Source organism: Lissotriton helveticus, chromosome 5_1 (assembly GCF_964261635.1).
Source record: "Lissotriton helveticus chromosome 5_1, aLisHel1.1, whole genome shotgun sequence".
NCBI classification, from domain to species: domain Eukaryota; kingdom Metazoa; phylum Chordata; class Amphibia; order Caudata; family Salamandridae; genus Lissotriton; species Lissotriton helveticus.
In genome coordinates this window covers 161,779,425-162,696,052 of record NC_136065.1, presented here as the reverse complement: position 1 = coordinate 162,696,052, position 916,628 = coordinate 161,779,425, and the positions used below count along the sequence as shown (strand labels likewise).

At 45.4% G+C, this 916,628-nt stretch overlaps 1 protein-coding gene across 1 annotated transcript; it reads right to left on the bottom strand.

Annotated features, from left to right (window-relative positions):
- Positions 1-170,916: 170,916 nt before the first annotated feature.
- Positions 170,917-912,633, bottom strand: SARDH (sarcosine dehydrogenase). Its single transcript, XM_078641957.1, has 21 exons — positions 912,517-912,633; positions 870,013-870,334; positions 852,445-852,623; positions 849,716-849,895; positions 829,156-829,279; positions 821,493-821,593; positions 769,142-769,246; positions 731,830-731,959; positions 607,160-607,246; positions 580,805-580,895; positions 447,454-447,595; positions 436,880-436,963; positions 420,546-420,659; positions 398,880-399,018; positions 387,064-387,177; positions 367,588-367,735; positions 350,778-350,871; positions 279,015-279,177; positions 274,982-275,150; positions 267,215-267,350; positions 170,917-171,377 (listed from the first exon to the last, which is right to left on the bottom strand). Exons 1-21 carry the CDS (start codon positions 912,532-912,534, stop codon positions 171,252-171,254), a joined length of 2,766 nt encoding a protein of 921 aa, XP_078498083.1. The 5' UTR covers positions 912,535-912,633; the 3' UTR covers positions 170,917-171,251.
- Between the last annotated feature and the right edge of the window lie 3,995 nt (positions 912,634-916,628).

The window sequence follows — 916,628 nt, the reverse complement described above, 5'->3', positions numbered from 1 at the left end:
CTAGCGGGCTCTTTTCCCTCTGACCTGGAAGTTAAGATTAAGCAGATTCTCACTTGAATTCAATATGGTGGGTCTTCCACACTTTGGTGCAGCTTTACTCATTGAGCTTGACTGTTTTTGTACATCTTAATGGAGCCTCACAAATTCAGATGCCAATGGTCTTTATGTACCTTAATGGGAAATTGGAATATTCAGAGTGCATTGAAGACAATGGAGTGGCTCTTGGATTATAATGGCTGGTATAAGCCTGGAGCTCCAACATTCCAATGTTTGTCTTTCCGTTTCTCCCTTTTTAATTTAGAACATTCTACCCTTAGTGGGTGGAATGTTTTCATATCCTTATAGCCCTTCTGCCTCAGGCTACACCGGTTGTTAAAGGCCTCCCCCTTGTTATAGGCCCTCACCTGCGGCTCAGGCCTGTAACTCGGGTTCGGTGCCTTTAACAGCCGGTATAGCCTTCGGCAGTGGGCTATAAGGCTATATTAGAACATTGGAATGTTGGGAGCTCCATTGAAAAAATTGGTGTGCTCCGGGCTTCTAAAGGCCGGTAGAAGCCCGGGGCTCCAACATTCCAATGTTGTCCTTCACATGTAAAGTTTTTTTGTTTTCTTTGTTAGAACATTCAGCCCTTAACTGGCGGAATGTTCTAATAGCCTTATAACTGTCCATAGCAGGGCTATACCAGCATTAAAATCCCACTCCCTTGTTAAAGGTCCTCACTTTTGGCTTGGGCCTTTAACACAGGAGCGGGCCTTTAATGGCCAGGCTATAATGGACACCCAATCATTCAGACTTCACTGGTGTCCAGTACAGTACAGTAGCCTCTCTCATTCTGGTATGATTCATCTCATAAACTTCACTAACATCTAAAAAATTAATAGTATCAGGGACTTCATAGCAGACTAATACAGACAGTTATCACTGGTCTCTTGTTGTTCATTACAAACTCAAACAGATAACAATCTGGTATTTCTTCACTGGAGCCTCTCCCAAACATTATAGAAACATCACTGGTCCCATACTGGTCTCATACACTTCAGAGACTCACTCATTCAAATGTACCTGTCACATACACTGACATGGAGCCACACTTACACAGACATCACTGGTCTCATGCACTTAATGGAGCCTCTCACAGTCAGACACCACTTGTCTCATACAATTTAATGATGCATCAGCCATTTAAATATTATTGTCTCATACATATTAATGGAGCTTGACTGATTTAGACATCATTGATCTCATGTTCTTAAATGCAGACTCACTGATTCCTACGTCACAGGAGTAATATATTTTAATGGAACTTAACGTATTCAGACATCACTGGTCTCAGACATTTTAATGGAGGCTCATTCATTTAGACATCACTCTTCTCATATTGTTTAATGGAGTCTCACTCATTCATACATAAATCGTCTCATACAATTTAATGGGACCTCGCTCATTGAGACTTCAGTCATTTCATACACTTTAAGGAAGTCTCACTCATTCATACACTACTCGTCTCATACACTTTAATGGAGCCTCACTCATTGGAATACCACTCGTCTCATACACTTTAATGGAGCCTCACCCATTCATACATCACTCGTCTCATACACTTTAATAAAGCCTGACTCATTCATACATTACTCGTCTCATACTACATCAACTAGATATAGCTTCTCCCATTGAGACATGACTCATTCCTACACTTTAATGGAGTCTGACTCATTCATACATCACTCGTCTCATACAACTAGATGGAGCTTCTCTCACTGAGACATGACTCATCTCATACACTTTAATGGAGCCTCACGCATTCACACATCACTCATCTCATACAACTAGATGGTGCTTTTCTCATTGAGACATGACTCATTCATACACTTTAAAGGAACCTCGCTCTTTCATACATCACTAGTCTCTTACACTTTAATAGAGCTCCGCTCATTCAGATATCACTCATCTCATACACTTTAATGGAGACTTGCTCTTTCAAACATCACTTGCCCAATACACTTTAATGGAGCCTCACTCATTCAGACATGACTTGTTTCATGTAATTGAATAAAGTCACACTTAATGACGTCACTAGCCTCATATATTTAATGAAGCATCACTAATTCATACATCACTATTGTAGGTGATCCCCGTCTGAGATATCACTGACCGTGTTGGAATTCCGTTCTAGTGGTGCCAGATGGGCCAGTTTGAAAGAGCCATGTGTGGCTAAGTTTTTTTGGTCCGGCCACTGTCCATGGAACAAAATTAAAAGGGCCCACAGACTGACCGTGTCAAACAGTGGCGGCTCGCAGAGTGATTCGGGGACGGGGCGGATGAGGGGCAGGGTGGGAGAGTAGTGGACTCGGACATACGACAGACCGGAGTAAAGTGAGTAATTAAATAAATAAAACTATTTACCTTGCGCTCGCTGCATCGCTAACTCGGCGATGCAGCGAGCGCAAGGTAAATAGTGAGCATCAACGATGGCCTAGGAAGGTGAAATCATAACAGAAAATGGGGATATTTACATACAATACATGTGTGCAAAATATAACTGTGTGCAACTCTTTTGAAGTGTTGAACCTGAACATTTGTCATGGGCCCAGCCTTCTTGGGCTGACACTGTACACGCTTGGTCTAATTCTTCAATTTGATGAGGCTTGAAAAACATAGCAGCAACTTCACTTATTTTAAATTCATTTACTGTTGTCATTGCTCTGGAAACCGTAAGGTCTGAATCACAACGGCAAATTAATTACTAATAAAAGTAGCCTCTTATTTCCACATTTCCATCTGTTTAGTATGCATATAGGAAGCATTCATGGTTTGTAAAAAAAAAATGACTGTCTTTTCAATAAAAAAAAAAAGATTTTCTGATGTCAGTGGAAGTAGAAACATGTCTTCTCCCATGCCCACCCCAAGTTCGGTCAAATTATTCAGCAATATTCTCCATGGGGGAGGGCATAATACATTATAGTGAATTGATAGTTTTAAAGGTAACAAAAAAGAGAACACGGAGAAGGCAATAACTGGTGATAGTCACAATATAAACCATTGGTACATGATGGCACAACTGTTTCCACAGACTATCCATCCTCTCAGTCGCTCAATACTCCCTTAATTTTCAAGTTGTAACATTTAGGTATGCATAGATTGTTTAATCGTTCATTTAATTCACAGGAGAAGTTTCTTTAGAGAAGCAGGAAGCTATTTGCATCTGGATCTCATATTTAAAATGATTGGATTTATGCAGCAGTATTTCTCCCAGTGCAGCCACATTCTGTGAGCCAGTGGTATACTTCAGCTCTTTATTAGAGTCTGTGCTCTTTGCAGTCAGCTGTTTGGGGAGGAAGGGGTTGTGATATTTGGGTCGAGCTACTCTAATGAGATTTGTCTTCGGTAGCTATGAATCTTCTGAGCAGATATTAACCAGTGAACAGCCTATCAGAATGCAGCATTTTGATTGTGTTCAGCTGTCTGAGTTACAATATTGTTTATCGGTGCTGCATGCTCAGCATAATTCCCAGTGGCCATTTTTAAAGGGCTCGTGTATTCTCCTCTGTGAAGAATTGACAACTCCCTTTTAATTTGCTAAAATGCTTGTGGAAGAGAGCTTTTTGGACAAATACACTAAAGAAATAGGACTATCACAGCCACCCCTAAATTCTTTACACTGCCAACTTGCTGAATATGGGTTCAAAATCCCAAGCCTAAACACTTAAAACAAGAACAATGCCTTTTACACCCAAGGCCCAAAGTACAAAAAGAAACTGTCGTAATTATTATACAATGAAGAGAATCCCAAGTACAGGCCTTCCATTAAGAATGAACAAAGAAAATAAAAATCAAGAATGTCAGGACTGAGATATTTCAGCAATGAAGCTGAGGAACATGGATGAAAACAACTTGCAAGCTTGCACATAATTGCATCGAAATGGAAAGGCCGGGAAGAGCCATATTCGATGTAATTCAAATAGTGTCACAAATTAAGTACGGTATTGGCCATGCATCTGAAACACCTTGTTGTAATTTGTATAAATTGTCATTATGCAATCTGGACTTGGCATTAATCGGCATATTGGTGCAGTGTAAAACAAATTGAATATTTAAATAAATAAATATTGTTCTAAAAACTGCGGTCTCCTGCGCTTGATTACCTCCCTGTTGTAGCTTGATTTCAAAGCATGTAACTCAACCTTTGTTCCCTTACATTTCTCAGTTGGGATATTCTAATTATAAGCCATTGTCATGCCTTTTTCTGTTAAGTTAGTAGTAATATTCCCTCTTTCCATCACTGTGAAGGCTGCTGTGTTAATAGCAGTCTTCTTCCATGTCTACCTCAACTTTAGAAGATCAGTGAAAGTTGTGCTGTGAGAGGGTGTGTTGGCCTCACACGGGCGACCAAGTGATTGTGATTAAATATCAGTCTGCCAAGCACTAAGCAATGTAACACACTCTCCAGTATCCGGAGAAAGATCAGTGGCGGCTTCTCTACAATGGCGGAGGAGCACCACCTCACCCCCTGCCAGCACCCTCCAAAACCTGAAAAATAAAACAGGTTTTAAACCCATTTTATTATTGGTTTTTAAATTTTTTTTTAAGTGTGCCGAGTCTTGGAGGCGGGCTGGGGGATGACAGGCACCGAGGGGTAGTTGTGCACTGCCTTCATTGTGCATGTGGGATTGGCCAGCCGTCTCAGGATGGCCTAACCAACATGCACACTGAAGGTGTCTCCAACCTGAGCTGTGTTCCCCAGTCTCCCTGGGAGCGTAAATCGAGGGCACGCAGGCCAATCTTGACAATGCTCTCATCATGCTGAGAGCAGCGTCGGGATTGGCAGCAGGGGATTCTGGGAGCCTGTATGCAGAGGAGCAGAAAAGCGCAATGTGGCTGGCTGAAGGTAAGTTGTTATTTTTTATTTTTTTGGGGTGTTCTCCCCACTCTGCCCTGCCACCAGCCGCCACCGAGAAAGATGTTGTTTATGGTTGTCTCCTGTTACAGATTTCTGTGGATATTTAAGCTAGATTGCTTGCCTTGGTTCACAAGCTAAAACTGGACAGATTCTGAGTGGTTGAAGACAAATATAGATACTGATGCCTTTCTTATTGACAGAGGATCTTCTGAGGGCTCGATAATTATGCACCATACTCCACAAGCAGCAATACTCTAGGGACTGCTACTTATCGTACAAATGCATTACAAAAATACAACTATAAGTTTTGCACTGTAAATGAGATATCCAACAACAAGTTGATGGATGGAATGCGTGCAAGGGAGTAGCAAGAAAATGAAAACACCCGCCCACTTTGAACCAAAATTCTTATCACACTAAGCAAGCAAAAAAAGTCATCAAGACTCTCACCAGAAGACCTTGCTTGTCTCTTCCATCCAAGCATCTATCCATTCATATTTTATCCTTCCATCCACCGGCTGATAAACACTATTTCACTTTTACATTCTGTCATATATTCACTCTTTCATCCAACATTCAGTCTGCCACTATTCTGACCATCCATCAGCCAATTCATATCCAAACCTATCCATCTATCATCAAACCTACCCATCAAAGATATCCATCCTTTTACTCAGTCACCAACACTTTCACTTGTCCATCCCCCGTTGAACCATCCACCTATCCATCCTTTCAGTCATCCATCCATCCTTTTGTTCATCCATCCACCCTTTAACTCATCCTTCCTTTCATTCCATATATCCATCCTCTCTTTCACTCATCCATCGATCCACTCTTTCACTCAGCCAGCCATCCAGCCTTCCATTCATCATCCACCCTTTGACTTGTCTATCCACTCATCCATCCATCCATTTATTCTTTTATTCATCCAGGCATCCTTTTACTCACTCATCCGTCCATCTGCCCTTTCACTCAGCCTTCCATTCCCTTTCACTTATCTATCTACCCACCCTTTCACTCAGCCATCAATCTCTCCCTTTCATTCATCCATCATTATTTTCTCTCATCCATCCTTACATTCATCCATACACCCATTCATCTCATGAGCCACCCTTTCACTTAGTCCATCCATCCACCGACCCATCCATTTATCCTCACTCATCGATTCATCATTTCACTCGCATCTAGCTATCCTTTCTCACATCTATCCATCCTTCCATCCACCCTTTCACTTATTCATCCTTATGTCCATCATTTTACTCATTTATCCATGCATCTATCCATGCATCTATCCATCCACCTTTTCAATCACACATCCGTTCACTCATCCATCCTTTCATTCACTCATTCATCCATTCACCCTTTCACTCATCCACACATCCACCCTTTCATTCTGCCATCCAGCTATTCTCCCTTTCACTCATTCATCTATCATTTCACTTTATGTTCTTAGATCCATCTTTTCACTCATCCATCCATCCATTTACCCCTGAACTCCTCAGCCATCCTTTCACTCACTCATCCATCCTTCTCTCATCATCCATTCTCATTCACCCTTTCACACATCTCTTCATCCATTCATCGATTCATCCAGCCTTCCTCCCTTTCACTCATCCCTCCTTCCAATCATTCATCCATGCATCTATCCATCCACCCCTTCACTCACCCACCCATTCACCATTTCACTCACACATCCTACCTTTCATTTACTTACCTTTCCACCTTTCCATGTTAATTATAATCCCTTGCCTGCTGAGTTGCAGGCAGAAGACGCCCATCAAAAAATCCCACCGAACTGCAGCTGCTAAAGTGGGGGTTTGACAACACTCCTGAATGCTTGAAATTATCTCAGCCACTGGCAATTGATTAGGCTGCATCCTTATCAATCATTTTAATGGGCTGTTGAGCCCTAATCAGGGAGAAAACTGTGCTAGGTTGCTTGTGTTCTGGTTCAGGGAGTTCCTAGCCTAGCAGTTTGACCTGGACTGTTCCCATTGAAGCAGGGTCAAGACTGATTTGCATATGGCTGGGCGCAAACTAAAGTGACATGGCGTGCAAAATAGCGATGGATGCGGCCCCGAGTAATTACCAGTGGCGGAGATTAATTCAAGCATTCCATTCTTGAATCCGTCATTTTTTCTATACTCTTGTAAATGCGACATAGCATACAGATCACTGCACCAAAATGTGCATGTTCCGTTATTTACCAAGTTCTTTCAATATGTACATTTAGGCAGGTTTGACCTACTGAAATTTATCGGGTGAAAAACACAACTGTCAGAATTTACTGACAAACTTATAATTATGACACCTGTGTGGGCATGGGTATTGGAATTTTAGGCACATAATTTATGCCTAAAAAGATAGAAGCTGCAGTGCTTTGCACAGCCTTGTTGGATTTGCTCTTGGGAAGTCTGTCCCACTATATGGTTTTCTGTCACAAACGTTTAATGTGCATGTTAGATCTGGGGGTCTCTAGTCGGCAATGGTATTCACCTTTGTCCAAATAGGGACCCTTACTTCTAAAGGGCTTGATTCAGATGAGGGTTGGAAAGCTTCCCGACCGAATCGGTTTGGAAATGATTTCCGACTCACTCAGATCGGGAGAGTCCGACCGACGGAGTACTATGCATCCGGATGCTTCCAATTCAATTTGGTTGGTCTTCCATTGATTTCAATGGGAGCATATGTTCCTAACCGCATCATAATTGGGCCCTGGGTCGGGAAGATATGTTCCCGATCCGATTTGATAGGAGCAAATGCCATTAGGAGGCCTTCCTAACCGCATCAGAATCAGGCCCTAGGTGGGAATGCTTTCCTAACTGAATCAGAATCAGGCCCTAAATCAGGATAAGGGGATTACACTCCTTAATAACCCCTGCTCACCCCCTTGGTAGCTTGGCATGAACAGACAGGCTTATCTCAAAGGCAGTGTGCTAAGCATTTGTGAAAATACACAGTAATACAGTGATAACACTACAGATGGACACAACACAGGTTTTATAAAAATAAGTATCCTTTATATAGATTTAAACATAAGACCACAAACGACAAAAATCCACAATACTACACTTAAGATTACTTAAAAGAAGATTAAAGTTGCTTAGTTCAAGTTGTTGGTAAATGTGACAAAGTTCTCAACAAAGTACCTGGATGCGATACGCTAAGTAAACAAAAGGGAGATGCGTTGGTTCCGTAATCCAGGGGAACGGTTGAATCCTTCCTCAATGCTTGCGCAGAGTAGGGGACTCGTTGTGAGCGAAAGTTATGCCTAGGTTCTTGGCCTGCGGGCCCGTTGCAGGGCGCAAGATGGCGCCTTGATGCGATGAGATGATCCGGTTGCAATGCAAGAAGATGGCGCCCTTGATGCGGCGATGCAATGATGATGCGATGACGCCCTGTCAGCCTTATGACGACTCTATACTTTGGAGCCACGACAGGCCCTGTGACACGCTTCTCCGGTGATGCGACAGCAGGCAGCTTCGATGAACACACACTTCCAGGGATATGCGATGAAGGCTTGCTTCTCCGGCGTTGCGATGATTTCAGCTGTGGCGGCGACCCGCTTCTTCTCGATGCGTCGTGCTTCCAGCTCCCAGCGGCACGCAAGTGACTGGAGTCAGAATTCCCAGAAAGGAAATTCAGGAGGGAGCTGGACGTGAAGTCTTTTGTCCCTGAGACTTCAGCAGGAGGCAAGCACAGTTCAAGCCCTTGGAGAATATTCTGTAGATGAAAATCCTTACAAAGTTCCTTCTCCTTTCCCTTGGCAATGAAGCAACCACTGCAGGCCAACCCAGCAAACAGGACACTGACAGGGGGGCAGTCCAAACTCCTGCAGCTTCCTTGGTTCTTCTCCTTGGCAGAAAGGTTTCTTGTTCCAGAAGTGACCTGATTTCTTGGGATCAGGGTCCCAATATTTATACCCCAAAATCCTTTGTTCTCTGAAGGCAGAGAGGCCTCTGCCTAGTCCAAACCAGTTCCTGAGCACTTTGTTTACATGACTCTCTTCTTCCTTTCACTGTGCAGGGCAGAGACATCAGCCGTCCCACAGGAGGTGGAGCCAGCACAGGGGCGGGAAGATACAGCTCTGGAGCACTCTGTTGACAGGATTCCTCCTCTCCTTTCACAGTGCAGGGCAGAGACATCAGACAAGCCACAGGAGGTGGAGCCAGCATTGTAGAGGGAAGGCCCAGCCCCATTCAGGTCCCAGGTGCAACTCCTCCCTCCCATCTAGATGCAGGTCTCTCTATTCACCGCCGGGCTGCCCCAGCCTGTCTCCTGGAATCCCCGAGCCCTGTCACTCACAAACCCAGACAAGGAATACACAACCCAGTAGAGGCAGGCTCAAATGGTTAGGCAAGCAAATACCTACTTTCTAAAAGTGGTATTTGCAAACACAGAATATTAAAATAGATTTTACTGAAAGATGTATTTTATTATTCTGAGTTCAGGCATACTAAATTCGAATTTCTACTGTGTTCCCTGAGTCAGTTAGGATTATAAGAATGTAATAATCTAACTGCCCATTCTGGCCTATGAGAACAGGGAGCCTTCAATAGTGAAAAACGAAAATGGCTGTAATTCACTATTAGAACATGCTACACACATCAGAGCATGTCCTACCTTATACTTACAATGCACCCTGCCCTTGGGCCTACCATAGGGGTGTCTAATATGAAGCAAAGGGAAAGTTTAGGGACTGGCAAGTGGGTGCACTTGTCCAAGTCGACATGGCAGTGCTAGACTGCACATAGGCCTTGCAATGGCAGGCCAGAGGCACACTTTACAAGCTGCTTCTGTGGGTGGCACAACCAGTGCTGCAAGCCCACCACCAGCATTTGATGTACAAGCCCTGGGCACACATGGTGCACTGTACTAGGGGCTGACAGGTAAATCAAATAACCCAATAATGGAATAACTAATTAGTGCATAGATTTAACATAGGGGGCACTTGCACTGTGGCATTGATTAGCAGTGGCATAGTGCCCAAAGCATAAATCCAGCAAAAACATATCAAAACAGAGGAGGCAATCCGTCAAAAATGAAAGGGAGACTCATGCCAATGGTGCCAGGTCTAACAGTGCACTACATCACCACAACTGCAGTTATCATCAATACAACAGTAATATCCCTGTGCACCTATGTGTACTCATGCATCAGGTGCATTAGCTTAGAAAACTGACCCATGACTGAAAGAATGCTAATCGATAAATCGAAACCTCTAATTTCGTGGCATTTGCATCTGAGTTACTCTAATCCATGGACTCTTACTCCTAATAAAAGGATCCTGCAGACTCCTATACCCTAGCCAAAGAACTTCTTGGTTCATTAAAAAATCACCACTAATCATAGCAAAAGAAAGAATGAAAATATATCATAAAATAAAATTATTAAAACAAAGACTATCAGACGGAACAGGGACACAATTTCTCAATACAAATAATGACTTGTTGCACTAGCCCAGCGTGTATCATTCTTTTTAGGCATACATTATGTGCCTAAACTTCCAATACCCATGCCCACACCCCTTCTTCCTCCTAAATCTGCAACAAAAAGAGTGAATCTCTTTCTCAGTTTGTACATCTCACTTCATATTCATCATCCATATACGTGCGATTCCATGCTTGGCTGCAAAAGCTGTACCACTTTGCCTTGTTCCTCCTTTTCTGGCTAGTTCTCTGTTTTTCTCTAACAGACTCAATAATCTGTGTACTGACAACATGGTTCCATTGTGTTCACCAGTAAATGCAAGGCACTGCCAGTTCAAGGGGGCACCAGAGGTAAACACTGACTCCTTTACAAGGCTTTGTGGTGACTGAGAGTTGATGGCAACTAGTGATATTAGATCAGAGTCAAAGATCTTGTACCTGTACCCTGATGGGAAAGGGCCTACTTGTAGAATCATAGAATCAACAACTTGTCCACTGGCTCAGAAAAACACTATGATCATCCATGGCAAAAGCAGCCTTGCTTTCCTAATCTGCCAGTGCAGAATGCATCCTACGAGTGAGATAATTCTGCTTCTGCCTTTGAAGGCGATAGGCCTAAGCAATAAATGTGAAAATAGGATCCTAAAATTACCTGCGAAAAATCTCCATGGTTCTAGTGGTAGATTCTGGCTCCTCTGATCATTGGTCATTCAGAGCTAACAGTTGAACACAAGCATTCCCTTGGTAGTTTGCTCCTAGATTATGTTGATGTCTCTACAAGCAGTTGGCTCTCGAGAGGGATAAGGCGCTTCAAATGAAAATGAACTGGAGGGATCTGATATCTCAGCAGAACTTAAAGGCTGTGTTCTTCAGATTGTTAGTGGTCTATTGTAACTTTGTGAACAAGCTGCAGGAGCCTCCCTGGACATGTCTAGCTCATCATGGAAATGCCCCTACATCCATTCATTTTAAGATCTGTCCTTGGCAAAGACCTTTGATTATACAAAAATGTATAGTCTACTTACATAGAGGGGCTTTCAGCAACCTCTATTCATCCATTGGTCTGTTCTTGTGTCATTTACATGATGCCTCCGCCCACTACAGTACACAGCATAGGGCAATGGGTCAGCTTACTTTAGGCACTGTATTGATCTCTTTAAAAAGGAGCACATCCTCGCGCAAGGTAGTCCCACTCAGTGCAAGTTTTTGTTTTTACATTATTATTAATTTAGTGTTACCTTTGTTTGCAGAGTCTGATGTGATAGCAGGGCACTTTTTTACCAGGTTAGAGTATAGGGCACCTTCCAGCTTTATCAGTTTCTTGTCTTCTGCAAGTGCTGTTGTGAATTCCTTTTGAACTGACTTTTGTTTATCTGACTACTGCTTTTTTACACAATACCAGCAGTTTACTTGAACTCTGAATATATGGTCAAGAGGGTGCTCTAGGTTTACTACTCTGTCTGTCATTCTTTCTTCCCTTCCTTCCTTCCTCCCTTCATTGTCTCCTTTTTCTTTCTTGCCTTCCTCTTTCTTTGTTGCTGACCTTTCTTGCTTTCTTTAATTCTTTCTTTCTTTCATTCATTTCATCTTTCTTTCATTTGTATTTCTACCCTTTCTTTAGTTTTCTTTCTTTCTTCCCTTCTTTTCCTTTCTTTTGTTCGTTCTTCCTATAATTTCTTTCCTTCTTTTTTCTTTTTCTTCTTTTCTTTCAGTATGTCCTTTTTTCATTCTCACCTTCTGTCCATCTTCATTTTCTTTTTTCTTTCTTTCCCTTTTCTTTGTTCTTTCTGCCTTCTTTTCTTGCTTTCTTGGTTTCTTTGTTTCCTTCCTTCTTTGTTCCTGTCTTACTTTCTTTCATTCATCCTTCCTATTCTTTCATTCTTTTTTCTTTCCTTTTTTTCAGTTTTTTGTTCTTTTGTTCTTTTCTTCCTTCCTTACCTTTTCTTTCCTTTTTGTTTCATTATTTCCTTTCATTGCTTCTTTCTTTCTTATTTTCTTTCCTTTCTTCCTTCCTTTCTGTCTTTCTTTCCATTTTCTTTCTATATTTCTTTCTTTCTTTTCTTCTTTCTTTCCTTCCTTATTTCTATCTTTCTTTCCTTCCTTCTTTGTTTTTTAGTTCTTGCCTTCCTCTTCCTGTCTTGCTTTCCTTTTTCTTCCTTGCCATCTTCTTTCTTGCTTTCTTTGATTATTTCTTTCTTTCAGTTCTTCTTTCATTCCTTCCTTTTCTTTCTTTTGGTTTATCTTTCAATCTTTCTTTTTTCTGCCTTCTTCATTTCTTTCAGTTTTTTTGTTTCTTTCTTTTTTCCTTCCTTCTTTCTTTACATCTTTCTTTGTTTATAAATGTATTTATTTTCAAAGTTTTATATTTCTGTCTTTCATTTTTTCTGCTTTCTTTCCTGTTTTTTTAACTTCTATTTTCTTTCTTTACTTCTTTGTTTCTCTTTTTTCTACTTTGTTTCTATCTTGCTTTCTTTACTTTGTCTTTCTTTTTTCTGTCTTGCTTTCTTTCCTTCTTCTTTGATTGTTTCCTTCTTTTTTCTTTCCTATTCTTTCTTTCTTTATTCTTTTTTTCCTTTTTACCTCTTTTGTTCTTTTATTCCTTCTTTCTTTCCCTTTTCTTTCCTTCTTTCTTACCTTCTTCTTTCTTTCTTGTTTTCTTTCTTTTGTTCCTCCTTTCTTTCTTTCTTTCGGGTTTTGATTCCTTCTTCCATTCTTTTTGCTTTCCTTCCTTCCTTCCTCTTTCTTTCTTTTTTCATTATTTTCTTGCCTTCCTTCCCCAAAAGCAAGAGCTGACAACCAATGCCAGATCAAATGACTTTTTTAAGTCTATATTAGCCAAGACCTTTTGATTTTACTAAAATTATGTCTATAACATTGTTACCTTTAGGGATTTTCGGTCAGACTTTGTTCTTATCTGTGGTTTCGTAATTCACATTTTACTTCCAACCACTTCAGGATGCATCAGCGGGCAATGTTGCAGATCACTTTATTCATTGGCTGACTTCACTATGAGATCACTTTATTCATTGGCTGACTTCACTATGAGTTACAGTTTACTGCCCCTTTCGCAAGGAGCACATAATCATACAAAGTATTTCCCATCAGTGCCAGGGAGTACTATAACAATGCTTGCTTTCTTTGGACCAAAACTAAAATATTGCCGTCAGCCAATGTTTTTGTTTAGATTGATGAGGGTCCAGCAGCTTTCCCAAACAAATACTGTTTAGCAAAAACCATGACAAAACAAAACCAGAATTGGCAAAAGACTGTCAGCCAATGCCAGAATATTTGCCTTTGCCAATGCTTGTTCTCTTCTGAAATGTGAAACTCCAAATTAGGACTGACCTGAGCCAGTCCTATAACCTTTTTTTAGCATCTGGCAATAAAGCTGTTTTGCTGTCTGTTGTGACACTGCATATTATCACTGCTAGGCCATGGCATTTCGTAGATGTTTTTACTATGCCACTGAATTTTATATTATGGCTTTGATGATGTGTAAAGTAGTTCCTTAAAAAACACAGCCAAACAGATCTGTTGCCAGCAGAAGATGCTTTTGCATTCATTGGAGGGGCTTCACAAAAGAGCATTGCAGTCCTGCTTGCCTCACTCACCAAGTACCCGCCAGATGAAGGTGGCTCTCACCAGGTACCTCTCAGCAGAGCCCTTCACAGTGCAGGCAAATGAAAGCTCATTTCCTCTGAGATGAGTGGTGGAGCCATCAGCAGAAGGGCCTGTGTAAGTCAAAATATGAATTTCTGTGCGTGTTCGGTTGTAGAAATACCATGCAGAAATTGGCTTCTGTTATTGCATAAAATGGTGCCTCAGAGAAGTCCATGGGGACACATCTCATTTAGGGACAGAGCAAGAAAGCTTTTTCTATGAGTATGTTTTATTCCTGAGAATCCAGGAGTATGCCAGACCCAGAAGGCTTCATTGTGATGTGTGCGGTAAGCCTTACTCAAGAGCACTGTATCAGGTGGATGAGGGCAGTGATGCTACACTTACCCTGCATATAAATTTTACAAAGTAAACGTCAGCATTGTGGTTGGGGAGGTGGAAGTACACTTTATGACTTTCAGGGGCATATTATTGACAAATGCGATAAATATTGCAAAGCACGCTTAACGCGTTTTTTCTATCGCTGGATTTCATCGCCGAGATAGCGCGTTATTATCGACGCTTATCTTAGAGGCGATGCAAAATCCAGCGATAGCGGCGAGAACCAGCAATAGTGCAAGAAAACAAGCGCTATTTCCACTGCGCTATGGCAAAGCTTGCCTATAGCCAAGTGCGGACTCAGCCTGAGAATCCACCTCCCATTGACAGGATGTGTAAGTCAGGTTTTAAACAGGCGTTAATAACCAGCAATAATCGCGGTTAGCGTGACTTTTGTTATCGCTACACGGGTCCGGGCCGGATTGATAATAGAGGGAAGTGTTAGCAACAGTATTCATGTCATTTTAGTGAGGTAAGCCCACTTTGCATGTCATTAGCGATAAATATCGCTGACATTCAAAGTGGAGAAAAGACGGCTGCTACCTCAAGGAAACATGCTTTAGCGTGTCCTTGATAATAGAGCTATATTTAAATCGCTGCTTTTCGGCCGAAAACGGCATAACCATGGTATACCCAGCCTTAGGCCGGGAACTCGGAATGGAGAGCTAATAGCACATCTTGAAAATTCCACACCAGGCAGCATTAGTATTTACTAAAGAACTTGATATGAGACCTTATATCAGCAGTGTGGTCCAACTGCTCACATAAAGCCCTTATCACCACAAGAATGCGACTTTTTCCGACGTTCCTGTGGCAATAGGGGAATTGCCTTATTTACAAGGCAGCGTTAAGCCACTTAGCGTGGCTTAACGCTGTCTTGTAAATAAGGCCCCCTTTCACGCTATGCTTAGCGTGAAAGGGGTGGGCAGTGGGTATTGAGGTGAGCGTTCCACCGTAACACCCATTTATTTTGATGCTACCCCAATGTACAAGGGTGGCGTAAATAGGAGGCAGCGCCAAAATTAAGACCAGGGAAAACCTGGTCTAAACTTGGCGAAACAAGGTGAAATGCTTTATTTGTCCTCGTTTTTGCATTTTCCATGCATGCTGCCTTTTGCAGCACATATGGAAAAGGCTAAATGCCTTGGGTTGTTTATGTGTAGGAAGGTGACCCTTTCTGCACATAAACAATCTTTTAAAAAAAGGACATTTTGTAACTTCCATGTGTGTCGGCTTTAAAGATTGTTTATTTTCAGGAAGGGACACCTTCCTACACAGAAACAATCTTCCCCTGCACGCACACACCCTTGCGTTGGCACTAGGCAGCTAAGTGTTGCACCAGCACTGAAGGAACCGCAAAGCTGTACTATATTCTTGTAAATATGGTGCAGCCTTGCGTTTCTGAAATGGCGGAGAGAGGTGTTAAGCCAAGGAGGCTAACGCCGCACTCCGCCACTTCCTTGTACATATCCCTCAAAGAGTTTTAGGAGTCAGGGTCTTAGTTAAAGAAGCACTGCTCCAAAGATATAGAGTGAAAGCATCACCTTATACAACTGCTCAGTATCCGAATAACAAGCCCCACACAAGGTAGGGTGGTGTGCCTCATTAAAGGCTTACCACAATCTGTGCACACTGAGGCAAATTTAGCAAGAGTTTGCACCAGTGCAAAGTCATACAAAGCAGCGCAAAGTCTTGGAAGTGTAATTACTTTCAAGCAAAAATGTTTTTTCGGCAGGAAAGGTGTCTTTTTTCAAGACAAACTGTGCTTTGCACTTTTTTGTACCATTTTAAGAAAGAGGGTGTTACATGGATGTGATTTGGGCATATCGGTGCAAGCACCCATAGTTTTGACCCCCCAAAATATAATCTACTAAAATAGACAGAGTTGGTTTCCATGAAAAAATACACCTCTTTCAATCAGGCGCTAACTTGGAGAATTGTTTCTTTTCGCCAAACTTTCCAGAAATTGCTTGCCTGCTGCACCATATAAGACACATCCAAAGTGTGGGATGTTTTATAAGTGGTCTAGGCATGCGATTTTGTATTGAAAGGGTAGGTTTCCAGGATAAATAGGATGCTACATATCAAGCACACACCTGTGCATCGCCGTGCAAGGGTTTACGACACTTAGCTTGTTTCTCTGCCAATGCAGCAAATGAGAGCAGCAAAGGGCCATTTTATTTAATAACTATAAATTAGTCACGTCATTTTTGGAGGCAGTGGCGCCCAACAGTGCAGCAACGTGCATAGCCTCGGGTCTTCTTGATCTGATACAGCCAAACCCCGCTTGCATTTGAATATCTGTGCTATTGGCCTGTTGTATAATAATAGACGCCGTTGCAGGAGCTCCCTTCCCTCTCCCCGCCCGCTCTACATAACAAAAGGAGCATCAGGTGCCGAGCTGAGTTTTCCATTTGTACTGCGCGCGCCTTGGATTGTGGCGCGAGCTAATTGCTTCTGACAGCGGCGCGCTCCGAGCGGAGAGGCACTTAACCTCGGCGCGGAACGTTTCCTCGCGAAGGAATGAAAAGCGAGCGAAGGGCCAATCTCCCAACAATGCACATCCGGCGCGCGCCATTGATTCCGGGGCACAATGAGCCGCGCAGCACCTGGGCCATCGGAGGGGTGGGCGGCCCGCGAGGTGGGGGCGGGATTGCAAATACCACAGGTTCTGCAGCCTAAGGCCTACATGCCTCAGCAGCCTCTGGGGCATGTGCCAAAATTGTCGTCGAGTCAAAGGTGTGTCCGCAGGTCATTATAATCTGGGGATAATCAGTTTACTATGTGACATGAAATTGGGTGTCTCCACGGGGATCGGTGGGGGAGGTTAGCAGCAGCAGTGCTTAATATACAAAAAAAATAAGTATAAGAGCCCATTTTTTTTTTATTATCTTAGAAACCAACAGTCGAATGCCAAAGTTGCAGAATGGAAGGCTGTCTCGACTTGACTCTACTTTACGCCACTTTCTGCCACTTTCTTCCGATACTTCCTCTCTCTTCATCTCACTCATGTAGGTTCTTGTCATTCCTATTTCTCCATTTGTCACTCTTTGTATGTCTTTCTCTTCCTTTTCTCCTCGCATTCTCTACTTCTCTAGGTCAAAATTCAGTGACCAAAAATAAGTCCTGGCTTGCAAAAATGAAGCTGGGGCCGCAACCACCAGCTTAAGTTAGGCACTGGCTGTCCATCATCACACAAAAAATGAACATCATAATTCATCTGCATGTGGCCTTTTGTTATTGGTCCCGAATAGGTGCCCAGTGACTGTGGCGCGTATCATGCAGGAGAGTCTGGGTGGCACAGCGGCATAGCCAGGGTGCCATGGGCCCTAAAAAAGGAAAGCAATAGAGACCCTGCACTCCACCCCCACATGGTGAAAGACATCCATAACTGCACCGGCTGCTGCTGCTGCAACGAAACCTATGCCTTTAACGGTGCTGTCACCAATATGTACAATGACCTTGGGGCAATGGCTGACAGCAGTCCACACATGGAATATCATTTAACAACCAGGAGATATTCACTTGGTTTGCTTCCATTGAACCAATCGGACTGGCACACCAGATACCAGAGACTAGTGGAGAAGCTCAGGACTTGAACATGGTGCCCATGCGACATGGAGCGAGGTGGCGATGCTGCTGGGAGGCTATAAGCAAGTATGTACAATTGAACCTGCACTATATGTATGCTATGCAGGGTTTCTCACAGGGTGTATTTCTTCCCCAACCCCCAGAAATGAGTGGCAAGGCAGCCAGTCAACAATGAAATGATAGCCCGAGGGTAATCCATTTCCCCAGATTCAGTTGAACAAGCTCCATCTCCCCACTGATGCTGTGATTAATAGTGTGTAAGCTATATGGTCCAAAACATTGGTTCAGCCTCTGAGGGCCTGATTGAAAGCAGCCCTTTTTAATGTTATCCCTGCACAAATGCAGAAGTGGGCGAGCCAACACATTAACAGGACAGCCTAGCCAGAATCGAGCTGAGGGCCCGGCTGGGCTCTAAAACCCCAAAGCACGAATCGATCCCTGAGAATGTTTGGCACTAATCTATGGAACAAAACGGTATTTTAAAAATATGATAAAAACTCTTCAAAAATATAAAAATGTGCATTTCTTCAACATGCTGAAGTGTTTCACTTAGTACATCAGATTATATCACTACATTGAGATGCATTTGTTAAAGTGACAGTTTTTGAACACAAACCTAACAATATACCTGTTCCTCAAGCCACCACCATGCCATTCATCATGTGCACCCTGTATGTGGCCTGGACTATTACTTGGAGCAACATTATACTATATTTAAATCAGACAAGAGAGGTGCAAGTGTAGCACACATCTTTAACTTAGTTAGTTCAGGGTGCTGCCAAATGCAATACGAAAAAAGAGAAGCACAGTGAGTTCACATGTGCCTAGGATCACCCAGTTTGGTCAAGCGGGGAAGTTGGGAAAATTCCTAGGACTTCCTATTTCATATTAAATCATTAAGCTACTAGACTGGTTTCTAGTTCCCTCTCCTATTCTACATCAAAGGTTAATTTTTTTCTTACATTTTTGGTGCATTAGGTCAGAGTGTGAGTGCAGGCAGAAGCCACATTAAAGCTCAGCTCGTGTTGGGCTCGAGGGTCCAAGAGAATCTCAAGCTGAGCCACAGCTAGGGATCAAGCTCGAGTCTAGCGCGAGCTTTCCATGGCTCGCCCATCTCTACACAAAAACTTGTTTGCAAAGAGATCCCACTTATACCACTTATAAGCAGTGCAATATATATTGATCCTGATAATTTCACTATGCAATTAAGTTAAATATCAGCAGGTCAAACCTATGAGATTTTAACATGGGAAAGGCCTGGTATGTACCTGGACATGCAAAATAGCGTGCATTAAACGCCAACATCCACATTATCCCCCAAAACGCCTTGATGGGCATTCATTTTTGCCTGAATACCAAAAGAGTAAAGGGTGCTTTTTGGATAGGTCCTGCATACATGCCCCTATAAATGGATGGCAAGAGAAAGGAGTATGTGGGTCCTAAGTAAGGCGTTTCCTTCGGTTAGGTTCCAGAATGGGCAGCTGCTGGCGATGATTTGCCTATGTAGTAGGAATTGCCCTGGGGGAAGGTCATACTCCTCCATTAATTGGTTGTACAGGCGTAATTATCCGTCCTCAGAAAATAAATGTGTGCTCATGCAGCTATTGTATAAGAAACACAAGTGCAAAGCAAAATGAATGATCCACAATAAAAATATATTTTTTCCCTGAGAATGAGTCTTCTGCCCAGTGCTTAATTTAGTCCAAGCGATCTCATCATTTTGTCAGGACCAAGGGATCCTTGTCTACTCTGACAGGAACGTATGGTATATGTGGTGTGTGAAAGAAGTGCAGTACCCTGAAATCGCCGTGTCTACCGGGCCTGAGTAGGGTGTACCTTGGAGGAGCGCTAATTAAAGCTTCATCCCTCGCCACTGCGTGAATGCCCAGATTGACACGAGGAGACAGTAGTTCCCCCTTTAGTTGTATCTTGAAGGTATCTTGTTTGTAATTTGCACTGGGCTACATCACAAGTCCAGATTTCAGGGTACCGCACTTCACTCACACAACCACATATACCATACGTCCCTGTCAGAGTAGACGAGGATCCCTTGGTCCTGACGAAATGCTGAGATCCCTTAGACTTTAAACAGACATGAAACATGTTGACCCCATTCACTGGGCACATTCCAATTTGAGCTCGAGAGGTTATATAATTGTTCCCACTCCAGCCACGAGTTTCTAGTCCTTGTTTTTAATATAGCATAGAAACCCAGTGAATAAGTGATTCCTTGTGGGTTTTCTGTGCTATTTTTAATTCAGTGTTGCACTTACCGGGCTTTACTCAACCCCGTTTTGTTCCCCCTACACTCAACAGACTTCACATTAGCAAAAAGAGAAGACCGCCGGCAAAGAGCCCCCCTGTGGGGGCCATTTTGCATTGCAGTGCCAGCCCAACGAGGAGCTGCCCGATGATGGAGTATGACATCATTGGGGGGGGGGGCGTGCTAATAAAAGGAGTCAATCCCCCAGCTATTCTGTCTACCGCCTGGCTCCTGGGAGATAACCCCTCCCTCTCAACGCCTTCCTTAGAAACCACATTAATTTTTGCCATCAATAAAGTACATACATCTTGGCGCTAGGTTTTTTTGAGTTCAGTTATTCTCGCTTCCGCCACTCCTAATCAAGAAGAATTATATACCCTGGTGTTAGCCATAATGCTGCAACAGCAATGCAAGAAATGTCCTGCAAGAGAAGCAACACTGGGAGACAGGGTGATTTCCGCAGCCTCATTGTCTGGCTCGAATTCAAAACTGCTGTAGGTCCATTACCAATTCCTGTTATTCCCTTCTCAGCCCTTAAGCAATGAGACAGCAGAGATGTTTTAAGGCATGGGCAAAGTGGGCTCTGGCCCAGGGCTCCTGCCTTTCAGTGGGACCCCTGATAGAGCCAGCGCTGTTCTGCACAGAGTCTTACCCAGGTGACCTTAAATAATTCTTAAACAGACTGTTTAAAATACAATTTTCCTTTAATTTATTTTTAATGTGGGGGATGTGTCTCCCAGAGACCAACTTCAGAGAAATGTTGTTTTTATGTTTCATGCAACACCCAGAATTTTTTTTATTTAAAAAACCTCACATATTAGGATTTGAAGGGTGTAACCGAGATTTTTTCTAGCAATATTAGTGAGCTACTGCTATTACAATATTGAAAACACATGTCAATATCTCTTTGAATATTCAACGTAAACACTTTTAGAATGGATGAGGGTGTCTGTGTACTGTCAGTTACCTGGCCAAAAAGGGAATGAGAGATGAAATTGGATCATAAATTCAAAGCTGTTCTGAACAGGGCCCCCCCCCCCAAAATACCTTTGGCGCAGGCCCTCAAACATCCATAAGATGTCCTGAGACATGTCACTTCCTAGCAGATACTTTGCTAGTAGCTCCACCCCTTCTCCCAGAAGTCCCTGCTTTTTAGGTCTCAGCCTGATCCAGCGCATGCTCTGATCTCGGCCGAAATATTTAGAAGCCGCTTTTGGAAGTGCTTCCAAAAGCGGCGATGAGCTCACTCTCACGCGCACCAGCACGTGCGCGACGTGCACAGCACTTATTTTCATCACGCGCACGTGCCCACAACTTGCGTTTAAAGAAAAAAAAATTGATTTCATTTTGCGGCCCGGCCGCGCGGCCAATGTTTGTTTTCAAAGCTATCCCTTTGTTGCTCCTTCCTGTCGGGTGGACATATGCCTCAGTTTCCACGCCACGTTATTCAGTAAGCTGTCACCTGTGCGCATTCCTCTCTGGTGATCAGTTGCACATCACTGCAGGCATTTATTCCCCTTTTCCTTTACTACACTCATGGGGCATGCACGTTCCTGGCTAATTATTAGCCTTTTTCCCGTTCACGCTTATGGGCCCCTTCTCAGCATCCTCCCCCGCCCCTTGAGCTTACACAGCGCTATTCTGCCAGCCACACTGCCCGGCCAGATCTCTGCCTACCAGGTTCCCTCTCCGAAGCCATTCCCCGGCCCTGCTCCAATTGCTAGTCACCCGGTACTCTTTATTGTCAACTACATGTCATTCCTGGCTTTTGGGCAGGCATCAAGATGGCCCCCAAGAGGTTTTTTCATGTTCAGCCACTCTTTGGTCAATTCCCTTCCCAGGACCGTTGTTCCCTGGGTCTCTCTGGGCACAGTTTCATACTGGTCTCTCTGTTCCTGCCAGCTCCACCACTTACTGTGCAGGCTTAAGAGACTGCGTTATGTTTAACTTTCACCTTTATGGCAATTATTACATCCATAATTTCAGCCCCCCGGGAGCGCTTATTTGGGCCCCTTGCGATTGTATTTGGCCTCATCCCTTCTCAATCCGACATACACAACCTGTCTTTTCTCTACATAACAGAACGTGTCAGGATCACTTACCATCCATTACAACCGTGCATTCCCTGAAAGCATTGCGCGTTAGTCCTCTGATTTACTAGCCCTTACGAGTGCTTGTTTGTTTTGATGTATTTGTAAAAACAGCTGTGCTGGGCCGCAGAAAATGGTCCTTTTCTGGTCTCAGATGGCGGCCCATCAACACTATGCTTCCCCGTTTTAACTCTTTCTAGCTTTTCACTTTTGTTTGTAACACCCTTGCTCAGGTTTGCAGTCGGAGTTCATTGGTAAATGTAGAAACTGAACCCGCAACCTGCTGTATGATGTGCTTTGTTTGGAACTCCAAAACAGGTCACGCCCCAGCTGCAGTGCTGAATGTAGTGTGTTCACCATCTCAGTCCACTAGGATCCATTCGGGTGGATTTGATCACCAGAAGTAGCCTGTAGTGTGGCATGCTGAGCAGTATGGAGAGATGGCCGACTTTGTGGCAAGTTCTGTTCACAAAACAACACCTCATTGGTTATCTTCCATATAAGCTAGCATAGAAAGTGAGGGCAGTTTGCTACCCGGAACTGCATTATGGAACATCATGGGGAAGTAAGTACATCTGTGATGCCACAGTAACACTACAGAGAGGGTCAGTCTCTGCTGAAGAAACACTTATTTAGATCAGAGATCCCACCAGAGTGACTCTTTAAATACTAATAATAATGGTGAATCTTATAATGAACAATCCCTTCCAAGATGTCTGATTTATATACAAAGTTTATAACCGAATTATTATTCACTACCAGTTCTCATTTTATCAACCTCAGAAGGATGAAATGTTGAGTCAGGCCTAATGAGATTCTGACCATTGGTCAACAGGTCACACACAGGGGGGTATATTATCAAGGGGTTTTATCTCCGCTTTTTTGGCTTTAAAAGCCAAGAAAGCGGAGATAAAATTATCTCCCTATTACCAAGCTGTCGCTAACACCAGTTAGGGCCCCACTTTGCATGTCAGTGATATTTATCACTAATGATATGCAAAGTGGGCGTGCCAAGATGTTAGCGACTGGAAACAGTCGCTAACATCGCTATCTCCTATTACCAACTTTTGGAGATATTTGCGCTAAGGGCGAATATCTCCAAAAGCTAACACCTGCCCTGAGCAGTTCTTAGCCATGTTATCCAATGGGAGGTGGATAACATGGCTAAGAGCATTTGCTCGATAATGCATGAATATCGCTGACTTTTCAGCGATATTCATGCATTGCGGGCGTTTTTTATCGCATTTGCGATAAACCTTGCTAATAGCGAGGTTTATCTGCGATAAAAATCGCCGATGTGCGGCGATAATTTTTGTCTCTAAACAAGTTAGAGACAAAAATTATCGCTAGTTGTTGATAATATACCCCAGAGTTTCCAACAGGTCCATTAGCAAATTAAGCTATCCAACAGGTAGGACCATACGTCCTGTCCAACCCAGAACTCAAAATGGGATATTCCGTCTGGCCATTCTACAGTCAGACAAACAAGGTATGGGTCTTTGCTTATGCCCAGTTTCTTTCAGGCATATGGATAGCCACCACCTGTCCTGTTGAAAGACTCGCAGAATGAGGTGGCTAGTTCATGCTGCCCATTTTATGCTCTAAACTGGTGTCTTGACAACATTTGAGAGTGTCTTCTAGCATAGCCAGATCACTTGCTTTATATAAATCTTCAGTTATTTAGTGGTGGGAGGTTTAGCTTGGTGTATTGTATGAGCAGTAAATATCCATCCATACACAGTTAAAGGGTGGAAACATCTGGCTGCAGATAGGGAGGCTTCCAGGGAAGCAGCAGTACTCACTGGAAGGGCACAGTGATTCCCAGTATGAGCTGTCCATCCAGATGTTATTTTGTATTTTTATAGTTAGAATATTTCTTACCCACACTATAAATGCTGAATACGATTACCAGAATCCAGGACTGTTCATACCAGATGTAGCACCTCATGATACCTCTGACCGACTTTCCCTATTTTTAGTGTCTGGTATCCCCCTGGCTTTCTTGGCTTCAGGGCCTGAATCAGTTGTTCCTTTTTAGGTTGAGCCTGGGCAGCTCATGGGCTGCTCTGTGAGGCATTCTGTATTGAGGTAGTTACTTGAAGCTTCGCCCACATTTTTCATTGGCTTGTGCCATTGCCCACTTTAAACTGTGGCTATTCATTGGTCAAAAGGCTTAGTAGTCCCTCCTTATTACCTCCTTGTCTCATTTTGCAACCTCTCGTAGTGACACCCCATGTTGCGTGTGTTGTTGCTCATTAGGCTTTAATTACAGCCCCTGAGCACTATGTCCTGCCTGTTGTTGTAGGGAGGACACGCTCTCTCCTAACACTTTTTTTTATAGCACGCATTTGCAATGCAATAGGTCTCGCATTTGCGAGAGTTTAAGCTATTGGGATTGTAAATGACTATGCCTTTTATTTATCTGTTTTAAACACAGCACATTAATAAAAGACATTGTCATTTACAATGCCAATAGCTCAAACTCTCATAAATGCGAGACCTTTTGCATTGAAAATGCTTGTTTGTTGTTTGTACTTCCCTCGTGATGTTGGGAGCCGTGTTTGACTCTTTAGATCAGCAGTCTCTTTTGAACATGCTGATCAATTGTCACTTAGGCACGTGACCCAGGGGTCCGGCTAATTGGCAGGCACACTGAAGTGATGGATGGATGTAGCAAAGAAGGATTCGGGCATGTCAGGAGCTTCATGCTGCACCAGGTCATTCAAGAGAAGTGCCGGTTTCCTGGCCAAGTGTTGTAGCCTCACGCAAAACAGTGACTTGAGCAAGCCTACTAAGGTTTGTGTACCTCTGTCATTTGAGGTGGGGTCAGAGGTAGTGCTTAATTTGAGCTGGTGGGGCCCACCAACTCTCATTTTTTGGGACCGTAATATATTTTTCCTCATGGGACATTTTCCAAGAGCAACAGAGGGAAAAACAAAAAAAAAAAGGAGAAAGAAAGGGAAAGACAGAAAACTGCCTCAAAAGTGAAAAGCTGGAACCTGCAAGAATGAGATAAAGAGACAGACAATATCTGGTATGTGATTAAAGTGGCATGAGGCAAATTACAAACTACACAGGGCACATTGACATGTAATAATGCCTGCTGCAGGCATATGAGCAGAGTTTGGGAAATAGGTACTCAATCTTTAACAAATTGAGCACTGGGCAGAGGACTCATTCTCAGGGAAAGAATATCTTTTTGTTGTGCATCATTCATTTTACTTTGAATTTGTGTTTCTCATACAGTAGCTGCATAAATACACATTTATTTTCGGAGGACGGACAATTACGCCCGTACAACCAATTAATGGAGGAGTGTGACCTTCCCCCAGGGCAATTCCTACTACATAGGCAAATCATCACCAGCAGCCGCCCATTCTGGAACATAGCCAAAGGAAAACCAGCGACACATCCAATAATACATACACTTCTTCACATGTGCGCGGGCAGATACTTAATCATTTGGCTCTGCAAAGCCATCCGATAACTCATAGTCAAACCACTGGACCCACTGCGACAGACATGGGAAGAGGAAATAGGACGACCATGGCACGATAAAGAGTGGAAACTAGCAATAGAATACCCCAAAAAGTGTCCAGAAATGCACGCATTAAAAACATACAATTGTACATCCTACATAGGGCTTATTTAACACCAGAGCGTCTCCAAAGATACTACCCAGACACGCAGTGTCTATGTCCCAGTTGCCAGGCCCGAGGCAGGTTTTCAGCATATGTTTTGGAGTGGCCCCACATTACAACCATACTGGAGCTCGGTACAGGAGGCATTGCGGGAAACCAGGGGCATTCCAGACAAGAGGCGTGCTCCTTAGGAGTGTTTGTGCAGCGGAAGACAAACAAGGTACAGACATGCTTCATGTCCCTGTCAATACTAATGGCTAAGAGAGGAATAGCCATGTACTGGTGAGGCCCAGCGGGACCCCATACAGTATTCCTGGGTGGGAGCAGTGAATAAATGGGGCTCAGTGGAGGAGGAAGCGATTAGAAGTTAGGAAGTGAGTGGGACACCACATGACATATCCATGAAATGGGCACAACTCCTATATCAATTCAAACAAAAGACTACATACGACAAATAACCTGCTGCATCCCAGGCCCAAATAGCTCAAACGAGCCAGAATAGGTCCGGAGAAATGCACAGAAGGACCAATCAGTCTCGCACCAGGAACATCACACTACAACCCACACAAGCACCAGGGACTCAGGGCAGACGAGTAGAAGCTACCACAACCCCCCACACACCTAAAAGCACACTCCAATATTATATCAACCACCTAGTCGAATGCTCCCGCCTGCACATAACTCACAGCCCCCCAGGACCACCCCAGTTAGACTCAAAAGTTAGCAGTTAAGCAATCACACCAGTAGTTCTGAAACCGGAACATATAGGAAGGGTGCGCAACTGAAGCCACAATAACCTATACTAAAACGGATGTACGACATTACAACTCATGCTTTTACCACGCATGCTTTTACATCTCAAGTTTTACAACGCATACCATTACAACGCATAGTGCTTTGGGGCGCTGGATAGTGAATTATTTAATTTACTATTCCAACTCCAGTCCCCGTGGATAGTAGGGAAGGTGTTGGATAGTAAATTAAATATATTCCCTATCCTAGAGCGCCCCCCAGCGCAATGCGTTGTAAGGGTTTGCGTTGTAAAAGCTGCGATGTAAAAGCATTGCGTGGTAAAAGTTGCGTTGTAAGTGATGTTTCCCATTAACACTTTAGCAGAAGCACATACAGGCACAGCTCCCACATCAGGCGCAAGGTATCCTAACTATATTACTGCACACGTAAATAGTCGGCGCAGAAATGTATTACAAGTATGTAACAAACGTGAAGCAAGAAATATGAATGTTCGATGTGTATAAAGGAACAAAATGTCAATAAAAACATGTTAAAAAAATCACACATTTATTTTCAACTTCACTAAAAGACTTCTGTTACTGCTTGGTACTTCATCATTGTTCAGCACTTGGTAGAATAAGGAGGTGGTAATGCCTGGATCACCTACCATATTTGGGAACCATTTATTTTGCGATCCGGTACATGGTTTATATATACGTGCACTTGCGTTGAAATAGAAATTAATCCAATTCTGTCCCTCATAGGGTGCTTGTTGAACCTGGCCCTTTTTCAGGGTTACCCCCAGCTTTTTGCCTTCTGTTGCTGAACCGGTCTTTGTTGGCATTATGACTCTGTGCACCTTTTCCCTGCTCACAAGTGGTAAAGGTCTTTTTGGGAGACATTTTAATGAGAGATGTACTGTCCAGGTACATTTTGAATGAGTGCAACATTTCAGGTAGATTATTCTTACCCAAGTGGATCATTCGTGTAATTTTTAAATGCAAAAATGCAAATATGAATGTGAACGGCAGTGCGTTGAACATGAATGGTAGTTCCTCTAATGTGAGTAGTAAACAATAATTTCAGGTAGATTCCTTCACCCAAGTTGACCATTCAGGTAATTTTTAAACACAAAATTGAAAATCCAAATGCTAGATGCAGTGTTTTGAACACAAGCAACCAAAAATCAACTCAACATTACATTACCGAGTTTATTTTTTATCTGAGCGGACCGTTCGGATAACACATTATGTGAGTAATGCCCACCCCAAATTTTAAGTCACAATTCTGAAAGTGCCACTTTTATAAAGTCAAAAGAACTATTGATAGACAGAATGCAGAACAATGTCATACATTCACCCCAGTACAGAGATCTGGGCCTAAGTCCATCGTTATTTTGCACACTTTGCCATTCCAGTTTGAACCTAGCCACATGCAAATCAGTCTTGACCCTGTGCCCAATGGGAACAGTCCAGCCTGAACTGCCAGGCCAAGTCCTCCTTGGACTGGAAACAGGCATCCTAGGACCGTTTTCGGGGTTTCACCCCTCATCAGCCAAGATAGCTTGACTCCAGTGGTATGGAGAGCATGGGACCCAGGTCAGGGCATACCCGTTCCACTTGGGGTGACAAATTCAAAAAGAACAATTAAGGAACAGAATTCAGAACAATGTCATACATTCACCCCAGTACAGAGATCTGGGTGGGAACAGTCCAACCTGAACTGCCAGGCTAGATCCTCCCTGGACTGGAAACAAGCATCCTAGGACCAGTTTCAGGGTTTCACCCCTCATCAGCCAGGATAGCTTGATTTCAGTAGCATGGAGAGCACGGGACCCACGTCAGGGCATACCTGCCCCACTCTGGGAGACAAATGCAAAAAGACAATTGATAGGCAGAGTACATAACAATGTCATACATTCACCCCAGTACAAAGATCTGGGCCTAAATCAATTGTTTGTTTGCTCCCCTTGCCATTCCAGTTTGAACCAAGCCATCTTGACCCTGTGCCCAATGGGAACAGTCCAGCCCGAAGTGCCAGGCCAGATTCTCCCTGGACTGGAAACAAGCATCCTAGGACCGGTTTCGGGGTTTCACCCCTCATCAGCCAGGATAGCTTGACTCCCGTGGCATGGAGAGCATGGGACCCATCACCTTGTGTTTGCTTTGTTGGCCCTAAGTTGGCAGGGTGGGTTCCTTGCTCACTTTGCCACTGAATTCAAGCTAGCCTGGCTGATGAGGGGTGTTACCCCGAACCCGGTCCCAGGATGCTGGTTTCTGGTTCATAGAAGACCTGGCTTGGCAGTTCGGGCTGGACTGTTCCCATGAGGCACAGGGTCAAGACTGATTTGCATATGGCTGGGTTTGACCTGAGGTGGCAAAGTGAGTTAAAGAATGATGATGGATTCAACCCAGATCTGTGACTGGGGGTGAGTGTCTGAAAAGTTTCAGCGCTCCATCCATCATTTCCTTGTATTTGTTTTGTTCGCCCTAAGTTGGCAGGGTATGCCCAGATGTGGGTACCTTGTTCACTTTGCCACTGGATTAAAGCTAGCCTGGCTGATGTGGGGTGTTACCCTGAAACCGGTCCCAGGATGCTTGTTTCCGGTTCAGAGAAGACCTGGCGTGGCAGTTTGGGCTGGACTGTTCCCAAGAGGCACAGGATCAAGACTGATTTGAATATGGCTGGGTCTGAACTGAGGTGGCGAAGTGAGCTAAAGAATGATGATGGATTCAACCCAGATAGATGACTGGGGTGAGTGTCTGAAAAATGTCAGCGCTCCGTCCATCCTCTCCTTGTGTTTACTTTTAGAAAGTCTATATTTTCTTGTCCCAAGTATTTTTGCTCTCTGCCAGCATCTTTTGTAACATGTATTTGAAGGCTCTGTAGTTGGGGTTTGTATATTGCTTCCAGACTATAACACAAAGAGGGTTTAGGTGTGGACAGGATGGGCCATCCTGGCAGGATGACTGGGGAATGGCTACACCCAACCCAACTTACACTTCAAAAGGATTTGCCTCCTGCACACACAAAACAGCTTGGAGTGTTGACAAAGGAAAGAATGTTCGACAATCAGATGCTGTGGTAGGACAGGTAGTCCCCCTACATAAATATTGGCACCAAATATAATTATTTGACCTCCAGATACATTATTCAGAACACTCCTGGACTGCTTGAAGGACTGTCTTGTTCTCTGAGATGGAAGCCTAGGCCTGCTTGCCTTCATCTCAGTCTAACTACAATGATTCCAATGGTCAGTTGACCGACCTCCAGAGTAAATTGCAGGGACTTCATGAAGTTCCGGTGAGACCTGCTCTTTGCACTCCATCGATAACCTGCGATGACCGTCAAACGCAAGAGCTGCACTTCGCACCACATCAATGACAGTGTGAGGTGACCACTAACGTGAAGCTACAGCAACAGCCAACCTCGACACCTGATTAGCTCTTTGCATTCCAGCGGCGACCATTCAGGACACTCTACCTGCTCGACCGGCCTCCTCCACTGCAAATAGAACTCTTTGAACTCAGAAGGTAACTCTTCAGTTGGACTAATTTGGTCCTTGTGTCCAACCCGTGTTTCATCATGGTCTGCCTGAACTTGTGACTTTTCCACAGTCCAGCACCCCTGATGACAGCTCTGTGATTTTAGGTGCTATTTTCACTAAAAACTTTACGGTTCTACTGATTGGATTTTTGATATTCTGGTATCTTTTTATTTATTAGAATTTACTCTATATTTCTGCTTTAGCTTGAGAATCTTTGTGTTGTATTTTCACTTTATTACTATGTATGTGCTGCATAAATAATTTACACATTGCCTCTAAGTAAAGCCTAATGGGTTTTGTGCTAGGCTATGAGAGGGTTAAGCACAGTTTAATTTAGTGATATTTTGTAGTTCACCATGACAAAGATTGTGGCTGTTACTAGGACATCAACCCCTCTTAACCAATACCCCAATTTCTGACAGAGCTGCATGAATCTTTTCTACTTTCGGTTAACAGAAGAACATACAAAATGGATTAACTCCTGGGAACTCAGTAGGAACATAGATATGGACCAATAGTAATAATTATAATAATTCTAGCAATAATAATAAAAATACTACCAAGGAGGAGAAGGATTATTTTATTCTCTTGACTGTTAGAGGAGTGCATATTACAAACTGTTGAACTAGAACATGTAAGTGGTAAGTTGGCTCTGTGAATTGGGTGTTTAATCCCGGAATCTGGTGTGATCCACAGATCACATACCAAGAAATGCCAACTCAGTCTTTCTTCTATCTATGTTTGATATATTGAATACCATGGATTTTGCAGGAAAAGTGTTTGAAAATTGAAAAAAATGAAGTATTATGCCTAAATAAAAGGTACATTTTTCTTGCATAAGTGCTCAATCCCTGGTTTAACTTATCGGTTTTGTAGAACACATATCGACATTCAGAAATTGTCAATAGCATGACTCTCAAAGTATTTGAATATTTAGTTACTCCATGAAGATCTCATCATAATTATATTCGGCACTAGAAATGTCTATAGACATCTTCCACAAACTGTACCAGTTTGTGGAAGAATCAGTAAGTCTCCCAAAGCCAGGAATCTTAAAATGTTCATCAAACAATGAATACGCTAGGAAAACCCTTCAGTAGCCTGATTAATTCAAGGATTGAATCACAAATACAAAGAGAAATAAATATATTTATCCTTGTTACGCCAGCCTTGGGTAGGTGCACCTTTTTGGCGCAAACTGATATTCACTGACTTCAATAAATATGGTTTTCCATCAAAGTGCCTGGATAGATGCACGGGAATGCCTGTGCTCCAACTATGGACTGCCTCATCAATGCAAGGTAATGCAAAGCAGTGATATGCGTTGCCTTGAACAATTTTTTTTTTTTACAAAGCCATGCAAACCTGTGGGAGCAAAATTGTACTCCAAAATGTAAACACCCACAAACGATCTCAATCAGAGTTCCCATATTTCACTGGATCAGACTAACAATCAGCACCCCCATGTTAGAAAGGCAGCCCCGGGGCGGCAGAAGATGTCTGACTGACCACCCCTAGGCCCACCTCTCCTTCGAGGAGTAGCCGAGCAATGCAGAGAGGCCTCCGGAATGAGGGCCCTCTCTGAGGATCGTACAGCAGAGTAATCACAACACTACAAACGGACACCACGCAAGAGGTCAAGTTCTTAAGCTTTTATAGGTAATAACGGTTGCTGGTTCTTGGCAGTATATACAGATGGATCGAGGGATCCATAAAGTCTCGACAAAGGGGGGTAGGTAGCGGGACAGTCTAGTTTCTGGGCGGAGGTAGGGATACCCTACGCACAGCTCTCAATCCTCGAGCTGGGGGGTTCTGCGAGGTTCGAGCCGCGGCGGCGCCAGCAGGCTCTCGGATGGTTCAGCAAGGGAGGCCGCAGCAGCGCCCGCAGGCTCTCGGATGGTTCAGCAAGGTAGGCCGCGGCAGCGCCAGCAGGCTCGCGGAAGGTTCAGCAAGGTAGGCCGCGGCAGCGCCAGCAGGCTCTCGGAAGGTTCAGCAAGGTAGGCCGCGGCAACGCCAGCAGGCTCTCAGATGGTTCAGCAAGGTAGGCCGCGGCAGCGCCAGCAGGCTCTCAGATGGTTTCAGCAAGGTAGGCCGCGGCAGCGCCAGCAGGCTCTCAGATGGTTCAGCAAGGTAGGCCGCGGCAGCGCCAGCAGGCTCTCAGATGGTTTCAGGTTACCGGAAGGATGAGTTCGTCTGGTGTCGGCCGTGACAGCGTCAGCGGGGCTTCCAGTCCAGGATACAACTGGCGTCCTACTCCGGGGCTGGCCCAGATATAGGACGGAGGTCCTTTGATGTCCGGACCCTCGCGCCTGGGGGCCAGAGGGGCCGGGTTGACGTTGTCCAGACACCCAGCAGGGGGGTGGAGCCAGCGCCCAGGGAGGCCGGAGGGCGATCGATACCAGGGGCCTCAGGAACGGCTGGAGGGCCATCGAAACTCCTCTTCCACCGGGGTCTGTCGAGTGGCCACTCGACCACCTGGGTGGATCTTGGTGCCTCGATGTCGGGGCTTCGCTGGGGCTTCGCTGGGGCCGAGGCCACGTGGTTGTGACGTGGTGGGCCCAAGATGGAGTCGGGCACGGCCTCGTGCCTGGGTCGTGAGGGGCCTATGCTGGAGCCAGGCCGGTGATGGGGGACCGGGATGGTAGCCGGACCGGTGGTGTTGGGGCGTGCAGGATCGGGCCGAGGGGGCCGTTCGAGGTCCGGTGGCGGGCCGATGTCGACCTGGGCCCGCCATGCGGGAGCGGTAGGACCACGCCAGGAGGCCAGGTCCAACACGCGTCCCCCCCAGCTGAAGGCAGGGGAGAGTCACCCATCTTCTTGGGGATTCTCCTCGCCGAGGCGGAAGAATCGGGACAGGCCGTCAGCATTGGCATGGTCGTTGCCAGGGCGATGTTCTACCGTGAAATCCATCCCCTGCAGGGAAATGGACCAGCGCACCAGTTTCGGGTTTTCTCCCCGCATTTGCATTAACCACCGCAGGGGCTGGTGGTCGGTCTGGACTCGGAAGTGGGTGCCGAAGAGGTAGGGTCGGAGCTTCTTGAGGGCCCACACCACGGCGAAGGCTTCCCTCTCGATGGTGCTCCATCGCTGTTCTCTTGCCAGTAGGCGTCGGCTGATGAAGGCCACAGGCCGGTCGATTCCTTCGGAGTTAACTTGGGACAGGACCGCCCCGATGCCGTGCTCTGAGGCGTCGGTTTGGACCACAAACTCTCTGCTGTAGTCGGGGGCCTGGAGCACAGGGGCGGTGCACATGGCAGTCTTCAGAGTCTCAAAAGCTGTCTGACACTCGGGGGTCCAGTGCACTTTTGGTGGTAGTTTCTTTGAGGTCAGTTCTGTGAGGGGCCCCACAATGCTCCCGTAGTTCTTTATAAATCGCCGATAATATCCCGTGAGCCCCAGGAAGGCTCGGACGGCGGTCTGGGTGACCGGGGGCTCCCAGGCCCGGATGGCGTCTATCTTTGGTTGGAGAGGAACCACTTGGCCGCTCCCCACTTGGTGTCCCAGATAGGTCACGGACCCTTGGCCTATCTGGCACTTACTGGCTTTGATGGTGAGTCCGGCCCGCCGAAGGGCCGTCAGGACTGTCCAGAGGTGGGTCAGGTGCTCATCCCAGTGGAGGCTGTACACGGCAATGTCATCGAGGTAGGCGGCGCTGTACTCCTCTAGACCGGCCAGCACCTGGTTCACTAGTCTCTGGAAGGTTGCTGGTGCGTTCTTCATGCCGAAGGGCATCACTTTGAAGTGATAGTGGCCATCTGGTGTCGAGAAGGCCGATCGCTCTTGTGCACCAAGGGTAAGGCCGATCTGCCAATACCCCGCCGTGAGATCGAAGGTGCTGAGGTATTTGGCGGCCCCTAGGCGATCGATCAATTCATCCGCCCTGGGGATGGGATGGGCGTCGGTCCTGGTGACGGCATTCAGTCCCCTGTAGTCAACACAGAACCGGAGCTCCGGAGCTGCTCTGGGGGTGGCGGCTTTGGGGACCAGGACAACGGGACTGGCCCAGGGACTGTTGGAGGGTTCGACTACCCCCAGAGCTAACATCTTGGCCACTTCTGATTGGATGCAGGCCCGAACCCGGTCGGGCACTCGAAAAGCTCGGTGTTTTACAGGCGGGCTGTCTCCTGTGTCCACATCGTGGACACACCACCGGGTGACCCCCGGAGTGAGGGAAAGCAGATCCGCAAACTGCCCCAGCAGCCTTCGGCAGTCCTGTTGCTGCTCTGGGGTCAGGGTAGAGGAGATCCGGACCCCTTCTAAGGAGCCGTCTTTCTCGGTGGTGCTGAGGAGATCTGGTAGTGGTTCGGAGTCGTCTTCAGCTCCGTCATCGGTCGCTAGCAGCAGACTCAGTTCAGTGCGTGCAAAGTGTGGCTTGAGTCGGTTAGCGTGCAGAACCCGGAGGGGGTTCCTGGGGGACTCCATGTCCACCAGATAGGTGACGGGGCTCTTGCGCTCCACCACCTTGAAGGGCCCCGTCCATTTGTCCTGGAGGGCGCAGGGTTCGACCGGGGACATGACCCAGACCTGCTGGCCCGGCTCGAATTCGATGGACGAGGCATTCTGGTCATACCAGCGTTTCATTTCCTCCTGACTGGCCTCAAGGTTGGCCTCGGCAAGTTCCCTGAACTTTCGAGTCTGATTGCGGAGTGTCAGGAGGTACCGGTAGACATCAGGTGGGGCATCTCGAACTGCTGTCTCCCAGCCTTCCTTGACCAGGCTGAGGGGGCCTCGGACAGGGTGTCCGTACAAGAGTTCGAAAGGACTGAACCCCAGGGACTTCTGGGGTACTTCTCGGTAGGCGAACAGGAGGCAGGGTAGCAGGACATCCCATTTGCGCCGGAGTGGTTCCTCTAGGCCCTTGATCATCCCCTTCAGGGTTCTGTTAAATCGTTCCACTAGTCCATTTCCTTGGGGATGATACGGGGTGGTGAATTTATAGGCGACCCCGCACTGTTGCCATAGGGACCGCATATGCTTCGAGATAAAGTTGGAGCCCCGATCACTCACGACTTCTTGGGGGAAGCCGACTCGGGAGAAGATGCTCATGAGGGCTCGGCCCACCACGGGGGCCGTGATGGTTCGGAGGGGGATGGCTTCGGGATAGCGGGTAGCATGGTCCACCAGGACGAGGATGAAGCGGTGCCCCTGCAAGGTTCGAGGGTCCAGGGGCCCCACGATGTCTATTCTCACTCGCTCGAAGGGGGTAGTCACCACGGGAAACGGCTGGAGCGGGGCTTTGACTTTCCCCCCGCTCTTCCCGCTGGCTTGACAGGTCGGGCAGGTCCTGCAGTGGTTATGCACATCGGTGCGCATTTTTGGCCAGAAGAAATGGGTCACCAGGCGGCTGTAAGTTTTGTCCTGCCCCAGGTGCCCGGTGAGGGGCACATCATGTGCTAAGTTCAGGAGGAAGTCTCTGAATCGGAGGGGTACGACCAAGACCCGGCCGGACCCTAGTTCAGCAATTTTCTGCTCACTGTAGAGAAGGTCGTTGTCCCAATAAATCCAGTGGGACCCCGCGGGGTCTCCAGCTGCTTGAGTAGCAGCTTGCTGTCGAATCCCCTCGAGGGAGGGGCAGGTTTTCTGTTCCTGCCGGAACTGTTCGCGGGTGGGGCCACCTTCTTGGCGCCATTGAGCAAGTTCTGGGAGGTGGCCGAGCTCGGTGAGATCTTCTTGGTCGGGCCCTTGGGGGCCGTGTTCGGGGTCGGCGTTCTCGTGGACGACGGGCGGCGGAGGCGTGGGCCACTCTGGCTCCTCGGTCGGAGCTTCCCCCGCTGGGGTGGAGGCCCGGGCGGTCATGGAGCGGGTGGTCGCACAGACCCACTCGGGAAGGCCTAGCATCCCCAGGTGCTCCCTTCGTTCAACGCTAGCCCAGGGGGAATTTTCTAGGTCGTTCCCAAGGAGGCAGTCCACGGGGGCATCGTCGCGGACAGTCACTTTCAGCACGCCCGACACTCCCCCCCACTCGAAGGGGATGCGGGCCATCTGGCACAAAGTCTCTGAGTTATCCGCGGACCGGACTGGGCAGAGGACGTTAGGAAGGATCTGTTCCGGGGTCACCAGATGGCAGCGGACCGCTGTCACGCTGGCCCCAGTGTCACGGAGGGCTTCGGTCCGGCGACCATTGATGGTGACCCACTGGCGGTATTTCTGGGTATTGCCGGGGATCGGGCCTCGGGGGATCAGGTCGTGAGTACCCAGGCATGCTAAGGTCATGGCGGCGGGCTCCCACTCGGCCTGCTCGGGGTTGTCGTCCTCCTCTTCACTCCTTTCTTCACCCAGGGCAGCGGCCGCGATCTGGCGGGTTGGGGGACCGGTGGTGCCGGGTCGCTGATTCATCGGGCAGAGGGGGTCATTCGCATAATGACCCTGTCGCTGGCATCTGTGGCACGTAACGTTCGGGCGGGGCCCTGGTCTGGCTGGGGGGCCCCCTCTCCGGCCCAGGGTTGGTGACGTGGGGGTAGGGGAGGACCCCTGAGGGGCGTCTCGACCCCGACTCTGGCCTACTCCGCCGCCTTGTGGTCGGTGGTTCCCCGGGGATCCCCGGCCGTAGTCTCCCATCGGATTCCGGGGGACTCGGGTGCTCACCCATCTATCCGCCTCGACAGCGAGTTTTCGTGGCTCAGTCAGTTTGCGGTCGAGGAGGTGTTGCCGGAGTTCGATGAAGCAGTTATTGGAAAGATGTTCCCATAGAATGAGGTCGATCAACTGCTGGTAGGTGGTGACCTGAATGAACAAAAGGATTGCCAGTACTGTGCAATTATTTATGTTTGTTTAACCAGGTGTTGAGCGAAAAAGTTTACTCAACCCAAAGACCACCAATTCAGTCTTGAATCTTTATGAAAATAGATTTATTTATTTATTTTTTTAGATTTGACTTGTTTCTTTTTTTCTCATAAACGAAAGATATAAACCAATCAATTTGAACAAAAAAATTAATTTCAGAAGAGTGTTTGCAGGAAACTCAACATGTAAACAACACTCTTTTATAGGTACATTTCTAAATGATAACAAGAACCAAAGACAACAGGGTGAGAACCCAAAACACAGTTCACCAATACAACATCAAAAATGACACATTTAGACAACAATTAGACAATAGACAACATTTAAAGGTAATGGGGCTAACTAAAGCCACTCTTTAGATTCAAATTATTCAAGGTAAGGCCTATTGCAGAATTTCTGCTCAAATTTTAAGACAAGGCCTATACATCTAAATGAAAACGTGCCAAATTAGACATATCTTTTTGTATATACGACCACACACTGTGTTTGTATTTTCGAAATTTTCAAATAAAGGTTGGTCGCAAAAACAGAATGTATCAGAATTAATGAGGAGAGGGGGTCGACGCGTTTCGAATCTCTACTTAAGTTGAGAGATTCTCTTCAGGACCGACAGACATGATCTGAAAAACATAAATAAACAGACACTCAGTCGAAACCACACATGAGAGACCTTCAACTCACATACCGATCAGCGCAATTTGTGTCATACCTGTGTGTGCTTGAAGCAAATGTTCAAATCCTAAAATCTGAAAGAAAAGAGCCATTCTTGGTAATTGCAATACTTATTAAAGGAGGGGTTCAGACAATGAGGGCACAACGTTTTCGAAGTCCAAGCAACTTACATTGTTGATGTTTTGCGATGGTCCAAAAATACGTTTGAAGGACCAATGGGGAGTTTCACCCGACTTAGCAGCTTGCTCAAATGGTAACTCCTAAAAGTAACAAACGAGTTCATGAATGTCAAGGCGTGTGGGACGCCAGAACTATAAATAACGTTTCAACACTGAGAAAAGTCCAATGTGTTTATTATAATTTGGAAGTAGTTTAAAAAACGGATGGTTTGTCAAAAGGTGTGCCAGGGAATTCCCACCAGCGGCACTCATGCGGGGTGAACTAGATGTCTGAACTGTACCATCTGTAAGGAGGGGCACATGCCGTTTCCCTTTGAAAAGAAGAGAGAACCCGTAATTTTTTCAAAAAATCTTCCGTCTAGTTCGTTCCAGAACTACAACTCCCATGATACGTCATTGAGTTTATAACGACAAAGATAGCCAATGGTGATTAGAATATTCACAGCCAACTTTCAGGCGCCTGCAGCGCACATCAATCTGTGGTCAACTTCAATTCTTAAATATACAGCTGCGATACTCTTTCGCATCAAATGGATTAAGTTTTGAAAAAAACGTAGCAGGGACTACATTTCCCATGAAGATCCTGCAGGCTTCAAAACAACTTCCGGTCCAACACGGAACTGAACAAGCCAAACCAGATGGCGCCTTCCGTGTGAGTGAGGAGTGACTAAAACAGGACAGCGCAACAATCAAAAGGTAAATGCAGTCGCGTCCCATTCAATGCGTCGTTACATGGTTTCCCTCGCACGGACTGAGCCCTTTGCCAATTTAGTTGAAACCTTGACCATCCGCCGACATGATTTCCCGCACGGGATTCACTCGATGTCAAACCTGTTTTACATACATGAAAAACCCCCCCCCACCCCGCATGAGTGCCGCTGGTGGGAATTCCCTGACACACTTTTTGACAAACCATCCGTTTTTTAAACTACTCCCAAATTATAATAAACACATTGGACTTTTCTCAGTGTTGAAACGTTATTTATAGTTCTGGCGTCCCACACGCCTTGACATTCATGAACTCGTTTGTTACTTTTAGGAGTTACCATTTGAGCAAGCTGCTAAGTCGGGTGAAACTCCCCATTGGTCCTTCAAACGTATTTTTGGACCATCGCAAAACATCAACAATGTAAGTTGCTTGGGCTTCGAAAACGTTGTGCCCTCATTGCCTGAACCCCTCCTTTAATAAGTATTGCAATTACCAAGAATGGCTCTTTTCTTTCAGATTTTAGGATTTGAACATTTGCTTCAAGCACACACAGGTATGACACAAATTGCGCTGATCGGTATGTGAGTTGAAGGTCTCTCATGTGTGGTTTCGACTGAGTGTCTGTTTATTTATGTTTTTCAGATCATGTCTGTCGGTCCTGAAGAGAATCTCTCAACTTAAGTAGAGATTCGAAACGCGTCGACCCCCTCTCCTCATTAATTCTGATACATTCTGTTTTTGCGACCAACCTTTATTTGAAAATTTCGAAAATACAAACACAGTGTGTGGTCGTATATACAAAAAGATATGTCTAATTTGGCACGTTTTCATTTAGATGTATAGGCCTTGTCTTAAAATTTGAGCAGAAATTCTGCAATAGGCCTTACCTTGAATAATTTGAATCTAAAGAGTGGCTTTAGTTAGCCCCATTACCTTTAAATGTTGTCTATTGTCTAATTGTTGTCTAAATGTGTCATTTTTGATGTTGTATTGGTGAACTGTGTTTTGGGTTCTCACCCTGTTGTCTTTGGTTCTTGTTATCATTTAGAAATGTACCTATAAAAGAGTGTTGTTTACATGTTGAGTTTCCTGCAAACACTCTTCTGAAATTAATTTTTTTGTTCAAATTGATTGGTTTATATCTTTCGTTTATGAGAAAAAAAGAAACAAGTCAAATCTAAAAAAATAAATAAATAAATCTATTTTCATAAAGATTCAAGACTGAATTGGTGGTCTTTGGGTTGAGTAAACTTTTTCGCTCAACACCTGGTTAAACAAACATAAATAATTGCACAGTACTGGCAATCCTTTTGTTCATTCAGTATCTGGCACAGCCTTACTGTGCTTTTGCCAAAACCCTCTTTGTTACACGGTAGGTGGTGACCTGGCAGCCCCGAATCCACCCCTCGAAGGCTCTACTGTAATAGTTCACGTACTCCACCCACGTGGTACCGGGGATTTTTTTGCAGTCTCGGAATCGCTGCCGGTACATCTCGGGGGTGAGTCCGTAGCGAGTGAGGAGGGCGGTCTTCATGTGCTCGTACGAGGTCATCTCGGTATCAGGGAGCTCCAGCAGGGCGTCTCTCCCTTCGTTGATAAACTTCCCCCACAGGCCGGCGCCCCAGTCCTTGAGGGGTACTCGATGGGCGGTCATGGCGACCTCGTAGGCTTTGAACCACTGTTGGATGTCGTCGTTCTTATAGTACTCCTTGACGACATCCTTGGGTATGTGCACTTTTGTGTCCATCGGGGGGTGTGAGGTCTTACCCCCGGAGATGGCAGTCTCGTTTGCCTTGGCTTTAAGTTCCATTTCTTTGAGGACGCGCTCGTGCTCGAGCATGAGTTTTTTCTCTTCGAGGGCTAACTTCCTTTCTGCCAGTTGGATTTCTCCTTCTTGTCTGAGTCGAGCCAGATCCAACTCGTGGAGCCGGTTCCTCTCTCGTTCTCGGGCGTCATCGTGGGAGAGGCCCGTGTCTGGGTTTGCGGGTCTCCCTCCCGCTGGGTTCGTCTCGGCCTCCGGGCCTCCGTTCGGGCCCGGGTTATCTTCACTCGGAGGTGGCGCCTCGCCGCCGTCCACCCAGGCCTGCAGGGCCGATTTAAAGTCTTCTTTGGTGCTTAAGCCAGTGGTAGCAATGCCTAGGTCTTTGCAGAATTGCTTTAGCTCCTTGTGACTGTAGTCTTCCATTTTCTCTTTCTGGAATTCTGTGCTCATGGTCGCAGTGGATTTCTCTGGGTAGCGAGTGAATCACTCGCTGTACGATCTGCGTGGGCTCGGATCCCGGCGCTTGCCACCAATGTTAGAAAGGCAGCCCCGGGGCGGCAGAAGATGTCTGACTGACCACCCCTAGGTCCACCTCTCCTTCGAGGAGTAGCCGAGCAATGCAGAGAGGCCTCCGGAATGAGGGCCCTCTCTGAGGATCGTACAGCAGAGTAATCACAACACTACAAACGGACACCACGCAAGAGGTCAAGTTCTTAAGCTTTTATAGGTAATAACGGTTGCTGGTTCTTGGCAGTATATACAGATGGATCGAGGGATCCGTAAAGTCTCGACAAAGGGGGGTAGGTAGCGGGACAGTCTAGTTTCTGGGCGGAGGTAGGGATACCCTACGCACAGCTCTCAATCCTCGAGCTGGGGGGTTCTGCGAGGTTCGAGCGGCGGCGGCGCCAGCAGGCTCTCGGATGGTTCAGCAAGGGAGGCCGCGGCAGCGCCCGCAGGCTCTCGGATGGTTCAGCAAGGTAGGCCGCGGCAGCGCCAGCAGGCTCGCAGAAGGTTCAGCAAGGTAGGCCGCGGCAGCGCCAGCAGGCTCTCGGAAGGTTCAGCAAGGTAGGCCGCGGCAGCGCCAGCAGGCTCTCAGATGGTTCAGCAAGGTAGGCCGCGGCAGCGCCAGCAGGCTCTCAGATGGTTTCAGCAAGGTAGGCCGCGGCAGCGCCAGCAGGCTCTCAGATGGTTCAGCAAGGTAGGCCGCGGCAGCGCCAGCAGGCTCTCAGATGGTTTCAGGTTACCGGAAGGTTGAGTTCGTCTGGTGTCGGCCGTGACAGCGTCAGCGGGGCTTCCAGTCCAGGATACAACTGGCGTCCTACTCCGGGGCTGGCCCAGATATAGGACGGAGGTCCTTTGATGTCCGGACCCTCGCGCCTGGGGGCCAGAGGGGCCGGGTTGACGTTGTCCAGACACCCAGCAGGGGGGTGGAGCCAGCGCCCAGGGAGGCCGGAGGGCGATCGATACCAGGCGTCCAGGGACGGCTGGAGGGCCATCGAAACTCCTCTTCCTCCGGGGTCTGTCGAGTGGCCACTCGACCACCTGGGTGGATCTTGGTGCCTCGATGTCGGGGCTTCGCTGGGCCCGAGGCTGGGGCCGAGGCCACGTGGTTGTGACGTGGTGGGCCCAAGATGGAGTCGGGCACGGCCTCGTGCTTGGGTCGTGAGGGGCCTAGGCTGGAGCCAGGCCGGTGATGGGGGACCGGGATGGTAGCCGGACCGGTGGTGTTGGGGTGTGCAGGATCGGGCCGAGGGGGCCGTCCGAGGTCCGGTGGCAGGCCGATGTCGACCTGGGCCCGCCATGCGGGAGCGGTAGGACCACGCCAGGAGGCCGGGTCCAACACCCCACACTTCCCCCCTCCCTCTGCTCCCCCGCAGCCTGGAAAGTCAATCCCCCTTAAGGAACTCCCACCACACTCTGCCGCCTGCTCCCCCATCCACTGTAGCACACCCTCTGACCATCGGAAACCCCCTTCCCTCCAATGTCGCTGCCCCCCCTGCTCCACCCCTTCCCCCTGAGCAACCTCCGGCACGGAACCCCCAAATCATATGCTGGGCCCCCACCTCCCCCTCCGCAAGCTTCCCCACCTCCGTCTTCCTCCCCCTAACAAGAAATATAGCCCACTCTCCGCGATCCCTTACTCCCCATTTTTTTTTTTTTAAATAAGTTTTTATTGCGGAGTCAGTGAAGAAATCTCAAATCTGGACAGGCAGTTCACTCAGAGCATCAATGAATATTCAGTCCGATTTGGACAATATACACAGCCATTCAGCCCACAACCCGGAGGTCAGGCGGCGTGGAATGTCTCACATATAGGAAAACCTCCAATGTGCCCGCCCAGCAGTGATAGACAGTCATCTACGATACACAGTTTCCGCTTTTAACCCCCCTAACAACAACTCCCCTTACAACCCATACACAACGAGATAGTCCTGGGGCTAGTCCTGGCGTTGGGCCTAATGTGACGGTAACCTATCATATGTGTTAATGGTGACCATCTATAAGATACAGCACGTGCGCCTCCCTGTCCTCTAGGGATAGTCGTCTAGGTCCCTTAAGCTGCAATCTGCCACTAGATCCCAGTATCTGAATACCCCACGGCCCGCATGGTGAGCCTGACTACCCCGAGGTGATTGTCCCTTGCCCCCCCCCCCCTCACCCAACTGCTGCTAGTGCGAGTGTGTATAAATTACAGTAAAACCAGATCACGACATCGCTCAGTGAAATCTACTGTATGGTAATGCTCCATGGAGTCCATGCCAGTTATCACTCGCCATCATCAGCCTCATCTCCTATCATGTAGTCGTGCAGCGCCTGTACTATCAGTTCCCACGCTCTCGCCATATCCATGCATTTATCATTGGCACTCCTGGTAGCCTGCCGCATTCTGATGACACTCTCACAACCCGCCCATTTCAACAGCTCATTCCTCCACCTTCCCACCGATGGCCCTTCCTTAGATTTCCAGTGCCAGGTAATCTCCCTCTGAGCCAACATAAGGCCCAGATCGATAAATTTGCTAGTGATTTTCGTCCGCTTTGTGTGAGGGAACCATAGTAGCAAGCATGCAGCCATGTCGAAATCCACTTCCCTGTCAGTAACTGTATTCAGGAGGTCTCCCACATCATGCCAGTATGACCCTAGTCGCGGGCACCCCCACAGCAAATGATCCAAGTCCGCCTCATGCGCCAAACACCTCGGGCATGCGGCGTCCCGTACCCGAAAATATCTCGCTATCCTCTCCGGGGTCAGGTAAGCCCTATGAATAATGAAAAAATGTATCTGTTGGAATCGGGCATTCCTCGTTCCCTTCCAGGTTCGCTCCAAGACATGGCCCCAGACTACATCCGGGATGGGCCTACCTACACTAGTCTCCCATCTTGCTTTCAGTGCCCCCAGCTGTGCCAGTCCCTCGCGCTGTAGTCTATTATGGAGGCAGGTAACCGCCTTGGTAGTGCCCGCAGCCATGACCACGTACTGACACGCCAGAGTCGTCTCCGGTTCCACCAGCCCCCCTTTCCAGTGTTTTTGCATCGCTGCGAGCACTGCCGCATGCAGCAGGAAATCCCCATCTGGCAGACCAAATCGGTCCTGCACCTCTCGGAACGGGGCCAGTGTCCCCTCAACGTACAAGTCACCAACCACCTGCAGCCCCAGTTCCTCCCAGTCCGATAGCGGGGACCAATCGCCCCCATGTGGTAGCGCGGTCAGCATCCCTAGCGGGATCTCAGGGGCGTACGCTCGGGAGTTGGCCGCTCTCTTCAGGCTCCTGTTCCAGCAGAGCCTGAGCGTCCTTTCTTCCAGCGTTAGGTCCCTCACCTCCAGTTTCTGTTGCATGACAATGTACGACAAAACATGCCGTTGGATACCCTGCCCCCTATTAATATCCGGACCTCTAAATTCCCTGGCCACATGTTGCGTCAGTACCTGTAGTTGAGCTGCCAGATAGTACAGTTCAAAATAAGGGACCGCCAACCCCCCCTCCAACTTGGGCCTAGTCAGGGTCGTCAACGCCACTCTACGCAGTTTCTGTCCCCACAGGAATCCGGTCACCAACATCTGCAGGTCCGTAAACACGCGCCGCGGTATCCTCACCGGTAATGTCCGAAAGTAGTAAAGTAGCCTCGGAAGTGCTACCATTTTCAAAAGCGCCACACGGCCCGGCACAGACAAGGGGAGAGAGGCCCAGAAGTTTACACAACCCCTCAACGCGCGCACGCATCGCCCCACGTTTCCTTCTAATAGTTGCGAGGCCTCGTGATAAATACGGACACCCAGATATGTGAAGCAGGAAGGTTCCCAGATCACCTCCAGCTCAAGGGGGGGCTGCGCGTGCCCTCCCGTAGTGGGAATACACAGGTCTTGGACCAGTTTACTTTAAGGCCCGACACTTCACCAAACCTGGACAGCATGGCTACAGCTCCCTCTAGCGCTTGTCCGGGGTCGGCCAAGTACAGTAGTAGATCGTCCGCGTACAGCGATATATAGTGCGACTTCGCCCTTTGCGTCACCCCCTGAAACTGTTCGCCCGTTCATGCCAGTGCTGCTAAAGGTTCCATTGACAATGCAAACAGCAAAGGAGAGAGCGAGCATCCCTGCCTCGTCCCCCTACGCACCGGGTAAGCCGAAGAAATCGAGGACCCCAGGCGCACCCTTGCCGTGGCTGATGAGTACAGTACCCTCGTCCATCGCCGGAATCCCTCACCTAGGCCAAATTTCGCCAGCACCTCATCTAGGTACAGCCACTCAAGGCTATCGAAAGCCTTTTCAATGTCAACAGACAACACCACCGGATCATGTGGTGAGCCCCTAGCATCATCCAATATCTGTAGTAGGCGGCGCACATTCATAGATGTGTTCCTGGTAGGGATAAACCCTGCCTGGTCGACATGCACCAATCTGGTCATGAGCGGCAGGAGTCTGGCGGCCAAGATACGACTTAGGATCTTATAGTCCACCGTCAGTATGGATAGGGGTCGATAGGACGTTACATACAGCGCCTCCCTACCAGGCTTCAGTAACGGAACCACCAGAGCCTCCCTCATCGTTTCGGGCAGACGACCCTGCTGTCCCGCCTCCGAGTACACTGCTAATAGCCTAGGTGCCAATATGTCAACAAATTTCACATAGAATTCTATGGGCAACCCATCGACGCCTGGTGTTTTGTTTCCGGCCATCTGTTTAATAGCCAGTTTAATCTCCGCCAGCGTTATGGGTCCCCCTATACCCTCTGCATCCTCAGCCTCCAGCACCGGCAAAGCAATAGAGTCCAGATACGCATGTATCTCAGACGTGTCCACCGTTAGTTGGCACTCGTAAAGATCAGTGTAATATGACGCGAAGCGCGATAGGACCACTGACTGCGAATAAGCCACATCCCCCGTTTCCGTTCTTATGCTCATTACCGGGCACCCCCGAGGTTCTGGATCAGCGAGCCTGGCAAGGAGCGTACCCACTTTGTCCCTCTCCGCATGCACCTTGACAATATATAGCTTATAATCGTAGCACCGCAGCCGCTCAGTTTCCTTCGCAACCAATTCCTTGGCCTCAAGCAATTGCGCCTGCAATTCCGGTCGTTCCGGTCTACGCTGCTCTAAGCCCCGTAGCACACTCTCAGCCTTCACCAGGTCAGTCAAAAGCGAATTCCGTACATTAGCAAACCTGCCCATGCACACTCCTCTCACCACCACTTTCATCGCATCCCATTCCACCAGCCTTGTCGCCGCCGTGCCCTCATTCTCCATGAAATAGTGTTCTATGCCCTGGTGGACAGCGTCGCTGAACACCGGATCCTCCAGTGTGTGGGGCTGTAACCTCCACGTTGGAATCGCCGATCTCACCTGTTGCCACTGCACTGACATCAGTAAGGGATTATGATCTGAAATAGTTCTAGTCAAGTATTCCGTGTGTCTAACCATGGCGGCCAGGCGATCACTACAGAGTATCGAGTCTATCCTCACATGTAACGCATGTAATGCAGAGAAAAAGGAATAGTCTCTCATTGCAGGGTGTTGTTCTCTCCACACATCTAGCAACCCCCAACTGTCCTGCCACTCCTTCCTCTGAGTAGCTAACCTGCGCACCGTCGAGTCGGTCAATGGTGGATGGGATCTATCCAGGTCCACATCAGTGATTGAATTAAAGTCCCCACCCAAAATGATGGGGCCCGCCAGGTAATGCGCCAGTGAGCTCGACAATCTATCAAAAAATAAGGCCTGTTCCGTATTCGGGGCGTACACACTACACAGTGTCACTTCTCTACCATATAGCCTCCCCTCCACTACCACATATCTGCCCTCTGGGTCCACCCGCTTAGACATGACCTGGAACGGCACCCCAGCTCTAATCCAAATCAACACACCTCTGGCAAACGCTGAATACGTGGTCCCAACCACTTGCCCCCGCCACCTCCTCTGTAGTGCAGCGCATTCTGTTTCAGTCAAGTGGGTTTCCTGCAGCATCGCAATCTGTATTCCACGCCGCACTAAGTGGGCATGCACCTTGTGGCGTCTCACCATCGTCCTGAGACCACGGACATTCCATGAAATGCATTTTAAATCAGGTAACGTCCCCATAGTAGTCACGTCTGTACAGAATCAGCACCAGCCCAACACCCGCCACACAGCAGCAGTCGGATCCCCTAACCCCAACACCCAACAAAATCCCCCAAACCCCTCTCCCCAGGACAGGACTTAATAACCCAGCTTCAGCCCCGTTCCAAACTCGCAACATGACACACATCACACTACTCTGTGGACTCTACCACAGAAGGCCTTAAGGGCCTCTAGAGGGTGGTTCAGCGCCCGACCCAGAAACAGCGGAGCCCCTACCCCACACCCCAGGTCCCATAGTGCGGCCTCAGTCCCACTCCTGAGTGTTCACTTAGCGACCAGAGAGGCCATGTCCACACAAGAGTCACAGTCGGGCTACGCCCCTGTACCTCACTCGTTAAATAGTCCATCCGATGTCTGTGGAGTAACCTCCGGACCCCTCGTGCTCCCCACTTCCGATTCATCACCTCCCGTTTTCGCTCCATCGTCGTCGGAACCAGTACCCTCCGATGTTCTCTCCTGTTGCGATCCCGTGATGATCGCGGTCGCCGCCAGCGCACCCTTCCTGTCCGCTTCCATTTGGGCTTTCTGCATCGCCATCTTAAGTCTATTCCGTTTTCGTATGCGCTGAGACTTCCTGATCCGGAGGGGTTGCTGCGCGGTCCTATCACTTTTGCCAGCGCGGTCAGTCCCAGCACGGTAGTGCTCAAGCCACGTCCAAGCCTCGTCCGGAGTTAGAAAGAAGTGAGTCGTGCCTTCCAGGATCACTCTCAGCTTGGCCGGGAAAAGCAACGAATACTGGATCCCTTCGTCCCTCAATTCCTTCTTCACCGGCAGGAAGGACGCCCGACTCCTCTGGACTTCCTGAGTGTAGTCCGGGAAGATCGTGACCTTGCTGTTTTCCACCTGAAATGGGCCCTGCGAGCGTGCCCTTTGTATCAGGAGGTCCCGATCCTTATAGTGTAGCAACTTTATCACCATTGGTCTGGGAGGTCTACCCAGCTGAGGCGGTCGAGCCGGGACCCTGTGCGCACGCTCAAGGGAGAAGAAGGGAGAGAGGCCCTCCGGCGCCACCACCGTGGTAAACCAGTTCTCCATATAGGCCACCGCATCCTCCCCCTCAATTTTCTCCGGAAGGCCTACAACCCTCACATTGTTTCTCCTATTGCGACTTTCGGCGTCTTCCGCGCGTCTTTCCAGGGTCTCCAAGCGGCGTAGGACATCAACCAGTTTGTGTTCAGCAGTGACCACCGCCGGTTTCAAATCCTGCAGTAATTGTTCATTGTCCTTTACCTTGTCAGCGAGCTTCGCATGGTCTGCCTTAAGGAGTCCCAGCCCCGTGGCAACCTGCGCAATGTCCTGATGTAGGGAGTCTTTCGTTGCAGTGATCGCGTCCAATATACTGTCCAGCCGTTTATGCAGCCGCTGTTCCTGAGTTGTTGCGTCAGATGAAGCAGGCGCCCCGCCATCTTGGGACCGTGCAAGCACTTCGGGCGTTCCACCAGTGGCGGCCATCTTGGTTCCCACAGCACTGCTCCGAAATCGCCACCAAATCGATCGCTCACCCCCGGTGTGCGGCCAGCCAGTCACCAGTGTCGCCCAGCTCCTGAGGCCAAAGTTCCTCGGGGGTCTACCAAGCCAACGCACCACTAAAACACTCGGCAGGGCGCTGCCCACAGTTCAAGGCCACATCAGAAGTGCTCCAACTACCAAGGAGACGCGCAGGGTAAACGCGGGCCAGTAGTGGAGGTGCCCAATTCACAGGTGATGATTCGCCCCAGGCTGGACCTCCTTCCTCACACAACCCGCAGGTGCGCCCGGCGTAGCCCCACAGCGGGCAGCACCGCAATGCAGCAAGGGATATCTCCCGAGTTCAGTACTCCCTGGTCAGCATTAGTGTTTCACAGCGGGCCCCTGCTGTCCTTCCGCCTCGCCAATAACCAGCAGCGTCCCAAGGGGAGCGGGAGACCGGCCCCCCCACAAAATCGCACCGTGCTCTCTGTCGGGCCGTTGGTCCGCCCCCTCCGCTCACCCGATCAAAGGGGCTGTTGTGGGGCCCCGGGTGCGGGTCTCCGCTGCGGCCGCTACCACCTTCGGCAAGCCCTCCGGGCTCCAGGGATGCCGCACGCCACCCGTTCAGTGGTGCAGGGAGGTGGGGGGATGGGCTCCGCGCCCGCCCGGCTCCCGGACGGCAGTAATTATTCAGCCGCCCTAACCAGTGCCGGAGCAGTCTGCCGGCGCACCCCCGCTCTATCTCCCGCTCCGCGCTCCGTTCTCCAGCCCGCCTCCGTCTGGAGCCTCCGTACACCCGGTCTGGGCCTCTTCAGAATCCCGGCGCCGCCATCTTTCTCTGCTGGAGCGCAGCTCCGTCGGGGCACAGGACCTGCCAGGGATGCAGCGTCCGGGCGCCCACAGGGTCGGGATCAGACTCCCTCGGTCTCGCCTCGCTCAGTGCAGCGAAAATTACCACTCAGGGGGTGATAATCCTGACGATTTCAGGAGTAATTGCGGGACTTGGAGCGGAGCCGATCGCTCACGCCGCCATCACGGTCGGCGTCCAAGCCACGCCCCCATCCCTTACTCCCCATAACCCAAACCTTCACATCCACTAACAATTTAAGTCTTCCTAACTCCACCAGCGCTCCCCCTCGCCAAAGAGATCACCCCCAGCTGCAACCTACACCCTGTCAAGAAGAGACGGATCGCCGCCTCGCCAGTATTGAATGCCTACTCTCCACCTTACTCTACTCTCCACCTTACTACAGGGCATGAATCTCATCCTAACCAACATCTCGTCACTCCCCCACCACTCCTCCTCCAGGCTATCCTCCCCCCCCACACCCCATTTTGGCCTCCAAATCCCCTGCCCCCGAAGCAGTCAGTCCCCCCCCTATATCACCAGGCCCCAAGACCAAGGAGGGCTTTGGAAGCCATGTCCCCGGAGGAAGCGATCGAGCTGGCCTCCTCCTATTCCTCCCCTCCTAAGCTCGACTTGCACTCCGCAATCCAGGTAATCACTGGAACCAGAACAGAGCTTCCCGTCCAGAAACCCCTCAGACCCCCTTCCTCCCTCATCACCATCCCCACGGAACCTAAGAAAGAGACCCTCCGCACTAACTGCATGCTCATAAATTGCAGGTCTGCCACGAAAAACGCTACAGAACTAGCTGAAACCATTCTCACCCATGAGATTGACATTGCCTTCATCACCGAGACCTGGCTCAATGACTCCTCCCCTCCGATCCTGGATATGCTCGTTCCCCCGGGATTCTCTATCATCAAGAAAGACAGAATATACCAAAAAGGCGGAGGCGTGGCAATCATCCACAACAATAACCTATTGGTGTCTGAAACCGATAACTTCACATACAACTACTTCGAATGCCTAACCGCCAACATCAAAACCACCAACAATAACCTAGTGCTCTGCCACATCCTATACCATCCCCCAAGCAACTTTGTCACGTTCTCAGAACACCTGTCAGACCTAATCGCACATTGCTCTCTCCGAGATACCAACAACGTCATTCTAGGTGACCTTAACCTCCACTGGAATGATGAAAACAGCGCTCTTGCAGAAAGCCTAAATGACCTTCTCCTTTCCAACAACCTCACCCTGCACTGTTCTCAAGAAACCCACAACAAAGAGCTATCCTGGATGCCATCATCGCCAATCATGACACGCTCACCATAGATCACATCTTGCCGGTTGACTGGTCAGACCACCACCGTATCCTATTCCACCTCCCTCATCAAACCTTGCCTCTGCCCTCCATCTCCATCCCCCCCATCATGGTCGAGAAACCTATCGCAGATCAACACAGAGGAGTTAGAAGAGAAAATATCCTCCCACCTGCCCAACTCCCCGGAAGGCCTCTCCACCGAAGAACTCACAACCCACTACAACGTTACCATGTCCTCCATCCTTGACGAACTAGCCCCCTTGAAATTGAAAAAAATCCAGGAACATTCCCTCTAGATCCTGGTTCAACAAGGACAATAATGAGGAAAGAAGGCAACTTAGAGCCTCTGAACGTCTCTGGAGAAAGGACCCATTCTCCAACTGGCTAGAGGAACTCAGAGCAGTAAGAAGAAAGTACAAACAACATATCAATAACAAAAAATCCAACTTTTTCCGCTCCGCGCTGGACAAGGCCAAAAACAGACCAAGAGAACTCTTTGACGTCATTAAAAAACAAACGTCCAAGCCAACGACAAGCCTCGTCAAGCCCTCAAAAACCTTATGCGACAACTTTGCCAACTTCTTTAATGAAAAAATCAACTTGATCGAACTCTCTCTGGACCTTAAAGACTGCTCTCCAACAAGCGAACTCACCACGAAAAGGCGACCAGCAACAACCTGGTCTTCCTTCAATCCCATCTCAGAAGCGGAGATCCTCAAATTTATCTCCTCCTCCAAGCCATCGTCTCACAACCTCGACCCCATTCCCTCTCAAATAGTCAAAGAACAGAAACTCACCCTGGCTCCACTTTGGTGCGAAATCATAAACAGCTCCCTAAAAACTGGCACCATTCCTGACTGCCCTAAAGTCGGTCAAATCACCCCACTTCTGAAACCAGGCTTAGACGCAACCGACCTGAACAATTTCAGACCTACCTCCAATCTCCCTTTCCTTGCCAAAGCCCTCAAAAAATGTGTCCTCCGTCAACTGAACAAACATATTGACAACATAAATCTGCTTGACCACCACCAATCAGGCTTCAGAAAAGGCTACATCACCGAAACTTCAATCCTCAACATCATGGACGACATCTTCAACTCCCTCGACGCAGGCCACTGCTGTCTCCTCATCCTCCTAGACCTGTCAGCTGCTTTTGACACTGTCTCATCAAAGCTCTGAAAGAACGGGTAGGTGCAGATGAAGTGACCTCCAGTGGTTCTCCTCCTTCTTCCATAACCGCTCCCAAAGAGTGAAAATCAAATCCTTTGCCTCCGAACTCGTCCCTGTAAACAGAGGCGTCCCTCAAGGCTTCATTCTCTCCCCTCAACTGTTCAACATATACATGGAACCTCTCACCTCCATTCTGAAAAAAGCGAATATCCCCTTTCATCTATATGCAGACGATACACAGATCTACCTAGAAACCTCCTCCCTTAACGACATTCATAGACTCAACAATACCCTCAAAGAAGTCCAAGAATGGCTATCAATGAACCACCTCAAACTCAATCAGGAAAAAACCAAGATCCTCCTCGTCTCCAACAAAGAAGAAAACCCGCAAATTGTTGAATGGTTGAAAGCCATTGATTCCCTCAACGGAAATCTCACCCTGGCAACCTCGGTCAAATCACTGGGAATCACCCTTGACCACAAACTATCCATGTCAAATCATATCAAGAACTCCGCCAAGAGCACCTTCCTAAATCTGAAGCTCCTCAACAAAATCAAACCCCACATCCCGCCATCCGACCTCAAGCAAGCCACCCAATCCCTGGTGTTGTCCAGTCTGGACTATGGGAACGCAGTTCTCTCTGGTACAGCTTGCTCTCACCTAGCCCCGCTCACAACCACCCTCAATGCTGCAGCCAGAATGGTCACCGTAATCAAGAAATTTGACCACATTTCTCCTGCACTCTGAGATCTAAAATGGCTTCCAGTTGAGAGGCGGAACAGCTTCAGAACTGCCTGCCTCACACACAAAGCCCTGCACATAGGGAACCCGGAATACTTAGCCTCCAAACTCAAGAAAGCCGGACAAGCAAGAAGCCTCAGGAGTTCCTACTCCCTCCTACTCATTCCCCTAACAACTCGTAAATAAAAGACTGCTGCCTGCTCTTTTGCAGGAAATGCTCCAAAAATCTGGAACGCCATCCCAGTCAACATCAGAACCACCCCTTCCTTTCCAAAATTCAAAAGCCTCCTAAAAGCCCTCTACCTCAACCATGCCTTCCCGGACGCAATTACGTGACGCTCTCACCTCCACAGGCTGTCACCTGTCAGCGCGCCCCCAACGGGCAGCGTTCAGTCATCGAACAACCACTACCCACCTCCTACCCTCTCTCCGAACTCTCATCCCCTGGGTCGGCACCGCAAAGAGATCATTTCCAGCATCAGTCTTTCCTTTCCCTAGGATTTGAGACCACCTCTTGACCCCTCGTCCTGATTACCACACCTCGACCTCCTCAACCTCTCTACCTCAACGGCGCACCTTTGGCACTCAGCAGAACTGTAAAGCTTCTTTTTGAACTTTTTCTTCCTCAACGGCACTCCCCTCACACCCAGCAGAACTGTAAAGCATCCTTTTTTAACTTTTTCCATATTCTTTTTCCTTCTATGCCTTTGTCTGTTTTTTGCCTCCTCTTCATCATGTTGTAAAGCGCTCCGATACCCTCGGGTCTGGCTAGTGCTATAGAAAACCTCTAAATAAACAAATAAATAAATTAATAAATAAACAATGAAATGTTAAAGGTTTTTATTACAGATTTCTACTATAGGTCTAAAATGGGTCGCAAAAACTAGGGAGCCACGGACAGCATCCCTGTCAGCATCTAAGTTTTCAGGAAAATCTTCTCTGACTCATCCCCACAATTGAAGGATTTTATAAATAATTTTTGCATATGAAATGACAGTAAATTACAGTCTGAGCAAATGTATAATTTAATCAGCAAATGGAAAATGAACCTCATAATGTCCTAAGACCTAAGCACTAACCCACTACATTAATAATTATTCAGGACTGTCTATGCTCATGTCATCCGTAGATGCTAGAATATTACTAAATACATGAGCAATAATGCGTTGTGTGAATGAATAGGCACTGTGAACCAGCAGCAGGACCTTAGTAATTAGCAAGTTGTGACTAAAAGTTCATCCACGAGCAGAACAACAATAACAGAAAAAAACCAGTACATTTCAGCTTGGCTGTGTGCTGCAGAGTTTAGTTTATGAAGAGAGAAAGTGGGCAGGGTGATAGGATAGAAGCATTATTTACAGGGGTGGTTTCCATTTTTGTCAAGATGGCACGTAGGTCTAATCTGAGGCCTAGTTAACACATATTATGGTAAACACATTTCTACACATTTAGGAATTTGTTTCCAAAAGCAACAGCACTATATTTGTGTGTGCATGTGAAATTGAGGGCTTCATTTACCAGGCCCCTAGCAGCACTTTTTGGCCGCCAGATAGGCTCTTTTTTGATGCTCCGGTGGGGCAATGTGCCACAGCATATATACACAAGGCATTGTAAATATGTGCCCCTTTCACGCAGAACACTGCATGAAAGGGACCTTCAACGGGTGTTGTTTTGGGTGTTACCACGCAATACCCATGGAATCTGAAGCATTTCCAGATTTACAAGGAATCGTAAACCTAGGAATTCATCAGATTCTAACGCTACCCCAGGGTAGCGTTAGGGAGGCGCAACGAGGAGAAATATCCTTATTTCTCCTCATTTTTTCCTCCTTCTACAGCACACATAGAAAGAGGAATACACCTCTTGTGATTGTATTTGTGTAGGAAGGTGCCCCTTTCTGCACAAAGACTATCACCCCTACAATGCAGACATCCGTGCACCATAGCGCAAAGGGTTCCTGCTTTGGCGCATGGCAGCCCATTGTGTGCCAGCGCAGGGGTAAAGGACAGGTACAACTAATTCCTGCCCTTTTCTTTTGGCGCAGGGCAGCGCAGCAAGATTCCTTGTGGTGCTGCCCTGCGCCTAAACCTCATAAATGAGGCCCTGAGTGTGAAAATGCATGTTGTTCATGGTTAATGATGCACAAATATATAAATTCATCTTCCACAAAGCCACACAAATCATGCTTTGCATGGCTCAGTAAATACTAAAAAAGGTTTTGCATTATTGCATTGTAGCTGTATCCAAAAAAGTGACACAGCCCAAAGCAAGATCTTAGTAAATCTGGGCCTGAGTGTTTTTCAGCCCATTCCTACTTCTACCACCTGCACCATCTCACAGACCATGTTTTGATATAGTGAGGAGCAAAAGAAGGTGTATTCAAAAACCTCTGCTTACTGACATCGCAGTTGAAATCCATGGACGTGGATTGTACCCCTGACCTTACGTCCTGCATTGCTTAACTTCTGGGCAGAATAAATTAACGGTGCCATGGCTCTACTTCTCAAAGACAGCCAGATGAGCATGACCCATGCGTCTTCTGTCGACTTGCATCCCTTGCATGTGACAGTGAGAAGGGGCCCAAGGCACTCTAAAACCTTCTGGCTGTTGTGAGTTCTACTGCTTCCACAGTACATCTGTTGTCTGCCTCCTAGCGGCAGGTGCACTCCATTGCTCCTTGTTTTCAAGGATGCAAAAGTACTGCAAGAAGCAGCTACAGCTGCGCCAACTTTGCCCTGCCACGGGTCCTTACATTGAACGCGGCAGCCATGTTTGGTGAGGGAAACCCCCTTATGAGTCAACAGGAATGCAATAAGTATGATCAGCACCAGGCGGGCAACTAGAGTCAAAATTCGGGGGGTGGGGGGGGCTGGAAAATATTTCGGGGGGGGGGGCTAATTCTTCCAACCACGGACAAAGTGGCTGTAGGAAGGGGTGAACATACTACAAAAGCCTCATTTACAAGTAAATGGTCTTTTAAAGACCTGTTAAGTACTCGGGTGCGGCTGCAATTAGGTGCTCGCCAGCCCGCGAAGCTGTCTCTGCTTGGGCTGACAGACACGAGGGGGGGCAGGGGGGGGGTGAAGCCCCGTGAGCCCAATGGGTGTTGCTCGCCTGATCAGCACAAGCTACCAACAGCTGCCCAATGAAATCCGTTAAGGAGGAAAATTAGCATTGAGACACCGCCCAAGGTCTCTCCTGATATTGCATCCTGAAGCTCTTTTTCTGGTAATCACGTGAGGTCTGACGACAGCTTCACTGACCAAAATATTTATATCCAAGTGGTCAGAGCAAAGCTCAAGAAAAGTTCCGAAGGTTGCATCCAAATGTTGCATTCATTGAGTCATCACAACAGCCTGTAAGTTTGACAGGCTTTTCCTCCAGCGTCATGAAGTTCTAGGGCCACCATGTGCTCCTAAAGTGAGAATGCTGTAAGCATGTGGTCCAGCCTCACTAAGCCTATATGTCTCTTCTAGTAAGACTAGCAGTGAAGGTCTGGCTCAATGAAGGCAGTCTCGCTACAGCACAAAACAGTCATCACATTTCCAATAAAGAGGTCAATCTCTAGTCAGGCCTGTGGCTGCACAGCACTTTAACAGTACTCCAAGGATCTAAAAATACATATATATTTAAAGTTGGAGGTCAAATCAACGAAAACACAATACAAAACCCAACACACAATGCACAATGAAACAATCAGATAAAACATTACAGCAATGAAACCAGAGTCCCTGGCATGCCTGCATAGCTTGGTCTTTTGTAATCCTGATAAAAGCGGCACAGCAGGTCAAAGGATGCAGATCTGAGTTTGTTTCCAAGGGGTGCATAATGCTCTCAGTGATGTGTGCCAGATCTGCCCTTTTTAAAAGAATCATAAATGGGTCTTGTTCTGATAAAGATGCAACAAAGCACAAAGGGGCATGCTTACAAGATAATGACGCAGTGGGGCGCTCCAAGGCGTCTTGCTCGCTGTGCTGTGTCGTTAGGAAAGTGCAGGGATGTGTTGCATTTACAACAATACGACGCATCCCTGTGCTTTCCTCTGTGTTGGTGCACAATAGGCTACCTAGCACGAACACAAACAGACTTGGTGCAAGGGTGCCTGCGTTGCAGGAATGATTGTTTTTGTGCAGTAAGGTACACCTTCCTGCACAAAACTCTCATTTATGGTGTTTTCCTCCTTCTATGTGCGCTGCAGAACGCACCTTTGCGTCACTCTTGCAGCTCCCTCGTTTCTCCCTTTGTTATTATTTTTCATCTTGCTCTTTGTCCTTCCTTCTCACAGTACTTCCATGGGCCATTATTTCTCCCCACACAGCAGCATTCCTTGACTTGAACCAATTATCCGGACAGTGTTCCAGTTGTGCTTTCCATCGCCTGGCATGAAGTATATACATTGATAAAACTAACTTCTGGGGTCACATGGATCAAATTTCGAATGCTTCCCCTGAACTGCTATGGCTTGGATGAGGTTAGGCTTATGTTTCTTGTTTTTGAATCTAACGCACCTGTAAGCATGGGAGCATCCATGCACTGTTTTTTAAACAAAATCCTGTTTTATCAGCAAGAAGCACGTCTTTTGAAGGGTGGAGCCGGAACAGCCAAATAAATGCCCCAGGGCTCCAGACCCTCAATAGATTACACCTAAGTGTCCACCAAAACGCATGTGCAGAGCAGAGATAAACATACACTGCCCAAACCTTGGGGAGTCAGCAGAAATGGCTAACTCTAATGACTGGTCAAGAAACACTTGCTTGAGCTTGCGGACCTCATCGATCTGACATGCGGGGACTATGATGAGAAAGAGACAAAGCGCCGCGTGACACACTCCTAAGGGTACAGTGGGAACTCGGCAGCGTCAGTGAGCCAGGGTATGGTTCACACACAAGTGACAGTGCGGAAACCAGGCTCTGCGGGGCTCTGACGCTGTACCTGCGGGGCTCTGACGCGGCCCTGCCTCAGCGCCAAGACACCTGGCGATAGAACACAGACCGGAAGCTGAGTCATGGCCCAGGGCCGAGAAGAACAGAACCACGCTGCGCGCCGACCTCACCGGAGGTGCGTCATTTTAACACAGCCACTGTCAACACGGCTGCACACAGGGGCAAGTTACAAGACAACGCAAGGTTAGCAGAGAAAAGGGGACTTAACGGATCAGAGGAAACGGACTACCAGTTTTAATGACCGGAAACAGGAGACAATGGGTTTAATTCTCTCTTTCACAGTAGACTTAATAAATTGAGTGATGCTTACAAATCCCTTTATCTTCTCGTGCCAAAGTTCAATTTTCTGTATGTTTGCGTGTCCATCATTCCCACTTCCACTCTAGAACCCCAGGAAAGTGTGTCTATGACCCCTGTGGCCCAACACATTCCAGCTAAACCTTCATAAGCACCCATGCAGCTTATTAGCCTCGTCCACAGCTGCCCAATAACCTTGAGTCTGAACCACCACGTCACTGGCTCGACCGTCACTCGTGCAGCTTCACTTGGTGGCCTCGGATGGCACCTCCAATCCCTGGCCTCTATTTGTATCAGCTGTCACTCCCTGTACCCGCCTGGCCACTGCCCCATACATTCAATGCTGCTCTTGTATCCTGCAAAACCAAAGGGGAGGATGGACAAAGTGTTGAACATTGCAAGCACTCACCCCCAGTCAACTGATCTGGGTTTAATCCATCATCATTCTTTAGCTCACTCCGCCACCCCAGTTGAGACATGGCCATATGCAAATCAGTCTGACCCTGTGCCTCATGGGAACCGTCCAGCTCGAACTGCCAAGCACTCTTGCACCCTGGCCCGCCCTACTAAGTCCCCTATTCCAGCTATTCTTTTATTATGATTTGGATCTTCAAGAAATTCCACATAAACAAATACACAGACATATCCAATATACCAAATCTGCCAACACTTAAAAAACAAGCTAAAATGAGATAAAAGACTTTGCAAATTACAATTTTCATAAAACGATGCAGAATTCATAGTTGCAAACAAGAGGAACAAAGCAGAATTACAAACAAAAAAATCAATTTCATTAATCCTTTTAGATCAAAAGCTAACCTGGCCAGTACAAAACGAGCTGTGCCATTAAATAATTTCACGAATTCAACTTTAGAATACAAAAAAACTAAAATATATTTATGAAGAAAGAATGTTGCACAATAGTTGAATTACAAAAAAGTGACAATTCTAATTACAGTACACAGTAAATAGCACCAAAAGATGAAGAAAGTGTAAGTGCTCGAGCACCACAACAGATTCAAAAATCCTTAAGGAATTTAATTATAGCGAGGAGTAGATTTGGCCCAAAGTAATCATTCTTCAAATTGCATACCAACGGCCTAACAGGTACATTATTCCTGCCGAAAAGTATTTCATCATGCATGTTGAAATACATACGAGCAGCTAAGGCCCCTGTCTACTGAGACACCCTGATGCGGAACAATAGTCTGTCACCTGAAACCCTGGCTCCATCTGGACTATATTGCCTTCATCACCTTTATCATCATATGCATTGTTTGTTGTTCAAAGTAGGCACCTGCTCTATGTGCAACCATGGAGCAGCTGGACCCAACCCTCCAGGAAGTGTTGTTGTTGGAGGCAGTGCATATTCCTTGCACGCCATCCTGGCCCTGGGTCTGGTTGAGTCACTCCCACTCTTGCATCCTAGCCCAGCCTTCATCTTCTGGCACAGTGGTGCTCCACGCTTCCCACATATCCCAGCCCAGCCTTCATCTTCTGGCACGTTGGTGCTCCACACTTTCCACATATCCCAGCCCAGCCTTCATCTTCTGGCACATTGGCGCTACACTCTTCTCTCATATCCCAGGCTAGCCTTCAAAGGCTGGCACACTGGTGCTCCACCCTCCCACGTATCCCAGGCTAGCCTTCATCTTCTGGCACATTGGTGCTACACTCTTCTCTCATATCCCAGCCAAGCCTTCAAAGGCTGGCACACTGGTGCTCCACCCTCCCACATATCCCAGCCCAGCCTTCATCTTCTGGCACGTTGGTGCTCCACACTTTCCACATATCCCAGCCCAGCCTTCATCTTCTGGCACATTGGCGCTACACTCTTCTCTCATATCCCAGGTTAGCCTTCAAAGGCTGGCACACTGGTGCTCCACCCTCCCACGTATCCCAGGCTAGCCTTCATCTTCTGGCACATTGGTGCTACACTCTTCTCTCATATCCCAGCCAAGCCTTCAAAGGCTGGCACACTGGTGCTCCACCCTCCCACATATCCCAGCCCAGCCTTCATCTTCTGGCACATTGGTGCTACACTCTTCTCTCATATCCCAGCCAAGCCTTCAAAGGCTGGCACACTGGTGCTCCACCCCTCCCACATATCCCAGCCCAGCCTTCATCTTCTGGCACATTGGTGCTCAACACTTCTCTCATATCCTAGCCCATCCTTCATCTTCTAGCACATTGGTTCTACACTCTTCCCTCATGTCCCTGCTCAGCCTTCATCTTCTGGCACATTGGTGCTCCACTCTTCTCTCATATCCCAGACTGGTCAATTTCCAATTATTTTCCTTTTGGCAACCTGGTCGAACCCAGCAACTCTGGAAGTTAAGTTTGTGCCTTCTCGGGTTGTCCGCCTAAACTGTCAGTCATATTAAAGGCAATTATCTTGTGCTCTTTCTCCAGAATGTATGTTTGTAGTTACTATGAACGATTTGCATGCCCTTCATTGTGGGTATAAAACTCCAATAACAACCATTGAATGACGTACATGAAGATATTTCCGTAGCAATTTGCTCATTTGTGATTATATTTAAGTTTAAATACATTTGCTCCTTTTCTTATGTTAGGTATCTGTTCAGAAATTGCAAACAGCAATTCTTTTTATTTGTTAGTATTCTTGTAAATTCTTTCGGCCTGACGTTGGTGTTACCTCGTGTGCAGTTCTTTTAAAGGGTAAAGTAGTGCTTAGAAATGTGCTCGGTTTCTGGAGTGGGTCTGGATTAAGATACTGGTAGTTGCTATCAGGGGAGGTGGAAGTTACACCAGCTCTAATTTTCAGCTCACCTTCCCTTCTGTTGTCTGTAGTCTTGCATGCATCTGTATTTATAAAGTGCAAGTACGAGTAGCAAAGGTGATATATGCTAAAAGTCATAACTTGATCAAAACCCTAAAGGGAACGACCCGAGTGCGTGTTACCTCGGAGTATTCACTGTGCAGCTTCAAAAACAGACAGATGCCCGTGTCACCGGGTCATTCTCTCCAGTTGCCCTCCAGCCACCAACTCCTCAAAGTATTTAGCTTATTTGCCGGTTTCAGGTCGATGGTCACCTACTATTAACAATACGGACCTTTATCAATACGACTGTCTGTGCAAAATCAAAAAGAAATCGGTGGGTAACCCAATAAACCCTTACGGCCATATTTAAGAATTCAAGTTGCAAACTAGTGCTCCCAGGTTGTGCACCCTAACCCGACTAGAATTGCCTTAGTGAAGCTCCGCCCCTCCTGAAATCCACTAAGACTCATCAGACTTCATGCAACTCCTCTGGAAACATCCCCTATACAATGACAGTCTCAATGCACACAAGGGCCACTGTAAGCCTCATGTGCTGTTTACACAGCACAAACCTATCCAAAAGGAAAGGCAAGGATACTGTCCGCAAGTGACAGGCGAGTTAGCTGCTTTCTAGGAGGCTGAAGTGTACTCTTGCAGCACTGTGGCGAGGAGGTGTTCTTTGAAAAGATGATTCTTCAGCTCTTTCCTACATTGGAAGGGGGTTGGGTCGATCCTATGGATACAGGGATGTTGTTCCGGATCCTGGGTGCATAGATGGAAAAGACCTGTTACCTTGTGTCTCCTTTTTACACTTCTTTGTCTCCAGCTGATGGAGCCCTGGCTGCGGGTGTGTCAAGAGCCACCAGAGAAGGGTTAGCTTGTTAGCCAGATAAATGGGGGTGCTGATCTTGATGGATGAATGAATGAATGAATGGTAGATTTATTAAGCGTACAGCTACTCCCAGGAGTCTCCCGGCGCTAGCAGGAGAGCCCGGGTGCACTGTCCTATACTGGAAGAACTACTTCTCCCCAGAGAAAAACAAAGTCTTGCGTTTTTTATGGAAGACGGGCTCAGAAACAGCCCATCACAGCTCACAGGGGAGCTTATTCCAGGCCTTGGCAGCCAAAAAAGAGAAGGCCTTACCTCCCCTTCAAACCCACTTGAAGCGTAGATTAACTAAAAGAGAAGCGGAAAGGGAGGCACAGTTCTGGATAGAATATACTGAGTGAATCTAACAGCCAAATATCTAGGGCTAGAAGAGATCATTGCTCTATGGACCATCACTAATGCTTTGAAGAGGATGTGTTTCTTGAAAGGCAGCCAATGAAAACTTTTGAGAGCAGCTGTTGTTGAGGAACACCTAGGCAGACGGAGAAGTAAACTGGATGCCGCGTTTTGAACCACCTGCAGGTGCATCATCCGGGCTTCGGCAGCTTCCAAGAACAGAACATTTGCATGTTCAAGACGTGAAGTGATCATGGCATGGATCACTACCCTTTTTGCCTCCAAAGGCAGGAGAGGAAGAAATGTTGTAATGGTATGGAGCAGCACAACGCATTGGCCTACTACTGCAGAAATATAAGCCTTCAGAGGGAAGCTATTGTCCAGTTTTACTCCCAATTTTTTTACCACTGGAGAAGGATGTGGCAAATGTGACCCAAACGAGATAATTTCAGTCTTCACTGCAATGCATTTCAATTGACGTCTTTCCATCCAATCAAAGACAGCACACATGCAGTCAGAGAAAGGGGCTGCGATGTAGGCAGGCATAACCTCAAAGGCAATGAGCAGATGAGTGAAATGATTTTTCAGCCAAACAGCTTGACAACAGATGTCAGGGGGGCCATGAAGATGTTAAAAAGGGTAGGGCTAAGAGAAGAGCCCTGCGAAATCCCTTGGTTAGCTGCCTAGACTTCAGAGGAAAAAGGAGCAAGTCAAAATGATTGGCTTATATTTGTCAAAAATTACTTGCACCAGTCCCACACAGAACCCTCCATACCCGAGATGGAAAAACGGTGCAGGAGGATAGAATGTGGGATGGTGTCGAAGGCAGCAGACAAGTCAAGAAGAATCAGGGGCGGCATATTTCCATGAATCCAACGCTCATTTTATATGGTCAGAGATTTTCAGTACTGCAGATTCCGTGCTATGACAGGGATGAAAACCAGATTGGCTGGGGTGTAGAAAATTCCCTTCCTCAAGATATTCTGAGAGCTGTGTGTTAACAAGCTTAACTGGTATTTTTGTCAAGGCCAGCAACAAAGAGATGGGCTTATAGTTGGAGCAAATGCTGGGGTCCAATGCAGGCTTCTTAAACAGAGGGGCCACTTTGGCAAAAAGCTTTGATGGCTTTCTATATGATGCCGCTGGTTTTGAAGATGGTGCGGGCAAGGCTAGCCAGTGGAATTCCATCAGAATGGGGCGCCAGATTAAAGTTTTGGAGGCTTTGTACCAGGGCATTTCAATTGTCCAAACGGAAGACTATAAGAGCTTGAACAGCAGTTCTAAAGTAGGAATAGTTTCACTTTATTAGAGGGAGCAGGTACCAGGCCTTCTTTGTTTTCTTGGCAGTGTATTCTTCCAGAGGGAGGGTGTGTCCAAAATGATTCAAAGTGACTTGACATTGGGTGAAGGTTGGGAGTTTAAGCTATTAAAATTCATGTAATTGAGCAAGGTTTAGATTAGTCCTTTCTTGTTGTTCTTGGCAAATAAAAGGAATTCTATCTTAGTCATGTTGAGATTTAGGTAAGGGCTAGACAGCCAGGCCTGGATGAGGTGTGGGCAAAGGATGTCTGGAGCAGAACAGACTTTCAATATAAGTTGTGTGTCATTGGAATATTATTGAATTTTGAGGCTGTTATCAGTGAGTAGACCTTCAAGGAGCTCCAGTTATAAGCTGAACGTAATAGGGGACAGGATAGAACTCTAGGGTAACTGTGGAGATTATAGGGATTCTCTGGGACCTGGAGATGTCCATGTAAACAGCTAGTATTGGTTGAGAACATTGGAGGAGAACCAGTGACAAGAGTTGCCAGAGAACCCTGATCAAGAGGTCAGGATGGAATGGAGGTGGGTGAGCGGTCCAACAGAGTCTAGAGGCAGCAGTCATGCGTGTTGAAGCATGACCTGGAACCAGATAGGAAGTCCTGCAGGAGATGGGTGGTGCTGATGTGATCTTGGAGTTAATCAAAAACAGCTTTTTTGATGATCTTGCCAATAAAGGACAGGTGGGTGACGGACCGGTAGCTTGCGATATACTGCTAAGACAAGAAAGCAGCACACTTTCTTCAAGAGATATACATAGTAAGAAGAAATTCTCCAGTTTGGGATTTGTCCTAGAGCATGTTTAGAAACCACCTGCTGGCCAAAGGATTTCTGTTTGAAAATCTTTCCCAACAGCCATGCCTACCCAGTGACCACTTATGAGAGCTAAAATGCAATTGAAAATTTACAAAATGCATTTTAACCCGGGCCTATGTATGATAAATAAATATATTTCCTTATAAGCTTGTGCCGAGAACAGGATGAACTTGCAGGAGCGGAGCCACTTACAAATCAGGCAACACTGCATGGGTAACTGTCCCTCCCCAGCCCTAGTAGGGCAGCCAGTGAGTCACGAGCCTTAATGCAAGCGAAGGATTGCCACCCTCGGTTTCTGTTTGAATTGTAAAATACAGCAATAACCCAAGTTTAGTGGGCCCTTCTGGCCACTGAACCCCGGTGCCACTGCACCAGCTGAACAAATAGAAGCTACGCCTCTGCCCAGCCCTCCTGGCCTTTTAAACGCAAGGTCCTGTGAACGCCTATCCTCAGGAAGGGTTCTGGGTGTTCTTTCTATGGCATTCTGATGCTACATATACAGAGATTACATTCTTCAAATAGCCCGGGGACCATTCTTGAGTGCAAACAGTTAAACACAAGAAGAAAGCTCAGATGCCAGCAGAGATATCTGCTTATGGCCTCCTGCACATTAGCTTAATAAATACTTGCTAGTGATATTTTTGCTTCTGAATCAGGTTCTTCTATTGAGGTTTGCCACCGCCATGGGGAGGAGGTGGGTGCAAGATTTAATGACTTGTGAGCTGTTGCTAGGAAATGCCAGGCACCAACACAAAGCAACAGCTTGAGGCTGGCAGGGCCCATGGTAAATATAGGAACAAACACCTGCATAATTGCTTGTCCCTTGGCCTCCGTCTGAGAATACTTTCATCTCACTCGATTTAGCAAGCGCTGACAAACCCAATAGGTCTGGCTCTGTGTTTATAGTGAAAAATCTTTCCTCAGCAGAGCATAAATACCTTAATAATTCGTGTAAAAGGTTCACATAATACCATATTTAGACCGAAACGGTTCTTATACTTTGCACATGTAACAAGGAAGTATCAGAGTATGTGCTTTGAGAAAGAGCCCTTTTATTTATTTTTAATTAGTGGGATTTAACAGTATTTATATTTTCACTGTATCAAAAATTTCAAAGCCCAATTTAACTTTGTTCTAGAAATGTTCTTTTATTGTGTTAGTCCATGTTTAATTCATCTGTCTTCCATTTTTAAAAACGTCTTTCTTTCGCAGTTCAGTTCAGTTCAGTTCATGAAGCTTTATTCGGTTCATGGTAAAAATGACCATAAAAGCATAGCAAAACATGCAGCAGAAAGAGAGTACACACATGATTAAAAACTCATACTTTTTCTAAAAGCCATAGATTTACATATAAAACTGGCAGTATAAAAACATATATCGGGGTAGTCCAAATTATACAACAAACACATAGCATCCTCCATATTTAACACTCCATATTTAAGAAATAATGGTTTTAAAAAAGAGACCCTAGCATTCTGAAATAAGGGACAAATAAGCATAAAGTGCATTGTGCTTTGCTTAGAATGTCCGTCACAAGGACACGGACCCACAGGAGGCTTTTTGGGATGTGGGAAGGCCACTAGTATGTGAGCAATGCCAACTCTTAATCTGGTCAGTACAAATCTATGCGTTGGCCTAGTTACTACGCTCAGATAACGTTGAAATCCCTCAGCAGCAATATATTTATTGTAAATTTTAACAGTAGCGAGGGAGTTGGTTGTTACTGAACGTTTAAGAGCTTTGTGACACATAAAAGTCTTTTTAAGATCCAGCTTCGCGAGACCTCTAGGGGGACAGATATCTAACAACAAATCGATATCAAGGATACTTTTATAACAATCTACAACATATTTAAGCCACGGTATCTGCATACAGTTGTCTAGTTCAAGGCAGTCCCTTATTATTAGCTGATTAAATTCGGTTTCATCCTTAAGCCAAATTGCTCGGTAAAGCAATAAAGGCCTAAGTGAGGCGAGCTCTGTTAGGAGAGAAACCCCTGCCTCTCTATGAATCAACTCTGTTGAGGCAGATTTAGGGAGGCACAGTAATTTCTTAAGAAAGATGTTTTCTTCTATCTGTAGACAATCAGTTTTGCAGTGGCCCCAAAGCCCCGCCCCGTAAAGGGCGATGGATACACTACGTGCCTTGTAGATTTCCAACATGACATTGATTCGTCTATCCCCCAATTTAGACGCAAATTTAAAAATGCCATAAGAGCTTTTGCTCATTTTGGTTCGTACATTCGTTAATTCCTCCCTCCATCTACCATCGCTAGTAAAAGTAACCCCCAAATAACAAAAGCTATTCACATTCTGCACTTTGACCCCTTCAATAAAAAAGGAGTGATTTCTGCCCACTTTAGTCCCGCAGATCATGGTGTGGGTTTTATTCTTATTGATCAACAGTTTCCTGCTCCCAATAAATTCGGTGAACTTGTCCATCAGACGCTGTAAACCAATGGGTGTCCGGGATAGGAGCACCGCATCGTCTGCATATAGCAGGACTGGGACACTATCACCTGCAACTTGTGGTGCATCCGCCTTGATAGATTTCAAGGCGGCTTCGACCCCATTAATAAAAAGGGTAAATAAAAGGGGAGCAAGGACACAACCATGCCTGATTCCCCGTTGAACATTAAAATCTCTGGTACATTCCCCGCTGACACCATACCGAACACATGTTTTCAGTTTACCATATAATCTGGCGAGGAAAAAGACAATTTCTTTCGGGGCACCCATATCAAGCAGAACTGTCCAAAGAAGTGAGTGATTAACCAAATCAAAAGCACTGCTAAGGTCAGCAAAGCAAAGATAGATGTTACCGGGTTTGGCTCTGGTATACTTGCCTATCAGCAGCTCCAAATTTAAGCACTGATCCAGGGTCCCTCTACCTTTCCTGAATCCGTATTGCGAATTTGCAAGTATTCCGTTCTCATCAGCCCATTCCTCCAATCTGACAAGCAGAACTCTGCTCATGATTTTTACAGACGAGTCGAGCAGGCTGATGGGCCGGTAATTACTTGCCAGTGCTTTATCCCCCTTTTTATAGATTGGGACTATAATGGAGTCACCCCATGTTGGTGGAATCATAGTGGTTACGGCAGCATTTAGTGCCAATGTAAGTATTGGTCCCCATAGCTGCGGTTGGGCCCTGTAAACATCAATCGGGACTCCATCTGGTCCCTGGGCCTTACCCCCCTTGCTATTTTTGATACCATTTTCCACCTCTCCCAGCGTAATATCTAAAGGTACTACAGGCCAGATCCTGTTATCATTGGGCATCAAGGAATTATCTTGAAAAATCGCAGAAAAGTGGTTCACCCAATCCTCGCTGCCTACATTAGATGAAAGATGCGGGATTTTGTCATCTTGGAGGAAAGGGGAATTAACAGTGGACCAAAACAGGCGACTATCAGCAGTTTCGGCTGCCTGTGTAAGATGCTCCCAGGCTTCCTGCTGTAGTTCCTTCTTTCTTTTACATAGCGCCTGTTTATAATCAGATCTTAAGAGTTTGACTCTTTCCTTATCTCTGGGGGTATAGGCCAAAGCTTGTTTGAGTAATGAGAGCAGGGACGTACAGGCATGGTCAAACCATCCAATCCCTTTCCCTCCTCTGCCTACTTTTTTCCCCGTAAAGATGTTATTAATGACAGTGTTGATATTAAAAAAATGAGTCATAACCTGAGTAGACGGGCATCCTAAAGATAGGATAATATCAATGTCCATCATTCATTTATTTATGATTAAAGGTTCCACTTTGGCCGAATTTTCACCTTTCCATCTCAGCCTAACCCCGTTAGGCCTATGCGGCTCTATATTTAACAGTATTCTGGTCGGTGGTTCAGTTCTAATCATCCATGTAGTAATTTGCAGGCTGACACAATTATGGTCACTCAGGGAGGATGTATCCTTGAACCTGATTGTACAATGGGGTACCAAATCTGATGAGACCATAATATGATCAATAATGGAGCTCACATTCCTTCCAGTGAAGGTAGGAATTGAGCACTCGCTTCCCTCCTGTGCAGTATTTAATAGCTCTAGGTCAAACGAGACCATAAGGTTATTAATTGTCTCTCCATACGCATTATGTGGGAAGTGGGCCATATTCTCCCCAATATTAGTTAGGATCCCACAGACCCTAAAGGAGGATAAACTACATACTTGTAAATTAAAATCCCCGACCCAAACAAAATTAAAAATGCATGTTGCTTCGCTTACCAGCTTCATTAAAGCACAGGATAGCTCATCTATCACTTTGTGCCTAGAATTAGTGAAATTGTTATTATAAAAATTAATTAAAAGCACATTAGTGCTATCCGGTAGACGTACCCACAAGATTTGTGAGTGCGGTTCGACTAATAGGTGTTTGGTAATAGTCAACTTAACATCTACAGAAATAAGGATAAGGAGACCTCCCTTGGCCCTACCATGATTTGATTCAGAGGCATCCAGGCTGTAGCATGTATACCCTTCAAAACTAGGTTTATTAACACACCACGTCTCTTGCAGGCATAAAATATCATAGGATCTTACAATTTCCTCCCATTCTGCTTTGGAGGCCTTAGATGCCCACCCGGCAATATTCCAACTTGCCATAGAAACCCCCTCAGGATGGCAATTATTGGCGATATCAACAGTGCCATCAGAGCGATTACCTCTATTACTCAGATCTAACCTTGCGGCATCTATACAGCTGCCTGGGGCAACCCCTGTAGCAATCACTGTATCCTCCACAATCTCATTTACACAGGGGACTGCTATCCCACTTACAGGGTTGTCCAAAATGGCAGAACAAAGGTCCATTTCTGCCTCGCTAGCATTGTCATTGATGGTGCTCAAAGTAATGTTCCTCCCAGTCCCAGGCCCCATCTGATGTCAATCATTTTGATCAAAAAAACTCAAGGACTGGTACCTGTTCTGGACTGGGACTTGATAGACCATCCCATTAACTGGCGTAAAATTATTATCACAGTTAGATGCAAAGTTGGTATTTTGTATTGCAACTCTATTGCCACTATAGACAGGATTCAACAGGGGGGTGGTAGGCAAGATAGAACTGCCATCAATAAAACCAGAATTGAAGTTAGGTAACATAGGTCTATTGCCATAGAATATGGCATTAGAGTTGGGAGCCCCATCTCTACAATTAGCGGGAGACAACCTGTTAAGATGATTGTAGAAGTAGCCCAAAGGTCTTGCGGCTACGTCAGTCTCGGACTGTGTTAGGGCAACTGCTCTGAGCAAGACCGTTGCAACATGTTGGGGGTGTTTGAAGTTGATAATCACACAGTCACCCCCACAGGTCTTTCTAGTGTTACCGATCCAGTCAACCCTTCTGATGGAAATGATTTGGTCAGAATATTTGACTGGATAGCCACAGTGACGGTTTAACCAGGAGACCGCTTTATTTTTTAATGAGTCTCCGGACTCCTGTCCCTGGTTAAGAGGCGGGACATTGGTTAAAACCACAACATAGGGTACACACTCTGGTGGAAGGTCTACTGGGCGGCCACTTGTACCCACATACATCCCATCGGGCCTTGCTACAGCAGTTGGCACAACTGGCGATAGCGTGGTCCTAGCTCTACTAGGTGCTGGTAATGAACTTGTACTTGTACTGGACTTTACACCTGCAGGCCCCGGGGCCGCTGGTATAACCACCGATACCTGCCCAGGTCGTCCCGTATTGCGTGCTGGGTGGGGTTTCGGGTTGGTCAAGGTAGGTGTCGCCTGTGGTGGTTGTCTTCCTACATTGGGGTCAGAGGGGGCAGTATTGGTATAGCGAGGCCTTCCCTTGTCTAGCTTAGGTGCAGGTTGAGAACCTGTATCAATTTTAACAAAGTCATCCAACTTGGCTACTTGTTGATCCACCATAGCCCCTAGTCTAAGAACTTCAGCCGACAATGCATCAATTTTAACTAATAAAGGCTCCACAACCAACTTTAGTTTGTCATCAATACAGCTTAGTAACAGATCAAATTGGCTAGTATTAATAGTAACAGAGTTGTCCTTGGTAGATGTCCCTTGATCATCAATGTTCTCCTTTGGGGCAATGTCCTTTCTTTTCCTGGCTGAGTGACTTCCCCGTTTTGGAGCTTGTTTCCTACATGCTCTCATGAAACGTGTAGACCTAGTAGATTGTAATGGGGTGCCATCGACTGTCTCAGAGGGATCTGGTGGTTCCTCCTCTGTAGTGAGATCTACTAAGGCCTCTGCATGGGCGGAATCGGCATTAGTACTGGTGTTATCAGTCTCAGCGGCCAAATTTATATCGTTAGTACCCTCATTAGTGGGATCCACCGATAGGTCCGATGGGAGGTCAGGTAGAGTGCCCTTCCCTAGTGATTTCCTTCTATCACAGTTAATTCTACTAACAACTTTCACCAAATAGTTGTCCGTTAGGGTAGTTTGGATTGACATAATTACTAACGGGATAAGGCCGCAGACAGTTACCAAACCGCACACAGAGGATCGGGGTCGCTAGGAACAAATAAAGCATATACGATGGGCGGCTTTCAGCCCTAAGAATAGGGACTAGTACTCACAGTTACAACCAAAGGGGGTGGCCCGTCCCATCCCTGGTCGGCCCCGAACGGCCACAGACGGTCCCGCCCTTGTCCCGGGCTTCTCCCGGGCGCGCCCGCGCGCGTCCCGCGGGACGAGGGACCAAGGGAGCCTTTATGCGCCTCCTGGCGCCCTCGAAGTCATGTCAGCGGCGTCCTTGCCGCGCTAGAGCTGCTGGGAGTTGTAGGAAGCAGGGTCCCGGCGGAGCCAAGCCCAGCCGGACCCTGAGCGGAGCAAAGCCCGGCTGCAGAACACAAAGGAAGGGCACAGGGCAAGAAACAGACAGCGGAGCCAAGCCCGGCCGCCCTCCACGCCGCAGGTCAGCTTTAACGGGTCCCCAGGAGCTCCGCACCAAGGGAGCCTTTATGCGCCTCCTGGCGCCCTCGAAGTCACATCAGCGGCGTCCTTGCCGCGCTAGGGCTGCTGGGAGTTGTAGGAAGCAGGGTCCCGGCGGAGCCAAGCCCGGCCGGACCCTGAGCGGAGCAAAGCCCGGCTGCAGAACACCAAGGAAGGGCACAGGGCAAGAAACAGACAGCGGAGCCAAGCCCGGCCGCCCTCCACGCCGCAGGTCAGCTTTAACGGGTCCCCAGGAGCTCCGCACCAAGGGAGCCTTTATGCGCCTCCTGGCGCCCTCGAAGTCACGTCAGCGGCGTCCTTGCCGCGCTAGGGCTGCTGGGAGTTGTAGGAAGCAGGGTCCCGGCGGAGCCAAGCCCGGCCGGACCCTGAGCGGAGCAAAGCCCGGCTGCAGAACACCAATGAAGGGCACAGGGCAAGAAACAGACAGCGGAGCCAAGCCCGGCCGCCCTCCACGCCGCAGGTCAGCTTTAACGGGTCCCCAGGAGCTCCGCACCAAGGGAGCCTTTATGCGCCTCCTGGCGCCCTCGAAGTCACGTCAGCGGCGTCCTTGCCGCGCTAGGGCTGCTGGGAGTTGTAGGAAGCAGGGTCCCGGCGGAGCCAAGCCCGGCCGGACCCTGAGCGGAGCAAAGCCTGGCTGCAGAACACCAAGGAAGGGCACAGGGCAAGAAACAGACAGCGGAGCCAAGCCCGGCCGCCCTCCACGCCGCAGGTCAGCTTTAACGGGTCTTTCTTTCGCATTTAAACATTTGTCTTTTAACTTCATGAACATTTGAACTTCCTCCATTGTGTTTAATATCGAGATCTATACAGATAACAGTATTCTAAATGAATTTCAAACCCCACATGGTTCTTCCTCAGTAGCTAGAATGAACACTTCCATTAATTATTTTCATAATTCCATTTGGGTAACTGCTAAAAAAGGAAAAAAACTTTGCAAACTCTTAAATTCATGGGGGCATATTAACAACAGATTGCGATAATTATCGCAATGCGCGCTTAGCGCATTTTCTCTTATCGCCGTCTATCGCTGGTTTACATCACAGTGTTAGCGGCGTATTAGCAAACCAATAGATGGCGATACGCTGCATTAACGTTGGAATTCCAGCAATAATCATGCGGCGATAATGAACAGCTTGATGATAGTCATGTGTGGACTTAACCATCCAAGCTACCTCCCATTCACAGGATGGTTATGTCAGGTTTGAAATAAGTGTTAGATTCCAGCGATAACCGCGCCTAGTGCAGCTTTTTTGATCGCTTCGCGGGTCCTGGGCCGTGTTGCTAATACAGCGAAGTTGTGATAGTGACTTTCTGCATGCAGTTTATGTAGGGTGCGCCTACTATGCATATAATTAGCAATATTTATCGCTGCGTTTCAAGATAGGCTGCTATCGCAGGTTAACATGCGCTAATGCATGTTAGCCTGGCCTTGTTGATAGTCCGTAAAAAATGTGCCGCTTTAACGCCGGAAAGGGGCGCTAAAGTCACAATAACATGCTTGATAATATGCCCCCAAGTCAATTATATTAAAATGTATAACATTCAACATCATTAAATACCTTACTGGACACAGTGTTTGGACTGTGCTCCATGTGACCCAACTAACCTAACAGACCTACAGAGGGAATACAAATAGGTTTGTATTAAGAAGAAGCAGTAATGTTTTTATGTTGAGCATTTATAAGTAAGGAATATAGCTGCAGACTGAAGTCATTGTTTGGAGTTGTGGGCTAATGACCGACTCATTTGCCCGTCGGACACCCTGTTAATGGTTTTTCATTCCAGAGTTAAGGGTTTGATGGAGTAACGTGTACCAAACAAGCGGTTTCAGTGCATGCAATAAAACCAATTGATAAACACAAAATTGGCTCCAGCACACTTCACAAAAATGTCAATATCACTGTTGATTTCACTAGTAAGAGAGTTTTCAGCACATAGAGACTACGGAATGATGTTCAGATCCAAGATGTGGTTTTCTTTATCCAAAAAATTCTTTATTCATTTCAAACAGATTCTTCTTTTAAGAGTTCATTAGACATAGCCAACGCGTTTCGTCTCTTTGGGAGACTTCTTCAGGGCTTCTTATTTGTTGGTATGGTGGGTATTCTCCACAAAAAGCACAGTGTTTCTATACGAGCGTTTTAATAGTATGTCCAAATAATCAAGAAACGGCATAGTAACCACCAGCAATCAAGTAAACGAATCCGTGTCGCCAAGGTAGGTTTGGCGACATGGATTCGTGTACTTGCTTCTCCCTGTCCCCAGCAGACTGAACCCGGCTGCCACAGCGATCACCCATACAACTATGGACGCATTTTTCCTCTAAATCCCCGTGCAACCTTCTCTGAGGTTGAGATCACTGACTGGATTCACACCGATCTCACCATCCCACCAAATTGGCCAGGAAACCGGCCACAAGCCTGAATTGTGCTCCTGCCTTCCTCAAAAATAAATATGCGAACGGAGCCTGGCAGCCTTTACCCGATATCCACCGTGACTTGCCAGTAGATTCAACCCGATATCCACTGTGTCTTGCCAGTAGATTCACTCTACATCCCCGCATCCAGCGGCCTCATCCACTGAAGCTCTCCTTTTCCATGCCTCAAGTGCCCTCTCACTATTCGCCATCAATTGTCCTAGCTTCTCAGTACTGTATCCCAATTTGTAACCTGGTCCTTATGATGGTCTAACATTGTATAAAGGCTGAAACTCCGTTGACCCCATAGTGCAATTTACGGTGCCTCCCTTGTGATTGCCCAGAAGAATTAATTTGTCCATAATGTACCGAATGTACGGGCATCACGAATGACCACACTGTATATATAACCTTGTTTGCACCTCTTTCCCGCTGTATATATTCCTTCATGTGTCACCAGTGTTATGCACCTTTCACGAGCACTTGTGCACAGTATCAAAGGTTGCATGACATTTAATGTAACACAGTGCATTTATGAGTGTTTGTTTATTTATTTCCTATGTTTTGACTGTATAATCAAACATATGTGGAAAGCACTTCCTTAATCTTTTCGCTTCACAGTCTTTTGTTTCCCTGTTCCCCTTCCCCCGTTCTTGGTAATTCATTGTGCTCCTTGATAATTCTTCCTACCAAACAACAACCCTTGAGACACTGTGTTATGCTATATTAATGCCATTGAGCACTTCCTACTAGGAGATGTCTAGCACATCATGGTGGATGAGAGTACTGGAGATATCGAGGACAATGACAACCAACTACTACCAAAAACCTTACAACTGACACCATAGATACCATTTAGGATGACACACAGTCATTGCTAAGACAGGCCACTACAACAACATCACACACTTGGAAAGCTGTATTGCCAATTTTCACAGCACTGGCTGTGAAGCAGAGCCACACCAATTCCCTGGAAGTCTGCCTGGGGCAGCCAGAGAGTATGTGTAGGGCACAGGTCTGGTCGTAGGGCCCTGGAGCAAATAAAACAGACAGTAAACGAGATTTGGTGGAATCTGTAGCTCACAATAGACATGAGTGGCTTGGGCCAGTTCTTGAATTGCGTGATGGCATGGAATCTCCCAAGGAGTTAGCAGATTGCTTAATGCAGTCAAATAATTATCTTATTCTCTCAGAAACCCAACGTTGCTTGTATTCAATCAAACCCACAAAAATACCCATGCAGCTTTATGGGCTAACCTGCACAAGCACAAGGACTAATGTCAGGTTTGCACAAAGTAACCTTATTCAGTAATTTGCTACGATAATCCTTATCTGATATTTTGGTAATTTTTGCTCCTGAATCAAATAGCACATTTGTGGATTCTCCTTCCACCAACACTTCATCCACAGGACTGGGTCTGACTTTGCCCTCACTGCTCACCTGAAGCATAATCTGCCCACACTCAAAATATGTGTCATCCTCCTCTTGATCATCCTCCACACACACCTCCTTGATCTTAGGGTATACATACCTCATTTTACATGCCGTTGCAAAATGCCCCTTCTTCTTACACACAAACTTCCTCCGACTCGGGGAAGTTTTATTGTTGGCCAGTTGAGCAATTTTATCACACTTATAGCTTCTGTGTACAGTGAGTTTACTTTTGCCCCCTTTCGTACCGCTTTGTTCGCCATAAATTGGCAGGGTATGCTCAGACGTGAGTCCCTTGCTCACTTTGCCATTGGATTCAAGCAAGCCTGGCTGGAGACGGCTGAAAAGCCAGAAACTGGTCCTAGGAAGCTTGTTTCCGGTCCAGGGAAGGCATGGCTTGGCAGTTCGGGCGGACTGTTCCCATGAGGCACAGGGTCAGAATGATTTGCATATGGCCATGTCTGAACTGGGGTGGCATAGTGGGCTAAAGAACGGTGATGGATTAAACCCAGATCTGTTGACTGGGTGTGAGTGTTTGATTGGTTTAGATGCCCCGTCCATCACCACCCCCTTTTGTACTGCTTGGTTCGCCATAAGTTGGCAGTGTATGCTCAGACGTGAGTTCCTTGCTCACTTTGCCACTGGATTCAAGCAAGCCTGGCTGAAGACGGCTGAAATTCCAGAAACCGGTCCTAGGAAGCTTGTTTCCGGTCCAGGGAAGGCATGGCTTGGCAGTTTGGGCCGGACTGTTCCCATGAGGCACAGGGTCAGACTGATTTGCATATGGCCATGTCTGAACTGGGGTGGCAGAGTGGGCTAACGAACGGTGATGGATTAAACCCAGATCTGTTGACTGGGTGTGAGTGTTTGATTGGTTCAGATGCCCAGTCCATCACCACCCCCTTTTGTACCGCTTTGTTCGCCATAAGTTGGCAGGGTACACTCAGACGCGAGTCCCTTGCTCACTTTTCCACTGGATTCAAGCAAGCCTGGCTGAAGACGGCTGAAATGCCAGAAACCGTTCCTAGGAAGCTTGTTTCCAGTCCAGGGAAGGCATGGCTTGGCAGTTCGGGCTGGACTGTTCCCATGAGGCACAGGGTCAGACTGATTTGCATATGGCCATGTCTGAACTGGGGTGGCAGAGTGGGCTGAAGAACAGTGATGGATTAAACCCAGATCTGTTGACTGGGTGTGAGTGTTTGATTGGTTCAGATGCCCCGTCCATCACCACCCCCTTTTGTACCGCTTTGTTCACCATAAGTTGGCAGGGTATGCTCAGACTTGAGTCCCTTGCTCACTTTGCCACTGGATTCAAGCAAGCCTGGCTGAAGATGGCTGAAATTCCAGAAACCGGTCCTAGGAAGCTTGTTTCGGGTCCAGGGAAGGCATGGCTTGGCAGTTCGGGCTGGACTGTTCCCATGAGGCACAGGGTCAGACTGATTTGCATATGGCCATGTCTGAACTGGGGTGGCAGAGTGGGCTAAAGAACAGTGATGGATTAAACCCAGATCTGTTGACTGGGTGTGAGTGTTTGATTGGTTCAGATGCCCAGTCCATCACCACCCCCTTTTGTACCGCTTTGTTCGCCATAAGTTGGCAGGGTATGCTCAGACGCGAGTCCCTTGCTCACTTTGCCACTGGATTCAAGCAAGCCTGGCTGAAGACGGCTGAAATGCAAGAAACCGTTCCTAGGAAGCTTGTTTCCGGTCCAGGGAAGGCATGGCTTGGCAGTTCGGGCTGGACTGTTCCCATGAGGCACAGGGTCAGACTGATTTGCATATGGCCATGTCTGAACTGGGGTGGCAGAGTGGGCTAAAGAACAGTGATGGATTAAACCCAGATCTGTTGACTGGGTGTGAGTGTTTGATTGGTTCAGATGCCCCGTCCATCACCACCCCCTTTTGTACCGCTTTGTTCACCATAAGTTGGCAGGGTATGCTCAGACGTGAGTCCCTTGCTCACTTTGCCACTGGATTCAAGCAAGCCTGGCTGAAGACGGCTGAAATGCCAGAAACCGGTCCTAGGAAGCTTGTTTCCGGTCCAGGGAAGGCATGGCTTGGCAGTTCGGGCTGGACTGTTCCCATGAGGCACATGGTGAGACTGATTTGCGTATGGCCATGTCTGAACTGGGTTGGAAGAGTGGGCTAAAGAACGGTGATGGATTAAACCCAGATCTGTTGACTGGGTGTGAGTGTTTGATTGGTTCAGATGCCCCGTCCATCACCACCCCCTTTTGTACCTCTTTACTTTGCCACCACCATATTCAGGTTTAACATTTACATTTTCTCTCAGCGCTCAAAGATGCACCTAACACCTCTGCATAGCTTTCAAACACCTTCCACTTTTGCCATTTCATGGGTGGAGTATATTTTGCATTTCAGTAACACAGGCTGACATGTTTTAACAAACAAATGTAGAATCTAACTACACTGGTATACAGCACCACAGTATAGCAAAAAAAAAAACCACTGTTTAATACCCCAAAATAACAATACAGATACCACAGTGTATCGGAAAATACCAATGATAATACGAGAGTTGTCAAGGCCAGCTTGGCCTATTAACGAGAGATGTGCCAAAGGATGCTTGGATTTAAAAGCCTGGGAAAGGAAGAAGATGTTATTCTATTGTGGACAAAAGATACAAGAAATGAACGACAAGTACAAATGTGAATAATAAGCATGAGAAAAATCCTTGGGAATGACAGGGCAACATTTTAACTGTTTTGGACAAGGAGGACATGAGGTGGTCATCACCACTCCTCTAATGGCCCAATGAGAATGAGTGCGGACCCTAAAAGTTTGGATTTTATTTCGCACCACGACATGCTGTCGGTTTGAACAATTTTATGGTGCAAAGACTTTGAAATATTTTTGGACTTTAAATTTTGCCGGGGTAAAGAGATCGATTGCGGAGATTCATGTCGGGAGGGAGACATCGAGGAGGTTAGAAAGACAGTCTGCTTGGGAACCTCTTCTATGCAGTTCTGTCATCTTCCTATGGTAGATTGGTAATATGCTTTCTAAATTTCATTTCTTGAATGTAATTAACAAATGCTAACATTTTTGCTTGTCTAAAGAAAATGCTATTTTCCTTTCCTAATGAATTTAGATAAATTCTGTAAAATATAAACTCCAGTCTGTTTTTATTTAGAATAAAAGTCATGACAAATTAAATATTGAAGTTATGGGAATATTTTGATTGAGCTGGTCTTAAACGCCATCAACTGACTTCTACTAGTTGGTCAAACGACCAAATAGCGGAGTACCTTGATGTTTATTTCCTTATGTCTGTTAAGGAAAATTGACATGTATGTATATGTATATAGTGTATAAAATATAGAATTTAGGTTAATGAGGTACCCCGCTATCCAGCACTTTACCTTCTTTTTCACTGATTCAGGAGCAGTGTGGTGTGTGGATGTGTGACTCGTGGTGCAATGGGCCCCACCGATGAGTTAAATAAATTAGCTCCTGGGTTAAGTGGGATGAGTTTTGAGGGTTGTTTGGGAGCCACGCTGCATCAATATCAAAGATAGAGAGAAAAGACTGAGGGTGGGGGACCAATCAGCTATATAGGAGATGTGATGATGTAGGTCTACAATGGCATACCGCTTGTATGGACTTTATAGGACCATTGGAGGATGTAGTCACAGAGAAGAGGTTTGGCGTAGTCATGGTTGATGTTCATTTTAAATGGCTAATAGTGAAGTTCATGCATGAAATAATGACAAGGAGCACCATCAGGGTGTTAGAAGAGGTTTTTGAGAGAGGAAGCGTTTCCAGTAAAATGAATCACTGATAATGGTGCACAGTTATCCTCAGGTAAAATGACAAACTATTTGTTTTTCTGTGGTATTATGCACTCACATACGTCATTTAATAACTCACAAGCGGACAGCATTGTTGAGAGGGCCAACCGCATGGTGAAGGGGGGGATTCAGATTTCAGTGAAGAGTAGAAGTTATATTAAGTATATGGTGAGTGATATGGTATGGGCACATCGCACCACTGAAAATGGAGTGACAAAAAAAGTCCCTTTAATGTGACGAGAGGGTGTAGAGCAAATACAACATTTTTGCCTGTGTGGATGAAAGTAATTTCTGGTCAGTCAGAGGATGAGGAGGATAAAAAGAGTGGGTAGGAGAGAAACTGGAGAAGGATAGTGGGAGGTGATTTGGTGAAGGTCAAACCAGGATGAACTGGAGGTGGAGTTATGAAGTTTTGGGGTCCATTTGAAGTGAGGAGTGTGCATGGGCTGTTCGTGGTTTTGGAAAATGTAGAGCGGTGGAATTTGAGAAGTGTGGCTCTGTATGAAAGAGGTGGTAGGGTAGGTGCAGAAAGAAGGGAAAGGAATTACAATGACAGAGAAATTGAGTGCAGTAGTTTCATGTTGATGGAGGATGGTGAGGTGTTAGGAGGGAAGGCGTAGTATGTGGTGTTGAGAGGAAATGTTAATGATGCTGCGGTGGATGAACGTGGTGTGAATAGTAGTAGGTTGCTGAGTCACAGAGTCCCACCAAAGTATCTTGGGACTATGGGGCATATTATCAAGAACGGGCATTACATTATCGCCGCTTTTATCGGCAGGAAACTGCCGATAAAGCGGCGATAATGTGCTTGATAATATGCTCTATGAATTCCAATCGAAGCCCATGTTAGATGTGAAGACATCTAACGTGGGCTTCGATTGGAATTCATAGAGCATATTATCAAGCACATTATCGCCGCTTTATCGGCAGTTTCCTGCCGATAAAAGCGGCGATAATGTAACGCCCGTTCTTGATAATATGCCCCTATGTGTGTGATGTGAAGCATGGGTGGTGAAGGTGGTGTGTTTTTTGGTTTTACACCATGCTTGTTCTTTGTAAATATGTTGCCGTGCTCCTTGTACATAGATTGGGTCAATCTACACAATGTGTGTTTATAGTGTATGTACATATGTCTTTGTTCGGATTTTGTGGTTGGGTAAAAGGGGGAAGATGTGTTGAATTTGGGTCGCAGTATAACTTGGAGGATGTGTTTTTTTTAATATAGAATGTTGCATCACTCATGTTCCAGGGTGATGCTGTAATGTGACAGAGGGGGATTCTGTCTCGAGTCAGTTGTCTGCTGGCTGGAGAGGGACCACCAAACTGCAGTATAAATTCATATGTTTGACCTAAACTGTTTATTGCAGTGCCGGCTCCTCGGGGGAGTGCTGCGGGGCAGTGGGCCGGGAGGGGCAGGGTTGGGGTAGTAAACTCTACGGTCGAACAGAGTTAAGTAAATAAATGAATAAAATGGATTAAATTGCGCACGCTGCAACGCCAAATCGGCGATGCAGCGCGTGCAATATAATTAATTTTATTTAAGTATTTATTTACTAAACTCCATTCGGCCATATGCCGGAGTTTACTCCCCCCCCCCACCCTGCCCCTCCCCTCACCCGCCCCACCTCACCGCCCCGCAGCACTCCCTCGCGAAGCTGCCACTGGTCTATTGTGCCTCAAATTACAAGAGTACCCTCTTTCTCGGACTTTGTCCATCCTAAACTAAAAGACTAATGGGTTTCTATCAACTTATTTTTGGAAGGAACAGCCACAAGGCGGTTGTTTTCTTGTGCTTCCTTTTTACTTCAAATATTGTTTCTGCTGCACGTAGCCTGGTATGTTTATTATCACAAAAATGTTTAGAGGCACTTGGATTTTAATTCATGTGAAAGGAATCCATGAAAGCCAACTTGTAAAGCACTGTCTCGGATTTCAGGTAGAGGGGAGCTCACCAGGGTGTAGATGGCTGATACACCAGAGCTCCTATACAAAAGATGGATAGTCAAGCCAATGGTGTATGGGCATTGTGAAAAAAGGACCTGCAGCAGAGTTTAACACGGGAATATCATTTTTGGCCCCCCTCATCTTTGACTCCCAGTTCTTTGCTCAGAGACTAATAAATGCTAGAATATATGATGGCGGAGCTGTGGAGTGGGGAAAGAATGGCTGCCAGGAAAGTTAGACACAATGGAGAGAGAATGAGAAATTTAAAATCTGGAGAATAAAAAAGTGAGGTAGGCAAATGAAGTGAGCCCGCAAAAAGAAGATGGAAGGAAGAAGAGGTAAAAAACCGAAGGAGGGAAGTGTGAATGAAATAATGGAAGGATATCAGGATGGAATAAAGAAGATGAAAGGAAGCACAGAAGGATAGAAACAAAAAGATGAATATGGCTGATGATAAAAAGTTAAAATATGAAATGAATGTACTTACTATGGTGCTTACAAATGAACTAGAAAACAAAGTTGTAAAATCACGTTCAATGGGCGAAGCAATGACAAAAATGTTTTTTTATTGTGGACCGCTGCTAGTTGAGCAATTTAGTTATGTGATGCTGAGCAGTAATCAAGGGTTTGCCTCCCGAGTATCAATCAATCCATCAGGGATTTATACAGCACGGCAAATCACCCGTGAGAATCTCGAGACACTGGAGTTGCTAACTGCTTCATAGTGATCTGTTAATTCAAACAGCCAGGTCTTGAGTCCTTTCCTGAATTTCAAGAGCGATGAGGCGGTCCTGAGGTGCAGGGGAAGGTTGTTCCAAGCTTTGACAGCCAGGTGTGAGAAGGACCGTCCTCCGCTGTTGCCTCAGCAGATCCAAGGGGGTGGCTGCGAGGAAAATGGACGTGGTTCATAGGTGTCTGGTTGGTTGGTGGAAGGTCATGCATTTGTTGATGTATGCTCATCCTTTGGTGTGCAGTGCTTTGCATCCGTGGGTCAACATCTTGAACTGGCATCACTTCTGGATTGGGAGCCAGTGTAGCTTTTTGAGGTGTGGAGTGATGTGGGTTTGTTTGGGGAAGCCGAGGATGAGTCTTGCTGCCGAGTTTTGTAGTGTCTGTAGTCTCTTCAGGATCTGTGCGGAGATCCATATGTAGAGTGTGTTCCCGTAGTACAGCCTGCTGGTTATGAGGTCTGCATGGCAGTCATTCTGATGTTGACTGGGAGCTACCTGAAGATCTTGCTGAGCATGTGTGTGGAAGCAGGCGGATGAAACTGCTTTTACCTGTTTCTTCATAGATAGCTTGCTGTCCAAGATGATACAGAGGTTGTGGGTGTGGTCTCTCAGGACAGGGGATAAGCCAAGTTCAGCAGGCCAACATCTGTTGTTCCATGGCGAGGTGCTGTTCCTAAAGATGATGACTTCCAGCTTGTCTGTGTTGAGCTGGACACAGTTATCCTTCATCCAGACGGCGACGTTCATCATGCATCTGTGGAAGTTGGCTCTGGTAGTGAAGGGGTCTTCTGACAGCGAGAGGATGAGATAGTCGACGTAGGAGAGTCCGTACGATCTGACGTCTTGGCCAGGGGTGGTCATGTATAGGTGAAGAGGATGGGGCTGAGGGATGATTTCTGGGGGGCTTCGCAGATGATCTTCTTGAGTTCTGAGGTGAATGGAGGGAGACGGATTCTCTGAGTGCTTTCGGTGAGGTATGAGCTGATCCATTTGAGGATGTTTCCATGGATTTCGATGTGGTGGAGTCTGTTGATCAAGATATGATGGGAGACAGTGTTGAAGGTGGGGGACAGGTCAGGAGGATGATGGCTGCGGTTTCTCTGCAGTCCAGGACGGCCCTAAGGTCATTGGTGGCTGTGATCAAGGTTGTCTCCGTGCTGTGGTATAGCACTGAAATTGGGGAATGGATGCAGAAAGGCATTCTTCACATTTAAAGGGACCCAGTCAGTTTAACTGAGAATGGGAAGGAAATCAGTGGAATATAAACATGCTAAAAGTAATTTGATTAAACTATCAAACTATAGTAAAGATGTATATAGCTGACCGCTGTAGGAGTCGCACTGGAATGAGAAAGGAGATGATAGGAAAATAAAATTGTGGAGAGTGAGAGTGTGAGAAATAGATGAATAATGAGTTGAGGAAATTGATTTCAAACCTCTTAGAATGAACCCAGGAACATTTTTACTGCAACATAATCAAACTTAAAGGGCAGTTGACCACACAAAAACTTCTACAAAGATAAAAAGAGGGTGAGGTGGCAGGCCATTAGAGATGAAAATAAAAGTGAAAAATTCCACCATTATTATAAATCGAGAGGTAGATTGTTTGGTAAACAGGGAGTCAAATCAACAATATAGGACCCTATAGAGAGTTTGGTGGATGCGATACTCGGTCAAAATGTGGAGGATATTACATTAGCCTTATTAGATGTGCTACAGGCTATAATGCACTTGTAGTAGGGTAGACTGGATATCGACCACATATTTGACAGAGCAGCCCATCCACCGAACACTTAATAAAGCCCATGGTGTTTCTTCTTTATGAAAAGCAGGAAGGTGAAGAAACAATTGGATGACATATTATTAGAAGATGCAGTGGCTATCCTTTTGAAGTATAGCTCACTGAAGTATTCAATGTGTACATCATTATCTCCTGGAAGTGGAGACCGCAATGCACACAAAGACCTGTTGAAACCAGCAGCCCTGCCTCCATGAATGCAGAAGACATTTTATGCAGCTACTGTTCTTTAACAATGGGAACAGAATTGCTAGCAATTTGTCTAATTTTAAGTAAATGACAAACAATAGAATGGAAGTGACAAATACAGCTGTATTTTTTGTTTGACGTCATAATCTTGAAATTTGATAATGAAAATGGGCAGAGCACAAACGATGAAACTATAAATGGGAAAACATAATTAATTGCAACTAAAAATGTGCACCAGGCTATCGACTGTATATATGGAAATGTTGCTATTTTAGCAGTTTACCAAAATAGAACAGCAAATTAACTGATCCATTGAGGCATTGCTTCTATTGTTCGGCTCTGAGTTGATTTTCCATTGATAATGAAGCACAGGCAACACTGGGTAATTTAATGTCGGGACAAAAGAGGTGGTATAAAAGGATAAAATGAGTACTTAAGCACACCAGTACATAGAAAACGAGGCCCTAACCTGGTGGGCTGGAGTTCTTTCATCCCTGGCCCTTCTGGCAGGCAAACAAGGATTACATTACAAAAGCACTCTCCTCCCATTCAGGCAGTAAAACATGTCTTCCCCAGGTTTTGTGTAATTGTTGCTACCTTGTTGGCTAATCGCTAGCATAAATAGCAATATTTGGGACCATATTATGTAACTTGGGATGGTATCCCCGTCTGCTCTGGGCGCACCCTAATACTTTATACCTAAAGAGTGGGAGAGTATAGCATGCTTAGCAGGCACTATTTTGTGGGTGCAGGATGGTGTGCCTCAAAACATACAGAAAGATCGTGGCACCAGAATACCCGCACAACATGGCTCCATTATCCATTTGGAAGAAATAATGTTGCTTTTCAGCTTCCCCACACTACACTTGTGTATCACTTTAACATGGACACGTTAAGCAGATGGCAACATGCACAGCACATAGATAGGCCTGGCTGGAGTCAAGGCTTCACTCGATTCCAGTGTGGCTGCACAGGAGACTTGCTCGTGGGAGATGACACAGGAGCACTCAGTAGACATTTACCTTATTCTGCCATCACCCCTGGCCCCAGAGAGTGATGCTGGCAAAATATAAATCTAACAGGTACCGAAAAGGGTCAATGGACCTCTTCCAACTTATCTTGCATGATGGAAGATATCAAGAATTTTATCCTGTTAAACCAAGACTAGGTGCAGGGCTGTTTCTTCTTCTTATCGCCTACATTGCCTCAGCCTTCACAATTCAAACCTCACAGGGGAGTCCAGGAAAACTCAGTATCTTTCTCCTTCTATCACTCTCTTCATCGTCTTTCTCTCCACAGATGGGGATATTGCACAATCTTAGGGCCTCATTTATGAAAACTGTTGCTTCTCTGCAATAAAACAGGGATTCAACAGTTTCCACTGCGCCCTCCTTGCGACACAATGGATGCGCCATATTTAAAGAACGGCGCTCCATATCGCAAGGAAAGACGGATACATCAGGAATCCTGACGTATATGTTGGTGCAAAAGTCACGCTTTGCTGGAGTTGTGTTGAAAGCATGACGCATCTCCAGCAATGCATGGGGTAGGCCTGTGCCAATGGCACTGCGACACCCTTACACCTGCCATGAGGCAGGCGTAAGGTCTTGACGCATTGGCGTCCTAGAAATGTCTCTGTGAAATCTGATAGATTTCAATGCGCCACCTCAACAAGGCTTTCTTGCGGGGGAACGCCCACTCTGCATACATTATACCCGACGTGGGCATAATGTGGCACAGGGCCATCTGCCTAGTTGCTTCACTTTATAAATATGGCGCAACGTGGTGCATTGTTTATGCCGCCGCTGCGTTACTAAAAGCTACGAAACAGCAGCGCAAAAGTGTTGCAATGCCTTCATAAATAAGGCACTGAATTTTTTTTTGTTTACATTTATTTTATTGTTTTCTGCTGCATTGTACACAAAACATTCCGGCAATTTCGAAATCCTTATATCACCCCCCTCTCCCGCACAATACACCCTCCCATCTTGTGTAAAACAGGCTCGTCTCTGGGGTGGTATGATGTGTCCATGAGAGTAGGTAAGGGCGCGTTGCCTTCTGACAATGCATTCAACAGCCCCAAAAATCAACATTCCCCCCCCCACCCTGCTCCAAACCCACCCGGGTCCCCACCCTCTGGTGTGTGCATTGTATCCTCTAGGTATTGTTGTGTGAACGCATTTCTGTAGGCTCTAACCTGTTCAATCTGCTTTCCCGGTGAATTCGTCAGCGAGGCGCAGTACCCTGAGCTATTTCGGACATGTGAGCTCGTTGAACTCTTCGGCTAAGAGAGAAGCTAGTGATTGCCATGTGTCGAGGAAAGAGTCCACCGTTTGAGTAAGGGAGGCCTGTATCCGTTCCATGCCCATGATGTACCAAAGTCTATGGAGCCATCCCGTGTGTGTGGGTTTCCTCGTGGTGCCCCATAGTGATAGGATATGATGTGTCGCTGCCCCTACTGCCAGCCGCATCTGCCTCCCCCTGAGCGACTTGAGTGGGAACGTGAGTTTGTTGGGGAGGCCCAATATTGTGTAGGCAGGGAAGCGGGGAATCTCTGTTTCAAAGTGCACGTCTATGTCCTGACGCACTCTCTCCCAGTACTCTTGTACCTCGTTACATTCCCACAACAGATGGGTCATGGTCCCTATCTGACCGCACCCCCTCTAGCATGTGGGATCGCGGCGCGGATTGCTCTGGTGGAGCCTTGCTGGAGTCAAATGCCAATAGTATGCTACCTTAACGGCTGATTCCCTGCTCGCCATGTTTTGGGCAGTGTGGTGGGCTCTATAGTAAATTTCCTGCCATTCCTTATCCGTAAAGAGACATCCTATTTCCCGCTCCCAACGTCTCTGACCCGCAGAGCGCGAGATAGGTGGGGGGGGGCTGAGCATTTTGTATAGGTCCGTCATCACATGTTTGTCTGTCTGTTTCGTGATGAGCCATTTTTCATACGCCGTGAGGGGCCGACTCACCTGCGGCAAAACGCCCTCCAAATCAAAGAGGTGACCAGCCGACCTGCGCTCCGAAGGCTGCCATTGAGGGAAAGACCCGGGAACCTTCCCCGGTGGAAAGGCTGGATTATCAAACAGAGGTGTCAACAGCGATGGGAATGTAGTGAGGCCTCTGGAGACCGCTACTGCAACCCACACCTGGAGCAACGTGCGGGTGATAGGCGATCTCTTGATGTAGGTTGGTCTATCAGGGCGTTGCAAGAAGGGGACCCTCCACAGTGACATTTGGGCCATTGTGCGGTCTTGAAATAACCAACGTTTTTCTGATTCATGGCGGTTCCATTCCAGGAGATATCGGAGTTGCTATGCTTGGAAGTATCTAAGAAGGTCAGGAAGGCCCAAGCCGCTCTCCGAGAGGGGTCCGTTTAGCCAAGTCTCTGCGAAGTCTTGGGCGTTTCCCAGCCCAGACAAACTGTCGTATTGTGTCCTGTAGTTTCTTAAGCATCCCTAATGGCGGTGTAACTGGTGTGGTCTGGAATAGGTACAAAACCTTTGGTAACAGGGACATTTGTATCGCTGCTACGTGCCCCAGCCAGGAGAGTGGTTGTTGACGCCACCTCTTCAGGTCCCCCTGGAGTTGAATGAAGAGCGCTGTGTAGGTCTGCTCGACCGTTTGGGTAGTATTGGGTGTCAGAGTAATACCTAAGTATGGCAGAGACATGTTAATGTTAATGTTAAAAATGATTTATAAAGCGCACTTACACCGATTGGTTTCATGGCGCTGTAGAAAAAGGCAGAGTGCGTAGCACGACAAAAACTTTAATTGTAAGCTTGCATGTAGAGCCAGGTTTTAAGTGCTCTTCTGAACTGCATGAGGTCAAGGCAGGCTCGGATTTCGAGGGGGAAGGAGTTCCAAAAACGAGGAGCGAGAGTAGCAAATCTGCAGCCTCCTGTGCGCTTCTGTCTAAAGGAAGGAATATGGAGAAGAGAAAGGTTGGCTGAACGTAAGTTTCGGGTAGGGGTGTGCCATACTATCAAGTTGTTTATGAATTTGGGACTTTTGCAATGCAAAGATTTGAAGATCATGCAGCCAGCTTTGAAGGTGCAACGTTGGAGCATGGGGAGCCAGTGTAGTTTCCTAAGTAGTGGGGTGGCAGGTTGCCATCTGGGTTGGCCCAGAATCAATCTAGCTGCGAGGTTCTGGACCATCTGCAGTCGCTTCAGCAGGTAGAGAGGCATGCCGAGGTACAGAGAGTTAGCGTAGTCCAGGTGAGAAAGAAAAGTGGCTATCACCACCTGGGTAAGGGCCTCTGGTGTAAGGAGGCGACATATCTTTCTTATTTTCCTAAGTTGGAAAAAACACTTGGAAACCACAAGACCCACTTGTGATTTCAATGAGAGGTCGCTATTTAGTGTGACTCCAAGCGTCCTTGCCGATGGAGAGGGAGAAGGTGGTGCGCCCATCTCTGAGGGCCAATAATGTGGGCCCCAGTGCTTAGGACTGTCCCCTGTAAGTATCAGCTCAGTCTTACCAGGGTTTAGTTTAAGATGGTTTTGGTCCATCCAAGATTGGATGAACCTCATGGTAGACTGAAAGCTGGTAATTGAACTCTCGGTGTTATTTATCGTGAAGAGCAGTTGTAAATCGTCTGCATAGTTGAAGACCGTCACGTTCCTGTCTCTGAGGGACTGAATTAGGGGAAAGATGTAGATGTTAAACAAGTGGGGGGACAGGGAAGAGCCCTGTGGGACACCGCAGGTAATTCTCTGTTTAGGGGCTACCAGGTTGCCAAGGCGGACGGACTGGGATCTGTTCTCCAGAAAGGATCTTAGCCAGCTGGCCGCTGGGGGTGAATGTTTTGCCATTATGCAACATTCCGTCCATCATCTTGTGTGTTTTGCTGTTCACCTTATGTGGGGAGGGTATGCCCAGATGAGTGGGTCCCTTGCTCACTAAGCCACTGGTGTCAAGCTATCCTGGCTGAAGAAGGCTGATAGCCAGAAACCGGTCCTAGGATGCTTTATTCCGGTCCAGGAAAGAAATGGCTTGGCAGTTCAGGCTGGACTGTTCCCATGAGGCACAGGGTCAAGACTAATTTGCATATGGCCATGTCTGAATTAGGGTGGCTTGGTGAGCAAAATAACGATGGATTAAACCTAGATCTGTGACTGGGGGTGAATGTTTTGCCATTGTGCAACATTCCGTCCATCATCTTGTGTGTTTTGCTGTTCACCCTATGTGGGAAGGGTATGCCCAGACATGGGTCCCTTGCTCACTAAGCCACTGGAGTCAAGCTATCCTGGCTGAAGACAGCTGATAGCCAGAAACCGGTCCTAGGATGCTTTATTCCGGTCCAGGAAAGACATGGCTTGGCAGTTCGGGCTGGACTGTTCCCATGAGGCACAGGGTCAAGACTGATTTGCATATGGCCATGTCTGAACTGAGGTGGCATGGTGAGCAAAATAACGATGGATTAAACCCAGATCTGTGACTGGGGGGTGAATGTTTTGCCATTGTGCAACATTCCGTCCATCATCTTGTGTGTTTTGCTGTTCACCCTATGTGGGAAGGGTATGCCCAGACGTGGGTCCCTTGCTCACTAAGCCACTGGAGTCAAGCTATCCTGGCTGAAGACGGCTGATAGCCAGAAACCGGTCCTAGGATGCTTTATTCCGGTCCAGGAAATACATGGCTTGGCAGTTCGGGCTGGACAGTTCCCATGAGGCACAGGGTCAAGACTGATTTGCATATGTCCATGTCTGAACTGGGGTGGCTTGGTGAGCAAAATAACGATGGATTATACCCAGATCTGTGACTGGGGGTGAATGTTTTGCCATTGTGCAACATTCCGTCCATCATCTTGTGCGTTTTGCTGTTCACCCTATGTGGGAAGGGTATGCCCAGACGTAGGTCCCTTGCTCACTAAGCCACTGGAGTCAAGCTATCCTGGCTGAAGACGGCTGATAGCCAGAAACCGGTCCTAGGATGCTTTATTCCGGTCCAGGAAAGACATGGCTTGGCAGTTCGGGCTGGACTGTTCCCATGAGGCACAGGGTCAAGACTTATTTGCATATGGCCATGTCTGAACTGGGGTGGTTTGGTGGGCAAAATAACGATGGATTAAACCCAGATCTGTGACTGGGGGTGAATGTTTTGCCATTGTGCAACATTCCGTCCATCATCTTGTGTGTTTTGCTGTTCGCCCCGGATGCCGGCCTGGCCGACACGGTCGATCAAGATAGTATGATCCACCGTGTCGAACGCGGCCGAAAGATCCAGGAGCACCAGGGCCTGGGGGGAGTTATCTGCGCAGTTGCGGAGTGTGTCCAGTACAGTAAGTACGACTGATTCCGTCGAGTGTGCAGGCCGGAAACCTGCCCGATGGGGCTCGAGATAGTTGGATACCTCCAGAACATTAGATAAGCATCTGGCTACATGTGCCTCCATCACCTTTGCTAGATAGGGAAGTAGGGATATGGGGCGGTAGTTTGACATACATGTGGGGTCGGCCCCAGTTTTTTTCAGAAGCGGTACAACTGTCGCTTCCTTGAATGCTGAGGGGACTTGGCCAGATGATAAGGAGTAATTCAGGAAAGTATAAGCAGGGTCTGGGAGAGCAGAAAAACAATATTTTAGTATGTAGGGGGGACAACAGTCCGAGGGGGCACCAGATTTGACTTTAGCGAGGAGCTCTTGAAATGTCTCACAGGTGATAGGGGGGAAGCGGTTGATAGTGCAGTTGTTGTTGAGCGTAGCGAGAGCGACCGTATTGGGGAGTTTCGGAATACTGGCTTTAATAGACGAGATTTTCTCAATGAAGTAGTCATTGAGTGAGTCACAGAGGATCTGAGTGGGGATGGTCCTAGGACATACACTGTCTAAGTTAGTCAGCTCATTCAATATGGAGAATATGTCTTTCGATCTGTTGTTTGAATTAAGAATGCGTGAGGAGAAATGGGCAGCTTTGGCAGAGAGGATAGCCTTCATATATTCGTTCCGGGCAGTGGTAAACCTGAGCTTTATATCTGGAGCGTAGTTCCGGCGCCATTGTTGCTCAATTTGGCATAGGGCCAATTTCTTAGATTTCAGCTCAGTCGAGAACTATCTCTGGGCGTCTGCACGGCGCGCCAATTTGACTTTCCTAAGGGGAGCGTGTATGTCGCTTGCTGCGCGCATCCAGCCAGAGAGGTTAGCTTTGTGTGTGTTGATATCAGGGTGGGGGCAAGGAATAGTATTAGTCATTGTCTGGAGAAATTCCATACATGTGGGAGGATAGTCCCCCGAATTGTCATGGGCTTCTGTTGGTTTTGCGAGCGTTACACCCTAGAGGCAAAATCAAGGACTTCCCAACATTCATCTTAAATCTAGACACTTTCCCAAATGTCTCCATTTCCGCTAGGAACGCCGGTATCGACCTCATGGGGTCGTCTACGGCCGCAAGAATGTCATCTGCATAACGGTTTATGATTTGTTGCTCTCCTCCGAAGCTGATTCCGGTATTAGCCAGGTTGTCCCGGATTCGATGGGCAAAAGGCTCTATGTAGAGAGCGAACAATAGGGGCGAGAGTGGACACCCCTGTCTGCTGCCCCACTGGATGTCAAAGGGCCGTGAGCCCACTCCATTAACTCAAATTATCGCCCGAGGGGCAGCATAACAACTAGCGACCCATGTGCGGAATCGCTCCCCTATGCCGAACCGCGTCAGGGTTTTATCTAAATACCTCCAGTCAACCCTGTCGAACGCTTTTTCGGCATCGACCGATAGGAGGGCCGCGTCTGAGTCATTAAAATAGACCTTGTCGATGACATGTAGCAGGCGTTTGGTATTATCGGCACATTGCCTATTTGGGATAAAGCCCGCTTGGTCAGGCTCTATAATGCCCGGTAGGCAGGGTCCCAGTCTCGCCGCCAAAATCCCAGTAAATAATTTGAGGTCCAAGTTGAGCAAGGAAATGGGGCGGTAGGCCGCACACTGTGACACGTCTTTGCCTGGCTTGGGCAAGACAATGATATCCGTCGCTAGCATGTCCTGGGGGATAGAGCCTAGTCCTTGGAAGGAGTTGAATAGTCTGGCAAGTATCGGTGCCAGCAGGGGGCAGAACGCTTTATAAAAACTCGCCGAGAAGCCGTCGGGCCCCGGTGCTTTCAGAGGCTTGAGGCGTGCTATCGCGAGACCACCTCCTCTGTCCGTATTGGGGCTTCTAGAGAGCGCGTGTTAAGGGCCGTGATCGACGCCTCCTCGAGGTAGGCTTCCCCGGCCCCCGGGTCTAGGGCGGGGTCCGCCGCGTAGAGTGAGGCGTAAAATGCTTGAAATGCTTCTGCGATCTGCTCATCCTCCTGGAGCAACTGTCCCCCCTGACCCTGTATAGCAGAGATTTTGGAGCGAAGGACTTTAGCCTTAAGTCTGCTAGCCAGTAAGCGCCCCTTTCTGTCGCCGCCCACATAATAGGTATGGCAAAGGCGTAGTGCCCCGTATTCCGCACAATCTAAGTCCAGGCTCACCAGTTGGACCCTAACCGCTCTGAGCTTGCGCCATATTCTGGGGGCCCCCGTCCTGCTATGGACCCGTTCGAGTTCTAGCACCTGATCTGAGAGCGCCTGACGGCTATCCTTCAGTTCTCGGGCTTCCGCCGCAGCAACCGCGATTAACTCTCCGTGTACCACCGCTTTAAGCGCCCCCCAAACTGCTGTCATCAGAACACCTATGGTGTCATTTATGCGCATGTATTCTGTGATGCGTGTGGTGAGTTGTGGTGTAACCACTTTGCGTTGTAAGAGGGTTTCTCGTAGATGCCACCTGCCTCTGTGTGCTGTTGTGCGTGGGACCTCCAGGTGAATTGTGACTGTGTCGTGGTTGGAAAGTGCTGCTGGGATAACCTCAATGACGTTGACCATGGGAGCCAGATCAGTTGAGCCAAAAAATGATCTATCCGGGCGTATGTGCGGTGTACATGGGAGTAAAACGTATACCCACGGGTGTTGGGATGAGCCCCCCTCCATAGATCTAGAAACTCCCTGCTTGCCAGCCACTGCTCGCCTTCCTTGGAATTCGCCCACGTAAAGCCAAACCGCTGACCTGATCTGTCCTTATCGGGGTCCATCACAAAGGTAATGTCGCCCCCACCAGTTTGTGCTTCGTGTGGGACGCTAGAACATCTGCCAGAGCTCCTGTGAGAAAGGATTCTTGTTTAGAGTTGGGAGCGTATCTCGACCCTATAACCATCGACATCCCTCCAATCTGGACATTGTAAGCGAGGAGCCTACCCTTGGTTTCTGCAACCTTATCCTCCACCTGGCCCTTAAAGTGCCTAGCAAAAAGAAGAGTGACCCCGGCCTTTTTCTCTACTGTGGAAAAGAAGTATTGTAGTTGGAAAGCCCTGGAGTGCATGAGGTGCCAGTCCTTGGAGAGTAAATATGTTTCTTGTAACAGGCATATAGCGGCCGCGGAATGTTCTAGGTAGGACAGGATGGCCCTCTGTTTGATGGAGTTGTTAAGCCCCTTTACGTTTAAGGTGAGAACCTGTAGCGTAGCTTCAGCCATGGGTGGGGTCAGATTGAGTCTCGCCTTGCCTTGAGTAGCCACAGATCCCCAGTGTCTTGCCCTCGTCGCCTTTTGGTATACCACACCGGAGCCCACCCCCCGTGCCCTGTGCCCTCCCCCGTAACCCGCCCCACCAGCCAACTCCCCCCCAGAACCCCAACCTCAGCCAGCCCTCCACCCCCTCCCTAACCCCAACTCCCAGTCCCAAACCAACAAGCATTGTCCCAGTCCTGCAAACCCTTCCGCAGGTCTGTGATAGTGGTACCTGATGGAGCGATCTTCCATGGTGACCTCCGTGGCCCCCCACCCTCACCCCCGGGCTTGGAATGCGTAAGTGCTATGTTGTTGTCCCCGCATTCATGACTCATTTGGAAGGTGTAGTGTCCCTGGCGACCTCCTGTATGGCGTTGGCCCTTTCTTGCGCGACGGTGTGGGCATCCGGTTTCGACCGCACAGTGGGGGAGCGCCACCGGTTGACCCGCTGCCAGCCTCCCCTGGACGAACCTTGAGACGGTCTTGTTGGTGTGGACTCCTCCATCTTTTCTATGCCGAGCAGTGCACAAGTGTCTTGGAGCGACCGCAGTTGGTACAAGGCCCCATTCCACTTAAAGATCAGGTGGAATGGGTGGCCCCAGGAGTAGGGGATCTCTTTCTCGCGTAGGAAGTCCGTAGCCACCTTAAATGCCTTCCTTTTTTGGAGTGTAATAGCTGAGAGGTCTTGGTATAAGGCTATGGGTTGGCCTCGGAATTGAAGGGGCTGCTTCCGTTGAGCTTCTCTGAGGATCCCTTCTTTTAGCGGAAAGTCAGGCAGAAAGGCTAGGATGTCTGAGGGGGGGGGCAGGTGAGCACCTCAGGAGCCCCACCCTGTGGGCCCGGTCAATTCTGATCTCAAAGTCCACCGCTTCCCCCAGGACTTACTTGTGATCTAATTCCAACATATAGATCTAGGTGAGCATCTGTAGACTTAGAGCTATTTATGGGCACTTGTCCGGTTAGGGGTATATGGTCTCACTTTGCCTCTTGATATGTATACTAGAATGCCACCTCTATATAAGTATAATAGACGTTTAAGGTCTCACGTTCTCTTTGAAGATATCAAGATGTCACCTTTATACCAGTATGACATGTGTTAATGTGATTTTCTTGCATCTCTGTTCTTCCTGCATATTTCTTTCTTTCTCCCCTTCTTCATTCTCAGTGTGTTTTTTGGGTACATTGCCTGAGCTGATTACAAGTCTCAATGTCACTTTATAATAATGTATATACAAGGATCAACTTTTTTTTAACTATGTTTTATCTGTATTGTAAAAAATGATTGAGAATCACACATAAATTAACATGTGTTCTGAATAGTTTTAAGGCCCACTAGAAGATCTGTGGAGATCTCTTGGGTTATGTGTGATCATGTTAATCTTTATTTTTAATACACAGTTTTGTCGTGTCTTCCATCTTGAATTTGGTGTTTTAAGGTTATGATGTAAAAATGGTCTGTACATTAAGTTTTATTTATGATAAATGTAAGTAATTTGTATTATGTCATGTTTGTTTTCAGCCCTGACGAAGTTACAACAAGTAACGAAACGCGTTGGCTGTGTATGTCCTTTTTGGTATAATTACCCAAATAAAGAAAAGAAAATCCAAGACTACAAGTACCTGCGTAATTCCTTTGAGTGCGCCTTCCTTTCTGTTTCCGTATAAGGCTATGGGTTGGCCTCGGAATTGAAGGGGCTGCTTCCGTAGAGCTTCTCTGAGGATCCCTTCTTTTAGCGGAAAGTCAGGCAGAAAGGCTAGGATGTCTGGGGGGGGGGGGCAGGTGAGCGCCTCGGGTGCCCTACCCTGTGGGCCCGGTCAATTCTGATCTCAAAGTCCACCGGAACAGGGCCTGCAAGTATCCTGTGATGTCCGCCCCTTCTTCCTTAAGAGGGACCCCCCGGACCCTAACATTGTTCCGTCGGGACCTGTTTTCCAAGTCCTCTGCATGTGCCTCCAGGTCCAGTTGTTGATCCTTTAGGTGTATGACCTCCTGTTGGAGCTGTTCGATCTCGTCGCTCCTAGCCTGATCTGCTTCTTTAATAGCGACAACCCGCTCTCCCAGGCCATCCACTTCCCTTCTAATCTCTCTGACCTCCCCGGCTACTTCCTGTTTCAGCATCTGGAAATCTTCCCGGAGGGAGTTAAACAGGGTCTCCAGGAAGGATTTGGTAATGGGCATCTCGTCTCCGGTGGAGTCTGTGTGTGGTTTCGACGCCCCGAGGGAGGTCAGCCCATTGTCGCTTTTCGGAAGGTTTTTATTGAGCATCTCGGGGAGTGTGGGATCCCCTTTCTTCCTCAGGCCGGCCATTCTACACCCAGGCACATCCCGTGCTTCAGTCACCACCCAGTCTGGGGGCGCCCCAGTTATCTTCCACTGCGGTCGATCCGAGTCCCCTTTTGCAGTCAGGGAAGGGCCCAGGGGCCACCACGGCTCCGATCCCTCGATCTCCTCCACTGTTTGTGATCCAATGGCTCTTCCACCGGCCGCTGCGAGTGTGGGTCCGTGGGCGCCGTGGGCAGCCTGACCCTCACCCCCTAGTGAGGCCTTGTCGATAGACTACACGTGTGATGGGCTCCTCCGATTCTGCTGTACACCTGCTTCTACTGGGCTCCCGCGCCCCTGCCACCACTGCTCCTGCCTCCTCCCGGGGCGTTGTGACTGTGGCCTCCCCCCCGTGTCCCTGCACTGCTCGGGCCTGCTAGGTGCCTGCGGGGCCCATCAGATGTATCTTGCAGCCACTGGAGTGTGCCTCGATCTCAAGGCCCTAGAGGACTCCCCCCGAGGTCTGCTCCGCTTCCTCTGCACAAAATGGTGCCGTTCGCCATGTCCGGTCCTCCTCCCCTCCACGGACACCCCCTCAGCTCCTCACCTCGTCGTCGGTTTCTGCTTGCTGCGGGAGGGGGGTGCATCTCTTCTCAGGTTTGCTGGTGGGGGAGAGCGCCCTGGGTGTAGGCCTCTCGACCCCGCGTTAAACTTTGGCACCGCGGCCCGCCCTCTGCCTATGGGCCGCGGGATTGACGGGTGGCTCCCGGTGGGTGTCGCGGAGCCTTCCCGATCTCCGCAGGGGGACACCGGAGCCGGCGGCATCCCTCTGCCACCAGCATAGTGCCTGGCCAGCCCTCGGGCACCTCAGACTGGTCCTTTTCGCCGCTTCCTCAGGGTCCGTACCTCGGGCGCCCGCAGCGTGCCTGGGAATGGCGGGCCGCTCCTCTTGTTGAAGGCGTTGAGCACCTCTCTCGCGGTCACCATCGCGTCCCCGTTGGCCCCGCTGCTCTCCCCCGTCCCGGTGTGACTACCTGGGGGGAACACAGCGCTTGTAACCGGCCTCGGGAGATTCGGGTCGGGGAGCTCACGGGACTCGCGACCTTCTTAGCCGCCATCTTGGCACTGAATATTTTTAACTCACTCCGTGTGCTTTCTTTGACATTTTCCAATCTTTTCCCTTGCTATCCTGACTCTGATTCTTTGTAACTCTCCCCTCTCTCTCACTCTGTCTCCCTTATCTCTGCCCCTGGCTTTCAATCTCTCTCATTCTCCATCTTTATTCGTCTCTCTGTCCCTCGCTGTCTCTCACTGTGTTTCTCTCATTTCAGCTCGCGCATTGACACTGCTGCCTCTCTGATTATGCGCCGCTGTGACTAAGGCTGGACTGTAAATCGTGAGAATCAATGACCTGCTCTGCCGCCTTGATGAAGGCGGTGACTCATTGTGGGTTTTTCACCAGTAAACTTGTATATCATCTGTGGCACTTCCCACGCAGCTCTCTCTGGGGAGTAAGTGCTGCAGGTGATCAAGAAAGTAACTGTCAGATTGGGAAATGCTCCACTTAGTCCTCAGGGCAAACCTTCAAAGTCATTAGATCACAGATGACAACCATCAAAGAGGGGAGGAGCAGACACCCACTGCATGTCAACAAGCCTGCCGCAAGAATGCAGACACAGCAAAAACATTTGGTCCCAACATCTCTGGGGACACTGCTTCCCCTTCACCTACAAACACAGTGAAAAGTTTAAAGAAAAGACGCGCTTCATATAGAAAACTAAGGGGCATAGTTACATGGAAGCAACGAAGCGCGGCGTTAGCCTTCTTGGCTTAACTTTGCGCTCTGCCACTTCTGAAACGCAGGTCTGCACCATATTTACGATATGATTTAACTGCCTAGCGCCAAAGCAGACACCCTTGCACCATAGTGCAAGGGTGTGTCCATTGAGGGAAATATTGTTTTTGTGCAATCTTTAAATGGCGTTTTGCAACCTCTATGTGTGCTGCTCAGACACCAACTCTTCAGTACACATCTAGACCTGTGGATGCAATGCCAGGGATAAGGATTTCTTTGCTGCTGAGGACTCTCACTCTGCTGGACTGCTGCTCGGAAGGACTGCTGCCCTGCTGACCTCTTGCCTGAATGACAAGTACTGGACCTGCATCTGTTGACCACAGGACCCCAGAGTGAATCCAAAGGCTGGTTGCTGGAGCTTCACATTCAGGGTCATCACAGTTTGTTATTGCTGTAGCACGAAGGGCAGATCTCACTTTGCTAGTCATCACTGTAGCGTGAGGAGTCGGGTTCACAGGTGACAGAGTCTCGGTGCAAACAGGGCCGTTTGCAGTCGCAAACAGGGCAAAATATCAGGATTTCACCTTTCTTCACATAAGGAGCTCAACTGATGCCAGCCAAGGGTCTAGGACAATGATATGCACATCTTGGGGATCAGAAACTCACAGTAGCAGAGGCCAACAGGGAAGGGTATGCCCAGACATGGGTCCCATGCTCACTACACCACTGGATTCCAGCTAGCCTGGCTGAAATGGAATGATACGCCGAAACCGGTATCAGAATACTTGTTTCCAGTCCAATGAGGACCTGGCTTGGCAGTTCGGGCTGGACTGCTCCCATGAGGAACAGGGTCAAGACTGATTTGCATATGGCTGGGTCCAAACTGGGTTGGTATGGTGAGCAAAAGAATGATAGACTAAACCCAGATCCTTGTGACTGGGTGTGAATGTTTGCATTGTTCAACATTTCGTCCATCTTTTGTTCCTTTTGCTTTTGTAGCCCTACGTGGGAAGGCAGTGGGTAGGGTATACTCAGACATGCGTCCCATGCTCACTGCACCACTGGATTCAAGCTAGCCTGGTTGATGAGGGGTGATGCCCAGAAACCAGTTCCAGGATGCTTGTTTTCAGTCCAGGGAAGATCTGGCTTGGCAGTTCGGGCTAGACTGTTCACATAAGCAACAGTTTCAAGACTGATTCGCATGTGGCTGGGTCCAAACTGGGGTGGCATGGTGAGCAAAAGAAGGATGGATTAAACCAAGATCCTTGTAACTGAGGGTGAATGTTTGCATTGTTTACCGTTCTGTCCATCTTTTGTTCCTTTTCCTTTTGTCACCATGAGTGGGAAGGGTATGCGCAGACGTGGATCCCATGCTCACTGCGCCACTGGATTCAAGCTAAGCTGGCTGATGAGGGATGATGCCCCGAAACCGGTCCCAAGATGCTGGTTTCCGGTCCAGGGAAGACCTGGCTTGGAAGTTTGTGCTGGACTGTTCCCATGGGGTGGCGTAGTGAGCAAAAGAACAATGGATTAAACCCAGATCTTTCTGACTGGGGGTGAATGTTTGCATGTTTCAGCATTCCGTCCACCATTCCTTCCTTTTGCTTTTGTCTTCCTAAGAGGGAAGGGTATGCCCAGAAGTTGGTCCTGTGCTAACTGCACTGCTGAATTCAAGGTAGCCTGGCTGATGAGGGGATGATGCCCCAAAACTGATCCCAGAAAGCTTGTTTCTGGTCCAGAGAGGACATGGCTTGGCAGTTTGGGCTGGACTGTTGCCATGAGGACCAGGGTCAAGACTGATTTGCATATCGCTGGGTCCTAACTGGAGTGGTGTGGTGAGCAAAAGATCAATGGATTAAACCCATGTCCTTGTGAATGGGGGTGAATGTTTGCAAAATTCAGCAGTCCATCTAGCTTTTGTTTCTTTTGCTAACTTTCTAAAAGCACCCCGTCTATCATCCTCTTTGGTTTTGCTTTGTTCGCCATAAGTTGGCAGGGTATGCCAGACATGGGTCCCTTGCTCATTTTGCCAAAGGATTCAAGCTAGCCTGGCCGATGACTGCTGATTAGCCAGAAACCGGTCCCAGGATGCTTGTTTCCGGTCCAGGGAAGACGTGGCTTGGCAGTTCGGGCTGCACTGTTCCCATGAGGCACAGGGTCAGACTGATTTGCATGTGTCCATGTCTGAACTGGGGTGGTGGAGTGAGCTAAAGAATGATGATGGATGAAACCCAGATCAGTTGACTGGGGGTGAGTGTTTGATTTGCTCAAATGCTCCGTCCATCATCCCCTTTGGTACAACTTTCCAAAAGTGGCACTTTCACATTGTGACTGAAAATGCAATGTTATCATCGAAGAAGATTTTCTTTTACAATAAATTTGAGTGTAAACACCATATTTCTATTTGCTTCCAGTCAAAAGTATAGCTTATTAAATGTCATAAGTTAACCCCATGTTAGTCAATGGGAGAGATAGGTCTTACAGTAGAGAAAAACGACGTTAGGAGTATTTCACTACCAAGACATGTAAAACCTACTTTTTCTTTTGCACTCTGCTCCTCACTCACCCGTCTTTCAACGCTCATCTTCTGAGAAAACACATCTGCTCTTCCCTTCGGGGAGTCGCAGCCCACACCATGGTGTGAGGAGGGAACCCATATGATGAAACATATCACCTAACGGTGAGTGAGGGTTCTCGTCCTGAGGGATCTCTCCCCCCTCCCATGAGTTTCTAGACAGTACCCGTCCTTCTTGAGCATATAGATTTTTCCTTTTATTCTTTACCCTACTATCTACACTTGGCCAAAGTACATCTGTGTGACTTGCATTTATCTTAGGGATCAGTACTTCCTGGCCTCCACAGATCTCATTAGCTCCTAAGTGCATTTATGACTTTTGAAAAGTGACATTTTTGAAATTGTCATTTAAAATCCTACTTCACTATAAGTTAGGATTTTTCAATACAATTTCGAAGACACCAAAACATCAACTTGTTACCTGTTCCCACTTGAATGTAATAAGGTAATTCCAACCTTATCGTATGGAAGAGGTGGACCTTGCAGAAGTGAAAAGTGAGTTTTTCACTACCAAGAGATGTAAAACTTAAAGGTACATGTTAAACTTTTTATATACATTGCACCCTGCCTGTAATGGTCAAAATGGCAGTTTAAAACTGCACACACAATCTGCAATGGCAGGTTGGAAAAATATTTAAAGGGCTTCTTAAGTATGTGGCACAATCAGTGCTGCAGGCCCAATAGTACCATTCAATTTACAGGCCCTAGGCATAGGTAGTGCCACTTTATCAGGGGCTTACAAGTAAAATTAAATATGCCAATTGGGTATAAGCCAATCTTACCATGTTTTAAGGAGAGAGTACAAGCATGTTTTTTTGAGTGAGTAAAAGTATGTTAGCACTGGTTAGCAGTGGTAAAGAGTCCTAAAACCAGCAAAATAAATTCAGCGAAATTCAGCGAAACGCAAAGGCAAAATGTTAAGGGGAAAATCACACCAAGAATGCCAGGTCTAATGGGCCACCTGATGACAGCTAGTGGTGCTTATGCTTTTAGGTGCTAAATCTGCTTAAAATTTTAAAACTGAATATCTTTGGCTGTACTGATTGGTTTTATTACGTTTTTATATTCTTTTTATTAAAATGTACTCTATTTTCCTAAATTGGTTTGGGATTTTACTTTTGTTGTGTTTTCACTTTATTATTGTTTATAAATGCTTTCCACTTTGCCTCTAAATTAAGCCTGACTGCTTAGTGCCATGCTACCAGTGGGTTAAGCACAGGTTAATTTAGTGACTTTTGTGGTTCACCCTGACAAGGGTTTTTGGTTGTTGCCTGAGTGGTGTTTCCAACCCCCTCAACCAATAACCCATTTGATTACAGTGATGAACGTACCACTGCAGACAGATCCTCTTTACGAGGTTCTGGAGAGGTGCATCCCTACCTCAAGTTTATACAGCAAGCTGGGTAGGCTTTGACCCACTGACTCAGCACACACAAAAATCAAGCATGTGCACTGAAGGTTTTTCTGTTTCACAGAATACGAGCAGGGTGCTGTGGTCTCAAGAAGCACATCACGTGCACTCTCCTATGACTACACTTCAGCTTATAAATGACAATGGTGTCAGTGATAACGATTGGCATACTTTTTAGCCCGCCTCTGCCAGGAACTGGCATCTCTGGGTCCTTAACTCCATTCATGTAGATCTATGACTGTGTATACTGAGATTGTGCTGAAGTTTGGCACATGTGGCTGTGATAATACAGGAGTCCACCTTGTTTTCATGAAAGCAAGTGTCACCAAAGATGGGGTACTTAAGGGAGCCTCAGACAGCAATGTGAGTTGTAGGGCTTCCGCAGGATTCCAGAGATCCTTTGTAGTGAAAATGACTTGTGGGAGTTGAGGAGAGGTGACAGAGGGACCCTATAGAAAGAGGGAAACACCACATAGTATTGTTTTTGTGCAGGAAGGTGCCCCTTCGTGCACACAAACAATCCTGCATGCAATGGAGGCAGCCTAGCCCCATGGTGCAAGGGTGCCTACATTGGCACTAGGCTGCCGAAACGGCGCCAGCACAGGGAGAAAGGACAGGAATGCACCATATTACTTAAATACGCTGCAATCCTGCCCTTTCACTTTGGTGTAGGGCAACTCAGCAAGGTGTCTTGCTGCGCTCCCCTAAGCTAAAATCACATAAGCCCCCACTTGCTTTATGACCATGATGCAGAGTACTGGAACAAGTGCACTCGGGTGCAGTCTCAGGGGCCATGACCAGGTCAGCAGAGCCAGGGCAAGGACACGGACATCCTAGCTCAGTGGGCTGTGCTGGGTGCACACCACTTACAGCAGTGCTGCCTGCCCAACCATTGGATACAGCAGGCTCTGCCTGCACCGCCACAGATGAAACAGGCAACAAGGTACTGTGCAGCCAGGGAAAATATCACTCATTCAAGTTCTGAACAAAAATGCTTCATTTTGAAACCGATTAGGAGCCTACTACAAACCGAGTGCCTTGGACCACTTGGAGAAATGTAAAACTTCCAAAGGTGAGTCAGCTGTATACTGAGTTGTGGATATCTAGCTTTGAAACAACCTTTCCAGGTACCATCTCCTGGCTCAATCATCATGAGTTACTGGAATATCAGAAATATTCAATAATTCATCATGAACCTTCACACAGGTGGGAAACCTGCATTTTCTAGCCATCACTGGTGGTCAGCCTCACTTGGGTCCTGGTACCCATGGGGAGATTTGGACCAGATACACTTGTTTATTCGAGGGCTCTTGTAAAACTGAAAACCCTGGGATCCTCTATGAAAAAAGGCTCCAGGTTAGTCCCACTAGGCTCTTTTACCTCCATAACTTTGTAAGTGTGAAGTAAGAATATTTCACCAAAGAAATCTTCCTCTTGTAATTGATCATGGGTACTAATGAGTTGGCATTGGGGGTGGGGCGGAGGGGGAGGAGGTTGGAGTTGGGAGGTGCCGGTAAACTTTCTCTTGATCACTGCAAAATGTTTTCATTAACTTTAGTTGTTATCAGAATTCCATTGATTGTTACTGCAACATCTTTTATCAACGAATCTGGTTGATGACATTGTTCCTTTGTCCGTAACTTTTGATCTCCTTATCCTATTTATTCATGTTTGCATTAGTTTGGCTATCTCATCGAGACTTAAATAAGAGGCATTCAAAAATGCTCCCAAGCAGGTGGATTGCCTACAGTGCTTGTGTGCAGGCGCGTGCACATCGAACACCATTTGGCAGCCTGTGAGCCTCTCTCCGCACTCACACTTCAAAGGAATCTGCTCCCCCGCCTTGTTTACACACAACACCCCAGCTGCTTTTGACCCACCACGTCCATCTCCCTGCTCTGTTGTTTTCACTCAGCCCCCTGCTTCAGCCATGGCCTCCGCTGTCCTGTCCTCCATTTTAAAAATTAGTTGGCTATACTTTGGGAAGTATTCTTACATTTATCGAGAGCTTTACCCCATCACAGGCTCTAAAACAGTCAAACTATTCTGAAACTCAGCTGGTCCTTCTGGTGCCCTCCATTGTTTCCACATGTCCAAGTTTGAACTCGGCATCTGGTAAATTATTTTGAATGTGCATTCAGCATTCAGTATGGGGACATACTGTGCATCAAGCTGGTTTTCCCGGCCCACACTTTCACTTAATGACCAGGAGCACTGTTTGCAGAGTTTGTTAACAACCATTGACAAAGCCAATAGACCAGACTTATTGTCAGTATGCTGCTACTCGTTCTACTCGTATCATATATCTGGATGCAATGACAGAAACAGCCAAAATACAAGTGGGGCAGCACACTAAGCTAAGCACGATTTTCTTTTTTTTTGCACGTTATTTAAGCCACTCCCTTTATTACATTACTCACGCTGCTGGCATTATCCTTTCAATCCACTTTTTGCTTCTGTACTGTCCCTCACATTTTAGCAAATTAAGGCGTTTTGTGGGGCTGTTAGGGCAGGACTTTGGTAAGTGGTATTGTAAGTTATTTCACCCTTCACCCCCTCTCAATCCATTGTAACCTTCAGCGCTGTGCACCCCTTCACACACTCGCACATAGCTGACCATCGCTGCGTGCTCTCTTCGGAGAGGCCAGGTATTGGATGGGCGTACATCAGCGTGTGATGTGAATACAGGCCAGGCAATGTCCCCCAAGTGACTTGTGTTCCCACTATCTTTCCGCAGCTTGCGCCTGTTTAGTCCTCCCATGCACCCAAATGTGCTGCATTACACCGCATAATTTGGCCTTTTTTTTTTTTATACCCACTCTGCCGCATACTATAGCCCGAGCCATTGTTGCTGCTTATTTATCTTATGCAACTGATAACCATTGACAAAGCCAATGGACCCAACTTATTGTCAGTATGCTGCTACTCGTTGTATCATATATCTGGATGCAATGACAGAAACAGCCAAAATACAAGTCGGGCAGCACACTAAGCTAAGCACAAAGTTTTTTTATTTTGCTCGTTATTTAAGCCACTCCCTTTATTACACTACCCGCGCTGCTGGCATTATCCTCTCAATCCACTTTTTGCTGCTGTACTGTCCCTCACATTTTAGCAAATAAGGCGTTATGTGGGGCTGTTAGGGCAGGATGATGGTAGGTGGTATTGCAAGTTATTTCACCCTTCACCCCCTCTCAACCCATTGTAACCTCCTTCAGCGCTGTGCACCCCTTCACACACTCGCACATAGCTGACCATCAATGCGTGCTCTCTTCAGAAAGGCCAGGTATTGGATGGGCGTACATCAGCCGTGTGATGTGACTACAGGCCAGGTAATGTCCGCCAAGTGACTTGTGTTCCCACTATCTTTCCGCAGCTTGCGCCTGTTTAGTCCCCCCATACACCCAAATGTGCTGCATTATACCGCATAATTTGACCTCTTTTTTTTATTTTATTTTTTTATACCCAACCCTGCCGCATACTATAGCCCAAGCCATCGTTGCTGCTTATTTATCTTATGCAACTAACAACCATTGACAAAGCCAATAGACCCGACTTATTATCAGTATGCTGCTACTCGTTGTATCATATATCTGGATGCAATAACAGAAACAGCCAAAATACAAGTGGGGCAGCACACTAAGCTAAGGACGAATTTTTTTTTTGCACGTTATTTAAGCCACTCCCTTGATTACATTACCCACGCTGCTGGCGTTATCCTTTCAATCCACTTTTTGCTGCTGAACTATCCCTCACATTTGAGCAAATTAAGGCTTTATATGGGGCTGTTACGGCAGGACGATGGTAGGTGGTATTGCAAGTTATTTCACCCTTCACCCCCTCTCAACCCATTGTAACCTCCTTCAGCTCTGTGCACCCCTTCACACACTCACACATAGCTGACCATCGCTGCGTGCTCTCTTCAGAGAGGGCAGGTATTGGATGGGCGTGTCTCCTGTTAAGGGGCGTCATTTACTCCAGTTACCTTACACAAGGTCACATTCATTTTTATTGGTCCGGGAATATTAACTTTTTCGTCCAGAACTATAGGATGCCGAGCGACTCCGTGACTAGACCCGATTCCCAGTTCTAAAGTCAGCAGGTCTGGCCATTACACTGCATCCTGGGGTAAGGGGAGAGGGGTAGGCAATGCCACATGGAGGCTCAGCTCGTCATGGGCTTGGGGTGCCAAAAGGACCTCTGGCTGAGCCAGAGCCAGGCATCTCCCCCCTCCAATATTTAGGGAGCTGAGCGGAGCCTGCCAGGACCTATCTACAGGCCTCTGCTCTGCTGATGTGGACGGCATTAAACGAAGAGTGTAATGTAAGGTGATGCCATGAGTCCTCGCTTCCTTCCTGATGGCTCTGCGCACAAGGCGTCTCTTCTCCTTCTCTGTACATCTATGTCCCGTAGCGCCTCGCTCTGCACACAGCTGCTTTCTCCCAGTGCTGCATGCTTCTAGCTCACTAAAGCCTCACTAAAGCTTGACGATGAGTTCAAGTGCAGTGGAAGACCTTTTACAATAGTTGACTAGTTATCTTTCATTTGTTTATTGGTGCATTTGGATGTTAAACAGGTACTGCTAATAAGGTGAAATCTTTGCCCAGATGGTGTTACTGTGAGTAAAAAAGACAAAATAGTTAAGTGATATAACAAAATGTGTTGCATTATGCCGCATAATTTGCCTTTTCTTGCCATATAATTTAGCGGCATAATTTGGTCCATCACTGCCACATAGTCCCAGTGGTCCTAGATATAATGTTCTAGTTAGACCACTATTTCTATGTCAGGAGAGTTTAAAAGCTCAGAAATAGACATGTGCATACTTTTGTAATCGTCTAGCGTAGGGGCAGCATGTCGGGGTTCCGCACATGACCTATTTTGCATCTATTTTGTAACATTTCGGTAGTTTTTGTAAATACAGTTGGGTAATTTAGGTGGCTCCTGGACATGTCACAGCAGCTTCTTTTGGCGTCTCAGGTATAATCACCCTTGGATCTCAAGATGCTAACTCTCAGGTCTCACCGGAGGGTCGCTGTATTATCTCACGTGAAGGTCATTTGAGGATATAATGTGAGGGTCACTTTAAGAGCTAACATGAGGGTTATTTTATTAAATGCTTTAGATTGCACAGGAGGGTCTCCATCAGCCAGCCAATCATTCATTGTACTGATACACTGCTTTTTCCCGGTGGCGATAAATGCAAAGCAGAAGTGTGCCTGGGATTTACTGAGGCTTAACAGCAGTGCAAGGTATAACTCGGACCGACCGTCAAGGAGGAGCAGGGAGTCTGGAAGCACATGCTTCAGAATATGAGCATAAACTCTGTGCTCCTCAGAGCTGACAACATTACGCTTATCTGCCCCCTCACCTGCCCCACACACACACAGCCACACACAACCACACATACAACCACGCATAAACCCACGCATACAACCACACACAACCAGACACACACAGAACCAACCGTCAGTGCACACTTTCACCAGGCACAGACACCATCAGTCATCAGTGCATGCTTTCACCGGGCACAAACGCCATCAGCCATCAGTGCACGTTCACCGGACACAAACACCACCAGCCATTAGTGCACGCTCCCAACAGGCACACACACACACAACCAGCCTTCAGTGCACGCTTTCACCAGGCACACACACCACCGGCCGTCAGTGCACGCTTTCACCAGGCACACACACACCACCAGCCATCAGACCACACTTTCACCAGGCACACACACACCACCAGCCGTCTGTGCACGCTTTCACCAGGCACACACACACCACCAGCCGCCAGCGCACGCTTTCATTAGGCACACACCACCAGGCATCAGTGCACGCTCTTACCAGGCACACACACCATCAGCCGTCAGTGCACGCTTCCACCAGGCACACACACCACCAGCCGGCAGTGCACACTTTCACCAGGCACACACACACCACCAGCCGCCAGCGCACGCTTTCACCAAGCACACACACACACCACCAGCCGTCAGGGTATGCATTCATTAGGCACACACCACCAGGCATCAGTGCACCCTCTTACCAGGCACACACACCATCAGCCGTCAGTGCACGCTTCCACCAGGCACACACACCACCAGCCGTCTGTGCACGCTTTCACCAGGCACACACACACCACCAGCCGCCAGCGCACGCTTTCACCAAGCACACACACACACCACCAGCCGTCAGTGCATGCATTCATTAGGCACACACCACCAGGCATCAGTGCACGCTCTTACCAGGCACACACACCATCAGCCGTCAGTGCACGCTTCCACCAGGCACACACACCACCAGCCGGCAGTGCACGCTTCCACCAGGCACACACACTACCAGCTATCAGTGCAAAATTTCTACAGACACACACACCACCAGCCATCAGTGCAACCATCAATTGTTAACGCATCCACAATTAACTATTGTAACAATAGCAGTATGCATTAAAGCGCAGCATGCCACCATTGCTACAAAAATAAATACACATTTTTTTGGCCTACAATTTATAGACTTTTGTTGCAATTGGTGTTGCAATATTTAGCAATGCCATAAGCTCAAACTTAATTAATGCGAGACGTATTGCATTGTAAATGCTTGTTATATTATGTACCTAAATTGTGGGGTAAACATGGTCAATTCTGTATTTCATTTGATATTATTGTACCGATTTGATTGTTAAGTACAACACCTGCATACAGTAACTCTGAGGGTTGCCATTGTTGTGCAGCCCCACTCTCCCACTGCCAGGGCCGGACTGGGAACCAAAACCGGCCCTGGCAAAGTGCTCGGCCGCTCTTCCGCCCCCCTCCCCCCCATGGGGGGGTTGGGGGTGCCGCCGAGCTCTTTGCCAAGGCTGGTTTTCTGCCGATTTTGTTACAGGGACGATTTTGCAGCTATGCTGCAAAAACGGCCCTGTAACTAAAACGGCCCCCCAGGGGGTCAAAACCGGCCCCCACCCGTGCGGCGCACCGGGGTATTGCCTGGTGCCCGCTACAGCCAGTCCGGCCCTGCCCACTGCCCCAGACACATGAAGCATACGTACATAGTGCGGGTGTCGGAGTAACCTTGCATGGTCACCCCCTTTTATTTGTTTCCCTCTGGCCACGCCTAGCCAGAGGATGTGGTGCAATTACATCCGGGCGGTGTGTTAATAGCAGGACCTCTAACCTGCTACATCCCTCCCCAACTCAGTTCTTGATTAACTAGAGTTTAGTTCACATAACAAGCATAGTCCTTGAGCCGCTGGCTGGGCTGTGGATTGGGTCAGAGGTTATATCGATGGGGTTGAATCCGGGTTGGCAGGTCACTTACGGGATAGGTGGTTTGTGAGTCTTTATGCCGGCTTCCCTCAGAGTTTCGTGGGCTTCGATTCTCGGGCCCACTTGACCCGGGATCATTCCCATCGCCCTCCAGCCAACTGGTGTCCTCTTCATGTGAGTCTTGAGGAGGAGCGAGTGGCGATTTCTCAATTTGTTTGAACCACAAGATGTTCTTAGATATGACTTCATGTCCCTTTGTAGCTGTCACCATAGTTCCCTCACTTCTGACAGTGGTCCACGTTCCAAGGCTTGAACAGTGTCCTGAATTTCCACTGAGGCTTTCGGTATTTAATGATCACCTTGTCACCGGGTAGAAGGTAAAACTCCTTCGCTCGTCTGCTCTGGCTCGCGAGAGCGCTGTACCGCTTGAGATGTGCCTGGGTCCATTTACTGGCATATGGTGGTGGCATTCAAACTGGGCACGTAGGGATGGTGTCTCGACGGGGTCCATTAAACATCAGGGTCCATGGTGCCTGAAGAGTCGTACAATGAGCGGTACACCGATACTCTCTCAGAAATTATTGTAAGTGACGTTCGGGATTGGCCTGCTCGGCAGTAGCGATGTGCAGAGACTTGTTCATGGTGTGCATGAATCTTTCGACTTCCCCATTGGCTGCGGCCACAGGAGTGTGATACGATGGTGGTGTATTCCCAGTTGATCAAAGAAATCTCGCAAACCGGCACCATGGAATGGCGGTCTGTTATCGCTCTTGATTTCACCGGACAGGCCGAAGATGGCAAATGTTTTCTCGAGAACTGGGTTTACGTGCACTAATTCCAGTGATTCAATTACCTCCACCACAGGGTACTTTAAGTATGTGTCCATTAGAACGAGGGCAGTCTGTCCATCTGAGAAGCTCCCAAAGTCCAGACTTAGTTTGCTCCAGGGAGTGGTGCATGGGTCTATCGTAATCACTAGCACTAGCTTTTCTGGTGCACCCATTATCTGGCTTGCCGGGCACGTCCTCACAAGAACCTGCGCCAGCTCCTCAAGCGCGAGGAACCATATGTTCTCTCGCATCCTCCCTTCTTCTTTGTGGTGCCTTGGTGTCCTCCCTGTGCTAACTCCGTCACATGATATCGGTGCCGTCTGAATCACAATGCGGGATCCACGCAGAAGTATCCCCTCTGAGGTGGTACGGAACTCATCTCGCACTCTCCACATTTTTGCCAGGGTCTCTTTATCTTCTCCCGGCCATTCATTGGCGTCCCCGAAGGAAGTCTCTCTATGTGCCGCTTAGGGCCCTGCTCCTACCCGCACAATGACAGGATCTGCTTCCACCGCCTCCTTGAGATCTTCCAACCATAAAGCTTGGGGCAGGAAGCTGCAGAGATTATTCTGACATAATCCTCCATGTCTTCACAGCTTTTTTGAGTCTCTGGAGTTTTGGGATGGCGTGATAGAAGTCAGTGGGGTTCTTTGAGCCGGGAAGGCAGACCACCACCATCCGGTAGTGTTGTAACTGAATGGCCCACCTCTCAATCCACGGACATGGGTGAGGGAGTGACCCTCAGAAGAGTGGGACCAGTGGCTGGTGGTCTGTGATGACTTTGAATGTCTGGCCACTTAGATATAGGTGGAAGTGTCCACAGTCCCACTTGTTCGCAAGGGCTTGCCGCTCAATTTGGGCGTCAATGTTTTACTGGCAAATGACAGTGCGGCCGAGCGACCTGGTTCCTGTTCTTGGGCAAGAACAGCTCCCAGCCTGATGGGGCTGGTGTCGACCAATAGTTCCATCTGTTTCTCTGTGTCAAAATAGACAAGTGTGGTGTTATCAAGAAGGGTCTCTTTGGCCTTCTGGAATACGGCCTCCTCAAAACAACCGCATATCCATTTTGCATCTGCCTTTGTGAGGGATCACAGGGGTTCAGCAATAGTTGCTAGATCTGGGCTGAACCTCCTGCTGTAAGTGGAGATTCCTAGGAAGCTCCCTACTTCCTGGAAAGTGGTGGATGCTGGCGCACCCTTGATTGTTGTAGATTTACGGGGGTCGACTTGTATTCCCTCTTGATTGAAGATGTACCCAAAAAATTCAATGGATGGCTGAAAGAAGGAGCATTTGTACTTGTGGAGCGCCACCCACCCGTGCTCGAGGAGGTGTTTCAGTGTGGCCTTTAGGAGCTTATGGTGTTCGGTAGCTGTGGACAAATGTGGCTCAAGATGCCATTGCTGACATTCAGGACACTTGGCAGTTCGGACAGGGTCTTGCGTATTGCGTTTTCTAATACTTCTGCAGCTGATGAGATGCCAAAGTTTAGGTGCTTGTACCGGCGTAGTCCCAGGTGTGTGCTGAAGGTGGTTATATACTTGCTCTCTTCTGCAAATAGTAACTGATGATACTCGGCATTGAGGTCCAGCTTCGAGAACCAACGAGAATCAGGCGGTAGTGCCCTGACCTGGGTTTAGCTAGACTCCATGACTAGCCACCAAACACAGTAAGTAACCAGAGGACTCGCAAAATATCTATTCAGTTAGAAAAGGATGGTGTATGTAGTTAAGGGCCCAACCAAGGTACGGTTTTCCATGTTGGCTAATGTGGCGTTCTGGTGTTCTGTGTTTTTTGAGTTATAAACTTGGCCTACAAGATTAAATAAATATGCCGAGCCCGATAAGTAATTACCAATTAAGATAAAGCTGGGCATGTTCATTAAAGCAACTAACATGAACAAGCAAACACACTTTCTGGTCTTCCTACAACAAGCATTAGCTAAAAGGAATGGCCTTTGCTTGAGGGTCAATTGTAAAGTTTTTATTCCTTTTAATTATTTTATTGCAAGATTAGGCCATAAAAAGTAACAACACTGATCACCAATTAAATGTGGCCACCATATAGTTGGAATACATGTTACATTTTTTTAAAAAGCATGCGTTGATGTGATTATTTTACTAGTACTGTTTTTTTTTTAAAAGACTAACTTTTTCTGAAGGTGACAAGAAGAAATCATTACCCAAAGAAGCACTCAGTTACAGTGTCACACAATCGCCTTATAACAACAACTTTGAAAAGGAGACGCAAAAAAAATCACCATCCAAATGGGTCCCTGATGTACAAGCAAAATAAATAGCTGTGTTTTTTTTAAAGATAATATACAAAATAAAACTAAAAAGCACACTTTCAAAAAATATTTTGTGACCAGACACAGGGGGAAAGTAAATGCCACAAGAGGTACCTTCTAATGAAACAGGGGAACTCTGTGGCAGGTACTTACTGTGTGCAATTATTTAAAAACAGCCTGCCCAAGACGAAGGCCAGTTCGGGTGGCTCCTGTAATAAAACTCCCATTGTAGCCTTCTACTCGCAACCTATTTTTTTAAGGCAGTTCCCCTGCTCAATGCCAGGTAGGCAAAATACACTTCAAATGTGTTACGTGCAAAAGCAGGATTTGATAGCAGCCTCTAGACTTTCTGTTGAAGCTTACTGAATTTCATACTTTGAGACATAAAGGGCAAAAGCATATTAGGACATTATGTTAAAAACTTTTAATGAAAACAAGCATTGGAAAAGTTAAGAGGTTTGGCTTGAATGTGCCAACATATGTATACACAGCCATTCACAAATGTTACGTGTTGCATTCAGAAGTTCTTACCTTCCAGTGTAGCCTCCTCACCGGTCTCATGCTTACCTGCCTTTCTCCTTATTGTAATTCTGCAACTGTCTGACACCTCATTTCAAACATCATAATCTTTCCTTTCTAAAACCCTATCCCTCTAGTCTAACGTTTCCAAATTTCCGCCAATCTCTCTATCCCATCAACTATTCACATGAAACAGCAATCCGCCACCAATGATCACAGCTACTACGTATAAATAATATCCCAAAGTAACTGCAGGAAATGCATGCAACCTTTTCTTGAGAACACATGACATATCACAGTAACCACTAGATTAACCACTAACCTAGTGTTCCCGGAATAGTGTTCTACTCATAGTAAAACGCTTTCAATGCCTCGACAGGGGTATTAAGCGTTATATAAATCCAATTACAATTAGAATTTAATTTGTGCAGGTGTGTGTTGGTGACAACATTCACTTGATGGGTCTTGGACTCTTTATGTTGCCCCCACAGGCACACTTTCTGCAAGAGCTGCCTCTCCTTACTGTCTATTGTGTGCCCAAGCTTAGATATTTATTTTCTGTTCAGTACAGGTGTTAAACACTTCTGAGGTGACACCGCCTATTGACAGGAGGGTCATGCTCACTGCGCACTGGCTGCTCCACTCTGGCACAGCACTGTCTACCTGGACACATATCAGCCGTGGTACTGACCATGCAGCAGTCCCCTCTGCCTTAACAGACACAGGCTGTATCTAGACTCTGAACATAGTCCCTGGCCCTTCTGTGTTATGACCGGAACCTCAGAACTGAGCAGTGCTCTTCGATGCTCCCTGATGACGCATCCCTTTAACTCGTTAACCGCTGCCATTTTTTTCGCGGCAGTGCGGCCGTTTTAAAGAGCGGGCGGGGCTGCGTCGGCCGTTGAACGTGCGCAGCACCAGCCAGGTAGTGCTCCGAACGTTCAACGGCAGCACTTAACGGGTAAAAAAAAAGAAGGAAAACCTAGTATTACAAATAGGAACTAGATGATTAACAGAACAAATAAGGCAGGGTTCCCAAAGGAGTTTTTTTCGTATATTTTAATGCAGTAAGAATACACTTCTGACCCTGTGCGGGGCTTGTTCTATAGAAATACCTTTCATAACGTAATTAGGGGCGTAATTATTAAAGAGTTGAGTCTCCCTTGGGTGCCAGAGTGACACAACACTGAATTAGATTCATCAAGAAGCGCAACGAAGTGCAAGTTGCTGCATTGCATTACTCTGCCCTAGGGAGGCTTTCAATGGGTGGAGCATGGGGGTTCCCACTCCCACCCTTGGATTTTGGCGCTTTCCCAGATTTACCATTACTGGAAAACCTAGGAATGTGTCAAAATGCTACGCCTTCTCAGGTGAGACTTAACGAGGAGAAATATCTTTACTTCTCCTTATTTTTTCCCTCTTTCTATGCGTGCTGCATTCTGCAGCATGCATAGAAAATGTGTTGTTGCTTGCACTCCTCGTTGTGCTGAAGAGGTAGCGAGCACCTGATCTTCCTCCTGTGTGGAAGCAGATCAGTGCCGTAGGGTTACAATCTCTGGCATAGAGCTACCACTCAGGAAAACATCCCATTGTCCTGTACCATACATTATATAAGCAGTCTAGCATCCGATGGGAGTCACCAAGAGGAACAATAGCCACTCTGATCAGGAGAATGTATGCACTGGGCCCAAGAGCTTTTTAAAAGTCCGCCATTTCTTGCCTAGCCAACATCTGTCCCACTATACAAACATTAGCCTCCTGTGTTTGCCCTGCCTCGCTCCTTCTTCCCCATTGTTGGGAGGTTGGTACTGGTAGTAAGGAAGCAGCACTCAGGAGTGCATAGGGTCCAAAGTCAGATTGGCCTATAGGGCAAATACTATAGGTAGTGTCCGATGGGCTGGTCTGATTGATCACTGTGTGGGACGTTTTTAGGTCGAGCCTGGCGTACGCAGCGTGAAGCGCTGTCACCAGCGAGGCTTATTGTTGTGAACTTGCCTCGGAAGGGGGCAGGAGATGGGCACGCGCAGGGCGATTGGTAATTGGAGCAGGTTCACACGCATGTACAGCCAAACGCTGTGCACATCTCCTGTCCCGCTTCTGAGGCAAGTCAGCCTCCTGCAATAGCATTTTTATAATGCTCTCGCGCGCCGCTTCCGAGGCAAGTCAACCTCCTGCAATAGCATTTTTTTAATGCTCACACGCACTCCGTACGCCCCACTTACTGGTTCTTGTAGGGGACTCTGCGGTGCTCCCCGGCTGGTCTCCTCGTGGCAGGGGGCCTCTTTTCCGGTCACTGGCGCAGAAACACACGGGGCTCCATCATGCTCACAGGAGCCCCGCAGCAGCATTCACAAAGGCGGGGTGGGCTCCCGTGGCAAGGTTGCCCGCACGCATGCTCAGTACGTAAGAAATACGTGTGTGTTCCTCAGAATATGCGCGCCGCGCGCTTTCAGTTTCCTTACCTCCGTCGGCTTGTTTACAATAGCGATCACGAACGCTTGTTTTTAGAAGTTCTTGGTTTAAATGCAACTTATAACAAGTGTTTTTTAATAGACCTTTTATTTTCCTTGTGAGTGCTAGCATAAATGTAGCTTCTAGCTGGTTTCTCTGCGAAGCCGCCTTTTCTATGTATTTCTGTTATTATCTTGTAGCAATAAAACCTTTTCTATGTTAGCTTGGCTCTTGATGCTAGGGGTACATTTATGGTGATTAAGTCGGGGGGCTCAGTTTTTTTCGAGTATGGGGGTTTGAGCAGGCAAAAACAAGGCGAGAAGGATCTGTTGCTTTCTTGTAGAGACCGTGTAAACTGTTAAGGTCTCTTACGGTCAAGCAGTGATCTTTTCTTGATGCTTGTGGTGTCATTCATGATACCTTACTTGTGATTTATGAAGCTTTCGCCAGTTTAGGTTATCGTTGTGAATAGCTAGGTTTCCCACTGTGTTGCAATTTGAGTGCAACAGCTGCTGTTATATAGTAATACTTTGTGATTTAATAGTGTTACAACAGGAATGTGTCCTCTTTGTTTTATGATTATAGGATTGTTCTTGCGATTATATGCTCAGTATTTCTTTGATGTTTTTATTGTCCTTGCCTTTTTGTGTATGGTTTTTAGTTAAAGACAAAAATCGTTGATGTATTGGAAAAAAAAAGATTTTTTTTTTTTTTTAGAATTTTTATAATCACTTCCCCACAGAGATCGGCTTGGCCGTGGGAACAGTGCTTCCCAATATTTGGAAATTCCATTAAACTTCCCGGATTAGTGTGGTTAACTAATGGATATATGCACCGCTTAATGAATAAGTGTATAGGATAGACCAGCCCAAAATAGTTGGGAAAGGATATATGCACATGTTATATGGAGGATAGGTGGAGGTGCACACTTATCCATACATGGTATACATTAAACCTAGAAATGGCATGGGACAAATGACTGACCCCTAGGATCCCTCTGTGACTGTGTGCAAAATCAAGACAGTGGTAACACTGCCAGGCTTTAACAAGCATTTGCAATGCAATAGGTTTCACATTTATACATGTTTGAGCTATTGGCATTGTAAATGACAATGCCTTTTATTTAAGTTTTGTTTTTTAAAACCGAAATAAAAGCCACTGTCATTTACAATGCTAGCAGCTCAAACTCTCGCAAATGTAAGACTTACTGCATTGCAAATGCTTGTTTATTTCGCAGTTTGTGGGCTGTTTTTAGGTCAGTTGGGTCCGTTTTTACCTCATCAAGCTCAAATGCATGCAGTCTCCAATACCTTGCAAAATAACCATACTGCCTGTCTTTACAAGTTCCAAATTGGACTGATTTTCAAATGTTGGCTACTTTTCAGCTATCTAGTTGGCTTATGAGTTCCACTTTTATTTTGGTGACTAGGCTTATTTTTTGTCCCAATCCCATCCTGAGAGGGTCTCAGACTTATAATGTCAGGGGTGTTCCTTGGGAATAGCTCTTGACACACTCTGATTGGGGACTTTGGTAAGACAGTTAGAGCCTATAAATCTTCAAGGATTGATAGATGTGCATATAGGTGAAGGACTCTCGGCCTCATGGAGCACAGCCTCATACCACAGATGTCCACAGTGGATCCTAGAGGGTCAGTTCCATCCAGATCTCCAGGACAACTACAGAAAATGTTTTCTCATGCAATCAATCTAATATACCTCGTGAATTGCAATTCTGAAAATCTGGCAGGATTCAGCCTTCCGGAACCTACGCTGGAGGGTGTTGCTTTAGATGAAGGTACAAAACGGCATATTAACAAGGGCTTTATCTCCGCTTTTTTGTCTTTAAAAACCAAAGAAGCGCAGATAAAAAATATTGCCCTATCAACAACAGGGTGCTAACATGCAAAATCGCAAGTTAGCACCCTTTTTCACTACGATTCCCTTTGCATCTCTAATGAGATGCAAAGTGGGCGTTCCAGAGCAAAATATTAGGAGAAATGCAGCTAAGCGACATTTCTCCTATTATCAAGCTTCACGCTAACCCTGTTAGAGACAAAAAATGCAGCGCTAACCACGGTTAACACTGCTTTTTTACGGCTGCTAATTTTCAGACTTCCTCAGGACACCATGTGGACATTTGCCAGCTTTCCGGCGAGCCGCCATAACGTGACAAAACGCTCATATACAGGCCCCACCACGGTATCCATGGGGTCCAGCTGAAAGTATCTCAAAATTGGTCTTACTAAGAAGGATGTAAGCACACCAAACCGTAAGTACACGGTTTGACACTTAGCTGAGTCGGGATGGGTGTACCTAAGCGTGTGCAGACCTCCCTACTCAATTCACTTGGTCCTGGCCAAAATCTAACAAAGAGCAAAAAGGTTGAAACATGTTGTCCATATTCGCACTTTAACTGTGGTACTTTCCGGTCAATTCCATACTAGTAGAAGTACCCCATATGCTTTTAATGGTGACACATGGCCCTAGCATAAAATAATTTAGAGAGTACATGAATTACACCTTTTAATCCACTATCACTTTCACAACTCACAAAAATTACCAGCTCCGCTGCAGTCGCAGGCTTTGAAGCACACCTGAGTGGCACTCAGTCCCTCGGGTGGACCCCGATGAGGAAGCATGTCACCAACCAGGTTGGTGAGTGAGGGGTTTATAAAGAAAATAATGTTTTCTTTACTTCCATCTCTTTCTCTCCACTTTTGATCACTAGGACACTGAGTCCTGGAGATACTCCTTCATTTGTTTTTGTGTAATTTTCAGACTTAGCCATGTAATCCAATTGGAGGTGGATTACATGGCTAAATCCACCATGGGCTATCAACAAGGATATCCCTATCCGTGTAGTTTTTATCGCTGCATTACCAGCGATAACCTCCCAAAATGCCGCTATCGCTGGATTTCTTATCGCGTAGGCGGTTAGCGTGGTTAATAACGCAATAACCAGGCAATATTATCCAACGATAGCGGGTGTTAAAAAAATTAACGCTAAGCGCCCTTAGCGCTATTTTTCCCTGTTTGTTGTTAATATGCCCCAAAGAAATGTGGTTGAGCACCATGACCTCAACATGATTTTCCCAAATTGCCCGGGTACCTTTTTGTTCTCTGTGGGTTCACTTTATTTTATCACTTTGACTCCTACTCCTACACTTTAGTGGAAAGTCTGGTTACTTTAATGTGTCTGCAGAAAGAGCAATTCTTGGTCAACCTTAATTTCTGCGCCTTTCCTCTTAGTGTAGAACCTGTTACCCTCTATGTATATGCTGCATGGCCCAGGCCTCACCCTCATCCCAAAGTAGACCATAAAAATACTGTAACATTTTATGAGTACGCTTACAGAGTTCCCATTCAGAGTTTATGGCTATTAGCAAATTTAAGTGAAAGAATAAAGTTGTAAAGTGCATTATTGGACCTAAAGTTGACACGATTTTCAAGGGAAGAGAAACCCCTTCCACCTAACCCCCCCCCCCCCCCGTCTGGTAGGAAAGTTCTTTTCACTTGCCTGGTTCAGTCAGCTGTGGGCATTATACAAATAGGCAACAGGTGGCACCAGTGGGTGGAGCCAGCACGCAGAGTGGGCAGTTGCACCACAAGATACATTTTGATCTCCTGTGTATTCTTTAAAACACATTGAGCACAGCATAGCTCTGTGTGTTTGACCAGTCAGCTAGAGAACTTTCAGAATTTAGTGAGAAGGCGATGCTATGCGTGTGCTCTTCAACATACTGCAATAAAAAATATTCAAGATTCTGCTCCCGGGTTCTTGCAAAGCGTCTTTGCCGTGTGTGCCCAGCTCCAGTATGTTGACGCACCTTATTGCTGCCCTATAGCCCCCCCCTCCATCTCTATTATGTGGACCATACAGTCCTGCACTATTCCTAAGTCGGTGCAGATCACAGATCACACTGACTCGCACAATTCTCCCAAATTATTTTATTACTAGCGAAGCAGTAAGCTGATCCTTACATTGCACAGATTTATACATGGCTCTTGGTATGTTGCTGATTAATTGTACATCACTGTATCACAAAAAGAAGGAAATATCCAGGTAAATGTTCAGGAGAATAGATTGCCTCCAGGAATCGATATGGTGTACATAGTATTGGTTTATCAATACCTTCCATTTCATGCTGAATCAGTAAAGAGCCTGGTTATTGTCTGCCCAGATGCTGCTGCCCATACAGAAAAGGACAATGAAAATAGTACTGCCGCCTCTACGCTGTCTGTACGACTCTCCGATCACCCCTGCCCAAGTTCCTAGTATTGATGTCTGTCTCTCCTCTGCATCTCTACTGCCAGAATTCTCCAAATAAGCAGTATGTTGACCCTACACTCATGAGTAGTGTACGCATGAAAATGCGGATACATCCCAATGAGAGGCACTCCTGGTGGGTTCTTGAAAAGACTCCAAATTTAGTCGAAGAGATGGTTTGCGTGTACATTTATTTGCACAAAATAATTTTCTTCATGATATTAATAACATATCAGGAAAGTACATGGCAGTATCATAATGTAGTCATTTAACGAAGGCTCCGATGCATTTCGGGCGAGATGCCCTTTGTCAAGGAGTTCTGAAAGAAGAAGAAAAAACAGGATGTAGAGCATCTGGATAATCGAACAGGTGGTGAAGGTTAGACAGTGGGGAGTGTTGCGTTAAATAAGAAATGATGTTGGCGGTGCTCAGAGGGCTGAAGGAAATAACAGTGAAGTATATTGTGTGCATTCAACAATCAGTTAAAGACGTGCGTATTAGTGGCATTTCAAAGCGAACCGTGCTTAAAAAGAAATTGTGATCCGCTAATGGGGAAGGTGAGGTGAGGGGTTTCTTGTTCGAGGCGGGCAGTGAATAAAGAAGGTAAAAACGGCTGTTGTACGAAAGACCTGCATGCTCGAGAGTTTGAGGCAGAAAAACTTACTTTGTGGCGGAGAACGCCAGGATACTACGGGTGAGTCAGCGTGTGGTCTTGTTCCAATGGGGGATGACGGGTGAACGCTTGGAGATAACGTTCATGAAGCATGGAACTAGAAAGTGGACTAGCGTGATAAGGGAACAGGGTTAGTAAGTGAAAATGGCAGGGTGAAATGGATGGAATGACGGGGGCCATCTTGAAAGAGAGGTGAAAATAAGTGGAAAAGGTGGTAAGTTTAAAAAGGACGCACAAGAGACAATGCATAACTATGATATATCATAACGGTGGTATCAAGGTTATAGGTAACAACTAAATTCAGTACGGTCATTAAGTCCATGTGGCTTCAATGTTTGCAAACGGTAAATCCATTCTAATTCCCTTTTGAGTAGGAATTTCCGGTTGTCGGTTCCTTCTGTTTTCGGCACAGTTTCCAAAACGATAAATTGTAATTGGGCAATGGTGTGATGAAATTCATGGAAGTGGTTTGCAACGTTGTATTTGTCATTATGAGTCCGGATGTTGGATTTATGCTCATTAATTCGCAGTTTGATCTTTCTCTCAGTTTTGCCTATGTACAACTTGCCGCAGGGACATTTTATAGCGTAGATTAAATTCATGGAGTCGCAGGTGGCATTGACATTCAGTTTGATTGTGTGGCCTTTCATAGGGTGTCTAATGTTATTTCCTTTGATTATACAGTTGCAGTTGTTGCAGTTCATACATGGCTGAGTTCCTTTGTTATCTTTGCATGTTGTGGGTTGTTTACTAAGTATTTCCTTGATGTTGTTGCTGCGAGTATAAGCGAACAAAGGATGTGACTTGAAAATGTCCCTAATGGGACATTTTCATTAGGGACACGTCTTTCACTGATTGTTGAATGCACACAATATACTTCACTGTTATTTCCTTCAGCCCTCTGAGCACCGCCAACATCATTTCTTTTTTAACGCAACACTCCCCACTGTCTAACCTTCACCACCTGTTCGATTATCCAGATGCTGTACATCCTGTTTTTTCTACTTCTTTCAGAACTCCTTGACAAAGGGCATCTCGCCCGAAATGCATCGGAGTCAATATCATGAAGAAAACAATTTTGTGCAAATAAATTTACACGCAAACCATCTCCTCGACTAAATTTGGAGTCTTTTCAAGAACCCACCAGGGATGTATGACGTTATAACGCATACTATTACTCCGCATACCATTACAACGCGACTTTTACTCCGCATACCGTTACAACGCATAGCGCCTTGGGGCGCTGGATAGTGGTAAGTATAATTTTCTATTCCAACACCAGTCCCCGTGGACACTAGGGAAGGTGTTTCATAGAAAATTAAACTTATTCCCTATCCTACAGCGCCCCCCAGCGCAATGCGTTGTAATGGTATGCGGAGTAAAAGTCGCGTTGTAATGGTAGTGCGGAGTAAAAAATGCGTTGTAACAGGTGTATACCACCCACCAGGAGTGCCTCTCATTGGGATGTATCCGCATTTTCATGCGTACACTACTCATGAGTGTAGGGTCAACATACTGCTTATTTGGAGTATTCTGGCAGTAGAGATGCAGAGGAGAGACCGACATCAATACTAGGAACTTGGGCAGGGGTGATCGGAGAGTCGTACAGACAGCGTAGAGGCGGCAGTACTATTTTCATTGTCCTTTTCTGTATGGGCAGCAGCATCTGGGCAGACAATAACCAGCCTCTTTACTGATTCAGCATGAAATGGAAGGTATTGATAAACCAATACTATGTACACCATATCGATTCCTGGAGGCAATCTATTCTCCTGAACATTTACCTGGATATTTCCTTCTTTTTGTGATACAGTGATGTACAATTAATCAGCAATATACCAAGGGACATGTATAAATCTGTGCAATGTAAGGATCAGCTTACTGCTTCGCTAGTAATAAAATAATTTGGGAGAATTGTGCGAGTCAGTGTGATCTGTGATCTGCACAGACTTAGGAATAGTGCAGGACTGTATGGTCCACATAATAGAGATGGAGGGGGGGCTATAGGGCAGCAATAAGGTGCGTCAACATACTGGAGCTGGGCACACATGGCAAAGACGCTTTGCAAGAACCCGGGAGCGGAATCTTGAATATTTTTTATTGCAGTATGTTGAAGAGCGCACGCGTAGCATCGCCTTCTCACTAAATTCTGAAAGTTCTCTAGCTGACTGGTCAAACACACAGAGCTATGCTGTGCTCAATGTGTTTTAAAGAATACACAGGAGATCAAAATGTATCTTGTGGTGCAACTGCCCACTCTGCGTGCTGGCTCCACCCACTGGTGCCACCTGTTGCCTATTTGTATAATGCCCACAGCTGGCTGAACCAGGCAAGTGAAAAGAACTTTCCTACCAGACGGGGGGGGGGTTAGGTAGAAGGGGTTTCTCTTCCCTTGAAAATCGTGTCAACTTTAGGTCCAATAATGCACTTTACAACTTTATTCTTTCACTTAAATTTGCTAATAGCCATAAACTCTGAATGAAAACTCTGTAAGCATACTCATAAAATTTTACAGTACTTTTATGGTCTAGTTTGGGATGAGGTTGAGGCCTGGGCCATGCAGCATATTCATAGAGGGTAACAGGTTCTACACTAATGGGACATTTTCAAGTCACATCCTTTGTTCGCTTATACTCGCAGCAACTACATCAAGGAAATACTTAGTAAACAACCCACAACATGCAAAGATAACAAAGGAACTCGGCCATGTATGAACTGCAACAACTGCAACTGTATAATCAAAGGAAATAACATTAGACACCCTATGAAAGGCCACACAATCAAACTGAATGTCAATGCCACCTGCGACTCCATTAATTTAATCTACGCTATAAAATGTCCCTGCGGCAAGTTGTACGTAGGCAAAACTGAGAGAAAGATCAAAGTGCGTATTAATGAGCATAAATCCAACATCCGGACTCACAATGACAAATCCAACGTTGCAAACCACTTCCATGAATTTCATCACACCATTGCCCAATTACAATTTATCGTTTTGGAAACTGTGCCGAAAACAGAAGGAACCGACAACCGGAAATTCCTACTCAAAAGGGAATTAGAATGGATTTACCGTTTGCAAACATTGAAGCCACATGGACTTAATGACTGTACTGAATTTAGTTGTTACCTATAACCTTGATACCACTGTTATGATATATCATAGTTATGCATTGTCACTTGTGCGTCCTTTTTAAACTTCCCACCTTTTTCACTTATTTTCACCTCTCTTTCAAGATGGCCCCCGTCATTCCATCCATTTCACCTGCCATTTTCACTTACTAACCCTGTTCCCTTATCACGCTAGTCCACTTTCTAGTTCCATGCTCACGAACGTTATCTCCAAGCGTTCACTCGTCATCCCCCATTGGAACAAGACCACACGCTGACTCACCCGTAGTATCCTGGCGTTCTTCGCCACGAAGTAAGTTTTTCTGCCTCAAACTCTCGAGCATGCAGGTCTTTCGTACAACAGCCGTTTTTACCTTCTTCATTCACTGCCCGCCTCGAACAAGAAACCCCTCACCCCACCTTCCCCATTAGCAGATCACAATTTCTTTTTAAGCACGGTTCGCTTTGAAATGCCACTAATACGCACGTCTTTCACTGATTGTTGAATGCACACAATATACTTCACTGTTATTTCCTTCAGCCCTCTGAGCACCGCCAACATCATTTCTTTTTTAACGCAACACTCCCCACTGTCTAATCTTCACCATCTGTTCGATTATCCAGATGCTCTACATCCTGTTTTTTCTTCTTCTTTCAGAACTCCTTGACAAAGGGCATCTCGCCCGAAATGCATCGGAGTCTTCGTTAAATGACTACATTATGATACTGCCATGTACTTTCCTGATATGTTATTAATATCATGAAGAAAAGAATTTTGTGCAAATAAATTTACACGCAAACCATCTCCTCGACTAAATTTGGAGTCTTTTCAAGAACCCACCAGGAGTGCCTCTCATTGGGATGTATCCGCATTTTCATGCGTACACTACTCATTAGCATATCGTCGGCGCCAGACGGAGACGCCACCTGAGCGTGCACCCAACCAGTTCACCCTCAACTTAAGAACTTAAGGAAATTCCTTTAACCTGACGCAGTGCACCCCTATCACCATTTTTGACCCTACACTCATCTCATCTTCACTGCCCATCAAGACCCCAATGGCCACCTATTAGAGCAAGATGGATGCTCACCGATCAGCAGTAGCCGCAGAATGTATGAAATGCTAGGTCATAAATGGGTGGTCCCTCTACAGTTCAATTCTAAAGGTGGGTCTAGCAGCCTCACAAAGACCCACAGTCAAAGGTAGAACTGCTCTGTTGACAAAAACTGAATAATGTTTCCAGCCTTCTCAACCCAACAAATATTATGTGCAATTGAGTGCATACATTTCTTGAGAATAATCATGCGCTGCTCCTCAAATACAATAGTTTGAAAGGAAGGAGGAATTAAATTACCTAGAGGCGCTGAGTGACGCTTTCCGATTTTGTGCAATTGTTTCAAAGTACAGCAAAGCATGAATTGCTGTTACCCGAACCTGCTACAGTAAGCAAACATTGGCAAAGCCAATAATTCGTTTTGCGTTGAGTGCCAACCTTTGGCTTCGGCATTTGTGTTTTGCAATTTTTTTTATTATAAAGTTTTGTTGTGGGAGATGCTGGGCCCACTTCAATATGTTTTAGTCTTAAAGAGCGCACATTGCCATAGCAGTCCCTGTCAATGATGGGTTTTACTGTGCGGACTTGTCCCTTGTGGAAGGACAGAATCCAGCTGAAGTAGGCGGACTCATATCATCATGAGTGTAAAAAATTTGAATGACTCAACAACAGACAACTGGATGAAGAAGGCTGCCTGAAAGCTCCATAAATATATTAGCTATAGCAATTTTGCTTAAAATCAAAATGTCTTGGCTTATGCAAGACCGAAGAAGAAAGAAACCAAGCGCATCATCATAAACCCTTCCTGTGGATCGAATCAATTGTTACTAACGAAATGTACTATTTATTCCAGTGTGTTCCCGTGATTACTATGGAAACGTTTCAAAGGGCTGCTGTGTTCTTAGTACTTTAGAAGGGGAAAACAATGAACTAGTCACCCTGCCTAGAAACGAATCAATGCGCTTTTACCAGCAATACCAGAGTAACCCAGGAGGTCGAGTCTACCTGGGATTGCCCTGTTAAGTGCATTATATTCTAAAATAGCTCCACACAATGGTTCACAATCTAGGACAGCCCTGGTTCTGTGGCATCAAACTTACAGCCCCTCTGTGCAACGTGTCCCCTTCAGTCATGCTTCTGTGGAGTGCTTCTAGCTCTACATTACCGTGGTGCAGTGTCAGATTCTACAGAACCCCAGTGCAATGGATACCTTTCACTTATACTTCTGTGCAGTGCTTCAAGTTCTACAATACTTTGGTACAGAGCTTCTCATTCTACAGTACCTCTGTGCAACGTTTCACCTTCATTGATACTTCTGTGCAGTGCTTCAAGTTCTACAATACTTTGGTACAGAGCTTCTCATTCTACAGTACCACTGTGCAGCGTTTCAACTTCACTGATCCTTCTGTGCAGTGCTTCAAGTTCTACAATACTTTGGTACAGAGCTTCTCATTCTAAAGTACCTCTGTGCAGCGTTTCACCAGCACTGATACTTCTGTGCAGTGCTTCAAGTTCGACAATACTTTGGTACAGAGCTTCTCATTCTACAGTACCTCTGTGCAGCGTTTCAACTTCACTGATCCTTCTGTGCAGTGCTTCAAGTTCTACAATACTTTGGTACAGAGCTTCTCATTCTACAGTACCTCTGTGCAGCGTTTCACCAGCACTGATACTTCTGTGCAGTGCTTCAAGTTCCACAATACTTTGGTACAGAGCTTCTCATTCTACAGTACCTCTGTGCAGCGTTTCACCAGCACTGATACTTCTGTGCAGTGCTTCAAGTTCTACAATACTTTGGTACAGAGCTTCTCATTCTACAGTACCTCTGTGCAACGTTTCACCTTCACTGATACTTCTGTGCAGTGCTTCAAGTTCTACAATACTTTGGTACAGAGCTTCTCATTCTACAGTACCACTGTGCAGCGTTTCACCTTCACTGATACTTCTGTGCAGTGCTTCAAGTTCTACAATACTTTGGTACAGAGCTTCTCATTCTACAGTACCTCTGTGCAGCGTTTCACCTTCACTGATACTTCTGTGCAGTGCTTCAAGTTCTACAATACTTTGGTACAGAGCTTCTCATTCTACAGTACCTCTGTGCAGCGTTTCACCTTCACTGATACTTCTGTGCAGTGCTTCAAGTTCCACAATACTTTGGTACACAGCTTCTCATTCTACAGTACCACTGTGCAGCGTTTCACCTTCACTGATACTTCTGTGCAGTGCTTCAAGTTCTACAATACTTTGGTACAGAGCTTCTCATTCTACAGTACCTCTGTGCAGCGTTTCACCAGCACTGATACTTCTGTGCACTGCTTCAAGTTCTACAATACTTTGGTACAGAGCTTCTCATTCTACAGTACCACTGTGCAGCGTTTCACCTTCACTGATACTTCTGTGCAGTGCTTCAAGTTCTAGAATACTTTGGTACAGAGCTTCTCATTCTACAGTACCTCTGTGCAGCGTTTCACCAGCACTGATACTTCTGTGCAGTGCTTCAAGTTCTACAATACTTTGGTACAGAGCTTCTCATTCTAAAGTACCTCTGTGCAGCGTTTCACCAGCACTGATACTTCTGTGCAGTGCTTCAAGTTCTACAATACTTTGGTACAGAGCTTCTCATTCTACAGTACCTCTGTGCAGCGTTTCACCAGCACTGATACTTCTGTGCAGTGCTTCAAGTTCCACAATACTTTGGTACAGAGCTTCTCATTCTACAGTACCACTGTGCAGCGTTTCACCTTCACTGATACTTCTGTGCAGTGCTTCAAGTTCTACAATACTTTGGTACAGAGCTTCTCATTCTACAGTACCTCTGTGCAGCGTTTCACCTTCACTGATACTTCTGTGCAGTGCTTCAAGTTCTACAATACTTTGGTACAGAGCTTCTCATTCTACAGTACCTCTGTGCAGCGTTTCACCAGCACTGATACTTCTGTGCACTGCTTCAAGTTCTACAATACTTTGGTACAGAGCTTCTCATTCTACAGTACCTCTGTGCAGCGTTTCACCAGCACTGATACTTCTGTGCACTGCTTCAAGTTCTACAATACTTTGGTACAGAGCTTCTCATTCTACAGTACCTCTGTACAGCGTTTCACCAGCACTGATACTTCTGTGCACTGCTTCAAGTTCTACAATACTTTGGTACAGAGCTTCTCATTCTACAGTACCACTGTGCAGCGTTTCACCTTCACTGATACTTCTGTGCAGTGCTTCAAGTTCTACAATACTTTGGTACAGAGCTTCTCATTCTACAGTACCTCTGTGCAGCGTTTCACCTTCACTGATACTTCTGTGCAGTGCTTCAAGTTCTACAATACTTTGGTACAGAGCTTCTCATTCTACAGTACCTCTGTGCAGCGTTTCACCAGCACTGATACTTCTGTGCACTGCTTCAAGTTCTACAATACTTTGGTACAGAGCTTCTCATTCTACAGTACCTCTGTGCAGCGTTTCACCAGCACTGATACTTCTGTGCACTGCTTCAAGTTCTACAATACTTTGGTACAGAGCTTCTCATTCTACAGTACCTCTGTACAGCGTTTCACCAGCACTGATACTTCTGTGCACTGCTTCAAGTTCTACAATACTTTGGTACAGAGCTTCTCATTCTACAGTACCTCTGTGCAGCGTTTCACCTTCATTGATTGCTGCTAAGTCATTCTGGGCCCTGGACAAGAGCAATTCTGAAAACTTAGTAAACAGTGAAAACACCTACTTACACTAGGGTACACTATTGGTTATGGTACCCCTGTGATTGGCATGACCTACACTATAAGGCTCTAGTACATTATAGGGCAGGGGGATTGAAACTACCTTTAAGTCCCTAGCATATAATAGGGCATGGCAGTTTAAAGGCCAGCAGCCGTTCAGCACTTGCACATGCACATGTGCACTGCTGGAGCCTGAGGTAAGTTTAAAAGCAGCCATGTGTTGCAGGGTTTCTTTTAAAATACAAATTGTGCCTAAACTCAACTTTTGTGTTTGAGGCACTTAAAAAATGATAAACTACAATGTTTTGGCATAATAGTTACCCCCAGGGTCTCCCCTAGGTGCCCCAGGGGCAGGGGTCAGGCACCTATAAGGAGAGTCCTTAGAAAAAGGTTTTTATATGCCCTGGGGTTAGTGAAACTGCATATTTCACTCCCGAAATTGTAGTAAAGTGTTTACCACAATCGACTTTTTTTGCTAGGAGCACTGTGGAGGGAGGATCTGCAATAGTTTTATATATTCAGAACCCCTCACGTCTTAACTAGGTGTTCCAGGTGTGGGGGTCCTGTAGGTAAAAGCAGAGTCCTTATAAAACATGTTTCGTAGGCCCTGGTATGGGGGAAATTGCCAAGTTAATTTTTCCATTGCAGATCCCCAGCACATAGGTAAACATTGGAAGAGGTTATTAATCATTGCGGTGGTTGGCCTGCACTTGTGACTTGGTTCCTGTCCAACGCAACCAGAATTCCACAGTTGATGCTTTGTGCTTTTTGGCACTAGTTACACTAAAATCTTTAAAATTGCACATCTCCAGTTCTTCTGACCGGATGTTTGTCATTCTGTTCTTGTTTTGTTTGTAAAATAAATTTCTACTTTTCTGATCTGGTGTAGGATTCTTTTCATAGGGTATTTTTACTTCATTACTGTTTGAAGTGTTCCACAAATACTTTACACGTTGCTTCTAAGTTAAGCCTGACTGCTCTGTGCCAAGCTACCAGAGGGTTGAGAGTAGGTTAACTTGGGGTTGACTTGTGCCTCAACCTGACAAGGATTGTGGTTGCTGCTTGACCAGGACTTACACTCCAGTCAACCAATATTACAATTCCTCACAGTATGTATGTATGTGACATTTCTATAGTGCAAACAAAGCCAAATGCAGCAGAGCACTGTAGAGGTTAAAAGACTAGTATAAAGTAAATGAGTGAAAGGAAATGTACCTGATTTGTGAATTGTTAATGCATTGTGATGTAGTGTTCTTTAAAGAAGTGCATCTTCAATTCTTTCCTCTATTGGACCAACGCTGGGGTAGTCCTGAAGCACATAGAGATGTCACAGATTCTGGGTTTATGGAGGAAAAAGGCCTGCTGCTTTGTTTCTTGTTTCTTTACACTTCTTTCTGCAGTGTCTGATGGTGTCCTGGCTGTGGGTGCGCACAGGACCTCCTTTGACAGCGAGCTTGTATGCAAGATGAGTGGGGGTGTTAAGCGTTGTGGCTTTGTAAATGATACAACCAGTATTGAACATGGTGCAGGCCAGCAAGGGGAGTCAATGGAGTTCCATCACGCTGGGGATGATGTGATCATTTTTCTTCGGGCCCTGGATGAGACAGGCTGCAGCATAGTGGATGCCCTTAAGCAGTGCCAGTGTGGAGTCTGGGAGGCCATGGAGTAGGGCGGTACCACCATCTCGATGCAAGAGTGCATGGGCTTGTACAGTAGTTCTGAAGTCGCTTTCTGAAATAAATTGTTTCACTTTCTTTGAAAAGAGAGTTGGTACCAGGCTGTCTTTGTTTTTTTGGCAATGTATTTTTTGAGGTTGAGGTAGGTGTCCAGGGTGAGTACAGGTGACTTGGCATTCGGTGAAAGATAGGGTTCCCAGCTTTCAAGTTTCATGTCATTGAGACAGGTTTGTACTGCTTCATGTTTGTTGTTCTTGGCAAATAACAGGAATTCTTTCTTGGTTGGCTTGTGTTTCAGGTAGGTGCTTGACATCTAGGTGTGGATGATGTGCAAGCAGTGTTTGAGAAGTTGGATGTCTGAAACAGAGGAGAATTTCAAGTCTTCCATCATTGGCATATTGGTCAATCTTGATGCTGTTAGCTTTGAAAAGTGCAAAAAGAACAATTGAAGGACAGAATGCAGAACTATGTCATACATTCACCCCAGTTCAGAGATCTGGTCCTAAATCCATTGTTTTTTTGCTCCCCATGCCATTCCATTTTGGACACAGCCATATGCAAATCAGTCTTAACCCTGCGCCCAATCGGAACAATCCAACCCGAACTGCCAGGCCAGGTCCTCCCTGGACTGGAAACAAGCATCCTAGGACTGGTTTCGGGGTTTCACCCCTCATCAGCCAGGATAGCTTGACTCCAGTGGCATGGAGAGCACGGACCCATGTCTGGGCTTACCCGTGCTCTCCATATGGAAATGGAATTTCAAATATTCCATCATTGGTATATTGGTCAATCTTGATGCTGTTATCTTTGAAAAGACCACCAAGTGTAAAAATTGACGGCGACAGAGGGCAGTATGGAATGTACGGGTGATAGGAACCGGGATCTTTTGGGATCTGCAGGTGTCAAATGAACACATTAGAGTTGGGTTTTTATTGTAGAAGATGCTTCTCAAACATGAAAACTTGTACATAAAGGAGTTTCTAATGCATGGATTTTGGGCTGTATTCCCAGGTTTTAAAGTTGACTAAAACATCCTGTGAATCTCAGCAAATCACTTTTTCTCCACGTGCCTCAAGTTGAAATTGGGTGTAATATAAATGTATAGAAAAGAGTAAATGTAGTATACTTGTAAAGCGCACAGCTGCCCCAGCAACGGGGCATCCCGGCGCTGTATAACTCTGGGGAACCCGTCCTGGCTTTCCCTGTGGGATGGTTCCTTGCTGGGAGTCCCCAAGGTGGAGCCAGGCATCCCCGGAATTGGTGGGGCCGTTGTGGAGATTAGGCAAGCTAATGCCCAGAGTTGCCGAGTGGAACCCCTGATTAGAGTAAGCACCGAAGCGAGAATTATCGAGTCCGCTGACCAAGGTCCACGACCCTGCCGCGTCGGGAATTGAACCCTGGTCCCAGGCTGACTTCTGCTCTCGGGCCTGCCGCCTCTAACCAGTGAGCCACACTACTCCACAGTAGAGGCAACCACATACTGTGTCACTCAGTCGGACCCTGAGCCAAAAGAGACAAACCATCAGACAGACAAAATGAGCCACAACGTTTGTAAAACAACTCAGAGACATTAGTTATGACTCAGCAATGCATTGAGAAAGATCAGAACCATAGGCACCCTGAATGAAACGAGTATCAGCTGATAATATTTGCACTCAGATGTTCGGAGTCAGTATTTGTTCAATTAACTTTATCAGAAAAAATAAAAAGAAAAACATCACAAAAAAATAAGACTATCGCTGGAGATTAGCATGCAAAGCACTCACTAGCTAAGTCATTAGGTCTGGGATTGGGTGTCAACCTTTAGGTTTTCCCATTTGTTTTTGTTTTGTAAAGGTTTTTGTAATAATGTATTGCAAAAAAAGAATGTTTGCTTCATCAAACTGTCTTGTCATTTTTTGTTCCATCGAAAAACAAGTACTCGACCAGCAGCCCTGTTCTAAAGGGTACTACTTTTTCTAAATAAGTGCAAATTGTGCAAGAGGACAATGTCATCACTCATATTGAAGTCAGCCAATGACTGAAGTGGGCTCACCCCCTGCCCTATGCTGTGGGCGGCAGAAGATAAATGCATCTGACGCAACAATATACCAATAGATGAAGAGGGCTAGTTGAAAGCCCCTCTGTTTTAAATCAAAAGGTCTTGGCTGACATCAGAAGTTACAATTACTGCCGTAAGCGCAATGTGTTGTCCTGCACAACTGCCAATCAACATGTTCCAACCACCAGTTTATCACATCCAGGTGACTGTGTAATCAGGTCCCAACCAGACTTCAAGGGTCTAGAGAGATGAGAATTGAAGGATCGTTCTTGTGGGTTTGCCTTTAATCTAGATTTTGTTTTGCCTTGTATTTAACTCGTGTTTGAGGGACAAGCCAAGAAACATACCTAGAATGGAAAGCATGATTCTGGGACATTGATGCAAAGGGCTCCTGAAAATTATTTGTACTTAAATGCTGTACAAAACAAGCATTGGAAAAGCCAATAGGTTTGGCGATGAATGCCAGCTTTCTGACTTTGTCAGTGCATGTTTTGCTTTGTAAAAGCTTTCACCGCAAAAAGATGAGGCAATGCTGAGAAAGCTTCAGGAGTTCCTGGGCACGGTACTCTTTGTAGAACACATTATCCTGGCTTCCAGGGGTTATGTCAGACGTCTGCCACTTGTGCCTGGGAGAGTCACAGTAGACATCACTGTCTCCGCTGCAAAGATGACATTGAAGTAGTTTTACAAGTTTCTAAAGCAGATTAAGGATGCATTGCAGTGACAGACCACAGGGATGACGAGCCATGAGCTACAGCTTGAACCCAATGCTTGTGCAATGGATGGCAGTGCAGCAATCCTGGGACTAGAGGGGTGCAAGAGTGGACCAGCACCTGAAGCGGTACAGGGGAATTTAGGATTATCACCGTGCTCGAGCTGTTCATCATATTAATTGCATCATGGTTTCAGCACAAAGTGATGCTTTAGTCAGACAACTATATGGTATGAATGTGCTATCCCTTCAGGAAGCTGCAGTATGACAATCAAGAATGGTGAGGTGCAGTTACAATTATGGGGTAATCCGGTGAATGATGTCACAATACGCCTCCGAACCTAAACTGACATCTTCAAACAAAGGAACATTCTAGGATGCCTAGTTTAGGTGAGTGCTAGAACTGAGTAAACAGAACTGACTGTCTACTAGTTTAAATTAAAAAGGTGATGGTTGCTGACTTGGCAAGAGCAGGTCACAAGGGGTAGGTTTGAGAGCTACTCCTTCAGGGGAGGTGGAGGAACAACACCTTATAACAACTATATCGGAGGAATGTGTGATAGGGTACAATGGTCGAGTCGGTCAACGTGTACACCAGCCGAGATGGCTAAAGTCGCGAGATGATATGGTAAAGGATGGAATCAAAAAAGACCCAGGTTAACATTGTGATTTATTTGTCTTTTAGGAGCCATGGTTAGAACAAGACTATGGTGAGTTAATAGCCACTCGCGCTTGGACCATTGGGTCGTCAAGTTGGAAGGTGGGTGGTGCGAGATACATTCTTCCAGTCTGGGATCACCATGCGAGCCGTTGTGCCGGAAGTCAACAAAAATGGTTAGCCTAGGAGAAAACTCCCTCAACATGAGGCCAATGATTCTTTTCTATTTGAGAAACAGCTTGCCACTTTGTGGATGAAATTGAGAAAAATTCAGAGTGGCCGCTATGATCTGACAACTTGCTGCAAATTCAATTTTGGAAAAGGTGCTTCTGCTGGCTCAGCAAGAGCACTTTCACCAAAACAATCCCTGCCAAGCTGGTGGGAATGTGTCAGGTGGTTGCCTTCCGGGTTGGTGCACGCATTGTGGTTGCCACACCGGCGGCTTACCAGACCCCTTACATAGGTGTGAATGGCCTCCCATGTGTTTGACAGGTAACCAGTGATGGAATATTATGGAGGGTGTAATATGGAGCCCTTCATCAAATCCTAAAAGCTGGTGTATTGCCACATTTTATACCCCCCTGTGAATCTAGGAGGCGGGCAATCTGAAATTCAGCACATAACAATAGTCCAGATGTGAGTTGCCTTCAATTATGTTCTTTTAGAAGGGTGCAGTAAATTGCTTGACTTTGTCTCAGGAAAAAAACTAAAGACTACATGGCTCATCTGTTAAGTACGGCAGATATCTGGATCAGAAGGGACACTCGAGAGCCTGCTGTTCAGAGAACTCCAGTAAAGGAAGTAAGTATTTTCTGTTAGTGCCCAAGTGAATAAGCTCCACTTTGGAGTTGATTCACTGTATGAAACTGGCTGAAATCCAGGATTCAATACTTAATGTACTTCTGGTACGACATGGCCTTCTTCCTGACCATATGTACTGTAAATCCCTGCTCCATTGTACTGATGCAGGTCAAATGGTAAGCCAGATAAGTATTAAATTGTGCAAGTGATGATTGAGAGACGTGTGGGACTACGTAATTGGAGTCACCTTCTTCGGACAAGCAAGTGGTAAGTCTTACCTTACTCTTTGGGATCAATACACCAGGAGTGATCTGAACAATTTGATTGTGGCAGAATAGGCATGAACAGCGTTGTCCACCACTGCCAAAAGAAAGTGACTGTGCGTTGTGTTGATGTCCTCCAAAGGACTAACCACTGGTAAGCAGCCAGCACCTCGTCCACCTTTTCAGGAATATCGTTCCAGAAGCTAGCCAAGTTTGAGCTCTGTCTCATACCCCAGTCTGTAGCCAGAATGCACGGGGTGAAGTAAAGGGGATTTTGTAGGTGGCCAAAAGTTATTGTAGTAGGGTAACCATGATCTTCTCTAAACACTAGGCAGAGCATGTCAAGTAGCAATAGGCAATAATTCGCCAGAATGAGGCCTCTAGATCTGGCTTCTTTAAACCTGCTTCCGCCTGACCACTATTCATAGCTCCCAGTACAAATCTCCCAACTGGAAAAGTTTAGCAATAGCTGCATCGTAGGGGTGAAAAGGGAGTTCTTTATGAGCCCAGCAGAAGGCGAGTCCACTGGCGGGTCAGTAGTTGTAGTTGGATCTCTGTGCCTCATCAGCAGTAGTGTTAGGTTAAAAACTTCCCCGAACCAGGTCGGGGTAAATGTAGCTTAAGTGGTACAATGGAAGGCAATGGAAACTGAAGGACCCCATCAGAAACTAGATTACTACTGCAGGCTTGATGAACTACAACCAGGGCAGCACGGGCACTGCCGGGTGGAGGAGGGTGGGGGTTAAAAAGGAAAGACTGGGCCTGCCACTGTCAACCCTTTGGATCCTGCTATTGCCACTCCTGTAGACCTATATTTAGAGCCCGGGCAAAAAAATACATGGCTCATACCGCCTGTACCCTTCAATTTCCTGTTGTCACCATGTCATCACAAGGTTCTCGCGGAGCTAAACTGCAACACGTTAGCTGCGTGCAAAACACTGACAATATATAAAGGAAACAACCCTTATCGGATACGCAGGTGGATATGCGAGCTGAAAGCTGCCAGTGTGGCTGCTGACTTGAGCTCTAGCACAGAAACTCCCAGCATGCTCCAGAGCTGGTAAGAAGCAGCCGACGTGTAATCAATAGGCGCTGCCGCACTTCACCTGTAGCGGCAGCTGACACCGCGGTCTGTCACGGCCCCGGCTCATAAATCATGGCGGCTGCAGGATCCCAGGCACTGTCATCTGCTTAATTGGCTGCTCCATATCTCAATGGAAGAAGCCTCCCTCTCCGCGCGGCTGCGGGCGCAGCCAGCCTCTCCTCTGGCGGGGTGACAGGCATTGCTGCGCGCGGATGGGGCCGATCCAGGGGACATATGATATTTATAACAATGGCTCAGTCGGAAGCCGACGGCGCATAGTGTGGCGCGTAATGTGAGACTGGCCGCTTCCTGGGCTGGCATATGAGACAGCGCAGAGGTGTCAGAATCTGAGCTGCGGATGGGAGATGGGGAGTCTGGCTTCAGAACAAATAATTCTAATTCATAAATCTACGCAGGATGTTCGGCGACCACCTGGGAGCTCACCCGCCGTGGAGGTGTAACCACATACTCTTACCTCCTTTTACCTGCTCGAGGCACGTCCTTACCCTGTCATACCTTTTAGCAGGGCACAAGTCCTAAAAAACACTAAGATGTGGCGGGATTAACCAGGTTAGGCAGAATGCACGCAACATCATGGCTAGTCATGACATCACAGCGCGCAACATTGCATGTGGCATCACAGGAAGTGATATCACATATTATGTTCTCGCACATTTATTTAGCAGATCTGTCATGATGCAGGGTTGGATTGGGATTAAAAACCGGCCTGGGCACTTAAAAAACAAAAAGTGGCCCACATTTGCATATTGCCTTTCCGCAAAACACTGGTTCAGAGGAATTTTATAAAAAAAAAGGGGAGGGCGCTTTGGGGGCAGGGGGAGGGGAAAAAATTCCATAGATTAGTTTACACTGGTGAAACACACCTGAAAACAAGTGAGGTCACTTTTGCTCAGGCCCCCTGCCCCCGCTCAATATGCATACATTAATGGGCCGGCCCAGCGGGAGAAAGGGAGTGACACCTCTGCCCGTTGACAAAAGGGAGGTAATAGAGGCCCATCTGCTTCCAGAAAGGCCACTCAGGCACCCGCTGGCGGCATCCGAGCGATGCAGAAACCGCCCAAATCGGCCCTCCAGGCTGCTCAAAAAAGCAGCCCACAGCGGGAACTTGGATACCAGCCCCTCTGGCACTGCCCCGCGTTTCCAATCCGACCCTGATTCATGAGTACATTTAGGCACATTACGAGATTTAACAAATAAGATGCTATGTTGATGTTGTGCCAAAAATGTAGCACAACCACCACGCAAAATCTGGGCCTCAACTAATACATACGTATTTTTTCAGCTCTGCAACAAAGCCTTTATCTTTGTCCCAGCTGGAGGTGAAAATAACAGACCCCCCTCGTCTGCATGTTGCTGCTCAGGGAGAACAACATGCATGCACATCTAAACCTGTGCCGGGGTCTGAAAATTCCAAAGGGACAAGTTCAGCATATTTCTGTGGGGCCCAACTTCTTGGCAGGGTGGGGGCTTCTACTCTGTGAAAATTGTGGGTGGACGTCGTCTACCCAAGTATACCCAAGTATGCCCTGACTTATGCCCTGCCTTTTAGACTTGAATAGCTACACATGTAAGTATGCATTTCAGTACCCCACATAAAGACTTGAATAGCTACACATGTAGGTAAGCACTTCAGTACCTCACATAATGGTAGTAAGCGCTATAAAAATACCGCAGTACAATAGGTTATTACGTTTTTGTTTTAACTGTGTAAGGATAAAAGTCCCTCAGACGCTGTGCACTTATGCTACCCCAAACACCTAGATTCCTTAGGACTCTAAATTATTCTCTCTATTCTGTAGTTTCAGAGGGTAGCCATCTTAAGCCCTTTTGCGTAAGGCCTGGCTGGTGGGAGCTTTTCTCTCAAGTAGCATCTAAGGAAGTTGCTTACTGGCTTATGAAATCTAGAGAGCAGACATAGGTCCCTTAAAGTTTATTTATTTAGCTATTTAGATAAATAAATATAACATAACATGTTATGTTAGAGTTCTGCCCACTCCTATTAGTAAGTCAACTTTTCGGCACAAATCTAGTATTTACAGTGCCGGTTATTAGGGACCTCTTCGGTAGGTCACGATATACTGTATATTAGATATACAACTCAGTTCTATAGATTTTCATTATTTTGTTTTGTATTCAAAGATTCTGCTTCTATACTTTAAATAATGTATGTATACGTGTATAGAATTGTTGCCATTATGTAAAATTCAGTAGAGTTATGTTGGCAGAAGGAGTCTGCTAGGTTTACTAATCAGGAATTTCTACAAAATAGTTTTTGACTTGATCGTCTGGTAGCTAGAATGTTAGAGCCATGTCATAGTGCCCACACCATCAGGCTTACTTCGCCCTGCATGCATAACTTACATACCAAGAAAACCATGAGACATATTTGTGGGAAAGCAGTGGTGCAGGTTTATTTCGTACAACACAGGTACTGGTAGGTGGGTCATCTTACAGGCGATCCAAAGCGGCAGCCTCTCGCTGACCCGCATGCCCAAGGAGCCATCTTGCACGGCGAGTCGATGCTCAGACGGTGCAGTACATTCACTTTATTTTGTTAGACTCCCGCCCCCCCTGTCAGGGCGGAAGATGAGGCACACCCCCGGTCGGTTCAGGCCCCCCGACCGCCCGAAGGACTAACGGGGCGCCGACGCTGCTGGAACCCCCTCGGCTCCAGGTTCTTGGCTCGGGCACCCTACTGTGCCGGGCAGAGGTATTTAGACTGTATCCTTCTGCCGCAGAGGTACCCCTACTGTCCATCTGCTTCCAGATCGCCCTGTGACTCCGCCTGCAACATAAAACATGATCATTAAAATATCCAACAGTGCCAACCGCTCTGCAGCTGGGTCAGGGTTCAGGGTGGGTTACAGCGCAGAGCAGCCACGGCGCGGGAGAGAAGGCCGAGCCACGCTGCTGGCCAGGATATACTTGCGAAACGCCCTCCCCCGTCCACAATGAGCCCTCCCTATTGGCTGTTGTCCGGGGGGGGCGGCAACGAGGGCGCGCTGCTGGCTGCGCTCGCCAGCTGTGTGGTACTAGGGCGCTGTCCCCCCATACTCCCCTTCGTGTCGTGGTGCCAGCGGCATAGTGCCCACACCATCAGGCTTACTTCGCCCTGCATGCATAACTTACATACCAAGAAAACCATGAGACATATTTGTGGGAAAGCAGTGGTGCAGGTTTATTTCGTACAACACAGGTACTGGTAGGTGGGTCATCTTACAGGCGATCCAAAGCGGCAGCCTCTCGCTGACCCGCATGCCCAAGGAGCCATCTTGCACGGCGAGTCGATGCTCAGACGGTGCAGTACATTCACTTTATTTTGTTAGACTCCCGCCCCCCCTGTCAGGGCGGAAGATGAGGCACACCCCCGGTCGGTTCAGGCCCCCCGACCGCCCGAAGGACTAACGGGGCGCCGACGCTGCTGGAACCCCCTCGGCTCCAGGTTCTTGGCTCGGGCACCCTACTGTGCCGGGCAGAGGTATTTAGACTGTATCCTTCTGCCGCAGAGGTACCCCTACTGTCCATCTGCTTCCAGATCGCCCTGTAATCCGCCACAGCTCTGAAGGAGGCCCCCGTCGATGACAGAGCCCCCCCCCACCTACCAGTTACCGCCACCCTGCCGCCAACAGGGCTTCATGTAAGTCTAGGAGAGAGACATCCATTCCCAGCCCAGACGTGGACTCCGTCCCTTTCATAATATCCTTCAGTCTTTTCCTGTATCATCGCATGCCTAATGAATTTCTGCATGGACCTGATGACCCTCTTCCGGCCTTGCTCTATAGCAACTGCCGACCTTGCTCCCCTCCAGGCCTTAGGGGCACAATCTCAGACCATATTACCTCTGTGGCTCCCAATTTGGTTATTTATAGCTGTCACGCTTTCTGCATGGCCTCCATAGAGGCTCTCCTCCCCACCTTGACCGGTCATTCCCCCCTAGATGGATAATCAGGATGCTGGGAGGACCGCCCCGTTCTGCTAGACATTGCTGCAGTCTGCACTTTAGCTGATCCCGTCTCGTTCCCGGGAAACCCAGAATTTGAGTCATCGCTAAGGTCAGCTCCTCAATTACATAGGCCACACCACTTATGTATATTTCTTAGCACGGGTCATAGGACATGCACTTATTACATAAGCCGCACCTCTTATGGGTATTGCTTAGATACCGTTCTTTGGCCACGCCCTTAGTCACATAGGCCACCACTCCTACCGAGATACCTTGGGTACTGTTAATTGTTTTTGTCCAGACATATTATTCGGGGGATCGCACATGACTATTTGCATTGAAGTAGGTCCTCACATTGACATACATTTGTTTTGAACCCCTCGAATTCGCCTGTAGGTGCATAGATACGTCATCAAATAAACTAGATGTAAGAAAGACATTAATGCAAAAATTTTATTATGAAATGCTTCTTAACTTCCAGGGGATTTCATGTCTACAGTAAGTTTTCCTGTATTCAGTTTATGTTTCAGGAATGTGAGCCATTAATATTCGAAATATCAAGTTAAGTCAGTTTGTTGGCATTCACCAATTCAGTCAATTACAATTATATTAACAGCCTTGCCTACGTAACGTTTGTTGCAATATTCATTGTACCTACGTTTCGTACTCCTTTGTAACATGCCACGCCACTTTTCTCCTTTTCTAGCACACTGTTTGCTACCTCTCACATGTTGTTTGCTTTCGATACTTGCCCAAGTGCCACCATTGCCTACGTATCGTTTGTATTTTGTTACTCTTGTGACCTTCACACTGGTCAACCTTTTCCCCCTGTAAGCACCGTTTGCTACCTCATGAATTTGTTGCTCACAATTGTCACTTTTACCTTATGTACTAACGACTTCTTTGTAAGTTTTTTACCTATCATTACTGTTCCATTGTGCCGTGCTCTCAGTCGTCCAAGCAGCTTACGGCTTCGGGTGGCCTCAGTCAGTCTGAATGTACACCTGTAAGGACGTGTGACGCAATAAAGACCTCTTGAGATAGGTAGAACAAAAGTTCAATTTACATCAGTAAATGTTGACAACTTTTTATATCACGGTAAGTCCACAGGGGCCAATGGCGGGGACCAGCTCGAGCATCGGGTATCACGCGCTTTACCTGGGCACCCGTTTTGTGACATGAAGGCGCATTACGCATGGCTGACGCTTCGTTTGCGGTCCTCCGAATTTTGTGTTTAGAGGACTGATCCAATTTATATACCCGCAGGGAGATCGACTCATCTGACCTTTTAGCTAATCCCCCGCATACCTATTTGGCACCACGTTGACTACTTGCTGAGGCCTTGGAAATGTACATGATTAATTTTCTAGGCCACCACCCTACCTTGCTCCTCGAAGTAATCAGGTTTATTCCTCACTTTGAATAATAGTCAAACACCTACAAGGGACATGGTGCGAGCTAATCTTCATTGTATTACCACCCTTGGTAGGCTGGAATCTGCCGGCCTAGCTAGTACTCGAACCTGTGCAGACTCCTCCTTAGCCTTTCACTTGCTCTGCGATCCATGTGCCTGCACTAAGCTGGGTAACACTGTTTCCCTGGGGACAGGGGGCCAGTGAATGTAAATCCCCTTATCCGCGGGGGATGGCACGATGTCGCTGCGGCAGGTATTACAGAAGAGGGACTTCTGCCGAGAACCAATTTTTCCTGTTGGCATTGGAGAAATGTAATCCTTTATCAAAGACTACCAACTCGACATGAAATTATTGCAGTAATCGATGATGCATTAACTTCATGCCAAATCCTTGTACCACAGATCACTCTTGCAGTCACCGCTGTCTTATGCTAGCTGCAAATTCATGAGACCAATATGCCCTGTTAGCATAGTATGATCCTGTTAGCATATGTTAGCAGGATCGTACTGTTCATGGTCATACACGGAATCGTGCCCACACGACCCGTCATGATGCACTACCTGCACATACCAATAGCGTTTCGCTCTTGGCCACAAACAGAAACAGTGGCTTCAATAAAAGACGCCTTTAGCAGCAATGCGGGTGATCTTAGCCTCGCTGTTGAAAACACTTACAGGGGTCAGGCCCTGTTGACCACAGAAGGAGTCTACAGCTCTCCTTTCCACTCATGAGGCAATATATCCATTTCACGGCATACAGAACGGTTTTTTGTACCCCTCTTCCAGACCTTGTTATAGCCTGTGATTGCCTTGCCACCCAGCAACCGCCCAATAACAAGCGACTTCTGATTGTTGTCATTCTGCAGGGGAAGTGGATGAAGGCAGATGACCGTGATAACTTGCTTGCCGTGTTTATTTCAGAGAGGTTAGAACAGGGCAATTGTCTGCCTAGGGCTGTGTGGAGCAGGTGCACACCCACCTTTGCACGGCAGATGGAGAATTATTGCATTGCTACTCACATCACAGCAAATATGCATTAATATTTATTATATGCCCTGAGAAGCTTGCAGCTGATGGACCTGTACGCGCGACATAAAAATCAATGATAATTTCATGAGGCCTCTTTCACAGAGTGCAGACTACATAGGACCCTCAAAAACACCTCAGGGCGAGATTGCTACCCATGGTATTAGTTTGGATTTCGCACCCGATTATTATTTGCCATCTGAATGACAAGCATTAATGGTCTTTAAGGCTACTATCAAAGTGCCTGGCAATATAGGGTTTTATTTCCCCCATACTAACTATTTAGGCCGTATTCTATTTTAGCTGGTGGGAATTGCAGTAGTAAAAACACAGAACCAAGCACAATTTGCACACGTTCCAAGCTTTGCAATGAGGTGCAACATCATTTGAGCAAATTGTTAAAGTCCTGTTGTCTTCAGAATGAGAAAGGCAATTGGGCTCTATTTGTGGTGGGATGTAGGTAAAATAGTTTTAAAGGGTCTTAATCATATTTCATCCATTTCACGCCACCAGAGTTCAACTCTTGTAGTTTTTAAAAACGCGGCATTATTCCTATGTGCGCATGTAAGTGCATCACGGTTGATGTTACCGGCGCCTAATATGCTTGAGCCGTCCATGTCAAGTCTCTGCGCGCAATTCCCCTTTTAATTATTTCGCAGCTTGTCCCCAAACGCATTTTAGTCTTATGTGCTCGTGTAAATGCATCATAGTTTTTTTTTTTTTTTTTTTTTTCCCATCACCTCAACCAAGGTGCAGCAAGATGTTACCAATGCTCACAATCTTGCTGTGGACATGTGCTATGGTAGAGGCTCCTCCGGCCATGGAACCGATGGTTCCTGTGATGGTTGCCAACGTTGTCCGGGACCCGTCCGTGGCCGTAAATAACATACGATGTTATCTATTGCTACGCCCCTTGACAATTAGTTTATACTCAGATCAGGCTAAACCCACCCAATCCTTTCCACCGTATTTCTTAACAGCGCCACGCGCAGGGAATGTGGGTCAGTAACACGAAGCAGGTACGCAACCGGATCGCCACACTCGACGGTGAAGGAAACGCGGCTGGGCCGCCCCTCTCGATGGCCCTGTGAGTCCCACGTTGCTACCCTCGCCACTGGGGGGGGGTCAAAGTGAGTCCATGACAAACATAATACTATTGAGTGGCAATGGCGGCCGAATCCGGCAAGCCACTGAAGACGAGAGCGCCGCTAAAGAAAGTGACATCTGCCTCGGACTCCAACCTCGGTCACTCCCCTTGCATGCACTTTGCCGCTCCTCCTGGCACTCACGCGTCCCTTGCTCCATACATTCATTAATGTGTTATTGTAGCCTCTCGCTCCACACAGAAATTCAGCAATCAAGGAAGATTCACTGAATTTTAATGCTGGACCTATTGGCTTTGAAGGCGCTTAAATGGTGTCCTATAATAAAACCCTCAAGTTTGAGGAAAGACTTGCACGAAAGAGGACTTGTAGCCTGCAAGTGAGCATTGACTGTCTGTTTGCCTAAAGCACTGCCCCCACCGCCATATTGCATAATGGACTCATCCTCCGTCCTACCAAAAGGCGGTGGATTCTCGTTCCTGAACCGCAGGCTCTGCCCACCCTTTCCCTTCCCCAGCACCGAAATACATTAATTTTGGGCTGAGATTAGGACAGACTTGCATCAAAACATTGCGACACGACGGCTCGGCCTCCCCCGGCCTTGGCGGATGGCTCAATCAGTAGCTACTCTTCCGGCGCGTCACTTCCCTACTCTGCCCGCTGCGTGAAACAGAACCTGTGGTCCTGGCATCTTCGGGCAGTGGCGTTCAGCCCAGGACAAGGAGCGAAGCCCTGGCACTCCGTACTTGAGCCAGGCACAGCTGTCTCTCCAAAGCTGGCATCAAACCCACCTCCAGAGCCCCAGGTCAGGCCAACCATCAGACACCGTGAGGCGAGGAAGGCGGCAAACCGTGCACATCACCAGGAACGCAAATTAGTTTAAGACAGTGAGTGGTTCCCGGGTGGTGTCTCTAGGGGGTAGAGTTATTTCCTACTCATTTTCCACTACATCGAGATGCCGCACTACAGCTGGGTAATGGCACTATTCCAGTCTCGCACTTAAAGTGTAGGGAGGGTGAGTAGAGCTGTTTGAAGCGGATGAGCGCCACTGGTGTTGGTGTAACACCCAAAGTAGGGTCCTGCGGGCTGTCACGCTACATGGCCGCAACTTGGGGACTGCGAGTTAGGGGTGTGCCCGGCCACGATCCCTCAGTCGAGACGGAGGAGCTTCGACCTGCACGGCAAGCAGGCTGGCATGACCCCCCCCAACCGAACTCCGCCGCTCCAGACGGGGAGCTGCCGGGTACCCCAGAGGCCCTGTGAATGGAGTGACCGGAGCCAGTAGCGAGGCACGGCGATTCGAAACCGTGCATGGGCCACAGCTGCTCACCTTTGCCAGAGTCCTCGAGGCGCTACGCCTCATGATCCGCCGGCTCCAGCCTGTGCACCCACAACCGCCGTTCACGACGGGGTTTGGGTTAATGGATTATGCGCAGGCCTTGCCCTCCGGCCTTCTTCCTGAATTTTCTCTAAACCCTTAACGGTGGAAGTTAAGACAGAAGCTGTGAAGCAAAGCAACCGCAAACTAAGGCAAGCCCCGGCACATAAATTAACAAATCTGCTATTGTGAGTCACGACCCTCGACTACAGCATGAGCTGAGACGATGGGGACAGTATGAGAGATAGGGCCCATGCGTGTGTGAGAGGCCTGGGGGCATGAATGTACTGTCCGAGAGCTGTGGGGCCCATCAACGATCGGGGACAGCGTTAGTAGTAAAGGGGGGAGCGGGGGCATTCCCCACTGGAATCTCCCGCGAGAGGATTCGGTCAGCACTGGGCCCCGGTGATGAATAATGAAGACACAAAAAAGAAATAAAGAGAGAGTGATTTGCATCCAAGACGCTCTCCTCTAATAGCCCATACCGTAAGAGTTTATATTAAAATTCATACAATCCCCTTCCTCTCCCCATCCTGTTTAAAGGGTGTTTTTCTTTTTAAATGTGCTCAATCACTGCGCCCATACATTAGTGAGGACGCACTCCGCCTGTGATGAGCGAAACCTAATTGTCGGTTTGGGTCACTGTGAGTGTGGCTGTCCCACGCTGTGGAAAATAGTGACCAACTGCGGGCTGGTGCTGGTGAAGCAGTCTCTCCGACCCCATTGGTGCAACTCAGGCATTCTATGCCACTCATTAGCCGTGCCCAACAGAAATCTGATCCACAGACCTTTACTTATCCATGACTGCCACAAGAATGAGCAATGTAAAATAATTATATCTATATATGCAGTTCTCAGTATTTCAAAAGACAGAAAAAACGATTACACCCAAATACTGTTTGCTTTAATGCATTTATGCTATAGTCCCCTTGAATAACAGTGTTGGCCCAAATACCAGAAGCTCCCTACGGTGCTAAGATGCCTCCATTTTGGACTATCGTACCCTCTTCCATTTCGACGCCATTTTGCACATCCTGCCGTTCACCGCTATCTCGGGGGGTGACTAATGAGCAGACTACCTGGGAACTATAAAACCGCATTGATGGGAGCATACTTGTGTACAGAGGACTTTCAGGGGTCCTCCTAGAATACAAATGGCGGCAGCGGCCTTTAAGTAACTTTAAATTATTCGGAACGGCTGTAAGCATGTCCGCAAAACAATATCGCTCTCCACATGGAGTAATCAATGAGCGGGTGCTGTGCGCCACCGTACTTCCTGACTCAGATTGCAAAGGGGCTACTTTGATATGCACAACAGCTAGTTCGTGTGTAATTCTCATCTGTTGGAATGTGCCAGCCTCTGGAGGAAAGCGTGAGACTGTGGGCAGAAAGAATACTGGCTTCTTAGATAATCGTGTTGGATATCATAATAATAACAGATCTTCCTGGAAACACTAACATCCGACTTGATGTTAACCTACTTTTGTACCGAGGACTTTCAGGGGTCCTCCTAGATCACCCACTCATGGCGGCAGCGGCATTTAAGTAACCTTTAGATATTAGGCACGGCTGTAAGCGGCGCAAGTGACAGAGATGGAAGCCCGGATCATACCACTCCCAGTTACTTCACCCCATATTGGGCCCACTGCTTCCTTCTCAGCAGGCCGCGTCCAATTCCCTGTTTAACAAAGACACAACTTAAGAGCGCGAGCCTGCTCGAGGTAATCGCTGCAAGCCAAGTTTAAAGAGCTCTTGAGGGGTAAATTGACTGAAGCCGTGGGAACGCCGGCTTCTGGAGATTAACAGGAGGCTCGCAGAGCTCTGCCGACTCATCAGAATAAAACCTGGAGCAGTCGATCACGGCTTGCCAAGGCACGAGTCCCTCTGAATGCGAAGAACGAGCAGGCAGCACATGTGTTCCAGTTGATAAGTTTTATTGCAGCAGCAGGACACAATTTTGATGCGGCTCTGAATGCATACATTAGCATAGGGAGGAGAGCAGCACTTAAACAGGCAGTGCGGGGGTAGGCGAGGAGTCTGCCCTCCCTAACAGAGCCCGGTGACGCAGGCCCCCCGGGAGACCGTCCATCCCAAGGCCCAAAACCCGACCTCTTCTAGACCGGCCTACACTGCCCCGGCTGCGCACGCACCCACGACTAGCGAGGCCACCTCTCACTCCCCCGGTGGCGTTCCGCCACTGGGGCCCCGTGCAACCTGGTCATGCCCAGGGACAGGGCCGGGGGGAGGGAAGAGAGCAGCACTTACCAAGTTGTAATCACCCGACGATAGCGCCCGACGCACGATCGATACAGCGTACAGCGCAGAGCAGCCACGGCGCGGGAGAGAAGGCCGAGCCACGCTGCTGGCCAGGATATACTTGCGAAACGCCCTCCCCCGTCCACAATGAGCCCTCCCTATTGGCTGTTGTCCGGGGGGGGCGGCAACGAGGGCGCGCTGCTGGCTGCGCTCGCCAGCTGTGTGGTACTAGGGCGCTGTCCCCCCATACTCCCCTTCGTGTCGTGGTGCCAGCGGCATTCTTGATGACGTTCTCTGTATGGAGCACATGATCCCCATCTAAGTCAGCTATCTAATAATAACTCAGACTGTGTGACGACGTCATCTGCTCCAGAGTCAGAGGGCTATGCAGACTGGTTGGAGGTCTGTGCACGCAGATTTGCTCAATAAATGGCTATAATTAATGCAGTAGGCTGAAGTAACTGGAAGTGTGAGTGACTGATGTGTCTGTTATTTGTTGGTGTCCCTGATTTGTTCATGTCAAAAGAGGGCAAGAGTACACACTTTAAGCTTAGCTATCTAGTTCTTGTGTGAGCACATGGGTGTATGCATGTGTGCACAAGCTAAAAGGGTGTGTTTTATTTTGTTTTAGAAACTGTTATGCTGCGGTTTGGAGGCAGACTGATTCCATTCCTAAGATATAGTTAAAGCTGATATTTTAATTGGTATTAATGCTGGGGTCACAAGACCTATTGTTGGTGTTATTTCCTTCGTGCAAGAGGGTACCTGCAGGTGCGGATTTTATTACAGATACAGAATTTTTATGTTATTACTATGGGGAACCCTACATGATGCCGTGAGGTGGTCACTTATGTTACTCCTGCATGGAATGATCACTATTGTAGTTAAGTCTGATGTAGTCACTAATGCAGTTTTTTTCTGCTGCATTTCCTAGTGCCCCGTTCCCAAACTTTGTCTCCCACTACCCACACACTCTGCATTGGCTGCCCCATCTTGTGGACAGTGACCACTATATTGCATCATGAGTTGCAGGCTACTGGTTTTAGGTCTTGCCTAGATAGCGCATGCATGCTGTTTCTTCGAGAAATGCTGTATATACACTATGAGCTTTAAGCATCCCCATCTTTGTTGGTTCCTTTTATTGTCCCTTGTAAATGCTGGCTTTTGTTTGGTGAATACTCTTAGTACTCCCTCCTTTTGGACTTTTGTATCTTCCCATGAGGACTGCCCCTGTTACATGTGCTCTTACTCTTCATGTTGTCGCAGGGATTCTGCTCCTACACAGAACTGTGCATAGAGACTTGGAACCTTGGTGAATTAGGGTGTACCAATACTCACCTTAGTAGCCAAAATCCCCTACCAGACTAGCAATCAGTGTCTCATTGGTTCTTCAATACCCCCAATGATTAGACAACCCAGAACATGGACTTAGAACACCTCAGGTAACGTGGAACACATGAACACTCTTTCGTTATACTATCATACCAGTCCAAAACGAGGAGTAAATGAAGACACGTGCAAGTTTGAAATATTTATTTCTAATGCAGTGTTCTCAAGCGCAGTATCTTAGCTAATACAAGCAAACATATTATAAGCAACAAGGTTATCAGCATATTTAACAGTCCATAAAATACAAAGGGGGTAAGCATGTTAAAATGCTAAAGGGAAGGAGGCTAAAAGGTACCTCAGTCTTACCCTCCCTTTCTAGTATATTAAATCATATCTACAGAAGGTCTCTTTGGGTTTTAGAAGGGCGGCCCCATACCTCTGGTCTTAGTAGAAAGGGATCACATCATCTCCTACACCAGCTCGCGGCAAGCGAATATTCATCAAGTGTGTGCATGCTCTGCGCAGTGCATTATTGTGAGAAGTGTGGCTCACTGGTTAGAGGAGGCAGACCTGGAAGCAGAGGTCAGCCCGGGACCAGGGTTCAATTCCCGGCTCGGCGGGGTCTTGAGTCCTAAAATGTCCATGGACTCGACAATTCTCGCTCCAGTGCCTACTCGATTCACGGGTTCACACTCTGCGACTCTGGGCAATAGCTTGCTTAATCTCCACAACGGCCCCTCGCGGCGGGATGCCCTGCTTTCACCTTGCGGATACCCTGCCGGGGTTATCTCACAGGGGAATACCAGGACGGGTTCCCTAAGCAAGCGCTTAGAAACCGCTTGGTGATTTGCGCTATATAAATTCCTGTACATTATTAAATGCTCCAAAACCAGAGTTGGCCACAGCTGCATATGTGTTAAGTCTAGAACGTGCTCTGATCAGACCGAACAACCACTGTGTTGAATTAACCTTGAAGGCCCCGGCACTCACTGTTCAGACATAGCTTACCAAGCAACGCTGATACAATAGGAAAACATATTATTCTTGTGTGAAGCAAAATAGTCTACTAGGCTCAAAGCATTAATAACAATATGTGTCGTGTGCAGAAGCAGCAGAAAGGAAAAATGGTGTTTAAACTTCTAATAAGCTCATGCTAACTTAACACAGTGTGAAGGCAAAGCCTATCTACATGACACCCTCCCTTGATCCGAGCACGGATAAGGTAAGATAAGATAAGGGGAAAATTTAGGAATGCAGAGTTCAACAACAATAGTCAGAACAAGTCTCCAATTTGCACTCGGAGGATAGAAAACATTTTGAAGAAAAAACCTCATAGTTCGTTAATAGTTCAATGTTATAAAAAAAATGTAGCCTGTGGACATAATAAAGTCAATAGGTTTGGGCCCCCAAAAAAATGATGAAAAAGTTAAAAAATAACATCCGATGTCTAATAAGTGGCGTCAGTCACAGAAGAGAGGCAGAAGATACATCTCATTCTAACAATGAATATGCAAAATATGCAGCAACGGCCTCCAACAGGAAGTCACTGTTTTCATCCGAAAATAATTCGGCCATCCAGTTTAACAAAGGGAAAAAACATGCATGTTCCTCAATTACCGGAGCCTCTAGCACCATCAGAAGACAACTCGCTGGGTTTTCAATGAAGCTGTGTGCCAAGAAATCTTGCGCCACTGCGAACACATTCCAACGACCCAGAACTCCATGCATCGCTGCAAAGGCCATAATCCCTCCGTCAGAACAAAGGGGCTCATAAACTGATTATAATCCACATCGGGAGACACCGTATTGCAGAGACACAAATCCAGGGCCCAGTCGAAATCGCAACTCAGGCAATGAAAGACAGGCTGGACTCATGTAAAGAAGGAAAATCGAAATGATAATCCATAAACCGCACTCAAAGTAGCAAGAGGCAGCACTCCATAGTATTCAAGCATTCTGTTGCAAAACAGCACCAGACGTGACAGCTCTTCTTGAAACACAGGACGTGCATCCATTTTGAATTAAACAAAACAGTAAAAGAACGCCTGCAGCCACAGCCAGCAGTAAGGGAAATCCACCAAATAGGCGAAAAAATTGAGTGAAAGAAAGCTGGGAAGACACCGAATATAGTTTGCAAAGAAGTTACAAGGCCACTGCTTACAACCTTAAAAAAGGGAACCAGCCCCGAGGTGGAGGATGCATTAAAGATAGTGTGAATTAACTCACCGAAATGCAAGGGCAAATCAGTATTTAATAAAGCATGCACCTCTGTGCGGGTGTTTGCCACGTGAAGGACGAATGTCTCACGAGCAGATGTGAGGGCTACTTCTTTCTGGGACAAAGGAGCTCTTATGCGACTCATCCCATTGAACTCTGCTTTCAAGGTCGGAATCGTGGGCCAGATGGAAACATCAAGCTTCCCATGCGGGGGAGGATACATTACATTCTTACAGCAAACTACACGCTCACTGACGGTAACTACATAAGCAATACCTCCCACTAACCCACAGCAATCTTCATTGTTTAAAAGTAAATAACTCCCCTTTGCCAGTAATGTGAACGTGGGCACAATATAAGGCACAGGTGTACCTTTCAAAATACAGGCTAAATTGGGCTCATTCTGGTTACAAGAGCCATGTAATTGGATATGTCTACACATCAACGAGTAATCAGGTGTTTCAGTGAAATCTTCACCATTCAAATAAACTTCTTTACCCTCCCTAAGGCATCTATAGGTAAATGGAAGCGACCACTTCCACTACGTACTTCCAAGAGGTTCATATCTACCTATCGCAAAGTACTTCATACATCCCTCGAACTTGAATAGAGGGAACGGGAGAGTTATTAACCCGAGGATAAGCCACGTTGCCGAATTTGCCTATGCCACAGAAAACGGTAATGGTTCCAACCTCTCAATGTGCAACATAGAAAAGGAAGCATCTTTCATTGACAGCAAGCGCTGCTTATCAGTCAAATTAAACGGGGCAAACAATGAAGATGTGTTCATGCAATGTTATTGCACTTTGCCAGCTTTTAAGGTTTGCAAAGTCCATGCAAACTGCATGATGAAACGCAATTGATTTTGACCATGGTACAATACAGACACTTCATCCTGCACAATATCAACAACAGATGATACAATATTGTCTAAAGTGTAAATGCGGTAAGAAAGCGTATTAACAACTGCTAGCACTTTCTTTAAATTAGCCTGATCTATAGCTCTAATGCGGGTAGCCGCCTCAATCTGGGAAGTTTTCCAGACTTCGTTGTAAATAGCATATATCCATCTTTTAGATCTTCCGTTAGCCGGGCCTCTTATAAAATCATTCAGATCAACATCGTCAGTCAGTTTAGAAAATGTAGCTTAGCTGACGTCAAAGTGGAATGTTTGAGCCAATTCTGACATAATTTGCCTACAGAATAGGTAGTCACGGAATGGCCACTTTCAAAACGGGGATCCACCCTGACCTGTGTAAAGCCTTGAGCCAAACCCAGAAAACAATGCTGGCAAGAATCAGCACTTCTGTGCCAGAGCAACCAAGCCTCGGGATCCAAACTGGATATGTATAAGGAAGAATTTAGCAACAGAGTTTTCAACTCTCTGATCGAAAATTTAGTAGTAGTATTAGTAGTATTCCCAACCGGAATATTCTTCTAGGTCAGGAAAAGAAGGAGCATTCAATTTTTTAGTAGTAGCCAATCCAAAGCATGTCGTCTGTGAAATTGTAGAATTCAAGAACAACATATGGTTCGGGATGAGGCATGCACGGTGCAAAGCCTCAGTGCCTTGCACTTGCCAGCTTTTAGAACCCCAAACTGATTTAAGGTCAATGGTATCCTTCCACAACTCGTAGCCACCTATAGCTAACTGGTCTAGAAAGGACTTTGAATACAATAATTTAGTATCGGTAAGTCTAACTTTGGATGTGGCCTTTTCAGTCATCTTAAAATAAAATGCATTGGGATTTGACTGATTGAAATCGGTAAAATAAGTGAACCTTTTCAAAAAGGTAGCTGAACTACCTTGTATAGGCGCTGGACAATGTTCCCATTGTGTATAATTTACAGTGTTTCTCCTTGTATTAGCTTTATGCAGGTAGTGATTGCCAAAATGTTGGTAACAATACAAATCACCGTAATTAGCAGATTCTAGGTACAAATCTTCAGCATCAAAGGCAGCATAATACTTCAAATCAGAAAACAAGGCTTCTACGGCCTGAACATCCCAATCATCAGAACGTATATTTTGTTTAATTACATCCCCCATAGAAACTCTAAGCACATTAGGGACATTTATAACCTCAGTGGGCCCATGAATTTAAAAACGAACAGCATCCCATACAATCCCGTCTAAGACAGGCCAAGCAGTGATGTTAACAAAAGCCAAGTCTCTCTTCAATCTGTGTGATGATGAGTGGGGAGCCAATGTTCTATTAATATGTCGAATGCATGTTCTCTCCTCGACATAGTGTCCATTGACAAGCCGAAAAAAATATACCACAAAGCAATCGACATGAAATGGTAAACTGAAAAAAGCACCATCCAATTGTAGGTCCAAGGGGGAATCAAAAAATGTTTCTTAAACAATTTCGCCCAAACAGAGACCGTTGAAGGTTTCTTCGATGTTTGTGAATCAGTTTCAAATGAAAATCTGGATTCTGTAGCCAGGCAAGTTTGCAAATCAGGCATTGATAAGTCAGTTGGGTAAGTGTAGTCAGTTTCATCAAGTTGGGTACCAGGTAGTGTACTTAATAACGGACTAGAAACTGTAGGCATCTCAAGGGTAACATCAGTCACTGGATTAGAAGCCGGGGCCAAAACAGAATTTCTCAAAATCGAAGGACATGGGACTGCCGGTGTCATACTAAGAAGAATCGGCCACTCTGTGTATCTTGACATTGTCAATGGAGATATACCTGTTTTCTTACGATATGGAAGTGGTGGTAAAATGACTGTTCTTGTGCCCTTCACTCCAAGCACTGGAACCGGAGCTCGATAAGAGGGACCAATTTCTTTCCTGTTTTCGATCTTTTCACGAACCAGTTCTCCAACCTGGGGTAACCAGCCAACTACCGGAATCTGCAACGCAGCTTCAGTTGTGCAGGGCAAATGTTCCTTTGCAAGACTGTCTCTAGTCTTTTGTAGATCCTGTAAAACATTGCAATGTTCATCAACGTCAAAAGGAGGCAGCAACAGCCGCCTGGTCTAGACCGCCAAGGTCCGGGACAAACATCTTGATACCAAAGAGCATTTCGTATGGGGTCCGCCCACCCAGAGACCTTCTAGGGAGATTATTTAGGGCACGTTGCACGCTATTGAGGTGGGCCAGCCAGTTCCTGCCAGTGCCTATAACCCTAGCTGTCAAAGACTGCTTTAAATCACGGTTCATTCGTTCCACAACACTATTACCCTCAGGTCTGTATGGAGACGAAAACTTGACTTGGACCCCCAACGAAGCCATGGCATCCTTATACGCCTTAGAGGCGAATGCAGGACCCTGATCCGAATGGAAGGTACCACAGGCAAAAATCCCTACAAAGACACGCAAGTCTCTTATGACAGATCGCGAATCAGCTTTGTGGTGTGGCCAGACCCACACAAAGCTTGTGCATGAATCCACTGCTACTAAGATGTACTTATACACAGTATCAGATGAAAAAGGACCGCAGTGATCTAAGTAAACACAACCAAGTGGTTTATTAGAAATGTACAACTGTGTCTGGGGCGGACGCGCAGCAGTTGAAGGTTTAATCTGCTGGCAAATGTCACATCGAAAGACATAATCACGCGTCTGTTTGTACAGTCCCCGCCACCAGAAACGTTGTTGTACCGGAGATACAGTAGCCGAAACACCTGCATACGCAGACGCAACACCTTCATGGGCAGCTGTAATCAGTGTAGACCTGCGGTCCGCGTTGGGAATTAACCTTTCACCAACGTCCGGTATTTTCACATTAGGAACTTTATCAGGACTTAAGTGGTATGAATACTTTGAAGGGAATCCCTTAGGACATTTACTTCGCTTCTCAGTCGCAGCAACGGCTGCCAAGATATCATCATCAATCTTACTTTTGGAACGTGCAACTGCCGCAATCAAATATGTCGATACTGCTGATTTTGCGGCCTCACCGGCCAAAGAATTGCCAACAGCGTGAACACCTACACGCTGATGACCGAGAGTATGAATTACAAACACGAGTGGCAATTGCTCTTTAAGCTCAGCCACTCGGACCCAGATAATTTTATGTTTTATTGTGCTACCCTTGGAATCACAAAAATCATTCTGAATCCAAAAGAACAGGTTCTCGTTGTAAGACTGGACACAGTAGTAAGAATCACTCACAAAAAGAGTCGTCACACTAGGATCAGCGTACTCCAATGCAAGCATCAGAGCACGAAGCTCTGACAATTGTGTGATGCAGTCCCCTAAAGTCTGCGTGTGCACAACCCTGGACTTGAACTCATCATTCACGATGGCACCTACCACAATGGCGCAAGCTTAAACGTATGCATGCTTAGACCCATGCGCAACTTGCGCTGAACCATCAGTGTATATGATGCAATGGAAATCCTCCAAAGGCCGCATAGTGAAAGGCACAGGATGAACAAATTCATACTGCAAAAACTCTTGCGACTGTAATGAGGCATCAAAAATAAATGTGGCATCCGAAGACGTCAATGATGCTGCCCATTGTATCCTCTGTGGGTGCAAAGCTTTAGAATTTGGTATACTGGCCTTCGTCACTGCCTCTAGTGAAGGATACGGGGTAACAACCAACATGCGTTTTCCCTATGACAGTGCACGTTCTTTAAGAATCGCCATCTGCACTAATGTCAAAACTTTTTCCACAGTGGAAAACCGCATTTCTGCCGAAGAGTACAAGTGTGACTTGTAAGCAATAGGTACTGTGTCTCCTTCGTTAAAAGTAAGGTAAGTGAAACCCACCGCCCCAGGGATGATTCTTATCACCAGGTTGGTGTGGTTATCACGAGTCAGTAAGAATTTAGATTCTATAAGATCAGCCTGCAAAGATTGCAAAATAGCTGTATGTTCCGGCAGCCAGCAAGATTTGGTAAAAGTAAGTTGTATCAAAGCATACAAAGGCTTGATACGCTGAGCATATTCAGGAATGTATGTACGCCCAAAATTCAAAAATCCCAGCAAGGACTAACTATTTCAGAGTTGTAGGAGTGCGCAGTTGTGCGCATTTCTCCAAGAAGTGAGGAGCCAATCCTCGACCTTCATTGTTGAGCTTGTAGCCCAGAAACAACACTGTGTACTCTGCAATGTGAGACTTTGCAAAGTTGAATTTGTAACCAAAGTCCGCAAAGTTACAAATTATGCTGTTAGCGCGACACAGATGCGCCCAAAGCTCGTCGTCTGTGAGATATATGTCATCCACATATGAACACGCATCCGTGTCTACCCTCTCCAAGAGAGAGACTATACGGGCGGCAAACACGCCTGGACTATTCTTATAGCCAATCATTAGGCATTTAAATTGGCGCTGTTTGCCGCCACAGGTAAAACTGGTCCATTGGAAACTAAGACCATCCAAATTGTGGGCAAAAAAGCTGTTGGAAATGTCAAGTGTGGTTTTAAACCGTTTTCGCAGAAGACCATCCACTAAAGCAGAGCCGTGGGTATTCTGTACTGCACAGGTACGCCAATGCGAGTTCAAATGCCGGTAATCCAATACCAAACGGTACGAACCGTCAGGCTTGGCCACAGTAAAAAGTGGGTTAGTCATCGGTGACACACAAGTTTCAATTACACCTTGATATTCCAATTGTTCCGCTACGGAAAACTTAGCTTCACGTCGGATGGTATATTGAGGTTGAGGCTGAGGCATAGACCGTAAAGGAATCTCGTGGTGTGGGGAAAATTTATCCCAACCACAGTGTGTATGGTACAGAGCCGGTGCAAGGGCTTTAGCCCACTCTTCTGCAAAATTCAACGCATGCTCCTTTGAGACAGTGTGCGCGAAACTAGGGAGGATCACCTGCTCCCCTCTCGGAGCTGCGAGAAAAAAAGTGGGGGCCAGTCAGCCTCCGCTAACAAAATGTCATAGGCAGTCATAAGATTTTCCCAAAATACCCCTTTTATGGTACGTTGTATGTCACCTTCAAGTAAAAGGACAATGTTATAAAGTCTATCAGAGGGAGCTACTCTGGTATCAGCTGTCTCCACAACAACATACTGCTCAGTCACTGTCACCTTCAGTAGTGGAGGCAGGGCCTCTCACACTATGGTAATCTCCGCCGCGCTGTCCAGCAAGGTCAAAGCCCATGTCTGATTCCGAAGCTGTGTTCTCACTATCTGTGGCATATCTCGCTGTTAAAGCAGCAACTTTCTTTTTCTGAAACTGGGGTCTTTTCGGTGTTGAATCGTCCTGCTTGCCTTTACTTTCTTTTGGGCGGGGCTGGTTGCGTCCCGGCTGGCCACCCCGACCTCTGCCGCCTCCTCCACCACCGGTCGATGAGGCCGATGAGTCCTGAAAAGAATGAGGAGAGCATTGTTCAGAAACCTGAAAACGATCAGGAGATGTTATCGTCGCGCAAGTCATAACCCCGTTCTGTAGTTGCAGACACTGGTGATGCAGGACGTGACCCCTGTTTTTGTTGCTGTTTACCCTGTTTTTGTTTTTTCGGCCAATTGTGATTCTTAGCCTTGGGCTGGTCGTCTGTTTCCAACTTCTGCCCTTGGGGTTGTTTTTTCTCTTTTGGAGAGAAAGGCTTGACACCCAAACTATTACGGCCCACTGTTTTATAAGCCGCCGTAATAATTATCGGTAACTGACGGGGTTTATCGGCATCGGGAACCGCCTGCAAAGCATTAGACACCTGAAAGCTTACTGCATCTCCCTTGACATTCGCAAGTACGAGATCGGAAACTACGTCAAAACTGCCGCATAGCCGCATACCCAATTCAACCGCTGCCTCAGGTCCATGCTCATCTTGAACGCGTTTAATGACCGAGGGTAGGACGGTCATTGACGGAGTGCCAAAGCACCTCGTATACACCGCCGCAAAAATCTTACCCCAAGACTCACAGTCACCTGCCTCTGGTATCAAGTCTTTCAGCAAACTAATCATCAGAATCCTGTGTTTTTCAACAGGAGTCGTGTTAGGAAATACTGCTTCCAGCTGGTCAAATTTCTCGGCAAGCCAGAAAGGCATATCATCCTTATCCTGGGGGCGCTTACCCATCACTGCATTAACCATAACAGGACTAAGCTTCATACCGCCGGTCCGGCTGGAAGCGCCGCAACACCTGGGGCCCCGCCTGGGAGATTGTGGGTAATGAATTGCACTAACGACCTAATGACACTAATCGCGACTGCATTAAGCGGCCGCAACTCTGCAACAGGAACCGCTCCATGTCAAGGATGCGGTGTAAATCCAGCCAAAACAGGCCAGGTAGCGCCTGGAATGGACAAAGGACCTACTCGTGAGATTATCAAAGAGTGGGGTAGGGCGCCATTAAACCAAACTCGGTGCTGCCAAGCATTTTTCGGAACTTCCTGTGTCCTATATGGCACATATTCTGCGGGCACAGCAGTAGCAGTATAAGTGTCGAACACACCAGTATTTGCATTCACAGCAGGGAAGGTCACCCACTGTCTTCCGGAAACAATAGTGAAGGAGGTTAAGAACTGATGTAAGCACTACTCAAGCGTCATGTAATAAGACCACCAACGATTGGGCGCCATGTCGCAGGGATTCTGCTCCTACACAGAACTGTGCATAGAGACTTGGAACCTTGGTGAATTAGGGTGTACCAAAACTCACCTTAGTAGCCAAAATCCCCTACCAGACTAGCAATCAGTGTCTCATTGGTTCTTTGATACCCCAATGATTAGACAACCCAGAACATGGACTTAGAACATCTCAGGTAACGTGGAACACATGAACACTCTTTCGTTATACTATCATACCAGTCCAAAACGAGGAGTAAATGAAGACACGTGCCAGTTTAAAATATTTATTTCTAGTGCAGTGTTCTCAAGCGCAGTATCTTAGCTAATACAAGCAAACATATTATAAGCAACAAGGTTATCAGCATAGTTACTAGTCCAGAAAATACAAAGGGAGAAAGCATGTTAAAATGCTAAAGGGAAGGAGGCTAAAAGGTACCTCAGTCTTACCATCCCTTTCTAGTATATTATATTACATCAACAGAAGATCTCTTTGGGTTTTTGAAGGGCGGCCCCATACCTCTGGTCTTAGTAGAAAGGGATCACATCATCTCCTACACCAGCTCTCGGCATGCGAATATTCATCAAGTGTGTATGCATGCTCTGCGCAGTGCATTATTAAACGCGCCAAAACCAGAGTTGGCCACAGCTGCATATGGGTTATGTCTAGAACGTGCTCTGATCAGACCGAACAACAACCACTGTGTTGAAATAACCTTGAAGGCCTCGGCACTCACTGTTCAGACATAGCTTACCAAGCAACGCTGATACAATAGGAAAACATATTATTCTCGAGTGAAGCAAAATAGTCTACTAGGCTCAAAGCATTAATAACAATATGTGTAGTGTGCAGAAGCAGCAGAAAGGAAAAATGGCGTTTAAACTTCTAATAAGCTCCTGCTAACTTAACACAGTCTGAAGGCAAAGCCTATCTACATGACAAAGTCATTTAGGATACTTTGAGAGCACTCTGGTTTGCTGGCCTGCCTGTGCTCGTGTTGTGTTTTGTTTACTTTGTGTGCCGGTTTGATGAAAGATTTGCTGCCTCTTCACTTGCTGTGCTTGTTTACAATTGTTCTCTGTTACTGCCTTCCCTTCCCTTCCCACCCACCATTTCTCCATGTGCTGACCCCTTCGACCCACCCGGGGCGCTGCGCTTCAGGTTTCAGTAAGGTGCCTGCTTTCATGCAATGCAAGCGCTTCGGGAGGCCGGGCGCTTTTAGTGCACAACGTAAAACCTTTATCTACACGGGCGCCGCACTACATTTAAGTCTCAACTAGGTCTTCCTCAGTGGTTGTTGCTTACTCCGCCCCTGTCGTTGCTTGAATGTCCCACCAGCCCCTCCCCATATTTGTGCTTGTTTAACTTCCTTCCAATAGAGCCACTCTTCAAATAACTAATTTTGAAGAAAATACACAGGAGTTCAGCAACGATTTCCCAATCTGCAAGTCTCTGCATTTGGAAATCGGCGAAAAGGGAGTGGACATTGTAGGCACAGTGGCATCCAGAGCACGTTGGTTGTGTTTGGAGGTCAGCAATGTGAAAGAGGGTTGCCACTGCTCTGCTGTGGGCTGGAGCCATGCATCTAGATTGACCATGGGTTAATGTTACCATTAGGGCAGAAGCTTGCAGGCATAGGGCAGGATCAGGTTACGCTATGATGTTTTGATGTCTACATGCTGGTAGGAGGTTTCTGGCAGAATATCTGTTACTGCTCTCTTTTAGGAAGCAGAGCAGATTTAGCGATGCAGAAAAAAGGCACACCCCATACCACCATGAAGCATTCGTCGGGACCATGCACTCGAACATACCAGCACTCCACCCACTTACCCACGGTCCCAATACACAGGTCTGTAGCTACCCGCCACAGCAATTACCATAACATTTGAAGAGTGGGTCACATTCATTGCAATGCGGGGAGGGGGACTATCGGGTTACCAGCTGGAGGATATCTCAGCTTGTAATGCTCCAGCACGTACACGAGACATGCATTTATTTTGCTTGTATGCCATGCACCAGCACTAATCAAGATCGTCTGTGTCGTTTATTTGTTATTAGTTTATATTTTCAGTTAAGGAAGTCTTTCAGGGACGAATTTAGCATAAAAAGGCAACAATATATTAAGCCTTCATGCTTTAGCCTGTTCAATCATGTCCTTGAAAGGCTTATAGGGACATTTATCTACTGCTATGCACAAGGCAGCTTGAAAGGCACTAAATTCGGAATTCAAAGGTTGACAGCACCTCCCCATACAGGTGAAGTATTGCTTATGTTTTGGCAGCTCAAGTATTAGGAATGTGAAGATAAACTTCGGCCAGTGCCAAGCGGACTGTCCCACTCAGTAACCCGTACCACCACTGCAGTCTGGATCTGACCAAAAGGCAACCTCTGTAGCAGGGCCGGACTGGGAACTGAAAGCAGCCCTGGCAAATTTTGGTAGACCAGCCCCCACCTGGTGCGTTGCGAGCGAGCCCAGCGAGCGAGCCTGACCACTACTCGGGGGGTTTGGGGGATTCCCCCCCAAGAAAATTTTGTAAAAAGACAGACCTACACTGGTTTTGAGTAGCGCTATAAAACAAATGAAATGCATGTGAGGGTGGCTATGCAGAGAAGACGGGCATTGAACTTGACACCTCTCTGTGCCTCTGTAGTCGGTGCTCAAAGCCAGAGGCTACCTGCTGAGAGTGGCGCCTTTACACAAAGACGGTGTCTCAACTGCAGCCTGGCAAAGACATTTGGACGGGGAACCAACCAGAACCAGTTCTGCAGCACATACCATTTAGAAATATTTATCGCTGAGAATAAAAGATAATAAATGCCTTTAAGTTCAATGTGTGAAGGGGCATTCATGTCACGTTATATTTTGAGCGTATCTGATGCACATTAACGCAACCTCACACCAAGGACAGTCACTATTATTCAATGGCAAACATATCTGCAGTTCCACGTCTCCCCAAAATTACTAAGTAAATGTAGTTCTAGAAACTTTTTTTATTGTTAGACTGCAGACATACTTAAAAACACAGTCTAGCTAAAACTTAGTTAACAGCAAATGTATTTGAAAGGGAGGCAGCTTTCTCCTTGCCACAAAGACCATCCACAAAGCTGTGAAAATGTACTGATCGCAGCCCACAAGTCGAAGCTGCTTGTAAAGCTTAGGCAGATGCCACTGTATTCTTTTTTTATACCCGTCATGTCTATCAGTTAACCCATTCCTTAAGACATGGATTTCCGATCATCTGTATTGCAAGCAGGTCATCGAACTATGTCACAGACGGAATTTCATTTAGTTTGCCCCCAGGGATGCACTCAGTGGACCAGCAGAGCTGACCAGCAGTACCCACCCACCTCGAGTCATAGCCCGGCCTAGACTAGAGCCAGGCTGAGCCTGAGGCCAGACACCAACTCGCTCCGCCCCTGCTCACAACAAATGCCACTGCGCTGCGGAACCAGGCAGTGGCCGATTATGTCATCAGTGATGTCATCTATTATGTAATTAGGGTCAATTTATGACTTGAAAACAATTACATTATTGATGGGTTCATTTGTGCCAAGATGCCTCAGTGAGTCAAACGGCACCTACCTAGTTCGATGTCTAGCTGTCAGTCAAGGAGGCAAATGCCAGCTGGGCTACCTTCATCGTACACTATTCTCAGGTTGATAGGATGGGTAACATTTTATAATGTAACATTATCTCCTGGTAGCCAGCACCTATAAACAGGAGGACGTCATCCTCGAGTGTAATATAAAACCAATATTATTATGATTTTCTCATTTAAGCAAGGCCATTTTACAAGGACATGTTAGCATAATTATCTGAAATGTGGCATTTATTGACTTGTGATCTTCTACATTGACACATTTATGCCCCCTTCACTCTGCCTTATTACGCAGTTGTCTTTAGAAAAGAGCTGCTAATCTGTCCGTTTTCATTTCTATTTAGCACAAACGAAAACCAATTTGAATCTCATGTTTGAAAAACATATTGTAAAATACCGCCCAAAGTCTTGAAAATTCGTACGCATCCTTGTGAAAATCCAATTTCTAATAATAAACTGGTGCTGGAAACATTATGGTTACAGCTGTTGTATGGATACAAACACTCATAAAACTGGCAATGCCTAAACATCTGCTGAGAGGTTCTATGTCTGACAGTTGTACTAGAAAGCAGCGCTTTCCTGGGTCAGAAGAAATACAAACTTACAAATTTAAGAAGGCTCAGTTTTACAAAGTAATGCACAAACAATCTAGTTATGCTATTGACATTCTTTGGATCCAAATGCCTTTTCATCGGAGATCACAGACAAACCTCACGGTTTTAGAAAGCAGCTAAGGGAGACCCTTGAGCGCGCGATTCAAAATGGCCGCTGCAATGTGAGCTCCTTCGTTTTTCGCCCGTTTTTTCGATAAAAACAAAAAAAAATTGTCAGGAAATCGCTGCAAATGTGGTCGCTGGCCTTATAAAGCTGCCACTTACCTGCTGAGGAGGTTTGGTGTTATTCCTGTCGACGGTGGTGGTGCTGCCAGCTTCTTGGTTCCTGCTCCCTGCTTTCCAAAAAGGTACTGCCTGGACTGTCTGTCAGGGGGGCGGAGACTGCTTCAGGAAAGGGCCTGGCTTGGGCCTAGCCACACCCACAGCCCTGTTTGAATGAACAGGCTTTTATACCGCGCAGCTATGCCCAATAGCTGCTGCACCAGTGTTTTCATTGGGGAATACTTCATTTTCTCTCTATTTTCCTTCTGACTTTCACATATTAATTCTTTTTATTTCAAAATACGCCAATTTTACTCCTTATAACATGGAAAATAAAAATACTGCCAATAATAAAAGGAGACAGCAGGTTTCACCTCCATTGAAATCAAAAGTAGTGGAGTCTTCTGAGCCTTCATTGTCTTTAATTCTAGAAGAAATCCAAGCACTTCATGCTAATACAGAGACAATTGCGGCAGAAGTAAAGAATGTACGAAAGGAAATGGCTAGCTTATCTATGAAAATCTCTGATAACTATCAAGATACAGGATAATAAAGCCAAAATAGATGCTTTTACACCATTAATATAGAAAATAGCTCCCATGAATACCCATCTTTTGGATAAGGAAAATCGTCACAGGCAATGTAATCTTCGCATTTTTAATTTACCGGAAGAAGTTGAGGGGTCTAATTGCCGGTTATATTTGGAAACTTTGATTCCTGGTCTTTTAAATATTAAATTTCCAGAGAAATTTGAGGTTGAAAAAGCTCACCGAATTCCCTCTCGTCGCAATCCTCAACATTCAAAGCCAAGACAAATGATATTTAAAGTATTTTGTCACCATCATTTGGTATTGATTAGGAAAGCTGCAAGAGAAATTCCCTCATTGATGGTCAATGGGTCAAAAATCTTTATTCACCAAGACTTTGCCAAAGAAACTGTGACAATACGCAAGGAGTTTTCTGACCTCCGCCCGCAGCTGCGAAGTTTGGGTTTCAAATATGGCCTTTTTGATCCATCCATGATGCACATATGGAAAGACAATTTTTCAAAATCCTTTCATCGTCCAGAGGAGCTAAGACATTTTCTTGATCTTCAACTGCAGCAGTCAATGGATACCCATGACCCTACTACTTGAAGTGGATTTTTTCTGACAATTTTTACGCTATTTCCTCAATTTTTAAGGGCTCCAGCGGTTATTGGCCATGCTTGTAACGCGTGTGTGCGTTTCACTTTTCATTTTTATGTTTGTTGTTGTTTTGTTTGCTGTTTGTCAGTTCTTCTGTCTTCTTCCCTCTCATTTATCTTTTCTATTTTCTAGAGCTACTCACACTTTCTTCTGTTTTCTTTCTCTCATTATCCTCTTCTTCTCTTTTTCTTCCTTTTTATTCCATTATGGCTGACATTAAAGTTATTTCGTTGAATGTTAAAGGTTTGCGACATCCAGTCAAGCGTACTAAGATTTTGGATTATTTAGGCAGTTCTAAAGCAGATTTTTGTTTTTTACAAGAAACTCATGTTGAGGATATAGTACTAGGTTATATGAAAAAAAAGTGGGTTGATAGTATTGTTTCCTCTCCTGCTATTGGTGAAAAAAATGGTGTAGCGATACTAATTGCAAAGAAGTCGCATTATCAAATTCTGAATAAATTTACTGATGCAGATGGGAGATATTTAATTGTCAAAGTTAAAGTTTATGATTCTATTGTTCATTTATTAAATGTTTATGGGGCCACTGCAGATGACCCTGCTTTTTGGAACAATCTTGCAACAGAGGTTCTAAAACTTGGAAATGTTCCTTTGATTATGGCTGGTGACTTTAACGTGATTTCTGACCCTTTATTGGTTAGGTTATCTCAAACAAAATTTCATCCCACTAAGGTTTATTTTGCTTTTAAAACGTTTCTTCAAACCACTAAGTGAGTCGATATTTGGCGTCTTCATTTCCCTACAGAAAGGAATTTTAATTTCTTTTCTAACCCTCACAATTCTCATTCTAGACTTGATTATTTTTTAGTTTCAAGACAACTCATTCCCTCTATTAAAACTCCTATGATTGGAAATATTGATGTCTCCGATCATGCTATGATTTCTTGCATATTAAATCTTAATATACCTTTTCCTAAACAATCTAGATGGAGAATGAATTCTGGTTTAGCATTAAATGAACATAACAAACCAAAACTTATCTGCCATTTCTGAATATTTTAAATTAAATCCTGCAGGTTCTACTTCTTTAGTTAATCATTGGGATGCTTTTAAAGCGTATATTAGGGGTGTTACTATTTCTATTATGGCCCATGAAAATAAAACTTTTAATGCCAATATTAAACATTTAGAAAAACAAATAGCGAAATATGAATGACTTTTTATTACGTCCAACGATTCGAAATATAGAGACAAATTGCAAAAGTTACGGTACGAGTTTAATACTATTCTCAGTACAAGAGCGGGTGTCCAACTTACTAAAGCAAAGGCTAAATTCAGTTTTAATGCAAATAAATCTGGACGACTTTTAGCAAACTACCTCCGTATTAAAAAAGATAAATCCCAAATCACTTCTATTCACAATCCTACTGGTAAAATTGCCTTATCCCATAATGATATTGTTGCTGAATTTTTTAGTTTTTACTCTAAATTATATGATAAACCTGATTTTAATGATGATTCTTTGGTAGATTCTTTCCTATCTTCGTGTGATCTACCTAAGATTTCTCAAACAGATAAACTTGGATTAGATTTACCCATTACTAAGGACGAAATTCTCTCTGCTATTAAAGCCCTTAAACTAAACAAATCTCCAGGTCCTGATGGTTTACCAGCAGAGTTTTATAAAGAATTTCAATCCCAACTCTCGTCTTTTTTGCTTCAACTTTTTACGTTATTTGCTTCATCAGGAAGTATGTCTGGTTCTTTTACAGAAGCCTTAATTATTGTTCTTCCTAAACCAGACAAGGACCCTACTCGTGTTTCTAATTATCGTCCCATTTCTTTAATAAATCAAGATTGTAAATTGTATGCGAAAATTTTGGTCACACGTCTATCCCCTATATTAGATTCAATTATTCATCCTGATCAGTCAGGGTTTATGAAAAATAGATATTCAGCTAACAATACAAGAACTCTACTTCATGTTATTGAACAAAGTCGGACTCTAGATCAGCCCTCCGGTGTCATGGCCCTGGATGCTGAAAAAGCGTTTGACAAACTTCATTGGCAATTTTTATTTCATACTTTAACATCTTTTAATTTTGGTGATTCTTTTATTCGCATGATTTCAGCTTTATATTTTGCTCCTACGGCCCGCCTATTTATTAATGGTCAAGTTTCCAACCAATTCTCCCTTTATAGAGGTACACGTCAAGGATGTCCCCTTTCTCCATTGCTCTTTTTATTAGGTATTGAACCTTTTCTTCCCTCTATTAGAAAATGTGCAACTATCACAGGAATTAAGGTTAGAGATATTACTATAAAAACATTGGCTTATGCGGATGATGTGCTTTTGTTAATCAATGATCCAATTTCCTCTTTTCCTTCCTTGATGGACATAATTGATAAATACTCAATGGTGTCTGGATATAAATTGAATACTAATAAAACAGAATTTTTCCCTTTAAATACCAGGTTAGCCGTCTTTCTTCTCTTCCTGCGTATTATGTTTTAGTACCTGTTCAAGGGCCAGGACGCCCCTTTGCTGGGGCAGCTGTGCGCTGTATAAATATTAGTAACATAACATAACATAACAAATGTTTATTGTACTCATGATATGATTCCCATGCGAGACATCATTTGGCAGACAAATAAATGAAAATATCTTGGTATTTTATTCTCTTCATCTTTCAAATCAACCTTAACTTTTAATAGTGATTTTGTTCTAAATTATATTAAAGATAAAACATCTAAATGGTCTTCACTACATCTTTCATGGTGGGGAAGATTGGAATCCATTCAAATGAATGTTGCTCCTAAAATATTTTACACTCTTGCCATGATCCCCATTCAATTTCCGTTAAAGTTTTATAAGAATATTGATAAACTTCTTTCTAAAATTCTTTGGAATGGTAAGGCACCGCGTATTAGTTACAAAAAATTGAAAATGTCTAAATGTAATGCTGGTTTTGGTGTTCCAGATTTTCTTTTTTATCATAAAGCGTTTATTTTGAAACAAAGTGCTATTTGGTTTAATCATTCCTGTCTATATAATCCTCCTACCTGGTTTCATATTGAAAAATCCATCATCAATCCTTTTCCATTTCCCACATTAGTAACAATGGCTAACAAATCTACATTTTTTCATAAATCCCTTATCCTAAAGTCTACCAAAATGATTTTCAATGATATCGATTCAATTTTTGAACATTCCATGTCTAATACTGTTGAATTATCTCTATGGTATAGCAGTGTTATTAAACTGAATAAAAATGTTAGTTTTTGGTCTTCTTGGATCAAGGCTGGTATTTTTTATCTTAAAGATGTTTATTCTAACAATAATTTTCTTCCATTTCAATCGTTGCAAACAAAGTTTGGTTTACCAGATTCTGATCTTCCAAAGTATGTATATTTATGTAATTCAATTTTGGATTCTTTTTCCCAAGCTATACCATCTGCTATTCAAACTGATTTATCTGTTTATATTAACTCTGTATCTTCAAATGTTCATGGTGTTTCTATTTTCTATAAAAAAATGTCCAATAATCTAGGCACTAATATAAATTTGATTGCATCGTTTTGGAATAATGAATTATCACTCATTATCTATTGATGTGTGGGAAACTATATTGATTTCTAGTATTTCTGGATGGTTACCGGTTTCGCTTTTTCAGACTAATTCATATATTTTATTTAATTGCTTATGGTCTCCATCACGATTATTTCATGCTAAGCTTCTTCAATCTGATATATGTTGGCATTAAAATTTACACCCTGGATCTCTACAACATATGTTTTTTTCTTGTTCTTTATTATCCAAATTTTGGACAGAAGTATGGGACATTATTAAGAAAATGTTTCATCTTCAAGAAGATATATCGTATAAAAGAATAATTTGCAAGTCTGTAATGTTGTCCCAAGATTTAAGTACTCTTGAATGTAAACTGTTTAATTTCTTGATTTCTGCTGCTCTAAAATCAATTACTTATTGTTGGAAAGATGTCTCAAAGTTATCAGCTCATGCATGGTGGTCCTGGGTTATTTTTACAAGAAGAGGTGCACAGTTATCCTTGTCTGGGGTTTGTCAAAATTCTATATCTTATCATCTATTTTGGTCTCCTATTGATATATATTTATCGAGTTAATATTATCCTTATTGTTCCCCCTTTTTATTATTTATTATTCTATTATTATATATTTTGACATTGTATAGTAGCTCTATTATTGACTTTCATGCTTTTGCTATTATAGTTTCCCTCTCCTTCCCTTTTTAAATTTTGTTTCGTTATGATTTATCAATTATTGTATCTTATATATTGATATTTTACAAGATTTTTGCAATGTTAAATTTTTCTGTATGTCTTGCTTATTGTTTATTATGTTTCTGCTGATAAAATTTAAATAAAATATTTTGAACACAAAAAAAAAGAAAGCAGCTAAAAACCTGGCTGTTTTTATCGACACTGTAATCTACACTTGTATTGTCCAGTGATCGTTTCTCCAGTAGGCAAGAAGTGCAGAGCTACCACCAAGACACTTTATGGTATAATCCACACTTTAAAAATATAAATTAAATCTAATCTATACCAAAACTGCATTCAGGGGCATCACGAACAAAGGCAACACAGACACCCAAAGGTGGCTTTTCAGTGCATGAATCGCTGCCACCCAGAGGCGCAGCTATCAGTGGTGTAGAGGATGGAGAGGTGCGGACCTACTTAACCTGGATTATTGTTGGAATTTACTACCCAACAAGTGGTCAGAGGCCCATTTTGCTTGTTTGCTCTAGGGCCCCCTTGTTTGTCACTATGGCTTGTCGCCAAGCACCTTGCCGTTTGTAAGGCCTGTGCTGGGGTAAGTTGAAAGGTATCCTTTTTTTTATTTTTATTTTATTTTATTGAGCAAATTTATAGAGTGATCAACAGTACACTGATTGACTAATCATGGTGTCATATACAAAGTACATCATTAATTAAGGCATTCAGACATTTCAACAAAGTGCGGACGTACCAAAAAATACACCTATTCATATAATCCTAGCAACCATGTTATTCAATTTTTTTTAGGATAGTGCAATACATTGATATGTTTTTGGATATGAAAGGTCGCCTACTTGATAGTCCGTTCACGAGATGCCTGCCTCAGGGGACCTTCCCTTGTGGTGTACGTATTTTGGGTAGATTTGTCTCAGCCAGGATTAAAGCAAAAATAATTTTATCTCGCCTCGAAAGACTGAAAACAGGATTATGAAACGAACTGGCAAAACAACAGTCATGTTTACTTTAAAATGTTGTATTATAAAATCATGTCTTTCAGGCCTTCGGGTTATTTTTTAATGTGGGCTGTATTGTCTATTAAAAAATGTGCTACATTCATATGTTTGCTGGTCAAACTCTCGGAATGTTGTGTTAAACCCACGTCTGTTGAACAACAAGGCTTGTTTGTAGGGAAATAAAAGAGCCCTGGGAACACACACCGTGGCCTCAGCTGACACCGATGAGCATAGGTGTGGCTTAGTGAGCGCCCACGGTCACAGGGGTCACCTCCACCTGTTTGCCACTGTGCACTGACACTGCGATCGCCTGACCTCTGTGCCACTTCTAACATCTGAAAGGCACTTAGCAAGGATGACTAGGGAACACGAGAGTGGCGAGGCGCTATCAGATGAGTTAATCGCCTCCCATCACACCTGTTCTGGCAACTGTAATAACGGATTGTCTTGTCTCTGTAGCTTGACTTTCTGCCGCGCGGAGGTCCGCTTGGTGACAGAGCGGTCTGCTTGTGTGGCATTCCTATTTGTTGCAAAGGCGATTTTTACCATGACGATGATCTGATTCATGGGTGGCACTGTCTGGGGGCATTGTGACCGGGCCAGAATTAAAAGCAGAAGGGGCCTAAGGCCCCTTTGGCTTTTAATTCTAGCCCGGTCGCAATGCCCCCAGACTGTGCCACCCATGAATCAGATCATCGGATCAGGATTGCATGCAATTTAAATAACTGTAAATAGACTCACCTGCGGGCGGCAGACAGGAGGAATTAAACCATGAGGTGCCTCTCTTTCCTACTCGTCTCTCTGGCGCATGAGCATCACCAGGCAGCAGACCCCGCCCCACCCCCTAAGGCTGAACTAACAGTAAAACCTCCGCGTGCAGACGCGGAGACATTTGCGTGCTGCATGTGTCTACGTCATGCTCAGGGGTTTAAAAAAAAAAATTACAATGATCATAGTCCGGCCTGATCATAGTAGCCTGCCTAAATGAAATTGAAATTGGCGGCAGCCACAGGGTCACTGCTCACGTCATGGACACGGACGGAGCACCTGCATTAATATATGCAGAGAGAATCATTGTGCTCAGGGCTAGTTGTGCTCACGGTCGGTCCGACACTGCCAAATCGGCCCCAGCAACAAAACCGGCCCCTGTCATGAAAACCGGCCCCCACCCCATCCAGCCTACCGGGGGATTGCCCGGTGCCCGAAATTGCCAGTCCGGCCCTGCTCTGTAGTACAAGTCTAACTCCCTCAAATAACTTTACAAACAGATGCACTGCATCTTTGAGTGTCATCGGCCAGTTTCACCTCCCCCTATATTTCAAGAAATTATAATACAAGAGGGAGGGACACTCCTGCCTTGCGCCAGTTCTTGACATCCATAACATTTTTTAAAACCTCTCTGAGTAAGTGCATGCACAGAGCCTGCCTGAAAGAAGTGTGAGGGTTACCATGCTAAAATAAAACTCACAAAAATATCTTGGCTTTCCAGTAAGCAGTAGAACTCAACCTAATACTTTTCGGTAAATATTTTCTTTATTGTTAAATACAACAACACCAGGGCCGCAGAAGCAGTCATTTTGGGTGATACAAAATGTTTTTTGCTCCATATAAGCCTGGGAGTATTTTATTTTCATTTCCTTCCCACTGTCCATTTAAATGGATTAAGCTAAGGGGGGACCCAGCTGTGCTCTCTAAAGGAGTGTGTGTTGTTTTAAGGAAGGCCACTTCAACACTCATTTGGAACAGGAAATGCTTAGGGGGATGGGTGGCAATTGTATGTCAGGTGACAATGTGATGGTTTTTAGGTCACGGCTACACAGTGCACGTCCCTGCAACCAGAAGGCTATGACTGATGTAACAGTATATTTCTTTTGTAAATTGGTCATTGGGGCAAAGCCAATAGGTCTTGGCAATCCGAGAGCTATAGGCATTGCTAATGTTAAAGCATTTGTGTACAGCTCTGAGGCTTTTTTTATTGATATACACAAATGCATTAACATTGCCAACACCTAGAGCTCTTGGATAGCTAAAACCTATTGGTTTTGCCAATGCTTGTTACCCAGGTTCTCTCTGGAATAAAGGGGCCTGTGTCTGTGGCCTGCAGTGGCATTTGGTAATCACTGCGAGTAAGGCCTTAGAGAATCCCCGTCAATAATTTAACTAATAGTTGTCTCTTTTAGGTGCATTTAACGATCTGTCCCTGCACGAGCACAATGAAAATAAAGAAGCTTAACACGGCACTTGCTTATCTTTCGTTTTTCCTTTTTCTTCTACAGCTAGAGTGATTTTGTAATGGTTCTTAATTTGTAATAAAAAAATTATAATAAAGTGTGCTGTATGGCAAAATACTTATAAGGTACCAAACGAGAGACCTATTGGCATACGCCAATGCTTGTTTAATATGCGACAGTTCTCCATCCTCTCTTATCTGTCCCCTGGCACCCTGAACCCTAACCATAGGCCGTACCATTGCCTTTCTGCTTACCACGGGTGTGTGGTGTCTTGATGGAATTTTATTTAGGGAAAGACCATGGAAGGAAAACTTTAAGTGATTTTTTTGCCATATATGATGGTTAATTTAGCCTTCAAATTACATTTTATAAAAACATAACTGAGCTGAGCTTGGTTGGTACATTCAACGTGCATCGTCAAAGATGATGGGTCTGGCTTACATTTGCAACTCTACCCAAGATCTATTTTCTTTGCCATAGCTATTGGGCATGCTGAATTTATATCTTATCATTGATCCAGCAGCAAATCAGGGAAGCTTCCAGGTGAGATGAATCTGATCAGTGGCTCGGTAACTGAATGTGGTTGCTGTGGGTACCAAAGGGCCAACACGCTATTGGAAATCTCCAGAGGACCACCTCTTGGTGTCCCTGCAAATAATCTGTTATGCCATACAGTTAATCAATGCATCTTGCAGTGAAACAAAATAACAAAGAGTATTGTGTTTTTTATACAATGCAAAACATAAAGACTTGAATGTGACAAAGTATGATGCACTTTTCAGAAGGAAGTAGTGCCCCATTCATTCTAAGCACTTACAAGCAGGTAGAAGAATATACCCAAACACCCAAACAACCAACATCAATCAGAGATATGATTGGCAATCTCTCTAGCCGACAGTCGACGTGAGCTCATCCAAAGTCAACTTTCTGTGTATTGGGCACAAGGCGTTTGCTTTGCCAGACATAAAAAGGGCTCTATTTGATTACTAAAACAAATATTCCAAGTTTAAAGTAAAAGATAATCAACTATGTGAATGATATGTCATCAGTGAGCTATGGGTTGCAGTTTTATTTAAATCACCATTTAACACATTCATCCAGAAATGAGCTCTCTAATAATAGAGATGAAAGGGTTTTCTCATGCCATTTTCAGCTTTCCCATCCACTCTTTCATTGCTTGCAGTAAGAGGGTGGAAAGCCACCTTGACCTGCAAACCTCTGTTATTCATCAGAGCCTGCCCTCCACCCACCCCCCCAGTAATCATATTTCCTCTCAATTCTCTTTATTCCCACTCAGTGATAGCCTCATCTCTTTGCATGAAGGAATAGGTATTTACTTTAGCATGCTGTCCTTGCGGCAAAGTCAATTAGATTTTCCCATGGGGTACCGCTGAATGACCACATTTGTATCACTGATAATAATGCCCAAGTGTTCTCATCGTGCTTTGGAGCATCTCCAACACAAAGGGTAGTTCATGCCTAAGATCACATAAGTTCGCTGGAAAAAAAGAACCATATTTTTTTCAGTGTTCCTATGGCTTTACATTACTCTAGAAACAGGATGGTTTACAAAAAAAGCAAGACAAGATTTAATAGCAAAATATTTCCTATTTTATTAGCCTAAACATCAGGTATAGACCAGGAGGGATGATCACATTCTGTCATGTTCCCAAATCCTCTTCACCACCAGACCAGTCTCGGGAAGTGTCCTGCCAGTTCTGCCTTTCCATAAATGGGACACATTAACAAGATTATTGAAGGACACATGTAAGTTTCAATCACACATTCTGGATGAATTATATAAAGCACCTCGATGTAGCATGGGCACCACCATGCCCACGGCATCTAGAATGCAGTTGTGCATGAGTCTTTGTCTGGTTCTTGGTTTGTACTCTCCTATGGTTCCGCGAGGGGTCTGCAGTATCAGTATATCCCTTTAACTCGCTTGTTCTCTGGGTCGAATACTGCCTTCAAATGGGCCTTGGCTGGGTAGGTCACCCCCATCCGTTCCAGCATGTACTCGCCATCACGAACGAAATCCAAAGACACCTGAAGGAAAGGAAACAAACCAGGATAGGTATTAACAAAAACCTGAAAAAGATCATGATCAAACTACTATATAAACGTTCTCTTTTTGTCACATTGTATTCCAGTAATGTCATCATGAAATAGGTAGCGGTGTCAATTTTTTTCCTATGTTCCATCTTGTAGCGTCTGTGAAGTGTTCTGCACCGCCTGTGAATTAATCAGTCTATCCCCTAAGTAGCCCACAGAAACACAATCACACACCTACTGAGTGAAAGAGAAAACAAACTGCTACACAGTCAATGTTATCATGTATTCTATTATGAAAGAAAGGTCTGTTTGTGACATGATGGTGTAGACATATCTGCCTCAACGGGGCGAGTGCCACAGGCAATCAGAGTGGTGGGTAAAGCGCCAGCTCTGTGGTTGTATGGGGCTACACTGATCCTTAAGGCTGGTTTTGAATGCCACAAAGGAGGATGAATATACAGACTGCATCTATCTATTTAAGGGTGATCAGCCCCTACCCCTTATTTGTGTCAGGCTGCACAGGAGAGTACCTGATCCCACTTCCCTGGCCAAACAGAGCGATATATGCAGGTGCATCCATACCCTTCCTCTGGAAGGGGGCTAGGCCCCCAACGAAAGGGCGCTATCTTGTGACTGCATCCCTCTTGTGGCAGAGAGGGGCTTTACTGGAGTGTAGCTGGGACCCTCTGTGCCCCAGGTTGAAGAACATCCTAGGCAGGTGTGATAAACCTCTTACTCTTCTCACAAGGCAGATAAGTGCAGGCAGGTGTTATAACTGGTGGTCAGTTTGGAGGTTTGGGTCATCCTGACGGAGGTGTTCCATGAGGGAGTTCGATCTTGCAACCCGCCAAACTAACCAGTACAAATGTGGCGAGTGGAGAGGGATGCACGCATGGTGTGTCACAGCAGGGCTCTAAGATCGTGAGGCCCTCCACAAAACCGGTGTCAGCCCTCATCCGTGAGGCCGTGAAGGATATCTTACAAGCTGCAGTGGTGGAATTGTGAGGGCCCTGGATTTTGGTGTTGTAACACCACCCCAACGGCATATCTTGAATCTTGAAAGATTTTGCATCTGCAGGAGGTTATCCTGCCATGATTAATTCCTAAGCCTTTGTCCCCCGGCTCCGGTGTTTCTTTGTCCCTGAAATGCCTCTTTTCCCCACTAAAGTATGCAAATATCTTTGGTCTGGAACACTGGTTTCTGCTTCTATGCAATCCTGCAATATTTTTATTGGGAGCAAAGAGTTGAAGGATATATGGGTCTTGAGCAGATCAAATAAAAATCTAAATTCAGTTATTGAGAAGTCTTTCTAGTGTGGGACATAAGGGATTTCACTATTTCTCCTGTTGCAACACTAATTTAGATGCAATGACAAAACTGATATAGTCACGGGTTCTCCACGCTCACATTAAATGCTTCTCCTCAACAGTATGTGTCCAATATAGAGTCATTCTGGTTTACCGGATGCAGAGTTGGAGCACTTCAAAGTAACAAAATATAACCACAGAGGCTCAACTGAAATCTCAATGCCTAACTGGGATGACTAATTGCAGCTGGGTTGCAGAGTGAGGCACACAAACATACCTCTGATGGTTGCTACACATTGTGAGGCAGTGTGCACTCTGACAAGTAAATAAAAAACGGATCATGGACATGGATCCATCTCTGCAAACATAACATTCGCTATAGATCAGTACATAGTGGTGCTGTACAGACCGCTGCCCCTCCACCATCCTCAAACAATCATGCAACTCTAGAACAAGCTCTAGAATAGCAAGGCCAGGAAAACAGGACTGCAAGGATAATCTTGATGGCCAATTTGCAGTAGTAACCCATCCTAATATTAGAGTGCAAACGTATGGTAACATTTGTTTGTTGACTTTTGTTCTTAGAGATTTTTTAATATGTCTGAGGGTATTAAAGGAAAAAGTGTAACATGACCTACATCACTGTAGAGGTGAGATAAGTAGGACCATCAATTTCTTAAAGTGTGGCTAAGATCAGATGAGGCTCTATGGTGCATGTCAGGGTGAATCTGGAATTTAAAAAAGAAATAGTCAGTGGGTCTCCAATTTTCTGAGCCCATGAGCATTAGATCTAAAAAGGGGACAACAAATGGCATTCAGACTTTCAACAGACCTTTGCCATGAGAACTAGCACAGGAACAAAACGTTGCTTAATAAAGTGAGGCAGAACTGAAACACTGGAAGAGCTGATGAAAGCCCTGAATAAAAGTCCCCAGACATGGAGAATTTTTTTTTTTTTAAATGACATACTAATCTGGCCACACTGGAAGATAAAATTGGTGTTCCGCTGGAGTAACATTGCACTGGGGTACAGAGAAGAAATGCTTCAAAACCAGATTTTGGTGAAATAGACTATGTTTTTGCTCTTCTCTTCACCCAAGTGGTGAAATCAGGCCACGCACTCCTTTTCTGGGAACAGGAATAGAGGACATTGAAATGAGACAGGAGTTCCAAAAGCATTGAGTACAAAGAGAAGAGCCACAAGCAATGTGGGACGATGGAAGGATCTAAAACACTGATTTCAGACAGGATGGCCTGAAGCAGCACTGAAATAATTCATCCCAGCCAGGACCCAGTGGGCCAACCTCTGTAAGGCGGCAGGAGCATTATTTAACCCAAAAGGCATCACACTTAACTGGAATTGGCCCTCTGTGGTGGAGAATACAGACCCTCTTCTTAGCTCCCTTGGTTAAGGCGATCTACCAGTACCGGACATAAAGTTAAACGTGCTCAGGAATTTGGCAGCTTCTAACCATTCAATGGGTTTGTCAGTTCAGGGAATGGGTTGAGCATCAGTGTTGGTGACTGAATTGAGCCCTCTATAGTCCACACATAAATGTAGCATTAAGGCCACTCAGGAGGGCCTGAGGTTTGAGAGGCTAGTGGTTGCCACAAGCACAGAGGTCAGACAGGAGGGCCGCAAGAATTTACATCACGTAGGGGCACATGCATCAAATAATTTTACGATCGCAAACAGTGCGATTCACAAAAATCGTCCATTTGCGATCGGAAAATGGCATTTTACTATGCATTAAAAATTTTGGATTCTCAATTTAGGTAATCACAATATCTTGCATTTACCTAAATTGCGAATGCAAATAGGGAATATCAATGCCGATTCCCTAATGCCCCTGCAAGAAGCCTTTCTAAAATGCAAACAGTGCATTTAGGACATGCTTATTAACATCAATTTGCAGTTGATGTTAACCATGTGCATACTATGAAAAATGCACAAAACTGCATTTTTCAAAGTGCCATGTGGCACACACATGTCCTAGGGCATGTGTGTGCCTTACATGTGCACATTGTTTTATTAGGGGTGCCTCAGGGGAGCCTTAGGCCCCCGGGCACCCTTGCCTCTGCATTACAGAATTTGTGCTTATAAATTAGGTAATCACAATTTAGGCAATAATTGACCATTCCCACCTAAGGGGTTGAGGTCCATAGGAAAGAATGGAGTCGCAATAGGAAATAGGGATTCCCTAATTGCGAGTGCGATTCTTAAGGAATCACAATTAGAGAAGGGAGAAGGTACAGACAACGGGAGGAAGGGGCAGTAAAGAAGGCACCAAAGCATGTCATGCCTGCAGTAGGAGAACCTCATTAAAGAAAATAGTGCTCACAGTCTAAATAACACGTACTGTTTGTGAGAAGTTGGCCTGGTATATGATGTTCACTATTCTAGTGAGCACCTTGCACCAGTCCAAACAACCCTTATGGTGATGGTTGTAAAGTCAACCTTATAGACCAGCTATCCTAGTAGTAGCATGGACAAAGCAGTCTTAGGCTAACACTTCAGAGAGCATGTGAAGCCAATTGTTTTACCAATAATAACCCCTTAAATATCAAATGAAAGGACACCACACAAGGTATATATAAAATATATATGTATTTATTTCTAACACAACCCCTCTGCACTCTTTATGAGGTTAGAGTTCGAGATACAGCACAAGTAACTTAAATAGCATACGTTAAGTTGCACAATTACACTTCTGCCCTAGGGGCCTCGTAAACCATATACTAAAGAAGTGGTATAAGTACCACTACAGGAATGGTGAATAGGCCTAGGGCCTAGGAAATCGTTGGGGCTACACTGAATAACCACAGGTTAGGAAGCAGGAGTCCCACAGGATGTGTGTGCAGTGTCTAAACACACACGCGGGTTCCCATAGACTTAGAATGGGAACGCACAGTTTAGAAACTAGTTGATTTCGGACAGTCTGGGTGGACTTCGAGGAAACCCAGTTAAATTAGGACACTTGGATAGTTATTACCCACAGGAGCACTGGAGTACTCGAGATACCTCACCCAGGGAAGCCGGGTGCATAGGTGCGAAGTTGTGTCGGGTTTCGTCTTCGATTCCTATGGAGAGCTGCAAAAGGATGCTGCAGGCGACCAGGAGGAAGATGTCCGGATGGATCCAAGGGTGGATCGGAAGAGTGAAGAACCTGAAAGCAGAGGGGAAAGAGTCTGGGTCACTAGCCAGTGACCAGGATGGAACCAGGACGGAACCAGAAGATGTCGAGCTGCGATCATGTGAAGAAGTGAAGCTTGTCTCTGCAGCCACGTGGACCAGGAGGTGTCGACGACAACCAGGTGCTGGATAAGGACTGTCCCACGAAGGCTCTCACTGTTGGCGGTGTCGGCTTCCGGATCGGAGTCAACAAGCCTTGGCAAAGGCAACCCACACAGGATACAAAGATCGGCTTCTGGTACAGACCAGCAAGGTCTGTGGAACTTCCCTTTTGCAGGCGATCAGGCGCAAGCCCAGAGCAACCAGGCATGCAGCATTGTTTCAAAAAGGAGTCTTCAAGATGGCCACTAGCCAACGGGCTAGCAACTGCGAAGACGCGTCGAAAGGAGCAGGCCCCACGCGGCACTCGTGGAGTGTGGAGGGCTGAGCTTCGGTGCACTTGCGACTCGGTGTTGGGGCTTCTCAAGTCCCAATGCACAACTTCAAGGACGCCTCAGAAGCTACACAATTTAGCAAAGAGCAAAATGGCCAGGTGTACGGTCCCACATCTCTCGTTTCCGTCACGGGTCTCAGCTTTGCTGGAGGTGAGGGTCGCGGTCAGAAAAGTCTGCAAGTCCAGTCCTGTGAAGCAGGGTCGTCCGGATCCTTCGGGAGCGACGGCAGAGCAAACCGGCAATTCGCTAGGTGGTGCCTGTTTGCACATGGTGGTCACTCCTTGACCACTAGTCTTCTAGTTGCAGTAGAATGTCAAAGGTCCAGAGTTTCATGTCAGAGTTTCAGTTCAGGATAATCTAAAGTCTCTAGACTCCGCTCCTAGCCTTATGCGAATTAAAGGAGCTGGATTACCTGCTCGGTCCCTCCTATGGGTGGGACCAGGTAAGGGGGTGGTTACACCCCTTTCCCTTTGTTCAGTTTCGCGCCACAGCTGGGGCTGGAGTGCCCCAGCAACTGGTTTCAACCGGACTATGCATGGAGCACCTTTTGTGTCCCTGGCAGTGTCTCATTCCTTTCAACCCACCCTGCCCCAATACACTATAGCCTGTCTGGGGAGGTGTTAGCACCTCCCAAGGCAGGAAACCTATTGTCCAGGCCTCCCTCGCTGGAAGGGCTCCCAGCTGCAGGAGGTCAGACTTGTGTCTGTGGCAGCAGCATCCATTTAGTGATGCTGAGGCTCTGTTTAACTTAACCGGGTAACGCCACAACTACATGTCTTCTCCCTCTAGAAGGGTGGAATGCTACCCCCACCGCCAGGACTGGCGGGGGGGGGGGGGGGTAGTATTCCAAAGCGTATGACACCTTACACGACATGTTTTGATAAAGCCAAAGTTAGCAATAACCGCAAGGATTATAATGCACTTAAGAGGATATGGTATGGCTATATCATAGAACAGCTATAAGGACAAGGTTCTGAAAGCGGCAGACAGGCTCAGCTCATGATAGAGCACCATCTCACATAAAACCAAGCACTCTGCCTCCAGGATTGTTAAGGTCTGCCATAGGAGTGACGTATAGGTATATATGTGTCTATATATAAGGGTAGGTATAGGAATACTATACCTATGCAAGGGGTGATTACACGACCTTGCCCCAGCTGAGTGATCAGCCAGTTGCCAGTTGCGTCAATTTGGATGGCCAGCCAGGGGTGGCATAATTCATGCTGCAGCCTCTGGTAGGCCTTGGATGCACCTATACCCTGGGTACCTATGGTACACTATACAGGGGCTCACAAGGTGACCCAATATCCAATTAGGTATGTACCTAAAGTACATGGAGTCCATTTTATAGAGAGCAGATAGCCTGGGTGTAGGAGAGTAGGGTCTGCTTTCCTATGGTCACCCCAATGTTTGCTTTTTGCTTCACTGGTTTTCGACTTGATGTGGCTGTGGGTCTGCTAATCAGACCCACAGCTTGCTGTTCTCTCTCTAAATTCACATACATGTACTATAGGCACATCACCAATTTGGTATTGGACACCTCATCAGCCCCTGTACAGTGTACTATAGGTACCCAGGGCATAGGTGCATCCAAGGCCTACCAGGGGCTGCAGCATATCTTTTGCCACCCCTGGCTGGCCATACCAACAGACACAACTGGCTGATCACTCAGCTGGGGCAAGGTTGTGTAATCACCCCTTGCTTAGATATAGTATACCTATATCTAAACCTATATCTGGACACATATATACCTCTAAGTCACTCCTATGGCAGGCCTTAACAATCCTGGAGGCAGAGTGCTTGGTTTTATGTGAGATGGTGCTCTAGCATGAGCTGAGCCTGTCTGCAGCTTTCGGAATCATTTCCTTATAGCTGTTCCAGGGTTTTGCCATACCATATACTCTTAAGTGCATTATAATTCTCGCGGTTATTGCTAACTTTGGTTTGGCTTTATCAAAACATGTCGTGTAAGGTGTCATACACTTTGGAATACTACCCCCTCACCAGTTCTGGCGACGGGAGTAGCATTCCACCCTTCTAGAGGGAGAAGACATGTACCTTTACTTAAATGCGGTTAACTCTAACCAGAGCCCCAGCATCACAAAATGGAAACTGCTGCCACCGACACAAGTCTGGCCTCCTGCTGCTGACCGAAACTTGGCAGGGGAGGCTTGGACAAAAGGTTTTCTGTCACAGGGAGGTGTTACACGACCCCAGACAGGAGATAGTGGATTGAGGCAGGCGGGGCGAGTGAAACTAGACACACAAGGTGTCCCATGCATAGCCCAGTTCAAACCGGTGCTGGGGCACTCCAGCCCCAGCTCTGGTGCGAAATTGGACAAAGGGAAAGGGGTGTCACCACCCCCTTCCTGGGTCCCACCTATAGGAGGGAACTAGCAGGATATTCAGCCCCTTGATTTGGAATAAAGGTAGGAGATGTGCCCATAGACTTTAGATAATCCTGACTGAAACTTTGATACAGAACTCTGAACCCTTCAACATCCCACTCGACATGGAAGACTGAAGAATCTCCCTTGTGGTCAAGGAGTGACCACCCTGTGCAAACAGGAAAAACAGAACAAGGTGGCTGGACAGGATTATTCGCAAAACAATTCCCCACCCTGTGCAAACAGGCACCATCCAGCGCCCAACGGTTTGCTTTGTTGCAGCTCCCGCCGGAGCTCGCGCGACAGAGATCGACAAGAACCAGATTCCCAGACATTCAACAGCCGGATCCACAGCCACAGCAAAGCTGAGACCCGTGGAGGCGACGTGAGACGTGGGACCGGCCATCTTGAAAAGACTGCGAAGTGCTGCCCGTGCAGCTCCCGAGGCACCCTCGAAGCTGTGCATTGTGGTTTGAAAAGCCCCAGCCCCGAGCAGCTTGTGCACTGAAGATCCCCCCTCCACACTCATCGAGTGCTGCGTGGGGCCCTTTTGCATTTTCCTGCTCGACGCGTCTGTCCGGTCACTTGCCCGTTGGCTAGTGGCCACTACGACGACAAATCTTTGAAACTACTCTGCTAGTCTGGTTGCTCCAGACTGGCCCTCGCTCCCCTGAAAAGGAGCAACCTCTCTGACCTTGCTGGTCCGAGTAAGAAGCGATCTTCAAATCCTGCATGGGTTGCATTTGCCAAGGCTTGTTAACTCCGATCCGGAAGCTGACACCGCCGACAGCGAGAGCCTTTGTGGGACAGCTCGTGATCTACTCCTGGTCATCCTCGATGCCCCAGAGTCCACGTGGCAGCGGAGACAAGCTTCTCAACAACCACCTGATTGCGCCCGACATCGCCTGGTTCCTTCCTGGTTCCTTCCTGGTCACTGGCTAGTGACCCAGACCCTGTCCCCTCTGCTTTCAGGTACTCTACATCTTCGATCCACCCTTGGATCCAACCGGACTCTTCTCTCCTGGCCGCCTGCAGCATCTTCATCTCCAGGCTCCAAAGAACTCCACGACGAAACCCGACACACTTTGGCCCCTATGCACCCGCTTCCTGTGGATGAGGTAACGATTGAACGCCGGTGCTCCTGTAGTGGTTTACACCTCTAGTGTCCTAGTTTTAAGTGGCTAAGTTCTAGTCCAGTCGGAAGACTTCTAAAACAGTAACTTTGTAACTTTTACGCACCATTGTCTTTGCATTGGTGCATGCGTGTGCTTTTAGCGCTGCACCCGAATCCCGCGGGCTACTCCCATCCTAACTACTGTTAGTCCCAAAGGATGCCATTAAGAGCCTGGGCATTTGGTTGGACAGGTCCCTAACGCTAGACCACCAGGCTGTCAAGCTGTCTGCCACCTGCTTCGGCCTTATCAGAATGTTGAGGAAGATTCTCCCCCTGTTACCATTCAAAGCTAAACAAATTACTGTACAGGGATTGATCCACTCCAGGCTGGACTTTGGAAATGCACTTTATCTGGGAGCCCCTGATTTCACATTGCGGAAATTGCAGGTGATCCAAAATTGTGCAGTCCGGACCCTACTTCAAATTCCCCGTAGGTCCTCGGCTAAATCTGGATTAACAAGACTGCTCTGGCTTCCTGTTAGGGACAGGATTACTTTCAAATCCCTTTGCATCGCCCATCAGTCATTCTGGGCAACTGGCCCATTGATTCATCGCTCCTTAATCACCCCCTACCTTCCCAGTAGACAGTTGCGCTCTGCTAGCGCGTTTCTTGCTACGGTGCCCAAAGTTAACCGGGCTAGATCAGGAGGTCGTTCTTTTACCCTTAATGCTGCTAAGTTGTGGGACAGCCTTCCCCTTCAATTGAGGTCTAACCCAGATCTGACCTCCTTTAGGAAGCATCTGAAAACTTTTTTGTTCAATAAATAAATAAAATTTTCTTTTCCTCTGTGTCAATAGCCTTGCCGCTTAGAACATCTCGCAATCTCAGCGCTTGGACGCCTCCGGGCAACTATTTCGCGCTATACAAAACTCATTTTCATTTCATTTCATTTTCATTTCATTTCATTTAGTGTAGTCCCAGCGATTCCCAAGGCCCTAGGCCTTACCACTGTTCGAAAAGCCGTTCTTATACCACTCATTCAAAATATGGTTTGAGTGGCCACCGGGCCATCCATAATTGTGCAACTTTTGTATGTTTAACTGTGCTTTTGTTTAAACGCTTGTGCCTCTGCACTCACAAAGAGTACAGAGGATTATTCTAGTAATAAATACATATATTTTTATAATATATAACTTGTGTGGTGTCCTTTCATTTGATATTACAGGATTGCATATGGTAAAACAGCTGGCTTCACATGCCCTCTTGAGTTAAGCCTAAGACTGCTTAGGTCTATGCTACCCCTAGGATAGCTTGTCTATAAGGTTGACTTACAACCACCATCATAAGGGATTGTTTGGACTGACACAAGGTGCTCACTAGAATAGTGAACATCATACATCAGGCCAACTTCTCACACTGGGGCCCTGAATAGCAGGATCCCAGGCCAACTAAGTCGAAAACCAGCTAAACACTAGGCAAAAAGTTGGGGGTAACCATAGTCAGATATCCATCCTCCTACACCGCTTAACGCCTTAACCGCAGCGGTTTTTCCGCCGCGGTGCAGGCGTTCTAAAGGGTGGGCGGGGCTGCGCCGGCTGTTGGCCGTTGGCAGCACTGGGGAGGGAGCACGGAAGGGGTTAACAACCGAAGTAAAGGGTCCAGTCGCTATGGGAGGTGACAAATGAAGGGGAGGCAGTATTAAGGAGGGACTAACCAACCTATTGACAAATCAGAAGCCAGCATTGACGGCAGACAATGACACAAGCCAATGGCAAATATGGACAGAGAGTGGGCGGGCTTCTATTCCGTACTCTTCTACAATCAGTCTCGCGGAGCAGCGCATGCGTGCTGGCACTAGGCTCAACCTAAAAAGGGCCCTTGACGCTGTCACTTTCAGTCTATGCTGCGCACACCAGACATTTATTTCACAAAATAAAGGAACATGCATATAGTGGGACACGTAGGGTGTGATCCATTGTATAAATTGTTAACTTTAGCTTCATGAGGTTTGTATTTAAAATATTTGTATCCTTTGTTGGGGGTGTCTAGATGCAATTCAGTTAGCAGTATATTATTCATAGAAATATATGAGAGGGACAGACTTTTAGTGACTCAGCAGTCGCAAGAGCGTATATAAGAAGGAAACCAAACAGACATATCATTGACGTATCGTCGTCAGGAGCTGAGGAGCCAGTGTGTCTCTTGCACCATCAGTGTCTTCCAAGAATGCTGGATCAAACTCTACTGGCCAGGAACTGCTGCAGGGTCCTCATGCCCTCCATGGATGGAACAGGCTCCCTAAGAACCCTTATTGCTTCATAAGCACATGAACGACAATTCACCAAAATGCCAGGGGCACCTAAAGCGACCTCCATACCCATTTGACCTTTAATTTCACTCACACACACATGCTTACACATCCACACACAGTCACTGATGCACAACATAGAATGTTGTTAATAATATATTTGTTATTAGTGTAATACAACACTGACAGAAAACAAGTAAAGTGGAGCCACAACCAACATCAATAAGAGCTGTACCTGCGCTTCTGGAACCGATGTTGCCACCTCTAAGGCCAGTGGTCGCAAAGACGGTGCCAGTGGTCGCAAAAGGCAAAGCAGGGGTTGCAGCTGCAACCCATGGCAACCCCAAAATGACATCCATGCAGGTAGTCACCTCTATAATACTACCTGCCTCATTATCACAAGTACGGCTTTAGCCTGGCAGAAATCTTGCCCATGTTCCAAACGTCCTAGAAAGAAATGCAAGCTTTTCCCCTCATATCGAGCAACTCAAACATGTCAAGACATGTCTGATGTCACATTGTTAAGCTACTCAGTTGCAGACTTCTCCTCTAATACACAGCCTTTCCTTCACTCCCTCTGTGGTGGAACGGTACCTCTGGTTATTACAGACACCTCCCAGAAAGCACTCAGCACCTCCGCAGTAGACACTGGTTACTCAGGGGTCCTCAAGGCATGCCTGCTTTTGTTTTCTTAGGCCTCCACTTGCACAACCCTGGTTATCTTTGTTTAATTATTTTTTACCAAAAAATATACCCAATATAGTGGAGAATCATCATGCTTTATAGCAATGGGTAAGGCTAAAATAGACAGAATTAAGCGCTAAAAACAGTAGGTCTTGCAGCAGGACTTGAAAAGCGACAGACTTATTGTATTTAGGTATAGTGGGCTTTATTTATAACAATTAGACTCAGGATGGAGGCAAAGAAACATAAATGCAATGAACGTGTTTTCTTATTGGTTACCACCGAAATTAGAGCTTATCTTGTTTGGTTATCTCCAGTTAAAACCAAAATCCCAAATCCCAACTATAAGTACTTCTTTTGGGCATGGTTATCATTTAACCACAGCGCAACACCATGTCACATCATCACAAACATTTGTCATGAATTTGGGTTTGATAGAGGCACCACCGTTCACAACAAAGAAGAGTCAGTAACCAGCTATGGGCTTTAATACTGATATTTTTCACACAGCAAGAGGAGGAAGGGACAATCAAACCAGCTATGTGGTTCTTTGCACAATATGTGGTGTAACCAATCTTGGTTAACACCCCGCTACTATTCTCTTTAATGGGACACTGAGCAGAAATCACATAGCTTCAGATAAGAACTTCTTAATAGTCAGGATGCAGGGGTATTGTATTCTGTTTGTGGGGGCACAACAAAATACTGATTATTTGCTTACCATACTGATATATTACTTCAGTACCAGACTGTATGAATGCCATCAGTGAAGTGATACATACACAATTCTGCCCCCTCAGGCTTGTTTTCTGTTACTTCATGTCCTTTTACCATACTTGTATATTATTTTTGTATCTGACTGTGATGGAATACTTGGACAAGCTTGCCCACTTGGGATTCGTTTTGGCTACTTTATTCTTTGCACAGTCATGCAACTCTGTCTGTATCCCTACATGGAGCTTAGGTTAGGTTTTGCATTTGACTGGATTGTGAAAGAAGTAAGATTATTGTTTGTGTGTTTGCCCACATGAGCCAGACTGGAATATTGAGACATACAGTCTTGGGTTGAATTGTACCAAGGTGCAAATTACCATATGGCATAGTCACAAATTGATTTTTCATACTATGTCATATACAAATATATATTGACATATGCTTTTTTGGTCAGATGAATTGATTAATTTACAATGGTAACATACACACTCTAAGTATGGAAAAATAACTGACTACTACCGATTGTTTTGTATTACGATATGGTTCCCCCTACAGTGCTTAATTTGTGCAAGTAATGTGCTGTTGCCTGAAGCTCTACTCAGAAGCAAATTAAACATTGGTGCGCTGAATACCAAGGCCAGTAGCCTCTAATCCACTACCAGACACACCCTGCCTCTTTTTCTCACTCCTGTAGTTTCCTGCCTTCTCTCTTAATGAAAGTTTTCCCGTCATTCTCATCCTCTATCTTTCCGATCCGCACTCAAAAATGTCTGATGCGGTGAAATAAGAGCTAGTACCCGAAAACAAGTGCTGGTGCCCCTCACCAGCAATCACCAGCTCAAATTAAGCACTGCTCTCACCCACTTTCCTGCATGGCAATAGCCACATTATACGTGTTCCATGTCATTTGGTCTTCAACGTGGAGACAAAAGCTGGACCAGAAAGATGCTCGTTTTTACCCTCAGAATGCCTCTTGTCACCAACAGTACTAATCAGAGTAAAAACTTGCACTTCTTCCCTAACTTGTATATTTGTCACTGAGATTGTCACTTGGTATTTAATTGATCGTTTTGTGTCTGCTATTTAAATGCCTTGTCTTTATAAAGTGCTCTTGTGCCGCTGTGCTATATTTTCTCCATACAAAACTGTACAAATAAATATAAAGTTGTTGCATGGCTTTACTGAAGATCTGTCTATGTGGTAACCCTGCTGTTTCCTTAAAGTAGTGTCAAAGGGCTGTAACTTACAAATCTTCAGCACAGAAGCCCTAAAGAGGCGACAGGGCAGCAAAGAAGCCAGGTCTTCCTTCAATTGGCTCTACTGTTGCCCAGGGCTGCATTAGTTGGGGGATGTTCATGAAGAGGAAGAAAGCCGGAGTTAGAGGTACCTATTGGCCTATCAACTCTCTGAAAGAAGCAGACCATTAGTTTGGAAGAGAGAAGTTGGTCATTTAGGGTCTTATTAATAAGCCCGCAATGGGCTGACCGTGAAAAGGTGCCTGGCAGGGACTGCACTTCTGCCCGCCACCTGCGACTGCCACAGAGAGTGGGCTGCCATGACAGTTGCCTTTTTAACCCAGATATGGCTCCAACATCCAATGCAGGCGCTGTTTCAGCTAACGCAGCAGTGACGGCACGTCCACCATGACATCCCGCTGTGCGGACAAGCCACCATTCTTATCCCCTTCCCCACAAGAAAGACAATGCCACAACATGGGGTCAGGTTTCAGAAATGAAAGATAACATATCCCGCAGATGCAGAGTTTTCTCCCAACCCACTGTGGTTTTTTTTTCAGTATGGGACCCTAATGGTTTTCCACCTCAGACCTGGTAAGGAAGAGAACGCACCATCTAAGCAGGCGCTGTAAAATAGTGTTGGAAAATAGTGTAAACTTGAGACAACAATGGCCAAGATTACTATGGCTTGGCCTTCCGAGGCAAATGAAAGGACCACCTCATGCCCAGGACTTGACAATGGACAAAGCAAGGTGTAATACAGAAATCATAGACATATGAAGGCCCTCTCTAAAACTGTGAACCTACAAGACACAGAAAAGTTCTGAGAATCTGACCCATGCTGGACTGAGAATCTGTCAAAGCCTGGAACAGCTATGAGACTGTTCCTCTTCAAGAACAAGAAAACATTTTCTTTCTTGCTCACTGGGGCCACAGCAGACCAGGCACTGCAAGGGCTGTCTGACGGGGTAATAAAGTTTCTACCCATGAGAGTAAAGTTGAAAAACAATAATTTCACGCCAAGAAGCCGGCCTTTCTTTCAGCGCATCTCTCCAGCATCTGTTAATTCTGCACCAGTTCCCCCGGCCCACAAAGACCGACTCGACCTTCGAGCCGTTTCTACAAGAGTGAAACCGATCGAAAGAAACAAATCCTTACAGATTAAGAAGACAAGAGGCGCTGAACGGTGAGAGCAGAGGTCAGGATGAGCCCAAGAGTGCTGCTCTCCGCAAGCTTTGCCTCAATGACCCCAAAGAATCCGTCCCATTAAAACAGTGCCTCCTGCCCCCATCGCGCGCCCTTCTCCCGCTCCACGCACTTGCTCCACGGATATCGACCCCAGGAGTGGCGCACGCCATGCCATGTTTGACGCAGGCACCGGCGCAGCAGGCGCTTCCGGGGTCGCGTCAGGCTCGCCGCACCCTGATGTGATTTGACACTCGCGCGTTACGAGGCCTGGATCAAAAACATTTTCCGGTGCATTGAAATACAAACAGTTCTGTACTGAAATAACCGCAAGGTATGAAGCCACAGGTGAATGTTGTATTAATCGCGCGCTCTTTTTGCTTCTCCAAGAACCACACCGAGGGCGCTCGATCGACTACAACTAATGCAAACCACAAACCCCCTGCGCGCTCCCAGGCTCTAGATATGCAACCACACAAATACGGACACAGACAATTGAACACACACTATACAAAAGAAAAGTGTACACAGTCACACAGATCTCCCTCCTTTTCACCAATACAAAAAATAATTTAAAAAAAGCATCAATATTCGAAGCAACACAGCAAACTCTGAAGGAAAATGCAGAAATATACGAATGCAGTGTAAGAATGTGATATAGTAAATAGGTAAACACAGATATTCAGTTCTCCAAATGTGTCCTTGATACACACAAGCAGAATAACAAGTAGGCACAGAACTATGCTGTGGTACAGATACACACGAAAAGTTTATTAACTTAACCTAAAAAATGTCCGTACAGAAACCTACATACGATGCACACAGACACATTCGGCTCAACACGCACACAGTCATGTGGAAATGTCACTGTAAGCTGGCATTTTATCTAATACGTCCGTACAGCGCTTTGTGTTTTAGGTCTGTGGAATATCGGTGAACTTGTTCCAAAGAACAGTGGAGAGATTTTAAAATTGATTTTTATTATAGCAGGCGCTCTAGGAACACGACATCCTTCACATATAAGAGTTTATATATAATGTGTGCATTTTTTTGTTCTAATATTGGCTTCGGATGTTGACCAGAAGATCCTATGATTCTCTGCAAATTATTTTAACTCCACATCCCTCAACTAGTAAACATCTGTAGTGTAAATGTTAAATTAAACAAGTATTTGCAATGCAATCGGTCTCGCCTTTGGGACCTTATATGTATTTAGCTATGCAGAACATTAGCCTGGATGCTGAAATATCTTCTGTTCTTTAACATGGAGGGAAAGTAAGCACCATACTGCGGGACACGCCAGGTATGGGAACAAATGGAGAGAAATATTGCCTTCAGCGGAAATGGTATAGTCCAAAGCTCTGTTTTTAATATAAAATCAGGGCCTTCGGTGGTCATATCACAGAAAATACAAGATTTGATAAAAAAAACTATTGCCTACGGTTGCATGTGGAAGACAATTTGTATGGACTGGAATCTAGAGAATGCTAAAGTGATTCAGGTATTTTACTGACCTCTGCTGGTCGTTTTCTATCAAGAAAGTTAAATAGAGGCAGTTGCCAGAAAAATTAACAAAATAAAGTCCCTCAGCAGAAAGCAACTCAGGTATTTTACTGACCTCTACTGGTCGTTTTCTATCACGACAGTTAAACAGAGGCAGTTGAACATAAAAAAGTCCCTAAATGGAAGCAGACAAGTCCTCGAGCTGATCTCCAGAGCCCACAAAGTACATACACATATAAGTATATAGTAAAGTATATACAAGAGGTCTCGAATGCTCGACCTAAAAAGAGAGCAGAGGAGCCCACATATTGCATCACTCAGTTTGACTGTGCATCAAAAAGAACAAACCATTAGTCTGGCAAAATGATACAAAGCAAACGTAACAGAACTAAAAGACAGTAGTTATTACTATGTATAAAAACATATGTTTTCTTTCTTCAAAATCACAGTGCTGTAAGCAGGAATACATCAAGAGAGGTGAACTGATTACTCCTTTTCTCTCATTTCCATGTATCTAACACTTGTAAATATCTCCTTTGTTGTATACAGCCCCTAAACTGTTCTCACTGTAACCTGTTCTCTTTTATTCTGTACACCGCTCTGATTCCCTAGGGTCACGCGCCTTCTTAAAAAAACTCTCAATGAATAAATAAGATCCCTCTGCTTTGCAGTATTACATGAAATATGTGCCTTGCTTGCTATGGTTTACAATCCATATATTTTATGTAGAGGAATTCAAGATTTATCATGCAGCTAGGGTCACTAGCGTCTTCATTCCGTAGAATGACAAGAAGCATTGGCAAACACAATAGGCCTAGCCTATGCAAGAGCTATGGGCTGTACCAACATGGCTTAGCCATGCTGTAAAACAGCATGGCTAAAAATTAGTGGTGTAAAGGAGAGCGGAGTGTTGTAAAGTCCAGTAGAGTGGAGTGTTATGGAGTAGAGTTGAGGAGTGGCATAGAGTGGTGTAGAGTAGAGCTGTGTGGAGTGGAATGGAGTGAACAGGCATAGAGTGGGGAGATGTGGAGTTTTGAGAAGTGTTGAGGAGGGAATAGAGTGTGATAGAGTGGAAGGTCCTAGAGTGGAGTAGAGTTGGGCATGGAGTGCAATAGTGTGTCAGAGTGGAGTAGAGTGTTGTAGAGTGTTGTAGAGTGGAGTGGCGTAGAGTGGAGTGGCATAGAGTGTGGTGGAGTAGCGTAGAGTGGAGTGGCGTACATGGTGTTGAGTAGAATGTTGTAGAGTAGAGTGACGTAAATGGAGTAGATTGTTGTAGAATGGAGTGGCATAGAGTGGAGTAGTGCAGGAGAGTGGAATGGCAGTGTGGAGTAGAGTGGTGTAGAGTCAAGTGGCATACAGTGGAATGGAGTAGTGTGTTGGAGAATAGAGTGGAGTATAGTGGCATGGAGTAGCATAGAAGGAGATGCATAGAGCGTTGTAGAGTGGAGTAAAACTTTAAATAAATTGTGTTCTAGAGTGGCATTGAGTAGAGTGTTGTAGAGTTGAGTGACAGAGTGGAGTACAGTTTAATGGAATAGAGCATCAAATAGTGGAGTATCGTGGGGTAGACTGTCGTAGACTGGACAAAAGTGAAGTGGTGTAAAGTACTGGGGTGCAGAGTAGACTGGTGTAGAGTGCACTGTTTTTGGGTAAAGTGGTGTAGAGTCCATTGGCATAGAGTGCAGTGACGTAGAGTTGAGAGGTGCAAAGTAGGTTACAGTGGCGTATAATGCAATGGCGTTGAATGGAGTGGCATAGAGTGAAGTGACATAGAGTGCAGCGGCATAGAGTGCAGTGGTATAGAGTAGATGTTTCAGAGTAGAGTGTAGTGGCATAGAGTAGTGTGGTGCAGGGTAGAGTGAGTGGAGTGGTACGGGGTTGATTGTAGAGGTGTAAAGTGGTGTAGGGTGCAGTGGCGTAGTGTAGAGTGGTGTAGCGAGCAGTGGCGTGGAGTGCAGTGGAACAGAATACACTAGAGAGGCGTAGAGTGGAATTATGCAGAGAAGAGTGGCATTACATGCATTGGCGCAGAGTGGCACAGAGTTCAGTGGTGCAGAATAGAGTACAGTGGTTTGTGAGTATTGGACCCACGAGTGCATGATCCTGCCTCTTGTCCTCTTGTAACTGCGCTCATCGCGCTGATTCAGCTTTTAAAACATTACCTTGCCGCTTTTATTAATTTGCTCAGTTTAACTTTTTAAAATTATAGCGCTGTCTTTGTGGGAGTATTGACGCTACTTACAGGGTTAGGATTGCAGGGATGTGCCCTTAGCGTTGTGTTAGCGTTCGGCCCCAGCGGTCACCGGATGTGAGGCGGGGCCGCATTGCACCGGGGTTGACGCTCTAGCCTTTTGCTCGCCCGCCCTTATTAATTTGGAGCTGGGAGGCGAGCGCAGCTGTTTGTGAGTATTGGACCCACGAGTGCATGATCCTGCCTCTTGTCCTCTTGTAACTGCGCTCATCGCGCTGATTCAGCTTTTAAAACATTACCTTGCCGCTTTTATTAATTTGCTCAGTTTAACTTTTTAAAATTATAGCGCTGACTTTGTGGGAGTATTGACGCTACTTACAGGGTTAGGATTGCAGGGATGTGCCCTTAGCGTTGTGTTAGCGTTCGGCCCCAGCGGTCACCGGATGTGAGGCGGGGCCGCATTGCACCGGGGTTGACGCTCTAGCCTTTTGCTCGCCCGCCCTTATTAAACGTCATAATGTGTCGTGCGCGCAGCGGACGCGCGCAGCGGGCGCGCCGTCTACGCGCCGAAGGAGCGCCAAAGGAGGGCCCGTCTGTGCCCGTCCGGGCTCTGGCCGGGCACAGGGCCACGATTCCTGGCCGTTTTTCTGCCACTTTGGTCTCCTCTGCAGCACTTCGGTATACTTCGGCTGACCTTAGGGCCCTAAAGGTCCCCTCTTGTGAGGCGGCGCATTCCTGGGCGATCACTGATAGTCGGTTCCGATCATGCCCCTCCTGTAACTATCAACTCAATAGCCCTACTCCTCCGCCTACCCAATCCGGTAACGTTATCAAGAATATTCAGGCGGGCTTGATAAATGCCAGATCCCTGGTGTGCCACACGGCTGAGGTCTTTGACCTATTAGCCGATAATAACTTTGATCTACTCTTTGTCACTTAGACCTGGATGACTGACTCCTGCTCTCCGGTAGTTGAGTTAGCTATCCCTCGTGGTTTCAGAATTTGTAGAGCAGATCGTGGTGCAGATGTGGGAAGAGGGGGTGGGCTTGCCGTGATCTATCGGGATCACTGGACCCTCACCTGCGAACACCTGGATAAAATCAAAGAGGCAGAACTTCTCCATTTTTGTTTGGAGCTCAGTCCGCATTTCACCTTAGGTGGTACGCTTGTGTACCGACCGCCAGGCTATGTTGGAAACTTTATTGGATCTCTAGAGGAGGTCATCGTGCCAAGAGCTTTACGATTTCCTCATTTTCTATTGCTGGGTGATTTTAACATTCATGTGGATTCTGAGAATTCTACTGAGGCTACCCGTCTCAGTGAGACTTTTAGCATGGCTCATCTTTCTCAATGGGTTGATGCCCCCACCCATGTGGGAGGTCATGTTCTTGATTTAATATGTTCCAATTTTGACATCAGCTTGTCCCCCCCGATGCCTATGTCGTGGTCCGACCACTACTTGATTAAGTTTGCTTGGCAGATTAGTGAGGATTCGAGGAGAATTCCCTCTTTGGTACATCGCCCACGGATTAATTTGATGTCCCTATCTGAGTCCCTTACCGACACCCGTCCGACTCCAAAGATGGAGTTGGAAGCGACGGTTGACGCATTTAATTCTTGGATAGCGAACGGTGTCGCTACCTCCACTAATGCAGGGGGTGTTCGTCGGATGAGATCGAGACCCTCTCAACCATGGTTCACGCATGCTTTACGTGAACAGAAGCTGGTTTGCAAGAAACTAGAGCGAGCCTGGAGACATGCTTATCTACAAGCCGAAAAGAAATCATTACGTGCAGCCCAAAAGGATTATTACGCTGCGATTAAGGTAGCCAAAAGCAGCTACTATTCGGACAGAATCGAGAAGGCGGAAAACAACAGCAAAGAGATCTTCTCAATCGTCCAAAATTTTCTATCTCCATGTGCTGCCCAACCCAGGCTCCCTTCTTCCGCTCAATGGTGTGAAGAACTGTCTTGTTACTTCACTGATAAGATTACAAAAATTCAATTGGACTTAGAAGTGGCTCAAAAGTCCTTTACGACCCCACCTGCCCTTTTAGTATCGGATAGACAATGCTCAAAGGATCAGTTTGTTGCCTTCCTCCCGGCCGCGGAATCGGATATACGGCAAATCCTGGCAGCGTTAAAGTCCGGATCGCCCGCAGACCCCTGCCCAGCCAGGGTCTTGGGAGGGATAGTGGATACTATTAGTCAAGAGGTGACACATATTGTTAACCTCTCCCTTTCCAAGGCCTCGATTCCGAGAAGTTGGAAGGAGGCAAAGCTGCTCCCTTTGTTAAGAAAGGCAGGTTTAGATCCAGCAATGCCATCGAGCTATCAGCCCATATCACTGTTGCCAGCTTTGGCGAAGGTGTGTGAGAAGGTGGCTTTTAAACAGTTGGATGGCTTCATTGAGTCCTCCCACGCATTACATCCTGCCCAGTCAGGGTTCAGAGCGACCTACAGTACCGAGACAGCATTAGTTGAGGTCTCGGAGGCAGTTCGAGAGTGCTTGGACGGGGGTGGCAGAGCGGTCCTGATTTTATTGGACCTCTCTGCCGCCTTCGACACGGTGCCTCATGCCCTACTTATCGCTAGATTGCGAGCCGTTGGCATCTCTGGGCTGGCCCTTGACTGGCTGTCATCGTTTTTGAGCGATAGAACTCAGCAGGTCTGGATGCCCCCTTACTCTTCGGCTCCGAAGAGACTGTCAACTGGAGTTCCGCAGGGTTCTACGTTAAGCCCTTTATTGTTTAACGTTTATATGACCCCCCTACTATATCTGGCGGAACAGCTGGGAGCCAAGATAACAGCTTACGCTGACGATACACAGCTGTTATTCACCTGGCCTAAGGGTGCGTCTGACCCATCAGCAGTCCAACATTGTCTGTCGGAAGTATTCAGGTGGCTTGCACAAGTTCAACTTAAGTGCAACGAAGATAAGTCAGAGATTTTATTCTTCGGCGCCTTCCCTGACAACTTCAAGGATCAGATTTGGCCCCCGGACCTGCCCTGTCCCAGTGCGACGGGAGGCCCAGCTAAGAACTTGGGGGTCTGGTTCAGTCAAGATTTGAAGTTTGCTGATCACATAAAAAAACTGACCGGTACCTGCTTTGGCACTCTGCGAGCCCTGAGGAAATTCTTCCCTCTTTTGCCCAGGGTAGCCAAGGAGGCTGTTCTTCGAGCCCTGATTTTATCTCGGCTCGATTATGCTAATGCCTTATTCTGTGGTCTACCCGCGTATTTGGTTCATCGGTTACAGGTGATTCAAAACGCAGCAGTACGCTTGCTCTTCTCTCTCCCTAGGAGGTCGAGTGTGCGGAGTCATCTACGAAGCTTGCACTGGCTACCTGTACCGCATCGAATCTTGTTTAAAATTCTTGTGTTGGCATTTAGAGCAGTCCATGGTCAGGGACCGTCGTATCTGCAGAAACGGTTCTCATTTTATACTCCCAACCGTGTCCTTCGATCGGCCAATCAATGCCTACTGGTCACTCCCAAATTCAAACATGCTCGGTTGGGAGGACAATCTATTTCAGTTAGGGCAGCCTCTGCTTGGAATGCTCTCCCCCTGTTCCTTAGAGCTGCGCCGACCATCACTGTTTTTAAGAAGGAACTCAAGACTCATCTGTTCAATGCCCCCCTCTAACAGCTTGTTCAGGCCCGGATCCCTCACTCTTGCTGTCCAATCACTCACCGCGCCAGGATACCCCGTGGTAATTGAGCGCGCTATAAAAGTTTTAATAAACATAAACAAACATAAACAGTGGCATAGAGTTCAGTAGCTAGAGTGCAGTGGTATAGAGTAGAGTGGCCTAGAATAGAGTGGCATAGAGTAGAGTGGCAGCGAATGCAGTTTTGCAGAGAAGAGGGCCAGAGTGAAGTGTCAGAGTGCAGTGGCATAGAGATTTTTAAATAAAACTTGAATCTTGGTTTAATTGCAAATAAGCATTGGTAACCATAAAGTATTTTAACTTTTGGAATGTTTGTGAGAGTTGAGTTTGACTACGCCAGTCCAGCTTGGGTGACCAAATCCGACAGGGAGAAGGTATGTGGGAGCAAAAAGGAATATTTCAACAGCTATCTAGCCAATAAAGCATTTTCCAGTCCAGTTCCAAATATTACAGCACAACCTCAACAGACTTCTATCGAGTGGTCCTGATTCTCTGGATGCAGGAGATGAGAGGTTCAAGGATGTTCTGGGTGCTATCGGGTCAACAGGGTTGCGTTTTGCAGTTATTCCTCGGGCTATGTGCCAATTGGGGTGAGTTTGGCCACAGAGGTCAGAGTCCTTCGAAGTCCTCTTTAAGATAGGAGAAGGCCAGCTGTGGCTGGGCTACTGGTCTCCGTCTATAGCGGTCCCAACAGTATCCTTTGGTGGAGGTTGGAGTCCCTCTTGTGTGACCAATCTGGACTCAGACAACACTTCCGGTCTTGCTCACTCTGGTGCAACTTTTGGCCATCAACGATTGGTCTCTTACGTTGCCCAGTGGCAGTCAGTGGTGGTTCTCCCGGAGTGGCTACCGAATTTCCAAGTTGGGCTACTTCAGCTTTGATGGCCCAGGTGCTGGTTCAAGGTGGGGGTCAGTCGACTGTCCCTTGGAGTCACTTCTCAGGTCTGGGGCTTGGATACAACTCTCCCCAAGCCATGAGCCACAGTCCTCTTAGCTAGCCCAAGGAGTGGCAGGAGCAGTTCAGCAGATGGGGCAGTCTCTCTTTGCCAAGACAAGGGGTCAGAAGGGCAGTAATTCTTCGGTCCTTGTTTCAGCTCTGGCATGATCTGAGGTTCAGGTTGCCAGGGGTGCCATATCTATCTTAGGAAAGTCACCTGGAGGGATAATGCGGTCACTGGCTTTTGGGCTACTAGGTCCCCTCAATCTTGGTGATGACTCTCTGGCTATGTGTGGTATCTAGCAATCCCAGAGTGCACTATTCTGCCCACTGTAAAGCTGTTCCAACCCTTCCTCGGATGTTAGGAGTTTGGCAGCCCACCCTAGAGGAGTGTCTACCGGTGGGCGACACACCCATGAGTAAACTGTTTTGGACACTGATCTCCACTCTCTGTTCCCACTACCAGCCTTTCTATCTAAAAAAGGGCAGCCCTTTAAGAGTGTGATCACCATTTGCCCTCCAAAGTGGCATCCCTTTGAAGCTCGCCTTTTAGGCTAACACCCCAAGTGGCTTCCTGCGAAGGGGACGCAACACCTCACCCTGTAGCAGACTTCTATTGTTCCTAACACACTACTAACTGTACTCCCTCATAGTCTATATATACTTTACAATCAGACTTGAATCTTATTAATCATTAGTATATGAAATCACACAACAGTAAAAGTTTTTTTTACTCATTTTTTATTATTTTCTTACTTTATCACTTCGTTATTATATTCCTACGGCACTTCTTTAATCCAATAAGTGAAAATCGGGTGTCCTATGATCTGGTTGAACACTCGTATGTCCGGATCTGAATCGTATCACTTCCACAAAAGTTAATTTAGTTTAGTTGGCACTAATGTCACCCTCCTATAGTTTAGTCAGCACTGATGTTTCCTTTTTATGTAAAACAACACACGGTTGCCTGTATAACATCTGATCACAGGATGCAGATTGCAATACAGATTTCTGCTTCTCTTTTCCAGAATATTATGCTAATGTTCCTGTTGTTTCTTCACTTTCATGCTGCGCTGTCTCGTTGCTATGATCTCCAATTTATCTCGTCGTCGGTGCTTCTATCATATAGCAATTCCCCGCTTTTTGTTCAGCGAATTGCGATATGATGGAAGCACCGACGACGAGATTTGTGAGAGTGTGAATGTTTATGATTGTGTAGGGGATATATGTATTTATTGTACACAGTCCAGAGATAACAATAGAATTGATTGTGGTTTTTTGTATAGGTCTGTTTAAATGATATGAGATGGAAATAATGATATTTATCTTTTGTACTTTTTAAAACTTTTTTGTTTTGAGAAAATAAGGAAAAAAAGATAAAAACATAAAATAAAGAAATGAAATGAAATGAAAAGAAATATATTAACGAAGTGATAAAATAAGAAAATAATAAAAAATGAGTAAAAAAACGTTTACTGTTGTGTGATTCCGTATACTAATGATTAATAAGATTCAAATCTGATTGTAAAGTATATAAAGACTATGAGGGATTACAGTTAGTAGTGTGTTGGTTCCTTTTCCCTCTTCTCTTTAGTCTCTAAAGAATTTCCCATAGAGGATGTCCCTTATTTCGTGCAGCTCTATTGTTCCTAAGCCTGGGAGCCGTTCACACTATTCCCTAGAAGGTCAGAAAGTAACCATGGGCGGCCACTGGAGGAAATGGTCACAGAGTGTCAAATTTGCATTTCTTTAATAGTGACATTAAATTCGACTTGGGCATCAAGTCAGGTTTAATTCATTTGATAACTTACAGTACCCATCTCAATAGTCGAATTCAGAAGTTAGCCAGGCCGAGTGGTTAGCCGGTAACTCTGTGTTAGCCAGTGGGGTTACTAATTATCCCACAGCAAAATTACAATTTGGAAGAATTGCTGCCAGCACCTTCATCTAAAATATATGTCCCACTTGATAATATGCGACTCCCTGCCTTAGGAAGAGATATGTATTGCCAAGGAAAATGGGAGCTTTGCCATTGGTTTAAATGGCAGAGTGGAACTAGCAGTGTTACACCACTGCTCTTCCAGTCTGCAGGATGGCACAATCAGTGCTTCAGTCCAGGATGGACACTTTGCCTTACATGCTCTATTTACTATATACTAGGGACTTATAAGTAAGTAATTCTCTGCCAAGTGGGGGTAGCCAATTCAATATATATTTTGCTAGGGGAATAGAACACTGGAACTGAGGCCTGGTAAGCAGTCCTCAGTGCACTCTCAAAGTAAAAAAACTAGCAGCATCAGTTAGAAAATGTGGGGGTGAACTTGCAATAGGAGACATTTCCTTACACTTTCCATATTCTGAAATATAGGATAGCTTGACTCCAGTGGCATGGAGAGCACTGGACCCATATCTGGGCATACCCGTCCCACTCGGGGTGACAAATGCAAAAACAACAATTGATGGACAGACTGCAGAACAATGGCATACATTCACCCCAGTACAGAGATCTGGGCCTAAATCCATCGTTTTTTGCGCACCATGCCATTCCAGTTTGAACCCAGCCATATGCAAATCAGTCTTGACTCTGTGCCCAATGGGAACAGTCCAATCCGAACTGCCATGCCAGGTCCTCAATGGACTAAAAACAAGCATCCTAGCCAGGATAGCTTGACTCCAGTGGCATGGAGAGCAAGGGACCCACGTCTGGCATACCCGTCTACCAAAATCAGAGGTGGGAAGTGGTAGATGAGATTGGTTATAATAATTAGATTTGACTAAATTATCTCCAATCGATGTTATTCAAAGAAGCCTTCTCCAGCGGTACATGTGTCAAACTTAACAGAATAAAAACAGATCACAGGAAAGCAGAAAATAACTAGAGAATCTGCATTACGTGTCAACATATTGTAGGAAGTGAAAGACAGAAAGATCGAGGGCTTGAATGCCAGCGACGTGAGCAAATAAAGAAGCAGTAATTCCAGAAAATCTACCCTGGCGATAGCCCAATAATTAATAAAAACAACACCCATTGATAGTTTGCAACCACTTGGAACCAACCCATTCTCAAACCCAGTCCAGTGGTAGACATCAGCCAAACACATGGTCCTGGTATGGTCTGAAATGTTGTTTAAGTATTAATTATGTACGTGGTATTTCTTCAGGAGTAGTTGCGGCTGCTACCTGACTGGGGTGGTGAGGCATGGGAATAAATAAAATGAAAAAAAGTACACAAATTCCTTAGAACGGCCAACCGGACGCTGCCTCCCCTGCGTCCTCTTCCTTTCCGCAGTCCCGCGGTAGCAGGAAGCACCCGGCACACAGGCTGTAGGAGCCAATCACAACGCTGCAATGCAGTGTTGTGATTGGTGTGAGCGCTGTGGTTTGGCGCTCAGACGCGAACAGGGACACTGTGCATATTCCTCACCAAGCTGCGTATTGCAGCCTGGTAGGAACATGCAAAGTGCTTATGAACGGTTTGGTCGGCCCAGCCAAACAGATCATGCACACTTTGGAAGTGCAAACCACTCCTCCCCTGTTCTGGCCAGCCCCGCCTGCCTCACACAGGCCACTGATTGAATGCAATCGGAAAAATAAAATGACAATAACAATACGTTTTTCTCATTTTATTTTTCCTTTTTGCACAGTGGGGCAACGCTCCCCACCTTAGCAAAGGAGCCCCCAGTGTCCAGGAGCACTTCCTCACGCACTGCCAGGAACAGGATGAGGAAAAGGCAAAGAAACACTGCTCAGGGGGCAGAGAGTATCACATTGCCCACTGAATTTTTCTAGAAGCAGCTGGAGAAGGCAAAAACTGATAAGTATGTTTCTGCATGAAGCGAGCTCATTACGGATGCTCCACCATTCCCCAATCATAGGGGTCGATTAGGATCGCGGACGGACTTGAGTCCGTCCGCAACCCCTGAGGAGGAGGGAACGTCCGCATGGGCTGCGGCGTTCCCTCCGATCAAATTAGGATGTGACCGCCAGGGTGGCGGTCACATCCTCTATCTCTAACATTGCGGCGGGTGCAGCTTCAAGCTGCACCCGCCGCAATGTAAAAAATCCATGCACAGCATTTGCGTGCACAAAGCGGCAGGCACCGCGCGGTGCCTGCTGCATTGTGCACGCAAATGCAGGGGGGTACCATAGGTACCCCCCATGTGCACCCCCCACCCCACCTTCACCCAGGGGGCCCGCAACGGGCCCCCGAAGTGAAGGTCCGTATGCTTTTCCACGGCGGTAAAGCCGCCGCGGAAAAGCATATATTTTCAGACATCCTAATATGCCTGGCGGTGTCTGATAGACACCACCAGACATGTTAGTGCTTTTCCGCCGCGGTCGCCTTCCGACCGCGGCGGAAAAGCGGCGGACAGATTATCAGACCCACCAGCCATCCTAATTTGGCGGTGGGTCTTTGGAGTCTCCGCCGCGGTTTTTCCGCATCCTCCAGGCCGGCGGACACTTCCGCCGGCCCGGAGGATGCGGAAAAACCGCCATCCTAATCGGCCCCATAATGTGGAGGAATTATTCTTATATATCGTTTTTTTCTTCCATTTTTTGTTTTAATTTTTTTTTTACAGGTGGCTTTATCGGTCCCTTACAAAAATATTCCAGTACTTTACAGCCTGCTCAGGGAGCACCCTTCTTCTCCCCTCCCAATCACGGCCGGCATTAATCACGGGTGGAGGGCATGAGGGGAGGGTCAAGTGGGGGGGATTTAATAATAAGAAAAAAAACATACCAGCCCGCTGTCCGGGTCCCATGTTTTCTTAGGCCCTTCCTCTCCTGCCTCCTGAACAGGAAGCAGGCGGCCTCCCTCACCTTTCCTAAGCCAATCACAACGCTGATGGCAGTGTTGTGATTGGTGGGGATGCCACCCACCCAGGGGCTTACAGGGAGGCCATTTTCTCCATGTAGCCTGCATTACCGCCTCCATGAGAAAGGGCAGAGTGCGCATTACTACTTTGGTCAGCCCCAGAGGACCGACCAAACAGTCATTGCGCCCTCAGGAGTAGGCACACCACTCCTCCCCTGCTCACAGGTCAGCCCCGCCCACCTACCCGCCCGCAACAAAACCTTTCTGCTTTCTCACAGTGTGAGAGGCAGAAATATATAATGTTATTAATGACCATTTTATGTAATGGCTCCTTGGCCCTAGTGAAGGAGCCATCCCTGCCCCCTCCCCACCACACACATACACAGGAACGTTTGTAGATAGTTACAATTCCAATAATTTTTTTTTAAAAAGCATGCATTTTATTTTGCAATTAAATTTCAAATAGTCAGCACAATTTTTCAATTTTGTCAGCAAATTTAAAATTGCCCGTCATAAGATTGAATAGCTACTAGAAAACTGAATGTGCATGAGATATATGTATGCATCACAAAAGTATTGGTGACTAGCCGATACATATATCGCACTGTAATACAGGAAAGATGAAAGACAAAATATTAAACCAACAAAAGTAAAATAATCTTTAAATATATTTTTAGTAGCTAACACCTGTATTGTTCTTGTTATAGTAAATACCCCATTGACATTGTGTTACTGAAATTCAAACACAGTACGATGGACTGTTGTGACATGCAAAAGCATTTACATGCCAGGGTACCCCTTGTTTACGGCTATAAATATAGGTGTTGCTTTAGCATTCCAGACTGCTGCCGATAACAGCAGTGTGCTGCTCAAACGATCCCTAAAGTTGTTTATAAGATACCTAGTGGGCTCTGCCATGGGTGCTGCTCACACAGGCTAGTTTGCTGTTAGATTACACCTGTGTGCTTCTCAAACATGACAGAGTGCTGCTCACATATACACTGGGGCCTATATTTATGGTGCATTGTCCTTGCATTACACAAGGTGATGCAAAGGCAACGTAAAGGCTTCAATGATGATTACACAGCCACGTAAGGCCTGATTTGCATGGCCTTCCATGGCTTTGTAAACAAATGTAACTCAAGGCAGCTGCTAAAGCAGCATTACATTTAAACTTGGAAGGCATTAAATTGACGTAGCATCGTCGTTCGCAGGCTCCACCCAAGGATTTTGACGCATTCCCAAATCTACATAGACTTGTAAACCTGGAAATGCATCAGAATGCTACACCTTCCCAAGTGAGGCATAACAAGGAGAAATATCTTTATTTTTCTTTGCTACCTCCTAGTTCTATGCGTGCTGCACTATGCAGCCCAGATAGAAAGAGGAAAATGCCTCTAGGGATTGTTACTGTGCTGGACGGTGTCCTTTCCTGCACAAAAACAATCCTGTCTGCACAGAGTGCAGAAATGTTCAATAACTTTGATTGCTGCCCTGGTCTACATGAAAGTTTAGTAAATGTGCCCCCAGGCTTTCTTCTGCACTGTGCCTCCCTTTATTTATTTTATTTATTTACAACTAAGTAGGCCACAACAAGTTACAAACCCAGAGGGAGTAAGGAAAGACACGAAAGACACGAATGGAGAACAAAACCCATGAAGCTCACCATTATTCAACAGATCAACAGAATTGCCATAAGTACGGCAGTGATTATCTCGGTCTCATTTTCAGTGGCACCTGATTCCACAACCAGAGAGCCAGTACTGCAGTCCTATTTTGTCCACTGCACAAATAAGTGGAGTTGGTTGAAGGACCAAAGTGTCCTATCCAGATGATACCAGCTGCATTTATTGTCAAGTTAGACTGGACCCACCTCATGTGAGCGTTTAAATACCACAATGTGATTTTTAAAAATGTGTTATTGCCACTGCCATCCCGGTTGCCAGAGGTCCATGGTCAGAAAATGGCCTCAGGAAAAAAAATGTATATGCCTGAAATATTTGTGAATTTGATGTTAATGGAAATTTGCAAACTGTAGTGAAATTTCACATTATGCAGATTTGCATAAATGTTTATACAGCAAGGTCGAAATTCCGGCAAAAAAGTTCAGTGGCATACCAGTGGGAGTCTTGCCTGCACACAGAATATCAAAAATGTGTCATTTTCTGCACGAGCCAGTCTCCTGCCAGTAAGAGAGTAGCCACACAATTAAAATAAAATTAGAAACCTTTGGTGGGGGTGTTATTGGTACTGACAGGGAGTGTTCCTATTAAGAAAAAAAAGGTCGGGTGTTAATCAGTGCTTTTTGCAGCCCTATTTTGGAAATAATTCGAGCAAAAGGCTAAATGGCTTGTAGGTGGTTCTGAAGAAGCATTCAAGAAATATTGAAAAAACTACTGCTACTACTAATGTTCTGTGGCTATCCTACACGAACGGTTTTGGGGGAGTTACTTCTTTCCTTCTCCCGTTTACTAGGTTTGCTTTCTTCTACACTTGTTGGTTTCCACGGTTATGACATTCTGCTTAAATTTAATTCATGAGCTTCCTCATTAATAATAGACATAGGGGACCCTATAAACAATTAATTACACTGTCACTGTGACCCAGCCTGCCAGGCCATCGGGCTAATCAGTGGCATGCACCGCACTGCAGTTTTAAGGGAGGTGCACACTCACTTAAAAAAGTCACATAATATAATTGCAAACCACATTTCACTATGAAAGTCTAATTTTCCTGAATGTTCATGAAATTTCCTAAAACTTGATGAGGAAAAAAAAGACAAGATTGTGCACAAACCTAGATAGATACTTATATTTCCTCAAACCATCTATCAGCCAAAAAGCAGTATTCTGACCTGGTGTATCTGAACCTGTTGCATTTCTGTAGTCCAACTTTGAATACTTCAAAAACAACCTTACATGTTGTTCAGCATGATAGTAAGTATCCCGTAAAAGTCTCAGTGCCTGAACTACCTATCACTGAGTCACTATGTCAGTGCCCTCCTCAGTTAGGCTAGAAATGCTCACTGTGCCAGTGGCTCTGCTCAACATGTCTAACCTGCCGACACAAGCCCTTGATTCTGCTCAGATAGATCAGGAGTGCGTATGTTGTCAGGAGTGGCATAACAAAACTTGCGGGGGCCCCCTGCAATGTGCATGTCCTTCCATGGCAAGTCCAGACCTAGTCAGGAGCTTGCCCGTACACAGTGCAGATGGGGTCCTCTGGAGTTCTGGGTCATCCGCATAGCGGGGGCTATTGTTAGCCACTGGTCTGATGGCGAGCAGGGAGTCACAAGTAGCCCGGTGCCCTCAGATTTCAGGTATGGGGGGACAGCAGCAAATCAGGTTTAACAGGGCCGTACAGATAGTAGGGAGGCAGGGCCGCTTATCTCAGGGACAGTGGGATAGAGGGGGATTGTTAGTAAGCCTCCAACATGCAACCCAGGGTTTCCCAACTTCTCACCGCTCAGGTCAACGGATCAGTCCAAGACTCAATGCTGGTGAGCCACTCTCACGGCCAACATGCCAGACAGGGGTGATGCTGCAGATGAGAAGACCTGCTGAAGTAGCAAAGCCCTCCCAATGTCAGGATCTCTGCGGCTGGCAGTGCACCATGCTGGAACGATCCTCCCAGCCGTGGCTCAGCTCCACACAGCTTCAGTCTTCAATGGTGGTTCTCTTTCTCTCAGATGCACCAGTCACAACATGGGAGAGTGACGCCAGAGACCCCATGCAGCAGCAGCCACGATATCAAGGCTTCCACCAGTTTTCAGCCCCCGGGACCTCTGGGCTAGCAGGCGAAGGCGCTACCCTTAGTAGCTGCTAGTAGTATAATAGGCGGAAGAAGCAGCAGGCTGGCCACAGATAATTTCACGGGTCACTCAGTGGGCTCCTCCCAGGGCCAGGATGGCAGATCTCGTTTTTCTGATCAGGATGAATGGCAAATTGTGTTTACGGCCAGCAGAGCCCTTCAGAGCTGCAGCTATTTTGCAGCCGGACTCTCTGCTGGCTCAAATATCTACTACTTTAATCATACTGGTTTTAGCACTGTTTTAGGTCTTGTTTATTGTAATAATGTTTAATACATTTTATTAGCCTTTATTAAACGCTCTGTCATTTTTCCTATTTATTTTTTAGCTTAATAATTTCGATTTATTTATCCTTAATTTGTTATTTTAATGTTTTTAGATGGTTTCTTTTTTGGGGGATATGAGTGGGAAGCTTTTTACATTAATGTTTAAATGCATCTGTATTTATTAAAAAATGTTTTGTTATATTTCGATTAAAGGGTAAAGAAAATATTTTTAAAGTTTAATGTCATTTACTTTTGAGATCCTGAGTTTTATAGTTGTCTGAGTGAGGGGTAGTTGAAACTTTTTTAATTTTTTTTAAATGTAATTACATTTTTACAATATATTTACATTTGCCTACTAATGATTTTTTTGTTTATGTTGTTTAGGTGAGTTTGTAGGAATATTTGGTCAGCGATTTTTTTAATGTATTTATTTTAACTTTTTGTTTCAGCTATTTCTGTATGTTTTCTAATGCTCTTTTTATCAATTTGTAATGAAATCTTTTTGTTTAAGAAATGTATTTGTTTTTATTTTTTATTGCAATTCTTTTTTTTTTTTCCTCATTCTGCAATAGAGTGTATCTGAAATTATCGGGGACCCGCTTCTCAGCTGTCCGAACCTTCACCACCCCTGGTGCTGGGGAGTCTCACTATGTGTACTTACAAAGTCGGGTCCCCTTACATTCATGACACTTTCAATACTTTAATTTCGAAGTGGGGGAGCTGACCACCTTGGCCACTCTCACAAGCATCATGCTTGTGTACATATTGCCATTGCATAATCATTGGAAATGAGTAGGGCTTAGCATGTTAGTATGTTCAATCTCCCAATTAGTTTGCAAACTGTGAGTCCTCCCAAATCTCCCAATAGTTGTATTTCCTACTGGGTTTCCCTTTCCTATCCCACTTATTTACTCTGTTTATGGAAGCCAGCCATTCTAAGTGCGTAGGGGAAACCGGTCTTATCCACTTAATGCAGAGTTCCCTTCGCGCAAGCAGAATCAACATAAACAACAAGTTCTCTTCTTTCCTTGTTAAGGGTTTTACTCCCTCTTGCCGGCAGACCCCAAAAATAACAAGATCCATACTTACTATGAGTGGTCTTCTCAGTACAGCTTCTAGGATTTTACTCACTTCCTGCCACAAACCACCGAGCTGGGGGCACTGCCAGAACATGTGCACATCATCCGCCCTTGGTAGGCCACATTTGGGGCAGGATTTCGTGTTACTGCCACTGAATTTGGATAGCCGCTTTGGCGTCCAGTAGGCTCTGTGGGAAGTAAATAGGTGATTTCTCCTTAGAGTAGCAGATTTCACAATGGACCAACATTTGCTCATAGATTCTTGCCACAAATGTTGAAGGTCCAACGATGGCAGATCTTTTCCCCAGGTATTCTCCGGAATCGACAGGTCCTCCTCCTTGGCTCCAATCAGTGCCCAATACCATAATGCAATTTCTTTTTTCTTTGGGGAATTCTGCAACATTGAAGCTTCTAGGATTTTATTTCCACTGCACTTCTCCTTCAGAGTTTTTGCCCAACCAGAAAGTTGATAAAACTTGAATTTTGAAAGGGATGCATTTGTGCTTGTACATAGAGACTCCCAATCTATTACATTGTTCTTAACCAATACTTGGCCCCATACTTCATAACCTGATGATTTTAGTGGTTTTGCCAAACTGTCTTTAAGACACTCCGGAGTTCCTGGAGAATCCCATATAGGTGCAAACTCACTATAATAAGGAATATCCAGAGTACTCCTGATCCGATACCATAGTTTCGCAGCTGATTGCAAAGTCTTCAATTTTATTTTTTTGAAGTACTTCGGGTGACTGAATTTGTACAAATAGTGGCCAATATTATTGGTCGTTGCTTTAAGATGACCCGGGTACAAATCTTGTTTACCTAAGAGGACCCTAATATGCTTAAATTGAAAGGCTCTATGGTATTCAACTAGGTCGGGACTAGCAATTCCTCCTTCCAGTTTTTTTCTCCGCAATTTACCCCATGCAATGCGAGGGCTTTTAAATGCCCAAATGACACTTGACAGTTCACCCTGTATTTTCTTTAGAGTATCTCTATTAAATTCTAGAGGGATAGCACTAAATATGAATGTGAATTTCGGGAGGATGGCCATTTTAATTAGGTTAGATCTACCTAAAAATGTTAGAGGAAGACCTCCCCATGCCTTCAGTAGTTTTCTTACTTCCGCTCCAGCACTTTAGACCAAGTTCTTCCCAAACGCCCCTGTAATCTCATCAGAAGACCTAAAGTTGCACCCTGGTACACTCCTGCTCTGAGGTTATTAAAGCTTGACTGCCGCAAACTAGAGAGAGCGTGGAGGAAGGACCATTCTCAGTCTAGGAAAGACGAATACAGGTCCGCAATGAGGCTCTATAAATCAGAGATTAAAATGGCGCAAACCTCCTTCTATGAAGGTAAAATTAGTGCTGCAGCAAACGCGCCTAGAGAAATCTTTAGGATAGCTAAGTCCCTCATTTCAGCTCCGGCTGAGCGTCCTTCTGTTGAAGGGGCACAAGACCGCTGTAATGAGCTAGCTGCCTTTTTTTCCAAGAAAATCTCGACCATATATTCTTCTTTTAGTAATCCTACGGTCAACACCCCCTCCGTCCCTCCTAGGCCAGCTGACTCCTCGGCTCCCTGCAAACTGGACACAATTCCGCTTCTTGATGCCGCCAGCCTGGATAGATTAATCTCCAAAGTTTCTTCTGGCTCTCCCAATGACCCGGCACCCCCCCGGATCCTTGTCAAGGCACTGGACGTTATTCGTCCTGTGATCCTGGAAGCTTTAAACACCTCCATTGTGTCCAGGTCGGTCCCACTCGCTTGGAAGTGTGCCATGGTGAGGGCGCTTCTCAAGAAACCCTCCCTGGACCAGAACAACCTGTCCAACTACCGCCCCATTTCGTTGCTTCCCTGGTTGAGTAAACTGCTGGAGAGGCACACCAACAATATCTTAACAGACTATCTGGAGTCCAACAGTCTGTTGCGTGCCTCCCAGACAGGTTTTCGCCCTCAACATGGCACAGAAACTGCCATGTTGGCAAACTGCCATGTTGGCGGTCACAGAGGAAGCAAGAACAACTTTGGATCGGGGAGGAAAGGTGGCCATTATCCTGTTAGACCTTAGTGCCGCGTTCGACACGGTGAACCATGCCACGCTAGTATACCGACTGGCGAGCAGGGGCGTGTCGGGCGCGGCTCTGGACTGGCTCACCTCCTTTTTGAGTGAGCGCTTTTTCCGGGTCTTTGAGGGTGAGACAGTCTCTCCTAAACATCCTCTCAGGTGTGGGGTCCCTCAGGGCTCCTCCCTGAGCCCGACCCTCTTTAACGCCTACATGGAACCTCTGGACAGGATAGTCCATCCCTTTGGTGTGCGTATAGTCACCTACGCGGATGATACGCAGCTGGTGGTCTCGTTAGACCACGCAGATGGATCATCCAACACCTTAGGCCCCTGTCTAGAGGCTGTTGCCAGTTGGATGCAAGCCTCCTGTCTCAAGCTTAACGGGGAGAAGACAGACATCATTCTCCTTGGAAATCCCTCCCCGTCTGCTCTTGCACCCGTCTGGCCACCATGTCTTGGCGCTCCTCCTGCGCCCAAGTCCCAGATAAAGAGCCTCGGGATCTGGCTTGACCCTGCCCTTGATTTCTCTGTCCAGGCTACTAAGACTGCTGCCACTTGCCTCGGACTAATGAGGATGCTCCGGCGGGTGCTCCCTTTGCTCCCTTTCCAGGCGAGGAGGATCATGGTCCAGGCCCTCATTCTCTCCCGCCTGGATTACGGGAACGCTCTCTACCTGGGAGCACCGGCTTCGGATCTTCAGAGGCTTCAGGTCACACAAAGCAGTGCGGCCCGCCTATTGTTCAATCTGTCCCGGCGGCAGTCGGCGAGGAAGGCTCTGAAAGACCTCCATTGGCTCCCAATGGCTGCCAGAGTGCAGTTCAAAGCTCTGTGCATCATGCACAAATCCTTCCACCGTGTAGGCCCAGCGATTCTGCACCCTCTGGTTACGCCTTATGTCCCAACACGCCCCCTTCGGTCTGGTACCCTGCAGCTGGCCACCTCCTCTAAAATTAACAAAGCCCGTTGGGGTGGCCGCTCTTTTTCCCATTCGGCAACCAGACTCTGGAACGCCCTCCCCTTTGCCATCCGGGGTAACAGCAACCTCCTCTCGTTCAGAAAGGCCCTAAAAGCGCATTTGTTTGCTAAATCTCGCTGATCTGCCCCGAGCCTGCGCTAAAACCATTTTATCTTCAAGCGCTGCGAGGCCCCAGGGCAGTTATGCGCTATACAAATGCAATTTTTCATTTCATTTCATCCTGTCTAGGTTTATCTTTGCTATTTTATCTAAGTTTTTGGTCAACTCTATCCCCAAATATCTGATTTTCTCCCTGGTGTAGTTGCTAATAACTTGGGAATTCCAGCTCATAATCTCTGTTTTTAATTGATTAGTTTGATAGCCGGATATCCTACCAAAGTCGTTTAGAGTGTCCTCAATAGCTTTAATGGATCTTACGTAATTATCCGTGAAAATCATCAGGTCGTCTGCATACAAAGCTATTTTCTTTTCCCACCCATTATATTTGAACGGGGTTATTTCCGAATTAGATCTAAGCCTGTGTGCCAGCGGCTCGATGTATAAATTAAACAATAGGGGCGAGAGGGGACACCCGTCTAGTCCCCCTCTTTATATCTATATTCTTTGTTAAGCTCCCATTTATTAGAACCCTGGCTTTTGGTGATCGGTACAATTCTTTAACAGCTTTCTGGAAGTTTTCACCCAACTTATATTTCTCTAGCGTTGCATTTAGAAAACCTCAGTTCACTCTGTCAAACACTTTAGCCGCGTCCAGCGTTATTATTGTTAAGGGGATTTTCTCGCTTATCGCTATATCTATAGACCCAATAAGCTCGTGAGTCAGGTCCTGCAAGTGCCTGCCTCCTACAAACACTTTCTGATCTTCTTTTATCAACTTACCTGCTATTTTATCGAGCCTTTTTGATAAAATTTGTGTAAAGATCTTATAATCACTATTTAGAAGGCTTATAGGGCGATAGGATTCACATCTTGCTGGATTTTTACCCGGCTTTAGCAAGATACTTATCGTGGCGTCATTCCACGAATCCGGAAGTTTCCCTTTCTCTAGATAGATTTTGTTTAGCAAATTTGTGATAGGGGGGGATAGGACCTCACTAAGTTTAATGTAGAGTTCATTTGGTAGGGCATCTGGGCCTGCTGCTTTACCCCTCTTCAAGCCTCTCAACACCTCTTCTACCTCCTCCTTTGCAATTGGGGCATTTAATTCATCTTGTTCCTGGTTCGATAACACTGGTAAATCCAGGGTTTCTAAGTACTTATCTAAATCTTCACTTAATGGGTCTGTGTCCTCGGTATATAATAGGGAGAAGAAGTCTACAAATTCTTTTCTTATTACTTCTTCTTCAGAACAACTATCTGAACCGTCTTGCGGTAAGATATTGAGTATCTTGTTTCTGCTGGCATCTGTTTTTATTTTCCACGCCAGCAGCTTGCTGCACCCCTCCCCGTATTCATAATGCGCCAACTTGTTTGCCTCCCATTTCTCTCTTACCCTACTCTCTAACTCCCCTATTAACAGTTCTTCTTGACTCCCCCTGTCCTCTTCCAACTTCTTTACTGTTTCAGGATCAGCCTCAGCCACTATTAGTAAGTCTAGGTTTTTGATGTTAGTTTCCAGCATTCCTATCTCTTGTTTTGATCTTTTGTTTTTGTATGCAGACAAACTGAGTATCTTCCCTCTTATAACCGTCTTATATGCATCCCACATGACCTGTGGGGATACGCCCTCCTTATTATTCTCAAAATACTCTAACGACTCTATTTTGAGACTCTCAATGTGCTGTGGGTCATTAAAAATGGTACGATCCACTGTCCATCTAACTGCCGGCTGTTGGATGTTCAACCGAGATTTTAATAGCACGGCAGAATGGTCCTATAATGTGGCTGGCAAATGCTCGATTTTATAAATTTGATCCACTAATATTTTGTCTGTCAACAGGAAGTCAACTCTGGATTTTATTCCCAGTCTTTTATTTTTGAAGGTAAAAGGATGGTTTTTATCCCCTTTCTCCCTCCAAATGTCCACCAAACCTAGATCTCTTTTATAGATTCCCAACCACTCCCACATTTTAGGGAGATTAACCTGTTTCATGGGCGGAAAACGGTCTACCTTAGGGTCTGGAATCAGATCAAAATCCCCCCCTACGATCACCGGGGATGTATATGATAAAAGATGGGTATACAAGTTCTGTAAGGGGGAGGGATCATCGGAATTGGGACCATAATAACCCGCTATTGTATACGGGGTATCGTAGATTCTTACCCTGGTGATTGCCCACCTACCCTTTTTGTCAAGTTCAGTCTTTTTAATTTTTACTTTTAGGGTTTTTTTGAAGAGTATCGCTATCCCCTTAACCACACATTCCTGATCTGTACATACATAGCAATCCACCCAATTTAGTTTTTTTATGATATCCTCCCACTCCATCTTCAACAAGTGTGTTTCTGTTTTATCCTGTTTTCATTTATCATTCTGTTATATTTTGTTTAATGTACCTTTAACAAATGTTATGTTAGTACTGCATCTTTCAATCTAGATGTTGCTTAGCAGTTTAGAATGTTGGGCTCTGGCTGGTCAGTCTAAGCTGGAGCTGATAGAAGAAACACTCTGTTTGGATCCGAGTGCTGGATTTGTATAAGAATAAATCTTATTCTTATCTACAACATGTCTCATCTCTTCATTGGATGTAACATAAATTTGGCAACGAGGTCATCAGTTCAGCACTCCCTGAACCTTTCGCTTCTGGCCACTAAAGAAGATCCATCAGAATTTCGTTGTTCCTACAAAGACTGATTTATGAACATTTACAGTGATTGATTCAAGAATTACAGTTACTTCAAGAAGATATTCATCTACTTCTAAGATAAGTCTTCATTTATTTCAGCTTGACTTTAAATATATTTGCGCTTTTAACTTAACTCTACTGGGAGCACTCTTACTAATTTTATCGATACAGCCTCGTAATTTTGAATTACCAACTTTATTTAATTACAGCTCTTCATTTTGACCTTCATCACACATTTCTAGCTCTATGCTTTGTCCTATTTATCTGCTTATTAAGAGCTTCGCTGTATTCGTGCTCGTAGAGACTTTTTAAGTTATCTGATTCACAGCGCACTACTTTTGCTTAGTTATCTGATTCACAGCGCACTACTCTTGCTGATTTATTCCAACCTAGACTTCGTTTTCCGATTTCATGAAAACCATTATTTAGCTTGTGGATAACTTTGAACTGTTTGCATCGTTTAAAATATTACCGGTGTCTCCTGGAACCTTCAGTTCTTCAAGTTCGTCATCTTCGTTTGGAGGTTCTCGAGCCATTTCCGAATTCACCGTGAGCCTCAGCTTCTATGAGACACTCTTCCTTCATCTCGATCGTCAGTTTCATCGTCACGTCTTAAGTTGTGCCGTCTTCACGTCACTATGCAGCGGCCATTTTATTTTCATTTACGAATCATTTCTACAAATAACTTTCACCGGCTGCAATTTCCTCGGACAAATATCGACGGATGCAATTTAACTTTCACCGGCTGCAATTTCTTCACACAAGTATTGACGGAGGCTGTTTAACGACCTCTTTCGTCTTTCTACACACAAATGCCTAAAAAAAAGTAACTTATTATTCTTTCTTTCAGGGTTTAACGTTATGGAATGAATTTACATTTTTGAACTTTATCATAGTGCATTTCTACGCTGATGTGCACAGCTTACTTAGAATAATATCATTAGTTACTTTTATGCAGATGTATATTACATGTCTATGTTGACTCACACTATGTTTATGCACTGTTTTTTGAATTGATTATTATTAGATGCATATCTCTATATTCAGTTATACAATTTTAACTACTATAGATATTAATGATTATTATCAAATAAGTTTTAATACTTTTGGATTTGTGTGCTTCATATTTAAAAATGGCCTTGCAAACAGCAGTTCTCCCCTCACCTTTTCTCCCTGAGCCTGGCACACCTAAAATTAAATGGGTCCAATGGTACAAATCTTTTAATAGCTATATAATAGCGATTGATGGCGTAACATTTTCTCCCATTAGGAAAAATGCCATGTTATATAATGCTTTGGGTGCTGAGGGTCAAAGAATCTTTGATCATCAACCTCCAATCATTCGTCCTCCTTCTGATGATTGGAATGAGTACACAGAAGCAGTAGTAAGATTGGAGAGACCTTTCAAAGATGAACCCAGTATCATTGTTGAAAGACATAAGTTTTATGTTATGTTATGTTATGTTATTTTTATTTATACCACGCACAGCTGCCCCAGCGAAGGGGCGTCCTGGCGCTTTGACGAGGTAAACACAACACAACACTAAAAACTCCTAAGGGCAAAAAGAACATCAGATAAACTAAACAAATAAAAGAGTCTTAACGGCCCGTCTAAACTGGAAAAGGTCGTCAATTGACCGGATATGTGGAGGGAGAGCATTCCACCACTTAGCCGCTAGCACACGGAAAGAGCGACCACCCGCTCTGGCCAGTCTGAAACGCGGAACCACTACCAGATTCTGACCCAGAGATCTGAGGGTGCGCGGGGGGACATACGGTGTCAGCAAGTTCTCCAAGATTTGGGGAGACATCCCTTTGAGGATTTTAAACGCAAGGCAAAGAACCTTGAATTTAATCCTTTGGGGTATGGGGAGCCAATGAAGCGAGTGCAGAGATTTGGAAACCGAACACCTCCTTGGCAGACCGATCACCACTCTGGCTGCAGCATTTTGAACTCGCTGCAGCCGGGTGAGTTCTGCCTGATTAATCCCGGCTAGCAGCGAATTGGCATAGTCTTGCCGGGACAACACTGATGCTTGAACCACCAGTTGCCTGGTTGATGCATCAAAAAATTTAAGAATAGGTCTGAGCCCTCTGATGATGCCATAGCAAGAAGCTGCCACCTTCTTGGTATGACAGATGAAACCGAGGGTCGGGTCCAGCCACACCCCCAGATTTTTTATCACCGATGCTGGGAGGGGGGTCACACCTAGTTCAGAGGGCCACCACTTGTCACCCCACGACACCACCTGCTTACCGACCACCATAACCTCAGTCTTCTTGGTATTTAACTGGAGAAAGTTGGAATTCATCCAGTTAGCCACTGCCCGTAGCCCGTCACAAAACCTGGGAGCCTCCATGTCTGAGTCCCCACTCAGCGTGACCGCCAGCTGCGTGTCATCAGCATATGAGACCATCGTCAAGCCCCATTGCTTGACGACCGCAGCCAGCGGCCTCACGTAGAGATTGAAAAGAGTGGGACTCAGCGATGAACCCTGTGGGACCCCCAGGGTTAACGGGTAAGATTTAGACTTGCCGGGCAAAATCGCAACCTGGAATGACCTTTCCGTCAAGAAGGATCGAAACCAGCATAGGGCGGAGCCCATGACACCCACTTCCTCAAGTCGCTGGAGCAGGATCCTGTGCGAGACCGTGTCGAACGCGGCACTGAGGTTTAATAGCAGTAGTGCCGCCGTCCGACCCGCATCAAGCACAGACCGCAGGTGTTCGACCATAGAAAGTAGGGCCGTCTCCGTACTATGGCCCGCACGGAATCCATTCTGAGTAGGGTCAAGAATGTTAGCCCTAGTGAGATGGTCTGTCAGGATGCCGTTCACATGGGCCTCCGCGACTTTCGTAGCCCAAGGAAGCAAGGAGATGGGGCGGTAGTTCTCAGGTTTAAGGGGGTCAAGGGTAGCCTTCTTCAAAATAGGTGTGACTACAGCCTGCTTCCACCTAATGAGAACAATCCCAGATGAAAGTGACAGATTGATCAATGAGAGCACTGGAGTTCGGCATAACAGCGCCATATTCTTAAGCTGGGCCGGTTTCAACGGATCTACCGGGGATCCTGACTTGATTTTAAGGCTCAACGAATCAAAAGCCTCCAAGGATAGGGAGGGCAAGATAGTAAGGCACTCGCTGTCACCCAACACACAAGTGACCCGATCAGGGGTTAAGGAGCCCATCGAGAAGGTTCGGTAAATAGCATGAACTTTCTCAAGAAAAAAGGAGGCCAAAGCCTCACAGTGGGAATCTGAGCATATTTCCGCCGTCGTTGTCCTCTTGGCCATCAGATCCTTTAATACCTTAAAGATGAGTTTCGTAGGATTTACACTGTTCTGAAACTCTTGAGCATAGAAGGCTGCTCGTGTTCTACACACCGCCCTGTGGTAGATTTTCGTTTTAGCAAGGAAACTTGCTTTTAATACAGGATCAAACGATTTTCTCCATTGTCTCTCAGCCTGTCTGCAGGTTCTTTTGAGAGACGCCAAAGCACCATCATACCATGGGCTCCGCTCTTTTGGACGGCACTTGGACCATGACACAGGGATCAACGAGTCCAGAGCACGGGAGATCCACTCACAAAAAGAATTGTATCCGTGGTCAACATCAGTGAGGGGGCCTAACGGTGTCCCCTCTAACAGATGGTAAAAGTCCTCCAGATTTAGTTTGTTCCAATGACGTTTAGGAACTAATCTATCATGAGGTGTAAAAGGAGGTTCCAACATAGGGCATATCCCTTTCACCAGCATATGATCTGTCCAGACCATCTGAGTGGGGCAGGTAACCCTAACTCCCTCCATATTAGAAAAGAAAGGGTCAAGAATGTGCCCATTTCTATGCGTGGAGGAAGTAACCAGCTGGGAAAGCTGTAAGGCCTCTAGATCGGTCAGAAAGCTCTTAATGGAGGGCAAGAAGATTGAGATCTCCAATAACGTTAAAATTGGCACACCCTAGTGCCTCCGTGCTAATTAGATCTGGGAGAGCGGCCCTGAAGGCAGAATCGCAACCCGGAGGGCGATAGATTAACAGACCAGAAAATGTGAAATGGTGACTAAACGAGATTTTAAAAAGAGCACTTTCACATCCTGGGAGTTTAGCGATCTTCCACTCGCATGGATAACACAACTTAACGGCCAGGGCAATGCCTCCCCCCCTGGTGCCACGATTAAGAGTAAAGATGGCATAATCTGGGGGGAAAGCCAGATTTAGTATGGAAGAATCCGAATCCTGCAACCAGGTTTCGGTCAGGAAAAGCGCATCTGGAGATTCATCTTTAAGGAGATCGTATATCTCCCATTGGTGCTTTACCAATGATCTGACATTTAAACTCCAAATGTTCAGATCAAGTGATCTTGCCTTTATTTTACATACAGGTGGCCGCTCCAACGATCGAATCAGAGAGGGAGTGTCTAATGCCCAACCACCGCAGCTACAACGATGTGGACCACATAACGGGTCCACAGGCGAAAGATCACAGTATGATATACGATCCCGAATGGAAAGCAGATCGTCCCTAGGATACCTGATAGTAGGTCGAGTCATGGTGGAAAGTCTCCTATCCAGAGTCCTGCCGCGACCCGCGCTACCTTAGCGCTGACGGGCGCAGACGGGCAGGACTCTGGCGCGACTCTGGCGCGACTCAGGCGCAGCGAAGGCGCAGCGAAGGCGCGCCTGCTGCGCGATCCCGCTGCGCTTAGTGGGGAGCTTTAATTAAGCGTCCCTCTGGTTATCCGGAGCGCTAGACCGCTCGCAGGTGACGGCCACTAACAGTCCACACCACTCTAAGATGGCGCCTAAAAAATTTCCCCACCCCAGGAACCGGACCCGCTAAACAGCGGTGAATGCCGATTACAGTGCGAGTGAGGGGGAAATGAAACGTGTTTAAAAGCAGGGGAAAAGCAACTCAAAAGAACACAGATAACAAAAAGGTAGGTTAAAAGTAGCAACGCGGCAAATAAAGCGCAGAGCGCAGTGCGGCGTGCAGGTACCTCGTCAGGGCTATCCCCAGGGCTGGTCGCCTTAAGTAAGCGTCCCTCTGGTCATCCGGAGTGCCAGACCGCTCGCAGGTGACGCCCACTAACAGTCCACACCACTCTAAGATGGCGCCTAAAAAATATCCCCACCCCAGGAACCGGACCCGCTAAACAGCGGTGAATGCCGATTACAGTGCGAGTGAGGGGGAAATGAAACGTGGTTAAAAGCAGGGGAAAAGCAACTCAAAAGAACACAGATAACAAAAAGGTAGGTTAAAAGTAGCAACGCGGCAAATAAAGCGCAGAGAGCAGTGCGGCGTGCAGGTACCTCGCCAGGAAACAAAGAGAATATGAAAGCATTGATACCTTTTTGGCTGAATTAAGAATTCTTGCTGCTTCTTGTGAGTTTGAAGGCCCCATTGAACAATATTTAAGGGACCAACTAGTTGTTAATTCTTTTAATAATGAAGTTCAGAAGAAGATCTTATGTTGTAGGAATCCCACACTGGCTGAAACTTTAGAACTAGCAAGAGGTATTGAGAGGTCTGTTTCAGCTTCCAAAGAACTTGGTAATAATTCCATCAAGCCTATTACTACTGAATCAGTACATAAAGTTTCACAACAATTTTCTCAAATCTCGCATAGAGATAAATCTACTAATAAAAATGAATCAAAAAAGGGAGATAAATCTCTCCAGTGTTTCAGATGTGGGTCTAAGTCAGCTCTTGCTAACTCTCCTACCTGCCCAGCTTTAAACAAACAATGTGCCAATTGTATGAAAATTGGACATCTTACTTCCGTTTGTAAATTTAAACCTAAAACAATGTTTGTCGAAATGGAAAATTCAAATGAAGTAGGGATTGTTAAACAAAATGAGTCCATAAAAAAAATTATTTTATCACACTTAGATCCTTATAGTGGAGATCCAATTTGTGGTGAAGTCCCAGTGAAAGTGACAGTAGACTCTGGTTCCCCTGTTACTATTCTTTCTGATATATTTTTCTTCAAAGAATGGAAAGGAGTTAACTTAACACCTCCTGATATTCGTACTGTGGCTTTTAACGGACAGCAGATTGATATGATGGGTTACTTCAATGATAGTCTCACCTTTGAAGATAGGGTCATTGAGTCTAAGATCTATATTGCGAATAAAGGATATAATATTCTGGGTTGGAAGGATCAAGGGAAATTTGGCATGGTACTGAGACCGGGTACTGACAATCCAATTTCTCTGGACCGTTCAAAAAATGTGAATTCTGTGACCACTGATTGTTTGTCATTAGATGCTATAATTAATAAACATCAAGATGTCTTCTCTGACAAATTAGGTTCAGTTAAGGGTTTTGAACATAAAATAATTTTAAAACCGGATGCCTTTCCAACTATTCATAAGGTGAGGCATGTTCCCCTCAGTATTAGAGATAAGCTTAAAAGTCATCTTGATCAATTATGCTGTGATGGGGTGATAGAACAAATTGACTCATCAATGTGGATTTCTCCCATAGTAGTCGCTCTTAAAAAGAATTGTGACGAGCTCAGGCTGTGTATTGATCTAAGGTCGCTGAATAAAAATTTTCAAATTGATTGTTTTCCCATACCCCGCATCCAGGACATGTTGGCGCAATTGAAAGGCACAAAGGTCTTCTCCACCATAGACTTAAGAGCTGCTTACCATCAAATCGAATTGAATCATGAGTCTAAAGATCTTACTGCTTTTAATACGCCATTTGGTCCTTTCAGATTTTTTGAGGTTGCCATTTGGGTTGTCTTCTGCGGCCTCGGTCTTCCAAAAATTAATGTACCAACTTTTTGGAGATATCAAGGACGTACTGGCCTATCAGGATGATATATTGATTTCTACTAATACTGTACAAGAACATCTTTTAAAGTTAGACCAAGTTTTAGGCATATTAAATAAGTATGGTATGACGGTCAAGAAACAAAAATGTTAATTTTTGCTTGATCAAGTTGAATATCTGGGTCATGTCATCTCCCAAAGTGGCATTAGTCCTAAACAGGACTTGTTGAAAGCTATCCGTGAATGCGCTCGACCTGTTAACAAGGATCAGTTGAGGTCGTTCTTGGGCTTGAGTGAGTTCTATTCCAGATTTGTTCAGAATTTTGCCCTGATTAGTGAACCTCTAAGAGTTTTAACTAGGAACAAGGTCAAGTTCGTGTGGGGTAGTGAATAGACTTTAGCATTTGAGAATCTCAAAAATGTGATAATTACTGCTCCTGCTCTTAAACCTTTTAATGAGGAAAAGACTTCATACATTACGGTGGATGCCAGTAATATTGGGTTAGGTGCTGTACTTAGCCAAATGATTGATGGAAATGAGAATATCATTGCATTTGCATCACGTCAACTTTCCTCTTCTGAAAAAAACTACAGCACGATAGAGAAGGAGGCCTTAGCTTGTGTGTGGGGTGTCAAACATTTTTCCACTTATGTTTGGGGCAGGGAATTTATCCTAATTTCTGATCACAAACTACTAATTTTTATCTGGAATGATAAGGGATTAAGAAATGCCAGCCCTAGATTGGTTCGTTTGTTTTCCAAACTTTACGATTTAAATTTCGTTATGAGACACATCCCGGGTGGGAAAAATTTTAAAGCAGATTTCTTATCCAGGTGTGATTCTGAGTATGATTTGGTAATTGATGATAAAGAAGTAGTAGTAAATCTAGTTGAAGGTTTGAGTTTAATGGAGAGCGTGGTGTCTCAATCTGATTGGGTAAAAGCTTCGGCTGAAGATTTTTCTCAAGAAATTCTTAGACATTACATATCTGTGGGTTGGCCAAGAGAAAATCAGCTAGACAAAGATTTGCTCCCATTTTCTAAGGTTAAGGAGGAATTAAGTCTTTAAAACAATTTTGTTTTGAGAGGTTCCCTGCTTATCCCTCCAATTTCGATTCGAGATAAAATTGTTGCCCTGGCTCACAAAGGTCATGGAGGTATCACCAGCACTAAAAAGAGATTGAGGTTGCATTACTGGTGGCCTGGTATGGATATTTGTGTGGAGACCTTGTTGAACAATTGTACTGAGTGTACTCATGCTGAAAAGTCTTTACGTACATCTAATTCTACTTTATCTCCGGTTACTTTTCCAAAAAACCCTTGGGAAAAGCTAGGGATTGATTTTTTAGGTCCTGTGGGTGGTTTAAATCATGGTTTCAGATTTATCGTGACAATTGTAGATTATCATTCTAAATGGGTGTCTTTCAAATTCATGAAGGATCCCAATACTGAAAATGTCATTACATTTTTTTTTAAAACTGTTCAGATCTGAAGGGTTTCCTGCATATCTGGTTTCAGATAACGGTGTGCAATTTTTTTCACACGACATGAGAGACTTTTTAAGTACCCTTGGAATAAAACATTTAACTACAGCACTTTATAGCCCACAGGGAAATGGTTTAGTAGAAAGAGTGAACCGTGTTGTCAAAGATTCTGTTCAATTAGCTATTTCTTCAGGTTTGGTAGTACAAGAGGTCGTAGGTGACAGAATTTGGTCGTATAATAACACTCCCCATTCCACGACTGGAGTCACTCCGTTTGCCATGTTGCGAGGGAGAGAGTCATTCAACGAACTTTCTCCAGAATGGGTTGTGAACAAAACTCATTTTGGAAATATTGCACCCGATTTGGATATAGTTAAAATGAAAGTGATAAATTCTCAAATAAAGTCAAAATCTAGATATAATGAGAATAAACATATAAAAAGTGAGGAATTTAAAGTGGGAGACAGAGTCAGAATTAAAAGACCTTTTAAAGCTAAAGGGTCTAGATTTTATCCGGAAACAAAGATTGTTAAAGTAGGTAAACATTCTGTTATGGTTGCTGGTGGGAAATGGTGGAGCAATAGAAATGTTGCCAGAGTGAGAAATTCAGTAGAATCAGATATGGTGGTACAATCTGATGTTTCCTCTGATGTTTTTTTCAGTCACACAGGTTGTTCGCCATCTAAAGCCTGTGACTTATCTATTCATAGTGATGTTTCACATGATGCTCAAGTTGAGAATAATTCTTCTGTTTCTTTAACTGTTTCTGAGGCACATTTGGGGAATGAGTCTTCTGTTTCTCCGGATACATCTGGTTCTTTAATTAGAACTAGTTCTAGGTTAAAATCTACACCTAGGTATTTGGAAGATTATGTTACCTGAATTTACGTTAGACATTGTAAGGAGAGGAGGTGTATATCCTGTTTTCATTTATCATTCTGTTATATTTTGTTTAATGTACCTTTAACAAATGCTATGTTAGTACTGTATCTTTCAATCTAGATGTTGCTTAGCAGTTTAGAATGTTGGGCTCTGGCTGGTCAGTCCAAGCTGGAGCTGATAGAAGAAACACTCTGTTTGGATCTGAGTGCTGGATTTGTATAAGAATAAATCTTATTCTTATCTACTACATGTCTCATCTCTTCATTGGATGTAACAGTTTCCTGTAAGATAATGATCTCGCAATCTGCCACCCTTAGGTTTTCAAAAATTCTACGCCTTCTACTTGGGAGTCTTAGCCCGCTTACATTCCAAGATAGTATGTTAACATTTGTCCCCATCATTTCCTCTTTCTTTCACATACAAATTTGCAGGCCCTGATAACTCATTTTCTGCTTTTTGAGGATTTTTTTTCCATTTTTTTCCCTAGTTTGCTCCGCACCCAAGTGCTTTTTATCTTTTTATTTTTTTTGTGACATAAAAACAACCTCCCTGGGGAAACCTCCCTTCTTTTTCTTTTGGGCTGCATGATTAGCCCATTTTGAGCCCCATGACTGCCCACTTTTTACTAGTAGTACTCCCTCTTTGTTTCTGTTAAAAATATTTTCTTGCCCTGCTTGTTTTCATACAGTATTATTAGGTCCCCTCTCCTCTATCAAGATTAAGTTTGAAATTTGGGGAGATTAGGGACCATAATCCCATCTACGGAGACCAAGACTAAGATTATAGACTGAAGACTAAAGACTAGATACTAGAGATTAGGGGTCAGCACCCAGACCTAGCGCCGGACCCAAGCTCTGGCTCAGATTGCATTCTTCCTTGATCCTTCATCTGCTCCAGAAAATGAGCTACTTCAGCAGGCTCCCTTATATTGTACATTGTATTCCTCCACATGATTCGGAGTGCAGCGGGGAACTTCATTTGTACAGTTGCCCCTAAACTTTTCAGCTCCTGCATATATTGCCCCAATTCCCATTGCCTATCATGAGTGGCTTTAGAAATATCGGACCTGATCCTAAATGTCCAATCACCTTTGCTATGTGAGCCACATTTCAGCGCCTCACTTAGGATTCTCTCCTTGATAGTGTAGGTTTTAAAATTTATCAGGATCTTCCTGGGGTTCTTTCTTTCTTTGTTTCTGCCGAAAGGGTCTCGGTGCACTCTTTGAATATCTTCATCTAGTCCTTTCTCCTTTGTCCATGGAAATTGCTCCTCGAGTAGCTGTATTATAAATTTCCTTACGTCAGTCCCCTCTTTCCCTTCTGGAACATTCAAAATTCTCAAATTATTTTTTCTGGCCTGGTTTTCCAAAGATTCCAGTTTTTCGCTGGTGCTCCTATCACTTTCTTTGAGGACCCTTATCTCTTTCTCATTTCTCTCCACTTTTTTTGAGAGACCCTCCAGAACTGACTCAACCACGGTGACCCGATCGTTCAACGCACTCATCTTAGTGTCTAATGCTTCACATACCTCTCAGATTTTACTCTGATTTGTCTCGGATACGGCAAATTTTGCCCTCCTTTCCTCCATCATTTTCTCCATCATCAACTCTGTTGAGGTTAGCTCCCGGACTTGAACTTGGGCTTGGGCTTGAGTTTGAGTTTGCCCTCCCCCTAACTGGTCCCCTATTTGATGGCTACTCAGTTGATTTACTAATGGTTGAGGATGTACGCTTTCTAGCTTTTCCAACCCCTCCGATCCGTCAGTTATAGGGCTTGCTTGCAATTGTCCTTGTTTTTTGGTAGCTGTCGGCTTTCCTTGCATGAGACCTCTCCCTTCCGTTATAGAAGGGATGGGTGTACATTCTTGTGAGGCTAATGTACCTGATACTTGAGCCATATTTGTAGACCCAGCCATAGGTATGCAAAATTCAGGTATGCAAGATTTAGGTGTGCAAGATTGAAATAGCGAAGTAGGAGCGTTGCTTTCTACTACTTTAACTACTTTGACCTCTTGACCCCCCCTTGCCGGTAAGTACTTGGCTCTGGTCCTGGACTCTAAAGAAGGATCTAAGAGAAGGAGTGACGCGGAGAGGCGCGTCTGGTGCGCTTCCGATCTTCCCTGTTTCCTTGGCTGTTTTCCTCTTCGTGTAAAAGTTGCTGGGGTTCGACTTAATTTGCTTCTTAGACTTCCTTTTAGTGCTACGAGGGGCAATTACTTGTTTTGTTACTGCTTGATTGGTGTACTTAAGAAATTGTCTATTTCTTAGGCAATAACTTGATACCCCCTTTTCCTTATCCTTTTCTTTTTCTTGAACCGTGGTTACTCTTGTTTCACCAATGTGTGCTTTCTCCACAGGCACTAGTGGCACTAGTGCCGCTGCCCCTTTACACTCCCTTAGCTTGGCACTTAGTATAGGACTACACAACTCAGTACTGACCACCTCAGTTTTCACCTCCCCACTTAGTTCATGCACTTGTACTTGGGCTGATTTTGTGTTTTCTGCGTTTTTCGTCCCCTCTTTCAAGGCCTGACCCCCATTGTTACTCCTTTCCTCCACAGTGCTTTCGAATTTTTTCATCCGTTGCTGCTGCTGGTTCACTCCTGGGTGCCCCTTTCTGCTTAGCCCTTTGTGCAATTAAGCCTTTTTCTTTTTCTCCCTTTCCTCCAGGCACCCGGTTTATTATTTTTACTCTCTTACTCCCTTTGGCCTCCCTGGTTCTGAAGATATTGGGAGCCTTTTTTGTGTCTACACCCTCCAAGGAGCATGCCACCTCGACACCCTCACTCACCCGTGGTCTGAGCCCCCCGTTCGATGAACGCTTCTCCTGGTCTCTGGTCCCACCGTCGATGTCAGTGTCAGTTCTGGCGCTTCCCCTGCCGACCCCACTGCCCCGGAAGAGGAAGGAGACTCTGCCTGCAGCTCTCCGACAAGCACTGTGTGCCTCCCGGGCAGCACTCCACAGCCCTTGCCGAGCCGAGCGTGTAGCAGGCTGCACCAAACACGCTTCTGAAACTGACCGGCGGGGCTCCACTGACCAACTCGTCTGAGCGGGCGGCGTCATACACCCCACCCCACCCTTCCTCTCACCTCCGGAGGCCGCCGGCCAAACAGCACAGCACAGCCCTGAGACGAGACGAGAGCGGCCACGAGCACCACGGAGGTTAGTCTCCTAATTTCCTATGCTGCTCAGGGACCGAGGCAGGTCCGGGTTTTCACCGGGTCACTTGCATTAGGCTCAAAGGAGGGAATTGGTTTGGGAGCACGAACTTCGTGATTTCTCACATTTGCTGGGCAGTCTCACCGGAGCTCTCGACCTGGCGTCCTAGCCGGCCGCCATCTTCCCCCCATGCAATTCTTTAAAAAAAAATTGAGACTGAAATTGGGTTAATCTAAATTTATGTCAGATGTTATTACATATACTAAATAATTTGTAATATGTTTTATTTTTTACACATTTTATTTTTCTAGTTGTGTACTCTTCTAAAGAATACATGTTTTATAGGTTTATTTTATATTTGCTTAAACATATTTTCCCCTTTTTCCCTTCCATGTTCCTTAATTTGGAGTGGGAATGGGGGCAGTATATCTGACATCCCCTACCCAACCTCCAACACTAATGGTTTCCCCAGTGTTGCTTTGTTTGAAGTGGAAATAGTAAATTGGGCCCTTCCACTCCAAGTCCAACATTTTTAATCGGTGTTATAAATATATGTTAATCTATTCAAAATTAAAAACTATCAAAGAAATTAAATTTTCATTGATTATAAGAAATCTTTTTATATTTTTATACTTTATTATTGAAGATATCATGTTTTCAGCTATAGACAAAAGTATTTTAATTGAACTATCTTTTGTCATTTCAATATTATTTTTGATTATTTGTAAATCCAAATACTTCATTTTTAAGAATAAATGATGCATTATTTTAATTACATAAAATATACTTTAAAAAAGTTTTGAAACTTTTTTAAACTTTTAAATAATTTTAATTAAATGCGTTTAATATTCCTTTGATATATTATCAATCTTTTTTAACCTACATTTTGCTTTTAATATTTTTGTTAATTTTGATGTTTATTTTAAAACTTAATAGTATTGTAATCTATTTTTATATTAGATACATTGGAAATGTAGATATTTTTGAACAACAATATTTTGGAAACAACATTTTTGTTTGCATAGTGTTTATGCTATTTTGGTAGTCAATAATTTACCATTGCTGTTTTGTTAGGTGTATATTACTTATGATTGATTTTTATGGCTACAATTATTCAACAAATGTATATTGGAAATGGAAAAATTCAGAGGAGTTCACATAACACAAGAATGCTACTGGCTAATTACATAAATTGCCAGCTAGTCATATTCTGCTTGGTTTTAATATGGTGCAATGGTAATTTGTTTTGTCTTTTGAATCTTTAGATTCATGGTCAGACTGAGGTATGCAACATGGAGTTTACCTGATAAAGGGACTTGGTAAAAATGGAGAGAGGAGTGAGGTTCTGTGAATTCTGAACCGAGGGTTCCATTTTGTGTATGGCAGCCATTTTGTGGTTGCCCTCACATAGGCCATGATTGTGGCTGAAACCAGTCTTTTAAGGACATGTAGACCTTAGCTCGAGTTCATGCTGACTCCTGTTTGACCTGAGTGAACTGACCCTGTTGCCTGAAGATGACCTTGTTAAACCAGTTCCTGCCCTTTAGCTGATCAAGATTGAGGATCAAAGCACAGGACATTGTAGAGTTTGGTATGCACACACACACCCCTTATACTGCTTCTTATCTGTTTTCTGTTCCTTCTTTTATGGTCTGTTTATGATGTGGGTTGTGGTCCTTTTATTATGGGTTTTTCCGGCTTGTGTAAGAAGGAATGTTAGGCATTTTGCATGCTTGCAAAAGCTAGGACTGCCCCTTACTTGTATGCTGAAGTTTGTAACCCTAGCATATAAAAGGCCTCTGTTCTCTGTATTCCTCAGACTACCTCATTCAGTTGCTACGGCTTCTGTGTGACGTGGCCTCACTTATTAAATTTAGTAAAGATGTCTTTTCATATTTTCAGCTTCTGTGCCAAGTTCTTTTTTTATTAGTAAGTATTCCCTGAGAATGAAGATTTCAGTTCTTCAAATAGCGCGGCCAACGTGGGCTTCATCAGAGAAGTGACTTTCTGTGGGAGTGATCTTGTCAGGAAACTGAAATCTACTGAGGAGGACAGAACAGGATTCTACTAAGGAGGTACTCTGTGCACAGGGATTCTGGAGATTCTTTGATTCTGCAGCCCAGTATATTTCTGATCTTCCTGATTTTGATCCTCCACATGATGTCACTCCTGACTGAGAACCTTTTTGGCGTGAGTATTCTAAAAAAAGACCGTTAGGTCATGTAGAACTTGACAGTTAGAATTTGGATAACCTTTTGATTAGTAAAAGTAAGAGTTAAGTATAAGTGGGTCGCTCCCAGTCGTTTGTTCTTTGGTTCTTTGAGTCCTTTGTTTTTGGTTCTTTGAGTCCTTAGTTTTTGGTTCTTTGGGTCTTCGATTTGGTTATTGCAAATTACCAAAGCCGAGGGGCTCGTATATTTGCGAGTGTATTGGTAGAGATAACCCCTTGAAGTTTGAAGCTAGATTAGTGAGCTATAAGATGCCTGGTCTTAGCAAATTTGGGAATGTAGCCTTGGAACTTTGGAATTTGTGTTGGCCAATTTAGGATTTGTATAGGTTTGTATATGCGAATTGCAATTTGTGTAGGCAGGCAATGAGGAGATATTTCTCCATTTGGTTCAGTTGAACGGTGCACGTACGAGAAGTACCTTAAGCACCACTTTGATTATAATACTTGCGTATTCCGCAGTATTTTTTGGCATGCCTGTTTGTAAGCTCACATGGAAAATGTGTTGCTTTTTTGGAAGGTACCATAGTGTGATGTGAGGTAAATTAGCCGGCCCCACTAAAGGGAATATCTAAATAGGTTTAGATTTACAAACATATTTCTTCCTGGGTGATTTTGTATCCCCAGGGAATTAAAATATGACATAATACAAAACAAGGATCCTTTGTTCTGAGCAGTTTTATGAATGAAGATATGCAGAACGATTTTGTTTGGTATTCTGCTAGCCAAAGCTAGTGAATTGAGTGTATTTTTGCTTCTTGGACATACATCAGTCTGTTGGGCTGTTTTTGCAGTCTTTTGAAACACAATTGAGAAGCGTTTCTTGTAAATATGACTTACAACTAGTATTTACAAATGGTTTGGTTTAAGTACAATCTGTGGGCTGTCCTTGGCTTTTGTCCTGAGTATTGGTCTGTGGGTTAAATGTGTGTTTAAATGTCTATGTGGTTTTCACATTAGTGCAATTTCTGTAAGTGAATAGCGTTGGCGCTATTCATGAAATGCATGACGCCTAAAAGCGCGCCGTATTGTGTGTCCTGAGTGTTTCACCCCTTTCTGTTTATGTCTGAAATGAGCTCAATGTCTGTTCGTGTTTTTTCTTGATGTTTTCAGTCTATTAAGCAACATTTTGTAAGCATATTCTTGGGTCTGTTGCTAAATAAAATTGTCCTGTTTAGAAAGAAAAAAGATGGCGCAAACATTTTCTCATGTTTCAAGTTAGGCGTCTGTGCTTGGGCTTATAAATGAATGCGTCTAAAAATGATAGGCAAGGGATGCAGCTTGCTCTTATATGTGGAATTATCAAAAATAATTGGGTTTATTAAAAAGATTATTAATTATGAAAAATAATTATTAAAAATAAGTGCTACAAAATTCGTTTTTTACTATTCATGAAGCTTAATGCTCATACTATGACATCCTAGCATTAAAATTTAATTTAAGTTGTGCTCTACTGCATAATGAAGAACATTAGCATATGGAATTTCACTTAGCGCAGGCATACACAACTCATTTTTCTAAAGATTTACATGGGATATGTCTGATTAAAAATCTCTGTAATTTGTAAAGAACATTCTGAGGATGATTAATATGTATCACAAGTATAGGATATTTATTTTTAAGTGCCCCAAACATCAAAGTCGAATTTGGGTAAAATAGACCATTTAAAACAGCATTCTTGCCATTTATGATAGCTTTAAAGTGCTTTAGGCTTCGGTAAATGCATACATTTAGGTGTAATACAAATTTGCAGACTGTCCCCATTTGGGGTTTGCTTTTAAATGGCCCAGTGAGATTCATTTAATGTTGCTGAAATGAGTACCATTGCATAGGGTAATAGCAAACATCTGTTCTAAAGATGGTATGTTATGTTATTATGTTTTGCGTAATAGTCACAGTAACTGTTTTAATAATCTAAGTATAGAAATAAATTGCAGCCCCTAACAGGAGTAATATATATATATCATGTGTTTTAAATAGGGTTGGTTATTGCAGGTTAGAAAGAGTTGGGAAGGTTTTTTGTCTTTTTTTCAGCCTTAAGAGTGGGGAAGAGATAGAGGGCTGAGGAGCCCGCAAGGCAGATTTTGACCTTAAGGTCAGTAAGGTGGGAGTTAGGAGTAAGTGTAAACAGATGGAGAAATGATTGCTTGGAAAAGCAGGGCCTCAAAGGGTGTTGGCGCACGGGACACGCAGAGTGTCAGTGAAAGAATTTTACTTTTGGAAAATTAAAAGGGCTTCATGTTGCAAGCTGACTGATGGTATCAGTTAAGTAATGGAATTTTTTTGCGTCTGTTAATGTGTATCATGTTTTGTCTTCTGATTAAAAGTTATAATTCATGTCTGTTTGTCATGAGAAATGTCTCTCTTTTGTGTGTTGTGTATTTTTTCTTTCTGCTTCTGCTCACAGATCATTCATGGATTGTTCTGGGTGATTTTAAGGCTGACAAGACACGTGAGTTTGGTTGGTTGAAAAGAGATGTGTTTTTGCGTAATTTCTTTGAAAAGAAATGTTTGTGCATTTTACATATTCTTGCATTTTATCCTTTTATGAATTGTTTCTGCTGGTCCTGTGTGTCAGAAGTGACACACAGTAAGTTGCATTTGACAGCCAAATCTCCACTACCTGGTGATTTGCTGTCAAAAGGAGGGTGAGGATTTTAAACCGGACAAATTAAGCAGGCCCGAATATTGTTAGTACATGACCTGGTGTTGTGCGCCACCGCTCATTTATATATGCAATTGTTTTGTCTATGCTTTTTGTGCTTGATATACAGTGAGTATATCTGATGGCTTGACATGTCCGTTTTGTGCGTTTTTTTTGCATGTTTTTGTTTTATGTTGATGCTTATGATACTATTACAAGTTTACCTGCGTTGTGAAGGGATATACATGATGATGTGTATCCTGCAAACAGTTGGGTAGATTTGCTTTGACACTAAATGTCATCAGTGTATGTCAAATTTGGCTTTAATGGTATTTGAAGGAAAATAAAAAAGAGATATACAGAATCAAAGTGTGTCACATGCTGTTAGTCACGTACTGCCCCTCCCCTTAAGGAACAGGCAGCCCTAAAATTATGTATCCTGAATTGGACGTAAGGATAAATTATAGATCTGTGACTTTTGTGCATGGTGACCTAATTTTTTTATATTACATTAGTCAGTTTTGTTCTGCTTCCTGAATAGTGTATGGCCTTGTACCATAAAGGAAACAAGGTTTAATTTTTTTCCCTGAAAAAGGAACTGGAACATTAGCTAAGATTACCGTATATGGTGTAGAGGCCAGCGGTAGAGCTGACTATCATGAACTATTTTGATTTTTTATGTATCACCCCCAGTCCTGGTGTTGTGTCACATGCCTGACTATCACCCAAGTAATTTCTTGTTCTTCCTATAGATTTTTCTTTCGTCACTTCTCCCCTGATTTATGTTGCATCGTCCCTAGTAATTGGGGATTTTAGCTGTGTCCTAGTTCCATTTCCCTTTTCCATATTCCTTTCACCAGTCAGCCCTTTTATTATTGTAGGTGTATTGTTTAGGTTCACACTTCCAGATTGCAGTAATGTACTAGGAACCCCTATATTATGTATAGTTCCCTTTTGTATGACTAGACTTTTTTAAAGAATTTTCTTTAGGCCTAACTCGATGTTTTCCAGTCTAACCGTCATGGTAGTGATGAACTGGTTAACTGACTCAATGCTATTATAAGACAAGTTTCCACATTTTGATTATTAGCCTGTGTATTGCGTAGTGCACTTGGTGCACAGTTATTAAAAGGGAGGTATCTACATGTCCCTGATAATCTATATTATGCAATTTTTCTTTTGAGATGTTCTAGATAAGGAATTTAGGAATACCTAGACTTAATCATGTCGCTATCTACCCTTAGATGGTGGAGGATATGCTCTCACACGGAAACCCAATTGAAGAGCCTAGAGGCACTGTTTTGCCTACTGCCTTTGTCTTTGCATTGCCTTTGAGAAATGACAGTATATTCTAGACCAGATTTGTCCCATGGCATATGGCCACTCCTTTGAAGATTGCAGGCCACCTGCTTCAGTCCCCTTGTTATACAATGAACTGTTTAAAGCATCGCACTTGCTCCATCAGACGGCATTGGACATCACAGAACAATAATTTCAGTGCAAAGAGCGAAAGAGAAGGATTCTTGTTGTTTGAGGCTTCAGTTTTCCACCCACCTGTCATGTGCTGGCAACCTCTGACAGTGTGCAGTCCCTTGAGCTTGAGCCCCTTGGCCTGAGTTTTGGCCACACAACCCCTTTTCCTTTGCTCCAACGGAAGTGCAGTGCACCGGAGGATCCAAGATTGGCAAAAGGCACTCCATTCTGGTGCCCATGAAAGAGCAGCCTGAGCGTCCTCTGACACTGAATGATGAGTGTTGGAGTCTGGGAATGGTCCCGGGTCTGCACGAGATGATTTGTGCTCATGATCAATGAAGATCATGCTATCTGTAGTGTCTGCCGCAGAGGAGAGATACTGGTGCACTGCCTTGAGACATTCGAATGAGCTATGAGTGTTTGCCAGGAGGGCACTCCAACGGATACTGAGAAGCACCATTTACATGAAAGGCTTGAATGAAGAGGCCCATGCGGAAGAAAACAACAAAAGAAGATTTGATGGACAATAGAAGCCTGCCAGAGAGGCTTTTGAACGAACTCTGGGCATAGGTGGTTTCACAAGTGGTTTCCGTGTGATTGCATAAAATGGGTTTGAGGAGACTGATCATTATTGTTTTACTGGCATTGTTTTAAAGTAGTATTCTGTTTAGTAAAAGCAGAATAAAATCCATTCTTTGTGGAAGAGTATCCCTTTTCACCTCAGAGCATTGATGAGGATCACCACTGTTTCACCTGAACATATATTAAGTTACTGAAATGCATAGGAGCCATAAAAAAAATGTTACTAGATAATTTTAGGATTTGATTTCTGCTTAGAGTTGTGAAAAACGATAAATTTTGTTTGTAATAGTGGTCATTACTTTCTCCTGTTGTCTATATGTTCTTAAAAACGTGTTTTCTAGTGTTTTTAAGCATGATGTTGTTTCTGATGGGTGGGATTGTTTTTGCTACCCAGTTGACATCTGTACCAACCTCCCACCCTATGTCTCTTCCTACTACTACTTCTTTGCATTCTTTCCATACTTTACCTGAACATGACTGGTTAGGAGGTCAGAGTTTACTAATAATTCCTTTGTACAGCTTCTGCATCAACACCAGTTAGTAATGAACACCACAAATTGTTGGGTGTGTGGTTTTATGCCACATACTACAGATAGAGGTATTCCCTATTTGGTTCTGTCATTTAGTTACAATGGGTCTGTATGGGCATATCAGACGATGTTTATTTATGCCAACAAAGTCTATCCCTTGTGTTCCATGAAAGATAATTTGAGTAATAATGCCTTAGTGAAGGGAATAACGGATAATATTGACATCGATTCAGATACAGACTGAGTGATTGCCTATGTAAGGGCAAAAGGAGGGTCTGAGGTTCTGTGAATTCTGAACCTGTGGGTTCCATTTTGTGTATGACAGCCATTTTGTGGTTGCCCTCCCATAGGCCATGATTGTGGCTGAAACCAGTCTTTTAAGGACATGTAGACCTTAGCTCGAGTTCATGCGGACTCCTGTTTGACCTGAGTGAACTGACCCTGTTGCCTGAAGCTGACCTTGTTAAACCAGTTCCTGCCCTTTAGCTGATCAAGATTGAGGTTTAAAGCACAGGAGATTGTAGAGTTTGGTATGCACACACACACCCCTTATACTGCTTCTTATCTGTTTTCTGTTCCTTTTTTTATGGTCTGTTTATGATGTGGGTTGTGGTCCTTTTATTATGGGTTTGTCCGGCTTGTGTAAGAAGGAATGTTAGGCATTTTGCATGCTTGCAAAAGCTAGGACTGCCCCTTACTTGTATGCTGAAGTTTGTAACCCTAGCATATAAAAGGCCTCTGTTCTCTGTATTCCTCAGACTACCTCATTCAGTTGCTACGGCTTCTGTGTGACGTGGCCTCACTTATTAAATTTAATAAAGATGTCTTTTCATGTTTTCAGCTTCTGTGCCAAGTTCTTTTTTTATTAGTAAGTATTCCCTGAGAATGAAGATTTCAGTTCTTCAGGAGTGGCAGCAAAAATATCTTTCCTTTCCAAGGGCATCTCTTGGTTACTTGGTTGTTAGGGTTTACTCTAAGGGGCAGGCTTTAGATATGGAGAGATATCATGATGATTTTAACCTACTTCTTATGAACATTTATTGTTGAATGCAAAGTGATTTGCCACTAGGGTTCGAATACTGTGGCTCACTACTATGCCTGTGTCAGCAATGGGACAGTTTTCTGTTGTTTTTAAGCTAGATAGATGGACAGTGCACTGGTGCTCTTCTAATGGCCTATGCCACCTTCGTGAATGTGACGGGCTGCAAGTACAGGTCCAGGACCTGACTGAAATCTGTGTGTCTCATCTGCCTTTTATGGGTGAGAATACATCATGGTCCTTCTCTGCCTCTTCATTTTAGGCGAGGGGGTTGTTTGTAATAATTTTGAGAGAGCAGCTTGCCGAGGCTGGTGGAGTAACCCTGCCTTCCCTTTTCCCCAGGTACAGCTTTACACATGTTGCTGTAGAAATAGACCCAATGTATCTGTCTCGTGCCACTGTATAAGCCAATGCTCACAAACTAAATAGACTTTAAATGTTTCCTAGCTAGCAAGATGTCAGAGTGAAGTAAGCACCTGGAGCGCACATGTTATGTGCATTCGCTCATTTGCTCTGTCCGCGCTGCATGCAGCCGGTGGAGGGCTGCTACACTCTGGTGGCAGGGATACTTGACGCCCTGCCATCGCTCTGGCCATCTCGCCCGGTGGGGCTTAAACTCCTGCGCCAAGAACGATCGCCTGCTGGGGCCGGCTGTGCCTTCAACGGATCCAGAGGCTGGAGTGGCGGTGCCTGCTTTGAGCGGCGGCTGAGACGCTGCGACTCTCGAGAGTAACACGACAACACTGGCGGTAAATATTCTTGCGGTGTGAACTGTATGGTGACTGTGCCTGCTGGTGACCTAGCTGCTTGGAGCCCGGGGGACTGGAGATCGGCGCTGAGAGGGTTGCACACGCCGCCATTTTGGAGGCCCGCCTCGTGAGCTCTGCCGCACACCTACATCCCAAGGGCGCTGTTGGTGGATCGTGCTTGGCGCATCTCAGCGACCTTTGTAGCGAGGTGAGCTCAATTTCGCCTGTGTGTCAGGCATAGCAGCGCAACAGGCACAGTGGAGTCCCCTGTGACCTGGGTGGGTTCTGGAACTGTGAGCCTGAGAAAGCTGCGAACATCCTGGCTGATAGTCTGTGGGATCTCCGACCAGCTGCCCGTCAACACTGCTGGTCACTGGGGATAAATGTTGCTGCGGTGTGGATTGTGAGCTGCTTGTGCCTGCTAGTGACGTCGCTGCTTGGGGCCCGTGAGACTGGAGGTCGGCGCTAGGGGGACTGCACACACCGCCATTCTGGAAGCCCGCCTCATGTGCTCTGCCGCAAGTCTGCATTCTAACGGCGTCGCCGGCGGATCATGCTTGGCGCGCCCCTGCGCCCTTCATATGGAAGGCAGATTGATGACTTCTGTGTGCCAGGCATAGCAGCGCAACTGCATTGGTGGGAGTCCCTGTGACCCGATTGGGACCTGGGCCTGTGAGCCTGAAAGAGCCACGAACACCCTGGCTGATGTTCCACAAGATCTCTGACCTGCTGCCCCGAGAGAGGGGGGGGGGACACCCCACGCAGTGGACTGTGGATACCCATCTCCCTCCTTCTGTCGCTGACTGTGTGGGGAGATTGGGACATTATCCTAACCCCCTTCCTCTCTCCGCTCCTTTCATCTTATCTTCTATGCTCTTTAAATGTTTTTCCATGGAGACCCTGCCATTTGGCCGATGCCCGGTGGAGCTACTGGATAGCTATAGAGGAGATGGGCTGTGGACTTCCCCCTCGACGCTAACCTACCCAGCCGGACCTTGGGCAGACTTTCCCTTCATCTCTCTATCGTATCTCCCTCCTACCACTTTCCCTTCCTTCTCTCCATTTCCTAGTCTTCTATGCTCCTTAAATGTTTTTGTCTGTGACTAGTGACCGTGGAGACTTAGTTTTCTGGCCAACGCCCGGTGGAGCTACCTGGTAGCTAAAGAGGAGATGGGCTGTGGACTTTCCCCCTCGGCAATCACCTACCCAGCTGGACGTTGGGCAGATTTTCCTGCGTCTCTGTCATTTGCTCCCTCCTACTCCTTTACCCTACCCCATTACCCCCCAAGCTCCATTTATTTCGTCCTCTATGTTCTCTAAATGTTTTCCCCTTGGGACCCAGCTAATTGGCCAATGCCCGGTGGAGCTACCTGATTGCTATAGAGGAGATGGGTTTTGGGACTTCCCCCTCGACCGTCACCTACCCAGCCGGACTTTTGTCAGTCTTTCCTTCGTCTCTCCGCCTTATCTCCCTCCTACCCCTTTACCCTAACCCCTTTCCCCTCTACACTTTTACTTATCTCGTCTTCCAAGCTCTTGTAATGTTTGTCTAGCAACTGATGTAAATTGTAACTGATGTAATTTTTAAATTTTGTGGAACCTCATGTAAAGCACTCTGATACCTCCAGGTCTAGCCAGCGCTATATAAAACTCTTAAAATAAAAAATAAAAAAATAAAATATGATACTGAATCCAGGCAAGGATTATACAGCCTTTCGTTCATCTAGGCTGGATATATTTAGTACCAATAATCTGAGTTATAGCAAACTACTATTTACAGTGCCTGGAAATGGTGAAATGTTGTCTGATGCGTTATATAAAAAAGAAATTATCATGAAACTGATTTGTAGTCGTACACTGACATTTCATGCATTATGCCAGTCACAGTGCAACTAATTACTCTGCTGCTGTCATAAACTAGCATTTTCTCATTTGTAGCATCAAAACAACAGATTAAAGCCATGACAGAGAAAGCTGACACGCATAAATAAATGTAGGCGCCTCACCTTTTCCCTTTTAGAATATAGTGTAATGTGCTCAAACATCTCATAATGCCCCCCACCAATTACAATCACTTTCTCTGGTTCTCAGCAGGGGGGGGCTGGACTCGTCATGTATTCCATCAGGCCATTCCCCAGAGAGTTGCAACAACTGGAGTCCTGTTTTTGAAAGACCAGGGCCACTGCTGGCACCTCTGTCAAGTTCCCAGCTCCCAGTGGTCAATTATAGCAGGCACAGGAGACACAGAAAGAGAGAGGGAGAGAGAGAGAGAGAGAGAGAGAGGAAGAAGAGAAGGATAGAGAGCGAGAGAAGAGAGTGAGAGGAGAGCAACTGATAATGGATGGAAAAAGCCAGAAAGTGGGGTGGAAGAAAGCAGAGCTTGTTTGAACATTGTTGCCATGGCTGTTTGTGGTTTCTAGTCTGGACCTGGATATCAGCATGTGACCACCACCAGGACTGGAGCCATAGAACCAGTAGTAGCCCGAGGACGCTCCAGTGATTGCACTTGAAGAATTAACTTGGTCCATACACGTAAACCACATATTTTGCTCATTGAACGACGATCCAAAGTCACCGTGGATTGATTGCTCAGTGCTGCCAACCTTTAGGTAGGAACACACTGAAAGCAATGTTCCACTTCATCCGAGAAGGGATGGCTGAGTGCTGAGAGGGTCCCACCGCACCGCGGGGGCTGCGGGGGCCTGTGTTACGCCACTGATTGTCAGTGAAGAAGGTGTTTGCCCTTTAGTTACCAATCTTGTAGGCCCAGGTAATTGAGTTACTCCTCACATTCCAGGAAGTGCCACAATGCTGTTGACTGCAAAAAACAACAAGTGATGGACTGAATGTGGATCAATGTCACACACTCCCCCAGTCAAAAGATCTGGGCCCAAATCCATCGTTTTTTTGCACTCCACACCACCCTGGGTCAGATAATGGCTTTATGCAAATCAGCTCTGACCCTGTTGCCCCATGGGAACAGTCCAGTCCGAACTACAACAGCCATATCTTTCCCAGACCGGAATCAAGCATCCGAGGACCGGACCGGTTTCGAGGTAACACCTCTCTTCAGCCCGGCTAGCTAAAATGCTGTTGACATCACTCAGCTAGAGCCTAAAGAAGATCTTTCCAACAACCCACTAAGGAGTACTTTATGACACCACATCACAACAGGGCCGACGGTTGCATACAGGGCGTAACTGCTAGCTCACTGGCGCCGTCAACAGGACCAACCTTACTGATTCCTGAACACTAAGGTTGTGGAAACTGCCCAGTTGTTGAAGGCCAAGTCATAAAAGTCCTGAAAAGCAGTGTTTGGTAGGTGTTCCAGCGCTTTAGTCGATTGGAAGGGAAAAGGTTGTCAAAACTACCAAAAAGAGAAGCCGACAGTACAGCTATTTGGAGCCCAGAGCTAATGCCTTTGGGAGCTGTGCATAAAATATAGAAAGCTGGATATTGGCAATGCACACCTCGGTGCTACAATGTGTACGGTGCAAGAATATGCATTGAACTACCCAGTCCAAGAGTAATTCAGCAGACGCAGCTACATTTCTCAATATTTCTTTTGTGATAGCACTACCAGGCATCGAATAGGGCCTTATATTGAATGATAGTCACATGGTTGCACCCACTTTCTGACTGATGGAGGTTATAAGAATGTTGTCCTTACTAACATGAAGGAAGTCATTGATTTTCACACCCTGTTGATGGCTCACTCAATGACTGCAGGTAAAGCATATAGAAGCTATTTGATAGCATAGTGTTGTTCCAAACAAACCTGGATTGCACATTGTGATGGTTTCTTGGAGGTGGCACACATGGAATAAATTATCAATGGACTAGTGGAATGGTGTGCAAGCATCCTTATATCATTTAACTTTATAATGCTGTTTTTTTTGCCACGTTCTTCACCAATGGCCCTTGCAAGCCCATTTGAAAGCATGAAGATTTCTTCAACCTGTCCTTTGTGACCTAAAACGATGTGAAAGAAACTACAGGACTACCATGGAGGGAACTGACGGGGGACACTGGCTGCAGTGATATGATGGTCTCATCACCTATACTAACCTTAGCAGTTTCAACCCCACCTTTATATTTGTCATCTTAGCTAGCAGAACTTCAGCATGAATGCTATCTCTAACATTCTGAGACGAGCAACCTCGTTCAGCCGTCATCTGCAACTCTAGTCTAATTTTGTCCACCCTACTTCCTGTCTCAGACTGGCACACAGAAGAATTTCCGAACAATTTCGACTTCCCTTGAGCTCTAGTGTGCCTCTATAATAAATGCTGAATCTTATACAACAATTAAGAATATTTTACATCTAACTCTATTTTCACATGTAAGTTCTTATCAGAATGTTTCTGCTCCAGTGTCCAATATCTACCAGCATCTACTGATTCACTTGCACACCTTCAGCTCAATCTAAAAGGAGATCCTTAGGATAGAAAAGAAGTCATTTGGCTAACCCCCGTGTGTCAATTCGTAGATTTGGGTGCTGTTCCTACCTCACTCTTTCTACACAGTGAGTTAAGACAAAAGAATAGTTTACTGCGGACACGTGGTTGATCATTTATAATTTTTTAATGGGAGAGGATGTAGCCTTACGGTTAGAGCGGTCGACCTCGAAGATGGGGAACCGGGTTCACGTCTCGGCAACGACGCTCAACATCCTGTGATTCTGGGCAAATCACTTAAATTCCCCGTGCCTAACAAAAAAAATGAATGTGTCCATCTGTAACGAAATAGGTGCTCATGTAAAGCGCTCCGATACCCGATGTCTCGGGTCTAGTACGCGCTACATAAAACTCCCAAAAATGATATATTTTTTTTAAATGCACCCCGCGACGTGACTAACAATGTTTTTTGTCTTCTTTATAAGTAAGAACAGGCTACAACCAATGACAAGTTTGATGTGTTAATGGTTTCTTTGAGGAACCCTTATTTGTATTGTTGGATGTGATTTTTACTGTACAGTAAACAATGTTACTCTATTATAGAACGATTATAGATAGCATAAAAAAGTGTGTTACGAGTACCAGAAAATGTTTCAAAACATCTTCTAGTCTCCTTAGAAACCATGTAGCAATATACAGTCGTAGAGATGAAACCTTGCAAGCTAATTAAATACAATATTTGTACAAAATAAAGATTAAGGCCTCCATTCTGAGATTCGCGGAATCTCTTACCCCCGAGGGATTCCGAGGATTACTGAAGACTTGTAAATATTCCTTTTTGGACTCTGGCTGCTGAAGGCATCAAAATGTCCAAAGGAAAATGTGGGTCAGATAGAAGACTTAGCGGTCACTTAATTACTTTAATTATTATGGGTGGGGGTTGCACAGCTTAATTATGCTTCTTTTTGTCTCTAGTACTTTAGTGTGTGATTATAAATGTAAAAAAAAGTACAACATGGGCAAACACAATAGACTCAAAACCTAACTGACATAATTATTTACACCGAGGAACTGCACTCGTTCACAACGTTCACTTTCACAATTACCCCATTAGAGAAAACGTATAAATGGAACAAGAGAGAGTAACATACAAGAACAGACTTTTAGACACCTAGGGCCAGATGTAGGTAATTCTAATTTACGACTCATAAATACCGAATTTTACCGATTCGGTATTTATGAATCGGTAAATTAGAAGGAGGCAGATGTAGGTAATTCTAAAATCACAATTACCGAATCTGTAACATTCGGTATTTACAGATTCGGTAAATACCGAATCGGTATTTCCCATTGATTCCTATGGGCTTTGAAGCCCATAGGAATCAATGAGAAATACCGATTCGGTAAATACCGAATCCTGGCAGGGGGAACGGGGTGTCACTTTGACACCCTGTAGCACCCCAATTGCAGGCTTGTGTGCCATGTGGCACACAGACATGCCCTAAGGGCATGTCTGTGTGTCACATGGCATAGGTGTACTGGCACAGATGTGCATGTACACAGGAAATCGGTATTTTACCACCCAAAAGGATTGGGTGGTAAATACCGACTCCTAAAGGGCCTGTGGCACTCTTTGAAGTGCCACCTACATCTCATTTACAGAATCGGTAAATTTACCGATTCTGTAAATGAGATGCCCCCTACATGCCAAATGCCAGATGTAGTTCGCCATTTACCGGTCGGTAACGGCCGATTTCGGCCGGTCGGTAACGTAAATGGCGTTCTACATCTGGCCCCTAGATGTGTACACAAGCACACAAACTACCGTCTGTTGGAACAGGGAGAGGATTTCTTCGCACTATATAAATCCGCCCAAAAAAAAGTTCCCATAAAAACTTACACACACCGCCAGGAGCGGAACATAGGGGAAATATTATACATGTTTATGAAAGTTCTCCAATCAATGTGAACGCTTCCAGAAGCTGCATTCCTTGTCCTGGTAACAAAATGGAAAACAGAAAAATGCCCTCTGGAAATTAGCGTCACCAGGCAAAAGAAATATCACCATGCCAAAGGCATAAAAACATTTGATTGCCAAGTTCTGCCTGCACGTCCAGGTGTTGCTAGTGATTTTCAGAACTGGAGTTGTGGTGCTCCATTACAAGGCTTTAGCTGCATGTCTAAAGCAGTAGATAATTTGTGCAGATGGGTGCCTCTGGATACCACCAGCACTTATTTCAGGTGACTGGATCTCTGTCACCTATAGTACTGTCCTGGTACCAATATGGCTATCAGGGAACAGCAGATTAGTCCTTTCTCCATTTAGTCTAGAAATAAGAGGACTGCCACTATGGTAGTCCTGCACCATTTCAATGTATTGACGGTCCTCCTTCTATTTCGATGAACCACAACAGAAGGTCGGTCGGTCGGTCGGTCGGTCGGTCTGTCTGTCTGTGTGTGTTTCTCTCTCTCACGCCCTCCCTCCTCCCTCCCTGTCCCTCTCCTCTCCTCTCCTCCCCCCCCCCCCGGAAGGTGTGCATGCTGCTCATTAACCAGTGGCTGACAGAAGGGCCACTAGGAGATGTGGTGGAGCTGGAGGTAAGTCCTCCCTGCCAATTTTGGGGACCAGCACTCAGTTATTTAGTATTATTATTTAAATATTTTACAAAGCACTGGACTTGAGCCTGTGGACTGGAGCCAAATGAACTGGAGTTTGTAGTAGTGGAAATTGTACTGCTGGAGCTATTGGACAGGAGCTTGTAGTAGGTCCCTGTAGCAAATAATTAGGTGGTCGTTTTGGGCTCCCGAAGTGTTGTCAAAGGATAAATTACTGCTTGTAGAATACTTTTATTGTATGTCATTGGGCCCCCTTGCAGAATATGAAGAGCCCCCCTTCCCCTCTAAATCTCCCATATCTCTACAGGTGTTCATTGGCCTTAGGGCAGAAGTGGGCCCCCCGGAAGGATTGAGGGCCCCTTAAGGTGGGGGCCCCCCTCTGACACAGGGGCTGCAAGGGCTTACGGTTTGCCCCTGACTATGGTAAAACAACATATATGATCAACAAGGAAGGGTCTCGAAGCAGCCATGATGAATTATTTGAATCCAAGATGGAAAAACTGCAATGTTGAACAGTATACAAGCTTAAAAGGTGGGCAGTGGGGCACTGAGAAATGTACCTTATTCCTTGCAGGGCTACTTATACTACCAGCCTGCACAGGAACTCCCTATCGGATGCGTATGCTACGTGAGAAGTGAGGGCGAACAAACAGGCTCTTAGTGTGGGCGCGAGGGTGAAAAAAAGTGGTTCTGAGAAGAAACGTTAGTGAGCGCACAGCCCTCTCTTGTGCAGAAGAATGAGTATGGGGAGTGTAGAGTTGTACAAAAGCATGATTAAGCACAGAGCGATCCTTTTTTTTGTTTTTAAACAAATTGTATTGGGTTTTAATCGCACAGCATATAGCAACACCTACATGACCCACACTGTCTAAATCCCTAGAAGAAGCCCCCTTGGTAACAGGTTCAGGGAAAGGGTCAGGATAAAACTAGTGCAAGTCCATGAGTCCTGATCAGAATGACTCTCAGTGTGACCCTGGTTAATAACCTAATGCAACCCCCAGCTACCCACCCTCCTCCCCGGATCTCCATCATTGATGTCCGCAGTTGGTTACCGTCGTGATAATTTGTGTGTACAGGAGCCGTTAATAAGTGTTCAATATAGTATGCCTGTCATGTCCCAGGGATGGTCATCTAGAGTGTCGCTATTCCGCTGGTTCATCATATGTGCCATAGTCACGCAGTGATTGTACTAAAGCATCCCATGCCTGTGCTGCTTCTAACGCCTTGTCGTTGTTCTGTCTGCGCGCAGTTTGAAATCTCAGCACACTTTCTCCATTAGCCCATTTAAGAAACTCGTTCTTTCACCTGACGCTAGTAGGTCTTAATCGCTGCTTTCCAGTGCCGTGTGATTTCTCGCTTTGCTAATATGAACCCAATATCTATAAACTTGCTTGTGACCTTGTTTCTAGGGGTATGGGGAAACCAGTGTAGGACACCCACAGCCCTATCAAATACCAAACCCCTTTCTGTTATCGCGTTAAGAGTGTCACCCACCTCCCCCCAATAGAGCGTCAAGTCGGGGCACGACCAGATCATATGATCCAATTCCACTCCTATCTCTGTACAGCGAGGGCATGCTGCAGTATCCACATTGAAGTATTTTTTGATCTTTCCTGGCATTAAATACGCCCGGTGGAGGATATAAAAATTTACCAGTTGGAATCTGGCGTTGCGCGTGCTCTTCCAGGCCTTCCGCAGTATCTGAGCCCACACTGTTTCGGGGATATCCTTCCCTATATCAGTTTCCCACTTAAGCTTCAGCGCTTCTAGTGGTGGCAGCCCTTCATTGATCATTCTGGAGTAGAGGCAAGTGACCGCTCTAAAAGTCCCCGCCGCCATCATAACATACTGGCAAGCCATTGTTGTCTATGGCTCCGTTGGTCCCTCCTTCCAATGCTTCTGTATTGCTCGTGTCAGTGCTGCATGTAGGAGGAAGCCACCCCTTGGTAGATCAAACCGTTCTTGAAGTGTTGGATATGGCAACAATGCTCCATCTTCGAATAAATCGCCTATAACCTGGATTCCCGCTTGTAGGAGGGTGGATACCTGACTATGGTTACCCCAGACTTTTTGCCTAGTGTTTAGCTGGTATTCGACTTAGTTGGCCTGGGATCCTGCTAATCAGGGCCCCAGGCTATCTGCTCTCTCTTAAAATGGACTCCATGCACCCTAGGTGCATAACCAAATTGGTACTGGACACCTTATCAGACCCTGTACAGTGCACTATAGGTGCCCAGGGCATAGGTGCATCCAAGGCCTACCAGGGGCTGAAGCATAGCTTTTGCCACCCCTGGCTGGTTCTTAAAGTGACTAAGCATGAGCGCAAAATCCGCTCCGATCGCGGATTTTACGGATTTTCGGTAAATCCGCGATCCGCGAACTCTCGCGAATTTACCGAGAATCCGCAATCCGCGATCGGAGCGGATTTTGCGGTCAAAAGTTCAAGCCTACATCATTTACGATGGCGCCGGCAAGCTGCCAGCGCCATCCTCAAATGGTTACTTAATTAGCTTCGACAGGAAGCTCTAACAGATAAGATAAAGCAGAGGCTCGAGCGCCTGCTTTATTTTATCAGTTGGAGCTTCCTGTTGAAGCTAATTAAGTAACTTTTGCAGGATGGCGCTGGCAGCTTGCCGGCGCCATCGTAAATTATTCAAACGGTGGTGTCTTCTTGAATAAATATGAAGGGCAGGGTTCATTCGGGCACGACGGTCCTGGCACAAAAAATAAACCTCAGCAGGAAACACTGCAATCGTGAGCGTTGTGGGGGCTGGGCAGGTGTGCCTTCTTCCCAAATATACCATCGAAAATCCGCTGTGATGCTCGCCAGAGGCGTTTGCATCTTTGACTTTGACGAGCGGAATCCCCGTGCTGTTCCTGTGACCAGGGGCTTCTGTCTCTTAATCTGCTGCTCTGATCGGTCTCTGACCTTTTATACACACAAGCGGCATGCACCGTCTTCCCGCCATTTACCCACTATGATGGACATTTCACTCAAGGGACCCCTGCGCACTTCGGCGCGATTGCATAGTAACACACACTTGGTCGCTGGAACTAGTTGAAGCGCAAATGCAGTGACTCATTCATCAGCCCTAAAAACAATCGTGAGCGTTGGGAGGCTGGGCAGATGTGCCTTCTTCCCAAATATACCAGGGGCTTCTGTCTCTTACTCTGCTGCTCTGATCGGTCTCTGACCTTTTATACACACAAGCGGCATGTGCGCTCGCATGGAAGCCCCGTCCGTTTGGCCCCGCCCACACACTCGAGGAAGCCCCGCCCCCAAATCCGCCGATCCGCATAATCCGCGGATTTTGCGGATCCACGATCCGTGAATCCGCAAATTCGTGAATCGTGGATCCGCAAAATCCGCCCATGCTTAAAAGTGACACAACTGGCTGATCACTCAGCTGGGGCAAGGTGGTGTAATCACCCCTTGCTTAGATATAGTATACCTATCTCTAAACATATATCTGGACACATATATACCTATCAGCCACTCCTAGAGCAGGCCTTAACAACCCTGGAGGCAGAGTGCTTGGTTTTATGTGAGATAGTGCTCTGGCATGAGCTGAGCCTGTCTGCAGCTTGCGGGACCATTTCCCTATAGCTGTTCCAGTGATACTGCCATACCATATACTCTTAAGTGAATTATAATCCTCGCGTTTAATGCTAACTTTGGTTTGGCTTTATCAAAACATGTCGTGTTTGGTGTCATACACTTTGGAATACTACTCCCTCGTCAGTTCTGGCGACGGGGGTAGCATTCCACCCTTCTAGAGGGAGAAGACATGTTACTTGCTGCAAATGCGGTTAATCCTAACCAGAACCCCAGCATCACAAAATGGATGCTGCTGCCACAGACACGAGTCTGGCCTCCTGCTGCTGACCGATACTCGACAGAGGAGGCTTGATCAAAGGATCTCCTGTCACAGGGAGGTGTCACACCACCCCAGACAGGAGATAGTGGATTGTAGCAGGGAGGGTTGAATGAAACTAGACACTGCCTGAGGCGCACAAGGTGTCCCTGGGCAGATTCCAGTCAAACCGGTTCTGGGGCACTCCAGCCCCAGTCCTGGCGGCAAACTGGACAAAGGAAAGGGGTGTAACCACCCCCTTCCTGGGTCCCACCCATAGGAGGGACCTAGCAGGTAATCCAGCCCCCAGATTTGGAATATAGGTGGGAGCAGTGCCAATGCACATCAGATTATCCTGACTGAAACTTATGAAACGAAACTCTGGACCCTTCGACATCCCACTCGACGTGGAAGACTGAAGAATCTCCCTTGTGGTCAAGGAGTGACCACCCTGTGCAAACAGGTACCATCCAGCACCTCGACGTTTGCTTTGTTGCAGTTCCCGCCGGAACTCGAGCTACAGAGACTGACAAGAGCCAGCTATCCTGATTTCCAACAGCCCGATCCACAGTCCATGCAGAGCTGGGACCCGTGGAGGCGACCTGGAGCGTGGGAGCGGCCATCTTGAATAAACCACGAAGCACTGACCGTGCAGCACCCGAGGCTTCCTCGATGCTGTGCATTGGAGTGCAAAAAGCTCCAGCCCCGAGCAGCTTTTGCACCGAAGCTCACCCCTCCACACTCGACGAGTGCTGCGTGGGGCCCTTTTGCATTTTCCTGCTTGACGCGTTGGTCCGGTCGCTTGCCCGTTGACTAGTGGCCCCAGAACCGACGAACCCAAGAATTTACACAGCTGATCTGGTTGCTCCAGATTGGCACTCGCTCCCCTGAAAAGGAGCACCCACTCTGACCTTGCTGGTCCGAGTGTTAAGCCTTCTTCGAATCCTGCGTGGGTTGCCTTTGCCAAGGTTTGTTGACTCCGATCCGGAAGCCGACACCGCCGACAGCGAGAGCCTTTGTGGGACAGCTCGTGATCCACTCCAGGACATCCTCGGTGCCCCAGAGTCCACGTGGCAGCGGAGACAAGGCACCCAACATCGACCTGATTGCGCCCGACATTGCCTGGTTCCTTCCTGGTTCCTTCCTGGTCACTGCCCAGTGACCCAGACTCTGTCCCCTCTGCTTTCAGGTACTCTACAACTTCGATCCACCCTTGGATCGCACCGGACACTTCTCTTCTAGACGCCTGCAGCATCTTCATCTTCAGGCACCATCGAACTGCGTGACGAAACCCGACACACTTTGGCATCGATGCACCCGCTTCCTGTGGGTGAGGTAACTTACTAGCGCCGGTGTTCTTACACTGGTGCACACCTCTAGTGCCTAACTCTAAAGTTTGGTAGTCCTAGTCCAGTCGGAAGACTCTTTAATCTGTAAAACGATAACTTTTACGCACCATTGACTTTACATTGGTGCATGCGTGCACTTTCTGCACTGCACCCGAATCCCGCGGGCTACTCCCGTCCTAACTGCTGTTAGTCCAGTGTAGTCCCAGTGATTCCCAAGGCCCCAGGCCTTACCCCCGATCGATTAGTGATTGTTATACCACTTTTTTGATATATGGTTTGAGTGGCCACCGGCCTCATCCAAAAACGTGCAACTTGTATATGTTATATTGTGCTTTTGTTTAAACGCTTGTGCTTCATTGCTCATAAAGAGTAGTGGGGATTTTTCTGAGAATAAATACATATATTTTTATAATATATAACTTGTGTGGTGTCCTTTCATTTGATATTACAGGATTGCATATGGTAAAACAGCTTGCTTCACATGCCCTCTTGAGTTAAGCCTTTAAGGCTGCTTAGTCCATGCTACCCCTAGGATAGCTTGTCTATAAGGTTGACTTACAACCATCACCATAAGGGATTGTTTGGACTGATACAAGGTACCCACAGAACTGTGGACATCATATACCAGGCCAACTTCTCACATTGGTGAGCAGCGGTGCGGATTTGAGCTTGCTGTTGTTTTACCATTGCAATCTTTATTTCAAATTGAAAGATCACATTAAGTACCTAGGTACATATAAACAAAGCTTAGCATATTAAGTTCTACTGGACTTAGTAGTTGTAGAGGAAAGGGCTTAGCACACCCTGACTACAACTCACTAGTAAGGTACAGTAGGAAAACACTTAGTGTAGGTAGGTGCATCACTTACACCACACTAGAGTCATGTCTGGCACAGGTGAACCTACAGGCTCTCTACCTGTGGTGGTTGACCCTCCAAAGGCAACCTCAGACTATGACAGATTCAGCCATAGAGACTTGAGTGCCTTGTGCACTGCAAGGAAGCTGAGAAAGGGCCACAACCCTACCATTCCTATCATGATAGCCATCCTAGAAAAGGATGACCTTGAGAAAGGCAAGATAGTCCCCTCAGGATCAGGAGAAGGAGTGAACCCCCCAGACACAGAGAACACCTCCCCAGATGTAGAAGATGAGGAGGCAGACCCTGAGTCAAATGGAGAAGATTCAGATGTGGATCAAGGGGTTAACCAGGTACCAGTTGGAAGGCTTAGCCAAGCCAACTTGGACCTACATGGAAATGGAGAGGGCCAGCACCTCCCCAGAGTACATAACAGGATTCTCCCAGGCAATAGGAGAGATAGAAGCCCTTCCAGGGATTCTCACATTTCTAGTGCCTCAAGAGAATCACAGAGAGGAATGACTTCCCCTCAAAGAATAGAGCATAGAGCCAGGATGAGAGCAGTTAATCTCCAAATAGAAAGAGAGGAATTAGCCCTGGCCCAAGCTAGACTAGCTTTTGCAAGAGAGCAAAAGTTAAGTGGGGAGACTCCCACTGGTGGCAGCATTATCCCAAGAGATAAAGACAGGTCCTATGATACTAGAAACCCGAGTAAGATTGTGCCCCCTACAGAGATGGGGATGACATCCACAAATGGATAACTGCTCTGGAGAGGGCCTGCATGGTACAGCAGGTCCCTTCAGATCAGTGGGCAGCAATCTTGTGGCTCTCCTTTTCTGAGAAAGCGAGAGATAAGCTCCTCACTGTTAGAGCTGAGGATGCTAAAAATTACACAGTCCTGAAGAGTGCTCTTATTGAGGGGTTTGGATTAACCACTGAACAATACAGGTTGTTGTTCAGAGACACCCAAAAAGCACAGACTCAGGACTGGACTGATTTAGTAGATTGTGCTACTAAGGCTCTGGAGGGTTGGCTACATGGCAGCAAAGTACATGACTATACAGGATTGTATAATTTGATTATGAGGGAGCAGATCCTAAGTAATTGTCAGAACCAGCTTTTACACCAGCACCTGGTGGACTCAGATCTGACCTCTCCACAAGAATTGGGTAAGAAGGCAGACAAATGGGTCAGAACCAGGATTAGGCCTAAGAATCAGGGTAATGACCAGAAGAAGGATACTTCCAAGGCTCAAGAGAAGGATGGGGATAAATCTAAAGACAAGTCTCCCACAGGGCCCCAAAACTCCAAGGATGGGGGTGGGTCCCAAAACAACTTCTCTGACCAGAAGAAACCTTATTGCCATGCTTGTAAAAAGCCTGGCCACTGGAAAACAGACAGCTGTTGTCCAAAGAACAGTAATAAAGAAAATATTCCTCCAAGTACAGCTCAAACACCCCCTGTTACTACTAGTAGTAATCCCCCAGGTGGTGGGAGCACCCCCAGGAATCTGGGTGGGTTTACTTTTGGAACCCAGGTGGACTAACCAGGTCCCCTAACACAGATACTCCTGTCTATGAAAATGGCATGGGGTTTGCCAACTTCACTGATTGCCCAAATACTTTGAGCAAGTATAGACAAGAGCCCATCATCAATGGTCAAAAAGTTGAGGCCTACAGAGACACAGGGGCTAGCATCACTATGGTGACTGAGAATCTAGTCCCCTCAAGGCAACTTTTTCCTGGTGCCACATATCAGGTGACAAACATTGATGGAGTGCAGAGAAATCACCCCATGGCAGTAGTAAATCTTAGCTTAGGGTGGTCAGTGCTACTCTTCGCCGACCCGCCCCCCAAAGAAAGGATACTATCATGGATTTCAGGAGTCGGAAGGTTGCAGCGGGTATCCACACTGGCAATGTCCTGAAGTAATAAAGGAGCCTTGGGAGCACCACCATTTTTAGTAAGGGTATTCGGCCCGCCACTGACAGCGGGAGAGTAGCCCAAAAGGATATCCTGCTCTTCAGTGCTCTCAAACTATGGTTAATATTACCCTCCAATATGTCAGTCGTCGCATGATAGACATGCACGCCAAGTATTTCAGGCATCTGGGCTCCCAATGTACTTCCCTGATCGTGCTGGGTTGGAGCTCCCCCTGGCATACAGGAAACAAGCACGTTTTGGACCAGTTCACCTTCAGGCCGGATATCTCGCCGAAGCGCGTTAGGAGAGTCTCAGCCCTCAGCATTGCCTCGTCAACGTCTTCAAGAAAAAGTAGGAGGTCATCGGCGTATAACGAAATAAATTGTTGCCCGGCCCGGCTGTGTAACGGCCGAAAGTGGTGGCCTGTCCGAATCGTCATCGCAAGAGGCTCCACTGCCAGGGTGAACAGCAATGGGGACAGTGAGCACCCCTGTCTCATGCCTCTCTCAACTGGATATTGCGACTATATCAGCGTGCCTGTTTTTACTCTGGCTACTGCTGAGGCGTAGAGGCCCGTCGTCCAACGCAGGTAGTCTTCCCCCATTTCGAAGCGCCGCAGCACTGCGTAAAGATACTCCCATTCGAGACTGTCAAACCCCTTCTCTATGTCCACCGATAGTATCATCGGGTGCCGGGTTCCGTGATGGTCACCCTCTAGTAGGTGCAGCAAACGGCGTATACTCGTGGTCGTATTCCGCGTCGGAATGAATCCAGCCTGGTCTCCGTGGACCAGAGTGGTCATGTGTTCCAACAGTCGAGACGCTAAAATGCTGCTCAGTATTTTGTAGTCCGTGGTTAGCATCGACAGTGGTCTGTACGATGCTGTGTCTCCACTCTCCCTCCCCGGCTTCAGTAATGGTATCACCAGCGCTTCTCGCATAGTGTGTGGCAACTGTCCCAGCTGCTTCGCTTCTTTATAGATCTCAAGCAGTCTGGGTGCTAAAATGTCAACGTATTTTCCATAGAATTCTATGGGCAGTCCGTCTAGGCCCGGAGTTTTATTACGTGCCATACGCTTGATGGCACTGTGTATTTCCCCGAGCTCGATATCTTTGCCTAGGTCTTTTGCTTGTTCCTGATCCAATTCAGGGAAGCAGAGCCCCTCCAGAAAGATATCTATGGCTGGGGTGCTATTCGTTAACGTCCGTTTGTTTAGGATTTCATAATATTCCGTGAAGCACTGTAGGATTTCTGGTTGGGTGTAGATTTCCTCTCTGTCAGTCATGCGCATTGACACTATTGGGGAGCCTCTCTTCAAGGGGTTGGCAAGCCAAGCCAGCAGGGTCCCGGCTTTGTCGCCCTACGCATGGGTCCTAGCTGTGTATGCCTTGTATTCGCAGCTGCGCAAGCGCTCCGTTTCCACCGCCACCACCTCCTTCGCTTCACTGACCCAGTCTTGAAGGTCGGGGTGACCAGGCCTTAAGAGTTCTACCTCGCGGAGTGTCTTCTCCCCCTTATCTAGGTCTGCCAGTAGTACTTTCCGTACTCCCACATATTTCCCTATACAAAACCCTCGTATAACAACCTTAAAGGCGTCCCACTCCGTCGCTCTTGTCTCTGTCGTGCCGGCATTATCCTCAAAGTACTAAGAAATCCCCTCCTCCAGCGCAGCTTGAAAGAGGGGGTCCTCCAGCGTCTCAGGGTGCAGCCTCCAAGTGGGGACACACGAGGTGCTAGGAGACCACCGCAGGGCAATTAATAAGGGATTGTGGTTGGACAGCGTTCTCGCTAGATATTCAGTCGTCAGGATTGCAGGCAGCACTACAGGGGAGCACAATATGGCGTCCAACCTCACCTGGAGTTCGTGCATGCCAGAAAAATGTGAATAATCTCGGGTCTGTGTGTGTTGCGCGCGCCAGGCATCTACAAGTCCCCACCTAGTTTGCCATTCCACTCTGCCTCTAGTTACGTGGTGCGTCGGGGAATCCGCCAAAGGGGGGTGTGACCTATCAAGGGAGACATCTAGGACTGAGTTAAAATCGCCTCCCAGTATGACCGGCCCCACAAGGAACTGCGCCAAGGACCCTGATAGCTTTGCCAGGAAGGCCACCTGATCGACATTTGGTGCGTATATACTGCAAAAGGCAATGTCCCTACCCCGTAGTTTTCCTGCTACAGCTACAAACCTTCCCTCCGGGTCTATGATTTGTTTGGTGAGCTGAAAAGGAACCCCAGCCCTGATCCAAATTAAAGCACCCCTAGCGAACGCTGAGTATGTGGTGTTAAATACTTGGCCCCTCCATCTACGCTGTAATGCTATCCCTTCAGTCTTTGTCAAGTGTGTTTCTTGGAGTAGGGCGACCTGCACCCCCCTCCTTGTCAAATAGGCATGAACTTTGTGGCGGCGTGACATGGTGTGTAGCCCCCTCACATTCCAGGTTATACATTTCACATTAGCCATTTCACTCATTGTCCCACAATGTCCTGCGTAGTCCACCCCTACTGCTCCCCAAGAGCCTCAAGTGTGGTAAAACGTCAACATCGATGATGAGCCCTGCCTTTAATGTCCCCAAATCTCCCATACCCCCCACCCCCCCAGAACAGGGCCTAGCACTTTCCAACGAGCTCCCGTCCAAACATCTCCAAATAGCAACATTTGACTAAACCCAACAGCAGCCACTGTGGGTATGCCTTAAGGGCAGTAAGGGAGGGTTGGTTGCCAATGGGCAGCCACCCAAACTCCAGGCCCTCTACCGCACGATCGAGCCTTTGGCAAGAAGCATTTCAATGGCCACCCACCACCCATAAACAATCAAACACTCCCTCCCGATAACATAGAAAGCGTCCCATCAAAGTCTGTATACTGAACTCTTACAGCTCACCGGGTGTCTCTAGCCTTCATCTATTATTTCCTCCGCCATTGCTGGAGTGACCACAGGCAAAGGCACACTGTCCGTGTCAGATCGCTCAGTGTCCGAGTGTTCATCACCTTTTCCTGATCCCGCCTCTTCCTGCGATGGAGACCCCCGTTGACCTGATAATGCATTCATCGCTTCCAGGACTCCTTGTCGCTCCGCCGCCGTTTCCGAAAGTGATGGCCTCCTCAGCCTTCTTTGCCTATTGCGAAGTGCCGCCATTTCCGTTGTGGCAGTCCCTCAGATTCCAGCCTTGGTCGAGGGGCAAGGACATCCTTGCCGGATTTGTACAGTTCAAGCCAGGCACAGGCCTCATCCGGTGTATCAAAGAATCTAGTAGTATCGTCCACAATCACACGCAGCCTAGCTGGGAAGAGTAAGGAATATTGTAGTCCCTCCGCTCTCAATTCTCTTTTGACCGCTAGGAAAGAGGTCCGAAGGCTATGCGTTTCATAAGTATAGTCTGGGAAAATATTGACTTTGCTCTCCACCTGATATGGGCCATTAGCTCATGCATTTTGGAGCAGCCGATCCCTGTCCCGGTAGTGCAGCAGTCTAGCTACCACTGGACGCGGGGGACGACCCTGTTGCGGCGGCCCCGCCGGGACCCTATGCGCCCGCTCCAGTGTGTAGAAAGAGGACAGTCCCACCGGCGCCACCACCGTCTGTAGCCGCTCTTCAAGGTAGCGGACCATGTATCGCCCCTCCACTTTCTCCGGCAGGCCCACTATTCGGACGTTGTTCCGGCGGTTACGTCCTTCCGCCTCCTCAGCTCTCCTCTCTAGCGCGTCCACGCGATCTACCACATTGGTGATTGTGGATGTAAGTTCTTTTTGCACCGGTTCTAGGGTTTGAACTGTGGTCTCTATCAGCTTAACCCTGTCCGCCAGTTTGCCATGATCGGCCCGCAGAAGACCCACTCCTGTAGCCACCTGCGCGATGTCCTGCTGCAACGCCGTGCGGGTATCCGCTATTGCTGTCCGGATCTTGTCTAGTTGCAGATGCAGTTGGGGGTCCCGTGAGCGGCCGGGGTCAGAGTGATCTCCTTTGTCCGACGCCTCGGTGTCCGACGCGGGTTGAGCACCACCCTTGGTTCATTTAGGTTTCCCCATGACGGTGTGGTGTTGTCCGTCGCACTTGTGGTGGATAGAGAGATATTGCCCAGGGCCCGGGCATTCCGCGCAATCAGCACTCTGTGGGCCGTAATCCAGCAACCGTTCTAGACGTTATCCAGGCGCGCCGCATGTACTCGTCCCCTGAAGCAGCACGGCAGATTGTCTCCAGGAGGCAGTAGGCAAGATCTCACTCCTTCTGGCCGCAGCAAGGCAAGTCGCGCCTCAGCAGCCCGGCTGGACCCAAGTGTTGGGATAGGTCCGTGTGGTGTAATGGACAGTCCAGCTTTGTACCTAGGCTCAGCAGTGAGTCAGTTGTTGGTCCGACGCCTGTCCAGGGATAGCCCCTTCATAGGCCCAAGTCACGTGCACCTCCCAAATTCTGCCCGGTAATTTGTTATCTTTCGCTGCAGTCGCCAATAGGGCCTTGCCCCGCAGGATCGCGTGGCGCGCTCACCCTTCGGAGGTCCAGGAGGAGGTCAGAGTCTGCGTGCCCGTGGGGGGAGGGAGCCACTGCGTGCACGATTCGGCGTTTGGGTATCCAGATCACGGAACCCACCAGCGAAGTTTCATCGCATTACGAGCAGTGTATGTCCTCCCAGTGCACTTGGTCACAGCAGTGGGCGTTCAGGAATCTCCGTCGCGTCCCGCTCCGCTACGCTTCACCAGCCGGGGTCTCCGTCATAGCAATTGGTGTCCCACGCCCGGTGTCCAGGCAAACCAGCGGCCACTCACTGTGGCCCTGCCACACGGTCGCGTCCCGCACCTCCGTTGGTCCGTATGGCCTCCACGCGCCTTCACCCAGCAGCTCACCCTCCGTGGTCTCCGGAGCCGTTGTCGCCGCCGCCGTCCTCCACTTCCGGCGTGCGGCCACCGATTATCACCGCCACAACCTCAGGGGGGCAGTTCCAGTAGGAGCACTGCTCGCGGTCAGGCCCCAGGGCCCCAGGTGCCATCAATGCTCTCGAGGATGCGCCCCTCGTCACAGGATCCTCCGGTTGTTCGTGGGGAGGCGTCTTTTGTGTGGCGATGCGCCCCCCGATTGCAGCCCCCCAGCAAGCTATGGCAGTGCAGCCGCAACTCCGGGGGGGTCCATGAAGGCCCCTTGCAGTGGTCCACTATATTGATCTCTCTGTCGGCGTTTACTTGGTCCCAGCCGGAGCCCCGATCTAGCAGTCACAGCTCTGGAATGGATCTCAGGCCCACCATGCGCCCCGCGCGATCATCTGCAAGGGGGTGGGGCGAAGGAATTGTGGCTCCCGCCGTGCCTCTCAGTATGTCAAGTGTTTCAGGCACTGGGTCGGTAGTCCCTCATCGACGGTACTTATGTGCCTCACGTTAACAGTCCCAGGCCTCCCTGCAGATCAAGCACTGGCGGGAAGGGTTTAGCCGCTCCCACCCCCCCGGGCGATTGCGCTCTGCACCTCTGATCGGCCCGCAGCAACGGGGCAGCCGACTCCAGTCCTCCGCTCTCTCATGCGTAGCTCCCCGCACGATTTTGCCCCACTGCTCCCGTTTCGCTGCACTAGCTTCGGAAGCGGAGCACTTCAGGTCTCGCAGGGCGTCCCGCAGCCGCAGGCAATCAGGGTTTTAACTCGTTGTCCCTGGCCGCCATCTTGACTGCTGCTACCCGGACACCCCGGCGCCACGCCGTCGATCCGTCCCGGGTTTGTAGGGAGGATTCAGCTCCGGCTTGCGGGTCTGCCGCAAGGGGATCCCTTCCCCCGGTTGGCAAATTGGGTAGGGGGTCGCCAGAATCGATTTAGCAGGATAAATGTAGGCTCGATCACGGAGCCCAGCGTCTAGGCGGCCTCCACCATCGGTGCCCAGACCACGCCCTCTCGAGCACAGAGCGATCCTTTATATGAAGTGACTGAGAACCTCCAGTGACCTCAGCTAAAAATATACATTTATAAACCATGCCACATGAACTGCAAGACAAAACCATAAAAAGATACAATTTAAAAACTCAGGAACACAGAAACCTACAAGTGCACCCCAACCTCCGTACTGACACATACAGATGTTCAAAGCAAATTTAAATCGATTTCTAAAGTCATTAAAAATTCATGCTACAGTGGGGCATGAAAATATACATTTGGTGAGTGCCATTTTTTTTTCATTCATTTTATCGTGTTTCAGAAAAAATGGGGCATTGCAGGCACAGATTTAATGCCCAGATCCACTAGCTGTTACAGCTTTTCTCTGCAATGATGGCATTAAGCACAATATTTGGCTTAAATTAGTTTGCACATTTCCTCTCAACCCCTCTTTTGTCCTTTTGAAAAATCAGGCGCAAGAGTCATTTACTCCTGTGTTTGTACTAATTCGAACCTCTAAATTATGCCCTGGAATGCATTTGTGAATAGATACATACTCAGTGGTGGATATCCACATTAGTACCAAGTAGAACTAACACTCACCTCTATGGGCTAACGCGCAGTCTTTGTAAGATCTTCCAATGGGTCCCAATGGCATCTCGGAAGCCGCTGGTCCAAGGACTAATCATCAGTCGGCTTGATTATGGAAACACATTCATGGCCTCCATTAATGCAGAACTCCTCACCAAACTACAGATGCTACAAAACACAGCTGCCAGACTTGTATTAAACTTACCCTCTCAGTCCCTGTCGGCACCAAGTCTGTGATCTCTCCATTGGCTTCCCATCAGGAAATGTATTCTTTTTAAGATCAACTGACTGGTAAACAAAACCATCTAGGGGAACGGACAACGCTGGTCCGAGGACTAATCATCAGTCGGCTTGATTATGGAAACACATTCATGGCCTCCGTTAATGCAGAACTCCTCACCAAACTACAGGTGCTACAAAACACAGCTGCCAGACTTGTATTTATTTATTTATTTTATTTATAAAGTTTTATATAGCGCGAAACTTACCCTATCGGTCCTTGTTGGCACCAAGTCTGAGCGCTCTCCATTGGCTTCCCACCAGGAAAAGTATATTTTTTAAGATCAACTGCCTGGTCCGCAAAACCATCTATGGGAACGGACCACGCTTTCTTGCAAAAAAACTCATATGGTATAAACCCACCAGAACCCTCAGATCTTCCATCAAACATTTCCTCATCCCTTTTAAGATCTGTACCAGCAGGAATGGCTGGAGATCTTTCTCATACCTTGCCCTACACTGTGGAACTCGCTCCTTTTGCATCTACGTATGGAAACCAACCACAGAAAATGTTGTAAGATTCTTAAAACCGAACTGATCTCTCCTTCTTCCTGTCTGCTCCCTCAGCTCTCTTTTCTTCATGTTCTGGGTTTAGGCTAGCGCTTTGAGACCTTCGGGTGGTATGTGCGATTGATAAAATCCTTTGACTATGACTATGACACACATGTGGCTGCATGTGCAAAGTTATATGAAGGGCCATGTTAAAGAACTAAGGGCCAGATGTACAAACATTAGAAATACTGATCTCCTAATTGGGATTATCTTCTAATCGCAATTAGGAAATCAGTATTCCTATTGTATTTATTTTTGGATTCCCAAATAGCAATTCCTAGTAGGTTGCAAATCAACCTACCTCATGAATATTAATGAGGTAGCTCACAATTTGCGACCCATTTTTATTTGCTGCCATCACAGGGATGGTGGCTTGCTGGTGCCAGTAGACCACCATGTATGTGATTGTTTTTTTTAGGTCCGGCCTATCGCTGTCTCGTCAGGCTTTTATATATATTATATTATGCTTCTATATATATTTTCAAAAATAATCTTATAATATATGCTTACAGAGGGGCTTTGAGTCAGACTTCATCATTATTGGTCTGTTTAGCTGTCAATCATGTTTTCCTCCTGTCCACCACAGCTTACAGCATGGGCCAGCTTACTTGACGCATTGACTCACTTCAATGTGAGTGACTGCTTTTCATCGCATCACCTGCACATAAAGAATCAATACATACCGGAGACAAAGAAGTCCCAGTTCACTGACTACTGCAAGAGACAATTACTTTTCCTAGAGGAGTTGAATGTGGCAGGAGGTATTTGTGAGACTGGAGCGTGGTGCCTGCATATGAGGAAAAGAAAGTTTGACTAAAACATCGGCCAAAGAGGTGCTACTGACAACTGGTGTCTGCAAAGCATCGCTGCCTTGGCCGTTTCCTTGGTTTAGTTTTTACCCAAGCTACTGTTCTATTTTTAAAACAATGGCGAGGAGCACTGGACTACAGTGCTTCTCCTCGCCCCATTGACTTTTTTAGGATTTATTGCGCTCAGGCACTTGCCTGCAAAAGCTACGAGCTGACTTTTTGAGATCTCACACAATAAGTAAATGGGCCATCTGAAAGCAGGTTCATGTGGGGGAGGGGAGGTCATTTTGTAATGGAGAAAAGGAGCACTGCCCTCTGACTCTGTTGAAGTGTACAGTGCGTAGTAAAGGAATTTTAAAGAGAGAGATAAATGGTTAGAAATTAGGTTTCTAGTTGGCAGAGGTATGTCCAACCAGGATCCACTATTCTAGCCAGGGTTAGTCAGATACACACTATAAATGAATGTGTGCTCTCCCTCTGGTAGCTTGGCACAGAGCAGTCTAGCTTAACTTAAGAGGCAATGTGTAAAGTATTTGTGCAACACTTAAACAGTGAAAACACCACACAAAAAGTTATCACACCTGGTTCGAAAAATCGAGCTTAATTTAATGATCAAAATAGGACCAAAACTACCAAACTCCAATAAGTATAACCGGAGTTATGAATTTTTAAAGCATAAACGAAATGTAGTGCTTAAAAACATAAAGCACCAACCAGAGCTATCTGATCAAATCAAAAAGTTCAGGCCAACGGGTGTGGAAAATGACAATGTATATGTACATAAGCGGCGTTCATTTGTGTTCACCATACCCCTCGCTGTAAGCAGAACGAATACCGCGAAGCATTGCCCGCATCATCTCGCCAGAATAGGCCAATGCACGCACGTACACAACAGCCATTTTAGGCACCAAGGCCTCTCTGCCCACTCCCGATAGCCAGCGTCTCTCTCTCCCCCTCACTCCCCAGCCTCGCAAGCATCCCCGACAGCCCCCGGTCTCTCATGCATAGGCCATAAAACCCTCTCCCTCTGCGCGACCTTGCTCTAAAAGTGACACCCCTGCCTGACCGACACCCCCTGCATTCCTCCCAGGAACACCCTTCCCCTCTTCTTATGACCCCCCCCCGGCTACACCTGGCCTCTCGACCCGGTCCCAAGTCATAAAACAAAGCCTCATGAATGCACCCCCCCTGGCCCCGCATAGCAAAACGTGATACACCAACCGAAGTACCCGATCTTATCGCCTGCCCAACCTTAGATCTGACCACCCCCTCTTGCCCTCGTGTCCTGTTGGAATGTCCGGCTGCAAGATTACAATCACATGTTACATTTGGGAGGGGAAACGACATCCGAACGACTGGTATGGGAATAGGCCTGAAGCTGGGATTCCAAACATGCCTTTTCGTACTTCAAAGTGCCTTTATTGCAATAAGGAATGTTTGTACATCATAAACCTGTGTATAAAAGACGGAGCCTCAGAGAAACTTGTTAGAGCACCTCTTGAAGACATTGTGCGTGTGTCCGAAATGACAGGCTCTCCTCATGAGAAATAAAAATCTGTTCCTGCCTTCCCGCTTCCAGCGCCCATCTCTTTATTTGGTAACTGTTCAAGATGGGAACTAAGAGGCGTCTTGTGCCAGCAGCCTGGGCATCGGTTGTAATTTGGGCTGTTTTTCCTCAATTGGCGTCCCAACGCGGGGCCCATCAGCGACATAAGGTCCGGTAAGAGAGGTCCAGACGATGGGGTGAACATCTGAACGATTGGAGTATACCTGCCTTGAGAGGGCCCTCGTCCGGCTGCCGATTGAATGAATTTCACCGATTCCGAACGGACCTCTCTCAAGCGACCTACTGTCCTGACTGGGATCCCACAGGAATGCTGCGGTAAAAACATGGAGTAAGAGAACGATCGGGCGCTGGAAAGGGAAGGCGAAGAACTGTCCACACGGTCCGGTCCGGGTAAGGTTAAGTAGGACGTCTTTACGTCTGATTGATTGTTTATATTGGGACCGGTATTTAAATACTGGTATTGTTCATTGATTGGTTCATTTAGCCTTGGGTGCTACTTGAAGTATTGGTTCTCTTTGAGACATTCTCTGTTTGCAAACAGCGACGAATAGGAACGTTTCTCTCTCTTTGCAAATAGTGAAGGATAGGTAATGCGGACTTTTGTCCCCCGTTGTAATCAGTCATGCCTATTTTTCTCCCCACTGATTGATTGGTTGCTCTGTTGCTCTTTGAGACATTCGCTGTCTACAAACGGGGAAGAATAGGAATATTCTGCCTCCCTTTGCAGATAGTGATGGGTAGGTAATGCAGACTTCTGTCCCCATTGTAATCCGTCATGCCTATTTTTCTCCCCACTGATTGTTTGTTATCGATTTTTATCGATTATCGCTCTTTTGAGATATTCCCTGTCTACAAACAGAGAAGAATAGGAATATTCTGTCTCCCTTTGCAGATAGCGAAGGATAGGTAATATGGACTTTTGTCCCCCGTTGTAATCCGTCATGCCTGTTTTTCTCCCCACTGATTGATTGATTGTCTGGACATTTATTGTTCAAGGAATAGCTCTTTTGAGGTATTCTCTGTTTGCAAATAACGTGGAATAGAAATATTCTGTCTAGTCTTTGCAAGTAGTGAAGGGTAGGTAATGCGGACCTTTGTCCCCCGTTGTAATCTGACATGCCTATCTACTCCCCACTGATTGGTAAACTAGTTACACCCGGACCATTTATTAGAGGCAGATCATCTGGCTCAACCGGAGGGCGCCCCTAATAAAAAGGACATATGTAAAATATGAAGTAATCACCGTATCCTGTTAACAGAAACTTTAGCGCAAAAACACACTAGAAAAGGAAGGAAAAAGAAATCGAGCAAAATCAGTAGGTCACTGATGAGTTTTTTGACTTCGCTAGAAATAAGAAACGTTAGAAATAGCCCGCAATAAGAAACATGAAAGTGGTGAGAGAAGCCAAGCTTGACATCACGGCAGCCACGAGGTAGCTAGGCTCCGCCGCCCCTCACTGCTCCAAACATGTCTGTCCCACCGCCCGCCACGCCCAATAACGGTAACATAAGATAGATACAAGTCAGCAGATACCTACCCCCATTCCGGAAGCTCCCGAAGTGCAACAGGTCCACGGTCACGCCCATCCGGAAGACGAGGCCTCAACACGTGCAGGGCGGGGCCCTGCTGGCCACCATCGGCCGGAGAGGTCGTGGGGTGGATGGCCCGGAATGTACTGGTCTTCCCATCCTCTTCTTCTAGCGCCTTGCAGGCCACGGGGGGGGGATGTCTTGCTTATGCCTCCGACCCCCCCCTCTCTCATCGCCTGGTCCGGCCATCACGAATGTCAGCGGCCGGAGAGGTCGTGGGGTGGATGGGCCGGAATGTACTGGTATTCCCATCCTCCTCTTCCGGCGCCTTGCAGGCTGCGGGGGGGGGGATGTCTTGCTTATGCCTCCGACCCCCCCCCTCTCATCGCCTGGTCCGGCCATCACGAATGTCAACGCCAGAAGACGGCGTGGGGTGCACTGGGAGGGAGAGGCGGCGCGGACGAGCCTCTCCCACCTCCCCAGGTGGAGGCCCCTCAGCTGCACCCCCAACGCTCCACTCACCCGACAAGGGTTCGTCCACTCGTGCGGTGCAACGCCACGCCCGACAGGCTGGAGTCCGTCTGCCCTTGCTATCCAACGACTGCCGGTTGCCGCAGAACTCGTAAAATGACGGTCGACTCTGCAAGATTGGACCTGGCGTGCAAAGATGGCCAGGTTGCTTGCCAGCTAGAAAATGAGTCCCCCGTCCAGAAGCGTTCTCCTCAGCTTTGAAGATTCTATGAGAGCCGCAGGGGCCCCCGACCCCCGCGGGCCCCCCCGATGGGGAATGACTGCCATGATTGCCCGCGGAACGACCAAGACGTAGCCACGAGACGTCGGCGCTCTCATGCTGGCGCCAGCCTCAGTTTGAATGACCAAAATCCTGCAGACTACCAATTTGATCAGTTCCGGTGGAACACCAGTATGACCCGGTAGGAAAGATTGCTGCCTCCTTCCCCCCTTTGACTGATGGTTCTTTTCGACGACCCCTTCTGTTGCCCTTTAACGAAACTTTTGGACTGCCGAAAGAGGCTCTGGTCCAACCATGAGTTGGTGGAGACATTTTAACTATACTTGGACCTGCCCGACCTCACCCAAAATGGCACCGGTACAAATGAAACTCGCAACTCCCTGTTGTGTTCCGGTTGCTCAGCCTTGATATCATGAGATATGTATGCAGTTTTTTGAAGCACATGGAGGGAGGGGATGGGTACTGATTGAACACTTGGACAATGAATTGATATTAAGTTCTGACGCGTCATTGATTACGGTATTATTGAAAGTTCGAATTTTCGACACTTATGGTACTTACCCACAATGAATTTCCGATATGATTTTATTGCACTTGTCGCACCTTTATGAAATCAACGGTCACCGACTCCGTTCAAATAAGTATCCCCTCATGTACAGTTCCAGTCTGCTCCGTGGCTGGCCCACGTGGTTGTAGATCTGTATTTGTGCGCCAACATTTTAAATAAAGGTTTTGTGAAAAGCAAACATAGTTGTAGCGCTTAAATTGGTAAGTTTTGAATAAATGACCACTGTTTCCGATATAAGTAAAATACAGGTGAAATGAAGCAACTCGACCACTTAAAGGTTAAAAAGCAAAGTACACAGAAATATCGCAAATGTGAATGGTCCAGGTTTGTTGTGTATATGTTTTTTATATATATATTTTTATTTTTGTGCAACGTAAAGCAATCGATAAAGGTCCGGGTATTTAGCCTTTACCTTATGTGCCACATGTATCAGGGAAGTTGTTTCAGATGCCCCTAAGCCACTCCGAAGGAATGCCACCTAGCCCCTCTAGTCTCCGTGCCTAGTGAACAAAAACGACCCTGTACCACTGTAGACCATCCCTCCTCCTCGAAGGAGAGCACGAGTTCACCCCCCACTTTACACTGACTGCCCTTTGTTTTGACCCTTCCCTACACACAATCCGTAATACCACACTTGGGCGATCTATGCAATACACAGTCCATCAGAGATTATCTCTCCCGCACTACCGGTCCCTCTGGGCTTAAACGCCGTGATGAACGGGATTGCATCCCGCGGAGATAGGTCGAGTATGTGGTAAGTAAAAGCATTTTCGGGTTTATGCGCGCTGATGTGTTTTAAAACGCTGCCCCCACCCCTTCTTTTTCCCTTCATTCTGCAGGACACATCGGAACGTCGACCAAAGTATGGAGAAGGCCTAAGCAACACGCCATGGTTCAGCACGGGAAAATTGTATATTGTCTATGGGGACTGCCCCTGAGAACGTGACGAATTTGTGTGATATGAATGCACCCGTGTATGCCCTGATGTGTATAGCTCGACTGAATACGCGTTGCACACGTTTGGATTGATAAGAGAAATGTTTTATGTATGACTTAAGTGATGATCGAACGGCCGATGGAATGGGGAAAAGGGGTCTGAACATGGTGCCTATACACGACGAACAAACAAAGATATAGCACTCCCTTACTTAGAAACGACTGTCTCTCTCCCCCTCTCTGAACCCAGCGACTGGGAGGGGGGCCTGAAGCAGAAACTTGACGGGTTATTGCAGTATGACAAAATATGCCTCCAACCGGCGCCCCAAATAATGCAACCAAGAATGACGTGCACCCATGAGTAAATTGATACGGTAACTAAATAGGGAGAGGTTCAGGAATATTCCGGGGTGAGGTTTACCCAAGTACCCTCCTCCTGGAAGACTAGGAATATTGTCAAATGTTTAAGATTTAGCACCTCCTTCTTGCACCCTCATAGACATGAAACTCAAAGCTGCCCCATTGTTCTCCCGACTGACACCCTCCGTTGCCTCAGCCTGGATACCCATTCGCTAAAAATGATTCGAAGATCCCACCGTGAGTATTAGCCCGACCAGGTTAGTTCCCGAACAATTGACAAAGGTGTAAGTATTTGCAACCGAGGCCTCCAGCAAAGGCAGCCAGATGAATTAAGTAGGATACTAAGGATGCGCAGCATGCAGGAAGAAATCTTTTTGGCCAAGTACTGTTCTATGTTTTGTCTTGGATTCTTGTATATAATACATGTACTATTCCCCCCCGCCTGAATTCATGTGTACGTAATGTATGGATCTACGTCGTCCCTCAGCCTGTGTTTCTATATAACTTGACCCCTGCTGTTCTGTGTTGTGTGCGCACTAAATGACCTATTATTGTACACGTTTCTCTCTCTCTTTTTCTCTCTCTCCATGTCGTACGTTTACCGAATAGCTCGTTTAAAATGCGGACGACTCTCTCTCTCTGAGGGTCCCCCTGTTCCCTCTTCCTTTGTGTGGTAACGTTGTGCCCCGCCGGCACAAGCCTAATTGGTTTTTGAACACAAAGGTGTTCGGCAAAATTGACAGAAACTAAAACAATTGTAATTTGCCAAATTACTACCTCTCCTTTCTGTAAAATGATGGAACTTGAATTGGCTAAGAAGGAAAGGACAGGTAAGACGACTGATGTCCCCTAATCTGGCCTTTTTTTTATATAGAGGGACTATATGTCAGTGGCCTTCTGTTCTCAGTTCGTTAGAAACACAATCCCCCAATGCCCAGATTGCCCCACCTCTCTGCACCCAAGTACGGATGTCCAAAGCGTCCTCGTTTCTCCCGATTGACCCCAGCTCCATATCCCGAAGTATAACTGATGACCCTGATTAACCGTTGCTCCCCGAGAATGGAATGTTTAGCCTCTGTCCCTCTCTCATGATAATAGAAGATTGCCAGGGCTTGGGTTAGAAAGACGAGTCTCTACCGTAGGATCCGATTTCGAGTTTGATGGAAATACGCAGTTGATAGGAGTCTGACTTCTCTCCATATACGCCATGAATGAACGCCAAATAGACTTAGTACAAACTAAGTAGAAATGCCCGCATACATACTCCATAGTGATAACTTCTGACCGTGACCGATGAACGTATCCCCAACTACTTAAGGTTGGGGGCGGAATTGAAATGTATAAATGTCTTCTCCTGCCAGTTCTCTAAAGCTTGTTTTGTACCCATTCAAAGATACACAATCACCGGAGGAGAGGGGCCGGACGTGACGCACAGCCTAGCCGCAGATCATGAAGCACATGTGACCTCGACCAAAGGTGGAGCCGCAGAGCAACGAGACGCGGGACAAGGCACCACTCTCAAACACGGAAAATGAAAGGATGGAGGGCTGCCTTGAAGCCCTCTGCTTGCTGACCCACGCGTGCCAGATGTCCCCGCCCCTTTGAGCCCGATTGATGGGCCTGCCTGCTCGTTATCCTTTGCTCCCTTGGTTTGTCTCAAAGATCTGATCCCACTCCGCCCTATCTTCCCTCGATTATCCGACAACACCCCCTTTTTTCACATGGATTTTGACTCTGAGAAGAAGAACAGCATTTAGGTAGAATAGGGTTTGCCACGAAAGGAGAAAGAAATGCAGGTGCCCAGCATGAGGCACCCTTAAAAAGATTAGTTAGGAAACAGGACTGTGGTCTAACAGCAGTGGATGGATCCGAGCTGGACCTATAGCCCCACCGTCGGTGCTCAACAGCGCCAACGGAAGAAAACGAACTACTAGAGCCTACCAGTGATGGCTCACTGCCAAAAAGACACTGTGACGAAGACCACCCCTTCCCCTTTCTGAACTTTCAACCCCCCCCTGACTACTTGCTTGTATTGAACTGAATTCCTCCCTCAACCACTTTGTGTTGCTTTCAAAATGTTTCATCGGTCACTTTTGACTGTACATTGATGCCGCCGGAGAAAGAGTCAGAACATGGTCCCATAATGTGTATATAACACGACAAATGTAAATTCATCTGTATTGCACCCCGTCTATCGCATCAACTGCACATGGTTATATGCAATCCGCCAGTATGGACAAACGCTATTTCATTGACCACCCATGGCTATATGTACACCCCGTTAGTTATGATAAACACGGAAATGAACTAACTTATGTTAAAAAGCGGCGACTGTGGAAAATGACAATGTATATGTACATAAGCGGCGTTCATTTGTGTTCACCATACCCCTCGCTGTAAGCAGAACGAATACCGCGAAGCATTGCCCGCATCATCTCGCCAGAATAGGCCCATGCACGCACGTACACGACAGCCATTTTAGGCACCAAGGCCTCTCTGCCCACTCCCGATAGCCAGCGTCTCTCTCTCCCCCTCACTCCCCAGCCTCGCAAGCATCCCCGACAGCCCCCGGTCTCTCATGCATAGGCCATAAAACCCTCTCCCTCTGCGCGACCTTGCTCTAAAAGTGACACCCCTGCCTGACCGACACCCCCTGCATTCCTCCCAGGAACACCCTTCCCCTCTTCTTATGACCCCCCCCCGGCTACACCTGGCCTCTAGACCCGGTCCCAAGTCATAAAACAAAGCCTCATGAATGCACCCCCCCTGGCCCCGCATAGCAAAACGTGATACACCAACCGAAGTGCCCGATCTTATCGCCTGCCCAACCTTAGATCTGACCACCCCCTCTTGCCCTCGTGTCCTGTTGGAATGTCCGGCTGCAAGATTACAATCACATGTTACATTTGGGAGGGGAAACGACATCCGAACGACTGGTATGGGAATAGGCCTGAAGCTGGGATTCCAAACATGCCTTTTCGTACTTCAAAGTGCCTTTATTGCAATAAGGAATGTTTGTACATCATAAACCTGTGTATAAAAGACGGAGCCTCAGAGAAACTTGTTAGAGCACCTCTTGAAGACATTGTGCGTGTGTCCGAAATGACAGGCTCTCCTCATGAGAAATAAAAATCTGTTCCTGCCTTCCCGCTTCCAGCGCCCGTCTCTCTTTATTTGGTAACTGTTCAAGATGGGAACTAAGAGGCGTCTTGTGCCAGCAGCCTGGGCATCGGTTGTAATTTGGGCTGTTTTTCCTCACGGGGATGGAGTGTGTGTTGGATACAGCAACCAGACTGGGGCCTGCTGCAAAGTACCTTAGTTGGTCGTTGACGGAGACGAGATGCAGGAAGCAAAGAGGCGATGCGTCATCATCGAGCCACAGGATTAAGGCGATGTGTCGGAACTGAGCCACGCAAAGTAGAGGATGTGCCGGAACTGGAGGCAATGTGCGCACAGTTGGCGATGCAATGTCTTCAATCCTCTCACAGAGGTGATGCGTTGTCGTCAATGGAGATGTGCCAGTTCAGAGCTGCCAATGGTGTTGATTTGTAGATTTTTACTGGAGTAGCACTTTATACCCACTTCCAAGGGTCCAGGACTGGTAGGGCAAGACTCTCAGATCGCAGAGTCCAGGTGCTGTAGCAGGTGAGTTGGAAGTCTTTGATGTCCCTGAGACTCTAAAACAGAAGCTAAGCCAGCAATCCCTCGGATTCAATTTGGTTCTAGAATGGAGAGATGCAGGTGCAGTCCTTCTCACTCCCAGGCAAGTAGGGCAGCAGATCAGCACAGCAAAGCAGGAGCCCAGCAGAGTCCAGTGGAGTGACAGTCCTTTCAGCAGCACTGCAAACTTTCTACCTGGCAGCGTATCCACAGGTACAGAAGTGTACTGAATTGGTCCAGTACTTATACCCAGTTGTGCATTTAAAGTGGGATAGACATCAAATAGATGCCTTTGAAGTGCACAGAGTCCCTTACCTCCCTGCCCTGGTTCCAGACTCACTACAGGGGGCTATAAAGCCTTTTGTGTGGTGGCAGGACACAACCTATTCAGGTGTAAGTATCAGCCCTTCCCTCCCATCCTGCCCAGGGTATCCCATCAGGAAGTGGATGGCCCATCAGTCACACCTAAGGTCCCTTTGTGTGTGGCTGTCTAGATGGAATGCACAAAGCAGAGCTGTCACCCACCCTGGACGTGTATTCAGAGACAGGCAGAAGTAAGAAAATGCCAACTTTCTGAAAGAGGCATTTTCAGAATTACAATTTAAAGTCGGACTTCACCATAAGCTGTGATTTTAAGATTCCGGAGATACTAAACTTGGAGGTCCAATCGCTTCCCAATAGGAAATTACATTTATAAAATGTAATTCGGTAATCCCAATGATATTGTATGGGACAGATAGGCCTTGCAGTAGTGAAAAGCGAATTTGAGAGCTTTTCACTACAAGGACATGTAAAACTTAAAAGTACATGTTCTACTTTTTAAATACACTGTACCATGCCCTCTGGGCTGTCCAGGGCCTATCCTAGTGGTAACTTATATGTACTAAAAAAGAAAGGTTTGGGCCTTGGAGGAAGGTTAACTTGCCAGGTCGACACAGCAATTTAAAACCATACACACAAGCTCTGCAATGACTCACCTGAGCTATGTTTAGGGGGCTACTTAAGTGGGTGGCACAATCAGTGCTTCAGGCCCACTAGTAGCATTAAATTTATAGACCCCGGGCACATGTAGTGCACTTTACTAGGAACTTATAAGTAAATTAAATATGCCAATTGTGGATAAGCCAATGATATAATGTTTAAAGCAGAAAGCAAATGCACTTTAGCACTGTTTAGCAGTGGTAAAGTGCCCAGAGTTCTAAAGCCAGCAAAAACGAAGTAGCAAAAAACAGGAGGTCTGAAGGCAAAAAAACAGGAGGTCTGAAGGCAAAAAGTCAGGAGAAACCACGCCAAGGATGCCGGGTCTAACACAAATGTGTTTGCATATTACTGAATCTATTGTGCTTGTATCCTGCTGGTTCTGTAGCCTGTCACTGATAACTTCCACCTTGTCGTTATAATGCATGATTACTCCCACCTCCACCGTCTTTAAAAGACAGCTCAGAGTAGGCACCTTGGTCTCTGGTACTCGTTGTTCCCAAGTTACTGTCTCATTATACTATGCTTACAAGATGGTTTCTGCTGTTCCATACATTTGAAGGAACCATTCACTAATCCTGCACTTATCCAGCATCGAAGCCAGCTAGCATTTCTGCTGCTCATTCTCGGTCTCAATCTGTGTGTTGTAGAAGAATGCTTCACTCACTTATTTCAACACATCCAAAATGTGGTTTCCCGCCTTAGTCTTGGACTGATCTAGGATTTCCGTTCATCTTAAAATCTCTGCACCGACTTGCAATACACAAAAGGAGTATCTTCAGAGCGTTATGCCTTTCTCATAAAGTGTCCCGTGCTGTTTATACTACTGAAGAGAAGCTCTCACGTTGTGCTGGAACCAGCCAACTAGTTCTGCATCTCTTCTGAAAGTCCTGGAGTTCAGGTCATCTCTCAGTGCCTATTCCTTTTGGGCCATCACGGCTAAATCCTAGAACACTCTTCTTTTCTGTCTTTGTTTCATAAGCTCACAATTTTCAGTCACTCCGTACATCCAGCTCCTCAATTATTCAACCATCCATCCACACCCTCACGCATTAATTATCCATGCACTCAGTCACTCATCCATCCACTGTTTGACATATTCTCACATTCCTCCACACAACCATTCCAATAGAAACATGCACAAACATACCAATAAGGGACCCTAAATAAAGTACAGTTTGGGCCTTTCTTTCATGTCTATGTTGCAACAAAGGTTACATGTCTAGGAAGCTGGGAAGTTAGGATGCCATCTAAAGTAAACACTAGAAAGAAAAAGGGTTAATATGAAGATTAAAATGTATCATTGGCAATCAGACTGTTACTTTATGGATAAAATTTCACTGGAAGGTTCAGCACTGATATGAACAATCCGATTGGCTCCGCTAAACACTTCTGGAACATAAAAAGAGGATTTGCTCAATGCACTTGCATGAAATTCCTAAGAATGCTGAAGAAGAAATATTACTATAAATTTCTATTAACGTTCACAAAAATCCTTTGCAATCCACAATAATGTTAAAAGACTTTTAAAAAATGAAGGAGCATTGAACGAGACAATTAAAAACACAGAATGACTGAAGAAAAATTAATTGTCTTGAAACAGGAGATTAGCAGGATGGTTAGATAAAGGAGCAGATACTTCAAAAAGGTATTTCAGAACATATCAAGTACAACTCCTGTAGTATTCTTATACATATTTTTAGATGTCTTTGTGAATCAGCACCAAATCATCTAAAGTGGGAATATGCAGGGAATATTAATATACAATTAGTACAAATAAATAGGATTGTGCACTCTTTGCACTTTCACCAAGAGGAAGTTCGATGTTTAAGGTCGATTCACAAAGACATGCATGAATATGTAAAAAAAAGTTCTTCTGTATAACTAGTGCTATTTCCTGTATTAATAATTGCTTTTGAGAATTGGCCACTTATATTTTGTGACATGTGCATGAAAACCATTTGCTCCTCACACCTCTTACCCTCAGAGAACCACATTAAACTCTACATAGGAATGAACTCCACAAATGAAGCTTGCATTAAACATATAACCAAAAACAAGGAAATGTGACAAAACATAGTTGAACAGCAAACAAATATATTGAGTAGGTCTTTATACTTCACAACCGTGTGTGTTATAATTGGAGTGTGCACCTTGATGCTTGTAACTAAATATCCGTAACCCTTCAATTTCTGTACTCACAGTTCCCCCGTCTGGGTTGCGTAGGTAGCCATAGGCAATGGTTTTGTCAATAGTGAATCCATAATCTCCTCTGCGGATGTGACCAGCTACCTGGCCATTCCTCCAGATGGCCTCCAGGCCAAACATTGGCACTTTCCTGTAGGACAACAAAGCGTTCAACAATTTGACAATCTGGAACCAATGTATCCTCTCAGGCATTCTATGTGTGCCCATATATGTTACATCATACATACAACTGGAAACTAATGGGTATTACTTTAGACTATCTTTGAGCAAATACCATGCACATTATTCATTTAGGTTCTTTCCCTAACTATAGCATGTAGAATATTCATACGGTAAGGGCCCACTGGGACCTTCTACCCGGCACATATTACACTCACATTTATGCAATGGGAAGCCCTTGTTTACCTGTCACGTCATTCTATATATAAGTATCATGCATTTTGTGTAACAGTCATCCAATGTATATCTCTCAGAATGTGCCACATCTTGTGCATTATTAACACAATATGGAGCCATTTCTCTCAGGATCTTCTTGCAGCCTACATCACACACATAATTTATACAATGGGAAACTTGGTGTCTCTCATAGAAGATTCAAAAGCTTATATCCCCCACTTTCAGTTCGAAAATATATATCTCTTTCTGGACTTCTTTGTGCCGTATCTTGCATTTTATTCCTCCAATCATCAATCAATGTAGTTGCACCAGGATCTTCTACCTAAACATCTCATGTAATGCTGGGCCAATGTATCCTCCTCAGGATCTTATACCTGCCACATATTGCACATTAGTCAAGCAGCGTGGAGACAATAAAGCTCCCTCCAAACCTAAATGTCCATATCATGCACATTATTCAGGTAATGTAAATTACCTTATTCCAATATGATGCAGATTACTGATGCAATAGGAAGTCAATGTATTCCTGCCAGGACTTCTACAATTTCTAATCTTGCATATGAGTCATACAATTTAAAGCAGCTGTATCTAAATTTAATTATGTACATGATTCATGCACATTGGAACCAAGGCTCCCCCAGACCTTGTAAGCCCACATATCACCATTGCTAGTCAAGAGGTAGCTATGTATCCACGTATGTATGTAGTATTCATATAGCACAAACCTAGCAGGAAGGCAGCTGAGAGCTGTACACGGTCCAAGGCAAAGTCAGTCAATGCATGATTCAAGATGTACCTGGTTTCTAGGAATAAAATCAAAATGATACTGCAGCATGATATAGGATTCTTTAAAGAGGTGTGTTTTCAGTTCATTCCTAACTTGGAGCAAGTTTAGGCCAATTCTGGTGGCTATGGAGATTCCATTTCAGATCCTGGAAGCAAAGATGAAGAAAGCCAGTTGCCTTGTTCTTTATTTTTGCAATCTTGCTCCTCCAGTCTGACGGCGTCTTAGCTGTGGGTGTGTTGAGAGCCAGCAGAGATGATAAGCAGGTCAGCCAGAGACCCAGGCGTGCCAGTTGTGATGAATTTGTAGATGCGGCAGCCAGTTGGGTAGATGTTTGAGGCTGGCAAGGACTGTTAGTGGAGTTCCATTAGGATATGTTTGATGTGGTCATAGAAATGTGCCAACCAGATTATCTCTCTCAGACACCTCAGGGTGATTATAACCCGGTTTTGGTTTTAAATTATGAAATGTAATCTACTCTTCTCTGTACTTTCTAAGTATTCAAGTCATGCACATTCTTCAGATAATGCTAAGCCAATGTGTCCTGTTCAGGACTTGCTAAGTTCAAATTTCATATGTGTACTTCAAGTAATGAGAATTCAACTCATTCTGCCTATACCTTCTTAATATGTATATCAATTAGACAATGTAGGAACAACGTGTCACTCACAACATTTCTATATCTCTTTCTCATATCATGGAAATTATTTTAACATGCCAATGTATCCTTATAAGTCCTCATATTATACACATGGTTCCGGTATCATACACTTGGCATCAAAGCAGCCTTCTCAAAACAAAAATCAGATCTCATGATATTGTTTCACGAAGGATATCATCTGTTTTCCAGATAACCACACACTCGTTTCTAGATTTGCATGCATTACCCTGCGTCCTAAGTGTACAATTAAATATCTCACTCTGTGTAGAAGACCTATGGATTTGCATTTCTAGTATAGCTGGGTGAGCATCATGGATAAATTACAGACCGAGGATTTGAATCTGTGCAGCTAATAATGGTGATTCTCTTTTGCAGTATTTCTGTTATGTACACATTCTAGGCAACATGGAACTGAGGACATGCTCAGTACAATGGCAAGTGAAAATTCAAGCAAAAAAAGTATTTGTGGAAGAATCTTGCAGAAAAACTTTTGGGGGAAAAATGTCTCCATCTAAATTAGATAACGCTTACCTGCAAAAAGGAAACTCCCTTTCGCACATGGTCTATCAATTTCCGGGAAGACTACTTCACCCATGAACATTTGTGTAAATGGCCCCAAATAACCCTAATATGTTGAGTCAATCAATAGTGCTAGGTTAAAGGATTCAAAAGACGTCTGGTTAGAAAAAGGTGGCAATGGTTGTTTGACAAATACTGGCTATTGTGTGAACACTCCTTTAACAAAAGTGCAATAACAATGGGTCCATCATATCTCCCTGTCCATGATTATCTCACCCTGATCTTTATTTGAATAAGTGAAGACAATTACTTAACAAAACCTGCTCCCTGCTTCTCTTTCAAATTTCCATTTGTATGTTTAACTTATTTGAACGTGTTATTATTTGTATAATATATTCTTTCCACACTTCATGTTTGGGAGCAAATGCCCTCACCAGTACTTGAATTGCACATTTGTCATCCACTATTTGTACTCTTTTATATGTTTGCGATCACAGCACCACTAGAAAGTCCACACTTTACATTGAAAAACTGTAAGTGTACGCAGTTAAAGCTTACCTAACTTTATGTTTGATAAACAGAAAACATTCTATGAATCGTTGCCATCACAAAATATATGTTGAAGGGTACAAAATACCAATGAAGGTTCAGAATTTGACAGAAATAAAGAAGCAGGCATGATTTTTCATTACTCGTGAAGAATCTCAAGGTCAGCTCAAGGTCATTAAGGATGCTTTCTTTCCCAGAGGTAGTTCAAAGAGATGGTCTTAAGCAACTTTGCTTTTGGCCGGGGAGAACAGAGGAAGCGTGGGATGTGACGTGGGCACCTACATATTTTCTTATAAAACAAGCTAGAGAGCGATTTCTCAAACTACATGACTCACTAAGAAGCAGCATGAGGATTGGTGCATTGGTGATTAATGCTACAGGAAAAGCAATAGAACAGTATACTCTCCTAGAATAATACCTTGGAGATAAGCTACATTTTCAAACTTATTAATAACTAGTATGCCCTTTTTAACCCAAATATCCCATAACTAGAGAATAGTAAAGTATACACTCTTCAATTCTCTATGCGGTTCACCTGCAGGTCTTTATTAACGAGTATGTGTTTTACATCAAATATTCTAGAACTGAAGGAGGAAAAAGCAACCCATCCATTCACGCTATATTTCTTTCATGATAAGGTGACAACAACAGTGAGAATGATTGACAGTTTTGCTTTATTTCTCAATAGGCTCATGGAGGTAGTCGGGTATAACACTCCTTAGTCTTAGGGGCATGAATGCAGCAGGTACAGAAAACAAACGGGGCTTTAAAGGTCATGTTGATGATTTGTAGTGTGACCTTCTTAGCCATCATCAATGCCCTCAACAGCAAACAGAAGAGGGCTGAAGGTGAAGCAAATGGTCAATACAATAACATCATCAGGAAGCATGGTTTGTTTTGCCACTTTTCTGTTCCTGAAATGGAGGCAGCACAGCAGCTTTGTGTCTGAGCATGGTTCCCTTGCACCACTACTGAGCATGAAACAAAATGCTGTCAACTAACCCCAAGTAGAAGTCTGAGAAAAATACCTCAATGGAGCACCACCCTATTTGGGTAAAGAAATAGTGCATGCAAGCAACCAGCTAGCCTGTAATAGTATGAGCTTGATCATTAGCATATCAAGACAATGAAACGCTAACATTCTGAGACCCCTGCTGGCTCATATTTGGAGGCAAGACGTAGGAAAGGTGAAAGCAACTAATGCATTTCTAAAAGCGCTTGTTGTTAGAAGTATGCCAGAACATTTTTCCCAATGGCTGATAGCAAAATTACCATGCAGTTACTTTTCTCCGAAGCAGCCAGTAATAAGAAGCAACCTAACCCAGGTAAAGAAGTAAAAATGACCGACGCAATGCTTGAACGTAGAATGGGGGATGGAGGAGAGGATGTGGCCTCACGGCTAGAGTGGTCAACCCCGGAGGAGGGGAACCGGATTGTAGTCTCGGCAGGGACGCTCAACATCCTGCGATACTGGGCAAATCACTTAATCTCCATGTGCCTTACAAAAATGAACGAGTCTGTCTGTAACATAACTGGTGCTCATGTAAAGTGCTCTAATATCTTCTGGTCTAGTTCTCGCTAAATAAAACTCCCACCAAAAATTTAAATGATGGAATTGAAAAGCATAAAAATGTCCATTTCAGTTGGATGGACATCCATGACAGAAACAACCACAGAAGTTAAATATATTTGGAGAGAATCAGCCACAACGAGGAACCTGATGGACACCTCCATTAAAAGAATAGACATATTAAAAACCAAACTGGTAAATGCTTTGAATCTGGGGAACACACTGGAATTTACAAAAAAAGAGTGAATGATCATGAAGACCAGAGTTGCAGATACAACATTTGAATCTTTGGGGTTGCTGAGAAAGAGGACAGTCAAGAAATGCCTCAACCCCTAGGAACTTTCATCCCCATGCTCTTGGATAAAGAATTCATCATAAAAAGAGAATTTGAAAAATTACACAGGCGCAAATATAGAAAACTGACCACAACAACAACGTCAAAGTCAATCATAGCAAGTCTGCTTAGGTATCAGCTTGTGCAGCTCATCTTTCAGACTGCTAAGAAGCATAGTCTATTTAACTAAAAAGGCCACAAAATCACTTTAACAGCTGACTTTTCACAGGGACAAATATCATCCGGTATAATGCCTGCCATTACAACCTGTTCTGAAGGCACATACCATTAGATCTGGTCTTTTAAATCGAGCAACAATGCTGATAACAATTGACAGCAAAACAAGGCAAAATGAGGAGAGATTGCTTGAAACATTAAATCGGCTCCTACGAGTATGGAAAACACTCCACAGGTTCACACAGAAACCCCAGGCAATAATCCCTCAGAACAGCAAACGTGATGGAGGGAAACCAACAAACAGGGAGCAACCAAAAGGTTAGAGCCGTGACTCTATGCCCCCTGATCTCATAGACCATTTGACAGAGCATGACACGCCACCAACATATCTTTTATGAGCTACACTTGCGCAGTGAATATGAGAATGCCCTGTCTTTGGTAAGATGTTATGATAAATCAAATTGACAAAAATGCCACTTACAAGCTCCTGTTACACGACTGAAGCTCTTTTCCTCTATTGGACTTGTGCAATAGCTTATTTTCAACACTAAAGAAACATTTGTATGCAGATCTTTGCAACCCACAGTACTGTAGAATGAAATAATGCTTATTCAAAAATCACACACGTCTTACTTATAAAAACTGTCTTTCTATATCCACCAAGCCGACATCCCATTAGATTGTGCTTAATATCACGACCAATGTTCCCCCTAATTTTCTTCTGCTTGCAGCGGTGATGCACCTCTGTGCAATGCAGTCAGGGCTATGTGTGGCAAAGACCTGCAACAAACAACTACTGAGGCGTGTTTAGCATCAAGCTTCCAAAATCTGTGCTAGCTGCCGCTCCAAAAATTTGATTAGAAGTTAGGGAAACAACAAACTATCAGTTGGGAGACATACTGTCGCATAGAGGTGTAAACTCACCGAGCACCATCCAAAGGAGATTAGCTAAAGAGGAACTATGGGTATCGGAATGAAGGATGGAGATGTAGGTAGTTGAGAAGAGCAAATGATAGGAAGCATTATACATGGAGAAAAGTACCTGAAGGAGCTAGAAGGATCCTAAAGGGAATATAGATATAGAGAGAGCCTAAATGGAGTTGGTGCAAGGACACCACGTGAAGCAGGCCAAGTAATACTTTCATTCTATTTGAAAAGTGCACAAAGCAATCTACCGCAACCTGTGCCCAATTGGATGCAAGCAAATTACTGAATTAAGGAGAGTCAGTATTGAAGGCAGTTCAGAAGTCAACAAAGCACCTAATTTATTATGGCTCTGTTGACAACATAATTAAAGACCATGAAGAGAAACAGAGGTCCAGGTCATCAGAGCTCAGACACCAGGATGAAAAATAGGTTCAGGAACAAACTGCATATTCCCAATCTACCCGTGATCTCCGAGATGACATAGACTAAGATATTGCTAACAAGGAAGTAGCAAAGGCTATCAGGTCATTACCTCCTGTCAAGGTACTGGATGAAGATGGATTTCCATTAGAATTCTACAAAATTACCGACTCACTAATTACCCCAATTTTAGAGAAGTTATTTTGTGATGCCACAGCAGAGAAGCATCTGCTCTCAGAATTCAAAAAAGCCCTTAACACCTTGATGCCAAAACTGTGACGAAGTGCCTTGAGCTGCAACAATTATAGGCCAGTTGCCAAAATCATTCTGATTCCCATACACAAAAAGCAGGTAGGATTTGTTCTGAATCGGTCATCACGAAATCAAATGTGATTACTGCTTCATCTCTTGTGATATACCAAGCAAACCACAAACCAAAAGATGCCTTTCTCCCCAGATGCAGAGAAAACATTTGATGGAGTGACGCGGGGAGTTTGGTGTTGTACCCTGAAGCAATCCAGACTGGGCAATACCTTTTATATCAATGATCCAGAGACTACATCAAAATCCACAGCAAACCTCAATTGTAATAGAATCATCTCTAAAAAACTATCAAGCTTAAGAGAGGCAACAGACAAGGCTATGCATTGTGGCTATTGCTCCTCTTACTGGCCTCAGAACCTTCCCATTATGCTACAGCTAATTTTGGACTTTGGAGGATTCTCTAGTAATAAAATAAGCAGGTCAAAGAGAAAAACAATGACCATGATCTCATCCACGACAGAGACAGTGCTCAAGGGCCTCCCCTTCAAATGGCTACCACACATGATGAAATATCTTGGTATCCTAGGCTCCGAAAATATGGATCATATGATCCTAGGCAAGATACTAAGATTAACTAATCAAATTAAAAGCGAATTCCTTCAATGGGAAAAACTGCAGTTGTCCAAATGGGGAAGTGTCCAGACAGTAAACACGGTGGTAGCCCGACAATTTCTACATTCAAAAGTTTGGCGATCAAAATTAAAACAACCATTTTCAATGCAGTTGCTTCTATAATAAAACATGCTTATGGTAAATGTCAGTGAAGAAATTATATGCAGCCACCAACTTTGTGGTTTGCGATTACCTCAATTGGAATGCAAATATGGCTCATCACTTACCGCAAATTGCTTACTATCTCAACCCCCCTTTGGAAAGACCAGCCTGGATTACAATGGAACAACAACTCGAAACATTCCAGAACCTAATCATGACAAACATATGATGGTAATCAGCACACAAGATGCCTGGAATAGATGTGAGGTTCGATTTGTTATTTTGTGAACAAGATTGAATATATGGTACTTTGGGTGAGTTACTGTTTGTGTACAGGGCGGGGAGCATTTGCACGGAAACCATCTTGCGAATTCAGTCCTACTTACTCATCAATGGTGAAGCAGACCAGTCGTTTCCGTATCCCTTCCTTCTTCTGTCTCTCCAGGGCCTCCCTCCCTAGGAAGGGAGTGTTGGACTTAAGCTTGCACGTGAATGCCAGTCCTGCTTCCAGCGGGGTGTCATCAGAACGCAGGTCTTCATGCCAGTGCTTGTACCCTGAAGAAGAAACCATCTCAGTACTAACAGCAGCCATGTTTGATCTCATAATTTGATGCATAGATTCCATAACACCACCCTCTGCGCATGATAAATCCTGGAACGCTTACAAAGGTTCAGATTGTTCAACGTAACAGGGTGTTAATTTGCTAATAACAATTATTTGCAAGTGCAGTTGTCAGATCACTTCATATGTGACGATCATGTTTCATATTTCTGACTTTCATTTAGCATATCAGTGCATTCTGGAAATTGTTTTCCTCTCCTAACACTGAACAACTTGTGCCAACATGAATGGAAAGGACTTGGAGGGGGGGTGGGGGGGAGGAGAAAACTCATAGCTGGAGTTATGGAGTATGGTGCACACAGTGTGATTTGCCAACCCTATTCACGGGGTAAGGATTCTGGTGAAAAACTCAACAACCTCTCATCAACTCTAAATCTCTCCAGGAGGGATTATTTGCTGTCTACTTTAAGCAGCCTCAGACATGGAACAGTGTTTGCATGTTTCACAGTCATCGGGAGGCGCTACTATGGCAAACAACACTCTTAATGGCCATGCAAACGTATTCCAAGAAAATGGCAAATGACCAGCAATGACTTATCAGCACTAACGTTACTTCATAAGGCACACCTCCTTTTCAGCACATCTTTTCTGACACGTTGATTTGAAGATTTCTGGAATAACTGAATGTTGACCTACACAATATTGTAAGAGCACGTCAGATGTGAAGACCCGGCTGGCAGTTTGGGCTGGAATGGTCACATTGGAGCAGGGTCAGGACTGATTTGCCTTTGGCTTGGTCCAAACTGAGAAGGCATGGTGAGCAAAAGAAAGATGGACTGGGATGTGGGCCGAGGAATTACCAGTGGCCGAGATTACTTCAAGCATTACATCCAACATTTTGTTTTATATTTCCTTTAACCCCTCCTGTGCTCATGACGAGGTCAGTTCGTCATGACCCACGGCGCTCCGGTGCTCATCACGAGCTGAGCTCGTCATGACCGCGCCCGTTTAGTGGAACGCTCGGACGCTGGGCTGATTCCCCTGCTGTGCTGAGCATTCCATTGGAACGGGCGTGGTCATGACGAGCACAGCTCGTGATGAGCACCGGAGCGCCGTGGGTCATGACGAACTGACCGTGTCATGAGCACGGGGGCGCTGTGCGCGCCCCCTCCCACCCCCCAGCACAGCGGGGGAAACAGCCCGGCAGTGAAGGGGTTAATGAAGGCAGCTGTCGAGGGGAACCAGGACAGTGAGAGGTGGTAAAGCATCCTATCACCCCAAAATAAGCGTCAGTGTTGTCAACAGAACAAATTAAGTACTGCTATTGCCCACCACTAAAACATCTGGTACAAAGTAAGCCCTTCACAGAACATGTTCATGATATAGCCAATGAATGCAAAATACAGGACAAGCTGTTAACTCCTGACGCAGGACAACGTGAGATGCTCACAATCTGTTTTTCTATTGGAACGAATGAAGCACTAACAGCCTGATTCATGAAGCTAAATTGCACTCGCAAAGGGCAAGATTCTCAGAATCTTGCCTTTTGCGAGTGCAATTTTGGCATTTGGGATTCACAATCCCAAATGCAAAAATCGCTAATGAAGAATTAGCTAATATGCGAGAATTAGCATTTAAGGAATCTCTATTAGAGATTCCTTAAATGCTATTCATGACACTTTCAAAAATTGCGATTTTGCAAATTTGGGCCGCTATTTACCGAGAGGTCAGACCTCTCGGTAAATAGCAAAAACTTAGAAAAATGCTTTTAAAAGCATTTTTCTAAGTTGCATGTTGCACACACACATGTCCTTTGGACATGTGTGTGCGCAACACCTGTTCAAATGTGCATTTTAGGGGTGCTACAGGGTGTCCTTTGGACACCCCTGGCACCCTTAAAATCGCTATCTTATTTGCGAGTAGTAAATTGCTACTCGCAAATAAGGAATACTCCCCATTCATTCCTATGGGCCTTTTGGCCCATAGGAATGAATGGGGAGTTATTCCTTTTTTTGCGAGTAGCAATTTTCTACTCGCAAATAGAGAACATGTAGGAATCGCTATTTATTTAGCAATTCCTACATGAATACCGTTTTGCGTGTCCTCAATAGCGAGTCGCTATGATTCGCTATTAGGGCCACGCAAAACGGCCCGTACATGAATCAGGCTGTAAGTTTGTTCTGAAGCTCTAATAGCTTATTCATTAACCAAAGCAGAGGAGCATTTAAATAAATTACTTCAAAACGAGCTTTTTTATCCTGTTCAACTTTGATTATTTAATAATATACTTGGGTAATAGTGCTACCATCATCAGGAGATATAACTTGTGTGCTCCAATATCCCAGAAACTCAGTTAAAGATTTTCTGGAAAATGCGATTTATTAATTTTCCAATAACCAAGAAGGCACCATTTGAAAGCTCATGCTGATTCGGCTTCAAAAGTTTTTTTGTGAGTTGCTGGTGGGGGTGGGCAGTTGGAGGGGTAAGGGGATGACAGCCTTATGCCAAATTGTTCAGTGTCCTGATGTATCAAACGTACTTACTATAGCACTATTTTGCACGCTTAAATATTGTTTCTTTCTAACGTTATATGCACTCAGATGCCATGCTAGCTCAAAATCCCTCCTCCACTATGTTTCTAAACACCCTGCATGAAAAAGTAACTTTGCCTTAAAACCTTTGATTGGCCTCTCCTCTTTCAAATCTCCCGCTCCTAATCTCCCATTCACAGCACGCCTCCTCACTGGAAGTGTAGCCTACTATTAGTTGCATGCTTGTCTGCTTTCATCTTTTTCAATATATTTCTGCAAATTGTGCACACCATAGGTCACACAACTTCTCATACTTTCAACCACATCCCTGCAAACCTACAATATCCAATCACCTCTAGGTTATACCTTCATCCTACTAACGATTTGCATGAACTCACGTAGCCCCCACTGATGTTCACATACAACCTCTATGTAAACACAAAGAAACTGAAGTACATGCATGGAATGGTTTGAGTGAGAGCACATATCTAATCCCAGCAACCAACCATAACCAAAAACTACTAAATTAACCACTAATCATGTGTTCCCGGCTAAGCCCGCTAATCATCATAAAGCACCTAGGGCCAGATGTAGGAAGGCCATTATCGGTCGGTAACGGCCGAAATCGTCCGTTACCGACCGGTAATAGGTTTTTGTTATGTAGGGGGCCAAAATACCGATTCGGTATTTACCGAATCATCATTTACCGATTCGGTATTTACCGAATCGGTAAATGACATGTAGGAAGCACTTTAAACAGTGCTCATGTGCTTTAAGGATTCGTTATTTACCACCAACTTTTAGTTGGTGGTAAATAAGGAATACCTTAAAAATGCAAATCAATGCATATTCAAATGTGCCATGTGGCAGACATAAATGCCCTTAGGGCATTTATGTCTGCCAGATGTACACATAAGCACTACTCAGGGGTGCAACAGGGTGTCAAAGTGACACCCTGCCACCCTTGACTTTTTCCCAATTTTACCGAATCGGTAATTACCGATTCGGTAATTGACATTCAATCCTATGGGGCTCCGGGCTCATAGGAATGAATGGCAAATACCGAATCGGTAATTACCGATTCGAATCTTAACGATTCGGTATTTTTTACCGAAAAATTAGCTACATAGCATTTACCGATTCGAAAATACCAAATCGGTAAAATTCGGTATTTTTGAATCGGTAAATGTCAATTACCTACATCTAGCCCTTAGATGCTTCGTCAGGTGTAGTAAGCGATCTATAAAGGAAATTGAAATACAATACAAAAACATAAACAGATCACGCAAAGCTATATTTGTTCATCTAGATTGCTTTTTAAAATACCTTTTTCGATACTGAGAGAGTCAATTGCCCGGTATCCCCCATTTATGATGCCGTGCTTGGCGCCAGCTTTCATCACTGCCTGGTACACTGGCATGCAGGCCTCATTGGGCATGTGCAGTTCCCAGCCCAGCTCCCCCACGAATGTCAATCGAATTGCACGTATCTGAAAACAAAGAAGAGAGAAAATGCATTTGATATTTTGAACATTGCATTTGTCATTAGCACATGTCCTCTGCTCTTCTATCCATATTACAAAGGTGAGCGTAGGTAGGAACTCTCAGCACGCTAAAAATGGATTGAAACCTGCTGGAAGCCTCCTGGCATGGCATGATATTGAGTGAAGAAACCACCATTTATTCAAAGTTTGACAGCACGAACCTTATTATGCACCGAATGATATGGGGCCAGATGTTGGAAGCCTAATTACAATTGCAAACGCTGAAATTCTGAGAATTTCAGCGTTTGCGATCGCAATTCAGCTTTGCCCAATGTAGAAAGGCAAATACCTACTAGCAAAATAAGGAATCGCTAAAATTGCGATTCCTTATTTTGAGCAAGCATTTAGGGAATCGCAATTTGCGATTCCCTAAATGCTATGCTAGTAGGCATCGCAAATTGCGATATTGCCTTAAGGAATCGCAAATTTCCACCAACTTCAAGTTGGTGGTAATTTGCAATTCCTTTAAAAAAAAAATTTTTTGCTTTTTTTAAAGTGCCATGTGGCACACATTCATGCCCTTAGGGCATGTGTGTGCTCCACATGTGCACACATGCACATTTCAGGGGTGCAACAGGGTGTCCCACTGGAACCCTTGAAATTGTGCCCGCAATTTGCGAGTACCCATTGGGTACTCGCAAATTGCGTGCACAATTCCCATTCATTCCTATGGGCCTCTAGGCCCATAGGATTGAATGGGAAGGTATTCTTTGATTGCATATCGCAATTTGCAATTCGCAATTAAGGACCATGAAGGAATCGCAAAAAAATATTGCGATTCCTACCTACATGGCATTTTGCGATTTCTTAATACCGATATGGTAAAAATCACTATTAAGGACTCGCAAAACCGACTTTACCAACATCTGGCCCATGGTGCCTGATGGACTATTCTTTCTCAAACCAGTGATGTGCAGTTTGCGAACGTTAACCCAAATCATGATGTGACCTATCTAGTGATAGGTCACACTGCAAACTGTACTTTCGCTGGGGAGGTCACAAAATGACCTGCCTCATGAATATGAATTAGGCAGGTGGCACTTTGTGACACACTGTGGTTAGCTGCAAATTTAACGATGGAGGTATGTAAGGAATAGTAGACCTTGTCCCTTTATTTGCCTTCCAAAACGAGAAACGTTTAGTTTTTAATGCAGTCTATGTCCATTAAAGGCACCAGTGCTGCTGTAAAAAAAAGTTTCCGTTTGGGAAGCCATCAGTGGGAGCTGCCTGCTTCCCGCTGAAACCTCATCATGATTCCCAAAGATGAAGATGTCCCAAGGAGACAGATTACACTTTGAGAATCAGCAATGAACCCCTTTGTGGTGTCTGTATCTGATCAATGGTTTACAACCACAAGTGCAGTCAGAAGTCATTGATAGACTCTGTTCCAAATCACAAATAGGAGGGGGAAGTCCCTTCCATGTCCCCTCCTACAAGCAAATCAGTCAGGGTATCAAAGGCCCTTTTATGAGTCAGAAAGACTTTTCCAACTCACTAAAGAACTTTTGTAAATAGTAGGAAGGTATTTTGAAGTCGAAAGCCACGTGACTTTATGAATCTCAGGCTCTGTGACCAATAAAACACCTTTGTACATGAGGGCTATGGTGTAGAAGCAGGCAGATGATATGAAAAATTATGTCATTGAGGACATGTCGTAACGAAATTTTACATTGTTTGTAAATAAAAGGCTGCTACTGTTTTAACTACAAATAATGCATATTCCGGCAGAGATATTGAAAAAAATTGGGTTGCTGGTGGAACACTACTCAAACAGCAACCACAATCCTAGTCAGGATGAAGTCACAAGCAAACCCCAAATTAAGCTATGCTCAACCCTCTGGTAGCTTGGCACAGAGTCAGGCTTAACTTAGAGGCGATGAGTTAGTATTTATACAGCACTTCAAACAGTAATAAAGTGAAAATATAACACAAGAACAATCTCACACCAACCTACAGTACATTTTAATTAATAAATAAACACCAAAACAACAGAAATCCAATCAGTAGAACCGGGGGCATGCAATTTAAAAGATTTAAGTGAATATAAAGGCAAAAAAGCATGAAGCGCAAACAGTGGATACCTGGTTGCGCTAGTCCTGGACAAAGTCAGAAGTTCAGGCTGACCACAGTGGAGCTATGAGGACCCAGTTAGGCCAGCGAAACAACAGTTCCTTAAATCCTAGTTGCGTAGTCCCACGTCAAGGATGAGTCATGCAGCAGCTATTCCTAGGAGCTGCAATGTGAGGTCCTGCATCATCAAGGATGCCGTTGACGAGGGGCTTGCAATGGGAAGTCCTTTGTCAAGATGCATCGCTCATTGGCTGGTTCGGGGAAGGTGCGGGCTTGGGATGAGGAGTCCTGCGTCGTCGCCAAGGATGCTGTCGACGAGGGGCTTGGGATGTGAAGGCCAGCGTCAAGGATGAGTTGCACCGCTGAAGGTCCTGGATGACTGCAGGCAGCGCTGTGAAGTCCTTGCATCACGGAAAGCCACACAGCACAGGCAATGTGCCTGTTCTACTTGGAAGTGGGTCGCGCAGCAGAGTAGATATGTTGGTTCTGCTTTATCCGCAGATGCGCTGGCAGAGCACCTTCAGGCTGTGGTTCTGAAAATCTGGACCCTGTTGTTATCCCAATATCGAGGTCCAATACCCGTGTCACAAAATATCAACGTACCATGACGATTTTGGTGTCCATGAACCGATAATGATTAGGACATCATTCCTATGTATTTGCGTCACAATCGAGGGTTGCCAACACCCCTAAATCGTAGTTTCCGTCCCAATCCCTTAGACTCCATTTTGTGAACGGCATCCATCTTACGTCTTGCCCTCATGTTAAGTCAATTAAAGGTCGAGCTTGATCCAAAAGGACACGTCCACCTTCCCTGACTTCCCCCTGACCTGTCCCAACTGACTCCATGGCCTTAAGCCAAACCTGTTTGGGCAGCTCCTCGCCCAGTGGCCGAATACGATAGCATCAATGTTATGTTATGTTATGTTATATGGATTTGTATAGCGCGCGGCTGCCCCAGCCAAGGGGCGTCCCGGCGCTGCGAACTGACCAGAGTGCAAAATGAAGGTGCACAAAAGAACGGATTATTGGAAAAGATGAGTTTTAATGGCTTTCCTAAAGGCTAAAAGATCATGCATCCCCCGTATGGTAACAGGCAGGCTGTTCCATAGTTTGGCAACAAGGAGGCTGAAAGAACGTCCCCCAACTCTAGCAAGTCTGGTGCGTGGGATGTTCACTAGATGTTGTCCCTCTGAGCGGAGAGGTCTGCTGGGTGTATACTCAGACAGGAGGGGGCTCAGCAGTGGGGGGGAGGCGGTTTTAAGGATCTTGAAGGCCAAACACAAAGCCTTAAACTGGATCCTTCTTCCCACCGGGAGCCAATGTAGTTTCCTTAAAGTTCCAGAAACAGAAGAGTGGCATAACATTCCACAAACCATTCACTACATACAGACCATGCTTTCTGCAAACATGCACCTGTCCACGCTCTTTGTTTATGGCCAGTTTTATGACTAGGAGGTGCCCTTCTTTATTGAGGTTTCATCGATATCTGATGGGAGTCCCGGGCCTAACTGGGTAATCTATCACGAACTGGACATCTAAAATGTGGGCTTGCTTACATGACTCCGCACTTTGTATTATTGCAGAAATATGTTTATAGCCATATCATAAACTCAGGAATTCTTGCTCGAAGCCATTATATGTGTATATAAGGAGAAGGCTGGTTCTGTAAAAAGGAACACAAACAGTCTCCTGAGAATACATGACCCGTGTTTGTCATGCTTCTAGGACACGTGTTACTTGGTAGCTACCAATAAAACCTGATCTCTGACTGCGACTAGAAGACTCATTGTTTCTGTGGTCCGGAACAAGGGAGAACTCAGAGGTCTTCGGGTGTTATCCCCTGGCACCACCAGGTTCCTAAAAACCCGGCACCTCAGTTGGCGCCCAACTCGGGGCGATATCAAGCGGCGACGGTCCAAGCCAGATGTTCGTGAGGAGCTTCGTGTGAAAATTCCGGAGGACGGCCAGCCACTTCAGCGACCCCTGTATGTCGACGTGGTTCCGAAGGTCTTTGCTGCGAGGTTCCCCGCGTCCTGACGGCTACGAAGGACTGCTGCCCTGACTATCGCCTTGTTTTGGACCCAGTGATCCTTGGTAGAGCGAAACGATAGACGAGTCTTCTAGCGACGTCACCGATCTTCAAATACTTCAGTTAAGTATAAGTGGAGCGTCTCCCAGTCCTTAGTTTGTCCTTAGTTTTTGGTATCCTTGAGATACGACTTGATTTGGTACTTGCAAGCCCCAAAGCCGAAGGACTCGTGTTTTCACGAGAAATATCGTAATAGATAAACCTTTGAAGTTTGAAGCTAGACTAGTGAGCGACAATGCCTGGTTTTAGCAGACTTGGAAACTTGTTTTGTCTTGGTTATAATAAGGACTCCCGATTAGAGGATTCTTGTCCGGTTCCTCCAATTGGAACTCCAACGTATGAGCTCTATGTAAAACATGGCGTAGGTCCTATCACATATAATGAAGTGTGGATAAAATACACCCGTAAGGATGGTGTTTTAAAATGGCCCCAATATGGTAGTTTCGACTCAGAAGTTTTAGATAACCTAGAGGTCAAACTGTTCAAGAAGAAAGCCCGACCGGCGATGTTTGACTCTTTCCGCTTATGGCGTAAAGAGGCCAAACAGAAGGAAATTAAATTAGAAAAGAAGAATAAGAGGGAAAGAGGTATTTCAGTAATGCAAGCCGCGATAAAATTTAAAGACAACGAAGAGGATCGAATAAGTGAGCAGTTGCACAGGCAACGTAAAATGGCAATAGATAAATGCTATCCTGTTTTACCATCTCTTCAGCAAGAGACAGTAAAAGAGCGTGAAAAAGATCCATTAATGGCTCATTTGCTAAGTTCGCCACCACCCTATGCGCAAAATGCCACAGCACCTCCGCAACCTTTAGTTGCACCTCTGGTAGCTGTTATACCAGCTCCTCTACAGCACTCACCAGCTACTCTTCAGCTGGCTTCTATTTCTCTAGTGCAGCCTCCTCAAGGCTCACCAATCACATCTACTTCTCCTACTGTTCCTTCTACAACTTCGCCTAGCGCACCTTCTGTTTCTTCTGATACTAGTTCTGCGAATGCTTCTGTTTCTGCTTTGCGTGACTCTGTTCTGCCACCAGTTATTCCTCCGCTTTCACCTTTCGTCTGCTATAAAATGGCCAGCATTGTTACTAACATTCCTTCACCACTGTTTCGGTCGCCTAAAACGACCCCTAATACGGGACAAAGACAGTTACGAAGCCAAATGCCTGATTATCAAGAGAGGGAATCCCTGAATAAGTTAGCACGGAATTGGGCTCTGGATACAGCCAGATATGATGTAGAGTCCGTCATGAACGTTTTCCGTCAATGGGATGAACCGACGCAAAGATATGTTTTTGAACAGATGTGTGTTTTTCTGTGTGAGGATTTGGAAGATAATGGTCAAGAGAGCAACGCTCGAGAGTTGTGTAATGTACGATTTAAATTTGGGAAAGGCATGATTATAGGTCCCGATGTCGACAAAGCAGTTGAGGTATTATTATCATATCGAAGTACAGGTGGTAACTCTGGGTCATCGTCTGAATATGGTACGTCTAGTAGGAAAAGAGCGAGACAGTACCCCATGAGAGAGGTTCCTCCAGTTTGGAGGGAAGGTGATGCGAATGCTAATCCACCAATTCTGCCCCATTTCCAGCGTGTATGGGTACATGTCCCATGGAAAAGATCGGAAGTATTAGCACTCAAGCAGTCACTACCTGACCCTCGTAAGAACCCAACTGGGTATTATAAGGAGTTATCACAAACTGCAAGCTCATGTATAATGAATTTAGCGGATGTAGACATGTTATTTGGGAACGTTGTTCCACATCCTTTATGGAGCAAGATACGTCATACGGATCACGATCAGGAACTAGGTGACTCGTGGGCGAACATTGCGACCACAGATGCTAGACAAATCGGTGGTTTTAAACCTGAGCCGTTAATAGCCGAACTTCCCGGTAGAATTATAGCATACATGAAGACAATAATGCCTGAAGTACGCGTAAATTGGGACAAGCTATCAGCGTGCAAGCAAAAGAAAGATGAGAATGTGTCTGACTTTTTCACGAGATTTGAGGAAACTTTCACCGACCACAGTGGTCAAGATATGGCTACCGAGGGTGGCCAAAGATTGTTTGTGGATAAGTTTGTACATAATTTGCTCCCTGAACTATGTAATAAACTAAAAGACTCTGAGAGTGCTTGGGCTGTCTCTACGTCAGCGCAGATTTTAGCTACGGCCCAGTACTATGAAAATAGGCGTAGGGACGAGCTAGACAAGGCAGATAAAAAGACGAAAGATTTGAAAACTAAGGTTCTCCTCCAGCAGGCCTATCCGCCTCGCACGGCTAGTCAGCCCGACTATCAACCACGACAGCAGTATTCGAGGAACGCACAAGGTAACGAGTTTTCCCATCAGCGTCCTACATATGGCCCGAATCAATGTGCGTATTGCAAGGAAGAGGGTAATTTTAAAGGTAATTGTCCGGCTCTTGCGCGACGTTTAAACGGTGCTCAAGGTGTAAGGGGAAGAGGTGTTCAACGTGCCCCTAGAGGTAGAGGCCGTGGAAATTTCACTCAGAATACAACTTCTTTTCCGCCTCAGAAATCCATGAATAGCTTTGACCAACAGAATAATTCATCGCCTAAGTCAGCTCAGTACTATGCAGACGACTATTACGCCGAACACGAGAATGAGGGTAATGATTGCTAGGACAGCCATGGACAAAGAGAGGGAGTTGTTTCAGTTCCGGTAGATCAGAATGGACCTTATGTCGAGGTGATTACCTCAGGAGTGTCAGAGCCATTTCTGCTGGATACTGGTGCTACAAAAAGTTCTATTATGCACTCGAAACTTCCTGGCGCACCTTTGTCTGGCGAAATGAATGTCTCAGTAGGTTTCTCTGGCGCCCCTGTAAGAAACCCGATCTCTAGTCCTATATCCCTTTCTGTTGGCCCATGCGAATTAGAAGCACCCCTCATTTTGACAACAGGTTGTGGTGAAAATTTGTTAGGTTTGGATTTACTAAAAAGGTTATATGCGACCTTGTACTGTTCTCCCTCGGGAGTACAACTTACTTTAGGTAAGAAGGTCATTTCCTCAATGTATTTGTCAAAGGAAAATATTCCAACTGAATTATTGTCACTTCCTGATATACTTTGGGCTAATGGTTCTAATGATGTAGGTCGTTTGGAGATAACACCATATGTCATAACTTTGAAAGCCGACGTTAGGTTGCCATGTATTCCCCAATACAAAATATCTAGTGAATGCGAAAAAGCATTGTTGAAAATTGTTTATGATTTGATTGATAAAGACGTCATCGAAGAAACGACAGGAAATGTCTGTAACAGTCCGGTTTTGCCCGTCTTAAAACGCACTGATCCTTTACAACCGCCTGCATACAGATTCGTGATCGACCTCAGAGAAGTGAACAAGGTAGTTATTCCACAGTTTCCAGTCGTCCCCGACATTACTGCTTTATTGACAATGATTCCAGCTTCAGCAAATTGGTTCTCGGTAATTGACCTGAAGAAATCTTTCTTCAGCATCCCGATTGCTGAGGAAAGTAGAGACATTTTCGGCTTCAATTTAGGAGGACGAAGCTTCCGCTTCAAGTGCGCTCCTCAAGGCTACTGCGAAAGCCCATCAATATTCAGTCAGGCCCTGAAAACACAACTGGACACGATTATTCTACCAGATGGTTCGACTCTGATTCAGTACGTAGACGATCTGCTGATCGCCGCAGACACTGAAGAAATTTGCAAAAGAGCTACGTTGTCATTATTGCATCACTTATGTGACATGAAGCACAAAGTATCCCTTTCCAAACTACAATTTTGCCGACAAGAAGTAACCTACTTAGGTCACATCTTGTCGAAGGAGGGAAGGAGACTGACACCAGAAAGAATACAGGAAATTGCAGAACTGAGTGCCACAAGGACACAGAGAGAAGTTCGAGCCTTTTTGGGCATTACATCGTACTGTAGACAATGGATACCGAATTTCTCACTACTAGCTAAACCCTTGCTGGCACTACTCCGTAAAGATACGCCCAATCCTATGCCCTGGTCTGCAGATTGTCAGACAAGTTTCCACAAGTTGCGTGATGCATTGTGTTCGGCTCCTGTGTTGGGAAACCCCAACTACAGTAAGCCTTTCACATTATATGTCCATGAGAAGGAAGGCTGTGCATTATCAGTCTTAACACAACACTTTGGGGACAAACAGCGCCCATGCGCGTATTTTTCGGCAACTCTAGATCCTGTGGCTAAGGCACTACCAAGTTGTCTGAGAGCCACTGCCGCAGCAGCTGTCTGCATTCGACAGTCTGCTGGATTAGTCATGAATAATACTCTGATTGTTATGGTTCCACATGCAGTAGACATTTTACTAAACAGGACAAAGACACAACACCTTACTAGCGCTCGACTATCCAGTTACGAACTTACACTGCTAGCAAGTCACATACACATAAAGAGGTGTGATACACTCAACCCTGCTACACTATTACCCATCCCGACAGAAACAGACACAGACAAAATTGATAACCATGACTGCTGCTTCAGGACAGAAGAAGAGACAAAAGGGAGAGTAGACTTACAGGACACTCCCCTTCCTGAATGCAACGATACTTTATGGGTTGATGGTTCATGTTTCAAGTTACCGAATGGTGATACGACTGCCGCATATGCCGTAACAACATTACACACCATTATAGAGACCGCACGTATTTCCCACAACTCTGCACAAGCTGCGGAAATTATTGCACTTACCAGAGCATGCGTGTTAGCAAAAGGAAAGCGAGTGAATGTGTACACTGACAGCCAATACGCCTTTGGCGTGGCTCACAGTTTTGGGAGATTATGGCGTGAACGTGGGTTCCTTACATCACATGGTGCAAAGATACAACATGGTCAGCTAGTTAATGAGCTCCTTGAATCACTGACCATGCCACTACAAGTTGCCATTATAAAATGCAGTGCACACAAGAAAATTCAAGATGATGTTGGCCGCGGGAATGCATTTGCAGACGAGGTGGCGAAAGAGACCGCAAGGAACTCGATGAGTCGAATGTATGTAACGGGTCCCGCTAGATGTATTGCTGATGTGGGAATGTGTGAGGACACCATTGAAAGCGTGAAATCTATACAAGCTGAGGCAACTGAGAATGAGTTGAATGAGTGGAGAGAAAGTAAGGGTAGATTGGATGCGAATGGTTGTTGGGTCGAATTATCGGAACACCAGCGATGGCTACTACCTAATGCATACGTACTTGCAGTAGTAACAATGGCTCATGGCATGGCACACATCAGTTCGAAAGGAATATGTAAGCTATTGGCCCCAGTATGGCAGAACAGCAATATCCCAAAATATGCAGAAAATGTGGTCAGAAACTGTATGATATGCCTGAAACACAATCCCGGTAAAGGAACTCCAACTCCAGCTGGTCATTTTGCGCCTCCTACGAATCCGTTCGAGGTTTTGCAGCTCGATTTCATCCACATGGAGAGGTGCAACAATCTAAAGTATGTGCTCGTTGTTGTTTGCGCCTTTTCAAGGTGGGTGGAAGCGTTCCCCCTTAAAGACAATACAGCTTTGACAACTGCCAAAGCTCTTGTCAAAGAGTTCTTCCCGAGATTCGGTATGCCTAGAATTGTCTGGAGTGATAATGGAAGTGAATTCATAGGACGAGTGATGAAGAGAGTGTGTGAGTGTCTAGGCATACACCAGAAATTCCACGCTGCAAATCACCCCCAATCAGCTGGATTAGTAGAGTGCTACAATGGCACATTGAAACTCAAGCTAGCCAAGATCCAAGCCAGCACGGGTCTTAAATGGGAAACAACCATTACAACGCAACTTTTACAACGAACTACCATTACAACGAAACTTTTACAACGCAAAAACTTTTACAACGCATACCATTACAACGCAGGATTTTACAACGCAAGTACCTTTACAACGCATACCATTACAACGTAAGTATTGGTAAGTATATAATTATTTTTAAAATATTATATGTTTGGGTTTTTGGGTAAAGGGGTATTTTTAGGGTTCAGGGTCAGTTTTCAGTTTTTGGGTAAAGGGGTATTTTTAGGGTTCAGGGTCAGTTTTCAGTTTTTGGGTAAAGGGGTATTTTTAGGGTTCAGGGTCAGTTTTCAGTTTTTGGGTAAAGGGGTATTTTTAGGGTTCAGGGTCAGTTTTTAGTTTTTGGGTAAAGGGGTATTTTTAGGGTTCAGGGTCAGTTTTCAGTTTTTGGGTAAAGGGGTATTTTTAGGGTTCAGGGTCAGTTTTCAGTTTTTGGGTAAAGGGGTATTTTTAGGGTTCAGGGTCAGTTTTCAGTTTTTGGGTAAAGGGGTATTTTTAGGGTTCAGGGTCAGTTTTTAGTTTTTGGGTAAAGGGGTATTTTTAGGGTTCAGGGTCAGTTTTCAGTTTTTGGGTAAAGGGGTATTTTTAGGGTTCAGGGTCAGTTTTCAGTTTTTGGGTAAAGGGGTATTTTTAGGGTTCAGGGTCAGTTTTCAGTTTTTGGGTAAAGGGGTATTTTTAGGGTTCAGGGTCAGTTTTCAGTTTTTGGGTAAAGGGGTATTTTTAGGGTTCAGGGTCAGTTTTTAGTTTTTGGGTAAAGGGGTATTTTTAGGGTTCAGGGTCAGTTTTGGATTTTTGGGTAAAGGGGTATTTTTAGGGTTCAGGGACAGTTTTGGGTTTTTGGGGTACAGGGTTAATTTGTAAAAATAAAATAAAATTATATTTAAATTAAATTAATTAAATGTAATTAAATAAAAATTAATTATATTTTAATAATTTAAATTAATTTAAATTAAAAAAATATTTTTAGGGTTCAGGGTCAGTTTTGGGTTTTTGGGGTACAGGGTTAATTTGTAAAAATAAATTTAAATTATATTTAAATTAAATTAATTAAATAAAATTAAATAAGATTTAATTATATTTTAATAATTTAAAATAATTTATATTAAAAAAAATATTATATACTTACCAATATTTACGTTGTAATGGTATGCGTTGTAAAGGTACTTGCGTTGTAAAATCTTGCGTTGTAATGGTATGCGTTGTAAAAGTTTTTGCGTTGTAAAACATTCGTTGTAATGGTAGTCGTTGTAAAAGTATGCGTTGTAATGTCATACATCCGTCTTAAATGGCCTGACGCCTTGCCCCTAGCACTCTTGTCAACTAGGATGGCTGTCCATTCCAGATTAGGTCTTAGCCCTCACGAGATAGTGTTTGGCCGCCCAGCCAACGTCTGGGGCGTGCCAAGACCAAAGAAACTTAGTGACATAGAACACCCCGTACTGCTTGATTATTTGTGCGAATTGACAGCTAAATTGCGTGTTTTACACCAACAGGTTCACAGTTCCTCTCCGCCAGCCTCTGACGATCCAGGTCATACAATCAAACCCGGCACGTGGGTCTTGGTGCGGAACTTCCAGCGCACCAGCAACGGACAGCCGAGGTGGACCGGACCATATTTGGTGCTTCTTTCCACGAGGTCAGCGGTTCGGGTGGACGGCAAAAAGAACTGGGTGCATGGGACCCATTGCAAACGGGTCCCTCTGCCCCTTCCATACGACCGGTGGGTCGATAAAGGACTTGCCAACTCTGAGACTGAATCCGTACCTCGTTTCATCCCTTTCAGCGATGCACGTTTAAAAGAGACTGGTACCGAAAAGGAGAGTGATCGTATTTTGCAAGGACTTGTGTCACCGTCTATGCAGTTGGACACTACCGAACCTGAGACATTGTTTAAAGACCACACCGTACCTGAGAAGCGACGGTACGACCTGAGATCTAGCCCCAGAGACTAATAAAACTTGATCTAATGTGATTTCCCTTTTTCCCCCAAGATCTATTTTTGATCTTTCAGCTCTCTCGTCCCAGGGAACTAGCTCATTTTTGATTTTCGAACCGCCATCCGGTTCCGCTGCTAGGGTCGCGGTTGAAGTGTAGGGAGTGCAACCAAGGAAGTTTTAGGGCCACGGTTCTGGTTGGTCCGAGGGAGTCACTGAACGGAGCGCACTCCCTGGCAGAATCAACCTACCACCGCGGGCAGCAAGTAGAGGATGGAGTTTCCAAGGGTAGAGAGACCTGTCAAACCTACGAACTTTGAAAAACAATTGTGTACTATACTGTCCAAGAGAAGATTTTTAATAATATGTGTTCTAATGCTGTGTAGCACTGTGATGCTTTTGATTGGTTATGCTCTATTCGTATTTCGAGTTTCCCTATTCTCAAATGACACTCTGCCAACGCCTCCTCCCACTCTCTCCCCACACTCTTTTCACCCTCTACCTGAACACGAGTCTGCCAGAAGACTCGAATTTGTAAATAACTCTTTCATCCAACTCCTACACCAACACCAGTCTATAATGAACACATCAAACTGTTGGATATGCGGACTCATGCCGCACACAACTGATAAGGGTATCCCATACTTCATCCTGCCATTTAGTTATTATGGTTCTCTGTGGGCTTTTCAGACCATGTTCCTATTCGCCCTAGAACCATACCCGACCCGTTCCACTGAGAGCGATTCCAGTAACAAGGCACTAATAGCAGGGATAAGAAATATGAGTAGGGATATCGACACATATCTGACTATCCCCAAAGATGAACTGACTCCATACACTCGTTGGAACGTAACCAAACATGGCGTTTACCTGATCAAGAGCCAAGCAGCAAAGAAATCCCGCCCAGTTTGGATAGTGCCCCACCGAGGTCACTTATGTTTACAAGGTATTGGTAGGGATCCCACAGCACAGTTAGGAAAGAGCATTTGCACAGAAACATATGTGTTCGCTTCCCGAACTTCCCCTATACTCTTAGCAGCCAAAGGCACGTATTTCGTCTGCCACGACCAAGCCTATACATGGTTACCCCCTGACTTCTCAGGCACGTGTTTCATCTAATTTCTGCTGCCTCCCACCTACACGGCCCGAGCAGATTACCATCGGACAAGGACAGCTAGAGGTGTCGTGAGTAAAGACGACACCGCGGGTCAGGAATTCGCTGACTTCGCAAAAGGTTTTCTGCCATTTTGGGGGCCTATGGTGAACAGCAGGAATATTCGCCAGTTAGCAAGGATAGTTGAATCCGCCGTGACTACGACGGCCGGAGCACTTGGCAATTTGACAACCGAGCTTCAGTCGGATCGACTTATGACCCTTCAGAACCGAATTGCCCTTGATATCATACTCGCCGATCGTGGTGGTGTGTGTAGAGTCATCCAATCCAGTTGTTGCATATTCATCCCTGATAATGCGCCGACAGTATACCAGGCCATCTCTAAACTACATGAAATATCTGGTTCCCTTCATGTTGAGAAAGGGGATTGGTCCTTGCTAGGGTGGTTCTGGGAACTGATCACCGGCTGGGGATGGAAAGCACTGATCTTCATTGGGATGATCTTAACACTTCTGTTTATGTTCTGCCTGTGTGTACAGTGTGCTCCTGCACTCTGTGGCCTCTGTGCTACTTCATGTGTACGGAAGCCTGTGTCAAGGGACGAACTGAGCAACAGAATGATGTTACAGCAGCATCTCCACGAATTCCTTCATACAGATTTGGACTCGGATTAACATGAGTTATTGCCTTACATAAGGGCAAAAGGAGGGTCTGTGGTTCTGAAAATCTGGACCCTGCTGTTATCCCAATATCGAGGTCCAATACCCGTGTCACAAAATATCAACGTACCATGACGATTTTGGTGTCCATGAACCGATAATGATTAGGACATCATTCCTATGTATTTGCGTCACAATCGAGGGTTGCCAACACCCCTAAATCGTAGTTTCCGTCCCAATCCCTTAGACTCCATTTTGTGAACGGCATCCATCTTACGTCTTGCCCTCATGTTAAGTCAATTAAAGGTCGAGCTTGATCCAAAAGGACACGTCCACCTTCCCTGACTTCCCCCTGACCTGTCCCAACTGACTCCATGGCCTTAAGCCAAACCTGTTTGGGCAGCTCCTCGCCCAGTGGCCGAATACGATAGCATCAATGCATAACATTCCACAAACCATTCACTACATACAGACCATGCTTTCTGCAAACATGCACCTGTCCACGCTCCTTGTTTATGGCCAGTTTTATGACTAGGAGGTGCCCTTCTTTATTGAGGTTTCATCGATATCTGATGGGAGTCCCGGGCCTAACTGGGTAATCTATCACGAACTGGACATCTAAAATGTGGGCTTGCTTACATGACTCCGCACTTTGTATTATTGCAGAAATATGTTTATAGCCATATCATAAACTCAGGAATTCTTGCTCGAAGCCATTATATGTGTATATAAGGAGAAGGCTGGTTCTGTAAAAAGGAACACGAACAGTCTCCTGAGAATACATGACCCGTGTTTGTCATGCTTCTAGGACACGTGTTACTTGGCAGCTACCAATAAAACCTGATCTCTGACTGCGACTAGAAGACTCATTGTTTCTGTGGTCCGGAACAAGGGAGAACTCAGAGGTCTTCGGGTGTTATCCCCTGGCACCACCGGGTTCCTAAAAACCCGGCACCTCAAGGCCCACTTCCAAAGGTCCAGATATTAGGGGTAGCTCCACTTGGCAAGGTAGGACTCACAGATGGTAACATCCAGGTGCTGATTTTGAAGTTGTTGGATCCTTCGGCTCTAGTAAGGAGGCCAGCCAGGTAGCCCCTGGAGTCACTCAGAGATCCTGGGCTCAACAGATGCATGTGTAGGCAAGAGGGCAGCAGGTCAGCATAGCATGGCAGCAGTTAATCAGAGCAACAGTCCAGCAGAGTGGCAGTTCTTTCAGGAGCACAGCAGTCCTTCTGCCTGGTAGAGTTCACAGGCCAGGAACTATACTGAGGAGTTGGGTCTAAGGGTCCAATATTTATAACCAGTGCCCACTGTGAAGCGGAGGAAGCTTCTAGAGGTTTCCTCCACCTGGGGTGTCAGGCAACCCCTTTCTCCGTGTCCTGGCGCCAGCTTGTCTGGGGTCACAATAGACCAGTGCGAACTCCTTTGTGAGATTGCTCAGGCTGAGCCTTTGTGAAGCGCAAGTGTGGTAGGTGACAGATTCTCCCCCTCGATAACTCAAAGTGGCCCATCCTGCCAACACCCATCTTCCCCTTGTCTCACCATCTGGGAGCAATACACAAACACCGACTGTCAGTCACCTAGACATGTGACCCAGAATTAGGTTGCAGGCCCCAAATGGTTCAGACAAGAAAATGGCAACTTTGTAAATGTGGCCATTTTCAGACGTATGCTTAAAAATCTAACTTTACTATTAAAGAGGGATTCTAATTACAATTCTTTAGACACCAAACTCGAACTGCCCATCTGCTCAAAATTGAAAGTTATCACTAATTAAACGTAATATTACCAATGCTATCCCATGGGAGAGGTGGGCCTTATGGTAGTGAAAAATTAATTTGAGAAGTTTTTCACAACCAGGACATGTAAACCTAAAAAGTATTGCTACCTTTTTTGATACACTACATCCTGCCTTCTGGGCTATGCAGATACTATCCTAGAGGTGACATATGCATTAAATGTAAGGTTTGTGCCTGGCAAAAGATTTACTTTGCCATATTGAAACGGCAGTTCAAAACTGCACACACAGGCTTTAATGGCAGGCCTGAGACATGTTTAAAGGCTACTTAAGTGTGGGGCACAATGAGTGCTGCAGGCCCTTTGGTAAAACCAAAGGAAATGATGGACGGAGCGTTGACAATACAAGCACTCACCCCCAGTCAACTGATCTGGGTTTAATCCATAACCATTCTTTAGCCCACTCTGCCACCCCAGTTCAGACATGGCCATATGCAAATCAGTGTGACCCTGTGCCTCATGGGAACAGTCCAGCCCGAACTGCCAAGCCATGCCTCCCCTGGACCGGAAACAAGCTTCCCAGGACCGATTTCTGGCATTTCAGCCGTCTTCAGCCAGGCCCTTTGGTAGTAATATACATGCCCAATGTACATATAGTACCACTCTACTAAGGACTCATAAGTAAATTAAAGAGGCCAATTGGGTGAAAGCCAATTCTACCATGTTTAATGGGGAGCGCACAAGCATTTTAGCCCTGGTTAGCCATGGTAACGTGTGCAGAGTCCTAAAAGCCAGCACACTGGGTTCTGAAAACAGGAGGGTAAAGGCAAAATGTTTGGGCATGACCCTACAGAGAGGGCCAAGTCCAACACATATAAGATGCAAGACAGTGTTAACACTCTCAGCATCTAAACATATTTACATACGTATTATGTAGTCATTAATACAGAAGGTAGGTATGGCTACATCTGATTTTCCATTGAAAAGCTGTTTTTCTACTATAAACTTTGGAGTAATTTCATGGACCTGCACACAACTTTCCCCCAAAAATATTTTGGTTTAGGTTTGAAATCTAAGTTTCATGCATCCCATCAACAGGAAAGGTAGAAAGGTGGGTGACAAAAATAGTTTTTCCCATTGTAACTCCCATGGGCAACTGTGTTCCCCACTGCCAAAAAAAAAAAAGAAAATCAGAAGGGAATTACATAAAAGATGGCATGAATCTAGAACTTTACTAAGGCCTTCCTTTGTTTGGTTTGATGTAAAATTATTCAGTAGTTTTTAGTTAATTTAATGATAAATTAGCAGAAGAAAAATGTGTTGGGTTCTAATGAAATGCTAAATTATAAAGATATATGAGCCGTTTGCTTGCCCAATCCGGAAAACAATACATGAATTTGATTGGACGAGTTAATGTTGAACCCATCATCCATTATGATTTCACATTCAGATTGGCTGACCGCAACATAAATCTTTCGATTGGGTCCACCATAATAAGTTGTGTTGCTTGGCTATCGCGTCTAGTACGAAAAAAATAAAAGGGCACTTAAGCGAACAGGGTGTGACAACCAGGCTCAAGTAGGTACAAAAGCGTTACATTTTATTGCTCGATCCACAAGCTCCAGGACAGGGTCTGTAGACCTGCAGCACACATAGAAAGAGGAAAAGACCTGGTAGGATTGTTTCTCTACAGGAAAGTACCCCTTCCTCCACACAAACACAATCCTGCCTTAACGAAGGCACACTTGCACCACGGTGCAAGTATGCCTACCTTGGTGCTAGGCTGCCAAAACAGTGCCAGCGCAGGCAGAAAGGGCAGGAATGCCCTGTATTTCTTAAATACAGTGCATTTTTGCCCTTTCACTTTGGGCGGAGGGCAGCGCATCAAGCTGCCTTGCTGCGCTGTCCCATGCCAAAATGCCATAAATGAAGCTTGGGCGAAAGGTCCATTTTAAGACCATGCACAGCGAGGGTTGGCCACTTTCGGGGGTTGTGCACAGAGCTTGTTCAAAGGTGCATTTTGTGTTATAGTCTTTACTTGAGTGATGGCTGTGAGAGCTATGTTTTGGAGTATAGTTTTAGATCCAGTTACTCTTACATAAAACTAGATAAATATACATAAAATAAATAGCAAATAATAAATAGACAAGAGGAACTGTACAGTAATGAGATATAGTACTAGACATAATTACAACAATACGATATGAGGTGGTACCTAATGCATTGAAGAATAACTATATTTTTCCAGTAGGTTGTTTGAAAGCTGCCTGGAGGGCAGACGGGCAATTCCTGGAGCAATTGAAAAAGACGAAATGTTGTCACGGATGAGGTAAATTTAAAAATCACCACTCTCATGAAGGTAAAAGAAAGTCAGTTTACAGCACTTTGGGTTCAGCCCTTGACCAGGACAGTTTGGGAAAGGAGATGGTAATTTAGTAGAAGTATCTGCCTGGTGGTGGAGTAAATTGAGACGCTGCTTTCTGGGTCCTACTGTAGATGTAGGCACTACTACAACCAGTGCGGCAGAATTGAGCGATCTTTAACTACTTTAACTATAACTACCTGTCTTTCAGGTAAGAGGCAGCTCCTGCTCTCACAGTGAGAGGGGGTGCTATAGCCTTCTTGCCCTTACCTGCAGGTCAATAGCAACAAATAGGTTCCCCGCCTTGTCATGTACCTTTGCCCAGCTCTTAATTTGAGCCGGTGGTTGCCGATAGGGGCTACCGTCACTCGTTTTTGGGGAGCATCACTTATTTTTCAGCGTTAGAGAGCAAGAGAGAGAAAAACAAACAAAACGGAAGACTGAGAAAGAGAACAAATGAAACAAGCATTGGCATAGCCAATAGGTCTCGCGTTTGTGACCTTATAAGTGTTTAGCCATGCAACAGTTAGGGTTGTTGCACCAAGGATATCGTGCTGGATAATTAAATACTTATAAGGTCCCAAAAGCGAGACCTATTGGCTATGCCAATGCTTGTTTATTTTTACTTTTGAGGTCGTTCGCGTTTCACTTTTATAGTTATTTTTTATTTTTACAAATTATTATAGAATTATTTTAATGTTCCTCTAGTCTATCTCGAACACGCAACATCGAGAGGTAAGGCGGCGGTGAGTGCAGGAAAGCGAGGGAGTGAGTGGAAGGGGACTGTTTAGGGTGGGAGAGCAATAGAGACGAGAGTGAGTAGATCAATGAGAGCGGTGTGGGAGAGAGAGGTGAAGAGACAGTGTGGGTGACAACGGAAGGGATAAAGAGTAATAGACGGACAGGCACAGAAAGGACCCAGGAGAGGAAGCGAGGGTCACAGGAAAAAGAAAGATAATTGTGGTGTGTGTGCGAAAGAGAGTTGAGAGCGAAGATGCGGGAAGAGGAGAGGGGAACACACAGACGTCGAGAGATTGAGGGGTGACAAAGAAAGAGTGCGTGAGGGACAGTAAGAGGAAATGTGAGGATGAGAGAGAGTCTAGAGAAAGAGGAGGGGGAGGAGAAACACAAGAGACGGCCTGCGGCCGTCAAAGTGAAAGTACGGCCGGCGGAGGGCATTGCTGTGGGGAGGGGGGAGGAGAAATGCGACACGGCGGGCAGGGGAGGGGGCGGAGCAGGGAGAGCGGCATGAGGGTGTGAAGCAGCAGGGGCCTTTGAAGTGAAGCTAAGCTTCACTTCAAAGGTGTGGGAGGAGTGCTGCTGGCGATTGACTGGCGATTTGATAATGTGCACGCGCATTTTAGGTCAATGCGCTTGCGCATTGACCTAAAAGCGCACGGGCACCGCATCAAATCGCCAGTGGAATCGCCAGTTAGGTAAACTCTCGATAAGCCCCTATATATCTCGCTCCCGCTCAATGCGCATGCGCATTGAGATAGGTCGCTCGACCTAACCATTATAAAGGAAGAAAATGGGAACACACAAGAGTGAGCTAAAGGGGCAGGGAGTGTCTGGTAGGGTATTATAGAGGCACGAGGTGGAATAAATACCCCACAGCCTTGGTATTGGGAGCGCCGGCATTTAATTGCGGGCTTCTGAGCAGAGCTTTGGGCACCAGCACTCATTCTTTTACAAATTAAGCACTGCCCTCACTTGTGGCGCTGGACCAGATCTGCATGGTGGACACTGAACAGCTCATATTGCCATCTTGTGCAGGTAATGATCCATAAATCATAGACACAGTTTTCTGGCATATCCGAAGAAAATGAGTGAAAGAGAATGTAGCCTGTTTTCAGGGGTTGGCCTATTCGTTCACCTCACTTGCTACACTCTATGGCAGGGGTCTTCAAACGGGGGGGGCGGTCCACCCTGGGGGGGGTGGGGGGGCTCAAGTGATTCCAGGAGTGCACTAGGCTCTACCCAGAAGAAGCATTATGCTGATAACAGTGCTTTGTTTTGATCTGAAAAAAATGAGCAGCAGTAACGGGCCATCACTAACATATTTTGACATATCCTGGCTGGAGAGGGTGTCCTAAGGAAAGAGCCTCTAAATATTTCTCAAAACCCTCACCCTCATTTCTAGTAATCACACTGTGGATACTATTACACGTTAGTAAGGCCTGCCAGACCAGAATAGCATGTTTGGCAATCATGTATTTGATTGCATTTTAAAAATGATAACATATCTTAACTGCAATGTTTAAATGTGTACACATTTAAACATTGCCAGTTTAGAATAATATTGAACATTTTTGAGGGGGGTCCCTGATGATTTTTCTTCCTGGAGGGGGGGGGGTGTGTATTAAAAAGTTTGAAGTCCACTGCTCTATGGCGTGTCCACAGATACTTAAGCAGGAAGATGGGACCCGAGCTGAGATCCACCACTTTCTTTCGCATAACATGACTCAATTAACCATCTCACTGGAGAGAGTTGGTTTTGGTGGCATAAGATTACTTCACATAAGTGGTGTCCAACAGGGGAGAGGAGTTGGCCAAACAGCTAGGGTGGTTGACCGTGAATCTGGGGAACTGGGTTCGAGTCTCGGCAATGACGCTGAACATCCTGTGATTATGGCCAAATCACTTACTCTCCCCGTGCCTAACATAAATGAATGTGTCCTCATGTAACGCAACTGGTGCTATGTAAAGAGCTCCGATACCGGGTCAAGTTTGCATTATATAAAACGCTGTAAAAAAAAAAACACAAGAGGACTTGTGAAAGGTAGGCAAGGAAACCCAACTTGATTCAACAAAACCCTCAAATAATATAAATACATTGACTTATGTTATGTTCAGAGATCTGTAGAGCGCTGGTATACCTAAGGGTGTCTTGGTGCACTTATAGACCCTTACCCATCTATGGTGATAGCTATGCCCTACTGAGCTCTTCCATCAGCCCAGACATTCCATTGAAACTATTCCCTTTACAGAACAGCTGGCTTTATTTGCATCTCTAGCCAACTAATTGTGGCTGCTTGTACTGCACACATCTGAAGGGAGGCCACTGGTTTGTCTTTTCATCCATAGGGAGTTGTTTAATATCAAACAGCCAAGACCACAAGATACCACTGGGGCAACAGCATAGTCCAGACCTCGCCTCTCATTCTTCCTCAGCTGCAATCGCTCACCTGCAACTTACCCAAAGAGAAATTCCCTCTCAGCGCCCCTTCTGTGGGCAGTGAGGTACAGGGCTTGAGTTCTACAAGACAAAGCACCTGGGCCAGAGGAGGTGAAAGGTTGTTTGTGAATGTGGGGTAAATTTTACAGGATTTATGAAGCATATCTATGCGGGGTAGTGAAAGTGAGCACCAGTAGCGTGCACCATAAGACACAAGGAACATGCCCCAGACAGGTAGCAAAATACAGTCCTAATTTAACCCGTTGCGTGCGTGTGTCAGCCAACGGCTGTCGCGAGCACTATCTCTGTAGTGCTGCGCACATCCGTTGGCTGACGCGGCCCCGCCCACGCAATAGAACACCCGCACGTGTTTTGCGCCGTGGTTAACGGGTTAAGTTCAGTAATTGCCTCATATTCAAGGGCCCTAGTGCACTGCACCTGCAACACCAATGATACTAGACTCCTGATAAGCAAGACAAGAATGGAAATTGGCCAAGAACATCAGCTACATGGGATGATTCCCAAAGTGATTATAGGATCTTGTAGGGTGAAGAGCTGGCAACATGTGGTGACCAACCAGCCTGCAAGGTCCTGCATCTCAAAGTATATTTCCTGGCTACATTGGAAACGGGGTATAAGAATGAGATACTCATTCCTTTGAATCAACATGGGGGTGGGGGGCTTAGGAGCTGGCACGAAAGTTGAAGTCTTTCTTTTTTACGGAGTTTTATATAGCACAAACTTGACCCGAAGGGTATCAGAGCGCTTTACATAGCACCAGTTGCATTACATGAGGACACATTCATTTTTGTTAGGCACGGGGAGATTAAGTAATTTGCCCAGAATCACAGGATGATCAGCATCGTTGCCGAGACTTGAACCCAGTTCGCAAGATCTGAGGTTGACCGCCCTAGCCGTTAGGCCAACTCCTCCTCCCAGTCTTGGCTCTGCACTGTTCCTACCAGGAGTGGGGCACCTTCACTGAGAGACTGTATTGGCACAGACTGTCATAAGTCACCATAGGTAGGGCGTTGAACTCCGGAAGGGAGAGAGGAAGGAAGAGGGCGGTCAGAGTGAGGGTCAGTCATGACATCACCATTAGAATGGAGACAATGTGCAAAAAAGAAGAAACAAAAATCACAATGCAACTGGCTTTCTTGGTGGATGTAACCAGAATCTGGACTGGGTACTATGATCTAGCTGGCCCACTCAACCCTGTTGCAATTTAGGAAATGGCTGCGGGCCCCTCTTATGAGAACACTACATCCCTCAAGGGTGCAATCCACTTCCACTCTCCGAACCAAGCTGCCATGCTAAGCACTGGTTGACTTTATCATAGTCTCTGAGCCTGTACAGCGACGATATCTATCCATCCATCCATCCATTCATCCATCCATATATATATATCCCGTGTTCTAGTGCGAGGGAAGCTTGCATCGCTGAGACCCGGCTGTGCATTTCTCACCACCTTCACTATGTTTCAGAAAATTGTTTCCACTACACTAAAGACAAAACGCTGTGTGTAAGTGTAGATTTAAAGCGAGCATTCGCCTCACAAGAGCAGAACAACAGATGCGTTTCCCACCTGAATGGGGTTCATTTTATCGACCTCAGAAGCATGAAGGGTTGAGTGGGCGAACCCGGATTCCGGCCCGTGGCACACGCTTAAACACAGGCCTGCGATGGATGAATGTGTCCACCGGGGCGCCAGATTGACTATTCGCCTCATCTTGCAGACACTTAAAATTGAATTAGTAGCTCCTCGCTTTGGCATCCGTCTGTGCTGCTTTCAGAGCAGGAAGAAGCAGGCAGAGGCAAGTTCAGGAAGCAGAACAGGTCACAGCTGCGAGGAGGAGAAAGTTCGTCCGAAGCCGTCTCTATCTTCCCCGCTCTCTCGTTGGGTCGTCCCCCGGGTCCAACCCCCACGCTTTCTGCAGCTAAAACCTGCATCGCGCGCACAGCTGCTGAACCATTAAGATCCCTGGTAATGTTTTACCTTTTAATCTTTTCTTAGCTCGAAATGGGTTTGGCCCATGGTGCGCCCTACAGCAAAAAACCTTTCAAGGCGGTGTGTAAAAAACGCGAATTCCTGAAGAGATCGCCGGGTTACCGGGGAGGAGAAGCCAGCTTCGTGACGCTTTCTCATCCAACCACTCCAAGCAAGAACATCTGACCCCTACTTACTTCTTGGGGCCTGGGGGAATGTAAGGGCCCAGACATCCCCTCGCCTCTAGATTTTAGAACGTTAGTTGTTGTATTTCTTGTCACTTCGTGTTCGTACACACAACAGTTGTTGCAGAATGCACAAGCTTTATTGACCCAGGAAAGATGAAAGTCTCAGTCAGCCCCATCTTAACTGGAACCCTCGTTCTATAGATTACAAATAGATCTCAGCAATGGGCACTATGTTCACTGAGCTATCTTAAGGGGCGCAATAAATGTAATAACGGATCTCCCTGGGATTTCAGGGGGCGCAGGCATCTTCATCTCACTCCAGTTTTTGCGTAGGCACCACCCTTGCCTACGATTGTAGTGTAAATAGGCACCATCTCTCCTCCAGATTTTAGAATAATCGGGCAGCTTTGTCTCTGATAGTTAACATGAATTGTGCGATGGGCGAAGAACCGACTCGGAGTATAAAGGTCCCACCCTCGGACTATGTGCTAACTACAGGCCTGCTCTCAGAGAGGCCGGGGAGGTGGTTAATTTAAACTGATGGAACTTTTTGGGTCTACAAAATAAGTGGTCTACTGTGGGAAATAAGAAAGACCCTGGGAGGGACCCCACTGACATTAAGGTGACAGAATTTAAAGGAATATGAAAACAAGAAAGGAGGGTTACTTTTATAGCCCAAAATAGCATGACTGCGAAAACTAAATGTGCAGAAAACTATTTCGACACAATAAGGCAGTTGATTTTAGCTGCTCGATGGTGGAAGCTGGGCAGTGATTTACAACTTCACACATGGGAGTTTCTTTTCTGTTTAAACACACAGCTGACCTCTTTTCTAGTCAGGGGATCTCCAGCAAGTGAGTGGAGTACAGTGCTGGAAATGCAAAAAAAGATCTGGGGATGCAATAAATTGTGGTTGGCAGCAGAAAGAGTGTGGAGTCAGGTGCAGTCATGAAAAGCAGAGTCTGACAGTCAACTTATACATTTATTAAAAACTCTGTCACAGTGAAATTGGCGCATGGACAAATGTGAATACAAATATGTTCTACCTTACTTAATTGGTCACCAGAGGCTGCAATTTAAAATATCTTATGAATGTAAGGCACATATTGGAGAAATATGTGTGTCCAGCAATTTTCAAAGGACAATAATACTAGTAAGATAACTCTGGTGGTTAATGCACTTGCTGGAGTGATCTGTGTTTTGGCAAATCACAGTTCTGGCCATCATAAAGGGTTAATTGCCCACTGCAGAGCACAACGTGTAACAAAACAAAGTTAAAGGTTGCAGCAGGGGATTAAAAGCTACACTGACTGAAACAGTCACTACAGTATACAAAAGAGCAGGTAGAGAATACCGTGGCCCACCCCAATGGTCAGCTGTATGTGGACAAACATTTAAATGCACAAAACAAGAGGCAACAGAAATGTATATTTCGTGTAGACAGATGATCATAAATCTTGAGTGTCAATGCAGAATTTTTCTTTAATATATATTTCCAAACAAGCGCAGCCAACGCGTTTCACCTTACAAAAGGCTTCATCAGGGCCAATAATCTGAACAACTGTCAACACAAGAAAAATTCCAGGTACACCGTGATCTGTGTCGGCGTTCTAAACTTCACATGCTGTTCAAAATTAGTTTTGAGTCAAAAGATATTTGTTTCCTGTCTCATTCAAGGGTCGTTACGTGTAACCCCTGATCTGACCAAAAGCAGCATGCGTCCAAATACATCAATCAAGTCCCAGTTCAGTGGTTCTTCGTTCCACACTTCTTCTCTGAAACAGTAAGTAGCTGTAGACGCCTTTAGAACCAGGGTCCTTGTTGCTCTGTTACCGCTGTGTACGGCGTAACGAGTCGCGTTCTATCTCCCATAGAGTCTGGCAGTTAAGGCGGAAAAGCGTTTAACAAGTAGATCGGAAATTTAGGAAATGATAGCATACCTTGTGACCCTGATTTTTTCCAGTCATGTCACATGACCCTAACATCACAACAATTCACAACTCTGAAGTTCCATAATATCAACATGACTAGTATAACACAGATAAATGTCTATTTCAGGGACTGCTTATATTGTGATGCTGACTTGATCTTTGATGGTTCTAGGGCATAATACTTGCCCTGAATTGTAGTGAGTAAGCCAGACCTCTTTTATGTGGTCCCCCCTTGAGAATTTTTTTAAAACAATGGAGTAAAATTGTGCAAAGTCCAGTTTTCACATACATTTGCTAAAATGCCTTATTCATTGAAAGGGCACTCATTAAATATGCAAATCGTTTCTTGGTGTGTCACGCCAGTGAAACCAGACATTCCCAGGAGTTTATCAAATTTTTTCAAAATTTGGTTTGAGTGCCCCATATGTCATCAATAACCTCAATTTTGCCAGGTACAGCATTTCTTTGTGGATGCCCCCATATTCCATGGCTCCTCCTTCTATTAAAAAATAGATACAAAATGCTAGTGCCAGAACTTTAGAATTCATGCTGTCCTTATACCATAGGTGACCGTTACGTAACAAATTGACTTAGTATGTCAGGGCCAGCATTTCGTCATGGTAGCCACCCTCCCATATGACAGGTTGTCCACCTTTATCCCAAAAAGTACCTCAATTGTGCTAGGACCAGCATTTTGCCATTGGTGTCCACATGCCAAGAATTTCTTCAAGAATACCAGTACTTTTCCACAGGTACCCTATATGCCATGAATTACAGCATCATGAAATGCCAGTATCAGTATTTTAACATTAGTGCCCTTTATGCCAAGAGCTACCCCCAGTGTGCCAGGGCCAGTATTTTGTCACAGGTGTCTGTTATGCTAACAGCTACTGCAAGTATGCCAGTGCCAGTTTTGTGCCCTGAATATGTATATGAAGCAATAATTACCTTCAGAATGCCAGGCCAATGACAAACTTGCAAGCATCACATCACATTCTTGCTCAAATTCAAATCCACTCATTCTCTCACTCACATTCTCACATTTATTCTTACTCACACTCTTGCACCCCTTGACACTTATTATTTCTCACTCACATACTTACATTATTTCTTATTTTCATTCACTCATACTTACTGTCACTCAGGCCAAGCTTTACTTACGATTTGCACTGGGTGTGCATCACCTTTGTGATGCAAACCTGGTGCAAAGAAATAGGGTGCGATTTACTACCAAATGCAAACCAGGATTTGATTTGCATTAGATAGTGTCCCAAAGTAACATAAAGTTGCACGTTGAGTTATTTTGTGTTAGGGGGCGTTCTATGGGTGGTGCAGGGGCGTTTCCATGCAACATATTTTGATGCAAATCCTTATCTACAAACATTGAAAAGGAATTTGTGCCAGAATCTTTTGCCTCTTCGGGGCACTACACGTGTGCCAGGGTATAGAGAGAGAAAAAATGCACCATATCTTAGTAGAAATGGCACATTTGTCTCTCTCCCTTTGACAAAAGGGAGCACAGCAACTTCGGTTCAGCGTTTCCTTGCATCAAAGAATAGTACATCTGGGCCTCAATCTCACACAATCTCACTAACTACTAGTTACCGATTCTCACTCAGTTTTACACACACACACACACACTTACATAAACAGACACACTTGCTCACACATTCTCATGCTCTCTCTCACTTAGCTGTTCAAAGAAGGGGTTTGGCCCAGCTAAATTGAGGAAGGAAGGTAGGGCCGATTATTGCAAGAGAAAAAGAGTGTACCTTCACAACCAATTAATTTGAAAAATTATTTTAAACGGAAATAAACGCAAGTCAATACGTTTATCCTAGCCTTTGATTTTGGCTACTTACTTTTTAATTATTCAACATATTTAAAAACAAGAGGGACATGAAATCTACTCAACAGAGAGTCCATTTTAGTGATGTCTTACTAACAATACACATAACAAATACAATTATCACAAATCAATTGCACAATGCAGAAAAAATATGACAAAAATTCACAAATCTTTTAAACAAAAACAAATATGACATATAATAATAATGAATATTGAAACCATATTCAAAAGTGAAACAGTTGGGATGTGAAAAGATGAAATCACTTTTTCGTAGTTAGACAATTCCTACATTTACAGAAAATGCAACTGTGAGAAATACAATTACAAATTTATACAAAGGTTCCTAACGTTCAGGATTCAAACTATACTTAATATAGTGGCCGACGCGTTTCAAGTCTCGGTTTTTTTGAATTGCCGGACTCTCATCAGGGCTGGATGAGTCTTTTCATGGTAAACCAACTGTTTGTGAAAAAAACAAAAACTGATTCAAACTGATCTTCCTAGAACGTCTTTATGCAAAAAAAAACATTCATGCAGGCAAAGAAAGCTCCATACCTGGCCTATAACCAGCCGAAAAATGAGGGCCTTCTGATGTTCGTTCATGCAGTGCTCGCCTAAAATTGACAAGGCAAAAAGGGCTAAGTCGTTTTATTTATCAACCAGAAGCTTCAAATGATTTTGTGAAAACAAAGTTTACCTAATAGAGGCTCCAGTGGGGCGTGTAATCTCCAATCTTCTAATGCACTAATGGAAAACGTGGCGTGTTTGCACTTAAAATCTAGTAAGGGGAAATGATTCAAAAAAACGTGGCATAAGGCATTTATTCGTCATTCCAGGAACGCGTGAAGCGCTCGTCAGCGATGCACTTACTTGAATGACTTTTATGTTCGTGCAGAGGTGCCACGATTTTAGGATATGCGGGTCAGCGCCGATTTTGGTTCTAAAAGCGGAAAAATTAGGGTTGATTACAACTCAACTGCCCAAGTCAAATGGAAATAATTCAGCACGCCGAGCACTTAGTAAAAAACAGGGACGCGCTTACCTTCAAAGATGTGATTGTATCTCAGAAACGAGTGGCTCCTACACGGTCAGAGAGAGGACGAGCCTCCATGCTGCCGTCTTCATTACCAGTTGGAAAAAAATCACGTGACGGGGGCGGAGCTGACACCACTATTTAAGAAAGTGCATTCTGGGATTTGTAGTCTGCAAGCCCAGGAGCAATAATTAATTGTGGGAAAATTTAATGGCAGGTGGTCAAAAACAATGTGACCCAAGCTGGAACAATGTAGTTGTCAGAGCGGGAATTAATCAGCCGATTAAACCCTATTAAGCTCACTCATGCAGTTTAGTCCTTTATTTATACTATCAAATTTCATGATTAGATACGCTTCTTTGCGCAATAAGGCACTATCAACGCACAAAGAGCCATGTTTTGAGTCAATTGCTGCCAAAACAGTCCACTTGAACTGATTCTCATTATGGTTTAGGGTCAAAAAGTGTTCAACCATTGGTGCTGATTGGACCCTTTTCTTAATTCTTGATCTATGTTGGGTTATTCTTATGTTGATTTGTTGACTTGTTTTGCCGATATAAACCTTGTCACATGGGCAAAGCACTGCATAAACCACATTTTTCGTTTTACAGTTTGTGAAATTTGTGTGTTTCCATGAGATTCCATCATGGTCAAAAACATCCCCCTCCAGTGTTGTGGGGCAAGCAACACAGTTCCCACATCTGTGATGTCCCACAATTTGTGGCAAGTTCCATTGTGATATTAGATTACTTCTGGGTTTCGGAATGTAGCTGTCAGCACGTATCAATTGCTGACCAATACTGAGGTTCTTCTTCATTGCGAAGATAGGTTTCGGCATCGGACAATTAAGGTTCTCCAATAAATGCCAATTCTTTAGAACAATTTGTCGAAACTTGTTAGTGTGAGGGCCAAAAGTCGTCACACAGACAAGTTTGTCCAAATCTGACTTGATCTTTTTCTCCAACAGAGTCTCTCTGGGTGTGAACCTTGCTCTTTTTTTTGAGTGTTTTAACAATTTTTTGGGGTATCCCCTCCCTTCCATTTCTCTACAAAAGAGTTCAGCATGTGTCTCAAAGTCCCTAATCTCAGTGCAGTTCCTCCTAATTCTTAATAGTTGTCCATAGGGCAGATTTTGTTTTAAACACTGGGGGTCTGAACTTTTGAAATGCAAAATAGTGTTTCTATCTGTCTCTTTTTTGTGCAGTGATGTGACAAGTTGTTCATCTTGGCACCTGATTAAGACATCTAAGAATGTCATTTCGCGATTGCTGGATTGTAATGAAAATTTGATGTCAGAATGTCGTGAATTGACCCAATTGTGAAATAGGTCCAACTCGGTCTGGCTCCCCTGCCACAGGAGCCAGACGTCGTCTATGTACCTCCACCACTGCAGTATCTTGTCAGAAAAGGGATTGTTGTTGAAAATTAATTTCTCCTCGTATTGGGCCATATAAAGTACAGCCATTTCCGGCGCATAAGGACAGCCCATGGCTGTCCCTTTGACCTGTACAAAAAAACTAATTTTCAAACTTGAAATAATTCTTGCGGAGGGAAATTTCCACCAAAGAGATTATAAACGATGTGGGCACCCTATGGGGTCTTTCCCTAGAATCAAGATATAATTCAATCACCTCAAGCGCCTCGTCCTGAGGGATTTGGGTATATAGTGATGTGACATCCATTGTGGCCATAATTTGTGACTCTTTGTTAAACTGTATGCCCTCAACCTTCGTGATGAAATCAGTTGTATCTCTGAGATACGATGTGACATGGCAGAGAAACGGTTTCAGGAAAAAATCAATATATTTAGATATTGGCTCTAATGCTGAATCACAGCCTGACACTATAGGCCTTCCAGGAGGGTCTGAACTGCTCTTATGTATTTTCGGCAAAAAATACAAAACCGGTGTTCTCGGATGTTTTTTATTTAAAAACTCAAATTCTTTGGGACCAAGAAAGCCCTGTTCAAGAGCTTCTTTAGTCAGTTTGTCAATTCTCCCTTGAATCTCATGGACAGGATCTTCCTTGACTGGTCGATACCATTCAAGGTTCTTAACATGTGTATCGCCAACAGCCAGGTACATGGTGCGGGGCCAGATGACTACAGCACCGCCCTTGTCGGCTTGTTTGATGATAATTGAATTATCCGCTTTGAGATTCTTAATGGCAGCTGATTGTCCCTTCGTGATATTATTTTTGACATAACATTTGGCTTTTTCCAACTTCGTTATGGACGAGAGAATTGCTTGCTCAAAGGCATAGATCTGTTTGGGTATATTCATGGTTGGAGTAAATTTTGATTTTACTCTTAAACCAGTTATTTCAAGATTTTTGGCCACTTCTGAACCCAAAAAGTAAGACTTTAGCCTAATCTTACGGCAGAATTCAAGTGCCTCTAGCTTCATTTTAGTAAAATCAGTGCGTTTATTAGGGACAAATTTCAGTCCCAAAGTGAGGACGCTTCTTTCGTCCACTGACAGTTGTTTGTCCGAGAGGTTGACTATTGTGGATTGCTCTAGTTGTTCTAGTTGTTGTACTGCCTGTTTCTTGTTCGCATTTCCCACGGTTGTTTGAAACGAACCCGGTTTTGTTGTCCCCTTCCTAAAAAAGGCTGATTGGAATTCCCTTGTTTATTTTGTTGCCCAGGTCGCGAGTCAGGGGAAGAATCAGAAGATGACGTATCTGAAAATCCAATAAATCGATTCCTTGAGCGTCCTTGAAAGGAAGTCAATGCTCGCCTAGAGTCTGTTGTTGTGTAATAATCCTCTTTATGGAATGGATATACCTGCTCTATTTTGAAAGCTTTAGAGTCTCTCTCAAACTGTGTAGTTTTTACATTGATTGTATGATCTTTGAAAGTGATGATCTCTTTTTCCACCTTCTCAATCAATGCTTTTGCATCAGATATTGTTGGATTTTCAGAAATAGCTTTCAACAAATCCTCAATCTCTTTTTCCTCTTCACTGCACAATCTTTGTGCCGTTTCAATGGTATGCACCATCAAATCTCTGCTACATTTCGTGTTGATGTAGCTGAAACCTTTTTTGTAAGCCGAATCTTCCGTGAAGATAACAGGGATGTTTTTTATCTGTAATCCCCAAGGAATGGTGCCTGCCTGTAAATGCTGGAGGAGGAAATACCCATGCAGTTCAGTCCTAATGTGTTTTTTGCGTAACCTTATAAGTTTATCTACCTCATTCTGTTGTTTGGCTGAGGTGCTCAAAGATAAAGACGAAAAGGGGGAAGAAGCAATTAAATTCCGAATGTGATCCTCTGTAAAGGATAACGTGTCCTTCTCTGCCATGTTATGCAGTGGACAAGTCCACCGCTGTCGATGTAATCGTGGAAAGGACACCTTGGTGTCCCACTCCCACACGAGTAAAAACTCGCTCTACAAGCTGTTCAAAGAAGGGGTTTGGCCCAGCTAAATTGAGGAAGGAAGGTAGGGCCGATTATTGCAAGAGAAAAAGAGTGTACCTTCACAACCAATTAATTTGAAAAATTATTTTAAACGGAAATAAACGCAAGTCAATACGTTTATCCTAGCCTTTGATTTTGGCTACTTACTTTTTAATTATTCAACATATTTAAAAACAAGAGGGACATGAAATCTACTCAACAGAAGTCCATTTTAGTGATGTCTTACTAACAATACACATAACAAATACAATTATCACAAATCAATTGCACAATGCAGAAAAAATATGACAAAAATTCACAAATCTTTTAAACAAAAACAAATACGACATATAATAATAATGAATAATGAAACCATATTCAAAAGTGAAACAGTTGGGATGTGAAAAGATGAAATCACTTTTTCGTAGTTAGACAATTCCTACATTTACAGAAAATGCAACTGTGAGAAATACAATTACAAATTTATACAAAGGTTCCTAACGTTCAGGATTCAAACTATACTTAATATAGTGGCCGACGCGTTTCAAGTCTCGGTTTTTTGAATTGCCGGACTCTCATCAGGGCTGGATGAGTCTTTTCATGGTAAACCAACTGTTTGTGAAAAAAACAAAAACTGATTCAAACTGATCTTCCTAGAACGTCTTTATGCAAAAAAAACCATTCATGGAGGCAAAGAAAGCTCCATACCTGGCCTATAACCAGCCGAAAAATGAGGGCCTTCTGATGTTCGTTCATGCAGTGCTCGCCTAAAATTGACAAGGCAACAAGGGCTAAGTCGTTTTATTTATCAACCAGAAGCTTCAAATGATTTTGTGAAAACAAAGTTTACCTAATAGAGGCTCCAGTGGGGCGTGTAATCTCCAATCTTCTAATGCACTAATGGAAAACGTGGCGTGTTTGCACTTAAAATCTAGTAAGGGGAAATGATTCAAAAAAACGTGGCATAAGGCATTTATTCGTCATTCCAGGAACGCGTGAAGCGCTCGTCAGCGATGCACTTACTTGAATGACTTTTATGTTCGCGCAGAGGTGCCACGATTTTAGGATATGCGGGTCAGCGCCGATTTTGGTTCTAAAAGCGGAAAAATTAGGGTTGATTACAACTCAACTGCCCAAGTCAAATGGAAATAATTCAGCGCGCCGAGCACTTAGTAAAAAACAGGGACGCGCTTACCTTCAAAGATGTGATTGAATCTCAGAAACGAGTGGCTCCTACACGGTCAGAGAGAGGACGAACCTCCATGCTGCCGTCTTCATTACGAGTTGGAAAAAAATCACGTGACAGGGGCGGAGCTGACACCACTATTTAAGAAAGTGCATTCTGGGATTTGTAGTCTGTAAGCCCAGGAGCAATAATTAATTGTGGGAAAATTTAATGGCAGGTGGTCAAAAACAATGTGACCCAAGCTGGAACAACGTAGTTGTCAGAGCGGGAATTAATCAGCCGATTAAACCCTATTAAGCTCACTCATGCAGTTTAGTCCTTTATTTATACTATCAAATTTCATGATTAGATACGCTTCTTTGCGCAATAAGGCACTATCAACGCACAAAGAGCCATGTTTTGAGTCAATTGCTGCCAAAACAGTCCACTTGAACTGATTCTCATTATGGTTTAGGGTCAAAAAGTGTTCAACCATTGGTGCTGATTGGACCCTTTTCTTAATTCTTGATCTATGTTGGGTTATTCTTATGTTGATTTGTTGACTTGTTTTGCCGATATAAACCTTGTCACATGGGCAAAGCACTGCATAAACCACATTTTTCGTTTTACAGTTTGTGAAATTTGTGTGTTTCCATGAGATTCCATCATGGTCAAAAACATCCCCCTCCAGTGTTGTGGGGCAAGCAACACAGTTCCCACATCTGTGATGTCCCACAATTTGTGGCAAGTTCCATTGTGATATTAGATTACTTCTGGGTTTCGGAATGTAGCTGTCAGCACGTATCAATTGCTGACCAATACTGAGGTTCTTCTTCATTGCGAAGATAGGTTTCGGCATCGGACAATTAAGGTTCTCTAATAAATGCCAATTCTTTAGAACAATTTGTCGAAACTTGTTAGTGTGAGGGCCAAAAGTCGTCACACAGACAAGTTTGTCCAAATCTGACTTGATCTTTTTCTCCAACAGAGTCTCTCTGGGTGTGAACCTTGCTCTTTTTTTTGAGTGTTTTAACAATTTTTTGGGGTATCCCCTCCCTTCCATTTCTCTACAAAAGAGTTCAGCATGCGTCTCAAAGTCCCTAATCTCAGTGCAGTTCCTCCTAATTCTTAATAGTTGTCCATAGGGCAGATTTTGTTTTAAACACTGGGGGTGTGAACTTTTGAAATGCAAAATAGTGTTTCTATCTGTCTCTTTTTTGTGCAGTGATGTGACAAGTTGTTCATCTTGGCACCTGATTAAGACATCTAAGAATGTCATTTCGCGATTGCTGGATTGTAATGAAAATTTGATGTCAGAATGTCGTGAATTGACCCAATTGTGAAATAGGTCCAACTCGGTCTGGCTCCCCTGCCACAGGAGCCAGACGTCGTCTATGTACCTCCACCACTGCAGTATCTTGTCAGAAAAGGGATTGTTGTTGAAAATGAATTTCTCCTCGTATTGGGCCATATAAAGTACAGCCATTTCCGGCGCATAAGGACAGCCCATGGCTGTCCCTTTGACCTGTACAAAAAACTCATTTTCAAACTTGAAATAATTCATGCGGAGGGAAATTTCCACCAAAGAGATTATAAACGATGTGGGCACCCTATGGGGTCTTTCCCTAGAATCAAGATATAATTCAATCACCTCAAGCGCCTCGTCCTGAGGGATTTGGGTATATAGTGATGTGACATCCATTGTGGCCATAATTTGTGACTCTTTGTTAAACTGTATGCCCTCAACCTTCGTGATGAAATCAGTTGTATCTCTGAGATACGATGTGACATGGCAGAGAAATGGTTTCAGGAAAAAATCAATATATTTAGATATTGGCTCTAATGCTGAATCACAGCCTGACACTATAGGCCTTCCAGGAGGGTCTGAACTGCTCTTATGTATTTTCGGCAAAAAATACAAAACCGGTGTTCTCGGATGTTTTTTATTTAAAAACTCAAATTCTTTGGGACCAAGAAAGCCCTGTTCAAGAGCTTCTTTAGTCAGTTTGTCAATTCTCCCTTGAATCTCATGGACAGGATCTTCCTTGACTGGTCGCTACCATTCAAGGTTCTTAACATGTGTATCGCCAACAGCCAGGTACATGGTGCGGGGCCAGATGACTACAGCACCGCCCTTGTCGGCTTGTTTGATGATAATTGAATTATCCGCTTTGAGATTCTTAATGGCAGCTGATTGTCCCTTCGTGATATTATTTTTGACATAACATTTGGCTTTTTCCAACTTCGTTATGGACGAGAGAATTGCTTGCTCAAAGGCATAGATCTGTTTGGGTATATTCATGGTTGGAGTAAATTTTGATTTTACTCTTAAACCAGTTATTTCAAGATTTTTGGCCACTTCTGAACCCAAAAAGTAAGACTTTAGCCTAATCTTACGGCAGAATTCAAGTGCCTCTAGCTTCATTTTAGTAAAATCAGTGCGTTTATTAGGGACAAATTTCAGTCCCAAAGTGAGGACGCTTCTTTCGTCCACTGACAGTTGTTTGTCCGAGAGGTTGACTATTGTGGATTGTTCTAGTTGTTCTAGTTGTTGTACTGCCTGTTTCTTGTTCGCATTTCCCAAGGTTGTTTGAAACGAACCCGGTTTTGTTGTCCCCTTCCTAAAAAAGGCTGATTGGAATTCCCTTGTTTATTTTGTTGCCCAGGTCGCGAGTCAGGGGAAGAATCAGAAGATGACGTATCTGAAAATCCAATAAATCGATTCCTTGAGCGTCCTTGAAAGGAAGTCAATACTCGCCTAGAGTCTGTTGTTGTGTAATAATCCTCTTTAAGGAATGGATATACCTGCTCTATTTTGAAAGCTTTAGAGTCTCTCTCAAACTGTGTAGTTTTTACATTGATTGTATGATCTTTGAAAGTGATGATCTCTTTTTCCACCTTCTCAATCAATGCTTTTGCATCAGATATTGTTGGATTTTCAGAAATAGCTTTCAACAAATCCTCAATCTCTTTTTCCTCTTCACTGCACAATCTTTGTGCCGTTTCAATGGTATGCACCATCAAATCTCTGCTACATTTCGTGTTGATGTAGCTGAAACCTTTTTTGTAAGCCGAATCTTCCGTGAAGATAACAGGGATGTTTTTTATCTGTAATCCCCAAGGAATGGTGCCTGCCTGTAAATGCTGGAGGAGGAAATACCCATGCAGTTCAGTCCTAATGTGTTTTTTGCGTAACCTTATAAGTTTATCTACCTCATTCTGTTGTTTGGCTGAGGTGCTCAAAGATAAAGACGAAAAGGGGGAAGAAGCAATTAAATTCCGAATGTGATCCTCTGTAAAGGATAACGTGTCCTTCTCTGCCATGTTATGCAGTGGACAAGTCCACCGCTGTCGATGTAATCGTGGAAAGGACACCTTGGTGTCCCACTCCCACTCGAGTAAAAACTCGCTCTACAAGCTGTTCAAAGAAGGGGTTTGGCCCAGCTAAATTGAGGAAGGAAGGTAGGGCCGATTATTGCAAGAGAAAAAGAGTGTACCTTCACAACCAATTAATTTGAAAAATTATTTTAAACGGGAATAAACGCAAGTCAATACATTTATCCTAGCCTTTGATTTTGGCTACTTACTTTTTAATTATTCAACATATTTAAAAACAAGAGGGACATGAAATCTACTCAACAGAGAGTCAATTTTAGTGATGTCTTACTAACAATACACATAACAAATACAATTATCACAAATCAATTGCACAATGCAGAAAAAATATGACAAAAATTCACAAATCTTTTAAACAAAAACAAATACGACATATAATAATAATGAATAATGAAACCATATTCAAAAGTGAAACAGTTGGGATGTGAAAAGATGAAATCACTTTTTCGTAGTTAGACAATTCCTACATTTACAGAAAATGCAACTGTGAGAAATACAATTACAAATTTATACAAAGGTTCCTAACGTTCAGGATTCAAACTATACTTAATATAGTGGCCGACGCGTTTCAAGTCTCGGTTTTTTGAATTGCCGGACTCTCATCAGGGCTGGATGAGTCTTTTCATGGTAAACCAACTGTTTGTGAAAAAAACAAAAACTGATTCAAACTGATCTTCCTAGAACGTCTTTATGCAAAAAAAAACATTCATGCAGGCAAAGAAAGCTCCATACCTGGCCTATAACCAGCCGAAAAATGAGGGCCTTCTGATGTTCGTTCATGCAGTGCTCGCCTAAAATTGACAAGGCAACAAGGGCTAAGTCGTTTTATTTATCAACCAGAAGCTTCAAATGATTTTGTGAAAACAAAGTTTACCTAATAGAGGCTCCAGTGGGGCGTGTAATCTCCAATCTTCTAATGCACTAATGGAAAACGTGGCGTGTTTGCACTTAAAATCTAGTAAGGGGAAATGATTCAAAAAAACGTGGCATAAGGCATTTATTCGTCATTCCAGGAACGCGTGAAGCGCTCGTCAGCGATGCACTTACTTGAATGACTTTTATGTTCGTGCAGAGGTGCCACGATTTTAGGATATGCGGGTCAGCGCCGATTTTGGTTCTAAAAGCGGAAAAATTAGGGTTGATTACAACTCAACTGCCCAAGTCAAATGGAAATAATTCAGCGCGCCGAGCACTTAGTAAAAAACAGGGACGCGCTTACCTTCAAAGATGTGATTGAATCTCAGAAACGAGTGGCTCCTACACGGTCAGAGAGAGGACGAACCTCCATGCTGCCGTCTTCATTACCAGTTGGAAAAAAATCACGTGACGGGGCGGAGCTGACACCACTATTTAAGAAAGTGCATTCTGGGATTTGTAGTCTGTAAGCCCAGGAGCAATAATTAATTGTGGGAAAATTTAATGGCAGGTGGTCAAAAACAATGTGACCCAAGCTGGAACAACGTAGTTGTCAGAGCGGGAATTAATCAGCCGATTAAACCCTATTAAGCTCACTCATGCAGTTTAGTCCTTTATTTATACTATCAAATTTCATGATTAGATATGCTTCTTTGCGCAATAAGGCACTATCAACGCACAAAGAGCCATGTTTTGAGTCAATTGCTGCCAAAACAGTCCACTTGAACTGATTCTCATTATGGTTTAGGGTCAAAAAGTGTTCAACCATTGGTGCTGATTGGACCCTTTTCTTAATTCTTGATCTATGTTGGGTTATTCTTATGTTGATTTGTTGACTTGTTTTGCCGATATAAACCTTGTCACATGGGCAAAGCACTGCATAAACCACATTTTTCGTTTTACAGTTTGTGAAATTTGTGTGTTTCCATGAGATTCCATCATGGTCAAAAACATCCCCCTCCAGTGTTGTGGGGCAAGCAACACAGTTCCCACATCTGTGATGTCCCACAATTTGTGGCAAGTTCCATTGTGATATTAGATTACTTCTGGGTTTCGGAATGTAGCTGTCAGCACGTATCAATTGCTGACCAATACTGAGGTTCTTCTTCATTGCAAAGATAGGTTTCGGCATCGGACAATTAAGGTTCTCCAATAAATGCCAATTGGATAATGTCCTCTCTCTGACCGTGTAGGAGCCACTCGTTTCTGAGATTCAATCACATCTTTGAAGGTAAGCGCGTCCCTGTTTTTTACTAAGTGCTCGGCGCGCTGAATTATTTCCATTTGACTTGGGCAGTTGAGTTGTAATCAACCCTAATTTTTCCGCTTTTAGAACCAAAATCGGCGCTGACCCGCATATCCTAAAATCGTGGCACCTCTGCACGAACATAAAAGTCATTCAAGTAAGTGCATCGCTGACGAGCGCTTCACGCGTTCCTGGAATGACGAATAAATGCCTTATGCCACGTTTTTTTGAATCATTTCCCCTTACTAGATTTTAAGTGCAAACACGCCACGTTTTCCATTAGTGCATTAGAAGATTGGAGATTACACGCCCCACTGGAGCCTCTATTAGGTAAACTTTGTTTTCACAAAATCATTTGAAGCTTCTGGTTGATAAATAAAACGACTTAGCCCTTGTTGCCTTGTCAATTTTAGGCGAGCACTGCATGAACGAACATCAGAAGGCCCTCATTTTTCGGCTGGTTATAGGCCAGGTATGGAGCTTTCTTTGCCTGCATGAATGGTTTTTTTTGCATAAAGACGTTCTAGGAAGATCAGTTTGAATCAGTTTTTGTTTTTTTCACAAACAGTTGGTTTACCATGAAAAGACTCATCCAGCCCTGATGAGAGTCTGGCAATTCAAAAAACCGAGACTTGAAACGCGTCGGCCACTATATTAAGTATAGTTTGAATCCTGAACGTTAGGAACCTTTGTATAAATTTGTAATTGTATTTCTCACAGTTGCATTTTCTGTAAATGTAGGAATTGTCTAACTACGAAAAAGTGATTTCATCTTTTCACATCCCAACTGTTTCACTTTTGAATATGGTTTCATTATTCATTATTATTATATGTCGTATTTGTTTTTGTTTAAAAGATTTGTGAATTTTTGTCATATTTTTTCTGCATTGTGCAATTGATTTGTGATAATTGTATTTGTTATGTGTATTGTTAGTAAAACATCACTAAAATGGACTCTCTGTTGAGTAGATTTCATGTCCCTCTTGTTTTTAAATATGTTGAATAATTAAAAAGTAAGTAGCCAAAATCAAAGGCTAGGATAAACGTATTGACTTGCGTTTATTTCCGTTTAAAATAATTTTTCAAATTAATTGGTTGTGAAGGTACACTCTTTTTCTCTTTCACTTAAACACACTCTCACCTGCAAGTTTGCACATAACCTACTTTTTACTTACCACAGTTGCCATCAAGAGTCCAGTTCCAGCTAACTGTGCTCCATTATTTATTACACTACTATTGAGTAAGACAATATTCACTATTAGTCGAATGAAAAACAGGGAGAAAATAAGGAATGTGAAGTTGCCCCTGTGTTCTTGGCACTGATTTTGCCACCTCTAAGGCCAGGGGTCGGAATGGTAGCACCAGTTTTGCAATGGGCAAGCCAGGGGCCGCGTCTGCAACCAATGGCGACCCTTAATTGTTGTCCTTGCAGTTCATAAGTAACAATCCTTCTAATATACCACAATGAGCTATTGATCGCATCAAGGAGCTGAATGCAAACTGCAGGGCATAGGTTTAGAACTTTTTTTTATCTTTTTCTTAATCATTCATTGTTCTAAGGTTGCTAAAAAGGGCTCCTTTTAGAGTAATAAAGTCATATTAGTAAAGACAACCCAACTTCTCCCTTAAGGTCTAAATCCCAACTTTGTGTTTCTCCAGACCAAACACTCTTAACAAATTCCTCCCAGAATGGATGATATCGACTCCATTGCCTTATGTAACATTTACACTTTTCTCTTTTCTGCTCGCCCTTCCCTGCTGCTGTTGGGGGCTTTGTTGCATCGCCGCAGGTCCGGCCAAATTACCCCGAAGCACCGCCACTTTCACCGTGTGAGACGGCTGGGGACTACATCTCCCAGCGCGCCCAGGGTCGCGCACATTGAGGACCTAACTGCTAAGCGCCCGGAGTCGCTTAAATCAACGCTGTGCCTCCCGCGGCGCGTGATGCGCGCGGACCAAGCCCGGGCAAAGGGCGGGCCCGTCCGCGCCCGTCGGAGCCTGTAGGAGGCTGGGCTGGGCCCCTCCTCTAACTCTGCTGCAACAGTAAGACTATTATCTTATTGGACTTTATCCTGGTGTTGCCTTAGTGCTTTTACATTTTATATCTATTTTACCCTGTGTATGTTATAGCCTGGGGAAAGTGTTAGATTGTTATAGACAGGACTATGGCGTTACGTTCAGGGAAAGGGAGGAAGGGTGCATCGGGTGCTATAGGTGGGACTGTTGCAGGGACCCTTGATATGTTCATAACTAGGGCTGCAACAGTTCTGAGCATGAAATTGCTCTCACCGAACGACGCTTATCACTAGAACCTTCATATAACAAGCGTTTATCGTTGGGACCTAATATGTTAGCCATAACGCCGGAACACCCAGGAACCCAGATAATTAACTGCGACGGAACTGCGGAGGCTAGTAATCATCATTACCATCCCCAAGCACTGACTAGGCAATCTACATCAGAGGCTAGCCTTATTGTTGAGACTGTTGAGACTGATGACTCTTCTGTGGTTAATACATCTAAGGAACCTACCCCACAGATACAAAAGAGAGCCGTAGTAAAAAATATATCTAACGCCCGGTCTAGCCCGCAGGCTAAAAAACAACCGCCAGGCTTAGGCCCAAATGGTAAAAGGAAACGCGGGGGGCCTACAGAAGGGAAGGTGCTCAAAGCTCATCAAAATAACGGAAAAAGTTGGGAATCCTGTTACATTGTCCCAGCCATTATTAACCAGCGTCCCCTCACGGATCATCACCAACACACCAAGTACTTCGGCTGTACCACCTTCACAGTCCCCGGTGTAATTATCTCAAATTCCAGAAGGCTTCATCGACCAAGTCGAGCGATTAATGAAGTCCTTAATGTTACCACTACTGGAAAGAGTTAAAATCCTAACTGAGAAAGTAGGGAATCTGGAAACAATAGCTATAGTTAACTCTGACTCGTTGGAGAAAATTGCTGTTAATATCCAGAACCAAAGTAGATCAGAACAAACTGTATCAGGGTCATCCTTAGATATTACTATACCAGTAGGAGCCCATAAAACATCTAATACATTCAATGGGACACAAAAGGGAATTAGCCAAGATGATATAACAACGGGAAAAAGGATATTGGCTTTGGTGGGGGAAGGACGGGAAGAGGCTGGGGGGAGGTGGCAAAGGACTTCGGGGCAAGGGAGCGGGTTGGAAAAACTATATATGTAGAAAAGGGAATTTCAAGTGCGGTTAATCAGAAGATTATTCAGCCACGTATTGATTTGCCACCAGATTCCGCCCCATATACTGTAGTACTGACTGGGGTGCCTGAGCTGTATAGCGATAAAATTGAAACCTACTCAATTAAAAAATAAGGTCACTTTTTGGCTGAATTCTAATAGGCCACTCCCGGATAATATACATACCGAAATCTTACATGTGCAAAGATTGAGCTGGGTTGGCCATAGAATAAAAGAGTTAACATGTGACTGTATTATAGTTAATTTTAGAGATAGACGGGCGGTAAGGCATATCTGTGAATGGAGCCATCAAAGAGGTAACGGCGGTGTACAAAGTTTTGACCTGAGTTACTTTTACCCGTCTTCACTTTCTGCACCGCCAAATGCTTCTGTAATGCAGCAAGGGGGATTTATGGCTGGATACAGAGACAGGTTTAGCATCCCTACTTTCAATCGTTTTGATACGTTTCAAGGGTTGGAGGATGTTGATTGACTTGGATCGGGTATCCTTTCTGCTAGCCCTATATCTCCGCTTGTAAATGTAAGTTCAATGGAGGGTAATGCCCATGAAGGAGTAAATAGTATATCGGTGGACCATGGGTTAAGATCTAGGGAAACTAACAGTGAAGGGGCGGTCATATTGAAGGAGAGTTGCATTGAAGTGAATATTCCATCAGTAAACAATCTAGAAACTTTGGGTCCAATGGGATTGATGGTCAGACCGATTAATACGAATTCGTGGTCGATAATCTTTTGGAATATCGCAGGTTTAAGAGCAAAAATGGATAACGAAAATTGGGTTAATCTTGTGAATGAGCACGATATAGTGAGTTTGCAAGAAACCTGGGCCTCGGAGGCTCATCATTTGTGTGGTTTTAAAACTTTTTATTCACCAGCAATTAGCTGCACACATGGTAGGGCCAAAGGGGGCTCTGCACTTATGTGTCGAACCAGTTTAAATGTATAAAAATAGAGTTATTTTCCAATAACAGGTACTACCATGTAATTAGGATATACATTGATAAAGCATCTTGTTTGATTCTCGTTAATTTTTATAATGATGTCCCTGCGGATGCCGTGGAAGAAACCCTGAAAGACCTGGGCAAGGATATTAAATCTTTGCTGGGTGGGAGAACCAAAGAGATTTGTGTCATCTGGGGAGGGGACTTCAACTGCTCTATATGTCAAAGAGGAGCGAAAGGGACTTGTGGTGTAATGATGGATACTGAGATTAGCTTAAGCCATTTTGAGCACACCACATTTGGGGACCAACTAAATGAAATTATCTTTAGCTGCGATATGGGTTTTGCAAATAGAATGTGTCGAAGAGTTGTCCCTTTTTGTCCCACCTTTAATGGCAGAGGTGCCTATTCAACGATTGATTTTATTCTGATGTCGACCAGATACGGGGAAAAGGTTTGTGCATTTAAAACCTTGGATAATCCATTAAGTGATCACTTTCCCTTAAGTCTGGACATGAACCCTTTTAATGAACACCTTAGAATCTGCACACCAAGGCCTCATGTAGGAAATATAGCGCTGAATAGGCAGAATAGCTACTCTTTAAAATGGACCAACTTTATCCCTGAGGATTTTCTTTATAATTTAATAAGGCAATGCGAATCCAACATTGACATTTGCCTGGACGAAAATGCAGGTGATTTTTTAGTTATTCAAAACTTTTTAGTAATTGCTTCACAAATTAAAAACAGCCGTTGGGTGGAAACGAAAAGTTTTAAGGAGAAAACATCAAGCTGGTTCGATACAGCTTGCACCAAGGCCTACTCTAATCTCAAACATGCCATAAATGCACCTGCTAAAGATCGTATCTTAATTAAGGAGCTGAAAAATTATTATAAGAAGACTCTGAAAAAGAGAAAAGATACTCTTAAAAAGGAAGCTTGGGACACATTGTGTGAGGCATCAACAAGTAGAGACACTGCAGCTTTTTGGCAAGCAGTAAATGCCCCTTTTTTAAATGATACAACTAAGGTTAGGGTAGAAATAGCCATTTCTGAGAATGAGTGGGTAAAGCACTACGCTGAATTATATAGTGCGCGGAGTCCAAGGGACTACCATCCAACTAAGAATAATGAAATGGAGGATACTGAACATTTTAGCTCTAAATTGGACTTGGGCATTTCCCTGATTGAAGTAAACGCAAGCATAAAATCTAGTCAAGGAGGAAAAGCCCCAGGCCCTGATGGGGTCCCGGTGGATTTATACAAGAATAGCATCGACCTATGGGGCCCGCTTCTTACTCGACTTTTTAATGCATCTTGTTCCAATGGCTTACTACCCTCATGGTGTGAGTCAATAATCGTACCGATATTTAAGAAGGGGGATAGATCGAGTTTTGCTTGCTATCGCCCCATATCGCTTTTAGACTCAACCATTAAGATCTTTGGCCGTGTGATTTTAAACAGGTTACAACTATGGGCTGACGAACACTCAGTAATTAGTGACCTGCAATATGGTTTTAGAAAAGGCCTGAGCACTATTGACCAGTGCCGGAATTTACACGTTCTTTTAGGAAAATACACTGAAGCTAACGGTGGTCGCATGTTTTTAACTTTCGTTGACTTAACGTCAGCTTTTGACTGCGTCACCCACAGTAAGCTTTGGCTGATCCTTGAGAAGTTAGGGGTAGAGAAATCTATTATTTATTTTCTCAGGGAACTTTATTCGGGGGCCTCCGGCAGAGTCAGGTATGGGAAGAATGGAGAGTGTACTGAATCATTCATGATTGCAAGAGGAGTGCGGCAAGGCTGTGTCCTAGCTCCTTTTCTTTTTACAATTTACATCAATGACGTAGAGAGAATACTGTTACAGGAGTGTAGGGACATGCCGATGGTTGGCAAAAGACCTGTCCCAGCGTTACTATACGCTGATGACGCGGTCCTGATGGCCAGGACGCCGCTGGCCAAGCAAAAGTTGGATACTTCCTTTGCAGAATTTATGACCAGCCTGGACTTGAAGATCAATTGTACTAAGACTTTTTGTATGACCTGTGGCCCCGGGGCAGATAGAAAGAAAAAGGTAATGTACATCGATTCTAGTCCAGTGGATTTCACCCCAACCTTCCCATACCTAGGTGTTTTATTTGACCAATCTGTTTTTATGGAACAGTGCAATTAAGACCAGAACGTTACTATTCTGTAAATCAATAATGGCCCTGAAAACTTTTAGCAAGAGGATCGGCAGAAAACTGATTGGGGAGCTTTTAACGGTGTATAGAGCGACTTGTGTAGCTATTGCCACATACGGTGCGGGAATATGGGGATATGCAAATGTGAAATCATTGCAGGTGGTGGAAAACATATTTATGAAATATTTCTTAGCAGTCCCTGACAGCGTTTCTACATATGTTTGTCACGCCGAACTGGGGGAACCATATTTAGAAGACACTATTAAGGTTGCACCGGTTCTCCTGTGGCATAGAGCCTGGACCGCCGAGGAATGTGTGTTTAACCGCTCCATTTTGAACGATGTGATGAGGTTAGAGAATGGTGGTAAGATGGGATGGCTAAGTTACATAAAGAAGTTCTGTACAAACATAGGCCACGCAGATTATTAGGACGATCCTGCATTGTTGCATGATGTCCCCAGAAAAGTCCTGAATAGCATTTGCATGAGGTTCTTGGAAGAGCGTAGAACCACCGTAGAAATGATGAATAAAAAAAGTGTGGCCGCGCATCAGTTAATAATGATCCCAAGCAAAATGCAACCTTAGGTTCAGCTAAAAATGACTGATTATGAAAGGTTTTTATTAACTCGCTTTAGGTTAAATCTGTTATTTAGATCTCTTAGTTTCCCCAACATGAATAACTGGTCAAAACATCTTAACAAGTGCCCATGTGATGATTTGTCTGAACAGTCAGACATCCATATCCTCTTCTTCTGTAAATTTTATTTAATTGCTAGGAGAAGATGGATTGTGCCCATATTGAAGATCATGGAAGTTAATCGGTGTCGTCCTGCTTTTTTAGTTGTCCAGAGATTAGACAATATATTAACTGTTGCATCTGTCTCCGCATTTCTTAAAAATGTTTTTAGATTCCGGAAATCAATTATATATTGAAATGTGATAAGCTAATTTTATTGTGATTCAGTGAAATTGTAATGATCTATATATATTTTAACTGTGATACTTTATTTGTACTTTTATGGTTGTTCTTTTCAATAACCGAATAAAGTTTTAAAGTTTAAATGTAACATTTACTGTACATTGATTTACAAACTTGTATGATTCATTGTCTCTGCTTAATGTGTGTGTGTGATAAACAGTACTACAAAGCCCTACACTGAGATGGGTAGTGCTATATAGTAATAATAATAAATTAGTAAGTCCTATTTACATTATTTGATGGGCCTCGCCCTTTTTGCAGGTTTATTCTCTGACTTTTTGCCTTTTGTCTCTATTTCTTCTGACCTGTTTTTGTTGGCTTTAGGCCTCTGGGCACGTTACCACTGCTAATCAGTGCTAAAGTGCATATGTTCTCTGTGTAAATTGTAATTCTGATTGGTTATTCACAATGAGCATATTTGATGTACTGGCAAGTCCCTAGTAAAGTGAACAATGTGTGTGCCCAGGGCCTATTAATCAAATGCTAATAGTGGGCCTGCAGCAATGATTGTGCCACCCACACAGGTAGTCCTGTAAACCTATGTCAGACCTGCCACTGAATGGTCTTTGAGTTCAGTTTTAAACAGCCATGTGCACCCACTTGCCAGGCTCTAACTTTCCACTTTACTACATGTAAGACACGTCAAAGTAGGCCCAAGGTACCCCCATGTGCAGGGTGCAGTGTATTTGAAAAGTAGGCCATGCACTGGTGTGTCAGGATAGTGAAATATTGCCAATTTCGTTTTTTACTATTGTAAGGACTAGCTCTCCCATAGGCTTTCATTGGGGCTACCTTGTAACATTTTACATGTGTAACTTTCAATTGGAAATATCTAGAGATTTGAAGTTGGGGCTCCCTGAGCTCAGGATTTAAAAATACATCTTTTAGTGAAGATGGTTTTTAAATTGTGTATTTGAAAATGCCACTGTTAGAAAATGGGCATTTTGTTGCTTTACCATTCTGTGTGCCTCTGCCTGCTTGTGTAATCAACATCTGGTTTAGACTGACAGGGGCTGTTTGTGCATTCACTTCAGACACTCACACAAAGGGAGCTGAGGTGTGCCTTGCATATCCTGTTGGTTCTTCCTGAGCTAATGTGGTGGGAGGATTTGTCACTGACATCTGAATAGGGCTGTGTCTACCTTTCACAATGCTGTCACCACCCCCTGTAGTGGGGCTGGACCAGGTAGGACAGAACTAGTACTACTAGCAAGAGCGAATTCCTTTAAAGCCTGCATAATTCAAAGGCTGAAAGATGTATAAGTAGTGGGGCTGTGACCCCAGAACTTTGAAACACGTCTGGACCAAGAAGGAACGTTTGGCTAGGAGAATAGCCGAAGAGCTGTGAGGAGGAGTACTGCCCTTTTACTGTGTGTTTCTTTGCTGCGTTGGCCTGCAGTTGCTACTTCTGCTTTGGACAGGACAAAGAATGAACTTTGCTGTGTATCCTGCTTGAGAATATTCCCCAAGGGCTTGATGAGGAGTTTGCCTCATGTTAAGAAGTCCCAGGAACACAAAGACTTCACTTGCAGTATCCCTGAACTCCACTGTTGGGAGTTCTGACCTGCCTTGTGGTGCCAACTCCAGTTCTAGGCTGTTAGAGGTTTTTTTGCTGCTCCTGTTATTGAAAATCCATGCATCGCCCTTCCAGTGCCATTTTTTAAACCGCAAGCTGCTGTGCGGTTGAAAAACACAAGCTTTACCATGGTGCAGCTGAAAATATTGATGTAGCGCCTATCAGCTGCTGAAGAAACGACAGCAGCCAAAGTCCCGAGCACCAAGTCTCTGAAGTCGAAAACTCCAGCTCCGACGCAGGCCCTGCTGTGCGCTTAGAAAAATCGACGCATCACTGGTCTGCAGCTGCAGAAATCGGCACAGCGTCTGGATCGTCGCTGCATCAACCCGTAGTGAATGGATTTTTTCACACATCACATCTGTGCGCCAAACCTACATTGATGCTGGGCTTTCAGTAAGAAACTGACGTATCACCTCCCATCGCAGTGAGAAACTGACACATAACATACTCTCTTGTAAGGAACCAACACAACACCTCGCCTGCGTGGCAGTAAGGAACCAACGCATCACCTCTCCTGGAGCAAGTAACTGACACATCACCTTCTCTGTGAGTAAGTAACCGAAGCATCACCTTCTCTGTGCCTGTTTTCATCCTGTAATTTTGATGCACCCAAGATACTTTGTGCTAAAAGCGACACTGATAGTTTTCTATGGACAGAACTGTTTTTACCTATTAAAAGTCCTATTTTGATATCTGTATGTTGGATTTTTGTTGTTTTGTTCTTGTTTTGTTTAGCTAAAGATACTGTATTTTTCTAAACTGGTACGGTGTCCATTTGTAGTGTTTTCACTGTGTTACTGTGTGTTATATACAAATGCTTTACACATTGCTTCTGAGATACGCCTGGCTGCCTGTGCCAAACCACCAACGGGGTGAGCAGGGGTTATTTTTGGTGCGTATCTCCCTTTTCTTGACTAGAAGGAAGAGTCTCTACGTGGACAGGGTACAAACTTGCCAACTAGGACCCCTATTTCTTACATAATTGGAAAAATTACTTAGAGAGATAGATACATTTAACTGACAGTGCATGCATACACTTTTTGCCCTGAAGGTTGCTGTTCTGATTGGAAAGCAGACATTGTATGAAAGTGTGCTGGTGCCAGCACATTACACACGCACAAATTCAGCATATTTCATGTGGGGCGGCTCAGGATTCCCTATCTGGCGCAAAAGTAGCTACTGTAAGCCAGATCCTGAATCCAGCTGGATCTGCCTCATTCACTTCACCGCTGGAACACAATTGGGGTCCTTTGGCTGTGACTGCGAACAGGGTAGAGGTCAGGGTAGAAGACAGGGTACAGACTGGGGCTTAGGTACGGGGGGGTGCGGGTACATGAGGCTGGAGCTCTGAGACTGGTGCGATGGGCTGGGGCAAGGCAACTCGCTTCGGCTCCTCACGACAGAACAGGCTATGGGAATGCCCCCAAAGAATGGTGGGTGTCTAAAGTAAGGGGAATTTCCTTGGAGGAAAATATTTTCTGCGTGAAGTATGAAATTTTTTTGTAAAAAGAGAACAAGATTAACTTGTGTATTTTCACTTGTGTTGCCAATATTTTCATGTAAAGACATATGTGTGTGCAAATTGTATGTGAAAATGGAATTCACAAAAGTTTTCCAGGAGTGCTTCTGGAAAAGTTTGCCTATCTCAGGTTCCCCCACTTAACTAGGGAAATTTTTGTAAAATCTAGAAAGTCAGAACTCTGTAACCATGCGAAGTCAGATGCCTACGGATTTTTGTAGGCCTGTAGACTTCTGTAACTGCACTGAATGTTTGAGAACGAAGACACAATTCATTGTTTTGTATGCTGGGAGAAGCTCATCTGGTATATAATGTCCACTAATGGAAGTGGGTACCTTGCACCTGTCCAGACAACCCTTATGGTGATTTAGGAGGTCTCAGACAACCTTAGAAAGCTATCCAAGAGGTAGCTGTGGAGAGTAACCTTGAGGCTTAGTCTTGAAGGAGTGTAAAGTAACTTGTTTTTACCAGAATGCAATCTTATAGTACATATTAAATGAAAAAGAACCACACAAAGTATTTATAAAAATATGTATTTATTACATAACACTATCTAGTACGTTACAGTATCTCCTACATGCAGACAGACACAAAGCACACAATACTTAGGCAAAGCAATCACAGTAAATAGCACTAACACACAGCGGGCCACAGGGGGGACAAAACCATGTACTAAGAAAGTGGTATAAGAACCAAGACTCGGATCAAGACAATGTCGAGAGGAGGTAGAATTGCTGGGGACCCACAGAACCACCCAGGGTAAGGGGATAGGGCCCCCACGGAGAGAGTGTGCAGTGTGTGAACATGACCGCGGACTCAGTACAAGTTTATGTGCAAGTCGCAGTTGGAATTTTAAATATTAGGGACCCTTACCAATGGACCCTTAGGAAACCCCATGGAAGACATAAGGTTGGAGAGCCACCCAACTCGTGGTTACCATGGTACCCAAGTTACCTATACCAGGGAGGCCGGGTGCATAGGTGTGAAATGGCGTCGAAACCTCCATCAAACCCAATGGAGGACTTCAGGAAAGTGCCGCTGCTGGAAGAGGAGATAGTGCCCGGAGGAATCCAAACATGGATTCTTGAACAGGAGTATCTGAAAGCAGAGGGGACAGAGTCTATGTCACTCGGGAGTGACCAGGACAGGAAACTTAGAAGACGGATGCCCTCCGATGTCGGGTGCTTCAGGAAAGATGACGTGACCTTGACTCTGCAGCTGCGAGGACCAGGCGACACAGATACGAACTGTCCCACAAAGGATATCGAGTGCTGAGGGGTCGTCGTCCGGCAAGAGCACCAAAAAGCATTGGCAAATGCAACCCACAAAGGAAGTCAAGAAGGTGCACGGTTGGGACCAATAAGGTCCACAAGACTCACTATAAGCAAGGTGGTCAGGGTAGGCCCTGAGCAATCAGGGGAGCCCAAGGAAAACAAAGGTGACCCTCAAATAGACCTACAGGCCAAAGGCACAGGAGTAGAAGGAGGACCTCAAACAGCTCGCCAGAAGATGCAGGCTGTGATGCACACGATGCAGTGTGGCCAAAGATTCTGGTCACTGGAGGTGCTCGAGGTTGGGGCTACTTGGAGCCCGAAGATCTTCTTGCAGAGATGCCAACAAGTCTTTTCAACCGCAAATGGGACGCGGTACCCAGGGGTTCAGTTATTTCAACCCCCACAAGAACTACTGGCCTCAAACTTGGAAATAGGATAGAGCAAGCCCGGGAACTGAGGAAAACCACCACCTGTGATGCAGAGTCCACGGAGTCCGGAGGAGCTCGGGATCTGCAGACCGGTCATCTTCGTTGCAGTGCCTGTGAATGCAGGGAAGTGACTCCTTCACTCCAAGGGAGATTACTTCAGTTGCTCTTGATGCTTCACAGGCCTTGGAAGGTTCCTGTATGATGCACAGACACAGATGATGCAGCAGACTGGAAGGGAGACAAAGTCAGGCCCAAACGAAGTCCCGCAAAGTCCAAAGTGCCCAGACGGTAGAAGTGCAGTGGTTTCAGTTCTGAATCTTATCCCACGACGAATCTAGGGGGACCTACACCCACGTAAGCCCTTAAGTATCCTAAGGAAAGGGTCGGGAAGATTCAGGGGACCCATCCAGGGGAGGGTCTGGACAGGGGAGGTTACTCCCATGTCCTTGCCCAGTTTCGCGCCAGAGCGGGAGCCAATGGCTCCCAGGACTGGTCTGAACTGGACTATGTACAGGGACCCCAAATGTGCCCCTCATGCAGACTTTCCAGCACTGGAAAGCACACCCACCCAGTCCTGACATACTAAATTCTGTCTGGGAGGTAGTCACACCACCCAGTGACAGGATGCCTATTTTTCTGCCTTCCCCTGCTCGAGCTTGGCTCAGCCGCAGGAGGGCAGAGATGTGTGTCTGGTCAGCAGCAACCATTTTGTGCTGTCCAGGACTAGAAGGCTGGGAACACAGAGCTAAATGGAGGGCTCTACCAGTGCTTGATATCTTACCTCCCACACTGTTTACAGTGTGGGGGTATGATTCCAACATGTTTGATACCAAACATGGTAGGATTTGTTGCAGCCGTTTTCGAGATTGTCATCGCGTGATGACGGGGTGCCACTCTATAAAGTATATGGCTGCTTCACTGACAACCCAGGAGAATGGACTCCGTAGGCTGCAGAGGTGTCCTGCTCATGGAATATGATGATAACGTATTATCCAGGATACAGATTTGAAGAATAAAAGTAGAGAACAAAAAAATTCTTTGGAACTTTGAATTTTTACAAACTTAAAGAATGCAAATATTGCTTAAGGAGGAGCATGCACTCATTTGTTCTTATAGCTTCAAGTGCTGGAATAGTTAGGTGAAACGTCAGTCATAACGTCCACGTTTTAAATACCAGAAACACTGAAATTCAGCAGTCATAGTTCACTCAGCTAACTATAATTTATCGCCCACCATGCACTGCTTATGACCTCACATACCACATCACTCATGACGTGTTCATGGTGCAGCGGTATATTGATACGAGGGCATAGTGTCAGACTGTGTGCAATACAAAGGCCAATAGCCTAAAAGATTTTACAGATTGCAAATAGAGGCCGTCAGCCTTGCCATGTCGAGGCCAGGGCTGCTCCACTCTCCCCACCTCATTGCCTCCTCCTCTTCTTCCCTCCCAGAGCCAGCATAGCTGCCTGGGCAGGAAGCCTCTCTCCAAAGGTTCCCTGTCTGAACACAACACATCACAAGCTCCCTGCAGAGGGAAGCAGCTGCCGGGAGCATTTGGGCTGGCTCTTGGCAGAGAGAGTTCCTCTCACGCACGGAGCCAATCTACAGGAGGGAGCTGGAATATGTAGAGCTCCAGACATCATGGGCAGTGTTTCAGCCCTTCCATCAGGTAGTGACAAAACTGAGACTGGGCCACCATCTGCACAAAGCGTGTTATCTCAGAGACGTGAGCCCAGAGCCTGCGATGCCAATACAGACCCCCACTCCTAAAAGTGAAACAGAATGGGAGCAGAAAGAGTCCTTTGAAGTCTATTCAGGGAGTGTGTTTGATGAAGCAACAACCAACCTAATATTGTCACAACCACAGCTAAGAGTCAGACACAAATGAGAGAGCAAAGTCCTGGGAATTAAGCTTGGAAGAGGCTCACTCACAACACGACCTGAAAAATGTTTTAGAGCTTTTAAGGAAAGTGCATGTTTGTTTGCTGGGGAGAAAAGGGTAGTCAATCTAAATTTGGAATGACCAAGCATTCAAGAGCGATAAATGCCCATCACCCATCTCCTTACAAAGTGCCCTGAAGTCTGAGACTTAGCAACTGTAAGTTATCAGAATCCAGAGTCTGCTTTTAGCTCAAGTGGTCACCACTAGAAGTATTCACCTTGTGTGTCTCTGCTCTGTGCTCTGGATGTTGCAATTAGAGATTACACTCACACTGACATTCTGGATATGGGAAGAGCCATTTGCATGAGCTTGATTGGGAGACCCAAGGGATTTTAGTCAATATCAGTTATGGCAAATACCCAAGGCACCATTAGTGACTAAGGGCCCAGTGTATGCGTTGTGGAGAGGGAACTTAATGAACGGCAATGGAGTTGCCTCCCCGCCATCCTTATGGTCGGTCCACCAGATTTGGAAGCAGATGGAGCATAGTTTGATGACAACAGAGACTACTTTGCCTCCATCATGGTCAATCTCCTCCAATGGCCAACAGAGTAAGGGCCGTCAAAGGTTTGGCTATTTGTCCGCCTATCCAATTCAGATGGGTGGACAAACAGACGTTTATCAATGCCCACCACCACCAGGGAAAACCTGGCGGTAAGGGGCATTAAAATGTGCTCATGCCCCGCTAGCAAAGGAAGGAAACTCATAGCAAGGGGGCATTGTTTTTTTATTTGAAAAAATAAAACCCTGCATTGGGATTTTCTTTATCGCAATAAAAAAAAACTTTGTACGTTTGCTGTACGGCTCCTTCATGTTGGTGGAGCCGCACAGCAAACTTGCTATGCACTGACAGGAGGCGCTGCAACAGTGGTTCCTGCCAATGCTAGAAATACCTGCAGGGCGAAAGGACATTTCTAAATGTGGTTAGCAGCACCTCCATCAGGTTGACAGAGTAATTCACTCCATCCCCCTGGCAGAGAGCGGGCTGCCTGTCAAATAATAAACCAGGCTCTAAATCACTTTCCAAGCAGGGAGGCTTGAGGTGGACAAACATACAGCTCAGGTACCAATGCTATCCAGCACTGTTAGGGAAAGGTGGGGGAAGGGAGCATCAGAGTGATCCGCATGCATCTTAAGGTGCCAGCCATCTTGCAAAAGCATCAGTGCTTTAAATGGGCCACTACTCACCATTACGGAGTACCACCACTTTTTCATTTTCTCCCCCTGAATACCTGAGCTTGTCATCGGACAACGAGCGTACCAGTACTAATAGTGGCATTGCCTTGACAGTGGTGGTGCTCCACTCGTTATCTTTCACCGCAGGGGTAGACAGGTGACTGTAAAACCTAACAGTAGGGGGTGTGAGACATTGTTCGGGGCAGCACAGCTTTTTAGCATGACCGTTGTTTTGAATGACAGAAAATATTTTCCCATCAACAATTTCAATTAAATGTTTTGAAAGTGAATCCCTGTCCTCTCTGCCAATTTTCTGATTAACTGCAAAGAAATAAAGGCCTTAAAGGCAAAAAAAAGAATGTTTTTTTACAGAGTGGTTTGGTGCATTTAAAAGCTCCAACTTCTTGTTTCGCATGGGAAACCAGACATGAACCAAATGTGACAGGAGGCTCCAGGAAGTGTATGAGACCTTCAGACAGTTCTTGATTTTAGCTAGCAATGCTTCTGCATTCTTGGACTTGTGGCCTACTTTTCTCATAAGTAAGGGATTTTAAAAAGTCCAGCATGCAAAGCTTTGAAGGCAAATATCAGAGACTGGTTGAACATGCATGTCACATAGCATGACACAACTTGGGAGCTATCAACCCCCGTCCATATATTTGTTGGGTGTACACACACATCATCCATATAAACAAATATCAACTATCACCATAATTTTGGCTTTTTGTACTCAATAAGGAATCTTTTCAGAGCACTGCTTCTGGCGTAGGATCTAGGCATTCATCTAGGCTGGCAGTGAATCCTTATATCTCTTGGCATCAGTTTAGATAAGGGCTAAGATCCATCCTGACAAAGTATGCAGCCTCCACACTGGAGGCCTTCTGAGGCCTGAAGAGGAAATACCAAGCAGGAGGTGGTAAATGCATTTGCTGGAAAGATCGGAGTTCATTCTAATCAGAGCTTCAACTAACCATAAAATTGCTTAACGGGTCAATGTGCTTGCTGGAAAGCACATCATGCATCTGATATGGTATTTATGGAGAAGGCTCAGGTGGTTTCTGTTAATGTTGCAGAGATCCTTGAATTACCTGCTGGTCTCAAGTTAAAATCCTGATCACATACCTTAGTGGGTTATGACCATGGATCAAGGAACTGCATGTAAACAACAAGGCATATAGTTGTAGCTTTCTCGTTTTTTCCTCAATCTTTTGTTATTTTAAGGTTACTCAAAAAGGGATACACTGGGTAGTAATAAACGCGTATTAGTAAGGGCTAAGTAAATGGTTATTAGTGTAATAACTCATGGATACTTCCGGCATTCTTACAATTATTGCCCTTATGCCCACCGGCCCCCTCCATCCACCTCTCCTTTTGGTGAATACCTCCACTTATTTGATTCCATTTAAAGCACTGAGTTGCGTAGCAAGGATGCCAGGACCCCTGCTGCAAGCAAGGAAAATGGCCCTTTGACTGCTTCTGTTTTTTTGCAGAGTTTTATATAGCGCGAACTAGACCCGAACCGAATCAGGTATCAGAGCGCTTTACATATTTTTCCAGTTACGTTACATTTTTACGTTTTCCAGTTACTTTCATTTTAGGCACGGGGAGATTAAGTGATTTGCCCAGAATCACAGGAGGTTTTGGCGTAGTTACCGAGGCTCGAACCCAGTTCCTCCAGGTCCGAGGTCGAGCGACCTAGCCGTTAGGCCAACTCCGTCGACAAACTTCGGTGCCGCCCCGGGTGGCAGTAGGTCCAACTAGCTACGCCACTGGAGGGTGAAAAAGATGGAACAGAAGGAAGCCAGTGAGGGAAAGAACAAAGGAAAAGTGGGGTGAATAAACAAAGATGGAGGAGAGTAAGAAAAGGAGTGAGGTAGAGAAAGAAAAAGGACAAGGAGAAGAGCAGGGACAGGAAGAAGGAAGGTAAGGAAGAGAGACGAGATGTAGATAAGAAAGGGAAAAGGAGGAACTGGTGTAGAATGAGAAGGTGAAGATAGAATGGAGTTGAAGGAAAGAGCAGGGGGAACGGAACGACGGAAATGAAGACTGCAAGGTAAGGCAGAAGGAAGGACGAGAATGCGCATGAAGGAAGAGAGAACGTGAAGTCAGGGTGGTATGTGAGGAGAAGGGAAGGAAAAGAACAAAGGAAAGAGCAGAACAAAATGAAAACAAATGAGAAGGGCAAAAGGAAGGAAAGGGGGAAGAAGAAGAAAAGCATGTAAGACCGGAAAAAAAGAGGCAGGAAAGTAATTACGTGATAGGGGGAATGAAGGACAAGGAATACAAGCAGGGCCGGTCCTAGGACTTTTGGGGCCCTGGGCGAAAGGGATGATGTGAGGCCCCTCTAATTTGGGACATCCAGTGCCGGCGTTAGTGTTGGTGGCCGTCGGTGCGACAATGTTAGTTGGTCGCCTCGCCAATGAGCTCCTTCGCTATGAATTCCCTCACTACCACCCTGTAACAGTGTTCCTCAAGTTATGCTATGTAGATTTATTCTATGCAGATTTATTAAGCAGATAGCCGCCTGGGGGCTTCCCAGTGCTGCGTGAGTGGATCACTGTGTACACTAGCGGGATTCTGAGGTGGTACATGTCTAGAGCAAGTGGGGGTAAAGCCTTGTTTTAAGGATTTTTTTTAATCGGGTCTTGTTCATTTAGTTTCTGAGCTCAGTGGGCATAGCATTCCAAACCATAGGGGTCAAATGCGAGAAGGATACAACCCCCAATCTGATCATTTTGACCTTTAGCAATCAATCATTGGAGGATGTTAAGGTACTGCTAGGAGTGTAAGGCATCAGAAGAGCCACTATCGAGGAGGGTCCATTATAGTTGATTCCCCTATGCGCCAAGTAAAGTGCCTTGAATTCTACCCTTTCTTCCACTTGAAGCCAGTGTAAGCCGCGTTACTTTAACAGCCGCACGGCCAATGCTTGTTATTTGTTACCCTTGTTTTTACTTCACTTTCTCCTCTCATATTAGCTCTCAGTCACTTTCTTTTCTTCATCAGTTTTCTCCCTCTCGCGTTTTCTTCCATCAGTTCACCTATTAGTTTTCTCCCTTCACATTTTCCTCTCGCTCAACCTTCCCCAAATATCTTTCTCTTCTCACACCCTCTTCTCCCTTAATCTCAATATCCGTCCTCACTTCCCCTTATTAGCCTTTCCCCCTTTTCTTTGCCTAATTGCCCTCTCTTTCCAGCACTCTTTCTCCCCAGTTCATCCACATGATTACTTTTCTGGACTTTCTCTTCTCACTTCCTCCTTACTGGCTTTCTCCAACATCTCTCTCTCCATCACATTCCCCTCTTCTCTTCCTCAAGATGCCCTGGACTGGCCACACTTTCTCTTCTCCTTACGTCATCCTCGTCTCGCTCATGCTACCCTCCATCCATCACTTGCTCACTCGCAATGGTGCAGTGATTCTTCGATGGGCCATAACGAAAGCTAAGAAAAGTGTTCCCCGCCCCATGGTTGGGTAGTTAAAGACGACCATAAATAATGTGCAGTGTGTCCTTCACTTCCTCGGTCCTTGTGCCACCGCCCAAACATTTACTTAGTTGTCCATTTACATTTACCCTCTCCTTTCAGTGTGCACCCCGACATCTTCACAACCTCCTCAGCTTCTCTTCCTTATATTTGCTAAATGCTCAACTTCTCTTCTACCCTATTATATCTTGTGCTGTTACCCACTTTATCCTGTTTCCCTTGGTATTTTTCCTTTCCTTCACTTCCACATATTTACTTTTCTCCTACTCTGTCACCTACCGTAATTACCCTCTCTCAGGCTTTCCCGTGCTTACATTCCCTTTTCAGCGAAATTCTCACGCCACTTTGCGTGCACTCCTCCCTCGCTACAGAGCCGGCGGTGATGTTGTTAATATGATGAATGGTGTAATTTGCGCTGTTGGCCACGTTCTCCGGGGCCCGCCTCCCCACTGTAAAACGAAAGGCCACCACACAGTGGCGAGATTACGGACCATAACCCTCGACACGAGAATTTGTATTACCATCTCTGAGAGAGTCCGTTATTGTTGTTCTGGCCCAGAGGTCTATATACTTCAGACCTGGCAACTAAAATGGTGCCACTGCATGATGTGCTGTTCCAGTCCAGGTTTTTTCTTTGATTTCTGGGGCTTGTTGTCTTGCTTTATAATGGCATAAACACAACTACAAGTACCAGAAATCAAAATAAAAACTTGGGCTGTAGTAGCACATCTTGCATGGACCAGGGAAATTTGACAGGTAGCCACTTAGTGACATACAACCAACCTCCAAGCCAGCCTTTTCTCACCTGACACTATTATATATTTAAATTTTACTGTGTGTTAGAAAAAAATGACATCCTATAGCCTTTCCTTTTACATCAGCAAGATTGTCACATAGATCAATTTGTAAAGTCCCCTCAGTTTGCACTCAAAGAAAAGAAAACAATCTCTATGTTAAAAGAATAGGCAGCAATTTGTCAGAACACATCCTCTGACATTTGATGTCTGTCTTTGAAATTTACAGGCATCTTTATTGCTCATTCACCTTCCAAACTCCAGCATTTTAAAGTTGGGGGTACTGCAGCTGCCCCCCCCCACACTCCTACTTCCAGCACCTATATCCTTCTTTATCTCCTATACGGCATGTACCTTATTTCTTTACACTTTTCCTTGTCTCCACCTGGTCTAAGCACACTGTTTCCCCAAAGTCAGAGTGTGTTGCTCCTATTACTTCTCTCAACTATCCCCTTTGCTTTCCTCTCTCAGCCTCCCTCCAACATCTTGTCTCTTCATCACCTTTCTCCTCTTAACACATATTGTCTCACGTTTGAAGTCTTCCCATTTCCCCTCCATTGCTATATGTTATCTTCACACTTTCACTCCGCACTCTCCCATCCACTTATCTCCTAAAGCGCAGGGTACAGCACAGACCCAGATGTCAAAACACACAACAAATGTGACAACATAAAATCAATAATTCAAAAGCATCTTCATTGCTCCTTTACCTTTGGAACAACAGCAGGGTTATTTAGAACTCTGCTGTGTTACATGGACCGTGGCAGTAAAGACAGGCATGCCTCACACGGATCCAGAACGTGAGGGGATTTGCAGTTTTATATTATGTGAACTAAGCTCTAAGGCATTAGAGAGCTTTTCATGATCACCAGTTACCTTACAAAAGGATATTTTCATTTTTTGGGCATGTGGAAATAGTGATATGCCCAGAATCACAGGATGTTCAGCAGACGCTGGGACTCTAACCTAGTTCCTCAGTTCTATTAAGCTGCTCGATGCGCACAAAGCCCAGGGGAAAGTGTTTAGTGCCATGGGCTTCAGAGCCATACTTTAGTGCTACAAAGTTCCATGGGGCGGGGAGCCCTACCCTCGGTGTCACCGTTCTGAATAATTACTGTATGTCACAGGGCAGGGGGCCCCACGCTAGGGCCTAGAGCTCTGATCCACAGCACAAGAGAGGGGCCTCTCCTACCCGGGCCTCTTTGCGCTGGACAAGGGATGTGAGGCCAAGAGAAGGGGGCCCCACACTTGGGCCATGATCCAAAGCATGGAAGCCCAGGGCTTAGAAGAGGTGTGTGGCTTTGACTATAAACTTTGCTCAGCCGCAGATTCTACCTCTTCTACTTTGCCGCCTCTCCTCACCTATTACTGTTCAGCCGATCCTGAAAACAAAAGGGCCATTTGTTACGTGGAAACGCAAAAGGCACATTTTCAACAGAGCACAGCCCCGCCCTTGACCTGCTCACACACAATAGTCTTCCCTGCCGTCCCAAGACCCCCGGCCATTCTTCCCATCCCCCCATGCCCGTAATCCCAGGGTTGACACCACGCCTTTGGCACCTCATTAGCTACATGTAAAATTGCAGTGATCGGAGGGGAGGGGGAGGGGGGAGGGGGCCCCGGAGGAGCAGGTGGCCTGACTGTAATGCAGCCTTTCACGTGGAAGCGAGGCCCCAGCGAGGCCCAATGTTTTTGAGCTGAGCGCGAGGCCCTGGGCAGCTGCCCATACTGCCCATGCCTAGCGCCGGCCCTGAATACAAGCACAGCAAGATGAGGAAGGAGTAATATGCACATGAAGCAAAGATCCATACAAAAAGAGAAGGGGACCATGCATCAACTTTCTAAACCCAGAGAGCAACATTCACCAGTATTTCTTCTAAGTTCTTTTTTCTGCCCAGTGGCCCACGCACGAGTGCGTTCTGCCAGTCCAAATCCGATCAACTGCTCAGAAAACACGCAGATCCCACTGCATGCCCGTGGGCACTGATTTAGTATCCGCGGGGACACGGAGCTGGCACGGGCAGGGGTCTGATTGTGTTTTCTGCGGCAGATAACACGTCTCCAGAGAGGCGCTGCCACACACACTAAATCAGCGCCGCTTTATCCTGCACAGCCGAGGGCCAGACCAGTGTTTAAACAAGAAGCGAAAATCACGGGGCCGCAGCCGCAGCAATTAATAAAGAGGCGGGTTCTGCCAGTGCCAGGCAGATCGGAGGGTTGGCACCGGCAAAGCGAGGACGAAAGATGAACCAAAGCTGCGCGACCACGGACTGAAGCCAGCTATCTGACTGCGATAGACAGCAGACAAAACAAAATGGATGGGGCGCGTATAACTCTGCCAAGGTGTAATGCACGTGGCACTGGCCCTCTACAGCGCATGCGTCAAGGAGTCTTGGAGCAGGAAGCAAAGACTTCAGTGCCCACACCACATCTGTTCTACCTTGAAGGATAGGATGCCATCAAGCCAGACACGAGGAATGCTGAGTAAAGTAAAGTAAAGTAAAGTCCACATTTGTAAAGCGCACAATCACCCGTAAGGGTCTCTAGGCGCTGGGGGGCCGTCGGGAAGATTTAGCGAGCTATTGCCCTGCCATGTGCCCAAGGCGCCTCTAAGCCTCTGACAGGGCCTGTTTAAACCTATTTGTGAACACAAAATTTTGGTTTTTCTTCGTACCATCTCCAATCAACTTTTGCAAGTTGGCACCTTCCATAATCTGCCTCTCCCTCTCTGTACCAACAACCCGCCCTGGTGCATGTTCGTCCCTACCTGGCTTTCTCCATTCCTCCACTCAAACTCAAGTGCATGGTCCGTACCCAGCTTCCTGGATTCCAATGACCGCTCCTGTCCCATCTCCCAAAAGGATTCTGTACGACTCCACGGTATGTGTCTTAAGAATCCAGTCCCCAACCACACAAGAAGTACCTTCATAGCACGCGTCCTCCAGTATGTTCTCCTCCCTTTTGATTGATGAGTGATCAATTCCACAACAATTCATGGTCGCTCCTCCTTTTACAACTTCTTTGCAAAACCCTTAGGAATCCTGAGCAACTTCCTGGAACCAATTCACATCTTACTGGGATGCCCTTGTGATGATCAGTGGATGCTGGTGAAATTGTGCGCTCCCCCACCTTTTAAAATCCAATCACCCCCATTAAGTATCCCGTTTGGTTCTTCTAGTCCCTTTTCTTCATCACCAGGATCCTTCTGCAGCTCCCCAATTTCACAAAATCATACCAGACCTGGGTTTCTTACCACATTTCAATTTTTTCCAAATTAATAAATAATGAACAAAAATATACAGGTTGAATCTAGATTTCTCTCACTCTTTTCCATCTCCTGGGTCTCTTGTATTCCAGCCATCATACCATATAGCATATAGCCAGGTTCTGAGCTGGGATGGGGCAGTGAGATAAATAACGGTGATGGATCAAGCCCTGATCTTTGGACTGGGTAAGAGTGGTCTGCTTAATTCAGACACTCTGTTCATCACCACCCCCTTTTCTGAATCGTTTTTGGCCACTATAGGTGTGGCAGGGTATACTCAGACATGAGTCCCTTTCTCACTGCTCCATCAGGATTCAAGCAAGCCGGGCCGAAGAGGCTGAAATGCCAGAAACCGGTCCCCGGTAGCTTGTCTCCTTTCTGGTGAAGAATTGGCTTGGTCGTTTGGTCTGCCCTGTTCCCATGATGCACTGGGCCAGGGACAGACTAATTTGCATATAGCCAGGTTCTGAGCTGGGATGGGGCAGTGAGATAAATAACGGTGATGGATCAAGCCCTGATCTTTGGACTGGGTAAGAGTGGTCTGCCTAATTCAGACACTCTGTTCATCACCACCCCCTTTTCTGAATCGTTTTTGGCCACTATAGGTGTGGCAGGGTATACTCAGACATGAGTCCCTTTCTCACTGCTCCATCAGGATTCAAGCAAGCCGGGCCGAAGAGGCTGAAATGCCAGAAACCGGTCCCCGGTAGCTTGTCTCCTTTCTGGTGAAGAATTGGCTTGGTAGTTTGGTCTGCCCTGTTCCCATGATGCACTGGGCCAGGGACAGACTAATTTGCATATAGCCAGGTTCTGAGCTGGGATGGGGCAGTGAGATAAATAACGGTGATGGATCAAGCCCTGATCTTTGGACTGGGTAAGAGTGGTCTGCTTAATTCAGACACTCTGTTCATCACCACCCCCTTTTCTGAATCGTTTTGGCCACTATAGGTGTGGCAGGGTATACTCAGACATGAGTCCCTTTCTCACTGCTCCATCAGGATTCAAGCAAGCCGGGCCGAAGAGGCTGAAATGCCAGAAACCGGTCCCCGGTAGCTTGTCTCCTTTCTGGTGAAGAATTGGCTTGGTAGTTTGGTCTGCCCTGTTCCCATGATGCACTGGGCCAGGGACAGACTAATTTGCATATAGCCAGGTTCTGAGCTGGGATGGGGCAGTGAGATAAATAACGGTGATGGATCAAGCCCTGATCTTTGGACTGGGTAAGAGTGGTCTGCTTAATTCAGACACTCTGTTCATCACCACCCCCTTTTCTGAATCGTTTTTGGCCACTATAGGTGTGGCAGGGTATACTCAGACATGAGTCCCTTTCTCACTGCTCCATCAGGATTCAAGCAAGCCGGGCCGAAGAGGCTGAAATGCCAGAAACCGGTCCCCGGTAGCTTGTCTCCTTTCTGGGGAAGAATTGGCTTGGTAGTTTGGTCTGCCCTGTTCCCATGATGCACTGGGCCAGGGACAGACTGATTTGCATATAGCCAGGTTCTGAGCTGGGATGGGGCAGTGAGATAAATAACGGTGATGGATCAAGCCCTGATCTTTGGACTGGGTAAGAGTGGTCTGCTTAATTCAGACACTCTGTTCATCACCACCCCCTTTTCTGAATCGTTTTTGGCCACTATAGGTGTGGCAGGGTATACTCAGACATGAGTCCCTTTCTCACTGCTCCATCAGGATTCAAGCAAGCCGGGCCGAAGAGGCTGAAATGCCAGAAACCGGTCCCCGGTAGCTTGTCTCCTTTCTGGTGAAGAATTGGCTTGGTAGTTTGGTCTGCCCTGTTCCCATGATGCACTGGGCCAGGGACAGACTAATTTGCATATAGCCAGGTTCTGAGCTGGGATGGGGCTGGCTTGGTAGTTTGGTCTGCCCTGTTCCCATGATGCACTGGGCCAGGGACAGACTAATTTGCATATAGCCAGGTTCTGAGCTGGGATGGGGCAGTGAGATAAATAACGGTGATGGATCAAGCCCTGATCTTTGGACTGGGTAAGAGTGGTCTGCTTAATTCAGACACTCTGTTCATCACCACCCCCTTTTCTGAATCGTTTTTGGCCACTATAGGTGTGGCAGGGTATACTCAGACATGAGTCCCTTTCTCACTGCTCCATCAGGATTCAAGCAAGCCGGGCCGAAGAGGCTGAAATGCCAGAAACCGGTCCCCGGTAGCTTGTCTCCTTTCTGGTGAAGAATTGGCTTGGTAGTTTGGTCTGCCCTGTTCCCATGATGCACTGGGCCAGGGACAGACTAATTTGCATATAGCCAGGTTCTGAGCTGGGATGGGGCAGTGAGATAAATAACAGTGATGGATCAAGCCCTGATCTTTGGACTGGGTAAGAGTGGTCTGCTTAATTCAGACACTCTGTTCATCACCACCCCCTTTTCTGAATCGTTTTTGGCCACTATAGGTGTGGCAGGGTATACTCAGACGTGAGTCCCTTTCTCACTGCTCCATCAGGATTCAAGCAAGCCGGGCCGAAGAGGCTGAAATGCCAGAAACCGGTCCCCGGTAGCTTGTCTCCTTTCTGGTGAAGAATTGGCTTGGTAGTTTGGTCTGCCCTGTTCCCATGATGCACTGGGCCAGGGACAGACTAATTTGCATATAGCCAGGTTCTGAGCTGGGATGGGGCAGTGAGATAAATAACGGTGATGGATCAAGCCCTGATCTTTGGACTGGGTAAGAGTGGTCTGCTTAATTCAGACACTCTGTTCATCACCACCCCCTTTTCTGAATCGTTTTTGGCCACTATAGGTGTGGCAGGGTATACTCAGACATGAGTCCCTTTCTCACTGCTCCATCAGGATTCAAGCAAGCCGGGCCGAAGAGGCTGAAATGCCAGAAACCGGTCCCCGGTAGCTTGTCTCCTTTCTGGGGAAGAATTGGCTTGGTAGTTTGGTCTGCCCTGTTCCCATGATGCACTGGGCCAGGGACAGACTAATTTGCATATAGCCAGGTTCTGAGCTGGGATGGGGCAGTGAGATAAATAACGGTGATGGATCAAGCCCTGATCTTTGGACTGGGTAAGAGTGGTCTGCTTAATTCAGACACTCTGTTCATCACCACCCCCTTTTCTGAATCGTTTTTGGCCACTATAGGTGTGGCAGGGTATACTCAGACATGAGTCCCTTTCTCACTGCTCCATCAGGATTCAAGCAAGCCGGGCCGAAGAGGCTGAAATGCCAGAAACTGGTCCCCGGTAGCTTGTCTCCTTTCTGGTGAAGAATTGGCTTGGTAGTTTGGTCTGCCCTGTTCCCATGATGCACTGGGCCAGGGACAGACTAATTTGCATATAGCCAGGTTCTGAGCTGGGATGGGGCAGTGAGATAAATAACGGTAATGGATCAAGCCCTGATCTTTGGACTGGGTAAGAGTGGTCTGCTTAATTCAGACACTCTGTTCATCACCACCCCCTTTTCTGAATCATCATACCATTCTCATCACTAGGTAGAACTGCAGAGGTCCTAGTAGCGGGTTCTTCATAACCAACATGTTCTCTATCAGCCAAACAGGCCGGCACTATCTTGCACTGCTTTAAAGTTCTACGCTGCCCCTCTGCCGGGGCAAACTGTTGAATTAAGCCCGTTTAAAGAAGGGTTTGTCATTGGCTTTATGTTTTGATAAAAACTGGAGTTCTAATCCAGCTTCCCCTAGTTGTAGAAATTGTATGATGGGTTGCAAATCACTCCATTACCCTGTGCCATCCTTCCGTTGCCCGACAAATTGTGAGTACACGTTTTTTTTCAAAACAGGAATGGCATATGTTTAACAGCCCAGGTTTAACCACATATTTTCTTTCCAACAGTACCACATGTCGTAAGCCCCAAAATAATTCTGTTTCTAGGCTACATTACAAACAAACATTGGCACAGTCAAACGTTTGTGTCTGTGACACCAGGTGCCAACCTATTGGACTTGTCAATCTTTCCCCCCATGTGGCTTTCATTCCACATGACTGGACAACACTATTGGGTTAGTCAATGCGTGTTATGCAATTCAACAAGCTTTGGCAAACCAAATAAATGAGGCGGGGGACGGAAGCATGCTGTGGTCGTGCCACATCCTGCTTGGGGGTACTGAGCCAGTCAGGGGGAGCACGGTGATCTGGGAAACAGGGAGAGTTTACTACAAGGAACTTAAAGCCCCATCCTATCAAAAAAAAGTAAAGTAAAAAATAGTGGTAAAGCCATGCAAACGTTCATGAAATGCCATGTCTTTAAGAACAGCCGATTCAACCAATCTGAGAAAATACCAACAGCCAGTGGAGGAAGGGTGCTGACCAAAAGCCCACTCTCTGTGGACTGTATGTGCACAATGTATGAGTGTACTGGTAACAAAGTCTTCACAGTCAGCTACAGCCGTCTACAGGCGAGAGCTAAAAATGCCCTTATTAGCATATTGTCCTCTAACAATTATAGTCATACAGGAAAGGCCCTCTCATACCTTCTAAGGCACTTAAAGTGCTAAACTTAATTATAAGCCGGCAGGTAAGCACAGTACATACAGCAAGAACTCTGATTCCAGCCCGAAGACAGGCTTAGAGAGGATGACTGGCAGACCAGGCAAAATAATACATCTCCTTGCACTGTGTCCCTGGGTAGCATAGCAGCATGGCCCCGCTGGGGAGGGCTGCGGAACAATGGGGATTCAACCTGGTCCCTTAAGCAGATTACATCCTGCCAATGCTGTCATTTCCGCAAATAGGACTATGATGATGGAGACTTTTCATGGCTGCCTGTCCATGGTGGCCAACTGGATAAAACACAGCTGTCTGAAACTTAATTCAGATAAATATGAAATTCTGGTGTTTGGGGATTCCACTCTCCCGGTTCTTAGAGCCTTCTGACCTAAAGATCTTGTAGAATGACCTACTCCCAAATCAGAAGCAAGAAACCTGGGTACTAAATTTGCCAAAGACTTATCTTTTAAACGTTATATAATGGCTATTACAGCCACTTGCTTTGCATCTCTAAGATCTTTAAAAAATACATTGAAATTACTCACCGGACACACCAGGAAAGTGGTGGTGCATGCCTTGGTCACTTCTATGTTGGACTATGCAAACATGCTTTATTTAGGGTTTTTCAGTTAGTACAGAATGTGGCGGCCCACTTGATTTTGAACTGCTTTGAGAGGAGATCCTCAAACAGTTGCATTGGCTACCGATTAAGCAAAAGATTCAATTTAAGGCCATGTTCATTTCTTTTGGTGCACTACATCATAAAGGGCCTCTGTATTTACAGAGAAGATTCAAGCTGTAATTCCCTGCCAGGGCTCTTTGCTCCATAAATCAAGGAAAACTCTGCATCCCAAAGATTTGTAAAGAAAGATCGGATGGTAGATTCTTCTCTTTTTTTGGCAGCTGGATTGTGGAACTCACTGCCAACAGTCCTGAGGCCACTTGATTCTGAGCAAGCTTTCAAATCTTGTGTGAAAACTCACCTTTTAAGGATGCTTATTTATCATTTTTAGCTCCGCTTGCCGACTGCTTTAGCGCCAGGACGCGTCTCTGTGAAGCAGCTGTGCACTTTATAAATGGTTTTTCATTCATTCTTTCTTTCATTAAAGATCAAGGCTAGTTCAGGGCACAGAGCCAATTACCAACTAGGGGCACTGCCAGCAGGAGGCACTAGATAGCCCCACCAAGCAGTAAAGGTTGCCTCGAACAGGGGGTAGAGATAGCAGGTTGGCACTTTACCGAAGGTAGCAAGAGGCCTTGCACCAGTCTTAATGGGACACAATACTCGGTGGCAAATAGACCACATAGGGAAGGCAGTGGTAAGGGTCATTGCTGAATGTGATCACAAATAACATACTGAAATGCAGCTGGCTTGCTGTTCTGTTCTACTCAGGGGTTTCAAGTGACATCAAATAGGCAGCAAGGGCAACACTTACCACACTCCGCAACCACACCTCTGATATATATATATATATATATATATAATACCTGGTGTCTTCAAGCAGGTACCCTTCTGATCTACTTATTGTCCATATAGTACCCTAATAAGCCACTTCACAATCATATCGTTGCCTCGTGGTAAGGGGTGCTCTCCGGAGAGCACCCTCTCACGCGGTTATCTCGAGAGGATAGGTTATAGCATTTCAATGTGGCAATAGTGCCAGATCATTCATTATTGGTGCTAATGCCAAGTGTAAGAGTGTAATAATAGGACAATATGGCGTAGGATTCAGTAAGGTGGCAAGCTCTTACCTGATAGGATCTGATAGGGTCTGGAAGTGTGATAAAGGTACAGCGAAAACAAGACTTGCATAATTTACCTTGGTCATATGCTTATTCGGGTAGGAGAGAGATGATAAATGGAGGTAGCAAGAGACGAAAAAGATGTTGATATTGCAAAAAAGTATATAGAGAATAGTTGCTACGGAGGCTATGTCTAACAATAGTATATTAAGGGCCAGATGTATGACCATTCCATTTTGTGAGTCGAAAACTGTGATGTTTTGTGACTCGCAAAATGTACTGTACAACAGTGTCTCAGACAGGGTTTGTGATTCCTCATGGGGTAGTTAAAGACCCACCTCATTAATATTAATGAGGTAGCTCGCAAATTGCGACATCTTAGGAATCTCACATATCACAGGGACGGTGGCCTGATGAGAAAAAGTAGACCACCATGTCTGTGTTTGCTTTTTCAAATCAAAAACTTTTTTTTCAAATGCAGTCCGTTTTCCTCAAAAGAAAACAGGATGCGTTTAAAAGAAAAAAATGAAAAGTTTTCTATTCATTTTTTAAGGGCAGGCAGTGGTCCGTAACTGCGATTGTTTTGCGACCACATTTGCATGTGCAAAACAATCGTGCATACTAGTGGGACTCCCTGTTAGGAAGGGACGGCCTTGGCACGCCCGTTCCTAATAACAACTCGCAAACCCCATTTTGCGAGTCGGTAGTAGGTTACAGACCATTGACTTATTTAGCGGTCGCAAATGGGCCGATTTCCTGTTTGTGACCGCTAAAAAGTGTCGTACATCTGGCACTTAGGGCCCGCATTCCCAAGAAAACGTAAGTACATATGGAATTGTACTAAAGTTATAGGTTCTAGGCCGAAGACACAGAGAATTAATAGTCTGGAAAAAAGGTGTTTTGAACGGTCATGCAACGGTACAAAAAAGGGTGAAGAGATGATAAATCCTTCCTACAACACGCCCCCGGCAGGGGCGGCTCTAGGCTCATGGCGACCCTGGTCAGGGAGCGTAAGTAGGGGGTCCAGGCGGGGCGGAGCGGGAGGCCAGTGAATAGGGGGGGTCAGGGTGTTTGGAAGTGCAAAAGAGCCGGAGGCCGCCAAATCCCTGCCAGGGGCCGCCACGCAAATATGTATCCATCCTCAGAGGATTATTATATTAAGGATATATATTGGTGTGGTGGCCCCTGGGGTTTGGTGGCCCTGTGCAGGTGCACAGCTTGCACATCGCCCCTGCCCCCGGAAGTCCGAGTTGAGGCGTGAGTGGTCTGGTGCCAGAACAGACATCTCTTCAGTCCCCAGAGGAACTCTCAAGAGGCAGCAAGAAGGCTCCTAACCCTCGCCGTTCACTTCCTGACTTCTCTGGCCTCCGAGTCATTAACTGGACGAGGGAAGGTTGTGTGGCAGAGGTGCATCAGCAGAGGCACCAATGCGCAGGCGCAGGAGCAGAGAACGCAGGTGGATGGGGTGAAAAGAACGGAGGAATGCGAGGCCTGTCTAGATAGCGGGCGCCGGGGATGGACACGGAAGAGCCAAGTCCTCACAATCGATGTTGCCAGCAGAGATAACTGCTAAAAACACAATTCAAGCCGCTTTTCCAATTACAGCCGAGAGTGCTGTATCGATTGACTGGGCACGGGTCTGCAGACTGAGGATTTAAGCGCCTACAGGTGGCGAAGCTGCTGCCTGGGATCAGCAATAACTTTCCTGTTGTGCCAGCTCCCTGCAGCCTGCCCACGGCGCCCTGCACCCTGCACGGGTAGAAGCAGCCCAGCTGACGCGGAGACAGCTCCAATCCGTACCAACGTCACCAAGGCACTGCACTGCCAGCACTACAGCCAGCATCGCCACTGCACAGCCAGCCCTACAGCCAGCAACTCCACTGCACAGCCAGCCCTACAGCCAGCATCTGCACTGCACAGCCAGCACGATAGCGAGCATCTGCACTGCACAGCCAGCACTACAGCCAGCATCTCCACTGCACAGCCAGCCCTACAGTCAGCATCTCCACTGCACAGCCAGCACGATAGCGAGCATCTGCACTACACAGCCAGCACTACAGCCAGCATCTACACTGCACAGCCAGCACCATAGGCAGCATCTCCACTGCACAGCCAGCACTACAGCCAGCACCATAGGCAGCATCTCCACTGCACAGCCAGCACTACAGCCAGCATCTGCACTGCACAGCCAGCATCTGCACTGCACAACCAGCATCTACACTGCACAACCAGCACTACAGTCAGCACCATAGGCAGCATCTCCACTGCACAGCCAGCACTACAGCTAGCACCATAGGCAGCATCTCCACTGCACAGCCAGCACTACAGCCAGCATCTTCACTGCACAACCAGCACTATAGTCAGCATCTATACTGCACAACCAGCACTACAGTCAGCATCTGCACTGCACAACCAGCACTACAACCACCATCTGCACTGCACAGCCAGCACTACAGCCAGCATCTACACTGACCAACCAGCATTACAGCCAGCATCTGCACTCTACAGCCAGCACTAAAGCCAGCATCTACACTGCACAACCACCACATACATCAACTCCATTCCTCTCCACAGCCAGCATCTACACTGCACAACCAGCACTACAGCCAGCATCTACACCCCACAGCCAGCACCACAGCCAGCATCTATCTACATTGCACAACCAGGTTTACAGCCAGCATCTGCACTCCACAACCAGCACTACACCCAGCATCTGCACTCTACAGCCAGCACTACAGCCAACATCTACACCCCACAGCCAGCACTACAGCCAGCATCTATCTACATTGCACAACCAGGTTTACAGCCAGCATCTGCACTCCACAACCAGCACTACACCCAGCATCTGCACTCCACAACCAGCACTACACCCAGCATCTGCACTCTACAGCCAGCACTACAGCCAACATCTACACTGCACAGCCAGCGCTACACCCAGCATCTGCACTGCACAGCCAGCACATACATCAACTCCATTCCTCTCCACTCCACAGCCAGTGTTATAGCCAACATCTGCACTGCACAGCCAACACACCAACTCGATTCCACTGCACTCCACTCCACTCTCCTCCATAGCCAGCATCTCAATTCCATTCCATTGTACTCCACAACCAGCCTCTCCACTGCACAGCCAGCACATCAACTCGATTCCTCTTCAGAGCCAGCACCTCCACAGCAAGATTCTCAGCTCACAACCAGCACCTTCTATCCACAGCCAGCCCCACTGCGCAGTCACCTACTAAACTGCAAGCCAGTGCCTCAACTCCATTCCACTCCACAGCCAGCAACCTGACCAGCATCTCCACTCCACAGCTAGCACTTCAACACCACTCCACCATCACTCTACAGCCAGACGCCCTGCACAGTCCGCACCTCCACTGCACATCCAGCACCTAAATTCCATTTAATTCCGCAGCCAGCACAATAGCCAGGATCTCCACTACACAGCCAGCACTTCAACGCCATTCCATTCCACACCCACCACCATAGCCAGCATCTCACTGCTCAGCCAACACCTCAACTTCATACCACTCCACGCCCAGCACCTTAGTCACATATTCACTGCACAGCCAGCACTTTAACTCCATTTATCTCCAGTGGTGGCTGGTACTTAATGGGGTGGCAGGGCGGGTGGGAGGAGAGGAGGGGGCGGGGGAGCGGTTAATGAAATAAAATAGGGAAAAATTACCACTTACCTGCACGCTGGCTGCCGGCTCACGGTCCTCTTCATCACTCTAGAAGGAGAAAGGAAGCAGGAACCAAGAAGCACCCAGGATCTCAGACTCCCCTAGCCAATCATGAGGCTGTGTTACAGCAGCGTTGTGATTGGTCGGTGTGCCGTGGTTCGGCACTCAGACAGAGACTGGGGTCTGGGTATGTTTTCCACCCAGGCTGTGCATTACAGCCTGTGGAGAACATGCAAAGTGCGCATGGTTGTTTGGCCGACCCAAGACAGACGGCTAAACTGTCATGCACAGTTAAGAGAGTGCCACCACGCCTCCCTCTGTTCCTGTGACATCAAGCCACGCCCCTAAACAGCTGAGCCACGATGGAAAAATTATAATAACATTCACTATTGTCATTTTATTATTCCTTTTTCAACTGCGCACAGAGCAGCAGTGTGACGCTCTTCCGCCTTAGTGGAGGAGCCACCCCTGTTCCTCTCCACAGCTGCCACCCCAGCTCCACAACCAGGTTAATTTCACCTAAACAGAGCTAGTTACTACCCAAGGAGGATACATGTTAGCGGTACGGGGTAAGTACTCTCTCTCTCCTACACCAAGATGCCCACAACAAGAAATACCTACCTATAAAGGCTGGGAACTACTTTCCTCTAAAGGCGTCCCAAAAACTTTGAGCACTAAGGGTGGTGGAGAGCAAGAAGCAGAAGTGGACCAGGGGCCTAGGATAGAAAGATCAGCACGCAGCATCCGGGTCTGTATCACACCAGGCGTTGACTGCTTACCGTGTGACCGGCAGCCTTCACGACTTGATGAGTTGAGAAGGGGAAAGCCTCATTGCTCAGGTCTGCCTCCAGCACCTCTTGCAGCACAGCACGGCTGTTAGAAGAGAGAAGTGAGTGGAACAGATCAACATTGATAGGTTAGCACTGTATTACAATTCAAATCATTCTGTGACATCCAAAAGTCAAAATATGAGCCAGCAAACCTGGCCAAATGCAGACATCAGAAGTGCAACCCCTGCAGTGGAGGCAAAGTTTCACTACTTCAGTGCCTCTCCGGGTTTCGAGTCCCTCCTAGGGCGACTTGTTGCTTACCAGCCTTTTCATCTTCATACCTTCTTTCCTCTGTGCCTTGTTACATTTACTCTGTCCTTTCCTTTTTCTGTGGTCTTTTTTTTCCTATAATTCGTTTTTAATTTTCTCCTTCTCCATTTCTCTGACATTCTTAACTTCTATTTTTTACCTTTCTTTCCTTTTTTATATCATTCCCCCTCTTCTACTTTACAGTATTCGTTCCATCTTCTCACTCTCTTTTTATCTTCCTTTCATTGTGACTGTTCTTTAGTTCCATCGTGCCACATTTCTGCCCTTCTTTATTTTTATTTTCTCCATGTTTACTTCCTTAGTCCATTTCCCCATTCATTCTGTTAATTCCTTACTTATTTTCCTGCCATTTATTCGCTTCTTTTCATTATGACTTTCCTCCTTAAATTCTTTCTCTTCTTTCCTTCCTTATATTGTCCTTCTCTTCAATTTTCCTCCGTGTGCTTCATTCTTCTTTTCCATATTTTTTGTTGTCCTGCTATCCTTCGATATTTCCCTCATATGTTTCTTTTATAATTTCGTGGTTACTTTTTTCTTTCCTGCCATCCTTTTTCAGGCTTTCTTTTTCTCTTTCTTTCTCCCTTTCTGTCTCCTTTTTTCTTTCCACTGTCCATTCTTCATTTATGCCTTCTTTCAACCATGCCTCCTTCCTTTCGGACCATTTTCTTTCTCTCCTGTCTTTTTTACTTTTCTCTGTATTGCTCACTCACTGGATACGCCTCTCACTTATGTTTTTTCATTGCCATATTGTCTCTTTATTTACGTCTTTGGCACCCTTTTGCCCCACCTCACAGTTTGCTATGTTTCTTCTTTCCTGCAATATTTATTAGCTTTAATCTTGTGACCTGCAAATCACAGAAATGACAATAATGAGCAGTAGATAACGCATTATTCTGACCACTACTGAAGCTGGTATAGCGGGGGCTTCACTATGCCCTTGACTCAAAGCACATAATAAATGCCAAATTGGAGCTGGGACGCGGTTCGAGTCTGAGTGTCTGCTCAACGTTCTATGATTCTCGCCAAATCACTTAGGGCTAGATGTAGGTAAATCAGATTTACCGAGTCATAAATACCGAATTTTACGGATTCGGTATTCATGAATCGGTAAATCTAATGTAGGTAATTAATCGGTAACAAATACCGAATCAGTATGATTCGGTATTTACGGAATCGGTAATTACCGAATCGGTAAAAATACCGAATTGCCAAGGGAGACAGGGTGTCACTTTGACACCCTGTTGCACCCCTGTTTCTGGCTTGTGTGCCACAGGGCATGTCTGTGTGCCACATGGCACAGGTGTACATGCACAGATGTGCATGTACACGGAATTCGTTATTTACATGCAATAGTATTACATGGTAAATAACGAATTCTAAGGGGCCTGTGGCACTGTTTACTGTGCCACCTACATATTGATTTACAGAATCGGTAAATTTACCGATTCGGTATTTTACCGATTCTGTAAATTTACCGAATCGGTAAATTTACCGATTCTGTAAATCAAAGGCCACCTACATTACAAAACCCAAATACCGGTCGGTAACGGCCGAAATCGGCCGTTACCGACCGGTATTTGGTCTCCTACATCTGGCCCTTAATCTCCCTGAGCCTATAAAAATGAATGGGACTTTGTGTAATGCAACTGTTGCTCATGTAAATCTCTCTAATACTTTTGGGTCAAGTTTGCGCTATATAAAACTGAAAAAAAATAATTAATAAAAAAAACTTCCTACCCACCCAGAGCCTTACACATTCAGTGTACATTAGTAGCAGAGGATGGAAGAACATGTATTCTTAACATGCTCAATTATAAGTATTCATTGTTTAACACCATATGTAAATCCACTTCAAGAAGATACAGGACAACGTGTTAAATTTCAAAAAGTATAGAGAAGGTCTGTGTGGATGCTTAAATACATAATTATGTTGAAGAACACACTGATATGATTTGAGGGATATGTGCAGCTCAGGTGCTTGATCCTTGTATAAATAAGCATACGCTTGCATTGAATGCAATGTCATGTGAATTTGACTATATTTCAGTAAAAATTCAGTCTTAAGAGTTTTTTATCCTAGTCCCCAAATATCATAAAGAATGGCCATTCTCACCATTGGTGTAGTAATGACCTAGTAGTAATTAAGTGGCATACCCGCTGACCAGGCAATGACAGTCGCATGCTACAGGCTTTTTTTTTTATAAGAGGTGAGCACCATGACCATTTCTATATGTGTGTTACTCTCCTATTTCACCAAGTAAATTAAATGTCGTTAATTGAAGAACAAGCATCTGGGCTAATATTCCTAATCGGATGCAGTCACATGTCTTGGATTGTTGCTTTTAGCAGCCTCCAGAGCACAACGAGAAAGAACCCGCTCACAGACACTGGGCAGCAGTGACACCTAGTGACTGGTCAGTGAAAGTCATTAGCATTGATGCAAAAGCAACCTGTCGTTCTGTAACTTGGCACAAGGAGGTGCTGTGATATATCCTTTGCAAGAAACTTAAAAGCAATGTAAAGGAATGATGGAGGAAGGAAAAAATCGCAGAGGAATTAAAACTATTGATCTTGGGTCTGCGGTCTCAGTCAGCCCACTGTCAAGAGTGTGAATTGACCGAGAGCTGGGTTATTAAACAGAGACTATGTAACTCCACATAGGATCATTGTTTAATATGTTACTTAGGACTCAATTGCTTGGGGATAATATGCTTTGAAGATTCTCTGTGAAGAATTTCCAACATAACCCTATAACGAAGGCTTCAATTTCTAGAACTCTAGAGCTAGCATCAAAATCTAACATCAACATTTAACAATAAGAACCATAAATGCGTGCATATACAAAACTACTCTTAGGATAAGGAACACAGTCAAGGTGGAAACATTGCACAGCTTTAATGCTGTATTTACGCTACCTAATACTGTGATATAAAAAGGTGGTTTTCCATTATTCAGTTATGGAAATTATACAGAGAGAGGGACTTGGTTAAAGATAATTGATTGGACCATTGAACTATAAAACATTTATTTAAAACAGTAAAAAGCTACACAGGTGTATTTTGGTTGACTTCCGTCCATATCTAGGTTTGAAAGACTTATGAAACATTTTTGTCGACTTTACATATCAATGGAGCGAGTTTTTAACTTTACTCATTGGTGAATGGAGTACCAATGCAGTTGGTTGGATGCGTGAGCCATGCAAGGTTACAATGTTCACACTTTTTTTAAGTCAGGCTGTACAATTCAAATTTAGAAGTAATAAAATGCTGGTTTAAAATTGACTATATGCATTATCTTTTTATTTTGTATTTTCTCTGTCGTGAAACGTTGAGTCTTGTAGCCACTTCACAGAGCTTTGCAATTCAAATGTTATGTCACCTGAACGAAGGAGAAAACAAAATGCTGTCAAATGACAAAGACCGAACTGGAGTTGTCCTAATGAAAGCCTCTGGCTTGTGAATCTTTACAAACCCCTAGCCATGAGGACTTGGGCACCACACAGCTATGGCTAAAGGGGCCACAGCACTCCGAAGTGATTAAGAAGTAATCAGTCTGGCATTTGATTCATCCCGCTTTCTTGGCATTTTACTAACCCCACTTCCTTTGTTTATGCTCTTGCATTGCAGCTTTCCTAGTTTTAACACGTGTGTTGGTTCCACTTGGGTTTCTCCCTCTATCCTATTTATTCCTACAGGTTCTCCTGTCCACCACTTAATTCACGTTTCTTTCACATCGGCATAGGTAGAAGCATGTCTTACCTGATTTAGCATTGGTTTCCTCTGATTATCTAGCACATTTTGTGACCATTTAGATAGCGTATTGTGACATCTTTGGCTCCTGCCTCGCGCTATATCTTCTGTTATCTCTGATTTTTTTAGACATACCCCCTGATGAAGAGCACCGCTCGAAATGCATAGGGGATGCATTTATGACTGATGTGTACAAATATACCTTGTTGGAAATGCACTAATGTTGTGATTCTTTTGAAATATATACATATCTTCACAAACCATTCAGCATGTGAAGTAATATTCTGAAGATTGGTCCAAAATAAATTATTTTTCAAGAAGAATACACGTGATTACAGATTCTGAACTTTATTGACTTAACGCGTATCCACGCGTCAGGAGGATTCGATATTTCTATCTTACACTGTGTAAGATCTTCCGTTTGACACCATAAAGCTATCACATGCTGCTCGTAAGGGCTGGCACAATGTTTCCCCTAAAAGACTCCACTTTCAGTTATCTAGGTATTGCACATTAGGCGGAATTCTACCTAGTGATTGATGGAGATTACCATGCCACCGTCACCACCTCCGACATCCCCTGTATATTTGAATATGGCAGCAGGCTCTGTTTCGGCTGGCCAGGATACCGGTCTGCCCAGAGTCTTCAAAAGGGCAGAGAAGACTCTCAGAGCAGGAGTAAAGCTTTTAGCATGGTCATAAGTCTTTAGACCTCCCTAAGCCAAGGGTTTTTCCTTTCACACTGGTCTTTAGGGTGTGGGCTTTTGAAACAGACCCGAGACCTAGAAAAGTTTGAATTATTTCTCTTTTATGCATGGTTCTGAAAATATTGCGGTTGTATTTTGCTTTAAGACCCCAACCTAAACAATCAGCTTGTTTGTGAACCATAAAATACAATGTCACTACCAGTGAGGTACCAGGTCCGGTCAGTGCCCTAAGACTGAGAAGCCGCAGTAGTGGCAAGCCACTGATGCCGTATGAACACCTGAGCTTTAGTAGCCATAGGGGTCTACTTTTGAGCACTTTGAGAAACAGGTCTCCCATCGAACTACATTGTGATCAAACAGATCCCTGGGGTAGTGTCTTAACTGGACACTAGAACATTGGCTTTGGGACCAGTTTCTACTGCCAATCATAAACCATCAATATTGTGGGTCGAGAATCCCCCTCACGTCAGTTCTGAGTGATGGGCATATGGTATTTTGAAAATTTGATTCATTACCAGCCAAGAGGGACACAAATTGAACTCCACCTCCTTGAGGAAAAGCCATTGAGAAACTGTGGCTAAGAGCACACACTTGTTATATTTGTAACATTCTGTTTTCCACCTTTAGCCACCGAGTAACATTGTTTCTAGGATAGTAGTGAGATTAGTGCTGTGCAAAATATTTGTTAAATGTGGCAAGCATCTCTAAGTGTAAAGCTTGTGGCATCTTTTTTAAAAGGGCTTCTTTGGATGCTTTTTGCCGAAGCTATTAACTTTTCCCGGTGCCACTGAAGGATGTGGTTGGACTCACAGTCGACTTTAGGGTGGTGCAACCGTTGCAGCCACATCTGCCGCTGAGCTCGGGCAAGGGGTTGTTGTAGGGACTTGGGGAGGGGACGCTGTGTTTAGATATAACTTAAGAATTTAAAAGCACCCACTGCAGAGTGTCTTGTGTGTCCAGCAGTTTAGAGGTCTGAGTTTTGTCTAGTGGCAGTTTTGACTCATCATAAGGTTGTGCAGAGGGTTAATCTGCCAGCTGCAAAGAATGTGTACAATGCAGACTAGAGAACTGGTTATGTGGATAGCACAGTAGTTCACCTCTTTTGCCATAGAGATCCATTTGTTACTTGCAGTTCATAAGTTACAATCCTAATAGAGGACAGTGACTTCTGAAACGTCAAACAGCTGCATACAAACTGCATGGTATAGGTTAGAATGGTACCCCCTCACCCCCAAGTCTTTTCATTATCCTAATATTGCTTTAAAGGGTTAGTTTGGGTAGAAATACATTCTTATTAGTTAAGTCAATCCCAACCACTGTTGCATTTTTAAATCCTGAGTTTGTGCTTCTCCAGAGCAAACACTCTTAAAATATGCTACCTACTAGTATGATTCCTACACCTTGAAATCCTCATTGTCCTATGTAACATTTCCTATACACTGATTAACACACTTATGAATCATTGTCTCTTTATAATGTGTGTGTGATGTAAAGTGCTTTAAAACCCTACAATGGTATGAGTAGTGCTATAAAAAAAATAAAATGCATGTGAGATGGGCTATGGAGAGGAGATTGGCGATAGAGAGATGAGGGGCACCATTTAAGGGTGGTAGTAAGGGAATCCATGGAGAATTAGGTCATGGAGGGGTCCCAACAAAGATTGTTGCGCCGGGCTCCACCAGTGCTAAAGCCGGCCCTTGGTGGTCTGGTGCCTCTTTCCAGTAGCCTCCAGCTCTCAGCAATCCCACACATTCACTCTCAGTTCAGAAGGGCAAAATACCGCTCTCAAAGGCCACTCCGCACACCATCCACTTGCCAGCAGATCTGAAGGCCACTTGACCAGTGACCTTCCCCAAACCTTCCCCTCGAACCCTCACCATTCCCCTTAAACAGATACCCATGTAAACCCTACAGGAAATCCCCCCATGCTAACCCCAGCCTCTCCCAGTATCTCACCCCCCGGGAAGTGGTGGATAACAGGAAGTGCTATTCCCTGCTGCATAGTGTCTTGTACACAAGACATCCTGCTATAGAAAACTGGCACTGCTGCCAGGCTGGGGAGGCCAAAGTTTACCTCTGGAACATTTGATCAAATTGCAAAACTTCACCAACTTCATCAGAGGAAAAATCTTCAGCTTCATTGGTGAGTAATTCGTATGTTTTATCCGTTGGTAATAAACCATGCAACAAATGCATATTTATGATAGGGAGCCATAAGATAGAGAAGGTCAAATCATTCTCGTATCTGGGCTTACTATTTGATGGGTCTTTAAAATTTAACTACCTGGTGGAGGAACGTTGCCGTAAGATGAATGTCATCAATGGAGCTATTGCAGGTTATGGTCGGAGGTTGGGGAGGTGGTGCCCTGAATAGTTGCTGAACTTGTATAACTCCATGTGTTGCTCCAAAGTCACCTATGGGGCAGAGGAGTGGGGCTTTGTGAATATTTGTCAACTTCAGCGGGAGGAGAACAAATATCTGCGCTCCATCCTGAAAGCCCCACACAGTCTAGCTGCAGCCATCGCACACAGGGAGTTAGGGATACCCTACCTTGAGGACCTGGTGAAAGTTAGGCCAATCTTAGCTTGGCTAAAAATCTGGATAAACCCCGAGGCGACCTTAAGTAGGGAATAATGAAGGAATAATGAAGGACTGCTTGGGCAGAGAAAAATGGTTGCGAATCCCGTGGCTCAGTTATGTTAAGTCCGTTTTGGACACTCTGGGTCTCGAGAATCTCTTTGCCGATCCGGCAGCAATTATCCCCCACCACAAGATGATTGTTAAAAAAGCGTTCTTGGCACACACAGCCATACAAAGAATAGAGTTAGATAGGGCTAAAACCACTGTGTGTGCCTACAACCTTGTAAAGACCACAGAAGGAATGGAACCTTATTTATATCTGATACAAAACACACAGGATAGGTTTTTAATGAATCGTTTTAGGCTCAATCTTTTACCATATTTATTGGGATCACCATTAGGGTATTCGCTTCGCCGTTTTGTCTGTAATCTACTCCCGCTGACCCTGTGCTGTGCTGAATAATATAAGGCTATTACCTGGCTGTCGAGACCCTCTGCTCCTCCCGCCTGCCTCCAGCCGCCCTGCTGCTCTCTTACGATCCAGAGCGGGGCCGCCGAGTGGAGTGTGGCGAGGGACTGCCTACAACTCCCGGCAGCCCTTGAGGTCTCCAGCGTCACTCCAGCATCACAACCCAGCGCCAGGAGGCGCATAAAAGTGACACTAGTTTCGGTGAGCGGGGCTTCGCCGTTTTGTCTGTAATCTACTCCCGCTGACCCTGTGCTGTGCTGAATAATATTAGGCTATTACCTGGCTGCCGAGACCCTCTGCTCCTCCCGCCTGCCTCCCGCCGCCCTGCTGCTCTCTTACGATCCAGAGCGGGGCCGCCGAGTGGAGTGTGGCGAGGGGCTGCCTACAACTCCCGGCAGCCCTTGAGGTCTCCAGCGTCACTCCAGCATCACAACCCAGCGCCAGGAGGCGCATAAAAGTGACACTAGTTTCGGTGAGTGGGGCTTCGCCGTTTTGTCTGTAATCTACTCCCGCTGACCCTGTGCTGTGCTGAATAATATAAGGCTATTACCTGGCTGTCGAGACCCTCTGCTCCTCACGCCTGCCTCCCGCCGCCCTGCTGCTCTCTTACGATCCAGAGCGGGGCCGCCGAGTGGAGTGTGGCGAGGGGCTGCCTACAACTCCCGGCAGCCCTTGAGGTCTCCAGCGTCACTCCAGCATCACAACCCAGCGCCAGGAGGCGCATAAAAGTGACACTAGCTCCATTTCGTGGGACGCCGGGCGAAGCCCGGGCCAAGGGCAGGCCCGTTGTTGCCCGTTAGTGACCGGTAAGGACCGGACCGGACCACCCCCCTGTAACATGGGAGACTCCCACGCCCACACCCCCTTACCTCCCTCATAGGGACTCTCTGGAACATTTGGCCAACATGACCAGAGGCACTAGGAGTAAAACCAAATCTGCATCAACTGTTACCCATCTCACAGGTCCGATTGACCAATTTATTTCGCGAACAAACGAGGTCATCGACCAGAGTATTTCCCTGTTGGAGGGCAGGGTTTCCCTAGACCTGGTGAATGCTAAACGCTCTTCTTTGGGCCTCCTGGCCACAGCAGCTTTTCCTATCCAACAAGTCTCCAATACCCCTTCTTTGATACCATCCATAACTACAGTAGAAATCCACACAGTCCCCTGTTCGGTGGATCTCTCAGTAACCAATTCTTTGCCAGACTCCCTTTCGTCAGTGGATCTCGAAACCACTCCAGATTTGGAGCTATGTCAAACCCAGGTGACCTCTCTAGACAAGCAGTCCTGTGGGGTTAGGGAGGGCGCGGTTCCAAAACGGGGGGACGGTAGGATAAATGATAATCTAGCTAGATCAAATGTCCCTACGGAGCCTGAGGGGGGGCAGCCTGTTCCTCCTAGCTCAAATGCATTAAAGGCCAATTATCCTCTTGTGACTATTTCAGATAGCATACCCGATAATCCTTTCAACATGGGCCAGTCAGGGGGTTCCTGTAGGACTTGTAACACCACCCCGTTTCTATTATCTAGCATCAGGGAGCTTCTTATGCATCACCTAAAACCTCTGGAATCTAGTTTGAGGTACCTCGAAAAACAGATAGCAATTCTATCTGTTACACCATCTACTCAGTCTAGCTTAGATCAAACAAAACAGGGGAAAGTGAAAGCTAAATGTCCAATAATAGCTCCCCAAATGGCCCAATCAGGTCCTTGTAGCAAGCCGACTACAGCTGCAAAGGCTTCTATTGCGCAATCAAAGCCCATCGTACCATCAGCCCCTCCCCATTTAAACTCTGATGTAGGTTTGGCCACGACCAGAATAGCCACCGTTCCATCCCAGATCCCCCCAGGTCTTGTGAGAGATTCCAATTTAGCCGTCAATAAAAATCAGACACCCTTACCACCTAAAACACCGGGATTAAAATCCTCGGGGGTAGAAAAAAGGGGAGTACGGCCAAGGCACCCCATACACCTTCCACCCGAGGCATCACCCTATACGGTCATTCTTACCGGTGTTCCAGAATTACCGGATGGTAATGACGAACCTCCTTGGTCCCTTAAAAACAAGGTCCTGCAGTGGCTCAGTTTAAATAGGCCCTTGCAGCATCGTCACTCAAATAGAATTTCTACAGTCTGAAGAGTAACTTGGATAGGGGATGAACGTAAATCAATACAAGGTGATTGCATTATAGTAAACTGTGATGATCCTACCACAGTCGACTATATTTGCTCCTGGCCAACACTGGAAAAAAGGGGGGGAATTGACGCCCAACGTCTCTCCTTTTTTTACCCTCCAGTGAACACCTATCAATACTTCCCCACTCCAAATTGGCAACAACCATCCGAACCGCACTGGAATCATGTGGGCCACAGATATACTGGACTTTTATCGACCGGCACGCTCCCTTAGGTCAGAAACTTTGGCCTTGGCTCGGGTTCCACGTATCAAAAAGGCTCGGCTAGGCGGCCGGTCTTTTAGCTTTCTCGCTCCTAAGCTTTGGAACTCATTGCCGTTGTCTCTGCGGAGCACCTCTAATTTGCTTATTTTCAGGAAAAACTTGAAAACTTGGCTATTTGCCGGATAATTCTCCCCTCTGTGGCCCCTTTTTTTGTTACTGTTATGTTTTCTGCCCCCCTTTTGGTTTGGAGCTCAAAGCGCCGGGACACTCCTTTGGAGTAGCCGTTGCGCTATATAAGCCCTAATTTAACATAACATAACATAACATATAGAAACAGGAGCAGAGAATGGCAGACACAGTTCTGGTATCCAGGCAGGACCCACGTCCCTACGGAGGGTTGGCAAGGTTTTCCAATCAGAAATCGATATGACTGCTTGGAAATGGTAGATTGACCGATAGTGAACGCAACTAGTGTGAATCAGGCCTGTAGAGTTTCTGGCGTTCCTTTTAGCCCTGGAACACAATTAAGTTTGCCAGAATGTCAAACTCCCTCACAATTAACAATGTCCATCCATAAAGTTAATGAGGACAGAACTAGACTAGAACTTTCCTCTGCCCTCCCCAACAAAATGACGGATGGACCCCTGGAGGCTTCCATCGGAACAAACGCTCCAAAATTCCTGAAGATTAAGGACCCTGTTAATAATAATAAGTCAGGGATCGTGGCCCTATCGGTGTGCCCGCTTACGCGTGCTCCCGATCCTTTGTTACCTGAAACTCTACCACCTCAGCCAAATGACCATCTCCATACCATAAATCAGAGCTTTTCAATCTTGTATTGGAACGTTGCAGGTTTACGTGCTAAAATGTCTCTCCAGCCGTGGTTGGATACGATAACTGAACATCAGATAGTCTGCCTTCAAGAAACATGGTCAACTATTCCACATCATTTAGCGGGCTACAAAACATTCCACATCCCGGCCAGTCAGGGTGTCCTGGGTAGACCCAAGGGAGGACTGGCAGTTTACGTTGCCAATACCCTCTCTTCCCTAACGATACGCACGTCCAAAGAAGACCCGAGCTGTCAAATCCTGCAGCTAAAATTTAGCAAAAATAGTACTTATTTTTTAGTTAATTTCTATAATAATCTCGGAACAACGGATTGTATAAAAATCCTTAATGAAATCACCACTTTTTTAATAACCTTGCGTAATGAGTTTCAGACAACCCCAGCATACGTGGTCTGAGGTGGTGATTTTAATCTTCCACTATGCACTAACTATAAAAACGGAAACTGTGGCTTACTGGATGAACATGGTAGTCCATTGCCCCATTTTGCGCATTCTATCTGCGGAAACATACTAAATGAGTCCTTCTTCTCACTAGAGCTTGATTTGGTCAATGATTTAGTAGAACCTCCATCTGACTTTTTACCAACCTTTCATGGTAGGGGGTTTTCACTACTATTGATTATATCATGTCCTCTCACAGTTTGAAGGGTCAAGTGGCAAATTTTCATACCGGGACTGACGTTAGTAGTGACCATTTTCCCATCAGTGTTACAGTCGTTACTAAAAATGTGTTTTTCCACTCTAACATCACCAGCCAGCTAACACAAAGCTCATTAACTATGAACAAGGTGAATGGTTTCACAGTCAAATGGGCAAAGGTGGACCCAGCCAAAATCACCGAGAGGGTTCTCGTAAAAGCCAGACCTTGGGTTCTTGACTGCTTAACTCCAGACTCTACTCCACAAACTATCATGGCCAGTTTTCAGAAAATCTTGGCGGTAATTAGAGAGGAGTTCACAGCCAAGCACAAAAGCAAAAAGTGTACTACCGAGAGATGGTTTAATACGAAGTGTCGAAAGGCTCTTTCAAATCTAAAGGCAGCCCTCTGTAGAACTACAAGGGATACTTCGGAAATTTCCAGCTTAAGGAAACTCTATAACATAGCCAGAGCAGAATGCAGGAGAGAAATTAAGCAAAATCTCTGGGCACAATTACACGACAGCTGCCATAAGAAAGACAGCGCCCTCTTCTGGCAAGTTATTAGATCCCCTTTCCTGGCCGATCCATCAACAGGACAGCACTTAGATGTTGCGATGACAGCAGATGAATGGGTCGACCATTTTTCTAAAATCTTTGGGAACTCTCAACCAGAACCTCCAGGTGATGATCAGAGCGGAAGCAGCAAGTCGGGGAGAAACTGCTACCCGATTAACACCCATTTCAACCACATAGAGGTCGCGAAAGCTCTTAAAGCGTCGAAACCCGGCAAAGCACCCGGGCCTGACAGAGTCCGTTAGATTTCTTTCTTCACAACCTCGAACTTTGGTCTCCACTTCTCACCCAGGTCTTGGCTGCAGCTGTAACAACTGGGCTGATAGATTCATGGTCGACATCAATCTTGCTCCCCATCTTTAAAAAAGGCAACCGAAACGACCCTGCATGCTAAAGGCCTATCTCCCTTCTGGACTCCATGGGCAAAGTTGCGGGTCGGGTGGTTTTGGATCGACTTCAAGTCTGGGCCCAGACCAATAACATCATGACTGACCTGCAATATGGCTTCCAGAGGGGCCTTGGGACTGTGGACCAGGCCCTGAATCTTGCCCTCTTGATGGGGAAGTACGCGGGAGCCAAAGGAGGTAACATCTTTCTCGTGTACGTTGACCTCAATGCAGCGTTTGACTGTGTCCTGCACTCCAAACTCTGGGCTATTCTTAGGGACCTTGGGGTGGACCCAGCCCTTATTGTTTTCCTCCGTGAATTGTATTCCGACGCAACGGCATGTGTCAGATTTGGAGTTAATGGCGATCTTTCACCCTCTTTTTCCATCGGAAAAGGTGTAAGGCAAGGATGCGTACTGGCTCCCTTCCTATTTAATCTTTATACCAACGGACTTGAGCTGGCCATGTTAGAAGGGAGCCAGGATTTACCTCAGATTAACCATCGCCCAATACCAACACTGCTATACACAGATGACTCGGTCATTCTTGCCAGAACATTGAACCAATTACAAAAGCAACTTAATAAATACTGCTCTTTTATGGGTTCTCTTGGCCTTAGAGTCAACATAAAAAAGACCTTTACCATGCATGTTGGCCCTAGGGTCAAGAATCCCAAACCAATTTTTGTCGGAAAAACAAGGCTGGAAAAAACATCCGCCTATCCGTATTTAGGCATTTTGGTGGATGACTCTTTAAACTGGCGACAGGCCGCGGCCAGCAGAAAACTTCTTTTCCAGCGTGCAACACCGGCCCTGGTCTCTTTCTCCAGGAAACTTGGCAAACCTGCTCCTTCCGAACTGCTCAAGATTTACTACGCAAAATGCCATAGTGTGGCCACCTATGGCGCGGGAGTTTGGGGTTATGGCCCAATAGATCCTATCCAGACAATAGAGAATGGGTTTGTTAAATACCTGCTGGCACTTCCACAAGGCGCCCCGATCTATGCTTCCCATAATGAGCTAGGCATGGACTACATCACTGATACCATACGATCCCAACCAATCCTTTTATGGCATCGCATATGGACAAAAGCTGAGTGCCATCTAACACGTTCTTTGATCAAAGACTGTATGGATCTAACAAATTGGCGAAGGATTCCATGGCTGGTTTACGTGGGAAATTTCTTCAGAGATCTTGGACGTAGCTCTTTCTTCGATGATCCACCTAGCGTGGAGGACACTTCGAGAAGGGAGCTAAAAAGGATCTGCTTGGGTCACCTAAGAGAATTTCGTGGCTCAATCGAGATCTTAAAATCTTCCAATTCCCAAATTTGTGCAGTTCAGACTGATAAAGGTATGCAACCATATTTGTCATATTATTTGTCCAACTATGAGAAATATCTCCTGACAAGATTCCGTTTCAATTCCTTTTTTCGTTTAGTTTCCTTTCCCCAAATACAGAATTGGTCGAACTCCATCGCGAACTGTCCGTGTGACGGTGTATCTACCCAGTCAACAGTCCATGTTATTTTCTTTTGTAAATTTTATAAATTACCTCGGAAAACCTGGATTCTACCACTCCTCCGCTCAATTGGTCAAAGGTCATGCTATCCAGCGTTTACCTCCTTACAGCTTTTGGACTCAGTACATTTCGCAAAGTGCATAGCTACCTTTTTAAAAATCAGCATTAAGATACGTCATGCTCTTGATTGATAAATGTTCACGTACCTAGAAAAGAAAACTGTACTTATTTTTTCTTTTATCTCTGCCCTCTTCTATATTGGGTAGATTTATTTTTTTGTTTAATATTTTGCTACAAATGACTGTTTTATTTATGTACTTTTTATGGTTTCAAACAAGTGGTAACCGAATAAAAGATTATGAAACTGAACTGAAACTGTATTCCCCCACAATTGAGCAGAAGGGAACCTGCGGCTGCGACAATAGGTCTCTGCAGGATTCCCTTCATTTTGTATTGTTATACTCATTTTATTCTGAACCTAGGCGTAGATTTTTGGTAGACATCTTAAAAAAATCTAATATAAAATGTGCTCAAGAGGCTTTGATTTTCCTACAACAGGCGACCGATCCCCTTACATTGTGCTGTATTATTAATTTTATTAAAGTAGCGGTTCGATTGAGGGCAACTCGAGGGGGGGGAACTGCGAGATTTCTGAGACTGGTTTTAAAGGTTTATAATGTCTTTTCCTAACACTGTGATTTAGCTGTATCTATATTGGGATTCACGTTAATTTAATTGTTTTTTTAATGAAATGAGTGTATATTGTATGTTTGTACATTTATGGTGATTTTTAATCATCGAATAAAGAATCCTGACTGACTGACCGACTGCAAAGTAAGACCTTGGGTCAGATTATGAGTTTAGCTGTCCTGGAGTGGGCTGCCACGCCACTTCCCCGCTCCTGGACCACCAAACCCATGAGCGCACTGCCCACCAGATTATGACTTTTTCAGTCACTGGCAGGTGGTTCTTTGGCGTTCCCACAGCGGTGCCTATGAAATAGGCACTGCAATGGGAACATCAAAAGCAGTATCTGCATGGCATGAACTGGTGCAGTCCGTGCCCTGCAGGTACTTGGGTGCATGCACACAGGGGGGGACAACAAGTGCCTCCCTGCATAGACCCTATGGCCCAGAGGCACAAAGGGGCCCTGTAGGGCCACTTTTGTTTCCTCTCCACCACGGTTTTCATGGAGGTGGATCACCATGAAAATAATGGCGGAGAGGAAACTTGTAATATGCTTGCTGGGACTTCGGGGGTCCAGCCAAGCATATTGCGGCATCAAGACTGCTGCAACACCACCAAGGATCTCTGATCCCTGGCAGATGCGGCAGTGCAATGGCGGTCCGACCGCCCAACTCCTAATGGGGCGGTAAAACCTCCAGTGTAGCTGGGGCTGGACTGCCACGTCACTGAGTCTAGCGGTCTGTGGACCACCAGACTCATAATCAGGCCTTAAACCTTTCTAAACAATCCAGGAGGTAAAGTGCATTGAGCATGAGCCCTATTGCTGTGTCGAAAGGTATCTGGATTTGCAATCAAATGCACCGAATTAGAATACGATGTGAATGCTTGACACAACTATCATTGGAGAATCAGGTGTATAAAGGGAGTCATATAGTAATTCAGTTGGATTGCAAAAATATCTGAAGCCCAGACTCAGAGAGGTAAATGATAGGACTCACCAGGGATACTCCCCACAAGCCACTGACTGCCCCAGGGCAGAGAGAACATACATTACCAAGAGAACCAGTTGTGAAACAAAGACATACCAATACATGTGGCACTAGCACCTACTGGTGGCCAGCAAAGGTCACTCTAGCCTCGGAGTTATGATCACTTTTAGGAAAGCCTCAAGTTAAAGACTTTAGGAGCATTTGTGTCTAGAGAGGTCAGAGTAAGGAACATACTACAGGTAGGGTCTCCTGCTACCACTACTATTTGCAATATATTGTGTAAATAGTCTTCAGTCTAGGCAGACAGCACTTGAAATCCGTGGTTCCTGCAGTGATGTGTGAGAGTTCACATTTCTGAGGCAATTATCAATTATTCTAACCCTGAAGGTAAGGCCTTGAGTGTTGTGGGGTTTCCGTACAGCACACTATTGGATATGTGGCCATTTTTGCATGTCAGTGACAAAGCATGTTGGGATTTTAGAGAGCAGTGTTCACAACTTAGATTTTACTAGGGGTTAAGTGATGTCACTGCAATGGATGAAAAAGCACCCGCTAGAAGATATTTAGGGGGTGAGGAGGAAAAGAGAAGAGGTGGAAAAGAGAACTGTTGAATTCTAAGAAGTGGTTTTAAAAAAGATTCGGACATGCCGGGTGGACCTCAGACTGCGAATAAGATGGTTGGACAGTGGCATGATGAGTCCATTTGGGTGGACAGACACTCAACATTTAGCTAACGTCTCCAGTGATAGATTGTTTACTATAGAAGCATCCACTTTCCAGGATAAGCCTGCTATATCATATATATTCACAGCATCATTCTAACCAAAGCTGGTAAAGGTGTTTTCTCACCAGCAAAGGCCAAAGTTCAATACACAACACCACTCAAGTAATTTCTTGCACCCAGTTTACCCAGCAGACCACTAGTCATTTGAACTCACCTGGATGGTCCCTGCACACTAATCATGCCCATGTCATTGGAGCGGTCGACCATGGTACATTGGAACTTCATGTCCTGAAGCACTGACATGATGTAGGACCAGTTGTGCTGGGCAACACCTCCACCAATGGCAAGATAATAGCCGTCTCCTGCGGAAGAAGAAAGAAGCCTTGTTAGGAAGGAGGACGCCATTGCTGGACCTCCTGTAGCACACAAACAAATGCTGTGTTACTAATCGTGACGAGTTGGCCCAGTGTTGAATCCACGCAGTACATACACATTCTCCAGCTTGTGCTTGTACTTTTACGATTAGGAGTGCCAAAAATCAAAGTATTGTTAGATCAAAGCTAGGACTGGCCCAGTGTGTCAGACAAGCAGGGGTTACTTGGATGCCATGATTAAGAGATGGGGAGGATGAATTGCAAACATATCTTCTCGAACAAGCAATTGATCAGAGAGCAGAGGCTAATAGAATCCGCACCCACAAATGAATAGTGTCTCCTAATATATTTGATGGTGCACGAAACCAGGGAGTACTTACCCCTATACTCCCCTCAATGTAGGAATTAATCCAACAAATTCAATACAACAACAAGGTTGGTTTCAGCACTCTATATACAAGTTGATGATGCTCTTTATCACAATCAAATTCAAACTGGTATTTCATAAAAACAATTGCACATAAGGAAAAGAAGTATCCAGCTTCAGTAGACTTATTTCTTGTTCCAAAATTCACTTTATTATTCATAGAACAAAAACTTCTTCCATAGACGAATTCACCATAGCCAACGCGTTTCGTCTCATTATGAGACTTCTTCAGGGCTTTAAATGTATGATATATATTGTGATAATATAGCCAGTGTCTAACCCAGGGTGGTGTGGAGTGCAAAAAAAGATGGATTTAGGCCCAGATCTCTGTACTGGGGTGAATGTATGACATTGTTCTACATTCTGTCCATCATCTGTGTTTTTTGCAATTTTCACCCCGAGTGGGCTGGGTATGCTCAGACGTGAGTCCCAGGCTCTCCACACCACTGGAGTCAAGCTATCCAGGCTGATGAAGGCTGATAGCCAGAAACCGGTCCTTGGATGCTTGATTCCGGTCTGGGAAAGACATGGCTTGGTAGTTCGGACAGGACTGTTCCCATGAGGCACAGGGTCAGAGCTGATTTGCATATAGCCAGTGTCTAACCCAGGGTGGTGTGGAGTGCAAAAAAAGATGGATTTAGGCCCAGATCTCTGTACTGGGGTGAATGTATGACATTGTTCTACATTCTGTCCATCATCTGTGTTTTTTGCAATTTTCACCCAGAGTGGGCTGGGTATGCTCAGACGTGAGTCCCAGGCTCTCCACACCACTGGAGTCAAGCTATCCAGGCTGACGAAGGCTGATAGCCAGAAACCGGTCCTTGGATGCTTGATTCCGGTCTGGGAAAGACATGGCTTGATAGTTCGGACTGGACTGCTCCCATGAGGCACAGGGTCAGAGCTGATTTGCATATAGCCAGTGTCTAACCCAGGGTGGTGTGGAGTGCAAAAAAAGATGGATTTAGGCCCAGATCTCTGTACTGGGGTGAATGTATGACATTGTTCTACATTCTGTCCATCATCTGTGTTTTTTGTGAGTTTGATCATTGGCACGTACACTGTTGCCAAGCGCTGCCCTCTGTACCTGGCATTTATGGATCTTTCAATAGCCTTTGACTGTGTCAACAGAACCAAGCTGTGGCTGAAGTTATTGGGTTAAGCGGTAGAGGTGGCATTAGTGAACTTTTTGTACATCTTACATATAAATCTAGCTGCGAAAGTTAGTTTTGGCCCGGCAGGTGAATTGTCGGATGTTTTTGCCTTGCCCGAGGGGTGCGATAATGGTGCATTCTGGCCCCTTGACTCTTTATTATCTATATAAAAGGGCTGTGCTCCTCCCTGATTAAGGCCTCCAAAGATAGTCCTAAGATTGCTCACAAACAGGTATCCGCACTATTATATGCCGATGACGCTGTATTATTGCCACGGACCCCGAAAGCACTTTGGCCATAAGTGGAGTGCTTCATTTCTTTCATGAGGAGCTTAGATTTGGCAACAAACTTTGGGAAGTCACGCGTCATGGCTTGTGGGCCACTGAAGAAAAACATACGAAGCTTATGATAAAAGGTCAATCGCTCGGTAGCGTGAGCAACTTTAGCTACATAGAGGTTATTTTGAACTCAATGGGATCATGTCAACCGCAGATCAACAGGTCACGCTTAAAACTTATTAGAATTGTTTGAGCAATATCGAATCTACCTCGGTCTGTAGGGAAAGGGCCCATTCCCCCCTATTAAATATATATAGCACCCAATGTGCCTCTGCTGCTCTGTATGGTGCAGGGGTTTGGGGACATCATAATGCTTCCTCGCTTCAAGCCGAAGAAGATCTAATTTTCCAGCGTTTACTTTATCTTCCACCCTCCAGCTCACATTTTATCATGCACTCCGAGCTAAACTTGCAGTACATTTCAGATAAACCAAAACTGGTCCCACTGCAGTTATGGGTGAATGTATGGATCAACCCTGGGGCCAGCTTAAGCAGGGATGCCATCATCGGCTGCCTAAGTTTGGACAAGCCGGTACAAAAGGGGGTGGTGATGGACGGAGCATCTGCCTCATGGGAACAGTCCAGCCCGAACTGCCAAGCCATGCCTTCCCTGAACCGGGAAGTGTTTGATTGGTTCAGATGCTCCGTCCATCACCACCCCCTTTTGTACCGCTTTGTTCGCCATAAGTTGGCAGGGTATGCGCAGACGTGAGTCACTTGCTCACTTGGCCACTGGATTCAAGCAAGCCTGGCTGAAGACGGCTGTAATGCCAGAAACCGGTCCTAGGAAGCTTATTTCCGGTCCAGGGAAGGCATGGCTTGGCAGTTCGGGCTGGACTGTTCCCATGAGGCACAGGGTCAGACTGATTTGCATATGGCCATGTCTGAACTGGGGTGGCAGAGTGGGCTAAAGAACGGTGATGGATTAAACCCAGATCTGGTGACTGGGTGTGAGTGTTTGATTGGTTCAGATGCTCCGTCCATCACCACCCCCTTTTGTACAGCTAAGTTTGGACAAGGGCCTCTCCATCCCATGGCTAGGCTACATCTCCAAAATTTTTAATTCAATGGGTCTGTCTTCCTTGTTCACTGATTCCATAAATATTAAAAGGGACGATAAGTCGAAGTGCAAGCTACACTTTCTGGAGCTTTGACAAACGCAGAGGATGTGCAATCAATGGAGTAAAAGCTATGCGAGAGATTATTATAGGTTTTAAGCGCCTGCTGAAGCCGTATTGTACCTGATCCCGGGTCTCACACACCGGGAGGTGTCTCGCCTCTTCCCTTTAAAGGTAGGAAGGGTTTGGTGGTTTTTGTGGTTTTGAGAGGAATGTTGTGGCTCTCTGGGGAGATTTGACCCCGCCCTTGTGATGGTTTTTCAGATCAAACTCCGCTGCACTTTATGCTTTTCTGTAAAATGTTCAACCCTTTCTTCCAGCTTTTTCTCAAACCTTTATTAAAATCTCTAGGGCATCAAAAATGTGGAGAAACTGTATTTTTTCTTGCGCTTTTAATCAGTCCTGATGTCTGTTTTAGGGTCAGCTCTTTTCTCAAAGCGGCAAGCGAGATGCAGGAATTCTATGGAAGGTGAGCCTCCTGTTGTGGGGAGCCCTTTACATCGCCCTCAAAGACTGTGCTTAACACAGCGACTGAAGGCTGCATCACTGCTAGGATTTTGGTAGTAGTTTTATCTCTGCGATATAATATTGTACTCTGGTTTCAGCTGTTCTTGGTTGGTATTGTATTGTGTTACCTTGTTTGCAGGTTGTTCTGCGTGTTTTAATCGGACATTTTAAAACTGTACATCTTTTATGGCTAATCTTGGTTGAATAAAGTTGTGACTGACTGGCAGATGATATTATAGTTCAATTTTATGATACTTAATTTACAGTCTTATAGAAAGAAGGAAGGACGAGTCTGCCTTGCTGATATTCAAACTCTGAGCCCTGCATTTGTTAGCAGCAAACGTATAGCTCACTGAGCCATTCAGCCGACTGTTGTGCAGCGCCACAAAATGTAATTTTTCCTCTGCTTTGAGGTGAAAGAAATTACAGGCATTGATCATAAATGGAAGAGTGCAGAAAAGTGAAATGAGTCACATGAGACGAGGTCAGTCTCGGGCCCACTGGATGCAAGTGGTCTGCAGACTCCAGCCTCTGGTAGAGCTGGCCTGGGTCCCAGCTTGCAGGCTTCTGAGAAGCCGAGACCAGGCCTCTCAGCTCTGCTGCTCAGAAGGAGCTGGAGAGGGTGGAGACGCGGCCAATGGGCGGCCTTCTGCTTCTGTCCTTAGCCCTGCAGCCCTGGAGAAGTCACAGGTGCCTCGCGCCTTGTCTGCACATCATAATCCCATTTGGGTCGTGAGCCTGGTTGCCAAGGCGTCTCTTCAATTAGCCATGATTCCATTAGCCAGGGCCTGTGCAAGGGGCAGGGCTGTCTGGAAGCCCTGCGAAGGGCTCCTATCTGACGGAAACCCAATAACCGATGTGATGGGGAACGGGCCCTGGGGCGCAGCAATGCGCTAATTGGGTTACACCACTTGCCTCCTGATAGAAAACATGACAGGTCGCAACTAACACTTCCAAACTCCAACTCCTGCTGGCCAATTAAAAACAGGCTCTCAGATGAGCTGACAAGCGCGCCAATGGCTCATCAGTCAAGAGACGCTGGCTCAGGGCCAGGCTGGGAACCAAAAACAGCCCTGGCTAATTTTATCAGACCAACCCTCAGAGCACGACGTGAGCAAGCCTGGCCACTGTAAGAAGGGCGGGAGGTGGAATTTGGGGAGGGGGCTATTGGTGGGGGTGGGGGGAGCCAGATGGAGCCCCTCCCTAGAATGTTTTGTAAAAATTGAAAATATGGTGCGCTTCTCAACACATCTTTCATTATCGAACCTTGTCCAGTCATTGAATAGATGGATGGAGGATTGCGACAAGGTGGCATGACTCAATGGATCAATGGTTGGATGAGTGACTAGTAGGTGATTAAATTAATTCAAGAATGGATGACAATGAATACAGACGTTTAGTTACATGGAGCAAACGATCTAGATAAATTGACTATTGGTGCGTACTCTGGTTTTAATTTTAGCTTCTGCATAAAAGCATCACCTCCCCAAACACTGCTACCGCCAAGCCTCGTGAAATATGCCCAGCCCAGATGTATTTAACATAGTGCATTGGTTTAGCACCTCCAGGGAATTAAACACAAAGCATAAAGCTTTGATCTAAAGAGAGCGAAAGAGATAAACATCTAGTGAATGAATTCCACAAAGTGAAAAGAGGAAATCTGGCATCAATCTCAACTTCCATTGGACCACGTGGTGTGATCCTAGGCAATTACTTTTTTCCCACTGCCTCCTTTTCCCTCATCACACGAGAGCACCTTGAAATGCATGCACAAAAGCAAAAGAAAATACTGTTACCCCATACGTAATAAAATCTTAAGCCGCATGTAGGGGGGAAAACGTAACTTAGTTCACTGATCACATGGTCCTCAGGGCAGATGGGGTGGGAACTTGATTGTTTCTGAGTTTATGTTTAGAAAGTCTGATTTTCAACAGTTGCCACTCAATGCAATGGTATAATTCAATATATTAAACTGAAATGCATTGAAATAGTCTCATTATAGAGAAATACACTGATTAGAATTTTTAAGAATTTATCATATATGAACTGGACTCTCTGGGCCAAGCCACAGCAGACCCCTTTGCCCCTTCTGCCCAACACCCTGAAAGTCAGCACTATTTGTGATAACCCTGCAAGAAACATGAAGCAACCAAATGCAAAACTAATGGGTTCTGATGCAAGTGTGGTCTGTAAGGGCACACTCTGAAACCATGTGTTTTGCATTGTTTGTTCTCATAGTGCAAAGTGCTGCAGCGGGAAAAGCAGGTGGCCTCCCACCCCACAACAAAATGGTACCCACCCAGCGGTGGCTGGCATATACGGGGAAATGGAGGCACGCAAATATAATTTGAAAAAAATAAACACTCATTAAACTCAATAGGCCCTCCCTGCACTGGGCGTCCGTGCCGCGACTGCAGCCCAGCCACCAGCAAACTCCCTTGACCAATCTTGGCACTGCTCACATCCAGCATCTGAGTAACGCCCTGATTGGAGGGAACAGCCTCACTCAGCGCTCCACAGCACTTGCTTTAACCCAGCTGTCTTTGACAGCTGAGTTAGAGATGTTTAAAGTGCGCATGTGTGGTTGGCCGTTGCAAGCCGGCCGGCCAAACATACATGTGCACTTTAAACAGAGCATAGACAGTCCACCCTCCTCACTGCTGCTGTCACTCAGCAGGTCCCGCCCCGTCCTGACGCTCTGTTTGGGATGGGCAGGTGAAAAATGCAATTTAATGAATTAATATTTTATTATGCATTTCGGGGGCATTCAAAATAATTGGTTGCGGCGTTCCTCAGCCCTGTCCCCCATCTTCTGTCTTAGCTTAGCGCTGGGACGACCCTTGGCTGGGGCAGCCATGCGCTCTACAAATATTATAACATAACATTCAAGTGAGGCCACACTCCTCTGCTCCAACGAAGGAGCTGCCCCTGCCGCCACCTGCAGTAAAACTAGCCCTCACCTACCCAATTCAGGCCTACAGTGCCTGTGAGGTGCCTGTGTACCATTCTGCTATTCTCATTACCTCTGAATCCTTTACATGACCCAAATGGAGTGTAAGGATCAGACTAGCTTATAGGGCATTCTGGCCAGCATGGCTCTCCTGACAGGTCAGTATGTGATCTGTTTTATAGGCTTTTTGTGGGCTTGTTTTATGTTCTGGTGGTCCAGTTTCTACTGTTGATTTCCCTGATTTTACCACAAATATTGCCTGCAGCAAACACACATGCATGCAGTTTCCCATACCTTGCAAAATACCTATACAGCATATCTTTATAAGTTCAGAACTGCCCGATTTTCGAAATGTGGGACACTTTAACTATTTGATTCGCTAATGAAGATCACTTTTATTTTGGAGCCTGTAGCTATTTTCTGCCTAGTCCGATATTACCTGAGTAGACACCTGCCTTCGAGCAAGCCATGTGATGTGCATATCACTTGGATAAATGTAAGAATAGGAGTAATCAGTGAGAGACAACAGCGTAAGACCACACCACAGATAGCACATAGATTAGCTGGGTGACATCAAAAGCACTGTAATGTAGCATTCCTGGACAGAACATTTGTGTGACATCACAGACGGAGAAACATCTGCATTATGTTCCAAACAGTGTAAAGAAGTCATAGTGACATCACAGTCCACAAGTAGAGTCTGTAGGACATCAGATCTGGAGTGTAAAGGGGCCATCTAATGAGTGATGTCACAATAGGTTCCCAAAACCTAAGCAGACGTCATCAAACAAAGCAACATTCTAGAATGCTTCCCGTTATAGATGCTGGACTGAGTGCACATGTTTTCTCACCACTGGATGCCCCCTTTAATGTTAGCAGGATATCTGATCTTCACTCGTCTACTTCCTACCACGTGACACAGTACAAGCTGGGGTCAGTGTAAAATTTAACAAAGCACACAGTGCAATTCGTATAATACTAATAACTTTTTTTCATTTTCTGTGCCCGATTCCAGTGTTTCAAAGTCCTGCACCCGGAAGCAAAAGTCTCCGAGAGGAAGAAGCTGCAAGAGGCGGTCAGAAAAAAGTCCTCGGTAGAGGGGAATACACGAAAGCACGAGCTAAACAGAACAAATCCGTGGAGGGCAGGCCGGCCAGAAGGGGGAGTGAGTAAAAGAGGCAGTAAAAGGGGAGTAAATCGGTCTCCCTCATTTGGCAGAGTCGTACCTCCAGCAACACAGTCTGATAGAAAGTCTCTCTTCTCGGAGCTTAGATTCAGTCGCTGGGTGTGAGTCACTCTCCCTGCAGGACAGTCTCTCTCAGGGGTGGGGGTCTCATGGTTTGGAAGCACAGTAGTTACTGCTGTGCCAGTTTATTGGTAACTGTCTTATAGGAAAAGTTGCCTCATGTTACACAAACAAGATGTTACTACATTTTAAGAGTAGAGTTACATGTGCGTTTCTTCACTCAAAAATGCATTTTAGGTTGTTTTCTGGCATGCATAAGATATCCGTTTCATTTTCTATTAAGATAATGGTCTTTAACGGTGCTGATAACTTATGTGGGTTGTGCATGCTGAAAAAGTGCCCCTGCTCAGTCTGGAACCTTGAGAGGTATCGTTTTTACTGACAGCTGGCTGCTCGTGACGTCACGTCCACTTTTTGGCCAGACATTATTTCCGACTATCTCTGTGGCCATGTCCTGGCTGTACCAGGCAGGGCCGGCCTTGGGCGTTGGCGAGCTGGGCCAAGGCCTGGGCGCCAGGACTGGGAAAGGCGCAGCAGGAAGCTGCCTAACTTAATGTCATGCAAACAGCTGCTTGTCCTTCCTATTTTGTCTCAATTGGGTCCAGTAAAGACTTTGTAATCAGCCCTTAATGCAGGAGCGTATGAAGGGGGGTGCTGGCCTGCCCGGGTGTACTGAGAGGGGTGAAAAAATGGCACAAATCTGTGTTTTAAACACATATTTTTGCCATTTTGTCAAGCCAGGGGGGTGACAATAAATTTCCTGCACCGGGTACCACCTGACCTTGCTACGCCACTGCCTTAATGTACCTTACCTTAATTGTTAGCACTCCATCAACTCCCCCGCCCTCCTCCCATTTTCCCATAACTCCTGCTGTCACACCGCAATGACTCCTCTCCCCCAAAACAAACACCAAGTTTTCTTTCCACCGAGGGCGCTGTCCCAGTCAATCCGATTTGGTGCCGGTCCTAGTTCCAGGAAAAGATAGCAGTTTTCCTACATCTTGCCAGCTATTGCTTCACCATGATAGCATTGCTTCACTCTTCGCTTTTGGGCTGAGTGGTCGCTCCCCAGCTTGGTATCGTTCTGCAGCGCTTTGCTTTCTAAAACTGCCTCGTATTTATTGCCTACTGTTTGCCTTGGTTGCCGCTTTGTTTGTATGCACTTTGGAATTGCCTGTGTCACTTTCACGCTGATTGCGCGTTTTCCCCCTAGCGCTCCGCTCTGCTCACCCCCCCGCCTCCATTTTGTTTGTTGTTGTGCTCCTCTGTAGCCCGCCCCGCATCCCAGCTGAGCCGCCCTCCCACAGACTACAAACAGCGCTCCACTCCCTGGAAACGCTGTGACTCACTCTTCGCTTTTGGGCTGAGTGGTCGCTCCCCAGCTTGGTATCGTTCTGCAGCGCTTTGCTTTCTAAAACTGCCTCGTATTTATTGCCTACTGTTTGCCTTGGTTGCCGCTTTGTTTGTATGCACTTTGGAATTGCCTGTGTCACTTTCACGCTGATTGCGCGTTTTCCCCCTAGCGCTCCGCTCTGCTCACCCCCCCGCCTCCATTTTGTTTGTTGTTGTGCTCCTCTGTAGCCCGCCCCGCCTCCCAGCTGAGCCGCCCTCCCACAGACTACAAACAGCGCTCCACTCCCTGGAAACGCTGTGACTCACTCTTCGCTTTTGGGCTGAGTGGTCGCTCCCCAGCTTGGTATCGTTCTGCAGCGCTTTGCTTTCTAAAACTGCCTCGTATTTATTGCCTACTGTTTGCCTTGGTTGCCGCTTTGTTTGTATGCACTTTGGAATTGCCTGTGTCACTTTCACGCTGATTGAGCGTTTTCCCCCTAGCGCTCCGCTCTGCTCACCCCCCCGCCTCCATTTTGTTTGTTGTTGTGCTCCTCTGTAGCCCGCCCCGCCTCCCAGCTGAGCCGCCCTCCCACAGACTACAAACAGCGCTCCACTCCCTGGAAACGCTGTGACTCACTCTTCGCTTTTGGGCTGAGTGGTCGCTCCCCAGCTTGGTATCGTTCTGCAGCGCTTTGCTTTCTAAAACTGCCTCGTATTTATTGCCTACTGTTTGCCTTGGTTGCCGCTTTGTTTGTATGCACTTTGGAATTGCCTGTGTCACTTTCACGCTGATTGCGCGTTTTCCCCCTAGCGCTCCGCTCTGCTCACCCCCCCGCCTCCATTTTGTTTGTTGTTGTGCTCCTCTGTAGCCCGCCCCGCCTCCCAGCTGAGCCGCCCTCGCCCCTCCCCCTCCACTTTCCATATATGACAGTTGCTCCTGCGCGCAGCGTTTACGCGCAGCGACCGCGCCCAATCCGCGCCGAAGGTGCGCCAAAGGTAAGCCCGTCTACGCCCGTCCGCGCCTGGACCGCGCCCAGCGCCAGACCCCCTGCCCCTCGCGCTGCCCAGCCCTCCCGCATCACCTACGATGCCGCCACCCTCCTAGCCCTTAACCCCGGCCGCGCCCCCAACTGCGTCCAAGCCGCTCCTGGACACACCCATGGTCCTTTCTCTTGCTACTCCTGCAAATTCATCGGCACCAACAACATCTCCGCTACAACCACACCACAGATTCCCGACCCCAACCACCTACAATGCATCCTGCTCAACACCCGCTCGGTCCATAGGCATGCCATTGACCTCTGGAATCTACTAGACACCATCTCTCCAGACATCGCCTTCCTTACAGAAACATGGATGAACGCTTCCTCCGCCCCAGACATCACCATTGCCATCCCTGAAGACTATAAGATCACACACAAGGACCGTACCAGCCACACAGGAGGAGGAATCGCTATCGTCCATAAAAAATCAATCCACATCTCAACCAGCTCTGACGTCAACCTCGCCAACTCTGAACACCTTCACTTCCAGATCCACATCGACCCCAAGACCACACTCAGAGGCACCCTCCTTTACAGACCACCGGGACCCCGCGCAAAGTTCAGTGAAGACATCACGGACTTCATCACTCCACACGCGCTCCCCTCCAAAGATTACATCCTTCTGGGAGACCTCAACTTTCACCTTGAAAATAACAACGACCGCAACACCACCACCCTCTTGGACAACCTCGCCAACCTCGGACTTAAACAACTGGTCACTTCCCCCACCCACATAGCAGGTCACACACTCGACCCCATCTTCACCTCCAGCAATCATGTCTCCTTCAGCCACACCACGGATCTCCTCTGGACTGACCACAGCTGCGTTCACTTCACCTACAACAAGCCGAAACCCACCAACCACCTCCAACCAACTCTGCAAAGAAACTGGAACAAAATCACCATCGACCAGATCTCCTCATCACTCCTTCTAAACACCCCAGCCCACTCTTCTAACCCAGACCAAGCCGCCGCCAACTTCACCCTATGGTTATCCAACACCGCCGACATCCTAGCACCACTGAAAAAACGTCAACGCAAACCTGGCAGCAAGAAGGCCTCATGGTTCAACGATGATCTTAAGAAGTCCAAGAAACTATGCCGCTCCCTTGAAAAGGCCTGGAAAAAAGACCCAACCACTAGCACCAAGGACGCCTTCAAAAACGCCACCCGCACACACCACCAACTAATCCGAAAGGCCAAGAAAACAGCATTCAAGGATCGACTAGACAACAACGCCCACAACAGCAAGGAACTTTTCAACATCGTCAAGGAATTCACCAACCCCTCGGCCAACTCCAACGACATCACCCCGTCTCAAGCCCTCTGCGACTCCCTAGCTCTATTCTTCCACAACAAAATTGCGGACATCCACAACAGCTTCGACAACCAACCCGGAGACCAACCCACCCAACCATCTGATGGACATTCACCCCCCTCGAACATCCTTAATGACTGGAACCCAATCTCCATTGAGGACACCATCCGCCTGATGAACTCTATCCACTCAGGATCCCCCACAGACCCATGTCCGCACCACATCTTCAACAAAGCAGACGCCGTCATAGCACCGCACCTCCGAGACGTCATCAACTGCTCCTTCAACTCCGCCACCTTCCCGGAAAGCTGGAAACACGCTGAACTCACCGCCCTTCTGAAAAAACCCACAGCGGACCCCACCGAACTCAAAAACTACCGCCCCATATCGCTCCTTCCTTTCCCAGCCAAAGTCATCGAGAAAGCTGTCAACAACCAACTCGCCGCTTTCCTCGAAGCCAACAAATCCCTCGACTCCTCACAATCTGGCTTCCGAGCAAAACACAGCACTGAGACCGCCCTCATCGCAGCAACAGACGACATTCGAACCCTACTGGACAATGGAGACACAGTCGCCCTCATCCTCCTCGACCTCTCTGCAGCCTTCGACACAGTCTGCCACAGCACCCTTTTACAACGCCTCAGAAACATCGGAATACAAGGAAAAGCACTCGAATGGATCACCTCGTTCCTCACCGGAAGAACCCAGAGAGTCCGCCTTCCACCATTCAAGTCCGAAGCCACTGAAGTCATCTGTGGCGTACCACAAGGATCCTCACTCAGTCCCACCCTCTTCAACGTATACATGAGCCCCCTCGCGGCCATCGCTCGCCAACACAACCTCAACATCATCTCCTACGCGGATGACACTCAACTGATCCTTTCTCTCACCAATGACCCCAGCACCGCCAAAACAAACCTACACGAAGGAATGAAAGAAGTTGCCGAATGGATGAAACAAAGCCAGCTGAAACTGAACTCAGATAAAACCGAAGTCCTCATCTTAGGTACATCCCCCTCTGCATGGGACGACTCTTGGTGGCCGGAAGCCCTTGGAAAAGCACCCACCCCGACAGACCACGCACGGAACCTAGGCGTTATCCTGGACTCTTCTCTCTCAATGAACAGACAAGTCAACGCCGTATCCTCATCCTGCTTCAACATTCTTCGCATGCTCAAAAAAACATTTCGCTGGATCCCCACCGAAACCAGAAAAACAGTCACCCATGCTCTGGTCACGAGCCGACTGGACTACGGAAACACCCTCTACGCAGGTACTACAGCTAAACTCCAGAAGAAACTCCAACGAATCCAAAACGCCTCAGCCAGGATCATATTAGACATCCCGCGTAACGAACACATCTCTGGCCACCTGAAAGACCTCCACTGGCTACCCGTCAATAAGAGGATCACTTTCCGACTGTTAACCCACGCACACAAATCACTCTACGACATCGGACCAGAATGCCTCAACTCACGACTGTCCTTCTACACCCCCTCCCGCCAACTACGTTCTTCCAGCCAAGCCCTCGCCACTGTACCCCGCATCAACAAGACCACAATGGGAGGCAGATCCTTCTCATACCTGGCAGCTAAAACATGGAACTCACTCCCCACCTACCTTCGCCTTACCCAGAACCACCTAGCATTTAGAAAGCAACTTAAAACGTGGATATTTGACAAGTAATCCTCCTCCCCTCCCTAAGCGCCTTGAGACCCTCTGGGTATGTAGTGCGCTATATAAATTCTCTGACTTGACTTGACTTCACACATGGTTGCATTTTACAATGAGGAAACCGCGTGTGCTGAAGTATTCAGTATTTGGGGCTATGTGCTCCCATGTACTATTTTACACCTATGTTGTATGGTGCTTAAATGTGCTACAACTCATACACTTTCCCTGTATCCACAATTATGTTAATTCAAATGAAAAATTTTCATTCACACACAGCTTTGTTACACATGCACAACTCGGGATACACACGTTTGTGTAATGAACAGAGTTGTGCTACCGTTCACACACTAGTTATTAGTCATTAATATTCGTTATTAACATACTACAGCCACGAATCGGCATTGCAGGGGTTCCACCATGATAACAGCTATGCGCTACAACATCAGAAATATGAAATGGATTGTTCATCATAGGGTGGTAACCCTGAAAATCCCTAAATCTGGGGATGAAGAACCTAGCCCTTGGGTGATCAGTATTCACAACACTCACTGGAGTTGGAAGAATTAGATGTCAAAAAGAAAAACTTTTCTTTGAGTTCCCTCGCTCACCAGGGTTTCCCCACGGTGACATGCTTCATCATTGGGGCCATCCCAGCCCTCTACGGGATTGCCCGTAATAAAGTATGTAAATCTGGGCACACATTTTTCAGCTTCCTGTTTGCAAAATATGTACTCAAGTCGCATCATCATTATATATTTATCTATGTATTACAGTATTATTGTTTTATACATGTATAACAATGTATTTTATAAACAAACATGGATGTCATTTCGTACTGATTTGAATTGTTTATATGCCTCAAATATGCTTGCTAGGTTTCTTGGCCTTATTAGGCCCAGAACTCAAGGTTGTAGATTTGTACATTTCTGCAAAACATAACCCCACATAACCTCAAACTCATGTACTTATGTAAAATGATGAGCCCAATATTGTATTTATGAATTATATTTACTCCTCAAGTACGTTTTTCACTTCCTTGTGGGGAATATCCTGCCACATGCCCATTGATGAGTGTTTGCTGAACGAAATGAGTTTCGGACATGTGATTAGGGGCCTAATATGCAATCAAGAGAGGACTAGCCTATTAATATGTGATACAGGACTCAGAACTGTATGGGGAAGAGGGGAAAACCACACACTGGATGCAGGAGTTCCTAACAATCACTCCACCTACATCCATTGCCTTGCTTTTAACGCTACCAGAGGCCCAGATAGTAAGATAACCCCCTTGGGCACTGGGACCACTGTATAGCTTTTGACTTTCACTTTCACGTCACCATCATTGCACACTCAGTAAAATACCAGCTCTGCGGTAATACAGGCATTTAAGCACACCCGGGACACATACGGTGTCACTGGATGGGCCCGATGATTAAGCATGCCACCAACTAGGTTGGTGGGTGAGGGCTTCATGAAAGGAAACTAAACAGTTTTCCCCCTTCCCCATACAGTCCCGAGTCCTGTATCACATATAAATAGGCTAGTCCTCTCTTGATTACATATAATAAACCTGGGGATACGGACTGGCTACCCAGTCCTCTCACTCTCCTTGATAATTGAATGTGATTAGGGGCCACATGCATCAATGAAAAACAGAATCTGCCCCTTTGCGACCTGTATTTTTGCATTTGGGATGTATCATCCCAAATGCAAAAATCACAATTTAAGGAATCGCAAAATTTGTGATTACTTAAATTGTGTTTGCATTTAGGGAATCGCAAATTGCAATTCTTTAAATGCAATGCATTAACATAAAAAATTGCGATTTCGCAAATATGAATTGCAAGTTACGTTAATCTCAGGTTGATGGTTATTTGCGATTTCTTTGAAAAATGCACTAAAGTGCATTTTTCAAAGTCCAATGTTACACACACACATGCCCTTAGGGTATGTGTGTGCGCAACATGTGGTAAAATGGAAATTTCAGGGATGCAACAGGGTGTTCTTTTGGCACCCTTGCACCTTTGAAATTACCTGAACAATTTCCGAGAACCTATTGGGTACTCGCAAATTGTGCATGCCCATTCATTCCTCTGTATTCCGAGTTTAGTAATTCAGCAATTACTTTAAGACTGCTGATCTGGACCCATTTTATGAAGCAGTGACGTCACCATTCCAGAAATTAGAAAACATCGACAACCGACCCAAATTTCACTTTCAACCAACAGGGAAAAGGGGTTGTAAAAGCACCATCCTTAAGAATATGATGCTCAAGAGGGACCAAGAGAAAAGCCAACGCGCTGTCCTACCTGGACTAATGTGGCATATGATAGGTTGGTGGACCAAACAGATGTATGACAGACTCTTTTGTGGAAGTCGGGATCTATATGAATCTCGAAATACAGATCTCATCACACAAGAACTAGAATTAATTTATTGAGTGCCGCAAAGTATCTGGTTTCCAAAACAGTTAATAAAGACAAACAAACACAACATCTTGATAAGACTGTCCCCCAAGGCTGAAGAAGATGCACTCTGGTACCTGTTGGGGCACATATTGGCATAAACTGGTACAGTGGTGGCTGGTGACAATTCAAAGTGGTAAGGCATAAAAGTTGTCGATGAGTATTGCGCACAAGCGTAACAAAACTTCAGGGGCCCCCCGGCAAACTACATTTAGGGCCCCACCTCCACATTCAGTCAGGAGCTTTCGGGCTAGGGTGCTGTGTGGAGGGAGCCCACTGGAACCCAGGGGCCACCACTGGTATTATGTTGTGAGAAAGCTGAACCCAGTCTGGGCTTGTGAGGGGGGATGGGGATCTGCATTTTAAAGGAACTTTGAGAAAGCAAAAAGGGTTCTAAAGCAATGATGAATGTGTACTCTTGAAACATTTAAACATATTAAAAACTGGATGAAGCGTGGAAGGTGCTGAATGCTCCAGGACTGGAATTGTAATCCATAAACAGCAGAGAAATGGGTCGAGGTATCTAGCTGTGAGGTTAGTGTGCATGGCAGAACTGGGTACTAATGGGAAGTGCGCTTGGTCTATTGATCTGGACTGTTATGGACTTGCATTGTACATGAATAAAACACCTAGGGCCAGATGTAGGTAATCCCAGTTTACCTACTCTTAAATACCGAATCATACCGATTCGGTATTTAAGAACAGGTAAATGGGATGTAGGTAATTTTTCTGTAAAAATTACCGAATCGGTAAGTTTCGGTAATTACCGAATGGGTATTTACCGATTCAGTAATTGCCATTCATTCCTATGGGCCTGGAGGCTCATAGGAATGAATGTCAATTACCGAATCCGTAAATACCGATTCGGTGAAAGGGGGAAACATTGAAGGGTGGCAGGGTGTCACTTTGACACCCTGTTGCACCCCTCAATTGTGCATGGGTGCACATGTTGCAGACATACATGCCCTAAGGGCATGTATGTGTGCAACATGGCACTGTTTGAAAAGCACTGTTTGAAAAGCAAAAAAAATGCTTTTTCAAAGGTTTTCATTATTTACCACCAACTTCTAGTTGGTGGTAAATAGCGATTCCCAAAAAGGGGAACGCACTCATTTGAGTGCTCCCTACATTGCAAATTCGGTAATTTACCGATTCGATATTTTAAGGAATCGGTAATTTACCGATTCCTTAAAATACAGAATCGGTAAATTACCGAATTTGCAATTTAGGGCCCCCTACATCCCAAATGCCCAATACCGGTCGGTAACGGCCAAAATTCGGTAATTTCGTCCGTTACCGACCGGTATTGGGCCACCTACATCTGGCCCCTACTGTTTAAAGTCTTTCTTCTATGTAATCAGAGTTCTTGTGCAGTGCTCTAGTGTTGGAACAATCTATGTTCCCCTCACCATACAAGTTACGCCTGTTTATCTGTTTAGCACCACATGTATGACCAGCAAAACAGTGATGCTACAATATTTCAAAACTTGTTGAGAGGCACCATATAAATTAAGGATTTATGTTGTTCATAGATGAAAATAAAACGAAAATGCATTTCTCTTACTAAGCACACACACATTTATGTAGACGGTGCACAGTACTAAAAGTAGCTCATGAAATGGAGATGGAGCTAAGCACAGCAGCGCAAGTTCTGCTAGCTTTCATTAAATGTTTGCTTCTACAGCTGGTTATGTGACATGGAAAGTGATATGTATGCTTTGCTACTGTCTGATAAAATAAAATAGAGCTGAAGTCCTTGACGCTCGCCATCTAACAAACCTCCCATGAAATGGTTGAGTGTGAGCTATCCGTGCTCAACTAGTGGCTAAACATTTGAAACAGTTTTGAAGCGCACAATAGAAGAACACAGAGACACCTCAGCAGGAGCCATTAATTAAGTACCTCGTTAATTAACAATACGGATGTAAGTTGCAAAAAAAATATATACTTCCCAATTAAAAATTAAACAGCATACGATGCGATTTCAGAGCATCATGGGTCATAAGAACAAGCATTTGCAATGCAATAGGTCTCGCATTCAAGCAAGTTTGAGCTATTGGCATTGTAAATGAGAATGCCTTTTATTTAGGTCTTGGGTTTTAAAACATAAAAGGCATTGTTATTTACAATACTATTTGTTTAAACTCTCGCAAATGCGAGACCTATTGCATTGCAATAAAGGGCCTTCTCGACCACTTGTTAGATTGCAAATATCAGAGGAAGAGACCTGCCTGCGACGTCTTCAAAGTAGTGATCAATAGTGCAGTGAAGAAGAAGTGTAAGTGTTGTAGATTATACAGACACTAAGTGTGAAGTGAGAGTTACATATGATCCAAGCTATAAACACTAACAAAGCACTCAAACACCTTTTGCTCTGGGATTACACCGGTGCAGCTCAGGAGGAAGAGCGGGAAGGGGGCTATTTCCTGCCCTATCCATGATTTGAGTGTGTAGTGTGGCATTGCATAATCTCATTGCTATCTTTGGCCTAAGAAAAGCACTCCAGATCTAGTAGGTCCCAGGCTTCACCTCCAGTGCAGGGCGGCCTGTGCTTTATGGCAGGCATGGAGGGAGGGAGGGATGGTGTCGGCTGCAGCCCCAGCCTTGTACAGTGCCCCTGCTATTACTAGTGAGCAAGAGGCACGGAGTATGGTATTGGTGGTGGTGTTGACAGTGGTAGAATTGGTAATGGTGGTGATATTGGTGGTGGTGGCATTTGTGGTATTGGAGGTGGTGGTATTGGTGGAAGTGGTGGTATTGGTGGTGGTGGCGGTATTGGTGGTGGTGTCATTGGTATTGGTGATGGTGGTATTGGTGATGGTAGTATTGGTGGTGGTGGGGGTATTGATGTTGGTGGTATTTGTGTTGGTGGTATTGGTGATGGTGGTATTGGTGGTGGTGATGGTATTGGTGGTATTGGTGGTGGTATTGGTAGTATTGTTGGTGTTGGTATTGGTGGTGGGGGAGGTATTGATGGTGGTGGTAGTATAGGTGGTGGTGGTATTGCTGGTGATATTGTTGGTGGTATTGGTGGTAGTATTGGTATTTATTGTGGTATTGGTGGTGGTATTGGTGGAGGTATTGGTGGTGGGGGTATTGGTGGGGGTATTGGTGGTATTGGTGGTGGTGGTGGTGTTGGAGGTATTTGTATTAGTAGTGGTGGTATTGTTGGTGGTATTGGGGTTGGTGGTGGTATTGGATTTGGTGGTGGTAAGGGCGGTGATGGTATTGGTGATGATGGTATCGATTGTATTGGTGGTGGTGGTATTGGTGGTGGTGGTGGTATTGGCGTTGGTGGTGGTGTTGGAGGTATTTGTATTAGTGGTGGTGGTATTGGTGGTGGTGTAGGTGGTGGTGGCATTGCTAGTGATATTGGTGGTGGTAGTATTGGTGGTGGTAGTATTGGTGGTGGTGGTGGTATTGGTGGTGGTATTTGTATTAGTGGTGGTGGTATTAGTGGTGGTGGTATTGGTGGTGGTGGCATTGGTGGTGGTGGCATTGTTGATGGTATTGGTATTGGTGGCGGTATTGGGGTTGATAGTGGTATTGATGGTGGTGGTGGTATTGGGACCCTTGTACCTATAAATATTCCTTCAGATAGGACCAGTCAAGCAACCAGGCACAAGTGTGTCTTTGATGCACCTTCCGATGACTTCCATCGTTATACCTACCCATCGCTTATGAGGACCAAGCCCTGCAAGAAGCCAAGTCATCAAGAAAATAATTTGCTCAAATCATTTTTTTTTACCTTTAAATTTTGGGGCAAGTACAGAGTCTGTGTCTCCAGGATTGATCAGGCTAACCGTGATGTCACCCTCAGTACCGCCAAATTTATTCAACAAACATGTGTACACAGTTGATCCTAGGAAAACGAGAGAATGCATGAGATCAGTGACTTTAAAATTAAAAACCTTTAGCACTTACAACACTCCATCAACATGGTCCCATTTTGGGGGGGTCCTATGCACAGGAGATCACAGTAGACACAGATAGGTTTTCAATGATTGGCGCCCCATCAAAGTAGACAGACTTCAGCAATGATTATAGAAAACAAAAATCACCTGCACATTGTGACTGGAATGGTTTCTATTTGAATCTCTGCAAAGATTTTAAAATCCTTGATGGAGTATGGGGAAATTATTACTCTCTCGCCTACAGGCTGCAAAGTAGTTTTGTACCGAAACCACCAGTACGATATATTGGAGAACATCCAAAATGGAATATTTCACATATTCTGAATTTGCCACATTTTACATATTCTAAAATGAAACATGCAACATTTTAAAAACAACTCTTCAGAATGCTTTCTCGACCTGCTGAAGATCAGAAGAGGATTGGACCCTGCTATTTTAGTAAAATCTTTGAAAACTCATACCTCCGGTTACTCTTATTGGATTTATTTTTTATGTTATTCTTTTTAATAAAATTTACTATACTGTTCATTTTTAGTTTGGGATTTTTTATGTTTTGAAATTATTACTGTTTTAACACTACATAAATACATTACACAATGCATTCAATTAAACCTGTCTGCTCTGTGGTATAGCTACCAGGGAGTTGAGCCCAGGTTAATTTAGTAACTGTTTGGTTCACCCTGACAATTTATGGTAAATATTACCTGAGGTGTGCCACTGCCCACCCCAAATAATTAATCCACTTTCTTACGTTGATGTTCCAAGACTCGTTTAGACCTAGGACATGTGTTTTGCAGTGGCATGCAGAGAATTACATTAACATTTAAAATATGTTTCTAAACTGACAGCAAGCATGTACTTTTTGCATGTTTAATTGGCGTGGATTCATTTTGATTGCTTGCACTCAATGTTTGCATTATGTGTTTGAGGAACATGAAGGTTGGATGTGGATGCCCTGGCTAGCCCTGGTCTGGCTGAGATCAAGGCCCTCTGCATGGAGAGGAAGCTGAAGGCGAGCTTGAATGCCAAGAAAAGGGAGGGGGTATGAGAAAGCCCCCATGGTTTGTTAAGTGGCTCGCCAATCTTAGATAGCATCATAGGAGTGTTAGGGTAGCATCCCAGCACAGGAAGAAGTGACCTCCCAGGAACATCGTCACCCGTGTAGTCAAGGACAGGGAGTAGTATGTCCTCTCGTAGCCGGACCCCATCAAAGCTGGACGCTCAGAGGCTGGAGCTCACTGACAGGCAGCCTGAGAGAAGGCCTTAAGCTGAAATTGGCAACCCTTGCCCTGGAGCAGAAGTGGACAGCCCAAAAGCGGAGGAGAAAAAGGCAGAGGTTACCAGGGAAGCAGCCCTGAAAGAGGAGAAGGGAACCCTTGCTCTAGAGGAGAAGACGTCCAACTGGGCCTTTGAGGAGAGTTGGCCATCCATTGCCCTAAAGAGTTGGGGCTGGCAGCTGAGGAGAAGGCAGCTGCAACCCTGGTTGCCGAGGAGAAACGTGTAGTAGCATCTCTTGTGCTGGAGGAGAAAAAGATGGGCTTTGAGGTGGGTAAGGCCCTAAAGGCTCATAAGAGGAGCCAGAGGAGGATGAATTTGTTTTGCAGTCCCAGTGAGAATCGGAGTCCAGTGATGATGCCGAAAGCAATTCAGAAGCGTCTAGAAGAGGAAACTAAGGTTCATATCCCAAAAGACCTGTCTACAAGAAGGAAAAAATGAGAACCCCTTAGGGCCCCAAAATGTCTGAAAGGGGGAAAGAGTCCCAAAATACATCAGAGAAGCAGGAAGGTGGGAACCGAGAAGGAAGAAGCCCTTTGATTGGCTAGGTGCTTTTACTGTCACAAGTCAGGGCACAGTAAGGTAGACGTCTTGTGCTCCAGGAAGGTACTTACTAGTGGGCATTCAGTAGCGTTGGCTAGTGTAACGCTAGGTGTAGCGGATTCAAAGAAGGATAGAGAAGAGCATGCCCTAGCGTCTCTTTGTTAGGAGGTGGGCCCAGCAGGCAAGCAGGCGATACCAGAGAGTTCCAGGAAGGTCTTCCAGAGGATCACAGTGTATGTGGTCCATGGTGGTGCTCTGTGGGATACCTGTGCCACTCGGACTCTGGAGGTGGAAAGGTTGGTATTAACCCTGGACGGTGAACTCCACTCCGCTCGTGGCGCATGCAGAGTTTTAGCACTCTGCATTCACTAACAAAGTTGGTGAGCGCGAGCGAGGAAAATCGACCTCCCGGCGAGGTTTTTCCTCGTTCGCGATCATCAACATCAAGTTGCCGAGCGCGAGCAAGGAAAATAAACCTCCCAGTGAGATTTCTCAATGTGGGGGGAGGAGGGGGTCAGGTTTCTCATTGCGAGTGGTCGCGTATGCTCGCGACCGCTCGGGTTGAGAAACTGCCTGTTCACGTTGAGAAAGCTGCCGCTCGAGTATAAATCTACTCGTGCGGCAGAAAGGAAAGAAGCGCTCGCTTGCGCTGTACATGGTGCCATTAGCGATGATTGCACAGTGCAGACAAGCATCCGGCACTGAATATCACCACAAACGGCACTTTTCTACCGCACTACGCCACTTGCGGAGCTTCGCGTAGCGCGGCTGAGTTCTTTTTTACCACTTTGCTGAGTTTTGCGTAGCGCAACTATGCGAACTCCACCCAGGGTTAGTTTGTATACCCAGAACAGTACCTGCAGGGAGATATCTGTGGGGTAAGGATTGCTAGTGAGGCAACAGTATGACTGCCCCATGGCTATGGTCTCTTTAGAGTGGAAAGGGATAGTTGCCCAGGGAAAGGAACCTCCACCTACTTGTCCATGGACTGCATTCTTGGCAGTGAGATCCCATAGATGAGAAAAAAGGGCAATTTTGATGGATGCAGCTTCAGGTTTACCCTACTTGTGGACTTTAAGCATAATAAACTTTAACCGGGATGAACCTGTTTGAAGTATCGGATACACGCTCAGCCTGAAATCACACATAGGTTCCAGTCTACTGCTTCCATAGACTCATAGTGCTTTTTGTTGCTATTTTCACTTAAATCTTAAAATATTCATACATTCAGGGTCCTCTCATTGGATTTTTGTCGATTTGGTGTCATTCATTTTATAACATTTACTCTAGGTTTCTAACAGCTAGGGGTTTTTATTGTTTGGCAGTTTTACTTTATTCCTGCTTTGGCACTGCATACATACTTTACACATTGCCCTAAGTTAAGCTTGCCTGCTCTGTGTAATAGTTACCAGGAGGTTGATCTCCGGTTAATATAATGACTTTTCAGTTTCACCCTGATGAGCTAGTGCTATTCTTTCTTGAGGTGGGTGACAGCCACTCCCAAATAATATTTCAGTTATTTACATAGTGCTTATGGAAGATTCCCATCACAAGCAAAAGTCATGTTTTGCATTGGTGAGGAATGCACTGGACCCAAAAGTGGCTCTGAAACACAGGGAGCCTTTAGGTGCATATCAGAGGATGCATGAGTAGTGAGTGGTGAACACATGGCCAGAGAGGGAAGTCCTGAGTGGACCGTGATGGATTGCAGCTGGCTCATAATGTAGTATGTTTTTTTACAGCTGTATGCATGAAAATCACGGGGGTTCTCAAATTATATGGTAAGTTATGCAAATATGAACCTATAGGAGGCAACTTTTCAGGAAGTTTTTTCATATTTGAAGATGGTCCTACTATACCGGCCCATCAACCTCATAAAAAGTATTATATTGGCCCTATATATTTTTCCTGCACTTTAAGCATAGGCCATTAAACAGCACATTATCACACTACACAGGCCAATCATTGTCTCCAGCACCAACAGAAACCCATCATCACCACCTTACATTCCACTACAGGCCTTTCAACTTTCTCTGCCCCGGCACCCAAACACATTGTCTCATAGATCAGCATACAGGTGCATCAACCTCTCCTACTGCATCAAATAAAGGGCTATCAACTGCATATTACACCTTTATACCTAGGTCCACCTTTCTCTTCAACACCATGAGATAGGTCCATCAATCTTCGCATAGAGGCCCATAACCAAACCCTGCCAGAACACACAGGCCTATAAATCGCACTTTACAAGGCAGTTTTATTAATCTCCTTAACACCATCATTCTTGTTGTTGTAAAGCTTTTATTCGACACTTTGTCATAAAGCCAACACACACATATAATACATACAATTTAGTCATCATTAAAAAAAAGAAAAAGTGTTTTGGTTAAAATTAGTAATACATTATCGACCATACTAATGTGCAAATTCAATAGGTACAAGTATACATAAAGTGCAGGTCCAGTGCCATTATTTACAAAAATTCATAACGTGATTTCATACATTTATAAACAATCTTCAATCCGGGTATCTTACAAGACCATAATTTAAAAACGAATAAAACGTTATAAATAATTAAAAAATGCCAGATAAAACAATCTTATAATAACATTCCAAGTTTCTTTCTAGTTATGCAAACACCATGGAGATACCTACTTAAACCAAATATTAATAGTTTCGTAGTAGAAGATCTAAGTATACGCTCTGCCTCTTTGAATGACCTTGTACCCATATCTCTACAAAGTGGTATAATCCATTTCTTGCGTAGTGATACATATAACGGACAAAAAAAGAGAATATGAGCCTCGTCTTCTTTACATTTTAAGTCACACAATTTGCAATTTCGGTCTTTACTTACCCCACCCCACCGATAAGTATTAGCATTAATTTGCAAGACCCCGTATCTAAATTGCAAATAAACAGATTTGGCCAGAGGTGGCTCAATTTCATCCATAAAATATTCAAACGAGGGATGGTCCTTAAATTGCAAAAACTTTTGAGTTAAAATACCAGTAGCTTGTCCGTATACATTAATATTCACATAATACCAATAAGCAGATTTCACTTGTTCCTTACAGATATTTGGTGAGGTGATTGACAATGCTGGTGATTCCCAAAAATGTGATAAGCCAATTTTTATCAGCCAATGGGAAACATGTCTCAACCACTTAATTGAGTTAAAAGTATCCAACTCCCTTACTTCCACTAAACCTGCTCTATAATCAGCCAGTTCCGGGGTAGACCATAATCTCACCCAATAAAGCAATGGTCTTAGCCAGCACAAGTAACCTGTGCGTTTTAAATTAATGTCCAGATAGACTGGCACTAGTGGTGTTCTTACTGGGATTCTTAATAGACGTCTAAAGAATATATTTTCCTCTATGTCAAATGATTTTTTTGTGTAGGGTCCCCAAATCTCGGCACCATATAAGGTGGCGGATTGTGCTTTGGCTTTGAATACTTCAATAGCCGGGGTTATGGCTTTTGAAGTGCTCACACCATGTATTTTTAAAATAGGGAGGGAATTCTGCTTCAATATTAACCTACTTTTTGACAGTTGGTTTATCCAAGACAGTCTACTATCCAGCCTGATGCCCAGATAATCAAATGAATCCACATAGTCAAGTTTGGTGCTGTTTAAGACTAAATTCTTCTTGAATGTTTTAGAGGGGTTAATAGCCATATATTTAGTTTTAGATGAGTTAATTTCTAACCCTTTTAACTCACAGTAACTGTTAAATTTATTTATTAGGTTTTGCAAACCTTTTGGCGTTTGGGATATTAGGATGGTGTCATCCGCAAATAGCAATGCTGTGACTGCCTCATTGCACAATTTAGGAGAATCATGGTTACATTGAGCTAAGTAGTGGGGAATGTCGTTTACAAATAGGGAGAAAAGGGTTGGGGCCAATACGCACCCTTGCCTTACCCCCCTTTTTACTGGGATGGCTCGAGTAAGTTCGCCATTCCTTCCCCACCTAACTTTAGCAAAATTACCCGTATGGAGTCTTATAAGATTAACCAATAATTCATCCGGGACACCCATTTTCTTTAAACAATCCCATAATAAATTGCGGGGAACAAGATCAAACGCTGAGCGTAGATCTACAAATGCAACATAGATACTACACTTTTTTATCTTAATGTATTTCCAGCATATACACATAAACCTATACACCTGATCTACCGTGCTTGTCTTTATTCTGAATCCAGCTTGGAATTTAGAAAGAATTTCGGATTCCTCAATCCAGTTTAAAAGCCGATTTAAAATATGTCTGGCAAATATTTTCTGTAAAATATCAATTAAACTAATTGGTCTGTAGTTACCCGGATTGTAACTATCCCCTTTTTTGTAGATTGTCACAATTTCTGCTCCCTTCCATGATTCTGGGATCGGGGTTCCCAGTAAAATAGAATTACATAAAAAATGTATATAGGGGCACCATACTTCAACGTTATGAGAGAATAAATCACCAGGTAATTTGTCAGGGCCTGGGGCCTTGCCTGCCTTTATTGCCTGTATTGCACACAAAGTTTCTTTGGTACTAAACTTCACTGTATCTATATCCTGTGGTAAAAAACGGAATTATTGTACTCAGAGGGTGACCCTACCTCATCATGCAAGCCAACAAAGTGATCAAACCACACATTTTCATCCAAATAAAAATCCCTATTGGAGCTGCCTGTTTTGTTGTTCTTGGCTATCAAGTTCCAGAAGGTACATTGATCGTGACTCCTAGCAGCACTCAGGAGATCCTCCCAGATTGAATCATCCCATTCTCTTTTTGCATTTTGCAGAAGATTTTTATATTCCTGTCTGCATTCTCTTACCCTCAACTGATCTTTGGATTTCACGGCAATGATTAACTTAGTTTTAGCTAGATGACACTGTTTATTAAACCATGGTGTCTCTAGTTCCAATTGCCTCTTTGTGGTATCTTTTTTACTTTTACAGCTTTTACTCAGGAGGGGAGTTAGAGATTCGACTAGATGATCATGCATTTTCAAAACCTCAGGGGATCCCAACCTTAAGTTTTCATATAGAGGGATGATATCTATAAAAGCAATATAAATTCCCAGAAGCGTCTCCTCTTTTGCTAAAATATGAGGCCATTTAATGGCTTTCCTATTATTGGAAACAGCAACCTCAGACACCTCCTTCTCACTTCCCATTATACTGTTATGTGTCAAAAAAGGATCCGACACTAACTCTAGTATTAGTGGGAAGTGATCACTCTCTGGTCTGTTCACGACCTTAAAGGCCAGCAGTAGGTACCATAAGTTAGTTGAGATCAACATGAAATCAATCAGAGATTTGGATAGCCCTTTACTAAATGTGGTATTAGCCGGCTTATCCGGATCGAGTCGCCCATTGCATGCCCTCAAACCATGGGTCACAGTCAATTCATATATCTGCATAGCGGCAACTGTACATCTTACAGATTTAATATTATCCAAAAGTGGGATATCAAGTGATTTGTCTTCATTTTCCAATAGATTTTCGAGCCCTACTATGGGCTCAAACTGGCAGTTAAGATCCCCACCTATAAATATTTTGGAATCAGGCTCTAAGTTGCACAAATAAGAGCTAAGTTGTTCAATAATCAATGATTCCTTATTTTGTGGGGAAGGTCTATTGTAGACATTTATCATATACACATGACCCATATCTTTCGTAGTTACCTTAACACCAAGTAAATCATTGGAAGCAAGGTTCAGGGGTGTTACAATAACATCTAAGGATATACTTGTCCAGATTATTAGTCCCCCTGAGGGTCTACCTCTCACCGATGCAATTGCCCCACAATAAAAAGCTTTATAACCAAGACGATGTACAATATTGATAGCCCAGGTTTCCTGTAGAAAAATAATGTCGTGCTCCTCCATGAAGGAGCCCCAGTTACTGTCACAGAGATTCCTAGACAGGCCGGCGATGTTCCATGACATTATTTTTAAAGCTCGGACGGGCTTACTGGGCATTTGGTGAGTTGGGTCGCTATTACTTATGATCAATATTTCCTCCTCATTGCATAACTCCGTAGAATTTTCCCCACAGACCTGATCATTGGATGCTTTATTATCCCATGATAATGAATCGCGGGCCGGAGCTTTACTGTCGTCATTTGGGACCAATCCTTGATGGTTAACCAGATGTTTTCCAGTCATTTTCTCTGCCTGCAAAGGCCCCGTTATCTCTATTTCTGGATTCGATACAATAGTACATGAATTTAATGTATCACCTGATTCATGCTGGTATGCACTCAAAATTGAGGAGGACAATCCATTAGGGTCATCGACCTTATCTTCTTGTCAATGACCCAACCATGACCAATTACTATCCGATTCCAAATTCCTTACAACTGGAGTTGGAGGATCAAAAAATGAGTATCTATTGGTAATTGGGATCGAATATTGTGGGGCTCTGCTTCCTTGATTTCGTTGCATTGGATAAAAGTAGCTTAAATCGCAGGTTCCAATTACTTGGTTGCCTCTTCGTGGATGTTGACTATATACAAGTTCTGGTACAGAAGGATCTTTAAAGTTAACCAGGATACAGTCCCCTTCTATATCTTTGGGCCTAGTACCCAGCCAACTGACTCTACGAACTTGAATAATTTGGCAGTTTACAGAATGAGGGAGAGGTCTATTTTCCTTTAGCCAGTATAAAGTCTTGTTTTTTAGTTCATCATACGACTCCCTTTTATTCGGTTTCAATGGGGGAACCCCGGTAAGAACTACCACATATGGTTGGCATCCTGGTGGCAAATGGGCGTTTGGGACTTTCTTTGACATCTGTATTCCTGTGGTGGAAACAGACGTTTGGGCATTGATATTTTTACCATTAACTGAGGGTCCCAATCCATTAAGTTGTTTTGTGGGTTCCAAAATCTGGGGGTTAGTGATGTTTGGTATATGATGTATTTTACGCGGTGCAGGCTTTGGGGGAGCAACCAATTGTTTTCCGCTGCCCAGAGGTAAAACTTTCGGGAGCTCCCGGCTTAAGTCTCCCAGTACAGCACTAGTTCTGCTTTGATCTGCTGCAGCCCTACCAGTCCTCGGTGGGCATGGTGGTTCCATAGGTTTAGGTGATACTATACTCTTCTCCTCCCTTACAGTATCTTGGCCAGACTTCGAGTGAAGTTTAATCAACGTTTTTATAGAAAAAAAGTTGTCCAAGGAAGTTTGTTCGAATCTGTCCAGACGGTCTGATAACCCTTTCAACCTATCAGTTATTGGCAGCAGTAAGGATGTCATGAGCAATTGGATCCGCTCCATCAACAAATCTGTTGCTGGCAATTCTTCATAATTGGTTCCCGGGACATCAGCAACATCAATGTCAACCGAAACATTAGATTGATCACAGCTCGGAGGTTCAGTACGTTCCACCTCATTAGTCGTAGAATCATTAACAACTGCTTTGATATGTGATCCCACATTCATATAGTTTCTACGAATTCTTTTTAGAGTCTTTAATCTATATGCCTTACGCGGGGTGAGTTGTCTTTTTCGTTTTATTGCAGCCCTACGAACCTTCTGAGTAGGTGATTGCACATTTAAGTCTGTCGGTGTATCATGTACAATTATTATAGGCAAAGCAGGGGCATCTGACGCTACAGGATTCAAAGCGTTTCCATGTCCAATATTAGTTGGCATTGCGCTTACTGATACAGGGTCAGTTGTAATTTGAAAAGGATCATTGTCTGGTCTCAGGTAGACAGTACGTGATAGCTGGTCGCTTGGGGCCATAGAGGTAGATGAATCAGGTTGGATATCATTCGGAGGAGATTTGGCATGCGCAAGAGACCCTATGGAGGATCGCTTGTGCGCCAGATATTCACGTGAGAGTCTGCGTTCTGCTAGAATGATCTCCTTCTCTACAACAGAAACTGCACGTGTAATGAAGTTATCCATGGTCCCTATTGTAGAATTCCCCCCTCTCCGTGCGTTTCTACCTGAGCGAGTTGACATTGGGGAGTATGTAGACATGTGCGAATGTTTAGCAAGAGAGAGAGAAAAAAATAAATAAATAAATAAATAAAAGAAAATAAATTAAAAGAAAATAAAAAATAAAAAAAAATAAAAAAATCTAGGTACTATATACCTTTGCGCAATGGGCCTCTGGGTCGCCTCAGGCGTTAGGGGGTTGGCCCGTCCCGGCCCCTGCTGGCCCCGGACGGCCACAGACGGCCCGCCCTTTGCCCGGGCTTCGCCTGGCGTCCCGCCTGCGTCCCGCAGAGCGTGCTCTCTCCCGATGTTGTAGGAAGGGCGGCGAGGGGCGGGGCACGCAGGGGGGCGCTGACCGGATGTAACGTGGTCAAGCAGGGACTCCTGGGATAGTGAGTCCCTGCCACGCTACCCCTGCAGCCTCCGCCGATGGTGTGTTCAGCCAGCCAGCAAGCGAGGGCAAACAGCGTTGGTGGGTTAGTTGGTCCCACGTATCGAAGCGGCTCCCGCGCAGCGGGAGCGGCGAGCCGTGAAAGGACAAGCAACAGACAGCAAACAGCCAAAGTAGGTAATTATGCAGGCTCCCAAGTCGTCCCGAATGCTCCTCACAGGGTCACCATCATTCACCCCAGCCAATCCCCTCTAAACAAGTACATCAGCTTACACTGCAAAACAACTGTCCCTCACCACATATTGAGGCTTATGAACCTTCCAACTATCACCACGTTTCTCTGACCAGCCTTCACAAACCGCCAAACAAGCACCCCAACTTTCTTAATACCCAATCAAACCACTTCTATAGAGAACCATCCGTTTCTACAATTTCACCATGATTGGAGAATAATTCTGCTCTACCCCCTAAACAGGCATAATAATCTTCCAAAGAATTGAATAGTCTAGGACATTTCCCCATACATGTGTTCTGGACAGTCTGGATGAAGTCATTCACTTCCACTCAAACAACAAAAAACAGCTTAGATACTGCTCAACAGATTAAACCATCTACAGGCCAAACATTTCTGCTAATACCTCTTGTGTGGAGAACTGAACAGGACACCTTGAAAGATACACAGGAAGTTGTTTTTGAAGGGTCAACACATCATTCTCGAATTGTGGACCTCTCCGGTGCCCAATACCTCCTTACGTCTTGTTGGCTAATGACAACAAAAAAGGTCCTTGCAATTTGTTTAGACTGCATGCACTTCACAATGCATGCACTTCCTTTTCCAAAGACATTAGCAATCCCTTAATCCACAGATCTTGTCTAATGTTGTCCTGTACCAGCACTTTTGCAAAGGCTTCTAGGTGACATTTCTTGTGTGATGCCCTCTGGGTCCTGCAGCGAATCCACCACCATACCTACCTTAGGCTGTCATCGGCTGTCTCAGTGACCATCAGGATTTGGAGGGCCCTTAGACTAGGACCCCCAACGTGGCCGCTAAATATGTTTCTTTTTGTTGTAGTGCCCAAAAAAGCTTTAGCAAAAATTTTGTATTGACTATGAATTTATTTATTGAAACTTTGTATATAAATTGTGCCTCTCAAACAACAGTCTTGATACAAATGTGAAGATTCATTTTGTACTCACCTACACACAATACTGTTAAGTACAGAGACATTAAACACAAAATAAGACCAAATTTGCAACTTAACACACAATATACCATAATTGGTGATAGCGCAAAACATTAGAGTGCCGAGGTACAACCTATTTAGCATATATTCAATAGCAGGTATCTAGTACCTGTTAATTAGACATCCTTGGTAGTGGGATGACCCTGATACCTTGATTGGCACCGTAATTTTCAGAAGCTTTGTGTATCCAAATATATACACCTTTGCACTGTCAAATAGAACTGGATGTGCGACCATTTTAGACCATACCTACCAACAGGCTTGCTCATGTTGGCGGTAAAAAGCCAATCAACCGCTTTCTTTGCATCTGGGCCAAACAGGTAGAATTGTCCAAAGTAGGACATGTCAAACACTGCCACCGCCTTCCTGCAGGTTAGGCTCTCTCGCTTGATCTACAACAGAAGACACAAGATCATGGGAAACCAGGAAGCGCAGAGCGAGGATTGTGTTAACTTTGCTGCCTTCAAGTAACAAAAGGGGACAGGGACGCGGAGAAGAAATTAAAAGAACCCCAGCGTGAGTCATCCTGAAATATTCCTTTAATTTGTGCTAAACCCGTCACCTTCCTTTTTTTATTTTAAAATAGATATTTAAATGAAGTTTCCCCACACTGGCAGTTTTCGTTATTCCCGAGATCTCATCAGCCTGGAAGCCTGCTCATTACCACCACAATGGAGCCTTCAAAGCTCCGTGTCAAGCTGTCATGTCAGCTGCCGCTCCTCGCCCTCAGCTCAGCTGCACCCTTCCCCCCCTCCTTCCCTCGTTAGCTTTTCGTTCCCTTCCCTCTTTCGCCATACTCTGAATTTACACCTATAAAACCTCATCAAGTCCTATCATTCTTTAACCTTTTCTGTATAAACTCCATCTCTTCACCCTTTTACAAATTAGTTAAATCAACATTGTGCTTTCTTTCATACTTACAAATAAAATCCTAAAAAAAACATACCTTTCAACCTCTAAACTCTGACTTGCTCATTAGGTCCCCATCAAAAATTACTCCTTTTTCCCTTTCCTTCTCCATGTGTTCCCCTTCACATCTACCCTCCTTTCACTGCATTCCCTTGTCCTCTCCATCGAAGCAACACCCACCTTTCCACACAGTATCTTAATCTATCATACTTTACCTTTCCACCTACTAGCATCATACCCTGCTTACCTTTCCACCCATTCTCCTCAGCCACAGCAACCCTTCCTTGCTGTCCTCACATCTAGGAATACAAATAAAATCTATGCCACCCCTCAACCCCCTCAATTTTCCCCATCTGTCTCCTCTGCACCAGCTGCAGTGTTGTGAATAGGATATTGTGGGTGTTTCAGAAGTTTTTTATTGCTATTAAATCAGGTCCTTAGTCGCAGAACAACATTGTAAACACATGAAGACCCAAAAGAACTCCAGTCCCCTTCAGTAAGGTCTAACTAGCGGATTTTACCGCGGTCCCGCCAAACCAAATGGCCCTAAATTAGCACCGGACTAGAGGATTGTTGACACAGACTTGATCAGACGGAGACACCGCCAGCCAACAGCGGCCCCGTTGTGCTTTTGAACGTTGGATCTTCAAACTAAGTTGCAAGGGGAGCACTGGCTCACAAGGCAAGTGACAATTTTGGTCCTGAGGAGAACCCCGGGAACTAACGGGGTTTGAAACGCGTAGACCAACCTGATCTCGGGTCTTTCAAATATTTTTTCTCTTTTTGTAAAAAAGTTTGTGTTAAAGATAGAGTGAAAAGTCTCACTGTTAACTTGATGAACTACGAAAGAATTGTACATAGAATTCATTACCACAAGAAACATTAAGTTGTTTGTTAAGTTTTAAGAGACATTGACACCGAGATCACAGTATGTGTGTATTGTTGAATGGAGTATGATTGATTGGCCAAGAGTGTGTGATTTTGCATAAACGGTTAAATTGTTTTGTCTAAGTGTGGCGTTTATTCACTGTGTTGTATATTGTGTATATAAACATTTTTGTATTTCCAATGCATAAAAAAAGTATATGGTTCAAACATTGAAAAGGAAATAAAATACTCAGTTGCAATTTATAAAGCAGGTTGTTTGTTATATTCATAATAACCATTTTGTTTCAGATTAAAATCAGTTTAGGTAGGCTCTCAGCACTGGCAGTTGTTGTTGTTTAGTTTATCCAAAAGAACTTGGCACAGTCATTGCCCCATGGTACCAAGTCCATCTCTGCTGTGTAGTTTCCACTAACTTTTTGCGGAGTCTATTTTTGTTTGTGTATTAACTCTGCAGCGTGAGGCTGCCATACAGTGCACAGTATGTGTGCTGCCCACAAAACTGGCTACACCCAATTGGTTAATTTAACTCTCCAGTACGTGCATTGTACATCAGCTCAGAATTACAACAGTAAAGAGGAATTTAAATGTCACATGTGGATTGCAGTGTGCTTTTAAAAACACCCAGAAGAATGAACCAAAAGTATGGCTCCAGAAGACACCAATGTGTGATCCTGTAGTGTAGTTTAAAAGTATTGTGGTGCTACACAACAAGGAAATGTGCTCTGTGATGCATAAAAACCTTTTTAGGTTTTTCCTTAATGGTGTCCATTGCGGAAGCACTGAGGTGAAGCCTATCGGTGTTTACGGGCTGTCACCATATCACTAGCAATACTGAGCAACCGGTTTCTTGTAAGCAGAAAAGTGAGCCCTTCCACTCAAAAGCAAGGAGACTGCAGAAATGCCTCACCCTCCTGGGAGCACTCATCAGGAACTATGTGAGGTAGAGGAGGGAAAAATGAGTCGGGCAGAACAGGTGTTGCTAATAGGGGTGGACGAGAAATTCGCTCTGCCAGTGGAGTTTGCTGAGTTTTACCCACTCCCTGCTCCAATTGGAATGTGGATTTCTGGCAAAACACTGACAACCACTGCATGGCGGAGTTTTACATTGCACCAACGGAGGCTCCTACGCTATGGTGGAGGAGCGCCCTCCCCCCCCTTGGCTCCCATCAGCAGCCACATTTTTTAAAAATACAACCATAATAAACCCTTGTCTATTATCTTCTTATTTTCGCTATGAAGTTAGGGCTCGGCCAAAGGGATGGGGGGTGGGGTGGGTGGGGGGGGGGGAGGAGTGTTTTGCACTGTTATCAGTGCACATAACGATTTGGCCGTTTCAGGATAGCCAAACTGTCATGCGCACTAAAGCTATCTCCAACCCGAGCTGCATTGCCAGGTTGGAGAAAGCAGACACAGACTCGCAGTCTAACTGGGAGTGCAAATTGAGGGTTCTCAAGCCACCTGAACACCTGAACACCTCTGTAGTGGGATCAATGACTTGTGCTGTCCTATATTACTTCCTTACCTGATTGTATATGGATTGGTTTTATGTATGTTTTTATTATCCATGTTATTACCATGTTATTGACTATTGTACTGTTCCCATTATCTCTGTTGACTCCTACTGCCCCTACCCTGTCTTTGTGAAGCGCTCTGATATCTGTAAGGATCCTGTTCGCGCTATATAAAACTTTGAATAAATAAATAAATAAATAAATAAATCCGGACACTGCTTTCATGCTGCCAGCAGCATGAAAGCAGCATCAGGAATGGCCACATTGGACTCTGGGTGCCTGTGCCTGAAGTGGAGAGGAGCGCGATGCAACAGGCAAGTGGGTCTGTATTTTTCTTTGTCTCGTCACCCGTCCGTCACCCCTTCCCCCCACCTTGCCACTCTATCGAGACACCTTCCACTACTGCCTCACATGCAGCTCGCCAACGTAAGTTGGCAAGCGAGAACTCCCTAGTGAGATTTTTGAGTGCTTGAATGCTTCCAGCGAGACTTCTCGACGCAGCAGGTCGCTACTGTTCTTTCTGAGAAAGCTGCAGTTCGAGAAGAAAATCTACTTGAACAGCAGAAAGAAGCAGCTCCCTCTGGCGCGGCGCGTGATGCCGTTCACACTGATTTTACACCATGGAACAAGCTCCCCATGCTAAAAATCAGCATGAACAGTGTGACATGCAGATTTCCAGCCATGGAACTCCATGGAATCTCGCAGAGTTTTTACGTAACTCCGCAGAATTCTACAGAGTGAAACTCCTCGAGTTCCACGCACCCCTAGTTGGAAACAAAGAAAAGGCAAGAACAAAAGTTTCTGCACTGTGTGCATGCGTGAATGCATATTTGCCTATCTGCCTGTGTATACGTGCGTGTATCTATATCTGTGAATGTCTGCATATGTCTGTGTGTGCATGATTACAATTGTATGTGCACGGCCAAGAATATCTGTGTACTGCTGAGGAGCGAGTAATTTGCCCAGATCCACCACCCTTGAAATGACATCCCTGGAGATCCGGTGTTGGTACAGTGGTGGTATTCTCTAATAATAAGCAGGCACTGGCACACTTGTGATAATTACTGGTAAAATGCAGGGTCTGCCACAAAAGTATTAATCTCTGGCAAAATACTGACCCAGGTACAATGGTGACAATGTGTGGCAACACGGTTTGTGAGGCTCAATGGTACCAACCTTTGGTAACATATTGACCCTGGCACACCATTGGTAATCCCTGGCATAGTGTGGGCACTCATGGCATGAGGGTGCCAAAGCAAAATGTAGATTATTTTGAATACATTAAAGTTCAGACATGTATGCAGAGAAGAACCAATACAACTGAACATATATAGCAGGTATGTTAATGTACATGCTTAGCTTAATTCTCCTCAACCCATGACAAATGACTTTGCCCATGCAAGGTTTCAAAGAGAGGGATGGATAAGGTGAAACATATTGCATTTGTAAATGCTTTTTTATATTAGCTAAGTCACCTTTAAGTGTGGCCTGTAAGTCCACAAGGCTTAGTTCTTCTATGTTAAAGTGGGATTTGCTAGCTATTAAGGAAAAATAAATCCCCACTATGATCAGTAGCAAAATGTGTTTTGGTAACTGTGAACTAAAAGCTACATTTTCCATCAGTATGCTTAGGAATGAATAAAAACCTCTGCCTTGTAAAATACTAGAACGTTCAACCAATGCTATTTTCCACTTATAAAAATCTAATGCATTTGTGAAAGTAGATGCACTTAGTGCTGCCTGAGAGTAAACTGGTTTGCAAGGACCTTGCTCTAGACATTGAATACACACTCCCTGCTGGCTGTTAAAGACTGTACTCTCTGAGAGGACAAGTGCCAGGCCTCTGGGAGAAGGAGGCCTAGGTTTTAATAGTGAACATTTATCAGAGATTGGGCTTCTGTAAATGGGGAGGCATGCAATTGGCAACACAAAGGGCAACTTTCATTACTTTACCTTTTGAATTCGAAATCCCTCATGTTTCGGCTCTGAGGGCTTCTGTTACACCGGTTTCGAATTGGAAGGTGGCTGAGCATGCTCTTTCGGATCTGAAGCAGCAATCAGCTCGTCAAGGAAGATCTCGGTGCCGTGTGGTGTGTGGGTGCCAAGTCCAGCTCAGAATGACGGTGCTGACCATGGGCAGAAGGCAGTGGTGTACCAGAGGCCTCAGATGTGGCATGGGACCGGGAAGGTAATGCCTCCCTCAGGTACATGGAGGGAGCTACAGTACTCACTGGTACCTTCAAAGTGCGCTGGGCCAGCGGAGAATCTTTTTCTTAGACTTCCACTTCAGAATCAAGACTTTGCGGTGAGAAAGCCACCTCACCCTCGACAGCTGGGGCACCTGGGTGCTCAGCAACTGACTCCTCTCTCTAGTCGAAGAGGACTGGAGTGCTGTCCCCCTCTCTTCTGTGCACCATTGATACTGAATTCATGGGGCATGCTCTTTGATTATGAAGGGTCTTTTTCTTTTGAAAGGCCAAGAACATCAAATAGGAGTCTTCTAAGGTTGTTCGGGGGATAAACACAGATTACACACTTCATGGAGATCTGACCTTTCATCACATGGACATTCTCCACCACTATGATGATCTCTAGAAGGTTGTCAGCCAGTTTGAACATAAAGGCAAGCGCAATTGTTCGTCTTCTGCATCAACGGGGCACGGATCCGAAGGCTCAGCGAGGACAGCATGAGCCGTCGAACTGGAGCTCACATAAACATGTCTGAACCCGACAGCAGAGAAAATTCAATCTAACAATGGAGCTGATGCCCATGCACATTATTACTAATATGTGGAGTCACCAGGTCCCATGACTCGAAAGTTATACATGTCCGAGACTCAACACTAGATGAAGGAAGTATGCACATCATGCGTGTCTATAGCTACACATGCCGCAACCTTTTTATTTTGGAACTACCCCAACTTTATTATTGCCTGGTGCTTCTTGTACTTAACACTCAATTCTATGGGACGGGGAATTGCCTGCTGCTCGTGGAAAAGCCACCACACTGTGTTGTGACCTAATCAGATTGTATTTATTATAGTGGCAGGAATACCGCTTCCCAATTTCTGGCACCCATGATATTCTTTTCAGCTACTAAGGTCATACTTTGGAACATGCTTCTTGCAACTGTTCTTTCATAACTTATTTAATGCCTGTAAATCCAAAGTGAGGAACTTCTGAAAGGTCTATGGCTGGGAAGCACTAGGTTTTTCAAAGAACCATTAGTAGGGATCATTCTTGGTGTATTGCAATTATGGTGTCCAGAGATGTCAATTATGGGTCACCAGACTTAGTGTCTGCTGTACCAAGTTTGCACTTAGTTGGCCCTCGCTCTGCCCTTGCTACCCTCAGTCTCAGGGATCCGGAAGACAGCAGCAGAGACAGAAAGTGAGCAGGGTCCTTGCAGGACGTTTTATTCTCTGTAGTTTCCAGATGTTGCCATTGTCTAATTACACGAAACATAATAGAACGCTGTTGAGGGATTTAGGGTGGGGCACAGGATCAAACATTTATGTCATCGGGGTCAAAGGGTGAATAATGTCCTTTCTGCTACTGCAGGTATTTTGTTGAACTGTCTTCAATTGTGAAGTTTGAGAATAGTTAGATGATATAATCCACAAGATTATGTAGGCTAAAATGGCTCGGTAGAATATGCTTTTTTTTTTTACAGTCCTTACTGCAAGAACTATAGCAGTGGGAAGATAGTTTTTATTTTCAACACTTTTTCCTTTACAAATGCAACGATACTTCGACGCCTCGTCAGGGGCAGTAAGTGCTATATAAATTCAATTACAATATAACAATATTACTCCTTTGCACATTACACCTGATGAGTAATGTAATGTAAATTGGAATTTATAAAGCGCAAGCTGTCACTCCGCGAGGAGTATCCTGGAGCTTAAGGAATTGGCGGTGAGAGGGGGTCCTATACATACCCTGTTATATCAGCGCAAGACAGCAGGCATCGGAGATGTTATATATCCATGTCTTCAAAGCCTTCCTAAATTGAGTTTCAGTTTTCTGTAGTTTTAAATTGATTGGGAGTGCAGTCCAGGCTTTGGTCCCCAGAAAGGCAACAGTTTTTGCTCCTTTTGTTATCCGTCTAAAAGTGGGAGGTTTAAGAAGATTGGTTGTGGAGGACCTAAGCGCCCTAGTAGTGATATAGGGAGAAAACCGTGCTGAGAGATACTTAGGTCCTAATTTGAGCGTGGCTCTATAAGTGATTAAAATAATTTAAAAAAGGATTCTTTTATGAATCGGAAGCTAGTGCAGAGCTTGGAGAGCCGCTGATGCTGAGGCTTTGCGAGGGAGCCTCAGGACCAGGCATGCAGCAGCGTTTTGGACCACTTGCAATTTTTTTTATCGTCGATTTATTGGCTCCTGCAAGGAGGATATTGCAGTAATCCAAGCGCGATAAAATCAGGGCCACTGCCACTGATTTCTTTGCCAGAAGTGGAATCAGATCAAAGAATTTCTTTAATGATCTGATAAGGCTGAAGCAGGTCCCTGCTGTGGCCGATGCGTGCAGGAGAAAGTAAAGCGCAGTATAAAACTGTACCCCTACATTCTTTGCTACCTTAACCATATCTGGTGGAGGAGTGGTTACGTGTGGCCACCACATGTCCGGATGGAAGATTATATCTTTCCCAATGGGGAAGATTTCCATTTTAATCAGTGTTACATTTAAGATGGTTATCCATCATCCACTGAATAACTTTGATAGGCAGCATTTAAAGTTCCGTTCGGCCTCTGTGTTGTCATTATCGAGAGACACGATCATTTGAGTATTGTCAGCATAAGACGTTACTTCGATTCCGAAGGAGCTTATGAGGTGGATGAGCGGGCCATATAAATATTGAGCAGAAATGGGCTCAATGAAGAGCCTTGTGGAACTCCTGTTATGATTTTCTCCTTCGAGAGGAAGGTACCCAGGGTCACTGCTTGTCTGCGGTTGGTAAGAAATGATTTAATCCATTCCAGGGCAGTCCCTGAAATGCTGTCGCGTTCGAGTCTCTTTAGAAGGATGTCATGCGAGATGGTATCGAACGTAGCGGACAGATCGAGTAGGATCAGGACTGCTTTCCTACTTTTGTCTGCTAGGATTTTTAGCGCATCAGTGACTTCCAGAAGGGCTGATTCTGTTTAATGTTTCGGGGGAAAGCCCGATTATTGTGGATAAAGAATATTAGCTGCTTCGATGAACTTGGTTAATTCCTTATGTACAAATTTCTCTGTAATTTTTCCTAGCATGGGGAGTTATGAGATGGGCCGGAGATTAGAAAGCACAGAGGAATCAGTGTTCTGTTTCTTTTTTAGGGGTTTTACCGGGGCCAATTTCCACTCGTCTGACACTATGCCCATGCTTAATGACGAGTTAACTATTTGGTTTATGACAGGGTTGACTATGCCAATGATTTTATGGAGAATGATGGGAGGACAGGTGTCTAAAGGGGAACCTGATTTACAGGCCATGATAGCCTCATGGGTCGATTCTAGAGGTACTGGGTTGAAGGTTTAAATACAATGAGCAGTGGGGATGGAAACTAATTCAGTGGAATCATCACTATTATGACTATGAAAGGTTAAAAAATCATTTTGAATGTTAAAAATCTTTTCTTTAAAATATGTTGAGATGTCATCGCACAAAATTTGTGAAGGAGGAAATTCTTTCTGCAACACTTTAGGGTTGGTGAAAGATTTTAAGATCGAAAAGATCACTTTTTGATCTTAGTTAGCCTCCATTATTTCCTTTGAGTAGTACTCCTTTTTGGCAGTTTTGATATGGTGGTGATAGAGTTTTCTGCTCTTTCTATAAGCTATTCTGTCTACACTATTATATGACCTTCTCCACTTTTGCTCCTGTTGCTTACAATTGAAATGACAATGATAAATCGGGGGTGAACCAAGGGATCTTCTGAGTTTAGATATCTTGTTCTTATCGTGTTTCTCTAGTGGCATTAGCTCGTTGCAAACAGTTGTAAGACAGGAGTGGAAAAGACAAGAGTCCCCCCCTGGATTTTCTGTTAGTGCGGGTGTGAGTGCTCGTGCATGGATAGCCAGCTTCGGGTTGTCAATTAGTTGAGTCCATTTATGTCTGGGTTGGGAGTCAATGCAGAGTATATCAGGACGGCTTTTCTGTGGAGTCATGATTGTAAGTGGGACCAGGAAATAGTCTGACCAAATCAGCGGGACAGGGGTGTCTACTGATAAGGCCATGAAGTTGGAGCATACCCGGTCTAGGATATGGCCCGCCTGATGCGTTGGAAACTCCACCAATTGGTTCAGAGTAAGAAGCTCTATACTTTGGAGGAAGTTGTCCGCTCCTGGTTCAAGTCTAGATTTAAGATGAAGATTAAAGTCACCAAGCAACGTGAAATTAGCATATCTAAGCAGTAGCTGACTTCGAGAGTCTCCGAGAGAGTCTGTAAAAGTGGAGCTTTGCACTGGGGGACGATAAATCAGGGCACCTGAGAAGGACATAGAGGTATTTAGGGAGATGCAGAAGCCTAAGCTTTCCACACCTTTGATAGTATCAATATCAAAATTGGAACAGTGTAGTGAGTCACGTAAAATAATGGCTGGCCCACCCCCTCTGCCATTTAATCTGTCCATCCTTTAGCTCTTGTAATTGGGTGGAAGTGTTATGGCAACATCGGGATTGCACCAATCTTTCAACCACGATTCGGTAATAAATAAAAAGTCAAGTTGCTGATCTAGAATTAGATCCCTATCATCTTGACAATGTTCACCGAGTGATCTAGCATTGATTAAACCTCCTTTGATTTTGGCATTGTGTGTTGTAGTGGATAGGCTTGTCCCATTTATTGATATGGGAGAGCCCAAAAGAAAGTCCATTGTGCAATTATAGCAGGACCATGCCCCCCAAATTTTATCTGATGCAATCTGGCACTTACAATGCCCCTTAGGATTAAGGAGTTGCAATGCCTCAGAGCTATAGGCCAACTCCAGTTGAGATCGGGCAGTATTTCCTGCCCTTGTTGCGTCCTTGGCGCAGACGGATGGTGCGCCGGCGGCACGCCCGCTGTGCGAGTCTGGCCCAGCATGAGCCTAAATAGCTGGTCGGGCGCGGGAGGGTCCTAGGATACGGTCTTCGTACCGGAAGTTAACCAAGCCGAGAATCGGGTCAGGCCAGGTGGGGGGGGGCAGGGGGGGGGGGGGGGGAGTTCCGCTCCCCTCCAATCAAAACGGCAGGACGCCGGCAATGGACAGGGGAAGCGGAGACAAGCTGTGAGAGCAGTACAATGTAAGCATCCAAGAACGTGTGCAAGTTATTAAAACATAGGTGCGGGGTTAGCACATTAAAAAAGTAATACACAGGTAATTTTACAAGGAATAACAACGTTTTTAAAAGCACGCTAATTGCTAAAGTGCCGCTTGTGGTCCCAGAATTAAACAAGCATTTTCAATGCAATGGTTTCGCCTTTGGAAAAGTTTGAGCTATTGGCATTGTTAATGACAACATTTTTATTTATGTGTTGGTTTTGAAAACAGATAAATAAATGTCATTGTCACTTACATTGTTATTAGCTTAATCTCTGCAGTCTCTAGAACTCCATAGCACTCCCTAGTTACTCTACACTCCCTAGCACTGTGCACTCCCTAGCTTCCCTAGTCACTCCGCACCTCTTAGCATTGTGCACTCCCTAGCACTCTCTAGTCTTTTCCTAGCACTCCTTAGTCGCTCCCTAGCACTCTGCACTCCCTAGTACTCTGCACTCTCTAGCACTCTGCACTCCCTAGTCACTCTGCACTCCCTAGTCACTCTGCACTCCCTAGTCACTCTGCACTCCCTAGTCACTCTGCACTCCCTAGTCACACATGCACACTTAGAGCCACACACACACACCCCCAGAGCCACACACTCCTCCCAGAGCTACACACACCTCCCCCCAGAGCCACACACACCTCCCCCCAGAGCCACACACACACCACCCCAGAGCCACACACACACCACCCCAGAGCCACACACACACACCATCCCAGAGCCACACACACATACACACTTTGAGCTACACATATATATCCAGAGCATACTTGTAAGGAGTCTGCCGATGACAGCTAAAGGCTTCATACACACAAACACAGGGCATGACAAGTATAAATCTAATACATTAAACATTTCCACAAAAGATTCCTAAAAGTGTTCTGACAAAAAATAAGGTAATTGCATTGGATTTGTCCTTCTGCATGTTTTGTACATTAATATTCATGTATGCTTTTTTAGGTGGGCTGCTAATAGGGGGGGGGGCGGGTGTGCCTGTGCATACATTTGTGTGTGTATGCACAAATGAACAAACAAGTGAGTAAATCTGTTTAGCGCAAGCTTCCATCTAAGATGTTTGCAATTTTGGAATTCACCATATTTCAAGCAATACTCCTTAGAAATCAGTGCAAATCCATCAATGTGTGTGTATCTGGGATCATAATAATTAAAGTCCCCTCAACCACAACGAGCGTGGACTCCTCCTTTCTGCTCCCTGGAGGCCCTTTGGTATTACAGAAGGCGTTACAGATCGCACCAGCACACATTTTGATCTGAAGGGAGAATTCCCTTATTTGCAAAGGGGCTTGGCCACAGGCAAAAGAGAGAAAAGCGTTCCCTATTCACCCACACCATTTTATGGATGGACGTAGGCGCAGAAGCAAAGAGGCCATCAGGGGGCACACTGTGAGGCACATCTCTCTGAGTACCACCTGCAGGTGCCCTTTAAAGGGGGGGGAGTTCTCATTCATGGACACCTCTTAGACATCCCCCTGCAGGTAGGTGAATTCACTCACTGCACCACCTGCAGGAGATCCCGGTCTCCCTTTGTAAAGGAGGCTGCGTGGGGACTTTAGCATGTAAGACGGAGCAGCTGCCACTCTGCTTTTCACTATTGCCCTACCCACAGGGCAGCGACATGTGAGCACCCCATTATGTGTAAAGATGTGTATATGTATTACTTGTTATGCAGGATCTGTGAGATTGTGATTAATATGTATCGGTGTATTTGGATGCCTGTCCTTGGAGCGGTCTCTCATCACTGTTGAGTTTGAATGTTTCATGGAGGAATGCTTGTGCATGTTTGTGTGCATGTTTTAACTCGTCTTTACTGTTATTCCCCAAAGCTTTTGATTATTTTCTTCATAACTGACTGTTCCTAGCTTATCTCTCAATTCATGTCACATAGAGTAATGATGCAAGAGTAACCAGGACGTGCGAATTCGTATCTTTTCCAACCGGAGCAACACAGCCCATTGTTATACCCGAGGCTGGCGCACCCTCATTGTACCCTGCACTCAGTCTAGTGGTGCCGGGTAGGGTAGTTAGGAGTTAGCACAGTTTCACATCCTGTGGGCCGCCTGGGTAGCCTCATAGGTTATTATTAATAACATTGGCTTTAACCGTGGCACACACTACGTATGAAAACACCAATAATAAGCATTATAGTCTTGTTGTCACGTATCGAAATAATCTTTGGGTCCCGCATTTATTATGTCTCGACAGTTCTTCCGGATGGTTTCCTGTGGAATCAGTCCACATTACTTCACGATGATTAATATGCTCAGTGTCTGGTTCGGCAGCGACGCGTAGTTGTATTCCCCTCACCCACGAATGAGCACTCGTGCCTCATGAAGGTGTCGACGTGCCAGGCCTGCCTGTCGCAGCCGCATACCGCGGGATTTTGCCGTATCAGCATTGGCACAAATGGGCAGAATAAACATGATAACACTCTGCCTAAAGCAACGAGCCCGGAGCCGCCTGGACTAGATACAAGACTGTGGAAAGGAACGCTTAACCCTGTCACGAGCGGCCTTTGCCGGGTGAGGAGGGGGTTGTGGGGGTCATTCATGGTACTTTCAGATATGGACGCCATTTCTTTCTCGCTTGCCAAGACGATGATGAAAAGTTGCTTAGAAACAGCACAGGCCGATATTTTACCGTAAGCGACTCAGTAATGTAATTCCTCACTCAAACAGTGACCTTTTGTTCACTATCTAAAAACAAGCACCTCGTATTGCGGTGCAATCCCACCACAGGCACGGACAGCGGGAGGGGGGGGGCGGGAAAGCGAACGGACAGGGGGGGGAAAGACACAGACAGCGGGAGGGGGGAGGGAAGGAACACACTCACCTGGACTTCTTCCGGCGGCCCTGGTCGGCATGAAATGAGGAAAACAAACAGCAACAAAAAAAAAAAAACTCCGCCCACCGCCCAATGACGATGCGAAAAGGGTGGAGAGGGAAAAACATTGCCGGAACGCCCACCAGTCGCCTCAGGATTTGACGGACGCCTCTGTTTGCCAATGGCTAGCGTCCATTTATGGAGCTAGCCAATGGCAAACAGAGGCGGTGCCGAACATCCATACTGTTTACAAAAGTTTTCGGCCTGGGAGGAGCACTTCGTGCTCCTTTCGCCAGGTCGAAACCTAAAAAAGAGAGTCAGGCAATGAACTTGCGGTACAACAACGTAATTCGCAGTGAGGACTACTCTCACCTTCCTACTGATACAAAAACAAACCTAGGGAAGGAAAGAACAAGAAGGAGCCCGCTGCACCCTGGAGATCCGCCATAGAGGTCACTGGTGGATTGCGTGCACCCTCTATGTGGGACTGATACCCCAGGTTGGGACAGCAGCAGTAACAGGAGGGCTAGGGAGTCACCCTTTCTGTGTCATCTACCGATACAAACCTCCTCTCAAATTCTCTGCTGAAAGCATTTGTGCTGCTGCAGACGGGATAACAATCACCACACATGCTGGAATGAACCCCAAAATAGCCTCCAATGAGAGATGATGGGTGAAGGAGAGATGGTAAGGAGTCATCGCCCCAGGACTTACATAGCATGAGTGGGGAAGCCAACACCAATCCTCAGTCCATGGTTTGTCCCACCATGTTGCATTCCACTGCCTCATGGGTGGGTGGGCGGAGCCTTCAGTTATAGATCAGATGAGCCACCATTCTACAGGGCCAGACTACCCCAATCAGGATTCCACCCCCCTTTGGATAGCTTCATGTACACCAGGAATAGGCACCTCAGATAAGGGGGCAGGACGCAGATAGACAGGAACTGAAACATGTTATTCCCTTACAAAGCAACCAGGAACTTTAAGTCTGGAAAGACAGACTGGGTAGGCATGCAGACACTGTTCAAAGTTATAGGATCTTCACAGTTGAATTCAACTTGCTAAATCCCATACAGAATATTTTTCAGCAACATAGGACTCACTATCATCCTATACATTACCCCAAATACTAGTTGGCTTGTTCCCATAGTTTTCGGTGACCTTTGTTTTTTCGATCTGTTAAGCCTCCATTTCTTGGCTTAGTTCACTATGCTGGTAAGGAGTTTACTTCCGGGTTACTTCCGTCCACCAACCATCTCTCACTATGCGCGGATGGCCAGAAAGTTACACCTGCTCCATCGGTGGGAGAACTCTTCAGTTCTCTGCTGATCGCTTCTCCAGGCCAGGCCCTTCACACAACAGATGCCCCTGCAGTGTGATCCTTGCAGAATATATACCCGAGTACTGTGCTGAACCGGCTGATTAGCATCAGCAGTCAACCAGCCCAAATTGAAGTTGTCAGTTGTTGCAATGTTTCTCACTTCTGGTGTTTACATGTTCCCAGACTATCACCTTTAAAGTGCCAGGCTTTCAGTTAACAAACCACTGCATTCTTTTGTTTGCTTTAATTGGACAAATCATACGGAAACCTGAAGGGCTGCAAACATGATGTCCTCTTGACAGGGAGTGATCCAAAGATCCAATGGTGTTACAAGCAATCAGGCTACAATGCATGGTAAGTCCAGATATATAGTGATGGCAATCCCATAGGAGAAAAGCCAATTCCATAGTTTATTTCTCGCATGTGCTACCGCTCTTTACCTGCTCTACTCAGATCCCAACACAGACTGACAATGTGCTTGTCAGTCCTCTGACTCAAGAAAGAGATGCTGTCGAGGATGTGTGTCCCCTCTAATTCCTTTGAGCAAAGGACATGTCCAAGATGTCAGTGGAAAAATCAACAGCACTAATCTTTGATTGACCGATGCAAAAACCCTATAGCATACCTTAAAAATAAGAAGTGGAATTACATTGAACGAAAATATAAGTTAGAGAAATGCACGCTAGGCTATCAGAATAGGTCCTCGGACCAAAGTTATCAGTTGCTTGGGCAGTAACGTGGAATCTTCCATCGACAGTGATTTCCCCAGGCATTTAAAATGCACAAACATAAAAGCATATATAGTTAGTTACAGAGAAAATGTATTTGACCTGAAGCATCTCTAACATGACTTGTAGAAAAGTGAAAAGTGTAGTGTGTGGGGTCTGGTAATCCTGGATTACACAATCCCTGAAATATGGTGGATGAATGGGATGATGGCGGCCGAGGGATAAGAGGACATGCAATTGCACGAGCATCACTCAGGGCACTGCTCATTAATTTGCATATTTACAATTTCAGGCTTGGACAAGTCCAGTGACCTGCCCTGACTCTTAATCTAAACATGAAATGTGCAAGGCTGTAACAGCCTTCAATTGCTCCTATTTACATTTAAAGATGCTTTTGAAAAAGCAGCTAGAAGAGTTTCTTGATGCCTGCTGCCGCACTTGCTCACTTTGCCACTGGATTCAAACAAGCCGGGCTGAAGACGGCTGGAATGCCAGAAACCGGTCCTCGGAAGCTTGTTTCCGGTCCAGGGAAGGCATGGCTTGGCAGTTCGGGTTGGACTGTTCCCATGAGGCACAGGGTCAGACTGATTTGCATATAGCCATGTCTGAACTGGGGTGGCAGAGTGGGCTAAAGAACGGAGATGGATCAAACCCAGATCTTTTGACTGGGGGTGAGTGTTTGATTGGTTCAGATGCTTCGTCCATCACCACCCCCTTTTGTACTGCTGCCGCACATGCAGCACAGACTCCAGTATACCACTGGGTACTGTCAGACGCCATGGGACAATCGCCTAAAACCAGGAGCAAGGCCTGAGCATCCATGAAACATTCTCTGCAGCGCCCATGTATTAAATGGCTGTCCTTAAACAGTGAATAGCACAGAGGATGTGCAGACTGCAGTAAAGGAGGCCAGTGGACTTCTCCTGGGTGAAAGTGATGGACAATCATTCCTCTAGCCTCCCCTGGGGCACACAGGAGTGGGCATGACAAAGAGAAGCCAAGATAGGAATTGATTTCACCAGTTAGGGACTGTGCGTTATTGCAGTCAAGTACAGTAGGAATGAGCTGCAAGCCAAACAACAGAGACCCAACTTTTAATCTTACAACCCCCAACTCGAACATTGTGATCCTGTTCAAATCACAACCTCTTGTTTCCTTCATTCTCTTAAGGGTAAACATTGAGAACACTGAAAACATAAGACCTTGCATGTTAAAATGCGGTTATTTATAGTGAAATGAAATGAAATGAAATGATGATTGATGAAATGAAATGATGATGATGATGAAATGAAATGATTACGCACTTGTATAGCGCACAACTACCCGTAGGCATCTCGGCGCTTGTACGAATACTGCCGAGGAACCCTTCCTGGCCTTTCCCTGTGAGGAGCCCACTCCTGGGCACCCCCAAGGTGAAGTCAGGCATCCTCAGCGTTGTTGGGGCCGTTGTAGAGATTAAGCAAGCTATTGCCCAGAGGTGCAGAGTGGGACTCATGATTAGAATGGGCACCGAGGCGAGAATTATCAGGTCCGAGGAAATTGAGCCCGAGACCCACCGAGGCGGGAATTGAACCCTGGTCCCGGCCAGACTACTGCATCAGGGTCTGCCGCTCTAACCATTGAGCCACACTTCTCTACTAGTGCAGAAGAGTAGCAACTTATCTTTCAGCACGGTGCCACTGTGTGCAAGAATCTGCCGATGCGAAACGCCAACCTGGATTGTAGCAATACTAGTGTGCAAATTGTTGTATCATCGTCACGGCTGTAAAACAAGCTGGCAATTAAAGAAGGAAAATAACCCAAGGATTATAAATAGAAAGCTCTACAAATCTGTCAAGAAAATAACTATGTAGAGCAGAAATGCCAGGAAGAGCAGGTGGCCCTTTGCAGAGACATACGTATCATTTCACACTTAAAGCATGCCAGTTCTCTCCAGTCTCCTGAAATGTCTTTCCTCCTGGATTTCTGTTTATTTGAGAGTTGATCTCACAAATGTAATCAATCATGTCTATTTACAAAACTGCCTCCCGCTGGGACTTAAAGACAGATGACACCAAATTTAACCCTTTGGATGCGTCGGATGGCCCCCAGACGTCCAACGTCACGGGTGCCGTGTGCGTCGAATGGCCAGGAGCTTTCCGATTTGCGCACGCGTGAAGTTTTCCTGCACTGGGGGGAAATTTAGGCCGCATTTAAAGGTTAAAGATGTACTGTCAAAGTCAACATGAATTTTGTTGGAATTCTAAAAGGCTCTTTTACCTGTATAGTAATGCACTTTTCTTACTAGATGTTAATTAATTTGACATTCACCGATTCGTTGATTAATTCCTTCAGTATTCCCATAACTTGAAATGAGGTAAATCCACATGTTCTAAGGGTAAGGGGCTTGCTCTTGGTCCACCAATTTAGAAAAACTGCAAACTATGTACATGGGTCCATTTAGATTATTTTTTTGTAAATTAATTTCGTTTGTATATCCCCAGCATCTATTATAGATCTGACACTCATGAGTGTGATATGAACACCTCTGATATAAGATTTTTGATATAGATACTGGTGAAATTGTTGATGTGTGTGTGAATTAATTGAAAAACAAAATGTGGCAAGCCAAACTGGAGGAAACCAAATCATGGAAAATCAATTTTAAGGAAATACATTTTTAAGGAAATACAAATAAATAAAAAAGTACAGAAGACATTATAAAGGAAAGATTATCTAAAAAAACACAACAAAATGACATTACATTTGGGCGGTGTTTAACGACTAGTGAGGGGGTTTTGGGTATAGGGATGGTAATGTTTAGGAGTGATCGGGGAGTTTTAGGAGTCAGAAATGAGTGGCGCTCTGGCAGAGAAAGGGGTTTTTAGGGTTCAGGTATGGGTTATGTTTTGGGGTGGTATAGGTTTTTTTTAGACATGAGGTCTGGTTAGAGTTTAGTTCTGGTGAGAGGTTTTTCAGTTTCATTGATGAGTGGAGTTTAGGGGTGTGAGGTGTTAAACGTTTAGGGATGGGTGGAGTGTATGGATGTTGAGGTTTTTTTTAGGGTTCATAGATAGGTGGAGTTTAAGGCTGGTTTGGGATTGTAAGGTTCAGTGATGGGTACAGGTTAGGGGTGGTGAAGAATTTTTAGGGTTCAGGATTAGGTGGAGTTTAGTGTGGTGAGGAGTTTTAAAGAATCACAGATATTTTGGCGTAGAAGGTTTTTGTTGAGGGTTCATCAATGGTGGAGTTTATGGGTAGAGCGTTATTTTACGGTTATGGAATTGGTAGAGTGTAGGGGTAGAAAGGGCGTTTATGGTTCAGGGATGGGCGTAGTTTAGGTGTGGTGAGGGTTTAAGTTTTTAGGATGGGTGGAGTTTAGGGTTAGATAAAGCTTTAAGGATTATGTAATGCGTTAGTATAGGTGTGATGAGTGGTTTATAGGGAATAGGGAGTGATGGTGGTCAGGGAAATAAAGGTATCTGAAGGAATTGCTTGACAATGTAAAATAAATAAATCTGAAACAATGTCCTTTGAAGTAAAGCACTGAAATAAATACCCCTGACAAAACTGTTACTGAAAGTAAAATCTGCAACCATTGCATTTACACCTTAAAGAATAACCATGCAAAAGCCAATTTGGAACAAAAAAGGCATTCGATGAATTGGTTTCTACGAAATAGTAAATGCCATTCATTCTGAAAATTTACAGTTTAGGTGAAATGGTTTCTAAGTAATGGTATTCCATGACATTTTTTTCTAGGAAATTTTATGCAACCAAAATCACAGAGAAGGACAGTCTGAAACACCTAGTAACATTTTTTTTTTTAAACTCGATCCACCTCAGACAGTTTTTCATGAACTGGGCAATAGCCAAGCTCCTGCTGGGTCTACATTTATTACGACTTTTAAGAGGCCAGTTGTGCACATGCATTGCAGCTGCAAAAGACATCAGACTACAGCAAGCATATTTTAAAACAAGTAAATGTCTTGGGGGATCAGCAGTCAACATTATGCACGTTCCCTTATCAGGTCCTTTCTTGTGGGCCAAGCATATTCTTCCATTCTCGAAATTCACAGTTGGGCACCTTCGGCTGAGGTGGTACACGTTTACTCTTGAACTTTGACCAGGCATCATGCAATTTCATGCTTTTTTTTTTCTTCCAAAAAATGCTTTGAATATGGTTCTGCCAAAGAGCTCGGCATCCAGATAAAGGTTAGTGAGTTTCTTTGATTTGGCACGACTGAATGCCTTGACTTTTATATAAGGTGACCTCATATGTATTGCCAAAGTTGGATGAAAAAATGAACTATGTTTATGGAACTTACTGTGACCCCGAATAGGGTGTCCAACCTCTTAATGGAAACAGATGGGCCAGAGAGGCTAGGTGGAGGAGAGAAAACAGGTTTTGAGTTGCGATGTATCTGCTGATCAGATTTTTCAAATATCGATGGAGTCTTTTTTGATGTTGATTCCGCCATTTCTTCTTATATTTATAAAGAGACCTAAGCATTTGGCAAAGTTGGCTACCATAGTTCTCATTTTTCATGCCCCTAATGTGGTATTTTAGGGAAATGGGAGGTCCGATTTTTTTTTTCAGGTTTCTACATGAGTGGGATCTGCCTGACAGAAATTGGATCAATTGAGAATTGATTTGGTGATAATTGAGTTTGAAGTATGACTCAAAGTGCTGCAGCACTGCAAAAGCGGAGGCATTTCATACACATGCTCTTGAGAACTTCTCAATATTTGCTGTCGGAGGGAGGTGAAGAACATGGTTTACTTCTTTATCCGTCAGATGCATTTGCAAACATGAAGATTTGCTTGTTGATGGCACCAACTCTACAAATCACATAAATCACCCTTACATAAATTAGGAGCGACCAGATGGAAATGACGAATGGGCGTTTAACTGAAGATATAGCTCCCAAATAAGAGAATCAAAAGCTTTGAATCATAGTTGTTGGGAGAACCAGAGTGGACTATGTTCACTCTGAACAAGAGCAATAGGATAGGAAATGGAGGGTGCCACAGACTTAAAACTCTAGACTGATGGAGGGAAACCTGTAACAGAAGCGATGCTGGTGTCTTGGACGTACAGTTCACTCCTCATGAACCTAGTTACGTTGCCAATTGTTCAAAATAACACGAGGCAACAAACTTTCACAAATGGCACAACTGGCGATTCTGTTTTTGTCTGAAAGGGGAGCCTAATTCAGCACTGTGCCACTATTTTCTCCTGCCAAGTTTTATAGTCTTCTCATATTTGTCGCATCTATGCCGGTAAATGGGCCTTATGCTTACTCTATCTTTCTCTTCCTAGATGTCCCTACATCCCTAGGTCCTGATGAGACCCCACAACAAGTAGAGGGTCGAAACGTCATTGACACAGAGAGAAAGCAAACTATTACCCAGCGCACATCACTGTATATAGCTGCTGTTTACACTGTATATATTTGATAATGGTCGACTTCTATTGAATTTTGGAAACCTTGAAAAACTGTCACAACTTTCACTACTGTTTTAGGTTCCAGTTTTCTCTTGGGACATCACGCAAACACATGTTTCTCAATTCTTTTTCAATTTATATATCCCTTCCCCTTGTTTGAAATATACATTTACAACTGTGATATACTGAATCATCTGTGTATGTGGTTTCTTCCCCCTCTGACCTTAGTAAAGCCCTTTGCATTGCGATTGTGCATACCATTATTAATATTGATTGCATTACTCCACAGGAAGTGCTGTATTCTTTTATAATTACTTACCCTGGTTCCTTAGTGAGTAGGGTTCCCCTGCTCTGTCTCTCAAGTTTTATAGTCAGGCTTTAGGATGGCCCCTGCTTTCAGCCTGGGATATAGCTAGTACTTTACCTGCTAGAACTATGCATCGTCCAAGAACTAGGCCGTAAACAAGTAGTTATCTTAAACTGTTAACAATGGAGGTAAATACCTGGCCAGCATATTGTGCTTCAGAAGAGGAATGGAGGGTCACCCTCAATAAACCCATGCTGTGATTGGAAATGTCCAAGCTAAAGCACACAAACTGTGCCAACAGGGCACAGCCTGGCAGCTTCCTGACTGCTAAGCTACCTTCCTGTCTCCGCAATAATACTATATCTTCTCAAAAGTTGCTGCAAACATCTTCCCCATCAGTTGTTACAATGAGCTAGGGTGCAAAACGTTCTGCTTTTTTTCAATGTTCTTATGTTCTTTCTGTTACCTGGTTATGTTTTTGAAAAACAATGCTTTTTTCATATTTGTATTCATTTTCTTTGTATATAGTACTCATTTAAGATGAGGGTTGCATTTGATAAAATGGCATAAATAAACTAAAAAACAATGCAATTTTAACTTTGGATAATGATGTCACCATGAGTCCTCTGTGAAACTTGCTATTCAGGGGAACTGCAGAACTAAAATAATTGTGAATTCATTCATTTTTGCATACAAACCACATCCTGATGAGGGGGAAATTCAAAGGTGTATTCTTGCTCCAGGATTTGTTCGTAGTTGTAGTCTTTATGGGGCGCATGGTCATATGCACCGTAGTAATCGTAGTCCAGAATCTGTAGGAAGACAAGGAGCAGAGATATGAGCAGTGATGTAAATTACAGTACGACAGCCTAGAGAGATAAACTCATCAGAGATGTTAAATGACAGAATTTAGGAAAATGGCTGAGGGATTTGCGACTTCCTAGAGCCAACTTAACTTTGATGCACGTTCAATGGGAGGCCATAAGGCTCTGTTTTAGAAGCGCTTGATAAGGGACAGCTGCATTAAGGAACTGACCTGAATTAGGTGGAGTCCAGTAGATAACTGGCACCAAACAGAGATTAATATGCGATTTATTTATTTATTTATGCGTTTTTATATAGCGCGGACTTTACCCAAAGGTGTCAGAGCGCTTCACAATAGGAACAGAACTCATACATGAGAACATTACAAGTGACAAATTACAAAAGCAAACGTTACATTAAATGAAGCAAAAATGACAATCGTGTGCCAACAAAATACAAGAGGTAGCAAACAGTGCATTACAAAAGTGACAATCGTGAGCCAACAAAATACAAGAGGTAGCAAACGGTGCATTACAGGAGGAAAAAGTAACGTGTGCCAGTTACAAATGCATACAAAATAAACATAGAGGTATAATACTGTAATATATGGAGGACACTCAAGCACAAGAACAAACGTTACGTAGGCACTGGTGGCACTTGTGCAGGTATCGAAAACAAACAAATGTAAGAGGTAGAAAACAGTGTGTTACAAGAGAAAGTGACAGGTGCATGTTACAGATGAGTACCAAACACAGGTAGAAGGATAATACTGCAAAAAATGGCAGACTCTCAAACCACAAGAACACACTGGGAAGACACTTCCATAGTCAAGTTAGTAGATTTTCTATAATGGAAGGGTTTCCTTCAGATAATAGAGAGGGCATGGATTACATTTGGAAATGACCTAGTTGTGTGAATCCAGTCGCATAGCAGCAATGGATAAAGTTTACGAAGATATAGTTGGATAAACAATGGTAATGATTTGAGAATTGGCACCAGTGAAAGCATAGAAATAGATCGAACAATGCAATGTGCTCATCTGGCGAAGGCTCAGAATTCTTCTGACTAGGTTCAAGATTCTGGTGTATCTTATGTGCAAGAGATTACTTCAAGGATGGGTGTGAAAGGAGCAGAGCTTAATTTGTGTCAGTGGTTGCAGGTGGTGAGCACCACGTTCCATTTTTGGGACCAGGACTCAATTTTCATACTAAGACCTTGATTCAAATCAATGCAGAGAAAGACAGAGAAGAGAGAACGAAGGAGATAGAAAGGGGTAGTAATCAGAGAGAAAGGGATGAAAAAGAACCAGTAGGCTTGAGATAGGGAGACAGAATTGGTAGTAAAATGAGGCAGAATCAAGACTAGGCAGCCTGTGGTAATCCCCACCCTGACATTTGGCAGCAGGGCTGGTGCTAGCTGTGCACAGTGTGGCCCCGCATAAGCACACTACCTTGGTCGACACACCGGTGAGTCATATTTTGTAGACTCTAGAGCTTTAGTACCCAGGAGAGGGCCCCCTTACCCCTAATCCAGGCCTCACTAATAGGGTTGAGTGCTGTGACGCACAGGGAAGCAGGGACCACTTTCTTGGGCCTTGACATAGTACTGCAACGCCCATGAAAGTAGGGCCTCTGCAGCCTTAGGTTTTTTGTGCACAACGTCAGTCTGACCAGGCCTACTAAGCAAAGCAGGCTCAAGGGCACGTGCACAATGACAATGGGCCTATCCTGCAGGGACAGCATGACATGCAACTCTTTCCATAATAAATGCCTGCAAGCCTAAGGGGGTGACAGCAAACCCCGGGGAAGCGTTTACCTCTGAGCAGCACAGTTAACTCCAGCCTCCTGAGGAAGGTGAGCGGACGAAGGAGAGCGTACAGGGTGAGGATGTTGTGGTAGGATGCCCGATTGAGCAGTACTGACCATTGAGTGGGTTCTGCTTTTGACCCCTACATGAGGTCCCAATGATCTCACAGGCGAGCAGCTAGCCTTGGGTACATGCAGCTAATCTTTTTATGTTAAAAGCAGTATTGGCATATTGGGAGTTTATTCCATAAACAATTTCACCCCTTTTCTCAGTGGGGAGTGTGCACTGGGCGGCAAAAGAGCAGGAGAAAGAGAGCCCTAAGGACAAAGTATGGCATTCTCCTTGACCACTGAATATAGAGAAAAAACACACACAACTTTTAAAGTTATGAAAAAAGTACAATTAAAGAATAAAGAGTAGAAAGCAGCAAATAAATAAAAGAATTCTGGCAGCCTTACTGTAAAAACACTTTCATCCATCATCATCCAGGGGTGAAATGAGAAGGGGGAAAACGAGAGTGAATTAAAAGAATTACAAAGTGCATGGCTACTCAACTGGAGTATCCCAGCACTAAAGTGCTGAAATGTAGCAGTAACAAAAAGAAGATGAGAAGGGTGCGACAGGAGAAGAGAGGGTCCAAAGGAGTCGTGAGAGAGAAGAGTATAGGAAAGAAACAACAACAGGCATAAACAGAGAGAGAAGTGAATAAAGAGGAGATAGAAAAAGACTGCTGGAGAAGCATAGATGGAGGGAGAGAGGAAGGAAGGAAAGGGGGCGTAATAAGAGAGATGAAGCAAGGAAAGACTGAATGGAGAGCAGGGTAGAATGAGAGACTGATAAAGACAGAGTATGATCGGTGGGAAGGTTAGTTTTGGCCAAAGCGCTTCTTAAACACTTCAGTGAGCTCAACTGACCATACATTTCTCTCAAAAGGATCCTTCCTGATACAAATGATGTTTCATGCACTCATATGCGTAAGAAGCGCGTCTTGGCTATTCTACACGCTAGCAACCTATTTTATTGTGTTATCTCATGGTTTTCTCCTATGCCTATACTCGATTCCTGCAACGGATGTAACTTTTTGTATCATGTAACTTGCTGATCCTCATGTAAAGCGCTCTGATACCTTCGGGTCTAGCCGGCACTATATAAAACTCTGCAAACAAAATACAAATAAAATATGCCATTTCATGGGCAGGGCCGGACAGGCTTTCTAATCCACTGGATATTTCACCAGCATTTCTCCGATGGGCTGGAAGCCCTGGCAGCCAGTTTTAAAGCAAAAGACAATTGATGGACGGAATGCAGAACAAATCAAAACATTCACCCCCAGTCAAGAGATCTGGGTTAACTCCATCTTTCTTTTGCTCACCATGCCACCCCAGTTTAGACCAGGCCAAATCAGTCTTGACCCTGTGCCTCATGGGAACAGTCTAGCCCGAACTGCCAAGCCGGGTCCTCCCTGGACTGGAGACAAACATCTTAGGACCAGTTTCGGGGTTTCACCCCTCTTCAGACAGTTTTAAAGCCCGGGGTCACTCCTGGTGCCTCCGTCACTTTCCCCGGCTCCCGGAGGACAATTGCAGCAGGCACTGGGAGGCTTCATGGGAGAGAAAGAAAGAGTGGGGCAGATAGATAGTGATATATATGAGAGAGCGAGAGAGAGAGAGAGGCAGGTAGATAGTGATCGGAGAGAGAGAGAGAGAGAGAGAGAGAGAGAGAGAGAGAGAGAGAGAGAGAGAGAGAGAGAGAGAGAGAGAGAGAGAGAGAGAGAGAGAGAGAGAGAGAGAGAAGATAGGAATTAGAGAGGAGAGAGAGATTTGCTGGATGGAAAGAGAGAGATAGCACGAGGAGACGTAGGGAGCAGGGCTGGTTTCAGCATTTTTTCCAAGATCTGTTTTCGGTTCCCCAGTCTGGCCCTGTTCATTGGTCCCAGTCAGACTCTGACGTGGACCACCTTACACTGGGCTCACAGCCATGTTGTAGGCATGACCTAGACTGTGAGGCCTTGGGGAGGGAAGGTGGTCCGTCCCCTGGACCGCGCAGCCATGTCCCAACGCCGCAAGGCCCTTGAATTAATGCTATTAGTTTCTCTTTAGGCTGCGGACAAATTGCTTCATGCGCAAAACAGCACACAGTAATTTTTTTTTTTAATGTTCACATTAAAAACAAACCAAATTATCTGTGTTGTGTATGCTAACTCACCTAGCTGTTATCTGTCTCCCCTCTGAGCAAAGCCTCGCCCTACTACTGCTAGGCAGAAGCCTGTGATATGACCAGTTACTTTCTACTACTTTGCTTAGTGGAGTGGAGAGAGACAGTGACTTACCAGTGCATGATGGGAGCTGTTAAACTGCACTCTCAAGCAAACCTGTCAGGGCAAGGGCGTCCCCTTGACCGCTCTACCCTGTGTCACGAATCAGGGGTTAGAGTAACGCATATCAGGCAGAGTCCCCGCATTACCGCACTGGTCCCTTTATATCACACATGTTGTGCTCCTTGAGGTCGACACCTGCATTCGTTCAGGAGGTAGGGTGTGTGTAAAATGTCAACAAACCGTTGTTTGGGACTACAATGTCAGCATTTAGCTGCTGCCACCTGTCGCGGACGGCATGACTCGTGGGTATGAGGGGTTGCGCCTCCCTCCACTCCCCTAAGCCAATCACAACGCTGCAATAGCAGTGTTGTGATTGGTGGGGACGGCGCCCAGCCGTGTACCAATGGGTAGGCCATGTTCTCTATGTAGGCGACAAAAAGGCAGAGTGCGCATGACTGCTTTAGTCAGCCCCAGAGGGCCGACCAAACAGTCAGGGGCCACAGCATTGGATAAGCCGCTCCTCCCCAACCCGCCCCAAACCAGGAATACCCTTCGGCTTTCTCGCAGTGCTAGACGCAGAAACATAAATGTTTCTGCTTCTCACACAGCGAGAAAGCAGTGGGGCGAAGCTCCTCCGCCCTAGTGGAGGAGCTGCCCCTGGCATGCCACTAGCCTGATAAACCTGGGTCAAGGAGATGTCACGATTGCAAGGTTAACTTTATACTGGAACATAACATGACTGACGGTCACCAATCATGAGGGTTTTTACAGTCTTTGCCTACCTCTTGGAGACAGTCGCTGATTCTGATTGGACATGCTATATAGTTCTTGATAGGTCTCCAGCGCTCGCCCGGGCACCTTGATTTGTCTGGAGTTCTGTGCAGTCCGCGACACTCCTGAAGGCCTCAGCTGTGTCTCTTTAATATTTCAATGCTGCTTGGTTCAGACACATTGACTTTACGCAGACAGTCAGTCAGGTCAACTGGAGAAAAGCATAGAGCGCCACGAGGCGCATGCATCGGTGAGTCATACGGAACAGGCAACTGTGAACACGTCATGTGTGTGTAAACGCGTGGACTCTGAAAAACCAACTCTGACGCTTCTTGATTTTTGTATAAATCAAAGTTAGGTTTGTTTATCTAGGCCCTAAGGCTGCTATTTACATTATCCGCAGTTGTTTGATTTAAAAAGGAAATGGAAGAGATTATCCCAAGAAAATAAGTAAAAGCTTCCTTTAACTCCCATTTCAGCCTGCACTTGTGATAGATTAATGACACCCAGGGCCCGCTTACAGGTAAAGGTGCTATTTATCACACCTGGTAAATTGCGATACCCTGGGATTCGTTATTTTTCGGGTGCAATAAATACCACCTACAATGAGTTATTGGGGATTAATATGCACATTTTTTTGTTTAACGCACCAAAACCTGCATGAGACGGGAAATACCTGCACGAGACAGAAAACACATTTCCTGTTATTTCAGCACGTTTGGCCAGCAGAAATTTAACAAAGCTTGATTTATTTAAAGTATCCCATAATTATTGGATGCGTTAAATATAACCAAACTATTCCCCCCTACTGATCAACTTGTAATGCGGCCCATGACACCCATATGGTGTTCAGTGCTCACACCGCTATTTTAGCAGCACCACGGGTGGGAATGTCTGGTGCTACATCCGAGAAGCGTTTATTGAAGTGTTTTATAGTTCTACTGAAGAATGTTTTATAGTTCAGACCCTGTGTGCCAAAACAACCTCCATATGAAAGTATCATAGTACTGCTCCTGCACATTTAGTATTTCTGATGAGGCTCTGATGCATTGTGGCGTGGTTCCGAAATTCCTGAGCGAAAGTCCTTGAAGTCTTTGCTCTGCCAGTGGCCTGCTCTGGCATTCTCAGCCTGGTGCCTCTGGTCACCACTGAACCCACTCTATCCACTGCCAATCACTTCATGGGGTATCCTCCCTTATTTATTTATTTAATTTTATTTATTTATAAAGTTTTATATAGCGCTAACATGACCCACGGGGTATCAGAACGCTTTACAGTACATAATTATCACGTATTATACATACAATCGGGAATCGCATATAACACAAATGAGGTAGACATTGCTGTTTGAATAAAATCGGTGGCAAGTAGGTATCAGAAAGTTAAAGGTTTAGGATGTTAGTTTGTTCATGAGAAACATTTTCGCTTCTTTTTTGAAGGCAGTAAAACCACTCCCTGCACTGTCCCACCAATCACTGTCTCATCTGGAATTACCACCCAGCTAGCCTTTCTGAAAAGGAACTAGTAGAATCTGCCCACTAATAGCACTTGCACAGTCTACGGGATCCTGGCAGCAGACCAAAGCATCTTCTGCCCAGCAACATACTGCCATTCACAGGACGACTCTTCTGTGCCTCTGCAATATGGATTCAGCCCTTTGCAGGAAGGAAAACGCATTTACATATGCATCCAGCCTGTTCGCATATGCTAAACCTTATAAAACATTACAACCAACCCAAAGAGTGGTTGCCTAACGGTCTCACACTGAGAATATAAACTAGACCTTCACTCCAGCACTTCAATGAGCGAGAAGGGAGTAAGACCTGCAAGCCCAAGTTGGTGCTTCTTGAACTGGAGCTGTGGGACCTGCAAGCCCAAGTTGATGCTACTTGAACTTCAGCTGTGGGACCTGCAAGCACAAGCTAGTGCTTCTTCAGCTGAAGCTGTGGGACTTCCAAGCACACGCTGATGCTTCTTGAACTGGAGCTGTGGCACCTGCACGCACAAACTGATGCTTTTTGAATTGGAGCTGTGGGATGAATGTCTTTTTTCAGGCCAGAACCACGTTTTTCCAGTGGGCATAATACTGTCTGGTCTCCTGCTGCTGTCTGCCAGACTGTTGCCTACAAATTGTGCCCAAGTGCATATCCCCAACCCTGACTAAGAGAAAAGGTGCCCTGGTCCAGCGTTGGTGGTCTAGAGATCCCCCAATAGAGAGAGTGGCTTCAGCAATTTATACATTGAAGGTGCAATGACATCCCCCAGGAATGGAGATTCTGCCTGGCCAACACACTTCCATAGACCACCTGGGGACCTTTTGATAACTGTATGAGCCCTGACCTACGTCACTCCCATGTTCCTCATAACAAGAATCAAACATAGTGAGAGCATTAGCCTCCACTAGTCTTAGGCCTGGCTGAATAGTATCCAGAGATAGATTATGGATCCCTACAGACCCTGCCAGGCTATTCTGAGGACAAGCTATTGGCCAGCTTGTGTGTTCCAGAATAGGAGTCTGCATACGCAGACCAAAAGGTCCTTTTTCCTACTGTGGCACAAATCACTTTGGATTGCAATTTTTTTGTTTGGGGTTGGAGACATCTCTAACCCCTTTCAATGTCTAGAAGAGTCATATCCTGAACCCAGGGCATTTGCCACATGTGGCTATTCCATTTGGAAAAGAGCTGTTCGATCCTACGTTATTTGAGGTCCAGGCCTAGTATGAAGGCAGTCTGGTAAAACTGGAGTGCTAGACTCAAGACTGATTCCCCCAGGGGTAGATAAACCTATGTATTACCTTTTATGCACTAAAGGATTGTTTTTTGCAACGTCACTGGCATGGCTAGAACTAGATATTCGAAACTACCACCATTCTTCTTCATTTTCACTATACTATTATTTTAAGGTGTTTATATGTGTTATTTATATTTAATAACTCCCTTGCCACTCCTGTTTATGTGGTGCATTACAATTGTTCTACAATTTATCTAACTTTATCTTCACACTAACACCCATGAGCTAGGCTTTGACTGCTCGCGCAAGCAACAAAGAAAGCCAGTACAGTTCTAGAGTGCCAGCTATACATTTCCACTAAAGAACCAAATATCTTGGTCATCAGAGGACATATGCAGGCTCATATTTGTTACCGCTACGCAGTACTTTTCAGCTAGAGGATATGGGTAAAATATGCACAGAGACTGGATACTAGTGCAACTACATCCATGTCCAAGAGAAAACAATACAGAAAAGGGGGGTGGTGATGAACAGAGTGTCTGAATTAAGCAGACCACTCTTACCCAGTCCAAAGATCAGGGCTTGATCCATCACCGTTATTTATCTCACTGCCCCATCCCAGCTCAGAACCTGGCTATATGCAAATTAGTCTGTCCCTGGCCCAGTGCATCATGGGAACAGGGCAGACCAAACTACAAAGCCAATTCTTCACCAGAAAGGAGACAAGCTACCGGGGACCGGTTTCTGGCATTTCAGCCTCTTCGGCCCGGCTTGCTTGAATCCTGATGGAGCAGTGAGAAAGGGACTCATGTCTGAGTATACCCTGCCACACCTATAGTGGCCAAAAACGATACAGAAAAGGGGGTGGTGATGAACAGAGTGTCTGAATTAAGCAGACCACTCTTACCCAGTCCAAAGATCAGGGCTTGATCCATCACCGTTATTTAACTCACTGCCCCATCCCAGCTCAGAACCTGGCTATATGCAAATTAGTCTGTCCCTGGCCCAGTGCATCATGGGAACAGGGCAGACCAAACTACAAAGCCAATTCTTCACCAGAAAGGAGACAAGCTACCGGGGACCGGTTTCTGGCATTTCAGCCTCTTCGGCCCGGCTTGCTTGAATCCTGATGGAGCAGTGAGAAAGGGACTCATGTCTGAGTATACCCTGCCACACCTATAGTGGCCAAAAACGATACAGAAAAGGGGGTGGTGATGAACAGAGTGTCTGAATTAAGCAGACCACTCTTACCCAGTCCAAAGATCAGGGCTTGATCCATCACCGTTATTTATCTCACTGCCCCATCCCAGCTCAGAACCTGGCTATATGCAAATTAGTCTGTCCCTGGCCCAGTGCATCATGGGAACAGGGCAGACCAAACTACAAAGCCAATTCTTCACCAGAAAGGAGACAAGCTACCGGGGACCGGTTTCTGGCATTTCAGCCTCTTCGGCCCGGCTTGCTTGAATCCTGATGGAGCAGTGAGAAAGGGACTCATGTCTGAGTATACCCTGCCACACCTATAGTGGCCAAAAACGATACAGAAAAGGGGGTGGTGATGAACAGAGTGTCTGAATTAAGCAGACCACTCTTACCCAGTCCAAAGATCAGGGCTTGATCCATCACCGTTATTTATCTCACTGCCCCATCCCAGCTCAGAACCTGGCTATATGCAAATTAGTCTGTCCCTGGCCCAGTGCATCATGGGAACAGGGCAGACCAAACTACAAAGCCAATTCTTCACCAGAAAGGAGACAAGCTACCGGGGACCGGTTTCTGGCATTTCAGCCTCTTCGGCCCGGCTTGCTTGAATCCTGATGGAGCAGTGAGAAAGGGACTCATGTCTGAGTATACCCTGCCACACCTATAGTGGCCAAAAACGATACAGAAAAGGGGGTGGTGATGAACAGAGTGTCTGAATTAAGCAGACCACTCTTACCCAGTCCAAAGATCAGGGCTTGATCCATCACCGTTATTTATCTCACTGCCCCATCCCAGCTCAGAACCTGGCTATATGCAAATTAGTCTGTCCCTGGCCCAGTGCATCATGGGAACAGGGCAGACAAAACTACAAAGCCAATTCTTCACCAGAAAGGAGACAAGCTACCGGGGACCGGTTTCTGGCATTTCAGCCTCTTCGGCCCGGCTTGCTTGAATCCTGATGGAGCAGTGAGAAAGGGACTCATGTCTGAGTATACCCTGCCACACCTATAGTGGCCAAAAACGATACAGAAAAGGGGGTGGTGATGAACAGAGTGTCTGAATTAAGCAGACCACTCTTACCCAGTCCAAAGATCAGGGCTTGATCCATCACCGTTATTTATCTCACTGCCCCATCCCAGCTCAGAACCTGGCTATATGCAAATTAGTCTGTCCCTGGCCCAGTGCATCATGGGAACAGGGCAGACCAAACTACAAAGCCAATTCTTCACCAGAAAGGAGACAAGCTACCGGGGACCGGTTTCTGGCATTTCAGCCTCTTCGGCCCGGCTTGCTTGAATCCTGATGGAGCAGTGAGAAAGGGACTCATGTCTGAGTATACCCTACCACCCCTTGTTGTAAATAATTTTGTCCACCCTAAGCGTGGAAGGGTATACTCAGATGTGAGTCCCTTGCTCATTGCACCATCAGGATTCAAGCAAGCCGGGCCGAAGACGCCTGAAATGGCAGAAACCGGTCCCCGGAAGCTTGTTTCCTTCCCAGTGTAAGAATTGGCATTTGTAGTCTGGTCTGCCCTGTTCCCATGATGCACTGGGCCAGGGACAGACTAATTTGCATACAGCCAGGTTCTGAAACTGGGATGATGCAATGAGCTAAAAAACGGTGTTGGATCTAGCCCTGATCTCTTGACTGGGTGAGAGTACTCTGCTTAATTCAGAGACTCTGTCCATCACCACCCCTTGTTGTAAATAATTTTGTCCACCCTAAGCGTGGAAGGGTATACTCAGATGTGAGTCCCTTGCTCATTGCACCATCAGGATTCAAGCAAGCCGGGCCGAAGACGCCTGAAATGGCAGAAACCGGTCCCCGGAAGCTTGTTTCCTTCCCAGTGTAAGAATTGGCATTTGTAGTCTGGTCTGCCCTGTTCCCATGATGCACTGGGCCAGGGACAGACTAATTTGCATACAGCCAGGTTCTGAAACTGGGATGATGCAATGAGCTAAAAAACGGTGTTGGATCTAGCCCTGATCTCTTGACTGGGTGAGAGTACTCTGCTTAATTCAGAGACTCTGTCCATCACCACCCCTTGTTGTAAATAATTTTGTCCACCCTAAGCGTGGAAGGGTATACTCAGATGTGAGTCCCTTGCTCATTGCACCATCAGGATTCAAGCAAGCCGGGCCGAAGACGCCTGAAATGGCAGAAACCGGTCCCCGGAAGCTTGTTTCCTTCCCAGTGTAAGAATTGGCATTTGTAGTCTGGTCTGCCCTGTTCCCATGATGCACTGGGCCAGGGACAGACTAATTTGCATACAGCCAGGTTCTGAAACTGGGATGATGCAATGAGCTAAAAAACGGTGTTGGATCTAGCCCTGATCTCTTGACTGGGTGAGAGTACTCTGCTTAATTCAGAGACTCTGTCCATCACCACCCCTTGTTGTAAATAATTTTGTCCACCCTAAGCGTGGAAGGGTATACTCAGATGTGAGTCCCTAGCTCATTGCACCATCAGGATTCAAGCAAGCCGGGCCGAAGACGCCTGAAATGGCAGAAACCGGTCCCCGGAAGCTTGTTTCCTTCCCAGTGTAAGAATTGGCATTTGTAGTCTGGTCTGCCCTGTTCCCATGATGCACTGGGCCAGGGACAGACTAATTTGCATACAGCCAGGTTCTGAAACTGGGATGATGCAATGAGCTAAAAAACGGTGTTGGATCTAGCCCTGATCTCTTGACTGGGTGAGAGTACTCTGCTTAATTCAGAGACTCTGTCCATCACCACCCCTTGTTGTAAATAATTTTGTCCACCCTAAGCGTGGAAGGGTATACTCAGATGTGAGTCCCTTGCTCATTGCACCATCAGGATTCAAGCAAGCCGGGCCGAAGACGCCTGAAATGGCAGAAACCGGTCCCCGGAAGCTTGTTTCCTTCCCAGTGTAAGAATTGGCATTTGTAGTCTGGTCTGCCCTGTTCCCATGATGCACTGGGCCAGGGACAGACTAATTTGCATACAGCCAGGTTCTGAAACTGGGATGATGCAATGAGCTAAAAAACGGTGTTGGATCTAGCCCTGATCTCTTGACTGGGTGAGAGTACTCTGCTTAATTCAGAGACTCTGTCCATCACCACCCCTTGTTGTAAATAATTTTGTCCACCCTAAGCGTGGAAGGGTATACTCAGATGTGAGTCCCTTGCTCATTGCACCATCAGGATTCAAGCAAGCCGGGCCGAAGACGCCTGAAATGGCAGAAACCGGTCCCCGGAAGCTTGTTTCCTTCCCAGTGTAAGAATTGGCATTTGTAGTCTGGTCTGCCCTGTTCCCATGATGCACTGGGCCAGGGACAGACTAATTTGCATACAGCCAGGTTCTGAAACTGGGATGATGCAATGAGCTAAAAAACGGTGTTGGATCTAGCCCTGATCTCTTGACTGGGTGAGAGTACTCTGCTTAATTCAGAGACTCTGTCCATCACCACCCCTTGTTGTAAATAATTTTGTCCACCCTAAGCGTGGAAGGGTATACTCAGATGTGAGTCCCTTGCTCATTGCACCATCAGGATTCAAGCAAGCCGGGCCGAAGACGCCTGAAATGGCAGAAACCGGTCCCCGGAAGCTTGTTTCCTTCCCAGTGTAAGAATTGGCATTTGTAGTCTGGTCTGCCCTGTTCCCATGATGCACTGGGCCAGGGACAGACTAATTTGCATACAGCCAGGTTCTGAAACTGGGATGATGCAATGAGCTAAAAAACGGTGTTGGATCTAGCCCTGATCTCTTGACTGGGTGAGAGTACTCTGCTTAATTCAGAGACTCTGTCCATCACCACCCCTTGTTGTAAATAATTTTGTCCACCCTAAGCGTGGAAGGGTATACTCAGATGTGAGTCCCTTGCTCATTGCACCATCAGGATTCAAGCAAGCCGGGCCGAAGACGCCTGAAATGGCAGAAACCGGTCCCCGGAAGCTTGTTTCCTTCCCAGTGTAAGAATTGGCATTTGTAGTCTGGTCTGCCCTGTTCCCATGATGCACTGGGCCAGGGACAGACTAATTTGCATACAGCCAGGTTCTGAAACTGGGATGATGCAATGAGCTAAAAAACGGTGTTGGATCTAGCCCTGATCTCTTGACTGGGTGAGAGTACTCTGCTTAATTCAGAGACTCTGTCCATCACCACCCCTTGTTGTAAATAATTTTGTCCACCCTAAGCGTGGAAGGGTATACTCAGATGTGAGTCCCTTGCTCATTGCACCATCAGGATTCAAGCAAGCCGGGCCGAAGACGCCTGAAATGGCAGAAACCGGTCCCCGGAAGCTTGTTTCCTTCCCAGTGTAAGAATTGGCATTTGTAGTCTGGTCTGCCCTGTTCCCATGATGCACTGGGCCAGGGACAGACTAATTTGCATACAGCCAGGTTCTGAAACTGGGATGATGCAATGAGCTAAAAAACGGTGTTGGATCTAGCCCTGATCTCTTGACTGGGTGAGAGTACTCTGCTTAATTCAGAGACTCTGTCCATCACCACCCCTTGTTGTAAATAATTTTGTCCACCCTAAGCGTGGAAGGGTATACTCAGATGTGAGTCCCTTGCTCAATGCACCATCAGGATTCAAGCAAGCCGGGCCGAAGACGCCTGAAATGGCAGAAACCGGTCCCCGGAAGCTTGTTTCCTTCCCAGTGTAAGAATTGGCATTTGTAGTCTGGTCTGCCCTGTTCCCATGATGCACTGGGCCAGGGACAGACTAATTTGCATACAGCCAGGTTCTGAAACTGGGATGATGCAATGAGCTAAAAAACGGTGTTGGATCTAGCCCTGATCTCTTGACTGGGTGAGAGTACTCTGCTTAATTCAGAGACTCTGTCCATCACCACCCCTTGTTGTAAATAATTTTGTCCACCCTAAGCGTGGAAGGGTATACTCAGATGTGAGTCCCTTGCTCATTGCACCATCAGGATTCAAGCAAGCCGGGCCGAAGACGCTTGAAATGGCAGAAACCGGTCCCCGGAAGCTTGTTTCCTTCCCAGTGTAAGAATTGGCATTTGTAGTCTGGTCTGCCCTGTTCCCATGATGCACTGGGCCAGGGACAGACTAATTTGCATACAGCCAGGTTCTGAAACTGGGATGATGCAATGAGCTAAAAAACGGTGTTGGATCTAGCCCTGATCTCTTGACTGGGTGAGAGTACTCTGCTTAATTCAGAGACTCTGTCCATCACCACCCCTTGTTGTAAACAAGAGAAAACAAGACGCAAATACTTCTCTCAGAGACATTATAATGGCTGCTCTTTTACTGTAATCAGGGCCAGAGTGGGAGCTCAAAGCAGCCCTGGGAATTTTGTTGGAACAGCCCGGGGAAGGTTTCAAGCGCGAAGCACTGATGCTTTTGTTACTGTCACTTTTGTAAAAATGCCGCGATTTTTACAAAAGTGCCCGCGAAATCGACACTTTTGTAAAAAGTCCGCGATTTTTACAAAAGTGCCAAGGAATGCAGGGACTTCAGCGGGGTACAAAAGGAGACCGTGGGAATTAAGAACAATCTGCACAAGTGTGATAAAAGAGCTAGGAAGTGTAGAGAGGTAGAAGAAAACGGCATGGAGTGAAATCAAGAATAGCCAGCTTTGGTATCTGGCAATATAAATATATATTATGTTATGTTACCCCCCCCTTTTTGTACAAATTAAAATTAGGCCATATCCTAGGTTGGAATTATGAAAAAGTCAAAGTGAAAAATAAAATAATGAATTGTTAAACTAAGTACCTGGTTGGAAATATTTAATTTGAAACTAACATCTGAAATTGCGAACTTTTCTGAAATCAAATATTGTAAAGGTGTTCTGATATCTGAATTGATTGATTCCCTAATTAGGAATACAATTAATTCATCAGCTTCAGATTGATTCACTCAACTCTGACTGATAGTTTTAAGGCCATACCTGAAGATTATAATGCTCTAAGACCTCCTTCTCTAATCTGGTTCCAGCCCTCTTTCTTGGCGTAAGTTCAACAGACTCTTAATAGACAGGTGAAAAATGACCATGACCATATTTCAGAATGTTGGATATCGCCTAATATGAAAGAAAAATTTATTTTGATCATTAGAATTACAGAAGACTCAGGCGGTGCTGTTCTAAGTAATAATATGGTCCGTTGCATTCTGTAGTTTGTTATGCAATGTGATTTTTTTTAACTTACCACAGACTTACCCATACCCATTAAAAAAACTTTCAAAATTAACCTTTGTATTAATGTCCACCTCTTAAGGCATTATATACACTTAGAGCATATGAAAGCCCTATTTTTTGGGCCTCCGTGGGGATTTGAAGACTTTTATGGGGGCATAGCCTGGGTCTACTGGGTAGGAATGTTTATGGAAATGGTGAGGTTTAGGGGTGTGGGATAATTTAGGGACATGCGGAATAGTTGAAGGAAGTGGAGGAATCGGGTCACCAGAAGACATTGGGTGGACTTCGGAAAGTGCGAGTGCTTTGAGTGGGGTCAGGTGGCGGAATGAGGTCATAGGTTGGAATGAAGGTACATGGAGGAATAGGGGCAGGTGTGCTGGAAGCACTTGTGTCAGAGGAGGTATTATACCTCCCTGTGTGGCAGACAGGGCAGGATGTTAACCAATTTAGACAGTTGCTGAGTTAGATTTGCTTTAATACACTTGGAAATTGTGGCTCGTTATCCTGTGATTATGGGCACGTCACTTAATCTCTCTATGTATATAAACAATGCCTGTGTTTGTGTTGTAATTGTGTAGTGTGACTGGTGCACATGTGAAGAGGTTCAATACCTTCAGGTCAAGTTGGAGCTGTAATTTAAAAAACTACAGAAGAATGCACTAGGAGGTTAAAACTAAAAACAAAGTCTTAACATAAGGAAAGACAAGTTGATACCCACTTGCTATTTTGTACAGAGTGAAACCAGAAAATGTGGATAAAATCGTGGGTTCCATGCTGAAATTGTGTGATCTAAGGCAAATATTTAATTTCACTAAGGTAGGTTTGGAATGCCATTTCCTATGGGATGCTCTGCTACCAGGCCATCTTTGATGGGCTTCTCAGAACCTATACTAAATCAAATGGAGGATTGCATTTTCAAGGAATAACAGCCTTCACCTGTGGGCTGCTTCCTCTATTCCATATGCCAGGTTGCCTATTTCAAAGCGGAATACTCTGCTAAAACAGTTTCCATTGATATAAGGCTGAAAATAAATGATTATGAGTAAAATAAAGTGCCGCAAAATTGCTGCTAAATTGCCATATTTATGCCGCAAAATTTCCATATTTGTGCCGCTAAATTTGCTAATCCATGCCGCTATATCCTGGGGGGTCTGACTGTATTCTTTTGGGGCTAATGCAGAAAGCTTGGCCTGGTTACGGCAATACAATACATCATGATAGTATGTTTCACACAGCTTTGGATGGGTGTATACTTGTGGCAAAGTACCTACCGGTGCTGATCTCGTTGGGTTAAACCAACCCGGTCTCTCCCAGCCATGCCTCTCCTGGAACACACAGCCTTGTCTGAGCAGCTCCTGTAATGGAACACAGATTAGCATAGTTAAGACTGTTCCAGGCTACTTATAGCTTGTTGGCACTCAGATTTATGGAGAGAACCCATGCAAGACTGAAATGTAAGAGCCTAAAGAGCTAGGCCACTTCATGTGCAATGCTCTGCTACTTAGGAAAGAATGCAACACAACGGGAGAAAAATGTCTCAATACATGAACTTAATAAATATTGTTAGCAAAGCAAGAAGAGTGAAAACATTGTAGCTAATACTGTTGTACTAAGTGAATGCAGAAGTACCTCATAAACCATTAGGGACCACCAGTATTACATTAAACACAGCGAGAGAAAACACTCATTGCTTTTGAATTTTATTAGTGGTACGATAATCCGATTAAAAAAAATAGCAGTATGAGCATTTCCTATCGAGCAGTTATTGCATTTTAATTGTTTAGTAGTAGCACATTTGAGAGCACTCTTCAGGAGGGTTGAGGAAAAGTTGCCTTAGCAAAGGAAGAAAAGTTTGCCAGGCTACGCCAAAACCTCACCAGAGGTGGAGTTAAACCTGTTCAGCTTTAGGCACCTTTCGTTCACTTGGGCAAGGCATCCAAATGGGGCACGGATGGTGTAGATTAGCAAGGTACTTTCAAGTGGACAAATGTTGCCCTCTTTTGACAGCAGTGATAGCCCCTCTGAAAGGTACACCTAGTGTTTAGTGACTAGTTCTAACAATCTCCCAAACCATGTACTTGATATTAGTAACTTAAACAAGTAGAAATTTGTAACTGAGGAAGATCCCTAAAACATTGAACCTGGGGAAGCATCAGAGATTGCCAGTTCGTGAACCGCTTTCCCTGCAGGACATGTCCTGGTGCTGCCACTAAGGGGAAAGAGGCAACAATGAAAGGCCAAGTCTTGGTTGGCTTGTGTGGCAGCGTGTTTTGGGGTGAGGAGGAAGCAACATTTCCAGAGGCAACACCAAGAGCATCTCAAAGGAGTGGAGGGGTAGAGCATCCTTTCGGAAGGAGGCGGGGATTCCTTGGTCACAAAACAGCAGGTGACCAATCAAGAAAAGGGAAAGGGCGACATCTGTGGTGAATTTTAGGAGGAGGTACCTGTCGGGACTGGAAAGTCCTTTGCATGGTAAAGACGTGTACCCTGCCCTGAGTGCCCAACTGTATTGTTGTCTCGATTACTAATGCGGATTTTTCATCATAGGCAAACACAGATCAAGTGTGCGTGCCATGACATGGGTCCGTCTCACGGATTTCTGTCTTCTTGGACTGGGAGGGGCACACAAACCACAACACTCATTGTGGTGGAAGACTATGGCCTGCACCAGGAGCTAAGCAGCAGGAGCACGGTGGTGGCACCATACCATTTGGTGATCAGGCCTAGTGAACAGGACCTTTTTACCCTGCGTCATTGGAGCGAGGCCTACAGCCTCACTCACCTTTTTAAAGCTTCCACTGCTTTGTGCTTAACTCACTCTTGACCTACATCAGGTAGATGCAGAGTGCTGCATGGCGCAGGAGTAGTGACTCTGGGCTGAATGTACGTGTGCCTGGGAAGGGTACAGAACAGGGGATAAAACAGTACTGTCCAGTGCATGTGTGGACAGAACATGTACTGGTTGTATGTATGTTTCTGAGGAATATATTACATGAAAGATGCAGTGCTGTGCAGTGTGTGTTTGTGTGTGTGTGTGTGTGTGCATAATGAAACCATGTGCTGGATGTATGTTTGCATGTGTGAAGTACCATACATGGAGGGTAAAGTGTTGCTATGGTGTGTGTGTGTGCTGGCAAACTGTGCGTTTGTAAATATCACACCCTGGTTATAGATAGAGACGCTTCAGTGCTCTACAGTGCCCACAGACTGAGTGTGTGTGCTGAATGCATGTGTACATGTAAGAGTACAATGCATGGAGGTACCAGTGCTGGACAGTAAGTGTGCTGTAAACATACACTGAGTAAACAAGCCTGAAATGGTACATTGAGGACCCTGAGTTCCATTTTGGAAAGCCCTGGCCTGCCTGGTGAAGACATGAGGAGGTTCAATAAGAAGCTGCAGAATTCTCTTCCCACCCCACCTTTTTTAGAGGAATAGGGGAAGAGTGACTTACCACGAGTTGGCTGAGCGGGAGCAACTTCAATCACAGGACGACCCGGCAGCACTGCTCAGATGAGAGAGTCTGAGCCTGCCAGGTGCTGCCATGCGAACTGAATGCAGCCTGTTTTTGCCAAACAGAACCTAAACTCAGGAGTGTCCACAGGGAGGGCATGCACTGCACTGCTGCACATTTCCATACCGCTGGAGCGGGTATGATCAAAACTGGGCCTATGTGGACCCAGGGGACTTACTGCTAATAGTGCTGTGGCACCATAGGCACCTTTGACTAAACACGGATGAGTCCAAGGGGAACTCTTGAGTACGGCCTAATAGTGAGCATTACCTGGATGTGGCTACCAGTGAATGGGAAACAGCTGAGCACAATTTACACGAAGAAGGATGGGACAGGGATTTTGCCTGACAACTGCTATAGCCACGACCACAAGGGGGATTGTGTTGTTTTTGAAAGTCGTATTTCTTTGCGTGTATAGAGTTCGAAATATAATACAACTTTTTCCTATAAAAGCATTAATTTATTGTTTGTAATGTTTGCACTTTGAGTTGTGAGCCGTGTTCACTGACCTGTATCTACACCTCCCCCCTTCGAGGGAGCCTCGACTGCATGAACACATCTACCACTGAGAGTCAAGTGCAGAAGGGGTACTTGGCCCAGCTGAGCAGGATACACAGTAGGCTGGGTTCCCGGACACCAGGAGTAAAAGGTCTCAACCACCATGGTTGTGCCTAGTAACTGTTGCATGCTTTACAGTCCTCTGAAAGGGGTCCTGACAGTATCCCCTCAAATACAGGGAGGAAAATTAGGAGACAGTCCTCAGTGGACTGGAGTGGGGAACTCTGATGAGAGCTGTCTTTCTTCTGGTCACAGGGCAATTTAGATTTACCCTAAAAGTTCATTTGGGAGCTTACCTATACATATCTCTATACAGACTGCAAAAGGGGCGCTTTCTAAAAAGGGCAAGTTTTGATTATGTTTTTTACCTTAGGTGCTTGTGAAATCAATACCCCAGATAATAATTATATGATAAAATTGCATGAGCAGCAAATACTCACAGAAGCCTCCGTTTGGTTTTGAGGTCTATTATTCAGACCACCAATTCGCCCTGTTCCAGGAAATACAGAGGACAGCACATTAACCATTTATGGCGCTGTACAGAATGGTTTTCAACTGATAAAAAGGTCCAATGAAAATGTTGTGTTTTTTTTTATTTTTTTTTTACTTAATGAGTTTCAAACTTCATGAAGTTTGTATTTTTTTGTCATCGTGTGAAGTTGTAAGTCAGCCGATCAGGGAACTTTGCACATCTTTACACTTTAGTGGAGCTATGTGAGATTTAATGGGTGTCAAATGGTCTTTTTAAACTATCCAACAGTGCATAAAGTATTGGTCATAAAGGAAGCAGAAGAAATGATGCAAGTAAGATTCCTAAAGGGTTGACAGTCTTATTAACACCTTGACCACGGCGCCGATTCCGCCCCTGTGCTGGACATTCCAGAACAGGGCGCGGTCGTGACGGAACCGTTCCGTCATCAGCACAGCTCAGCCGTGACTGATGACGGAACGGTTCCGTCACCAGCATCGAAGGGGTTAAGAGCTCCTGACCCCACCAACCCATGAAAAACGGTTTGGAACATCCCTGAATAATTCAATTAAAGTGGTCAACAGTGACCTAAAATATCACTTTGCACCAAGAGCATCACCGTGTATGTTGAGATGGGGGTATTATTTCGGAGGTAGGGTTGTGCAGCTAACATGGATGCAAGAAGACAAGGGGGTTGGTGGTCTATTTACGGAGCCACTAAGAATAGCAAAATCCCTCGTTGTCTTTGGAAAAGAGGAAGAATGACAACACAGCTGTCAAAGTTTTGGGACAGGCCTTGGCATGTTAGAGATAAATAGCAACATTTGTTTAACTTTGCTTGTACTCCGGAGCATTTCAGACTGAAAAGGAGTCGGAAGAAGACAAGAGGCCAATAAATAAGTCAGGCTTTCAAATATACGACTGCAGTTGCAAATACTCATTACCTGGATTATTGGTTGCAATGACACACAAATGGTAAAAATGTTGGCAGTGCACAGGCAAAAATGTAATCTAAAACTGTAGACCCCGTGAAATATATATGCAGATGAGTTCGGCAAATTTACCCTTTGTGGAGCTCTTCTATATAAAGATCATATTATTATTATTTATTTTGTTTTTGTTATAGGGATAGGGAGATTTAGTGATTAATTTGCCAAAGTCACAGGGCGTTGAGCCGGCGCCGGAAATCGAACCTGGCTCCCCAGTGCTAAAGTCGCAATTATTTTTTTCATAATAGCTCAGTGTTTCCACAAACATCTCTGCCATTAAAACACACACAGTTTGAAACGTTGTGCATCCTGCTCAGCCCATGTTTTTAAACCTCAAATTTTCATAACATGGTACAGCAGCCCCTTGTTTACTATCAACTTCCAAAAGCGTCTAGAAAATTCCGCGACAGAGCTTTTCGTGAAACGGGCACGGATTAGCTTCTCGCGACCACAACGTTCCTTCATCCGCAGCCACTTATTTGGTAGAAACTTGAAGGCAGGAACTGGCAAAGACCTAGGCTCCTTATTTGTTTTACATATTACTAATTCCGGAATATGTCAAACGAGCGCGCGCCGTCGCCGCGTGACTTTGTGCTGCTGTTGGGCCTGACAGGTTAATCGCCGAGCGCCACGGCCTCCTCTCCCACGCGCGCGGCTCGTGTGAAATGCAAATAGGTAATTATCCGGCCTCCGTCGGCCCCAGCTCGAGCGCCTTAGTGTACGGGAAGGCATTAGCAAAAGTGTCACCGCCATGACTCGGCTTAATTCTAAGAACCTGACTGCGACGCGAAAGACGGATGGGACCGGCGCGCGCCAGGGGCGGGCATTAACCTGGCGTCAAGAGAGCGGAAGGCTGCAAGACCCCTTCAGTTCCGGTTCCAGAAATGGAAACGTTTTCGACGTAGGGAGTGAGAAGAAGGCTTCCTTTCTATTCTAGGGCATATGACTTAACGTGAACCTAAATAATAAAATTAAAAATAAAACACTGGGCCTGATGTTTTATGAGGGCATGGGAACATAGGACTAGGAAAGCAACGACGGCGTCGTGCCCGCGCCCTGACTGGCCTTTCTGCCACCCTGGAATATTCCCTGCAGGCTATGGGGTCTGCTCTCAGACCCGGTCTCATTCCAGTCACCATCATGGGGCTGCTTTGAACATTCACAAGAGTTGGTTTTGGTTTCCAGTGCAACCTTGATCATTCCGGCATGCGTTACAGAGAGGACCAAATTATGGGGCAGGGTTGACTTAATTATGTGGCAAAAAAGCCAGATTATGCACTGACCTTTTTGTGACTGAATTCATTATTATGTCATATTTAGGTCAAGCCTACAGTGCTTGCGCTGCAAAATGATGTGCTTTATGTACTTTGTGGGCTCTGGAGTATTGCCGCAGGACTTGTCTGCTTTCGCTTTTTACTTTCTGCTTAAGGCTTTTTTTTACTGTGTTTTAAGTGGCTACGTGCGTGCGCTCTCAGGGTCATGCTACAATCTAGCGTGTGCTCCACTCTTACCGGGGGCAAAACAGGGACCTCCTTGTTCTTTGTGCACACACTGGTGCTCCCAGGGCAAAGCAGGCATCCACATCTGTGTCTTGTAATCAAACAAGAGAGAGAGGAACTAGTATGGCTAGTTAGTTTTTCCTGGGGTATAATGTATAAACAAAGAGAACTAGCTATTAGGGTGATGTTTGCGTTATATGTGTCTGCATGGGAAGCCATTTGGTTTTCATGAAGGCCCTCACCCACCAACCTAGATGGTGGCATTCTTCATCATCGGGCCCCACCTGAGGCACCGAGTGTGCCTCAGGTGTGCTGCGACGCCAGACTACTGCGGAGCGGGTTTTGGAACGTGAGTGTGCTGTGCTGATGTGTCGTGTGAGGTTTTAAAATACTGTCCTTGGGTTCCCAAGAAGATGCTTTATTAGTGGGCCCCAGGCAGTGATTAAAAACAAAGGCTTGAGACTTGGGCAGTGTGGGGGCTTGCAGGAGGTGGAGGGGCAGGTCGTTCCAGGCCTTGGCTGTGAGGTAGGTTCAAGTTCAAGTTCAGTAATTTGTATAGCGCACTACTCACCCAGAGGGTCTCAAGGCGCTTGAGTGAGGGTGGGAGCATTATTTATCGAATAGCCAGGTTTTTAGCTGCTTTCTGAAGGAGAGGTGGTTATGTGTGAGGCGGAGGTGAGTGGGGAGAGAATTCCAGGTCTTGGCCGCTAAGTAGGAGAAATATCTTCCTCCCATGGTGGATCTATTGATGCGCGGGATAGTGGCGAGGGCTTGATTGGATGAGCGTAGTTGGCGGGTGGGTGTGTAGAAGGATAGTCGTTTGCTGAGGCATTCGGGTCCTAGGTCGTAGAGGGCCTTGTGTGCGTGGGTTAGGAGACGGAACGTTATTCTTTTGTTGATGGGTAGCCAGTGGAGATCTTTCAGGTGACCGGAAATGTGAGCTTGACGGGGGATGTCCAGTATGAGTCTGGCTGAGGCGTTTTGGATGCGTTGGAGTTTTTTCTGTAGTTTGGCTGTGGTTCCGGCGTAGAGGGTGTTTCCATAATCTAGTCGGCTAGTAACTAGTGCGTGGGTGACTGTCTTTCTAGTATCGGTGGGGATCCAGCGGAAGATTTTTTTGAGCATGCGTAGGATGTTGAAGCACGATGATGAAACGGCGTTGACTTGTCTGGTCATCGATAGGGAGGAGTCTAGGATGAAGCCCAGGTTACGTGCGTGATTTGTGGGTATGGGTGCTGTGCCCAGAGCCGGTGGCCACCATGTGTTGTCCCATGCAGAGGGGGATGATCCTAGGATGAGGACTTCCGTTTTGTCCAAGTTAAGTTTTAAACGACTATTCTTCATCCATTCGGCTACTTCTTTCATTCCTTCGTGAAGATTGGTTTTGGCGGTGTTAGGGTCTTTGGTGAGGGAGAGGATCAATTGGGTGTCGTCAGCGTAGGCAATGATGTTGAGGTTGTGTTGTCTTGCAATGGATGCGAGGGGACTCATGTACACGTTGAAGAGGGTGGGACTTGGTGAGGATCCTTGTGGTACGCCGCAGATGACTTTCGTTGGCTCTGATTTGAATGGGGGAGGCGGACTCTCTGGGTTCTTCCGGCGAGGAACGAGATGATCCAGTCCAGCGCTTTTCCTTGAATTCCGACGTTGCTGAGGCGTTGTATGAGGGTGCTATGACAGACTGTGTCGAAGGCGGCGGAGAGGTCAAGTAGGATGAGGGCAACTGTTTCTCCGTTGTCCAGTAGTGTTCGGATGTCGTCTGTAGCAGCGATGAGGGCGGTTTCGGTGCTGTGTTTGGCTCGGAAGCCGGACTGTGAGGGGTCAAGTGAATTGTTGGATTCAAGGAAGGTGGCAAGCTGACTATTGACGGCTTTCTCGATGACTTTGGCCGGGAAGGGGAGGAGTGAGATGGGGCGGTAGTTCTTAAGTTCGGATGGGTCCGCTGTGGGTTTCTTCAGCAGGGCAGTGAGATCGGCATGTTTCCAGCTTTCTGGGAAGGTAGCGGAGTTGAAGGAGCAGTTGATGACATCACGAAGATGGGGTGCGATGATGGAGTCTGCTTTGTTGAAAATGTGGTGGGGACATGGGTCGGTTGGCGATCCATGTCCCCACCACAGGTAGGGGAAGGACTTTCCTCCCATTCTAGTCCTCTAGATGCGTGGGAAGGTGGCCAGAGAGAGATCATCTGATCGGAGTTGTATTTTGGGTGAGTGGAAGGAGAGGTGGTTGTTCAGGTATGTTGGTCCTGTGTTTTGCAGGGCCTTGAATGCATGGGTAAGGAGTTTGAAGCCGAGTCTTCTTTCGACTGGGAGCCACTGGAGATAACGGAGGTGTTGAGTGATGTGGCTGCGATTGGGGATGTCGAGGATCAGTCTGGCTGTGGCGTTCTGGATGGCCTGGAGTTTGCGAAGGAGTTTCTTTTTGATTCCGGTGTAGAGCGCGTTGCCGTAATCTAGTCTTTTCCTATGAGAGCGTGCATGACGGTTTTTCGGGATAAGGTTGGGATCCATCTGAATGTCTTTCGTAGCATGCAGAGGGTGTTGAAGCAGGTCGAGAATACCAATGGATATGAAGGTTCATTGTGAGCGATGAGTCCAGAATGATGCCCAGGTTTCAGGGGTTGTCTATCGGGGTGGGGTATTTCCTAGAGTGGGGGCCACTAGGAGTCCTTCTATGCGGACGGGGTGTAGCCCTGGAGGAGGACTTCAGTTTTCTCCGAGTTGAGTTTTAGGCAGCGGTACCTCATCCAGGTGGCAACGGCTTTCATTCCTTCTCAGAAGTTGTGTTTGGTGATGTTTGGTTCGTTGGTGAGGGAAAGGATAAATAGGTGTCGTCGGCTTAAGTGACGATGTTGAGCCGTGGTTCCTGATGATGGTTGCGAGGAGGGCCATGTAGATGTTGAAGAGGGTGAGGCTGAGAGAGGAGCCCTGGGCCACTCCACAGTTGGTCTCTTTCGGCTCCGGGAGGTATGGTGGGAGTCTGACTCACTGAGTTCTGCCGGTGAGGAATGAGCATATTCAGTCGAGGGTCTTTTCATGGATGCCGGCATTATGGAGTCCGGTGGCTAGGGTGCGGTGTGAGATTGTGTCGCAGGCAGCCGAGAGGTCCAGGAGGTGGTGGGTGCGGATGTCGTCGGTGGCGGCGAGAAGGGCGGTCTCGGTGCTGTGGTTGGTACAGAATCCGGATTAGGAGATGTTAGGACGCTGTGAGCTTCAATTAAGTTTGCTAGCTGGGCGTCAACGGCTTTTTCAATGACGTTGGCTACGAATGGAAGCAGGGAGGTGGGCCCAAAGTTTTTACGGTTTGTTGGGTCGGTGGAGGGTTTCTTCAGGAGGTTTTTGACCTTCGCGTGTTTCCAGTTGTCAGGGAAGGTGGCGGTCTCAAGGGAGCAGTTGATCGTCTGACGTAGTTCGTGTCTGATGGCCGAGCCGGCTCTGTGAAAGATGTGGGATGGGCAGGGTTCTGAGGGTGCCCCGGAGTGGATGCTTTTCATGGTCTTCAAGGTGTCTTCTGCCGTGGGTGGGGTCCAGTTAAGCAGGGTTTGTCGGGTGGCGTCACATGGATGGAGAGCAGGAGCAAAGTGGAGGTCATGGTTTTCGAAGTGGTCGTAGATCCTCTTGATCTTAAGGTGGAAGAAGGTGCGGAGTCTGTTGCAGAGGTTTTGGGAGGGTGGGACGTCTGTTGTTTCGCTGCAGGGTTTGGCAAATTCCTTGGAGATGGAGAAGAGTTTTTGGTATTGTGAGCTTATAATGTGTACACAGTTCATCAGTCCCAAAAGAGGTGCATTACATGTTTTAATCCTCATAATGAATCAGTGAGAAGAATGTCCCAGATTGAACGTAAAAAGCTAATTTTATGTATTTTTCCAGTTTTAAAAATAAATGCAGACAGGAAACACATTGTTTTCTGTCTGTGTTTATCTGTAAAAATCAATAAAAATTGAAAACTGGGACAGGTACCAGTGCAGAGCTTTTGCTTTGTTTTGATCGTGCAGATGTGCCACTTTGATCACCACCAGAGGTATGGTAAGCTTGGACTACCACATACTCTCACATTGAAACCCTAATGCCCGTCATTAACATAATGTGCTTTGGTTTCTGGTATCCAAGTATATCACTTTTGGAAGCCTTTTCTTCTGCGAGTGAGTGGTGCAGCATTTATTATGCATGATGTTACATTTGTTGAATGGCCCATCTTCCAAGGGCTGTCACTCACATCTGCACACACCCAACCCATTACGCATGGCAAAGAACATGCGACTGGTTTACTAACAAGCATTGGAAAAGCCAATAGGTTTCGCCATTGGAGGTATTGCCAATGCCTTCTGGCCATGCCCTAAAGCTTTCAGCTTTTTCTTGACGAAGTGTATTATCATTAAAAAGTGTTACTAGCTGTAGTGTAGTGGGTGCATATGATGACCCTTAGAGCTTGTATACCTGTGACGGTTTAAGGGGATGGGCTGCAGGTGTTAGTTCATGATTACAGTGAGCATTTGATACTTTCGGAATAATAGCCTGAACGTGTGTTGTGCACACAGGATGAAATTGATTGATTGTGTTTACAAGGAAATATTTTAGGGTGTGTCAAGTCATCCTCCCCATAACAACCCATAAGAATAGCATACACTCACTAACTTACACTATAGCCAGGTAACCAGAAAATGTCAGGGTTAAGACACAAATAAAGATGGTGTGGCCACACAAAGTCAACGTTCAGAAAGTCACCCTTAAAACACTTGCGCAACATCATTGCAGAGTCCAACCACCCAACCACATACTACACGACTTTCATTGAAACCCTAGGTACCTGCACTTACCTGGTGAAGTGGAAGATGCCTCATATTCCGACCAGCTAGTGGTTCATCATTCCTGAAGACAATCGAGTAGTTCTTTGCGTAGGACTCGTGACTACGTTCGCGTATCCACCGGTTGTTATTTGTCAGAGAGCGATGGAATCGCCTGTAGTAAATAGGCCAAAAACAATGATGATGGCTTCCACCCAACCACAGACAGACTTCCAGAATGTCAGATTTAGTAAACAAATCTAGCAAACAGGTCACAGTTGCTTGTAGCAATAGGCCCTTGAGTCAAAGTATGCTTTACAAATAAATAAATGATAAATAAATACACAACAAATAGTATTACATTAGCTAAGAGTAGGACCTGAATTTCCATTGTTGGCCAATACACAATATAGCACTCTCCAGTGACTTGAGCTACATGTGCAGGACACAAGTAGGATTTAATTGAGCAGTGACCTTGAGCTGTGCCAATACAGGTCCTCACTAGGCATTCACCACTAAAGAATCAATAAGTTCAATTAGGGGATAGATATTAGCCTTTAAGGTGGCTTACCTAGTTAAGAACCTCATTGCAAAGATCTATGTGCAACCTGCAAATAACATGGGTCGAGGAAGTTCATACTATCTATAAAAATGACGTGCCAGTAAAAGTGACATTTGGCCACGCCCATTGAAAGATGTCAACAATGGGGACAGAACCTAGAGTTTCCAGATAACTCTATTCATACAACCCACCCACATGCAGAGACACCGACACAACAAAATACACTGCATAACAAGTGGCAAATAGAAGCTACACATATAAACATGGACAATACAGGTTACGGGCAACCTTCTAAAATCAGTGTCATAACAGATCGACACCATCCCCCAACTCTGCCTCTGTGTGTATAGGCTGAGATTTTGTAATCACTTCAAACCACTTTCTTTATTCATTGAGACAGGAATATGGTCTCACAACTCATGATTAATTCTAGTTGTCAAAGGACAATGATTATTCTATACAATCTTCAATAACTGCAAGAACATGGGTCTTGCCCTTTGCATGTATGTAAAATAATTTACTATTCACAATTTTTCTCGTGCTTCTTTTATTCATCACATTTTACCAAATGCTTTTCCTTGTGGTAGATTTGTTACCCAATGTCCTAATTTTACATGTAGTCTTTGCCCTTTACATAATTTAAACCTTCTGGTATACCAACTGTCTAATAGGAATATTCTGGTATTGTATTTTTTATATATACACATTTTTTTGATTTGTTCTCTGATTGCCGCTAAGCAGGTGCACACTATCGCCCCGTTGGAATAGTGTTTCCTGAGGGGACCGTGAATTCTTACTTTTCCTATCTACATTGGCTGCTACCCCTTTGGGCCTTCAATTGCGATGCCAAAATAACTGTTTTCATGATCCTTTAAACTACTAAAGCAATAATTCATGCCTATTTGCCATCTTGACCCCCTATTGGTCCATGCAAAAAACCTCAGCCCCATAACAGTTATTTGGATCACTTTACAAAATGGTTGTTACTCTGTAGACTGTTCTTATCCTGTTTCTTTCTTACTGTTGCCTATACACAATATTTAAATTGTGTTACCCCCTCTGTTTTTATCTCCTGGTTTGCAATTTTATTGGCTTACTCCTCAATTTTATTTTGGGTACAAGTAATATACTGCCACATAGGTCCACAACGCGCAACTATGATCCATGATCAATCTCCAACTTTTCACAAGTAAATTACTGTTGCCGTTTTTCTCCCTGGTAACTTCTGCAGACTTTAGTTGGCACAACCACACTGATTATACCATGTATACATTTCAGAAGCTCATGACCCTGTGTTGTACCTTCAAACCTGACACATGTACCATTCACTTGTAAGTCAAACCAAACAAAGGAAAGCTTTCACTGCGTAGCACCAGGTGACGCTACAGCACCTTGTCGCTCGTCTACAAATCTTTCTTTCAATCCTACTTTTCACTTTTTACATCCTTTATCTTGCAGACCTCTTTGCTGCTGGATATCCGGTAACTATACATTCGTAGTCAGGAAACATTATGTAGGTTACCGCTTTTGTCAGAGAGATCCTATTGTCACTTGCAGTTTTTTTTTTTTTTTTTGTGTTCAAAAAGTTTTTTATTGGTTGTTTCAGCAGTAACAAACAGTAATTAGATCCAGTAGTACATTTATGTTCAGAAGTGTACAGTTTAAGAGCGCCATATAATGCGTTACATCAGTAGTCAGTGGAAAACTCAAGAGTACAATAACCAATAATTCTCGTCGGAGGTAGCAGAACATGTATCGCACACTCATCAAGCATTTAGAGACAGATATTGTGCATCACTGGCTACAAGGAAAAGGATACCATGAAAGGCAATACGGTGATGGGATAATGCAAGTGCTAGTGCCTGTGAAGTAAACAGTGGTCGACTATATTAAGGTGGCTTATGCGTCGTAAAGTAATTATCAAGGGTTGACCACAGTTTTCTCGTGGGGGGACGCCACGGCGTCTGTTGAAGTGCGATGTTATCTGCACCGCGTAGACTGATTATCCAATTCAACCACCCTGCGAAGTTGGCCTTATTGGTATCTTTCCAGTTACTAAGGACTGTCTTGATCGCCGCCGTGAGGAGGAGGTCGAGTAAGGCCCTATCTTCTATTTCAAGGGAAGGGTCTTGGGTGAATCCGAAAACAAGATAGGGGAGCTCTTTAATCGGTGTAATGTGGAATCATTTTGATATAAATTCAAATATCTTCTCCCAAAACTGTGTTACGCAGTCGCACTCTAAGATAATATGAGATAGATCACCCTCCGCGTGTTTGCAGTTCCAGCAGAAGGCGTCTGTGGTGATATTATGTGCGAATAATCGCGCCGGTGTCCAGAAGGCCTTGTGCAAGAGCCAGTATTTTGTTTGCGAAAGTGTGGGGCTGATTTTGTGTCTCATACAGGATATCCATGTATTGGTCCAATCCATCTCTGTAATAGGCTTGGACGCAAGGTTGTCCCAGAATTGTGTAATTGGGGTAATGAGGCTAGGATGTTGAGGGCGACTAAGTTTATAGAGGGCGGAAACCTGGTGTCCCAACCTGTTCACCCTGGCTAGGTACGATGGAAGGGAGGGTGTAGTTCGGGAGAGTTTGGCTTTGGACAGTGCTGTTTTTACGTTAAGGAAGTTATAAAATTCAATTGGTTCGAGGTCGTATTTGGTTTGTAGGTCACTGAATGGGACAGGGTATGATCCCGTAAACAGCTGATACGGAAAAAGTATGCCTTTTTTGATCCATGATGTAATGTGTAGGGGTTTACCTTTATATAAAATGTTACGGTTGTCCCATAAGGATTCCCAGCGTGATCCCCGAATGCTGTTTTCCAGGAGTCTGTCAAACTTTAGAAGAGCAGATTTTGTGTTATGGAATATTGATTTGGAGTGGGTTAGCCTATTCAAATTAGATGAGAGGGCCGCGCTAGGGGAGATACCCTCTAGAATCTCGTTCTCAATATCTAGCCAAACTGGAGTATAGTCAGGTGAAGGCGAGAGCCAGTGGGCTCCCTGCTTGGCGAGAAAGGCAGTTTCATATCTTTTGAAATCAGGTAGGTTGACCCCACCAGTGGTTTTGTCTAAGCGGAGTTTTTTTATGCTGATTCTGGCTCTTTTCCCTTTCCAAAGGAAGTTTGATATAGTCATGTCTAGTTTGTGGTAGAAGTCAGGCGTAAGAGTAAGAGGGAGCATAGATATGAGGTAATTAACCAGTGGCGATATCATCATCTTGATGGTCTCCACTCTTCCCCACCACGTAATGAAGCGAGGGGACCATCCCTCCAAGTGGGTTTTGATTTTGTTTAAGGTTAATTTTTCATTCCGTTGGAGGGTCTCCATAAGGGAGTCGCCGAATTCAATACCAAGGTATTTCACAAATTCTGTTTGCCAGCAAAGCCCTGAGTTCCCTAGTACCTCTTTGGCTGTTAAAATATTGAGTGGTTTGACCTCAGATTTATCCCGGTTGAGCTTGTATCCCGAGTATGTGGAGTATCTGTCAATTGTGGACATTAGTGCAGGGATAGAGGTAACTGGTGATTCTGTCACAATCAGGATATCGTCCGCATAGGCGGCAAGTTTGACGCATTTATTCCCAAATTTCACACCTTTAATGGATTCGTTGTTTTTTATATTAGCTATTAGGGGTTCCATTGCTAATAGGAAGAGCGAAGGGGAAAGGGGGCAGCCCTGCCTCGTCCCCTGCTCAAGGGAGAAAGGGTCTGATAATGAGCCATTTATGGCAATGCGTGCGGTAGGTGAGAGATACAGGGCCATTACCAAGTTAGTGAATGTGTCCCCAAGATTAAAGACGGACATACAGCTCTTAAGGAAAAGCCAGGACACTCTGTCGAACGCCTTTTCTGCGTCGAGAGTAATAGCAACTGCGGGGTCTGCGAGCAGTCTGGCTTTTTCAATGACGTGACAGAGTAATCTTGTATTATCGTTAGACATGCGCTGTTTCATGAAGCCTACTTGCGACGTACTAATTAGTTTTGGTAGTTGCGAGTTTAGTCGTGTGGCTAGGATCTTTGCATATATCTTGCAGTCTAAGTTAATTAGGGAAATCTGCCTGTAGTTTTCGGTTAACAGTGGGTCTTTGCCTTCTTTAGGAATGACTATAATGGTGGCTTCACTCATCGATTTTGTTATTCCTTTCGTTACATTAAAGGACTTAAACAGTTTTAATAGAGTTGGGCTCAGGGAATACGTTAGTTCTTTGTAGAAACTGGCGGAGAAACCGTCAGGGCCAGGTGCCTTGTTACATTTAAGGGTTTTAATAGATGTTGTTACCTCTTGTAGGGTGATTGGAGAATTCAGAGTGGCTTTATCCGTGTCATTGAGTTTAGGTAGGCCTAATGAGTTTAGGTACCTATTACACTCTTCCGAGTCAAAGGTCAAATTATTTTTATACAGGTCTTGATAGAATGATTTAAAGGTATGTAAGATTAGGTCCTGTTTTGTTTGGATGATATTATTACTATCTTTGACTGAGGCGATATTGAATTGTTTTTGTTTGTGTTTTAAGTATGACGCCAAGACTTTACCAGCTCTGTTACCTTCGCATGTCCTAAGAGCCTTGAACTTGTTAACCCAGACCCCCGCTCTTTTGCTGAGTATCGAGTTGTATTCATATTTCAGCTTATTAAGTTCGTTTAAAATCATAGGATTTTGGAGATTTGCGATATGAGTGGCTTCTAGATTTTTAATGTTGACTTCTAGAGTGGTTAAATCCTTGTTTATTTTTTTATTAGCATGAGCTCTAATTCCTATGATTACACCCCTCAGGGTGGCCTTAAGCGCCTCCCATACAGTCGCTATGTCCGAGTCATGGGTGTCGTTTAAGGTGAGGTAGTCTCAGATGGCATTCTCGATCTTTTGCTTGTTTTCTGGTTCAGAAAATATTTTGTCATTGAACCTCCATCTTTTAGGGGGGAGAATGGACCTGGAACCCACTAATTTGGTCTGAATGCTTGAGTGGTCAGAAATCAACTTAGGGGCAATGCTGGTTTCCTCTATGAGGTGTGTGAAGGGGCTATTGACGAGGATATAATCTATTCTTGAGTAGGAATTGTGAGGAGGTGAGTAAAATGTGTAATCGCGGCCGTCAGGGTGTTGGAGTCTCCATGAGTCGTGTAAGTTGAATCTGGAGCATAAGCGGTGTAGACTAGTATGTGAGCGGGTCGGTTGGTAGGAACAGGTAGAGTGGCGGTCCGTTATAGGGTCAAGGGGTAAATTAAAGTCGCCTCCCATTATCAGTAATTCTCCCTGTGGTACACATTCTAGGGTCGGGGCCAATGAGTCCCAGAATTCTGGGTCGTCAGTGTTGGGACCGTAAATGTTCATGACGTGGATATGGTCATCGTTTCTTTGTAGATGAGCCATGATGAAACGGCCATCCTCGTCGTGAGTGTGCGATATTACAGAGATGTTGGATTTTTTAGCTATTAGGGTGAGGACTCCACGCTTTTTGCCAATTGCTGGCGAACAAAGAGTGTGTGAGATCCAATGTTGACTTATCAATTCAGCATCATCCTTCGATAATTTAGTCTCCTGCAGGAGGAGGATGTCGCCCTTGGATTTTGACAGATATTCTAGAACTTTTCTCCTCTTGACTGGGTGATTGAGTCCTTTAACGTTAAAGGAGACAATGTTAAGGCCCTCCGTGATAGAGGAATTGTGGGTCATTGATAGCTAGGTCGTCGCTCTTGATCAAGTGGTAGAGCCGTGACCATTAAGCTATAGGATATCAAGTGGATGTCAAGTATGGGTGAACGATTTGTTCCCTTAGTAAGGTTCTGCCTCGCGTGAGTTTCAACTGTAGTGGCTTTTGCAGGATTATCGTGTCTTGAAATCGTGTTTGATGTGCTACCGTGGTCAGTTATAAGGAATAGATTTATAGAGTGGAAAGATAGAGCGCACTGAGTGGCTATTGAGGCACCTAATAAGGTCTCAGTTAGCATTACTTCTAAAGCTAAAAAGGTGAGTGGAATCATCAACCATAAACATTGAACACATGCTGAAACAATCCAGATTTTTTTCCCCCATTCCCCCCTTCTCTCCCCCCCTTCCTCCCTCCCCCCTGCTCTCCCCACCCCTTCCCCCTCCCCTCTCAAAAGAACTTAGGAGCTGCGACGGCATTGCCGTCCATCTGCAACGCAGGAAGGTTTGAGAATGATAGATATAACAGGGAATAACATCAGTAACATCAAGTTCTTACTGCGCTTAAGGCGCTTTGTTAAGTAACAGTCAGGTTCAGCTAAACATATTAAGCATGTACACAGAAAGTTGTGATACAGTGAACCTTAGGGAGAACATAAAATTGTCTGAGATAGTATATCTTATAAGCTTATTAGATAGAAGTAGGAGTTAAAAGGCTGTAACTCCATGACTGTTGATTTGTATATACTGTAAAGGAGTAGTTTGTGAAAACAGACGTGCTCTGAAACAAGGTAATCAGGAGAGGATTTTCTGCAGAAAATGATCTTTCTCTCGAGTGATCTCTAAAGATCTATATGAAGTAATGATAGGGATCATATCGCAAAACATTTTGTTCCATTAATGGTTTACAAAACATATCTTAACACGTGTATTAAGCTGTGGTCTAGGAGCTATGTATCGTGATAGGAGGTTCAATGAATACGTCAGTTTACCATGAGTGAACAAGGATCCGTACCCTGAGTGGTCATACCTGATGGCGACAAACACATCAGAACACAATGTTACTTGAAACTAAGATGGAAGTGTCTACAAGAAAATGATTTTGCCAAAAGGTAAGTATTAGCTTGTCTATCCAATTCCAGGAGCAAAACCTGGACGCTGTATTAATAAGACAGCACATTTGAGGTATGAGAATAGAACGATGGGATCAGCCATGACCAGAGTCTGAGTTCACATTTTCTAGCGAGTTCGTCTTGCGTTTATTCGAGGGGTTGTTTGACAAGTCCATGCTTTGTGAAGTGGATTCTCCAATGAATTGCGCCAATGCATTTGGGCTCGTGAAGAATTTCGGTTTGCCTTGAATGGTGATTTTGAATTTTGCCGGGCCAGCGAAAGAGTATTGAATTCCTTTCGATCTTAGTCTTTCTCTTTGGGCCAGGAAGCCCTTCCTGATTTCAAGCGTGTCTTTCGAGTAGTCCTGGGTGAAAGTTATAGTGTGGCCCTCCCAAGTGATTTTATGGTTTCGCCGCGCGAACTGCAGTATAGCTTCTGTATGTTGATGCCTTAATGGTTTGCAGATCAGTGGGCGCGGACCTCTGTAGCCATGAGGGATATAGCTCGGCACCCTATGGGCTCTGTCGAGTTCAAATTCGTGGTGGAAGGAAATTCCTGTTATTTTCGGGATCCAAGCTTCTAAAAAGTCCACACAGGAATTCGCGTCTTTCTCTGCATTTTCCGGGATTCCAAAAATGCGCACATTTCCCCTCCTGTTTCTTCCAACTCCGATACCTGGCGTCTGAGCTGGTCCGTTGATCCCTGAATTTGCCACATGGATGCGGAGGCATTTTTGGTCTTATCTTCCAAGTCGCTAATCCTTTGCTCCGCTTCATCTATGCTTTTGTGGACCGAGCTCATGTCGGCTCTAATTGCAGTGAGCTCCAATTGCATAGCGTCAGTATTGGATTTGGTTGATTTTGCTAGATTGTGTACTTCTGCCAGTTTTAACAGGATCACTTCTAGGGTACTGTTGACGTCTGCCTTTGCCTTGATGGGAGAATCTGACAGAGAGGGTGCCGGTTTTACCTTTTTTGTGTTCTTCTTCTCGTCTCTGTCTGCCATGTTGAGGAGTTTCGTTTCCGTACTACCAGAAGGTCCGTGGGGTAATGGGGTACTGGCTGACGTTGTCGGTGACTTCCCGAGGAGGGCTCAATCTTTTGCGTTAGGGCTTTGGCTACCTGTTGCGTTGTAAGGTAGGCTAGTATATCTCAGGTTGGCACAGAGACTTTAGCAGAGTTTAACAGAGGTTTTACCCCAGGTTTGCGCTGATTATGTCTCCTTTCACCAGAACAATTGTAGACATAGCAGTGTTGAAAAAAGGTAGGGCCATGCGTGTGTATGTGGCAGAATTCAGTATTTCATAGATTTAGGCTTTAGAAGACAAGCTTTTCCATCAACCTTTCATATATTTCCTATAATCCTCAATTTTCGCGCCGAAAAATGACAAATTGTACACATTCAGACACCATTTTTAGGTCAGGCGCTAGTGGTAATGATCATGTTCATTTTACAGGCCAGTCGCTGATGGGGGAAGATATCCCCTTTCCTGTGGGGCTTTATTTTGAGGGTGTAGGGCAGCCACTTCGTTTTTGTAAGGCAAAACGCTTCTTAATGGCAGTGGAGCGTTATCTTTGCCAGAGCTCTAGGCGCGAGTTAGGTAGCGGGCGGCCATCTTTAAGTCAGGCGAGCTGCCGGGCTCCGGGGTGGAGTGTGATGTATTCCTATAGGTTCTGAATCGATCCCCCTATTCCTGACCCTATTCTGGTTAACAAACCAACAAGTTAACTAGCAGTCAGCCCATGAGGCAGCAAACCCCCATGATGCAGATACCGTTATCTGACGAAGCCACACTACGGCACAGGAACGTGTTATCTGATTAGGTCATAACGCTTGCGATCTAATTAGACAAGCGATATTCCTCCAGCCCCTGATAAGGCATACGGAGTTCTCATAACAAATCAAACCTATGACAACCTGGGAAAAACCCCTGCGGCCATTGTTTTGATTTCACCAAGAACTTCAGCAAAAGAATGTGTTAACGACCTGGTCATATGACATCCTTATTGACGTATCTATGTCCATCCTTACGTCAATCTCGGCACCTTAAAGGTATAAATATTACCGATATTGCCCTATGCAAACACACGCGGTGGTGACGAGACGGAGCAGCCATACTTGCCGAAGCCCCGAGCAGAGCAGACCCCGCTGGCACAGCCCCGCCTTCCTGACGCGCTGAGAACGAGACGCGCTGCTTTCTCCTGCCGAGAAATCCAGCACCGGCGTTTCCGGGTAGCCCTCGCAGGCCGCCTGGAATATCGAGACCAGAGAGAGAGATACCATTCCTCATTCATCCTAACTTCCAGGTACAGAACTGAATAACCCCTCACAGAGAATTCTTTAGTCAGTCACTTGGCAAAAACAAACTTAACTTAAACTGTAACTTTCTATTCCCGCCCACGTATTAGGCTCAGGTCAGGTACACGGGGTAGGCGTATCTAGAAACACCAGTTGAGTACGTTTAGTCAAATGTATATGTGTATGTAATATATTTTATTCATTTTAAACCTTCATATGGCTTAGAAACCATATCAATGTTTTTACAGTATTATTTTATACTTCTGCTTTTAATGTATGCACTTTACTTAACGATAAGTATTGCAATAATATCGATCCATTTCTCTTGTACGAGAAAAGAGACTGATCAATAAATAACATCTTTTATTGAACACGCCCGTCTCTTCCTTTTCTCTACAATCTGATGAGACTAAGAATGCACGTACTGACTGAGTAAAATAAATTGCCTTTTGTTCACACGACTCTCAAGATACACTCTTGATTAGGGGAGAGCAAAGTTGTCATGTTCTATGGTTGTCAGAAACTAAATCCCTTCTTGTCTAATCAGGGAAGTTAATTCCTTCCTGAACATTCGAGAAAGTTTCTAGTGAACTCTGAGCTAGCTGGCAAACCCAAAACTTTAAGTCTAATATCGACAGTAGTAGACCTAGTTAACGTCTGGTCTAGGCCTATACTATTGAAGGTATTATTCCAATGCGCAGAGCCTATTGGGATAATAGGAACTACACTACATGGCGCCCAACGCGTTTGGAAAGGGCGATAAAACTAACGTAAGACATTTAAAGTAACTCAGTCGTGCTTTCTCACTCAGACCCCTTTTTCCCATAATACTCCAAAGACGTCTGGAGTGGGTAATAAAGGTAATATCCGCCAAACATCGCAGGAGGAAACTCCTATGTATGGTACTTGGTTTAGTCAACGTTGAAGGATAAACCGTTCCAAAATATTGTGCATCTAATCTTTGTTTCCATAAGAAACCTGATCTGCAAACAAACAAAGTAACCATCCTGTCGGTAAAATGGTAGACAGTGATGATGAAAGAGAGGCAGTTAGATTAGCAACTGAACTCGCAGCAGCTGATACTGCACTGCAAGACGCAGACCCGGATATAATACTCATCCCGGTCATTAAAAGGAAATCTATAACTTTAAAACTTATAGAAAATGGACTGACACCTAGAGGTGGTACAGTCATATTCGTAATTGAGGCACACGAATATCGGCAGACAGAGGTATACTATTCATGGATAAATTTTCCTGCAGCAAATGCTGTAACAAAGTACTTCCACTATTACAAAATAGAGGAACCTCCTGAAACGTACACTCCTTTCGAGGAGGTGGAAGTACCACTCAAATTTCAAGAGCACCTGCTCTTATTTGATGGCGCCCTAAAACATAATAATCACATCACCAGGCTCGGTCCCTTAGGTAGACCAGGAGCAACGTGGCCGGTCCTAGCCGGATACACACCACATCCAGACATCGACGGGATGTCTGCAGCAAACCTTTTAACACAGCTAAAACAATTAATAAAAATACATAGACAATTAGTCCAGTATGTGATGCGGACTTCTACAATTCAGCCAGCAATTAAAATTCCACAGCTGACCCCTCACCAGGGGAACACAAATAAAATTACACCACAGAACATACAGTCCTGCCTAGGTAAAGTACCAGCTAAACGGGAACAAATACCATTCGGGTTGGCACAGAAAATAACCCAAATAGAGGCGGTGTTTCCTGACACCACCCCGTTAGAAAAACACAGGATTCTGACTATCTGTCTTCCAATGGGAATCGCACCACACATTGAGGACTGTGACACTTGGGGTACAGTCTTTGCTTCCATTTACACAAAAACGCACGGTGTTCCATCCATTTCGGTAATACCAGATGTGCTAAAACAAATTCAAGACGAATATGGTCCAGAACCCGCTTTAACTCTTGGTATGAAATTACTAAAAGACTTCAAGCAGGTCTCAGCTATATTATTAGCCAACATAAAGGGAGAAGCAGCAAACGTGGCGATCCGCCAGAGGTTAAAGGAGACAGATATAGCAGACCAACCAGCTGAAATTGCCAGAATCATAGAAAAATCCTATGAGGAACTAGGTAGAGATAGTTTAGGTGGAATACCAGTAAAGCCACAACTGATTGAAAGTCCTGAAAAAATATTTTTTAATAATAATTCAACATCACAGAAAAAGAGCTGGGATGGAAACAAACAATCCAATCCTAAAGAAAAGAAATTCCAGTCCAGAGGCAGGTCTCCAAGGCGAAGAGAAAAATCTCCGAACCAAAGACACAGGTCACCCCAGAGTGACCCCTCTGGGAAAAGATATAACCTTAGAAATAGGGATAATATAAAAAAGCCTGATAGATATCAAGACATTGATACACGTCCCTCTCAATCTTTTCAGACTTCCTCGCAGAAATCGGAAAGAAGAGGACGATCAGAACAAAGAGAAGAGCACGCCAAGTCCAAAGACAAGGAACCTGCTCAGCTAAAAAAGAAATTACAATTTCCAAAAAAGAAGGTAGCCAGTATCAAGGTAGTTAACAATGCCGAGAATACTGAGGACACAACTGAAAAACGGAGAATGGGCTCAGACAATGCTAGACAGCGCAGCAGAAGTGAGCATAGCTCGCAAAGTCCTTATGAATCATCTGGAGACAGTGGACACGAATGAATATCTTCAAGTGGAAACTGCAGACACCAGAGTTAGCAAACCTCACAAAATATACGAAATAACATTACGTATAGAGGGAGATAAGACTAGAAAAATAAGGGGACTATTTTGGGATAATCTCTCCAAGGGCTATGACATCCTTCTAGCTGAAAAAGACTGGCCACCAGAATTTGTCAGGGAGTGCCCTCATGGCGAAGAAGTAATTATGCCTGCCTTCTCAAACCACATCCCAATTCATAAAAAATACACACTTGCTAGAAAGTGGGCAGTAGCTCTAGCTCCTGCTTTATATAAAAATCACGTAGGATGGGATGAGGACTCTCCTCCTCACAAAATCCAGTTAAAATCACAACCTACTGCACAAAGGCAGTACCCAATTAAGCAAGAAGCAAAAAAACAGGTAAAAGAAAGCTAGAATACCAGGGGGTGATTGAAACTTGCACCTCACAAATGAACAACCCTTTGTTTCCGGTCTCCAAACCAGACAATTCATACCGTCTAGTTTTGGATTACCGACACCTTAACTCATGTTGCAAAACTTTTGCAGTGCAAAACTCACATAGTGCTGCACTAATGAATAACATAGTGCGCAAAAAATACAAAACAACCTTAGACATCTCTAATGGATTCTTTTGTCAAAACGTAGCACCAGAGAGCAGATATTTGTCTGCGTTCTCAATAAATGGCACTCGAAAACAATTCTGTCGGTTAGCCCAGGGGTACAAGAACAGCCCGGGAGTATTCTCAGCGAGAGTAACAGAATTACTACAAATATATGACGACGAAGCATTATCATATGTCGACGACATATACTTAACAGATGATGACTTGGAGACTCACTTGAAGAGAGTGAACACCATAATACTTGGGTTCGCAGCAGAGGGTTACAAATTCAACTTTAAAAAATCCAGAATTGCCCATCTGACAGTCCTGTTCCTAGGATATGAATTATCAAGTGAAGGCAAAAGCCTGGCTGACAATTTTTTAGAAAAATGTGCCGTACTCCAAGCACCTAGAACACTAAAAAACCTACAGTCAATTCTAGGCTTCCTAAATTTCGGAAGAACATATATTGCAAATTACGCAGAAAGGGTCAAACCCCTTTATGATCTAATAAAACCAGATTTTAAAAGATCTAATTGGACTCAAATACACACAGAAATATTGAGATCCTTACAAACAGACATGCTAATTAAAACAAAATTAGAAACACGTGATAACACACGCAATCTTGTGATCCGAGTCATCCCAGGGAGATGCGGATTCACATACCTGACCTCTAATGAGGGAGAAAAGGTACCAATTGCATTCAAATCACACTTGTACACTAAGGCTGAAATGAAATTTAGCCCAACGGAAAAAATTCTTACCGCAACACAGACAGCTATAGCAAAAGAACGAGCCCTGGCACAAGGTAAACGAATAATAATCGTGACACCGATACCAGCCCTAGAGGCTGTAACAAAAGCAAGCATTCCAAATGCTAAAGCTCTCCATCCGAGATGGATACAATGGGCTAATTCTCTTGCTGCAACAGACGTGGCGTACGAATTTGATCCTTACTTAAAAACACAAGAATTTCTCCAATATGAATTTGAATGTCCTCAGCCGACCGAAATTCTGCCTCTAGAACACTACGGCTGTATAATATATACAGATGGATCAGCACAACCCGCAGTGGGGGGTAAGCAAGCTTACAGTGCTGCGTGTGCGATCGTTAAAGGTCGCTGGCACGAAGGAAAATTTAAACCAGCAATCACTAAAACACAATCTCTAGGAGATTGTACAGCTCAGCGAGCTGAACTACTGGCGTTCAAGATGGCGCTTGAAAATACCGATCGAGAATTCCCCACACTCATAGTGTGCGATTCGTATTATTGCGTTCAGTCTTACAATGAATACTTGCAGACATGGATTCAAAACGGTTACAAAGATGACACAGATGCAACAATAAAGCAGAAACTGCTCTGGGAACAAATAGCTCTTTTACAAAAAGAACTACCAAAGACTCACGTGACACACTCACTGAGTCATCAGCGTGATGGCGTTCACGTTGCAGGGGATACATTGGCTGACACAGCCACAGCGGTAGCAACTAAATCGGCTCCCGTAGTTCGAAAAAAGCGTACATTAAAATACATTGACGGTGAAACAGTGCTGGCGGCGAAAACGTCATTAAAAGGCGACTGCTCAGCGCTACCAATCAACTATCCACTCAATTATACATACATAATCGATGCAAACTCCGTCCCTTTTGCTCGAATCCCTGGAGTGGGGGATAGAGTGATTCCAAACATGGACAGGAGAAACTTGTTAATCGCAGACGCACATATGGGTGAGGGTCTCGGACACCTCAAACTAAAAGATTCTCTGGAAGAATTACAATCACGGTACTGGTGGCCAGGCATGAGCCTGCATCACACCATGTTTGTAAAAAACTGCCCAAACTGCAACAGAGATCGCAGTGGGGAGAGAAACAGCTTAATACCTCGTCGTTTTACTCCAGAAAAAATCAAGAGTAAAAAGCAAGGCTTGCGATTAACATATACAGGCTAGTTTCCACTTATAATGTAGACCACCAGCACTCGGCTGACGTCTGGACTGTTATACAAAGATTTGCGAGTCTAAATGGCATATACGCTAAGAGCATGCTACGTTTGACCATTGTTTTCACTCTAGCCCTCCAGCCTGAGGGGACACATGGCCAAATGAGCATAGCACAGCGGGAATCTTCTCACTTCCTTCCTGAGGGATACGGGATGGTGTAAAGAAAAAACCAAGGCATAAAGCAATCTATAATGGAAAGGTATTAGGTTCGGGAGCTGGGTGGGTCAAACATCTAATAAGTGTCCAACGTAGTCTAAATAACTTGCCAAGAAATTCTCTGAAGGGATTCAGTCCGTACGAATTATTATTTGGAACTAGGATGTTGATCTCTGACCTTGATAGTCAGACGTCAGTGGTGAAAGAAAAAAGCTTTGATATCAAAGACCGTTTGGCTATTTTGCAGGACTTAAACAAAACAAGAAAAGACCTGAGCAACATAAAGTTGAAACAACAGCCAACAACCACTGAAGAACCACCACCTGTCCCAGCAAGACCTGTCTGGATTCCAAAAGTCGGGGATCTGGTCAGAGAAAAGATCGCGGTAAAGAAGGAATTTGGGCCTTCTTACAGAAAAGCAGTTCCTGTCTTGTCTGTCAACGGGACAAGATCAGTTGTACTACCGCCGCTTGCTGGTAAAAAGGAGAACCGAGTTGTATCCATCGACCTGGTAAAACCACAATCATGTGGCCGATAACAAATAGTAGGCCAAGTGGACCCCCAATAAGTAGCAGAACACCAAGGTTTGCTACCAGTACAGAGGTCCTAACTAAGAGGCTTATTACATTCGAAACGCCTACAAAAGAACAACAAGGACTATGCAACAATGCAATGGAACTTAGACCTCTGAAAACCCAAATAAAAACATTTAGCAGAGACACACCAATCTATAATGAAGTACCAAGTGCAAATGCAAGAAACAGTGATCCTGAACCAATTGGAACAATTGACAGAACTGCATCCGGCTACTTCATAAACTTCGATGATTCCTCTGAAGGCTTCAGTGAATCAAAGACACAGCCATCATCAAATACCTTTAAAGATAAAGCTAAAGAACTTTTGAAACAACTGAAAGAAACATATCTGGTTTCTCCATGGCTTGAATTTTGGGTGGGTTTTGGTGCATTTATCCTCATACTTTGGCTCATCGTGGTACTAACTTTGGGACGCTTCATTGAGGGAAAATATGCTAAAATGGACACAGCAAGTCAGAAAATCAACTTGATCCTCAAACCACACACATCTTCACACGTCGAGAAAAGAGAACTTTCTTCAGCCAACTTCACAGCCAATCCTATACCGGGTGGGGTAGCATGGGATAACACTGACTATGAAATTTATGGTCCGGTCGAAATCCTGAAATATCCACACCAAATTAAGATCTCATTGAGTGACTTTGTAAAACCAAGCTCAATTGCTGATGATTGGGACTTCGAAAGCATTAATAATATGATGTCTGACTTAGTAATGTCTGCTAAATTTACCAAACATAATTATTTGCAGGGTTCTACAAATTATGATAGTATGTACTGTTATAACCACTATGGTAATCATTTTCTACATAGATCTGCACAACCTAGAAATGTTTTAAATTATAATCAATGGGAACATTGTGCAACCCCTCCAAAAGGAAGCTCAAGAACCGTTTACGACAAATATTCATATTTTTCAGGTTTTAACATAAGTAATGCTGAAACATTTTATTTCAAATTGTCAAATAAGACAGGGATGAAGACCATGATAACCAACACGAAATTGATATATTCAGACTCATTCTTTGAACAAATGAATACTTTTGGTTTTGATTATTGGGACAAAAATGTTGAATTGAAAAGTGTTTGGGGTACAAAAGAATGGCAAGTACAGGGTATAGAATCTTTGTTTAGAGCCTGCATGATCCCAGAACAAATTATATTTTTAAATGACACTGTTCAACAAACCACCTGTCTTGGCCTAGCCAAAATCAAAGACTTAAATAAACCATCTATTCCAAAACCAACAATGAACAGCAATAGTTCTACAGAAGAAGAGATAGACGTAAATTATGTATTAAACCAAAACAGAACACATCCAGATTGAAAACAGTGGTTGATCTGGCCCACAGATACTAATAACTGTCAAGACAGATTCCTGAACAAAACACAGGGGTTCAAAATGACCAGGCCAGACCCTAGATATCCTCAAAGACATCACCCAGGGATAATAACCACCTACAGTGTGGGCAAATTATGCCTTCAATGGCTACAAACTTCCACACTGGCAGAAATTAAGCAACACCTAACTTTACTTACTGATGGTGCTGACTTGCGTGATTTCACTATGGGACCACGCAAACAGCGTCAAAAGCGTTTCATAGCAGCCTCTGTATATGCAGCATACAATGAGGCCTGGAAGGTTACTCAAATTGAAACAGCAGAGAGAATACGGGAAATTGACCGTATTAATTTGGAAAAATCACTTTCTGTAGTGGACAATGGGTTAATGACTCTGTCCTCCAGAATTTTTTCTTTGGACAGCATTGTGTCTTCAGCAATCGACATATTATCGCAAGACTTACTGTTATTACAACACGGTCAGTCCCAATTGCGTTCTATTGTACAGCTTGGCTGGACGTTACAAAATCTGCGTTCAGGCTATGTGCCTTGGCGTTTAATCAACACAACGTCACTATTCTATATCTTTAACCTTACTGATAGACGAATCAGTATGGCCCAAAAGGGAGCTGATTATACAATCCTGAGCATTGAGAAACTTGAGAGATTACCAGTGACAATGTCAGAACGACCTGTCAGTGAATGGATAATACATGGGATAATAAATATTCCAATTTCAACCTTCAGGTTTCAATACTGCCAAAAATATATACAGGCTGGCATGTACGAGAAATTGGGAAAGGGGTACATTAAAACAACATGGGACCTGCCCTATTCACAAGCATGTGTCAGTAATAAAGGACAGAAAGTGTTTCTTAGTGGCAATAATTGTGCAATGTCACTAAGCGGTACACTTCTGTGTAACGGAATTAGTTTGCACGGAGCCTGTGAAGGGAACTCAAATAACCTTTCATGTCACCAGCAAGGCACACCTGCAACAGAGATAGAACCATTCTTTCAAAGACTCTATAATGGGAGTTACATTCTAATTGTAGATCGCAGATGTTGTAGTCTTATGCCCGGGACTCCTTATCTCGTAACTACGACTGCGAAGGTCAAGTGCTGTGGACACTCATTGTTCCCCAGCTCCTTTCCAGACAGGGAGGCAAGGGCATGGCCCAACTTGAAAATTACTTCTATTCGAATAGATACTTTAAGCAGAATGAAAACAGTGCTTCTTCAGACGCCGACCAGGCTCACGTCATCAAAAGAAACATATGATCTACAAGTCGCAAGGACGACTGCAGAGATACATTCATTGTTATCAACTAATTCCCCCATACATTTCGTAGAAATCCTGAATGAAATATTAAATATTTCTGATACCAGTGGGGTCTCACAAGTATTTAAGACAGTATTTTCGATGGCATTAACACCATTCAAAGCCATACTGGGTATTTTTCCAGACTTCGTCCATTCGATTTTTGGCGGACTCCCCCTCATTTTAGGACTGATTGCAGGAATCCTATTCCTAGTCCTTATTTTTCGTTATGGCAAACCATGTCACAGACAAAACACCTGCGACAAGGGAAGAAACAATCCTAGCCATTGGATACCGGGACCGGATATCAAGAATCCTGGGACTATCCCGGCTTAGAGACTTGAACATGACTTGGTTTCTATCCTTTCGACCTATGTGGCAACGATGTGTTTTACCTGTATTAAGGTGCCTGCTATGCGGAGAAGAATGCGTGTTAGACACCTGTCTGACGCTACAATCGGATGCGCCAATGGATGCAGAAACATTGTTGAGTCCGATCAAGGCTCATGCTTTGTGCTGCCCTCAAAGGCTACCAATCCTGATGACGGCATTCGTGGAAGCTTCACCACTACGATTAAGGGGTAGTGAAGTACAAGATGAAAGCAGCATCGATCAGGTACAACCTTCTGTCAGCAATCCAAATCAGAATGTCAATGGAGACAATCATGCACATGAATGCATGGTTACACCTATTTCCGAGTTAATGGAACTCTCCCAGGAAGCTGTTGACAACTTTTTCGAAAGCCTAAATGATATGATGTTCTCACCAGAACAGAAATAGGGACTTTTGAACAAACTCGTACACGGCGTTCCCTGAATTTGGCCTTCAACTTTAATAACAAAGTCACATGAACAGCTTTCCCTCCAGTTCACGGACAGCAATTTTTTCAGCAGCCCCAAATTATTTTTTACAATTTTTCGGGTCACTTATCTTCTGCTTAAAGTAAGAGACTATTCCTAGAGAACTAAGATTTCTATTTTTAGATAGCTTATAGACATTAGCTGCCCGCTGGTATGTTCATTGTATTATATTCTGTGATGAAGTGGTCTCGAACTTTTTTCTGTATTAAGAGCCATTTCATGTGTAAATCTCATATACCAAATAGCATTAATGTATACAAATGCGTTATTACTTTAGCATTATTCTACAGCTTGAGTGCATACTATACATATGACTGCATTTCTTCCGTATATTTGAAAATTTCAAAATGCATATATGTATTTTGGGGTGGTAAGGTATACACAATACTCTATAAATATATTGAACTATGTTTTACTATGCATAGATTAGTAAATATGACCATAGTTAGCGTGGAGTGGGTGTGATGTATTCCTATAGGTTCTGAATCGATCCCCCTATTCCTGACCCTATTCTGGTTAACAAACCAACAAGTTAACTAGCAGTCAGCAGATACCGTTATCTGACGAAGCCACACTACGGCACAGGAACGTGTTATCTGATTAGGTCATAACGCTTGCGATCTAATTAGACAAGCGATATTCCTCCAGCCCCTGATAAGGCATACGGAGTTCTCATAACAAATCAAACCTATGACAACCTGGGAAAAACCCCTGCGGCCATTGTTTTGATTTCACCAAGAACTTCAGCAAAAGAATGTGCTAACGACCTGGTCGTATGACATCCTTATTGACGTATCTATGTCCATCCTTACGTCAATCTCGGCACCTTAAAGGTATAAATATTACCGATATTGCCCTATGCAAACACACGCGGTGGTGACGAGACGGAGCAGCCATACTTGCCGAAGACCCCGCTGGCACAGCCCCGCCTTCCTGACGCGCTGAGAACGAGACGCGCTGCTTTCTCCTGCCGAGAAATCCAGCACCGGCGTTTCCGGGTAGCCCTCGCAGGCAGCCTGAAATATCGAGAGCAGAGAGAGAGATACCATCCCTCATTCATCCTAACTTCCAGGTACAGAACTGAATAACCCCTCACAGAGAATTCTTTAGTCAGTCACTTGGCAAAAACAAACTTAACTTAAACTGTAACTTTCTATTCCCGCCCACGTATTAGGCTCAGGTCAGGTACACGGGGTAGGCGTATCTAGAAACACCAGTTGAGTACGTTTAGTCAAATGTATATGTGTATGTAATATATTTTATTCATTTTAAACCTTCATATGGCTTAGAAACCATATCAATGTTTTTACAGTATTATTTTATACTTCTGCTTTTAATGTATGCACTTTACTTAACGATAAGTATTGCAATAATATCGATCCATTTCTCTTGTACGAGAAAAGAGACTGATCAAAAAATAACATCTTTTATTGAACACGCCCGTCTCTTCCTTTTCTCTACAATCTGATGAGACTAAGAATGCACGTACTGACTGAGTAAAATAAATTGCCTTTTGTTCACACGACTCTCGAGATACACTCTTGATTAGGGGAGAGCAAAGTTGTCATGTTCTATGGTTGTCAGAAACTAAATCCCTTCTTGTCTAATCAGGGAAGTTAATTCCTTCCTGAACATTCGAGAAAGTTTCTAGTGAACTCTGAGCTAGCTGGCAAACCCAAAACTTTAAGTCTAATATCGACAGTAGTAGACCTAGTTAACGTCTGGTCTAGGCCTATACTATTGAAGGTATTATTCCAATGCGCAGAGCCTATTGGGATAATAGGAACTACACTACAGGAGCAGTTTTTAAGTTAAAATTCTAATGTAGACCACTGAGCAAGTAACTGTCATCGAAGAGCAGCTTGCAAACTGCAAGGAGGTTTATGATTTTTTTCCTCCAGTCTTTCATTATCCTAATGTTGCAAAATGGGTTCATCTGGGAAGAAATCAATTCTTATTAAAGACGAACACCAACCATTATGTTACATTTTAAATTCTAAGTTTGTACTTCTCCAGGCCAAGCACTCAAACTATACTGAAAGTAGCAGGAATCACATCCCGGTTCCTGTAACAGATGATTTAGGAAGTGAGAACAGTTTTGTTTTTCACCCGCCTGGAGTAAGCGAGGTTCTTAAACTCATGGAGGTAGTTAAATCTGGGTCGCCCTTGGATCCGATCCCCCCAAATTATGTGAGGCTAGGGAAAGAAGTAATTGCTCCGGTTCTCACCAAGCTCCTGAACCTGTCATTTAGTTCAGGGGAAGTTCCTAGTAATTGGGAGCATGCCATGGTGGTATCATTCTTAAAGAAACCCTTCCCAGACCCTGCTCTCTCAGAAAACTTAAGACCTACATCTTTACTACCCTATGTTGCTAAAATCGCGGAGAAGTATATTAACAGTCAGCTGTCCTTATTCCTGGAAGAGAGACAAGTACTCCATGAAACACAGATAGGGTTTAGACCTCGACATAGTACAGAGTCGGCCCTTCTTCTTGCTTCAGAGGCCCTATAAACTGCTGCAGATGAGGGAAGAACCACTGCTTTGATCCTTCTAGACCTGAGTGCCGCTTTTGACACGGTCTCCCACTGCCTTCTTTTGGAACGGTTGGGGGAGGCCGTGGTCGGTGGAGTGATATGGAGATGGATTAAACAGTTTCTGGAGAATAAATACTTCCAGGTTCTACAGCATCCTTTTGAATCCAGAGTCTGTCCTCTGTCGCAAGGGGTGCCGCAGGGTTCGGCTCTCAGTCCTACCCTATTTAATATCTATATGCGCCCCTTGGCAGATATTGTGTTGAGACATGGGGTAAAACTGGTGTCATATGCTGATGACACACAGTTGGTTGTCACCCTGGAGCAAAAGGAGGCAGCCAAGTTTAAGGTTTGCCTGGGGGAGCTTGCCAATTGGAGGAAGCTCAGCTGTTTGCAGCTGAATGCGGGTAAGACGGAGGTGATGGTAGTCGGTAAGCAGCCTTCTCATTGGTCACACCTGTGGTGGCCGGAGGAGCTGGGACCGTCTTCGACCCCTAAGACTAAGGTCAAGAATCTGGGAGTAAGGTTCAACGACTCCCTTTCATACTCTGAACAGATCTCAGCGGTGGCTGGTGCCTGTATTGGCATTCTTAGGATGATGCGAAAAATCCTGGATCTTCTCCCATTAAATGCTTGACGTACCATTATACAGGCCCTTGTTACGTCCCATCTAGATTACTGCAACATCTTGTACATAGGGGTGACCCAAAAAAATCTGAAGATACTGCAGATGGTTCAGAATGCTGCAGCTCATCTAATTCTTAACATTCCTAGACGGGCTTCGGTGCGGGAGGCCTTGAGGAAACTTTATTGGCTGCCCATACAGGCCAGAGTCCCCTTTAAGGCTTTGTATTTCAACCATAGGATCTTCAATAGGAAAGGTCCTAGCTTTTTGCATCCCCTTCTTACCGCCTATAGACCTGCATGCTGCGTAAGGTCCTTGGGCAAGGCTCGGATGGTATGGGCTGGTGGGAGTTCCTTCGGCTTCCTTGCGGCAAAGGCCTGGAATGACCACCCTGATGACAAGGATGTGCTAGTCGGAGACTCTGTTTCAGAAAAATCTTAAGACGTGGCTATTCCACTATCCCCCTGGAGGCTGGAAATAAGCCTTCTATAGCTGTTCCTTGGGAGGCTTTGGCTGTAGGGTGGGTGGGTGGTTCTGGTCCAGTTGTTGGGTACTAATTTGGTGTTCTAGCACGGGGACACTCCGTTGGAGTAACCAGGCACTATATAAGCTGTATAATAATAATACTGCCTACCAGCATGGATGACATGCGAAGCCTACATCTTGTAGTCCTGTTTTGTGTCATGTTTCCTTTACTCCAATTTACATAGGTATGATTGATTGTCTCAGTGTAATGTGTATGTGATGTAAAGTGCTCCGACACGCTACACTGTTGTGAGTGAAGCTATAAAACAAACAAAATGAATCTGAGAGAGTGTGGTTATGGAGATTCGGGAACACTGTTAAAGGGTGGTAGTGAGGGAATCCGTGGCTGTAGTGGTTATTGGGAGGGCCCCAACAAGCATTGTCGAACTGGGCGCCACCAGCCCTAAAGCCAGCCCTTAGTGTGAGCATAACCCGGCCAAATGTAAAAGGTCCTTTCAGAGATAACTCAAAAAGATGAAATTCAATTTCAAAGGAAACTCGAAAATTAGGTTGACCCCTACAACGAGTAGGACGTCCTGGATAGTATGCAAGTAATATACTGTCACATTGGTCCACAACGCGTAACTATGAACCATTATCAATCTCCGACTTTTCACAAGTAGATTACTGTTGCTGGTTTTCTTCCTGGTAACTTGAGTGGCTGTTGTGAGGATCCTCTGCTGCCCTGCCCCAAGTTTCCTTCTTTTCCCAGTTATTATAACCAGGGACCAGAGGGTTGGGGAAGCCAGAGCTACCCCTGGTATGAAAAGTCCAGAAAATAACCATGTATAAGGATTCTGACTCGGGGGGATTCTACTGGCATCTTTAGTTTCATAGATGATCACACCTATTCAGATCAACCAGATGTATGTTAGAGTGTGATAAAACTGAAAAAACGATATTCTTATTTACTGCAATTTTTGTAGCAATTGTTACTGAGGTTTTGTGGTCTTGTAATAATTTGATGGCTTTTTAAAATTTGAAACCCTTTCAGTGAAACAGAAGAGATCAAAAACACAAAGTTAACTCCAATGACAAACAAAAGTTGAGACCTTACTGGGAAGCAGTGGAATCCACGCTGGGGTTTGCTGTGGGGCGACGCATCGACCTAACCCCAAAACAGCCCTTCTCCTACTGGTAGATGAGGAGGGATTCACAGGTGCATAAAGGACGCTGCCGAGAGTAGGTCTAGTAATTGCCAAAAGAGACACGGCACTCCTGTGGCGGCAGGTGACTGCTCCATCCATGGGTGCCTGGAGGGCCCAGATGGACCTCTGATGTTTGCATGAGAGGCCGGTGTACGAGTCCTGGAGATGCCCGAAGACACATACGAGAGAGTGGGAGAAATACTGAGATGGAGAGAACAACTGTCTAACCTCTCCCGAGACTCATCCTGGAGAAGTGTGGGACTATAGGCATCCGGCATTATAGCATGAGAGAGGTATCTTCAATATAAGTGATGAATCAATACGTGTTTATTAAGATCTCGATCAAATGGGATGGTGTTGCATTGAATGAAAGAACAAAAAAATGATTGCTTTAAAAAATTGAGGTATTTTACAGAGTGTGGTCACGGAAGTTTCACAGCAGACGCTATATACTTCATGGCGATAATGAAAGAAAATGCGAATTAAAGGAGATAAGAGAGAAGAGCATGTCGGTTTGAAGAAAGATCCTGTTTCATTGGTTAAACTATATTATAATAATCATTAAACAGATATATAAAACAATGGAATTATTCACGTATAACTTTGTTGTAAGAATGTGCATGTTTTTTATACTGGATTGGGGGATTTCAGAATAAGAGGAAAAGAAATGCAAGAGAGGAGAACGTTGAAGAAAGCAAAGTGAGAAAAAGGGTCCCACCAAGAGGATGAATACTTATCTATGCAGGATAGTGTTTAATTTCCCCTTTGAAGGAAATAGTTTTTCATAAGGTGCAATATGTATTTTTAGGAAGTCTATTTGCAAACTGTGAAAACCCCAAGTTTTTTACTTTTCCAAACTATGTTTTTTGAGCCTCTGCTGTGGTGAAGGGCCTCGTAATGACATTTCATCTACTGTAAATTCTCTGTGGAAAGTGGTTTTAAACTGCAGCCATCAGTGTCCACCTTTTAAAATAAGGCTAAGGAAGAGCCTCTGCCCAGAATATAAACATTTGGCACTGTGACAGATAGGCCAAAAATAAAATGAGCGCGATTTAAATGGAGACCAAAGTGAACTGCAATATCTTAATTTTACCATAGTGTAACTCGAATAAAGTATTTCAAATTTCAAATTTAAATTTATTGTTTGATTACTAAAAATCATAACAAAATGTTAAAACCATATGAATTATATATACAAACGACTTTAAAAAGGAACGAAAAAAGGACTTTAGTTAGTGCAACAGCAATGCAGTAATCTAGCGAGGAAAATGGATACATAAAAAAAATTGTCCGAATATGCATTTGTCTTTTTCAAATCAGGCTCATTAAGTAACATGACAGTCACGGAGTGGTTTTAAGGAAATCTAAAAAGGAGGACAAGTGAGTATAACAGCTGGTTTAAAAAATGCTGAACACCGTGTCCATAAAGGCCTAGCTGAAGGGTGCCGGCGGCCGCTTGAGCTTTCATTGCAGGGACATAGCTGGGCCAACCGGCGAAAGAATTGATGCCTTTTCTTCCTCCAGCATTTTTGCAGCTCTAGCAATGAATTTGGCGAACCGGATGTTCAGCTTCATATTTTCTTGATTCATGGCTGCATTTATTGCCTGGCGGCATGTGCGGGCGCCTAGTTTGATCCACTCCACTCTCAGTAAGATCCTTCTGTCAAGTAGCAGAGTTGGGTATGCGCAGGCTATGTGCTCCAAACTTTCTGAGTGGTAGCCGCAATCCCTGCATTCGATTTTGTGACTGAGGCGCCGCCATTGTGGTAAATACTTTAAAAAGGGCCATTCGCCTAGTCTTAGGGCCATAAATTTGACCTTCCAGAAGAGTGAATAGGTACTTGATAAGTAGGATGACTCAACCCCGGTTTGTAATCGGAGATGGCGGCCCAAGACGAATAAAGTAGTGTTTTTTTCACTGTACAATAGGAGTGTGTACATTGTGTTTTACTGTATCCCCGGACTCTGCCTGTATACAAATTGCTGGGCCTGAAATACAAATAGTCGAATATGATGTCAATTTTAACCTACTGGATTTCTCACATACTTAAAATGTGGCCTAATTCTCTGAGCCTCACCAGTCAGAGGGAAACTGCTGCTTCCCTTTTTAAGCCCCTGCAGGGGGTCTGAAAGCTCGAGTTCACTTTGTCCGTGGTTGGTTAGACCAGCTTCCCGACTCTCCCTCAGGACCAGTAATGGGTTGACGTGCTGGGGACGCGGAAGGAGGGTTGACCCTGGGACCTCTAGAGAGTGGTACTAGTTTGGGCGCCTTAGCAGTGTCACTCTTGTTCTTGTTGTTTAACGCAGTCCTCCTGCAAGTGGCAAACGCCTAGGTAGATAGGCAGTGAAGAGAAGGAGGGTGGTCTGCTATGTAGGACCTGGGGCTACTGCTTAACATCCCCCCAGTCAGGAGACCAGCTCCCCCGACAAGGCAGCAGGCAGCGCTTTAAGACGAGCTGGAGCCAAGGAGGTGAAAGCTGTGGTGCCAGAGACTGTGTAAAGGCTGCAGGAGATTCCTTCTGGAGCGCACCACCAAGACCCCAACCCTAAATACTCACTGAAAAATTAGGTACAGCGGGGTCCAATATGGTACATATTGTTTGTGTTCCTGGGGGGCACTGTACCCCTACAAATCCTGTACCTCAATGGCGTTCCCAGGACTTGGGTGGATTAGGGACAGTGTTAAAATGCAGGGAAACAAAGAAAAAGAACTGACTCAAAAGGTGAGTTGGAGAGTAGAATTCAGAAAACCATGAAGATTTATCACAAGGAATGTAACAGATACAATACTTAAATAGTAAGGCACAGATGTAGCAAATATAATTTAAATGCATAAAACCATTGCCAAAAGGAAACAATGCAAAATCAATAATAGGCTAAGCCTTAAATATACAGCAAGAAATAAAGAAGCATCCCTAATAGAAACCCAAATTATCTGGCTCGCCCCAAATTCAAGGATTTTTATATCCAATTTCTCCATAAAAAAAAAAAAACTGAAGACTTCTAACTCAAAGTGTCATGAGCAAAGAATTACTTTTTCAAGAAATCAAATTACAGATTTTAAAATGGTCACATAACACTTGCACCTTAACACTAACCTACTGCATAAATATTGTTTTAGCCCTTCTGACCTACTGTCATCTCTTGATGTCAGAACAAGCTAGTTACATAAACAGCTGTGAACCATTGTGAATGAATACAATACTGCCTGCAAGCTGAAGGTCCTTGAAAAGTGTTACAGAAGGCCCTCTAGGTGGCTTCTTTGAGAACAGTGTCATTCATAAATAATTCACATCTTGCTGAACTATGAGCAGCATAATTACAAATGGAGAATAAACAGGATGCTGGTGCATATCTTTTAGACAAGATGGCATTGAGGCCTAACTAAGTCTTATGAACTTGGTGAACGGATGTTCAGCTTTATACTTTCTTGATTCATGGCTGCCATTATTGCCTGGAGACATGTGCGGGCACCTAGTTTGATCCACTCCACTCTCAGTAAGATCCTTCTATCATGTAGCAGAGCTGGGCATGCGCAGGATATGTGCTCCAAACTTTCGGAGTGGTAGCTGCATTAATTGCTCTGCATTCTAATAATAATGCTCATTTTGAATAGCACATAAAAAAGCATCATCACTCCTAATGCACCTCATTTTGGGAAATGCAGCAAGTTCTTAAGATGGGTGGCACCCAGCCTCAAGAAAAATCTCCAGCGTCATTGCACTCTTCATCCATGGAAGCCCGTTCATGTGGGTTCCTCCTGGGTACCTTGGCACAAGTCAACGCTTATTAACAATAGCCCCTCATAGAGGTAAGGGACAGTGAAAGAGGAAGTGGCCAGTATAGGAGCCCTTGAGCATTAGTACTGTGTAAAGAGGGGTTGTGCACAATGGAAGCCTAATCTCCCACAACGCAGGAGGGAAGGAGCACAGGTAGTAGGATAGCAAAGGGACAGGAAGCCGCTGGTTCCACAGCCCAGCATCTGCGGTCTGTGTTGGGTGATATAGAGGAGCCGGCACAGTTCATCCAGCTTAAGAGCTGCTGCATGGACATAGAGTTCTGCATTAGGTGCCCAATGAAAGGGCAGGTTTACCCACAGGGCAAAAAAAGTAAATGGCCAAGGCTGCATGCACAATCTCCACGCCGAAGTCACATCAAAGGGCTGTGCATGGGAAATCAGCCCTGAGCCTTGATGTGCTCCAAAACCCTTTATACAGGAGAAACATTTGCATATTTGAAGCAGGTGCACCAGTGATTGTAGCACTCATTGGGGCAAATTTCACCATGTTGTATTACACAATGATTTGTGGCTCACCTGGAATAGCAAGAAACCACCACACATGCCCTGCACGGGGAGGACATTTGTATGGAGTTCAGGTACCATTGACCTGACAAAAAGTGGAGAAACAAAAACCCACTTCACACTGTTGCACAAATAGCAACAGTACACTTCTACGGGTCCTGAAGAAAGCCCCTTAGACCCGGCTGGGCATAATGGGGCTGAAACATGTGGACCTCATATATGGACTACATTAGTGCGTAAGGATTAGTAACACGATCTACAAACGCACACTTTTCGTTTTTAACCTTTTCACATCTCTATACAATAAACAACTTCACAATAATGAAGATATAGAAAAATGTTAACCTCACTTCATTTTTGAGCACTTCACTTTTTTCTTTTCTTACTTTTTGGTCTCTGGACACTACTGTAGTACTAGTGGGTCTACCTCCTGGTGGAGGTCAGCATACCAAAAATAATCCTACGATGGTGCTGTCACATTACGAATAGGCGGAGAACCAAGATATACTGCATGTCCACCTACGTACATGTATGAGGGTTTTTATGAAAGGTACCAACCATCCATGACCCCGGTCACACAGGCACAAGTGGTCAATTCCCTATTGATCTTTGTAGTAAACCAACATGCCTGGTAGACCCAGACACAACACATCTTCAAAGAGAGTTTGTCCGCATTCTTCCATAATATTGTTTGCCAGCTAAAGATATTAGGAACACGGGCGGGAGCACACCGCTTCACCTCCCAGCAAGGTTCGCCCCTGGCATTGTGGTAAATGCAGTTCCAGTTACTTGCTTGCTTCAAGAGTGTGTGAGTAATTCGCCACAGTTGGCGCAGATAGTGATGATCTCTAGACACGTGTTTCTGGTTCTTTAACCGTCATCGGTAGAGATTACAGTCTTTCAAATGTGGGGTTTGCTTAGCAGGCTGCCAATATCTTTCTCAGGTCAGGTACCTCTCACAGGCATGCGAGTGCTTCATCCACGAGCTCGTCAGCTCAATGACTCACGGGAGTACTATTAAACAGGAACAAGGGTGGGAGCACAACGCTTCACCTCCCAGCAAGGTTCGCCCCTGGCATTGTGGTAAATGCAGTTTCAGTTACTTGCTATCTGCACCAACCTTGGCAAAACACTCGAAAATATCAGAGGTAGCTACAAGAGACTGCATTTCCCAGAATGCCAGGGGCGAACCTTGCCTAAGAGGTCAGCGGTGTGCTCCCACATCCTGTTGTCTATTTAAAGTACTCCTGTGAGTCATTGAGCTGATGAGCTCGTACATGAAGCACCTGCGCGCCAGTGAGAGGTACCCAACCTGATATAATGTTTGGCAGCCTACTTAGCAAACCCCAAAATACAAGACTGTATTCTCTACTGATGACGGTTAATAAACCAGAAACACGTGTCTGGAGATCAACGCTATCTGCGCCAACGTTGGCAAAACACTCGAAAATATCAGAGCGAGCTACAAGAGACTGCATTTCCCAGAATGCCAGGTGCGAACCTTGCCCGAGTTGTCAGCGGTGTGCTCCCACATCCTGTTGTCTAGCTAAAGATATTAGCACATCTTATGCTAGGGCCTTGTGTTATCTAACATAAGTGTGTAGTTGGTAGCAAAATCTGAAGCAAGACAACATCAAGCTGATAAGACGATCCTGAGGGAAAAGCACTCTTTTTGCATCCCTAAAGACTTAATAAGAGTGGATTTTATTTTTTACTTAAATAGCATGTGGAGAAGCTCACCACGAGTTCTATATTAGCAGCAGTCGTCTGACAGCAACATACGTAACATATGAGGACTGCCAGCTGTGCTACATAGGAGAAAGAATCTAGATGAATTCACTAATGGAGGGGAATTGGAAGAAAAGGGAGAACACCGCATTTTGCCTTTGTCACCTCTAAAAGAAGAAGGGGACCTACCGACCACAAACTCGATGTCAGGATTCCCCGGCCGCTGGTAGATCACTGCCTGCGGGTTTATAGACTCTGCGGGATCAGAAACTACAGTTCCCATGATGCCGAGCGCGGCGCGGCGGTATGACGCCGTGCGACAGGAAACAGGATAATACGGCACTAACAGATGACGCGTTGCCGATTATTCTTTGTTCTTGGCTTGTCGGAGTTGTTCCGTGAACCTGGTTGCTGGCTAACTTGGTTACCGTCATCGATTCTTTTCTTGGATTACTTGGTGGGGCTTTGGAAGCGCCCGAGGTGGTTGCAGGGTGCTTGCCTCCTGGTAACGTTCGGGTGGGACCCTGTACACACCTGCTACGCTCATTCGTTGTGCCTCTAACAACGCTGGATTACTTGGTGGGGCTTAGGAAGCGCCCGCAACTGACAGAACCCACGTTTCAGGTTTTCTGTTTCAGGCTGTCTATCATTTCTCAACGAAACATTTCTCAATTAATATACCAAAGTGGTTTGGGAGCTTTCTGTCTAGCAGGATAATAGCTTTTATAGTGCAGTAAGGATAGTTGAATCAAAATGGATCTTTCTGCCTCAGAAGAGAAGGTAAGTGGGTATCTTAAGAGGCCTTGCAAGTCCCCTTCTGCTTGTTGTCATGAACTATAGCTTCATTATTTGTAACCCACTTTGATTCTTGAGCTATAAATAAAGCAGATTGGTAGCTTTAGTAGTTTGATAACTTTATTCTGCTTTGACACTTATTGACCCAAAGTTTCCTCAAGCTGTATTCTATTACTCGAAGAAGGGAAATTTGGAAAGCATTTTATACTTTGCCTGTGAAGCAGAAAAACTTCACTGTGTACAAAGGCGGCAAAGTATCCAGACTTTGCTGGGAAGATTACTTTTTATTTCTTAGAGCTTGAATTCCCAGCCAAGAACGGGGAGACATCAGGCTAGAGGACATTGGATCCTAGTTTTTCCCCCCTCTATCAGTTAGAATTTCCATTAGCCCAGAGGACTAGCAGAGAAACGCTGAAGCACCTTCTCACCCATCCATTCCCTGCCTTCTGAAATTCCCACCTCAAAGAATGGAACTCTTCCAGCGTGTGGGTAATGTTGCAGCGCTCTAAGATTACAGAGGTGAGTAAAATCAGTGGGGCAACTGGGAGCCAGTATCAACAACAGGAATGTGTTTCTGCACACGGGTACCTTTTACTGATTTCCCTCTTTTTTTTAAACTTCACAAACCTGTCGAAGTTTGTTTTTTAAACTATGCAAAGTGGCATTCCATTAAACTTTGCACAGCTCTTAATGAAGATGAAGTCCATTTGATTGTGTTGATACAGAATAACAAGGAGGGGGCATGACAGAATGTTCTAGTAGTGAAAGCATCTTAATTGTTAGGGATACCTAATTAACCGAACCCAATTAACTGATCCTCACATAAATGCTCATAAAGAATTCCAAGACCTGATTCTCCACACTTATGGGGTTCTGGTCTATTCACAGGTCAACATGTACCCCAAACTACTCTTTGTTTTCTCTGCAGTGGTGAGAACACCTCTCCATTAGTTAGTTAGAGCCCTTAATGGGAGCGTTCCATGCCTGAATAGCAGGTAAAGTTTCTTTGCCATGAGGGGCTGGATGTTGTCCAGAATCTGCTCAAATGTATAAATGTATTTGACCTCCAAAAAGCTATTGGTCAGGACGCCCAGTAGACTATTCTGTGTTAGACAAGCCAGATTATATTCCTTTAATGCCAGGGAGAGTGATTCCTTGGAAATAAGGGGACATGAATCCTCCGGTGAGTTCCAGAGGTTAGGTCTCCCAATTTTAAAGCGAAGGTGTCTGATGTGCTGAAGCCATGGTAGCTTCCCCGCTTCCAAAGTGGACAGGACATTCTTGAGTTCCTCCCTGTAAATAACAAGTTTGGGGGTGAATATTTATTTATGGAGAGAGCAGAAAGAGTGGAACGAGAAGAAATAGTTTAGGAACAAGAGGGAAGTGAAAAGTATGAGCATAACGTGGAGAGATGCAAGTTGCTGCGAAAACGAATCAAGAAAAAGAGTGTAAAAAGAGAAGGAAGATAAACTAAGAAGAGAGACCCAGGTCACACTCGACACGCTCGGGGTTTTGTCTGCAACCCCAATGCTTTAGGTGGCATCTTCGGCGACTCTAGCCCCGAGGAGAGGAGCGATCCTTGCACTACCTCAATGCCACTGGTACCGCTAAAGAAATGACAATCTGGAACTACCTCTGACAAGAGTGTGATATAGGCTTGAAATGAATGGATACTGCAAACACAACAATGATGGACAGAATGTGAACATGGATCCATCTTTTTCGCTGTACAACTCACAAGCCTGCCTTTTATCTTGATCTGTGAGATTTTGTAGGTATTTACATTTTACTCTTATTGTAGGTATTCTCCTGATTCTGTGATGGGTAAGGGTTCTTTGGTGTCACATCTTGATATTCAGTAGGAAGCAAAGGCACGTCATGTAACCTTTTCTGATGTCATAGGTGACACAACATGCATTTGATGTCACATATGTTACCCCTATAATTCCTGTCAACTTATTGAAATGAAAAAGGGTAAAAACTGGAGTGTGGAGGACATGTACATCAAAAAGTGGATAATGTAGATCAGAATGTGCAAGAAAGCTGCGATGAGTTGACGGGTGGAACAAATAATGGAAAGAGTAGCGGAGAAGGGAGTATTGTAATATATGCATGTGGAGTGCAGAGGACAAGGCTATATGGCTGGCCGTGTAAAGGTGAGGTTAAGGGCTTCAGAATGGGTAAAGAGTATTGAGTGTAGTAGAGTGAAAATGTTGATGGAGGAATCAGAGCACCACCGTCTTCAGGGATGCATCTGTTTTGGGCCAGGTAGGGTAAAGATGTGTTTTCTATTACAAGACAAACAACTCATTATTTTTGGTCTTAGAAGGCAGACGAATCAGTGCTCCAGACTCATCTAAAAATACCCAAATTTCTAGGTAACGTTAGAAATGTTGCAGTTAACATGACTAGTTAGCCAATTGCTACCGTTTACACACCACATGTTAATACGATGAATGATAATTTCACAAAGGATGCACTGATGTTTGTTAAAAGTACTGAGCTGAACTCTTGGGTTTCCGCCACTGCAGGATACGTCTGGGGATTGGTGGGGCAAGAGAAGAAGCATCATGAACAGCCTGCGGACAACCAAAAAGTGGTGGGTGGAAATGCTTGAGCTGGTGGGCAGACGGTTTAGTTGTTCAGGCTGGACGGCTTCTTTTAAAGATTGACTCAGCAGAGTTTTCACATGGCCAACCGTATTCTTTGGTGGAAAGTGTGAGCCCAAGAAGGCTGATGACTGAATAACCATCAGAATTCTCAAAGTTAGGTAGTAATGGTGCCTCAAGCACGACCATATATCACTTTTTGTTACTGTCTCAAAGTGCTCAAGAGAGGAGCATATGCAAGTGATCTGCTGTGAAGGTAGAGAAGAAGGGCCAAGAAGGAACTGCAGAGAGACAGCTGGCAGAGAAAATGGAGGAAAGGATGACCACACTGACCTCTTCTACGGTCCTCTTCCAAAATGCAGGCTAAAAGATACACATTAAGTTAAGGATTGTTATCCACTTTTGGGTTTACCTGCTGCTTCTGGTGAAGTACGGACTTGGTAAAACCTTTCTACCTCCCTAGAAGGTTCAGCAGTTCTGCCGCACATCACCATTGTGCCCCCACCAAATGGAAAGCAAATGGCTGACCAAGGCGGCACAGCTTTAGAAAACAGCCTGGTGTCGCTCTCTGCTGTTGGCAAGGAGACATCTTGTTTAAGCTGGGTACAGGAAAGAACGTCTCCGTTTTCTCAGCGTCCACAGGAGAGAAAAACCAACCTCTAACCCACACTGGTTCACGCCGAGTAAGAAGACATCTGCAGTGAATAATTAGCTATTTATACCCCTTTTGGTATTTCAGAACCAAAGCCAAGTAGCAATGCATGGCTCGACGTCTCAGTTATCCAACACTTTCACACATGGGTAGTTTTGATGAAATGAAATGAAATGAAGTGTAGTGTGTAACAGAGACCGAAGTTGGTGGCTTCCCAATAAATTGAGACGTTTGAGCAGCTGTGTGTGAGGCAGTATTTAGCTTCAGACAATGCCTACATTTACGCTTGTGTTAACAAGAAGCGAACAGTGGGGCATATTACCAGGGGCCATTATCGCCGCTTTAGCGGGACTTTTTCCCGCTAATACAGCGATAATTTTATCGCCCTATTACCAAGCTGTCGCTAACACCAGTTAGCAACAGCTTGTAGGCGATAGCGGGCATTTAGGGGCCCACTTTCCATGTCAGCGATAATTATCGCTAATGACATGCAAAGTGGGCGTGCCAAAATGTCAGCGACTGAAAACAGTCGCTGCAATCGCTATCGCCTATGATCAACATAGGCGTAGTTTTGGAAATATTCGCGCTAAGCGCGAATATCTCCAAAAGCTAACGCCTGCCCTGACCAGTTCATAGCAATGTTATCCAATGAGAGGTGGATAACATGGCTAAGAGCATTGTCACGGTAATGCCTGAATATCGCTATATTGACAGCGATATTCACGCATTTCGCCTGTTTTTTATCGCTCCTGAGATAAACCTTGCTAATAGCAAGGTATCTCAGTGATAAAAACAGGTGAAGGGCGGCGATAGAAATATTCCCGTTATGCCAACACAGCGATAATTATCGCTAGTTGTTGGTAATATGCCCCAGTGTTGTTTCAAACTCAGAGCAAATTTGGCTTGTATGAGGGATGTGACGCACACCTGCAGCTGGACACAGACCAATTTATTAGGCTATAGATGGTCATCGAGAGCGATACTTTATGACGTCACAATTAGCCTTATTGATAGCAAGATTGGTAGCAACTAAATTATTCTAATACCCATCACGAAATGCAGTGCTCATGTGGTGCTGGCCTATCAGCTTGCACAGAAAGAGGGCTTTAATGGCAGCGCAGGACTGTTTTTTCAAAATCTTGAATTATTTGATACAGTAATCACCACAATGGAACTATCACATATTTCTTGCTGAACTTCCATCAGTACTAAATTATTAAGAATTGGCATTGGAAAGCTTTAGGAAAAGAAAAAAAAACATCAAGAGGGAACCCAATTTACTACAAGGAAAATAAGAAGAAAGAATTGAAGCTTTCTTGGAAGACAGATAATGAGCATATAAAGTGAGAGAAATGAAGACAGAAATTCACAAGGGGCACTTCAGCGAAATGTAAATGCTTTCATAAATGAAAGGGAAAAAAAGAGATTGAATTAATCAACTTTTAGTTAACGGAGGAAAAAAGGCACGCAATTAAAATTGCAATACCGCAACTCATTCTTTGGGGCTAAAGTGAAAATAAATTGTTTTCTAATAAACGAATCAAGACAATGCAAAGGGTGGCCTTTGCTATCACGACAGCCCGAATGCCCCACCCCAACTCACCCCAGCAACAAGACGAATTTTGGTTTTCCCCAGATAAAAACTCCTAATCTGTTTGGCAATAGTAAGAACAGACGTAGAATTCCAGTAACTCATGTTGTCACAAAAGTATCTTTGGAAAGTCTAGCATCAATGAGGAATTAACAAGTGATTTGACAATGAAAGCTAAATTGAACTTTAAATGAGCAAGGCATCATTAAAACATTAAAATTACATTCAGTAATCAAGAAAAACAACTCATGGGAGGATTTGACAAGTAGTTGATCGTCATGGGTAAGTAATTAATCCAAGGAAGGATGGACAGACAGATGGATGGTGGACGGATGAATAGGTGGATGGATGTAGTTTTGTCTTTTAGTCACCCGTTCCGTAAAAGGCCATCATGAAAACAGAAAAAAGAACTACTTGTGACTTTATATCATTCTTTCTGTCACTAGTGCAAGGGCACTAGATTCTGAACTTGTCCGATAGCAATGCTCACACAGTCTTATCTGCTGGATTTGAATAAGCCGGTCCTCTGGTGGGCCATTTTTGCCAAAAGTGCTCCCACCATAGGGTGACCAGAATTTTAAAGCCAAAAAACGGGACATTTCACAAAAATAGAAGAAGGACTACAATTTATCTTCAAGCGATGAGAGCTATCCTTAGCAGAGATTACAGAACAGGCAGTAAGAACATACATAAAATGCAATTTTTAAACCCTGTAGCTTGCCTGTTACTTAAATTGCTTTCTTGAAACAATTTGCTAACTATCCCTACTTTGTAAAACATCAAAAACACCTCCCACCGTTTTCAGTCGACCGTCTTTAAAAACGGGGACATGAGCTACATTTCTTGAAATTTGCTGGGACAGCTGGTTAAAAATTGGGACCGTCCCGGCAAAACGGGGACGCCTGGTCACCCTATCCCACCATCATTGGTGGAGCACTTTCAGCAAAACATCATTGCAGGGTGAACCTCCATGCCCAACTTACTGATTTTCTTTCTAAGAAGCCAACACCCAGCAAAGCGGGACTTTGTTTTGTAAAAAAAAAAAAAAAATGAAGGGCCTGATACACCTCAATAATTAAGCCATTGCTAATTTTCCTCCCTTGCTGACTTTCCAAGGCAGGATTAAAAATATGAGTCAGAAGGCCACACTAAATAGGGGCACCCTTTCCAAAACCTACCTGCCAGCGGCCGCGTGGAGGATGGGCCAGCAGTCAAAAGTTTCAACGACAGAACCAGTGGAGGTACCACCATTGGAAAGGAGGCAGGAGAACTGCAGGGTTGGTTAGGTTAGATTAATCTACTCCTCTGTGGTTCCTCTTCCTTATGGTCTTAAATGTTTCTGGAAATTAATCTTACCTTAGCACATCTCTTGTAAAAGTGGGATTATCCTCGATGACTCTTTTAAGGTGCACGCAATCTCTATGTTAGACAAACTTTGGGGAATGAAAGTTCTCATTGTTGAGAAAATAAAATCTCAAAAATGCAAAGAGAGAAATAGTTTATTCCTAGAGCAGGTCAGTTGGTGGAGACTTGCAGATGGGAAGTCTGAGGATTCTGTCTGACAATAGGGAGCCAGCCAGACTAGGAACAGGGATTCTTCGAATTAAAAGCAGGGGTGGGAAACCAAGGACAGGGTCAAATGCCTCTTTTGTCCTTAGATCAGTAATGAAAGCTCTGCGGTCTGCAGATGTTGAAAAACATGAGATCATAGGCGTGAGAAATTGGGTTGTTGGTTGAGGAGGGGAGGTGAGCCGTTCTCAAACCATAGCCACAATCCTCATCAGGGTGAACCACAAACAGTGATGTGAGGGAAATCCCGCGTCTATCTCCCCTGATAGTGAGTTGCCCGCTCAACCTGACCCATGGGTGCCTTACCGTTTAGCCTTTTACGATGAAAATGGGCCCACCGATCAGACTTTTCAAGTAATCCAGGGTCTTTCTTCTAAATCACAGATCAGGGAGTCTAACCCGGACGTGATTCAGCCCCCGGAAGTGAGTCAACCCGGGGAAGGCGGAGAAGGAAGCCCGAACCATCAATCAGGGCAGGCGAGTTCGTCCCCAGAGAGGTTTAAAAAGGAAGGCGGGGACATACCAACGCTGTCAGCCGACCAGAGAACGCGATGCAGTGGAGGAGGCAGTACGGAACCGGAGGAAGACGCCGAGGACCTCGAGAGCCAGAGGGAGAACTGAATCCAAGACGGAGAGGACAGAGACCAGGAGACCCTGGTCGAGTGGACCGAAGACTGGTGGCTCCCGGAGGAGACTGACGAGCGGCCGCAATCCAGGAGGATTGCGGCGGAGTGCGGTACGTGATTTGGGCAAAGGGTGGGGCGGGAAGAAGGGTGGGTTTTAAGCATTTCCCCGACTGACCGTCTGGCCCCCCCTCCTTGTTCCCTGAGTGCATATCGCAGTTTTTCCTTTCGTTTTTGCACAAGTTCACCCACCTCCCTCTTGAGCTAGGATTCAGCTCCGCTACTATTATTTCTTCTCCTTGCTAAACCCTCACATCCCTCCCTTTTGAAAGCCTGCACTGGGTGTGGTGGAGATGATATAATACCACATACAGTAGAACTGACCTCCATCTTCCATCTCTATTTCCTTCGAGTGCCCCTCAGTACTATGGGAGCCCGGCCAGCTGCGAAGGAAGCCTACTTTCACCGAACCACTCAGGAACCTATTGTCATGACCATCCTTGACTACAGTTTTGGCGGACTCAACAGACTGTGCTTTCTTTATACTCCTTGTTTTTTTCTCAAACCTTGCATTGTCACCTAATAAAAACCTCACAATATAGAGCACATACAGCCTCCTCGCTTCTGTTTCCGACCCTCACTCCGACAAGTCACTGAATTAACATGTGCTTAACTCTCTGGTGGCTTGGCACATAAGCAGTCAGGCTTAACTTAGAGGCAATGTGGAGAGTATTTCATGGTCATCAGAAACCTCCCAGGGATTATAAAAGTGATGACACATAACCCTATGAATATAATAAGATATGGGCCACAATCCTCAGTGCAAAGAGTGGAATATGTCTTGACCACAGCCAATAAGGGCAATATCTAATGGTTCAATAATAGAACCTTAGAATTATGTATACTAAAATCAGTTAAATGGTTAAAGAACACAAGTTATGTAATATTTGGTAGTGTGAATGATATAATTGGAGAGTACAGGCAATTTTAAACTTAGAACATTAGCAACTAAATGATAAGGTTCACAGTAGATGATAGGTGTCTAAATGCATTGTTTTTCATTTTTATGTTTAGATTGTAATCACAAGAAATTGTTACGTCCTGATGAAGGTGGAAACTATTGTACACCGAAACGCCGCGTCGACTGTTTTTAACTAATTGCAAGATTTTTTTATCTTTATACCTTTTTAGATTGTAACCACTAGGGAGGCCCCAGGTTCATGATATATGAGGAACAATACATTTTATTTGTAACAAAAAAAATTCTCTTAGATGTGAATTCATAATGTATTGTGATACCTAGAATTTTATTATAAAATTTTTCTGTTGCTAAATGTCATTTTTTGCCTACTTTAATACGTTACATGCTGATATTTGCAAAAAAACATACTTTGTAACTGAGAGGTTTCCCGTTGATGTAACACTGTGTGACAGGGTTTATGTCCTTTTAGTAAGAGAGTATTTATGCAGTACTTAAACAGCAATACAGAGAAAATACAGCAAAAGAAAGATCCTACACCAGTCTAGAAAAGTTGTTTAAAATGCAAAACATCTTTCGACACCAGAACATCAAAAATCCAATCAGTTGAACCAAGGATATGCAATTTCAAAGATTTACAGTAAGTATAGCTCCTAAAGAGCACATTTGGTTATCTGGTTGTGCAAGACCAAATGAAAATTTCAAGTTCAGACTGTCCGTGATGAAGCACTGGCTGGATACAGGTATCAGAGTAGTCCTCCTGAAAAAGTTACCTTCCAAAGTCCAGCACAAAGAGTTCTGTTCACAGTGGAGAAGGCCATGAAGAGCAAGGTGAGCATTCCAGGTGGTCCTCGCTCTAGCGTGTATAGCAGGCCGGACGTCACAGACAGTCATCACTGTCGTGCAAAGATCCTGTTGGGCATCGCAGACAGTCTTTGCAGGAGCTGTGCATTGGTGGTCATCGCAGGCTGTCGAAGCTCTAGCTCATAGTGCAGACCTTGCATTGCCAATCATCTCTGGTAGCCACTGTAGCACAAAGAGCTTCAAGTTGGTGAGCTGCAACATATTGGCGCAAATGGGCCCGTTAGCATTTGTGTAGAGCCCAAAACTTCAGGATTTCTCCTTGTCTTTAAGTAGGAGCACAAGTAATGCTACATCAAGCATCCAGGAACTGGGAGGCACCTCTTGGGATCAGGAACTCACTCCAGTAGAGACCAGCAACACTCAGGCCGGGCCAGTTGCAGATGGGGACCAGGAACTCACTCCAGCAGAGGCCGGCAAGTACAGTTGCAGATCCAGGTATGACCAGTGCAGGAGGTTCAGCTGGGCTGTTGTTCCAGGTTCCTCTGGAGGCTTTTGTGTCCCTGTAGCTCAAAACAAGAGGTCAGTTAGTTCACCCATGGAGTCATTTCAGACTAGGGTGTAGGGTGCAGGACCAGTCTACCGTCTCTGACAGCTGCGCAGGCCTCAGGGAGGTTCAGTAAGGTCCAGTGCAGCAGGTCAGCATGGCAGTCCTTCTGCAGTATCGACAGGTCTAGGAGGGTACTGAAGACTGGGTTTGAGAGTCCCCTTATTAGGTCGAGCGTAGGCAGCGTGCATTCGCTATCTGGAAGCCCTGCTGTATTTGATATAGGACTTTGCCCCCACCTGCTTCCTTCCCATTGGTTTTGTGCAGAGTTGCTCTCATTTGCAGCTTCCTAACTGTTTCTCCCATCGATATGTCACTTCTGTTTTTCGCAGAGGAGCATCGCCTCAGTTCAGTTTTCTTCCACTTCCATTGTTGATCCATTCTTTCAGAAAACTCTTTTTTGCTAATTTTTGTAGCGTGACAATCCAAGGTTTATGTTTAAGTATGGTGACCGTGCGGCAGAGTGCCAAGCATATCGAACGAAGAGCTGTTCACTTTTTCTACTTCTACACCTTTATATGTTTTAAATAGCATTTCCATGTTTAAATGTAAAAGAAGGGGACCAGGGAAGGGTATCTTCGTCATCATGAGGAAATGCCGCTGGCAGCAAGCATGAACATACATGAGAAAACATGCTTTTGGATGCAATCACCCATGTTATTGTCGGGGCTGCAGCTCGAGAGATCTGCAGGGCTGAGTGAAGCCCACGACATTCATCATCCTCCACCTCTTTATAGGGTTCTGCGCCCTCTGCCAACTTTATACACTTGATAACCACTCCAAAAAGTTAATGAGCATGAACTCCAACTACGTTCACCCCAAGTTCCCTCTGTGTGAGGAGTACTTGCATGGGGGATCCATGCTGCCGTCTGCTTACTACTACCAATGGGAGCCTGGCTACCAGCCTCTGCCGGCTGAGGCACTGTACCTACGGCAGTGGGCCTACCCAGAGAAGAGATATGGCTACTGGCAATGGCTAATCGATCATCATGCACAGCAACAAGAGGTGTGGCGGCCACCCCCAGAATTACTGCTGCAGAGCCACCTTCTTTCGGCCCGGAAGTAGCTGCAACCCCAGACACAGCCCTTGCAACAGCACTGTGAGCCCCTGCTGCCGCAGGAACACTGCGCTCCTGCTACCCAACTGCAAGTGCGAAGAGCAGGTCATGGTGTACCCGTGGATGGAGAAAGTACACGTCAACACAGGCAAGTGTTCCCCTCTGCTGGGCCAACAGGACCCATGCTGGGAAGCTAAGCCCACACCCCAGCCCACCCTCTGGCCAAACCCACCACAGCTTAACTTTCTCGGTCTGTTCCAGCAAAACATTGCATTTTGTACCTACTACTGGTATACTGCAACCTCCAAGGCATACCAGAGGTAGGAGAACTCACTTTGGTGTTTCCCCCACCACTCTTTTTGTTACCCCGATGTGCCATCTGAAAATATCACTTCTTAAAAAGGGAAATAACAAATCTCCCGCTCTCACCTGTGTGTTCAGGGATATGTTTTTTTAAAACCATACTGTTTACGTTTTGTAAGGATATAATCAATGGACATTGAAACAGGTTCCTTTCAGGCCCTGTAGTCATGTCCTTAACTATTCAGGCAAAAACATGAGTACGTTTTTAATAATAAGTCTAAAAGGGTTAAGGTTTTACTTAATCTTGCATTCCTTATAAAGGTTTGCTTTTTCCAGGATGTTACTTATATTTTTCAAGCAGCATATTACACGTCTCCCCTCCCTCATAACCTAGTTTCCATTTTCTGGTTCTCCAGGGCTGCCAGGTCATAAAATTGCCACTAGCACTAGGCAAATTTAATCACACCTCTATAAATAAAATAAAAAAAGTAAAACAAAATTGTCATTTTAACCGCCAACACCTCTAATTTTCACTAATGCGAGACCGTAGTCTAGGCTCCACTTATAACAGCAATTGTCTCTAGTTTGCTAATCGAGTAAAAACTCGAATCTTCAACATTTTGTATACATTCCTAGAGCACATCAGACTCATAGTATCAAAGTAATGTTTGTCGTCCCAGAAAACATGCATGTTGTGGGAGTATCTAAGCAAAAATCATTGACAACAACAAGTAATAAGGCACCCCCAAACACACCCTATCGGACCGAACATAAAATATGCATTCAACGTTCCACTGGTAAGTGAGATACATCTCTGGCCATTTTGTGGCATAAATCAAAAAGCTATAATGATGCACTGGTAAATATGTCCAACAATAAGTAAATGCGAAAAAACACCACTGGGGCCACAGCCTAAAGTAATATAATCACCAACATGCCAATGCTGCCATCAATATTTCACCATCAACTTGGTTACCTCACTTTCGATTAGTAGTAATATAATCACCAACATGCCAATGCTGCCATCAATATTTCACCATCAACTTGGTTACCTCACTTTCGATTTGAATTGGACAAATGTTTTTCACAAAAAGATGAACAAATAATCCTATGAAGTTAAAAAAAAGAAAATAAAGACCTAGATTCATTCAAGGAAATGAGACCCTCTCACTTTATGTTCTAATCGAAAGTGAGGTAACCAAGTTGATGGTGAAATATTGATGGCAGCATTGGCATGTTGGTGATTATATTACAACAATAAGTAAAGACATGGGAAGAATATCGTACGTCAGCAAGCACAATAAACCTCTTTTTTAAAAAAAAATTTTTATTGGAGTTCATGGTGCAATAAGAAAATACATAAATAGCCATAAGCAAGGTATACGAGCATCTGATACAATTATATGATCGCTCATATATAAGCAGTTAAAAAGCACAATATAATTCATGTGGGGATAAAAAATTATATAGAAGATCTGTCAATAAATATAACAATACAGTACATTTCAAGTTCTTATTCTATCGTCCAGCCATTTCTTAACCGGGGCCCATAATCGTCTTCCCATTTCTCGTTTTTTAATACCTTTAAATTCATAGAGGCCAGACTCAATATTGTAAATAGCCAAGAATCTAGACATCCACATCTGAAAAGACGAGGCTGTAACATCCTTCCATCCGGCCGAGATTATAATTCTGAGCACAGCGACCGACATAAAAACCAAAGCCGCCTCATCCTCTGTTAAAATCAATTTAGAATCTGAGCCAAATAACATCAGTGTTGGGGATAGATCGATCTTATGACCTAGCAGCCCCTCCCAGAATTTTGTTATTCCATCCAGGGCGGGGGCCAGTCGCTCACAGGTAAAAAACATATGTAGTAAGTCGGCTTGCCCCTTATTACATCTCGGGCAGCAATCATCGTTCCTAACACCCCATGCAAACAGTTTAGCCGGTGTATGGTACAGATTAAAAACTGTTTTAAAATGTTGTGCTCGTAAGTTGGACGCCCGAAATATCTTTTTATTCAAGCATAATGCTAGGTCCAAATCTACATCCGGGTTTCCCAATTTGGTTGCCCAGTCACTTTCTACTTTTCCTACATCGTCCTGTAATCTGGACACCAGCATGTTATAAACATCTTTTATCTTCCTACACCTTCTTCCTATGCCCTCAACCACAGGAAAGTCTACAAGGGGTTTAAGCTTTAGCCTACAAGCCTGCAAGGTATCGGAGATTTGACCATATACAAGCCATTGATTTGAAGGGAGGCCATATCTCCTTTGCATGTCCTCAAACCCGCTTATCTTATCTCCTACCATTAGGTCTCCAATAGTCTTAACCCCTAAGCCCTTCCAGACTTGTAGGATCCCATCATTGCTTAACTGAGGAAAAAGGCTCGAATTTTCCAAAAAGAGAAAAGGGTTGATTTTTGGGACATGAAAGAATTTTAAAATTAATTTCCATACTTGCCATGCACCTAGCAAGGTCTTAAATCGTGCCTTCCTATAGTACCTATATTCCAGTTCCGTTAGCAGTAGACCAGTTGCTTTCCCCCCCATCAGTAGTTTGAAGATAGGAGGGGGACCCTGGTTGTCTATAATAGTCGCACCAGTGTCACATTGAAACAGGATTGACATCTGGATTAGGAGACAAGTCCAGTGACACAATCTCAGGTTCGGGAGTGCCATCCCACCCCTTTCCCACGAAAGGGACATAAGGGTCGTCGATCGTCTAACCTTACCGTACTGCCATATGAACCTGATAAAGACAGACTCTAATTGCTTCAGAATTTCCTCCTCAATATATAGGGGAATGGCTCTAAATAGATATAACACCCTTGGAAACATCGCCATTTTTAAGACATTTACTCTCCCGACCAGCGAAAGATGAAGAGCATCCATCCTTTTCAGTTCTATCTCTATGGATTTTATGAGGGGGGGGTAATTCTCTTCCACTATCTTACCCACTGTACCATTTATCTTAACCCCTAAATATATAGCAGAATCAACATACCTTATGTCGGGTCTTGGTATGTTCCTAGAGCAGATTATCTGGGTTTTGGATTCATTCAGAAGATATCCAGAACCTTGACCGAAGACTTTAGCCATCTGTACCAATTCTGGGAGTGCCTGCTGCGGGTCTGTTGTAATAACTGCCAGGTCATCAGCGTAGGCTAAGATCTTGTTTTCGTAGCCATTAAAAATCACTGGAGATATTCTAGGGCACTCTAAAATCTTCTGAATGAGCGGATCAATATACAGAGCGAATAGTATGGGGGAGCAGGGACAGCCCTGCCGTGTCCCTCTACTTATCTTAAACTTATCTGATTTCTCTCCCATTACCGTAATTGTCGCTTCTGGGTCTATATACATAGCTTTGATAGCCCTAACGATATTTGGGCCAAAACCCCTCCCGGCCAAAATACTCCAGAGGAAGCTCCACCCCACCCGATCAAAAGCTTTTTCTGCGTCGAGCAGGATCATGGCCATCCCTCCCCCCACGGCTTCCTGGGCATCAAACAAAGTTATTGCTCTACATGTATGATCTGTCGTACCACGCCCAGGAACAAAACCATGTTGCTATGGAGAGACAAGACCGCCTATGATCCTGCCCAACCTCTTCGCCCAAATCCTTGAATATAGCTTGGTATCGGCATTTATTAAGGATATAGGTCTATATGACCCCGGATTCTCTGTTGGTTTACCTTTCTTATGAAAAACTATAATGTTGGTTTCTTTCCACGAATCGGGAACCACCCCAGAGTACAGTATCCCGTTAAAAAGATCTACTAAAAGAGGAGCGATCTCTTTTTCAATTGCTTTATAAACCTCCGAGGGGAGACCATCAGGACCAGATGCTTTCCCTGGGGCTAATTCTCGCAGGGCAGATAAAACTTCCTCAAACGTAATATCCTTATCAAGTGCTATTCTTGTTATATCATCCAAACAAGGTCCGCTGTCAATACATCTCTCCTCCTGATCATTATAAAAAGGATCCTTCTCATATAATTTCTGATAGTATTTTTTAAATACCAATAGGATATCTTTTATCTCTGTATATGTTATCCCTTCCTCTTCTATACATGCAATCGCATTCTTTGTTTTTTCCTGTCTGATCCGGAGTGCAAGCGCTCTGCCAGCTTGCTCACCCGTTTCGTACCTCTTTGCCCTTGATGATTGGTACTCCCCTATTGCTTTCTGTGCAACTTCCTTCTGCAGTGCCGCTTTTACTGCCAGCAGAACTCCCTGACTAGCCTCAGTATTGCTGCCAGAAGCAATATCCTTTATATGTTGTTCTTCCGCCTCAGCTAATTTGACCATTAATTTCTCTACTTCGCTTCTATCTTCTTTTCTAAGCCTGGCGGCGCAGCTGATTGTTTCTCCTCTCAAAGTGGCTTTAAAAGCCTCCCAGACCCCGTTCCAAGATGTGCTGTATCTATTAGCCGCAAAAAATCACCAGCCCATTTATTCAAATGATCCACGAATCTGCTATCTGCCAACAGCCTTCTTTCAAAGGTCAAGTTTGTTTTAGACCGTTCTAGCCCTCCCATATTGAAGTTTAGGAGCAAAGGGTTATGATCCGAAATGACTCTTGGGAGTCTACATATCTTAACTTTTTCAGATTCTAAAGCAGAGACAAAAAAGTAGTCCAATCTTGAATATCTCTGGGCTGGATTAGAAAAGTAAGTATAACCTACATTTAAGGGTTCTTTAACTCTCCATAGATCCTGAAGCCCATGAGAAGCTAACATAGATTGAACCGAAAGCTTCCGAAGCAAACCAGAATAGCTCTTGGGTACTGTTTTTCTTTAATAGGTCTTTTGGGGAGTGTCAGAGGGAAGCGGCGAGCACGATGTACTTCTCGTTCCAACTCCCATTTCGATAGTTCCGAAGCAAACCAGAAGAGCTCTTGGGTACTGTTTTTCTTTAATAGGTCTTTTGGGGAGTGTCAGAGGGAAGCGGCGAGCACGATGTAGTTCTCGTTCCAACTCCCATTTCGATAGTTCGGGCATGGAAGACTTCAAAAGATTTACAATATAGCCCTTGGCATCACTTCCCTCTGCCCCTTCTGCGATTCCAAAGAAGCGGAGGTTGTTTCTTCTTTCCCGATTTTCAAGGTCCTCAACCTTTATCGTTAGGTCTTCGATAATAGCAGATTGAGATTTTTCTTTACCCTGGAGTTTGAGGACATCTGCTTCTAGATTTTCGGTGCGGCTCTCCACCGAGGCCATCCTATCCACTATCTCCATACAGGTATTATCCACCTTCTGGATAGCGCCTTGGAGTTGTTGAATCGCGTCATGATTCCTTTGACTATCGGATTTAACATCCAAATGAAAATCCTTTATAGTCTTCAGGACCTCGCTCAATGATGGTTCTGGAGAGCCTCCTAGTTTATCGGTATCATGGTGTTGATGCTTTCCTTTACTTTTATTCCATTCAACTGCCCCATTTTTAGGACTTTTAAGTTCTATGTCTCCTTTCAATGGAGTCGGACTTTTCCGGGGGGGTCTATGTTTTTTCTTTGTTTGGTCCTGGTTACTCCCCTGATCCGTTGTTTCATCGTCTAGTGGTTTGTGTGATTATCTAAATTTGGATTTCTTCTTCTCCACTTTTTTTTTAGATGCCGAATCTCGACCTGGTTCGTTATTATTATTGATCTTTATATCGGTTACTTCCAGATTAGCGGTTGGAGAGTTTTCATCCTCGCTAGCCGCACTTGTGCCTCCAATTTCACTTTCAATTTCACTAGTGATCGAGACCCCAGTTTCATAGATTTCGGAGTTGGAATCCTCTGAGGAATCTTCGCCCCCAACTTCCGTTTCTTTACCCCCCGCTTTGATTTGTCTATTAGTATCCACATAGTCCTGTTCTTGATCGATCAGATCTGTAGCCATTTCCGCCTTTTCTGGACTCGTGCTAGTTGGGTTTATTCTATCACTAGATCTCTTATTGTTCATTGCGTCCTTTAGCTTTCCATTATCGTTGAGAGTACTGCTACTGTCATCTCCCTTGTCTCCTTCCTTCAGGGTTTCCTTTGAGAGTGGCGTAAATTTGTTAGATATCCTTGGTTGTGTTTCATCGCACAGACCTGTTAGTTTTGCTGCAGCCTTCAAATTTTTAATAGTTTGCACTCTTTTAGCTTTTTTAAGCAAAAGTTCAATATTCTCATCAGCTTGTTCATCGGATTTCTCTCCTTCGTCGCATTCATTTAGCTGCACTTGTTTCTTCTGTTTTCCCCTTTCACCATCTCTCTCCTTCTCCTTCTCCTTCCCCTTCTCCTTCTCCTTCTCAGCATTTTTCGGGGCATTTTTGCTTTGAATTTTATTTTTGCTTCTCTCCATGTTGTTTTTATATTTTGCCTTGTCAGCGGTCATGCCCTCTATACCTTCCTCTCCATTTTTGTCCTCTTTAACTTCTTGTGCCTGTGCTTTCAATCCTCTGGTTTCTGGTCTTCTAATAGTGTCATTATTTTTTAATTGTTGGCTAATCGATTTTTTTTAAGCTGCTTTCCTGATCCACTGTCGCCACGTTTTTTTACTGTTGCTTTGGTCACCTCTTTTGGCGCATTGGGTTCATTGGGTTCATTTACCACGACCTCATTAGCTTCATCCTCTGAAAATGCCTCGCTTATGGATTTACTCGAGATTGTTTCGGGCATTTTCTGTGCTGTCTGCACTGTTTGTATTTGAGTTTGAGTTTGAGTTTGAGCATGTGGTGCAGCTGCCGCCATAGAAGCTCCCTCAAGATCCTTGAGATTAAGGTTAGAATGTAGTGACTTTTGTAGCAGTCTATGCTTGTTTTGGTTGTTTTGGTATCAAATGTATGTCTTCAACTGAATACCAATGTCCAAATAACCATAAACTATTTACAAGAAGTCAAACTCAAATGCTCCAAATTAAGCAGGTAGTCGCATTAGCAAACCTAGTGAGTGAGTGCTCTGGGATATGTAGTAGTATACTCCTATTATGAATCACTGACTATACTAATGTGCAATATAGATACTTACAAAAACACTTCATTTCCAAACAAATTTAATTTGATGCATCAGATTTCTCTGTGCAACAGTCTTTTCCTCATGTCAACAGTGGGATCTTCCTGTACGACTTTCAATACTTAGATCCTCCACCGTGCATCAATCGTTATGCTTAGAGTCAGAATAATGAGATGCTACTGTAGATTTGTCAGGCTTCATCCTTATGTTGCTCTTGTGGTCTGTTATGCAGGTTTTCATTTTCTTTCACTTTTGCCACTTTTTATAATAATCCCCAAGGTCATTGTAGAGGATATATACAGTTTGATTTTTTTGCCCCTATGTGGCTGTGCTAGTCTAGTTATGGGTAAGATATTATGACAATGTACACAATTGGAACAGGGAAAAGTTATAAAAAATGTTTAGCGCCGGTGTTCTCTTATATTTGTCTTTTAGTCACTCGTTTTATAGTGTTTGATCTTTTATAAGCATGTGGATTGGTTTATATGAAGAGGCTTTACAATGTGAACTCCAACATATTCTATTAGAGGGGATTTTACTCTGTAAACTCCTTTGCCAAACAACATAGTCATGGGGTATATATTGTGCAGCATATGAAAAACATGCAATAGGAAGTGGTTTCACATTGTGAGCTCTCTGGCAGGCATGAAAAGGAGGGGTTTTGCATTTGAACACCATAATAAACACAATCGGAAGAGAAATATACTAGGAAAGGGTTTTACGTTGTCAACTCTTTGACAAATGCAAAGGTTCACCCTCTGTAAATGCTTGGTGTCTCCAGGAGAGTTAATATTCAGGTCAATGTATACGCTGGGTCTGCCTATATTGTTTAATTTGTTGTTTGCCCTCTTCCTGTTTCGTCACATGCACTCAAGTGGGCAAGGGAGTGCGCAACTCAGTTCCCGTGTCTCCAGCATCTCCTGGTACCATCCCAGCAGCTCCAGCGGCACCGGCTCCTGCTCCCTCGGTGGACAGCAGGAAGCAGGAGGCCACAGCCATATCCCTATCAGCCGGTCAGGCCATAGTGGGCGGACTGTAGCTACTGCAGTCTGTAGGGGCGGGTCACACCTGCGGTCCCTCTGTTGGTGCAGAAGCAGCCGGCGCTTGACCGGTGCAGCTTGTACCCGCAGAAGCCCATAGCCTACGGGGGAGCAGCTTGTCAGTCCCGCACTGCCTCCCAATCGCATTAGGTCCGTGTTGTTACCTGTAATTGGGCTGTGCTTTGGTACGCTGCACTCGGCTCGGCTTGCTTGTACACTGCTTGGAGCCTTAAAGCTTTGGGGGCCTCTGGTTTGGCCCTCACATATCGATCTTAGGCTGCTGACGTTTAAGCCACAGAGCCCACTGCTTCATACATTTTCCAAGAAACAAGCCAACAAGACCTAACTCTTCCTCCCCCGCCCTAGCCTTGCCTGGAAAAACAGCAAGAGGGTAAAATGGGAGTGGCAGACACTTGACAGGGACGGAGATAAATATCTCAGACAACAGCGCGCTCATGCCCCTCCCCACATCTTTGGTGGGACCGTAACCGGGGAGGTGTGGTGGCACTCGACAGTTCAGGACCTCAATACAGTTTGGTGGTTGTGCCAAAGCGGGACAGCAGGAAAGAACAGCAGGCTACCGGAAAACAGCTAAGCTAAGCTGTGGCAGCGCACTCCATCCCCTGTTGCTCCTTCCTCTACTGCAACTTCACTCACCTTAAAACAGCCATCGCCCAACCCACTGATCTTCTGATCTACAACAGGGGGCAAGGTACTGTAATCAAAGAGATCAGACCCTATGTTGGTAATTCGGAGAGACTGGACATGCTTCTTATCTCTGAAACCTAGCTTACCGAGGACTCTCTACCAGACGTCCTTGTAGCTCTCCCGGCAGACTACTACATATTATCTGTGAATAGAGCACTAGGAAAGCTTGGGGGTGGCGTTGCTGCCATCATCCATAAAAATCATAAGTTTACCACTTTACCCTCCTTGGATTTACCTGATACCGAAAATCTTGTAATTAAATCCGATACTGACAAGGGAACCATGGTATTGGTATTAATCTACCGTCCACCTAAATATATGCCCACATTCCCGGTCTTCCTGTCCGAGCAAATGGCCAGCTTAGTGGTCAATTATGACAAGGTAATGCTGATTGGGGACCTAAATTACTGGTACAAGGACCCGGAAGCTGGACTTCAGGCTACGGAACTCTTTGAACTCCTCTCCCATATAAACTTGGTTCAATCTGTCCTGACCCCCACTCACGAAAAGGGACATATTTTGGACCAAATCTGGTCATACAACATCCCATTGTCCACTCCATCGACAACGTCTTGTATATGGTCTGATCACCATTGATTGCAATTCTCCTATACCCTTCACGGCCATATAAAGGCCCCTGCCCCCGCTGGGGGGGTAGTAAGGAAATGGAGATCATTAAACAACCAAGATTTCCTGCTCCCCTTAGCTAATTCTATTCTAGCACCCTCTCCAGACATTAACCTCATGGAAAAAGGTTACACTGACTGGCTCTTGGCGGCCTGCAACAAGCATGTTCCACTTACCAAGTACTCACTTGCTCGCCGCATAGACGCTCATAGGTGGTTTACAGCAGATCTAAAAAAACAAAAACTACAATTGCGTCAATTGGAGAGAATATGGAGACATGGGTACTCTGACGTAGATAGAACATCATACACAACGGCCCGCAGGAATTATAAGAACTCCATCCTAGCAGCTAAGGCAGCTTTCTTTTCCGAGAAAATTTCTAAGGCCCAAAATAAATCCAGGGAAATCTTTAGGGTTGTGAATGACCTGTGTAATGATGCCAGAACCTCTCCCTCTCAGCCCCCCACTCAAAAGCTATGCAATCAGCTCAATCATTTTTTCAAGGACAAAATCGCTATCATAAAAGAAAGCATTTCGATCAGTCCTTCTATGGCGGTTAGAGAGGATATCTGCAGTAACCCGTCTAAATTCGAGGCTTTTCCTCCGATAGACCAATCTAGGTTAGTAGAATTGATGAACCGTGTGAAGTCTGGGTCTCCCAATGACCCTTGCCCCCCGCATGTACTAAAGGAAGTTTACTTAGTACTCTCGCTAAGCATACTCCCTCTCTTGAATGAGTCCCTATCGCAGGGAATAGTCCCCAACTCGTTTAAAAATGCTACGTTGGTTCCATTAATTAAAAAACCTGGCGCCGATCCATCAAATCTGTCGAACTATCGGCCCATATCCCTCCTCCCTTTTGGTGCAAAGATCCTAGAAGCCCATGTGGCCAGCTGCATCTCTAACTTTATAGAGACCTCCGACTATCTGGAGCCAAACCAGGCCGGCTTTCGCCAGGCGCACTCTACCGAGGCAGTGATCCTCGCTGTCCTGGAAACAATGAGGTTTAATGCCGATAGGGGCATACATCAGGCCTTGGTGCTCCTGGACTTGTCGGCAGCGTTCGACACGGTGGATCACACCATCTTATTACACCGTGTCGAACAAGCCGGCCTACAAGGCGCGGCCCTCTGCTGGGTGAAGTCCTTTTTGAGTGACCGATCCCAGGCAGTCAAGCTTGGGAACTTCACAGCGCCTAAATTGTCCACCACCTGCGGCGTCCCGCAGGGTTCATCATTGTCCCCCCTCCTTTTCAATCTGTACCTCAAACCCCTACTACACTCTTTAAAAAACAGAAGGGTCACAATCTACAACTATGCGGACGACCTGCAGTTAATTTTCCCATTAGACTCAATTGACTCCGCCAAGGAATTTCAGGCGACCATGCTGCACATCCAAGGGTGGATGGAGCTGAATCACTTAAAACTCAATCCCGGAAAGACCGAGCTGGTACTCCCGGGTAAAAGTTCAATCAGCTGGGGCCCTCAATTCTGGCCGTCATCAATGGGATCTCCTCCGTCTCCCTCTCCATCGGTGAAAAGCCTCGGGATCACCATCAACTCTGATCTCTCTCTAAAAAGCCAGGTTGGAGCGGTGATCTCGTCCAGCCTCTTCCAGCTACGTAAGATTAAGAAAATCGCTAATTTACTCACGCACCCTGCGCTCATTCAGGTTGTGATCGCCTTAGTCCTTTCCCGATTAGATTTTTCTAACTCCATCTATTTAGGCCTTACCCTGGTACTGATTAAACGCCGGCAAATCGTGCAAAATCAGGCGGCCAGATTAATCTTCAAAAGTAACGGTAGGAGTTCGGCAAAACCACTACTGACCACCCTTCACTGGCTACCCATAGTCCAACGGGTAACATTTAAGGTAGGCTGCCTGGCCTTCAAGGCTCTCCACGGTAAAAGCCCTAAGTTTATTAATAAACTTATAACCAAACATGAGCCGACCCGCAATCTTCGCTCTGCCCACCTGTCCCTCCTCACTCTGCCCTCCTTCAAAAGGAAACGTCTTGGTGGATGTCGATTTGCCCATTTGGCTCCAAAGATCTGGAATTCCTTTCCCTTGTCACTCCGGAGATGCACTGATCTCATGGAATTCAGGGGTGCACTGAAGACCTGGTTATTCAAGCAAGCGTCCGGTTAGATCACTGATTGTCATCTCTCCTCAACATTAGCGCCATGAAACCTCTGGGTGCCCGTGCGCTTGACAAATTCCGAATAACATAACATAACATTGGGCAATTCGCCACATTGACCACCAACGGAGTACAAGCACCCCAGAATCTCTGGAATTCAAGAACTAGCAGCCCAGATCTCAGCAAAACCATTAGCAATTACCTTCAGATAAGGCAATCAACATTGCAGGCAATCGGAGATCTGGTAAGGTGAGGCAACAAACTGCAACAACACCGAATAAAAGAACCATTAGAATGGGAAACAAGCCTTAAAATAAGAGGCGTAAGATGGAGGACAGCTGTTTAGCCTCATTTCTCCAATCAAGCCCATCGGCATCTCTAAGTGCGATGAGCACAGACCGCCAACCAAAAATATATACAACATTTACCTTTTTAAAGGATGTTGGGGCGGTTTTATACTCAACCAACACTGTAATAAATGGTCTGTCTTCACCATTGCAACCAGTACAGCAACAGCAGAACAAAGGATGTGGAAATCACCTGACCAAGATCAAGGAGTGCAATTTTCAGAGGATGGGAGCAGAAACAGCCCCAGACAAGGATAAAATCAGCAACCAAGCATCTCTAGACATCAGACATGTGAGCAACATGGCCTTTCTGGGTCCTGATGCAATCATCCCCAACGTGAGAGTTAACGAAGATGTGACGGTAGAAACTACGTCCAAGAATTAAAAAATCAACTCCTTACTTACCCCTGGAAAAGAAGTTAGGAGCAATAGCAGTAAAAACAGTACTAGTAGAGACCAGAAGCACAACATAACAAGGACTTGCACTCATAGGAGGAGCTGCTCACAGCGACCACTCCAGCTTTGTTGGACACAATCACCCGATCCATAAGGTCTACAAGAGAATTTAGATCACAGATACCAGAGTCAGTAACAGATTATGCACTTGAGAAAGAGCCTGAAGCCTGGTTGGCTCCCTCAGCAATACCGAAATCAGACTCCATTCAAAGCAAATCACCCGCCAAGAATGTAATGCAATATTTACCTTGTACCTAGGATTCTAATCTAGATAATCTAGACATATCCTATCTAATGACACAGGAATGGGAAGAGTTGGTAGCCTTTTACACCCTGTAACCATTGGATGCATGCAGGGGAAAAATAAACAGGATGCCCTAAACCAACGTCAAACAGGACAGCCTGAGTGGGGCCGACAATATATGTGTTCCACTGCTAAACACCATGCAAATATCAGTCAACACGCTACAATAGCAATCTGACAAAATGGGCATATATCAAGCAGTCCTAAATTCATGGTCCATATATGTCTCCAACATTGATACCAAACTAGCCAATCTCAATAGTCTGATTAGGCGGGTTCAAATGGAGATGTAGCTTACGCAGGCAGACAAGCAGCGCCTGAGTAGCAATTGTGGTTATACTATCAACGCTCCCAGCCATGATGGGGGACTTCCTGGCTGACATAAGGAAAGCAACCGATTCCTTAACGGCAGGAACTCGATTTTCATCAGAAGACAGGCCGACCTTCAGGCCAAGAGAGCCAGGAGAACAATGAGGGAAGCCCTAACTTACAATCAAGAGAAGGTCACGTCAAAAACTCCTTAAATGGGGAAGAACCAAGATTATGAAGAACAAATGACCCTCCTGTCTGGGAGGAAAGCAGCGACTGGAAGAACAGCCTTGACAACTCAGGAAAATACCCGGTCAGCTGACCCTTCAGAGGCTAGGCAACGCAGAAAGCAGAGAGGATAGTGATTGAAAAAAGGACCGATATAGCAGCCTACTTTAATTGCGGCTCAACAACTCAAATTTCAGCTGATTGACCACAAGGGGTAATAGAGGATAAGTCAATCACCTCTGACCCCCATCTAGTGCTCGAAGATGAGAGACCAGAGAACGGGATGGGGAGAACCCCCACAAGTAACAAAAAGTGCAAACACAAGACTGCATCATGAAACCCGGGGGAAGGAACCAACCACCCAGAATGAACCTGGACCAGTTACTGGGAATTATTGAGACTCAGTACATTCCGGCTCAGGGCCTCCTCAAGAACTTGGAGAAAGGGCAGAACAAGCAGCAACCACCAGAGGGCTGCAGATGCAACTTGACACACACCACCTTGTTTTATCCAGAACACAAGTCCAAAGGAAAAATGGACATCTTAACCCCTCCCATGCTCATGACGAGCTCAGCTCGTCATGAGCCACGGTGGCCGTGTGCTCTCAGCTCATCATAATGGCCAGAACGCTCGCACGCGGGGCTAATTCCCCCGCTGTGCTGAACGTTCTACAGAAACGGGTGTGGCTGTGACGAGCTCAGCTCATCATGAGCATATGGCCACCGTGGCTCATGATGAGCTGAGCTCGTCACGAGCACCGAGGCGCTGTGCGCGCCCTCTCGCCCCCCAGCACAGCGGGGGAATTACCCCAGCGGCCAACGGGTTAAACAAGGGGACTATCCTACGACTTTTAACGACAAATAGCAGTGTGGAGGATCTATGGTCTTGTGATCTGGAATCAATTGAATTTGTGGAACCAACGAATTTCCAGGGGAATGAGGCAACCAAAGCAGTCTGAGCATCAACTGGGCTAGCTAAAAGGATTCTAAATGAACAAGAACAGCGAAGCACTTGGGAAATCAAACTAATACCATACAACAAACCACAATACCCAGAACCCCTATTGGCTAGGCATAATGTTCACACTGAATCCAACCAAGAACATATAAAGAAATGTTCATACTCTGTGTTAAGGGGGCATGCAGTACAACCCCAAGCCATCTACAGGAATCCCCATGAACAGTATCAGGAGTGAGCGCAGTCATATCTACGGTGCCACAAAACCAGGGTTGGCTAGCCAGGAAAATAAACATCGGAAGTAAAGATTCCTGACAAGCTGAGAAGACGCCAGCAAAGGTAAAAAACAGTTTGAGGCTCAGCTCTTGGAACATAAGCGGGGTGTGGAATAAGACACCATATATCAACCTACTGCAATATTTTCATAAGCTTGATCTCAATATTTTGCAAAAAACCTGGCTGGACCAGCCAATTCATCTACAAGGTTTTAAGCTACATCCTTTAACAGCGGTCAGAAGTGCCAAATTTGGTCATTTCAAAGGAGGACTAGCAATTTATATCTCTACCAAGAGCATTTATGCAAAGAGCTATCAATCAAGTTGGAACTGCCTAACACAATAGAAGCTCTAAGACTAACGATACAAGCACCATCTGAGTCCCTCCAATTGGTAATATTAAATGTATACTTAAATTCATGAAACAATGCCAGGAGAATTAATCATATAGAAGAGGAAATAACCAGAGTCTTAACGGAAGAGCAAACTTCAAACTTTATAGTCATTGGAGATTTTAATCTGCACATGTTGAGCACAACGAACGAAGAAGATATACTGAAATCCATGCATTGGCACGGCTTATCCCCACAGAGGTTGGGAACAACTAGGGAAAACAAACCAAGTTTGCGCAAAAACTCTTAGCGATATTAGAACATCTAAGCTTCTGTGCTCTAAATAGGCGATTTTCGAGGGATTGTCCTCCAGCGTTGACTTTCCATAGCATGCAGAAACAAGTACAACAATTGATAACACCTTTGTATCACTTGAACTGTTCTACAAAGTGACTGATTACCGTATAGGAGTAACTGATCATAGCGACAACCTCCCACTAGAGATCAAATTGCATATGCAAGTTGCTGCTATAACACAGCCCGTACATTTGTTAACATAAGACTTAAATGCGAAGCCCCGGATCTAGAAAGATTATTGGCCTTGGCGAAGAATCCCCTGCAAGAAAAACAAGCGGATGAACTGGACCCACTCGCAAGTTGGGAACGCTTCACAAAGGCATTAGGTGAGACTCACACAGCAAAAATAGACCCACAGGCAAAAAATTCAGTGGAGCAGCACCAAGGGTGTCCTGCAATCTCCAAGAACGCATTTGTTAAACGGCTAAAGAAAGCAATAAACCAAGCAATGCGGAAATTCCAAAGAGGAAACCCATCTTAGAAACCCAAAGAGAACTCCGGCAACTAAAAACAACGCACATGAAAATGATTTGACGCCTCAAAAAATAATATCCGAAGAGAGTCTGTGGGTAAGATTACTATTTGACATCACGACTAATAACAGCTCTAGATTCTGGCATAAGATTAACAAGCTATTAAACCCACGAAACTCTGAGGATCAATTCTCATCTAACAGTTAAAGACTGGACAACTTTCCTCAAAGCTCACTTCAACAGTGAACTTCACAGATACCACTTTTATAACTTAAAAGGCACAATCAGAGCCTGAGAGGATGGATATATTTAATATTGATCCGATACCCTTTGCAATCAACTTTCTGAAAGAATATACCAGGGGAGCAGAGAGGGGACCCCAGGACTGAACGAGATATCTCCTATTATGTTCAAATTGGACCTGGACTATTGGTCATAAGTACTGAAACCTGTATTTGAACAAATTCTCCAAACTAAATGAATACCAATTTCCTGGAGGGGCTCAATTATCTCCCTAACTCTAAAATGACCGAAAGAAAGAAGGCCAAAAATGACAGACTGGTAGCCCTGATAGATAATGACGCCAAGTATCACGCTGGGATATTAGTGAATGAATTGACAAACTGGGCAACAAAAAAAAACAATCATTCCTTTAAATCAAACTGGCTTCTCTAAACATATGGGGACTACTACCAACATATTAAGGCTCTCCCTGTTAATTGACTCCATCATTGTGACTAAGCTACTGTATCTATCCTTCAGTGATTACAGTTTTGACCAAATCAACTGGAACAAACTATGGAGTAAACTTACTAAAAGGAACATTCAACCTCTTCTCTTAAAACAACGAATCATCTTACACTTAGATACGGGAGTTCAACTAAAGATGGGGGCCGGAGATCATCTAGCAAAACAGATTCTTAGTACAATGCAGCTGAAGGAGGGCTGTGTACTAGCTCCAACACTCATCAACCTTTTCATGGCAGATCTGTCAGTAAGATTAGATAAGTGTAACTCGCACTCTCCAAAGATGGGGGGGCTCGTCCTCTCAAACCTGCTATAGGCAGACAATCTTGTTCTCAGTAGCCGCACTCCAGTTGGTCTCCAAAACATACTCGATGAAAGACAAAGCTTCTCAGAGGAGAATGGACTGATTATAAATCTAGACAAAACTAAAGTTATGAGTTTGAATCAACGGAGGGGTAAAGAAGCCTATCAATGGTAGTTGGCAAAGCAACCACTGGAAGATGTCTTAGAATACAAATCTCTAGGAATTATTATAGATAGCAAAGGAACATTTGCGGCTCAAAAGCAAGAAGAAAAGGCATAGCGACTGCGCAAGCACTGAAAAATATGAAAAATCAAGATCGCTGGTACAAGCCTTTCTTAGCTGATCATGTGATGCAGGCGAAACTTATACTGGTGATCACTTAATGAGAGTGAAGCCATGAGGGTGAGAGATGCGGCCACACTAGGCAGCACCATAACCAGAGCCCTGCAAATTATATTCAGTTTGCCAAATTACACATCTCCAGCCCAATTAAAACTTGAATTTGGCATCCAAAGGCAAGGGCTGGTCAGTAAGGGATCACACATCAAATGTTGGCATAAAATTAGAAGAGATGAATTGGGGTCAATAAATGCCCACCTATGGCTAGAACTATCTTCCAAGATGAAGGCTGCTGCCAGGTCCTATTTGGAAGACTTTCTAGAACAGCTCGGCTTGCGAGGCCTCTGGGAGACATCAGGGACACATGAAAGCTTAAAAAATCTGGTGAACAAAACAGTCAAAGGAGCCTCCCTGCTGGAGGACAAAGCAGCACTATGTGCAAGGGCACATGGATGGTTTACAATGCAAAGCTATACAATGCCAACCCCTCACAAGTCTATTTAGGCATTGACTTCTCCAAAAACATCACTGAGGAATGTCTACAACATCAGCTAGGCATCCTACCTTCAGCTCTCCATCTTCCACCATTTAAGCGCACCTTGTCATTACATTACTGGTTGTGCAGGAAGGAGCGAAATAGGACATTGTACACCTGTTATGCATATGTAAGGAACTGTTGCACGAATGGGGAGCACTGTTCAGGCCACTCTTTAACATAAAAAGAATAGGTACATGCAGTCATGCAGTAATCGCTTGCTTCTCCGGAGAAGACGCACAAATGAGCTGCCTTGCGGTAAAGTTCCAGAGAATAGTCGAACAAAGACTAAAAACTAAACCCATATGGGGAAGACTCCGCAACGTTCGAATCGAACTACCCGAGGCCTTAAAGAGCCAAGCAATCGCAAACCAGTTGCTGCTGAGAAGTATTCACCATAAGGAACTCAAAAGTCCATCCAATGATTTTTATTAGAGACTCAACTTAATTTACAATTTGTATAAAGGCTTAATTTTTACTAGAATTGGTTACACTGGAATTGATAGTCATTTACAATATTTTCCTGCTGCAGCTTTTGCACATAAAACCGGATCTTACACTGCCTTAGCAATCTTAATTCATTAGGCGAGGTGGTGGGGACAGTGACTGTTACTCTATTCTCACACATTTGAAGTGGTTAGACTGCCACTGACAAGGCAATTCACAATTTTTTTCCTGGTGCAGTTTTGCACACAAGAGCAGATCTCGCACAGTCTTAATATTCTTAAACTCGCCAGGCCAGGAGGTTGGATGAGTTACTATTATTCTATTTTCCACATTATAGCACAATAGGCAGTGGCTCGTCCTTTACATAAGCGGGAAGAAAACATTGCTTGTAAACTAACTTTTTAATATGTATTGTACACAGGCAAATATGAATTTTTGGAACTATTGTTGATTGTACAAGTTTTAACCAGTACCCTTTAGTTTGTAAGTGCACCATTGCAACACGTTTAATTAATCACTCAAATAAAGTTATTACTATGACTATATTGTTTGATGGATCTCCCTAGGAATGAGCATATGCTCATCTTAAAGGCAGTAGGCTTTCATTACTGATATTTAAATGAGGTGACAAAGGCAGAAGGCTTCTCATTTTACATTGTGAAAGAATTGACAGAAGACTTCCCCTTCTTGATTGTAAGAAGACCCAAGGATTCGAATTTGCCAATATGAGTCCATTACAGTTTATTTTTTGATTGAAGCCTGCTGGTGTGCGAACTGTCACGATACCTCACAAATAGTGGAAGCAGGCTAAATTTACAAGGTTAGTTGCCCCCTGTGATATTTCCTAAGGATATGTGATTTGCATCCTAGTTAATCTGGAAAACACCTGTAGGAGGAGGTCCAATTTGTAACTCCACCTGAAAACGTGTATATTTTCATTTTGATTATAACATAAAATAACGTGCATTTGTAAAGCTCACGTTCACCACTACGGGTATCTTGGCGCTGAATAACAGATGTTTGTTGTTACCCAACTCAATGGTACTCATTTTATTGACCTCAGGTGGATGAAAGGCTGAGTGGACCCGCTGGTATTTGAACCTGTGACCATGAGGTCGAACACAGGCCCCTGCAGTGGATGCATTAGTCCAGTGAGCCACGAGACACGGATATTATAGTATTTCATAGTGTGTGCATTAAACACGTTTTCTGTATTAAATAAAAAGACTGGCTGGGCATTGATTTATTGAGTGTCAATGATGTTTGTTCTACGCTTCTATCCCACAGCACCTTCCTGAGTGAACCTTGGATTGTTCTATCTAGCAAACCTTAGAAAAAAGTGATAAATGGTTCATTAGGTCCCCAGTCAGATGTTCTGGAGTACAGAGGCCACAGGATACCAGAGATGAAAGACCCAATTGAGACAGCTGGGCCTACCAACTTCCAACTCCACTGTGACCTCATGAGCTGGATTTCTCAAATAAAATAGGAAGGGTCTTTCTATTTTGAACTCTCTGACAAATGCAAAAGAAGAGGTTCAGTACAAAGGTCCCTTTTATGGCTGGCAACAGTAAATGAGTGTCGCCAGACAGAGACTTTATGTACATGTCAATCTATACTTTTAGGCTGCCTAAAATATTTGATGGATCTCTCTAGAGAGACTGCATAATCATATTTATGTTAAAGCTAATAGTCTTAAGATATTGATTTTTAACTACAGTAAAAAAAAAGCAGTAGACTTCTCATTTTACATTGTGAATGTCTTGACAAAGCATGTAGGCTTAAACTTGCTAATCATAAATAGTGTTGTGTATTGCATTGCGTGGGCCACTTCTGGTTTTTAGGGTTAGACTCTGCTTGTGCACAGATCACCACATGGTATCACACAGATACAGGAACAGACTAGATGTATCCGGTTAGTTGCCCAGTGTGATAATTTTATGGTATACATGATTTGCATCCTGCAAATTTAAATGGCCCGTCTAGGGAGGGTTTTAGTTTTCAAACCCCACTTGAGAATTTTTAAATATTTGATATTTTGTACATAATAATTAGTTGTGTGTTCATTACAGCACTTTTCTTTTGGATGTACGTCGTTACAACGCATGCTTTTACCACGCATGCCTTTATGACGCAACTTTTACAACGCAAACCATTACAACGCATAGTGTTTAGGTGTGCTGGATAGTGGATAGTTTAATTTACTATTCCAACTCCAGTCCCCGTGGACACTAGGGAAGGTGTTTGATAGTAAATTAAATCTATTCCCTATCCTAGTGCGCCCCCCAGCGCAATGCGTTGTAATGGTTTTCGTTGTAATAGTTGCGTTGTAAAGGCACTGCGTTGTAAAAGTTGCGTTGTAAAGGATGTTTCCCTTTTCTTTTTAATGAAACATTGGCTGGAGTTTGATTTATTGGTAGCAAAGGCTCCTCCTTTGTTCTTGTTTTTTATTCGCAGAATACCAAATGTAAAAGACTTTACCCCTGTGGTTGCAAGGTGAGTGGTCATCCTGTTAGAGAGTTGCACATTAAAACTTGCTATATTGGCATTTCCATGGCGTGCTTTGTGCTAACTGCAAACAATAAGCTGCCAACTCATAGGGGTTCACCCGTGTGAACATGCCCGGCCTCTGGGAAGCCTCAGGCCAGCTGCTGCCCACACAGACAGCTTCAGGCCGTACACACAGAAAAGGATCTAATGCCCCTTGGCTCAGACAACCAGATGCCCACAGTGTTGCTCTGGAGGTTTAGAACATCCTCTCCAATTAAGCCGCCTTCCTTCCTTTGCCATCCCTAGGCCTGTCGAAAGAGCAAAGTCTATTTTATATTAAAAAATGCAAAGAAAATAGCCCATGCGGTAAAAGGCCAATAAATCCGCTTGGCTGCCGGACACTTGCTTCTAAAATGGCTAATTACTTGTACACGGGTAGTAATGCCAGCTGTGACTGCTACAGGCACCCGTCGATTAATTCTAGACTGCTTCTCGCGCCAGTGGGCAATGAAGATGCACAATGTTTTGGAAGAAAGAGGAGAATAGTAATCAACATTTAATATATTCCCACGCCGTCCCAGAATGATCTTTTAATTTCTGTGGTAACTCAGGCCAAGAGGAAGCATTTTATGTGCCATTGGAGACAAAGCGCGCAACGCAAAATGTAAGCGGGCTGTTACCACAAACGTGCTCACTCCAAATCACTATCATTGACATGACAAGTTCGGTAGCACTAGAATCATTACGGGGGCCGTCTGGAGAGGCTGCTGCCCACCCTGTAAAGTCCCACCTCTATCACCCCCTTGTGACCCACCACCTGCGACAATCGCTGCCGGCAAAAACAGACATGGCCTCTCAGCCTGGGAAAAGCAATGTTGCTCCTTTTTACATTGCACGTTTTACTTTTCTATTCCCTAAGAGAATTTGCGTTTTTTCAGGATAGTGTGTTTTTGTAGGGTTTCCTGGAACATATTACTAATTTATAGTGCATAGTGTGAAAAGTGTCTCTCCTATGGATGTCTAGATTTCAAGAAAAATGAAGTGCAAACTTCTCCCAAATCCTGACAGTGAGTCATAAAGGGGTTCAGAATACATGTGCATCCAATCCTTGGCCTCTCGGCAGAGCACACCTAGGAATGATCAGGTTTACCAGTGCTTTATATGGACTGGCACTGTCCGTTACGGAGTACCAGCACTTTTTTATTTTGAGAGGGAGAGTACCGGCACATCTCAAGAGAAATGCTATACTTTTAATTGGAGAGTACCGGCACTTCTCAGAAACAAGCAGAAGAGAGTTGTCACTGGCCATGTCATTAGTGATGTAATATGTTAGGTCATAGCAGTGCATTGTGGGGGCGTAATAGTTTGTTAGCTCAGGCAACTATAACTGCTGAATTTCTATGGTTTTGTATGAGCGAAATGTAAGCCTATCTATAACGTCCTTGTAACCTTTGTTTTTTCAGTGAATATCTAAGGTTTTTTTTCAAATTCTATTTCCTAACTATACTGTCCCTGTAACCTTTGTTTTTTTTCATTGAATTTCTACAGTTAGTTTTATTCTGTTTCCTACTTATAATTTCCCTGTAACCTTTATTTGTTTTCAGTGAACTTCTATGGTTTTTTAAATGTTATTTCCAAACTATAATGAACCCTGTAGCCTTTGGATTTGTTACTGAATCTTTAAGGTTTCTTTCATTTTGTTTCCTAACTGTACCTGTAACCTTTTAGAATGGCTGTACAGGTCACTGAGGGGCTGTGTGAATGGCTGAATGGGTCTGTGAATGGGTGTGTGGCTGGCTGTATGGGTCGGTGAGTTATTATTATTATTATTATTAAAAGCAATTTCTATGGCGCAACTAAGCCCAATGGGCGTCAAGGCGCATAACCAAACGGTACCAGCTGTTCAAAGTACAACTATTGCGGGTAGGCCTTGACGAAACACCAGGTTTTGAGCGCCTTTTTAAAAGAGGAAAGAGAGGGCTGAGTCTTAATGTCTTGGGGGAGAGAGTTCCACAGCTTTGGAGCAACAATGGAGAATGCCCTATCTCCCCATCGTGCTCTTTTGGCTCGAGGAACGACCAACAGGTTCATCTCAGCAGATCTAAGCGCTCTCCCAGGCTGGTAAGGAGTAAGCAGAGCGCTTAAAGGATGCGTAGATCTTTCTGACAGAGCTCTATAAGCTAGGCAAAGAATTTTAAACGAGATCCTCAGTTGAATAGGGAGCCAGTGAAGAGTCTTTCTAGCCATAGTGGCAGAGGAAGTATTGGGAAGTGCTAGGACAAAACGGGCCGCAGCATTTTGTACAATTTGTAGCCGCTGGGTGAGCCCCTTGTTGGCATCTGCATAGAGTGCATTGCAGTAGTCCAACCTGGAGCCCACCAATGCCACTACTATCTGCTTCCGAGCTGGGAGAGAAAGATAGTGAAGAATTCTCCTGAGTATTTTTATGACCCCCCAGCAGGTAGCAACCGTGCGATTAACCTGTAGAGTCATAGACAGCGAGGTGTCAAAAATGTGTGTGTGTGAGTGACTGGGTCTGTGAGTAGATGTGAGAATGGCAGAATGGGTGTGTGAGTAGGTATCAGAGTGTCTGCATGGGTGTATCAGAGGCTGTGTGAGTGACTAGTTCAGAACGGAACCTCACCTGCCCCTTTATCCAACAAGAGTCAACAGCTTTGCAAAAAATGTCTATCCAACTGGAGTACTTTCTACTGGTTAATTAGTAAGTACTACCTCGTTGAGTAAATATCTACTGCATATTCTAAACAACAGCTGCATAATGGACCATGAGGAAATGTCTCTAGTAACCTTGTGTGCATTTTGGTAATGGATTGTTACGCATGCATCTTCATCCAGAAATCTGTGATAACACGAACCCTTATAAAGAGAAGACAACTAGACTACAAAGAGGAAAATATCCACCAAACAAGGGTCCTTCCTCTCAACTACTTTAAGTACTTCTTTGTTTTGTCCTCATATTCTTTGGCATCAAGAACACGTCACCAAAATCAGTGGGAAACACACTGAGGGTGGGAGGGCTTTTGGTAAGCTGCTCATCCTGGCAAAAGGTAGGAAGACCATTGCATACTACTAAGATGAATAGGGCGGGGCCAAACAGGCAGAGCGTCGGGTGATTTTGCACATTTGTATACACATAGTCAATTAAAGGGAGAACGGTGGACTCTGCTCTCACCAGGCAAGGACAAGGAAGAACCGACTTGTCACAGTCACTACAGATTACGCTCCAATAGATCAACGATGCATTCACCTTCACAAAGCATCTCAGATCGTCTTTCAATGTGGAATTGACGAGAAAACACACTTGCTTTACCTTTGTCAAGCCCGGAGGTCAGGATAGTTTGTCCTTTACAGAGCTTCCCGTTGAGGTTTAAGTTCTGTGAAATGAGCATCAGGGCCAGCCCGGCGTGCCAAAACTTAATGTGGTAGGGAGCCTGCCACATCTACCTCCTCCGGCCGATTTCGGGACCCAGCCACATCTACCTCTGGCCCCACCCAGGGCTCCCTCCTGAGCCACTTTCGGCATCTGGGGACCCCAACACCCAGGGCCCGGCCAGAATTTAATGGCAGAGGGGGCCCGTGTGACCCCACATTCCAAGCTTGATTTTGACCCTGGAGACCATATCCCCTTGGGCCTGGCCAAAATTCAGTTGGGGAGGGGGACCACGCAGACCACCTCCCTGGGCTGATTTCAGCCAGGGGACCCCATCCCCTGGGGTCCAGCCATGTCTACCTCGATGTCCTGGCTCTACCCAGGGAACCCAGAGTGCTTTGATGGAGACCGCAGACGGAGCCTCTATATCCCATCATCCCAGTCAGTTACCCACCTCCTGTGGAAGACGGCATTGTTCCCAAACACAGGGAACTGCTAAATTTGCAGCTCCGTGCGAGCAGGAGCAATCTTTCATCTGTTCCCCTGCCGCATGAAAGGAAAACACAGCTCCCAGCAAAATATGCGTGATCAAGGGCAGAGATGGCTGAATAAAGGAAATTAACTGCGCAATACTTTTGGGCCCCGCTCGTTTTTTTCTAAAAAGGAATTGTAAGTTCGAGGAAGAAGATATATATATATATATATATATATATATATATATATATATATATATATATATATTCTCGCTCTCTGTCCCACTTTGGAAATCAGGGCACTCGCGGGTGGGTGCGGTATGCGGTAATGGGCCACCGCAATAACACAGCGCTCAGCTTCAGACTCGTTATTCTCCAAAGAACCGCACTCGTGGAGTCAAAGTTTTGCCGTGCTCACACCATCAAAGTTTAATCACACAGTTTAACAGACGCGTTTCAGCGTAAAGCCTTCGTCAGTGTCAATTACAATGCGAGGGTTAGCATGGGTATTCAAGCAAACATTCATAGACATGGTTGACGGACTATGTGCTTTTAGGTCGCGCCATCTTGAAGTGTGTTTAATGCATTTAATACATTGTAATACGCTGCGCGCTCTATGTTACCTCAAGTGTTCCCTTGATTATTACAGTATTGCCGTGTATCGGCCTGGCTCCCCGCGATAATCACGGAGAGATGAGAAGGATGTGAAGCCTCACAATCCCCGTTATCAAGGTTCATACTCGTCCATCATGCCATGTATTGGCAATGCTACATTTGTGAATAACAGCTTATTCCCACCAAGTGCAAGACATTCAAATTAATTATAGATTTCGTTTTTCTATTCAAACTTTAGATTCGCTGTGCAAAACTCTAAATATTAAATACCCAAACCAAAGAAAGTCAAATGAATGTATCATATTATTATCCAAAGAAGAAAGGTTCCCTAGTTGGAATGTCTCAAGTCATTAGTTCCTCCCATCCGTTCCTGAACATTTCTGCCCCAATTTTTCAGTATTTATGTGTGTTTGTCCAAAACAAGGAAAAGGGGAGAAGAATAGAAAAGATAGTCATTTTGCTGGATGGTAAGGTTATTTTCCCAGATGTACTGCCAGTTCTTCTCCACTATTCAATCCCCGTGGAGCCTTTGTCATGAGGTCAATGATATACCTGGATTCCAGGCGTCTCAGTTTTTTTAGTCTATCACCCCCTCTGGCCCCCTCTGCCACAAAATCAATTCCAAAATATTGCACTTTGCTTCTATCTCTCTGATGCACTTGGTCGAAATGTCTTGCAACAGGGTATGCCGGGTCTGCTTTCTCAATCGCCCTTTGATGTTCAAGTACCCTTATCTTTAGTTGATGGGTCGTGCTCCCGATGTACTTTAGGCCGCACGGGCAGACCAAACAGTAAACTGCATAACTGGTGCTACATGTCATGAACTTCTTGATGGTTCTGGAGATGTTTGTCCCAGGAATCCCATATTTTCTTACCCTTTTACTTCCTATGCAGGCTTTACACTTCCCGCAAGGGTAAAAGCCTCCCATTTCAGCGATTTTCCCTGACTTCACGGTGACCCGTTCATAATGGCTTTTCACCAGTGCATCTTTCAGGGATCTTGCCTTTCGATAGGTTACTAGTGGTCTCCCTGGAATGTCATCCTTCAAAATGGGATCTGTCTTTAGAATATGCCAATTTTTTTGCAGTATTCTTTTGAAGTTCATGGACTCGCTGGTGTAAGGAGTGATCAAGCGGAATTTCCCTTCGTTGTCAGATTGTGCATTTATTGGTTTGGGTTTAAGCAGATCCTCTCTTTTGATTCTTCTAACCTTTTTCAAAGTTTTGGATAGAGAGACTGGATTATATCCTCTTCTGCCGAATCTTTCTATGCAGCCTTTTGCTGCCAACTCAAAGTCTTGTTCCCTGCTGCTGTTCCTTTTTATCCTGAGTAGTTCTCCGTATGGGATGCTCTGTATCAGTTTCGTGGGGTGGTTACTGTCTGCTCTTAGGATGGAGTTGCCAGCAGTAGGCTTCCTATATAGTGCTGTGTGCACTCCCTCCTCATCTACATTCACCCTTAGATCCAGATAGTCTGCTGTAGTGCGGCTGACCGTTCCTGTGAAATGTAGGTTACAGTTGTTGTCATTCAGGATTTCTATATATCGATGCGCCCCCCCCATCGTCCCTTGCCACACGATGAAGAGGTCGTCGATATATATATATATATATATATATATATATATATAGATCTCCCGAAACGCGTTATGGCGGCATTGGCGAAATAAAATGATGCACTCACCAAACTGGGTCCATGCTGGTCTGTTCGTTCAGGATACAGAAGTTAAAGACGAGTTGGAGTGATATACTCAAAGGTGGACACCTTCGAGCATTGATATAGAGATATATATATATATATATATATATATATATATATATATATAACCGTTTCCAATCTCGCACTCTTCAGTACAGAGAAAAAGCACTCATGGGGCGAGTCCAAAATTAATTTATTTATGCACTCACAACAAACACAACCAGCCGTATTTTGGCACACCCCTTTCTCGATGGTAACCAGGCGTGCCAGAAAAGGCCAGTATTTATGTCAGTTTCACTAGTATCCCACCACGGGAATCGACAGTGTTAAAGGACTTAGGGTCACTTAAAGTCCTGCGCCATCTTGTAACATGCAAACAATACATTAGTACAATACATAACGGCTTGATGAACTGTGTGTACTTGATTGCAAATCAACAGAGGTATTTTATCGCAAACATTTCCATATTTATTTATTTATTTTATTTATTTTTAACATTTCTTAAGCGCGAACAATTGCCCGCAGGCGTCTCGGCGCTGTAATGTCAACAACTCTCCTGAGATAAGTAGTGGGTACTAAAGGTTAGTGATTTCTTCAAAATTGTATAATGTCAATACATATATACTTTTTATTTCTTAATTCCTCCCTTGGATGGACATATACCTACAGTCTAATTGAGTGGAGGGCCGGGGACGGAAGGGAGTTGGAACGTCATCTTGCGCAACCTTCGCAGAAGGGGTTTATTTGCTTACTGACCACATAGACGAGTCCAGGGCAACCCTGCGGTGTGTGTGTTCCCCCCCTTTGAGAGAATTTACTCCACAGAGGTCACAAGTACAATTCCAAACTCACAAGGGGCTCTCCCTCAGTACTCACTATCATGTACAGAGCTGCCAGTGAGTCCGGCGCAACTATCCTGGGCACCGAATCTTCCATTGACAAAAAAAAGTCAGGAAACTGTCAGCACACCTAAATGGATGCCTGCTTGTGCCCCAGGCAGTGCACACTCTGAGAGAATGAGTACAGGCCGAGTGGGGGCAGATAAGGCACTACCATGCGCTGTCCGTCAAAGTAAACTGTGGCCCTTCAGACAGTCACCGAAGGAAGTGTTCCACATGTACCAGTTGCAAGAAAAGAGAGCAGAAGCCAGGAGCACAGCAGACCACACCGCTCACCACAGGCTGAGCTCTTGTCGGCACAAGCAGGGAAGCAAGCAACAGGCCAGCACATTAGGCAGTGCAAAGTGGCAGTCCATTCTGCATTCCAGCAGGACATACAACAAAGCAGACAGTCCAAATGGCAGTCCCTCCTAGCAGCACCACAGTCCCCTGGCAAGGTGCAGTTTTTGTAGAGCCAGCAAATGGTCAGAGCCCCTGTACTTGTACTCAAAATGTCTCTGATGTGGAGGTAACTTCAAAAGAAACCTATCACTGCACAACATCCCCTTTCAGCCCAGCTCTGGATCCAGACATACAGTAGGGGGTAAACAAGCCCTTGTGTGAGGTCAGGACAAGGACTATACAAATGTAAGTGCACCATTAAGTATAGAGGTGTAACCCTGTTACACCCCAACCTCCCTGCGTAATTGCTGTCAGGAATGTATGCACAAAGCGTAGCTGCCACTCTGCCCTAGACATGGTTTGGAGTCAGGTTGCAAAGCACAAAGAATCATAAGCACATAGAAATGCCTGCTTTCTAAAAGTGCCATTTCTACAATAGTAATGAAACATCCACCTACACCAATAAGCAGGATGTATCACCACTATTCCAAACATTCCACACATGGCAACACTACTCCTTTCAGATCAGAAATTACCACTTACAGACACATAAGGGAATTACCAATGCTAACCTATGAGAGGAGCAGCACTCGAAATGCAAATGAAATAGGGTGTTTGTCACTAGCAGGACATGCCACTCAAAGGCACAAGTCCTACCTCTTACCTAAATAGCACCCTGCCAATAGGGCTACCTAGGGCCTCCATTAGGGCTGACCTATATGTAGTAAAAGGGATGTTTCAGGCTTGGAAAGTAACTTTAAATGCAAAGTCAATGTGGCAGGAAACTGCACACGCAGGCCCTGCAGTGGCAGAGACCTGAGACAGGTTTGCAAGGCTACTTCTGTGTGCTACGCAAGCAGCACTGCAGGCCCACTAGTAACATTGAATTTACAGGCCCTGGGTATATGGGATACCACTGCAAAAGAGGCTTACAAGTATGTATGTATTTTTATTTTTGTAAAGCGCACATTTCACCATTAGGTCTCACAGCGCTGACAGAGGATATAGGTCATGCGAGAGAGAGAAGTTGTTATGCTGGTGCCTTGAATAGTAGTGTTTTGAGTTCTTTCCGGAAAATGTTGTGATTCTGATTGGATCTTAAAGCCATAGGCAGTGAGTTCCATACCGTGGGGCCCACCTTCGAGAAACTCCTGTCTCCATTTCTGACAGTACGGACCCTTGGTATCTTTAGGAGATATTTGTTTGAAGATCGTAATGTTCGTTCCGGGCAATATTCCTTAAGTTTGTTTTTTAAATATTTCGGGCCTTGTCCGTTTAATGATTTGTGCACTAGGCAACAGATTTTAAACCTTATGCGCTTTCTGACTGGAAGCCAGTGCAGTCTATTCAGGCAAGGGGCAGAGGGGGTACGTGGGGGTAGGTCAAGGGTCAGTCTGGCCGCTGCATTTTGGAGTGTCTGCAGCTTACTTAGTGTGCCCTCGTTTGCGTCAGCAAGGAGAGCGTTACCGTAATCAAGGCGGCTGGTAATTAAGCCTTGAATTAATGGTTTACGGTAGGACAAGGGCAGCCATTTGAATATTTTCCTTAGGCTCCTCATGAGACCTATGCAGGTGTGTACTAATTAGTAAATTAAATATGCCATACAGGTGTAGACCAATTATACCATGTTTCAAGGAGAGAGCACATGCATTTAGCACTGATTAGCAGTGAAAAACAGGTCAGAAAAATACAGGTGGAAGGCAAAATGTTTGGGGGTAACCCTGCAAAAAGGGCCAGGTCCAACACTCATGCACTCCAAAGGGACATTTCCTGGAATGGGAATGACACCGCAAATAGTCAACAGCACGAGGTGAGAGAGTAATACTCCTTTGGGTGGAGCCAAAGTCCACTTTATATTTTAAAAAAGAATGGTGATATTAAGCCTTGCAGACTGCTATATTTTCAAGCAGGGCCTTAAAACCGTATCTGTAGAACACACCAGAAAAACTGAGCTTTTCAAATCAGCCAACAAACATGGCTGGTACCTTGGGATGCATCAATCCAAGGAATATGGGCAAACAGCCATCTGCGCATCATGACTGCATGCAGCGAATCAGAGGTGATTAGAGAATGGTTTGCCGCTACACATAATAAATGTTCAGCTATTTCCCATTCATCTGCCACTCAAACTGTGGCACATGGGGATGTCTCCTTCTACATGAAGCTGCTACCCCTTACCTCTATCACGCAGGGTGTGACCTCCACCAGAGCGGACTCTATTCTGACCCTATTGGACAAATGTATAAGTATACCATAATAATCCAGATTACCTGCCTCATTGTGCCCTAAAGTGGCTGCACAGTAGCACGTTGGCACAATATTTAGGATCAGAAATAAACAAATTAATAAGTTGACATATTTGTATTTAAATCACGTTAGGAGAGTGCACACACATATTTGGAACTGTTGTGCATTTATCTCTGTTGCTGCACAGATGCTCTTGACATTAAACTGCTCAGCAAGGCCATATTTCAAGATCTTTCTTGAATGGTAATAGTTATAAAAATTAACCACATAAACGAAGGATAGAATGTCCATCCTGTTCCTTCATGTTCCTCCCCTGCGCTGCAGAGGGGCACTAGGTGATAACCAGCCTGAAGTTGGCCACCGTGTGCTAGGACAAGAATTCGACCATGACTGGCTTCCCATAACACTCATTTTACATACATTAGTTTCCAGAGTTCAAAGGAGAAGCTTTTGTAGGTTTTCTGGGACATGAACATTGTCAAATCCTAAAGGAAACCCGCATAAACAATGCAGTCAACGTTCAGAAAGAAACTTTCAAAATTTTAAAAGAACTAAGTAAGAAAGATGAAAGGGTAGATATAGCGATAGACTGTAACACCTTTCAAGGTTACTTCCTTGAGAAAGTGGCAACCATTCTGTCAGACATTAAGAAGGATACTTCTAATATGTCTACTATTTTGCAGGCCCCCCAAACTCCCCCGAATTTTACCATTACCAGTTTTCCTAGTATAGATCCTACAACTCTTAGACAGTTCGTCAATTCAACCAAGTCAGGCTCCCCCGCAGACCCTTGTCCCCCCGGAATTTTTCGGTTGGCGCTCCCCACTCTGGAGGACCATATCATAGGCCTCTTAAACAACTCATTAGATACAGGCCTATTACCAGCTAGTTTCAAAGAGGCACGCGTCAAACCCTTGATAAAAAAAACAGGGGCTGATCCGGCCTGTTTGAAAAACTACAGGCCAATATCCCAGCTGCCTTTTCTGTCCAAGATCCTGGAACAGCATGTGTTAAAATCACTGTCATCTTTCCTGGAGTCACATCATCTACTCCAGGAGCGTCAAGCGGGGTTTCGTGCCCATCATAGCACCGAGTTAGTAATGCTCTCGGTGCTGGATGAGCTTAGATGCATGGTTGACAGTAAAAAACCAAGCGCCCTGATGCTTTTAGATCTTTCAGCGGCGTTTGATACTGTCAGCCATGCCTTGCTCCTGGACAGGCTGGCCGCGTTCCGGATAAAAGGTCTGGCTTTCCAATGGTTAAAATCCTTTTTGTCAGGGAGGACTCAGAGGATCCAATTAGCGGATTGTGTCTCTGAGGCGGGTGTTCTGGAGTGTGGAGTCCCGCAAGGGTATGCACTCTCACCACTTTTGTTCAATCTCTACCTGCAGCCACTGATAGACTTCCTGGCAAACATGGGCTGTAATTTTTTTAACTATGCCGATGACACTCAGCTGTTGCTGAGTATCGATAATACAATATCGGCTCAGTCCCTGGCCCAGAATATACTAAGGTTCACGGTGAGCTGGAAGACGACAAATTTGCTAAAAATTAATCCCGATAAAACGGAGGTCCTGGTAGTTTCAACTGCCACCTCACCTTGGAATGACCTGTTTTGGCCCCAAGAGCTTGGACCTACCCCAAAACCATGCCCTAACGTAAAGAGCCTTGGTATTAAGATCGACCAGGAGCTCTCAATGACCAGCCAAGTATCCTCCGTCGTCGGAACTTGTACCAACCTGATTAGGCAGTTGCGCAAGCTAGTTCCCTTACTCTCCTTAAACATGCTCCGAACCATCGTCTCGGCAACAATAGTCTCTAGGATCGACTATCGACACTGTATCTAGGTCTGCCAAAAAACTGATTAACCGCCTGCAGGTCGTTCTGAATGATGCAGCACGGTTAATTTTCAGACTACCCAGACAGACCCACGCTTCCCCATTACTGCACAGGCTACATTGGCTACCTATAAAGCAAAGAGTGGAATTTAAAAGCCTGTGCATTGCCCATAAGGCAATCCATGGGCACGCACCTGCCTATATAAAAGAAAGGCTTGAGGTCTACAATCCCAAACGAGCATTGAGATCTTCCAACTCCCAACTGCTGTCATGTCCGCGCTTCAAAATGGCAACTAAAGGCGGGAGATCCTTCTCAATCCAAGCCCCACAAATGTGGAATAAACTACCGGAGCCCCTTCGTAAAGAAACTAACCTCCTCCTCTTTAGGAAGTCTTTGAAAACACTTTTATTCAGAGACGCCTTCGGCTCTCTCTGAGTTAGCTTGCTATAATCTGAATTCCTGCTTACCTACCAAACTCTTGTTGCTGTATCTGTCAGAAGCGCCTAGAGACCTGACGGTGATTTGGCGCTATACAAAACCCAGATAACAATAACAATAACAATAACAAGGATCTGTGAGGCTGCATTCCCTGCTCTGCTCTTTTTCTTGCCCTGGAGTCACACATACATGTCATATGCCATTTTCCTACTATGCTACTTAACAGGTTGAATTTCCTAATGGCGAGCACAGACCTCCAGCTACTGACTATTAAAGAGATCATCGCATGCTTGCACTACAAGTGAGTGCAATTTCCAAATCTCTTTTCAGTCTAACAGAGAAACACAAAGTGCAGTCCACAGAAAATGGCGCTAATCCCTCCCTCTTGGAGAGGGAGGGGAAATAATTAATTCAGGAACCATGGGATTTCCCAAATAACAATACATCTCTTTTCCTCCCAAAGCGTCTCTCTTCTCCCTTATCATTGTGGTGAAAAGTGACATTTTAACCAGATTTCAAGAAGACACTTCACCCACTTTTTCAAATTGACAAATCACAAAGAGCAATCACGGAAAATAAAAAAAAAGTAAAGTTGGCCTGCAGATTCTGGCCAACTTTGCTAAAGGTCAAGAAATGTCTTCGATGGATGATTCCCCAACACACACGATTAATAAACAGCTTTTCCCATACATTATACTTGGTAATTTACGTGTTTGTAAGATGTAATCAGAAACAGAACCAGGGAGTGAGATAGATTTCCCTTTTGCTCGAGTGAGCTGCGAGCATTGCATACCTCGAAGTAATGCGTAAAAACATGAAACTGGCCTTACATTTTGATTTCCCAAACCGTGCAGTGTTTTGTAAGCGGCTGGCTCCAGGGGACGCTTTATACACAGCCAAAGACAAATTGCCTCTTAAAATTGACCTTAACTATTGCCCACAAGCGTTATCCTTTGTTTTTTCTTAAAGGTGCACATTTGTCATGCTGGCTGTTGCTCCTCCGAGACTAGTGATTCTACAGTGGGAGTTTGTGTGTGTGTTGGAGGTGGGGGGGGGGGGGGGGGGTCACTGTTATTCTAACTTCAGAAAAGCTGGCGCCCGTATCCTCAAACCCTCCCTCCCCCCATCTTTCTCCTCCAAGCTTACCTTCACTAACAGGTCCTGCCCGGCTTAGTTCAGGTTCAGTCACCTTTACAAGACAGTGAATTTCTGATTGGCTGGCAGCAGAGACCGATGAAATATTAACATTTCAGCATTTTGAAGAGCTAAATATTTTAATAGGCTGCGTTTGGGAGACTTCAGGTTACTGCCAAGGGCTTACCTTTGCAGAAGTAAGTGGAGCTGCCGTGCTCTGAAAGTAAGTGGAGCTGCGGTGGTCTTAATCCTGGACAAGCCGCCCTGCATCAAACACTGGTGGACGCGGATACAGGAGGGGATACAGGAAGGGGTTCAGATAGAGAGGAGGCAGCATCTCCGACGTTTCATGGATCTACTGGCAGCTTAACTAGCCAAATCTTGTGCACCCGTGAATCCCGGACATCAAGATTATAACGTAACAAACATTAAAAAAATGAATAACAAGATAGTAAGTAGGCCAGCGTGGCAGAAGTTTTGTGGCTTCAAGGCACAATGGAATATGTGTCCTTGTGGAGTTCTGCCGATGTGTGGACATTCCAAGATGTGTCACTTGGTCGCTGGCTGACCAGGGAGGACCATTTTTGGGCTCTCACCTTCAATAAATACTCTTGCTGCACCTGCTTGACTCTAGCCTTCTGACCACAACATATTTCTGGCGACGAGGATGGGACAACAGAGGCTTTCTACTGGACTCTGTGTTCCAGACTTCCACATTTCCTTTGAATCCCCTCACCTGTTTTAACCCGTCCCGTGCTCCCGTCGGCCGACGGGAGCACTACCTACCAGGTGCTACGAACGACTGTTGGCCGTCGCGGCCCCACCCGTTTCTTCGAACGTTCCGCACTGGCGCAGAACGTTCGAAGCAATTAACGTGTTAAGTTAAGGGCTTTTTTTGTTTTTAAAGTCAATGTCAGGGTTCGATGGCTGCTCTGGTGAGTAAGCACAGTGGATCTAAGTTATCCTGTGGGACCTCCTGATACAGACTGCAACATATTCTTGAAGCTCATCAGTGACCCACCTTTTCGCTAGGAGTGGGCTTATGTAGTTTGCCATCGTCTCACATGGTAACAATGGACACAGGGCCGGGAAAGCCCAGCGCAAAGGACTATCAGCCTGTGGTGAGTCAAACAGCAGGACCAAGGGGCCCTTGCTAATTTTTCCTTTTACCTAGTGTTTAGGGGAGGACAGGTAGGTGCCTTTACACCCACCAACCGCTGTTGGGTTTATGCTAGAAGAGGAGTTCATGGGTGGCTATGCTGCAAGCATTACATCAGTGATTTTCTTGAAATCAGCTACGAATTAATAGGAGCAAGGGCAAACATTAAATGAAAACAAATACAATTTTACATCATATACTGTTAGAGACAAATGTATGCAGACTAGATGAACAGATGAAAATTATAGGGCTCAAATATTGATTAAAGTAAGCACATTGAAGAACCAATGAATGAACAACATTAGGTCCTTGTCACAATAAAAAAATAAGTGGAAAAGCCAAGAGTCTCACATTTGCTACAGTGCACGGACCTATTGCCTTTGCAAATATAGTGTTTTGCCCCAACAGATGTCCCCATAGACTCAAGTGCCTCCAGGGTGGCGGTCTCTTAATGGCTTTTCTTCAGCTTTTATGAACTTCAGTACACGGGGGCCACTGTATATATGTGATGGAGCGTGATTATTTAGGAGTATTCTGCTCGATCAATTCCTGCATATTGGGTGTGATAATAATACATACTTAAGAAATATGACAAATAGTGTGCCTCGTGAAACACGTTAAAGTTTAAAACTGCATCGTAAAAGCATGCAGAAGGGTCACAAACTGGTTGAAGATTAAGTCATTCATGACAGAGAGAGAAACCTACTAATGTGATGATTCTTGCTTATGTTTTCTCCGACAAGAAAATCGGAGAGAAAGTGCTTTCTCGTTTATTACTGAATTGTAACCAGATTATGCTTATAAATGTAATGGTGTTCTTTTATTATTTCTTATGCATCTCTATTTCTCTAATATTTTCAATATTAGCATGTTTTTCCATAGAAAATGGTGATTTAGTAGTTTTTTATGTAGGCTTCAAAATGTATTTAGTTTTTCATAATTTCCTTTGAAAAGACTAGAAATGCGGACATGATTGCACTGTAGTTATGAGTATTATCGCTGAAGTTTCTTTCTTACAGTTTGAAATATGGACATTCTCTCTCCTAGTATAAAACTGTGTTGACTTAGTTGCAAACTCAGAAAAGAGCTTGTGGAGCGGACATGTTAAGTTGCAAATGTATTTCCTATTTCCGAAGAGAAATGATATTGCACATTCTTAGAAAACAATGAACAAAAGAACAAAGGTATTACATATGGGTTCCAGACGACCTGGGTTAGAGAACAACCACACCATTGATTTTGACCAATAGAAATCATGCAAACTGTATAAAAGTTATTTTGTGGGCAGGAACTGTGAACATTTGGAGGTATAATTGCCCAGTGGAAAAAGGACATGTGAAAAAGGATATTGTTCTTGCAAATCATGCGCTTGATATACTAGCAGTCTGAACTCTGATTTTCCCTGAACTGAATTCTCCTGATTACCTCAGCACTTTACCGGCTGGTGAAGTCGAGCAGGTCAATTCTTCCAGTTGAAGGATTAATGACTCTGGCTATTGTATTCTGTACTATAGCATTCTACTGGGTCCATCTTGTGTCTAGGTCCTGACAAATCTACAACCGAATCTTGGTTTGTAGGATTCCAAATTGCATATTGTATTTTGCAATGTGTTTTCTTTCTCTCTCTCTCTTCCTCACACTCTGTGTTCTTTGATGATATATTTGCAATGATTTGTTATGATTTTACCTGTATACAAAAGAATAACCGTTATTAAATGATTCTAATGCATTTTTGTGCTCTGATCATTTATCTTGGAGTTGAGATAAAGGTACCATGATAACTATTCCATGTGTTTGTTCTTACTTATTGATGATTTTATTGATATTGTGTGAATATTGTTGTTAGCTAGGCATTTCTTTATTATAGGTTCTCATGAAGGAGTGGCTATCCATCTCTTGTTATCGGAGTTCCTATTAGCTCATACAAAGGTCTTTTGGAGGACCTTATATTTGTGATTTAATGTGGAGTTTCTATGGGCCAAACTCTATGTTATTGTAAATTGTGTTGCTAATGATTGAGTTTACGGTGTCGTGGGTAACCCATTTCCGAGCCCACCAAATTTTACATTGGTTCAGCTGGATCATATGCAAGCATGCATAGTGGCCATTTTGGAATATGCAGCAGTGGCCGGGCAGCTGGAGCCACTACTTGCATGAGGGGTAAATGTTGGGAGATAAAAAGAAAATGAGGTTATCACATTGGACTTCTTAAAAACCCACAAAATGCAGTGACTTTAAGGAAAGCCCCCACAGCCAATGGTATCTTTTCAAAAATACTAACAGCCATATGTATGTGCATGTGTATGTTTATTTGTTAAAATTTGGTTACCAACAGACAACTACAACTTCCTGTGTATGAGGCTTAAAATTAGCTTTTGTAAGACAACAGTACAAGAATATCACTTTGCAATATCAGCATTGACTTTGTGACAGCAGGAGATTCAGATAGTGACAGTTCAACAAGAAGCACAGCACCTTTTGAGACACATCATATGCCCATTTGTGGTTTGACCACCAACATAGTATCTAATCGATTCTTTACCTGGCAGTGATAGCAACTGACAGCTTGTATGAAAGGCAGGTAAAGAATAAATCACATATATCCAACAGCATTGATGTGTGTAAAAACGGTTATTAGTTGAGAAGGTGAATGGCCACCTCAAATAATAACCACAATCCTTGTCAGGGTGAAACACTAAAGTCATTAAATTAACCGGAGCTCAATCCCCTGATAGGTATGGTACAGATCAGGTAGGCTTACCTTAGAGGCAATGTGTAAAGTATATATGCAGCACTCAAACAGTAATTAAGTAAAAACACAATACAAGAAAAATACTAAACCGAATTAGAAACACACTGTATATTTCAAATGACTACAATGACTCCAAAATGGCAAACATACAATACTTCGAACCGGAGTTATGAACTTTTAAAGTTGAAGGTTCAAAACAGAGCCTAAAAGCGTAAAGCATCAACTGTGGTTATCTGGTTGCGCTTGACTGGGACAAGGGTAAGGTTTAAGGCCATCCTCGATGGAGCATGGGTCGGATACAAAGACCAGGTTTGTCCCAGTGAAAAGTTGTACCCTCAGACTTAGGGCCTGATTATGGTATTGGTGGTTGGACAGGCACCATCCCTTTGATGGCAGACCGACTGCCAACAGCTCTTCGGTCCTACCACCGTATTACATTACTGGCAATCGGACCGACACTAGTGGGACGCAATACCACTAAGATCCAGGATCACAACAATGCAGTGGTCATAAGTCTGTCTCTGAATGGCAGTGATGCTGAGGCAGGCACCGCTGCCGGAATTACGCTATCCCTTTCTGCCAACTTTTTAATGACAGGGATCCCGCCATGTAAGGGTTGTCAGAAAGGGATAGAGGTGGCCCCAGACAGGGCCCCGGGCATTGGAGCCCGGAGTAAAATGTAACGGGGGCACATGCAGTGCCCCCTACATTCGCACTGTAGTGTACATTCGCACTGTAGTGTGTGCACCGTGTGTCATGCACAACATAGTGCTGCACTGTGCTGGACGGTTGCCACATCCACAGCACCACTTTCCTGTGGCTGCGGCATGCAGATATACACCATCCCAAGACCTCTGCAGCTGACTCAGAACCTTTTTTCACCTGAAGATTAAGCTTAAGATGATCTATGATAACTTCGACAACCAAGACCTCCCCACTGCTCCAGATCCCAGCCCCAGCGACGCCACCCAACAGACCCTGCTCACCTGGACCCCACTCACTACAGAAGGCACCCTAAACGCCATGAAGAGCATCCACTCCAGAGCACCCTCAGACCCCTGCCCAACTCACATCTTTCACAGAGCTGTAACGGCCATCACACCCGAACCATGCCCAGGCGATCAACTGCTCTCTTGAAACTGCCACATTCCCCGACTACTGGAAACATGCCAAAGTCTACCCCCTCCTGATGAAACCCTCCACAGACCCAACAAACCTCAACAACTTCAGACCCATCTCCCTGCTTCCAGACTGCCCTACTGGCTGCCACCAACGGCATCTGCTCCCTCCTCGACCAGGGCCAAACGACAGCCCTCATCCTCCTGGATCTCTCAACTGCCTTCGACACTTCCACCACACACTAGCCACCAGACTCCATGACGCAAGTATCCGCGGAATAGCCCTAAACTGGATATGCATATTTCTCACAGGCAGAACTCAGCGAGTCAGACTCCCGCCCTACCTCTCAGAACCTACAGCGATCAGATGTGGGGTGCCCCAGGGATCCTCCCTCAGTTCCACCCTCTTCAAGATCTACCTTACCCCCCTCGCGACCATCGTCAGAAACCACAAGCTCAACATCGTCTCCTATGCTGATGACACCCAGCTCATCCTCTCCCTCACCAAAGAACCCAACATCACCAGGCACAACTTCCAAGAATAGATGAGGGCTGTCGAGTCCTAGATGAAGAAGAGCTGCCTGAAACTCAACTCAGAAGTCCTCATCTTCGGCTCCACCCCCTCTGCATGGGACGACACCTGTTGGCCCCCTGCCCTCAGAACCCCCACCCCTACCCCATCCGACAGACCACACACGGAATCTCAGCATCATACTTAACTCATCGCTCATGATGAACCAATAGATCAACGAGGTACCCCTAGCCTGCTTCAACACCCTCTGCACACTCCGAAAAACATTCAGATGGATCCCACCCCAATCCAGAAAAACGGTCACACACACCCTCATCAGTTGCAGATTAGACTACGACAACGCGCTCTACGCCGGAATCAACAAGAAACTCCTTCGCAAACTACAGACCGTCCAGAACTCCGCAGCCGACAAATCCTAGATTCCTCCGCCATAGTCATATTACCCAACACCTCAGCGATCTCCACTGGCTCCCCATCAAAAGAAGAATAACCTTCAAGCTCCTCACCCACGCATACAAGGCCCTCCACAACATCGGACCAGTATACCTAAAAAACCGCCACTCCTTCCACGCACCCAAGAGACACCTCCAATCAGCTGACCTCTCTCTGGCCACCATCCCACGAATCTACAAGACCTGAACGGGAGGAAAGTCTTTCTCCTACCTCACAGCCAAGGCCTGAAATAACCTCCCCCTCCACTTCCGGTAAGTGCCTACACTGCACCAGTTCAGAAAGCACCTCAAGACGTGGCTCTTCGGATGACCCCAGAACTCAACAGAGCTGCCCCCCCCCCCTCCCAGCACATTGAGACCCTCGTGGGTGAGTAGCTGCGATTCACAATTCCCTGACGGATTGATTGATGGTGTTAAATTTGTTTGGGCAAACACTATCTAAGCACAATTTGTGCTGCCTCTACTAAAAGGTCATAATGCTAAAACCGGAGCACATGGGCCTTTAATTTCAAACGATGGCGATGATCACCTATCCATACTGCTAGGCACTATTGAGATTCCTGTGAGATTTTACGGGGAAAAGACAGAAAGATAATGTATCTTGAATAACTTGGCCATCCCTTTGTTATCATTAATGGAGTTTTCTGTGAATGAATACACTCCAGCGAAGACTTTAATACAACATACATGGGATGCAGTCATGTTATATGAAATATGTGAGATGTTTAATGCACATATTTCTCATGTTGTCACAGAATCCCTTTAATCCCATCTAGGCATCCCATCTGGGCATACAGGACTGATACTTGTACCCAGCGTGGAACATGGGCCGGTATGTAGAACTCAGACAGTGGTTCCATTGGTTGAATATATGCACTGATCTACACACCCAGGATAGTTACTCACAATTAGGTGCAATAGCAAAGCAATTAATGTACCATAGGGCCACTGTTATTATCACAAAGTATTGTATTATTGTATCATTATTATGCAGAATGAAATACAATCTAGTGCAGACAGCCCAGAGTGAAAAGGTGCTCATTCTTTGAATATTATCCACATACATACATCCAACTTGGGTTGTCGTGTTAGTATAGACAGTGCTGGTTAAATACACAATATTTGAATTATAATTCAACATTAGTTCCTTGGCAACACTACCGAGGTGATGTTCACGTTTCGACCTTGGGGAATAAAGCAAAGTGTCTTTTCAAGACAATGCCGTCTGTCTAGCAAGGTCTGGTGGAGGCTCGTTGTGGCCCCGGGGCACTCAGTGTAACACGGCTTCAGATTGTGTCAATGAGAGTGGCTAGTGAGTTACTAGCCAACATAACCTTGACACAAGGGAGCACCACTCAAGAACATGTGCTCTGCTGTCTCTCTATAACAGAGCAAACCGCTTTATTTTTTTCTATGCCAACTCCCCCTTTAAACACTTATGCAACTGGATAGGGAACACGCATTTACAATGCAATGGTTTCGCCTTTGGAAAAGTTAGAGCTATTGGCATTGTAAATGACAAAATTTGTGTTTATGTATTAGTTTAGTTTTGAAAACGGATAAATAAATGGCATTGTCATTTACATTGCCATTAGCTTAATCTCTCGCAAATGTGAGACCTATTGTACCCTACGGACGAGCTCAGCAGACAGCAATTACTACAACACACACACCCAGAGCCACACACACACACACACACCCAGAGCCACACACACACACACACAGAGCCACACACACACACACACACCCAGAGCCACACACACACACACACCCAGAGCCACACACACACACACACCCAGAGCCACACACACACACACACCCAGAGCCACACACAGAGCCACACACACACACACACACCCAGAGCCACACACACACACACACACACCCAGAGCCACACACACACACACCCAGAGCCACACACACACACCCAGAGCCACACACACACACACACCCTCCCACAAATACTGTGTTTTCGTCATGATAGCAATGTATAGCACAAACAATACAATAAAATCACTATTAAGTGGAAGACTGTGTGCAGCTTGTTACATATAGTGCTGGGCAGGAGGTCTCTTGCTAGTTGGAGAAGGACATTTTTGGGGAGGCACAGTTTTGTAAATGTAATATTCTGTTTAAAAAGACTGAAATATATATTTTTTACAACACAACTAAGTGTATTGCGCAGCAAAATAACCATAAAAATAAAAATGCTAGAGGAAAAAAGCGAAGAACCTGGTGTGGGGGGGGGGGCTTGTGGAGAGATACTTTATAGGGAAGTAAAGTTTGGGAGATTTTTTAGCAATTTACAAGGAATTGTATGAAAACATGGATGTATAGCAGAACATTAATTAAGGAACTGCTTACACCTGTTCAAAAGATGCGCCTCAGCTCTTAAACAGAAATAAATGCTGCTTTGTGTTTATGAGGAAGTTTGAGTGGAATTGTTTTAAGTAAAGCCAGATGCGATATCGTGTTTTAGAGGAATATTGTAGATTATTGGAAGGAGGTATAATGGGAACTATGACGCTTACTAGGTAACAGTAATTGGGGATTTAGGGAAGCAGCAAACTATAACATACATACTGTGATTCCGATGAGCTGTGTGCATTAAAATCACTACAAGTCCTGGTACAGAGAAAAATGTGACAGTGTGTGGTCCGATTCCAGTACACACACTATACAATGCGGAAGCGATGGATTGCAAGGGATCCCACCCTTTCGCATCAGCAACTCAGGGACGTGATAGCCAGAAGTGCTTCTGTGCAGGGGGATCTGAACCCCTAACACGCCTTCTATGGAAAAACATTAGCAAAGGGTATAAGCTAGTATGGAAGGTGGCATCGAGAACCACAACTTCGGCAGCTACGAGGGCGGTGGGTGGGGGCGGTCGTCCGGGCCCGGTGGCCAAGGCTGGGTTAGGCTAAAACTCTAGTTTTAGGGCCACCCTTAGTCTGCAGGCAGTAGCTCGTAAATATAATTTCATAGGAATGCCATGTTCAAGCTAAAAGGTTGGGGTCAGGGCAGGCAAAGGAACTAAGTACGGTGATGGTGACAGGGAAAGAAAAAAAACTATTGCAATTGGAAAAAGAGGAGAGAAAGAGTGAGGGAGAGACAGAAATAAAATAAAAGGTAAGAAGGGGAGGAAAAGATTGGAGAAAACAGGAAAAGATCGAACGGGGAAGGAAGAAATGGAGCTGGTGGAGAAGAAAGAAGGAAAAACAATTAACCAAGGGAAACAAAACTAGGAGTGTAGGGGAAATGAGAAGACCCACCCAATATCCTAGGAAGGGGCGCCCTTGGCAGCAGGCAGTACTTTCCGTTTATTTATTTTCTTGAGTGCCCCTTCAGAAATGCCTAGAAAACATTTTGCTGGTGATTCTTCAACTAGTTAAATTATGACGCGAAAGCCCACAGTTTGGCCCTTTCTTTCAGACGCTCTTAGTTGTAGAATAAATACCCCTCGCTCCCTTGGTACGGACGTGCTCCCAAATAGGGCCCAGCAGGATGGGGGCTTCTGCAGGAGCGAAGACGTGGAAAACGGAGCACATAGCAGTTGCCTCTCGGTTCCTGGTACCCTATTGTCGCGTAGCGTTGGGAAACCCTTGGTTGGGCAGCCATGCGCTGTACACATTCGAATAATAATAATAACATGGAAGGGTGGCATGTTCAAATCTGCAATCCGCGCAGCCGAGACAGGCAACCCACAGCCCTAGGAAATGTAAAGCAGCAACGCTTACCACCCTCTCATCTGTTAACGACAAACAGACCAAGGCTAGTGAAAGGAATAAGCAAGCAAGAGTCAGACGAGCCACATGAAGGCTCGAGTCTGGCACCAAGCTCTGGATCCCGATCACCTCGAGGTCTCCTGGTACCCCCTCAAGCCAAACAAGCCCTCGGCCCTGCACATAAATGTTGCCCCGTCCTCAAAGCCCAGCTTGAGTCCGACATCCTTAATATTTTTCTAATAAAAAACACATATATTTATTTATTTATTTATTTATTTAATGAGTTTTATATAGCGCTGGCTAGACCCGTAGGTATCAGAGCGCTTTACATTAGGTTACACAATGTTACAGAAAATGATAACAATTACACATTACATCAAAAATAAGCAACACATTGAGAGAGGAAAGAAAGGTGAGACAAACAGAGCCGAGGGGGAAAGGGCTAAGTTTGAAGAGGGAGGATGAGGGATAAGACGGCAGCAGAGACAAAAGGAATATATATATATATATACATATATATATATATATATATATATATATATATATATATTGCATCTTTTTGGGGCCGACGCCACAACCGGGCGCGAGATGTGGACAGTGTTACGGGGTTGCAGGCGGCCAAACACATTTCAGCGCCCTAACACCCGAAGGGGTTTTCGTGGCGCTTCATTAAAAAAGTATATAGATGCAAATGAATGAATGCGTCCAAGGGAGAAGCCTGCAACCCGCGCCTGTGTCAGCCTATCTCGAGCAGGCCCCCTTGCCTGAGAGAGAATGACGGTAAGCATGAGAGAGGACACGTATCCGTATTCCACTCCCTCACTGTGGAGCAGAGCGGCGCAGGTTGCAGCCCCCACCCACACCTCCCATTCCCAGGCGTTTGGGGTGGGTGCGCGGACAGGAAACGCTCCAATTAGGCCACTTCCCACCACACACCGCCGCGCTTCCCAAAAGTCCCCCGGCGCACTTGGTGTTCATTTTAACACCGCTTTTCATAGCGCACTGAGGGACCGTCTGAAGGGGGGGGGAGGAGCGAGAGAAGGGGCGGAGAGAGGGAGGTGTGTCGGAAATCAAGTGAGGGGAAGAGGGAGTGAAGTAGAGCCAGGAATGAAGAGGACACACCTCCCTGCCTCCTCCTGGGTCCTGCAGCTCCCTGCCCTCACCTGGGTCCTGCAGCTCCTGCCAGTCTGTGACCCGGGGGCAGCGGTCCTCTGAGCCCCCCCCACACACACACGGGTGCGTGCGCCCTTGAAGTGCTAGTGCACAGGGAAAGGGTGTGTGTTTCTGCCCAGCCTGCACCTTCCTGCCCTTTCCTGAGTCCTGCAGCTTCCTGCGGGCCTGTGACCCGGGGGCAGCGGTCCGGGAGCAGGGAGCGCCCCGAGGCTTATGTAACACCCGCATCATCCGCCCAGGCGCTATCCCTCATCAGCCAGGACTGAGCCGAAAACTTGCCACCTACCCGCGTCATTTGTCCACCCGTTGCGAGTTCACGATTCACTGTGTCCAATTATTATCTGTTGCCTTCGCTCGTTCATTCATGCGCCTTCTACCCTCTGATAATAACCAGGCCTTCTTCGTGCCCAGATGACATATGAGCTGTCTTCTTTTTACACTTTATACGTCTTCTCATCGAAGTCCAGTTTAGTGGGGTAAAAAGAGGGAACCTGCAACACAGAGCAGCCCCTGTTTCACGTAAGTGAGTTTGTTGCAATATATATGTTCTAATCCCGGCATCCCCTCCTAACCAAAATGGTGTGATCCTCAGCACCTCGCCCCGACTCTTTGTCAAAGTTCCATTGAACGATATAAACAAGCATCTATTGCCAGACTGTCCTGGGAAAGCCCAGAATTGACCCCTAACGGGACGAACAACAACAGACGCACCAACTGGGGGTCGGACAGTGAGAGATGCCGGACTGAGGACAGCATGGGGTTAATTTACTGCCCTCCCCGGGAAAAGTCTGCATTGAGGGAAGGTGGCTCAGCATGGACAGCGGGAGGGGGGGGCGGCCTCACGGACAGCGGGAGGGGGGACGGGCTCACGGACAGCGGGAGGGGGGCGGGTTAACGGGCTCATGGACAGCGGGAGAGGGGGCAGGTTAACGGGCTCACGGACAGCGGGAGGGGGGCGGGTTAACGGGCACACGGACAGCGGGAGCGGGGTCGTGAACGGGCTCACAGACAGCGGGAGGGGGGGCGGGAACGGGATAAATAAAAGTATTAAAATATGCCGCTTACCTGCTAGCAACTCGAAATCGCGCAGCCCACCCCTGCAAAGCACACGTTGGAAATGAAACAAACATGCTGAGACAAAAAAAACCAAAAAACAAACGCCCACTGCTGCATGACGCACGAAAATGGGCGGAGAGGGAAAAAAACCGCCGGAACGCCCACGAATCGCCTCGCACAATGACGGACGCCTCTCTCTTCCAATGGCTAGCCTCCATTTATGGAGCTAGCCAATGGAAGACAGAGGCGGGACAGCCACCATATACTAATCTCAAAAGATTTCGCCTGCGCGAACGCTGCTGCGCAGCGGATCGCCAGGCGAAACCTAAAAATGAAGGTGTTCAATAACATGTATTGATTGATCGCCTATGGCTCGTAAGGAGCTGCCTCAAGAAAAACGTTTCACTTTTAAACTGCGCTTTTCACCCTTTCCGCTTAGTGAGGAGACATTTTCACGTTTAATTTTTCATCAGTAACTATAGGGTTCACAAGCACACTGTGTCAGAATGTGTTCCCTTTGAAGGGTTGGCGCTAAACAAAGGAAATAACAGTGATCTTTTGAGCATTTTATAGCTCTAAACCTTTTCTTTTGGGGATGAAGCAGAAGAAAAAAGGACGACATCTCTCATTATGTATTTTGTTGTGGTTTGTGTTAGTGAGGAGTTGGTAGTAAATGTTTTTAGAGCGTGATATATACCTGTTCATGCCATTAAGCGTTCCCTCTTTAGCAAGACAGCCCTGATCTCCAAATCTCTAAGTGAGCAAAATCGAGAGAATTCTTCTTAAAATCAACTCTGTCGTTTGCTGGAGGTACCTTAGATGTGCTGGGAGAGTGGAGCAGAGGGACAAGTTGCAGGAGTCCTACTTCCCAATTCAAGAAATAGCGTTTATTATGACCATATGCAAATGCACTCATTTTGACTTTTCAAAGTGGTGACCTCGATCCTAACGTGTGAATAAAAAATGTGCTTCTAAAATTAGGAAGTGGGTTGATCTGAAAAAGTATAAGCTCTATGCTGAAAAATAGTTTACTATTTTATGTCAGAGAAACAGGACTGATTTGAATGATTTTATTAAGTAAAATGACAAAATACAGGGACGTTTGTTAAAATGGCCGATTTTAGACCTATAGATTAAGAAATCACAGCATCACGAAAGCATATCCCTTACACTACATTTCTTTGGCGGCTTGTAAAGCATAAATTACGCCCAAATGCAGAGCACCAAAATAGAATATGTAAGATCATCGGATTTTACCTGTTACAGGCACTTCAGACCTCTAAGTATTTCCAATTTCCGGCCCAGCAGAGTACTAAAAGACAGTTCATCATCATAACCCTGAATTTGTCCTAATCCCTGCACTGCGAAAACTAAAATATTATCAGGTCACTAAGGTTTTTCAATTTCCAGCATTGCAGAGCACCCAAATTCAGTATATAAGAACTTCGTTTATTCCTTAAAGTATTTCTGCCACGTGTGCAGTTCCTATTTCCAGTACTGCAGATAATTAAAGTCCAGCGCATCAGATCACTGGGTACTTCCAGCACTGCAGCGCACTAAAATCCAGCGCATCAGATCATTGGGTATTTCCAGCACTGCACAGCACTAACATCCAGTGCATCAGATCACTGGACATTTTCAGCACTGCAGAGCACTAAAATACAGTGCATCAGATCACTGGGCATTTCCAGCACTGCAGCACACTAAAATCCAGCGCATCAGATCATTGGGTATTTCCAGCACTGCACAGCACTAACATCCAGTGCATCAGATTACTGGACATTTTCAGTATTGCAGAGCACTAAAATACAGGGCATCACATCACTGGGCATTTCCAGCACTGCAGAGCACTAAAATACAGGGCATCACATCACTGGGCATTTCCAGCACTGCAGAGCACTAAAATACAGTGCATCACATCACTGGGCATTTCCAGCACTGCAGAGCACTAAAATACAGTGCATCAGATCACTGGGCATTTCCAGCACTGCAGAGCACTAAAATACAGTGCATCAGATCACTGGGCATTTCCAGCACTGCAGAGCACTAAAATACAGTGCATCAGATCACTGGGTATTTCCAGCACTGCAGAGCACTAAAATACAGTGCATCAGATCACTGGGTATTTCCAGCACTGCAGAGCACTAAAATACAGTGCATCAGATCACTGGGCATTTCCAGCACTGCAGAGCACTAAAATACAGGGCATCACATCACTGGGCATTTCCAGCACTGCAGAGCACTAAAATACAGTGCATCACATCACTGGGCATTTCCAGCACTGCAGAGCACTAAAATACAGTGCATCAGATCACAGGGCATTTCCAGCACTGCAGAGCACTAAAATACAGTGCATCAGATCACTGGGCATTTTCAGCACTGCAGAGCACTAAAATACAGTGCATCAGATCACTGGGCATTTCCAGCACTGCAGAGCACTAAAATCCAGCGCATCAGATCATTGGGTACTTCCAGCACTGCAGCGCACTAAAATCCAGCGCATCAGATCATTGGGTATTTCCAGCACTGCACAGCACTAACATCCAGTGCATCAGATTACTGGACATTTTCAGTATTGCAGAGCACTAAAATACAGGGCATCACATCACTGGGCATTTCCAGCACTGCAGAGCACTAAAATACAGGGCATCACATCACTGGGCATTTCCAGCACTGCAGAGCACTAAAATACAGTGCATCACATCACTGGGCATTTCCAGCACTGCAGAGCACTAAAATACAGTGCATCAGATCACTGGGCATTTCCAGCACTGCAGAGCACTAAAATACAGTGCATCAGATCACTGGGCATTTCCAGCACTGCAGAGCACTAAAATACAGTGCATCAGATCACTGGGTATTTCCAGCACTGCAGAGCACTAAAATACAGTGCATCAGATCACTGGGTATTTCCAGCACTGCAGAGCACTAAAATACAGTGCATCAGATCACTGGGTATTTCCAGCACTGCAGAGCACTAAAATACAGTGCATCAGATCACTGGGCATTTCCAGCACTGCAGAGCACTAAAATACAGGGCATCACATCACTGGGCATTTCCAGCACTGCAGAGCACTAAAATACAGTGCATCACATCACTGGGCATTTCCAGCACTGCAGAGCACTAAAATACAGTGCATCAGATCACTGGGCATTTCCAGCACTGCAGAGCACTAAAATACAGTGCATCAGATCACTGGGCATTTCCAGCACTGCAGAGCACTAAAATACAGTGCATCAGATCACTGGGCATTTCCAGCACTGCAGAGCACTAAAATCCAGCGCATCAGATCATTGGGTACTTCCAGCACTGCAGCGCACTAAAATCCAGCGCATCAGATCATTGGGTATTTCCAGCACTGCACAGCACTAACATCCAGTGCATCAGATTACTGGACATTTTCAGTATTGCAGAGCACTAAAATACAGGGCATCACATCACTGGGCATTTCCAGCACTGCAGAGCACTAAAATACAGGGCATCACATCACTGGGCATTTCCAGCACTGCAGAGCACTAAAATACAGTGCATCACATCACTGGGCATTTCCAGCACTGCAGAGCACTAAAATACAGTGCATCAGATCACTGGGCATTTCCAGCACTGCAGAGCACTAAAATACAGTGCATCAGATCACTGGGCATTTCCAGCACTGCAGAGCACTAAAATACAGTGCATCAGATCACTGGGTATTTCCAGCACTGCAGAGCACTAAAATACAGTGCATCAGATCACTGGGTATTTCCAGCACTGCAGAGCACTAAAATACAGTGCATCAGATCACTGGGTATTTCCAGCACTGCAGAGCACTAAAATACAGTGCATCAGATCAATGGGCATTTCCAGCACTGCAGAGCACTAAAATACAGGGCATCACATCACTGGGCATTTCCAGCACTGCAGAGCACTAAAATACAGTGCATCACATCACTGGGCATTTCCAGCACTGCAGAGCACTAAAATACAGTGCATCAGATCACTGGGCATTTCCAGCACTGCAGAGCACTAAAATACAGTGCATCAGATCACTGGGCATTTCCAGCACTGCAGAGCACTAAAATACAGTGCATCAGATCACTGGGCATTTCCAGCACTGCAGAGCACTAAAATCCAGCGCATCAGATCATTGGGTATTTCCAGCACTGCACAGCACTAACATCCAGTGCATCAGATTCCTGGACATTTTCAGTATTGCAGAGCACTAAAATACAGGGCATCACATCACTGGGCATTTCCAGCACTGCAGAGCACTAAAATACAGGGCATCACATCACTGGGCATTTCCAGCACTGCAGAGCACTAAAATACAGTGCATCACATCACTGGGCATTTCCAGCACTGCAGAGCACTAAAATACAGTGCATCAGATCACTGGGCATTTCCAGCACTGCAGAGCACTAAAATACAGTGCATCAGATCACTGGGTATTTCCAGCACTGCAGAGCACTAAAATACAGTGCATCAGATCACTGGGTATTTCCAGCACTGCAGAGCACTAAAATACAGTGCATCAGATCACTGGGTATTTCCAGCACTGCAGAGCACTAAAATACAGTGCATCAGATCACTGGGCATTTCCAGCACTGCAGAGCACTAAAATACAGGGCATCACATCACTGGGCATTTCCAGCACTGCAGAGCACTAAAATACAGTGCATCACATCACTGGGCATTTCCAGCACTGCAGAGCACTAAAATACAGTGCATCAGATCACTGGGCATTTCCAGCACTGCAGAGCACTAAAATACAGTGCATCAGATCACTGGGCATTTCCAGCACTGCAGAGCACTAAAATACAGTGCATCAGATCACTGGGTATTTCCAGCACCGCAGAGCACTAAAATACAGTGCATCAGATCACTGGGTATTTCCAGCACTGCAGAGCACTAAAATACAGTGCATCAGATCACTTGGCATTTCCAGCACTGCAGAGCACTAAAATACAGGGCATCACATCACTGGGCATTTCCAGCACTGCAGAGTACTAAAATACAGTGCATCACATCACTGGGCATTTCCAGCACTGCAGAGCACTAAAATACAGTGCATCAGATCACTGGGCATTTCCAGCACTGCAGAGCACTAAAATACAGTGCATCAGATCACTGGGCATTTCCAGCACTGCAGAGCACTAAAATACAGTGCATCAGATCACTGGGTATTTCCAGCACTGCAGAGCACTAAAATACAGTGCATCTGATCACTGGGTATTTCCAGCACTGCAGAGCACTAAAATACAGTGCATCAGATCACTGGGTATTTCCAGCACTGCAGAGCACTAAAATACAGTGCATCAGATCACTGGGTATTTCCAGCACTGCAGAGCACTAAAATACAATGGGTATTTCCCAGCAGTGATGAGCATTAAATTCCATTTCCACTCACGCACCAGCATAAATCCAAATGGCGGAGGCAATCCGCCTCTTAATGTGCGTCGTCCCTCCCTGTAAGTATCAGCCCATGCGCTTGGACACAGACGGTCCATCTGCGATTACAAGCAATGCAGACGCTTGAAAACCACAGTCCAGGTTTTTTTGACGGAATGTATATTTCTCTCCGAGTGTGGAATCCCTCCTCTGGCACAGAGAACATCAGAGGAGCAGTGAAAGGGGGCGAGGAGCGGACAGAGGGCATTGGATGCATTTGGAGAATGAAGGCTCATTTTTGGAGTATCCACAAATTGGACATAATGCTTCCATAGATATACTTGCCTGGAGCATTGTGATCATCCCCACAACCATGAAGAAAGAGAAGAGCAGGCACATGCACATGGTGTATGTTTTGCAGATGAAAAAAGCAGAGGGCAGAGTAGAGTACATTTGGGAGGAGCTCGTTTCTCCTGGAATTAATGGTGCCAAAACCTTATGTCCTCTGCAGAGGTCCAGGAGAGGAAGGAAGTAAAGTGGGTGTGTGGCTTTTACCTGGGGGGGGGGGGGGGGGGTGGGGGGGGGGGTAAGGGTGCAGCGTTTTAACTAGGCCGGTACAGAGTACTGGCACTTTTTTATTTTGAGGAGGAGAGTACCAGCACTTCTCAAGAGAAATGCAATACCTTTAATTGTAGGGTACCAGCACTTCTCAGAAACAAGCAGGTACTCCGGTATGGAGTATCTGCACTTTTATTTTTCCATTTCAAGCACTGGGGGGTGGGGGGGGGTCATGGAGCACAGTATCTTCAGGAAGTAGCACAACCTGATGCACATTTGACCTCCTCCAATGTTAATACTGACAAACGGTCAGCGAGAGGTGAGCGGGATTACCACAGACGCATGGTGCCTACACTCGCCCCACTTGTGCGTGGAAGCAGGAAGAGAAAGCACAATTATTGCTTCTTCAGGATCTGCAGTCTTCAGGAGTCCTTACAATGACATGTTTGATGGACCACTTATCTCAGGCCACTACATTTTAGATTATGTCTCCTGCTTCTTAAAAAGAAATTAACAACGCCAAAGAAATCTCCCCCTTGAAAAAGGGAATGCACCCACCCCTCACCCAAGGTCTTGATAAACACCTAACTATGATTGCCGCTACAGGACGACTGTGAGGTGGGTAGAGTTGCTGCTCTTTTCTAGGACAGTGTGCTAATTACTTGTGCACTAAGTTTCCATAGCTAGGTCATGCAAAACCTTTACTAAAAGACCTCCAATGTGTAGTGCCTGCACACGTCAAGGGACAGGGTAATAAATCGGTCTCCAACCCGCGACAGTCCAGCGTGAGCAGAGTAGCCAGTGTTTGTGTGTGTCACTTTTTGCAGTGTACCATCCACTAGAATTGATGCACAAAATAAAGCAGCCCGGGCTGCAGAGTTCGACTCAGGATAGGGACTATAGGTCACTTATTTCCTTATAAGGCAGTACAAAGATTCATCACTTGGCAGCAAAGGATTTTGTTCAGTGGTGTGTGAAGATAAATATATATGCAAATAAGTGCAATCAACCTTTCCAGAAGCCCCATTTCGGTTTCACTCCAGTGATAAATTCAATTCTCCGTCTCAGACTGCCCCGGGGACCACCACCTACCAGGGGCACACTTTGTGCAAATACGGGGGTCGGTTGCAGGCCCCCGGCCCTGGGGACCACCACCTCCCGGGGCTTTATTCATGATGGGAGGGGGCTTTCTGGAGCCCTCCTTGGCCCTGGGGACTGCCACGCCCGGGGCCGGCTCCAGCAATGTCCCTGGGTGCCCGCCCCAGGACATTGCACTTTGCTATGGCAGGGTGGGGGCACGACTCCAGCCCTGTCATAGCAACCACAGCAGGAAACCTGCTCTTGCTTTCATGAAGCAAATTGCTTTAGGGCAAAGGGAGCTACTAACATGCAAAAGCAATGCTGGCTCCCGGATAAGGCGGGGAGCCGGCAGGGACCACGGGGGCATTGGGGCTCCCCCGTGGTCCCCAACGTTGAGGCCAGGCCCCGGGGGATGCGGTCCCCAGGACCAAAAGTGGCCCAGGGAAGGGGGGCCACGTGGCCCCCTCCCGTAATTATATGTTCAAAAATGTTTTAAAAGAGGCAATGCCCGGGAAATGGGGTCCCTAGGGCCACTAATGGCCTCAGGAGGGGGACTGCGCAGTCCCCCTCCTTTAAAAGGAGTTACAAATATATATATATATATACATATATATATATATATTACCTACTGGTGGTCGCCAGTAGGTATATATAGTTAGGATTTTTTCTCTATGGGATTTTTGAAAATTCTATGTCTAATAACTTTGGCGTTTGTGGACGGAATTGGCTGAAATTTTCAGGAAAATGGCACATTTTGTTTCTGAGCAGCCTTTGAAAATTTGGGGGGGTTCGTCAAGGGGGGGCCGAGAAAAAAGGGGGGTCCCAAAACGTGTTTTTAACATTGAGTTTTCCATAGGGCGGTTGGCCTCACTTTTAGCCCGAACGGTTGAATGGATTTGCACGAAACTTGGCAAAATTGTAGGGACTGGTAGCCCGATGTGCCTTTGCTAGGTCTCAATATATGTGCTCCAGTGGATTTTGAGAAATTAACGTTCAAAAAAAGATATATATCTGTAACAGCGGACCGGGCAGCGCTCCGGTTCGCGGACTTTTCGCGGTACGGAGCTTTGTGAAGCGAAGCTGATTGGTTCTCCGGCGTCTGTGAACATTCCAAACAGTCCGTAGCGGCCACCATCTTGTCTCTCGGTAGGATCGAGAGACAAGAGGAGGCCAAAGCGAAGGGGCAAATGACCCGCTGACCCCCTAGGTTTGATGTGGAGGTTTTAAAAGGGTCCCGCGGGGCAAAAAAAAAAAATAATAATAATAATCGAACGGCTGAATGGATTTGCACGAAACTTGGTAAAATATTAGGGACTGGTAGCCCGATGTGCCTTTGCTAGGTCTCAATATATGTGCTCCAGTGGATTTTGAGAAATTAACGTTCAAAAAAAGATATATATCTGTAACAGCGCTCCGCTTCGCGTAACGGAGGTTTGCGAAGCTGATTGGTTCTTCGGCGTCTGTAAACATTGCAAACAGTCCGTAGCGGCCGCCATCTTGTCTCTCGGTAGGATCGAGAGACAAGAGGAGGCCAAAGCGAAGGGGCAAATGACCATAAGGGGGCATAGTAGATCCTCCTTGACCTCTTAGGTTTGATGTGGAGGTTTTAAAAGGGCCCCGCGGGGCAAAAAAAATAATAATAATAATAATCGAACGGCTGAATGGATTTGCACGAAACTTGGCAAAATTGTAGGGACTGGTAGCTCGATGTGCCTTTGCTAGGTCTCAATATATGTGCACTAAATTATCAACGAAGGGAGGTAGAGAAAAGAGATAGGATTCCTTCTCCACAGGCACTGATAAATAAACAAGGAGAATCCTACTGCCAGTGTGCACCACAGTGATGGGGAACACTCAGTGTTGTGTAAAATACCCCTCACACACCAACAGGCCCCTTGGTGTCATGCTTCATCATCGGGGTCTTCGCACCCCGCTAAGGGGATGCGGCACGCTACGACCTGCGACTACGCGGGAGCGTTGACAAGTAATGACTATGTGTGGTGTGTGTTGAGTGCACGTGAGGGGATTAATGTGAGTGAAGGGTGTGGTGAAAATTAAAAAGTACCTGGCTAGTGGGTGTAGTGAAAAAAACTTTATTCCATACCCCTAGCTGGTGCTGTTAAAAAGTGTGCAAAAGGCGAGGTTCAGAGTCTTAATTAGGCACTAGACCTCTGGTGTGCGTCGACATGTTTCGGAACTGGTGTTCCTTCTTCAGGACGGGGCACAACTTCCCAACCCTACTCACGTATTTCTATTAAAAAGTGTAATTCTACTTATTAAAAAGTGAAAATGATCTCACGAAGGCTATCAATGTGCCTACAGCGGTATCTTCGGTTCATGCAATTGCATGCCCTGAAAAAAAGGAAAGAAAATTCACCTTTAGTTTGGTAGTCAAAAAAGACTGGCTCAGACAGGTGCAGTCACCTGGAGCCCCAAACAGTCAAATTGACATGTAAGAAAGAGGGACATACAAAACACACAACATAAAAGACACACTAGAAGGTTTTTTTGTATATGTTTTTCATTTGGACATACTCATTGTCACTGTTGTGAATTGCGTCATGAGCATATCCAGAAACATCAGGGTAGGTAGGTGGATCCACAATCTGTGAGGGTAAAGAAGTGGTTTCAGTACTGTGACTCATATTACTCACTGTTGGACTCCACATTAGATCTGGATATCAGAGAGTTGCTCTTGTGTTCCATATGTATACTCACAAAATCCGCCTAAATTGGCCTCCTTCTACCACCCTGTGCTGCTCCGCCGTAAATGCGAATGCACGCACCATGGTGGTATATATTGGGGATTCAGGCGGTCTCTCATTCGCTGATTAGCGGAAATCGGATTATGGCCTAAAGAGGTACATCCGTATATCCGCCTATCATGTCACATGTGTGTTCTACATGGGGCATGTGTCCTTGCGTTATTGGTTAATTGCCGGGTTTTTCAGAAAACCAAATAAGGAGTGTCCGCTGCCCTGCCAATTGCATGCCCAGACTGTAGTTGGTATCGACCACAGCCCTACTGCGCAAGCCTCGTTGTTGAAAGACTCGCAGAACCAGACGCGCATGCGCTATGGAGCCCTTGGTTTGCTGGTGATAGGCGCATGCGCGAAAGCATCACACTGGTCGTGCGGTAAAATAGGAAATGTTTTCGTTTTACACCATATCGGGAAACTGTTTTTACTGGTCATCCATTGTTTTCTAAAAGGCGCGCGCATGCGTGTTGCATGTTTTTTAGCCCTGGTGTTCTAATCAACTACGCACGTGCCGATGTGTCGTTTGCACTCATCTCGTGCGGTTTATCTGGATGGATGTTGCTTTGTTATATATTTACTGAGTGTCATGGCGGAAAAACACTGAATAAAAGGGGCATGTGCCAAGGAGTATTACTAATAATACCGTGTTGGTCCATTAGAGTGCGTATTTCTTTTCCATGACTCTTTAAACCATATCCAGAGCCGAAGACAATATCAGAAAATTCCCCTTTGACCTACACCCAAGTGGAATGACAAAAATGTTGGATTATGGTCCAGTAATTTGGCTCCACGGAATGTCATCATTAAGTCCTGTGACATGGGTTCCCAAGCGGAACACCCACCGTTGTTCTTTCTGGAACAGGCCTGTGTCAGATGGTAGACGTTCGATGACCGTCCAGCGTAAATCGTTGATACAGTGCTGAAAATCCAAAAAATGTGACGCCATCTTCGTGGTAGTTTTTTTACAACGTATGTTGCTTTTGTGTTCGCCACCAAAAAAAGCAAAACCCTAACTTTTAGGAATGGCACATCATGGGAACAGCGCCAGTTCTCTAACTGTAACACGAAGAACGTGGTATACATGATAACGTGCCCATGCAGTCTGGAATATATAGGCATGACTACCCGACCTGTCAAAGTAAGAATAGGCGAAAAAGAAATACGCACTCTAATGGACCAACACGGTATTATTAGTAATACTCCTTGGCACATGCCCCTTTTATTCAATGTTTTTCCGCCATGACACTCAGTAAATATATAACAAAGCAACATCCATCCAGATAAACCGCACGAGATGAGTGCAAACGACACATCGGCACATGCGTAGTTGATTAGAACACCAGGGCTAAAAAACATGCAACACGCATGCGCGCGCCTTTTAGAAAACAATGGATGACCAGTAAAAACAGTTTCCCGATATGGTGTAAAACGAAAACATTTCCTATTTTACCGCACGACCAGTGTGATGCTTTCGCGCATGCGCCTATCACCAGCAAACCAAGGGCTCCATAGCGCATGCGCGTCTGGTTCTGCGAGTCTTTCAACAACGAGGCTTGCGCAGTAGGGCTGTGGTCGATACCAACTACAGTCTGGGCATGCAATTGGCAGGGCAGCGGACACTCCTTATTTGGTTTTCTGAAAAACCCGGCAATTAACCAATAACGCAAGGACACATGCCCCATGTAGAACACACATGTGACATGATAGGCGGATATACGGATGTACCTCTTTAGGCCATAATCCGATTTCCGCTAATCAGCGAATGAGAGACCGCCTGAATCCCCAATATATACCACCATGGTGCGTGCATTCGCATTTACGGCGGAGCAGCACAGGGTGGTAGAAGGAGGCCAATTTAGGCGGATTTTGTGAGTATACATATGGAACACAAGAGCAACTCTCTGATATCCAGATCTAATGTGGAGTCCAACAGTGAGTAATATGAGTCACAGTACTGAAACCACTTCTTTACCCTCACAGATTGTGGATCCACCTACCTACCCTGATGTTTCTGGATATGCTCATGACGCAATTCACAACAGTGACAATGAGTATGTCCAAATGAAAAACATATACAAAAAAACCTTCTAGTGTGTCTTTTATGTTGTGTGTTTTGTATGTCCCTCTTTCTTACAGGTCAATTTGACTGTTTGGGGCTCCAGGTGACTGCACCTGTCTGAGCCAGTCTTTTTTGACTACCAAACTAAAGGTGAATTTTCTTTCCTTTTTTTCAGGGCATGCAATTGCATGAACTGAAGATACCGCTGTAGGCACATTGATAGCCTTCGTGAGATCATTTTCACTTTTTAATAAGTAGAATTACACTTTTTAATAGAAATACGTGAGTAGGGTTGGGAAGTTGTGCCCCGTCCTGAAGAAGGAACACCAGTTCCGAAACATGTCGACGCACACCAGAGGTCTAGTCCCTAATTAAGACTCTGAACCTCGCCTTTTGCACACTTTTTAACAGCACCAGCTAGGGGTATGGAATAAAGTTTTTTTCACTACACCCACTAGCCAGGTACTTTTTAATTTTCACCACACCCTTCACTCACATTAATCCCCTCACGTGCACTCAACACACACCACACATAGTCATTACTTGTCAACGCTCCCGCGTAGTCGCAGGTCGTAGCGTGCCGCATCCCCTTAGCGGGGTGCGAAGACCCCGATGATGAAGCATGACACCAAGGGGCCTGTTGGTGTGTGAGGGGTATTTTACACAACACTGAGTGTTCCCCATCACTGTGGTGCACACTGGCAGTAGGATTCTCAATATATGTGCTTCAGTGGATTTTGAGAAATTATTGTTCAAAAACAAGATATATATCTGTAACAGCGCTCCGCTTCGCGGAGATAAAATTATATCTGTATTACCTAGCTGTTGCTAACACCAGTTAGCGACGGCTAGTAGGAGATAGCGACCATCTTGGGCCCCACTTTGCATGTGAGTGATATTTATCACTAATGACATGCAAAGTGGGCATGCCAAGATGTTAGCGACTGGAAACAGTCGCTAACATCGCTATCTCCTATTATCAACTTTTCGAAATATTCGCGATAAGCGCGAATATCTCCAAAAGCTAGCACCTGCCCTGAGCAGTTCTTAGCCATGTTATCCAATGGGAGGTGGATAACATGGCTAAGAGTATTAGCTCGGTAATGCATGAATATCGCTGAGTTTTCAGCGATATTAATGCATTGCGGTCGTTTTTTATCGTATTTGCGATAAACCTTGATAATAGCAAGGTTTATCTGCGATAATTTCTGACAATGCTTAGCGGTAAAAAAATCGTTGCTAAGCATCGTTAGGGATAAATATCGCTTAACTTTGGTAATATGCCCCAACGTCTGTTAACGTTCGATTCGAAGGAAATCAGGAAGTGTTGAAAAACATTGTCTGCGCCATCTTGTCTTTTTTCAAATGCCACACTTTTGTCGTGCACGGCAGCCATTTTAGATGCCTTGACCAGACCCACTCTGTGCACGCTGTCGATCCTTAGCATGGCTCCCCACCCTCGCAAGCATCTCCCCCAGGCAGTGGTCACCCCCGCTCTCTGTCTTATGCATGGGTAATAAACCTCCCCCCATCTGCGCTGCTCTTCCCTAAGAATCACACCCTGTGCCCGCCCGACACCTCCCTTTCGCCCTATTCACTACCGCACCCTCTGACACTCCTTTTCCTCTGTGTCCGATTGTCCAGGCCGGTCCTAGGGTATCAGCTAGCCCTGCAGATGTAGTTTATGGCCCCAGCTGTAAAGAATCACCCCTCTTCAAAGGAGTTATAGTAGATCAAGGCCCACACTCGATGAGATCCGTCACAGCAGACGCGTTCCTATTATCTGAAAACCATCCTGTATTGTGATTGGGGAGGGGACCGAGCCTGAAGCGGAAGATTCCAGGGATGACTCTTTGTACATCAAAGTTTTTACAATTATGTGTCACATTAAAAACATATAGCACTCCGACAAAGTAGTAAGATTATAAAACTTTAATAACTTATAAATATATACAAGAAAACAAAAACAGTAATAACATATAAACATTTTCAGGGAAAAACAACGAAGTAGCGGTCGGCTGTGCGAATAGTCCCAACGCAGCACAACGTCCAGATTTCCGGCGTGGGGCGTCGCGGGGGGTGGGTCATCAGTAGCAAACTGTTGTGCGAATAGTTCCAAGGCAGCAGAACTATGGCACCAAGGTGATGTCCAGTAAGTTGCCGCACTGGTTTTGGTATCCTACAATGCTGCTCCGAATAACGGCGTGGGGCGCCCCGGGGGAGGCGGCGTGAACGGGCCTCTCCAGGTGGAGTGTCATCTGTTGTAGTGGGGCGCCCCTTTACCGTTTCAGTTGCCATTCCGTCCGTTTTTGGTCCACTGTGTCAAAAGCCGCAATTCAGCTGAGTTGCGCCCACTCTTGCGGTGCAGCGATAGGCGGCTGTCACAGGACTCTCAAAATGGCGGCAGGCTGTTTCCTTTTTGGGCCTGGTCCACTGAAATGGCCCTGGGACACCTTGGAAATCGGACGCTTGTCTGCTAGGTCTTGGACCCCATTCTCGAAAGCGTCCCCTCCGCCTTGAGGATTCATCAAAAGTTGTGGGGGCCCCCGACTCCTGTAGGCTTCTGGTGGGGAGCGGCTGCCATGATTGCTCGCGGAATGACCACGACGGAGCTACGAGATGGTGGTGCTCTCATGCTGACGCCAGCTTCAGTCTGAAACATCCAGAAACAAGGTGGGGCTTTCATCGTTTGGGGAAAAAAAAAAGTTTTCATCCAATGAAAAGTGTTGTTTTTAGGTCATATGATCAAGCCTTCCATCATTAGGAAACCAAAAGTAAAATGAACCAATGAAAAGTTTTATAAACAAGTCACATGACCTGTTATGCGGCATAGGGTATAAAATGCGGAGAAAATACGTTGGCACGTGAGGCGGCGTCAGTAGCGGACCGATGTGCGAATAGGCCGAAGGCAATACAACGCGCCAAGATCCGGATGGCACCGAGGTGGTGTCCAGCAAGTTGCAGCACTGGTGTGGCCATCCTACAATGCTGAAAGTCGGCGTGGGGTGCCCCGTTGGCCTGTGAGTTTGCGTCAGTAGCGGACCGATGTGCGAATAGGCCGAAGGCAGCACAACGCGCCAAGATCCGGATGGCACCGAGGTGGTGTCTAGTAAGTTGCCACACTGGTGTGGCCATCCTACAATGTTGAAAGTCGGTGTGGGGCGCCCCGTTGGCCTGTGAGATGGCGGCAGTAGCGGACCGATGTGCGAATGGGGCCAAAGGCAGCGCAACAATATTTTCGGAATAGAAGACACCACAAGGCGCTGAGATGCCAAGATCCGGATGGCACCGAGGTGGTGTCTAGCAAGTTGTGGCACTGGTGTGGCCATCCTACAATGGTAAAAGTCGGCGTGGGGCGCCCTGTTGGCCTGTGAGATGGTGTCAGTAGCGGACTGATGTGCGAATGGGGCCAAAGGCAGCGCAACAATATTTTCTGACTGACACCACAAGGCGCTGAGATGCCAAGATCCGGATGGCACCGAGGTGATGTCTAGCAAGTTGCTGTACTGGTGTGGCCATCCTACAATGGTAAAAGTCGGCGTGGGGCGCCCTGTTGGCCTGTGAGATGGTGTCAGTTGCGGACCGATGTGCGAATGGGGCCAAAGGCAGCGCAACAATATTTTCTGTATGGAAGATACCACTAGGCGTTGAGATGCCAAGATCCGGATGGCACCGAGGTGATGTCTAGCAAGTTGCTGTACTGGTGTGGTCATCCTACAATGCTGAAACTCGGCGTGGGGCGCCCCATTAGCCTGTGAGATGGCGTCAGTAGCGGACCGATGTGTGAATAGGCCGGAACCAGCACAAGGCGCCAAGATCCGGATGTCACCGTGGTGGTTTCATAGTTGAGAGGCACTTCATCTGCAGTGGGGCGCCGAGATCCGGATGGCACCGAGGTGATGTCTAGCAAGTTGCTGTACTGGTGTGGCCATCCTACAATGCTGAAACTCGGCGTGGGGCGCCCTATTAGCCTGTGAGATGGCGTCAGTAGCGGACCGATGTGTGAATGGGGCAAAGGTAGCGCAAGAATATTTTCTGAATAGAAGACACCACAAGGCGCTGAGATGCCAAGATCCGGATGGCACCGAGGTGGTGTCTAGTAAGGTGCACTGGTGTGGTCATCCTACAATGCTGAAACTCGGCGTGGGGCGCCCCATTAGTCTGTGAGGTGGCGTCAGTAGCGGACCGATGTGCGAATAGGCCGAAGGCAGCACAACGCGCCAAGATCCGGATGTCACCGTGGTGGTTTCATAGTTGAGAGGCACTTCATCTGCAGTGGGGCGCCGAGATCCGGATGGCACCGAGGTGATGTCTAGCAAGTTGCTGTACTGGTGTGGTCATCCTACAATGCTGAAACTCGGCGTGGGGCGCCCCATTAGCCTGTGAGATGGCGTCAGTAGCGGACCGATGTGCGAATGGGGCCAAAGGCAGCGCAACAATTTTTTTGGAATAGAAGAGACCACAAGGCGCAGAGATTCGGTTAGCACCGAGGTGGTGTCTAGCAAGCTATGCAGCTGAGTTGCGTGCGCACTTGCGGCGAATAGGTCGAAGGCAGCATAACAATGTTTTCTGAATAGAAGACACCACAAGGCGTTGAGATTCGGTTACCACCGAGGTGATGTCTAGCAAGTTGCCGCACTGGTGTGGCCATCCTACAATACTGCTCCGAATAACGGCGTGGGGTGCCCGAAGGGGGGGGGGGGGGAGGCGGCGTGAACGGGCCTTCCTAGGTGGAGGCTCGTCTGCTGTAGTGGGGCGCCCCTTTACCGTTTCAGTTGCCATTCAGCTGAGTTTCGGCTGCTCTTGATGCTACAGCGACAGGCGGCTGCAACAGGACTCTCAAAATGGCGGCCTGTTCTTTGGATTTGGGCCTGGTCCACTAAAATGGCTCTGGGACACCTTAGAACTCGGACGCTCGATTTTTTTTTCCTTTCCTGTACATGCAAAAAAAGGTAAATGCCCGGTACGTTACACGCTTCATCTGCCACGATGAACTCTCCAGAGGAACCGAAAAAAAATATAGTTATGGTAACTATACCATGCATCGTCATATGGAGAGGTGGCACCAATTAATTATAGTGCTGCAGGTCCAGAATATAGTCAAAATGTCTCCACCAACCAGCGGTCGGAACACAACCCCTTTCAGCTGGCTAAATAGTTCTGTTAAATGACAACAGAAGGGACAGGCAACAAGAACCATCAGTCAAAGAGGGGAGGGCTAGTTCTTCTCTACCGGGTTACATTGGGGCGCTACCGGAACTGATCGAATTGGTAGTCTACAGTGTTTCTGGATGTTTCAGACTGAAGCTGGGGTTAGCATGAGAGCAGTACCATTCCGTAGCTCCGTCGTGGCCATTCCGCAACCAATCATGGCAGCCGCTCTTTATCGTTATTTTGGGCGGGGTGGGTGGCGGAGCCGAGCTGTTTTGCAGCCATCATTGTGTGGAGTTCAGTTCATTTCACTAGTTTTGTATTTGTCATGAGGGGTTGTTCCTAATGTTTCTATTTTAGCGAGGTCAAAAAGAGATCCCATTAGTGGCCTACTGATTTTGCTCGATTCCTTTTCTTTTTTTTTTACACGATTTTTCGTTATCTGCAAAGACTAAACAGAGTATTGCGACTCTGTGTTTGTTTGTAAATAGAGAATGAACCAAAGAGAACCAATTCTAAAACAGTAAATACTTGGATAACAATCAATCAAATGGAGAGAGAAGCAGGCACGACGTATTACAACGGGGGCAAAGGCCTGCGTTAACTACCCTTCACTATGTGCAAAGAGAGAGTACTCCTAATAGAAATGAGGGGGGGGGGGCACCATTCAAAGCAGATCAGTGTGCATAAACACGAAAATGTTTTCACTTACCACGTACTTGACATTCGACAGCTTATGATATTTGCTATTAAAAAACCATTGAAATTCACTGAAAAAACCATAGGTTATAGACCATATATAGTTAGGAATTAGCATTTACAGATGTCACTGACCATGTCATGAATGATGTAATATGTGACATCATCAGCAGTGGATTGCGGGTGCGCGATATATAGTTAGTGCAACTAACTATATATGGAATTTCAATGGTTTTGTGTGAGTAAAATAAGGTTTTTTAAATGCTAATTCCTAACTATATATGGTCTATAACCTATGGTTTTTTCAGTGAATTTTCAAGGTTTTGTAAATGCTAATTCCTAACTATATATGGTCTATAACCTATGGTTTTTTCAGTGAATATATATATATATGTGTGTAGCCATGCCCCGGGGGATGGGTTCTCCGGTGGATGAAATCGGCCTCGGAGGAGGGCCGCGTGACCCCCTTCATGTTTTTTTCTTTAAAAAAACAAAATGTCTCAGGCCCTGGGGGATGGTGTCCCACAGGGCCCACAAATTATTAAAGGAATGGGGGGCCACATAGGCCCCCTTTGAACTAAAAGTAAATAAAATCTGGCATCTCGCCGGAGGCCCCGCCATAGCCCTACACCATTCTGCAAACACGCCTCCTGATGCATTCCGGGTTGGGGCATTAAGTCCCCTAGAATCTTAAGGGTCCTTAGGGGCCAAGTAGCCCACCAGGTACCTCCAGTAAGTGCCACACAGTGGGATTGCTGAGAGGTGGTCCGAGGCAACACCCCTTTTTACACCACTCTGCAAACATGCCTCTTGGCGCACTGCTCGTGGGGTGATGAGATTTTCTTGTGTCCTCAGGAACTCAGGACTAAAGTGGACTTCATCCCCGAAGCAGCAGTGCACAAGGAGGCGCGTTTGCAGAGTGGTGTAAAAAGGGGGCGTGGCCTTGGACCACTCTCAGCAATCCAGCTGTGTGGGGCTTACTACAAATAACAGGAGGGCTAGTTGGCACCCAGAGACCCTCAGGATGCAAGGGGACTACATCGCCCAACCAAGAGTGGCCAGGAGGAGTGTTTCTAGAGTGGTCCAGAAAAAGGGCGTGGCCTGTGTCCACCTCTCAGCAATCCCACTATCTGGGGCTTACTGGAGGTGTCTGGTAGGCTAGTTCACCCCTAAGGACGCCCAGCATCGAAGGGGACTTTACTCCCCATCCAAGAGCTTGGCAGGGAGCACGTTTGCAGAATGGTGGGCAAAGGGGTCGACGCCTGCTATGAGAACTTACCAATGCTGCTGTGTGGGACTTACTGGAGGTAAAGAGGAGGGGTAGTTGGCCCCCAAGAACATCCTTCGGGGTCAAACCACCCCTCCTGTTACCTCCAGTAAGTCCCACACAGTGGAATTGCTAAGAGGCATTCAGAGGCCATGCCCCCCTTTCTCCACCACTCTGCAAACACGCCTCCTGGCACACTACAGGTTGGGAGATGAAGCCCACTTTTACTCCTGAGGGACTTTGGGGACCAAGAAGCCCTCCTGGTACCTCCAGTAGGTCCTACACAGCAGAATTCCTGTGCTCTGGTCGGAGGCCCAGCCCCCTTTCTCCACCACTCTGCAAACGCGACTACTGCATTATACTTTTCAGAAACACATAGTCACTGGATGATATCATGAGTGATGTAATTTGAGATGTCATCAGTGATGTCACTGACCATGTCATGAGTGATGTAATTTGTGATGTCATCAGCAGTGTATTGCGGGGGTTCGAGTGATAGTTATAAACTGCAGAATTTCTCTGTTCATGTATGAGTGAAATGTCAACCTAACTATAACGTCCCTGAAACATATATATATACATATATATATACATATATATATATATATATATATATATATATATATATATATATATATATATATATATATAGATATATATATAGATATAGATATATAGTCCCTCCAAATCGCTCCTGGAGGGGTTAGCAGCACAAACACCAATGTCAGCAGCAGCTTAAGCAGAGACCACAACTTCCAGTTGCAAATAAAGCCAGACGTGTTTCAAGCTGTAGCCCTTGTTCACTGGCTTGCACAAAGTAAATGGAAGAAGCATTATGTTTGGAACACCTTTATTCATTTAAACAGTCCCGCCCCAATTGGCGTCATCAGGCAAGGCATTTTGGGTCACATAGCTCCTATGCTATGCCGGTGCGGACTGCAAGTTCCGTGAAACTCCAATGGATTAGTTGACCCCGTTATAAATTTTTTTTTAAAAAGAGTCCAAGTGGGTTTGTTTTAAAATTCTGATCCCAAATGGGTGAAAGTTGAAGAGAAAGCGCTGGTTGCTCACCAATACCATCCAAAGGTGAGGCCCTCTCCACTCCAAAAGTGCGCGCGGTTGCGGACACAAGGATCCGTAGGTTGAGCGGCGGGACTTCTCTGCGGCCAGACCAGCCACTAAACACAAAGAGAAGAATTGTCCCAGATAGAGAGGTCGCTCCTGGAGGGGTTAGCAGCACAAACACCAATGGCAGCAGCAGCATAAGCGAAGATCGCAACTTCCAGTTGCAAATAAAGCCAGACGTGTTTCAAGCTGGAGCCCAACATCGCCGAAATCAGTGAACAAGGAATTTATCCGAAACGCGTTTGACAATGACGGCGCATTATCACGCTTGAAAGGCTTCTGCAAACCTCCTGCTACCACCCGAATAAAGAAGGTTAAGCAACGTTGTGTGGGTGTCCCCTTCTGTTGAGCAGACTTCGTTTGGATTATATAGTGGTCCGCTCTGGCCACGGAGATTACCCCACTGCTGCTTGCAGGTCCATGTGCTTTGAGAGAGGCACGCTGTAAGTGAAAAACGTACCTGCTTGGATTGGCGCAGCAGAAGGCTGTACCTGTCCCCGATAGCGACCTGACGGAAAATGTAATTTGGGAATACAGGAGCGAGTGGCAACCACTATGGACTTTGATGTTGTCAAAATTACAGTGACCAGAATGCCTAGCAAGCATACGCCCAGTGGGGCAGGACTAAAACGTAGCAATCACCTCAAATTGGGCTGTTCGCTGCTCCTTCCCCCACATCGCCGAAGTCAGTGAACAAGGAATTTATCCGAAACGCATTTGACAATGACGGCGCATTATCACGCTTGAAAGGTTTGTGCAAACCTCCTGCTGCCACCTGAATAAAGAAGGTTAAGCAACGTTGTGTGGGTGTCCCCTTCTGTTGAGCAGACTTCATATGAATATATATATATATATATATATATATATATATATATATATATATATATATATATATATATATATATATATACACACAATTATCTACAGGCGGTCGCCAGTAGATAGTTACAGTTAGGACCTAGTTTCCATAGGAAAAAAAAAGTGTTTTTTGTTTTCCCAATAACTCTGGCGCCGGATGACAAATCTTTGTAATATTTTCAAAACTCGTGGGGCGCTCCGGTCAGCTCCTATCCTGAAAGTTTTGGGGTGATTTGACAAGCGTGGGCCGAGAAAAAAGGGGGGGGCCCAAAACATGTTTTCGCCATGTTAATTTCCATAGGAAACTTTAAACACGGCTACAGTCCGAACTGCTGAACGGAATTACACCAAATTTGACAAAAAGATAGCCCTTGTTTCAGAAAGAACTCCTTTTGTCAAATGGCATTAATCCATTCAGTAGTTTGAGAAATTACAACAACAAAAAAAAAAAAAGAGGTTGAAAAATGAATTTCCCATAGGAAAACTTAGACACTGCTACAGTTGGAACTGCTGAACGGAATTACACCAAATTTGGCAAAAAGGTGGTGCTTGCTTCAGAAAACGCCCTTTTTTCCAGTGGTGTAAATCAGTTCAGTACTTGCTCAAGAAAATAAAAAAAATAAAAGTTTCGATATTTAGAGGCGCTGTGGATCCACGCACCCTCCTGACCACGAGCTTTATTCTAATTGGCTGTCAACAGTCCAAACCAGGAAGTGTTGGCAGCCATCTTGTGCCTCGGTGACCGAGGCACAAGAAAACAGAAAAAGAAACTCGAAAAACAGGAAAAGGGGGCAGGGTAGAAACAGCCTGACTCCTTAGGGCTGCCTAGGGGGGTCCCACAAGGAACCCCAGGGCCCAAAAAACATTAAAAAAAATAATAACATCCGTCGAATTCGCGCTGGGTGCGGGAATCCGGCTGAAAAAATGGAAAAACTAAGCGTGGGCTTCCGTTCTTCGTTATTATTTACCCCACGGGTGGGTCAAGTCCCGGGGGCAGTGGTAAAATGTGTGGGGGCCCATTCCCCCCTCACTGCCCCGGGGACCGCCACCTCCGCAGGGCTTGATTAAATAGTTGCGGGGGGCACATAGCCCCCCACAGCCCTGGGGACCGCCACCCCCAGGGCTTATTTCTAAATGTGTGGGGGCCTCCAAGGCTCCCCCAAGCCACGGGGACCGCCACCCTCCAGAGCTTCTTATTTTCACTGTGTGGAGGGGCCTCCATGGCCCCCCAAGCCCCGGGGACCACCACCCCGTGGCTCTTATTAATTATAATCGCGAGGGCACATGCCCCCCCCCGCCCGGGGACGGCCACCCCCCGGGGCTTTTATGTTTTTTTATCATACACCTGTGTGGAGGGGCTCGAGCCTCACCACACGCCCCGGGGACCACCACCTCCCCAGGGCACTAATATTCGAATTTGGGGGGCCGTATTGGACCCCCGAGCCCCGGGGACCACCACCTCCCCGGGGCTCTGCAGATGTTGGGAGGGGGGCCGCGTGGACCCCTTCCAGGAGCCCTTGATGGCCCTGGGGACCGCCACCCCCCAGGGCCAGCTCCTGCAGTATTTCGGGGTGCCCACCCCCGGGACACTGCTGTTTGCAATGACAGGGCGGGACCCGCTCTGCTCCCACCCTATCAATGCAAACAGCTTTGCTTCATTGAAGCGAGAGCAGAGAAACCTGCTCTCGCTTTTTTTTATTTATTTTTTTATTGATAAATAAGGTGTAATTCCATTAAGATCCAATACATATTCAGTTGATACATTATACATATATAAAATTCCAAATGTGCAATAAGTTAGTCAGCATAATACAAAAGTAGTATAAATACATACATTCATAACTCATGGGGAATTCATATTACTATTATAAACACATTAATCAGCTTAGAACACTCATAAATAATGTAATCATAAAACTTGTCTTCTGTTAATTCCTCCAGTTCTTCAGAGGCTCCCAAACATTTCTACCAAATTCTCGCGCTGTCCTCCCCTTAAATTACCTAACAATCTGGATAGCCACATTTGAAATGTAGGAGCAACGGTATCCTTCCACCCAGCCGAGATAAGAATTCGTAATACCGCTACTGCAATGAACAATAACGCTTGAGTATCTCTCTCAACATTATGTTTATTGTCTGTCCCTGTAATAACCAGGGTAGGGGATAGGTTGATATTAATACCTAGCAGCCCCTGCAAAAATAAAGTTATTTCACTGCGTATTAAGACCAGATTGGGACAGTCATAAAACATATGCAGTAGGTCTGCCGGGCCTGAATTGCATTTGGGGCATTTATCATCTTCTCTAAGTCCCCACCCATACAATTTCGCAGGAGTATAGTATAGGTTAAACAAAGTCTTATAATGTTGAGACCTTAAATTTGATGCTCGAAATACTTTCTTACTTAATATTAGGGCTAGGTCTATATCAACATCCGGATCCCCCAATTTTTGTGCCCAAGAGGCCTCTGTTTTTTCCAGGTCATCTGTGAGGCCAGGCAACGAAAAATTGTAGGCAGTACCTATCTTCTTTCCCCCTTTTTTTAGGTATTCAACTAGTTGACTATCTGGGGGTATCAGGATCTTTGGTCTGTGTGCTAATAATGTTCGAGCAATTTGTTCATATAAAATCCAGTGGCTACCGGGGATCCTATACTTCTTCTGTAGCTCGTCAAAGCTAAAGACAGCACCACCTTTCATGATATCACCCAGAGATCTTATCCCATGCTCTCTCCATACAGTACAATACACACTTTGGCCCAGATGTGGAAATAGGTTAGATTTCCAAAGATTTATTTTGTTGTTTATTTTGGGGATCTTCATAATTTTGCTGATAGCTTTCCAAGTTCCCCAGACCCCTTCAATGATCTTATATTTATTCATTTATTTATTTATTTTTGAGATTTATACAGCGCGTACAATTGCCCGTAGGAGTCTCGGCGCTAGAAACTTTGAATGTATTCCCGAGGTTAGGCCGGTAACTATTCTTGATCAAACAGCCAGGTCTTTATCTTTCTGCGGAAATGCATCAGGGATGGGCTGTCTTTGATGGAAGCTGGCAGGGAATTCCATAACCTGGGAGCTGCCACACGGAAGCGTCTATCGCCCCAGTTAACTGTTTTTGTTCGTGGTATTTGTAGGATTTTAAGGTTGTTAGATCGGAGCGATCTTATGGAGGACTGGTATCTGAGATGGGATTTTAGGAAATGTGGACCACAGTTGTGCAATGCTTTATAGAGTATGCACAGCGCTTTAAGCTTGATCCTGTTTCGAATCTTGAGCCAATGCAGGTCCCTTATAGTCTCAGAGATTGGTGAGAACTTTGGGATTCCAGACAGGAGACGGGCTGCAGCATTCTGGATGGTCTGCATTCTGTTGGTCACTCTTGCTTGGGCGTTGATGAATAAGCCGTTACAGTAGTCAAGAGATGACAGCACGAGGGCGCTTACCAGCGTCTTACCTGCTGAGGTTGGTAGAAACGGCATGATTTTCTTGATCAGCCTGAGTTTGTGATGGGCTGTTGCTGCTATTTTATTTGAGTGGGCCATGAAATTTAATTTATCGTCAAAAATCACCCCCAGATTTCTGACGGTGATGGCTGGTGTAGGTGGTGTTCCGTGCGTAGGGGGCCACCAGGTGTTTGACCATCCGGGGGAGAGATGTCCAAATATGACGACCTCCGTTTTTTCAGCATTTAACTTTAGGCAGTTAGAGGCCATCCACTCACCGATCGCCCGCATGCCCTCTTGGAAGTTTTCAGCTACCTTGTCTCCATTCCCGTTGATGGCCAACACAAGCTTGCCTTCCTATAATATCTTCGATCTAACTCACAATGCAGTAACCCATAGGCCTTCCTCCCCAATAACAGCTCGAAGATAGAGGGAGGGATCTGACTCTCAGTTTGATCTTCAGATGGTAGAAGGTCCGGTTGAATTAGTATGTTCATCTGTGTAAGGAGGCATACCAAATGATATATTCTGAGGTTCGGCATAGCCAGACCTCCCCTGTCCCATGGTAATGACATGTAATTAATTGAGCGTCTAACTTTGCCATACTGCCAAACAAACCTAACAAATGTGGATTCAATTTTCCTCAACACACTTTCCTCTAACAACAGTGGGATAGCCCTAAACAGATATAAAACTTTGGGGAACATCGTCATTTTTAAGACATTTACTCTACCAATCAAAGATAGGTGTAACACGTCAATTCTTTTCAAATCCTTTTCGATTTCATTAATAAGGGGAAGATAATTCTCTCCAACCATCTTCGTGACTGCTGAATTAATTCTAACCCCAAGGTATACGGCTGAATTTACAAATCTATAATCAGTCTTCACTATATTTTTAGTACATATTATCTGCGTTTTCCCCTCATTTAGCCGATAGCCTGAGTGAAGCCCAAATTCGTTGGCCAGTTGGACCAAAACTGGCATTGCTTGATGTGGGTCAGATGTAGTTATCGCCAGGTCATCAGCATAGGCGAGCAATTTGTAGTGAAGCCATTAAACACTACAGGACTGATTTGGCGAGAGCCTAACATTTTTTGAATAAAAGGATCTATATATAGGGAGAATAGGATCGGGGAGCAAGGGCATCCCTGGCATGTCCCCCTCTTTATCACTATTTTATCAGACCTTTCCCTCATGACCATAACACGAGCCACAGGATCAAGGTACATAGCCTTAATTGCCCTCAGAAAGTTATTACCAAAGCCTCTACCGACCAAAATCCCCCAGAGAAAGTCCCATACCACTCGGTCGAAGGCTTTATCAGCGTCGAGGAGGATCATGGCCATCTCCCCCCCCCGTGGCATCATGGGCATCAAATAGCGCAATTGCTCTTCTAGTGTGTTCTGTAGTACCTCTCCCAGGTATAAACCCATGCTGCCACGGGGAAACGAGGCGTCCAATGATCCCCCCCCAACCTGCCAGCCCAGATCTTAGAATATAGTTTGGTGTCGGCATTAATTAACGATATTAGTCGGTAGGACCCCGGCAATTCCTTGGGTTTCCCCTTCTTGTGGAAGATAACGATGTTAGTCTCCTTCCAGGACTCGAGTATTATACCTGACCACAAAATACCATTGAATAGATCTAATAAAATTGGGGCGATCTCCTTTTCTAAACATTTAGACACCTCGAGGGGGATTCAGTCAGGTCCTGCTGCCTTACCTGAGGCTAATTCCTGTAAGGCCGTAGTTAATTCTGGCATATCTAGGTCTCTATCAAGATCTTCTCTAGTTTGAATGTCTAGACACGGCCCACCATCTACATAGCCAGAATCTAAACCATGCTTACCCATGGCGCCCTCTTCATTATACAGGTTTTGATAAAAATTCTGAAAGACTCTTAAAATGTCTTTGGGCTCCGTATACTCCTTATCTTCATCCTGTATACGGGAGATTAAATTCTTAGTCCTCTATTGCCTTATCTGCAAGGCAAGTGTCTTACCCGCCTGTTCTCCTGTTTCATAGCGACTTGCCTTGGAGACCTGATACTCACTAGTTTCTTTCTGAGTGACTATTTTCTGCAGAACCGCTTTAATAACAGTTATTCTTTTCAGACTCTCCCGTCCCTCCCGTCCCTGACCTATGTCCTTAATATGCTGTTCTTCTGCTACCACTAGCATATCTAAAAGCTTCTCGATCTCCCTCTTATCGTCTTTTCGAATCCTTGCGGAGCAGCTTATCGTCTCTCCTCGTAGAGCAGCCTTAAAGGCATCCCACACGCTATTCCGAGATGCACTATACCTATTAATATCATAAAACTCCAAAGCCCTTTTTTTAAGATGTTCAACAAATCTGGTGTCTAATAATAATTTTCTCTCGAAAGACCAGCTGGTTCGTTTCCTTTCCATTTTAGGCATATCATAGTACATCACTAGAGGATTGTGGTCTGATATTGATTTTGGGAGTTTCTTGATTCGCACCTTATTCAGCTCCGTGGAGGAAATCAAAAAGTAGTCTAATTTAGTATATTTCAGATTGGGGCAAGAAAAATAAGTATAGCCTGGATCTAAGGGTTCCCTTACCGCCCACACATCTTTAAGACCATGTGACTTCATAAGGGAATCGCGAGCTCGGAACACTTTGGGTTTCCGCCCAGAGTAATCATCTGCTTTGCTCCAGTCTACTGAAATATTTAAATCCCCACAAACCATTATGAGTGTTGGCCAATTAGCTAATTCCCCTTCCAAGCAATCAAAGACTTCAGGATCGTCCGGATTTGAGCCATATATCACACATATTGTACAGCCTAAATTGAGTTCAACTATCACCCATCTCCCTGCGCTGTCAGCCTTATAACGTTTTGCTCCTCCTACCATAGGTTTAGCTAAAATGGCCACTCCTCTGATTGTTGACGTTTGAGATGAACAAGCTAAAATTTCAAGCCTCCTGAATTTCATCAAATCTCTTTTTGCCCAAGGAAGGTGGGTCTCCTGTATGCAAAAAATATCAACATTGTTAAACTCAGAAAAATGCTCCACCCTTTGACGTTTTCTCGCGTCATTCAAGCCACCTACATTGACTGTACACATTTCAATGCTTGACATGTTTTTGTATTAAGCTTCCCTGCTGAATTTTAATGTTAACAACTTTTACCTTGATACACCTTATTTTCTCTTTTTTGGATTTTTCTCCCAGCCCCTTGCACTCCTTCCCACCTGGCTGCCCAGCAGCCCCCACCACCCATCTCGCCCTCCTCCCCCCCTTACCCACCTTCCCCCACCCTCTCCCTACACCTCTGCTCCCTTGCTAGTGAGGCGCTCAGACCTAGCCTGTGCGTGTGATGGTCACAGTGAGAGTAGTGAAGCTCTTAATATTATATTATAATCTAACTCAACGTTCTATTCCCCTCTTGAGACATTTTGTTTTTTAAATAGACACCCAGACTACAAATTCAGCTGAACCTTCACCAATATTTCCATAATGTTAGAAACAGAGACATACACCCCATACATCCAGAGCTGTTCTATTTCCCATAAGTGTCCAGATATTCTCTGGCTTTAATCTCAGAGGTAAAATACATAGTTCTCCCCTCGTTTATAACTTTCAGTTGGGCTGGATTAATTAGATAGGCCTGCATTTTCTTCTGCTGAAATGGGTTAATCAGTTGCCTGAGTCTCCAGCGTCTCTCCACTGTTATATGGCAAAAATCCGGGCGAACGAAGAACGAGATCCCATCCACATTCCTCTTGGCATCCGGTCTTGCCTTCTCCGCAATTGCCTGCCTCAGCACAAAATTACCCAAAAAGATTAGGATAGCTCTAGGTTTGTCCCCTTCTTTAGTGCCTTTTTTGATCTTAAACGGAGTGCGGTGAGCTCTCTGTATCTCTGCTGTCCAAATCCAGTTAGAAAGCTCTGGAAATGCTTGTTAAAATATTTTGATGACGTAAGCTCTAGCATCAGAACCTTCCACCCCTTCGGGAACCCCGAGAACCCGGAGGTTGTTCCGTCTCATCCTATTTTCAATTACTTCCAGTTTCCACTGAATACCTATAACTTGCTCCCACCCTATCAATGCAAACAGCTTTGCTTCATTGAAGCGAGAGCAGAGAAACCTGCTCTCGCTTCAATGAAGCAAAGCAGATTGCTTTTCCACGAGTTGAGCTGCATGTCAGCAGCTCCCCATGTGGAAAAGTAATGCCGGTTCCCGCAGGACGAGGGGAGCCGGCAGGACCGTGTGGGAATTGGGGCTCCCCCTGCTGTCGCCACAGGAGAGGGCCGGGGATGGGGTCCCCGGGCCTAGAAGTTACCCGGAAGGGGGGCCCCCGCAGCCCCCTCCCCAAAATATAAAATAAAAAAATAAAATAAAGGGCAGCCTCGGGGGATGGGGTCCCCGGGGCCAATAGAGGCCTCAGGAGGAGGGCCATGCAGCCCCCCTGCATAAAAAAAAATAATGTTGCCATCCCCAGGGGGATGGGGTCCCCGGGGTCGGAATTGGCCATTGAAGGGGGCCCACTGGGCCCACGTGACCCCATTCACGTTAATTTATTTTATTTATTATAAAAAAAAAGGGGTCAGGCACTGGGGGATGGGGTCCCCAGGGACCAAAAAAAGGGAAAAGATGGGAGCCACACAGCCCCTTCTAAAAAAAAAAACAAGAAAAAAAAACGCGATTGTGCCAGAGGCTCCGCCCCCTCCCAGCAACACTTTGCAAAAGCGTTTTAAATTGGGGGATTAATTCCCCTTCAATACTGGGGATCCCAGGGGGCCAACTAGCTCACCAGGAACCTCCAGTAAGCGCCACAGGGCTGCGCTGCAGAGAGGTGGTCCAGGTCACGCCCCTTTTTTACACCGCTCTGCAACACAGCTCTGTGGCGCTTACTGGAGGTATCTGGTGGGCTAGTTGGACCCCAGGGACCCTCAGGATTCAAGGGGACTTTATCCTCCAACTTAAAAGGAGCTAAGGGGCGTGTTTGAACAGAGATGAAAGGAGGGGGCGGGAAGTGACACGTGTGCAAACACGCCCTGTGGCGCCTTTTAAGTTGGGGAATTAATTCTCTTTCAATCCGTAGGGCCCCTGGGGGCCAGCGAGCCCACCAGGGGCTTCCAGTAAGCGCCACTGCGCTGCGTTGCAGAGAGGTGGTCCAGGCCACGCCCTTTTTTACACCTCTACAATGTAGCTCTGTGGCGTTTACTGGAGGTACGTGGTGGGCTAGTTGGACCCCAGGGACCCTCAGGATTGAAGGGGATTAATCCCCCAACTTACAACGCACCAGGGGGCGCGTTTGCAGAGTGGAGTGGTGTAGAAAGGGGGCATGGCCTTTGTCTGCCTCTCACCAATCCCACTGCGTGGGGCTTACTGGAGGTAAAAGGTAGGCTAGTTGGCCCCTAAAGGACCCCCAGCAGTGAAGTGGACTTCAATCCCCATCCAAGAGTGCGCCAGGGAGCGCGTTTGTAGAGTGGTGGGCAAATTGGGCTTGGCCTGGTACGAGTACTTACCAGTGCTGCTGTGTGGGACTGAACTGACTGTAGGATAATAGTTTGGGAAGTTGGCCTTCAAGGCTGTCCTTGGGGGCCAACTACCCCTCGTTAACTCCAGTAAATCCCACACAGTGGGGTTGCTAAGACGTCTTCGGAGGACATGGCCCCCTTTCTCTATCACTCTGCAAACGTGCCTCATGACAGACTAGGGGATGGGGGAGGAAGTCCAATTTAGTCCTGAGGGAGTTTAGGGGCAAAGAATCCCTCCTGGTACCTCCTGTATGTCCTACACAGTGGAATTCCTGAGCATTGGTTGGACGCCCAGCACCATTTCTCCACCACTCTGAAAACGCGACTACTAGTTAAATCAGCATATTTCTTCACCTCTGATTTAGAGGTAGTTTTAATCCCCCTGCCCTATTATGTACTAGGGCCTTACAGAGGAGGTCATGCTAATCACAGGGGTACCCCAACTTATAGTGTTCCCTAGAGTATGTAGGTGTATGCACTGTATTCTAAGTGTCTTTTATCATAGCACTGGCTCTAGGTCTGGTTAGTCAGAGTTAGTTACCCCCAGTACCCGTCTGAAAAAGTTGTGAGCACAGGATTATTTTGCAACAGGGCCTCTTTCTGCTCCTCTGTTGGTTTTTTCTGCACATGTCTTGCTTCTTCCTGCACTTTTCTTCGTCTTTCTGGACTTCGGTTACTTCTTTCTGCGCGTTTTTTCTACTTTCTTCACATGTCCTACGTCTGTAGGCATAGTTAGAAACAAGCACTTAAAAAACCTTTAAAATTCACTTAAAAAACCATAGGTTTCAGGCACGTTATAGTTAGAAATGAGCATTTAAAAAACCTTTGAAATTCACAGAAAAAAACATAGGTTTCAGGCTCGTTATAGTTAGAAATTAGCATTTAAAAAACCTTAGAAATTCACTGAAAAAAACCATAGGTTTTAGGGAAAGTTATAGTTAGTTGGACATTTCATTCATACAAAACCAGAGAAATTAACCAGTTCTAGTTAGTTCAGCTAACTATAACTTGCGTCCCTGCAATGCACTGCTGATGACATCACATATTACATCATTCATGACATCATCAGTGACATCACTGATGACATCATCCATGTAATCTGGTACACCTCCTCATACCCTAATATACCCTTTGATACACCCACTCTAAAATACAGACTACCATTTTTGAAACCATAGACACACCAATACCAGTTAGTACATATCCACTCACTAATTCCTAGGTCTACACACACATCCACTCATTCACCCATACAGTCACTCATACATGCAGTCAACCATCAATACGGCATTATCATATACACTCATACACCTATACAAACACTAACGCACCACCACTCATCCATGGAGTTACTCACACACCTAGTCAGTCATGCAAAGAATCAATCACACTCCCATTTCCTCACCTATACAGTTATACACAGAACACCTCATTTATTCAAATGTATACTAGCACATACTTACTCTCTTATACAATCACTGATAAAAGTACACACTCATCCATACAGCCACTGTCACAATCACTGACTCTCACGTATAGTCATTTGTATACTCCAACTCTGCCATACATTGCCTTTTACATATGTAGTTACTTGGACATGTACAATGAGACATCCAATCTGTCACTAATACACCCATACACACACTCACCCACCCATACAGCTGTTTTCACATGCACTCTTGAACCCATGCACCCAGTGAATCAGCCACTCACACATCTATGCACAGAGTCACACACCTCCCAGCCACCCACACAAGGGAGAGGTGTGGCGCCGCGGCCAGGGCGACTGACGCTGGAATCTGGGGACCACGGTTCGATCCCCGGCTCCGGCGGCAGGTTAGCCCAGCACCATTTGACTCTGGGCAATAGCTCGCTTAATCTTCCCGACGGCCCCCAGCGCCTAGAGACCCTTACGGGTGATTGTGCGCTTTACAAATGTGGACTTTACTTTTACTTTACACTCAGTTTCCCATACAAATACTCAAGTAACCAATAAATAACCCATATAGACACTCATGTGGCTACTGACCAGCACATGCAGCAGCTTACACAACAACAGACATACTGATGGACACATTCAGACAGTTTAGTCACTAACCCATGCATTCAGTAAGACTAATTTAATCACTCACGTATACAGTCAGGCACGCACCTACTAAATCCTTCATCCTGACACTTATACACCCACTCATTCTTCAATACACCATGGCATACATATAAAACATATTTAAACTTTACAGAAACACAGTCACTGGATGATGTCATCAGTGATGTCATTTGAGCTGTCATCAGTGATGTCACTGACCATGTCATGAATGATGTAATAAGTGACTTCAGAAGTGCATTACGGGGGCGCGAGTTATAGTTAGCTGAACTAACTATAACGGGGGAATTTTTCTGGTTTTGTATGAGTGAAATGTCCAACTAACTATAACGTGCCTGAAACCTATGTTTTTTTAGTGAATTGAAATGTTAAAGTTAAAGTTGTTGCAGTAAGGATATTGTGCAGCATAACTAAATATTTATAAGGTCCCAAAGGCGAGACCTATTGGCTATGCCAATGCTTGTTTGCTATGGCAAAGCCAACCCTTTGTGTTCAAAACACAATGAACGGACTTTAGGTCAGGCCCCTGTGAACCGCTGGTCTACCAGAGTAATCCTCTCCAGCCACCAGTTTGAGACATTGTTAGTCACATCTAAAATCATCTCTGAGAAGTTTATTAGTCTCACCTTCACGTTATTGGCTGTATCATGTGCCTCCTAGGTAGTGTTTACACTGGATTGCAAAAGGTATTATTCTATCTCTGAAAAGTACAATCATCACACTTTTTTACATGTAAATATGTAATGCATGCATGCTGTCGAATACCAAATGTGTGTAATTTTCATTCTAACTCAAGCCTCTCTCGTCCAATATCTTACACTTAGATCACTCACCCCTGCAGCTTTATTTTCCGCCCACACTTTCTCGGACGCCGTGTTCCCTTCTCTTGCAACACCCCGCCGCCCACTCCATTTTCAGTCCACTGTTTTGCTCTGCGTTAAAGTTTGTTCCAATATATGAAAGACCCGGTTCCCCAACCCAGCGACTTTAATAAAGCTGTGCGCGATTTCCCAAACGCATTCTTTCATCAATTCTTTCCACTCCATGGTATGTGCGTTTCCTCTAAAACTGGTGAAATTCACTTGACTCGCAAGCTACTCTTAAGACACCCCCTGCTTATATACAACATTTGGCGAGACATAAAATTCACCTTTCTGGGCCACTGTTGATAACCAGCCAAAAGGGTTTTAAATGTCGGTAATAATCAGGCAGGTCATCTTTATGAGCGAATGGGACAGAAGGTGCTGCAATAAACAACGTAATACACACCACGTCCTAGTTTCAAGGTATGTGGCTCACAGGGGTCAGACAAGTCTCTAGTTAATCCAAAGTCTATCACCGGCTAGTTACCCACTTACTTGAACATGAACCTTGCACATGTGTCTCACTTATTCTGTGCAAGGTCTGCGGGAATGAATGGATCCGTTCAAACACAGCGCCAGGACTGAATTATTCAGTGGAGAAAACACTAAAGGAGCTCACTCTTTCAGGTGAGTTGGGCGACCTGTACAAATATTTGAATATTCTTTTAGGTGGATTCTTTTCTGCAGTTCCAATATTTGTACTTTTCTTGCTTATGCCTTTCCTTTGTGTTGTTGTGCTGGTATTGTGTGTTAAAATAGCATAGAAATGCACTGTTAAGTCGTTTTCTGCGTGTGTATGTACTGCGTGCCTCCTGAATTTGTTTCTGTTGTTCGCCGAGAATGGTAGAGGGAACTCAAGAGAGAGGCGGGTGGAGGAGTATGGTTCAGGCGCTGTAAGGCTTAATGAGCCATTAAAAAAGCCAGATGGCTCCTGTGCGCGTTCCCAACGCGCGTAACCGCACGCTGGTGGCCGGGAAAAGCCTTTGGCAGCACTTTGAAAGGCCACTTACTAAATGTCTAGCCTGAGACAGCACATGCGCTGCTCTAGGCTCGACCTAAAAACGACACTGGCTCCCTATATCCCAACACACGGCCTTCAAGACGGGATCCCTAATCTTTAAGTCGTACATAGTCGGAGCCACAAATGTATTAACTGCCTCTTATCAAGGAACACTCCCTCCCGCAACCTGCGCTCAGTTCACCTCCAGTTACTGACCATCCCTGCCTTCCAGTTAAAAAGTCAGGGAGGTTGTAGGCTCGCATCCCTGGCCGCAAGACTGTGGAATTCTTTTCCACTGGAGATTTGGTCATGTACGGATCTTCTGAGTTTCGGGAAAATGCTTAAGACATAGCTGTTTGTGAAGGCTCACGAATAACTCTACCCAATGGTCCCGGCATACTCTAGAGCTAGCGCCATGAAACCTTTTGGTGTACTAGCGCTGTATAAATTGTTTATAACATCACTGATTACATCATCCACGTGAAAATCTGATGCCCCTCCTCATACTCTTATATATAATCTTTGATACACCCACTGTAAAATATAGACTACCATTTTCAAAACCATCAACACACCAATACTATTTACTACATACACACTCACTGATTCCTAGGTCTACACACACATCCACTCATTCACCCATACAATCACTCATAAATGCAGTCACTCATCAATACAACACTATCATATGCACTCATACACCTATGCAGATACTCACACACCGCCACTCATCCATGGAGTTACTCACACACCTAGTTAGTCATGCAAAGAATCAATCACACTCCCATTTACTCACCTATACAGTTACATACACACCACATCACTTATTCATACAGATACTAATGCATACTTACTCTCTTATACAATCACTGACACAAGTATACACTCATCCATATAGCCACTCTCACAATCACTGACTCTCACGTATAGTCATTTATATACTCCAATTCTCACATACACTGCCTTTTACATATGGAGTTACTCGCACATGAACCACTGACACATCCATTCACTCACCAGCACACCCATACACACACACACACTCAACCACCCGTACAGCTGTTTCCACATGCAACCCATACACCCAGTGAATCAACCACTCACACATCTATGCACAGACTCACACACCTCCCACCCACGCACGCACACACACACATTCAGTCTCCCATATAAATATTCAGGCAACCAATCAGTTACCCATATAGATACACATGTAGCTACTGACTAACACATGCAGCAGCTTACACAACAGACATACTTATAGAGACATTCAGACAGTTTAGTCACTAACCCATGCATTCAGAAAGACTAATTTAATCACTCACGCACCTACTAAATTCTCCATCCAGATACTTACACACCCACTCATTCTTCAATATGTTATGTTAAATGTTAAAAATACTTGTTACCGCGCACGGTCACCAATTGGTTTCATGGCGCTCAGAGACAGGTGGAGAAAGGACGCAGGCGGGTAAGAGGGGCTAATCGTGAGCTAGGTGGAACAGATGAGTTTTCAGGTATTTACGAAAAAAGATGTAGTCCTGGGTGAGCCGAATTGAGAGAGGAAAGGAGTTCCAGGTAGAAGGAGCAAGGAAAGAAAAAGAGGCACCACCGTGTTTCTTCCGTTTAAACCTGGGAGTGATCAAGAGATTGTGAGCAGAGGACCTAAGGTGCCGTGAGGGAACGTGAGGGTGAAGGCTGAGAGAAATAAAGGCAGGGGCAGAAGCGGATAGAGATTTGAAAACAATGCATCCCATTTTAAAAATACAGCGGTGCGCTACCGGGAGCCAGTGTAGTCTTTTCAACAAGGGCCTAACATGTTGGGATTTGGGCTGTTGAAAGACCAGTCTGGCCGCCTGGTTTTGTACCAGCTGGAGCCGGTGAAGGTGGTATGCAGGGATCCCCACGTACAGACAGTTGGCATAATCAATATGTGAGGTGACCAGGGCCATAATTACAAGGATGAGAGCCTCCGAAGATAAAAACCTTCGGATTTTCCCAATTCTGCGAAGGTGATAAAAGCAGGCCGAAGTGACAGCGTTAATTTGGGGCCTCATCGATAGGTCACTGGAAATAATAACACCCAGGCTCTTCGCAGAGTTGACTGGGCAAGGGGGGGGGCCAAGGGCTGGGGGCCAGAAATTGGGACTCCAAGGGTTCATGGACCCACCGATCAGGACCAGCTCAGTCTTGCTAGGGTTGAGCTTCAGCTGGCTGAAGTTCATCCACTCATAAATGGTGAGCATGATTGATTGAAAATTAGAGCAAGAAAGAGGGGAAGAGTCGATGGGAAAAATTAGTTGCAGGTCATCTGCGTAATTGAAAATAGTGACAGGAGAGTAACGGAGAGAGGCAAGAAGGGGCTGCATATAAAAGTTGAACAAGAGAGGGGACAGAGCAGAACCCTGGGGAACACCGCAGGAAAGTGAAATTTGGGGGGCAGAGAAGGAGGACAACTGAACCGATTGGGAGCAGTGTCGAAGGAAGGACCCGATCCATGACAGGGCCAGGCCCTGGATGCCTGCATTTCTGACACGGTCGATCAGGATGACATGACATACACCTTGGCATATATATAAAACATATTTAAACTTCATAGAAACACACGGTCACTGGATGATATCATCAGTGGTGTAATTTGAGATGTCACGAGGGATGTCATTAGTGATGTCACTGACCATGTCAGGAATGATGTAATATATGACATCATCAGCGGTGCATTGCGGGGGCGCGAGTTATAGTTAGCTTAACTAACTATAACGCAGGAATTTCTATGGTTTTGTACGAGTGAAATGTCCAACTAACTATAACATGCCTGAAACCTATGGTTTTTATAGTGAATATAAACACACATATATCTGTAGATCGTGTCAATGGACAAAACTTGAGGAAATTCTTTAACAGCCCATGAGATCTTGATCAGTCAGTCAGTATGGAACAGCATATCCTTCGCATCAGGGGTCCCTCTCCTCAACGGTAATGCCCCCCACAAGAAGACCAAACAAACTTCAACAATAATATATTGCTGCAAGAGGAATATGCATCCACCAGCCCCTGTCAGTCCAGGAGCAAAGAGAGCACCAGCTGAGGCTCGACATCTCTATTTATAACTACTGCCGAAGAGGCAGAGCTCTGCTGCTCCTGACACTTCACTTCATTTTCCAGCTGGTTACTCCTGAGAACCTGGAGAGGGGAAAAGAAAGCAAAAACACTAACGGTGCTGCAGGCTGCCTGCAATAATGAAAATAACCTTCACTTTATTCAGCTTCAAGTGAATGTTTGTGGTTAAACACACAAATGTCCGAACACGCAAATAACAAAAGTCACAGTCTGTGAGTCAGTATCCAATGACAATAACCAAAAGGTACCCATTGCTTGGCAGATAAATTCAAGGTACATAAAGTTTGCATAGATTGCATGGAGAAATATTCCCAAGATATATAAGGCTTGTGAAAATAGTACTTGGGTTTATACAGCTTAGGGACAGATTTATAATGTACCCAAAGCTTGGGGAACTACACCTAAGTTATCAGATTCTTGGAGGACAAGCTACAAGGGTACCTGCAGATTAAGTCCGAATGTAGAAAGCTTCACCGGCGCCACTGATGAAGGGCAACTGATCGACGCCTAAAATTGTTTGGGCACGAAACCTGGACTTTTCCCGCCTTCATCGAAGTCTTCACCAAAACCTCATCCAGTAGCTCCCTATCATCGATGGGCCCCTATCTGGCCCCAGCCTGCTGCCTGGGTCTGCTGAAGACTTTCTGCTTCTCAGACATTTTCTAAATCCGAAGGATATTTTTTTTGTAGGGACAAACCTGGTCCCTGTATCCGATGCACTCTCCATCACAGTGGGCTTTAACTTTAACCTTCATGCTGGTTGAGCGCAACCCCATGATTGCAGTTGGAACCTAACAGTTATTTATGCTTTATTTAAATTCAAACTTTAAAAATGTATATGTCCAGTTCTCTATATTACATTTTTGTTATTTTATTAAAATGGTTTCAATTCATATAAACTGGTTTAGGATTTTTCTTATGTTGCGTTTTTTAAACTTTATTACTCTTTTGAATACTGAATTAATACTTTACACATTGCCTCTAGAGTGAAGTCTGTCTGCTCTGTGCCACTGGGTGTTGAACTCAGGTTAAATTAGTGACTTTTGTGGTCCACCCTTACACGTACTGTGATTATTATTTGATGTGGGTTCTCACCACCCTTAACTAATAACCCAATGTCTTACAAATATGCACAGCTAATAACTTTCATTTTCTACGACAGTTCAATTTCAAGATTTAATTTCACCCCTCACTAGGTTTGTCTCATTTTCTCCTGCACATGGAGAGAGAGAGTCACACACACAGACACCAAATGATCATTCATTAACAACACAGAAACACTGCAAGTTTTATTTGCTTGGAATCCATCCATTGTAAAAGGAACAGAACATACATGTTTGTTAGTTTTGCACAAAATGGGCAAATAGGAAAGTGAGCAGGGCGCTTGAATAGCTGGATTCTCGCACTGGCATTTAAGTTCTACAATATTTCATGTGCCATGCTAATGCCTCCAAGGCCAGAGTGGGCAGTCTAGACATATCCCAGTGGGTTACAGTCTAGGAGGATTCTCTTAGTGCAGAAAGGGTTGTCATGACCAAACCATGTCCTTTTGGCCCCATTCCAGTAGCAGCACCTTGCAACTGGGCATCTTTCAATCATTTTTTCTAGGGTTGATTTTGTTTTTTTGCTGCTCCCAATGTTAGAAAGAGAGAGCTGGACCCTCGAGAGGGGTAATAAGTTCTGTGATGTATTTTAAAAAGTATATGTCCTGCCTTCATGAGGGCCCATGCTTTCGGGTTCTGTATTGTTTGCTAACCTGTACGAATGTTTTAACCATATGCATTTGTACAGGTTGTGTATGCCCCCATTTGGCTATGCCCGCTTTATTTTTTTAACAAAGTTCAGTCATGATACCTTCTTTAATTCTTCTGGCTGATCACAAACATCCTTACTTATTTGGAAATGTACCTTAGCTTTGCAATTTCTCCATCCATCGACTAAAACACAATGGTCCTTGTTTTATCATTTCGGGCATACACATATGGTCATGTTCAAAATGGGGGCCAATATCACTGGACCAACAACACTGAACCCCGAAACGTATTCTCAACTTTTTTTAAAAAAAAGATTGAAAGAATTGTTCTACTGTGAGAGACACGACAAAGCCTGTAAGCTAGCGTTAGGCGTCCACGGTTGTATGGCAGAAGGATAGGATAAATGTCCCTTGTAGGGTTTCAGTGATCAGGGAGCAAAAGAATATAAACGAATAGACTACACCTCAGTGCTTCTGCTGCTGAAGCTTTATAAAAAGAGAGAGGTAAACAGTAAGCACAAGAGATAGGGAAAATGGTGAATAAATAAGGGAATCAGTGCTAAGTTGATCAGGTTATGAAAAAGGCCAGGGCCAGCTTGATGCATTGCTCCCTGGGATAGTGGAGTGCCTTTGGTTTCATCTTGTCCAAATACCACTCCATTTACCAGTAAATGACTCTCTGGCAATGGTGTAGTTGGAAAATGTAAATAACCTGACTTTGAGCCACGCATTGAAGGGATGTACTGAGTGAAGCCAGCAAGCCTGAAAATGCCTGAATGCGTTCATTTCATAACATAACATAAGTATTTGTAAAGTGCACGTTCCTCTGTAGGCATCTTGGTGGGTGCTGAATAACAAGTGTTTATTGTTACCCAACTCAATGGTACTCATTTTATCGACCTCAGAAGGATGAAAGACTGAGTGAGCCCACTGGGATTTGAACCTGTGACCATGAGGTCGAACACAGGGCCCTGCAGTGGACGCATTAGTCCACTGAACCAACAGACTGGGAGGGAGGGTTGGGATGCAGAAGAGTTCTCCTCCTAAATAGAGCCTTTAACATCACACTTGTCCGAAATGTCATCAGGACAGTTATAAGGGGTACTTCATAAAATGGAATTATCAAAAATAAATAAATACAATACAATACTGCATGTGCACTGAGGTGAACATCCCCAGGAGTGTTGGGGGCATCCCTTTTTTTCTCTTTTGTTTGCTTTACTTAAAACAATATATATTTATTTTCTCTTGTTCATTCGCCTTTCCTCCTTTTTAGCTTTCATTGTAACTTACCACTTTATTTTCCTCCCTTTAATCTTGTCCAGATTGCTTTCTTCTTCTGCTATTTCTTTCCTCCCCACCTTACCTTTTCTTTCATTGCAGTATCTCACTGAGGTTCTCTTTTTTCTCCAATTTTCATCATTCCTTTTTCCCCTGTCTCCATCTCTGCACTCAGCTCCTTGCAATCCGTTACAAGCCACCTCTCAGCTCTGTCCTGACATCTCAGTGACGTGTTATGTATGAGCTTCTGCCTCCATACCTAGAAATCAACCTGCATTCGTTAGAATTTTATCGTGACTCACCCAGGGGGTGCCCTATGGCCCAGTGGCTCCCCCTCGCTTTAGCTGTTGAAAAGTGTGGTTCAGTATCCCACTGCTCTCAGCTCTAACTCACAGTTTCCTCACATTAAGCTTCCATTTCGTTTCATACCAGTGTGTAGTATCAGTGTATATCGAGAGTCACTGTACTGTGATGACGTCTTCATTCCTCCATAACCAGGACATCTCCTTTTGAAATGGATTTCTGTCCAGAAACATTCCACGTTTGTGTCTTGCATTCATTTAGAAAGCCTAGGACTACACCTTCGTGACTTGTCAATTCACCTATAAACATCTTAAGGATTTTGGAGGCCCGGGGCCAAGTGTATTAAGGGGGCCCCCCTGTTCATACAGCTTTGACTTTATGATCCAGGCTCAGCTCTTTCATGCCCTCTTTGACCAAGTCACCGACAGTGCACAGGCACACTGGTCCACATTGTAAATGTGTTTACAATTAATATTCAGGGATAGTGAGAACACAGCAGCGGCTCACAAATTTTGCAAATAATCTAGATAACACACTCCCTTTTCTCATATGCGAGGTCCTGTTGTTTTGATCTAAAAGAACATTTTTATGGATGTTGGATGAACCATAAACACAGCATTTCTCTGCAAAATGTCTATAATAGACTGACATCATCCACATTAAAAATTAAAAATACATTAAAGGACAACTGCATTTAAAACAAATTGTTTAAGAATTACTCAAGGTCATCAGGGCAATACTCTGCAGAACAAAGCTGGCTCTATCAGGGGGCCCACTGAAAGGCTGGGGCCCTGGGCCAGAGCCCACTTTGCCCATGCCTTAAAACGTCTGATCATGTCATCAACTCTAATAGACTGTGCCTGATACGTACTTACCACTGAATGAGGCTACGACACCCAACAAAACATATCCAGGATCACTGAAAGACACCAGCAAAGACAATCTTTCTATCCTGTATGTTAGTTGATGGAAGTCTGGCATCTGGGGCATTTAGTAACAACATCCCTGCCCAGTTCTTTAATGCAGCACTGCCATTTTCATGCACTCTCTCTATAGCCAGGAACTTTCAGCTCTTCTCATCCCCACGTGATAAATTAATTCACTCACTTTTCCTCCAATGGAGACACCAAAGACAATATCATGGATATGTAACTTCTTGCAAAGACCACTGCATGGTTTAAATACATTATCCTTTATCTCTTCTTCCACATTAATCCAATCGAGCATCCCAGGGGCTCTCATTACCCCGATCTCACAACCACCCTTTGTACACATCCACCAATGTGTCCCAAAATGTCCCTGCAATGCGACGTCCCACAATATTTACAAAGAGTTGCTCAGTATGCAGGGCCCTTCTCAGTCTTTTGATCCAGGGATATCAACGTTATCCAACACCGCTGGCGTGATGCTCGTGCAGTGCATAATTCAGGAGCATCCACAAAGTGATAACGGCAGTACATGAAGGAGAAGTACACATGGCCCAGCATGAAGGTGACACCTTGGATGCTGAAAGGATGTCATTCCATATTCTATCTGACTGCTCATCTCAGCTCTACGCTTTCGCTGAATTCTGACAGTCAACCAAAAGCACTAAATCTTGGCGTGTGGTGGCAAATTGATCTGGAGCCGTATTTCATACAGTGCTCTGAGGGTGCACCAGATATGTATCCATTTTCTCCACCTCTGGGGCACTGTTGTATTACAGAAGGATACATGTGCCTTCAAGGGATTTATTCAATTGAATGATTAGTTTATTTTAAGTTAACATTTGGGAGCAAGATGGAAGATATGCTTGTTAATTGATTTCATTCAGCTCGTCAATTCTTTTTGGCAATTTCTTGTAAACTGGTACAACTCCGTTCAAGAGCGAACAATCATATGGAGTAAATCTCATGAAGGTGTATAGAACAGACAAAAACGGGTGTATATATTAAAGTATTCAATTTTATATTATATTTAATACTTTCATATATACACCCTTTTTGTCTGTTCTCTACACCTTTTTGAGATTTACTCCATATGATTGTTGGCTCTTGAACGGAGTTGTACCCGTTTACAAGAAATTCCCAATCCAGCCACTGCCACTCAAGGAAGTAGGTACAGTCAGAAGAGTTGTAATATGTAAGGCGGCGGGGTGTTTGTTTCACAATATCACTCCAGGCAAACATTTATATCCAAGCAACACTACATTCTCCAACATTCAGGGCACATCTGCTGTAATTATTCTGGGGTGGAGGTGACAAACCCCATAGGCAATAAACAAGTGGGAGTGTGTGGCACACACTGACATTCACTTTATGGTAGGTTTACCAGCGAGTTCTTGGATTTAAACTCGGTTAGTAAGGATCACTATCTAGATATCTTCCAGGTAGGGAATGATAGAAGCTTTACATCCAGTTTAGGATTGGCACCCTACCTTTGAACACCTTTATTAGTGGATGGCACCATAACTTACTGTTACCTCGTTTATGTTATGGTTGCAACATTGCTAGCAAATCTGTTGCCCATGTAGTTTTTGCTTATCAGACATATGTGATTTCAAGAGCCAAGCTGATGGGTACACGCAACCATCAATCAGTATTACGATTTTTAAGAACAGACGCTAGACCCTTATTTGCTTGCGCTGTTGCCAGATTTCTAGGGCATATGTGGGGCATTTGGACCAAAACCCAAACGTTTTGATGTGCTAATTTTAAACTGTAGTTGGTAATTGCTTGTATACAGCTTTTTTTATCTTCTTGCTGGTACTTGACCAAGTTTTCTTTTTTTTTTTTGCCCCAGCTTGAAGTTTTAGAGTTGTTTTTATTATTTTGTATTATAGAATTTAATTATCTGCGACAGGGGTACTAATTTGATGCACTTTGAGCACTGCACATGTGCTACTTAATATTCACTTTTTTTTGCTTTTAATCTGTTTCTTGGCCAAACAATGATGCAGAAACATTTAAGGAATGAATGCCGAAATAAAATTACAAAAAAAAAAAAAAATTGTATCACACGAACTGAAGTCACAGAAAGCGATATTGCAACTTTGTCTTATGCCCAACATTGATTGGCAATGAGCCTTTTATTTGTAATATGACAAGTTAATAATTTGTATCCTATTTTAAGGATCATTTGGATTAGCCAGTGCATTGGAATAGGTTTAGACACATCCACTTCTTTGTTAGATCTCAGCATTGAAATCTTGCACAGATAGGGGGGGGGGGGTTATATGTAGCTAAATATATGCGACTGGTTCAGATCTTTGCTTTCAGCCTTCAAAATGAACTGAGAACCATGGTAAATTGGGCAAGAAATACACACAGAGCTGCTGCATTAAAGCTCTGTTGGTAACAGCGCTGCATAAAGGACGCATTCTTTATTTCTATCACAGAATGAGTCATTTTCTCCATTGTGAAAGTGTGATGCTTTCATTTCCTGCTGTTATTGTGTTTTTAATTGCAGACACAGTACAACAAAAGCATATTCCTCAACTCATTAAACGCTGAGCAGCAGCCTCCGGCTCTCAGATGTGCGTGTCCTGAGAGAAGCTCTCGCCTTTTTTTAAGCCCTGAGCAGAGCGAGAAAGGATAGGTAAGTGGGGGCAGGTGCTTCAGAGGGCTCCAAAGCCACCATCCATCCCTCTTTACAGGCAAGTGGATTCAGTGTTGTGTATAAGCCACCACTGGGAACCTCTTGAGGAGTGTGTGGGATAGATAGGATAATTACACCGTGGAGTGGCAGGTGATACAATTGCTCAGCTCACATTAACCTCTTCGATGCGTCCGACGTCACGGTGGGCGTGTGCGTCGGACGGCCGGGAGCCGTCCGATCTGCGCATGCGTCAAATTCCAGTGCACCGCGGCGGAATTTGCGCTGCAGCGAAGCGGTTAAACCATCCTCTCTGTCTTCTCTCCCTGGTGGCTTGGGAGTGCAGTATGAAGTGGGTGGTGCGTCCACCCGATGAATAGTATAAAATCGGGGGACACCCTTTCCACCCTGGAGCCATGCGCAGACTCTGGGTAAACGCATTCGATGGCCACGGCAGCTTTGGGAGTTGGTAATACCCCTTCTGTAGGCCTTTAGTAGGACTGCAAGGTGATAAAACACCCTCATTCCCTGACCAGGAAGCCCCAAACACGCTCCCATAGGACAGCAGCACCCACAACCTGCTGGTCATTGCATAGTCTGTTGTGCTGAACGTGACACCGTGAGTCTGGGTGTCTTAGTTATGATGAGTGTCAGCGTGCCCGTCACCAGGAACATATTTTAGCAAGTTATGGTTAGCACCATTGGAGATATGCACAATGGAAGACCAAATCGTGCAGCCAGTTGACTACATTATGCAGGAGGCAAACACAAATCGTGCTGCGATTAACCCGTTTGCTGCTTCACGTTCGAAGAAACGGGTGCGGCCGCGTTGGACGTGCGCAGCACCAGGGAGGTAGCTCGCGCGATGGCCGACGGCAGCAGCGAACGGGTTAAAGGCAAATTATGTGGCATATTATGTGAATTAAGAAAAACTATGCCTCACTCTGTGGCACTACTGTATAGTTACTAAAAGAGTTTTAAAATAAATAGATGCAATAAAAGTATTGTAATGCTAGGAAAATGCATGGGTTGCTCAATAAAGAAAAATATACACATGGAGCAGAACCTATTCCGCGTGTTATTTATCAAAATTGTTTTTGTTTTCATAGCAGTATGAGAATGCTAACACTGTGCTTTCTCCTTCCGAGACAGCACTAGATTGCAACAATATTTTGCACAGTACTCAGCAGAAAACAATTCCTTGTGTCCAATCTTGTAATGAAAATTATGCCTACTTTAGCTGGCTCATTACAGTTCTGCTATAACTACAGGGTGTCTAAAAACTTCTCTGCAGTGCAGTATAATACATTCATATTTTTGTAAACGTAAACCTTTCTCTCTAGGAGACAGCTTAGTAATCAAGACAGAGGGAATAAAAAAGACATTCAACATGTTTGGGAATATTTTAATACCCATTGAAATAACCGTGGCTTCAAAAACAGCACCTTTTTATGTACACAGCGCAACACAACATTTCCATGAAAAAGAAGGAATCATTCTCTTCAACCAGTTTGAAGAACATATACAGGAGGTATTCTGTGAATTATGTTACAATAGATCACAAACCTCCAGCTGACAACAAACAAAAAAACTTTCAAGAAAGGCCTATTGCTGAGGATTGATCATGGTGCAGTAATTGACACACACGGTTGCTTTATAAAAAGGCCTTTTAAGGACTTTATTTTCAGCTGCATACAAAAGCACACACCCACTCCATCAACTGGGAAATTTAAAATCTCATCAACAGGAGTACCCTTTTGCAAGCTACACCAACCAACAGCAGAACCAGTGTCCTTTTGAAATGTGTTTAGAGCAGTGGTGCGCCCAGTGAGCAACGGATTTAATAGCATTTAATATGCTAGAGCTTTAAACACGGTTTTTTAAACAAAAAAAGCAAATTATGCTTTATGGTTATGTGGCAATTGCTGCAAATTCATACTTATGAGGAAAAAGCCACAGTTGCGTAGTCACCTTTTTACAGTGGCAATGGCTATTGCTTACAATAGTTTTCATATAATTTGTGTCAATGTGCTAGTTCAGTTCAAAGCATGTGTTTATTTAGACCCTAGTCTTTTAAACAAGGATTACTTACAGAAGATCCAATGCAAATACAAAAATACTCAATATAAAAGACAGTGTATAATGCATTTAAAGCTCAATTCATCCAGCCAATAAAATCTGCATTCTCTAAAATCATCATTGTGTCAATGTGCTAGTTTGTCTGTGGGATTGAACGTTCTCCACACTATGGCACACACTTTTCATTCACTGTCGCATTCGACACGCCATGCACTGGTCTGATAAGGAAAGCATTCCACAGCTTAGGGAAGCTTGGCTTTCTTTTGCAAGGATTCTAAAGTTGTAAGAAAATGATACTTGCCTGATATCATAGCCATACATATCCTTTTCAGGACGTCCATGTACAATCCAATGAGCCAGCTCCTTTCCACAACCCCCTCCAAGCATCATCCCTGCCAATCAAAAAGAGGAGTTGTGAGGTATAGCAAGTGTGCCAGAGGAAAGCAAACACCATAGAAATTCATGACATTGAGACTCGAGAAGGATGACAACATGGAGGAAGTGTGAGAAGGTGGGAGTGAAGAGTGTCATACATTAGAGCACAGCGAGTGCTGGGTAGGAGGTAAGATAAGGAAAGGCACGTGTGAATGTGGTGAGATGTGAAATGGTGTATTAATTATGGTTGAAAGAGTCCAGGTGCAGCTGGTATGAGGAATGATGGGGGAAAAGTCAGAAGAGGTGAGTGGAAACACCACAGGGGGTAATACCACAGGTGAGGAGAGCTTGTATTAATCATAGAGAACAGGTGAAGGGAGGACCTGGGATGGAAGATAAACGAAGCAATGGTGAGAGAATTGAAGAAGAGTCATGGATGGGTGGGGGCATAGTGGAAGATATAAGACAGAAGAAAGGGAAATTGTTAGACTGAGGAAGAAATACAACACCGGGGAGGCATGGATGGATGGTGTATGAAAGAAAAAATTAGCCAAGAGCAACAACATAGATGTTAGAGGTAAGGTAAGATTCAATAGAGGGGTAAACAGAAGGAGAAAACAGTATGAATTGTTGCTTGGTATAAATGTGAGACACACATTAGGTTCTATAAGCAGTAAACAAAATACAAAGTCATTGTTACAGTCTTAAACAGTAAAAAAAAATGTCCTTCAAATCATCTTCACTTGCCAAACTTAAGGGTTACCCCCTTATAGAGCTATATTTGGTAGAATTGCACAACTCTAGCTCGTGCCGATCAACTTCAATGGCTGACTTATAGAAAAAGCAATTGGTACCAGACAGAGTCAAGAGTATGAGATAATGAAAGTAGTGTAAAGCATAAGTACTTTGGTTGTGGTGGTCTGTGGAAAAGTTGTATGGTAAAAGTAAGGTTCTTCTATCCCCAGTGGCGTAACTAGACCTGTGGCACCATGTTTGCCGGCTGGTGATTTCTGCGTTTGCTGCCCCACGACGGTGCCGCAGGTAAGAGCAGAAGTGGGAGGGAGCTGCTGGCGATTCCTTTGTTTGCCGGCTGACGATTCTTGAAAATTGAATCATTCATTGAGGTTGCTCCTACAGTGGCAACATTTTTTTTTTAAATACAAGCTGATGGTGTCCAGGCTTTCTTCATGCATACTAAATGTGTACTACAAGCTATAGCAAACAGATGGAGATGATGGACGGGGCGCTGAAACTTTTCAGACACTCACCCTCAGTCACAGATCTGAGTTCAATCCATTATCATTCTTTAGCTCACTTCGCCACCCCAGTTCAGACATGACCATATGCAAATCAGTCTGACCCTGTGCCTCATGGGAACCGTTCAGCCCGAACTGCCAAGCCATGTCTTCCCGGGACCAGAAACAAGCATCCTGGGACTGGTTTCGGGGTAACATCCCTCATCAGCCAGGCTAGCTTGAATCCAGTCACAAAGTGAGCAAGGGACCCATGTCTGGGCATACCCTGCCAACTTAGGACCAACAAAGCAAACACGCGGAGATGATGGACGGAGCGCTGAAACTTTTGAACACTCACCCCCAGTCACAGATCTGGTTTGAATCCATCATCATTCTTTAGCTCACTACGCCACCCCAGTTCGAGTAAAAGCCATAACCATATACCCACCATCAATGATATAATGTGCTCAAGGATTCATTCCCCTAGGACAGGGGAAATTGACTGCAATTTGTTGCTTTGTAAATTAGGCACAATTTCCGGAAGGAAATGTACCTGAAAACAGTAACCATTGAGAAAGAGACAGTCCCGTGGCCAGGGGTAGAAGTTTTGGGGGCCTGACCGCAAAAGACAACTACAGAATAAGATGGATCATTGGTGTTCTTTCTCTCCCTCTACCCACAATATTTTTCTTAAAAAGCTCAACATGGAGAAGTGCAAATAATGCAACAAATTTTTCAATATTTTTGAAGTATTAGCATTATTAAACCTGGACAACTACAGAGCATTTTCAAGCATATTGAGACGCAACAAAATGAAATGTTCAGGTAGTGTCAAATAGTATTTTTAAAACACTTGTGATCAATAAAATTGATGAAATATGAATAGAACATAATAGCAACTACACATGGGTTTTTGTTTTCTCCCTTAAACCAGCCTTAGTGAAGTTTGAGGCAAATGGTGAATTTTAGGCACATTTTACTAACATCCACTGATAATACTTCAATGGTTTTAAAGTCTTTAAACTTTAGAAACACATTGGCACATTGTTTTGAGTACACAGACATGGTACATAAGAAGTAGTAATTTCACTGTCAGTCAGCACTTCACAAATTGTGCCTTCCTACCGCAGGCAACACCTCAATAGAACTCCCACTAGGATAGGGAGACGGGATCTTAGAGGAATCAAGAGCATGGGCACTGCTAAGAAAGTATTTGGGACTATTCAAAGAGAAAGACCTGGACAGGCAGATATTGTGCCAGATCCTAGAACCCAGTGAAGAAGTTGTGCAGGTGGTGGGGACCAGCACTCTTATTTGAGGGTAGATTTTATCTTCAGGCTTTGACACAGAGCAAGGGAGTGAAGGGCAAAAGAAGTGTGAGAAACATAACAAAATAGTGACAGAAGAGGATAGCAGAGATGAGAAGAACTTGCAAGAGTAAAAGGCCGGAAGTGTAGGCTAGTAGAAGAAAAAGGTTTGAGGTGGAATAAAAACTAGACAGCCTTGGCACTGGCAGCCCTGGCAATCAGTAATGCCAGTGAATGGCTTCAAAGAAAGATCTGGGGCCCCTACAATCTGTTTGTAACAAATTAACTACTGTTTGGACACAACATGTCCAAACAGTGAGTGATGCTGACCCTGTTTGACTCCAGACCCTGACTCTGTACTTCAAATTCAAATTCAAAAAGCTTTATTTCGATATACACTGTAGTATCATAAAAGCATACATTTGTTAAAAAACATATATGACTAGAAACAGATATAAGTCACAAGGAGCCAGTACATTACCATTTTAGTAGGAACAAACATTTTAAAAAAAGACAGGGGTAGTATAGAAAAGTCACTAGTGCATTTTTATAAAAACAGAATTAAATTTTACCTATTTATAATCTTATACATTATAAAAATTTCTAAAATTCATATAAACATTTAATATATTACATCGAGTTCCTAAACTTTACCAAAAGTTTCAAAAATTTGACTAGAGTGTGGATCACTTCCAAGGTTTCCAGCCGTTGTAGTCTAAGGAAAGCATTTCTACAAGATCGGAGGCCCCACTCCTTGAGAATTGGTTTGAGTAGGATCTTTCTTGGAACCTGATAAAACTTGCAGAATAAAATGCAATGCAGATTAGATTGAGGGGCGAGATCATCACAGGGACAAGGCGACATTTCTCTCGACCAGTCATTGCAGATTGGGAAAGTGATTAAACGATAAAAATAACTCAATCTAAACCTTGCGAGAAGCATTCTGGCATAACAGTTAGTGTCACTAGCAAGGTACAATTGCAGACCCTGTTCTGTTGTAATTTGTTGGTAGGCTAACACTGATTTTTTCAGTTTTTCAGTGGACCATCTTTTGTTCACTAGATGGTCCATAGCCAATTTACGTAACACTTTCCTTGGCATTATTTCCATAATAGATGGATTTTTAAAAAACTCGGGGTGGCCAATCTCGGTCAACATTTTTTCCACAAAACACAGCCATTTAATTTGCTTTACACCATCAAGTTGTAGGCAATCAGATATTATATTATGATTAAAGACTGTCTCTGGGGTTAGCCACAACTTATGCCATAACAGAATGGGCTCTGTCATTATGATATCGGAGATATAGGGGAGACCCAGTTCTATGTGTACAAAATAGCTAGGTGTTGATTTGGGGACCCCCAGGAGGTATCTGAGGAAGCAATTTTCAGTTTGTTGAATTGAAATTGAGGAATCAATCCCCCAGATACCAGAACCATAGGTGGCCGTGGCTACACATTTCGCCTTGTATATAACAATCAACTCCTTAACGGGTCTACCCCCAATTTTAGTCGCAAAGTTCTGCAAGGCTCCAATCGACCTGGAGAACGCTAATCTTCTGGCTTTGATTGCTGTATGCCAGGAGCATTTCCTGTAAAAGGAGATCCCAAGATAGGGAAATTGATCTATGGTCTCTATTTTTCTGCCCTCTATAAAAATGGGACAAGGTATTTTCTTTGTTCCTTGTCGACAAGACATGGAGAAGGTTTTTGATATATTAACCTTAAGTCCCTTTTCCCTCATAAAAAGTGTGAACTTTGAGACAGCCCTTTGTAGGCCCAGCCTGGTTTGGGACATAATAGCATCATCGTCTGCATATAATAGGATGGGGACGGGGTGGCCCTGGACTAAGGGGTAATCCTATTGAAAGGTCTTAAGGTGGTCGCCAATCGCGTTTATATAGAAGGAGAAGAGTAGGGGGGCTAAAATGCACCCCTGTCTCACCCCCCTCTTGATGGAAAATCTTGACGAGCACTCCCCTCGTTGACCAAAGCGCACCCTTGCCCCTGCATCCTTGTATATTTCCTTGATGAAATTAAGGATTGAAAGATCCAGACCCAGGTCCTCTTGCGTGGACCCTAACTGATTGTGATCAACACAGTCAAAAGCTGAGCTCAAGTCAATAAAAGAAATAAAAAGGTTCCCTTTCTTGGCTTCGGTGTATTTAGAAATTAAAAAATATAAATTTAGACTCTGCTCAACCGTTCCCATGCCTTGTCGGAATCCATACTGGAAGATCGATAAGATGTTAGCATCCTCGATCCATTGTTGTACACTCTTTAAAATGACACGGCCGGCTACCTTCATTAAGGCATCGAGGAGGGAAATTGGGCGATAGCAAGATGGGTCGTATCTGTCCCCCTTTTTAAATATAGGGACTACTATCGCTTCTGACCACGTTGGTATCAGTCCATGGATATTAGCACAATTCATTACAATGGTTAGTAAAGGGGCCCAGAGATCGATTTCAGCTTTAAAAACGTCAATTGGTATTGCGTCCGGGCCCGGTGCCTTACCAGATGGACTTTCTCTTATGGCCAGGGTGACCTCCTCGCAAGTAAAAGCAATGTCCAGCGGGAGGTTTCCCAAAGAAGATCCAGTGTTATTGCAAGATGTAATAAGGCCCAGAGGAGATGAATAAGAGGGGACAGAGTTACCATACAGATTTTGAAAATGGGCCACCCAGGTATCCCCGTTTATTGCTATATCTAACATCTCGGGTAGTTTTCCCCGGGCAAAAGGGGCATTTACAGCCGTCCAAAAGGCAGTTGGATCTCTGTTTTTGGAAGAAGAAATTAAGGCTTGCCAAGCCTCATGTTTCAAGGTTTTCTCCCTACTCTTGATCGCACCGCGATACTGGTGTCTGGCCTGACGAATCTCCCTTGGGGATCTAGGCGTGGCATGTAAGGCCTTTTTTAGGGATTTTAGTGCAGATGTACAATTCTTATCAAACCACCCTCTGGGTTTATTAGGTCCTGGTTTAAACTGGCAAGAGAGTAGAAGTTTTAACGACTCTTGTATCTTTGAAAAAAAAGCCAAGATTTTTAAAGGATCTTCTAGGGGAGATAGACAAATGTCAATCTCTACCTTTCTTGCAGAGAATAAAGTGTCGAGTAACACCTCAGGATCCACCTTATCCCATTTGAGAGTGTAACCGTTGGTACACCCAACGGAAATAGGTTGTTGATAGATGATACTTTTTTCCCTAGTTGCCTGCTTCAGTGAATGCTTATTTATATTGAATGCTATTGCATAGTGATCGCCATAAATGTCATCCAACGTTTTCCATGATGAGAGTAAATAAGCATGTGATTTACAAAACAACGTGAAATCAATCACGGTGTTAGAACCTCTCCCATGGAAAGTTGGGTGAAAAGGTATGGGTGGTGAGCATAAGTCGTTTACATAATCCAAGTTAAAATAAGAGAAAAAGTTATTTAAGCTATCCCCTGTTTTAGAATGGGTAAAGTGGTTCAGGGTGTCATCCATAGAGAATTCGAAACCACAAATTCCCTTCGGACCATACTGGCAAATATTACAATTGAAATCACCCAGCCAGGCGAGCACACACTCCCTGCCTATAGATTCTTTTATGTGACAATTGTGTGACTTAATTCATTTAAATTCGTTTAAAAGTTTCTGACGCCACATTGTTGTAGAAATTTACTAAGATGAGATTAAGTGAGCTACCCCATCCAATCACAACAACCTGATAAAATTCCATAGGAATGTATTTCAACACAGTTAGTCCACTAGCGATACTAATGTAGACGCATAAACCACCCCTGTTTTTTCCCTGATTGCTTACTAAAGCTGGTGCATGGAAGGTCTGATACCCAAGGAGATGGACAGGATTTAATGCCCATGTTTCCTGGAAGCATAGGATGGTATAACTGTTCACCAAATCCAACCATGATTGGGAACCAATTTTAGTTGCAAGGCCTGCCACATTCCAATTAAGGACCAAGGGCCAGATGTAGGAGCCCAAATACCGGTCGGTAATGGCCGATTTCGGCCGTTACCGACCGGTATTTAGAAATTGGCATGTAGGGCTGGCTCCCAGTCCGCAAAAGAATAATATTCAAATCGCTGTGCACTGTCTTCAAGGCACTCAACGGCCTGGGCCCTCATTGCGTGACCACGCTTTTCCACTGGTACAAACCAGTAAGAGCTCTTAGATCGGCTGAGCAATGGCTGGTGGTAGTCCCCAGAGTTAGGAAAGCTCGCTGGGGGGGTAGGAGCTTTTCCCTGGGAGCGGCCAAGGCATGGAACGCTCTACCGCTCAGCCTAAGACAGACACAAGACCTTCTATCGTTCAGAAGAGCTCTAAAGACCTGGCTTTTTACAAACTGACCTCCCCAAAGGTAACTAATGTAACACATGCACCCTTAGTCATACAGCGCCAGGATACCTCCGGGTAACAGTGCGCTTTAAAAATGTGAAAAATAAAAATAAATAAAATAGGGGCCTTTATTTTACAGAATCGGTAAATTTACCGATTCGGTAAATTTACCGATTCTGTAAAATACCGAATCGGTAATTTTACCGATTCGGTAAATCCAAATGTAGGTGGGACTCTTCTGAGTCCCAAAGGCCTTACAGATTCGGTATTTTACCTCCCAATTCAATTGGGTGGTAAAATACCGAATCCAGGTGTGCATGCACATGTGTGCATGCACACCTATGCCATGTGACAGACAGACATGCCCTTAGGGCATGTCTGTGTGCCACATGGCACACATGCCTGTATTTGGGGTGCTAGAGGGTGTCAAAGTGACACCCCCTGCACCCTGGCAGGAATCGGTATTTACCGATTCGGTAATTACTGAATCTGTATTTCCCATTGATTCCTATGGGCTTCACAGCCCATAGGAATCAATAGGAAATACCGATTCGGTATTTAACGAATCGGTAAATACCAAATATTAATGATTCGGTATTTCAATTTCTAGAAATACCTACATCTCCCCCCTTCATATTTACTGATTCATAAATACAGAATCGGTAAAATTTGGTATTTATGAATCGGTAAATACAAATTACCTACATCTAGCCCCAAGTTAGGGGAGCAAACAGGTATAAATGTGGAATACTTAGACACAACCCCTTTCCCCCCCCCGTGTTTAGTAGAACATGATTTAGGAGATGATACAATATCATGAACCCCAACATTTCCCCCGCATTGACTTCCAGTTGATTTACAAACGGGCTAGGAAATTTTCCGGGGCTAAGCTTACCAGAAGTAGTCAAGATAGCAATATTATTTTGTGAAGTATTACACCCTGCAAAACAATAATTTTTCTCCTCGTGATGAGATTAATAAAACATGGTGTTTCGCATTATCGTGGAATTCAAGGACTCAGTACCAATCCCTAGACTCACATTCAGGTCTAATTTTGATACACAATGATCCCCCCCTCGTGTCTTGTGGGGGCTCAGGCGATCTGCTCGTAGGAATAGGAGTAACAATAAAAAGTTCATTTGATGTTTTACAATTGTTCGAGCACTCATGAGTGCTTCCTACTTGAGGAACAGGTGAAATGAGTCATTCATTTACATCTAATCCAGAGAGGGGTTCAAATAGATTGTGTAGTGGAATATTCCAGTACTCATTTGGATTTGTGGGATGATAACTATTACCAGAAGGAAGGAAGAACCTATTTGGGCGTTGAGGTGGGAGAAAAGGGTGAAAACTGTTTATGTACTGTCTTGAAGCAGTAGGGTGCGAGTTACGATAGGGAAATTACAGAGAATCAGAGCGACCCAGTGTTGGTAGGTAATTAGGAGGCGTCATCAGAGCTTCAGGATAAAAATAGCTCAGATTACGAGATGATACACTACCCTCACTTCTCCCTGGAAACCAATCACTGATGTATGTGACTACTCTGTGATCCCTGAAATTGACTATCACCACATCCCCCTCAATATCTTTAGGTCGAGGACCCACCCAGTTGCACCATCTTACAGATATTATGTCTCCATTTAAATGTGATGGGAGAGGTCTGTTGTTTCGCAGCCAGTAAATGACTTTATTTTTAAGGCTAGTATAGGATTCTATGATTCCTTCTGGCACGACCGGAACTCCAGTCAGAATAATGACGTAGTTAGATGATTCTGGAGGTAAATCTACGTTATTTCTGATATTTGATTTTACTATATTCATTTTGGGTGCCTTGGTTAAAGGAAGATTTCTGTTAGCAGGGACTTTCGGGGGACCTGATTTAGCCTTCTCTTTATGTAAATCTTGCGTGGCCACCGGTCTAGGAGGGTTAGTGTGAAGAGTCGTTATTTTAGGTATGGGGTTATCCACTTGGGGCCTAGATGTTTTCTGTGTTGGATGTTTAATTACTGGACAAGTTTCCCGTGGGTTGGTTTGTTTTGGGGCTTCACTTAAATTGGAAGCTGACAAAATACAATCCATTTTTCCCCCCAGCCTTTTGACTCTCTCTGTGAGTGGCAACAGAAAAGATTTTAGAAGGCGTTCAATAGCCTCCATTATCCCTTTAACCGACAAGGCTTCTGGAAACATACTTGTTTTTGTTATGGGCCCTATTAGTGCATCCTTCCCTAGTTCCTTAGGTACCTTTTTCGTTGAATCCACAGGTGGTAAAGATATATTTAAAGTTTTACCTCCTTTTCTAACCCCTCCCTTCCTCCTTCGTTTTTTGGGTGGAGAACGATGAGCTCCCTGGTGCCTCTTAGTTTGTGTCTTTTTCTTTGGGTACGCTAACTACTGTCGGCGATTGTATCTCCGTAACTACTACAGCCTCTACTAGTAAGTTAGATAAAGGAGATGAGGCATTTATGTTAGACTGAGAAACTGCGTCTAACACTATTGGGGAGTTTAAATCTATTAAAGAGTTCGATATAGTAGGTAGCCCATTGATAGTAATATCATTATTTGTTTCAATGATAGGTATTGGTGGTGACCTATCTTGAAAGATTAATGGGATACTTTCAGTGCTAAAAAGCTCTGCGTCTGCATCTACTGACGTATTGTTATGTGATTGTGAAGTTGGTACATCCTTCGGGGCCAGGAATGGGGGCTTGTTTTTGAGAAGTTCGATAGAAAAACGGCGCTCAGCACGTTTCTCAGCCAGTGCAATCTCTCTATCTATTTCTCTGGTAGCCCTAGCGAAATACTTATCTAAAGGTCCAAGTATAGAAACCCCTACAGTACAGGGTAAGGAATTCGGTACACATGTAGACATCCTGGATCCTCAAGTCGATATCGGTATGAGAAATAATCAAAGATGGCCAAATCAATTACGAGTTTGCAAAAAAAAAAAAAAACTGTGATTAGCAAATGACAGAAGGTAAGAGTCAAGCATTAAACAGCTTACTGTCACGAAATCCTAAATACAAGATAGGGTCCAAAACGAGATGTTAGAGGGCGGGCCCAGCCCAGCCTCCTGGAGCCACTGACGGCCACAGACAGCCCGCCCTTTGCCCGGGCATCGCCCGGCATCCCGCACGCGTCCCGCGAAGCGGGGGGTTAGCAGCCTTTGTAGCGCCTCCTGGTGCTGTAATGACGGAACCAGCCCGCGCCCTGCCGCAGGGGTTGATGGGAATCCGAGTCCTCCGCTCAACGGCCGCTATGATGGCAAAGAGTGGCGGCGGGAGGACTCGAACAGCAGCGGCAGGGTAGAAAGATGCCCAGAGTCAGTGTCAGCACGCAATGGCCCACGGTTTTTTACAGGATTCACACGCTCTGCCGGGGGTTAGCAGCCTTTGTAGCGCCTCCTGGCGCTGTAATGACGGTACCAGCCCGCGCCCTGCCGCAGGGGTTGATGGGAATCCGAGTCCTCTGCTCAGCGGCCGCTATGATGGCAAAGAGCGGCGGCGGGAGGACTCGAACAGCAACGGCAGGGTAGAAAGATGCCCAGAGTCAGTGTCAGCACGCAATGGCCCACGGTTTTTTACAGGATTCACACGCTCCGCCGGGGGTTAGCAGGCTTTGTAGCGCCTCCTGGCGCTGTAATGACGGAACCAGCCTGCGCCCTGCCGCAGGGGTTGATGGGAATCAGAGTCCTCCGCTCAGCGGCCACTATGATGGCAAAGAGCGGCAGCGGGAGGACTCGAACAGCAGCGGCAGGGTAGAAAGATGCCCAGAGTCAGTGTCAGCACGCAATGGCCCACGGTTTTTTACAGGATTCACCTTTACTCTGTACTTGTTTTTCTGTCTGTGGCTGCCTGAACAATGCTTCCGAGTTGATTACCAGGAGGTAGGCAGTGCAATTCTAATGATGAATAAACCTCAACCAAAGAGGGAAAGAAGACCCCCTCTTCCATGTGCACATGAGTAGCCTGATTGAAGATCCCTATGTTGTAAAGGTTAGGCAATATTGTTGATGAATTGTACTTGCCAACATTATTCCTCTTTGTGCTGAGGGCATTGTTGTCTAGTTGAGAAGATAAACTTGCTTGTTCTTAGACCCATGATCTGAGTGTTTGTGACCCCCTAGTCTATCCACTCATATCTTTACTTCTGACCTACTTCCTGACTTGGACATGGGCAATGCTCATGAGCCAGAATTGGGTGAACTGGGCTGCCATTAGCCAGCATTCTCCATTCAGATGACATAAACCTGTTGAGCCAGATCAAAGTAGGCCAGAAAAAACTGTTAACTTTTTGGGTAATTATACTTCCGAATCACGCCATGAAATCAATCTCAAAAAGACTAAGGTAGTTACATTCTCCAGAATGGTTCTTAAACAGCTCAATGCTCACACTGGCTCAAGAATACAAGTACCCCCAAACAATCTGTTAGACCTGTCAGCCTTAGCGTGGTCTTCCCCCCAACTGTTTGCCTACCTCCTCCCTTTTGTTGCTGACCTCATTTTTACTGGCCTTAGGACTCTGCACACTTTATCATTGCTAACCAGTACTCACTCCTTAAAACAGTGTACGGTTGGCTTATCCCCAATTAGCATATTTAATTAACTTACAAGTCCCTAGTAAAGTGGTACATGCACCCAGGGCTTGTCAATGAAATGCTATATGTGGGCATGCAGCCCTTATTGTGCCACCCACTTAAGTGGCCCTTTAAACATGTTTCAGGCCTACCAATGTGTGTACAGTTTTTAACTGCCATTTCCATCTGGCCAAATTCCTTTATAATACATATATGTCAACCCAGAATAGGCCCTGGATAGCACAGAGGACAGGGTGTAGTGCATTTAAAAGAATTGGGCATGTACTTTTAAGTTTTACATGGCCTGGAAGTGAAAAACGATTATATTTGTTTTTCACTACTGCAAGGCCTACCTCTCCCATGGACTAACATTGGAGTTGCATTATTACATTTAACAAGCTGTAATTTCAAAATGGGAGCAGGTATTAAGATCATGTTTGGTATCTTTGGAATTGTAATGAAAAATCACAACTCACAGTTAAGTCCGATTTTAAATTACAGTTTTGAAAATGCCATTTCAATATTGACTCTTTTTCGTGTCTATGAAAGTACAAGACTGTTTTTTTGATTTATTTAATTTTTTAGTCAAAAAAGTGTTAGGCAACAGGTGTCATTTTGGGAAATGGTTGTGTCATGTGTAATTCAAATGTATGAAACATTTGTTTTTGAACATGTTATATTTAATGATAATTTTATCTAGGGCCCAAGGGCCCCTGATACCTTTGTTTCATGTGATCTAATGCGTTTGACACAAGAATTGTGCATAAAAGAATAATAAAAATGGGAAATAAAACCAAGGTTTATGGCAAAAAAAATCCTGAGCCCCAAAAATCTATGTTTTTGTAAACCATTCCAGCCAAGGTAAAACAAAGATGTTTATACTATTGATAGGGTCAAGCCATAGGCTTAGTTATAGGTGCAACCCCTAAAGTTGGAATAATTTTTAGAAAGTTGGCCTTTTCCTTCCTTAACCATTTAGTGCTTGTAGTCTGTACCCGGGTCACATGAATGGATGTAACTAACAGTTGAGCTATGTGTATTTCTCCTAGACAGCCACATATAATTAGCTTAGGTGTGCCTGAATGGGGCATCACTGGCAGGATGGGAGGGAGGAGCTGGGCACAGCTCTAATTACATTTTAATAGGCTGTATCCTACCTCCATTTAAAGAGCTGCAAAATCCCCGTAGTTAGTTTGGAGCTAGGACAGGGAAGGCAGGGTGACTGGGTACTTCAAATAGAAACCTATAGAAACCTCTACCCCACTTCAAAGGCACAACTGGGTATAAATACTGTACTTCAGACACCAACTCTTCAGTACACTTCTGGACCTGTGGAACCTCTGGCAGGAAGAAAGCCTGCTGAGCTGCAGAAGGACTGCCGCTCTGCCAGACTATTTTACTACTCCCTTGCTGTGCTCACCTGTTGCCTGCTGCCCTCTGCCTGGGTGGGAAGAACTGGGCCTGCATCTCTTGAACCCAGGACTCCCAGAGTGACTCCAAGGGTTATTGTGCTGGTATCCTGTTCTGAGCTACGAGAACATAACAGGCTGCCAACTACCTGCATTAGTGCCCAAATCCAGCTGGAGCAAGCCCATGACCCACAAGTGGTGCCCCTGTGATACCAGATCCTTGGTGTGGCCTCAGAAAGGCTGAATTGGGTTTTTTGGGCTCTTTGCGACCGCGAACGGGCCCGGATGTGCTCAATTCTTAATACTCGCACAGCCAGGCAACGCAAAGTTCCGTCAGCCCGACCCTTTGTGCTACAGCATTGACCGCTCGTGTGGAATGACCACATGAAGCACCGACCCGAAGGCAAAACACCGGCCCGACCAATTATGACAACAAGAGGATCCTTGTACTACAACGACAACCCTCCGCAATGCCTGGCCAGCTCTTTGCAATACATCGATGACAGTACACAATGCTTCCTTGCGGCTCCTTCCACTGCGAACTGAATTCTTAGTGCTGGACTGAGAAGGTAACTTTTCAGGGGGACTAACCTGCTCCCTGTATCCGACCCACGCTCCATTGTGGCTGGCATGAACTTGGGACTTTTTGCCGGTCTCATACAACCAGATAGCCACAGTTGACGCGTTGTACTACTGTCCCCTAAAAACTTTTACAATTCAGAACTTCGGCTCTTCTGATTTTGTCGTTTTGATCTTGTTACATTTATTTTAAAATGCTCAATTTTTCTAACCTGGTTGCGGGCTTCTTTTGTTGTGTGTCTCCACTGTGTTACTGTTTGAAGTGTTGAACAAATACCTCACACATTGCCTTGTAGTTAAGCATGACTGATTTATGCCAAGTTACCTGAGGGTTGAGCTGAGGTTAATTCAGGGTTTGCTTGTGACTTCACCCGGAGAAGAATTGTGGTTGCTGCTTGAGAAGGGTTTCATCTACCCCGCACAACCAGTAACCCAGTTTCTTACAGAATCCTATTGGAAAATTGATGAAGCAGTCCAACAAGGGCAATCCCATTCAAAAGAGCAGGTACACCATTCCAGTTTTGAGCAAGACTGTAGCTGGCTTCTGGCCACCCTTGTAGGCCTATAATAATTTGAAAAACAGGGGACCCCTACGCGAAAATATATTTGCTATAGGTAGGGCAAAAGCAGTTTTGAAAAGAAATTATAGCAAACATTTCATAAAAGAACGCCAAAAACCTCTCATGCACACCCTCGTGTGTTTAGCTACGACATTAACACAGTCTTATATTCTCAAAATCACAAAGAGATATATATTTTTTATGAATCTTTTATTTTTATTTTATAACAGTAGTTGTCTGATTATTTTTGGTGTCCTATATAGGCTCTTTGGATAGATAATTATACTATAAAAGTTAATAATTCATTTGATAAAGGTATATACAATTACACAAGAAACTTCGAAAAATATATAAACACATATCACAAAAACCAACAGAGACAAATCGGTCAGTAGTCTTATTGTAGTGGGCAAAAGCGGTGAATATTGACACTACGTGCGTTTCGGCATTCTGCCTTCATCAGGTGACCGTCATTCATGTATAGACTGTACAGGACAACAAAGACTATAAAAAATACAAAAACATACATATAATTATATTAGGTAATTTAAAAAGTTGTAGCATACTAGTATTTACAATTTATAGATCAAGAGGTTATAGGTCATTATTTACACACAAATATATACACTATTTACATACAGTAGCTCATGACATGATTGGAATTTACTCTTCTATATGTTCCAATACAAGGCATTGTTGTGATCAATTTAAACATCTCATTACAGTTGGGTCTGGTATATATATATACCCCATCAATTCTAAGGGACCATATTTGCATAATAGATATAACACGATTTTATTGCGTCAATGAAGAACATCAGGCTATTGTTATCTATTTATGAATTCACTGGCCCTCCTATATTTGTTTCTCATAGTGTTGGCATAGATATATCCTATTTCATTTTTGAGGACGATCACACAATGTCATAATTATCTCAGTTTTGCATACAGCTCAGACAATATAGTTATAAAATACACATATGGGCATGTTGTAATTGGCACATAAGCATGTTTATCTAAACTGATGGAAGATATCCTAGTATGTCTTGTAACTTAAACCATCTATATTCTGGATTTTAGCCACATTTCATATCCGACCATTATATAGGACAGTGCTGACAGATATATTTCCCTAAAGATGGCTGGATTAGATATCCGTATGGTGGGAGATCAAAGAATTACCTATTGGACATATCTACTTCTATTCTAATAGTATAGATAGAGTCCTACAAGCGATGGCATGAATTTATGTAATACGATCACCAACCTTATCTTGGAGCATACGATATCGCTATGTAGATAGTAGTGTGGTTCATAAATCGATCCTCATAGATTATTACGTCTAAATAGGGAATAAATATGGCTATTAGTTACTGTTTTGGTCCAAAGTGTAAATAGAATAGAATCTAAGTATATATTTACCGTTTTAAAAGAATTTCGTTGTAATAGAAAATGTAAGGTTATCGGACCCAATTTATGGTCGAGGTGCTTGTTCCAATGTATTATTCACTTTTTTTCTCTTTATCTTATTTCCCAAAGACCCAAGCTCAAAGGTCCCCGAGTTGGAACGTTATCTGTATCATTGAAGAATAGAAATGCACAGATGTAATATTTGTGTAGCTAAAGACGATATTGGTCTCTAGGTATCAGGCGTGTAACCCAAAAAGCGGTACCTTATCATAGATGTGCTGAAAGTCTTGAATCGTCATAATTGGGAGACCGGCAGATATAGTTTATATCTCTCTTCTCTTGCTGTTAAAACATAGGAAAAACAATATGTCTATGTATCTCCTTCGAGCATCATATAGATCGCTCGATATAAATGGTAGAACGATATAGCTGAAGAAGAGTATCTCGCTAAGGTATTACCTCATAGAAGGTGATAACAGGATAATTTCGCCGTCGATTGGATAGAAGAGCACATATTTCATAAAATAATGGTGAGTTCCCCGTACTAAAGAAAAAGAAAAGGGGTAAAGCAGCAAATTAGACGCTAGCTCTACATGGGCCAACACGCGTCTGTCAGGCATAATAATAATGCTAGTGAGGGCGGTAGCTGTGACTTACTGACCTTCGTGTTGCCAAGTGGTATCTTTTTGGCCAGATCTCCCCTCGACGTGCCGGTGGTTCAAGAACGCCGGAGTATCTATGTCAGCAGTATATATACGCAAACGGCCCGCCAAGAGGGCGGTGAAATTGATTACACCTGACGCTGGTGAATATCTGGCGCATATAGTGTGACGTGGTAATACTACGACTGAATGTAATAAGAATAAACAACGGACTATCGTTATCCTATCTGATAGCGGGTTTGAGTTTCTTTACATATGGCAACTGCCTATATGTTTAGTTTGTTTCCAATGGCACATATTCAGAGACATAGCTATCAAATGTTAGATGTTACAGAAAAATGGTAGAAAATAAAATTAAAAGAAAAAAACGGACTTTCATTAGCGTATGCGCATCCTGATTTTATTATAGACAGCTATAAAAACGGACACATACTTGAATATTTAAGAAGGAATGAGTTGAGATAACAGAACATAACGTGGCTTTCTCTGTTGGTATGGAAAGGTGTGACACGATGCAGATATATTAATTTTAGCCAATATAGCCAAGTCTGTGTATCTCTTGCGGCACTACGTATTTCAGATTTTACAGAATTGCTTGTTCCCATGGAATATCCTGGTTTAACCCTCGTGTGGATGTACTCAAAGAAAAAATCCAGAATACCTCCCGTTTTTTTCGGACTTTGTCTGGACATAAACCTTCACGTGTCTCAATGTGTTCAAGGATAACCCAACGTACATCCTCTGGTTTGTGGTTCTGTTCAATATAGTGGCTGACCATCGGTGCATTTAATTTATGAGTCCTAATAGCAGATTTATGTTCTGTAAGCCTCGTATATAGAGACCTGGAGGACTCACCGACATAGCCCAGCCCACAGGGGCACAGTAGCAGATACACAATATTCTTAGTTTTACAGTTCACCATAGTTGTTAATTGGATTTTTACTCCATTGTATTCCATTTCCTTAGTTTCAATCGCCTGGGGACATACTTTACATGTTCCACATTTATAGTTTCCGATGACCGGATCCAAATTAGTTAAGCTTCTTTGGGTAGATTTGACCAAATGTGGCATGCGCGACCTAACCACTATATCTTTAAGATTTTTATTTTTGCGATATGCAAAAAGTGGTTTTGGCAAGTTTTCGTTGGTATTCTTATTTGTATTTAGAATGTGCCAATTAGAATAAATTATTTGGCGTACTTGGTTGTTGAGACAAGAGTGTCTTGAGACACATACTAAATTCGAGGTTTGTTTAGGTTTTGTACCTTGCAGAAGATGTTGGCGATCGTAAAACCGTGCCCTTTTGTACGATTCACGTACTAATCGACCATAAATTGGGTCCGATAACCTTACATTTTCTATTACAACGAAATTCTTTTAAAACGGTAAATATATACTTAGATTCTATTCTATTTACACTTTGGACCAAAACAGTAACTAATAGCCATATTTATTCCCTATTTAGACGTAATAATCTATGAGGATCGATTTATGAACCACACTACTATCTACATAGCGATATCGTATGCTCCAAGATAAGGTTGGTGATCGTATTACATAAATTCATGCCATCGCTTGTAGGACTCTATCTATACTATTAGAATAGAAGTAGATATGTCCAATAGGTAATTCTTTGATCTCCCACCATACGGATATCTAATCCAGCCATCTTTAGGGAAATATATCTGTCAGCACTGTCCTATATAATGGTCGGATATGAAATGTGGCTAAAATCCAGAATATAGATGGTTTAAGTTACAAGACATACTAGGATATCTTCCATCAGTTTAGATAAACATGCTTATGTGCCAATTACAACATGCCCATATGTGTATTTTATAACTATATTGTCTGAGCTGTATGCAAAACTGAGATAATTATGACATTGTGTGATCGTCCTCAAAAATGAAATAGGATATATCTATGCCAACACTATGAGAAACAAATATAGGAGGGCCAGTGAATTCATAAATAGATAACAATAGCCTGATGTTCTTCATTGACGCAATAAAATCGTGTTACATCTATTATGCAAATATGGTCCCTTAGAATTGATGGGGTATATATATATACCAGACCCAACTGTAATGAGATGTTTAAATTGATCACAACAATGCCTTGTATTGGAACATATAGAAGAGTAAATTCCAATCATGTCATGAGCTACTGTATGTAAATAGTGTATATATTTGTGTGTAAATAATGACCTATAACCTCTTGATCTATAAATTGTAAATACTAGTATGCTACAACTTTTTAAATTACCTAATATAATTATATGTATGTTTTTGTATTTTTTATAGTCTTTGTTGTCCTGTACAGTCTATACGTGAATGACGGTCACCTGATGAAGGCAGAATGCCGAAACGCGCGTAGTGTCAATATTCACCGCTTTTGCCCACTACAATAAGACTACTGACCGATTTGTCTCTGTTGGTTTTTGTGATATGTGTTTATATATTTTTCGAAGTTTCTTGTGTAATTGTATATACCTTTATCAAATGAATTATTAACTTTTATAGTATAATTATCTATCCAAAGAGCCTATATAGGACACCAAAAATAATCAGACAACTACTGTTATAAAATAAAAATAAAAGATTCATAAAAAATATATATCTCTTTGTGATTTTGAGAATATAAGACTGTGTTAATGTCGTAGCTAAACACACGAGGGTGTGCATGAGAGGTTTTTGGCGTTCTTTTATGAAATGTTTGCTATAATTTCTTTTCAAAACCACCCTTGTAGGCCTTCCAGAGAAATGGAGAATGTGCCCCGTAGTTTTCCTATTGGACGCGCAAATTCTTACAAGGTTGCTGCTAGAACGTGAATGGCCTGAAGCCGAGATCCACGATGAGCAAATCATAAATTACTGGAAGCACCTTGAAATCATCCTTCTGCAACAAACATAGGCATTGGATACTGTCCCATTATTAGGCTTTTGCGAGTTCAACAACCCTTCAATCAAACCCTATGCTTAAGGTTCTCCAAGGAGAGGCCTATCAAAATACATAGCCATTGATTTTAAGACTAATACAGCCAACCTAAAGTTCAATCTTCCTTGGCTGCTGGGTGTTTTGTTGGAAAACTGGTCTGTTAGAATTAGGAACCAGCTCATTATTCTAAACAACTATATATACCTGGCACATAGGGACAAGAAAGAAGTAGCCACAACCTTTGTTGAGTAACTTCAAGGATATTTACAACTCAGCCAAACTTATTCTTTAAGGGGATTTAACATTGAATCATTCCTTCTTGACCAATTTGACTCCCAAGATTTGACATGACAGGCAGTAGTCAAGTGGCATATGAAGAGGCAAAGTCCAACAAAATCAGAGGAGAGATTCTGTCAGAATGCATGTCCATCAGACTGCAGCCATTAAAAGGCAGCATTGGTACAAACCATCCACCAGCTTTCACCCATTTTACCTCTAATGCGGGTTCGACTATTGATTTCACCCTGGCGTCATGAGAATTGGCCAATGAACTCGCTCCTTTAGAATAGATCTACGCACCAAAAGTGTTCACTGCCCACAAGTAACTGTGTTACATACGAACTAATGACCCTTCATAAGGCACGCTCCCGGGTATACTTCACAACCACAGAAAATGTGAAAATATTCAAATGGAATTCTATTCTCTCACAGGAGATATGAGAGAAATGCATAACTCTCCTATAACAGGCCAGAAACTGGTCACCTGTCCCCCTGCTGGCATGGGATCCATTGTCAAAATCTGGTTAACCATTATCCGAATACCACTTGTAAAAAAGGACACACGAACGATAATTCCACCTATCACAGGTGACCGAGATACTCTCCTCGAAAATAGAAATATATAGTCATCCTGGAGCTCTTAAGAAATATCTGGCAAACTCTCAAATGATTGAAAACATCAGATCATTAGACAGATGTATAAAAAGCACTCTTGGATCGTAAGCAGGAGGCCAACAACGTCAAATAGGCAACACTGATTCACGCATGCAGGGTGAAGAATTCCAAAACCTTCTGGATGATTGTCAACACCCTAGAAAGGGCACATCACATTGTGTTCCTTGGTAGCATCAGTGAACAAGAGAGGATAGGTCATCTTGAAAGCCATTTCAGGGAGTCAGGGGTCCAAGCAACCACCAAATCAAACTTGGTCATCTTGGCCTCATCAAGCGCTGTGCAGCCGAAACTTTGTGGTTCTCCAAACAAAAAGCTAGAAAGCATCATCAAGAGAAGCAAAATAGAATGCTCCGCTGGCCCGAGCAGGCCTCTAAGTCAGATCCAGCATTTTGGGTGGTCTCACTTACCCCAATGTAGTATTCCACCTGTAAGCTAACCATTGTACCCGAATCGTGGAGTGGGGCAATTCTCTACCCAATATTCAAAAGCAGCTGTAAATCTGATCCATTGAATTACAGGCTTATAGTCCTATTAAGAAATGAAACAAAATATTTGTTCTGAACTTTTATCGAAATAACTGTGCTCTTGGGCAGACAAGCACAAATATTTATATTCAATCAAACAGGCTTTCTGCCTGTTGTGAGTACCTTAACATATGTAAGTTCCCTAATCACCTTGGCCAAAAAGGCGTACGAAACAAGGACATCTGTGCATGCCTGTTTCATCGATCCTTAAGGCAGCCTTTGATTGGGTGAACAGGTTGTTACTATAGGAGAAGTTTGTCAATTGGGGGATTCCAGGACTCCTCCTGAAAGCAATTCAACTCCTTTATGCAGATACCTGGATCCATATAAATCTAGGTGACATCAATAGTGTATCAAAGAAGGTTTGGACAAAAATCAGTTTGAAGAAGGGATATGTACTGGCTCCAACTCTTTTTAAAATGTTACTTCTGACTGACCTTCAGACATGGAAACAGGCAACATTCATGAGCAGAAATGGAGCAGGCTGCCATTAGCCAGCATTCTCTATGCCAAGGACATAGTCCTGTTGAGATGGACCAAAGTAGGCCTGAAAGACTTTTGAATTTTTTGGGCAATCATCATTCCAAATCATGCTTTGAAGTCAATGTCAAAAAGACTAAGGTAATTACATTCTCCAGAACCGAGTCAAAAGCAGGCCCATGGTTCCTAAACAGCTCAAAGCTCACACTGGCCCAATAATGCAAGTACCGCGGTGTAATTTCTGACTATATTTGCTCTTTTTCTGCTCATAAATCTGCAATGAAATTGAAGTTGTTCTCATTGCTGGTAGATTTTTTTTACTCTACAGAAAGGGTTTTAGGGTCAGTCTATGCTCCCGTTGCTGTGTGGACTGAGCTAAACTCCTGCCAACCATCGCATTTGAGTGTGAGCCTGTGTGCGGCGGCGAAGTCAAGTTTCTAGAGTCAACATCTCATGGTCTACAGACAGCTCTTTCAACTGGCCCTGGACGCTTACCCATGTCAAATAAGATTCAAAAAAAGTATGGCCTACTAAACCAACATCTAGCAAGGCAAGGAGCTTTTTCTAAAAACTGTTTTTTTTCAAGTTAACAAAGGCCGGTCAGATTGCACTTCCTGACTATATACCCTTTAATTTAATCCTATTGCATCTTTTACTCTCAATGTTATGTGTAACCATTTTGCACGGCAACCTCTATGTGCATGATTTGATGTCAACAATGCTGCAGACTGCACTGTAATGATCAATCTCCTTTACAATGCAAAAACTGAAAATAAAGATTTAAAAAAAAAAAAAAACAAAGGCCGGTCAGACAACCTTGGATTGACTGTTCTAGATAGAATTACCAAATCCTGTCTGGAAATCCACTTTAGAGATCATTTTGATCAGAGATTGCAGCCCCTTCATGCTCAAGAGTCATGGGAGATGTTGGTTTCTTTTGCAGTTTAAAAAAAAGTCATCAATTGTAGCATGCGCCTGGCGTCCTTTGTTGAAGGCAAACAAAGGTTTGCAAGGAGATCACACGCATGGATCATGATAAGTGCTATCGCCGGTATTGAATGCAATCCTATCTGGCCAGTTGCTACTCGAAACATATCAAAATGCAATTCATGAACCAACACCTGGGAGGCTTGCCCACTCTGGACCACCAACCTCGATGGTTGAGTAAGTCCCCATATAATATATGCAGATGGTGCCATCAAGTACAATAGTCAAGTACCTGCCCGGCACTACTCGCTGAATGAAGATCCCTTCTGCGCGCCCTCTTTAATCAACTGGGGGTAGGCAGGTGTAGGCAAGCCGTCATTGACTGACAGCTTGCCTACATCCAGACTATTAAATTCTTGGCCTTGGTATTGAAAAGGCACACAGGTGCCCTTAGGGCCCATAATGCCAGGATACAATCAGATAGGTGTATTAAAAAGACTAGTGAGTCCTATTTCGACTCAAAGAAGAAGCATATCTCAATAAACTTCTATGCTGCGCACTTTGCACTTTATCATTTTAGTGTTAATGATAGAGGTTGTAATGGCATGAGCACCTTTTTCTCAACGATTTCCAGTTTATGAAACTTCCGGCCATTGTGTTGCAACGACTGGCAAGCCTTCTAAGTCTGGACAATACTGGGAGGTGCACAGTTGAACTCCCACATTGGCAGCTGCATTTCGGCACTTTCTTGAATCATAAGTCTTGACAATTCTTTAAGATGCACAAATGAACTTTTTTTTTTTTTTTTTTTTACCTTGGCACCTCGGTACATTTCTAAACCTTGGAGGTTTAATTTAAAGAGCCACCTTATTCACCGTGCTGTTTGACTGTTTTTCTAAATTCATACTTTACATTTGTGCAAAGTGTTTTGCACCTCTGAAACGGTGCCCTTTACATGAAATAATTTGTTTTTTATTGAATAGGGCACTTTTTCTATCGTGTGCCGCAGGGTTCATTTTTTTATATTTGAATTTGCTGTAAATTGTTTGGCAAAGTTTTTAATTAACTATGCAATAAAACCACATCTGACATCTGGCTGTTAACATGAGCTAAGCTCTTGTTTGGAAAACAATTTCTTGGCCTTGACCTGCGAGCCCTGTCTTTTGCTCGTTGCACATGGAGGGGAGGCATTATAATCAGGGAGCCCATCCCTTCCGGCCCCCACCAATGCCCAAAGAGAATGGCCTGGCTCAAAAGATAATACATGTGAGCGAGAGCCCTTTTTAAGGCTGCCTCGAGGTCCACAAAGCCATGAAAGGAACCAGCAAACTGACAGTCATTCTTTAGCCCAGACATCTCCTGAAGGGCAGGTGGCATCAGCTGCAAAGCAGAGTCGCTGCTCTTCCGAAGCAGAACAGAGGGGAAGCGAAATGAAACATCCCTTGCCAGCACAGAACGATTTGTCTTGGAGGACATCCATCTCATTCCTGCAGAAATGCACAAGATGTTTTCTTTACACAGCAGATGATTAACGTTGTGCATCACCAGCCATTTCCCACAGCGCAAACCATCCCACTACCACACTGCACAATTAGTGATCTCCTGTACAGCACATCTAGATCTCTTCATACCACACTGCACACTTAGTGATCTCCTGTACTGCATATCTAGATCTCTGCATACCACACTGCACAATTAGTGATCCCCTGTACTGCATATCTAGATCTCTTCATACCACACTGCAAGCTCAGTGATCTCCTGTACTGCATATCTAGATTTCTGCATACCACACTGCACAATTAGTGATCTCCTGCACTGCATATCAAGATCTCTGCATACCACACGGCACAATTAGTGATCTCCTGTACTGCATATCTAGATCTCTGCATACCACACTGCACAATTAGTGATCCCCTGTACTGCATATCTAGATATCTGCATACCACACTGCACAAATAGTGCTCGCCTGTACTGCATATCTAGATTTCTACATAGGCAATGCAATTCGGTACTCGCTTTTGCTGCAGAAGTAGACATTTCCCTAAAGGAAAACCCACACTCTTTTATAATAGAAAGCCAACCCGCTGCCACAGTGCAGAATCCAGTCCCTGGTACCCCCACGTTAGAGACTGAACCCTTTGATATACTCTAGAGCCAATCATGGGATTATTGTGCAACAAGGTCTCTCCCACACACACACACATCCCTTTCCAACATGGCAGAACAAACCCTTTCCCATATAGCAGATCCTGCCATTTCCCATTCGGCAGAACAAGTCTCTTCCCATAGAGCAGAACAAACCCTACCATATGGGGAAAAACTAGCCTGGTATTAACACTGCAGCACCACCACATTACCAAATAAATCTCCCACATTACAGGATGCACCCTTTTCCACACTGAAGAACCAAAATCTTCCCCCACACAGCAGAACCAGCCCTTCCCATACAGCAGGCCCCAGCCAGTTACCACTCTGCAGAACCAACCATTTCCAATTCTGCAGAAAGAGCCCTTTCATCTACTACTGCACAACCAGCCCTTTCCCATACTGCAGGATCAATCATTTCAGCAAAGCACGGGTAAGGATTTTTTTAAATTTCACAGATATAAATTTTATGGGAAATCTAGAATATTTTCATTGCCTTTACTACACCTACTAAACCTCCATTTGCTCTCAACAAAGACAAGCATCCCCCATCCTACAACACATCTGAAACTGTGGCACATGCATGCTGAGCTTATCCTGCTCAACAGAAGAAACTGATAAGCTGTGGGTCGTAGGACCATATTGGAGTAGATAAATGACACAGAGAAAGGGGGGTGTGCCAGAAAGTAAGGGCAGAGGAGGGTTGCACTGATGTGTGGTTGGGGCACTCCATTATTGCTGAATACCAAAGAAAAGTCAAAAGGTCCAACAGTTGAAAACAAAACTGAATACTACTGTGTGTCTATCATTCTCGGAGTCAGTTAACCCTCTGAGACTGATGGACTCAGTCAGAGCAGGTGGGGGGGCATTTCAGGTTCTCATTGCCAATGGGTAGCTGTGGGTCCTAGGTCCCCATTGGAGTATATGAATGACACAGACAGTGGTGCTGTCAAAAACTGGAATTCTTCCAGTTGCTCTATTGGCAGGGTCATCTGACATGTAAAACCTGTAAATTGATGGGATGTGGGGATGTGTACAACAGCCTTTGTGAAAGATGTCAGCATTGACGTGTCCTCAGAACAATAAAGAAAAAAATCACTTTTATCACATAGCACTTAGCCAATCACCTATCTAAAAAAGGCTCACAGTGCACAAGGTATGGATCTTTCTCACTGGAAGTGGACCAAGCATCATAAAGCCACTTTTTGGGAAACATTCCATAGCATCACCCCCGAGAGCCTTTACAAATTGCAACAGTGCCAGAGCAATCCAGCAAGAGCTTCAGGTAATGCCACTCAGCCACTGCTCCTTGGTTTGAGTGATACACACAAGTGACATCTTAACACATGGGCATGCTAGGCAGTTGCCCGGGGCCCCACGAACATAGGGGCCCCATGCAGACTACATTAAACACTAATTTTCCGTTAAATATTTTTATTTCTGTGAGTGGTTGTGTAGGCATGGCCCAGTGCACTTCTTTACCCGGGGCAATGATGCTGTTAAGATGGCTGTGATGCACACCATGCTATTGCAGTGATCTTATGATAAGCAGGTCATGAAGTGCAATGAAAAGAACACACAGAGGGCGTCCATGCATCACACTGTTGATAAAAAGATGGCAGTGGTAGTAACAATGGTTTGGCACGAGTAAGTAAGTCAGACAGTGGAACACAAATGCAGCATCTTGCATGTACAGAGGCACAACACACTTGAAGCCCCCACATGCTTTTCTCCTTCCTAGTGCTTCTGAGAATGTTACCAGGACGCCGAAAAAGAGTCAGTACTCGGATAGGAATGAGACCCAAAGTCCCAAGAAGGTGGTAAGGATGGTGAAACAATGAAACAAACATACCAGACTTCTTCAGGTAAAGGAAACAATGGATTAATTAAGTAACGCACAGCACGCCTAAAAACCTAGAGTCTGTGCTATCTCAGCTTCAGCTGATTAATGTAGAATGCTCAACAAGGGTGACTTAACATTCCAGAATAGAAAGAGCTGGAAGGTGCTGGCTGGCAATTTAGGCAATATAGATCTTCGTACAATTCCACATTATGACAATAATTGATACCACAGAGGAGCAAGTTTAAGTGGAACGTGTTGGATATTCTTCCACATACTGGCAAGCCAGCTTTCTGAACTCCTACTGAACTGGGCATTATCTCTTATTAGAGAGGACCCCCGACTTCAAATGCGCAAAGGCAGAGCAAGGTTTTCTAAAGTGAAACAGTAACTCACCAGCACTATTGAAGCCACATCCCAAGAAGAAACCTCGGACCTCAGGTGCTTCCCCCATAAGAGGCTTGTGGTCAGCTGTGAAAGATTCTGTAATGGAGACAAACCACAGAGAATTAATACAGGTATGTAACAGTCAAATATGTCAAAGATAAGAAATTAATGTAACAAAATAGGACTCTCATCAACCCGCAAGGCATGAGAAACGATGACAAAACATAGAGGACTGATGCATAAGAATCTATCTCTTCAAAACTAAGAATGAACAAGGTTAAATCCTACTCAATTATTGTTAGATGAGAACTGTAGACATATCAAAGAACAACAGGACCACATGCAGATTGGAGCAAGTGCTACTTTCCCATAGCACTTAAATTAAAGCCTCATTTATGTGTCATTTGAGCAGCCAAGTTTAGAATGTTAAATTAATGGAGAATGCTCTTACTGTAAGATTCACATAAGAAGGAGAAGATTTGATTACATTCACCAGTGGAGAAGTGTGGCTCAATGGTTAGAGCGGCAGACCCTGATGCAGAGGTCTAGGCCGGGACCAGGGATCAATTCCCCGCCTCGCTGGGTCTTGGGCTCAAAAATTCCACGGACCTGATAATTCTCGCCTCGGTGCCTATTCCAATCATGGAGTCCCACTCTGCAACTCTGGGCAATAGCATGCTTAATCTCCATAACGGCCCCCACAACGCTAAGGATGCCTGGCCTCCACCTTGGGGGTGCCCAGGAGTGAACACCTCACAGGGAAAGCCAGGATGGGTTCCACAGCGGTATTCGTACAAGCGCCTTGAGACCCTTGCGAGTGAGTAGTGCGCTATACAAGTATCAATTTACATTTACCAGCATCTTGGTAAGTCATTGTCTGCTAGAAAGTCAAACTTAAGAGCACTTTGATCTGCTCTCAAATCGATCTGTTCCTTCTTCATGGGAAGGACCCAAACAAGCAGGCAGCCACCTTTCACATCAAAGACCAAGAAATTGATAATGCGGAGTCCCACAGGGATCGTCCCTGAGTCTCACCCTTTTCAACATATGTAGGACACTGCTCACCAACATAATTCAATCACAAGACATCACTGTCATCTCCTGCGCAGATTACACCAAACTCATCCCCTATCTGACGGACAAGACAATCACCATGAGGACCAAATTCACCAACTGGATGGACAGGGTTGCAGAATGGAAGTGAACCAACTGCCTGCAACTCAACTCTGACAAGACAGCAGTACTGGTCTTTGGCACCAAACCCTCCCCAGTGGAGTGGTGTGGCTCACTGGTTAGAGGCAGCAGATCCGGGAGCAGAAGTCGGCCCGGGACCAGGGTTCAATTCCCGACGCGGCAGGGTCGTGGACTTGGGTCAGCGGACTCGATAATTCTCGCTTCGGTACTTACTCTAATCAGGGGTTCCACTCTGCAACTCTGGGCATTAGCTTGCCTAATCTCCACAACGGCCTCATCAATTCCGGGGATGCCTGGCTCCACCTTGGGGACTCCCAGCAGGGACCATCCCACAGGGAAAGCCAGGACGGGTTCCCCAGAGTTATACAGCGCCAGGAAACCTACGGACAGGTAGCAGTGCACTTTACAAGCTCAAATACATTCAAATACATGGTGCTCCATCGGGACAAACACACACACACACACCCACAGACCATGACAGAAATCTAGGGATCATCCTAGACAACAACCCCAACATGACGTCTCAAGTCAATGTATTGTGCAAATCCTGCTTCCACATCCTAGGCATGCTACAAAAGACCTTCAAATGCTTGCCTCGGAACACCAGATGGACCACCACACAAGCACTCATCACCAGCAGGGTGGACTACAGTGACACTCTCTATGCCGGAATCTCGAAGCAACTCCTACACATACTCTAGATCATCCAGTACACCGCTGCAAGACTCATACTCAACCTCTCACGCTGCACCCATATCACACTGCACCTCAAGAAGCTTCACTGGCTCCACATTCACAAGCACAGCCAATTCAAACTTCTCACGCACACATACACAGCCCTACACAACACAGGACCAGTATACCTGAACAGCTGAATACACTTCCACCAACCCACCAGACACCTACGCTTTATCTCACTCGTACGCATTTGCAAAAGCAAAAACATGATGCCACTCCCTCTCCTACATCACACCCAAGACACAGAACAACCTCCCTCAGCGCATAAGAGCCTCCTCCTCACATCTTGAGTTCCACAAGAAGCTGAAGACATTGCGCTTTATATTAGCACCTTGGGAACAAAACACCCTCACACCTGCCCAAGTGCCTGGACACCCTCTCAAGTGATGAGTGCACTATACAAATCAAAATAAGTAAGAACTGAATCTGCTCAAACTCTAATTGAATTTAATATATGATTCAAGCTGTAACAAACTCGAACATTTTGTTGGTTTGAACTTCTTTTTGTGGTTCCAGGCTCTCAATCCATTGCTGATCAGTACAAAACCTTCTGGAAGCATAGCTCTGCTCATCTGACTCCAGTCCTTTCCAATGCATACTTTAGTAGGAGCGGTACAAAAGGGGGTGGTGATGGGCGGAGCATCTGAACCAATCAAACACTCACACCCAGTCAACAGATCTGGGTTTAATCCATCACCGTTCTTTAGCCCACTCTGCCACCCCAGTTAAGACATGGCCACATGTGAATCAGTCTGACCCTGTGCCTCATGGTAACAGTCCAGCCCGAACTGTCAAGCCATGCCTTCCCTGGACCGGAAACAAGCTTCCTAGGACCAGTTTCTGGCATTTCAGCCGTCTTCAGCCAGGCTTGCTGGAATCCAGTGGCAAAGTGAGCAAGGGACTCACGTCTGAGCATACCTGCCAACTTATGGCAAACAAAGCGGTACAAAAGGGGTGGTGATGGACAGAGGCTCTGAACCAATCAAACACTCACACCCAGTTAACAGACCTGGGTTTAATCCATCACCGTTCTTTAGCCCACTCTGCCACCCCAGTTCAGACATGGCCATATGCAAATCAGTCTGACCCTGTGCCTTATGGTTTGTAAGTAAGTTGGCAGAGTGGGCTAAAGAACGGTGATGAATTCAACCCAGATCTGGGTGTGAGTGTTTGATTGGTTCAGATGCTCAGTCGATCACCACTCCCTTTTGTACTACTTTAGTAGGAGAGCTGCCCCTTTTTGCATTCATCTATGCTGGCTTGGAACGATTAGTTGTAGCCATTGCATCCTTAGAAGTGAAGCTGGGATGGATTATACTGGAATCAACTGTTTGAGCACCTGTCCAGGGACGCAGGGTTTCTAGTCCTGGGTTAAGCCAATGGGTTCAGAGCAGAGTGTCAATAAGAGAAACAGGCTGATATATGGAGAATATGGTTACAACATATGGTTATAACAGTTCACAGTTATAGCTAATCATTGGGGCCGATTTGCAAAGGTACATGTACACAGGAGAAAATCTACAAGTGTATATTTACTCTTGTCCTTTGTAGCAAATAATTTACTACTTATGGTTATTTGCCATTTTGGAGTGTAAATTTGTAATGTCCTCGGGGAGTCCAAAGTTTCAGACGCAGACGGGCCGGGTACCGCTGCTAAACAATCTATGATGGGCGAATGAAGCGGCTCGGTCGTCATTCAATTGAGCTTCCCCGAGGACAGCCACTAACTATTTTGCAGGTCCCGCCAGCCTCGCGTTTCCTCTGACCCCCTGCAAACAGCTTTAATTCATGCCTCCAGGTCCCTGGACCCAGATACCTATTACCTTCCGGACACAAATTTATGTTGGATTTCCTTTCAATCCTTTAACCCAGTGGTCCTTTGTTGACCCATTCTTCGCCGGCGCCATTCGGCCAACGGCCTATATCCTCTGGATTGATATCCAACTACCACCTCAGCACTAATTTGAGACCAGTAACCATTGTCCTGATGATCTGGAATTGAACAGGTTAAAACGCCGTCGACTATTCAGCGCAAACTGGGGCGCTTGTGTGGTCAACCAACTCAGTCTAAATCAAAATACCTATATTTGCATTGTATTACTGACCACTCAATTATTTGTACCAGTTGGTTTTCCGACACTCACACTGTGTTTTCACCCTTGTATCACTGCGCCATTCACCATCACTTGCTTGTTCAGTACACAATTGTGTGTCATGGTAACCTTTGTAAAATTGTATTGTAGTACTGATACAACTACTTGAAAATAATAATCCTCTCTATATAAATGTTCTCGTGGTCTCCCTTTCTTCCACCTCCCGTTAGTGATTTATACAACTCTTGTAATTGTCCTTGCTAATGATTACCGGTTGAGACATTGTTGTTTTGTTCCATTACCGTCTTGGGTGATAAATGCAGGCAACAACCGAGTCCTTTAATGCATATTTCTCTCTATGACAATTAAGGACCATTACTGTTTGAGGCCACAGACATAGCACCAGGAATCACTGAACCATATAACTGCTGGCTAGGTATGTGTGTATATTAAAGATCATATAAAGTCAATTAAAAGTGATGTTAGAGATTATGAAAATTATTCCTCACACTTAAGGATTTTGGAGAGCTCTGATCTAAGCCACAAATAGAAAGCAGGTTGAGACTTTACATGGAACAACTTCAGATATTTCATCCTATGCCATAGTAGGTGCAAGTAATAAAACTAAACCTGTTCTTCCCTATAAACTCTGGTATGTGTATTTTACTATTCTTAGTGGTAATGCAGAAAGCAAGAAACGTAAATTCAAACAATAAAACAGTTGTGGAGATACCTACATTTCAATATTTTTCTTTTCCAACTGCATGTGATCAAGTGTCACTCAAAGTGTCCCATCAGGAACACAAGAGGGATACATAGGCACATTGCAAACATGGAAATGCCACACATGGGTATACTAAATACTTTCCAACTATGCACCGTGCATGAGTGATGACGTAGGCAATGACACTGCTTAAAGGGCACCAAGGTAGGTTACAGCTTTGGGCAGACACAGGCAAATGTTCCACAGTGGAAGTGTGTCATGAGAGTGGTGGACAACATTCCTGAAATTCAGTGGCTGAACTTCTGGCCAGAGACCTGGAGAGACTGGCTGCCTGAGGCACTTCTAAGAGGCCTGTCCAGAAGGGAGGCTAAGATTGGGACTTGCAAGTAAGATGTCCGGGGCAGGATTTGAGACTCAGCACTTCCTGTGACCACTGATGGATGCATTTCCCAGATCACTAATGTTCATTACCAATTAAGTTAATTGACATGCATTATTGACTCCATTGTTGTTAATTTCTGTATGGAGCCATTGAAGCTCATTACTCCCTGTAGCCACTTAATTATTACTGCTTGGTTCGGCTGATGTTCATTACGGATGGAGCGCATTTATTTTTATTGCTGCCTAGAACACAGGAATACATTTCTTTTGTGGGAAGTGGCATAACGTACCCCTTTGAGCCTTTGGGCGTTGCGCGCCTGAGTGAAGGAGCAATGACTATACTGGATACTTCCTTACACTCACTGTCACAGGACAGGTACAACATGTGCTGCAGCAGTGCAAGCCCGGTGCACAAGCGTAATAGGAGACTTCGCTACTGCTACCTCTTCTGTCTGATGGGTTAGTGAAGTGGGTCATGAAGGGTCTTTCAGTCTGCAGGACTGCAGATAAGAATTCCTAAATGAAGCTCAGTGAGCTGACGTACAGTAGAGGAAACAGTGGAATAGTATGAGAGAGCAAGGTAAGGAAGAAAAGCAAAAATGGGGGATAAAAGATGGGCAGACAAAGGGAAAAGAAAATAGGAGATGGAAGAAAACGTGAAACGTAGGAAGGAAGGAAGGCAGGATGGAAGGGTGAAATGAAAGAAGAAATGAATGGATGGAATAATGAAAGCATGGATAGATGGAGGGCTAGAGGGAGAATTGATGAAAGGGTAAACGATCGGGTGGAGCAGTGAAAGACTGATTGGTGACAGGGTGAATGGATGGAAGGATAGGCAGCTGGGTGAAAGGAGGAGGCAGGACGAGTGAAAAATTGGTGAGGGAAAGAATGGATGGACGAGAAGATGGGTGCAGTGATGGGTGAAAGGATGGATGTAGGATACAGAAGGATGAAAGGGTGGACGGATGAGAGATAAAGGTCATTATGGTTGGATGGCTGGCTGACAGAGCATGGAAATGTTAAGTGAAGAAAAATATTGATAGATGAAGAGAGAATAGTGAAAGGATGGACCAATAGATGGATGCAAAGAAAATGAAAGGATGAAGGGAGCTCTGATAAACATGGTCGGGTTTGGTCACTTGATTAGAGATATGATTGAAGAGGGGGGTATCTCAATTTTCGAGTAATTCGCTTGGGCTTGTTTCACCTTTTCAATATACAAAAGCCGAAACAAGTGGCATTAACAATGCTTGTTAATATGTGGTTAGCGTATAGTCCATATTCAAAGGTGGAAAAAATAAATACATGTTCAGAACCTGACTATTGTGCATTTTAGTCTTTACATGCACCTCGTCAGATGCCTTATCACTTATGACCCACAGTACTGAGATCTCTACATTGCTACGTATTCTGCTGATGATGTCAGTTACTCTTGTAAAAGAAGGCTTTAGCATGCAGATATTAAGCTTTTTATTTATAAAGGAGCAATTCCTTTGAATCCACGCCCCCTTAAGAGACCTCCCATCTTTATCATCCCACTTAAAGCACTGACAAACCAACAGGTCTCAGAATACAATGTGCATTTAGCTAAACAGCTATGATTGGATAAAGATGCTTCAGGTAACATGGAGCTAGTAGAAACTCCACCTAGTGAATGACGTCACAATCGGTTTTACCACCCAGCCAATGGTCATCAAAAAAGGCATTCTGCAACTTTTATTGTTGGGGGTTGCTGGTGGTATGATTGGGTAAGAGGATCAGCTTGTCTGGTTTCAATAAATGGTCCTTTTGTGGGCTGCTGTCGCGAGCTAACATTGGTTGCTACAGCACCGTACCCAAGAAACCAGGCCCACGCCCACACACGAGGTAGAACAAACAAATCAAATCATAGTGGTGCTGGTTTTGGAGGGGGGAGGGGGTTGCAAGGGACCTAGTGAGAAGTTTAAATGCTGCAATGTCACCACCTTTAATACCAAGTGCATTCATAATCTAAATCCGATTTGGCGTTTGCATTTCACCGACGGAGCCGACTGTTTTTCCTCGAGCGCCACTTAGAGCACGTGCCACTATTAAAGACCAAGGGGCTTCTTCCACGGGGAATAATCCCAGATAAAAATCTGTCTGGGAAACCGCAGCATCCAAGGCTGCCCTTGAACTACACTTTGGTGAAATGGCTCAGGCCAGGGCCCGCGGCGTCATCGAAGGATGTTTATCGTCAAGTGATCTCAGCCAGAGGCGGCCATTACCCAGCGACACAGCCGATTGGCTGCAGACCGACTTGTTTTATCTTCATCGTTTCCACAGGAACAGGTGCTGCAGCTCAGGACGAATGTTCTATTTTATTTATTTAATGGACCGCAGTCGACGTTTAGATGAGGCTGGGTGGGGTGGGAGAAGAGGGGACTCCTCTATTCACATTGCTTATCGGGTGGAGCAGTGAAAGAGCGTAGGGGTGGGGGGAGGTGTTGGGGATAGCTAAAGCACTAATGCCCTCCGGGGATGTTTCTATCAGAAATGAAGCAAGGTTTCTATGGATTACAAGTTTATCACCTTGCGGCTGTCATTTTACAGCCACAAAGCAATTTTCTAGCATCCTCACGCACACCTCCTTGACAAGTCTCCTTGTAGGAGTGAGCGCCCTGGGCCGGATATTGCTCAGTTCAAGGCGCAGTAAGACCCGGGGTGTGAGTGGACTCTGTCCATCATGTGTCAACAGGCCCCTGTCAGCCCTCGCGGTCCAGGGCCGGATACAGCCGTGCGCAGGTGCGCTGCTCGCGGCGGGGATCTCCGCGAACCCTCCGCGCCAGTGCTTATTGTCAGCCAAATCACAGCAGCCATTCCGCTTCCACAGACACCACACGTATTGCACAAGACACAAATGTAACCAGCCTCACAGATAATATCTTTCTACTCCCGGGCACTCTCGCGCAGACCTTTCTGTGTGACCCCCACACAACTCCTTCCCGACCAGCTGCTCCCCACAGGCGCCCATGGTGGGGGTGGGCTTGATCAGTGCTTTAAATGAAAATACAGAAGTACAGGTACTCACTCTTTGGAGTACTTGCTAGCTCCTGGGAAGTACCGGTACTCTCCCATTAAATGTACTGCAGCAGGGCTGAGAAGTGCCGATACTTTGCCTTTCAAAAGAAAGAAGTGCAGGTACTCAGTACCGGACAGTACCAGCTCATTTCAAGCACTGGTCTTGATACTATGCTCAAGCTGCTGGGTATCTAATTATCTAGATGTTCTGCTGTCGGCTATCTCCAAAACATTATAGTGTCACTTCATAGATCAAGCACGGAATTACCCCCTCATTATATTGTAATTGTTTATTGTTTGTAACAGGAATACGCATTGTTCTTTTAACTCCTTCCGTGCACATGACGGCTCCCGGCCGTTATGAGTCATGGTTGGTGTGTGCTCATGACGGCAGGGAGCCGTCCGAATGTTCCCACTCCACCCACGCAACACTAATACCTCGCCAGTGCGGGCAAATTAATCAGTGGGCGTAGTTCGGACGGCTTCCGGCCGTCATGAGCACACGCCCACCGTGATTTATGACGGCCGGGAGCCGTCATGAGTACTCGAGCTCCACGCCCAACCCCGCCTTCCCCCTCTCACCGCAGCAGAATTTGCCCCGCAGCGAAGGGGTTAAACCAAACCCACTAAGAGCATTGCTAAGGCAAGAAATAGCCTCAAATTTGCCCCTGAAGGTAAACTTCTGGTCGAGAAAAATAGCAGCACCAATGAAATACCTGGAAGTGGAACGGCTCTGGCTTACCTGCTCAGCCTACCAGTCATTTAAGCTAGAGTTGAGCAAACAAATCAAGCAGCTTTCCTGGCGAGAAGACAAAGCCAAATTCAGGTTGTGCAATCATGCATGGATGACCATCAACACCTACAAGGCACGCATTGCTCAAACTTATTTGAGCGCTAATTCAAGAAGCCTTATGAATATAAAAGAGCTCCAAGCCAGAGTTGGATTTCTACCATCAATCAACGCGCCTCCAAAATGGCACCAACCAATGGAGAACGAAGAGTGGAGACTCTGCCAACATCATAGGGAAGACTTTCTACATATACTACGCATTTGACATCTATCTTAGATCCTGTGGTCAAGGAATCCTGTTTTGCATGAAAGGCTTGACAACAAACACCATGGCGTGCTTTGCAAAACTTCTTTGAAAAGCGGAGTAACTTATCAAGCAAACCACAATTAAAGCTTCAGGAAACACAATGTAGCCAGGATATTAGCTGTCCCCATGAATGGTCAACTGCTTTTGGCCGAAAAGCCTGGTCAGCCAAAATCGCAGAACTTGCGCACATCATACAAACTACTTCAACTAGTTAAAATGCAGTTTCTGAGCCTGTTGACGGCTACTAGGACCTTGAATATGTACAAGGTTCTGCCATGTTTCAGAACTGTTCAACTGGAAATATGCATTTTTGATGACCTAAGCTGCTCTCAGCTGCTTTAGCACCACCTACAATCAAACCAGCAATTAGCAGCCACTTTCATCTAAATGCTTCATATCGCCCCCATCATTTGCTGGACCAGAACTCTGATAATGCCAATTGAATTGCACTTAAGCAACGTGTTGAGCACTAATGAACAATGATGAAATGCACTTTAGCCTTTGTGTCATAATCAAGGTATGAATACCGAAGGCATTTATTACTCTACCAGTGCCCGGATTGGCGTAGGCGAGATGACGCATATCTATTCACTGCACATCGCTCCTACTGGAAGAATTACACTTCAGCACTCTACCTTTTCGTTGGATGTGGATTCGAACAATCCCGGATGTATTGCATTTTAGCTTTTTATTGCTCCATATTTAACGCTGTTTGGCCTTTTAGAATTTCTTGTTTTTTAGCTCGCCATTTTATTTTTAATTTTCTCTTTATTGTTATTTGATTGCAATGCTTTTAATTAATTGTGCAAAGAAAGTTATTCATTCTTTCCAACACAAACACATGTCTAGGGGCCAACCTTCTAGGCGCGTTCAGCAATAATTGTAATTGTATTTATATAGCGCTTACTACACCCGAGGAGGCATTGAAGCGCTTTTCAGCGAGTAGCACGCTACTCCGGATCCCAAAGGTGGAATAGTAGAGAGAAATGTAAATACTTATTGGGAGTGTTAGACATGAGAGTGGGTTAGCTGGATCAATTAACAAGACCTCACGAATAACATAAGGCAGGCACAGAGCGAAGTAAAACAATACCTCCAACATGGCTGAATACCAGGGATCCACCTACAAAAGAGGCCTAGAAAGTTTGCAATCTGGGTGTCATCCTTGACAGCAAGGTCTCCTCCACCCCACATGAGAACTCACTCACAAGAGTGTGTATTACCGTCTACAACTGCTCCAAAGCACAACTACTCTCTAGCTCCCTCAAAAGATCACACATGGCCTTGCACTGGTCGTAGCCAATCCGGATCACTGCAAAAGCCTCTCTATGATCCCCATTGAAACACCCTTCCTCAATGATTGAGATCGGAAAAAGAGGTCCTAAAGTTTAGTGTTGATGTTTCTTCCCCTACCCCTAGTGCTACAGAGCTTTGAAACAATATTTTGCTATATGAGACAGCACTTTGCGGTTTGAGAACTATGTAAAATCTCAAACTAAATAGATACATTACCACAAGAAAATGAATAAAATACTGAGCTATATGACCAAGAATAGCTGACAAAGTTACAGTTGTTGTACAGACAAGATAGACAGAAAGGGGGAGGTTGGAGGTGTGGAAGGGAGAAGGGCTCCTCCTTGCGTTCAACTGAGGTAGAGTCACCAGAATCCAACTTGCCACCTGTAGCTCACAGCATTAGGTTCCACTGATAGTCAGGGCTATTGGAATTATGTGGCAGGGGAGGGTCAAATTATGCGACAGGGTTGACTAAATTACAAGGCAAGAAAAGGCAAATTATGTGGCATAATGCAGCACATTTTGTGATAGTATTACTTCACTATGTTGTAATTTTTACACTCGTTAACATTATAGGGGCTTTGGTTCCACCTAATTAGTACCACTTTAACACCCAAATATGTCAATAAGCAACAGAAGGGTAACACCGGCCATTGCGTTTTAGTAACTTTTAAATCTGCGGATCATGTAGCAGAGGGTGGATTATGTGCAACAAATGTTGCAAATCTATAATGGACGCTGCAGTTGCAGCACCAGGAAGGAGGGGAGAGTGGTGGGGACTGCCAAGTGCTCATGATGGTTTGGCTGGCCCTCTGGGGCTGGCCAAACCGTCATGTGCACTTGGCCTTTCTCCAGCTAGCTGCGTTGTACAGATGGGTGGAGAAACCAACACAGGCTACCAGTCTATGTATGAGCCCTGAACTGAGGCGCACAGACCATCCAATCGCTGCTCACATGATGGGAATTGGGAGCTGGGAGGCGGCGCAGTGTGTAGCAGGTCCTGACAGGGCCAGACTGGCCATAGCAGGCACCGGGCAATCCCCCGGTGCGCCGCACGGGTGGGGTCCGGTTTTGGGCCCCTTAGGGCTGTTTTTGGAACAGGGCTGTTTTTGCAGCATAGCTGCAAAATCGTCCCTGTACCAAAATCTGCCGAAAACCGGCTCCGGCAAAGAGCTCAGCGGCACCTCTAACCCCCCCCCCCCCTCCCCGAGTGGTGAGGGGGCGGTCGAGCACTTTGCCAGGGCCGGTTGTGGTTCCCAGTCCGGCCCTGGGTCCTGACCGTCTGGGCGACGAGGATCAGGAGAAAGGTGGCGGCTGTTGGAACAGGTAAGTGAATTTACTTTCTCTAATTATATATATATTTTTTTTGTTTGTGTTCCTCCCCTCCCCACCACTTCACAAGATGATGGACACTCCTGTAAACATTTATATATTCAATACCTAAGTACCTTACGAGGACAAGCCAGAGGGCACAATTATTTGTCCTTTTCGGTGGGGAGTATGTCTTTTGAACCCTGGCCATTACACTGGCCACTTTAAATACCGACTCCTTGAATTAAGATGCTCTTCCACACAGACTCCTTTCACAGACATAAAATACATATTTGCCATCACTGCAAGCAGTGCATTTATTATGAAAGTCTTCTATGGACAAACATTAAATAGCCATCTTTACAGACACAAACTGGGGTGCAGCTGAAAATTAACAGAATTATAAATGTAAATTCACTGCAGAAGAAACAGATCTTGCAGGCTTTGTGTTCAAGGATGAGATCCATGGAATCAGACCAGCGGGACGAGCAATACGGTGCAGCTTATAAGTAAATGTACTCCAGCGCTAACAAACAACCTTCGGTGAGCAATAAACAGGTTATTGGCATGCGTGTGAAGCATGCTTAAGAAGTACCTCCTTTGCATCAAAGCCATCCCTCCTGGGCTGCCTAGCATAGCTCAACTAAAGCCAGCACTTTCACTTAGCGCCTGGTGTCTTTGGTAGTAGTTACATTGTTTTACTAAAAGACTATTTTGGGTGTGGGTTGTGAGAATTAATATATAAGCTACTTAGTTGATATTAGGTTGCATTTTCATGGTAATTAACATCTATTCATTCATTTATGTAGGAGTTTCATGTAGCCAGGGCACAAGTCCTAAAAAAAAGAAGTGGGGGGATGCTGTCACCGGAAGGGACATCACGACAGGAAGTGACGTCACAACAGGTGGCTTGCACCATCGGGCTCATTGCCTCCCCTCGCTCACCCCTTAGATGCAATTGCATCTGAGAAGTCAGCGTGTGAGCAGCGTGCTGTGAGCTCCGATCTCGTCCCAGAGAGGCCAAAGAGTGAAGTCCAGCTGTTTGGCAGGTGGGACGGCGTCCACCCGGTAAAATAAGTGGGGGGACGTCGTCCACCCACGTGGTACCCCGACTCGAGCCCTGCATGTAGCGCTGTGCACAGACTTACTGTAATTTCACTGTGCTAGTATATGAAGTAGTATTCACGCTTCCATTGTGCAAGCCCATTCATTCCATGTGTTGAAGAGCTGCCTATGCTGTACAGAACTCTATTGCACTTGAAAGAAAAGTTCATAGCATAATCTGCTTGAAAAACACGTTTTTCCTAGCAGTTCATAGTGCAATCTGAGACACACATACAAACAGGTACTCGCACAGACACTCAGACATACACATCATTCGCTAAAACGGATTTGTTTTCACAAATGCAATATCCAATTTATACCTTAAATGCATGATCAGTGGCATTCCCCTTGACACTCAGCCTGGGTACAGGCACACTCTTCACGCCAATATCAGCATTTCCCACGTGTCTCATACAGCCCCAATATACTTGAAAGAAAAGGGCGCACAAACTGCTCTCAAATTCATACTAATTTGGGATTTAGGGGCCGATTACAATAGCGGTTTTTCCGCATCCTCCGGGCCGGCGGAAGCTACCGCCGGCCCGGAGGATGCGGAAAAACCGCTGCGGAGCCTCAAAAGACCCACCGCCATATTAGGATGGCGGTGGGTCTGGGATTCCGTCCGCAGCCTTTCTGCCGCGGTCGCCTTCCGACCGCGGCGGAAAGGCTCTAACATGGCTGGCGGTGTCTATCAGACACCGCCAGCCATATTAGGATGATGTGAATGACATGCTTTTCCGCGGCAGATTTTCCGCCGTGGAAAAGCCTACGGAGTTTCACTTTGGGGGCCCGTTGCAGGCCCCCTGGGTGAAGGGGAGGTGTTGGGGGGTGCACATGGGGGGTACCTATGGTACCCACCTGCATTTGCGTGCACAGAGCGGCAGGCAACGCGCGGTGCCTACCGCTTTGTGCATGCAAATGCGTGGCATGCATTTTTAACATTGCGGCGGGTGCAGCTTGAAGCTGCACCCACCGCAATGTTAAAGATAGAGGATGTGACCGCCACCCTGGCGGTCACATCCTAATCAGCTCAGAGGGAACGCCGCAGCGCATGCGAACGTTCCCTCCTCCTCAGGGGTCACGGACGGACTCAAGTCCGTCCGCGATCCTAATCGACCCCTAAGTGCGTAGCGCTGCTTTAGGATTTTGTGGGTAGCACGGCGCTACATTGGTATTTTGTGGGTAGCGCTACCTGCTGACTGCCCAAAAGTAAAAGAAGTGCTGACTAGAAAGTTCCTCGAGATATTATGTTTCACTAGCAAATGTTCTGAAGCTGCTTTTAACATGATAGCAAAATTATTACACAACAGCCGTTTCACCTCCACGTTCTGTGCTGTAATACGCACTCCGATCCCTAGGTGGCAAAGCAGAAGAGTAAGAGAAGCTATGCAAATAGAAAATCTCAGCAGGTATTGATTCAGTCGGGGCCTTATCAGTACTGGCCGCCATATATGATCGTCTGTCAATGCACACATTCACTGCTCCTTTGGCAGGCAGTCTCATCAGAAACAGAGCAACGCCTGTCCTATGTTGCTACACCTTTGCAATATAAGCCTGGCTACTGCCCCCCCCCAAACACCAGAGTACCGGTACACCCCCTGGACAAGTTCTAGTACCAGTGGCGGCTCCTCTGCTAAGAAGGAAGAGCAGCACCCCACTGCTTTTAAGCAATATAAGCAGTATAAATAAAGGAAAAATAAAATTATATTAACTCGGAGTTATTTAATTTTTTCCTTGTTGCTGCAGCTTTGCGGGCAGGTCTGCTCTGCTGACAGAGCAGGGGAGGGGAGCAGTGGTTTGAACTCCCTATGTGTGCATGAATGTTTGGGCAACTGTCTAGGGCCGGCCAAACAGCCATGCCCAGGCTCCCAGTCCCATATACGCACCGAACCATGGGGCTCAGACCAATCACAACACTGCATTGCAACATTGTGATTGGCTCAGGGGAGCATGGGTGCTTCCTGGGTGATCTGTTCCTATTCTGGAGACGATAGTGGAGTGAGATGCGGCGAGACGCAACAAGAACATACATTTTTTTCTATACCTCCCACTTCCCCCACACTCACACCCCTGCTCTGTGCGAGCCGCCACTGTCCAGTAGTCAAGGTGGAAAAATATGAAAGTGCCGATACTCAGTACCAGTGAATACCGGCCCACTTACAGCACTGACTCATACTCTGCCCACTCCCAACCGCGGAGTAGGATTCAGTTATTCACAGTAGTACAGATATAAGGGTTACCAACACATGAAAGAGCTACAAGACCATACAAAGGGAGAAATGCACTATACAAATCTTGCTCAAGTGTGTGTGTAGTGTTCGGTGGTAGTCCCGCAGAAATGGACATGTGTCAAATATGGATGGGTGAGACAAGACAGGTTGTGCCTGGTTTGGACCATCTGTCCGAGATTGACCTGGTCCACAGAGGAACCATGACAGTGCTCTCACCTCCTCCTTTAACACATTGTATGCCAGGAAAAAATCAAGCGATACAAAAGGGGATGATGGACGGAGCGTTTGAGCAAATCAAACACACACCCCCAGTCAACTGATCTGGGTTTAATCCATCGCCATTCTTTAGCTCACTCAGCCACCCCAGTTCAGACATGGCCATATGCAAATCAGTCTCATGGGAACAGTCCAGCCCGAACTGCCAGGCCATGTCTTCCCTGGACCGGAAACAAGCTTCCCAGGACCTGTTTCGGATTCATAATCCTCATCAAGCAGCATCCTGTAAAATGGTGGAGAATTGCTGTAACAGAGTGTAAGCAAGAAAACGTCTGCACTCTGCGTTAGTAAATAAAACTCCGAACTGAAGCAGAATCTAAGCCTGTAAGACTGCAAACAGTAGAACATTGCTCGAATAGATAACTAGAGAGCAACTTCATTTCACCTTTCTGACCTTGTTATTTGCCAATTAAATTAATTTACTGCTTCTCTCAAAGTTTGTATGTGTTTCAAAAATAGTTTTGTGTTCTAAGTCAGAGATGGCTATTGCTAGATCCATGTAAACGGAATGCTGTGATATCCTTACATTAATGTTAGCTCAAAGAATAGCACAGATCGCTTTTAATTCGTGTAGTTTTCTAACTTAAACAAACTTTCATATAATAATTTTGATTGAATCATGCCCACCTTACCCAACTTGTTTCTGGAAAAATTCTGTTTATGCAAGGTGGAATTATTATATGATGAATGCAATGAATTTCTGAAGCACCATCACAATATTTCAATCATTTGTAAAATGTTTCTTTTTTTATTGTTTTCATTACTACTGTTGCATTTGATTTTATAGTTATATCTATACATATTATCTGCACTACTTTAGGACATTGGTTTTAATAAAGTCTTAAAAACATATATGGTGGATTTCTTGTGCGTGTCCATCCATGGTGAAAGGCGTTTTAGAACTCACAAACAAATACACATAAAAGAAATAATCCTGCAATTTCACAGGACTGATCGTCGTCTAGAAGGCACCATTCTCATTTAATGTGCAGGTGGTTTGTGGGATAAAATTAGGGGTGGGCGATAAATTCAGCTCCGAAAGCATAGTTGGCGGAGTATTAGCCAATCCGCGAACTACTGCCAACCGCTATGTGGGGGAGTTTTTTCTCTCTTGCGGCGCACCAATAGTAAGTTGGTGAGCAAGAATATGTGTCCCTTAGGGTGATTTTTTAATGCTAGGAGGGCAGCAAGTGAGATTTTCCCAAACCGGATGGTTGTGGGCGTTTACGACCGCTCGCAGTGAGAAAGCTGCTTCTCCAGTAGAAAATCTAAACGAGCTGCAGCAAAATAAACTCTAGCAGCAGTGCTCTGCAGCATACTGCGTGGTGCCATTCACGCTGATCTTTCAGTGTGGAATGAGCTCCCAGGGCTAAAAATCAGCGCAAATTCTACTTGTTTGTAGAACTCAGCAGAATAATGCTGAGTGTAAATGTAACTCTGCAGAATTCCGGTGAGTGAAACTTGATGAGTTTTGCTCTCTCAAGATGAAATCCATTAGGCTCTCTGACTCGAGTAGCTAATTTGGATTTGTGCCTTTGCTTTAGCCAGAGGGTTTAGGGGGCTTAGAACTGGGCAGCATTTTGCAGAGTCATAATCTTTGCAGGACAGTTTCTTCAACATGTTGATCATGGTGTACTATTTGAACTCTGCACAACTAAGCGAACCATTTCGTGATGACTTGCAATGTGAAGAGAAAAGTAGATGTGTCGCAGCGTGAAGAAAAAACTGGCTGAACACACGCTACCTCAGCAACACTAACTGATGCAAATAGACACCAAACAAAGTAGATCGTCATCTAAATCATCGACAGAGTTTCTCACTATCAGTTTCCAGTGAAAGTGACAATGACAATTGTACAATGTCAATGTTTATTTAAAAAAGGCATGCACATGTGGGACTAGTCGAACGTGAGGAAAAATACCAAGTGAGGAAAAATCAATACGAAAAAGCACCACAAACATTCAAACATTTTCTGAAGATCACTCCAAAGATGACTGGGTGTTCAATATCATTCATAATTGATAGCGGAGCGTCGATAAATATCATGCTTGGGGAGAAATATCATGTATCAAGAATTATCTCCGTTACTACAGCTTAAGAAGTCAAAGACTAAAGTATACACACAGGCTGCTTCAACACCTTCAAAAAGCAAACAGTGGTATAAGCGTCTCTTCATGTACTTTAACAAATAGCTTCAAGTGCCTATTTGCTGAGTTTTAAGACTTCTGCTGATATGGGACTTATTTTAGTGAATTACAATATGAATACTCATCATGAACTTGTAAGTCAATTTCCCTCATTATTGCATGGGTTAAGAAAACTCAAAACAATGAAAATAAAGTTGCACATGAATGACGATCGTCTTTTTGCTCAAAGACGCAGCGAGTAGCTTTTCACTTGCAAGAAGCCGTCGAAAAAGTACTTAATTTGTTGCTTTAACATGACATCATTTAATGCTCCCAATGGTCCAACACGATGGGTTTCCCCCATTGTAATAGTGCCTAAAATAGACAGTCAAGGAGCCGTACGCATATGCTTTGACATGCGTCACGCCAATAGGCAATTAAGTAAGAGAGGCAGCCTGGTCCGCACATTTCAATTGAAAGGTGCGAAGTTCTTCTCTCGGTTCGATCTAAATAAGGGATATTACCAATTGGAGCTGGAATTAAAATGCCGGTACATTACATCCTTTTCTATGCATATTGGTCTGTTTCACTACAACTGATTGAGTTTAGGTATATCCTCCGCTGCCAAACTTTTCCAAGACATCATTCGACGTATCATACAGCCTGTAGTAAATGCATTTAACTATAGTTATGACATATTGGTTTTCAGAGTTACACAGAAAGAGCATGACAAAGGTTTCATGCAATTATGCAGTTTGCTGAACGATGCTGACAAATGTGAATTCAACAAGAAAAGCTTGAAATTCTTTGGCCATGTCTTTTCTGATGGGGGTATGAATCTTGATCCAGCTAAGTACAAGCGTTGTCTACTGCAAATCCTCCATGAGAAATTTCTATGTTACAATAATTTCTTGGAACGGCCAGATACTGTTCTAGATACATACAAGACTTTGCTACAGTAAGTGCACCATTAAAAGAACTAACAGAAAAGAATGTGTCTTTCATTGGTCATGAGAATGTGAGAAGAGCATTCAAAGGATCAAGCAAGCTATTGAGAGAGCCACTGAAATGGCCTCTGATCCTAAACTACACACAGAGGTTGTGGTTTGCACTAGCTCTGTGGGGTTAGGCGCAATCCTTGCACATAGCAATGGGCAGACCAATGCACGGAGACATATCATGGCATACAGCAGTAATATCTTGTTACAAATGGAACATGCTTACTCGCAGCCTGAATAAGAAAGATTGGGAGTGGTCTGGGCTTGCGAATACTTCCATGTGTTTTTGTATGGAAAGTCTTTCACAGTAGTGACAGATCATCAAGCATCCGGCAATCCCAAAGCCAAAATGCCTCCTAGAATTGAACCAAGGAGTTTGAGATTACAAGATAAAACTATACAATACTTCATAGACCAGGGAAAGATCAGAATCCTGCTGATAATAGAATGCCATTACAATGCCCTAGTACCCCAAGACAATCCAGGTTTGCATCTATTTTACTGTGAAATCGAGCACACCAGCTGCCATGTCTTTAGAACAAATTGTCACTGTCACAAGTAAATATAGTGAAATCTAAAAGACATTATTGCTCATCAATTGTAGAACCAGTACTATAAACGTCTCACTAGTTTCAGTGAGTATGCGAAGTGCAAAAATGTATAAGATGAACTTTCAGTGACTCAAGAAGGCATCCTTCTGCGAGGTCCATGAATTGTTGATCCCGATAGTCTCAGCGGTGGTTCCTATTAATGGGCAGCGGAGCGTCGCCCCATCTGCTGCAAGCGCAGCAGGTTAACAAAGATACATTATTAAAATGGTAATTTACCATTTTATTAATCTGTCTGTGTGCCGTGCTAGTACGAGTGTGATTGTGGGCAGGGCACATTCCTGTATATTGTAGGCTGCATCTGCAGGTGCTCAATGTACACGTCAGATTGGCCAGCTGTTTGCAGCTGGCCAATCTAACATTCGCACTTTGGAGCCAGCAATCCCAGCGATGTAAAACAGACAAAATATTGCAGGCACATGCCACCAGCCTTAAAATGAGTGTTGCGTGAGCCTGCTCCAACAAATCCTGGAGCGACTCTCAACGGCATGAGAGCAGCTCCACGATTGGTTGGATTCGACACTTGGCAGGAAGTCAACAGCTTCACTTTCCTGCTCGTCAGTATCGCTTCTATCCCTGTTTCGACCAGCCTGCTTCTTGCCTGGAGAGAAGAGACACAGAGGGCCAGCGCAGCAGCATCTCAATACGTTTTTTGCCATTTTGCCTAACCAGTTTGTAATGTTACTAGTGCCTCTGGAAAGTCTCCGACAACAAATAATCGACGTTGCCCATGAGGGACATCGAAGAATAGTTGCCACTAAAAGAGCTGTCTGTGATCGAGTCTTGATTCCATATCTCAATGAAAGTGTTGAAAAAGAGTTGGAGACTTGTCACATATTCAACTGTCTTTCACGTCAAGTTATTCAGCACCCTTTGCCCGTGTCAGAATTGCCACATCATGCTTGGGAGGAAATTGCTATTGATTTATTTGGTTTTCTTAAGAATGGACATCATCTTTCTAGTTATTTTTGATAATTACTCCTGTTTTCTATTGGTAAAAGCCCTTTCATCCACTACACATGAAAATGTTATTCAAAAGTTAGATGGCATCTATGCAACATGGGGTGTACCTACAATCTTAAAATCTGACATCAGCCCACCCTTTAATAGTCGAGAATACAAAAACTTTCTGAATTACCTCAATATAAAGCACTCCTCTGTGGCCACAGGCCAATGGCCTGGTGGAAAGGATTGCAAGTACTCTAAAGAAAGCTGTTCAGCATGCTGCACTGGAGAAGCTCAACCTCAAAGTTGTTTTGAACACTACTCTTTGAGCTTATCATTCGACCCTTCACTTAATGACAGGGAAACTCTTATGTTTGGAAGAGCCATGAGGACCAAGCTTTCCCAATGGACTAAACTCAGATCCAGGAATGAGGAAGATATTCATACTACAGACTTTGGTCATAAACAGAAGTTGTCTTGTGAAAGAGAAGGAGACGAGTGCTTATCGGACAACACAGAAAAGGAAAGTCTGATGCTCCTTTTAAGGCTGAAGCCTTTACTGTTACTAACACTGAAAGACACATGGTGACAGCCCAGTGTCCTGGCGTGTACCTTATGCGACATTCCTTTCACTTTTGGCATGTGGCCAATCACTCACCAAACATCAATGTCAATGTAGCGTCTGGGTCCTGTCAGATGGTTGATGACTCTGTGTTTCCTGATAATTCCACTTCACCTATGCAGATCACTGACACTTCGACCGCCAGTTCCGGGTTTCCAGGGACCCAATCAGGATATGTGATTCAGGCGCTGCAATGCTTAATTGAAGAATTGTAACTGCCTGTATTTCTATGATTATTTGTGTATTTATCAAAGTATTTATTTTTGCGTATTTATTTATTTACTTATTTATCTAGCTTGGAAAGTTATAACTTTAATTTAACAAAGCGGTATATGTAGTGTCTTAAATAAAAGAATGCTGGAACTGTAGACAGTAGGCCTGTGATGTAAGCTTTGGAAAGATGACTTTAAAGGCAAGCTTAAAATGTTGAGTTCTGACTTACACACAGCGGAATAAAGATGTATACAAAGTACTCTCCTTGTGTGGTGTGGCTATTAGCTAGTACCTGGGCAGGCAGTTTGAAAATAAACCCTGATGGGTTATTGTAGCAAAGAGACTTAGAGTGACCTGAGGTGGAAAATAAGAGGGCTCTCATGGACATACAAACAAGGGAAAGCTTGAAGCAAACTTGGGCAGAGGAAAACAAGCATTTGCAATGCAATCGGTCTCACCTTTGGGACCTTATATGTATTTAGCTATGCAGCATATTAGCATGGGTGCTGAAACATCTACTGTTCTTTAACATGGAGTGAAAGTAAGCACCAAACTGCGTGACACGCCAGGTATGGGAACACATTGAGAGAAATATTGCCTTTCAGCGGGAAAAGGTATAGTCCAAAGCTCTGTTTTTAATATAAAATCAGGGCCTTCGGTGGTCAGATCACTGAAAATACAAGATTTGAAAAAAATATTATTGTCTACGGGTGATTGTGGAAGACCATTTCTATGGACTGGAATGTAGAGAATGCTAAAGTGATTCTGGTACTTTACTGACCTCTGCTGGTCGTTGTCTATCAGGAAAGTTAAATAGATGCAGTTGCCAGAAAAGGAAAAAAAGAAAGTCCCTCAGCAGAAAGCAATTCTGGTATTTTACTGACCTCTACTGGTCGTTTTCGATCAAGACAGTTAAATAGAGGCAGCAGAACAGAAAAATAGAGGCAGCAGAACAGAAAAAAAGAGTCCCTAAAGTGAAGCTGACAAGTCCTAAGGGTGATCTCCAGTGCCCGCCAAGTATATACACATATAAGTATATACTAAAGTATATACAAGAGGTCTCGAATGCTCAACCTAAATATAAGTATTTACTAAAGTATATACAAGAAGTCTTGGATGCTCGACCTAAAAAGAAGTGAGGCCCGTGAGCACAAAAAGGTAGGGGGCTTGGATGCAAAGAAAGTAACAGATGTCTGGGGGCAAAAAAGAAGGGGAGGGCCTGTGCGAACAGAAAGAGACTGAGGCCTGAAATGCAAGTGAGAAACCAGAGAATTAATTCGGGGCAGAGAATCAAGTGAGTTGCTACGGGGAGAGAATCAAAGAGGGTAAAGCGGCAGAGAAACAATGAGGTAGTTGGGGCAGAGAAACATGGAGGGTTAGAGATCAGAGAAATAAAGGGGCTGCTGAGAAGAGAAACAGGAGTTATGGGCAAGTAAAAAGGAAATTATAGGAGCAAAGAAACAGGAGGTTTGAGGTATAGAAAGGCAGCTAGGTGCAGAAACAGAAGGGGAGGGTTGAGACAGATAAACAAAAGGTTAGAGGCAAAGAGACAACTGTGGACTTGGAGCAGAGAAGTAATGATTGGCTAAGGACAAATAATCCAGCGTGTACAGAAACAACGATGTGGGCTAAAGGTAGAGAAGCACGGGTGATGAGCGAAGAACTCTTTCCCATGCTCAAACTCAACCTCATCTGATTAGGAAGGAGTATAAACAGCACGCCTACAGTTGTTCTCAGGCACATCCTAAAACTGTTAACCCACTTCTTGTCTTTAAATAAGTTACAGTCCCCAGGTCATGCATAGTCTGGCTTATAAACCATTTTTATGTGGTAGGGAAATTGAAGTACATATCCTAGGTTTTCAGATGTGTTGGTTCAATTTGATTACATTAAATTAACTAGGGCTACAACTCCCAGAATGTGTTAAGGTTTTTAATGAAAACCCTGGACTAGAGTACAGTATACTTGCTGACACAGAGTCGGGGATAATATCACTGTTTGTCACCATCCATTATTGCAAGCAAATGCAACAAGAAAAAGTTGCCTATACATGGTGGGCAGAGTTTTTTTTAATCAAATATTTAAATTAAAAAAACAAATAAACCATTGCATATCACAGTACGCGTGCAGATGTATACAGGTATAGAAGCACTTTTCTTACTGATGCAAAGAACAAATAGTATGGGCTTTGAATTATTGTAACTTGAAGACATATATTAAATATGCAAAGAATATTTAAAAAAAAAAGAAGAAAGGATAAACAATGGATAGAGAAAGGCACATATAGGTCCACCACCAGCCTTATCAAACAAGAGCACTCATTTTTAGGTGGATGTGCACACGTGATCCTCAGTATTAGAAGCCCTGCGGCTGGACAGAAGTAAAATGTGAATGACCGATTACCAGACCAACAGATAACGAGTCCTAATCTCAAAACCCTGTGCATATGTATAGGCATTTTTTTTTGTTATTACCGGAAGCCGTCTAAACAGCTAAAGCGTTCTCAACAGCAAACGAATTCTCTAGGCCAGACCTAAAAATGAGCAGGAAATATTGAGAAATTTCGAGCACTCTGGTGCCATGTTTCAATCAAAGTGGCTGATTCACGGGCTAAGATCCCTGCCTTGTACATGTCACTATTTATCTGGCGAGTAGACCGAGACACGACCTGCTTTTCTCAGCAGTGACAGTGCACTTTGATTTCTCCAGGGACTACAGGAGCAGAGGGGAGGGCAGGCCTCCTCCTGGCTTTAATGGTTTTTATACAGGGACAGCTCCTCCGTTATGGCAGAAAATCGTCGCCCCACTGCCGAGAGGCAGCAGAGGCAAACATGAAAAATAGAATTATAATAAAAGTATATTATCATTGTATTTTGTCTTATCTAGCCATTGCCAACCGAGTGTTAGGGCAGGCCCACCCTCATTGAGCATCACGTCAGTAGTAGGGAGGAGGGCTGGTTTTAACTGAGGGTAGATGCATTTAAATACCAGAAAAGCAATTTCTCTTTACACTAGAACCAGAGCATCCTTTCATAGTAGTCCTATTTATTTGTTTTAGTGTGGGAGGCTGGCAGAAGTTGATACTCCAAACAGTAATGGAAACAGGGCACATATAACAAGCATTATATGAAAAGTAATACCGCCCACCCACTGCCTTGAGCGCCCTGTATAAATAACTGTCTATATGCCCAGATTTAATTCAGGGCATATGGATTAGGAGGCAACGAAAGCCACGGTTTTGGGATACTTACTTCTTAATTTCACGCAAGCCTTCAAAGCTTGTAAGATACTTTATCCGGGAGCATTGGCTCCCGGTGGCTCAGCGGATTCAGTTTAAGGTCCTCTGTGTCGCCTACAAAATACTCAAGGGATCTCCAGCGGTGATTTTGTCCAAACTTCTGGCTCACTACACTCCGGCGCGAGCACTAAGATCTGCTGACTTAGAACTAGCTGTTGTCCCCCGCTTTAAGCGCAGCAGAGCCGGTGGACGTTCCTTTCAAGTCCGCGCAGCTATGCTGTGGAACTCCCTTCCCCCGGCGATTCGCGCCCATAGGGACTTGCTCTCATTCCGACGTGCAGTGAAAACTTTCCTGTTCCCTTAGCTTCACCCTATTGTGTTTTTATTTCGTTGTGTTATGCTGCTACCTTGTCGCGGCGCCAGGACGCTCCTTCGCTGGAGCAGCTGTGCGCCTAATAAAAGTGCATAACATAACATAACATACTTAGCAAAGACTAGAAACAAAATGCAGATTTTATTCAAACTGTAGGACTCACAGAATTTTGGCAGGTCTCGCAAACTCATGGAACTTATCGGAAATCTCGATAAACAGGATAGTAAAACAGAGAACATTTATCTTGTGTGTGATTAGCTCTGCAGTCTCTGTAATCTATTGAAGAGGATAGGCTAGCACTGGACATGCTGGAGATAGGGGGAACAAATTCAAATCTTAGATGAAAATTAATAAATTGCATAATGTCCTGTTAGGATGCATTATGTATGAGCAAGGCATCAATTTCAGATTGTGAACCAAGTTGCCAATTTGACTATCAATGTTATACTACATGCTCATTAAAACAAATTGCGTGATATGGAGTTAATCGTCCACTAACTCTGCTTGAACCTATTTGAACAGAGAGCACTTTCAAGAAGGCTATGTGTGCTGCTTAATTTGTTCTGGTAATTGCAGCTGCTAGGCGGCAGGATTCATTTTTGGGGACCAAGACTTATTTTTCATCATCAGACTCTGGCCAAGTGAGAAAAAGCCAGAAAAGGGAGGAGAAACATAGGAAAACAGTGACAAGCGGAGAAACCAAGGTTAAGAAAGAAGCTGCTAGGGTGAGATAAAGAAAGTAAAAGTGTATCTGGTGGTAGAAGAATCAGATAAGAGTCTTGTTAGAACTGGGATTTCTGGTTGGCTAAGGCTTACGCCAAAGCCAGGCAGAAACCACCATTCTAGTCAGGGCAAGGGAGTCACACGCCAAGATAACCCCTGCTCACCCCCTTGGTAGCTTGGCACGAGCAGACAGGAGGCAATGTGTAAAGCATTTGCGCATGCACACAACAGCAACAACATCCTAGGCACACCACAAAAGGAACTCCACACAAGGTTATAGAAAAATAACTTTTGTATTGTCAAAAAACATCAGATAGTAATCACACAATATACATTGTGCCAACTGGCACGGGCAATATTCACAAGGGATTATTTACACCAGGACAGGGCCACGTGGGCCACTGTCAGATTCAGCACTTAGCAGAAATACTGTTAGAAATAGCACTTTGTAGATCATAGAATAATAATCACTTTAGCACACAACCAGTAATCACTGGTAACAGGTAAGTACCACCTACGCAACCCTAACCACCTTAGGAGAATATTGCGCAGGGAACCAGGACCTCACTAGCAACACCTGTACTAGGAGAAAAACAACCACCTAAGTATCACAATACCTGTAGGGGTATAAGCATGAACATATTACACATGATGCATCACAACATTCAGAGGTGTAGGGAAGGAAAACACATGATGCATAAACCTACATTCAGCGGTGTAAGAACAAGGCACATGATGCATCAAAACACATTCAGAGGTTCAGGAAAACACAATTGCGCAAAAATCACATACCAGCCCCCCTGACCAACTGGCCATCTGACAAGGGGACTCAAAAAGCCCTGTGTCCAGAATGTCAGGGCTAGCTGCCACGCAGCGCCAGTCAGGAGTGCACCACCGGAGCAAACCTAAACGTTGCAGCTGGCACTAAGTGCTGCGCAGCTGTAGAAGGCCTGGCACCACTGTGCCATCTCTGTCCCACACAAGGACTCTCAAATTGCGCCTAAACGGTGCAGCTGCCCACTAATTGCTGGGCAGCTGGGAATCAATAGAACTGCGTCAAGGCCCTCACTGACCCTTGAGCACCCCATTGGGTCCTTTAAGTACATATGTCCTCAAACACTAACGCCTAAAATAAGGCCAGGGGATAGCCACACAGGCTCTCTAGACAACAATGCCCCCGTGGTCGTGGGAGCCTCGAGGCTCTAAACACAAATGCCCCCAGGGAGCCTCGTGAGCCCTAGGCAACGTTGGGGCGACCCACTGCCATCCGTGGCCGCCCTAAATGCACCACCAGGAAATATGCCCTTAACTGAACACATCACAGGCCTTCTAGCCCAGGGAACAATCCTCCCCACGTTGGAGCTGCCTACTGAGCACACGGGGCTGCTCTGACTTCATCCCCCCCCCCCCCTGGCACCACTACCACGGAGAGCCCCACACTTACCGGGCTCTCCAGGTTCAGGGAGCAGTCTCCACTAGGAGGGGCAGCAGCGTTGCGCTGCCGTCTCTGGCGCCGGTCTCTTCCTTCTGGACTGCGAGACCGGCAGCACTCCACATGCGCAGGGCTCTCACCGGGACACGGGAGCCCTGCTTGGCAGACGCCGACATCCTCTCTCTCGCGGCCAGCATCTCCGGTCTCCCTCTCCACACGGGAGACCGGCAACGTAGCAAAAACAGGCTTCCCCTCGGGCAGGGTGAAGCAGAAGTGACCGCATCGAGGCCCCGCCCACAGTCAGGCGGGCTTGGGCCGGGTTTCCGGTTTCACCGCGGCGGCGGCACTGGCTTTTCCTTTTCTCGGGGGCAAGAAGGGTAGGCACCCTCGAAATTAAATATAAATGTTGGCGGCCATGACGCGGGACGCCCCTGCAACATAAACCTGAATCCGGGCATAACGCAGCGAGGTGGGCTCTCGCAATGACGGCATCAGGGGGGAGTCCCTCACGTCGGGATTCCCTCTACAAGGGCTGCAGCCACCGCGCTGCGCGGCCCATGGTCTACCCTCTCCTGGGGACTGAGTAGAATCTAGCACTCTGCCCAAGATAAAAAGATAAAGCGCTCTCAAGGCGCTGGGGGCTCAGACAGCGCAGGCCCCTCAGAAATTACCCCATTAGCAAGGAGGGTCCCAGCAACAAGTAGGACATGACAGGACAAGGCTTCCAGGGTATCCAGGGGCTGGGCAGGGCCCAGGGAGACGCACACCCATGTCTAGAAGTGGCACTTCCACACTAGACACATTCATGCCACATACATCATTACACAGCATTCATTCTCACGAGTTCGCACATACCAAACTCGACCCTGCACTCCCCACACATCAGGAACTACCATGGTCACGCATATTCCCCATGCATTCCTATGGGTGGGCAGGTCACTCTCACACATACACAGAGAGCACACGCACTTTACACTGTACCACAATGAAAAAGTGCGCAGAGGCCTAAAATCACCAACACCAGGTTACAGGAACAGGCTAGGAAAAAGCAAAACGTTTCGGGGTGAACCTGCCAAAAAGGGACAGGTCCAACAAGTCTTAATAGGGAAGCCTTGGTATTCAGCAATGCTGGAATTCAGAAGTGTCAGCTCAGGGCTCACAAGCATAACGTTGGGCCTTTTTGATCAAATTAGACACTGACTAATGCCTACTACTCATTTATATCTATATACATAGCTGATGAGGCATTCTGAATGAATTGCACCAGTATTGTTTTAACGTGCATTTTATACAAGGTGTGATCCTAGGTACTGGAAGGAGGGTTGCAGGGGTTGGTGCAGCACCCCTAAAATAACCATGTTGGAGTTCAGAAGGTGAATGAGTAATAAAGCTCCCTTTAAATGTTGTCTTTATCTTGTCACATTTACTATGAATTCATAGATAGAGGTCAAATGTCATTATATGTCTTCTCACAAATTGCTGCTTATTCTTTTAAAATGTAGATTGGTTTCTTTTTCTGTCTGTAAATTGAGGGAATTTTGTAAAGTGAACAATGTGGCAATCTCGCTGGGGTAAATGGAGTGTGGAAGGAAACACTGTAGGATGTCAATTTGTTCAACACAACAAAGCTTAAATGTCTGTAAATTAACTATACACATATCTCAAAATATATCAGCAGTTAGGAAAGCACAGATGAAGCCCGTTTTTTGTAATTCTGAAAATATGATGGACACAAAGATGTTAATAGGATCAAAGGTAAACCTTGTCCCAGACCTGAGGCGGAAAGCCGGGTTCTGGAGGTACTCCACTGCTCTTTTAAAAATTGTTCTTAACACTGCACTCGTGTTCTTGTGTGGTGTCACTGTTGTTATTGTTTGTTTTTAATTCACCAAGCACTTTTCAGTGCTCGCTCTCACTCAGCGCACAGCTGATAGTAATAGCTGTTCGCGCTCTCCTGCTTCCTGCTTGCAGCCGCCATCGCCAGCGGCGTGCGCGCTGGCTCCGCCCCCTTTTTAGGCCACGCCCCCTGATCACCCTACTTAAACCCGCTGATTTCTAGCGGTAGTGTAAACCTTGTCCCAGACCTGAGGCGGAAAGCCGGGTTCTGGAGGTACTCCACTGCTCTTTTAAAAATTGTTCTTAACACTGCACTCGTGTTCTTGTGTGGTGTCACTGTTGTTATTGTTTGTTTTTAATTCACCAAGCACTTTTCAGTGCTCGCTCTCACTCAGCGCACAGCTGATAGTAATAGCTGTTCGCGCTCTCCTGCTTCCTGCTTGCAGCCGCCATCGCCAGCGGCGTGCGCGCTGGCTCCGCCCCCTTTTTAGGCCACGCCCCCTGATCACCCTACTTAAACCCGCTGATTTCTAGCGGTAGTGTAAACCTTGTCCCAGACCTGAGGCGGAAAGCCGGGTTCTGGAGGTACTCCACTGCTCTTTTAAAAATTGTTCTTAACACTGCACTCGTGTTCTTGTGTGGTGTCACTGTTGTTATTGTTTGTTTTTAATTCACCAAGCACTTTTCAGTGCTCGCTCTCACTCAGCGCACAGCTGATAGTAATAGCTGTTCGCGCTCTCCTGCTTCCTGCTTGCAGCCGCCATCGCCAGCGGCGTGCGCGCTGGCTCCGCCCCCTTTTTAGGCCACGCCCCCTTCCTTGCCCCTACAAATGTGCTTTCAGAGGTCGCGCAGCGGACGAGCGCAGCGGGAGCGCCGTTTGCGCGCCGAAGGCGCGCCTAAGGGAAGCCCGTCTGCGCCCGTCCGCGCCAAGAGCGCGCCAGGCGCTGGAACCCCTGCCCAACACCCTCTTGGCATCAGGTATGCACCCAATGTCCTTCGCAAACTCCAAGGCAGATCGGACTGCCCCTGCAAACTCGACCTCTCAACTACATTTGGTCCCACTAGTTGTAATAATTGTCGTTGGACCCTCAACTTCGCCACGAATCAGCCAACCCCTCCTACGCAACCTTGTTTCACCGGAGGTCTAATTAACGCCAGGTCCATGTGTAAACACAGTCAGGACATCCACGACCTTATTATTGACCACAACTTGGACTGCCTTATGATCACCGAGACCTGGCTTACTGAAGACAGTAACCCTGACATTGCCATCGCCCTCCCCTCAGGGTACTCCTTCCACAGACAGGATAGACTGAAAGGGAGAGGTGGAGGTGTCGCGGTCATTTTAAGGAATTCCTTCAGTTGTCACACATTCTGCCTCGACCCCCTCACCGATGCCGAGGGACTAGGTTTTTCCATCAAGCTTAGCCACACCCTCTCTTTTTCAGGTGGGCTGATCTATCGCCCGCCGGGAAATGCGACGAAATTCCTCGGTTCCCTCAACGACGCACTCGGTCATTTCCTTCTCCGCTACCCTCACTTCACCCTCCTGGGCGATTTTAATCTTCACTTAGAAATACCGATCGACCCCTCCACCAGTAACCTGCTGCAGACATTGGACATCTTCGACCTTCAACAAAGTGTCAAGCTGCCCACACACTCCCTTGGTCATACCCTGGACGGTGTCTGCTCTAATTTCCCAGCCATCTCCACCTCACCCCCCATTCCCCAAATCTGGTCGGATCACAGCCTGATCCCTTTCCACATTCTCAATGTCCTCCCTTCTAACTGCAAAAAACCAATCCGCCAACACACTCACTCCATTAATTGGAAAACTGTGCAGGCAAGTCTTATCTCTCACCCCCTCTCCCCTTCTAACGCCCCCCCTTCCTCTGGAAACATCGATAAAGATGCTGTTTCTTTCAACAAATGGCTTTCGCAAGAAATCTCCGAACGATGTCCACCCAATAAAAAAGTCAACACCCTAAAAATAACGAAAAACAAAGCACCCTGGTATACTCCTGACCTTACCGCCGCCCACCTCCTCTGCAGGAAAGCAGAACGCAAGTGGCGTAGATCATACGACAACGACGACCGTAGCAACTACATACTCCTGAGAAAAAATTATCTCTCAACTATAAAATCAGCTAAAAAAACCTACTATGTAAACGCCATCAATGCCGCCAATCAGAAACAACAAACCCTCTTCTCCATAGTAAAGTCTTTTACCAAACCAAAAGCCCTCCAACCGGAGATCTCCCCGTCACAAGAGCTGTGCGATAAGATCTCCGACTACTTCGAGGAAAAAATAAGCTCCATTCACATCAACTTTCCCCCTTCCCCCCCGGTGTTCTCTTTCTCAGAGCTTGACAAATCTCGCCCGACCACAAATTGCCTCACTCATTTCTCTCCGGTAACTCTAACTCAAACCAGAGAAGTGATTCTCTCATGCAAATCAGGCTCTCCCTCTGACCCTTGTCCCCCCAAGATCCTTCATATCATCATTGATGAAATAAACCCCATCATCAACGAAATAATCAACCTCTCCCTCAAATCGGGCTCTGTCCCACTTACCTGGAAAAAAGGTACGGTTAAACCTCTGATGAAAAAGGCGAACAAACCCCCCTCTGATCTAACTAACCTTCGTCCCATCACCCTGCTACCCGCACTGGGCAAAATCACGGAACAATTAGTCCATAAAGAGCTTAAGGCCTTCCTCGATGCCCACAACCTACTTCACCCCCAGCAATCCGGTTTTCGGTCTAGACATTCCACCGAGACCGCCCTGATCGAGCTGACCGACACCATTAAAAACCTTCAAGATCAGAGGAAGAAGGCCATCCTGATCCTTCTTGACCTCACGGCGGCCTTCGACACTATTTCCCACTCCATACTGCTAAACAGACTTATGGATATCGGCATTACCCACTCAGCCTTAGCCTGGATCAGGTCTTTCCTCAGTGACAGGTCTCAGACCATCTCACTGGGCCCCTTCCAATCCAAAGAAAAAAAAATCTCGTGTGGAGTACCCCAGGGCTCCATTTTAAGTCCCCTTCTATTCAACATATACCTCATCCCTCTGCTTTCACTCATAGAATCGTTCGGCATAATCGTCACGTCTTATGCCGACGATACTCAGCTTGTCATCCCTCTCGAAGACAACTCCAACCTGGCCGAACTCAACCTTAAATGCTGCCTCACAGCGGTCTTTCAATGGATGGATAACAACCACCTTCGCTGTAACTCCAGCAAAACCGAAATCCTGCCCATTGGGAAGAACGCATCCTTTTGTCCCGCTCTGTGGTGGCCTGATAACTCTGCTGCTCCACCCCAGACAGTTTCATCGGCCAGAAACCTCGGAGTCATTTTCGATTCCGATCTGTCCTTTGATTCCCATGCCACTACCGTGGCGGGTAAATGCTTTGGCATTATAAAATCCATGAGAAAGTTCTGCGACTTTCTCCCGCTCGACTCCAGAAAGACCATTGCAGTAGCCCTCATTCTCTCTCGGGTGGACTACTGCAACGGCCTCTTGGCAGGGACCAAGAAATCCACCCAACTAAAACTGCAAAGTGTCCTGCACACTGCCGCGCGTCTGGTCTTAAAACTCCCACGTAAATCCTCTATTTCCACTGCCCTCAGATTCCTCCACTGGCTCCCCCTGCACAAGAGAATCCTATTCAAAATTCTCGTTGTAGCCTTCCGAGCCTTCCACAAATCTGGCCCAGTTTACCTTGCGAAACGTTTCCCTCATTACATTCCGGGTCGCATTCTTAGATCCTCTCAAGAAAACCTCATGACCCTCCCCAAATTCAACCTAAAAACCAAAGGCGGAAAAACTCTCAGCACCCTAGCTATCAGAGCCTGGAATAGTATGCCAAAGCATCTTAGATTCCAGACGCAAGAGAAACCCTTTAGGAAACACCTCAAAACATGGATTTTTAATCTCTCTGACGACTGGACTAAAGCAGCCATCTAAACCCCCCACTGCCCTCCCTCTGATCTGGTCCCAGGTTTTCATAGCGCCAAGATGCTCCCTTCGGAGCGAACGTCTGCGCTTTACAAATACCCCTCCAATATCCAATATCCAATATCCAAAATCAAAACACTTTCTTTGGGGATGAACACATGATAAATATTCGCTGAAACCCAATTTCCAAATATTATGCTTGGTGCTCTACATAGTTTTATCAGTAAAGGTCCTCTCTGTGCAAATGTAGTGGCCGTTTCAAAGGAAAATGTGCTGGCTGTCAATGACAGTGTGCTACCACACCATGTTTTAGTAATGTATTTGTGGCAGTGTACTCCAAAACGCACCATTGGCTACATACTGCACCTTTACCACACTCTGGGCGAGGCTCATTTGCTACACTTGTTCTTTGTGTGACACTTGGATTTTTCACAATCCCAATGGTTATAGTGATGTAACATTGATTCAACACCCCCCCTCTGATAATTGTTCCAGCACCACCGATTGAGATTGTCGTTGGTCTGTTTATGGTATTTAAGAACCAACATTTAAGTTGAAGAAAGTGATTATTAGCATTTTAAGATTTGCCCCATCATTTGGGGTGTTTTGTAATGATATACCTAAAAATGACATTATTAGCGTTGAGATTAAGCCATAGATCTACAAATCAATAACATTACCTAAAATTGTAACAGTAGCGTTAAGGGAATTGTGATGTGCTCGAACATATAAAAGAAGTTCCTGAACTCTTCATTACTGGAGGACTTGAGTCAAAGTCCTCAAATTTCAGTTGTAAAAGCAGACACATTTCATTGCAAATAAACACCTTTCTCATCTTTTCCAAAACTCTTTTCTGCATTTCTCGATCTAGGCTAGTTTAAGACTTTTTTAGCACATCTCCACAGACTTATTGAAATTTAACAAACTTAAGAAAAATGAGTGGCTAAACAATTTTTCCAGCAGCCAACCAGCTTCCAATATGTCGCTGAGTCGCAGCACCGAATTTTGTCCTTCCTACCTAGATATCAATGAATGTTATATTTCAAATTACAATAAAACTGCTGAACAAAATGGTATCAAATTTGGAGAAAAAAAATCAACAGAAGGTGGTGGCCTCTTTGTTCATGTAAAATCTTATGCCATTTTGTTAGTCCTTTTTAGTTCACACCACCCCAAAAATAAAATGTGGATTTCATATAATCTCTTCTAAAGCTTCATCTCAGTTTATAAATCCTTTGATCGCCATGATCATTTGGCACAAAACTTAATTTCCCAAGATCTGACAAAAAAACGAATTACATTTTTTTGTGTGCAAAGTATTTAGCCGAATCATCAAACAGTGCAAACGTTATTAGTAAATTATAATACGATGTTTCCATTGAACTAAAAAAACAAAAGCAATGGCAAAGCCAATAGGTCATGCCTTGGCAAGACAGCCTTTTTCTATTTTGTTTTTGTAAGCATACACAATTTGCAAAAATTAGCAAATACATAACAAATGATAAATGTGTGCCTTAGCAAGCCTGGAACTGAAGGACACTCATTTTCAGGCAGTGCAGGTCATTAGGCAGTATGCCATCAATTACAGTGCAAAAGACCCAATGGATGAGGTTGACTAACACTGTTGTATGCTGTGGTGGGTGGGATCTACGTCTGAACCACCCATGAACAGACCAATGGATGGAGAGGGCGCACTGAAAGCCCCTATGTGTATGGATAGTTATACACATTTTAATGTTATAATTGTTCTGGACAACATGAAGCTGGCGAGACAACGAAAACTGTCTCCAGACCTAATGACTCATGGCAGAATCTGTCATCACTTACGAGAAAGGCTGATGCCCTGTTCATAAGATCCAGCTACCCACCAGGGGACTGCAAGTTTAATAGTGAGAAAGGTGCATTATGGGCACAAGTACTCCAGAGACACGCCCAGCCAGTGCCTCACTTGAGAACATTCCATATGTTGCTAAATTACATAAACTGTCCTTGTGGCGCTAGACAAACCAGATAGGAACATTGATGTTTGTATCAATAAAGAGTCCAGACTACTACAAAAACCAATAGAGTATATTATCATATGTGTACAGTGTGTTATATTCTGGGCAACTGGAATTAGCTTGATTCTGCAGCATCGGAATTGTATGCATATTATTGATAGATTTGCCGCACTTCCCACATAATCAAACTTCTACATATTTTGCAGATGTTAAATAAAAAAAACTCAATTGTTTCTTTTAGCTAAAGTTATATTAAAAGCTGCCACAACGGGTTGCTGTAAGTTTCCTTTCAAAGGTTAACTGATCACCTACTTTTCAGTTGCTGATTGCTCCATTTAAGTGTTGAATTGATACTAAATATGTGAAACATAGCGCTTTAACATGTATAAAAATGACAAAATAATGAAGCAATACTGTCAGAAAATATGACACATCACACGCTATAATGTGTTTTTTTTTGCCACAGAATTTAATTAACCAAGGAGTCCTCCACTGCTGCATACTTTCTGTGGCTGTCATTATATTGTTACTGCATAATTTTCCAGGACTCAGACATCTAGCACTCAGAAGCAGAAGCCTGTCAGAGACGGAAGCTGCAGGGTCCGAACAGTACAGGAAGTTCATAGAGCACCGTGGAAGGCACTTGAGCACAAAGTGCAGATAAGAATCAGGCCTTAACCGCATGCGTGCGGGCGGAATTCCGCTCGTACGCTGAGATTTTTAAAAGCGCACTTTACGTGACGAGCTGGGCTCGTCATCAGCGTGCGAGGAGGCTACCTCATGACGAGCCCAGCTCGTCATCAGCGTGGAAGGGGTTAAAGCACTAGTTCATTCAATGGATATGGGTTTCACTCCTGCTTGGTGCTAGTTGGTTACCTTGGTGCACAGCCACTGTCAATGAGTGGGATTTCATTGCAAGACTGGAGGCTAACATTATGCATATTTCTTTTAATGCTAACTTCAAGCAGCCACTTAGAAGCAATACATCATAAAGTGAAACAGATCTAGAATAGAATCTACCAGATGTATAATATCCATGCACATAGAATAGTCTGCCTCTTTTAAATTCGGCTCCAGTCAAAAAGGAAAATGCTACTTACCAGTATGCATCGGTTCTTGGCATGTAGGGCTGCAGAACCACACACTATTGCATTAGATCACCATCTGGTGGTGGGCCTGGATGATTACACGTTGTTGTTGTCTTGGAAGAGTCTTTGGGTCATATGTATCAAGCCAAATTGCATTCGCAAACACCGAAATTCTCAGAATTTCGACGTTTGTGAATGCAATTTGGCAAAATGGTATGTATGAAACAATTTTGGTGCAAAATAAGGAATCGCAAAATTTGACATTCCTTATTTTGCGATTGCATTTAAGGAATTGCAAATTTTGCGATTCCTTAAATGCAATGTATCAAGGAAAAAAAAAATCCAAAATGCCCTTAAGGAATCGCAAATTACCACCAACTTCTACCATTTTGCGATTCCTAAATAGCGATTCCTTAAAAATCGCTATTTAGGAATCGCAAAACGGAATGTTGATACATATGGCCCTTTGTCTGTTGGATGACTCCTCCCTTAGATCATAGTGTGCATGGGTGTTGACTCCATCTTCAGATTGTTTTCGCCATTGGGCAAATGATGGAGTTGTACGAGTACATATAGAGATGACCATGTATTGTGTATCTAAATAAGATAACACTGGAACAGACACCGGTAGCTGGGGAGGCAGGTGGGCGTGTGTGGTTCTGCAGCCCTACATGCCAAGAACAGATGCACACTGGTAAGTAGCATTTTCCGTTCGCGGCATATGGGCTGCAGACCAAACACTATTGCATAGATTGCACAGCAGTTTCTCCCTTAGCGGCGACCACCCGTATCTGTTGCAGTAGTTTGAAATAATGTTTTGAGTACAGTCTGGCCCACACTTGCTTGTTGTTTTGCCTGTACATCTACACAGTAGTGTTTTGTAAATGTGTGCGGAGTAGACCATGTAGCTGCTTTACAGATGTCATCTAATGGTATGTTCCTTAAGAATGCTAGAGATGCCCCTAATATACGGGTAGAATGAGCCCTAGGGGAAATGGATAGAGTGTGTTTTGCTTTTTGATAACAAATTTGAATGCACTTAACAATCCATCTTGCAATGCCTGATTTTGAAATTGGATTTCTCTATATGTGGTGGAGAAAAAGACATAAACAGTTGTTTAGTTTTACGAAAAGGTTTTGTCCTATCAATGTAGTAGAGAAGCACTCTCTTTACATCTAATGTATGTAGAGCTCTTTCTGCCACGGTTTGTGGTTGGGGGAAAAAATACTGGCAACTCAATAGATTGATTGAGGTGGAACGGTGAAATGACCTTTGGCAGAAACTTTGGATTTGTTTTAAGAACCACTTTATTATGATGAAGTTGTATAAATGGTTCTTGAATTGTTAATGCTTGTATCTCACTTACTCTTCTAAGTGAAGTTACAGCTACAAAAAAAGCAACTTTCCATGTAAGGAATTGTAATTCACACTTATGTAATGGTTCGAAAGGAGGACCCATAAGTCTTGTGAGAACAACATTTAAGTTCCACACTGGAGAGGGTGGTATTTTAGGAGGAATTATTCTTTTAAGTCCTTCCATAAACGCTTTGATTGCAGGTACTCTAAACAATGACAAATGTTGTCTGTTTTGAAGATATGCTGCTATAGCAGCAAGATGTAACCTGATTGAGGAATACGCTAAGTTAGATCTTTGCAGAAGTAGCAGATAGCATATAATGTTTTGTATGGAAACATCTAAAGGATTGATGTTGTTATTTGTACAATATACAACAAACCTTTTCTACTTTGATGCATAACATGCTCTAGTGGTAGGGCGTCTTGCTTCTTTTATGACATTCATACAATCAGGTGGTACATTTAGATATCCAAATTCTAAAACCTCAGGAGCCAATTCGCTAGATTGAGCTGCATTGGGTCTGGATGCATAATCTCTCCATGGTTCTGTGTCAGTAGATGTGGGGAGAGTTTTAGTTTTTGATGTGGTACTACTGACATCTCTAGTAGCGTGGTGTACCAAGGCTGTCTTGCCCACGTTGGTGCTATGAGAATCAATGTGAGAGAATGTTGCTGTAGCTTGCGTACCACTAATGGAATTAGTGGGAGAGGTGGAAAAGTGTACGCAAATTTGTTTGACCAGTTCATCCATACCGCATTGCCTTCGGATAATGGGTGGGGGTATCTGGTGGCGAAGCTTGGGCATTTGGAGTTGTGTTTTGTAGCAAACAGATCTATCTCTGGTTGACCCCATTTTGGAAAAAACAGCTGAAGAACTTGATGATGAAGTTCCCCTTTGTGTATCTGTTGTCTTTGACAACTTAACAGATCTGCAACTTGACTGGGAACAACAGGCTTACCTGAAGTACTTGCCATCGGGCATTGCCGTGAGGGGAACGGCGGGAGAAGCGAAAAGCGGAGGCACACGCCGGGAGGTGAGGGAGGCGTCCCGAGAGACCGGACCACACTCCCCAGCATTCCCTCTGCCACAAGCGCGCCCGTGACGCGCAGTGAGCGCCGGAGGCGCCGGATAAAGGCTGACCCCCCGGGAGCCCAGTGGGGGAACAACAGGCTTACCTGAAGTACTTGCCATCGGGCATTGCCGTGAGGGGAACGGCGGGAGAAGCGAAAAGCGGAGGCACACGCCGGGAGGCGAGGGAGGCGTCCCGAGAGACCGGACCACACTCCCCAGCATTCCCTCTGCCACAAGCGCGCCCGTGACGCGCAGTGAGCGCCGGAGGCACCGGATAAAGGCTGACCCCCCGGGAGCCCAGTGGGGGAACAACAGGCTTACCTGAAGTACTTGCCATCGGGCATTGCCGTGAGGGGAACGGCGGGAGAAGCGAAAAGCGGAGGCACACGCCGGGAGGTGAGGGAGGCGTCCCGAGAGACCGGACCACACTCCCCAGCATTCCCTCTGCCACAAGCGCGCCCGTGACGCGCAGTGAGCGCCGGAGGCGCCGGATAAAGGCTGACCCCCCGGGAGCCCAGTGGGGGAACAACAGGCTTACCTGAAGTACTTGCCATCGGGCATTGCCGTGAGGGGAACGGCGGGAGAAGCGAAAAGCGGAGGCACACGCCGGGAGGTGAGGGAGGCGTCCCGAGAGACCGGACCACACTCCCCAGCATTCCCTCTGCCACAAGCGCGCCCGTGACGCGCAGTGAGCGCCGGAGGCGCCGGATAAAGGCTGACCCCCGGGAGCCCAGTGGGGGAACAACAGGCTTACCTGAAGTACTTGCCATCGGGCATTGCCGTGAGGGGAACGGCGGGAGAAGCGAAAAGCGGAGGCACACGCCGGGAGGTGAGGGAGGCGTCCCGAGAGACCGGACCACACTCCCCAGCATTCCCTCTGCCACAAGCGCGCCCGTGACGCGCAGTGAGCGCCGGAGGCGCCGGATAAAGGCTGACCCCCCGGGAGCCCAGTGGGGGAACAACAGGCTTACCTGAAGTACTTGCCATCGGGCATTGCCGTGAGGGGAACGGCGGGAGAAGCGAAAAGCGGAGGCACACGCCGGGAGGTGAGGGAGGCGTCCCGAGAGACCGGACCACACTCCCCAGCATTCCCTCTGCCACAAGCGCGCCCGTGACGCGCAGTGAGCGCCGGAGGCGCCGGATAAAGGCTGACCCCCCGGGAGCCCAGTGGGGGAACAACAGGCTTACCTGAAGTACTTGCCATCGGGCATTGCCGTGAGGGGAACGGCGGGAGAAGCGAAAAGCGGAGGCACACGCCGGGAGGTGAGGGAGGCGTCCCGAGAGACCGGACCACACTCCCCAGCATTCCCTCTGCCACAAGCGCGCCCGTGACGCGCAGTGAGCGCCGGAGGCGCCGGATAAAGGCTGAACCCCCTTATCGCCCCGCGAGTCGCGCGCGGGAGAAGCCCGGGACAAGGGCGGGGCCGTCTGTGGCCGTCAGGGGCCAGAAGAGGCCGGGCAGGGCCACCCCCCTTGGCACGAGCTGTGAGTACCATTGAAGGATAATCCGTGGAAAAGCCACATGTTTCCCCTTGCATTTTAACTTATAGTCTACTGGATACTGTCAAAGCAATACCAGAAATGTCTGTCCAAAGTACATTGCCGGATAATTATTTACTTAAAGTGGTGTCAAAAATCAACTGCGACAGGAGGAAGTCATTAGGGAAAAGTACTATTGCAGACCCTCCATTGACTCTGCCCGTCGATGTAAATAATCATGTAAACTCTGACAATATTGCTAATGATAAGGACGCTCCTGTAGAACTTGATAATAGCATCATCAGTATAAACGTCGAAGCGACTAAGGCCTCAGATAAGTCAATAATGGGGGAAGATGACCAAGGTGATAATGTTGGGGGGACACCTCAGCAATTTGGGAGGGCTTCCAAATGTATGCGAGCCTGTAGAAAACCAATAACCAAGCGAGGTAGTCATATCTCTAGAAGAAAAAAAGATACGACCCAACCGGAACATACCGATGATTTAGTTACCCCAAACCAAGATAAATATGCTTTCTTAAGGCCAGACCTAATTGACTCATTAACGAGTACTATTCTCAGCAAACTTAGTATGGTGGTAGAGCCATTGCTTATTAAGATAGGAGATCTCCAGGAGGAAGTAGCTAGGTTAAGGGGCTTGGTGGGTAATCATGCAGACAACATGGAAAAATCCCTAGCTGACATTAAAAAGTCAATCTGTTCCGTTACGGTTCCCAGTAGGGATAAGGAGCAGCCTCAAGTCTCTACTAGTGCCCCCCCCCCCTAATACTAGGAAACACACCTCTAATGAACAACCAAATCCACAGAAACCACTACCCACATTAACTCAGGAGGTGGGAAGAACTTCAAACCAATTAAATAATGGGGGTACAAGTACCTTGCCGGGTATTAAACCATCAGTCCCCATGCAAGCCCCCACTCAAGTATCAGCACCAATGGTGCTAGTTCCAACTGATACGATAGGAGGATCTAATGGGGTGCCCATTAGGACTTGTAGACGCCCTGTTGATCTACCACCCAACTGTGTACCGTATGTGGTGGTTTTAACTAATGTCCCCATTCTTGCTCAGCCCCCAAGTGAATATGAGACACCTGATTCTCTGAGAAATAAAACCATTTCCTGGCTTAACCGTCATTGTGGCTACCCAGTTGGCTATTCTGACCAAATTGTCTCCATCAGAAGAGTTAACTGGATAGGTAACACCAAAAAAATTGGCAGAGGGGATTGTGTGATAATAAATTTTAAACATCCACAACATGTGGCAACAGTCTTGCTTAGAGCGGCCGCAATTACACAGTCGGAGACTGAAGTAATTGCAAGACCACTGGGCTACTTCTATAATCACCTTGGTGGGCAACTACCATTAAACGGTAAAGAGAGGGCTCCGAGTAACTCTGCCTATCCACCTATGATGAATAGACCAATGATGCCTAACTTCTTTTTTGGCCCACAAAATGGTTCATTCAACCCTCCGCTGCATATGGGGAATTCTATGTCTGGGGGGAATGTTCCCTTAATTTACACCCCCAACCCATTTGTACCATTTGGTAACACCCCTTTGTTTGACAACGGAATGGTTTATCAGGTCCCTACTCAGAATAGGTTTCAGTCCCTGAGTCACCTAGACCAGAATGATTGACATGAGATTGAACCTCCCGGGGATCTAAGGTTTAGTACTCCAATTGAAGGAGACGTTTTGTTAATTGAAGAAACGGGCACTGTATGTTTGAACTGTACTTTGACTAGGGGAGATATCCCAACCCTCACACCTAACATAGAGCTTTTTAATATAGAGAATAACATGCCCTTATCTAGTGTTGAATCGCTAAATGCTAGCAAAGAAAAGATTACCTGTTACATTGCTAGCTGGAACATTGCAGGAATTACGGCCAAGGAGGATGCCTTAGGCTGGAATGATTTTGTGTATCTGTTTGACATCCTGTGTTTCCAGGAAACCTGGAGTAAAAATTTTAAAGGCATTGAGGGATATGTGTCCTATGAACTCTCAGCATCACCCTCAATTCACGGTAGAGCTAAGGGCGGTCTGTTGGTGTTAATTTCTGTCAAATTACCTGTTCTTGTGAAAAAATTTGTTAATGTGGGGGCGCATTCGCAAATTTTATGGCTTACACTAGAATCTGGCAGAAACATTTTACTGATAAATTTCTATAACAATGTTTTTGACAACACTAGACATATAGCAATTAATGAATTAGATACAGCAGTGAACAATTTCGTGAGGAATTTTAATAGTGTTTTTGAATATATTTTTGTGGGGGATTTTAATGTACCTGTGTGCCCATTATCTACCCAGAAGGTTTGTGGTGTGTATAACCGACAGGGGGAAGCTGAAGTCCATTTTCCCCATCACACTTTATTAAGAACAGGAAATTGGTCATTAATAAGGCTAAGACTTATGTAATGGAATGTTATTCTGGAAAAGTAAAAAAAAGATGTAAAACCCACTACGTTATCGATGGGGAATCAGTGAAAAAGGTCGATAACTTTTGTTATTTGGGAATAACCTTTTCTAATAATGGGAGCTGGGACACTGAATATAAGGTGCTCAGAACTAAGATGATTAGGAGTGCCAATGGGGTCTTTCTGTTTGCCAAGAAACTGGGGAATGGACGCATTAAAGACATGTTAAATATCTACCAAGCAAAATGTCTTTCTGCTGCCCTCTACGGGGCAGGAGTTTGGGGTGTGTCATATGCAAAGAGCCTGCAGGTAGAGGAGAACCTCTTCCTGAAAAGGCTCTTATGTCTACCCAAGTCTACTTCCAATTCCTTGGTTCACAATGAAACAGGGATCCAAGCATTAAGCGATTTGATCATGCTAAGGCCCATACTACTGTGGCGCTCTATCTGGCTCAGTGATGGTACTTCATTGAATAGAGCAATAATTAAGGACTGTCTTTTACTGGACCAACATCTGAAGATCCCATGGATTAAATATATCATCGATTGGGTACAAAAATTATTCGGGATCAATGTATTAACGGACCCTCATAGTCTCTCGGAAATCCCCAAATCTGATGTGAAAACAACCTTTCTAAATTATTGTAATGAAAAGCATTTCTTAGAGGATTCCAAGCTGATTACTTGTGAATTATACAAAAGCTTGAATGAATTCACTGGTTTTAGCCCATATTTATCACAGGTGACAAGAACCTCGCACCAGTTTGTACTAACCAGAATGAGGATGGGTATAGTGCATTATCTGGTTGCGTGATTTGTACACTGAGCTAAGGAAATACTACTTGAAGCCATTATTCATTAGATTTGGAGTGAGAAATATAACGGAGGCTATGAAATTGATTTTCAACTTGAACCATCCGGACATTTGCTTTTTTACTGCATCCTTTTTGCTTAAAGCGATTAGCGCCAGGAAAAGTATGTGTTTTTAAAATACATGTATACTTTTAAATATTTATTCCATCCCCCTCTGGATGTTTTTATGTTTGTAATTGTTAATTCTTTATTTTTATATTTTACGTTTTTTTTCTCTATGAAATTGTATGAAATGTCTGTATTATTTGTGCTTTTATGGACATGTTTTTTAAATGATCCGAATAAAGCTTTATGATGATGATGACTGTGAACTCCTGGTAGATGTTCTGCTCATAGAAAAATGTTCTGAGGAATGGCCCATCTCCTATGCTCTGTGTCAGCCGGGAGAGCTGTAGGGAGTGTGTTCCTCCTTGTTTTTGAATGTAATACATTGCTTTCATATTGTCAGTCCGGACTAGTACAGCTTTGTTTGATAGGTAATGCTGAAACGATTTTAGAGTTAGAAAAATCGCTAGTAACTCCAGATGATTTATGTGGAGTCATTTTTGTTGCATTGTCCATGTACCCTGTACTGTGTGATTTTGTAAATGCGCTCCCCATCCCGTGAGAGATGCGTCTGTGGTTAGTATTATCTGTAGAACAGGTTCAATAAACGGCTGGCACTTGGAAAGTTTCTTGATGTTCCACCATTGCAGAGAGCGATATGTCCGGTCGTCTACCACCACCAGATCTGTTATTTGTTGCTGAACCTGATTCCACTGACTTGCCAAGCACTCCTGAATGGGGCGCATTTGTAGTCTTGCATATGGCACTATGAAAATGCAAGATGCCATCATTCCTATTAGTTGCATAAACACTGAGCTGGTAGTGAGTGTTGTAGCTGGAATCTTTTGATAAGATCCTGCATAGTTTGCATTCTTGCTGGGTTGGGGTACGCTATTGCTTTGGAGGTATCTATTGTAGCACCCAGATACTTCTGAGACGGCGATGGTTGGAGATGGGATTTCTTTTGATTTACTGTGAATCACAGTTTGTGTAGCAGACATATTGTTTGATTCGTGTGCTGTACACATTGGTTGTATGACTTGGATTTTATTAACCAATCGTCCAGATATTGGAAGACATGAATGTTGTCCCTTCTTAAGTGTGCTGCTACCACTGCTAGACACTTTGTGAACACTCGAGGTGCTGCAGTTACTCCAAAGAGGAGTACCTTGAATTGGTAGTGTTGACCTTCTAGAATGAACCTTAGGTACTTTCTGTGCGATTGATGTATGGGAATGTGAAGTAGGCGTCCGTGAGATCTAATGTGGCAAGTTAGTCTCCCTTCTTTAGCAACGGTAGAACCTGTTGTAGTATGACCATATGAAAGTGGTCTGATTGCATGTACAGGTTTAGTGGCCTTATAGATCTGAGGGACCCTTCCTTTTTGGGTATGAGAAAGTATAGAGAATAAACTCCTGTGTTTTGATGTTCTTTTGGGACTGGTTCTATAGCATTCTTTTGCAGTAGAGATTCCACCTCTTGTCTTAGCGGTATGAGGTGTTCCTGTGACATAGGACGCTGTCTGGGTGGTATTGTTGGAGGGGTGGAAGTGAGCTCCAGACAATAACCTGACTGAATTATTTGTCTTACCCACCTGTCTGTGGTGCTGGAGTTCCAGACAGGTAGGAACTGTTGTAAACCCCCCCCGACAGGAGTGGAATGGTCTAGGGGATGGAAGGGAAGTCACTGTTTGGGAGTAAAGGTGTTGCGATTGTGGTTTCCTCTACATCTAACCTTATTATTGTTTCCTCTATAACCTCCTCTATAATATCCTTTATTAGGCGAGGTTTGGTTGGGCGCTTTAAAAGAAGAGGAGGTATTGTCAGTTTGGAAACCCTTGGAGGCACCCCTATATGAGGAGCGACTAAGGGAAGGTCTATGGGCTTGTGTTTGTAAAGCTCCCATGGATTTTGCCGTGTCTGTATCTTTTTCCATCTTTTCTAGTGCACTATCAACTGATGGACCGAAAAGATGTTCTTGGTCAAATGGCTGGTTTAAGATACTGGCTTGTACTTCTGGTTTAAACCCAGAGATGCGTAACCATGCATGTCTACGCAACAATACCCCTGTGTTTATTGCTCTAGAAGCTGTGTCTGCTGTGTCTAGTGCACATCTTATGGAGGTATTTGTAATAACTTTGCAATCCTGTATTAGGTCAGAAGCCCTGGTTTTGTATTGCTCTGGCAAGTGTTGCATGAGTGCCTCTAACTCATCATAATGAGCTCTATCAAATCTTGCTAACAAAGCTTGAGTGTTAGCAATCCTCCAAACATTAGCAGCTAGTGAAATGGTGTGTTTTCCCAAAGCATCTAAAAGCTTAGACTCTTTGTCAGGAGGTGAGCATTCCCTGTTTGCGAATTAGCTTTTTCTTGCATTTGACACTACTAGCGAGTCCAATGGAAACTGTCCTTTAATGTATGCTGGATCAGTTGGAGCTGCTTTGTACTTCTTTTCTAGTCTGGGATTAATTACCCTTGCTCTGACTGGGTCTTTAAATATTTCAGGTGCATGTCTTACCACTCCACTAAGTATTGGAAGTGTGGTTGTGGTCTTATGTGATGACATTAAAGTGTCCATTAGGAAATCTTCTTCCATTTTATCTGTGTGTAGGTCTACCCCATGGAAAGTGGCTGCTCTATGAATGAGCTGCGTAAAGCCAATAGTGGCATCTGGGGGAGATGGTCTAGATGGGTATACATCATCCTGTGGCACATCTGGGGCATTATAATCTTCCTATGGGTCACCTGATGGCCCAGGAATATTATCTGGGTCATTAATGTAATCCATGTGATGTTCACTCTCTATGTCCTGTGAGTAACTAACCCCGTCATCCTCATCTTGTGGTATAAGACTATGTGTACTAGATGGTAAATGTACAGGAGAAATATCTACTGGTACTTCTCTTTCTGGTGAAGGGATCCTTATTGGTGAAGTTTGAGCATGCTTTTTTAGAGGAACTGGCGGTGTTTTAGGATCGTCCATTTTCCTCTTTTCAGGCACAGAAGGGATACGTCCAGTCTTTGGATTAATATGAAGAGTTTTTTGCTTTGGATCAGGTTTAAAAAGCTCTTCTACTGGCAAATCTTTTTTCGGCGCTGATTTATATGGTATGGTGCCGAAATGCGTTGATTTAACAAGGTCTATTGTCTTTGGATCAGACTTTGGTTTCAGTTCCGAAGACTTTTTCTTAGGATCCGTGCTCTTTGGTTCCGGAGTTTTTGTTACTGGAGTACGTTTCGACTCATCTATCTTCGGAGCCAAAGTATGTTTCAGTACCGGAATCTTTTTCGGGTCCACTTTTTTCGGAACCGGGGTGGTTTTTGGTTTGGTAGCTTTTGGAACCTCTTTCGGTGCCGAACTTGCTTTCGGTTCGACCACTTTCGGTACCGAAGGATGCTTTGGTGCCGGTGTTAGTTTTGGCTTAAGAAACTTCTGCTTTTCCGAGCCCACAGACTGACTTGAGCCCGAGTCGACTGGAGGCTTTTTTGTATTGTTCGCTGCCGAGCCAGAAGGCGGGGCGTCGGAAGGTTTTGGTCGGTGTGCACCTGGACCCGAAGGTGGAGGTGGAACCGAAGCCTGTCCCGGTATGGTGGGGTGAACAGGGTCGACGTCTGTACTCACGATCTGTTGACCAGCTGGAAGATCTTCATCTTCAGATTGATCCTCGACTCCAGAAGCTGAATCCTCTGCTTCAGAAGCTAGGTCTTTGTGCTGTTGTTCTTCGGCGGCCACTTCAATTGGAGCCTCGTCTATGATGAGGTCTGGTGTCGACGAAGATGACTGCGCCATTACTCTTCGAGCTCGACGGTCCCCGATTGTTTTCTTGGACCGGAACGAAGCACAGGCCTCACTGTCTCGACTCTCGTGCTCTGGAGATAAGCAGAGATTGCAAACCTCATGAAGATCGGTGTGAGGGAATTTGTGTCCACACCAAGGGCACTTCTTGAAGGGTGTTCTTTCCATGAGCCAAAGGTCCAATGGCGCAGTTGGGCCCGACGAACGCTGGAATCAAGAAGTGAAGTCTCTATCTGACGCTGGTAACTGGAATCAATGTCGACGACGATGCCAATGGTATTTTGATTGATTTATGGATTCGAAAAGAGATCGGTAACAGGACCGAACGATGAACACATCCGAGCCCGATGGCGGAAAAAACAATCTGAAGATGGAGTCGATGCCCATGCGCACTACGATCTAAGGGAGGAGTCATCCAACAGACAAAGACTCTTCCAAGACAACAACAAAGTGTAATGATCCAGGCCCACCACCAGATGGTGATCTAATGCAATAGTGTGTGGTCTGCTGCCCATATGCCTCGAACAGTAAACTTTCTCTTATTCAATGAAGCACCATCTCGCTCACTGGGCCTACCTTGGTCTTACTCACTGGGTGCCACTTTCAATGTTTGGAGTACACAGTCACTTACTGATGGAGTCCTAAATATTGGAAAAGAGTTGGTTGTTGGGTGTGGGTCTCCCTTGCTGAAGGACAGTCTCACTCATTGTAAGTTTCACTACCTAAAGGGGGCATGGCCAAGCAAGATGGCAGATTAGAAAGGCCTCAACAAAGCTCCTGACCTGGTGAGCGGAATCCCTCCACATCCTGGCACAGCCGGAGGTATTCTGCCCATACGAAGGAGGGTATGAGCGCCTAGGAGCCTTGGGTTTACCAATATAACCCCAAGAGTGACTATACACCCCGAGCAGCGCAGAACACCTCTGCTGACCCCGATTTGACATGGCCTGGGGTAGAGGGTGGCTACAGTGGAGACGGAGGGATGGCGAGTCGGGGGCTGTGCAGTTGGGAAAAGAGGCCGAAAGTGACTGCCCTTCTGTAGACAAACTCTTGAAGCCACTATTTTACAGCCGCCTGGATCTGTTGGGGGTCGACGGGACCACAGTGCCAGCCGATGCCAAAATCCAAGATGGCAGCTTCGTGTCTGAGATGTTTGTGAGGCCTGCAGCACCAGGGCGCAGAGGCTCAACCTGGGGCATTGCCCTCTGAGGTTGACCGTGTCTGCAATCATTGCGGCCTCAGCTCGCCCTCAACGGGAGACCTAGAGCAATATTCTTGCATAGCTGCAGGGTATGTCATGCTGATGCGAGATGCGTCTCCAAATACAAGGACGCTGAAGTGTGCACCACACTGTCAGCATACACGGCCTGTGGAAAACAAAGGTTTCTGGACACTGCGGCCTAGGGGATGACTACCCCCCCCCCCCCCTCCCCATCCTGCTGTGGTGATTACCTTCTGTAATACTAGTCATCAGGCTCAGGGACTAGGGACTCTGTGTGTGCAAAAACTGCCCGATGCGTAGGGAGATCTGAGTGATGCAGCTGGAGGGGTGGGGGGGTCTAACGCCGCACACTAAAGCTTTCCGACGTGGAAGCACAGGCTTAAGCTCCTTTATATATCTCCTACATACCACCCCTGTGGTTTGCATTGCCCCCTTGGAGTGGGGATCCCTTAATGATAGTATAGGAACAGCAGGCCTATAAATTGGACAGCAGGAAGTAGCACAGGGCCCCACCAGGCCGCTGAGGAGGGGCGGCGATGCAATAGGTGAAACTTTGGTGCCCCCTGCTGAGTGGTAGAAAATGAAGGACTTAACGCCTACAGGCCACTCGAGGGAGTGTAGAAATTCACAATTGAATTATCCACTGACAAAAGGGTGTGAGAACAAAAAATGTAGGTCCTGGAGAGCCCATTGTTCATATTGCTTACTGCCCCAAAATATGTGCCAGGGCTGATATATTGCCTACGACTCCTGTTCCAGCAACAGACACATATTAGATTACTTTGTTATAAGCACATCTGCAGCCCTCAGAGTAGTACATGTACACTACCTGGGCCTCTATATCTCTGACGGACCTGACCTTTGCAGACACATAATTGAAAGCAATTACTCAATACTCTGATGAAAATGATGAAAATGGGGAATCAACGGGAAGCAGGGCTATAGAATGAGATGCCATGAAAGTGGTGATCTGGGGGGTGTGCACGACGACCGCGGTAGGTGTAAGGCATATTTTAGAGAGGAACACTTGGCACAGCAGGAAATTGAGATGGAAAAGCTCGAAGGGTCACTTTCTCTGACACCCTGGCTGTCTTAAAAGAATGGGACAGACAGATGCACAAGGTTTCTGAACTGTGGGACCGACTGGAGAAATACAATAGAAATGCGGTATGATGCCGTTGGTACTTAAAAGGCAACAAGACAGTGTGGTTACTAGCACCTCTGATTAGGGCTCAAACACCGATACGACCGATACTGGCAGTAAGGGACTGAGACGGCCAAACAGTCTATACGCAACAGGCAATAAATGATGTTTTTGCAGAACATCTGTGACAGGTATATACTGCAACACAATCTGTTGAAGGGGGCGCTGACTATGTGGAGGAGCTACAGCTGCCATGCCTTCCTTCGGATGACTGCGTGTCACTCGGTAAACCAGAATTGATATGCGCAGTGAAAGCCTTAAAATCTACTAACTCGCCGGGTGTTGATGAAATCCCTGTAGAGTTTTATAAGCACTTCCCAGAAGCTCAAATAGTCAATTTATTGGTAATGTTTTCTGAGGCCCTTGAAAAGCGGGAACGCCCGCTGTCATCAAGGGAGACCTTCATAGTGGTAACCCTGAAACCAGGGAAGGATCCCATGGAGGCGGTGTAATACCGACCCCTCTCTATGCTAAATGTGTATCTCAAAAATGTTGGTCACGTCCTGGTGGCACGGATTCTAGCCCAGCTCCTATGACTGATAGATGAAGATCAGTCAGGATTTATCCCGCAGAGGAATAGCGCCGGGCGCCCCTTTGCTGGGGCAGCAGTGCGCTCAAAAAATCAATTAACATAACATAACATAACATAACAATACGCTCCGCAACCTCCATCGACTCACACACTTTATGTACGCACCAGAACTACACGAAGATCAATAAGCTCTTGCTTTTTTTAGCTATTGAGCAAGCCTTTGACTCTGTGGTGGCAATATGTGTGGTAAGTGCACTTTAGAATGGTATTTGGGACTCAATTTATAAAAACAAAAACAAAATACACAAAGGCCCTCGTGGCTTCAATAGAGAGAAAATGGTAAGAGAGGCTGGCTAAGAAAAAGGCGTCACTTTGAAGGACGGTTTTCCTCACCCACCAGATGTGGGCATGCTTCATCATAAGGAATCCTCCCCGCACCATGAAACCTAGTCATGATGTGGGCTACAACTCCATCGCTGCGAGGGAGGAGCTTAGAGATGTTTTGTTTTCAGAGGGGATCTCACTAAAATCCGATGTAAGCTGGCAGAGTGTTGTGAGTGGTGCAGTGCTAATGGGGGTGACTTAAAACTAGCTACAATTGTTACCGCATACTTTTATTCTGGCTGCCCTGTGCTAGGGTTAAAAACAGCACGAATAACAAGAGTTACAACAGGAACCATTAGATCAAGTAGTTCTCAACTTAGATCAACATGTTTCAGCCTTTGACCTTGAAAGTGTGGTTTTCTTCAGGATCATGATGAGCTACTGCTGTAATAGTTATATTTAAACATAGTGAAAAGAAATAACAACAATGGTAAGTGTTTCGGTAAGCTGTATTTGATAGTCAACCATTGATCCTGGGGTAGCAAGATGATGGATTCACCAGTGGTACCTGCACATGTCAGGCAGAGCTCCCCAACTGGCCTTAAAACAAATACTTAATGGGCATACACGTCCCCAACCGTCCTGTTTGGGTGGAGATCCTTTGCGCTGCCAGGAGGACAGGAAGTTTTATATTTTAGCTTTTGGGCAAGCCTTGGACTCTGTGAGTTGGCAATATGTGTGGTAAGTGTTCTATAGGAAGGGATTTGGGACCCAATTTATAAACTGGGATAAATTGCTTTATATCGACTCACAGGCAAGAGTGTGTACAGGATAATATGTCTCAGTAGAGATAGCCCTACAGCGGAGCACCCGACAGGGATGCCCACAATCTCCACTGGTCTTTGCTATTGCAATGAAACCATTGGCTAGCAGACCGGCAGACACTCGAAGGCTGGGCAACACAGATAGGGACTACTGAACATGCTGTGTCACTCTATGCAGATGATACCATGATTTATTTAAGGCAACCAGAATTATCTGCCCCGATACTGCTAAATGTGTTGAAGGAGTTCTGGTAATTCTCTGGACCAAGTCTATTCTATTCCCCAGGACCAACTTGCGGGATTACCTAAAGAGCAGCTGCCAGAGTAGGGCCTGTCCTAGAATGTCAACAAGGTGTGAGACTGGGGCATCCACATGACACACGATGAGCGACATTTTTACGATTACAATATGGGTAGAGTATTGGATGGCTTACATCCCTCAATCTGGTTTTAGAATACGTTGCACCTATCTTTGAATGGGAAAGATAGTGCTTATGAAAATGGTGGTACTACTGAGGTGCTTGTATGTTATGCAAGGAACCTTCTATGAGCTGCCCCAAAATGTATTCCACAAATTGGATTCACTGACACCCTGGAATGGCAAACTATGCAAAATAGGGCTTGCTGTGCTCCGAAGGGAATGGATCAAAGGGGAAATGTAAATTCCTGAACTGGAAGTATACTACCAGGCAGCCCACCTGCAACACGCTGTGCACTGGCTAGATGAGAAACCCAACTGGGAGAGACCTCTCATGAGGGTACACATGAAGGACATCAGCTTGGGTCTCTGTTGATGTGAGGTATGAGACTGTCCCATGATTTCCCATATTTGATACACCTGAGGGGTAGGCTTTGGGCGCGGGTGGTGCAGCGAGTCATAAAATAAGCGCCTTATGCTCACGACCTAGACATCTGGATAATCCCCCCATATGAACAAGTAACTCAACTATTGTCAATTACAAAGTGGCAAGAAGGGGGCTGATAATGTTATCTGATCTATACCCAGAGGGTAGGTTTATTACCCTTCAGGACGCAATGGAGACATTTGACTTGGTCCAGGTCAATTCCTTCAATATGCTAAAATTGCTGCCAGGGCAAGCTAACTTTGGCCGATGTTCCCTGAGGCCCCTGAAGCCACACAAACACTTGCAATTCTGCTGTCAAGGGCAGGGGGTCGCAGCCTTATAACTCATCTCTATATACCGCACTACGTACTGATAGGCAAGGTAAGCCACTACACAGAGGATATGTGGCAGTGCCTCAGCAACAAACCTATCTCCCCTAAGGACTGGTCCAAGATATATGAGTGTTTTCTGAGGGGGTCTGTGGGCATTAGGTTTAAACAAACATAATATAATATTGTCCATATGACCTACTTTCCCCCCAAATTACTTCACGCCATTTGGCCATCATGTGATCAGAGTTGTCCTTGGCGCGGGACTGTGGTAGCTGACTTCCTACACATGGTTTGGCACTGCCTGGTTGTGGTGTCCTATTGGATCGAGATTTTGAACCAGCTTTAGCACACCTGAAGGTGGGACGTTCCACGCACAGTTAATAAGTGTCTTCTAGGTCTACTCCCGAAGGGCCCGAAAAGGACATTGAGCAGGTGCTTTGCAATACTGGGCCTTACTGTGGCAAAAATATGCCTAGCAATACACTGGATAGGCCCCCACGCAGGCAGCTGGGAGAAAGAAATGCTGAAATAGGTCGGGTGGAAGAGGCACATATGAGAAGGACTAGGCGAGATAAGGCACATGATGTCTTGCTTGCCTGGAGTGCAATGACACAGGTGCTGTTGGAGCCCCTGATAAGACTCAGCCTCCACCTGATCAGCTAGGTAGCACGAATGAGTGATAATGTTGTAAAGTTGTCAGCTTGAGCTTACAAAATAGAAAATGTATGTGGGGAACGGGGATGACTAGGCAGAAAATATGATGAGAATCATTTATGAGATATATACTAATAGTTAAGTGGAAGCTAAAGGGTTGGGCATGGCTGGGAGGGGTTACAAATTTTGCTAGAACTGTTTTCCGATAACTCAGGTTGTTACCTAGATAGGATACAATAGTTCTAATATTTCTTGGCTGTTACTAGGAGGATGCAGTGTACTGCACTGCTATGCATTGAGGTGCTTAACCAATTGAGTATGCCATTATAAGAATCTCTTCTCACGACCATAGTCCCAGTTGTTACAACACCAAGTTGTATGGACATTGGACCATCCTCTATATTCTTTTGCAACAGTACGCAGTATTATGTTGATTGTCATATTGTATCCTGTACACAAATAACACGTCAATAGAGATTTTTTTTTAACTTTACTACCTGAAGTACACCCCGACTCATTTGATGTGATACTCACACTAGGTTACTCACTGGGTGTGAAATCCACTTCTCAGAACACCACAGTACTCGCTGAGTGAGAGTGCAAATGTTTTGGCTTGGAGAAAAGTCTCACTCATTGGGTCCAAAGCCCCTTAAAGTTCACTCGCTCACTCCTCTGGACTCTAGGCCAGGCGATCTCTACTGGGGCTTAGCCTAGGATAATTTTTGACATGATTTCACAAGGCATACACTGCCTCAGACTTTCCGCTGAGAAAATGTGCACATCCACACCTTGTGCTGCAGCCCTTCTTCAGGGGAATAAACTCTGTGTGAGAAAGACATCCTTTTTGCCCTGATCATCACCATTTCTGACTGATACTGTTAGTAACAGACTTTGACTCATACCTGGGCTCAGCTAAACAGGCCCAGGGTAAGTGCTCAGATGAAAAAGGTATATGGTAAGTTGGTATAATTACAATTGCCAATGACAGACCCCTGTAAGACCCTAGTATATAATAAGGCAAGGGGTGTTCAAATGACCTATAAGTCCCTAGTACATAATGGGGCAGGGGGATTAAGAGACCCGGTGGATTTCCTGCACTGGAGTGTGCACAACTGCCTTGCCGGCTGTCACTTTTAAAGGCCGCCCTCCTTTGCAGACAGTCTTTAAAAGTAAATTATATGCAAATTCAACTTTGGAATTAAAGGTACTTCCAAAGTAGTAATCTACCTTATTTTTACATATAAGTCATCCCTAAGGTTCTTCACTAGGTGCCCCATGGGTCGGGTGCCATGTAACTATACCCAGGGACATTGCAAAAGATGTTTTATGTGCCCTGGTGAGGAAAAAACGACCAATTTATTTTCCCTCAATTGTAGTTTATTAGCTCCATATGCTAACATTGGAGTCTTTTATTTAAGTATAATTATTGCTAAGAAGGGGCTAAAAATGTCATTCAAGGACTTAAATGATTAGCAATGATAAATCGAACAACTTGGCACTGTTGAGTTTATCATAACTAGTACAGAAAAGAAGTTATAGGACTTTCTTTTCAGTGAACCAAAATCCAGCCTTATAGCAGCCTGCCCCGATTGGTCAGCCTTAACATGCTTAGCCCAGCAGCTATTATTAAGTGATATGTGGCCTGCATAGACGTTATCTGATGGGGGGAGCTTTGCAGCTGCAAAGAACAGGCAGGTCAGGGCTGGGTAAATCAAACTGGAATTTGCAGCAGGTGGAGGCAGTGTTAAGGGAAATGAGCCACACCAGTGGGCTTTTTTAGCCAGCTCTTACTCCAGAGAAGAAATATTTCTTCTTTAATTTTACAGTGCAATGCTTTGTGGCACAAGAATATGCACACTTTGAAGGTAGTGGTCATGCTATTGGGGGGCACCTTGCACCTCATTAGACGGGGTGCCCCGCTGCTTGTTGCCCCAGATCATTGAATAAATATGTGAGAGCTGCTTCAATTGCTGCCTGGAACTACAAGGACTGCCCTGCTGTAGCCCTGGTCTGCACCACACAGGATTGCTCCCAGCAGGACTTCTCCTGTTGCACACTTGGAACTACAGCCCTGAGGACTTTGCTGCGCTTCAAAGGGATTAAGGAGTGGACTCCCTGAAAGCAACAGGTTAACACAGCTTCCATGAACCATCTCCCTCAAGAAGTCCCCAGCCTGGACTGTGTCCAGTGCACGTTTAAGGATTTGGCCAGGTAAATTGTGGACATTGTAGTCCCAACCTTTCAGGGACCATCTCAGAGCTTCTAGATACTTGGATGTGTGTTTGGACTCTTTGAATCCTCAAGAGCAACTTCAGGAAGAAGTTCCAGAAGTTTGTAGAAGTTTGGAACAACTTTTGGAAAAAGCTCCTTAAGTGGACCAACCCGACATCGAGAGTCAAGCCAACTAACTTCAACCGTGACCGAGCCTTGATTTCAGATTTGTCCAGCTGAAAGCTCCGGAGCTCCAGACTTCCAGGATTTGGCCAGGGCCTTGTGAAGAAGCAATCTAATGATGTTGCATCAAAACCGGCCTCCTGGAGGGTACCACACAACATAGAGAGTAAAAGTTTCTAAGTCCGGAGGTAACATTTTGACTGAGGCCTTCCGCTTAATGAATCCGACCAGGGCTCCATTGTGCTTGGTCTCAAACATTGACTTTGTCCAGGTCCAGCATGACCAGATTTCCCATTTTGCCGCTATATGTTTTTAAGCACTGTGAAGTGATTAATCTTTAAAAATACCTTTATCTCTGGTTCTCTATATTGTATTTTTTCATTATTTTAAAAATAAACATATTTCCTACATTTATAAATTGGAGTGAGATTTTTGTGTTTTGTGTTTTTCTTATTTAAAGTTGTGATGTTTTTAAATGCCTTACATACCTGCCTCCTAAGTTAAGCTTGCCTAATCGTCGCCAGCCACCAAGGTTTGAGCGAGGGAATTATTTATTGAGACCTTGTCTGGACCTTATATTGCGTTGGTGGTCTTATTGCTAGTGGTAGGTACAGACTTACCCCTAGTGATAGTCCACCTTCCAAAACTCTTATTTCAGAAAGAGGGGGAAAGAGTGACAACAACATTGTAAAGAAACACTGCAACTGAATAATGAAAAGGCAATGGGGGCAGAGTGGAACGGATTGAGAGAAACACATTGAGGGATGCAGGAGAGGGGAGAATGAACTGAAAATGTGGAGGGAAACCCTGGGTGTGAAATGAAAGGAGATGGTCCATGAAGATAGAAAACGTGTCATGATGCTACAGTAGACAAATAAAACCAGAAATATGCAATTACACCGGAGCCCATAAGCCTGGAAGCAGCCAACCATAACCACAACTCGGAAGTAGGTGGGGCAGACACAAGGCCAAAGGAAGGGGGTTGGAAACAATTAATGGTGCTAACTAAGCACCATGTGCTGGGAGAACACAGAAAGTGGTGGCACTCCCCCTGCAAAACAACAACCTACAACCGTTGATACAACATGGTTGCGGGCATGCTCAGGAAGTGGTTGGCAGGGAACAACTGATTGGCAGAGGTAGGGGGCACAGAACAAAACCCTATAAGCAGTCACAACATGTGAGCAGGGACAGCCTATATAAAGAGTGCTAAGTAGTGAAGGGTGGATGGCAGTGGAGCTCAAGAAATCTCAAGAAAGTAAACAAATCACAATAGCTGGCACAATATGTTGTCCTCAGCAATAGCCAAAATCATAAAGGAAAGGCGGCTAAGGATAGGGGAAATGCAAATAGGCTATAGTGGCATAAAGGTCGGCAGTGTGGAAGTTGTGACAGGAAAAATAAGTCATGAGTAGCACGCTGGCCTCAACAGCTATTGCACACAACTGCAGGGCCTCCAGGGAGTACAGGAGCTGGGCCACCACAAAGTATCTAGGTTGTTGCCATTACTAGCGTCAGCTTCTGCAGTGCATACAATGTTCCTATGGCATTCTAGTACCCACGACAGAGCTGAGGAGCACCTTGGGTGACATTAGCAGCACCTTGACAAGTTACATATTATGGCACAATGAGACCAGGCAACAGAAGACATTGACCAGGATGCCATCCTCTATGACCATGGAGCTGAAAGCGAACCACCAACGCGTTTTGGCCGTACAAGTCGATATGCAATGAGCTTGTTTCTTGAGGACTGATCTCAGCACTCAAACCATCTAAAATCTCCGTTTCTAGTACAAAAAAAAAGCTAAATTTAAAATTTACAACAGCTCAGAAACAGAAACTATTATGCAATTATGCTTCTTTCAGCACAATCTGTTATTGAAGTTGACCTGAACATCCTGTACCAGTATAAGCGGGAACAGTTTTGAGGCACCATTCCGAGGAGATGCTTAGATATTTGCAGAGTGGTGAGTAGTTTAATGAGGATGCTCTATGACCCAAGCATGGGAACATAAGATCTCATAGCTGCATACATCGCCCCGGAAGAGGAGTCCAGCATGGAAAATTGTTGACTTCATTGGAAACAGAGTGCACAAATGTGGTCAAATGGATAAAATATGGAAACGTTTCGACAAACCGAGCTTCTCCAGTATTTTTTGGGGAGATTGTTTGCCTCCACAAATAGGAATATATTGGATTTGGATTGAGGTTCTGACAGGTCATATCTTTGTTTCATGTATTAAGGTTTTTCCATTTCCACACTAGTGGTCCACAGTCCTGTAGGTCATTTTACGTTCTAGTGATGAAAGGATGGCAAGAAACAAGTCACTTGTCCATAAATCTTCATTTTTTAGAGCAATAACTAATATGAAGATTATTACTGACCGTCTTTCTGGACATGCGTTGAGTCTTGTGGACAGGGAAAGGTAACCAGGGTGTGAAAAGGATTCACTATTGTGGGACTGAAGAATCTTTTTCAAAGCGTGTAACAGACTCATCAGTTTATCATTGCTGCAATTACCCTGTATTCATAATGCGGTCATGTAGTGCTTGCTGAAACCATCTTGCAGCTTTGTAGCGATGTAAATAACTTGTTATTACTCTACTTTCATATTGCCTTCTTGTTATTTGTATGAAACGCTTGGAAGGGTGTCCGATCCAGCCTGCGTTGTCCTGGCAGCACCAGGAGGAATGGTTGGGAGAAGGACCACTGATGAACTATGTTTGCTCCCTCTTGGAGCTCCTAGGCAACAACCTCAAGCCTCTTAGAATACTGGGTACACTTACCTTCTCTTTTGGCTCCAAGTAGCACCCCAGCAGTAGCCATAGTCTGAAGCTCTTGTCCAAAGATGAATCTCCACATCCTGTGACCAAACGATGAGAGATGGAATCATAAGACCCGTGACTATCAAGTGCTTATCTGGACTGATCAACCCACAGGCATGTGACCATCAGGGACCTGATAAAGGACTGCAGCGCCGGGTCAATGTCAGAAGGCGCTATGTCAGTGCTTATTTCATATGATTAAAAAAGAAGGTTTGCTTCAGCCCAGAGTTGCTCACTGTAGTGTTTCTGTTAGACTCACTCCATTTCCAGAGGCTCACCGACGCCTCATGCTCGTTTCTGCTGCAGTGAGTCCCTGTCCCCGGCCGGAGTTGGCTTTTCCACCAAAAATTCCTGTTTTCAAAGTGCTCTTAGCAGCGCCTCTTCAGCCTGCCCTGTCAGCGGTGTACCCCTTCATTGAGTTTTCATTGCTTGCAACGAGAATCCTATTAACAGCCCTTGTTAAATATTTTCTGCTTCTTGCACCCCTGAATGTCAGTTGCTTTGCTTCCTCAACCGCCTCTTGTACCGACCTCAGATGAACGTGGACTCCCTCTGTTCGCTTGTGTTTAGTCTTTCTTACCATGTCCCTCTTACCGTTTGTCTCTTTGTGTGACCTTGGACAGCCCTCGTTACTAAAAGTTGGTTCCTACTAACTTCGTCATCACATATTCCTCAAAGACCTTTGACAGAAAAATTGATTTGAAACTGGTTCGATCCAAACCTTTGACCAGTGACTTGCGCAGACCAGCAGTCAATGCATTAGCCCACTGAGCCAAATTGGGTTTCAAGCCAACGATGGCCCAAGGCTGTCTTCTAGAGAGTGGCCAGAGACCATGCAAAACTGGGCCCTTTGGCGGCATCAGACAGCAGGGACCTCATCATCAAAGTCTCTGGATGATGGACAGGGACGGATTGGCACTCGGGCATGGGCCGAAGGGCCGGTGTCTCAGTGCACTCTGTGGACCGTTTTTTCCCCTTTCCCAGTCCACAGAGAGCACTGACAGGGAGAGGAAAGCAGTTTCGCTGTGCGGCCGGCCGTTCAGTGATGACCAGCTGTGGCCTCTCCTTGACCCCCTGCCCTGCCAAGCAATCATGCTGATGGTGGGCTGGGGAGGGGGGATTGGGTGACAGAATCGGCCTCCCAGGGGGCCAGGTGTTACTCAGGCCTATGAGCCATTTTCACCTCAGCCCCCTGGTGCCCACGCAGTTCAGAAACAGGGCTTGCATTAGTCCTCACCCACAGACCTTCTCATTCAGGGCATAGTGGGCGAGGAAGAATGGGTCTCACTATGGGGTCAGTGTGATGTGGGGAACTCGCACCATCTTCACCTTGGCCTCCCCCCACCCCCACGGATGGCCCAGAACTGTGTTTTTGCTTTAGCCCCTAGTCTTGCCACACCATTGCCCTGAGGCAATGAAGGGCTGGGGAGGGCGGAGTAATTTACAAATAGCTGGGGCCTCGCTGTTTGTCAGGTGCTCCTGCGCTGGAGGACTGGGGAATAACTTTTTAAGAGAGAGGGGCCTCACTGTTTTCAGGTGCTCCTGCACTGGAGGACTGGGGAATAACTTTTTAAGAGAGAGGGGCCTCACTGTTTTCAGGTGCTCTGGTGCTGGAGGGCTGGTGAATCATTTTTTAAGAGAAATGGGCCGCGCTGTTTTCAAGTGCTCCTCGCCTGAGGGCTGGGGAATAATGTTTTAAGAAAAAGGGGCCTTGCTGTTCTCAGGTGCTCCTGCGCTGGAAGGCTGTGACCGGACCTCGTGGATGATGTTCGTTGAATGGAGATCGGTAGAAAAGAGAGCCGGCGGGGGGCGGTTCCATGCTGGAGCGGGTAAGCCAATCAGGAAGCGGTAATGGGAACGAGGCTTGGAGTGCAAGCGGTATGGTAACCGGAGGGTTCTCCAATCAGCCGATTGGGTGAAACTGAGGCTTGAAACTCAAGCTTAGTGCGACTCGATATCGATGTTAGTAAAAACTTTATTGAGTATGGAGGTCGAGGCTGTTCCTAGGTGCTGAGCGGGTGCCAGGCGTTGTGGGCGTAAGATCCATTCCTCCTACCATTAATAAGTTAAGTATATTGCGATGCCATGGGCATATTTTTCAAACTACTTATGCCGCATTTGTGACTTACTGTCCCTGCAACAGGGTGTGCCATTGTCGCCTCCACCCCCCTCCCGAGACCTATGGGGTGTGGATCTTTTACCTAACAAGTGAGATATCTTCACCACTTGTTATATAACCAGCTGGGCTACCTTACTATCTTTCAATGTATATATTACCACTGGCCCTGCATTTGCCTCATTGATCGCTAACCACGTGTGATGTTCTATAAGATTTTTGTGAACAAGCGGCCATTCCTCACGATCATAGTGCATGTCCACACGTCTGTCTGGTATCCAGACCAGTGTTTTCCTGCACAAAAGTACCTCCTATGACACTGCGGTCACGCATTTTGATTAGCCCTGGGCACAACCATTCAGAGATCGTTTTTGCAGAAAACCTAGCAGACAGATCCTACTAACTACGTGTTTGTCTTTGTATGTATGTCTTTCTTTTCAGACTATACAGGTTCCTCTCAATTTTGAGGTAAATCCCACAACTTGTTGGTTTGTTTTTTGCACCTATTAATTTTTACACCATATATATTTTTTAACTTTCACGTCCTCTGGTAGGGTGGGCCTTAGCTCGCCCATACCGCCGAGGTACACTCCCCATGGTCCTGAAGAAAGCCCAGTAAACTACACATAACGGGCAGAAACAGGTCGACCCCACTTTAAGTGGAAATACCCAAAACATTATTTGGTAATTTCCCACACATACTTTTAACCATGTCAGATTGATCACTGAATAAAGTTTTTGCGTGGTACATCACCTTGACATTTTTAAACTCACACATTTTCACAACACTGTCACGAAAAAAACAGCTCCGCAGTATTCTGGCGTTGTAGCACACCAGGGAGGCATTCGGCTTCTCCTGGTGGGTCCGATGATGAAGCATGTCACCACCCAGGGTGGTGAGTGAGGTCTTCCTTATAAAATCCAATGCGATTTATTAAGGTTCACTTATCCTCTGTATTTGTGCTCACATATTTACTACATGCGACACTCTTCTGTTGTTTGACTTACATCCATTTATTCATTCATTCATTTATGGTAAACCAGGAAATTAAGTTGTGCTCAAAGGGGTCGCAACAAAAAATAATTGGCAGACTAAGGGCAAGCTCATGAGGTAGGCGTTGCTCCCCTCAATGTCTCTGAATTTGGGGAACTAAGGAATGCTTCTGGATAAACAGTGCTCAGTTTGTACAGGAGAACACGGGTAATGAGCCCCATCACTCATTTTTGAGAAGCAGGACACATTTTTCATCAACTGATTTTGATGCAGAGGGTAAGAGAAATACTGAAAAGGAGGAAGTGGGTAAGAAAGAGAAGAAAACAGTGACAGAGGGAGCCTGGCACACATGCCCTCCGCTCAAAAGCCCCTGATGCTCCCTTGGTTTTATGACAGCTGCCTCAATCCTTTGCACATCTTTTATAGCGCTGTATGATTAGAGAGCGCTAAGATCATGTCCTTGGCGCCAACAGTCTACATAGCAGGTGACATACATACGTCAATATGTATTTTGCCATGCATTGAAAGCAAAGAGTCCTAGAGAAGGGTCCTGGCTCCACCCATCCTGCACAACCAGCACCTCATTCACTTTGGCACTTTTCACACAACAACCCTTACACAGTAGAGAGCACAGGATCTCAAAGTGGCCAGAAACAGCCATAAGGCGTATATTAAATTGATAAATATAGACCGAATGATCACAAGTTTGATAAAGGGAAAGGGTACACAGCCCAAAGTGACCTCCTTAAGCCAAATAAGTCAATCACAATATATCAAAATCCCACGGTGACAGAGTTAAGCTCCACTGCAAATAGTAAGTGGTTGCAATTGCTCATTAATTACCAATACAACTCAATCGCAAATGGCAAGACACATGGGAAATAAAAACGGGAAACATCCTTTACAACGCAACTTTTGCCACGCAGTGCCTTTACGACGCAACTTTTACAACGCAAACCATTACAACGCATTGCGCTGGGGGGGGCGCTCTAGGATAGGAAATAGATTTAATTTACTATCCAACACCTTCCCTAGTGTCCACGGGGACTGGAGTTGTAATAGTAAATGAAACTATTCACTATCCAGCACCACTAAGCGCTATGCGTTGTAAAGGCATGCGTTGTAAAAACCGCGTTGTAAAGGCATGCGTGGTAAAAGCATGCGTTGTAATGTCATACATCCAATAAAAACACATGAACTGTTCACAAACACTGCCCGGCTAACATTGACACAATCCTTACACCGAGCACTTCCATCTGCAGACAGACCTGCTCCATGCCTCAAGACAACGCCCCTACAGAGCGGTCAAATGGACCCATGCCCTGAAGAAGGCTCAGCAAGTCTTGTATTGTCATCCAACACCACTAAAATATTGTGGATCTGGTGGTCCCATACTTCTAGTGAGAAAAAGTAAAGTTCCAAGTCCCCGTGCGCTTTGGGCTGTCATGTTGAAATCATGCCACAGAGCGAGGTGACAGCTATACCTTGGCAAAGGCATTTTTGTGGTTCGCACCTCTTTGAAAGAAAAGACTCAGAATGCAGTTCAGTCAGAAGTCAAATGGAAATCACTAATGCTATGTCTGGCTCATTAATATGCATGACTAGGGCCTGTAGGGACTGCACTGCATCAGAAGGTTTAAGCCTGTGTGGATATCTTATGATTCCAGCAGCTAAAATGCCTGGGTGGCTCATGCAGTGCAATCTTTGCATTGTTTTGGAATACAAATATCCATATTTACCTAGATTTAAGAACAGTCACACAAACCCCTACCATAAGTATAAATCCACAGCTTGGATGATTCCCTTGAAATGACAAGATCCCAGGTTTCAGAGGCACATGCTCCCCCCCCCCCTCCAGATTTTAATTCTCTCTCCTACATGGGCACATCTGAGAATGTTTCTTGAAAAAGAGTTTTAATTGTGCCTTGTTAAAACGAGTTGTTCAGTCAGAGCCACAGTCTCTCTCTTGCATGCCTGATGCTGTTATGATTATTACGTCTTTTCTGTCTTTGGTATTCCCCTGCTTGAGGTACACGTGTCAATCAATCGAAAGTGAGTTTGTGTGATTAATAGAAATTTACAGTTACCTTATGTACAACATGATAATCAAGTATTGTTTATATACTCGCAGTATTTTATCGAAGTCCTGCCTGTGCCATCTTGCATTATTCGGAATTGATTTCTGAGGAGTAACCAGAAAGTTTGTAACTGGGTGTCACTTTTAATGTTATTGTTCAAAAGAATAACGTTTTGTAGAATGAAAACAAGATAAAGGAAGTGCACTTCTCTCTGCTAATTGTTTATTCTCAGAGATTCAATAACAATTAAATCTATACTACTATTATAAAGAGAGAGCTGAAACCTTTGAGGCGGGTAAGCTCCAGAAGTACAGCACCAATCACAACACCCAATACAGCATTGTAAAGGACAGGTGCAGCAGATGGACATAGGCTATACAGCTGCCCATCATATACATTAAAAAGGTAATAGAACCTTAGGGGGAAAGTAGTCCCTTGTGGGCGTCGGCATTGTGCGGTCAGCAATGGGCGCGGCAAACAACACTTGTGGGCATTGGCGTTGTCAGAGGGGCCTGGCCAAAAACAAAAAAGAAATGGGCGTGGCTTTCACGGGGCGCATGGGCGCGGCTTTCACGGGGCGCGGCATTCACGGGAAGTGCCATTCACGCCTTGGCATTCACGTGCAATTACTGCTATTTGGTGCACCGAAAAAGAAAGGTTTATAAGACTCCCTTGTGGGGGTCTGCTCACACCTTAACATATTGCTCCACGGCTCCGGCGGAGGCTAAAGCGAGGCAGCGTAGCAGCCGAAATCACCCAGTTAACGATTGCAATTTACTCCGGGGCTCAGGCGGGGCCTCAAGCCAGTCAGCCTACCAGCGTGAATCACACACGCTGAAGAACTGGGATTTCAAGTACCCAGCGGTGCCAGAGACATGCCCGAAGTCCTCTGGGTTCCCTTGCCTTGGTATACAGAGACACGGAATACTTCTAGGTGGCGTCAGAGATCAAATTTATTAGCTGCAGCTAGTAACAGTAATCCCAGCAATACAACACGGTGTACAACTCAAGAAACTGTTCAATTTTTGTAGAGCAAGACTTCAGTATTTATACACAATATTCACATTACAAATGGACACCCACTGCAGCAAATTCTGACCAATAGAAACACATTTCTATACATTATCACATTCCAAAAGGCTCACTTTACGTTGTACCAACCCCACAAGTTAATTATTAGGATCGTCCCAAATTCAATTACCAAAAGCCGGACCAACCCATAATTGAAAGCACAATGCATATAACGAAGGAACATAAAAAGGAAACGATGATACATAACGAGCAAGATAAAGCATGTGTAGAAAAGCTAAAAATTAACGGTGTCCTGAACTTTGACTCGCAATCTCAGACAAGGATCAACTAAGGAAATTGGCCTAGCAAAGGGTCAGTTTCAGATAAAGAGGTCGATTCCTTACAATGCACCTTAGAGTCAAGAAAAGGCTTAGTTAATAAGTGTATGAACAATGAAGCCCATGCAACTTTGTTCGTTTGGTTACTTCCACAGGCCTACGTGAGGGCAACACAAAATGGAGGTAAAGACAAAATGGAACCCATATTCGAAACAAAGTCTCTGAATACGTAATGAACTCGCTAGTTAACATGACAAATTCACTCCACATTAGTCGTACTCGCTAAATACGGTACAACATCACCAAAATCGTGATGGAACCATAATATCACAGGACAAGGCAGATTTTACAGAACCTCAACGCGCAGCCCTCACAAGCACGCTGTGACGCAGGGCACTGTCAGCGTACATGGATTAACGTTGGACACAACGCTCTTGGGGATTACATAAACAACCCACTCCACACCACCCACAAGCTGCAAAGGTTACCGCTGACGACGCACAGATCACGAAGACTCTTCAAATACGTTACAGCTAAGGAGGCACATATCACCAACGCTCTTCCTAACAGTGCATGCACAAGTGGACAAACAAATTGCACACAAATTAACAACTAACGTTAGCCTAGATCAACAACTTTTCAAGACAGGTAAAAGACGACGTGCAAGATCAATGTTAAAGAACGCATAAAAATCCTATTGCCTTTTGTCATACTTACGTAATGCTGCATACCTCCCAATAAATTCACATTGCCTATTACAAACATTGCACACATTATATTTAACCCCTGGACAACGTCGGGACGGGCTGCTAGTATTGTTATAAAAGCTGAGAACAAGGAGACAAGTGGTAGAGATGAGACCCTCACCCCAGACAAAACTAGGCTATGCAGACTCATATCACAAATTCTAACTGAAGGCTACTGGGTAGTCACTAATCCTCCATTGGCTTAATTCGTCAATGCAACTGGCCTTGAGAGACAAAAATAGCAGGCCTTGCTATTATATTCAACAAAAGTTCTATTGTTCAAACAGGTATTCGGGTATGAACATCTCTAAAAAATTTTTGCTGTGCTACGATTAGCAGAGTGCCTAGAAGTAGTAGAATGGGAGTAGAATTGCTATATAAGTATAACAGCAAACATGTTGGAGTATTTCCTCTTGCACACTCATTTGGGAAGTGTTATTTCTGCCATTTTATTTATTATTGCTACAATTCACAATGTGTGCACTAGATTAGGCTTTTCATTTTTAGTCAGTGTACCTGTAGGAACCTACAGTCTGTAGAAAGACGGTGGCAGCAGACAACAAGCTGTACTAGGTCCATCTTACACAGCAGGGACAAACACTGAAGCTAAATAAATATTTAAAATGCATTCCTCGCTTTCGAGTGTCCCCAAGTGTTTTATTCCTTAATGGAAGAGCACTCTGGGTTATTCTAACTATCCCTGTAATGTCACGTGATTGATAATTACCGGAACATATTCCACTCAAATATTGCTCAGTGGGTTGTGTTGTGGTCGCAGTACAACTGTTTTTCTGATTTGAGATGACATTGACTGAGTCCTTTGTGGTAGGGGATCTGTCTTTAACCACATTTTCACAGGCACAAATCTCAACAGGTCCGTTCTGCATTTCATCCTTCCCAAGTCAAAATGTTTACGACTAAAATTATAGAAATCAGCATCAGTTATATGTCAATAATGCTAAATGACCCAACAGATACCTCCCAGTGCATGTGCATTCACCAGGGCCTTGTCACTGGCACACAAATGTGGTGCCCTTGCCGACCCCAGCGGAGTGATAAAATCTCAAACTACAGACTGGGACACTCTGTTGCAGAAGCAGCCTCATTGTTTACAACAGCTCACGTTGGAATTGTGGATCAGTGATTACTTATCACAATTTACAAACCAAGACATTTCCTTTCTTAAGAGGAAAATATTTTTTAATAAGTAACAATTTTTGTCAGCTTGCAATTCTGCAAGGCCAGGACTTGGACAATACCAGCAAACTTCAAGAAAAGCACCTAAACACTCAATCAGCTTTATAGATCAATAGACCGTTTCACGAGATAAAAGCTAAAGAAACCAGCATTAGCAAAGCTGATAGGCTCTGTCATTGTTTTGTAGACATGTTGCACAGTGGCACATGCTGGTGTGCAACATGGCTTAACGTAAAGAAAAATAAAAGTGCTAATGCACGGCCAATGTTGACCATGTGATCGCACTTGTTTTTCTCTCTTTTTTTTATTTATTTTTTACTTTAAGCTGTGTTGCACAGCAGCACGGGCTGCTGAAGAGATAGGGGTGGGTGGTGTACTCCACCCCGTCAGAGGAGTTTTGACAACTGCGCTGCACTGGGAGAACGGAGGTTGGCAAAAAACTCAGATTCCACCATGTGGCGGAGTATGCCCTCGCCGCCCACCCCTAGGCATTGAAAAAATCATTATTTTGAAGTTTGCTGTAATGGCTGTTTAAGTGATGTATGAAAGTAACTTTCAGCTGGCAAATGATATGATTTCTGAGTAAACCTGTGTGTTTAAGTCTTGCGCAGTGGCAGCTCCTCCACAAAGGCGGAGGAGTGTCGCCTCACTACTTTTTTTACAATGAAACAAAGGGAAAATAAAATGAGAACTTGCATTGTAATAATTTTATTTTCTTCTTCTTCAACAGCTTTGCATGAGGGGGTTGTGGTAGGGGAGGAGTGGTAGCATCCTCATAAGTGCGCAATGACTGGTTGGGCGGCCCTCTTGGGCCACCCAAAACAGTCTCGCACACTTCGCATGTTCTCCATGCAGGCTGCAATGCAGCCAGCATGGAGAACATGCCGAGGCTCCCAGTCAGCATCTGAGAGCCGAAACACAGCGCTCAGACCAATCGCAACTCTGCTAAGGCAGCTTTGTGATTGGCTAACTGGAAGCCTGCATGTGCTTCCTGTTGAGGCCGAGCGAGGGAGGACTGCGGAGGAGAGACGCGTTGAGGAAGCACGTAAAGGTACGTTTTTTATTTATTTATTTTTTGTACCCGCTTTCTACTCCCACATCCTCATCCCCTAAGAACCACCCCCGCACCCCTACATCCAATCCATGGTGGCCGCCGCTGGTCTTGCATCTTGCCGGTAAATCATGCTGAAACTCCACTCCTTTATCACACTCTGCATCAGGTTCTCTTAAGTGTTTACATCTGACTCTTCATGAGCTAATCGTACATATTCCGTTATAATTGTATTATTACCCGATTAAGGTTTTTGATCGCATTTAATAACAAGCATTTACAATGCAATGGTCTCGGCAGCAGTAAAGGTAGAGCTATTGGCATTGCTCATTATTTTTTTTATTTTTTTAAATCTTAAATAAATGACATTGTATTCTGAGAGTTACTCCTAGGGGTAACAATGCATGGTGTGAGTTACTCCCTGTGGGATAAAAATGGAGGTTTACTGAATCTCTGTGTTCACAACAGTGAACGCTGTCAGTCAGATACTCCCTGGGAATAATAATGGAGCAAATAACAATACATGTTGTAGGGTAAAAAAACATGCTGTCAAACACCACCTCGGTCTAACAGTTTATGCTGTAAATGTGCACACACTCAGATATTCCCGGTCTGATACCAACAGTACATGCTGTCATGTACAACCTGGGACTAACAATGCAGGCGTCAGATAGGCTGGGGATAAAACGACATGCTGTCAGATGGGGGGGGGGAGGGGGGAGTGGCGCGGCAACATTGCTTGCTGTTAGATACTCTCTAGCGGTAACAGTGCATCCTGTCGAATATTCCCGTGCCCAACAAAGCATACTTCATGTACTCCCTGGGACTAATAATGTAGGCTAGGCATTAAAGCCCGTATGCTATTACTACCGGGGGTGGTGCAGGGCTAACGTGGCATGCTTGCACATATTCCCTATGGGCAACAATGCATTCTGTGAGGTACTGCCCGAGGTAATAATGCATAGTGTCATTTGCTCCCTGGGGCCATCAATCATTGTTTACATACACTATATGTGCGCAACTGTGCGCACCGTCAGGTATTCAAGGGAATACTAGTGGAGGCTACCAGGTTTTACAAGGGGAGGACAGTGCACGTTGCCAGGTAACCCCGTATGCTGTCAGACTCCGTGTGAGTGACGGCGCAGGCTATGGCGTACTCCAGTGGTTATACATACCCATGTGGCTGCTGCTCTGATGCCTGGGCAGGAGGGGGCCAAGAATAGAAAGGAGGGGGCTAGGAATAGCAGTGGGACCGATAACAAAACACCGAGGAGATCGGAAGGAGGCAGGAATTGGAAAAAAAAGGCGAAGAACCGGGTTTTCAAGTACCCAGCGGCGTCAGGGGCACGCCCAGAGTCCTCTAGGTTCCCTTGCCTTGGTATACAGAGACACGGAATACTTCTAGGTGGCGTCAGAGATCAAATTTATTAGCTGCAGCTAGTAGCAGAAATCCCAGTAATACAGCACGATGTACAACTCAAGAAACTGCTCAATTTTACTAAGGCGAGACATCCCTATTTATACACAAAAGGGTACATTTAAAATGCACACCCCTGCACCAAAATTCAACCAATAGAAAGTACATGACATCACACAGCATCATACAGTAAAGCTAATTTTACAGTGTCCCAACCCACAAGTTAATATTTAGCCATATCTAAAATATTAATCTGAAAAGCCCGCACAAACCTTTAATTGAAAGCGTAACCCATGAAATGAAGGAAAAATGAAGAAAAGTAGTTTCAGATAATGTGCAAGATTAACAGAGACGTAAAGAAATTTAAAAGTTAACAAATGTCTTGAATAGTGATTGGAAAAAGTAAATAATGATCTTGCAGGGAAATTGGCTTGGCAGGGTCAATTCCTAGGTGAAAGGCCAGCTTCTAAAATTAACTCCAGCGCACGAAGAAATCCCTGGTTAATGTGTATATGTGATTCACAACAGGTCAGATTGCTTGGCTCACAAACTAACTTCTGAAGCCTACATAAAAAGTAACACTAGATGGCAGTCACGACACATAGCAAAAACCCAAGTTTCTTAAAGAAAGTCTTTAAGAAAAGAAAACATTTAGATGTTGTTTAAGATAACACATGCGCAAGGAAACTTAATGGTTAACAAGGTCCTGATCAGTAATTGAAAAACTCAGACAACCATCAGCTAGTAAAACTAGTTTTACAAAAAAGGTCAGTTCCAGGTGAACAGGGTTACTCTCTGCAGTTCAGAGACAGAGAAACCCAAATTAATATATGCACGAAAAGCCACTTCTATAGACCCCCGGGCCCAGCAGGCTCGTTCTTTGATGAACTTCAGTCTGCTATGTCATCGCTGGCCATGAGAGCTGACCATTGCATTCTGGCCGGCGACTTTAACTTTCACATGGATGATGCCCAGGACTCAGACGTGATTAAACTAGCTGATATCACGATCCCCTTGGGCTTAGCCCCTTTTCTTTTCGAACCTACGCACGACAAAGGCCATATCTTGGACCAGGTCTTTTCCTCTTCCCCCATTGAGGTGATAGCACTCCTGCCGGTGCTCTGGACTGACCATCGCCTGGTACAGTTTTATATACCGGCCAATGAGAGACTCCGGAGCAATGCCCCTAGGCAGTTTGGTTCAGAGACAAGGGCGCTGTACCAGGTGACTCCTGAATTGCTGTCTAAAGCACTTCATGACCATCCGTGCCCGCTGATGGGAGATCTGGATAGTGACCTGGAATCCCTGCAGGATTGGCTTGAGGAGAGGCTAAATGTCCTGGCCCCGGTTAGACCTCCTCGATCATTATCTAAGCGGGTTTCTGCCCCGTGGTTTACGGGTGCACTGCTTGCTTCTCGCAGGCAGTGCAAGGTGGCTGAAAGGACCTGGCGAGCCCAGTACAATCCAGAAGCCAAGCTCGAATACAGGACTATGGTCAAAGCCTACCATCGAGCGATCCTGGCTGAGAAGAAAAGCTATTTTGCCAGGAGGATCGAGGACGCTTCTAACTCCTGCAACGAGATCTTCTCGATCGTCAGGGAATTCATCACCCCGCGGTCGAACGTGACCCAGTCCGCTCCCATTCAGAAGTGGGCCTCGGATCTGGCTGGCTTCTTTACCGCGAAGATCAAGACGATACAGGAGTCGTTTCCACCGCGGCCGGCGGCTGTTCTGCCTGGCCCCGATGTTGGCTCTGTTCCACCGATTCCCTCGGGACCTGTCCTGTCAGACTTCCCGCCTTTACCTATGGCCTCCTCCTTGGCTTTGCTGGCCAATCTTAAATCTGGGTCACCGCTTGATCCATGCCCGGCCAAATTCTTGGCGAGGATGGCGGAGGTAGTTAACCTGCTGGTCAACCCTCTCCTGAATCGTTCCCTTAGCCTAGGTGAGGTCCCCTTGGCGTGGAAGCGGGCCATGGTCATTCCTTTGATTAAGAAGCCCGGTTTGGCTCCTGAGGTCTTGGCCAATTATAGGCCGATCTCTCTTCTTCCGGCTTTAGCCAAGACCCTGGAGAAGCATGTTCACAGCGTGCTTTCCAATTTTTGGGAAACCAACGACCTGCTTCACCCCACTCAGTCAGGCTTTCGCCCTAATCTGAGCACGGAGACGGCGTTGTTGGAGGTTTCTGAGGCCATCAAGGAGATGTTAGATCTGGGTGGTAGAGCGATGTTGATCATGCTCGATCTGTCGGCGGCCTTCGACACCGTCCCCCATGAGGGTCTCCTCCTCAGACTTCATGAGATCGGTCTGAGGGGGACGGTGTTCAGATGGTTTACATCTTTTCTAGATGGTCGCCGACAGTCGGTCTGGGTTTCCTCGGCTTCCGCCGAGATGCCGCCATTGGGAGTCGGAGTCCCGCAGGGCTCGGTATTGAGCCCGACTCTGTTTAACATCTTTATGACCCCTTTGGCGGCTCTGGCGGAGTCCTATGGAGCCCAGATCGTATCCTATGCGGATGACACCCAGCTGCTCTTCACCTGCCGGAAAGGGGAGGACTTTGACGGAGAGAGTATCCGTGAGTGCCTTGGGGCTGTTTTTAAATGGCTCCAACTGAACAGCCTCAAGTGTAACTCAGATAAGTCGGAGGTACTCTTCTTCGGCTGTCAATCCGACCCGGACTGGCAGATGTGGTGGCCGACGGACATGTCTCCTCCGAGCCAGTCTTCGCAGGTGGCGAAGAATCTGGGGGTCAAAATTGACAACGGCCTGACCCTCAGATCTCAGATCCTTACCCTTACAGGCACATGCTTTGGACTTCTCCGCATGCTGCGGAAGTTCTTTCCGCTGCTTTCAGAGGATCACAGGAGGATTACGGTGCAGGCCTTGATCGGTTCAAGATTGGACTATGCTAACATCTTATATCTTGGCCTGCCCGAATACCTCCTGCAGCGGATGCAGGTGGTCCAAAATGCGGCGGCCCGCGCCATTTTTGGTCTGCACAGGCGAGCGCATGTTTCTGGGCTGTTACAGGCACTTCATTGGCTGCCTATCCGACAGCGGATAGTTTTTAAAACCTTGACTCTTGCCCATAAGGCCTTTTATTCCACCGGGGCTAAATACCTGCAGAGGAGGTTTAAGCAATACTGTCCGTCGCGATCCTTGAGATCAGAATCGCAGCTACTTGCCATTGTTCCCCGTGTGAGGAGGGCCCGACTGGGAGGTTGTTCTTTTATGCTTCGGGCTCCTCAGCTTTGGAACTCTCTGCCCTTCGCGTTACGAAGCAACTCCAATTTGCTATCCTTTAGAAAGGCTCTAAAAACCTGGCTGTTTGCTTCTTAGATTTTAAATTCTTTTGTGTCCCCTTCTGTATTCTTTATGTGTTATGTTTGCTTTCAGGATGTCAATAAAGCGCCGGGACACTCACTGAGTAGCCGTGCGCTATAAAAGTCACAAAATAACATAACATAACATAACTTGTTCGTTGGGCCCACAGCACTGGCCTACATAAGGGCAAGATTAAAATGCAGACAGGTTTGAGAATTTCAGAACCACAGACCCTCCTTTTGCCATTACGTAGGCAATAACCTAAACTCATGTCAATCTGAATCTAGGTCTATATCTATTCTCGTCAGGTCATCAAGGTGTTGCTGTAACATCATCTTATTATCCTTCACTTCTCTCGGAACTGGTCTTCTCACACAGATCATAGCACAAAGACTACAAATGGCGGGACCACACTGGATGCATAAACAACACGAGAAAAGGATAGCTAACGCCATACCAAGGAACGTCAGAATCTTCCATCCCCATTTGGACAACGACTCCCATAACCATCCCATCAAGGACCAGTCTCCTTCGTCCACATGAATAGACTCAGAGATCTTATGTAGTCTAGAGATGGCTTGGTACACTGTCGGGGCATTATCTGGTATGAAAACGCAGCAACTAGATCTAATAAATTTGCATACCCCACCTCTATCTGCAAGTATAATATCTAAAACAAAACGGTTCTGTAATGTCATAAGGCGATCCGCTTGAAGCTCAGCTGTAATATTGCTAAGGGCACCTGCAGTCTCATTTATAGTGGCCTCAACCACTCTCGTAAGCTGACGAATATTCCTACTATTAGCCATAGGACCCCAAAAGGGTAGGAAACCCTTAAAGAAGTCTCCATCTTCTTGTGCGACAGTATCTTTCGCATCGATTACACCTCTACCATATCTTGTCTTATGATAGTCGAAAACAGCAGTGTATGTAGGGGGAAGCAAAAATGCCACATAACATGTGCCAGAAAAATCAGATGGCAACCATGTGTATGCTCTATCATGACAAACAAAATACGTGCCTTTAGCTGGCACGAACAGAGGGGATTTCTGGGACGTATAAACGTATGTGTGAACGCACACACTCTTACCAAGCTGAGCTCTCGGATTCTGACCATTACCTTGCAAACAAAGATGACCTCGGTGGGGTACAATCCAAATAGGAGGGGACCTTCGCCGTCTTTCTTTCTCCGTCAAGCTAACACTATATGTTGTCTTATTCCAACCAACATATGCTCGCACCTCATCTCTAGGGATAGCGTTATACGCATCGATATCTCTAATCATATCAACTATTCCCCGTATCAAGGCATTATTACTTGCATTGTCTTTGACGGAACGTACAGGAGAGGCTTCATTCGCATAGATAAACCTTGATTGGAGTGCCCAAACTGACCCGTTAGGCGAAAAAGGCAAAACCAAATATGGCATTCCCTTATCTGTAGTATGTGGCATAAGACCACACACCCAACAATTCGTGGTATTTATGACTAGCTGATGCTGATGCAACATCTGTATAAACGAATTGTTCACAAATTCTGATCTTCGTGTCTGTTCATGTTCAGGTAACGTATGAAACTCATGTGAAGAAACAGTAGAAAAAGAAAGAGTAGGTTGAGAAGTTGGTGCCGACGTCAATTGTGTAGGAGAAACAAACCAGAATATAGTAGCTAATAGAATACATAAAAGTATTAAAATAGATAAAGCTATACCACACTTAGAGAACAACATTCTGTAATATCGGTTTTTCATCTCTTGCTTTTTATCGTCATTCCTCAATACAATCTCCATTTTCTAATGTCGCTCACGCAATCTTGATAGAGTACTTCAGCTGTGATTATTAGCAGGTCGTAGGGACACTGCAAGTCCTGCAGACCTACTGCCACTACTCAGGTCACAAACTGAACCGTTGGTACTCCTACGTGACCCTGCAACTGGCAAATGGTAACCAATCAAAAATTTAACAGAAAACCATAATACAGTTTCAGAAAAAGCAAGAGAAAAAGAAAAACAAAAGTCAAATGCAAAATACTTGAAGAAATTGTCTCTTTTTGGTCTCAGTGTGGGAAAAAAAAATGTAATGTTCAAAGTCCCTTTATTTATTTCGAGATCGGAGGTTGTAACGTGATTTAGTCGGCACACTTTGGTTGGTGAACAAAAGTTCAGGTTCGGTAGTGTCCAATCTCAAACGTGGAGGAACAGCTTCTTGCAGCACATTGTCATCCTCGCGTTCTGACCGTGTCCATGTCAAATGAGCATCACTAAAAGGAACAAACCTAGGAGTTTTTTCACATTCAGAATCGGCTATACCTTCCCTCACCCACTTGTCATATGGTAAGGGCAATGGAACTTTTTTTGTATCGGTGGCATGCACCCAGTTTTTCTTGCCAGCTACTCTAACAGCAGTTCGAGTCACTAACAAAACTAAATGCGGTCCAGTCCACCTCGGCTCCAAATTCTTTGTTCGTTGAAAATTCTTCGTAAGAATGTAGTCGCCGGGTTGAATTGTGGGTCCTGGATCCGCAGTTGCTGTCGGTAGACTGTCATAGACCTGTTGGTGGAGAACACGTAATTTAGTAGTCAAGTCATGTAAGTAATCCACCAACATAGGGCACTCAATACTGCTGTATTCTTTAGGACGAGGCACACCCCAAACATTTGCAGGACGACCAAACACAATTTCATACGGACTAAGTCCCACTCGAGAATGCACAGTCGTCCTTGTTGACAAAAGAGCCAACGGCAAGGCATCCGGCCATGTAAGGCCAGTGCTTGCTTGTACCTTAGCTAATTTCAGCTTCAAGGTACCATTGTAACATTCAACAAGTCCAGCAGACTGGGGGTGATTCGCTGCATGGTACTTCTGATTTATTCCTAATCCAGCACACACTTTCTTCATGATTTGACCCACAAATTCACTCCCATTGTCCGACCATACGATTCTCGGCAAACCATACCTAGGGAAGTACTCTCTCAGCAAAACCTTGGCTGTAGACAAGGCAGTATTATCCTTTAGGGGGTAGGCCTCTATCCACCTGGAAAAGGCACAAACAACCACAAGGACATACTTCAAATTGTTGCATCTCTCCATATGTATATAATCTAGCTGCATCACCTCAAACGGATACGTAGGAGGAGCAAAATGACCAGCTGGAGTTGGAGTTCCCTTACCAGGATTATACTTCAAACAAATCATACAATGTTTCACCACGTTCTCTGCACATTTCGGGATTCCAGCATTCTGCAAAACTGGAGCCAACAACTTGCATATTCCCTTCGAACTTATGTGGGCCATTCCATGAGCCATTGTAACCACTGGGAGCACATACGCATCCGGCAACAGCCATCGCTGGTGTTCTGACAACTCAACCCAACAACCTGTTGAATCCAACATACCCGTAGTTTCTCTCCAAACACTCACTTCTTTCTCAGTCGCTTCAGCTTGAATCATTTTCACACTTTCTATTGTGTCTTCACACATTCCACCAGCCATAACCCAATTAGCTGGGCCTGCAACATACATACGGCTCATCATGTCTTTCGCCGTTTCCTTCGCAACTTCATCCGCAAACGCATTCCCTCGACCAACATCGTCCACAACTTTCTTATGCGCACTACACTTCACAATTGCAATCTGCTTCGGGAGAGTGAGAGATTCCAAAAGTTCATTCACCAACTGCCCATGCTGTATTTTGGTTCCGTGCGAAGTAAGGAACCCACGCTCTCTCCACAAACGCCCAAAACTATGGGCAACTCCAAACGCGTACTGGCTGTCGGTGTAAACATTCACTCGCTTTCCTTCTGACAACACACACGCTCTAGTCAATGCGATTAATTCTGCTGCTTGCGCAGAATTCTGTGGTATGCGTGCTGTCTCAACAACTGTATGTAAAGTTGTAATAGCATACGCTGCAGTCGTTTCACCATTCGGAAGCTTAAAACACGAACCATCCACCCATAAGATACCATCAACATTCGTAAGGGGAGTATCCCTTAGGTCAACTCTAGCTTTCGTTTCTTCCTCTGTGCGAAGAAAACAATCATGCTTTTCTTGAGGATCCGTCTCTGTAGAGATCGGTAACAACGTGGCTGGATTCAGCACATTACATCGTTTGATGTGAACATGGCTAGCCAACAGTGTCAGCTCGTAACCTGAAAGACGTGCACTAGTAAGGTGCTGTGTCTTAGTCCTGTTTAATAAGGTATCCACTGCATGTGGGACCATTACAATCAACGTATTGTACAATACCAAACCAGCAGACTGTCGGATAGAAACAGCCGCTGCAGCTGTAGCTCTCAGACAACTCGGCAACGCCTTAGCAACTGGGTCTAACGTAGAGGAGAAATACGCGCATGGACGTTGCTTGTCCCCAAACGTCTGTGTCAACACTGACAACGCACAACCTTCTCTCTCGTGCACGTACAACGTGAAAGGCTTACTATAGTCTGGAGTACCCAACACAGGAGCCGAACACAATGCATCACGTAGTTCAGAAAAACTTTTCTGACATTCGTCAAACCAAGGAAGAGGATGCGGAGTATCTTTCAGAGTCAATGCTAACAAAGGTTTCGCCAACAGTGAAAAATTGGGGATCCACTGTCTACAATACGATGTAATACCTAAAAAGGCACGCACTTCTCTCTGTGTGGATGGTACATTCATTTGCACAATTGCTTGAATTCGTTCTGGGGTCAATCTCCTTCCCTCCTTCGACAAGAGATGACCTAAGTAGGTCACTTCTTGGCGACAATACTGTAACTTTGAAGGTGACACTTTTTGATGAAGGTCAGACAAATACCGCAACAAAGAAAGAGTAGCCTCTTTACAAATCTGTTCATCATCAGCAGTAATCAACAAGTCATCAACGTACTGAATAAGAGTAGCACCAACAGGTAACACAAAACCATCAAGCTGAGTTTTCAACGCCTGACTATAGATGGAGGGACTTTCACAATAACCTTGGGGAGCTCTCTTAAACCGGAAGCTTCGGCCTCCTAATGAGAAGCCAAAAATATCCCTGCTGTCCTCAGCAATAGGAATACTGAAGAAAGCATTCTTCAAATCGATGACAGAAAACCAAGCTGCCGAAGCAGGAATCAAACTCAACAAAGCAGTGATATCAGGTACCACAGGAAACTGTGGCACGACTATCTTGTTTACCTCTCGAAGGTCAATCACAAACCGGTACACAGGTGGCTGAGAAGCATCAGTACGTTTAAGGATAGGCAAAACAGGACTGTTATAAATATTACCTCTCGTTTCCTCAACTACACCCTTCTCAACCAGATCATAAACAATCGCTAAAAGAGCTCTCTCACCATCACTCGAGATCTTGTATTGGGGAATACGAGGTAGCCTAGCATTCGATTTAAGTGTGACAACATAAGGTGGAATTTGCAAAAGACCAACATCATTTGGACCTGTAGCCCAAAGTGTATCAGGAAGCGAACGTAATTCCAGTGGCAAACAATCCTTAGACAAATACATTGGAGAAATCACTTTCCTACCAAGGGTAAGTTGTACTCCTGAAGGAGAACAATGTAATGTCGCATACAATCTTTTCAGCAAGTCCAAACCCAACAGGTTCTCACCACAACCAGTCGTTAAAATAAGTGGAGCTTCCAATTCACAAGGGCCAATCGAAAGGGACAAAGGACTAGAAACCGGATTACGAACTGGGGCGCCTGAAAATCCTACTGAAACATTGGTCAAGCCAGACAAAGGTGCGCCAGGAAGTTTAGAGTGCATAATAGAACTCTTCATCGCACCAGTATCCAAAAGAAAAGGTTCTACCACACCTGATGTATTCACTTCAACATAAGGTCCACTCTGGTCTACTGGAACTGACACTACTCCCTCACTTTGTCCTTGGCTGTCCTAGTTATCATTATAACCAGAACTCTCACCTTCGACATAGTAATCCTCAACATAATACTGGGCAGACTGACCACTCGGAACATTCTGTCTGTCAAAATAATTCGCAGAATTCTGTAGGGAAGAGGAACGCTCAGTCTGAGGGATCACACCACGTCCCCTACCCCTAGGAGCTTGCTGAAAACTACCACGACCTCTTTGACCAGATACACCATTCGCACGCTGTAACAAAGCCGGGCAACTATTCTTGTAATGACCTTCCTCTCTGCAATAAGCACACTGATTAGGGCCAGGAAAGAATCGCTGTACATAAGGCTCGGGCTTCTGTAACAATCTCTGAAATTGTGGAGGTTGCTGAAACTGAGGCTGATTCTGACGAGGCGGATAAGCTTGCTGCAAAAGAACTTTCGTTTTTAACTCTTTAGTTTTTTTCTCCACTTTATCCTTCTCATCTTTATCCCTATTCTCGTAATATTGTGCAGTAGCCAATATCTGGGCCGAAGAAGAGACAGCCCATGAACTCTCAGAGTCCTTTAACTTATTAGAAAGTTCAGGAAGCAAATTAAAGACAAATGTATCCACAAACAACCTTTGACCACCCTCCGTACTCATATCCTGACCACTATGATCAATAAACGTCTCTTCAAACCTAGTGAAGAAATCAGATACACTCTCGTCTTTCTTCTGCTTACATGCTGCTAACTTATCCCAATTCACTCGTAAAGCGGGCATCATCGTTTTCATCAGATTAATAATTCTACCTGGTAATTCTGAAACTAGAGGTTCAGGTTTAGCACCTAGCTCCTGTCTACCATCTGCAGCAACAATATTCGCCCAGGTATCACCTAATTCAGCAGCATGATTCTCATGACGAATCTTCGCCCACAAGGGTTGAGGGACTACATTACCCATCAACATATCGATGTCAGCTAAATTCATAATACACGCTTCAACTGTCTGGGACAACTCCTTGTAATAACCAGCAGGATTCTTACGAGGGTCAGGTAAGGTCTGCTTAAGAGCCAAGACCTCTGCTCTCTTCCAAGGGACATGTACCCATACTCACTGAAAATGAGCCGGAGCGGCCTGAATACCCAAATTTACATTAGCCTGAACTGCTTCTTTCCATACTGGAGGAACTTCTCTCATAGGGTACGGTTTCACTTTCCTCCTAACAGAGGAATCAGGTTCATACAATGTCTGAGGCGGAAGTCTAGATCTGAAAGCAAGTATTGTCTCTACGGCATCTGTAACATCAGATTCCACTATCATCCCTTTGGCAAAATCTGACTGAACATCGAGCACATCCTGCGGAATCGGACCCAACTCATTATCTTCCCATTCCTGACGCAGAAAAGTACACATTACATCAAAAACATACCTTTGCTTAGGCGGTTCCCACTGAAAGAAAACATCCATAACTGCTGGCAAATTATACCTCGAAGCTTTTAAAATCCACCTACGAGCCAACAAATCCAACACTGTCCCTTCTTCAGAACTAGGAAGCTGACTACGACTCTGCTTACGTTCCGAAACAGGGGTCATATTCAGTGACCCAAACAATGGTGACAATAAATTAGAAACTGTTTCTGTCATTCGTTTCCGAACAGAAGGAGAAGAAGCAGACATAAGAACAGGAGAATAAGTATTCTGAGGCAAGGAAGGTGTAGGGACAAGAACAGTAGAAATCGAAGATGCAGAAACAGAAGGCAAAGGAGTTTGAGGCAAAGCTGATAACAAGACTGGCGACCCTAGAATGGGTTGCGCAGGAGGAGGCAAAACCATCTGTGGAGCACCGGGTGGCTGAACAACAGCAGGAGGTTGAACAACAAAGGGTGGAACAACCGGGGGTAATAGAGGCGCAGTAGCACCCTGCACATAGGGAGGAGGCAATCTCAGTAAATGAGAGATCAAAGGATCTTTTTCAGGGTCTTCCATCACTTTCGGAGGAGAAGATGGCAAGGCCGGATAACATTTATCTATGGCCATGCAACTCTGTCTATCTAAGACTTCACTCGCACGCTCTTCTCCATCTTCCTTAAACTGTCTAGCAGCTTATAGTACTGACATATTTTTATCTTTCCTATCTCTCTTTGCTTGCTTAATTTCTCTCTGTTTGGCTTCCTTACGCCAAAGGCGGAAAGAGTCAAACATTGCCGGCTGGGCTTTCTTCTTAAATAGCTTAATTTCTAGATTGTCTAAAATCTCTGTTTCAAAACTACCATGTGGGGGCCATTGTAAAACACCACCTTTTTTAGTGTAGCGGACCCATACTTCATTATAAGTAATAGGGCCCACTCCATGTTTTGAGTACAATTCATAAGTCGGAGTTCCAACCGGAGGTATCGGACATGAATCCTCCAATCGGGAATCCCTGTTACTACCACAAACAAACCAATTACCAATTTTACCAAAACTAGGCATCTTGCTCACTAGTCTGGTTTCAAACTTCAAAAGGAATCAAAAAAAATGATATACTTTGTAAATATACAAGCCCTTCGGCTTTGGATACTGCAGCAGCCAAATCAAAACCAAGGAACCAAACAAAGTCGTGGGAGCGACCCACTTATACTTAACTAAATATCTGTCACGCCACCAGAAGACCGTCTACCGTCTCGCTTTACAGACATCAATCGGAGGGTCCAAGACAAGGCGACAGTCAGGGCAGCAGTCCTTCGCAGCCGTTGGAAAGCGGGAAGCCTCGCAGAAAAGTCATTTGGTCCACGCCGACATGCCGACATGCAGGGGTCGATGAAGTGGGGGCTCTCCTCCAGAATTTCCTCACGTGGCTCCACGCAAACTTCGGGCTTGGACCGGTACCACTGAAGTCGGCCCGCGTTGGTCGCGCCAACTGAAGAACCGGGTTTTCAAGTACCCAGCGGCGTCAGGGACACGCCCAGAGTCCTCTAGGTTCCCTTGCCTTGGTATACAGAGACACGGAATACTTCTAGGTGGCGTCAGAGATCAAATTTATTAGCTGCAGCTAGTAGCAGAAATCTCAGTAATACAGCACGATGTACAACTCAAGAAACTGCTCAATTTTACTAAGGCGAGACATCCCTATTTATACACAAAAGGGTACATTTAAAATGCACACCCCTGCACCAAAATTCAACCAATAGAAAGTACATGACATCACACAGCATCATACAGTAAAGCTAATTTTACAGTGTCCCAACCCACAAGTTAATATTTAGCCATATCTAAAATATTAATCTGAAAAGCCCGCACAAACCTTTAATTGAAAGCGTAACCCATGAAATGAAGGAAAAATGAAGAAAAGTAGTTTCAGATAATGTGCAAGATTAACAGAGACGTAAAGAAATTTAAAAGTTAACAAATGTCTTGAATAGTGATTGGAAAAAGTAAATAACGATCTTGCAGGGAAATTGGCTTGGCAGGGTCAATTCCTAGGTGAAAGGCCAGCTTCTAAAATTAACTCCAGCGCACGAAGAAATCCCTGGTTAATGTGTATATGTGATTCACAACAGGTCAGATTGCTTGGCTCACAAACTAACTTCTGAAGCCTACATAAAAAGTAACACTAGATGGCAGTCACGACACATAGCAAAAACCCAAGTTTCTTAAAGAAAGTCTTTAAGAAAAGAAAACATTTAGATGTTGTTTAAGATAACACATACGCAAGGAAACTTAATGGTTAACAAGGTCCTAATCAGTAATTGAAAAACTCAGACAACCATCAGCTAGTAAAACTAGTTTTACAAAAAAGGTCAGTTCCAGGTGAACAGGGTTACTCTCTGCAGTTCATTCAGAGACAGAGAAACCCAAATTAATATGTGCACGAAAAGCCACTTGTTCGTTGGGCCCACAGCACTGGCCTACGTAAGGGCAAGATTAAAATGCAGACAGGTTTGAGAATTTCAGAACCACAAAGGGGGGGTATATATACACACATTGTAATTACATTTATATAGCGCTTATTACTTCTGACAAGGTGTTAAAGAGCTTTATGCCGTCTAGCACTCTTTCACGGAACCCACTGTAGATATGTTTACTTGTGAGTATGTAAGACAAAGGAATATACAATTGGGAAAAAACTCAAGAAAGACTAATTCCCACAGAGTTCAGGAGGAAGGCTGATATAAACAAAAGACAGCCAATTATGTAACAAAATGCATGGGGAAAAGCGGGGGGGCGAGCTATTGCACTTTTTTTTGTGGGGGTAGTTATTACAAATACAAAGTGCTGGATATGAACAAAGGAAAAAGCTGCGAGGGTGAATAAAATCTTCAGATTCAAAACAGGACAGAATCGAGAATAGGGGCGTGGTTGAGTAAAGAACTAAGGGGAACAGGATGGAGATCACGCTAGAGAAGAAAGGTGGAGTGAAGCTAAAAATAAAACGGCTGGGAACAAACTTGAATGTGAAAAGGGGAACCATGCAGTAAGCATAGGAGGTGCCTTTGTGTGCAGGGGCTGGCATAGTAGTTCACGACCTGTGAGAGCTATTTTAAGTTTATTATATAGTGAGAGTGTTAGTGTGAATGCTTGTTTAACCCCCACCCACCCCATCTCTGCCAATAATTACCCTGGTCAAGTTGAACGGTCTTGGTTTGAACCTGTTGGTGAAATAAAGGTGACTGCCAGGGAATTTGAGATAGTTGGGTGTAGCAAACTCAAGAGGGTGTCGATCGTATTTCTTTGGTGGGTAACAACGCTAGATGCCGGCCCACACTCTTACGTAACAACTAACCACTGTCGCCTTCCTGCTACAAAACAGAGTAACTGCCAAGAACGAAGAGATCAGAGCAGTCCCACCACCTCACTCATCCGGCAGTTTAAGAGAGCTGTGGTGAGTTCGGGCAGCAGATTAGCTCGACAGGTGGGGAAAGCCACGGTATGAGCCGACAACTGCAGCCTGAACCAGTCACCCGCTGCCAGCACTCCTACTAGGGGCCGCTCGCCTTACCTGCACCCTGGAGGAAGGGTGGTACGCACTGCATTTCATGTTTTCAACTTGAATAACGTCATTGTGTGTTTTTTATAATTAAGGCAAGAGGCCCCTTCTCAAACAGAATACTTTAAAAAAACGCTGGACGGCGTGCATTAGTGGCCGAAGGACAGACGTGTTCTTGAAGGAGAGCCATGTTGTTGGTGCCAACCTCCGGGATCCTTCTCCGTTGGGCTGTTGCTGTTGCCCCACTCGCCGGAAGTGGAGGACCGCGTGCTCTAGTGCCCTGATCTCGGGTTCAGTCAAGATCGCCGGGCACCCGGGAGATATGTTCAAAATTTTAGTGCCGGAGGCAAGTGCATTCTGCACTAGTTGGAGCCTCCTTCGTCACACTAAATGGGATGTCAGAGCATTAGCGACAACAATAGCAAGCAACAACCAGCTCCTCTACTAAGCCTGCGCTGCAAAAGAGAGACCAGCTCATAACGGACGGACCCCCGGTCCTCAAAACGCCCACACCCAGGCCCACCCCCCACATCCCAGCACCGTGTAAGCGCCCCCACAGGACCCAGTCTCCCCGCCCAAAGCCCGCAACCCATCCCCCGCACAGAAAGGCAGCCCCGACATCGAGAAAACATGGAAGGACCCAGGAAAAGGGAGAAGGAGGGTGGGGGGGCAAGGGAATCACTCACCACGCGGAAAAACAGCATCCGGGGGCACTGGAGGAGATACTGCTGCTGTAGCTGCCATGGCCGTCGAGCTCCGTCTCTGCCTGCTGCTGCGTCTGTCAGGGCAAGTCACCTCCATCACCACGCATCGCACGTCAGCCGCCGCCCAGGCAAGTAGGGACCGGCCTGTAATCCGGTGGCACGAACAACGGCACAAACAAGGGTGCAGGAGCACTAAAAACGGCACAAACGAGAGCAGAGGCAGAGGCTCGAGGCTCACCTTCATGCGGGGAAAAGAAAAATGGCGGCCGCAGGCTTCCGATTTTTTCGGAATCGGGGGCGTGGTTTTGCTGTTTTGAGTGACAGACAACGTCACTGTCTACAGAACAGCAAAACGTACGCCCCCAAATCTGAGAAAGACGGGGCTAAATCGGAGTGACGGCTCTCTCCTCCACTGTTGAAAATTAGTACGTTTTGGTGAACATTATCTGCGCCATCTTGCCTCTTCCCCTGATGCCACACTTTTGTCGTGCGCGCCCGCCATTTTAAGATGCCCCGATCAGAACGAACCCTTTTGCATGCCGCTGGCCCCTGACATAGCCCTTTGCCTTCGCTAAGCCTGCACGCTGACCACCCCCTGCTTGCACCTGCCTTGAGTCATAAACCCCTCTTCGGCGCTGCTCTGCCCCAGGCCTTCATCCTGTTCCCAGCGCGACACCTCCCTGCTTCCCTTTCATGATCTCCGGCCCTTAGATGCAAACCCCCTTTTTCCCCGTGTGCCCGTTTTGTCTTCCCCGTTCCCAGGCCGACACCCAGCTCTGCCGATACCATCTTTGCCCCTCCCCGTACAATAGAAAGCTTCCCCCATCAAAGAATCCCCGGGTTGATCAAAGCCCCCACCCCATGAGATCCGATCAAACCCCCCACATTCCGTGAATCGGCGGATTATCCAGCTGCGCGATGCTCATCACCTGTTGTGACTAGGGTGGGGACTTCAACTGTAAATGTGTGTGGGAACGGGCCCAAAGGGGAGTTCCGAGAATGTCTTTTCCGTACATCAAAGCTTTAACATGTATGTGTAATCTACAATAAAGTCATAAATGTGTGTATAAGAGGCCAGGCCTCAGGAATACAGTTAGAGCACCTCAGAACGATACCTTCTGTCCGTTTCGTTGTGTTCTCCTCCGGAGAGAATAAAAAACCTTGTTTCCTGCTTTCCAGTCTCCAGCGCCTGCCTCTTCATTGATTTAAATAACTAGAGGGTCACAGAGGCAATACCGCCGGGCAAATATCGATTGTCCCCGACCCGACTGAACTTTTTACAATTGGCGCCCAACGTGGGGCCCATCAGCGACTCGTGGATCCAGTGGGAGAGGTCCCGACGACAGAGTGAACGACTGCAACGATCGGGAGAGCTCTTGCCCAATAGACCCTCGTCTGGCAGCCGATCATCCGAACTTCACTAGTTCCGAACAGACCTCTCTCGAGTGATCTACGGTCCTGACTGGGAACCATCAGGAGTGCCGTGAGAAATACGAGAAAAAGAGGACGATCGGGCGCTGGATTCGGAAGACAAGAAACTGTCCACATGGTCCGGGTAAGGTCGTGTTGCCACGACAAGTTGCGAAAAAATTTGTTTGATTGCTTGATTGTTCAAAAATACTAGTATTGCTCGTTTTATTTTTATTTTATTTTTATTTTGGAGATTCACTGTCTGCAAACGGAGAAACAACAGGCTCTCTCTCTTTGCAAGCAGTGGAGGATAGGTAGGGTAGCAGCCGTGCTTGTTTTCTTTCTCCCCCACTTAATAATTGCTTGAAACTGAACTGTTGTTCGCAAAAATATTGTTTCCTGGAGATTCCCTGTCTGCAAACAGGGAAGTGACCACCCTTTTTGCAGATAGTGAAAAGGGTAGGTAACGCAGATCTTTGCGGACCTACTCATTCTCCCCATTGTTATTTATTGGTCTTTTGGTTTTTGGTCCATGAGGTATTCACTGCCTGCAAACAACGTAGAATAGAAATATTCTGTCTAGTCTTTGCACCTAGTGATAAGATAGGCAGTGCTGACTTTTTTTAGTCCCTCGTTACGAGCCGTCATGTCTGTCTTCTCCCCACTGATAAATAGCCTGTTTAGCCCGGACCGGGTGTTAGAGGTGGACCATATAGCTCCACTAGAAGGCACCCCTAATAAGGACATGTTCATAAACTATGGGTTAGTCACCATAGCTTATAATAAATTATGGCACAGGTATACCGAAGAGAGTCAAGACAAACAGTGGCCACTGGCAGGATCCTTTGACCTTGATAAAATAGAAACGTTAGAAATAGCCCTTCGAAATAATAAGACAACGCCAATTATGCTCGACAGTCTCGGTATGTGGCGCAGAGAGGCTACGAAACGACAGAGAAAAGACGAGGACAAACCAAGTAGAGAAATATACCGACAGGACAACCCCAGGACACCGCTACCCACAACTTATCCCCCGACACTATGCAAAGGACGACCAGACTTAGGGTCAGACCAATGCGCTTTTTGTAGGTATGTCGGACACTGGAAAGCCCAATGCCCGACTCTACTGAGCGTGAGTAAAGGCAAAGGGCCGACAAGAACAACAGACCGACAGTACGAGAAAAGGCGCGAGACAAAGAAGAACCCGACTTACATAGACAGACCAGACAGAACTACCACGTTTGATTATGCCCGATGGCACAGATTTCGCCAGGAAAATCTCAGCGGCATGCTCAAGTTCTCCTAGGTCGGGCAATGTCAAGACGGGAACCCAGCCTCGTTTAAAATTCACAGACGGAAAGAGATAATTATGACCAATAACTGTTTTTATATTTGTCTTGGGTCTTTGTATGTCGTACTTGTACTGTCCCCCGTCTGAGTTTGTGTGTATGTAATGTACAAATCTGCGTCATCCCTCTACACGTGTTTCCGTGTTACTCGACCTCTGTTAGCAGAAACTTAGCATAAAAGCAACCTGGAAAGAAAGAAATGGTAAAACAAAATCCGTAGACCATTAATGAACTTGAACTTTTAATTTAACACAACAAACAAGGAATAATAACGATAAACTGTAGAAAATGAAAGTCAAACAGAACATTCGCCCCCCCCCCCATTCTGGAACCTTCCAAAGTAGGGCAGGGTTACGGCTACGCCCAACCAACGGCAACCCATATAAGGCGAGCCCGGCCGCCAACTCTTGGTCAGGAAATCTTAACGTATGGGGGAGCCGGAGGAGAGGCAGGAGCCCGCAGCCTGGGCATTTGCAGGTAGTCCCGCCACATGTCTCCTTGGCCGGCCGCAACGGGCCTGGAAAGACTAAGGTAGTCCCGCCACATGTCCAGAGGAGAACGAGGCACCTCTTCCTTTTCTCTTCCGTCACAGCCGCAGCAGTCCTGGACGGCGGGATGTCCTGCACGTACCTCCACAACAATTTGTCCAAGTTGGGCTGGGAGGGAGAGGCGACGCGGCCGAGCCTCTCCCACCTCCACCGATAGGAGGTTTCCCAGCCCCCGGCCCGACGCCGAACACCCCCAGTCAGGCGATGGTGCCAATACTTCCACAGCACCGAACGTACAATGGTGGCACCCCAGTACTTGCGCAGCACCGAACGTACAATGGTGGCACCCCAGTACTTGCGCAGCACCGAACGTACAATGGTGGCACTTGGGGAACACCGGATGTGGAGAGACCTTCATGCGGGGCGATGAAAAGGAGCGGCATGGAGTGCACCGGGAGAAGGAGACGATGTGAACGAGTCTCCCTCGCCCCCCCCGGGTGGGGGCATCACAGCTGCACCCCAGCTGAACGTCCCGCTTACACAAAACAGGGACCTCTTCCTTTCACTCCGAAGGATCTCTTCCACTCTTGCAAACTCGACGAGAGTGGCCCCTGTAGGGCCTCAAAATGGCGTCTGGATCCGCTGGAAGGCGGGCCCCGGCCACTAGAGTAACTTTGGCCAGCCATATAACTCGAACATTTGTCCCATGGAGCACGAGCCCCCATCTCCGACAGCATCTCCGCAGCCTTGAAGATCATACAAAGGTCCCCGGCGGAACCTTCGGCCTTTGCAGGTTTCCGGTAAGGGACGGCTGCCTTGATCGCCAACGAAACAAACATGACATTGCCACACCTTCTATTAGCGTGAATTCTAGAACTGCCGAAAAGGACTCTGGTCCAAACTGCCAGTAATGGAAACATTTCCCCCTGATGCTGCTTCCGGACTGAGCCGGCCCCGCCCAAAATGGCGCTGGTATCAATCGGAACTTACGAACGCCTCGTGGTGTTCCTTCGCACTAATATAAACTTGATGTTCTGAGATTTTATGTGATCCTTTGTACACTTGGCTAGAAAAGACAAGGAGAACTCACTCGACGAACAGTATGAAAGGATCCCCATTACAAATGTTGATTACAAATGTACAATGTATTATATTTTTTTATAACTGATGTGTACCTCATTTTACGACGCACACGTACGGTATGCATATAGGAAATCTGATTACAACTAATATGATTATGCTTCTAAATTATGAAAATAGATGCCCCCGAACCCCCAGCCAATTAATAGACGTTTTAGTTTCTTACAAATGAATGAGTAAAACTTTCCGATGTTTTTATTGCTGCAAACGACACCCCCCACTGTACGCACTTTAGCCATTGCCACGACCGGCCAAATACGACCGCACCCTCATAATCCACATGCTGAAATGATTTTGAAAAATAAAGTCTTTGAAACTATGGACGGATATTGCATGCTTTATTTTAGAAATGTGGGATCGGTGGGAAAGTTATTTTCTGTGCACCCTACTCTGCTCTCTCTTTAAGGTTAAAAGAAGATGGTTGCCCAGCCCTGGAGGACGGATCGGATCGACAACACGACACTCCGCCTTAAAAGTACGCGACTGACCCATGAACTCTCGCGTAGAGGAAGACCTTGACTTCCAAGGATGGGTAAAACGAACGGTGTAAATGAGGGAATGTAAAAGGAGGGTGAAATAAAATAATGTAAATGTTATAAAGTACAACGTTCCAAAGTATCAGGGAACGGAGCTGACCCAAGAACCGAAGAACCTTAGAACGCCACAGCGTTGAAAGAGGTTTAAGGATCCCGACAGTAAAATACATCCTCTGACTAGATACCTCGCACTAGGCACCTCTGGTTTCCTTTTTACGTTTCCCCGCACACGACCTATATGGACACACTACCCCCCTCGACTCCAGAAACCCTATCCCCGGGGACCCTGCCCCGAGGAGGAAAGACGAGTAAGAGGTAAGTAAAGGACTTATGAATCCATGTATTTGATATGCGCGAATGCTGTCTCCCCCACCCCCCTTTTTTTCTCCCTCTGCAGGTTACATCAGAAATTACAGCCGAGGTGTGGCGAAGATCTGAAGTCTTGCCATGTCTAATACACGAAGCGGACTAGCGCCGCAAGGTGGTGTTTAAGCACGCCTGCAAACTGCTCACGTACCGAACAAACCCGAAAAATTAGCACACCTGATAAAAAAAGTGATCACCCTTAAACCAGACCGGACGAATGAACCCATGTCACGTATGATGCGAAACTATGAGGGAATGTGTGTGTGTGACTGAGATGTTGACCCAACTGGTCGAAGGACCGAGAATGCGAGAAGTGCGACAAAATGGTACCTCCTTTCTTCTTTCCTTTTTCTCAAGGCATGTCCCCTCTACCCTGTTTAATGCTCAAACTGCATGATTACAAGATTCTAACCCAGACCCGTGAATGCCCTTTGCTGTGTAATGCACTAAATAGCCTTTCTTGAATACACTGCCACCCTCTCTGTTGCACGTGTACTATTTAGCCTGCCGTTTTCTCTCTCTCTCTCTCTCTCTCTCTCTCTCCTCTCTCTCTCTCTCTCTCTCTCTCTCTCTCTCTCTCTCTCTCTCTCTCTCTCTCTCTCTCTCTCTCTCTCTCTCTCTCTCTCTCTCTCTCTCTCTCTCTCTCTCTCTCTCTCTCTCTCTCTCTCTCTCTCTCTCTCTCTCTCTCTCTCTCTCTCTCTCTCTCTCTCTCTCTCTCTCTCTCTCTCTCTCTCTCTCTCTCTCTCTCTCTCTCTCTCTCTCTCTCTCCCTCTATTTTTGCGCTCCACCTCTTCCGAGTGATTAACCCCGAAATTGGCAGACTGCCACCCCTAGCACCCCACCTAATTGGCTTAAATACCGTCAGTATTTGCACAAAAACTTGTCTTTAATACAATCACCCTGAGACCGCGTCGTTACCTCTCCTTTTCCGCTAGAAGACAATGAACCCAGGTGGGGCCGTAAGGGAAAGGACAGGTAAGACGACAGAGGTTCCCTAATCTGACCCGAAATAAGGGAACTACATGTCAACGGCTCCTATAGTATAAAACAAGGACCTCAGAATACGCGACCCTCCCCTCCCCGAATGGTCGCAATACCCAAACCGAAAAAATGATCACCCTGTTACCTCCCCGTATCAGCCGCCCAAAAACTGGAATTATGAAACTGCCCTCGTTTCCAGTCGTGAGAGATGGGTCGATTTATGCCCTTACCACAAGTTTCCTATGTCCCTGGTTGTTTCCCCATAAAACCCCTGTCCTTCCTAATTAAGTAATCGGGCTGTAAAAGGTTACTTAGGACCCAGAATGATGTTTTACAAGGTTAACAGACTAGTCCAAGGTAAAGAAATCATCAAATGAACCCCGCAGTAGTTGCAAAGCAGGATGCACCGATAGAAAGGAAATGTTTAGCCATGTTCGTCTCTCAGCAAATTGCCTGTGTAGTACCATGTTGACGACTCACTGCACCCTTTGTAAATGTAAAACTCTAGAGAACGGCATATCTTTGCCAGATTTGTCTCCCGGAGGTGGGTTACCATCAGATGAACTGTCATGCCTGTAATAAATAATTATGAAGGAAAGTCATAGTAAATCCAACAGGCCCGTCACCGGTCATTCATATGCCAGTTGTGAATACTAATATAAACGGGCATTTTCATTCCTTGCCTGGAGCTGGGAGAGAAATAGACTTTTTGATTATCTTCATCTGCAAACTCTCTAAAGACTGTCTTTTCAAACTTGTTTAAGGGTACTGCTGTTGGAGGAGAGAAGGACCGGATGTGGGAGCACGAGACCTGACTGCAGACTAAGGAACACCTGCGACATTAGCCAAGGCGAGACCACGACAGAAAAGAGCTGCAGGACGAGGCACTGTTTTCGACAACATGAGAAGAAAGGGTCGACCTGATGCCCCTGCTCGATGTCCAGAGCCTGTCGACAAGTCCCCGCTCTCTGAATTCGGTCACGCGCTCGCCTGTTTGAAGTCTCTCGTTCCCTTAGTTTGTCCCTAATTTGGCCTTGCTCCATCCCCCTTTTCCTCTGACCTACCCTATGGACTGTTTTTGTACGCTCTTCTTCCATCTGAACTTTCTGACAATCACCTCAAAGGACACAGGGCGAAAAGGACCTTTTTCCGACCAGAAACGCGAGGAGAGGGTCGTGCCCTGCAACGCAGAACTTAGAACAGAGCTGGACCTGTAGCTCCACCGCCGGTGCTCAACAGCGCCAACGAAAGACCACAAAGAACAATGAGAACTCGTAAACTTCGAACATTTGACATCCTCAATCACCGTTTTTTCTATGCCTCATTTCTCTCCCAGCCGCCATTGTATTGATCCTGCTCCAAGCCGAATCTGAAATATGTATTAACCTGCCAGTTCACGTTATGATATGTACTTGCTGCTCACTACAGAACCATTTTTTGTATTACATTCCTATGACTTTCCTGCTGAACAAGTGTATCAAAGTTTATCAAATAGGCCCACCTCCTAAAAACTAGAAATGTTAAAATGTATTGTTTACAACTTTTTTCATCTAGGGTTCCTACCGTTTTCTTTCTCCCATGCCCACCACAGTAGAACCAAGTAGAAAATGAACCAGCAAGATGTCTTGAATATGTTAAAGGGAGGACTGTTGAAAATTAGTACGTTTTGGTGAACATTATCTGCGCCATCTTGCCTCTTCCCCTGATGCCACACTTTTGTCGTGCGCGCCCGCCATTTTAAGATGCCCCGATCAGAACGAACCCTTTTGCATGCCGCTGGCCCCTGACATAGCCCTTTGCCTTCGCTAAGCCTGCACGCTGACCACCCCCTGCTTGCACCTGCCTTGAGTCATAAACCCCTCTTCGGCGCTGCTCTGCCCCAGGCCTTCATCCTGTTCCCAGCGCGACACCTCCCTGCTTCCCTTTCATGATCTCCGGCCCTTAGATGCAAACCCCCTTTTTCCCCGTGTGCCCGTTTTGTCTTCCCCGTTCCCAGGCCGACACCCAGCTCTGCCGATACCATCTTTGCCCCTCCCCGTACAATAGAAAGCTTCCCCCATCAAAGAATCCCCGGGTTGATCAAAGCCCCCACCCCATGAGATCCGATCAAACCCCCCACATTCCGTGAATCGGCGGATTATCCAGCTGCGCGATGCTCATCACCTGTTGTGACTAGGGTGGGGACTTCAACTGTAAATGTGTGTGGGAACGGGCCCAAAGGGGAGTTCCGAGAATGTCTTTTCCGTACATCAAAGCTTTAACATGTATGTGTAATCTACAATAAAGTCATAAATGTGTGTATAAGAGGCCAGGCCTCAGGAATACAGTTAGAGCACCTCAGAACGATACCTTCTGTCCGTTTCGTTGTGTTCTCCTCCGGAGAGAATAAAAAACCTTGTTTCCTGCTTTCCAGTCTCCAGCGCCTGCCTCTTCATTGATTTAAATAACTAGAGGGTCACAGAGGCAATACCGCCGGGCAAATATCGATTGTCCCCGACCCGACTGAACTTTTTACACCAATGGCTGGCCTCCGTTTAGGAAGCCAGCCAATGGAGGAGAGACGAGGACAGAGGCGGGTTTAAGCTGCCACACTAAACAACAATAATTCTCCGGACTTCCGGTCTTGGCCTACGGCCAAGCCGTATGGTCCCTCGACCTAAAAATGACTGACATGGTGAATTGAGCGCTTTTATAATGTACACCTTTTTACCATTCATCTTATGTGCAGTCCCTACTGAACATGAACTAAAATGAATAGCACATTTCTATAATGATAACAAATCCGCATTTTTACTGAAACTCTGTTTCTTGGTAAGAGTAATCAAAAAAACAGTAGAACGTTAGCATTGAGCTATTTCTGTTTCTACTGTAAGTTGTATCCTTTTCAGTACTTAGTGAATAATTGATTTCTTGGGTAAACTTATTTATAAGGAGTTACTGAGTGTACACACATTTCAGTTCGTCTATCAGAAAAGACCTCTAATGTACAAAGTGCTAGAAAAAGCAAAGATCCCATCAACAAAAGCTATTAAAAATAAAACTCAGCCAATCCAGTTACTAAAGAAAAATCGAGACGGGTCAATGCTCTGACCTCTGATCCTGCTTGCAGGCAGGTCGCTCCACATGCTGCAGCACGGCTCTGCCTGTCTTGCCTGCCTGCCTCGCCGCCTGTACCCGCATTGTTACCTAAACTCTGTTTTACTCCACTGTGCCTGACTTGTTTCCTTTCCTGTGCCCAACAGTTTTTGCTAAGTTTTTAAACCAAGCAGCCTCATCTCTGCTCACACCGCATCTCCCAGCGCAGCAGACTACGTGCTGACGCTGTGGAGAGAGTGCTCACAGCCGCCATACTGGGTGGGGAAAGGGTTGCGGTCCAGTTGCTGGCCGCATGCCACCCTCCTCCACACTGGATATAAGGACGACGTGATCTCGTCCGCGCAGCGGGCGGGCGCAGCGGGCGCGCCGGCGGCCCGCCAAAGGCAAGCCCGTCTGCGCCCGTCCGCGCCGAGACCGGGCCGAGGGCCATGACCCCTGGTCCAGATAGGACAGCTGAGCACATTCTCTACTCTGCCGCTGATCTCCTACAGCTAAGGTCAGTCCAATGTAGCACCTGCCCCCAATATGATCCTGAGTTCATTTCTCATACGGTAATTTCTACCTGTCCCAGTTGCGCTTCCCTCTTACCTTTTATTAATAGCAAAGCTCGCACCAAGTTAGGTTCCGACAACAAAACCAGGAAAGTGATTATTGCACTTATTAATGCCAGATCCCTGGGAAGGCACAGACAGGAAATTCAAGATCTGATTCTAGACAAGAACATAGACACATTATTTATTACCGAGACCTGGATGGACGCCGAATCAGACCCAGATGTGGTGGTCGCTGTACTGCAGGGTTATACGGTACATCGACTAGATAGACAGGGAAAGAAAGGAGGAGGATTAGCGGTTATTACTCGAAACAGCTTCTAAGTCAGAATATTCCCGATTTGTCTACAAGCTGTGAAGCTTTTCAATTCGCCATTAAGGTGACTCCCTCGTATAATCTTAAGGGAGTACTTATGTACAGACCGCCTGGTCCACTCTCTGTTTTCCTGGCCAATCTTAATTCATTGATTGAATCATTGGTGACCGAGAACTCCTTTGTAGTATTGGGGGACTTGAATTTCTATTTAGAGAAGAGGGATGATGCGGACTCCCAAGCACTAATGAACGACCTGGAAAGCTTGGGGCTGGTTCAAATGGCTAATGCTCCCACACATGAGACCGGCCACACTTTGGATGGCATTTTTTCCAATATAAATGGGATAACAGTCCAGGGTATCTTGCCCCTCACATGGTCTGATCATTACGCCATTCTCTGTGTTTTTTCCATCACTGACGCTCCCTCAATCAGACAGGCCCACTTAAATCAAGAGCCTTTTAAAGTATGGAAGGACATAGATAATGTAGCTCTCACAGAGTTGCTGATCAAAACCCGCCCTACTATATCCACGGATGCTAATTTAGCCGCCAAACAATTTTCAGACTGGATAGGGAATGCGACGGACTTATTGGTTCCATCCAAGACCATTTCAAGAAATAGAACGGTGCCTTCGGCACCTTGGTTCACAGAAGAACTAAGGAAACAAAAGCAAGAATGCAGAAAGCACGAAAAATACTGGCATAGGTCTTACGATCAGGTTAGTAAACTACGTTATAAGGAGACACAACTTATCTATAAAAAAAATAATCACTGAGACCAAAAAGAAGTTTTTGGGAGATCAAATTGATAATGCAAAGAACTCCAGCAAACAGCTATATGATGTAGTGAAACAACTGGCTGGGAGTCCTCAGATATAGCTCCTATTCCATCGCAGGCTCTCTGTGATTCTTTGGCTAATTTCTTCTTTGCCAAAGTCAATTACATTTACTCAGAGTTTACTGCTAAGGATACACCGGTCCCTCTAGCGACATACATTAAACCTCCTGCTTGCTCACTAGTTCAATTTTATGGACTGAAGGAGGAACAAACGAGGGACATCATGCAGTCTATAAAAACAAGATCAGCCTTGGATCCGTGCCCCCCCAAAGTTTATCTGCCGGTAATTGATTTCATCAGCGAAGTTATCACACTAGTCTGCAATGTGATACTGACGTCAGGGACATACCCGGACATGCTGAAAAACACTCTTTTAAAACCGCTCCTTAAAAAACCATGTCTAGACAAGGGCCTGCTGAAGAATTACAGACCAATAGCAAATCTGCCGTTTCTAGCCAAAGTGCTCGAGAGGGCAATGAATGTTCAGTTGTCCGACTATATCGAGCAAAACAATCTGCTAGATGATTCACAGTTTGGGTTCCGCAAGCTCCATGGCACCGAGACGGCCCTTATCAAAGCCGCTGATGACATCAGAACCATCAGAGATCAGGGAGGGACAGCAGTCCTTATACTGCTGGACCTATCGGTGGCTTTCGACACGGTCAATCATTCCATCTTGATTGACCGTGTCGGAAATCTGGGCATTCTATCTAGAGCAAGGGACCTGCTTGCCTCGTTTCTCTCCAGCAGAACACAAGCTGTAACGCTGGGACCATTTAAATCGCCAGAGCTTGCTCTACCCTGTGGAGTTCCCCAAGGCTCATCTCTAAGTCACTTTTCAATATCTATGTGTCGGACTTAGCAAGAGTTATTAAAACCTACCAGATGAGCCTTACCTCCTATGCTGATGATACTCAGCTGGTGCTTGCTATTAACAACGATGGAGAACAGGTGGCGGCACGCTTCCAGGAGGGTATGTCAGCAATTAAAGACTGGAAGAATGCCAACTGCCTCAGGCTGAACTCCGAGAAGACGGAGGTGGTCATTTTTGGGAGGATCTCCCCACAATGGTCATCAGTTTGGTGGCCTCCATCCTTGGGAGCCTTACCAACGCCATCCGCAAGGGACAGAAATCTGGGAATTGTCTTTGATGAGAAGCTTAATTTTGCGGCACTCGCTAATCAAACAGTGGCAAATGCACATCATAAACTCAGACTTATAAGAAAGATTATCCCGTTTCTCTCAGAAAGCGCTGGAAAAACGGTGGTGAGCACACTTGTGCTTTCTTCATTGGATTACTGCAATGGCCTATTTGCCAGTGCACAAGCCCGGGTAATCTCCAAACTACAAATGATTCAGAACGCGGCAGCAAGATTACTCTCCAGGACCCCTAAATTTAAACCGATCAGTCAAACAATCAGAAGTTACCACTGGCTAACAATCAAAAACCAGATTACATTTAAATCACTTTGCCTGACTTTCAAAGCTATTCATAACCAAGGGCCAAAGTTTCTCCAAGAGCAGCTTTCTACTTACCGTCCGTCCAGACAACTAAGATCGACGACGCTGCATCAATTAGCGGTACCTCGTACTAGGACGGTCACCTGGGGAGACAGGCGCTTTACGGTGACAGCAGCCAGACTCTGGAACTCTCTTCCATTAACAATTAGATCGAGTCAATCCCTTCTCCAGTTCAGGAAACTGTTGAGGACGTGGTTGTTTAACCAGTAATGAGTCCGCTTCCTCCTTTTCATGATATGCTGCCACTAATGTGAAATCTTAGCGCCAAGACGCCCACGGGCATACGTATGCGCTTTATAAATTGTAATAATAAATACATAAATAAATAAACTTGTTTTTGCCGTGGCTTTGTTTTGCCGTGACTTTGTTTACCCCACTGTGCCTAGCTTGTTTTCTTTCCGTGCCCATCTTGTTTTCCCTTCCTGTGTGCCTAGTTCTCAAGCGGCCCCTTTGCCGTCCCTCGCCCGGTTTTTCCCGCTGCAGTGTCCCTGCGGCCCCGTCCCCTGCTTCCCATTTGCCGCCCCGCTCCCGCCTCCAAGCTACTCCTCCTTCCCACATTCCCTCATATGGAGGCCGCGCAGTGGCAGAGCCAAAGGTGCGCCTAAGGTCATCCCGCCTGCACCCGTCCGCGCCTGGACCGCGCCCAGCACCAGAACCCCTGGCCCCGCTAACGCCACGACGCATGCCTCTGCTACGACTCCAGCATCTTCCATGCACTCAACGCCGGACAATCACACACCTGCTGCCTGGCCATCCTGAAGCGCACCCAAGGACCCTTCTCCTGCCGGAACTGCAGCTTCACCAGCATCTGGACTGCCAACCCACCTACTGAAGAACACAACTTCCTCAGATGCATCCTGCTCAACACCCACTCTGCCCGCTAACAAGCCGTCGAACTCTGGGACCTACTCGACAACAACGGCCCAGACGTCGCGTTCCTGACGGAGACCTGGCAGAACCCCTTCTCTGCACCAGACATCTCCATAGCCATCCCAGAAGGCTACAAGATCACCCGCAATGCCCGCACCAATGGAGTAGGAGGAGGAATTGCCCTCGTCCACAGGAACACTCAAAATCTTGACATGCACCGACGACACCCTCAGCTACGCCGAATACCTGCACTTCCAGATCCACACTGACCCAAACACCACACTCAGAGGTACCCTCATCTACAGACCCCCTGGACCCCGACCGCAGTTCAGTGACTCCATCGCCGACTTCATCAGCAAACACGCCCGCCATCGCCTCCACATACTACATCCTCCTCTGGGACCTGAAATTCCACCTCGAGAACAACAACGACTCCAACTATTCCACCCTGATCAACAACCTCGGACTCAGACAACTCATCACAACACCCACCCACCCACTCCACCGGCCACACGCTTGACCCCATCTTCTCAGAAAGCTCCCACGTCTTCTTCAACCACACCACCGAACTCCACTGATCCGACCACCGCTGCATCCACTTCACCTTCCGGAAATCCACCACGCACCACCACACCCAGCAGATGCCTCGTCACCACTGGAGCAAAGTCACCGAAGACCAGCTAACCACCACCCTCGCCCAGAGCCCACCCGCAGATCTGACCGACCCAGACACCACAGCCTGTAACCTCAGACAGTGGATCAACGACTGCGCCAACACCCTCGCCCCACTCAAGAAACCCTCCAACACCCACACCAGCAAGAAAGCCAGCTGGTTCACCGAAGACCTCCAGGCCTCCAAGCGAACAGGTCAAAAACAAAAAAAAAGCTGGATCCGGGAACGAACACCGGAAAGCTACACAGCCCACAGAAGGTCACCTGCAGACGACACCACCTCATCAGATCCGCCAAAAGGACCTCCTTCACTGACCGCCTAGACAACAATGCACACAACAGCAAAGAGCTCTTCAACAGCGTGAAGGAATTCTCCAACCCCAGCTCCAACACCAACATCACACCTTCACAAGACCTGATCGACTTGCTGGCCACTTTCTTCCATCGCAAGATCACAGACATGCATGACAGCTTCGACGCTGTCACCTCTCCGGAAACCGCTGAGACCCCCGCTCCCACGACCACCACCCGCACCAACCGCCTGCTCTCCTGGACCAACATCAACGACGACGACACCATCAAGATCATGAACACCATCCACTCCGGATCCCCGGAAGACCCCTGCCAACACCACATCTTCAACAAAGCCAGCAGCATCATTGCACCCCATCTCCGGAAAACCACCAACATCTCCTTCAACACAGCGACCTTCCCGGAGAGCTAGAAGCACGCAGAGATCAACGCCTTCCTCAAGAAACCCAAGGCGGACCACAAGGACCTCAAGAACTTCTGACCCATCTCCCTGCTCCCGTTCCTGGCGCAGGTCATCGAAAAGGCCGTCAACAAACCACTGACCGGCTTCATCGAGGAGAACAGCATCCTGGACCCGTCCCAGTCCGGGATCCGCAGCAACCACAGCACCGAAACAGCCCCCATCGCCTCCACCGAAGACATCAGGACCCTGCTTGACAACGGAGAAACCGCAGCCCTCATCCTCCTGGACGTGTCAGCCGCCTTCGACACTGTCTGCCATCGCACACGACAAACACGCCTCTTCAAAGCCAGAATCCAAGAGAAGGCCCTGAACTGGACCATCTCCTTTCTCTACAGCAGAACACAGAGTGTCCGCCTCCCCCCTACTACTCCGAAGCCACCAGGATCATCTGCGGCATACCCCAAGGCTCACCCCACAGCCCAATGTTGTTCAATGTCTACATGGCACCGCTCGCCACGTCGCACGACGGCACGACCTCCACATCATCTCCTACGTCGACGACACCCAGCTGATTCTCTCCCTCACCAAAGACCCTCACACCGCCAAAACTAACCTTCACGAAGGAATGAAGGGCGTCGCCGACTGGATGAGAAACAGCCGACTGAAACTGAACCCCGACAAGACTGATGTCCTCATCCTCTGACCCACCCCTTCAGCCAACTCCTGGTGGCCAAATGCACTAGGAGCACCCCCTACACCCACAGACCATGCACGCAACCTGCTTCAACACCCTCCGCATGCTTCGCAGGATCTTCAAGTGGATCCCCACCGAATCAAGAAGGACGGTCACCCAGGCCCTCGTCAGCAGTAGACTGGACTACGGAAAGCACTCTACGAGGGAGCCCCATCCAAACTCCTGAAACTGCTCCAACGCATCCAGAACGCCTCTGCACGCCTGATCCTCGACATTCCTCGCCACAGCCACATTACACCCCACCTGAGAGACCTGCACTGGCTCCCCATCAACAGGAGGATAACCTTCAAGCTCCTCACCCACGCACACAAGGCACTCCACAACACCGGACCAGCGTATCTCAACAGCCGACTCAGCCCCTACACCCACCAGCTCTGCTCCGCAGACCACGCCCTCGCCACCATCCCCCACATCCGGAGAGTGACCACCGGTGGCAGATCATTCTCCCACCTCCCCGCCAAGACCAAAGACCTTCCAAAGACCGACCAAAGACCTTCTAACCTTCAGGAGACTTCTCAAGACCTGGCTCTTCGAACAGTAGCAGCTCCCCACTCCCTAGCGCGCTCGAGACCCTCACGGGTATGTAGTGCGCTTTATAAATGCTAGGATTGATTGAATGCTACATATAAAAGCCAGTAGATAACATGACTCCCAGCAACTCCTGAAGCCCTTTGTCTGCAGAAGCCCTGGGTCTCCCCAAAAGATATTGACCTCGGCTGCCACAGAAGCCACGAGTCTCCCCAAATGCTCTGGTTCCCATAAAGGAGCCCTATATCCTACCCGGCCTGCATCGAAGCTGTGATCCCCCCCCCCTTTGGCAGGGAAACCTGCCGGCACATCACTTTAGGGACAATACATCACCGGTCCACGGGGCAGGAAGGAATCCACCTATTCATGGAGAAGCAGTACAAACCTGAGGGCATCACTGAGGGCAGGCGGGTGAAACTTTCAGAAGCCCCTCTAAGGAAACAGCAAGTGGCCACCGGCAGCGGGGGTCATGGTTCCCCAGGGCACAAGCGGGACTAATTTTTTCCAATAAGCCGAGCTCTTTGCCGGGGCCGGTGTTCGGCCGATTTTGGTACAGAGACGATTTTGCAACTATGCTGCAAAAACGGCCCTGTAACAAAAACGGCCCCCACCTGTGGGGGGCACCGGGGGATTGCCCGGTGCCCACTATGGCCAGTGCGGACCTGGGGACATGCTGGGGAGGGGGGAGTGAGAAGCCACAATGGACAGAGGGATGAGTGGGAGGAGTTAGAAGACCGATGTTCTTCACAGTGATGGATGTGATCAACAAACCCATTTTTAAATGAGGGCATAGGTGGAGGAGAATGAAAGATGGAAGTGGAGATAAATAGAGAGCAAAAGAAAGACAAAGAGGAATAAAAGGTAAAGACAGACAGATATGTCTAGAGGTGACAGAACATTTCCTTCCAGGTACTAGCTGTTTTCCTTCATTCGTTTGCATGTATTGTTTGTGGCACATTTTGGCTTTTTAGTTTAACCTGTGGCATTGCAAGTGTCAATCTGTGCTGTGTTACCTATGGTCATTTGCCTTTGAATAATGAAAGCAGCTTTCCCTAACCGAGGTTTCTATGCAAATACATTGGTGTCCGAGTAAACGTCAGAAAAGTAACATGAGAGAGGTGACCAGGAGGAGGGAGGGAGCAGCAACAATGGACAACGGTGTGGGGAAACAATATGAGGAAGGTGCAAGGGCAGAGGTTGAAGTGGGTGGGTTCGGAGGGGCACGGAGTGCCCATGCTTTTTTAATTTATGAAAGAAACATTCCCCTACTTTTGGTGAAATGAAAACCATCCTGGGGTGGTTAATTCCAGTAGTTTAAATGCTTCAGCTGAAGTGTCAATCAGTGAGTCTCCTACACAGACAACTAAACAATCAACAAGCCTCCTTGCCAGGGTGCCTGCTTGCCTGAAAGAAATGCACCTGATTAATATCAACTGTAAAGTGTCCTTGGGAGCCTGTACTGGCTTTAATGTGTGGAATAACTTGAAGCTTTGGGATGACACATTTATTCTTTTGGACTGGGAGTGCAAGAGTGCGGAGTTGTGAAGTGCATTCTTTTAGGGGACAGTTAATATTTAAACAAGCATTGAAAATGCAATAGGTCTCGCCTTTGATGAAGTTAAAGCCATCTGCTTTGCTAATGGTATTGTATAGCAAAGCAAAAGGCTTTAACTTAATGAAAGGCGAGACCTATTGCATTTTTAATGCTTGTGTCTGTATGCACTGGAACTTCTTCCGCACATTTGTCGGGGTCGACAAATGAGGATCATGTATGTCAAGTGGGGTCTTAGACATTTCATTTTTGTTTTTGCACATAATGAGAATTAAACATTAGGGGAATCAGGTGACGTCACGTGGCGAGAATCACACAGTTTTGGTCAATTGAGGCCGGATCCACACTTAATTAAGGAATGGTCAAATTGCGTTAAACGATTGAGCGCAAACTCTGACCAAAACGAGACCCCCACCCGAACCGTGCTCAAAAGGTTCTTGCATTGCATGCCCTGAACAATCTTCTCAAACACTTCAATACAGCAGAGAAACTGAAAAGTGAGTCGCCAAAGAGCAACTTCGGTGGTGGGGGCACATCTGCGTACAGATTGCGATGAGAGGGGCAATGCGTGGTGCAAGCTGCAGTGGCCTACTGACAAGGGCCCTGACACTTCTTGTTTTACTAATTAAGTACCGGTGCTAGCTCAATGCCCATCAGCTAATGGTAATAATTGTGTGTGGGCACACATCGATCGCCCACTGTACATGCCCGAACTATTATGTATGATAACATGTTTTATTCAAATCAAAATGCAAAAAATAGAACAACAAAGTGGCCAATAATAGGTTGCTTTACTTTAAAAGGACTTGAGGAATAAAGGGAGGGGCAGGTGGCAGTACCATGAGCATAAAGAACCACAAAAGAAAAACCTGTTTTAATGATCCAAATAGTGTTTTATCTCAGTAACAACAGGCATTGGCAAAGCCAATAGGTCTCGCCTGTGGGACCTTATAAGTAAAAAAAAACTGAAGTATAAGACTTCACGTTTACATTTGCTTCGTATTTAGGATGCAGTAAATGTAAATGTGGAGTCTTATACTTCCGTTTTTTTTTTTTACGTATAAGGTCCCAATGACGAGACCTATTGGCTATGCCAATGCTTTTTTTTTTTTTGCCCAGATGAATAAAAGTGTGAGATACATTACATTTTATTGTAACCTGTCCTAGCTAGGGAGAGGAGTGTATGAGAGGGAGGGCTAAAACAGATGAGAAGGGAAGAGGAGGAGAATGCGAGAAGGGCTGAAAGTGTGGCGAGAGTGGGTAAGAGGGAGAAAAATAGATGGAGTGAGAGAATGGAGAGAAATTAGCGAAGGAGTGGAAGAATGAAGGAGAAAATGGGAAGAGAAGACCTGGCTGAATTCGAGCAGTAGTTTAAATGACAAAAATGTGTAAATATTTAAGCGTGTGCATATTTACGCCCAGTGTGCGTTTGTTACTCAGCACGCCCAAAGAGCAGGTGTTAATGATTAAGTTTCAAGGTGCTTACTTGAAGACCCCGGCTGAAATTAAGCAATAGTTTAAAGGTGAAAATTGTTTATGTGTAAGCATGTACGCAGTCACAACAAGTATGTGTCTGTTACACAGCACGGCCAAAGAGTAGGTGTTGGAAGAAGGAGCGAAAGTGTTCGTAGTTTAAATTTGTGTTCAGCTGCAATGTGCACACGTTACAAACACTGCAGTGTTTATTTTATGTTTATGTGTTTTAAGTGAGACACCTATAATCCAATATGTGAATCGTATTTTAAATTGGGAAATGTTGAATTAGGTTGCTTTGCACAGAAAGCAAACACCGGAAATAAAATAGATAAATTCTATTACAGTTGTTACAATTCTCTGTGTTAAGACTGTTGATGTTTTCCTTGCAAAAGTACACTGAAGGCCACTTTTAACGATTTGATAAGTGTAATTAGTCACAGCATGGGGCTAAAAGTACACAATGATTAGCTTTAGGCCACTAATTTCTATGTAATAAAAGATAGGGACACGGAAAAGGATGAAAGGCCTGCCTAGGAGCTTGCCAAACGAATTGCTTGAGGCCCCATATCTGGTGTGTAAGGAATGTATCTGGTGTGTGTGTAACTGTCTGTTTAAACAACTGTTGAGCAGATGGCGATGCTAATACTACCAAAATTTTTAGGAGGGGAAGATACCTTAACCCGATTGCAGCTCTGAACGTTCCACGCCAGTGAGGAACGTTATATTAAGCGAGCAGGCCGCGTCGGCCAACGGACGTGCGCAGCACTACAGAGGTAGTGCTTGTGACGGCCGTTCGCCGACAGCAGCAGCAAACGGATTAAGGGAGTATTTAGAAAAACAAAAGAAATAATACCATTGACGATCTGTGTGCTTTATTTAGGTTCCGGAAGGCCTATTTGAAATGATGTGATAATATTTAAAATAAATAGTGGTGCTACACTGAGTCACGACCACCAACAATGTCTGCATCATGAAACTTAAATTAAAATAATTTTTGAAAAACAGAAATATTTCAATTGCATGTAAGGGACAGTGTGCAATCCGTAAAGCATTTAACAATTACAGAGGAGAACAACGAAGACAATGATAAAGAAAAAAAAGACTGCATTTTAATGGGCAACGTTAGAATGCAGTTTAAACCGACAACAGGTGTCAAGGAAAGGGACAGCATGCCATGGTAAAAGCACATAGTGCGGTGCGCAGTGGGAAGAGCTTAGCAATGACGCAATGTGTGCGGCAGCACAGTGCATATGATCAAAACAGTGCAGTATTTACTTTATATGTGTGTGTGTGGTAGTGTCAGGGAAGAGACAGCGCCATACTAAACCCGCTTAGTGTGCAGATAAATTAAGACACACATGAAGGAGAAAAAAAACTGCATTTCATCAGAAAATTCACACTGCACTTTAAACCCACAAAGGGTTGCAGGGAACAAAATAAAACAAGCTGATCTTCGAGCAGAATACTTATCAGCAACAGCTGCTCTGGTTTTCACATCCGGTTTGATGGGGGTCGTATTGCTTGTAAACAGCTATCAACAATAAGAAAGAGAGAAATCGAGAGACAGAGTGCAAGCAAAAGATAGTGTGTGGGTGGGAATAAAAAAGGAGAGAAAGCCAGAGACAGAGTGCGAGCGAAAGTGAGTGAGGAGGGAATAAAAAAGAAAGAGAGAAAGTGAGACAGAGTGCGAGCGAAAGAGAGTGAGTGAGGGGGAAATAAAAAACAAGCAAACAAATCCCCCCCGGCCCTCACTTACCTAACGCTGGAACAGCACACCGCAAGTCGGCCTCGAGCGCGCCTCAGAAGAGACGCGGGAGGACAGGAGCGTGACGCGCGTGAACGTGCACGTTGACGTTCACGCGCGTTCACGGACCTGAGTCGGCTCGTGCCCAGGTTTGGAGCAGCTCTCACTCCCTTGGCAGGGAGGATAGTGACTATAGAACTCGCTGGCGGGAGCGCTTCGCGCTCCAACGCCAGGCGAGCCCTAAAAATGAAGTACATACATTCTGGAGTCACTAAAATCTGTATTTTAGAAGCACCATTATATCTTCAACCTTTTTGCGTGTTTTGTAGCATTCTGTCTTATACTGTGCGTAATGCAAGTTCAAAACTATGACTTACATATTCACTGTACTTTCTGTCACAGGCTGGGACCTCATAGAACTAAAAATGCACAAGTTACTACTCTCCATTGCACCAACCTAGATCTAATTCTGTGGCTCTCTGGTTACACATACACCTCTGCAGTGCATTAATAGAGGTTTCATAATGTACAATAGTGCATTTCCCACTGATTAACTTGACTTTTTTAAATGCATTTTTCATTTAAGCTGCACATTATTTAATATGTACCTCCTTGAAGGTGAAGGACAATAAAAACGTATAGTATATATAGTTTTTTAGCCACACGTTTGACCCCGCCCCATTGCATGCAGTCTCACAGTTCCCATACTTGTTTTAATGCACTTCTATCGCTGTCCGAGGGAGATAAGAACATGAGGAAGGTGTAGGGGAGATGGAGATAGCAGCATGAGGAAGGTGTAGGGGAGAGGGAGGGAGCAGCAACAACAGACAACAGAAGGAAGGCGGGTGTCAAACTAAAGAGACCATGCACTTTAAGAGTGCAGGCAAAATGTAAAGGAAAAAAATTGTACCTGCATGAACCTACAGCCAGTAGAAAATCACTGGCCACGGACAGAAATCTAAGCTAGGTTCATGTTCCACAGCAGGGACAAACACTGAAGCCCAGAAGGAAGCAGGAAGCGCTGACCAATAAGAAGTTAGGACATGAGAGTGACATCTTAGCAAATCAATGGTAAGTAATGGTATGTAATGTGCCCGCTCTAAGTCTATTTTAATTCAGAAAAGGGGGTGGTGATGAACAGAGTGTCTGAATTAAGCAGACCACTCTTACCCAGTCCAAAGATCAGGGCTTGATCCATCACCGTTATTTAGCTCACTGCCCCATCCCAGCTCAGAACCTGGCTATATGCAAATTAGTCTGTCCCTGGCCCAGTGCATCATGGGAACAGGGCAGACCAAACTACCAAGCCAATTCTTCACCAGAAAGGAGTCAAGCTACCGGGGACCGGTTTCTGGCATTTCAGCCTCGTCGGCCCGGCTTGCTTGAATCCTGATGGAGCTGTGAGCAAGGGACTCATGTCTGAGTATACCCTGCCACACCTATAGTGGCCAAAATTGATTCAGAAAAGGGGGTGGTAATATACTCAGATGTGAGTCCCTTGCTCATTGCACCATCAGGATTCAAGCAAGCCGGGCCGACGAGGCTGAAATGCCAGAAACCGGTCCCCGGTAGCTTGTTTCCTTCCCAGTATAAGAATTGGCTTGGTAGTTTGGTTTGCCCTGTTCCCATCATGCACTGGGACAGGAACAGACTAATTTGCATATAGCCAAGTTCTGAGCTGGGATGGTGCAGTGAGCTAAAAAACGGTGATGGATCAAGCCCTGATCTTTGGACTGGGTAAGAGTGGTCTGCTTAATTCAGGCACTCTGTTCATCACCACCCCCTTTTCTGAATCACTAAGTCTATTTTAAGCCTTTTTTTTTAACAAAAGATGTCACTGACAGCACATGCGCTGTCTCAAGCGAAACCTAAAAATGCTAATGCTTAATGAAGATGGGGTTGCAGCTGGTGGGGACCAGAACTCACGTTTGGGGACCAGGAGTTATCTTTCATCATCAGACCTTGCCCTGGAGCAGAAGACCGAAGGGCAGAAAAAGTAGGAACGATTGAGGAGGATGGTAGGAAAACATTGACAAAGGGAGGAAGCAGGGATGAAGGAAACCTGCAAGAGTGCAATAAGTTGATAGAAACTATAGGGAAGAGAGAGATAAATAGACATGGATTATAGGCAGGGGTAGGCATAGTGTGTGAAGTAGCGCTACGCATAGCTACGCAAAGTGCACTACGCGAGCTGCGCGGAGCACTATGCAAACTGCGTAGTAGCATGTTCGCACTGTGCAAGATGTCATTTTCAATGATTGCACAGTGCGGACAAGCATCCGGCACTGTGCAATCATTGAAAACGGCATCTTGCACAGTGCGAGCTGTACTTTTCTGCCGCTCGAGTAGATTTTTACTCGAGCTGCAGCTTTCTCAACGCGGACTGGTATTTTCTCATCGCGAGCGGTTGCGAGCATGTGCGACCACTCTCAATGAGAAACCTGACCTCCCCGCGTTGAGAATCTTGCCGGGAGATTTATTTTCCATGCTCGCGATCGGTGTTGCTAATCGCGAACAAGGAAAAAGTCTCGCCAGGATGTCATTTTGCTTGCTCGCGGTCACCAACTTGACGTTGAGGACCGCAAGCAAGCAAAAAATGACCGCTGCACTACGCTACGCATGTTTGCACTGTGCTACGTGCAGTTTGCGTAGTGCGAAGTTGTGCAAACTTCGCAAACTCTGCGAGCGTAGCGTAGTGCTTTGCCCAGGGTTAATTATAGGGAAGAGTGAGATAAGAAGACATGAAGTATAGGGTGATGGAAGAAAGCGCCACGACGTGGAAGCAAGATCTGGCAGCCTTTTTTTCCGTCATTTCTGCGATTTGCAACACAAGCTACTGGGTCCTAAGAAAAACTTTTGGCCTCTGCATTTATTATTTTTGTAAGTTATTTATTTATTGCAAATTACGCACTGCAATTGCCTTCTCGCATTCTTAGTCTCACTCCCATTTCCGCCAAGGTCTGGAGCCTATATCAGAAGAGGGAACATGGAAAATCGATGTGACTCCCACATGGCCCTGGAGACCGGAGCTTCCCAGAGATAACCTAAAGGAATTTTTCTAGCCAAATCCACATCCCGCTCTGCATTACCCACGGCGCGTAATTCTTATTTTCGGTTCAGATCAGTTCGCGGCGATGGTTTCCCGCTGTCAATCAAGCCCTTTGCCATCTCTCTCACTTGAGTAAAGTGCATTCCAGCTCTACGAACTTTAATCCCAAACTTTCAAAGTTTTTTTTTTCTTTGCACTTCCCCTCTAGCAGCAAAAAAGAAAAAGACAAGTTTGATGAACCTAACCTGACAGATGTGGAGACCTTTCGAATAAAACGAAAAAAATAAGCCAGGGCCGTGAGAGGAAGATATTTTTGTGTTGTACAAGAATTGACGCATTTACTACACGTTGTTTCAACCAGCTGCTGCCACCTAGTGGTGAATGAGATGATAACATCTTGCTATCTAATAGCAACGTGTTAATGTTTGTCTGTGCAACTATAAGATAAATGTATTGACAGTAGAAGAGGGCGAGACAGCAAATTAACAGGAAGAGTCGAGCCAAAAGTCTGTCTGGGCTCTACGAGCCGAGCCCCGAGATTATTTAGCACTTAAACATCTTGTAAAAATACTATAAGGTTTCTTTAACATGCGGAAGCGTTTCACCTTAGCACATCAGATTAAATCACAGCTTCGGAAGGTATTTATTAAAAGTGATACTTTTTAAGCATTGCTTCCCTCCCCCTAATACAACAATGCTGTTGATGGACTAAGGGGCACGTCGCTTGACATGAATCCACCATAATATGTGGTCAAGATTCTTAGAGGAGCAGCATAATGTATAAAATCAAACAAGAAGTTTTCATACTGCACACATTCTAAACTTAATCACGAAGGAACAAGAACGGCTGACCAAGGTAATGCACAAGTACTTTCAAAGTATGGTATTAGTGTTCATGTCCTGTGCACAATACATCCAGATTGCGCCGCACCAACACTCTCCTGCAAAGCAGATCCCAAAGTTCATATACAAAAGGACGGTGCACAAGAGAAGAATATCCAAGAGATCCAATATGTATTAAACAATTCCTTTATTCGGTTCCAATTAAAACAAACTCCTCGGCCAACGCGTTTCGTTCACAAGGAACTTCGTCAGGGCTATTTTGTAAAGGGTATTCACTGAACCTGTATCCGTTATTAAAGTCTGATTGGAATTAAATGAAAAACCGCTTCACAATAGGCCAATAAGTTGAATGGCCAATATCTAAAATATGTATGGGCAGTACTCTGAATATCGGACCAACAACAATTAAGGATCCCGCCGAATAACAACTTTGGGAGAGGTTCAAGTCGCAGTCGCCAGTTCGTATCGCTGGTAGTGTAGTAAGTCGAAAGATCGTAAAAAGCGTTTTTTCATTTAATTCCAATCAGACTTTATTAACGGATACAGGTTCAGTGAATTCCCTTTACAAAACGCCCTGACGAAGTTCCTTGTGAACAAAACACGTTGGCTGAGGAGTTTGTTTTACTTGGAACCGAATAAAGGAATTGTTTAATACGTATTGGATCTCTTGGATATTCTTCTCCGGGGCACCGTCCTTTTGTATATACACATTCTAAACTTGCATGCTTGAATGTGTTCTCATATGTGATAATTAAAACAAAGGAGACTCAGTAAATAAAAATATTTGTCAGGGCTCACACAATTTTATGAAGGCACGACTGATCCCAGGTTTGCAGTTCCATATCGTCCAGTTAAATCACTACAAGAGTATCTCTTTCTCTTGCCCGTTTCACATCAAAGATTACTGCTTTGAGTAGAATACTTCAAGCATGAATGTGGGTACAGCGCTTGTGGCAGACAGAAGCTCGGCTCGCTTTGAGCTTAAGGGTCCAAGAGGACCTCAAGCCGAGCCAGAGATTGGCTCGAGCTTTCAGTGGCTTGCCCTGCCCTAAGGACAGCAAATTTAGAACTCCGCTTAGTTTGTCAGTTTCCCCTTCCTACCACACATTCGTAAGGCAAGCAAGCTTTCACAACACTGTCTTCATGCACAAAAGACTGATCTACTGGAGTCGACTCTCTGATCCATAGCTAGAAAATAGATAATTGGTAAAGTCCAGTGCTTAATTTGAGCCTGGGGTTTCCCATGCTCAGCACCAGAACTTAAATGGTATCTAGTGCTCGGCACAGATGGTTGATTTTCAACACCGCACTTAGGACAGTCTGCCACATGGTGGCGCTGCTCATTTACTTTAGAGAGGAGCGAGACAATGGTTGTTAATGTATACAATCTACATTAAAAATGACTAATACCGGCACTTGCAGGCGCGAGAGATCGTAGTAGTCAGGGCACGAGTCGGGGGTACACGCGGGTGGATGGCGTCCACCCTGCCAAGAAGCTGGGCCCCACTAAGTAATGTGCCGAACTCGTCCCGGTGTAATTTCCAAACACCGGGACACTTTCAGCAGCACCTGCACGTTGTCTGCTTAGCATCTGCAACAAGCAACAACGGTGCAGGCGGGAATGCGGCGTTTATTATTTTAGACTCCTGCTGGGCCCATAACAAAGGCTAAATTTTAGGGGCCATTAGGCCTCCTTTTGTTCGAGCCTCCTGGCTGGGAGCAGTCAGGAGCCTCATACCTAGAAGCAAATGCAGCAGAGGGTTAGCACTTCATACATACTTAAGAGAGGCAGCTTTTCACTTTGTTCAGGCTCAGTTTACTAGATATGAATGCGCTGTAAGAATGTCAGATGTGTTGGTCTCTCCCAGTATGTATACAAAATAAATGTAATTTATATAGCACTTACTACCCCTTGAGGAGGCAGTGAACTAATTTAAATACCACTATTTTGTATTGTATAGCGCTACTCATCCCGAAGCAGAGTGTCAGGGCGCTTTACATCACACGTACATATTAAAGTCATGGCTTGTGATGCCACTTCCTATGAAGTCAATACCTGTGATGTCATGTGCTGTGATGTCACGCGTCGTGATGTAGCGCGCCATGATGTCACTTGCATACTGCTTAACTAGGTTAGTCCCCCCACTTCTTTTTTTAGGACTTGTGCCTTGGTAGTAGTTGTTTTGGCAGCGATGACAGGGGCAATGGGTGGTGCAAGCTGCAGTGACCTGGCCAGGAACAAGGCACTTATTTTACAAATTAAGCACGAATGTCGCCTGCGGATCCCCCTACATTTCACGCTCCTTTATGGTAGATTGAGGGACTCACAATTGTAGCGCCAGGAAAGCGGAAGTAATTGCTCCAACTGGGGGAGTCTGAGGTCAAAATGTGATCGACATGAAAAAACCTGATATTTTCTGGTCCATTTCCTATCCGTGCGATACATGCAAATTCACTATTCGAAAAAAGTGGGGAATAGGGCGGGAAACAACGGGGCACACATCCCTGATTTCAAGTAATTGTAAGGGAAACAGGTTCTCCAAGGGGACAATATTTTAGCCACAGGGAAAACAAGTAAAGTAAAATGTGCTTTCGCAAATAAACACCATGCTCACTCCACTCGCGCAACCTTCTGACGTGCATCCGGTGGACGATGAAAACACCTGCAGATCTGAGCTTTGCAAAGATTCCTCGCTGGATTATATATTCATGGGTAAATATATGCAAATCAGACTTTAATAACCCAATTCACACAAAAAGCTGTACATCTATGAGCAGCAGTTTTGTCTCCAGGGGTCCGAATCACGAGCAGCTGCACTGGCTCAGCGCAGAGCACTGTTTATGGGCTCAACGTGGCTTCGTGTCCCTGGATATTGCTCCAAGGAGGTGCTTACTTTTACATGGCTCAGTTCACAGTCAGGGAGCAGGGATTGTCTCTTTCTGTTTCCGGGTTGTGCTATGTAATATCATGCACACACTTGGAGGAATGCAAGGTCACATGAATGCACCTTAGTGCAAATAGACCAAACAGGCCCTCAGCATTGCGCTGGGCGAGCGCCCCATGGTACGGCCCTAGGGATGTCTTATTGCTGGGCACATGCCTCTCTTGTAGTATTTTTTTGACTTTGTTTATTGATCTTGAACCACACTTTCTATTTGAAAGCCTATCCCGTACACATACAATAACAAATTCATTTAGATCCTTCCAATGCTCTTGGCAAGTTATCACCCTCCCTCAGTATCCGCATCCCCTATCAATTGTTTTCACTGGATTTGTATAGGGGGCATGCAATTACCGTGCTGTATATCCACTTAATTACAATGCAATTACAAATTAAATCACAGGGAATTACCGTGTGGACTGATTTTTCCAGTTATAAAATCACATGGAATTCCCAATTCCGTGGGGTTTAATGCATGCATTTAGTTCATGTTCCAAGCAGGAGATAAATGTATGCGGGAAGCACTGGATGGAGTGAGGTGGTAAGTGAGCGGGAGAAAGGAAGTAGACGCACAATGGGTTTTTCTGGCAGGGGGAGCATCTATGCCCTCTGTTGGAACAAAATGGGGAAAGAGGGGAAAAGCCTTATAGGGTTTTATTGTGTGCAATTAACTCATTGTAAAGATATGGTCCCGTTCTCTCAGTCTCCCTCCAAATAAAAACAGGGTTAGAAAAATCGACCACTTGCAATCAGGAGTATGGAAATTCCATAAAGTAATTCCACTCCAGCTGATTCGTAATGAGGGTTTCGGAGGATTCAAAATGTATCTTGAAAGGGCCTTGGTGTAGACTGTGAGTCCACCAAGACACTCCAGGAAAGGTGAGATCTGGATCAGAAGCAGGAGCGGCTCCTGCATGTGGGTGGAGGAGCGTCGCCCCTCTGCTTTCTTGCGGTGCGAGAAGCACAAACATAAAATGGTATTATAAATACCATTTTACGTTTCTTCTTCTCGCGCTGTGAGAAAGCAGAAGGGTTTGGTTGGGGGCTGGCGGGTGGGTGGTCCTGTTGTAGGGTAAAGGGAGGAATGGCTTGCCCACTCTGAGGGCGCGGACTGTTTGGTCGGCCCCAGGCCCCACTAAACCAGTCATACGCATTCTCCATTTTCTCCATGTAGGCCGCTTGCAGCCTACATGGAGAAAATGGCCTCCCCAAAGACGCCTGTGTTGTTGGCTTCCCAGCCAAGCACAATGCTGCCATTGCAGCGTTGTGATTGGCTTAAGAGAGGGGAGGGCGACACAGACTGACGACGCAGGACAGGCTGGCAAAGGTAAGTTAACTTTTATTTTTTGTAAATTAAACCTCCACCCGTGCGAGCCCACGACTCCCACCAGCGAATCATATCTGCCGCGAGTGGTCAAAAGCCACGCAATGTTTTGGGGAAATAAATGGAGGGCATTACACAAAAAAATACACATTCAACTTTCTTTTTGGAATGCAATGGAGATTTAAAAAGTTTATTGAATAGGTGAGATCTCTGAAAGGGGAACTTCATGAAATAAAAACATAAATACATACTTGAAACACAATTTAAAAGGCTTTAAAAACGTAAATACTTTAACTTCAAGAAGAGTAGGCGAACCATGAATTAAAGAAACTATACCAATTCACAAACATCAAATGAAGCCAAATGTGACAAACTATTGATTTAAAGTGCTCATAATGGTATGAAATTGTACCCTTAAATGACTAGGACAACCTTACATACTCTTAATAGAAGATACTGTCTTTTAAGCAGTGACTGGGGTCAAAGAAGTGGGGAAGGGTTGTTCAAGTTGTATGAAGTGTCCACGGTGAGTGCGTGTTTGGAAAAGAGGGCATGTTGGAGGATAGCAAGTGTTGTAGAAGGTAGTGCCTTGGAGGAGTACAAGGTGTGGATGTACGTGGTGGGAATCTCTTGTGACGTAGAGGTTTGGGTGAGAAAGGATGAAGGGTTGGTGGTCGGCATTGGTGGAAATGGCCCTTTTTGCAGGGTTATCCCCAAACTTTTTGCTTCTTCCTCCCTTGTTTTTCCTGACCTGAGGTTGTTGGCAATAGGACTCTGGGCACTTTACCACTGCTGATCAGTGCTAAAGTGCATATGCTCTCTGTATGCATTATTATTGTGATTGGTTATCCATGATTGGCCTATTTGTTTTACTAGTAGGTCCCTAGTAAAGTGCACTGAGTGTGCCAGGACAGGTGATTCAAATGCTACTAGTGAGCCTGCAGCACTGATTGTGCCACCCACATGAGTAGCCCTAAAATTGTGTCTCAGGCCTGCCACCGCAGTGCCTGTGTGCAGTTGCTAACTGCCATGATGACCTGACCAGTGTCCCCACTGTCCAGGCCTAACCCTTCTCTTTCTGTGCACATTGGACACCCCTATGGAAGGCCCAAAGTACCCCCCTGGGCAGGGTGCAGTGTATGTGAAAGGTAGAGCAGGTACTAATGTAGGTAACATGCTCTGATAGTGAAATACTGCCAATTTTGTTTTTCACTATTGGAAGGCTATCTTGCCCATAGGCTATAAATGGGAATGCTGTGTATAATGTTTACCTGCAAGTCTTCCCATAGGAGCAAGATGGAAAATTAAAGTCTGGTATCCCTGAACCCAGCATTTAATAACCCATCTTTTAGGAAGAATGTTTTTTAAATGCTGTGTTTGAAAACAGCACTTTTAGAAAGTGGCTGTTTTCTTGTCTGACCTTTCTGTGTGCCTTGGCCTGTTTGTGAATGGACTGTCAGGTTTGTGAGTGACAGGGGCTGGGGTGGCTCCCAGAGGCTGAGTGAATCACCCCTAGGCTGAATAGCTTCATCTGCATTTCGAGTGGTGGGAGGGGATAGCATCTGGGCCTGAATAGAGCTGTGCCTGCCTTCCACAATGCTGGCTCCACCTCCTGCTGGGCGACTGACGACCCCGCCCCTCTCTCTCACAAAGGAAGGAAGTAGTCAAGTAAACAAAGTGCTCCAGGACTGACCAGAACTGGTTTGGACTAGCTCAAGTCCTCTCTGCCTTCAGAGAATAAAGAGAATATTGGTATAAAAGGGATACCCAGACCCCAAGACTTTAGATCATCCTGGAATCAAGAAGGAACCTCTGCCAAGGAGAAAGCTGGAAGACTGAAGAGGAAGGACTGTCCTGCAGTCTGTTTGTGGGCTGACCTGCAGTTGCTTTTCTGCCAATGAGAGGGGAAGGACATTGCTGTTGCTGTGTCCCCTTGCTTGAAGAGATCTCCAAGGGTCTGAGAAGAGCTGGCTTCCTGTTAAGAAGTCCCAGGAACAAAAGGACTTCACCCCCAGCTTCCCCGTGAACTATGCTGTGTGAGTTCTGCCCTTCCTAGAGTGCTTGATCCATTTGTGGGGCCTCTGGAAGTTGTTGCCTGCTGTTTGGGGAGCTGGACAAGAAGAAGAACAGAAGAAACCGTATGGTGCACGCTGCGCTTTATAAATGTTTTAAATTAGAAATTAAATTAGAAATTAGAAATTAGAAGATCCACAATTTTCACGCATCGCTCTCTTGCGGAGCGCATAGTTGACAGTGCGAGAAAATTCCCATCGTCGCAGCACCTGTTGCCACTGCAAGAACCGATGCATCATACGCTTGCAGAGCGCATCGCCCCGGTGCAGGAAGATTCCTGTCGCTGTGAGTATCGGCGCAGAGCCTGTCGTCGCTGTGAGAAACAGTTGCATCGCTTGCTTGCGAATCGCATCCCGTCGCTGCGAACATCATCGCAGAGCCAACGCATCGAGGGGCCGTGAGAGGAGAAGATCAATGCTGCACCGCGCATCTTCGCCGCACCGGAGATCGTCGCCATCTCGAAGATCGTCGCATCGTGCCTGTGCGAGACGCTTCCTACCGAACCTCCGCACCTGAGTGCATACAAGGTATCGCATCCATCCCCATACAGACCGGATTCGTCACAACACCCCCGCTGGGTGCAGCAGGGTTGTCGCATCGCCTCCCCAGGGTCTCAGGAGTGACGCATCGCTTGTTTTTCAACGCTGCAGCTTCCACATGTAACTTTTGTCGCATCTACAGGTACTTTGGGCTTAGAGTGACGCAACTGTGGATCCTTTTGATGCAAACCCTTGAACGCCTTTTCAAGATTTATCTTGAACTGCGCATTTTGGATTTTTGTCGTTTTGGTCTTGTGTAGTTTAGATAAAGATATTTTATTTTTCTAAACTGGCGTGGAGTCCATTTGAGGTATTTTCACTGTGCTACTGTGAGTGTTGGTACAAATACTTTACACATTGCCTTTGATAAGCCTGTATGCTCGTGCCAAGCTACCAAGGGGGTGAGCAGGGGTTATCTAAAGAGTGTATCCCCCTTACCCTGACTAGAAGCAAGGGTCCATATTTGGACATTGGTACCTACCTCTGCCAACTAGAGACCCCCAGATCTAACATTGGTGGTCAGCGCTGAGGATTTGAACTTGTATTTGTACTTGATCCACAGTAACTGGTGAACATCAATAGTTTAATGCAGACCACTACGCAACCACATACTGTTTGTTTTGTTTCCTGGTGTCCTCCTGGAAGTATTTTTTTGGGGGGATACTGAGGCTCTGGCTAGTGTTGCACCTGTGAAGTCTTGCCGCAATGGAAGTCAACTTCTTCCACCTGTATATCTACACAGTGGGGGAGATAAAAGCCTTATGCGAAGAGATGGGGCTGCTCGTGGAGAGAGGGTCCACTAGGAGGGATCTTGAGGCATGCCTGGATTCCTATGAGGTCAGAATTTGGCAAGCAATACTAACAGACGATTCTGAGGAGGAGGACTTCTCTGACAGTGAGGGAGAGAAAAGTGAGTGACTTCTTGCTGCTGAGCGAAGTAACAGAGAATTAGACAGGGAAATCAAGAAGGATGAGAACCGGTGGGCCTTAGCCCAGAAAGAAGAAAAGTGTTTAGCTCAGGAAGTGAGCTCTGCTGAGTTGGAGTCCAGCTCAGATGGTGGCAGGAAGATTATGGTATCTGGTGCTAAGAGAAGGGTACAAAAACCCAGAGATGTGGCACCTGACTTGAGGGAGCGGGTTGCCATACACCAGGAGATTCAGGTTTAGGAGGTAGCTCCTGTGATGTGCAGTGTCCCTGAAGGAGATGGGGGGGACTGACACAGAGGACCATATTCCTAGTGGTGGGTGGTACACTCTACTTACTCTAGATGAGAGGTACAGGGAGAAGGGTTCCCCCATGGTAGAAACCTTGGTGGGTGAGTGTGAAGACTGTCCAGAAGAGTGTGGGTTGTGTGACAGACAGTCAGATACTGTCTTGCCAGTCTCAGGAGAGTGGTGTTGGGTATGTGTGCAAGGCACTAGAGGGTGAGGCAAAGTGTAGCTTGGTTAACAACTGTGTGGGGCTGTGTGATTCATTTGTTTTAACAAGCACATTTTAAGTCCCTGTTTTCCAGAGCTATGCCAACACCCGGTGGAGTGTGAATTCTCTGATTCCAGAGAGCTTGCGTTGGAGGCAGACCTGCTGGTGGATTCCAGAGGGTCTGAAGAGGCATGGGGAGTGATCCCAAAAGGAGTGGCGCAGATATCTTCCAGACCTGTGAGGTGGAAGAGGTTCAGAGTAGCCCAGTTAGGTCCCAGTGTAGTGGGAGGAGTGTAGGGGCTCATGTCCTGTCTCAATGGGGAAGGAGTGAGTGTGTGACTGTATGTCCCAAGGTGCCCGAAACCCAGTCTCAGGGCCTGGAGCGTTCCTTAAGGGAACAACAGGTTGGGGGCCTAGAGAGTGCTAGTAGGCCATTTGAGGAGGATCTCCTAGTGGCTGGTGAACGGGGAGTGCCTGTAACCAGGCCTCCATCACTTCTGGCGTCTAGCAGTGCCCCTCCAGACCTTTCTGTGTGCCATGGCCTGTGTGTGAATTGACTGTCTGGTTTGTGAGTGACAGGGGCTGGGGTGACACCCAGAGGCTGAGTGAGTCGCCCCTAGGCTGAATAGCTTCATCTGCATCTTGAGGGGTGGGAGGGGATAGCACCTGGGCCTGAATAGGGCTGTGCCTGCCTTCCACAATGTTGGCTCAACCTCCTGCTGGGCGGCTGACGACCCTGCCCCTCTCTCACAAAGGAAAGAAGGAGTCAGGTAAAAAGTGCTCCAGGACTGACCATAACTGGTTTGGACTAGGCCAAGGCCTCTCTGCCTTCAGAGAACAAAGAGAATATTGGTATAAAAAGGGATACCCTGACCCCAAGACTTTAGATCATTCTGGAATCAAGAAGGAACCTCTGCCAAGGAGAAAGCTGGAAGACTGAAGAGGAAGGACTGTCCTGCAGTCTGTTTGTGGGCTGACCTGAAGTTGCTTTTCTGCCAATGAGAGGGGAAGGACATTGCTGTTGCTGTGTCCCCTTGCTTGAAGAGATCTCCAAGGGCCTGAGAAGAGCTGGCTTCCTGTTAAGAAGTCCCAGGAGCAAAAGGATTTCACCCCCAGCTTCCCCTTGAACTATGCTGTGCGAGTTCTGCCCTTCCTAGAGTGCTTGATCCATTTGTGGGGCCTCTGGAAGTTGTTGCCAGCTGTTTGGGTAGCTGGACAAGAAGAAGAACAGAAGATCTACAATTTTCATGCATCGCTGGCTTGCGGAGCGCATCGTCGACAGTGCAAGAAAAGTCCAGTCGCCGCGAAGATCGTCGCAGCGGCTGTAAGAACTGCAGCATCGTTTGCTTGCAGAGCGCATCACCCCAGTGCGGGAAGATTCCTGTCACTGTGAGTATCGTCGCAGAGCCTGTCGTCGCTGTGAGAAACCGTTGCATCGCTTGCTTGCGGATCGCATCTCGTCGCTGCGAATATCGTCTCAGAGCCAACGCATCGAGGGGCTGTGAGAGGAGAAGATCAACGCTGCGCCGCGCATCAGCGCCGCACTGGAGATTGTCGCCATCTCGAAGATCGTCGCATCGTGCCTCTGCGAGACTCTTCCTACCGAACCTGCGCACCGGAATCAATAGAATGTATAGCATCCCTTCCCATACGGACTGGATTCGTCGCAACACGCCCGCTGCGTGCAGTGCGGTTGTCGCATCGCCTCCCCAGGGTCTCAGGAGTGACGCATTGCTGGTTTTGCAACGCTGCAGCTTCCACTTGGAACTTTTGTCGCATCTACAGGTACTTTGGGTTTAGAGTGACGCAACTGTGGATTATTTAGACGCAAACCCTTGAACTCTTTTTAAAGACACAATGGCTGCATGATGAAATCCAAGTCCCTTAGTAACTGTAGAAGTAGAAATGTGATCTATTTAATTCTATGCCCATGTGGCTTAGGCTACGTGGGTGAGACTGGTAGGGAGGCTCGGATCAGGTTTCAGGAGCGTAGGTCTGCCATCAAAACTAAAAAGGTTACAGCACCACTAGTGACACATTTTTCAGAACAGGGCCATGGGGAAAATGATTTCCTGTGGTTTATTCTTGAGAAGGTGAATATTGGTAAGAGAGGAGGAAATGTTCAATGCAAACGCAAAGTGCTTGAACAGTGGTACATTTCCTTTCTTAATATCCTAAGCAATGGTCTGAACTCCAAGGAGGAATGGGAGCGACTTATAGGGGCTGTATAATGCACAGCCTTTGTGATAAATACAGGAGAGATTATGGACATTAGTGTTTAGTACTCTGTTTCATTAGTCTATTGATGGCGTGGGTATTCCACTATAGTGCTGGAATGAGTCTATGCCCCCCTGTAATATTCCACTTTATTAATAGTGGATAACTCTTCAAACTTTTCTTTTTGGTTTGGTTACAATATTTCCATAGATTGTGCCCAGTCTTGTAATGATGTCCATCTTTGTATTGGTTATTGTTACAATCCTGCATGCGTGTACATTATGAGCTTTTTTGCCATCATTGTAAGCCATTTGGAGCTTACATGCTATCACTATAGTTTTTGGGATGTTTAATATTGCGGTTTTAAAAGAGACCCAAACGGGCCACATGTGATGCAAAATACATGTTTAGCCTCGACAAGTATTGTTTGGGGTCATACTTTGCATCTTTTATGTCCTTCGTCATGCTAATACATACTGGTTATGGGTGCGTATAATACCCTTTGTAGAGATAGAATGAATAAGCACGTGGTGCGTCTCTACTTCCAAAATGGCGGTTGGTATTTGCCATGTATTGTACTAGACAACGCTTACTCCTGTATGTGGCCAGATATGGATTGAATAACATCCGGTTCACCAAATCTAGTTCAGGTGTATTTAAAGACCCTATTCAGGTGAGAAAGTCTATTTCGGAAATTCTGACTACATCCGGAGGCGTATGCCCCGTTGACCGTTTGCATAAAAAAAGCAGGTATGTGGTGGCGGGGGGGTCGGGTAATATATGTATTCATTTACTTGGCCGCATTCTCCCCGGCACTTACGTTTATGTTTCATCTTTTCTTTAGACTATCGGCATCGTGGTATTCACTATCAGGCGGGACTTTATGAGGCCGCGTTATACCAAGGTATTAAGACCACGTGCAGCCTTGCATACCGATATTTTAAGGTAAAAACGCTGCTTATTTTACCTCATTCGGCAATCGGGTTTTACTTTTTAGGGGAGTTTTATAGCAAGGGCGCTTTTAGTAATGTCCCTCATTAGTAAGGACCTCCCTTTTGTAATGTTTGGACACCATATTGGAAAAGTGAGTGGTCAGACACAATCTCTCGAGTGGATTTTTAGGTATAAATATTTTCCTCCCCTACTGTCATAAAGGCTCCGTTTGGGCATGGAAGTAAGGATATCTAGAGGCTATTTGAATTCCCTTGAGGCACTACTATTTTAGTGCTGTAATATATCCCCTTTCCTTCCTTTTTTCAGCCTTAAATTTTAATCATGAAAAGGGTTTTTGTCATGCCACGAGGAGTGTGACCTCTCCGAAATACTGGTGCAGCAAGTGTATGCTCTATATAGGTAATACTTGTTTCTTATGTATTATGATATACTGCCATTAGAACTCAGATTGTGTTTATAATTGGGATTTTTTCCGCTTATTTCCTCTTCTGGATGTAGATACTGACCACCCTTTGCCTCAGGTTACCTTTATCAGTGGAGGCCCTTTCTGCCCCAAGACTGACAGGTACTCTGCAGAGTTTTTGTTGACAAGATAATTGTGTGTGCAAGTTCGATATAATAGAACTTGCTAAGTAGAGGGTAGCTGACCTTTACAAATGTATGATGGAAACAAGAAATTCCGTATTAAGTTGAGCATCAAGTACCATGAACTACTTTATGCAAGACCACTATCATAATTTATATGGCTTGCGACACTTCAAACAGAGGTTAGATATCCTGTCATATAGTCTTGAATGTATGCTGTATGTATTATATGAATGCAATTTTGCCTTATTTCATTTAGTTTCTTTACCACCAGTAGTATGTTTTGATTGAACAATGAGGTTATGTATTATTTTGATTTACTTGTGATTCAATTTTAATTGTGCTTGTCTTCATTTGTTACAGATTTTATTGTGATAATTGGGAATAAATAGTGTTTTCCTGAAGAAGGTGTTGGCTTTAAATATAATGTCCACTGAAACGCGTCGATGCTCTTGAGTGGAAACTACGCTAAGTCTGAAGAGACAATTTTATTGAATGAGGATTTATATAACAACTGGAAATTTATAATTGATCTAAGTTTGACCATTGTAGTTTCTCTCTTTGAATAGGAATTGATTTTTTCCTTAGTACATTCCCAATTGTGTTTCATTTTTTGCTTTTTGTGAAATGTCATATGTAATGAATTGTTTTGATTGACTGACGTTATTTGTCTTGCATATCAACTTGTTTTCCTGCTTGTGCCAGGAAAATACAGAATCTGATGACATTGTTACATGTTATGTTTTTACTGTTTTTAATAATATTTGAATACATTTGTATATTTTTACCTTTTTGTTTTTATTATTATACTGAATATATTTCCTTCTTGTTCATCTGACTGGTGAGTAAAGAGTATTGTGGCAAATTGATGTGTGGTGTGTAACATTTTACCTAAAGGGGGTCTACTTGTTGACTTTAGTTTCGATAAAGATACTTTATTTTTCTAAACTGGTGTGGAGTCCATTTGTAGTGTTTTCACTGTGTTACTGCGAGTGTTGGTACAAATACTTTACACAATGCCTTTGATAAGCCTGTCTGCGCGTGCCAAGCTACCAAGGGCGTGAGCAGGGGTTATCTAAATAGTGTATCCCCCTTACCCTGACTTGAAGAAAAGCTCCCTATTTGGACATTGGTACCTACCTCTGCCAACTAGAGACCCCCAGATCTAACAGGCATGAATGCTGATGCCATGTGTGGGGTTTGAAACAGTGGCATAATGCAAATGGATTCCCCTATTCCCTGCAGAACATGATGAGATATGACCTTAAAATGTTTAAAACTAATGTGGAAGAGGTGGGCCACACACAGTAACATCCCACTAAAGATACACAATTCAGCTGATGGCCAAATAGTAAACGAGGTTACAGCAGTCACGTAGGAATGATGAGCTTGTAATGACACTACACTGCCCAAATTAGAGATGTGAACTCCAAGACTATAAGTAACAGATCAGGCACATTGTTCAGTTTTGGTTGATGTTTGTGTTTTTGCTTCAAATTTGTAATTCAACGGTACACAAAGAAATGTGGATTAAGACTCCTTTTTGTACATCCTTCAGATTCTATGTATGTATCCCATTGTCCGTATATCTCGTCTTGATCCTGATATAATCAATAAAAAATATTCTTTAAAAGTTTAAAACTAGAGACCCAAGGAAGTGGTGGGTCCTATGGATGGCTTGGAACAAACCATGTTTTCTTATCCAGAATGCCCTGGAAATATCAAACTTTGATTAAAAAAATAATATAATTTCCACACATTTATACAACAAAAACATCTGAAACTGCCCGTTGCAAAAGTATTAGAATGCAACATTCCCTAGCTTCTTGCAATAAAAAGTTATTCCAAATGCATGAGTGGGTCAGTGCATGGTACGAGAATTGGCAAATATTGTTCCCTGGGAACCACCCAAATGGAGTGAAAATACTGCAGCTATTCTCTAGAAACGAAGGAAATTTGAGTGAGTTTATACCTAGTTTAGATGAGTGCAGAGGTTAAGAAAACATGCTTGGATCCAAACATGCGATCCCACCCTGGATTACCCTGGATATCTAGTTTTCAGAAAGTGATGTTTGGGTTCCTTGGGTACTGACTGACCGTGGGCACAAACACTGAAGCAATCCCCATGAAATCAGTGAAAAAGTTGGGTTTTTCAGATATAATTTTGACATGTGCCGAGCATGTTGGGTAAGATACCAGGCGGGAATTCCACCACTCTCTAGTTTTAAGAAATACCCAAGTTGATAGGGTTCCCTGTACTTTTCTTTAGCCACCCCGGAGACTGTTGTGGAACCAAGGGGTAATCCCAATGTAGAGGCGGCTTCCCTGTCTTGCATTGCTCCACTGTTTTCAATACGATCCTCGAATATCCTGTTTTTTCTGTTACTTACAGGAACCATTGAGAAGAAGCGGGTAACTTTACTAATATATGGTTCAAAATAATTACAGTGCATAGAGCCTCCTTGCTAAAAACACTCATGACCTGTTGGCTCCTTTATGTACAAGGCCAGGATCGGACAGGATCTTATGGAGTATCTTTCTAACAATGGATAGAGAGCAAGTATCATTTGGGACAAAGGGCCGGTAATAAGGAGAATCTAAATTCTTCTCAACTTCTCCAAGCCATCAAAAGGTTTGGGGGAAAGGCTTAAGTGTCAGAAGTAGAGGGTTCCAAAGCAACTGTTCTCTTGAAGTAAACTCGTGCAAGCATGTTCAAATGACACTGTCCACTAATATATCCTCATCAGGAATATGTGTCTGGCCTGGTGAAAATAGGATTGAATCTCAGTAAATCAATAAAATGAGTATCAGTGGTTGGGTTGGGTGACAAACATCTGTTGTTCAGGCCCAAGCTTTCCCTGTGGAGGACTATGCCCTTCACAAATACACCTTATGTTATAATGTCTAAACTTGGCAGGTATCTGCTGTCTAAACCTGGACATGATGTAGGCAGATCTGTGATTTCTCTTACAGGTTCTAGATACAATTCACACACATTTCTGTCCTTTCAGTTTTTGGTAAATCAGAGTATTCTTGTATTTTAATTGATGGGACCTCCCTGTATACATTCTGAGGAGTCCACATGGAAAGATGCTACAAATCGTGAGCACTGAGGTCAATGTTAGACCTCCTCCTCGAGCTAATTATCAAAGCGAGCTGTTGCTGCAGGTTTCAAACCCTCGTGTTGAGAAATCTGCAGCTCGCGTTGAGGAATCTGCCGCTCAAGTAGAATGTCTCCCCAAGTGGCAGAATGCAGCAGCACCTTCAGACACAACACGTAGTCCTGTTTGTGCTGATTTTCCAGCACAGGACAAACTCCTGGGTCCAAAGATCAGTGTGAGCAGTGCAACTTAACAGACTCCGCCACTGGCGGAACTCCGCGGTGCGCTGTAGAGTTTTTCCGGCACTTTGCAGAGTTCCGCGTAGTAAAAGTTCACAAACTCGCTCAGGCCTAGTCGGATTGTGGTATTAATGAAATACAGTGAAGGGGGTGGGGGTGAGCGCGGCATCTCTGTACTTGTGACGGAACCACGCCGTCATGAGTCACGGGCAACGTGTGCTCGTGACGACGTGGTTCCGTCACGGCCCCGCCCTCTCATTAAATTGCCTGCACAGGTGGGGAGTTATTACTATGTGGCGGAGTGGCAGCCGCATGACAGAACAACGCAGTCATGAGCAAACGCCGCTCCTGGCTTATGACGGCATGGTTCCGTCATGTGCATACAAGGGGTTAAAAAGAACACATTTTGGTAGGTGGACAACAGGCAAGATATATACATTTCCTAATGGAAAGTGCCAATATTTGCAAATGTTAAGTGGTGTAGAATACAATGAATATTAGACAAAATATGATCTCAGGAATGGAAAACATGTTTAGCCCCTTCAAGTACCCATGAAAAGGAAGACATTATTAAGAGACAAAAGTAGACTCAGTAATTAAAAAGACATTATATTTTCTGCAGGATGGAATCAAGACGGGTATAAACCAAACATTTTTGTACAAAAAATGTCTTGCTAAAAGGTCCTAGAACAAAGCCATACCTATCCAATATAGAGATGTGATTCACCACAGGGTGCAGTTTTAGTTCCTTTTAGTTCTAAACTTTAATCATTTCTAAAATAAATCCATTCCACTTAAAAATAATTATGAGAATAACTTCACCCCACTAAAGGAAGGGTTTTCCTTACCTGGTCCGCACACTGTCGATTTAATCCCAATTTTCTCCAGGACCGGGACTCTATTTATAGCACCTTCAATGTGCTGGCTAAAGACATCCCAGTCAAGGTCGAACAGGCCAAATGCAAACTTATCCGAAACCTGCAAAGGAACAAGAGGGTACAGGGTGAAGTCAATGGAAACCAGAGCGTGAGATCACAGCTCACATCAAATTTGTTTTGTTGCTACAAAGTCACAATTATTTCAGGAAACAAGACCAAGAGAAACACCTGAAGATTGGAGATTGAAAAACAGGGAAGTCTTTTTTTAGCAAACACCCAAAATGGGTGTTTATTTAAAGGTTTGTAAGGTTCCAACCACAAAAAGAAAGGCTTTTAGAATTTTGACTCTACCTTCCATCTCCCTGTTTAAACATACATACCTTCAGGGATCAACCGTAAGTTAGAAACTGGTTGTAATATGGATACCAAAAGAACACACTTCTGTGGACTCTGGGTTGACCAGAACCTAATGAAAAAAGGTCCAAAGACATCAATAGTTTAGCAAATTGCTGGAATTGTGGCAAGCAATCCCATAAAAGGCAGTTTGATATGGGCACCATCTGAACTTCAATGCAGCTACTTCTGGATTAAGGGTTGCAACATGGCCTTGCTGTGTGTAGTTGGAAAAAAGGAAGGAAGGGAAAAAAGGAAGGGAGGGAGAGGAAGGGAGGGAGAGGAAGGGAGGAAGGAAGGAAGGAAGGAAGGAAAGAAGGGAGGAAGGGAGGGAGGGAGGGATGGATATCCAAAAATATGCAGTGAAGTGATTAGATAGCAAGAGAGTGAAAGAGAGAAACACAGTGAAAGAAAGACAGATGTGAGGGAAAGAACTGATTAAGAAGAGATGGGACTTTTGGATAAGTAAGTGCAGAGAAACAGGACACTTCCGAAACACCATCACTCTGTTAAGAACAATATGGTAAAAAATGTGAAATGGAACCAAATCCACATGCTGTAAGGTCCACCTGGATCTGAATCGAATTTCAGCCCAGCACCCACAGCAAACCACTCCCAATCCAGTATGAGTCTACTGCAAGGTAAGCACTTCAGAAGGCTAGTCTCTCACTCACATCTAAATTCAGGTCAAAACAATTCCTTAAAGTACATAAAAATCTTGAAATTCAAGAATTTGTCCAATTGAAATGTGGTCCAATAAGTCTAAAGTGCTTTCAAATAAACTCCTCCCTCTTCTTCTCAAAATAATCTGCAAGAATGGTGAAAGAGAGGTAGGTTTAAAAGTAATTTCCCTCGCGGAATCACCTGCTTACATACCAAATCATTGACTGATTGCCACCAGAGACCACACTGCGGTATAAGCACTCACCAACAATAACCTCTATCAGACCCATCACAAAAGTGAGCCACACTCTAAATAAAACATCTCTAGAGTTATTGATGTGATCCTCTGCAACAGTTGAGGATTTACCACATTGAAAAGACACACATGACTTCATTATGGGCTACCAGTAGCTCACAGCCTTGAGTTCATTTTTAAATAAGCACAGGGTCACAGTTTCCTTTTGAAGTTTAGGGAAGGCTGTGTTTGTTTTACATTATCATTTTTCATTATCTGCATCTGCAGGCTGCAGGTAGCATAGCCGGTTATCCCCTTTGCTGCGGGGTAATTCCCCCGCTGTGCAGGGGGAGAGGGGGGCACGCACAGCGCCCCCATGCTCATGACGAGCTCAGCTCGTCATGAGGCACAGTGCTCCTGTGCTCATGACGAGCTCAGCCCGTCACGGCCGCACCCGTTTTCGTGGAATGTTCAGCACAGATGAGGAATTATCCCCGCGTGTGAGCGTTCCACGGCCCATGGCGAGCTCAGCTCGTCATGAGCATGCAAGGTGTTAATGAGCAGTGCTGGAGTCAGATTTATGACCCAGGGCACTGAGGTGAAGAACTGAAGCACTGGGAAATTTAAATCTTAAATAAAAGCCCTTGTCAATTCAATATTGGATGGGAGAAAATTCAAATGAAGACTTAGCTTAATGATTAAAGTGAGGCATTTACAAACAGCAGGCATCCTGTTCCTAATGGACAGTAGTCATCTGCCATAATTATAACTGAAAAATATGGTCCATTTTTTAAATGGGAGAAATTTAAAGTGAAGAAAAATATTTATATAAAAATTGAGCCAATGATTTTCTCCACTTTTAATTAAGCCAATTACATCTAAATATATAGTGGGAGAATTTAATGTGGCCAAAATTGTATATATGATGGACATTCTTCTAGAACATTTTTCGGCACTTCAAAGTTCCCCCATTTAAAAAAAAGGGGTATATGTTTGTATTATACATGTGACAGTGTCTCATATGGTGAAAGTTATATCTTGAGCCACAAGTACATACAACATTGGGATTCACCCATACAAATATAGCCCATTCAAATGAACACATGTTCACACATCCCCAAATACTACACTCTCACTGACATACATGGCAGTCCTGTCATTGAATCCCTAGTTAAAGTATTTTGTTCAAACCATAGTATCTGGTTATATGGACATTAGACTTAAAGACAAAGAAGCTGGGCGTGGGGATGTCTGGTAACACTGCGCAAGTGGCTTGGCCTTCAGAAGCTCACAATGATTTTTACTGATCCACTGAAAAGGTTGGATAACCCTGCCCTTTATCATCCTACCCCATTTCACTGTTGAACATGGAAGTTAACATTGACAAGCTTCTTATAGCCAGACTAGGTCCAGACATGCCGGGATTGATAAACCTATACCATCCAGGCTTCACAGTGGGGAAGGAAGTGCCGAGACAAGACAAAAAACCCAAATGCACATCCTACACATCATCCATAGGCCTCAGAAAAGTGCGATTCTGCTGCCTTTGATGTAGATACATCGTTTGACAGGGTCGCCTTGAAATTCCTAAGGGCCACTTTGGCCACATTTAGCTTTGGACCTAGATTAAAAGACTGGGTGCTTTGCAGCTATAGAAACCCCTCTGCTTATGTGAAAAAAGTGTGTCCGTTTCTCCCCTTCCTCCAGATTCGATAAGGTATAGGGAAGGACTGCCCCTTCTACCCCGTCTTCTCAAAGAGTCAAAACACTGGGAGATAAAATATGCAACAATGCAGAGATTAAAGGGGTCCAAATAGGCAAAGTAGCATTTTAAAGATGTTTGTGGACGAAGTCTTGATCACGCTCAGTGAGCCATCCAAGTCCACCCCACAGCCAATGCAAAAACTAAAAGCCTATCCGAGGGCTTTAGGGTATAAATAGAATTCACAAAAACCTCAATGTTTAACTTTTCTGATCCCGTGGAACAGGAATACTGCTTGGAGTCTAAATTCTCTTTCAACTGGGCTCCATGTCACATTGAATATCTGGGGCTCTATCACACTCACTGGACCAATTAGTGGCAACCTCTAGTCTAAATGGACTGAACTATTATCCTCTACTGTGGCTGGGCTGCAGAGAGGCAATTCAAATGACAATAAAGGCCCAAATCCTTTTAGTTCAGACTACCCCCTCCCGCTCCTGTTGATGGGATTCTGCACATACACAGAACAAACGGCCCTGCTCTCAGTAGTGGAGGAGTCAGGAAAGATAGTGGACTCCGGTGGCACCGCTGTGGTCCTTCTTCTTGACCTCAGTGTGGCATTTGATACCGTAAACTAGGTATCACCGGAATCACCCTAGCCTGGCTACAATCCTTACTGAACAACAGATCCTTCCAAATGTTTGATAACGAGGTGACCTCTGAACAGATACCCCTCTGCTGTGGAGTGCCTCGGGGATCTTCCTGGAGCCCCACCTTATTTAATGTTTACACCTGCACCCTTGCAGAGGCAGTTCTACCCTTTGGAATACAGATAGTCACCTATGCAGATGACACGCAAGTGATGATTGGGCTTAATAAAGCGGAAATCTCCCCTCCCTGCCTACGTTCTTGCTTGGAAGAAATTGCGAGCTGGATGAGCGACTCCTTTCTTAAATTGAATGGGGAAAAGAGTGAAATCATGATCCTGGGCAATCATTCTGCCCTTGGCCTAAAGGCAATATGGCCTACCTCCCTAGGCTCAGCCCCCATTCCGAAGACCGAGCTAAAGAGTCTGGGTGCCTGGCTCGACCAAGACCTCATATTTAAAACTCAGGCACGGAAGACGGCCGCCTCATGCTATGGTGTCCTTAAAATGATTCAGAAGGTTCTTTCACTTCTTCCTTTTCAGGCAAGGAAAATTATGGTCCAGGCCCTTGTCATACCCCGGCTGGACTATGTGAACGATCTCTATTTAGGTGCCCGCGTTACCACCCTTTCCAAACTACAGACCATCCAAAATTGGGCTGCAAGACGCTTACTGGGCATCCCTAAATATCATTCAGTCAAACCTGCCTTGAAATCACTCCACTGGCTGCCTTGTGTATTGTCCATAAATCTTTATTCAAAACAGGTCCCCCCATTCTTCATAGTATCATCCATTATTATGAGCCCAATAGAAGCCTTCGCTCCAAAACCATGAACCTGGCCATTATCCCTAGGATTAGGAAGTCCCATTAACAGATCATAATTTGAGTCTGTGCATGACATATTGGAGAGGCATAAATCCAAGGCCCAATAGAAAGGGCATCGCTGTCAGTAAAACACAGGTTGCACGCAAGTGAAGTAGGCAAAGCAAAAAGTTAGTCCTTAACCCATACTAAGCGTCGCTAATGAAAAGCATCCAAAAAGTTGTGGCATTCGGTCACGGCACAGTTGCAATAGTCCGGGTCTGTGCAGTATCACAAGATGGGCAGCCATTGCATAACAGGAGCAGAAGTATTAGAACGCCAGCCGCCAGCGCTAGTATGATGGGGAACCCTCCGAAGGCGCTGGAAAAAATAGAATGTATAAAGGCAGGTATTACTCCAAAAATTGTCTGAAAAGAAGTCACAAGGCAGGATACAACAAGTATAAAAAAATGAGCAAGGCCTTCTGTGTCAGACGCATAAAATATTTGCTGTATCAGTTCACTGAAATGAAGTGGGAGATTCGTGTTCAGCAGTGACCGACTCTCATTAGATATTCTAGCCACCTGCAATTCGAAGGTCTCTCGAGCCAAAGTGAGAGCCACTCCTTGTTGAAACAATAGTGCTTTGAGTCTGCTTAATTTATTGAAATCTGTTTTCAAAGTAGGAATGGAAGGCCAAATGGAACTATCTACATTCCCATGTAGGGGTGAAAAAGCACATCGCTACAACAAGTGACAAGTTGTGAAACTGTTACTATATACGGGATTCCATCCCGTAAGCCACAGCAGTCGTTATTTAAAATAAGATAACTGCCGTTAGAAAGCAATGTGAGAGCCGGAATTATTGCCGGGACAGGCGTTCCTCTCCAAAACGAGCTAGATTAGGCACGGACACATTACAAGCGCTGTGCAACTTAACTTGTTTGCAAACTAGGGAGTGTCCTACTATGGAATTGCAGTCCTCCTCTGTTAGGAAAACGTCTGTACCCTCCCGTTGACATCTGTAGGTGAAAGGTAGGAACCATAATTCATGGAGAAAGGTACAACCCAAGGGTTCAAAGCGGGTAATTGGGAAATGTTTCATGCAAGATTTAAATTGGAACAGCGAAAATGGCAGAGAGAGAACGCCATGAAATATCTATACAGCCAAATCGGTCTCCGCTATAGAAAATGTAAAGTGTTCTAAGTGTTCTATGTGTAACCGTGTGTATGTACTGCCTTTCATGGACATGAATCTCTGTTTATCAGTTAGATTAAATGGTTAAAACAAAGCAGAAGTGTTCAAATAATCCCATGGTACTTTTCCCATTTTGAGAGTCTGTAACGTCCATGCAAATTGCATCACAGAGCGTAATTGATTTTGACCATGATAGAACACAGATACATCACAATGACCAATATCAATAACAGATTAAACAATATTATCCAAAGTATAAATGCAGGAAGACAGTGTATTTATGCTATTGTCGACTACTGCAAGAACCTTCTCCAAATTAGCTTTGTCAATTTGGCGCAGACGGAATGCTGCCTCCATCTGTGATCATTTCCATATTTCATTATATGCCGCATAGATGAATCTTTTTGATCTGGGAGCTTTAGGACCCAAGTTAAAATCAGCCAAAACGATGTCGCTCAACAAGAGTGACAGGTGTTGTTTCACTGACGACAGAGTGGAGTGTTCCAACCATTGTTGACACAATTTTCCCACTGAATATATGGTGACCGAGTGTGAATGTGGGTAACGGGGATCAGGTCTAGTTTTTGTGAAACCGGTTTTATTATTAAAAAAGCAGTTGACATGCATTAGAATTGGTGTGCCACAACAACCATCTTGAGGGGTCAACATCAGATATTGAAGCCGTCATTTTGAAACCGAGCTTGTAGCACATCGATTGTATAATTGGTGGGTTTACCCCAATTATCATACTCGGCCAATGACGGAATGGATGGAATATTCAGATTTTTGCAAGTAGCCAGGCCAAAACAAGTAGTTTGGTGCACTGTGCCATTTAAAAATAATATTCGAGTCCGAATGAGGCACGCACGATGCAAAGCTTCGGTTCCCCCGGACCTGCCAAGCTTTAGTACCCCAAATCAATTTCAAATCAATCGTATCTTTCCAGTGATCATAACCTTGTATGGCCAATTCAGTCCGAAATGAATTGGAATAAATCAATTTCATTTGTGTGAGAATTAATTTAGATTGAGACGGCAATTTCAATTTAAAGAAATAAGATTCTGGATTGGACATGTTGTAATAAGTGATATAAGTGTACTTTCTAAGAGTTTTTGGCTCCTCTTCAAGGGAGTTGGACAATGTTCCCACTGCGTGTAATTAAAAACAGGTCTTAACGTATCTGTTTTGTGCAAGAAGTGATGGCCATAATGTTGATAACCGAATAAATCAGCATAATTGGCATAATTGAAATACAAATCTTCAGCATCAAATGCAGCATAATTCTTTAAATCAGAAAACAATGAATGTACTGCCTAAGGAAACGCAAAACACGTATGGTATCTTGAGGACTTCAGTCGAACCTTGGATTTCGAATGCAACTTTATCCTAAACGATGCCATCTGCAACATGGAATGCCGAAATGTTCACAAGGGCCTGATCGAGTTTCATGATATGGGATGATGTATGGGGAACCAGAATTCCTTCGACCAACTTCACAGAAGAGCATTCTGGTAAATAATGACCATAGATGAGCAAGAAGAATACTGTTACAAACCCAATTGGCATGAAGAGAAAAATCAAGATAAGCACCAACCAGATGGGGGTCCAGGGTGAGACCAGGTAAGTCTTTTTGAACCCAGAGATGAAAATGCTCATTTTTGTCCATGGAGGTGCCACAGAGGAGGACGAGGAGGAGTCATAAGAGAAGCTCGTATGGTCCTCAAAATAACCGCTTGCTCCCACGTTCATTAACGGTGGCAGCACAGCATCAGCTTCATAATGTGAAGGACAGTCCGTTACTTCAATATGGAACTCATCCGCAGGATAACTATACTCAAGATCCGCGTTGGAAGGCACAGTGGATGAAGTCACAGCAAGCAAAAGGCTAGCAGCAGTCTTTATTACACCCTCAACAACACCGGGATTAGTCAAAGATGCAGGAGTCATCGGATTCAAAGAAATAGCGTTGCATGAAACACTCAGAGTCACACTATTCAGAATCTGCCAGATGGTTTAGTCAATCGAAATGTATTGGTTTTCTTTGCGATCTGGAGAAGGTGGCAGTATCACTGAAGGAGTACCCTTCAAGCCAAGAACAGAGACCGGTGCAGGATAAGAGGGACCAAATTCTTTTTTGTTCACCAGCTTTTCTCGCACCAGATCCGCAATTTTAGGAAGCCAGCCGGCGACTGGAATCAGCATTGCCCTGTCATTGGAAGAGGGAATATATTCTGTAGCGTAGATGTCACGGGTCTGTTGCTATTATTTATTTATTTATTTAAAACATTTGTATAGCGCGGCTGACACCTTGCAGGTTTCCTGGCGCTTAGCAAATACTCGAAACTAAGGGGGGGCTGGCGGAGGGGAGCAACTAAGGGTTAGGTATTTTAAGGGAATAGCCAGGTTTTGATATGTTTCCGAAAGGGGAGGAGTTGTGGGATTTGACGGATTTCGAGAGGCATAGTGTTCCACAGCTTAGCCGCTGCGACTCGGAAAGATCTGCCCCCCATCCTGACCTTGTTGTATCTGGGAACAGTTACCAGGCAGGCAGAGGCAGAGCGTAGGGTTCTGGTGGGGATATACCAAGTAAACATGGCCTGCAGAGGCTTGGGTCCAACTCCGTGTAGCGCTTTAAAAACGAGGCAAAGAGTCTTGAACGCCACTCGTTGCCTGAGTGGAAGCCAGTGTAGCTCGGCTAAGGCCGCTGTGGCTGAGGATCTTCTGGTCCAACCAAGAACTAACTTGGCTGCGGCCGACTGAACTCTTTGGAGTCGGTCCAGTAGAGCAACAGGGGACTCGAGTAGCAGTGAGTTACAGTAGTCCAGGCGGCTGAGAATGGTGCACCTGACTATCTGCTCCCGGGCTTGTACTGGGAGGAGTGGCATAATTTTACGCAGGGAGCGCAGGAGAGCTGAGCAGGTTCCCACAGTTTTTGCAACTTGAGTTTCTGTGCTCAGTTTATTATTCAGTGTGGCCCCAAGGTTGCGGACTGACGTGAGTGGCAAGGGTTTTTCAGATGTTTCCGGAGGCCAGAAATCGCAGGGGAACTGGCGAGGTATTCGGCTTCCCGCGCAATACAGCACCTCCGTTTTAGAGGAGTTGAACTGCAAAGAGTTCTTGTGCAACCACCCAGCCGTCTCCCTTAAGCAGTCATGAAAGGCTGCAAGGGGGATAGAGTCTTCTCCCTCCCAGGAGAGGATGAGCTGGGTGTCATCCGCATAATTAATTGTTTTGAGTCCATGGGCCTTTATTAACGTGATCAGGGGTTTTAGGTACACGTTAAAAAGGATGGGGCTGATGGAGGAGCCCTGGGGGACCCCGTGGGGGACAGGGGAGAAGGTGGATTGAAAAGGGGGGAGGGACACAGCCTGCCTCCTGTCCCATAGATAGGAGTGGAACCATAGCAAGGCTGTGCCCTCCACCCCAGCCTCACAGAGTCTCTCCAACAGGATCCCATGGTTAACCGTATCAAATGCGGCAGACAGGTCCAGTAGGATCAAGGCTACTGCCTGGCCCCTGTCTGCCCGCATACGAAGGTCCTCCATGGTTGTTAGGACAGCTGTTTCAGTCCCGTGGGCAGGGCGAAAACCAAATTGGAACTCGTCCAGGATTTGATTTTGCTCCAGATGGGCGGAGAGACAGGCGCTTACCCAACGTTCGGCAATCTTTGCCGGGAATGGCAAGAGAGAGATAGGCCGATAATTGGATAAACACTCAGGGTTTAAGGACGGTTTTTTTAATAGCGGGGAGATTAGAGCCTGCTTCCAAGTAGCTGGCACTGATCCGCAATGTAAGGATTGGTTGCAGATTTTACGGAGAGTGACAAAAAGGTCAGAGCAAAAACTCTTCCAGATTTTTGGGGGCAACGGATCAAGAGGGGAGCCTGAGGTGGTCCTGTAACATAGTAGAATGGTTATCTACGTCAAATGTTGCAGCCACCACCACATCATCTAGACCATCAAGGTCAGGCACAAACATTTTAATGCCAAACAGAATTTTGTATGGGGTCCGCCCAGCCAAAGTTCTTCTTGGTATATTGTTAAGTGCACGTTGAACCCCATACAAATAGGCCAGCCAGTTCCTGCCAGTACCTAAGACTCTAGCTATCACAGATTGATTTAAGGCACAGTTAATTTGCTCCACTATATATTTTTTTTTTGGGGGTGAAATACAATATCAGCAGCGGACAAAGATACAGTCCCATTTATACCAAATAATAAAAACAGTATATAAGTATCAGGTCACGGGGATTCAAGCGCATCCACTACTACCTGCCGCACCGGGGGTTCACAAATCTCTCCTCGGTCACTATTCCAGGTCCTCCACACCTTCTCCCATTTCTCTGGACAACCCCTGGCCACAAACACAGACCTCTCCAGAAACATACACCAATCCAGGTCCTCTGCCCATTTAGAAACACCGGGCGGCTGACTGGCTCCCCACAACTGAGAGATATTTCGTTTCGCGACCATACACGCCAGAGTTACCCATTGCTTCCCATATGTATTCAGGTCTGTAGGTTCCCACACATTCAGCAGAAATCTCCGGGCCTCTGACCTTATCTCCACCCCCCAGAGCACCTCTCATCCTGTCATGTATCTTTGTCCAGTACTCCTGTATTTCCGCACAATGCCAGAGAATATGCATAAATGTGCCGAGCTCTACACACCCCCTTCAGCACGCACCACTTGCTATGAGGCCCATTCGCACCAGGCGAGGCCCTGTGACATACAACCTATGCAATATCTTTAATTGTACCAGACGAAGTCGCATCTGGATTGCAACCACTCTTGGAGAGGAGATCGCCTTCGTCCAATCTTCATCCTCTAACTCCACCCAGTCAGCACTCCACAGTGCTCTAATATGTCCCAGTGGGTCATCTGTGTGATTAATGAGGTTTTTATATATTAAAGAAATTGTCTTCTTGGGGAGGTACCCATCTAGCACATGGTCTTCCAGAGGAGAGGCCTCGGCAAGTGTGGAGTCTCTAGTTATGTGTGTGAGGAGTGCGTGTCTAACCTGGAGGTACCGGAAGAACTCGCTATCGTGTAGGCTGTATTGCTGCTTTGGAGAGGCAAAGGTATGTACTGTACCCCCTCCACACATGTCTATAATGTGTGTAATCCCGATAAGATCCCATTTGTCAAATCCCTTGGTCTTCCAGAAACTCCCTAGTCTCTCCTAATTCCATAGGGGGGTGGCCAAGGTGAGGTTCCCTTCCCAGGCAAGATATCTATTCGGCGCGTGCCACACATGGACAGCATGAGCCGTAGGACCCACTAGGGAAAACCACTTCAGTCTGGCATACAGCGCTCTGGTGAAGTCACCGTCTGGCGCCAGCCCACGGTCCATTGCATATCCTGGATCCCCCGGAGGTCCGTAAATAACATGGTTCACCGCAGCGAGCTGAGAAGCCCAATAGTATTTCCCCAGGTCTGGCAGCCCAATCCCACCACCATGCCATGCGAGAGTGAGCTTAGAAAATGCTATGCGGGATCTTCCATCCCAGAGAAGCTTCCTCTGGAGAGTCTCAATCTCTTTGAAATAGGATGCTGGTACCGGGTCCATTGTATTCTGTAATACATATAAAAATCGGGGAAGGGCCATCATCTTAAACAGAACTGCTCTACCCAACAGGGATAGATGGAAGAGCCTTCCAGCTCTCCACGTCCTTTTTGAGCCTATCCAGGGGGGTTCCCAGACTATTGAGATATGGTCTCTTCGGGTCAAGTGTAACGTATATTCCAAGATACTTAAACCCTACTGGCTCAATCTGTATAGGGCATGACTGCGGGAGCACCGGCGGCTCTCCCCTGAGGACAAAGAGCACCAACTTCGACTAATTAATTGCAAATCCGGAATATCTTCCGAATATGGCAAGTATATCTAGAAAGTTGATCAAAGAGTCCCTGAGGTTGGTGAGGTAAAGGAGGACATCATCCACATACAGCGAGATTTTATCCTCCCACCCCAGTGTCCACTGCAGACCTCGTATTGATCGGTCCCATCGAACCCATGCGGCCAGAGGCTCCAAAGCCAGGGCGAAGAGGAGCGGGGACAGGGGGGGGGGGTTCCCCTGTCTTGTGCCCCTTCCAAGGGGAAAGTTGGCCGACTTATAGTTATTGACGATTACCCTGGCCAAGGGATTAGCGTACAACAAACGTACCCAGCTTACAAATTCCAGTTCAAAGCCCATCTTCGCCAATACTGTGAACAGGTAGGACCACTCGACCCTATTGAACGCCATGGTGGCGTCCAGTGACACCAATACCGCTGGTTCATGAATCGACGGGGCACCAACCAGTATCCCATGCAACCTACACTGATTGAGAGCTGTGTTACGGCGTGGCGTAAAGCCTGACTGGTCTGGGTGTATCAAGCTGGTGATTACTTTAACCAGTCTGGTAGTGTAACAGGGCAGACATACCCGAGGTGGCGGTCAAACAGGAAAAGAACTGGTGGGAGAGTCGTGAGGTCACTGATCCTCTGTTTTTTCATCAACAGGATGAATGGTTCTCGCCGTCACAGCTGGAGCTCAACGAAACCGAGGAGGGTCCCTTTAACTGGGACACACTGAGAGCCGACTCCGCCCCTGATGAGGACGTCATCACCTATATCCCAATAAGAAAAGTGAAAAACAGGAAGTCAGAGAGGGTGTTCTCCGGTGATTGCGAGGAGGGTGAAAACAGCAGAACAGCGAGGACCAAAGACCAGGGGGAGTCACCAGTTCGCCCAAGAAGACCATCGAGCCTGGGACTTGCGGAGGAAGAGACGGACCTGAAGAGAAAGCCAGGAGGCCACCGAGGAGGCAGTTCGCCAAGCCACTCTCCCGGAGGAGCGTGGCTATCCCAGGTACGGGAGCGCTTCACGGGCTGGGTCGGGAGGCGGGAGAGACCAGACGCTTGAGTCATTACCGCTACTCGAATCTGTACATAGTGTAAAGCATTCCCAACCTGACACGCTCACCCCCCACTCTCGGCCGCTGGTTATACTTTGGGGTGCTCCCTCACCACCTTCCCTTCGTATCCCTTATTCACAAGTCCACTGACTCTTGCCCTTGTTTAATTTTTTTCTTCTTTCTGGGAATCCCGGAGTCATACCGCCTGGGTCTTTGAGAGGAGTAGAGAGGAGGAAGACCAAGATGTTAGAAGGAACACCCTGGGAGCTGAAGAATCCTCAGAAGAGTGCAGATAACTCTCTAGTTATATTGATTTATTTTGTCTTGTTGACAGACTGGTTGATAAGGTAATATAAAGACCTCATTTAATAAAATACCAGTTCAACTAAACTCGCCTTCTCAACGACCTTTCTTCTGGGCTCGCTACAGGTAGCTAGTAGCTTCACCAGGATTTTAGGCTCAGCATTGAGCATTGAGCAGCGAGATTGGCCGGTATGAGGAGCAGAGAATTTTAGGTTTGCCTGCTTTGTGTATAACTACTATGTTCGCCACCCGCTGGTCATATGGGAGTCCACCTCTCTCCTTACTTTCCGTGAACATGGATCGGACATATGGGTCAAGTTTATGGGCATTTAATTTATACAGTTCTATTGGGATACAGTTTGGGCTGGTTGCCTTCCCGGATCTTACCCCTCTAATCGCCTGTGCCACTTCATCATCTGTGAAAGGGGAATCTAAATACCCCTTATCGTCCTCTGACAGTACAGGCATGCGGATGTCCTTTATCATATCACTATTTTCAGCCTCCGTATATCCACCGACCGAAGTGTATACACCTCTGTAATAGTTGGAGAACTCATCTGCCACTGCCTGGGGCCCACGTTCGAGCCAAGCAATCAGTTTACCAGCCTTGTCTCCATGCTCATATATTAGGCTTTGAGTGGCCTTATTTTGAGATACCGCCCTATCCTTGGCAAGGCTTCTGTACTCTTCCTGTCTTAATTTTAAAAGGTGCACATCTGCTGGAGCGCCCGTCCTGGCCACCAATTCTTCCAGCCGAGTTACATTTGCCTCCGCCCTCTCGACCTCTGCCTGGTGCCTCTTTTTCTTCCCCGCAATCAACGACAGGACTTCCCCGTGGACTACCGTCTTATATGCTTCCCACAATGACTGTGCCGATTCTATAGTACCTACATTTTCTTGAAAATAGCAATCTGTAATCTTGACAATCTCCCTCTTAGTCGCAGGGTCACTCAAGTGCCACACACGAATAGGCGCCACTCTTCCAACTGCCGGTTGTCTGAGCTCCACCCTCAACCACATGGGAGAATGGTCCGAGATCCCCCAACTGAGATATCGTGCCTCTGACTGTAGCTGCTAGGGCCGCCAGTATCAATATGTAATCTAGTCTTGACATGCTGTGGTGTGCTGCGGACACGTGCGTGTAGTAGGTCGGTGTCGGATTACGTACCCGCCAGCTGTCCACAAGCCCCATGGTTGCTAAAAATTCTGAGAGCCATCTATGTGCTGGTCTAAGTATTCGGGCAGGGTGTCTGTCCACCTCACCATCTAGCACTGCATTAAAGTTGCCCCCCAGCATCAGAAGGCCCAGGGGCAGGGTGAGAAAGACAGCCCCCGGGTCGCAGAAAGTGTCAGATTGGAGGCTCGGCGGGACACAGATCGAGAAGAAGGTAGCAGTCTTCCCATTCCACTGACACGAGATTCCAATGTAGTGGCCCCTCCTGTTGTACCACTTGGCTTGGATTGTTAAAGGTAAGGAGTTTTTCACCAATATTCCTACCCCCCTAGACCCCGTGGTAAACCCAGCATGCACCACCAACCTATAGCCTCCCCTATGTAGAGCCATGCAGCGATCGCCATCGAGATGTGTCTCTTGCAATAGTACGACATCAGGAGAATGCCTTCTCATCAACTGATTAACCATTCCTCTCTTGATCCGGTCCCCAAGGCCATTCACATTCCAACTCAGCACCTTTACCCCCGCCCCCCTGCTAGGATTCGACCGTTAACCAACTTGAAATTTGTCCGACTGTGACCTTGCTCCTTCTATGCGGACATAAAATCCACATTATCAGTACATTCACAGTGTTGTCACCTGATTCAAAAATTAAAATGAAAAAAATGAAAAAAATGGAACCAAGACTTAAAACATCCCCGGTCCCCCACCCACCCTGCACCCCTGCATATGGCAAAAGACCATCCCCAACTAGTAGAGTGCCTGTCGCCCTAAACAAACAACTTCTAAGCTACTAAATGTAGTAAACGAGGGGGAAACGGCACCCCGCACCCTCCCCCCTGTCCTCACAGTTCAATAAACACTATTGTCCATCAGAGCACCAAAGACATAGATACAGTTCAGTGCTCTCCGGGGAGTTCCTACCAGGCCGCCTGCCCAGCCACAACCCAGTACCTGACAGACTGTGGAGAGCTCATGTAGCGAGGCTTGGACTCATTCCTGTTCTTCGGCCCCTTTCCTCCCATCTCAATCTCGGGACTCAGAGGCGTCGGGGGCGGCTGTCAATCCAGTCGGATACCAAATCTGGGTTATCAAAGAACCATGCCCGACCATCAACCTCCACCCGCAGACGCGCCGGGAACATCATGGCATATTTGTACCCTCTGTCACGCAGTTTTTTCTTGACAGACAGAAAGTTACAGCGCTGCTTCTGTACCAGTAGAGTGAAGTTGGGAAAGAAGGAGAGCGAGGCATTCTCATAACGGAGGGGTCCTCCTTGATGTGCCGCCTGGAGGATGGCGTCTCTGTCCCTAAAGTTGAGCACTCTGGCAATCATGGGGCGTGGGGGTGCTCCAGGCCTCGGTCTGCCACCCGGGACCCTATGGGCGCGTTCGATAGTCAAGAATTTCCCGATTCCCTTGGGCTTGAGATGTTGGAGGATTAACTCTTCCACAAACAGGTCGGGGGCCAGACCTCCAGCTTTCTCAGGCAATACTAAGATACGGACGTTGTTGCGCTGGACCCACCCTTCATATTCATTAAGCTTGCATCCCACCTGGACATGGGACGATTTAAGGACACTCACTTCTTGCTGAAGCTGGGCAACATCGCCTATCAAACTGGCGGTTTTGATGTCCAGTGATTTGACCTTCTCGTTGACTTTGGTAAGGTCCACGCAAATGAGATTAACTTCTATCAAGACAGTGTCAAGCTTGGTGTCCAGTGCCACCATTTGTTGCCAAAGAGATGACTTCATTCCCTCTATCGCCGCCATGACATCTGTCAATGTCAGTTCTGTCCCTGGACCCCCAGAATCTCTGCCGCCCAACGCGCTGAGTCTAGTTTCAGATGGGGAGCCCTTTGGAATCGTATAGCGGTCAAGTTTGTTCGCCTGTACCTGTTTCAGCCCCTTTGTCCCCCTGGTAGAGTGCTTCTCGCTGTCCGTTTTAGTCGCCATTTTAGGCAGTTCCCGCAGCCGGATCTTTGCAATCAAAGAATCCCCCAGCCGCTGACCATATATTGCAAGCACACTAAGAGTCTGTGTGCACATCCACTGGGTCCCCAGGGAGCATCCCCACAAGAATCACCTGAGGGACGGGGTGGGGGTCCACGAGTCGAGCTGCGGCCTTCCGACCCACCTTGATACTGTTCCCCCCCAGAAGCGGAGATCCTCCAACCAGGGAGATGGCCAGCAGTTGAACCAGGAGTCTCTTTGCAGCAGCGCGGGCCAACTCCAATGTTCATCACTCCTCGTAAATAGGCAGCGGGGGGGAAGCTCATGTCTCCAGCGGTCCGCCGCAACAGCAATGCGCAGTGCCCCAGGCTTTGTCAGGGTGTCGGAAGTCCCACTGTAGCTCCCCGGGTCGCCACTGCACACCCCGGTACCTCCGCTCAAAATTTCCCTACATAGTGGCAGTGGTAGCAGGCTCGATCACTGCCAAAGTCAGCCGCTCTCATGGGAGCCCTCGCGGTGCCCCATGGCACCCCCAGGATTCCTGAATCAGCCGCTAGGTGGTGGGGGGAAGGTTCCTCCTCCCAACCCTTGCCCCCCCGTCTTCGTGATGGGCCGCGTCCTGGGCACCCGCAATTACAGCCTCGCCTGTGGCGTATCAAAACGGGCTCCGTTGGCTTGCCCGGAAGCCCCCACACTATAGTGCAAGGGGGGAGGGGGCCCCTCCACAATGCAGCCCACTCCACACACTCCCCCTTCGCTCACCTCTTCTGCCTCCTCGCCGACGCCGCGTCCCGTGGGCGGACCAAACGGCAACTTCCAGCCCGGGTCCCCGCTGTTGTTAGACTTGTGGGCGGCCTCCAAACTAACTCGGTCTCCAGCTGCAGCCACGAATCAGGCCCGAGCCCCCCCCGTCCGGATCTCTAGAACGCGGTGTCCCCGGGGGGGCCAGACCTGTCTCCTGGTGCACTGCACAGCTTCCCAGAGATGATGCCAAGCTCGGATGGCAGGATTAATGACAGGATAGCGAGTCTGGGGGTCGGTCACGGAGGAGCCTAGAGCTCACGCGGCCATCTTCCTCGGCGCATAGCTCCTCCTCCCATTTGCTCCACTATTGAAGTGCCCTCAGGCATGTATGGAGACGAAAACTGCACCAGCCCCCCAAAGACTTCATCGCGTCCTTGTACACCTTAGAGGCGAACGCTGGACCTTGATCAGAATGGAAGGTGCCACAGGCAAAAGTCCAGACAAAGACATGCAAATATCTAATGACATTTCGGGCACCAGCACTGCGTTGTGGCCAAACCCATAGGAATCTGGTGCACAAATCAACTGAAACTAAAACATATTTATATGCAGTATCAGAGGTGAATGGACCTCAGTGATCAAGATATACACAGCCAAACAGCTGATTCGAAATACATAGCTATGTCTATGGTGGACGCAAAACCGTAGAAGGTTTGATTTGTTGACAGATATCACAAGACAGCACAAAACTACGGGTTTGTTTATATAAACCACGCCCCCAATAACGTTGCTGTAGAATAGAGACAGTCGCAGACACTTCTGTATGTGCAGAAGCCATGCCTTCATGTGCTGCTCGAATCAAAGGAAATCTGCGGTCCATGTTGGGGAATCAGCCGATCCCCAACTGACAGAATAGTAGCATAAGGAACTTGTTTGGGAGATTAATGATAAGAATATTTAGAAGGGAAGCCCTGTGGGTAAGCAGTTCCATCCTTCGTAGCAGCTATAGCCGCCAGAATTTCATTATCGATCTGAGTCATGGACCTTGTAACTGTTGCAATGGAACACGTGGCTACTGAAGATTTGGCAGCCTCATCAGCCAAAGAATTACCAACAGTATGTGCTCCCACACACTGATGGCCAAGAGTATGAATAACCTGTGTGAGCTGCAGATGTTTTTAAGCACCGCCACTCAAACTCAAAGCATTTTATGCTTTATTGCGTGGCCCTTAGAGTCTTGATAATCATTTTGAGACCAAATGAATAAGTTGTCATTAAAAGACAAGACCTAGTAGTAAGAATTGCACACAATAAGAGTATCAAATCAGGATCTGCAAACTCAAATGCTAAAACAAGAGCACGCAGCTCAGCCAATTGCACCGTATAGTCCCCAAGTGCTTGTGTATGCACAATGGAAGACTTAAATTCCCGATTTTCAATCGAACCAGCCAAAATAGCGCAAGCTGCTGGATTAGAATGTTTAGACCCGATGGCCGGTTGAGCCGAGCGGTCGGTATAAATGATACATTTGTACTCATCCAAAGGAAGCAACGACAACAGAGGATGAACATGTTCATACTGTAGAAACTCCTGTGTCTGAAGAGCAGGATCAAAGATAAATGTTCAGCCCATGTCAACAACGTAGCCCATTGTATATAACGGGGATGTAAAGCTTTAGAGTTCGGTACACTTGCCTTAGTTACTGCTTCTAACGCAGGGATAGGGAAAACCATATGAATGTGTTTTCCTTGCACCAGTGAGCATTCCTTCAGAACCCCCCATTTGGACCGCAGCCAAAATCTTTTCAACATTCGAAAAGCGCATTTCCGCTGCTGTGTACAAATGTGATATCTATGCAATAGGTACTGTGTCACCTTCGTTGAACGTTAAATATGTGAAACCCACCATTTCCGGTACAATACGGATGACCAGGTTCGTAGAATTATCACGCATCAACAAGAAGTTAGTCTCTAGCAGAACAGACTGCAAAGAAAGTAGAATAGAGGTATATTACGGAAGCCAGCAGGCAGAAGTAAATGTAGGTTGTATCAAGGCATAGAGCGGTTTGATACGCTGGGCATAATTAGGAATGTATGTCCTCCCGAAATTCAAAAATCCCAGCAAAGACTGAAGCTTCTTCAGTGTAGACAGAGATTGCAATTGTAGACATTTCGCCAGAAAGTGGGGGATGACCCAATACCTTCATTATTGAGCTTGTAGCCCAAAAAGAGCACAACCAAACAAGCGATGTGTGATTTATCAAAATTAAATTTGTAACCATAGTCAGCAAACAACTGTTGACTGGGACTAGATGAGGTATCATTTTGTCATCCGTCAGATAAATATAATCTATGTACAAGAATGCATCCGGGTCGATGCTGTGTAACAAAGACACAACATGTGCAGCATAGGCCCGTGGCTGTTCTTATACCCCAGAGGCAAAAGCGTAAACTTTGTTTGATTTCCAGTGGCAGTAAATGCTGTCAAGTCACGGCTCTCAGGAGCCAGGTTGCGACTGTAGAAACCATTGAATATATCCAGTGTTTTGTATTTTTACGGATAATACTGTTGACTAACGCAGAGCTTTGTGTGATCTGTACTGCAAACGTACGACAAGGACTATTCAAATTTCTATAATCAAACACAATAGGACATGAACCATCCGGTTTCGATACCGGAAAAAGAGGATTATTCATCAGGATTCAATTACACCTTGATATTCCAATTGGGTCAGAATGTCACAAACAGGAGCTTTAGCTTCCTGCCTGATTGGATATTGCAGTTGTGGCTGCGGCATAGACCGTAATGAAATCTCGTGTGCCGGTGAATCTCTTAAAACAGCCCACTTACTTATGGTACACTGCCTGGGCAAGGGCCAATGCCCACTCCGATACATATGCCCGTTTAGCCTCCTCAGGGAAGTATGTTGAAAAACTTGGAAGTATCACGTCTTCCCCTCTAGAAGCGGCAAAAACAAATGATGGACACCAATCTGCCTCCGCCAACAAAATGTCATATGAAGAAGTGATATTTTCCCAGAAAACTGCCATAACTGTACGCTTTATATCATCCTCAATTTGGAGGAATATTTAATAGAATCTATCCAGGGGAGCAACTCGAGTAACTGCTGTTTCTACTGTAATAAATGTATCAGATGCTCTCGCCTCCAGACAGGGACGCAGTGCCTCCCGCACTATGGTAACCTCCGCTAAGCTGTCGAGCAGAGTCACTGCTCATCTCCAGTCTAGGAGTAGCATCCTCACCTTTCTTCTTTTGATACAGGGGTCTGAAATGAGGCAGTCCCTCTTGTTTGGCCTTCACATCAAACTGGTGAGGTGGATACCGTTCATGTTGAGTGGTCACACCTTTGTCGTGATCCTGGCGCTCCCCACCACCGACTCGAGAGTCTGATGTATCCTGTAAGGAACGAGGAGAGCGCTGATCAGGGACTTGAAATCTATCAGGAGATGTAATTTTTGGGCGATCATGCAAATCATAAATTCGCTCAGAAGAATCAGGTGTCGGTGAAGCAGCACGCAAACCTTGCTTCGGTTGTTGCTGCCCCTGTTTTTTATTTTTTCAGTTATTTTTAGGAAAGAACGGTCGCACATCCTTATCAGTTTGGGCTTTTTGTTGAGGTTGTGTTTGAGTTGGAGTAAAAGGCTTAATTCTCAGACTATTGCCCCCTAAAGATTTATTAGCTTTAGCAATAATCTTAGGCAATTTGGGCTGTTTGTCTGAGTCAGCAACAGCCTCCAAGCATTGTGCCACTTGTAAGCTTACAGAATCTCCCTAGGATCATATCGCAAACAATATTGAACACACCCACCAGTCTCATCCCCAACTCCAGGACCGCCTCGACCCCATGCTCATCCTGAACACGTTTTATCACAAAAGGGAGAATGGTCATGGAGGGAATGCCTAAACACATTAAATATACCACTGCAAACACTCTACCCCAAGTGTTACAATCAACGAACTCAGGAACAAGTCCCTTAGGTAAACTCATGGTCAGGATCCCGTGTTTCTCCACAGGTGTGGCATTTGGAAAAACAGCTTTGAGTTGTCCAAAGTTTTTCAGCTTGCCAATAAGGAAGTTTGTCTTTATTTTGTGGACGATTGTCCATCACTGAATTAATCATGACAGGGTTGATAACTATACCACTGGGTCCCGGTGGTTGTGCAGCAACTCCAGGTGGTCCCACCTATATGTTGAGCAACATGAACTATATAACAGCTCTATGTACACATATTAAAGAAGTATGTAATATGGGTAGCTCTGCAACAGTAACATTTAGATAATTTGGATGTGGTGTATACCCAGCCAAAACAGGTCATGTGCCCCATCATCGATAAGGAGCCTAAATGGACCGCTGTCAAAGTGTGTGGAAGAGTGCTATTAAACCGTATGGTTTGTTGCCAAGCTGTTAACGGAACTTCAGGAGTTCAATAAGGTCGATAATCCCACGGAGGCGCAGTGGCAGTATATTTGTGAAAGAAAATATCAGTTCCATCCACTGCCAGTAAGATGACCCACAAATAAAATACCTCGAATCGGTGAGCCGCATCCACCTCTACAACAGAAATAAGAGCAGCACCAGCATTAGGGACTCCATGTTGAGCCAAATAAGCAGTAACTGGAGCTCGGTTAGGAGCCAATATGAATACCACCATAATCAATAAAAGAGAATAGCAACCTATGTGCATCAGCACAAATACGGGTAAAAGGAAGAGAAAGACTTACCCTTTCGCTCAATCACTCATACTTGTCCACAATAAGAATTGACAGCGTCACTGTTATAGTTCAAAATGTTTATTTTAACTATAGTGCTCTATAATGCAGTATAAGAGCCACTACCAGCAGCAAAACGCATAAACCTAAAACAGTTAGCATTGTAACAAGTCCATAGACTATGAAGGGGGATGCCATCATATACAGACAGTGGATAACTATAAGGCCTAACCACCCTCCCTTTGGAAAGAAGATGTTTTATTATATAAAGGAAGATCTCTGGGCTTTGTCAGCAAACCCCATACCGTAGTGCCTAGATGATAGCTTAACATCATAGGACCATCATAGTTCTTCTCTCTGGAAAGGTCCCTCTCCAAGTAAGTGTTAAACCAACATGCATCCCCGTAACATCAAAGCATGAGTTTCCAGCAGCCGCAGCTGTGTAGTATGTTTTGTCTAAATGCTAGGGACTGACTAGGGCAGAACAACAAGGGGCATTGTTTATCAACCTTGCACTCCATTTTCAGACTTAACTCCAGGAAGAGGCAGTGAACACAGAAAGCAGATGGTTCATGTGCAAAGCACAAACAGTCTTGCAAAATAAAGTCATGTAGTAATGTGTACAAAAGCAGCATCATGGGGGGCGTGGCCAGCAGCATGGCCGACTAGACGTGCTCTGCCGGAGCTCCGGCCGAGCTGCCCAGTAATCCGTCGTATACCATCCTACACAAGCTCGAAAAGGCACCGGAAAAACGATAAAACACCGTGGCACCTAGATGAAGCGCCGCATAGACGGCACACGCCTGCTTTCCTGGGGAACCCGTGTGCAAAGCCGACCGTAGCGGACACCCGGCGGCAATGATGGCGACCGCGAGGCGCGGAGGACTCCTGAGCTCCTAGAGCCCCTACCGGGGTTTCGGCTGCCCGACGCTCAACTGCCGGAGGTCCCGCGACCCGCCTTGCCCCCAGGTGAAGTTGGCCACTCGTGGCGGGTGGACGGCGACAGCTCGAGGTGATCGCGGACGGCCGGCCGCCTTTACCAAGATGGCGGCCGGCGGAGTGTGAGACGGCTGGAAACGACGGGACCCCACGGCTGCCCCCCCCCGGAACTCGGCGGACCTGGTAACCGCCTGAGAGACACAGCGTGGGTGCAGTGAGGGCAGTGGAGCGGGGGGCCGACTCCACAAAATCTACGGAGCAGTGGCGAACTCCCTCGTGACATCAGCCTATACCAACATGGCGGCGGAGCGATCCGAGGGCCCCGGGAGCTAGACACCGGGACACCGTAGCGGAGGAGGTGTCCTGTAGACCGCGAGGGCCTGGCCTGCGGGGGCGAGAGCTTCTGCTAGACCTGCCGCCCGGAGTGTGAGGTGCGGAGCTTCAGGGCAGGTCGGTGCCCACCTCGGCAGACCGGCGTATCTAAAGGAGACAACAGCTGAGGCGGAGGGGGCCCCTGGGAGACTGCGGGGGAGACCCGCAAGACTGTGATACCGGAGGCCGCTACTACTGTCTGTAACCTCTGCAGTGGCCCCCCTACATCTGTGACGACAGATAACCCCGGGCCTACAGACTGTGTGGAAATGGGGAAGAAAGACCCGGCGCCCAAGGTCACGCGGCAGGGCCCCATGGACAACTTCGCAGCACCACGGACGATGGCGGACCACCAGTCCATACAGCCTGGCTCACGCAACGACACGGCCATGCTAATGGAGGCCATCCAGGCGTCCAGGACGGACATCCAGGCATCGCGCTCCGCCCTGGAGGCTAAGATCGGAGAGGTAGGGTCTGAGGTGACAATACTGCGGCAGGATTTTCGAAACCTAGCCGAAAGAGTGACGGCGACGGAAGCTAAATTGAAGGAAGACGAGGAGTCGATCACTACACTCAAGAAGGACATGGCGGAACTACAGGCCTCCCACCGTCAACTGCAGTGGAAAGTGGATGACGCGGAGAATAGGTCAAGGCACAACAACCTCCGCTTTGTAGGATTTAGAGAAGGGATTGAGGGCAAGGACATGTCCGCCTTCCTCCTAGCTTGGCTGAAAACTACTTTCCCGACTGCGCAGTTCTCCCCATGCTTCATAATTGAGAGGGCGCACAGGGCGCTACTGGCCAAGCCACCGGAGGGTGCGAGACCAAGACCAGTCATAGCACGCTTCCTGAACTTTGCGGACCGAGACCTGGTCCTACGGGAAGCCAGAGCCTTGGGAGAGATCCGCTTGGAGAACAATACTATAATGATCTTTCCAGATTACAGCCAGGAAGTCTCAAAACAACGCCGCTCGTTTGACTCTGTAAAGGCGAAGTTGCGGTCTCTAAACATCAAATATATGCTCCTCTTTCCCGCCAAACTCAAGGTAATATACAAGGATAAATCCACCTTTTTTGCACACCCGGACGACGCGTGGCAATGGCTCGAGGAACGTCCCATCTTGAATAGCAGGGAAGCAGCTGGCCGAGAGGCACTGGACAGGTCGGTAAGGGAACGGCCGAGATGGGAGCTGCCGAAACCGCAGCGGCGGAGATCACGGAGGACGCAACAGAAGTCAACGGCAACACCATACAGAACCCGAGGCACGGCGGACAAGAGAGAAGGCAGATCGGAGTCCCCAGGCAATGTCTCTGATGCGGGCTCGAGGTTCAGTTGCCTGAGGAAGGGAATCCGCTCCGAAGGCGACGACATGGAGGAGTCGGAGGGCCCCACATCCGGAGGGGAGGAGGAAGAACTCTTGGGCGACTCGATGCACCCGCTGGTCAAAGAAATATACCAGACGGAACAGGACTCCTCGGGTCAGGGCCCGACCATGGAAACACAAGACTCACATTCGTGACTATGGGTGCACAAAGCTCGGGGACGATAGCGGCTCGGCGCAACGGAGCAAGCAAGTTGGCACACCCCCTACTGTTCTTTTTCTCTTGAGTTTCTTAGAACTAGTTATTGTTTAGTGTGGGGAGGGATGTGTGGGAGGGCGACTGACCTACTCCCGTGGATAGTTTGGTCCCAGGTTGGGACGCAGCTGGAAGGGGAAGGAGGTGGGGAGGGAGGTGGGGAGGGGAGTGGGGGGGGGGGTTTGGTACTGGGATTGCATCAAGTTGGGGTTTTGGGGGGATGGGGGGGGAGGGAGTTAGTTGAGAAGCAGCAGAGAAATGCCATCCCATTCTTGGCTACGTCCCGTCCCCGGGGTCCCTCACCAGGTAGGCACTGGGTCATGCAATGGCAGATACACTAGATAATCCACACAGGGGTGGCGCTGGGGTCACGGTGTTAACGTGGAACGTGAATGGCCTGGGATATAAAATCAAGAGAAGTTTGGTCAACGCTTATCTCAAACGATTGGCGCCTGACATCATTCTCCTCCAAGAGACCCACCTTAGGGGCAACCACTGCGCGTTCATAGCGCGTGGACGATATGTGGCCTTAGCACACGCAGGTTACACGATGGGCTCCAGGGGAGCCGCAGTTCTAATCAAAAAAGCAGCACCATTCACGGCTACACACACTTGGTTAGACCCGCAGGGCACATATGCGGGAGTCCAGGGACTGTGGCGGAGACGTAAATTCACGATAATATCTGTATACGCCCCACCTAAGCTACAGCCACGCACACTGAAGGCTGTCATGAATATCCTGCTGGACACGGCCGACACGACTCAGATTGTAGGGGGAGACTTTAACGATGTAATGTGCACATCCCAGGATAGATCGGGGTCACCCCACACTATAGGAACTACAACCGCCCTAGCGCGACAAATGACCACTATCGGCCTCACCGATGTATGGAGATGGCTCCATCCAACACAAGAAACATATTCATTCTACTCAGGGGCCCACAAAGTCTTTTCCAGACTAGATTATATCTTTACATCCAGGCAGGAGATCTCGGCGGGAGATCTAGCGGAATATAAGGCAAGAGGGATTTCTATTTATACACCTAGGGCGCGAGAGAGGGGGAAGTCAGGCGCAATGGCGACTAGCGCCGTGGGACATTCAAACGCCAGAAATTCTGTGGGGCTTACGAGCGGACATACGGGTCTACATAGCCGAAAATGAGGGATCGGTTCAATCAGGGGCTACCCTATGGGAAGCTATGAAACCAGTGTTAAGGGACCGCATTCAGAGCAGGTTGGGGAAGGTCAGGCGGAAACGTCATGGGACGATAGCGAACGAGGAGGCGACCATCCTGACTCTAGAAGCAGAATACCACCAACAGAAGGGGGAGACACGCCTTAGGAAGCTGCTAGACACTCAGAGACACTACAGGGAGCTAGTCACGGACGAGGCGCGCACTCAGGCACTGGCAACACTCAACCGACTATATGATGTAGGTGACAAATCCGGGAAACTTTTAGCCTGGTTGAGCAGGAGGGAACGAGCGACCCGGTGGGTGGATCAGATCAAGTTAACTGGGAACAGGCGGGTGTCCTCGGATGTGGCCATAGCGGACATTTTTGCGACCTACTATGAGGACTTCTATAGGGCCAGAGATTTAGGGGACTGTGAGGACGCACAGCGATACTTATGCGATATGGAGATGCCGACCTTGTCCACAGAGGCCAACGCTGCCCTTGAGGCAGACATGACGCTAGAGGAAATAGCGGAAGCCGCAACAGCGCTGAAACCGGGGAAAACTCCGGGACCCAACGGTTTCCCGGCGGAGTTTTTCAAACGGACAACGGATCTGTTGCAACGACATTTGAAGGCCCTCTTCACAGACTCGTATCAGACAGGGAGCCTCCCCCCAGATTTAGCCTTAGCCACTATTGTCCCGATATACAAAGAGGGTAAGCCGAGGGATGACTGTTACTCTTACCGCCCAATCTCCCTCCTGAACATAGAAACAAAAATTCTGGCCACCATCCTAGCGAGGCGACTGAGACAGGTCATCACAGAACTGGTACATATGGACCAGTCCGGCTTCCTGCCGGACAGGGCAACCAAACTCAATCTCCGCCGCACTCACAATTGGATTCAGGAGGTCCGTGGGAGGAGTGAACCCCACTGGTTCCTCTCCCTGGATGCGGAGAAAGCGTTTGACGCAGTCCACTGGCCTTTCCTAATGGAGACGCTCCGACGGTTTGGATTTGGACCCAAATACTTGCAATGGGTTCGGCTCCTGTACTCAGACCCGAGGGCACGAGTACGGATCAATGGGCGACTGTCCCGCGAGTTTCCGATTGGGAGGGGGACCCGTCAGGGATGCCCACTGTCCCCTCTTTTATTTACACTTACAATTGAAATTCTAGCGTTACGAATCCGGCATAATCGAGACATTAAAGGCTTTACTTGGGGAGGATCAGACGCGACACAGGAAAAAATATCCCTGTATGCTGATGACGTATTATTGTTCGTGACTGACCCAGATAGGACAATCCCGGCACTGTTCAGAGAGCTGGGCGACTTTGGGGCGATGGCAGGACACGCGATAAATTGGCACAAATCGGTCCTCTATGATCCACAAGGCAATGAGAGGAGGGAGTGTCTGCCAGAGTTACTTATACATACTAAAGAAGGCTTCCAGTACTTGGGGATTTTCATAACCCTAGATAGGGACCGCTCCTTCACTGACAATATACACCGAATAATGGTGGGTGCGAAGGCAGAGATGGACAGATGGAGACAGCTCCCGCTCACTATACTGGGTCGCGCCGCCCTATATAAAATGGTCCTATTGCCCAAGTTTCTCGATGCGCTCCAAAACGAGTACTATCCCCTGCCGAGTACGATCATGAACAAAATACATGCAGATCTCCGCACCTTCCTGTGGCTGGGGAAACAGCCAAGAGTGGCTCTCGCCACATTGCAACGACACCAATATAGTGGGGGGATTTCACTTCCTAACCTGGAGGCCTACTACTGGGCGGAACACCTCGCTCCCATCAATGAGTGGCTCCACGCAGCAGCCGACCACCCTACATATGCACTGGAGAGATCTAAGTGGTCAAACACAACTATACTACACTTCCTCTATGGAGGGAAAGGGGGTCAACAGCTCCTCCCTGCCACCAGAATTACGTTGTCGGCGTGGCGTAGAGCGACAACAAGAATGGGGTGGGACAAGAGGCCCACCCGCCAGACGCCGCTATGGTGCTGTCAGTGGCTGGGGGAGCTCAACAAGCTGAAAGGCTTCAGCAGATGGGATGACATTGGCATCTCCACTGTGGGAGACGTGATAGCAAGGGGGGAATTGAAAACTTTTCAGGCGCTCAAAGATGAATTTGGCCTACACAACACCCAATACTACAAATACGTTCAACTGCAACATGCATGGAGGGCACAACACATTGCACTTACAGACATCCCAGAATATGCACCACTGGAGGTCAGATTGCTAGAGGAGCAGATGCGGGGGGCGGTATCACTGACATACAGGACCCTGACGAATAATATGCTAGGTGACCTACAGGCCCTCCGGGACAAGTGGGAGACTGACGTGGGAACCATGGAGGATCTGGACTGGGAACTTGCTCTCATGCATCCTCGTGAGGTGGCAATAAAGTCGAGACTCCGTCTCATACAATTTAAGGTGCTCCACCGAGTTTACTTCGACAGGGTGAGGCTCTTTAAAATAGGTAGGATTGCCGACACAGCATGCCTTAGATGTCACCAACACACGGGCGATTTCTTTCATACAATCTGGGGATGTGCAGTTATTCAAGAATACTGGCAAGCTGTGTTCATGGAACTAGGCAAGGTACTGGGGGTGGACATCCCGCGGGATCCTAGATTGGCGCTCCTGGGCATGACCACAGACGTAGATCTCACCCGCCCCCTGCTAATCTTTTTGTTGCTGGCTTTGGTGGTGGCAAAAAGGGACATAGCACAACTCTGGGGGGCGCCCGGAAAGCCAGACCTGGAGGAATGGAGGAGAGGGCTAGATTTGTACATGGCGGTGGAGAGAGTGACTTATAAAGCAAGAGGTTGCCCCAAAAAATTCCGGAAAATATGGGCTAAATGGAGACACTACCATGGTCTAGAATGAGTCAATACGAACAGAACGTATGAGGTCAATGGGACCCTGGACGAGATACCGTGTAAGTTGGAACTTACTGAACAATGTATATATACTGTAGATGCCCGGCTCAAGACTCTGGATTTTCCGGGAGCAACACAGCAGATGGATGGGGGGGACGGGAGCGAGGGAGGAGGGAAAGCCGGGGGTGGTGAACTGCTGCTTGGGGGGGTTCTTCGGTTTTTCGGTTTGTGTGTTTTATTTCTGTTGCTGGTACAAGAGTCAATAAGTTCATTATAAGGGTGCAATATTCAATAACAACAGAAAAGTTGCATGACAGGCGGCGGGAGCGGAATGTTGACGCTCTACCGTGTGACCTTATTTCTGTATATGATCCTTCTGATGCAACAATAAAAAGAACTTTAAAAAAAAAAAAAAGCAGCATCATGGCAGCAGAGCTCATGTTAACTTAGCAATGTCGACAATGACCCTAACGGCCATATGACACTCCATACCTCTTTACTCAAGCAACTACAGTAAGTCATAGAGAATTTCATCGGGCAGGGAACACCTGAGAATCACTAAATACAGAGTGATTGCAGCCTCATAGGAGAGGGATTGGGATTTCCCAACATTTTACAACACTACCAGGCATTACATGACGTTTCCAGACTACATGGTTGGTCAATTAAAATGAAGTGCAGTGGAGTATCATAAATGTGCATGTCTGATATATAACAAGGGAGCACTAAAGACCAGGTTTACTGAACCATGGTGCTCTACATATGCATTGCAACTAATTCTGTACAGTCATCACTGCACCTATTCTTGGCAGGCAGGCTGTGCTTGGCCCTACTCATGTGGATGACACGCAATAGAGTAAAGACGGCAGGCTGTACAATGCAGGCTTCTCTGGACCTTGCGCAGATGCATTGCAGGCAGAACGGTGAAGACCTTCTCTCACAGGATGCTCACATCTGTGCATTATGAGTAAATTCTGTGCAGGGCTCACTGTCTGTTGTACAGATCCGTTACAGCCAGTACTATACATTCCTTGCGGAGCCATGTGCAAAGGGTTGCCGGACAGCTCTGAAGAGGTCACAGGCCGTACGCAAAAAGCTTCACTGGACACTGCGCAGGAAGATGGCTGCCAGTACAGTTTATTGGCCCTTATGCATATTTGTATGGCTAACTATAGAGTCCATATTTCACTGCTGTTAACACAAGTGCTTGCCTGGCCCTATTCTGCTGACCTTGTTGGTATTTGGAGAGCAGTCACAAAGTGCAGTTTTCACTGGTCATCAACATGCAGTAATGGGAAGGACTTCCTGGACCATGTACAGTGGACAGTATTTTGCAGGTCTTGTTGGCCCTATTTTTAGAACCAAACAAAATTGAGGATAAGCAGCTGGAAACTAACATATGTAGTGCAGAACAAATATATTCAAAATCCTGATGAGGGGTTACAACCTGCTACAGTGATCAAATGGTGCAGGTCTAATGCCAGCAAACAAACTATTCAAGATATTCCATGAAATGTGCATCATAGAGATTCAGAATGATCTACATATCACAGCAGACCTCCAAGGCTTAGCTCACACGATTGGAGAATCAATATCATCAAAAGAAATGTAAGTAAAGAATGTGTCCTGCTTACTCCAATTTCAGACTTTATCTTCTAAGACCACCACCAGGAGGAAAGATGATCAAGGTGGGTTCCTGCTTGCCTGTATCAATAATTACAAAAACTTAAGAAAAGAGCTCCATATCCCATGTCCTAGGATTGGGATGGGCACATTGTGGTACCCGATTTGGTCACTGTGCCACTTTGTCGTGCTGCCATACCAGGTTTCTAATAACAAAGCACTTCTGCCAAACATGGTAGATTTGAGGGGCTAAGTCTCTCACAACCAATCACACCTCTAGCTTTGGATTGGAGCACATAGAGCTGACTGTTTACCAGCCAATGTGTCCATTTGTAACATGGACATGAGCTTCACTGGGTGAACTTGTCACCCCTTCATACCTCAAAACTGAAGTGGATGGAATCACAATGAGATTTCAGACATAGCCTTGTGAATGAGGACAACAGTCAGCATATTGCCTGCTTATCCACTATTGCATGCAGATGACTAAAATAAGATAACAAGGCTGCTGCATCGTTAGATATCATTGGGTGGCATTTGGTAAACTGTTTTTTTCCTACACGTAACCTATATTGGGAGAACCCTGAGTGGCCAACTCTCTAGGTATCCACTCGGGGGCCCCCACCGACCCCTGCCCCCCTCCTCACATCTACCACAGAGCCACAGCCGCCATCGTACCCAAACTACAACGCACCATCAACACCACCTTTAAAACAGGCACCTTCTCGGATGACTGGAAGCAAGCAGAAGTCAGACCCCTGCTCAAGAAGCCCACAGCTGACCCCACCGACCTCAAGAACTATTGGCCCATCTTGCCGCTCCCCTTTGCAGCCAAAGTTGCAAAGAAAACAATAAACAGAAAACTGACATGATTCATTGAAAAGAACGCCCTCCTCGACCCGTTCCAATCCGGATTCCGAAGCGACCACAGCACAGACACCGCCCTACTTGCCGCCACAGATGACATCCGCATCCGCCTGGACCAAGGTCACTCCACAGCCCTCATCCTACTCAACCTATTAGCGGCCATCGACACTGTCTCCCACCGCACACTAGTCGCTAGACTACACGACGCAAGTATACAAGTAACAGCCCTGGACTGGTTCCAATCATTCCTCACCGGAAGAAGCCAAAGGATCAGATTCCCACCCTTCCTCTCTGACCCCACAAAAATCCCCTGCGGAGTTCCACAGGGTTCATCACTGAGCCCCACCCTCTTCAACATCTACATGCCCCCCCTCGCAGCCTCAGTCAAGGAAGATAGTCATCTACGCAGCAGACTGGACTAAGGAAACGCACTCTATGACAGCATCAACAAGTCCCTACTCCGCAAACTCCAGACAATACAGAACATCGCTCCCAGACTCGTCCTCGGCATCCTCTGACACGAACACATCAGCCAACCCCTACGAAGTTTCCACTGGCTCCTCGTGGAGAAAAGAGTCACTCTCAAAATCCTCATTCATGCCTACAAATGCCTACACAACAACGGACCCAAATACCTCAACGACAGAATCAACTTCCACGTACCCAAAAGAAACCTCTGATCTTCCAACCTCGCACTGGCCGAAACCCTGCACACCCACAAAGCCAGAGCAGGCAGAAGATCCTTCTCTCACAATGAGGCCAAGACCAGGAACGAGCTACTGGCAGATATCAGACGCACCCCCTCCCTCTGTCAGGAATTAGCGCTCGAGATACACTGAAGCGCGCCTACTCAATCAAACTACATATCCCATGAGGCGCTGGGGCAGAGGTACTGGTTATCTAGGCGCCCGTCGCGCACACTGGTGTGCGTAATACTGTTTCCTGAATCGACATCGCGGCTCGGAGAGTTCCTGAGACTGAGGACGCGGATGTTTTCCTGTTTCGTTCCTTTGATTACTACCACGGCTGTGGTGAGTACACACGCATTGAAATACGGGTTGCGGAAACCGTATCTTGTTGAAACTAAAAGCGGAGGCTTACTGAGCCGTCTGCCTGGTGATTTCTGTTTCTGACCGGAGAGTGACAAAGGGAGACGCGGTGACGGAACCGTTTCTCCTGGGGGGACCGAGCAGCATTTGTTTTTGGTGGCAGACATTTGAAGCAGACATCTCAGATTCATTATCGGAAGGGCTACGCAGGACCCCGATTGCAGTAGGGCGCGAGCCAAAAGTAAAACCCCCTCTTATCAGGCGGCGGTTGTACTAATACCGTGGAAGCCTGCATTAGTGGGGAATTACAGGGGATTATTTCCGAACACGAATTGGTAACGGTGACGTAACCGAGTACTAATTCTGAAAGCTGTTTCTTGTGGTTTTCAAACCGGAAAGAAAGGGCGGCGGTATGCTACACCGTGGAAGCCCAGTAGCTTGACTTTGTTTGGTGTTTTGAAACCTGAGAATTAGTCCTCTTTTCGTTTTCTGGCCTGAAGTCTGTCTTGATTGTTATCACATGCAATCGCTTTTATTTTGAACCGGTGAGCTCTGTTCCATATACCACCATACTAGTACAACTATACCTATAGAGTTGTGAGTAATTACTTCTGCCTTACTGTGTGCATTAGGTGCTATCTTGTGAGTGCTCTGATTGTGGTGGATATCCCTCTAGAATATGCTGACCCGGTTGGTAGCTAAGGTATGCATCATATCATTAGTGAGAATTAAATGAGAGTAGGGGGTGTTATTTCATGTGCCCTGACCCTCTGCCTTTCTTCCCACAGGTTCACCGTTTTTCCCGCTGCCCCGGCCTTCCTTTTTTTCCCTCACCTGATAACCTTTCAACTCTGTGCTAGTAATTCAGAGTTCGGGGATGTCTGGAGATGGACCCCTTATTGAATCATCCAGATCCTGAGGAGTGGAGGTCCTGACACCCTCAACACCTTCAGTAAGACCCTCAGTACCTGGCTCTTCAGCTAAACAGATCTGAGGTCCGTCCCTCCTCCCTCCCCCCTCAGCACCTTGAGACCTTCATGAGTGAGTAGCGCGCTTACAATTCCCTGATTGATTGATAGTAGCAAAAAGCATTTTTTATTTCACTTCAAACAGCGTGCCATCCTTCACGAATTTTTGTGTCATCAATAACTCTTCCATGTACATTCCAAACTTTCTGGGAAATTAAAGACAATGGACCACACGAGGAGGAACTCAATTACCTAAAGGTACTTTTCAAAAGGATACTCTTGTGTAAAATAAAAAAAAAATCTATCTGTTTTTCAGGTTTATAATACCACCTCGTTGTCTTCTTTTCCATCTTTCAAGCCCACCTCCTTCTACCCAATGTTACCTAATGTCTAAATAGAAAAATTCAATTTGTGTCCACCTGATAATAGATGTTGGCTTTAAAGCTGCTTTAATTTCAATTTAATTACAGAAGAAAAGTAGAAGGATGTCATGAAGAGCCTGCAAACAAAATGAATTGTGGAATTAGACGGCATATGATAGATGTAGTGACATAATTGGTTGCTGGGGCAGACAGTGGGCATCACTCATGTCAAAGAAGGAGCCACTGATTAAACTAAATCAGGCACTGCAAGCCTAACACGATTTCAGACAAACATGGGGTAAATATGAATGCCATATAGCACCTATTCTCTTGCCCAATCCTGAATGGAAACTTCTTGTGACATATTTTGGATATTACAGGCAAAGACACTGGTTACACAAGATCAAGGCAAATGGTTCATGTGTGATGAAGGCAGACTGGGGTTTTTCCTGGGTTGGTCCTAACTTCTAACCCTATAGAAAAACTGGAGCATAGAGCCTTCCCATATGTTACCTGGTCAAGGAACAAGAAATGTATCCAGGGTGGCTGTGTGCTATAGCCACTGAGGGCCAGATGTAGGTAATCTTGATTTACCTACTCTTAAATACCGAATCATACCGATTCGGTATTTAAGAGTAGGTAAATGGGATGTAGGTAATTTCTCTTTTTAAATTACCGAATCAGTAAGATTCAGTAATTACCGAATCGGTATTTACCAATTCCGTAATTGCCATTCATTCCCTAAGGGCATGTATGTCTGCAAAATGGCAGCGTTTGAAAAGAAAAAAAATGCTTTTTCAAGGCATTTCATTATTTACCACCAACTTCTAGTTGGTGGTAAATAACGAATTCTTAAAGCCCTGTAGCACTGATTACAGTGCTACCTACATCTCATAATACAGAATCTGTAATTTTACAGAATCTGTAATTTTACAGAATGTGTAAAATTACCGAATCTGTAAAATTACCGAATCTGTATTTTAGGTGGCCCTACATCTCATTTTCCAAATACCGGTCGGTAACGGCCGAAATTACCGAATTTCGGCCGTTACCGACCGGTATTTGCCTACCTACATCTGGCCCTCAGTTTCCTATTCGACATCCATGACAAAAAGAAGACCCTTAAGCATCAGCTCACCGGTGGTAGAATAGGGAATTGATAAAAATGTATAAAATAAGCAATGCCGAGAAGTTCCTGGCCAAGCAACATAGACATAACCCTTGGGAATTTCATTCTCTTCCTCACATACACTTATAACCTCAAGATCCCTCACTGCCACAGGAGTATGCTGAATAGAGAACTCCTCGGGGCTCAATGTGGAGGGAAGAGAGGCCATGTCCAGGTGGGTGATTGGAATCTAGATGAGGTCGGATACATTCTTACTGGAGAGGCCAAGTTGGAACCCCGCACCAAAGGCTGTCCAACTGGCGTACCCCTCAGGGCCATCCTCAGGCAGTAACTGCCTCAAACAAATGACTGAGATTCACTCCAACATTCTTGCTTCTAAGCACATGCAGGCACACCCATGCAGATGCTCAGTGAATCAGCTGCCAATAAACTCCAAAAGTCGTTGTCGCCCTCCGTACACTCACATATTCTCAAAGGTGATATGGGTTGTTCTGGAAGAAAACGGTCGCACAGACTGCACGAGGTCAGCTGAAGTTTTGTTTTCATCTCCCACCGTGGCTTTCCCAACTAGTATCCTAAAGTGTCACTCCTCTGTCTACTGTGCTGTCAATCAGGCTGTGGAAGCATCAGAGTGCTCTTCAGTACCTGCGCCTCTCTTCCCCAGCCTCCTATTCCAAATTTCCTCACAGAAAGATTTACAAGCCCCTCAAAAGGAATATGAAAATCCAAATTTATAAAGTAAACCTTAGTAGGAGTCTTCAACTCACCTTCAGGCAAATAAAGAATCAATATTTAAAGATTGTCATGACATAGTGCTTGGGAGCATCAAACTTTCCATGACCCAGACCAGATCTTAAATCTGCTTTGTGGCTTTGGTTTTCTCCATCAAGATTCACTCTTTTGTCATTAATGGTCTCATTTGCATTCACAACAATGAAGATATGTTTCACGGGAAACAACCTTTACAATGCATTCATTACATCCCACTACCTTTGTATAGCACATTGCAACATCCTTTACATAGCATGTCGTTACAACACAGCCATTACATTGCATGTCACAACAACGCAGGTCATTACAACGCAGGCATTACATCGCAAGTCATTACAATGTATACCATTACAATGCATAGTACCCTTACACTGTCCAACACTTACCCTACTGTTGCACTCACTAGAGTTAGAATAGTAATTTTTACCCCTACACTATCTAACACTTACCCTACTGTTCCGCTCACTGGAGTTAGAATAGTAATTTTTACCCCTACGCTATCCAACACTTACCCTACTGTTGCACTACTGGAGTTATAATAGTAATGATTACCCCTATACTATCCAACACTTACTTTAAATGCGATGTAATGGTATGCATTGTAATGGCATGCGTTGTAAAGGTAGTTTCTGAAAATGCGAAGTCATGGCATGCAATGTAAAAGAATGTGTTGTAAAGGATGTTGCAATGTAAATACTGCGTTGTAAAGGCATGCATTGTAAATGTATGCGTTGTAACGACATACATTCAAGTCTGACTAATTTTCATATTTCCTCGCAGGAACATTTTTAAAAGATGGGGTTCAATCTCCATTGTGCGGCACCTCTTCATTGGTCCTCATCTTTTACGTCAGTTAGAGAGGTCAAATATGGGAGACTGTTGAAACCAATGCATGTGGCAGTGTAATGGGCATAACCTAGGAGCAGCGGATCCTATCCAGATGTTTCTGCTTGTGACCTCAGTTCTGCAATATTTACATGTTATCCAAACTCACTCCAACGCTGCTCGGTTTCGACCGTTCTGACCTCTCTTCATTGGCTTCCGGTCAGACAGAGAATCAAATTCAAGGCTCTCTGTCTGACATTTAAGATTCTGAAGCTTTCCTCTCCCCCCGCCTTGGTGGGCCTCATCTCGGCGTATGTCCCCTCGCGGTCCCTCAGATCTGAATCACTCCATTTGGTGAGTAAGCCTAGGTTCAGGCTGAGCAGGATGGGAGGTCGTTCCTTCCGTGTTCTGGCGGCTGATCTGTGGAACTCCCTTCCTGTGCACATTCGCGCCCTTAATAGTCTGACTCTTTTTAGACGGGCCATTAAAACTCACTTGTTCTCCCTGTGATCTGAAATTCTCCTCTTTTCAGCTCGGATCTGTTGTGTTGTGTACATGATCTGGCGCCAGGACGCCCCTTTGCTGGGGCAGCTGTTGCGCCTAATAAATGTTATTAACATAACATAACATAACATAACAAATATGCTAATTTTACAAGTTGAGAAAGATTCCCAGTTATCAATTCCTCTTTTCAGACCTGCAGCACATCTGAGTTTTCAATCAACTTTGTTCATAAAAGACTAAGCAGTTGTCACAAGGGAAGAGGTTAAAGGGCGCGTGAGAACCAGGTAACCTAGGGGCTGGCTCTATGTTCTTGTTTTTGTTTAGGGTTAGATGTTAGGCCCACACTGGACAACTCTTGCCTCCCTCCATCACATGCCTACCACCTGCCTTTCCCATAAACCGACTACTTCCATAATCTCACACCATTGTGGGAGCATTTGCTCATTCATTCATCAGAGAACCTGCAAAATGGGAGCAGACAACACCAGTCATTACCAGGCAGCCCTCAGACATGCAGTTGTGGCTGTGGCCCTGATTTTCATAGTATTTTTTTAACATTTCCCTCTGTATTTATCCATTTTATTACTGTTTTTTGCTCATCTCGGGGTTTTTTTTCGGCTTGTAAAAACTGATTTTCTCTCAATTCAGGAGAAGCACCATGAACAAAGCCAGCATGGTTTTCTTTTTGTACCGCTTTGTCCAAAATCCTTCGCCTGGAAACATTCGCGTCTATTTCTGTAGGAAAGAAAGCAAGTGCGCCCCGCTCACCTCTTCCCAGAATATGGGATTGGACTCGTAGCCACCCACGGAGAGAGCGTCGCCCTGGAGACGGAGATAGACCGAAGCGTCGTGGTCTCGAACATTCGGCATATTCTAAAAATAAAGAAGGAACTCGTTAGGAAACAGCAAGCGGGGCCGGCTTCCATCTGAGGAGAGCGGGCTTCACCGCCCCGCCTCCCCAGCACTCATTCAAATGCCTCCACATGTCACAAAAGTCATCACAGTCAGTGCATCCGTGTAGAACTGTATGCATACATTTGGTGCAGCTTCACAATCGACCCAACTTGCATCTTTGCAACACCACAACATTAAAACTAGTGCAATTCTTTCCATTTTGATCCAGTAAGTGGTATTCCCAGATATGGGCCGCATGCTCACTCATCATACCTCGAGCTGCACCCCTCTGCTGAGGCCCAGGTAGGCCGACCCTGGTCAGAGGCCCCTTGTTATCCCATCTAGAGGGACCCTAGCTTTGCAGTGCAGGCTGGACTGTCCCAGGATGAGCAGGGCCAAGACTTATTTGCGTATGGCTGGACTCTGCAGTGGCACAGTGGGTGAAGCACAATAGAATGGAGTGTGGCCACAGGCACGCCCAAGTGGCTGAGTTGAACTCAAGCATTCCCTTCCGTCAATTTGTTGTTTATTGCGGAAATAGAAGAAAGACACAGCTTCTAACCATCCAGAGAAGTTTCCAGGCAGGAGCTAGCATGCAGCAAACCCCCTTTGGGTGAAGTGGGCGAGTGGCAATGGGGAACGAGTAGACGCACCTTTCATCGTACTTTGGTAAGGGTGGACCAGCTTCAGAGATGCACAGGTGGAGGCTGCACTAGAAATGAACCCTCTAAAGCTTTTCATTCTTTCAAGTTCAATAGAATCAGTACCATGCCATTGGGTGAGAAGAAGCCGTTTACATTGTGGTGCACTCTCGTATATGTGGTCACAATAAATACACATTGAAATGGTGTAGGAAGCCTGACTAGGTTGCATGGGGAGATGAAAACTGACTTTAAAACAAATTGCTGGGTTAAAAGGGATGCCTTTCACAAGAGGCAAGGTGAGTCATCTTCATGCCTCTTTCAATATAACACAAACAGAACTTTTCACAATCAGCCACACACTCTATAGGAGCGAGGTCTTACTTTTAGGGAAGTTAGGCTGAAGTTCCAGGTCTCACTGTGTTTTTCTAGGCTGCTTCTTGGCTTTTTTGAAGAAATATACAATCCACCTCTTTGGCTAAATTTCAATTTGGGATTGTCCTGGGTCTTGGTCTATCAATCTGACCACATATGAAACTCAATTTACAGTGTCCCATACAAGCCACTATTGATGTCCAGTAGGCAGGCGTGGCACAGACAGACATCGGACACTGCTGAAATGCGTCTTGAGCATAAAGGGGTGGAGGCGGAGGGTAGTAGTCTAGATGGATGGAGAGGGGAGAGAGAGTAGGAGATGTGGAAACACAGCTACAGTACAGGGTTGGAGAGGCCACTAGAAGGATTTGCCTGGAAGGCTGAAGGAGGTGGAGGGATGGCAATTTCCCTCGGCAGTGTAACCAAGCATGGGTTTAAACCAAGCCAAGAAAAAAGAAAACAAACATTTTGTCAAGAAGACCTTTTAAACTGTTGGGAATGGGTGGGTTTGGGGAGGGGGTGGTGTGTGATTATGGGTGGCCCAGCATACTTCTGATCACATATAGGCCATGGAATTGGAAAGGTGTTCAATTTAAGCTCATCCATACTGTATGAATGAAATAAAAGCAAACTTTTCCTGTTTTGTCTCTAACTTTGCCTGCCGTGCACCATTCTGTTCACAGTGACTTTGATTGCCAGCATTCATCACCTGTAATAAACACCTCCTTAAAGTACCCTTCTCTGCCCTCCTCTTTCTGACACTTCTTACTACAACTCCCATCCCTTTGCCCCATTCTGTGGTTTGGCGGGGAGTATTAAGAACTTGACCATATTTCACAGATACAGGAGATTCAATGGTGGATTTTACCTGATCTGTGTGGATTTCCTGATGTTTTCAATTTAGACTGAAAGCGGAATATCTCCGATTCAGCAGCTCTTTACAGCTCCACCTCTACACTTTGACATTTGGATAAAGAGATCTTCTTCACTACATCCATCCCCAGGTGAACCCTCAGTCCGGCCTAGGCACCCAGGAACAGTCGGACATCTTCTCCATCATGACTCGTGCTTGTTCAAGGTTTTATCATTATGTGGGGTCATCTCTCCAAACATTGTCCATGTTACTGGGGGGGGGGGGGGGGGATCAACAGGTTGCACACCACATGGTTTCACCAATGCGCTGATGTGCAGCTCACAACAGCTTTTCTATGAATCTATGTCACAAAGGGCTCCAAGGACACACACAGTGCGGGTAGTAGTACATTTCAAAACAAACACCATTTTAAATTCATGTATACACCACTTTTATACATTAATATCACCTATTTATAGACAATAGCGAATGCCATTATTGCAGAGACGTGTGATAAAGATCAATTTACAATGGTCAGGCGATTTCAGTAGTTGTTTCCTAAGTTAAATTTGCCCGGCGTAAAACGCCTCTAATACCATACGAAGTTATTCAATAAAGAGGCAGGCGCTGGAGACTGGAAGACAGGAAACAAGTTTTATTCCGACGGAGTAGAACACGTCAGATCGGACAACAAGGTATCGTCTCGAGGTGCTCTCTCAACCTCTCTGAGACCTGGTCTTTTATACACTGGTTTAAGACATGTGAACGTCCTTTATTACAACAGGGACATTGTAGAGCATGAGAATGACATCAGAACGATATCCCCGGCACCCCCCAGTTCCACCCCATTCCAACACATGACAACAGTAGAGACTCTTTCCCCTCATATGATTGGGAGGGGGCTATCACGCAGCTGAGGGTTCTGCCGATTCCTTTGGAATGTGTGCGCCTGATTCCTTTGGAATGTGTGCGCCTGATCGAATCTCTGGGGGTGGAGGGTCGTGATCAATAGTGGCTTCTTTCAGGAAAGGCGAGTGCATACAGTAATGGGCAATAAACTGTATCCTCGGGCTAAAGGATGACCAGCGGTCCGTGCTGACGTTCAGGCTCAGTGGAAGGGGTCATCAAAGGAGGGGTATTCATGGACGGAGAGGAGGTGTTGGTCAGGCGCGGGGTGCGATTCCCTGGGACAGAGTCATGGGAGGGGAGGGCTCATGACTTGTGCATGAGAGAGCGGGGGCAGTCAGGGTGCATGGGGGGCTCTTGCCAGGTCAGGGAAGTGTGCTGACGGGGCGATCGTGAGCAGGGAGACCATGGTACCTAAAATGGCTGTCGTGTATGCATGAACGTGGTGTTTGCAAGATGGCGTAGATGATGTTCAATACACGAACTAAAATTCCACAGTCCTCCCTTTAACATGTCTCGCCAGCTTGTCAGTTCGGATCAATCCCCATGAGACCACGCACCTCTATTTCGTACAGGGGACTCATGTGCTCATGTTTAAAGTTCAAAGTCTTTGGGCCCATACAGTTGGAAATGAGTGCACATAAAGATGGTAAACATTGAATACCTAAACAACACCCACATAGTATCATGATTGGTATTAGCAAAAACGTGAACAGTCTCCATCCCCAGTTCTTTAAAGTGTCCCAGAACCAGCCTCCAAGCGACCATCCTTCCTGTTCCTGGTGAACCTCCGAGGACAGTCTGTGGAGGTGTTCGATTGCTTTGTAGACTGAAGGTGAGTTATCTGGCACGTAGGTGCAACAGCTGGAGCCAATGATGCGGCATGCACCTCCACGGTCGGCCAGAACCACATCTAGGACAAGACGGTTTTGAAGAGCCACAAGGCGGACTGCCTGCAGCTCAGCCGTGTTGTTAGCAAGGATGCCAGCGGTGATGTTAATGGTTGTTTCTAATGCCTGAGTCAGGTGTCGGATTGCGCGGCTATTTGCCATTGGTCCCCACAGAGGAACAAGTCCCTTTGCTGCATCCAGGAACTGTGCTCCGGTGGAGTCGGCTTGTTCAACATCTCCAGCGCGCTTTTGCCGGTGGTGGTTGGCTGGAGCCACATACGTGGGAGGAAGAATGAAGGCGATGTAGCACGTACCCTTCCAGCCTTTTGGGAGCCACGTGTAAGCTTTGGTGCCACAAACAAAGTACATATTCGGGGAAGCAACAAAGGAGGGGGGGTCAGCTGAGGCCAATGTTTTGGTGATGCGGCAAGAACTGTGACCCACCAGTTGCGTTCCTTGTCCTTCGAGGCATACGAGTCCTGTGACATTGATGACAGACAGGGCCGCAGTCAGAGTGGCAGCCGTTTGTTTCCGCAGGTGGGAGAAGGTGGATCTGGCTGGATTGTGGAGCACCTGCATTTCGACCCTTTCTTTGGCAGGGATGTTCGTAAGGAAGGTTGAACCTGAAATTGCGGGACAAAAGGGTTTTCCTGTGTTGTTCGGCCAGAACCCATAGTAGAAGTGCGACACTGTCTGACCAGAAGTGGCGTTGTCCTTGTGGCTTTCTTGCATGAGGATCAACCAGGCGAGGCAAGAGCCGTGAACTGAGAAAGGTGAAGGAATAAAGGGGATGGAGTGTCCGGTAGCATGTGGGAGCAACCCACAGATCCAGCAGTTGGTGGCATTTGCAGCAAGGTTGTGCTGGTGCAACAGTTGTACAAAGGAATTGTTCCAGAATTCCCTACGCCTTTCTCGAAGCTGAGGTGAAAGGGTGATCAGGTGGTGCTCTTTCACGGTGGTTGGCTGGACAGTGGTTGGCAACATTTGGTGAGCGGGTGTGCTTTCCTCCAGGATCCAGAAGGAAGTCATGAGGAGGAGACAGAACAGGAAGACAATGAAGAAGGCGATTTTCTTTGATTTGTGCAAATTGTCAGTTTTTGGATTTCTATAGTGGGTATTTCCTGTTGCTTTCGACGTCTTCTTATCTGGCGCTTCCATCATCTTCTTATCTGGCGCTTCCATCATCTTCATCTTCAAGGTGCTCGGTAGTGGGCAGAACCACAGACTTAGTTTAGCTTCTCTCCAGGTAACCCTTGGTTGCTTTGGGTCACCGTTCTGAGATTTTTAACTTAGTCAGTGGCCTACTTAGCCGAAGCTCCTTCCTTTCGACGCAGGAAATACCCTTCTCGAGATGGCACAGTAGGATCAGAATGTTTTGCAAGTTCAAGTGCCTCGGTATCAGGATAGCAGTTCAGTGATGGTCGGTCTTTGTTCAGGAGCTCTTCTTGGGTGCTGACGTTGTCTGTCGTGGCCAGGGTCGAGGAAATCTTTTTGCAGTGATGGGCGTGCAGCCAGTGCTTCCCCTCCACTCGAAGAGCCGTCCGAGTGGTGATCAGTACTTGCCAGGGGCCCGTCCACCGGGGTTCCAGACTCTTTGCTCGTTGAAAGTTCCGGATCAAAATATAGTCGCCCGGTTGGATATCGTGACCGGGACCCCTGGAAGCATCGGGGATGGCCTGCTGCACCTGTTGATGAATGACAGACAACGTTTTAGTTAACTTGTACAAATAATCTGACAGCAGGACGTCGGGGACGTCATGAATGGAGGTTGGTTTGGGGGCAGTCCAGAGGTTCATAGGCCGTCCAAACACAACTTCGTAGGGGGTCAAGTGGTGCTTAGTGGGGGTGGAGCGCATCGATAGTAATGCCAGTGGAAAGGCATCTGGCCACTTAAGTCCTGTGGTGGCCACTATTTTTGACAGTTTCAGTTTCAGTGTAGCGTTGTGTCGTTCAACCAGGCCAGCGGATTGGGGGTGAAAGACCGCATGGAACCTTTGTTTGACCCCCAACCCCTTCAGGATAAGTTGGATAACTTCAGCTATGAAGTGGGGGCCATTGTCGCTCCATAAAATTCGACAAAGGCCGTAGCGAGGGAAAAACTCCTTCAATAGTACTTTGGCAGTAGTCATGGCAGTGTTATCACGGGTCGGATAGGCTTCCACCCATTTGCTGAAGGCACATACAATGACTAATACGTACTTCAAGCCTTGGCACCTCTCTAATTGGATGTAATCCATCTGGAGGACCTCAAAGGGGTGGTCGGGGATCCCAAACCCTCCCCGGGGTACCACAGTTCCTTTCCCGGGGTTGTGTTGTAAGCAGATAAGGCACTGTTGGACTAGGCGTTTGGCTGAGTCGGGGATCTTGCCGTTATGCCAGACTTTGGAAATGAGTTCGATCATGGGGGCAGAACCTATGTGAGCAGGGGAATGTGCCATTGTCAGTATGGGGATCAAGTATGCATCAGGCAGCAACCATTTGTTTGTGTCCTTTGTCCGCCAGCAGCCTTCATCGTCCCTTAGACCCACCCGTGCCCACTCAGTCAGTTCGTGTGGTGTGCTGGTCGATTGGATATCCCTGATCGTTTCCCTAGCGTTGGTCCATTTTTCTGCTTGTGACCTGGTCACATACATGCGTGTCGTGGCCCTATTCTCAGCTGTGGTTCGGGCAGTGATGTCGGCTAGTGCGTTTCCCTGTCCAACTAAATCTGTCACCTTCTTGTGTGCCTGACATTTGATCACTGCTAATCGTGTGGGGAGAAGGACTGCTTCAATCAGGGCGGAGACTAAATCTCCGTGAAGGATGGGTGTACCATGGGACGTCAGGAATCCCCTTTCCCTCCACAGGATCCCAAAATGATGAACTACCCCGAAGGCGTACTGGCTGTCCGTGTAAATGTTCGCCGTGGTTCCTGCTGCTATGATACATGCTCGTGTGAGGGCAATTAGTTCTGCTGCCTGTGCGGATCGTTGTGTGATGCAAGCTGTTTCAACTACTGTTCGAGCAGTCGTTACCGCATAGGCAGCAGAAGTGGTGCCGTCTGGGAGTTTGATGCAAGAGCCATCTACCCATAGTTCTCCGTCAGGATCTGTGAAAGCAATGTCTCGGAGGTCAATTCTACTCCTAGTCTGTTCGTCCGTGAGAGTCACACAGTCGTGTATAGGGGGCACATCGGTGGTCATTTTCGGGCAAGGGTAACAGTGTAGCAGGATTCAATGTCGTGCGTCTCTTCAGAGTGATGTGGGGCGCAAGTAAAGTCAATTCGTATCCTGTCAGTCGTGCACTAGTCAAGTGTTGAGTCTTGGTCTGGTTCAAAAGGGTGTCAACTGCATGGGGTACTAATACCGTGAGAGAGTTCGAAAGTACAATTCCCTCACTCTGTCGGATAGAGACAGCAGCAGCAGCTACTGCTCGAAGGCAGGCTGGTAGAGCTCTGGCGACTGGATCAAGAGTGGCAGAGAAGTAGGCACAAGGGCGCTGTTTGGCGCCGATGGGCTGAGTTAGAACAGACAATGCGCATCCCTCCCTTTCGTGAGTGAAGAGGGAGAAGGGCTTGGAGTAATCTGGTGTTCCTAGAACGGGTGCCGAGCAAAGGGCATCTCGCAACTCCTTAAAGGATGCTTGGCATTCGGGGGTCCACGGGAGTGGGAACGGAACATCTTTGGCCAACAGGGAAAGTAGGGGTTTTATAATGAGACTGAAATTTGGTAGCCATTGTCGGCAGAAAGAAGTAAGGCCTACTAATGAACGGACTTGCTTCTGTGTTTTTGGAATAGGGGTGTCTAGGATGGTTTGGATTCGGTCGGGTGTAAGTTTTCTCCCTTCTTTGGACAGGAGATGACCTAGGTATGTTACTTGGGACTGACAGAACTGCAGTTTCTTTTTGGAGACTTTGTGGCCATTCTCCGCGAGAAAGTGCAAGAGTTGGATAGTGGCTGTGATTGCAAGTGGAGTGGTGTCGGCCGCCAAAAGGATATCATCGACATATTGGATCAACACTACTCCATCTGGTAGCTGGACGGCGTCCAGCTGCCTTTTCAGGGCTTGGCTGTAAATGCTGGGACTTTCAGTGTAGCCCTGGGGAGCTCTACAAAAGCGGTATGAATGGTTCTTTAAAGTGAAGCCGAAGAGATAACGGCTGTCTGGATGGATGGGGATAGAGAAAAATGCATTTTTAAGATCTATAACGGTGAAGGTGGTGGCAGTGGACGGGATGAGGGTCAGAATGGTGGCGATGTCTGAGACTACGGGGTACTGTGGCACCACCACTTTGTTGACTTCCCGCAGGTCGATGATGAAGCGGTACGCTTTCTCATCCCCCTCACCTTGCTTCTTAACAATGGGTAGGATAGGACTATTGCAGACATTACTAATCACTTCCTCTACCACTCCTGCATCTACCAAGGACTGAATAATCGCTACCAATGCCTTCTCGCCTTCGGGAGATATCCGGTACTGTGGGAGTTTCGGGAGTATAGCATCTGGTCGAACAGTTATGTGTACAGGATCGATCATCATTCGTCCTACATCCGAGTCGTTTCTGGCCCATAGGTGCAGGGGTAGCGAATCGAGCAAGGATAGGTCAGCATCTGTTAAGGCGTACATATGTCGTGCGGGGTAGGGTCTGGACATGCTCGGGTTGTTGTACAGGATGACTCGGACTCCATCTGGGGAACACCTAATAGTAGCTCGGAAATGTTTCAGTAAATCAATACCCATAATAGCGTCAGGGGAGTTGGAGGAGAGCAGAAACGTCGTGTCAGTGGGATTGTTTCCTAGGTCAAAGGAGATAGGTACAGACAGGGGATTAGTGGAGGGCGTCCCATCAAAACCTATCGAGGTAATGTGTGAGCCAGACAAGGGTGCCCTTGGAATCAGTCGTTTTGATAACACACTACGTGTCGCTCCAGTGTCTACCAAAAATGGAGACTTTGTACCCAGGACCTTAGCAGTGACATAAGGACCTTGCTGGTCAACACAGAGCTCGACTGGATCCCTCCCTTGCCCCTGGCAGTCCTATGCAGAGTCGGGATCATTGTAGCCATCGGACTGTTGGCACTGATTCTGTCGGGGGCGGTCAAATGTGTTTGATCTACCAGATCGGTCATTGGTGGTGTCGTGAGTCTGTCCTCGTCCCTGCCCTCCAGTTTTGGGGCCATTTGCCATGTCCCTTGTCTCTTTATTTTTAATCAGTTCCCGAAGGGCTAGGCATTGAGACTTCCAATGTCCAAATTCTTTACAAAATGCACATTGGTTCTCATCAAGGTCGGTTCGTGGAGCGCCAGGGGTGGGGTTGCGGTCTCTAGGGGCCGAATTCCTAGGGGCATTTGACTGGTAGTTTCCCCTATACCGTTCCCTCCCTGTGGTCACTCCCTGTAGTTGTGCAATCATTACTCGTTCCTTTAGGTCCTTTTTCTTTTTCTCAGTTGCCCTTTCGTTCTCGTTCTTTTGGTGTTCGTAATACTGAGCCATCTGAAGGATAGCTGCAGGTTTAGAGGCTTCCCAACTACTTTCGCTAGTCTGTAACTTTTGGGAGACCTCTTGCGATAGCCCCTTTACGTAGTTCTGCACAAATAGGTGTTGTCCGGTTGCGGTGGTCATGTCTTGGCCACTGTAGTCGGAGAACACTGTTTCAAATCGTGAGAAGTATTCTGATACGTCCTCCTGAGGTTTCTGGCGGCAGGCCGTGACTATCGACCAGTCTACCTTCTTTTCTGGGATCAACGTTTTCAGCTTCTGCACTATTTTGTCGGGGAGTTCCAATATGTCTTTTACAGGCTTCTGTCCGGGCTCTCGCTGCCTATCTAGTTCATCGAGTTTTGTCCAGGTGTGTCCGAACAGATCTGTGTGGTCGGCTCTCCGGATTTGCTTCCACACATCAGCCGGCAGACACAACCCGAAAAACAAATCCATGTCCGCTAGAGTCATTATGGTTGAGCCCAAGGCTGTGCCTAATTCGGTATAGAATGCTGTAGGGTTCTTTCTTAAATCGGGCAGGGTTTGTCTAAAAGTTAAAATATCTTGCCGATCCCATGGTTGGTAAACCCAGTTGTACACAACCCTCCCTTTGGCATCTGCATGGTTGATATCATCGTTTGTTCCCTGACCTCTTGGGGGAACCCAATAGGGGGCAGCTTCTCTGATAGGCATCATGGTGTTGGCTGCTTCTAATGAGGGCTCAATCGTCTCAGGGACTGTGATCTTGACCTCTGGTTTCTGTTCCGCGAGGTGGCGGAAGACCTCAAGCGTTTGCATGAAGAGGTCAGTCACATCACTTTCAGCCCCATCTCCGACATCGACCCTTCTATATAGAGCCGTCACTTTAGCAGGACCCTTAGTCTGGTACCTATCCTCATACGCGTTCAGAGTGTGGTAGCTGAACCGTAAAATAAAATGCCGTCTGTGACTACCGGCATGCGAGTTGTGCATATTCATCGTATATTCTTCGCTCTCTTTTCGTTCTACCAGGGTTTTTGCTATTTGGTCGATTCCATCCCGCTCATCTTTGCTCAACCTGTTTGGTCTGGCTGTTAGATGCCTGCTGGTCTCGTGCTCATCTGCTGTTGTTACCAACGCGGTTGGTGCGAAGGCCGTAAGAGCCGGGGCACTAGCGCTATGGTCACCTATGCCTGCACTTTGAACTGGTGAGTGTTGTGCTAGAGGTTGGCTGGGAGCATAAGGAGGAGGCATGTAGATAATTGGAGGACCGAGTAGTAACTCGTCATTTGCTCGCTGTTTGGAGGGAATCTCCGGGTAGAGCGTAGAGGTGGTCCTGACAGGGCATTGGCCTGTCAGTCCTGATTCTTGCGTTTGTTTAACTTCCTCTCTTCTTCTTATTTCTTCATCTAGTTCTTTTGCGGCCAGATGGGCTGCTTTTCGTAATTCTTTCACTGTTTTTACTTCCTCTCTTTTCCTGCGATGGTCTGCTTCTTTGCGCCACATGCCAATACTGACGAGCATAGTGGGTGTTACCTTATTTATTTTTACAGCTGCTTCTAGTGTTTTTATTTTATTTTCATCAAACGAACCTATCAGTGGCCACTGGTTTTTAGGATTCCTTTTTGTATATTTATGCCATAACTTACTATAAGCTATAGCGACTAGTCCTTGCTTAGTAAACATGTCCTTATTAGGGGTGCCTTCCAGTGGAGCTGGATGGTTCATCTCTAATAAGCGGTCCGGGTTGACCCAACTGTGAGCCAATGGGGAGAAGATAGGCATGACGGATTACAATGGGGGGCAAAAGCCTCCACTACCTATCCTTTCCCTATTTGCAAAGACTGGACAGAATATTCTATTCTACGCTATTTGCAAACAGGGAATACCTCCAGAAAGAAGCAATTCCCAAAACAGTCAATGTTCGGGCAAACAATCAATCAATGAAGGAACGAAATAGGTACGACGTGTTAAAGTTTTGCGTTACCTACCCTTCACTATCGGCAAAGGGAGAGAGAATATTCCTATTCTTCCCGTTTGCTGGCAGAGAAGATTCCTAAGAGAACCAACTTCAAACAATTCAATGCTCGATTCAATCAATCAATCAATGGGGAGAAAAAAATAGGCACGACGTGTTAAAGTTTTGCGTTGCCTACCCTTCACTATCTGCAAAGACTAAACAGAGTATGGCGATTCTGTGTTTGTTTGCAAATAGAGAATCTCCCAGAAGCAATCAATAGGAAATACTAGTATTTTCAAACAATCAATCAATCAATCAATTTCGCAATTTGTCGTGTGTCACGACCTTACCCGGACCGCATGGACAGTTTCTCGTCTTCCGCTTCCAGCGCCCGATCGTCCTCTACTCTCTGTTGCTATCGCGGCACTCCTGGTGGTTCCCAGTCAGGACCGTAGATCACTCGGGAGAGGTCTGCTCGGAATCAGTGAAGTTCAGATGATCGGCTGTCAGACGAGGGTCTATTGGACAGGAGCTCTTCCGATCGTTGCAGTCGTTCACTCTGTCGTCGGGACCTCTCCCACTGGATCCACGTGTCGCTGATGGGCCTCGCGTTTGGGACGCCAATTGATAAAGATCAATTTACAATGGTCAGGCGATTTCAGTAGTTGTTTCCTAAGTTAAATTTGCCCGGCGTAAAACGCCTCTAATACCATACGAAGTTATTCAATACAGAGGCAGGCGCTGGAGACTGGAAGACAGGAAACAAGTTTTATTCCGACGGAGTAGAACACGTCAGATCGGACAACAAGGTATCGTCTCGAGGTGCTCTCTCAACCTCTCTGAGACCTCGTCTTTTATACACTGGTTTAAGACATGTGAACGTCCTTTATTACAACAGGGACATTGTAGAGCATGAGAATGACATCAGAACGATATCCCCGGCACCCCCCAGTTCCAGCCCATTCCAACACATGACAACAGTAGAGACTCTTTCCCCTCATATGATTGGGAGGGGGCTATCACGCAGCTGAGGGTTCTGCCGATTCCTTTGGAATGTGTGCGCCTGATCGAATCTCTGGGGGTGGAGGGTCGTGATCAATAGTGGCTTCTTTCAGGAAAGGCGAGTGCATACAGTAATGGGCAATAAACTGTATCCTCGGGCTAAAGGATGACCAGCGGTCCGTGCTGACGTTCAGGCTCAGTGGAAGGGGTCATCAAAGGAGGGGTATTCATGGACGGAGAGGAGGTGTTGGTCAGGCGCGGGGTGCGATTCCCTGGGACAGAGTCATGGGAGGGGAGGGCTCATGACTTGTGCATGAGAGAGCGGGGGCAGTCAGGGTGCATGGGGGGCGCTTGCCAGGTCAGGGAAGTGTGCTGACGGGGCGATCGTGAGCAGGGAGACCATGGTACCTAAAATGGCTGTCGTGTATGCATGAACGTGGTGTTTGCAAGATGGCGTAGATGATGTTCAATACACGAACTAAAATTCCACACGTGATTATTTACTTTGAAGAAAAAATGCATTTCTATCCAGCAAAAAACAAAGTACATCTTTTGTTCTGCAGAAGGACCTCCAAAAGCGAAGTAAACATTCTTTGAATAAAAAAAAAGTACAAACCTTTATTTCTCTAATTGATGCTGTCTTTTACAAACACGACAACATTTATTATAAAATTATAAAAGAGGACATATTGTATGATAAATAGAGGTGCTTACAAAGAAAGACAGAAAGTATGGATTTTGACGAAATAAAAGTCACCCACGCTGCGCCTCACCAGTAAAAGACAGAAATCGGCTGCATTTCTAGACCAGGTCAAAGCTCTGCTTACTGTAGTGGGGCAGAAAGATCATTCCTAGGTAAATAAAATAAGTCATTTATGTTGAAGGAAGCGGTGGTCGCCCACAAGATCTGCGGCAGAAACCTACCTGTACTGGTGACAGCGTGGTGGGTCTCATATAGTTGATGAGTCAAGCATACATTAGGGACAGCAAGTCTGCATGGTAGACTGATTCCAGTAAGACTTCTAAGCACCTGGGTGGTAGGTGTAGTAACAGGACACTTGTCTGTGCAGTGAAGGACAGAGGACTGAGCAACTCAGGGGGTGAAAAGGGGCAGATTATTGAAAACCATAGCAGGGATGGGATGGGACATGCTATCCTTGGGTTGGAGTGAACTCATATTTCGAGCCTGGCCCACTGAAAACACTGTGAAAGCACTGGGTTACTGTCATGGCTAACCTTTGTTAAATGTTGATGAAACCTGTGGCAACAGCAGATTCTGAGACTCTTTTACTTTTTCTTTTACTTAAGAATAAAGTTATGGGGCAGTTTACAAAAGGACTGTGTTGTCCTTGCGTCATGCAAAGAGACGAAAGGGCACTGCAATCTTTAAGTCAGGTTTAGCAAGTAGCGCACAGCCACCTTGCTTGACCCTGCATGGCTTGATAAATCCAGAGTAGCGCAAGGCAGTGCAAATCTGCGCCGGGACAGCATTCCTATGGCTTGAAAGTGGGTGGTCCAATGCTTCCACCTATGGTTTTTGATACATTCCCACATAGTGCGCCAGCCCAGTATCATAGCAGGAACACACCTTATCTTAGTAGACTCCTGCCCTCTCCATTTGACTCAACGCAACACAGCAAAACAAGTTGTTGCACTGTACCAAATGTTAGCAAATCGGTCCACAAATGTTTGAATGCTGACTTTCTACTTTGCATGTTTCTTAGCTATAAAGAGTGTTGGGGCACCTACTATTGTTTCATTTAAAAAAACATTTTTTTTAAAGAGATCATGTTGTGATATTGAACTCCACCCTAAAATGTATGACTTTTGACAGCAAATATGGAAAATGTCCTAGAAACACACCGCTTTGCTCCACTTTTTATGCAATGTTCTTTTGGGAGGCCCAATACCCCCTTCTATTAGTCGGGCTCACTCTCATTGGTCTCAGGGTAAAAATATTGGGCGGAGGTGAATTCTACAGAGCTTCTTTAACTGTTCCACAAAAGTCTTACAAACATCCTCTTGCTCTCTCACACACAAACCAGGTTCCCACAATTAATTTAACTCCCAATCCAATTTGAACAGCCTTGTGTAAACAGTGTGCATGGAGGTACAAAGTGCAGTATCACATATATAATATACTGCTCTTTGTGGGAGGGTAACATCAGAGTATATTTTATGGAACAATACGAGTTTAGATGTCACAGATTACAAAATATATATTAAATTGTTTCAAATGGGCAAAAGACAGACTGAGGGAGGTGAGCACTGAGCAAGGTACCATACATGATCTAAGCAAGATCAATAAACCAAAGTCAAACACTATATTAAACCTGGGGCTCTAACATCCTGTCAGGATCGATATATTTTAGGAATTGTACTCTTAAATATCGTGTATGACATCATCATGGCACGCTAATATCATGGATGAATTATCGAGGGACAAAATATCAAAAAGCAAGAGCATTTAATCAGAATAGATTTACTATTATTAACTCCACATCTAAGTATCTTGAAGGTATAACTAGCTTTAGCGTACCTAGATGTGGAACTAAGGGGTCAATTACGTTGGTTTGCCCGCCACAGCTAAAGGGACCGCCTGCCATAGGTGCGGAGGTCCCTCCTTTCCCATTAGGATCACCCCGCCACAATGGCGGGCGCATCCCACATTTTTTACATTGCGGCGGGCGGTGCTGTCAGCAGCACCCGCCGCAATGTAAGAAATGCATGTCATGCATTTGCATGCACAACGAGACAGGCACGGCGCGGTGCCTGCCACCTGATGCATGCAAATGCAGGGGGGTACCATAGGTACCCCCATGTGCACCCCTCCACCCCCCAACACCCTGGGGGCCTGCAACAGGCCCCCAAATGCAGAAACCGCACTCCTTTCCATGGTGGCAACGCCGCCATGGAAGGGATGCTCTACGCCATCATCCTAATATGGATGGCAGTAGCTTGCAGACACCACCACCATATTAAACATGTTTTCCGCCCAATCGACGAGTCGACCGGCGGAAACGCGGCACACGGTCTTTCCTAATATGGTGGGGGGTCATTTAGGTGTGGATGGCGGGCGATCGCCCCCACCGGCCCGGCGGGGGCGTGCTGCCCGCCATGCTAATAGGGTCCCAAGTGTTGGAAATCTATACATACTTGCCTTTTGATATATTGTCCTTCAATATTTTATCCACCTATTAGTGTCCCATGATTTCCTTGGCTTGATAGTCAGGAGACATGACTATTTTAGCATCAGGTTGGGGAGGCATGGAATGGACCCGTCAGGGATGTTTAACTCTGTCCAAAATCCAACTATTTAGCAAGGAAGGGGGTTCTGGTCCAAATGTCAAACACTGTGCACGTATCAGCCCTGATGGTGCAATTTAGGGGTTCTCCGTCCTTCATCTGTAATGGACTAAAGTTTTTCCACAATATTTCTGGTAGCTGTTTATCCAAAGTGGTTCCAGTCGATGCAACAATCCTTCAGGTACCCTACTGTATCAGTAGAACAGAATAGGGGAGTTTATGAGCAGTCATGAGAAAGGGAGGCAGGACACCAAAAAGGGAAGGGGTGTAAGAGACAGATGGACAGGCTATAAGGGTCAGGGATGGACTGGCCATAACGGGTACCAGGCATTTCCCTGGTGGGCCGCCAGGGTTGGGGCCGGTTTGGACCCCTAGGGGATGTTTTTTTTTTTTTTTTTTTTTTTAACAGGGGCCGGCAATATCAGTCCCCTGAAACAAAATCAGCCGAAACCAGCCCTAAAAAACAGCTCAGTCGCACCCCTTCCCCATGGGGGGCCGGATGATCAGTTTGTCAGGGATGGTATTGGTTCCCAGTCCGGCTCTAAGGTTGCTTTTAAGTGTTGCAAGAACACAAACCTTATGGAAGAGATGGGGAAAGGGGTGTAAGAATACAAAGGAGGGAAGAAAGGGGGAAGGAGAGGCAGGAAAGAGGAATATGGTTACAAGTGAGATGATGGATCTGATCCTAAAAAGCTATGGTAAGTTCATGCTTGTATAGCTCTTAAACTATCTTAGGCTGCCGTGAAGCTCTGCAAAAACAGAAGAGTTAAGGAGCAGAGAGGGGAATATGACGCAAGAACAAGAAAGATTAATGGAGGGCACAGGATATTTGACTGGAATCACTTTGCACCACAATCTAAAAAATGTTTTAGAGTGTCCATACTTCGCTTAGCTAAGGTACACGCTCTACAAACTCACTATGTCCCGCCAGCATGTGAAAATGGGAACTGCTTGCATGACAGTGCAGTGGACGGACGGTGTCCCTCAGATCCATGATATGGAGGTATGGTATTCCAACTCCTCTACATTTGCAGACCACCACTTCCTGGTAACCCAAGAAGTATGGGAGTGACGCATGTACCGGCAGTGTTGAGGCAGCCACCATTGCCATCACTGCCTTTGTGTAGAACCTGTTCTTCCTGAAAGATCAGCAACAGTGGCATGGGAAAAGTAGATCTGGGTGCCTTGGCTTTGTAATAGTGGCACCACAAAGCTCATTGGCCTGAAAGCAGGCACTGTTCAATAAGAATGTTCATATTGATAGAATCAATGCCAATGTTTATTATGATACAGCCGCACATAAGACTGCGATCACATCTCTATTATCAAATTCGTCCATCATCCCGACTCAGAAATACGTGGCCAGCAGGTTCTGCGACATAGGCCCGAGGTTAGTGATTGACAGGTCATAGGTGGGGTGGCACGTAGCTGGCAGACACATGCGCAAACAGGAAATTCAGGTCCATACCCCATATAAGCAGAGCAACACCACAATGGTCCATGGAGATTGGCCCAGTAAAGCACTAATGGCCAGAGGTGTGCGTGCATTCCCATACATCCATAAAGTCAGATGCCACATGAAGTTCAGAACACACAGCAAATCAGGACACAGCACACACAGTACATGCAGTGATCATGCAACCCTCATGCCGGATATCTGGACATGTTACCCACTGGCACACATTGTGTCCACGCAAGGTCGGGCCCACCTGCATTTGTGATCAGGGGCCTTATTTATGCCTCCACAGACATGGCTTGCATTCTTTTACCAAAAAAGGATCTTTGGAAGTACTTTCTGATACCGAAAGAAATGTATAAAAGCCTGTTCAGATTGATTGCACTTTGAGGCAGTCCTCAGACCCGCTTCTGTAAAAGATTGTGAAAGAGCAGCATACAAGATGTAAGGATTCACCTGTGATAGAGTGATGGTGGGAACTCTCTGCACAGCCCTCACTCTAACAACACTTAGTACTTGCTCCTGAATCATCTCTGCACCTTTGGTATCCCTCTAAATTCGACTGCATTACACAATTTATCCATGTCCTAGGCACTCAAAGCATGAGAAGACATACACGCCACCAGTGATTCACAGCACTTGGTTGGTCGATGTGCTGGGAGAAGAGTTGAAATACACCTGCACCCTACCCCACTCCAGCAGAAGCACCTCACTGACGTGAATTATGAACACCACCATACCACTGTGTTTCAGTACTGCGGTGCGAGGGGGAGAAGCTCTAAAACATTAGCATTATAACATGGTGGAGAGTTTTCCCTTTGCTACTCCATCATTTAATTTCAATGCAGCAGTCAGAGTAAGTGAAGAGAAACAAGCTTATAGGTTTGCAATCCATGAACTCCTTTGGTGAAGAACACAACGTGTGCCCAATCAAATGATATGTTCAAGGTCATCAATTTGTGGGCGGAGCTAAAGACCCCTCTCAGAAGTGCTTATTAGCGCTCTTTTTCGGTTGATCCCACAAAGGTTCAGCGACAGCTGCACGGTCAAGATTGACCTAAAAAAGTAGTGCAGGGCTACAAATATAGGCAATTTAAAAAAGCATAGTTTTAGTACAGCCACCATATGTAGTGCAAAAAACTTTAGGCAGTAATTGCTTTGAACTAATGAGGGACATATCCATGTTGTACGTTAAGGATATCAATACGGATTGAGGGTATTTACAGTAAGTCTAATTGGAAACGATTTAGATAGTACATGTTTATACTGAAAAACAGGCATGCATATGGTCCTCACGACCAATATTGGACACCTCTATATTAGAACATCTAGCAAACAATGAAAAGTTCTCACACAAGAGGGTTCAGCTCCTGAGGTAAGTGGGGTAACCCTAGATTAGATGGCCAAGTGATGTGGAAGCTGGGATAGAAATGTCTCCAAAACTAGAGCAGTATCTAAGAAAGGACTGGGGCATTACAGGTAAAGTAGCACTATCCTTCAGAATGTAACTGCATTACTGGTGAATAAGCACTCGTGGAGAGATGCAGTGACATGCCAGTATATATCGGAGGGGGTATTACAATGTTACAGCTGAAGAAATGTCATCTTCGGGAGGTGAGAAGTTTTGTTTTTATAATCAGACTAATACTAGTTACACAGCCCAGCAGCATTAAAGGAGGAGTAATGCTGTCTCTCACAGCTTCTAGGCTGCAGGAGTTTATAACTATAGGGCATGAATTTGAGAGGAAACAAAGTTGGAAACTCCGCAAGCACCGCAGATCCGAGAGGACTATGGAGAAGAAGTCACTCAAAACCAAATACATAGCACTGACAAACAGTAATAGTGATGTCTTAATTCTCAAGCAAAAGATAAACACCTCTGAATTTGTCACTGACTTTTATGTCGGGAAAGCAGATTCTTAATTTTTTGGGTGGCTTGCCCCACGTAGATGAATTTGCAAGGGCACCATATTGCATAGACTACATTTTGCGAATTACAATTTGTGTGATTACGAAGGTTATACACTATGTCATCATGAACAAACTGCTTCATATTAGATGTAGAGTCACACATTAGGCAATGCCCACAGCGATGTACCAACACCTCATATGTCATTTACATTATTGACAGATCTGACACACAATGGAGAACCAATAGTCTTTTTTCGGTCTCCATGTCAAATTACACGCTGTTCTCACCAAGTCGGTAACTTCCGCACTACCACCGAGACGCCGTCATGGTTTGCACAGCTATCCAATGGTACATATGCTCGCAGCTCCGGGCTGGTAAGTGTAATTTTACACCTTTCACCTATTCAATTTCTATTCTAGGGGGTTTGAACTCCCTGCAGTGGAAATAGCGATTCCCCTTCCCTCTTTTTGTTTCAGTTAATATTTTTCCTGTTATTTCTTGTGAGCGGTGATTGTGCCGTATCTGCCCATTAAAAGAGGGACTTGATATTCTCCAATATCCCTCGAATATATGTAAGGCCTGTGAGTAAGCAATCATTTTATTTAACTTTTCTCTTCATTTTGTTGGGCACCGTTTTTGATTATTTTTCTTTTATCCTTTAGTATTTTGGATCTATTCTTATATGGACTGAATGTCTCCTTCCGTGACCTCAGGAGTAATTAATGTTGAATGAGTTTTGACCCTTATTGATTTAGTAAATAAGTAGGTCGGTTTTTGAGTTCTCTAATCTTCGGGCTTTCTTGCCACGTTCAGTTATTAAATACACTAAGGCTGGACTATAACATACTTTTTCTTAAGTTTCTCCTTTTTAAATATTTTTTTCAAGTTTCTTCTTTATTTGGGCATCATATGTTAATATGAGAACCAAGTTTGATCTCCTTTTTAGGACTCGCCTGGCGTTGCAGCGCGAAGCGCTGCGGCTAGCGAGCGTTATTGTCGCTGTATTGCCTCCCCAAGTGGTACAGCCCGGTGCACGAGCAGACACCGGTCTGTGAACACGCGAGACGCAGGGAACGCCAACGTGCACGCTCACGGCCTCACGCTCCTGCCCTCCCGCGTCTCTTCCAAGGCGCGCTCCAGGCCGACTTGTTTTGGTTTGCAGGTATTCTGAACGCAGTAAGAGTTCTGCAGCCCAGTTTGTGCACTAGTGACGTAATCTCTGCGCGTGGCCTCTGTCGTCCATCCAGGCAAGATTTGTAGATATACCGACTGGAAATGACCTTCAAACAGAGATCGCGTCCTCCTTTAACAGTATTAGTAAAACGCATTTGAGGTGTACTGCACGCAAACAACCCTGAAAATAAGGCATCGTCGGTGCTGTTTTTAAAGCTACAGTGTGCTTCAAGTCAAATATATCTCAGCTCAGAGACTGCTGTAGGCTCAGCCGATGCAAACACACTACCACCGTTGCCCACAGTATTTTTGTTTTTCATAATAGAAATAACTATTACTGAACCAATAGCGATCTGTCCATCGTGCTCGCAGGAATGGCCGCACGCCTGGATTCTAAACTGTAAAATGCAGATTAAGCATAGACTTCTGCAGCAAATGGTCAACCCACTCAGAGATATGGGTTTATTTTATATTAATATCGACACCGTTAACTATTCGATAAAGACCAGTCAAGATAATGCTTCTCTCCGGTAGGGGTTATGCAAACGGTCTTTATTAGCAGAGAGCTGTTGCGCACTTGGAACGGCGCTGTAGCGCCGTCTGCAGACCTGCGGGGGTGTTCAGGCAGCGTTGGCATGAGTTAAGTGCAGTGCAAGCACTGAACGTTACCAAGCCTGGGCACGAGATATTGCCAGGCAATTGCGACCCCTGCACTTCAGCGAAAATCCCAGCGTGAGGTATCTGCAGAACACACACCGTGTGATCTCAGCAGTTCGGTCTGCACTCCTTCTCGAGTAGTGAAAAAAGGATTTGAAAACGGTTGTTCCCCCTTGTGCGATGGAACGCAACCCTGGGGAATTCGGAGTGCTTACGAGTGACTGAAGCATATACATAATTTGTATTTTAAAGTGGGTCGCATCCCTCAAATACGCGCATGAGATGGTGCGCCTCACACACCTGCGCTTGCCCACAATCAGTAAACAATACGCAGACCATGACTCCCAATATATCCCGCCTGCGCTCAGGTTACCGTTTTTCCAAGACTGCAACTCAATTTTTCCCAAACCACACTGCACTCTCTCCCACACTGTACTCCACTCTCTCCACACTGCACTCTCTCCACACTGCACTCTCCCCACACTGCACTCCACTCTCCCCCACACTGCACTCCACTCTCCCCCACACTGCACTCCACTCTCCCCCACACTGCACTCCACTCTCCCCCACACTGCACTCCACTCTCCCCCACACTGCACTCCACACGCTCCCACACTGCACTGCACTCCACTCTCCCACACTGCACTCCACTCTCCCACACTGCACTCCACTCTCCCACACTGCACTCCACTCTCCCACACTGCACTCCACTCTACCCCACACTCCACTCCACTCCACTCCACTCTCCCCCACACTGCACTCCACTCTCCCCCACACTGCACTCCACTCTCCCCCACACTGCACTCCACTCTCCCCCACACTGCACTCCACTCTCCCCCATACGGCACTCCACTCTCCCCCACATGGCACTCCACTCTCCCCCACATGGCACTCCACTCTCCCCCACACGGCACTCCACTCTCCCCCACACGGCACTCCACTCTCTCCCACACTGCACTCCACTCTCTCCCACACTGCACTCCACTCTCCCATACTGCACTCCACTCTCCCACACTGCACTACATCTCTCCGTGCTCATGCCCTCCTTAACTACTGTCCATGTCAGTCACTTCCCCCAGGCCACTATCTACACCTGTAGTAACCCCGCCCCCTCCCCGCCCTTTAAGACATCACTTCATCAGTCAGTTCCCGTTTCCCCCCCTGGATGCTTTCCGTCCAGCTTTTTAAACTGCAGTCCGCCAGCATCTTCCTCCTCCCTGCCCAGCAGCACTCGGCCGCAGTCCTCGCGTCCGCCCCCTCCTTCCCATGCTGTAGCGCATACCTGCTCCTCTCCTGGTTGCAGTGGGCGCCCCTCCCACTCCCTCTATATACTCCTTCCCATAGCGCATATAATACCTTCCCTGGGCTGCACTTATCGCTCCCGCCGCTTCAGCAGCTTCTTCTTCTTCTTCTCCTTTCCCAGCGGCCTTAAATGATGACCATAACTGCTCTCCTCAGCTCCAGTACATCCATTATTTCCCCCCTGATGCAGCCCTGCCCCTACCTCCCCTCCCTCGCCTTTATGTAGTCCTTCCCAGCACTCACTTCGTTCCTCCTCTTTCTCAGGTTCCCTACCTGCTCTCTCCAGGATTCTGCCCCTGCCCCGGTCCCACCTTGCCAGCAAGGATGCTCTGAGCTTGGGAGCTTCCCACGATGCACCTCCCCTCTGCATCCAGGAGTAGGAACCGTCCAATCAGAAGGCTGCTTCTTTCTGGTCCAGTCTAGCAGTATCGGCTGAGGCAGAGTCGGGCGAGACCAATAGGCCGTGAGTGGGACGCTCAGGTCCTCAGTCCCCTGCTCCTCCTATCTCTCTTTTTTTGCATTACGTGTTGCAGCAAAAGCACCCCTCCTGGCAGACCCCATTCCACTGACATAACCCTTAATGTAAATATCCAATGCAAACCTCCCCGTCCAGCTATTCTCAGTGGACATGCACGAGCAACAGAAACGCAGGAGCAGAAGCCGGCGCGCTCCCGCGGCCTCCTACGAAGATCCGTACCCTCTGTCAAGAGCACCCTTGGCAACTGGAAAACTCCCTTTTGACCTATAGATACTTTTATCACGGGAGTTACCTCTCAACCACAGGGCATACACAAAACGTATCTACACTTATTTTTGGATTTTACTAATTTTATTTAATTTTTCTGTAAAAAAACTTTTTACATTTCTTTATATAATTTTTTTCAATTCAGTATAGGATCTCTAAACCTGGAATTCGAATCTTTTTAGTAAACGAAATATCCGTCACCCTGCGGTAAATATCTCATAAAGATATTCATAGTTCTATTGGGTTAAAGCCCATCTCAGCAACGATCTGAAAAGTTTACTGAATGTACCAAATGTCGAGGGAAATCAAAGTGCAAAGCAGTTATTTGCTGCAACTATTGTACGGAAAGCAGATCAGGGCCGAGGCTAACTTATTCCAAATCTTTAAGTAGGGCTTACTCTTCATATGTCATGTGGTATCGTGGACCTAACTGCGGTCGGAGGCGGAGGCTAATTGTGACGGGGATTGGGAAACATCCTTTTATCAAAAACGCACCTCGAATCTTAAAGTTACATAGAATCAAGGTGGTGAACAGGACATACAAATTATATCGATAAAGATTATCAAAAAGTGTGGCGTCCCCTCCATATACTGAATTGTTTCTGGCTGGTCCTGATGAAGGTGGTCCCTACTGCTGCTTTTCCACCGAAACGCGTCGACCAATTCTCTTCATATTTAGATCTAATGACTTTGGTCACATATTGGACAACAGATACAATGCGATAGGATGTTTAATGTTTGTTTTTGATGGCATGTATGTTTAGGAAGTATGTATGAGTATGTGTGTGTGGCTCTCTACCTGGTTTAGTATAATTGATTTTGTTTTTAGAATATATGAATTTGTGTAACTAATGATATATTTCGATGGCTCCAGTGTGTTGAAAGAATTTCTCCTGGAGTTTCTTTGAATAATGCACATCTTATAACTTTGTATTAAGAAAAAAATGATATAAAGAGATGAAAAAAGTTTTTTACAGAAAAATGAAATGAGTAAAATCCAAAAATAAGTGTAGATACGTTTTGTGTATGCCCTGTGGTTGAGAGGTAACTCCCGTGATAAAAGTATCTATAGGTCAAGAGGGAGTTTTTCAGTTGTTTTGGTATTTCTTTTCCCCTCTACTCCCTGACCTGAAATGATTTTGAGAGGGGGTCCCCATTCTATTCTATTTAAGAGCCCCCTTGGCGCCATCTTTCCCCATATTTAGGGCTCGCCTGGCGTTGCAGCGCGAACCGCTGCCGCTAGTGAGTCTTATTGTCACTGTGTTGCCTCCCCAAGTGGTACAGACCCGTGCACGAGCAGACACCGGTCTGTGAACGCGCGAGCCGCAGGGAACGCCAACGTGCACGCTCATGGCGTCACGCTCCTGCCCTCCCGCGTCTCTTCCAAGGCTCGCTCCAGGCCGACTTGTTGGTAACATCGACTGCTCTTCCAACCCGTCACTTTTCTACTAACTCATTTTATGCATTACTATACGCCCCCTCTTCAGCTCCACGCTCTAAACACGTTTTTGCAGGTTGTGTCCTGTGAGAGCTCCTGTGGCAAGCAGGCAGGCTACGGGAAACCTGAGCTCGAGCAGTAACAGCAGAGCAACGCTGGCTGCAGGCAGCCACCACTCTCCCCTCCTCTCGGTTGCTTACACGGACCAACTTAACCGGGGAGTTAGGTGTGCAGACTCTGCACGTGGTACGGTGGGGGTGATCTGCGAGAGTCCTGGCCCCTGGAGGATCCCTGCCCCTTCCCTGCTTCAGAGCCTTAAGTCTGCCAGACTGGCACAAGTAAGTATACATTGTCGTTAGCACAGTCTCTGCTTGATGGATGTCTTCATTTTATAGGCACCCGCTCTTGTCATCCTCCGTGTGAAGAACCGGGTCAGAACCCAGCAGTACCAGGGACACACCTAAAATCTTCGGGTTCCACCTGTCTTGGTATACAGAGACACGGAATACTTCTGGGTGGCGTCAGAGACCAAGTTTATTAGCTGCAGCTAGTAACAGAAATCCCAACAATACATCACAATGTATATTCCTAGGAGACTGTTCAAATTACTAAGGCAAGACATCTCCTTTAATACACCATATTCTCATTATCAATGTACACCCACTGCGCAAAATTCTAACCAATAGGGCACATTTTCTAACTGAGTATCACATTAACAAAAACCCAATTTACAGTAACCCAACCCAAAAGTTAATTATTAGGAATGCCCCAAATTCAATCTTTGCAAGCCGGACAAATTTATAATTGAAAAGCACAACCCATGTAATGTCAGAACATAAAGGAAACAGTAATAGATGCTGAACAAGATAAAACATGTGCAAGGAAACTAAAGGTTAACGAGGTCCTAAACATTAAGTGGCAATCTTAGACAAGGATCAAACCAAGGGAAATTGGCTTTGCGAGGTTAGTTTCAGGTGAAGAAGTCAGTTTCTCTGCAGTTCATTGAGAGTTGAAAGAAACCGAGTTAATGTATACATGAACTCAAAAGGCCAGGCCATTTGTTTGCCGGGCCTCTTTCACAGGCCTACGTGAGGGCAACACAAAATGGAGTCAGGCTCGAGAATTACAGAACCTCACGTGCTTTCACCCCAAGAGCAGTGTGCAGCTAGCTCGGCTCGAAGTGCTGAGCACTCCCTGCCTGGTCTCGTCAGCTCCATTGGTTTTACCCCAAGATCGGCGGCGAGCTTCACCCTGCTCTCACAGCTGTGAAAATTAAAAGTCTTGTGTTTTTTTTGCAGAGCGAAGTTATTTTTCATCAACCAGCTGTTCCTAATGGTCCCTTGGGTCAAACGTTTGTATTTCTCGTTCGGCCCATCTTTGCTCACTGCTCAACCCGGTGAAAACCAATAGGGAAAACAAACAATCTTTTCTGTGGCAAACCCTCACTTGAGATCATGGAAAAATATGCTGCTGTAAATATTGCAAGTTTAATGGCTGTAGGTGTCTGATAGGTTAAATATGGGTTGGGTTTAAAACCAGGTGCTTTCAGTGTTTACGGACAGGTTGCTTTGATACTGCCACCAGCACGTGCCTATTTCAATGAGGGCGACAGGCTCTGTCATTGTTAATGGTCTGGGAAGTAAACTTTCAGCGGACTTCCCACTCGACACGCACATTGTTGTCAATGTATGGCGGGGCTTTAAGTAATTAAAAGACCACCACCACATCCCCCACCACCACCACATACACCACCACATCCACTACATCCAACACCACCACATCCACCACCTCCACCACATCCAACCACCACAACCCCATCCACCACATTCACCACCACATCCACCACATCCACCACCACATTCACCACCACATCTACTACATCCACCACCACCACGTCCCCCACCACCACATCCAACACCCTCACCACATCCCCCACCACCACCACATCGAGAGAGAGAGAGAGAGAGAGAGAGAGAGAGAGAGAGAGAGAGAGAGAGAGAGAGAGAGAGAGAGAGAGAGAGAGAGAGAGAGAGAGAGAGAGAGAGAGAGAGAGAGAGAGAGAGAGAGAGAGAGAGAGAGAGAGAGAGAGAGAGTGTGTGTGTGTGTGTGCGCGTGCGTGTGCGTGTGTGTGTGTATATATATATATATATATATATATATATACAATAGGTCTTACATTTGCGAGAGATTAAGCTATTGGCATTATAAATGGCAATGCCATTTATTTATCTGTTTTCAAAACAAACACATACATAAAAAAAAATGTTATTTGCAATGCCAATAGCTCTAACTTTTGCAAAGGCTAGGCCGTTGCATTGTAAATGCTTGTTCTTGTATCTTTGGACCTTCTTGTTTTTCCATTATTATTTGGGTCAGTTGTAAATCACTAATTTCTGCACGCATGACACTGATCTCTGATCTTGTGCTATGCGGGTTGTATTCTAGTGAATTTTTATATATCAATTTTGATACCCCTCTGTGTATACATTTAGTCTAGAATTGTGTTGGATGCTCTACCAATATACACTGTTTGTCCTGATGATGACCATTCAAGTTTAGCTTGGTCAAAACACTGTCAATGCCTTTGTGTGGTCTTTACTTAAGAGCGCGCAATCCTTGCTATCTCTGTTTTTTCGTTTTATCTAAATAGTTTGTCAATAAAACATTTCCTCAGCCACTGTATGTTTACACGGTCAATTGTCTTTATATTGTCCATTGTGTAATTGAGCGAGCACCACTGTCTAATGAACGTACGGTTTTATAGTATTGCCTTATAACATTTTGTACAAATTGTAATTTGTGTAGGGGTATCACTTTGTAATATCATTTTGCTGTTTTGTATAGTTTGTCTTATGTGATGTATTTCCTGTAACATTTTGTTATGCTAGTCAAACCTATGTTGTATGTAATGCATTACTTGAACCTCTGTTAGGATTCTAGGCTCAACTAATGCAGAGCATGGCATTTAACATCTGCACTGTAATAATAAAAAGCTCAATTCATGGCTATTACTGGACTTGCTCCAAATAACATGTTTTATTGGGCCGCATTTATTTCAACTTGTATGGCAGATATTTAAAACCCTATTGTCATGTTAAAAAAAACACACATAGAAGTTGGAAGCACTGTTCGGCTGGGCTTAATTTGAAAGACATAAGCGGCAGTCTCAGAAGCTCACCGCCAATGCAATGAAATGTCCACGCACCAAATACCAAAGCTGTGTGATATTAAATTCACCTCATATCTCTTTAATCCACTACCAGACACTCCCTGACCCTTAATCTCACATTTCTAGGTACCTGCATTCTCCTCTTGTATGTGTTTCTCCATCTTTCAGTTTTGTGACTTTTTCCCTCTCTTGTTTAATACAGAAAAATATGTGCTGGTCCCCAACAATGTGTGCCGGTAGCACCCACAACCTAAAATTAAGCACTGCTATTAGAGATATTACCTAATAATAATTGCTGGATGACTCGTAGGATATTACTCATTCTCTATATCACCCAGCACATGCCATTTCACAATATTTTGGTGTATTGTTGTGTGTGGTTGATTGTAATGTTAAAACCAAGGACTATGGCCCCAAGCGGGTGCAGTCTTGGAACCCTCTGCCTAGGTTACAGGAGCGTGTCCTCCGTTCACTGCCAGAGCTTCCTCAGTCTCCATGTCCCTGTAATTCTCCAGGGCTATCAATCTTCACCCTCCCTGCCTACAAGCATCCTATCCATGTCAATGTTTTGAGCGGGTTGTGCTTTCCCAGTGGTCGTCATGGAGGGGCGGCCTAGGGGATGGGATCATACAGAGAGGAGCAAACAGAGTGTGATGGGAAGGAGGGAATATGTGAGTGAATGATGTGGAAAGTTGAGAGCTGAGGAATGGTGAAGGCTTAGAACGAGGAGACGAGATGAAAAGGTGAGAAGAAAACAGCATATAAAGAAGGTATAAAGGTATAAAGAAGAGAAAAGAGAGGGTGATTATATGGGAGAGGTCACAAGAAAGCAGTAACAGTAGACAGGGGTAGGAGATGGAAAGAGAGGCAGCGACAAAGAAGCAAAATGGCAACTACAAGTGGTTATAAAAAGTGGAAAGGGAGGAAGCTACAGCACATTAAGTGGACCTGTCTTATTGGCATCTTACATTCTGGCTTGAGAGCACCATCCTCCTGCCATTTTATTTTAGGCCCAGTTACCATCTGCCTCCATAGGGTTGTTGTCGGTCCTACTCATCTTGTTGTTAGTTGATATTGTGGTTTGTCCTAGTGGAGGTGAAAAGTGAGGATGAACCGTTGTCATTTGATGGTTGCACATCGATCCATGCACCATGTGTAAGAATAGTTGCACCCCTCATACTCTCACTGCAATGATAAGACCACAGATCATCAACACGTTGGACGGTCTCAAAATTCCCAATTATCGTTTTGATGGCTCTCGGAACCACTGCTAGGGTAAACTCTTCCAGGATCACATATTAGTTTCATTGCACTTCTGTTCCATAAAAATAGATAGGCCATATTTAGGGGTTTTGTGAGATATTTTGCTATTTATTTCAGTTCCTGACAGGATGCCCAAAATAGGAGAATTATTTGCTCAAAATAATCCAGCCCCCTTCGTTACATCCTAGGTCATGGTTACACCATGCTAGTTGATGCCTCTTCCTTCAATTACAGACCACCTGATAGCAAGTTATAATGTGTAGGCAGGGTATTGTTATTGTGTGTGGAATCCAATGAAAAGAAAAGGAATGACTGAGATAAAGGTTTCTACAGGACTCCATTTCATCTCCTTTTCCTCCAATATATGTCCCCTCTAAGCTCATAAATATTCCACTCCTATGGCCCCATGCTTTGTCCATTCTCTTTGCAGACTAACCTGAATCAATGCAGATAAGAAAAGAACAGACCCACTAAACCACGTAATGATCTGCAAATTCAGCTTGCGCCATGATTATCAAACTGGTAAGACTGACCTACACATTATCATGATTTTCTCTTTCTCTACATTCTGTTTTACCTTCTCTCTTCATTACTAAACTCTCCACCTGTCATTCCTCTTCCATTATTTTTCCAGAATAGTTTCATTCTAATTTGACCAACCACAGCCTCTACATTCAATCGGGGTACATCTGCTCCATCACGCAGACACCGTTTCCCAGAAAAGGCTCTCACTATCTTGACACATTACACATATCATCACTCCGCAGCTTTAAAGAATAATTACAAACCTTATCTAGCTCCTCTGCTTCAGATAGTCTTGATAACCCATGTGATATCTTTTTTAACAGCACTTTCCTTGCCACAGTTTACTTCTACTTGCTGTTTCTTTCACTGTCCTCTTGACTTCCTCACTATCTCCTTGGTACCAAACAGCTGTGATGGTGTAAAGTTGATTGCAGACAGTGTGTTGCTGAATACTCAATGGTGGACTATGAGAAATTCAAAGACAATCGCATTCTTGCCCACACAGTCAACTGGATTGACTGTTTCACAAGTGTTCTCGACTTACCCATTACCATTAGGATGGTAGGTAACACTTCTCTCTATTCCGGAATACGCCTTCTTACAATTCACCTGTCACTTCACTTTGTGAGTCTTCATTCACAGTGCAAACCAGACTATCTATGAGAGGGGTGTTTTTAGGTCTCGCTTGAAACTAATTAAGAGCACAGCGGCGTGGAGTTTCCCCTTAAAACAGGTCTCGAGTGAGATCACGTAAGAACATAGCGTCCTTATGCTGTTTTCTCTACACAGAATAGTAATTTGAAACTTTTGATTGCCGATAATTCATAGTAGATGCACGCTTAAAATCAGAGGCTTGATATACTTCTGCTTCTTAGTGCAATGCATGCAACCACCAGCGGTGATTATGACCGTTTTAAATTAAGCATACTGTTTCCACAAACTTATGACACTGCTCCTTTAATGCGCAATAATATAACACTTTGTTACGCAAGTGGCAGTTTGTCATTAGAATGTTCCCCTGCCATTATCATTGTAAAGAACTTCGTTTACAACAGTGGCTGCCGTTTAACTTTAACTTCCTGCAATCATGCTACTAACATCGTGGAGAATAGGTCGGCGTTACTAGAGCGTAGCCTCTTTCTCCTGAGCCGTTGCCAGGTGAGGTGGGGTCGACTCCTCGTCAAATACGGGTTTAATTTGCACCTTGTGTTTGACAGAGGATCTGAATACAGACCATTATCAGGAACAGATGAGCGGTCATTAGGACCATCCTACCATGTCCTCTCGATTGGCACAGATGTTAGAAGAGATCTTCCCCAACTCTGCGTGGGAAGATAGCCTCACCTCACCCGGCAACTGCTCGGAAGAATGAGGCCCCGCTCTATCCGTCGGTACCTCTCGGCGTGGTCTCTGATAATGGTCTGTTAGATTTTCTATTTCTCCATTGTTTCTTATCAAGCACGATTGATAGTGTAATTGCAGTAGCATACATAAGAGCTTGGCCCTGATGAATGCCGGTGAACCTCCACCTTTCGGCAGAAACATGTTGGCCCTATATATAATTTTTACCAAGCAATCCAGACAGTGATTTTGTCACACTGTCCTTTCACTATTTTTTAGTCTGACGTTCAGGTGAACACTAATAAAGTTCTTTGTTTGCCTTGACAGCCATTTTAATACACCTCACTTTATTCATTTTTTTGCACTGCACACATCAGCTCCATCATCTGTAAGAACAATTGCGGTGACCAGACTATGGCCTAGTGACACGAAGCCAAAATACACCTGGGCTTTCGTACACAGACCTAGTTTTGGGGGTCCTACATGATGAGGCTCCGCCACTTGGGTGGGCTGATAGGACTCAAACAGCTTTTGTTGAAAGCCAGTCCGACTGTTGATTACTGATGTATTAAAATCCTTGATGTGCAATCCGTCAAGTGTTAGTTCAAGTATCTCAGCTATATTCGACCTTCAGGTTTCTTGTTAAACAGTGATCAGCAGCCATATTGTGGAAGATATACCTGTGGCTCACACGCTTATGAATCTTACTCAAAATACTATTGCAAATGAGGTAGCAAGAACCGCAAATGGCATCTCCATCAGTTGGAACTTGTTCAATCACTGCATTTCAGGAGAACTCAGTCTCAGTCCAGCCCATGCTTGAAAGTCAATATCATCATGGACACCCCCACGCCAATCCACTGCTTTGTTTAGCCTGAAGCGCACCTGCCTCCTAACAAAGCAAGATCCAGGCTGCAGCCCTCCTGCACAGTTATGTTCTTGGGGCATGTTAGCTCACTGATCGAGACATCAGGCACTACTTCAAAGTCAAATGCATGCCGCCTTCTTAACTCCAAGCAAAGTATGGACAGCCGCGGTCCTCGCATCACTCAGAGTCACATGCCCCACAGGTCTCTAGTCCAACCCAGCAATGGCTTAGGAAGTTTAAATATCCCCTGAAATATATACTACTATGGATTCTCTCTCATGATGAGAGTGGAGGCAGAAAAGCAGAGATCCCCCGTGGAGTTCAGGATCCGCCACCATTCCTGTAGCCCATCTACACCATTGTATTTGAAAATTATTCAAACGCCTGAAGAAAAATATATGTTGGATGAGGGATGCCAGAGCAATCTAGCTGCAACATCGAAATTAGGAGATCGGCTGTGCCAATAAAATTTGGTACGCTTTTCAGTTTCTGTGCCACAAATGATTACAAAGGGAATCCCTTACGTCAGTTCAACTCAATTAGGAAATGAGAAACCAACCTTAATTAGGGAGGACCAGCTATACCTGTAATGCATATCCCCATTCGATTGACTTATACATGTACAAGGCTTTAACGTCACATGCCAGCTTGCACTACTGAAAATTATAGTAGCACACAGAAAATTCTACGTAGACTCTGCAAATTTTTAGCATATGTCCAGTCTCTGCATTCAACCAGCTTCTTGACTCCTGTATTGGTGATGTGGCACTCGCAAGCTCCCAGTCCGAACACTTTTGAATTCAGATGCGTTCCAATTGCCACAGGAAGGGAACATAGGTGGGCACAAAATGTTTTTACCCACATTTGCTCCCCCACCCAGCTTGTAATGGATGTGTCATGAACCCCTCACCAGGTAAAGGCTTAAGTTCTAACATAAAACAAGATGATGTGCCATGAGTTCTTAATTTGTATCAGATAAATGGTTCTTAACCAAGGTTTGTATCATCATCATCCCACTAATAAAGCACTAACAAACCTGGATGTGGAACCCCGGTGCTGAATTAATCTGCATGAGATTACAAAGAAGAAGAGTCTTTTCTAAAATCCAAGTTTTCAAGTCTTCAGATGAGAATAGTATAACCAGGAGAACCTGATAACGAATTGATCAGTTAGTTCCTGATAGATGATGTTCTAAAGTTGAAGTGGCCCATATCTTCTGACTCATTCGATTCTTGAGGCCATTAGATATAGCCCAACAAATGGTCATTTTATAGAACCGTTGGATTAATTATCCCAAGTTCTAGGGTTTTCCTTGCACTGTCCTGATGAAGACCCAAATTGATGTTTCTATAGCACACACACTCTGAACGAGTCGAAACACAGGTAGATTTTTTAGTTTGACCTGAACCCTAAAACCAGTCTGACCCATGAAGTAAAAGTGTCTCAACCTCACTAGCCCATTTTGAGAGGCTTTATTAAGAATCATATGGCTAGGCCATACAAGAATTACACAGAATTGTGTACAAATGTGTTCCCGATGAGTACATCGAGTTGTGTAGGTGGATTGTTAAAACGCTTACCTTAAAATTAGCAGCAGTTCTTAAAGGGCATCCAACAGAACCACATAGACTGTGTAAAGGGTTCTTCCACAGGGCATGGCAATTCCCACCCATTAGCACTTTCTGGTCCAAGCTACTAGAAGCTCCCTAATATACCACTCTTGGCCCAGCTGGGGTATGTCGAAAACATTCCTGTTACAGGTCGGAAATTCACTGCTGTGTCAGTACTGCTTGACAAGAGGAATGTAGTGATCCATTGGGGGATGAGATCCCAGGCTTAAACTCAATGACTAGTTGAAAGACATTGCCAACTGCAATGAACAGCTGCATGCCTGTTGGGACCCGATGCTGGCCCAATTGCGAATAAAAGACATATGGGGACCATTCTGTGCATATGTCCTGCAACATTCTGCACCACAGACTGAGGCAGAGGTGGCTAGAGTAACTTAAATAAGCCCATAGTCTTTCTGTGATATTCGGGATTGAATTTGCTTGCCCTACGATGCTGGGGCCTTACTGTACTTGTCAATTGAGTGAACTGATGAGAATCTGACAGTGATACGTGCTCACTTATTGCTGTATGCTTTCTGTAATTCACACAAGATGATGGACGGAATGTTGCACAATGGCAAAACATTCACCCCCAGTCATAGATCTGGGTTTGCTCACCAAGCCACCCCAGTTCAGATATGGCCATATGCAAATCAGTCTTGACCCTGTGCCTCATGGGAACAGTCCAGCCCGAACTGCCAAGCCATGTCTTTCCTGGACCGGAATCAAGCATCCTAGGACCGGTTTCTGGCTATCAGCCGTCTTCAGCCAGGATAGCTTGACTCCAGTGGCTTAGTGAGCAAGGGACCCACGTCTGGGCAACATTCCGTCCATCATCTTGTTTGTTTTGCTATTCACCCTATGTGGGAAGGGTATGCCCAGACGTGGGTCCTGTGCTCACTGCGCCACTGGAGTCAAGCTATCCTGGCTGAAGATGGCTGATATTCATACACATGGCCCCAACTTGGATGTACATTTTAAAATCTTTTATTTTCTTGTACTTTGCCTTTGATATACTATATGGATAATCCTTTTGCCCTTCATTGAGGCTGAGCCAAGGTAAACTCCACCAACTTTGGATGGTACTAAATGCTTGACCTGCACAGCACAGGTCTACTTCCACATTGCTTATCATCTGCATAATTACGGAAACACAAAGATGATGACAGTAGGTACACCATCTTGAAGGAGGTGATAGACAGTGATGATGACACTACACGCAAGAACATGCTGATGAAATTTACCAGCACAAACATTAGATAACCAATAAGTCAAACAGGAAAGGAGCCATTTGCCAGCTCAGATACCCCAGGACTTCCTTGATTCCAGACAGGAGAAGGGTGTCTCAAATGGCTGTCGTGCTTAAAACCACTTAAAAGGATGTGTAGATGCGACCATAATTTAGGGGGTTGAAGAGAAGTCTGGTACTCAGGCAAAGGGCCATCTTCTCGTGAGATAGAGGGTCTGCACTTTCTCCAAAAAATCAAAAGTAAGTAAGCACGAAAGAGCTCATGGTTTTTGGCTATTGCTGTGAGAGTTTGAGAACCATCAGCTGTGTTGCACTGATGAGCCCCTCTGAAAGTGGGTTGCCTAATGAAAACTCTTTCAGTGACTGGGTTCTACCAAAGGGAGCAAGCAGACACTAAAGTAAAGGTGGATCATGAAAAGAAATAACCAATAGTACCATAGCATGTTCAGAAATTAGCTCGCCGAATGCGGTAAAGATTCAAAATATGGCTTTCACTCAACTTACCGTACACGGTCACAGTCTGCAAAGTTCACTTCAAAACTTGTCGAGATCTGTGTGGTCCGTTTTGGGCATAGCATGCTAATGTTCTGGGCAGTACAGTCATAGGCGTCTTTCAGAGGTCGCAGCTGCGGCTTCAAGCATGTCCCTTGCACTTCCTTTGCGAGGCCTGGCCTCAGAGGTGGCAAGATCAGTGCAAGAGACATAGGGGCAGCTTGTCGTATGAACTTTGTCTGACGTTCCACGTTCCTTGTTTTCTGTCTTTTTTTTTTACACTAACAGCGAGTATAGGGTGACCAGGCGTCCCCGTTTTGCCAGGACGGTCCCTGTTTTTAACCAGCTGTCCCAGCAAATTTCAAGAAATTTAGCTCATGTCGCCGTTTTTGGAGAGGGTCGACTGAAAACGGTAGGAGGTGTTTTTTGTGTTTTACAAAGCAGGAATAGTTAGCAGTTATTTCAAGAAAGCAAGTTAATTAACAGGCATGCTACTGGGCTTAAAAATTGTATGTTATGTATGTTCTTACTGCCTGTTCTGTAATTCTCTGCTGAGGAGCGCCCTCATCGCTTGAAGTAAAATTGTAGTCCTTCTTCTATTTTTGTGAAATGTCCCGGTTTTTCGCTTTAAAATTCTGGTCCCCCTAAGCGAGTAATATATTATTCACTATTGGTGTAATATGAATGGAGTACAATAGATGGAATATGACCCTCTCTGTAGCGCAGGTAAGTAATACATGCTTTAAATGTATGTTGTCTTTTTGCTTATGGGTGGGAGTGTGCTATGTGAGACAGTGTACGCATGTGTAAGCTTATGTGTGTATGAGTGAAAGTAATGGTCAAATGGCCTGTGAGGTCACTTCCGCTACCCCTGGCATTCTGATAAATTGACGTTCATGTGTACAGGCGGTTGTGGGCATTGCACAGCTTCTTTAGTTGTGCTTTCAAATATTTGTGAACTTGGGTGAATGATATTATGCTCTTTTACTCCTTTTCATTAGACTTCATTTACCGTTTACTGGACTTAACGTCCAAAAGTCGATGAGCTTTATATATATCAAAAACTTTGTAAACGCACAGAGAGGCTTCGAATCAGGCCCCACTCTACCATGTTTTCATTGCCTGCAATAGTGGGACAAGATTAAAATGTGTTAACATACGCTCTTTCATCAAAGACGTACAAGTCGAGGGGTGGTGTCCCAGGTTGTTCAATCGCCTCTGTGAAATTATATATCTGAACCCTGAATAGATATTATTTTCAGTTTATTAGTTTAGATCTAATACCAGCAATGTTCCATGATATAATCTGCAGAGCTTGTTCATTACACTCACTTCCCCATCGCCATTGACTCGATAAAGAATTACCATTTGTTGGTATCTGGATTCTTTCATATGTATTGTGCCTTGTGAGTAGGATAGTAGCTAATTCCATACCCGCCACATTGTCATTGACTAGGTTTCCCTCAACATGGGTTATTATGGCTGCACTATCTCCTGGGGCCCCTCTCCCTCGATTTAGTCAGTCTGGACTATCTAAGTCGGTGAGAGCTTCAAATCTTTTACGGCCTTCTAGGGGGGAGTGGACTTGCCTATTTACTAGGTTATGAAGCGGATGGACAATTTGTTGGGAACTTTGCCTGGTCTGCTTGAAATGCCTAAAGAAGAAGCCTAGGGGCATTAACTAAATTGTATATTCTGGTTCTTGTCCAGGTTGTTTCCTCCAGCTGTTGAGTAGTTGCCTAGCTAGGTCTGGTGATCTACAATTGATCACTACACAATCTCCCTTTACTGTCTTCCGTAGGGGACCAACCCAGTGTACTCTACAAGTATACAGAATATCTTGAAAGCCGGAACTAGAATTCTATGTGAGCCAGTGACAAGCCTTATTCTTTAGTTGAGTAAAAGATTCCTTTTTCTCTCCTCTAAGTGGTGGTACATTAGTTAAGATCACCACGTAAGGATAGCAGTCTGGGGGAAGGTGACGAATGACATCATTATCGGTTCTTTCCTATTCTGCGTCAAACTAGTGCTGGTAGAATCATTATCTCCATCATGTTTGTGTTGCCTGGTAGTATCCCTACTATTATCTACAAGTTTGGCCTGGTCGCTTGTTTGATCCCTAGCCTTCACTAAAGGTTGCACTAAGTTGCCATAGTGCCTTTCGGCCTTATTGCTAACTTTCTTGTTATCTTCACCCCCCTTTATCATTTCCTTATTGTTTTCCGGTGCCAGAGCTTAATAAGCCACAATTAGTTAGTTCCCTGGTTTGCGATGGAAGTGTCTTTTTTACACTTTCTACATTATTTTAGTTATCAAGCCTATTCAGGATGGGTGATAATCTTTTTTGCATTATTTCAACTAGCCCATCCAATAAGGAGTTTGATGTCTTGTGGGGATATAATTGTGAGGGACGGAATCATAGGAAGGGGGCTTGTTTAAACTATTGATACATCAATAGGCCTATTACTATCCCCAGTGGGGATCTGTCTCTGTTTTCTCTCTGATCTTGTGTTTACTATTGATTCAGACTAAGCGTTTAAGCTTCCTCTTTCTTTTGGCAGGGGGCCGGATACCGTTAATTCTTAGGATTGATGCGAGTGCAACTCAAGGCTATCCAAGTCATTTGTCAGTTCTTCTAAAATGTGACGCTCTGATAAAGTTACCTTTTTTTGCCCATCGGTTATTACATCCTGGTGCAGGCATATATCAGACACCCCCTCTATTGATAGAAGGCGTTGAACCACAAGTATTTCCTCATCTATAACCATTGCAGCTCGCGTTAAAAAACTGTCAAGGGTTGAGTTCTGCATAGACATTGGTGTACCCTCCCTCTAATCCACCTGCCTTACTTTAGCCATGGTCCAATAAGGCCAAAGTCAAGTCAAGGTAAGATGGAGAGAAGTTGAGTGTCTCATTTGCCAGTTGGTAGGCTTCCCCGGAGCCCCAGTGGTTCACTTACACAGTTCTGGGAGAGGATGAACGTTGGAGTTTGGGCCAATAGGTGAGATTTAGAGAGTGGGCCCAGCCCAGCCTTATCCTGGCACGTTGAACCGACGTTGGCGGCACAGGCACCGCTTGGGATGCTGGGAGTGATAGTTCTGGCAACCTCAGGTTAAGTGGCCTCCCCTCGTGGGCTCGCGGGACTGGTAGGACTGCTGGCGGCAGGGCAGTAGCGGCATACAGCAGGTATGATGAGGCTTCCACGCTGCAGGAGCCCGGCCGCAATTTAAGCGCCTTCTGGCGCGTTGAGCTGACGTTAGCGATACAGTTCGGGCTGGACTGTTCCCATGAGGCACAGGGTCAGACTGATTTGCATATGGCCATGTCTGAACTGGGGTGACTGAGTGAGCTAAAGAATGGTGATGGATTAAACCCAGATCAGTTGACTGGGGGTGAGTGTTTGATTTGCTCAAACGCTCCGTCCATCATCCCCTTTTGTATCGAGCTCACGTTAGCAGCACAGGCGCTGCTTGGGCTGATAGTTCTGGCACCCTCCAGTTAAGTGGCCTCCCCATTGCGGGCTCGCGGGACCAGTAGGGCCGCTGGCGGGGCAGTAGCGACAAGCAGCAGGTATGATGAGGATACAAGTGCACAAAGGACTTAACTTAGATATTCAAATGAGTGCAATAGCACATAACGCCCTTGGGTCTCCAATAATAAACAGCAGCAATTGAAAGTACCCTGTACATGCACAGATTAGCAATCACCGACTGCCTCTCGATACAGAGAAAGGTCCTCATTGTTAGAGTTGGACAAGCCAACAGATTAACAGGGCGAGCAGAGCCACAGCTGGGCCAACGGTCTGACTCGGATCTTAGTGAAAATGTTTGCTATGTATATTATACAACAAACACCCGTAAAATATAAAGTCTCTTAAAAAAAAAATTTCAAGTGTATTTTAACATGAGGAAGCTTTGAAGTTAATACATCACATTCAAGAAATGCACCGAGAAGTATTTAGTAAAAGTGATCGTTTTAAACATGAACCATTAGTGAACAAAGAGGGACCATTATAGTCTATTAAATCAAGCACAATAGTTTTATGTACAACTGGTATTCTGACCTCACATATTTGAAAGATTTCATACACAAAAATGATGAAAAAGAAATGCTGGTGAAGTAAAATATTTGCCTAAAATCACATAATTTAAGGAGGGAAGCCGCGATTTATTACATTTTTGTAGTTTCACTTTGTACAAATTAGCCACTAAAAGGCGATCTATTTGCCTTTCCTTATGCTAAGGTTTTCTTTTTACCTCTTTGAAAAAGTTTATGCAGTTTTTATATAGCATAAACTCGACCGAAGTTATCGGGGTTGTTTAAATGGCCACCATTTACATTGCACACGGGCACGTTCATTTTGATATGCACGGGGAGATTAAAGGAGAGTCACAGGTTGCGGAGTCGACGACCAGACTGGAACAAGGTTCGCCAGTTCCAAAGTCGACAGCTTTGGCTTTCGGCTCGAGGCTCAAGCTCCAGACTGGCTCGCCTACCTCTCCTCACTGGAAATAAAGAATTTTCTTTTTTTTTCTAAACAAATCACAACGCAGAAACGTAGTTCATACATATAGTCAAGTGACATCCCATGGAATCTCAAAAGTTTGCTCTCCATCGCGCGCGGCGACTTGATGGATGTGGTGGTATTTGTTCTTCTAGAACTGAAAAAATGAAAAAAGCTCACGTCGTGCTGATGCGACATCTAGCGGTACATATAGTAACAGCACAGAGTGCTAAATCTGGATTACGGACAGTATTATGGTTGCAAGGTTATAAAGTGTGAAACTTCCAGCCCGTTCACACCTTGGCCAGTATGCCAACATTTCAGCATGACTCAGCGAAAAGCACAAAACTATTCGCATTTCATCCCCAGCATTTCATTTCCAGCCATCAGCGTGAATGGGACCTGGAGGAAATCGGCAGCCCGAATATTGTGAGTTAAGTTTTATTGTCGACTTCGCAAGCTTATCCTGAGAGCACTGTAGTGTCCTGCGGGGCACGTTCTAGTGCTCCACATGAAGCCGTTCTCCCAGCCACTCCCTCGAGGGCTGGACACACTTGCACCCCCACACCCATCCATCATGGGTGCCACGAGTGACGTGGCCCCGCCAATAAAAGGGCCCGGGTGCACGTGCTCGTGGCCAGTTATCACACCAAACTATGTCAGTCAGAATATCTTTATTCGACTTATTCCAAGTCATACAAAGAGACAAAAAAAACATTCAAACAAAACAAACATATGATATTACATGGAAAGCATACTTAAGCGTACAGTTTTCCTAAAAAGCATCTGCCTAAAAAACACATATTAAATACTATATACAAGTTAAGAATTCATTTTATATAAGAAGATGCATTTTTATTTCCCCTAAATAGGGACATTTTTAAGACAGAGAATTGCCAATGGCTTTAGCTTTAGCCCTTGCAGCTGCCACTAAAAATTTTGCAATACTAAAAGTAGTGCAAGGATTTGTCAAAAGCTGTAAAAAGAGCTATGTGGTGTCCGTGTCTGTCTTCTCCCAGCATGTGGCCTGAGCCGGTCCAACATCACACTGGCGACGAGGGCCACGGCACCCTCGGCTGTGGCTACTTGCTCGAGAAAGAAAGGTGCGCAAGGTTCCTTCATTAGTTCTAACCCACCGATGAGTTTCGGACGCAGCTTTACAAATATGGAGGTCAGCTGGGAGCCTCAGGGACTGTTGTCACAGAAAGCTTCCTGGAAAGGATGGCTCGTTCTGTGCCAAGGGGTGTCCAAAGTGGGCCCATGGTTAAGGCACTCAAAGAGAATCTGGTGCGCTCCACAGGGATGAATGTACTCGCAAGTTTTCTACAGGGCTCCATCACTGGAAAGCACGTGGGCGTTATACAGACACATCAGATTTACATGTGACTATAATAATCTGATACAACACAGAGAATTTAGATCACTATTACCTAAGCGTCTCTACAGTCCCTACCATCTCCACCTCACTGTCTCTACACATTTGCTTTTTTCTAAAGTTAGATTTTCTTTCGCTCTTTCCCTCTCCAATGTAATTATTCCATTCACAGCCTCCCTCTCGAATCCGGTCTCTCTCAACCAGTCCCTCTCCCCGCCAGCATACGAGGCACTCTGCTCAGTTCTCACTTCCACACCACTCTCTGTCTGCGATTTTAGTCCAGAATCGGCTCAAAAGGCTGAGGCACGCCAAGTGAGTCCCTCGATAACTGAATAGAGTGACACAGCAGGGGGAATTACTGCTGGCAGAAGGTTTAGTGTTCCCCTCATCGTTAAGAGTTTGCACGTTTACCTCTACATTAAAAAAATGTATTCAATCTTTTTCCAATTATGTACATAAACAAGAATACATAAACAGCCTCAATTATCACACAATCCCAGTTCCTGTTAAACAAGGAGTGGACAGTCAAATTCATTTAAACATTCCGTGCATATACACCTATGACTATTTAAATACAAGTTAAAATATCAGTTGTTAAATATCAGAGTATGTCAAAATAAGAAATAAAAAAGTCCAGATCAGTTATGGGCCCATTGTTTTCTTTTTTCATACATGCCCATAAAAAAGACGCTACTGAGAAGCAGACAAAAGGATTTGACAGTGACTTTAAAAGTATAATGCAACCCGACATAGTTTAAAATTATGCCGCTTTAAAATCAAGATGATTGATTTCTTTCTCTCCTGCAGATATAAACCACAGAAAAATAATAAATGAAAATCATTTTAGGGAGATTGGATATCACAAGGGGACAAAGTCAGTTCAGAGGGCTTAAATCTTCTCACCGGGTACCCGATCAACAGTGATATCAAATTCAATATCAAATTCAAGCGAAATCTTAGTAGGATGAATTTATGGTGTGATGTGGGGATAGCTGCTAGGTAAAAATATCTTCCCTCTGACAAGGGTGGGGTTGCTCGGTAGGACCAGCTGTTTGCAATAGTTTCTCACCCTGCGCATATATTGGGCCCGCAGCATACATGTATCCACCAACTTCTGCCTAGAGATCTTTCTGCAGGAAGTTGGGTCCTTAAAAAGGTCTTTCAACCCTATAGCAGTCAATTCCAATTCAACATAGTTCAGCCATCTGATCTTAGTGTAGTTCTCTGATTTTAAGGTGTCTCTAATAATATCTTGTTTGAGGGGCACAGCGTCCCTACGCCACATGGAGAGCCACAGTAGGAGCGGGGCTAATCTAATGGAATCAGTAATATAAGGTAGACCCAATAATATATGAAATACATAATTAGAGTAGGATTGCGAGGGAAGTTAATAATTTTAAAAGTGTGTTCGCAGTGGATTGAAGAGAGTTAATAGGTGCCATACCCCACACCTCCACCGCGTAAGTGGTTGCTGATTTAGTCTTTGCGTGATAAATCTTTTTAATGGCGACTAATGGTTTTGTACCCAGCCTATTAGCGAAAGATTTTATCGCCATTTGGCTCCTCTCCATACCCATGGCCCTTCCTTCGACCAGCTGTGACCACATTTGACTTTTGTCGAAAAGTACCCCAAGTAGGGAAGGACTCGACCACCTCAATTTTTACTGAGTCCATATGGAAATACAGTGCTTTGCCTCACTTTCCAGCCCTTGCAACAATTATAAAAGATTTCGATTGGTTCACTTTTAAATCCAGCGAATACATAAATACCGCATAGGCTGATATGAGACGTTGGATGCCTAACCATGGTTTTTGCCATCAGCACGGCATCATCGGCGTAGGCCATAATTGGTAGCCGTTGGAGTTAGTCACAGGAACATCCAAGGTTGCGCCCACTAGTGCTTTTTCAATGCCGTCCATTTAAATGGAGAAAAGGAAAGGTGTGAGAACGCACCCTTGCCTTACCCCCCTTAAGATCTTAAAAGGGCGGGTGCATTCCCCGTTCTTCCTGTATCGAACGCATGAAGCATCAGAATAGAGTTGGCAAATAAAGTCAATCATGACCTGGTCGACCCCCATCTCTTCCATTATGGACCGGAGTTTAGGGTGGGACACACAGTCAAATGCAGCAGATAGATCCATGAATACGAGGTACATTTTCCCACCGTTAGCTCAAGTCTATTTGTCCATAATTAATTAAATATTCAGGCACTGAGCTACTGTTCCCTTTCACAGTCTGAAACCATACTGTGGCTGCATTAGTATATTTCTATCCTCCGCCCAGGTCTCTAACCTAGATAAAAGGAGGCGGCCCATAAGTTTTGCTGCGGTATCTATAAGCAAAATTGGCCTTTAGTTCTTGGGGTTCCCCTTATCACCCTTTTTATGAATCTGGACTAATCTACTCATTTTCCAGGGGAGTGGGTGGGGGGGCTACTATGGCTATCTTGTCAAACACATTAGTCAATAAGGGGGCCTAGAGTTTGCAAGTTGGAAATAGATTATTAACACAGTAAACCCATATTATTCCCAGGTCCGAGCTGAAAAACTCAAAATATTTAGTTTTTAACTGCACATATTTGTTGCTTGGTATACTTTGAGCAGGAAAAACTGCTCAATCAATGCAGACATTTTTCACAAATTTGTAATGCCAATTGGGCCGTACACTACGATTTGTTGCCAAAAGACATTTTTATCAGGTTGATCAGAATGAGGGCTTATGAATGTAGAAACATAATAGTAGTTAACACTCAAATTCCAAGACTCTTTTATGCACCTATTAACACCCAGACAGAACCCAGGTCCATGTTGGCTCATCTGTGCATTTATGCATCTGCAGACTGTGGCACAAGCTTTGTCTCAGAATACACCCTTAGCCCGATAGCGACAGCCAATGATGGGAGTTAATGGGTTCTTTAGCACCTGCGTAATATGAAGGCCACCAGGTCAAAGCTCAGCAGGGTAGAATCTGTCAACCATTCTTCAGAGGTCAGCACATTGAGTACCAAGTAGATAGGCAACAGTTACCTCTGTTATTCACAGCAATTAGAAGATGCAGAAGTGATGTATGAACTGCTGTATCGAACCAATGTATTATTAGCTTAAAGTGACGTATAAATGGTACCTTTTGAGGTAACTCATTGAATAGGTCCTCGATACACGTCAGAATATTCCTGACAAAAGCAAAAAGAACAATTGATGGACAGAATGCAGAAGAACAATGTCATACATTCACCCCGGTACAGAGATCCGGGCCTAAATCCATCATTTTTTTGCTCACCATGCCATTCCAGTTTGGACCTAGGCATAAGCAAATCAGTCTTGACCCTGTGCCCAATGGGAACAGTCAAGCCCCAACTGCCAGGTCCTCCCAGGACTGGAAACAAGCATCCTAGAACCGGTTTCAGGCATTCAGCCCTCAACAGCCAGGATAGTTGGATTCAAGTGGCATGGAGAGCACGGTACCCATGTCTGGGCATACCCGTCCCACTCGGGGTGACAAATGCAAAAAGAACAATTGATGGACAGAATGTAGAACAATGTCATACATTCACCCCAGTACAGAGATCTGGGCCTAAATCTATCGTTTTATTTGCACAACATGCCATTCCAGTTCGGACCCAGCCAATGGGGCACAGGGTCAAGACTGATTTGCATATGGCTGGGTCGGAACTGGGGTGGCGTAGTGATCAAAAGAACAACGGATTTAACCCAGATCTTTTGACTGGGGGAGAGTGTTTGCATTGTCAGCATTCCGTCCATCATTTGTTTGCTGTATGAATATTCCTGACAGCAGGCAATACACTCCCTACAAAGATCTCAACAGCACACAGACATAAGCAGGGCTGTGCGTTCCTACCCCGCTGGTGTTATGTCTTATCATTACTGGAACTAGAACCACCTTCTGCAATGAGCTGACAACAGACCCATGGGTATTCGACCATCCCATCTACTCTAACCTCTATGCCAATATTCGGTCATCCCACTGACTACAATAGCTATGCTGAACTTTTAGCCTTGAATGTGAACATGGGCCTACAGAGGTCCATTATGGCTCTTGAAGAATAAGCGGAAGCATTTAACTGAAAATATTAAGAAACTACAGGTAAAGGATTTTGGACCAAGCAAGGGTCTCACACACTGGTCCTTGGGTAGCAAAAACTGGTAGTGTGGAAACCCATTGGTGGTCTGGGGCTTACTTGGAGGACAACTCTGGACTGGGGCCAAGCCTCAACACAAAATTATTGAATGCGCCGTCAACTGCGATTGTTAGGAAGCCTTTGAATGCATTCACAAGCAGAAAATCCATGCCACAGCAATCTAGTGGCAAGCTAGCAAAGCGTGTTTTTATACTATCATAGCTTGGGGTACCTGTGAGCAAGTTTCATTCCCAAAACCCCTCTTGCATTGAAAAGAACAATACATTTAAGGGGCCCAGCTTCACAGATCCTCCTGGAATCGGCCTAAGTGCTATTAAAAGGCACATAAATCGTTGGTTTACCCACCAGCCCTCATCTCAATTACTATGAAAAAAAAGGCAATACAAATATTCAACAGGTGACCAGTTCTTACATTTTAATAGCACGGGCCGTAAAGTGGGTCTTCTGTAGGTGTCACTGTGAGCTAGGTTGTGAATGTTTACAACACAGGGTTTTATTTGTACATTTTACTAATAGTATAGTGCATTGAATTATTGTTGATCTGCCATCAAGCTTTTGCTCTATGCCTGCAACGGTTATATTTTTACAGAAATGGTTCTGCAAGCGCAGTGAATTTTACAAAAAAAACAAAAAACAATTAAACATTTTTTTCTGCCATATCTGCACACTCGGCGATTCGGACACAAGAAAAGTGTGCGTCAACTTTGAAAGCTCTGTAGTGGAGGCCGAAGACAGTAAGAGTTTCTCACAGTGTCCTCAGTGGGGCATTAAGGTGTTCAGAATGAATGCTCATCCAATCCTTGGCTTCTCTGCTGAGCACACAGAGCAATGGTCATTAATGTGTATTTTAATTGTGTTTCTAGGTTTAGGTGTGTGACAGAGCGCAGAGCTGTGAAATTTATATATATATATATATATATATATATATATATATATATTTTTTTTTTTTTTTTATCGCAATGTGGTCAAAAGAAGTAGGATCGCACAACAGCGGGTGCCGGCCTTGGGCCAGACCAGAGGCCAGAATTAATTTTAACACAAAAGACGCCGCACTCAGCAACTAGAAGTTTTAAAGATTGAATTGGTGCCTAGTCTGACACACCAACGCGTTTCAGCCTAACGGCCTTGCTCACGGTAGTTGGCACTACTTCCTTGCACAAATAAATACAATTTCCTGTTTCAAACACGCCCATGAGTTCTGGGACATGTAGTCCATTGTAAAAATTCACCTTGGTCAGACAATTCACATTTTACGAAATTAATGGGCGATTTCATTGTCAAAAACAGTTACACAGTTTGTAGAGCAATTGTTGCTTATTAAATGATGGTTAAATGGAGCAAACTTGAATTATTTTGCTGACATTTGCTGAAAATTAGAAAAACATTTTGAGTATAGTACACAAATTGTTGTATATCAATGTCGATGTTTTTGACAATGAAATCACACATTAATTTCTTAAAATGTGAATTTGTATTTATTTGTGCAAGGAAGTAGTGCCACCTACAGTGAGCAAGGCCGTTAGGCTGAAACGCGTTGGTGTGTCAGACTAGGCACCAATTAAATCTTTAAAACTTCAAGTTGCTGAGTGCGGCGTCTTTTGTGTTAAAAAAAAAAATAAAATTATATATATATATATATATATATATTCCAACGCACGATGTCCTGTTAGAGAGGAGCACCTTCCCAATGGGTGCCTGCAACAAATTACCACACACAGATAACGCAGCACTCCTTTTGGCTTCACAAAAGATGTTTATTTGCAGATGCAAATTCCTAAGCATTTCGAACTCTGTTCTTGTTCACGGTAGTGAAAACTGTTTTGACTACCGTGAACAAGAACAGAGTTCGAAACGCGTAGGAATTTGCATCTGCAAATAAACATCTTTTGTTAAGCCAAAGGAGTGCTGCGTTATCTGTGCGTGGTAATATATATATATATATATATATATATATATATATATATATATATATATATATATATATATATATATATATATGGATCCTTTGTTAGTCATCTAGCGCTCCACAGCGGGTGCTCCGCGTTGTAGCCGGATCCTGAACACCAATTCAAATTTTTTTATTATTTATTCATACCAAATCAAACACCAACTCAACCAACGCGTTTCAGCCTCACAGGCTTTTTTCACGGTCAATGAGTCCCTTTGAATGTAAACACATTATTCGCTAAACAGATTTCAATCATTTTTATCAACATCTCCGAATGTTTCCTTTCTCCAAGACTTCAACATAGCCGATAGGGTACTATACCCAAAACGTCAAATGACTGGAACCGTCAGAAACAACACTGCGCTAGTGATATAAAAGTGTACTAAACCATTTCACTACAGCGTAATAAATCCAGAAAATGAACAAGTTACAAATAATGTAGATGAAAAGTAACAATCAAATAATTATACTATGTAATGACCAAAATGAAACCACTCACACACAGTCCTTTTGATATTATTTAAAGATTGTTTGAATTGTTCAAATTGCATAAAGTTTTGGTTTTAAATTCACTAAAGTCACTACAAGTCCCATAATGCCTCATGGCGGCAGACATGGGTATAAATAGTGAAAGCAAAAAGGGACTCACTGACCGTGAAAAAAGCCTGTGAGGCTGAAACGCGTTGGTTGAGTTGGTGTTTGATTTGGTATGAATAAATAATGCCATAAGCAACCTGATCTGGAGTGCCGCGTCATTTGTGGAGTAAATAAATATATATATATATATATATATATATATATATATATATATATATATATATATATATATTTTTTTTTTTTTTAACCAGGCGTGGCCGGCACAGGTAAGAGCGGTGAGGTGGGGAAGTCAACAGATGACAAAATAGGTCAAACTAAATAAATAAATAAATAAACATTTACTTGGACCTCGACGCATCACCAACGGCAAGCACAAGTTAAGTAGTTTTATTTATTTATTTAATTTAATTTTATCTATCCCGTCGTCTGTCGACTTCCCTCCCTCCACCCCACAGTGGTTGGCATTTACAATACAATAGTAATGAAAATGCAGTGTTGTGTTACTTAGTGTGTGTATAAGAGGGTGTTGAAAAAAAGGAGAATCAAAGAACTGGAGATGATGAGAAGAGAGCGCAGTAGAGAAAAGAGATGAGTTGTGATAGAGGCTAACAAAAATATGCAGAGAGAAAGGGGTGCGTCTCAGAGGCTACAATGGATAGCGTGGTGAAGGGTAGAACAGGAATGGTTTTGACGTTATACAGACCACCACGCTACCCTTTCCATAAACCTCAGTGACATGTCACAGTCTCATACCTTCAGATTTGAAAACATTTCAATTCTAATTATTCACAACAAAATCACCATTGTTATTGGTCTTAAACTGCTAACAGGCATTGGCAAAAACAATAGATCTGGCTCATTTCCAGTGCATATCTGTTATTGTGTGATAGGTCTGAATGCAATAACAGAAAGCTCATAGAGAGGCACCAAAATACCAGCTGGTTGACACGCTATGGAATTCACAGGATTTTAGTGTATCTGCTTTAATGTCACACCCTTCATTACACAGGCCACATATCCTGGAAGTATTACTAGATATGTTTTAGGCCACACTCCTTTGAGACGCTTTCCCCCACACCTTTTCCATCCCACTTAAAGCCCTGCACACCCCTTGCCAGAATAAGCAATGTACTTGACAATGAGTGTGCATACAGCCTCTGCACAGCTAACAAAAAGTAACAATTCTATCCTGTGGGAAACATACCCCGATAGGGGGCCCAAATTGATGCCTTCATAAATTGTGGGGCTACAAAGGAGATCCCAGAATCAGAACCAGTCGTCAAATCTGACCTGGGCTTACCCAAAAACTCCACCAAATCTCATGGAGATCATCAGCCTGCACAGCGTCAACAGCGTCATGCGGCGCATCTAGTTCAAGGGGAGGTAGATGGCCCAAGAGGTGGTCAGACTCTCAGTAGGCCCCTGGCAGTTTCCCCGCACAGGCGGGACCTCCAACCTTCTGTAGGCCAGCTGGATGGTCCTGCGATGCTGCCAGGGGAGGTCTGTCAACGTCTACCTATTATTCATCTCCCTCCCAGAATCCACTCCTTATGTAGTGGTCCTGGGGAATGTCCCACCTCTTCCCCCAGATATAAAAGAGGATTACAAGTTAAAGAATAAGGTACTCCACTGGTTATAAATTAATACCCCCATTGATCCTGGTGTGGAATGTAACATCATTATGGTACGTTGAGTGGATTGGATAGGCAGTTCTAGGAAGTCGGGAGGGGGTGACTGAGTTATAGTAAACTTTAATAGGGCCTTTATAGCCGATAGAATCCTATCAGGGGATATCCATGTCGGTCCATCATATCATGGGTCCACAATACAGGCTCTTCCAATAGGCTTCTTTTATAGAGCTGATTTCCAAGGGCATATATCATGACTTAGCCATCAATAATGCTAAATCCTAAGTCTTGCAGGTAGGGGCTCGTCCTACGAAAAAGTACCCTTTTCTGTAGGTTCTGCAAAGGTCCCCACGACATCAGTGTTCTCATATCTGGGGGTCCTGTTGGTGACCGCCTGAAGTGGGGGTCTCCCATCCAGAAGAAAAAGGGGGAGCTCATCCGAATAACTGCCGCTATTTTTAACTTTGCTGCCAAGATGGACAAGCGCTCAATCGTAGCCATGCTGAAAATTTATCATGCTAAAGGTGTAGCTACTGCATGTTACGCAGGTGAAGTCTGGAGGTATAACATAGCAGATGCACTGCAGGTGGCAGAGAATCATTTTTTAAACGCCTGCTGGGAATGCCAACTGGTTTATCAAACCTGGTAGCTCATGAGGAATTGGGGGCCCCATTTTTATGTGATACTCTAACTCTGTGACCTTTAGTGTTTTGGCTTAAGTGTTGGCCAAACAAGGAGCTAGAGCTTACCCAGCAGATCATAACAGACTGTATAAACCTTGAACATATGTCTAGAATCCCATGGACGAAGTATGTCAGAGGCCATTTTGCAGAGTTGGGTCGCCCGGAACTTTTTCTAACACCTTCTATCATAACAAAAAAGGATGTGCATTCGGTTAGGAAAGCTTTTAGCTGTATTAGGAAGCCAGAAAGAAACGAGAAGGAATTATGTAAACCGAGTGTCCGTAAAGGTCTGACCCTAAAAACTCATCCATCTACTGAGCCGTACCTTTTGGGAACACTGACCACCCATGAGCAGTTCCTACTGTCTAGGTTTCGCCTTGATTTTTTCCATTTGTTAATTGCCGTTCAAAAGGGTGCAGCAGAGGACAGGTGTTAGCACCCTGTGGCTGCAACAACGTGTCTCCACATGACTTGTTACACTTTATGTTCCTCTGCCAATTCTATGAAGTACCTCAGAGACATTTTTTACTCCCCTTTTTAAAGAGGATTAATTTTAACCAATTTTGCCCAGCACTTTTGTACCTGCAGTTGTTGAAACCAGACTGTATATTTTTTATTGTGGGCTATTTGAAATCTCTGGTGAGAACCAGACCTTGTCTGGAATACTAGCTATTTTAGGGGGAGAAGGTACTCACCGTTTTAAGGTATGACTCATGCGTGTTCTTCTTTTTAATCATAGAAACACAACATGTTATTTATTTATTGCAATTGTTAATGTTACTCATAACCACTGGTAAGAACATGGGCCCATTCTGAATCTCCGCTATTTTAGTGGGAGATGATATTTTTTTGCTACAAATCACGGCATATGTGTCTCTGCCCTTTGTAAATCATACATATTTCTTGTTTTTACTGCTATGAACTGTACATTTTGTATGTACTTTTTTAATGGTTTTTACTCTGTAAAACCGAATAAAGTTTATGATTGATTGATTCCTCCTCCTATGACCCCTTTAATCTGCTTGCAGCTCCCACGAACTCCTCTACAATTTTACTCTCACTGCCACACACTGCCGCAGTTTACTTACTGTAGGAGTCCACTCTAGACCGATGCAAACCCACCCCCATGTAGAAAGAATGCATCCTACCTTAGAGTGCAAACAGTTTTTCAAAGTCAAGGGCATATATTAAGGGGGTGGGGGGGAAATCAAGGAATTAATGCATCAACAGTGCCTCATAGCCCCATTCCCAGCATTTCCTATAGCGGACACCTTGCACCACGCTGCATTCCTCTTGACAAGGTTCCTGTGGGCAAAAATCACTGTACACAGGCTGCAAGAACTCCAGACTCCCCCATGCCCCAATACCCGTTGCTGACTCACCATAACTTGTTTGCAGTTGGAACCTTTAACCAGCAGCAGGATGTTCCACTCGTTATGGATGGAACATCCTGATGCTAGCAAACATTCAAGCTGCTGGGAACTGCAGGCAGTGAAGCTTCAGACTGGCAAAGTTGAACTAAGTCACAAATCTTCAATGATGCAAAGTTTCAAAACTCACCAAATTTGGGAGGCCAATGCTTATTATCACCCACCTCTATTTATGATAAACCATGACTCTGCTAAAACAATCTAATACAAGGTCTCATTGGCTCTCTTTCAACATGATTCCCACCACCATACCTCAGTCAGCCAGCTCGGGTAATGACTGCCTCATAGAAGTCCTGCAAAACTGTACTTACCACTACCCGATCCAGCCTCGTGCTTTTCCGCAGACACCACACTCATTCCAAACCAATCCTACATTGAGCTCCATCCAGGCTGGTACGCACACTAAGTTTGTTGTGTCCCTACAGAGTAGAATTACATTTTTGCTGTAAGAACTCCGATACTTGAATATTCGCTTCAGAGATAAACACATCACATGAATAAGGAGGGTTAAGATTGGCGGGACACCTACAGATGATGCCAAACTATTACCTAACATTTTTTTTTTCAGAAATGAGGGGGGTGCTTAAACGGGCAAAATGACATTTCCTGCAGTACTGTAAACAAGATATTTTGACATAGTATCTGAGTGGTGATCATGCAGAGACGGGTTGTTTCAATGTCCCCAAACACACATATTGTTAGATGAGATTATGGAAAACTCTCTTCAAAAGTGTGGTCAGAATAAAAGGAAATTTGGATTTAACACTTCAAAAAGCTGAACTTGACGGCCCCTTCACTCATCAATCCAACCAACAGAATGCAACTTTTGATTATTAGACACTGCAGGGAGAGAACAGCTTTTGGAAGACTTATTTGCCTGCATCTACCAGGGCACTAAACCCTTCATGTAGAAAAGGAGTTATTAAAAAGTATTTCTAGAAATACTCCGCAATATTATTGCAGAGATATGTGAATTCTTCTTTCAAAATAAGCAGGTCAAGTGAGCGAGTTGATGGACAGGAGGAGCCATAGCACAATGTTGCAGAATGATATAGATGACTGCACCATGTTCACTCTCCATTTTAATAATCACTATTCTTTGTTCTTAACCCTATATACTTCATTACTAGTTTGGTTTGAAAGTGGTGTAATCTCTTTTTTCATGTATTCTCTCTAACAAAATGCTACGCTGAACAAAGCTGGTATATCTAACTGGTTGCATTCATTAGGATTAACCTTTGAACAAGAACACACCAGCACCTGTCCCCAGCTCTGTGCAGAAAAAAACTTTACATAATATGACTTGGAGGGTAAGCAGTGGGCCACCATACCTGAATCCCTTCGATCCGTTCTGTGACCACATAGGCATGATGCATCGCCACTAGAGGCACGTTCACCCCAGCCATCTGCCCTAGTGCTCTCGCCCACACACCTGAAACAGAGGAAGAGAACATAGTTTAAAAAAAGAGGACATGCAACTATTACCAGGTAAGTTATAAAGGACTGACCTCATTCTAGCCCGGGTATTACATAGTCACAGTAGGTAGTAGTGGTTTTGTTGACCACACATCTTAAATTAAGTACAATATATGGTCATGTCAATTCATATATAATCTTTCTGGCCCTCGCCAATACTAATACCATAATATCAAGAATATTGTAGCTCATACAGGCTACATAATATCTCCCTTATACTGCTTAACATAACACAATAACCACACCTCGGTGGTCATCACACACAGCATGGAAACACTTCAGACATCGGCTCAAAAACGAAGACTACAGTCTATCAACCAAAAACCCTACATGGCATTACATACTGCCCATGTATGCAGGTGCTTAAGTGCTGATGGGTGTTAGACCTGGCTTTTTCAGCGGGTTTACCCCCAAGGTAGGCCAAAGGTAGCCCTGTGGGCAGGGTGCAGCGCATGTGAAAGATTGGACATGTACTGATGTGTGCGACATGTCCTGATATATAGTGTATTTCGTTTTTCACTATGGAAAGGCCATTTTTCACGTAGGATATAATAGGAGTATATTTATAACATTTTAGAAGTATAACTTCCCATTGGGACAAGATGGAGAAATAGAGTTTAGTACGACTGAACTCAGAATAGAAAAATTCATCTTTTAGTAAAGATGATTTTTATATTGTGTGTTTGAAAATACCACTTTTGGAAAGCGGGTACTTTCTTGCTTAGCCATCCTGTGTGCCTCTGCTGGGTTGTGGATTGACGGTCTAGCTTTGGAGTGACAGGGGCTGAGGATTTGCATTCTCTCAGATGGCCACGGGGGGGGGGGTTGAGGTGTGTCCTGCCTTCCCTGCATGACTCAGAGCTGATTTGAATAGATCTGGGCTGCATTTAGTGTAGAGGGAGGAGATTTCCTGGCACCTGAATGGGCCTGGTCTACTTACACAATGCTGTCTCCAACTACTGCTAGGAAGCTGGACCAGAGAGGACATAACTTGTTTGGACTGAGCAGAGAGTGGCTCTGCTACAGAGAACAAAAGGAAAATGCTATATAAATATTGAGGCCCAGAACGTTAGATTACTTCTGGACTCAAGAGAAAACTCTACCTTTGCTGTGTGCTTTCTTGGGTTGGCCTGCAGTGGCTGTTTCTGCCAAGGAGAAGACAAAGACTTTGATGTGTGCTGTGTATCCAGCTTGAAGATCTCCAAGGGCTTGAAGTAGAGCTTGCCTCCTGTTCTGAAGTCTCAGGAATGTAAAGACTTCACCACCAGCCCCCCTGAACTCCCTTGCTGGGAGTTCTGACCTGCCAGGTGGTGCCTGCTCCAATTCTGGACTTCTGGAGGTTGTTCCTGTGACTGGGAGCTGAGAAAAACTGTAAGAACCGAAGAAAAATTAAGCATTGCGGTTCTCTCCCTCATTTCCACGCATCGCAGCTCTGCAGCTGAAGAAACCGATGCAGCAGCTGTTGTGTGGCTGCAAGAACCAACGCATCGTGGGATCGTGGCTGGAGATATTGACGCACTGCCCGCGTGTCACCGCGACATCGAGAATGGTCGCATCCAGTATCTACACGCATCGCGCTGGGGCGGCAAGTCTGTCACTACACCAAGGTCGCAGTAAGAAGTTACGTTCATGCACAGTAAGACACCAACGCATCACCTCCTCTCCAGTAAGGAACCAATGCACCACCTCCCCTGTGTGGCAGTAAGGAACCGACGCAGCACATCCCCTGGAGCACCAAACCGATGCATCACCTTCCCTGTGGCTGTTTTTTGCTTATGATTTTGACACATCAAAGGTACTTTGTGTTGAAAGTGTCGCATCCATTGTTTACTATGGATAGAACTGTTTTTACCTTTTAAAAGTCATATTTGAATAACTGTATGTTGGATTTTTGCCATTTTGGTCTTGATTGATCTAGACCACGGGTACTGATAGTACGGCCTGCAAGCCTTCCTCGGCGGCTTGCAGACCTTGCAAACATCGTACCTGTGTTTTTTTTTGTTTTTTTTAAGAGTGTCAGCAAACACCGCCGGGTGCAGCAGTGCGGACTCTGAGAGACTCTGCTCTATGGGGGCCGGGCGATTCCAGCGATAGTCAGAGTGGAGATGCATGGGCGCGAAGAAGAGGTGAAATACAACAAAGCCTCATTAACACGTAAATGGTCTCAGGTGCAGCTATATGTGTGCCCGGGAAGCTGTCTCAGCCCGGACTGCCACACACGCGGAGTGAGGTGACAGAGGGTGACAGAGGACAGCGGGGTGTGAGAGATGGGTGAGGTGATGGAGGGCAGCAGGGAGTGAGAGCCGGGTGAGGTATGCGTTAAGAGCCTATGATGTGATGTTTCTCGCCAGCCTGTAGTCAGAGGGGTAAGCCAAGGCCAGTGAGCTCAGGCCTGGTCTCCGCTCTAACAGCACAGCTCACAAATGCTCGCCGCCAGGTTGGCGCTATATATAATTGATGCATGCATACCTACACGGACGGGTGACTGGCACCAAAGGGGGGGCTTTGATCTGACAGCTCGGGGTGAGAGTCAGAATTAAAGCCAGCGACAGATGTGACCCAAGGCCCAGTGGTGAGACACAAACCCCGCAAAGCAGCAAATTCAGAGAGAAAACGAGCTGGCTTTTACATGACACAGGGAGAGGTGGGGGGCTGTCTCTGGGCTGGTGACGGGGATGTGTAGACAGTACATGTGCACTGCTCGAGGCACAGAGACAGATAGAGATAGAGATAGAGACAGAGCTAGACAGAGACAGACGGAGACAGGGACTGTCTGAAAGATAGAGGCAGAATGAGATAGAGAGAGAGACAGATAGAGAGAGAGAGACCGATTTAGAGAGAGTGAGCGAGAGAGACATATAGAGACAGATCGAGGCAGAGACCGATAGAGGCAGGGGCAGACAGAGCTAGATAGAGGCAGAGACAGGGACAGACTGGCAGAGGCAGAGAAAGAGAGACAGAGAGTGAGTCAGTGGGAGGGAGTCAGGGGGAAGGGGGACAGACAGAGACAGATAGAGGCAGAGACAGGGGCAGAGATAGAGGCAAAGACACAGAAAGAGAGACAGAGACTGAGAGGGAGAGAGAGACAGAGGGAGGGAGGGAGACAGAGGGAGGGAGACAGAGGGAGGGAGAGAGACAGAGGGAGGGAGGGAGACAGAGGGAGGGAGGGAGACAGAGGGAGGGAGGGAGGCAGAGGGAGTGAGGGAGGGAGGCAGAGGGAGGGAGGGAGGGAGGGAGGAAGAGGGAGACAGAGAGACAGAGAGAGAGCGAGAGAGAGATGTGTGTGCATGCCGGGTCTGGTGGCTCAGTGGACGAAGGCGTCCGCTGCAGGGGCCTGTGTCTAACCTCATAGTCACCGTTATTTTATGTTGTTATAGCCCCACCCCCTCCCCCACTGACCCCGCCCCCACCGGTGTGGCCCTCGGCCACAAACCACACTGTAAATTTGGCCCCCCGAGAGAATGTTTGTGAGTACCCATGGTCTAGACAAAGATTACCTATTTTTCTAAACTGGTGTGGCATCCTTTTGTAGTGTTTTCACTGTGTTACTGTATATATTCACAAATGCTTTACACACTCCCTTGGAAAAAAGCCTGTCTGCTCGTGCCAAGCTACCAAGGGGGTGAGCAGGGGTTGTCTAGGGGTGTAACTCCCTTACCCCGACTAGAAGCAAGGGTCCCTACTTGGACAAAGGTGAAACCATTGCAAACGAGAGACCCCCATTTCTAACAATGGGTGAGGGTGAGGCAGTGTGCTTTTCAGCAGTTCAGGTCCTCTGTACTTATGTAGATAATGGGATTTTGATGAATACCCCGCACAATGCATTAGATGTCACTGGTCACTCTCATACTAGTGATAGCATCATACACAGCTTCATCCTCATTCCCAGAAGCAAACTAGGGATAATCCTAAGCCTGGACTACATGTTTTCTTTCACTCTCTCTATTTTTTTCTCTTTCTTTCTCTCCCACATTGTAGTTGAGTGTGGTTGCCACAAAAATCATTTTAGTAAGCTTGCTTTCAAAATATTCAAATTTAGATGGGAAATGCTCATCTCTCTCAAACCACTCCATGGAAAAGGAAAATATTTTCAATGGAATTTAAAAACAGCTTTACTTTATTTATACGTTTTTATAAGGTTCTAAAAATCACCTAGTTCATTGCACAGCGCTTATAACAATCAGTCGATTTTTATGGATTGGTGCATTCTGGTTTCACTGTTCACTATGTGCAAATAAAGGTTTATTTTCTCCTTTGGCATTTTCTTTTATTGTTTGTCACCATGTTCTCTGCTAGGAAGGTGATCCCTGCCCGTGCTGCCTTTAATGTACAAAGAAAAGGATTCCCTAGCCTTGCCCCTCGTCTCTAAATTAGGCCTGGGAGGTGAACTTCGCTCCGTTCTCGGAGTTTGAGGGGTTTTCTGCACTCCGCAGAGCTCACAGAGTGCAGAAAACTCTTCTTCGCGATGTGCAGCAGAGTTTTTTTCCCTGTTCGCGATCGCTAAGTTCGCGAGCTGCCACTTGGGTAGAATTTCTACCTGAGCGGCAGGAATACCAGCACTAACTGCAGTTCGCAATGCACTCCACCACTCGTGGAACTTCGCGGAGTTCTGCGTAGCCCAGGCCTGCTCTAAATCCGTACTCAATTTGCACATTCTACATCTAAGAGGACTCGGACCCAATGAAGAAAAAAAAAGTCATACATTTACTCCCCTACCTGTTTAAATGATTGAGCTTCCGCCACAGCAACATGTAGTTTAAACCATTAAAGCACCTGATTAGGCAGAGTCGGAATAGTGTGTGATATCTACTGCGCTCCGTAAATGCCATTGCCTAGAAGGAAGGTATTTACCAGGTGTGATAAATTCCTCCTATTGTGAGTTCCAGCACTTGAAAGGCAGAATGACATGCAGATTCAATAGTTACAGCAGTGGAGTCCAGTCTAGAAGGCCTCCTCCCACTCGATAAATTATACCAGGCTTTACCCGCCAAAATATATCACGGACAATAGTTGGGGTGTGCCCAACTCAGTCTTTTGATCACACAAACTCATTCCTGCACAGAAATCATAATTTCATCTCATAATCAGTGTGTACATGTTTTGGCAGAGTGTTTCAGAATTGCCTTAATTTGTCCAGCGGGGACTCCTTCGCTATTCAGAGGAGAATTCCTTCCCCCTTCCCCCCTCCCCCTCCCCCTGCCCCCACAGCAAAGAAAATAAAAAGTCAGGTTTCATGCGTGGTCCATGGGTGGGGATGGGTACCCAAGGGTGGGGGGCTATCCAGTATCGTTCCAGGCATAGGGTGAGGCCCTATGATAAGTACTTTGGTTTTGTCCATGTTAAGTTTTAGGCAGTTGTTCTTCATCCATCTGGCAACTGCTTCCATTCCTTCTTGAAAGTTGTTTGGCGATGTTGGGTTCATTGGAAAGGGAGAGGATGAGTTGAGTGTGGTCTGCGTACGGTACGATGTTGAGTCCGTGTGATCGGACGATGGATACGAGCAAGGCCATGTAGACGTTGAACAGGGTGGTGGTGATGGAGGATCCTTGGGGGGACTTTGCAGGTGGTTGGTGTGGAATCTCAGAGGAAGGAAGTGATTCTGACTCGCTGCGTTCTACATTAGAGGAATGAGTGGATCCAGTTAAGGGCTTTGTTCCTTTCACATTCCAGTAACATTTGCCCACTTTGGTGCCCTCGCATACGATCACCTCAAGATCACTCTTTTGTGCCTGATCAATTATGAAAGTTAACATGAGCAAAAGAAGATCCTGCATGAGATAATCCATAGGAGGATAGGACAGTCTTGCATGTTACTACAAAACAGCTTCTCCAGCTATACATAATCTAAAATGCTGGGTGCATGCCTAGAAGGTATACTGTTCAACTAGGGGCTGCAAGAGTACAAAATCAAGTGGCCTGCACTGCAACGTTTGTGCTTGTAAGAGGGCACCTTGAACAACTTCTTTGCTCAGAGTACACAATTTCCCATTTGTATACAGCTGTGCTAGTCAAGAGGTGAGCTGGCATGATCCTGACTGAGCAAGCTTTGCAGAGCAGGCACTAACTAATCAGTAAAGCTTTTCATGGTGCAAATAGATCTTGGGCTTCCATTTCAGCTAGAAACAGGCATCAAATTACCCTAAGTATTTGCAATGTATAGCCCTCTGTTGCTTTGTAGCTAGAGTTGTGCTCTCTAAATCCTCATACGCACAAGCAGTAACACTCAAAAGTTATTATTAATATAGAAAAATAATTTACTAATGATCCAGAACTAGGTGCTACTAAGATTTCTTCCCCTTTTTGTTTAAAAATGTCTTTTTATGGAAAGCATCAAGACGATTCAGGATTGCATACAGTCAACTCAGGTTCCAAACAATTATTGTCAGAGGCCTAGAAATATGGAAAAATATGAAGTATATTAAAACAATTATAGATAGAATGCTTGAATAGATTTCTCCCTTTGGTAATTATTCGGGACACATCCAAGTCTATCATTATTTTGCACATCATGCCACCTCTGCTACTTCAGTTTGGCCTCGGACATATGCAAATCGGTTAACATCGTGGTCCAGTAGGAACAGTCTAGTTGGTAGGAGCCAGGCCAGGTCCTCGCTGAGCTAGAACACAAGCAATCAGAATCCAATTTCGTCCTGATTGGGGCTTGGCAGTCAGGCGAGCTTGGCTCCAGAGGCACAATGAGAATGGACCATATTCCTGGGCCTACCGGTCGCACACAGGGTGCTGCACCAAAACACACAAAAAAGAGATGGATGGAATGCTTTAATTAATCAATGGCACTGGTAATTATTCCGTCTGCACCCCAGTCCAGAGTTATTTTTCACACCTTACATCTCAGTTTGGAGTCAGCATATGCAAATCAAACTTGACCCTTGTCCAGTAGGAATAGTCCAGTCCAAACTGCCAGGACACGTCCTGCCTGAACCAGAAGAGAAGCAACCCAATCAGTCCATCAATCACTTTTTATGGACTAGCTTAACAATGCAGCTGTCGTCAGACAATTATGTGAGAATCACCATCCCCAGTAGAGGGGTTTTGGCTCCACCTTTATGTTAGGAGCTAGGAGTTCATTGGATAGAAGTTGTGTGCAGCCACAAAAAATGTGCATTCTCATGCTATTTACTTGTAATGCTTCACATTACCATGAGACAATCCCTTAAAGTCAGACCTATTAGCACTACCAATGCTTGTTTGTATATTTTTTTAATGAATGTTCTGCATAAACAATTAAACAAAAGTATTAAGGAAAGAACCAAAGTCTGGACATCACTGCCCTCTTTTGTCTTTAGGCACAATAAGCAACCACAACCACATAATGTGGGGTGTGCAATCTGTTGAATCATTTGTAAAAGGCTTTAGGGGTTTCTGTGTTCTCTGAAAAGCAATAATTGCTTGAGGAACAAAACGTGCAAAACACACCAGAACGAGTTTGGAAAAAACACAAGGGTTTCATTAATAAAAAAAATACTTTCATAATGGACTTGGCGTGCTATATCTTACCCGCACAGTTCACCACACAGGGAGTCTGGATAGTTCCATGCTCCGTCTCCACTGCTGCCACCCGCTTCACACCCAGGTCATCCGTCCGCACCTGCACACCAGTGACTGGGCAGTTCTCAATGACCTGCAAAAGCAAACGAGTCTATAATCATAGGCATGCAAGAGAACACAGTGGAATTTAGCAAACACTTTACAGAACTCTATATGCTGGAACCAAGATACTACTGGAAGGGACGCCCATAGCAAATCACCAACATTGAAAGAAACACAAATATCTCCAGTGGCCTCACTCTTCCAAATAGAAAGCTACTGGAGCATCATCTTGAATTATGGCCCTTTGTGGTTAATTCTTGGCAACTTATATGAACCCACAACAATAGGAACACGAAAGGTACATCACATCACATGTAGATATTCTTTACAAAACTTGGATAGGATTTAGATTCTTTTGCCGCATACTACAGCACAACAAAGAATTTAATCCACACCTTCGGCAAGTTTTCAGACAGCCACAAACAGTACCTGGAAGTCACCTACCCAAGGTGATAAATTGCAAAAACAGTGAAAGAACTCTAGTCAAATCAGTCATCGAGAATATGCAGCGTACAGAAAATGGTTTCTATATACACTATCAAAAGACATTAAAGTGCACTAATATTGTCTGTGCTGCGTAAGTGATTTTCCCCCCTCATAGTTGAGAACTTTCATTCAGTGGTTCAGGCTGTTGTCCTCACCCACATAGATAGGGGAGCGGCTATACACAATCCTTATTGGGCTCTCTAAATGAGCATGTGCTGTGAAGAGGTGCCTCCAACGTGCCCACTAACTTTGATGTGGCGAGGAGGTAATCTAGGTTTGCTTCAATCTTCAGCCCTTTATATTTTTTACATCTCAGTTTGAACAAGCCTGTTTACCTGGCTCTAACCTCTCTTTAGGTGGATGGACATGTTCTACTGAGAGACAGAAGTCAGTATGTTATAATTCTGAGTTTCAAGTGTTCCACTTCATCACAGATTTATTGGGTAACGTCATCCGCCTTCAAGCAGGAGCCTTACCAATGTATTTTATTGTTTTGTTCAGCATTTTCTAAAGTGCTTTTCATCAAAGTCCTGTATAATAATTAACGAGACGGTACAAAATATTATTGTAATGATAGGACCGCAAGACAATAAAAGGAGAAACAAAGCCAATAGGATTTAGGTGCGAATTTAAAACATTATCTAACTCTTGCCTTGTCCTTAAACAGCATAGTTTTGTTCTTAATATAATACGGCTTCTGCCATTTTATTTTATTCATTTTGTTATCATCGCAGCACTGTCTCTGGGTAGCAGGGTACTTTACAGAGCTCATATTTATTTATTCTTTCAGGATGTCTTTGGCTTATTGTGAATATGTTTACACTATATATTACTATATTACTCAGTGTACTGCCTTAGTAAAGTTCATGTTTAGAAAAATATATATATGGTTACAAGGAGACATGTAGTGTTAATGGAAGATTTTGTTTCTTTGCTAAATCAAGATGTTCTTGAATATATAAAGACACACACATGCACCCCCCCCTCACCACCTACTGGCAGTCACCAGTAGGTAGTTATATCTAGGACAAACTTTTCCCATAGATGAAGTGTTTTTTGTTTTGCCAATAACTTTGGCACCGTTGGACGAAACTTTAGGAATGTTCAAAAGTAGTTTGTCGCTCACTTCAGCTGCAGTTTAGAAAATTTCAGGGTGATTCAACAAGCGGTGGGAGATAAGAGGAGGGGGGTAAAATGCATTTTCCCTATTCTAGGTCAATGGGGATTTAGCCATATTTAGGTACGACTTCAGCCAAACCAATGAATAGCATTGCATCCAATTTGGCAGAAAGCTAGCTCTTGGGCCAGAAAGAGCCCTTTTTGTGATTTGGGGTAAATCTGTTCAGTAGTTGCAGAGTTATTGAAGAAAAAACCAAAATTGCATATCCAGGAGCGCAGATCTTTTGAGGATCAATCACAGCACTCCATGAATCTTTGTGCCAACAGCAAGCAATGTCATGATTGGCTGGCAACAACCTGACAGGAAAGCTGTGGCTATCATGTTATGCACCAGGGCATGATCCCGGGGCCTGAAAATGTGAGTGCATAGTGATTGAAGGGGTCAGGATAGAGGTACCCTGCCCCATGGGTCTGTTAGAGGAGTCGCAGAGGGACCCATGAGGTTCAAGAAATTGCCTAAATACCTTCTTTTCCATGTGCAGGAATCCGCAGAGCCCTTGTGGTCACACAAGTGAAGTTGAGACAGTTAGGCAATAGAACTAAAAAACTTTGGAAATTCACTGAAGGAACCCAAGGTTAGAGTGACCTTTTTGTTAGGCTCAGATTTTGCATTCACAAAACCATAGAAATTCCTGTTATAGTTACCTGAGTTAACTATAAGTTATGTCAATGTAATGCACTGCTTTTGACCTCAAATATTTCATCTCACATGACATGGTGAGCGACATCACTGTTGACATCTCAAATGATATCACGGATGACATAATCTGGGGAAACATATGTCGTTTATTACACCACAAATACCACGATTACTGACAGACGCATTTCAGCCCCCCTGGCCTTTGTCAATGTCAGTGTGTCCACGTCATTACCCATTTTATATATATAATGAAACATGGCTAGGCGGTAGCTTCATGGCATAGAAACAATTGTGCTAGCAAATGTTGTGTCAATCAATCATAATATTTGCTGCGGTGGTGACTGTCTTATCCTAGTGCCTCAGAACTCTAATACAATAGGTAAATCCCATGCTGCCTAATTATCTGTATCAGATAAATAATGCCGTTCATATCCTATTGTTGTTAAAGAAAATATGATTATAGGTATATTCCTTCAATTTATCTCCACATGATTGCTTAATCTGAAAATCTCTGGGACTCCATACTACTGTGACTGCATTCTAAGCAATACTCACATCATACTAAAAACTGATATTCAGGACAGAAAGTGTGGCTTTCTTACGTGTGAATTTATCAGCCATTTGGAGCTTGGTTGTGGGCTTTTTCTGGTGCAACACTGTCCGCTATTTATCAGACAACCACTGATGTGTTGGCTTATCACTCATAATGAATGGCTAGCCATCATGCCCTGTATTGGTTGTTGCCACTTGTAGGGTATCAATAATAAAAGGTCAATGGTCCATTGTATGGGGCTAGATTCCCTGGGAATTTCCATTCCACGGTTTGTAAGATACCGGCCTATGTGTAAAGTGAACTGGTGCAGTAATAATACACTAAAAGTGATAACCAAATTAGTGCTTAAAAGGTGTATTGCTTCCAATACTCTCTAAATATGTGCTGCCACCCTATATGCGTTCACAACTCCTCTTCGCTTTTGGGTTCCGCACCGGACTCTCGTTTGCATCTCTAGGATGTATCTTGACTAGTGGTCTCAGAGGCCTGACTCTGTCCCCTCCTCTCTCATTTTGTTAGACGTGGTCCATGCATAGGAAACGCCGTAATTTACTGTTACTGCTGTGGTCTGCAGCAAAGTGTCTGGCCACTGGGTACATTCCATCCTGATTATCTATTGCCCGCACATGCTCCAGCACTCTTTTCTTTGCTGGATGCATCATGCTGCCTATACATCTCTTGCCACATGTGCACACTAGGCAATACATGATGAAGTTAGAATTGTAGTTAAGGAGTTAAATAATCTGTTTGGTATTTTCTTCTGCCTGTGACCTATTATTCCTTAACCTTACTACTTCCCTTGCATACTTTGCATCTGGTACATGGTAGAGACCCAGTAATCTTGGGTGTCTCTGATCTTTCATCAGTATAATGACTATGTACCAGTAGATCCTTAAGGGATGTACTAGTTTGATGTGCGACATGTGGAGCTACCGGTAGTGTGGGACCAATAACCTGGTCCATATGTAGAAAATTCCAGTGTTTTCTAACTATCTGATTAAATTCTGCTGAGAAATTTTAATCAGCATCGTCACCGATTCCCCTCCTTCACCCTGCTTCTTTTGAACTAGTAGCCATTGTATGTCCATAGCCTGTACCTTCATAGCTACGGGGCTCAAAACGCGTCTGTCAGTAATTGTGGCATTTGCGGCAAAATAAATTGCATATGTTTATAACCTTCCCCGGAGTGCAACGCCTTTTGTGCTGGAATATATATTTTACACTGGTAATAATAGATAGCTATGGTTCGGGCCAGTCATAACTTGGTGGGTAATATGGCGGCAGACATTCAATCTTAAGAATTGGATTACTAACACAATGGATGAATTAGACCCTGTAATACATGTAGAGAAGAAAAAAAAAAATCTCGGGCATTCTCACCATGGTTTACTCAGGTTTTATCTGAACATCAGTACTGTAAGCACTTACAACAAAATTGGTAGTAGGTCTACAATTCGGAGGGTTTGCTTAGTTTTAGAAATGCCCAAAAATCAATCACATGTTTGCGTTCTTGATAGAACAAATTCAACAAGAATTTATGACCTTATACTTCTGATGTGACTCGGTGGTGGTTATCCCTCTGATGTCATTGACTGAAACTGACTGCCTTCAGGAAAACCACTTCAGCAATGTCACATCAGGCCAATTTGTCCTGTAAACCAGAAATGCCAAATGATCCTTGCCCCAGTCCTTTCTTCATAAAGTCATTGCCAAGCCTGTGAAAAATGAAATTCTGAATACATCATTATCTACTGACAGTGATTAAACCTCTGCAGAAAAATCCCTTAGTTGATCCAACAGTTCTTTCCAATTTGCAACCCATTTCATTATTACCTGCATTTTTGGTACACGCTCATTTGCTCCACGTTCCAACCAAGAATTTCCACTGAATCTGCTTTGTTAGAGGTTGCGTATACCTTTAAATTGACTTTGGTAGGAGGAAAAATGCCTTGCTGATATTACTAGACTTATCCGCTGCATTTGATACCAGCGCCCATAAAACATTTGCTCCATTGTATCCAAGACCATGGGATTTCTAGAATGGCTTTGTCTTGGACTAAATCATTCCTTACAGATAACAGACAAATGGTCTGGTTAGGAACCGTCTCATCCACAGAAACATCAGGGATTACACTGGGCTCGTCTTTGAGCCCTGTTCTTTTTTATATTTATATGGCCCCGCTGATCTCCCCAATTGCCTCCATCTTCTATGTGGATCCTACCTTTGGATAAGACATCCTTCAGTTCAGAGATCAAATTAAAAAAAAACTGCCTCACCGCAGTAATCCGGTGGTTGCAATCCAATCATTTAAGGTGTAATACTGATAAAACAGATTATGCTGCTTGGCACTTCCAATCTTTTGCCCCAGTCCAACGGTGGCCAAATTTGGCACGCTATCCTCCCGCCACTGTCTAGACCATTAGGAATCTGGGAGTAAAATTTGACGCCTTCCTGTCTTTCCGTTCACAAGCCTTTGCAGAGGCAGGGATGTGATTTTAATTTATTAAACTCATAGAAGACATTTCTTTTACTATCTCCCACTGGCGGCCAGTGAGACCGTGGCCTGCACACTGATAATGTAGGTTAGTTCTTCCAAACAGACTGTTCAGAAATTCCAAGATGTGTGGCATGCAGCTGCCATACTGGTATTTAAACGCCCGAGATGCTTATCTACCTCAGCAGTGTTGAGGGCTCTACACTGGCTGCCAGTACATAAAAGGGTGTTTTTTAAAATCCTTTTATTAATTTTCAGAGCCTACAGGTCCACAGAGCTGAGATACTTATTGGCCAGATGTACTCACTACATTAAAAATAGGCCCTTAAGCTCCTCCCATGCAAACCTCCTCGAGTCCATCTCTTTTAGGCTCCCGATACAAGATGGTAACTCTTTATTGGTTCTATGCACCAGGGCTTGGAATAAACTCTCTCCTTTTTTAAGAGTCATTGACGTTGAGGCAATGTCCGAAAAGCAGTTAAAGATCCAGCTCTTTACAATCCCCGATTTGCTCTGCTACTTCCTGATCCTTTTTATTAGGTCTCGCCTACGCAATGCGCATGCGTTGCATAGGAAAGAGACCTGTAGCCATCGTTTGCCTTTTTCAGGCTAAAACGTGCACGTGTTCCATTGCCTTCAATGGCAACGCGTGCACGTGTGGCTATTCCCTTGCAGGAGCGAGCGCCACCATATAGTAGCAATTATCGCTCCCGCAAGGGAATTGCTTAGGTCCCCCTCTTCCCCCCCCCCCCCCCCCCCTCTTACTGGTGCACGCACCTCCCCCTGTTGCCGGCAGCCTGCCTCGCTTGTTGCTTTAGGTTTCCAGACATGTTTAGTTAGCAACCGACCCCGAATGTGAATAGCGGGCCCAGCTCTTTAATTAACCGCACGTTTAATCATAGTAGCGGTTTTATTTCTTCTGTTGGATTCACATTGAGACATGTGAGCCTCGACGCTCCCCAGTACACGCTTTTACGGTATCTTGCGCTCATTTTTGTTTAGGTAGCAGACGTTGGTGATATGTGATTAGCAGGTTTGAAAAACCATACAGCGACCCGTCTTTCGCCCTAAAGCGATGGTCTGTATTCGCAAATCTACAAAGCCATCCACTTTTGATAGCGCACCACGTAATGAATGGCGGAGACATCGCCACCTGGACCAAGATGCCGTGGCACCAGGCCGCGCATCCCAAACAAGTGTTGCAGCTGTATACAGGCTCTTCTGTTCATCGCAAACAGAGTGAAGGACAGAGAGGCTTCAGAAACGGATCTTCACTGTTGAAACTAAACAGGTGTACTTTTACTAGCAGTGGAGTGCAGTGCTGCCTTCCTGCAGGGCCTGGGACCCCGGGGGTCTGGTGATAAATGGCCGTCCAGCTTCTGTGATTGATTGATTTCTTTTGCCCTTTGCGCTAAGTGCTGGTCATTACGCCCACAGAACGGTGTGGGGGTGTTAATAGCGCAGCAGTAGGGATGCGCAATGTCCCCAGACTGAAGATGTGTGCGGGGGGCCATACAACCGCGACAGTGGCCCGCGGCTGAACACGGCTCAGTGGTGTCACACATGATCACTTAACGCAGACCCAAGCACTACTTTCGCTCTCAATTTAGCAAAATCGGAGCTACTTCAGGCAATTTTGGGCCCATTTACTTCTTCGAGCTGCTGTTCCACACAAATCCCAATTTATACCTTTGCTTGTGTACTCGTGAGAGGCGCCCGTGACGTTACTAGCTCACGCCCCTCCTCGTCTAGGATCGAAAAGACGGTGGTCGGTTGAGAAGGTGGGAGCCTGGGAGAGATGTCTACTCATGTGGAGCTGGAGTGAAAGGGGGGGTCTCTCCAGCCATCTGTGAAGGAGGCCCCACTGTTGGCTCTGGGCTGGAGTGGCAGCCTTGTTGCTGCACCCTTAGTACATAAGCTTAAGATCCTACGAGGTGTACAGAAAGGCCACTCACTTCGGCGGCCTGCTTGGCTATAGCGGAGGAAGGGCCACACCACCGCAGCTTCCTTCAGTCTGAGGTAAGATGATTGTTCTCTTTTCTTTAGTATTACTTTGTTTCTGCAGGCCTTAGCCATCCCCTCCTCCCGCTCTTCCCTCGCAATGTCATTACCATTTGGACTGCGTACCACCGGGTCCTGCAGTAGTTGCTGCTTAATCCTGCATTAAAGTTGCCTGCCAGTGCCTAAATGAGCTCTCCCTCCACCCCACTGCATGGTCCCGTCTTCCATGGCATGTCTCAAGAAAACTGCTCAGTCTCCCCACACCGTCTCATTTTCCTTTAATGTACTTACCCACCCTACCCGCCATCTAATCCGTTCTCTCACTGGCGACATTAGATCAATCGTGTCCTTCTGACTGCAGCCCGAAGCTGAAATATTGACAAAGCCGAAAACTGGAAACAGATGGAACACCCGGCTGTCTGCGAGTCCTTCCCCAGAAATGTAATTTGACATCATTAAGTCTGCTTTTAAAAATGAAATGCTTGGAATTTTTTATAGTTTGTGAGTAGCAATTTGTATATGGTTCTAGCGCTACGATATTTCTTGAGATGCGTCTTTAGTGGAATGATGGCTCTGCCTTGACACCGACCAATGCAGTGTTTCAGCTGCTCAGTTGTTTAGTGTGGAAGTGGCGTAACACCCTGAACAGTAGTGGTGGACAAGCCAATAATTTGCAGGGAGACCAGAGCCAAGGGTCCGGCTCGCATCTTAAAGCCCGTGCACGAGCCGAGCCCTAATAATGTTTGCTGGGTAAATCACTGTTAGACCTGGCACCATTGGCGTGGGTCTCCCTTCCATTTTTGTTACTGTGCCTCATGTGTTTTGCTGTTGCTAGCTGCTCAGAGCACTGTGACACTGCCAATCAGTGCCACAGTGCAAGTGCTCCCTATATAAAAGTGTATACATTGATTGGTTTCCATGATTGGCTTATTTGGTTTACTGTCAGATCCCAGTAAAGTGCACCAGGAGTGCCTAGGGCTTATAAATCCAAATGCTGCTATTGGGCCTGCAGCACTGGTTGTGCTACCCACAGAAGCAGCCCTGTAAAATGTGTCGAAGGTGTGCCATTGCAGAACCTGCGTGCAGTCTGGTACTGTCATGCTGACCGGGCAAGTGCATCCACTTGCCAGTCCCTAACCTTCCCTTAACTTCATATTAGTCACCCCTAAGGTAGGCCCAAGGGCAGGGTGCATTGTAAGCATGAGGTAGGACAAGCCCGGATGTGTGTGGCATGTCCTAATAGTGAATTACAGCCATTTTCGTTTTTCACTATTGAAAGGCTACCTGTTCTCATAGGCCAGAATGGGCTGTTAGAATTGTTACAACCTATGATCCTAACAGACTCAGGGAACATGGTAGAAATTCGAGTTTAGTATGCCTGAACTCAGAATAATAAAATACATATTTTAGTAAAGTTTATTTTAATGTTCTGTGTTTGCAAATACCACTTTTAGAAAGTTGGTATGTGCTTGCCTAACCATTTCAGCCTGCCTCTGCTCTGATGTGTATCTGCTGTCTGGTTTCTGTGTGTGACAGCCAGGGCTGGGGCGTTCCAGGAGACAGGCTGGGGCTGCCAGATGGTGAATAGGAAGATTACAGCCAGCTGGGTGGGAGGAGTGCACCTAGGTTCTGAATAGGGCTGTGCTCTACCACACAATGCTGGCTCCACCCCCTGTGGAACGTCTGAGGTTTCTGCCCTGCACCTTGTAAAGAAAGAGGGAAGACTGTCAACAGAGTACTCCTGGACTGTACTTTTCACCACAATGCTGGCTCCACCTCCTGCGGAGCGTGTGATGTCTCTCCCCTGCACACTGAAAGCAGAAGCCTGCATCATGTCAACAAAGTGCTCAGAAGCTGGACTGACCTAGGCACAGGCCCCCTGGCCTGAGAGAACAAAAGATTTGCATTATAAATATAGGAGCCCTGCTCCTAAGAAATCAGATCCTGTTTGGAACCAAGAAGAACCTCTGCCCGACGAGAAGGACCTGGGAAAGCTGCAATGAGGAGTACTGTCCCTGACCTGGGGGATTGGCCTGTAGTGGGTGCCTTGCTGCGAGAGGAGAGGAAAAGATTGAAGAAACTTTTATCTACTTGTGCATTCTGAAAGATCTCCAAGGGCTTGTGGGTTAGCTTGCCCCCTGAACGGAGTCCCAGGACTATTGGACTCCTCCTGCCTTCGCGGACGAGCTGCTGAACTTTGCCCGACCTTCCTTGTCGCTGGAGCCGCGACCCCAGTGCGCCTCGTCCCCTCCTTTGCTGTGACGCCTGTGCCCGGCCACCCCGCACCGCGTGAGCCCGCTCTGCTATGAGCCGTCCCTCGCACTGTCCCGCTGGGGCCGCCCGCACTCTGCCTCACCCTCCCTCTTTTGGAGACGCACTCCTCACACCGCGCTCCTGACCCCTGAGGCCGCGCCGCACTGAAGAGCCGGCCCATAAGCCACGTACTGGCTGCGCCATGCCACGCCGCCCGCATCGGAAAAGCAGCCCCCGAACCGAAGGTATGGCTCGAACGCCGCCTAACGCCGTGAACGCATAAGAGAACCAGCATCGCCCACCTCGCTCCTCGAGCCCCCCGCTCTACGCCTCTCACCGAGATGCCTGCAGCAGCCGGGGCCCGCCTCGCAAAGGAGCCGCCAGCATCCTCGGTTTGCCTTCACTTCCCGTACGCCTCATTCGAGCCAGACTCATCACACTAAAGGTACTGTAACTCGACTCGTACCCCTGTGAGAACGCCACGGACCAACGAGTCCGCAACGCTTGTGCTGCCCCCTTTAGACTTTGTTTCCCACACGTTGAGAGTCGGACAAGAAAATTACGCATTTTTTGTAACCAAGAACGCTCTTTCCTAAAATAGTATTGTGGCCTCATTTTACAACGTTATTTGGGTCTTGTGCTAAGTCTTTTATATAAAGAATACCTATTTTTGATACAACCCTGGTGTAGTGTTTTCACTGAGTTACTGTGTGTATTTACAAATGCCTAACCCATAATGCTCCGAGATTAGCCTGGTCTGCTCACGCCACGCAACCTAGAGGATGAGCAGGGGTTATTTTAAAGAGTAAGTCCCTTGCCCTGACTAGAGGAGAGGGTCCCTGGTTGTCACAAGTACTTACCTGTGTCAACCAGAGATCCCCAAATCTAACAATCACCAAGCAAACATCAGGTAAAATGTGATAAAGTTGCTTCAAATTCAAAAATGCGCACTTCTACAACATGTGAAGGTTTAGCATCAAAGTGTCATATTATAGCACTGAGAAGTAGCGACTGAAAGTAACAGTTTTTAAACATCAACGATTACTAAAAGTAATCACTTTTAAACATAAACAATTAGTGCTCTAAGAGGCAAGACAATTGTCACGTAAACCCTACCCTGTACTTGCCCAGATTATTACAAAGCAGCAATGTAGTCTATTAAATCAAGCACAAAAGGTTTTTTGTACCACAGATATTCTGAGCTCACATATTTGTTAGTTTTATGATGCACGATAATGAAGAATAAAGAGTTTTGGTGAAATTTGCCTAAGATCATACAATCTAAGAGGTGAAGCCGCGATTTACCCAGGTTTTCGTGTTTCACTTTGGACAAATCAAATAGGAAACAACCATCTTTTTGTCTTTTCGTAAGTTAAGGATTTGTTTTGCCTCTGTGCATTTTTTGCAGCTTTTAAGTGAACTCGATCCTAAGGCTATATTGGAGCGTTTTGCATGAGTTCCAGTTACATTGCAAAAGGTCGCATTCACTGCTTACAGGCACAAGGAGATTAAGCAATTTGCCCACAATCACAGCATTGCGTGCCCATTAATGTTTGTCAGTGGAAGTAAACGAGGTATGTTTGTGAATGCTGAAAAGGGTCGAAAAATCCTGCTAATGTAACAGAAGACATATGGAAGTAGGTTTCTGATTTTCTACCATGACTTTGTGAGCAGGCTCATGGTGTATATCATCGTCTCCAAATGTGAAAGGTTATGATATTAAAAACGTAACAATACCTCGGGGACAGCCTTGGTGACATCACCGGTCCTGCAGAATATTATTGAATGCCATTACACGGCTCAAGAGTTAAGTTTTTTACTTTTCCTGACGTACGAAAAGTTGAGTTTCACTTGCATGTATGTTTCAAATGGGTGTTTTTTTAATAGCGGAGTTTCAGAACCTATAGGTACGAGCCTGCGGTTTGCCTTGAAGGCTACATTGCACCTCCACCATCACACTTGCTAGCCACAGCTCTAATCACATTTCTAAGTGCTCACCATGGCTTTTCAAGACTCAGCCTTATACACACCTGCTATCAGCCCACTCTTAGCATTCAGAAGAGGGAGAACCACCACTATGCACACTGCATTCACAAGAGTCATCATCAGCATTCCTCCCCCTCCCCCACACACAGTCAAGCTTTTAGGAAGGGTTTGTGAGGCCATGATCCAAAACTTCACCAGGGGCCCAATTCCTGGTTCTCGTAGCGCAAACTACAATAACCTTCACAGAAGAGGACTAGCACATAAGGGAACTACAGAAACGCCTCACATTTTCATGTGCTCATCTCTACTTTTAATATTCTTCTGTCAGAAAGCTCCATTGCATTGCACCTTTTTCACCAGAACAAGATCCCCTAAACATTTCCCCTTGAAGTCCTCAATCAATCACAATGTATTACCCTGTTAACACTATTGGTGGAGGAGCACAGCCATAGCTCACACAAGGCACAAAGAGGCCTCACATGCCAGTTCACAGCATTCTGATTTCCAACAAGCAAGCAGTGGTGAGCACTGTAAGGTGTTTGAGTACAGTGTGAAGCTGGCACTGGTGGGCAGAGATGAGCTGGACTCATGGGCAGCATGTGAAGGTGGCATTGGTGGATAGAGTGAGGTGCCAGAAACAGTGGACATAGTAAAAGTTACCATACTTTTTTTCTGCCACACTCACAACATCTCTGTGTGGTCCTCTGTGTAATAGCCTCCCCAAAAAAACCAACACTCAGCAATTTCTTAAATGCTAAATAATTCATTTGTATTGCCTTATGAACCGTCCTGCGTCCTCAAATTTGCTTGAAAATGCATCATTTGTCCACTCTTTTTTCAAAATTTTCTCGGGGAGAGAAACCCCCTCCCTGAACCCCCTGTACGTTGTTTGAGGTCGCTTGCTGCGCTCGCTATAGTGCAGTACACCAGTAATTTTACGCCCTACCACTTTCAAATGGCACCAGCTGCCACTGGTTCCAGAGTAGCATGCTACTCGCTGTAAAGCGCTTCAGCACCTTGCCTAAGGTAGTAAATACAGATTCAATGCAATACACAGCACCTTGTCTCCCCACCCTTCAGTCTCATCTCAGGGGCTTGCGCCAAGCACATGAATGGCCACCGTGCCCGCTCAGATCTAAATTGAACCCCACCACTGGTGTCCCTAAAGGTACTTGGATCTCTGTGCCACACACATGGTCGGTACACCAGGACCAACGGGGCATATCCACTCTCACCTGCTCTTAAAATAAAAATATTGGCTGTAGATTTCTATTATTAATTCAAATTTGTTGACATTGCTGTATATGATATTGAAGACACAGCATTTCTGTGAGATATTTCAGTTACGATATACCGATGTTGTGTCTCTTACGTTTACCATGGTATTACTGCCCATATGTTATCTTACTCATGCTACCCTAGTATTCAGCAATCTTGTTCACAGCCCCCCTCAATTAAAAACAAGCATTGGCTTAGCCAATAGGTCTCGCCTTTGGGACCTTATAAGTATTTAGCCATGCAATACTTGATGTTGTTGCATCAAGGATATTGTGCTGGATAATGTAGTGTAGTTCCTATATTCCCAATAGGCTCTGTGCATTGGAATAACATATCCTATAGATTTGACGTAGGACTTATGTCTACTAGGTCTCTATTGAATATATTAGACTTAATTGTGAGTGCCAGCTAGCTCAGAGGTCACTAGAAACTTTCTTGATAAACAAGAAGGGATTAGTTTCTGACAACCGCATAAACATGACAACTTTGTTTCCCCAAGAATAAAACTGATCTTCAGAGTCGTGGAAACAATAGATAGATATTTTACTCAGTCAATCGTGCATGCTTCGTTTCATAAATGTAAATAAAATGTAAATGTGGGATACTTGTAAAGCGCACTGTTACTCTACCCGAGTGTCCTGGCGCTGTAGACCGCTGGGGAACCCGTCCTGGTTTTCCCTGTGAGATGGTCCCTTTCTGGGTATCTCCAGGGTGAAACCAGGCATCCCCGGCGTCTGTGGGGGGCCGTTGTACAGATGAGGCAAGCTTAATGCCCAGAGTTACAGAGTGTGTTCCCTGGTTTCAGTAGGCACCGAGGCGAGAATTATCGAGTCCATTGACCCTTGTCCAAGACCCTGCCGCGTCGGGAATTGAACCCTGGTCCCGGGCCGTTCTCTGCTTACAGGTCTGCCGCCTCTAACCAGTGAGCCACACCTCTTCATCAGCGGTGCAGAGAAATAGAGAGACTGGCTTTTTCAATAAAAGGATTTATTGAACAGTCTTCTTTCTCAAGCAAGTAAAGTGAACTGCTACAATCGTAATACTGGTTGCAAAGTATAATGCGTACAGTAGGAAAAGTATTATAAAATAATACTGTAAAAGAATTGTATGGTTCCTGGACCATAGATAAATACATACATAAATAACAAAGCTAAAAAGTACTCAACTGGTGCTTCTAAAATACACCTACCCCGATGTATCTAACCTAAGTCTAGTACAAGGGAAGAAGTAAGTGAGGTGTAGCATAGGTTTAGTTTTTCTTTGCCAAGAATCTAACCAAGATTTCTCTTAGGGTCTAATCAGCTCCGTACCTTGGTTTTAGAATGTAGGAGGCCTGGTATCTCTGACTCGGGACTCGATTTCCCAACACCCTGCGAGGGGAGCTTGATAAAGCTGGGGCTGGATTCTCAGCGAGAGAAAGGGCAGCTTCTTTGTCGGTGCGTCAGCTGGAGGGTCCGCTTCCTTCGGCACTTGCTGTAGCGAGTTGCGTCGGGCAAGTAGATAGTCTAGCTGCTCCGAACCACCGTGTGTTTGCTAGGGCAAGTGTAGGCATATTTATACCTTGAAGGTGCCTAGTTTGACGTAAAGTCGGACATAATAACGTCATCAAAGAACCCCAAGGGAATGGTAGTTCTTTGAAAATTCCATGATTTCTAGGACAAATCAATATTCAAGTAAGGGGATGTATCGGACTGCTGAAGCCGAGTTTTCCAAGAAATCGTTGCGGCTTTTTGGAACAAGTGGAAGTAGCCATGCCTGTATTTGGACTGGATGGGTTATGTCTAAATATGGCTATGATTTCTATGCCTATATAAGGGCAATGTGAATTATAGCTATACAAGGGCATGAATCAGTAAATTACGCTTGGATTCTAAAATGCTACACAACAATAACTAAACACTTATAAGGTCCCAAAGGCGAGACCTATTGGCTATGCCAATGCTTGTTTAGTGTTTTTCCTGAGTTCAGTTTCGCACGAGTGAGTGGCTTCTTTCACAAAGTGTCAGGATGCTCCTGCGGCAGTGACAGCACGCTTTATTAGAATGCAATTTAATTCAAGAGCTTGCAAGGGAAAGGCATGTTTTGTGGATACTTTTGCTGCTGTTTGACGAATCCGCACAAAGACTTAAAAAAGTGCATCCACTTAGTGTCCTTATGCTAAGTTTCGTGTTGGTCTATCAAGCAGGGGCAAAGAGCAACAAGGGGAGGGGTGCGTGTTGCCCAAAAGTACCACTGTACAGCATGCATAACCCCTAAACTTCACAGTAAACACCAAAAGTTAAATTGAAGTTATTGTTTTAAGAACTTAACAAGTGACTTAGTAGGTAACATAATCAGAGGACCAAAATCCATAACTTGCATAACAACCATGCAAACCATAACGCACTCACCAAATGCAATGCTTACGAAGTCACAATATTTATAAAAACACCTAAAAGCTGAATGTAATGAAAGTCATCACATAATCAAATCAACTAATGATAGTACATTCACAAAAGTAATCTTCAAGATTATTTCAAAAATCGAAATTTCAACTGTTTCATTTAACCCCTTCGCTGTGGGACGTTTTCACCTGTTGTGCGGGGGGAGGGGGGCCGCGCGCGGCGCCGCTGTGCTTGTGACAAGCTCGGATCGTCATGAGGCACAGTGGAGTTGCACTCATGACGAGCGGAACTCGTCACGACCACACCAGTTTTGGAACGTTCAGCACAGCGGGGAAATTATCCCTGCGTGTGAACGTTCCAACGGTCATGACAAGCTCAGCTCGTCATGAGCACAGCTCAACCGTGCCTTATAATGAGCTGAGCTCGTCATGAGCATGGAAAGTGTTAAGGAAAGGCCATGAGCATAGGATTTTGTGACTAATTAACTGTTTATGAAGGTGAATATATATTGACAAGTAAATCCAAAGCCCAAGTCATTAAACAAAACATATAAAATGGCAACAATCATGCGTAGAAATTGCTTTCTGCAATAATCAAAACATAAACCTAACCCATATTTCCCATAATGCAGGTTTGCAACCAAAGGAAATTGCAAACTAATTTTTTACAAAACAATGTCCACCCCCCAAAATTAAACCCTAGAAATGGATCTTGCCACCCTATTTCCAGACAACTCGTCGACTAACAATCTGTCTTTCTAGATAGTATTCATGTTATCCTTCAAGTGGCGCTTTTCCAGCTCTTGAAGGGCAATCTCACATCTACATGTTTCTACCCTTTAAGATCAACTGAGCAACCATTCACTGACTCATGGATTATTTAAAGCTTCCTTAAAAGGTTGACTAGGTGGCAACGTGTTTGAAGAAGAAAACCTAGGATCCAGAGAACATGGTTCACTTCTGCCCTATTATTGAACAGAGACATTAGTGAAAATAATCTGTGGGGGCCACATTTAGCTTTTAGGCTGGTTAAAGTACAAAGACAGATCAGCCAGCAGCCTAATGCTTTCTGCATATATGATATTTATTACTGGCTGATGAGTCACGGTGGAGCATTATAAGTGATCAATAAAGGATTTTGTTGAAAAAATGTAAGACGAAGATTGGTTTCCAGGGGAAGGGGGTGTCATTGAGCTACTCTGCCTGCCTTCTAGCTGTTAGAAGGATAACTAAGGTCATCTAAAGGCTCTTTCTCCAACCCCAATAGATCTCCGATTAGCTGAACTCCTTATCCTTCCTTTATAGTTATATTTCAAGTAAGGACTATGAACACGAGTACTACTGCTTGGTGGGTGACTATCACTTATTTATTTATTTATTTATTTATTTTTTAGATTTCTAAAGCGCGGAGTCACCTCCAGGGGTATCCCAGCGCTGAACCTATTACCACCAGTGGAGGATAGTCAGGAGTGGGATGGATGGCTCAGGGAAAGAGTAGTGTTTTGAGAGCCTTCCTAAATTTTAGAAGGTTTGGTTCTGTTCTGAGGCTCAGGGGCAGTGTGTTCCATTTTTTTCCCGTATTGACCGAGAAGCGGCGGCCACCGAACCGGGCCTTCTTCACCTTAGGGACCGTGATGAAGTTCCCATGTTCGGAGCGGAGCGCTCTTGTGGGTCGGTAGGGAGTGATCCAGTTCCGAAGGATAGGGGGGCCAGCATTGTGCAGTACCTTGTGGGCCAGACATAGGGCCTTGAAGGTAACTCTTTCCCTAATAGGGAGCCAATGCAGCGTCCTCAGGGCGGGCTTGGCAGATGTTCTCGCCGGGGTGTTTGTGAGGAGTCGGGCTGCGGCATTTTGGGCTTTTTGAAGAGTTTGGAGTGATACTTCTGGGGATCCTAGGTATATGGCATTACAGTAATCCAGCCTCGATAAAATTAGGCCTTGGATCAGCAGGAGGCGCGATTGGAAAGGTAGTAGGGGGAGTACCTTCCTGCATGATCTCAGTAGTCCGTAGCAGATGCCGGCTGTCTTTCTTGCCTGAGTCCTAAAGGAGAGATCAGTCTCTAGCCACACTCCGAGGCTCTTGACCTCAGTCTTGGGGGTGGGGGGTTCACCCATGCAGGCGGGCCAGATGTTCGGGGGAAGGCTCGTGGTGTTATGCCCTAGGAGCAGAATCTCTGTCTTGGAGCCATTTAGTTTCAAGGCAGAGTTGCTCATCCACTGATGTACACTGGTTAGACAGTCGTGGAGATTAGAGGGCTCTAGCCTGGGGTGGGAGAGCGTTACCACTAACTGGGTGTCGTCGGCGTAGCTGACTATGGATACTCCATAGGGTGACACCAGTTCCTCCAGTGGGGCCATATACACGTTAAACAGCGTGGGGCTCAGGGATGAGCCCTGAGGCACGCCACACTGGAGGGGAATGGAGGGGGAGCGGCTTTCACCTTCCCATACTTGGAAGGAGCGTCGAGAGAGAAAGGATGAGAGCCATTTCAGTGCCCTGTCTTTTACCCCGATATTATCGAGACGGTGGATCAGGACCTGGTGACTGACCGTGTCGAAGGCCGCACTCAGGTCCAGGAGGACCACTGCCACTGATCCTCCTGTATCGATAATTTCCCTGGTCTTTTCTACTGCAGCCAGGAGGGCGGTGTCCGTGCCCTGACCTGGTCTGAAGCCCGTCTGGGAGTCGTTTAGGAGATGGTTTGACTCCAGAAAGTGTGATAATTTTTTATTTGCTAGTTTTTCTGCCACCTTGCCTATCCAAGGGAGGAGTGAGATGGGTCTATAGTTGGATAGGTCGGCAGGGTCTAGCGATGGTTTTTTAAGGAGTCCTTTGACGATAGCCTCTTTCCAGTTCGAGGGGACTTCTCCCCGTGCCAGTGAGGTGTTGATAAGGGCTGTCAATTGAGGGACTATGGCCTGAGGGATGGTTTTGACGAACCGTACCGGCACTGAGTCACTGGGGGCTCCGCTCTTGGTTGAAATGAGTGCGGCCATCACTTCCACTTCAGTGACTGGGCCGAGTGCCGCTAGATGTGGCTTATTGGTTGTTGGCGATGGGTCCTTGGATTTTATGATGTCGGGTTTAGTGACAGGAAGGGAGGTGATGATTCTTTTGATTTTTTCGTCAAAGAAGACGGCCAGCTTTACGCATTTTTCCTCCGCTGCTTTGGGGTCCATAGGTGTCTGTGGGGGGTCGGGGACATGGAGGAGCTCTTTAAGGATGGAGAATGTCTCCTTAGCTGAGCAAGAGCAGCCCTTTATTTTTTCCTCATAGAAGGCACTTTTTGCTTCGTGGAGGGCACGTTTGTATGCTTTCATGGATGACTGGTACGCATTTTTCTCTGGTGTCAACTTGTTTCTCCTCCAAGAACGTTCGGACTTTTTGCACTCTTTCTTGAGGGTGTAGAGAGCGGGTGTGTACCAGGGAGCGGGAGTGGCCCGTTTGACGTGTTTTAGGGTACTGTTGAGGGGAACAAGACTGTCTAGGGGAAGAACTAGCCAGTCGTTAAATTCTCTGTCAGCGGAGTTGGGGTCCGTGGGCAGGGGACTCATGGTTTCCCGGAGCATGGATTCCCATTCCTCTGGTATTAGCTTATACCATCGTCTGGTGCGTATCCTCGTTTTCTGTTTAGTGACAGTGGTGGGATTGATTGACCAGTGCATTGGGATCAGCATGTGGTCTGTCCAAGGCAGAGGGGTTGGGTCCAGGATCTTTAAGTTCTTAACGTTGGTGAGAATAGGATCCAGGAGATGGCCTTTCTCGTGGGTGGCTTTAGTATTTTGGAGGTGGAGGTCGGCCGTGTTTAGGTCAGCGAGAAGGTTGGATGCGGCATTGTCCGCGGGATCCAAAAAGTGAAGGTCACTTAAAGATGACAGCTTTGCACTTTCTGAAGCACGTTGTGCATTTGTCAAGGACCTGACACAAGTCAATTAAACCGTAACCCCCCCTTAGCATTCCTTTTGCTCTCTTTCGTACCACCCTCCAATACTGCTCAGCAATGGTTGAATGAGCCGGTGCGCGAATGAATTGCAAGTTCACGTTAGGGTCTCTTGCTGACTCTCCAGGTCATTATTGATTAGACCAGGAATTTACAATATAATATAAAGAACCTAAACCAACCTTGGATTGTAAGCTCCATTTCCTACAGACCCCCACATTTCACACCTAAACTAAGGACTGAAGAACTATTATTTAGGGTTTCCACTGATTTATGCCTGGAAGCCGAGAAGTCTCTTGTGGCGGTGCAGCCCCAGGTCCTCCTTGCAAATGCTGTGTGCATGTCACCATGGCCTGATATGGGCCTCCATCGTGTACGATGCCGAACTCCTGCTCAGCCCTCGATTCACTGGCCTCTTCGGGCTGCAAGACCCTTGTTCAGTGTGTCTTGCATTACCTAATAAGGCTAGACTGACCACCTTATCAGGCACTCATGCTAGTATTAACTGGAAATCAGCAGACAGCATGGAACCAAGCAATACTGAGGTTACGACACCTCTCGTTTGCATGAACCAAAGACTCTGGTTCAGTCCAGGGACAGCAACTATATTGTGCAGAATCCATATTTTGTAATGCTATTTGTTTTATAGTAGCTCATAAAACATTCAGATGTCAATGGCATGATTCCAGCTACGCAAATATGGCAAACAGCTCTTTGATGGGCCATGTTGTTCAGTTGACGTCAATCTGATGAGGTGAGTGAAGCATTTATTTAACAGCATTTACACGGCATTAAGCAGCTGCAGGAATCACATACATCATCTAAGAAGTTTAATTCAGTCAGGGGAACTTTAGATCATCATTATGAATGCCGCAGATAAACGACTTATCATAAAACAGTTCTGAAACAATTTGCTAAGTATAACATCCATCCTACAGCGTGTGATGGGCTACCAAGGATGCGTGACTCTCCAAATACTTATAGGAGGTCAACTGCTCCCTCACTCTTCTAGCCGACTTACCTCTAGAGAGCATGGTAACCTATCTCCTGCCTATCTATCCTCAAAAGACGTCTAGGATGAAAAGTAATAGTGTATGATACTTACATATTCAAGAAAAATAATAAAAAATCAGATAGCACAAATTACACACATTAGGACAAGTAAACCAGGGGGCTAGTGGTAGACGGCCAAATAAGAGAAAGCAAGCAATGGCACCAAACGCCCTATCAATTGCATGCAAAAAAAAGGCTATGCGTCTATCTTGGATTACCAGAGCTCCCCTGGCGCTGGCGGCCCTGGCAAGGGTAGTGCAGGTCCCAGCCGGGTCCATTGTGCCATCCTTTGGTACATACAGGGTACCATAAAGATCATCAACGTTCATCAGTGGGTAGAGGTCCTTGGTTTCTGCTGGAGACAGTACATAGGATTCTACTCCGTACACCTTTCCCAGCTGTTAAAGAGATACAAGAGAAAGGACAAGACAAATTTAAGGTGCAATAAAAAAGCATCAAACTTGTTTTTCTCAAGCAGTGCTATAATTCACTTTTCTGAAATATTATAGCTGTTGTGGAAGAACAAAAAATGATTTAAGGAGGTTACCACATCCCAAACTCCACTAATACATAGTTTGCACCACTCCCCCTCGAAAACCAGAAAAGGTTTTCTAATTGTACTTTAGTTCAGGTTTTTGGCTACAAGAGAGCACACATTAATAAACCAAAGGCTTCTATCCATTTAAAAAAAGTGAATATCACTAGGAAGAGGATTTTTTGGTCACCAAATGCAATTCAAGCCTAATGTTTAAAAAATGTCTTTGTTCTGAAAAAAAGGGAGGTAATTAGTGGGTGAGCAAGTAAGATCATCAAAGCGTGAGGCTCTTTGGAGGAGCACTGTGAGCGACCAGGATGGTTCAAGAGAGTTTTCGGTCAGCTGCGTCTAGCATCTTCTACCATCAGTACTCTCAAAACAAAAATGATGCATAGCTTTCGATTCTCAATGACCTCCCTACTATTCTGATGATTTAAAGTTAGAGAAAGTTTAATGAATCTAACAAATGCAAAAAGACAAAAACAATTCAAACTAAGATTACGATTTAAAGCAAGTCATAAAACCTAGGGGCAGATGTATCAACATCCAGATTTGCGGATCTCAAATAGCGATTTTTTAGAAATCGCTATTTGAGATTTGCAAATTGGTATGTATGTAGAAATTTGCTTTTTTTTGCGATTTCATAAAATTCCTTAATTGCGATTCGCAAATTGCGAATCGCAATTAAGGAATAATTTCCCATTCATTTCTGTGGACCAGGAGGCCCATAGGAATGAATGTGAAGTTATTCTCAATTTCAAGTTGAGAATAATTTCAAGGGTGTCATAAGAACACCCTGATGCACCACTGAAATTTACATTTGTGCGCATATGGCGCACATACATGCCCTATGGGCATGTATGTGCGCCACATGGCTCCTTCACAAATGCAAAAAAGTGCTTTTGTGAAAGAAATCGCAAATTACCACCAACTTGAAGTTGGTGGTAATTTGAGATTTCTTAATGAGAAGTCGCACAACTTGGGTGCTTCATACATTGCATTTTAGGAATCGCAAAATTTGTGATTCCTTAAATGCAATCGCAAAATAAGGAATCACACATTTGCGATTCCTTATTTTGCACTTAAATTTGCTACACACATACCATTTAGCTCAAATGAGTTCGCAAACGCCGAAATTCGCAGAAGTTTGCGAACCCATTTGAGCTTCATACATATGGCCCCTAGTCATGTAAAGCTGTGTTGAGGTAAAAAACAGCAACAAAAAAAACCATTTAAATTTTCACATAGTTTAGAGGTAAGAGAATATTTATTTCACTACAGTTTTCCTATTCCAACTCTTTCACTCTTCGTAGACTTCTCATTAACACCAGGCATTAATTCTGCAAACTCAGGCATCGATCTCATGGAAAATTAAGCACTACTCCAAGTAGGTTTTCTACATGGAAAACTTTAAGTTTAGCGTTTGTTAATACAACAACTTTGCACGTGATCATTCTTTTCTGCTTTGCTGCTCTTCAGTAAAAAGCATCCCTAAAAAAAACTCCGTTCTGGGGATGATGGGGCTAATATACATCAACACATATATAAATGGAGCCTATATTCCATAGGTCTAAACGCCTGTGTGCATTTTGTGTACGAAACTTGGCTGGAAGATGGAGAGGCTGTCCTTGCTGGATAAATAATTGAAAAAATTGCTCACATTTAATTTTTTACTTTGCGACACCTTAGCCACAGAATAGGAAAAATATACCCTCTACCACAAATTCCCCTGCTACTTGCCGATAAATCATATTCCCTTGTCAGTGTAATGGCAGATGTCACCCAGTCATCTACCTTTGCTGATCCATATATGGTCACCGTGCACGGAGCAAGATTATCAGTTAATCTTCAGCCCACCCGGCAAAATTCTACGCAAAATCGTCAACATCCATGCACTCTGGATAATTACACAGCATGTCGGCTAACAGAGCCTATTTCAATTGGTGCAACGTGCCTGAAGCAAACCCAGGCCGTCTTAGTCTGAAAAAGGGGCTTAGAAAACTGGTGCCTCCTCCTCTCTTCACCATACCCCGCTCCTAAACCTCAGCGCCCAGTGGAGGGGCTAGGCTGTGACATCCAGAGATTAAAGTGAGGCATCACTGGTCAGCATATTGGCCAGATTGAGGGGACGGAGGTGGACATCTGCATCCGAAACAAGAGGAGGCAGCTTCAACCTGGCACAGAGGTGGGACCAGGCAGCAGCTCCAGCTGCAGAGGCAAGGAGTCCAAAGTTATAATAATCGATTACACCAATAACTTGTAAAACATTTTCTACAGGCTTTATCACTTGTTCTTAAACCAGGTCATAAGACTAAACAAGAGTAGGTTATCACCCTCAAAACCCAAGTACTTGTCTTTCAATACATCAATCCAGTGCACACAAAATGATGGAACGCTTGCATGCCAACTTACAGACATCAGCCTTTTGTACTCATCCAGTCGCTGTTTGTTGGAGGCGATAAAGAGTCCCCCATTCTGTATCCATCCGGTGTGGAGACCAGTCTCCTCCTCCAGGTCTCGACTCACCACATTCCGCGTGTGGGCCAACAATTCCACCTCAACATCACTGGGACGCAGCTGCCAGAGGAGGCCTGGGAGAAATCAAAATGAATGAATGAATGCCTGGGTTAGCCCATTTCTGTTGGTAACAGTAAGATATTTTTACTTCTATTCAACTGGCCAGCACTGGTGCACAAGCAAAAGATGCAGGAGACTGGTACATCCCCTATAATACCCCAACCTTGTGCCAGGGGTTTTAGGGAAAGGATCTGCAAGCCTTCCACATCTATATAAGTGCATCAGGCAGGACCTATTTAAACACGCTTACAGACTTGACTGTGTAGCAATATTAACTCCATGCTTACACTTATTCTCTTATTTACCAACCATTCAGCAGCGCTCAGTGCAGCATTCACTTGTAGTGGTCAGTTCTTAAATTAGGTCAGGATACATATTGTCAAGGATCTTATACAACATATGCCAAATAGTTATTTGATTAACAAATCTATTTCTTCTTCTCCTTTATTTTTTTTGGGCATAGTCAAGGCAAAATGTAACATTACGTTGACGTGATGTTACACTTGTTATGCAAAATTCCTGAACTCACACTTTTATGCCACATCGTGCAAATATGCACCATTGGTGACACAATCTTACTGTTTTGTAGAAAATGCACCCTTGCATCATAAAAGGCTTTGAGGGCCGATTTAATGGAAACATATATCACTAAATGACAGATTTAAGTTTGGCATAATTCTATGTAATTTTTTCCCCAAATTGTGTATAATAATTACAAGAAAGCAAAAAACGCAAATTTCTCAAATCCCTAATTCGAATGTCACAAGCTTTTTTTGTATTTTACGAAACACAAAAAAAGGCGGAATGAAACACCAGCTGTTTACATTGTTATGAGTCCCAGTCCGATGCCCACTGGTGTTACCCTCCAATAATCAGTGCTTAGTGCACCTACACTGGGCATGCTGCTCTGCAATGTGGCTTGGAGAGTGGAGACAGGTCTTTAAACTATTTGCTCAAATGGCTATGCACTTTATAAAGAACAACATTTGATCTTACAAATCACTGTGCATAGAAGAGTTCCAAACATCTGAAAATTGATGGGCAAGCAGATCAATTTGCATTGTTATTATCAGTTCCGATAATCTAAAGGGCTGTGCTCATTCGCCCATTAATGGCGCACTGCAGTAGATCGAAGGTAGAATCTGGCTCTTTCCAAAGTGTTTCCACGGCTATGTTGACCTGAACCTTTGAGACCTCCAAAATATAAGTTATAAATGTATGAGCACCCAAACATTTCCTATGACAGATTTGGGTGCTTTTATTCAATAGTGCATTGGAATAACAACCCATACATACGTCATGGGCAACATTTTTCAGGTCAATTTGAAACATGGTGCCATCATTATGGCCTTTTGCAGTTCAAAGTGGCCAGTGACATGCCTGCTTTTTTAAACTGAGGACGCTCACAACAATTAATAAAAGGACATGCTGTATGTGAGTGGTGCCTCAATTTTAACTTGAGAATCGTATTCTCTTTGCACAGTTGGGGTTGTGAGAACACAGAGAGTCACAGAATCTCAGTGCTGTCTGTCTCACACTTGTTTATGTTGTCTGACTTTCCACCTCTACAGAATTCTCACACACACCTTTCTTGATTTATTTAATTTTTGGTTGTGGATTGAAAGTGACCGATGATGATAACGTGGGCATACTGGCGAGTACCATCCAGCAGCCCTATGGGTTTGCGCACGTGAGATGCTTTGTAGCCTTTTCACACATTTTTTCTAAATTCTTTCATATTTTGAGTAATGTATACACATTAATTTCAACCAAGGTAGGATGTGTATTTGATGTGGTTATTGACAAAAAAATGTTGTTTGTTTTTTTAAATCGAGCAGTAACGACTAACCAGTTCATGGATTGTTAACCGGAACTCTACTGGGAGGGGTTCTTGAAAAGTATTAATAACCCCTAAGAGTCTTGAAAACGTGTGTCTCACTGCTCTCTGGGGTCAGACCCATTATTGTTTATAAATAAAAGCCATCATTATGAGAACCTGCTAAGAGTCTACAGAGCTTTACCATTGTTAAAAGCACAAGGATTGTGCAGCAATTGGGGACAAAAACATTTAGGACTTTTATCTTAATTAAGCAGCCAAAAAAAGAACGTCATGTGGCACATTCTGCTGCAGCATTATTTTGATCCTCCTGAGCCAGAAATATTCTTTGTTGAAACCTGCAAATGACTAGGCGCAAATTATGTGGAAAATATGGTAAATCCCAACGTAATTCGTAGAGGCCACAGACACGTAATCTCTTAACTCTACTGGCCCTCACGTTTGTCCATTATTTTATGAACAATTTATTTATGGAAGGTAAACAGCACCCAATCATTCGTAATCCAGTCAGTATTCATTTCTAGCTGCACCTTCAAGAGAACACCGTCAACAATCTCTGAGGTCTACGCACATAATGTTTTTTTTACTAACACAAAGGTTATTTTTTGCTAGTATTCTTAACTACAGAATTAAGTATTGCTCTCTTGTTTTTACTGCATGCAATCAAACATTTTAGTCCAGTATTTCGAATATTATTTTCAATGAAAATGTCCCCGTTTGACAAAACAGACTTTTCAAGCTTTGTATGGCTAAAATAAACATGCAATATAAGAATTACAAATAGAGAACACATAATGTGGCCCTATATCGCCTGTTTGTGTTTTTGTCCTCTTGGTTTAATGAGGTCACCAGAAACCCTTGACATTATATATAAATGTTTAAAAATTACGGGCATTATGCTACATTTAACCTTTGAAAGCATTTAATTTTCAACAATGCAGTGTTTACACTTTAACTATTGAAGTAAATCATAAATTCAAAGTTTTAGTAGACAAAACATCCCTTTGTTTAGCAATATGAACAGACGACACATACATGTAAACCTGCTGCAGCTGACTCTTCCTTAAAACTCAAGGCATATAGTTTGCAATGTAAAGTTGGCTTGAATTTTTAATTCCAGTGTATGAAGGAATTTTAAACTGAAGCTAAATATTAAATTCGCATACAGCCTTTTTATTCCAGGGAGTACGCCAAAGTAGAATAAATGGAATCTATCATGTATGATTGACCTCAGATGAAGCAGCAAAGGTATGCGCCGGCAAAAAGAAGATAACAGACATTAGGTGCAAAACGACAAAGTGATATGCTAGGGTCTATTTTTCAATTCTTTTTGTTGGTGAAATCAGTCAAATATTTCATAATTTGAGTATTTGTTTGAGTATACTTATTTCTATATTTTTGTTTTAAGGTACAAATTATAAAAATTGTTTGGCAGTGGGCCCGGCTTCCAGCAGTGGGGGGTGCCATGGACGTCATGAGGTTAAGAACAACTGAACTAGGCAATGACATCGACTTTTCATTGATAAAAGAGAAGCATACAGGGTGAATTTAATATGTTGGTTTTAGAAAGGGTCATTTACCCACCAGCTTGTTCACAAATCTTAAAAGCAGACTAATGACTGGGCACAACTTCATGTGTTAACATGTGGTGACTATTAAACTCCACAGATGGCTCCATAAGCGTCCAGATAACAAGATGGGTTCAACATAGATTAGATAATTTAGTCCTACTTGGATGCGCATGATTGTACTTTATGTGAATATTCTGGAAACCTGTTACAGATCCGGCCCTCTTGGAACTTTGCTGGACATCACTACCATCTAGTGTCTGAATCCCTTCTCTACATACACTACTGGTCCTGAAGTGCTAGGCATCCATAGTTTGAGTCAAGCAGCCAGAGGGTGCATTCCCTTATGTGTCCTCCTCTTCAGTAGAATTCATTTCTGGCTTTTTTAAGATGACAGCTTTCAATTGCTATTTCATCCTTGGTCTCTGCATGAAGACCGTTGATATGCCATATCAGGAAAACATTGTGGATTTATGTAGCGAGATGTGGACCTGACGTTTGGAAAGGACTCAAGCCGTGTATTTTACATTGCTAGCTGCAGGCACAGAGTCTCCACAAAGACCAGTGCGCCTTCAAGCCCCGCTTCAGGAATGGGCGTTCAAGCGCTGGTTACGGACTATGGGACCATACATGCAAGCATTCGCAGCGCCAGTGGTGGAAGAGGGTGGCACATGTGGTAGACAACATGAGCAGAGACAAGTTGGCCAAAGCCAAATAGGGAGCATGTTTTTTTAAAATTTAAATTCAGCACAGTAAACTGCAAACAGTGTGACAGCTATGGTTCAGCTGAAGGAACCGCTTTATACAAGAGCTAAAACTGACAATCTCAAAGCTGATACAATGTATCCATTTACTAGAGCACAGCAAGTGGTTTGGATTGTAACCAACTTTTTATAACAATGTTACAAGCCTTACAGGTCTTCCCCACTAACTAGGACCGTTATTTCTTTGCACCACTTAATTTATCTTCACATGACTCCTAGCTGCTATTGCATAGCCAGTCAGTAAATAACTTTATTTCGGTGACTCGGGCCATAAAAGTACATTATCACAATCATATAATCACCAAAAGAAATGCTAAAATCAATTAAAATGCAAATATACAATTCATTTAAAATTGCATAGCAGCACATGACTGAGAAGGCATTTCTTGGCACTTTACCTCCTCTTTTTGAGTGTTTTGCATCTTTCCTTCCCATATAAGCTTCAATGTTAGCAACTGACCTCAGGCTTTCTTTACCTTTTTAGTTATGAGGAAGCTTAGAAGAATATATTAGATCTCCCTAGAATATTCCTTAGGTTCCTGTATCACATTCTGTCACCAACTGCTACCTTCACATGAGGAATGTATCTCAGCCACAGGAATATCTACGCGTTGCACAACTCATCGAGTGGTTATACACATCAGTCAACTTAAATGAATGGTTTCACAATATAAGATATGTTTTTTTAAGAACCATTTATTCTCAAATGTGTCATAATTTACATCTGGAGACATTAAAAAAAAATTATGTTATGTTCTTGCAGTTTCAAAACCCTGGTGGTACCTGGTTTTCTACAATCCCCTGAGTAACGTTACCTGGTTTTCCACAAAACGTGTATCAAACAACAAGAGAGAGAGCAAGTGTAGGAAGGTGGCTACCTGACTATGGTTACCCCAGATTTTTTGCCTGTGTTTAGCTGTTTTTTTTTACTTAGTTGACCTGGTTCCCTGCTAATCAGGGCCCCAGGCCATCTGCTCTCTCTGTAAAATGGATTCCATGTACCCTAGGTACATACCACAATTGGAAATGGACTCCTTGTCAGCCCCTGTATAATGCACTATAGGTGCCCAGGGCATAGGGGCCACCAAGGCCTACCAGGGGCTGCAGCATATCTTTTGCCACCCCTGGCTGGTTCTTAAATTGACACAACTGGCTGATCACTCAGCTGGGGTAAGGTGGTGTAATCACCCCTTACTTAGATATAGTATACCTATATCTAAACCTACATCTGGACACATATTAACCTGTGAGCCACTCCTATGGAAGGCCTCATCAATCCTGGAGGCAGAGTGCATGGTTTAATGTGAGATGGAGCTCTAGCATGAGCTGAGCCTGTCTGCAGCTGTCGGGAACAACTCCCTAAGCTGTTTCAGGATAATGCCATACCATATACTCTTAAGTGCCTTATAATCCTCGCGGTTATATAGCAACTTTGGTTTGGCTTTATCAAAACAGGTCGTGTAAGGTGTCATACGATTTGGAATACTATCCCCTCGCCAGTTCTGGCGACGGGGATAGCATTCCACCCCTCTAGAGAGGTAAGACATGTTACTTTACTGAAATGCGGTTAATTTCTAAAAAGACCTTAGATCCACAAAATGGATGCCTCTGCCACAGACAAGAGTCTGACCCCCTGCAGCTGACCGAAACTCAGCCAAATGGGGCCTGGACAAAGGGTTTCCTGTCGCAGGGGGGTGTTACCACCCTCCAGACAGGAGATAGTGGATTGTAGCAGGGAGGTTTGAAAGAAACCAGACACTGCTTGGGGCGCACAAGGCTGCCCCTTGCATAATCCGGCCAAACCGGTTCTGGGGCACTCCAGCCCTCGTGCCAGGGCGGCCTGGATCAAAGGAAGGGGGTGTATCCACCCACTTCCTGGGTCCCACCCATAGGAGGGGGCCTAGCAGGTAATCCAGCCCCCAAAATTAGTATAAGACTGGGAGCAGTGCCAATGCACTTGAGATTTCCTGATGAAACATAAGAAACGAAACTCTGGACCCTTCGACATCCTACTCAACGTAGAAGACTGAAGAATCTCCCTTGTGGTCAAGGAGTGACCACCCTGTGCAAACAGGCACCATCCAGCCATCGACGTCTGCTTTGTCGCAGTTCCCGCCGGAACTCGAGCGACAGAGATCGACGAGATCAAGCTTGCCTGCCTTCCAACAGCCCGATCCACAGTCCCTGCAGAGTTGAGACCCGTGGAGGCAACCGGAAGCGTGGGGCACGCCATCTTGAAAAGACCATGAGACGCTGACCGTGCAGCCCACGAGTGACCCTCGAAGCTGTACACTGGGGTTTGAGAAGCCCCAACCCTGAGCCACTCTTGCACCGAAGTTCAGCCCTCCACACTCAACGAGTGCTGCGTGGGGCCCTTCTGCTCCATTTGGCTCAACGCGTTGGCCCGGTCACTTGCCAGCCGGCTAGTGGCCCCTGTGCCGACGAACTTTGAAATTCGACCTGCGAATCTGGTTGCTCCAGATCTGCACCAGCTTCCCTGAAAAGGAGCCCCCACTCTGACCCTCCTGGTTTGAGTGAGAAGCAATCTTCCGGTTCCGCGTGGATTGCTCTTGCCAAGTGTTGTTTGCTCCAAACTTGAAGCCGACTGCGCCGACGGTGAGAGCCCTCGTGGGACAGATCGTGACCCGCTCCTGGACGTCGCAGATGCCCCAGAGCCCACGTGACAGCGGAGAGAAGCTCCTCAAAGACCACCTGATTGCGCCCGACATTGCCTGGTTCCGTCCTGGTTCCACCCTGGTCACTGCTGAGTGACCCAGACTCTGTCCCCTCTGCTTTCAGGTACTTTTCGACTTGAGTCCACCCTTGGACTCCACCGGACACTTCTCCTTCACCCCGCCTGCAGCCCTTTCAGCTTCAAGCACCAAGAGCCTGCGTGACAAAACCCGACTCAACTTCGACCCTGTGCACCCGCTTCCTGTGGGTGAGGTAACTTTGCTCCGCCGGTGTTCCCACACTGGTACACATCTCTAGGGTCGGTGTCTTAAGTTTTGTTCCTCTAGGTTCAGCGGAAGTGTCCTTAAACTTTAACTTTACAACTTTTACGCACCATTGGTTAACATTGGTGCATGCGTGCGCTTTCCGTGCTGCTCCCGAATCCCATGGGTCTCTCCCGACTTCAGCATTGCTTGTCCCGACTGCTCCCAGCGATTCCCTAGGCCCTAGGCCTAACCACTGTTCGATTGGTATCTCTTATACCACTTGTTTAGTATATGGTTTGAGTGGCCCCCCCCGCCCTCATCCATAATTGTGCAACTTTGTATGTTTAAACTGTGCTTTTGATTTAACGCTTGTGCCCCTTTATTCATAAAGAATACTGGGGATTGTTTTTAGTAATAAATACATATATTTTTATAATATATACTTGTGTGGTGTCCTTTCATTTGATATTACAGGATTGTATGTGGTAAAACAGCTCGCTTAACACGACCTCTTAAGTTAAGCCTTTAGGCTGCTTAGTCCATGCTACCCCTAGGATAGCTTGTCTAATAAGGTTGACTTACAACCAGACACCATAAGGGATTGTTTGGTCTGATAATCGGTGGTTCCAGAATTGGAAACATCACCTATCAGGCCAACTTCTCACAGCAAGTAATAGTCACTCTTATTCTTCTGGGTAAATATACTTGAAATCAACAAAAGAGTGACAAAAAATTCCGGAGAGGAGGAATAGTTAGGGATGAAACTGTGCAAGGAAAAACCTCTATTTTTTAAAAAGAACCCTCACTCACCAACCTAGTTGGTGACATGCTTCATCATCGGGTTCCCACCAGGGAGACCGAATGCCTCCCTGGTGTGCTTCAATGCATGAATTACAGTGGAGCAGGATTTTTTGGCCGAAGGTGTAAGTGCAAGGGTTGGGCAGAATTAAAAGATGGATGGTTTTATCCAGATTTAATTTTAATGGCGGAAAAACCAACAATCATTAAAATCAAGTGAGACTGACGTGCGCTGGCTGGTTAGTTTAACCAGACCCGTCAGATTTAAAAAATAAGTGAAAGAATGGTCAACATGTTTCTACTTATATATGTAATTATGCTAAGCTTTCATCAGAACAGATTCTCCCCGGCAGTATACACTCCCTAAGGTGTATCCTGACCTGAGGACTAATGTGTGAAGTAAAACTCACGGTTTTACCAATGTGGCATTCTGGGATTTCCAGAGGCCCCTAGATTGTGAAGTAGGAGGTGGCTTCATGTCATGGGCTTTTTTTTTTTTTTAGCCCAAGCACGTTTCTGTTTAAGCAGTATCCCACTCTCGACCTAATCTGGATCGTCCGCGGCCTGAATGTTCAACCTAGGGGCCTTTGGAAATCCCAGAAGGCCACATTGGTAAAACTTAGCGAGTGTATACCGCCGGGGAGATTCGGTCCTGATGAAAGCTTAGCATAATTGCATTTATAAGCAGAAACATGTTGATCATTCTTTCACCTATTCACTAAATCGGACGGGTCTGGTTAGCCAGCGTTTTTCCGCCAATAAAATGAATTCTGGATAAAACTATCCATCTCTTAATTCTTCACCACCCCTTGCACTTACACCTTCGCCCAAAAAAATCCTGCTCCGCTGTAATTCAGGCGTTGAAGCACAGCAGGGAGGCATTCGGTCTCCCTGGTGGGAACCAGATGATGAAGCATGTCACCAACTAGGTTGGCGAGTGAGGGATCTTTTTAAAAAAATAGAGGTTTTTCCTTGCACAGTTTCATCCCTGAGTATTCCTTCTTTCCACAAAACCTTTCATGACGCTATTCCACAAAACCTTGAGTGATTGACCTGGTTTTCCACAAAACAGATTTCTACACATATTCCAAGCATGCAGAAGCATGAGCAATATGTATAAGAAACAATGCTCAAAACAATTTAAGAAAGGAAATTAATGCAATATTATACAAACTGCAATACTAAATTTGCACAAGGAACACATCAACGCAATCATTAATAACATACAAAATGCCACAGTTATCGCATTTGGCAAATTCTCCTAATGCAGGGGTTCTTGGGGGCGTGGCTACGCAAGCCACGATGGCGGCTGCATTCTGCTGAGGCTCCGCGATCGGGCTGGCATCCTGCCCTGTCCCAACGATCGCCGGGAGCCCCAACTTCAACGAATCGGCACCCGGAGATCCCCCACGTTCAGTGACACCCTCCTGCAGCGACACAGACCGCGTCGCCTCGCGGAATACCCTCAGACGCCTCTCGCCGGAGCCGCGCACCAAGCAGCAAAATGGCGGTCGCGGCTCGGCCCCGGTGACACCAGCGCCGCTGTGAGCCTGCTCCTCCTGCTGCGACAGCCTGGGCGACCTGACCTGCCGGCCGCTGAGAGGACCCGGGTCGGAAGAGGTGACCCGCCCGATGCAGAGTGGACCCGACCCAGTTACGTGCCGGGACTACTAGAGTGTGCCCTGGGTGGCGAAGAACGCCCCGGGACCCTGATTTGCCTGCACCTGGTCCTGAGGGGAAATCTGACCCGACCTACACGTTGCCCCGTCCGCCCCCGTGATCCAGCGGCGCCGTGACACCGGGCCTGGCGGACCTCCGCGATATCTACTGGGCGGTGAGTGCCAGCCCCTCCCTCACCTGTGACATTGATCCTGATACCCCGGCGGCCCCCCTGCATCCATCGAGACCCGTCCGGGGGTGGGTGCCAGTTCATTCCCCGGGCGGAGGGCCCCGAAGCACCCCTGGGCCTGGAGACTGCCATTGAGCCACGGTGCCTGACCCTAAGATGGCGCCCGAGGTGACATAGACGCCGGCCACGGTGTGTGCGGTCGAATCCGCGCTGTAGACGCGACAGCTCCCCCAGCTCAGCGGCGACCACCCGCCGCGCCGTGCACATCCCTCCTCCACACAGGGGGCCCCTGGAACCTTGCATCTTCGCCTTGACACATCGGACAGTGGGCCGGGGCTTCACCCCCCCCCCACACTACGCTGCCACGATCAACGAAGGGGGGGGGGGGGGACTCTTCACTGTGGAAGGGACCTGTTGGACGAACCACCCCCCCCCCCCTTTTGGCGCCATTAGCTGCGGACCGCCAACCGACTCCGACTCTGGGTCCTTCTGGTCCTCATCCCCCTTGGGCATCTGATCCACTAGATCCGCTGAGCGGTTAGACCGCGTCTGGATACCATCTGTCCTCTACATTGTCACGTGTCTCCTACTCGACGCCGCACTGTGGTGGGCACTGTCAGCCCCAACGAACTGCTTTCCGACAGTCCACTATTCCCCGGAACTGCAAAATCCATACCACCGGCCCCATGGGGAAGCCGAGAGGCCAGCAGGCGACCACCGTCCCCGAGACGGCCCCGGAGAACATGCCGCAAACGCGGGCCTGGTCGCAAGTTAACCCCCCACACACAGACCCCACGCTGTCAGCGAAGCTGGACCAAGTGTTGGCAGCTATTGAACTATCCCGACTCTCGATGGAGGAGCGACTGGGAGTTCTCACGACGGACATCAGCCTGATCCGCGACGATCATCGTAAACTGGCGGACAGAGTGAAGAAGGGGGAGCAGACTGTGGCCACACTACAACCACAGGTGAAAACTCAGGCTGCGGACTTGCAGGACGTCTTGGGCCGCGTGACGGCCCTTGAGGAGCGAGCAGTAGATTTGGAGGGGCGCTCGAGAAGGTGCAACATTCGCGTCCTTGGACTGCCGGAGGGCATTGAGAATTCGGACCCCCTGACCTACATGGAATCATGGACCAGCTTTTTCACCCCCGAATCGGAACGCTCGGCTTTCTTCTCTATCGAGAGAGCCCACAGAGTCCCCGCCCGGAAACCACAGCCGGGTTTCCCTCCTCGTCCTATGCTGGCCAAGTTCCTACACTTCCGAGACCACGACGCTGTACTTCGAGCGGCCCGGGCGGCGGGCCCCCTACAGGTAGAAGACCAACAAGTCATGGTGTTCCCAGACTATGCCCGTGAAGTCCAACAACAGAGGTCCACATTTCTAGATGTCAAAAGACGCCTACACGCGAACGGTTTCCAATACTCCCTACTGTTCCCGGCTCGCCTCAAGGTGCTACACAAGGGGAAGGCCATATTCTTCACCAACCCGAATGAGGCACAGGATTGGGCTGAGTTCCACTGTCCGATAATCCCGAAGGCTAGACCCCAGCGAGAACGCACCGACGATTCACGCCGTTCCCGGAGACGGGGCACGAAACGCACCCAGGCGGGCTCATCCAAAAGCCCGACCTCCTCCCCAGCGGGCTCACCTGACCTCACACAAATCATGCGGGAGCGACGAGATGCGCTGGACGCCTTGAAAGCGGTGACAGATCTGCGCCTCTCCCCATTGGCACCGGACCTTGAGCGCCAACCACATCTGTTCACTCCAGAGAAGGACCGAGACAGCGATGGCACGATGTCGGGGTTTGGCCCGATCTCTTCCCCTCTCCTTGCCACACATGTGGGGGACGCTGCCCTGGCTGGACAACCTGGCGCCCCCTCCTGAAGGATGAACTAACTACTATTGTATCCTCTTTTCTTGATCGCTCTGTGCGCTATTTGCGAACAAATACTACATAAATGTTTCACCATGTGCGCTCTCGCGCGGTACCCACATCTCCTACAAAAGCCCGATCCGCGCACAAGCCCAGTAGAAACGCATGCTGCCACCCCCGCAGAATCCGGTTATATTTCTCCCCTAGTAGGACATTGGTTTGGATGTGCCACCCCCCGGTGACATATACCTCGTATTGGGACTGTTTCCCACCCTCAGTTCAACCTGTTTTTTGCCCCCTACAGTTCCCCCACCAAACCTCTGGAAGCATGGCGCGCAGGAGCACACACGAGACACACGTTCGCACTCTCTGGGTATGCTCCAGGACTCTCCGCTCGCAAGCACGATCCCTCAGTAATGACGGCCCCACGTTCGGACGTTAATGTCCTTACACTTAATGTACGGGGTCTCCACACGCCCAATAAGCGGTACTCTGTCTATTCCTACATAAAGCGAATGTCAGCTAATATTGCTCTCTTACAAGAGACACACATCAACGCTACTGAACTAGGTAGGCTACAGGCGAAATGGCGAGGGACCTTCTGTGCCACGACATACTCCGCATACGCGCGCGGCGCCTTAATTTGGGTCAGGCAGGGAACCCCTCTCAGAACACTTCGGCGGGTGGTGGACAAGGAGGGCAGATATGCACTACTGGAGGGAATCTTGGACGGACAGGGGATCCTTCTGGGGAGTATTTACGCCCCTAACACTGAACAAGATGCATTTTGGGATCACCTCACAGGAGTATTGGCCTAGTTTACTACAGTTCCGTGGGTCTTGGGAGGCGACTATAACTGCACACTGGACCCTTCTTTGGACCGTTCCCACCCCCCTCCTGCGCGCTCCCCAATCCCTAGGCAGGCGGAGCTGTTCAGGGCATGGACCACCCACTGGGCGCTTACTGACGCTTGGCGGCACTTATATCCCCATGCCCGCATTTACTCATTCCACTCGATACCCCATAACCTCCGGGTCCGCCTGGACAGATTCAATCAATCAAAGCATTTATAGAGCGCACTACTCACCCAGAGGCTCTCAAGGCGCTAGGGGAGGGGGGTCCGCTACTGCTCGAACAGCCAGGTTTTGAGTTGTTTCCTGAAGGCGAGGTGGTCCTGGGTCAGGCGGAGGTGGGTAGGGAGGGAGTTCCATGTCTTGGCGGCGAGGTAGGAGAAGGACCGTCCCCCTGTGGTGGCTCTTCGGATGCGGGGGACGGCAGCGAGGGCGTGGCCGGTCGATCAGAGCTGGTGTTTGGGAGCGTAGAAGTTGAGGCGACTGTTGAGGTACCCTGGGCCTTGGTTGTGTAGGGCTTTGTGTGCGTGGGTGAGGAGACGGAAGGTGATTCTCTTGTTGACCGGGAGCCAGTGCAGGTCTCCCAGGTGTCCGGAGATGTGGCTGCGACGGGGGATGTCCAGGATGAGTCGTGCTGAGGCGTTCTGGATCAGCTGGAGTCTCTTCTGGAGTTTGGCGGTGGTTCCGGCGTAGAGGGAGTTGCCGTAGTCCAGGCGGCTGGTGACGAGGGCCTGGGTGACCGTCTTCCTGGTCTCGGTGGGGATCCACCGGAAGATCTTACGTAGCATGCGCAGGATGTTGAAGCACGATGAAGAGACGGCGTTGACTTGTCTGGTCATGGAGAGGGAGGAGTCCAGGATGAATCCCAGGTTGCGTGCGTGGTCTGTTGGTTGATTCTTATTCTCTGCGCCGATCCTTTCCAAACTACTCTCCTCAGACTACCTGGGTCGGATCATCTCGGACCATGATGCTCACATGCTGCGCCTGACATGGCGGCCCCCACATCCACTAGTCCCCACATGGCGACTCCCTGCAGACTGTTTGACGGATCCGGTGTTCAGGGACTCCCACAAAAACAGCATACAAGAATACTTCTCACACAACACGAACACGGCGACATCGGCTTTAGTAGAATGGGACGCGTTCAAGGTGGTGGCCCGAGGGGAATGCATTAAACAGATCGCAGGGGTTCGTCGCACATTAGAACGGACACTTTCAACCACTGAACAGCGTCTAGCTGCGCTCACTAAACAAACCGATGATTCGGCAGAGCACGCCGAGCTCACGGCTGAGGTGAAATCGGCTTATCAGGCAGCCTGTGCTGATCTCCGGAAATATAACTTCAGGGCCTACGCCGCCAGAGTCCACAAAGACAGGGACAAAACTGGGACATTGCTGGCCTGGATGGCGAAGCAAGACACCGAGATCAAACCGATCACGGACATCATCAACCTGGAGGGTGTGCTGGTACGTTCTCAAACGGAGATCCTATTGGCGTTCCAACGCTATTATGCACAACTGCACGGGGCTCCGACACGGCTCTCCCCGTCGTCTGTGGACCTTTTCTTGATCCCCTGTCGCTACCAGCGATATCGGACGCAGACAAGCGTACCCTCGACGCTAAAATAGCACCCTCAGATATCACCCACGCCCTGCGGGCCCTATCCCGCAATAAAGCCCCAGGCCTAGACGGCTTCCCACTCGAATACTACTTGACATTCTCAACTTTGGTGGTCCCTCGCCTGGCTCAGGTGTATGCAACGGCCCTGGACCTAGGGATGCTCCCCTGTTCCATGCGAGAGTCAGTGATCGTTACTTTCCCCAAGCACCATAGGGACCCCCGCTTCATGGGTTCGTATCGCCCCATTACACTCCTGTCAGCGGACTGTAAGGTCCTCGGGAAGATATTGGCCGACGGATACGCACAGGTTGTATGTCCACTGATCCACCCCGACCAATGCGGCTTCGTTCCTGGGAGGAGCACCTCACAGAACATCCGCCGGGTCTTCCATATCCAGGACCAGGTGCGGGATAGATTCCCTCGCGCCGCCTGCCTCATTATGGACTTGCAGAAGGCATGCGACACCCTCACTTGGCCATACCTTTTTTCGGTCCTACGCCGTCTCAACGTTGGCCTGACACGCACAGCATACACGCGCCTCCTATACACCGATCTGCAGACGCGCGTTAGGATCGGGAAACACATTTCCCCCGCATTTGAGGTCCGACGGGGCACCAGGCAGGGGTGCCCCCTATCGGCTCTCCTTTTCGCCCTAGCGGTCGAACCGCTAGCGATTCGGCTGCGTCGGGAGGGAATACACTGGGGCATCCCGTTGGCAGACGTCAGACACTGCGTCTCGATGTACGCGGATGACGTCCTCATTTATGTCCAGGACATCGACATGGATCTTGCCTCCATAGGAGTGGCGCTTGCGGAATTTGCCGAAGCATCAGGCCTTCGGGTGAATTGGGACAAATCTACGATCTACCCCTTCCACCCGGACCTACCACCCCAGGACGTTGCACTGGGGACCCATAGCCTTGCATGGTCTGCAGAGGCCCCCCGGTACCTCGGTGTCCGCCTGTATCACTCTCCGGCCGATATCTTCGACGGGAATCATCGCAGAACACTAGCTAGCCTTCGACCGATTGTCGCCTTCTGTACTAAGCTCCCGCTCGCCCCGATAGGGCGGATAGCCCTAGCTAAAATGATAATGCTACCCCGGCTCCTCTACCATTTTACCAATCTACCAGTGGTGCCACCTGGGTCCTTCTTCCGGGACCTCAACCCACTCTTGGGTACCCTTATTTGGGGCTCGGGTCGACATAGAGTGGCCTTGAAAACCCTCCAACTCCCCACAACACAAGGTGGGCTGAGAGCTCCCTCCTTTGAGTCCTATTTCCTGGCGGCTCAGCTCCAATGGCTGTCGTACTGGACGGCGAACCGCTATACCCAGGAGACTGACACCCAGACCGGTAGAATTACGACCCCGGAGCTGCTCCGTCTTCTCCTCCCGGGCACCCGACCTCGCCGTACATATCCCCTCCAAGTCACGATGGCGCGTCGGTGTATGATGCGGATCCACCGGATCTCCCCCGGGAGGACTCCATACTCTCCGGCACTACCGCTGGTCGGCTGCCCCAGGCGGGAACTCTACTTCTCGGCTCCTATGCTAGTGGAATGGACGCACTGCGACGTCACGGACATGGAGTCACTTTTTGAGGAGGGTCAACTGAAATCATTCGACCGCCTGGTCGCGGAGTTCGAACTCCCCCCAGGTCAATTCCTCAGATACCGACAGTTGCTCGAGGGTTTCCGCCCCTACCATCATCTTCCGGCTGGCGAACCGGACACGCATCCAGTTATTCACGCTATCCTGCGTATGGGTGCGGGACGCCACTTGGTCACCTGGCTCTACAAATCGATCAGAGAACTCTCGTACACCCCCCTTGTTGGCCCTACGCGCCACATGGGAGGAGGACATCGGACGCGCGTTACACGACTCGGAATGGACCAAGGCGCTCGAGGACCCGAAACGAGTTTCCAGGAACGCCCGCTTCAAAAACATCCAATATCACATACTACACAGGGCTTACCTCACACCGGCGCGACTGCAACGGTTCTACCCCACCTCACAATTCCTGTGCCCCAGATGTCATTCCCCCGATGCAGACTTCCGCCACATGTTTTGGGACTGCCCTGGCCTTCAACCCCTATGGCGGACGGTACAGACCTCACAGGCCTCACGACTCTAACCTCTTGGGAATCCAGTGCACTAGGAATTTTTCACGTATCTAAACGGGCCCCTACACACAGACGCTTTGTGTCCTTGGCGCTGCTCCTGGCGAACAGATGTATAGCTATGCACTGGCGAGCCCCGGAGGGTCCCCCCGTAGCGGCATGGATAGGGGCAGTTTGTAAATGGGCGGCGGCCGAAGTAGACCACATCCGAGAAGAGGAGGCCAAGGGAGCGCGTAAACACCCCATCTCTATGGAATGGGCCATGCTCCTACATGGCTTCCGGCAGGCCACACGCGCAGATGCCCCGCCTACACCTACGCCCCCTCCCCCCTCCCACCCGCCCGAGTAAACCCAAATCACTGGCTACCACTGTCATCCTCATCACCTGAGCCGAGCCCGGTATACCGCGCCCCCCACTGACTCAACCCCCCCCCATGCTGACCGCCCCGCAACCCCCATGCTCGAATAGGTTCCGCCCCCTGACCGCTCTACCCCACTGCGAATGAATAATGCGGACCCCCAGCTACCCGCTGCCCGACATCTTCTCTCCCTGTAACGCTCTTGCTACCGCCTACATGCTCCCCCCCACAGTTCCGTACCCCCAGTTCCCAGGCACCGCCACTTTGTGAACTGCTAGGACCCAGACCCGATATCCCCCACAGCTGGGACCCACATATCTCTGGTTCATCTCCGTTCCCTACACAGAGTTTAGTGTCTGTGTCCTACCTTGATTATTTGTTTGAACGGTCTGTGATGCTCAGTGGATGAAATGCCATATTAACTAGATTTTGTTACAAACAAAAGAAAAGTTGCGTGAACTGCTGGACGCGGCTGAATGTTGACGCCGCGCCAACAGATTCTCTCTTTGTTTCATACCTGCTGATGCAACAATAAAAACACGTTTAAAAAAAAATGCAGGGGGTTCTTAACAACCTAATGCTCTGTTTGGAGAGAAAACAAATTTGTGAAAACGATAATTTCTGCATCATCTGCCCACATGAAATTTCCCCACTTGATTTGTGCATTTCCAGTGATGGATAAAGGGTTGAAACCACTGCTTAAATCACGGCAAATTCTCTAGGGCCATCGCTGGATTAAATGTTAACCTCCTCTGAAAGTAAGACCATGTTGCCCCTTAGCCTCTTCTACAAAGGAGCCCTCCCAAGGCCCTCCATACCTGCTGTATGCCAAGTGGTCCCTGATGTCAGACGGTCCCTCTCCAATAGGACTACGTTCTTGACTCCAAGCTTCGCTAGATGGTAGGTCGTTTGGCATCCTAGACTACCCCCACCAATCACAACCACCTCTGCAGATTTGGGGAGCGCCTTGGTTGGCCCTTTGGCTTCAGTGCTTTCTTCTTTTAGAGTTTTGGTGTACGGGACGCTCTTCTCAGATGTCTGGATCACACTAGTACTGCAGTATCGGACGTTTCGCCTCAGCGCAGGTGTCCTGTAGGAAACAGCTTTTATAAAAGCCTGTCTCAGGGGGGACATAATGATCTGAAACAACAAAAGGGATGTGAAGTAGGAATATTCAGGGGAAAGCACACCAGGTAAAGAAAACATTTTACAGAGGATATTAGTTAAAAAGAAATAGCCACAGCCACTCAGTTACAATGTATTATTCGATTTTTACATGAAATTAAAGCATGTTCTCTCAAAAAAGAGAGCTACCTACATTAACTGTTAGGCAATTCCACCCAATAGATGCAGTTTGTAAAACAATATATAGATGTGTGTATTTCAGAGAAGAAAAAAAGAGATAGGTTTTTCTTTTAGGCAGGACGGATGTAGCATAGATCCGGTTTCATTTAGTCCCATTAACTCCTCTATTCCCCTTATGTTACTTTTCAACTTTTTTCATTTCTTTAGGGTGTTCTGATGGAATAATGGTAAATCTTCAAATCGTTTCAAAATATTCCCTACATATTGAACATACACCGTCATCCTAGGAGTGGAATACATTGCTTCTCCCACGACACATTAGGGAAATATATGCTTACAAAATAACAAATACTTACATCTGTTGCCATGTTTAAGAGGGAGCTAAAAATAGTAGGAAATGGGGCATGGTTCACAATGTCTAGGACAGGACTAACTCCTGTCAGGTGTTCCAGCAATGTACAATTACTTTGCTCCAAGAAAATGTTCACACTTGGTTTTCAGTGGACCTTATTTCCAGGTGTGTCTGTAAGGCCTCGCTTAGACTCATCCGTGGGATGCAGGAGCCGAGGATTCAACTTTCAACCACAAAAGCAGCATCTGTTCCATCTGTTCACAGCAGCTGTGGGTGTGTATGCTCCCCATCTTCAGAAAGAAGGCAAGCACTGATTCTTTTTGGTAAGCAAATGAAAAATATATCCACCTTAAATAAACCCTGTGTCCTATTTATACATGGATGGTTGATCATTGCCTAATGGCAGCTCAACCTGCTTAGATCACATATTAATTCACGTAGACACTCGCCTCATTAACTGCAGGGCCTTGTGTGAACCTTGTCATATACGGGTAAAACGTAGTGACCTGGAGAATGTCTCAACTCCACCCATAAAACACACTTATCCAAAGCAGAATGCTTCACAGCACTGTGGTTAACAATCTTTCACCATCCAGATGAGAATTCAAGACTAATCCAATCCCTTTCACAGACCACCTAGAAGTACTTAAAGGAGTTTTAGCACCATTGCTTGAAGGATACAAAACCAGGGCTAACGCCAACTCCCAGGTTAATGAGACTATGGCAAAACAGCAGATAGTTGTTGTTCCCAACTCACTAAAGACGCAGATCTTGCCCTTTTCCAATCAAGGTAGAGACAGAAGTTCTGCAGATGTGACACAGCCCTCCGGGACATTTGAATTTTGCGTACTCCCAAACACACTAGTCCTACAAGACTAACACGCCCCAATGTCGGGCACTCCATAGCATTTATTGGTTATTGGCTTTACAATTGCAGACAAGGTGGATCGTCTTCATGTGCAAGTAATCTATCAGTGCTGTACAATTATTCATTCACGCTTTGGACAAGGGGAAGAACGGCTTCCCTGTACAGAGAAGATGCAACTTTCGCGCTACCACCTGGTTTGTTTATAAATGTTTTCTATATAAATTATGGTGGGAGCAGTGTCTTCTTCCTGGATGGGGATGATAAAAGCAGATTAAGAGTGAGACATTTTTGAGCACACGGTTGAGAGCTCTGCCACCTTGTTGGAATTTATTGCTGGTTGCTGGGCAAACTTAGTGGTGGGAACCCAAAGGTAGACTTGTTTTTTTAGCTTTAGAGCATGAACAACGGCTGACGGCATTAGAGTGCTGAATATTAGGCCAGTGGCGTAGCAAGGTCAGGTGGGACCCAGTGCGGTAAATTTCCTGTCACCCCCGGCTTTACAAAATGGCAACAATATGTGTTTAAAACACATATTTTTGCCATTTTGTCACCCCCCTCAGTGATGACACCCGGGGCGGCCCGCACCCACCGCACCCCTCTTCCTATGCCACTGAATTAAGCATGGAGTGGCGGGTTAAATCATTTTCCCAGAATAACAGGAGGTTGAGCAGAGGTAGTGATTCAAACTGGGTTCTGCAGTTCAAGTCATCAGCTCTAGCGGCTAGCACATACCTCAGTGATGGTTCACATGACTGTTGGTATTTAATACCAGTATGTTAAGTGCACCAGGCAGAAACCATTATAGTGTAACTTTTCCGAGAAGTGCAGCCAGTACAGGCTATGTTGTAAGGTACCAATGGGACACCTTCATATGGCTCGAATGACCAGCCATGATGCTTGATGTTGCACCAGTTGAGAATTATGTGTTGTAAAAGTATTCAAGATTAGGAGACAATCACCTAGCATAGTCAGGATGTGTACTCCATAGCGCGCTCTCTCTTCGGTGTATGGGAAGAAAGAAGGTGTGCATCTTGCTGAGAAGAATACTTATGCACCGGGTTTCGATTTTCTCGAGGTACCCAGTTAACTCATTCGCTAATATCTCTGGTATCAATTTCTTCAATTCCGATCTCCGTATTAAATGTAATGGGACCAGTATCGCCAGTGGCAGTGGAGCCATTTTCAGAGTGACTGTTGAAAATGAGCAACGCCAATCAGCACGAGTGGTAAGAGTGTGGTATGTGTCGGATGGTTCATTTTAGAACACACCATAGTAAATATATTACTAATGCATGGTATGGTAGCGCACTGTCATTTACAAACAGCACATTTTCCATTGAAATGACCACTAAATGTGCACTTGTACTGGAAAACCTATACTGCGCACAAAGGATAATCTGCAGTAATCCGTTTTCAGTGACTATTTATCATTCACACATCACCAAGTAAAGTGTCTAGCTTTGTTTTGATGCTATTAAAATCTTTTTTTCCATCACACTGCAGAATTGCAAAATAAAATGCCTCATTTATGCTTTAACTCCTAATATTTTGAAATATTAGTAGAGTTCATTTACAGGTATTTAAGTTTTGTTGCGAGTTAGAAAACAATTGACATCCTTCAGCCTCTCTTTTCACACTCCCTGTACCCCAGTAAGAATGTCACTGAGTTCACGTTCAAAAATCCGCTCACTCTGCAGTTAGAGAAAGAAAACTAGACATCAGTCTCCATGTTAAAAGAATAAACAGCAATTTGTTAAAATATATCACCTGACATTTTACCTCTTTGAGAAAAAAAAAATTAAATGCATCTTTATTGATCAATCAGATTCTGAACTCCAGAATGGTTGTTTTGGGGGAGCTGCAGTACCCCAGCACCTGGACTTTCAGCACCTGCGAGTATCTCTGCGCAAAAGGAGAACAAATAAATGAAAATAGAGTACAAATCCTTTCCATTCCATGGGTTTCCTTGGTCACGCATCCATCAGTAGGATTATTTGTACTTCCTTGGACGGTTCACGAGGCTCCTCAATCAAAGCCTGCTTGGATGCTAAGACACTGGGAACCATACAGGGACACTGTACATAGAAAGGTGGAAATATGTTAATCTGGAGGACATTGAATTTTTTTAAGTTGAACCCTTTCATGTATCTTCTGCAGCCATTTCAGAAATGTTCTGTGGTTTCTAAAATGTATCTGTTGGACTTGGCCCTGCTGGCAGGTTCTCCCTGAAAGTTTTTGTCTTTGCCTAGCCTGTTCCTTTAACCTGGTGTTGGCGATGGTAGGCCTCTGCGCACTTTTTCACTGTGGTCCCGTGTAAAGTGTGTGCGCTCTCTGTGTATGTGTGGTGAGAGTGGCCTGCCCTCCCATAGGAATGCATGGGGATAGGTGTGCCCATGGTAGTTCCTGATGTGTGGGGAGTGCAGGGTCGAGTTTGGTATGTGCAAACTCGTGAGATTAAATGCTGCGCGATGATGTGTGCAGATTTATTGTGTCTAGTGGAGAAGTGCTACTTCTAGAAGTTGGCATGTCTGTGCAGTAAATGTGAATTGACTGTCTGGCTTGTGATTGGCTGGAGCTGGCTGGTGTGCCTGGCTCCAGGAGTCAGGATGGGTCTGCCCGGTGGTGAATGGGGGGGGTGATCAACATGTTGATGGGAGGGAGGAGTGCACCTGGGACCTGAATAGGGCTGGGCCTTCCCTCCACAATGCTGGCTCCACCCCCTGTGGTGTGTCTGATGTCCCTGACCCATCCTGTGAATAGGCAGAGGGGCTGAGCAAAACAAAGTGCTTAAGAACCAGTTGCATCTGGTTCGACCCTTGTGTGCACCTTGTTAACAAAGGATTTCTATGTATAACAAGCATTGGCATTGCCAATAGGTCTCGCTTGTGGGACCTTATAAGTATTTAGTTATGCAGCACAATATCATTAGTGCAACAACATCAACTGTTGCATGCCTAAACACTTATAAGGTACAAGGTTTAGCCGTGCAACAGCTGATGTTGTTGCACCAAGGATATTGTGCTGCAAAACTAAATACTTATAAAGTCCCACAAGCGAGACCTATTGGTAATGCCAATGCTTGTTTTGTTTGTTTGCAGTGGGAAGAGGCTCAGAGGAGCTGGGTGTTGGGGATGTAAACAAATGGTGTAAAAATGCATTTGGTTGGAAGAGTAACAGAGAAGGGGGGCAGGGATGTGAATGGGCAAGCAGCAGATGGCGAGGAAAGACCAAATCCAGAATTGCAGAGCACACAAACTGCCCCTGAGGTGAAGTGTGGCATAGCGCGGTGGAAAAGGCATGCAGAGCGAGCAGCGAACCGTTGATTTATTGTCACGAAGAAACTAGAGTGCTGCGTAGGAAATAAATCGATGTCACAAGCGGAAGTGGATAACAAGCCAGAGTGAGCAGTGAGGCGTTATTTTATGTCACGCTGTAAGGAGAGTGCAGTGTGAGAAAAGACTTGGTGCCTTAAGCGCTGGAGAGGAACGGGACAGAGCGAACAGCAGGCAAGTGAAAAGGGAAGCGGAGCGAGCTGCGAGCTGTTCTTTTGAAGTCACGCATTGAGGAGAGTGCTGCGCATGAAAAGTCTCAGTGGCTGATTTGACTATTAATTAAAGCAGTGTGGTTAACAGCAAATGTGTAAAGACTAACCAGACGTTGAGAGCCAAATAAAGTAAAGTAAAACAACCTACTTACAGTAGAAGCTCACTCTGGACGGCAGGTAATACTCTGAAGACAAGGACGCGAAAACAATAAAAAAAAAAAAAAAAAAAGACGCGAGTGGTGCGCGCGCAAGAGCGGCCGGGAAACTGAAAGTACGGCCCATGAATAATTAGGGGAGGAGAAGCCTCAGAGCGCACGCTGGGCGAAGCCCTTTGATGTGCTGTGCGGCGGCCGTTAAAAAAAATGCAATTAGGAGGGAGGGAGGCTGATGCGCGTGCTTGTTTGATCACGTGAACTTAAACAAAACCGCACAAACGAAACCCTTGGTTTCACGAGCATTTCGAGGACATGAATTCTCGCTCCGCTCAATGCGCTTGCACGCATTGATAGGTCGCGAGACCTAAAAAGGGGCCCCATGAAAAATGTTCTTGTTCCTGACTTGAATCTACCAGGGGCATGCTGCTGCTGGGGCCCAGGGGAAGGCATGCCTCCCTGGGCCCTGCCCAGCCCCTGGATGCTGGAGGACTCTTTGGGGATCCCTCTGCCTTGTCTGGGATGACTGGGGGACTTTTCCTTGCCCTGGGACCCTTTTTGCTTTGCCTTTAAAGTCTCCAGGACTTTGCTGCACCTTTTAGTGCCCTGGGAGCGCTGTGTGCATACTTCTTGTTAACCCCTGATCTTGAGGGAGCCTACCCTTCACTGCTGCATTTATAATGGAAGCGCGAGTGCCCACCCCGCCTATTTTAAATGAGTAATCTTGCAGGTGCCCACCCTGCATTGTGTTTGCTCGTGGGTATTTGATGCGCAGGTGCCCACCCTGCGTCTTCGTTTTTGTTTCATAATTGCAGCGTGTGCCCACCCCGCTTATTGACGTCCAGAGCGGGTGCCCACCCCACTTCCACATTATTTTTGATTTCGAGGGTGCCTACCCCTCAGTTTTGTGCTGCTGAAATTGCCCCGGGAGTCCCGCCGCGGCTGCCCCGGAAGTCAGGCAAGGTTGCCTGTGACGGGGGCGGGGTCGCGGCAGGACCGGAAAAGGAAACTGGCCAGGTGAAGGCCTCCCGCGGCTCCCGTGAGCAGATTAGAGCACCGGGCCGCCAGCAGAAAACCGCACAAATATTGCGGGCTACCATGACCAGGAGGGAGCCCCGGAAAAAGGAATTTGCCCAGAGCCTTGCAGGCTCCACCTTAAGTCCCGGTCCCGAGATGGGGGACCGGGTGAAGACTGGCGCATGGAGACGGCGGGGCTCCCATGATGGGAGAGAGCCCCGCCAGCGCCACAGCCGATTTCCTGCGGGTGGGGCACATTGCCGGTGCCTGCCCCGTCGCTTCTACAAGAAGAGGGAGCCTCCCACGACAGAGCCGGTGGGTAGGGCTCCGGTGGAGGGGAGGGGGGAGGAAGACGACGGATGTGGTGGAAGTAGGGCACAGAGTCAGAGCGGCCCCGGGTGCTCAGTGGGCCGCTCCAACAGCGGGGCATGTTTCTTTCAAAGAGCCCAGAGTGGATCCCGCATCGGCCTCATTCAGTCTAGAGCCCAGATGGCTCCCCCAATTGGCCACCCCTGTGTTCCCGGGCCCCGGCTTTATTATGATTCCAGAGCCAATTCTTCCCCTCGAGAGGCCCCATCATTTAAGGAGCCAGTGTGGTCCCTGGGGATAGTTGATCTTAGAGCCAGAGGGCTCCAACGTGTTGGCGCAAATTGTCCTAAAGGGCCAGTGAGGGCCCATGCCGCAGTTTATTTCCCAGCTGCCCAGCAAGTACTGGGCAGCTGCACCGTTTAAGACTTTTCCTTTCAGGGGATATGTGTTCTTTTGGACTCAGGAGTGAGGCGCACACCTTTGCCCTACCTTGGCCTTCCACAGCTGCGCGGCACTTACTGCCAGCTGCAGCGTGTAGGCCCTGTTATGATTCTCAGCTGCCCAGCAAGTAGTGGGCAGCTGCAATGTTTAGGTTTGCGCACAGGGCGCACCCCTGACTGGTGCTGCATTGGCAGCGTGCCCTGCCATTCTGGACACAGGGCATTTGATCCCCTTCTTGGATGGCCAGTTGGCCAGGGGGGTGGTATGTGGATAGGGCTCATGGCCCTAATGTGATTTATGTGCTCTAAATGTGGTGCTAGGAAATGTAATGCGTTTAATATGTTTTACACACCTTGTGTTTTATACGCCTCAACTGTGGTTTATGATTTTGAGGTTTTGTAGCATATCATGGGTTATGCTAGTGAAGTTATCTTTCACTATGATTTACGCCCCTAATGTGAGTTGTACTTAGGAGGTAGGGTCTAATGTGTTTAGACTAGTGAGAGATTGCATAATGTGTTTATGCTGGTGAGGTTTGCGCAGGATGTAATTCGCGCCTGATGTGACTGGGCATAATGTAAAGTTATGTTACAGGTTGAGGTGGAGTACAGTGATTACCAGTGGCTACTGGTTGTAGGTTTATGATCTATTTTTACTTGTACCAATTTTTGCTAAGTGTTGATCCTGACAGTGGCCCACGTGGCCCTGTCCTGTGTAAATAATCCCTTGTGAATATTGCCCTTGCCAGTTGGCACAATGTATATTGTGTGATTGCTATCTGATGTGTTTTGAGAATACAAAGGCTATTTTTATATAACCTTGTGTGGAGTTCCTTTTGTAGTGTGCCTGGGATGTTGTTGCTGTGTGCGTGCGCAAACGCTTTACACATTGCCTCCGGGATAAGCCCGACTGCTCGTGCCAAGCGACCAAGGGAGTGAGCAGGGCTTATATTTGGCGTGCAACTCCCTTGCCCTGACTAGAGTGGTGGTTTCTGCCTGGCTTTGGCGCAAGCCTTAGCCAACCAGAAATCCCATTTCTAACAGTATCACACAGAGGGTCTACAGCTGCTGAAGCTACAAATACTTCATCTGGTACTCCACCTGAAGTCTTCTCATAGAGTGCTTTCTCCTAAAAACTTCAGATGTGGTATACCTCATGCAGTACTCCGCTTCGATGACGCGTTTCGGTACAAGTGACAAACATCATCCAGGATTGTGTGTCTATTAATTTGATGTTCATTTTGTGACAATTCTAATCCATTTATACTGGATATCTCAAGCTGCGCATCAGTCAAATAAAAGGTTGGTTAAGGCAATCCCACTGAACTGCTTGCTGGTGACAACCTTGTAGGATTGGTAAACCATGCGGCCTACATCATCCATGAGAATAATCGATTTCTGTAATTAGTCATTTTATTATGTCAGTTATTGTGGCTTTCGGGTACAGCTGGCTCAACCATTGTCTCCTCCATCCTGCTATCCGTAGAGGTGGCCACTTTTAAAGAGGTATGAGCAGTGGAAGAGCCTGACAACTGTGCAGTTGAAAGCTTGGCTAGACTTTTGGTATTATGCCTAAGGCAGTGGCGGTCCGTCCATTATGGGCGTTGGGGTGTTGCCCCCCTCCCCCCCAAACTCAGCCCGTCTTTGAAGTGAAGTGAATCAGTTCAAAGACGCCGAGGGCTCGGAGAAGAACTCAACTGTCTGCATGACGCCAGACCGCCCTGAAGGGGTGGGCGGTCTGCCGTCATTTGTCATATCACGTCACGTCACCAGGCCAGGCCCAGGGGCATGCAGCACCACAAGTGCGCATGAGTGCAGACGGAGGGCGAATTTTCGCACCGTGTCCACTCATGCGCACTTGTGTTTTTGTTTGGTTGCAGCATTCCCATTAGGAGCCCTTCGGCCTCCTAATGGGCGTGCTGCGGGCGAGAAGGCCTGTGCCCCCCCTGGCGCCAGGATTGGCCGAGAGGTGCTGTGAGCCTGTGACGTGACGTGAGGGGAGCAGAGCAGAGCCCAGAGGTGGCGCGGACCGGAACCGGCAGCAATGTAAGGTAAGAGTGTGTGTGTGTTTTTCTTTTATTTGAAAGTGTTTTGTGCGAGCGTGCGTGTATGCATGAATGTTTGGTGGTGAGTGTTCTTGTGAATGGATGTGTATGCATGTGTGAAATTGAATACATTTCTTTGAGTGTTGCCTGTTGTGTATGTGTGTGTTGTCTGCCAGAGTCCACCCCTGAGGCTGCGTCCATGCTCGGAGATTAGAAGACTGGGAGGAAGGGGGGGGAGAAGCACGTGGATGGCCAGGGCGAGCAGGGCATTAGGAACTAGTCTTTGGGTACCACCGGCATGTACACAGACCAGTACCTCTGGCGTATTGTACGTCACCAAGATGAATTCAAGTATGCAGTCCGTCACTTTTTGTATACTCCAGAGACTGTAAGAAGCAGTTACTCCATCTAAGGTTTCAATAGCTAAGATAGACAATTCAGTATGTTTAATGATGGAGAGTCTGACACAAGGCTTCTGCAGCTATGCCCCTCTCGCCATTTGCAATAGACTTTTCATGCAGAAGACGAAGAGGACAAGCTGGTACAGTCCTTTGTTGTTAGGCACCCTTCAGAGTCATTCTGGGTGGGTATTAGCAGAGCTCCGATCTCAATCAGCCCCTTTGCAGTCAAGCGGTATTTCTCAGGGCAGCCTCTCACAGCTTCCGAACCAATCATTTCTCCCAGCAAGAGCAGGCAGGTTCTGAACTCACGAGAGAGCCTACCTCCCTTTGGTCAGGGATCAGCAATGCAGGCTTTTTTAGCTTCATTCTGGAGTTTGTCTGCCCCTACTGCTTAAGAAGCCACAGCCAAAGGTCATATCCTGTCATTAAACTGGTGTACAAAACTCCTTGCAGTAGAAAAGAGAAATGATTATCTCGGTCACAAGCCAGCTTTAATGCAGAAACAGTGGCAACTGTGGTCACTCACATCAGCATGTCACTCTAATTATTTCACCCTTGCCACCAGTGAGCTGGGAGGGATCTTGTTTGATCTATTCCACACTCTTCCAGCATCCCCTTATAACCTAACCTTTCACGTCTATTACAGTTTGCTGATTCAAAAAAATCTTTCAAAACTATGATTCAAGCAAAATGTATATTTCTGAAGGATTGAATACATTAGGCCCTCTATTGTTGCAATGACATTTTTCAAGTGTTGAAAAATTATCAGAATACCCTTCCTCCACACTCACTCTTTTGTTTGCTCAAAAAGCCACCTAATTCATCCACTTCCTCATGGCAAGATTGACAAAATATATAAATATTCCTCTTCCATTTCTACAATTTCCTCTTTACCACGTATATGGTACTGGAATATTGCGGCCTACATATCATAAGGCAAAGAAATTTAGTACTAAATATTTTTTTTACAAAAATATTGCCTTGTTCACAGTCAATAACAAACACATCTGTGGCGAAAGGGGCAATACCCAAGACAGCCCACATTCTCTAACCATTATTAGATTACCAACGGTTCTGAAACTTGTTAAGTAGTGTTCATAATTGTTCATCTTTGAACCATAATACACAGTTTTCTGTTATCTAGTTTATGTATATATATATATATATTTAGGTATATTTATTTATGCAATGCAAATTTGAGGTTATTACCACAGTATAGCAAAATTGAAACAAAAACCACTGGTAAATACTCACAGATTGCTTGTAGCAATGTATTTTCCCATGGAAACAACATTCCTAATAGTCAGAAAGAGTGGCTCGCCAATGTGATTTTAACTTACCGCACAAATTTAACACCTTGAATCTTGGTGTTTGTTAAATACCTTTTGCTAAAACAAATACACAGGGACAGAAATATGCCATGCCATAAATTATACTTCCAGACGTGCAGAGTATACTATGCTATTTACCATCATTGTTGAGGGGCATCATAAACCACTAGAGCTTTAATTTCTCAGAGTCATGGTGTGTGTGTGTATGTGTGTTTTACTGAAAGTTTCAGAGAATATGAAACCGAAAGATCCCTGACATTCGCAAGCAAGCTACAGTCGCAGAATATGGCCCTTGGATAGGCCAAGTCCCCAAACTCCATGGGCAAACATCCCCCACTACACATCTGCATGAAACGGGATATTCTTGCAATATGTTGAATCTGGTAACTGCACAATTTCATGCAGATTCATTAATTAATCCCTAAATTATTAATGATGAAACTTTTTTTAAACCCCATTTATTGTTGTTGTCCTTTGATGGACCTGCTTTAAACGTGAAATACCAAAAAAAAGTGAAACCTGCTAAATGTCTGCCATATTTTGTGTGGATTTATCAAACTGTGCCAAATGTTTTGCAAATGAACACTTCATTGACTGCTCAATTAAATGTGCCTGCCTCAACAGACCTTTGAAACTGAAAACACCAAGTGTAAGCTGAATATGCTAAGCATCTACCTCATTTCATGCAGGTCTGACAAACAGTGCGGGAGAAGTGTGGCTCAGGGGTTAGAGGCAGCAGACCCGGAAGCTGAGATCGGTCCTGGACCAGGGTTCAATTCCCCGCCTCGGCGGGTCTTGGGCTAAAAATTCCACGGACTTGATAATTCTCGCTCCGGTGCCTCCTCGACTCACGGGTTCACACTCTGCGACTCTGGGCAATAGCTTGCTTAATCTCCACAACGGCCCCTCGCGGTGGGATGCCTGACTTTCACCTTGTGGATACCCTGCTATCTCACAGGGGAATACCAGGAAGGGTTCCCTAAGCAAGCGCCGGGACACCCACTGCGGGTAGCTGTGCGCTATATAAGCTCAATTACATTTACATTTACATTTACATTTACATTTACAGTGCCAGCGTGACAACCAATTCAAATGTTATTTTACTCTTCCTATTAATTTGCCCAACTCCCCTATATTGGAGCTACACAAAACCTGAAATACCTGCATTTGAGTGTAACCTGCTCACTGTTTGCTGCATTTACCACACATTGAGCAAACAGAGCCAAAGTTATTACTAGCAAATGAAAATCGTATTGCCCCCTTTTAATTTGACCCCCTAATCCCTCAACCCCATTAGATTGGCACAACAATTGACATACTAAAAAAGACTAATTCTTCTACATTTTCTCCATATTTTGTGCAGATTTATCACCCAGTGCCAAATTATTAGCAAATTAACACTTTCTATACCCCCCCTTCTTAACGGAGCACCCCCTTGATGGAGCTCCATGTCTTTGAAAACCCAAGAGTAGGCTTAGTAAGCTAAGTGTCTGGTAAATTTCATGCATATTTGTCAAGCAACTGTCTAGATATACTAGTGTTTATCCTTTAGAGCCTACTCTAGTCTGCACCTTTTTAAACCCTAATATCTCAACACTATTGCACATATTTACACCCAACCACAAAAATACCCATTTTTAATAAATATCTTCATTTATGCCAAGTTTGCCATAATTCCTTTCAGTGGTTGGTGTTGTAGTGATGGGCAACATTTCCTATAGGGGCTAAAATGGGAAAACACATCTTTTTTAGCCCCACCTACCTTTTTTTCCTCCTGCACAGAATAGCCTGAGAACTCGCACACCAGACCCTAGGATCATGCTCTAATTTCTTGGATGCTTGAACTTGTGCTACGTTACGCTACATGGGTCTTGTTAAGCACCTGTCTCAACCAATAAGAGAACCTTGGCACAAATCAGAGCATGGACAGTAAACATCAGGTATCATTAATGGATTGGGCCAGACAAAAGATAAAGTTTTAATATTTCCTAAATCACAGGTGATGAGAGAAGCACCTGCTTGGCACATGCATAGAGAGTTCTAGAGCCTTATGTCAAGATGAGGCAATGCACCTTCTAGTGTCACGTAAGGATGTGGCCCCCCTTTGAACCTGCGTGCCTTCATTTGAACACACAAAAAGTAATAAATCCACCAACATTGGGCACTTGTTTACATCTCATGTTGAAATCATTAGGGATGTTGGATGAGAGGTATAATTAACACGACAGATGTAATTGCTTGAAAATGTTTTGGCACTGAATGCCACGTGTCTGCTCTGGGCGAGGCGCGGTCTCACCCAGGTCAGCTGCAGGACCTCGCTGCCTCCCAAGCATAAGTGGCATTGTCACACCTGGGGAAGGGCCATGCAATGACATAATAAAAAGGTAGCAGTAAGGAATGTGGATTCATGGGTGGTGAAAGAGCAGAGGTGTGACGGCAGCAGGACTCTCACACGCCACAGTTGAGAAAGTGGTTCCGTAGTGCACATCACACTTTCTGACTGCACAGGGCTGCGCTGCTCGTGGACGTCTGGCTGGCTCGTCCCCTCAGACGGGGCCAGACCGAGGTCCTTCCGAGCAGAAATAGAGAGAACTGGGCAGCCCCGGCCCCTCCTCTCTCCCACACTCCTGACAATGTTACCTGCGGTGACATCATGGCGCGGGGCGGGCCTGCTGCACAGTTTGTGTGTACTCTATACCTCACTTCCTAGCTGCCATAGCATGAACAGATACATTACGGACCAGGAACTGGGAGCCAGACGTGTCCTGGCCCCTGGATAGCCGCTGCAGGCGTGTTTTCAGGTGGGGTGTCAGCAGCTTTGTGTTTCCTCTTGCAGTGCATGGCTCTCCTCCTGCACAGCCAGCACCCGGAGCCCGGCACCAGGAGGCTGCACTCCAGGTAAGGCAGCCCTGTACCGCTTTCTGCTGTGTGCCTGGGTCTTCCGGTGATCGCGAGGTGCCCTGCGGCACATCATAGCAGCGCATGCGGTTTTGCGGTCGTGAGTCACGTTGCATTCTGGTACTTGTAGTGACACCCACCCACAAGAGCCAAAATGTAAATCAGACGTCCACGACTAAATGACCTACTGAGAACAACTTAAGATTTCTGAGCGCCTTGATTATTAAGCTATTCATTCCGGCACAAGGGGTTGTCGGAAAGCACGAGTATAGGTACTGAACGTTGCTGTGTGACTGGGATGGTAATGGATCCTCGAATAGTGTGCTCATGTTTTTTCCCTGATTCTCTCATTAGTACAAGAGGAGGGGCGTGGAGTACCACATTGAGATAGTGCCACTGTAGCCCAGTGGGGCAATGCACACATGTATGGATGGACAGCTGCGTGCTTGTATGAATGAATGGCTCTTGTGTGCATGGGTGATTCAGTAGATGGATGGATGGGTGGGGGTTAAGCTGGAAGAACATGAGCAATCTCTTGTGCACTGTCCACATTCTGAATAATGAAATGTTAACATGTCTGCTGAGCATCAGTATTGCATGAGCTGTAGCTTGCTGCATTTAAAGGGTCAATAAACAGAAGTTGCTGCTTGTCACCCAAATAAATACCAGGAAGGTCTTGGAGAAACTCTGGAGATACTTGAACGAGTTGGAGGTCTTCAGACACACACAATCTCTAGTCTTCCTATGATACAATCCATTTGAGCATCTGTCAAGCTTTAGCTCATGTCAGTGGTAAGCAGATAATAGTATTCTCCCACATCATAATAGGAGCTGTTTGTCTGGTGCTACACACGCCATGTAGTGATGTAGACCACTCTCCTTCCCAACTCATCAGCCTTCTCTGATCCATTAGATAAAATGCACCTCAGCTCCTCGTCCTTTCACTTATACCATAAACCAATCCTGTGGCAATACCATCCATTGGTATATACTGCACCAGTCACTAGCTGTATGTATTCAGGCAGAGTATTACTACAAATACCAGGACACTTGTATTAACCTTCCTGCTTTCTCAAATTTGCTTGAAAATGCACCATTTTCCCACTATTTTTTCAAAATTTTCTCGGGAGGAAAATCCCCCGAACCCTCCATAGGGGGTTCGGGCTCACTCGCTACGCTCGCTCGCTACGTGCGGTATGATTATCAGTTTCCGCCTCACCACTTTCAAATGTCACCAGCCGCCACTGGCCTGAGGGCATTTTCACACTTCGAAAACTACATAATGGATATTTCAGACTTTCACCTCTAGGGTCAAATTCTCTTTCATCCGAGGGTGAAGATTCTCTAACGGCCCTTATAAATTCTAATCTCAGAGCATCCCTAATTAACTCACCTAGAAATCATGAGAGCTAGGTTTCTTCCTTCCGTTTTTGTCTATGTACGATCAACTGAAAATTATGTATTGCTTTGAATAGTAGCCCTAACATTACTCAAATTAGTGCATTGCCCTAGTGTGTGTTAAGGGACATCCAATACTGTTCCAATGCAACCATTTATGGTTTTTGACACAACACACTATCTGCTAAAAATGGTAGGGAGGGCTTTGATAGATATATATATATATATATATATATATATATATATATATATATATATTTATTACCGACTGGCGGTCGCCAGTAGGTATATATAGTTAGGATTTTTTCTCTATGGGATTTTTGAAAATTCTATGTCTAATAACTTTGGCGTTTGTGGACGGAATTGGCTGAAATTTTCAGGAAAATGGAACATTTTGTTTCTGAGCAGCCCCTGGAAATTTGGGGGGGGGGGTTCGTCAAGGGGGGCCGAGAAAAAAGGGGGGTCCCAAAACGTGTTTTTAACATTGAGTTTTCCATAGGGCGGTTGGCCTCACTTTTAGCCCGAACGGCTGAATGGATTTGCCCGAAACTTGGCAAAATTGTAGGGACTGGTAGCCCGATGTGCCTTTGCTAGGTCTCAATATATGTGCTCCAGTGGATTTTGAGAAATTAACGTTCAAAAAAAGATATATATCTGTAACAGCGCTCCGCTTCGCGTACTTTTCGCGTTACGGAGCTTTGCGAAGCTGATTGGTTCTCCGGCGTCTGTAAACATTCCAAACAGTCCGTAGCGGCCGCCATCTTGTCTCTCGGTAGGATCGAGACTCAAGAGGAGGCCAAAGCGAAGGGGCAAATGACCATAAGGGGGCATAGTAGATCCTCCTTGACCTCTTAGGTTTGATGTGGAGGTTTTAAAAGGGCCCCGCGGGGCAAAAAAAAAAATAATAATAATAATCGAACGGCTGAATGGATTTGTACGAAACTTGGCAAAATTGTAGGGACTGGTAGCCCGATGTGCCTTTGCTAGGTCTCAATATATGTGCTCCAGTGGATTTTGAGAAATTAACGTTCAAAAAAAGATATATATCTGTAACAGCGCAGCTGTTGCTAACACCAGTTAGCGACCGCTAGTAGGAGATAGCGACCATCTTGGGCTCCACTTTGCATGTCAGTGATATTTATCACTAATGACATGCAAAGTGGGCATGCCAAGATGTTAGCGACTGGAAACAGTCGCTAACATCGCTATCTCCTATTACCAACTTTTGGAGATATTCGCGCTAAGCGCGAATATCTCCAAAAAGTAACACCTGCCCTGAGCAGTTCTTAGCCATGTTATCCAATGGGAGGTGGATAACATGGCTAAGAGCATTAGCTCGGTAATGCATGAATATCGCTGACTTTTGAGCGATATTAATGCATTGCGGTCGTTTTTCATCGCATTTGCGATAAACCTTGATAATAGCAAGGTTTATCTGCGATAATTTTCTGACGATGCTTAGCGGTAAAAAATTCGTTGCTAAGCATCGTTAGGGATAAATATCGCTTAACTTTGGTAATATGCCCGAACGTCTGTTAACGTTCGATTCGAAGGAAATCAGGAAGTGTTCAAAAACATTGTCTGCGCCATCTTGCCTTTTTTCAAATGCCACACTTTTGTCGTGCAAGGCAGCCATTTTAGATGCCTTGACCAGACCCACTCTCTGCACGCTGTCGATCCGTAGCATGGCTCCCCACCCTCGCAAGCATCTCCCCCAGGCACTGGTCACCCCCGCTCTCTGTCTCATGCATGGGCAATAAACCTCCCCCCATCTGCGCTGCTCTTCCCTGAGAATCACACCCTGTGCCCGCCCGACACCTCCCTTTCGCCCTATTCACTAACGCACCCTCTGACACTCCTTTTCCTCTGTGTCCGATTGTCCAGGCCGGTCCTAGGCTATCAGCTAGCCCTGCAGATGTAGTTTATGGCCCCAGCTGTAAAGAATCACCCCTCTTCAAAGGAGTTATAGTAGATCAAGGCCCACACCCGATGAGATCCGTCACAGCACACGCGTTCCTACTATCTGAAAACCATCCTGTATTGTGATTGGGGAGGGGACTGAGCCTGAAGCGGAAGATTCCAGGGATGACTCTTTGTACATCAAAGTTTTTACAATTATGTGTCACATTAAAAAATATATAGCACTCCAACAAAGTAGTAAGATTATAAAACTTTAATAACTTATAAATATATACAACAAAACCAAAACAGTAAAAACATTTAAACATTTTTAGGGAAAAACAACGAAGTAGCGGTCGGCTGTGCGAATAGTCCCAACGCAGCACAACGTCCAGATCTCTGGACAGCACCCAGGTGATGTTGCCTGGGTGCCGCACTGATTTCGGTATCCGGCGTGGGGCGTCGCGGGGGGTGGGTCATCAGTAGCAAACTGTTGTGCGAATAGTTCCAAGACAGCAGAACGATGGCACCAAGGCGATGTCCAGTAAGTTGCCGCCCTCCAAATAACGGCGTGGGGCGCCCCGGGGGGGGGGGGGGAGGGGGGGGGGAGCGGCGTGAACGGTGCCGTTTCAGTTGCCATTCTGTCAGCTTTTGGTCCACTGTGTCAAAAGCCGCAATTCAGCTGAGTTGCGCCCACTCTTGCGGTGCAGCGATAGGCGGCTGTCACAGGACTCTCAAAATGGCGGCAGGCTCTTTCCTTTTTGGGCCTGGTCCACTGAAATGGCCCTGGGACACCTTGGAAATCGCACGCTTGTCTTGTAGGTCTTGGACCCCATTCTCAAAAGCGTCCCCTCCGCCTTGAGGATTCAACAAAAGTTTTGGGGGCCCCCCGACTCCTGCAGGCTTCTGGTGGGGAGCGGCTGCCATGATTGCTCGTGGAATGACCACGACGGAGCCAGGAGATGGTGGTGCTTTCATGTTGACGCCAGCTTCAGTCTGAAACATCCAGAAACAAGGTGGGGCTTTCATCGTTTGGGAAAAAAAAAAGTTTTCATCCAATGAAAAGTGTTGTTTTTAGGTCATATGATCAAGCCTTCCATCATTAGGAAACCAAAAGTAAAATGAACCAATGAAAAGTTTTATAAACAAGTCACATGACCTGTTATGCGGCTTAGGGTATAAAATGCGGAGAAAATACGTTGGCACGTGAGGCGGCGTCAGTAGCGGACCGATGTGCGAATAGGGCCAAAGGCAGCGCAACAATATTTTCTGATTTGAAGACACCACAAGGCGCTGAGATGCCAAGATCCGGATGGCACCGAGGTAGTGTCTAGGTTGCCGCACTGGTGTGGCCATCCTACAATGCTGAAAGTCGGTGTGGGGCGCCCCGTTGGCCTGTGAGATGGCGTCAGTAGCAGACCGATGTGCGAATGGGGCCAAAGGCAGCGCAACAATATTTTCTGAATAGAAGACACCACAAGGCGCTGAGATGCCAAGATCCGGATGGCACCGAGGTGGTGTCTAGCAAGTTGCCGTACTGGTGTGGCCATCCTACAATCTATTGATATTAAGTTGTGATGTGTTATTGATTACTGTACTATTGAAAGTTCGAATTAACGTCACCCATGGTACTTGCCCGCAAATGTATATCTAGATAATTTTATTGTAACTGGCCCTGTCGTATTTTAATTATAAAATGTACGTCCACCGATTCCGCAACTGTTAGACACCTTAGTTCTTGCAACCTAATGGCCCGCCCGTTACGTTCCTCTACAGTGTAAATGTCTCCTCATCATATACGATTATAGTTTGCTCCGTGGCCGGCGCACGTGGTTATAGGCCCGTATTTGTATACTGACATTTTCACAATAAAGGTTTTTAAAAGAAAACATGGTAGTAGTATTTACATTGGTAAAGTTTTTAATAATAGTCACTGTTTTAGAATCAGTAAAAGGCAAGTGAAATAAAGCAGACCAATTACATGAAGGGTAAAAGGTATAATACGCAGGAACGCAGTAAAGATAAATGGTCAAGGGCTGTTGTGTTTTCTACTCCTGCAACATAAAGTGATCGATAAGAATCTCATATTCAAGCGTATCGGCGACTAAGACAGCAGGTCGACCCTCTTTTGCTCAATGGCTCCGTCATGGGACGAAGAAACGCCCTTTTTCTCGAAAAAAGAATATATTTTACTTGCAGGACAGTTGTAAATTTTCCGGGAAAGTACATTAGCCTGGAACATTATAACATATATGTTTAAGAAAAAATAATGTTCGGAAGTAATAAAAAGCGTAATTTTTAGGTCATATGACCAAGCCTTTCATCATTAGAATAAGAAAAGTAAAATGAACCAATGAAAAGTTTTATTAACAAGTCACATGACCTGTTATGCTTACGTTACGCGCTGCGCGTCGCGCCCCGGATCACTTCCGGATGCGCTAACGCGGCGCGTCATATGACGCATTACGCGACAACGCAGGTCCAGAATATAGTCGAAATGTCTCCACCAACCAGCGGTCGGAACACAACCCCTTTCAGCAGGCTAAATAGTTCTGTTAAATGACAACAGAAGGGACAGGCAACAAGAACCATCAGTCAAAGAGGGGAGGGCTAGTTCTTCTCTACCGGGTTACGTTGGGGCGCTACCGGAACTGATCGAATTGGTAGTCTACAGTGTTTCTGGATGTTTCAGACTGAAGCTGGGGTTAGCATAAGAGCACCACCATTTCGTAGCTCCGTCGTGGCCATTCCGCGAGCAATCATGGCAGCTGCTCTTTATCGTTATTTTGGGCGGGGTGGGTGGCGGAGTCGAGCTGTATTGCAGCCATCATGGTGTGGAGTTTAGTTCATCTCACTAGTTTCGTATTTGTCATGAGGGGTTGTTCCTAATGTTTCTATTTTAGCGAGGTCAAAAAGAGATCCCATTAGTGGCCTACTGATTTTGCTCGATTCCTTATGTTTTTTTACACGATTTTTCGTTATCTGCAAAGACTAAACAGAGTATTGCTACTCTGTGTTTGTTTGTAAATAGAGAATGAACCAAAGAGAACCAATTCTAAAACAGTAAATGCTTGGATAACAATAAATCAAATGGAGAGAGAAGCAGGCACGACGTATTACAACGGGGGCAAAGGCCTGCGTTAACTACCTTTCACTATCTGCAAAGAGAGAGTACTCCTAATAGAAATGAGGGGGGGCAGCATTCAAAGCAGATCAGTGTGCATAAACACGAAAATGTTTTTACTTACCACGTACTTGACATTCGACAGCTTATGATATTTGCTATTAAAAAAACATTGAAATTCACTGAAAAAACCATAGGTTATAGACCATATATAGTTAGGAATTAGCATTTACAAAACCTTGAAAATTCACTGAAAAAACCATAGGTTATAGACCATATATAGTTAGGAATTAGCATTTAAAAAACCTTATTTTACTCACACAAAACCATTGAAATTCCATATATAGTTAGTTGCACTAACTATATATCGCGCACCCGCAATCCACTGCTGATCATGTCACATATTACATCATTCATGACATGGTCAGTGACATCACTGATGACATCACTGATGACATCTCAAATGACATCACTGATGACATCACTGATGACATCTCATTTGACATCATTCTTGTGCTAATACGATAAACCTCTTCAGACTCTAATATAACCTTAGATACACTCAGTGTATACAGACACTCACACACTGTCACTCATCCATGGAGTTACTCACACACCTAGTCAGTCATGCAAAGAAACAATCTCACCTCCATTTCTTCAACTATACAGTTATATACACCTTACTTATTCAAACATATACTAACACATATTTACTCTCTTATACAATCCCCGATACAAGTTCACAATGATCCATACAACCACTCACACATTCAGTGGCTCTCATGCACAGTTATTTATATATGCCAACTCTCACATGTACTGTGTTTTACATATGTACTTACTATGACATGTAGCATTGAGATATCCATTCACTCATCAATACACTCATGCACACAGTCAACTGCCCATGTAGCTGTTTCCACATGCACTCTTGAACTCATACACCTAGTGAATCAACTGCTCACACATCTATGCACAGAGTCACACACCTCCCAGCCACCCCCACACAAACTCAATCTCCCATACAAATACTTGGGCAACCAATCAATAACACATATAGCCTCTCGTATAGCTAATGATCAACACATGCAGCAGTTTACATCACAACAGACATAATGATGCACAAATTAAGACAGTTTAGTCACTAACCCATGCATTCAGTGAGACACATTTAATCACTCACTCATACAGTCAGTCACGCACCTACTAAATCCTTCATCCAGACACTTATACATCCACTCATTCTTCAATATGTAAGACATATTTTAACTTTACAGAAACATACAGTCACTGGATGTTGTCATCAGTGATGTCATCAGTGATGTCATTTGAGATGTCATCAGTGATGTCACTGACCATGTCATGAATGATGTAATATGTGACATCATCAGCAGTGGATTGCGGGTGCGCGATATATAGTTAGTGCAACTAACTATATATGGAATTTCAATGGTTTTGTGTGAGTAAAATAAGGTTTTTTAAATGCTAATTCCTAACTATATATGGTCTATAACCTATGGTTTTTTCAGTGAATTTTCAAGGTTTTGTAAATGCTAATTCCTAACTATATATGGTCTATAACCTATGGTTTTTTCAGTGAATATATATATATATATATATTACCTACTGGCGGTCGCCAGTAGGTATATATAGTTAGGATTTTTTCTCTATGGGATTTTTGAAAATTCTATGTCTAATAACTTTGGCGTTTGTGGACGGAATTGGCTGAAATTTTCAGGAAAATGGAACATTTTGTTTCTGAGCAGCCCCTGGAAATTTGGGGGGGGGGTTCGTCAAGGGGGGGCTGAGAAAAAAGGGGGGTCCCAAAACGTGTTTTTAACATTGAGTTTTCCATAGGGCGGTTGGCCTCACTTTTAGCCCGAACGGCTGAATGGATTTGCACGAAACTTGGCAAAATTGTAGGGACTGGTAGCCCGATGTGCCTTTGCTAGGTCTCAATATATGTGCTCCAGTGGATTTTGAGAAATTAACGTTCAAAAAAAGATATATATCTGTAACAGCGGACCGGGCAGCGCTCCAGTTCGCGTACTTTTCGCGGTACGGAGCTTTGTGAAGCGAAGCTGATTGGTTCTCCGGCGTCTGTAAACATTCCAAACAGTCCGTAGCGGCCGCCATCTTGTTTCTCGGTAGGATCGAGAGACAAGAGGAGGCCAAAGCGAAGGGGCAAATGACCATAAGGGGGCATAGTAGATCCTCGCTGACCCCCTAGGTTTGATGTGGAGGTTTTAAAAGGGCCCCGCGGGGCAAAAAAAAAAAAAATAATAATAAAACGGCTGAATGGATTTGCACGAAACTTGGCAAAATATTAAGGACTGGTAGCCCGATGTGCCTTTGCTAGGTCTCAATATATGTGCTCCAGTGGATTTTGAGAAATTAACGTTCAAAAAAAGATATATATCTGTAACAGCGCTCCGCTTCGCGTAACGGAGCTTTGCGAAGCTGATTGGAATGTTTACAGACGCCGGAGAACCAATCAGCTTCGCAAAGCTCCGTAACGCGAAAAGTACGCGAAGCGGACCGCTGTTACAGATATATATCTTTTTTTGAACGTTAATTTCTAAAAATCCACTGGAGCACATATATTGAGACCTAGCAAAGGCACATCGGGCTACCAGTCCTTAATATTTTGCCAAGTTTCGTGCAAATCCACTCAGCCGTTTTATTATTATTATTTTTTTTTTTTGCCCCGCGGGGCCCTTTTAAAACCTCCACATCAAACCTAGGGGGTCAGCGAGGATCTACTATGCCCCCTTATGGTCATTTGCCCCTTCGCTTTGGCCTCCTCTTGTCTCTCGATCCTACCGAGAAACAAGATGGCGGCCGCTACGGACTGTTTGGAATGTTTACAGACGCCGGAGAACCAAACAGTCCGTAGCGGCCGCCATCTTGTCTCTCGGTAGGATCGAGAGACAAGAGGAGGCCAAAGCGAAGGGGCAAATGACCATAAGGGGGCATAGTAGATCCTCCCTGACCTCTTAGGTTTGATGTACCATTTTGCCAAGTTTGGTGTAATTCCGTTTAGCCATTCAGGCTGTAGACGTATCTAAATGTCCTATGGAAAATTGCATGGGGAAAACACATTTGAAAGTGTTGAAATTTAGAACCAATTAAAATGTTACTTTGGTTTTGTTTTGTGTGTGATGAAAGTTAATTGGTTATGTATATATCTAAAATGAGAGGAAACCACAGCCATTTTGTGATACTACTGTCTGAGGTACATTTGTGAGGAATTTTTGGTGGTCAATTTCTGGTGTTTGATTTACACAGTACTAACACTTCTCCTACTTTTAAAAAGGTGAGTTGTTAATTTGTAAGGGGAACTATGTTGTACACTTGAAGATAATTTGAAAAATGTTTTTCTGTTATTTATTTACAGTCCTTCTGTTATACTAAATACTTGATAAAGTTAGTTTTATTTTATGTATTTCTAAAAACGATAAATGAAAGTGATTATTTTTTTCTGCAATTTACAGCAAGCAATTTCAAAATAAAATGGCTCACAATGAAGAGACCGTGGCAATTTCTTTTGAATTATCCACTACATTTATTGAAATTGACAGCACCAATAATGAAATATTCTCACAAGGAGGAGATGACTTGAATGATTTTTTTGATCAATCTCTTGATGGCGAATTTATCGAATGTTTGGAGACCATAGAGTTACAAGAATCATCATTGCAGACTTTTCATGAGGAGATTCCAGATGAGATGATTGAAGAGGAAATTCCTGATGAGGACATGTTACTAGTTCTTTCAAATTTTGAAAATTCAGAAGAATAAATTTATATTTAGAAATCAAAAATTGTTTGAGACATTATTCATTTTTATTTTTAATTTATGAGGTTGTAGCGAAGTGATTGTAGTATAAAATGAGACTTATAGTATAGAGTGCAACATTTTTATGTTACATGGTAAGTTTACTCATATTTACTTCCCTTCTCCCACTATATTATCTCCAATGTGTATTTGACATCTCTTCTTCATCTCCGGCCTCCTTTCTCTCACTGTCTGTCTCTGATGCATCTTATCGCTGCCATTTTGTGTAATTACAGAAGAGAGTAAAATAAAATAGTTCGGAACGTGAAAAGGGGGAAAAGTAGAGTACCCCTCACCCCCTAGGCCTTCTCAGGCGGTCCCAAAAGGATCAGTTTCTGCTTTCCTGAGAGATTATGGTATGAGTTCCATATACCACAATAACTTGCATTACAACATGCAAGATATCTATCTCCTATTACCAACTTTTGGAGATATTCGCGCTAAGCGCGAATATCTCCAAAAACTAACACCTGCCCTGAGCAGTTCTTAGCCATGTTATCCAATGGGAGGTGGATAACATGGCTAAGAGCATTAGCTCGGTAATGCATGAATACCGCTGACTTTTTAGCGATATTCATGCATTGCGGCCGTTTTTTATCGCATTTGCGATAAACCTTGATAATAGCAAGGTTTATCTTCAATAATTTCTGACGATGCTTAGCAGTAAAAAATTTGTTGCTAAGCATCGTTAGCGATAAATATCGCTTAACTTTGGCAATATGCACCAACGTCTGTTAACGTTCGATTCGAAGGAAATGAGGAAGTGTTGAAAAACATTGTCTGCGCCATCTTGCCTTTTTTGAAATGCCACACTTTTGTCGTGCACGGCAGCCATTTTAGATGCCTTGACCAGACCCACTCTCTGCACGCTGTCGATTCGTAGCATGGCTCCCCACCCTCGCAAGCATCTTCCCCAGGCACTGGTCACCCCCGCTCTCTGTCTTATGCATCGGCAATAAACCTCCCCCCATCTGCGCTGCTCTTCCCTGAGAATCACACCCTGTGCCCGCCCGACACCTCCCTTTCGCCCTATTCACTACCGCACCCTCTGACACTCCTCTTCCTCTGTGTCCGATTGCCCAGGCTATCAGCTAGCCCTGCAGATGTAGTTTATGGCCCCAGCTGTAAAGAATCACCCCTCTTCAAAGGAGTTATAGTAGATCAAGGCCCACACCCGATGAGATCCGTCACACCACACGTGTTCCTACTATCTGAAAACCATCCTGTATTGTGATTGGGGAGGGGACCGAGCCTGAAGCGGAAGATTCCAGGGATGACTCTTTGTACATCAAAGTTTTTACAATTATGTGTCACATTAAAAATATATAGCACTCCAACAAAGTAGTAGGAATATAAAACTTTAATAACTTATAAATATATACAACAAAACAAAAACAGTAAATACATTTAAACAACGAAGAGACTGTGGCAATTTCTTTTGAATTATCCACTACATTTATTGAAATTGACAGCACCAATAATGAAATATTTTCACAAGGAGGAGATGACTTGAATGATTTTTTTGATCAATCTCTTGATGGCGAATTTATCGAATGTTTGGAGACCATAGAGTTACAAGAATCATCATTGCAGACTTTTCATGAGGAAATTCCTGATGAGGACATGTTATTAGTTCTTTCAAATTATGAAAATTCAGAAGATGTTGCCTGGGTGCCGCACTGATTTGGGTATCCGGCTTGGGGCGTCCCGGGGGGTGGGTTGTCAGTAGCGGTCTGTTGTGCGAATAGTTCCAAGGCAGTAGAACGCGCTGAAATCTGGATGTCACGAAGGTGATGTCTAGTAAGTTGCCGCCCAGCAAATAACGGCGTGGGGCGCCGCGGGAGGCAGTCCAAAGTTCCGTTAAAAGGGCAAAGGAAAGGATCGGTGGTTTGAACCATCAGTCAAAAAGGGGAGGGGGTGCAACAATTTTTCCTACCGGGTCACACTGTGCTTTCACCGGAACTGAGGTCTGCAGGATTCTAGTCATTCAAACGGAGGCTGGCGCCAGCATGGGAGCGCCGACGTCCCGCGGCTACAGTTTCGTCACTCCACGGGCGATCATGGCAGTCATTCCCCATCCGGGGTGTCTGCGGGGGTCGGGGACTCCCGCGGCTCCTCTAGAATCTTCAAGGTCGTGGAGGACTACGGTGGTGGAGTCAACCAGTGACCGGGCCATTTCTTTATGCTGGGCCCGCTCTTGCCAGGTCGACCGCCATTTTGAGAGTTCGGTAGCTACTGGCGATCGCGGGGTCAAATGAGCGGACGGGCTCCACCCTGCCGGGCGAGACGTTGCAGCATCGCCACAGTGGAAGAACCCTTTTCCGGGCGCCTGGAGCGCTGAGGGTGCAGCTGGGAAGCCTCCACCTGGGGAGGCGGGAGAGGCCTGTTCGCACCGTCTCTCCCTCCCAGTGCACCCCACGGCGTCTCGCTTGACATTTGTTATGGCCGGACCAGGCGATGAGGACGAGGGGGGGGGGGGTCGGAGGCATGTGCAAGACATCCCCCCCCAGTGTTGTCACAGCCATTATTGAAGAAGGAAGAAATGTCCCGTCCGTCTTTGGGCCGGACCTCCGGTGGATGGCGGCCGGACGCCCTTTGCTCTGGCCCCATAAACGGGTTCCTTGGCTCATCGGCTGCAGCCGGATCTCGTCGGCCCCAGCCCCCGGCCGTTGGTGGCCGGACCGGGAGAGAGTGTGGGGGGACAACCTGCAACTCTCAAGGGCCACCGCGGCCGGACTGGGAGAGAGAGGGGAGGGTCGAGGACACGGACATTCCCCCCCTGAAACTCTCCAGTGTTGTCAATCCCCCTGGCCGGGTCCCGCTGGCCTCGGCCTCTCCTCCGGCTACACCCTACGTGATGATCTCCTGGCCGAGGCGTGGCAGCAGGACCCGCCTTATATGTGTTGCTTCCGGCTGGGCGTAGCCGAAAACCTGTTGCACTTTGGAAGTTTCTAGAATGGGGCGGATGTCTGCTGACTTGTATCTTTCCCAGTTTGCCGTTATTTGGCCGTGGCAGGCGGTGGGACAGACACGTTTTGGGGCAGTGAGGGGCGATGTTTTCAGGTTTCTTATTACGGGCTTACTTCTAACGTTTCTTGTTTCTAGGACAATAATAGATTTTATCATTACGTATTGTTATCGTTTCTTTGTTTGTTATTTAATAAAAAGTTCATCAGTGGCCTACTGATTTTCGTTTTCCTATTCTTTTCTTTCCAGGTTGTTTCATGCTAAAGTTTCTGTTAACAGGATACAGTGATCACTTCGTTATTATTGCATATGTCCTTTTCACTAGGGGTGCTCTCTGGTCGGGCCAGATGACGTATCTCTAGTAAATGGTCCGGGTGAAACAGGTGCATCAATCAGTGGGGAGTAGATAGGCATGACAGATTACAACGGGGGAGAAAGGTCCGCATTACGTACCCTTTCACTACTTGCAAAGATTTTCCTACGTATATTTGCAAACAGGGAATACCTCCAAAAAGAACCAATTCCCAAACAGTCAATGTTTGGGCAAACAATCAATCAATGAGGAACGAAATAGGCATGACGTGTTAAAGGTTTGCGTTACCTACCCTTCACTATCTGCAAAGGGAGAGAGAATATTCCTATTCTTCCTCGTTTGCAGGCAGAGAAGATCCTTAAGAGAACCAACTTCGAACAATTCAATGCTCGATTCAAACAATCAACAAGGGGTACTGTGAACACAAATGAACGCCGCTTATGTACATACACATTGCTATTTTCAACAGGTTGTTCCTAATGTTTCTATTTTAGCGAGGTCAAAAAGAGATCCCATTAGTGGCCTACTGTTTTTGCTCGATTCCTTTTGTTTTTTCACACGATTTTTTGCTATCTGCAAAGACTTAACAGAGTATTGCGACTCTGTGCTTGTTTGTAAATAGAGAATGAACCAAAGAGAACAATCAATCAAATGGAGAGAGAAGCAGGCACGACGGATTATAACGGGGGCAAAGGCCTGCGTTAACTACCCTTCACTATCTGCAAAGAGAGAGTACTCCTAATAGAAATGAGGGGTGGGGGGCAGCATTCAAAGCAGATCAGTGTGCATAAACACGAAAATGTTTTTACTTACCACGTACTTGACATTCGACAGCTTATGATATTTGCTATTAAAAAACCATTGAAATTCACTGAAAAAACCATAGGTTATAGACCATATATAGTTAGGAATTAGCATTTACAAAACCTTGAAAATTCACTGAAAAAACCATAGGTTATAGACCATATATAGTTAGGAATTAGCATTTACAAAACCTTGAAAATTCACTGAAAAAACCATAGGTTATAGACCATATATCGTTAGGAATTAGCATTTAAAAAACTTATTTTACTCACACAAAACCATTGAAATTCCATATATAGTTAGTTGCACTAACTATATATCGCGCACCCGCAATCCACTGCTGATGATGTCACATATTACATCATTCATGACATGGTCAGTGACATCACTGATGACATCACTGATGACATCTCAAATGACATCACTGATGACATCACTGATGACATCTCAAATGACATCACATTTGACATCAATGACCACATCACTGATTATATCATTCATGTGACAATACAATGCATCTCCTCACATTTTAATATAACCTCTGTTTCACCCAGTGTTAAATACAGAGTATAATTTTTGAAACCATTGACACACCAATACTAGTTACTACATACGCACTCACTGATTCCTACGTCTACACACACCTTCACTCATTCACCCATACAATCATTCATACATACAATCACTCATCTTTACAACACTATCATATGCACTCATACACCTATACAGACACTCACAGTCTGCCACTCATCCATGGAGTTACTCACACACCTAGTCAGTCCTGTAAAGAATCAATGACACTTCCATTTTCTTGTCTATACAGTTAAACATAGAGCACCTTACATTTTCAAACATATACTAACACATACTTACCTTGTTATACAATCATTGATACAAGTACACATTGATCTGCACAGAGTCACACACCTCCCAGCCAGCCACACACACACTCAGTCTCCCATACAAATACTTGGACAATCAATCAGTAACCCATATAGTTAATCATATAGCTACTGATCAACACATGCAGCAGTTTACAGAACAACAGACATAATGATGCACACATTAAGATCGTTTAGTCACTAACCCATGCACTCAGTGAGACACATTTAATCACTCACTCATACATTCAGTCATGCACCTACTAAATCCTTCGTCCAGACACTTCTACATCTACTCATTCTTCAATATGTAAAACATATTTAAACTTTACAGAAACACACAGTCACTGGATGATGTCATCAGTGATGTCATCAGTGATGTCATTTGAGATGTCATCAGTGATGTCACTGACCATGTCATGAATGATGTAATATGTGACATCATCAGCAGTGGATTGCGGGTGCGCGATATATAGTTAGTGCAACTAACTATATATGGAATTTCAATGGTTTTGTGGGAGTAAAATACGTTTTTTAAATGCTAATTCCTAACGATATATGGTCTATAACCTATGGTTTTTTCAGTGAATTTTCAAGGTTTTGTAAATGCTAATTCCTAACTATATATGGTCTATAACCTATGGTTTTTTCAGTGAAATATATATATATATATATATATATACACACATATACACACACACGCACACCTTTTCTGCAACTAACCAATGTTTAAGTTGCCAAAAATCGAGTGCACTGGAGCCAATAATTATTTTTATAGTTTTAATCCGGTGTCGGACTGTCAAACGCGTGTCGGCGTTACCGCCTTCCTCAGTGGGAACTGACTGGGCGCGGTGGATTTGCGAACCCTCCAGCCACGAGCTTCATTTTAATTGGCTGCCAACACTCCAAACCAGGAAGGTTTGGCAACCATCTTAAAACAGAAAAAAAGAGGTTAAAAAGCAATAAAAAGGAGGCAGAATAGAAACACCCTGACCCCCTAGGCCTGCTCAGGGGTCCCACAAGGACCCCCAAGGCCAAGAAAAGCATTTCTTATTCATAATTTCGGCGGAAATCACGTTGGGGTGGCGAATCTCATTGAAATTCAGAAAGAAAAACAAAAGCCCCTGGTGGGCAGGTCCCGGGGGCACTGCCAATTAATTAGCCGGGCCCCCACTGCCGCAGGGACTGCCACCTCCCTGGGGCTATGTAAATTATGTGCGGGAGGGCACATGCCCCTCCCGCAGCCCCAGGGACTACCACCTCCCCGGGGCTTGTTTTTTAATCTGTGCCTCCCAGGCCCCCCCAAGCCCCGGGTAACCGCCACCCCCCACCCAGGGCTTTTTTTAAAATATGCGCATGGGTACATGGCCCCCCGCACCACATTGCCCTGGGATCCGCCACCTCCCCGGGCTCTTTTTTTTAAATATTTTAAAAACGTGTGGTGGAGCCAAAAATTTGTGACACGAGGCCCCCCACAAACCCCCATGGACCACGACCTCCTCGGGGCACATAATCATCACAATGCGGGAGGTCTACTACGGGGGAGGGAGGGGCCAGGCGCCCCCCTCCCTCCCTAAAAAAGGAAAGGCCGGGGAAGGGGTCACCAGGGCCATAAATGCCATGGGACATGTTTGCACAGTGGTGAAGGCAGGGGGCAGGCCTGATGTGACAAGTATGCAAACGCGCTCCGTGGCGCGTTTTACGTTGGGGGATTAAGTCCCCTTGAATCCTGAGGGTCCCTGGGTGCCAACTAGTCCACCAGGTACCTTCAGTAAGTGCAACAGAGTTGCGTTGCAGAGAGGTGTAAAAAGGGGCATGGCCACGGACCACCTCTCTGCAACGCAGCTCTGTGACGCTTACTGGAGGTACCTTGTGGGCTAGTTGGCCCCCAGGACCCTCAAGATTCAAGGGGACTTAATCCCCCAATTTAAAACGTGCCACAGAGCGCGTTTGCACACTTGTCACATCAGGTCCCGCCCCCTCCCTTCACCACTGTGCAAACGGGCCCTCTGGCGTGTTGTAAGTAGGGGGATTAAGTCCCCTTGAATCCTGAGGGTCCCTGGGTGCCAACTAGTCCACCAGGTACCTTCAGTAAGTGCAACAGAGTTGCGTTGCAGAGAGGTGTAAAAAAGGGGCATGGCCACGGACCACCTCTCTGCAACGCAGCTCTGTGACGCTTACTGGAGGTACCTTGTGGGCTAGTTGGCCCCCAGGACCCTCAAGATTCAAGGGGACTTAATCCCCCAATTTAAAACGTGCCACAGAGCGCGTTTGCACACTTGTCACATCAGGTCCCGCCCCCTCCCTTCACCACTGTGGAAACGGGCCCTCTGGCGTGTTGTAAGTAGGGGGATTAACTCCGCTTGAATCCTGAGGGTCTCTGGGATTCAACTAGCCCACCAGGTACCTCCAGTAAGTGCCACAGAGCTGCGTTGCAGAGAGGTGTAAAAAGGGGCGTGGCCTTGGACCACCTCTCTGAAAAGCAGCTTTGTGGCGCTTACTGGAGGTACCTGGTGGGCTAGTTGGCCCACAGAGACCGTCAGGATTTAAGGGGACTTAATCCCTCAACTTACAACCTGCTAGGGGGTGTATTTGCACAGTGGTGCAGGGAGGGGGTGGGCCTGATATAAGAAGTTAGCAATCCTGCTGGTGTGGGACTTACTGGTGGTAATAAAAGGGGTAGTTGGCATCCAAGGTTGACGTTGGGGGCTAACTACTCCTCCTGTTACCTCCAGTAAATCCCACACAGTGGGATTGCTAAGAGGTGATTGAAAGCCACACTCACCTTTCTCCACCACTCTGCAATTGTGACTGCTATGTTATAGCTAGAAATTAGCATTTAAAAAACCATTGAAATTAACTGAAAAAAACATAGGTTTCAGGCATGTTATAGTTAGAAAATAGCATTTAAAAAACCTTAGAAATGCACTGAAGAAACCATAGGTTTCAGGGACGTTATAGTTAGTTGGACATTTCACTCGTACAAAACCAGAGAAATTCCGCTGTTATAGTTAGTTCAGCTAAATATTACTCTTGCCCCCCCGCAATGCACTTCAGATGATATCACATATTACATCATTCATGACATGGTCAGTGACATCACTGATGACATCAGCCACGTGAAAATCTGATGCACCTCCTCACACTCTAATATAACATTTCATACACCCACTGTAAAATACAGACTACCATTTTCTAAACCATTGACACACCAATACCAGTTACTACATAGGCACTCACTGATTCCTAGGTCTACACACACATCCACTCATTCACCCATACAATCAGTCATACAAGCAGTCACTCATCAATACAACACTATAATATGCACTCATACACCTATACAGACACTCACATACCGCCACTCATCCATGGAGTTACTCACACACCTAGTCAGTCATACAAAGAATCAATCACACTCCCATTTACTCACCTATTCAGTTATACACACACCACCTCACTTATTCATACAGATACTAACGCATACTTACTCTCTTATATAAACACTGATACAAGTTCACACTCATCCATATATATATATGATGCAGATGTAAATTTAGAGAAAGTTTTTTTTCTCTCTGCTTTTGCAACTTTGCATGTGTACTGTGCTGTACATCGCACATGCAAAAGTGGAAATGTTTTAACTAGAGCACTACGGCATAGCATAGTATTTTGTACTGCAAGGGTACCCTTCCGGTAACAAATAATTCTCAGCAACTCACACAATGGTGCAAGGTACCCTAAAGTGTGATAGTGCCATTGGGGAAAACAATAGGTTATAGGCAGTGCTGTAAATGGATATATAGAAGTGCAGGTACTCAACCTTTAGAGTGCCTGTTAGCTCCTACAAAGTGCCAGTACTCTGCCATTAATTATATAGCGAAGAAAAACCAAAGGTGATGATGGACGGAGCGTTGACAATACAAACACTCACCCCCAGTCAACTGATCTGGGTTTAATCCATCACCGTTCTTTAGCTCACTCCGCCACCCCAGTTCAGACATGGCCATATGCAAATCAGTCTGACCCTATGCCTCATGGGAACAGTCCAGCCCGAACTGCCAAGCCATGTCTTCCCTGGACCGGAATCAAGCTTCCCAGGACCGGTTTCTGGCATTACAGCCGTCTTCAGCCGGGCTTGCTTGGAAAAACGATGGATTTGGGCCCAGATCTCTGGACTGGGGTGAATGTGTGACATTGATCCACATTCTGTCCATCATTGTTGTGTTTGCAATTAATTATATAGCAGCAGTGCTAAGAAGTGCTTGTACTCTTCATTTGAAATTAAAAAAGTGCAGGTACTCCGTAGCGGACAGTGCCTGCCCATTGAAAGCACTGGTTATAGGAACTGGTACTGTCCTGCTTGCTCCCTTTCACACAACACAGCAACTTTGGGTCCTGCATCGCGTGACTTCTTAGTAAATTTGCCCCAATGTGTTTTCAGGATCCCAGGCAGCTGCAGGACATTGCAGATGCCTACTACCCCATGTTATGAGATGAGTTTTAGTCACTCCTGTCTTTTCAGTCACCACTTAAAGGCATACTGGGATTTGTAGTTTCACTTATCTTTTTATAAGTGTGGCCCATAAGTCACAGCATGCTTAGTTCTGTGGATCTACACAGGGCTTTAAGGTGGCCGGGTCCAGCCGGTGCTCATCATTGGCAGTTCTAAAGAGCAATTGCTGAGACAGGTCGCTATTGGGGTCTCTTACATCTGCAGTGGTGCCTTCCTTCACTTCATCTAATGTAAATTCAAAGAGACAAGTTATGGTTCTTTCACAGTCTCATCATTTCAGAACAGAAGCATTTCGATAGCATATACAACGAAGCCCTAGCTGTTTCTTATTGACCTCCTGCCACTAACATCCATTGACAAAGCCAATCGTCCTGGGATTTTTGAAAATTCTATGTCTAATAACTTTGGCGTTTGTGGACGGAATTGGCTGAAATTTTCAGGAAAATGGCACATTTTGTTTCTGAGCAGCCCTTGAAAATTTGGGGGGGGGGTTTGTCAAGGGGGGGCCGAGAAAAAAGGGGTGTCCCAAAACGTGTTTTTAACATTGAGTTTTCCATAGGGCGGTTGGCCTCACTTTTAGCCCGAACGGCTGAATGGATTTGCACGAAACTTGGTAAAATATTAGGGACTGGTAGCCCGATGTGCCTTTGCTAGGTCTCAATATATGTGCTCCAGTGGATTTTGAGAAATTAACGTTCAAAAAAAGATATATATCTGTAACAGCGCTCCGCTTCGCGTAACGGAGGTTTGCGAAGCTGATTGGTTCTCCGGCGTCTGTAAACATTGCAAACAGTCCGTAGCGGCCGCCATCTTGTCTCTCGGTAGGATCGAGAGACAAGAGGAGGCCAAAGCGAAGGGGCAAATGACCATAAGGGGGCATAGTAGATCCTCCTTGACCTCTTAGGTTTGATGTGGAGGTTTTAAAAGGGCCCCGCGGGGCAAAAAAAATAAATAATAATAATAAAACGGCTAAATGGATTTGCACGAAACTTGGCAAAATTGTAGGGACTGGTAGCTCGATGTGCCTTTGCTAGGTCTCAATATATGTGCTTCAGTGGATTTTGAGAAATTAACGTTCAAAAACAAGATATATATCTGTAACAGCGCTCCGCTTCGCGGAGATAAAATTATATCTGTATTACCTAGCTGTTGCTAACACCAGTTAGCGACGGCTAGTAGGAGACAGCGACCATCTTGGGCCCCACCTTGCATGTGAGTGATATTTATCACTAATGACATGCAAAGTGGGCATGCCAAGATGTTAGCGACTGGAAACAGTCGCTAACATCGCTATCTCCTATTATCAACTTTTGGAAATATTCGCGATAAGCGCGAATATCTCCAAAAGCTAGCACCTGCCCTGAGCAGTTCTTAGGCATGTTATCCAATGGGAGGTGGATAACATGGCTAAGAGCATTAGCTCGGTAATGCATGAATATCGCTAAGTTTTCAGCGATATTAATGCATTGCGGTCGTTTTTTATCGTATTTGCGATAAACCTTGATAATAGCAAGGTTTATCTGCGATAATTTCTGACGATGCTTAGCGGTAAAAAAATCGTTGCTAAGAATCGTTAGGGATAAATATCGCTTAACTTTGGTAATATGCCCCAACGTCTGTTAACGTTCGATTCGAAGGAAATCAGGAAGTGTTGAAAAACATTGTCTGCGCCATCTTGCCTTTTTTCAAATGCCACACTTTTGTCGTGCACGGCAGTCATTTTAGATGCCTTGACCAGACCCACTCTGTGCACGCTGTCGATCCTTAGCATGGCTCCCCACCCTCGCAAGCATCTCCCCCAGGCAGTGGTCACCCTCGCTCTCTGTCTTATGCATGGGTAATAAACCACCCCCCATCTGCGCTGCTCTTCCCTGAGAATCACACCCTGTGCCCGCCCGACACCTCCCTTTCGCCCTATTCACTACCGCACCCTCTGACACTCCTTTTCCTCTGTGTCCGATTGTCCAGGCCGGTCCTAGGCTATCAGCTAGCCCTGCAGATGTAGTTTATGGCCCCAGCTGTAAAGAATCACCCCTCTTCAAAGGAGTTATAGTAGATCAAGGCCCACACTCGATGAGATCCGTCACAGCAGACGCGTTCCTATTATCTGAAAACCATCCTGTATTGTGATTGGGGAGGGGACCGAGCCTGAAGCGGAAGATTCCAGGGATGACTCTTTGTACATCAAAGTTTTTACAATTATGTGTCACATTAAAAATATATAGCACTCCAACAAAGTAGTAAGATTATAAAACTTTAATAACTTATAAATATATACAAGAAAACAAAAACAGTAATAACATATAAACATTTTTAGGGAAAAACAACGAAGTAGCGGTCGGCTGTGCGAATAGTCCCAACGCAGCACAACGTCCAGATTTCTGGCGTGGGGCGTCGCGGGGGGTGGGTCATCAGTAGCAAACTGTTGTGCGAATAGTTCCAAGGCAGCAGAACGATGGCACCAAGGTGATGTCCAGTAAGTTGCCGCACTGGTTTTGGTATCCTACAATGCTGCTCCGAATAACGGCGTGGGGCGCCCCGGGGGAGGCGGCGTGAACGGGCCTCTCCAGGTGGAGTCTCATCTGTTGTAGTGGGGCGCCCCTTTACCGTTTCAGTTGCCATTCCGTCCGCTTTTGGTCCACTGTGTCAAAAGCCGCAATTCAGCTGAGTTGCGCCCACTCTTGCGGTGCAGCGATAGGCGGCTGTCACAGGACTCTCAAAATGGCGGCAGGCTGTTTCCTTTTTGGGCCTGGTCCACTGAAATGGCCCTGGGACACCTTGGAAATCGGACGCTTGTCTGCTAGGTCTTGGACCCCATTCTCGAAAGCGTCCCCTCCGCCTTGAGGATTCATCAAAAGTTTTGGGGGCCCCCGACTCCTGTAGGCTTCTGGTGGGGAGCGGCTGCCATGATTGCTCGCGGAATGACCACGACGGAGCTACGAGATGGTGGTGCTCTCATGCTGACGCCAGCTTCAGTCTGAAACATCCAGAAACAAGGTGGGGCTTTCATCGTTTGGGAAAAAAAAAAAGTTTTCATCCAATGAAAAGTGTTGTTTTTAGGTCATATGATCAAGCCTTCCATCATTAGGAAACCAAAAGTAAAATGAACCAATGAAAAGTTTTATAAACAAGTCACATGACCTGTTATGCGGCATAGGGTATAAAATGCGGAGAAAATACGTTGGCACGTGAGGCGGCGTCAGTAGCGGACCGATGTGCGAATAGGCCGAAGGCAGCACAACGCGCCAAGATCCGGATGGCACCGAGATGGTGTCTAGTAAGTTGCCGCACTGGTGTGGCCATCCTACAATGTTGAAAGTCGGCGTGGGGCGCCCCGTTGGCCTGTGAGATGGCGTCAGTAGCGGACCGATGTGCGAATGGGGCCAAAGGCAGCGCAACAATATTTTCTGACTAGAAGACACCACAAGGCGCTGAGATGCCAAGATTCGGATGGCACCGAGGTGGTGTCTAGCAAGTTTTGGTACTGGTGTGGCCATCCTACAATGGTAAAAGTCGGCATGGGGCACCCTGTTGGCCTGTGAGATGGTGTCAGTTGCGGACCGATGTGCGAATGGGGCCAAAGGCAGCGCAACAATATTTTCTGTATGGAAGATACCACTAGGCGTTGAGATGCCAAGATCCGAATGGCACCGAGGTGATGTCTAGCAAGTTGCTGTACTGGTGTGGTCATCCTACAATGCTGAAACTCGGCGTGGGGCGCCCCATTAGCCTGTGAGATGGCGTCAGTAGCGGACCGATGTGTGAATAGGCCGGAACCAGCACAAGGCGCCAAGATCCGGATGTCACCGTGGTGGTTTCATAGTTGAGAGGCACTTCATCTGCAGTGGGGCGCCGAGATCCGGATGGCACCGAGGTGATGTCTAGCAAGTTGCTGTACTGGTGTGGTCATCCTACAATGCTGAAACTCGGCGTGGGGCGCCCCATTAGCCTGTGAGATGGCGTCAGTAGCGGACCGATGTGTGAATGGGGCAAAGGTAGCGCAAGAATATTTTCTGAAGAGGAGAACCCACAAGGCGCTGAGATTCGGTTACCACCGAGGTGATGTCTAGCAATTTGCCGCACTGGTGTGGCCATCCTACAATACTGCTCCGAATAACGGCGTGGGGTGCCCGAAGGGGGGGGGGGGGGGAGGCGGCATGAACGGGCCTTCCTAGGTGGAGGCTCGTCTGCTGTAGTGGGGCGCCCCTTTACCGTTTCAGTTGCCATTCAGCTGAGTTTCGGCTGCTCTTGATGCTACAGCGACAGGCGGCTGCAACAGGACTCTCAAAATGGCGGCCTGTTCTTTGGATTTGGGCCTGGTCCACTAAAATGGCCCTGGGACACCTTAGAACTTGGACGCTCGATTTTTTTTCCTTTCCTGTACATGCAAAAAAAGGTAAATCCCCGGTACGTTACACGCTTCATCTGCCACGATGAACTCTCCAGAGGAACCGAAAAAAAATATAGTTATGGTAACTATACCATGCATCGTCATATGGAGAGGTGGCACCAATTAATTATAGTGCTGCATAAAAGAGAGATTTGGAGGAGAACCCCCGACCTGCTAGTACATTCATCAAAGAAGTGGCACTGACAGCATCAGAGGCAAGGGAAACGGTCCCAAATATTTAGAAGAACTTTGGAAAGATTAAAATGACATGTTTAGATTGTGGCAAATTAATTTCATGTGGACAGATGAGTGTTACTCTAATAAATACAGCATATGAACATCATCATAGTCGATGGTTGGTAGAGACATTTTGACTATATCCTGGACCTGCCCGTCCTCGCCCAAAATGGCGCCGGAATAAATGGGACTCGTAACTCCTTGTTGTGTACTGGTTGCAGAACCTTGAAATCACGAGATACGTATGCAGTTTTGAAGCACATGGCGGGCGGGGACGAGAATTGATTGAATATTTCGACATCCCTATTGATATGAAGTTCTGATGTGTTATTGATTACTGTACTATTGAAAGTTCGAATTAACGTCACCCATGGTACTTGCCCGCAAATGTATATCTAGATAATTTTATTGTAACTGGCCCTGTCGTATTTTAATTATAAAATGTACGTCCACCGATTCCGTAACTGTTAGACACCTTAGTTCTTGCAACCTAATGGCCCGCCCGTTACGTTCCTCTACAGTGTAAATGTCTACTCATCATATACGATTACAGTTTGCTCCGTGGCCGGCCCACGTGGTTATAGGCTCGTATTTGTATAATGAAATTTTCACAATAAAGGTTTTTAAAAGAAAACATGGTAGTAGTATATATTGGTAAAGTTTTTAATAATAGTCACTGTTTTAGAATCATTAAAAGGCAAGTGAAATAAAGCAGACCAATTACATGAAGGGTAAAAGGTATAATACGAAGGAACGCAGTAAAGATAAATGGTCATGGGCTGTTGTGTTTTCTATTCCTGCAACATAAAGTGATCGATAAGAATCTCATATTCAGGCGTATCGGCGACTAAGACAGCAGGTCGACCCTCTTTTGCTCAACGGCTCCGTCATGGGACGAAGAAACGCTCTTTTTCTCGAAAAAAGAATATATTTTACTTGCAGGACAGTTGTAAATTTTCCGGGAAAGTACATTAGCCTGGAACATTATAACATATATTTAAGAAAAAATAATGTTCGGAAGTAATAAAAAGCGTAATTTTTAGGTCATATGACCAAGCCTTTCATCATTAGAATAAGAAAAGTAAAATGAACCAATGAAAAGTTTTATTAACAAGTCACATGACCTGTTATGCTTACGTTACGCGCTGCGCGTCGCGCCCCGGATGACTTCCGGATGCGCTAACGCGGCGCGTCATATGACGCATTACGCGACAACGCAGGTCCAGAATATAGTCAAAATGTCTCCACCAACCAGCGGTCGGAACACAACCCCTTTTAGCAGGCTAAATAGTTCTGTTAAATGACAACAGAAGGGACAGGCAACAAGAACCATTAGTCAAAGAGGGGAGGGCTAGTTCTTCTCTACCGGGTTACATTGGGGCGCTACCGGAACTGATCGAATTGGTAGTCTACAGTGTTTCTGGATGTTTCAGACTGAAGCTGGGGTTAGCATGAGAGCAGCACCATTTCGTAGCTCCGTCGTGGCCATTCCGCAACCAATCATGGCAGCCGCTCTTTATCGTTATTTTGGGCGGGGTGGGTTTCGGAGCCGAGCTGTTTTGCAGCCATCATTGTGTGGAGTTCAGTTCATTTCACTAGTTTTGTATTTGTCATGAGGGGTTGTTCCTAATGTTTCTATTTTAGCGAGGTCAAAAAGAGATCCCATTAGTGGCCTACTGATTTTGCTCGATTCCTTTTCTTTTTTTTTTTTACACGATTTTTCGTTATCTGCAAAGACTAAACAGAGTATTGCAACTCTGTGTTTGTTTGTAAATAGAGAATGAACCAAAGAGAACCAATTCTAAAACAGTAAATACTTGGATAACAATCAATCAAATGGAGAGAGAAGCAGGCACGACGTATTACAACGGGGGCAAAGGCCTGCGTTAACTACCCTTCACTATGTGCAAAGAGAGAGTACTCCTAATAGAAATGAGGGGGGGGGCACCATTCAAAGCAGATCAGCGTGCATAAACACGAAAATGTTTTCACTTACCACGTACTTGACATTCGACAGCTTATGATATTTGCTATTAAAAAACCATTGAAATTCACTGAAAAAACCATAGGTTATAGACCATATATAGTTAGGAATTAGCATTTACAAAACCTTGAAAATTCACTGAAAAAACCATAGGTTATAGACCATATATAGTTAGGAATTAGCATTTAAAAAACCTTATTTTACTCACACAAAACCATTGAAATTCCATATATAGTTAGTTGCACTAACTATATATCGCGCACCCGCAATCCACTGCTGATGATGTCACATATTACATCATTCATGACATGGTCAGTGACATCACTGATGACATCTCAAATGACATCACTGATGACATCACTGATGATATCATTCATGTGACAATACAATGCATCTCCTCACATTTTAATATAACCTCTGTTTCACCCAGTGTTAAATACAGAGAATAATTTTTGAAACCATTGACACACCAATACTAGTTACTACATACGTACTCACTGATTCCTACGTCTACACACACATTCACTCATTCACCCATACAATCATTCATACATACAATCACTCATCTTTACAACACTATCATATGCACTCATACACCTATACAGACACTCACACTCTGCCACTCATCCATGGAGTTACTCACACACCTAGTGAGTCCTGTAAAGAATCAATCACACTTCCATTTTCTTGTCTATACAGTTAAACATAGAGCACCTTACATTTTCAAACATATACTAACACATACTTACTTTCTTATACAATCATTGATACAAGCACACATTGATCTGCACAGAGTCACACACCTCCCAGCCAGCCACACACACACTCAGTCTCCCATACAAATACTTGGACAATCAATCAATAACCCATATAGTTAATCATATAGCTACTGATCAACACATGCAGCAGTTTAGAGAACAACAGACATAATGATGCACAAATTAAGACAGTTTAGTCACTAACCCATGCACTCAGTGAGACACATTTAATCACTCACTCATACATTCAGTCATGCACCTACTAAATCCTTCGTCCAGACAGTTATACATCTACTCATTCTTCAATATGTAAAACATATTTAAACTTTACAGAAACACACAGTCACTGGATGATGTCATCAGTGATGTCATCAGTGATGTCATTTGAGATGTCATCAGTGATGTCACTGACCATGTCATGAATGATGTAATATGTGACATCATCAGCAGTGGATTGCGGGTGCGCGATATATAGTTAGTGCAACTAACTATATATGGAATTTCAATGGTTTTGTGTGAGTAAAATAAGGTTTTTTAAATGCTAATTCCTAACTATATATGGTCTATAACCTATGGTTTTTTCAGTGAATATATATATATATATATATATATATATATATGGATGTAATGACAGAAGCTGCAACAAGTCAGTCTGGCGGCACACTATGCGAAGCATAGATTTTTGGTTTATGTGTTTTAAGCCACACCCTTAATTCCATCGGGCACGCCACTTTTAGAGACCCTCTAAAAGTTGCCACTTAAACTTCTGGATTTACAGATACACCGGACTCAAGATCGCCTTTATAGCACGAGGCTACTTGACAGCTCGAGACAGCGGCCTCCAGGGACTGGGAGCCTAAAAATAGTGGTGGGAAACATGGGAGCCGAGCAGGGAAAGGAGAGATGTGCACCGACTTCCTGAAACAGCCGCAGACCGTCGTTTACTATCGCCTGTTGTGAATGAATACATGCTACCGAAATGTCTGGGTCATGCGTGAGACTGAGCAGGCTTTGTAACCTAAAGCACTTATCATTCTGGGACATAAAGGCCATACATTTACAAAAAGAACGAGAAAGTACTGATGTGATACTGGTATATATATATATATATATATATAATTAAACACCTCGTTCGAACTTTAAATCTGAATACAATAGGGCATACAAACTATTCACACCTGGTATGGTCCAAACTGTGCCCGCTCCATTTTTTATGTCTTTTCTGTATTTTGTTGACGTGCACTTCTGCAGTACACCAGAGTGCTACGACGTGTCCTTAAAGTTCCATGCTGGCGCTGCAATAACGTCTAAACACAACAGTTGCTACCCCTAACTTTCATGGCCATTTTTCACTCCTCACCCCAATAACTGCGACTATTTACCCCATAATATACCCCAAATTTGCATTTTGAAAGTGGAATCTGGTTTTCTGAAGCACACAGACACGCTTTCGCGGTTGGTAAACAAGCCCGGCTGGCTCACCCCTCCTCCGCGGCTGCACGCTGCCTGGCGCGAGGAGGCTGCCCTACGGGTGCCTGGGGCAGTGTTTTACCTGTGTGCGCAGAATCATGCCTGTGTCTCCTGCGCCTTCACTTCCAAGGCCCGGTCTGTTGTCCCCACGAGTCTGCGAGTCGGAGAATATGCTCACTTATGGGGGCGGGGCCAGCTGCGGCCACATGGAAGCCGGCTGGCTGACTGCTGGCCAGCTACAACTGTTCCCAGAGTTGTCAGCACGACCCTGTGTGTGCTGCTGGGTACCCGAGCTCCCTTCCAGCGTCAAATTATAGCTTTTTGGAGAAAAAAAACGTACTTTTATAGAGGAGCTGTGTCGTGTAACAACGTCAGGTATATGAGTCAATAACACATTGCATTCTGGAATTTGTAGTTTTATTTAGAAAAAACAGCTGTCAATGTTGCCATTGGAGACGAAGCCCGGTCTGCTAGCTGTCACGCATAACATGGTGTTACACGATAGCTGTCTACATACATGTTCCTCTACATGTAGTAAAACATACGTACAATAAAAAAAGTATTTGGAGGTATAAGAACCACTTTCAAAAATACAGACATGCCTTCATATTGTATTACTCGTCTAAATATAAAGTGTTCTACATGTAATTTTTAGGTGGAGCACCAGGACACCTGTCTCAGGTACAGGTGGGAGAGGTGTGGCGCCGTGGCCAGGGCGCCTGACGCTGGATGCTAGGGATCATGGTTCGATCCCCGGCTCCGACAGCAGGGGTCTGCAGCGACTCTGGGCAATAGCTTGCTTAATCTTCCCAACGGCCCCCAGCGCCTAGATACCCCTTTGGGGGGGATTTGTGCGCTATACAAGTACTGGATTTACATTTAGGTACATACATTTTCTAGTTCTGGGTTTTAAGTGAGAAAAATGAGTACATTCTGGGAGTTGTACTCTTGGAAAAGTCTTGTCCCGGTGACATTGCCCCACCTGGTCACTCTGTGCAAAAACAACAGTTGATGGACAGAATGCAGAGCAATGTCATACATTCACCCCAGAACAGAGATCTGGGACTAAATCCATAGTTTTTTTGGGCACCATGCCATTCCAGTTTGAACCCAGCCATATGCAAATCAGTCTTGTCCCTGTGCCCCATGGGAACAGTCCAGCCCAAACTGCCAAGCCATGTCCTCGCTGGTCTGGAAAGAAGCACCAAAGACCGGTTTCAGGCTTTCAGCCCTCATCAGCCAGGATAGTTTGATTCCAGTGGCATGGAGAGCACGGGACTCACGTCTGACATACCCGTCCCACTCGGGGCGACAAATGCAAAAACAACAGCTGATGGACAGAATAAGAAGGCAGGGCCGGCATCGGACACGCTGCATGTATGGCAGTCGTGCCAGCCCCCGATGCCCACACGAGTGGTCTCCGGGTTGTTAGTGCGTGCCTCGGAAGTGATTGTAATCACTGTAATCACTTCCGGGGCACGCGTCACACTAACACTAGTCCAGTTAGAACTGGCCTGGCCTGGGTTAAAATAAAAGGCTGGGGAGCGGCGGAGTCTACCTCTTTGCTCGCTGCTCCCACAGCCCGCCCTTAAGGACACCAGCCTCGCTAGGAGGCTGTATTTTAATTTCTTGTTTATGTTTCTACAGGTCGCCAGTTCATGAGCCAGGGAGATTGTCGGGGAGGCTTGTTTTGCACGTCTTCTTCTGATCCCACAAGTCAGTGGAGTGGAGGAGTCGATGATGGGCTACAGAGCAGGTGATCTTCACTGCGTCCGCTCTTCTGTGCCCGGGATTTACCGAGGCACAGAGAGCAAGGGGCCAGCGGATCCGGTCTTCGGGGAGCAGTTCGAGGAGTCGGGCGCTTTGCAGTGCGGTAAGCATCGGGCACCCAAGCGCTTGGTCTTTCCGTGTGGCACACTTGCGGGGGTTAAAGCAGCCGAATTTTCGTAGCAGCAGTTTTGATAACTGGTTTTGTGTGGAGTGCCGCTTGCTTCTTCTGAGCCGATTTTATCTTGTAATCTCCTCGGGCAAGGGTGCAAGGGGATTGGGGAAGGCACGGGTGTGGCGCGAGGGTGCCAGAGCCAAGTTTTAGCGGGGCAAAAAAGCATTAGAAGCATAAATTGAAGCATTCTGTCAGGGTAGTGTGATTGAGGCAATTTAAGCATAACAATTCACTGGACCTGGACAGTCAATGCCTGCACTGTGTGATTGTGAGCACAGCATCCATCGCCATAATAGTGCATGGGGCTAACCATCCATTGTCATCCATTTGTTGTTTCCAGCCGTGATACGTCAGCAGTACGCTGCCTTACAGGAGTATGCCTTGCCAGATTGACCAAACCCTGGGGTAATGGGCGGTTGTAACACCTGAACCCCCCCCTTGTCATGAAACGGTATTCTGCCATTACGGCGCTTGTGCTTGCAAGCACTGGACGAGCTTAAAGGGAAAGCAGACATCAACCTCCCCCAGGCCTTGGTCCGCCTCGATTTGTCCGCTGCGTTTGACACGGTCGATCATTCTATCCTTCTTGGCCGTGTCAGCGCAGCGGGCATCCGGGGCGCCGCCTTCTCTTGGCTTGCGTCCTTTCTTCAGGGCAGGACCCAAGCGGTCCATCTATCAGGCTTCTCGGCCCCCCCCGCTTGATCACCTGTGGGGTCCCCCAAGGTTCCTCACTTTCTCCCCTCCTTTTCAATCTGTATATCTACCCTCTTATTATTTCTCTTCTCGAGTTGGGGGTCTCTGTATACAACTATGCGGATGACCTCCAGCTTGTCTTCGATCTTTCTTCCCCCTCTGTGTCGCTTCCTAAGTTCTGTTCTACCTTAGTTTTTATATCTGAATGGATGAGCTCCAACCACTTGAAGCTCAATCCGGACAAGACGGAGCTTGTCCTCACGGGTGGCCCCTCTAATCCCTGGTCCGGGGTTTATTGGCCCCCCTCCTTTGGTTCCCCCCCCCCTCACCGGTCTCTTCTGTCCGGACCTTGGGCATCAAGGTCAGCCACGATCTGACTATGCATGCCCAAGTTAGCTCCGTAGTGTCCTCTTGTTTCATGTCCCTCCGCCTCATCCGGAAGATCTCCCGGTATTTTTCGGCGGATGCCCTTAAAACCATAGTCATGGCCCTTATCACCTCTCGCCTCGACTATGGGAACGGCCTGTACGTGGGCATACCCGCCTACGAAACCCGCCGTCTCCAGGCCATTCAAAATCCGGCTGCCCGCCTCATTCTCCGCCTCCCCAAATCTTCCCACATCACCCCTGCACTCAAGTCTCTTCATTGGCTTCCTGTGCATTCCAGATCTATTTTCAAACTGGCCTGCTTGGCCTTTCGCGCTCACACCCATTCTGCTCCACTCTTTATTGGGTCTCTCATCACTCCTCACGTCCCCAGCCGCACCCTCCGTTCTTCCTCCCTTTCCCTTCTTCATGTCCCCCGTTTCCGCAAATCCAGAACGGGAGGCACCCGATTTTCGGTCTTGGCCCCCCAGATCTGGAATAGTCTCCCTCTGTTCATTCGCTCTATTCCTATCTATACCCACTTCCGCAAAGCTCTCAAAACCTTCCTGTTTTCCCAAGCATTCCCTTGCTAGTTCTCCCGCGCCCCCCTCATGAGTCTGGTTCAACCCTCCAGCGCCAGGTAGCCGCTTGGCCGCAGTGCGCTTAATTAAGTTCTTTTTCAAAATTCAAAATTCAAATTCAAATTCATAGCGGACACTGCGCGGGATTGGGATGCTCCGTAGTAAGAGGATAAACCTACACAGAGCTTATACCAGAGCAATAATGGTCAGGTGTAGGCGGTTCACGGATTCCAGGATAGGCTTACGGGAAACGGCGCATCGTGATGCTATCAATTAGGAGCATTTAGTTGTTCCAAGACTGTAGGGTGAGGTTCTTTAATTTTGACTCCATCTTACATTTGTCGTCAATTTGTGTTGCCTTTACACAGGCTGCTCTATTCATGAAGTGTCTCTGCCCTTTGGACTGCAACGTGTTGAAAACCCCCCTCTGTCCTTGCTTTGAAATCAATCTCAGACACCAGCTGGCCTAACTGCATACAGACATGTCCTGCCATTACTGATTGACCTATAGGTGCTGTAATTGATTTACTTGTGGGTTGGGCAGAAACACGACGTAAGGGGGACGTTCTGGTTATATGATGCCTTGTTCTGAATATTTTCCTATTGGCTAATA

What these genes read in the sequence shown, in the direction of transcription:
- SARDH (XM_078641957.1), bottom strand. An exon ending in TGAAGGCTGCCGGTCACACG is followed by an intron (nt 279,178 to 350,777) that starts GTAAGCAGTCAA and finishes CTTTGTTTTCAG; the next exon opens with ATACGTGCAATTCGATTGAC. An exon ending in GCAACCCAGACGGGGGAACT is followed by an intron (nt 171,378 to 267,214) that starts GTGAGTACAGAA and finishes CCTTTCCTTCAG; the next exon opens with GTGTCTTTGGATTTCGTTCG.